The following is a 1,061,416-nucleotide window of genomic DNA, read 5'->3' on the forward strand; positions in this document are numbered from 1 at the left end:
GTGGCCTTGTTTACAATCAGAAAATTGACTTACTTCAGGTCACTGGATGTAAAAACTAGTAGGATAGAATAACTAAATGAGGGGACCTAGCCAAATCATCCTCCCAGCCAGCTGGTTAACTTAGGTGGGCCTAAATTATTGAAATACATGAAAAAGTTTAAATATATTCCCAAGAGGAAAGGGTAAAAATGTGGTGCATGGTTGCTGACTGAGAAAACCTAATTAAAAATAAGAGAAATACTATAGACAATTTTCAATACAGTGGCCAGAATACAAACAATGTTTTTTTTTGTTTTATTTTTTTTTTTTTTGGGGGGGGGGGGGGGGGGGGGAGACACCTGGTTCTTCATTTGAGTACAATGCATACTCTGAAGCACGATGCAGAGTGCTCTGCACAAATACAAGACAGTTTAAGAGGTAAGGGTGTCGGACATAGCGGCTACATTCCTTACTACAGCAACCTCCTGTAATGTAAAGACAAAAAGGCTGCTGGTTCCAGAAATTATGATTGCAAGTTTCATTTGTGGTTTGGCAGAAGTTCTAAGTCTGTCCTGCAGATAAAAAGTAGATTTCTAGTACAAGTTGGTGCTGCAAGCCCTTTGGCACAGGCACTGGAGCTCATTGCTTGGAAACCCCATAGCTGCCCACGTCCATGTCCAGTGCAGTATGCCACAAGCAAGGTCCTTCTCAAGAAGGGTCAAAAAAGCCACTGCAATATGTCATTACCAACCAACATATTAGGTCTGTGAACTAATAGTGGCTTATGTTTCCTTGTGAATGAAACCACTGCGCGCACACACACACAAAAAAAATAAAACCCCAAAAAACACCAGAACAAAAACTGACAACTCCAAATCCTATAATTTATTCTGCCCAGAGTAAAAACTTGGTCATTTTTCTGCCTTGATGCTTCCAACACTGTACAAACCATTTACATTGTGATCTTCCAGAGGACGATATCGCCGACTAAAAAACTACATACTATTGACATGTAGAACGCTGCCATTTATTAAAAAGGCTCACACGTGAACATTCAGGCAGTTCAGTGGCATTTCTAACAGACAGCCAAACTGTAAAACATTATCAACTTTCTGGTTTCTTCATAGAAAGCACTGAAAGTGTAGTATTTAAGGATGTCTTTTATTCATTCCAAGTTCTCTAACTCTGTCCCATGAACCTGTTCAAAAGATGACAAAAATAATCATTAAAATACTTTTATCACAAAATACTGTACACAATTCATAACAACTGGTAAACAGGTAAAATTACTTACACAATTAATGTCAAAAATCTCTCTTCCACATTCCATTGCACAACTTCCATTCTCAAACTTCAAAACCTTACTGCATTCGTAAAACAAAGGTAATACTTGTACTGCTTGGGCCTGTCAAGAATAGCTTCCATACCTAGTTTCCATTGATCTGCTGCTGAGCAGTACCACCATGGTCAACAGCAGTCTTTCCTCGGTTTTTGTTTTCTCGTTCTTCATCTTCCTCATCTCGCTCATCATTCCCACTATGGTTCTTGCAGTACAATCTAAGATTAGAAAAAAAGGAAATCATGGAATTCTGCAAGGAAATCATGTATTTTTTTCACATTGCAGTGGCTTTATTGAGGATGTGTGTATGCATGGAAAATACCAACTTTTGATATTTTAATACTCTATTTTGGGATTCAGCTCATGTCTTTCCATTGGTTGCTCAGGGCAAGTTATATTCAGATACAGCAGGTATTTCCTTGTCACCAAATCATACACAATCTAAGGTGCATTAATGTGAGTTAAACGAATAGGCCCCACTGAGAATAATGGGACTTGTTTTATTAATGTGTTAATGTAAAGAGATCTTAAGATTGTACCTGAGGCAATGAAGGGTGAAGTGATTTGCCAATAAGGATCATCAGTGGGAGATAAGAGATTCAAACCCTGGCTTCCCTTGTGCATAGCCCACTACTCTGCATATTAAGGTTATTTCTCCATGCCTATTTTAGTATTAAAATAAACTACATAACAGTTCAGATTTTTTTCTCTCAAAAGTGCACTTATATCATAGCCCCCACATTTTTTAAATGTCAATTTAGTGGTAGATTCTACAGCATACATTGTATAAATGTGCACAGCTGCATATTAAATAGTATACAATTTTAGAAACATGAAGCTCTTTTTCAAAACTTCCGTATGTGCGTGCATATTTTGTTCTTTTTTGAGGGTTTTGTTGGTGGAAACAAAAGAATTATAGTAATTGAAACAGGGAAAAGAGGAAGAGGGATTAGCATCGGCATGGAATCAGAAGAAGAGAAGGATGACTTAAGGATGGGTAAGGGGATGAAAATGAGAAAAGACTGGGGATGGAGAAAGAATGAAAGAGGATCCCTTCTCACACAAACCACTCTGAAATGGACCTCCTCTCCCCACAAGCCATTCCCTCTCTCTTACCTCTTCTAACCACTGGCATCAATCTGACTGGCAACAGGAATATGGAAATAGGATTGGTACTCTCCCTTGTTTTTACAGCAGTGCTTCTTAATTGTCTTCTGAAGGTATACCTTGCCAGTCAGGTTTTCAGGAGCACCAAAATGAACATGAATAAGGCAGATTTGCATAAGATGGACCTCTTCTATATATAAATGTATCTCATGCATATCTCAATTGTGGTGATTTTCAAAACTCAACTGGCACAGCATGCCTCCAGGAGAGGGATGAAAGTACTGTTCTAGAGGGATATTGCAACTTCACAGAAAAGAGATGGATTTTGTGCCCTTGGTGACCCACCACAAGAAACAGGAGACTCTGCTGTATATAATTTAATTTCTTATATTTATATTGTACCAATCCAGTCCAAGGTGGATTACTTCAACAATAATAAAAACACTAAAATACAATCATATCCTGTGTTCAATTACTAATATATTTTACTTAACCCATTCCTTATCCTACTTGAAAACGGTTGCCAGAGGTAAACTTTACAGCAGCTTTCTGAACTTGGCACATACTGTGTCAAAGCAGCAATGGTGTTCCAGAGTATACACTTCAGTCACTGAGTGTGCATGCCAATGGGGAGAATCCATGATGTCAGAACTGCTGCATCCTCAATACAAAAGAACCTTAAAACTAATTACAATTAGTGAGGGGAGTGGCAAGATGGAAGCCTGAACTTCTTGTGGCTCTTACTGTGTTGGACGTGTTTGTTGGAGCTTTTTTTCTACTTGTTCCAGTATGCCCCATACTTAACACAACCGCCGCTGACCTGATCATCATCCCCAGTCCAGCAAACTATAGGCTGCTATGATGCAAGATCCTTGCAGATGAAAACTGGGAGGTACAGGCAGCGCAGAAAATGTAGGAAAGGCGCACCTAGATTCCTTGAGCTGGACACATATTTGCCACCTCCGGAGGTCGCTCCACCACTGTATTCTGTAGAAATCTGGGAATTGGCAGGGAACCCTTTGCAAGCAAAGTCGCCAGACTGGATCACTTTGATGGTGGTTCTAGACCTGATGGATCATTTGCAGAGTGAAGTAGCAAAGGAGAAGCTGTGGAATCAACTCCCCTGACAGCGGTTACTCTGGATGTTATCTGGAAGGCCATTCAAAGTCTCAGTTCCATGGTGGCTAAATCGACCCAGGAAACTTCTTTACTTGTGAGTAAAGTGGATATGCTATCTCAATCTTTAGCAAAAGCTAAGCAAGAGTATGCTCAATATTCTGAACAGATTTAGTCAGAAATTAAAAGGATTTGGTCTCTACTGTGGTTAAAGATATTTTGATCCACCGGAAACAGAACAAGTGGAAAGTTTTAAGAGGACTGAACCTCAGAGTTCTGAATTTTTCTAGACGCTTGGGTATACCCTCCCAAAGTGGATTTCTTTAAAAAAAAAAAATACCTTCTTGAAATTCTTAAGTATTCCCCCATAGGTATTCCCTCCTTATATAAAGTGAAGATACTTACCTGTAGCAAGTATTCTCAGAGAATGTGGACTGAAGATCATGTTCAGGGCGGTCTTAAGCCGAGGCGGCCGCATAGGGCCCCGCGCAGCGCGCCTCAGTCAACCTCTTCCCGGCCGCAAGGCTCTTTATTTTCCTTTTAACTTTACCCTCCGTTGCCGCCTCGCCGGAATCCGAGCGTCACTGAAAGCGCTCCTCCTCTCCCGAGTCCCCCCGACGTCTCTAGCAGAACGCAGCAGAACTGGAACTCTTCCTGATTCGTTCATTCTCAGTGTCCCGCCCTCTGAGAATGAACGAATCAGGAAGAGCTCCAGTTCTGCTGCGTTCTGCTAGAGACGTCGGGGGGACTCGGGAGAGGAGGAGCGCTTTCAGTGACACTCGGATTCCGGCGATGGAGGCGGGTAAAGTTAAAAAAAAAACAAAACGAAGAGCCATCCTTGGTTGGGGGGTTAAAAAGAGGGCGCCAGGGCGGGCAGGCAGTTGAACGTGGGAGCAGGAGGGTAAGGAAGAGAGGACCTGGACATGGATGCCAGGCCTCAGGGAGAGAGGGAAATGGCTGGATAGGGATGATGAATGGAGGGGGCAGGGGAGAGGAGCATGGATGGGAGGGGGCTCAGGGAGAGAGGGGAATTGCTGGATAGGGATGACGAATGGAATGGAGGGGGCAGGGGAGAGGAGCATGGATGGGAGGGGGCTCAGGGAGAGATGGGAATGGCTGGATAGGGATGATGAATGGAGGGGGCAGGGGAGAGGAGCATGGATGGGAGGGCAGGGCTCAGGGAGAGAGGAGAAATTGCTGGACATGGAGGGCAGGGGAGAGAGGAGGAATGTTGGGCAGGAATGGAGGGAAGGAAAGACAAAGGAAGGAGATGCACATGGAGATGGTAGACAGGACACATAAGGACACAGGAGGATGGTGGACATGGTGAGAGAAAAAATATCAAATGGAAAGACGACACTGCATAAAACAGAAGACACTGGGACCAAAGCGAATAGAATAAAAAACAAATGATCAGACAACAAAGGTAGAAAAAAGTATTTTATTCAGAATGTATTAATTGGAATATGTCAGCTTTTGGAAATGTGCATCTGTGCTATTTTGCATGTAAGTTTCAATTTTTCTAGTATTGCTGCATGCTGAGTCTGACTTCTTGAGGTAACTTTCCAGTTTATTTTGCCTTCATATCTGTTGTGTCATGTGTTTTTCATGCGTGATCAAGGTGCAGTATCCTGCTAGCATGTAGCATTTGCAGCCCTTTTTGTTTTGTTTTTTTCACGAGGTAGTGTATTGGTGTTTTAGAGCCTGGTGTAATTACAGTGCTGTCTTTCCATGCATAAGGTTGTAGCTCGTCCTGTCCTTGGAATTAGTGCTGTTATGATTTGGTAAGGTTATGAGTGTGTTTTTGCACAAGCTTGTGTATAGTGTTTTGCAGTGGAGAGATTGTGTGTCCGTACCTCTGACCCCCCCGGGGTTATGAGAATTGGAACTACTAATTGTAGTGGACTTGAACTGAATAATTTCTGGGGGGGTTTCATGATAGCATTGTGCTTATTATTTCAATCAGTTTTTCTGTACAAGTTTAGCTTGGGCTGGGGGCGGGGCTAGGATGGGGCCCCACCAAATTGGTCTGCATAGGGCCCCGCACTTGCTAAGACCGGCCCTGACCATGTTACAGGTTTGCAAATTTCTTCAATGGAGGATGACCCCAAGTGAGCTGACGTAGCCATGGCTTTGACATAACCCTCCAGTGTCAGCCCAGCCTCGGCATAAGTGAAAGAAGTGCAATCTGCCAGCCAATTGGAGATTGTGCATTTCGCAATGGCGACCTCCCACCCTGTTGGAATTAAAATAAAACGTTTGGTGGACTATCTGTGGGGCTTAGTCTGCTCCATATAATAGGCCAATGCTTGCTTGCAGTCTAAGGTATGCAAGGCGTTCTCGCCAGGATGGGCATGAGGTCGGGGAAAGAAAGTTGTCAAGACAATCAACTGGTTCAAATGGAACTCTGACACCACCCTAGGCAGGAACTTGGGGTGCATGAGGAAGACTACTCTGTTGTGATGAAAATTTCTGTAAAGCGCATCCATTACTAAGGCCTGAAGCTCACTGACTATACAAACCAGTGAGAAAATGGCCTTCCAGGTCAAATACTTCAGATAGCAGGAATCCAGTGGCTCAAAAGGAGCTTTCATCAGCTGGATGAGAACAACGTTGAGGTCCCATGACAAAGGTGGAGGTTTGACAGGGGGCTTTGTCAACAGCACACCTCTCATTAAGTGAAGAACTAGAGGCAGTCCAGAGATGGGCTTACCCTCTACACACTGATAAGCACTAATTGCACTGAGGTGAGCCCTTACGGAGTTGGGTCTTAAAGCTGGATGTGTGTGTATAACAAGAAACGGGATCTATAGCTTACCCTCACACAAGATGGCAAACCTTTTTCTCTTAGTGGAATCTTTCCTGGAAGCCAGCAAGACCCGAAAGACACCTTCTGTTAGACCCAAGGAAGAAAATTCTAGGCTCTCAACATCCAGCCTATGAAAGCCAGAGATCAGAGGTTGGGATGAAGAAGAGACCCCTCGTTTTGCATGATGAGTGTTGGAAAATACTCCAATCTCCATGATTCTTTGGAGGATAACTCCAGAAGAAGAGGGAACCAGACCTGTCAAGGCCAGTAAGAAGCGATCAAAATCATGGTCCCGTGATCTTGCTTGAGTTTTAACAAACTCTTCCCCCAAGGTATGGGAGGATACACATAAAGAAGATCTGTCCCCCAGTGAAGGAGGAAGGCATTCGATGCTTGACTGTCATGGGCTTGGAGCCTGGAACAGAACTGAGGGACCTTGTGATTGATGTGAGTGACAAACAGATCCTCAGAGGGGGTGCGCCCCAAACTCAGAAGAGCTCGCGGGCAATGCACATGTTGAGCGACCACTTATGTGGTTACATGACTCTGCTCAGTCTGTCAGCCAGACTGTTTTTTCCTGCCAGATAAGTGGCGCGAAAGAGCATACCATGTGCAGGAGAGCCCAATGCCACATCCGAACGGCCTCCTGACACAGAGGGCATGATCCAGTGCTCCCTCTGCTTGTTGGTGTAATACATCACAACCTGCTCGTTTAAATTAGTATAATTTGGTGAGACAATCTCTGAAAGCCTTCAGAGCGTTCCAAATAGTCTGAAGTTCGAAGAGATAGATCTGGAGATCTGTTTCCTAGGCGAACCAAGCACCTTGAGTGTGATGCTTGTCTACATGGGTTCCCCAACTTAGGCAAGATGCATCCATTGTCAGCACTTTTTGAGGCTGAGGAATTTGGAATGGAAGTCCCAGAGTCAAACTGGATCGAACAGGCAGCAAACAAACTCCAGGGACATTTGGATGACATCTTCCAGGTTCCCTGTGGTCTAGCACCACAGAGAAGCTAGGGTCCACTGGGCAGTTCTCATGTGAAGATGTGTCACGGACATCACAAACGGTAGATGCCATGTGCCCCAACAACTTCAACATCTTCTGAGCTGTGACCGGCTGAGAGGATTGAACCCAGGAAGCCAGTGCAACTAGAGTGTCTGCTCTTGGCCCCAGGAGGAAGGCTCAAACCTTCTGCGTATTGAACAAGGCTCCAATGAACTCCAATTGCTGAGCACGGTGCAGATGGAACTTGGGGTAGTTTAAAACGTACCCTAGTAGCTTGAGCACCTGAACAGTCCTCCACATGGACTCCCGAGCACCATCCTTCAAGAAGCACAGTCGGGCTTCAGATCCCGCCATAGTTCGGAAACCGTCCTGGTAACTCTCCTAGCCAAGTTCAAAAAGGAAATTGCATTAGGTAAAAACATACTCCTCCTGCAATTCGACTTGTCAAGCGCATTCGATATACTATATACTATTAAGAATACTTGACAAGATAGGCATAGGAGGGAATATACTCAAATGGATCAAGGGTTTCTTAACCACGAGATCTTATCAAGTAAAAGCAAACTCAAACATATCACCATCATGGAGTACCGACTGCGGAGTACCCCAGGGTTCACCTCTCTCACCTATATTATTTAATCTGATGATGATCCCCCTTGCTCATGCCCTATACAAGCAAAATCTTAATTCTTTCCTGTATGTGGATGATGTCACCATTTACATACCGTTCAACTCTAATCCAACAGAAATCACTGTTGCAATAAAGACTAGTTTAAACTTAATGGATGCCTGGGCATCGGCATTCAAACTCAACAAGGAAAAAAACTCACTGCCTTATTCTCTCTTCTCACCACAAAACAAACCTCCCTTCAGCCATAAAAACCCCGGAATACACTCTCCCAATATCGGACAAACTGAAGATCCTTGGAATTACCATTAACACCAACCTAACCCTGGAGAGCCAAATGTTCCATGCAATGTGGAAACTCAAACGGATCAAACAATTCTTCCCAAGGAAAACTTTCCGTAACATAATTCAAACAATGGTACTATCACATGGTGACTACTGTAACGCTGTATATGTGGGATGCAAAGAACAAATCTTAAGGAAACTCCAGACCGCGCAGAACACGGCAGCTACTCATTTTCGGGAAGACAAGATTTGAAAGTGCTAAACCCCTATGCAAAATACTGCACTGGCTACCAATCAAGCAACGAATACCCTTCAAAATTTGCACTGTGGTCCATAAAATAAACCTACATGACCGAACTTATCGACTTACCAACTAGAAACATCATTGAATCATCAAGAACATTTCTAAACTTGCATTACCCAAACTGTAAAGGACAAAAATACAAACCAACATATGCATCCAGCTTTTCTTACATTTGCACCCCAGCTCTGGAACGCATTACCTAGAAACATTAGAACTGTGAACATCCATCTATTATTTATTATTTATTTTATTATTATTTATTTAGATTTTGCTCACACCTTTTTCAGTAGTAGCTCAAGGTGAGTTACATTCAGGTACACTGGATATTTCTCTGTCCCAGGAGGGCTCAGAATCTAAGGTTGTACCTGAGGCAATGGAGGGTTAAGTGACTTGCCCAAGATCACAAGGAGCAGAGCAGTGGGATTTGAACCGGTGCTCTAACCACTAGGCCACTCCTCCACTCCTAAAATTCTGAAAAGACCTGAAGACTCACCTCTTCCGGAAAGCCTACCCAGCAGACCCGAACTAATTCATGATCAATGAATCATATATATATCAAACTAAGAAATTAACAATACCCCTTCCACATAATCCTATTACTTCAAACTGTACAAATTTTACCACTACAGTTATAATTAAGTGTACTTCTACCCTTATCCTACTCTGTATTGTTCACTAGAAGCTGTAGTCCCATCCCCGGAGACTTATTAGCCTCATTGGGTTTACTTATCTGATTGCTTTTTGTGTGTGTAATTACTAAATGTTTATTTCTTATATATCTCCACCATTCATGATGGTAAGCCACATTGAAATAGAATCCCCTCCCTTTCTCCTCTGGTGGACCAGGCTCAACCACATGGGCCTTCAGAAGGGCTGACAGTTCCTCTGCAAGTACCTTCTCTTGCAAAGAGCTGAAGAAATGAGTTCTCAGTGGACAATTTGGAGGTTTCCAACACCAATTGAGGGCGTATTCAAGATGGACTATTTGAGGAACCCAACGATCAGAAGTGATAAGGGGCCACCTTTTGTGAAAAAACTTCAGCCTCCCTCTGACCAGCATGGACACTTGGACAGAGACTATGTCTGCTGGAGCCAGTCAAAAGCTTGTCTCTTGCTTTGGGGAGCAGCAGGGGCCTTAGGCACACGCTGTTAATGAGAATGAGTGCGAAGGGGTTGAGTCTGAGAAGGCGAGCAAGAGGAGGCATACCTACGCCTCTGAGTAGTAAGCACTCCTTCTCGACTTGCCAAAAGACCTCCTACAGGAGGAAGCGGATGTAGAAGGCACCTGGTGAGAGAGAGAAGAGATGGTATCAGTATATTTCTTCATCTAGTCAACGACCTCCTCAACCTCATCCCCCCAGCAGGGGGCATCCATCAACCTCTGCTGAACTGCCAGTTCCAAATCAGAGACATGCAGCCAAGAGAGTCTGTGCATTGCTATAACTTTGGGCAAAGACCCTGGATGCCACATCAAAAGTGTTGTAGTAGGTGCCCCTAGCCAAGGACTTACCACACGTCTTTTGCTGCTTGGCCAACTTGCAAAGTGACTCTGCCTGCTCAGGTGTGAGCAAGTCAGCAAATCAAGCTGACTGCCTGGCTCTGGTGTGAGCGAGTCAGCAAATCAAGCATCTTGTGCACTGAGTTCCGCAAGTAGACGCTCATGAAGAGCTGGTATGATTATATATATATGACATGAGCATAGAGGCCTGAAACATCTTCCTCCCAAAAGAGTCCAAGGTTCTAACTTCTCTGCCCGGGGGCACCGAAAGATAGTCCCTAAAACTCTAGGCCCTTTTGAGGACAGATTCAACCACGAGGGAATGAAGCAACTGAGACTTATCAAACCCAGGGGTGCTGTGAATCTGGTACATAGTAGGCAGTACCGGGACAGAGAGAGGGGACTTGAATCTCGTGCAGCGGAATCATCACAGACTCTCTAGGAGGAGACTCATAGTCCAGGACCTCGAGCATTCTGGCTCTGGGCTCGTCCTCCACCTCCAAAGGAAATGGAATGGCAACTGCCATTTCCTTGACATAAGAGGGAAAGGAAAGGCTCATGTCGCCTCAGTGTCGGGTCCGAAGCATGCCAGTCCCAGGGGCCCTGTACAGCAGTCAACGTCGAGGCAGATGGAGAACCACTTGATGCACAACTGCTCCCAGTGTCTACAGGTCTATCAGCCATACATAGCGATGCTCCCGATGCAACCCCCAACATCGATGATTCAGACCAGGCTCCAAAACTCCACTCCCATTGAGCCTCTCTGGTCAACTGGGTCCTTTTCTTCATATGAAGATAAGACACAGTTAGGTCTACAGTCAGGCACTAGGCCCTGAAGACACCGGTAGGTGTCCTTGCCAGAGATGGACCGATTGCACCGGGTACAGCACTTAAAGCCACTGGGAACTTTTGTGGACATGGAAGGAAAAACCTCTACAGCTAAAATAAATGACTACATGATACTACAAAAAGGGGCAAGGCACCAGAGAAAAAAAAAAGAGAATGGGAGAACCTAGCCAAAGTCAAGGCTTAAAAGTGGCCTGATGATGCGGAAAATAAAGGAAACTTAAAAATGGGAAAAAAATAAACTAAAACGATAAGGGAAAGGTAGAAAGGGACCCCAAACATGGGGACACAAAAAGCACAGCGAAAAAACATAGCAAAGGCACCAAAAAAGCTCTTTCAGACTGAGCTGTGAAGAACAGAAGCAAAACGCAACCACTCCTCACCGCGGTAAAAAAAAAAAAAAAAGAACTGAGATAACTGCACTCTTGTGGCGGGCGGGAAGGCTCTCACACTCCACAAAGCTCTTACTAGCTTGTTATAAACTCCAGACTGGGTAACATGGGATTGCGTTATCCACGTGTGAGAATACATAGGCCTGCTTGTCCTTGGAGAAAGTATACTACTTACCACCATCTCAAACTAAGAAGGGTATCCCCAGGAACTGGAACTCAAACACAAGGTGGAGGTGAATATCTTCAGAATGTGTCAGCTATACTCGAGGACTCAGACAGAAGTAACTGATTGTGCTACACTTTTAGTGTCTTTTGTATTTGAGCAGGACCTTAATGCAGTTATGAGACTATTTTTTAGGAATTTTCATTTGCTATGTTGTGGCCAAAAAATATGGACATATCCTGATGTAACTAAGGTTACAAAAGAGAGAGAAAAACATTTTTGTTTTCGAGGGAAGTTACTCGAGCTTTTGGGGCATCATGTATGCTAACAGGACTAGATCTGAATAGTTACTAATTAACAAGTCTGATGTTACCTCAAACATGAGACTTAACTCTATATATCAGTTCCACTGTAGAATTATTTTGCAACTCATAAGCAAGTGGTGAAAACAGGTACATCATTGCTTATGAAATTTGTTACAACCCCTCTGTGTAAGAGTCCTTTGGGTTGGAAAGTGAAAGTAAAATTATGTCTTACCTGATAATTTTCTTTCCTTTAGTCGCAGCACATGAATCCATGAACTGGTGGGTTGAATCCGCCTACCGGCATGTGGTGATAGAGAACACTGAAGAGAAAGCAGTGACCCTGGACATCCAGCTCCTTCTCACTTCAGTATAGGTCACATCCCCAAAGCAGAAGAATAAAGTATTGAAACAAGAACACTCCTCACAACCATGCGGCAACAGCCGAACATATAACCTGTACAATAAAAACAACATCTTTATCAGAAACCAGTCCTCCTAATCCAAAAAGAAACAAGCAGCTACAACAATACAGGGCAGGGATCCTGGATTCATCTGCTGCGTCTAAATGAAAGAAAATTATCAGGTAAGACATAAATTTACCTTCCTTAGTCTCAGCAGCAGATGAATCCAGGAACTGGTGGGATGTATCAAAGCAATTCCCTAAAAAGGGTGGGAAGCTGCCGCTCCCCGAGACAGCACCATCACCCCCAAAATGGGCATGCCCCTGAGCCGAAACATCAAATCTGTACTGTTTAATAAAGGAACGCCGAGAAGCCCAAGTGGCTGCTCGACAAATGGCATCCAAGGAAAGGACACCTGTTTCAGCCCAAGAGGTAGCCTGCACGAATGAAATGAGCACGCAAGCCAACAGGAGCCCGACCCTTCACAAGATAAGCCGAAACAATGGCTTCTTTAAGGCACCTAGCAATGGTCGCGCTTTGGAGGCAGCGAAACCTCATCTAGGACCCGACAAAAGGACAAAAAGATGGTCTGAACCATCCAGGAAGAACTGGCAGGCGCAGAGGAGGCTCTAGCAAAAGTATATTCTATACCTTGCTGAAGTCATTCATCATCTGAAGATAACAGAGAGAACGACGAACATCCAAAAGTCTTAGAAGAGAGAAATTCTGCAGACAATCTGTCTTCCGGAAGGAAGGTAGAAAAAGAGACTGATTCAAATAAAATGCTTACACGAATTTAGGCAAAAAGGATGGGAGAGTCTGCAGCGTAATACCAGAGTCCGAAAATTGAAGAAAAGATTCCCGACATGACAGCGCCTCCAGTTCAGAAACCCGATGCGCTGGGGCAATGGCTACCAAAACACCATTTTCAGATTAACGTCTTTACCAGAAGTCAACCTCAAGGGTTCAAACGGCGGACCCTGTAACGTACTGAGTACAAGATTCAACTTCCATGAAGGACACGGACGTTGCACTGGGGGGTCTAAGATGAAGAGCACCTTTCAAAAACAGAGCCACATCAGAGTAAGCCACAAGAGAACAGCCTGACACTCGACCACGGAAACAGGCAAGGGCTGCGACTTGAACCCTGAGAAAATTATATGCCAAGTCCTTCTACAACCCTTCTTGCAGGAAAGCCAAAATCTGGGAAATAGATGCCTTAAAGGGAGACCAAGCGCGCTTTGCACACCATGCCTCAAACATGCGCCACACTCTGGCATAAGCTGTAGTAATGGAACGTTTTCGGATCCCGAAGCACCGTGGTAATGACTGAATCAGCATAGCCCTTCTTCCTCAGTTGTTCCCTCTCAAGATCCAGGCCGTAAGACCAAAGCGGGACGCATCCTCCATCCGTACCAGGCCTTGATGAAGAAGTCCAGGAAGAACTGGCAGGCGCAGAGGAGGCTCTAGCAAAAGTCGAACTAAATCCACATACCATGGATGACGAGGCCAATCTAGAGCTACCAATACTACCGGACCATGATGAAGTCTGATCCGATACAGAAGACACCTGATGAGAGGCCACAGTGGGAAGACGTAGCAGAGGCCTCTTTCCGGCCAGAGTTGTAACAAGAGTGTCCAGTCCCTCAGAGTCGACCTCTTTTCTTCAGCTGAAGATCTTGGGAACTTTGCCATTCTTTTTTGTTTACAATCTTACAAAAAAGGGGAAAAAAAAAAACAATTCAGTCGGAGTATATAAACAACATTGCACCACACTAAACTCCAACTTATATATGCAAATATCTCTTTATTATAAATTGTTGCCATGAGGTCCATCTCAGGTGAGCCCCACCTTTGGCAGATCAGACGAAATGCCTCCGTCGCTAGTTCCCATTCCGCCGCATCTGGATGACGACGGCTGAGAAAGTCTGCTTGAATATTGTCCTGGCCCGCAATGTGAGCTGCTGACAGAGAAGATGAGACTCCACCCATCGGAGTAGGCTGGTGGCCTCCATGGCCAGCGCCACGCTCGGAGTGCCTCCCTGTCAGTTGATGTAAGCTACCGCAGTAGTGTTCTCTGAGAGAATTTGAACCACCTGACCTTCCAGGAGATCCTGAAAGGATTGAAGAGCGAGCGTCACAGCTCTCAATTCCAACCTGTTGATGGGCCACTTCGCTTCCATCTCCGACCAATGCCCCTGCGCCACTCGGAGACAATGAGCTCCCCCACCTCGAAAGGCTGGCATCTGTGACTACCATGATCCACTGCAGGGGTGCCAGAGGCATTCCCTTCTGAAGATTGGAGACACTCAGTCATCAGGTCATACTGTCCCTTGCTACAGGAAGCCAAGGAAGACAACGTTGATAACTGTGTGAAACTGCAGACCATCGAAGCAACAGGGCATGCTGGAGAGGCCACATATTAGCTCTTGTCCACGGAACCACCTCCAGGATGGCCGTCATCGACCCGAGAACCTGGACATAATCCTAAGATTGAGGGCGGGGAGTCCTTAAAAGAAGGCAAACCTGAGAACAAAGCTCGAGTCTCCTGGCTTCTGGCAAGAAGACATGTCCTTGAGCCATGTCGAATACCACCCCCAGATATTCCAACGACTGGGAAGGAACCAAACGGCTCTTGGGTAGATTGATCACCCAAACCAGGGACTGCAGGAACTGCAAAACCTGAGAGGTGGCTGACTGACTGGCTGGTTCAGAGTCTGCCCGAATCAACCAATCATCGAGATAAGGGTGAACTTTGATCCTCTCTTTTCTTAGAAAAGCCACGGCATCTACCATGACTTTGAAAAAGGTGAGAGGGGCCGTAGCCAGTCCAAAGGGCAGTGCTCGAAACTGAAAATGACTGCCTAGCACGGCAAACCAAAGAAACCTCTGATGAGGTCAAATGGGGATATGCAAGTATGCCTCTTTCAAATTCAGAGCCGTGAGAAACTCTCCTGGCTGAACAGATGCAATCAAAGACCGGTCTCCATGTGGAAATGGTGAACCCGAAGACACTTGTTCACATTCCTGAGAATGAGAATAGGTCTGAAGGAACCCCCTTTTCGAGGAACCACATAGTAAACTGAATAACGCCTGGTGCACATCTTGGTCTGCGGTACTGGGACCACTGCCCCAAGGTCCAGCAACGCCTGCAAAGTCTACTGCTGCTCTTCTGGCTTTTGTGGCACATCGAGATTCCAAAAATAAGTCTGTGATGGGCAAGGCAAATTCTAATCTGTAGCCGTCTCTGATAAGATCTAAGACCCACTGGTCTGAAGTAATATTGGTCCACTCTTCATAAAATAGTGTCAGCTGACCGCCAATGGGAAGAACAGAAGAGAGGACCTGCGCCCCATCATTATGTAGATTGTCCTTGAGCTTGAGGTCTGGCTGCTGCTCCCAACAAGCGCTTGTCATTCCGAAAGGAAGACCTCTGCTGGAATCTAGAACATTGAAAGGACAAACTATGACAAGGGCGATAGCGGCGAGAGTCAAGGAAACGAGGTTTGGAAGAAACCAACCTTGCATTAGGCTTATCTTCCGGGAGCCGCTGGGACTTTGAATCTCCCAAGTCTTTCACAATTTTTTCAAGATCCTCACCGAAAAGAAGCTTCCCCTCTAAAGAGAAGTCTAGTAAGGTGCTGCTTAGAGGCCATGTCTGCTGACCAGTGGCGCAGCCATAAGAGATGGCGAGCCGAAACCGCCAAGACCATTTGCTTAGCAGACACCCTGACCAAATCATAAAGGGCGTCTGCCAAACAGGCAAGAGCTGACTCCATAGGAGCACCAGCAAGCGAGGAGGAAGCAGGATCCTGGTCATATTCTATACCTTGCTGAAATCAGGAAAGGCATGCCCTTGCCGCATAAGAGCTTTTGAACCGGGCGAGGAGCGGTTAAAAGAAAGTTCACCTTCCCCTCACACAGAACAAAGAAAACTGAGGAGACCATGTTCACAAGGTGCGGTGGGGTGTGGCTCACGTTCCACAAAGCTCTACTTTTTTACACTGGCAAAATGCCAGACCGAGCAACTCGGATCGGAGTCACCTAATTCTGAGAATATTGCAGCATGCTTGTCTTCAGAGAATATGTTTTTTTTCTTTCTTTTATTGGTGTTGAAGGGCAGAGCTTTTTACCCACATCTTTTTTAAAACAGCCAAACTCGCAAACAGAAGAATAAAACACACGCTGTATAAAGCATTGTCCTGGATTATACATTTCATATGACCTTGCCTAGCTTTTATTTTTAAAATGTATTCTTCTTAATAAAGCATTGTTCTGTCGCTATTTTCATTTAAAAAGAAAAATCTGTAACTTTCCCTGCCGATAAAATATACCTTTTCATTTAAGTGATCTTTCCTAGCTTTGTCACGTTTAGAGGTGGGGAGGGGCAGGGGTACACATATGGCGAGGTGGGGCAGGGTACAGCATGATGTTAAGTAGCACCTTTTTTTTTTAAAGCAGCCAAATCTGTAAACAGCATAAAATGTGTGGATCTGGAGTTTTTTTTCTCTGCCTGTCGTGCAAGGCTATCTGCCACTGATCCACATTGACAGGCTCTGATCCTACATAAAGAAAAGGGAGAGTGTTTGAAAGAAACTGCAGACAGACTGATCTCACAAAAAGAACAGAATGCTTGCTGAAAAGTTGAGAGGAGGGGAAGAGGGCATGTCCTCACTTCTGACTGGCTGAGAACCCAGAAGTGAGTGTGTCACCTGTCAAATCAATTAGTTTGACAAATGCTGGTGAGATACACTACTTACTGTTTGTTTCTTTAATGATAATTTTTGTCATGATCATCTTTAAACTGATAAAAAGTTTTTTTTTTTTTTTTGGTTTTTAAACTCTCCAATACCACATTGTGTTTGTCTAGAGGTCTCTGCGTACTCCAAGACTAGAGCAATGCTGAAGGGTTGTACAGTATTATTTTACCTTATAAATATTATTAGGTACATCAGCCAAATTTGAACGGACATCTTTTCTAAGTCCTAATGCCTATAACCATCCCAGGCATCTGACAGCAATAGGGAAGGCAGAAAACTGAAAAAGTGTCAAAAACATAATTGTTGAGAAACACATCTAGTAGAGAGTATGGAACCATGGAAGATCCCTAGTAACCTGGGATCATTTATCAGGTGGCATATTTGAATCTCTCTGCATTTTTTTACTTTTCCATAGCTGATTCTACAACCACTGAACTGAAGGTCAGATGCTCAAAAGTCACCGTTAAATACCGTGTGTTTATATCTACAGCCGAACTTGCAATTTTGAAAAAGCAATCGATGCTCAAAGGAAATTGCATGCAAATGAGATGCGCGGAAATTCTGCAAGTAGCTCAGTAGGGAATGTGCCTAGCACATGAGTAGAACAGTCTAGCAGTAAGTGTCTATGTTATATACATGCCCATGGAAAAAAGGCGACAACCGCATCACATAGAATTTTTTGTTTTGTTCCACAACAACTTTTTAAGTGTTGTGTGGGACACACACATATGGCACATTTAACATACATGTGCAGATACAATTAAAAAAATGCAAGCAGACTGATCCACTGAGTAGCAGCCCTCATGCAATAACATCTCCAGACCTGCTGGAAGGTGCTCCTTTCTGTGCATCACACAGAATGCTCCTTTTGATACTAATGAACTTGTAATACATTTGCAATGGATTATCAGTAGCTGCTACTGCAAACAGTAAAACCAACACAAAACCCCTTTGTGCATTAGACGCTGAGTAACGTGTGCAGTAGACCAACTACAACTAGTCTAAATCAAGTGTTGCAAGTACAGCAAGCTTTGAGAAATGTTCCATGTAATAGTTATTTAATGCCTGGGGTGCAGCAAACCTTATATTTAAGGTGTAGCCTCTTAAGGTACCAGCTGCACAAACAAAACAAAAAACCCTGAATTTTGCCATATGTAGACCTATCACACTTGAAGCAAAGCATGGACCAGTACAGTTATTTTGGTTTTAAAAGCTTTGATAAATAGATATCCAACCTTGGTTCATCACCCTGCTGCAGGGGGAAGGAAAGGGATCTCCTTTGCCATCTACTACATGAATCTTGGACAAGAAATAACCTCAGAAAGGGATGAGTCAGATGATATTCCTGTTGACAGGTCCTTTGTCAAGAGAGGAGTCACCTGCTTGTGACTGAGGTTCTGTGATATCGTCCAGAAAAGTCTGGGATTATGCAGAAATAGGGGATGACAGAGTCAGAGAATATATTTTTTTTTTTGGGGGGGGGGGGGGGGGGGGGGCTCTGAATCCATAAGGATAGAAGAGAAACACCTGGATTGTGGAGAGATTGTAACTCTTGTAATCCCAACAGCCTGTCAGTTTTGGCCTGTAGACAAACTGCAGGTCTTTCTTATCAAAAACAATGTCCTTGCGATAGCTTTTCACAAAATGCTGAAATATTTTCTCCAGGAATAAATATGGATGCTCCGCGAGAGGCAAGGAAATTGAAGATAACTCATTTGCCACCAAAACAATTGGAGTTAAGGTTAGAAGCTTTTTACTGGAGTCCTTTTAGTTTCTTGTGCCATGCCAACTCCATCGAGGAAGTGGTGAAAATATAAAGACCTGAGTAGGGAACAGAGCTAAAGAGGAAATGCTAAGTAGTAGTAGTAGTAGTTTGGTCAGTCCTAGAAGAAAGTATGTGCTCAGCTGTTTTGTCATAAAGCAGATATAGCTATAGCAACTCATATGGACATGTTGCCAAAGATGGTACAGGGAGTTTTCTCTGCACCAGTTACAGTAATGGGACTTTTACACAAGTGATGGAACAGTGTCATCCACTTTCTGAGTTTCAGAGTTCTGTCAATGGTATGACTGCCTGCACTTAGACAGCACCTCTGAACCACATGCTTTGGGTTAGAGGTCAACCAAATTTTGGTTTCAAATTAAACACCAAAATTGGCCCAAAATTCAGGTTTTGGCCAAAAATGCCAGTGAAACTCTTCTCCCCCCCCCCCCCCCCCCCCAAGAAGACGAGGCCACCAGGAGCCCCCCCCCCCCCCCCCAAGCTCCTGTGCATGTCCGGCTCAGAAAATGGCTTCCTAGGTCCCAGCAGCCATTTTAAGAACAGAACCAGCACGGCCAACCGCGACACTCACTCTTACCCAGGCCAATTCCAATCTCAAGATGGCTGCCCGGACCTCCCACAGTAGTCCTGTGAGACTGCTGCTGGAAGTCCCAGAAACCATTTTCTGAGCCAGGGGTGCACAGGAGCGAGTGGGGACGTTCCTGTGTTCACTAACTACCAATGAAAAGGTAGGCCCAGGAGGGGGGCTGTTGCTGGGGTGGGGCTGCCTCCAGGTTGGGGGTGGGGCAGTTGGCAGTTTTTATTTTCGGCTTCTACTGAAACTAAATGGCCAATTTTGGTCGCAGATTCATTTGAAACCATGTGACCTTCTAGTGGAATCTCTCCTGGAAGCAAAGAAGAAAAGGAAGTTGCTTACCTGTAACAGTTCTCTGTGGACAGCAGGATCCTAAAGCAACACTGTTGATGATGATGTCATCCTCTATCCATCAGTTGGAACTCTATACCAAAGCTCATATTCTTAAGAATATCTTACCCACTCATGCGTCCCTTCAAATAACCCTGGTATGGGATATGGGAGGGCAAGTGTGGCTTTAGGACTCTGCTGTCCACAGAGAACAACTGTTATATGTAAGCAACTTCCTTCTCTCCACAGCATACCAAAATTAATAGAAGAGGCAAGATGAAATGTATAAAGAAGTTTACTAACCAAGCAAGTATTACACACTAAAAGACGCACTGTCCAAAGCAAAAGATCCAAAGCTTTCTCCTAGTACTGCTGAACTATCCAAAATAGTAACGTTTTGCAAAAACATGCAATGAAGACCAAGTAGCTGTTTTTCAAATATCTTGCATCAACGCATTATAAACTTTTGCTCTAGAGATTGTAATTGCTCTAAAATTATGAGCCGTAACTTTACTATCTGCAACCACACCGTTCCATTCATAGCATATATTCTACCATATCTCCATAAAGATTCATTACAGAGTACAAGAAATATCAGATGGAATTACAGAATAACATGCATAAAAACAATATAAAACACTGTAGACTAAACATCAAAGCACAAAAATGCTTTCAACTGTTTTCTAAATAAAAGGAAAGAACAGACAAACTTCAATACATTTTGAGATCCTTAACAACAAAATTTGCTTAGTAACTGGTCTACTAGCCCGCCTCTCATCAAAAGACAAACACAGCCAAGATGGCCTATTCGGCCTACGAGTTCTTTGTATATAGATTTTCGAACCCTCTTATAATAATGTGTGTAGTCTTTCCTGGACTTCGGAAACATGTAGATTAAACACTGGCTCATTCAAATGAAATTGAGAAACAACTTTAGGAAGAAATTTTGGATGAGTTCATAAAATAACTATTTACCAGAAACATGGTTGTATGGTGGATAAACAAGAGACAGAATTTCACTTATTCTACATGCTGAAACAATTGTAAGAAAAATGTTTTCCAGGTTTAAAACTTTGTACTTTCAAACTATAATAAAAACTAAATTGAAGCCACTTGAACTGGTGGCTTCATAGGGGACTTTACAAGCATTAAACCCCTAAAGAATCTTTTTACAACTGGGTGCTGATAGTGCTCAAACCTGAATCTGACAGGTGCAATAAATACTGCAACACTACTGATACATTGCAGGTTATAGTGCATTTTCTCTTCTAAAGGCACACCATCTGTAAAATTTCTTCCTTTCAGTGTGTAAGATTTCTTGGTTGAATTTTCTTGGAGGCAAAAATTACCTCCCTCACTCTATGTGGCAACTCAAAATTTTTTAAACTAAACTGACAACATGGAAGTTGAGCACAATGTTATGGACTTCAGATTTGGATGAATCTTGGACCCCGACTCGAGTGATTAGCGTTTTCACTTCTGGCAGTTCTAGTGCCCAAGTCCTTCAGAAATGGAAATCACAGCTCTCTGTGTCAATATGAAGCAATTAGAATCATCTGTCGATTCTGCTTTCAACAGACAATGTTTTTGCAATCAATGGAACTTGCCTGTCCACTGCATCGCAAATGCATCTGTCCTGAGTTGAAAATGACTCAGCCTCCAAGAACAAAAAAAGGAACATTCTGAATTGTCCGATGCAAAAGGATCAATGGTGTGCCCCACTTCTGAAAAATGTTTCTCAATATTGGTTCATCTATCAACCACTCATGGGGATCTAGAATTCTGTTGAGTATCTGCCAACACAGTCTATCTCCTAGAAGACACCTTGCCACTTGGAAAATTCCTGGTGCAAGGCAACCTCCCAAATGCCCATTGCCTCGCTGCACAATTGCTGGAATCTCTTACTGCCCTGCTTGCTGATATAACATCACTATCAGATTGTCTGTACAAACTTAAACTACTGAGTTTCAAAGATAATGATAGAAAACTTGAAGATCCTTTCAAATTGCCTTTAAGTCCAGAAAATTTATATGGAGAGCAGATTCTCACAAAGCCCACAGACCTTGCGTCTGCAACTCCTAAAAAATGCATCCCCCAGCCTATTAAGGAAGCATCTGTGGTTACTGAAAATTGAGGCGTTAGTTGACCCAACCTTTTGCCTTGCAGGATTGTTTGAAGGCTACATTTGCTTTTTTGAACCTGTCAATTGTATTTGCGTCTGCTGATCTTGCAAACTGAGTCCATTCTGTTTTAATTCCCATTCTGACACTCATGCGACGGCATAACAAATATACATGCTGCCATGTGTCCCAACAGCATCTGTATTGCTTTCACCAGAACTAGTGCAGCGCTTAACATACCCTGGACTAAATCTATAATCTTTTCTACTTTCAAAATTGGCAAAAAGGCCACATTGTCATCACATCAATCTACTGTAGGAATTGAGTTATAATTAAGAACAGACTTCTCTATTAAAAATCCAACTTCTTCCAGAACACATATGGTCCTCTCCAGAGCACGTGCCATGAGATCTGCAGTGCTGGCAATGACCAGCCAATCATCCAAATAAAGGAACACCTGTATCCCTTCCCTGCTGCTACAACTGCGACACACTTTCAGACCACTCTTGGAGAGCAGCAGATGTCGAAAGGAAGAACTTTGAATACCATGGTAATTGCTGCATATCCAGAACCACTTTCTGTGCAAAGGATGGATCAGCACATGAAAAGTAGATGTCCTTCAAATCCAATCCCTGTCTTTGCACAAAAGATAGCACCATCCTTAGATCCTTTGATATGGGATATAAGTGAAACCCCAGAGGTTCAAAGAATACGGGTAGGTCAGCATAATTTTAAAATAGCAGCATTCGCTGATATTGGAGTCCATCTTACCAGTCCTCAATCCTCATAAGGAGCTTTATTTACAGATATTCACGTAATATGGAGACTACACAGGTTTTTGGCTGAACCTTGCCAAATCGGAGGCCCTGCCATTTTCACCACTTGTTCACCAGCTGTGGGGCTTCAGTTTCCCCTATGTTACGCAGATTCTTTTTTAAAATAGCTTGGGATTTACCATTGTTATATTCTTTAAATGTCCCTAGATTACTAGCAACAACGAAAGGCTATCTGGAGGGGTGGTGGGATTTGCCAATCAGCCTGCTTATTAAGTCATCTCCGTGACTGGGCATTTAAAATATCCCATTATATATCACTGGACTTAGAGCAAGTTTATTATGCTCCCTATGAATTATTGTCTTTATTACACCTTACTAAAGCTCAACTCTCACAATGATTGAAGTGTAGTTTACTGCTCACCTTGCTTCAGAACATATGGAAGCCTCTTTTTAGATGCCTGGTGGGGGGGGAATCCATTGGTCACAAATTTATTAACATTATGGGGTAACACTGCTTTCCAGCCGTGTATGGACAATCAGACTTTTAAAGTTTGGGAACATGTTGGGTGGACTTCACTAGTGCAGATATTGGATACAGAAGAGAATCTTATTCCCTCTGTGGTGGTTCAGCAGAAGTTGAAAAATGGATGAGGGAATGGATATGCTTACTGCAAGCTACAACATTATGTGGACTCTTTGGATGTGCAACAACTTCAGCTTCAAAAGGGTCAACAGGGTTGGGAGTTTTTAAATATTATTTCAGAACAAACAATCTCAGTTTCAGATGCCTACAAAGCTCTTCTTCACTTTGAAAAAACAAAATATTCAGAGGTATTGCGGGCTCACTGGGAGGGGGAGCTTGGGGTGGTTCTAGAAGGATGGGATTTGCTGATTAACATCTGAGGAATCCCCTCCCTTAATACTTGTGCCTGGTTGAGGGAATGTTATTTTACAGTAGTTCTCAGGGCTTATTGCACACAAATGCAATTGTACAGAGCAGGTGGCCTCTCAACTCCCTCCTTCCAGAAATGCTCCAGAGACCGAAACAACTTTGCACATGCATTGTGGCAACGTCCCAAAGTGCAGAGATTTTGGTCACAAATAATACAATATATTGTACACGCACTAGGTATTACAGGGCCAGGATTGATGGATCAACTATTATTGGATAGGGTGCTTTTAAAAGCCAGAGGAAATATATTATTATTGCAGAAAATACCATTAGTGGCGAGGAAATGTATAATGCAACACTGGTTGTCCTAAGAAGGTCCGACTTATTGGCACTGGAGAAATATGTTACATCTCTTGGCCCAATGGGAAGCACAAGAGGCTCAGGGATCCCCCAACAGGAAGAAGAATTTGCTAGTTTGGGAGCCATTTTTACATACTTTACATCTATGGGGTCATGGCCAGATACTGAGAAGCTAAGGGGGGGGGGGGTGTACATATATCTATCTATCTATCTAAATATATATTATACTACAGTTTGTAAAGTTAAAATGAAGGTTGAGGCAAGTTAAATGCCTTTTCCTCTAATATGGATATATGCATCATTACAGTTATCATTGGGGGAGGACTAAAGAACAAAGTTATACCCTCGGAGTGAGTGCTAGCAGTGGAGGGGGGGGGGGGAGTTCTATTTGGGGAAAGGGGTTATACTGGGTGGTATATGTCTTACACTGTGCATTGATTATATCATTGCTTGTTATCACCAATAAAAATTGTTTGAAGTTAAAGACAGCACCATCCTCAATGACAACATCCTGAACTTGTTTTACACGACTGTTCAGAGCTCTTAAATCTAAAATTCGACACAGCCCTCGTGTTTTTTGGGGGGAATTAGAAAATACCTTGACGAAAAGTACAAATTTGTCTGTAACAACTTTTCCTATTATATTGATCTGAAAAAGTTGTTTGACCTCCTCCTGCAACACAATCAACTGATCTAAAGGCAGCAAATTGAATTTTTTCACAAAAATTGGGATATAAAATAAATCCTGTACCTCCTTTTTACTATACCCATACCCACTTGTCTATAGTTATACATCACAATTTTTCCAGAAAGAGGGACAATCGACTTTTCACTACAACCTTTGAATAGTCAAAAAACACTGATCCAACTTCGCCTGCTCAGGGCTCAGCCTTTGAACTTTTTATCCCTTGTTCTTGGTAGCTGCTGCTGCCGCCGATAACTCTTCTGCTTATCAGAATGTCTAAGAAAAGTTTGGTACCTCCTATAGGGGAAAGTGCAGGAAAAAAACAGCCTTCAAGGGAAACCTCTGCTTTGACCTAAGTTTCCATAGAAAGAGTGCGGATTGTTGAACAATTTATCATTAAATAAAACAACTATTTCTTGAATGTTTTCTCCAAATAAATGCTGTCCATTACAAGGAGCATCTGCAATCCACTCAGGCTGCTGGCATCGGCATTTAAAGAGACAGAGTAGCTTTTACTTTCAACAATTTTTATTGATGATACAACAGATTGAACATTTCACACTCCTGTACATATAAGTGATATATACCAACTGGATGTAAATTGGTACTTTATCATCAAGCAATTTGTATTATACCCTCCTCTCTCCCACTGTTTTAACTTATAAAGATTCTTGCATTTGAGTGTTGTGTCTGGAACCGTTGAGTCAGCAGAGTCCACATTTTCAATCCACTCTTATAATTCTTCCCTTTCAAAGGCTAGGGTAGAGAGCCTGTTTTCTTATAGCTCTCCCCCTATATTCCCGACAGCCATGGATATAACTGTTGTCCTTTTACAGTATCCGGTCGCTGGATATATAATCCACAGATCATAGCCCGACAACAATCCCCATACCCCAACCCACAAACATTGATTAATAAACTAGTCTTTCTTTTCGTGAACAGGTTAAAGTCAAAATCTTAAATAAACATCTAGGAGGACTAATACTTATCAAACCCCCCTTCCATCCCCCCCCCCCTCCCCACAAAACCAAGATATGTAGACCTTTTATCCAGCTACCCCCTCATATCCTACTACCAGATAAACCATCCATTTTATGGATGTGAGCATCAATTTCTTCTAATTGATGTAAGCTATTGAGAAGAACTAGTCAGAGCAGTAAGTTTGTTAAGAACATAACTTCTAGCTTTAGGAGATATCACCTGAAGGTATCTCCTCCAGGTCATGTAAAAATTATTTTGAGTTTTGAAGTTAAACAAGGAGTCTTGGAGTTCCATCAAAAGCAAGGCATGAAAACGATTACGCCATTGCCAATAAGAGGGACCCTGATCCAAGGTCCAGTTCACTAAGATACATTTCATGCCCACCAAGGAAGCCTTATGGGCGAGTGCACTCAGGTGAATCGTGCCTCCCTCTATCGGGGAAAGACAACCCAGCAAAATACATTTAGGTGACATTCGGACCCGATGTCCCCCAAATCTACCTATAAACCTAGTAATCCTGACCCAGAACGCTTTAATAGCCCCGCATTTCCAAAAGGCATGGAAAAAATCATTTTGCGACATTCCACATCTCTTGCATACTGCTGACTCTAAATATCCCATATGATACATTCGAGATTGTGAGGTGTAAGCACGGTAGGTAACTCTGGTCTGACACTCCCGAAGTTCTATACTTCGTGTCCACTTCAAAACTCCCCTCAGCCCTTGCAAAAGATCCTGAGACGAAATTGGTGCTTGTATGTCTCCCTCCCATCTGGCTGCCACCAAGCCCAGGTCTCTTTGCGGTCTTGTCATGGTCAGTCTCTTATATAACAGGGAGATGGAGACAGGGTCTCCCGACGGCATCTCCAGCAGGGCATCCATTTTGGCGGTCAGATCAACACCCAATGCCCTACGCGTAAGAGATGTCACATAGTGTCGTACCTGTTCATATGCGAAACAAGTACTCCAGTCTAATGAATTTAATCCAAGATCTTCCATGGACTTCATCTCGCCACCTGGTCCCAACACATGGTGCAAAAACAGTATCCCCCTCTCACCCCAGGACCTCACCACTTGATTATCCATGCCCGGACGAAATGCTTCATTGCCCTGCAAGGGGAGTAAGTTACTACATCTGTAGTCGAAAGACCAGATCTTCGCCAGATCTTTCCACACTCTTCTTAAGGGCTCTATCAAGACACTAAACCTTGTGTGTGTGGGCAGATCTTTCCACGGTGCATGCAGTATGTAGAAAATATGTAGGGGACCACATAGCTCTACTTCCATAGCCAAGGGAGAGAACCTCTCAGTCTGTTGGTACCAATCCCCCAAGTGACGCAATAAACAAGCCACATTATAAAATTTAATATCCGGGACTCCAAATCCCCCCTCCCCGCTTTTCCCTTTTAGGAATTCAAACTTAATCTGGGGTCTTTTCCTAGCCCAAAAGAATTTAGAAAGCATGTTTTGAAGCGCTTTTAAATCCCGTTGCTTGAGGTAAAGTGGGATCGTCTGCATGCAATAAAGCCACTTGGGAAACAGCACCATATTAAACAGAGCAATCCGCCCCATCAAAGACAATGGCAATCCGTCCCATCTCCCCAGTGTTTCCCTGGTACTCGTCAGCATCTCTATCAAGACACTAAACCGTGTGTGTGTGGGCAGATCTTTCCACGGTGCATGCAGTATGTAGAAAATATGTAGGGGACCACATAGCTCTACTTCCATAGCCAAGGGAGAGAACCTCTCAGTCTGTTGGTACCAATCCCCCAAGTGACGCAATAAACAAGCCACATTATAAAATTTAATATCCGGGACTCCAAATCCCCCCTCCCCGCTTTTCCCTTTTAGGAATTCAAACTTAATCTGGGGTCTTTTCCTAACCCAAAAGAATTTAGAAAGCATGTTTTGAAGCGCTTTTAAATCCCGTTGCTTGAGGTAAAGTGGGATCGTCTGCATGCAATAAAGCCACTTGGGAAACAGCACCATATTAAACAGAGCAATCCGCCCCATCAAAGACAATGGCAATCCGTCCCATCTCCCCAGTGTTTCCCTGGTACTCGTCAGCAGATGCGCTATGTTTGTCTCACCCAATTGTCTAGGTTCCTTAGTAAGTAATATACCTAAATATTTGAACGCCACATCTACTCTTCTAAAGGGGCAGTGTAAACTCTCCCACTGGTGGTCCTTCATAAATAGAGACATTACCTCTGTTTTATCTAAGTTAAGACTAAATCCAGAAAAGTCTCCAAACTCGGCAAATATTTCCATAAGAGCTGGCAAGGACACCTGTGGGTTTTCTATCACCACCAATAAGTCGTCTGCAAACGCAGAAATCTTAAAGGATTCCTCCCTTATCTGTACCCCCCTTACCTCCTCCATTCCCTTAATATCCCTAATCAGGGGATCTAACACCATTACAAAAAGAAGGGGTGAGAGAGGACAGCCTTGTCTAGTTCCCCGAAATATCCCAAATGGCTCTGACACTTGGTCGTTAACTAGAACTTCAGCAGTATTACTTTGGTAGAGGGCTTGTATTGCTGCATGAAAAAACCCCATCACCCCATATGCCCTCAAAATAGCGAACATAAAGTCCCAGTTGACATGATCAAAGGCCTTTTCGGCATCAAAGCTTATTATTAAAGCTGGGGTTGAATATCGGTGCAATGTCTCTAAAGCCCCCAAGATTTGTCTCATATTTCGTATCACTGTTCTCCCCCTTACAAATCCCACCTGCGATTCTTCAACTATGCTGGGGAGAATTCTTCCTAGTCTATTTGCTAGGATCTTGGCAAATAATTTGGTCTCAAACGGCAGCAGGGAGATAGGTCTGTACGAGCCAGTTTGCAGGGGGTCTCTACCTGTTTTTAACAGCACCACTATTTGTGCCTTCCGCAAGGACTCAGGCAAAATTCCTTGCTGTACGTAGCTGTTAAACACTACCGTTAAACAAGGCACTACATCTTGGCTAAGAAGTTTGTAAAATTCGGCGGGAAGTCCATCCCCTCCCGGTGATTTATGCAATGGGCTGTCACGTATACCCCAGCTCACCTCGTCCTCCGAAATGTCTGCATTAAGACTATTTTGCTGCTGATCAGTAATTTTGGGCAGCTGCTGGCCTTCTAAATATCCTTCCGCCTGTAAGCCCTGTTCCTCCGGAGCTGAGTACAATTGTTCATAAAATTGCCTAAAGACTTCATTCACCCCTGCAGAAGTATGGTGAAGTCCTCCTCCTGCGTCTTTTATTTGAGATATAAAACGCGAGCCCCCTACCTGTTTCACTAGGCGGCCTAACAGCTTTCCCTGCTTATTGGCATATTTGTATAATTGGAAGCGAAAGAATTGAGTTGATTTTTGTGCCTTGGCATGTATTAATTGGTTCAGGGAGGCTTGAGCCTCTAACAGTTGTGTCTTGTGTAAGCTGGAAGGCATGACCCCAAACCTCTGCCTAGCCTGTCTTACTGTTCTTTCCATACAAAGGATCTCTGCGTCCCTGGACCTTTTCTTATGTACGTGATATGATATAATGGCGCCTCTCATTACCGCCTTGGCCGCTTCCCAGAACAGCACTGGGTCAGTCAGGTATGTGGCTTCATTAAACTCAGTGTATTCCTTCCATTGGGCCTGTATGTAGGGGAAAAATTGTCTGTCATAATAAAGTTCCCTGGGGAAGCGCCATCTAGATCTCCGACCCCCATCCCCCCCAGGGGACAGGGACACCCACACCATAGCATGATCCGACACCTGGGTCGCTCCTATCTCCGCCTGAAGCAATGAGCTAACTTTACTAGCTGATACCAGAATATAATCAATACGCGATAGTGTGCCGTGCGCCCTAGAAAGGTGAGTGTAATCCCTCTCCCCCGGGTGAAACAAACGCCATGTGTCCACCAAGTCCAACGAAGAACAGAGTCGTGGGATCCCCCTCGAAAAGTCTACGGGCCCCACCCTCAAGGTACCTGTACTATCAATTAAAGGATCAACCACCGAATTGAAATCACCACACATAATAATAGGCATTTGATCAAAAGAGTGCACCCGTCTCATCAGCTCTCGGTAAAATCGCTTATCATATTGATTCGGTGCATATACATTTACCAGTAATACATTCTGATTATGCACCTGAACTTCTGCCATAACAAATCTACCCTTGGGGTCCATGACAACCTTTTTCTTTACTAATGTGAGCCCTTTACGGAACAAAATAATAACTCCTGCCTTCCTATTAGGGGAGGGGCTGTCCACAAAGTCTCCCACCCACCACCTGCATAATTTTTTGTGTTCCTTGGCCGTTAGGTGCGTTTCCTGTAGCATAGCTACAGTGGTGGAAATAAGTATTTGATCCCTTGCTGATTTTGTAAGTTTGCCCACTGACAAAGACATGAGCAGCCCATAATTGAAGGGTAGGTTATTGGTAACAGTGAGAGATAGCACATCACAAATTAAATCCGGAAAATCACATTGTGGAAAGTATATGAATTTATTTGCATTCTGCAGAGGGAAATAAGTATTTGATCCCCCACCAACCAGTAAGAGATCTGGCCCCTACAGACCAGGTAGATGCTCCAAATCAACTCGTTACCTGCATGACAGACAGCTGTCGGCAATGGTCACCTGTATGAAAGACACCTGTCCACAGACTCAGTGAATCAGTCAGACTCTAACCTCTACAAAATGGCCAAGAGCAAGGAGCTGTCTAAGGATGTCAGGGACAAGATCATACACCTGCACAAGGCTGGAATGGGCTACAAAACCATCAGTAAGACGCTGGGCGAGAAGGAGACAACTGTTGGTGCCATAGTAAGAAAATGGAAGAAGTACAAAATGACTGTCAATCGACAAAGATCTGGGGCTCCACGCAAAATCTCACCTCGTGGGGTATCCTTGATCATGAGGAAGGTTAGAAATCAGCCTACAACTACAAGGGGGGAACTTGTCAATGATCTCAAGGCAGCTGGGACCACTGTCACCACGAAAACCATTGGTAACACATTACGACATAACGGATTGCAATCCTGCAGTGCCCGCAAGGTCCCCCTGCTCCAGAAGGCACATGTGACGGCCCGTCTGAAGTTTGCCAGTGAACACCTGGATGATGCCGAGAGTGATTGGGAGAAGGTGCTGTGGTCAGATGAGACAAAAATTGAGCTCTTTGGCATGAACTCAACTCGCCGTGTTTGGAGGAAGAGAAATGCTGCCTATGACCCAAAGAACACCGTCCCCACTGTCAAGCATGGAGGTGGAAATGTTATGTTTTGGGGGTGTTTCTCTGCTAAGGGCACAGGACTACTTCACCGCATCAATGGGAGAATGGATAGGGCCATGTACCGTACAATTCTGAGTGACAACCTCCTTCCCTCCGCCAGGGCCTTAAAAATGGGTCGTGGCTGGGTCTTCCAGCACGACAATGACCCAAAACATACAGCCAAGGCAACAAAGGAGTGGCTCAGGAAGAAGCACATTAGGGTCATGGAGTGGCCTAGCCAGTCACCAGACCTTAATCCCATTGAAAACTTATGGAGGGAGCTGAAGCTGCGAGTTGCCAAGCGACAGCCCAGAACTCTTAATGATTTAGAGATGATCTGCAAAGAGGAGTGGAAAAAAATTCCTCCTGACATGTGTGCAAACCTCATCATCAACTACAGAAGACGTCTGACCGCTGTGCTTGCCAACAAGGGTTTTGCCACCAAGTATTAGGTCTTGTTTGCCAGAGGGATTAAATACTTATTTCCCTCTGCAGAATGCAAATAAATTCATATACTTTCCACAATGTGATTTTCCGGATTTAATTTGTGATGTGCTATCTCTCACTGTTACCAATAACCTACCCTTCAATTATGGGCTGCTCATGTCTTTGTCAGTGGGCAAACTTACAAAATCAGCAAGGGATCAAATACTTATTTCCACCACTGTATATGGACCTGTTTTCTATTTAAGGTCTGTAATATCTTACTGCGTTTTACCGGTGATGTCACTCCTCCAACATTCCAAGAAACCACTTTAACCATGGTCATTTAACATTACTCCAATTAGACCGATATCACTTATATCAAGGGAAAGGCGTCCCAGCCTCCACCCCCCCCCCCTTTTCTTCTCCTCATCTTCCCATGTGCTCTTATTCCGACTTCTCATTTCTAGGTCTAAAACACTCTGGTAGGTCTTCTCCCTTCCCCCCCCCCCCCCTCGCCCCCCCTCCCTCCCCCTTCCCCCCCAACTCCCCCTTTCCCCAACGCTTCTCCCTTGCCTTCCCTTCCCCTATCCCAGCCCCATCCCTCATCCCTGAGTTCCCCAGAGAACTCGTCACGTGAAGGTGCTTGATCCCCCTTGTATGATCTTTTAACCCCCTTCCGGGGACCCATACGGCAGGATCTAAACCAAGGCCTTCCAGGAGACCTTCCACATCTGTTTGCCCACCCTCCATATTAATACATAGTAGAAACAACATGCTGTATGTACCCATTCAAAAGAACATTTTCACACAATTAACAGCTCTAACCCAAAGCCCCAAAAATGGTAGCCATTTTTCTTGCATATCTGTTGCAATCATTTACACACAATGTATGTCAAACCTCATTGACTTAAGTTCTGTCCATTTAGTACCCTTCAATCTGTTGTCGCCAGTGTTAAGTTTCGAATAAAGTCTTTAGCTGTTGATACATCTGCAAAATACTTCTCGGTACCTCCATGTTGCACCCTCAGTTTCGCCGGGTAAATTAGAGCAAATCTAATCTTTTTTTCATGAAGTGCCGCACAAACCGGCGCAAATTCTTTCCTTGCCGCTGCCACTCTCGCTGAATAGTCTTGGAAACACAAAACACGTTGACCATCATGTTTAAGTTCTGCTCCTGTACGCAGGGCTTGTAAGATAGCTTGTTTGTGCCCATAATTAAGAAGTTTCATGATCACCGCCCGTGGTCGATTCTGGCCTTGACTTTTCGGTCCCAATCGGTGTGCGCGTTCAATTCGCAAAGGTCCTGATTGATTATTCAATTTCAACACCGTTGGGATCCAGGACTCAAGGAAGCTGCCCAACTCCGATTCTTTAATCTGTTCTGAGAGCCCAATCAATCGCAGGTTATTGCGTCTAGACCTGTTCTCCAAGTCGTCAATCTTATTTTCCAGGTCTGTTATTTTTTTTTGTAAAGCTTCAATAGGTTGGGCGGTATTCACCATGCGGTCTTCAATGTCACTGACCCTTTGCTGAACGTGATCTAAATCCAGGTGAAATCCGTCTAGGCGTTCATGAGCCGAGTCTGCTCTATCAAAAATCGCCTGTAGCTTTTTATCTAGGGCCGCCTCCACAGCCGCCGTTACTTCTGCTGTAATCTCGGCAGTCCACACTGAGCAGACGCTCGTGTTCGGCGATTGCGGAGCGGGCGCCATCTTGGGCTCCGCTACTTTGCTTTTGTCCTTTTTTTGGATTTTTGCCGCCATCTCCCGATTGCAGTGCGATTCCACTGAACAACTCTCTTCGCTCCGACCAACACTCCGATCCAGGTACTCCCGAAGATTTTAGGGTCCCGGGGAGGTCAGATAATTAACAAAAATAAGGGGAGAACGCAGGAACTCCGCTCAGACGCGACTTCCCTCCTGCATAGCACCACGTGACCATCAGACAGAGTAGCTTTTAAACAAGAAACTGGGGGAAGGCCGACAGTCACTCAAAAGAGCATGGTTCGGGATAAGGTATTTTTCAAAGACATCACCAAAACAGGGAAGATAGGGTATCTCGATAGTGAGGTTGAAAAAGAGACCATAGAAGATCAGGTGTCCTTAAATAAAAATCAGACAAAAGATTGCAAATTAATACTGTCAAGTACTGAGCATGATGTAAATAGGAACAACAAACATAGTTTGAAATGTCTATATGCGAATGCCAAAAGCCTAAGAAATAAGACGGGAGGGTTAGAATATATTGCACTAAATGAAAAATTAGATATAATAGGTATCCCTGAGACCTGGTGGAAGGCGGATAACCAGTGGGACACTGTCATAACGGGGTACAAATTATATCGTAGTGATAGGGTGGATCGAATTGGTGGAGGGGTAGCATTGTATGTTAAGGAGAGCCTTGAATCAGATTGAAAATTCTGCAGGAAACAAAACATATCTTGGAATCCCTATGGACTGAAATTCCATGTGTAAAGGGATAGTGATAGGAGTGTACTACCATTCGCCTGGACAGGATGAACAGACGGATGTAGAAATGTTAAAGGAAATTAGGGAAGCAAACAAACTAGGCAACACAGTAATAATGGGTGATTTCAATTACCCCGATATTGACAGGGTAAATGTAACATCGGGGCATGCTAGGGAGGTAAAATTTCTTGACGAAATCAAAGACAGCTTTATGGAGCAGCTGGTACAGGAGCAGAGAGAAGGAAAAATTCTAGACCTAGTCCTTAGTGGAGCACATGATCTGGTGCGGGAGGTAATGGTGCTGGGGCCACTTGATAACAGTGATCATAATATGATCAAATTTGATATTAGCTTTGAAATAAATATACACAGAAAATCCAATAAGTTAGTGTTTAACTTTAAAAAAAGGAGACTATGATAAAATGAGAAGAACAGTGAAAAAAAAAAAAAAAGAAAACAAAGGCACGGCTTTGAGGGTCAAAAATTTACATCAGGCTTGGATGATGTTCAAAACACCATCCTGGAAGCTCAGGCCAAATACATTCCGCGTATTAAAAAAGGAAGACGGAAGACCAAACGACAGCCAGCATGGTTAAAAAGAGAGGTGAAGGAACCTATTAGAGCTAAAAGAAAATCCTTCAGAAAATGGAAGAAGGAACCGACTGAAAATAATAAGAAACAGCATAAGGAATGTCAAGTCAAATGCAAAGCACTAAATAAAGAAGGCAAAGAGGGACTTTGAAAAACAGATTGCGTTGGATACAAAAACAGATTGTTCCAGGGGAGATCTGTGAAATTATAGACCGGTGAGTCTTACGTCGGTGCCGGGCAAAATGGTAGAGACTTTTATAAAGAACAAAATTGCAGAGCATCTTCAAAAGCATGGGTTAATGAGACAAAGCCAACATGGATTTAGTGAAGGGAAATCTTGCCTCACCAATCTATTACATTTCTGTGAAGGGGTGAACAAACATGTGGATAAAGGTGAGCCAGTTGATATTGTGTATCTGGATTTTCAGAAGGCGTTTGACAAAGTACCTCATGAAAGACTCCAGAGGAAATTGGAGAGTCATGGGATAGGAGGTAGTGTCCTATTGTGGACTAAAAACTGGTTAAAAGATAGAAAACAGAGAGTAAATGGTCAGTATTCTCAATGGAGAAGGGTAGGTTAGTGGGGTTCCCCAGGAGTCTGTGCTGGGACCGCTGCTTTTTAACATTTATAAATGACCTACAGGTGGGGGTAACTAGTGAGGTAATTAAATTTGCTGATGACACAAAGTTATTCAAAGTAGTTAAATCGCAGGAGGACTGTGAAAAATTACAAGAGGACCTTACGAGGCTGGGAGACTGGGCATCTAAATGGAAGATGACATTTAATGTGAGCAAGTTCAAAGTGATGCATGTAGGAAAGAGGAACCCAAATTATACCTACGTCATTCTGGTTGCTGCATCTCAAACAAGATAAAGTGGAATTAGAAAAGGTGCAGAGAAGGGCGACGAAAATAATAAAGAGGATGGGACGACTTCCCTATGAAGAAAGACTAAAGCAGCTGGGACTCTTCAGCTTGGAGAAAAGACGGCTGAGGGGAGATATGCTAGACGTCTATAAAATAATGAGTGGAGTGGAACGGGTAGACGTGAAGCGTCTGTTTACGCTTTCCAAAAACACTAGGACTAGGGGGTATACGATGAAGCTACAAAGTAATAAATTTAAAACGAATCAGAAAATTTTTCTTCACTCAACGTGTAATTCAACTCTGGAATTCGATGCCAGAAAATGTGGTAAAGGTGGTTAGCTTAGCACAGTTTTAAAAAGGCTTGGACGGCTTCCTAAAAGAAAAATCCATAGACCATTATTAAATTGGACTTGGGGAAAATATTTCTGGGATAAGCAGCATAAAATGTTTTGTACTTTTTTTGGGATCTTGCCAGGTATTTGTGACCTGGATTGGCCACCGTTGTAAACAGGATGCTGGGCTTCATGGACCTTTGGTCTGTCCCAGTATGGCAATACTTCTGTACTTATCCTCCCTCAAACTGGAAGTTCTCAATCAAGCCAGCTTTCATGCTGCAATAGCCACTGTCGTGCCCCCTCAACGCGGTGTCATAAGCATCATATGCAGTTTGTATCAAACATTTTACAGCATCTTCTAAATTTTCCACAGAATTCAACTTCAGATCATTCTCCCCTACTTCAGCTGAACTTTCTAACAAAGAATTTACATATGGCATCATCAAACTGATGAGCTGTTATACGAGCACCAAGCATGATACTTTGAAATATCTTACCACCAATGATGTCCTTTATTCTAGGATCCCTTCCTGGAGCAGTATTTGCAGAGGATCTAGAATTTCTTAACTTAGAGCGGACTGTACTATAACTGACTGGTGAGGCAATTGAACTGTACCATGATCCATGGAAGATTTCATTTTATATTTCAAATCCAATTTCTTAGAAACTGGTCTCACAAAGAGCAAGCCAAATTTTACCTTGTAGCTCCAAAAAGACATCATGCATAGGGAGAGAAATCAATTCTCTAGGAATATCCAGATATCTCAATGCACCATGCAAATTACCTTGTTCATGACACCTGCTGTACCCCTGGAAAAAGCACTTCAGATAATTTTTGCAAAAAAAAAAAAAAAGAAGAAATATCCTCCCTTTGTTGCCCAAGTATTTTTCTATCTGGCTATGGAATAATCAACTGTCCTGGTGAAGCAACACCAGATTTTTGTGCTTCAGAACTCATATCGGAGGAAAAGTAATCTATATACACTGACTGCAGCTATCCAGAGCTGACTGATGTTGGATGAGCCAGAGGCTATAAGAAACCAACCTGCCCATACATCTCATGAAGAAATTCCTGCGATATACCCTGGAACACCGGATGAGGAACTAGGGAAGCAGCACAGTAGAAATCTGGTGGAGGAACATCGCTAACTATTTTGTCGTGGGGCATCATGCAGTGAAATAGCTACCGAATCTAACAAGACAGCTGCTTGTTCTTTATCCATTCTGCGCTGATTTGAAGACCCTGCAGCAGGTTGCAAGGAGTGCAGCATCAGATTCTCAACCACCGATGCAGCCTGATGCACGTCCCTGCAGTGCAGAGCCATTAGAGGGCTGCTTGAACAACTGTGCAGAAAGTAAATCAATAGATCCAGATGATATCTCCACCTCCACTATATCAGCTTGACGCCGATGCAAGAAATCAACCTCCACACAACATTTATTAACTTAGTCTCTCACATGCCCATGGAGACATCTTAGCACGTTTTAAGCAACCGTGGACCTGATGCACCAACCCAATACAATGGACACAAAAGTTGTATCTTATTTAGACATCTTTTGTTTAAAAAATGAGACACCGCTTAAATCCCAGCTTGACTAATGATATCGTTAAAACATAACAACAAAACCAAAGGTAACTCACCACGAGTGAAAAAGAATTCCGACTGAACTGATCCACGGATAACAAAAAAACACAATGGTTGTAACAATCGAGGGTTCTTAGCTGGGAGGACATGAGAGGATAAGGCATTCTTAAGAATATAAGCTTTGGGATAGCATTCTGACTGACAGAGAATAACATCATCATCAACAGTATGGCTTAGGATCCATGCTGTCCATAGAGAACCTGAGATACACTCTCTGGTAAGTCCAAGGAGTCCACCTCTAACCTCTCAACATCCAAGTCATGAGAGCCAAGTACTGGAGGTCGAGATTCAAGTGGAATCCCTTGCTCTGAGTGATCAAGGTCGGAAAGCATTTAGGTCTGCACAGGTCTTCAGAGGCGGTCTCCAGAAGCAGAGGGAACCATATCTGCCGTGGCCAGTATGATGCAATGAGAATCACAGTTCCTTGGTCCTGTTTGAGTTTCAGGAGAGTTTTCACCATGAGATGCATTGGAGGGATGCGCATACAGAAGATCTTTCCCCCAACTTTGGAGAAAAACATTCATTGCTAGCCTGGCATGTGATCCCAGGCTACAGTAGAACTGATGACTTTATTGATGCAAAGCCAAGTGGCAGCATGCTATACTGGTAGTGGTGTTTCCCATCTCAGATACTTCCTGTGATTGGGAAGTATCTGTATGTAGACGCAAGCATCCTTCAAATCCGTAGAGTTTTAACCAATTACATTCCTGAATCATTTGGGGGTGGAGGGGGGGGGGGGGGTGGGAAGGGTGCCCAGGGAAACCATCCTGAGCTTTTGGTTTGCCAGATATTTGTTCAGGGCCCTTATGTCTAGGATGGGACAAATTCCCCTGTCTTCCTGGTGACCAGGAAATACTTGGAATAAAATCCCTTCCCTTTCCCCCTGATGGAATGGGCTTAACTGCACTGGCCTGCAAAAGGAAAGAGTTTTCCTTTGTAAGAAATTCCAGGTGCTGAGAGCTTAATTCTGATGCTCTCTGTGAGAAATTTAGAGGAAATCTTTTCAATTGAAGTGTGTAGCCTGTTCAGACTATTTTGAGAACCCAGTTGCCCAAAGTTACTAGGGGCCATCTTGCTTGGAAAAAATTCAGTTTCCCTCCTACTTGTAAGTCGTCTGGGACAGCTAAGGTTACTGCGGCTATGCTCTCCTGGAGCCAGTCAAAAGCTTATTCATTTGGGAGCTGGGTGAGTTTTTTTGAGTCCTCTGCTGCCTTGGGTGGCAGTGAAGGCTTTCATTATTCTGAGGTGGTCAAGGGAGGGGAGGGAACCTATGCCTCAGAGTAGCAGGACCTACACTGCCTTCCACCAGAGAACCTCCTGGATGTGGAGGCTGAGCCAAGAGCAGGCCGAGATAGTGACTTAATGGTTTTGGAGCACTTCTTGTGAGGTCCGTTACCTCCTCCACCTTGTAACCCAAAAGGGTTGTTTCCCTGGCACAGAGCACAGCCAACAACTCCTGAACCACTGGTTCTAGGTTTGAGGCACACAGCCAGGCGAGTCAATACCTTGGTGTCCAGAGCCTCCACCATGTCAAAAGCATCATAGGGTGCCAGGATCATTTACCTTATGTACCCCTGCTCTTTGGCGATTAGCAGACAGAGCTCCTCAGCCTTCTCCTGAGGGAGTGTGTGTGTGTGTGTGTGCAAACTGTCACACTGTGCACAATATTTTGCAAATGTGTGCTCATAGCTTTCTGAAAACATTTTTCCCCCAAACAGATTCCAAGGTTGGGAGCACCAAGGAGCAAGTCTTGAAACCCTTACCTCTTGAAAGCAGATTCAAACACCATAGAATGCTGATGAAGCTTGAGCTTCTTGAATCCTGAAGCCTTTTGATAGTCAGCCTTCTTATTCAACTGCTATATTGGGGGGGGGGGGGGGGGGGGGGGTCAGCTCTGGGTTCATCCTCAGTTTCTAAATCAAATGGGTCAGACTTAGTCCCTTCCAGAGGAGCTCTCTACTTCTGATTTTATACAGGAGATGGCCTTCCCTTTTTATGTGGAGAGGAAGGGTCTGAGGGAAGAGCAAGGGACCTTTCCTCCAAGAGGACCTTTGGTGCCTCTTCAGACACCCAGGAGCAATCAGAATTAGATTTATAGAAGTACTCACTCAGACACATCAAAGTCTCTGCTTGCCTCTCAGTAAGGACACCCTGGTCAGGCCTGGAACGGGGGCATCCTTAGTTCCCTGGTCTCCTCCCCTCCGCCGAGGGATTGGATATTGACCAATTCAGTGCACACCGACTCCAATGCCCTTCAAGAATTTGGTGTCAATGTGCTCCCTGAAGACTGTGCATGAGCCTCCAAGATAGACTGTGGTTCCTGAGGAGCCAACAGCAAAGCCCTTGATGCCATAACCACTTGTTGGGCAAATAGGTGCCTCATCTACTTCTGGAGCATGGACCTGAGCCACTCCTCGATGGCTGCCATCACAGAAGACTGAGGCTCAGCTTGAGTGTCACATCCTTCAGTCATTAGTATAATATTGGTGATTGAAGTAGGCTGTCATGCCCTGTCCGATTACAGTGAGCAGCCCTCACTTTGGGGGCATCAGGGACCTTGATGCCTCGGTGCTCTCATCACCATACTTCAAAGGGAATCAATGCCAATACTTCTTGGCATCTGCATCGCTCTGCGCTGAGGACGACTAATCCTTCCTTGCCCTCAGGAGGGGATCAGATGTTGAGGAAGGTGAAGACAGCGAAGTTACTTACCTCTAGCAGGTATTCTCTGAGGACAGCAGGCTGATTGTTCTCACATGTGGGTCGGCGTCCACGGCGGCCCCAGGAACGGAGATTTTCCAGCAAAATCTATAAACTCTTTGCGACAGCCAGTAGAGTGTTGAACGGACACACTGCGCATGCGTGGCCATCTTCCCGCTCGTCCGTTCCCGCCTCAGTTACGTGAAAAGCAAAGAAAGAATAAAACAACTCCAAAGGGGAGGTGGGTGGGTTGCTGAGAACAATCAGCCTACTGTCCTCAGAGAATACCTGCTACAGGTAAGTAACTTCGCTTTCTCCGAGGACAAGCAGGCTGCTTGTTCTCACATGTGGGGTATCCCTAGCCCCCAGGCTCACTCAAAACAACAAAGAAAGGTCATGGGAACCATTGAGCTATATCTCCGTGATTGCAACAACATCTAAGTCTGCCTCTAACATCAGGGCTTGCAGGTCATGAACTTTATTACTTAGACTGCGAGCATTTGTGGTCATCGCTTTCCATCTGCATTTCAGTGGAATTTTATCTTCTGTTTAGCTTTTTGTTTAGTCTCACTTCCTGCTGTGTTGGTAAGAAGTGATTTGCTAAGATTGCTGTTTTCATTGCTTTCTTTTCCACTGTCACATCTTGTCTTTAGCTTTAGCTGGGGGTGACCACTTGAAGTGAACTGCCTCCATATACCACCCCCGCCTTCTAGTTTAAATGCCTACAAATATATTGTCTGAATTTCTCCCCAAGGATTTTTTTTTCCTGCCACAGTGGGATGCAGCCCATCGTTACAATATAGTCTTTTGTTTTTCCATGTATTGCCCCATCCTCCTATGTACCTAAATCCTTCCTGGTGACACCAGTCTTTGAGCCAGCTATTGAAATTTTCAGTACTTTGCAATCTTTTCTCTCCCTTTCCAAAGGCAGGAGGTACTTCAGAGAAAGCTATTGTTTGTATCAAAGGTTTTAACCCCTCTCCCAGCTCCTGAAAAGCTCTCTGCATGGCAAGTGGGGTATTACTGGACAAGTCATTTGTTCCCAGGTGGATAACAACATCAATGTTTGACTCCTTAGTTTCTTCTCTAATTATAGAGATTATTTGCTTGGTACTCCTGATAGCTGAGGAGCCTGGAAGGCATTTCACTTTGCATGGCCCCTTGAACTGTGTTTCAATGTTAATGCCTCTGATAATGGAATCCCCTAGTACCTAGTAGCAACAGTTTCCTGGTATGAGTTTCAACATTAGTGCTTTGGGGGTGTCTTTTCTCTATGGGCACCTTCATATCTTTTTGTTCCACCTTCATTGCTTTTTCTTCCGCCTCAGTTCTATTTTCAGGGACATCACAGTGCTGTATTGGAGCAAAAGAATTCTGTAAGGGCAACATTTGTGACGGCGGATGCTTCTGTGCCACATAACGTAGTTTGCCTGAGCCTACCGTGAACCATCTATTCTTAGGTGGTTTTATCCTTTGAGGCAGTGGTGAGAAGTTGGTATGGTTCTGTGCAGTCTTAGAAGCTGCTTTAAGTGCATCCAATTCCTGCTTTACTTTACTGAGCTCCTGTTTTAAACTAGCAAGCTGAAGACAGATAGGACAAGCCTCAAGTCTCCAGATGATTGGCCTTGAAACTAAAGCACCACAATTATTACAGAGAATAAAAGTCATCCTGATTGGTTGAAATGGTTATGAACAGGTGTACTATGTTGGGGTTAACAGTCTGCAAGATTGCCTGTGTATGACTGAGGAGTAAAGTTAATGAGTTTTGGCATGTCTATAAATGAGTGGAAAAAATCCTGGGGTGGGTGGGACTATAAGTCCCAGTGAGTCAGCCAAGTGCATGGTTCCACGGCCTTGCTTGAGCTTCAACAAAGTTTTTCCCACTAGAGATATGGGAGGATATGTATACAGAAGGCCTGTCCCCCAAGGAAGAAGGAAGGCATTTGATGCTAGTCTGATGTGGGCCTGAAGCCTGGAACAGAACTGAGGAACCTTGTGGTTGAGTGGCAAAAAGATCTACCGAGAGAGTGCCCCATGCTCGGAAGATCGTGCGGGCTACGCCAATATTTAGAGACCACTCATGAGGTTGAATGACCCTGCTCAGTCTGTTGGCTAGGTCATTGTTTATGCCCGCCAGATAAGTGGCTTGGAGAAACATACCATGACTGCATGCTCAAAGCCACATCAGGATGGCTTCCTAACACAGAGGACGAGATCCGGTGCTCTCTTGCTTGTTGGTGTAAGTACATCACAACCTGTCTGTTTGAATTAGAATAGTTTGACGGTGCAGCCAATCTCTGAAAGCCTTTAGAGCGTTCCAGATCGCTCGAAGCTCCAAGAGGTTGATCTCAAGATTCATTTCCTGTAGGGACCAAGCTCCTTGAGTGTGAAGCCCATCTATGTGAGCTCCCCACCCCAGGAAAGATGCATCCATCGTCAGCAAGTTTTGCGGGTGAGGAATTTGGAAGGGTAGTCCCAAGGTCAGATTGCACCGAATTGTCCACCAGTGTAGAGAGCAAACAAGCTCCTGGGACACTTGGATGACATCCTCCATACTTCCAGAGACTAGATACCACTGAGAAGCCAGGGCCCATTGAGCAGATCTCATGTGAACATGTGCCATAGGTGCAACACACGCTGTGGAAGTCATGTGGCCCAACAATCTCAACATCTGCCATGCTATGACCTGCTGTAACGCCCGAACCTTGGATGCAAGGGAGAGGTTGTCCGCACACATCTCTTGGAGGTAGGCATGGACAGTTTTGGTATCGAGCAGGGCTCCTATGAATTCCAATTGTTGAACCAGTTGGAGATGGGACTTGGGGTAGTTTACAAGAACCCTAGTAGCTCCAGCACCCAAATATTCATCTGCATGGATTCCTGAGCACCTTCCTCCGAGGTGCTCTTCACCAGCCAATCGTCGGGATAATGGAACACATGAACTCTCAGTCTGAGTAGCGACACTGACTACCGTTAGACATTTTGTAAAAACCCTGGGAGCTGACGTGAGGCCAGAAGGCAACACGCGGTACTGAAAGTGATGTGTTCCCAGGCGAAACCGAAGATACTTCCTGTGGGCTGGAAGTATCGCAATATGAGTATATGCATATTTTAAGTCCAGAGAGCATAGCCAATCATTTCTCTAAATCATGGGAAGAAGGGTGCCCAAGGAAACCATCCTTAACTTTTCTCAAACCAGGAATTTGTTCAGGGTCCTTAGGTCTAGGATGGGACACATCCCCCCCTCTGTCTTTTTCTGCACAAGGAAGTACCTGGAATCTCTGCTCTTCTTCCCCTGGTGGAACGGGTTCAACCGCATGGGCCTTGAGAAGAGCAGAGAGTTCCTCTGCAAGTACCTGCTTATGATGGGAGCTGAAAGAATGAGCTCCTGGTAGGCAATTTGGAGGTTTGGAACGCAAATTGAGGGTGTATCTGAAACAGACTATTTGAAGAACCCACTGGTCGGAGGTAATGAGAGGACACCTTTGGTAAAAAAAAAAAAACCCAAACAAACAAAAAAACCCTTTAACCTCCCCCTGACCGGCAAGTCGTCCGGAACAGACACTGATTGTGGCTATGCTCTGCTGGAGCCAGTCAAAAGCTTGTCCCTTGCTTTTGCTGGGGAGAAGCAGGGGCCTTGGGCGCATGCTGATGAGAACAAGCACGCTGAGGCTGAGCAGGCTGGCGAACCGTAGTGGTGTACCTACGCCTAGAATAGAAATAGATGGCATTTCGCGACTTACCAAAAAACCTCCTGGATAAGGAGGCAGCTGCAGAAGACGTAGCCTCAGTGTGCTTCTTGATCTGGTCAGCAACCTCTTTGACCTTCTCTCCAAAAAGATTATCCCCCCCAGCAAGGGGCATCCGCCATCCTCTGTTGGACCAAATGGTGCAGGTCAGAAACACACAGCCATGAGAGTCTGCGCATTGCTATACCTTGAGAAGATTCTGGATGCCACGTCAAAAGTGTCGTAAGTGCCCATGGCCAAGAATTTGTGACACGCCTTCTGCTGCTTGACCAACTGGCGAAATGGCTCAGCCTACTCTGGAGGGAGCGCATCGACCAAGTGTGACAGCTGCCTCAGCGAGTTCCGCAAATAAACGCTTGTGAAGAGCTGGTAAGATTGAATACGGGCAATGAGCATAGCAGCCTGATACATCTTTCTCCCTAAAAAGTCCAGGGTTCTATGCCTGGGAGAGCTGAGGCATAATCCCTAGAACTCCTGTTTTTTTTTGAGAGTGGCATCCACCACCATGGAGTCGTGGAGTAACTGAGATATCACCAACCCAGGTTCCCCATGGATCCGATATTGGGTATCAATCTTCTCAGGGATCACAGGGACAGACAAAGGGAACACCCAGTTCCTAAGGAGAACTTCCTTGAGTACCTTGTGGAGAGGGGCCGTCACTGCTTCCTTAGGTGGAGAAGTGTAGTCAAGATCCTCAAGCATCTTGGTCCTGGGCTCATCCTCCGCTTATACGGGGAATGGAATGTACTCAGGTGAAGCAGAGGCTCTCTGGTGCAGACAGTCTCCTCTCAGATGGAGGGGAAGGCTCAGAAGGGATCCCATAGGACTCATCAGAGGAGAAGTACCTGGGATCCTCCTCTGATTCCCGCGAGCGTTCCTCTTCGGTATCGGACAGCACTATCCTCAGGGATGTCCGAGACCGGGCTTGCCTCGACATTGAGGACCCATGTCCTCGAGAACGGTGTCGAGCAGCCGGCTCCCGCCTCAACTCCGGCGAAGCTTCCTCCACCGGAGTACCGGCCTGGGTGGCATTCGACACCGGGGCTGCAAGTGGTGCCAGAGACCACACCAAGGGCTGGGGCCAGGCGGGGCTGCAGAAGATGGCATGGCAGGCACCCCTGATGCACATCGATGCATCAATCCCACCAAAAGCTCTGGGAGCAAGGCCCGGATACGCTCATCGAGAGCAGACATCGGTAAAGGCTGAGGGGCCAGTTGGAGTTCAGATTGCCTAATCGCCTGAGGTGTGGGAGCAGGATCCCAGCTGCTGGGAGAAGTATGCATCGGAACCTCTTAATGGAGGGGGAGCGATCCTTCCGGCATCGATGCTTTTCGGGTGCAGAGTTCCTTGGCGTCCCAGAGCTCCTGGCACAGTGTGTCGAAAGAGATCGGTGACGGTGCTTCTTGACCTTCGCCCGATGCACCTCACCCAAGCTCCTCGGTGCCAACGAGGATGATGTCAAATTCTGCCATCACCTCAGGGTCAGGTCTGATGATGGACGGTCCTGGGGGGTCTGCATAGCAGGAGACCTCAAGGCAGGTGGAGACCCACGGAATGCCTCACTGCTCCCAGTGTCTCGCCACAGCCATTCCTTCCTCGACTCCCGATGCTGGTGCCTCCCTCGATGTCAACGCTGTCGATGTCGATCCTGATGTCAAAGGACCAGACCGAGCTCAAAAAAGTTTTTCACGTTGAACTTCTTGGGAAATTTGTATCCTTTTCTTCATATTTAGACAAAGGACACAATTTGCCAGGCTATGGTTGGGCCCGAGGCACTGAATACACTAAGAATATATATCAGTACCCGAGATGGTCCAGTTGCACCAGGTACAACGTTTGAAGCCACTGGGAGTCTTTGATGACATGGAAGGGAAAATGGCTTCAGCAAAATCAAAAGTCACAATTGTGCCTGAAAAAAAAATGGGAAAAGGCTCAGAAAAAAAAAAGAGACCCGTCCAAGCAGGCCTGAAAGCGGCCTGTGCCAAAAAAGAAAAGAAAGTTAAACGTGGGCCAAACAAAAGACTATAAGGGAAAGAATTTTTTTTTTAAATAATGAAAAAAAGAGGGTAAAATGAATGCAGGAAGCAATAACACCGCCAAAAGGCACAACAAAAGCTCTTTCCCAGGCAATTGAGGAGCAATGAAAAATACCGCCGCTTTTTACACGGAGAAAAAAAGAACTGAGGCATGGTTGCACTGCGGGCTGGAAGGCACTTCGCGGGATTGTCTACTCACTTACGAGAATGTAAGCTTGCTTATCCTCAGAGAAAGTCTGACTACATGAAATAAAGAAGGAAAGAGATAGAACACTGGCCCTGCACAAGACATACACAGTTCAAAGAAATAAACACCGCAAACAATGAAGTACACGCTGGGACATGAGCTATGGGTATGAACTGAAAAACATGTCCACACTGGGAAGAACAGGACTTAGCTGATCCTGCAGAATGACAGTGGGTGGGAAGGCACATGCATGCATAGTGGGACACTTCTGGAAAGAATGCTAGGGAGTGCTTCCTGCGCCGCTCTTCATTAGATGGCTTCGCTTGTCCTCAGAGAAATGCCAGTATTCTAACCATTCACACCCATAATCAGTGTACAAATGTTAACCCCCCCCCCCCCCCCCCCCATATAGTTTGACTGTACTCCAACCACCATGTGACATGTCCTGACAACCTCTCAATTCTACGCTGGCTCAAGAAAAAGTATCACAACCTACAAAAAAATTCAAGAGCATCATCTAAATGTAAATAACAAAAAATTACCCTTTTGACAAAGGTTAGTTCTTGATGTATTTACAATTTTTGGTTTTTGTGGATTTTAACCTGGTACGCCACAGAGCCTGACAAGAGATTCCTGCAGTTGCCTATATTTGCAGCAAAACAGCAGTGTCTGCAGATGCCGACTTCACGTATCAGCAGTTGTGGTAAGCTAGAACAACCTGCAGCTCCAAGTTTGTTTGTTTTTTTAAATCAAAATCCCTTAAGCCACTACTCAGGAGTTAACTGGGCATCAGATGATATTTAAACAAGTGCACAGTTAGCGCTGCAGATAAAATAAAAGACAGCCTTTTTGCTGTCCTATTTTTATCCGCTTATTTAACCAGTTAGCAGTCTGAATATTGCTGCTAACTGATTAAGCACCAGCTCTGGCCAAGTTTTGCCCATGGACCACCCCAGCACTAACCTGACGGTGCAGGAACAGTTACAGCCAATATTCAGTGGCACTGTCTAGTTAAGTGCTGCTGAATAGCAGCAGATAGGCAGAAATAAGCTATTTAACCGGGCAGGAGGCTCTCCTTCCTGATTAAATTCCTTTGAATATTGGGTGGATATTGTTTACATAATCTCAGCTATTAGGGGAAGGAAACCCCCACATTTCAGACAGGAACAACATCTAGGGGCCAGTTAATGGAACACTTCTATCACATTCTAGAAAGACTGCATCTAAGCCTCTGAGCTGAGCCACAGAACTGTTGGTTATGATGGCTGGGCTATATAAAGATAAAGAAATGGGGAAAATCTTTGATAGCTGTGAAGGTCGAGGAATGATAGAACTGCTGTCTATTGGGGCTAACTGAGCATTGTAATATAATGATGTGAAATCATTAAAGGCTAAGTTGTTTTGGCTAGGTATTTATAAAAAGGTTTGCTAAAATGACTCTTACTTGTAAATGCCTCGTGACATATTTTCAATGTATTTTGCTTTGTCTTGTACTCCACAGTGGTAGTGGTAAGTCTTGACACAGGCTTTGATTTCACATCCAATAGTGGCACCAAGCTGACTGCAGAGAGTACATTTCTGTAATAGGAAGCAAAACTTATTACACTAATAGTTCTATACACATCTTGGCAACTAATACTGAGAAACTCAGTTCCAAGTTCTAGGTAAAAAATTGAAACAGATAGGTTATCCTATCACATTTCTCCAATATTGTAATTTATATATATTGAAAGACAGTAAACATCCTAGAACAGGACACTTCTACCCTGAAAGACATGTTAAACAACACTTTAAAAACTTGGCTGGTACTTCAACACTAGATCAATTTCTCCAAAGACTTGACTGCAATAAATGTGTGCCGCTAAAGACACATAAACCATTTGTGAATAGGGATCAAAAATGTCTATCTATCTGAGGGCAAAGTAACTCTGATAATTTGTCAGAATGGGACCAAATCTGGCAAGGGAAAAGGAAAGATAAGACACAGATGCTAAACATGGGCCAAAGGACTAGGGATTCCAGAGAAAAGCTCCCTAAAAATGGTCCAGTGTGTTTCTATAGCAGTTTCAGCTTCTGCCCATAGAAACAGATAGATTGAGGCAGAGCAGTTAAGGAATTGCTCCTTTCAGACTGACTGCCTTCCCCTTCATTCTCTACTATCCAAAGGACCAATGTACAAAGCTATCACACATGTTAATGGGCTCGGAATACAGAAAGGCGTTCCGTGCAAGAGTTAACTTACAAAGGAATTAAGGTCAAGGACCATAAAAGACTACAGATCATTCAGAACAGTCATCAAAATGATTACCGGCTGTCGCAAATACGATCATGTAACTCCTCCTCCTTAAAGGCTGCCAATCACACACTGCACTAGTTACAAAATTCTACTACTAGTATTTAAGATCCATTCTGCTGGAGAACCACCATCTCTCCAGGTTCTTGACTCCTTATTGGCCTCCCAAAGTACTCAGATCTACCTACTAAAAGACTTGTTGTTCCATCATTTAGGGAGATAATTCTTGACACCACACAAATTTTCAGTACAAAAGACCCGAACTTTGGAATATGCTTCCACCTCATCTCAGACATTTCTTCCCAAATTTAAATCGGACCTTAAAACATTCTTTTTTAAGAATGCATACACCTAAGATTACGTAAATGATTAGTGACAATAACAAGCCAGAGACGATACTGAAACGCCGAGTTGATCTTATTGTACTCCCCCCGCCTCCCACTTTCCTATCAAATTATGTAGTTCTACCCTCCTTTTCTCACAGATGCTGTTGTCTGTGCACCTTGTTATTATATATTCTTCTCACTTAAAGATTAGATTGTAAGCCGCTCAGACATTCTTTGATGGACAGGATAGAAAGTCCCTAATAAACTTGGAAACTTAACTTGTGCAGTATATAAGCACCTAGTATATTAAAATACATGGTAATAAATTCATCGGGTATTCCAAAATAAACAGGGGATTTTAACACACACAATGCAATAAATTCACTGCCAGGTCCGAGGCAGCATAGAAGGGTTAGCTGAGAGGATTTTATGCCAGTTTTTGGGATTTCCTATCATTTTTTTAGGCACATAGCAAATACTTGCATTTTTAAAAGACAGAATGAAAGTAACAGCTATGCATGGAGGTAACAGTAGTTTCATATGCACATGCACAAAGAAAATGAAAGTACAAGCATCTGCACATGTTCTATGCATAAACATTAAATATTAACCTCACGAAAATTTTGTGTTCCAGCACTTTTTTTTCCTCTCAATCACAATAAGGCACCTTTAAATGCAGAACCTTTATGCACGTGTCAGGCAGGCTTCTCCTGATTAGCGCACAAGTTCTGCATGCTTTAAGTTTACATTTCATTAATGTGAAATGTATTCTCCTTAAGCTCGTAGTAGAAGCCATGTGCTCAGTCACTGGTGTGTGGCTCAACCACATAGCCACCTACATCAACCTTCTAGTCACATATGAACACACAGCTTCTTAGTTTCAGGAATTCTTACCTCTCTATTTTGACCTGTTTGGTCTCCATAAACAAAAGATGATGATTTAGACTCGCTTTCAATTCAGATGGTTTGTAGGTCCTCCAGCACTTAAAATGAACTATAAGTATCTAGGACTTGTTTACCTGCAAACTGCTAGGTTTTAAATTGAAGAGTTTTCCTATTCCATTTTGTGCAAGCCTTTCAAATCAGTTTTACAGTTTCGATTGTTTTAAACTTTAAATCATCAGGTCCATTAAAAAGTAAGTAAATGTAGAATGAGGAGGTCACAGAGGTATATATAATAGGGACAGGCAAAGCAGACTTATCCATTAGGCACAACAGGTGCAGTGTATGGGGCCCTCAAAATGTTTTTTTTTTTTAAATCAGAAAATAAAAATGAAGTAGAAGTAATTTATTTTATTTACATTTTGAATTCTGATTTGATTGTATCTAATTTTTCTGCTGTTGTAAATGGTATAGGATGGTATCAAATTATTTCAGAAACTTGATATACTGCTATTCACACAAAAAGTAGCAAAGCAGTGCACAAAATAGGACTCAGAAGTTCAAATTAAAAACTAAATAAGAAAGAAGGAGAGTAGAAGGAAAAGAAGAGAGAGAAAAAAGGAAGAATTATAGCTTTAGGTAGTGAATACCTGTTGAAGAATTCAAACGTTTTTTGAAAACTGGAAATGAAGGTTCAGTCCTAGGTTCCAGCGGCAATGTATTCCAAGAGTTTTGGGGCTGCATCTCTGGTAGTGTATAGTTGTCTAAACAGAAGGAGGAGGGAGACGATGTGATTGCATTAAATTGGAAATGTAATCAGGAGCAGAAAATTGCAGACTTTTGTACACTAGGGTTAGTAGTTTAAATTGAATATGTGCAGAAACAGGTAGTCAATGTTCAATTTTAAGGAGGGGTATCACATGATCAAACCTATGTGACTTATATAGAAGTTTAACGGCAGTTGACTGAACAAGTTGAAGTCATTTAAGAGATGTTAGTGGGAATCCTCAGAAAAGAGTTACAGAAACCTAAGTGAGTGATGACTAAGAACAAGATAAGAGAGTGAATACAAGAACTGAAGAGATAAACTTTACATGATCGGGATGTGTTGAAGGACAAAAAGGGAAGAGAAGATCTTTGCTGATATGATGCTTGAAAGTTAGCTTATGATCAAAAATGACTTCAAGTACTCTAACCTGTTCTTTAAAGAGAAGGGAATGACCTTGGAGAAAAAATAAGGATTAGAAAAAAATGATGGACTCCACAATTTAGTGATATTTCAGGTCATACTCACAATGCAGGTCATACTTTAGATCTTTCTTTTTTGGATTATGAGTATTTATCTCATACAAAGGTGTCTATTTTTTTTTTTTTCGAAAAGGAGTTCCTTGGTCAGATTATTGTGTTATTCATTTTTCATTATTTAGGATTCTGTTTACTAAGCAGTGTTAGAGGCACGCTAATGTTTTTAGAGCGCGCTAACCGTGTAGGCACCCATGGTATTCTTATGGGCACCTACACGGATAAAGCGAAGTTACTTACCTGTAGCAGGTATTCTCCGAGGACAGCAGGCTGATTGTTCTCACTGATAGGTGACGTCCACGGCAGCCCCAGGTGCAGAAACTCTTCCTAGCAACAGAGTTTGCTAGAGTCTTCGAGCGTGCGGGCGCACGGCCATCTTCCCGCCCGTCGCACAAGAATCCCCTTTAGTCAAGTTATAAAGCAAAACCAAAGAAAGGAACAACTCTAAAGGGGAGGCGGGCAGGTTGGTGAGAACAATCAGCCTGCTGTCCTCAGAGAATACCTGCTACAGGTAAGTAACTTCGCTTTCTCCAAGGACAAGCAGGCTGCTTGTTCTCACTGATAGGGTATCCCTAGCCCCCAGGCTCACTCAAAACAACAAACAAGGTCAATTGGGCCTCGCAACGGCGAGGACATAACAAAAATTGACCTACGAAGAAACACTAACAGAGTGTAGCCTGGAACAGAATAAAAATGGGCATAGGGGGGTGGAGTTGGATTCTAAACCCCAAACTAACTGTCGCGTCGGGCATCCTGAAGGCAGTAATGAGATGTGAATGTGTGGACTGATGACCACGTCGCAGCCTTGCAAATCTCTTCAATAGTGGCCGACTTCAAGTGGGCCACAGACGCTGCCATGGCTCTAACACTGAGCCGTGACATGACCCTCAAGAGTCAGCCCAGCCTGGGCATGTGAAGGAGATGCAATCTGCTAGCCAATTTGAAATGGTGCGTTTCCCGACAGCGACTCCCTTCCTGTTGGGATCAAAAGAAACAAACATTTGGGCGGACTGTCTGAAGGGGCTTGTCCGCTCCACATAGAAGGCCAATGCTCTTAGCAGTCCAATGTGTGCAACTGACGTTCAGCAGGGTGGGTATGAGGATGGGGAAAAAAATGTTGGCAAGACAACTAACTGGTTCAAATGGAACTCCGACACCACCTTTGGCAAGAACTTAGGGTGGGTGCAGAGGACTACTCTGTTATGATGAAATTTAGTATATGGAGCATGAGCTACCAAGGCTTGGAGCTCACTGACTCTACGAGCTGAAGTAACAGCCACCAAGAAAATGACCTTCTAGGTCAAATACTTCAGCTGGCAGGAATTCAGTGGCTCAAAAGGAGGTTTCATCAGCTGGGTGAGAACTACGTTGAGATCCCATGACACTGTAGGAGGCTTGACAGGGGGCTTTGACAAAAGCAAACCTCTCATGAAGCGAACAACTAAAGGCTGTCCAGAGATAGGCTTACCTTCCACACGATAATGATAAGCACTAATAGCACTAAGATGAACTCTTACTGAGTTGGTCATAAGACCAGACTCTGACAAGTGCAGAAGATATTCAAGCAGGTGTTAGACATTACTGCAGCTTTTGACAATTCAACATGATATTAATTACCGGTAATCTGCGGCAAAACCATGGGAATGGCAGAAAATTTCAAAGTTTTACCGTGGGAGCAAACAGAGGTATCTTCTATTTTTGCTTTATTAATGACAGTTCAGAATATTGTTTGTTCATTTGTATACTGTAATATAAAGATTTAAATATAAAATCAACTGTTTGAGGTTTCTATGGATGGGGACAGACTTTGCGGGGACGGGGCAGGGACAAACTTTGTCCCCGCCGTCATTCTCTATTCAGAAGTCAGTTTGGGATTGGTTCAAGCCTTTGACAAACTGCTATTATCGAGTACATTGTGGTAATGATTTTTTCCAATTGTTTCCTATTTATGTGGGTGTCCCCACAGGGGATCCAATCTGTTTGCCATATCTTAATATTATATATTAAGGCCACAGTTAATTGTAGTCAACTACGTGACTAATGCATCACAAATTTAATCACACTGCAGCATCTCCAGTCTCCTCCAAATGTTTCTTCTGCTCTCTTCCACTCCCGACCCCTGTCCTCAGCATGATCCAGCATCTTTCCCTCCAATCAAGATTCAACATCACCCCCCACACCCCCCGCATGTCAGCCTACCTTAAAAATGGTCTTCTGTTAGTCCCTAGCAGCAGAAGTGGTGCACATATGCTGCCTGTGACCTGTTCCAGAGCTTTCCCTCTGGCCCGTTCTGCCTCCTCTGATTTCACTTCTTCTTTTTGCATGGGCAGGATGAGTCAGAGAGAAAGCTTCAGACTTGGCCGCAGGCTGCCACTGCCAGGGACCAACAGAAGATCACCTTGAAGGAAGACATAGGGAGAGAGAGGAATTACGAGGGGGCAGATGCTAAACCCCGAGTGCGGGGAGTGGACTGAGTTGCAGACCTGCAAGCAGAGCTACAGGGGTCACCAGTGGAAGCTGTTGCTAAAGCAGTGAGCTCCAGCAGCCACAAAAAAAAACCGTGTGTTGCTACTCATGAGGGTGGAAGGGAGGGAGGGTGAGGTGCTGAACAACAGGAGGGAGGGAGAAAGAAAGAAAGAAAGAAAGAAAGAGAGAGAGAGATAATGGACCTGGGAGAAGAGGAAGGGGAGGGAAGAAAGAGAAAGGGATATATCTTGGATCTGGGGGGGGTGAGGAAATTATCTGTCTTTTAGGGAAGGGAAGGGAGATGGGATTTGATATACCACCTTTAGGGAAGGGGGATGGAATTTCATATAACGCCTTTCTGCGGTTATAATCAAAGTGATTTACATATTATATTCAGGTACTTATTTTGTACCTGGGGCAATGGAGATTTAAGTGATTTGCCCACAGTCACAAGGAGCTGCAGCAGGAAATAGGAAACAGGAAATGAGGGCAGGACCAGAGGCAGAGCTGAGACACATGGGAAGGCAATCTGAAGCAACGTTCACCTTCAAAGCCGGACCCCGAGGTAAGAATTTTTAAATTACAGCCGGCACGCAGGAAGGCGAGGGGCTGCCGGACAAGGTCATGCTTGCACTCGGAGGGGACAGAGAGAAAGGGAGGGAGGCCCAGGGGTCTGGAAGAGGGGGGGGGCATGGAACTCTGAGGGGAGGGGCATCCTAGAACTTGAAGGGGAAGGGAGGGAGGGGCATCCTGGAACTTGAAGGGGAAGGGGTGCCTGGAACTCGAAGGGCAGGGGTGCCTGGAACTCAAAGGGGAGGGGTGCCTGGAACTCAAGAGGGGAGGGAGGGAGGTAGGGGGGCATGGAACTCGGAGGGGAGGGGGACTAGAACTCGGAGGAGAAAGAGGGAGGGAGGTAGGCATGGAACCTTGCTGGTGCCCCTTTCATTTCTTTCGGAAACGGGCCTCTTTTACTAGTTACTGATACTACCTCACCTTCATTAATAACATCTTGTATTTGGGGTTAGCTTCAAAGTTCATTAAGAAGTTTCAGTTGACCCAGCACACATCAGACAGATTAATATTCCAACTTAGAAAGTGTGATAGTATTTCCTTTCACGTAGCTAATTTGCACTGGCTTCCCGTTCAAGAACAAATTTTATATAAATCAGGACTGTCTAATGTTTCAGATCCTTCATTGGGGTTGCTTCAGAATTGTTGATTAATTTGAATGTTACACCATTAACTCTGTTTTAGGCTCAACTGCACAGTTTTTATTCTTTGTTCTCTTCATTTTAAAGGTGTGTGTTTAAGATAGGAAGGACTACGTTTTCACCTCTGGTAATTCCTTTTTGGAACTCTTCTCTGTCTGGTATTTGAACGGAGACAAATTACTATGTTTTCTGACGAAAGCTGAAAACTTATTTGGTAGATTCTGAATTAAAAGAAAATACTGTTTGGCTTTTTTTCAATCTTGTTTTAATGTCCTTAATTTGTAAACTGCACTGGACCCTAATTCAGGGGATACAGCGGTTAATAAGAATCCTATTGACATTGATCACAGTGGCAGAAATCACCAACATAGAATCTGAAAATTCTGATAGTGCAGTCACACTCAACATATCCATTTCCAAACCAGCTTCTGAGATTGAGAATCCCACTTTTTAAAAGGTTAAGTGTGAAACATTTTCTGGAGGAATACTCAAGACTTTCAATAAATCTCTCTTCAACAAATCCCTGGGAAGAACAGAGGATAACCAAGGAAAGCTCAAAAGATTAAAACAAACATTTTTAAAAATTTCCACCTTAATTCTCAAGGATGACAGATCTTTAATTACAACAGAATGAATGATCTGAGAGGAATCCAGTGACTTTTCCACCTTTTCAATTTAAGAATTACAGGGAATTTTGATTCACTTTACTACTACTACTACTATTTAGCATTTCTATAGCGCTACAAGGCGTACGCAGCGCTGCACAAACACTCTATTTCCTGCAGCTTCTGAGTCAGATTGATAACATGAGGTACTAAAGCCTTGCCTAGATCCACTACAGCCTCCCAACATTATGCAGGTTGGCTGAACCAAGAGAGAATTAGGCAGGGACACTCCTTTTACTCCAGAAACCTTCATCTTAATCCCCAATGTCTGACTACAATGTAGCCTAAGCCGAGCCCCCCCCCCCCCCCTCCACACTTGTCTTGTCACCATTCCATCGCCACTGCCATCCAACTTTGGGGCCCACTGATTGTCCCTGGGATCTTTAGGGCCAGGTAAGATCACCTGCTCTCTCATCCCCACATCTTACACAATCATGCACTAGGGGGGCTGCTGCTAATGGTGGATTCTGAGGGTGGGCAGGGGAACTCTCTGATCTGGGTCTTAAGGAAACATCAAACCCAAAAAGACCCCTCATGTCCTCTCAAATCCAGAGATGTGTAAATTGGGCTCCCTTTGGATCTTCCTACTTGGGCTCCTGCATGGGGAAAGTATCCACCCATTATACACCCAAATAACAGCAGGCTGAGAGGGTTGAGCCCAGTTCCTCCCTTTCCTTTTGTCCATCTCAAAGAAAAAAGAGAGAGGAAAAACAAACTATGGTTTATGATTCGCTTTATTTGATATACTGCCTTTCCTTCAAACAATAACAGCTTGGAATACAATAAAATTCAAATTAAAAAGAAGGAAAAGGAGCACCAATTGGGAATCAGCGTACAGCCACCATCTTGAGTCCAGATATATTCATTTTAGTAATATTCTTATAAAAATTATTATACTGACAGCTCAATGGCTCTGTGGTAGTGGTATGCAGGAGGTGCATATTTGACACCTAAAGTCTAGCATCTTCTGTCAGGCCAGCCATGACTGGAGACACTGTGGCAGTAGCACTCACGGCCTTAGTAAATTAGATATAGTGCCAATGTCTACCAAATGGGCCAAGTGTGCCGCTCTTGAGGAAAACATGGTGCATACCTCTCTGCCAGAGAACTATTATATGAAGGCTGGCTAGTCTAAGACTAGCAGGTGAAAAATGCAGAAACTGCTGGACAGTTTGAAATGAAGGCTTGTGGTACTGATGTGTTATGGTTTTTGCCATGATGTTGCATTTTTTAAATGATATTGTCTGTCAACGACTGTATTAATATAGTGTATTATTGTATAGACTGGGAGGGACTGTTGTCTAGTTGTGTGATGTGGCTTATCACTTCCCTAGCGACAGTATGGATGACATTTTAGTACTGTATTTATAATGCTGAATTGATTGTATTATTTTATGTAAACTGTTGTGGTAGTATACAAACATAAAAACATAACAGTACAAGTTCAAAAGCACTGGAAGCTACCAATTATAAAAAAAAGAAGTCAAATCTGTGATGACAACCCTTTAAGCTGTGACCTGACTAACAGGACGGGGATGGAAGACTCACGGTACACAGTGTTTACTGCTACTTATATCAGTGAGGCTTTTATTTAGGACTGTACTACCACCTCAGATATTTTGATAAAAATATTACTAAAGATCAGGTGAAATACATACCATCCTCTTCCCTCGCTTTATTTCCTGAAGAACAGTTTTAATATCAAAATCTCCAAACTCTGCTCTTGATGTTGTTGTAAGCTGAACAGTGCCAGAAGAAAACAACTGCAACAAGAAAACAAAGGAATAATTTTTCGGTGGTAAAGTATATCAAGAGTGAAAATCAAGGAGTTGCTGTGTATAAATACGAAAAACCAAAATTAGAAGCTGAAGGTTCAGAATCACTCAATTTCATGCTACAGAACTGCCATATTGGATCAGATCCAAAGTTCATAAAACCTAGTATCCTACTTCCAGCAGGGGCTAATCCAGGTCAAAAGTACATAGAATGATCCTATAAAGTAGCTATATTCCATGCAGCTTACCATCAAGGATAAAAGTTAATCTCCCCAAGTTTACCTTGACAATAATTTGTTAACTCTTTTTTTCCAGGAACCTCTACTAATCTTTAAGTTCAGCTACACATATGGCTTTTATCACATCATCTGGCAATAAATTCTAGAGCTTAATTATGTACCGAGTCAAAAATATTAACACCTAATCTTTGTACTTAATAACCAGTTTGCGTTTACCCATTCTTGCAATTTTATAGACCCTTTATTGTATCTTCCTTCAGCCATCTTCTTCCCAAGCTGAAGAGCCCTAATTTCTTTGGCATTTCGTCACAGGATAATTACATCCCCTTGATCAATCTGTTCTTCCTTTGTACACTTTTTCTAATTCTAATGTATCTTTCTTGAAATGGGCGACCAGAATTGCACACAATACTCAAGGTGTGGTCACACCATAGAGCCATACAGTCGATTATATTCTCCGTTTTAGTCTCCATTCCTTTGCTAATAATTCCTAATATTCTATTTGCTTTTTTGGTCACCGACACTCATTCTGCAGAAGATTTTAGTGTACTGTCCACGACACCTAGATTTCTTCCTGCGTAGTGACTGTTAAATGTACAACCTAGCGACTTCCAGTGGAGCTGTCGGCCAATATGGCCGCTATGAGGTGAGTTCCCGTCAAACCCTGACGGTAAGACCCCAATTTTGTCAACTGAAGCACTCTCCCATAGCCTTATCCAAGATCCTGTTGTTCCCATTCCCAGCTGATACCGGGGATGCACTGTGTGCAGTTTAGTGGCGCCGGGAAAGATCACATGAAGCAAGAATTCGTCCCCCCCAACCACTGCTCTTATGTAACGTTTATGCACCAAATATTTACAGTAAAGTCTTTTATATGCAGATTCTTCAACATCTTCACAGCTTTGATGGGGTTCCTTTATTGGTAAGAAGGGACTTTAATGACGTGGGGGATCCAAGGTAAGATAGATCTTATGGGACAGTGAGTGGAACATACCATGAATCCTGGGGTATACCACTGCTGAGTGAAATCCTGGATTTAGTAGATGTTTGGTGCACTTTGATCCCAGTGGAACAGGACTATACTCGCTTGTCTTGGGCGCACACCACCTTGTCCAGGATTGATTACATTTTCATTTCTCAATGCCTGTTTACAATAATACAGGCAGCGGAGATCGGACCCATTAAAATCTCGGATCATGCAATTGTCTCTGTGTGTTTAGAGTTCCCCAGGGCGTCTTCATGACACTATCAGCAGAAGTTCCCTGTTCATCTTTATGGGGATGGGAGATTTTTAGATTTTATTTTGCAGAAATATCAGATATTTAAGGACGCGAATGCTGCCCATATGGATAATCCTATCTTACACTGAAACACTGCTAAAGCAGTGCTTCGGGGAGAGATTATGGCCTATGTTAGTCATCAAAATAAGGCTGGAGACAGGGAGGTTACATGTTTGAGACATCTTTATGGGATCCACCATAATGTACAGGTTAAAACTCAGCTTATAGAGTTGCAACATACTCTAAATGAATTAATTCATCACACTACCCAAAAATCGCACAATTATTTTCAATATCAACTATACAAGCAAGCCAATAAGAGTGGTAGATTGCTAGCCCATTTGGTTCATCCCCGTCAGGGTCCCTTTAAGATTGATTCTCTGTACTCCTTTACCGGGGTTTTGGAAAATAAGGATGCTCAAATTAATCGTATTATGGGAGACTATTATACCTAGTTGTATTCATCCCCTGATCCTCCTCCGTTAGAAAGTTCTATGTATCTTTCTGGTTTGGATCTCTTACTGTTGAATCCGGACAGTCTGGCAGTACTAAATGCACCTTTTGAGGTGGAGGATGTATCTTGGGCTATTCAAAGGGGACCCCCTTTGGTAAGGCTCCTGGACCTGATGGCTATAGAGGAGAATTTTATAAGATGCTGAGGGAGGAGGTTGTACCTCCGCTGATTTCAATGTTCAATTCTATCGTGGGAGAGGGACGGCTGCCTAAATCTTTGTGGCTAGCCCAGATAGTCATTTTGCCAAAATCAGGTCGCGATCCACAGAAACCAGAATCATATAGACTGATTTCGTTGCTCAGCTATGAAGCTAATTTATTTATGAAGGTTTTGGCAAACTGTCTATCTCATATACTTCCCGATATGATTGAGGATTCTCAAGTGGGTTTTGTGCAAGGTCGTAACATCGCCAAGAATATGAGAAAGATTCTTGCTACTCTAGAGCTGGCAGCTGGTCAAGATGTTCCATCCGTGTTGATCAGTTTTGATGCTGAAAAGGCCTTTGATAGGGTGGTGTGGGACTTTTTATTTGGGGTCTTAGATGCTTATGGTATATGTGTTTTTTTTCAGGACGCGATTCGGGCTTTGTATTTTCTTCCTCAAGCTCAAGCGTGGGTGAATGGCCTGCTTTCCGCCCCTTTTTCAATATCTCGTGGTACCAGACAGGGTTGCTCTCACCACTTTTGTTTGACTTTACTCTGGATCCCCTCCTACGTGACATCCAGAGAAATCCAGATATACAAGGCTTTCAATTAGGTGCACATACCTTTAAAATAGCAGCCTTTGCTAATGATTTGTTGGTTCATGTGAATAATCCCCAAGCAACAACAGGGGCTTTGTTAGAATGCATGACTGAATTTGGGGATTTTTCAGGCTTTAAATTAAATCTTGACAAATCAGAGGCGTTGCAACGGGTAGGGGCTCAGGGTGGGGCTTGGTGAGGAAACTGTCTGTTGAAATGGGCTGGTGACTCTTTTTGCTATTTGCGGGTGTTATTGTCTATGGAGACTTCGAGACTATACTGTTTGAATGTCAATAGGTTGTTACAAGACACCAAGCTTCATTTCGAGAAATGGAGTCATTTACCTTTATCTTTAATGGGCAGGATAAATCTCTTTAAAATCCTTATTTTTCCTCACTGGCTCTATGTTTTGCAAGTTTTACTACTGCGCCTTTTGCAGAAAGATCTCTAGCAGTTAAATAGAATGTGTAGAAAAATTTTTTTTTTTGGGGGGGGGGGGGGGGGGCGGGGAAAGAAATCAAAAATGCGTCTAGAATATCTTTATGATTCCTGGCTGCAAGGAGGTTTAAGTTTACCTTGCCTTAGGCACTATAATCAGGCTTACCTTTTGCGGGACCTTAAGGATTGGTTGTTTGGTACTAAGCAGTTCACTCCTATGCGATAGGAAAGGGAATGGGTTTACACCTTGGCATTTGAATTTTCTCTTGCATGCCCAGACAAAAACTTTGCCTCGCTCTTGTCGTAGAAGTGTATTGCTGCAGCCACTGGGAGGCGTTTGGTGGGCTCTTCTGAATTGTTGGAATCAGAACCCAAATGTTAGTGATTTATTGCCATGTAGGGGTAATGCTGATTTTCCACCAAGGCTGGAGTCCGGACAGTTTAAGAGATGGTCGGACATGGGCATTGTTTTGATAGAACATTCTCTCAATGAGGAAGGTGGGGTTTTTTATTCTTTTCTGGACTTACAGCACAGGCTTTCCCTAACTCACACAGATTATTATGTTTATCGGCAGCTGCACCACTATTATAATAGCTTAGATCACGAGGCTGTGAATATGAGGCTGGGTCAGAAAATTTGAGATTTTTTGCAAGGAGATGTTTTTGGCCAGGTTTCTGTTTCAGGATTACATACAGCTTTTATTTCTCTTCTCCCTCCCCAGGAGTATGGTCCTCTTAAGAAGGCTTGGAGTAAGGACCCTGGGTACGAACTGAAGGGGGTGGATTTTCTAAAATTGATTAAGTCTATTCCAAAGCAGATTGGAAATGCTGAACTTCAAGAGAGTCAATACCGAATACTCCACAGGGCATATATATCACAATATCAGGCGGCTAAAGCATGCTACATGCCTGCTGGTCAATGCCCCAAATGTCAGCGGGGAGACAATACCTTCTCTCATGCCTTTTGGTGATGTAGTGGCATTCAAGCATTTTGGAGGTCGCTTCATCACTACTTAGGGATTCTTTTTGGTCATCATGCAGTCTTTACCTGGAAGGGAGTCTTGCTGAACAAATGGGAGGCCTATGGGATCTCAGACAAAAAATTGCACTTATTACTGTGTAAAACTTATGCATTGGGGAAGAAGTGCATACTTAAAACGTTGGATACAGGAGGAGCCTCCCTCTTTTTGATACTGGAGAATCAGATTGCATGTCTTTATGTTGTGGGAGGCAAGGGCTGTTGGGAATTCCCCAAAGGGTAGAAGGACTTTCATGTCCATCTGGAATTGCTACTTGCAAACTATCTCCCATAAAGCAAGATGTGCAGTACTGAACAGGTTTCAGGGTATTTCCTAAGTTGGTACTATATATTAGGAGTTGTTTGGGGGTTCTCTGCTTGGGCAGGGGAGGGTACACTAGGAATATGGGATGTTATCGTTTCAGAGATGGCCTGGGGTCATAAGAGTCCAAATGCCAGGTCATCTTAGTGTATTGTTAATGATATGGGTTAGAGTAGGGTTGTGGGGAGGGGGTGATCTTGCATACAACTGTTAAAGTTGAAAGGAAACTAAGGTAGTGATGGGGGAGGGTACGGGAGTTCTCTCACAAATAAAAATGTGATCATGTGTTATCCAGCTTTTTGCTGTATGATGTTTATGCTTATTTTATGTTATGCCTGCTTGCTGTTTTGTAATCGCTTGTTGTCTTTGTCAGGACTTGCCTTGTTCTTAGATGTTGGATTTGTTTGATCCTGAATAAAAATTGTTAAACCTTAAATGTAGAACCTAGCACCATGTAGCTATAATTTGGGTTACTCTTTCTTATGTGCATCACTTTGCACTTGTTTTCATTAAATTTCATCTGCCTTTTGGATGCCCAGTCTCACAACCTCGCTAGGCCCTCCTGTAATTTCTCACAATTTGCTTCTGGTTTAACAATTTTGAATTTTGTGTCATCTACAAATTTGATCACATTCCATTAAAATGTAAAAAAAAAAAAGAAAACCCACCACCAGTCCCAGTACAGATCCCTGGGACATTCCATTCTTCACCTTTCTCCACTGAAGGTAAGTGTTAACATCATAATTGTTATACATCGTTTGAACTGCAGAATTTAACATTTTTATTTCTCTCAGCTCCCCCCTCCTCATTTAACCTCTAACTCCTCCCATCCATGTAACCCCTAACTCCCCCCACCACCCTTTGATTAATAAAATAGATATAAGCTAAACAATTAAGAATTCAATAACTTCTGCAAAATACAATCAATTTTAACCCCTCTACTCTAACAAAAAGGGGAAAGAGGACCATATAGATATGTATAGACACCCACTAATAGCACACAGACTAGTACTCCGATAGCCTGTGCGTGCTACTCAGCAGTGAAATAAAATAAATATCTAACCTACCCACACCATATATCCCTCTCCCCGTTAATACCCCCTTTTGTACCTTCCCCCCTACCTGATTCTGTTCATGCATCTATAGCCTCGAATAGGAACCACTCTGAGAACACTCAACATCTCCACCCAATGTGTTCAGTATATCATTGTGTGCTCTTGGGAAAGAGACTGAACATAAATGTTCCAAGACTAATAAAAATTGTTTCTTCCTTTTAAAAATATGCTTCACCAGTTGAAGCACCATGAGCAAGAGAGCGTGAAACCTGTTGTGCTAGAACCAATAGGAGGGCAGTATATCTTGAGTTCAATGTTGGAGGAGGCATTTTTCCCACAACAATACCAGCCTCATTTACGAGGCTTCTATAACCTATACCTTAAACATGATAAGTGGCCGTATCTCCAAACAATACCCCTTGAGAAGTAAAAGTAATATAACTTAGCCTGCCTTTTAAGGCCCTGTACACTGCAAAAACTACACTGGCTACCAGTGCCTTACAGGGCTAAATTTAAAAATCTAGGTTTGACTTTCAAGGCCCTCATAAAAAATGGGCCAGAGTACTTACCTCAAGACTACCTCTACTTCAGGAAGCAGGTAAAAGCCTGGCTCTTCTCCCAAGCCGTTAATACATAGGGTGACTGACTACACTCATTCTGCACCTGAACTAGCTTGCTACACCCACTGTAACTTAGACCACTTCCATAATGTAACTCACTTTGAGCTACTACTGAAAAAGATGTGAGCAAATCTAAATAATAATAATAATACTATTTCTTGATTAACTATACAAAGAACTTGCCTTTAGTTTATCCAACCATTTATTTATCCCAACTGACACTTTACCACACATCTTGTCTGCATGTATATATCTGCATTTGGCCCCTTGGCACAGGGAGAAAAGCTTGCACCTGCTGTGTATCTAGCAGGGCTTCAATGAACTCCAATTGCTGGACAGGGAGCATGGGACTTGGGGTTGGAACCCTAGAAGCTCTAACACCCAAATAGTTCTCTGCATGGACTCCCGAGCACCGCCCCTTGATGTGCTCTTCACCAGCCAATCGTCCAGATAGGGGAACACATGGACTCCCAGTCTGTGTTGCAATGCTACGATTACTGCAAGACATTTCGTAAAGATCCTGGGAGCCAACACGATACCAATAAGCAATACTAAGTACTGAAAGTGATGAGTCCCCAGCTGAAAAAGAAGATACTTCCTGTGACGTGGAAGTACTGTGATAAGAGTGTAAACACAGTCCAGAAAGCACAGCCAATCGTTTGCCTGAATCATGGTGAGGGGTGCCCATGGAAACCATCCTGAACTTTTCTTTGATCGGGAATTTGTTCAGGCCCTTAGAACTAGAGTGGGAGCAATCCCCGTCTTCTTTTGCACAAGGAAGTACCTGGAATAGAATCTTTTCCCTTCTTCCCCTGGTGGAACAGGTTTGACCACATGGGCCTTCAGAAGGGCGGAGAGTTCCACTGCAAGTATCAGCTCATGCTGAGAGCTGTAGTGATTTGCTCTCGGTGGACAATCTGGTGGTCTCTGTCGCCAATCTAGGGTGTAACCAAGATGGACTACTTGAAGAATCCACCAGTCGGAAGTTACAAGGGGCCACCTCGCTTGAAAAAATTTCATCCTCCCCGCGACTGGCAGGTCGTCCAGGACAGTCAGTTTTACTGCGGCTGTGCATTGTTGAAGACAATCAAAAGCCTGTCCCTGATTGACTGGGGAGCTGTCTGGGCCTTATACACACGCTGTTGACGAGAACGAGCGCGCTGGGGCTAAACCTGCTGAGGCTGGAAAGAAAATCGTACCTACGCCTCTCAGTAGTAGGGACCCCTCTTCAACTTGTACAAAAACTGCATGAATGAGGAGGCAGTTGCAGTCCAGTGGGAGAGTATCAATGCTATCAGTGTGCTTCTTGATGAGGTTAGCAACTTCGTCCACCATCTTTCTGAAAACATTATCCTCCCGGCACGTGGCATCCACCAACCAAGTCAGAGACATACAGCCATGAGAGTCTGCACATCGCTATACTTTAAGCAAAGATCCTGGATGCCACATCAAAAGTAACATAGGCTCCCCTGGTCAGGAATGTATGACACACCTTTTGCTGCTTGACCAACTGGTGAAGTACTTCGGCCTGTTCCAGTGAGAGAGTCTGCTAAATCTGACATACAGCACACCAAGGACCGCAAGTACAGGCTCGTGTAGAGCTGGTACGATTTGATATGGGAGATGAGCATAGAGGCCTGATACATCTTCCGTCCAAAAGAATCCAGGGTTCTAGCTACCCTGCCAGGGGGGCACTGAAGCATAGTCCCCAACTGCTGGCTCTTTTGAGCGTGGATTCCACCATCAACGAATGAGGCAACTGGGGCCTACAGAAGAGTGGAGTAGCAGCCTAGTGGTTAGTGAAGCGGACTTTGATCCTGGGGAACTGGGTTCGATTCCCACTGCAGCTCCTTGGGACTGTGGGCAAGTCACTTAACCCTCCATTGCCCCAGGTACAAAATAAGTACCTGTATATATGTAAACCGCTTTGAATGTACTTGCAAAATACCACAGAAAGGCGGTATATCAAGTCCCATTTCCCTTCCCTTCCCTACATGGTGTCAATCTTCTTAGGAAGGACAAGGACTGATAGAGGGGACTCACAGTTCTTCACTTGAACGTTCCGCAAGATTTCGTGAAGTGGGACCGTCACAGCCTCTCTCTAGGAGGAGACTTGAAATCCAGTACCTCGAACATCTTAGCCCTGGGCTTGTCCTCCACTTCCAAAGGTACAGAAATGGCAGCCACCATTTCCTTAACAAAAGATGGGCTCAGATAGGATACCATAGGACTCTTCCTCCGAGAAGTACCATAGATCCTCATCAGACTCCCATGGGCGTTCCTCATCGGTGTCAGCAAGAAATTCCTCATGGGAGGGCTGAGACCAAGCCCGCATCGACAAGGAGAAACAATGTTCCCGAGAAGGGCATCGAGGTGCTGGCTCCAGCCTACACTCTGGTGAAACTTCCTCCACCAACATGAAGGAGGTGCCGACATGTGCGACAGTTGACGCTGATGCCACAGGTAGTACTGGCGTTGGAGACCTTACCGCAGGCTGATTGCCAAGTGGGGCAGCAGCAGCAAAAGGCATGGAAGGCGCAAGCACCCCAGATGCCGATGTACTCTGATGTAATAGCCCCGCCAAAAGCTCATGGAGCAAGGCCCGGAGGCACTCATCAAGGGCTGACATCGGGAAAGGCTGGGGCGTCAGGGTTCAGAGACAAGTTGTTGAACTGTCGAGAATTGGAGCGGGTGTCTGGTCATGGCTGCATGGAGACTCAAGCATCTGAACCTCCTGTATGGAGGGGGGAGCTGTCCTCCCGGCGCTATTTCTTAGGTACGGAACGCCAGACACCATGTGTTGAGGGTGATTGATGTCGATGCTTCTTCTGCTTCCCTCAATGCTGTCATCAACGCGCCTCGATTCCGACATCGAATCCTCCCATCGCCTAGGGGTCAGGTACAATTCTGACCAGTTCCAGGGGGCCTGCACAGCAACCAGCATCGAGGCAGGTGGAAACTCACTCAATGCATGGTCAACCAGTGTCTAAGTGCCTAACAGCCATACAGACCGATGCAACTCCTGACACAGATACAGACATCGAGGATTCGGATCTGGCTCCAAAAGGTTTTTCTCATTGCCTCTCTGGCCAATTGGGTTCATACAAACGCAAAGAACTCAGGCAGAAGGGGTACTGTTCAGGCCCCAAACACTGAAAACACCAAGAATGGGTGAGAGATGGTCCTACTGCACCGGCTGCAGTGCTTGAAGTCACTGGGAACCTTCAAATGACAAAGAAGGAAAAACAGCCATGGGCAAATTGAGAGACTTGATAGTGCTGAAAAAAGGGGCAAAATACCAGAAAGAAAAAGGGGCAAGCCTGACCGGTACAAGCCTACGTGAAGCCCACCAAGCATGGAAAAAGAAAGGAAACTGAAACAAGGGGACAAAGACCTAAAACTGTAAGGGTAAGGAGAAAAAAAAATGTTCTCAAAGGGAAAATAAGACAAAAGAGAGAAACAAAAAGGCACGGGAAGGCACAAAAGACACACACTGAAAAATTCTCATGAACCGAGCTTCAAGAAGTACCAAAAATGGTGGCCTCACTGCAGAAAAAAAAAAAAAAAGAACTGGTGATCCTGCGCTCTGCACTTCCACATGTGCAGCAGGAGTGCTGCACACGCTCTTAAAGCTATACAAAGCTTTTTTCAAGATCCAAACTGGGCAACATAGGACAAGTTACCCACATGTGAGAATTATTGACCTGTTTGTTCTCAGAGAATATATGTCACATGCTTTCTGGCTTTGTTGTGCTATTCAGCATTTCTGGGCCAGTATTATTGCATATCTGAGCAGAGTTTTGAAAACAGCACTCATAAGCTTATGAGAGAGGCTTGTTTGGCAAATCAAATCTTTATGGGTCTATGGGGGAGGGGGAGTTGTACTTTATTGGGTAAGGCAAATATTTTACAGAAAAGGTGCTTGATTCAACATTAGCTTCTAGAGTCGCCACTGTCATATTGGCAATGGTGGACTGCTTTTCATAAGCTAGTTATGCTTGCCTTACAGAGAAAAGGAAGAAACAATTTTGGATGGTTTGCGAACTACATATATAAGATCTGTCCCCCACCCCCAAAGCGAGCAGCCTGGTATTTAATACTTTATCCTTATAGTAATATACTAAAAATCATCCACATACAGGTTTGTAGAGGTGTTGGGGTGAGGGATGGTGTTGGGGGGGGGGGGGGGGGGTTGATAGGAACGCATGAGGCTATAAGAGTTAAGGCCTTTTGCAAAGTCCTTTATCTTATGTTTGATCCGGTTTTTTTTTTTGTGGGGGAGGGGAAGATTTGATACTTAAAGGCAAATCTGATAGAAATATGTCATCATATGACCTTTTTTTTTTTAATATTGATTTTCTGTATTGTTCCCATTTGTACTATTCTATTTGCAATAAACAGATTTAAACATACTGAACTTGCCTTTCAAAGAAATGCTAATGTACATTTTGACGGAGTTCATTAGTTGTGAGATAAACAAAAAATAAGAACTATAAATTTCAGAAAGCTGTGCTCCTTGTTTGGAATACACAAAAGTTCCAAATATATTCTTTAATACAGCAGAACAGAATACATGCCCCTAAATGCACTGTAGCATTAAAAAAACAAAAGGACCAAAAAATGGTGTTTATGCATCTAGAAATATATTGAATTTATTTTTTGGAAATTAAAAATGCCCTTACTTGGTTGGCTTAATGGCCCACAGCCAGTGCTGCTAAATGGAAACCTAAATTCAGATGATGGACCAGACTCCAGCACTAAATAGTTGCAGCAGCTCCTGAGAGGAAGTCACAATCACTAAAGAATGAACAGATCTGCTGACCAGTTTAATTAAGAACATATACTGTATCCCTTTCCCTGGTCCTATACAATTAATTTAAAGGAACCAGGAACAAATTAAAGATATTTAAACTAACTGTTTTTTTTATAATGTAAAGATACTAATGAAAAAAAATTAAAGTTTTATTATACATATTTTCTAATAGCAATACTAAAGGATATGACAAAAGACATCAACTCTGAGGTATAAGGAACTCAGCTTCACCAAATGCCTCAGCACAGTATCAGCATAACATTCCGTAATATAACACATTCTGTCATGCACTAAAATCAGCTGGAAGAAAAACTACTCACCATGCACTTGTAATGCGCTGCTGCTTTTTTGGCATTAAACACATGAAGCTTTCCCCGGGTTTCATTTTCTTCCTCTCCAGCATGACAGAATCCACATTTTGGCCTTGCATCACTTGGACTGCTTCGGTGTGGAGACCTGTCTCTCTGGAAAGGAAATAGAAAGGGGAACTCATACAAAGTCTCAGATTTAGCCATCAAATTTCTCATATACATATTCATTAAGGATATCTTGAAAACCTGACACATTTGGGGCCCCCCACAAGGACCAGAAGTGAGCAACACTAATTTGGTCACAGTGTTCACCTAAATTAAAAGGCCCAGTTCAGCAACCAAAACAACCAGTCTCAAACCCCAGGTTCTCAATATTGAAATATCTGTTAGACAAGAGGCAATACAACAAATACCCATGAGTACAGAAAAGTAGTTATGAAGTTAAAATACTGGGTAATGTATGTTTATTGCGATTGAGATTATATAGAGGAAAACTACACAGAGAGGATGAGATGCACCTAATTAAGATTTTAAGCAGGGTTTAATGATTATCAACACTATTGCAAGCCACACCACTGCAGCGTAGATAATTGAGTGAGGAAGCACAAAAGCCTCAATGAGTTTTACTGTATAAGAAGCTAGTAACAGCTTTGTACAGCACGAGACATGCTATACTGCGAATGTGTCTTCCCGCCCGCAGCAAGAGAGTGGTTACCAGCAGCAAAATACTACATCAAAGAAAAACAGAAATAGGAGATAATGCCAAGGGGAGATGGGAGAGTTGTGAGAATATAAGGGCCTGCTGGTCTCAGAATACCTGCCACAGGTAAGTATCTTCACTTTCTCTGAGGACGAGCAGGCCTATGTATTCTCACACACAGGGAATCCCTAGCAACCAGGCTCACCAAAAAACACCACCTTTGGTCAACTGAGCCTTGCAACAGCAAGGACAGAACACAGATTATCCTAAAAACTACATACAAACTGAATGAGAATGCAGCCTGGAACAGAACAAAACAGGCCTAGATGGATGGAGTTGGATTTTAGACCCCAGCACCGTCTGTCCAAACCAATTGTTGCGTTGGGTATCCTGGTCACGGTAGAAGTGAGATGTGAATGTATGGAGTGAAAACCATGTTGCAGCCTTGCAAATCTCTTCAATGGAAGATGACCACAAGTGGGCTACCGACGCATCCATGGCTCCGACATCATAAGCCTTGACATAACCCTCCAGGGTCTGCCTGTCCCGGGGATAAATGAAAGAAATGCAATCTGCCAGCCAATCAAGAATTGTGGCAACCCCCAAATAAAAGTTGAGTGGACTGTCTGTAGGGCCGTATACTAGGCCAATGATCGCTTGCAGTCTTAAGGTGTGCAAAGCGCTCTCACCAGGATGGGAATGAGGTCGGGAAAAGAATGCTGGCAAAACAATCGACTGGTTCAGATGAAACTCCGACACCACCTTAGGGTGTGTACGGAAGACTACTGTTATGATGAAACTTAGTATAAAGTGCATCCAGTACCAAGGATTGAAGCTCACTGACTCTACAAGTTGAAGTAACAACCACCAAGAAAATGACCTTTCAGGTCAAGTAATTCATATGGCAGGAATCCAGTGGCTCAAAAGGTGCTTTCATCAGTTGGCTGAGAATGATGTTGTGGTCCCATGACACAGGTGGAGGTTTGACAGGGGGCTCTGACAGAAGCAAATCTCTCATGAAGCGAACTAGAGGCTGTCCAAAGATGGGCTTACACTCTACAAGCCGATAAGCACTAATCACACTGACGTGAGCCCTTACGGAGTTGGTATTAAGACCAGACTCAGAAAGGTATAAAAAGGTATTGAAGTAGGGTCTGTGAAGGGTAAGGAAGGGTTATCTAGGGCCTTGACCTCCCACCAGTCGGCAAACCTCCTCCATTTAAAAGAGTAACACCTCGTAGTGGAATCTTTCCTGGAAGCCAGGAAAGAGACACTCTTTGGAAGACCCAAGGAAGCAAATTCTAGGTTCTCAATATCCAGGTTGTGAGAGCCAGAGACTAGAGGTAGGGATGCAGAAAGACTCCACGGCTCTCCAATCTCCATAGTTCTTTGGAGGATAATTCCAGAAGAGGGAACCAGATCTGTCAAAGCCAGTACGGCGGGATCAGAATTATTGTTCTGCGGTCTTGCCTGAATTTCAATGAAGTCTTCCCCACAAGAGGTACAGGAGGATACACATACAGAAGACCTGTTTCCCAATGAAGGAGGAAGGCATCAGATGCTAGTCTGTCACGGGCCTGGAGCCTGGAACAGAACCGAGGGACTTTGTGATTGATGTGAGAGGCAAAGAGATCCACAGAAGGGGTCCCACACACTCGAAAGATCTCCCGGGCAATGCCCATGTTGAGAGACTACTCGTGCAGTTGAATGACCCTGCTCAGTCTGTCGGCCAGGCTGTTTTTGCTTGCCATGTAAGTGGCACAAAGGGGCATACCAAAGAGCCCAACATAACATCTAAACAGCCTCCTGACACAGAAGGCATGATCTGGTGCCCCCCTGCTTGTTGGTGTAATACATTGCAGCCTGATTGTCTGTTTGAATTTGTACAACTTAGTAAGATGTCCGATCTCTAAAAGCCTTTAGAGTGTTCCACCAAATAGCCTGAAGCTCCAAGAGATTGAACTGGAGATCTGCTCCTGGGCGGACCAAAAACCCCGTGTGAAGCCTGTCTACCTGGGCTCCCCAATCAAGGCAAGATGAATCCATTGTCAGCATTTTGGGTGGATGAAGAATTTGGAATGGAAGTCCCATTGTCAAATTGGATCAAATGGTCCACAACAGGGAGTGAGCAAGCTCTGGGGATGACACTTTCCAGGTTCCCTGTGGCTTGCCACCAATGAAAGCTAGGGTCCACTGGGCAGTTCTCATGTGAGAACGTGTCATGGGCGTTACAAACTGTAGATGACATGTGTCCCAACCACCTCAACATTTGCCGGGCAGTGACCTGCTGAGGTGCAAACCCGAGAAGCCTGCGTGACTACAATATCCACCCATGGCCCTGGGAGGGAGGCTCAAACATTCTGCATATCGAGCAGGGCTCCAATGAATTCCAACTGCTGGACAGGGTGAAGATGGGACTTGGGGTTGTTTAAAAACAAACCCCAATAGTTTAAGCACCCAAATAAGTCCTCCACATGGACTTCCGAGCACTATCCTCCGAAGCACTCTTCACCAGCCAATCGTCGAGATAAGGGAACACATGGACTCCCAGTATGCATAGCAACACTGCAACTACCGCTAGACATTTGGTAAATACCCTGGGAGCTGACACCAGAACAAAAGGCAACACAAAGTACTGGAAGTGCTGTATTCCAAGCCGAAATCGCAGATACCTCCAGTGAGCTGCAAGTATCAGGATGTGTGTATAAGCACCCTTTAAGTCCAGAGAGCATAGCCAATCGTTTTCCTGAATCATGGAAAGAAGTGTGCCGAGGGAAACTATCCTGAACTCCTCTTTGACCAAGAATTTGTTCAGGGCCCTTAGGTCTAAGATGGGATGCATCCCATTGTCTTCTTTTGCACAAAAAAGTACCTGGAATAGAATCCCCACCCTTTTTCCCCTGGTGGAACAGATTTGACCGCATGGGCCTTCAGAAGGGCTGAGAGATCCTCTGCAAGTACCTGTTCGTGCAGACAGCTGAAGTAAAGAGCTCCTGGTGGGCAATTTGGTGGCTTCTGACGCTAATTCAGGGTGTACCCGAGATGGACTATTTGAAGAAGGCAACAGCAGAGGTTAGAAGGGGTCACCTTTCATGGAAAAACTTCAGCCTCCCCCCGACTGGCAAATAGTCCGTCATGGATACGTTGCTGCTACCCTCTGCTGGAACCAGTGAAAAGTTCATCCCCTGCTTTGACTGGGGAGCAGCAAGGGCTTTAGGCACACACTGTTGACATGAACGAGCTTGCCAGGGTTGTTCCTGCTCAGGAGGGTAACACACAGCAGCGTACCTATGTCTCTGTGGGTAGTAGGCACCCCTTCTCAACTTGATAAAAAACTTCCTAGATGAGGAGGCAGATGCATTAGGCATCCAGCAGGAAAATGGATGTATCCGTTTGTTATTTGATCTGGTCAGCGACCTCCTCCACTTTCTTGCCAAAAAGGTTACCCCCCCCCCAGTATGGGGCATCTGCCAATCTCTGCTGAACCAACGGTTCCAAGTCAGAAACACACAGCCATGAAAGTCTATGCATCAGTATATTTTGTACAGAGATCCTGGAAGCCACATCAAAAGTGTCGTAGGTGTCCCTGGCCAAGCATTTATGACACGCCATTTGCTGCTTGGCCAACTGGTGAAGCAATTTGGCCTACTCTGGTGGGAGTGTCTGCAAATCCAGCAGCTTGCGCACCAAGTCCCACAAGTACATGCTCGTGAAGAGCTGGTAAGATTGAATACAGGACAAGAGCACAAAAGCCTGAAACATCTTCTGCCCAAAAGAGTCCAAGGTTTTAGCTTCCTTGCATGGGGAACTGAAGCATAGTCTCTAGAACTCTTGGCCTTTTTTAGTGCAGATTCAACCACCAGCGAATGAGGCAGCTGAGGCTTATCAAACCCAAGAGTACTCTGAATCTGATTATATTCCATGTAGTAAAAAAAAGGAAACAGGAAGGCCAAATGACAACTGTCATGGTTAAAAAGTGAGATGAAGGAAGCTACCAGGAGCGTAGCTAGGTGAGGCCACGGGGATATGGGCCTCCACAGATTTAGCCCTGGCCCCCTCTACTTTCAACCCCCCCCCCCCCTGCCGCCGCATAAGGAATGGCAAGTTAAATGCAACGCATTGATAAGGAAGGCAAAGACAGATTTTGAACAAAAGGTTGTGTTGGAGGCAAAAACACATAGTAAAAACTTGAATACTTTGCTTCTGTTTTCACCGAGGAAGATTTGGGAGCGATACCAGTGCCAGAAATTGTATTCAAAGCTGACAAGTCACAGAAATTGAATGAAATCTCTGTAAACCTGGAAGATGTAATGGGGCAATTTGACAAATTGAAGACTTGACAAATTGCCTGGACCAGATGGTATTCATCCCAGAGTACAGACAGAATTGCAAAACGAACTTGCATAACTATTATTACTAACATGAATTTACTGAAGGGAAATCTTGCCTCACCAATCTACTACATTTCTTTGAAGGGGTGTACAAACATGTGGATAAAGGTGAGACAGTTGATATTGTGTATCTGGATTTTCATAGGCATTTGACAAAGTACCTTATGAAAGACTTCAAAGGAAATTGGAGAATCATGGTAGGACGTAGTGGAAGAGTAGCATAGTGGTTAGTGCAGCAGACTTCGATCCTGGGTATCTGGGCTCAATTCACACTGCAGCTCCTTGTGACGCTGGGCAAATCACTTAACCCTCCATTGCCCCAGGTACAAAATAAGTACCTGTATATAACAAGTAAACCGCTTTGAATGTAGTTGCAAAACCAAAGAAAGGCAGTATATCAAGTCCCGTTCCCTTTCCCCCTATTGTGGATTAAAAACTGGTTAAAAGATAGAAAACAGAGAGTAGGGTTAAATGATCAGTATTCTCAATGGAAAAGGGAAGATAGTGGGGTTCTCCAGAGGTCTGTGCTGGGACCGCTGCTTTTTAACTTATTTATAAATGATCTTGAGATGGGAGGTAATTAAATTTGCTGATGACAAAAAGCTATTCAAAGTTGTTAAATCACAAGAAGATTGGGAAAAATTACTAGAGGACCTTATCAGATTGGGCATCCAAATTGCAGATGACGTTTAATGTGAGCAAGTGCAAAGTGATGCATGTGGGAAAGAGGAACCCGAACTATAACTATGTGATGCAAGGTTCCACATTAAGAGTCACCGACAAGGAAAGGGATCTAAGTGTCATCGTTGATGATGCTCAGTGTGCAGTGGAGGCTAAGAAAGAAAACTGAATGGAAAACAAAAATGAGAACATTATAATGCCTTTGTATCGCTCCATGGTGCAACCGCACGTCGAATATAGTGTGTAATTCTGGTCACCGCATCTCAAAAAAGATATAGTGGAATTAGAAAAGGTAAAGAGGAGGGCAACAAAAATGAAATAGGGGATGGGACGACTTCCCTACGAGGAAAGGCTAAAGCGGTAAGGGCTTTTCAGCTTGGAGAAAAGATGTCTGAGGGGAGATATGATAGAGGTCTATCTCATCCCGGAAATGGCGATCGCCATTATGGCATAATGTAAGCCACATTGAGCCTGCAAATAGGTGGGCAAATGTGGGATACAAATGCAACAAATAAAAATAACGAATGGAATGGAACTGATAGACGTGAATTGTTTGTTTACGCTTTCCAAAAATACTAGGACTAGGGGGCAAGCAACGAAGCTACAAAGTAGTAAATTTAAAGGGAAAGGAGAAAGGGAAATGGGATTTGATATACCGCCTTTCTGTGGTATTTTGCAACTATATTCAAAAGAATCGGAGAAAATATTTCTTCACTCAACATGTAATTAAACTGTGGAATCTGTTGCCAAAGAATGTGGTTAAAGCACTTAGCTTAGTGGGGTTTAAAAAAAGGTTTGGATCGCTTCCTAAAAGAAAAGTCCATAAGCCCTTATTAAGATGAACTTATTGAAAATCCACTGCTTATTTCTAGGACAAGCAGCATAAAATGCATTGTACTGTTTTGGGACCTTGCCAGGTATTTATAACCTGGATTGGTCACTGATGGAAACAGGATGCTGGGCTTGATGGACCTTCAGTCTGTACCAGTATGGCAACGCTCATGTTCTGAAGTACCGAGACAGACAGAGGGGACTATTAGTTCTGCATAAGAAAGTCCTGCAAGATCTTGTATAGTGCAGACAGTCACAGCCGCTCTAGGAGGAGACTCATTTCCAGACATTGAGAATCTTGGCCCTGGGCTGGTCCTCCACCTCCAAAGGAAACGGAATGGCAGCTGCCATTTTCTTGACAAACAAGGGAAAGGAAAGGCTCCTTCCTCCTTTCCTGTGGAGGGGAGGAGTCAGAAGGGATACCATAGGACTTTTCCTCCGAGAAGTAGCATGAATCCTCCTCAGACTCCCATGAGATCTCCTCATTGGTGTAAGTCAAAAACTCTGTATGGGAGAGCTGAGATCAAGCCTGTCTTGACTTGGAGGAACCATGTCCTTGAGTGGAGCATCAAGGAGTGGCTCCTCAACTCCAGCAAAGTTTCCTCCACAGATGTCGAGGGAGTGCCAGCTTGGGTGTAGTCGACACCAGGGCTGCATGCAACACCGCCATCTGAGGCCGCACTGAATGCTGAGGGCCAAGCAGAGCCGCAACATGAGACACGGCAGGTGCAAGCACCCCTGATATCGATGCAGTCTGTTGCATGATGTCAGCCAGCAGCTCAGGGAGCAAGGCCCAGATGCACTCGGGTGTCAGCTCAGAGACAGTCTGCGGAGCTGCTGGGGTTGAGCCCAATTATAGCCCTTCCAACTGTGTCCTGTGTCTTTGCATGAAGAAAAGGATCCAGCTGGCCAGAGAGGCTAGGCACGAAAAGATTTTTGGAGCCCAGTCTGAATCCTTGACATCTGCATCAGCTGCACTGGCATCAGCATCAGGTGTTGCATCGAGAGCATCAGCATGTATGGCTGCTAGTCCTGTACAGACTGGGAGCAGTTGTGCATCGAGTGGGTCTCCACCTGCCTCGGTGCCGACTGTTGCTCAAAGTCCCCGGGACCAGCCTGCGTCGGACCTGACACCGAGGCAACATGAGGATTCAACGTCGTCCTCGGCACAGAGAAGCCTTGATGACCAGCTTCTGGCAAAGGTCAAGAAGCATCAGCATCAATCCCCCTCGACTCATGTGCCGGGATCGCTGGGGTGTTGAGGAATTCAGCACCCAAGAAGCGTTGGAGCCGGGAAGACAACTCCCCCTCCATACAGGAGGTGCCAATGCATCGGTCTTCCTGCAACTAGGACCAGCCTCCCGTCTCAACCCCAGCAGCTCCGCAGACTGTCTCTGAGCTGACACCCCAGTCATTCATGGTTTCAGCCCTCGATGAGCGCATCCGGGCCTTGCTCCCTGACATCATGCAACAGACTGCATCAGCATCGGGGGTGTTTGCGCCTGCTGTGCCTCCTGTTGCCGGGAGGGAGGGAGGAAGGAACTTTAGTTTTTAATGATGTCTAGTACTTGCAATTTGTACATTTTCCACATGTAAAGCACAATTTATATATGGAAAATAGCTTGCATTGCCTCCTGTACAGTGCAATATATAGACAACAGATGTAAATTCTCTAAACTGACATATTTCAGTTACTAAATTACACCTTTGTTGTCTGGTGATTTTATCTTTTGATTTATCTTGTTCACTGTCTCTGGTTCTGCTTTCTTGTGCTCTACTCTGTTTCATGGACCTAGTGTCATATTCACTATATTTATTTTCTCCTTCTTCATTTCCTGCTCTATATCCATCTTTCACACTCAACTTTCTTCTATTTTTCTTCTTCCTGCTCATATCTATCTAGTTTCCATTTCTTTCCTTCCCTCCATGGGCACCATCTCCTCCTTTCCCTCTTCCCTTCCCCTTGGAGTGGAGTAGTAGCCTAGTGGTTAGTGCAGTGGACTTTGATCCTGGGGAACTGGGTTCGATTCCCACTGCAGCTCTTTGTGACTGTGGGCAAGTCACTTAACCCTCCATTGCCCCAGGTACAAAATAAGTACCTGTATACATGTAAACCGCTTTGAATGTAGTTGCAAAATACCACAGAAAGGCGGTATATCAAGTCCCATTTCCCTTCCCTTTCCCCCTTATCTTCATGGGCACTATGTCCTCCCATCTTCCCCCCTCCAATCATCTCCTCTCCTTTTCCTCCTCCTCTTCATGGCCAGCACCATCTCATCCTCTCTCTCTTCTCTCCCCTTCCCCTTCTCTCCATGGGCACCATCTTCCTCCCCGGGCACCATGTCCTCTCTTCCCCATCTTCCTTTTTGTTTTTATTCCCATCCATTTCTTATATCCAGGATCTTTCACTAATGCTTCTACCTGCCTCTTCCGACCATGTGTTTAACACTGAAAGCAGGCTGCGTCTCCATCACCCAAAGTGTCTCTCTCTCTTTCTGTAGCGTGCCGTCCAGAAACAGGAAGTTCTGTCAGAGGAGGCAGGACACGCGAGAGAGAGGCACTTTGGGTGCCTGAGATGCAGCCTGCCTTCAGCGTTAAAACGTAACATCAGAGGAGGCAGGTACAAGCAGCATTAGTGAAAGATCCTGGATATAAGAAATGGATGGGAGTAAAAACAAAAAGGGAGATGGAGGCCCCAACACTGCTGCCCACAGTCTCTTCTACCCTGCCCCAGTCCGGAAGTGCCATGGGCTCGTACCTCTATGGTCACTTCCGGTTCGTGGGTGTGCTCGGCTGGCTGTGCTTCCCTTGCACATTGGGGAGCTGCCTCTTCTTGCCACAGCAGCAGGGCTCACCCAGCAGCTGGTCCATGCAGCTCAGGTGAGCAAGGCTGGATGATTGTGGATGGTGAAAGCAAACTGTCCTTTAACGAGCATTACAATTTTTAACGAACGTTAAACATTTAATGCATTAATTGCATTAACGCGCTAAATGTACAGCCCTAAAAATATATACAGTATGTGAATGCATGAGTGTGTATGTGCTATGAGTAGGTATTCCTGAGGGCCATAGTTTACATGGAGCACGGACTGGAGTTACGTACATGCATATTTTATAAAGCAAAGTTGCTCACCTGTAGCAAGTGTTCAGAGGACAGCAGAATTCTCATTCTGGCTGATGCAGATAGTCTGACTGATGCGCGATGTCATACAACAGAGCCTGGCATGAAAACTGCCCCCAACAACCATTCCAGAAGCCTTTGAGAGTGGTCCACTGCACATGTGTGCACCTTTCCACTTGCTGTCACCACACGGGACCAAATCAGTCTAATACTAGAGCTAATATAATACAACTCCAAGGGAAGAAGGGTGGGGCAATCAGAATATCGTTTATTAAAATTTGTTAAATCCACCTTTATCACTGAAGCAAATCAAGGCGGAGCACAATATAACAAATTCAAATAAAAGAACCAGAAAATAACGCCAAAATCAGATAGAACTGCACATCAAACACACAAGAAAAACAAAATTTAGCAAAATAAAAATTCCCTAAAGAATTTTTGGTTTTTTAGTTATCAAAAATTTTCAAAAAAATAATTGTTTTTTTCTTTCATCTTCTATGCAGGGCGCCGACAGAAAGACACAGCCCAATATCAATTGCATCCTGCTGTCCTCGGAAAACAGCTGCTACAGGTGAATTAACTTCACTTTCTCCAAGAACAAGCAGGATGCAGATATTCTGAATGATGGGAATCCCTAGCTGCCAGGGTGTCTGAAACAAATAGGGATAAAAGGAGGCCTGGAATTCAAGTAAGGATCAAATACAAAAATAAAATGTGGGTGTGGTTAGGGGGGTTGTTTGTTTTTTTTTTTACACCCTGGAGCTTAAAACAAATGGACTTAGGAAAGGTGGAGTTGTATTCTACACTCCAAATAAATTCTGAAGGACTGTTTGACCAAACCAGCCATTGCATCAGGAGTCTTATTCCAGACAGTAGAGAGGTGAATATGGACCGAGGTCTATGCTGTAGCCCTGCAAATCTCTATGGAGAAAATGCAGTCATGGCTTTAACAGGCAGATCAGAGGGAAACAGCAACACAATGAATCGTGAGGCAACAGAAATGTATGGAGCCACACATGGAACCACGAAGCGGAGCCAAAATTCAGAAAAAGCAATTTTATTCAGTGAACTGACACGGCCTGTGTTTTGGCAAATGCCTGCATCAGGAGTCTGTCAGATATTATGCTGTGATTCTAATCTGACAGACCTCAGATGCAGGCATTCGCCGAAACATGGGCTGTGTTGGGTCATGAATAAAATTGCTCTCTGAATTTTGGCTCCGAATCATGGTTCCATCTGTGGCCTCATACACTTCTATTCCCTTGCAGTCATGGCTTTGACATTGTGAGCAGTGACATGACACTCCAAAGTCAGCCTAGCTTGGGCACAAGTAAAAGAAATGCAGTCTGCAAGCCAAAAAAGAAGTGCATATAAGCCTCCATCCTGTTGAGGGTCAAAAGAAACAAAAGCTGGGTGGACTTTATATGGGTTTTAGTCTGTTTCAGATAAAATACCAAGGATCTCTTGCAGTCCAGAATATGCAGTGCACTTTCACATTGATGGGCATGTGGTCCTGGGAAAAATGTTTGCAGAACTGATTGCTAAGATAGAATTCTGACACCACCTTAGGAAGGAACTTGCAAGTAAAACCATGTAAAGTGGATCAGCTATTAAGGCCTGGAGCTCACTGACAGGCTGAAGTGACCATCATCAAATACAAAACCCCAAAACCTTCTAGTCAGGTTCTTCAGGTGACAGGTATCAAGTGGCTCAAGAGGAACATTCATCAGCTAGGTAAGGACAACACTGAGATCCCATGACATGGGGGGGAGGCAGGGCCTTGATGGGAGGTTTCGGTAAAAGCATGCCCCTCATGAAGTGAGATATAGGCTGAGCAGAGATAGGCTTACCCTCTACACATTGATAAACAGCTCCAATTGCACTTGGTCTTGAGACCTAATCTGACATATGTAGAAGCTATTCAAAGAGTTTTTGCATAGGGCAGGAAAAAAGGATCTAGGGCCTTACCCTCACACCGGATGGCAAACTTCTTCCACTTGAAACCATATGACCACCTAGTAGAGTCTCCAGTAAGCAAGAAGAACCTGGTATGCCTAAGGAGTCCATTTCTATCAACATCCAAGCTGTTAGGGCCACAGACTGGAGATTGGGATTTAAGTTCTGAGTGAGAAAGATCCAAAAGCACATCAGTCTCCAAAAATTTTCAGAGACCAGCTCCAGAAGCAGAGGGAACCATATCTGTTCCAGCCAGGATGGTATGATGAGAGTCATGGTTTCAAGAGAGTGAAGGAGTGGCCTAGTGGTTAGGGTGGTGGACTTTGGTCCTGGGGAACTGAGTTCGATTCCCGGCACAGGCAGCTCCTTGTGACTCTGGGCAAGTCACTTAACCCTCCTTTGCCTGCCGCATAGAGCCTGCCATGAGTGGGAAAGCGCGGGGTACAAATGTAACAAAAATAAAATAAATAAAAGAGTTTTTACTGAGAAACATTGGAGAATATGCCATCCCCCAATTTAGAAGAAAAGCATCAGACTAGTCTCAGCTAGGAGTGTCAAGAGCTGGCTGCTGTGGCTGTGCACTAGAACTGGCTGGCATGGCTGTGCACTGGAGCTAACTAGTGTGGCAGAGCAAGATGGTGTAGCAGAATATGGCTGGTGTGTACCACTGTGCACGTTGATCCTGGTGACCTGGGTTCGACTCCCACTGCAGCTCCTTGTGATCTTGAGCAATTCACTTAACCCTCCATTGCCCCAGGTACAAAAGTTAGATTGTGAGCCCTCCAGGGACAAAGAAAGTACCTGCATATAATTTGTACAACACTGCGCAAGTCTAGTAGCGCTATAGAAATGATTAGTAGTAGTAATAGTAGTCCTCTACACTGAAGTAGTTCTGTAATATCGTTAGCTGTCCAATACAATTAAAAGGTGCAAACGTGTAACAGAAACATTTAGCTAGCGGTACCACTTAGATACAGTAGCAGCTGTAGCTGGTATGCAATAGTTTTGGCCAGTGTCAGTGTGCAATACCAGAGAGTTGAAATGCTATGGAAAACCAACACAGCTAACCTTTATCACTGGAGCATAGTGTTAGCTATACCAGCCATGCAATGAACTGCTTGCCAAAGCAAGCAACATGGGAGAGTGAAGCAAAATATTAGTACCATTTGAAACAGAGCCAAGTTCCACAGGTTGTAATATTATGCACAAGCCAGCCTTGAACCTGCAACTTTCAGGATGAAAGCCAGCCACCTTCCAGAATATTCTGCTTCTCAAAGCACTGTAAACACTGCACCTGGAGAAAATCCCACCCATGGCACCACTGAGGTTCCCATTTTTCCATGGTTACAATGGAGACCAGGAGAGACATGGGAACAGTGCACTAGCCTCAGAAAAAAAAATCAAGGTGTAAAACTTCTCAGAGAAACTTGGAGCCAATAGCATCAAGCATGACACTATATTAAACTCCTAAAAGGAGGAATACCTGTACTGCCAATATAAATAGAGTTCTGGTAACAAAAAGAAATTGCCACAAATGAAACAGGGGAAGCTCTCAATGTGTTGTTGTTTTTTTTAATTGTAATTTTCTTCACTGTGGCAAGTTTTTCAGATTTTACTTATGGTTGCAGAGTTGGTTAAATGCTGTTCCACCATAAGTAAAATCTGAAAAACACACCACACTGAAGCAACAGGTGATATATGGTTCCCAGGCACAAAGCACTACAGTAGCATTCCTTGACTGAGAATACTCTCCAAATAAAGTCTCTACAAAGAGAAACTGCAGGCTCAGACTTTTTTTTTTTTTAAGAGGCAAGAGAAGCTGCAGAGGGGAGAAGTGGTGGTAGAGGCGAGAGACCAGACCACCAGGTTTATACCCAAAAGGCCAAATATATAAAGCCTTTGCCCCAGAAGCTCAACTGAAACCTCAGAAAGGAAACAGAAGCCCACCACAGGAATCTGAAACAGAGCTGCACAGCAAGGTTCTACCGCCTGTTGGAGAGAGATACTGAATGGAAAGTAGTGCACAGTCGCCTTAAGTGGCAAATTTCTAATTTACTCTATCTCCACCTGCTGGTAGATGAGCACAACCCACAAGTATGGACTAATTCTTTGGAGTTGCTAAGGAATCTTTCATACATAAGTACTGCCATACTGGGACAGACTGAAGGTCCATCAAGCCCAGCATCCTGTTTAAAACAGTGGCCAACCCAGGTCACAAGTACCTGGCAAGATCCCAAAATAGTACAATACATTTTATGCTGCTTATCCTAAAAATAAGCTGTGGATTTTCCCCAAGTCCATTTTAATAATGGCTTATGGACTTTTCTTTTAGGAAATTATCCAAACCTTTTTTAAACCCCACTAAACTAACTGCTTTTACTACATTCTCTGGCGACGAATTCCAGAGTTCAATTACATGTTGAGTGAAAGCGAATGCTACATACCTGTAGAAGGTATTCTCCGAGGACAGCAGGCTGATTGTTCTCACTGATGGGTGACGTCCACGGCAGCCCCCTCCAACCGGAAACTTCACTAGCAAAGGCCTTTGCTAGTCCTCGCGCGCCCATGCGCACCGCGCATGCGCGGCCGTCTTCCCGCCCGAACCGGCTCGTGTTCGTCAGTCCCGTATGTGGCAAGACAAAGACAAGGGAAGACACAACTCCAAAGGGGAGGCGGGCAGGTTCGTGAGAACAATCAGCCTGCTGTCCTCGGAGAATACCTTCTACAGGTATGTAGCATTCGCTTTCTCCGAGGACAAGCAGGCTGCTTGTTCTCACTGATGGGGTATCCCTAGCCCCCAGGCTCACTCAAAACAACAAACATGGTCAATTGGGCCTCGCAACGGCGAGGACATAACTGAGATTGACCTAACAACTTATCCAACCAACAGAGTGTAGCCTGGAACAGAATAAACATGGGCCTAGGGGGGTGGAGTTGGATTCTAAACCCCAAACAGATTCTAAAGCACTGACTGCCCGAACCGACTGTCGCGTCGGGTATCCTGCTGCAGGCAGTAATGAGATGTGAATGTGTGGACAGATGACCACGTTGCAGCCTTGCAAATCTCTTCAATAGTGGCTGACTTCAAGTGGGCCACTGACGCTGCCATGGCTCTAACACGATGAGCCGTGACATGACCCTCAAGAGCCAGCCCAGCCTGGGCGTAAGTTAAGGAAATGCAATCTGCTAGCCAATTTGAAATGGTGCATTTCCCCACAGCCACTCCCCTTCTGTTGGGATCAAAAGAAACAAACAATTGGGCAGACTGTCTGTTGGGCTGTGTCCGCTCCAGATAGAAGGCCAATGCTCTTTTGCAGTCCAATGTGTGCAGCTGACGTTCAGCAGGGCAGGAATGCGGACGGGGAAAGAATGTTGGCAAGACAATTGACTGGTTCAGATGGAACTCCGACACTACCTTTGGCAAGAACTTAGGGTGAGTGCGGAGGACTACTCTATTATGATGAAATCTAGTGTAAGGGGCCTGGGCTACCAGGGCCTGAAGCTCACTGACTCTACGAGCTGAAGTAACAGCCACCAAGAAAATGACCTTCCAGGTCAAGTACTTCAGATGGCAGGAGTTCAGTGGCTCAAAAGGAGGTTTCATCAGCTGGGTGAGAACGACGTTGAAATCCCATGACACTGTAGGAGGTTGGACAGGGGGCTTTGACAAAAGCAAACCTCTCATGAAAGTGAACAACTAAAGGCTGTCCTGAGATCGGCTTACCTTCCACACGGTAATGGTATGCACTGATTGCGCTAAGGTGAACCCTTACAGAGTTGGTCTTGAGACCAGACTCTGACAAGTGCAGAAGGTATTCAAGCAGGGTCTGTGTAGGACAGGAGCGAGGATCTAAGGCCTTGCTGTCACACCAGACGGCAAACCTCCTCCATAAAAAGAAGTAACTCCTCTTAGTGGAATCTTTTCTGGAAGCAAGCAAGACACGGGAGTCACCCTCCGACAGACCCAAAGATGCAAAGTCTACGCTCTCAACATCCAGGCCGTGAGAGCCAGAGACTGAAGGTTGGGATGCAGAAGCGCCCCTTCGTCCTGTGTGATGAGGGTCGGAAAACACTCCAATCTCCACGGTTCTTCGGAGGATAACTCCAGAAGGAGAGGGAACCAGATCTGACACGGCCAAAAAGGAGCGATCAAAATCATGGTGCCTCGGTCTTGCTTGAGTTTCAACAAAGTCTTCCCCACCAGAGGTATGAGAGGATAAGCATACAGCAGGCCTTCCCCCCAATCCAGGAGGAAGGCATCCGATGCCAGTCTGCCGTGGGCCTGAAGCCTGGAACAGAACTGAGGGACTTTGTGGTTGGCTCGAGATGCAAAGAGATCTACCAAGGGGGTGCCCCACACCTGGAAGATCCAGCGCACTACTCTGGAGTTGAGCGACCACTCGTGAGGTTGCATAATCCTGCTCAACCTGTCAGCCAGGCTGTTGTTTACGCCTGCCAGGTATGTGGCTTGGAGCAACATGCCGTAACGGCGAGCCCACAGCCACATGCTGACGGCTTCCTGACACAGGGGGCAAGATCCGGTGCCCCCCTGCTTGTGGATGTAATACATGGCAACCTGGTTGTCTGTCTGAATTTGGATAATTTGGTGGGACAGCCGATCTCTGAAAGCCTTCAGAGCATTCCAGACCGCTCGTAACTCCAGGAGATTGATCTGCAGATCGCGTTCCTGGAGGGACCAGCTTCCCTGGGTGTGAAGCCCATCGACATGAGCTCCCCACCCCAGGAGAGACGCATCCGTAGTCAGCACTTTTTGTGGCTGAGGAATTTCGAAAGGGCGTCCCAGAGTCAAATTGGACCAAATCGTCCACCAGTACAGGGATTTGAGAAAACTCGTGGACAGGTGGATCATGTCCTCTAGATCCCCAGCAGCCTGAAACCACTGGGAAGCTAGGGTCCATTGAGCAGATCGCATGTGAAGACAAGCCGTGGGAGTCACATGAACTGTGGAGGCCATGTGGCCAAGCAATCTCAACATCTGCCGAGCTGTGATCTGCTGGGACGCTCGTACCCGGGAGACGAGGGACAGCAGGTTGTTGGTCCTTGTCTCCGGAAGATAGGTACGAGCCGTCTGAGAATCCAGCAGAGCTCCTATGAATTTGAGTTCTGTACTGGGAGAAGATGGGACTTTGGATAATTTATCACAAACCCCAGTAGCTCCAGGAGTCGAATAGTCATCTGCATGGACTGCTGAGCTCCCGCCTTGGATGTGTTCTTCACCAGCCAATCGTCGAGATAAGGGAACACGTGCACTCCCAGCCTGCGAAGCGCTGCTGCTACCACAGCCAGGCACTTCGTGAACACCCTGGGCGCAGAGGCGAGCCCAAAGGGTAGCACACAGTACTGGAAGTGACGTGTGCCCAGCTGAAATCGCAGATACTGCCTGTGAGCTGGCAGTATCGGGATGTGCGTGTAGGTGTCCTTCAAGTCCAGAGAGCATAGCCAATCGTTTTCCTGAATCATGGGGAGAAGGGTGCCCAGGGAAAGCATCCTGAACTTTTCCTTGACCAGATATTTGTTCAGGGCCCTTAGGTCTAGGATGGGACGCATCCCCCGTTTTCTTTTCCACAAGGAAGTACCTGGAATAGAATCCCAGCCCTTCTTGCCCGGATGGCATGGGCTCGACCGCATTGGTGCTGAGAAGGGCGGAGAGTTCCTCTGCAAGTACTTGCTTGTGCTGGAAGCTGTAGGACTGAGCTCCCGGTGGGCAATTTGGAGGCTTCGAGGCCAAATTGAGGGTGTATCCTTGCCGGACTATTTGAAGAACCCAACAGTCGGAGGTTATAAGAGGCCACCTTTAGTGAAAAACTTTCAATCTCCCCCCCAACCGGTAGATCGCCCGGCACGGATACGTTGATGTCGGCTATGCTCTGCTGGAGCCAGTCAAAAGCTCGTCCCCTGCTTTTGCTGGGGAGCCGTGGTGCCTTGCTGAGGCGCACGCTGCTGACGAGAGTGAGCGTGCTGGGGCTTAGCCTGGGCCGCAGGCTGGCAAGAGGGAGGATTGTACCTATGCTTACCAGAAGAGTAGGGAACAGCCCTCCTTCCCCCATAAAAACGTCTACCTGAGGAGGTAGATGCTGAAGGCTGCCGGCGGGAGAATTTGTCGAAAGCGTTATCCCGCTGGTGGAGCTGTTCTACTACCTGTTCGACTTTCTCTCCAAAAATGTTGTCCGCTCGGCAAGGGGAGTCCGCAATCCGCTGCTGGATCCTATTCTCCAGGTCGGAGGCACGCAGCCATGAGAGTCTGCGCATCACCACACCTTGAGCAGCGGCCCTGGACGCAACATCAAAGGTATCATATACCCCTCTGGCCAGGAATTTTCTGCACGCCTTCAGCTGCCTGACCACCTCCTGAAACGGCTTTGGCTTGCTCAGGAGGGAACTTGTCCACCAAGCCCGCCAACTGTCGCACATTGTTCCGCATATGGATGCTCGTGTAGAGCTGGTAGGACTGAATCTTGGCCACGAGCATAGAGGAATGATAGGCCTTCCTCCCAAAGGAGTCTAAGGTTCTGGAGTCTTTGCCCGGGGGCGCCGAAGCATGCTCTCTAGAACTCTTAGCCTTCTTTAGGGCCAGATCCACCACACCAGAGTCGTGAGGCAACTGAGTGCGCATCAGCTCTGGGTCCCCATGGATCCGATACTGGGATTCGATCTTCTTGGGAATGTGGGGATTAGTTAATGGCTTGGTCCAGTTCGCCAGCAATGTCTTTTTTAGGACATGATGCATGGGTACTGTGGACGCTTCCTTAGGTGGAGGAGGATAGTCCAAGAGCTCAAACATTTCAGCCCTGTGCTCATCTTCCACAACCACCGGGAAGGGGGTGGCCGTAGACATCTCCCGGACAAAGGCCGCGAAAGACAGACTCTCGGGAGGAGAAAGCTGCCTTTCAGGGGAGGGAGTGGGATCAGAAGGAAGGCCATCAGACTCCTCGTCAGAGAAATATCTGATGTTCTCCTCCTCCTCCCACGAGGCCTCACCATCGGTATCAGACACAAGTTCACGAACCTGCGTCTGAAGCCGTGCCCGACTCGACTCCGTGGAAACACAGCCACGGTAGGAGCATCGAGAGGTGAACTCCCTCAACCAGCACCAGCGAAACTCCCTCCGCCGACGTTGTCGGGGAGTCTGCCTGGGAGGCGGCCGTAGCCGGTACCGCAAGCGGTACCGATACCGGAGACCTCACCTCGGGCAAGGGGCCAGCCGTCACCTCACTCGACGGTACCGGTGGCGCAAGCACCCCCGGTACCGGAGGAGAAGGGCGCAACAGCTCTCCCAGAATCTCTGGAAGAACGGCCCGGAGACTCTCGTGCAGAGCGGCTGTGGAGGAAGACTGGGAAGCCGATGCAGGTGTTGAGGTCAGAGTCTGTTCTGGGCGTGGAGGCGGTTCCGGGCTGTCCAAGGGGGAGCGCATCGACACCTCCTGAACAGAGGGTGAGCGGTCCTCCCGGTGCCGATGCCTACTGGGTGCCGACTGCCTCGGCGACCCAGAGCTCTCGGTACCGAGACGGGAAGGAGACCGGTGACGATGCTTCTTCGACTTCTTCAAGCGAAGCATGTCACCGGAGCTTCCCGGTACCGACGAGGAGGACGTAGAATCCAACCGTCGCTTCCTCGGGGCCGAGGCCGAAGAAGGTCGATCTCGGGGGGGGGGGGGGGGGGGGGGCTGTACCGCAGGAGCCCTCAGGGCAGGGGGAGACCCACCCGAAGGCTCACCGCCACCAGCAGGGGAATGGACAGCCCTCATCTGCACTCCAGACGAAGCACCACCGTCCGCCGACATCAGCAATAGCGGAGGTCCCGGTACCACCGGCGTCGACGCAGCCTTTCGATGTCTCGGTACCTATGATGCAGGAGGTAGAAGCCTCGATGCAGTCGATGCCGAAGACTTCGATGCTGTCGACGTCAATGCACTCGATGCCCGTGCTGTTGTCGTCGAAGAGCCCGAGAACAACGCGTTCCACTGGGCCAATCTCGCTACCTGAGTCCTCTTTTTCAAAAGAGCACAAAGACTGCAGGCCTGCGGGCAGTGCCCAGCTCCCAGACACTGAAGACACGAAGTGTGCCTATCAGTGAGCGAGATTACCCGGGCGCACTGGGTGCACTTCTTGAAGCCGCTGGAAGACTCCGATGACATGGGCGGAAAAATCACGCCGGCGAAATCAAAATTCGCGATGACGAAAGGCACCAAAAAGAAGGGAGAAAAAACCCATACCGAGGCCAAATAGGCCGGTCCCGAAAGCGAAAGGAAACTTACGCGGGGAAAAGCTGGAAACACGGGAAAGGGGTAAAGACCGGAGCGGTCTCTCTTTTTTTTTTTTTTTTAGCGAAAATCGCGAAGACGCGCGAGGTCAACTTGAGGGGCACGAAACGGCGGCAAAACACGACCGTCCCAAGCGCGGACAAAAGAAGACTGACGAACACGAGCCGGTTTGGGCGGGAAGACGGCTGCGCATGCGCGGTGCGCGCATGGGCGCGCGAGGACTAGCAAAGGCCTTTGCTAGTGAAGTTTCCGGTTGGAGGGGGCTGCCGTGGACGTCACCCATCAGTGAGAACAAGCAGCCTGCTTGTCCTCGGAGAAGAAATATTTTCTCCGATTCATTTTAAATTTACTACTTTGTAGCTTCATTGCGTGCCCCCTAGTCCTAGTATTTTTGGAAAGCGTAAACAATCGATTCACATCTACCCGTTCCATTCCACTCATTATTTTATAGACCTCTATCATATCTTCTCAGGAGGGGATCGGAGGAGGTCCGATCCTAGATGTTGCCATTAATGTATAGCATTGAGGAAGGTGAGAAAGGTGGAGGCTCTTTCAATTTCGATGCATCCCCAGTGTCTGATGCAGGTCCTGGAGCCACAGAGACCAATGCCTCCCATGCCAAACATCGATAAACCAGACTTCTTCCTATCAAAAATCTATTCATGCTACTTTTCACAAACTCTAATGCCTCTTCTTGACAGCTGTGAACAGAGTTTACAAGAAGATGGATTATGACTGAGCCTCAAGCAGTGCAGGTACTAATTATGGGCATCCATAAGGGACATGGTCATACTGCACTGGGTGTACTCTTAATACAACTGGAAGTTTTCTGGGACATGGTAAGAAAAATAGCTAGGATGAAATCAAAGTCAGGGTCTTTTCCACCATCAAAGCTTGATGGTGAAAGTCCCCGACCAGATGCCCAAGGAGGCCTCATGGGCCACGAAAAAACAAAGATGTGCTGAAAAACCTGACTAATTAAATTTTTAAAATGGAAAAAGAGAGGAAACACTGGACCCGTGCAAACACAGTTACTTAAATAAAAAAAAACATCTTGAGCGCTTCCCTTACTTCATTTGTGGAAATTTCTTTTTGTTACCAGAACTTTCTTTGTATTGGCAGTACAAGTATTCCTTTCAGGAGTAGTGTCAAACTTAATGCTATTGATTCTAAGTTTCTCTGAGAAGCTTTACTTCTTGAGGGTTTTCTGAGGCTAGTGCACTGTTCCCATGTCTCCAAGGTAACCAAATACCACTGCAACCACAATGAAAACTTGAAGACGTGCTGTATTGGAGAAAGCATAAAATTGCATCTACACTGGGGGGGGGGGGGGGGGGGGGGGGGGGAGAAGAAACACACTGATTTGGTCCCGCACAGCAATGGCAGGCAAAAAAGGATGCATATGCATGGTGAACCACTCGACTTCTACAATGGTCGTTGGGGGATCCGATGGATGACATCACCCATCAGACTATCTGTATCCTGCTGGCCCTCAAAGAAAATACAATAGACCACATGTACATCATCTTTTGAGCAGGTGTAATTCTGTGCAGGAGATTTTGTGTGTACTGGAGTCATTGCAGGTACCCTGTTACAAAAATTCCCACTAGCTGCTTACGTAGGAGCTGCTTTCTGTTTCTTCTGTTCCATGTGTGGATCTGTTATCTTCTATCTGTCTTCTTGAGTTAACAGTCCTCGGCCTTCCCTTGTGTCCCTTGCCCTTGCCTCTAGGCAGTGAAGATTCCAACTGATGTTCATTAATGTCTCCTTCTAATTCATCTGCTTCAAAGTGTTCCAGCATAAAAGAAGACATAAAGTTAGTCTTGAAAAATAGACAAAGAAAACAACATAATTAGTAAAACATCCATTATATACAAATCAAAATTTAAAGAAAATTAACATCTCTATGATGAACATGAGGTCTGATGTTTATACAGTTCTGTATAACTGACTTGTATTTGTAATCTTTAGCATTATAAATCACTAAATCTGAAACAGAGCAAATTAAAAATTAAAGAACACTTAACATAGCAAATGGCAAAATTTTTAATTATCTGAATTACATAAAATGTGGAACAGAAAATATTCATATAAGGGGCAATAAATCTAGTTTTTCTATATAAATAATTTCCTTTAGTGCTGTATATGGCATTTCTATTGCTTTCGGGTGAATTGTGGATATGTGCATTATCACACCTGAACACACATAGGACAATCACACACTTACGGTAACAGCTGGAGCTGCAGCAGCACAAATGAGAGGAAGAATAAGAAAAAGACAAGTGCCAATAGTGTAAAGCAAGGAAAGATAGTGCCTTGTGGGAGAGGAGAAGTGAAGAAGGGAAAGGAGAGTATACTTTTGAGGAGGAAGAAGAAAGAAATGATATGCTGGAGAAGGTAAGGGAAAGATGTAGTGTATCTGGTATCTGGTCAAGTTAGGATGGGAGGGGAGACAAATGCTAGGTGTCACTACACAGGTTTTTTGAAGTCTGCATAAGAACTTCAGAATAGCCATACTGGGCCAGACCAGTGGTCCATTTAGCCCAGTATGTTGCTTCCAACAGTAGCCCATGCCACAAGTACCTGTCAGAAACCCAATTAGTAGCAACATTCCATGCTACCAATCCCGGGGCAAGCAGCGACTCCCCCATGTCCATCTCAATAACAGACTACAATCTATGGTACAGAACAACATAATGGTGAAAGTATGCTACCCTCCACCTGGACAGATGAAGAGACAATGAAAAGGTAAAAGAAAGGCTAACAAATTTGGGCAATTTTAATTACTCTCATAAGGATTGAGTAAAATGTCTCATCAGGACATGTTAGGGAGAGATAACGTTTTTATATTCTCTAAATGACTGCTTCAATAGAGCAGTTAGTTCAGGAATCTACCCAAAGGGAAAGAACTATAGACCAAATTTTCCATTCTTTTTCATCTAGACCAGTCCAGAATGCATGGGATGTAACAAAGTAATCCTCAATATGAGTGGAAAGAGGAGGCTCCTGCTGCCAAAACAGATTCAAAGGCTACCACTTCCACAGTACAAACATCTAATCTATAGTGTTTAAATAAAGAGTTGACCAGACAGCAGCCCAGCAAATATAAACAGGCCAGACAGACTCTACCCAGTCACCACACCCCCTGCACTACTGCAAGTGGAGATTGTTCCTTGAGAAGAAAAGCTGAAACATCACTTCCTTCAATAATGATCAATAGTTTTATTTGTGTTTGGTGGAGCTAAGAGAAGTGAAGCGGTTACAAAGGCGTGACTGTGCTTACAAAATTCAGTGGCCACCTCCACATAACAGGACTCTTCAGATATCCAAGAATGTCAAAAATGAAAGCTTATCACCCCAGTTCATACTAGGAAATGCAGGGAGTATCACGTCAAGCCAAAAAGTAACTAACAGCCCAATGATGCAGGCCATTAGCGCCGGACTAGCACCCGCATTTACTTTCACATCCATGATCAGCGGGCAAACAGCACTCACACCCCTCAATACCGCAAAGCTCATTTAAATTAGAATTAAATGAGCTCTGCTTGTATTCCACCCATATGATCAGAGTACAGTGCTCTGATCATAGGGGCGGAATATCGCCTTAACCCTATGCCAGCTCAGAGCTGGTGTTAGGGTTAAGACACTGCTCTCCCCCCCCCCCCCCTTAAGAGTGAGGCAGGTCGGGCTGCCACTGTGTCCAGACCCCCGCCATCGCTTCAACAGTGGTGCCCTACTGGCTCCCCAAGCCCCCACCCAGACAGCGACATAAGGGCTGGAGGTCCAGTGGACCTCCAGTCCTCTGACCACCCCCCCCCCCCACAAAAAAAAGGGCCCTTATATGGTAGGGAAACCCTATCCAGCACATCCCAGGATGCACTCGGCAGGGCGACGCCATTCTGAAGGTGGAGCTGGAAAAGGAGGGAGTGTGCTACTCCCTCCTCCATCACGGAGGTACAGGTGGGGGGGGGGGGGGGGGGGGGGGTTGTTTGGCTGCTAGACCACCAGAGCGGGGGGGGTTGGGTTATCAGCCCACTGGGCTACCAGGGATTTTTTGGAGGGTTTAAGGGGGTCGGAGATCCACTGGATCTACAGCCCTCCCCCGACCCTTGTGGGGGGGAGGGGGGCCTAGACCACCAGGGCTCAGCGATGGTGGGGATCCAAAGGACCACCATCTCCCGCATTTGACAGGTCCGGGCTTTTGACAGCCCGGACCCGTCAAACAACTGCGGGAGGATTGTGCCTGAGCATGCCTCCCGCACTTTTCTCGTATGATTAGAGTTAATAATGTACCTAAATTTGCATGCTATTAGCTTCGATAATGGGAGCGTTACTGCCCTGCGTTGTTCCGGTGCTAATTTTAGAGCACCATTTGGAACATCTTTGGAGCCTAAATGACTACAGATCCCTTCTTCAGCAACCAACAGAAAGGGGAGCATGCAGAATAAAGCTGGCAGCTCTAAAATCCTTCTGCCAGAACAAACTGCCACCAGGACCACCACTTTTAGGGTAAGAATCTTCATGGTCACATTCTTAATTGGTTCAAAAGGAGCTGCCACAAGTACTTTCAAAGCCAAATGGGAACCACCAGACACACAGGTGAGTGCATTGAGCCATGCACTTAAGGAAGCCCACTACACTGGGGTACAACTCCAGTTAGTAGCCTGGTTGATGTAAGCCATCATTGTGGCTCCAGTCAGAGAAAATAGAGAATAACATGGGAACGGGGACAAACTTTGTCCCCGTGTCATTTTCTACTTTGAAGCCTGTTAATTAACTGGACTGTTATTTATATTAAGTGATGCCTACAAAAATATTTTGATTTTTTGGAAAAACAAGCAAACATACTGGCCACAACTAGCAAAATTTGTATGGGAGATCCTGTACATCCTGCTACCAGCACATCTTATAAGAAAACAACTTCTATTCCAGGAAGGACTGTGGAAGACAGGAGAGCTAGACTGAATCCTGAGATTGTTGATGATTTCTTATTTATCCACAGATTTAAAAAACATAGTGCTTTATAGGGCATATTTTTCCCCTCCAGGGCATATAGAACGAGTTGTATTTTATACCCCTGGACATTTCAACAGTGTGAATTAGGATTCCTTAGTGTAGTAGAAATCACCTATTGTTGGGGTTGGAATGGTAGAGGGTGGTAGTGGGAAGGAGGGTTATTATAGCTGCTCATTGTTATTATTGTTCTCTATTTGTAATTTATACACAACAGTTGCACAGCATATTATTCCTTTTTATATTTTAATAAAAAGATTTAAACATAAAATCATAAATGCTTCTGCAGATGAGGACAGAACCCACGGGGACGGGACCGGGGCGGAGACAAACTTTGTCCCCGTGTCATTCTCTAAGACAACAGATTGCTGTGCTTTGCACTAGACACCAAAAGGCGTACAAGGCTCTCCATATGACCCTTGTCTCCAATTAGTTTGCTGACCAAGATGCCTTGGCCTTGTACCATTGATGGGCTCCCCAGCCAACCAGGATGGCATCAGCCATCACCACCAGTCAAGTCTGGGGAAAATGAATGTTGGTTGGCTTTGTATTTTTATTTACATGATGTTTATTCGATAAACAACAAAGAACGCTGTACAAGAAAAAACTAAAATTTGAGTATCCAATAAATTTAAATTACATCTACGTAGTTTTAGTTTAGCTACCCCAAACCTTCTACACTTGCTCTTCCCCAAGAGATGGTTTTTATGACCTATTTGCACATTCTCCAACAGAATTTGTGGGTCCCAATTCAACACCACTCCGTTTTATGTCTGAAAATAATCTTACACCAGAAAAAAATATATATACACTAAAAATTTACCTCCCGAGTTGCATGTGGTTTTCCTGTGTTTTCTGCAATAAATCCTGAAAAAAAAGAAGTTGAACATCCATAAAAGCAACTTGCAAGACACTACTTTCTACATTTTGGGTTTTATGCACCCAAATATTTTATACAAACACTTGTAATATTTATTTATATTATTTATACCCCACAATTTCCCACCGCTGGCAGGCTCAATGTGGCTTACAACATTTAGTTAACAAACAGGAAAGTACAATAAATTGAAAGTGATACGGGTGGCGTATTATTCGGTACAGACAGAATAGTAGTGAATGTGCATTTACTCTACACTCACTGATGCTTGTATGCACACTAGACTGGAAAATCCTGAAATAACCAACTCGACCAAGAAAACAGTTTCATATTCTTAAAGACTGCTTGATAAATTCAGAAGTTATCAAAACCAGATAAAATAAAAAAAGATAAAAACCAGTCTTAACAATGCTTACTGCAAACTTCAGAACAGAATGGAGTAAAGGCAGAAAGATTATCAGCTTACAGTTTGATAACGTCCAGTGCTTTTGATAGAGCTGACCATGACAATACTATTCAACCTGTTAGACTATTTTGGTATAAGCGGCAGTATACTTCAATGGTTTAAGGGCTTTCATGTCTCAAGATATACTACCAAGTAAAACAGTCAGGCCTCATTTCCGCTCTCTGGTCCCCAAAATGTGGAGTACCGCAGGACCCTCCTCTTTCTCCCATTTTGTTTTATATAATGACGACACTATTAGGTTATATACTTGAATCAAATGGATTTAAATCTTTTATGTATGCTGCCGATGTCACAATTTATATCCCTTTTGCTAATTATATTAAAGAATTCTTAAAATAAAATCTGGTCTACACCTAATGGAATCACGGCAAAATTTCAAACAAACTTAATAAAGAGTAAACTAAATTCTTAATATTAACAAACCCTTACCACCCAGTAACTTCCAAAACCTTTACTACTGACAATATAACATATCCACCGGAGTACAGTTTGAAAATCCTGGGAATAATGACTGATCAACATCTTTCATTTGAACCACAAGTATAAAAATTAGTGTCTAATACAGTCAAATCATTATGGAAATTGTAAAGATCAAGACCATACTTTCTAAACACAATTTTTAGATCACTAACCCAATCCTTAGTATTATCTAAATTTGACTACTGAAATGCTAGACTTAAGACTTCATTAATCCGAAAATTACAAACTGCCCAGAGTATGGCAGCTCACCTTGTACTTAGAGCTCCCCGCTACTCCAAAGTGACCCTACCTCTACTTAAATTACATTGGCTCCCTATAAATGCACGCATTAAATACAAATTATGTGTATTCGCCCACCAAATAATTTATGGTTTATCTCCAACCTATATGCAGAACCTTACTGAGCTATCAACAAGTAATGCTAAAAAAAAATCCTCCAGAGACTTCCTTGTATTACACTTTCCTCAATGCAATAAAATTAAATATAAAACTATTCACACTGTTGGACTTTCGTACCAAATGTGCTATCAGGTGGAATTCATTGTCTAAGCAATTATATCAAATTGAAGACTATTTCATATTTCACAAACTATTAAAGACACATCTGATAAGCCTGATCATTAACAGAAACAGTCAATCCTCTAACTTAATTAGTGACAATACCTGTGACGATACCTATGACTTCGGTCACATCTCATCTTGAATATTACAAATGTGTATGCTAACTTGACTTCATAATTTGTTATTTGAATCCTTTATCTACTTGTATGTATGTAACAAAAAATGACTCATTTTGTATCTGTTATAATGTGAGCAGCATTGAACTTGAACTTGTTTGAGATAATGTGGGATATAAATGTCAAATAATTAATGAAATATAATCTAAACTACATTTAACAGTGTGTTAGCACGTACTTTAGAGAATTGCCCCCTTAAAGCAGTATTTCAAGATGGTGGCTTTGAAAAGTGCCTTATTTCTATAATGGTTCCAAATGTGGCCAAAAATAACCACTTTCTCTTGTACTGCTGTGAACTTCACTTTCTCTTGTACTGCTACGAACTTCAGTTTCCTCACTTTATAAAATATGTCTATTTCAGAAAGCAAGTAGCAAAACTAACATATGAACAAATTATTATTTTTTTAAATGTAGGTTATCTATACCTTTACTGTAGATACGGGGGTGAAGAAAATAGGACTAGTGCTTTTGTGTAATGTAACCACCTATTTTGGACACACCAAACTTTTAAAAAGAAAAAAAAAAAAAGAAATCAAATACAAAATAAATCCAATCCACATTTAAGCTCGGTGTCATTTACCTATTGTCAAAAGAGCAAAAGTGAAGCCAAATGAATAGAACGTGGATACAAGAGTAACTGGGGATTGAAGGATTTATGAGTGAAAACAGCCATAGGAGCCAACTTTTCAAAATGACTGGGGTGATAAATTCAAAACACATCACCCCCCTCCCCCATTAGACATAGTGAAAGAATTGCTCAAGCATACACAGAACTGGCACCTATAAAAACAGAATTAGCAACTGAACACAGTTAAGGTAGAAGACCTGCATTAAGCAGAGAAACAGGAAAGTACATACTATGAGGACTATGCATTCCTCTCATGCAGTCCTGGGATTTCTTCTGCTGTAACATATTTTATATAATAAAAGCTATAAAGGCAATTCTATAGATAGGTGCCAACTGTGCACATTAATTATAGAATAGCTCTTACGTGCATGATTGTCACCACTAATTGGCAATTATATACATAAATGGTAAGTGCTATTCTATAACATACGTGCCAAAAAAAAAAAAACGCTTAGCATGTTAAGTGTTAGGGGGTGCTAACATAGGCAGAGCATGAGCGAGTCATGGGCACATTTCAGATACATGTAATTTATAAAATGCTATAAGTACTGCGCACTTCAGGGAAAAATTAAGCACCAAGAGTTGGCATAACTGTTGGTGCCTAGCTTACACTAACATTCTATAACGGAATCTTGGCACTAATTTATAGAATTGCTAACTTTAAGAATTTATAGAATTGTTACTTTAGTGCTCTTACATCATGTCCCACCACCTCTTGTTTTCAAGAAATGTCCTTCCCACCATCTCTTAAGCTGTTCAAATCTTGCTTATGCTGTAGAGGTATTACTGATACCTCGGGTACAAATTCTGATGACGATACCTCATTTAATTTGGCATTTATAACCCGCTTTACCAACAAGTTCTAAGCAGTTACATTTAACAGTATGTTATCAAAAGATTAGGTAACATTAGTTAGTAATAACTTACAGTGGAACTATTCAGTATACAGTAAACAATATTACATTTGTGTCATAATCCTTCCAAGATTTCTTGCCTGCTATGGTTTAAGCAGAGTAATACAGAATTAGGGTTCCCAGATCTACATCAGTCTAAATAAAAAGTATTAAAGCCTGGATTGTCACACATGATAAAGTATGCAACACATTATAAATGAAAGTGTCTTACAAGTAAATGCCTTGTGAGGGGTTTTCCTTCGTTTGAGCCTTGTCATGTAAAGCACAGTAGTAATGATACGTCCTATGGCACGTTTTTACATCACAGCCAACAGTTGCTCCTGGACAATGGCACAGTGAACACATCTGCAAGGAAAAAAAAAATGGAGAAATGCTAATTAGGTCTTTGCTTTTAGAACTGGTTTTGATGTTCTTTAGAATAAGAAAGTTTACTTGGGTTTTTTTTTGTACAGTCTTTAAGCCCCTGCTTACTCCAGCAATCACACAATAGCTACATGTACAATTCATGATAAAGCCATATTGCATGGTCCCCTGCTGACGGCTTCTGGGGTGCATAGCATTGGCCCAACTGGGGGAAAACTCTCTGGCAACTAAATGAAGGCTAACAGCACTTCAGCTTCAGGCTGCCCAAGTCATAAAACAGCAGCAAATAAAGTTAGGTCTGATTCCTGCCAAGATGGAAGCATGGAAAAGTGTGAGTATCCCAAGGCTTTTCTATCAAATATCTAAGAAATTTAACAATAATCAAATGAAGAGGGATCAGCTGTACAAACACACTAGGGACAATTCTGACTAATCTGTGTAAAGTACATGGGTACTGTATGTGCATTGAAAGTACTCAATCTTTGCACCTATTTGTGGGAGCAGGGGAAAAAACAGCACACACTTAAATACCAAATGTTTTCTTCTCTTAGCCTCAAGAACACACATAGTTGATTAAATTTGCTATACCACTTTTGTTGCAAGCAAATTAAAGCCATTTACATTAAAAGCGATACAATAAAAACAGGAAAAACAGAAAAGAATGCCAATAAGAATAGGAAAGAACACCATAGAAAAAGATTGCAGATAAAAGATCTTATTATGTCCTATTTGGTCTGCCCATCCAAACCAACTACTGACTCTATAATAAACCTTCTCCCTCAGAGATCCTGTGCGTTTGTACCAAGCATTCTTGAATTCAAATACAGTCCTCACCTCCGCTGTAAGGCTGTTCCACAACATCTGCCACTCTTTCCTTGAAGAAATATTTCCTTAGATTACTTCCAAGTTTATACTCTCACCTTCATCCAATCCACCATCATTACACAGCTTTCTCAATATGACCTGGGAACATTCTTGTTTAGGTAGAATTTTGGCATTTATACATGCATGTGCACACATGCACATATGGCTAAGATACATACCTGTAGCAGGTATTCTCTGAGGACAGCAGGCTAATCATTCTCACAAGTGGGTCGACAATCTGCGTCGGCCAGGGAACCGACATATTGCATAGCAAAAAAGAAAAACTTTTGCTACAGCCTTCCTGGCACACCTCACTGCACATGCACAGAGTGCCTTCTGGCCCGTTGTGCAACCGCACTCCTCAGTTTAATCCAAAAGGAGAAAACAAAAGAAACAACTCCAAGGGGAGGTGGACAGCACTGTGAGAATGATCAGCCTGCTGTCCTCGGAGAATACCTGCTACAGGTAAGTAACTTCGCTTTCTCTGAGGACAAGCGGGCTGTATCATACTCACAAGTGGGGTATCCCTAGCATCCAGGCTCACCCAAAACAACAAAGTGGTCAATTGGACCTCACAACGGCGAGGACGTAACGTAGATTAACCTGAAACTATATACAACCTAGTTGAGAGTGCAGCCTGGAACAGAACAAAACAAGCCTAGGAGGGTGCAGTTGGATTCTAGACCCCAAACAGATTCTGCAACACTGACTGTCCAAACCGACTGTCACGTCGGGTATCCTGCTCAAGGCAGTAATGAGATGTGAATGTGTGGACTGAAGACCACGTTGCAGCCTTGCAAATTGCTTCAATGGAGGCTGACTTCAAGTGGGCTACTGACGCAGCCATGGCTCCGACATTATGAGCTGTGAAATGGCCCTCGAGTCAGCCCAGTTTGGGCATAAAGTGAAGGAAATGCAATCTGCTAGCCAACTGGAAATGGTGTGTTTACCGATGGCAACTCCCCTCCTGCTACAATTAAAAGAGACAAACAACTGGGCGGTCTGAAGGGCTTCGTCTGCTCCATGTAAAAGGCCAACGCTCTCTTGTAGTCCAAGATGTGCAAGCTGCTTTTCGCCAAGGTGGGCATGAGGACGGGGAAAAAATGTTGGCAAAAACTTAGGGTGCCTACAGAAGACTACTCTGTTGAGATGAAACTTAGTATAAGATGCATCCACTACTGAGGCCTGAAGCTCACTGACCCTACGAGCTGAAGTAACAGCCACCAAGAAAATGACATTCCAGGTCAAGTACTTCAAATGGCACGAATTCAGTGGCTCAAAAGGAGCTGTGTGAGAACGACGTTGAGATCTCATGACACTGGTGGAGGTCTGACAGGGGGCTTTGACAAAAGCAAACCTCTCATGAAGCAAACAACTAAAGGCTGTCCAGAGATAGGATTACCTTCTACACGCTGATAAGCAATAATTGCACTAAGGTGAACCCTTATGGAGTTGGTCTATGTAGGACAAGAAAAGGGATCTATGGTCTTGCTGTCACACCAGCCGTCAAACCCCCTCCATTTAAAAGAGTAACATCTCTTAGTGGAATCTTTCCTGGAAACCAGCAAGAACCAGGAGACACCCCCTCTGAAAGACCCAAGGAAGCAAATTCTAGGCTCTCGACATCCAGGCCATGAGAGCCAGAGATTGGAGGTTTGGGATGTAGAAGTGACCCCTCGTTCTGTGATGAGGGTCAGGAAACACTCCAATCTCCACGGTTCTTCAGAAGATAATTCCAGAAGAAGAGTAAACAAAATCCAACACGACCAGTAGGGCGCAATCAGAATCATGGTTCGTGGTCTTGCTTGAGTTTCAACAAAGTCTTCCCCAGCAGAGGTATGGGAAGATATGCATACAGAAGGCCTATCCTCCAATAAAGAAAGGCATCTGACGCTAGTCTGTTGTGGGCCCGAAGCCTGGAACAGAACTGAGGGACCCTGTGATTGAATTGAGTAGCAAAAAGATCCAAGGGGTGCCCCACACTCAGAAAATCTCCCGAGTGACACCCATGTAGAGAGACCACTCGTGAGGTTGCGTTATGCTGGCTCAGCCTGTCGGCCAGACCGTTGTTTATGCCTGCCAGATAAGTGGCTTGAAGAAACATGCCGTGACGGCATTCCCAGAGCCACATCTGGACGGCTTCCTGACACAGAGGGTGAGATCCGGTGCCGCCCCTTGCTTGTTGGTGTAATACATCGCAACCTGATTGTCTGTTTGAATTAAAATAATTTGGTTGGACAGCTGATCTCTGAAAGCCTTTAGAATGTTCCTGATCGCTCTGAGCTCCAGAAGGTTGATCTGAAGACCTGTTTCATGGGGGAACCAGGTTCCGAGTGTGAAGCCCATCTACATTAGCCCTCCCACCCCAGGAGAGATGCATCTGTCATCAGCACTTTTTATGGCTGAGGAATTTGAAATGGAAGTCCCAAAGTCAGATTGAATCAAATTGTCCACCACTGAAGAGAGCGTACCAGCTTGGGGGACACTCGGATGACATCATCTAGGCTTCCCGTGGCTTGGTACCACTGAGAAGCCAGGGTCCATTGAGCAGATCTCATGTGAAGGCATGACACGGGAGTAACATACTGTGGAAGCCATTTGGCCCAACAACCTCAACATCTGCTGAGCTGTGACTTGCTGCAATGTCCAAACCTTAAACACGAGGGACAGAAGGTTGTTCACACACATTTCCTGGAGATAGGCTTGAACAGCCCACGTATCGAGCAGGGCTCCTATGAATTCCAATTGCTGGACGGGGGGGGGGAGGGTTTGGATAGATGGGACTTGGGGTAGTTTATTACAAACCCTTGTAGCTCAAACACCTGAATAGTCTTCCACATGGACTCCCAAGAACCGTCCTCCAAGGTGCTCTTCACCAGCCAATCATCGAGATAAGGGTACACATGCACTCCCAGTCTGTGTAGCAATGCTGCAACTACCGCTAGACATTTGGTAAACACACTGGGAGCTGGCGCAAGGCCAGGGCAACACGCGGTACTTAAAGTGATGTGTTCCCAGCCGAAACAGAAGATATACGGTCTGTGCCAGAGCCGGTGGTGGGAGGCGGGGCTGGTGGTTGGGAGGCGGGGATAGAGCTGGGCAGACTTATACGGTCTATGCCCTGAAGAGACCGGAGTAGGGTGTACACAGAAAGTAGCACATATGAGTTTGTCTTGTTGGGAGACTGGATGGACCGTGCAGGTCTTTTTCTGCTGTCATCTACTATGTTATGTTACTTCCTGTGAGCTGGAAGTATCAGGATATATGTATATGAATCCTTCAAGTCCAGAGAGCATAGTCAATCGTTTTTCTGAATCATGGGAAGAAGGGTGCCCAGGGAAACCATCCTGAACTTTTCTTGGACCAGGAATTTGTTCAGGGCCCTCAGGTCTAGGATGGGACGCATCCCCCTGTCTTTTCCTGCACAAGGAAGTACCTGGAATAGAATCCCTGCCCTTCTTCTCCGGTGGAATAGGTTCGACCACTTGGGCCTTTAGAAGGGCGGAGAGTTCCCCTGCAAGTACCTGCTTATGTTGAGAGCTGAACGAATGAGCCCTCGGTGGACAATCTGGAGGTTTGGATACCAGATTGAGGGTGCATCCTAAACTGACTATTTGAAGAGGCCACCTTTGGTGAAAAAATTTTAACCTCCCTCCAACCGGTAAGTCATCCGGGCATGGACACTTTTACAGTGGCTATGCTCTGCTGGAGCAAGTCAAAAGCCCGTCCCTTGCTTTTGCTGGGGAGCAGCAGGGCCTTAGGCGCTGCCTCACTGAGTTCCGCAAGTAGACGCTCGTGAAGCACTGTTATGATTGAACACGGGCAATGAGCATCACTGCCTGATACCTTTTCTCCCAAAAGAGTCTAGCTTCTTTGCCTAGGGGGCGCCGAAGCATAGTCCCTAGTACTCTTGGCTCTCTTGAGAACGGCATTCTCCACCATGGAGTTGTGGGGTAACAGACTTCACCAACCCAGGTTCCAAGTGGATCCAATACTAGCTGTCAATTTTCTTGGGGACCCCAGGGACAGACAGAGGGGATGCCCAGTTCCGCATGACTGCCTTGAGAACCTCATCCAGGGGGGCCATCACTGCCTCCTTAGGTGGAGAGGTGTAGTCCAGGACCTCGAGCACCTTAGCCCTGGGCTCATCCTCCACTTCTACTGGGAAGGGTATGGCCTCAGCCATTTGCCGAACAAACGAGGTGAAACAGAGGCTCTCAGGTGGCAACAGCCATCTCTCAGGTAGAGGGGAAGGTTCTGAAGGAATCCCATAGGACTCATCGGAGGAAAAGTACCTGGGATCCTCTTTAGACTCTCACGAACGCTCCCTTCGGTATCGGGCAGCACTTCCCTCAGGGATGTCCGAGACCGGGCCCACCTCGACTTGGAAGACCCGTGGCCTCAAGAACGGTGTCAAAAGGTCAGTGCACTGACAACGGAGAACCAGCCTGGGTGACAGTCGACAACAGAACCGCAAGCAGCACCGGTGTCATGGGCCACACAGTGGCCTGAGGCCAGGCAGCGCCGAAGCAGAAGACATGGTAGGCGCAGGCACCCCTGATGCTGATGCATATTGCTGCATAAAGGCCTCTAACAGCTCTGGGAGCAAGGCCCGGAGTCGATCGCCGAGAGCCACCACTAGTAAAGGCTGTGGGACCAATGCAGACTCAGGTTGCCTAACCATTTGGGGTGCAGGAGCAGGATCTCGGCTGCTAGAAGGTTGCGCAGGCACCTCTAGAATGGAGGGGGAGTGGTCCTCCCGACGCTGACGCTTCTTGGGAGCCTGATCCCTGAGGGTACATTAGATTACCATCGTAGGAGACTTTTTTGGACATTGTGGACTATAATAAGCAGTATGTGCATGAATATATGCTAGCTATTGATTTGGGTGAGACCCCCAGTGGCACAGCGTTTGAGCTGAGCAGACACAGTAGTGAATTTATAAGTCTTTTGAGTAGACATGTGATGTTTTTCAGTGGTGTTGTATTATGGTATGTCTCATGGGGAAAATCAATAGGGGTAATCTGTGTGATTGTGAACGCATGTGGGGCGGATGAAAGGAGTGCCAAAGTTAACAGTTTGTAAAGTGTTACAGCATACACAAATAAAATGAAAAATGACTGTGTACAAAGTAAAATGTGATTAAGAGTATATGGGTGCAAGGAGTGCGTCAAAGAAATATATTAGTTATTATCCTTGCCATACTGTGGAATGGTGATAGGTGGGGGATTCCATTATGTAGCAGATCCGGTTTTAGACAGAGTATCCATAAAGTTGGTAATCCAATATCGGACTGGTTAGCACCGATGCCTGAAAAGTGTACAATATTCTAGCTTCTCTGCCTGGAGTAGAAGAATGAGATGTTGCACTATGAATGCATTTTAAAGCAGATTCCACAACTAGAAAACAATGGTTAACTATTTTCTCAAACCCATTGGATTTCTGAATCCTAATTTCTGCATCCTATACATTGTATCAATTTTTTGGAGGGCTACCTGAACCGTAAGTGGAGTCTCCCAGTTTTTGAGTAGAGTATTTTTTCATAATTGTATAACGTGAAACAGTAATTCATTCTCTAGGAGAAGAGTTATAATGCAGAACCTTAAGGTTCTTCCTCTGTTTCTAATTTGAAATGTATGGCTTGAGCCATCTTACAGACTTTCTGGAGCAGACCTATGTCTCTCAAGCGGCGGCGAAGGACCAGATGGAATGCCATGGAACTCCTCAGCTAACAGATCTTGTGAATCCTGATCCATCTCTAAGGAGACGTCTAACTCTTCAAAGTACTGTTCATTGGAAGTACGTGGAAGAGTGTTGGCTCTACATCAAGGCAGATGAGTCTCCGAAGTTGGAGAAAGTTCCTCTGCTGATGTTGACACATGTGTTGATCAGGCTTGTGCCGCTCCAGATGTTAGATACCAAGCTGGCGTGTGGAACCTCTCCCGTGACTGTCTCTCCGATGTATCAACAGGCTGGGTTGGGGCTGGGCCAAGCACCCTGTAAGCCTGTATACTCTGCAAATGCAGTAGCCTTTAAAGTTCCTCCTCCAGCATAGCCAGATTTCTTCATGTACAGCAGGCGTCAGTACCAGATGGGAAAGCAGTGTGGACGCAGCCCAAGTAATAGCCTGTGTAGGTGTAGGATATCTCGAAGACCTCGAAGGCTCTGTATGAGAAATAAGTTGGACAGGACACAGGTTTTGCCAAAATGCCAGGAAGAAGAATGAAGGCTATGCTTAGGTTGTTTATGCTGCAGGTCCCTCAATGCATGCAACACTGATAGAGGACATAGAGTACCTATGGCACCACAGTGCCAAGTCTGACATCGGGCCTGATAATGTTGTGTCGGTGCACCTGATGTCAATGCAAGCGCAGGTTCCTTGTCTAATGCCGAATCCCTTGCCATGCTCGATACGGATGTGTTAAGCTTGACTCTTTGGGCTTTAAGGGTCCTCACTTGCATGTGCAGGCACAGGCTACATTCTATGTCCCAGCACTCTGGACCCAAGGACCAAACACACCAGTGATTGGGGGGGGGGGGGGGGGGGGGGGGGGGGGGGGGGGGTTGTGCCTGAAATAGTCCTATTGCATCAATTACACTTAAAACCACTCAGCACCCTCGTTGACAAGGAGAGAAAAACGGCCGGGGAACTTGAGTACTCGCGTACCCAAAAATGGTTTATGCTTTCCGGACTAAAGATGGGCTACGAGGCACCAAAGGCTGAAAATTGGAAAAAAAAAACCAAAAACGAGTAAACTTAAGTTAGTATTGAAAAAAAAGAATATGAAGAATTATCTTGAAAAAGGGAAGGCGCTAAAAAGGCAACAGTTCGACATGTTGAGGAAAAATTAAAACCTCTCTGCTCTGCGGAAAATTACACACTGCTCGAGCGGAACGCACCACGCACTGGGGCACTGCCTCAAAGATTTAAAGTGATGGTGCACTTGGCAGTGTCTGACTGGGCTCCTTGGATGACATCACCAATGTGTGAGAAGATTATGGCTGTCTGTCCTCGGAGAAACATTGTGTACACACAAAAGAGAATTTTTGAAGCCAGTCTCCATTTTTGAGACCCAGGACAGAGTAAAAGATAAGAGGGGGAGGGGCAGACTATGTAGGTCATCCACTACTGGGACCTTTCAAAAGAATCTGCAAGGAGGTTAGACAAAAGAAGGGACAGCTGGAAATTTGCACCATACAAGTCCATTGAAGGATCATCTACCCCTTTTCATGGAGTATCTTAGCCCTCTTCAGTAGAAATTGGAGGGCTTTGGCTTGGAAAAGTGAGCCAATCTCAGCATGTGTTACTTTCACTGCATCAATTACAGTATCATACAGCAGGGAAAATCCTTTTTTTCTAATATTTCCAACTTCATGACCTGATTATGGGAAAGATACTAACATAAATTTGCATACAGAATCTAGTACTGTAGAAACAAAACCTTAATATAAGGGGCTCACATAAGAAACTGCTGTCCCAGATCTACAACAATCTCAATGTCAGGCTCATGTAGAGCTGCCAGATGGAAAAAATTTCCCAGCCCAAATCGACTCCCCCCCCCCCCCCCCCCCCCCCCCAAAAAAAAAAAAAATAGCCCAAGCTGCCCAATGAGCTGAGGAGAAGAGTCCCTCCCTCCCTCCCTCCCTCCCCTTCCACAGCTATTGTGGGGATACTTTTAGGCATGACTTGGGCTGTAGCCTTACCTGTGTGCTGCTGCTTAGCTTGCTCTGCCGGTCTCCGTTCTCCAGTCCTCGCTCCACCATGTGCGCTATAATGCTAGGCTGCACTGCTCTCCTCGCCACGACATGATGCTCTCAGTGCTCTCTGCCTGAATCGCTCCTCCTCTAAACCAGACTCAGCGTCAGCATGACGAGTTATCCCCAGCTGATGATGACCTCATCACCCACCTCGCCCTATTATTGGTCAAATTTGGAGCTGGAATGAGGCTTGAAATGTACCAAGCCTCATTGTGGCTCCAAATTTGACCAATAGGGTGACAGTCAAGGAGGAACCAACGAGCAGGCACCCAAGAAAAAATAAATGCCCAAAAAGTCTCAACTCAATTGCTGGAAAGTGCCTGCGGACAGCACAAAAAGCTCATCCAATTCTGTGGCAAAACCACGGAGTTGACAACCCTGGGCTCACATTAGATATTAATCAGCATGAAGCAGCCTGGGAATGGTGGATAGGCAGGCCTGTAGGTCGGAAATTTTGGCAAAGTGCTTATAGGCAGCTGCAGAACATGTTAACGTTGCAATTATATTGGACCCCATGACAGTTATGATAGCCTCAGATAAACAGAGAGAGGATGGAGTGTTGGAGGGGTTGTAGGGGTAATGATCATTTTGAACACATGATGGGGGTGCCCTAAAAATCAGCTATTCTGGAATGTGGTTTGAAACACTGGAAAAATATACTGGGATAACAGGAGAATGTTGGTAACAGATAGTGCCCTACAATTTGAAGATTCTGCTGGTGGCAAAATCGTAATTCACTAGGACGTGGAAGGGCATGTCAATCTGTGAGTCTAAGGTGGTAAGTTAAGAAGACACAAAAAGATAACAGTCTCCCTAAAAGGAAAAACTTTAGAACACAAATGAAAATGGACATGTGTAAAGTGACAATAATGGCTGTGTGTTTCATGCCATGAAGGTAGAGGGGTAAAAAATAGAAGGGAAAAACATAGGCAATTCTTTTATATGTAATATAATACCAAATTTCTATGATTTCTCTCTTGTGAGATTTGCTCCAAGAGAAACTAGAGCTTGTAATCTATTTTTAAAGGTAAACAGTGTTCTCCACAGACATTTTTACCAACCAGGTGACATGAAGGACTAGCCAGGTGGGGACCAGGGGGTTCTCCGCAGTGTAAGATTTTCTGTTACGTTAGCCAATAAAATCAGCTGGGTGGCACACCCATTTAAACAGGTCCTGGGATGAATGTTGGTGAGGTTAACAACTCAACTGAATTTTTTGGGCAGCTGCTAAGTGGGACAATTTGCTTTAATCCTTTAGCATCAAGATATTACTGCCCAGATTACCATCACATATATTTCTGCTCAAGAAGGTGAAATTAGGCCTTACCTGCTAATTTTCTTTCCTCTAGACCCTCCAGACCGGTCAAGACGCTTGGGTTATGCTCGCCTACCAGCAGAGGGAGACTGAGAACACTAACTTCAAACTATGTACATATAACCTGTGCCTAGCATTCTGTCCTCAGTATACACTTAGCAAAGCAGAAACCAAAAACCTGAAAACAATAAACAACAACCCCTGTACCTGGAAAACCCCTAGTCAAACACCAACAGTGTGCCTCCACAGACGGAACATCAAAACGTCCCGCTCTGCAGAGTCATATAGTCAAAGAAATTCTCTCCGACCACATTAAACTTGAAAGAATAGTCATAGCAGAACATGGCTCAAAATCACTTCTGATAACCCACAGACTTCTGATAATCCACAGGGCGGGCTCTTGACCGGTCTGGAGGGTCTAGAGGAAAGAAAATTAGCAGGTAAGGCCTAATTTCACCTTCCTCCTCAACCCTCCAGACCGGTCAAGACGCTTGGGAAGTACCAAAGCAGTAGAAACTTAAGGGTGGGATCCTTGAAAAGCAGAAGACAAAACCGCCGCTCCAAACCGAGCATCCTCCTTTGCCTGAACATCAAGTCTGTAATGCTTCACAAAGGAATGGATGAAAGACCACGCCGCTGCCTTGCAAATATCCTGCGGAGGAACAAAACTACTTTCCGCCCAAGACGTAGCTACCCCTCTAGTAGAATGAGCCTTAAGCACCGAGGGCACGGCCCGGCGTTTCAACAAGTACGCCGACGCAATAGTCTCCTTCAACCACCTAGCCAGAGTAGCCTTGGAAGCTGCTGCCCCTTTTTTGGGACCTCCAAACAACACAAACAACCTATCCGATGCTCGAAAATCCTGCGTTCTGCGCAAATAAGACCGTAACACGCGCCGTACATCCAACTTAGCCAGCCGACGTTGCGTAAGATCCCCAGCGCGATCCCCCAACACAGGCAAAGAAATCACCTGGTTGACATGAAAAACAGACACCACCTTAGGCACAAAGGAAGGAACCGTCCGTAAAGTCACTTTCTCTTTAGCAAAAGACAGAAAAGGCTCCCTGCAAGACAGAGCCTGAAGCTCGGAAATCCTACGCGCCGAAGAAATGGCCACCAGAAACACCGCCTTCAAAGTCAGATCCTTACATGTAATGGATGCCAAGGGTTCAAACGGAGGAGCCACCAACGCCTCCAGGACCAAATTTAAATCCCAAGGCGGGACCACCGGACGACGAGGCGGCCGAATCAGCTTCACCGCCTTCAGGAACCGCCCCACATCAGGAGACGCCGCCAAGGAAACTCCCCGAATTTTACCTCGAAAACAAGACAAGGCCGAAACCTGCACTTTCAAGGAAGAGAGCGACAGCCCCCTCTCCAAACCATCCTGCAGAAAATCCAAAACTTCCACCACCGAAGCACGCAAAGGAACATAATCCCGCTCTTGACACCAATTCTCGAAGATGCGCCACACCCGCACATACGCCAAAGAAGTGGATCTCTTGCGAGACCTCAACATCGTATCAACCACCCTGGTCGAAAAACCTTTCTGTCTCAACCGGTGCCTCTCAAGAGCCAAGCCGTAAGCAAGAACGGAGAGGGATCTGCCATCTCTATCGGCCCCTGAACCAGTCGCACCCGAGGCCCCAAGGGAATCGGATCCTGCACCAGCAACCGCATCAGATCTCCGTACCACGGACGCCGGGGCCAATTGGGCGCTATCAGAACCACTAACCCCGAGTGACGACCGATCCGCTGCACCACGCGACCCACCAGCGGCCACGGCGGAAACACGTAGAGCAACTGCTGAGTTGGCCACGGAAGCACCAACGCGTCGATGCCCTCGGCTCGAGCGTCCCTTCGACGACTGAAAAACCGAGAGACCTGCGCATTGTCGGCCGACGCCATAAGATCCAACACTGGCCGACCCCACTGCAACACTATCCGCTCGAACACGGAGGGATGGAGAGCCCACTCTCCGGGATCCAACGTGTGCCTGCTCAGAAAATCCGCACTCACGTTGTCCACCCCTGCCACGTGTCCCGCCGATAGACTCTGCAGATGAACTTCTGCCCAGGACAGCAACTCCGCCGCCTCCACGGCTAACCCGGGACTCTTTGTTCCCCCCTGTCGATTTACATAGGCGACGGCCGTGGCATTGTCTGACAGAACCCTGACTGCCTTGCCGTCCAGAAGACTCTGAAAGGCCCGAAGAGCCAACCGAATAGCTCGCGTCTCCAGGCGATTGATGGACCAACTCGCCTCCTCCAACGTCCAACGCCCTTGAGCCACCTGCCCCAGACAATGAGCCCCCCATCCTGACAGACTCGCATCCGTGGTCAGCACCACCCAATCTGGAGTGTCCAACGGCATGCCCTTCACTAGATTCGGAGAGTGGAGCCACCAGCGAAGACTGCACCGAGCCACCTCCGGCAGTGAGAGCCTCTCCTCCAAACTCTGAAACTGAGGAGACCAGCGAGACAACAACGCTACCTGCAATGGTCTCATGTGGGCCCTGGCCCAGGGCACCACCTCTATTGATGCCGCCATCAGACCCAGCACCTGAAGATACTCCCGCGCCACTGGCGCCCTCTGAGCTCGGAGGTGCCGAATCTGAGACTGCAGCTTGGAAATGCGGGGAGCTGTCAAAAACACTCGGCCTTTCTTGGTGTCGAAGCGTACCCCCAAATATTCTAGAGACTGCGACGGAACGAGGTGACTCTTGGCCAGGTTGACAACCCATCCGAGCGACTGCAGAAAAGACACCACCCGGCCGGTGACATCCTCGCTCTCTGACTTTGATTTGGCTCGGATCAACCAGTTGTCGAGATACGGATGGACCAAAATGCCCTGCAAACGCAGCGCAGCCGCCACCACTACCATGACCTTGGAAAAAGTGCGGGGCGCCGTTGCCAGGCCGAACGGAAGCGCACAAAACTGAAAATGCCTCCCCAACACCACAAAACGAAGAAACCGCTGGTGTGCCTCTAATATGGGAATGTGCAAATACGCCTCCGTCAGGTCTAAAGACGTTAGAAACTCTCCTTCCTGAACCGCTACAATGACCGAGCGTAACGTCTCCATTCGAAAGGAAGGAACCTTCAGAGCTGCATTGACTCTCTTGAGGTCTAAAATGGGCCGAAAGGCATCCTCCTTTTTGGGGACCACAAAATAAATGGAATAGCAACCCGTTCCTCGCTCTTTCGACGGAACCGGAACCACTGCTCCTAACTCGACCAGATGCGCCAGAGTCTCCCGCACTGCCCTCGCCTTGCGCCTGGAATGACAAGGAGACACGAGAAAGAAATCGGGCAGGGGACCGTCGAACTCTAACGCGTAGCCGTCTCGCACAATCTGCAGCACCCACTGATCTGAGGTGATCTGGACCCACCTCTGGTAAAACAGGCCCACGCGAACCAGAGGTTGGGTCCCCAAACCATCATTGCGAAGGACGGGACACTCCGGTCGCTCCCGACGCGGACCCGCGCCCTCCACGGCGACCACCTCGAAAGGACTGAGTTCTTTGGAAAAACCGCCCCCTAGTCCCCCCAGAGGACCTGCCAGGCCGATAACGACGAGCTTCCTGAAACCTACCGCGCACCGCGGACCCCCTAGCAGCCTTAGGGCGAAGCTCCGGAAGACGAGGAACCTTAGCATCACCAAGACCCCTCACCAACTTATCCAACTCTTCCCCAAAAAGCAAAGAACCTTTAAACGGCAGCGAACACAGCTTTGCCTTAGAAGCAGCATCAGCCATCCAGCCCCGCAACCACAGGGCCCGACGAGCTGCCACTGCCAGGGTCATGTTCTTAGCCGAAGCCCGCAACAAATCGTAAAGCGCATCAGCCATGAAGGACGACCCCATCTCCAACTTTGCCAAATCTTGAACTAAAGAAGCCCTATCTGCCGGAGGGCTATCCAGCAGCCGCTCCGCCCAGCGAAAACACGCCCGGGCCACCAGGCCTCCACAAACCGACGCCTGCAGCGCCAAGGCGGACAAATCAAAACTCCGCTTGAGAAACGTTTCCAATTTCCTGTCCTGCGGGTCCCGCAACGCGGCCCCCCCATCAACAGGAATAGCCGTAGCCTTAGTCACTGCCGTCACCACGGCATCCACGGTCGGAGGCCGGAGGGATTCTCTATCCTCCTGCGGGAGCGGGTACAACTTAGCCATGGCTCGAGCCACCTTACACTGATCATCTGGCGAACGCCACTCCTGGGTAATCATTTCCCTCAGATCCGCGTTCATAGGAAAAGTACGTGAAACCTGCCGGATCCCCTTAACCAATGGATCCTGCGTCCCGGCTGTCACTGGAGCTGACGCCTCAAATTTGAGAGTCGACGACACCTGTTCAATCAATTCCGTCAACTCATCCCTGTGAAAAATGCGGACTACCGAAGGGTCCTCCCCAGGCACAGCCATCTCCTTCTCACAACCAGCCAACGGTCCCTCATCCTCCTCCAGGGGACTAAAATCGCCCTCTGACTCCGGAGGGGAAAAACTGTCCAAGTCCTCCGACCACTCTACACGTGGTCTCTTCACACTAGCCCCCCCTGTTCCCAGACTAGGGGGCTCCGCTCGCGTCGGCCCTGCCTGCCAGGCCTGGAATAAACTCCAGATGAAATCCGGCGGGAAACCCATCCGCCCAGGAACGTCCCCCCCAGAAAAACCTGACAATTGACTGCCCAAAGGTCCTCCGACCAACTCCGGGCCTTGCGATGCCGATTCCAAAATGGCGGCGGTTCCCGCCAAAATCGGGACCGCCGCCGCACTGCCACACTGAGACGCTGCCGGTTCTGGAGGGCCCGACGCGGGTACCTCCGCCGCCAGCACCGGCGGAGCGGAGGAAGAAGACTTCGGTTCGCCGCAAAAACGGCAGGAACCGCCAACCACGTCAACCCCCCGGCGCGCACAAGACCTGCATCGGAGCGGCTTCCCCGACATCGCGCGCCAAACAAACAGCTGACAGCCCGAAAACTCAATCACCCGGAGCCTTCAGTAGCAGCGCCCCAAAACAGCTGAACAACTCCGGAACCCCGGAGTGCAGCTCACTCAGCTCTCAACACCGTCTGGGCCTTTGCTCTGACAGAGCTTTTTTTTTTTTTTAAACTTTTTTGCAGAAATTGAGCCCTGCTGCTGCTAAACTATAAGGCACTCAAGGCTGCAGCACAGAACTGCAGCCGAGGCACACGCTGCCCAAACGGGAGAGCCAGTTAGGGGGAGGGACCCGGCCACCCGGGTGTGACACCCCAAAGGGGACAATGGCAGGCCTCACCGGACCCACCAACCCCCAAGCACACTAAGTCTTCCAGGCACAGGGATGAAATCTAAAAACAGATCCAAGAAACTTCTAAAACAATCTCTGAATCCTACCAGACCGGACAAGCTGCACAGGTTGCCTGTCTACCCTCTGCTGAGACTGAGAAAATACTGAGGACAGAATGCTAGGCACAGGTTATATGTACATAGTTTGAAGTTAGTGTTCTCAGTCTCCCTCTGCTGGTAGGCGAGCATAACCCAAGCGTCTTGACCGGTCTGGAGGGTTGAGGAGGAACGAGATCTTTGTTATTGGCATCGCTATTTAGATTAATGAATAACTGAATACCAGTGGGGCATTCTTATATAGAAGGGTAGTCAGACTGCTCTTTGAAGCAAGAACACTCACCAGTTTAGTACCTCGCTTCATTTCCTTTTGAACATCTTCAACAGAAAATCCTCCGAGGCTTTCATTCTCAGAATGCGATGACACCAATGCAGATGAAAAGAGCTAAAAGTTAAAATGACAGGTTTTTAAATACTCTTCTTATGTGATTAGCTCCCAGGCAATCTAGCAGAAGCTACTGGGTCATACAGCTCCCATCTCTACCAATTCCTCGTGCTACAGCAGTCAAATGCATGGCTCCTGAGACTAGATTTATGGAGGATCCAGTGCTTATACTATCCTGTTCTTTGAAGATTGCCATTTTTTTTTAACTAGTACATGAGTGGGAATATTTAGAAAATTGGGTGCCATCCAAAAATTTCAAACTTTTTGGCTCATTTTTTGTCCAATTTTACAAACTTTTACTGCTTTTTTTTGGGTTTTGTCTATATTTCAGATTTTTTTTCATATTTGCTCATTTATCTATTTTTAACGCTTGCTTTCAGTCTTTTTCATTGCTGTTTCTATTTTTTTACTCCCTCCTCCAGCTTTCTTTTTTTTTTTGCTCTCTTTTCCCCATGCTCTCCAATCCTAGCCTCTTCTCTGGAGCAGTGCTCTCTCCGAGATGCAGCTGTTCTTTTCTAGACCACACCTGCTGAATGCAGCAGTTGCTTTTTTGTAGGGCATGTTGCTGAGCAGTTACTTTCTTCTAGTTCAGCCTTGCACCTATTGTTTCATGCTCTGCCAGCATCCAATTTTTAGGCACACTGGTGATCTGGCACCAAGGAATTTTTCAGCCCTTAAGTACCACTTAACATACATAGTTATCAGGGTTGTCACAGTGACTCAGGGGTTGATGCAGAAAGCTACTGCGAGTAACCGCAAAGGGTATGCACATGGTACTGGTGGCACAATTCAGAGAGGGGTTGAATATGGGAGTAAACTTGCATGGATGGTACACATCGATGCATACTGCATTAAAATGAACAGTAATGAGGCCATTAAGTATCCTCTGCAGTGTACAGAAGGAAAAAGGTAAAATTTAACACATGCACAATGCAAGAATTTTTTTTGCCAAGTCTAAGAGGAACAGTGCAGAACGTTTGGTTGAAAGACATTTTTTTTTCTGCGATTTAAATGCCCCATTTTAATTTCTGTGTAGCCAGAACAAGTACCTGCAACTTTCAGAAGACAGATGGGAGGTAACAGCAATAATGCACGCCTGTCCGAACAAAAATGAAAGTGCCAGCATATATCTGTGGTTGTTCTGTACATACCAGCTCTGCTAAAAGAAAATTTTGTGAAGCTTATATTTATGTACAGAACAGCCACAGATGTGTGCTGGCACGTTCACTTTCTCTGGATATGCACATTTGCCACTGAACGTGCATGTGTTCTGCATGCGTACATTTTGTATCTATTTAGCTTTCAGCATGGTGCAGGTCTAAGTCTCCAGTAGGAGCTGTATGACCATGTGGTTTTCTGCATCAAACCCCCCCCCAGACCCCTCAGTGCGCATGTTTGTGATTTGATTCGCAGCTCAGATCTTCTGCTCCTCTGGCAAGCTGGAGATATAAATGCTGTGGCAGCAATGCTCATGGTTATTACACAACAACAACACCTAACAGTCTATGACTGCACCATGACTGCAGAATTCCAGAAGGAAACTTGATGTGTGACCCCTGTCCATAAACTACTGGGCTTTCATTCATAACTACATAGGAATTTTTTTCTTACGTAGTTATGAATGAAAGCCCGTATGTTGGAAGCAGAAGAAAACTGCCAAGCCTTATCCTCATGCCACCCAAAAAAAGCACAATATATATGTAGAGAAGATACAAAATTAAATTCATATCTAAAATTTAATGAAAAAATATCGATGATTCAATACAATGAACAAAAACACTGATGACGACTATATGAATAACGTTTGCTTTTGAGATTTACCCCCTCCCCCCCCCCCCCCCCCCCCCCCCCCCCAATATTCAAAACTAGCGTTTATGTGCCTAACTGCAAATATTCAGCAGGGGCTAACCGGTTATCTCTCACCAAATATACTAGTTAACAGCTAGCGAATCACATGACATAGCCATTTAGGCACAGACATTCAGCGCCAAACTGGCAATGTTGAGCAGTCAAAATAGGCCGCTTAAGTAATGGGCCTTTGACCTCTAAGAAGTTAACCAGTTAGTGCTAATATCTGCATAGCCAGTTTACCTTTTACTACTACTTAACATTTCTAAAGCGCTACTAGAGTTACGCAGCGCTGTACAATTTAACATACAGGGACCAAAATAAACCTGGATATTCAACGCCAGTTGCCAGATATGGCGCAGCATTGAATATCCAGGTTTAACACCAGCAGCAGAGCACCAAACCAGCTACGCTGAGAAGTCAAAATAAGCCGGTTAAATAGCGGGATTATCTTTGATCGCTAAAAAGTTAATTAGTTAGTGCTGAATATCTATAGCCGGTTAACTTTCTAGCCACCAAAATACACCCAGATATTCAATGACAGTCTCAGCATACGGCCTGACACGGAATATCTGGGTTTAACACTGACGGGAGAAAGTAAACGCGCTGCCTGCCACCGGTTGAATATTGGGCCCTTAACGTTGTCTATATCAGATGCTTACTGGTTTTTGCTTAGAAGCTTACCATACATTTATGATGTGCTGCCACCTTCTGGTTTTCAGACGTCAGTAACTGTCCGCATTCCTTGTCTCTATTAGATCTACAAAAGCCACACTTGCGTTGTCTTGATGACCCTTTTTTCTGTCCAACAGAGCTAGACATGACTTCTTAAAGGACTCCACAAAGTCACTTTAAGCTTCAAAACACTACAAAACACAGAAAAGTGTAATAATATATTAATGTAATATATCTGTTAAGCTCCCAACACATTCTAAAAATCTCTGTACGCAAATGACAGCATTTAAATACTAAAAATACAATCAATCATTCTCACTAGCATCAAGATTATCCAGACTGCAGGAAAAGCAGGCATTCTCCAAGAACAGCAGGCCTTATATTCCCACAAGTGGGGTAATGCGGTCCCGCATTGCCTGGTCCGGAGCTTATGACAAGCTTTAACAAGAGCTTTGAGGAGCATGAAATACACTCCACTGTGCATGCGCGAGTGCCTTCCCGCCTGCCGCAACAGCATGGTTACTGCTGTTAAAGAGTACAGCATAATAATAAAGATGAGGAGACAACTCCAAAGGGAGGCAGGTTGGATTATGAGAATATAAGGCCTGCTGTCCTCAGAGAATACCTGCTACAGTTAAGTATCTTAACTTTCTTTGAGGACAAGCAGGTCATAATTCTCACAAGTGGGGTAACCTTAACATTAAGGCTCACTGAAAACAACTAACATTGGTCAATTGAGCCTTGCAACAGTGAGAACATAACTCAGATTAACCTGAAACTATATACAAACTGAGTGAGAATGAAGCATGGAACAGAATAAAATGGACGGAGGGGGGTGGAGCTGGATTCTACACCCCAAACAGATTCTAAAACACTGCCTGAACTGACAGTTGCGTCGGGTATCCTGCTCAAGGCAGTAATGAGATGTGAACTGAAGACTACGACGCAGCCTTGCAAATTTCTTCAAATGGAGGCTGACCTCAAGTGGGCTACTGATGCAGCCATGGCTCTCCAGGGCCAGCCCAGCCTGGGCATAAGTAAAAGAAATGCAATCTGCCACCAAATTAGAGATTGTGCGTTTCCCAATGGCGACCCCCATCCTGCTGGGATCAAACGAAACAAGAAGGTGGGCGGACTGTCTGTGGGGGTTAGTCCGTTCCATGTAATAGGCCAATGCTCGCTTGCAGTCCAATGTGTGCAAGGTGCTAGCGCCAGGATGGCGAGGTCGAGGAAAGAATGTTGGTAAGACAATCAACTAGTTCAGATGGAACATAGACACAGCCTTTGGCGGGAACTTAGGGTGCATTCAGAGAACTACTCTGTTGTGTTCAAACTTAGTATAAGGTGCAACCACTACTAGGGCCTGAAGCTCACTGACCCTACGAGCTGAAGTAATAGCCACCAAGAATATGACCTTCCAGATGGCAGGAATTCAGTGGCTCAAAAGAAGCTTTCATCACCTGGATGAGAACGACATTCAGGTTCCATGACACAGGCAGAGGTTAGACAAAAGCAAACCTTTCATGAACCTTTCATGAAGCAAACAACTAGAGGCTGTCCAAAGATGGGCTTACCCTCTACAAGTTGATAAGCACTAATTGCACAGAGGTGAATCCTTACGGAGTTAGTTTTGAGACCAGGCTCAGATAGGTGTAGAAGGTGTTCAAGCAGGGTCTGTGTAGGGCAAGAAAGGGAATCTAGGGCACTGCCATCACACCAGATGGCAAATCGCCTCCATTTAAAAAAGAGTAACACCTTTTGGAAAAATCTTTCCTGGAAGCCAGCAAGACCTGGGAGACACCCTCTGAAAGACCCAAGGAAGCAAAGACTAGGCTCTCAACATCCAGGCTGTGAGGCCAGAGACTGAAGGTTGGGATGCAGAAGAGCTCCTTCTATCTGCGTGATGAGGGTCGGAAAACACTCCAATCTCCACAGTTCTTTGGAGGCTAACTCCAGAAAAAGAGGAAACCAAATCTGCTGAGGCCAGTAAGGCAATATCAGAAATCATGGTTCCACGCTCTTACTTGAGTTTCAGCAAAGTCTTCCCTACGAGAGAAATTGGATGCACATAAAGAAGGTCTGTCCCCCAATGAAGGAAGAAGGCATCAGATGTCAGCCTCAAACCTGAACAGAACTGAGGGCCTTTGTGATGCATGTGAGTGGCAGAGATCCACCGGGTGGGTGCCCCACAATCGGAAGATCTCTCGGGCAACGCCCATGTTGAGACTGCTCGTGCGGTTGCATAACACTGCTCAGTCTGTCAGCCAGGCTGTTGTTTTTGCTATCACATAAGTGGCTCAAAGGTACATGCCCTGCCAGCGAGCGCAACGCCACATCCAGATGGCCTGTTGACATGGAGGGTGAGATCCGGTGCCCCCCCTGCTTGTTGGCTTAATACATGGCAACTTGATCGTCCATTTCAATAAGTACAATTTGGTAAAATAGCCAATCTCTGAAAGACTTTACATCGTTCCAGATTACCCGACGCTACAAAAGATTGATCTGAAGATCCATTTTCCTGGGCGGACCAAGCACTTGAGTGTGAAGGCCATCTACAAGAGATCCCTAACCCAGGAGAGATGCATCCATCGTCAGCAGTTTCTGCAGCTGAGGAATTTGGAATGGAAGTCTCAGTCACATTGGATCAAATGGTTAGAGTAAACAAGATCCAGGGACACTCGAATGACATCTTCCAGACCTCTCATGGCTTGGCACCACTGCGAGGTCAGGGTCCATTGGACAGATCTCGTGAAGGAATCTGCTCTCAGCCCCGGGAGACAAGCACAAACTTTCTGCTTATCTAGCAGGGCTCCAATGAATTCCAATTGCTTATTTAACTGCGGTAACTGCACTCTCGCAACATGTAAGAAGGCACTCATGCATGCACAACAGAGCGTGTTTTGCGCTTCACATAGCGCTTATTAAAGCTTGTCATAAGCTCCAGACCGGGAAAAGTGAGACCTAGTTACCCCACTTGTGAGAATTATGGTCTGCTTGTCCTCAGAGAAAACAACTTACTATCAGCAGTATCCAGCCTAAAAATGTACTAAAAAGATCCATGAAATTAACATTAATGCCCTGGTTTACCAGCATTTAATGCATGACAACTAGTGTTTTCTGCCACAAAGTCCATGCCTTCTCCATGAAATCACAGGTAAGAGAAATGTGTAAGGGGCCATTTTTCATCTACACATTTGTAGAATTTGTCCTATCTTGTTGCCAAATCTAGCTGAAAGTCCAAGCACTCATGGCCAGCCTCTTCTAATGCATACCCGCTAAGATCCATTCTATCCCCACCCATTCCTGCAATTAATCTCCTCCATCCCTAACCTGTACCCACAGGAGTCAGCACTAATACTTACTCACTTGCAGCCCTGTTTCTTCCTGAGTCCCAAAGCCTCCTGTGCTTTTATTTATTTTTTTTTTTGGGGGGGGGGGGGGGGGTGGGCGGCGGCGGTATTCTCTATTCAACCAATGAGTGTTTAGAGCCTCAATCTGTTGTTCTAGCTGCCTCTGGGCATTCCAAATGTCATTCTGGTGGTCCAATTGCCTTGTCGATGCAGAAATGTTAACTACGTTCCCTTGGGAATCCTGCAACTTCCTCCATTCCTTTGGGAATCCTGTGGTTCCACAGGATTTCCAAAATCACCACTCCCGTTATATCAGAACATGGCAAGCACTGTGAGGTATAAAATCATGTGGCTGTTTCCCTCCTTTTATACAAATTGCATTGGCTGCTCGTGGCTATGTGTTCATTTTAAGTCACTGGTCTTAACTTTTAAGGTTCTTCATAGATTAACACCATCCTATATTATACATAAAGTGTTCCGCTATACTCAAATTATGTGTTATGTTTTTTCTAGGCCTCCTTATCATCATCAATGCCAGGAGTCTGGGAAGCTCAAGTTAAAGAAAACAAATTTTTCCTTATGTAGACCCAGTACACTGGAATTCCCTGCCTGGAAAACAGATTAAAACGTGGTAATCTGGTTTGCTATTTAGTGGAATTATAGCCGTGACAGAGAATATTAGTTTCAGAAGAGCTGTAATATTCTGTTTGGGGGTGGTGTTGCAGGTCCCAATATCATATTGTATATGTTATGATTTATTTTTGTTCTGTTATATTTTTTATTTTTATTATTTGTACAACACACTGGGTACAAATGTTATCAAAAAATAGGGAGGCTAGCAAACTGGGCAACTCAATAATAATGGGTGATTTCAATTACTCTGATATTGACTGGGTAAATGAAAAAATCAGGGCATGCTAGGGAGGTAAAATTCCTTGACGAAATCAAGGACTGCTTTATGGAGCAGCTGGTACAGAAGCCAACAAGAGAAAATTTTCTAGACCTAGTCATTACTGGAACGCATGATCTGGTGCAGGAGGTAATGGCGCTGAGGCCACTTGATAACAGTGATCATAATATGATCAGATTTGATATTGGCTTTGAAAATAAGTACACACATGAAATCCAATATGTTAGCATTTAATTTTCAAAAAGGAGACTATAATAAAATGAGAACAGTGGTCCACACAGGAGCAGCTGCAAAGGTCAAAAATTTACATCAGGCATGGATGCTGTTCAAAAATACTAATATAGAAGTGGGAAGTGGACCAATGACTCCAGGAAGCTGTGACTATGGTTGTATATGATGAACAAACTTTAATGTAGACTCCACACAGTATTGTGTTTCGGCCACAGGCCTGCCTCAGGAGTCTAAAGAAACATATTAGAAAGACATATAAACAATGTATGAATTTAAACAGGAAAATAAAATACATGAGCCATGTAAGAACATATGTAAGTAAAAATATCAGAGTCGAGTCTACATTAAAGTTTGTTCATCATATACAACCATAGTCACAGCTTCCTGGAGTCATTGGACCACTTCCCCCTTCTTTATTTGCGTTTTGACGCCGTGGAATTTTGTGTTCATCCACTCAGGTGGATTGCCTACCCTGTTCAAAAATACTATCCTGGAAGCCCAGGTCAAATATATTCCATGTATTGGAAAAGGAGGAAGTAAGACCAAACGACAGTCAGCATTGTTAAAAAGTAAGATAAAGGAAGCTACTAGAGGTAAAAGAAAATCCTTCAGAAAATGGAAGAAGGATCTGACTGAAAATAATAAGAAGCAGCATAAGGAATGGCAAGTCACATGCAAAGCGCTGATAAGGAAGGGAAAGAGGGACTTTGAAAAAAAGATTGCGTTGGAGGTTAAAACACATAGTAAAATCTTTTTTTTAGGTATATTGGAAGCCAGAAGCCAGCAAAAGAATTAGTTGGAATGTTAGATAACCGAGGGGTAAAAAAAGACACTCAGGGAAGACTACTACTACTATTTAGCATTTCTATAGCGCTACAAGGCAAAGCCATAGTGGAGAAATTAAATTAATTCTTTGCTTTGGTCTTCACCGAGGAAGATTTGGGAGAGATACCAGTGCCAGCAATGGTATTCAAAGCTGACTAGTCAGAGAAACTGAATGAAATCTCTATAAACTTGGAAGATGAAATGGCACAATTTGCCAAAATGAAGAGTAGCAAATAACCTGGACCAGACGGTATTCATCCCAGACTACAGATAGAATTGAAAATTGAACTTGCAGAACTATTGTTAGTAATATATAATTTATCTTTAAAGGATGCTCAGGTGCATAAAGAGAGGGATGATCAGCAGGAAAGAGAGAGGTGACAGGGCCCTTGTATGTGTCTCTGGTGAGGCCTCATTTGGAATACTGCGTACAATTCTAGAGACCGCACCTACAGAAAGATATAAACAGGATGGAGTCAGTCCAGAAGGTGGCTACCAAGTTGGTAAATGGTCTCAGTTACACAAAATATAGGGACAGGCTGGAACTCAACATGTATTCGCTGGAAGAGAGGCGGAAGAGAGGGGATATGATGATAGATGTTTAAATACCTCAGTGGCGTTAATGTACAGGAGGTGATCTAATTCAAATGAAGGAAAACTCTGGAATGAGAGGGCATAGGATGAAGTTAAGAGGAAATAGGCTTAGGAGAAATCTGAGAAAATACTATTTCATGGAAAGGGTGGTGGACATGTGGAATGGCTTCCCAGTGGAGGTCATGGAGATGAGGACTGTGTTGGAATTTAAGAAAGTGTGGGACTCCTTAGGAAAAGGAGAAGCTAGTAGTTAATGAGGAAGGGCAGACTGGATGGGTCAATTGGCCATTATCTGCAACCATGATTCTATGTCTCTAACCTCACGTTGAGTATTGCATTCAATTCTGTTGACTGTATCTCAAAAGAATGATGGCAGAGGGAAAGGTCATGTAAAAAAACAAACAAAAAAAAATCCTAACTCAATTAGCACAAGGAAAGCATTTGGAGCACAAATGCTTGTAATCTAAGTAGAAAGGTTCAACATTTGCAAGCACTGATGTTTGAGGAAAACTTGGATATTGTTGCTATTACAGAGGCATGGTTTAATGACTCCCATGAATGGGATGAGACCATACTGGGCTATAATCTTTTTAGAAAACACAGGGAGGACCGAAGAGGTGGAGGAGTGGCGTTGTATGTGAAAAATATCAGAGCTACTGAAATGTGGGGTACCTGGGGAAAGGAAGAAGCTATATGGATTGTCCTGGAAAAAGATGGAACATGCATCCACATGGGTGTTATCTACAGACCGGCACAAATGGAGATGCTGGACAGAGACCTGATAGAAGATATTCATAAGATTGGTATGAAAGGGGAGGTGATTTTTTTTTTCCAGGAGGGTATGTCATGGGGTGATGAACAAGCATGGAAATGTTATCCAGCTAGTGCATTCGCATTAGTAGCACCAACTGGATAACAGACTTAACACAGGAGCACTTAGGGGTCCTTTTACTAAGCAGCGATAGGGCCAAATAGGCACTACTACAGGGGTAGCTCAGGCCCCTGCGGTAGTTTCAAAGCTAGCACGCGCCATTTCCCATGGTAGAAAATATTTCCTATTTTCTATCTGGGGGGTGGGTATGCCTGGCAATAATGATTACCACACAAGTAGCGCGAGAACCCTTACAGCTAGGGTGACAGTATGGGCTCAGGCAGTAAACAGCAAGCACTGCATTTATATCTTTATATCTTTCCTGTTTTTGTTACATACTCTGCTAAAATTGTGATTTGCATGTCCCAATCCTTAGAGCTGTACACCTGGACATTTCTTCTGGTGAATTTAAGTGCAGCTCTTCAGATAGGTTACAGCGGGATTTGCGTTACAAGACGTATGAGGAGAGACTTGCGGACCTGAACATGTATACCCTGGAGGAAAGGAGGAACAGGGGTGATATGATACAGACGTTCAAATATTTGAAAGGTATTAATCCGCAAACGAACCTTTTCCGGAGATGGGAAGATGGTAGAACGAGAGGACATGAAATGAGATTGAAGGGGGGCAGACTCAAGAAAAATGTCAGGAAGTATTTTTTCACGGAGAGAGTAGTGGATGCTTGGAATGCCCTCCCGCGGGAGGTGGTGGAAATGAAAACGGTAACGGAATTCAAACATGCGTGGGATAAGCACAAAGGAATCCTGTGCCGAAGGAATGGATCGTCAGGAGCTTAGTCAAGATCGGGAGGCGGGGCTGGTGGTTGGGAGGCGGGGATAGTGCTGGGCAGACTTATACGGTCTGTGTCAGAGCCGGTGGTGGGAAGCGGGACTGGTGGTTGGGAGGCGGGGATAGTGCTGGACAGACTTGTACGGTCTGTGCCAGAGCCGGTGGTTGGGAGGCGGGGATAGTGCTGGGCAGACTTATACGGTCTGTGCCCTGAAGAGCACAGGTACAAATCAAAGTAGGGTATACACAAAAAGCAGCAAATATGAGTTATCTTGTTGGGCAGACTGGATGGACCGTGCAGGTCTTTTTTCTGCCGTCATCTACTATGTTACTTTTAATTTTAGCACATGACCATTTAATGCCCCCATTTTTAAAACAAACCCTTTTTCCCAGCTGTGATAAAAAAAACAATGGCCCTGCATGCGCCAATTTCTCTCATCCATAGGCCACTTTTTATCACTGCTTAGTAAAATGACCTCTCAGTGCCTCATAAATAGGAGGCTATGTTAATATTTTTGCATGTCTAGTACACTAATAGAAAAATTAGTACAGGATCTACACGAAAAAAAAGCTCCCTATTTTTGGACCGCATTAAAAATGGGCTTAGAACATGGAAATGCCCAGTGTTAAAACACTTTTTGGAAAATAGGCCCCTAAAGTTATGTAGCTCAATGGTTGTAGGAATATTTACAACTATTCTGGATTAACAATGTTACGATATTTTATTTCAGATACTGACTGGGCTGAAATTTCCACACCACAAAAATATATGTATTTTTAAGCCTGCTTCTAAGAAATTCTAAAAAAAAAAAATCACTAAGGACATGTTAGCTATAATGTATTAAATCATTCTATACTAGTAAAAAAGGCCCGTTTCTGACAGAAATGAAACGGCCGGTAGCAAGGTTTTCCTCAGAGTGTGTATGTGAGAGATGGAGTGTGTGTGTGTTTGTGTGAGAGAGCAGGGACTGTCTTTGTATATGGTGTACAGCGCTGCGTATGCCTTGTAGCGCTATCGAAATTATAAGTAGTAGTAGTAGTAGAGTGTGTGAGAAACAGAGTGTCTGTGTGTGTGTGACAGAGAGAGTGTGATAGACAAAGAGTGTGTCAGAGAGTGTATGTGAGAGACAGTGTGTGCCCCCCCCCTCTCTGGTCTCAGGACCCCCTCCCCACCTCCCTCTCCCCTGCCCCCCCCCCAGCCATCCATGTCAAGCGACACCCCCCCCCCCACACGCATAAAGCCTCCTCACCACCTGCAGCTGCCACTGGTAACGCTGTCCGGCCACTGCTGCTTCTCCTGTTGAGCAGCAGCGGCCGCTACAAAAAGAAAAAAAGCAATAAATGTTTTTAAACCTGAAACGCGGCACCGTAGATATCCATCAGGCATTGGCATTGGCTGTCGGCTCTGCAGCCGCTCCTCCTTTCGCCTCTCACGTCGCTACACTCCTCCGGGGTCTTACTCCAGGGGCAGTGACGTGGAGGTGAGAGGAGGAGCAGCTGCAGGACAGCCAATGCCTGATGGCTGTCTACGGTGCCGCGTTTCATGTTTAAAAACATTTACGGCTTTTTTTCTTTTTGTAGCGGTCGCTGCTGCTCAACAGGAGAAGCAGCAGCGGCCAGACAGCGTTACCAGTGGCAGCTGCGGGTGGCGAGGGGGTTGATGTGCTTTCGGGGGGGGGGGGGGCGGCTTGGGTGATGCGTGGCGCACTCATAGCTGATTCCCAGGACAGGGGGAGGAGTAGGGAAACACGCAACAAGGGGAGGACTAGGGAAACACGCGGAGCTCTGCGTGTTTCCCTACTCCTCCCCCTGCCTGGGAATCAGTTGTGAGTGACGTCAGCCTGGCTACGGAGCCTAGCTCAGCAACTCCAGGAGCCATTGACACAGGCAGCTATTTTAGAATGTTGGAGGTGAGAATTATTATATAGGGTTATCAACCTCAAAATGCTACCTGCACCACATGTGGATTTTGTTTTTACTATCTAGAACAAACAAGTTAGGATTACCAATGTGAGTGAGTAATCAACTATTGAAAACAGGCTCAGATGCATCATATAAAATGACCAAAACATGTATAGGAGAAATGTACAGGAGATCTTTACTACATTTTTTTTTAATAAAAATAAACATTTTAGTTTACACAACAGGATTTTTTTAATAGGTTGAGATATTCTTAATATTGGTCCAAAAAAAAATAAAGGAATACAGAAACAGGGCCAGGCAAATCACTAAAGAGGTCTTTTACTAAAGCTTAGCTCAAGCTATCTGAAGCAGGGCCCACAGGAATAAAATTGGCCCTGCTGCAGATAACTCAATATAAGCTTTAGTAAAGACCCCCTAACAAGACTAGAAAGCCACCCAGGACAACCTTTTTTTTTTTTGGAGGGGGGGGGGGGGGCACCACTGCAGTCCTGACAGTCACACAATCTCAGAGAACCATCAGCACCTACTTTTACCTGTAAAATAAAGTTTAATATTAAACTCTAATTAGACATCAGGCTTTTAAATTATCAAAATTTTGGAAGGAGGGGAGCAGACTGGCTAGGAACCTGAAAATTAATAGAAGGGAGGAACAAAGCTGCAGCTTCAACAAGGGCATGCAATGCTCTTGCATCAGCCTTGCCCCCCCCCCCCCCCAAAAAAAAAAAAAAACCCCACATAAGATTCAGGGACCAAGAAGTTCCTTCAACTGCAAAGGGAACGATGCAGTCCTGATATCTCATGCTCTACAGTACAGATTATCACCTTGTTCCAGTAAAAGGCATCAGAGCATAAAAAGAAACTCTTGCTCAACACCCACATAAAACTTACAGTGGATCCTGAAGTTGCAACTGTAGAATCAGAGATCTTTTGGTTCACTTTACACTCAAAATCCCACTGGAAAAGACTCCTTTGAAGTGCTGGTGACACAGGTTGTATCAGCTCTTACCATCTGTATTGCCTTGTGGTATGTACCTGATCAGAATGGGGGGAAAAAAAAAAAAGACCAAACATAGGTTTTTCTCTGGACCCAGTGGAGAATCCTTCTTTAACCCCGGCGACATTAGATACTTTTCTGCACCATGTTATAGAGAATCATACAGGCTTTCAAGAACAGCATGCCTAATTCCTGTGAAAGTATCACTCAGTTCCAAACTGTGCAACCCTCCAGAGCAGCCTCAATGAGTGTCAAACTGCAGAAACCATCGATCCAAATGGAAATATGCTTGTAGGATTGCTGACTGAATCGAAGGCTGGTGGTGGGGGGTTGCACTGCACCCTCCCCTCCAAACGTGGTAAGGCCAAAGGTGGTGGCCGGAGAAAGCAAGTCAGAGCATCAGGGGTCCACCTACGAGGGGACTGCTGGAGTCCATGAACTCTCTGGTAGCCTCCTGCTATTCAGTGTAAACCAACTACTCCCTCTTGTTACACTGGAGACATTAGGGTCTGTCATTGTATCTATGTAAAATCAACATCAAATTGTTTAGACCAGCTCTTGGGAGTGACAGCAGAGCTGAAGAATAAGGATCCACTCCACAGAGAAACTGTTTGTTGCCCAGGAAAAAAAAAAGTTGAAAGTCTGACTGCGCAAGTTTCAGAAGTTCAAAACTGTACTATTATTGTGATTAAAGAGCAATATGAAGGAAAGTGGAGCTTCCTAATAAAACAGAGTATTTCATTTGCACTTTCTTAATTTCCCTGTGTCTCATGTGGAGGGGCATAATCAAACGGGGCGCCCAAGTTTTCCTGAGGGCGTCCTCGCAGGACGTCCTTGTGAACGGGCGGGGAAACCCGTATTATCAAAATAAGATGGGCGTCCATCTTTCGTTTAGCTAATACGGTCAGGGACGCCCAAATCTCAACATTTAGGTCGACCTTAGAGATGGTCGTCCCCGGTTTTCAGCGATAATGGAAATCAAGGACGCCCATCTCAAAAATGACCAAATCCAATTCATTTGGTCGTGGGAGGAGCCAGCATTCGTAGTGCACTGGTCCCCCTGACATGCCAGGACACCAACTGGACACCCTAGGTGGCACTGCAGTGGACAGATGCACTAACTGAACGGAAAAAGCCCTTCCTGATCCCTTAGCCGTCTAGAACCTTAGAAAAATACAAGTCCAGGTGAAAACGGTCAAGTGCTCGTCAGGGACGTCTTTTTTTTTTTTTTTACAGTATGGGTGAAGGACGTCTTTCGCTATGCCTCCGTCCCTGCAACGGAAGTTGAGGACGTCCTTTGCTATGCCTCCGTCCCTGCGATGGTAGTTGAGGACGTCCAAAATGTGGATGTTTCTATGAGAAGGACGTCCATGCCTGCTATGCTTCCGACACCCCCTTTATTTATTTGGATTTTGGATCACAAGTAGCAGCAGTGGGATTTGAACTGGCCACCTCTGGATTGCAAGACCAGTGCTCTAACCACTAGGCCACTCCTCCACTCCACTCCCTTGAAATTTGGCCATCCCTATTGGGGGGGGGGGGCAGTTCAGGACATCCAAAATGTTTGAAAGAAGGACGTCCATGCCTTCGCTATGCCTCCTGACACACACATACCTCCCCTCCCAGGGACCTGCATACTGCTGCGATGGACCTGAGTATGACATTTCAGGCTGGAAAAAAGTTTTTAAAGTTTTCTTTTTTTTCAGAGTGGGAGGGGGTTAGTGACCACTGGGGGTTCAGGGGAGGTCAACCCCGATTCCCTCCGGTGGTCATTTGGTCAGTTCGCGCACCTTTTTGAGGCTTGGTCGTAAGAAAAAAATGGACCAAGTAAAGTCGCCCAAGTGCTCGTCAGGGACGCCCTTCTTTTTTCCATTATCGCTTGAGGATGCCCATCTGTTAGGCATGCTCCAGTCCCGCCTTCGCTACGCCTCCGACACGCCCCTGGGAACTTTGGTAGTCCCCGCGACAGGAAGCAGTTGGGGACGCCCAAAATCGGCTTTTGAATATGCCGATTTGGGCGACCCTGAGAGAAGGACGCCCATCTCCCGATTTGTGTCGAAAGATGGGCGCCCTTCTCTTTCGAAAATAAGCCTGATAGTGAAACAGAGTACACCAAGGAAGTATTTTGTGGAGGTTTTAAAAATACCAACTGAAACTTTCCCCCCAGTGGTATGGGCATAGCTTTTAGGAGAAGGGAGAAAGGAAGAGGGAAAGTATAATTGTCTCCATCTTTATCAGAGAACAGTGACTCTTACTGACTTCATAGAATCAGCTAGTATAAGGGCACTAGTAGCTACCTTTGCTCTAGAGTATGACAGGAACAGGGTTCTAAAATATTTCTGCTATAAGGATATTTTCTTCTCCGGCTGAAAAATATAGTTTTTTTTTTCCTGATGTATATGCAGTAAAGAACAGGGTGAACTGCTGCCAACTATGTCTATGACTAAACTGATTATCACCTGTTTGAGCTGTCATGTCAAATACTTTTCAAATATAATTCATTGATAAGATAGATTAGCATCTGATTAATCTGGCTTGTTAAATTCCTTCAGATACTGATGACTCCTGATACAGGCATTTCCACAAAAACACAGCATCATGTTAGATCCTTATTTTTATCTGCTGGAATCTCAGACCTTGAATCGGGAGAGGAACAGAGGTGTAGCCAGACCTTGATTTGGGAGGGAAGAAGATGCTGGGCCCAAAATGGAGGGGGTATATTTGGCCCCACCTCATACACCTGGATTGGCGGGGGTACCTAAGCCCTACCAGCAGAAGCCTTCCTGCAATAGTCAGCGCTGTGTTGCTTGCTCTGGTTTCCCACCCCGGCACGCATGCTCGGTTTTAATGAAATTGAGCATGCATGAAGCTCACTGAACTGAATTAAAACCCCAAGCCACCTACATTTAACTTCATTCTTTAAAGATGAGTACATACTTATAAAAATTTGACATGCTTTAAGCGATGTTATAAAATAATTTATTTAGTAAATAATCAGCATAGGGTGAAGTGGACAGAAACTGGTGAGGATCACAACAATAAGACACTGTGTAGCTGACGGTAATACAGTGTGCTGTTACTAAGGTTTACCAGCTCACACCATAACACTGTTCAGCTTTAATGGCACATTGGGAGGCCTATATATATTAGTATTCTAAACGTTTGCATGCATAACATGTGTGTAAATGGCATAACATGTGTGTAAATGTTTGTGCTTAATTTACAAGTTGCCCCAATAAAGTAGCAATTCTGGCATCTCCACGTTAGGGGAATGTCTGTGTATCTATTGAAGTTCTCTGTAACAAGCCTATTTGTTTTTCATTACATACAAATTATTATGTTTTCTATTTCCTGTCTTTTCTCCACAGCTTGGATTGCTTTTCTTTTTCCTTTAAAATAGTGTGATTTTGCTGGATTGCTGTGGGGTCCCCTCCTCCAGTCGTTTTTTCCTCAGGTTTGCTTGCTTAATTAAGCTTTATTGTGATTTATATTATAGTGGAAAATAAAGTGACTCCTTTGCTAAATTTGCCTAATACCTGCAACAGATACAAAGAGATTTGACGGGAGGAGACTAGCCCTGTTTGATCACAGTATATGCAAACCGTCATCACTAACCTTCTTTGTCAGTGCTAGTTCATAGAAAAAAAACAAAACAAAAGTATGACAGATTCTGGGGATACTTTTAAACACACACAAGTGTGCACATACACCAATGTGGTTACACATTAGAAAAGGGCTTGAAGCAATCTAGAGTATATTATCCAAAATATATGTAAAAAAAAATCATTTATCCACAATTTGACGGTTCAATACCATCCACCTCACACAGCTTCTGCAACAGTTCATGTTTTGTCAATAAAATAATACATACGTTGCGGCAACAGAATTCCTTCCAAACGTTCGAGTCGGCTCTTTCACAGAACCGGATCTACTACACAATCCGCCCCTTCTCCACACGCGTACCTCCGGGTTACTTACAGAGCCGCGCATTTCCCTCTGGATGACCAGAAAGAGCGAGTGCAGCAAAAAAAAAAAAAAAATCGCTTAGCAACCTTTTAGCGATCCCGGGAAATGCACACGGTCCAGCCAGGTCCTCCCGCTACCTCCCCACTGCACCGTTTCTGCAAGGGCGACGAGCGCGCGCAACCTATCCGAGCCCTCATTCCGTCACAATGGAACCGGGCGGGAAAGAGAAAAGAAAGGATGGGGGAAGGGGACGAATACGCGCATCACACACGCCTCCCACAGAGAGATACCAAGTCACATGCATTAGGCGTGTGAAACACGAATTCGGTTGCCCGCACGCCGAACACCCCTCTTCACACGCACTCGGGGACCGGTCTCCCCTCCCCGTGGGCTGCCATCTCTCCCTCCTTTTTTCCGCTCTTCCCAGTCCAGCGTGTCTTCCCCGCTCCTCTCTGTCCGCGAACCGACACGTTGTCCTGCCATCCCCATCCTACCGTCAAGCTCATACCTGACGTTGCCCACCACCACCACCAGTCCCGCAGCTTTCCTTCTCCGGTGCTCCGTCCCCCCTGACACAACACAACTTCTCTTCCTCTGATGCGTCCCGCCTTGCCGGAAACAGGAAGTTGCGTGAGAGGAGGCAGGATCAGAACGCCGGAGAACTGAAAAAGTTGCGTCACTGGAAGGCGGGATTACTAGAGAAGGGGAAGCTCTGGAGTTCGATGCATTTATTGCCTTTGGTATTCACCCTAGTTTTTTTGTGTATTTGAATAGGGGGGATTTGGGGGGGGGGTCTGGTTTTCATGATGTATAGTCCTAGCAAAGAAGGAAAAGACAAGTTAGACATAGAGCCAGGGCTGTGCTGGTAAATTTTCAACAACAGGCTCTCTTAACACATGCAGCCAACCCTGCAATTTATTGGGGGGGGGGGGGGGGGGGGGGGGAGTCAGGGGATGACCAGTGGGAGCAACGCAGGAATCTCTCTCGCCCTCCTCCTCGTGCAGGCACACTAGGCATACCTTTGCAGGTAGGGATGTCTAGCCCCACCACCCAATAAATGAACTGCCACCACTCCCCCACTGCTTGTTTCTTCTTGCACATGCATAAGAAGTCCCAGACTGCTGCTCAGAGCTGGAAACAAGGAGGTGGAGCAGCAGCAGTCTATTTACTTGGCTGGCAGGGCTCAGCATCCCCATCACCAATATAAAAGAGAATTCTGGAGGGGGGCCCACATGTTGGGAGCCAGTTGTTAAAATAGCCATGGGGGGGGGGGGGCTACTTTGACAACTGCCTCCCAAAATTCTTAAAAACTTAATCAATAGAAATAAAACAAAATAAAACATGGAAAAGAAAATAAGATGATACCTTTTTTATTGGACATAACAATACATTTCTTGATTAGCTTTTGAAGGTTGCCCTTCTTCGTCAGATTATTGGAAAAGTAATGGAAGCGATGCTGAAGGAAAGGATAGTGAATTTCCTGGAAGAAAATGAGTTGCAAGATCCAAGACAACATGGTTTTACCAAAGGGAAATCGTGCCAAACGAATCTCATTGAATTCTTTGGTTGGGTGACCAGAGAATTGAACCGTGGATGTGCTATAGACGTAATCGACTTAGATTTCAGCAAGGCTTTTGACATGGTTCCCCACAGGAGGCTCTTAAATAAACTGGATGGGCTGAAGATAGGATCCAAAGTGGTGAACTGGATTAGGAACTGGTTGACGGACAGGCGCCAGAGGGTGGTGGTGAATGGAGTTTGCTCGGAGGAGGGAAAGGTGAGTAGTGGAGTGCCTCAGGGATCGGTGCTGGGGCCGATTCTGTTTAATATATTTGTGAGTGACATTGCCAAAGGGTTAGAAGGTAAAGTTTGCCTATTTGCGGATGATACTAAGATTTGTAACACAGTGGACACCCCGGAGGGAGTGGAAAACATGAAAAAGGATCTGAAAAAGCTAGAAGAATGGTCTAAGGTTTGGCAATTAAAATTCAATGCGAAGAAATGCAAAGTGATGCACTTAGGGAGTAGAAATCCAAGAGAGGCGTATGTGTTAGGCGGTGAGAGTCTGCTAGGTACGGATGGGGAGAGGGATCTTGGGGTGATAGTATCTGAGGATCTGAACGCGATGAAACAGTGTGACAAGGCGGTGGCCGTAGCTAGAAGGTTACTAGGCTGTATAGAGAGAGGTGTGATCAGCAGAAGAAAAGAGGTGTTGATGCCCCTGTACAAGTCGTTGGTGAGGCCCCTCCTGGAGTATTGTGTTCAGTTTTGGAGGCCGTATCTTGCTAAGGATGTAAAAAGAATTGAAGCGGTGCAAAGAAAAGCTACGAGGATGGTATGGGATTTGCGTTACAAGACGTATGAGGAGAGACTTGCGGACCTGAACATGTATACCCTGGAGGAAAGGAGGAACAGGGGTGATATGATACAGACGTTCAAATATTTGAAAGGTATTAATCCGCAAACGAACCTTTTCCGGAGATGGGAAGGCGGTAGAACGAGAGGGCATGAAATGAGATTGAAGGGGGGCAGACTCAAGAAGAATGTCAGGAAGTATTTTTTTCACGGAGAGGGTGGTGGATGCTTGGAATGCCCTCCCGCGGGAGGTGGTGGAGATGAAAACGGTAACAGAATTCAAACATGCGTGGGATAAACATAAAGGAATCCTGTGCAGAAGGAAGGGATCCTCAGGAGCTTAGCCTAGAATGGATGGCAGTGCTGGTGGTTGGGAGGCGGGGCTAGTGCTGGACAGACATATACGGTCTGTGCTGGGGCTGGTGGTTGGGAGGCGGGACTAGTGCTGGGCAGACTTATACGGTCTGTGGCGGGGCTGGTGGTTGGGCGGCGGGGATAGTGCAGGGCAGACTTATACGGTCTGTGCCAGAGCCGGTGGTGGGAGGCAGGGATAGTGCTGGGCAGACTTATAAGGTCTGTGCCAGAGCTGGTGGTTGGGAGGCGGGGATAGGGCTGGCCAGACTGATACGGTCTGTGCACTGAAGAGGACAGTACAAATAAAAAAGTAGCACATATGAATTTATCTTCTTGGGCAGACTGGATGGACCGTGCAGGTCTTTTTCTGCCGTCATCTACTATGTTACTATGTTTAGATTGGAAATAAGCAAATGTTGGTAGATGACAGTGAAACATCAAATCATTTCAGTGACAGTCTAACAGGATGGGGGTGGATAGGTGAGAGACAGGAAGAGTCAGGTGGATGAGGGGCAGGGAGATATGCATGGAGATAGGAGAGTGACAACGCAGTACAATTTTATGGTTTATAATGGGCTAGAAAACCCAGATCTTTGATAAGTCCTGTCTGGTGGGTGTCAAAATATTTAATCATTCTGACTTCAAAGGTCTTATGTTCCTGTATTGTTTTAAAGTTCCCTTTCAGGATTCTTACCTTGAAATCTTGGGCAAGCCGCGCTGGGTTTCTGCGCAGCCCCTACGTTTCAACCTACACTGGCTACCTGTGAGAGAACGAATTGCATTCAAGATCTGTACTTTGACACATAAAATAATCTATGGCTTAGCTCCGGAATATATGATTCCTCTAATAGATCTCCCACCTAGAAATGCCATCACTACAGCACGCACCTTTTTACAACTCCATTATCCATCTTGCCGGGGTGTTAAATACAAGCTTCTTTTTGCTTCCACTTTCCACTACTTCAGCCCGAAGACCTGGAACACTCTTCCCCTGTACCTAAAGTCGCAAGCTGACCACCCTCTTTTCAAGAAGCTGCTGAAAACGTACCTTTTTGAACAAGTGTATTCCATTAGTGACTCTGCTGTTTAGTCATCCTAATTGCTGTTAACATTTTATCCTTATTCTACTGCTAAATTCATGTGCTGTATCTCTTAACTTTTGTAATTCATGGAAGCCACATTGTGTCTGCATTTGTGGGAAAATGTGGGGTAGAAATGAACCGTAAATAAATATATAAATAAATAAATCACTGGTACAGTGTTCTGGTTTTGTAAAGTGCTGTCCCACAGGCAAGACATCTTTGTTTGTACTGGCATTTTTCATGTGATGTCTATGTAAATTAAATCTCTTCTTTAGCATCTGACTTGTTTCTCCAATGTAGCAGCCTTCATTGCACTTTTTACACTGAATGATATATACCACATTGGAAGATAAGCACGTGAAAGATTCCTTAATGTTGAATATTTTTTCTTTGTGAATGACCGTGGGGTCCTGTGAAATGTTTTGGCATAGTTTGCAGCTGGATATATTGCAACGGTGTGTGCCATTCTCTTCTTTTTGAGTCTGTGTTGGGAGCTTATTTCTAATTAGCCTGTGTTTTAAGTTGGGTGGCTGTCAGAAGGCCAGCACTGGTGGGGATGGGAATATCTCTTTCAGTAATTCATCCTCCTGGAGTAGAGACTGTGGATCTTTTATGATTTTTCTTAATTTTTCAAGCTCTGGGTTGTATGTCACTATAAGGGGGATTCTGTCTGTGGCTTTTTTTTCTTTGTACTGTAGCAGATTTTCCCTGGGTGTTTTGAGGGAGGAGGCAATATTCTTGGAGATTATTTTGGGGTTGTAGCGTTTCTATTCGAAAGATGCAGTCAGGGTTTCAAGGTGTCTGTCTCAGTCCACTGGGTCAGAGCAGATAAGGTGATACCTTGTGGCTTGGCTGTAAATAATGGATCTTTTGTATGTGAAAGGTGGAAGCTGGAGTTGTAGAGGTAGCTGCATTTGTCTGTGGGTTTCTTGTATATGGATGTTTGTATATAGCCATCGCTGATTGAGACTGTGGTGTCCAAAAAATTGATTTTTTCTGGGGAGTAGTCAATTTTGAATCTGATTGTAGGATGGTATGTATTGAAGGAATTGAAAATGCCCCTCCAGGTGTCTTTAAATAAAAAGCAGACAAAAGATTGCAAATTAACACTGTCAACTGCTGAACAAGATGTAAATGGGAACAACAAACATAGTTTGAAATGTCTATATGCGACGATCCAGTCAATATTGTGTATCTGGATTTACAAACGGCATTTGACAAAGTACTTCATGAAAGACTCCAGAGGAAACTGGAGAATCATGGGATTGGAGGTAGTATTCTATTATTAATTAAAAACTGGTTAAAAGATAGAAAACAGAGAGTAAGGTTAAATGGTCAGTATTCTCAATGGAGAAGGGTAGATAGTGGGGTTCCTCAGGGGTCTGTGCTGGGACCGCTGCTTTTTAACATATTTATAAATGATCTAGAGATGGGCGTAATTAGTGAGGTAATTAAATTTTCTGACAACACAAAGTTATTCAAAGTTGTTAAATTGCAAGAGGATTGTGAAAAATAACAAGAGAATCTTATGAGAATGGAAACTGGGCATCCAAATGGCAGATGGCATTTATTATGAGCAAGTGCAAAGTGATGCATGTAGGACAGAGGAACATGAACTATAGCTGCGTAATGCAAGATTCCATGTTAGGAGTCACCAACCAGGAAAGGGACCTAGCTGTCATCGTTGGTGATACGTTGAAACCTTCTGCTCAGTGTCACGGACTGTCACAGAGTCTGGAGTAGTGAGCCCTTGGGCCACTGCCAGTGACCGGCAGCAGCAGGTAAACCACCCAAACAGGAAGCGAGGCTGAACACAGGCTGGTACAAGCAGGACCGTAACTAGCAGGATGGGAACTGAAGCAATAGATGAGCAGGGCTGGAATAAGCAGGACTGGAAAAACTGGATTCTGGAACGGGCTTGGCTTGGCTGAAACCGGATTCTGGAATGGACTTGGCTTGGCTGGAACCAGATTCTGGATTCTCAAACAGGCTTGCTGTATGTGAGAAGCTCCTAAAAGCATCCACACTGGACCACCAATCATAAGTGCATAAGTAATGCCATACTGGGAAAAGACCAAGGGTTCCATCGAACCCAGCATCCTGTCCACGACAGCGGCCAATCCAGGCCAAGGGCACCTGGCAAGCAATATCTGGTATTGGCACTCTCACTGAGGAAATACCTGGAATCAGAGATGGAATTCTGAAACCTCTGGTGCACAAAACAAACAGCTTCATACAAGACACCACAGACTTTCTGAATAAATTGAAAAATATCAAACAATTACCACCAAGCACCCTTCTGGTCACGATGGATGTAGAATCACTATACAGCAACATTCCCCATGCAGATGGCATAACTGCATGTGAGAAATTCCTAAAAGCATCCACACTGGACCATCAATACTCACCAGAAATTATTACAAAATTAATCAAATTTATTTTAACTCACAACTATTTCCACTTTAACAATGACATCTACAAATAATGGGCACTGCGATGGGCACCAGGTCAGCACCCCAATATGCCAACCTCTTTATGGCTGAGCTGGAAGAAACATTTCTGAATGCATACCAGACCAAACCCCTAAAATGCTACTGGTACATCAATGACATTTTTATGATTTGGACTGAGGGGGAAGAAACTCTGAAACAATTTTACAATATGATGTCTAAGTCTGAATTTGGACATTTTACAAAAAACATCCAAATCCAGAACAAGAAAGAAGGTCATTTTCAACAAAAAAACCCATCTATCTTTCCCTTTTGAAAATACTGTTTGAAAAAACGTTTTGTGATTTGTACGTTTTATTTTTTGGTCCATTTTCAAACAAAAAGCGTCCAAATGCGAAACGTCCAAAATAGAGAAGGAGTGGCTTAATGGTTAGTGCAGCGGGCTTTGATCCTGGCAATATGGGTTCAATTCCCACTGCAGCTCCTTGAGACTTTGGGCAAGTCAAATGCACAAGGGGTGTTTTTGGATATGACATCTCTGAATTTGGATGTTTTTTGTAAAATGTCCAAATTCAGAACAGGAAAGGTAATTTTCTACAAAAAAAGTCTGTCTTTTCCTTTTGAAAATGCTGTTTGGAAAAGCATTTTGCGATTTGGACATTTTATTGTTTGGTCCATTTAAAAAACGTCCAAATGCAAAATGTACAAAATACTCAAGAAAATCTACAATAGAGTGAAACTATTCACATGTTCTAAGTGTGGTAAAAGCTTTGGTTGTAATGTAAATCTCAAAGTACACCAGAAAGTCCACATGGGTGAGAAACCATTTGCATGTATAGAGTCTGTTAAAAACTTTGGTCAGAAGGTAAACCTCACAATGCACCAGAGAATGCACACAGGAGTGAAACCATTTACATGTCCTGAGTGTGGTAAAAGCTTTGGTTGGAAAGAAAGCCTCACACGGCATTAGAGAATCCACACAGGGATGAAACCATTTACATGCACTGAGGAGGTAAAAGCTTCAGTTGTATTGGGACAGGTAATTAGTGAATGTACACTCTTGCTATGAAGTATGGAAAAATAACACTCTGGTATATATATATATATATATATATATATATATATATGAGACCTCCTGAATTCAAAGCCCAAATCTACTGTTAAACAATAGACACAAGGCTCAGATGTTATAAAAACAAATTAGAAAGCTTGGCATCAGGTAGAATAGTGGAAAAGTGACATCCCAGGAAAGCAATAGGGCATCCTTGGGGGCACTGCAGTGGACTTTATAAATTGCCCCCAGGCACACATCTCACCATTGCTCCCTTACCTTGTGTGCTGAGCCCCCCAAAACCCACTACAATAGCCCTTACAGGTGAAGGGAACACCAATATGTAGGTACAGTGGGTTTCTGGTGGGTTTTGGAGGACTCACAGTTTCCTCCACAAGTGTAAGAGGTAGGGGGAGGTGGAAGCCTGGATCCACCTGTCTGCAGTGCACTGCACCACCACTAGACTACTCCAGGGACCTGCATGCTATTCTAATGGACCTGAGTATAACATCAGAGGCTGGCAAGTAATATTTTTAATCACACTTTTTTTGGGGTGGGAGGGGATTAGTGACCACTGGGGGAGTAAGGGCACCTTTTTGTGTGGAGCAGAGGAGTAGCCTAGTGGTTAGTGCAGTGGACTTTGACCCTGGGGTACTGGGTTAAATTCCCACTGCAGCTATTCATTATAAAAACAGGTCTGGCTCAAAACGCTTAAGTTTCGGTCCTCGTTTTTGTTTTGTTCCATTATGGCTGAAAAATGTCTAAGTCTTCTCTGTTTTGGTGATATCTTTGAAAGATACCTTGTTACAATCCATGCATAAGTACATAAGTAATGCCATACTGGGAAAAGACCAAAGGTCCATCGAGCCCAGCGTCCTGTCCCCGACAGCGGCCAATCCAGGTCAAGAGCACCTGGCAAGCTACCCAAATGTACAAACATTTTATACAAGTTATTCCCGAAATTGTGGATTTTTTGAACAACTGTTGTTCTTCCCCTAGGATCTAGTTTAACTACTACTACTACTCATCATTTCTATAGCGCTACTAGATGTTTGCAGCGCTGTACACCTGAACATGAAGAGATAGTCCCTGCTCGACAGAGCTTACAATCTAATTAGGACAGACAAACAGGACAAACAAGGTGCGGGTGGCCGGCAGGACTATGAGACAGAAGGGGAAACCCAGAACTGCAGGGTCCAGCAGGCGGCCAGCAAACAGAAATGTAGCCCAGGAAACAAGCAGGAACAGAGGAAGGCAGTAACAGTAGAATACTCCAGGAACCAAGCGGGGTCAAAGGTAGGCAGCAAACAGTAGAATACTCCAAGAACCAAGCAGGGTCAAAGGCAGACAGCAAACAGTAGAATACTCCAGCAAACAGGCAGGGTCAAATGAAGGCAGCAAACAGTAGAATACTCCAAGAACCAAGCAGGGTCAAAGGCAGGCAGCAAATAGTAGAATACTCCAAGAAACAAGCAGAGTCAAAGACAGGCAGCAAACAGTAGAATACTCCAGCAAACAGGCAGGGTCAAAGACAGGATAAGAAGTAACAGGGTAGCACTGTAATAACACTCACTGATGAGAAGCTCATCAGACGACCTCTGTTGCAAAGGCAAACCAGAAAGTTCCCAGGTGCTTGATAAAGGCAATCCCAGCTGAGGTCACGAATAAGGGTGAGGCTTGATTGCAAGAACAGCAGAGCACGGCTTGGCAAGAACAGGATCCAGGAACGGACTAGCCTAGACTGGACCGGATTTCAGGATTTCCCCCAGGCTTCAGGATTTACACATAGACTTGGCGTGGCTGGAGGAACCCCAAAGCAAGTCCAACCGGGAACATAGTCACAATCGTGACAGTGTGGAATGGGGAGCACTTCAGAAAATGCTACCCTAGAGGTTCTGGATTTGAGCTTTCTACCTAAGAGTCTAAATTTGACTTCCAGAACCTCTCTCCCACATTTTCCTATGTCATTGGCACCCACATGTACCAAGACAGCCAGCTCCTCCCCAGCACTATCTAAAACCCTATCTAGGTGATGTGTGAGGTCTGCCACCTTTGCAACAGGCAGCCAAGTGACCAGCCACCCAGCTAGCTACAAATTCTACATGCCTAATAATCGAATCACCAATATAACAGATGTCCTAACCCTTCCCTCCTGGACAGAAGCTCCTGGAGACACATTCTTGGTGTGAGAGATGAGAAAGGATATTGCATCCCCTGGTGGGCTGGTCCTGGCTATTACTTCCAGCTGCACCAGGGTGATGATCTCCTTTCACTTTTGCACAGGCTGCACTTGCTCTTGGATAATGTATGTGTTTTCTTATGTGTTTCATCTATCAAATTCGTTTTATAAAAAGACCACAGAATTTTTATCCAGTTACAACCAGTAAACAAATCTACATCAGATCTAGCCCTAAGGCTCATTCATGCCTTTCATGTGCTGCTTCTAGAATCAGAAAATAGTAATATGTATTTCAAAGTCCACCTCTTACAGCTCTGCTTTCCAATCCTGTAGCACAGGCACCACAGTTTTGACATACAAGGAATGAATCACTCCCAGTCCCTACTAATATGTAGCCATTCCAAAGATATTCAGAGCTACCCTGGACTCCAGTAGCAGAAAAGAGGGAATGGGATTTGAAGAAAGTGGTAATAAGAGTGGTGCAGAGGTGGGGAGCTCAAGACACGTCCTCTGAATTAATATCTATATATATAAAATTCTATATATATAAAAGGCACCACTGAAGCCTCCAGCCGGAAGTGTGAAGCGCCAGAGATATCCGGTTTCCCCATGAGTGAAGGAAAACAGCACAGCAGGAAATCCCAGGAAACAGTGAAGGACTCAGAGGGGGGAGGGGAGAGAGATGCCCTCACTCTCTCTGTAACAAAAACACAGAACAGCGGGGAAACAACACTGAAGGACTGGACTCGGAGGGGGGAGGGGGGAGAGAGGGAGAGGGCAGGGACACACACTCCCACATGCACACTCTGAAGAAAACCTTGCTAGCCCCCCCCCCCCCGTTTCATTTGCATCAGAAACGGGGTTTTTTTTTACTAGTATTTAAATGATCACACAACAAAGATACAGGCTACTTTTTAAACAAAGAAAAACAATTAAGAAGCAGGTGCCCTTTTGCTAATGACACCTCTGGACACACTGGACAATGATGGATTTCCTAAATCTGTACTTATTGACCCTGGATAGGACAGTGGTACAGAGTTTGAGTTCAAAGTGACATACATGTATGGTCTTGAACCCAGTCTGCAGCATCCTCAAAGGACAATCAATGATGAAACACCTAATACAGGTTTAGGGCTAGATTCTATATATGGCGCCTATAAAATTGGCACTGAAACATTTGGTGTGGTTTATAAAATTAACACTTACGCGGAGAGGTCGCGTATAAATTTAGGCACAGCCATTTGCACCAGCATAAACATGGTGCAAATGTCTGCACCTAAATGTATGCGCGGAGCACATAACTCAAAACCGTGCCCTTGATTTGCCCTGAAATGCCCTTGACCCATTTCCACATCCCTATTTTTGGACAGCAAATAAATTTTAGGTGCGGATCCTGTGACTAACTTCACGCAGGTAGGTCCCAATTAAATCTAATTAGTTCCAATAATTGCTTGTTAAAAAGCTATGCATAAATCGGGAACATGCCTAAATTTGCATGCTTTTTTTTGTGATCTTTATAGAATCAGAGGGATAATTTCAGATCTATTTCTTGACACATGTGAGTGAACCCAGACTATTGCTGACCCATAAGCACATGCACACAGCTGCCTACCCATATGTACTCAACATCTTTAAAAAGATCATCTTGTTATGGGGCCTCTTTGATTTTGTTCTTATTGCTCAATAGATATAGGAAAGAAAATATATTTAAAGGGTTGGGAATGCCTGTCTGTCTGGGGGTAAAATAATTTAAAAAATGTAATAGAATGGGACCAGATTTGGCATAGGGAAAAAAAAAACAATGAAAAGACAGAATTTGAAAACGGGTCAGATTGGATAAGAACTTCCAGAGAAATAAAGTCCTTCTCAAAATGTCCCATTGTATTTCTGTTAGAGAAGCAGTTTCAGATTCTGCAGCACAGAAATCTTCAAAAATTAAAATTGACATTTATATTCCACTTGACCAATAAGTTCTAGGCAAATTACATAGCCTACGCAGAACTTATAACATTTTCACATCAGATACAATCATCAAAGACTGAGTGAAAAAATACCTAATTTTCACATATATATTAGGGCTACATTTCAATTAAAATTTGTAATTGTGATTATACGATTAAAAGTATGTTATTTATTTTTTTCCCACTGCAGCTTCTTGTGACTCTGGGCAATGAAGCATTTCAATTAAAATCCTCTTTCCTGTTCCTTTCTTTTCCCAGACCTGGAGAGGTAGAATAATGTGACTGGCCTCCTCACATGCTGCTGCAAAATGGTGTGTTGCTGGGACATGTGACAGCATGTGCATGTGTACAGCTTAGAGGGAACTATGACGGGGGGGGGGGGGGGGGGAGATCCCACAGAAGTGGAGAAGGTCCACTAGACCACCATGGCTTTTTGGTGGAGGGCGTTGGGTGGTTGGGAGAGAGGACGTGGAGACCAGAGGAATTATTTTTGTAATATCTTCCTTTCTGTTGGCGCATGAGCTAATCCCCACTTATGCACTAGCAGGAATGGAGATATTTGCAGCAAATGGCTGCATATTAATGCAGGAGTGTGCACTTTTTCTTTTTCCCTGACAGCACACACTTTTTAATGCAGCAGTAATTTGCATGCTATTTGCTCATTACATTGGAGAGCTAAAATTTTGCATTAGGTTTGTGTTAGGACACCATGCATAAGTGTCAGTGCATGGTCCTTAACACAAGTTTACTGTATTGGCCCCTCAGAAAGGTGTATGCCAAACTAATCTATTTGAAAGACTGAGGGCGTAGATAGTATAGTATTAGTGAAGAGCATTCCCTCGCTGATGGTGCAGTTCAGGCACCTAACAGCAGGTGGCGCTAGTCTTCTGAGGCTGAGCCAGAGGGGCAGGGCTCAGACCAGGCTGAGTCAGTGTGTGGAGTGAGGGAGGCCCCAAGTGAAGGAAACCTCCCAGGGTGTATTGTCTGCAGTACCTAAGGGGAGCCCTGGGAAGAAGTGCAGCACCACAACAGACCTTGCTACCCTGTATTTGCGAGAAGCACAAGTTTTTATTTGAGGTAGGCCAAGTTTATCTTGGAATCTGGTTGATATTGTGACTTAGGAAGTGAGAGTCAAGCTGGACCTAATTGTGCCGAGTATTGCATACAGGACTTGAACTTTGGGGAGTCCTGGACAGAGGCAAACTGTTGGTGCTACCTTTGAGAGGGGCAGACAAGTGCATGCACGGGCCTACAGGAGCAGGCCCCAGGACAGAACTGATGAATCTAAGGAGTAACTTTACAATTTACATGTCTATTTTCTCGTGGCCTGTGAAAGAACAGGTCAGCTATTTATCTGCATTAAAATAAATAATTTAATTTCATACTTAACTCTCTGTGTAGCTGTATTTGTCAAGGGGCCAGGCCTATCTGCTAGCCATGTTACCAAAAAGACATTTCTCCATGAGATGTTTAAGAGCCAGTATTGATCCCAATGGTTCTGCCCACATAAAGTTTTATATGGATATTTTTATCCAGCAACACCCCCCCCCCCCCCCCAAAAAAAAAAAAAATTAATAATGTTCAATGGACGTTTCCCTCAGGAATCTGTCCAAACCCCCTTTAAATCCCCTTTAAAGTGTTATATAGATTGCCATCCACCTTATCCTTTTTAAGTTAGGTGGCTGAAAATGGTGGCATAACTTTAAATGGGTAAGTTGTAAAGACTAACTTAAACAGATCTATTCATCGGCTGAAGTTTGCTGCTGAATGGACAAAAATAAATCCTGTTTCCACTGATGCAGCCAAATTCTGGCCATAAGTCAATAACCAGCCAGAATTTGGCTGTATCACTGGGATACATTTTCAGCCCCAGTCTCTTGGGCGGTGGGTGCTCTGTATTAGCCTTATAAGTTATTCTGAATGTTAGCCAGATAGTATCTAATATCTGATTTACCCTGACTACCTCCTGAGATTGTAGTACTGCATTTGTCTTTCACCTGAGCTCTACATAGTCTTTTTCTTGTGGAGGTACTACTGTTTAATGACTTATATTGCATAAATGGGAGGGAGCTGGAGTGAAGAGAAACTACAAATGTACATTTGCCATGCTGTGTGGTAATGTTATAGTTATGTTTCTGCCAATAAAAATTAAATGTAAAACACTCTGTCCTACTGCCTGGTCAGCATTCACAAAAAAGTGAAAGACAAGGCAGATGGACGGGCTATGTGACACACTGAGTGCTGAATGGGGAACTCAGACTGATGTCTGCTTTGATTAGACTTTTAGGTCTCAAAGAAAAGGCTTCATTATATGTAATTTGTATTAAGATACCGTAAAAATACTAAGTAAAATCTTAATGATTGTGGGGGGGGGGGGGGGGGGGGGGTTCAACTGCATGCATGCATATGGTAGTATTGCTTTAATGACTGAATATTTGGTGGTTGGGAGGCGGGGATAGTGCTGGGCAGACTTATACGGTCTGTGCCAGAGCCGGTGGTGGGAGGCAGGGATAGTGCTGGGCAGACTTATACGGTCTGTGCCAGAGCCGGTGGTGGGAGGCGGGGCTGGTGGTTGGGAGGCGGGGATAGTGCTGGGCAGACTTATACGGTCTGTGCCAGAGCCGGTGGTTGGGAGGCGGGGATAGTGCTGGGTAGACTTATACGGTCTGTGCCCTGAAGAGCACGGGTACAAATCAAAGTAGGGTATACACAAAAAGTAGCACATATGAGTTGTCTTGTTGGGCAGACTGGATGGACCGTGCAGGTCTTTTTCTGCCGTCATCTACTATGTTACTATGTTAATGATTGTGGGGGGGGGGTCAACTTCATGCATGCATATGGTAGCATTGCTTTAATGACTGAATATTGTGTATAATAATGAATATGAAATAACCATAGAAGAAAGGGGTTTGCCTTTCTTCAGATCATACTATAGTACCAGACTTCCATGTTTGGCACTGTGACTTACTCTTTTCTCTTTAGTTTGGGTATCATTCTTGCTTTAGAAACACTAATTCCACTACGTACCTTCCCACTATTCGAGAACCTATGGGATAGTTGTGTCCATCAACCAGCAGGTGGAGATAGAGAACTGAAAATTAAGCTGACACATATCTCTCTTGCAATCCAGACCAGTCAAGCTCCTCAGTATTTTCTATCTTTAGCAGGTGGATGGATACACTTTTCAGCCTCTGGTTCTGAATGATTTGCTTCTGGTCCAGTTGGTTCCTCCCTAGTTGAGGTTTGCAGGTGGCTTGAGTCTGTAGAGTCATATTAATTTGGAGGTCTTTAGATACCTGTCTCTGGTGCCCCGTGAATGTACTTTTTCCTTCCTTTCACCTCTCCCCTGTATTTATTTATTTTTGTTACATTTGTACCCCGCGCTTTCCCACTCATGGCAGGCTCAATGCGGCTTACATGGGGCAATGGAGGGTTAAGTGACTTGCCCAGAGTCACAAGGAGCTGCCTGTGCCTGAAGTGGGAATCAAACTCAGTTCCTCAATTCCCCAGGACCAAAGTCCACTACCCTAACCACTAGGCCACTCCTCCTCCTGTATCCTGAGGAGCTCTCCTTTTCCAGCACAACCTTAAAAAAAGAAGGAAAGAGGTTTACTGGAATGCATGGGACAGAGTATCAGTCCTGATTCTTACTCATCTGGGGTAAGACTTGTGGAGACTATTAGTTTGGGGGAGCGTCCAACAATGGTAAGTCCTACAAAGGTTTGACTCAGAACCACTTGGAGGGCTGCAAGTTCTACTTGGTACAGGGGAGGGATCCTGACTTATTGCCTGGGACTGCGTTGTGTTGCAGTTGTGCCATTTGGGGTGAATGGTGACTCCCACAGAGGCAGTTAAGCAGTTTTTCCACTGTGAGACTCACCAGCCGGCATCAGGGGGTTGCATGTTGCAGTGGTGTTCCTAGCCTGGATGGCACCCGGGGTGGATCGCCGATGTGCCCCCCCTCGGGTGCAGCGCCCCCCCCCCCCCCCCGTCAAAATGACACCTGCCCCCCGTCAAAATGACACCCCCCCGGGTGCACGCCGCTGGGGCGGGGGGGGGTGCCGCGGCGCGCACCTATCGGCTCCGAAAAGTTTGCTAACGTCGCTCGTTCGCTGCAGCTCCGTCTGCCCCGGAACAGGAAGTAACCTGTTCCGGGCAGAGGGAGCTGCAGCGAACGAGCGAAGATAGCGAACTCGGAGCCAGGCGCGTGCTGCGGCACCCCCCAGCGGCGTGCACCCGGGGCGGACCGCCCCCCCCCCCTTGGTACGCCACTGGCACGTCGCAGTGCATTCAAGCCGGGAATCTTGCGGGATGTGGGGGAAATGAGCAGCAGCAGCACGTCTTCGGATTTGGCACAGCATCCAAATATGTCGGGGACTTCGGGCTCTCCGGCAGGGCCAGTGAGCATTTTGATGCAGGAGAGCACAGGAACAAGCACCATTTTATCAGGACCAACTGGCAGTGAGTAACAGCCTCTGTCTGATCACATACAGAGCACAGCTGCCACTTTACAACCTCAGGGCCTGACAGAGCATTCAGGTGCATGGGATCTTTGTTTTCTCCAGAGTTTATATTGCTTTTACATCAGGCCTATTTACTGAAGCAGAGACAGTCAGAGTTGCTGCAAGGTGCTTCAGTTTCTCGCCTGCTTCCCCCTCGGCTCCTAAGAGATATCATTTAGCTTCCTCGGTCCACTACTGGAGGTCTATCTCTGCTTCTCCCTCCTTATCTGATGTGGCCTCAGTCTATTTAAAGGAGCCATCATTGAAGGCGCCGTTAGAGGAGGGAGAGCTCCCTCCTGTGGAGGGGGATGACCTGAAAATGCTGAGGTTGTTTCTTTAAGAGCTCACTACTCCTATTTATGAGGCATCAGTGGTGCTTTCAGTTGAGGAGCCTTCTGCTTTGGCATCAGGAGTTCCATCTTAGTCGATCATCAGTGGGCTTAGTTTCCAAGTTTATTAAGGATTTACTATCCCGCCCATCAAACAAGGATCTCTAGTCGGCTTACAATCCAATAAAAGAGAGAAATGCGGGGAAGATGAGACATTTTATTTATTTATTTATTTATTTATGACATTTCTATTCCACATTATCCTGAACAAGCTCAGGTTCAATATGGCTTACATTCAAGAAAGAAAGACAGAAACAAACATTCAGACTATTGGTACAATCATTAATATTATTCCAATTCGATTATTGTAATGCCATATATGCTGGCTGTAAGGAGTACCTGTTGAAAAAACTCCAAATAACTCAAAACACTGCAGCCAGGTTCATATACAAAATCTCTTGTTTTGAAAGTGGCCTCCCCTTTATTGATCAAATTACACTGACTTCCCATCAAAGCGAGAATCACCTTCAAATTATGTACTTTTAGCTTTCAAATACTAAATGGCACAGCTCCGGACCATATGGTACCATTAATAAACTTACCTCAAAGAAACACTAAATATGAGGCAAGAAACGATCTCAGACTACACCTCCCAAATTGTAAAAAAGTGATCTGCAAAACTGTCCACTCTGCAGATTTCACTTACCTAGGAAGTAGAACTCTTTACCACCCAAAATAAGAAATATACAGGAATATACTAGATTCTGAAAAATCCTCGAATCATTCCTATTCAAACAAACCCTCACAAAGAACAACCATATCTCAAACAATTATTACCAGAATTGGTTATTACTCTATTTACCATTAACTTTCTCTTTGCTTCATGTACAATTTCTCATTCATAATAGATTTTCTAAATGTTAAACATCCATAGCTTTCCCAGTATGTTTATGATACTGTATTGTAAAATTGGATTCTTACAACTAATTACTTTCTTATGCATTATGCATTATGGAGTGGAGGAGTGGCCTAGTGGTTAGGGTGGTGGACTTTGGTCCTGAGGAACTGAGTTCAATTCCCACTTCAGGCACAGGCAGCTCCTTGTGACTCTGGTCAAGTCACTTAACCCTCCATTGCCCCATGTAAGCCTGCCATGAGTGGGAAAGCGCAGGGTACAAATGTAACAAAAAAAAAATTATTCTTTGTTATGTATCCTATACTGTTTATTGTAAGCCACATTGAACTCAAACTTGTTTGGGATAATGTGGGATATAAATGTCACAAATAAATAAATAAATGTAGGAGGGTGATAACCATAAGTGATCTTTGCATTTATGGGAAGCAGGGCCGCCGAGAGACTGGGCTGGGCCCGGGGCAAGGCCGCCCCCAGGGCCCCCCCTCACCACCCCCCCCCCCCCAAGGTCGTTGTCGTCACCCCCCCTCCACCCGCCCCACTCTGTCCACCACCAGGCCAGGCCCCCCTGAATTCAAATCATAGCACCTCACCTCAACCTCGCTCCGTGTGAAAGATGCGCAGCAGCGGCAGTCTGCAGATCGCCTCCCTTCGGGCCTTCCCTCCCTGTGTCCTGCCCTCGTCTGACATAACTTGCGCGAGGGCGGGACATGGAGGGAAGGCCTGAAGGAAGGCGATCTGAAGACTGCCGCTGCTGCACTTCTTTCACACGGAGCGAGGTCGAGGTGAGGCGCTATGATTTTAATTCAGGGGGGCCTGGCCCGGTGGTGGACGGAGGAGGGCGGGTGGAAGGGACTGCGGCACCGGGCCCCCCTTGGAGGACCAAGGAATTTTGTCCCCCCTACCCCCCCTCTCGGCGGCCCTGATGGGAAGTCCGTGAGGTTTTAACAAGAGGGGAAGCCTTCTCAAAGCGAGGAGCACTGCATACAAGGCAAGCAGCGGTATTTTGTGCTGTTTGTACAAATTACATGAGATGTAGGGGTGGTATGGGATGAATTACAATTTCAATATGATAGAGTAGTATGGGTTAACACAAAGGGAGGGGAGGATAGAAGTCATTCAGACTTGTCTGGGGAATGAAAGGTGCTTAAGGTAGCAGAGCCATAGGCATCTGTAAATATAAAAGTTTTCAGTTCAGATTTAAAGGTTTCTTTCTAGTGATGACAGATGATGAAATGATTGTGGTAATTTGTTCCAATGTAGTGGGCCTTGAATGGAGAATATTACACTCCTAGTGTGTTCATGAAAGATTCAAGACCTGGTTACAGAAGAATGGGTCTTACCGGAAGTGGGGCTGAGAGTGGGAAGAGTCATGGATTGCCTCTACCCATTGGTTCCAGAGAAGAAGGAGAAATTGCAGCTTCCCAAGGTGGACTTCCTTGTTATGGTGGTGACTGAGAAGACCACCTTGACATTGGAAGGGGGCATTGCCCTAAATGACCTAAAGGATAGGAAGCTAAAAGGCTCGCTGTGACAAGCATTTGCAGTCTGAAATGAATGAATGAAAGTCTCTTCTTTGGGTCTTCAGGCGACAGTGTGCAAATTGTTTTTGGCAAGAACATGCCTAAAGTGGCATCAGCAGTCTTCAACACAGGACGGGTGCCATAAAACCCTGATGGAAGTGGGGTTGCCCTGCTTGTCAGATGCTATTTATGACATGCTATGGTTATGGCCCACTTTAGCCTTTCCTCATAGGGAAGTTGTCCCATCCCCTTTATTATTTTCATAGCCCTTCTCTGTACCTTTTCTAATTCCACTATATCTTTTTTGAGATGTGGTGACCAGAATTTCACACAGTATTTGAGGTGCAGTCACACCATGAAGAAGTTCTGAGAGAAGAGGACATTTCTGTGGGTAAGTGACATTATTTTATTCTGTGCTTGGTAACTTAAAGATTGGGTTTCAAAGAGGAATTGTAGGATATTGATAAACACGGTTAGAATTTTAAAAAATGTAATTTTATTAGCTAGTCTCCATGCCCTTTTCCCCATGGTTTTAAAACTTGAATTTTCTGCCACAGCATTAACATATATGCCTATGTTTACTAAGGTGCACTATGGCGCATTAGCGTTTTTAACGTGCGTAAATGGTTTATGCCTCAGATGCTGCTCCCTTGGAGGCCTCTTCCCTCGGTGCCTCCCTGATAAATGCCATGAATAAAACTTAACCACCTCCCTGCTTGAGCCCCGGTCCTTTGACTCAGCAGGCATAACTCCACCTACCCTATGGTGGCTCACTTTCAGTCTTATGCCCTGATGATAAGAAGCAAATAGAGGTACTAGTGCCCGAGTTTGCTCCCGTCCAATGATCAGAGCTGCGAGCACGTGTAACAACAATGAGCATGCAAATGCATGCTAAACAGGGCATTACCGATTCCTCCCCAGTGCTCAGAAGGCAGCACACCAGATGTTGGCTCTGCTCCCGCAGCAAACCATACACCAGCTCAGAGCATTGGGAAGGAATAGGGAGCCCTGGTCAGTGTGCATTTGCATGCTTGCAGGCCATCCCCCCCCCCCCAAAAGCGATCAATGCCATGGTGGCTAGCGCCCCCTCCCAAGCCTCCCCCCCGGGACAGCGCCACAGGGGGACCTCCAGCCCCCAACATCCCCTTCCGACACGAGGACCTGGGGGATCTCCAGCCTACCTAACCCCCCCCCCCCAAACACCCAAAAAAGAAGCCCTGGTGGCTCAAGTGGGCTTACACCCCAATCCTCATCTTCCCTGGTTGTCTAGCAGAGCCCTCCCCCTCCCTCCTGTACCTCTCTGATGGAGGACGGAGTAGCACACTCTCTCCTCATTCAGGACTGCCTTCAAGATGGCAGCACCCTGCCCTGCCCAGTGCATCCTGGGAGGCGATGGGCAGGCAGGGCATTGCCATTTTGAAGGTGGTGCTGGATAAGGAGGGAGTGTTCTACTCCTCTTTCGGAGAGGTATGGGGGAGGGCTCCGCTAGACCACCAAGGAAGATAGGGATTGGGGTGTAAGCCCACTTGGGCCACCAGGGCTTCTTTTTTGGGTGTTGGGGGGGCTGGAGGTCCGCTGGACCTCCTGTTCCATGTCGCTCTCGGGGGGGGAGGGGCTTGGGGTGGTGGATGGTGGAGGTCTGGGGGTCCTGCGGACCTCCTCGTTTGACAGGTCCAGGTTTTTGACAGCTTGGACCTGTCAAACTGTTGCAGAAGGATTGTGCTGAGCACATGCTCAGGCGCAATCCTCCCACACTTTTCCCCTATGAACAGAGCTAATAGCTGCTTATATTTGCATGCTGATAGCTTTGATCATAGGGGTAGTATAGTCCCGCGCTGTTCTGGCGCTATTATTAGAGCACTGTTTGGAACAGCGCAGGGCTTCTGATCATCTGCCTGTTAGTGAGGGAGTGATCTTATGGGATCCCAGCCATGTACCAGCCACTCTCTCACAATGGTCTAGTCATATTAGCCTATGCGAGGGAATTGTCCAAAGGTTTACTTTGGGAGGAACAGAGGATTCTTACTGGAGAATATATCAGGAAAACTGAGAGAAAGGATGGAATTCCATTGTAGTAAGCCTAGAATGATATAATCAAGATGATCAGTGTTAGGAGGACACCTTTTTTTCTGTGGTATTTGCTATGAGTGATAAGCTAATATGCCTATAGTTAGAGACAAGGGAAGGGTCTGACTTGGGGGTCCCTTAAGGCGCAGGAAAACTGCCCTTTCTTTCTAAGAAATGATTCCTTATGCTGTCCCTGAGTTTATCCTCCCATCTCATGACCACCTTGCTCTACAACTTAGAGCACTTTTGGCCTTGGATTTTAGACTTATTTCTTACCTTTTCCCAATTCAAACTCAAAGTGAGTTACATTCAGGTGCATGAGTTATTTTCTTGCCCAAAAGGCCTCACAGTCTAAGACAATGAAGGCTGAAGTGACTTGCCAAAGCTCACAAAGAGAATCGGTAGAAGATGCACTGGGTAGGGCAGGGCGCCGCCATTTTGGAGGCAGTGCTGGAAGAGGAGAGAGTGCTACTCCCTCCTCTATCACACAAGGAGGTACAGGGGATGGGGCCGCTAGACCACCAGGGCAGGTGAGGGGTGGGGTATGTAGTCCACTGGGCCACAAGGTATCATTTTGGGGGCCAGCGGGTTAGGGGGCTGGGGATCCACCAGATCTCCAGCCCCCCGTACCCCCCGTACCCTTATTGCAGGGGGACTGATCGTGTGGGCAGAATACTGGAGAGTGCATGTAAATATAATAATTTAAATGAGCTCTGCAGTATTCACTGCGCACTCACGCCCAACACCCTTTAATTATGGATGCTGTGTACATGCGGGTGCTAGTGGCCTCTAGCTCCCACATTTACTTTCAATCATCAGGCTCTGAGAGCGCCTTAACAGGAAAAATTAAGATGTGCTAACTGCAAGGGTAGTGCAGTAATTTTTGGGAGCATGCCCAGTGTGTCCTCAGCAGTTACCACTCTAAAACCTGCACTAGCACACATAACACTGAGGAGGCGCTAAGTGAACCTATACTAACTCCAAATGCGATGGTTAGCATATAGCAAGTACAGTGGGCTAATTCTATTATGTAATCCCCAAGCCTATTCTCCACCCATGACCTGCCTAATTCCCGCTCCCTAAAACAACATGAGGTTAAACTGTACAGCGCTGCGTAACCCTAGTAGCGCTTTAGAAATGTTAAGTAGTAGTAGTAGTAGGTTAATGCACAAATTAGTGTGCACTAATGCCATGTTACTAAGGTAACAGCGCCCTTGTGTGGAAGCATTTAACACATGCTAATTTGCACATTAACCACTTAGTGCAGTTTAGTAAAAGGTAGGGCCGGCTTAACCATTGGACCAGGTGAGGCTCTGGCCCATGGTGTCGGTGATTAAGGGCGCCAAAATACCCAGTCTCTGACCTCACTAAGGGTCCTTTTACTACAGCTTGGCAAAAATTGGCCTGTGGTAGTGTGGGCACGTGTATTTGGTGCTCGCCGGGCCATTTTTTACAGTGTCTGGGAAAAAGGGCTCTTTTTCAATGGGCCAGGAAAAGGGCCTGCGGTAAAATTGAAACCAGAGCACTCCTATTTACTGCCTGAGCCCTTAACACCACCCATTGATCTAGTGGTAAGGGCTCACACGCTACATGTGTGGTGACTAGTCATCGCACACCAACTGCTGATTAACGCTGGAAACTCCGCGTGCAGTAAGAAATAAAAAAAATAATTTGTCACAGTGTTATGGGTGCGTGCCAGATCCAATATTACCACTAAGGGACGCGTTAGCCTGGTGGTAGTCTCATTTTGGCGGCGCTGCATGCGCATAGAGCCTACTGCTCCTTTGTAAATGGGCCCCCTAGTCTACATGTTAAGCCTTTTTTTCCTCCCCCACCCTGGTCCCAGTTTTTCCCCTTCTCTCTTTCCCCTCCCTGTGGGTCCAGCACTGCTCTCTCACCTCTCACACTCCTGTGGTCCTGTAAAATTTACATCAGTCGCTGGCGGTGGCAGTGGCAGCAGCATGAGAGGCTGCCTTAGGCCAGGGGTCTTCCCTCTGCTGCATCCTGCCTCCTCTGATGCAACTTCCTATGGGTGGGACATGACACAGGGAAGACCTGGGACTGGTCGAAGGCAGCCTCTCATCATGCTGCTGCTGCTGCTGCCATCAGCGGCTGATGTAAAATTTACAGGACCGCAGGGGAGTGAGAGAGGTAATTTAGGAGCAGTGCAGAGGAGGGGGGAAAGAGAAACTGCACTGAGGGGGGGGGGGGGCACTGCCCTTTGGGCGAGGGCACTGCCAAAGCAAGTTGGATCAGGGCATCATTATCCCTCGAGCCGGCTTGGTAAGAAGGCCCCAATATTTCACTTAATTTTTCTGACATTACATGCTTTCCTTAACTTTAGTCCAGTCATCTACACACAAGGATGCATAAAAGAGGGATTAATTAATGGGAAATATTTTAGTACAAAGATACAACTATCAATCTATACTGCATCATATTGATCAAGCAAGCAAAATAAGGGGACCCACCATTCTTGTTTTTTAAAAATTTTATGTTATTTTTTATTATTTCAAAATACATTTAACATGTAATCCACTTGTACAGAATAAGCACATAGTCAGAATTTCTATAATCAAGAAAAAGGAAAATAACCAACAAAAAGATACAATAATAATATTGGGGTATCAAATGTAAGGAAAATTACTGGGGAAAATCATATCAACCAGAAAAGGGGGGGGGGGGGAAGGCCACTGTACCCTTTTTCTACCCTCAGATAATATTTATTATGCAAGTAAAAACAATTATGTTCCAGAGGCATCTGGTGAGGTGACCATGAATCTTTTCCTGTTAATGAAGTGAAGAGCCCTTTTACTAAAGCTTAGCACATGCTAATGAACTTAGCCAGCACTAAGACCTATGTTTACTAAGTGTCGCTATAGGCGCGTTAGCGTTTTTAACGCACTTAAATGGTTTACGAGTGTAAACGCTAACGCGCCCATAGAAATGTATATAATTGCTTCAGATCCCACTAATTAAAATATGACTTGCAGTTCAATTCAAGGACTGAGACAAGAGGACAGTATTCACAGTCTCTTGTATCGTTGTAAACATTTATCCACAAGAGGAAGTATTATAACTTTAATCCACAGGCCATACTTTTGTTTCAGAACATAATATTTTTCTCCATTAGGTTTCAATTAAATTGTTTTATTTCTGTAGAACTTTAAATTGTACAGAATACATATAAACTTTCTTAGCTTTGGTTTCTTTAGCTATCCAAAAATTTAATGTGAAAATTGTTAGGCAACTTAGATAATGGTAAGGAAGCAAAATGTTTTCTGAGAAGTTCTAGAGCTTTAAGGTCTCTAGCGTGCTGAAGTTTTTCAGCGTTTAGCTCTTTTTCACACGTATCTATTTCCCTGTGCAGTTTTTTTATTTCCAGCTCAAACTGCAGCTTTGCTTTTTCTGTTGCTGTCATGCTAGTGAGCTCATGGTCCTGTTTCAGTGTTTTTAATTCCTGCTGCAGGTCTTGATTTCTCTGGCTTAACTCCTGAATTTCCTTTCTGGCGTTCAGCAGGTCCCTATTTAAATTGTTTACATTTAATGATTTTTCTTCCAATTCCTCCTTCAGAACCCGAAGTTCCAAGTTTTTCTTGAGGATGTCCTTTTGAGTCTGCTCCAGCAGGACAACTTTGCACTTGGTTTCTCTCCTTGACTTTGCCAGCTTTCGCTCCATATTTTCCATGTCCTCTTCTGCTTTCTTACACCTCACTTTGATGTCTGCTAACTCGAGTTTCATGGCGGACAACTGCATTCTTTGGGAAAATCCTTCACAATGCTTCCTAGTCATTTCTTGCCTCAAGATCACCAACTCCCTTTTGTTCCAGACGCAGCAATCCTCAATGTCTTTGGAGCATTCTTCTGTACTGAAACTTATGTTAGCATCTCCGCAGCAGGCATTATTCCTTTCTCGCTTTGTTATCAGGTGCGTCTTTGACTCTTCTGTCAGTTTTGGTTCACAATCTGATACAATCAGGCTGGAATTAAACCTCTTGGCTTTCAACTTTTTTTCTTCTTGAAACTTTTTGACGGCTGTGTTATAGATTTCTTCCACCCTCTTTGCTCTCTCTCTAGCCAGCTTTTCAGAAGCTGATGCTTCTGGTTTATGGGCCTGCTCCAAAAAATCTTGTGCACTGAAATGTGGAGAAAACAACTTCTCAACCCAATGGTCTTTTTTGGCCTCCATTCCCAAAAGTTCCACTGCCTATTAAAATGGAAAGAAAATACCATCTTAAATAAATGTTTCCAGTTTGATTTACAATTATTAAAAAAAAATCTTAATTATTTAAAAAAAAAAAGTAAACTTTAGGAAGACAATCTTAGCAGCATTTAAAGCAATTTTTAGAGATTAAATACATTTTGTCACAATATGGGAATTTAATTAGCTGTTGTTCTTATTTTAAAATTATTTTAACGTGGAAGACCTGAATTCAGCGCCAGGGTCTGATTTTTACTCTCTAGACTGGATGGGGTGAGTGCTGCGGAGGCAGCATTTCCTGGTTCACAGGGCATGAGAAAATGGGAGGGGTTCCCAACCTTTGTTCAATGGTGACATCTACTGGTTAGAACTAGGGTACATGTGCACTGGGTGCCACAGCAATTTATAGTCTGTAGTTCTCAGCAAAGTTCTGTTACTGCAATAGCTGGGCTCAGACAGGTTATAAAAAATAGTGAAAATAGCCTACGACAGTTACATGATATGCAGGTTCATGGTGCTATGTCCAACAACGGCTGGTTCCAACTGAGCTGGAAGCCCAAGGAGCAGAAAGAAAGGGTCAGGCTAAAAGAACTGTAATAAAAAGGTGTGTGTGTGTATGTATATAGATATACATATACATATAGATGTCTGTCAGAGAAGGGCACCTATCTTCCGACACAAATCAGGAGATGGGCGTCCTTCTCTCAGGGTCGCCCAATCGGCATAATCGAAAGCCGATTTTGGGCGTCCTCAACTGCTTCCCGTCGCGGGGACGACCAAAGTTCATGGGGGGGGCGTGTCGGCACCGTAGTGAAGGTGGGACTGGAGCGTGATTAAGAGATGGGCGTCCTCGGCCGATAATGGAAAAAAGAAGGGCGTCCCTGACGAGCACTTGGCCGACTTTACTTGGTCCATTTTTTCATGAGGACGCCCTCATGAAAACTTGGGCACCCCGTTTGATTATGCCCCTCCACGTGTGTCAAAACAAAAAAGTGACTGGATAAAGAAAATGCAATAAGGGGATTGATTTAGACAAATAACAAACATTTACAGATTTGTTGTCAGAGCCACCTTAAACCCCATATTCCTTGTCATCAAGCAGATGAAGCCATTACGTATGGGTTATGTCCATCAACCAGCAGGGGAGATAGAGAGCACTCAAACTTTCACAGTGCCCTCTTGGCCAGCTAGCTCTACTGCCTCTTCAGTATTCTCTATCTCCCTTAGCAGGGTGGCTGCAGCTTGTTCGAGCTCCAGAAAAATCTGCCGGGAGGTGGTTCCTGGCTTGCCAGTTGTTAACCGGGGTGTTGGAGGCTATAGCAGCTTCACTTTAAAGGCACATAGGTTAGCCCTTTCCCTGCCTTACCCATACCTCCGTGGATGTGGACATATTGCCTGGCTTTCCCTGTCCTTACCCACCAACAGTGGATGCAGGCATATAGGTTCGCCCTTTCCCTGCCTTTCCCACTCATCTGAGCCTCCGGAGTCTTCAATACCTCTGCTTGCCTCACAGCTTAAAAAAAAAAAAAAAAGTCGCGTCGCGTTTTTAAACGCAGAGACGCTGGAACAGAGGTTTTTGACCTGATTTTCAGCAGGATTGTAGTTGTACACTAGATCCTTTGAGGTAAGAGTGTTTTCCAACTCCTCCGGGGTGGGCCCGCGATCGGGGCGATTTTGGCGCGAACCGCCGTTTTTCGGCGATGGCTGCGGACAATGTAAAGCGCTGTTCCACTTGTGGCAAGCGCAAATCAGCAGCAGGGCTCTGTAAATCGTGCTGTATTGGCGTAGGAGCCGGCCCGAGCATGGCGAGCGATGTTTCTTCCCGCTCTGAGCTGGCAGCGGGCGCCATTTTGCTTACACCGCATGGCGCGGCCTCCGTGGACACGGAGAGACCTGAGCCGGGTGGGGCACCTCGAGATGAGGTTATTTCAGGAGTGGCTAGCACCGGACAGGATTTGGGTGCCCAGGGTGAGATTTTCTCCCCGGATTTTGTGTTTTTGCTGCATAAAGCATACATGATGAAAAGAGCCCTTCCTCAAGGGTCGTCTGAGGCTCCTCTGATTGCCCCCCCAATGGATTCTGGCCTGGGACTGCCCAGTGAGGCCTTTTTCCCGGATGCTTGGCCTAAAGATAAGCGCAGAAGGGTTAATTCCCCTTCAGATTGTGGTGCACCTTTTTCCCCCCCCCGTGGTCGGGGTGTGAGGATTCGGAGAACTCTGACAGACGTTCTTGGTCTGAGGAACCAGAGTCAGGTGCGGATTTACCACAGGATCTGGATGATCCCTCCGTGGTGAGAATTTTCCACCGTGATGAGCTGCCAGCGCTTATTTCAGATACCCTGCAGGCCCTCTCGATTGAAGATCCTGACAGTGGCCTGGCCTCCTCGGGTAATCCCAGGATGGCTAGTACCAAGAAAGCTGCTCGGGCCTTCCCTTTGCATGACTCCATCCTAGAGCTTATTTCGGCTCAGTGGGCTGACCCCGAGGGACCTTTGAGAGTTTCCAGGGCTATGGGGCAGTTATACCCTCTGCGTGAGGGACATATGGCTCGTTTTCAAATGCCTACAGTGGATGCCCTAGTCACTGTGGTGACAAAGAGAACTACCCTCCCTGTTGAAGGAGGTGTTGCCCTGAAGGATGTTCAAGACCGTAGGCTGGAAACAGCGTTGAAACGGTCCTTTGAAATTGCAGGTCTCACTGTTCGGGCGTCTGCATGCAGCTGTTATGCTGTTAGAGCCTGCCTAGCTTGGATGCAACAGGCAGTGGCTCAGCCCGGAGATGGAGCGGAGCCCTTCTTGGATGTGGCTCCGCGGATGGAGGTGGCCTTGTCCTTTCTGGCTGATGCCCTTTATGACCTTGTCAGAGCTTCGGCTAAACAAATGGCAGTAGCAGTGGCGGCTCGCTGTCGTCTGTGGCTACGACACTGGGCAGCGGACATGGCCTCTAAGCAAAGGTTGGTGAAGTTGCCTTTTCAAGGACTTCTCCTATTTGGTGAGGAGTTAGAGAAAATTGTGAAAGGCCTGGGTGATCCAAAACCCCAGCGCTTGCCCGAAGATAGGCAGAGGCCTTCCTTTAAGGGCCAGGCGGTCCACTCCTCGTACAGACCTCGCTTCTGTGAAGCTAGAAGGTACCGCCCGGGGCGTTCTGCTGGGTTCACTTCTCGTGCCCGTGGTCAGCAGAGGAACTCCTTTCGCTCGGACAAGCGTTCCACAGCTGGTGGCTTGAGACCAGGAGTTCAGGGGCGACCCTCTCAATGATGGTGCGCCGGCCCTCACCTCGATGCCTGTCATCGGAGGACGGCTTTCCCTCTTTGTCGAGGATTGGGCCAAGATTTTCTCAGATCAGTGGGTTCTGGACCTGATCAGAGATGGATACAGAATAGAATTCAACGCCCCAGTAAGAGACGTGTTTGCGGATTCCCGATGCGGTTCTGCCGTCAAACGGGCGGCGGTGGAGGAGACTTTACAAGGTCTGATTCAGTTAGGGGCAGTGACCCCGGTGCCTCCCGCCGAGCAAGGCTGCGGCCAATACTCCATCTACTTTGTGGTGCCGCGAAAAGGTGGGTCCTTTCGCCCTATTCTGGACTTAAAAGAAGTGAACAAGTCCTTGAGAGTGCGGCATTTCCACATGGAATCCCTGCGCTCCGTCATTGCGGCGGTTCAGCCAGGAGAGTTTCTCACGTCTCTAGACCTGAAAGAAGCTTACTTGCACATTCCGATTTGGCCCCCGCACCAGAAGTTTCTGAGGTTTGCGGTGTTGGGAAAACATTTCCAGTTCAGGGCCTTGCCTTTTGGCCTCGCCACAGCTCCCCGAACCTTTTCGAAGGTAATGGTGGTAGTAGCTGCTTTTCTCAGGCGAGAAGGTATCAGGGTTCACCCGTACCTAGACGACTGGCTCATCAGAGCAGACTCTGCAACAGAGAGCTTACAAGCTACAGCCAGAGTGGTCTCAGTACTGCAATCTCTAGGCTGGGTCGTCAATATGGCCAAAAGTCACCTGTCCCCTTCACAATCTCTAGAGTTTTTGGGGGCCAGGTTCGACACAGTCTTGGGCTATGTGTTCCTACCCGAGCTAAGGCGGTGCAAGCTTCAGAATCAGGTCCGTCTGCTCCTGAGGATACCCCGCCCGCGAGCTTGGGACATTGTCCAGCTGCTGGGATCGTTGACAGCCACGATGGAAGTGGTACCCTGGGCGAGAGCGCACCTGAGACCTCTACAGTATTCCCTACTCCAGAGGTGGTCTCCTATTTCTCAGGATTACCAATGCAGACTTACTTGGCTCCCTGCGGCCCGTCTCAGCATGGAGTGGTGGCTCTCGGACAGCATGCTGCGGCGAGGAATGTCGCTGACGCTCCTCATTTGGTGCCTAGTGGTAACAGATGCCAGCCTGAAGGGCTGGGGCGCATACTGCAAGGGGAAGCATGCCCAGGGTCTATGGACACCCGAGGAGTCGGAGTGGTCCATCAACCGCCTAGAGTTGAAAGCGGTGTTTCAGGCGCTTCTGGCCTTTCAAGTGACCCTGGAAGGATTGGCTGTCAGAGTGATGTCGGACAACACGACAACGGTGGCCTATATAAATCGACAAGGCGGAATAAGGTGCAGAGCACTAGCCGCGCAGGCCGAACTGATTTGCCACTGGGCCGAGCTGCATCTTCAGTGTCTGTTGGCAGCTCATATTGCAGGTCAGAGCAATGTGCAGGCCGATTATCTGAGCAGGCATCAGATCGATCCAGCAGAATGGAATCTGGCAGACGAAGTATTCCTGCAGATCTGTGCCAAATGGGGCAAGCCCGTGATGGATCTAATGGCGACAAGTGCCAATACCAAAGTCCCGTGCTTCTTCAGCAGACGGAGAGATCCTCGCTCGGCGGGGTTGGATGCCTTGGCTCAACCCTGGCCTCCGGGTCTACTTTATATGTTTCCCCCATGGCCCTTGATAGGGCGCCTGCTCATGCGGATTCGGCTGCACCCAGGAGAAGTGGTCCTCATCGCCCCGGATTGGCCAAGGAGACCTTGGTATGCAGACCTCCGACAGATGCTCCTGGAGGCTCCTCTGCCGTTACCTCTGGTACCGAACCTCTTGACTCAGGGACCTGTAGCCATGGAGGACGCCGGCCGCTTTGGTCTTACGGCATGGCTATTGAGAGGGCGCAATTGAGGGATAAAGGCTATTCCAATAAAGTTATTTCCACTCTCCTGCAAGCCCGCAAGCGGTCCACTTCCGTGGCTTATGCCAGGATTTGGTGCCTGTTTGAGTCTTGGTGTGCTTCCAGAGCCATTGTTCCAATGCGGGCTCCTGTCTCGCCGATTCTGGACTTTTTGCAGGAAGGTGTACAAAAAGGCTTGGCCTATAATTCCCTGCGGGTGCAGGTGGCAGCGTTGGCCTCCCTTCGTGGTAAGGTGGAAGGCGTGTCTTTGGCTGCTCACCCAGATGTGGCACGGTTTCTTAGAGGGGTGCTTCGGCTCCGACCTCCAGTGCGAGCACCCTGTCCAGCTTGGAACCTGGGGCTAGTTTTGAAAACCCTGCAGGCATCTCCTTTTGAGCCGCTTCGGCGAGCATCGGAGAAAGACTTGACACTGAAGGCCGTTTTTCTGGTGGCCATTACCTTGGCGAGACGGGTGTCAGAGCTCCAGGCACTGTCCTGTAGAGACCCATTTCTGCAATTTTCAGAGTCCGGAGTCACGGTTCGGACCGTGCCTTCCTTTATGCCTAAGGTGGTTTCAGCCTTTCACTTAAACCAGCCTATTTTCTTGCCCTCTTTTTCAGAGGAAGAGTTTCCAGAATCTTTTGGGCAGCTGCACCTTTTGGATGTGCGCAGGACTCTGCTGCAGTATCTGCGAGTTACTAACTCTTTCAGGACTTCTGATCATCTGTTTGTTTTGCTATCCGGTTCTCGCAGAGGGTCTCCAGCGTCTAAAGCCACTATTGCCCGCTGGCTCAAAGAAACTATCTTTTCAGCTTATCTGCTGGCCGGAAGGGTTCCGCCTGTAGCCTTTAAGGCACATTCTACTAGAGCGATTTCTTCCTCTTGGGCTGAAACTGGAGCACTCTCTCTTCAAGAGATATGCAGTGCAGCAACATGGGCTTCTAAGCTCTCCTTTGCCCGACATTACAGGCTGGATGTGGCTGCCAGGGGGGATGCGCGTTTTGGTGCACAAGTGCTAGCGTGTGGTGTGGCTTGTTCCCACCCTATCTAGGGATTGCTTTGTTACATCCCATACGTAATGGCTTCATCTGCTTGATGACAAGGAAGGGAAAATTAGGTTCTTACCTTGGTAATTTTCTTTCCTTTAGTCATAGCAGATGAAGCCATGAGCCCTCCCTGTATGATTGTCTGTATGCTGTGAATCTGTTTTTCAGGTTCTGTTCTAATTTCCTGAAGTTCCTTCCTTGGGAGAAAGTTGGAAAACAATCTTCAGGATTCATGTTCAGTTTAAATTTAGGAGGATGTGTTCATTCCCTCCAGGAGGCGCGTGTGTTCCCCTCCAGTTCTATAAATAGGAGGATGAGTTCATTCCCTCCAGTGTGTTGGGAGGATGTGTGATTCCCTCCAGGAGGCGCGTGTGTTCCCCTCCACTTATACAATAAGGAGGATGAGTTTATTCCCTCCAGGAGGATGTGCATTCCCTCCTTTATGAGTTCATGCCCTTGTGATGGGCCATCGTTCGCTGTGAGGAAAGCTCTTGTGATTCCCATTGCGGTTTGCCATACTGCTTTGGAAGCTTCAAATACTGAAGAGGCAGTGGAGCTAGCTGGCCAAGAGGGCACTGTGAAAGTTTGAGTGCTCTCTATCTCCCCTGCTGGTTGATGGACATAACCCATACGTAATGGCTTCATCTGCTATGACTAAAGGAAAGAAAATTACCAAGGTAAGAACCTAATTTTCCCTTCCTGCCCAAAGGGGAAGTGACACAGGAGGGGTGGAACCAGAAGGGCATGGTCCAGAAGGTATATAAGCTGAGGCCATAGCTAGGTTAAGGAGGCCAAAAAGGAAGCAGCGACACCTCACAACATATGACTCCAACAATGTGTAAACTACAACTACAGTCAGGTAGGCCAAGTCCAACTTGGAACTTCACAGACTTTGTATTTTCACCCAAGTACTTGATAGAGACTGCACTAGTAACTGGACAGCCAGGCCTGAGATAAGTAGACTGTGCTGTTGTGCCAAGAGACAGGAATGTATACTGTGGCCCTGCAGGAGCAGGCCACCCGAGGACATTGTGACATTCAAGGATTTTGCTTTGAATTTGCCTTCTTCCTCCAAGTGAATTGAACAGGACCAACTCCTTCAATAAAAATTATTTGTCTTTACCTGCAACCACTGTGTGGTCTGTCTTACCTGGGCTCTTGGCCCACCCTTATTCACAGTACCATATATTGTGGCAGTGGTGGGATTGAGGCTACCCCGCCGGAACTGCCAGAATTCTTAGCCTCTGGGGCTCTGGGCCTTGTAGAACTGCCACGCCGGAACACTGGGCAAAAAGGGCTCTAGCTGTTCTCTAGTTGTGGCGGGGGGGGGGGGGGGGGGGGGGGAAGTATAGTTAGTGTTGGACAGGCAGGTCTTTATTTTTGTTCCCTTGTGCAGTACACACTTCAGGGCGCTAACACTGCAGCATAAACATGGAAAGGGTACTCCAGGCCTTAATGGAGAGCCAGCAGCAGCTGCAACAATTGATACAGAGGCAATGGGAGCACTAGCAAGCTTCTCAGAGATCCCTAGAAGCCCAGCAGAACTCTATGACCCAAGTGACACAAGCATTGCAGACTTCCAGGTTACACACACCAGTCCCGGTGTTATCAAAGATGGTATCAGAGGACAACCCAGACTATTTCCTGACCAATTTTGAGAGAACCGCCCACCTGGATAGTTGGCCAGAAGCATCATGAACAGCTTACTTGGGGAATTTACTAACCGATAGCAGCCAAACTGTGTTTCAAGACATTAACTTTAATTTGTACAGCGCTGCGTAAGTCTAGTAGCACTATAGAAATGTTTAATAGTAGTAGTAGTAGTAACTCCAGCAGGACATCCACCTACACAGAAGTAAAGACTGCCATTTTGGAGAGGGCAGGCTGCATCCAAGAGGTGTACCAGCAGCAATTTTGAAAAGGGTCTCTATAAGTCAAGGAGAATCCCTACAGTTTCTTCTGCTGGCTCAAGGAAGTAGCCTGGAGATGGCTTTGACCAGAAGGCAGGTCTAGCCTGGAAAGAACGAGAGTCGTCCTTGAACAATTTCTTGAGGGACTACCCTCATCAATGAAACACTGGGTGCAGTGCCACCCTAAGTTGACATCAGAGAGTGCTTTGGAGAGAGCTGAAGCCTTTTATCAAGCAAAACCAGAATTTGAACTGGACAAGGACAGGAAGTGGGCAAGGAGTCCGGGAAGAAGGGAGAGAAGACAGGGACCCAGAATGCTAAAGACCTGGTGGGGCTCTCCAGCTTGGGGTCTCAGAAAAGAAGGCTGGAAAGGGGGAGACCCTCTTCACCAAGAACCCAGCAGCCCCTGCTATCTCAGTTATCGGAATCCCTCTCTCTCACCTGTTTCCGATGTGGGGAGAAAGACCATATGGCCAGGGGCTGTCATGAGTGGGTCAAGGAGACCGTGTACGTGAATGTAGTTACAATTTTAGGGGAGCTTCACAACCGAGAACAGGAGTTGTGTGCTGCAAGTCCAATTGGATGGGAACCCCTATCTGGCACTGGTAGACTTTGACAGTGTGGGGACCCTCCTTTGGAGGGGAGTAGTTACCCAACAGCAAGTGAATCATGAATGAACTGTGACACTGTCCTTTGTGCATGGGGATCGGCGACAGTACTGCTCATGCATCTTAGAAATCCAAGTGACCAATATAAATTATGATGTTCGTATATATTATATATTGTTATTTTACTTTCATGGGGAAAAGGACCCCAGTAAGCACCAAAATTGCAGATGTCCATATCTTTCCATCTGCTTTTGCAATTGGTTCCTTTTTCATTCATTGGTCCTCAAAAACCCCATATATTTTAATCAAACATCAACCATTTTTTTAGGGCAGGCAGATAGAAAGCTGTGCAAATGTCCAAAAAGAACTTATCTTTTTCAATAATTAACAACTCAATGGGGCCCCATTTCACCATCATCGGCTCCTTAAGTCTGCAGCATAGCATTGAACTTGGTGCTCTTTCACCATAAAAACAGCACACATGCACAGTTTTGATGTTATTGCAGCCAGTGGCGTAGCCAGACCTGACATTTTGGGTGGGCCCAGAGCTAATATGGGTGGGCACTATGTATATATAGGTGTGAGTAGTTTTTTGGGGGATCCTAAATAATTTGTAATAAACAGTCTGCCCAACAGCTGTCCTACAGCAACATAAACCACATACATATTCGGAACCTATGTTGCAAACCTTAAAACCACCATACCGAAAATACAAAACACTGAGGACCTATAGAGCAATTCTACCATACCATAAGCAGTCATTTCTACAAGTCACACAAGGAAAAGGAAAGCATCTTAAACACTACAGTGAGCACTAGAACATCAATTCACCTATTGTAAAACGAAACCAGACAGAATAGTACAGATCGTCGATCCTGCACAGTCAATGCCAACTGAAAGCCATGTCTTTTTCACAAACACAGATACACCCTAATCCACTATAAAATAAGTAATCATAAACTTTCTATTTAGACAAAAATTAAACTGAACCCCCAAGATGCCAGACTCTGCATACAATGCAACACCACAAAAACAGAAAATGTCCCCTAGTATTGTGCAAAATATAAAGACAGCAGATGTAAATTTGAAAAAACTAACACATACCAATCACCACTTTACAAATTAACAAATAGAAATAAAACATATAGAAAATAAAATAATACCATTTTATTAGACTAATACGTTTAGCTGTCAGAGGCCAAAACCTTCTTCCTCAGGAGGTCAATACAGTATAGTGCTGTAACAGTATCCTATCCTGACCTGAGGAAGGGGGCTTTGTTCTCCGAAAGTTTGTCAAAATGTATTAAAATTAGTCCAATAAAAAGATTATCTTATTTACATGTTCTATTATAAATGTTTATTAACACAGCTACAATACTACTTTATCCTAAAGCAAAAAAATAAAAAATATATATTTTATTTACAGTTTGTTGTCTCTGGTTTCTGCTTTCCTCATCTTTTTCACTGTCTTCCTTCCATCCAGCATGTCTTCGTTCTTTCTCTGCCATCCAGTGTCTGCCCTCTCTGCTGTCCCCTCCATCCAATGTCTGCCCTCTCCCTGCCCCTTCCATGCACATCTGCCTATATATCTGCCCCTTCCATCCACCATCTGCCCTTGTCTGCCCTCTCTCTCTCCCCCTTCCATTCACTGTCTGCCCTTTCTATCCCTTCCATCCACTGTCTGCCCTTTCTCTCTGCCCCTTCAAGCCACCATTTGCCCTCCCTCTCCCATCCATCCAGGGTCTGCCCTCCCTCTCACTCCCCCTTCCATCCAGGATCTGTCCCCTCTCTCTGCTCCTTTTTTTCAGCCCCCAGTTCCAGCCCCCTTATCCCACCTGCCCCTAGTTCTAGCCCCAGCCCACATCTCCCACATGCCCCCCCTTTTCAGCTCCCAGTTTCAGCTCCACTATCCCACCAGTCCCCATTTTCAGCCCCAGCCCTTTTCTCCCACCAGTCCCAAGATTCAGCCCCCAGCCACTTCTCCCTGTCCACTTTTCAGCCCCCAGTTTCAACCCTAGCCCTTTTCTCTCACCAGTCCTGAGCTTCAGCCTCAGCCACTTCTCCCTGTCCCCCTTTCAGCCCCCAGTCTCCACAGTTTCAGCCCCTGCCCCTTTTCAGCTCCCAGTTCCAGTGCTAGCCCCCTTATCCCACCTACCCTCCTTTTCAGCCCCCAGTTCCAGCCCCCTTCATCCCCATGCCTTGCATTAGGGCCCCCCTTTTCAGCCCCAGACCCATTCTCCCACCTGCCCCAGGCATGCCCCATTTTTCCACCAGCCCCAGGCATGGCCCCTATTTTCCCTACTGGACCCTTCTCAGATCCCAGTTCCAGCCCCTTCTCCCATCTGAGACCCCCACCCCATCCCAGTCCCCTTCTCCCATCTGAGACCCCCCCTCCCCTCCTCCCATCTGAGACCCTCCCCCCACCACTTCCCTCCCCTTCTCCCATCTGAGACCCCCCTCCCCACCCCTCCTCCCATCTGAGACCCCCCACCCCAGTCCCCTTCTCCCATCTGAGACCCCCCCGACCCGACTACCAGCTCCGTCGACAGCCCTCTTAGTTCTCCTGCCACCACCCTGCCTTAAAAAAAAACTGTGAAGCCATTTCACAGGCAATGCTTGCGTGCACTGCAAAAGAAGGAAATCGCCTCGAGGGCGGGACATAGTGAGGGAAAGCCCGAAGACGATAAGGCGATTTTCTTCTTTTGCAATGCACGCAGGGCAGACGCAAAGCGCTGCCTGTGAAACGGCTTCACAGATTTTTTTTTAAATGCCTGATTTTCTGAGCACTGACTGGGTGGGCCTAAGTTGTGATTGGGTGGGCCTGGGCCCACCCATAGCTACGCCCCTGATTGCAGCCACATGTTACCATGAACAGGAGTAGGCCACCTGAGGACATTGTCACATTCAAGAATTTTGCTTTGAGTTTGCCTTCTTCCTCCCTGTGAATTGAACAGGACCCCTTGCCCCAACACCTTCAATAAATATTATTTGCCTTTATTTATTTATTGCATTTGTATCCCACATTTTCCCACCTTTTTGCGGGTTCAGTGTGGCTTACAATATGATATAAGTGAAGGAAATACAATTTGTTACAACTTTATCTGCAACCGCTGTGTCTTACCTGGGCTCTGGGCCCGCCCTTGCTCATGGCACCTCAGAGATAACAAATAATCCAAGAATAAACTTCTGTGCAGGGCCAGCCCAGCCATTAGGCAAGACGAGGGGGTAACAAAGTGCTGTTCCAGTCAAAGCAATACAATAGGCCCTGACAGTCACACACACTCACATTCCATCAACACATATTTTAACTTGCATTTCTATAGGATTTTTGTGTGACAATCACGATTATTGATTGTAATTATCAAAATCCTGGGGGGGGGGGGGGGGGGGGTTTCTATAGGCTAGAAGCATGAAAGTTAATGCTGGCGTGGGGGGCGGTATAAGGCTGAAAGTTCACCAAGGATGCCCATTACCCTTCCACCGGCTCTGCTTCTGTGCTACATAGGCTCTGATGCAAGCCCATGGAAAAGGTAGAAAAATTCAGACAGATAATGAACACAACCTATGAATCCTATGAGAAATAAACACATCTGTTGCTGCCACTGGAATTCATAAGCTCTACTTAGAGACAGAAAATCAGCTGGCCAATAATTATTCTAGAGAAAAGAAGACACAAGAAGGCTTCCATTCCCAAGTAGCACCAATTTTTTTAATCTATTGCTTTATACAATGGGATTTTACTCACACTATATGTAATAAATTTCTAAAACTGGCATTATTGCCTATTTAATTTTAGTTGTGTTCATGGCAAATATAAAACTGAAACAACGAAGCTCGATTCCAAGATGGCCACCAGCACCTAGACGCAGTTGGACCTCGCTACATTTAAATAGGAGTGGAGGAGTGGCCTAGTGGTTAGGGTGGTGGACTTTGGTCCTGGGGAACTGAGGAACTGAGTTCAAGTCCCACTTCAGGCACAGGCAGCTCCTTGTGACTCTGGGCAAGTCACTTAACCCTCCATTGCCCCAGGTACAAATAAGTACCTATATACAATATGTAAGCCGCATTGAGCCTGCCATGAGTGGGAAAGCACGGAGTACAAATGTAACAAAAATGCTGAAAAGAATGCCAGCTCAAGCTTCCCTAACTCCCTCCCCATTACCTTTAGGCCCGCTGGACCTTTTTGCGAGGCCCCGAGGACAGACTACAGGAGTTGGAAGCGGTCCTGTTGGAGCCGCCGGCGTTCTTGAGGAGGTATTGGCGGCTCCTGGGCTTGATGTTACGCTGAGCCCCGACTTGCGAGCGCCTCCTCCGCAGCCACAGATGACCAGCTCCCCTTCTGAGAGATCGACGGGGCCCCTGCCACGTAGCAGAGAGGGCATGCCGCCGAGTGAATCTCCGGGACAACAAGGAGAGGAGAGGGGGAATCAACTGGATTCTTTTCTGGGAAACCAGATAGAATCCACAGAGATATACATTCCTGCTTTAGCTGCGGAGCAAAGAGGAACAGAGCAGTATAAGGAGCCAGAACGTGGAGCGATTACACCTCACATCCAGAGACCAGCAGAGGTAACTTTAGAATCCCTTTGGGATCTGATCTCTAACTCAATACAAACTTCTACATCTCAATTGGAAGTGTTAACTAAAAAGATAACAGAAACTGAAAAATGAGTTGATAAAAATAGAAGTTTATATGAAATCTTTAGTAACTCGAGTAGATACTGTTGAAAAGAAAGTTGTTAACACGGAAATTTACAAAATGATACGCTAAAGGATTTAGCAATATTGAGGAAGAAATCAGAAATATATGACAATTATATGCGAAATCACAATTTAAGGTTCCTGAATTTCCCAAAAGTAAAAATGATACAGCCAATTGAAATGTTAAAGAGATATCTTATCAAAATTATGGGAGTTCCTGAATCGGCTATGCCACCATTTACCCAGGCATATTATATTCCTCAAAAAGACTTAAATGTGACTGCTCTACTGGAAACCTCTGAAACAGAACAAGCCAAGCCGGCAACACTGGTAGCCACTGTGGCTTTGCTGCCTGATAAGCAGTGGCTTTTAAGATGTTTTTTCAAAAACAAGGACAAATTGTTCTTGGGAATGAAAATCAACTTGTTTCCTGATGTTTCACGAGAGACCCAGAAGAGGCGGAAACAATTTTTGTTACTGAAACCGGCTGTTCTTCAGATGGGAGGTGTATTCCATTTGAGATACCCTTGTAAATGTATCATTCGATACAATTCACTTAAATATGTTTTTATGGAACCTTTACATTTGACATCATTTGTTGCCTCGAAAAGGGTTGAAACAGCTTAATATAAATTTTTGTTTGACCTTAGTCATAGGTGCATATACCTTGAACTGCGCTTTATACCTTTATTTTCTCCTCAATATGATTACCTTGGAATCCATTATTATGTGGACTTGAGTATCATTACTTAGATAAAATAATGAGTTCTTGTAACCTTTTTTTTTCTTCTTAGATACTGTTTTCAATCAAGTGTTAATTCTTGATAATGTAATGTGAAAAGATTATAAATAAAAAAAAATAAAAATAAAACTGAAACAACAAAACAAAATTAGAACAGCAAATTCTTTTACATTCAAGTTACAGACACAAATACCAACTCATTGGAAGGATGGGCAATAACAACAAATATAAACAAAAAGAAAGTACCATACATTCATAGGTAAATGCCTAACATTAAAGAAGGCTTAGATTCCAAATGAAAAACACATTAATCAGAAAAATCATAAGATAGATTTATACAATTTTTTTGTATAAATCCATTACCTGTCCAGCTCACACAGTCTTGGTCTAGAAATAAAATCCATACATTCACCCCTAGCAATAAAGACTAAATTCAGCCATTGCAGTTGTTAAATGTCTGGGTATACCAGCTTTATGACGTCATCTACCTTTGTGAAAGCTGCAGTGTTGCAATTGGCTAATGCTTACCTATTGATGCAATGACTACATCTGTGACCTAAATCCAACCCTAGTTAGTCATTGCATCAATAGGTAAGCATTAGCCAATTGCAACAACGCAGGAGGAAAGTCATTTTATTTATTTATTTATTTATTTATTTAAGCATTTGCTATACCACCAAATCTGGAGATATCAAGGTGGTTTACCAAATAGAAAACATCAGAGCAAAACATGGAATACTTAAATACACTGAGGCAATGGAGGGAGGGTTAAGCATAGCACAATACAGTAAAACTTAAACATAGTTACTGGAAAATACATAAATAACGGGACACATCTATATTGAACGCAGACCCTCCAAAAAGGATATACATTAAACATTTTTCTTTAAAGAACTAGTAAACATGACAATTTCCCTTAGGTCACTCACGTAGGTTAACAAGTAAGCATTAAGGGGGTGCAATCAAGCTCAGCTTGAACACCATGGCCTCATGGGCAAATGCATTCCAACTGAAACTCAACACTGAAAAAAACACATTCAATGTAGAAATTTAAGTGCGTGAAACCATTCTTCCCGAGGGAAACATTTCGCAACCTAATACAAGTAATGGTACTAAGCCATGCAGACTACTGCAATGGAATTTATGTGGGATGTAAAGAACAACTCACAAAGAAACTCCAGACCGCTCGAAACACAGCAGCCAAGCTGATATTTGGTAAAACACGATTCGAAAATGCCAAACCCCTCCGAGAAAAACTGCATTGGCTCCCAATCAAAGAACGTATTGCCTTCAAAATCTGCACCCTGGTCCACAAAATTATCTACGGCGAAGCCCCAGGATACATGACAGACCTCATAGACCTACCAACCAGAAACACAATCGGATCATCACGAACATACCTAAACCTCCACTACCCGAACTGCAAAGGACTCAAATATAAATCAACTTATGCATCCAGCTTCTCCTATATAAGCACACAACTATGGGACACACTGCCAAAAGCCGTGAAAACAACCTACGACCATCTAAATTTCAGAAAATCACTAAAATCCTGTTTAAAAAGGCATATCCTACCGACCCAACATATGTGCCTGAACTCTGCAACACAGCAAAACCACAGCTCGTAATGGACACCACATAACCCTTCCTCTCTTCTATCCCCACTGCGCCCGAAACTCATGAACCTTATTCGACCACATCACCTTGTATTTGTTTCTCTACTGGACTTGGCGAACGCCTTTACAGTACTATCTATGTAAGCCACATTGAGCCTGCAAATAAGTGGGAAAATGTGGGATACAAATGTAATAAATAAATAAACCTAACACCAGCACTAGAGGCGATTAGTGCTGGACTAGGGCAGGTGTTAACCTAAGCGATGCACCAGAACTAACCTCCAGCAGTGCAAGCATCATCAGTGGAGACTGCAAAACAGGTCTAAGAGTAATGTCAGCTTCAAGCTGGGAGGACAGTAGTTTATCTGCCACTGCTCTTCCCTGCAGCAAAGGCAACAGCCTTGAAGAACCTAGAATCACAAAGCGATCTACTGGACCCACCAGAGAGGGAGCAGGAACCGCAGGGTAGGTTCATTGTTTCCCTTTCCATTTAGGCATCAAGAAAGACAAATAAAACCCAACAAGGAATAGGTTAAAGTGGGCAGGGGCGTTTCAGCAGTGCTTCCTTCATGTTGCCCTCTTGGATCTCCCCGAATATAGGTGATTTTATCTGAACTACACTGAAATCTCCTCTGCTTACAAAGTGGCCTATTATGACCCTCCGAGTTAGTCCAGAACCCACCCATAGAATCCATGGAAGAGAAAGGTTCTCCAGCTAACAATTCAGAAAGCCAATGATTGATTTTTTTTTTTGTAAGGAATTTTTTTTATCTCTAGCTTCTGGATGGATTTACAGCCACTGAGGTCATGTTCCTCCCACATGATAATATGGGTCCATTATTGAAGGCTAACAGACTTACATCGGGTTTGGTGTGAATTTATTCACTAATGAAGTAAATCTTTGTTCCATCAAAGTTTGATATTTGGTATAGCAAATTTTACATTTCAACTTTGATATACTACCTATCAGAGCATATTTCTAAGCATGTTTATTTATAGTATACGAGGGGGGTATACAGAAGGTGGGAGGACACAAGAGAACATCGATGTTACAATGTATAAAATAAATAAGTTCAACATCTAGTGTCCTGTCCCTTATATTCCCATTACTACTAAGTGAAAACAACCTACAAACTACTGTCTGTAAAACTCATGGTAACCACTTTTCATAGTCCTTTTTTTCTCCCACCAATTATCATCATCTCAACTGCATGAGACACCCAAGTCAAAAACCTGTATGTCCCTGAAAAATTCACCTTTTTCCTTCCCTGCTCCTTTACATTCCTCTGGGTTTAATAAAGATGTTGCTTGTAGAGTAGATAAGGAAAGAGTGGATTGTAGGTGCTAGAAGGCAGTAGGCTGGCTGCTGAGAAGGCTTTCTAGAGCACAGATGAACTGGTCCTTAGCAAGATGTTCGCTGGAGAAAACAGTACCCATGAGGAGGACTTCTTCCCTTCTCTTTTGGGCTTTTGTGTTCATAGATAGCCTCAAGAAGACCACATGGAGCGCTGGACAGTCACCCTACTTATCCATCCCTTTACAACAACCCTAGGTCCTAACTGGAATCTCAGTCAGGCACCTCACTTCCTCATGAGAACCCATCTTTCAGACCACAACATCTGTATTCTGTGGAAGAAGATGGTATTTCCATTTTTTTTTAACGCTATCACAGCTTATGATTATTACACTTTTGGTACCCTCAGTTGAGACTGCGCGTATGGAAAAGAGAGCCCATGAGTATAATTGAAGCAGAGAAAAAAATATATCACGGCCTAGCGAGAGAAGTTGGGGGGGGGGGGGTAGGGGGCTTTATAGATAGCTGTTGAAGGAATGGTACTCTGGGCATGGAGCGTGGCACTGGGAAATATACAAACTACTTTTGCTAGATGCTTGAATCTGTGGTCTCAACAGTCTATTATATGGATGTGGATTGCAGTATTTGTGTTTTAAAAAAAACTCATATTTTGCAACTGTTTTCTAGGGCTGCAAATGCTCTGGTTTCTAAGGGAGGAGAAAGTTATGTAAGATCTATGACGATTAATTTCACTTAGCAAATATATGCAAGCAATCTGAAAGTTCATATTCGACTCTGAATCAACTGTCTTCTCTTACATTATTAGCACACTCAGAAATAACTTTTCCATGGTCATCTTCACTAAATTAAAACCACAGGATAAAGCCACAAATGCACAGAATATTGGTAGCCTCATTTACCTTACCCCTCCTTTTCTTGGCAGCCTGTCTTTGACCAAACCCAGCCAGCTCCTTGCCTCAGCTCATCAGCTGTGGGTATGGGCAGCCTCCAATCAAACTTCAGGAAGACAGTGACTCCTGCTATGGAGAGTCACCATGACAACCCAATTTAAATCACCACACCTTAAAGGGACAGTGTCCCAGAAAAATCAATAAATCCACTTTTAGCAACTGGTTCAGCATAATAAACATCAGCTTCCTTGATAGAATCAGGTTTCACAGAGGATGAAAGAAAAGAATGGAAAACACAGTTCTGTATACAGCACACAGTCCTAAGTGCTTGATCTTTGGACAGGCTGCAATGTGTTCTGTAAGGAGGTAAATTTATAAGGCTTATATATGCATAGGCGTACAACACCTTAAGTTGTTGGTGCTCCAAAACATTTGCTGCTATCGTATGGCTAAGCACATGCTAATTACTTAAATGAGGATGATAATGGCGTTTTGAAGCTTATATTCTATATACAAAAGAGAATTAATCTGATAGTCACAATGGTGTGAGAATTTTAAAAGGGGGGCTGGACCATGGCTAGGATGGAGCTTTTTCTCAGGTGTAGTAGTTTAGAAGTTGCAGCTACTGCATGCAGTCAGGGTCTTCAAGGGATTTAGTGATTTCCCAGCCCAAACTACCTTGCCTTTTTTTTTTTTTTTTGGTCTCAACCAAAATGCCACCACTGCTGTGCCATCTCCTGTGCAGTCTTGCACTTTTTCTCTTTGCTGCAGTTCAGTGAAGCAGGAAGCAGCAGTGAGCAGGTAGTGAGCAGGCACGTACAGAAGACATGTGGGAGAAAGGTGTAAGGGGAGAATTTCACATGGCTGTTCACTGTGTTGCTCAGCCTCATTTCTCTAAGCCCTGGCCCTGAACTACTTACGGCCTTAATTCTGGAAATCCCGCCACCAGCCTGAACCTGCACTGCCACGGACATAAACTTGAGGGCCACAAACAGAAAATGGGACAAGACCATGGTACTAGCCTCAAAACCTACTACTACTACTACTACTATTTAGCATTTCTATAGCGCTACAAGGCATACGCAGCGCTGTACAAACATAGAAGAAAGACAGTCCCTGCTCAAAGAGCTTACAATCTAATAGACAAAAAACCTCTGGGTAACTCCAGGAGACATTGGATAGAATTTTACCATCGTAACTTTAACACAAGAGAAGACACTCAGGGAGAAGGGGCCAATGTGATTCCTACCTCTTTTTAAAAGTCAGTCTAGTAAAAGGCAGCACATCCTACTAAAATTGAAAAGTGCCTCCAATACATAAATATCCCGTAAGCAGAATTTCTTAGCGTCAGCTTAAACTGTTCTGAACCAGTGGGTGTTATTCCTTTCCACCTGCAGATGGAAGTAGAGAACACTGAATTCAACCAGTGACATCACTGGGGTTACCATATTTGCGGAGACAAAAAAAAGAGGACACAAAAAATAAAATGCCCCGAAGAGGTTAGACTACCAAGGCACTTTAAGGTAGGTTCGGAAAGGCTTGAAAAAACCGACTGGACCACCAACAGTCCCCTGAAAAGGAGGATATGTCCGGGGAAACCCAAACGTCACCAGTTTTAATCTGTGGTGCTCTCTGATGTTGCTGTCTTTCTGAGATGAAAACTAACTAACTAAATAAATAAAGGCATATTGCACAGCACTGAAATCCACAATACTGCAAATAAGAAAGGGGGCGCGCCACAATCGACTTTTAAGGAGTACAAGAATGCTACGGGATAGCAGGAGAGTCCAGGAGAATAATCCACAGCGTTAACAACAACTAAAGGTATTTTAAAAAACAAAACAAAAGGTGAATATATGAAAAAAAAAATCAGCATCTCAACCATTGTGGAGCAAAAGAGTGAACTTTTAAAGGTTTATTAAGAAGATCCGGGAGAATCCCAAGGATCCCGCAGTAATCTTTATTTACCTTTTGCTGCTCTGGAGCACTGACAAAAACATTAACCCTCCCCCCTTCACAGGCCCTCAAAAACTCCCCCCCCCCAACTCCCCTCCCCACAGAGAAAATGCAAAACCTAGAAGGTTTAATAAAACAATATAAACCTTACAAGTTTGCTATTCTTTTGGACAAACCAGTATGGCAGCAAGCTCTGCCCACTGGCTTCCGCCCAGATAACGTGCCAGATAGGATCATGACATCTCCTGTCATTAAATCTCCTCCCCTACCCACCTCAGATATGTTGGGGGGGGGGCGGTCCCTATGGAGCCACTTGGGACCCCTGGAACATTTTGGCTCCAGATCTTGACACAGTTGGTGCAACAGCAGCTGCAGTTGGTTGGGGGTCTCTCCCTCTGGTGGGGCCTGGTTGGGGCACTGGTTTGCGTTCTAAGTGGTGTAGGTTCAAGGGAAGGGTGCCTGAGGTGCCGATTCCCACGGAGGAGGACTCCAAGGTCTTCTTGGACTCTCAGTTCACAGGGTACTCTGAGTCTGAGGCATCTCCATCTCATAAGAGGGAATGGTCCCATGTGATCCATCTCTTTCAGCAAGAGCAGCTGTCTCGTCTTATTGACGAGGTTACTAAGACTCTTCCTATGACATTTTATTAAGGCGTCTCCTGCTGCTGATGGAGAAAGTGGCTTGTTGGTTCCTTGAAGAATTGGAGGAAGAGAAGACTACGGTATTGAGGGGTGCCGGGGTGGAGCCAGGGAGTGGGCGGGGCTGGAAGCATGCCTGAAAATCACAATTCTTATATTCTGCAACATCCTTCCTCAGGTTCCATGTGGAGAACAGATTAAGAATCTTGGACAATACCAAGGAAGTACATCAATATTAAGACTTTAGTGAATCAATTTAACATCACATAAAATACAGCAATAACATTCTAACATGAAAGCAGACAAAGCTATAGAGTTTATATTTAGTTAAAAAGTATTTTTGATATTTAAAAAAGTCTTTACTGCCTTAAAAAACATGAGAGACAGACATGAGAAGGACACTAGCTGGATTCCTGAACAGAGGAGCAGGAGGGGGCGTGGGAGAGAGAGAAAAGCCAAATTGTGAGGGTAAGGATGGGGGCAAGGAACAATGTGTGAGAGGAGCAGGGCTTTTTTGAGGGGGTACTGAATACCAGCACCTTTTCCATAGTCTGCTAAAATTGACCCATGGTCCCACAAGCAAAGGCACACACATGCAAGCATTCACATACACACAAACACACATGCACTGACACATACATGTGCCATACATACAAGCACACTAGTCCACGTGCACACAAACAAAAGAGATAAACATACACGGCAGAGATATAAACAGGCACACATTGGCAATGCAGATACAAAGACAAGTATGCACACACAATGGTACTGGAAAACATGCCATGAGCCATGCTCTGCATGCTTTCCCTACGAGGATTGGAAATGGCCGACAGGTAAGGAGCTCAGGTAAGGAGCTCCTGAGGTCCTGAGAAAGTTGACCTACCTGGACCACCTAACGCCGTCCACAACCGGAACGGACCGGAACTGACCCGAAGCCGACTGGGGAGCTGCGGGACGGCCTCGCTGATCTCCAGCGCGGTAAGCAAGCCCGAGATCGGCCGATAAGATCTGTACACTGTTTACCACAAGGCTGCGACGCATCCCCGACCGGACAGGCCCACTTGGGCCTAGCTGAACCGCCCAAATCAGTCTGAACCATCCGGGCTGAGCTGAAGCGGGGCTCATTCGTGGCTGACTGACGGCCACCCGGATCGAGACGACTTCACAGCAATCCGGGACGAGCGAGTATTCCCGAAGCTAACCGGAGCCATTTACCTGCCGCGTCCCTGGCCTTACTAGACGAGCTGCGCTGAGATCGACTGACCAACCGACGGCCTTTGTGGGGAGCCACTGAGGTGGTCGGTGCTTCCTCGGCCCAGGTCCGTTGTGCTGCTGGAACCGCTCAAACCGCTCAGGGCCTTGAGACGCCCGGGAGAGCGGAGAGACGCCACTGCCGAGGCAGGCGGACCAGGTGGAGAGAGACAACGCACGGTCGCCTGAGGATCGGGAGCCGAGCCACAAGCCTCCGGACGGATCAGGAGCGACGGGAGACCCACCCGAGCATCCCTGAACCGGAGACCTATCGAAAGCTGTTGATGCCAGGCTCCATTTTCGCTGCTGGGTGGCTTCATTGGGTGGCTTCACTGCTTACAAAGGACTAAATAGGCTCACTTCCACTCCTAGCCTATCAAACCTCCTCATTGCAATTCAGAATCTTACAAGCTACTCTGAGTGTACAGGATGAAGGCTGTGCAGAACAGAGGAAACACCTTTAATCTATCAAACCTCCATGCAGCAGCTTAAAGTTCTTGAGTGTACTGGATGACGACAGCGCAGAAAGTGGGAAACAGTGACTAAACTACTTCGGCTTCCTACCTATAATGGCCTGGATAAACTCACTTCCACACCAGTATACTCTAGTCAATTTAATCCCCCACCTTGTTCCTGTCCGCCTGATCCAGCTTCTCCCTGCTTATTCCAGTCCATTGGCCTCAGCTTGTTCCAGTCTACCTGATCCAGTTTCTCCCTGCTTGTTCCAGTCCATCGGCCCCAGCTTGTTCCAGTCCGCCTGACCCAGCTTTTCCCTGCCTGCTCCAGTCCATCTGCTCCAGCTTGTTCCTGTCCGCTGATCCAGCTTCTCCCTGCTTGTTCCAGTCCACCTGACCCAGCTTCTCCCTGTTTTTTCAAGTCCACCTGCTCCAGCTTGTTCCAGTCCGCCTGATCCAGCTTCTCCCTGCTTGTTCCAATCCATCTGCTCCAGCCTGTTCCAGTCCGCCTGCTCCAGCTTGTTCCAGTCCGCCTGATCCAGCTCGCTCCAATCCTGCTGCTCTGCTTTCTTTTGCTCCAAATTATCCCAGCTTGTTCCAGTCCTGCTGCTGTGCTGTCCACCGCACTCACCTGTTCCTACCTGCCTGCCTGCTAGCCAATCAACCAACCTGCCTGCTTGTCAGCCCTTCAACTTGCTTGCTTGTCTGCCCATCAACAACCTGCCTGCCTGCCTCCTAGCCTGCACAACTACCTACCTGCCTCCCTGCTAGCCAATCAACCAACCTGCCTGCTTGTCAGCCCTTCAACTTGCTTGTTTGTCTGCCCATCAACAACCTGCATGCCTCCTAGCCTGCACAACTACCTACCTGCCTCGCTGCCCCGCCGCCTGCCTGCTGTTCCAGTTTAAGCCTCCAGTCCGGCTTTCCTGCCCTACCTGTTGCTTAACACCTCAGTCTTATGGCCCCCTTACACATTCTCTTCCTTGCCCTGTCCCTTCCTAATCTTTTCCCCCTCCCCCCACCGCTGTATACCACATGAACTCACTGCCCAGCCATGTCCCCTCCCATCCTGCTCACTACTGCAATACCCTACCCACCCCCGTCCCCCACCACCTCACCATCTCTACTGTCCTCCTCCTCCTTCCTAGCTCTCAACCTTCAACACCTCCTTCCTGCCATGAACCCTTCCCCATTCCTGTTAAGCGCATCCCGTCTTCATTGCCCTACCTCCCCCACCCTCCTCCGCACCCTCTTGCTCCTTCTCCTGCTATCCGCGGGAGACATCAATCCCAACCCAGGTCCCCCACACCTGTCCTCGTCTCATCCATGCAAACGTTTCTGCGATGTCTCCAATCTCATCTCTATTCCCCTCCTCCCCCCTCCTTCCTCCCCTTCTCGTGTGCCCTGTGGAATGCCCGCTCGGTCTGCAACAAACTTTCCTTCACCCATGATCTCTTCATCTCCCGTTCCCTTCAACTGCTCGCCCTAACTGAAACCTGGCTCACCCCTGACGACTCTGCCTCAGTCGCGGCCCTATGCCATGGAGGTTATCTTTTCTCCCATTCTCCCCGCCCAGTTGGCCGCGGTGGCGGCGTTGGGTTACTACTTTCGCCCTCCTGCAGTTTTCAACCTCTCCTCCTACCGCAGTCTCACTGCTTCTCATCCTTTGAAGTTCACTCCATCCGTCTATTCTACCCGCTGCCACTCAGAGTTGCAGTCATTTACTGCCCCCCTGATAAGTCCCTCTCTTCCTTCCTAACCAACTTCGATGCCTGGCTCTCCATTTTTCTTGAGCTCTCATCCCCACCCCTCATTCTTGGAGACTTTAACATACACACTGATAACCCATCCGACTCACACGCTTCTCAGTTCCTCACTGTAACTTCCTCCTTCAACCTCCAACTGAGCTCCACCACCCCTACTCACCAATTTGGCCACTGTCTTGACCTCATCCTCTCCTCTACCTGCTCACCCTCCAATTTCTGCGCCTCAGCTCTTCCTCTCTCTGACCATCACCTGATCACCTTCACACTTCATCACCCTCCCCCTCAGTCCCGCCCAACACTAACCACTACTTCCAGGAATCTCCAGGCTGTCGACCCTCCCACCTTATCCTCTAGTATCTCTGATCTCCTCCCTTCCATCATGTCCTCCGAGTCTGTTGACAAGGCTGTCTCCACTTACAATGCCACTCTCTCCTCTGCTCTGGATGCCCTTGCACCATCCATCTCCTGTCCCACAAGGCGTACTAATCCCCAGCCCTGGCTGACCCCTTGCACCCGATACCTTTGCTCCTGCGCCCCATCGGCTGAACGCCTCTGGAGGAAATCTCGCACCCATACTGATTTCATTCACTACAAATTCATGCTTTCCTCCTTCCAGTCCTCCCTATTCCTCGCCAAACAGGACTATTACACCCAATTGACTAACTCCCTCAGCTCTAACCCTCGTCGTCTCTTCGCCACTCTTAACTCCCTCCTCAAAGTGCCCTCTGCTCCTACCCCACCCCTCACTCTCTCCTCAATCACTGGCTGACTACTTCCGTGCAGAAGATCAACCTCGAATTCACCACCAAACCATCTCCTCCTCTTCACCCTATAACCCACTCCCTCAACTAACCAACCCACGCCTCCTTCTCCTCTTTTCCTGCTATCACCGAAGAGGAAACCGCCCAACTTCTTTCCTCCTTGAAATGCACCACCTGTTCCTCAGACCCCATCCCCACCAACTTATTTAACACCATCTCTCCTACTGTCACCCCCCCCCCATCTGTCATATCCTCATCCTCTCTCTCTCCACTGCAACTGTCCCTGACACCTTCAAGCATGCTGTAGTCACACCACTCCTCAAAAAACCATCACTTGACCCTACCTGTCCCTCCAACTACCGCCCCATTTCCCTCCTACCCTTCCTCTCCAAGATACTTGAACGCGCCGTCCACAGCCGTTGCCTTGATTTTCTCTCCTCTCATGCCATCCTTGATCCGCTTCAATCCGGCTTTTGCCCCCTACACTTGACGGAAACGGCACTATCTAAAGTCTGCAATGACCTGTCCTTGCCAAATCCAAAGGTCATTACTCCATCCTCATCCTCCTCGACCTATCCGCCGCTTTTGACACTGTCAATCACAGTTTACTTCTTGCCACACTGTCCTCATTTGGGTTCCAGGGCTCTGTCCTCTCCTGGTTCTTCTCTTATCTCTCCCACCGCACCTTCAGAGTACATTCTCATGGCTCTTCCTCCACCCCCATCCCGCTCTCTGTTGGAGTTCCTCAGGGATCTGTCCTTGAACCCCTTCTTTTTTCAATCTACACCTCTTCCCTGGGCTCCCTGATCTCATCTCATGGTTTCCAATATCATCTTTATGCTGACGACACCCAGCTTTATCTCTCCACACCAGACATCACTGCGGAAACCCAGGCCAAAGTATTGGCCTGCTTATCCGACATTGCTGCCTGGATGTCCAACCACCACCTGAAACTGAACATGGCCAAGACCGAGCTTATTGTCTTCCCACCTAAACCCACTTCTCCTCTCCCTCCACTCTCTATCTCAGTTGATAACACCCTCATCGTCCCCGTCTCATCTGCCCGCAACCTTGGAGTCATCTTCGACTCCTCCCTCTCCTTCTCTGCGCATATCCAGCAGATAGCCAAAACCTGTCGCTTCTTCCTCTATAACATTAGCAAAATTCGCCCTTTCCTCTCTGAGCACACCACCCGAACTCTCATCCACTCTCTCATTACCGCTCGCCTTGACTACTGCAACCTACTCCTCACTGGCCTCCCACTTTGCCATCTATCCCCCCTTCAGTCCGTTCAGAACTCTGCTGCACGTCTTATCTTCCGCCTGGACTGATATACTCATATCACCCCTCTCCTCAAACCACTTCACTGGCTTCCGATCATGTACCGCATACAGTTCAAGCTTCTCCTAGTAACCTACAAATGCACTCGATCTGCAGCCCCTTCTTACCTCTCTACCCTCATCTCCCCTTACGTTCCTACCCGTAACCTCCGCTCTCAAGACAAATCCCTCCTTTCAGTACCCTTCTCCACCACCGCCAACTCCAGGCTCCGCCCTTTCTGCCTCGCCTCACCCCATGCTTGGAATAAACTCCCTGAGCCCATACGCCAGGCCCCCTCCCTGCCCATCTTCAAATCCTTACTCAAAGCCCACCTCTTCAATGTCGCCTTCGGCACCTAACCACTATACCTCTATTCAAGAAATCTAGAATGTCCCAACTTGACATTTCGTCCTTTAGATTGTAAGCTCCTTTGAGCAGGGACTGTCCTTTTTTGTTAAACTGTACAGCGCTAGTAGCGCTCTAGAAATGTTAAGTAGTAGTAGTAGTTGTTTGTTTTCAAATATTTTAGCTTCATAGGTCCCTCCTACTTCTATGAGCTACCAGCTAAATCACAGCCAGCCTTTACTGGGCTAAAGCACTAGAAGCATTCATTTATAACTATCCAAATATTTTCCCTTTAAATTTATAACTCCCACAGACTTCCGGTGGGGTTATGGAGCAGTGACGACGTAGGGAGAGCTGCTCCGGAGCGCCCAGAATACCTGCACATGTTAAAAGATCTTTCCCTCAGTGTGGATATAGAAATCTTACCCAAGACAAGCAGTAAATCTTGGTGGAGATTGAAAAAATAGCCAAAGATGCGGATGGCATCTAAATCGCTTTGGAAAGATCCGAAGGAAAAAAAGTCGCGGCAGCGAAGCAAAGATGGTGGACAGGCTCGCGCCGCCATCGCCCACCTCTAGTTCTCTCTGGGCGGCAGAAATAACAGAAGAGGTAAAACAAGCAGTGGAGCAGGCAGTGGGGAAGAAACTGCAGCTAATCCTTGACAAGTTGGAGGGATTCGAAGAAAGGCATACAGCCATGGTGACAGAATTGCAAGCGGTACAGAACAGAGTGGGTCAGGTGGAGGATGATATATCAGAAGAGCAGCCACGTGTGAAAGCCCGGCTCACGGAATTGGAAGCGAAGCTGGAGGACTTAGAAAACCTCTCGCAAAGGAACAACCTCTGGCTGGTGGGGCTTCCAGAGGCACTGCCTGAACGAGACCTAAGTACATTTCTGGAAACTTGGCTGCCTGTCAGGCTTTCAAGGCAGAAATAGGTTCATGAGCCCTTGGGCTACTGCCGTGGAGCAGCAGTGGCAGGCAAAACCACCCCACACCAGAGACAAGGCAGAACTCTGACAGAAACAGCTAGACTTCACTTGCGCTTGACTGCCCTTCCCCAGGAGTTGAGCCCCTGGGTGCAGGTGGCCGGCAGGACTTACCGGACAGGGCAGGCACTGGATACCAACTAGGCTGAACAGGGACTGAGGGTCAGAGGGGAAAGGAATATACATGGGCAGCAAGGCAGGAACCTGGGCTAGGACTCATAGACAGACAATACTACACAAAGCAGGAAATGGACAAGCTAAAGGACAGGAACTGAAAGCTGCCACGCAGCCACTGAAACAGGGTACAAATACTGACAGACAAGAGACAAGACTGAAAGCTGCAGAACAGCCACTAAAACAGGGTACAAATACTGACAGACAAGAGACAGGACTGAAAGTTGCAGAGCAGCCACTAAGCAAGAGACACAAACAAACAGAAACTAGACAAGGAATACAGACCAGAAACAAGACTAGGGAAGTAAGCAAATAAACCTAAGCTAAACTACACACAGATAACTAGAAACAGACAAGGAACTAAACAAGAAACCAGACAAGGCAGAAGTGCAACAAAGCACCAACAAACCAGGGACCTTAGACGATGTAAAGGCAAACTCAGAAGGTTCCAGGTGGTAATAAACTCATCAGCAGCTGAAACTTAGCTGCAGGAATCATGAGGCAGCTACGGGTGAGGCTAGCTGCCAAACTTCAAACCAAGTCTGGAGGGCTGGAATATCTGGACCGGACCAGAAAGAAAGTCTGGAAAGTCTATGGCAGCCACTGGTTCTGGCCACCAGAGGGCAAGAGGAACACAAACCAAGACACAGGCAGAAAACATACTGAAGCACAGAGAGGCTTAACACACACAGGTGCAGTATAGTGGAGTAATCAGAGCCATGCTGGAAGCAGCCAGCACACAGAGACAGAACTAACTCAGGAAGAACAGACAGAAGCCAGCTCAGAAGCTGACCGCCGGAAATAAGGTGAGTCTGAGAGGGGTCACGACCACAATTGTGACACTGCCTAAAACGTTGTCAAAGACAAATTTAGTTGAAGCATTAAAAGTGGAGAGAACGCACAGACTAGGACAGCGTCGAGAGGGCATGGAGCGACCTAGAGTAGTAATCTTTAGAGTCCTCAATTACGTCCATAAGGTGGAGATCTTACAAGCTTTAAGAGCGGGGTAGACGCTGGAGTATCAGAATGCACGTTTCCTCTGTTTTCAAGATTACTCAACCAAGGTTTCAGCAGCACAGAGGAGCTTTGGCCCCCCCCCCCCCCCCCCCCCCCCCCCCCCGTGTACCAAGCTTTATGGTTTGAAATACAAATTCAGCCTAATGTACCTGGCAAAACTGAAGTTGATTGATAATGGCCAAGTTTTGTTTTTCGAGAGAGTGGAGGAAGCCAGTATATACGTGGACAAGATGGCGGCCAAGCAACAAGCTGGATGCAAGGCTGGGAAAGACTGAAGCATGGAGAAGCCAGGTGCCCATGACATCGTGAAATGCTGGATCATCGACGGAGGATGGAGAGAGGAGATGGTTGTAGGAGAGAGAAGTAGAAGGTGTCGGAGGTATTAGGAAGGAAATACAGAGAGTAAAGAACTGAAACAGTAATCGATGAGCAAAAGAAAAATAGACATTTACAGAAGGAGGTGTGTTGTGAATAATATAGAGGGGGGCTATAACACTGAAGTTGGGAAGGGGGATGTCTTTATAAATGTGGTGAGGGGCTGCTCTTAATCCTGTGATGCGGGAAGTTATGCATAGGTGCATGAAGTATGAGGAGGAAAGGGAGGAGGGGAGGGGGTTTGTGGAGGGGGGGGGGATTCCTGTATGCATGTTGTTTAGACAGTGATTTGGAGGATGATTGGGGGTTAGGTCAGGGGGAGATCATTTTCCCTGGGTGGTTTGCTGAGGGGGTGGAGGCTGGGACACTCTTGGTATTGGAATATAGTAACTGATAAGGTGCTGGGAATGAATCATTTTGGGTTTGGAATAGTGTAATATGACTACATTACAGGTAGTAACTTGGAATGTCGGGGGCATACACCCCCTGATTAAATGACAAAAGATCTTAAAAGCCTTGAATGATTGGAATGATTCGGTAGCGTTTCTACAAGAAACGCATCTCTCATGGGGGGAACACTCTAAATTGAAGCGATGGTGGGTAGGAGAACTTATTGATGCGCCAGCAGTGGGGAGGAAGGGCGGAGTGGTAACATTAATACGGAAAGGCGTACGACTGCTGCTGCCTGCAGCGCTTCCACACGGAGGTGAGAGGCGCTGTCAGTGCAGGGGGCCCGATACGGAGGGGGGCAGGAGCGGCGGCAGGGATGGGTGGAGGGTGGAGGTTGGTGCGCACGATGTTCGTTTCCAGGCTCCAGCGACAGCGTCCGACAGTCCGACTCCGTTTCCCTCTCTGTTCCGCCCTCTGTCATCACGTCTTGACGCGAGGGCTGGACAGAGAGGGAAGTCTCTACTGCGTATTTGAAGGTGAGTCGTTCACTTGCGATTTATATGTTTGATTGGAGGAATAAGTTACACCAGCTCATGCTTTGGGAAGCCCGGGAGACGAGACTTTCACCTAAAAGGCAGCTGAGATTTTTGGCAATATGGGAGCACCATATAAATGGAGTATCCCCGAGGGCGCGCAGTCAAATCTTGAACAGTCTTCCGTGGGGAAATCCGGGGATTACAGAGCATTAAGGATTGGAGCAAGCATGCAGGATTGGGGAGGGTGGGTTAGATAGGGGGGCGGGATTGGGATATTGGAGGTTTAGGCGTTGAATAGAGGCTGGGGGGGTTAAAAGAAGAGAGGGGAGTAAGGAAGTGCATAATTAATATGCAACATATAAAATGGTCAAAGAGAGGTAGGGCTACGTGGGTATGACTTGGATATAACATGTTGTGTTTGTTTAATATCTGTAATGTGGTTCGGCAGAGAGGGGGGAGAAAAAATGGAAAAACTTTAGTGATGGATGTTATCAATGTGTCACTTTGTAATGTGCTCTGATAACTATATGATGTAAGTTGGAGTATGCTGGTAATGTTTAACTTGTGAATCACTAATAAAAATCGTTGAAACATAAATTTATAACTCCCACCTTGCCCAGCCACTGTCATGACAATTCTTGGTCAAGGACCACAGCCCAGCAGCACTGAGAATATGCTTCACTATGCAATAGCTGAAGTGTCCATCCCCCTCCCGGATAATAAATGCTGTTTCTACAGCGTACTCAGGCTAACCTGTGGAATGCAGGACCTGTCCCTGGAATCCATCTCACATTCTCCACATGGCAGCACACAGCACTGCCATCAGGCCACCAGGCCAGGCTTTTAACTTAACAAACAGGAAGCATCATTCACCAAAAGTGAAATTGCTGTTTGGTTTCTTGGCCAAGATTGAGAACCTATATAACATAATTACTGGGTTAACACCTAATTCCATAGGGAGCACACAATCATTTGGACTCTGGCCTAACCTGTAGAGTAAAAAATAAAATTTCACCAAAATGCATTTGTTTCCATATGACAGAATTATCTATTTAAAATGTATATCCTGAAGTTACCTTTACAATTTAAGCACATATACAATTCATCTGCATGCTTTTTTAAAAATTATTATTTATTCAGACATTGAAGCCCTTTGGCATAAATAACTCTTTCCAGCTCTAGCTGAAACCTTTTTGCTACAATCAATTCAGAGGTCTGCCCCTTGTGATAAAGTCACCTCCAGGATAGTTGGGTTAAGGCAGTTTCAGTCTGAAATACAAGTCCCAGAAGGCATTGCAGGCAAGGAGCCAGAGGGTGAGATGAAGAGACTGGACTCCTAGCTGCAATCAGGGAAGTCATGGGTGTAAGCTGGCAGGTTGTGTAGAGTGGCTACCACTAGGCGGAACAAGAGTTAGGAAACCCTGTGTGCAGGAGCTCATCATTGGTCTCATTAGTCTAATGCTTAACTCAGCTGGTTTGGGTGTGAGGAAGCTAATGGAAGGAGAATGATTGGAGGTGGTAGCTGAAGCCAGGGATTGATTAGGCAGGTGGGAAGGAGGCCCAGGAGGTGAGTTCAGTTCAGGAGAGAGAAGGAGAGAAGTGGTTGCAGGCTAAAAGCCCTTGGGCAGGGAGATCCCTAAAGTATTTGCAGGCTGAAAATCCTTGGGCAGGGAGGTCCCTAAAGTACAGAAGCAGGCTGAGATTCCTTGGGTGAGAGGAAGTCTCAAAAGTATTGAATTCACTGTGAAGCTGATGCAGGGGAAAACCCTTGGGTAGAAGGAGTCCCTAAAATATTGAACTCTCCTGAAGGTAAAGAGGATAGAAGGTAGAAACTGCTGCTTGGTGACTGAACTGTGATGATGAACTGAAAGAACTGTTTGTCTGGGGAATTGAATTACTGTTTATTGTGCACTGGATAAAGAGCCCAGACTGGAGCCTGTAAGCCTGTAAGCCTGTATTGAATCCTGGTATGTGCTATGCTGCTATTGGAACTGTTTACTAGAAACCTGCATAGAATAAAGTTCTTAAGATTGAAGTTACTGGTGGACATCTGTTTCTTCACTGTACCGGGAGCCTGTGGCTGGAGAAGATTGTTCTATCCTTGGCTGCACAAGAGAGATACCTGGTTACACCCTTCAATCTGACTTCCATTTGTCTATTTTCAGGTTGCACTCATCCAGGGGAGGGCTGGCCCAAGAGTATCAGATACAGCCTAGATGGATCTTTAGCTGTACACCCACCCTCCCTCCCCACCACTAGGGGGGAAAGGGGACTTGATATACTGCATGAGGGTTTTGCAACTACTTTCAAGGTGGATTACATATATTCAGGTACTTATTTTGTACCAGGGGCAATGGAGGGTTAAGTGACTTGCCCAGGGTCACAAGGAGCTGCAGTGGGAATTGAACTCAGTCCCCCAGGATCAAAGTCCACTGCACTAACCACTAGGCTACTCCTCCACTCCAAGGGTGAAGGAGTAGCTCGCCCACTCTCCCCTTCCCTACAAGCCCCAGGTTACCAGCATCTCTCCTTCCCCTCTCATGGCCAGCATTCCCCTTTTCTGTTTCTATCCCATCCCCCAAGGTGGTAAGCATCTCCATAACCCCTCCCCTCACTTAGCCAGCATCTCATCTCATCTCTCCTTCCCTACCCCCATCCAGCATCTCCCCCTCTCTTCCTGATTCTAGGTCACTACTGTCCATCCCAGTACTTCCTTCTGTGCTGGCCCCAAGCTTAAAGAAGTTTGAGCATTGTGAAAACCCTGTAAGTATCAGTGGCATAGATACGGATGGGCACAGGCCCACCCACTCTTGCCCAAGGCCCATCTGGACTGGCTCCCGAAAACAATTCAGCAGCGGTTGATTCACTCCCCTCTCTTCCATATCTGGATCCGGTATTTGCCCCTACCCGTTCACAGACCAGCAACTTCCCCTTCTCTCTCTGAGCCTCATCCTTCCCGGAATACCTCATTACCTTTGCAGCTGGCAGCAGTGACACAGATCCACTGCCTGCACCGGTCCCACGGGCTTCCCATTGCCACGTTCCACTCTCGCTGAAAACACTTTGTTTCCTCTCTGGTGGGACACAGCAGAGGGAAGCCTGCAAAGCTGGCAAAGGAGTGCATCACTGGCACCACCCGTACCCAAAATGACAGGTCTGGCTATGCCACTGGTAAGTACAGGCCTCTGCTGAAGCACTGCCATGTCCCACCCCCTCCTAAAGGGAGATGGAAAAACGTAACACTGGAACACGGGACTGTGCTTACATGGCCCAAGCAGCCCTCAGTTTTCTTTAAAGTCAGGGCTGGAGCAGGAGGAGGAGAAAGGGGGCAGCAGCAGGACCCGGTAAGGGAAAGACTTTCTTGCATGCCAAAATCCTTCTCAAGACTCATCTTTTCGAGAAGGCCTTCTCCATCCACTTAGACTTGGGCAGCTTGCCTAGGATCCGCGGTCATTAGTATAATTATTTTACAGTTTTCTCCTTTCTCTCAACTTTCTCCTTCTCTTTCCTTTCTTTTGAAATTGGCATTCTTTTTAATCCTTTCTTATGCATTTTGATTTGTGTATTGTAAATCACATTGTCATCTCTTGAGGAAAAGCGATTAATCAAGTTTAATAAATCAAATCAAACTGTCCCCTCCCCCCAAATTCTGCTGGCTGCCTAGTGGCAGGGCCAGCCCTAAACTCATCTTCTATTAAAAACATTTATAGGGCTTTGCAAACAGCTTCACATCTGTGTATGTTTTTCATATTAGACTGTCTTAAAAAAAAAACAATTGTCGTTAATCTGTAGCAGCCAATACAATGTATAGCCCATGCCTGCCCATAGCCAATCAGAATTTTAGGATCTACACTATGGGTTGGATTCAGTATTTATTTATTGGGATTTATTAAATGCCTTTATGAAGAAATTCACCCAAGGCAGTGTTCAGTAGGTACAGTTTAACATAAAACTTACAATCTTGTTAACAGCATAACAATAGTAAAGTGACGAAGAATAAACATAAATACAATAAATGAGGCAAACTTGAAAACAGTAAATTGAAACTTAATAATAGACCTGCAGTGAAACGGGACTGAAAAAAATTGGTACTAAATGGTATTCTATAAAGGGGGCTCTTTATAGAATTGTGCATAGCTCCAGAATCTGAAGACCAGGTGTAAATCGCAGCACCTAAATTGGGCACGGATAATCTGAATTCTATAACACCATGTGCATTTTAAGGTTACATCCCTGACCCACCCCGTCTCCTTTCCATCATTACACCACCTTTTCAGATCTGCACAAAAACAGGTAGGCACTATTCTATAACAAAGTGCATAAGTGTACTACCACACAAATCTGCAGTTTTTGAGCCGTTTCAGCACCTTGCTTCAGGCATGATGATACTTTTGCATAACACTATGCACTATATACAGAATTCCTTTGTATAGTCAAAGGTATCTCAGTCATGCTTATTCCTTGTGGGCATCCTGAAAAACCCTGGAGGAGGGGCCTGGGAACTGCGTAATCAAATCAATCCTTGTCTGCCACTATTTATCCTGTTTCCTTTATTATGGCCTAAAAACTTAAGTTGCCTCTTGTTCTACTTCCTTTAATGTGCGAAATGCTGCTGCTGCTAAATCTAATGGTCTCGGCCCGTAGTTTAAAGTGAGAGAGAAATCTGTCGCGGCCCGATCTCGAAGCAGGAAATAGAGGCATTTAAAATAAAGCAGCCGGAGGAAGAAAACGCTTCCTTGTGCCCTTCTGTTCCGGCTGCACCGCTCACACTGTCCTGAGGCCTTTTTGTCCCCCTTGCCCTCTTCATTCAAGGAAGGTGGTTCCGGCGATGCCCACAGCCCGCTCTCACCTTACACAGCCGCCTCCAGCGATTAGGATCTGGATGAAAGATACTGAGCTAGTCTTCACTGGATTAAGGCGGACTGGTTTTTAAGGTGGAGCTTAACGAGCAATAGAGCCATCAAGAACAGTTACAGACTAATTTACTGAATTGATTTCATTTAGTTTGATGAGGATTGAGCGATTCCCCCCCCCCCCCCTTCCCGGCCACCACACACACACAAACAAACAACAACAAACAAATAAAAAGTGACACTTGCTTTCTCATCTGGCTTTAAAATATAGTATATGGCAGTGTTTACTTTCCCAGCCAGTTTGTGTCATAGGGTTACCATATGGCTCCAGAAAAAGGAGGACAGATTGAGCCAGCCCAGTCCCGGTTTTACTTCCATTGCTTGTAATGGAAGTAAAATCCGCATACTGGCATGTTCTAAGACCTCACCAGGTGTGCGAGGGTGGGGAGGAAAAGTCCTACTTGAAGCTCAGCTTGAGAACAACACAGCCAACAAGAGACACCAGCAGTAGCTCCATGGTATGAACCTCAGCATGTGCCAATTAATAGACAGCAGGTAGGGTGGCCAGTTACCCAGGCGGCAGGCCACGGGCGCTAGATGGAAAATGCAATGAAAATGCGGGCGCTAGATGAACAACACAATGGTGCACTAGACTCCATTGCACCACTGCATTTTTCATCTGGTTCTGTTTCTTGCAAATCATCCCCGTGGTTCCATCGATTATGTAGAAAACAGGTTAGGAAAGCTGAATGTCATTGGAGGAAATCGAAATCCCCTGTTGTTTTCAAATTATATAAATCTCTTGGAATTACAATTTTTATATGAGGAAGGCTAAGGGATTATATTTTGCTGATCACATTAAAAAAGCCCCTAACCCCTCTAAAGAATTATAATCTATCTATCATACACTGACAGTGAAAAGTTAAGTTTCTTCCAAAACAAGGAGGAGGTTACAAACTACAGACTGGTGATTCTGACCTCAATGGTGAGTAAACTAATAGAAACGCTTCTAAAGCGGAGGATTGTGAGGTTTCTTGAATCGAATGGACTGCAGGACCCGAGGCAGCATGGTTTCACTAGAAGCAAATCTTATCAGACAAATCTGATTGACTTATTTGACTGGGTGACCAAACAGTTGGATGTGGGAGGGGCGCTAGATGTGGTGTACTTTGACTTTATCAAAGCCTTTGAGACGGTTCCGCACAGTAACATAGTAACATAGTAGATGACGGCAGAAAAAGACCTGCACGGTCCATCCAGTCTGCCCAACAAGATAACTCATATGTGCTACTTTTTGTGTATACCCTACTTTGATTTGTACCTGTGCTCTTCAGGGCACAGACCGTATAAGTCTGCCCAGCACTATCCCCGCCTCCCAACCACCAGCCCCGCCTCCCATCCACTGGCTCTGGCACAGACCGTATAAGTCTGCCCAGCTCTATCCCCGCCTCCCAACCACCGGCTCTGGCACAGACCGTACAAGTCTGACTGATAAGTACAGGCGACTGATAAGTAAACTGAATCCCCTCGTATGAGACCTAGAGTGACTGACTGGGTTAAAAACTTTTAAATGGGGGGGGGGAGGTGTCACGTGATACGAAGAAGGAACAAGAGACCTCTAAATTTCAGTGTGCGCTGCTGCTTATATATGGACAAGTATCTTACCCGAGCGGTGATGGCACAAACGCCCAAGGGTACAAAGAAAAAAGAGAAACAGCGGATCGGCGAATCCAAGATGGTGGCCGTATCTCCGGCGGCCTCGCCACCCCGCTTGAACGCAGACCTCACCATCCCAGATCTTACAGATGCAGTGGTACGTGCACTCGACCCCAAATTAGCACAACTATCAGAGCAGATTGTGGGTATAACGGCACTGACCTCGGAGCTGACACGCCACACTGGGGAATTAGAGGTGAGGGTTGCGGAGGTGGAGGACGGCCAGCAAGAACACATGGGAGAACTAGAACGGCTCTCACGGCTGGTGCAGGATTGCGAAGGTGGAAGACCTTGAAAATCGCTCACGCCGGGACAACCTACGGTTCATAGGCTTCTCAGAAGCTTTACTGGACGTGCAACTGAAAAAGACATTGGAAACATGGCTGCTTGCCACCTTTCCTGAAGCGAGGGAAGGCCGCGCAATTCGATTAGAGTGGGCGCATCGTGTGGGCCCAAAGTCGGCGAGGGACACAAGACCAAGAGTGGTGATAGCTAAATTTCATTGCTACTCACAGAAAGCCGCCATCCTGAGGTCCTATAAAAACAACAGAGAGACCACAAAATATGATGGCTCCCTAGTGCGAATCTTTCAGGATTACTCGGCAGCGCTAGCGGCACAACGCCGGGCCTTCTCCATGGTCTGTTCCCAGCTGGTGGATAAGCAACACCGCTTCACCTTACAGTACCCGGCTACATTGAAGGTCCTTGTGAACGGCAAGTGGGAATCCTTCGTGCAACCGGAGTTGGCCCAAGACTGGTTGAACCAACAAGATACTTGAACAGTAGAGGCATAAGCAGGGGCCGGTTATTTTGTGCCAGGAAATGTTTTGCTGTTTGGCAGATGGTTACTAACTTTGTTTTCATAATTACTGGCGAGCACCTACAGTTGGAGGCTACAGTACAGCCAAGAGGATAATTATACAGCTTGGAGATGGTGTCCAGAGTTCCAGAAGGCAGCGGGCACACGGACTGGAGTGCCACAGCAGGGAAACTCATTGTCCAGAGGAGAACGGAGGGCCGGGCATTCACATTAACATCATTGCAGTTCCTGAACATTGGGGACTGAACATTTGAGACTTGGTGGAGCTACGGACGGGGCTCCTTAGCGTCTCAGACCCCTTCTGACCACCCCTGAATGTGCGAGCATGGCGTTGGCTTTGTAAATTTAGAGGCTTTGAGTGTCATTCGTCTCCACTCCTACCAATTGGAGGCAATGCAGATTTTATGGCTGGTACGGACTCAGAGGTATTCCGAGCATGGAGGGAGGGAGGGAGGTGTAATATTTCTCTTCCAAGTGCTGACTAAGGAGGGTACTTGTAAGCCATTCAGAGACTTGTGTGAGAACGCTGGGCTCCCCCCTCCCCTCCCCCCCGGGCCTTCTTGTCATATCTACAACTGAATCACTATGTTGCCTCCCGTGAACCTCGTTCGTTGAACTCGCGGAGACGGAAGCAACTCATGGATCTATTTGACCTGGAGGCGCGGCTTTTGGTCCCCCTGAAACATTTCCACACCCAGCTCAGAGACGCATGCCCTGGAACAAATTATGAGATACCAGGTCAAGCTTGGTCTGGAGAGCTGGGATGTCATATTACAGACAAGATGGTACAATCTAGTCTAATTACTGGTTATAGAACCTCCAGAGATGTGACCTTGCACGAATTACATTACAAATTTGCCATGAGATTGTATATCTTGCCACACAGAGCATTCAGGGCTACCTAAGACCCCAAGATGACTGCCCGAAGTGCTCAAGGCTGGGGGCACATTTGGGCCATATGTTTTGGCTATGTCCTCCAGTCCGAGCCTTTTGGAACAGGCTCTGTGCATTTGTGTCAGCAATTTGGGGGTCAGATTGGCGCCCGGTTCCTGCTCTTTTGTTTGATAAGTACCAAGTGGGGGGGAAGAAAAGTATGTTGGCATTCGCCTGCAGAGCCACTGTCATGGGAAAGAAGACAATCTTGTTGGGATGGATGTCTTCAGACCCACCCAATCTGCAGCGGTGGAGGTCCTTAATGATCTCCCTGAGCGCAAGGACGTGGAATATCTGGCCTGCCGGAAGGGGGACTGTCTATTTCAATATTGGTCTCCATTCTGGGACACACTGACTCCAACAGCCTGCAGTAGGATTTTGAATGGTTAAGCCCGCAGGGAGGGGAGGGAATTGAGGAGTAGAGGGGGGAGAATCGGTTGGGATGACATATAGATGGAATGGTGAATGTAAATAGGAAAGGTTGTAGCACTTTACATGTATGTTGTTACTGTTCTATCATGGTCATACCACTAGGCTTTATCGGAATTAAGGGCGTTTGTAAGAGGGAGGGTGGGGGAGAAAATGTAAAAACTCAGATGACAGACTACAACCTGGTTTTTGACATGTTGGTGTATCTTTTGTTGGATAACATTCATAGGCGCCCCGTATAAGAGGCTTGGGGAGGCTAAGCCTCCCCAGCCCAACCGTGACCTTACCCTACTTCCCTCCTGACTCAGCTCCCCGACTGGCAGCGCCCTCCCAGCACAGCTCCCTGACCAGCAGCTCAGCTCCCCGACAGACCGACCCTGGGGCGGGGGGGTGCTCCGCCGCTCCCGCTACTCGCTCCTCTTCTTAATGAAACACCACGCACCAGCCCTTTAAAAAGAAATGTCCGACACGGTGGCGAGGCACAGCACCTCGTGTCTGCAAGTAAAAGAAGCGGATCATCTCATTGGGCCTTCCCTCACTCTGTCCCGCCCTCCTCTGACGCAACTTTCTATTTCCGCAAGGGCGGGACAGTGAGGGAAGGCCCGATGAGAAGATCCGCTTCTTTTACTTGCAAATGCGAGGCGCTGCACCTCGCCACCGCGTCGGACATTTCTTTTTAAAGACTGGGTGGCAGAGAGAAGACGAGACACTAAGGTTCTGGCTCGGGGCGAAGGGAGGGAGCGAGGGACAGATTTGCTGCATCAAGAGGCAGGGAGGGGAAGTGGTATTGCACAGGGAGGGGGCAAGGAGGGAGAGAGGTGCTGCATGGGGTGGCAAGGCAGGATATTTGTGCTACATGATGGGGGTCAAGGAAGAAGAGAAGTGATGCATTGGGGCAGTGGGCAACAACACAGGGGAGACAGATTTTGCATGGGAGGGCAAGGAGGGAGAGAGGTGCTGTATCAGGAGGGGTAGGGAGGGACAGAGGTGCTGTGGGTGGGGGCAAGGAGGGACAGAGGTGCTGCATCAGGAAGGGCAGGGAGGGACAGTGGTACTGCATTTGGGGGGGGGGATGAGGAAGAGAGGTGCTGGATAGGAAGAAAGATTCATTGGGGGAAATATGGAAGGGAGAGGGCACGGAGAGAGAAAGAGATGCTGGACTTGGGAGTGAAGATGGATGGCGGACTTGAAGAGAAAAGAAGTGCCAAATGTACAAGGAGACTTTGTCAAAACAGTTAAGAGAAGAAAGAGGAAATCAGACACCAGAGACTGGGACCAACACAATAAGAAAAATAAAATGACCAGACAAAGGTAGAAAAAAATAATTTTATTTTTTATTTATTGATTAGAATATGTCAGTTTTTTTAATGTGCGTCTGCCAGATCTGGTTTTAGGCATGGCTGTGGCTCATAAGAAAAACCTCACTCATTGACCTTCAATCTCCAGCATAGTGGAGGTAAATCTCCAGCTTTGAGATGGGCCACCCTTGGCATCTCTGAACTCCTTCACCTTTGCTGGCAGGGATATCGAGCCCTGCCAGCCAATAAATGAACTGCCACTGCTCTCTGCTGCTTGTTTCTGGCTCCGAGCAGAATGCCAGGACTTCTAAGTGCGTGAATTCCTGGCATGCTGCTCAGAGCCAGAAACAAGCAGCGGAGAGTGGCAGTAATCCATTTATTTGGCTGATGGGGCTCGGCATCCCTACAGCAAAGGTATACCTTGCGTGTCTGAATGGTGGGAGGGGAGAGGTAGGAATGCATTGCCCCCCTACCCCCTAGTCCCCATGCCCTCCCCCCCCCCCCAAATTGCAAGGCTTGCTATACCCAGAAAGAGAGCCTGTTGTTAAAAATTTCCCAGCACACCACTGGGTGTAGCGCCTAAATCATGACACACTACCTCTTGATGGATCTACATATGGTCTATCAGACAACTATGGATGTAAGCTCCACCCCTGGCCCCACCCACAACCCCGCCCCCTTTAGCCTCCCCAAACAGTTGGGCCACCGACCGCCTATGATAACATTGTTCTATTGCTTGTAACCATGTTCACATGGCCATCAATAAAAATGATTAAAGACAAAAAAACAACAACTTTTAAACGGAAGGAGACAGAGAGTAGTGATAAATTGAGTTTGTTCTGAGGAAAAAGATGTTACAAGTGGTGTACTGCAAGGGTCGGTCCTTGGGCCAGTTCTTTTTAATATCTTTGTGAGTGATATTATGGAAGGTTTGTCTGGTAAGGTTTGTCTCTTTGTGGATGATACCAAACTCTGTAATAGGGAGGACACCCTGGAGGGAGTAGATAGCATGAGGAAGGATCTGGCAAAGCTTGAAGAATGGTCCAAAAATTGGCAACTAAGATTTAATGCTAAGAAGTGCAGGGTCATGCATTTGGGTCACAAAATCCAGAGGGAATGGTGCAGTATAGGGGGGTGAAGAGCTGCTTCTGTGTATGAAAGAAGAGCAGGAAATGGGGGTGATTGTGTCTGATGAACTTAAGGTGTCCAAACAGGTAGAATTTAGGCGATGCTCAAAGCCAGAAGGATGCCCAGGTGCATAAGGAGAGGGATGACCAGCAGGAAAAAAAAGAGGTGATAGCGCCCTTGTACAAGTCTCTGGTGGGGTCCAATTTAGAATACTGTGGGCACTTCTGGAGACTGCACTTACGGAAAGATGATGGAGTCGTTCCAGAGGGTCAGTGGTCTCGGTCATAAAACATATAAGGATAGGCTCATGAACCTCAACATGTATATGCTGGAACAGAGGCGGAAGAGAGGGAATACGATAGAGACATTTAAATACCTCAGTGGCTTTAATGAACAGGAAGTGAGCCTTTTTCAAATGAAGGAAACCTCTGGAATGAGAGGGCATAAGATGAAGTTAAGAGGAAAAAGGCTTAGAACAAATCTGAGGAAATACTTTCACGAAAAAGGTGGTGGATGCGTGGAATGGCCTCCCCGTGGAGGTTGTGGAGACGAAGACTGTGTCGGAGTTTAAGAAGGCATGGGACAGACACGTGGGATCTCTTAGGAAAAAGAGGAGTTGGTGGTTAAAGAGGATGGGCAGACTGGATGGGCCATACAGCCCTTATCTGCTGTCATGTTTTTATGTTTCTAGGTGTTCTGCTGGTGTTTAGTTTGTGTGTAGGAATGTATAGCAGTCTGACTTGTTCTGTTTTCCCAGCAGGAAGTATATTAGTATTACAGGGAGTTAACATTTTTTAGATAGGGTTGTTGCTATTTGAGTCCTGAATATTAGTGCTGCTTTACTATGACAGGTTTTCAATATGTTTGTTTTTGCACAGTTTGATTACTGGAGCTCTGAAGGGGTTTCTCCTGCACACCCACCCACCTCCTAGTCCCCACTACCTTGGGAGAGATGGTGTTATAGGTGCCCATCTTAATTTTTGCACCTGGGGCCCATTCAGTCCTAGCTACACTGCAGAAAGTTGTGGTGAGGCAGAAAGTTTTGTCTGTCAGGAGTAGGGGTGAGGGGGCAGGTGGCATCTCTTGCTCCAGTGCCTGAGCCCCACTGCAGAAGGAGGAATGGTGCGGGGCATGGACGAGTGCTAGCACTAACACAGCAACAAAAGTGGAACCAGGACTGGGACCAGCAGCATAGTTCTCTTCAAGATGCACAGTTGCAAAATGGCATGCATGCATGTGTGTGCATGTGCACAGCTTAGAGGGAACTATGGCACCAGTCCTTGAACTCCAGTATGTATGCTGGTACTGGCTCTCCCACAAACGTTTACTAGGCATTTTGTTGTTTTTTTTTTTGGGGGGGGGGGCTTCATTTTTCTTTCATGCCCCATCACATGCAGAATCTTTTATTTATACAATACTAGTAAAAAAGGCCCGTTTTGGTATGAAATGAAATGGGCGCTAGCAAAGTTATCCCTCTCTCCCTCCCTCGCTCTCTCCCTCTGTCCCCTCCAAGTCCCACGGACCCCTTTCTTCCCTTCCGATTTCCAGGCCCTCCCTCCCTCCCCCGAGTTCCAGTCCCCCCTCCTCTCTGTCTCACAGACACGTCCTTGCGATGCCTCCACCCGCGGCCCTCCCCTCCCCGACACTGGCCCCGCCCATCCCCCTACGTGCACGTCGCCCCCTCCTCCAAAATCGCCAATCCCCCTCTGCTACCCTCCCCTCCCCCCCTCTTACCGGGGTCCCGGCGGCAGCAGTGAAGAGCCTAGCGATTCTGCTGCCTTCTCTTCGCTCTCAGCTCTGACTCTGGTCCCGCCCTTGCGGAAACAGGAAATGAGGGCAGGACCAGAGTCAGAGCTGAGAGCGAAGAGAAGGGGAGGCAGAAGACTCGCGAGGCTCTTCACTGCTGCTGCCGGGATCCCGGTAAGAGGGGGGGAGGGGAGGGTAGCAGAGGGGGGTTGGCGATTTTGGAGGGGGGGGGCGACGTGCATGTAGGGACATCTCTGCCCGCTCCCGATGTTCTTCAACGCGCTTCTCTCACTGGGATCGTAACCCCCTGCTGATGTCAGGCAAGCAGGGTTCTACTGCTGGCCAGTGACGTCAGCAGGTGGTTACAATCCCAGTGAGACACTTTAGAACGTTCACATAGCAAATTATTATATTAGACAAGAAGTTTCCCCAATTCCGGTCCTCTCTTCCTGTAACTAGAGTTGCCTTCCAGTGCTTCGCCCCCACTACCGTGCCATTGGTTGGATCCTACCCACAGTCTCTGCTTCTAGTTACATCGGAAACAGGCAGAGCAGACTCACTCTCGCAGTGGGGAGCATTTGAGGATTACAGATAGATGTTTTTAAATTCAGGAAAAATATACAGATACATTAGCCATCCTGTTGAATCCTGGAAAAAGGCAGACAGTTGGCATTTATAACCCCATCCATCCTGAGCACATCTCACAGGGACCCCCTAAACATTTAGACTGAAAGTATGTGTGTTGTTTGCCCAGTGTGTTTTCTCTAGCAAAAAAGGTGCCGGTACTCAAATGCTAGGCCACCCTTCAGGAGTGGGGTGATCACTGAGGGACCCACCCCACAATAGCCAGGCCCCCTGCAACCAGTCACAGAATCTATGACAAGGCAGAATTGGTGTGTAGAGCCTGAGCTCTATCATTAAAACTTGGGTTCCATGGGCCAATTTTAACAGACAGTGGTAAAGGTGCCGGTACTCAGTACCTCCAAGTACCCCCTCAAAAAAAGCCCTGTGTTTGCCAATGCCTTAAATCTGACCCTGCCCAAGGCAACAGATATAGATAGGTAATACACATAGCAACCAATAAGAAAACTGTACGATTCTGTCATTATTTATTGGGATTTATTATTTTTTTAACAGTACAATTAACACTAACAAAGAAAATGTAAATATGGATCATAATAAATAAAATTACATCCTATAAGGCAGGTACTCTAAACCCAGTCCTTGGGATGCACCTAGCTAGTCAGGTTTTCAGGATATCCACAATGAATATGCATAAGAAATATTTGCATACAACCCCACTGGCCAGGTGTATCCCAAGAACTGGGTTCAGAAACCCGCTATAAGGATAGATAATTATTTACAATTCCTGTGTGTGTGTCCTTTCTGTACTGTGCTGGTGTGGTGTGCATATGTTTATATGTACATATGGTGTGTTGCGTGTGTGCTGTGCACGAGCTGTGTCCGTGGGGGATAGCTGTGGGGAGCCAGGGGGTAGTTGCAGGGGTAGTTTTAGAGATACGTTAGTTGGGGGTGGGGGGCTTGAGGTACTTACAGGAAGTAGTTTGAGGGGGTCAGGGTAGTATGGAGATTTTTGGGTACTGGCAGAAGGTGCTTTGGAGGTGGTGGAGGAGTTACAGGGATAGTTTTGGGGGTAGGGGTGGTGGAGTTGCGGGGCTAGCTTTGGATGATGGGGCAGTTTGGAGGTGGTGCTTCAGTTGTGGTGGTAGCTTTTGGGGGTGGAGTACTTTAAGGATGAAGGAAGTTGTGAGGTGCAGCTGCAGGAGGAGTAGGTTTAGGGGTTGAGGCAGTTTCAGGATGGTTAGGCAGTTGCAGGGGTAGTTTGGGGGGTATGGGCTATTTGGTGGTGGTGGGGCAGTTGTAGAGGGTAGTTTTAAAAATAGAGCTAAGTTGCTGGGGAGGGGGATAGTTTTGAACTGTGGGGACAGTAGCGAAAGGGTGGAGGAGTGGCCTAGTGGTTAGGGTGGTGGACTTTGGTCCTGGGGAACTGAGTTCAATTCCCGGCACAGGCAGCTCCTTGTGACTCTGGGCAAGTCACCTAACCCTCCATTGCCTGTTGCATTGAGCCTGCCATGAGTGGGAAAGTGCAGGGTACAAATGTAACAAAAAAAAAAGGGGGAGAGGTAGTTTGGGGAATGTTTCCCTGAATGTTGTGTTTCCTTTAACTTACTTCCTGTGCTGCAGAAACTGTAACTGCTTCTCCCATAAAAATACATTGGGCCATTTTTTTTTTGTGAGGATGGGGGCTTATTTCTCTGGAAATCTGGCCCAATCTAGCCCATTTTAAAACTTGATGTCATCTTTTCATCAGTTTTCCGCTCATGCTGAGATTTATCCTACTTCATTAAATCTTTGGGGAGTTATTTTGCCCACAGACAGAAGTGGACAAGACAGACATCTTGAGCTGTTTTGTATAATTCTCTCTAACTTCTGTTAAATCAGAAAGAATAAACATAAGAAATATGACAGTGTGCAACCCCCTCCCCCCACCACTACCACACACACAAAGAAAACTATTAATAAACTCAACAGGGATGAGAAGCAGGCAGGTATGACAGCTTTAAATATTTTGCCTCTGGCTTTTCAAGTTTGTAAAAGCATCTTTATACAAGAAAATATATAGTTAATTGCAAACACATATACTTTTCAATTAGTATCCCCTACAAATGCCTTTATTCCTTAGGATCCTGTGTTTGCTGGGACAAAAGGATGCACTTTTCCTGACCTCGGGGGAGCCTGTGACCATAGGGATCTCAATGAGGCAGTGACACGAAGGAGAAACCTTTGTCCACAAAAAAATTGGCCTCTGCGAGGGGCATCATGATTCCACAATAAAATCCCAGCTTCCAGGAAAATTCTTTCACTTCCATCAAAAAGGCTGGCAAGATAAATGGAAGGTCCTCTCTCAAGCCATGGATTCTAAGCAATAAAGAAAAAAGTGCTAAGTTGAGATAAACAAGGACCTCACAAAAAAGGACACCTACTAACTCACGTTTCTGGAGAAACAGGTCATGACCTGGTGCTTGGGTCAGAGAGTAGCTCAAAAGCAGGGCATTTACTGAACCTGCATGGAATGCTTTCTTTGTCTAACATACAGAGTTTCCAGTCCCCCCTTTTTGGAAAGAAGATTCCTTCTCTTTAGAACAACAACAACAAAAAAAGATACCATTTTCTGTACTGTCTCTCCCTCCCCTAACCCAGCCCCATGAAAATTCCTCAACTGTGATACATATGAAAGACATTTCCTCGCATCTCTGCTCTCCAAAAACCCTCTAACACTAACATCTCATCTCACTCTATACTCCATGTGTGTTTGCCTCAACAGCCACTATGTACATGCCCTTGAGTTAAACAGCACATGCTTAGATGGAATATGCTAACTGTAAGAGTCCTTGCAGTTCAGCCAGTGCCATTAGAAATTTCATAACAGCTGGGCAGAAGCAATCAGGCAGCATGCCTACATACAGACCTCCTCTTGGAGGAAAGGGAGGAGCTAGGGGGACACAAAGAGCCTAATTTATTCAAAGTTGGATAGGGGTTGAGTTTTACATTGGGGAGCTCAAGCCAGAGGGGAGAAAAGTTACAGTTACAGAGCTTATAGTCCACTATTACCAAATATAGTTCAAAGCGGATAACAGAGGAACTAGACTAAACATCTAGGAACGTACATTGAATTATCAACCAAATTATAATTTGGTTGATAATTCAATGTACTAATTCACTGTATTTAATAAACTAATTCACCAAATTCAAAACACGTTTCCTAAAAAGATAAGTTTTAAGCATTTTCTTAAAGCTAACAAAACTGGACAAACCTTTAAGAGAAATATGTATTTCTAAAACCTTGTATTTTTAATCTCTATGTTTTAACCTCTATGTTTTATTCATTCATTAATGTTTTTATTCACTTACCCATAAGGGATTGCACACATATCTAATGTAATATTACTATTCACTGCCAATGTACCATTCTATGGTTGACATAAGAGTATTTTACGTGAAAATACACATATAAATGTTGTACGGTTATGTATAGAATTACATATACACAAAATTATATATATATATTTTTTATTTGTTCTTTCATTGATATATATATTTCTTTTGATTATCGTTTCAATTTCTTTCCTAGTCTGTATTATTATTATCTATCATAAACATTTTTTTAGTTGTTTAATATTTGAGTCTTTTAATATTTTAATATTTTAGATTCCTTTTTTGTGTTTTAGATTTATTATCTGTATAGTCAACATTTTTTACTAATGTATACGTGTATATATGTGTTTTGTAGACTCCTGATGCAGGCCTAACGGCCGAAACACAACGTTTGTGTTGAGTCTTTTTTCATCAATAAACAAGTGTTTTTAAGATCAATCTATCCAGTGTTTGGTGTTCTGTGGTCAAACATCCCACTTTCTCCAAACCTTTAATCCCATTTGGAAGGTGTGACCAAAAGGTTGCTGTTTGATATATAAAAATTGTCTGAAACAATTTCCAGTAGCGGACACCTTTAGAACTAGGAAATGTTAACAAAATTAGAATGTCATTTAGGATGCAATCTCCCATATACTGGTCTGCATATTAATGTCATCATATAATCCAGTATAGCTCCGTACAATATTTTGAAAACTAGACTGCCACCTAATTTAAACATAATTTGACCCTCGACTGGGAGCCAATGGGCCATTACATAAAAAGGGTTATGTGAGGGCTAGCAAAAGCACTTTACCAGGACACTAATTCCACAAGTGTATGTATGTGGGTCCAGACAAGATTTTAAAAAGTGCATCATAATTTTTCCCTCTAATTAATCCTGCAATGCATTTCAATTCTTTTTGCAGCTATTAACCTTTTTAATTATCAACTGATGTAGTGCTGCAAGCTTCTGAAAAGCCAGATTTTTCATTAACTGTTCTCAGTCTGGCCACTTATATACCACTCATGTCCTTCCATTTACTTTGCATTCTTCAGGGACAGTATATTGCAGAATTAATATAGTGGTTGATGGCAGATAAAAGACCAAAATGGGCCATCTAGTTTAAAGTTTATTAAAATTTGATATACCACCCTAGAGCAAAGCCCTTCAGTGCAGTTTACATGCTAAAAATATACAAGAAGGTAATAAAAGTTTTAAAATATATAAAATAAAGATAAGGAAAGACAGAAGAATGAATGTAAGGGAAAAATAACTCAATTTGGTATAGGACAGGAAGGCTGAGCAGATAGAAACATCAGAGTGCTGGTATACGTGGAGGGGCATTTTTGATATGATGTCTAAGTCTGATTTTGGACGTTTTGTGAAAAATGTCCAAAAATCCAGTAGCGAATATGGCCATTTTCAAACCAGAAAAACATTTAACATTTTGTTTTGAAAATGGCCATTTTTGTGCTCAGTGCATCTATTTTTTTTGGACCATTTAAAAAAAATGTCCAAGGGAAAAATGCACAAAAACAAGCCATTGGGACGTATGGGGCGCCAGCATTCTTAGTAGACTGGTCACACAGACATCCCAGCAGAGCAGTGGGGCACCCTAGGGGGCACTGAAGTGGACTTCACATAAAAGGTCCCAGGTACACATTTCACCATTACCCCCTTATAGTGTATGGTGAGCCTGCCAAATCTCATCAAAAACCTAGTGTACCCAACTGTACACCACTACGTTAGCTCTTAAGTCTGCAGGTGTCACCTATATGTGGGTACAATAGATTTTTGGTGGGTGTTGGAGGGCTCACATTTTCCACCACAAGTGTAACAGAGTGGCTTATGGGCCTGGCTCCCCTTCTCTACAGTGCACTGCACTAACCACTAGGCTACTCCAGAGGCCTGCTTGTTGCTCTAATAGGACTGGCCACAACATCTGAAGCTGTCAGAGGCTGGTATGTGCTGTTTCTTTCACATCTATGAAGGGGTGGGAGGAGGTCAGTGAGTGACCACTGGGGGAGTAAGGGGGTCATTTAAGGCACCTTTTTGTGACTTAGTTGTGATTGAAACAGGTCTAGACCAAAATGTCTAACTTTGTTTTTGCTTTCTTCCATTATGGCAGAAAAACGTCCACGTTTTAGGAATGCCCAAATCCCACCCCAACACACCCCCTTGTGATTTGGATGCACTGCATACAAACTGCATAGAAAACTGTCTTAAAAATTAGTTTAAAAAATAGCAATTTGGACATTTTGGCAAAAAAAAAAATCCATCTGTCGCTTTTTGAACGTTTTTCTGTTTTGAAAATGAGCCCCTTAGTTATGCAGTGAACTGCAGCCAATACCTAATGTGCCTTAGTGCTTATATTATGAACTGAGTAATAAATTAAGAATTATGAATTATAGGCATCTCTGAAAAGGAATGTTTTAAGAGAGGAGTGGAAGTCAGTACGGGAAATCAACAGCTGTAGCTGAAGAGGTAAAGCATTCCAGAGAATGGGGCCAATGACACTAAAAGCCCTAGTATGAATAGAATCATAACATATTTGCCGAAAGGAAGGGATATGTAAAAAAATAGACTGAGATGATCCTAGGGTCCTTGAGGGATTATATGGAATTAAATATTGAGAAAGATAAAGTGATACACCTGAGCAACGGATTTTATGAATGGCAGTAAGGATTTTAAAAGTGATTTTAATATGAAACAGGAAGTCAATGTCCCTGTCTGAGGAGGGGTGTGACATGGTCCTATTTTCTTGCACCTGTCAACAATTTTATAGCTGTATTCTGGACTAATTGGAGACAGCATTGTTCTGAGAGATTTACAAGCTGTTGGACCTGTGGAGAGGGAGGGGGCACTGGAAATGAGGGAGGGGGCCTGCTGGACCCAAAGGGAGGAGCTGGAGAGAAAAGGAGGAAGATGCTGGACTATTAGGGAGAGGGAGCGCTGGCTGGGGGGGAAGGGAGAGAGGTGCTGGACCTGCAAAAGTGGGGGTTGGAAGGGAGAGAAGGGAGGGGAAGGGGCACAGAGGGGCAGTGTCAGACATGGGAGGGGATATATGTACTGTGAAGAAACAGTGAGGGTCTTTTACTAAGGCACGTGCTAAAATTGTGGGCATGCTAAATATTAGAGACGCCAATGCATTCCTATGGGCGTCTCTAACGTTTAGCGCGCCCACAATTTTAGCGCGCGTTAAAAACGTGAGCGCACCTTAGTAAAAGACGCCCTGTGTGTTTTAAGCCTATAAAATATATTGGATACTTTCCTGTCTTAAATATGTCTGAAGTGTATTTCTTCTGTTTGGCCAGCAGATGGTGCATGTTTATGCTTAAAGCTGTTACAGAGGACTGACTTCTCTTTCTTTTATTTGGCACACAGATAATAGGAAGTGCCTTGCAGTGATGTAACCAGTTTTTATTTGAAACTTGACTGTTCTGGGCTCTGATTGGCCTGGAGTTTTGAAATTAACCAGCAGAGATGCTGGCTGTTGCTTCAGTTTTAGCCTGGGAGAAGGTGAAAGATCTCTTTGCTGAAGCTCTGTGAACAGATATATGAAGTATGCAAGTGTTTAGTTAGTGTTATAATTGATCCATATTTCAGTTACCTGTTATTGTTTGCCAATTGCATTATTTTGTTCCACTGTTCAATACTTTTTAAGAGAATAAACATAATTGTTTGTTCACCCTGTTTGCCTGGACTGATAAAGAATCCTGGTGGTTTGTGCTTTCTGGGAACTGTGGGACTACTGGGAGTGTAGCTCCAGAAACCTAGAAATCACTGGGGATAATTAGAGAGCGGGAGACTCGCCCAGAGGCGGTTGTGACCCAGTCGGTGGGAAGAGGGTGCTAGTGTAGAGCACAAGCGGCAGGTGCAGGCGGACCTGAGCTGTGTTGGGGATAGACCCTCTATTTTGCTGTGGGGTAACCCTAGGTCAGTGATGGCGAACCTTTCAGAGACTGAGTGCCCAAACAGCAACCCAAAATCTAATTATTTATTGCAAAGTGCCAACAGGGCAATTTAACCTGAATAACAGGTGCTGCTACTCATTATGGGCGGGGTCACCACATATGACCCCACCCCTATAATAGCCACACCCCTTACACCAGCCATGGCGCATATAAACAGATATCATTGAAAATATTATACTAGTATAGGAGAAAAAAAATAACATGATTTTTTTTTCCATTATAAATCATTTCTGTAAGCTGTTATAACTCCAGTATACCCAGTGCAAAATAAGACAGCAGATGTAAATTCTCAAATTGGACATATTCCAAACACGAAAATGAAAATAAAATGATTTTTTCTACCTTTGTTGTCTGGTGATTTTGTTTTTCTATCCATATTGGTCCTAGTCTCTGATTCTGCTGCTCTCTATCTGTTCTCTTGACTCCATTTCCAGGGCTTCCTTTCCATTTATTTCTTTACTTTTCTCCTTTCTTCTTCATTTCTTGCCCTCCATCCATGTCCAGCCACCCTCCTCTCCCCCCTGCCCTCCCAGCACCAGGCAGGCCTCCCTCCCACCAAGCACCAGGCCTCCCTCCAGGCCTCCCTCCCTCCCACCAAGCACCAGGCCTCCCTCCCACCCAGCATCAAGCATCAGGCCTCCCTCCCTCCCAGCACCCAGCATCAGGCCTCCCTCCCAGCACCAAGCATCAGGCCTCCCTCCCACCCAGCACCAAGCATCAGGCCTCCCTCCCTCCCTCCCACCCACCACCCAGCTTCAGGCATCCCTCGCACCCACCCTCCCACCCAGCACCAGGACGGCCACCCTCCCTCCTTTCCTTCTCCGAATTTTAAAAGGCATACCTGGTCGGGGTTAAGGCGGCGTCGGCAGTGGCAGCAAAAAGTGTGTTTGCTCGGTACCTTCCCTTCTGTTTCTCAAGCTCTGGTCCTGCCCTCATTTCCTGTTTCCGCAAGGGTGGGACCAGAGCTTGAGAGACAGAAGGGAAGGCCGAAGGCGCACCGAGCAAACAACACACTTTTCGCTGCCACTGCCGATGCCACCTTAACCCCGACCAAGTATGTCTTTTAAATTTCGGAGGAGGGGGGCGGGCAGCCTGGTGCTCGGTGGGAGGGAGGGCAGACGGACCAGCGAAGGCGTGCGTGCCAACAGAGAGGGGCTCTGCGTGCCCTCTCTGGCACGCGTGCCATAGGTTCGTCATCACTGCCTTAGGTGGATGGCTAGGTGTTTCATGATATGGACACAGAGGGAAGATGCTAGACATGGGGGAGAATAAGAACACAGAAGGGAGATGTGGGGTTTGTGGGGGGGCATAGGGACACAGAGGAGTGACGCTGGACCTAGGTAGAGGGGACAGGGATATAGAGTGGTGGTGATGAATGTGGGGAGATGGACACAGAGAAGATGCTGGACAGTGAAGTATAGGGGACACAGAGATGCTGAACATAGCAAAAGATAAATTCATAGAGATGGAAGATGGATGATGAGCATGGAAAAAGAAGAAATGTCAAATGGGCAGGAGACCCTGGCGAGTGAGTTGAGAAGACTGAGGGAAACAAAAACCAGAGCCTGGGACCAACATGATTTGAAAAATAAAATGACCAGACAACAAAAGTTAGAAAAAAATATATTTTCTATTTTGTGATTAGAATATGTCAGATTTGAAATGTGTATCCTGCCAGAGCTGGTGTTAGACTTGGCTAGGGCCCAAGGCAGAAATTTGGGAGAGGACCCCAAAGCCCACTACTAGGCCATGTCTTCTTCAGCTTCCAGCAGGCTTAGGGCACTCTCTGACTAGGGGGCAGTTTTCTAGTTGCACTCCCCCCCCCCAACACCATCTCTAGCAAGTGTGATCTTTATATTTTGCACGGTATAGGAGAAAATTTATATCTTTCTGTTTCTATGATGTGGCTTCTTGTGATTTTAGGTTAATTAATTAATTAATTAGGATTTATTTACTGCCTTTTTGAAGGAATTCACTCACCATTTTTGGTCAGCTATTATGTATTTGGCATTTGTGTTCTGTGTGTGTGTGTGTGTGTGTGTGTGTGTGTGTGTGTGTGTGACTAAGGTATTTTGTTAGCTTGAATTTTCTACGTAGCATTCTGTAGTAATTTGGCTTGTTCAGTTTTCCTAATAGTGGAGGGGATATTTGCGAGGAGAGACAGGGATTTTGTTGATCCTTGTTCTGTATTGTTTGTAATTTATAAAATGAGAGTTGTATAGAATATTGTTTCTTTTTATACTTTAATAAATAAAATGATTTAAATATAAAATCATAACTGTTTGAGGCTTGTGCGGATGGGATCTGACAGAGCTCGCTGGGACAGGGACGGGGCAGAGCTCGCGGGGATGGGGGTGGGGATGGAGACAGAGCTCATGGGGATGGAGACAGAGTTAATAGGAATGGGACGGGGACAGGGACAAACTTTGTCCCCGTGTCATTCTCTAATATATGTGCCTACTTTCAAACTCTGTGCCATCACGTTTAGACACTATTTTATAAAATAGTGGGTAGTGGGAATATTGGTATTTATGCATGTATGTGTACAAATATGTGCAGTACATGCTGGTATTCTGGTCATTTATGAAAAGTTCTTGGTGCCTTCTTTATTGAATTACTCACTGTGCATACAAAATAAATATAAAAAGATAATCAGTAACAAAGTGCACACTCAAGTGTGTGACAATGACACACTTCCTTTCCCTCTACTTACAAACCCATTTATATCTGTATGGGGGACTCAGTGGAGACAGACACTTAAATGTGTTTCATTAAGAGTGGCAGGGTACTGGGGCTCATGCAGGGTTTCTATTGCGTGTATATTTGCACCTGTCTTGAGAGGGGATGTGTATGCAGTGGCGCAGCCACAGGTGGGCCTGGGTGGGCCGGGGCCCACCCATTTAGTGCTGAAGCCCACCCAACAGTAGCACACATTTAGCGGTAGCTGATGGGGATCTCAAGTTCGGCCAGCTGAAGACGTCCCCCTGATGGTAACAAAAATGCTACTGTCCACGATACTGGCACCTGCACACGCTCAGTTTTCAGCACATGCCTGCTGCCTATTGACAAGGTGGAAAGAAACATTTTCCCGCCAGCTGAAATATTTTTTTGGTGGTGGTTGGAAGGGGGGAGAACACTTGGTGCCCACCCACTTCTTGCCTAGGCCCACCCAAAATTTGTTGTCTGGCTACGTCCCTGTGTGTATGTGGGGTGGAGGTGGGGTATGAGTACGTGTGTGTGAGGGTGTATTGGGAGAGAGTGCTGCATGTGTGTATGTGTGTAAGCACACATGTACACCTCTTGCTCTATACTCATTCTGTTCCCCTCCCCTCCTCCTGCCCTTCCTGTACTCATTTCCTCAATCTCTCATCCTCTTGCAAGTATCTGCTGTCCTCCAGCTCCTGTTCCCTTCACCCTTGTTTTCACATCCTGTCTCCCTCACACTATCTCTCCCTGCTCCATTCTGCATTCCCCTTTCCTTTTACACTGCCCCATCTCCTACTGCAGCTTTGTGCTTGGATAGGGGCTCTTCCTTCTGGGGGGGAGGGAGGTTTGATCCTCACCAGTAAATACTGCAGCAGTTTGGGCTGAAAGTTCTCTTTTTTTCTAGTGCCATGAAGGCTTGGGATTCCTGCAACACAGTTCCTTCAAGCCAGTGGCGTTCCTGGGCTGGATGGCACCCAGGGCGGAGCGCTGATGCGCCCCTCCCCCGGGTGCAGCGCGCCCCCCCCCCCCCCCGCTAGATGACACCTTCCCCCCTCTCCGGCGAAATGACACCTCCCCGGGTGCACGCCGCTGGGGGGAGGGGGGTGCCGCGGCGCGCGCCTGCTTCTCCGAGTTCGCTAAACTTCGTTCGTTCGCTGCAGCTCCCTCTGCTCCGGAACAGGAAGTAACCTGTTCCGGGGCAGAGGGAGCGGCAGTGAACGAACGAAGTTTACCGAACTCGGAGGAGCAGGCGCGCGCCACGGCACCCCACAGCGGCGTGCACCCGGGGCGGACCGCCCCCACCCCCACCCACCCCCCTTGGTACACCACTGCTTCAAGCTTTGCTGCCCTGGTCTGCTCCTTCTTTTAATACTGTGCTTCTTGGGAGCCCTGTGGCACTCTGCTCTGACTTCACCAGCCAGCTCTTCCTATTGCTTTCCACATATGCACATATGCAAATAAATATATGCATTGAGGAACAGGCCCTTCTTAATAGATGCTATTGCTCCAGCAAAACACACCTAAAATTGTGTAATCTATATAATAATTTGTACCTCAGCTTCTATGGATGGCTGGCTGGGTTCGTAACATGCAGACCTCAGCTCGCCTCCAGCGTTCCCTTTCCTCTCAGTGTCCCGCCCTCGCGTAAAAACGAAATGACGTCAGAGGAGGGCGTGACACTGAAAGGGAAGGCAAGGAAACGCTGGAGGTGATGCAAGCCCACCCTGGCTGTCGCTGCTCCGACCTGAGGTAAGACGGATGGCTTACAGGGAGGGCAGCAGGAAGGACAGAGTCACTGGCCATGGAGGGGAGGGGAGAATCGCTGGAGATGGATGGGAGGGCAGGCAGGGCAGAGGACAATCACTACACATGGATGGGATGGGAGGACAGAGCAGAATTGAATCGCAGGGATGGGATGAGAGGCAAGGGGAGAATTGCAGGACACGGATGGGAGGGGCGGGCAGGGCACAGGAGAATCGCACATGGATGGGATGGGAGGGCAGGGCAGAAGTGAATCACTGGATATCGATGGGATGGGAGGTGAGGGGAGAATCGCAGGACACAGATGGGAGGGGAGGGCAGGGGAGGGCAGGGCAGAGGACAATCGCTGCACATGGAGGGGAGGGCAGGGCAGGGCACAGGAGAATCGCTGGAGATAGATGGGATGGGAGGGGAGGAAAGAATCGCTGCACATGGAGGGGAGGGCAGGGCAGAGGAGACAGGAGAAGCAGAGGGACACTCCAACATACTGTACATCACAAGTGATGGGAGGGCAGGGCAGAGGCAAATCGCACTGTACAGGGAAGGCAGGGCAGAGGCGAATTGCTGGATATGGATGGGATGGGATGGGAAGTGAGGGGAGAATTGCGGGACACGGATGGGAGGGGAGAGCAGGACAGAGGAGAATCGCTGGACATCGAGGGGAGGCCAGAATCGTGGTACGGGGAGGGCAGGGCACAGGAGAATCGCTGCACATGGATGGGATGGGAAGGAAAGGGAGGGAAGAATCACTGGACATGGAGGGGAGGGCAGGGGAGAAAGGAGAAGCAGAGGGACACTCCAACATACTGTACATCACAAGTGATGACAGGGCAGAGGCGAATCGCTGGATATGGATGGCACAGGAGGTGAGGGCAGAATCGTGGGACACGGAGGGGAGGGCAGAGGAGAATTGGTGGATATGGATGGGATGGGAGGCGAGGAGTGAATCGCGGTTCACTTAAAAACATAATCGCCATTACATGATAGCCTTGCTAGTGCCGGATTCATGTTTTAGCTAAATGGGCTTTTTTTGCTTTTATTTTATATAAAACCCAAGTTACAGGAAGAATTAGTTTAAATTGAAAAAGAAAGGCTGTAGTGGTGCACCACCAAGAGGAGACAACTTCACCCTTAAAAGTTATTTTCTCCATAAATCAGAATCTCTAGAAAGTTATGAGAACATATTTTCACTTTGCTGCTGCACTTCACTACCCGGGACAACTTGGACTCCAGCAGCAGCTTCCTGACTGGTCCAGCAGATGGTCAGAGAATGGCCAGGTGCATTTCCCTCAGAGAAAAGCCCCCAAAATACTGAGAAGATGATGAACCCTTTTAGTCTCCTCAGCCTGCTCTATTGATCCTGTCTCTGTGATCTACTACTACTATTCATTTCTAGACTTATGCTGCGCTGTACACTTGAACATGAAGAGCTTACAATTTAATCAGGACAAACAGGACAAACAAGGGATAAGAGAATTACTAAGTTGGGAATGATAAAACATACATGGGTACTGTACAAGTGAATAGGTGTTAGGAGTTAAAAGCAGCATCAAAAAGGTGGGCTTTTAGCCTAGATTTGAAGATGGCCAGAGATGGAGCTTCATGTACTGGCTCAGGAAGACTATTCCAGGCGTATGGTGCAGCAAGATAAAAGGAACAGAGTCTGGAAATGAACGGAGTTCTCGGGGAGGAGTGTAGGGAGAAATAAGAGTGATCATCTGTATCATTGGCCCTGTATCTGTCTCACACCAGTGGCGTAGCCAGAAGACAATTTTTGGGTGGGCCAGCGGATTGGATGGGTGGGCACTACAACCCCCCCCTACACACACACACAAATGCGCGTGCAGCACATTTAAAGTTATCGGCGCTGCCTCCACTCACCTTCTCCCACCGTGGCGCTGCCTCCTCTCCTGCACTTCATGGTCTCTGTCTCCCACCCTCACGGCAGCGCTTTCAATTTGCTATCAGCGCTGCCTGCCTGACAGCTGACAGACGCGGCGCGACGATGTCCTGCTCCGGGAACTTCCCTTTACCACGTGCAATCCACCCTGCGTAAACAGGAAGTTGAATCAACGCGGCAGAGGGAACGCCCCGGAGCAGGAGGACGTCGGGCCGTGTCTGTCAGCTGTCAGGCAGGCAGCGCTGATAGCAAATTGAAAGCGCTGCCATGAGGGTGGGAGACAGAGACCGCAAAGTGCAGGAGAGGAGGCAGCGCTATGGCGGGGGTGGGAGAAGGTGAGGATGGGCCTGAGATGAAACTGGGTGGGCCTGGGCCCATCCAGGCCTACCCGTAGCTACGCCCCTGTCTCACACACATGAATTTTGTCACTATTCTGCTTCCACTGATTTGTTATTCCAAGCAGGGCCAGCGTTAGGGAGTGGTAAACAGGGCAATTGTCCTGGGCCCCCCATACTACACGAGACTCCCAAGCCTGCCTCATGCAGAAGAAGGCATAGGCTGAAGATCAGCTTTGGACCTCCTCCCCAGTTTCTGCCCTAGACACCTGAATGTCAAACACCAGCCTTGATTCCAAGTGTCCATGAGGGGCAGCAGAATGCCTATTTGTTTAGGGGGGGTTCCAAGCTCCACCCCAACCTCGACCCAAGACTCCACCCCCAGACAATACCACCAATTTTGACGTAATTATTTCTTCCATTCATTTTTCATGTACATGCAATGTAATCTCTGTCTCCCTAGGTGATCCAACATCTCTTCCCTCTGTCAACCTCTCCCCTCCATATCCAGTATCCCTCTCTCTGTTCCTTACCCCTCTCCCTCTCCTTATCTCTTCCCTCCCCCCATTGTGATCCAATATATTCCCTCTCTTCTGATGTACACTTCCGGAGGGACATGTGGAGGAGTGGTCTTATAGTGTAGCGGGTTGTGGACCTGGGGAACTGGGTTCGATTCCCGCTGCTGCCTGCTAGTCAGCAGTGAGTTGAGATCCTGGGGAACCAGGTTCAATTCCCTCTGCAGCTCCGTGTGACCCTGGGCAAGTCACTTAACCCTCTGTTGCCCCAGGTACAACAGTAGTACAATGTAGTACCTAGACTGTGAGCCCAATAGGGACAGACCCAGTACCTGTAAAGTAAAGCTTTAAACCACTTAGGTCTAAGCGGTATATAAATACTCTACTGAATGAATGAGTGCCACAGGACTCGTACCATTTCCAGGGCTGGAAAAGGTGCTGTAGCAGGCCCAACTGTATGTTTTCTTGTTTTAAACTGTTGTGCCTGCTACTGTCTACTATTGCACTGTCTTCTCAGCCTGCTGCCTCAAAGGTAAAAAGCAGGAGTTGCTGAGGGAGGGAGGTTCTGGATCCAGAGGGTAGCAGGCGGCAGGTACGAACCTCTAAGACATCCAGGAGACAGATGCCGGATTGAGTGCTCAGTATTTTGGTGGTGCTTCCACCTCCATTCCGATGGCTATGGTATTCAGTACCCCTTTCAGTAAGAGAGCATGTCCTCACATTTCCTCTGGTCTCTGTCCCACTTCTTTCGACCTCATAACATGACCCCTTCCTTGTGCTTCCTTTTTTTTTTTTTTTAATGGAAAATGCTACTTCCTAGTACACTTTTGAAGGCTGCTAGATATTTTAACATTTCTCGCATGCCCTTTTAAAAAAAGTACTTTAAAGAAAATTATTCAAAGGTCCCAGTACTAATAACACTGACATTTTAACAGGTATGTCAACATTTGTCACCGCGTACACAACTCTTTCAACTTTTGCTTCTGTACACATAAGATGGAATCTGTACATTACTTGCAGTTGTAATAAAGAGAACTTCCTGGATTCCTTTTGTTCCCCTTGTTTTATTTCTTCAGTTCTTTCCCTTTCTTAAACCAAGGAAATAAAAACCTTTTAATAATAAATAACTCTGTGTGACCTAGTGGTGTTATTGATTCTACCTGCTTTATAATTAGGAATTCTTATTTTAGGTTTTAATTGATAACACCGGTAAAAGACCACCTCCCATCATAAAAACACCATTCCCCCTAGTTCTCTCTCACCTCTCCCTTGGCTTGTCTTGTATTCCACATTCTATTTTTGTGCCTTTTCTGCACTGAAGACTCCTAGAGGATACAAATGTACATATTTGATTCCACTGGAAAAGGTACCAAGCAACAGTATGGGTGGCACAAAACACAGACATATTCCCCCAGATTCTATATAGCGCGTCTAGAGATCTGCGCCAAACTCCGAGTGGATTCTATAACAACACATGTTAATTTAACAAGCTTAACAAGCTAATGAGCGCTGATAACAGCACTTAAGCAATAATGAGAACTAATTGGCACTAATTAGAATTTACGCGCACAAGTCACTAGGTGTTTTTTGTGACGAAGCTCGCCAAACTTCTAACATATGCAGGCAAAAGGGGCGTGGTTATGGGCAGGAAATTGGCATTTTGTGGGCATTTCAAAATTTACGTGTGTAGTTATAGAATATGGCCCTGTGCGTATAAATCTACGCACTGGGATTTACTCCACATTTTCGTTGGTGTAAATAGATGCGCATAGATTTAGGCACGGAGATATCAACTAAGCATATTTTACATACCGTGCCTAAATCTAGGCGCCACTTATAGAATACGTTTAGTCAGCACTGATTTCTGCGCTGACTTTTTAGGCGCCATATATAGAATCTCCCCCACTGTACTCTCAAACAGACCCAAATTAGATGGGGTCCTATTTATAATTCTATGCTCTGGTATGGAAACCCATAAAAACATACCAAGCTAGGAGTGACTATAGTGGAAGACGATGTGGTTCTGTGCCAATCGGTACCGGAATGTGATTATACTACAGTTTACATTTTGAACATACCATGATAGTGGTTTACAATAAAATTCTAAACAATCTTATATGAAAATAGGATATACTCTTTCAGACATCCTCATATGGCTACTGCCTTAACCACCATATCACCGAATTGGAAAAACCAAACATTTGTTTTCAGTTTTGGTGGCCTTCTATTTGTAACATCATCAAATAGGAAAGGATTTTAGCTGAATGTCATACGATAATATTTTAGATAAAGTTAACAAAATATGGGATCCTATAGCACAATTCTCTGCAAATCCTGAACTCATTTGATGCATTTCCTCTTAAAATATATTCTTCTATATTTATTGATAACTAGTAAAAAAGCCCCGTTTCTGATGCAAATGAAACGGGGGCTAGCAATGTTTTCTTCTGTGTGCATGTGGGAGTGTGTGTGTCCCTGCCCTCTGGCCTCTCTCCCCTCCCCCCTCTGAGTCCTTCACTGTTACAGAGCCAGCGATTTGATTTCGTGCTCTGCTGTTTTCCTTCACTGACTGTGTTACAGAGAGGGCGGGGCAGACACTCATAGGGAAACCGGATATCTCGCCCCCTTCACACTTCCGGTTGGAGGCTTCATAGAACGTTGGTGTTGCCTTTTATATAGAGAGATATGCTTAGTTATTGACATTCACCTTGTTCTGAGAAATTGTTCTTATATTATTCCGTTTGTAATTGTTATATATACAGAAACTTAATAAAAAGTTTGAACTAAAAAAAAAAATAAAATCTATCAAGTAAAATAAAGAAGAGAAGAAGCTTTTCTGTACATACTAGACAATAAAAGCTTCTGCGATACCTGGGGCTCTGTTTACTAAGGTGCGCTAGCGTTTTTAGTGCGTGCACAAAATTAGCGTGTGCTGTGTAGGCGCCCATAGAAATATTGTGGGCGCCTACACAGCGCATGCTAAAAGTACTAACACGCCTCTACCACGGCTTAGTAAACGGGGCTCCAAGTGAGCAAGGAGCAGTGGATTTGGATTTAGTGGCAGTCACAGAGATGTGATTCATGGAGAACCATGACTGGGCTAAAGCTATACGGGCTATAATCTGTTCAGAAAGGACAGGACAGGAAGAAAGGGAGGGGGAGTGGCATTAGATGTTAAATGTAATATTAAAGCCACACAATTGCAGGACCTATGGGGTAAGGAAGATGCACTGTGGATCAATCTAGAAAAGGGGAGTTGAAAATTTATTTAAATTGGTGTGATATACAGGCCTTCTTCACAGACGGACGTGGACAGAGATTTAATTGAAGACATTCAAAATATAGCTGTGAAAGATGAAGTACTACTAATAGGTGATTTTAATATGTCAGATATTGATTAGTGTATCTCTGTTGTGGGGTCTTCTTGAACAGTGTTTCCCAAGTCTGGTCCTGGAATAGCCCTTTCCAGTCAGCTTTTCAGGATATCCACAATGAATATGCATCAAAGAGATGTGCAGTGTTACTGGGATCCCATCTGCCCTTGTCTGTGACTACCAGGGCCGCCGAGAGACTGGGCAGGGCCCGGGGCAAGGCCGCCCCCGGGGACCTGCCGCCGCCCCCCCCTCCAGCCACCCCCCTCCGTCCACTACCGGGCCGGGCCCCCCTGAATTCAAATCATAGCACCTCACCTCGACCTAGCTCTGTGTAAAAGAAGTGCAGATCGCCTCCCTTTGGGCCTCCCCTCCCTGCGTCCCGCCCTCACGCAAATTATGTCAGTCAAGGGCGGGACGCAGGGAGGTGATCTATGCTTCTTTCAAACGGAGCGAGGTCGAGGTGAGGCGCTATGATTTTAATTCAGGGGGGCCCGGCCCGGTAATGAATGGAGGGGGGCGGGTGGAGGGGACTGTGGCGCCGGGTCCGCCTTGGAGGCCCGGGGAATTTTGTCCCCCCTGCCCCCCCCCCCCCCCTCAGCGGCCCTGGTGACTACTTGTAGATTTTTAGGTATTGCAAGATTATTTTGCAGTTCTGGACCTCGGAAGACAGTCCTCCTGCCAGCGAATGCGAGAGGTGGCTGCCCAGGAGTTCCAAAGAGAAATGGAAAAGAAGAAAACATCTGAGTGGAGCCATTATATGTATTTCTGGTCTCAATATGTTGATCAGCCTCCAGTGTAATTTTGGCCACTTGCCCTGGCTGAGGAGGTATCACTGCTACTTGTCTTGTGAGATCCCATAGGGGCATGAATGTGGAATGTGAATGTTGTGTGTGGTGGCTGCTTGTTGAGACTGTGGATGAGTGTGGGGACGATAAATTCTCTTTGGTTGTGTGTTTTATATATTCAAAACAATGTGTTACTGCATTGTATGGGGCTTGCTATTCTTTGAGTTATAATGGAAGCTGTATATGTTACTATTCCCTGCTGGGTCTCTCTTCGGATTTTGCCCATTATGCTTTCTGTACACTGTTCTAGTGCTGTATTACGTTGTTCACATTTTGAAAAGAAATATATATGTAAAAAAAAGTTAAATAGCATTTTAAGGCACTTAACTCCTCCAGAACTGAATTCCATAATTTTGGAACAATTATCATAAAACTCTTTGGGCCCTGTTTACACAGCGCACAGTAATGCTTAGCGCATGCTAAAAACACGAACGTGCCTCTAGCACGGCTTAGTAAACAGGGCCCTTTAATTGTTAAAATGAATGTTTTTCTTGAAGTCTCCAGGGCTACCCACCTTAGGCATAAGGCATTTTTTTAAAATTTGTAGAAGTCTTTATTAAGTAATTGAGAGACATAACATAAATAACAACAAGCCACAAACGGCTACTTACGCAAGTACAATACGACAAAGGAAGAACCCAACCTCTGATAAACACTAACAATAAGCATTTAACTCTCAAAACAAAGACACATTTACATCTAAGATTTCTGACCGTTTTTTATAATTATCTCACCCCCCACCCCCCCCCCCCCCCCCGAAAAGAAAAAAAAAACCACCCCCTCCCCTCTCCACAATCCCGAGCTTCCATCAGGAGCAGTGTTTCAAGAAAGGATCCCAAATAGCTTCCCACTTGGTCAGAGTGTGGCAACGATTTGCCCAGAGTCTCTCCATTTCACATATATACCATAACTTATTTAACCATTTAACCAAGGAAGGTACCGAGGGTGATTTCCGTTGAGCAGCCAAAGTGACCCTGGCTGCTGACATAGCATAACGTACCAGTAAAGCCTGTGATTGGCATAAGGCTTTTTTAACATCTGAAACCTAGGGTGGTAGCGCTGAGAGCAGGTTTTCTTTCTTAAAGTTTCCATGCAAATGTATTATCACCTTTCAAGGGAAAGAGTATGCTTTCTGGGAATCAATTAGAACATTTTCTAGCAGGACATGTTAAATGATCGTAGCAGTTGTTTTTCTTACACTCTATTGTGAGGTATTATCCTTTGACTTCTCTTTTGTTTTCCTAGTGGTTGTTTTCTCTCCTTGATGTGGGCTTGTAGGTTTTCTTGTGTATTAGTTCATTATTATTTTATACTGTATTCCGTTTTCTTATTTTCTATATGATGAAAATTGTTTAAAATGATTAAAAACCTCTTTGTGTCACTTGTTATAACACTAGAGGGCTAATTTTCAAAGCACTTAGACTTACAAAGTTCCATAGGTTTCTAACGCTGGGGTTTACTAAGCCGCTAGCACAGCTGGCTGTGCGCTAGTGCCGACACAACCCATTCACTTTGAATAGGCTGTGTCGGCAGTGCCTTGCGGCTTAGTAAACAGACCCCTAAGTGCTTTGAAAATATGCCTCTATGAAACAGTAAAAATCACTTTTGGGACAAACGTAACCTTCTTGAGGGTTCATATAATTTCAACAGATCTCTTAAATAAATAGGACCATCTCTATTCAGGGAGACCAGGAATTTGCCTGCATTTCCACATCAAGGGACCCATTTACTAAGCCGTGTAAGCGTCTACGCGTGCCCAACGCGTTCCAAAATGGAGTTACTGCCTGGCTACCGCGTGACTCTTGCAGTAATTTAATTTTTGGTGCATGTCCGATACGCATGGCCGGAAAATAATTTTTGTTTTCAGATGCATGTATTGGACGCGGGCCAAGTGGCATTTGATGCGCGTATGTCATTACCACCTGGTTACTGTGTGAGACTTTACCACTAGGTCTATATAAGGCGCAGCAGGAAGTGCACATTAAATTGGGTGTGTGGCCAATTTACACATGCTACTTGAGTAACAAGCCAATTAGTGATGATAATTGGCCGATAACAACCAATCTTCATCACTTACTTATGAATATCAAATTAATGCACTTATGAGAACATGTTTCATTTACATAAACTGCAAGTATTAGATCATCTTTGAGGTTTCCTGGATTTTGAATAATTGTGCAAGCTATTTTAATTCTGCTACTTGATTATTGCAATTCACTGTACTGAAACATTAGCAAACAGCAATTGTGCTGTCTTCTGCCCGACTGATTTATCATTTAGGTAAATTTAGGGGCTCTTTTACTACTACTACTATTTAGCATTTCTATAGCGCTACAAAGCGTACGCAGCGCTGCACAAACATAGAAGAAAGACAGTTCCTGCTCAAAGTGCTTACAATCTAATAGACAAAAATAAAGCAAGCAAATCAATTAATGTGGGGGAGTGGTTACAAGTCAAAAGCAATGTTAAAGAGGTGGGCTTTCAATCTAGATTTAAAGATGGTCAAGGATGGGGCAAGACGTAGGGGCTCAGGAAGTCTATTCCAGGCGTAGGGTGCAGCGAGACAGAAGGAGCGAAGTCTGGAGTTGGCAGTAGTGGAGAAGGGAACAGATAAGAAGGATTTATCCAGGGAACAGAGTGCACAGGAAGGGGTGTAGGGAAGGATGAGTGTGGAGAGATACTGGGGAGCAGCAGAGTGAGTACATTTATAGGTAAGTAGAAGAAGTTTGAATCTGGCTACCACGTGCCCCGGGTGGTAATTCCATTTTTGGCATGCACCCAAAACACACAGTAGAAAATATTTTCTATTTTCTACCGCAGGGCCCTTACCCGGCAGTTGGCGAGTGCTTCCCGCCCAGTTAGCGTATAAGACCTTACTGCTAAGTCAATGGGTGGTGTTAAAGTCTCAGGCCAAAAACGAATGTGCGCTGGTTTTCATTTTGCTGCACGTCCATTTTCCAGCACATTAAAAAATCCCCTTGTTTCCAGGCATGCTCAGAAAATGGACCAGAACGTGTCCAAAACACGCGCCTACACCAGCGCAGGCCACTTTTGGGTGTGCCTTAGTAAAAGGGCCCCAAAGTGAGGTTAGTCCTCTTTTGGGAAAATTACATCGGTTAAGAGTGGAATCTCGAATTCAATTTAAAATTACTTGCCAAATCTATAAATGCATTGATGGTATGAATTTGGTAATGGTAGGGCATTTGATACCATCCTCAGGTTTAAGAGAATATTTGAGAAGTTCAAAAAATCTGACACATGATATTCTGTCTATAAAGGGAATGAAGCTGATATCTATTCGGGAATATTCTTTTTTGTTCCAGGGCCCAAAAATATGGAATAGTATACTAATACCTTTAAGATCTTCTGTAAGATCTTAAAATCTTATTTGTATACTTTGTAAACCTATTCTCTTGGTAATCTAATTTGATTGGAACTTTGAAAATTATATCTGAGATATTTAGCCTTGCTGTAAACCACTTTGAAATGTGGTAAATGCAGTATAGAAGTATCAGAATAGAAAAGAATAACTGGAATTTACGCGTGCTTCTTTTTAGATATATTCTAAAAAGAGGCACAAGTATATTCTAACGGATGTAACTGAAAAGGGGGCATGGCCATGAGAGGAATGTAGGCGTGTCTGGGCATTACTCAAATCTATGCACATTGTTATAGAATTTGGGGGAATGCGTCTACATTTAGGCGTGGGTATTTACACCAGGTTTTCAGTGGCATAAATGGCCACGCCTCAATGTAGACGCATTCCCCGGCCCTATGTTCCGTTCTATACACCACACCTAACTTTAGGCGTGTTATATAGAATAGCGCTAAGCACTTTTTTTCAGATGCATCTAGATTTTAGACACCATTTACAGAATCTGCTCCTATACGTGCAGGTAAGTGTTGATATTTCATAAACATCTGGACAGCTTGCCAGATTACAGTTCAATAATCCTAGTTTAATCATTTTATAACTTGTGCTTCAGAATATGTAGTTTGCATATTATGGGGGAGATTCTAATATGGGGCCTAAAAAAAAAATCGGTGCTGAAATCAGTGCCAACTAAACATATTCTATAATTGGTGCCTAGATTTAGGCGCCAATTATAGAATACACTTAGTTGATATTTCATAGCCTAAATCTATGCATAAATCCCAGCACGTAGATTTAGGCACACTGGGCCATATTCTGTAACTTGGCACGTAAATTTCAGATCACCACAAAATGACCATTTCCCTGCCCATAACCATGCCCCTTTTTGCCTTTGAGGGTTAGAAGTTTGGCACACATCGTTACAGAATACTCTTAGTGAGTTATGCGCCTAAATTCTAATCAGTGCCAATTAGTGCTCATTATTGCTTAAGTACTATTATCAGAGCTCATTAGCTTGTTAAATTATGTGCATAGTTATAGAATCCACGCTCCGATCTCTAGGTGCGCTATATAGAATCCAGGGGCATGTGTCTGTGCAACATTTTGCATAGGGAAGATGATTAGACAAGTGAGATTTAGGAAAGCTGAACACTTCCCATTCTAATAAGAAGCTTCATGTACTATTAGTCTCCCACCACATACAAAAGTGTCAATTAATTGATATTTATGAAATGCTTTATTTTGGAGTTAATACCAAGAAGTCTTCATGGAGGAGATTGGGAAAGTGAATTTTCAGTTTGGATGCAGTTGAACCCTAAAGGTTTAAATAGTACCACTGAATGTAAAAAAACTTTTTGATTTAATAATGTTTCTGTGAATGAACATCAAAGATTACCAATTCTCATTGATGCCTTGCTTTGAAAATTTGAGATTCAAGGTATTTTAAAGAATGTAGGGGGAAATCTTATAAAAGCCTTATATGCGAATCCAGAGTTTATAAAATTACCCCAGGTGGTACATGCACAAGTATGCAGTGACAAGAAGACATCTTTTATTTATTCAACTTACATGTAGGCACGCTATGGAGTGGAGTTCAGGTGAGTGTGGGCAGAATTGTGATTTACACAAATACTTGCACTTTATAGATTAACATTTACTTACACCTTGCTCTCAAGCAGGGGAAAATATCTATGACTTCATTCTAGCCACATTTACTAATGGTTTACCCCTATGGCACTCATTTTCAAAGCAGATTGATGTCCCAAAATGCCCCAAAAAAGGTCCATCTGCCAAAAATGTCCAAATCGCAAGTTTTGAAAGGCAAAGGTTTGATGTCCTACACTGCAGTTTGTCCAATAGTGTGTGTGTGTGTGTGTGTGGGGGGGGGGGGGTTGTGGGTGTGTTTAGGGCGGGACTAGGGATGGCACAAAATTAGGACATCCGAGGTGTCCTAAGTTAGGCCTATTTCAATCACATCTAGGGTACAAAAAGATACCCTGATTGAGTAACTAACCACTGGAGGGATTAAGGCATTACCCCTCCTTAATCCCCCAGTGGTGACTGTCCTCCTCCCTCACCCCTGAAAGTGACACCAGAAAGGGAAAATAGGCTTCCTGACAATATCAGGTACTATAGGCATTCTGAACACAGCAGCAAACAGATCAGAAGGGTAGCCTAGTGGTCAGTGCAGTGAACTGTAAACCAGGGGACCTAGGTTCAAATCCCACTTCAACTCTGTGATTTTTCCTTTAAATCGTGATCCCTCCCAAAACAGTGATAAACCTACTGTACCTAAATATTAAAGATACCTGCCAGTCTGAGGGTCATTGAGGTGGTGCATATTTAGATACAATAGGTATTTCCCTGTCTCTTGAGGGTTCACAATTTAAAATAACAGATTGTCACGTCTGTGGCCGTGCCCCCTCTCAGACTCACCTTATTTCCTGTGGTCAGCTTCTGAGCTGGCTTCTGTCTGTTCTTTGTGAGTTAGTTCTGTCTCTGTCTCTGTGTGCTGGCTTCATTAGATTGTCTGTGTGCTGTCACCCGTTCCAGATTTCAGCCCAGTCCAATCCGGATCTTCCAGACTGCCAGACCTGCTTGTTTTGTTTGAACCTGCACAGCACCCTTAGTTGCCTGGTGATTGTTGCAGCTGAGTCTCAGCTGCTGCTGGGCTTATTAGTTTTGAAACCTTTCTGCTTTGCCTTTGCATTGCGTCTAAGGCCCTGGTATGTTGGTGCTTTTGCACTTCAGTCTGAGTTTGCTTCCTTGCTCTAGTTCTTGCCTGAAGTCTTGCCTGTTCTAGTTAGTCTATGTTTAGTTTAGGGTATTGCTTGTTTCCCAGTCTTATGTCTTGTTTGTATGTCTTTGTCTAGTTCTGGGTTTATCTGTGTTTGTTCCCTGCTTCAGTGGCTGCTTGCAGCTTTCAGTTCAGTCTCCTGTCTAGCTGTGTTGGTTCCCTGTTTCAGTGGCTGCTCGCAGCTTTCAGTCCTGTCCTTTAGCCTATCATTTCCCTGCCTTGCTGTCCCTGTGCTGCCTAGCTGTTATCCAGTCCTGCCCTGTCCAGTAAGTCCTGCCGGCCACCTGAAACCTGGAGCTCAACTCTTGGTGAAAAGTGGCCAGGTGCAGGTGAAGCCTAACTGTTTGTCAGAGATCTGACCTGTCTCTAGCGTGGAGTGGTTTTGCCTGCCACTGCCGCTCCTCGGCAGTGGTCCAAGGGCTCACAAACCCAGTTTCCAGCTTTGAAAGCGTGACACAGATTTGCAGTGGAATATGAACTTGGGTGCCCTGATTAAAGTCCACTGCACTGACCACTAGGCTGTTCCTCTGCTCTGCTGGGACATCTCTGTGGCCATTTTTGTACAAATGCTACCAAGACAGACATCCTTGTCCCTGGCATGTGCTGTGGTCACGAATCATCTGACCACCTTCTTTCCATCATGGGACAATTTAATTTAAGAAGACAACTCAGAGGACAGCTTCTTTTGTTTTGACTGGCTAGAAGCCTTAGCATCTTCAAAAGCACTAGTGCCATTTTTGCTGAATTAAGTGACAAATACACTACTTTATATGAGTGGACTCTTAAGTAAAATGTTCAGTGCATTGTTAAGTGAACATTAAAACAAGAAGCTCTACACCAGCTGTTCAGTAATTTTTCTTAACTGCTGAAGCAGCCTTAGTAGAATAATGCAGACCTTTGTTGGGTCAAGGGTATGTGAACATATGCAATTTTGTAAAAATTTAAGTCGTGTAGTGTCCCTTTTACTAAAGCTTAGTGCATGCTAACAGACGTTAGCATGCAAAAAGGGGGAAATCCTATATATGGTGCCTAAAAAAAATTGGAAATCAATGCCGATTAAGCGTATTGTATAAGTGATGTCTAGATTTAGGTGCGGTATATAGAATATGCTTAGTTGATATCTCAGCTCCTAAAACTGCACGCTTCCATTTACACCAGCAAAAATGTGGTGTAAATCCCGGCACATAGATTTAGATACACTGAGCCATATTATATAATTACGAGTGTAAATTTATGAACGCCCATAACCATGCATTTTTTTGCCTGCACGCATTAGAAGTTAGACACGTTGTATATGTAAATTCTAATTATTGTCAATTAGTGCTTGTTAAGAGCTATTATCAACGCTGCCTAGCTTGTTAAGCCAATTAAGTTATGTGCCTTGTTATAGAATACTCTTGGATTTTGGCGCAGATTTCTGGGCGTGCTCTAAAGAATCCGAGAGTGATATGTGGTCCATAGGTATACAATATGACATGCAGCATTTTGCATGCACTAATTTCTGTTAGTGCCTACTAAGCTTTAGTAAAGATGCCCCAAAGTGCTTCAATAAAGTGCATTAGGGGAAATTCAATATATGCCTGCGCTGGCGTCGGTGCATTTATTTGACGCACACCAAGGCCCCGTTTTACCGCAGCGGATAAAAGGCAGGTCTTTGGTTTTTTTGCAGGAAATGGCCGTGCGACAAGTGAAGCACCATTGAGGTGGTGGTAAGGACTCCCGCGCTAACCCAGAAGTAAATGGACAGCATGTGGCACTGCCCAATTACCGCCGAGTACACACCGGCGCTACAAAAATGTAAATATTTTTGTAGCGCTGGATATGACGTGCGCTGGGGTGGAAACTACTGCCAGGCTGCTGCAGTAGCTCGGTGGTACTTCCCCTTTCGCGAGCGGTAAGCCCTCATTACCGCCGCTTTGTAAAGGGACCCCATCAGGCACTACATCCGTGCCAAATTTTCAGTGCAAAAAAAAAAAGTTCTAATGGATGCAAGGCACTGAAACAGGGCAAAAACAGATGATCTGCGTGAAAACACACTTATGCTCCCATTTATAGAATAGTGCGCAAGTGTTTCCGTGTAGATTTGAAAAGGGGCATGGCCAGGCCAGGGGAGTTCAAATCTAATCTATATTATCAAATATAATCTAATCTAATCTATATCTAATCTATATAGATTTTTCTATATCGCTAAATTCCCAGAAGGGTCTGAAGCAGTTTACAATAAAATAGAATCTACAAGAAAATCAACATTAAATGAAAATTACGAGTCAATAACAAATATTACTTAACCATTAAACAGTAATCAATCGGATTCAGGGCCCTGTTTACTAAACCACTCTGTAGGCGCACTAAGTTTTTAGCGCACACTAAAACTAAAGACACCCATAGGAATATATAGGTGTCTTTAGCATTAGCGCGCACTAAAAAGTTAGCACACCTACAGCGTGGCTTAGTAAACTGGGCCCAAAATGTGTGCAATGTTATAGAATTTGGGGGATCTGTGCTCAACTTGTGTGCCAGGACTTACACCTGACCAGTGGCGTAGCTAGGGTAATTGACACCCGGGGCCGGTCATTTTTTAACACCCCCCTCCAAAATCCAGTACTAGGCATACCGAGAATACAAAACACTCAGGATCTCTAGAACAATTTTACCATACCATAAGCAGTAATTTCTACGAGTCACATAAGGAAAAGGAAAACATCTTAAACACTACAGTAAGCACTAGAACATCAATTCGCCTACTGTAAAACGTAACCAGACAGAATAGTACAGATCGTCGATCCTGCACAGTCAATGCCAACTGAAAGCCGTGTCTTTTTCACAAACACAGATAAACCCTAAACCACTATAGATTAAGTAATCAAACTTTCTATTTAGACAAAAATTAAACAACCCCCAAGAGGCCAGACTGAGCATACAATGCAACACCACAGAAACAGAAAATAAAATACCACCATTTTATTGGACTAATACATTTAGCTTTCAGAGACCAAAACCTCCTTCCTCAGATCAGATCAGTACAGTATAGTGATTTTACAATATCCTATCCTGGCCTGAGGAAGGGGTTTTGTTCTCCGAAAGTTAGTCAAAATATATTAAAATTAGTCCAATAAAGATTACCTTATTTCCATGTTCTATTTATTAACACAGCTACAATACTACTTTATCCTAAAGCAAAAAAATAAAAATATATATTTTACTTGCAGTTTGTTGTCTCTGGTTTCTGCTTTCCTCATCTTCTTTTCACTGTCTTCCTTCCATCCAGCATCTGCCTTCTCTCTCTCTCCCTGCCATCCAGTGTCTGCCCTCTCTCTCCTGTCCCCTCCATCCAAAGTCTGCCCTCTCTCCCTGCCCCTTCCATCTAGGATCTGCCCTCTCTCCATGTGCATCTCCTTCCTTTGTCTTTCCTTCCCTCCATTCTTGTCCAACATTTCTCCTCTCTTCTCTTTTCCATCCATGTGCATTTCCTTCCTGACTTTCCTCCCCTCCATCCATCCATCCATGTCCAACAACTCTCCATTCTCCCCTGCCGTCTCCTCCATCCACCCATATGCTTCAAATTTCCTCTCTCCCCTGCCCCCATTCATCCATCCATATCCAGCAATTCTCCATCTATGTCCAAGAACTCTCCATTCTCTCCTGCCGTCTCCTCCGTCCACCCATATCCTTCAAATTTCCTCTCTCCCCTGCCCCCATTCATTCATCCATGTCCAGCAATTCTCCTCTCCTCTACCCCACCTCCATCTATCCATATCCAGCAAATTTCCTCTCTCCTCTGCCCCCTCCATCCATCCACCAGCAATTCTCCTCTCCCCTGCCTTCCCCTCCTCTCCAGTGATCTCTTGTCTCCCCATGCCCTCCCCTCCCATCCATGTCCAGCGATTCTCCCTGCCCTCCCTCAGCTCCCCCACAGCCCTCCTCTCCGTTCCTTCCTGCTCTCACCTCCATCCACCCACGTCCAGCAATTCTCCTCCCCTGCCCTCCAGCGATCTCTTCTCTCCCCCATGCCCTCCCCTTCTCTCCCCCATGTCCAGCAATCTGTTCTCTCCCCCTGCTCTCCCCTCCCATCCATGTCCAGCATTCTCCTCTCTCCCCTGCCCTCTCCGTTCCTTCCTTCCCGCCCATGGCAGCCCTCTTCCTCCTCTCTGCCCCCCCCCCATCACAACCTTTTACTTCCCGTGGTGGTGGCAGCGGCGTCAGTTCCGTTACAAAGAAGGCACTGCAGGTTCCCCTCTGGCTTCAGCTTCTCCCTTCGCTCTTCACACAGTGAGTGTCCCGCCTTCGCGATGACGCATTTCCAGTTTCCGCGAAGGCGGGACACTCACTGTGTGAAGAGCGAAGGGAGAAGCTGAAGCCGGAGGGGAGCCTGCAGCCTTCTTCGTAAGTAACTGACGTCGCTGCCACTACGGGAAGTAAAAGGTTATGATACGGAGGGGGGGGGGGCGGAGAGGAGGAGGAGGGCTGCCGAGGGCGGGAAGGAAGGAGGAGGAGGGTTCTACAAGGCACCCATGGAGGGGGCGGATTTTGGGTGCGGGGGTGCCCGGAAGCAGCAGGAGCGGCGGAGCACCCCCCCTTGTGCTGACACCCGGGGCGGACCGCCCCCTCCGCTCCCCCTTGCTACGCCACTGCACCTGACCAATTTCAGTTGGTGTAATTCCTCGCGCCCAAAGTTGAGTACAAATCCTGGTGCAACACTCTATTCTAGAAAGGACACCGACCCAGAGCACCCGTAGTAGAATACTGTTCAGTGCTAATTTTTTCAGCACTGAATTTTGAGCGCCATTTATAGAATTTTCCCCAAAATGTATTATGTTGGGTGAATTATTTATTTATTTATTCATTCATTCTTATGTCCTGCCTGAAAGCCCAAAACCTATTGAATGTCAGCCCATTTTCTTTATGGAATGTTCAGACATATTTCAGCACCGAAGGATAAAGTATAGAACAAAAGGTTCATGGACAGCCAAGGCTATTTTATTTGTAATACTCTAAGTCTGTGCTTCCCAAACTTTTGCAAGCAAAATAATAATAATGTGACACCAGCTCTGCCTTTTTTCCCCATGCCTCTGCTCCAGATTGACTTGTATTATCAACTGACGCTGTTAAAACGTATGTGTTTTTATGACAGACTGTAGCTTGTATATATTTTAACAGTTTCACCAGCCGAGCTCTTTTAGGAATTTTTATATCAGCTGGTGACCCACTGAACCTGACGCAGCCCTTTTATACTGGCGAAACATGGCCATGTTGGGCATTGTATATTAAATTTCTGTGAGATTTTAATCTATTAATAAAAACTGTGTTTTTTTTTAACAAGGTCTGCCTTGTTGTTTTATCTTCCACATTGGATTTGGCGGACCACCTGCCTTGCTGCTTTTTGACCCCACAAGCAGCTGGAAATCCCATTGATCCTTGCAGACAAACGTGCTTTCTGCTTCTGAAATAGGAATGCATGCATATATTTTAGCACAGGGGCGAACTGACAGTGGTTGTGACTCCTGGGCAGAAAAGGTCATTGGGGCTCCCCCCCCCCCCCCCCCCGGCCACTGCCCATTTTCCACCACTGCACCACCGCCCACCTCCCTCACCACCTTCCCTGGTCCTTTCTTGAAGAGCCTGGTGGTCTAGTGGCTTCTTCGGGGACAGGAAAGAACCTCACTCTTTCCTGCCTGCTTTCGCTACTGTACCCAGCTGGAGGCACTGCTGCCGTGTTTTTCCAAATGGCTGCTGAGACTTACCGCGGTAGTCTTGGAGGTCTCAGAAGTCTATGCAGCCATTTTTAACACACGGCAGCGCCAGCGGCACCATGCAAAATAACAGCAGCAGGCAAGAAAGAGTGGGATTCTTTCCTGCCCCCACAAAGGCCACTATACCACCAGGCCCTTCAAGGTAGGACTGGGGAGGGCTGCAATGTGCTGCTGCAGCAGCGGCGGACAACTGGGCAGAGCCTCTGGGCCCTCAGGTACTGTGCAGTTGCCTGGTCAGTCCGCCCCTGTTTTAGCAATCCAGAACAAGCCCAGACCACACCCTTTTTCAATATTCAAATATTCATAATTTAGATGTGTATATTGGACTAAATGCTATAAATAGTGCCAAAAAATCAGCACTGAAAAAAACCCGCACTAAGTACTATTCTAGAAAAGGCACTGAAACTTAGGCGCTGTTTATAGAATACGCGTAGCGCTGGGGTTGGTGCCTAACTTTAGATTCGAGGATTTACACTGAGCAAACCCTGATGTAAATCCCCACATCTAAATTAGGCACAGATCCCCCTTATTCTATAACAGCGCGCATAAATTGAAGAAATGCCCCAATCTACCCATGACCCTCCCATGGATGCACCCTGTTTTTAGAGCTGCATGTAAAATTTTCACACAGATCCCCATGACTAAAAATGCGCACATTAATTTCAATTAATGCCTATTAGTGCTGATAATTGATTAGCACCCAATTATTGGCACTAATTGGCTCATTATTCAATTGTAGCGCAGATTGAGCATGTGCCCAAACATGAACGTGCCATTTTAAGCACCATTTATAGACTTTTGGGGATTATGTCTTTATAAAATCAAGAATTAGATGTTTGTTTACTTATTTATTGGGATTAACCATCTTTATGAAGAGATTTACCCAAGGTGGTGTACAGCAGGTAGACTTTAACCTAAAACGTACAATTTTGTTAAGAGCATAAAAATAGTAAAATGACCAAACATAAGCATAAATACAATCAATGAAGTAAACTTGGAAACAGCAAACTGAAACCTAGTAATAGGACTAACATGAAACAGTATCAGAAATATAAACATTTAACAGCATTGTAAAACAAACTATAACACAAATGTGATGAAAGGCAGTACAATACAAATGATATCATAATAGCATGGAAGAACATTCAAATAATAGATATAAAATGATGTCAGCATATATATGCAATATACATGTCTAAATATCAGTTTATGCTCGTCCAAATTGCAATTAGTGCTTCTAAAATTACCACCCTAGGGGGTCTTTTACTAAAGCTTAGCTCGAGTTATCTGCAGCAGGGTCCATAGGACTAAAATGGGCCTTGGTGCAGATAACTGGAGATAAGCTTTAGTAAAAGACCCCCCTAGTGTGCTATAAACTCCAAACAGTTTCTTGTTTCTGTATCTGGAAATGTCAGCAGGTTTCTCTGTGCCTTCTACAGCTCACAAAGGAACAACAATAAGCCTATTTCCTTATATGATGAATAAAGCAAAGGTGTGTGGGGGGGGGGGGGGGGGGGGGGAGGGACTCACTGAATACAGCAAATGCTGTGAACTAGTAACAAGACAGAAAGGAAGGAGAAATTAACTAAGACAGATACAGAAATCCTTGCATGTCCCACAAATTCATTTTATGAATGGACAAAAAAATGTCAATAATAAATTCTAAATATAATATTTTTAACAGTCTGAACTTCTTCACATTTTGTTCGGTTTATATGCTTTCTAGTTTTAGGATAAATTTAAATGCTGATCTTCCTTCATATGCCATATATGAGCTAACTGCAAGTATGTACTATATCTGTACAGAACAAGAACAAGAGAAATGAATTAAAAGCTTCAGGTCTCATCAGCTAGGGGCAGCTTCATGAAACAAATAGCAGAACTACAAATCAGCTTTCCAGTGTCACCCAGAACATAGGAACAAAGAAAAATAACTGTTAAATAATTATTTAATATAGAATATGTGTTTATTTATTAGGATTTATTTACTATCTTTTTTGAATGAATTCACTCAAGGTGCTGTTAAATAAACTGAATTTGTGTGCTCTTTGCTTTCAGAGATTTAGATGACATGTTTGCCTTTCCAGCAATTAAAAACTGTATTATTGTGACTTTTCCTCACTACATTGATCAAGTCCATTTCATAAAACTTGAAGACAGCTTTAATAGCATACTTTTCTTGTGAAGTAGAGAATTTCACATCTCTGTAGGTGTTAACACGTGTGAAATCTGCCTCCCCTATTAGTTATCATCTTGGAAAGCATTTCATATTAGTCAGCTGGTAGAGAAGCCAGAGCTTCATATATAAATTAGTTAAGTACGGTTCCTTAATTTAAGATGTGTAACCACTATAAGTTCTATTTGCATTACATTTGAGCTTTATATCCAAATGAAATTATTTTGAATTTCAAACTACTATATCCTTAATCCACAAAATTCAAAACATTGCATTATGATTAAAATGCATATGTGCTTTTTAAAATGTAATTTCAAAATATATAAACTGTCTTTGTAATCGGGTGATAAAAATTTATACAATTTACAGTAGAGTGTAAACCAGTATATCCCCATAAAACAAGATCTATAATTGTAACAGAATTTTACATTGTAATATATCTACACAATATAAAAATCACATACACATGTAACCCTGGCATCATTTTTAAAGGTTTTTTTTTTTTTTTTACATTTTCTCACCAGAGCTTTTTTTTTTCAGCAGGTTGTTTTAGTTTCTTATGAAATCAACTTAAAACTGAGTGTATATTATATGATTGGTTGTTTTACAGTACAGTTAAATGTTTATATTTCTGATACTTTTCATGTTAGTCCTATTACTAGGTTTCAATTTGCTGTTTCCAAGTTGAAGTAAACAACTTGAAGTAAAAATAGTAAACAAAAATGTAAAAACTGGGTTCTGTACATGTGGCAGCGACCCTTTGTTACAGTTAGGCTGAAAAATAACAAAATATATAATGAAAGAATACACACTGCATGCCACTTTGGAACTGTGTAAGTCTGGTTTTAATTGCAATGGTATAATGTTTGTCTGTTTACTTATTTATTTATTGGGATTAACCCACTTTATTTAGAGATTTACCCAAGGTGGTGTGCAGCAGGTAAACTTTAACCTAAAACTTACAATTTTGTTAACAGCATAAAAATAGTAAAATGACCAAACATAAGCATAAATCATTGATTGTATTTATGCTTATGTTTGGTCATTTTACTATTTTTATGCTGTTAACAAAATCATAAGTTTTAGGCTAAACTGTACCTGCTGTACACCACCTTGGGTAAATCTCTTCATAAAGTTGGTTAATCCCAATAAATAAATAAATAAACATTATACCATTGCAATTAAAACCAGACTTACACAGTTCCAAAGTGGCATGCAGTGTGTATTTTTTCATTATATATTTTGTTATTTTTCAGCCTAACTGTAACAAAGGGTCGCTGCCACATGTGCAAAACCAAGTTTTTACATTTTTGTTTACTATGAAATTCTATTTAAAATAAGACATCTACTAAGTTGTCTTAAAACACCCATCTAACAAAGCCAGCCAGTATGTTTTGAAGTAGTTTTCTAACCACACAACAGGTAACAGTGCACCAACTGTTGGTTCAAATAACAAAACAGTGTGTGAAAGGCTTTTGCCAGATTATGTTCACCAGAGCTTGCAAATGCTTTCTCTACCACACTTGCATGTATACCATTCTCTCTCTCGCGCGCCAGTGCCGCCCCTCCCCCCCCCCCCAAAAAAAAACAAAAAACCCTGCAGCAGCATCCTCACAAAACTGATAGAAAACCACAGGTCTAGAAACTAGAAATTCAGACAGAAAAGAAAAATTCAGACAGTTAATTTAACAATAGGCTCACTGGTGCTTTCGGTTTTCCTGGATTTTTTTTTTTTTTTTTGGGGGGGGGGTCTTTGTTACGGTTAAATTGCACGTGATATTTTTTTATTTAACTAAAATGATTGATTTACAATAAATGATCAATACAGATGGCTGGAACCAATCCTCCGCTCATTACAAGGCAACAATAAAAGCGTTTGTTACGACAGTGTAGGATTTTGCTTCCCCTACCCCATGCCAAACTTGAAGCTCTCTGTGGGGACCATGCTTTCAGCAAAGCCGAAATTTCACAACACTTTTTATGACGTCACAAAGCATGCCTGGGGTTCCTGGCTCATGAAAAAAAAAACAGCCAATGATCACAAGTCTGGAAACAGATGAACACCACCATTGTAAATTCATTTTAACGACTCATAACAGCAACAAATAAAGTGTGTGTTAATATGCCACAGTTTGAGAATGTAACACCTGGTCAGAGTATGATCAAACGTTTCTATACAATACATAAATAGTGAGCAAGGTTTGCTAATTTTTAAAGGTCTGCCAGCCGTTGCGCCTTTATTTCATTGACGGATGAGCTGCATTGTGTTTCTTACAAGAGCTGTGGCTGGTGTTTGCTCCTGCTTACGGCTATGGCTGGGGCCGTAGTAGTGCAGGAATAAAGCAGGGGAGGAGAGGTTCAAGGGTCACAGGCTTTTAGCTTTTAGCCTCAGCATGACCACAGATTTAAAAGCAGGGGAAGATCACGTGCTTTACTTTTAGCTCTTGCTGATTCAGAGCACATTTTTTTCTGGGGCAAGTCTTTGTTCTCAACATTTACCCCAAATCTAACAATAAGTACCTATTTTAAACATATTTTGTACCACGCACGAAAAGAAACGCAGACTATTATCGTCCTCGTATGGACACGCCTCTGCTTTTACACTGTATTTAAAGCATGGTGCATTTTTGTGGTAGATAACAGATTGGTAAATACATGATGAACGGATACATGATAGTGAGCGGATAAATTAAGCAGTTACATGTTCGTACGTCGTTTAGGTGCCCTCAGATCGGGGCAGTACCATATGAGATATATTTTCTACAGCTCTAAGGTAACTTTTGAGAGAATTTCCCTACACTTAAACATGCCAAAATATTTTTGCACTTTAACAAATAATTTAGAGTAATAACTCATTTTGGAAAAATCATATTAAATCCAAACATCTTTGTGAGTGCGTACTCCACACAGTCCAAATTATAGGCAAGTTTTTACCTATATGGAAAAACACAATTTGTAAATGTTGTGAAATGGTCCATTCGCACCTCGGCTTAATCATGATTACTTAACAAAAGATGTGTAATAGTGTTTGTAAATCCACAGTACACAACATTATTTGTTTCCTTTAGCTAGAAAGGTTTGCTGCAGCTGCAGGACACGATTAATTATGCTAATTACAGGAACGGATGTACCTTCTTTTTTTTTTTTTTTTTTTTAACACCCCTTTATTTCTGGGTCTTGGTGCTCTGGTTGGTAAAAGGAAGGAGACGCCCTGGGGTTGGATCACATGACAGTGTCTTCGCGCCACTTTTGTAAAATCCTATTTTACTCCAGCATAGATATATCGCTCGGGCTGTATGTAACGTGTTTATCTTTCTGTTTGTGCGTGCGTACTCTTGTTTCCACTGCAGGTCTGTAAAGAAGAGCGGTTTCTCTCTCTCTGGATTAAGGTAAAAAGCCGTTCTCGTAGCCCTAGATCCGCACGGGCTGCTTGCATGGATTTTTGTGTTGCTGCGTAGTACTTAAGAACGGAAGGTGCTGCTGCGATGATGATCGTACGCTGCGCTGTATGTGTTTTGCGGAGGGGTTGGGTGAAAAGAGAGCAGAGCCCACCTGTAGGAGTGGGTTGAACGTGCCTGTTTACGAAGCGCTGCTGCTGCTCGCACAGATTGCGAAAGCCAGTTCAGGCTCTGCTGCTATCTATGTGCCACAGCACTTAGAACTCATATGGCGCCCGTGTCTGCGGGTGGCCTCTGCATTACTGTTGCTGCTCTAGCCGTCGTAGCCATAGGCGATTCCTATTTCCCTGCTCCGGGCTGAGGGGTGGGTGGGTAATGATGATTCTCCTAGTTATGTTTAACTCCTGTACACGCAGGGTTGCAAGCGATGGGGTAACTTGTGTAAGGAGATCCCTTTTGTTTGTGTCAAACGCGCCTGTGGTTTCTCGGAAAGAGACTTCTGGGTCGGGAGGGGGGTGGGGGAGACCGTTCTTTGTTTCTGGTCTAGGGGATTGAAATGCTGAACCAGGGCCAGTTCAGGGCGCTTTAGAGACTGAGCGGTCAGCGGGTAAAAAGGTACGAGTGAGAAACAGAAACGTGAGGCGAGTAGTTAAGAAGAAACGGGAGCACATGGCGCTAGGGGTTAAGATTGGTTCACTTCTTCAGGCCTTGGAAGCGTTTCAATGTTTGTTGCTAGTGCGCCTGTGCGCTCCACTGGCAGCGTGGGACTTGTAGTTTTTTTTTTTTTTTGGTACATCGTGGTGGGCCATGTGGTTCTCCTCGGAGTAGGTTCATGGGACAAATTCATCAGGGCTTTCTCTCTTCGGGGGCTAGCAGGACTAGAGGGGGGGTGGTGGGGGTTGTTTTGTGTTTTTAAACATTTAACCAATAGTACTCTTGGTTTTAAAACGTGTTTTCGGACTGCGTAAATCGCCCACCGACCCATGATTGCAGTCTTGGGATGTAAAGACGTGTTTAATAGAAGTGAAGTATTAGAAGATATAGCTGAATGGGTAGAGGGTTAGAACGTTATGCAATTCTTCTAATATAAAGTGTGGTATATTCACGCACACACCGACTTACAGGTAACTCTACCTTCCTCCTTGTTGATGATTATATAGTAGTAGGAATAGAAAATAAGTATGAGTTTTTCTAAGTAACTTTTCTCCCCCCCCCCCCCCCCGTGAGGCTATAGGGGAGGGGGAAGGCCTCATGGTTTGGCGCGGTTTTGAAAATTTGAATAGGGGGAACTCTATTTCCCACAATGCCTGGCGCCTTTCTCTTTAATCTCTGCACGAGGTGACGGGGCGCGTGGTGTCCAGGGCTGGCGCAGACAATTGGCAAGTCCGAAAGATCGGGAGGAAATGTTTGGGCAACTTCGCTCTTAAGTTGTAGGGGTAAAGTTAAACGAGCTTAAGCTAGTATTCTGGATTCCTGTGCTGATCTGGGAAAACATGCAGGAAGCGTGTAACCAGTTATGCTTGTAAGAGGTAAATGGGGGGGAAAGAGGCCAGCACTTGTGCAGATGGAGAGGCAGTACCACAGGGTCCGTGGGTTCTGCTCAATGCTACAAACGGCGTAACACTATTAGTTTCGGTTTGTAGCTTCTTTCATATTTTTTTTAATGAAATTATTTCTTAAACTAGAATGTGCCGAGACTAGGTATTGTCAAAGCTTGCATACTCCTAAGAATGTGTTCTCATAGGGTGAAGTAATGAAGATTAGTAATCTAGTCTTATAAACCCTAAAAACAAGGCTTTGTTAAATCTGTGTCTAAGATCTACTGGTAGACTGAAAGCATGGGTCGCGCCATTGACTTTCTCAAATACTTGTAGGCGGCTTGGCCTAGGGAGTTAATAATTAACGGGTCTCGGCTGCATTTACAAATAGAAAACGAGTAAGAGCTTTTAGTGTACCTTTCTAAAGTAAGCGAGGTGCGTGAAACAGAAGAACTTGTCTAGAGTTTAACTTTTTCTATCCTGGCTTCTACGGAAGCCAAATCTCCTCTCTTTCCTGTTCAGTCAACAGGAAATTTTTTTTCTTTTTCTTTAGTGTGGTTGGCGGAATCTTTTCCACTATTTATAAACTTTTAATCCACAGTTCCAAATCACAGACCGTTGGAATATCAGGTTTCACTAAACAAAGCTTTTAGTTTTAGATCAAACATGCTGCAGAACTTCCATATTTTGCTGACCACTGAAGCAGGTTACTTTGCATGCATGTCTAAATTTGAGCGAATGTTTTGTGGGTAACACTTTTTTGTCTTTTTGTTTCTCTCCTCCCACAGGATTACTCTTCCTGGACAATTAGATCTGATCCTCATGATTTCATCCTGCCAGTTGGAAAAGCAGCTGTGATAATTGGTAGTGGATGCCTTAGTTATGCAAAAGTGCTTACAGTGCAGGTAGTATTCTGTACCTACTGCAATGGAAGCACTTGCAGCCTTACTATGGTGATAATGTTGGGCACCTATCAACCTGGGGAATCTCCATCTTCACAAATTTCTTGTGTTAAGGTGCATCTAGTGCAGTTAGTGGCGTAGTCTAGAATCTACTGCCCTAAATGCTCCTTCTGGCACAAGGGACTTCATATACCTCGTGTTTGATTTTATTACTGATGTCATTTTCCTTTTTTTTTTTTTTTTTTTTACAAATGCTGGTCATATCTTTTCTGTGTAACATTTTGTAATGTGCCTGGGAAGCTGTAAATACATATTAAGGGTGATGCTTCATGTGTAACCTTTTTTTTTTTTTTTTTCCAATCTGGCTGCCATTGCAGTACCAAAGTGCTCATAGTGCAGGTAGCTTTTAATCTGATCTACTGTAATGTGGGCACTTCCAGTACTGTCAGGTAAAGTGCAACTTAAAAATTTGGAAGCAGTGTGTACGGTCAGTTTTGCTGGTTTGCATTCAGCTTGATTTAGTTGCTGTGCAAATCCATGCAAAACTGACTGTGGCAGTGCCTGGTTCGGTGAGCTGAAGGTCTGGGGGTTGCACATCTGCAGAAGACTCATGTGGGAGGGTTCCATGCTGGCTCCTCGATGGGTGGGGATTTGTTGCACTACTTGTAGCTAAGATTGAGAGTATTGCACTTGTCCCGGCCTGTGGAGGAAAGGAAGACTTGTCATCTGCTGTCCATGAACATAATTTTCCCCTCGCCCATTTTGAAATTCACCTGTTTTGCTGTTGTCGGGTGGATCACGATGCAATTTTGATTAGCTTAGTAGGAGGAAAATTGCACGGTATCCATCTGTAAACCGCAAGACCTTCATCACTGCTCTTCAGTTAACACAAACACTTAGCATGTGGATGTAACTTTAAGACACTTAGCAGATTTTTCTGTATACCTGGTAGTTTTTTTTTTTGTAACTTCTGTAAGCTTAAGTTTGTATGTTGAAGGAAATGCCAGTTGAATAAATTACTGTGAAGCAATATCGGTTTTCTGTGTTCTTTAAGACTTCAACACTACTAGGTAGCACTTTAGTGGTACTCTTACATGTCAAGATATTACCTCAAGAAAAGGTACTATGTCTTCCATTACATGTGCTGGGTAGTACTGTGTGACACTGGAGTTGCTTAGGCTCTGTTTACTATACTGATACTAGTATCTTTACTGTTTATCTAGAAAGATAAGCTGGGGCATGTCCTGCTACAGTACTGGGAGGAACAAATAAATAAGCAGTTGGAATTTAGGCCAGTACACAAACTTTGTGCTCTCCACCCAACCAATTGCTGTTGTGTGTGGTTTTTTTTAATGTAATGCCATCTAGCTATAGTTATGGGTCAAGCTTGACAACTTATGCTTTTCACAGTTAAAAGGGAATCACTTCCTATTGTGTACTAGAAGTTCTAGATGCTCAAATTAGAGTAGGTACCTGCCCCAAAGTACTTAACAGGCAAACTTGTATCTGAGCTAGTGGTCCTTGTGACTGGGCAAGTCGTATCCTTCATCTGTGGGATTTGGGTCCTGGCTTAGCAGTTCTTAACCCACTGTTCTAACCAGTAGGTTACTCTTGACAGTTACCTTTAACTAGTTATACTATCAAAAGGCTCATGCTACCTTATTACATGTGCTGCATGTCCAGTAGGATAGCTAATTGCTAGTCTACTTCTACTAGAAATTACAGGTAAGGATTTGCTGGTTTAAACCACCACTGAAAATGCACCTTGAAGGGGGATTGTTGAACCATGCAAGCTTTCTGTAGTAGGGGCTGCATTTGACCTTGGGATAAATATATATTTTTCACAGGGGGCCAACTTCTCCATGTGGGTTAATTTTTCTTTGCACAATTTATGATGAGGAATGAACTTAAGGCGGGGCATGGTGGCATATGGCCTTGCTCTCAAACTTATGCCTAAGGCTCACTATAGTACTTGCATTGTGCCAAAGTCTTTCTGGAATTCATAAGATGTAATACACATAGGCAACATATCTAGGTTCACCTGGAAGTTTCTGGTCAAGCCTGAGGTACACATCTTTTTGGAGCCTTCTCAGGGACAGTGTAAGGATTTGTTGCTCTAAAAGTATTAAATATGTTGGAAAGCTTTTTCTGAAGGGGAACAAAACAGGTCTGTCCCTCTGTAGAGGCAGAGTTGTGTGGCCTTTAAAAAGCATGAGTGGTTTTTATTTTGCAATTTGATAACTAGTCTGCCTGTCTGAATTTAATATAGAATTCCAGTAGTAAGAATAGACTTGGCCTATTCCAGGTTGCTGAAGTGTATTACTGCATAAGCTACTAGTGAAGCAGAAATTTCAGATTTTGTCTAACATAGTAGTAGCTTATGCTGTCAAAAGTTAAATTTCTTATTTTAGCTTTTCACACTTTTTTTTTTTAATAGAAGCTAGGGCAATAAATGCACAATTTTCAAAAGGAAAAGTGGTATGACTTCAGCTGGGTCACTTGCAGAATTGGGTTCCCTCCCAATTCAGTGGAGGTGCATTTTAATTTTAAGAATGTTTATCCCTTTAATGGTAACCTTTTAGAATATAGGTGATATTCTTTTATCATGAATATTAACTTGCAAATTCATTTCTACAATAAAGTGGGAGATAAGGTTTTTTTGGGGGGAGGGGGGCTAAAGCTCCTCTCCCACCCCCTTGTTTTGAGCTTCCCCTTTAATAATGGTGCTAGTAACCTGAAGTAAAGTTGCTTGTACTTTTTTGTATTTTCTTTTATGCAAAACTGCTTTGAAGGGGTCTGACTTAAACTTTTAAGGGTGTTTTTTTGTATTGAGCATGCACTGAATTGGGGTATTTCTGACTACAACCTGGGGTGGACAGTAGTCTGGTTCAGTGTGGTATAATCGGCAATTCACCTAGTGTAGAACTTTTTACTTTGACATAAGTAAATAGGAGCTTAACTCCTAAAGCTAGTTCAGAAACAATTCAATAAAAAATTCATCGTGTGTAAACATACTTTTTTGTTTTGACCCTATGGTTCAGTGCATAGGTGATGATTAACAGCTACTTCTTCCACGGTTCAAGAAAAAGCTAGTTCCAACAGTTTGCAGCCTGGTGATAAAACATGACAGACTGCTTCATTATAGAAGCTTTACAAAAACCTAACTTCCAACTATGAAAAATCGTGATATTCTTAAAAAAAAAAAAAAAAAAAAGCCTGACATCAAACAAATAAGATTGTAAAGATAAGTCAATATGGTTTAATTTACCAGTAGGTAGTGATTGTAGATAATGCCAGTAACTCCTTCCTTACATTTTCTATAGTATCACTAGTGGGACTGAAGAAACTTGGCTACAAATCATGTGTTTTAAGAGAATGAAGCTTGGTGGTTATATTAATCTACTTCATACTGCAAAAATTGCAGTTAAACTTTTTAGATGCTCTTCTATACCTGGCTTTTAGGAGTGGTACTTCAGCTTGAGCTTCTGCAAACCAGCCTTAATGCATTTTTCACCCAATGCAAGTTTTTGATTGAGGCACCACCAGGTCTATTGAAGAAAGTAGAGTTTTACACTGGATGGTCCACAGACTGCTTTGCTGAGCCTCCCTAACATGTAAGCATGTGTCTGGGTAACATGAGGCTGTGCTTATTTTTTGGTGTGCACCTTATTTATGGAACCAATTGCTCCATGATTTGCAGACAAACTTACTTGAGTCAACTAAAATTGAAAAACATTTTTTTTGAACGGGTTCTATCACAGGACCTCTAGAAGATGTCTGATGCATATGGATGGATTAGGGATGTTGTAAATTGAATCCATGTTTAACCTCTGAATGTTGTGTTGACTGCAGCTTTTCTTTTAATCAATGGTGTTCTTTTCTAACTAGTTTAGATTATAAACCACTGGTCCTTTGAAGAGTGGGATATCAAAGTTACTAAGCTAAGTATAAAGGTAGAATAACTCCCTGAAGCTTTTAATCGTATTTTTACATTTTAGGTTAACTTAGTGATATTGAAAAAATAATTACAAAAGTTCTCTTCAAAATACTGTGTAATTAGAAACAGACTACCCATACATAAGCTATTCAGTCTTATCAGCTAAGTGTAAATGTTAAAAGTAATATATGTTTCAAAATGGTCATTTTGCATATTTTCAAGGAACATTGAATACCCACTACTAAATACTACTGCATTGTTTTTAAATTTATCAAGGTTATGAAGTAAGGAGGGGTAAATATTCAAAAAGTAAATCCTTGATTGTTTCGTGGAAACTGCTTTTGTAGCAATAACAGCCATTCGTCAGGATAAGTATCTACCAACTTTGTACAGCAGGATCGTGGACTTTCTACTTGTTTTTTTTTTTGGTGACAGAGCTGCTCCAAAGCTCTGCAAAGATGCATGGGGCCTGTTTGTATACTCCAGTCTTCCGATTGCAATGCTTCTCAACCTCCTGTAGGTCTACTTTGTAATATGTGTTTTCGGATTGCAATAATGAATATGCATGAGGTCAACTTACATACTATAAAATTTTATACACATTCACTGTTGTGATCCTGAGGAGCCTAATTGGTCAGATTTGCTTCCAGGAGCGGTTGAAAAAGATATTCTGTTGGCTCTTGGGCCATTTAAGGACATTGGCTTTCCTAGTGCTGAGCCATTTCTAGAATTACTACAATTATAGGTTCATCTCCCCAGTACTAGGTCTGTGGTTGTTTGCATCATCTATCTTTCTCTTGCTATACACAAGCCTTTCTGCATTGATGCAAAGCATCCCCAGAACATAGGGATGATGATATCAGGTTGATGCACTGTTTCTTTTACACATCACCTATTCCTTAGCAGTCTGACTAAAATGTTCTATTTTGGTCTCAGACCACACAACCTTCCCAGCTGTGTGCAATGTCTCTTTACAAGGCTGTGTGGCACATCAGAGTTTTTCTTCAGCAGTGGTTTCCTCCTTGCTACAAGCTTGTGTAGGCCATGGTTGTGGAATAGTCAACCTTTTCCTTAGTCTCATCTAGGGCCCTTTGTACTTCTTTTACTACTACTTATTTCTATAGCGCTACTAGACGTACGCAGCGCTGTACACTTGAACATAGACCGTCCCTGCTTGACAGAGCTTACAATCTAATTAGAACAAACAAGAGATAAGGGAATATTAAGGTGAGGATGATAAGGGTTCTGAACAAGTGAATAAGGGTCAGGAGTTAAAAGCAGCATCAGAAAGGTGGGCTTTTAGCTTAGATTTGAAGACGGCCAGAGATGGAGCTTGACGTACTGGCTCAGGAAGTCTATTCCAGGCATATGGCGCAGCAAGATAAAAGGAACGGAGTCTGGAGTTAGCAGTGGAGGAGAAGGGTGCAGATAAGAGAGATTTACCCAGTGAACGGAGTTCCCGGGGAGGAATGTAGGGAGAGTAGAGAAGTACTGAGGAGCTGCAGAGTGAATGCACGTATAGTTCAATAAGAGGAGTTTGAACTGTATGCGGAAACTGAGAGGAAGCCAGTGAAGTGACTTGAGTGGGCTAATATGAGCATAACGACACTGGCGGAATATTAGACGTGCAGCAGAATTTTGAAGAGGAGAGAGATGGCTAAGTGGGAGACCTGTGAGAAGCAAGTTGCAATAGTCTAAGCGAGAGGTGATAAGAGCGTGGATGAGGGTTCTGGTAGTGTGCTCAGAAAGGAAAGGGTGAATTTTGGTGATATAGAGAAAGAAATGACAGGTTTTAGCAGTCTGTTGAATATGTGCAGAGAAGGAGAGGGAGGAGTCGAAGATGACCCCAAGGTTAGGAGCTGATGAGACAGGAAGGATGAGAGTGTTATCCACAGAAATAGAGAATGGGGGAGGAGGAGAGGTTGGTTTAGGGGGAAAGATAAGAAGCTCAGTCTTGGTCATGTTTAGTTTCAGATGACGCTGAGACATCCAGGCAGCAATGTCAGACAGGCAGGCTGATACTTTGGCCTGGGTTTCAGCTGAGATTTTTAGGTCTTGCCTTGACTTGCTGTAGCTTCCTTAACTCATGGCTCCTGCTGTTGGAAGAATGGCCTGATTGTGTATTTTGGTGGTGCCAAACTATTTCCACTTTCTGTGATACACCTGCTAGTGCTCCAAAGACCTTCAAGGAGACTGAAATTTCTTACACTGTTTGAATAATAATAATAATAATATCCTTGAGTTGTTTTAGTATTTCTGTGTTTGGCATATTTAGACTTTTGCTGTCATACAACAGAAAAGGCTTGATTCTTCATCTGGGTGTATATGAATCAGTTCAGTTACTGGTGTTGGATATGTAGTGTCTTTTAACTTTTTATAGATGTTAAGGTAACTTTTGTTTGGTTTCTTTTTTTAAATAATTGAGGTTTTCTGTGACCAAGGGTATAGGTCAAGATTTGTTTTCTTTATTTGTTACTTTTTGAACCATTCAGTAGTCTGTACAATACACTTTAAAATTTCTACGTTACATATTTTTAAAATTATAAAATTTTACAAATCAAGTAACAAAATGTTATACAGAAAAGTAAATATATACTGTAATGGGGGAGGGGTAGAAGAAGCTGGGAAATAACTGAACTCTACAATCGTGTGGAGCCAAGAGTATAAGAAAACAGTATAAAGATAATACATATTGACTTACTGAATTATATAACTTGAATGATACTTTTCAGATAACAATGTAGGTGCTGTATATTTAATTATACATTTATACTAGACTGGCAGGAAAAATGACGGCAGTATCAGTGACCTAGCTACAGTTGAAGAAAAGCTCTTGTAAACTAAGTAGTATGAGCTACAGCTGGAAAACTTGTAATTTTTTTGTGGCAGAAAGGAAAATATTTCATATTGACAGCATGCCTATCAAGTTCAATGATAACTGTGCTGAGTAAGGTAATGGGGGGGGGGGGGGGGGGGGGAGAGTATCTTATCCTTAAATGTGTCTAAGGTAGCTGCTGCTTTCCGGACTGTCATCATGATCTTCACCCTAGCCTTGTGAGGATTTTTTAGGATCTGTTGTGCATATTTCTTAATTTTTACAGGATTCTGTGATGAAGCAGCCTCCCTTTGGTAGTCACTCTTGAACCATAAATGTGGAAGGTGAAAGTCCCTAAAGGTAGAGTAGAAACACCACAAGCTGGAGATGGGCGATATCCTAGCAGCAGAGGTTAGAGCAGGGTTACCTTGCTAATCAGATTTTTCATGATATCCACAATGAATACAAACCAATGAGACTAAACTAATGCTAAGGTACTCTTAATGTCACACCCCCCCTTAAAAAAAATCAAGGGGGATCCCAAATTGCCAATTCAAGTTAATCAAAGAGGCGACAGAGACTATCCAGTTCCTAGAAGCTGGTACGGGAGCCAGAACCTTGGCCAGATTGGGGTGTCTGGCCCATAAAGCTCAGGGCATGACTCACTGCCCACAACTGGTAATACTCATGGATGAAGATAGCCGTATAAGGAGTTTCCTGGGAGGAGGAATTAGTCCTAGTGTTCTATCTGGCTACAGGATAGGCACTGCAGGGTTATGCCTGAGTGTATGGCCTCGTAAGAGAAACCACTGTTTACAAAGACTGTTGTGCGGCGAAGAAGCGTTGCTGATTGAGGTGGATTTGAAGTTATTTGAGCCATCTCTTTTTACTAACTGTGCTAAAGAAAGATCATTGATAACAGTTTCAAATAAAGTTCCAGTTATCCTTAAACCTTCTGGCGCATTGTGTGGTCCCTGTACTGTGGCGCTTCAGGGAATTCAATTGTGATCAGTGTTGACCCAGGACCAGCGTCCAATCCTGTTTGAGAAAGTTGGGCATGCATGAGTGTTCCTGTGTGCGACTCGGGTTACGCTAGCTGCATAACCCACTGAATTCTATCCCCCTCTTTGATCAGATTAACTGGACAATTTTCCCCATTTACTCTATTACCTACTAACTGCTCCCCACTCTATGGCGCTGCAAATCAGGGCACTCCCTTATTGAAATGATTTCATAAACCTTCCCTGGACTGGGTTCCCTCCCACCCAGGGCCTCTGCTAATGATTCCAATTCTAACCAAGAGTTACACTAGTGCTGTAATCTGATCACCCTTCCCTCACCTATCCACACCCATCCTGTTAGAATATCAATGATATGCTTTGATGTCCCCATGCATACCTCCTACCCACCCCCATCCTCCCACCCTGTCAGACTGTCATAGTAATGCTTGAATGTTTTCACTTATATACACTGTCAGCTAGCACATTTGCTTATTTCCGATCTGACGAAGAAGGGCAACCTTCGAAAGCTAATCAAGAAATGTATTAAGTTATGTCCAATAAAAAAGGTATCATCTTATTTTCTTTTCCATGTTTTATTTTGTTTGATTTCTATTGATAACCTTAAGAGTGGACTAACATGGCTACCACACTCCTCTACTTAAGAATAGTCCAAAATCACAGCCATCAGGCGATAGCTGAAAAATATGAACCTTCCCTCAACTCAGATCTGGCTTCATATTACGCTTCTTCAGGAAGAAAGGATTCTGAAAATAAACACATCATGCAATCCACCAGAGTTGAACTTATACCTTAAAATGCCTTAAAAACCCATTGCAACATTTTACCTAGATTGCGATGTCTAAGCAAAGCAATTTTAGGATAATTGTGCAAACTAGGATGCACTCTCACAACTGGCCAATACTTATGTATAATTTAGAAATAGCAGAAGTGTACTGTGAAAATGGAGTCTCCCAAACCACGTTTTCCTTCCTATCAGTGTTACGAGGAAAGGAAAACCACTTTGCTCTCCTATAAACCTGTTGTACTATTTATTTATTTAATACATTTATATCCCACATTTTCCCACCAATTGCAGGCTCCATGTGGCTTACACAATCTGTAGAAAAGGCTACAGTGCATGAAGTACAATTATACAGTTTAAAAGTAAGATAGTAAACAACAATATGTAAAGATAAAAAGATATTTAGTGTTTTTGAATCTTTGTTATACTAGAAGTTAATTTGAATTATGTTCAGCTTGGAGAATAAGCCTTTTTGAACATTACAGTCTTCAATAATTTTCTGAATTTTAAGTAGATCTGGGCACATTTGACTAATTTGGGTAGAGCATTCCACAATTGTGTGCCTATATATGAAGTTGGAGGCATATATAGATTTGTACTTAAGGCCAATTTGTATTTTTGGGAGATACCCATGTTCTATAAATCTAGAAAGTAATGAATCAGCTTGATGTCAAAATTCTTGTTCTGTAGAGATACAAATGTAAAAAACAAAACAAAAAAAACAACAGTGAATGCATAAAAATTGACCGGCCAGAATATTATTTCTAAGATATCTCGGATGATAACTAGTATAATGCAACAACGTATTACAATCAGAATCTTTACGATACACTGTGGTAGAAAAAGTGTTCAATTTGGATATAAACACCTTAACATCCAAAAACATAATTTGATCATGCGAAATATAAAAACCGAATGAAATGTTGGCATCCACACCATTTGGATAAGTAATGAATGACATGAGTTGTTCCTGTGTTTCCTTCTAAATAAGTACATCATTAATATAATGTTTCCATAATAATACCAATGAATATTCTTGATATGTATACACAAATTTCTGTTCAAATTGAGACATATATAAACACAATATAGATGGGGCTAGAGTAGCTCCCATAGCCACTCCCTTAACCTGCAAATAAAATGCTGTTCATACCAATTCAATTATATGTATCAAAAATGTTAACTTGTCCCCAGATAGGGATACCTGTGATAAAAAATAATGAGAAACATTAATCACCTGATCCTGTGGTACATGCGTATTTAGTGAATGTTAAGTGGAGATCTACACTGCATATGCATGAGGCAGATTTGCATATGCCAAAGTTCATCAGGTTACTTCCTGTTCCGGGGCAGAGGGAGCTGCAGCGAACGAACGAAGTTTAGCGAACTCGGAGGAGCAGGCGTGCACCCGGGGGGGGGGGGGTCATCTAGCGGGGGGGGGGGGGCGGGGGGCGCATCGGCGCTCCGCCCCGGGTGCCATCCAGGCCAGGAACACCACTGGGTATATCCTGAGAAGCTGACTAGCTAAGTGTGTCCCAAGGACTGAGTTGAGAACCCCTGGTTTAGAGAGATAATTAGCCTAACTTAGTGTTACTAGGCATAATGACCAAAATTCTATATATGGTGTCGAAAAATCTGCGCTAAGCGCTATCCTATAAACTGCACTCAGAGTTGGGCGCCGTGTATAGAATAACGTTTGGTGCTGGGGATCAGTACCCAATGTTAGGCGTGAGAAAATCTGGTGCAAATTCTCATGCCTAAATTACACCTGGCCCTCCCTTATTCTATAACACTGCATACATTCCAGGAATGCCTATGCCCCTCCCATGGCTGCGGGTAACATTTAGGTGTGGATCCCGCTGCCTAAAACTGTGTGTAAGTATTTATTGATGCCAATTAGTGCTGATAATTATGAGTGCCCAATTATTGATGTCAATTGGCTTGTTATTCAATTAAATTGTGTGCAGAAATTGGCACGTGCCCACATTTTTTCTGCAATTTTGAGTGCTCTATATGGAATTAGGCTGAATATTTCTAATGTCCGGGTACACACCAATGACCTTTGAATGGTATGGTTTGATAGTAAAGCTAAGGTGGAGTCCAGACCTACAAACCTTTTTAAGTCCTGGTTTTCAAAAATGCCCACTTCAATAAAATGGGAAGACAACAGAAGTTTCTGGCAGAGTGGAAGTAGATAAAGGAAGTGGAAGAATAATAGGCTAAGCTAAAAATGGCAACAGATCTTGATGTAAGGAAATAAATACAAGCGGAAGGAAAAGGAAACAATTTTTGAAGGTTAATAAATAAAGCAAGGTGAGACCTTTCTATTGACCTAATAATACATTTTGACTAGCTTTCAAGGGCCACCTTTGTTTTTGTTTTAATTTTTTTAAACTTTGAAGTGGACTAGCATGGCAGATCTATCCATAATTTTCAAAGGAAGTGGCTGAGACAATAAAGATAAAAGGGTAGCATTTGTAAAGGTCTAAGGATTCCAAAAAAGGCAAACACAGGAAAAAAAATGGCTGATTGCTAAAGAAAGAAATCAGGAAGGCAAAAGCAAGGGTGGAAGAAAAGACGTCTAAAGCAGAAAAGCAAAGTGTTGAGACTTTCAGGCATGTCAGGGTGAGCAGGAAGGCCACAACTAGAATTGTATGACTGAAAGGTGCACAGTGACTAGGAAAATGTGGAATTACTGAACAAACATTTCTCTTTGGTGTTCATGGAAGAAAATCCTGGAGAAGGGCTACAGATGGCCAGCAAAGATATGTCTGGGAATAAAATAGATATTTTACCAGTCCTGGAAACTGAAAATGGACAAAGTGATGTACATTGGGAAGAATAATCCGAATCATAGTTACCTGATGCTAGGGTCCACCTTGGGGGTCAGCACATTCGATTTTAAAGGAGAAATGTCTTTACCTAACTTGTCTGACATGAGAGTGGACTCTCCAAGTACTTTGTTCTCCTCTTACCCCTCACAGAGGGGAATTCATACAGATTAACAGTTCTGGAAGACCTAGCTGAACTAGAGAATGATGAACAGATAACCAAATAAAGTGGTGCCAACCCATAGGAAGCCTATACAGCAGGCCAAAAAAATGTAAACAAAATTCTTGCTGATATTGGTAACTGATGAACTTTGGCATAATATGAAGAAAGTCGTTCAATCTTTTCAAGGAATAGATCATCCACAAAGCAGTGTTCTAAGTCATCTGCAATTTTTTTTTTTTAATGTTTGAATATTTTATTGAGCATCATTACAATACAACAATGTAAACGTTTTCATTTTTCCCCCACATTTCCCCCCTCCCCCCCTCCTCCCCCTCCCAGCTCTATTTCAACTGTCCTTATTGGGTTAATCGCTTAAATCGAGACCACAGTTCAGAAGATGGGCTGTACCTTCCCATTCTTTTGTCCGTTAGCTGCTTCAATTCCCTGACCAGGGAAAGCTTCAGAGTCCAGTCCAGCTCTGAGGGAGCCATCTGCTTCTTCCAGTGCATTGCAATGACACTCTTAGCCGCTGTTAAACAAATCCTCTTAAGGCGCCTCTGCCATTTAGTTCCTCTTCTGTTACCAAGACCCAGAAGACACCAGTGCGGTGTACATTGAAACGGCTTATTCGTACTTTCTGAAATTTTTGTCGTTACTGTCTTCCAAAATGGTTGTAAAGTCCGGCACGACCACCAAATATGCAAGAAAGTCCCCTCCTCATCTCCACACCTCCAGCACAGTGAGGATGTCGAGGAGAACATAGCATGTAATCGATGCGGGGTATAATACCACCGCGACAATATCTTAAAGGCATTTTCTTTTAACAACACACAATTCGAAGCTTTTTTGACTTCTACTACTATAGCCTTCCACTCATTTACTGTAAACTCCCGTTGCAGATCCTGTTCCCATTTTATCATATAAGCACATTTCTCAAAAGATCTACCTCTAATCAATTTATACAACATAGATATAACTCTTCTCATTTTCCCCAATGATCCCCACACATTTTCAAGTTCCTCATATTCTTCCGGGTCCCTCTTCAACCACCCTTGTTGGCTCATATAATGCTTGACTTGTATATAAAAATAAGTATCTCCCGCACCTCCCCCACACTGTTCCCGGATCTCCTCTAAGGGTCTTAACTCCCCATCATCCAGGAGGTCCCTGAAACAAGTCAGCCCCTCCTCTTTCCACCACCCTGCAACCTGGTGACCCATTCCCACTTGAAAAGCCGGTTCCCAACCTATACCTGCCATTGTGGAAGTTTTCCTCTTTAGCCAGAACCTGGTTCTGAAAGAGGCCCACAAGGTCAACAGATGGTTCACAAATGGATTTGTTGTCATTTGACCGTATACCCTCGGTTCTATTGAAGCCCATATAACCGACTTCAACTTATAACCCTGCACCATCTCTTGGTCTAAACTAGCCACCACCGATGGAGCCTCCTGACTCCATGCCACCACAAACTTTACCTGTGCAGCCCAAAAGTACCATTCCAAATTGGGCACCCCCCTTCCCCCCAGGTCTACCGACTTCCACATCAATTTCCTATGTATTCTCGGAGCTTTACCCCCCCAAATAAATTTCATAATCTCCCCCTGAAGCTTATTTATTTCCCTTTTAGGTACCGGCACAGGCAAAGTCTGAAACAGGAACAAAATCCGGGGTAAGATATTCATTCGTACTGTGGCTATTCTCCCCCACCAGGATAGCCATTTACCCTGCCATCCCGCCATGTCTCTATGTACTTGTTGAAACAACGGTCCATAATTTAGTGAATATAGCTGATTCAACTCAGAGGGTATCTAGACCCCTAAGTATTTGATATTGCCCTTCTTTAGTCGAAATGAGAACCCCTGGAGCATTTCTACCAGTCGACCCTGTGGGATAGTGACCCCCAGAACTTCAGACTTGTCATAGTTTATCTTAAACCCTGAAATTCTACCAAATTGATTAAGCTCTTTCACCAAGTTTGGCAAAGTCATCAGGGGACTCGTGACAAAAAACAGAATATCGTCAGCAAATAGTGCCAGCTTGTGTTCCCTGCCCGCTACTACCATCCCTTTTATGTCACCCATCTCCCTTATCCTCTGCGCCAGCGGTTCAATTGATATCGCAAACAACAAGGGAGATAGTGGGCAACCTTGCCTCGTACCTCTCCCTATCTTAAATGCATTAGAATACCCCCTGTTTACCTTGATCCTCGCCGAGGGTCCTTCATATAGCCTTTGCAACCATCCTATCAACCCCTCTCCAACACCTAGATGCCTCAAAACCTCCCATAAATAGGGCCACTCCACCCTGTCAAAAGCTTTTTCAGCATCTGTGCTTAGCAAGGCCATATGCCGACCCCTCTGTTGAGCCTCCCAAATAATATGCAGTGTACGACGTATATTATCGGCTACTTGTCTCCCCGCTACAAACCCTGATTGATCTGGGTGGATTAATTTGGGCAATATCCCCCCTAATCTGTTCGCAAGGACCTTGGATAGAATCTTAACATCCAAATTAATTAGGGAAATTGGTCTATAGGACCCACATGCAGAAGGGTCTTTGCCTGGTTTCAGTATGAGCGATATACCAGCTTCGTGCATACTAGATGGGAGGGAACTGCCCTGAAAACAAGCATTGCCCACCCTTACCAACAACGGCCCTACCTCCCCAGCAAAGATTTTATAGAACTTTGCAGAGTAGCCATCTACTCCTGGGGCCTTCCCTCCTTTAAGTCCTTTTATGACCTGCCTAATTTCCTCCAAATGAAAGGGGGCCTCTAGCTTTTCACATTCCTCACGAGATAACTTGGGCAACTTAAGAGAGCACAATTCCTTTCTAATTTCACCTTCCTCCACCCCAATAGTGCTAGTATATAGTGTACTATAAAATCTCAAAAATTGATCCCTAATATCTCTATCCTTATAAAGGATCTGATCCCCCTGCCCTTTAATTTTGGTAATCAGCGAGTCCCGTTGACGGTGTCTCAAACAGTTAGCCAGCATCCTCCCTGACTTATTGCCAAATTCAAAAAACTTATGCTGGAGACGTTTCCTCAGGAACTCCACTCGTTCAAGTCATCTGCAATTTTTTCATCAAAGACTGCAAACAGTTCACATAAATGAAGTTACAATAATCTAAAAGACTCAGTGACAGACGTTTGTACAAGGTGCCGAAACTGAACCTCTTCAAAATATTTTCAAATACAATGGAGCTTGCGCATAAGGAAAAAAAAAGCTCTTTGAACCACTCTATTCACTTGAGGCTCCAAGAAGCCTCTAGAATCCAGACAAAAAGTCCAGGTTGAATATTGTTGTTATTGAGATAGTTCTGAGACCACCCATGCTCTGCCATCTGTACAGATAGTGCCAAGCTGCTCTGTAATAATACTTGTACACTGTATTCTAAATGAGGTATCACCAGAGTCTTATACAGGTGCATCATCACCTCCTTTTTCCTACTGGCCCTTCCTCTTCCTATGCACCCAAGCATCCTTCTAGCTTTTGCAGTCACCTTTTCTACCTGTTTGGCCACCATAAGATCTTCACATATGATCACACCCAAGTTCCACTCCTCTTTCATGCATAAATGTTCTTCACCACCTAAACTGAACCGTTCCCTTGGGGTTTTGCAGCCCAAATACAACCCTGCATTTTTTAGTGTTCCATCTTATCTGCCAAGTTTCGGACTATTCTTAAAGCTTTGCTAATTCCTTCCTCATGTTATCCACACCATCAGGGGTATCTACTGAATTGCCTGCAAAGAGGCAAACCTTACCAGACAGCCCTTCAGCAATATTGCTTACAAAAATGTTTAAAAGAACTGGCCGAAGAGCCAAACCTTGTGGCACATCACTAGTAACATCCCTTTCCTCTGAGTGAGCTCCATTTATCACTCTCTGTTGTTTTCCACTCAACCAGTTTCTAACCCAGTCACTTTAGAGCACTTAGTTTATTGATTAGTCATTTATGCGGAACCGTGTCAAAGGCTTTGCTAAAATCTAAATATGAAACAGCACAGAGAGGGTCCATAGTACGGAGCAAAGTCCAAGTAGCAAAAAGAAGCACCAGGAGCCTTGAAAATCGGGATGCAATTTCTTTATTTAAATAACTTAGACCTCAATTTTTTCCAAAAATGACCCAACACGGGCTGTGTTTCGGCGCACAGCACCTGTGTTAGGGGTCAAATAAGTGTAACATCTAAGAAGACTTACTCCTTTTGAAGAAGACAAGTTTGATATGTACTCCTTCTCACTACCATTAAACTATGCTTAATCGCTAAGCAGAGTTTGAGCACAGGCAATCCCTTCTTGCTCTAGTTCATGACAGCTCTTAACAAACAATAATGAGCACTAATTGGCACTGATTAGAAGTTACACGCACAGCTTGCTAATCGTATTCTGTAATGAAGTGCACCAAACGTATAACGCATGTAGGCAAAAAGTGGCATGGTTATGGACAAGGAAATGGGCATTCTGAAATTTACGCGTGTAGTTATAGAATATGGCCCAGTGTACCTAAATCTATGTGCCAGGATTTACACCATGTTTTCATTCGTGTAAACGCATATGCATACTTTTAGGTACTGAGATATTAACTAAGCGTATTCTATATACCACGCCTAAATCTAGGCACCACTTATAGAATACGCTTAGATGGCACTGATTTCTGTGCCATTTTTTTAGGCACCATATATATAGAATCTCCCCCAATATGTCTAAGTAGTTTACAAAGTAGATAAATGGTGTGAGCAAACTGGGCAAACAAAAAAATGGAACAAAACAGCAAAACAAGGGAATGTGACACAGGGAAAATCTTTGAAACAAAAACAAAAAAAGGGAGCAGACCAATGTGGTTCCCAAGCAAGTGGTTTTATGAAAGGATGGCAACTAAAATGACTCGAAGCAATTCTGGGTTTTGGCGCCACTTGCATCTGCTTCAGGAGTTAAACAATTTGTTCTGCAAGAGCAAAATAACATGCATACATAAGATAAAATATATAAAACAACAATGAGAACAAAGCGGGTTGTGTAGGTGAAAAACATAATAAAAATACACAAAGTCTGACTAAAATTATTGCACACCATTGGATCAAGAGAGCATATACATATAAAAAGAAAACCATTATTAAATTATTATAAAAAAAAATCAAAATATTAATGTAAACATAAACATGTAAATTACTAAATATAAAACAGATAAAAATAGTGAATAGAATATACATAATTAGTTCCTATAGACTAAAAAGCATTTGTTCCCACACAAAAGAGCAAAATCCCACAGAATAAAAACAAAACAAACCAGCCACAGATGACAAATTGCAAACGTCATTTTAGTTGCCATCCTTCAATAAAACCACTTGTTTGGGAACCACATTGGTCTGCTTCCTTTTTTTTAGTTTTTGTTTCTGTGTTTTGGACTGTTACTAGGGGGGCACTTCTGCTCTCTTTTTTTGTACAGGGAAAAGCCTTACAATTTTTCACATAGAAAAGGAATAATGTGGTATGGGAACAGAATCTTATACTTCTGCTAGTAAGCAGTGACCGGGCTTAGGTATAGAATGATTAGATTAGGCTGCTGGGAAGGCCTGAGAGAAAAGGTGAGTCTTAAGAGACTTTAAATTCTGAAAACAGGGTTCTATTCTAATATAAAATGGGAGTGAGTTCCAAAGTGAAGGAGTAATGATGCAAGAGCATGAATTCCTTATGGTAGCAACCTGGTACTGTAGATAAGACAATGGGAAGATACAACTAAAAGAAGGGGAGAGGATTGAAGAGACTAAGAGACAGAGAAGAGGCTAAAAAGAAATGAAGGCAGAACTGAGTGCGAAACCTGGTTGGTGACAGTCAAGTACTTGAAAGGGATCATACACGCGGCAGAGATGAATAGAGGGTTAACACTGTCATAATTGTTTACTTACTAAATAAAAGCTTAACGGCTGTATTTTGTATCAGTTGCATTTTCTTAATTTGAATGATTGACGAGACATGATATAAAGAATTACAATAGTCCAAACTCGATCCGATCACGGCCAGAAGGATCCTGAGAGAAGAAAAGTCAGAATGTAATGGAACTCTTAGCAATTACACTGGAAATATGTTTATGAAAGCTGAGAATATTATCAATCATGACTCCTAGTATTTTTACAGAATCTCTAAATGGAATAGCCATACCATGGCCACTGGGAGGAAGGATGAATAAGTAGAAAAGACAATTGAGTCTGACTTTAGAAGGGTAAAGCTTTGTTTAGTTAGCAGATAACCCGTCTGCAGCCTTATCCAGCTTTGTGGCCATTTCCTGAGGGGAGTGTGAGTCTAGAGGAGCTGTATGTCATCAGCATAAATTAAAAAAAAAAGTGAACCCAAGTCAGTGAATTAATAGGACCAGAGGAGACAGGAAGACATTGAAGAGTTACAGGACCCAGTTGAGATGAAGATCTGCAATAGAGTGTGCGTGACTGAGGAAGTACACAAAATGAGAAGTGGCTTACAAAAACTGAAAGACTGAGCAAATGCTTGGCAATTAAGCATTAATATGAAGAAGTAAAAGATATGCATTTGGTTTGCAGCAATGCAAAGGAGCTGGCTGCGCCTGGATGAGAAGCTGATATCACAGAAAGGCAGGTATATCAAAAATCCAGGAACATGCATGGACCAAGGGAAAAACCTGCCTGATAGTTTCTGAGGATCTCAAAAATAGCAAACAATGTGACAAGGCAGTGCCAAAGCCAGAAGGGCTGCTACTGTAGGCTACAAAGAGAACAGAATAATTGGCGGAAGCAAAGAGGTAATAATGCTTCTGTACAGGTGTCAATGGTGAGACCTCACCTGGACTACTGTGTGCAGTTTTCATGTCTTTGTAAAGATGTAAAGAGGAGATTCATTAAGTTGTGGTAAAAGATAGCCCTTTGCAGCCCCTTGATGCCCTGTGGGATTCACCAACATATGGGAGCCTAGTACCGCAGGATGCTGAATCCCACCTTAGAAGAATAACACTGCTTGTGAGACACCTCAGAAGCAGCATTATTCCCACATCCCAGAACCGTCAGGCTGCAAGGAAATATTTTCCCCACAGTCCTGCCAGCACCTCCCTGACTAACCCTTCCTCCTGCACAAGTCCCACCCACCCCTTCCAGGGGATACCTGTTAAAGAGCATTGGTAGTCTGGAGGGGGAGGGTACATAAGTACATAAGTAATGCCACACTGGGAAAAGACCAAGGGTCCATCGAGCCCAGCATCCTGTCCACGACAGTGGCCAATCCAGGCCAAGGGCACCTGGCAAGCTTCCCAAACGTACAAACATTCTATACATGTTATTCCTGGAATTGTGGATTTTTCCCCAGTCCATTTAGTAGTGGTTTATGGACTTGTCCTTTAGGAAACCGTCCAACCCCTTTTTAAACTCTGCTAAGCTAACCGCCTTCACCACTTTCCCCGGCAACAAATTCCAGAGTTTAATTATACGTTGGATGAAGAAAATTTTCTACGATTTGTTTTAAATTTACTACACTGTAGTTTCATCGCATGCCTCCTAGTCCTAGTATTTTTGGAAAGCGTGAGCAGACGCTTCACATCCACCTGTTCCACTCCACTCATTATTTTATATACCTCTATCATGTCTCCCCTCAGCCGTCTCTTCTCCAAGCTGAATAGCCCTAGCCTCCTTAATCTTTCTTCATAGGGAAGTCGTCCCATCCCCGCTATCATTTTAGTCGCCCTTCGCTGCACCTTTTCCAATTCTACTATATCTTTCTTGAGATGCGGCGACCAGAATTGAACACAATACTCAAGGTGCGGTCGCACCATGGAGCGATACAACGGCATTATAACATCCTCACACCTGTTTTCCATACCTTTCCTAATAATACCCAACATTCTATTCGCTTTCCTAGCCGCAGCAGCACACTGAGCAGAAGGTTTCAGCGTATTATCGACGACGACACCCAGATTCCTTTCTTGGTCTGTAACTCCTAACGTGGAACCTTGCATGACGTAGCTATAATTCGGGTTTTTTTTCCCCACATGCATCACCTTGCACTTGCTCACATTAAACGTCATCTGCCATTTAGCCTCCCAGTCTCGTAAGGTCCTCTTGTAATTTTTCACAATCCTGTCGCGATTTAACAACTTTTTTTTATTTAATTATTTATTTATAAACCTTTTGAGATACATAATATTCAAAACAGAATAATATTACAAATTTGCAAACTTTCTTTCAATAGTAATTACAAATAAGGAAAATTGACTATATACCCATCGTCCACAATAATTAAGAAATGATCCAAGATTCATAGGAAATCAAGCTAAAAAAAAACCAATTCAAATTAAAGCAAGAGCCGCGCTAGGCCCCATAGATTCACTCCTAAGTGCTATACAGTGTTCATTTGGATCTAAACTTTCACAATTATACTCTCTTTACTTTTCAAAAAAATATCCAACTGATTAGGTTCAAAAAATTGGTATTGTTTAGTATGATATAAAATCCTACAAACACAAGGAAATTTCAAAAGAAAATTAACCCCCAGGGCTATTGCCCTTGGGCGCAAAGCAAGAAATAATTTACGACGTTTTTGAGTTTCCCTTGATAAATCCGGGAAAACTCTTATTTTTGAACCTAAAAATAAAGAATTCAAGTGTCTTAAGGATAACCTAAGTACTGCGTCTCGATCCAACTCTAGTGCAAAAGTCACTAACAAAGTAGTCCTTTGAGTGACCACCTCCAAAGAAGATTCCAGAAAGTCCGTTAAATTCATTGCATTCTGAGGGTTTAAATTTCCTGGGACTTGCCCAGCAATTTGAATATAATATGCCCTTGTGATTGGTGGCAGTGAATTTTCGTCATTCCCAGAATATCAACAAGATATTTCTTAACCATCTGTACAGGAGAAAGAATGGGCGATTTTGGAAAATTAATCATACGTAGGTTAAGTCTTTTGGCTTGATTTTCCAGGTATTCCATGCGTCTAGAAGCAAAGTTCCTTTCTTTTATTAATGTTTGATCCACAAGTTGCATTTTTTCAACTTTTTGAGAAAGAACTTTTACTTCAGTTGCATGAAACTCATTAATTTGAAATTGTTTGAGAGCAGACTGTGCCAAAACTTTAATAGTTTCATTATTCTTTGAAATAACCGATTGTAATGTAAAGAGGGTTGTGGAGTTCAGTTCCCAAAGTGACTCTAAGGTCACTACAGCCGGTTTTTCAAACTGACCTGCATTAAATACCAGGGGAGCCGCTTGAACTACTTGTTCCAGGATACTCACTGTTGCAGGATCCACAACAGTCGCTGCTTTCTGCTCTGGAATCACCAGTTGTCCAGGAGATGATCTTTGTGCTGCCGTCGAGTTCCCTCCCTGCTCGCTCCCTTCACCACCTTGGGCAGAGGCTGCAGGACTCGGCTGGAAGCGCTCACTTCCTGGTTGAGGTGGCGCTGCACGAAAGACGGGGCTTAGGGAAGCCCCGTCAACACTGTCGGTTAGCGCCGAGACGCTAGCACCAGCAACAGGGGTTGAAGTCGATGGAGTTCCGGGCGTTATTCCAAAGCGCTCTAGTGTCGGCAGGGAGAGCGGGGGCTTTGCGCCAGGGTCTGAGGGAAAATCCCTGATTTTCCCTCGTCGCTTGCCCATCACAACAGCGGGCAAGGTAACTCCCTCCAGCTCTACTCTAGCGCCTCTAGAAACACGTCCGTAGCGCGAGTTCAGACCGTCGCCATCTTGGATCCGCCCCCCAACAACTTTGAATAACTTTGTGTCATCAGCAAATTTAATTACCTCGCTAGTTACTCCCATCTCTAAATCATTTATAAATATATTAAAAAGCAGCGGTCCTAGCACAGACCCTGAGGAACCCCACTAACTACCCTTCTCCATTGTGAATACTGCCCATTTAACCCCACTCTCTGTTTCCTATCCTTCAACCAGTTTTTAATCCACAATAGGACATTTCCTCCTATCCCATGACCCTCCAATTGCCTCTGTAGCTTTTCATGAGGTACCTTCGAGCAGGAGCAGCTCTAGTGGTACAGATATATCCTATAAGGAAATGACCTGTGGAGGGGCATAATTGAAAGGGGCGCCCAAGTTTTCCTGAGGACGTCCTCACAGGACGTCATGGCGAGGGGGGGACCTGTATTATCGAAACAAGATGGGCGTCCATCTTTCGTTTCAATAATATGGTTGGGGACGCCCAAATTGTGAAATTTAGGTTGACCTTAGAGATGGTGGTCCAAGATTTTCGGCGATAATGGAAACCGAGGACGCCCATCTCAGAAACGACCAAATCCAAGCCATTTGGCTGTGGGAGGAGCCAGCATTCGTAGTGTACTGGTTCCCCTCACATGCCAGGACACCAACCGGACACCCTAGGGGGCACTGCAGTGGACTTCAGAAATTGCTTCCAGGTGCATAGCTCCCTTACCTTGTGTGCTGAGCCCCCCCCCCCAAGCCCACTCCCCACAACTGTACAACACTACCATAGCCCTAAGGGGTGAAGGGGGGCACCTACATGTGGGTACAGTGGGTTTTGAAGGACTCACATTTACCAACACAAGTGTAACAGGTGGGGGGGGGATGGGCCTGGGTCCGCCTACCTGAAATGCACTGCACCCACTAAAACTGCTCCAAGGACCTGCATACTGCTGTCATGGAGCTGGGTATGACATTTGAGGCTGGTATAGAGGCTGGCAAAAAATATTTAAAAAGTTTTTTTTTTGGGTGGGAGGGGGTTGGTGACCACTGGGGGAGTAAGGGGAGGTCATCTCCGATTCCCTCCGGTGGTCATCTGGTCAGTTCGGGCACCTTTTTGAGGCTTGGTCATAACAAAAAATGGACCAAGTAAAGTCGCCCAAGTGCTCATCAGGGATGCCCTTCTTTTTTCCATTATCGGTCGAGGATGCCCATATATTAGGCACGCCTAATTCCTGCCTTCGCTACGCTTCCAACACGCCACGTGACGGAAAGCAGTTGAGGATTGCCAAAATTGGCTTTTGATTTTGTCGATTTGGACGACCCTGGGAGGAGGACACCCATCTCCCGATTTGTGTCGAAAGATGGGCGCCCTTCTCTTTCGAAAATAAGCCTGATAGCAGTAGTTGCACAATTTTCAGGAAGGCTCTGGACCCCCCCCCCCCCCCAGACCCCTCAGGATCCCCAGATCCCCCTGGACCACCAATGCTCTTTAACAGGTGGAGGGAGACTTGTTCAGGGGGAGCGTTAGCTGGGGAGCGTGTAGGCAGGATTGGAGGAGACCCTCTCGTTGTGGCCTGATGCTCAAGGGTGGTAAAATAACCCCAGCAAAATGCTGGGGTTACTTTATCATGATATTTGGCCCTAACACAACTTGTGGTATATCACCACAAGTTGTGTTGAACATTTGCATAGTACCAATACTATCTAACCCATGGCAACTTAAATATTGCTGTGGTATTTTCAGTCAGGCAGTGTTAGGGCCTCTTACATCACATGAAGGCACAAATAATGCAACTTAAGGCCCTAAAGCTGCTTGATGAATTCTCTAACAAAGACATTAGCTGTGGCCCGAAGGAAGTGATCAAACCGGTGCAGGGCCTGCACCTGAATGAAACTTGAAGACCTCACTATGTGCCTAAAGGAGAGGAGGGGACAAAGGAGATCTAATATAGCTTTTTAAATACTTGATAATGTCTTGTTGTAAATTTCTTTGGAAATGTGTTTAAATCAATATAAGAAATAATGAAAAGAATACACTCAAGAGCAAAGCATCCACATTATGGAGAGACAAAGAGGCATAACTTTGAACAGGAAAAGAAGACATAAGAAAAATTGACTTAATGCATAATTTTTATCATCGGAATTGTGTATTATGGTAACCCCTGTACAGAAGCTGATGGAAAATCCTAGGTATGGAGGCTGATCCAAGATGGCATCGCGATAGGACATGGGTAATCCACTCAGAAGGGAAAGTTACCTGTTTAACTTGTGCTTCGCTTACTATGCCTAAAAGGAAGGGGGTTTCTCCCTACCCTCGACAGACCCCAACCGGCGGCAGCTTCCGATTACGGACTTTACTGTCCAAACAACAACTCAGGGTGTTCCACTGCCCGAAACAGATAGGAGCTCGGGCTTGGAGGGTGAAATATCACTCAGCCCCAGAAGTCCTAGGCAGGTTCGTGAGGTGGGAAGCAGCGCTGGGGGAAGTCCCGCCCAGCAGCCAGAGCGCGAAGCTGTGCAGCCAGGAGATGAGAACTCCTCCGGCGATCTGGAAGTGCCTCAACTTGAGATTACTCCGGAAGAATCGAGCCTTACCTCTACTCCCGGAACAGTAGTGGAATTAATCCTGAGCAAAAATCTGCTGTACAGCAAATGGCTGAAGTGCAGTCAGTTCCAGTGCTCCATCTACTGCCCCTGGAGAAACCAACAACGGCGACGTTGGAATCCCTATGGGGGGCAATGGAATCATTGCATAAGGCATACCTTAACTTTGTTATGACTTGTAATGCGAACATTGCTAAAACTGATTGTCTTCAATCCGAATTAGCCTCACAAGGGACAAATTTGAAACAATTGGAACATTCTGTAAATCAGCTAAAAGAACAAGAGACTAAATTATTCCAGAACGCAGACCTGGCACACAGAAAAATCGAAAATTTAGAGAATGGGGCAAGAAACCTAAATTTGAGAATTTTGAACTTTCCTTTTCTTAAATTTACCCCATTAAGAGACTTATTTAATAAGTTTCTTAAAGAAGTCTTTAATTACTCTGAAGATAATCCTCCCCCAATACAAAAATTATATATGTTGCCTAATCGTGGTTTAAAATCAAAGGAACAAGCTCATGAGTCTTTGGATGTTTCTGCTCTATTGGAACAGTCACAGGAAGAAGTTGAATATAGATCTACTTTGTTGGTGTCCTTTGTTTTTCTTATGGATAAAGAGGAATTATTGAGACAATATTTTCGACAAATTTCCTCAATGGTATACAGTATATGGGGGAGAAGATTCAGGTATTCCCGGATGTGTCCAGGACTATGCAAGAAAGGAGGAAAAAATTTCTGCTTTTAAGACGAGAGACAATACAATTGGGGGCTAAATTTCAGTTACGATTTCCTTGCAAGTGCGTTATATTTTTTGAGAATAAGACATACCATTTTTTTTGATCCAATACAGCTTAGATCTTTTTTGAATGCGAGAGTTCCAAAACCCCCCTAGGAATCTAACGTAGGACTTTGAATTAGGAAGTTGTAACATTCTCGACGCTTTGTTTTCCATTAATATATGTTTCTTTATAATATATCCTTATCCTCTATATAAGGTTTATATAATATCAGCCTCCCACATTTGAGGACTATGTATAAAATACATTTTTTCTTGATTTATGGAAATTTCCATAATGTTATGTATATTTCTTTGCAATTTTTAAATATTTCTTGACAAAGATTGACTTTGGGAATATAAATTGAAAATGATATAAATAAAGATTAAAAAAAAAAAAGAAAATCCTAGGTACTAGAAAAATCATTCTTCCCTTTTAAGACCTTCTCCAATTGCAAGGAATCCAAATAAATATATTGTTTCCCTTGAAATGTTACCAAACACAAGGGAAGTGAAGATAAAAAAAGAGAGGGTCCTCAGCAAGCAAACGCATGCCTCTGAACTGAATTGAACAAGCAACATCTGGAAAAACTTGGATTTTCTGCCCACAGAAAGTTACGCCTTTCTTTTTAAAGTAAGCTTTCAAAACCAATAATTTGTCTGCTTCAGACAGAAAACAAAAACCAAGAGGATAAAGCAATCAGCATTCTCTTCTGGACAAAGTTCTTAAAACACCCCAAACAAACAAACAAAACTCCCCACCTAAACAAACAAACAAAATTGTTATATCCAAACTATGTGGGGTTGCTGACTGGTCTACAATTTTTCCACAACAAAGCTTCTAGATCTCTCATGCATATTCATTACTTCTACTTCCTCAATGTAACCACTCTTAAGTTTTAACTGCACAATATTTTTTTATTCAAATGCTTTCAATTAAATTACAAACCATCAATATAAAGATTCTCAATCCTTACTCACATTCACACCTCAGACACTCCTTTCTACAAAGCTCTGTCAGTTTATAGCACCTTTATACTGTCTACTTATTGGACCTTAATATCCTATAACAATATAGAGAATCAACCTTTCTTGAATTAAACTAATCAGTTTTTTCTTTGACTCCTGCATTTATAGTATATAGTTAGTGTATTAACGCCTACCTACTTGTTGTTACTAAATCTTAATATACCATAACAATGTACAAAAGTCCTCTTTTCCTTTCTTCCATTAGGTTGAAAAGCGATTTTTTGCTTCAATTCTTATCTTTGATTATTTGATCTTATTTTTGTGCCGCAACATTCACAGCTTGTGATAAAACTCAGTTCCAACATATATCAACTGTGTATTTCTTATCTGTTCTTCCGTTATCTTCTTCCAATTACTCTATTCCAGTCTCCTCTCCTTGGCTCCAAGACTTTCCTCAGACTAGAGGTATGAGTCCAAACAGCTGCCACACCCTACACAAATTGTGTTTTGCTGTGTTGTGTCTTCAGGGGTTATGACTACAACGACAATATTCAAGTAGGGACTTTAAAATCTTTGTAGCTTGTAACTATCTGCAAAACGTACTTTATTCTATTTTCTTACCTTGAACTCTTTGCGCTTTTTCTTAATAAGATGTTCTGCCGCACCCTGGAGGAACTCTCACTGGGTAGGTGAGAAAATGGCATCCAGGCGTCCCTTGACACCGTGCCCTTTGACCGCCAATCATTCTGATTTTAAACACTAGTGGAGTTACGCCAAGACAGCAGACCCGCCCATTCTACCTCTCTGTTTAACCCCCTCGGGGCCACTGTACTCCACTCAAAGATCAATCTCTGTTCCAACCTCAACATTTTGTGTAAAATATTACCGTTCTGATTGGTCGCAAATTTTGCTAATACCACAAATTTTAAATCTTGCATAGAATGATTTTCCTTCACCCAATGCTCCACCAGAGGAGTTTCAATTTTATGCAGTTTTATATTGCTCAAATGTTGAGCTAATTGATGCTTTATTTTTTTTAATGGTTTGACCAATATACATAAGATTGCAGGGGCACTTACAGGCTCATTTTCGAAAGTGATCGCCGGCCATCTTCTGGCACAAATCGGGAGATGGCTGGCACTCTCCTGAACCTGGCCAAATCAGTATAATCGAAAGCCGATTTTGTCCGGGTTCAACTACTTTCCATCGCGGAGCCGGTGAAATATCAAGGGGGCGTATTGGTAGGGTAGTGAAGGCGGGACGGGGGCATGCTCACGAGATGGCCGGCTTCGCCTGATAATGGAAAAACAAAAGCCAGGCTTTAGAAGCATTTTGCCGGCTGTACTTGGTCCCTTTTTTTTCATGACCAAGCTTCAAAAAGGGGCCCGAACTGACCAGATGACCACCGGAGGGAATGGGGATGACCTCCCCTTATTCCCCCAGTGGTCACCAACCCCCTCCCACCCAAAAAAAACCAAACAAAAAACTTTTTTTTGCCAGCCTCTATGCCAGCCTCAAATGTCATACCCAGCTCCCTGATAGCAGTATGCAAGTCCCTGGAGCAGTTTTTAGTGGGTGCAGTGCACTTCAGACAGGTGGACCCAGGCCCATCCCCCCCTACGTGTTACACTTGTGGTAGTAAATGGGAGCCCTCCAAAACCCACCCAAAACCCACTGTACCCACATGTAGGTGCCCCCCTTCACCCATAAGGGCTATGGTAATGGTGTAGAGTTGTGGGGAGTGGGTTTTGGGGAGGGGATTTGGGGGGCTCAGCACCCAAGGTATGGGAGCTATGCACCTGGGAGCTATTTTAATGTTTTTAAAAATTTTTTAGAAGTGCCCCCTAGGGTGCCTGGTTGGTGTCCTAGCATGTCAGGGGGACCAGTGTACTACAAATGCTGGCTCCTCCCACAACCAAATGCTCTGGATTTCGCCAGGTTTGAGATCGCCAGCATTTTTTTCCATTATGGCCGAAAACCGAGGCCGGCCATTTCAGCATTTGGAACTCTGACATTTGGCCGGGCCCAACCATATTAGCGAAGAAAAAGATGGCCGGCCATCTTTTTCGAAAATACGGTTGGCTCCGCCTGCTTGCAGCGCCGGAGATGGCCGGCCAGCTATATGGCCAGCGCCTTTTCGATTATGCCCCTCTTTATGGCATAAATCACGGCTGAAGAATTACAGTCAGTTCTCGATTTCAAATAAAACCTGCGAGGTCTCTTCTGATTAGGAATCTGGACCCATTGTGTCTCAAATTAATTGCATGTTCACAATACCTGCACCCTCTGCACCGATAGTGACCTGGGGACAACATGTACTGCTCCACTTTGGTTTAACAAATTTCTCTCTCAGGTTTTGCCCCTGTCGGTAAGCAAACCGAGGGTGGCATTCCAATCCTGAGTGTATGCTCAATATAGGCCAATGTTTAATAATAATTTGTCGAACCAGTTTTGTGTTTGGGGCATATGGCAACACACAGGTGATTCTGGGATCTTGTACTTTTTCTGTCTTGCATAACAAGCATGACCGATGCGCATTAAACGCTCTTTTATACGCTCTATGGCTTATTCTGTTTGGATACCCGTGCTGCTTAAAGCGCTGTTTTAACTCTTGGGCTTTCATGTTTTTCTGAACAAATTCACCTGAATCTTTTTTATATCAGTTGTTTGTTTAGGTTCAGATTGTTGATTTTAATATTATCTTCAGTGCATATTCATGGAAGGATTGTTTCCATTTTGTATTTTGTAAACCCCAGTGAATCACTTCAGAGATATTTCTGGTATAAAAGCAATGGATTATCTATATTTGGAAGACATAGGGGAGGGTTATCATTGTGGACTTCCATTAAAACATGTTATTTTATCACTATTCATGCTATTTGAGCTCTAGCTCCACTTTATGCAGTGAGGCCATGCGGGGAAATTCAGTAAATGGCTCCCAAAGTTAGGCACCAGCAGTGAGTCAAGGGATGGAGATGGGAGACAATCACTACAGGCCCTTGCCTTGAGCCAGCCCTGCTGGACATATTGAAAGAGTTTGCTCCATACTGGGGGCGCTCAACATACAGTAACTATATAGAAACTCTGGGGTCCTTTTACCAAGCTGTGGTAAAATAAGGGCCCTGCGGTAGCGGTGGGGGCTTTTTTTTACGCACATCAGGGCCATTTTTACCACAGCTGGTAAAAATCCCCCCTCCCCAAAATGGTCATGCGGTAAGATTACTCTTACTGTGTGGCCATGTGGTGTGGAGCTCTTACCACCACCCATTCAGGTGGCGGTAAGGGCTCCTCCGTTAACTCAGCGGAGCGCATGGTACTGCCCGATTAGTGCTGGGTTGGCTCTGTGGCAAAAATTCTAAAATGATTTTCTGGTGCGCTGGAAATGGTGTGCACTCGAGCCAGAACTACCACCGGCAGCTGCGTTGGGCAGGCGGTAGTTCCATGTTGCCTAGTGGCAACCTTTTCATAAAAGGGCCCCTCTAGTAGAACTTATTCTAAAATGTAAAATAAAAACCTAATTTGATTATTTATTTTAAACACGTATTCACCACTTACACAAAGTTAGTGGAGTTTACAAAATGAACACTTGATACAATAAACAATACAATAGATAAACCCTATCTTCTCCGTACCAAAGATATACTGTCTGCATCAACGAAGCTGGAATCATGCACTCAGGGGTCCTTTAACTAAGCCATGGTAAAAAGTGGTTTGCAGTAGTGTAGGCATGTGTTTTGGGCGTGTGCCGGGTCACTTTTTACCACGTCTGCATAAAGGCTTTTTTTTTTAATGAGACGGGAAAAGGGCATGTGGTAAAACTGAAACCAGCACATGCCTAAAACGGGCCCTGAGATCTTAAGGCCACCCATTGATCTAGCAGTAAGGGCTCACTTGCGGTGACCGGTCAGCACACGTCAACTGCCGATTAGTGCCGGAAATGCCACACATGGGAGGAGATAAATAAATAAATCATTCAGGCATTAAAGGCATGCAGCAAATCTGAAATTACCGCCAGAGGGGCATGGTAGCCTGGCGGTGGTCTCATTTTGGCACGCGCATAGAGTCTAATGCGCCTTTGTAAAAGGGCTGCTCGGTTTCTTATTCAGTCATTATAAGGGGCCTTATCTAGGGTGCTCAGTTTGTTTGTTTACAAGTCACCTAGGAGCCCTTTTACCAAACTGTGGCAAAAAGTGGCCTTAATGTATCCTTATGTGGGTCATTCCCCTGCATTAAGGCCATTTTTAGTGCTGGGGTAAAATGGAGGCATTTTCTATTTTCTCTAACTATGGCCACATACTAATTTTCCTATTAGTGCATGAGCCCCTCTTGTCACCTATTTTGTAAGTGGTGAAGGCTCATGCGCTAACCAGACACTAAGGGGGGGGGGGGGATTCTATATATGGCACCTAAACAAAATCCATGTGGAAAGCATTTTCACCTAAGTGTAAGCGGTGCCTAGATTTAGGTGCGGTATATAGTATACACTTAGTTGATAACCCAGCACCTAAAACTATGTGCATCTATTTACACCAACGATAACATGGTGTAAATTCCGACACATAGATTTAGGCACAGAGGGTCATATTCTATAATTACATGTGTAAATTTTAGAACAACCATATAATGCCCATTTTCATGCCCATAACCATGCCCCTTTTTGTCTGTGCATGTTAGAAGTTAGGCGCAGTGCGTTAAAGAATACGCTTATCGAGTTGTGTGTATAAATTCTAATTATTGCAAATTAGTACTCATTATTGCTTGTCGAATGCTGTTATCAATGCTAATTAGTTTGTTAAGTCAATTAAGTTACACATATTATTATAGAATCTGCCTGGATTTCAGCATGGATCTCCAGGTACGCTATATAGAATCCAGGGGTAATCGGTTAGTGCACGGCAATGTAGCTGTGCTAACCAATTAGCTCAGAACATGCTGTTACGATTGTGCCCATGTTTCATGCTCTCATTCACCTCGCCCCCTGGTGGTTAGACCTGGTGGCTGCTGTGGACTGACTGCTGGCTGTTTCCCATGTTCCAGAAGGTATTCCGGTCCAGTCCGGATCTTCCAGCCTTCCAGACTGTTTTGAGAGTTTTTTGGAACTAAGCAGTACCCGTACCTGATGAACTCCCATGTAGGTTGCCTTTATTAACCACCTGGAAGCTTTCTAGTTTGCCTTGCAACAGAGGTCCTCAGAAGAGTGTTCTTCTGTGAATGTTTGTTGCTGTGCTTTCCTTGCTACTTTCTGTTCCTGCTAGACTCTGCTGGTTTCCTGGTTTGCCCTTCTGATTTCTCCCTGCACAAGACTCTGCTTGCTTCCTGGTTTATTCTTCTGATTGCTGCCTGCCCAAGACTCTGCTTGCTTCCTAGTTTATTCTTCTGATTGCTGCCTGCCCAAGACTCTGCGTGTGTTATGATTCTGCAGGTTTGGCTGAGGGGGAGGGGGGGGGACGTCTCTTCTGATTGGCTGCCAGGGTTTGTGCTGACCTCAGGGGATAGTACTTTAGCCTGCAGCTGAAGAGTTCCTCTGCTTTTGCGTTACTTACGCTTGGTGGTAACTGGAAAGCCTGATAGGTTTCTCTCAGAACGTGCTCTGGGTTCTGACAGGGATCTGTGTTTGTGTTAGAGTTTTCTTTTCCTTCCCTCTGGGTTAGCTGCTGCTGCTGTGTGTGTGGGTAGCTCTGTAATCAGGGTCAGCTGCTCGTTTGTTTAGTGGGGGCTGGGCATTGCTCAGCCTCGGGGGGGCTCTGGGCTGAGTGAGAGCGTTATCTCCTTTGTTTGTTTGTTTTAAGGATTTCTCTTCCCAGTGTCCCAGCTTGCTGGCTCAGTGAGTTTAACCCTTTGTATACTGTGTGTATTGTGTTCCTGCCTCTGCCAGTGTGTTTGTTCTATCGGCCCTGCTCCCTCTCAGGAGTTCTCTCTGATTGTTTGTTGATTTATGGAACTCTCTCTCTCCCTGGTATGCCGGCTGGCTCTACAAGCTTAACCCTTTGTGTTCTGGTTGCCTCTGTCTACAGTGGGTTTGAGGCAAAGGCTTTCTGCCTTCCTTTTGTGTCTGGTTCCTCTGGCTTCTGCCTGGGGCTTCCTACCCTGGTGGGGGGGTTGCTGTGTTAGTTCCCCTGTCCTGTGCTAGTCCCCTGGGTGGGCGTGGCCCGCTCTGGTCCTTTGTTTCTCCCTCTGCCCTATTGCTGGTGTTCAGCGCATGTCTGGCATCTTGGGGTCCCAGGGGGCCCTTTGGGTTCTTTCACCCCTCCCTGTGTGTGTCTGGGTTCCCGTTCGGCCGTGAGGCCCGCACAAGTGGCTCTGTGTGCGTGGGTTCCGGTTTGGCCGCGAGGCCCGCCTGTATGCCTATTTCCCTTCTTCCTGAGGGACTGTGGGGAGGGGTAGCTTAGGGGTATTGTGTAGCTGGGGTGTGTGGTGGTGGGTCGGTCTCCCCTTGGCCTGGGTCGGCACCCTGCTGGCATCGGCCAGGGCCCAAGGGCTCACGACCAACCCAACGAATTACAGCTTGCTCCCCTGTTCTTCTGATTGCTGCCTGCCCAAGACCCTACTTGATTCCTGGGTTCCTGATGATTGCTGCCGCCCTACTGACTGTGTGGTTCCTGGTTTCCCTGCTGCTTTGCTGCCTGCCAATAAGACTCTGTTTGTTTCGTGGACTATTCTCCTGCTTGCTGCTTTTGCTTCTGTTCCAGCCCAGCCGCTCCAGTCTGGGTTGCACCTGTCTGTCTGTGTTCTGCCTTGTCTCCTGTTTGGGTGATTCTCCTGCCACTGCTGCTCCTCGGCAGTGGCCCAAGGGCTCACTTTTCCTGACAAGCATGACACATGCTTACTCTCTGCCCCCAGACCTGCCCCACTGCTAAAAAAATAAATTCTATTTTTTAGTGTGTGGCCAGATCACACAGATCCCAAAACTACTGTGGGATTCCTGAGTGTGTCCCCCAGTAAGTCCTTTTTGCTGCAGTAAGCATGTGTGAACGCTTACCACAGCTTAGCAAAAGGACCCCCTAGTGTCAAAGGCCTTGCAGAAATCTAAGGATACTCTCCTCGATCTAACATTTTGATCATCCAGCCAAATAAACTGGTTTGTTTTGTCTGACAAGACCTACCTCATTAAACCATGCTGCCTCAAATCCTTAATCTACTGGATTCCAGAAACTCCACTCTTCTCTGCTTTAAGAGTGATTTGATTAATTTACTTCCTACCAAGGGTAGGATAAGTGGCCTGCAGTTCCTAGCTTCCTCCTTATTTCTGGTTTTATAAAGAGGAATTGAATGTGCCTGGCTGTAGTCCTTTGGAACCACTCCAGACCCTAAGCAGAAACACTGTGAAGGTCGGACACTGGAGCTGTCCATACGTTCCCTTAATTAATACACTTGGATCCATTCTTTAACTGCTTTTAGTTCTGCTAGATTCCCACAGTCTGTTTTTATTATATTGTTTGGGATCTGTTGCTAGGCCTTCCTCAGTGAACAGCCACAGCCACAGTCAAGTTCTCAAACTTGAGCGTAGCCAATGTAATGCTGATTTTTTAAAAGGGCTCCAGGAAACTATGGTAGAAGCTATTCTAAAATGTTAAAAATGTTTTTTAAATTATTTATTTATTTTAAACATGTATATACCACTTATACAAAGTCAGTGTAGTTTATAAAATGAACACTTGCTACAATAAATAATGCAATAGATAAATCCTATCTTCTCCCTACCAAAGATATACTGTCTTGCAATATTCATATCATCTTTCCCAACATTTTGCTCAAGGGGGAATAACAACACATTCCATTTCTTTTTAAACAGCTTAATATCCAACTCTGCTCTTAATTTCAGGGGCATCTAATTCCACCACTGCACAGCAACAACAGAGAGCATTCTCTTCCAAAGGTGCACTTTCTGCAAGTCATTAAGAATTGAAATTGCATAATTTATGTTCATTATCTGACCATAGGTGCATTTCAGTAGAGCACTATCTTCCTTTCAGTGTCAAGTATAAGTACCAAAAGCTTGAATCTGATGCTTGTTGGAAGCCAATGAAGAGACCTTAGAAACAGAATTGCCCTGTGTTGTCATGGCTTCCCTATTACCAAATGGTTTGCCACATGCTGCATTATTAACATAGACAGACAGGGCTTAATGGGAATGAGTCAGCAAGGGGTTAGAAAAGGGAGGTCTTCCCTTATTAATGAATTATTTATTTATTTACATCACTTGTTATTCTATCATTCACTAGGCATCATAAAGATGTACAAAACCAAAACTGAACAGAGTGCAAAACAGGAACAACTAACAAAGTGCACGCAGTACAAAGACTGACACAGAAGGAGTGGAGTGCATAGCTCATCAACATACCAAAATATTCATTGTAAAATAAAGCAGAACACATAAAGGTAGGAACAGACTGATTGCTCAAGGATCCACAAAACCAAAATCTCACTCAAAAACTTTAAACTAAAAAAAGACCACTATATATAAACAACAAATATATTTCACAACTTTATTACAATCATCATTACTATGCTAGAGAAAACCAAAAGCTAATTCCTATGTTGATACATATCGTCTTCACTTATCTGGAGATGTACTCTCAAACTGTCCTTCATGCTGATGAAAAGTCATGTTCAGTCCCAGTGTAACAAGAAGAGTTCTCACTGCCGTACTCCTACGGTGCCACATGTTTCAAACATGGCCAATGTGCAAAATGATCTTATCGATGTTATTACAATATCCTTCAATGTTCCACCAGACTCTCTGTTGCTTTGGATCTCAATATTATTCCTTGCTAGCTCAGCACACTCCATTTAAAACCAAGTGTCTTGTACTTTAGAGGAAAAACCAGGACTTCAAAGTCAACTTAAACATAGCAGTAGAAAGATCTAAGTGCAGATGTTGAGGAAGCTGGTTCCAAAGGAGAAGACTGAGAAGAATCCAACTGTATTGATGATACTGAAGGAACAACCAGCAAATTTGTATTTGAAAAATGAAGTGAACGAGTTGGGCAGTACAGAACAAGTAGGAAGACAAAGAGGTTGACTTGTGAAAAGTGCTTTATGAGTCAGTAGTAAGATCTTAAAACTGTATGCAACTGGAGATGGGGAGCCAATGTTGAGCACACAACAGAGACATCATTTGATCAAATTTTTTGACACCATAAATTAATTTTACTGCTGTGTTTTGCATGATTTGAATTGGTACAAGATGTAAACCAAGTGGATAAAAAATTAAAGAGTCATGGGATAGTTTATCATAGTAGGCATAGCAATTGATGATTGAGAGATAATTTAAAATTTACTGATAGTTATGGAATTTTAAATGCTTAGGGGTGGGGCTTAGGGAGTGTGAGGAACGTGATAGTTTTTGGTGTGCAGCAGGCTGTGGAGATTCGGCGGATGGGTAGGAGATTGAGAGACTGCAGTCATTAGGAGTTAATTCCCACTGCATCTCTCCCTAATGTTAGATTGATGTGGGTATATGGGAATTAGCAGTTTATTTTTGTGGTTGGGAATTATTCAAAGTGTTAAAGAGGATGTTAGTTGCAGCAGTGGGAAATTTTGATGTGGATTTAAGTGACCTTCACTTAAGGACAATGACTCAACTTGATTGGTGGATTGACATGATGCAATCCGCTTATGTGCGAGACTGCCATAAGCAAAAGTGAGGCCTTGATGTCACCGCAGGACACACTTTACAAGTGGAGTGTTGAGAACTAATTCATTTGATGGAATATGTATGTAAAGCTAGGTCAGCACAGACTGGCTTTGGAAAGTGAATAAAGTGAAGTGAAGGTCGTATTGAATTTGAGAAGTTAATCTTATATGTTATGATTATAATATTGATTTATTAATAAAGCTGCAGACAAATTAATTTCCAATATAACAAGTTGTCATTTGATATTTTATTTTGTATCAATAAATTTTTATTGGAAAAATACAAGAACATACAAGTATGAATAAAAAACACACAGATAAGAACGCCCCGTACCATAACAAAATACACTGCAAGATCCCCCTCCGAGTCCCCCCAACCCCCCTACTGCCATCATGAGGGACATATTTAACTCTTCAGTGCCCCCTTTACCTCCGCCAATTACCCCCCAATCCCTTAACCCTCCTTTTTCCTTCTCAGCAAATAAAAGGACAAGATGAGTCCACTCTTCTGTAGTCGGATCATAGCGTCCATGTAAGCGGTCAGTGAGTATTACCAGATCTCGACGATAAGCCACTCGCACTAGCCATTCAAATTCTGTGGGAACAGAGGTTTGTTTCCAATAAGCTACAATCACTCCCTTCGTCACACCAGGCAAAGTCTCTTAAGGCAGACTTGCCAGCGAAGCCCCACAGTAATACTCACCTAATAAATAGGCTTTATGAGTCAGTGGAAACAGTTTGCCTAGAATCCATGTTAGTCTCCTAACTACTCAAGTTCAATATTGTTGAATAATCCCACATTCTCAACAAATATGAAAGAAAGTGCTTTTTGCCACTAGCACCTCCAGCACACATCAGTATTAACATTAGTGAACATAGCTTTTAATTTCACAGGGGTATAATACCACCATCAGGCTAATTTTCGACAGAGAAGGACGCCCATCTTTCGACAATAATCGGAAGATGGGCGTCCTTCTCACAGGGTCGCCCAAATCGGCATAATCACAAGCCGATTTGGGGCATCCTCAACTGCTTTCCGTTGAGGGGACGACCAAAGTTCATGGGGGCGTGTCAGAGGTGTAGCGAAGGCGGGACTTGGGCATGCCTAATACATGAGCGCCTTCGACCTATAATGGAAAAAAAAGGGTGTCCCTGACGAGCACTTGGACAACTTTACCTGGTCCTGTGTTTCTTATGACCAAGCCACAAAAAGATGCCTGAACTGACCAGATGACCACCGGAGAGAATCAAGGATCACTTCCCCTTACTCCCCCAGTGGTTACTAACCCCCTCCCACCTTCAAAAAACATCTTTAAAAATATTTTGTGCCAGTGTCTATGCCAGCCTCAAATGTCATACTCAGGTCCATCACAGCAGTATTGCAGGTCCCTGGAGCAGCTTTAGTGGGTGCAGTGCACTTCAGGCAGGCGGACCCAGGCCCATTCCCCCCTAACTGTTACACTTGTGGTGGTAAATGTGGGCCCTCCAAAACCCACTGTACCCACATCTAGGTGCCCCCCTTCACCCGTAAGGGCTATGGTAGTGGTGTACAGTTGTGGGTAGTGGGGTTTGGGGGGGCTCAGCACACAAGGTAAGGGAGTTATGTACCTGGGAGCAATTTGTGAAGTCCACTGCAGTGCCCCCTAGAGTGCCCGGTTGGTGTCCTGGCATGTGAGGGGGACCAGTGCACTATGAATGCTGGCTCCTCCCACGACCAAAGGGCTTGCATTTGGTCGTTTCTGAGATGGGCGTCCTTGGTTTCCATTATCGCCAAAAATCAGAAACAACCAAGTCTAAGGATGACCATCTCTAAGGACGACCTAAATGTCAAGATTTGGGCGTCCACGACTGTATTATCAAAATGAAAGATGGATGTCCCTCCACTGGGACGTTTTGCGAGGACGTCCTCAGCAAAACTTGGGCGTCCCTTTCGATTATGCCCCTCCATGTAACCACTTTGTAAGCATTCTCTTTAATCAACAAAGAAATAGATTTTTAAACCTCTTTCAACACATTTTCATTCACTCTGTGTAGTCTCCATACCCAAATCCTGCTCCCATTGATCCATAAACCTAAATCTCTAAAAAGTCCAACCCCTAAAAAACCTATAAAACAGAGAAAGAGGTCTATGCCAATTCACCAGAGCCCACCATAAATTTTCAAAATGTTCAATTTCATCTGGGTCAGATTGGAGCCAACCTTGTCCCATCATATAATGCTTAACCTGAAAATATGAAAATACATCCCCCTCATTTAAACCATAAGCCCTCTTCAAATCTTCAAAGGGGATAAACTTGACCACATCTAAAAACAGATGAAAACAAATAAGCCCCTTCCCCTCCCATCTAAGTGGAGAGGTGTGGTAACCGTGTTAGTCCACTTTTAAAGGTAATCAATTGAAATAAAACAAAATAAAACATGGAAAAGAAAATAAGATGATACCTTTTTTATTCGACATAACTTAATACATTTCTTGATTAGCTTTCGAAGGTTGCCCTTCTTCGTCAGATCGGAAATAAGCAAATGTTGGTAGATACAAATACTGTCATCTATCAACATTTGTTTATTTCCAATTTGACGAAGAAGGGCAACCTTAAAAGCTAATCAAGAAATATATTAAGTTATGTCCAATAAAAAAGTTATCATCTTATTTTCTTTTCCATGTTTTATTTTGTTTTATTTCTATTAATTAGCTCCCATCTAAGAAACACCCTACTTTCCCTCCCCGCTTAGAAATGGGGCTCAAGTTGAATCAAAGCCAAAGACGAACTTCAACTCCCAATCCCTAATCTCTTCTTCACCCACTTCCATATTCCCAAAAAGTATCTCATAAAAGGATTGATAAGTATTGAGTGAGTGCTTCTCATATACTCTGAGGGTATCAGAGACATCCAAAGCCGATAATGAAGGAGGAATGTAGAAAAATGAGCTTGCTCAAGTAACACTCCACCCTTACCTGGAAATCCCTCCCGATCCCAAATTTGTCTAAGTTGTCCCACCCAATAATACAACAATGTATTTGGCACTGCCCATCTCCCCAATCTAAACCTTGCCACAATACTTTTTTGGCTAGTCGGGGTGATTCCCCCCCCCCCCCCCCCCCCCCCCCCCCCCCCCCCAATAAACCTAAAACACAGGGAAGCATTTTTAATGCTGCAATTCACCAACCACTATGATAACCAAGTGGGCTGCCATCTAGATAAGAGATTGAAGTAAGGGATCATAATTAAGTGTATAAAGCTGTGCAAGATCCCTAGGTACTTGAAGGGGGTCTTTTACTAAAGCTTAGCTCGAGTTATCTGCAGCAGGGCCCATTTTATTCCTATGGGCCCTGCCGCACATAACTCAAGCTAAGCTTTAGTAAAAGACCCCCTGAATACCTAAACACCAAATTTAAAAGGAAAAATTCCTTGTATTCGAACTTCCTCCTGGGGTTCCAGGGTAATCCCTAAGATCTCAGTTTTATCTAAGTTCACTTTAATACCTGCCAGTCTTCCAAACAACTTCAGTTCCTGTAATATTGAAGGAAGAGAGAGATGCAGTCTTCCCACACACATCAAAATATCATCAGCAAATAAGGCTAGTTTATGAGATGAATTCTCACCCAGCTGGAAACCATAAATATCCGGGTTAGAGTGGATCCATTGCACCAAAGGCTCAATGGACAAAGCAAATAAGAGAAGTGATAAGGGGCAAACCTGTCGGGTGTCCTGTGCTATGTTAAATGGGCCAGTATGGCCTCCATTAACCTTTACAAGCACCTGAGGACTAAAATAAAAACTCTGGATCCAAGTACAGAAATGAGTTCCCAACCCCACCTTTTCTAAAACCTGCCACAAAAGCACCCAGCAGACCCGATCTAAAGCCTTCTCCGCATCTATAGCCAAAAGCATTAGCTTTGACCGGGCCTGCTGCGCTTTCCAAACCACGTTCAAAGTGCGGTGGATATTGTCTCCCATTTGGCACCTGGGAACAAATTCCGCCTTGTTCCAGATGAGTCAGCCCAGGCAGCACCTAGGCCAAGTGCTCTGCCAACACCTTAGCCAAAAGTTTAACATCCACATTCTATGATGCAAAACAAAGGAGCTCTTTTACTAACAGCTGTTAAGCCCTAACGTGCAAGAAAACGCCTACCACCAAATGCATTAAAACATTTTGCAGTAATATCCCCTTTTCTGCTCACTAACCGCTCATTACTTCTTTAAAAAAATATATTTTTGGAGGCTGTGTGTCAAGGGTGGAGAATGGGTGTGGAACCATTAACCAGCTAACGTGTTCATATGAGCGCATACTAACTGATGCTGAGTTAACACAGGAGTGCTTAGCACCTTCTAAATAAGTGCAAAACTTACTGCAGTGTAGTACAAGGGCCCCTAAATGTTATAATCATTGTATTAAAAAGTACCCTGAGATGCACTGGGATATGTTGTCATAAGAACAGAGTTTTAATCATCTTGTGTTGAAACATGCTTAATATAACAATACCTCTATCGGAAGCTATTTCTGTAAAGCTCATTTTATTCAGGGATTAAAATGAACTGAATACTGACCTTAGAGAACAGGTGCCATATCTGGAATATTGAAACCACCAAAAAGCCTTCCAACATTCTGCCAGTGTGGCTACACTCATATAAGCCCGCTCCTCAAGTCACTTCATTGACTCCCTAACCATTTCCATGTACAGTTCAAACTCTTCCTACTGACTTACAAGTGCATTTATTCAGCAGCAAATCAGTATCTCTCTTCTCCTACCTCTCCCTATACCCCTCCCCAGGAACTCCGTTCATCAAGTAGTCACACTTACTGGTACCCTTCTCATCCACTGCCAACTTGACTGTTCCTTTTATCTTGCTGTGCCATACAGCTGACCTCCTGCATCATGCTCCATCTCCGGCCCTATTCAACTCCAGGCTAAAAGCCCACCTTTTTGAGTCTGCTTATAACTGTTAACCCCTTATTCACCAGTTCAATACCCATGTTGTTTTAATCATTCCCATAATAATTGAAACTCCCTAATCTTTCATTTGTCCTGTTTGTCTGTCTTGAATAGATTGTAAGCTCTTTTGAGCAGGGATGTTTGTGTATAGTGCTGTGTATGTCTAGTAGCGTATAAGCAGTAGTAGTAGTAATTAGGTGCCATTGGACTTGGTCACAGTTAATCCATTATTTTAATTTCTGATTCTCCTTCAACACTTTGCCTTTATTTTCCTAAGGTACTTTACTCTGTGATGATTTTTTTCAGGACGCCCTTTTCAAACTCTCCAGATCATTTGTAATATGTAGGCAGGACTTGTCTAGAATTCTACAATGCATGCCTGAGATTACCATCTTCCTCCTGTTGAGCCTTCAGTCCTGGCATTTGAGTCATCAGGTGAACTAGGCCTGCTTTCTTTTCCTCTTTCACCTCTGGTTGAACTTGAGGCAGACACTGATCTGTTTTTCTCAGGTGAGTCATTACTCAGCAGCAGAAACATAAAAAGCCAGTCGTGGCCTCATGAATACCCATAATGGTAGGGTGGTGATGATTCCTGTAACTGTTGAAAACACAGAGAAATGAACCAGTAGTAATGCTGGCACTGCATGGAAGAAAGCACCTTGTTCTCTCTTCCTAGTGCTTCCAGCCTTTTCTGGAAGTAAAACATGCTTGAGTCATTTTGTTTACATGCTTCATAACGTTATAGCAGCATATCCTCATAGAAATTAATTTATGAGGAATTTTTAGCATAACCCATTTCATGACTTGCATCAGATCCAGCAAAAGGTTAACATATGTAGTTTAATAATGTAAACTTAATGCTCATTTAATGGAGAAAAGGAGAAAACTACCAAAATAGTTACATCCTAAACAGCAAAGAACAACTATTGACTGAAGTACAAAATGGAAAAATGTTTAAATCTATAGAAATTAAAGATGAATACAAAAAGAAATGTAAAGTAAAGGAGGAAACTGTAGATCACGTTATCAATAGCTGGAGTGGTCTGCAGTTTCCTCTTTTTCTTTACATTTCTTTTTCGTATTTCTCTTTATTTTCCATAGATGTAAACAATTTTTCATTTTGTACATTTTATCTTTATGACATTTTTCCCAATATAAATAACAAGATGAATCTTGACCAGAATTCTTTTTCCCCATTAAACAAGAAAAATTAAAAATGAATGACAAAACAGAAAAAATACAAGGAAATGGAAAATTTTAAACCACAAATGAGGAGGATCCAAGAAAGTAAACCCAGAGATGATTCAAATACTAGTTAAAAAAAAAATTAGACAATCAAGTCTACATTACATTTCTCAATCAAATTCAGGTCCCAGTAACAGTACCAGAAGTTACTACCCTAGCTCTAATAAAAGTTTGCAATTAAGATGGAAAATCATAAGAAGCTTCTCTAAACTTCAGTCAGTAGTTGCTCTTTGGAGTTCAGGATGTAACCATTTAGGTAGCTTTTCTCCTGTTCCACATTTTGCTCTGTCTACCATTCTTCCGTAAGAGTTAAGAACATGCTGAATAGTCATTAGCTTTCTATTTTCCAGTCTAGACTGTCTAAATCTGATTGTGTCCATTCAGCTACGCTAACAGTGTATTGAAGTATGGGGTACAGCCCATGGATTTATTGCTTTTACTGTATTTCCTCCATTGAGTTTTGGCATTGAATTTTCTGAACACACCTAACAAATTCGGCATTTGTAGCCTTCTTTAAATAGTAGTCTTTTAATGATGCTACCATTCAGAAGTTCCATTTCTTCAATATTTTAACATTTTCCTCTCATTAATGATAAAATTATATGTTTGTCAAGTCCAAATTCATTGAAATATCGTAACTGAAAATGTGAAGAGTGTTGATTAGTGATTCAAGTTCAGTCTTAGATTTTCCATATGATTTCAAATCATCCATGTTTAACAGATGTAAAATTTTCAGACTTTTCTTTCATATTTGGTAACCATGTTAGAAGAATCAGCGATAGAATGAAGGCAATAAAGAATCTCCTTGAAAAATGGCTCTTCAGATGTACACCTTGCCCAGTTCTTTACTATTTAGCATTAGACGTGCTTTCCAAAATGTCATTGTTTTATGAATTTCTGATAACATTGGCATTCACACCATGCCCTCACATTAATATTTTCCCAAAACAAAACTGTAACAACCTTATTAGCATCATAACAACCTTATTTTGGCACAGCCTTGGCTGCAGCTTTATTAACAATATTCAGAAATACGATACAAAACGTTTAACAGTCAGCATCAACTATCCATTAACAGCTCTCTCAGAGTGGTTTTTCTGTCCCCCCCACAAATACCTCTAGTCGGTGACAACCTAGATGTATTCATTCACAAATGTTAAAGAGATTATCAGTAAATTCCCCACAAAAGCCTGCAGTGATGCCAAGCCTCCTTGGCTACCCATGGCAGTGTCACAAAAGAGCCAGGGAAAACTCAATTACTTCCCTACCCTGTCTTGTTCCCCAAACACCCAGCTAAAACCACATCTGGTCTAACAATACCCCATCTTTCCCTCTACAAGTAGTGACAGCCTTCAGTTTTTCACCTCTCTCCTACAACACCAACTGTGGCCAAGGTGCCTCCAAAACTGTGCTGCTAAATTGATCTTGGATAAACTAATGATGTGTCCCCTTTGCTTCAAGCCTTATATTGGTTTGCTGGTTGACCTCTATGTAGAAGTTAATTTTGTATTTGGTTTAAAAGTTTTCATGAAATTTGTCCTGGTTACTTGTCATCTTACTTAGTATTACAACCTAATCACTGTAAATTTCGCTCATCTCAAAAACATCATGCTCTCCTACCGTCTGCTAATAGTGTCAGTAACAAGATGTCTAGAAAACAATTATTTTCTGAAGTTCCTCCTCTTTTACGGAATTCTTGCTAATCAATCTCAGATCTAAAAGTGATTTATTGCAGTTTAGAAAACGTCTTAGACATTTTATTTTTATTTCAGAAATTTGTTGATTGTCAATTGTTTTCATGATGTATTTTAGCTTTGTGTGAACTGTTCAGATCTCCTAGGTTGGATGGTATATAAATGTTATTATTATTATTATTACAAAAAAAATCACTCATCACATTTCTGAGTAAAGACGAGGGTATGTTTTGATGGCTATACATATGAAGAACTGCTGGTGGGGGAAGAGGGCAAAGAGCAAAAAAGACATGGGATGATACTGGAGTCTACGAGGTGGATAACCAGGTACCAGGGCCAAAAGAGGAACTTGGGCTGTCAGTTATGTTTGAGAGACATCTGGGTGTGATCTCTGGTTCATGAATCAAGACAAAACCTAGATAAATCAGATGTTTTGATTGTAGGTGAGTTTTGACCAGATAGCACCTCTGCAGTTTAAGTTAAATGGCATTCCCTCTCTGTAAAGAATTAAGGACTCAGTTCTAATCATGAGGGGCATAATCGAACGTCGCCGGTGATCTATTTTGGCGGCGGAGCAACAGCTGGCCGGAACCGTATTATCAAAAAAGATGGCCGGCCATCTTTTTTTTCGATAATACAGTTTAGCCTGGCCAAATGCCAGAGTTCGCCGGGTTTGAGATGGCTGGTTTTGTTTTTCAGCGATAATGGAAAAAAATGCTGGCGATCTCAAACATGGCAAAATCCAAGGCATTTGGTCGTGGGAGGAGCCAGCATTTGTAGTGCACTGGTCCCCCTGACATGCCAGGACAACAACCGGGCACCTTAGGGGGCACTTCTAAAAATTTTTTAAAAATATACAAATAGCTCCCAGGTGCATAGCTCCCTTACCTTGAGTGCTGAGCTCCCCCAAATCCCCCCCAAAACCCACTCCCCACAACTCTACACCACTACCATAGTCCTTATTGGTGAAGGGGGGCACCTACATGTGGGTACAGTGGGTTTTGGGGGGGTTTGGAGGGCTCAACACCACCACAAGTGTAACAGGTAGGGGGGATGGACCTGGGTCTGTGTTATGATCATGGTCAGAACCCCTCTCAAACTTACCTTTTGCCTGGGGGGTCAGCTTTTTAGCTGGCTTCTGTTCTGTTTTTCTGTCCTGTTTGAGCTAGCTCTCTCTTTCTCTGTGCCGGCTGCTGCCAGCATGGGGCTAATTGTCTCACTTCACTGCAGCTGTGGGTGTAGTCTGAGTTGCTCTAACTCTCTTTGGGTGTACTGGCTTCAAGTGCTTCACGGTATTGCATTGGTGTGGGTTGGGCCTCTATGGGTTTCAGTGTGCTCTCTGGGTCAGTGTGCTGTTGCCTGGGTCTAGGGAGTGTGACATCATCAGGGAGGGCCTTGATAAGGAAGTGGTGTTGTTTCCTTCAGAGCCTTTGCAACGGTGGTGTTTGCTTTAGGTAGGGTGGTGCAGTGTGCACTTCTGACTTTGTGTCTAGTTTTCCTGCTTGCTTTTGCTAAGGGCCAGGTTAGTGTTAGTGCAGTGTGCACTGGTGACTGTGTGTTTAGCTTTCCTTTTCCCTTATGGTTCCCCTGCTTTTCCCTCTTGGTTTTGGAAGCATTGGTGTGTGTAGGGCTGTGGAAGCTCTGTTGCTGATAGAAGTACTTCAGGGTTTGGTGTTGTTAGGAACACTGCAGAGTTTGCTGTTAGAAGTACTTCTGGTGTTTGTGCTATTGGGACCATTGCAGTCTTTGCTGTTGGTGTTTGGTGCTTTAGAAGCACTTTTGGCTTATGTGTTAGCTTCCCTGCTTTTTCCTTGTGGCTCCCCTGTCTTCCCTTTTAGTGCTAGGAGCTCTTCTGGTTGCTTGCCAGAGTAGTGCTTAGAAAGCATCTTGTTAGTTGTATCTAGCTTGCTAGAGCAGTGCTTAGGTAGCTTGGTAGTTTTGTGTTTAGCTTATTAGTGTAGAGCTGTGCTTGTAGCTTGGTGCTTAGTAGCACCTGTGTTAGCTTTGTGTTTAGTTCCCTGCTCTGTTAGTTTAGGGCTTAGGAAGTCCCTTTCTTGAGCAGGGCTTAGGAGCTCCTGTTTAGTATAGGGCTTAGGAAGTCCTTTTGTCAGTTTACTGTTAGGAACACTCCTGCTGGTTTAGGGCTTGGGAGCACGTAGATCAGTTTAGGTTTAGGAGTACTTCTGTTTCCAGTCCTGGTCCCTGTGTCATCCGGTATCCAGTAAGTCCTGCCGGCTACTCGAACCCAGGAGCTCAACTCCTGGGGGGCTTAGTAGCTAAGTGCAGGTGAAGCTGTGTGGACCAGTCCGGTGTGCTCCAGTCCGGTGTTTCAGTCCTGTGTCTTCCAGTCCGGGGGATTCCAGTCCAGTGTTCCAGTCCGGGGGGGTTCCAGTCCTGTGTCATCCAGTCCGGGGAATTCCAGTCCAGTGTTCCAGTCCATGTGTTCTGGCTCACTGGGCGGTGCCTGCAGTCCCTGCCGGTGTTGGTGTGCTTGCCCAGCGTTGGTTGGTGGGTTTTGCCTGCTGCTGTCGCTCCTCGTCAGCAGCCCAAGGGCTCACGTTTGCTCCAGAACCCAGCCCCACAGGCTCTGAACCTGAGAACCTGACAGTCTGCCTGCCTGAAGTGCACTGCACCCGTTAAAAACTGCTTCAGGGACTTGCATACTGCTGTCAGGGAGCTGGGTATGACATTTGAGGCTGGCATACAGGCTGGCAAAAAAGGTTTTTATTTTTATGTTTTAGTGTGGGAGGGGGTTGGTGACCACTGGGGGAGTATGGGGAGGTCATTCCCCATTTCCTCCGGTGGTCATCTGGTAAGTTGGGGCACCTTTTTGAGGCTTGGTCGTGAAAATAAAAGGGCCAAGTAAATCCGGCGAAATACTGATTAACGCCGCTTTTTTTCCCATTATCTGCAAAAGCCGGCCATCTGGTAGCCACGCCCATGCCTGCCCATGTCCCGCCTTCGCTACACCACTGCCACGCCCCCTTGAACTTTCGCCGGCTCGTTGACGGGAAAGCAGCGATGCTGTCAAAAAAGCAGCTTTTGATTATACGGATTTCGCTGCTTTTGAGAGACCACCGGCCATCTCCCGATTTATGTCGGAAGATGCCCGGCGATCACTTTCGAAAATAAGCCTGATTGGCACCCAAATTTGAGTTCTAAGAAAAATTAGCGCTAAGCGCTATTCTATAAACAGCACCCAGAGTTTGGCGCTGTTTATAGCAAAGCATTTGGCACTGAGATCTGCGCCTAATCTTGTGCATGAGGATTTACACCAAGTAAAACTTGGTGTAAATTCTCGCTCCTAAATTAGGTGTGGATCTCCCTTATTCTATAAAACTGTCCCTTATTCTATAAAACTGTGCACCAATTCCAGGAATGTCCCCGATCCACCCATGGCAGCACCCCCTTTTTGGATCCATGCATAAAATTTACCCACAGTCCCAGCACCTAAAGATATGCGTGCAAATTTTATTAATGCCAATTGGCGCTGATAATTGATTATTAGTACCCAATTATCAAAACTAATTGACTCGTATATCAATTTAATTGCACATGCAAATTGGGTCAGTGCCCAAATTTGTGTACACAACTTTGATTGCCATATATAGAATTAGATTCTCCAGTAGTGATTAATATATGAAGATCTAATCAGGCAATTTTCTTATTGTTATGGGATCGTCAGATTAGTGAGTGTGCTTCCGTTTTGGCTAGACTGAGCCATGCAGTTTTTTAGGGGCATCACCACAATCCTCATTGATCCTCAATTAATCTTTTTTTATATTTAAATCTGTTTATTGAGGGTTTTCAAATTTATACATGGCACACGGCAATATGCATGATACAGAAGTCAACCTGCAGAACGACAAAATATAGCACCAGTGGCCTGGACTCTTATGGCCCCGGCGCGAAAACCAACACCTCCATCATGCATGTAGGTACTGGCAATTACAATAACACCCGCAAATCCTCATGAAGTGCTTAGTACAAATTCTCTACATTGCCACTCCACTATGAACACAATGGAATGCTCCGAAACGTATAAACCAACCGATTGTCTAATAACACACAGAATACCAACCCCACTCGCATAAAGCCAACTTAACGTTGCCCCCCTCCCTCCCTCCCATATTTTTCTGAGTTTCATTTTCCAATTTTATAAAAAATATAATAAATATCAATTGTTTTTCTTTAAAGATACTTAGCTTTCTCAACTTTACTCAGCTTTAGTATAGTTAATTCTGGAGACATAGGTCTATATTTCGGCTGGTGGAGATTGGGGACCCCCGCCAGCAAAGGTATTTGTTTGTGAGGGGGCGAGGCAAAGCAGTGGGGAGGGGTTGAGGCGTGGGCGAGGAGAGGTGTGGCGGCACTCAAAATGTGCCCCCAACCTCTAGCTCTGGCCCCCTCCCACCGTGAAGTCTGGCTACGCCCCTGTGGAAGAGTGAGCAGTATGCCCATGTTAGGCTTACTGCTTCTCTGTAAAAGGGCCCCATAGTAAATGATGGCACAGAAAGACCAATATGGCCCATCAAGTCTGCCCCCAGAAGCTTTCTGAAGTTGTACCTGCTGCGTAGTGTTACTTTCCCCATGCTATCCTGTGAGGTTGTACCTGCTCTGCAGTGTGGGTTAATTCCCTGCGATGCCTTACAAGTACAATAGTGCTTGGTTTACATTATCTTGCCTTTTAGGGATCCACGCCACATGTCTTTCATTTATTTGAATTCCAGCACCATTTTTGCTTCCACCACCTCCTTGGGAGGGCATTCCAGTTATCCACAACCCTTTGTGTGAAAAAAATATTTCCTAATGTTGCTTTGACTCTACCTCCTTTTGAGGGAAGTTATCATTATGGGCTACCATTAAGCTGTGTTATTTTACTCTTAACCCCAGTTATTAGGAACTAGGTCTCATTGCATAAAATGGGACCTGTGCTAAAATAGCATATTTTAATGGTAGCCCACATTGATAACTATGCCTTTTTATATAATTGTAGTTTATTTTTGCATTGTTCTTTTTTTTTCTAGCAGAGTAGCAGATATAATTTATGTTGTACTAGTAAAACATGCCCGTTTCTTGCACAAATGAAACGGGCGCTAGCACGGTTTCCTTCCGAACCTCCCCCCCCTACTCACCCCTTCGGCGTTCTGAAGGCACTGACCACCATTGTTGCGGACCTCGGCACGCCACCTTCAATCTGCTGACATTGCTCCACCCTCAACGTCATCACGTTTGACGCAAGGGCAGGGCCCCAACACAGTGTTTTCGGTGGCTTCACCACAACGAAGGCTTCGAACCGGAAGGAAGTGCCCGGAGGACCTGACAGTGACGTCAGTGTTCTCAGAACGTTGAGGGTGAGTTTTATTATATAGGATTATGTTGAGTCAAGTTCTGTTAACATTGCTGTTGTACTTTTTGAGGGCATGCACCTGCTATATTTATGATGTATGAATGCTGGACCTTGCCTTAGGCACCTATGTGATCATGGTAAGTATCTGAATGAATGAATTAATAAATAAATAACTTCTGCAAGACCAAAACAAAATTCTCCATGTTCAGGGCACAACATTCTAGAATGAAAATTGCCAAACCTGAATAATAAACATTGTAAAACCCAGGATTTGTTGCAGTAAAAATAATCTCAGACTGAAAATGAAGGGTCCCAATATACTCATCCCTGTCGGCTCAAGGCACTCACTGTCTTTTCCTTTACCACATGGTGGCAGGCTAATTCAGCTCATAGCACCTGCTGACAAAAGGTTGATTTCACCCAAGTCTGAAACACATGAGCTGCACTGCCAGTATTAGAAGACTTCAACCTAAGCTACTGATCAGCTTTCAGCAACCTTCAGTCATCTGTAACAGAAATGATCATATCAGCTCTCCTCAGGTTTGCAATAGGAGCTTAGATTTGTAAGAGATTCATTGAATCTTCCTTGTGGACATGAGGTGAGCAAATGCAGTTACTATTATTACTACTTATCATTTCTATAGCGCTAGTAGACATACACAGCACTGTACATATTACACGTAGGTACGTTCTCTGTCCCTAGTGGGCTCACAATCTAACTTTTTTGTATCTGGGGCAATGTAGGGTTAAGTGACTTGCCCATGGTCACAAGGAGCTGCCGTGAGAATTGAATCCAGTTTTCCAAGATCTCAGCTCACTGCACTAACCATCTGGCTACTCCTCCACTCCAGCTGGAACAACATTAGACACAGGCACACGAGGGTTGAGCCCTGATTCTGTTTGCCAATGCTGTGAATCAGAAACCAAAAGTGGGCATAGTCTCAAATGAGAAAATATGTTTTTCTAAGTTCATATAAACAAGTGATAAAATGTCTACTTTGACTCAGATTAGCGTTGTGCTTGATAAAGAAAACCAAGACAGAACTTAGTTATGGTCAAGGGTCAAATTGAGAGGGAAAAGGAGAGGAATGCCATCTTCTTTTGTTTTGCAAAAATACAACAGTAATTCCTCCTGTTACCTCCCATGAGAGGCAGCAGTGATGGGCCAAGTGGGCTCCTTGAGTTACAACATTTGCCCAAAGAAATAGCAGCATCAGGAAGCAGTAACAGGAGGGATGGGTAGGGTTTAGAGATGGGGTAAGGGGCACACTGCTCCCAAAACTATATGTGTTTCTTGTTTTGATTTCCTTTTTGGCTTCCCTTCTTACTCCTTGCACTACTCTCCTGCTCACATTTTTGACTCAACTCAGGAATATATGCCCCCCCCCCCCCCCATGTCCTTACACATCATGAGGACTGACTGGAAGTGGGGAGTGTGGGTGGTACGAATGAGCCAAGACAAACTGGAAGGGATAAAGAAAGTGGTGTAGGAAGGCTAAGGGGGGGGGGGGGGGGTAGAGAAAAGGGAATAAACTGGTGGGAATCAGCTGGGGAGAGACTGGTGAAACATTCAGTTCACCCCTAGCTCTACGTTTGGCAGTGTGAGTCCATCTGCTGTTCTTAATTATAAATATAGCCTGGCCAGTTGTATCCATGACCCACCATGTTTTGTTTTTCTTTGGCTATTATAATGTGCATTCTGTGCTCCAAATCATTTTGAAGAGTTGGCTACTATGGAGATAGCCAAGTCTATCTGGCTAATAATAATTTATGGACTTATCCTCCAGCAACTTGGACAAAATTTATAAAATCTCAGGTATGTGCTAACCTGGATCACATTATCTGTCAACGAGTTCCATTGCTTAATTGTTCATTGACTGAAAAAAAATACTTTATACACTTTGATTTAAATCTGCCGGTAATTAGCTTTCTTGGAATATCCTCTATTTCTAGTGTTGTGTAATAACGTAAATAACTATTCCTTATTAATTCATTCTACACTATGCCACTCATGATTTTGCAAACCTCTATTTATCACCTGTCAGTAGTTTCTTTTCCATGCTAAAGAGTTTAACCTGCTAAGCCTTTCCTCAGAAGGGAACTGTTTCATCCCCTTTATCATTTTTCTAATGCTTCTCTGCACTTTTTCTAGCACTGTTAAATATATTTTTGAGATGTGGAAATCAGGAGTGCATACAGTCCTGAAGATGCAGTCACACGTGGATCAATACAGAGGCTTTAATATATTCCCAGTTGTGTTTTCTATTCCTTTCCAAATAATTCCTAACATCCTATTTGCTTTTCTGACTGTTACCACACACTCAACAGAAGGAGCAGTGAAGGTAGCAGGACTCTTCCACAAAATACCATGGGGACGAGAGATGTAATAAGCAAAATATTTAATCTTCAAAACACAGTACTGTGTTTCGGCGTAAAGCCTACATTAGGGGTCTAAAAAATAGGACATGTATAAAAACAGAAATATGCATATAAAACATAAAAGGGTTAAATCATATAAAATACACGAGTACATGTAAAGAATCAAGTAAAGTAATTAAATAAATAATAAATCAGATGGACAAAATTGAACATGTAATATGTTCCATATGACAATACATAAAAAGCGTAATCTCAAAACGGAGATAGTTGATGTAATATAATGAAATACATATTAGTCATGTATTGAGAACACTTATAAAGATAAACATTTTTTGTGAAATGGAACATACTTAAATATTGTATATATAACAAAGGAGGGAATGATTAAGAAGAGTGCTAAAAAGAAATGTAGATACAAATGTGAATTAAAAGATAGAAATAAAATGCAATCTGGAGCACAAACCTGTACATAGAATCACTGATAAGAATTGAGTATCAGGATAACAGTCTGTGAACGGAACACACAATAATTATAAAAAAAACAGGTGGCAAAATGCAGGAACGGTGGTGATTGCAAAAGATAATCAGCTTATATATATATATATATATATATATATATATATATATATATGTATACGAGTATGTGTGTGTCCACATATGCATATTCTACATATATACATCTATATGCAGGGCTTTTTTTGAGGGGGTACTTGGGGGTACTGAGTACCGGCACCTTTTCCACTGTCTGCTAAAATTGACCCATGGAACCCAAGTTTTAATGAAAGAGCTCAGACTCTACACACCAAGTCTGTCTTGTCATAGATTCTGTGACTGGTTGCAGGGGGCCTGGCTATGATGGGGTGGGTCTCTCAGTGATCACCCCACTCCTGAAGGGTAGCCTAGCATTTGAGTACCAGCACCTTTTTTCCTAGAAAAAACACATTGTGTATATGTTTATACATCTCAAGAATGGCAGATTCAATAAGGTACTGGAGACAGGATATAACTCTTGACGTGAGAAATGAGAGAAGAAATGGGACAAAAAACTATTGTGATGGGAACCAGGGAGTGAAAAATAGTGAAGGAATATAACATTGAGAGGAGAAGGTATGTATGTGTTTGTCTGGAAAGTATGTTATAGGTCAGGGGTAGGCAACTCCGGTCCTTGAGAGCCGCAGGCAGGTCAGGTTTTCAGGATATCCACAATGAATATGCAGGAGATAGATTTGCATATCATGGAGGCAGTGCTTGCAAATCTATCTCCTGCATATTCATTGTGGATATCCTGAAAACCTGACCTGCCTGCGGCTCTCGAGGACCGGAGTTGCCTACCCCTGTTATAGGTGAAGGGCATTGTGTGGAATGATAGGGTTACCATATGGCTCCAGAAAAAGGAGGACGGATTGAGCCAGCCAGGTTTTACTTCCATTGCTTTCAATGGAAGTAATTGAGCTAGTCGGGTTTTACTTCCATTGCTTGGAAAGCAATGGAAGTAAAACCCGGCTGGCTCAATCCTGTTGGAATGTAATTGTATTTTACATGCATTGCCTGTCACCTATTATTTCTCTGTGATTACTCTGTGACCTCTGATGTGAATTACTTAGAGAGGTCACACAGCTATGCAACTTCCTGTGGGGGTTAGATGCAGCAGATGCAGCACATGGAGCACATGGAGCTCATGATCTCTCCTAACCTGAGAGGATCTATGGTGGTGTGAGCATCCATTACCATCTAAGCACATGGAAGGAGCTGATAAGACAAATGTATAGTAATATGTATATATAAGCCTGTCTGATTATAATCTAACTACAAACTGTGAGTAAACAGATGTTTTGTTACTTCAACTTTAAAGTGACTCAGCAGTGAATTATTCAGGGGTGAATGAGAGAGAGATGAAGAAAGAAATTAACATTTCTAAAGCTGAAGCTGTGTGTACTAAAATCTGCTAATTATTTACTACAAATAATCCAACAAAAGGGTTATGGGCCCAGGGTCAGGAATTGAAAAAGAAGAGAAATATTACCAGGCAGAAAAAAAGGCCACATTTTTCTCTTAAGTTTTAAAGGAAAGATTCAGTCTGTCTCTCTCTCCCCCCACACAGCAGACAGAAGGCTAAGAAAATGGCTGAGGGAAGAAATTCACTATTGTTCTATTCTCTCAAGGTGCCTAGATTAACTGAGTTTAATTATCAGCAGTGGGAACTAAGATTCATATGTCTCCTTCGAGCAAAAAGATTAAATATATGCTTAGACCAAGACAGAACAGCTGAAAATATGGCTGAATGGGACAATGCAAACTATTATGTGAAGTGCATGCTTTTGGAAGCTCTCTCAGAGAAACAAGCCATATTAGTGGAGGGAAAAGATACACCAAAGGACATTTTATATAAACTGAGAACTATGTATGCAACTACATATGCAAAGCAGCAACCAATTTGGCTGGCAGAGTTGAATGAAACCAAATTAAGGGATAAAAGTAAATGTAATGATCACATTATGCATCTTATGTCTTCATTTCAAAAGCTAGAACTTTCAGGAATTCCCATGTGTGATGCATTGAAAAGAGCATTTCTTTTTACCTCACTATCAAAGAAGTTTGATGTTTTTAGGTCTGTAAATGAAGCCATTGAAGGGCAATCTTTTGAACAGACAACATCAAAACTAAGGCAGGAATGCATAATAAATGATTCTGAGGAGATGTGTTCTCAAAGCAAGTCAGAGAGAAATGAAACAAATTTCTTGGCAAAGAACAGAGGAAGGCGGAGCTATGGGAAAACTCCACCCAAGGGCAAGCTGATTTGCTACTCATGTGGAAAGGAGGGACATGTATCTAAATGGTGTAAGGAAACACAAAACACTCCCTCTAGCTCACCTAAGCCAATGGAACTAAAGAATTTTCAAACCAGGAAATGTATGAAGGACAAAGATAAACACAAGGGCTTTCTAATGGCAGAAAAATCTTTGACTATGGTAAATAATAATTCAAATGAAAGTATTTGGATTTTGGATTCGGGGAGCACATGCCATTTAACCAATTGTAAGGATTTCTTTCAGGAAATGTGTCCAGAGGAAGGTATTCTTAAAACTGCAAACGCAGGGACTGCTAAGATCCAAGCAAAAGGTATTGGATTCTTAAAATGCAAAGTGTCTAATGAAGTTAAAGAAATTCCTGTAAGTGATGTCTTGTATATTCCCCAAGCAGTTTGCAATATGCTTAGTGTATCTACATTAGATAAGAAGGGATTTGTGATTCATTTTGAAAACAGTAAGTGCACAATCTCTAAAAATGATGAAGTGTATGCTGAAGCTTTTATGCATAATGATGTTTATAAACTGAACATTTCAGGTGAAGCCTCACATATGGCGCAAGTAAGGAAGAATGATGGTAAATGTAGTCTGGAAATCTGGCACCGCCGCCTGGGACATCGTGATTGTAAGGTGATCCAGGATCTTTACAGTAAGCAACTGGCCACTGACATTCAGATAAGTGCAGATGCTGGTAAAATGGAGAAATGCATAGACTGTGTTACTCAAAAAGGTGTGAGACCCTCATTTCCTGCATACACAGGAAATAGGAGTAATAAAGTGCTGGACTTAATACACAGTGACTTATGTGGACCGTTTAATATCCCATCATTGGGAAATAACAGATTTGTGCTAATATTCTTGGATGATTTCTCTAGATATTGTGTGGCCTATTTGCTGAAAGAGAAAAGTCAAGTCACAGACATGCTGAAGAAATACGTAGCCATGGTGAGCAATAAATTTGAAAGAAAACCAAAGGTTCTTCAGACCGACAATGGTGGTGAGTTCACTTCGCAAAGCATGCGCACATTTCTAGAACAAGAAGGCATTCAGCATATCACAACAGTAGCTTATACACCAGAGCAAAATTCTGTTGCAGAGAGAAAATTTAGGTCACTTGTGGAAATGACCAGATGTATGCTGTCAGATAGCAATCTCCCTAAAAGACTATGGGGGGAAGCCATTCTCACAGCAGTGTACCTACAAAACAGAATGCCAACTAAAGGCGCTGAGCGCACACCACATGAGACATGGCATGGTAGGAAGCCAAACCTGTCACACATAAGAACATTTGGAAGTACAGCATATGCTCATATACCAAAGCAAAGAAGGCATAAGCTGGATTCCACAACAGAAAGGGGCATTTTAGTTGGCTATGCTCCAGGACACAAAGGATATAGAATTTTGAATCTGAAAACTGGCATTGTTGGCATAAGACATGTTACATATTTTGATGAAAACAAAAGGGTTGATAAAGGCTGGATTATCCCAGATGAGCCTTATCATCCAGAATATGAAACTAGAACCATAATAGACATGCCAGTGTATATAAATGCCATACCAAGGCAGATGTCTGAAAGCAACTCATCTGTATCTAACGAGGAACAGGCAGAGGAAACAGACACAGAAAGGATCATTGAAGAAGACAGTACAGTTGGAGAAGGGGAATCAATTGGAGAAGGACTCTCAGATTTAGAGGATGCAGAAAGGTCAGACCAACCTGTTGTCAGACGCTCATCCAGGGAAAACAAAGGTGTTCCACCCCCAAGACTGTCTTACTTAACAAAGTCAGCAGAAGCTCAAGAGCCCTTAACATGGGATGAGATTGAAAAAATGCCAGCAGAAGAAGCTGCTGAATGGCATAAAGCTGCACAAGAAGAAATTGATGCATTGGATAAAAATAATACTTGGATTCTTACAAAATTACCTCCTGGCAAGAAAGCTATAGGATGCAAATGGGTATTCAAGTTAAAAAGGAATGCACAAGGAAAAGTGGAAAGGTATAAAGCCAGATTAGTGGCAAAGGGATATCTTCAAAAATATGGAGAAGATTTTGATGAAGTGTTTGCACCTGTAGTGAAACACACGACAATCAGAACACTTCTGAGCATTGCAGTCTCAAAAGGCATGCAAGTCAACCACATTGATGTGAAAACAGCGTTTCTTCACGGAGATATAACTGAAGACTTGTACATGGAACAGCCAACAGGTTTCATAAATACAAAACAAAGACAGCTAGTGTGTAAATTAAACAAAGGTCTTTATGGATTAAAGCAAAGTGCAGAATGTTGGAATGAAAAATTGCATGAAATATTGACAAATTTAGGATTTAAGCAAGGTGAAGCAGATAAATGTTTGTACACTAGGTGCACAAATGGACAATATGCATACATTTTAGCTTTTGTTGATGATCTGCTCATTGCAAGCAAAAGTGAGCAAGAGTACAAGGACATTGTAAAATGTTTAAACCACAATGTTGAGATAAAAGAACTGGGTAATGTGTCATACTATCTTGGTATAGAAATTGAGAAACAAAATGATGGTTCTTATCTTCTAAGCCAGAAGCAGAAAATAAATGAGCTTATTGAAAGTTTAGGTATGCAAGATGCCCAAGTTGTAAGCACTCCCATGATCACTGATTTTCTGAAGGATGAAACAGTAAGAGAACCTTTACCAGATAACATCCAATATAGATCAGCCATAGGTAAGCTTTTATATCTAGCTACCACATACAGGGCTGATATAGCAAATGCAGTAGGAATTTTGAGCAGAAGGGTCAGCTCACCTACCAAATCAGATTGGACTGCAGTTAAAAGGATGGTAAGGTATTTAAAGGGTACCATTGATTGTAAATTAAAGATTTCAGCCAATAGTAATCCAAAACTAATATGTTACTGTGATTCAGATTGGGCAGGGGATCATTCTAATTATAAATCCACAAGTGGATATGTGTTTATGTATGGAAATGTACAAATTTCATGGGCCAGTCATAAACAAAGTATTGTGAGTTTGTCTTCTACAGAAGCTGAATATGTGGCCGTATCGGAAGCGTGCAGAGAACTGATGTGGATTGAAAAACTTTTGCTGGATTTTGGAATAGCTGAAAAGAGACCAATCCAGATAATGGAAGATAATCAGAGCTGCATCCGACTGTCACAGAATGACAAGGTTCAGTCACGCACCAAGCACATCGCAACGAAATACCACAACGTGCGAGAGTTGGCGAAAGAAGGGGTCATCAGTCTACACTATTGTCACACCAGTGGGATGACAGCTGACATCATGACCAAACCGTTACCCAGAGAACATTTTGTGAATCTGCGTATAAAGCTTGGACTTTGTATGAATAAATAATTGCATGACAGTTATGCATGAGAAGGGGTTTGTTGGAATGTAATTGTATTTTACATGCATTGCCTGTCACCTATTATTTCTCTGTGATTACTCTGTGACCTCTGATGTGAATTACTTAGAGAGGTCACACAGCTATGCAACTTCCTGTGGGGGTTAGATGCAGCAGATGCAGCACATGGAGCACATGGAGCTCATGATCTCTCCTAACCTGAGAGGATCTATGGTGGTGTGAGCATCCATTACCATCTAAGCACATGGAAGGAGCTGATAAGACAAATGTATAGTAATATGTATATATAAGCCTGTCTGATTATAATCTAACTACAAACTGTGAGTAAACAGATGTTTTGTTACTTCAACTTTAAAGTGACTCAGCAGTGAATTATTCAGGGGTGAATGAGAGAGAGATGAAGAAAGAAATTAACATTTCTAAAGCTGAAGCTGTGTGTACTAAAATCTGCTAATTATTTACTACAAATAATCCAACAAATCCGTCCTCCTTTTTCTGGAGCCATATGGATAGAGAAAAGTGGGGTTAAAAACAATGTGCAAACAGGATACGTGATGCAATTCTGAAAGTCAGGAGAACAGAGAGCGAAAAGGTAGTTCTAAAATTAGTTCTAAATATATGAGGGAAAGAGCAAGGAGAGGCCATCCATTCTACACAATGCCCTTCACCTATAACATACTTTCCAAACACATACACAATAGTTTCTTGTCCCATTTCTTCTCTCATTTCTCATGTCAAGCCCTGGGTACAGTGAAAGGAAAGGTGGCAGGGGACAGCTTCCATAATTTTATATAGGTGAACAGGCAATAGGAAATACATTTTTCCTTCCATAACAAAGAATGGAGGTTTTTAATGTATGGCCCATCTTTTCATTCAGTGTAAGAACCAATAACATCAATTATAACAATAAAAGGGATAACCTATCCTGCAATTGAACCCTCCTCCTCTTCATAATAGTATGCTCCAGCAGACCAGCCCGATTATTTTTATATATACTGAGTAAATGTAATACACAAGATTTTCATCCTGTTTCCCTCCTGTTATGAAAAGTTTGTTCAGAGATATTGGGCGTGATTCACAAACTTTTTTCCCATTCTGTGTTTCTGGGGCAAAAAAGCTTAATAAAACAGGTCCCATTATTTCAAAAAAGGGTGAAGATCTATCTGTTCTGTTTCTGTGAGTCTGATGTCCTGCACGTACACACAGGACATCAGACTCACAGCCTGTTATTTCTAGAGGGACGTGTGCTTTTTTAAAATTTTACCTCTGATGCAGTCTTTTGGTGACACATGTCCACATGTGTTGCGCATTGCCCAATTACCACTGGTTTACTTACTGCACGTCCATTTCTTTTCGGGAAAAAAAGACAGCCTTTTACCTGCTGCGGTTAAAGGGAGCCTCAGCGTGCATCAAAAATACGCAATAACGTTAACGCAGGCCCCCTTTTACTGCAGCTTAGTAAAAGGACCCCAGAATGCTTTAGCATGTCCCGCGTTAAGCCATTTTTGATGCATTAGATGCATGTTAGTGCCTAACTCAGCTTAGTAAAAGGGCCCCATAGTAATGTGGAGCAGAATTTTAGAAAGGACATCCAACTTAGAATGGGGACGTCCATTTCTCATATATTTTAGAACAGGATCTGCCAACATCTAGCAATGTGGAGGAGTAGACTAGTGGTTAATGCAGCGGACTTTAATCCCGGGGAACTGGGTGCAATTCCCACTGCAGCTCCTTGTGACTCTGGGCAAGTCACTTAACCCCTCCATTGACTCAGGTATAAATAAGTACCTGTATATACTATCCAGCTTATTTTCAAAAGGGAAGGCTGGCCATCTTCCGACACAAATCGGGAGATGGCCGGCCATCTCTCAAGGCCGGCGAAATCGGCATAATCAAAAGCCGATTTTGGCCGGCCTCAACTGCAGTCAGTCGCGGGGCCAGCCAAACTTCAAGGGGGCGTGTCGGCAGGGTACAACGGGGGAGTGCTTAAGAGATGGCCGGCTTCACCCGATAATGGAAAAAAGAAAGCTGGCCCTGACGAGCATTTGGCCAACTTTACTTGGTCCCTTTTTTTTCACGACCAAGCCTCGAAAAGGTGCCTGAACTGACCAGATGACCACCGGAGGGAATCGGGGATGACCTCCCCTTACTCCCCCAGTGGTCACCAGCCCCCTCCCACCCAAACAAAACAAAACATTTTTTTGCCAGCCTCTGTGCCAGCCTCAAATGTCATACCTAGCTCCCTGACAGCAGTATGCAGGTCCCTGGAGCAGTTTTTAGTGGGTACAGTGCACATCAGGCAGGTGGACCCAGGCCATCCCCCCCCCCACCTGTTACACTTGTGGTGGTAAACGGTAGCCGTCCAACCCCCCCCCAAAACACACTGTACCCACATGTAGGTGCCCCCCTTCACCCATAAGGGCTATGGTAATGGTGTAGAGTTGTGGGGAGTGGGTTTTGGGGGGGGGAGGTTGGGGAGGCTCAGCTCCCAAGGTAAGGGAGCTATGCACCTGGGAGCTATTTTAATTTTTTTTTTTTAATTTTTAAAAGTGCCCCCTAGGGTGCCCAGTTGGTGTCCTGGCATGTCAGGGGGACCAGTGCACTACAAATGCTGGCTGCTCCCATGACCAAATGCCTTGGATTTGGCCAGGTTTGAGATGGCCGGCCTCGGTTTCCATTATTGGCGAAAACCGAGGCCGGCCATCTCAAACCCGGCCATCTCTGACATTTGGCTGGCCCCAACCATATTCTCGAAACGAAAGATGGATGCCCATCTCGTTCGAAAATACGGTCAGCCCCGCCCCTTTGCGGCGCCATCCTCAGAGATGGGCGTCCTAAGAGATGGGCGTCCCCAGTCGAAAATGCCCCTCCACGTAATCCACTTTGAATGTAGTTGCAAAAACCACAGAAAGGCAGTATATCAAGTCCCATTTCTCTTTCTAAAATACATGAGAAATGAATGTCCAAGTGTTGGCTGTGTCCAGCATAAACACCCATTTTACAAACTGAAACGTCCAAACTATGACAAAGGACACAAATCGGGCAGGTAGCACTTCAGCACTCTCCTTTCAGTCCAGACCATACACAGTATATATTGACACTTGACCAGTTATCCGATAAAGAGTGGAATTTATTGTGGCCGCAGCATTCTACAATTTGTATCTATGAATTATTCACAATAGCAAGCAATTTCCAATCATGTATACATTTTACAGTAATAAACAATCAAATATATGAGTCGATTTCTATTTAGAGCATTTGAGGCAAGTGGCCTAGCCTTTTTGAGTCACACAGTTCTCTCTCTTTCTGTCATAATCATGCTGTAGCTTTTTGCTCCACCTGCGGCATATACCGCCGACATGCCCAAGCGCTAACATCACAGCCTTGCTCACGGGATTGCCGTAAAAGCACCTTCCCTCTCATACCCGTTGACTCTCTTTCCCCATTCCGTCCAAGTCGGAGGTAGGTTCCGCTGATCATCTGCTAATCTGGCACTGGTCCCCCTCCGTACAAGAGGGGAACTGCCCTTGATCTTAGACATCATCCATGCCACTGCTAGCATGGGACAATGACCACATGACCTTTGACCTTGCTTTGGTCTGAAACATAGTGCTGTGTACTCTTTCAGGCTAGGACCCACCGCCTGTGGAATGCTGCGTCAAGTCCCTATCACCTTGATATGGGGCGGGTGGGGTGGGAGAGCTGTAGGAGCAGCAGGCTAAAATGGTGAATGCCCCTTGCAGGCACTGCCCTTCTTGCTCCCAGAGGTTGAAGGTTCAGATCCCACTATAACTCTTTGGAAATTTATTTTCTTTTTTAAACTGTGAGCCCTCCAGGGACAGAAGAATACCTATTATGACTTTCCTTACTCCCTCCAGTGGAGAACTGCTCAATTGGAACACTTTTCTGTAATCTGGACAAGCCAAGTTCCAGGTCTAAATACAGACATCTATCATTTTGGACATGGATGTCCCTTCCCCTTCTGCAATCCGAGTTGGACATCCATCTTTTGGCATCTTCCTAGTCCCCCTTAAAACACACCCTGACCAAGTCGCCTTGCCATGTGGACATACTGTAGTTTTAGACGTCCATATCCTGGCTTTATAAAATTGGGATTTAGATGTCCATGCAATATGGACATCTAAAGGTCAGTTTTCAGACATCCAGAACAGGAACAGAGCTTCTAAAATAACCACCACAGTAAATGATGGCAGATAAAGGTCAGTATGGTCCATTTAGTTTGCCCAGTTATGTGGCTAGAGTTGTATCTGCCTCTCTGTGCAGGTTACCTCCTTTATGCTTTGTTTACGGCTGTACCTGCCGTTTGGGACGCTTTGCATTACCACATTTTGAGACATTGCCGTTGATGTATGTTTTCAAATGCCTATTGGATGCCTTGGTCAGGAGCGGAGATATGTCAATTTTACATTAGGCTTCTACATTTAGTCCTGTCTTTGTAAAATAAGTCATAGGCTCTAGCCGTTATGCCTAAAACACCTGTATGCCGACATCTACAACTTTTCTAAAATGGTGCTGGACACATTTGAGTTTTCTTCTTTAACACTGCACTCTTAATGTGAAATGAATGTTGTGTGGCTAATTTCAGAAAAACAATCATGTGACATCATAAGTTTGACAGTTTAATTTAATAGAAATCCAAAGGAGAACAGTGAAGTACTTTTTTAGCTTTCCATTTTTTTTTAAATAAAGTGATTTGAACAATTACTGTGTACTGATACTTTTCTATATTAGAACAGATATTGGTATTTTAATATTGGTGACTATTGAATGGCATGTTATTCCTGTTGAAAATCTACTACTCGTACAAATGTTCTCTCTGCAGCTGTGTTTATCAGACACGATGCCTCTGCCAGAATATTTCTGTACACATTTATACAGTTCCTATGTGCATTCGACACCCTCTAGATTAAGCCAAAAGGTGGCTATTTTTGTCAGGCTGTCAGCTAGAAAGTGTTTTTATGTTGTAATTGTAGTTTCAATTTTATTTTTAACTGGATTGCAATTGGGCTATTTTTATATTTTTATAGGTCACTAATTTTTTATGTGGGGACAGAATTTTTTTATCCCTCTTCTGCAACAATTTTAATGTTTACTCTTTATTATTATTGTTCTTTTTAAAATTTTGTTATTGTCATTTAAGTAATTTTTATGGTCTGTTGTAACTGACTTTGTGAGACCTTGACTTGAATACCATTATACAACAGTGAGTCATAAATTGAACCAATAATATAAATGTTTGTGTGTTATAAAAGGCAGCTTTGATCTATTATCTTAACAACTCCATATGTAGTTTAAACCTTTTGAGATTTCCGCACTGAGATCTTTTTATGCATTCCTTTATTTTTTGTTCAGCAAAAGGGTTCAAAAAGAGACAAATTTTCTATATCTGCAAAGGTATTAAGTACAGATTATTATTTATTGCATTTGTACCCCACATTATCCCACCTTTTTGCAGGCTCAATGTGGCTTACAGAGTGTTGTTATGATGTAGTCATTACATGATCTTAAATACAGTCGATAATAGGCTGAAGGTAGGTGATTTAGATGCAAGGTGCTAGGTAAGGTATTGTGAGAGGTGTTTTTTGATGCACCTGAGTAGTTTGAGGAATGATTTATTAAGTACAGATCCTCCTATGCATCCAATTTTTTCCTTTTTGGGCAGCCAGCTTTGGAACGCTCTACCAATATCCATCCGAACAATCAACGGCCATCTACCCTTCAGGAAAGCGTTGAAGACCCATCTCTTCAAGAACGCCTACCCTAATGACCCAACTTAACTAAAGCCCACCCACATGATTCCTGTTCTACGATTGTTATACCTTAGACCATATCTCCAATCTCCTTATGCTCATCCCCAATCTTTTCCTCTCCATCCTTCCTATGCCTTACCCTCCCCAAATTCTTCTCCTGTTACACATCCTATCCTTGTTTACCTCTCCATGTTCAATTCACATATCCTTTTACCCCTCTATTATTATGTTCACCACAATTTCTAATATCTTTCAAGACTTTGTAATTCTATCTACTTTTTACTATGTAAGCCGCATTGAGCCTGCTATGTGTGTGAAAGCGCGGGGTACAAATGTAATAAATAAATAAATATCCATTTCCCCTTATTTTCTTGTATTGTATTGCGTTGTGTTTATTGGTTTGAACCCGAAACATCAGATAACCTAATCTAACATAGGGGCCCTTTTACAAAGGCTCGCTGAATAATGGCCTGAGGTAGTGTAGAAGCGTGTTTTGGGTGTGCGCAGAATCATTTTTCAGCACACTTGTAAAAAATATCTTATTAAAATTTTTGCCAAAAATGGACATGTGGCAAAATGAAAATTGCTGCGCATTGTAGTAACTGTAATCCCGGTAGCAAACCCTCAGGGGGATGGTAGGCTCCCTTCAGCAGTCCAAAAACAAAGTCCTTCCAGACAACACAGCTTTTAGTTCAAAGCAGTTTATTTTCCCTCCTCCATAAATCTCAGTTCAAAGGGGTTAAGGTCTCATTCAGTTCCAAAACAAAACACAAAAAGAAAAAACCTTCCTTTTAAATCCAAGTTCTCCCAGTTCCAACCGCCTGGGTTTCAGCTTTAAAAGTCTTTCTGAAACAGGCTAGTAAATCAGAAGACAAAAGGCCAAATTTGGTTCCAAACAAGGCAACTTTATTGCTAGCAAGTGAACAGTACCGAGTAGTCTCAGGACACTGTGTGTCGCAAATCACCTGACACTTACATTTATACTTCCCTACTGGGCCTGCGCACTAGGCCCCTTACACGTCACATCTGGCATGCGCAGTAAACAGTTGTAGTTCTTACAGTGCATAATTGTAGTTCTCAGTACGTACACACGTCATAATACTGAAAAGATACTGGCAAGAGAAACGAAACTTAGCAGCTTATTCTACATACACACAATGCTCCTTTCTAGCACAGGAGATAAGGCTCGTCGGCTCAGAGATGCAGGGCGGGGGTGTTAGCACCCTCCAAGGCCACCTATTCATGGGGCATCTACGTGCAAGCTGATCTCGTATACGCCTTGCTACTACAGTTACAGTTACAAGCTATATGTCTAATAGCCCTGCATTCTGTCTTACATTAGTAAACAATAAAACTGAGTAAGGCACAATGGTCCAGTGCAGTGATAAGTATGGCTAAAAGCCAAAAGCAGAGGTAGAATACATAAGTATAAGTCCATCAATAGGCACAAAACATGAGGTTGTTCTGGTAGGCAGTAGTATTCGGGTAGTATCCGGTGTTCCACTCCTACAATTCCCCCCTTTTGATACTAGACAGTCATTCTGATGGAGAGTATCATTTCCAGAACCCTAAAACAGAAAGGAGAGACAAGAAGTATTAGCAAGGAGGTCACAAGGAGCCCTAAGCCTTTGTGCAGCCGCTGGTTACTTCGCCGGGGTTGAGACGGAGGGCCCCTAGTGGAATCCCCCCCCCCCTTTGTAGCCGGTCTTATGCTGGCACAAGGGTATTGGCTCATAAACTGATTCGGGAGGACAGAAGTCCGCGTCAGCCACAAGGTTCTTCTTCGTCAGCTTCGTCAGCCTGGGGAATGGGGGAATACACCTGGAGAGCCATAAGTTGGGCAGCAGCCCGGCGGTCAGCGATACTTTCCATGGTGGAGCGGAGACACCTGAAAACTAAGGGAAGAGACAAAGGAATTAGTAGGCAGGACAGCAGAAATAGGCCACCCATGACCAGGAGGCCTTGCAGGCTCCCGGAAGTTGGCAACCAGCTGGTAAGGGAGGAAGTCCAATCCCAAGCGCTGTTCCAGGTTTGGACGGGGACGTGGGCTAATTTGACCATGCGGTCAGTTATCTCGCTGATGACTTGGCTTTGGTCATCAATCTGTAAGCAGCAATTACTGAGGTTAAACTTGCCACACACCCCGCCTTCCTGGGCTAAGAGGTAGTCGAGAGCCAAGCGATTTTGGTAAACTGCGGTAATGAGCTTAGTGTTCTGTCGGGCTAAAATGTTGAGGGCAAGTGCCGAATCGTTGGTAAGGATCTCGAGCACTGCCTGCAAGCGGATAATGCGATTCAGCATGTAGATAGGAGTACGGTACCCGTATGTGCCATCTTCAGCCCACGTGGCCGGTCCATAGTAATGAATGATACGTTCTGGCGGCCACTCGTTGTCTTTCCAGTCTCCAATTTGGACTTTAGGTTTGGTGCTTAGAAGAGACCGTTTACGTCTGGCAATGTTATCAGGCCCCTTTTCCACGTACAGGGGGATGCCCAACGTCTCGCCGACGCGCAGGGGCAGAAGGAAGAAACTAGGTCGGACGGTGCCTAAGAGACAGGTACCGTACCAGCGGGCCGGGAGCTGTTCATAGGCCCGGCGCCCGCAAATATAGTAGTAGCCCTCCGGGGCTACCCATTTAAGGGAGGCATTCCCTCCGTGTGTCCACGTTGCGTTCAAGGTGGGTTCAGTCCAGATGGGCTCCGGGGCAGGCAGGCGGTCCGTCTGCCACCAGGTATGTCGACTGCCGTTAAACTGAAGGACCCCCGTGCAAGCGGAATCTCCCACGGGTACAGAATAACGCTTCGATGGCGCTCGACTAGCGCAGAGGGTACCGATGATATTGGTTCTCAGGGCCCATTCGTACGGCTTCGGGCGCTGGGGAAAGGTAATGTTAGTAGTGTTGAGCGCATCCCATGTTTGCTGTCAGACCTCCTTCGCTTCCCAAGGCCATTGCTCACCCATATCCGTGCCCCCACAGACGAAACAGTTGGTAATTCCCAGGGAGAAGGCGATGTTTTCGGCCAGGTTGAGGAACATATTCCGCGCTTCTGTGGAGATGGGGAACTTAGTCGCTGCCTCTTCAGCGCGAGCGATTTCATCAAATACCTCTTGGTACCCAACGACAGTAGTCTGGTAGTGCGTGGGAGGCTTTGTTTCAAGGCTTTGATATATGGTAATGTACGTCAGCGGATCCATCCCTCCGCCGTCAATGCCAAGGCCCCACATTCCTCTCCAGGGCATGTCGTGGCCTCGGATGGGCCAGTCCAGGGACACATAGTTACCAGAACCTCGACGAAATTCGCCCAGGCCGGTGCATCCGGCATATCCTCCTCCCGTATAAGCGCATACTCGTTCCCAGCCCGAGGCTCGAGTGTCGCCGGCACAGGGGAGCCAAACCCAAGGGGAGCAGCATCTCATATCTGGACTGAAGGGGCAGACATACTTGTGGTCGTTCACATATGCCTGACGCCAACTTTGGCTTCCACACTTACGGGACCAAGGGTGTTTGTCCATGGCGGCGCAAACGTCGAAGGTGAGTGTAGCCACAGTTGGGATACCGCCAGCAAGGATGCGAGTGGAATTGACGTAATACAGAATGCCATCACCTTCAACTCCCGGGGGCCCGGCCACATACGCAGGGAGTCCTACACTGAGGGTGACATTGTAGTATCTCGGCTTGGTGGGACTATGACAGACAGTGAGGTTGCCTTGGAGACATCTGTGGAACTGTTGGAGGCCATCCGGGGTGATGATGGCGCACGCCGGAAGGAGCTTGCAATTACCTTCCGGGGGCTGCGTCTGGTGGATGAGGGTGGTAACTAGGTGATATCCTCCCTCTATACGATGGCGCACCAGGCGCAAGCATTCAGTGCAATTCTGGCTCAGGGTGGTAGGATAGCTCGGGACTGAGCAAAGGAGGAGGAGTAGGCTCAGCATTATATATATGGTGGGAGGTATCCGAGCCTTTGCAGCAAGAAGACAATGAGGCCCACGATGAAGGCTGCAATGAACACAGAGCCAAAGACGCAGTGGGTCCAAAAGCTGAGCTCCTGTTGCGAGGCAGGCATGAATCTGTCGGTTCACGTCTTTCTTAGGGTCAGCCGTAGTGGAGCGTCAGGATGTTGATGCGCAGTCCAACGCTTCGGGGCGCTGCTAGTAGGAGCAGCAGGCTTCAATCGGGTCCAATGTATCCACACTGGGTTTCCTGCAATTTTAACAGCGGTTGGGGTCGTTAGGAGAACAAGGGAGGGCCCTTTCCATTTGGGTTTCAGACAGTCAGAGTCATCCCACTCTTTCACCCACACCTCCTCTCCTACCCTGAACCGGTGTATAGGACTGGTAAAAACCAGGGGAGCTACTCTCTCAGTGTATTGCTGGATGTTCTGCACTACCTCGTGTAAGGCTTTCATCTGTCTCACTAAGGAATTCTCGCCCTGTATCTGCAGGGAGTCGGGGAAAGAGGGTAGTGGCGGTGGCCTAGCGTACATCATCTCGTAAGGGGTAAGGCCGGTAGCCTTGGGGGTACACCTGAGATGTAGCAAGGCCAGTGGAAGCAGGTCGGGCCATTTGGCTTTGGCTTCTTGGCATAGCTTGGCTAGCTGGTTCTTCAGGGATTGGTTAGCTCTCTCCACTATTCCACTGCTCTGGGGTCTCCAGGCACAATGCAACTTCCAATCGAGGCCCAGTCTTGTACTGAGCTGTTGAGTTACTTCACTGGCAAAGGCTGGCCCGTTGTCGGAGTTTATCTGCTTGGGGAGACCGTATCTGGGTAGGATATGATGAATCAGTAGGGAGGTGACTTCTTTAGCCATTTCCGTTCTAGTGGGCTGGGCTTCAATCCATCCGGTGTACGTACACACTGCGACTAGGATGGCTTTGTAGCCCCGGGCCGGGGGCATATGCGTGAAGTCAATCTGGCAAACGTGAAAAGGGCTAGTGCCCCGGAGCACGTGTCCTGGCGCAGGACTGGGTCCTGTTCGGGGGTTATTCCGGGCACAAGTTACACATTGACTGGAAGCGTTTTTGGTCCACAAAGACAGTTTGTTGATGTAGTAGGTCTTCTCAAGTAGGCGCCCCAGAGCGTCCCTGCCCAGGTGGGTGCGATCATGAGCCTCTTTGGTCACTGCCCAGGCCAGTGCTTCGGGTATCCATATGCGCCCGTCCTGTAGTATCCACCATCCATTGCGTGACTCCAGGCCCTCTTGTCGGGCCCACTCCGTTTCTTGGGAGGTGTAGATAGGGGTCTCTGCGGGGAGCTGGACGACGAGTACGGGGTCAGAAGGATGAGATGAGTAAGGGAGCTGACTTGCCCTTTTTGCGGCATCATCCGCCCGTTGGGTACCACGGGCGATAGGGTCCGTCCGGCCGGTGTGGGCCCTGCAATGCATCACAGCTACTTTCTTTGGCTTCCAGACTGACTCGAGTAGTTGGCAAATCTCGGTGGCATTTGCGAGTCCTTTTCCCTCAGCTGTCAGAAATCCCCTCTCCTTGTACAGGGCTCCATGCACCTGGAGGGTGAGGAAGGCGTACTTGGAGTCGGTGTAGATGTTAACAACTTTTCCTTCAGCCCACAGGAGGGCTTTGGTGAGGGCGATCAGCTCCGCCTTCTGGGCTGACGTTCCGGGCGGCAGGGCCATAGCCTCGATCACGTGATCCTCAGATACAACAGCATAGCCAGCTCTTCGACTTCCCTCTATTACTTGGCTGCTTCCATCGGTGAACAGGGTAATGCCCCCTTGCCAGGGTTGGTCCTTGAGGTCAGGTCTGCTAGAATGCACAGTGGCCATTACCTCCTCACAGTCGTGGAATGGTGGTTCAGGGGCTGGAAGGAGAGTGGCGGGATTGAGGTTAGTTGTGTCCAGGATCCGCACCTCCGGATTTTCGCACAGGAGGGCTTGGTATTTAACCAATCGGGAGTTGGTCATCCATCTGGGTCCGTGACTCTCGAGTAGGCCGCGGATGGCGTGGGGTGTGGTCACAAAAAGTGTTTGGCCAAACGTGAGTTTATTGGCCTCGTGTATCAGCAGACAGGCTGCCGCAATGCTCCGGAGACAGCCCGGCCATCCTCGTGCTACATTGTCCATTCCCTTGGAGAGATATGCTACAGGGCGTTGCCAGGTGCCGACCAGTTGGGTGAGGACTCCAAGTGCCAATCCCTTCTTTTCGTCGATGAACAAGTGGAACGGCTTAGTCACATCTGGCAGTCCGAGCGCTGGTGGGGCCACAAGGGCCTCCTTGAGGTCCTGAAGGGCTTTCAGTTCGTGTTTTTCCCACTGGAGATTTTGGCCCTCGAGTTCAGGTCCTTTCAGTTTGGTGTACAAGTCTTGGGTCAGGACAGCGAAGTTGATGACCCAGATCCGGCAGTATCCAGCGGCTCCGAGGAGTGCCCGCAATTCCTTCTTATTCGCAGGAGTGGGTTGGTTGCGAATGGCTTGGGTTCGGGGGGTACCGAGCCTTCTGGTTCCTTCTCGGAGGCGAAACCCCAGATACTCGACCTCGATCTCGCATATCTGGGCCTTTTTGCGACTGGCCCGGTACCCCTGGGCTTCCAGGGTTTGCAAGAGGTAAAGGGTAGCTTCTGCACAGTCCGTGTACGTTTCACGGGCCACTAATAAGTCATCCACGTATTGGACGACCGGCCCGTATTCGTCCTGGTACGTTTTCAGGTCCTGGGCAAGTTGGTCACCAAAGAGGGTGGGTGAATTCTTGAACCCCTGGGGGAGCCGGGTCCATGTAAATTGCTGCTTATTTCCCGTTTGTAAGTCTTCCCACGTGAAGGCAAACAACTTCTGGCTGTCGGTAGCAAGGGGAATGGAGAAGAAGGCGTCCTTCAGATCAATGACACTATACCACTTGCTGTGGGCTGGCACTTGGGCTAGAATGGAGTAAGGGTTCGGTACGAGGGCAACTATGTCGGCTACCTGGTTGTTGACTTTCCTCAGGTCCTGGACGGGTCTGTATTCTGATGTGCCTGGCTTCTTAACGGGCAGTAATGGGGTGTTCCACGCAGATCTGATCGGTTTAAGGACCCCCTGTTGAAGAAGTTTGTGTAAGTGAATTTGCATACTATGCCGGGCCGCATAAGGGATATGGTATTGTCCTTGGTTGACGACTTGGGCATTTGGTTTGAGTTCAATCCATATGGGGATAGCATTTACGGCCAGTCCGCCTGAGTTCGCTTCTGCCCATACATTAGGCACTTCATCCATTAGGGCCCGCCTCTGCTGGGCAAAAGGGGTGTTCTGGTCATACCGACAGTCGCCGGGCCCTACAGTTGGGAGGGCGTGTAGTCTCCATTCTTCTCTCACTGGGCAGACAAGTGTTACTGGCCGATCTTCAAAGCTAGCTTCCACCTCCCCCGTGGTCTTGAACTTCAAGGTGGCCTGGAGCTTACAGAGTAGGTCTCGACCAATCAAGGGGACTGGGCATCCGGGGATGTGTATGAACTGATGAGACACCATCGTCCCTCCGATCTGAACTTGGCGTTCCTTGAGGAGGGGCACCGCAAGGGACTTCCCGGAGGCCCCCACAATTGGTATGGTTTCTTTTGTGGCCGGGGCTATGGCAGTGGTGATTACAGATCGTTGGGCCCCCGTGTCTAGTAAAGCTCTCATTAACTGCGTCCCCACCCGAATTTCCACCAGAGGGTCAGTGGGGACTCTGCCCTCCCGGTCTCTTCATGCGGTACTGTCCCGGGTAGCGTCAACAGCCATCTGCCATTCCCTTTGGTCATCCCATCCTCGACCTCCTCGGCCTCGGCCCCGGCCTCGTCTGGGGCCCCCTGTGCGGTCGTTAGTCCCCTCCTCTCTCGGGCGGTCCCATGGTTCCTCCTCTCTCGGGCGGTCCCGTATCTCCTCTGGGCAGTCAGCCCACCAGTGCCCTTCTTGCCGACAATTTGCACACTGGTTACGTCCTATGGGGGACCGTGTTCCTCTTGTCCTTTTGCCCCTCCCCTTTGGTCTAGACCTCAGGCGCTCTTCCAGTACCGTGGCCAACACATCCGCCTTCTCCCGCATCCGTCTGGTCGATTCCTTCCGGGCCTCCGTCTTCTCTTCTTGGTCGCGATATCCGAATACGCGATCAGCTATAGCTTTCAGTTGGCTGATGCTCATCCCTTCAAACCCCTCCGTTCTCTGCAGCTTTCTTCGTATATCCGGTGCTGACTGACTAACAAAACTCATAACCACGGTTGGGAGGTTCTTGGGATCTTCAGGGTTTATTGGACTGTGCCTTCTGAATGCCTCCATAAGTCGTTCAAGGAAGTCCCCCGGGCTCTCGTCCTTCAGTTGGACTACACTATGGATTTTCCCCATATTTGTAACCTTCTGCTTCCCCTTCTTCAAGGCTGCCAGGTACGCCTGCTGATACCGGCGGATAAAGGCCTGGCCTTCAACGGTCCGGTAATCCCACGCAGGGGCAGCGAGGGGCGCCTCCGTTTCTATTAGATTCTGTAAATTAGCATGAGTCGGGTTCGCATCCCGGACAGCTTGCTCCATATTCTGTTGTAAGAGACGGCGTTCTTCCGTGGTCAGAATATGGGCGCTTAGTTGTCTAAGGTCTCCCCACGTAGGATTATAGCTGTATATAATGCCTTCCACTAATTCTACCAACTGCTCGGGCTTCTGGTCGTAAGATGGCCCATGCAATTTCCAATTGTACAAGTCGGCACTGGAGAAGGGAACGTGGCTATAAACTGTTGATTCAATGGGCTGACCCCCTTCTTCTGTCGGGTTTGGGGTAAAAGTGGTAGATAGTCGGACTGGGTATATATTGATGGGCCCCCCTTTACGGCCGGGAGGGATGGCCTTTTGTGGACTTAATTGGGGAAACCGGGTAATGTTCTTCACCCCCCGTGTACTCTTCCGGGTAGTCGCGTGGCCCGTTGGTTCAGGTGAGGCTGGTCGGGAAATCTCTTCGGCCTCCGACTCTGACCCGGAGGCTCCGGCGTTATCCGGGCCCTCTGCTAGGCCCGCGAAGCCGGGGTACATAGGGGCATATGGCGGTGGCGCAATATCGTCTTCGTATGCTTCCGTCGTAGCAAGTATCGGGGCCTTTGGGGGCTTCTTTTCGGGCAAACCCTGAACTTTCCCTCGGGTTTCCTTCGGGGTTTTCATTCTAGAAAGTGTGTTGGTAGTACTGGGCGTGGTTTCTGCCTTAACAATGGTAGCAGGGGGCGTGGTCTCAGTGGCCTCTACGCTAGGGGCGGTCGGCCGTATAGGGGCGGTCCCTGCGGCCTTCTGAACGGCAGCGGTTGCCGGGCTTTGGAGAGCGAAGGCATAGGTCGGCAGGGCTTTAAGTTTAGTTTTCCGGCCCTTCCTCTGCTTCACCACCATGAGGGCGGCTTTCTCTACCTTCCGTTGGGCCCAAGCCGGCGGATCCCGGACTACATCCAACCACGCTTGGATGTATGGAATGTCCTCGGGGCAGCCTGGGTTCCCTTCAACTATGACAATATTCATGACCGCCGCCACCTTTTCATACTCAAATGACCCTCCCGGGGGCCATTCAGCAATCCCTAGCCCTGGCCACATAAATTGACATCGCTGTATCATCCCGGCCCTGCTACACTTATCTTGATCGAACACTTCGCTAAAGTGTTTCGTCATTAAATCTAACGGTGTGGACCCACCCCCGCCCATCCTAACCTGAGTGCCAAAGGACAGGTGACGGACAAAGGGGGAAAAGGGTGGTGGAGGAGTAAGGGGTCTCGTTCCACCAGACACAAAAGGTTCAACACTCGGCCTGACCAGATCGCGGTCGCCCGGCCTGGAACTGCAAGCCCATTCACACACTTTCATACGCCACAAGAAACCCTCCCGTTCGCCGCTCGGTTTCGTCGTCGGAGCCTAGTGAGTTTCGGGACCTAGTCTTATACCAATAGTCCGTATTAGTCACTGGCTAAAAGAGGGTGATCACGCCTCTTCTTCGGTCCTTACTGGGCCGGTCACTACGTAGAGTATACTCGCCTGTCCGCCGGGGTCGCAGGCCGCGCCGTCGTACGCTTCTCTCTGAAATAGAAAAAGGTGCCTTGCCGGAACCACACAGCCCCCTCTACAGTCAGGCGGAGTTGATCGGCCCTCCTCCGGGAGATGGACGCTGAAATCAGCGGTGGCCACTCATCACCTTCTCGGAAGGGGATCGATGACCCGATCCGACCGCAGTGGGGGAGGGGAAGAATATAATCCGATTTCCCTTTTGATAACACTCCTGGCTGGCTCGCCAATGAAACAGGCTAGTAAATCAGAAGACAAAAGGCCAAATTTGGTTCCAAACAAGGCAACTTTATTGCTAGCAAGTGAACAGTACCGAGTAGTCTCAGGACACTGTGTGTCGCAAATCACCTGACACTTACATTTATACTTCCCTACTGGGCCTGCGCACTAGGCCCCTTACACGTCACATCTGGCATGCGCAGTAAACAGTTGTAGTTCTTACAGTGCATAATTGTAGTTCTCAGTACGTACACACGTCATAATACTGAAAAGATACTGGCAAGAGAAACGAAACTTAGCAGCTTATTCTACATACACACAATGCTCCTTTCTAGCACAGGAGATAAGGCTCGTCGGCTCAGAGATGCAGGGCGGGGGTGTTAGCACCCTCCAAGGCCACCTATTCATGGGGCATCTACGTGCAAGCTGATCTCGTATACGCCTTGCTACTACAGTTACAGTTACAAGCTATATGTCTAATAGCCCTGCATTCTGTCTTACATTAGTAAACAATAAAACTGAGTAAGGCACAATGGTCCAGTGCAGTGATAAGTATGGCTAAAAGCCAAAAGCAGAGGTAGAATACATAAGTATAAGTCCATCAATAGGCACAAAACATGAGGTTGTTCTGGTAGGCAGTAGTATTCGGGTAGTATCCGGTGTTCCACTCCTACATTTCCGCTTGGGTGGTTGCAGAATGGCAGTACACCTCCCACAACACAGCTACTTGACTCCTGTGACCCCCCCACTGCCTTCAGTCCCTGCAACTCTGCCCCAGAGTACAATTACAGTCCATGTCAACCGGTTCCTCCAAACCTGGTGTGCTGGGCCCTCCAGACTCTCCTTCCTCCAAGCACTCCATTAACTCTGCTTCTCTGCTAGGTTGTTGGTTAGAGACCTCCTCCCCCTCCCAGGTGGAAGGAATCTTGTACTGATTTCTGACCCAAGGGAATTGAGCTTTGTCATCACGGCTCCCCCCTCTGGCCCTCGTCTGCCATAGCAGCTGCTCTTTCCAGTCATTTTCCCCCTCCCTCCCACGAGGTGTCCCTACCGGGTTTTGGAACCTACCCCCCCGATTCCTTCTTTCAGGGCCTTGGGGGTAATGTAGTCTGGTCCCATACCTCCTCCTGACCTGCTTAGAACCTCCAACCTCCTTACAGCATCCATTTTGGGTCTGAGACCTTACCGCCAGCCATTGGCCTAGCAGTAAGGTCTCACTGGTGACTGGGCAGTAATGGTCTATGTGCGTAAAATCCCAATTACTGCCTGCGCACCAAAAAATAAAAATATTTTCCGGAGCGCCTAGCGGACGCGTGTCAAAAATGAAATTACCGCAAGGGCTATGTGGTAGCCAGCCATTAACTCAAAATTGATGCGTGTTGGGCGTGCATAGCACCTACGTGGCTTAGTAAAAGGGCTCCATAATGTTATTGCACGTCTGGTTGACGCTATTCCATTATCATATGAAGGATTCAAAACCTAAGCCCTAAACCCTGGTGAATTCATTGTCATACTGATGGTATTTTAGATCCTATATTGAGTCTTGATTAGAAACTGTATCGCTCAATCTTGGACAACAGTCCAGAAGTTGAAGTATGCCAACAGAAGCCCAAATGGTGCTGTGTCCCTCCCTTCAACATCTTCCCCCACCACCAGCTTTGCCTACAGCAGTAATGGAAGAATTTCACACAGGGCTGTGAGCTATGGCAGCCATTACTCTTTCTCCCATAATGGGTTTCCTTTGTACCTGAAAGCTTTTGTGGAGGTGGGGTTGGGGTTTCTGCAGCTCCTCACAGGCCCCATATTAACTTCTTTCCATTGCTGCCATGTAGATGACAGGCAGTGAGAGAGGGATGACGAGGACAAGGAAAGTGTACACTGAAGGGCAGAGTCTCAGTAAGGGGTCCTTTTACTAAGATGCACCAAAAATTGGCCTACATTGTGGTAGGCACGTGTATTGGACATGTGCAGGTTCATTTTTCAGCATGCCTGCAAAAAAGGTCTCTCTTTTGGGGGCCAAAAATGGACGTATGGCAAAATAAAAATTGACACGCGTCCATTTTGGGCCTGGAGACCTTACCACCCATTGACTTAGCGGTAAGGTCTCACGCTACTTCGGGGTCAATTTGAATGAAGTTTTCCATAGAATAGACAATAGGACATTGCTCTGATCTGAGTTATGTCATTAAAATCCAAAAACAAAGGTTTTATATAGTGTTTTTAATCCAAAATGCAATAGAATGTCAGTATGGAAATGTATTCTCAAAGGGAGCGTCCTGATTGGCTGCACTGCTCTAATTAGGAACCTAGCTAGTGACAGATGGTGAGAGAGCAATGGAAGACTTTGAAGAAAGAGGACCTGTATCCTGATGTGTCTGTGTGAAGGGTTGAAAGGAAAGAATAAATGAAAACATTTTGAGTGAAATAATAAAAGAGTGACTGAAACTGTCATAACTGAGAGTAATTAAATTTATAAAGAGGTTTGTACCCACTTAAGAGGTTTTAATTTTTTTCTTCAGAGAGAAAGCTTATAGTTGACAGGTTTAATCTGTAATAATTTATAGCAGTCAATGTAAAGAATATTTAAAATACTATTTAGAAAATATTTTATTCTGAACAGTGCTGGGTAGCATAGAACATCAGAAGCCCTTCAGTGGGTTGAAGTATTTAACATAGGAATTGATATGATATTATTCCTGAAAGATATCCTCTGAGATGTAAAGATATTAAACAAAGTTTTAAGAATTTATTGAAAACAAATAGATTAATATTTGAAGTTTGAACTTGATGGATAATTAAATTATCTGATCTCAGGAAAAAGAAAGAAAATATTTAACTTGAACCAAACCTCTTAGGGCTGTGTGAATCTGTGAGTGGTATGTGCATTTGATGATCTTCAAGAATTCAGCAAACTCCTGGAAGAGGACCTGCTCTCTCCACAGGCAGACTTAGGAACTAAAAGTCTATTAGGAAAAGTCAGGAAATCACACTCAGGGAAAAATTCAATTTACATTAGAATATCCAGTCCAGGCTCTTGTAATGGGGGAAATGGGACTTGATATACTGCCTTTCTGAAGTTTTTGCAACTACATTCAAAGCAGTTTACATATATTCAGGTACTTATTTTGTACCAGGGGCAATGGAGGGTTAAGTGACTTGCCCAGAGTCACAAGAAGCTGCAGTGGGAATTGAACCCAGTTCCCCAGGATCAAAGTTCACTGCACTAACCACTAGGCTTCTCCTCCACTAGCAACATTCCATGTAGAAGCCTGCCCTTGCAGATCAGCTATGCGGCTGCACAGGCTTCTGTTTCTGCGAGTCTGACGTCCTCCACATACGTGCAGGACGTCAGACTCGCAGAAACAGAAGCCTGCGCGGCCACGTTGCTGATCTGCAAGGGCAGGCTTCTACATGGAATGTTGCTAGTGGAATAGCAACATTCCATGTAGAATCTCAAATAGGGAAAGGGAAATAGGACTTGATATACTGCCTTTCTGAGGTTTTTGCAACTACATTCAAAGCGGTTTACATATATTCAGGTACTTATTTTGTACCAGGGGCAATGGAGGGTTAAATGACTTGCCCAGAGTCAAAGAGGAGCTGCAGTGGAAATTGAGCTCAGTTCCCCAGGATCAAAGTCCACTGCACTAACCACTAGGCTACTCCCTCACTAATAGGCAGGCTTACTTCCAGATACACACTCTGCAGGAAGGTAATTTCTTTCCTCTTATTTTCTTTTGAAGCATAAGTTTAGGATGAAGATCAAGGCAAAGACAACCAAGACAGATGAAATATCCAAAGTCAAGAAAGCTGGAATTTGAGCTAAGTAAAGAAGAAAAATTAATTCTATAGGACTGTGAAACTGAAAGAGACATTTTACATTTACATTAGTTACTCATACTTACCTTAAGGAACTTGGGACCTGAAAAGGAAAAAAGAAATGTTAAATTAGTTCAGTTACTTATGACAATACAAGTGACTTCTTATATTAACATTTGATACTTACTTTAAAAGTAAATCCTATAGAAAAAAAGAAAATGTGATTGTTAAGTGAAATTTTAATAGTAATATTTATTCAAAATTCATTAATAGTTTTTCTGCAATATTTACCTACAACACTGATCACTATAAGAAAGAGAAATATTTTAGAATGTAGACCTGGATCCAGGAGGGATTTTAATTATTTATTATATTTATGGTTTTTAATTGCACTTTAATAAATAACTTATTTATATTTACCAGTGTTTGTTCTTTGAATATATGTAACTTAAATTGATTGTCTTTACAGAAATCAAAACATACATTAATAATTTTCATCCGGTAACAATTTTTAAGGATGATGTACTTTCTTATGTTCATCCTGTATTCTATGTGCTAAATACAGTTTAGGTCTCGGCTACATACACGACTACAAATAAAAAGGTTAATTGAACAAACTGTGTGAAGCTCATAGAAGCAGGTGGGAGGCGGGACTGGTGGTTGGGAGGCGGGGATAGGCTGGGCAGACTTATACAGTCTGTGCCCTGAAGAACACAGGTACAAATCAAGGTAGGGTATACACAAAAAGTAGCACATAAGAGTATATCTTGTTGGGCAGACTGGATGGACCGTGCAGGTCTTTTTCTGCCGTCATCTACTATGTTACTATGACATTAGGTTTCATACTAAGGGCCCTGTTTATTAAGCAGCGTTATAGGCGTGTTAACATTTTTAACGTGTGTTAACCATGTACACACATTAACCATGTACGTGCCTACAATATCCCTATAGGTGCCTACATGGTTAGCATGCATGCTAAGTGTAGGCACGCTAAAAATACTAACGCACCTTAGAAAACAGGGCCCTAAGGGTACTATCCACCTCCACCCCTAGTATTCCCAAAAGTGAAACAGTCTTTCCCATAGTAAAACTATGATGACTAAAAGGATGGTCCATTGGCCCTAACCATAGAAACTCGGGGTCCTGTTTACTAAGCCGTGCTATAGGCGCACTAGCATTTTTAGCACACACTAACGCTAAAGGCACCCATAGGAATATATGGGTGTCTCTAGCGTTAGCACGCACTAGTTTTTAGCATGCGCTAAAAACGCTAGTGCACTTTAGTAAACAGGGCCCTTAGTCTTTTCTTTGTTTAACCTGAGTCTATGAGAAGTGATCCAAGCTTCAATTAAATCAATACATTTTACAATTTCAGCATAAGTTGCATTCCAATCATCAAAAACTGTGCAAAAACCCCAAAATATTATCGTTATATATAAAAAAAATGTAGCATAGCTCGCTCAAGAACTCCTCCCAAGGACTGCAACAAGATGTTTAACCCTAGAACGCATATTGGGGGCCTTTTAGGCCCCCATGCTTACATTTTTGCTATTATCTGCAAAATTACTTTAGTTAGAATTTTGAAACTCAAGGTATTACTCAAGTATGTCATTGTTGATAATATCCAGTTGTTCATATAATTTTTTTTCATAGGCATTATGGTGTAACAATGCTTGTTTGGTGAAAACTACATCTGTACGAATTGGGGGCCTTTTAGGCCCCCGCTGTTTTTATCATGTTCTCAGAAGTGTTTGTGTCTCAAGTTACTTTATTTGTACTCAGTAATGCTGGTGGAGGGGCCAGGGTGTGGATAATAACATGTGAGGATGTCATGTGATTTTTGGAGGGAGTGATAAGGCCATGACATCACCTCAGGTCCTCTGAACACTGAGGACAGTATACACTGTGAGCTAATTGCTGAAGGACCTGTGATAAGATAAGCTGTTGAGAGGAAATCTGTTTCATTTTCTAACATCTAGTCAGCAATGGCACAGTCTTCCTCCAAGTGTCTGACTGACCAAGAGATTGAAGCGATTATGTTTCAAAGCGATGATGAAAGTGAACTATCTTTGTCTGATGAAGAATATCTGCCACCAGCTAATCAAACATCCTCATCCAGTGATTCTTCTGATGATGAAGAAGTGAATCTAGTGGATCCTCAAGAAGTGATAAGTAGAACATCCAAAACGAATGTTTTTTGGGACAGTAATCCTACATTAGTCGGACGTACTCCAATACACAATATTGTGAGACAGGCTCAAGGAGCTGTGGAAAGTCCCAGTTACTTTACCCCTAAAGATGTATTCTGTACTTATTTTTCTGACAATATTGCAGAAGAGGTCCTATTATGTTCAAACCTAGAAGGAAGACGTATCGCTTCAGCAAAAAATAAGTCCTGGAAAAATATCTCAAAAGAGGAACTTTATGCATATATTGGACTTTTCCTGCTGGCAGGGAGTCAAAAATCGTATGATGTCCCAATACGAGAATTATTTCTGGACCCACTTTCTGATCCACACTATAAGGCGACAATGTCAGTGGGCAGATATGAGGAAATTAGAAGGATCATTCGCTTTGATGATAAGCGAACTCGTGCAGCGAGGTTTGAAACAGACAAATTAGCCCCTATCAGTTATATCTGGAACATATTTATCAAAAATTGCACAAAACTTTACAATCCTAGTACTAATGTTACTGTAGATGAGCAACTTGTACCGTTCAGAGGACGCTGCAAATTCATACAATACATGCCCAGCAAGCCAGCCAAGTACGGTATAAAAATCTTCTGGATGTGTGATTCTGCAAATTATTATGGCATAAATGGCGTAATCTACTGTGGCAAAGAGGTTGGTGCACCAGTACAGAAGGATCTGGGGTCTGAAATAGTCAAAACTCTTGCTGTTCCAATATTCAATTCAGGTAGAAACATCACCATGGACAATTATTTCACCAATGTTGAACTAGGCAATTTTCTGCTTGCAAAAGCTATTACACTTGTTGGTACTATAAAGCAAAACAGACGAGAAATTCCAGCAGCACTCAAACACAATCGTCAGCGAGCACTTTATGAGAGTGTCTTTGGATTCAATAACAAAGCGACTTTGGTATCTTACAAGGCAAAGAAGGAGAAATCTGTAATTTTACTCAGTACCATGCATCACGATTGCAGTGTTGACAGCAATAACCAAAAATTGAAACCAGAAATCATCCTGCATTACAATGCAACAAAAGGAGGTGTAGATAAAATGGATGAGATGGTGGGAGAATATTCGTGTAAGAGGCAAACAAAACGATGGCCTGTAGTACTATTTTCAAATATGCTTGATGTAGCAGCCCTAAATTCATTCATTATTTATACAGAAACTCATCCTGAATTTCATGCACAGAGGAAGGACAGGAGACGCTTATTCTTGAAGGACCTTTGTCATGAACTTGTAATACCTCACATGATAGAGCGAAGCGACTTGAAATGCTTGCCAAAGAAAACTAAAGAAGCAATGAAACGGTGTGGCGTACAGTTTCAGATTACTCCAGAGCCAGGAGAAAGAAAACGAAGGCGTTGTTTCATGTGTCCAAGAAACATAGAGAGGAAAACTGAGCGATATTGTTCCACTTGTAAGGAAACTGTTTGCAAAGAACACTCTTCTGAAAAAATAACATGTCAGAATTGTTTGGAAGACTAATATAATAGAAAAGAAAGTTAGAATAAAAATGTAGCTGCAGCTAGTTTGCTATAGATTTCTATGCATTTTTGTGTGTTTTCATGTCTTTGCGTGAAATTTGGGAAAAAAAAGATTTTTTGGTGTTTTCTGTGAAAAATTATAATTAAAATGTTGTCCACTATTCATATTTTATTGAGCAATTTTGAAATAAACTTGTGAAAGTTATTTAAGTGTGTTTTTCTACATTATGTGCATGGGGGCCTAAAAGGCCCCCATGACGTTAATATGTATATTTTTAACGTCATGCGTTCTAGGGTTAAATAAGTGCTGACTGAGCCGAATATTGGCTCTGAAACTTTTTTAATAGCGTAGACAAGTCAATAATATCCTTCAATATTTATTTGCATTGAGTAGGAATATACATTACAATATTTTATTTCCAGCAAGCCTTAGCATTACTTTTTTCAAACTCTTTATTAAACAACAGAGAAGTAAGAACAATCGAAAAAAATTGAGGGGCCTGTGCTGGTGTAGGTGTGTGTTTTGGATGCACACTGGTCTATTTCCTGAGCGTGCCTGGAAAAAAGGGGATTTTTTTAATGTGCTGGGAAATGGACATGTGGCAAAATGAAAACCAGCAAGTGGCCATTTTTGGCCTGAGAACTTAATGCCACCCATTGACTTAGTGGTAAGGTCTCATGTGCTAACCAGGCGGTAAGCATGCAGCGCGCATCAACTGCTGATTACTGTTGGGTAAGGGCCCTGTGGTAGAAAATATTTTGGATGTATGCCAAAAATGGAATTACCGCCCGGGGCACGCGATAGCCAGGTGGTAATGCCGATTTGATGTGCATTGGATGCGCACAGGCACCTTTGTACCTTTGTAAAAGGGCCCCTGAATTTTACAAAAATAAGAGACCCTTTTACTTCCATGTGTTAAAAATTGGGTTTAGCGTGTTTTAACATGGGGCTTTCCTGCATGCTAAGCCCATTTTGAATGTGGCAGTAATTTAGGACTGTTTCCTTTATTTTTGCATGTCCCTGCTAATTTGTCCATTAGTACGCAGGCCTTGCAAAAAATTAATATGGGGGGATTTAGCTCTTATTTAACTCAGCATTAGCCAGTTGGGCGTGCTAATGTGAATGTGCTAGATGGCTAACGCTTCCAAACCCATTCTCCATCCATGACACACACCCCTTAAAATATTTTAAAAACTAAATAATGTGCGGTTAGCTGTAGAAAAGGGGATATTACCGCAAAATGCTTTAATGTGTTTTGCAGTAAGCATTTCCCACCCTGAGTGGTCATTTTCAGTGGCACTTAACTGGTTAGTCATTTATGGATTATTTTCAGAATATGCTGTAATTGTCCTTTGGAATAATCAGGTATACTCTAAAGACTAATGTTACCAAATACCTAATCAAAAGTATTTCTGTAAAGCACTTTCTGTTGGTCAGTGATGTTCTTATATGGGGAGCTTTGTGAGTCAATTTAACTTAAACCAGATGTGAATTCCTTTCAGAGCAGTCTGTCTCTCCTGGCCTGGCACCCATGAAATGCAAATTCATTCATACTTTCAGTCCCACTGCATCAGCCTGACAAACTCTGGCAGGTTCATCATGCATATTTTAATACATTAGAAACTTCAGTGACAGAGGTTATAGGATGTTGACAATGTGTAACCTTGGATTTGTGCAGCCCCAGCTAGCTGAAAGCAGAGGATTTAAATACCGAAAAGGTCTAGATAAGAAACAATTGAGATCTGTTGTTTTTTATGAACATAAGAATTGGTTCAGACCAAAGGGCCATCTAGCCCAGTATCTAACTAAACCGCGCTAGCGATTCCTGGCGCAGTCGCATTTGCTATGTGGGAATCACTAGAGCAGTTTAGTAAAAGAGGCCCTAAGTGAGTAGCCAGCGTCATCATCAAATTGAATAGTTTCTGGTATTTGTCTGGAATTTGTGGATCTGGTGCTGAAGATCTTAAAATTACTATTTTATATGTGATGGAAATATTTTTGACCAATGGAATTATACTTGTGATTCTTTCCCAAATGTCCTTCCAGTATGATTGTATGCTGGCACATTGAAATAACATATAGGGTAGAGTTCTTATTTCCATAGAGCATGACCAACACACTTGTTGAGAAGGGTCCTTTGTTATTTTCGACAATTCTGAAGGAGTCCAGTATGCTTTATGAAGAATAAAAATGGAAGATTGTAAGGTGACCACTGAAAGAGAATGTCTAATAGTTTTAGACCAAAGGCTATGCCAATCTATATCATCTGGGTTCATGGACAAAGTTTTTTCCCATTCTTTCTAATAGCCTTTTCATCTCACCTTTTAACCACTGGCAGATCATGCCTTCTTAATCTCCAGCCAGACTTGGGGCTCCCTAATGCCTGCAGAACATGGAGTGTGGTGGGGTAAGTGTTGGAAAATGGGAATGGAAAATAAGACGGATAATTTCCTATCAATGTCTTACACGGCATTCAATTTCTTTTCCTCGTTACTTGCTAGGTCAGGGACTAGCACATTGGTTTTATCTGAGAGAAAAGGTTGAAGTTAGCAATTGGTATGTAGATCTAATCAGTGTGTTTCTAACCCTCTTTCTGTCTAATTGCTGGAAGAGCTGATTCAGCAGCTGTGAGTTTATTTTGCCAAGCAGAAAATGTCAGTGCTGCCCAACAGCCTTGTGTTGGATGTCCTTAGACAAATGCTGCCAGGGATGGCCTAGTCTACTTGCAGGAAAGAAAGCGTGTAAGAAGAACCACAAAGATCGGAAAGAATGGGCATTCTGTTAAGTGGTTTCTCTCAGGGTAGTATCTCCAAATAGGTTAATTTTGTGCATACTGTGATGAGAAAGAACCTCATCTCTGTTCTAGTGTATTCCGTAGATGATTCCACAATGTGACAAGATGTAATCAGACCAAACACATTGTATCAAACCAAACAAATATACACATCTGATCTAGAAGCAGTTGTGCAAAAGTTCAAACTACATGTGTGACACCCAGATTTAAATGGGAGAAAAAGACCTCAAATACCGTAGCAGAGAGAGAGAGGGAGAGAGAGAGAGAGAGAGAGAGAAGAGGCAGACCCTGTAGGTCTGGAGTAACATTTGTAGTGTTTTGTATTACTTTACAGTATACCTGGTACTGTCTGCATGTTGACCATTGCTGACTGAATATTGACCAGTAATTTTCTCTGTTTCTGTTTAGTGCCCATATATGAACAGAACCCTGGATGAAACTAAAGAGAAAAGTATGAAACTGTCTGATAGTGAGTGATCTGAACTGTTTACCAGTCTACAGGTATCTCGTTTTGTGTGAGCTTGTGTGAAGAGAAAGAAGTCAAGAGAAAGGGAGGTGAAATGTTGATGGATTGTATTTGGATGTTGTAAGAGGGAAAGTTTAGGAAGACAATTGGGAAGGTGCTGGTTGAAAGGTAATGAAGATTTCCACACTTTCTGGCTTCCCCATGGTAAAGTTTCCAAGTAGATTTACTCTGTTCATACTGTAACAAGAATTAATATCAGTTTTCAGCTGACATGTTGTTTATGATCTCAGTCTCTCCAGTTTACTCCTAATGCTCCTCTTAATACTTGCATTCTTCCAAAAAGTGCTTTAGTCTGTAACTTGTAAGGTTTAATATAAACAGACAACATATTGGGGTGTGCTAGGACATTTTTTTTCTCTTAACAGAGGCTACCCAAGACAATTCAGATTATGTATGCATTTGTCTTCCATATTTTACTGGTTTCTGATAGCATCTCTTTGTATTTTATGACCTTTTGTCTCTAATAGAACAGAATGCTTTAGTGTTGAAAATTCTATTAGCAAAATCATTCTTGTGATTTTTTCCTGTACCATTATCTACAGTTTTCTAGCATTCTGCTTTTTATTGGTTAGTGTGAGAATGTCCCAAGTGATCGTAAGTTCTCCGTTGTCTGCAGTTCTGTCGGGGTCATGGTCCCAATGTTTTTCTGGTACAGCAATGTTATAATGTAGTTGCCAGTGAGTGAGACATGTTACCTTTCAGTGTTTTTCTATAAACAGACCTTTTGACATCAGTATGTTGCAGATAGTCGCAGAATGCAAAAACCATCTCAAGTTCTGTGCAACAGAAATGTGCATACCGTGACAGAATGTTCATATGCCTGTGTTTACATGCAACTGCCCTACCACCCCAAAAGCTAACCCCTGAAACTTCCCCACTACAAACCGCCCTCATCCCTAAAAACTATTCTGTGCAACTGCCTCATCATCGCAGAAATTGTAACTCCCCAAACTACCCTCAGCAACTGGCCCAGCCATGCTCTGCATGCTTTCCCCACTTGTTCTGGTATAGCAACGTTATAATGTTTACACAGTTGCCAGTGGATGAGCCATGCTATCTTTCAGTGCTTTCGATATACAATCCTTTAAAAACCAGCACATCACAGTTATAATGTTTACACAGTTGTCAGTGAGTGAGCCATGCTACCTACCAGTGCTTTTCTGTATAAAAGCCTTTTGATATCAGCATGTCACAGATAAGACACGAGAAGGGAAGCCATCTTCAGTTCTGTGCTACCCAATATGCATGTGCCTGTGTTTCCGTAAAACTGCTCCACCACTCTGCAAATGACACCATCCCAATAAACCCACAAACCGCCTCACCCCCCCCAAAAAAAAAACCCTACCCCCTACAATTGCCCTACTATTCTACAAACTACCTAACCCCAAAAACTACATCCTGCAACTGATCCACTACTCTGCAAACTGGTCCCGCCCAAAACCTAGCCCCCAGGAACTGCCCCAATCCAACAACCTATCTCCCACAAATGCCTTATCAGGCTATTATATGCCCCAGCTCCGTAAACTACCCCTACAACTTCCCCACCATTGCACAAACTATCCCATCCCTATAACCAGGGCTTTTTTTGAGGGGGTACTTGGGGGTACTGAGTACCGGCACCTTTTCTATTGTCTGCTAAAATTGACCCATGGACCCCAAGTTTTAATGAAAGAGTTCAGGCTCTACACATCCATTCTGCCTTGTCATAGATTCTGTGACTGGTTGCAGGGGGCCTGGCTATTGTGGGATGGGTCCATCAGTATCACCTCACTCCTGAAGGGTGGCCTAGCATTTGAGTACCAGCACTTTTTTTGCTAGTAAAAACGTACTGCATATAAACATACCACCCAGCAAACTGACTCAACTCTAAAAACTACCCTATAACTGCCCCAGCACCCCTCAAACTGCTGCAGCCTCAAACTATATCCTGCAACTGCCCCACCATTCTGCAATCTGCCCATATACCCACAACCTACCCCTCAAATTGACCCACTTAAAAAAAAGCACTATTCTGTAACTGCCCCCGCATACAAAACCGACCCCCTGTAACTGCCCCAACACACACAAACACACCACACAGACACATATGCAAGTGCACAAGTGGATGGGTTGGAAAGAATTCCATGAAGCATACTCTACATGCTTTCCTCACTTGTTCTGGTATAGCAATGTTATAATATTTGCACAGTTGCCAGTGGGTGAGCCATGCTATCTTTCAGTGCTTTTCTTTATACAGGCCTTTTGGCATCAGTATGTCACAGCTAGCCACGAGATGAAAAACCATTTCCAATTTTGTGCTGCAGACTGTGCATTTGCCTAAGTTTCCAGTTTTGTCTTATGCTTGCTGTAAACCGCCCTATGCCAAGTCCACAGTATTGCGCTGCAGTTGCCAGTTGTTTATCTTTTGCTTTACATCAGAGATTCTCAACCCAGTCCTTGGGGCAAACCTAGCCAGTCAGGTTTTCAGGAAATCCACAATGAATATGCATGAGATAGATTTGCATAGAATGCAGGTAAGGCATTCAGATTTATCTCATGCGTATTCATTGTGGATATCCTGAAAACCTGACTGGCTAGGTGTGTCCAAAGGACTGGGTTGAGAACCCCTGCTTTATATTCGCCTCTCTTTATCCATTCCTGAGTCAGATTATATTCCACAAATGGATGATGAAGTAACTGTATTTCAGACTATATTTCAGTACTGTAGCCAGTCAGCAAATTTTGGGTGGACCTAGGGGCAGAATGGGTGGGCACAAAATGTCCTCTGTGCCTCCTCCCTTCAGCTTATAATATAAATGCTTGAACTGGTGGGGATTCCTAAGCCCCACTAGCTGAAGACATCCTCCAATCCTCCAATGGTGCAAGCTCTGCAGTCAGCACAGCAGAAGCATGCCTGAGCCCAAGCCAGGATCTAACATGTTCACTTCTCGCACATGCACAAAAACTGAGCATTTCTGAGGTGCCAGTCTCCAATACCGGCACTGCACACATGCTCAGTGTGGATGTCCTAGTGGTGTGAGATAGTATTACAACTTTTAAATGAATTTGTGTCACGGTTTCTGGGTTTCCCTTTGAATCAACACCACATAGGGAATTCACAAGAAAAATACAATAGTGTAAGATGTTTTAAACGTTTTATTACACAAAGATGTTTCAATAAATAAATCAATGAAAATATGTATTAAAAACCAGTCTATGTTGTGTGATTAAAAATACAGCTGCATATTAAAAAACATGTAAAGTGATTTAGATGTAAAGTGCACAGATATGAATAAATTGCACAATAATTCATTTTCAACAGGGCTAGCTAATCTTCTCAGTTGAAGTGTGTACCAGAATTACCCATAAAACTGTAGTAATTTCGGTAGAGACAAAGGTGACCAAGGACATTCAGCAGATAAGTATTCTTTGTTAATTTAACCCTTCAACTCTTTTATCTTTTACTCTTTTATTAGCCAATTTTGCCTTAAAGGATTTATCCTTTGTGGTTTTATTTTTTTTCTTTCAGGTTTCACCGAAACAAGATGGATCAGGACTACAGATTCTTTCCCAGGTAGGTGTTTTACTGCTCCACAATGCTAATCAAGTCTCCAAATGGTGTTTGCTCTCCTTTAGCTTGTGCAGTTGTTATCTGTAGCACTCTTGGCTGGGCTTTGGCCTTACTTGTGTGGGTGTGCTGTTCTATGGAGGTTTAACACCTGGCGTTTCTTAAAACTCAAAAGAGGTAAAACCCTAACTCCTTCACTTAGGGGTCCTTTTACAAAGCCACGCTAACATTTTTAGCTCATGGTAAAAATCAGCTTGCGGTAAATGCTGAGACACCCATAGGAATACAATGGGCATCTCAGCGTTTACTGCCAGCTGATTTTTACCGCGAGTTAAAAACGCTTTGTAAAAGGACCCCTTAGGCAGCAAACTCAAACTTTCAGTACTGTGGCCTACTAAATAGTTAAAAATAAAGTTTAATTATTTTCCCTACAGGGTTACTTCCTATTCTCCCACTTTATGCCCTGTGCTATAGGAGTCTGGCTGTGCCGGAGTCTAGGCCCATGCTTTCAGCACAATCACTGGTAAGACCCTTGCGCCTTACTTCAGGCATGCCACATTCGCTCACTGCCAGTGCTTTCAGCATTCATTCAGCAGCAGTTCAGACAGGCTGTTACTTTGGAACAGGCCACCTAAGACAGGAGAGCCACCGACTGCTAGCACACAGAGCACTCTCACTTGCAAGCCACTCTCAGCTTAGGACAATTTCCTTTCCAGACTTGGAAAAATTCCGCATTTTTAGGTATAACTTGTCTGGAATGTTTTTACGTTTGGGGAGCGTGCCAGGTGCCCTTGACCTGGATTGGCCACTGTCGGTGACAGGATGCTGGGCTAGATGGACCTTTGGTCTTTCCCAGTATGGCACTACTTATGTACTTATGTACTTATTAATGAGCCCAGTTTAAAGCAGAGCTTCAATAAATTTAAAATCAGCTAAAAATCAGCTAACAATTCCTTTTAAGGGAACTGTCACTTTCCAAATTTAGGCTATTCAATCAGTCACAGCCACTCAATCTTTTAAATAAACCTTTTCTCTCATTTCAGCACTTTTATTACTTTCCAGGGCTCTCAAGCTCCCACACTTGCTCAAGTTCAGGGCTCCTCTGGCAACAGTTATAACTGCCATTACCCAGTGGCATTCCTAGGGGGGGGCGGTGGGTGCAGTCCGCCCCGGGTGCACGCCACTGGGGGAGGGGGTGCCACGCGCCTGTCGGCGCCGCTTGTTCTGTGCTCCCTTTGTCCCAGAACAGGTTACTTCCTGTTCCGGGGCAGAGGGAGCATGGAACAAGCGAAGCAGACAGGCGCGCGGCACCCCCTCCCCAGCAAGTAAAAATGCACCCGGGGGGAGTCGTTTTGCTGGGGGGGGCGCATCGGCGATCCGCCCTGGGTGTCAGCCGCCCTAGGAACGCCACTGCCATTACCCAGGCAACGGGGACTTGGCTGGGACCACCTGACCCTCTGGAGCCAATCAGGCGCTAGTGCATAGAATGTTTATGTTTTTTTCACTCATGGAACCTTATAAAAATCTCATCTTTAAAACCATTTTTCCAATTGATTTCAATGGGGAAAATGCATTGCTTTAAAAAGCATAGTGAAAATTACACAGAATTTCAATAAAAATGACCGAGACACCCAAGTTAGACCATTCCAATCCAGACCATGTTTTCAAAATTTGAAAACTACTTTTCATTACTACGTTACACATTTTCACTTAGAAATTAACCCTAAAATATAACTAAACCTTTTTAAACTTTCAGACAGGGTTAAAATAATTTTATGTTTGTGGACACAACTGTAGGATTGCAAAAATCTGCTTTCTAGGTGATGCTAGACCCTCTGCACCTCAAATGGTGAAAATAACCATTTAAAATATTTTAAAAAAATTTTAAGCACCTGAGCCCAAATCAATAAAATCAAAATTTTTAAATTAACCATTGGAGCTCCAGATTAAAGCCACCAAAACCAGACCATAAAATTTTAAATAAAATAAATCCCAGGCCAGGAGACCTCAGAACTGGCTCTACTGGGGTCTTCCAGGCTGCCCCCACCATTAGTCCACCTCTAGTAGCTCGCCAGGCAGCACTAACAATTTTGACCCCAGTTTCATTGAGGCCTACCGGAGCTCCCGATGTCCTAATCCACGCACGTGCAGGTTCTCCAGCAAGACAGGCCTGAGACTGGCCATTTTCCTGCTTGTTCCTGCTCCTTTGCAGCAGCGCACTACCGCCTGGCCTGGGAGGTAATTTTAGTTTTTACACATGCCCACTACATGCGCCAGAAAATTTCTGGCGCATGGCACTAACCAGGCAATAATCAGCATTATATGCACGCTGACGATTACTGCCTGGTTAACGCGTGAGACCTTACTGCTAAGTTAATGGGTGGCAGTAAGGTCTCAGGCCCAAAATGGATGTGCGCCAATTTTTATTTTGCCGCATGTCCATTTTCGGCCCCCAAAAAAAGGCCTTTGTTACAGGTACACTGAAAAATGGATCTGTGCGCGTCCAGTACACACATCTACACCAGCACAGGCCACGTTTCAGCGGACCTTAGTAAAAGGACCCCAAAGCAGACACAAACAATGCACAAATGTAGGTTAGGGAGACACAACAGGGGTGGGAATGAATAGTGTTCTGCCCTCGATTTGCATGGAGGCAGATGATAGGATATATAATAAACTACAAAAATTCCTGTAATCATGTACTTCCCTGTGATAGGCTCTTTCAGAGAACATGTTCAGCTCCCCATGTCTTTTGGGACTCTTTCTATTGGCTTGCCTTATTCTCTGTGCTTGCTGGGCTAGTTGCCTACCCCTCCCCATCAGGTCTGTAAGAGTTAGTCTGCAGCATATCTTTTTTTTTTTTTTTGTACCCCCACGCTTTCCCACTCATGGCAGGCTCAATGCGGCTTAGGTACTTATTTGTACTTGGGGCAATGGAGGGTTAAGTGACTTGCCCAGAGTCACAAGGAGCTGTTTGTGCCTGCAGTGGGAATTGAACCCAGTTCCCCAGGACCAAAGTCCACCACTCTAACCACTAGGCCACTCCTCCACTCTCTGTGACATTAAACTGTCTAAGCTGTACTTTACTGTATGACCCCCTTCAAGCTACTGTGATGCTATCAAGAAATTTCTAGTATAAAATTATAGACAGCATCACTACTCAACGTGTTGTTGAATTACTCCTAGCTTCTCTCTTGCATGGAGAGTGAGCTGGTGGAGAACAGACTCCCAGTTTGCAAGGCAAAACTCTTGTCTAACACATCTGAACTGTAAGATATTTTTCCTTGTTTGATTACTGGATTAAAGAAGATTTGGGTTCAAGAGTTCTGAGTCTTCTCATAGTAATGTTCTATACTCTGGTTTAAACTGCATGCCAATCAACCAGTGAGAGAGCAGAACAAATAGCACAACATAACAAATCCAAGAGACAAAATGTAAGAAAGCCTGAACACAAACAACAGAATATAAAGGGCTACGGAATGCTGCTAGCCCCAATAAGACTGAGAATCATTGATAAAGGAAAGAGCATGGAGCCCATATTCAAAGCCATTTAGGCAGTGGCATAGCAAGGGTGGGGCGGTGGGGGCGGTCCGCCCTGGGTGTCAGCGGGTGGGGGGGTGCTACATCGAGAGCCGATAGCTCTCATCTCCTGCCACCACCCTGCCTTTTTAAAAAAAATCCATGCAGCGATGCAGGCAGCGCCTCGCGTCTGCTCTGTGTGTGCTGTGAAAGGAGAAAATCACCTCGCTGGCGTCGGGCCTTCCCTTGCTGTGTCCCACCCTCTTCTGAGGTAACTTCCTATTTCCTCGAGGGCGGGACACAGCTAGGGAAGGCCCGACGCCAGAGGCGATTTTCTCCTTTCACAGCAAACACAGGGCAGACACGAGGCGCTGCCTGCGCCACTGCATGAATTTTTTAAAAAAAGGCAGGGTGGTGGCAGGAGAAGAGGGCTCTGTCGGCTCTCGACCGGGTCAGGGGGGCTCAGATGAGAGAGGGGAGCTCAGAGGGGAGAAGGGGATTGGGGAGGGTGGGGGAGCTCAGATGGGTGCTCAGAGGGGAGAAGGGGTTTGGGGAGGGGAGAAGGGGGAGGGGAGCTCAGATGGGTGCTCAGAGGGGAGAAGGGGATTGGGGAGGGATGGGGGAGCTCAGAGGGGTGCTCAGAGGGGAGAAGGGGATTGGGGAGGGGTGGGGGTGCTCAGAGGGGAGAAGGGGACTGGGGAGGGGAGTGCTCAGATGGGAGAAGAGGTCTGAAGCTGGAACTGGGGTCTGACAAGGGGGCAGGAGGGAAAATGGGTCCATGCCTGGGGCAGGTGGGAGAATGGGTCTGGGGCTGAAAAGGGGGGATGCAAGGCATGTGGTGGATGAAGGGGGCTGGAACTGGGGGCTGAAAAGGAGGGTAGTTGGGATAAGGGGGCTAGTACTGGAACTGGGGGCTGAAAATGGGCAGGGGCTGAAACTGTGGGGACTGGGGGCTTTAAAGGGGACATGGAGAACTGACTGGGGCTGAAGCTTGGGACTGGTGAGAGAAAAGAGCTGGGGTTGAAACTAGGGGCTGAAAAGGGGACAGGGAGAAGTGGCTGGGGGCTGGTGCTCGGGACTGATGGGAGAAAAGGGCTGGGGACTGGTGGGATAGTGGAGCTGAAAAGGGGGGAGGTGGGAGATGTGGGCTGGGGCTGGAACTAGGGGCAGGTGGAATAAGGGGGCTGAAACTGGGGGCTGAAAAGAGGGGGCAGAGAGAGAGAGAGAGGGGATAGACCCTGGATGGAAGGGGGGAGCGTGAGGGAGGGCAGACCTTGGATGGATGGGAGAGGGAGGGCAGACCCTGGATGGATGGGAGAGGGAGGGCAGACGGATTGAAGGGGTAGAGAGAAAGGGCAGATGGTGGGTGGAAGGGGGAGAGATAGAGGGCAGATGTGGATGGAAGGGAGAGAGAGAGGGCAGATGTTGATGGAAGGAGGAGAGAGAGATGACAGACTGGGGCAGATGGTGGATGGAAGGGGCAGAAATAGAGGGCAGATGTGGATGGAAGGGAGAGAGAGGGCAGACAGTGGATGGAAGGGGCAGAAAGAGAGGGCAGACAGTGGATGGAAGGGACATTAGAGAGGGCAGACACTGGATGGCAGAGAGAGAGAGAGAGAGAGAGAGAGAGAGAGAGAGAGTGAAGACAGATGCTGGATGGAAGGAGACAGTGAAAAGAAGATGAGGAAAGAAGAAACCAGAGACAACAAACTGTAAATAAAATATATATTTTTATTTTTTTGCTTTAGGATATAGTATTGTAGCTATGTTAATAAATGTTTATAAATAGAACATGTAAATAAGGTAATCTTTTTATTGGACTAATTTTAATACATTTTGACTTAACTTTCAGAGAACAAAACCCCCTTCCTCAGGTCAGGATAGGATACTGTAACAGCACTATACTGTATTGACCTGAGGAAGGAGATTTTGGCCTCTGGAAGCTAAATGTATTAGTCCAATAAAATGGTATTATTTTCTTTTCTGTACTTGTTTTATTTCTATTTGTTAATTTGTAAAGTGGTGATTGGTATTTGTTAGTTTTTTCAAATTTACATCTGCTGTCTTTATATTTTGCACAGTACTAGGGGACATTTTCTGTTTCTGTGGTGTTGCATTGTATGCAGAGTCTGGCATCGGGGGTTCAGTTTAATTTTTGTCTAAATAGAAAGTTTATGATTACTTATTCTATAGTGGATTAGGGTGTATCTGTGTTTGTGAAAAAGACATGGCTTTCAGTTGGCATTGACTGTGCAGGATCTACGATCTGTACTATTCTGTCTGGTTTCATTTTACAATAGGTGAATTGATGTTCTTGTTGGAATGTATTGTATTTTGCATGCATTGCCTGTCACCTATTATTTCTCTGTGATTACTCTGTGACCTCTGATGTGAATTACTTAGAGAGGTCACATAGCTATGTAACTTCCTGTGGGGGTTAGACACAGCAGATGCAGTAGATGCAGCACATGCAGCACATGGAGCACATGGAGCTCATGATCTCTCCTAACCTGAGAGGATCTATGGTGGTGTGAGCATCCATTACCATCTAAGCACATGGAAGGAGCTGATAATACAAATGTATAGTAATATGTATATATAAGCCTGTCTGATTATAATCTAACTGCAAACTGTGAGTAAACAGATGTTTTGTTACTTCAACTTTAAAGTGACTCAGCAGTGAATTATTCAGGGGTGAATGAGAGAGAGATGAAGAAAGAAATTAACATTTCTAAAGCTGAAGCTGTGTGTACTAAAATCTGCTAATTATTTACTACAAATAATCCAACAAAAGGGTTATGGGCCCAGGGCCAGGAATTGAAAAAGAAGAGAAATATTACCAGGCAGAAAAAAAGGCCACATTTTTCTCTTAAGTTTTAAAGGAAAGATTCAGTTTGTCTCTCTCTCCCCCCACACAGCAGACAGAAGGCTAAGAAAATGGCTGAGGGAGGAAATTCACCATTTTTCTATTCTCTCAAGGTGCCTAGATTAACTGAGTTTAATTATCGGCAGTGGGAATTAAGATTCATATGTCTCCTTCGAGCAAAAAGATTAAATATATGCTTAGACCAAGACAGAACAGCTGAAAATATGGCTGAATGGGACAATGCAAACTATTATGTGAAGTGCATGCTTTTGGAAGCTCTCTCAGAGAAACAAGCCATATTAGTGGAGGGAAAAGATACACCAAAGGACATTTTATATAAACTGAGAACTATGTATGCAACTACATATGCAAAGCAGCAACCAATTTGGTTAGCAGAGTTGAATGAAACCAAATTAAGGGATAAAAGTAAATGTAATGATCACATTATGCATCTTATGTCTTCATTTCAAAAGCTAGAACTTTCTGGAATTCCCATGTGTGATGCATTGAAAAGAGCATTTCTTTTTACCTCACTATCAAAGAAGTTTGATGTTTTTAGGTCTGTAAATGAGGCCATTGAAGGGCAATCTTTTGAACAGGCAACATCAAAACTAAGGCAGGAATGCATAATAAATGATTCTGAGGAGATGTGTTCTCAAAGTCAGTCAGAGAGAAATGAAACAAATTTCTTGGCAAAGAACAGAGGAAGGCGGAGCTATGGGAAAACTCCACCCAAGGGCAAGCTGATTTGCTACTCATGTGGAAAGGAGGGACATGTATCTAAATGGTGTAAGGAAACACAAAACACTCCCTCTAGCTCACCTAAGCCAATGGAACTAAAGAATTTTCAAACCAGGAAATGTATGAAGGACAAAGATAAACACAAGGGCTTTCTAATGGCAGAAAAATCTTTGACTATGGTAAATAATAATTCAAATGAAAGTACTTGGATTTTAGATTCGGGGAGCACATGCCACTTAACCAATTGTAAGAATTTCTTTCAGGAAATGTGTCCAGAGGAAGGTATTCTTAAAACTGCAAACGCAGGGACTGCTAAGATCCAAGCAAAAGGTATTGGATTCTTAAAATGCAAAGTGTCTAATGAAGTTAAAGAAATTCCTGTAAGTGATGTCTTGTATATTCCCCAAGCAGTTTGCAATATGCTTAGTGTATCTACATTAGATAAGAAGGGATTTGTGATTCATTTTGAAAACAGTAAGTGCACAATCTCTAAAAATGATGAAGTGTATGCTGAAGCTTTTATGCATAATGATGTTTATAAGCTGAACATTTCAGGTGAAGCCTCACATATGGCGCAAGTAAGGAAGAATGATGGTAAATGTAGTCTGGAAATCTGGCACCGCCGCCTGGGACATCGTGATTCTAAGGTGATCCAGGATCTTTACAGTAAGCAACTGGCCACCGGCATTCAGATAAGTGCAGATGCTGGTAAAATGGAGAAATGCATAGACTGTGTTACTCAAAAAGGTGTGAGACCCTCATTTCCTGCATACACAGGAAATAGGAGTAATAAAGTGCTGGACTTAATACACAGTGACTTATGTGGACCGTTTAATATCCCATCATTGGGAAATAACAGATTTGTGCTAATATTCTTGGATGATTTCTCTAGATACTGTGTGGCCTATTTGCTGAAAGAAAAAAAGTCAAGTCACAGACATGCTGAAGAAATACGTAGCCATGGTGGGCAATAAATTTGAAAGAAAACCAAAGGTTCTTCAGACCGACAATGGTGGTGAGTTCACTTCACAAAGCATGCGCACATTTCTAGAACAAGAAGGCATTCAGCATATCACAACAGTAGCTTATACACCAGAACAAAATTCTGTTGCAGAGAGAAAATTTAGGTCACTTGTGGAAATGACCAGATGTATGCTGTCAGATAGCAATCTCCCTAAAAGACTATGGGGGGAAGCCATTCTCACAGCAGTGTACCTACAAAACAGAATGCCAACTAAAGGCGCTGAGCGCACACCACATGAGACATGGCATGGTAGGAAGCCAAACCTGTCACACATAAGAACATTTGGAAGTACAGCATATGCTCATATACCAAAGCAAAGAAGGCATAAGCTGGATTCCACAACAGAAAGGGGCATTTTAGTTGGCTATGCTCCAGGACACAAAGGATATAGAATTTTGAATCTGAAAACTGGCATTGTTGGCATAAGACATGTTACATATTTTGATGAAAACAAAAGGGTTGATAAAGGCTGGATTATCCCAGATGAGCCTTATCATCCAGAATATGAAACTAGAACCATAATAGACATGCCAGTGTATATAAATGCCATACCAAGGCAGATGTCTGAAAGCAACTCACCTGTATCTAACGAGGAACAGGCAGAGGAAGCAGACACAGAAAGGATCATTGAAGAAGACAGTACAGTTGGAGAAGGGGAATCAATTGGAGAAGGACTCTCAGATTTAGAGGATGCGGAAAGGTCAGACCAACCTGTTGTCAGACGCTCATCCAGGGAAAACAAAGGTGTTCCACCCCCAAGACTGTCTTACTTAACAAAGTCAGCAGAAGCTCAAGAGCCCTTAACATGGGATGAGATTGAGAAAATGCCAGCAGAAGAAGCTGCTGAATGGCATAAAGCTGCACAAGAAGAAATTGATGCATTGGATAAAAATAATACTTGGATTCTTACAAAATTACCTCCTGGCAAGAAAGCTATAGGATGCAAATGGGTATTCAAGTTAAAAAGGAATGCACAAGGAAAAGTGGAAAGGTATAAAGCCAGATTAGTCGCAAAGGGATATCTTCAAAAATATGGAGAAGATTTTGATGAAGTGTTTGCACCTGCAGTGAAACACACGACAATAAGAACACTTCTGAGCATTGCAGTCTCAAAAGGCATGCAAGTCAAACACATTGATGTGAAAACAGCGTTTCTTCACGGAGAAATAACTGAAGACTTGTACATGGAACAGCCAACAGGTTTCATAAATACAAAACAAAGACAGCTAGTGTGTAAATTAAACAAAGGTCTTTATGGATTAAAGCAAAGTGCGAAATGTTGGAATGATAAATTGCATGAAATATTGACAAATTTAGGATTTAAGCAAGGTGAAGCAGATAAATGTTTGTACACTAGGTGCACAAATGGACAATATGCATACATTTTAGCTTTTGTTGATGATCTGCTCATTGCAAGCGAAAGTGAGCAAGAGTACAAGGACATTGTAAAGTGTTTAAACCTCAATGTTGAGATAAAAGAACTGGGTAATGTGTCATACTATCTTGGTATAGAAATTGAGAAACAAAATGATGGTTCTTATCTTCTAAGCCAGAAGCAGAAAATAAATGAGCTTATTGAAAGTTTAGGTATGCAAGATGCCCAAGTTGTAAGCACTCCCATGATCACTGATTTTCTGAAGGATGAAACAGTAAGAGAACCTTTACCAGATAACATCCAATATAGATCAGCCATAGGTAAGCTTTTATATCTAGCTACCACATACAGGGCTGATATAGCAAATGCAGTAGGAATTTTGAGCAGAAGGGTCAGCTCACCTACCAAATCAGATTGGACTGCAGTTAAAAGGATGGTAAGGTATTTAAAGGGTACCATTGATTGTAAATTAAAGGTTTCAGCCAATAGTAATCCAAAACTAATATGTTACTGTGATTCAGATTGGGCAGGGGATCATTCTGATTATAAATCCACAAGTGGATATGTGTTTATGTATGGAAATGTACACATTTCATGGGCCAGTCATAAACAAAGTATTGTGAGTTTGTCTTCTACAGAAGCTGAATACGTGGCCGTATCGGAAGCGTGCAGAGAACTGATGTGGATTGAAAAACTTATGCTGGATTTTGGAATAGCAGAAAAGAGACCAATCCAGATAATGGAAGATAATCAGAGCTGCATCCGACTGTCACAGAATGACAAGGTTCAGTCACGCACCAAGCACATCGCAACGAAATACCACAACGTGCGAGAGTTGGCGAAAGAAGGGGTCATCAGTCTACACTATTGTCACACCAGTGAGATGACAGCTGACATCATGACCAAACCGTTACCCAGAGAACATTTTGTGAATCTGCGTATAAAGCTTGGACTTTGTATGAATAAATAATTGCATGACAGTTATGCATGAGAAGGGGTTTGTTGGAATGTATTGTATTTTGCATGCATTGCCTGTCACCTATTATTTCTCTGTGATTACTCTGTGACCTCTGATGTGAATTACTTAGAGAGGTCACATAGCTATGTAACTTCCTGTGGGGGTTAGACACAGCAGATGCAGTAGATGCAGCACATGGAGCACATGGAGCTCATGATCTCTCCTAACCTGAGAGGATCTATGGTGGTGTGAGCATCCATTACCATCTAAGCACATGGAAGGAGCTGATAATACAAATGTATAGTAATATGTATATATAAGCCTGTCTGATTATAATCTAACTGCAAACTGTGAGTAAACAGATGTTTTGTTACTTCAACTTTAAAGTGACTCAGCAGTGAATTATTCAGGGGTGAATGAGAGAGAGATGAAGAAAGAAATTAACATTTCTAAAGCTGAAGCTGTGTGTACTAAAATCTGCTAATTATTTACTACAAATAATCCAACAGTTCTAGTGCTCACTGTAGTGTTTAAGATGCTTTCCTTTTCCTTGTGTGACTCGTACAAATGACTGCTTTATGGTATGGTAGAATTGCTCTATAGGTCTTGAGTGTTTTGTATTCTCGGTATGCCTAGTACTGGATTGGGGGGGGGGGGGGGGGGGTTAAAAATGACCGGCCCCGGGTGTCAACTACCTTAGCTATGCCACTGCATTTAGGCGGCCAGGAGAGGCCCCTGGCAGCTTAAATCACCTGTGCAAGGCTATCCACTGATATTTAGTGGCACTTAATTGGTTAATGCCGTTGAATATCACCACTGACTGCTAAACTGAAAGCCAGATATTTTTTGGGTGGTTCGGGGGTGGAGTCAGCACTTATGAGGTTTAGTGCTGATATTCAAGCACTTAACCACCTAAGTTAAACAGCCAAATCAGACCACATAAAACTCAGCGGTATCGCTGAATATTCCACTAGAGCTAGCCAGCCGCATAAACCTGGATATTCACTGCTGGTGCCTGGACATGGCTCGCCATTGAGTATCCGGGGATAACACTGTCGGTGACTAAAAAAAAATCATGCTGTCACCACCTGAATATCTACCCCCATGTGTTTATCCCAGCTTTGAACTGGCAGTATAATGTATATTTTTGAGACAAAGTTTGATTGATTATGATGAGAGTTCTAGAGATTGGCGAGACCAAACCTGCTATCTAGGGCATTCCTTTCCTAGGCAGATCAGGGGCCAGAATTTCCTTAGAGTGGCTTCTTGTGGGCCTCAGGATTTTCCCATCGCTGCTAAATCCACAGATTATTTTATTTTAGTTACATTTGTACCCTGCGCTTTCCCACTCATGACAGGCTCAATGCGGCTTACATGGGGCAATGGAGGGTTAAGTGACTTGCCCAGAGTCACAAGGAGCTGCCTGTGCCTGAGGTGAGAATTGAACTCAGTTCTTCAGGACCAAAGTCCACCACCCTAACCACTAGGCCACTCCTAGTGAAGTGAAGCTGGTATGCTGGATATTGGGTATCTGGAGCAACTTGAAGGTAGTCTGCTTTGTAAATAATCTTATTGAGAAGGGATCAGCTACTGAGGGTAATGGTGGCAAGGCAGGTTCAATCAACACCAGGGCTCTGAGGGTGTGAAATGAAGAGCAAATTGGAGAGCAGTGTTTTTACTAGAGACAGTGCCTAAAAGGAGCTGGGGTGACTTTAAGAACTGAAGGTTATTTGCCTGTGAAATGTGTGCAAATGTTTGGAAATGTAGGTTGTGTAAGAGCTTCAGGGATGTCTTCAGTGAAGAAGACCTGCTTTGTTTATGTGTGCGAAGCTTAACTTCTTGGGCCCTGATTTAATCATTTGATTGAAATGACATAATTCTGGGCAGATAAGTAGAAAAAAAAAATCATCTTTTTTTTAAAATAAAAATATGGGTAAACATTATTTGCTTCATGTCCACACCCTATGCAGATTAGAGCTGCTGAAGTGCAATTAGAGCAGCCTCAATCACTTTCCACAGCCCCTCTTTCCAGATGTGCATTATTTATTTATTTATGTACTCACTGCAATACTGATTAAAGCCATCCTATGTAGTTTACAATAATACAGTACATACATAAATTTACACAAAGCACACTGACAATAAAAACTTAACACAGTACATACATATCATTAACACAGCAAATAAGTCTCATGATGGGTACATTTAGCTTAGGTGAGATAAAGCATTAATGGGCAGATGGGATAGGAAAGGAATCTGGGGTATAGCTTGATAGCAGCATAATGGACCAGATATGTGCCACCCATGTGGTCCTATTTCCTAGCTCAAAATACAAGCACTTGCCCTAACTCCTGAACAAATCTGCAAACACCTGCAAGTCTGATTTTGTAGAACAGAATCACTGAGAATAATATAAAAACTAAACTGTTTTAAAGACTGAGGGGCCCTTTGGGGGTCACGTGGTGCCATGCAGGAGTGAAGACGCTGGAAAGCGGAGCTCCCACATTTCCTCCCTAAAACCTTGCTATAATCAGCCTTATCAGAGGATTTTTTATCAGAAGAGAGAGGGGGAATAAGCGATAAGCAAGCAGAGTAAATTATATTTACAGAGAGTGTTGCGATGGCCACGAAATCACAAAAGAAAGAGAAGGAGAAGATCAAGGTACCTGACTCTAAAATGGCGGAGATATCGGGGCAGCCGACCAGCACGGGGTGTTCAGCATGGATGGCTGAAATAACGGCGGACGTCACAGCGGCGGTGGAAGCCGCTTTAGATAAAAAATTACAGGCTCTGTATGATAGGGCTGAAGCTGCACACGAACGACTCGATGGGTTCCATTTAGACCTTGATCAGATGCAACAGCGGATTAGCGATCTTGAAGACCGCATGACGGAGGCCGTGGATCCAGCGGAAGCCTTGCGCTCTAAAGTGAGTGATCTGGAGCAAAAACTTGATGACCTAGAAAATAGGTCGAGACGCAACAATCTTAGACTTATTGGCCTCCCGGAACACCTTAAGGACTCGGAGCTTGTGGATTACTTGGAGCGTTGGTTGCCTAAAGAGTTGCAGCTCAACAATTTGCAAGAACCGCTGAGGATTGAAAGAGCACATCGGGTCGGGCCGAGGAGAGTTGTGGGAGATAGGCTGCGAGCTGTGATTTTGCGAGTCCTACACTATGGCCATAAGCAAGCAATTGTGAAGGCGCTTAGATCTGGACTGCAGCTGCAACATGATGGAAAGCACATCTTATGCTTTCAAGATTATTCATCGAAAGTGGCAGCGGCAAGACGAGCTTTTGCACCTGTGTGTACAGAACTCCATACTCGGAAGATAAAATTTGCTTTACTTTATCCAGCCACGCTGAAAGTTTTTCGGAATGGTACAGAAAAAACCCTGGAGACGGTGGAAGCGGCTAAAGAGTTGCTTAAAACCATATCATCTGCCACAACGGAGTGACGAGCTGTTTGCAGAGCGTGAAGGCGGGAAACGTCAGGTTTGATGTCGGACAGGCATAGGAAATATAAAACATCACCAGTACTTTGCTACAGAATAATATGTTATGCTGCCGAAAAGTTAATAGAAGTGTTTAATATGGCAGCCATCCTGTTAGTTTATTAAGCACCTGAGAGACACGGATAATTGAATAACGGTGGGTTTTGATGGGTAATACTTTATAATTACGATTAGGAAGGTCTGCACATGCACTGATAAAGCAAATGTGTAAGGACTTCACTTTCGTAAAGGGAGTCCTGATACTCCGTCTCACAATGGTCAGCATATGAGTGAGACTTAACAAGTAAGATTTCTAACTACAGTTGGGGTAATGTTATGATGTTAATATTATAATGTTAATGTTATGTTCCAATTTCAACCACAGTAAAGCGGCCTGCGCTACTCGGGCAGCCTGAGTTTTATGGTCATGGATTGATCTTTTGAACTGATTATTTCACATACAATTAATCAGATATGTACAGGTTAGCCAAGGAGAGTAAATGTTACATATATATTATATGTTCATAAAGAACCTGGTGAACACAAGAAGCATTTTTTTTTTTTTGTTTCTTTCTTTTTCTTTTTCTTCCTTTTCTCTTTTTTATTATCACACAAAAATCACCTTCTCATACCTCAATAGTTCTCTGCAGAAGGCAGAAATGAGACATTATTTGGTTCTAATGGACTAACTGTATTGTTAGATTCACTGATATAACCAGTGCTTGCACTCTTTGTAGAGAAACCCCGTGACTAGTAAGAGTACCACTGGTATGAGTAGCGAGCTTGGGTCATAATGTCACGGGGGATCCAAGTTAGAATATATTATTTGGCTGAACTGAGTCTTATGGATTTCTGAAGGGAGGGAATGTGGTGCCAACGTGTGACGAGCTTGATTAGGAGCTCAAATGGGAATATGGGAGAGGGGAAGGGGGGGATGGATAGGGGAGAGCAAAGGGGATGGGGAAAGGGGGGGAATTCTTCCAGGCAGTGGGCTATTTGGACAAATGGAAACTGGAGAATCCAATGGGATAACTAGGCAGGATAAGGAGGAGGGGGAGGTGAGCTGGGACACTTCCCCCAAAGGTCCAACATATCAGCACTATAGCGAAAACATTAGTGGTTTGATGCAATGGTTAAAATAATATCGTGGAATGTTGGTGGCATATCATCGCCAATTAAACGTGCTAAGCTACTACAGGCATTAAATAGGCAAAAAGCTAATATTGTTATGCTACAAGAAACCCACTTAACTGCAACTGAACATCAGAAATTACGTAAGTGGTGGGTGCAGGAACTGGTGGACAGTCCTGCACACAATAAGAAGGCAGGAGTAGCTATACTGTTCAGGAAAGGGTTGCAATATGTTTTACATGATAGAATTGTGGATACTAAGGGCAGGTACATAATTCAGCACATTACTTTAAATAACAAACCGCTATTGCTGGTCAATCTGTACGCGCCTAACCAATATGATAAACAATTCTTCCAGAGACTCCTTAAACAGATACACGTCTTTGATCAGACCCCAATTATAGTAGGAGGGGACTTTAATTTGGTAGCGGATCCTTTGATGGACAGTACTGGATCCATAAGGGCCTCTCCGGTGAACCTTACTAGAGGAGTTCCTTGGGTTTGTTCTGAACTGGAGTTGGTGGATTCATGGCGCTTGCTACACCCTAGTACACGGGACTTTACGCATTTATCTAGAGCACACGGCACACAGTCCCGCATAGATTATTTACTAATATCAGAGAAGATTTCGTCTAATTTACAACAGGCAGAGATTGGTGCTACTGAAGTGTCTGATCACGCGATGATTTGGGTGGTACTGGATTGGAGTAGAGAGGAAAAGACAGGGTTCCAATGGAAATTTCCCAGAGCATTATATCACGATCCTAAATTCTTTCTGTTTATGAAGGAAAAATGGGGAGAATATGTAGACTGCAATCAAGAAAGTTACATTAGGGACCCGATTCTATTTTGGGAGGCAGCAAAGGCGGTTTTGCGGGGACATATTATCTCATACTCGGTGTATCAAAAGAGAGCAAAAGATGCAGAATTGGCACGGCTTGAGCTCCAAGTGAGATGGGATAGACAGCAATATGGGCGTGTACCGACAGTAGGGAATAAGACCAAACTTTTGGCCTCGCAAGTGGAATTAAACCAATTGATCCAGGCAAAAACACAAAAATCACTGACTTATTTTCGCTTTCAGCTGTATAAACACGCTAATAAACAGGGTCGAATGTTGGCACGACTAGTTAATCAGGTGGGAGGGCGCAGATGTGTAGTCAGAATAGTGACTGAACAGGGTTCTTATTCCCACACTAACGCAGATATTAACACAGTGTTCAAAAACTTTTATGCCCAGCTATATGCAGCACCGGCTGACACCGGGCTTGAGGCGGCTTCTTACCTGGCGGGTCAGGAACTACCTCAAATACAAGAAACGCAAAGAGAAATGCTGAATGCTGAGATTAATGAGGAGGAAGTGAGATGGTGTATTAGAAATAGCCCTTTATGCAAATCACCGGGGGCAGATGGATATACGTCCGAATTCTACAAACTGATGATAAATGACATAGTCCCCTGCCTAACTGTGGTGTTTAACACCATAATACAGAGAGGAACATTGCCGGACACTTTGAGGAAAGCGCAAATAATTGTGCTGCTTAAGCCAGGTCGAGATCCAGATAGAGCGGGCTCCTATCGACCTATTTCCTTATTACCGTTCGAAACAAAGCTGGTTGCTAAAATCATGGCGAATCGGCTGGCTAGAGTTCTGCCATCCCTGATAGCGGAGCCGCAGGTTGGGTTCGTTCGAGAGAGATCAGTAGCATGTAATATGAGGAAGATTCTATTAGCTCTAGAGGCCATACATAGGGACCCCAGGCCAGCACTGTTGGTGAGTTTCGATGCTGAAAAAGCATTTGATCAGGTCAATTGGTCCTTTATGTATGCGACATTGGAGGCCTATGGGATAAGAGGTTATTTAGTGGAAGCCATTAAGGCTTTATATCAGGCGCCTGTGGCAGAAGTAGTGGTTAATGGTATAGTTTCCGACTTGTTTCCAATAGAGAGAGGTACACGACAGGGCTGCCCCCTTTCCCCCCTTCTATTTGTTTTGGTTATGGATCCCCTGGTTAGAGATATTGTGACTATGGCGGAGGTGAGGGGGGTAGAGGTGGGCCGGGAACAATTTAAACTGGCAGCCTTTGCAGATGATTTATTGGTGGTATTGCAGGAGCCTCGGACGTCCTTGACAGCGCTTTTGGAGATATTTGTAGAGTTTGGGGAATATTCAGGCTTTCGTCTTAATCTGGATAAGTCCGAGGCTCAGACCTTATATATGTCTGATGCAGAGTGGTCGCAGCTTAATTGTCCATTGAAAAGGACAGAAGAAGTATTTAAATATCTAGGTATACAAATGCCGGGTGATCCGAGGAGACTGTATCAATTGAACATCAGCAAGTTGTTTTCAGCTACCAAGCTACTTCTGGATCGATGGGGAGGGCTGCCGGTGTCGCTTTTGGGTAGAATTGCATTGTTCAATATGATCATTTTTCCCAAGTGGCTTTATTATTTTCAGACTCTGCCACTAAGCCTCACAAAAGGTGATTGGAAAAAACTGCTTGGCCTGCTATCAAAATTTTTTTGGAATAAGAAAAGGCCACAGATTAGTATGAGCAGTATGATGGATGGATGGAATACAGGAGGTTTTGGAATTTTGAACTTATGGTGGTATAATAGAGCCTGCATGGTAAGACACCTGGGAGACTGGTTGAAGGGAGATTCGTGTCACACTCCGCTGCAGATGGAGGCAGATTGGATGCGTCCTTTGCATTTTAACTATGTCTTACAGGCTGAAGCTTCGGATTTGCCTACTTATATACGTAGAAGTATCTTGATAAAACCGCTGCGGCTGATGTGGGGAGAGATAGCGAGGCTTTGGTCCTTTGATGCACATGTTAGTAGACTTTTGCCCATAAGAGGTAACGGAGCCTTTAAACCAGGGCTAGAGAATAAGCGTCTCAGGGGATGGGGGGATAAAGGGCTTCATATGGTAGATGATTTTGTAGACAGGGAGGGGCGCCTTAAGTCCATGGACTCCTTGAACCTAGACTCTAATACATGGGCAGAGATATATGCCTTTAAACAGGTTTCCCACTACATTCGCGCACTGCCTACACACCTTTTGGAAGTTGATGTGGCCTCCAAATTCAATGAACTATTCGAAGTGCCAACAACAGATCCAATTTCTATTTCAATGTTATACAAAAGGCTGCTAGTAAGTCGACCAAAAAAGAACCTTGAAAAGTTGGCCGGAAAGTGGACAGTAGACATACAGAAACAAATTAGTATCAGCTTATTGCTGAGTAGTATGAGGCAAATAAAAGAAAAAATTAGTAGTGCGGAACTGAGGGAGTGTCAGGGACGCAGTATATACAGGGCGTACACCTCACTGTCGAGATTATATCACATGGGCAGGGCGGATTCGCCTACTTGTTGCAGATGTGGGGCGCCCCTTTATAATTATTATCATGCAATGTGGGCTTGCCCAGAGATATCCAAATACTGGGAGCAAATAGCGAAGTTCTTAGGGGATGTCCTGGGGCGGAGGGTGACATTAACGCCGGAGACGGCCCTTCTGGGGGTCGACCTACTGAGGGGAAACAGTACTGTCTATTATAATCTGCTAATTTATAAAGCGTGTGTAGTGGGGAAGAAATGCATTTTAGTTAACTGGACACAGTTAGAAGCACCATCGTTTTGGCAATGGCGCAATAGGTGGCACCCGCTGTTACTATTAGAGTTGAGAGATTCCTACTACAAACCTAAAACACAACGTAAATTTTACCTGACTTGGGAACCGTATATTAATATTCTGGCCCCTAGGGCCCGAAGTTCCATTTTAAACCGACTAAGCCTGGATCCAGCAAAGATAGCTAAGAGACTTGGTTAATACAGTATCAATTTCCATGGGTTAATGGAGACATGTTGCTGCCTGGAATGGGGTAGAGAAGGGGGGGGGGTTTGGGGGGAGGGGGGAGAACTTTAGAGGGGTAAGGCGGGGTTGGGAGGGAGGATGGGGGTAAGGGGGAGGCAGGGTGGGAGTTATTGAGGGGAAAAATGTGACGATCAATGTTTTTGTCATGGGGATCGATCATGTATCTGTTCAGGTTGTGTTTTGTATATGACTTACGCATATTGTATTGTTTATACTGAGTCATTAATAAAATTGTTAAAAAGTAAAGACTGAGGGGCCCTTTTATTAAGCCGCGTAAGTGTCTACGTGCGCCCAACATGTGCCATAATGGAGTTACCGCATGGCTACCGTGTGGCCCTTGTGGTAATTTCATTTTTGGATCGCGTCCGCTACGCGCGCCCAAAAAATACTTTTTCTTTTCTGGCGCACGTCAGCTAAGCGCGCCAAGTGGCATTTGGCATGCATAGGTCATTACCGCCCAGTTGCCGCGTAAGAGTTTACCACTAGGTCAATGGCTGGCGGTAAGGTCTCAGACTCAAAATGGACGCGTGGCAATTTTGATTTTGTCGCACATTTATTTTCAGCAAAAATGTAAAAAAGGGCTTTTTACAGGCGCGCTGAAAAATGGACTGGCACGAGCCCACAACCCGCGCCTACACTACCGCAAGCCATTTTTCAGCGCACCTTAGTAAAAGGACCCCTGAGTGTCCTGTAACACTAAAATGATGACTTCTGTATAGTGTGTATATGTGTGTGAGAGATATAGAGGCATATTTTCAAAGCACTTTAGGAGACTAAGTTCCATAGGTTTCTATGGAACTTTGGGAGGCTAAGTGCTTTGAAAATGAGCATAATAGGATACTACATAGCAATTTCTTTTAGAAGAACTTAGATATTCAACCATCAATTCTATTTCACATCAGGCATAGAGCTGGAAGAAATGATAGTAGGCTGAAATTCCTATTTCCTGCTGAGCCTGAAAGATCTGTGTGATCCAGCTGCTACTCTCTGAAAAACAAAACAGAAATGAGCTGAGTTTTGTGAACCAGGAGCAAAGCTCCAGATCAGAAGGAATATAAATTTGTATTTCAAAGTTGTTTTCTTTGTTCGGTAAAGTAGATGCATAGTTCCAAGTCATAGGGAACAAGCTTAGCCAGTCTGGTTTTCAACATCTCATTGCCTCTCTAGACTTCTAGTTACAAAGGTCCCGATATTTACCCGCGGCTGTCAGCGGTTAAGAAAACTATGGCTGCTGTGGTTACCCATCGAATCAGATATCTTACAAAATGCTCACACTAGCACATAAAATCCACTTTTAGGGCTACTGCTTTCCCCGTCTCACCTTCTGAACCTCTATTCTCCACACACACTTTGATCCTCTCAACAGATACTTTTAGTGATTCCCTTATTCCATCACATTCATTTAGATACATTTTGACATTCTATTTTTAGTGTCATGGCCCCTACCCTATGGAATAACCTTCCATCATTATAGCATATGGGTCCTTTGGGTCCTTTTACTAAAACACATTAAAATATGGGCTTAGTGCATTTTGATGTGGAACTTTCCCGTGCACTAAGCCCATATTTTAGGCGGCAGTATATCAAGTTTTTTTTTAGATCCTGCACTAATTTTTCCATTAGTGTACAGGACATGCAAAAAAAATAATGAGGCAGCACTTACCTCTGGATTCCCTGTATGGCAAATAAAGTTGCATGTGCAAATCAGCATGCATAGCCAATTTGTGCATGAAACTTTAATTGATTAATGAGCCAATCAGTGCCAATAATTGCATGGAAGCAGACTTCCACAAAGAAGTTGATTTGTCCAGGTTCAGCTTCAAACTATACTCTTAATCCTACATGATATTCTTATGTATCTTTTTGTAACAATTCTGAAATTCTTATTCCGTTAATATGATTGCCATGATATTCTAATGCACTTTATCTGTATCTATAGTCTGAAATTCTTATTCCATTACTGTGAGTGTTGTTGTAACATATTGTAAGCCACATTGAGCCTGCAAATAGGTGGGAAAATGAGGGATACAAATGCAGCAAATAAATAAATAAATAAATAAATAAATAAACACTGACCCAACTAATTTATCATGATATCCACACATTATATTTTAGAGGTACAGATTCCTACTTAGCCTTAATTGGGAGTTACGTGTACATCATATTTTATAATGATGTGTGTAACTCCTATAGTGTGTAATTTCGAAGGAGCGTGTTTAGGGGGCGTTTCTGGGGCATTCCTATGAGTTAAGTGCATTTTTATAGCTCATTCAGTGCCTAATTTAGGCACCAGCATTTGCACCTGGTTTCAGCAAGCATAAATGCAGGCACCTTAAGTTAGGTGCAGGTTAGACACTTAGGCGCTATTCTATAAAGTGCATATACCCTTTATAGAATAGCGCTCAACACATAATTTTTTACGCCAAGTTTTCAGCGTGATTTACTTATTTAGGAGGTGCTATTTGCTCCTGCGTTAAGTCTGTGTTATCTGGTTAGCATGTGCTAATCAAAATGTGCTAGCTGAATAACACTTCCATGCCTGTTCCCCACCTGTGGCACGCCTCCTCCTGAAAAAATTAGAAAAAAAAAATAATGCCTGATTTGTACACGCTGACAGGCAAATTACCGCAAAATGCATTACTGAATTTTGCAGTAAGCCTTTTTTCTTGCGTTAAGTGCACATTAGCACTTCATATAGTTTAGTAAAAGGGCCCCTTTGTTTCAGAAATGTAAAACCGCTCTCAAAACTTATCTCTTCTAGAAAGCTTTTAAACATTAACTCGGAACCTCCCTAACGTTTTGGACAGTCTAATTTAGTTTATTGGTACCTGATATACCTTCCCTCAAAGTGTAAATCAAAGCAGTTTACAGAGTTAAAAATTACATCAATCCTACAACACAGAAAAGAACTACAACTACAAATAGAGCAGCAGAAAAAGAAAGTGGAAATTAGTTATAGGGGAGTGAAAGAAATGAGCATTGCTGCAATGCTGACCAACGAGCTGCCAATCTATGTGACACCCTCAAAAGCATGAAGAAAAAGATGAGGCTTAAGGGGAGGCCTTAAAACAGAGGAATGAAGTCTCCGCTTGAAGATCAGGTGGAAGAGAATTTCAGAGAGATGGAGCAGTAAAGAAAAAAGCAGAATGACACAAAGACAGAAACCGGGAGCAGAAAACAGAGGGAATAGATAATTGATTCCCATTGGAAGAACGCAGAGAACATGAGGGTTTGTATGGAACAATCAAAGCCAACAAATAGGAAGGAATCCCTTTATGAAGCACTTTATGTGATATAGTTAAAATTTTGCAGTGTATTCTGTAAGTCAGAGGAAGCCAATGAAATAGCTTCAGGAGTGGTGTAATATGATCAAAATGTTGAGCTCCTACAAGGATACAAATGGCAGTATGTTGAACCGTATAAAGTTTTTTAAATGAGACAGACAGGAAAACCAGTAATCATAATGTTGCAGTAGTCTAATTTGAATACAACAAGATCAAGAAGGAGACTAGCACAGGCCATCTGAGCCTATAAAAGGACAAACAGAATGGATGGTTCATAGAGAAATGAAAAATGACCGAACCACAGCTAAGATGTGTGGTGAAAAGGAAAGCTGAGAATGAATACTTGATGGACCCTGTTAGGGGAAGGAAGTCATTCCTAAGCGAAGGGACAGCCATTGGATGTGAAGCATGACCGGTTACCCATAATGCAACAGATTTGGAAGGGCTGAGATCCATTTGCCAATTGAGCGGAGACAATCTTGAAGAGCAAAAAGATCAGGGCACAGGGTTTTGTGTTGAGACTAGTAAAATGTCATCCACATAGATATGAAAATGGAGGAGGGGGGATGTAGATACAGTATTCTGAAGTCTGAAAAATGTAGTAGCAGAGTGATATCTTCTCTTTCCTTTCTGATATGCAAGTTGTTTTTCACCTCTTTCTACCTCCTCTCCGATATTATGCTTATTATGATTTTATTTATATTGTAAACTGCCTAGATAGACTGTCTACAGGGCAGCGTATTAAATAAATGTGGAACCTGAAACTTAGCATGAAACTGGATAGTCAGCGCTGGTAGCTGGATACTGACCCCAAAGTTTTATCCAATTAGCAGCAATATTCAGACTGATAGCTTACTGGATAAAGTTAGTGCAGTCTTTTTCCTGCCTTAACTTTATCCGTTTTGTTATCTGGTTAGCGGTCTGCATATGGCTGCTAACCGGATAACCTCCAGTTCCATCCAGGCTCTGCCCAGAACCTACCCCAGCACTGTCTGGATAGTGGAGAGTTATACTTATATAGGCAGATTGGTCAGGAAAGGAATCTATGCCGTCTTGGTCAGAGGACATGTTCAATAGCATTATCCAGTTCGTGCTACTGAATATCCCTCCTGCTAGCACTTAGTAGGTTAGCGTCTTGCTAACCAGAGAAGTGCCTTTGAATATCGGCCCCATAGCCTTTAAGAAAAGCAGTACAACAAGGCTGGGATGAATAGGACAGAATTAGGAATGAGTCCAGCCTTTATAATGTGATTTGATTTATTAACATAATATTCTGCTATTTGCAGTAAATCAAAGCGGATAACAAAACATAATACACAGCTTAATCATAAATAATACAATACAATAATACTACAGACATTAAAATCCAACTACAGTAACTTTCTACCCTCATTCAAAGCGTTCTTCAAACAGCTTTGTCTTAAGTAATTTTCAAAAGTACAGGTAGTTTATTCCAAATATAAGGTCCTACATAAGAAGATGCCCTTGCTTGAGTGGATGGTAAATGAATCATAAACAGAAGTGGTCATGCACTGCAGAGGCCAAACCAGCTCATACTTCTTTATCCTGCCAGTCAGATATATTAGGAGTTGTCCTATGGATCTCTGTATATCATGCAAGCGATTCTGAACCGAACTGTTGCCTCCACAGAGAGCCAGGGCAGCATTTGCAAGCTAGAGACATTTTTAGACACGAGATAAGGCATGCCACTGTATTTTACATCATCTGCAGTCATTTAAAAATAAACAATTTATATTAATTTTCCATAAAACCATCTAAATCAACCCAAGAACATGGCAAGTAGTACATATATATGCAAATCTCTCTATATAAAAGGCAACACCAACGTTCTATGAAGCCTCCAGCCGGAAGTGTGAAGGGGGCAAGATATCCGGTTTCCCTATGAGTGTCTGCCCCGCCCTCTCTGTAACGCAGTCAGTGAAGGAAAACAGCAGAGCACGAAATCAAATCGCTGGCTCTGTAACAGTAAAGGACTCAGAGGGGGGAGGGGAGAGAGGCCAGAGGGCAGGGACACACACACTCCCACATGCACACAGAAGAAAACATTGCTAGCCCCCGTTTCATTTGCATCAGAAACGGGGCTTTTTTACTAGTAATGATCATAAATGATCAGTAAATAGAATCACGAAAACAGTGTATAAAGAACATAGAACAGTCTTTTAAGACTACTATTGAGCAGACCAACATAGATGGTATTACAGCAGGAGTTCTCAACCCAGTCCTTGGAACACACCCAGCCAGTCAGGTTTTCAGAATATCCTCACTGAATCTGAACAAGATAGATTTGCACGCACTGTCTCCATTGTATGCAAATCCATCTCATGCATATTCATTGCGCATATCCTAGAAACCAGATTGGCTTGGTGTGTCTGAAGGACTGGTTTGAGAACCTCTAATCCAGTTTACTTAATACTAATTCCACAGTAATTTGAATTAAATTTGCCTTATCCAAATAGCCACGTAATTTGTAAATCAAATGTACTCTGTACAAACATGAACGAACCACCATGGAAATCTGCTTTATTACTGAGAGGTGAGGGCCCAGTTGCACCTGCAAGCTTGTAATGCTTTCAGCATCCTGCAATTAGGAAGGAAGCTCAATTAGCACTCTTTTCTTTGCAGACATCCACAAGGAAGTTGATTTTTTCCAGGTTCAGTTTCAAACTGTACCTACCCAACTAATCTATCATGATATCCAAACATTATATTTTAGAGGTACAGATTCCTAAATTTAATACACTGCATCTGTAAGGAGTGGAAGTGGGGGGAAGAAACTCTTTGCAGTCATCCAGTTAGAAAGCTTCTTTTGGAGAGAGCTGCTGACACCATGTGAAATTTGGCCTGGTTGCCCTACTCTGGAATACAGCCCTGACATCTAATGTTAATGTACTATGTCTGGATGGCAGTGCCTAGTGCTAGACAGTTTTGTTTCAGGCACTGCGTCATTTCAGTTCTTAGATGAAACTGATGTTTACTCAAGCTGCGATAATACAATAAAATTACAGAACTTAATGTTCTGCAAATTACTATTACAGTCTGATGTGGATTAGCAAAGAATTATCTAGGCATTTATAAAGATGCACAATACTAGATTTTAATACAAAATGTTTATAAATTAGATCAAAATGAAATTAACACACAAAAATTTACTGAACAAAGAGGTCTTCAATTTAGGAGCTGATTTCAAATTCCAAACTAACGCTGCTTGATAGACAAGAAATTATACTAGCAGTCCTTGAGGCCCTTTTACTAAGCTGTGGTAAGCACTAAAGCATGCATACTGCAGGTTAAAAAGCAATACTGTGGGGCATGCTCAGGCGTCCCACAGTTTTGGGATGGGCGTGCACTACCCACATGCTACAAAATAGATTTTATTTTTTAGTGCTAGGGGTGTGCCTGGGGTGAAGAGTAGGCGTCTTCTGTGCTAAGGGCCAGAATTTAAATATGGTGCCTAAAAAATCAGTGTGGGAAACATTTCCACCTAAGCGTATTCTATATGCAGCACCTAGATTTAGGCGCGGTGTATAGAATACGCTATATCCTAGCACCTAAAACTACATACCTCCATTTACACCAACAACAATGTGGTGTAAATCCCGGCACCTAGATTTAGTTGCAGAGGGCCATATTCTATAACAATGCAAGTAAATTTTGGAATGCCCACAAAATGCTCATTTCTCCACCCATAACCACACCCCTTTTTGTCCATACACATTAAAATTTAGGTGCAGTGTATTACAGAATTCGCTTAGCAAGTTGTGCATGTAAATTCTAATTATTACCAATTAGTGCTCATTATTTATTTATTTGTTACATATGTATCCCACATTTTCCCACCTATTTGTAGGCTCAATGTGGCTTACATAGTACCGGAGAGGCTTTGAAGTCTCCGGTGAACAAATACAAAGTGATATTGTGGTAAGATAAAGTTCATGTGGCATGGAGGGGCATAATCAAACAGCGCCGGCCATCTCTATGGGCTTCCATCTCTGGGGCCAGTGCTGTAAGTGGGCGGAGCCAACCGTATTTTCGAAAAAGATGGCTGGCCATCTTTTTCTTCTCTAATACGGTTGGGACCGGCCAAATGTCAGCGCTCGCCGGGTTTGAGATGGGCGGCATCGGTTTTCGGCCATAATGGAAAATAATACCGGCGATCTCAAACCTGGCCAAATCCAAGGCATTTGGTCGTGGGAGGAGCCAGTACTTGTAGTGCACTGGCCCCCCTCACATGCCAGGACACCAACCGGGCACCCTAGGAGGCACTTCTAAAAATAATAAAAAAAAGCTCCCAGGTACATAGCTCCCTTCCCGTGGTTGTTTAGCCCCCCAAATCCCCCCAAACACCCACTCCCCACAACTCTACACTATTACCATAGCCCTAAGGGGTGAAGGGGGGCACCTACATGTGGGTACAGTGGGCTTTGGGTGGGTTTTGGAGGGCTCCCATTTACTACCACCAGTGTAACAGGTAGGGGGGGATGGACCTGGGTCCACCTGTCTGAAGTACACTGCACCCACTAAAAACTGCTCTAGGGACTTGCATACTGCTATCAGGGAGCTGGGTATGACATTTGAGGCTGGCATAGAGGCTGGCAAAAAAGTTTTTTTTTTTGGGTGGGAGGGGGTTGGTGACCACTGGGGGAGTAAGAGAAGGTCATCCCCGATTCCCTCCGGTGGTCAGTTGTTGAGTTGGGGCTCCTTTTTGAAGCTTGGTCATGAAAAAAAAGGGACCAAGTAAAGCCGGCGAAATGCTCGTCAAGACTGGCTTTTTTTCCATTATTGGGCGAAGCTGACCATCTCGTGAGCACGCCCCCGTCCTGCCTTCACTACCCTACCGACACGCCCCCTTGATATTTCGCTGGCTCCGCGATGGAGAGCAGTTGAATCAGGCAAAAATTGGCTTTCGATTATACCGATTTGGTCGGTTTCAGGAGATCGCCGGCGATCTCCCGATTTGTGGCTGGCGATCACTTTCGAAAATGAGCTGGATAGCCACATTAGGGAATCGTACAACGGAAGAGTTGTGTTATGTCCATTACGTACTTTAGTTTTGTTGTGTTGCAGAGATCAGGCATTTATGTTGGATTGGCAGGGTATGCCTTTTTAAACAGGTTAGTTTTTATTTTTTTCTGATTATTGCTTATTAAGTGCTGTTAACTACACTGATTAGCTTGTTTACATGCATTGTTATAGAATACGTTTGATTTTAATATAGAACGCTAGGCACGCTATATAGAATCTGGAGGTAATCGGATATCATAGCCACATCGCCGCACACTAACAGATTAGCATGTGGTTAGTGCATGAGTTCATACTGCCTACAAAATAGGTGGCGATAAGAGCTCACACACTAATAGGGAAATTGGTACGTGGTTATTAATAGGATAAATTGAAAATAGGGCCATTTTACCACTACACTAAAAGTGACCTCAGCACATGGGAAAGACCCATGCTGGGGATAACGCAGGCTACTTTTTAGCGCTGCTTAATAAAAGGGCCCCTTTGCATCTTATTTCTGGGGGAAATGTAGTATCGTATTTCATCCTGGTAACAAATGTCTGGAATAGTTTGGAAATGCTATTAAGGGTCTCATTTTCAAAAGAGAAAAACGTCTCAAAAATTTTTGAAACTCAGATTTAAGATGCTTTTCTCTGCAGTGTGTGCAAATCACAAGGGGGTGTTTTGGGATGGGATTCGGGCGTTCCCAAAATTTGGATGTTTTTCTGCCTTAATGGAACAAAGCAAAAATGTCCAGGGCTAAAAGTTAAACGTTTTGGTCTAGACCTGTTTCCATTATTCCTAAGTCACAGAAAGATGCCCTAAATGTCCAGATAAGCACCCTTACTTCCCCAGTGGCCACTGACTCCCTTTCACCCCCCCAGAGATGTGAAAGGAACAGTACATATCAGCCTCTATGACAACATCAGATGTTATGGCCAGCCCTATTAGAGCAACAAGCAGGTTACTGGAGAAGTCTACCATTTTAAAACACTTTTTGAACCACAGCTGCTTAATCTGTTACAGGAGAGTTTAATGTAATATATTTTGCAGAAAGCATTGGAAACAAACTAAGGGGCCCTTTTACTAAGCCGCGTAAGTGTCTATGCACACCTAACGCACGCCAAATTGGAGTTACCGCCTGGCTCCAATGTGGCTCTTGCGGTAATTTCATTTTTGGCACACGTCCGATACGCGCGCCTGAAATTTTTTTTTATTTTCGGATGCGTGTATCAGATGTGTACCAAGTGGCATTTGATGCATGTAGGTCATTACTGCCTGGTTACCACGTGAGACTTTACCACTAGGTCAATGGCTGGTGGTAAGGTCTCAGACCCAAAATGGACGTGCGGCAGTTTTCATTTTGCTGCACATCCATTTTTGGCAACAAGTTTAAAAAGGCATTTTTTGCAGGTGCGCTGAAAAATGATTCTGCGCGCACCCAAAACACGCGCCTACATTATCACAGGCCATTTCTCAGTGCACCTTAGTCAAAGGACCCCTAAATAGCTTGCTCAAAATTATTTTCCATTTTATAAGGCTTTCTGCAGCATGTAAACATACAATCTGGGTAAGAGTGAGAGAGCTATTTCATTAATGATACCACACATGATATGCACAGTGGGAGTAAGTTTCAAAGGGATACACAGGTCTAAAGTTAGGTGCCTAGATCTCTGGGTTTTAAATTTGCCTTGGGCTATGTGTAGCTACTTATTTTGAGAGTGTAGCTATTTTTTGACTTTCATTAGGGTAGGTGACCCCGAGGGTGTAATGGATGATGTAAGAAAAGAAAATATGTACAAATTGAAGATTCAAGTAGACTGTAGTTTCTCACCCAGAAGCCCAGCCACATAAATAACAGAGGCAGAATACATGGTTATCTCCTGTCAATTTTCAAAGCAAAACAAGCAAGGTGGTTTCATTTTGAAAACTGGCCAAAGAAGTGTACAGTATATTAGAATGTGGCTCCTGTATTTCTCCCTTCATTATACGTAAGCATATTGGAATAAAAGGGTTGCACGTTTTTTAATTGGGTGTTGTGGATATCGATGGCAAAGTTACCATTAAAAAGAGGTGAAGTGAGAAAGAGTGCTTTCAGTGGTTTTGTGCTCAAGTGAGATGGAAGGCATCAATGTCACATCTGAACAATTAACCTATCTAGTTTTGAAAGTTCAACAGCCTCTTTGAAAGTTCTCATATTGGTCCCCAAATGGCTGACTTTAATGTAGTTTAGTTTACTTTATTCAGATTTATATACTGTTTTTTTCAGTGCATGCCCAATGCAGATTACAACATAAAAAACAAAAAAAAAAGACAAAAAAAAAAAAAAAAAAAACGATCCCCCCCAAAATAATAAATAACAATATAATATTATAAATAGTAAGGCATAACAGTTATAAAACACTAGGATTGTGCTTGGAAATAATTTTTGTTCAGTTTGTTTTTGAATTCCAAATTATTTAGATCATGTATTTCATTCTATTCCATTCAAGTCAGTGAGGCAAGCAATTTTGCACTGCCAATAATATTTGTAACCAATCTTGCTTAAAACTTTCTGGCAGACATCTGCTACAGAGGCAACATACAAGGCCTCAAGCATGTCATAAAGAACCAATGGGCCAATGATCAAAACTCTGGTGCTATTCTGAATAGCGCCTTAAATATGCTGCTGGAACAGCGCAGAAAAACAATGCCCTAATGCTCAAAGCTAACGAGATGCAAATATAGGCGTGCTTTTAGCTTTGAGCATTAGGGCTTTCAGTGGGAGGATTGTGCTTGGTGCATGTGCAGAAGAGTTCAGTGGTAAGCTCAGCTCCTGTGCGCATGCACCTGGTAAAACCTGAACATGAAGCATACATTGGCTTCTGTTTCCTTCAACCTAAATATCAGTGCTTTTATTTATTTTTTTCTGGATTCTTATATTTAGATGCAAGTAACAGACACCAATGTGTGCTTTGAGTTGTTTTTTTAAAGCATGACCGCTTTAAATTTAGAAGCAGGACAAGAATGCCAATGTGTGCTTCATGTTCGTTCGGGTCTGCTGTTTCTCACAACCAGTCCTCAAGGGCTTGCATGGTCTTTCCTCTGCTTCCAAAAACAAACAGAAAGAATCATGAGAGAAACATGAGAATCATGGGAAATCCTCTCTTCCTAACACCCTAACACCTGCTCGGACCTGGTGTTATTTTTTACAGCAGTAAGGCACCTTTGTTTCCAGCTCTCTTTTCTGATCATTGGGGAGGAATACAAAATGACCTCATTTAAATGAGCTTGACTATATTTGCATACTATCTGCGCGAAGGACAGGCACGTGCTAGACCCCCTATGATCATTTTGCGCTGGTAAATGTAGGTGCTAGTACAGCGCTAATGGCCTCATGCACCTCCGTTTACTTTTGATCATCGGCACCCAAGGGCACTAAAAGAAAGGAAAAATGGTGGGCTACATGGACCCAGGTCTGACCAAATTTCAAACTCCTAAATTAGTAGCTGCTTGATTCGTCACACCCTACTACTCTTTCTCTGTCAACTTCAGCTGCTATGCTTCCTTCAGGCCAACACAAGCACATGTCAAACAGGAAGGCAGGCACTTCTTGTCCTGGCATTTAAAATGTGCTCATTCTAGCCTGAAGGCAGCATGACAGCCATGGCTGGAACACAGTAAAAGTATTGGGGAGCAAAGGAGCAGGCTCCCTGCTGAAAATAAGTGAACCTTGGAGGGCAGATACTAGAGGGTGGGAAAAGGGGACTGATGCTGAAAGATGCTCAGGATGAAGAATAGGGCACATGCTGAAAAATGCTGAGGATGGGGTAAGAAAAGAGGCTGATGCTGGAAAATGCTGGTGAAGAGGAGTGGGAGAAAATAGTTAATGCTGGAAAATTCTAATGGGGGTGGGAGAAGCAGGATGATGCTGGGAGATGCTAGGATTGGTACTGGGAGATGCTAGGATTGGTGCTGGGAAAGGGGATGGTGCTGGAAGATACTGAGGATGGGGATAGGATGAAAAAAAAAAGAGCTAATGCTGTAAGTAGGTGGGAGGAGGGGGACTGATTCTGATACTAGGGCTAGGAGAAGAGTCTAATGCTATGGCTGGAGAAGGTGACTAGGGGCTGAATGGGGGTTGGAGCTGGCAGAAAGAGTTGGGGATGGGAGAATGGGGCAGATGCTGGAGATGGTGTGGGAGAAGGGAGTTGGGGCTGATGCTGAGGCTGGAGCTGAGAGAGGGGGCTGCGAGCTGATACTGGCAGATGCTGGAGCTGCGAAAAGGGTGCTGATGCTGGAAGATGATGAGAGATTAGGAAAAGAAAGCCAACACAGATGTTTGGGGTAGGGTGGGGGGAGAAGAAGGTTGATGCTGGAAGAGTGAGAAGGAATAGAAGGACAGATTCTGTGGGGAGGGACACAAGGGCATATGCAGGAGAAACTGAAGAAGAAGCAGAGGGATGGATGTTGGGATAAGGAGGAGGAAAGGCAGGGAAAATGAATAATAGAGAAGGAGGTGGGCAGGTGGATGCTGGAGAAAGTGAGAAGGACAAATGGGAAAGAGGCAAGGGGATTTATTCTGGAGAAGAGAGAGCATGAGGCAGAGGGCTATAGAGAAGGTGAGTAACTAAGAGAGTGGATAACTCTTTGAAGGAGATGAGAGAGGGTAGAAATAGTGGAAGTAAAAGGGGGAATGGGAGCCTGAATGAATAGGGGGTAAGACTGTAGATATAAAAAAGGGCCTGGAGATGGAGAAGGTTTTGGCTAAATTTAAGGGGGTGTCCTTGAAGCAGCGAAAATGAAATGACACATATCAGAGAGTGTGCCCCTGAACTGACAATTTAAAAGAAAATTCTTGAAAGAGATGAGTACAGTTTTCATATTTATAAATTAGTGAAAAGCATTCTTAAATTGAGATGCTAAGAACCAATGAGGAAGTAGGTGCTGTAGGTCTCCAGGTAATGAATCATGATATGCCTGTGAGCTGCACCGCTGAGGTTCTGTTAGATAAAATTAGTGAAAAGCATTCTTAAATTGAGATGCTAAGAACCAATGAGGAAGTAGGTGCTGTAGGTCTCCAGGTAATGAATCATGATATGCCTGTGAGCTGCACCGCTGAGGTTCTGTTAGATATGATAGCACTTCAACATATCTGGTGAGAGGAGTTTGCTAATCTACTATAATAAATAGCACCTCCAACGTTCTGAAGCTGACCATGGCACACTTGAAGTGAAGCGTTCGTAAGGTTTGTCATTCTGTCACCATCTCTCTCTGTCCCGCCCTCGCATCAAAGCGTGATGACGTCGAGGGCGGAACAGTGAGAGGGAAGGGCACGTCACACGCATGAGGGTGTTGTCGTCCCTCCCTCCCTTCCTCCCTCCCTTCTAGTTCCAGGCCCCCTCCCTCCGATTTTTAAAAGTCATCTTCACTTAGGTGGCCAGCAGTGGTAAAACACATGCAGGCTCGGCCCTTCTCTCTCTTTCTCAGCTGTGGTCCCGCCCTTGCGGAAACAGGAAATGAGGGCGGGACCACAGCTGAGAAAGAGAGAGAAGGGCCGAGCCTGCATGCGTTTTACCGCTGCTGGCCACCTAAGTGAAGATGACTTTTAAAAATCGGAGGAAGGGGGCCTGGAACTGGAAGGGAGGGAGGGAGGAAGGGAGAGACGACAACCCTGGAACTGGGAGGGAGGGATGGAGGGGGACCCTGAAACTCAGAGGGAAGAAGGGAGGGAGGGGACCCTGAAACTCGGAGGGAGGGGGGACCATGAAACTCGGAGGGAGGGGGACGACCCTGGAAGTCGGAGGGAGGGAGGGGGACGACCCTGGAAGTCAGAGGGAGGGAGGGAGGGAGGGAAGGAAGGAAGGGACGACCCTGGAAGTCAGAGGGAGGGGACGACTCTGGAAGTCAGAGGGAGGGAGGGAGGGGATGACCCTGGAACTCAAAGGGAGGGAGGGAGGGGATGACCCTGGAAGTTGGAGGGAGGGGACGACCCTGGAACTCGGAGGGAGGGAGGGAGGGAAGGGACGACCCTGGAAGTCAGAGGGAGGGGACGACCCTGGAAGTCGAAGGGAGGGAGGGGATGACCCTGGAACTCGGAGGGAGGGAGGGAGGGGAGACGACCCTGGAAGTCGGAGGGACGGAGGGGGACGACCCTCGAACTCGGAGAAACGGAGGGAGGGAGGGGGGATGATGACCCTGGAACACGGAGGGAGGGGGGACACTGGAACTGGGAGGGAGGGGGGCCCCTGACACACACTCTCAATCTCACACACACACACACTCTCTCTCTCTCTCACAGACACACTCACACCCAGTCTCACTATCTCTCTGTCACACACACACACTCGACATTCACTCTCTCTCTCTCTCTCTCTCTCTCTCTCTCTCTCTCTCTCTAACAGTCACTCTCACACACACTTTCTGAAACATACACACCCCGAGGAAAACCTTGCTAGCGCCCGTTTCATTTCTTTGAGAAACAGGCCTTTTTTACTAGTATTTTATAAAATATGCATACATATCGCAACTCCACCCCAGTTCTACATAAACCCAGGAACATAGAAGAATGCATGCATCTTTTATGTGGTCACCCAATTTTATAAAAGGCCTTTTGGCTTAATCGAATTACCCTCCCACTCTAAATGCTTTGTTAGAAAATTGTCCCTCAAAGTTTAGCACCAGACTGTTTAGCATTTTATTTCTTAATATGTCAGATGGGTGGTTTTATTACACAGCACAAAGGTATTAGATTTCTCCAAGAACTGCCTTGTTCTGTTTAAATTGCCAATTTAAATTTTTCAATTTTATTTCACTGCACTTTCATTTGTATTAAGACGGTAGCAACATGACAAGCCCAGTTGCATACAGCAAAGCTGTTAGGTATTTTAATCGGAGCTATAGTGCTGTAGTCATGTTTGCATATCTTTCCGTCAAGGATACTTAACACATCTTGAAGGCCAGTTCTGAAGTGAGAGGCATTTATTCTTTCTAACATGAACAGCTCACTTCGTGTTTGGTAGATCTTATCAAACATTCAACTTGAATCATTAGAAACTGCTGTTTTCATTTAGTTCTTGTGTAGAGCTGGTTTTCATGATGGATAATCAGAACTGGACTTCTAATTACTTTGTCAAGGAGACAATATCCTTTTTATAAAGTACATCAGATGTAGGGGAGCAGTCTTTTGCAAGTCACATTCTCAGGCAATCCAACCCCATATCAACGTGTTTTAATTGTTCACTATAGATAGTTGTAACATTCTTCAACGCTCCAGGGCTAATTAGATTTTTTTTTTTTTAGACGTATAATCATGTGTTCTGAGTCTTCAGGAAGATAGAGATTAGCTTTTGCCTCCTTAGATTCTTCATGTATAGTCAGGGTTTCATTTCAATAGAAAACATTCTAATTGTTGAGGTGATCCTGGTGTATTGTTACTTGGTTATTGATTGCTTATAAAGTGACTTTTTATCATTGTTTGATGTCATCCATGTAATGTTAATATATTTTTTAATTTTTGCATTGTTTCTGTGTTTAGTTATCTTGTGTCAACATAATAAATGACTTATTGATCACCTTGAAGATTGTGGTTGGCTTCTTTGATTGTCTGTGGAAGACTCTTTTTCCTGGTTTGGTTGATTTGTCGTCCAACATACACATGACACTTCTAGAATGCTAGAAGGTACACACTTTGCATGGTGCATTTAGGTTTATAGTTTATTATGACCAGTACCGATACTCATTATGGGTGGGGTCACCATCTATGGCTCCGCCTATATGGTAGCCACACCTACAGTAACCACACCCCTTATACCAGCCGTGGCACATATAAAAAGGTATCATTGAAAATACTATACCAGTATAGGAGAAAAAAATAATGTGATTTTTTTTCATTATAAATAATTTCTGTAAGCTGTTACAGCTCCAGTATACCCAGTGCAAAAAAAAAAGGTAGCAGATGTAAATTCTCAAATGGGACATATTCCAAACATTAAAATGAAAATAAATGATTTTTCTACCTTTGTTGTCTGGTGACTTTGTTTTTCTGATCATGTTGGTCCCAGTCTCTGATTCTGCTGCTCTCTATCTGTTCCCTTAACTCCATTGCCAGGGCTTCCTTTCCATTTATTTCTTTACTTTCCTCCTTTCTTCTTCATTTCTTGCTCCACATCCATAGGTAAAAGCTGGGTCCTCCACAGGCTTGACTGGAGGAGGTATAGAGTGGATCCAGTTTTTGTCTATTTTCTCTATTCATGTGCAGTTTTTCTCCTCTTTTCCCTTTCCCTCATCTCTGTCAGTATGCATCTCCTTCCAATTCTTCCCTCCCCTCCATCCATATGCATCTCCTTCCTCCTTCTTCCCTCTCAACCATCCATGTCCAGCATTTCTCCTCTCTCCTCCCCTCATCCATGTTCATCTCACTTCCTCTCTCTTTCCTCCTCTCCATCCAGTCCAACATTTCAACTCTCTCCCCTCCCCACCATCCATTTGTATCTCCTTCCTCTGTCTTCCCTCTCCTCCATCCATGTCCAGCATTCTCCTCTCTCCCTTCCCCTCTATCCATGTGCATCTCCTTCCTCTGTCTTTCCTTCCCTCCAACATTTCTCTTCCCTGCCCTCCACTCCATCCATGTCCAGCATTTCTCCTCTCTCCCCTCCCCTCCATTCATGCGCATCTCCTTCCTGTCTTCCCTCTCCTCCATCCATGTCCAGCATTTCTCTTGCCCTCCCCTCCATCCATCCATGTCCAGCAACTCTCCTCTGTCCCATGCCCTCTCTTTTCATCCATGTCAGCGATTCTCCTCTGGCCATCCCTCCCATCCATGCCCAGTGATTCTCCTTTGCCCCTATCCTTCCTTCCCATCCATGTCCAGTGATTCTCCTCTCTCCCTTGCCCTCCCCTCCCAGCCATGTGCAATGATTCTTCTTTGCCCCTATTCTTCTCTCCCATTCATTTCCAGCGATTTTCCTCTCTCCCCTGCCCTCCCCTCCCATCCATGTCCAGCAATTCTTCTTTGCCCCTATCCTTCCCTCCCATCCATGTCCAGTGACTCACCCCAGCCTTCACCTGCCCCCGAGATCGTTCCAACCCCAGCTCCACCTGCCCGCCTTCAGCTCCCCGACTTTCCGTTCATGCCCCCTGCATTGAAATCTTCTATTTACCCAAAGTCGCAGCGGAGAACCGGCAGTGAAAGCAGCAGGGAGACTCACCTCCCCGCTTCCCTTCCCTTTCAGCGTCCCGCCCTCATGGAAAGAAAATTACATCAGAGAAAGGCGGGACACTGAGAGGAAAGGGAAGCGAGGAGGCAAGCCTGCCTGCTGCTTTCACTGCCGGTTCGCCGCTGCGACTTCGGGTAAATAGAAGATTTCAACACAGGGGGCACGAACGGAAAGTCAGGGAGCTGAAGGTGGGCAGGTGAGCCAGCCCTCAGAAAAAAGGTGCCGGTACACCGTACCGGTGCGTACTGGCACAAAAAAAGCACTGATTATGACTTGCTGCCTTGCTATTAGCTGCACCCATTTACACCTGCCATTGATCTAGCATAGATAGTCAGGCCTACATTTAGGCTTACCAATCCGGGTTTATTCTTATACAGTAGTCTCGATTATCCGAAGTAAACGGGACCGACCCATTGTCAGATAAGTGCAAAGTCGGATAATACAGTAAACAATGGTAACACCTCAAACAATGCATTAAGAAAGGATGTAAAAGCAGGGGCCTGGTTCTAAAACAAATTAGCTCAGGTGTTAAACTTCCCTCTGTGCTATGCTGGAAAACAGAAAGAGACACAATGATGTTACTGGGGGGGGGGGGGGGGGGGGGTTGTCAGATATGCCAGATGATCGGAATAGTGAAGGTTGTACAATCGAGACTGTACTGTATTCTATTACGAAATCTTAGCACACAAATGCGATTATAGAATCAGTGCTCAGCGTTCGGCATCAGTGCACCCAACTGGAGGTACCAAGTTATAGAGTTGCTCCCTAGGCACTTGGGTTGCCTTTAGAAAACTCTTCTATATGCCAAAAGATTGCTTTGATTTTCATCATATATATCCTTGCCTAAAGAAATTAAGAAAGGGGGCACAACCACATTAAAATTGACTTTAAACAAATGAGCCTCAACTGACTAGGGCTGGTTTCAAGTACTAAACCAATTTTATTTTATTTCTATTGATTACCTTTAAAAGTAGACTAACACGGCTACCATACATCTCTCTACTCAAGTACTAAACCTGAAATAACTTTACACACCCAAAAAAGGCTTCTCTCATCGGCCCAATACAATAAGATGCAAGAACAATAGTGAGAAACAACTCTCAAAATAGCAAGAAAGAGAAAAAAAAATCACTATTGAAGAAAGCTATCCCACACACTCTCTAAACAAATGTTACTAGCCTTAGGAGTGTCCTCTTTACTTAATCTCATAACATTGTATCATAGTTCTATAGCATAGATGGGCATGCCCCCCAAAAACTTATCTGGCAGCGTGTATTTTCATGCGATCCTCAAAATTCTCTTCCAGCCTTTTAATGCAACAGAAAGTAGCCACAATCAAATCCTATACCCCCAACAAGGGCCTCCTGTTTCGTGACCTGCTTCAGTGGGACCTGCTCTCTGCTTGCATTAAAAGGCTGGAAGAGAATTTTGAGGATCGCATGAAAATACACGCCGCCAGATACGTTTTTGGGGGGCATGGCCATTTAGCCTATGGAACTGTGGAACTATGATGCAATGTTATGAAATTAAGAGGACACCCCTAAGATTAGTAACTTTTGTTTACATAGTGTGGGATTGCATTTTTCAATAGTCATTTTTTTCTCCCCTTCTTGCTTTTTTGAGAGTTGTTTATCACTTTTGATTTTGCATTGAGCCTGCCATGAGTGGGAAAAAGTGCGGGGTACAAATATAAAAAATAATAATAAATAAATAATATTGGGCTGATAAGAGAAGCCCTTTTGGGGTTGTGTAAAGTTATTTCAGGTTTAGTACTTGTCTGAAACCCGCCCTGGCCAGTTGAGGTTCATTTGTTTAAAGTCAGCTTTAAAGTGGTTGTGCCCCCTTTCTTAATTTCTTTAGGCAAGGCTATTTTTGTTAGATTGCTTATGTATTGATTTGTCTTCTATATTATTTTGTGCTTGATAGTTTTGCACGTACCATGACAGTAATGAACCTGTTCCTAAGCCAGGATATATGGAGTATGATCTCAGTCTCTCAAATTTACTGCTAACGCTCACTGTAGTACTTGCATCGTGCCATAGAGAGCTTCCTTCTGAAGTTCATAAGATGCTATATGTATAGGCAATTTATCCAGGTGTGCTTGGAAAATCTTTTTAATCATGTCTGTGGCACCCAAAACAAAGGGAAATATTTCTGTATGGTTCTGCCTCATTTTCTTGGTCTCAATGCATTTCCTGGTAGAAGATCTTTTCTCCCTTTACATGATTCACAGAGTAGTTGCTTGGGACTGACACCTCCATGATCAAAGCATTCTGGTGTTGTTCTCTTTTACTACTATGCCTGGTTTCCTGGATTCAATTTTTGTCTGTCAGAATAGGGGAGTCCCAGGTGATCATAACCTCTTCATTCTCCATGTTGTAGTGTTTACAAAGGGGTCTGTTTATGAAGCAGCACTAGCAGCCTGGGCCGTGTCGGAACTAGCGCATGGACAGCCAATAGTGCTGCTTAGTAAACCGGAGAAAAAGTTTCCAATAAGTGAGACAAGCCATCTTATTGTGCCTTTCCAGAGATGCCAAGTTACCCAGTTCCAGGCTGGAGATTCCTTGTTTTGAATTTATATTTTTATTTATTTTTATTTATTCATACTTGTATCCCACAATTATCCAAAAATGAGTTTTGGTTCAATGTGGCTTACATTGAAGAGTTGTTAGAGATTACCTTGATTTAATTACATGTACAAGGTTGTATGATGTTGTGGTTTAAAGCACTGTGGAATTTGTAGTGCCTGATCCTGCCCATTAAGATCAGTACTGCTTGTCCCATAATGTTCAGAAATCCAGGACTGTCCCAAAATCTCCAGCCTGGAGCTGGATAACTTTTCATCTCTGTCTTTCTCATAGAGACTTTCTACCATCAGAATTTCATAGCCAGCTACAAGATGAATGACGGTTTCCAGCTCTGTCTTACAGAATCTATAGATGTCTGTTGCACCAGTTTTTTTCTACGTGCAATCTCTCATTAAAATGGAGATTAATAATGTGGTGGGAGCACCCTCCTAGAGTCACTGGGAGGAGGGAAGTTGGTTGGTAATGGAGACTGAGAAGCTCAGCCCCAAGGGGAGTGTTTATAGGGGAGAGCATGAGGTCTTTGGTTGCCTCTACCCCGCCGGGACGCTTGAGAAGAGGGGGGTGTCCTGGATGGGTTCGAGAAACTAAGGCTGATTAAAGTGGAGATTTCTGCCAGTAACAGTATTATCCATGAAGTGGAAGAGTGTTCCAGGTCGGAAGCGGGGGATCCTAGCCTGGGAGAAGGAACAGGAAAGAGCCTGTTCGAAGCCAGAGGTGGTAGCCCAGAGAGGTACTTCTTTAGAGGAGTGTGGGCAGACAGAGAGGTCTGATCCAAAAGGGAAGATTGCCTGCAGTGCCGTAGCGAGGGTGCCTGACACCCAGGGCGGGTCGCCGCTGCACACCCCCCACCCCCCAGGGTGCAGGGCACAGCGCCCCCCCTCCGGAGTGCACCCCCCCTCGAAACGCACCCTACCTTTCAGCGAGGGGCAGGCGGGAGGACTGATCCGCCCCCAGTGCACGTCACTGGGAGCTGCGTCGGCTCTGCTGCTTCACTGCTTTCTCTGCCCCGGAACAGGAAGTAACCTGTTCCGGGGCAGAAAGAGCAGAGAACCAGCAAGCCGACACCCCCCCCCCAGCGCGTGCACCCGGGGCGGACCGCCCCCCCTTCCTACGCCACTGATTGCTTGTCCCACTAGTGCTGCAGGTACAGCCTTAGGTTGTTTCACCCAGAAAGGATGGGTAAATGGACAGGAAGAGCTGTAAATATATATATACTGTAGGATCTACACCTTATCCCTAAGTTGGCTGTGACTGTTTGTATAAAGAGTAAAGATAACAAGTTGGATTACAAATTAACTGGTTTGAATCCAATGGGATTTGAACTGCCTGTTGCAGAAATTCAGTAAAAGTTCTTCTTTTTTTCATAAAAACCTGGACTGGAGTCTTTTCTTTGCGTGAGAGTGGAATTTTCTTGTCATTGGACTGACAAAGAAAAGTGAGGAGAGAAAATAGAGAATAAAGCCCCAGCTCATTTTCCTATAGCCTTCCGGATATTTATCCAACCCCAACCTATATCCAGCTCAGTGAGTTAGAAGTGACTAAGAGAGACTCCCCCTCTCTATGTGTTGGTTTTTGTGTCCTGGTCTCGGGTGCTGACCCATGATATGCTAGCTGTGCCTGGACTGTGTGTGGTGAGACCAGGGTTACATATGCGTGCTGTAAACCATCTCGTTCATAATCCTCTGTCCTGGGCTGCAACTATCAATCACTCACCCTTAGGCTTCAATTCACTATGGTGGCTGTGGCCAGGGCTGCTGAGAAGGTAGGGGGTAGGGGGCAAATTACCATGAACCTGGCCTCCAAGGAGGGCCTGGCTCCGGGGTCTGTCTCTCTCCTGCTCCTGTCAGAACCCAGGTGATTGCGCTAACGTGATAACCCGGTTCCAGCACACAGGAGTAGGTGAGAGACAGACCCCAGTGCTGGGTCCCCCTTGGAGGTCAGGGAGGAGCAGATGCACTGATGCAGGAGGGATCAGGGGTGGCCTGAGTGAAGGGTGGCGGCAACTGCATCCCAAGTGGGGGGGGGGGGGCAGTGGCTGCATCCTGATGGGGGGGTGGGGCGGCAGCAGGCAGCAGCTGCAGTGGCCCTGCCCTGGGCCCGGCTCAGTCTCTCGACGGTCATGGCTGTGACACAGTAGGCAAGCAGGGGCACTAGGGGGCATGTCACACAGGGCAAAATTCCAGCTCAGGATGCTCCTGAAGAGGTGTGTTGAAACTCAGTATACATATTCCCAATGCAAGTATAATGCATTACGGGTAAACATAAATTGATTTTTTTACTTTCATAAAGTACAGATTAGGGGACACTCAAGGAAGTTACATGGTATTACAGTAAAGTCTCGGTTATCTAACCTAAATGGGACTGACCCGTTGTCGGATAAATGAAAAGTTGGATAATATGAAAATAATGGTAACTCCTCAAATAATGCAAAAACAAAGGCAGTAAAAGCAGGGTCCCAGCTCACAAGGGTGGTAAATGTAGGGTCCCTGGTTCCAAAAACAGAAAGAGAAGCCACATGACATAACCCAGGGTCTATCAGACATACCAGATGGGCGGATCAGCGAAGGTCGAATAATCGAGACTGTACTGTACTTTTAAAATGAAGAGGAGGAAATATTTTTTTTTCACTCAACGAATAGTTAAGCTCTGGACCTTGTTGCTAGAAGATGCGGTTTCAGTGGTTAATTTATCTAGGTTTAAACAAAAGTCTGGACAAGTTCCTGGAGGAGAAGTCCATACTCTGCTATTGAGATAGACACGAGGAAGAGTATTGCTTGTCCCTGGGATTAGTAGCATGAATCTTGCTACTATCTGAGATTCTGTCAGGTACTTGTGACCTGAATTGGCCACTGCTGGAAGCAGGATACTGGGCTAGATGGACCATTGGTCTGATCCAGTATGACTATTCATATGTTGAAATGCCATGCAAACAGGCCAAGCCCCAAAAATGTTTACTTACCCAAGACAGCACACTATGTGCATTCGTTTGAAACGACATGCATGTACATTTTCATACTTCTAGCAAAACAGAATCTACACTTGAAGGGGAATGAATTCTGTTGAAGGAGGTGCTAGGTAATTTTCACACAGCCAATGATTAATTGGTCCCTAAGTGTTTCACTAGAGTGAATTAGGTTGCACTCTTCTCCAGTCCTGCTTTTTCACTTTGATATTTAGCTTAGATTTTTCCCAGTAGGATAATTTGATAAACTACTTGAGTAGAAACACATACAGCCGTATCCTTCATTAAAACAGTCTTGAAGCATGCAGATGATTAAATGAGATTGTTAGAGTGTAAGTAGGGGCCATAAAGAATTACTGTCTTGCCACTAGCATAATAGATTATTTCACCTTATCTCCTGGCAGCTGATTGATAGAATGCTTCCAGAAGGAAATCATCGATTTGCTATCCTGACCAAGGAGGTCAATGTACCTGCAGATGTGAAGGGAAGAGTGGAAACATCTACAGATTTACAGATGAAAAGGTACAGTACAGCTGTGACAATCAAGAACTTTATTTTGCATCTTGTGATGGAGATGAAGAACATGAGTGTGTCATAGAGAGAGGGCTCAGTCCCTTCTACCTCCTGTAGATGTGTACGTGAGAGAATATTGTTGGCTCGTGGTAGGGTTTGAAATGTTTTATCATACTAAAACAAGTTCTACCTGCTGTTTGGCAGGTAATGTAGAAAAGATTTTAGACAGCATGCTAGAAGTGACTTCCAGTGATGCTCCATATACAGTGCATTTTTTCTAGCAAAAAATGTGCCGGTACTCAAACGCCAGATCACCCTTCAGGGGTGGGGTGATCACTGAGGGACCCACCCCACAATTACCAGGCCCACTGCAACCAGTCACAGAATCTATGACAAGGCAGAATTGGTGTGTAGAGCCTGAGCTCTACACCATGGGTCAATTTTAGCAGGCAATGGAAAAGATGCCAGTACTCAGTACCCCCAAGTACTCCCTCAAGAAAAGCCCTGTCCATATGTACCCTGAGTCCTTCCCAAGACTGGGAAGCTTGGAGTTTTTTGTAAAATTGTGTCAGGAACTTGAAAGCTATATGGGGCAATTCTATAAGCTGGCGCCAGAGGTATGTGCCATTTACATGCGTCAAAGTACCATTAATTGATAGGTGTCCAGTGTGCACTAGGTGTTGTTCTATAAGGTAGCACCTAAGTGCCATAGAGCCGGATTCAGTAAATGGCGCCCAAAGTTAGGTGATATTAAGATCTGCAGGAAGGTCCTGATGATCAAAACTCCGGTGCAGCACGGAACAGCGCCGGCGTTTACTGCCCCAACAATGCCCTAAAATAACTCCCTCATGATTGAAGCTAATAATATGCCAATGATATGCAAATGACATGCTGTTAGCTTCGACCATGAGGGAGAAAATCAGGAAGATGGTGCCCAGCGCATGCGCTGAAGAGTGGTATGTTAAGCACAGCTCTCCTGTGCCGGAATGCCTGAGTGGGGGAAGGGATAGAATAGGAAGAGGGAGGACAGCTGACTACTACTACTACTACTACTATTTAGCATTTCTATAGCGCTACAAGGCATACGCAGCGCTGCACAAACATAGAAAAAAGACAGTCCCTGCTCAAAGAGCTTACAATCTAATAGACAAAAAATAAATAAAGTAAGCAAATCAAATCAATTAATGTGAAAGGGAAGGAAGAGAGGAGGGTAGGTGGAGGTGAGTGGTTACAAGTGGTTACGAGTCAAAAGCAATGTTAAAGAGGTGGGCTTTCAGTCTAGATTTAAAGGTGGCCAAGGATGGGGCAAGACGTAGGGGCTCAGGAAGTTTATTCCAGGCGTAGGGTGCAGCGAGACAGAAGGCGCGAAGTCTGGAGTTGGCAGTAGTGGAGAAGGGAACAGATAAGAAGGATTTATCCATGGAGCGGAGTGCAAGGGAAGGGGTGTAGGGAAGGACGAGTGTGGAGAGATACTGGGGAGCAGCAGAGTGAATACATTTATAGGTTAGTAGAAGAAGTTTGAACAGGATGCGAAAACGGATAGGGAGCCAGTGAAGGGTCTTGAGGAGAGGGGTAGTATGAGTAAAGCGACCCTGGCGGAAGATGAGACGGGCAGCAGAGTTTTGAACCGACTGGAGAGGGGAGAGGTGACTAAGTGGGAGGCCAGCAAGAAGCAGATTGCAGTAGTCTAAACGAGAGGTGACAAGGGTGTGGATGAGGGTTTTGGTAGAGTGCTCAGAAAGAAAGTCTGTCCCCCCACTCCCACCCCAGAGGCTAGACTGTAGCAAACAGTGCATGGAAAAGTGGCTGAAAATTTAGACAGCAAGCGGCCAATAGTCCCTGCCCCTCTTCCACCCCCCCCCCCCAAAATGGGAACCCAAGTCCTGGAGAACACAATGAGTGGCTAGTTTGGAGACCGTCTCTTGAAGGCTCAGCATCGCTTCTCTTTTCTTAACTCTAATGCCAGTTAAGTGCGCAACTGCAAATTGGTGCCAATTAATGCCACTTAAGGGTCGTTATTGGCAGTTAAAGCCATTAGCGCCCACTTAAACTATTAAGTTAGAGGCTGTTCTATATTCTATAACTTGAGCAAGCAATTTTTCCAGAATGAAGAAGGCAGCACCGGAGGAATGAAAGAGTGGGCATTGCTCCTGCCTCTTTTGAGGTACAGGTCTGGGGGGCTCAGGGGTGGGGGCTTTGAGAAGGATTTGGATGGTGGCAGAATCACTGTGTGAAGAAACTTGTTAGACCTTCTTCTGTCAAATATTTTTGTAAATTCATTGAAATTTTAAAGTGTTAGATGTTGTGTTGTCTACTGAGTTTTTATCATTTTTGTGATATTGTAAACTGCTCAGAAACTTTTGATGAGCAGTTTTACAACTGTGGGGAGCAGTAGAGTATCTTTCTAGTTAGAGCAGCAGGCTGGGAACCAGAAGGCCCGGATTCAAATCCCAGAACAGTTCCCTGTTGTCTTGGGCAAGTCACCTAACCCTCTACGCGTCAGGAGAAGGCAATGGCAAACCACTCCTGTATCATGCCAGGAAAACCACAAAGGGGAGGGGGGGTCCCTCATTGTGTGGTCACCAGAGGTCAGCTATGACTCAAGGGCACATCTGGATCTGGATATAATGTGGACATAAATAAATATGCCTCTAAAGGAAAGTTGATTTTTCTTCATATTTTCTGTGGAATTGGGGGGTTTCCCTCTATATGTTATGAGCTTATGGTCAGAGAGGAACATATTTTCTTTTAGCAATGAAAAACTATAGCTATGTAGCAAGATCCCAAAGAGTTTCCTCTCTTTTTGCAATGAGATGACGTCAGGAGTCCTTGCTCCTAAGCTATAACAGAGTGATGTAATGGAGGATGGACTGCAATGTTCCTCATGAATAATGGATGCTCCCTGGCTGTATTTTGGAGGGGAATATAAAAGGTCCTATCACTCTGTGTCTGGAGTAGAGAACAGGCCTAGTGGTGGTGGTCCAATTGAGAGCAGCTAGTGAAAGCAGCAAAAGTCTGGAGGGACTCAGTCAGAGGTTCCACAAGCATTCAAGGTACAGAGTTGGAGTTTTGTGTGCCTAGAGACAGTACCTACTGTACACCACCTTGGGTGAATCTCTTCATATAGGCAGTTAATAAATCCCAATAAATAAAATAAATTAGTGGGACCTAGAAGATTCATCCCATTTAACATCTCAAGAAATCTAGACTGTGGTGTAATGGCAGTGGTAATGCATTTGATATACTGCCTTTCTGTGGTACAAACAAAGCAGTTTACATATATTTTATACAGGTACTTTCTATCTCTATTGGGCTCACAGAATACTAATGCTTTCCCAGCATACAGAAGAATTAGATTATTTTTACAGAGTTAGAGCATTTTGCTATTTTTTTGTCTTTGGGAAAGTGATACGTTTTTTCCAAGGGTACTTAATTTTTGAATGGGATTTTTCTTACAGAATATCCAGGGCACAGGCACTGCATATGTATTTCAAGTACAAAACAAGAATCTGTACCATTTTCTGGAATTGCATTTTAGAAAATGAAATAGTCTTCCCGTTTTTGGAATTGTCTCTCCTCTAACCTCCAAATTCTTCTTCTCTGTTCTCTTATCAGGGCTGTTGAACTCATTTTGATGTTTGCATTTAAAATTATATGTACTTATATTTTCCTTTCTTAAAATAAAGCCTTTAACTGGATGCACCAGTAATATCAGATAATTTATTTGTTCCTTCTGCCTCGTCCCCTTGGTCTACCCTCCTCCCAAATCATATGCCCTCCTGATTCCTCTGTTCTCTCAATATCCTTCTTCCCCCAGGCATCCTCTCTCCTGCATTTGCCCCTTTTCCCCAGCATCCTGTCCCTCTTCAGTCTGCTTCCTCTCCTCACTTCTTATACTTCTCACTCCCATGGCACTGCTTGTAAGTTATGCCTGTAAGTTTGTTTAAAACTTAGGGGAAACACTTCTTGTATGCTGATCCTATGCATCTTGAGCTCATCACAAAGGAGGTGCCTCCCCTGAGATTACAAGGTTATGGTGCCAGAATAAAGAGGTGACAGGAACAAGCTCCAACACCATTCCCTGTTGTGAAACTTCTGCAGGAAAGATGAAGAGGCTCATGGCTCATAGGGCCAGAAAAAGGCCACAAGCATAGGCGTAGTTTGACTGTTCCATTTGCATATTCATTTGCATACTAGTAAAACATGCCCGTTTCTTGCGTTAATGAAACGGGCGCTAGCACGGTTTCCTTCCGAACCTCCCCCCCTCCCTACTCACCCCTTTCGGAGTTCTGATGGCACTGGCCACCATTGTTGTGGTCCTTGGCACGCCACCTTCAATATGCTGCGTCGTTGGTTGTGAAGCCACTGACGCCGTTGCTCCGCCCTCGACGTCATCACATTTGACGCGAGGGCGGGGCCCCAACACAGTGTTTTTGGTGGCTTCACCACCACGAAGGCTTCGAACCGGAAGGAAGTGCCCAGAGGACCTGACAGTGACGTCAGTGTCCTCAGAACGTTGAGGGTGAGTTTTATTATATAGGATATACATCTCATACATATTAATTATGGCAAGCTCAAAAAATAGACTGGATAGGAACCCAGTTTATTGGACAGTGAAGATTTTTTTTTTCACTGAAATGAACCAGCACCAAGGGAAGTTTGTCTCATGGTGCCCCCACTCTGATCCTCATGAATGATCAAGGGCAGTGCACACTGTCACGCTCCACTTCTCCTCATTACTGTGGCCTGCTCTCTCTTTCTCTCTCTCCAAAGCCCTGCTCTTTCTTTCTTCCTCCCTCCAGACTAGTATTAGCAGTATTCTGGTAATATAAGCGGGTACTTTAACACTTGTCTAGCAGTTGGTTCTAACTCCCCAGTTCAGCGTCTTCCTGTTGGCTTCACGTCTTCCTGTTGGCTATGTGAACAGTAGTGTTCAGCAGCACTTTAACAAAAATCCTGTGGTTACCAGCAACAGAAACCATAAACTGATTTGCCTAATAGGTTACCAAGGGGCTCATTTTCAAAGCACTTAGCCTTCCACAGTTCCATAGAAACTTTATGTTTATCCCACACATGTTTGAATTCCGTTACCGTTTTCATCTCCACCACCTCCCGCGGGAGGGCATTCCAAGTATCCACCACTCTCTCCGTGAAAAAATACTTCCTGACATTTTTCTTGAGTCTGCCCCCCTTCAATCTCATTTCATGTTCTCTAGTTCTATCGCCTTCCCATCTCTGGAAAATGTTTGTTTGCGGATTAATACCTTTCAAAATATTTGAACGTCTGTATCATATCACCCCTGTTTCTCCTTTCCTCCAGGGTATACATGTTCAGGTCAGCAAGTCTCTCCTCATACGTCTTGTTACGCAAATCCCATACCACTCTCGTAGCTTTTCTTTGCACCGCTTCGATTCTTTTTACATCCTTCGCAAGATACGGCCTCCAAAACTGAACACAATACTCCAGGTGGGGGCCTCACCAACGACTTATACAGGGGCATTAAAACCTCTTTTCTTCTGCTGTTAAACTACATATTTGTTTTATTTTTACTTATTAATCTTTAGAGCAGGATACATGGCTATGACACTACTTTATCCTAAATTAAAAATAAAATTCTTTTTTCTACCTGTGTGGTCTGGTCATTTAATGTTTCTAATCATGTTGAATCCAGTATCTGGTGTCTGCTGTCTGTTTTCTGTTTTCCTCTGTCTTCTCTTAAGTCTCTTGCCAGGGTTTCCTTTTCCAATTGTCATTTTTTCTCTCCTCCAGCCTTCTTCCTTCAAAATATCCATATCCAGCATTGATATTTTTCTTCCAGTTTCTTCCACTTATTTTTCTGCCTCTCTAACCAGTCTTCAAATATCTCTTTTTACTGCATCAATCTCAGTGCTTTTTTTGTAGGAAAAAAGGTGCCGATACTCATACAGTGCCAACCTTAAGGGCAGGGTCACTATCTATAGCTCCACCCCCATAATAGCCACACCCACAGTAGCCACACCCATTTTACCAGCCATGGAGCATATAAAAAGGTATAATTGAAAATAGTACACACGTCTCTAGGCACAACAAAAGAACTCTTGACTATAAATTAGTAAAATATGTAGACAAAAAATCAGCTGAAACCACAAAATCCAGACTCTGGCATGCAGGATAACACCAGAAAAACAAAACAAAAAAATTCCCCTTGCTTGAAAAATAGCAGACATAAATTTCAAATATTCCATTCACTATATTATAAATTAACAACTACAAATAAAACAACAACTACACTACTTTATCTTAAAATAAAATTCTTAATTCTACCTTTGTTGTCTGGCCATGTACTTCTTTTCATTTATCTTGGTCCCAGTCTCTGGTTTCTACTTTCCTCATCTTCTCTTAATTCTGTTGCCAGGATTTCCTATTTGTCATTTTTGTCTCCTCCTTTTCCCTTCAGCTTTCTTCGATTTTATTTTTTGCCTTTATCCACATTTAGTTCTTTCTTACTATCCAGTCTTCCAGCATTTCTCCCCGTGTCCCCTCTCTCCTCATCTAGTATTTCTCCCCTTTGTCCCCTCTTTCCCTATCCAGCATTTTTCTCCTTGCCCCTTCTCTCCCCATCAGCATTTCTTCCTTTTTCCCCCTCTCTCCCTATCCAGTATTTCTCCCCTTCCTACTCTCTCCCCATCCAGTATTTCTCAACTTGCCCCTTCTCTCCCCATCCAGGATCGGCAGAGACAACAGCGCATGTCCTACCACTGCAGCCCTGTGCCTGCTACTGCTTGCAATGCTGTGCCCCAGCACGCAGCATTGTCCCATTTCTCTGTCTTCCCCTCACCCCACCACTGTTCCATTCAAGGAGGTTAGATTGATAACAGGAGACAGGGTGAGCCTATTATATGGGCTGAAGCCAACAGGTAGACCTTGTCACCATTTTTACTCACCCAAAGCAATAGTAAACGCTATTGAAAACAATATCAAAAGATTATTAGAAATAAGGAACCGCCTATGTGTGGTCCAGCTGTAAAAAGTCAAAGGCTGTTCCAGTTGAATAGGCAGTGCCTTAAAAGGTGGAGAACAAAAAAAAATGTTTTTCTTTTTGTACTTATTTGACAGCTTTTAAATTTATTTGAAAGCGTCCCATATGTAGATATAAATATTATTGTACCTGGTACAACAGTTATAAACTGTTTCCTGATGGGTTCATCTTAATTGTTGTTGTAATCTGCCTTGGGAAGCCTGGTGTTATAAAGATGGAATAGACTGAAATTAAATGGAAATAAAATTGAACTCTCCTTTAATTGGGGCACCCCGTCTCTCGTTCATCCAATCTCCTTAGTTCCATCTGTCTGTCTGTCTCTCTCTCTGTTTCCACCCCACCCCCTCCTGGTCACTCACAAACCTCTCCAGGCCACTTTCTTCTGCAGTCCACAGTGGTCTGGAGGAATCGAGTCCTGCCTCTCCTTCACTCACCCTCACTCTCACCTGCCCCCTGTCCCCGTCCCTATGGCTACAAAACAAAAATGAAACTGTGTGATTTCGACTGCAGTGGCGGCAGCCTAAAGGAACTCTGAACTTCCTGGCCCTGCCTCTCACTCACTCTTACTCTCCCCTGCCCTGCCCCTTGCAAAATGTCAAAAATGAAACCGTGCGTGGGACCCAAGGATGTCCTGCATTCGCCACTGCCAGCTTCCCTATTTCCTCCTCCCGAAACAGGTTGTTACGAGGGTGGAGGGAAGACGGCAGCAGGCAAGGGCGTGCACAGGTCCTCCCTGGGCCCCGCGCACAGTTTCATTTGACATTTTATAGGGGTGGGGGCGGGGAGAGTGAGAGTGAGTGAGAGGCAGGGCCAGGAAGTTCAGGGTTCCTTTAGGCTGCTGCCGTTGCAGTCCCAATTACAGTCAGTCACTGCTGGAAGGGCAACTTGTTTGGGGGGGCAATGCCCCTTCGCCCCCCAAACTACGCTATGCCACAAGCCATATGTTTCACAGCCTGTCCTTTCTTTAGCCCATTCCCTTGGTTCAATTCCCACTGTTGCTCCTTGTGACCCTGGACAAGTCACTCTGTTTACTAAGCTATGGTAAAAAGTGGGTGTTTCCCATACGCTAAGGCCATTTTTACCACAGCCGTAAAAATGGCTTTTTTGTATTAATGGTCATTCGCTAATGTTGCCATTAGCACATGGCCATTTTGAAAATTTATTATGTGTGTTTACTTACCACCAATCATTTTGTAGGCGGTAAGGGCTCATACACTATCTGTACGCTAATCAGTTAGTGTGCGGTAACGTGGAGGGGCATAATCGAACGTTGCCGGTGAAATAGATCACCGGCGATCTATTTTGGCGGAGGCGCAACAGCAGGCTGGAAGCATCTTTTTTTTCGATAATACGGTTTAGCCCGGTCAAATGCCAGAGTTTGCAGGGGTTGAGATCGCCGGTTTTGTTTTTCAGCGATAATGGAAAAAACTGCCAGCCATCTCAAACCCGGCAAAATGCAAGGCATTTGGTCATGGGAGGAGCCAGCATTCGTAGTGCACTGGCCCCCCTGACATGCCAGGACACCAACTGGGCACCCTAGGGGTCAGTGCGGTGGACTTCAGAAAAAGCTCCCACATGCATAGCTCCCTTACTTTGGGTGCTGAACCCCCAACCCCCCCCAAAACCCACTACCCACAAATGTACAACACTACCGTAGCTCTTAGGGGTGAAGGGGGCAACTACATGTGGGTACAGTGGGTTTTGGAGGGCTCCCATTTACTAGCACAAGTGTTACAGGTAGGGGGGATGGGCCTGGGTCTGCCTGCCTTAAGTGCACTGCGGTACCCACTAAAAGTGCTCCAGGGACCTGCATACACGCAGGCCTCTAGGACTTAATGCTGCTGTATAACCTTGGCACACCAGTTGACACCTGAAGACTAATCTCTTTGAAAAAGTCCTTTATTTGAATAAGCACTTTTACTCACAGTTAACTGCAGATCAGAGGTTGTGCCCCACTGGCAAAGTCTCCCTGGTACTGAGATTAGCAGTAGGTCAGAGCTGGCAGAATGGTGTACAATGCCCTCTTTCAGCAACATTCACGGTAATAACTAAGTTCTCTAACGTGAGTAACACATGAAAGGGATCTAAAACTGGCTGACAAAAATGGCCACTACCTCATGGACTACTGGAAACAAAACTGGACACACTCTGACCCAGTTAGCAGGGGGAAAAGCACCATGGGAGTAGAGCCCACTACCCTACACCCACCACAATCCATTGCTGATGTTACTGTGCAGTGCACCTAACAGAAAAGGTGTCACACTCACCCGAGAGCCACATCACAACCAGGGAAAGGCTGTCAGAGGATAGAACACATTCTGCTGTCATGGAGGTGGGTACAGCATTTGAGGCTGGCATACAGGCTGGCAAAAAAGTTTTTTAGTTTTATTGTTTTAGTGTGGGAAGGGGTTGGTGATCACTGGGGGAGTACGAGGAGGTCATCCCCGAATCCTTCCGGTGCTCAACTGGTCAGTTGGGGCACCTTTTTGAGGCTTGGTCGTGAAAATTAAAGGACCAAGTAAACCCAGCAAAATACTGCTGAACACCGCTTTTTTTCCCATTATCCCCGAAAGCCGGCCATCTGGTAGCCACGCCCATGCCCGCCCATGTCCCGCCTTCGCTACGCTGCCAACACGCCCCCTTGAACTTTCGCCGGCAAGACGATGGGAAAGTGGCGATGCTGTCAAAAAAGCCGCTTTCGATTATACCAATTTGGCCGCTTTTGCGAGATCGCCGTCCATCTCCCGATTTATGGCCGGCGATCACTTTCGAAAATAAGCCTGATAGCTGCGCTAAATGACTAGCACAGGAATGCCCATTCTCCTCCCTCATATACCCCCTAAAATATATATATTTTTTTAGCGCATGTACATTTGCAGGATACCCTGATGTCCCACAGCATGTTCTAATGCCTAAAACAGCTCAGTAAAAGGGTCCTTATTCCTTAACCCTCCATTGTCCTAGGTATAAAAACTTTGTGAGAGAGACAAAGTGCTTGTATATAATATGTAATCCTCTTGTACCACAGAAAGGCATCTCTCCCCTTGGCCCGCCAGGACTTTCGCCGTTCATCTCTGTTTCCCTTTGCCTCCATTCCTTTTTTCCCTTCTTTTCCTGTTTTCCCACTCTAATTTCTAAAATGTAACTGTAACGTATTTATTTTAATTGGTTCATTGTAAGCCGCTTTGGGGCTGCAACACTGTGGCAAAAGGCGGGGTATAAATGTACTGAAATAAATAAAAATAAAATATCAAATACATTCCCTTATCCCCTCCCCTTTCTGCTGTCTTGGTTTTATTAAATTATTACTGTCCCCAGCCTGCTTTCTTCATGAACTCTCTTCCAATGTCTGCTGTATAAATGCTAGTGTTGTAAGATGCCCTAAATAATGATGTTGAATAAATGTCATAATAAAAATGATTTTAGTTATGTACTTCTATTTTATTCTACGCAAAGTAAATACTAAAGGGAGTAACTTTATAGGAGAACAGCAATGTGAGAAGTCCAAAAAGGCAGGAGCGGACTGATCATTCGGGCAACCGGGCAGTGCCTGAGGGCCCAGAGGCTCTGGGGGACCCAGAAGCTGTGCCCAGATGCCCGCCGCACACTACAACCCTCCCCGGGCCTACCTTTAAAGGCTTGCCACTGGTGATCTAGTGGCCTCTGCGGGGGGGGGGGGGGGGCATGTTCTTTCCTGCCGCTATTCCCCCTGCCTGGCACTGCTATACTTTAAAAATGGTGGCCGAGACTTTCAAGACCCGCGAGACTACCACGGGAAGTCTTGGCCACCATTTTGAAAAGACAGTGGTGCCAGCAGGCAGGGAAATAGCGGCAGCATAGTGGGCAGGAAAGAAATGCTCCCCCCTCCACGCAGAGACCACCAGGGCCCTTCAGGTAGGACCAGGGCAGTGGGGCATCGGCTGCAGCAGTAGGGGAGTGTCGGGCAGCAGCCTGGTGGGGGGGGGGGGGGGGGGGCCCAGACCACCGTCAGTGCTCAGGGGCCCAGACCACTCTCAGTCTGCCCCTGCAAAAAAGTGCCTATTTTATAAAGGCAATAGAGGAGCCTATCCTGCTTATAATCGAAAGAGAAAAACGCCTATATTATGACCCAAATCGGGAGATGGGCGTCTTTCTCCCGTGGGCGCCCAAATCGGTATAATCGAAAGCCGATTTTGGGCGTTTCCAACTGCACTCCGTCGCAGAAACAAATAAAGTTGACGGGGGCGTGTCAGAGATGTGGTGGAGGCGGAACTGGGGCGTGGTTATCAGCCGAGGAGAGATGGGGGCGTCTTTAGCTGATAATCGAAAAAAAAAGGCGATTTTGGGTCACTTTTTTTGGACCCTTTTTTTCATGAACAAGTCCCCAAAAAGTGCTCCAACTGCCCAGATGACCACTGGAGGAAATTGGGGATGACCTCCCCGGACTCCCCCAGTGGTCACTAACCCCCTCCCACCAAAAAAAACCCACTTTAAAAACTTTTTTTCCAGCCTGTATGCCAGCCTCAAATGCCGTACCCACCTCCATGACAGCAGAATGTGTTCGATCCTGTCACAGCCTTTCCCTGGGTCAGATGTGGCTCTCGGGTGCACTACAGGGTCACATCAGCATTGCATTGTGGTGGGTGTAGGGTATGGGCTCCGTGATTTCATTAGCTTGTGTTACAGTCTCACGATGTTGGTAGTTGGTAGGCTCTTCTCCCATGATGCTTTCCCCCTGCCTATTGGGTCAGAGTGTGCCCTGTTGTGTTTCCTGTTGTAGTCCATGCGGTAGTGGCCATTTTTGTAAGCCAGTTTTAGTTTCCTTTCCTGTGTTAGCCACGTTACAGAACTTTGTTCTTACCTTGAATGTGGCTGAAAGAGGGCATTGTACAGCATTCTGCCAGCTCTGACCTACTGCTCATCTCAGTACCAGGGAGACTCGTTGCCAGTGGGGCACAACCTGTGATCTGCAGTTTACTGTGAGTAAAGGTGGTTATTCCAATAAAGGACGTTTTTGGAGAGAATAGTCTTCAAGTGTCAACTGGTGTGCCAATGTTATACAGCAGCAACCAGTCCTAGAGGCCTGCGTGTATGCAGGTCCCTGGAGCACTTTTAGTGGGTACCGCAGTGCACTTCAGCCAGGTGGCCCCAGACCCATCCCCCCCCCCACCTGTAATACTTGTGCTGGTAAGTGGGAGGCCTCCAAAACCCACTGTACCCACATGTATGTGCCCCCTTCACCCCTAAGAGCTATGGTGGTGTTGTACATTTGTGGATAGTGGGTTTTGGGGGAGGGGGGTTGGGTGCTCAGCACCCGTGGTAAGGGAGCTATGCATGTGGGAGCTTTTTCTGAAGTCCACCGCACTGACCTAGTGTGCCCAGTTGGTGTCCTGGCATATCGGGGGGGGGGGGGGGTGAGTGTACTACGAATCGTGGCCCCTCCTATGACCAAATGGCTCGGATTAGGACATTTTTGAGCTGGGCATTTTTAGTTTCCATTATCGCTAAAAAAAACAAACGCCCAGCTCAAAAACGTCCATTTTTTCGAAAATACGGTGCGGCCCGCCCCTTCACGGACCCGTTCTAGGAGATAAACGCCCGTGGAGATAGGCGTTTCCGTTCAATTATGCCCCTCTATGTGTCTATATAAATAAACTTCCAGAACCAGCCCCAATAGTGCAGAAGTGTGCATGCACAAATTTATAACTGGTCTGATAAAAGCATAAAAGTGTGTGCATACTCTACTGTATATACATACCCGTGTATGTTATAAAATATATGTCCCCCTTCTCCTCCACCGCTAACTCCAGACTTCGTTCCTTTTATCTTGCGGCACCTTATGCCTGGAACCGTCTTCCCGAACCCATATGTCTAGCTCCATCTCTACCTGTTTTTAAATCTATGCTGAAAACTCACCTTTTCACTACTGCCTTTGGCTCCTAACCACTACTCATTTGCCCTCCTCCTCCCCTGCTCCTCTTTACCCTGTAATTCCCTTGCCCGTAATGTCTTGTCTGTCTGTTTTACCTAGATTGTAAGCTCTTTGAGCAGGGACTGTCTCTCTATGTCAAATGTTCAGCGCTGGGTGCGTCTGGTAGCGCTATATAAATGCTATTCGTAGTAGTAGTAATACATAACATAGTTCTTTCTGCATTCTGCCCAAACTATGCCCTTGCACACAGATTACCTAGAAGTAGTTACAATGCTTTTTATGCAAAAAGTGCAGTTGCACAAGTATGTTTTACAAATGAAAAAAGATTTTAAAATCCACCCCCCCCCCCCCATGCCACAGGTAATTGGAAATAAGACACTTGCCCACTGTGACCTAAAACCAAATGTTCAATTTGCTTTCACTGTGTACTCTTGAGCCTAATAGATTTTCACTGCTGTGCTGGAGAGGGAGGAGGGAAGAAGCGAGTGTTCTGAAAGTGGGAAAGCTCCAGGGAGCACTTTCAGCTTTTCGATTTTGGCTTATACAAGCAATGATTTGAAAATATGGGATGGATCTCGAGGTGGATAATACAAGCAAAACTTGAGTTTGCCTCTCATACAATGAATGTATAAGGGCGAGAAAAAGATATTCTACCTGCAAAAGGACAAAACTGTATTCCTGCTGGCACAAGCAGTAACTTGCGCGTCAAGGTTAAGAGGAAGCTGTTTTGACTGCTGCGTTGCTGTTGTTTTGTACTCTGTGGCAGGTGAACTGAGGGTCTGTTGTAAGAAGCATTTTACAGAGACAGAAAAGGAGTAATTGTATAACAGGGTGCCTAGAAACTTTCTAAAACTATATTTATTTTATGCCTATGTGTAGTGGTGTGCTGGTAAATGTTTAACAACAGGCTCTCTCCCCGGTCCACCTCTGCGCGCCCCCCCATCCACCTCTGCGCCTCTCGTCCACCTTTGCACCCCCCCAAATTGCAGAGCTGGCTACAGCCGGGGAGAGAGCCTGGGGGGAGGGGCAATGCCCCCCCTCCAGCCACCCATACCCATTGATTCTCATCGCTTCCCTGCCCCCCTACAGCAGCACCTCTCTGCTCTCTCCCCTCGCACTTCCTTGCCTCTTGCTCTCGCCCGTCTTCTCCGTTTAATTTTTTTTAAGCAGTGTTAACACGTCAGCAGGAACAGGCTGCTTCAGCCAATCCCAGGGGCCTTCCTTCAGCGTGTTCCGCCCCCGAGGGCTGAAGGAAGGCCCCTGGGATTGGCTGAAGCAGCCTGTTCCTGCTGACGTGTTAAATTTTTTTAAAGCAGTGTTAATCGCGCAAACTCCGCAAAGCTAAAGAAGAGAGGTTGGGGGGGGGTGGGGGGAGGGAGGAGGAGAAACAAGAGAAGAAGTGCTGCGTGTGCCGGTGTGAGAAGAAGCCTAAAGGCACAGGGAATGCCGTCGACACTGCAGGTGGGGACCAGAGCCCAAATTTTGGGAGCCAGTTGTGCTTATGTGCTTATAAAATAGTCTCACAGAACTATCACCATCTGTGCACAAATGCTCTGACACAAATGCACACACCTGCTCAGAAGTAGGTAGTATAGTCTAATAGTGCAGTGGTCTGAGAACCAGCGGAACTGGGTTTGATTCCCACTGCATCTTCTCGTGACCCAGGGCAAGTCACTTAGGGGGGGTCTGAGACCTTACCACCACCCATTGACTTAGTGGTAAAGTCTCACATGGTAACTGGGCGGTAATGATCTACATGCGTCAAATGCCACTTGGCGCATGTAGTGGATGCACGCCAGAAAATAAATATTATTTTTTAGACACGCGTATCGGACACACGTCAAAAATGAAAATACCACAAGCCACACGGTAGCCGGCGGTAACTCCAAATTGCGCGCGTTGGGTGCACGTAGATGCTTACGCAGCTTAGTAAAAGGGCCCCTCAACTCTCTATTACCCAGGTACAAAAAACCCCTCTGAGACTGTGAGGTCACTAGGTACAGAAATAAAGCATAACTGTACATAATATTGAACTGCTTTGGTTGTACCACCGAAAGGCAGTATATCAAAGGCATTACCCTGTACTCTGTGGGACTTTACTAATGTGCACTAAACACTGAATGAATTAGTGAATACAAGCATGGTAATTGAATTAGTGCATACACGCATGGACATGACAGTCAGCATGCACAAAAATGGGTGGATTATGGGCATAGACTGTGAATTGCAGTTAGTGCATGGTATTTTACTGAGTGCTCTCACGTGAGCTTGTTCTTATGCATGTACTTTGTACTTGTGCAGTTTAATAATAGCCTTCTAATGTTCCCTCAGCTGTGCACAGAAGTTCACATTTTTAGTAGTGAGGGAGAACTAAACTCTGCAGGACTCCAGGGAAACCTGCCTGTTCCTCACAATTGAAAACATGATATTGAAGCACCATCCCAACTGGCAGGAATGCAGTTGGAGGACTCCTGCACAGCTTAGAAGGAACATTGCTTATAGTAGTGGTTCCCAAACCTGGTCCTAGAGGCACACCAGCCAGTCAGGTTTTCAGGATACGCCCCTGCGGTGGTGCAGGGGCTTAGCTAGACAGCCAATTTTGGGTGGGCCTGAGCCTAAAATGGATGGGCACGGAATTCAACCCCTCCTAGCACCCCCTCCGCTCTGCTCTCTGCTCTCCTCATATCTTCAAACACAAAATATTAAATACCTGAGCTGGTGGGGATCCCCAGACTGAACCAGCTGAAGATTTCTTCCTCCTTTGGCAGCCAGTGCTCTTCCAAACAGAAGCTGGCAGCACTTGACTTGAGCTGACGCCGCTGCCAGTAGTCCGTACATGCTCAGTGCTTCCGCCTAGTGAAAATTGAGCATGTGCAGAGGGGCTGGTGTGTGGTGCTAGCTGCCGTTTGGAAGACCACTGGCTGCCTGATGAGAGGAAATCTTTAGCTGTGGGGTTTGAGGATTCCCACCAGCCACAGCAACAGAACCACAATTTTGGGTGGGCCTTACAATTTGGGTGGGCCACAGCCCACCCAGGCCCACCTGTGTGTAAAACATGCTTTATATATGGAACGAGCTTTATAAAATTGTATGTGGAATAACATGCTATACACCAAGCACAAAAATATTGTGTTTTTTTTAAAAAAGGTTTTCTCCAGGGAGTCATGTGATGCTGTGAGCGGCACCAGATAAGTGTTCCAGATGAGCTGCTCAGGAACCCCTCTTTATCTCACTAAATCGACTCGTTGAGAGCCCATTCTTGCCCTTGCCTTGGCGCACTACTGTTTGTTGGAGCTCCATGAATGGATATGTTACGCACTCCATACACTACAGAACCTCAAAGCTGCCACGCAAGGAGAGGGATTGCGGTCAGGCCCTGGCAAATAAAATTGCAGTGCCTCCTTCACCAAACAATGCACATTTGCAGCTGTATATGGGAAGCTGGTGGAATGGAAACTGAGATTTACTGTGCAATATCCAGCAAAGTTGAAAGTGCACCATAATGGGCAATGGCTGTCTTACACTTCACCCAAGAAAGTGCAGGATTGGCTACACTCCATCACCTCCACGAGACGTTTTTCTTTCTAGGGTCTTCTGGCTGCTATTTAAATAAATCTGTATTCTGGGCCTTCCTGTTTGGTTGTTGTATTTGATAGCGCAAAACCCCTCTGTGAAAAACTACACTGGATCCCAATCAAAGAATGCATTGCTTTCAAAATCTGCACTCTCGTTCACAAAATTATCTACAGTGAAGCCCCGGGATACATGACAGACTTGATCGACCTACCAACTAGAAACTCATCCGAATCAATACAAACCTACCTAAACCTGCACTACCCAAGCTGCAAAGGACTCAAATACAAATCAACTTACGCATCCAGTTTTTTCTACATAAGCACGCAATTGTGGAACGCATTACCAAAAACCTTGAAAACTATGTACGACCACCTGCACTTCCGGAGAACACTAAAAAGTCATCTGTTTAAAAAGGCATACCCTACCAATCCAACATAAATGCCTGATCTCTGCAACACAACAAAACAAAACACGTAACGGACATAACACAATTCTCCCGTTGCACGATTCCCTTATGTGGTTGGACCACATGAACTTTAATCTTATCTCAACATCACTATGTATTTGTTTACACCGGAGTCTGCAAACGCATCTCCAGTACTATGTAAGCCACATTGAGCCTACAAATAGGTGGGAAAATGTGGGATGCAAATGTAACAAATAAATAAATAAAATAAATATTTCAGGGGTCATTCAGTGCAATGTCTTCTTTCTATAATAAGTTTCTGTGTGTGTGGAGGAGGGTTCCTGTTAGCATATGTGTGACTAACTGTCTTTCCTGAGGGGGGGGGGGGGGGGCTGGGCATGTTATTTTGGGGAGGTGAGTGGTTTGTTGACAGGGAAGTGGGGAGAGAGGGGGATTGGTTTGCTTGCTTTTGTACTCTTTATTCTGTGATGCTGGATGCTGCTTGCCTACTTTGGGGGTGCCTCTGAGTGGATGCCAACTTGCTTATTCTGTTCCTTTGTGGTGTCCCATATGTAAATTTCCCTGGGGTGAGGCTGGGCACCCCAGGGATGCCTTAAGGGATTACTCCTTTTCCTTTGTTCATCACCCGGAGTCCTGGTTAGTATTGTGGTGCCCTGCCTTATCACATGGAATGACTCTGGAATAACTTCCCTCATTAAATGTTCCAAGATAATTTCCCTTTTGCGACTTTATAAGGCATCCATTGCATGTCTCCAGGAAACCAAACTTACTGATGGGGAACATGCCAAGCTGCGACTACAATGGGTGGGTGAGTGTTACTATTCTTCGTCTGGGGGAAAGCAGGGAGGGGGGTGTATCAGTCCTCATAAAGAGGGGGCTTGCCCTTCCATATCAAGCTGGTTGCTAGGGATGGTACTGGTCACAATGCGGTGGTTCATTTTAATTATCTTGGGCATATTTTTTATCTCTGTGCCTAACCAAGACCTGGACTTCGAACAAGTTTTTTCCCACCATTCTGGCTAAGGATGGATCCCGGGTTCATCACCACACAGATATAGCTCGGGTGTTTTAATGACTACTTTTCCCAGATGTGCACTGAGGCTCTGACCGTCCCTGGTCCCATGGCACTTGACTGTTTGTAGGACTCTAGTCTCCCACACCTCTTGCCCGAGGCACAAGAGCAACTTGGTGCACCTCTCCGAGCTGTGGCGGTCCAGGAGGCAATAAAAGCACTGGCTAGAGGAGCAGCCCTTGATTCCGATGGTTTTTTACATGGAATATTATAAATTGTTGTCCTACCATCTTTGTGCGCCCCTTACCACTTAATATGAGTCTACAATCTCCCAGGTTGGCCTCCCCCATACACTAATGAGGCCTTGATTACTTTAATTCCAAAACCTGGTAAATCTCCTGATAAACTGGAGTCTAATCGACCCATTTCTCTATTAAATGTAGACACTAAAATCTTAGTGCTTATGTTGGCTGATAGACTGGCAGTGCACATCCCAGTTTTGGTGGGAGACTATCAGGTGGGATTTGTCTGGGGCCTACAGCTGGTGTTGAATGTTCATTAAGTCCTCCTCTCTATAGCGCACAGTAGAGTGACTCAGGAGGCCCTGCTGCTTGTTAGCCTAGACGCCAAAAAGGCATGTGACCAAGTTCACTTACTTGTTTCAGGTCCTCAGGTATGTGGGTTTGGAGGGGTGGTTTTTGCAGGCCACACAGTCTCTGTACCATGCTCCCACAGCAGCTCTGTTGGTCAATAGAGCTCGTATGTCCACTTTTACAGTGAAAAAAGGCACATGTCAGGGTTGCCCCCTCTCCCCCTTATTGTTTTTATTATACCTGAAGCCTTTGTTACGTATACTCCATCTTCACCATGGAGTCTTGGGTATTACGATGCCGGGCCTGAGCGTCAAGGTCTGGCTTTTGCAGATGATCTGCGCCTTACTCTCACAAACACTCAAGCATCTCTGCCCAATTTGAGAGCCTTGGATGAGTTTAGTGTTTTTTAGGGGTTTCGCTTAAATCTGCAGAAGTTTATGGTGCTGCTGATACGGCCCTCTCTAATAAGGAGGAATGGGTGGGGTGACTTTTCCTTCCAGTGGGCGCCGGATATATTTAAGTTGTTGTTACATTTGTACCCCGCGCTTTCCCACTCATGGCAGGCTCAATGCAGCTTACATGGAGCAATGGAGGGTTAAGTGACTTGCCCAGAGTCACAAGGAGCTGCCTGTGCCTGAAGTGGGAATTGAACTCAGTTCCTCAGTTCCCAGGACCAAAGTCCACCACCCTAACCACTAGGCCACTCCTCCCCAGACTTATCTCACCTATATATGCTCAATAGGGGGTCTTTGAGATTTACTATGCTACAAGTCTTGCAGGGTTGGAGGGTGTTGCCCATATCCCAAATTGGTAGAACTGCACTTTACAATATGATCTTTGTTCCCAAATGGAACTATGTATTTCAGATACTACCACTCTTCTTACAGTACAAGGATGAACAGTGTTTGTGGAAGTCTTTATCCCTTTATTTATGGAAGGGCATGTGCGCTCACCTTCCAATCTCTCAGCTCATGCTTCCTTGCAAGTAGAGGGGGTTTGGACCTTTTGAATATCAAATTATTTGCTGTAGCCAGTTGTATGCACCATCTCACTGATTGATTCTGAGGTACCCATCTTCAAATCTCTGCTTAAAACTCACCTCTTCAATGCTGCCTTCGGCGCCTAACCGCTCGAGAAATATAAAATACCCCAATCTATTCACCCTATCAGATTAACTGTTCACTCGTCCTCTAGATTGTTCACTTGTCTTTAGTTTGTTCTCTTGTCTTTTAGATTGTAAGCTCTTTGAGCAGGGACTGTCCTTCTATGTTTGAATTGTACAGCGCTGCGTAACCCTAGTAGCGCTTTAGAAATGGTTGTTGTTGTTGTTGTACTCATTTCTTTTCCTGTACAGCACAGAGATTCACATGTTGTGACCACACCATTTTAGCTATTGGCCTCAGGCACCAGTGGGTAAGGCACGGACACCTCCATATTTTGCACTTTTATTTTCATCGGTTCGCAGAACCTGGCGGTGACTCTGCAGATGTCAAGGCCTATTTGGGGAAGTGTCTCCTTTATTGCCCATCGTCGGAAATGCAGCCTTCCCTATGGGAGAAACTTCATCTGCTTTCCGGTGGTGACCCACTGGAGATATCCAGTATCTTTACCATGTATTGGAGGACATGGGATGTCTTAAGCCCCTCGAGGACTTGCGAATCCCTAGGGGTCCGTCTTTTCAGGATTTTTTTGCTTATACTCAACTGCAGCATTATCTTAGAACCTTGCATATTGCTTCTTTGACTGCTGAGGTAATGGACCATTTTAACAAAATGCTTGTTTTAGATGCTCAACTTTCCATTTCCCTAAAGTATTACCATGGCTACCTGAGAGATAAACTCCCGGACAAGGATTACTCTCTCTCTTGGCTCACAGATGGTCAGAGAAACTTCCTCGGGCACCACATGCTACACAGTTGAAGGTTTGTCACTCCGATATTTACAGTTTCACTGAGAACACCACTTTGTGGGAATTATAATATAAATTTTTATTGCAGCTGTGCATTTCTCCATACAGGACATTTTGAGCGACTTTGAGATGGTGAGATCGGATGATAGGTGTCCCAAGTTCTCAACAAGTGGGGCACACTTAGGCCATATGTTTTGGTCTTGTCCTCCTATTTATGCCTTTTGGACTCAATTGGCTTGTCACGATTCTCAGCTCTGTAAGTGTAAATGGACTCCTTCTCTGCTTCAACTTTTGATGTCTTTTCTTTTCAGGGGCAGTGGTGTTCAGGTTTGCGAGTTTTCGTGGAAGGTTCTGTGTTGCTGGCAAAGGAGACAGTTTTGCAATTCGAAGCCCCAACGGTATTACATTGAAGATCAGCCATGATTCTACACAGTGCCTTGGAGTGTAAGGGGATATCAGACTTATCCTGAGTGCAGACAGGTTTCTAAAAACATGGGCACCTGTTTGGGACACCCTGACTCCGGCTGCACATAGTCGGATTTTGAACACGTAGGAGCAGCACATTTGCGTTTATTAAGAACATGCCATATTGGGTTAGACCAATGGTCCATCTAGCCCAGTATCCTGTTTCCAACAGTGGCAAAAACCAGGTCGCAAGTACCTGGCAGAAACCCAAATAGTAGCAACATTCTATGCTACCAATCCCAGGACAAGCAGTAGCTTCCCCATGTCTGTCTCGATAGCAAACTATGGACTTTTCCTCCAGGAACTTGTCCAAATCTTTTACAAACCCAGATACGCTAACCACTGTTACTACATGCTCCGGCAAAGAGTTACAGAGCTTACTATTTGTTGAGTGAAAAAAATATTTCCTCCTATTTGTTTTAAAAGTATTTCCATGTAACTCCTTGAATGTCCCCTAGTCTTTGTACATTTCAAACCAGTGAAAAAGTGATGATTCACTTCTACTCATTCTACACTATTCAGGATTTTGTAGACGTCAATTATATCTGCCCTCATCTGTCTCTTTTCCAAGCTGAAGAACCCTAACCTCTTTAGCCTTTCCTTATAAGAGAGGAGTTCCATCCCCTTTATCATTTTGGTCTCTCTTCTTTGAACCTTTTCTAATTCCGTTATATGTTTTTTGAGATACGGCAACTAGAACTGAATATGATACTCAAGGTGTGTGTGAGGGGTGGGGGGTGGGGGGGGGGGAGGTCATATTATTGTAATTGTTCTGGAATTATATTAGAATGTTTTGTGGTTTGTGGTTTGCATTTGCTGCCAATAAAACTATATTTGGAAAAACAAAAAAACATTTTCTCCAAATATCCACAAATTGTTCTTTTATCACATAAATGCATCCTGGAACCGTACACCACATAACTTAAAAGCTGGAGTTTAAGTTTTTCACAGAAAAATATTCAAAAACTCTGGAAATTAACAATTTAGAATACTGGATGTCTGGAGAAAACCCAAAAACAATGTTTTTGAAACTGAAAAATAACTTTAAATTGTATTTGAAAATGAAAAATTATGTTATATCTTTTGATATGAAATGAGCCAGATATAGGAATGCTCCTCATCTGTATTGATGTACACTAGTGAAAGGATTTATAATGAGCCACTGTAAATGTTTAATTTAGTTCTTATTTTATTTGCAGTTACCTGTAAATTACTTTGCTGCTTTTGTTGAAATTTGGTATATTAAATTATAATAAGCAACCAAACTAAGATATATCTTTTCTGACTTCTGTTTGAAAAAGAAAACACACCAAAACACATTTTGCAATAACTTCCTACACAAATCCATATTTATTTACACAATAAAAATGTCTTTTCTATGAAAAACTTAACATTTCAATTGTTGTAGATGCCTCAGTATATAAGGTTTTACTGTCTCTAATTACAGAAAATTCCCACAAGTTGCTGCAGAGCTGGAGCACAGGTTTAGAGATTGTTCTATGGTGCACAATGCACTGCTAGTTCAGGAAGCATCTGACTTTTAGGCAGGAATAGGCAATCACCTAGACTGCAGCTTCTAGGAGGCAGCAAAGAGCAGCTGGAATAAAACAAGATAAGTCTTGACAAGCAACAAACTGGAAGAAATAACAGGAGGCAATTTCACAAGCAGGGAGAGTAGGCAGTTTTCAAATAGGCAGTTTCCCCTGATTATTGTGGGATGGGTGGTGCTAGGCCTGAAGTTAATTGGCGGGGGCCCATGGCTAAAGGTTTGCAGTATCCTTGCACTGCCCTGGTCATACACCACAATATACCTGTCATAGCAATGTCAAATGCATGCCTTTACCACAATAAGAAGTTCATAAGGGAGAGGGGAAGAGAGAATGAAACTAGCTTCTCAATCATTATATTTAAGTCCTGTCCAATAAGTCTAATGGATGCACTTCCACCAGCTACACATATATGAGACTGGCTTTTGATTGTGCAGGGGATGCTGCATTTGACATGCACATTTCCTTTTCTAAAGGGGTCCTTTACTAAGCGGCAGTAAGCACTAACGCGTGCTTCCCATATGCCAAAATGTACTACCAAGGGGCCATGCTCTGCCACCCTGCGGTAAGTCTGGCATCTTCACATGCTTCCCCTGTGCTAAAAAATACTTTTTTTTCTACTGAGGGTGTGTTTGGGGGCATAGAGTAGGCGTGCCCAGCGCTAATTGGTTAGTGTAGCTACATTGCCGCACGCCAACCAATTAGCACATGGTTAGCAAGTGAGCTCTTTCCACCTACTAAAAGGTGTCTGTAAGGGCTCACACGTTGATTTGGAAATTAGCGCCTGGCCATTAATAGGAAAAATGAAAATGCGGTCATTTTAGAGTTGCGCTAAAAGGTGGCTTTCACTATGATTAGAACGGGGTCCTAAGCGCACAGTAAAACCTTCATGTTAATCATGACACAGGCCACCTTTTAGTGCACCTTAGCAAAAGGGCCCCAAAATGCACTTTCTCATCTAATAGGTTTTAATGGGCACCAGTGGCGTACCAAGGGGTGCGGTGGGGGCACTCCACCCCGGGTGTCAATGGGTGTGGGGGGGTGCTCTGCTGGCGAGTCCAGCTCCATCCACCCGGCAGCTATGTGGTGCGGCGCCTCGCATCTGCGCTGCTGTAAAAGAAGAAAATCACCTCGTTGGCCCATTCCTTACTCTCTCTGTCCCGCCCTCGAGGAAATAGGATGTTACATCAGAGGGCGGGACAGAGAGAGTAAGGGAAGGGCCAACGAGGCGATTTTCTTCTTTTACAGCAGTGCAGAGGCGCCAGGTGGACCGAGCTGGTAAGACAGGTGGGGACTGGGACTGGGGGAGGGTGCCATGTCGCCTGGGTCAGGGGGGGTCACGCCGGGGGGGGGGTGCCATGTTGCCCTGCAGCCAGGGGGGGGGGGGTGCACGCAGCAGCGATCCGCCCCAGGTGTAAGTGAACCACGGAACGACACTGATGGGCACAACAATGGAACAGTGCATGTTAAAACCTGTTAGTACTCACAACAAAATGAACCCAAACATAAACACCTACTCAAAAAGTTTACAACTATTAATTCAATTATACCAGCTTCCTTCCCTGTGAAGATCAAGTGACCTCAACTCATTCTCTCCTGAAACAAGGCCACACAGAAAGACACAGAGATATTCTTTTATTTTTTTTACTTCATAAACCAACACTTAGAAGCTTGCTTGCTTACTTTGGGGGGGGGGGGGGTGCAAAGGAAAAAAAGTAATATTGGCAATGGGTGGAAGGGATCCTATTCAGTATTAACACCAGCGACATATGCACGAGCGCAACCCAAACTACAGCTATACTGGAAACTCAATTTTGTAAATGCTGGCTCTGAAATCTTAGGCTTCTGAATTTTAACTAGGTTCAATGTCATATATATTTTCCTGAAACCAGGCACTGGGACCCATGCCTCAAATGCTACATCTTTGCATCAGCCACTTAGAAAGCCCAGAATCTTTAGGGGCCCTTTTACTTTATTTATTTTTTGTCTATTAGATTGTAAGCTCTTTGAGCAGGGACTGTCTTTCTTCTATGTTTGTACAGCGCTGCGTATGCCTTGTAGCGCTATAGAAATGCTAAATAGTAGTAGTAGTAGTAGTAGTACTAAGCAGTGGTAGGGCTACTGCACGGATAGCACGTACTGAATCAGCACTACTGCGGAGCATCCTGAGGAGTCCCATGGTATTTCCTAGCATGGGGGCAGAGAGTGGGCATTCCCTGCAGCAAGCAGCTAGCATGTGGCCATTGCAGTGCACTGCCCAATTACCTCACAATTAGCACATGAGCCCTTACTGCCTACTAAACTGGTGGTGGTAAGGGCTCACTTTATGCCCATGCACTAATTTTGAAATTAGTGCATGACCATTAATAGCTGAAAGAGAAATTCGGCCTTTTTAGATCCATGCTAAAAAGTGGCTGGGGCATGCAGGAAACCCACATGCTAAAACTACTGCCACTTTTTTTTTTTTTTTTTTTTTTAGCACGGCTTAGTAAAATGACCCCAAAGAGCTGCCAGAGAAAGATCTGTATCTTTGGAAAGACCACTTCCCTCCCAGTAGGTCTCACAATTTCAGAATGCCTCCTCTCTTCCAAGAATCCGGGGAGAAGTCTTTCTAAAACTTCCCTCTTGCTTTCTCTTTTTGTGTCCTCCAGACTGTAAGCTCCACAGAGCAGGGACTGTTCTTTTATGTGCATCTACACAGCGCTGCCTACTTTTAGGGGCGCAGCAACAAGAAGTTGCAGCGCTCCCTATCTTTTCTGTGGCTTACTTTGTCGGAACAACTGTGATGATTGTTATGCTATTAACTTTTAAGGCGGAGGATGAAGCAAAACCTATCTGTACTTCAGTCTTCAGCAGCTATCGCCCTAGGAAATTGAATTGTTATGGCTCTAGGAACAAACTTATAGCTCTAGGAAATCAGGAGGACACCGCCTGCCTGCACGCTTACTAGTAGCGCTCCAGTCGTTGGTGACCGAGGGGAGGTGCTTCCCTCTGTCACTGACCAATGAAAGCTCAGAAGAGCGGCTGGCGGCACCCTCGCGGGCTCCTGGCAGGATGCCTGCAGCCAATGAGAGCCGCGGACCCGCCTGCCCCTCTGCAGTAGTGTGGTGAATGCTCGGCTGCTGAGTGCTGAGGAGAGTTGGTGCTGCCTCTGATCTCTGGTTATAAGGTAGCGCGCGCGCTCCCCGTGGCAGGCGCTGCCGCTCCTGTTCGAAGCAGCTGGCGCGTCTCGCTCTGCGAGTGCAAGAAAACCGGACTGTTTCTTTCATTTGTTACAGTGGTTTTCATTTACCGCACAGGAAAGTTTTTTGAGGTTTGGAAGTATCCGGGGAAAGTGACTTGGAAGGAGTTTCGCTGCTGTTTTAGAAAGCTGAAGGAGCAAAAGAAGAGCAGAAAGTTGTTGGGAAGCGGCGGCGCGAGCAGCGGAGATGCTGTGCGAGGCTCTGTTGCTCGTGGGGCTGCTGCTAGCGCGGAGTCGGGGGGAGCCCACTTGCCAGCAAGTGCGCGCCTCCTTCCACGCGCTGCAACCCGGTCTCAAGTGGGTGCCCGAGAGCCCCGTGCCAGGTGAGTGATGATGAGTCCTCTTTGGTGTGACTGTGATCTCCGCTGCCGTGTGTAATCTCTTCATAAAGGCGGCTAATAAAAGTCCAATAAATAAATCCGATGGGAGAATTTGAGAACACTAAAAGAGACGAATCATATGCAAATGCTCTGACGCTTCCTACTGTTCCTAAACTGCTAGAGCTCTAGATTAAAAATAGGGTTTGTAGAGCGAGAACTATGATCGGATAAATTAGTGCAAAAACGATGGTCAGTTTCGGGTGGAAGGTCTCCGGATTATACTTCTGCAGGATAGAATAACATCACCGTATTCCCTTTCATGTAAGAAGAGTATGATCGTGTTCGTCAAGTTGTCTTTGCTGAGAAAAAAGGATGCTAATGATAAGCCGCTTTTTAGTCCTTCAGATATTGGTTTCTGTGTTTTAGAGTTTACTCAGTATATATCTAAGTACATTTTGGAAGTCAGTGTAATGATCTGTGTTGGCTGAAAAGCGTGTGGGCGGCATTAAAGTGACTCCTAGTACAAGTACAAAGGAGAAGGATTATTAATTGGAAGTCATAATTCAGAACTTTTGATCAGAAGTAGTTTTTTTCCCCCCAGAGAATACAGATTCCTAATAATCCACAGATATAGATTCAAGGTTAGGTGAACAGTATTCCACAGTGCCTATAAGGACATAAGTGATGGTTAAACAGAGCGCTGCGAAAAGCAAAGCAAAAAAAGAAAAGTAATTTTGTAGAATTTGGAAATCTTGTACTATTTATTTATTGCATTTATACCCCACATTATCCCACCTTTTTGCAGGCTCAATGTGGTTTACAGAGTGTTGTAATGATATAGTCGTTACATGGTTTGAAATACAGTCGGTAGTAAGCTGAAGGTAAAGAGGGTTTAGATGGCAGGTGTTAGGTAAGGTCGTGTGAGAGATGTTTTTTTTATGTACTTGGGTGGTTTAAGGAATGATTTGAAGTGGGGTTTAAATAGATGGGGAATCAGGTATACTAAGCAATTCTTCCCACAGACATGAAGGGGCTTGATTAATTAATCTGTTTTGCCATTGACCAAGAATGGGAGAAAAGCTTAAGGGGCCCTTTTATTAAGCTGTGGGAAAAAGTGGCATTAGCACACCCTTATGCTGGTTTTTCCTGCGTGCTAAGGCCATTTTTACCACAGCAGTTAAATGGCTGATTTTCCATTTACAGTATTCAATTAATGGTTATGCGCTAATGTTCAGTAACTCAATACAGCGCCTGCTAGCTGTTAGATAACAACCACTGCTGCTCCTTGTGATCCTGGGCAAGTCACTTAACCCTCCATTGCCTCTGGTTCAAACTTAGATTGTGAGCTCTCCTGGGACAGAGAAATATTCAGTGTACCTGAATGTAACTCACCTTGAGCTACTACTGAAAAAGGTGTGAGCAAAATCTAAATAAATAAAATAAAGTATCCACAATACTTACAAATAACTGCAAAAGTGGAAGGTAATACCTCAGTGCTGAACATCCTAAACAGGACTAATGTCCAAACACAGGGGCTATAGTGATGACAATCACTGGCAACCTAACCACCAAAGCAAAACAACAACAAAAAACAGTGCAGAAAAAAGCACAAGGCAGAAAAAACTCCACTCGATATTATTTTATTTATTTATTTATTTGGATTTTGCTCACACCTTTTTAAGTAGTAGCTCAAGGTGAGTTACATTCAGGTACACTGAGGTGTGTGGAAAAACAAGTCTAACTGACAAAAAATGCCCAGCACCAAACAATGGTGCTTTTTAGTGTTTGGCCATCAGTCCTGTTTGGGGTGTTTAGCACTGAGGCACTACCTTTCACTTTTGCAATTATTTGTGAGTGTTGTGGTTACTTGTTATCTAATGAAACCTAGCTGGCGCTCTATTGAGTTATTGTATGTATGCATACCTGTTTACCTCTATTGTTTAGATATGCACTAATGTTGCCATTAGCAAGTGGGCATTGAAAATAATTAGTGTTAGGGCTCACGTGCTAATCCGGCAGTGTCACTGTTCTCATATTAGCCCTCTCAAGTCACTTCATCCGTTTCTGCATACAATTCTAACTGCTCTACAAGTGCATTCACTCTGTAGCTCCTCAGTAGGTCTCCACTCTTATCTCTTCTTACACTCCTCCCTGCCACTCCATGCATCAGGTAAATCTCTCTTATCTGTACCCTTCTCCTCCACTGCTAACTCCAGACTTGTTCCTTTTACCTTGTTGCATCATATGCCTAGAATAGATTTCCTGAATCTGTACGTCAAGCTCCTGCTCTGGCCATCTTCAAATTTAGGCTAAAAGCCCACTACTTTAAGGCAGCTTTTAACTCCTAACTCCTATTCACTTGTTCAGTACTCATGTCTGTTTTGTAATTCCCACTTTAAGTAATTCCCTTATCCCTCATTTGTCCTGTTTGTCTGTCTTGATTAGAGTGTTAGCTCTGTTGAGCAGGGACGGTCTCTTACATGTTCAGTGTACAACACTGCATACGTCTAATAGCACTATAGAAATGAGAAGTAGTAGTAATCTTGCCCAAATCAGCACACGATGATGTAAATGCACTAACAACTGTTTAATGCAGAAATTGCCCTCTTTTCCCCTTCATGGAAAAAATTAAAAAATTATTTTGCGTGTGGTTTGCACGCACAAATGTCAAACTTACTGCATGATGCCTGAACGCATCCTGTGGTAGACCCTTTTGATCTGCATTAGTGCCTAACGCTGCTTTGTAAAAAGGCCCTTAGTGAATTGGGCTCAAAATAATAAAAAAATCTCTTTACTAATGTGGCATTAAGAATATCAGTAGCTATGAGAAGAATTCCAGCTCTGGACACTCAGGATCAAATTCCAGAGATATGGTTAGAGTGTGCAGTCGTCAGTTTTTGCTTTTGTTCTTTTCTCTTTTACTATTATTATTTATTTATTTTTGTGAATATGTGCACGGTTGAATTAGAATTCTTATATGTGAAAGACAAATGTATTTAACATTTTTCTAAATACTGAATATGGCTAAGGTGGCCTAAAAAATGAATGGTAGAAAAAAAGAAAAAGAAACTGGCAGTCATGATGGTAATATGGGCTGAAAATACTTCTGAACTTGTAAAAGGATGAATAGGGAAAAGGAAATATGTGTGTCAACTGTGTTGCAAAAATTATAGGTTTTGACAAACACAGGCTGAAATAGTGTGTGAGGTGCCTGTAGAAAGCCAACTGGACTCCTGGATGCATCAAAGGGAGTTGTGACATATGTTATGTCTGAGAATGGTACGAAGGGACTGTAGAGCCACCTTTGGGAGTTCTCTATTCAGTTTGGCCACCTCATTTTATAATTAACCAGAAAACTAAGTGGCAAAATTTTAAGGATGAAAGATACTATTGAAAGTATCGTGGAGAACCACTCTAGGGAATATTTCTTTCTTTCATTTATTTTTTTTTGCTTGCTAGTTTCCTTCTGTTTCTTTCAGCTTCCAACTTAATCAGTACCAGTCTCTTTTCCTGGGTTATGAGGTCATAAGAATTAATTTTCAGCTACCTCATGTTCTTAACTTCCCCTCAAATCTGTTCCAGCCATTATTGCAGCAGCCCTCAAGTCAGCCACCCCTCTGAAACTCAGAATATGGTACACCCTTCCTTTGGCCAGTAGGTGTCACTATTGTACAGTGACTGGGATGCCCTCCTGATCAGGGGTTGTTATTATTGTATCTAGCATTCCTAGCCCTGGCTGACCCAAGGCATAGAAGCTAGGCTTATGAATCCCAGGTTTCCTAGATGGATGCTTATAGATAGCACTAACTGGGGCTTTCTGTTCTTTGGTTTTAAAATACAGGTTGCAGGATTTAAGAAGAAAATGGTGTGGATATTTGAGTATGTTCATGTGTGGAGACTGGGAAACAGTATAAAATAATAGCCATAACAATTTCTGAGCCCACAAGTTAAAAAGCGCAATTTTCAAAGCCATTTATGAGAGGACATTGGGTGTTTTTTGTAAATTGCTCTCCTTTGCCTGGCTAAAATGGATGCAGACTTCTACATCTGGCTAGCTGTCTGCAAACTGTGGAAGTGTTGTAAATGAGGAGATACTGGAATAGGGGAACTGTGCCCTCAAATTAAATTTTTCACATCTACCCATTTTCCACTAAATATTTGCTGCTTGAACAGGTATGCATTTCAGTAGAGATAGGAACAAGCTATGGCAAACTAATGGACACATCTGTCATCAGTCTCTCATCTTGCCCCCTTTTCTGCAGCCTGCTGTTCAGAATTGCCAAAGAGCACGGGATGCCTCTCAGCTGTGCCTAGGCAGCACAGACGGCTTTAAATCCTTTAAATGCAGCAATGCTCCATCAATGTAACAACTGTTAAATGTAAGCCACATTGAACCGAAACTCATTTTTTGGATAATTGTGGGATACAAGCATGGATAAATATAAATAAATAAATCTTACTTATCCTATGGAATAGTGTGTAAAAATGCAGGCATCATGAGCTTAGAATTATTGCCTGACTGAGGGGTCAATGCAGAAAGGCTCATAGTAGAGCCATGTGTGGATGTCTCAGCGTGTGGCTTCTACCATGAGCATAATATCGTGCCATGCAGATAGCTAAATATATGCAGATTTTATGCACATAAAACTTGCAGCTAATTGGGGGGGGGGGGGGGAAGTGTGTCAGCAGCTTTCTTGTGCATGTGTGAACAAAACCAAAAGTGTGAGCAGCAGTATCAGCATCTGTTTCTGCGTATAAATATGAGCCTCAAAAATATTTATGGGCAGGAAATTTTTGTAAGGCTCATTTTGGTGGTGAAGAACAGGCATCAAAGTGTGCTTTCACTTTTGGTTTTGTTCAAATATGCGTACATGTCTGCTACCTTCATTGGTCTTTGAAACTTGTAGGCACTTCTGGTTGCAAAAGAAGACAAAACTGACAGTTAATTCTTAAAAACTAGCATGAAATCCTCTCCGCTAACCCTTCTACACTGCCCCAGACCTGGCAAAAACTTTCTCGCATTATGCATGCCTCGGAAGCCACTGGTTCCTCTTTTGCGTTGCACAGAATGCTTAAATACACTAATTACTGTACATTTTAATGGGATGTACAGACATGTCTTCTGCGTAAGTTAAGTTGTGCACTCAACCCCATTCTGCATTTAGCACCCAATAATGTGTGCTTATACCTTACACTAATTGTACGGTCTGCATTGGGCCCTGAGCAGGGGGTTGGCAGCCAGCACCCTCACTGTGACTTTTCCAGTCCCTACCAGGGTTATCCTTAGGGATAACAATAACCTCTGAGACAAAAATGGCACCCTATTTCTTTTCGACACAGTCCACTCTTTACCTTGGTACACGTTCTCCAACCATCAGGTTCTCCTTGCTTCTCTACCAGCTTGCACCTCATGGGGCTAGCAAGAGTACAAGGCGTTGTCTGACTTGGACTTCAAAGTGAAGCCAGGAGGATGCAGTCACAGGTAAGAGCTGTCTTCTCTGGTTGACAAGAGGGAATTGTGTTGAGGGATGACTGCTCCATGGGCAGGGAAAAATGGCCCCTATGGGCCCATGACAGAGCAAGAAAGGATGCTCCTTTCAGATGACACCCAATGTGGTGTCACACATCCCAAAAGCTGGCTGTTTGTCCTCTTGAACCAGTGTTGGGATGAGGAGGACTGCATCTGATGGTTCCTCCTTCCAGCTCTGGTAAATCTGGCAAGTATAGTTTCCTGTATTTTTATGTGAGAAGGGCAGAGGCAGCACTTGTTGATGGGTCCAGCATACGCTGTTAGTGTGTGAATCTTTTCTGTAGTGTAGAATAATAGTTTGCTTTTGCTCCCTCATTCCAGAGCTTCCTTTCAAGTGAAAGAGACTTGCCCCCTGTGCAGATATTTAAATGCCTCTATCATATCTCCCCTCTTCCACCTTTCTTCCAAAGTATACATAATTGAGATTTGAATGCCTGTCCCCATACGCTTTGACGAAGACCACTGACTATTTTAGTAGCCGCCCTGTGGACCAACTCCGTCCTGTTTTTGTCTTTTTGAAGGTGTAGTCTCCAGAATTGTACACAATATTCTAAATGAGGTCTCACCAGAGTTTTATACAGGGGCATCATCGCCTCCTTTTTCCTACTGGCCATTCCTCTCCCTATGCACCCAAGCATACTAGCTTTCGCTGTTGCGTTTTCTACCTGTTTGGCCACCTTAAGATCATCACATATGATCACACCAAAGTCCCGCTCCTCTTTCATGCACAAATGTTTTTCACCCTCTAAACTGTTAACCAAAAGCCTTGAAAACGACGTATGACCTCCTAAACTTCCGGAAATCACTAAAAATCAACCTGTTTAAAAAGGCCGATCCAACTTAAATGCCTAATCTCTGCAACACAACCAAACTAAAGCACGTAATGGACATAACACAACTCTTCCGTTCTCCGATTCCCTAATGTGGCTGTGCCACATGGAACTTGATCTTACCACAACATCACCCTGTATCCTGCAAAGGCCTCTCCGGTACTATGTAAGCCACGTTGAGCCTACAAATAGGTGGGAAAATGTGGGATGCAAATGTAAGAAATAAATAAATACTGTTGTGAAAAAATATCTCAGTGGCACTCCTGAGTGAAGATCAAAGTGCTTGAGTTCAGGGGACATAAAGCTAGAGAGAGCACATAGGAGGTCTTTTACGAAGCCCAACGCAGGCTTACCACTCACTGATCAGGAGCTACAGCCGGGCTACCACAGCAGCCCGGCAGTAGTTCCTACCCCCAGTGCATACTGCTTCCGGCGAACAAAAATATTTTCATTTCTGTAGTGCTGGTGTTTACCATGCGCTAATCACTATCCGGTTATTAGTGGGTTAGCGCGGGAGCCCTTACTACCACCTCAATTGGGTGGTGGTAAGTGCTCCCCCCTGAAATGGCCATGCGGCCAGTGGTTCACTAGCCGCATGGCCATTTCTTAAAAAAAAAAACCCAGCCTTTTACCCGCTGCAGTAAATGGGGACCTCAACGCATGTCAAAAACACCAGCGCAGGCCCCCATTTACCCGCAACTTGGGACCCCATGGAGCACTGGGGAGCTCATGTCCTAATGTGGCAAAATACATAATTGCATGTTATCACAGCTTTACTCTGAATTTTTCATGGGAAGGAAGGAAAGAAAAGAAAAATAATTTTTCCCCATAGGTAATAAAGGGAGATACATGAGCCAAAGAAAATCTTCCCTAAGTAAAATCTTTTTGGGGAGAGGTTGCATGGAGTGGGGGTGGAAGGAGGGAGGAGATAGATTAAAATTGTGTCTGGGTGCATTAAAATTATGAACGAGTAATCTTGTGTAAATGGGAGTGGTGGCACTGCTGATGATTGATGGAGGATATAGGTAAGCTGTGTCTCCTATGTAGCTCATGTTTGCTTTTTAGGCCCTTACAAATAACTTTTGAGAGACTGACACTCTCTATTAACCAGCTATTCCCTTTTATAACTGTAGGTATTTGGGGAAAACCTGATATTTTGGCTTCTGTTTATCTTCTGGATGCCAAAACTGCAGGGAGTGAAATCGACCCCTTAGTCAGTAAAGATTTTTGTTACAGGAACAAAAAGGAATATTACTCATATTCTGAAGGGTCAGAATTTTGTTTCCTGAATCATAGCAGGCAAAGCCATTCTAGAAGGTCGACTTCTACACTGAATGTTCCTGTTAAGAGATGGTAGTAAATAAGAGACCTTCGAGGTGAGAATGACTGTGCTGTTACTGAGGCATGCGGTGTGTTGCATAAGCTTTTATTTTTAGACTTTTTTTGGTTCTCTTAGTGATACATTTGTTGTTGTTTTTTTTTCATCCCTGAATTTGCTCTATCAGCTCTGTAAAAAGATGACTTCTGCGGTCCTATGTTTTTTATATTTTAGCACTGGGTGGGGGGGGGGGGGGGGAAGAAGTTATGAATGTTGATTGTTGTTAAGACATTATTTTACTGTTAACCTCACTTATTAATAACTAGGTCTACATGAGTTACTTGCAAACTAACAAGTCTTAACAGTAGCTCATGTTGACGTGTTCGGATAGAAGCAACCTGCTATTCTATGTTACACAGCGCTGTGTAACCCTAGTAGCGCTTTAGAAATGTTAAGTAGTAGTAGTAGTAGTAGTAAGTGAGGAACAGTATCATTTCTTTGTTTCTGATTTTAAGTACGTATGTTATGTTTTATTATTTATGTTTTTTTATAAACCGCCCAGGGATTAGGCAGTATATACATTTTTAAGATAAATAACAAAGGGGTCCTTTTTACTAAGGTGAACTATCATTTTTAGCACATGCTAAAAATAAGCATTCCTATGGGCGTCTCTAGTGTTTAGCAGACACTAATTGGTGCACCCTAAAAATGCTACCACACCTTTGTAAAAGATCCCCTGAAGCCCCTAAGTGTAAGGTGATTTACCCAGTTTCACAGGCAGAGGATGATCCATCACTAGTTTTACCCAATGCCTGTGTAGATTTGTAGTTCTGATGACCCTGTTCGGTTTGTTAAGAAAAGGAAGACTACAAGTCCACGTAGACAGCAAGGTCAAACCACTTAGACATTTTCAGAGCAATTCTATAACTGGGCATGTGCACTTACGCATATCTTAACATGTGCAAGTAGCACCCTTAATTGACAATTACGTGTGCATGCGTACTACACAACGTTCTATAGGGTAGTGTATGAGTGCTATAGGGCCAAATTCTATAAGTAGCACCTAAAAATCGGCACTGAAAATTTAACGTGCTTAGCGTGATTCTATAAGGGGTATGCATCCTGTATAGAATCGCGCTTAGTGCATAGCTGCGCCTCACTGTAGGTGCTTGCTATAAGTAAGCCTAGTTATAGGTGTCTACAGTTAGGTGCCATTTAATAGGTACGTGCATAAAATTTAGCAATGCCCCGAAACTGCCCCTAGGAACATTCTGAAATAGTTATGAGCGTTAGGATTTTTGCACAGATTGTTATAGAATACAATATGCATCTAAATCCCAATTAGGGCCAGTTAGTGCCGATTGGTTTGTTATCACCAAGTATCAGCACTGATTGGCTCGTTATTAGGTTTAATGCGTGTAACTCTAGCTGCCATATATAGAATTTAGGCAATAATGCGTAACTGCAAGGGGGCATACATATGGGTGGGCTACGGGTGTGTCACCAAGCGACGTGTGCTCTTAGAGAATGCTATCACTGACAAGCGTTGCATCACTGGTCATGCCTAAAGTTCAGTGCACCAAAGCAGCTTTAGGCTAGTATTCTGTAACGACTTGGGTTCATCCAGTTGCTGTTATAGAATCGATGTTCAGTGTGCACCATTGTGGTACCTAAATTGAGACACCAAATTATAGACTTGCCCCCTCTGTTTTGACTTCGAAAAAAAGATTGCGTTGGAGGCAAAAACACACAGTAAAAAGTTTTTTAGGTATATTAAAAGCAGGAAGCCAGCAAAAGAATTGGTTGGACCGATAGATGACCGAGGACTAAAAGGGGAAGACAAAGCCGTAGTGGAGAGATTAAATGAATTCTTTGCTTCGGTCTTCACCGAGGAAGATTTGGGTGGGATACCGGTGCCAGAAATGGTATTCGAAGCTGATGAGTCGGAGAAACTTAATGAATTCTCTGTAAACCTGGAGGATGTAATGGGGCAGTTCTACAAATTGAAGAGTATCAAATCTCCTGGACCGGATGGTATTCAACCCAGAGTACTGATAGAACTGAAAAATGAGCTTGCAGAGCTAATGTTAGTAATATGTAATTTATCCTTAAAATCGAGCATGGTACCGGAAGATTGGAGGGTGGCCAATGTAACGCCGATTTTTAAAAAAGGTTCCAGAGGAGATCCGGGACTTGTGAGTCTGGTGTCGGTGCCGGGAAAAATGGTAGAGACTATGATTAAGAACAAAATTACAGAGCACTGACATCCAGTGGCCTCCAGATAGGCCCGCATGGTGTTGAGACTCTCCAGCGCTCTTGCAAAAGTGACAGGAGGAGGTTGTTGAATTTCGTCAGCATGTGCCTCGCTGCTCATTTCATCACCTGTTCCATCCTCAGCCGTTGTTGCCTGCGTGTAGGTTCATATCTCGACATCAGTGCTGTCTTCAGCTGTTTGTAGATTGTAATCAACAGCTACGTAGCGATGGAACTCCTCTTCAGTAACACTGACTGGGATTTCAATAACTTGTTCATCTGATGCGTTTGCAACAGCTGCATCTGTTCCATCCCTCTCCACATCCTTAACAAAGCTTGCCCGATTGTAGAAGTTCACAATGATTGCCTGTGTAACATGATTCCAGGCTTCTTTCTGCATATGTAGGGAATCCAACAGTGATAGATTACGAGCCAGTTCAACAACACGTTTATCCTTGCCAGTCTGGTCATCCATAACGCTCATCAGACGACGTAGCACAAGAGCCCGATAGTGTTGTTTGAAATTGGCTATTATGCCCTGATCCATAGGTTGGATCAGAGAGGTAGTGTTTGGTGGCAGGAAGACCACCTTTACATTAGACAGCCTGACATCATCCCTGTGCAGCACAATTATCACAAAGCAACAAAATCTGACGCTTTTGTGCCCGCATTCTAGTGTCTAACTTCATTAGCCACTGCTTCCAAATTTTCCCAGTCAATTGGCCCTTCGACGTTTTACCTCCAGTAGTTTCAGCATGTTTGAATGCAAGTGTTCCATCTGGACTCGCTCGCCAGTAGAGACCGTTTTCGTCAGCATTGAAAATGTCACGAGGTGCAAACTCGTTCAAGATGGTAGGAAGAACTGAAACAACCCAATTTTCAGCACCAAAGTCATCAGCGTCTTGTTTCTCACCATGCTGTTTCTTGAATTTTATGTTGTTCCTCTCGTTCCATCTTTCCAACCATCCAACAGTGGCTTTGAATTCAGTTAGTCCAAGACTTTCAGCTACCTGGTTAGCTTTCTCCATAAGCAGTGGACCACTGACAGGAAACTGTCTTCTAACTCAGCTTTTCCCGCCATTTTTTGTTTCCGTTGTGGATTTGTATTTTTTGCCAGTCTTCCAGAAGCTGGTCTTTCTGCTTCAAGACACGTGAAATTTGACTGGGATTGACACCATATTCTTTAGCAATAGATGCTTGACTTTGTTTTCTAATTTTTTTAAGAACTTATTCGTTCAGCCAGTGTTAAAGTCTTACAGTTCTGCCGACGACGAAGACCCCAGTGTACACTCTAACAACATTCTTTCGCTTATTCTGCCTGTGGCAGCTAAAGGGGCAGTAAATTTGAAATCTCGTTGGTTGTCACGTGCCAATCGGCTTCCATATTCCGTGCACGTGCTTATGCGGAGACTTCCCTGCAGGGAGCGGTCTTAAACCATGCATGTAAGCGAATCTTGCACTTATCAGTGGTGTACTAAACTGAAGTTTGTCCCCATAGTAATTGATGGCACCAAAAACGGGACCGAAGTACGGCATGCAGTTAAACAGAGCATGCGCTTATTCGATGTGCACTTAAATGGAGTGCACTGTACTTCAAATCAGATGGGTTTCCAGCAGCACCACAGTACTAAAATGGCTCTACTAGGTTTTACTACTTATATTTATTTTCATCTTGACAAATTACGTTCTGTCCTGCTTCTGTCACTAGACCTATCAGCAGCATTCAATCTCATTTATCATGCTATCTTACTTTACCAATTACACCAGATTGGACTCAAACACAGTCCATGATTGGTTTTCTTCATACTTGCATAGCTGCTCATACACTGTTCACTTTGAGAAGTCTGCCTCTGTCTCCTCACCTGCATCAGGAGTCCCACAGGTGTCCATCCTGGTCCCACTACTATTTAACATATTTCTAGCACCGTTATTAACTTTAGCTCAGTCACTGGGATTCACCACATTTGTATATGCTAATGACATTCAAATCTTATGCACTCTTGACTTTTCCAATCCACTGGAGATCTCTAATAACACCAAACTTAAACAAATTACAGACTAGCTTCAAGACAATAAACTAATTCTCAATCCTAATAAATCCGATGTGCCATCCCTTATATCCCCATTGATCCTCTGGAATACCCCTATTCCTTTAACTAGTAATACAAGAATTCTCAGTGTAATTCTCGGTAACTCACTTACATTTGGATCCCAGTTATCACAGGTTATTCGGCAATCATTAATTTGCTCCATCCAATTCCTTCATCCTCCAGCACTCAATATACTCGTACATTTCCTAGTTATTAGTCAATTTGATTACTGTAACTTCTTATACACAGGACTTAGAGTAAAAGATTTACACCGCTTGTAGCTTGTCCAAAATACAGCTATTGACATCATCAACAAAGCACGAAAATACAATCATGTGACTCCTCTCTTGAAGGCTTCTCACTGGCTGCCCCTTTCTCACCGTATAACATATAAACTACTACTCTTAGTCTTCAGAATCAATATCACAGGGGAACCAGGTTTTCTTTCCTGGCAATTGACGCCCTACACCCCCTCAAGGACACTTGTGTTCTCAACACAATATGTTTCATAGTCCCTACCTTCAGGGAGCTAGTTTATGACAGCATTAGACAGGGCCCTGACCTCTGGAACAGATTATCTGAGCACTTAAGGTTACAGATGCCCCTAGATTGGTTTAAAGCGGATCTGAAAACCTTTCTCTTTACAGATTCCTTCGGTTGAGCTCTTTCTCCCCTTCCAGCAGGCATTGGAGGCAGAGCAATCTAATGTACAAACTACCCCTCATTATACATCCCCTTCAATCATAAGCATTGTAGTTCTCCCCTCTTCCCATCTTTTGTCATGTTTGTTTTTCAAAAATACTATCCTTTTTTTTTTTTTTAAATATAGCCTATAATCTGGCCTTATCGATGGGCGGGATAGCAAATTAAAAATAAACTTGAAAAGCTAAAAATGGAGAATCAAAATTATTATTCATCAAAAATCAATGCCAGTATTCAATCTGTATGACAACTATCAGTTAGCAGACGAATTTGCATCCTTTCAAACTGACAGGCCGATGCTCAGAATTCCCACAGTAAGCCAACAGTGCAGAAACCTTACTGCCAGAACAGTGCAGGAAACTAGCTTACCAATGCACAAAGGAAATGATATTCAAATTTAAATGCGCGCTGGAAAAACAAAAGCAAAGGGGGAATGCGCATGGCACTTGCACAGAAGAGTTTCACGGTAAGTTCAGTTCTTGTGCGTCTGGCAAACCTGAACGTGAAGCACACATTGGCATCTGTTCTCTGCACCTTTACATATAAGTGTTTCAATCTTTTTTTAAAACTTGGAATGCTTATATTTAAACGCAGGAAACAGGCGCCAGTGTGCGCTTTCACTTTTGGGTTTGCCCTGACTCGCACACATTCGTTTCTCACTAGTAGCGCTTAGGGGCTTGCACAGGCTTCCTTCTGCTTCCAAATTATATAAAAACTGGCAGGTTTTAAAGAAAGAATCATGAGAAATCCTCTCTTCAAACACCCTAACCCCTGCTCCGAGCTGGCTATTTTTTTTTCAACAGTAAGGTGGCTTTGTTTTGTGCGCTGTTCTCTGAGTATTGGGAGGGAATAGGAAATGACCTGATTTAACTTCTGTTTGAGTACATTATCATGATACTTGCGTTGTATTTGGTGTGCTCATTATCTCCCACGCTAAAGCTTCTGAGCATTCTGTGCTCATAAATGTGAGCGCTAGTTCAGCGTTAATCACTTCTGGCACCTGTGTTTGGTTCTGATCCTCGGCCTGGGAGATAATTAATCTGTTGGAAACTATTCCTAGAAAGTGTCGGGCATGGGAATTCAGGACTATGCAGGTAGATGGAGACAGTCCAGGGAACTAGATAGATGGAGGCTAACCAGTGAACAAAAACAGTGAAGATGACCAAAAAATGTATAAAATAGACAACGCTTCAGTTAAAAATTCAATGAAACAATTTAATAAACAAAAATGAAGTTAAAATGAAATACAATAAAATGGTCGGTGTTCAAGACTCGGCACAGCTGTGTTTCGGCCTATCTGGCCTGCATCAGGAGTCTTTTTGCCATCCAAAAGTTCACTTTTTTGATCTTTCACCATATAATGTGATACATTTTTCTTTGTCTTCTTAAGGTTGAGCTTGTAGTTGTGCTGTAGCGTCGCTAAGAGCAACTTCTTGAATTTCTCTTATCTGGCGTCTAACCGTGAGTGTTAGCCTGGATTCGAGAAGGTAAAGGTAAACCATTGGGGCTATCCAGTGAACCAGAACTTGGCAACTTTTGATCAAATTACTTTGACAGCATTAACACAATTGCTAAATAAAGGGTCCTTTAACTAAGCTGTGGAAAAATTGTCCCCCGGTAGTGTGGGCGCGTGGATTTGCTGCATGCCCAGGCCATTTTTTACTGTGGCTGTAAAAAACCCTTTTTTAAAATGGAGGCAGAAAATGGCTGTGCGCTAATAATAATTAAAAAAAATTGGCATGCAGTCATTTACTGCCTGAGTCCTTACTGCCTCCTATTTAGTAGATGGTAAGGGCTCACGTGCTACTTACATGGTAATTGGGTATCGCGCGGCAATGGCCATGAACTGACGATTACCGCTTGGCACGCCCCCGTACTACAAAATAACATTTATTTTCTAAGTGCAGGAAACGGGGCACACTCAGAACAGAACTACCACTGGTGTGCTGTTTTGCTGCATGCTACCTGCACGGTGGCCCTACCAACCTTTAGTAAAAGGGCTCCTAAGTTTGCTAAAGGTTCATGCGTTTTAGACCCATGTTGGATGGATTTATTTAAGACTATGCTGGATACAATTCTGTCATTTGTTTTGGTAATTATACATTCATTGTTAGAGGAAGGGTGGTTCCCAGAGACATTAGGAAATATTGTCTTGAATCCATTGTTAAAGGGAGATAAATTGGATAGATCCCTTTATAACAATTACTGAACAGTTGCCAATATTCTAACCTTTTACCAAGATAATAGAAGCAGTGGTTTCAGTACAATTTACACATTTTTTTTAGATCAGTATCAATTACTGGATCTGATGCCATCAGGGTTTTGATCAAATTATGGTACAGAAGCAGTCCTTGAAAGGCCTAGATGGACCATTGGCCTGACCCAGTATGGCTACTCTTATGTTCTTATGAATTATCATCTGACAGTCTATGTAATTGAAATGAAAAGATTATATTTACGCTTCCCTCATTGCAATAGCTTAGTGGTGGTGCTTTATGCCGCCATGGGAGAGATCCAGGATTGATGCCCGAGTCCTGCTGCTGCATCTTCTTGAGCTATCTGATGTTTGAAATGTGATTGAAGAAGAACTCGCAACCATAGGCAATCAACCTTTCAATATGACTGGGAATTCAAACTTGAGGTGACTGAGTTCAAAAGATTTGTCTTGGTAGTTCTGGAAGTTATGTGGACACATTTTACCTTTTGCATGTTTTCCAATCCTCAGACAAAATTTAACTGTTTATCTTGGGCAGTGATAGAAAATTTCTAGAGACACAATTCAAATTTAATCGGAAATCCAGTGAAATCAGGTCAAAAATATTGTTGTGCTAAAGTTAACTAGACAGCTTATTTGATTAACTATGATCTAGAATATTCAGCAATCATACTTAAGTAGATAACATTAACTGGAATATTTGCTGCACTTAACTGGACATCTTAATGTGTTTAACAATAAAAGTTTTTATCTTGGAAGATCTAGGATCGTCAGTTCTTTACATTTGGTCACTCCCCCTGTGTTTGCTGCCAAAGTTCTGATAAATGTCATTCTCTCCAGTAATTACTCCTCCCCGAAGAAAGGGAAGGCGCTTGCTGAGTTTTATGGGTGCTCAAGTGTTCACTACACATACAGAACTGGCACCTGTGCTCACAGCCTCCTAGGGGAAGAAGTCCCAACCATCATTCAGCAGTGATTATACTCAGGGCATATATACCTACCAGATTTTGGAGGGAACCATTGTCTGAGGATCCTGATCAGAGACTACTGCTGCAGTGACTGGGTAACAGGGATGTTAAAAAAAATTTTGGAAAAGGCTTTGTAGATCAGGGGTGGGCAACCTCGGTCCTTAAGGGCTGCAACCCAATTGGGTTTTCAGGATTTCCCCAATGAATATGCATGAGATCTATTTGGATGCACTCTCAATTGTATGCATTCATATTCATATTCATTGGGGAAATCCTGAAATCCCAACTGGGTTGCAGCCCTTAAAGACTGAGATTGCCTACCCCTGTTGTAGAGGTTTGTTCTGATTTCAGCTAGAGGGGAAAGGGATTTTGGATTTAGCTCACACCTTTTTTTTAGATACCGTATACAGTTCAAGCTTCTCCTACTTACCTACAAATGCACTCAATCTGTAGCCCCTCATTACCTCGCTACCCTCATCTCCCCGTACATTCCTACCCGTAACCTCCGCTCACAAGACAAATCCCTCCTATCAGTACCCTTCTCCACCACCGCCAACTCCAGACTCCACCCCTTCTGCCTCGCCTCACCCTATGCTTGGAATAAACTTCCCGAGCCCATACGCCATGCGCCCTCCCTACCCATCTTCAAATCCTTACTCAAAGCCCACCTCTTCACTGTAGCTTTCGGCACATAACCACTTACCTCTATCCAGGAAACCTACACTGCCCATTTGACTGACTACATACTTGTCCTTTAGATTGTAAGCTCTTTTGAGCAGGGACTGTCCTTCCTCGTTTAAAATTGTACAGCACTGCGTAACCCTGGTAGCGCTTTAGAAATGTTAAGTAGTAGTAGGTCAAGGTGAGTTATATTCAGGTACATTAGGTATTTCCCTGTCCCCAGAGGGCTCACAGTAGAGAATAACACGAGGATGGGGATGGGGACAGAGCTCGCAGGGACGGGGTGGGGACAGATCCCACAGGGATGGGGACAGAGCCCACAGGGACGGGGACAAACTTTGTTTCTGTGTCATTTTCTACTTTGAATCCTATTAATGAACTGGACTATTATTTACGTTTAAGTGATGCCTACAAAGATACTTTGATTTTTTGGAAAAACAAGCAAACATACTGGCCACAACCAGCAAAATTTGCATGGGAGATCCTGTACATCCTGCTACCAGCACATCTTTTAAGAAAACTTCTGTTCCAGGAAGGACTGTAGAAGAGCTAGATTGAAGCCTGAGATTGTTGACGACTTCTTATTTATCCACAGATTAAAAAAACCATAACACTGCTTTATAGGGCATATTTTTCCCCTGTAGGGCATATAGAACAGGTTGTATTTTATACCCCTGGACATTTTAACAGTGTGAATTAGGATTCCTTGGTGTAGTAGAAATCACCTATTGTTGGGGTTGGTAGGGTAGAGGGTGGTGGTGGTGGTGGGAAGGAGGGTTATTATAGCTGCTCATTGTTATTATTGTTCTCTATTTGTAATTTATACACAACGGTAGCACAGCATATTGTTCCTTTTTATACTTTACTAAAAAGATTTAAATATAAAATAAGTGTTCAAGGCTTCTGCAGATGAGGACAGAGCCCATGGGGACGGGGCGGAGACGGAGACAGGGCCTGCGGGGACGGGGCGGGGATGAAGATAGAACCTGCGGGGACGGAGTGGGGACAGAGACAGAAACCACGGGGCAGGGATGGGGACAAACTTTGTCCCCGTGTCATTCTCTAGCTCACAGTCTAAGTTTTACTTGAGATAATGGAGGGTTAACTTATCCAAGATCACAAGGAGCTGCAGTTGGATTTGACCCAGGCGTCTCTGGTTTTCAGCCCACTGCTCTCCATTCCACCAAGCTGCAAAGCAAAATAATGATGGAGAATGTATTAGCTAGGTAAAATATATGTGAATTCCGAGTACTACTCAGGGCGGTGCAGCACTATTGAATGTAATTAAGGAAACAATCCAATATTGTTGTTAATGGTAATATTCATGATTTGTTTTTCATTACTACATTTTTATTTTGTAAATATTCTTTACATTTCCAGGTATCTCATTTTTAGGATTGCACTATTAATGTACATTACCAAACATCCCACGATAGTAACAGTGGTCTGGTAGCTTTAGATATAAGTGCAGGATTATAGCCTCCGGTGCTGCCTCCTATGCTGCGGAGTGCGCTTTCCTTCCTAATAGTCCTTTCAAAATCAGCATGTTCCAGTTCTGACTTATCACACACTCTGGGCTCCTGAGTTGCTTGTTCCAGCAGCAGTGGCCTTTAGTCGTACCCATGACAAACATTTTATTTATTATTCATTATTTCATTTATTTTTTTGTAATGGGATTGCATACTTTTGGCTGTCTTCTTGGCCCAATATATATTTGTTTGTCTTTGTTTTATAGATTCTTCTAGATACAGTCATTTAGAAATAATAAATATATTCAAACAAAAATAAATAAAATGGGGAAATTATAATGATGAAATAAGTGATCTGTTGATCTTGTACCACTTTGGGTAAACAAGCATATATATGATCGTGGTTAAACCAACATCATTGCCCTCCTGTGACTGAACATTGACCCTTGTATGACTTATGCAAAGAATGTATATGAGAAGGGATGATATTAAGGTGCTGAATTTACAAGTGCTATTCACATTTTAGATGTGTATAAACTGAGATTTAGACATTTATATTGCATAAACATTTAACTCCTGGTCTTACAAAACTGGGATATACACTCTAAAACTAAAAAATGTGCATATGGCAAGGGAATATGGTCTGGACATGTTTTGGGTGGGGCTTGGGCTGGCCTTAATAATAAACATGTGTTCCCCATGTCAGTAGGGAATGCATGTCTATGTCTAAAAAGATGAACATTACATCTGCTGCCTGGGACGTCTAGGTTTCAGAAAAATGCTCATATTGAGCAGTGCTCCACTGGAGAAATTAGGGGAGGTTGCCACCTTATTCCCCCAGTGGTTTATGTGCTCTCCAAACACAAAACTGGCAAGGGATACTGAGCTGTGACAGCTTTGGGAAAAATACACATCTAGCAGATCCATGTTTATGTTGCTATTTCATAACATAAACTTGTATGTGCCTGTGTTGACTCATTGATATTTTGGATGTTTATGCTTCTGAAAAGGATGCTCCTATCATGTGCAACCAGCCAGGGCCGGTCATAGCAATTGTGGGGCCCTGTGCAGAGCAGTTTGGTAAGGCCCCGCCCTTTATTGACAAGATGTGTGTTAAAAATGTTTTTATTTCAAATAAACACAAATCAAGCAAAATTTGTACAGAAAAACTTATTCAAATATGCACAAAGCTATCACAGGAAACCTTTGGGTTTAAAAAGCAAAACCATGTGCATGTAAGGACTGGATAAATGAATTAAATCCCCTTAATATGTAATACTTGGTAGCAATAATGAAACAGTGATTGAATATTCATACACAAACAGCCTGAGCCAACAGATTTATTTTCCACTGAATATAATTAACTTTGTGTGAACTTGGCTTCTAATAGTGTGCTGAACTGGACAGTGTTGGCACATTTAGACTGACTCTGGACAGTTTTGCACGAGGGAAACCCTTCCCTCATTAATCAATACTGTCTATATGAAATAGTAATAATAATAAAAAAAGGCAAGTGCTTTTTTATAATATACCAATGCATTCCTCAAAGCAAAAGGAGGAAGTTTGCACATTCCATCTTTATTTCTTTTGATATAGACATAGGAAAAAAATGCTCCCTGGTTTCAATTCATGTTTAATGTGGGATGAAATGCCATAAATAAGTAAATAAATAAATAAATAGAAGCTGTGAATGTTGAGCACCTAATTCTCATAACATGATGTCTGTTTAGTGGTCCTTTACCAGGAGAAAAAAAAAATCTCTGCACGAATATAATAGTACTAGGTTGTCCCTTTAACCAGCCTCTCTAAATGACACAGATATTACCTTGATTTTTTTTTACAGTATCCTCCCCCCCTTCTCTCCCACCCACCTACCTACCTACCTACCTATCTATTCCAGACCTCCTCCCCACTCCCCGAGCCTCAGGGTGCCCTCCTGGCACATACCTGAACCCACCCTGCTGGTCTAGTGAAGTCTTCAGGGCAGGAAAGAGCCCCAGTTTTTCATGCCTGCTGCTGGCTCTGACCCTCTTGCTGCCTCATTTTCTTTAAAAATGGCTGCCGAGACTTCCACCGGCAGTCTCGCAAGACTTCAGCGGAAGTTTCGCAAGGCTGCCGCTGGAAGTCTCGGCATCCATTTTTAAAGAACGATGCGGTAACAAGGGGGTCAGTGCTGGCAGTGGGCAGGAAAGACTGTGAATCTTTCGTGCCCCAAAGACTCCACTACTCTGTGGCTCGGGGGAGGGGAGGCAAGGAGTTAGATTGCGGCAATGGCAGGGAGCGGTAGGGAGCACCGCGGGGCCCCTGGAGGTGTGGGGTCCTGTGCGACTGTCCCTGTCGCCTCTGCCTAAGACCAGCCCTAACAAGCATGTAAACAATCATTTCTTCATGCATTTTAGAACAGGCTCTTCGTCAGCAGATCCTCTTCTAAAATACTAGCTGAACTTGAATCATCCCAACTTGGACATCTCAATTCCAATTTGTACACGTTTGAATGTAAATAAATGTTGACAGCTGCGGGGAGGGTGAGTGAATGAGTTGGTTGTTTGGCCCTTCTCTAACCAAAAAAGTGTTGTCTTGCTTGAAGCTCACATCTTCTTCATACTTGACTTCATGAAGGCAGCATAACTCTCCAAAATTCATGACAAACATATTTAAACATTGTGCAACATAAAGATATCACCTGCAACTTGGTTGACCTTTGTATTGCTGTGGCTTTGTATCAGGGGAGGGCAGTTCTGATCCTCTGGCCACTAACTGGTAAGTTTTTCAGGACAACCCTAATAGTATAGTATGTTTTCTTCTATTCTGTGTACATCAAAACTGGTTCAACGCAGATCACAACTCCTAAGAAACCAAGCACAAATGGGAAATACATAAATAAGTTGCATAACATAATTGTTTCATCAAACAACACGTGTAAAAGATTATGTAATTATTCCATCAGACATCAGCAAACTTGTAAAAATTATTATTATGTAGCAAATCTCTGAAATAAAAGTCTTTTAAAACTTTCTAAAAGTTTTGTAATCTGTGTTAGACATAAATCGATTGGAAGGATCTTCCAGAATTTCACTGCTTGAAAAGATAAGGAGGATTCAAATAAACAAGACAATCTCATCCCTCTGGGACTAGGGAAAGCAAAAATGAATATCCTGGAGGTAGATTGGCACACATTGGAAGTAGGTGAGCAAAAAAGCACAAAGAACCTTCAAGATCAGGGTGCATCAAACCAATGCTTTATTAAACAGACCTGACACAGTCTGTGTTTCGGCAAAACCACCTGCGTCAGTGGTCTTGTGCAGAAATGTTCTTCAATTATGTTAGTCAAACGGTAAAAAGATACAATCTTAAAGAAACAGAGATGCCTACGAGTGGCATGGAGCAAGCAACCAAACAATAAAAGCACTACTGCACAGTTTGAGCTTCCTTCAAAGAACAATGCACAGCTATAGCCACTCATTGGCAGCAACTCATGCAAATCTGTGCAGATCTATTTCCTGCCTATTAGGGATACAAAGAAAACCTGACCAGTTTATGATGCCGGAGGACCAATGTTTTCCCACCCCTGTGCTATATTAACTCCTCACCAGAGTATGCTATGATCCATTTGTACATTTAATAGCTTTCTTGAGTTGGTACATTTTTCTATAGGGATTTTTCATTAATTTATTCAGTTGGCTAGAGCCCATGCTAAATGATTCATGATTTAGTACAAAGTGGACAGGATATGAGTACCTCAGAGGGTACTATATTCAGCGGCAAGTAAGTAGCTGACATTGAATCAGACTGTGAAGAAATAATAGATAATCAGCAAGCTCCATATCACTACAAGAAAATCTTCATTCCTTTTAAGGCAAATACATGTCAAAATTTAAGCTTACATGGCTTTTAGCAATAAAATCTTATTTAAAGACCATGGAGTTTCTTTTTTGAACAGTATTAGATCAATGGCAAATATTTCAACACAGAAAGATAAAATTGAGAGTGAGAGATTTGTGGAATTCTAAAACTCCACTTTTTTTTTCTCTATTTGCATATGGTAAAGTATTTATTAATATAAGTCTTGCATAGAATGCTTGGGTGTCCTCTACATACAATACTTGTCAACCATTGGTTTATAGTAACATTTTTGCCGGTTTGTGGCATGCCCTTACTGCTGCTGCTTTTCTGCAGGTGTCAGCCATAGAACAGGTGATGTCTTCTGGCCGTGTGTTTCTCATGGCTAACCAGGGGTCGTGGCTGGGAATTAGCAGCTGCTTGGAGCTAGCTAGTTGGGTGTGAGGCTGGCTGGGTGAGGAGAGGGATGATAAGGGAGCTAGCTAGCTGGTGGAGGGGGGGATAGCTGAGTGGTTCTGAGAGAGAGGGTAAAGTTATGGGCTAGCTAGCTGGGAATTGGCAGGAAGGGGGAGGCAGTGGATGGTTGACTGTGAGTGGAAGGCGCTGGCTAGCTGGGAGTGGTGACTGGCTAGATGGTTGGGAGATTAGGGAAAAGGGTGAAAAAGGGGATGTCTAATTGGGTGTCTGGTGGGAAGAGGTCAAGAGCTCTGGCAAGGTGGCTGGGTCTGACTGACTAGCTTAGGGGAAGGGGTGATTGGCTGGGTGGATATCTAGTTGGAGGTTGAATAAGCTGTTGGGGGAGAGGGAGTGACTGGAGTTGGCTTTTTAGAGAAATGAGTGGCTGGCTAGGTGTTTGCTGCAGAAAGCCAGTCAACATGTGGGTGAAGGTGGTCCAGTTTGTCAGTGCAAAAGACATGGGAATGATGTGAAAATTTTAAAGATATTGCTGAGTTCGGAAGAACCTCTTATTCATTGCTGGGAGGTAAAACATGATGCATGAAGGGCTGTTCTTTGAATCTGGCAAAAAAGCATGCAGGAGATAGATTGGGTCCTTTACCAGCAGTTGTTTAAACAATTTGTAGCTCAGCACCTATAGGGTTAAGGAAGAACGAAGGATGGGAGATTTAGTGGGGGTTTGGAGAGATATGTGGAATGTGTGTGTGAAAGATCTTGGGTGATTGGGGGAGGGGGAGAAATTATGCAAAATAAGGTGCAGAAGAAAATAGGTGTATGATGATAAGGAAATCAGAAATGTGTTACGTGGATATTTTGTGGTTTTAAGTTTTTCTGTGCTGTTGCTAGTAATAAAAGGCTACAAAATAGAAAATAGAAATACATTTTTTAAAACAAGTATAAATATGCTCTGTTTTTAGTAAAACAGTCTCCCACACTCCAACTCTACCAGAGAGACACTTAACAGAAAAGCCAGTCAGTCTGTGTCAGTTTGGGAGGGACCCTGGTAAAGGAAGTCCTAGTGAACTTCCTGTGGTTTGAGGTGGATTGTGGGTTTAAAGAACAATTTCTTGTGTTTTTGGGCCCCCGAGGGCACAGAGGGAGGGGATACAAGATCAAGGCCCCACACCACTACCTGCTGGGTATCCATCAAGCAGTGGCGTAGCTATGAGTGGTAGGTGAAAAGAAAACTACATTTTTTTTTAGATCTCGGGGGGGGGGGGGGGGGGTATGGTGTGAAAGGGCCTGTCTAAATTACTGGGTCAAAATACTGGGTCTAGCTACACCTCTACTGTCAAGATCCCTGTTCAGGCACCCTTTTGGAAACTGGGGTACCAAACAGACATGCAAAAGCAGCTTAAGGCCTCTTTTCCCAAGCTCGCCGCTTCTGTGTGAAGTGATGGTTACACACTGTTATATAACTGAAATTCCAATTCTACTGATTAATTTGGGCACATAACTTAGGGGCTCTTTTATTAAGCTGTGACAAAATCAGGGTTTAGCATGTGCTAACATGGGTACTTTCCCACATGCTAAGCCCAGATTTACCATTGCAGTATATTAAGGATTTTTTATTTCTATTTTTTTAGCAGGTCTTGTGCTATTTTTCCCATTAGCATACAGGACTTGGAAAAAAAAACCCGGGAGCACTGCTCCTATTTAGGAGGAGGCACAGTGCGTTATGCAGTTAGCACACACTAATGTGAACATACTAGCTGGATAATGTTTCCCTGCCCATGACGTAACCTTTACCAAACATATTTAGAGAGAATAATAAACAAGGCATGATTAGCACATGCAAAGAGGCAAACTACCAGAAAATGCTTTAACGCTTTTTGTGTTAGGCTTTTTCTCTCGCGTTAAACGCGTTAGCATTTAGGGTCCCTTTTTCCAAGCGGCGGCAAAAGGTAAGAAGCAGTAAGTGTCTCAGAAAAAAGTTTTTAAAAAGTTTGAGGTTTCTGCATTTTCATAATGCAACAGTGCTGAATGAGCACTCTCGCATTCTGAAAATGTTGAAACCTCAAACTTGTTTAAAAAAAAACCTTTTTTTTGAGGAATCAGTTACACCTGCTGCTTCTTACCAGTACTACTCTTGACACTTGAAAATTTCACAGTTTGCCTGTCAGACACCTGTGTGCCTTGGACAAGGGTTGCTGTTTGTTATGAACATAAGAATAGCCCATATTGGGTCAGACCAATGGTCTATCCCAGTATCTTGTTTCCAACCATGGCCAATCCAGGTCACAAGTATCTGATAGAAAGCCAGATAATATCGAAAGCCAGATAATGTCAACATTCCATGCTACCAATCCCAGGCCAAGCAGTGGCTTTTCCCATGTCTATCTCAATAGCAGACTATGGACCTTTCCTCCAGGAACTTATCCAAACCCTTTTTAAACCCAGATACACTAACCGCTGTTACCACATCCTTTCGGCAGCATGTTTAACTATTCGTTGAGTGAAAAAAATTCCTCCTGTATTAAAAAAATATATATTTCCATATAACTTCATGGAGTGTCCCCTAGTCTAAGTAATTTTTGAAAGAGTAAAAAATGGATTCACTTTTACTTGTTCTACACTACTCAGGATGTTTTAGACCTCAATCATATCTCCTCTCAACTGTCTCTTTTCCAAGCTGAGGAGCCCTAACCTCTTTAGCCTTTCCTCATATGAGAGGAGGTCCATCCCTTTATTATTTTAGTCACATCCTCCATCCCCACAGTGCTTGCTTGGCTGAATGGTGCCCATTGCTGCCTTCACACTGGGAGAGACCAATCTGCTAATGACTAGCCCAGGAAGTGTGCACATATTCTACATTCTACTGCTCTCATAGTTTCATCACAGTAGAGTTGACCTTAGAACTGTTTTGGCGCCAAAACCTGGGCTAAGGAGAGTATGAAAAGAACTCTGCCCACTCTAATTGGAAGAAAGTTTTAAGCAGTGATCAGACCAAGCATCATGACTGAATGGTTGGAAGTGCTAAGAAGAAAGGAAGTGTGCCTCAATGAGAACCTCCACCACCAGTGTATTGAAGTAGAACTGATAGACCCAGACCCTAATGAGGGTTCAATAGAAGGGAAACTCAGTCATCTCTTATAAGAGAATCAGGTTTGAATGAACTTGATAGTGAAATTTCTCAACCTGAACTACCCCAGCTGCAAAGGACTTAAATACAAGCTGATGCACGCCACTACCTTCTCTTACAAGAGTATGCAGTTAAGGAATGCATTACCCACGGACTTGAAAGCAATCAAAGAAACAACTATCTTTCGAAAATCTCTGAAAACATTCTTCTTCAACAAGGCCTACAATGAGAACCTATAACCTCACTACGTCACCTCACCAAACCACTCAGCTATGAACGCCCACCTCTATAACTACCCTAACAACTCTCTTCCGTCTTCCCTTTCTTAATTGCTACACATTTCTAACTGTATCTGATATCCTGATATAACAATGTTAACAGATCTATGTAAGCCACATTGAGCCTGCAAATAGGTGGGGGAATGTGGGATACAAATGCAATAAATAAAATAAAATAAGAGAATCAGGTTTGAATGAACTTGATAGTGAAACTAAAGTTGCGGTAATGTTCCAAGAGGAGATGAATTAGCAGTAGAAGTGGTTCAGGGTTATCAGAATTATATACAGTGGGGGAAATAAGTATTTGATCCCTTGCTGATTTTGTAAGTTTGCCCACTGACAAAGACATGAGCAGCCCATAATTGAAGGGTAGGTTATTGGTAACAGTGAGAGATAGCACATCACAAATTAAATCCGGAAAATCACATTGTGGAAAGTATATGAATTTATTTGCATTCTGCAGAGGGAAATAAGTATTTAATCCCTCTGGCAAACAAGACCTAATACTTGGTGGCAAAACCCTTGTTGGCAAGTACAGCGGTCAGACGTCTTCTGTAGTTGATGATGAGGTTTGCACACATGTCAGGAAGAATTTTGGTCCACTCCTCTTTGCAGATCATCTCTAAATCATTAAGAGTTCTGGGCTGTCGCTTGGCAACTCGCAGCTTCAGCTCCCTCCATAAGTTTTCAATGGGATTAAGGTCTGGTGACTGGCTAGGCCACTCCATGACCCTAATGTGCTTCTTCCTGAGCCACTCCTTTGTTGCCTTGGCTGTATGTTTTGGGTCATTGTCGTGCTGGAAGACCCAGCCACGACCCATTTTTAAGGCCCTGGCGGAGGGAAGGAGGTTGTCACTCAGAATTGTACGGTACATGGCCCCATCCATTCTCCCATTGATGCGGTGAAGTAGTCCTGTGCCCTTAGCAGAGAAACACCCCCAAAACATAACATTTCCACCTCCATGCTTGACAGTGGGGACGGTGTTCTTTGGGTCATAGGCAGCATTTCTCTTCCTCCAAACACGGCGAGTTGAGTTCATGCCAAAGAGCTCAATTTTTGTCTCATCTGACCACAGCACCTTCTCCCAATCACTCTCGGCATCATCCAGGTGTTCACTGGCAAACTTCAGACGGGCCGTCACATGTGCCTTCCGGAGCAGGGGGACCTTGCGGGCACTGCAGGATTGCAATCCGTTATGTCGTAATGTGTTACCAATGGTTTTCGTGGTGACAGTGGTCCCAGCTGCCTTGAGATCATTGACAAGTTCCCCCCTTGTAGTTGTAGGCTGATTTCTAACCTTCCTCATGATCAAGGATACCCCACGAGGTGAGATTTTGCGTGGAGCCCCAGATCTTTGTCGATTGACAGTCATTTTGTACTTCTTCCATTTTCTTACTATGGCACCAACAGTTGTCTCCTTCTCGCCCAGCGTCTTACTGATGGTTTTGTAGCCCATTCCAGCCTTGTGCAGGTGTATGATCTTGTCCCTGACATCCTTAGACAGCTCCTTGCTCTTGGCCATTTTGTAGAGGTTAGAGTCTGACTGATTCACTGAGTCTGTGGACAGGTGTCTTTCATACAGGTGACCATTGCCGACAGCTGTCTGTCATGCAGGTAACGAGTTGATTTGGAGCATCTACCTGGTCTGTAGGGGCCAGATCTCTTACTGGTTGGTGGGGGATCAAATACTTATTTCCCTCTGCAGAATGCAAATAAATTCATATACTTTCCACAATGTGATTTTCCGGATTTAATTTGTGATGTGCTATCTCTCACTGTTACCAATAACCTACCCTTCAATTATGGGCTGCTCATGTCTTTGTCAGTGGGCAAACTTACAAAATCAGCAAGGGATCAAATACTTATTTCCCCCACTGTAATTCTGCAGAAGAAGTGTCCCACCAGGGTAGTTCGAGGGGGAAAGATCACGTGAACAGTGTTGCTGGCTCTTCTATCCTGCATGTGAAGTATTCCTTCCCTCCACCCCACCAGGCTGGCACACCATGAGGATGCCAAAACTGATCTGAGACCCTTTTTTTTGGAGAAATAAGTCACTGGCAGGGTTTAGTTCAATTCTTTTAATTAACTGTTAAGTAGAGTTTACAAAAATGAAATTCCAACATCTTGTTACTTTACATTTTCATTATATCCCACCCCTTTCACATCCTATCACTGCAGAATTTAAAAAGTGATCCACAAAATCATAGCTCTATTTGTCCACTGCACCTGAACTATCACACTTTTTTTTTTTTTTTCCCATTCATTTTTATTGAAACAGAATTAACACAGAGTTACAAGATTTTAGGTACATTGTTTACTAATCTTGGTATTCTTAAACCAAACAACAACTCTGCCAAGGTTAAAACTTTTTTCCCCCCTCCTACGCCTCCCCCCTTCCCATAGAAACGTGCCCACCCACCCACCCCCCCAACCCACCCTATTGCCCCCCTGCCCTCCCCCCCTCATAGGTTCAGGATACGGCTTCGAGCAGTAGGGGTAAGTGTGTCCCAAAAGGGTGCCCAAGTGGCACAAAAAATGTCCCCTTTGTCAGACGCCAAGTCCTTTATTTTCCTTTTCTCTAAGGAGCACATTTGAATCATTGCTATACGCCACTGTGCCAGGGAGGGGCTTTCTGCATTTCTCCACAGTTGTAGTATTGTTCTCTTGCCCATCAGCACAGTGCGCTTTAAAAAGGCTTTCATTTTCGCTGGCATACACCCTGCACTTGCAAAAGACTCAAATAATTGTCCTGGAGCTATCTTCCATCTTGTGCACCAACAGTTAGATACTTGTAGTCCCACGTCTTTCCAAAATTTTTGCACCCCGGGACACGTCCAGAACATGTGCCCCAGGTGTGCTCCGGAAACTCCACACTTTGGACAGGAATCCACGTCTGCTATGGTTGCTCTCCAGGCCCTATACGGTGATATATACAGCCTCAGCAAAAATTTTAGCTGCAATTCCTGCCAGGCTACATTCTCTGTAAACTTAGTCACCGATATCAACTGTCTGTGTAAGTGCTCTTCCTGTAGATTAAGTCCCAGCTCTGCATTCCATTGTTCAATTATTTTGGAAAAGTCAAAGTTCGGGGAAGATTCTCTTATAAAAGAGTGAAAGTATCTCAACGGTACTCTTTGTTGGGCCTCCAGACCCAACAGTTCAGTAAGTTTGTCCCCTATCTCCGCAGTCAAAGCTTGTTTGGGGAGAGAGGCCACGTAATGTCTCAGTTGATAGTATGCAAAAACATCCACTTGATCAATATGAAATTCTGTACATATGTCCTGTAAGGTTTTCATCTCCCCCTGGTCCGTTACAACATGAAACAAGTAAGTTATCCCATGTCTTTCCCAAACCCTAAATACAACAGATGTGTCTCCTACTGGGAAGTCTGGGTTCCCTCTGACCGACAGAAGCAGTGAATTTTTACTATCTAGCGAAAGGAACCTGGTCACCCACTTCCAAGTTTGTTTTAGTGGCTGGAATATAGATCTGGCCTGGCCTAGTGTATCTCCCCGATATCCCCTTCCATGCACCCAACTTGCAAAATGGGTTTTTCCAAGCATTTGTGTTTCTGTCCTTGTACAAGAAAAGTAAGATGTGGAACGAAACCAATCTGATAAGTGTCTTAGGTTGCTGGAAATGGAAAAAAGCCGCAAACTTAGGAGGCCTAACCCTCCCTTGGCCCGGGGCAGTTGTGCCCTTTTTATGTTCATACGAGCCCTCTTTCCGTTCCATAAGTACCCATTTAATCTTTTATGTAGCCATTGTTCATCCCTCCGTAACAGATATATAGGAAGCATTTGAAACTTGTATATCCACATGGGAAAAAGGATCATATTATATAACGCTACCCTCCCTAAAAGAGACAGTGGTAAACCCTGCCAACCTTTCAATGTCTCTGCTGTCTTCACCTTCAAAGGTTCAATGTTTAAAGTATATATCCCCGCTAAGTCCGTGGGGATCTTCACTCCTAAATAAGTAATAAAGTCTGATGCCCATTTTAGCGGGAAACAGCCTACCCACTGGTCTTTAATTGCAGGGAATAAGGGTAGTGCCTCCGATTTCTGCAAATTTAACCTAAAGCCAGAATAAAACCCAAACTCCTCCACCGTAGAGAGCAATTTATAAAGCGATTCCTGGGGGGAAGTGAGTGTTAACAACAGGTCGTCCGCATAGGCCAGTGTCTTGACACTCTGGAATGGCAATTCTACACCCTCTATGTCTGGATCTTTCTCAATAGTACGTATCAAGGGCTCTAGATAGAGCAGGAATAATAATGGTGAAAGTGGGCAGCCTTGTCGGACCCCTGCTTGAATTTCAAAGGAAGGGGAAACAAATGAGTTAATTAATAACTTCGCTGAGGGTCTCTCATAAAGAGCCTGAAGTGCCTCCATAAACCATCCTTCCACCCCCACGTATTCCAAAACCTCAAACATATAATCCCAATGCACTTTATCAAATGCTTTCTCAGCATCGAGGCCCACTATTAACAAAGGCTGTTCTATTGTATGACAGTGAGCCATAGCCAGCAATAGTTTACGTACATTTAAGGTGGAGTGTCTGCCTTTTACGAATCCCACCTGGGCCGGACTAACCAACCCTGGCATATAGTATGCGAGTCGTGCTGCCATTGCCCTTGTTAGAATTTTTAGGTCAGAGTTCATCAACGATATCGGCCTATAGGATGTTACCTGGTTACTGGGCTTTCCCGGTTTTAAAATCAGGGTAATTAAAGCTGTGTTTGTTTCTTGCGGGAAGAAACCTCTCTTAACCACAGCCTCAAAAAATTGGGAAAGATACCCCCCGACCTGTGGTGGCAGTAGCTTATAGTATTCATTGGGCAAGCCATCAGGGCCCGGAGTGGACCCCAGTGGGAGCGATTTTATTACCTGCTGTATTTCTTGTGCTGAAATCGGTTTCCCCAGCCGTGGCCTGGCTATCTGAGGCAACTTCGGGATGCCCGAGTCCTCCAGGTAATCTAACAATTCAGGGCCTTTCCCTTGTGGTTCGTTTGAAAAGGTTTTAGTGAAGTAGTCATAAAATATTTTAGAGATTCCCTCTTGGGAGGATATCTTATCACCTTTGTTATCTAGCACCTCTGTAATTAATGGTCTGGTCCCCCTGTATCTTACAATATTTGCTAAGAGCCGGCCAGATTTATTTCCAAATCTCTGGAAATTTAGTTTCCCATACATTAACTGTTTTTTTGTTTGTTCATGTATTGCCGTATTCAAGGCCGCTAGTGTGGCCGCTAGATTACTTTGATTTTGCAGAGTTGGCTGCCGGATACTAATTTGTTTCAGTTTTTTATATTCTTTTTCCAACCTCAGTATGGTTCCCGCCTTCTTTTTCGCTTGCGTGCACACATATGCAATGACACCCCCTCTAAGGACTGCCTTAGAGGCTTCCCACAGCAAAATGGGTGAAGTACATGAACTTTCATTGTCACTCAGGTATTGATCCCATAAATTGACCAAATAAGTCCTAAAGTGGGTGTCACCATACAAGTGCGCAGGGAATCTCCATCTAGCTCCTAGTGCTCCAGGCAAAGTAAACTCTAGGTCTACCCAAACCATACAATGATCCGATACTACTAAGGACCCAATATCTGCTCCCTTGACCTTAAAAAACCAAGATTGGGTTATCAATATGTAGTCAATTCTAGACCAGGTTTTATGTGCTTTAGATAAGTGGGTAAAATCCCTAACTGTAGGATTCAAGGTCCTCCAGACATCTATGAGGTTAAGAGCCCTGCTCATTTGTGTCAGGACCTGCCGTGATCCCTCGGCCACTATTTCGCTGTTTCTGATACTTGACCTATCTTTCCCAGGGTCCATCACCTCATTGAAATCCCCACCCCACACCCAGGGGGCATCTGCATAACGGTATCCTAATGCGGTCAGGACTTGAAAAAACCGTGTGTTAGAGTCATTTGGGCCATACACTGAGCATAGATAAAAGGGAAGTCCATGCAGAACAACATGGAGCAGTAATATCCGTCCCTCTTTATCCTTTTATCCTTGTGGATCAACTTAGTCTTACAATGGAGACCCAGTCTAATTAGGATCGCTACTCCCCTGCGGCCATTTCCAGCTGAGGAATAATAACATTCTCCAACCCATTGTCTGGTTAGTTTCTCGTGTTCTGCGTCCGACAATTTGGTCTCCTGCAGACACGCTATGTCCACTTTATGTCGTTTTAATTGTGTTAGAATTTTTGTACGCTTTACAGGAGACGAGATACCTGAAACATTCCATGAGATTATACGTTTTATGGTACTACTCGTCATATAAGGTCTCTCTTATATAGGTTGTCGGTATTCTGTGGCGTACCACCCGGGAGCCCAGCCCCTCCCAGTGGCTTCTTCTATTCTTGCTTCCCAACTGCCCCCGTCTACTATTGAAACGTATCTCCTGAATCCCCCCCCCCCGTACCCACCCCCTAAGTAAACCCCTCCCCCCTTCCCCCCTTTCTCCTTTGGAATCCCTTACTAACCCTCCCCTGCCTTCCCTCACTGTTATGCTATTCCCCATATAGGGTCAGAATCACTATTGATGCTCGAGGCCCCCCAGCCCCCACTTACAGTGTTATACAGTCTACATAACATATTTCAAACCTCCTAGAAACCTCCTATACACCCCCAGCTTTAAAGCCATAACATATCACCATTTAAAGACCAGACTTTTTCTCAGTGTAGTTTCAGTCTCCACTTCTACCAGGACTTGCAGATGTCTGTCCATTATTTGTTTCCAGAGTTTTCACCATTTCCATTGCAGCGGCCACTGTTTCAAACGCCTTCCACCTTCCTTCATGTTTAATTTTCAGAGTCGCAGGGTATATTAACATAAAGTTTTCTTTTGCCTCATGTAGACGACGACATATTGGGGTAAATTGTTTCCTTCGCTCTTGCAGCGATGCGGAATAATCCTGAAAAATGCGGATCAAGTGCCCCTCAAATTTGGTGTCATTTCTTTTCAGGCGGTAGCCCCGTAGGATCTCCGTTTTATGTATATAATTATGTAGTTTCAAGATCACTACTCTGGGAGATGAGCGGCCATCTTGTTTCCTGCCCACGCGGTGTATTCTCTCTATGCACAAGGGCCCTGCATGGTCCGAGGTCGCGAATTCCTCTTTCAACCATCGTGCCACTACCGTTTCCAGCACCGAGTCCCCCACCGACTCCGGGAACCCTACTAACCTCAGGTTTGCCCGTCTCGATCTATTTTCGAGGTCGTCTAGTTTGGCGGCGACCTCGTGCAATTTTTCTGTATGCTTTTTCAGTTGCTGTGGTATCGGCGATAAAGAGTCCTCCAGCTCCGATACCCTGTGCTCCAGTTCACCGGTGCGCTACGTGGTCTCAGTCAGTAAGGATTCAAAGCTAGCGAATCGAGTGGTGAGCGTTGCCAGTTTTGCCTCTAGTGTTTTCTCCATAACCTCTGTAAGTTGTATTAATTGTTCTGGAGAAAATTTCTGTTCAAGCGGTTCTGGGCGCTGTTCTGTGGCTTGTTCGGCGCCCTTCGTTTTTTCTTTCTCCTTTTTGGCGGGTTTCCCCACCATCTTTTTTGCGGGGGTTTCTACAAATTTGTCCATTTGTGCTGCAAGTCACTGGTTCTGTATGCTGGAGTCTCGTTTAAGTAAAATTTGTAAGTTTTCAGATGCGGAATGGCTGCGGGGCCTCGGAGAGCAGAGCAGGCACGTCTTGCTCTCTCTACAGCATCACGTGACTCCCTTCACACTTTTTTTTAATGTTCAATATTTTTATTGAGTTAGTTTACAGAAGAATAACATTGAACAAATCAGAGCTTGAATAATATTATACATACGGAAAGAATATAAAGAGAATGGTTCGTATTTTGTGCCCCTGGACATTTTAGCAGGGTGGATTAGGATTCCTTGGGGTAGTAGAAATCAGCTATTGTTGGGGTTGGAAGGATAGAAGGTGGTGGGGGGGGGGAGGGTTGTAGCTTCTTGTTCTTATTGTTTTTGTAATGTATACACAACGTTTGCGCATTATATTGTTCCTTTTTATACTTTAATAAAAAGATTTAAATATAAAATCGTAAGTGTTCAAGGCTTCTGTAGATGAGGACAGAGCCCATGGGGACGGGGCGGGGATGGCGACAGAACCTGCAGGGATGTGGTGGGGACGGAGACAAGGCCTGCAGGGACAGGGCGGGGATGGGGTGGGGATGGAGACAGACTTTGTCCCCGTGTAATTCTCTAGTGAACGGTACAGCTGAGCTACTCCTAGCTGAAGGAAAACACAAGCTGGTAGTTGATTCTCCTAGAAATGTTTTAGTTAAAGGACCTGCTAATCAACGTGAACCTAAATATGATTTTTGAGCTTGAACCCTGCGAATTGATCTACGGATGTGCTGGCCTTGTGCAGGCTATATGAATGTGTGATTCAGATGTATAGTTTGGAATTGGTAAGCATGATCTCTTAACAGTTGTGGAGAGCTTTTATGCCCTGTTTTGCTGAAACTAAAATGTGATGAATTATGGAGGGAGCACTATGTTGAAGCAAACTGGAAGGTGTCCTCAAGTATGCCAAATAATGCTGTACAGAGCAATGGCTCTGTGAAAGGCCAAGTTTACACTGGGGACAGAGGAAACCCACTGTCCCTTTTGCTGTTGCCTTCTACACACTAACTCCAATGGATTCCTTTATATTATGTGCCTACAAGGAAGAAAAGGATAGAGGCAAGGTTAGAGTGTTTCTTGTACCTAGGGGTCCTGGCATGCTAGATTTTGTAAAATTTAAAGGGAGGTTTTGGCACAGTTGGCCACTAGAGGGAACCATAGAGGAAGCATCAGAAGCCAGAGAGGACATCACTGTTGGACAAAGCATTCCAGTAATGTGTATTTTCAAGGAAACTAGCTGGGGATCAAGTTTAAATAATTAGGCAAGTGGAAGAAGAATGGAGAAAACGGACATTTTCTAAGAAGCAGTCCAGGATACTGGGCTAGAATTCTGTTTATTATTATTTGTAATAGTATTACAAAAGAACATAAGAGTTGCCTTACTGGATCAGACCAAGGGTCCATCTAGGCCAGTATCCTGTTTCCAACAGTGGCCAGTCTGGGTTACAAGTACCTGGCCAGAGTCCCCCAAAGTGTCAAGATTCCGTGCTACTTAATCCCAAGGATAAGCAGTGGCTTTCCTCTGGTCTACCTTAATAATGGTTTATGGGCTTCTCCTCCTGTTTCTGGATATTTGAAAACTTCTACTAAGAACATATGAAACACGCCCTATGGGGAGCTAAATTTAGCAGATGGAAAATTCAACAGTCTTAGATTTAACATATTTTGCATATTAATATATGCAAACATTGCAACATTGTTAATTAGACATAGCGTAGACACCAGTCTGCACAGGCAATTTTTGTTTAGGAAGCCTGTGCAACTTGTTATTAGGGATTTTTTTTAAAGCACTTTATCCATTATATAGAAGCAGGAGTTGCTTACAGTACTTATTACCTGGAGTTGTCAAGCTTGCATGTAGTTTTAAATCGTGCATGTGAGAAGAGACTTTACATAAGTTTGGTGTGAGTGTTTTCATTTTACTTGTGGACTTAGAGGTCCTTTTGCTAAGCTGTGTGAGGTCCTAGACATCCTGTGCTAATTTTGCATTCTGTGCATGCTAAAACATTTTTCTTCTTTTTTTGAGGGGGCCTGCCAGGAGTGGAAAGTGGGCATTCCTGTTCTAGCCACTAGATTTCCTCCACTCAGAAAACAAAAAAAGTATACAGTATGTACTGTACAAATGCTCTTCAGGAACAGTTCAGCATTTGCATTTCGCAGAAATTGGTGCTGATCTTTAGGGTTCAGATTTAGAAGTTCAGCATATTCAGGTTCAGGTTTCACTTCTCTCTTCGTTCCAGACCATGTTTTCAAAACAGAGATTCAGAATGTACAAACATTTTGCTTCTCCCACTATTTATGAAATTACAGAAATTACCAGTCCTTTCTCCTTTCAAGAACCTACCTATTCTCTTGGCCTCTCTTGGAGCTTTAGGATCATGGTTATTGTCCAATAAAAAAAAAAAAATCACAAATGATCTCATTTTAGCTTCAGAGAGACTCTAGGATTTCAAAGCATGCCACTTTGCCAAAGAATTGATCTTGCTTGGTTTTTATAGAATGGCTCCCATCTCTGTTTCTCACACATAAGGCACCAGGACCAGTCTTAGCAAGTGCGGGGGCCCTGTGCAGACCAGTTTGGTGGGGCCCCACCCTAGCCCCGCCACATTGACAAGATTTTTAAATTAAAACATTTTTTTTTATTTATGAAATTTCAAATAAAGACAAATCAAGCAAAACTTGTACAGAAAAACTGATTGAAATAAGCACAGTGCTATCATAGAAAACCTAATATTAAGCTATGAAATAAACCTGAAATCATTCAGTTCAAGTCTCTGTTCTTCAACCCCCCCAAGTTAGTACTTACTCGGGGTTCAAGCCTGTTCTGCTGAAGTGACGCTGCCTGCCTGGATGGAACGTCTCTCCCGTAGCCCGCCCTCCAGGAAGAAGGAAGTTAAGTCAGAAGTGAGTGGGCTGCAGCAGACAGAAGTTCCGGTGTCAGGGAAGACCAGGCGGGCATCATTCAGGACTGACAAGTGACATGCGGGGTCCGGGGAACCTGACTGATAGAACTAGAAGAGAGAGAGAGATCATAAACAGACATCGCGGCTGGGGAACCTGGTTGCAGAAGAAGATATGTGTAGCAGCGCATAGTCAGATGGCAGAAATTTCAGCCAGCGGGAATGGCGCCGCAGGTGAGGGGGCGGCAGGGTTTGACTTCAGTCAACTGTCGCACAGTGCATTGGTGCGGACGGCAGCCGTGAGGCTCCTGGGAGCGCGAGGCCCTGTGCTATCGCCCCTGTTGCCCCTGCCTAAGACCAGCCGTGTAAGGCACAAAGTTCCCAGCAGCTAGATTTTTCCATTATACTCGTAGCTCAAAATCTTGGATTTTGTATGTGAATTCATAGTGCTCCTGAGAACTACAAATTCATCAGTAACTGGATATGTTTCTTGCCTTCCAGGCCTCCTGTAAACTTATCTCCTCATTTCCTCCAGGGGGGAAGCGCTCTAAAATGCACTATCCAGTCTTCAAACCTCAGTACTTCTTCTTTTTCAGTTTGTTCAGAGTTGAATTTTTTTCATGTAGATCAATTATAGATAATGGATTTTATATCTGATGATACAACATGTTAATCGCATCACTGAATCCTAGAGAAATGAGTAAGTTAATATCTATGGCATCAGAAGATTGCTTGTGTCTTTTTGATTTTAAGAGTGAAACATTTTGAAGCCGTGTGCCTAGTATGTTGAGATTTTGCAGAGTCTTGTCGGAAGATGTATCTGAAAGAATTTTTAAAGATGCTTATAGATTATACTGAGTGAACACCTAATTTTTTTTCCTTCCTGATCCATGGAGTGCTTTTTGAAATACGATAAAGCATTCTACAAGAGCATCAATAGCTATGTAATTTGACTGTAATGGGGCAGAGCACTGCAATTTTAAATCAGGAGGAGCGCCTTACTTTGGTTACTTTTGACATCCAGCATTGTCCTGTTCTACCACAGGGGTGCACAATCTCTGTCCTCAAGGGCTGCTAATGAGTCAGGTTTTTGATAATTAATATACATGAGATCTATTTGCATGCACCGCCTCTATTGCAGTGGTACCCAAACCTGTCATGGCGGGAGGGGGGTCCAGAGCCCGAGGTGAGGGGGCACATTTTAGCCCCCCACTCCGGCGCCACCGACCCACCCCCGCCATTGCCGATCCCCCCCCGGCCGCCACCACCGACTTTGACAACCCCTGCCGATGACCCTCTCAACCCCCCCTCCCGCCACCGACCCTCCCCCACCGCCGCCGTCGCCATGGTCTACCTTTGCAACTTTAGGGGCCCTTTTACTAAAGCTTAGTGCACACGAATAGACATTAATATATGCCAGTGGCATAGCTACGTGGGGCCACGGTGGCCTGGGCCCCTGTAGATTTGGCCCTGGACCCCCCTGCCGACGACCCTCTTGACCCCCCCTCCCGCCGTCACCATGGGCTACCTTTGATGGTGGGGGACCCCAATCCCCGTCAGCCGAGGTCCTCTTCTTCCTCCGAAGGCTTCGTTCTGTTTCTGACGTCCTGTACTTGCAGGATGTCAGACTCACAGAAACAGAACGAAGCCCAAGGCTTCGTTCTGTTTCTAAAATCAAAAAAAATATTAAAGAAATATTAGAAATAGAAGACAAAGATATACCACCCTTTTCACAGGTCTTTTATATTCCTGTGAGGGTTTTGGACAATCAACAAAGGAATAATATTCAAAATGATCAACCACTTGATGTTTCAGCTTTGCTCGAAATGTCAGATACAGAGCAAATAACAGCTACTACTTTGTTGGCTACAGTAGCGTTACCCTCTGACAAGATCTGGATTTAAAAAAAAATTCTTTCAGAAGAAAGATAAAACTTTTTGTGGTTTGCAAACTCGTGTTTTTCCAGATCTAGCGAGGGAAACGCAAAGGCGACGGAAAATGTTTTGCAAATGAAACAGGAGGTACTCCAAATGGGAGCAACATTTTATCTTAAATACCCATGCAAATGTTTAATTTCCTACCAGTCAGCGAAATATGTATATTTTGATCCTGACCAATTGTCCTCCTTTATAACAGCTAGAAGAGCTCTTATATAAGAAAAAAACGAATAGAAACCTGTCTGAAACTCAATTTGATGTAAAGATTATTTTCCTTTCTCTCCTTTATAGGACTATCGGACTCTGGTAGTGGACTTATATGAAACTATAGAATTATTTAATCTGTGTACAGATAATTTCCCTTAGAATTATTACCATAGTGGAATTTTTCTTTTGCAAGTGATATGCTTGTATAAAATGTATAATAATAAAGAGATAAAAGACTTCAAGTAGAATTAATTGACACAGTTAATATTGAATCTGGTCTGAGGTCTAAATATAGCAGTATAGAGCCCAGGAGTTGCTCAAAAAGCTGGAATGAAGATACACCAAAATGCATAAAATAGCAATGAAACAGAAGATTCAGAATCAACGAGACCCTTTTAGCTGAGTTGTGTGTTTAAACCTTACTGTAGCTTAATACTGCTGGTTATCAGATTTGAAGGGGACTTCATGTGTTGTTTGCACAAGAACATAAACATGACTGTAGTTAAAATGATGACAGCAGGCACATACCTTGCAAACAGCACATCTGGGATGAATATGTTTGGTAATTACATTTCGCAGCATCCTCTTCTCCTAGCACCAGATACATAAATCTTTCTAATAATGGGGGAGCTCACACAAGAAACATTTTGCTGCATGCATTTTTGATTTTGCCTTTTTCGCTACCATACTTTTACCATTTGAAAGTAAACTTCTACGTGATTTCATGTTAAATACAAGAAGTGGATAAAACAGTATCTACAGTACTGTCTGCATCAATTTACTTGTGGAAAAGTGATATGTGCCGGATTACTTTGAGAACCCTTAGGGCACACAGGAAAAATATGCATTCATGTTTTTAAGTTCCATTTTACCCATACAAGTCATTGAATTCATGCTTGTTACTTCAAGTTGCAATAAAGAAATATCTGTGTGTAGCAACAGTCAGACCAACCATGTTGCCTCAATAGCGCAGCATGTATGCTCAGTGTGGGGAGAGCTCTATACATGCTGAAAAGATTAATGTACTCCTGAATGAATGCTGCACAAACACAGATTGCTGTCTTAGCCCTAGACTTCTGCCTTCTTGTCTAGCATCACAGCCCCAGACAGCTGAGGAACAGTGGTCAGCAGTGCAGAACAATCATATCAAACTAGATATCCAGAATGCTCACTTTACGATCGCATATTTATAGACACGTGACCAAAATCCCACAGAAGCTTCCTCATCTGCAGTAAAAGTTTATTTACTTGATTTATGTATTGCCTCTTCACAAAAGCCCAAGATGATTTACAGCAATAAATATGACAAAAGTGGCATAATAAAACAATATAAAATCAGAAAATAAAAATACACCCATAAACTAGCATTATTAAACAGAACACAAAAAATGTAACAGCACATAAAACAGCAACATAACATATGGAAAATCCATCAAGGACAGCCAAGGGAAATTAGATAGCCACCAATCAATGTAATTTCCAAAGCATAGGTGTGAAGACAGAAAAGATTCATGATCCTATAACACTCATGACGAGCTTGTCGAATTGCAGGCACAGTCAAAACATACATTTGGGAAGACAACTGGGTACTTGGTGCACTAACTTATCGGGACTCTAAGTGCACTAACCTATTAACCAAATAGGAAGAGGCCTCATTATGCAGTATCTCAATTCAGTTTCGCTCAACTCTGGAGAGCACATGGCTTGATGTATGGAAGATGCAATTGCAAACAACACCAAAGGACATTGGGCTGGAAAACAGGCAGTTAGGCCTCTTCCATTAGATCCAGGAGAACAAGCAGTTTTTACAGACTGTGGGCCTTTCAGGATGCAGGCACTGGCCTAAGCGAGCTGACAGTATTATGACATGAAAGGAAGGAATATATAAATACACATTCTCTGCTTTGTCCTTTATACAAGATTGTGTTCTCTGTGAAAAGCTAAGTTTTTCACCTTCTAAAGAAATATCCATTAGTGCTACCAGATGAGGACATTAATAAAAAAGTATTCATTAGAAGCAATGGGAAGGCAGACAGATGAGGCTGTCATTCTCCCTATACTCACTCATTCAGTATCTGTCTGGTTTTCTCCATTATGCAGTTCTGACTGAGTATATGATTGCACTGTATAATATTTAATTTCTTCTATATTGAAAGTCGTATTACAATTGTACAACAGCTAACATCAGCATTAATTTTCCCAGTTAAAAGCAAGGTTGTTAGTGTCATGGTATTTACATAACGTACAGCATGGGTACACTAGGTAGACCTGTGTCTTCAAAAACTAACTCATGATTTTTTTTTCTAAGTTTAATTCTGAGCAGGAACAAGTTGCGAACCTTACCAAAACAGAATGTGATCATAGATGATTTTTTCATCAATCGCTTTTTTTATCTTAAAATTTAGTGGCCCTTTTACTAAGCCATGTAGGTGCATACAGTGGCCTACACGCGTCAATTTTGAACTACCGCCCGGCTACCGTGTGGCCCGGGTGGTAATTTCATTTTGCGTATCCGCTACGCACGTCGGATAATTTTCTGGTGCGCGGTGCTAATCAAGCAGTAATCGGCATTGTATGCGCGCTGTCGATTACCACCCGGTTAACGCGTAAGACCTTACCACTAAGTCAGTGGGTGGCGGTAAGGTCTCAGGCCCTAAATGGACGCGTGCCAATTTTCATTTTGCTGCACGTCCATTTTTGGTCAAAAAACAAAAAAGCCTTTTGTGCAGGTGTGCTAAAAATGGACCAGCACACGTCCAATGCACACATGTACACCAGCGAAGCCATTTTTCAGTGCGCCTTAGTAAACGGACCCCTGGGAGAATAATTGACTAATGGTTAATGTGCACTAATGCCATTATTGTCTATCAAATGATGACAGGCTAACTGATAGCAGATGATCCTTTTAGGGTTTTTTTTTAAAGTTGGCAACTGTCTTGACTATTCCTTGACGCTGAGGACCCTAATGCCTGTGTGACCAGGAGAGACAAACCATATTTCCTTCTGGAATCTTGGCTGAAATATGATTGTGCCCATAATATATGGCGACTTAAGTTAGGCGCATGCATAGATGGTCGCACCTAAATTTTAGTTGCGGGCACTGGCACTACACATGTTCTATAAACCACACCTAATTTCAGACAATGTTTACATTTTCAGCACCAATTTTTTCAGTGCCATATATATATATATATATATATATTAGAATCGCCCAGTGTGGATTTTAAATGCCAGATACAGTTCAAATATAAGTTTATTTGGAATTTTTTTTTTAAATTGGATCTTAGATGCTAGTACTAATCATTTCTATAGTGCAACTAGATGTATGCAGTGCTCTGCACATTATATATAGGTACTTTCTCTGTCCCTAGAGGGCTCACAATCTGTTTTTTTTGTACCTTGGGCAATGGAAGGTTACGTGACTTGCCCAGAGTCACAAGGAGCTGCATTGGGAATCAAACCCAGTTCCCCAGTTTACAGGCCACTGCACTAACCACTAGGCTACTCCTCCACTCCATGTGATCTTATATATTCCATTCAAGAGAGAGCATGTAATTTATGGGCAAGACTGTACCATTGCTAGGATTGTGGCCCATGATTTTGGTCAGTCTGTGGCAGTAACTCAAGGCTTCTTATTTATTTATTATTAGGATTTATTTACTGCCTTTTAACACACTTCCTATGAACCTCAGTCCAGCAACGTGTCACTTGAACAGTGCTTCAAAGCTTCTTTATCCTATGCTTAAACATACTGGGTGTAAATTCTAGAAAGGTTGATTACAGTTAGGCGCCAAATATTTTGGCACTATGCGGCAATTCTCCATGGAACTGCCTTTATAGAATATTAGTGCAAGTCCACATTTTTAACTTTAGGTACGAGCACTTACGCCAGCTTAAAGGCTGAGTAAATGCTCACAGTTAAGTACTGGCAGGAGTGTAAATGAGAGTATGCTTGACATGCTCCTGATCCGTCCATGCCCCCTTTGGAGTTTTGCGCCAGAGAAATTATTCGCTCAGTTTACACACAACTAAAATTAGTTTTCGAATTAGCGCTTGTTAAGGCCAATTATTAGTATTTATAGCCAATTAAGTGCCAATTTAACACTACTTAACAAATTAAATTGTGCGCATAACTGACCCTATTCTATAACTGCATGCTCAATTGCGTGCCTACCTTTGTGCACCATTTATAGAATTTGGGGGATTGTCAATCACCTTTCAGGTTTGCCCAGTGTGCAGGCATCAGCTTAAGTCTTGAACCAAGACACCCTTGCCAACTGTAATACTATGGTGTGCTTTGATGTAGCAACTTTGGTTTTGTCTTATTGGGTTTACTTTTCTAAAGTCAATGTTCGCATCTCCACATGCCTCATACATCTTTCATTTTTAATTTCAGTCCTTGTCGGCAGGGCTGATGTAAGGGGTGGGGCATCTTAGAAACCGTTGCAGTGAAAAACCCTGGAGACCACCTTGAAACGGCTAAGAGCGAAACATGAATTTGTGTCAGTGACAATTGGCCTCCACTACTGATTCTCCATTTTGAGAGAATGGAGAAGCTAAGCAAAAGCTAAGCTAAAAGCTAAGTACTTATTATATTGAAAAGAGCTTTTTAATTCTGATGAAAATCCTTTGATAAAATTTATAAAAATGTTGAGAATAAAATATGGACTAAAAGAAAATTCTGTAAAGATGGATTAATGAGGATTACGTACCCTTCCTATTGAGTGCTTGGCTCAAACTTTTTCAGCCAAAATGGATGTGTGTACGTGTATCTGATAGATCCTACTATAACTTCATTGATCTTGCTGACTGTTAAAGTGCAATATTGAGGAAATTTAAGAAGTTGGGCATATATATGATTCATGTATTCCTATGGGCATCTCTAGCGTTTAGTGCACGCTAATGATTAGCGTGCACTAAAAACACTACCATGCCTTTGTAAAAGACCCCCTATGGTTGGTCTCCTTTGTTTTGGAACCAGATAGAGATTGGATTTTTTGACTTTCTTTGGGTTGAGGGTCTGTGACTTTCCTGATGTGGTGAGACTTATACCGCCCAGTCCCTACTGTTTCCTCATGTAAACATCTTTGAGTTGTCTTCGTCGCATCCCTTTACTTTTCCAAACAGATCTCATTGGTTATAAAATCAGGTTTCTAGAGGTTGACCGAATTTTGGTTTCAGTTATGGTGCTGAAACTGGCCCGAAATCCTTTTTCTGCCTGGTTTTGGCCAAAAGGCTACAGCCATAGCTCTAGATGTTTAGCCACTCTCCGTACTTTGTGTTCAGCTTAACACCCCCAATAGTTTTGAAAAATTGACTGTTATATATGTAAATCTATCTTGTACTTATTGGTTAGGTGTTCTTCCAGGAAAAAGCTGGGAACACTGATTCAGATCTTCATAGCATCAGAAGTGGCCCATGCAGTATGCAAAAGGATGCAGGGCCACGTGCAGAGATTTCATGGTGAGCCTCATTTGAATATGTCAGTAGAGGTTGAAATGCAGGGCTGAAAAAAGGTATCATATTTGAAAAATACAGCCACTCAGTGATAAGGGCTGCCTTTATACAGCATAATGTGGAGGAAGTATTTAAACTGTAAGGTTAAAAGGCAAATACTTGAATTAGGCTTGATGATTACGATAAGTCTTAGAAGATGGGGTCGATAGTGAGCTGCAAAGAAAACGGCTGTTTAAAAATCATATTAACCCCACCAGATGAAAGAAAATGTTAAAGCACTGAAATATGAGGAGAAACCTTTAAAAATCACCCCATTATGTCTCTACACTGACTCTATTATGTTTTAATTCTGGAAGAAAGGTCTGATTTGAAAGTGAGCCTAAGCAACTCTATGGGGGAAGGGCCCTAAGTACATGAGTGATCCTTCAAGAAGTGTCTTCCCATGAGTTGTGGCAGTCAACATAATAGAGGTCAGTGAGGGGAAACCACCCATGTGAATCCACGATCTTGGTGAAATAGGACATATAGAGGAGAAGAATTTAGATGTAGTAACTTGAGCGACAGTAAGACAAAGCCCGTTGCTGGAGAAGGACGTACATGTGGGTGGGGGCTCGCAGAAGACTGGGGCGAGGCACATCCAAATAATTGAAAGGATCTGGTCGTGAAATTTTTGAAAGAGGGGAATAATATTATCTCAGTAATTGAGGTGGAAAGGAGAATGTAAGTGACAATGAAAGTAGAAGTGGGGCATGTGAATGTTGAACAGAAAAAAAAAAGTAATAAAGTGTAACAGATTGAACAGAGAGAGCCGGAACAGTGCTGAACAATATTGTATGCTAAAGCAGTCCCAGTTTACTGAGAAGCTGTCAGCTGAAAACTGGCTAGTGCAGCTTGCAGCATTGCATACTTATCAAATCTGAGATAAGAGGCTTGAAGATATGGTTCGGCAAAAGGGACTGAGTAAAAGTGATTTCACCTTGTACAGATTTTGATCTCTGTGGCACACAGGGTCAGAGATTATGCGCAGGAGATCTAAAATGGGTCAGGTGGCCGCAGAGGCAGAAATATCTGAGGCGCTATCTGATGGGTCCTTGGCTGTTTTTCTTAAAAGAAGGATTCTGTTCGAGGTTTATTAAAGAAAAACTTCTGATACAGGAGACATTAAAAAAAAGATATGACAACTGTGAAAAATGACTTTCAAAAATTAATTAAAGGTTGGGAGAGGCAGAGCATAGACTTTCGCTACCTTGGAAGATCTTAACGTGCAGACTCCAAAACTTAATAAAATGGATTATAAATTGTAGGAGCTTGGCATGCAAGTAATCTGGAATTTCACTGCAGTGGCAAAAAAGATTATGAAGTTCCAGAAGTTGCCTTGAGTGAAGGAGTGCTAAAATTGTCCCAGGATATTTTTGTGAATAGTTTTCACTCTATGAAAGTAGATGTGAATTTCTTTAAGGTAAAATGACGCTTAAAGATACCCAGCCCAGGACTTAATATGGAGCAAAGGCCCAGACAGTTTGTAGTAAAGAAGCTTCAGAATATGGTGCTAAGGAAGAAATCATGAAAGGGGTCCAGGAAAAATGTGTGTTAATATGAAGTGGGAAACTCATTTTCCTGAGTCAGGAATTATCTAGAGGTAGTATTCAATGGAGACAAAAATTCCATCTGCCCTTCCTAAGAAGTTGGAGTTAACGTGGAGGGGCATAATTGAACGAAAACGTCTATCTCCATGGGCGTTTATCTCCAAGAACGGGTCCGTGAAGGGGCGGACCGAACCGTATTTTCGAAAAAAATAGACGTCCATGTTTTATTCGACAATTTGTGAGCTGGGCGTTTTTGTTTTTCAGTGATAATGGAAAATGAAAGCGCCCAGCTCAAAAACGAATAAATGCAAGGCATTTGTTCGTAGGAGGGGCCAGGAGTCGTAGTGCACTGGTCCCCCTCACATGCCAGGACACCAACCGGGCACCCTAGGGGGCACTTTTACAAAAACAAAAAAAAAGGTAAAAGAGCTCCCAGGTGCATAGCACCCTTCCCTTGTGTGTTGAGCCCCCCAAATCCCCCTCAAAACCCACTGCCCACAAGTCTACACCATTACTATAGCCCTAAGGGGTGAAGGGGGGCACCTACATGTGGGTACAGTGGGTTTGGGGGGGTTGGACGACTAAGCATTAAGCAGCACAATTGTAACAGGTAGGGGGGGGGATGGGCCTGGGTCCACCTGCCTGAAGTCTACTGCACCCCCTAACAACTGCTCCAGGGACCTGCATACTGCTGCCAGGGAGGTGGGTATGACATTTGAGGGTGAAAATAAAAAGTTGTGAAACATTTTTTGTGGTGAGAGGGGGTTAGTGACCACTGGGGGAGTCAGGGGAGGTCATCCCCGATTCCCTCCGGTGGTAATCTGGTCATTTAGGGCACTTTTTGGGGCCTTATTCGTGAAAAAACAGGGTCCAGGAAAAGTGCCCTAAATTCTAGCTACAAACGCATACTTTTTTTCCATTATCGGCGAAAGGCGCCCATCTCTGTTCGGGTGATAACTACGCCCCAGTCCCGCCTTCACCACGCCTCCGACACGCCCCCGTCAACTTTGTACGCTTCCGCGATGGAGTGCAGTTGAAAACGTCCAAGTTCGGCTTTCGATTATACCGCGTTATTCGTTTTTGGGAGATAAACACCTAGCTCCCGATTTAGGTCGCAATATAGGCGTTTTTGTCTTTCGATTATAAGCTGGATAGTAACATAGTAGATGACGGCAGAAAAAGACCTGCACGGTCCATCCAGTCTGCTGAGGTGGAAGGAGGTGTTTCAGAGAGCTCTGCAGACTTCCAGTGGGAGGAGAGTGAGGCCTAACTCCCTCCCCAAGGATGTGGAGGGCCTCTGGGGAGCGTTCCCCAGGACAGGCCCAGGCCATGGGGCCTCTTGGGCTCAGGGACCAGAGGGTCAGGAAAAGCGGTCTCCTCCCTTGCAGTGCCGCAGGGAGGAGGGAAAGGAGCCCTGTGGATAGAAGAGGGCCAGACTCCAAGGGAGGAAGCCGGACTGGTACCCCCCTCGCGGCCGCACGACGTCCAGCAGGTGAGGGGGAGAGAGAGCTGGCGGAGACCCTAGAGAAGAGCTGGTCTGAGAAGGAAAGAGTGGTAATGGAGATCTGTCAAGAGGCCCTGCCGGAGGTGGAGGAGGAAAGCAGTGAGGATAGTGACGATCTAGAGGAGGAAGAGCTTGTGGACTACTGCCAGGATCCAGAGGACCCGGCCAGTGGCATAATTAAAGTGGTGAAGAGAATTAAAAGTACGGAGAAGGAGGTGGTGGACCTGGGGAAGCGAGTCAAAATGGCAAAAGCCCTGAGCAAGCTGGCCCCAGCAGAGCATCGCAAAACCTATATGAAAGAGGAAACCAGGCTGCTTAGGCTTCTCCAGAGAAAAGAACAGCTGCTGAGGGCCCTGAGGAAAGGCCCTGGAAATCCTCTGAGAGAACTGTATATCAACAGAGACAGGATGGCCTCGGGGGGACAGGCCCCGTCAGCCTCGGCACAGTGGAAGCAACAAACAGAGCAGGAAGGAATCAGCCCAGGCTTTGGACCCCAGAACATTGAAGCATCAGGGGAGCTGCCAGGAACTAGCACCCAAAATACATTGAAATTCATGCAATACCTTGCTAGTCAGTCAGGGCCTCTGCAGGCAGCTTCTGGAGTAAGCAGGACTGAAGGTGGGGCTGTGGAAGCCTCATTGAGAGCACCTGAGTGTGGGAGAGCAGAACAGGAAAAAAACTTAAACACTAAGACTTTTCACATTGTTGAAACTGAGGCTGCAATTTCAGGAGAGAGACCTTTTTCCACAGAAGTGGTGGTGGAAGTTGAAACAGAGAACTTACCTGGAGAAGAGGAGGTTGTCCTGTTCCCATTGCCTGTAGTAAAAGCAGACGGCAAGGAAAAAATGCCTGGGAGGCCTCACCCACAAAGCTCTGAGGAGCAGGATGTTCCAGCCAATCAGCCTGCAGCAGGGCTAAGGACTGAAAGTGGAGATGTTCCTGCAGGGAGCTGCCTCTTAAAGGAGAATGCAGGAAGAAAAGCAGGTGAAGACAAGGAGTGGTTTTCCATAGAGAAAGCACAGGAGGCCACACAGTGTTCCCCACATAAAGGTTCAGAATGGCAAGGAACTGCGCTGCCGGGTGGCGGGATGCCATGCCCGCCCAGCACATTGGAGCAGGAGGCGCCAGCCAATCGGGCTGGAGGAGCAGGGATGGCCGCAGAGGAGAATGCTACAGCGCAGGAGGATTCCCCATGTTTGGGAGAGCGAGTGGTGCTGGAGTGCGGGAAGCCACTCTTACTTTGCAAAACGGCAGAGCAGGAAGTCCCAACGAAGCAGGACGCCAGAGGGGAGACCAGTTCCCAGGAAAACAGCGGGCCCGCACAGGGAAAGCTGGAGCAGCACGTTGCAAGGAGGGACCCAGCACAGAGAGCAGGTTCCGGGGGGGAAGGAGGGGGGGAGGAGCGGGAGGTGTTTGCCTTGCAGTGTGCGCCAGAAGGAAACTTGACTGGTACCTTTGACTTTGCAGTTGGCCAGGCTGCGGGGGTGCGAGCCAGGGGGGAGTGTTCGGGCCGGGAGGGGAGGGTTGGCTCGGTGGGCGGGGGAGGGGGTCAGGGGCATTGGGAGGGGAACAAGTATTTAGGGGAACCTGCTCTCACTGTCTCTAGCGAACGTTTTGAAGGGGACAATGGCAGGTTTTTTGCTGCAGGGGAAATGGTACAGAAGCACACTGTGAAGGCAGGGGATGTGCAAAGTCTGCTGACAGAAGGGAGAGAAGGGAGGGAGGCTGAGAGGGGAGGCAAGAGAGAGAGGGGGGGTACGGCGCAGCAGGAGCAGGGGGGTCTCAGTGCAGGAGATGGAGGAGGGGGACGGTGGGGGGGTGCTCCATCCTTTGCGGCGGTAGTAGGTGGGAGGGGCGGGCGCAGGGGGAATGGGGGGGCAGGAAGCATTGGGGAAGGATGGGGGGGAGGGTGGGGGGGCCAGGTTCCCAAAAGGAGGAATGTGATTCAGTTAAGGTGGGTGGGGGAGGGGGGGATGCCAAGTAGGGATGAGGCCCTGAAGTTGGTCTTGGGTTTAGGATTTCTCCCAGAGGACCTCTATGCCTGTATCCACCCGGTGAATATCCCAGAGTATGATGTTAGTTTTCTGACCCAGCGAGGCATGGAGGTCTTCTGGGAGAAATACGAGGGGGTAAGGGGGAAAGGGGATTGGAGAAACTTTAGGGCCGTACCGATCAGCAGACCTGACCTGGTGCAGGTAACCCTGCTGGTCCGAAATGAATCCATTTCAGGGGCGGACCTGGCCTTCTGGCTACAGCGGTACGCAGAATTGCGTACCCCCTTGTCCAAACTCCCTGACCCCAGTAGGGTGTGGGCGGGAGGATGGTGTGCGCAGGTTAGGCTGAAGCAGGCAGGACACGTGACCCAGCACATTCCCTCCGCGGCGTTCATTGGCAGGGATCGGATCCTCTGCTTTTACAAGGGGCAGCCGCGGCAATGTCACAAGTGCGGGTCATTCAGACATTTTAGTATGTCGTGCCCAGTACGGCAGTGTGGGAAGTGCGGGTCTAAGGAGCATCCTACGGAGTCTTGTGCATCTATCCGGTGTAATTTGTGTGGGGGTCTGGGGCATGCATTCAGAGCTTGCCCTTGGGCCTCCCATAACGGGGGAGAGGAGGACATGGGAGGGGGCGGTCCAGTTCAGAGGGAGAGGGGGGGAGTGAATGTAGGGCGAGATCAGGTTCCCGGGGTGGGGGGGAAAGGAGCTGCGGAGGGACAGGGAGTGGGAGGTGGGGAAGGGTTGGGGGAAGGGCGGAAGCGGCAGGACGGGGCAGATGAGGGTTGGACGCGGGTGTCAAAAAAACAACGGAAGGTGACGGGGGTACGGGAGGAAGGGGGAGGGGAGGCAGGAATGGGGATAGAAGTAGAGAACAGATTTAGGGGATTGGAAGATGAGGAAGGGGGTGACGAACTGGCAGGAGAGGAAGGAGAGGATGGGATGAGCCGGCAGGATGGATTGGAAAGCATGGCAGACGCTGGAAAGGGAACAGCGGGTAAAAGGAAGAAGAAGAAGAGGGAGAAGGTTTTGAGGGACGAAGAGGAGGAAATGGTAGTGGAGGAGGTCGGGGAGGTGGGGGGCAGATTGGGGGGGGCTGAAGGGAGGGTGGGGGAGAAAAGGAGGGTAGGACAGGAGGCAGGGATGAAGGCAAGAGAGGAGAGGGAGGATGGGCTGGAGGCAGGATTGATGGAGGGGGTCGAAGAAGGGGCAGAAGGGGCGGGAGAGGAGGCAGGGGGGGGAGGGTCAGTGGACGACTCCCAAGAAGGGAGGGAGGTGGGCGAAGAAAAGAGGAAGAAGGGGAGGAAGAAAGTAAGGAAAGGGGGGGGGCTTTTTGAGCTAGGGGTCCGGGACTGGGCGGACGAGGAAGGGGAGGGTGAAGGGGAAGGGATCCCTGGAGGTAGTATGGAGCAGAGGGAAGGTAGCCAGGAGGGCGGGGGGTATGGAACGGCACAATGATGGCTGGACTGCTGTTAACATTCGCCACACTTAATGTGGCTAGTGTCGCCTCCCAGAGGGCGAGATGCTTGGCGTTCGATGGCCTCTCTGCCGTGGCGGTGGACTGTTTTCTTCTGCAGGAGACCAGGCTGCGAACGCTGGAGGAGGTTCGGCGGGCAAAGCAGGCCTGGAGATGGGGGCCCTCTATTTGGGGTCTGGCAGGGGAACGGTATGGGGGGATAGGCATCCTCTTCAAAACATTTAAAGTAGAGATCCAGAGGGTGGTGGAGCTGGGAATTGGGAGGTGTCTGGTGTTAGATGTGAGATTGCGGGGGGTGGCTTTGCGGGTGATTAACATCTACGGGCCGCAAAGCAAACGGGGAAGGGCAGCACTGTTTGGGAAAATTCGGCCGTACCTTTACACCTCACGGCAGCTAGTTTGGGGGGGGGATTTTAACACAGTCCTGAGGAAGGAGGATAGGGGGAGGAGGGCGGCGCAAGTAGGTTACGATGGGGTACGGCTAGCAGGGATCATGAAGGGAGCGGGATTGGTGGACGCGCACATAGAGTTTGGTGGTGGGACGCAGGGTTTCACTTTTGCCCGGGGCACTTGTAGAAGTAGAATCGACCGGTTTTTAGTTCGGGGAGGGGCGTGTGGGAAGGCACCAAGGGTGGTAGAGGTTGATTTCTCAGACCACAAGATGGTGCTGGTCGAGCTGGGGGGAGGGGGGATTCACGGATTGGGGAAAGGATTGTGGCGTTTAAATCAGAAATGGTTGAGGGAGGGGGTGTTGTACCAGGAGTATTTGGAGTTTCTGGCAGACCAGGTATCCATTCAGGGTGTCTTCCCTTCCCTAGGGGACTGGTGGGAAGTTTTGAAACACCGCACCAGGGGGTTCTTTCTCCGTCAGGCGAGGAGGCAGGGGAGGGAGGTCACCCGGCTAGGAACTGCTCTGAGGAAGCGAAGGGACAATTTGATTTCCAGGGGAGGGAAGAGGGAGGACATTGAGGCCTTGCAGCAGGAGGTGGAACGGGTACAATACAATCGGTACTCTTCCCTCGTCTATGAGCGGGACTTCGGGAAGCTGCTCAGCCCAAACCCTTATGACTGCTGTAAGGAAAGAAGGGAGAGGAGGGTGGTAGAGGGGTTAAGGGATGAGGGGGGGACGCTCCAGCAGTCTAGGGAAGGTATCTTGCAGGTGGTGGGGACCCACTTTGGGCGGGCCTTTTTGGACCAACGGTTGGGGGAGGAGGCCATGGCGAGGTACATTGAGGAAACCCCAGGGGTGGGTAAGGGGGGGCCTCATCTTCGGGCCTTGCTGCGGCCGTGGACGCTGCGGGAGGTACAGGAGGCCATTGGGGCCTTGCGGCGCAGGACGGCGCCGGGGCCAGACGGACTCCCGGCAGAGTTCTACCAGCAGTTTAGGGATCAGTTGGCGCCAGTCTTGTTGGCAATCTGGGAGGCGGCACGAACAGGGGGATCCTTGCCTGAGTCGATGGGGGCATCAGCTTTGGTCCTTCTTAGCAAAGGCAAGGACCCCCAGGATGTGGCAAATTGGCGGCCGATTGCACTTCTGAACACCGACCGGAAGATCTTCGCTCACATGCTCCTTGCCCGCATGAGGAAGATCTCCGGGGAAGTGCTGGCAGCCCCGCAGGGGTGTGGGGTCCCGGGAAGGGGGGTGCTAGAGGCAGTGGCCTGGGTGAGGGAGGGCCTGGAACGTAGTCGGGTGGGAGAGGGCAGGCTGGTCGTGGCCTTGGACCAGGACAAGGCTTTCGACCGAGTGCAGTGGGGTTTTTTATGGAAGGTCCTAGACCACTATGGATTCCCGGGGGAATGGATCGCGCAACTTCAGTTATTGTATGCGGGGGCGCGATTCTTTCCCCTGGTGAATGGATGGAGGGGGGCGGAGGTGGGGATCTCGGCGGGGGTGCGGCAGGGGTGCCCGTTGAGCCCCCTGCTGTACGCTTTCGCCATTGATCCCCTGGTGAGGAGGCTGGAAGGGGGGGGGGAGGACGGGCTCAGAGGAGTGGAAGTAGGCAAAGGGAATGTGTTGCGAGTCATCGCCTATGCGGACGATATCACCGTCTGGGTGGCAGATCGCAGGGAGGGGAGGAGGCTGCAGGAGACCCTTGCAGCATACTCCCAGGCTTCGGGGTCTCGGGTAAACCTGGGCAAGAGCACCAGCTTGTGGGTGGGGCCAGAGGGACGGCGGTTTAATTTAGGTGGAGGGTTCCCGGATGGGATAGAGAAAATGAGGGTTTTGGGAGTGTATTTTGGGGGAGGGGATTACGGGCGGGAAAATTGGGAACAAAGGATAGCGGAGGCGAGGGAGAAGGTGGACCGCTGGAAGGGGTGGCGGATGCCCATGGAGGACCGGGTCCGGTTGCTGAAGAGCCAGGTGGTCCCCATGTTCCTGTTCCTGAGCTACATCTGTCTCCTGCCGGAACGCTGTTTCACGGCAATTTACAGCGTGTTCTTTCAACTCCTGTGGGGGAACAGGATGAACCCAGTTCGACGTAATTTCACTTACCGGTCGCGGGAGGAAGGGGGGGTGGGAATGGTAAACCCAGTCTTGCTATTCTCCTCCCTCTTCATCCAGTTTAACCTGGGGCGGGCGGGGGGTCTGAATGCCCCAGGATGGGTACACAGTGTTGTCCAGTGGTGGGAGGGATTTTGGGGTCCTTGGTTGGGGGGAGGTAGGGTGGGACGGTTGCGGAAAGGGTTCCCGGAGGGGGTAGGCTACTATAAATCTTTGGTAAAGCTGGTTCGGCTGTGGGACATTACATGGGAGGAAGTTAGGGCAGGACAGAGGGAGATCTGGGTGGAGCGGGTTCGCTCCCAACGCTTCTCCTCTCCCCTGGCTCTTAGGGATGCTCCGGAGCCCGTGCTGAGGCAGGGCCTGCGGTTTATTTCATCCAAACGCATCCCACACAAGTACAGGGACATTGCTTGGCTGTCCCTACATGGCAGGTTGTATGTTAGGGCAAACCTTCGGTGTAGGAACCAGCAGGACCGAGACTGCCCGAGGGGGGAGTGTGCTGGCCGGCTGGAGACCATGGACCACTTCCTGAAGGAGTGTCCATTCTCCATAGCGGTTTGCCGGAGAGTGGCTGCCTTGCTGGCCATCCCCAGCTTCACGTCCTACACCTATGCGGACTGGGTGTATGGGAGGCAGGGGGAGACGGGGCGGCTAGAGCCAGGTACCGCCTTTCTAATCTCAGTTATCATCAGATACTGCCTATGGATGGCTCGCTGCGGGGTGTCCCTGGGCCAGGAGTGCAGGTCTGCTGAGCAGGTCTCCTGGGACGTTGTCCGAGCTGTCCAGGAAGTGGCCCGATGGGAACGGGTGGAGGTGGGGGTAAAGACCTTTGGGGTTTGGTGGAAGCATGTACGCTTGAAGTTGAGTTGAATGTTTGGGGGGGGGTTGGGGGGGATGGTTTTTTGTGTAAAATTTGCATTTTTGTATAAAAGTATAGAGGGGCTGGCTTTATAACTGCACAGTGTAATGTATTGAAATTTGATTTTCCGCTTTCATTTAATAAAGGAATTCTCCAGTCTACCCAACAAGATAAACTCACATGTGCTACTTTTTGTGTATACCTTACCTTGATTTGGAGCTGTCCTTTTCCGGGCACAGACCGTATAAGTCTGCCCAGCACTATCCCTGCCTCCAGACCACCAGTCCCGCCTCCCACCATCGGCTCTGGCACAGACCGTATAAGTCTGCCCAGCACCATCTCCGTCTCCCGCCACCGGCTTTGCCACCCAATCTCATCTAAGCTCCTTAGGATCCATTCCTTCTGAGCAGGAAGTTGGAAGTTGGAGTTAGGAAGTTGGAGCAGGAAGTTGGAGTTAGGATTCTAACATTTGGATAAGTTGCTCAAAAATTGGTTGAAAGCCTCAGTCTTTGAAGTTTCTTGTCCCTTGTGCAGTGGCGTAGCGAGGGCAGCTGCCACCCGGGGTGGTTTGCTGCTGCACACCACCTGTGGGTGCAGCATGACACCTCCCCTCGGCGCATCAACCCCCCCCTTGGCGCATCACCCAAGCCCCCCCACGAGTGCATTCTTGCCTGCCGTGTGCACGCCGCTGGGGGGTGTCGGTTCCGCTGGTTCCCTGCTCCCTCTGCCCCAGAACAGGAAGTAACCTGTTCCGGGGCAGAGGGAGCAGGGAACCAACGGATCCGACACCCCCCCTCCCCAGCGGCGTGCACCCGGGGCAGACTGCCCCCACCGCCCCAACCTTGCTACGCCACTGCCCTTGTGGAAGGGAGACTTTTAGTTTGATTCTCTTGGAAAGTCAGAAGTTTCTCCCAAGGGTCTTGAAGCAGTTCTTCTCCCCCTTTTTGGAAGAACTTTTGAGTTTGGTGAGCATGAAAGAAGCTACTCGGCCCCTGTAGAGATCCTCCCTGCTCAATGGGGAGATTGGCTAAACAAATAAGTAAGATATATCTGTAAAAATATGTAAAGATCCAAAATCTGTGCAGCCTATAGAAAAAGAGACAGAAAAAAATGATGGCAAGTAAAGACATTATGGCCTTTCCAGTTTTCCCATGTACACTAAATGTTAAGCTCTAAAAATCCTTTCTCTTCTGTGCTTGTCTTAGGCGTTGTTGAATTCTAATATTGCCCTTGTCTCTACCACTTCCACTGGGAGGTTGTTCCATACTTCCACCATCCTTTCTGTAAAGAGCTATTTCTTTAGATTACTCCTGAGTTCACCCTCTATCACCCTTATCTTATGGTCTCTTCTTTCAGGGCTCCTTGCATTTGAAAGAGGCTTATTTCTTTGGAGGTACTTAAATATTTCTATCACATCTCCCCTACCCCTCCTTTCTTCCAAAGTATATGCATTTAGATCTTTTAAGTCTGTCTCTATTTGTCCTTTATATTTGTCCAGAAGCTTCCTTTTGGTCTTCCAGTTCAGTTCTTCTCAACTTCCTCCTGGAGGCACACCTAGCCAGCTAGGTTTTCAAGATAATCACACTAAGTATGCATGAGAGAGATTTGCATACAGTTGGGCTCTAATTTATGCAACTTTCTCATATATATTCATTGTTGTAATTAGAGCTGTTCCGAATAACATATTTTACTATTCATCTGAATACGAATAATGAAAAATAGTATTTTGCCAAATACAAATATTTGGCATTGAGTTTAACATAATGAATAATAAAAGAAGCAACGTGAAATCAGAGATCAAGTGTTTATTTCAGTAGGATTTAGCATAGTAGGGATCCAGATTATTCATATTCAAATTTAAATCACTATTCGGCTAAATATGAATAATGTTTTCCCCCTCAGTTTTATTCCTTCCTTCCCTCCCTCTCCCCTCCCCTCCCCTCCCCAAGTGCTGTCTAGCTCAGATAGTTCATTTATAATTTTCCAACCAAGAGACCTGCACTGTAGCTGTCAAAAGAATCCAGTGCAAGCGTGTTCTTGAAGCAGCCAGTAGGTGTCACTGTTTTGTAATGGCAAGCTTACCTTCCTGTGCAGTGAGATTCCTTTTAGTACTGCATGCCATTTTATAGGCATAATTAAAATACTGGCAAGTTTTTTTTTCTTTTTTTAATGATCCACAAAATACAAAGGGCTAAATTAAATTCACACATCAGAAATCAGAAACAAAATAATGAAGATGTTTGAAGCTTCTGTGAGCAAATAAATTACATTATGGCAATAATGTATGTTATTTGAAAAAAATGTGCTTAATGCAAAAATGTGCAGTATAATGCTTGTTAAATAGCAAGCTGCATTGCAGTCAGTTGCATGCAAGGCAGTTCATTATTTTTGCAAAATGAACACTTCAGCTTGCTTTAGGTTTCATGAGCTGCATTATTCATGGAAAGTTAACACCACCTTCAGAGATATTGTTAATTTTCACCGGGGAGAATTGGCCGACTAGTACTTGGGCTGATTCTCCCAGAGATAAAGTATAAAAGCCAATGAAGGCCCCAAAATAGCACCCCCCCCCCTCATCCTTATGCGTTGTATAAAAAATAGGCCACCTCCTGGACTCCTTGATCCCTTGGTAAAAATTGGGGACCTTCTGAACCTTTCCTCTTAAGTCCCCATATCTGATCCCATGTTAAAATTAAGCGCCCTCCCAGACCCACCTCCACTCGTGATTTCTTTTCAAAAATTAGGGAACACCTGTACCACTCCGATCTCCCCATCCCAGATCCAAATCCATTTGTAAAGAATAGGCCTCTCCCCCAAACCCCCCTGCTCCCTGGAATGTAGTCGGTTATCCCTGGGGTCAGGGGGAGGAAAGGGCAGGAGCGATCCCTGGGGGCTGTTATCCTAGCAGCTCTATTTTCAAAAATGGCAGCATCAGTCCCTTAGTGGTAGTCAGGTTGCCGCCTAATTGATTTTATTCATTCTTATATTTGGTCAGTTTAGTATTGTTAATGCTGTGAACAAAATTGTAAGTTTTATGTCAAGCTGTACCTGCTGTACATTACTTTGGATGAATCTCATAATTAAGAGCAGCTTGTCCCTTTCTGGTAGTACTACAAGACTACCACTAGGATCCTAGTACTACCATTTTTGAAACTGGAGCCACCAGGGCAGAAGTGACCTGGGATTGTTCCTACCCTGTACTGGCCCTGAGGGATATCACAGTAGGTGCACGGGAGGGGAGTTGGGAGGACCAGGGTGATAGCCTATGTTTTATAGTGGCATGGGCATGAGGGCACAGACTGTAGGTATAGAGATAGGGGGAGTTCAAGGTCCCAAACTTCATTGGCCCTTTATACTTGATCCCTGAGAGCATCAATGGATTGGGAATGGGAGGTGGAGGAGGAGGAATTCTCAATGTTCTTAATTTTTAGCAATGAATGTTTGGGGGGGGGGGGGAGGGTCCTGGAGTCTCAATTTTTAAAGTAGGTTGAGGTGGGAGAGTGCAATTTTGGTAAAACTGGCTGCTATTAAAGATGACAGGGCCAAATTTGGGGTGAGCCTTCTTTACGTTTTCACCTTTGAATGTACAATATTTCCTACTACAGTAATACAAAACAATTCACTGTGGGATACACTAAACTGTATTCTCAGGTACTGCGAGTTACTGAATCGCCTGGTAAATTTTTATTTTACCATGGGATTCAGGGACTTTACCAGGGGCTTTAATGCGAATAAGCATGCACAAATATGTCACCTTTTTATACAAAAAAAGTTAATATAGCTTAAATTACAAAATGTCATTTAAGCAAACTGATCAATAGTCAGAGACTGATGTGTACTACAAAAGAAATCAATGAACCCAGGCAATACTTATAAAACAATTTCTAACAGCAATAAATCACAAACCAAGCCCCAATCTAGGTTAAATTAGACAGGAAAATATGACATGATAAGTACACAGATTAATTTGAAATACACAAAGAAATCAATGAAATCGCATAATTCATACAAATTACTTTTCAAAAGTAATAATATCACAAAATGAAATTCACTGTTTTGGCAGAAAAAAAGAGTTGGCCCACATCAGTGAAGATATTGGGGAAATCAGGTATGTTGGCGCTAAAGCGACATGGACTGATACATCTGTTTGCATTGGCCATCAGATTGAGTCTGCCAAGAAAATAATAAATAGGGCTGCATCCCGTTAAAAAATTTAATTGCGATTAATTGTGTGATTAAAGGTATATTGATTATTTTTTTTTTCCCCACTGCAGCTTCTTGTGACTCTGGGCAAGTCACTTAACCTTCCATTGCCCAGAGTCACAAGGAACTGCAGTGGGGAAAGAAAAGAAATAATATAACTTTAATCATGTGATTAATCGCAATTACAATTTTTAATTAAAACAAAGTCTTAAATTAAAGAATAAAAATAATTTAATGGGCGTCTTCGCATTCAGGGGTCCTTTTACTAAGGTGCACTGAAAAATGGCCTGCGGTAGTGTAGATGTGGGTTTTGGGCACGCGCAGAATCATTTTTTAGCGCACCTGTAAAAAAGGCGTTTTTTATATTTTTGATGAACATGGACATGCGGCAAAAAATTGCCGCACGTCCATTTTGGGTCTGAGACCTTACCACCAGCCATTGACCTAGCGGTAAAGTCTCACATGGTAACCGGGCAGTAATGACCTAGGTGCATCAAATGCTTCTTGGCGCACATAGCTGACGCGCGCCAGAAAATCAAAAATATTTTTTGGACACGCCTAGTGGATACACACCAAAGATGAAATTACTGCAAGGTAGCCGAGTGGTAACTCGTAATTGGCGCTTGTTGTGCATGTGTAGGCGCTTACACGGTTTAGTAAAAGGGCCCCTCAGAGTGCTGCTAATCGGTAGCACCGCTTTGTAAAAAGAGTCCTAAAGAATCTAAAACAGCATGCAGAATAGCTATAAATAACCTACTTCAGAACGCAGCTCTAATAATAAATACTTGGATGTCATCTCTTCAAGGTCTCTAAGTATGCAGGACAAGTATACAACATACAATGAGAAGAAGAATATTTAAGTACCATCTTTCTTATGTCAATTATTGTTAATGTTGCCAGAGCCTATCCAATGGAACATCCGGTTCTGAAATTGTTGGACTCAGATACAGTTCTATAGAATCTATGCTCATAGTTGTGACCATGTTAAAAAAAAAATAAAAAGTGTTAGTGGGCCAGGTGGCTTAGGTACGAGCGCTGTACAGTGTGTTTCAGAAGGTCCCCAGTTCAGTTCGCAGGGTGGGTTAGCTAGGGGCTGGGGATACTGTGAAGGCCATATCCACAGCCCCTGGGGGAAAAAGTCACAGTGAGTGCTTGAGGATGACATCTGATGGCTAGATTTGGGGCCCATAATTGCAGATTTCCAGAAGGAGCTGTAGAACATGGCCTTTGGCTAGATGTTCTCTGCAATCTCCAGACTAGGTACGTTAGAGAGATAAAATGAAAAAATCCCCAGGTATTTGTGAATGAAGACTCATAGCACCAGATCCCAGGCTTGCTTCCAGTTGAGCTGGAAGTACAAAGATATAGGAGAAAACTGCTGGAGTTTGCTAATTTGAGCTCACATTTCATGTATATATTGTCCCCCATGAGCGGCAGAGGGAAAAAAACCAAAAACTATTTTAGAACCAGATAATTTTACAGCTGAGGAAAAGTATAGAGAAAGCCAAGAGCAATCAATACTCAAATTGAAATTTATTTGAACATAGGAGGTTTAAAATTCAGCTTGAGCATTATAATGAAATCCCAAATTTCTTGGAAGAAAGGACTGGATCTCAGTTGAAATAGTTGCTCATACAACTTTGTTTTAGCTTTAAATACAAAAGGAAATCTGGTAATGTGCTGTGAAAATCCAAAAGCAGGTCAGATATGACATCACATATAAGGGTAACAATCGTTCTAAGCAGATGAGTCCTTGTGTATAAGGTCAATGTTGATTGGGGGGGGGGGGAGAGGGGAGAAGGAGGAGAGGACAAATTGCAAATCTCTCCTCTTTTGAAAATTAATCGAAATGTATTATACATGTTCATTGAAACTTTTATGCATTTCATATTTTATATTGATTGATATACTTATAACATTTCCCTCCTTAGTTTAAGCCAGTGGTTCTCAACCAGTGTGTCGGGACACACTGGTGAGTTCCCAAGAGGTGGGAAGTGTGCCTCTTGAGATATCCCCATAACTGGTCCCTTTTCCAGCTTCTTGGCTACCTTGTTGTCATCAGTCCCAAATAGAAATGCTGCAGGTCTGCTATCCATATCTCTTGTTTGCTTTATAGTTTCAGAGTATTTGCAGGCTTTTGTGTTACTTCACAGTATCTGGCAGTAGAGGGACTTTGTGTTGCTGTTACTGAGATGACTGCATACTTTGAAGATATATTTGTTTTGTATGATAAGCTTGCAGAGTTTCTAGAATGGATAAAAGTTACTTGACTTGACAGTAAGGTTATTATGAATTGCCTACTGTACAGTCCCATATGGAAATACTGCATGCAATTCATCAGTTTCAGATTTCTGATAGATAAAGTGAAGATCAAAACTTCTCTGAGAAAAAAATTAATAACTCTTTTAAACTGTTAAAATTAAAGAAAATTTTATGTTTATATTTTCCTTTCGAAGCCAACACCAACAGAGGGTTATCTCACCACAGGAGAACCGAAGCCAACACACACAAACAGTGTTCATTCATAGACCCCTGACGCAGGCCTTTAAGGCCGAAACACGACTCGTGTTGGGTCAGTTTTATTAATTTAAATAAAGACCTTGTTCAGGAAACACCATCTGTGAGAGGACTCTTTTTTTTGGATCCACTGTTTGTGTGTATATTTTCCTTTCATCATTTTTAACAATGAAATATTTTGGAGTTTTTTAAAAAAAATGTTGTTCAGCTGTGAATTTTAGTGTTCGGTGTCATATGAACACTGTCAGGTGTGTCAAAACAGAAGAAAAGTTGAGAAGCACTGGCTTAAGCTATATTTAGTTTTGTGTAGAAAAAAAAACTTGATTTGTCTTCCTACATATTTACACACATTAAATATGCTGGCTTGTAGAAGCCTGTCTCAGAAATCTATATTATTTTGCTTTTGTGCTGCCAAAGTAATCTGCTGTGCCTCAAAGATGAGTCTTATCCATGAATCACAGATTATCTTCATGCTCCTCTATGGGGAAAGGTTTCAGTTTTCATTTTTACTGAACCCTCACAAATTGCTTTGCCTTATGAAGTTTAAAATTGTTTTATCTGTTCTATGAAAAGTGAAAGATCAAGTTGCCATATTAATATTTATCCGGCTCTTTAATGTGTATTTTAAGAGACTGATTTCTGACATTATTCATTTTCTAACTGAGAATTTAATGTCGTTGAGGATCTCGGCACAGAATATAAATGTAAGCAGGGATGATCAGTCTTTCTATCAAATTCTGAACATTTTAAATTTAGATTATTGTAACCTGCTACTCGCATCTTGCAGCAACTGGAATCTAACATTTATGCTTTTGTTAAATTATTTAATTGGCTCTGTTTGACTCTTTGAGGGCAAATTTTAAAAAGTATGGACCTGTATAAATGGTTTATTTCAAGGGTAAAAGGGATATGAAAATTGCCCATTCTGTATGGGGAGAATTTTATTTTATTATATATTAGACTATTTATGTATAATCAAAGTGGTTTACATATTGCATTCAGGCACCTTCTCTGTCCCTAGTGAGACATAAAGGGGCCCTTTTACTAAGGTGTGCCTAAAAGTGTCCTGTGCTGGTGTAGGCATGTGTTTTGGACACGTGCAGGTCAATTTTTCTATGTCTGGGAAAAAGGCTTTTTTTTTTAATGGTCGAAAATGGACATGTGGCAAAATTAAAACCAGCGCTTGTCCATTTTCGGCCTGCGACCTTACTGCCATCCATTGACTTAGCGGTAAGGTATCGTGCACAAACTGGGCATTCCTTGTCATCTATACCAGACCAGTCCAGACAAATGGGTTGTGTCCATCTACCAGCGGAAGGAGACAGAGAAAATAGTTCCAAGTAAACCGCCCCTTAAGGATATCGTGCAGCCTGGAATGTTCAGTATTTTCTCTGTCTCCTAGCGGATGGTGGACGGATTGTGCAGTTGCTCTGGATTGCTGGCTGGTAGCTCCTGTCCCAGATTCTTCTGGTGACAGTGGAGCCAGAGGTGTGCTGGTAGCCGTGTTGGGGCTAGTTTTAGATGATACTCAGTGGTCCTGAGTTCCTCATCTGCCAGCTAGGGTGATATCCAGTGACCCTGGTTCCCTCCCCTCCCCTATCTCCCCTGGCTGTCTTTCTAGCAGGGTGATTGATGGTTGATAGTGGCATGGAGTAACTTGTCTCCCCTGTGGGGTTCTTCTCTTCTGTGGTGGTAGGTATATCTGAATTTCTGCCTTTGAGGTATGCCTTTATTTCTTAATTCCTGTCACTAGTGAAGAAGGTGGTTTACAAAAAAAAAAAAAAGGAAGAAGAAGAAACTGTTTTTTCCCTCCCTTTCTGCCTCTGAGGTAAACCTTTATTTATTTCTGTCACTAGTGAAGGAGGTTGTTTAAAAAAAAAAAAAAGAAGAAACTTTGTTTTCCTTCTTTCTCTTGCCTGTTAACTGATTTATTTTCCCGCCTTTGGCAATGCATTCTAGGGGGCTGCTTGCAAAGTTTCTTTGAATTTTGCTGGCTGGTGTCTGATTCTGATCTTGGACCCTTCTGAGCTGGTACCAGTTGCTTTGATTCTTGTTTTGGCAGCAGTTTTTCCTTCCTTAGGGAGGTTCTGGTTTTCTCGTTCCCGTGGATTCCTCCTGTCTGCTCTGGTTTGTCTGCGGGGTACTTTCCTTCTGACAGGGGTACGAGTTGTCCTTGGTGTGGAACTGCTAGCTCATATCCCTCTTCTGAGTACCCTTGGGAGCACCATTCTTGCTAGTCTTTTGCTTGGACTCAGTTCAGTGTCTCTTTATGGGAATGTGCCTTTTTAGGACTAGTTTGCCACAATTGTGCCTTACTTTCCTTTGCTTTTGGGCGGGAGTTTTAGCTTGGCACAGGCGGATTTTGCCTTTTCTAGTTTCAGGTGCGTCTCTCCTGGCACATTTGGCACTCCTTCCTTTTTCTGTAAGGAGCACAGTTCTTTCCTGCTGAGCAGATCTATTGCTGTGCATCTGGATTATCGCCTCTTAGCTCTGTGCTTTTCTCTACTTTTCTGCAGGGAAGTGGCTGTGTTCAGGGTCTGGAATTTGACTCTCCCTTAGCTGGTTTTTCCTCGGTTTGGTGTTAGTGGCCAGCTTCCTCTTTGTTCCTGGTGAGAGTTGTTTCTTGCTCACTGCCTTACGGCTGCATTTTGCTCCCTATGGTCTGAGGATTCCAGACCTGTGGTTCTTACCTCCCTTTGGCGGGAGTTCTTTCTTTACGTTGACTGCTGCTCTGTTTCAGTTACCCGGGAGGGTGGTCATTGTGGCTCAGAGACCACTTGGGGGCTGAGAGTGTCTCTTGGGGCATGGGGCCTTCTCTTCTTTTTTTTTAAATTATTCTATTTATAACTTTTACAATTATAGTCAAGCAAAGCTTGTTTTGAAAAGCAATACACTTCACATATAGTTTAGTCAGGAATACAATATTATTAAAGCAACGGTTTTGAAATTTCTCGCTCAAGTCCACATATTTGGAGCAAGATATTAAGAAATGGAATATATATTAGGCAAAAATTTCAAGATTAAAGCAAACAAAAAGCTAACAGGTAACATTACTCAGTGTCAAATTTCTCAATTAAAGGGAGAATAACATTTTAAGCACCCCTATTTTGCCTTGATGCTAGAAACACTGTTAACTGAGCTGGGTCAAAGAAAACATATTTATTCGATTGGTATCTCACTATGCATTTACACGGATATCTCAAGTAAAATGTAGCACCCAGCTGTATGACCCCTGGTTTCATTAGAAGAAATTGTTTTCGACGCTTTTGCGTTTCTCTAGAGATATCAGGGAATGGGGCCTTCTCTTCTTGTAGTTTTAGTCCTTCTGGGCCAGGAGAATGCAGCGCCAGGTCTGCATTTCCACAAATTGTGCTCCTTTCTTTTTGGCCTCCTGGCAGCACCTTCTTCTCTGGCTGTTCCCTGGGGCTCCATCTGTGCATATTTTGCTTGTTGAGCACAGCTCCATCGTTGCATGTTCAGCACAGCTCCATCGCTGCATTTGAGCACAGTACCATCACTGCATGTTGAGCACAGTTCCATCGCTGCATTTTATTTATTAGGATTTATTTACCGCCTTTTTGAAGGAATTCACTCAAGGCGGTGTAGAGTAAGAATAGATCAAACATGATCAGGAGGCAATTAGAGCAGTAAAAATATTTGAACAATACAAAGTATGGCACACAAGCTCATTTTCAAAGCACTTAGCCTCCCAAAGTTCCATAGAAACCTATGGAACTTAGCCTCCCAAAGTGCTTTGAAAATATGCCTCACAGTATACTACTTGCAATGACAACACAATATGTACTAGAACATTATAATTGGTAGTGAAGGGTAAGGCAAAGTTGTAACATATAGATGAGTAAGAAAGTAGGAAGAATTAGAATTATCTCAGCTAGGGTAGGAGTGAATAAACTTGTCCCGCTGCAGTATGTGCAGCCCGAGTCAATCCTTGTGTGAGTGAGACTAACAAGTTAGTTACTTGTTGAGCATGTTGAGCACAGCTCCATCGCTGCATGTTGAGCACAGCTTCATCGCTGCATTTGAGCACAGCTCCATCGCTGCATGTTGAGCGCTGCTCCACAGTTCCAAGTTGGCTTTATCTCCATCGCTGTATGTTGAGGACAGCTCTATCGTGGCTTGTTGAGTGAAGTTCCTTCGCTGCATATTCTGCAACCTTTCATCTCTGCATGTTGAACGCAGCTCCATTGTCGCATGTTGAGTGTAGCTCTTTCTCTGCAGGTCTCAGTGTGGGGCGCAGTCCTGTGTTTGCGTGCAGAACACGGCTCTGTCTGCCTGTGGAACGCAGCTCCTTGTCTGTGTGTTGCATGCAGCTCTCTCTCTTTGTATATGGAACGCATCTCCCTGTCTGCGTGCAGTGTGCAGCTCCACCCCCCTGTTGAGTGTAGCTCCATCTCTGTGTGTTTAGCACAACTCTTTTCAGATTGGGCGCAGTTCCAGGGCTGTATGTTGAGCAGAGCTATGTGACTGCAGGTGCTGCACAGTTTCATGTCTGCGTAGGAAGCATAGCTCCTTGCCGGTGTCTGGAGAGCAGCTCCTTGTTTGCGTATGGAAAGCAGCTCCTTGTCTGAATTTTATACACAGTTTCATCGCTACTGCAGCTTCAGTTCTGAAGGTACCTCTAACATCCAGTTCTTTCAGTGGGGCACTGCTCATCTTCTGTCTGTTACTCTCAGCTTCTTCTCTGCTTGTTCAGTGCATTTCTATCTTTGCCAGAGGTGTGCAACTCCTTCTCTGCCCGCGGAACGTGGCTCAGTTTGTGTGCTTTGAGTGCAAATCCGTTTGTTCTCGTTGAGCATGGATCCTACTTTGCCTGATGAGCTCAGCTTCGTTTCTGTCCCTTGAGTACAGTTCAGTCGCTGACTGTGGAGCATATTTTCCATTGCCTGTTGGGCACTGTTTCACCTTGTCGGTCAACCCCAGCTCTTTTCTGTGGGTTGGATATAGTAACTTCTCGGCAGCTGTGGCTTACCGCAGATTGCTAGACAAGGCTGCCTTGTCTCCTGTTAGCTGCCATTCCTGTGGCATCTTTTCTTGCCGTAGCCTCTTGGTGGCTGGCGAGAAGCTTCTCCATTGCTGGAGTCTGAATACGTCTCTGTTCCTTTTGTGTCTTCTTGGCATCTTGGGGGTCTTTTCTCCGCAGTGTGACTCTCGACTCTCTTTCTTTTTGTTTCCTTTTGTTCTCTTGGCTCTGTTCTTTCATCCCTAAGTCCAGAGCGAGCTGGTTTAGGAGTACTCTCTTTCTGCGGTTGTACCTTTGTATGCTGCTGCCCTTTTCTTCATGGCTGTCCTGGAGAGCACTGCCTACTTCATCTTCTCTATTCGATCTCCTGCCACTTGTTGTGCCAGCTCTGTATGACTTCTGTTACTTGGGATCACGGAGTTCTTTCCCCGGATTCAGGGGTAGATCTCTATGTTCTTGGGCAAGCGCAGTATGGTCCATTCCCTCCCGCTTACTTTACTGTGAGGGGAGGTTGCAGTTGCCTTCGGCCAAGCAGGAATAGTGAGGTTCTGCATATTGGCTCCAGGAGTTTGCCTGTTTGTATTAACTGTGTTTTCTTCTAGACTTCAGAGCACCATTGCTTAGCTATTCGAAATACTGAACATTTCAGGCTGCACGATACCCTTAAGGGGCGGTTCACTTGGAACTATTTTCTCTGTCTCCTTCCGTTGGTAGATGGACACAACTCATTAGTCTGGACTGGTCTGGTATGATTAAAGGAAAGAAAATGATCAGGTAAGAACATAATTTTTCTGTAAGCGGTCAGCACGCGTAAACTACTTATTACCGCCGGGTCAGCATCATGTGGTAGAAAATAGAAAATGTTTTGAGCGTGCGTCAAAAATAGAATTACCGCCCGGGGCACATGGTAGTTCCAATTTGGTGTACGTTGGATGCACATAGGCGCCTATGCGCCTTAGTAAAAGGGCCCCAGAGTCTTTTCTTTGTGTGCAAAAGGGCTCTTATAAAATTGCCCCAGGGGTTACATGTGTAAAAGTATGCAGATGAAAAGAAGGCATATGCTTATGTCATTAGTGTGTAGATGTGCTCAGAGGTTGAGTTTGGTTGAAGGCCAGGCAGAGTTGGCGCTTGTGTGTTGTTTATACCGTCTCCTGAGCAGGCATAAATGTCTATGGCTTATGTCCATACAGGATTTCTGCCTCCTTGACCCAAGTATTTTAAGGGGGTAGTTAGTAAGGTGTGTTATGGCTACGACGGATGTGTTAAAAGCTCAATAACGGGCTATATTACAATAATGTAAGGTATCGTGGGATACACAGTAATGAGATGTACAACATGCAAATACATCCAAAAAACCTCATTACTATGTAAATAAGGCAGTATTATTTCTGAAAAAATAATGCCAGCAGAAAACTGTTTTTATTTTTCCTGGCTGGTGCTTGAAATTGGAAACTGTCCCCCTCCCACAAGCCTCATGGGCCTATCTCATAGAATCCTTGGGGCCTGATGGAGTTGGGACAAGAGTGATTGCCATTTGTTCCTGCCCTTGCCTGTGCTGGGGCAGGGGAGATGTGTTTCGGGGCCTTTAAGGTGAGGTCGATGTGATGGGGGGACAGGGCGTGAAGAGGAAGGGAGTCTGATTCGAAGGGACATCGGGGTGATAATAGGGGGCATCTCCTGATTGTGAGCACCGGCCCTTTAAGAAGCAGACCTGGAGCATCAGGTTGCATCCTGGGTCCTGATGCTCTTGGGCACTATGAATAGCACAGCTTATAAGATTGATCACATGCTGCATTAGTCATATACTGCAGAAGTGACTAATCCGCAATACTGATTTAAAAAAAAAAAAAAACAGACAAAAAAACAAGGCATAATACGTGGTTATGCAGTAGGATATGATATGATTTGATAGCTATGTTGAGGGGAAAGTTATCAACTACATAATAAGCAGCTCTTACTATGTAAATACTATACCAAGCCAAGCCCCAATATAGCCTGCAAAATAACCCCAGCTAGAAGCTGGGGTATTTTACTGCCCGGGAGCATCAGACCGCCAAGGTTGATGCTTCAGGGCTGTTCGTTAAAGGGACAGCATCTGTTAAAGGACGTGACCTCCACATAGCCTTTCTAATGAAGACCCTCCCAATACTAGTGCCCCCTCTAGGGTTCCCCCCCCAAAGGGTGGCCTCAAGAACGCTTTCCCACATCTTCCATGGCTCCCCCTCACCTGTACCTTCAAAAAATCCCTGGGGGTCGAAGGGGCAGTCGCTCCTGCCCTCACTGGCACAGGGATCCATGGTGCTGGTGACCTCTAGTGGTGGTCTTGAGATACTACTGCTAGGGTTCATCTTTCCATATAAGGGCTTATTTTGCCAGCTGAGAAGTTAAACTTCTTGAAAAAATGCATAAAAACACATGCACAAGTGGAGAATGGCATTAACTTTGAACATTTTTGCTTGCAGGATCAGATTTGCAGGTCTGTGTTCCAAAAGGTCCAACATGCTGTTCAAGGAGAATGGAGGAAAAATACCAGGTTACAGCCCGTCTAAATATGGAGCAGCTTCTCCAGTCTGTAAATCCAGAGCTGAAATTCCTGATTATTGAGAATGCCGCAGTGTTCCAAAGTAAGTACTTTTGAATCTGTCAGGCTTGCAGGTGAGAGAATACCTGACACTATGTTGCATGAAATTGTGAATGAGAACAAGTCTTAGTAAATTGTTGGGCGTAGCATACATAGCTACTTTTGTACAGGTATAATTTGCAGTGAATTTTTAAAGAAAAATGTACAGGCTATGTATCTCTTTGAAATTTCAGTTAAAAGCTTATGTAGGTTTGAGAGTGCTTGTCTACGTTGAATCTGCTTTTTATGTAGGTGCATAAATGGGGGCTGAGCTACACATATTTATATTGATTACTTCCCTGACCTTAACCCCCCCCCCCCCCACCCCAAGACTTGGAATGCTTTTTTTGGGTGCTATTTAGAGTACATGTATTGTGAAATTACTCTAAGCCCTTTTTGGGGTAAGTTTGTATCAACACTCACTTTCACGTCTGAATCTCCTGTAGACCACCTACCTGCTGTGGATTTTCTGTTGGAGGGAATAGTTACTTCAGGGCCCAGGCACTAGGGTGTGTGAATCTGACTGCCAGTGGTTTAAATAATGTTCCCAAGAGGCTTGATTGGTGTTTCAGCATAGCTTTACTGAAAACTGTGCAGAAGGAGAATTTACAGAGGCAGTAGGTGGGTTCCGCTTAGGTATAGCTATCTCTTAAGCACAGACTTGAGAAAATGAAACAAGATTTGTGCCTGTGATCCCTTTGAATCAGTCCCTGAGCCCAACACCCCTTTCCTGTTTCTTGGGGTCTACTCTGTGCATAGGGAAATTTTCTACTTCCTTAAGAAGTCCCTCCTCATCCCTGGGATCCAGTGTTTGCTCCACAAGATAATGCATTTTCTCCTCTTCATTTTTATATAATATGTAAACTGCTTTGGTTGTACCACAGAAAAGCGCTATATCAAATGCATTGCTTATACCTTCTTTTAGATACATCAGTCTTAATGTTTATACTACTACTACTTAGCATTTCTATAGCAAATCCTTATTTGTGGTCTCTGGATTGATTCTTTGGAATGCTCTCCCTGATACATTTTGTTATATATCGGCTTTTCCTGTTTTTAGGAAACAACTCAGAGCATATTGCTTCTAACAAGATTATTCTTGATGGGAGTTTACTGTGTACCTGTAGACAGTATTTTGTATCCCACCTAGATTTGGAGATAGTGTGGGATATAAGAACTTTCAAATAAATAAACACCCTTACCCTTTATGGGGGGAATCAAGGGGGCATATCTTCCTGTCTCTTCTCTGACTGAACTCCTCAAGAGAGGCTCTGTATCTTCTTTCCCACACATGCCACTTAAGTGACCAAATACCTCTCCTAACTCTTATCTTTTTTTTTGCATATGGGTATCTCTTAACAAGATGTCCTAAAAGTTCCTTCAGATTCCTGTTTACCTTGACTAGTTTGTTTATTATGGGATACTACTGGTGTATGTGAGCCTGAATAGCAGTAGGAGGCCCATTTTCTCCTAGCTTCTATCTAATTTTATCAATTTTGATAGGTGGTTAGGGGCCAATGACCTTTAGTGCCCTAGGGCCCACATCACTGTCAGTCCGTCCCTGGTGCGTACCATTTTGGATAAATAAATTTGCCCTTGAAAGCAGCATCTCTAAATGGTTAGCAAAAGCTTCAACAATATCAACTGTACATGTAAAAAGTGAGCAATAAAGAAAAAAAACTTTATACTTGTGACAAGCTTGAATTCTTGACTTTTTTTTGATGAACTATGAAAATGCCTTGAAGAAGAACAGAACAGTCTTTGAGAAATAGCTGTTGATCTTTTGTCTTTCAGATTCAGTTAAAATTGAGTTCTTCTTCAAGCCCTTTATGCCCTACTCCACACATATAAAACCAAGACATTTCTTCTCTTAACAAAATTTCTTTCCATTTTGTTTCAGAAAATCCCCATGTTCTGAGTATTGACACCAGTGTCACAGATTTACTGATAACCTAAGGCTTGATTTTGTAACAGGACACCTATATGAAATATCCCAAAAGGCACCTGTTTCATAAAGGAAACATAGGTGCCTATCCTGCTTATAATCGAACGAGAAAAACGCCCAAGTTCCGACCTAAATCGGGAGATGGACGTTTATCTCACAAAAACGAATAAAGCGGTATAATCGAAAGCCGAACTTGGACGTTTTCAACTGCACTCCGTCGCGGATGCGGACAAAGTTGAAGGGGGCATGTCGGAGGCGTGGTGAAGGCGGAACTGGGGCGTGGTTATCACCCGAACAGAGATGGGCGCCTTTCGCCGATAATGGAAAATAAGTATGCGTTTGTAGCTAGAATTTAGGGCACTTTTCCTGGACCCTGTTTTTTCACGAATAAGGCCCCAAAAAGTGCCCTAAATGACCAGATTACCACCAGAGGGAGTCGGGGATGACTCCCTCAGTGGTCACTAACCCCCTCCCACCACAAAAAAATGATGTTTCACAACTTTTTATTTTCACCCTCAAATGTCATACCCTCCTCCCAGGCAGCAGTATGCAGGTCCCTGGAGCAGTTGTTAGGGGGTGCAGTGGACGTCAGGCAGGTGGACCCAGGCCCATCCCCCCCTACCTGTTACAATTGTGCTGCTTAATGCTTAGTCGTCCAACCCCCCCAAACCCACTGTACCCACATGTAGGTGCCTCCCCTTCACCCCTTAGGGCTATAGTAATGGTGTAGACTTGTGGGCAGTGGGTTTTGAGGGGGATTTGGGGGGCTCAACACACAAGGGAAGGGTGCTATGCACCTGGGAGCTCTTTTACCTTTTTGTTTGGTTTTGTAAAAGTGCCTCCTAGGGTGCCCGATTGGTGTCCTGGCATGTGAGGGGGACCAGTGCACTACGAATCCTGGCCCCTCCCACGAACAAATGCCTTGGATTTATTCATTTTTGAGCTGGGCGCTTTCATTTTCCATTATCGCTGAAAAACAAAAACGCCCAGCTCACACATTGTCGAATAAAACATGGGCGTCTATTTTTTTGCGAAAATACGGTTCGGTCAGCCCCTTCATGGACCCGTTCTCGGAGATAAATGCCCATGGAGATAGACGTTTTCGTTCGATTATGCCCCTCTATGTACTTTTACAAAATAGGCTTTCAGCACTATCTCTAATGATGTCCAAATTCTCATAGAGGGATGGAGTACAGACAATCAAAAACACGAAGGAGACCTGGTTGCATTTGTATCCCACTATTTGCAGGCTCAAAGTGGCTTACATAGTACCGTTATGGCGATTGTCAATTCCGGTAAGAGAAATACAGAGTAGTATTGCATGAATGACAGAGTAAATTAAGTAGTCAAGGAGAGAGAGTTAAGAATCATTATTCAGTATGCCGAAGTAGTTCCAAGGAATTCAACACAGGTCGTGTTTTGGTGAATGGTTCCTGCATCAGGAGTCCAATGATGAGATACCACAAACATTAAAAACAAAATTAAATAATGAGTTTAAAATCAATTAAACATATACACATAATAATAAAAAGGTAATAATCAAGGATAATAACAAATAAAAATGAGAAGGCCATACTGTTATTGATTATAACTTTTTTTGATCTCCTTGGTCATCCCTATGCCATCTCTCTGGGTCAATTTTCCATGGAGAACCAGTTCTTTATTTTTTTGCTTCACCCAAATTCTCATGCACAGTGTACATCTACTTTGAATATGTGTGCTTGTACTCTATGAATAAACGTTATAAAATCTGATCAATCTTTGTCCAAACTACTCTCTTGAGAACGTCTGCAGATTGTGTAAAAGTAGGGACAGTCTTGTTATGCACTTTTTATGTGTGTATACTTGTACAATTTTATAAGAGCTATTTTCTGCTTGTAAAACATTCTTTACACACAGGAGTTGTAAAATTACCTCCTATTTGACTAAAGGTAACCAGGGCAGCTTGCAAAAGTTCCTTCAATGCTAAGAGCAGTAAATGAACACTGGTTTCTGTGCCTGATGTAAAATTTAGTAGTTTTGAAAGAGAGAATGCTACAAAAGACTAAAAATTATAGCTCTCTGTTCACTGTACTACAGAAAGAGTACCAATTTCATTTGTACAGAATATGTAGTGTTGATCTGTGGGACACCAGAAGACATTTTGTCCTTACTAAGATAATGGTTTAGCTTATGATAGCATTAGTACGTTGATTTTCAAAACATGCCCTTACTTTATCAATGGGCTCAATGTCCTCTGTCTTTAAAATAACCAAGTGTCTTTCTCTTGTTGAGGTGTTGACCACCTCCCCTGTTTATTTGTGCCCATTTGCAGTGGCTAGACCAGTACAAATAGAGCAGTTCATTTGAAGTGTAGACAAATTTCTTGTATAAAATATTTGAACTCAAAGGTTGTGCACTTTCACTCGATGCATAATTAAGTTCCAGAATTAGTTGCCATAGGATGTGATAAAAACAGTGTAGCTGGGTATATATATATATTGTAAAGAGTATGTAGGACCGACCCCAAAGGAACCCTGGGTTAGGCCAGAATACCCCCGGTATAGGCAGGCATTTCCCAGAAAAAAACTAGAAATAAGGAACTACAACTCCCAGCATGCCCCAAGGGAGACCGGGGATAAGAGAAACTATGTGCATTCCCCGGAGTCTCCAGAGGAAGGCCGCAGGGGAAGGAATAAGGCTGATTCTCCAACCTGGTGGAAGAGGTGGTGGAACAGGTGGGTGGAGAAAGAAGAGCCACAAAAGAGCTTTAATGAAAGAAAGGGTGAGCAGCTGGGAGAAGGGCGGGGCGAGGAGAATATGGATTGGGCTCCTGAGGAGAGAGAGGCAGAGAGTGAACCTTGCCCTATGGAGTTGACTGAACCGGAGAACACCCTGGAAGAGCCGATGGACTTTTCAGCTCTGGCTCAGCGAAAGCCAAGGAAGTAGCGGGGCCAAGCCGGGTCAAGCGGGAGGAGGTCAGGTAGGAGTATGACTGACCAAGAGGGTGGGACCCTAGGCTTTGAGCCCGCGCAAAGCCATTATTGTGTGTTTTTGAAGCTTGGCTAGAACTGAACTGTGTTTTTGAAAGCCTGGCTAAAATTGAACTGTGTTTTGAAAGCCTAGCTGGACTGAGCTGTGTTTTTGAAAGCTTGGCTAGAACTGAACTGTGTTTTTGAAAGCCTGGCTAAAATTGAACTGTGTTTTGAAAGCCTAGCTGGACTGAGCTGTGTTTTTGAAGCTTGGCTACAAATTGAACTGTGTTTTGAAGGCCTGGCTAAACTTGAACTGTGTTTGAAAGCCTAGCTGGACTGAGCTGTGTTTTTGCAGCTTGGCTAAAAATTGAACTGTGTTTGGAAACCAGGGCTGAAGTGCGCTGGGGTTTTTTTTTTTTCTCTCTTTTTGCCTGCTACTCTCCAGGGGACCGGGAGAGAAAGCAGCGGTTGAAGCCTGCACGGTGTGGCAGTGTTTGTTGTTTTGGAGAAGCAATTGGGAGAAGGAGGGACGTTCCTCCTATTCAATAGAAGGCTTCCTTATATGTGTTTTTTCTTTTGAGAAAAAGGGGAGCCATACAAGAGGGTTTTTTTTTCTCTGGTTTTTGTATGAGAAGAGCTGCAACCCCAGGAGAAAAGAGGATCCACTTTACAATATATATAAAAGACTTAGGCAAATTCCTTGAGGAAAAGTCCATAAATGGTTATTAATAAGCTTGGAGATCTATTGCTTATTTCTGGGGATATGTAGCATGGAATTTCTTTACATTTTGGTATCTAGCCAGGTACTTCCTTACTTATAACTTGGATTGGCCACTGTTGGAAATAAGATGCTGGATTTGATGAACATTCGTTCTGACCCAGCATGGCAGATCTTATGTTCTTAAGATTAATGGGCAAGGTCATGGGCTGGCTAAAATCAATAAGCCCAGGAATGATAATTCCATTGCAGGTACTGATTTTGTCCCAAAATCTGCTAAAACAGATCATGCTGAGCTTCACCATAGGTCATGATGGTTCTGTTCACTTGCAAATTACAGGTGCTTTCTTTAGCACAGCTAACTACCATGTTTATCAGGGTACTTAGCTATTTTAATTTTATTACCATCAAACTCAGCTTCCAAAGGAAGTAAACATGACAGGTATTTAAATTGTTTTCATAATTTAAAAAAAAAAAAAAACCTGTAATCAGGGTCTCTGGTCTAATTATACACAAAGCCACTTAAATTTGGCGTTTGATTTTTTTTTCTCTCAACTGCAGTAAAAGAAGAGCCCAAGGGCCTAAAACTCTAATAATCTAATAAACTTTGCTAAGTGAAGATTGTAGCAGATACGCCTGGGTGAGATCTTGTAAATGCCAGACTATTTCCCCTGATCTTTATCAGTAATAAGAACTGAGAAGCATTGGCAGGCTGAAATTAAATTTAGTGGAAAATAATAACATCTGGATAGATTTTGTTCAAATAAGATTAGTAGTCTCTTTAGATATTAGACTGAAAAAAAAACATGAAAATGAACTCTGAGGATGTTTGTGATTATCTAGAAAACTGTAGTATTCTAACATATTGCATTGCTTTATTCCCAAGCACATTAATATCTTAGCTATTCATAATGCCGCTCCCACTGTTTTTCAGGGTAAGGCCTGTGGGATAGTGGCAGCCGTCAGGGACCTCAGGGGTAGTCTGTGCAGCTCTTATTTTATTTGTGTGCAGGCCAAGAGCTTTGCATTGAACAACACTGCAATGCTCCTAATATTGGACCTCTCTCACTTTCTCTTTCTCTGTCCTCCCCCCCCCCCCCCCCCCACACTTCTCCTCCTCCTGTTGGTCTGGCATTTCTCTCTTCTCTCCAAGTTTGTGGTTTGGCATCACTCACTTTGGGCCTCTCTCCCTGAGTATGCCATCTCTCTCCCTTCCTTCTTCAGTGATTCATACAGGCTACCTCTGGTCAGCCCCGGGAGCCTTCCTCCTGTGTGTCCCTCCCATGTGGGCACAGGAAGTTGTAGCAGGTGGAAGGCTTCTGCGACTGACTAGAGGTAGCCTGGATGAATCACTTCCAGAAAGACTGAGGGCTTCTTTTACAAAGCCATGCTAGTGATTAACATACGGCAAATGAGAGGAAACCCATAGGAATTGAATGGACTTCCTCTCATTTGCCGAACTCTCTAAGATTCAGTAGTGCAACTTTGTAAAAGAGTCTAAATAAACCATTGTGAACTAGAGTCAGTTGTCCTGGTCTCTTGAGTCATTGTCCCACTTCCCACTTTTCTTTACATTGTCAGTGTTGGCATCGACATCAGGTGTATCGACCCAACATTGGGAATGTGTGGCATCAGACTCGGCGCCAAGACCACATAAGGACTCCTCATCGAGGGACATGCAGTGGCCATTTCAGAGGGGAGCCCTTACCACCATTACCGCCGGGTACACACCGGAGCTACAAAAATAAATATATTTTTGTAGCGCCGGATATGATGGCGCTGGGGGTGGGAAGTACCACTGGGCTGCAGGTCCTTTTTAGCGAGCGGTAAGCCTGCGTTTTGCTTATTGCCACTTTGTTAAAGGGACTGTTCGATGGAAACTGTCATATTCTAGAGACAGATACAAAGAGTGAAACATACAAAGTGTATGAACTATAGGTTAATATTGTATAAAAAGTACTCATTATATTAAAAGTATAGAAGGTGCTCGATATCACTAACAGTGAAAAAAAGGAGTGTAATACTAAAAGTGCTCAATGTAGTCAAGACGTTTAAATCCAAAACAAGAGGTTGAAGCTTTAGAAACAAAACCTACCTAATATTGCACACAATCTAAATCATCCAAATTGTTTATCAAATGTGCAAGGTCCTGCCTGACGAATATCATAAGGAAACAGTGTTATATTATCATGGTCTAGGAAACATGTACTGCCAACTTCATAAAATTAATAGTAGAAATGCCACTAACCTTGTATGTAGCACTGTAGAACAGCTCCAATAACTGGCAGAAAGGGACTAGCAATGCCAGAGATGCTGTTATTATTGATAAAATGATATCGCTTTTGGAGTGTAAATCGATTTGAAAATAACAAAGAACTTTACTGATAATATGAAAAGTAACCGGAATTATAAATGAAATATCTAAAAATTATACTTACAAACAAGAAAAGGAGCCAAAAAAAAGGTAATTAGAATAAAAATTGTGCATCTCTGCTGACGCTGGTAAAATGATGTAGATGATGGTAAACGCAAAATGAAACTGCTATCTTGAAAAAAAAAACCCCTAAGGGCTCTGTTTACTAACCACGCTGTAGGCGCTAGCGTTTTTAGAGCACGCTAAAAAATATATTCCTATGTGTGTCTCTAGCATTAGCGAGCACTAAAAATGCTAGCAAACCTTAGTAAGCAGGGTCCTAAGTCGGAGTGAATGACGGCACATGCAATGTGAAACCTCTACTGCAAACAACTGCGCTGGTGTGGAATATTAATAGTACAATTTATGCTAATCCATTGGACGACTGGATAAGCATAGCTATCTTTTATCCAGTATAAATTGTCACACTGAGAAATTCAAAATATAAGTCAAATATCCATTGAGCACTGATGCATCAGTAAGGTACCTAAAAATATATGAAGTAATAAATAAATACTTAAAAAGATACAACATCATTTATCATTTATTAGACTTGATTCTGATTGGAACAAACCAAAACGGTTTACAAATAAATAAATAAATAAATAAAACAGATTAGAAAGAGTAGAAGAGTGCCATAATAAAATAGGAAAGCGATCACTCGCGCAGAACAAATACAAGCAACAACCAGCCATTCAGGACAAACCGTTCCAAAGAGTATAGAACAGAGACAACTAAACTCCAAAAATGTGAATAACTTTAAAATAATGGTTTTCATTAGAATCCCATCCCCCATCACAGAAGACTTCACCCGAATGGCCATCAAATTTCAAAAGCATGATGGGAATCCACATGCTGTTCCGCTTTTTCCTTCCTTGCTCCCACCCTCTGGAACTCACTACCAAAAGGAGTTACATCTTGAAAGATCTTATTTGCTTTTCGCACATCTTAAAAAAAAAAGCTTAGGGCTCTGTTTACTAAGCCGCGCTGTAGACATGCTAAGCATTTTTAGTGCGCGCTAACGCTAGAGACACCCATATATTTGTTATTTGATAATGACAATAATAAAATGGTGACAGCGTTCAAAAGTGCAACGATATCTGTTCACTCACAAAAATGAGGAATGTGTCCAATGTATGTACATTAGTTGTTCCTGACATGTTAGCATCTCATTGCCTACTTTTTTGGAAAACATTATGCCTCATCAAAACATTCAGATCCAACCATCTCATCCTCTTATTTGGTGATATTTCCACATGCATGACACAAGACAGACATTATGGGAAGCATCAGTCACATTGCCTGCCAGAAAATAGCCACCTTTAACTTCTGAAGCATTTTAGCTCATTTCAGGGTTATTAAGGTAAGACAGTTTAATCCACAAAGGAATAGTTGTACATTCAGAAAAATAAGTCTATTGACTGTAAAGTGAATACTGTGTGCAAGATAACTCTTAAATGATCAGATTCTTATGACTCTTGTATAGTTGTAAAATTAAATCTACTGTTTAGTCCAGCCTGATGCTTAAACAAAGCTTGAAGTTGCCAGGGCCCTGTAAGCACATCCCCTCCAATAGACAGTCTGCCTGGTGGGTTTGTGGGGCCGTGTGGGACATGGCAGCACTTTAGCGTAGGTCTGCGCTTGCAAGGCCTTCATAGCACAAAGTTTTTTGTTTTGTTTAAGCTTTGGGCCATCCTAGGAGCCAGTATGGAAGGGATGGGGTTAGGGAAGAGGATATGAAATGCTAGCCACCTGTGGAGTAGGTGGGGTGATAGAGGGGAAGGGGAGATGCTGGCTTTCTTCTATGTTTGTGCAGCGCTGCGTATGCCTTGTAGCGCTATAGAAATGCTAAATAGTAGTAGTAGTAATACTGGCCAACTGGGGTGGGAGAGGAGAGATGCTGGATTATAGGGTAGGGCCTTGAGCTACCCCAAGGTGGGACCATGGTGGTAAAAAAACACTAAAATCTTCCATCTAGTCAGTTCGGCAGTGATTTATTCATTCTAGGTAGATACACACACAGATTACCATAGGGAATCCAACACCTACACCCTTTTTATCCTCACTTAACCTATTAAATACTCAGATCCTGTTGGTATCCGAGATGTGAAAAATTTCTTAGGGCTATTGCTGAAAATACTACTGTAACCACAGCTGACCTGAAATTTTAGGTATCAGCAAAATGCAAAAGTTGGTTGATGGCTTGGTCTTTAAAAATGACTCAGGAAATGGATGGTTGGACTTCTTTAACAAATTTTACAGTTCTACTGAGAGCTTCATAAGCTGTACAATTGCCCTCGTGAGTCATGTAAAGCACAGTGCATGTATCACACAACTAAGTACATTGCTATAGCGCTACTAGACGTACGCAGCGCTGTACACCTGAACATGAAGAGACAGTCCCTGCTCGACAGAGCTTACAATCTAATTAGGACAGACAAACAGGACAAACAAGAGATAAGGGAATATTAAAGTGAGGATGATGAAATAAGGGTTCTGAACAAGTGAATAAGGGTTAGGAGTGAAAAGCAGCATCAAAAAGGTGGGCTTAGTAAAGGGGCTCCTGAGATTGGCACCAGGGATGTGAAATATCTCTAGTTATGATCCATGCCTCCAAACTGGACACCTAATTGAATAATCGAGTATATGAAGGTTTCTAGTTGTGATAGTAAAGTATTTTTTCTCTGTTTTGCAAGTCTTTATTTAAAAAAAAAAAATCAAATTCTATTAGTAGCAGTCAAACAGATTTTATTTTTTAAATATGGATTTGCATAAACATGGTCAGAGACTAAAAAAAAGAATTGTGCCTTTGTAGAAAAAAAAGAGCCTGTAGCCATTATTTAGCAGTGACTTGACATGTCATTATATAAGTATTGCTATTATTATGGTTTCATAATAAAAATCAAGATTGTGAATTGTCAAAATTGATTTTGCATCAGTAGTAACGAGTCGTATAAGTGAGGAACAGACTTGAGGTGACCCAGTTTGCTGCAGAGGATATGAAATCACAATATATTGATGGCTTAATTGATTTAGCAAGAGTTCATATTATCAGGCTAAAATGCATCTCTGGCCTCTTTTTTATTTTTTTAATCATTACATCATGTTGATGGTAGAAAATAAAGCAGATGTGAATCAGCTGAAATGCTTTGCTTACAGAGAAAGGTTCCTGTCCTTGACTTTACTTGTGGGCCTGGCTTTCCATAACAGTATTTACAGATCCATTATCCGCATTACGGTGCTTTCCTTAGTGTACTTTATCGTTGTATTACTGTCTCATATTGGATGGCAGCTGTTGACACTTGATGCCACCTAGCAAAATTTTTAATTTGATGACTTCTTGGCATTTGGATGATTTAAATATGCAAGATCTGACTGAGATCTTTGACTTTTGCCTCTGGATGCAGTTACGAAAAGTAGTAGCTAGAAAATGCTTCTATGCCTATTCCCCATCCATAACACACCGCCTCCCAAAAATATTTAGTAAACAATAAATAATGCAAGATTAGTGTGCACAAACTGGCAAATTACCGTAAAATATAAGCCTTTTCTCAAACTTTAGAGAAAGGTCCACTTTGTTTTTATGTAAACTACTCTGAAGCCTTTGGATAAAAGACGGTATAAAGAGGGGCTTATTTTCAAAAGAGAAAACGTCCAAATGCAGATTTATGCCACTTTTGGGGAGTTTTTCCTCAATAAATTAAACATAAGCAATAGACAATTACAGCAGTAAGAATATTCAAATAACATTACAAAGTATGGCATAATATACTACTTACAATGTCAACACGTAATAGAACATTTTAATAGACTGCGTAGAGTATAAGCAAAGGTAGAACGTATAAATATGTAAGAGAGTAAGAGGAGTTAGAAAATAAAGTGACTAATTTGAAGAAAGTTGCACATGAGGTCAGAGAGATGATTAAATGTTATCTCAGCTAGGGTAGGGGTGGATAAACATGTCCTGCTACAGTATGTGCAGTCTGTGTCATTCCTTGTGTGTGTGTGTGAGACTAAGAAGTCAGGGCCCCTTTTACTAAGCGGCGGTAAGCCCAACGCGGGCTTACAGCTCACTAAACAGGAAGTACTGCTGGGCTACTTCAGCGCTGGTAAGTAAGCACTGCCCGGTTACTGCCGGGTTAGCACAGGAGCCCTTACCGCCACCTCAGTGGGTGGCGGTAAGGGCTTCCTCCCGAAATGGCTGCATGGCAAGTGCTTTACTTGTTGCATGACCATTTCCTGCAGGAAAGAGAGGCTTCCCTTTTACCTGCTGTGGAAAAAGGGAGACTAGGCACGCATGAAAAACATGCGCCGACACCAGCGCAGATTCCCCCCTTAGTTACTTCTTCCATTAAAGGCCTGGTTGAAGAGCCAAGCTTTCACCTGCTTCTTGAAGTAGAGATACTAGGCATGAGTGTTGTCTTAAACATCTCTTCTGGACTATTTTAACTGAAATATAGGTGCTGTTAAACTTTTTTGCATTTACTTGGATTTGCATTGTACTTTATGCTTTGTTGTTAACAATAAACCTAAGTTGAAACAAAAATCGGGCGTGAGCTTTTATTGAGTGAAAAAAGTTCTTTGTAGCACTGTTTGGATATAACGAACCTCAGATATAAGGGACTATTTTTGACAGTCCTGCAAAGGCCCTTATAAATAAGTTCTATTGCACATCTTTAAGTGGAAAAAAGACCTCAGTGACACATGCAGTAGATTGTTGGGTTTTCCTTCAATAACATGATATCCCACTATCACATCAGTGGTCTGAAAAAACTCCACTATAGGGTCAAATTGTGATTCAGAGCAGGGGCGTAGCCAGACTTCGGCAGGAGGGGGGTCCAGAGACCGAGGTGAGGGGGCACATTTTAGCCCCCTCCCCGGTGCCGCCCACCCCCGCCATTGCCAACACCCCCCCCCCCCGCTGCCACCACCACCACCACCAACTTTGACCCCCCCCCCGCCGCCGACCCTCTCGACCCCCTCCCCCCCCGCCGCCAACCCGCCGTCGCCTACCTTTGCTGGCGGGGGACCCCAACCCCGCCAGCCGAGGTCCTCTTCTTCCTTCGTTCTGTTTCTGAGTCTGACGTCCTGCACATTGTACGTGCAGGACGTCAGACTCACAGAAACAGAATGAAGCCCAAGGCTTCAACAAGTATTCAACAATAGTATATATATAATCCACAGTTCAAGTTCAAATTCACTACAGTTCAAATTGAAAATCGAGTTCAAATTCAAAAAATATAAAAAAAAATATGCACTTTTCTGAAGAAAGATGAGTAATTCAAACATGTGATCCTCAGAGGTTGTCATGATACCAGTAGAAAAGTGCTTCTTCACACCGGAGCCTATTGGGCTCATTTTCGAAAGAGAAGGACGCCCATCTTTCGACATAAATCGGAAGATGGACGTCCTTCTCACAGAAATGTCAAAATCAGTATAATCAAAAGCCGATTTTGGACGTCCCCTACTGCACTCCGTCGCAGGGATGGTCAAAGTTCAAGGGAGCGTGTCGGAGGCATAGTGAAGGCGGGACTTGGGCATGTCTAACACTTGGATGTCCTTGACCTATAATTGAGAAAAAGAAGGACGTCCCAGCACTTGGATGCTTTCACCCGGACCTGTTTTTTTACGAATAAGGCACAAAAAGGTGCTCAAAATGACCAGATGACCTCCGGAGGGAATCGGGAATGACCTCCCGTTACTCCCCCAGTGGTCACTAACCCCCTCCCACCCTCAAAAAACATCTGTAAAAATATGTCGTGCCAGGCTCAGATGTCATACTCAGGTCCATGACAGCAATATGCAGGTCCCTGGATGTCAGGTCCTCGAGGCAGGACTGGAGTTTGTGAGCCCTTGGGCCACTGCCGAGGAGCGGCAGCGGCAGGCAAGACCACCTCGGAACTGGATAAACCGAAGAGCCGTACTGGAACTCTGGACTGGAGTAGTGCAAGGCAGGCAACTAGAACAGACGAAACAGGAACAGCTTCACCTGCACTTAGCCACTGTTCCTCCGGAGTTGAGCTCCGAAGTGCAGGTGGCTGGCAGGACTTGCAGGATAAGGCAGGAACTGAAGATCCAGAGGACCCACCCTGGGTCTAGGAAACACGAGGGAGACCAGATTGGGAACTAAACACAGTGTGCTGCTGCACAGCCACTAGCAAGACCCAAAAGACAGACCAAGGAACACAAGGCGTACAGAAGCCTAGCAGGAGCAAGGACTAGGGCAGCATACACACTAGGCAGAACAGGGATCCGGGAATACCCACAGGGTAAACCCTCTAGCTAGGTGGAGACAGGATACAGGAATAACCACCCAGGAAATACACACTAGCTAGACAGATACAGGATTCAAGATATACACTCAGGATATACAAGCAGGGTAGGCACACAGGCTAGGCAAGGCAGGACTTAGGGTAAAGAGAGCAAACCAGGAATAACAGGCCAAGGGTCTTGGGCAGGCAGCAGAGCAAACAGAGTAACCAGGAATATCAGGCCCAGGGTCTTTGGGCAGACAGGAGAACAGACAGAGTAAACACGGACAGAGGCTTCACCCCAAACACAGGGTAAGCCGGAACAGAGGCTTCACCCCAAACACAGGGTAAGCCAGGAACAGAGGCTTCACCCCAAACACAGGGTAAGCCAGGAAGGACCCGCAGTCCACAGACACACAGTGGCAGGGAGGAACCCCCCACAGGAAGACAACAGACACAGAGTGAAGCTGGGCTGGAACCCAGAGAAAGGCTAAGCAGTAGTGCAGCAGACACTTACTAACCTGACCTGGCCTAAGAGCATAACACCAATGCAAAGGCCCAGAATGTCAGCACAGCACTTCCTTATGAAGGCTCTCACTGATGAGGTCACCAGCAGCAGGACAGAAGCAGGAAGTACCTTGACCCCAAAGAGAGGCTTGACACACATAGGAAGTGAGCCCACAGGAAAGACAAGCAGGAGCCATCTTGGAAGCTGGCATAGAGCCGGTGGCAGCCATCTTAGGTGCTGGCTCCCTAGAGAGGCATAGCCCACACTGGTGAGGTCTAGTGAAGCAATCAGGTTCATGCTGGAAGCAGCCAGCACACCAGGACAGAGACAAGACTAACACAAACACAGAGAGAAGCCAGCACAGCCGCTGGCCCCCAGAAATGAGGTAAGTCTGAGGGTGGTCATGGCCACCGACGTGACACTGGAGCAGTTTTAGTGGGTGAGTGCACTTCAGACAGGTGGACCCAGTACCACCCCCCCACCTGTTATGTTTGTGGAGGAAACAGCAAGACCAAAGTTCAATGAACAGTATGGGCTGTTAGTCACACTTAGGTAATCTAATACTGCAAAACTGAAGAACAGCCAAACCCAATCTCAAAGGGTCATATGTGGTGAATATCAAACATATAAATGACAAGTGACCGACTCACCTGCAAATGCACAGTAGAGACTTCCCTCTCTGTCCCGCCCTCGCGTCAAGACATGATGACGTCAGAGGGCGGAACAGAGAGGGAAACAGAGTCGGGCTGTCGGACGCTGCCGCTGCCGCCTAGAAACGAACATCGCGTGCACCAACCTCCACCCTCCCCCCCCCATCCCCACTCCCCTCCGTATCGGGCCCCCTGCACTGACCTGACAGTGCCTCTCACCTCCGTGTGGAAGCGCTGCAGGCAGCAGCAGAGCGATCTTATGCTGCCTGCAGCGCTTTCACACGGAGGTGAGAGGCGCTGTCAGGTCAGTGCAGGGGGCCCGGCACAGAGGAGGGAGGGAGCGGTGGCGAGGAGGGTAGCTGGAAATCTCGCCTGTTATAACGGGCTTAACGGCTAGTACAACAATAAATGACAAATGGGAAATACCCTCAGAAACCAAGGTCACAGCCAAGGTCTGACCATCAAGACACTGATATCTATATAAGATTTGTGTGCCTGTGATCTTATCTCTTTCATGGGGTATGTTTTCCCATATCTTGTCAATAGAATTGGTTCACAATGAAACCATTGTTTCCAAACATTACCGAATACAAAAAACTCTCCAAGCACCAGCGTTACTTAAATAAACAAACTTAGCTGTCTCATTGCTGGCTTAATACCCCACACTCCAACTGGTGACTTTCAACAGGGCCCAGATCGTTTCACTCACTTCAGGGCTTCGTCAGGAACCACTCAACTTAAGCATAATTGTTGGGGTATGAATTTCTAGCTGTCCAAACTTCTTGGAGCTGGTCAGACCTTGGCAGTGACCTTGGTTTCTGAGGGTATTTCCCATTTGTCATTTATTGTATATTGGGTTTGGCTGTTCTTCAGTTTTGCAGTATGAGGAAACAGCAAGCCCTCCAAAACCCACCACAAACCCACTGTACCCACAACTAGGTGCCCCCCTTCATCCGTAAGGGCTATGGTAGTGGTGTATAGTTGTGGGTAGTGGATTTTGGGGGCTCAGCACACAAGGTAAGGGAGCTATGTTCCTGGGAGCATTTTATGAAGTCCACTGCAGTGCCCCCTAGGTTGCCTGGTTGGTGTCCTGGCATGTCAGGGGGACCAGTACACTACAAATGCTGGCTCCTCCCACGACCAAATGGCTTGCATTAGGATGCTTCTGAGATGGTCGTCCTTGATTTCGAAAATTGCTGAAAATCAGAAACGTCCATGTCTAGGGACATCCAAATCTAGGGACGGTGAAATTTAAGGATTTCGACGTCCATGATGGTATTTTCAAAATGAAAGATGGACATACATCCATCTTGTTTCGAAAATACGGGTTTCTCCGCCCCTGGATTGGGACATTACGCAAGGACGTCCAAATCGAAACTTTGACGTCCCTTTCAAAAATGCCCCTCCACGTCTAACCGAGTTGCCATTTTTGTCTGCTGCTGTGAAGCTACTTGCTTTTTGGAAACCTAATTAGTCCCCTGAAGCAGCCGAACCTCTGCGAAACAAGGAACCCTTGTCTAGACATGGCTGTGATTGTGAAGCGGTGCAGCTTCATGCCACTTGGTTAGACTACAGGCTCTGGTGTGACAAAGCAGATTTCTACTGGATTTGACAACCTTTGAGGACACCTGTTTGAATTGTTCATCTTTTTTCAGATAAGTGCATATATTTTTTTGATTATTTTTTAGACATTTGAACTTGATTTTGAATTTGGTGAATTTGAACTTGACCTGTTGTTCTGAATCACTTACCTTGACTCTATAGTGGAGTTTTTTCAGACCATTGATATGATAGTTGGACATCCCGATATTGAGGGAGATTCCGACAATCTACTGCATGTGTCACTGAGGTCTTTTACTCCACTTAAAGAAAGATGTATGTGGTATGATCTGTGATACTTGAAGTTTATGGGAAAAGATTTTTTTATTTTGAGATTTGTCTAGTTTCTCCATTGTTTATTATTTAGTGTATTTTGACTTTAATATAAGAACACATAAGGGTTTTTAAAAAATGAGATTCCATGGTGTCCCACAGATCAATCCAGAGACTTGTGGGTTGTGTCCCTCTACCAGCAGGTGGAGATAGAGAGAACCTCCGAAGTTTGCTATATGTGGACCTGTGCAGCCAGTTGAACCTCAGTATTCTCTCTAGCTAGCAGGTGGAGGGACATCTCTGTGCAGCTCTGGTTTGATCTGGCTACTGGTGTCCTTTGGACCTAGTTTAGCACAGACGGAGTTTGAGTGGCTGTTTGTAGCTTGTGGTGTACACCTGGTGGTATAGAGAAAAAAAGATACATTTCACTGACGGCTTGCCTTTAGCACACAAGCATGTCTCATCAAAACTGACAACAAAATCTCACAAACCCAATGCCAGTCTGTTTAACACATAAAACATGTCCTATTGAAAACCACTTTATAGAGGGATTTCAAATACGTATGAGAGAGATTTGCAGACAATGGAGATAGTAGACATGCAAATCTGTTATGCATATTCATTAGGGGTACCCTTAATATCTGATCTGTTGGTAGCCCTTGATGACTGGGAGTGATGACCAAAGATCTGTTCTGTTGGCTCTCCTCTTAAGGACCCTTTTCCTCCTCCATTTCCTAGTTCCTTTTCCTTTCCCTTATTCTCTATGCCTGTCTCTCCAGCACCAATCACTAAGATCCCCTTTTCCCATAAACAAAGCAAAATTAATTATCCAAAGGCACAAGAAAAGTTATAAAATCCAACTTTGAATTGCTGATCTGCCAAGTTACCCAGTTCCAGGAGGAATACTTTTTGCTAAGTGCTGTTTTTTTTTAACTTACATCCCAGAGCACGGTGGTATTTATTGCCCTTAGTTCTACCCATTGAAATAAGTGTTGCAGGTCCCATAATGCATCAGCATACAGTTGTCAGAAATCCAGGACTGGCCTAAAATCTCCCTGTTGGAACTAGGTACCTTGTGTGCTTTGCTGCTGAAGGAAACTAAGGATCTTGATTTTCATATTGCAGCCCTGTGATAAGATATATTGCTGTTGGCTGACTTTGGTTGTACTGTATATGGGACTGAGAGTTCAAGGTGAAGCTGTGTTTGCTTTAAAACAATGATAAAATACACTTGCAATTCGTTTAAACTATATAATAAAATTTCTCGCTAGGTTAGTTTTTCTTTCCTTTTCGGTATGTATTAGAGACAATCCTCTGTGTATTATTAGAATGGTCAGCTTCTGGGCAGCCATTGACTGCTTGTGCAGCCATGAACTAATCAGATCATCCTTTTATTGTACAATATTCTATGCATGCTATAAAATAAAACCTAAGGGTGAATACCAAGCAAACAACAGTACCTTCAGAAGTATCTCAATATTTCTGTGGCTGAATAAACAAATGGAAATGTCAGAGATTTTCTTTTTATATAGATTTAATTTTAATGCTCTTGGTTTTTTTTTTTTTTTTTAGTTAAAATGCTCTTAAAATCACCTCTGGAAATAAAACAATAAAAATAGAAATGTGTTTTTCATTAAGCTATGTTTGGTTTGGACAGGAAGACCGAGGCGTAAAGAGACTTTCCGGTCAACAATCGAAATCGCTTATTCGATTGGATGTGTTTTTGGGCAGAGTAGGGGTGGCAAAAAGCTTATATGTTCAAGCTCTGGAACTTGCTGCCGGAGGATGTGGTAACAGCAGTTAATGTATGTAGGCTTAAAAAAAAGGCTTGGACATGTTCCTGGAGGAAATGTCCATAGCCTGTTACTGAGATGGACATTGGAGGAAGCTACTGCTTGTCTCGGGACTGGTAGCTTGGAATGTTGCTACTAATTGTTTTTTTGCCAGGTACTTGTGACCTGGATTGGCCACTGTTAGAAGCAGGATACTGGGCTAGACAGACCATTGGTCTGACCCAGTATGGCTATTTTTATTTTCTTATATCCTTCAAGATACTCTCAATACTGGTGCAATATGTTTGGTACAAGAGCCAGATTATTTTGTTTACACTGAAACGAAAATCTGACCTTTTGTGAAATCTTGGAAGACCAGATCAGCAAAGTAGTTACAATGATAGAGTGTAACACAGTAACTCTTAATCTGGTCTGTCAAATCATTTTTGGGGTGGGAATAGATGGGGGAGAGAAAGTATAGCACCTTCCTTCATACATAAGCTCTACTGGCTACAGCATCCAAAATTCTAAAAGTAAAATAAGGAAAAAGGAACATAATACACTTACAAGAATTTTAAAATATATATTTAATTTGTTCATACTTATTTTGATGTCTCAGCACTAGGTCTGCTTGTGGTGTAGTTGATGAAACAGGAGTCCTAGTACTCTTGTCAGACATAAAATTAAATAGCTGAATATTGATTTATTCTAAGACAGCTCTGCTGATGGTTAGCATTTCAGATATTACTGTCCAGCCTTGGAAAATCTATTATTAATTGTTGAAAGAAGCAATTGTAAATGTATAGTTTATATTTTGGCAAACTGGTAACTACAGTAGGTTATATATTCATATCTATCTATCTATTTGGCATGCCTTTTTTTTTCTGAAACCAGTGTTGGATTCAAGTAGAATTTTATAACTTTTCTTCACTCAATTTTAAGAGCATCCTTCAATAAAGATATTATGCATCAAAACTGTGTACTTAGCTTTTGAAAAAAAGTAGCCATTCTGTAATAACTGCTGCAACTGTCTGACGATGGCCAGCATTTTGCCCACCTGCTTCAGGGACATGTGGTATTTATAGTGGTAGAACACTCGGCTTACACTACTGCTTATTTCTACTATAATAAAAAGCACCTCCAACGTTGTGAAGCTGACTCCGTGGCTTCACTGAAGTGAAGAGTTCGTAAGGTTCGTCAGATTCGTGAGTCTGTCACCATCTCTCTCTGCCCCGCCCTTGCGCCTCTGATAGGTCCACCGCCCTCGATGTCATCACGTTTTGACGTCTGCGACGTCATCACATTTTGACCCTGGAACTTGGGGGGGGGGCAGGCAGACCCTGAAACTGGGAGGGAGGGGGAGAGGGGGGGCAACGACCCTGGAACTGGGTGGGTGGGAGGGAGGGAGGGCGGACCCTGGAACTTGGAGGGGGGGGGCAGACCCTGAAACTGGGAGGGAGGGAGGGAGGGAGGAAGGGGGCCCCTGGCACACACTCTCATTCTCACACACACACACACACACACACACACACACACACACACACACACACACTCTTGCACACAGTCTCACTCTCTCTGTCACACACACACTTTCACTCTCTCTCTCTGTCACACACACTCACACATTCACTCTGTAAAACACACACACTCCGAGGAAAACCTTGCTAGTGCCCGTTTCATTTGTGTCAGAAATGGGCCTTTTTTCCTAGTGGTTTATATAATTGGTCAGCTACACATGAAAATGGACTCACCTACAATTTGAAGTTGCAAAATTGTCACTTCCACCATTCATTTTTTCAGTGTGTATGTTTGTAAACTGGCTGGTCCTGTTGCAAGTGCCTGCAATACATTTACACTCCAGTAAGTATTTTAGGAAGGGCTCTTGATTGGCAGAACCTTTTCTAAAATACCACTGGAATTTAGCGTGTCTCAACTCAAGTGTCTTAATTCCCAATTTCTATGTTTTATGTGAAATAGGAGTCCACATTTCACAGCCTCAATAACATTCCTATAGCTTCCTAATGTTGAAATCAGCAGACCACTGTGCAATAAAACCTGTTTAGTCTTCTTGGAGAAAAGAGGGTAAAACATTTGCTATTTGACTTGCTAATGCTTTATCCAGTTTCTTCAGATTTACATCTAGTAATTAGGTTGATTTGGATCCAAATGTTAATTTGATTTTTTGCTTTTTTTTGTACAGTATTACAGAAAGAACAGAGCATCTCATGGTATCAAGCAGAATACTGGGAGCAAAACTATAATTATAGGCATCCAGCAGCTTAGGATCTTATTTAATTTATATCAGTCTGATAAAATTTCATTGATTCCAGGAGACTTTCCTGTCTTCATGACATTTATGGCTTCTAGACTGTTTCCAGTTGCTATTAGAGCAGGGGTTTTGAACCCAGTTCTCTGGACACATCAAGCCAGTCTGTTTTTCAGGATATTCACATAGAATATGCATATGAGAGATACGCATAAAGATTTTTCTACTTCACCATCCAGATTTCACTCCTTAATTTCCCTCTTTTTTTTAATAGCACCTTCCTACAGTTCCCTTTTTCTCTCATCCCAGGCCTCCCATTCCCTATCACCAGGGCTGGCCCAAGGGTATCTGATTCTGTAGGAAAAACTCCACTGTGCTGTCCATCTGCTCTACTCCCTCCACAGTGTGCCCCCCATGGTAAAAAACCCATCCTTCATTTGTGTGACACCAGTGATGAACAACCCTCTCCACTATGTGCCCCTAAAGTGAAACCCATCCATCCTCTGCCCTCCTCCATCTATATTTATAGCAAATTTATGACTAGGTTCAGCATTTCTTCCCTTCTCCCCTTGCAGCCAGCATCTGTTCTCCTCTCTTCCCCCCATCCAGTCTCTCACTCTCTCTCTCTCTCCCCCCCCCCAAACTGTGCAGCTTCTTCCCATTCCCACCACCAACAGTACAGCATTTCCCCCTCTGTTCAGCATATCTCCTCTCTATTCCCTCCTTCCCCCCCATAGTCAGTATCTCCTCAGTCTTTCTTGCTTCATGTCATAATCCCTTTGTCTGCTCCCCTTCCTTGTCTACATTTTCCCCTGTTCTCCCAGTCCAACATCTCTCCTCTCTCTGTCTCTCCCACCCCCATGGTCCAGTCTAACCTCTCTTTCCAGTTGTCCAGAATCTCTCCTTCCCCTCCCCTCCCTCCTGCTCATTGTCCTCTCTTCTTCTTCTCCCCTCCCCCCATGATCCAGTAAGTTCCTCCTTTCTCCCTCAGTGTGACTTCAAACTTGTATTTACTTCTAAATATTGCAGGCAATGATTTATACACTTTGCCTTTGGCCACCTCAGAACCTTCCCTTTGATGCAGTTTTCTGTTTCTGCAGGGTAGATGTGTCAGAGGGAACTTCTCTCTGCAGGCACTGTGTGTGAATTGCTGCCGGCCACTGCTGGCAATGGATAGAAGTAAGTACAAGTTTGAAGAATACACCAAGGGGGAGGGGGGGGGGACAGACTGCGAGAGGCAAGTGGAAGGAGAGATGCTGGACCATGAATGGGAAGAGGGGACATGGGAGCGAGAGATGCTGGACTGCAGGCAGGGGAGAGCTACAAAGATGGCCATCCCTAAAATTGTGTTGCCCTTGGCAGCTGCCTAGTTCAACTAGTGCTAGACCTGGCACTCCCTTCTTCCCTAGCCTTCTTCTTCAGTCTTTCACTAACTCTAACCTCTCTCTCACCATTCTCCCTATCCAGCATTTCCCATCTCTCTCTCTGTCCCCTATCCAGCATCTCCCTATTCCCCCTACTGAATGTCAAGCATTCCCTGTCTTCTTGTACTCTCTCCCATGTCCAGTATTCCATCTGTTTTGGTATCCTCCTATATCCAGCATATTAATCCCATGTCCAGCATCCCCTTCTTGCCCTATGTTATGTTCAAGAAAACATGTGATCCCAGTATTGCTACGAGCCCTGGTGACTAGGGTCTGCCAAAGGCTTGCATTTATGCCACTGCCATATCCAGCATCTCCATTATCTCCCTATACTCCTGTGTCCAGCATCTCCCCTCTTTTTCTCTATTCCTTCTCTCAAGTCCAGCAATTCCCCCATCTCCCTGTTCACCCTGTGTCCAGCATTTCCCCCATCTTACTATTTCTCTCATGCTAAGTATCTCTGGCATCTCCTTATCTCCCTGTTCACCCTGTGTCATATTCAGCTGTCTTCCATCTGTCTATGCTTCCTACTCAGCATCTCCTCCATCTCAATAGTCCTCCATTTTCCTATTCTTCCCCCCACTCCCAGTGTCTACCATCTCCCTATTTTCTACCCCCATGCCCACTGTCTCTTCCGTCTTCCTATTCCTTCTCTTGCCCACCATCTCCCCTCTCCCTGTGCCTATCATCTCCTCATTGCTCTCCACTGTGCCCAGCATCTCCTCCATCCCCATATTCTGCCCCCTTGTGCCCAGCATCTCCTTCATCCACCTATTCTGCCCCCCTTTGGCCACCTCGCCTCCTTCCTATTCTTCCCCCTGTGCCCATCCTCTCCTCCAGCATGAGACAGAAAACTCCCTCAATGTTAAGCAGCCTCAGTCTCCCTTCCCCAATCCTGTCATTATGGAGGTTGTCTCACCCTTGTCAGGTTTTGTGGCAATGCTAGTGGTAATAACAGAAAAGAAACATGGGACCTTGTTGAGCCTATGAGTGTGCGGCTGCATCCTGCTCCCTCATGTTCAGACTTCTTGTTTATGTGGGGGCAGGACACAGCAGTCTACTTGCTCACAATCTCAGGCCCAGCGTTTCTCTTCTCTTACTACTGTTGGTGCTGCTGCTCCAGGTTCTATCAGGGGTGATGTGCCATGATAGCTATAGCAGAAGGATTGGTTTGGTTGGCGGATGGGGAAGGGAGACAGTGGACAGACCAGTCCTAGAGAAAGCTGGCACTTACATTGACCATTTTTGGTCCTGCTGGTCACTGCTCTCCTCTACTTAAAACCAATCAGACCAGCCAAATACTGACCGGTTGGCAGCTCTAGATTTCACCATATACAGCCTTGAAGTATAGTGATATTACATCACATTACAAGTGACATTTATAAACCGTCATTACCAAATCAGTTCTAGGCAGTTCACAGAGGAAAGAAAAAAACTTCAGCATTCTTAGGAATATCAGCAAATAGCATTATCATTAAATCAAACCATCCCATATTGTATCAACTCAAATAACACTTGTCTAACATTCTCAACCTTTAATAACTGAGGCAGAATCTTCCCTGTTATATTTCTTAACTCATACAAATGATGTCCTGAGTTTGCTAGCATTTTCAGTATTTGCTCAGCATTAAAGCAGATTGATATCTGCTTGAACTTTTTTACATTTGCTTAGGGTTTCAAGGACATAGTTCCAGCACCTTCTTTTTCCGAGTTAAATAATTTACTATCCAATTTCCATAGTGCTTTGGTCTTATTTTTTTTTTTTGTATAAGCAACATGAGCAATCACATGCCCCCTGAGAAATAGCCTTAGAAGCTAGCATGTCTGTTTCTATAGAAGGTTCATTTTCATCAAAATATAACACCATCTGTTTTTGCAAATAAGCCAGAAGTTCACCACTATTCATTTGATAGTCACATATTCCCCACATGGGAGTAAATTATTTCTTTTACATTACTATCTCAGTTTGAATAGGGGAAATGGCATGAAATACCATGAGCAAGAAAGCATGCATCAGTCTGTTTAAGTTTCCTTTCAGCATGATGCAGAAGTAGGTTCTTGAAAGGAATCATAATTGTAGAGAAGCAGAAATAAACATTTGCATTTGGGTTTTCAAATCTCACCTGTTCACAGTTATCCCCAGCAGCCATATGCTCACACACACTATTCTGGCATACAAGGTTGCAGCTTTATTGAATGAACCTAGAGTATAACTGTTCTGAATCAGTCCCCATTCACAGTGTGTTTCTTGCCTTCAGCCTTCCATCCCCAGCAAGCCAGGCCTTAGCCATGGTTGGCATGGCAACCAGAGCCAGCCCAGACCACTTTCACTTCATGTCTCCACCTAACCCCTTCAAGCAGTGCAGACCTCCATACCTGGGCAGTACAGCACCCCCTTTGCTGTATTGCTCCCTGAGATGGGTCTTTCTGGCTCAGGGACCTGTCTCTCCTGAGCTGCAACAGACTTTAGATTCTAAGCTCCTTTGAGCAGGGACTGTCCCTCGTTGTTAAACTGTACAGCGCTGCATAACCCTAGTAGCGCTCTAGACATGTTAAGTAGTAGTAGTAGTAGCCAGGGGCGTATCTGCGTGGGGCCACAGGGGCCTGGGCCCCCGCAGATTTCGCCCTGGCCCCCCTCCCCGCCGTCAACCCTCCCCCGCTGCTTACTTTTGCTGGCGCCGAGGTCCGACCCGCAATCTCCGTTTTTCGTCTTCCTCCGTGGCCATGCTTCCAGGAAGTAACGCTGCAGTGCTGATTCGTTGAATCCAGTTCGGCGTCTGACGTCAGACGTCGAACTGGATTCAACGAATCAGCACTGCAGCGTTACTTCCTGGAAGCATGGCCACGGAGGAAGACGAAAAACGGAGATTGCGGGTCGGACCTCGGCGCCAGCAAAAGTAAGCAGCGGGGGAGGGTTGACGGCGGGGAGGGGGTGGAGAGAGGCGGCGGCGGCGGCGGCGGCGGGGGTGGGGGGGGAGGGAGGCAAAAATGTGCCCCCCCTCTCTGGCTGTGGCCCCCCCTACCGCCGGATTCCAGATACGCCCCTGGTAGTAGCTCTTCCGTGCTTGACTCTCTCAGTCCTGTCCAGATGGTGGGTGGATGGGAGCAGGAACAGAAAAGATATCTAGCTATCTGGATCACCCTTTTTTTTTATCCTACACCTGCAGCCCATTTCCTGGGCAGTCTGGTCCCACCCTATAGCCTTCCTCTCAGCCAGGTCACCCAGTAGCCAATGTCTGCCACACCATCCCATGGGGAAATATACTCCCTCCCTAGGGAGGGGCAACAAAACTTGAAGAGGTCCATCAGCGGAGCCGACAGAACTTCTCCGAGTTCCTTAAGCACCCTCGGGTGTATCCCATCAAGCCCCATCGCTCTGTCTACTTTTAGTTTGGCAAGCTCCTCACGAACACAGTCCTCCATAAATGGGTCTTGGTCTACCATACATCCATACCCTTTAGCCTTTGTTTTCTGCAGCCCTACCCCCGGTCTTTCATTCGTGAACACAGAGCTAAAATAATGGTTAAGCAGTTCAGCTTTATCCTTATCATCTTCCACATATTTCTCTCCCTCAGCTTTGAGCCTCACAATGCTATTATGGCACTTCCTCTTGTCACTTACATATCTGTAAAAGGTCTTATCCCCCAATTTTACCGTTTTAGCTATCTTTTCCTCCATTTGCCGCTTCGCTTTCCTGATAGCTTTTCCAGCTTCTCTTTGCTTATTTAGGTATTCTCTCCTGTCTTCATCTTTCTGAGTCGTCTTATAACGTGCAAAGGCTAGCCTCCTTACCCTTATCTTTTCAGCTACTATCATGCTTGCAGATATCATAAATTCAGGTACAATAGGTTTTTCTTTGTTCAAGGAGGGCACACATTTGTACAGAAATAAGAGTTAAAGTGGAAGTTGCACCTGGGTCTTGTTCAAAGACCACTGCAATGACCACTAGGCTACTCCTTACACTTGCTTGCGGCTCTATTAAGAATGGTCATGAACAAAGTGTTCTAGTGTGTCCTTTTAGGGAAGCTTGAAAGATACTTATGCAATGATGCAATTCAAAATAAGTAATCCCAAAAGCAAAAAATGTTCCACAAAGAAAAACAAGCACTTCCAAACAGGCAGTTCAAACAAGCAGTTTAGAAATCCCATCAGCAGTTCAGAGGCAGAGAGCTCCCAGGGGTCCCCTCCTTCCTCTGGCCAGCTCTATCTCCTGGTTTCCTCCCACTTGACCCCGTCGCTCCTTGGCTCCTCCACGATAGCCACTGCCTTCCCTTGTTTACCAAGACCCCGCACCAAGCGGTTATCTGCTGTCTGAACCTTTTACTTGTGGATCTTGCCAGAGGCTGCAATCTCTATCGGCTCCTCTTACCTCATTTCTTCCTCCTTTTCTTCTCCCTTCCATTTCACGGGCTCCTCGCCCCACCCATTCCCCAGCTAATCCTCCTCCCCCTGATTAGCTCTGCTTAGAGGCTCCCCCTCGATTCCTGGCCTCCCCTCCGTGTCTTGGGTTTCACCTTTACCTGCCTTTCCCTTTGGCTCCACTGGGGGCTGCTGGGATAGGAAGTCTTTGATTCTGTTGTAAGACTTCCTCAAGGGCTGCTGGGAATCGTAGTTTTTACCCTGCCTCCAGCCGTCTGGGGAAAATGATTTATTCTTTCTCCTGACTTGTGGAACTCCCTGAGCTAAGAATATGAGTTGTCCCCTCCTCTGGGCCTTCTCTTCTCCTCCGCCGGTACCCCCCATCTCTGTTCCTTTATCCCCTTCTTCACATAGTGTAGGCATGGATTTTGGGCACAACGCCGATCCATTTTTCAGCACGCCTGTAAAAAAAGGCCTTTTTAAAATTTTTGCCGAAAAATTGCCACACGTCCATTTTGGGTTTGCAGCCTTACCACCAGCCATTGATCTAGCGGTAAAGTCTCACACGGTAACCGGGCAGTAATGACCTACATGCGTCAAATGCCACTTGGCGCACGTCCAATACGCATGCCCCCCAAAAATTCTTTTTCGGCCGCACGTATCGGATGCGTGCCAAAAATGAAATTGCCGCAAGAGCCACACTGTAACCGGGCAGTAACTCCATTTTGGTGCACATTGGGCATGCGTAGACGCTTACATGGCTTAGTAAAAGGGCCCCTAAGCTAGCAAGACTGGGACAGCCCCCAGGGCAGAGAGGGAGGGCTGGCCCGGGCCCAAATCTAAGAGCCAATAGAGAAGGCTCACAAGGCGTCAATCACAGGATGCTACAAATTATAGGGTAAGCAGCCCTAAAACAGTGCTATCTATACACAGACAATGCAGTTGAATACAAATAATACTCATACTAAATATACATAATAATGCACCCTGCCTCCATGAACGTGGGTGCAGAAAAATTCTGTTATAGAATAAACTCCGACCATGTGTCTTCAGGGCACCTAAATGGAGGTATTTAGTTACATATAATCACTTATAAACATCAGAGTCAATATTCAAAACAATTTAACAGACGGGAGAGGCTCCTTCCTGTTTAAACTATTTGAAGTTGGCTAACCACCGGTACTCATCAGCACTTAATCAGGCAGTTCTGAATATATGCACCAACCAGCCATGTGGGAGCTGAGTCTCACAGGGGAGTTGTGGGGGCGGAGTTAGGGAGGAGCAAGGAGTTATGTGGAAGTCACCAATATTAAGTGCCCGCACACACGTAACTAACAGGGCATAAGTACATAAGCACTGCCATGCTGGGAAAAGACCAAAGGTCCATCAAGCCCAGCACTCTGTCTCTGACAGCGGCCAATCCAGGCCCCAAGAACCTGGCAAATCCCCAGAATTTAATAACGATCAATGGACTTTTCTTTCAGGAATCTGTCCAGACCCCCTATAAACTCAGCAAAATCAGCTGACGTCACTACCTTCTCTGGCAATGAGTTCCAGAGTCTAACCACACGCTGAGTAAAGAAAAACTTTCTCCAATTTGTTTTAAACTACCACATTCTAATTTCATCTTGTGTCCCCTAGTTCTATTATTGTTAGAAAGCGTAAACAAACGCTTCACATCTGTCCGCTCTACCCCACTCATTATTTTGTAGACCTCTATCATATCACCCCTCAGCCGCCTTTTCTCCAGGCTAAAGAGTCCTAGCCGTCTTAACCTCTCCTCATAAGGTAGTCGTCCCATCCCTTTTATCATTTTCGTCGCCCTTCTCTGCACCTTCTCCAATTCCTTTATATCTTTTTTGAGATGAGGCGACCAGAACTGAACACAATACTCCAGGTGCGGTCGCACCATGGAGCGATATAACGGCATTATAACATCCCAGTAGGACCACATAAAAAAGCAGTCTTAATTTTGCCTGGTTAGCCATGTGGGTGCCAGCATTGAATATCAGACAGCACCCCTATTAAGTCTGGTACCGGCCGGCACACTTCCAACATCCTAACCTCTCTCCTACCCTGCCCCAAGCAAGGCTCAGAGCATCCTCCAAAACCACCTGTAATATGCCCTCCTGGGCCAACCTTAACCTCGTTGGTGGTCCAGTGGGGAGAGAAACAAAGCCTATTCGCTCCTGCCCCTAGGGGCTGTATCTTGAAAATAGCTGCTGTGACCTCTTGTGGTACTGCTAGGGGGCACAGCAGCCATTTTCAAGACACAGCCACTAGGGGCAGAAGCGAGTGGGCTTTGTTGTTTTGCCCCCATCACCCATACAGGACCACTAATGAAGTTAAGATAGGCCCAGATGGCCTATTCTAACCTTGGGTGAGTGGTGGTGGGGCTCTGAGCTTTGTCGGGGGGGGGGGGGGGGGGGGGAGGGGAAGGAACATTGGAAATGCGTCAGCTAGCACTGGAATTTATGTGAGAAGTGTCTTATGCAGGTACCGACTGAATATCAGCTGGGACCAACATAAATCTTGACAGCCAGCTGGGTAGGATTAGCCTGGGATATTCAGTGTCGGTAACTAGACATGGCCCAGCGTTGAATATCCGGGGCTAATTCTGCTCAAGGCGATCAGCATTTAAAAACTGCTGACCCCCGCCACAGCCTGAATATTGACCCAATTATCTATAAGTGGGCTATAACACAACACCTGTCTTTTAAACATAAAAATAATGTGGAAGTAATGACTCCTGTGGTTGGACATCTTTTTTGACAAATGAGGCTTTTAAGGTTTAGAGCAGATTTTCCTCCTGGACAAGACTGCGTTTTGTGTAATTTAGATGTGACATGGGGGATATGTGTCATCCCTTTCATTTACCAGAGAACAGTGTCCTCCAAACTTGGTTTTTCAGCACACAGGGTGACATTCTTTTGGCTCATGATGGAGTGTGAATTCAAGTCCCAGTAGGATGAAGGCGGACAACCACAGAATATCTATCTTGAACAAAAAAAAAAAAGTGGCAGCATAGAAATGTCAAGCCCATAAACTTTTTTGAACAAGCCATGTGAGCTAGTTAAAGCTGCAGGACTGTTTGGCTTGCTCTAAAAATGTATGTGTCTTTTTTTTTTTTTAATTTTCTTGCTGCTTTTCCAATTTTCTTCTTCTTAATTTGCGCTAAATTATAAGTGAGTTGGACACAATGCCAAGTTTAAAAAGGGGTTCATATACTATCAGCCTTATTTTCGAAAGTGATAGGTGCCCATATTTTGACCCAAATCGGGAGATGGGCGGCCATCTCGCAAAGGCGCCCAAATCGGTATAATCGAAAGCTGATTTTAGGCGCCTTCAACTGCAATCTGTCGCGGGAACGAACAAAGTTGATGGGGGCGTGTCGGAGGCGTGGTGAAGGCGGGACTGAGGCGTGTTTATCAGCTGAGAAGAGATGGGCGCCTTCGGCCGGTAATCAAAAAAAATGGCCGTTTTTAGTGAGAATTTAGGTCACTTTTTTGGATCCTTTTTTTCACGAACAAGTCCCAAAAAAGTGCCCTAAATGACCAGATGACCACCGGAGGGAATCGGGGAAGACCACCTCTGATCCCCCAGTGGTCACTAACCCCCTCCCACCAAAAAAAAAACCAACAAACAACTTTTTTTTCCAGCATGTATGCCAGCCTCAAATGCCATACCCAGTTCCATGACAGCAGTATGCAGGTCCCTGGAGTAGTTGTTAGTGGGTACAGTAGACGTCAGCCAGGTGGACCCAGGCCCATCCCCCCCTACCTGTTACACTTGTGGTTGTAAATGGGAGCCCTCCACTGTACCCACATGTAGGTGCCCCCCTTCAGCCATAAGGGCTATGGTAATGGTGTAGAGTTGTGGGCAGTGGGTTTTGAGGGGGATTTGAGGTGCTCAGCACCCAAAAGAAGGGAGCTATGGACTTGGGAGGTATTTGAATTTTTTTTTTTAATTCTTACAAGTGCCCCCTAGGGTGCCCTGTTGGTGTCCTGGCATGTGAGGGGGACCAGTGCACTACGAATCCTGGCCCCTCCCACGATTTGTTCGTTTTTGAGCTGGGCGCCTTCGTTTTCCATTATTGCTGAAAAATGAAACCGCCCATCTCAAATCTGCACATATCCGATGCATTTGCCTGGCACCAACAGTATTATCAAAAAAAAGATGGGCACCCATTTTTTTCAAAAATACGGTCTGTCCCGCCCCTTCACGTACCTGTTCTCGGACATAGACGCCCATGGAGATGTGGAGATGGGCGTTCACGTTCGATTATGCCCCTCCATGTAAAATATGTTGGTAAGTTTAGTTGGTTTACAAACTTTTATTTCAAACTTGACAACGTTTTTAAACTTTAGATAGCTAAATAGATATATATAATTTCAGAACATCCAAGGTAGTGAAGATCTTGCAGGTGTATGGATTTTCTTTATCTTTCAACACACCACAAGGAAGCAAATATATCAATTTTTGTTCTGTCTAACCCAACAAAGGGACTTTTTTTACTAATGTGCTCTAAAACCTGGGTTTAATGTATTCTAATGCAGAACTAAGGCTAGATTTAATGTGGCACGTTTTATTTATTTATTTATTTATTTACTGCATTTTGGGAGCAATCCCTCTATTTTTTATTGAAGGTTGTGCATTGATGTAACCATTACCACATGGTACCTGCAGGATGTGGGACCACTTACCATTTCCTGTTTAGGAGGTGCTAATCACGAAAAAAAAAAGTGTTAATGCAGAAGCCAGTTAGCTTATGGTAAGTGGTTAACAATTTCATACCCAAATCTCAGCCCATGCCACACCCCCTCAGAGAAAATTTCGGAAAAATTGAATCACGCACAGTAACAGGCAAACTACCATACAACCGCTGCACAATTTATATTCTTCCAGTGTCGCTATGCTCATATTAGCCCTCTCCTCAAGTCATTTCATTGGCTCCCTATCCGTTTCTGCATAAAGTTCAAGCTCCTTTTATTGACTTAAAAGTGCATTCGCTCTGCAGCTCTTCAGTACCTCTCCACTCTTATCTCTCCCTACACTCCTCTCCGGGAACTCTGTTCATTAAGTAGATCTCTCTTATCTGCACTCTTCTCCTCTACTGCTAACACCAGACTCCGTTCCTTTTATCTTGCTGCACCATACACCTGGGATAGACTTCCTGAATCAGTACATCAAACTCCCTCTCTGGCCTGTCTTCAAATCTAGGCTAGAAGCCTACCTTTTTGATGCCGCTTTTAACTCCTAACCCCTATTCACTTGTTCAGTACCCGTGTCTGTTTTATCATTCCCACCTTAGTAATTCCCTTATCCCTTATTTGTCCTGTTTAGATAGTTCCTGCTCAACAGAGCTTACAATCTCTTAATGTTCAAGTTTACAGCGTTGTGTACGTCTAATAATGCTTTAGAAATAATAAGTAGTAGTAGAATGTCATTACATATTGTAATAATGACTAAAAAGCTTCAATAAAAACAGAAACCTACCAACTTTAAGCAAAGGTTTTGAGTTCTGTAGCTTGGTGCCTTAATCAGCTCCTCAGACACGGGTTTATAATATCTGCTGTTTGTGTGGAAGTGGTACCATTTACACGTATGAATAACAAAATCCTTTCTGATATGTGTATGTAATACTACTTACTGTGTACAAACTCTATAGTGAATCTACTTTTTAAAACATGTTCTTTTACAAATGTATTCTCCTGTTTTCTTGTTGCCAAATTATACATGCTTCTTTGGTCTAGCGGGAGCAAAAAAAGAAGGGAGTTTAAATAATAATTGAAGTGAATGACTACTGAAATGTTTTACACAGTAAATGATTGTAAGTGATATTTAATTGCTGAGAGCTTTAATCAGTGCCTAAGTGTGAATTGTTCTCCCTTGGCTGATTTATACGATCCCTCATAATTTATTTTTTGAGTTAAAGCATCATCATTGAACAAATGTTTATTTATTTATTCATGACATTTATACCCCACATTAGCCCGCCCCACATTAGCCCGAAATAGACTCAAGTTCAATGTAGCTTACAAACAAGCAATAAAGTGAATAAAACATAATAATGTACAGAATATAACAGAAATGGCATTATGTTCAAGAAGCAAATTAATGTTCCTGTTTTGATAAAAGAAGATTTGGGGGACCTTTTACTAAATTGCAGTAAAGTGGCCTTTATGTGCCTTTAAGCAGATATTTCCCACACGCTAACCCTTATTCACTTGTTCAGAACCCTTATTTTATCATCCTCACTTTAATATTCCCTCATGTCTTATTTGTCCTGTTTGTCTGTCCTAATTAGATTGTGAGCTCTGTCGAGCAGGGACTGTCTCTTCATGTTCAAGTGTACAGTGCTGCGTACGTCTAGTAGCGCTATAAGTACATAAGTACGTAAGTAATGCCACACTGGGAAAAGACCAAGGGTCCATCGAGCCCAGCATGCTGTCCACGACAGCGGCCAATCCAGGCCAAGGGTACCTGGCAAGCTTCCCAAACGTACAAACATTCTATACATGTTATTCCCGGAATTGTGGATTTTTCCCAAGTCCATTTATTAGTGGTTTATGGACTTGTCCTTTAGGAAACCGTCTAACCCCCTTTTAAACTCTGCCAAGTTAACTGCCTAAGTAGTAGTAAAGCCATTTTTACTGCAGCAGTAAAATAGCCGATTTTCAATTTTTTGTATTAATGGCCATGCACTAATGTTGTCTTTGTGCTGGCCATTAAAAAAATATATATTACCACGTGAGCACTTACCACCACCCATTTTGTAAGCAGTAAGGGCTCACATTGTAATCCTGCGCTTCAGTGGCGTTCTTAGGTTGGCTGCCACTCGGGGCGGATCGCCGCTGTGCACCCCCCCCCCAGGTGCAGCGGCGTCCATCCCCCCAGGGTGCAGCACGACACCCCCTCCCCGGCGCATCAAGCCCCCCCCTCGGGTGCATTCTTGGCTGCTGGAGGGTGCAGAGAGCAGCCGTCCGCCTGTCAGCTCCACTGGCTTCCTGCTCCTTCTGCCCCGGAGCAGGGAACCAGTGGAGCCGACAGGCGCGCGGCTGCTTTCTGCACCCTCCAGCAGCGTGCACCCGGGGCGGACTGCCCCCACCGCCCTTGCTACGCCAATGCTGCGCTTATTGGTTAGTGGGTGGTAGTGTAGATATGCAAACTGATTAGTGTAGACACATCCACTCTTTGCCCCCAGACACACCTCCTCAACCAAAAAAAGAAACAACAATTTTTAGAGCGCGGGTAGTGCATGCAGATTCAGGAATTACTACAGGACACCTGAGCACGTCCCGCGGTAAGCCCTTTTAAGCTGTGGTAAGCACCTGTTAGCTTAGTACAAGGAGCCCTTGCTTTGCTGTTCAGCTTTCTTGTTTGAGTTTTTGAATTATGAAACATGGTTTCATACTTTATTAGTTTCCAGGCTGCATTGAATTTCAGCAATAACGAAGTAGTGTTTTCTTGAAGAGATCTTTTGTCATTTTCTTCAACTTCTCACATTTTTTTTGGTCTTGATTTCTTATTTAAATATTATTTCTGACATTGTAGGCAGAATGTGCCTTTACCTGAGACTGCGGATAAATCTTTAGATGATTTCATATATTTATTTACAACCTCCAGATTCTATTTTTTCCGGACTGTAATCTCATGCTCAGTGTTACTTGTAGTTTGAAATACATCTTTGGCTTTCCTTTCCAAAGCGTATCAGATTGTTTATCTGTTTTAACTTCCAATCCTTGGATTGCCAATAATAAAGTTGTCAAGTTCACTTTTTCTGATGTTAGTAATGTTGATTTATTAGCAGATAGTTCACTCACAGATTTCTTTTTCTCCAGTTCCCCTGACACTTCAGGGGTATTACATTCAGGCAAAGAGGGACTAACCACATTTGATGAATTTTCTAAAGTCATATCTGCTGTCTGTGTCAAACTCAAGGCCCATAACTGCTGCTTCTTTCCTAGTAAGTGTTCAATAACCTCTCTTGCCTCTACTGACTTAGAATGGGTAATATGCTATGCCATTTATAGCATTTTGGACATTACTGTCATGTATACAAGATTTCTCTTTTGTATAGCATATTAAAAAAGGCAAATTTCAGTGAGGAATGTCACAGGGATGTTTTGAAATCAAAACTAAATCCTCATTTCTTTCTATTGTTTACCAGTTAGCTGAAAGAGACCCATCAGAGGTGACAGACCACAGCTACCCCACTCACCTGTCTACCTCTGCATCAGTCATTCTGTGATGTGGTGTCAACTACCCTCTGTAGTGCTTGTGTAGCAGCTTCCTGCCATTCACATCACTTACTGGGGCCAACATCATGCACATTGTGCAGGCCTATCCCTCAGCTTCTCCCCCTTAGCTTAAAGTATGTATGTATATATGTATTTATTTATTATATACAATTCTCCAGGTTCTTGGGGAAGAATAACAGTAATGACAGACATTTAAACCTGGGAGAATTCTGCACTACTGTGCATTGCAGAATTTGCACAATGAGCTCTCATATTGCTACTCTACATTCATTCCCTTCCCCTCCTCCCAGCATGCATGCACACATCCTGCCACCTCCCGCTTGTCTTCCTACTCACTTGTCATCCCCCCACCTCCCATGGCACTTCTGACTCGAGCATCCCTGTCCTGGGGCTGATCATCACAAGCAGAGGAGGAGGAGGAAAGCAGTAGAACCATGATGCTCCTTGGGCAGGTGTGCGAATGACCAAATCCACACTGGCCAAAGTTTAGCTGTGGCCCTGCTGCAGGTCCCTTCAGAAATCAGCCAGCTTAGGGCTGTCTGCCTACTGATGCTGAGGCCATGCTGTTGGACTATAATGTAGAGAGCTGGAGCACCTTGATCAAATGAAAGCTACAGCCACAGGTATCAGAGCATCAGGATGACAAATAGGGAAACCCGGTTCAAATGCTGCCGCTGCTGTTTGTGATCTTATGCAAGCCACTTCACTTTCCATTGCCTAAAGGACAATTCTATAACTGGGCATCTTAATTGCTACTTAAATGCACACTTGCCCTAAGTCAGCGGTTCCTAAACTGTGCACCATGATGTCCCAGTGTGCAGCAGCGAACTCTCAGGGGAGCTGCAGCATATTTTAGGACCCCCTGTGGAATGGCTGGCTGGGATGCCCAAGCCTTGCCAGCTGAAGATGGACAGCAGACTGTTTCAGCTGGTGGGGCTTGAGCATCCCCGCCAGCAAGGCTAGAACTCCACACCGCTGCGGGGGGGGGGGGGGGGGGGAAGAAGAAAACCTGAGACAGCAGTTCCCAAACTGTGGTCTAAGGGCATTGTGAAAACAAACACTAAGGGCGCCATGAACCTATAAAGTTTGGGAATCGTTGCCCTAAGCGCTAATCTGTAAGGGTGCACGTAAGTGCCAATTCATGCATCTACGAGGGAACATATGGGCATGTCTCCCTCTGATGTGTCCACCTTATAGAATGTAGTTTGCCGCATTTATATGCAGGGCCACCGAGAAGGGGGGAAAAATTCCCCGGGCCTCCAAGGGGGGCCTGGCACCGGGGTCAGGCTGCCGGCGCTGTAGTCCCCGGTCTCACCTGCCTGCCTCCACGGCTCCGGGCCCCCTTCGTTCAGAGCGGCAGTCGTAGATCGCCTCTCTTCTGGCCTTCCCTCCATGTGTCCCGCCCTCACGGAAACCAGAAGTTACATCAGACGAGGGTGGGACACAGGGAGGGAAGGCCAGAAGAGATGCGATCTGCGACTGCCGCTTTGAATGAAGGGGGCCCGGAGCCGTGGAAGCAGGCAGGTGAGACAACGGACTGCAGCAGCGGGGGGAGCGACAGCGGTGGGGGTGGGGGGGGGGGAGGTGGCGCAGCCTAGCCCCGGGCCCAGCCTAGTCTCTCCACGGCTCTGTTTACATGTGCCCATTTATGCCAGCCATGGACCTGCTGTAAGTAGGCGTGCATACACTTTGGTGTGCCAGTGCTGGTTTATGCTGCTATTCTGTTATGGTATCTGGGCACCAGATGCTGATATAGAATTGGTGCAAACTTTGGTGCACTGAGGCACCCAAATGTGGGCACCAATTTATAGAATTGCCTGCTTAGGTTTAGGTGCACTAGTTATTTCCCTGCTCCCAGGCAACTTAGTCTAACTCACCTTGAGCAATTGCTGAAAAAGGAGTGAACCAAATCCAAATAAATAATCTCCTCTTCATCGACACACTGAAGTTGTGGCTGGAATTGCCAAACTTCAGCCCTCCAGAGAACCTGACTCTCTTCTCTCTGCTGATCCTAGGTTGCTACCCTCATCTTTTCTCTGTTTATATCTGACTGTTCTTCCCAAACCTATCTTCTTCAGATCTCCTCTACTGCCTCTTATACTGAGAAAAGGGCATATGGATCAAAACCTTTAAAACTACACAGCTTTTTTTTTTTTTTTTTTTTGCTCTCTCTGGCTCAGGAGCACCTGTAGGTGATTTTAATATCAAGAAGACAAAGTGAAAATGAAACAGCTTGCTCAGTGCTAGCCACAGTTTTACCTTTAGGAATACAAAGTTCTGGCGCTCCAAGTTGTTGTAACCTCAGCAGTGCTATCTTATCTCCTCCTGATGTGTAAAATGTTTCAGACAAAACAATGACTCAGCTTTTACTGAAAAATTAATTATCTTTGCACTTTTCCATGGCAACAAATTTTTTAAGGGGATAAAAGTATTTGAATGTAGAGGAATGAAAAGACTGGGTAACAGGATGACAGCATCAGGAGAAAGGCTTGCGTCAGGGTAAAAAGATGAATGGCTGGGCCTGTGTGTATGCATGCATATATATTTGTGGCTATGGTACTGGTGGTGGATCTGGGTGTTTTGGTACTGGATAGTATTTCTAGAATGAATGCACTGAAGCAGTGATTTGTGTGAGCTCCGACTCAGAGGAGGGGGAGCAGGAGGTACCCTTTGCAGGGACCCAGACTCAGAACCCAGTTCCTGTACTAGTCAGAGGAGCAATACGTATGGAGATTAAAGGGGGCCCTTTTAACCAAATCATGGTAAAAAGTGGCCTTATCACACCCTTACGTGGGTCATTCCCGCATGCTAAGGCCATTTTTACTACTGGGGAAAAATGGCCGATTTTCTGAATTTTTCAATAATGGCCATGTGCTAATGTTCACATTAGCGTGTGAACCCTTACTGCCACCGGTTTGTAGGTGGTAGGGACTCACGCACTAAACCTGTGCTAATTGGTTAGCACGTGGCAATGTACGCTAACCGATTAGCGCAGAACATGCCCACTCTCCGCCCCAGACGCATCCCCTGCACCAAAAAATAAACATTTTTTAGCATGTGGGTAGCACGAACACATGGCAAAATTACTGCAGGATGCCTCAGCATGCCCTGCAGTACGCCATTTTGTGCAGTAGTAGGCATGCATTAGTGCTTACAACAGCTTTCTAAAAGGTCCCCTTATATTGGATAAGGAGATCATTCTCCACGTATGCTAGGAGTTACAGGGTAAGCTGCAGCCGTCCACTAGGAGACGATATGCCATACTAGGGCATCTATAGGTCATGACAGATTTCATCTTTTTGGCCACTGGATTTTGCCAGTGATGACAGCAAGAATAAGGTTAGACCATAGTCTTCCAACACAAAAAGAAGAAGGCCCAAGAGGTCAGAAAACCAATAATCATTTAATAAAATCATATGTAGGTAACAATGGCCATCAAAGAAACATAAAATGGTAATAGGCAAAAACGGTGTCTTTCTAACTCTAGTATAAAGTCCACCAGAGAATGACACAATCATGCTTGTGGGTCCAACACGGATCCGTGTTTCGGCATGAATGCCTGCTTCAGGGGTCAATGTCTCTGATATATACGATATGAAATGTAAATGTATGCAAAACACCTCTGTGGTAACAGCAGAAAACACCAAAAAGCAATCACAGCAGTAAATGTGTGGGCATCAGTCGCGCAGTGTAGCAGTGTTAAACTTGGATTTTTAATGCTAGGCCGTGTCAGGGCACCAGCATTGAATTTCTGGAGCTGGCTAACACATAGCTGTTTAGGTGCGATATTCAGGAGCGCCTACAGCCAAAGTTGCTGTATGTTTGCTGCGACTTTGGATGTAGGCGCTTCTGTAATTGATACATCAATACTAGGTAATTACCTTCAAATCCTGTAGAGCGCTGAGAAGCTATATATTTATACTTCACAGGGACTCCTGAAGCAGGCCTCTGTGGCTGAAACACGATTTGTGTCGAGTCCATTATACACTTTATTTATTTAGATTTTGCTCACACCTTTTTCAGTAGTAGCTCAAGTTTAGTTACATTCAGTTACACTGGATATTTCTCTGTCCCAGGAGGGCTCACAATCTAAGTTTGTACCTGAGGCAACGGAGGGTTAAGTGACTTGCCCAAGATCACAAGGAGCAGCAGTGGGATTTGAACTGGCCACCTCTGGATTGCAAGACCGGTGCTCTAACCACTAGGCCACTTCTCCACTTTGAATAAAGCTTCTGATGTGAACTCTTTGAGTCCGTTGGGTGTTTTGTTTTGCATCATATTTGGTGTCACCTTTGTTTTCTTTGCCTGCTTGTATTGACCTGTGCGAAGGTCCGTTGTTCTTCTGTGCTTGTTGATGCATATTTGAAAAACATTCCTTTCATGTGGTCCATTCTATTTCCCATTCTGACAGTTTTGAAAGGAAAGGAATGACATTCAGCCTGTGGTGGTTAGTGTTTTGGAAAACACTGGCTGCCACAGTTAAAATATACCAGATATTTAGTGCCAGTATCTGGATGCCAACTGGCACTAAATATCTGGTAATCAGCACTGACAGGCAATAGTATCCAGTTAGTGGTGATATTTAAACAGCTAATTGGATAGCTAACCAGCCAAAATTAGGACAAGCTTTTTTCTGTCCTATCTTTGACTAGCTAGCTATCCTGTTAGTGGTTTGAATATTGCTGTTAACCAGATATCCTCTGGCTCTGCTCAACCTCCACCCATGGACTGTCCCAGCATTGTCCGGATAGCGCTGAGCTTGTTGTAACCCTATGGGTTAAATTTTAAAAGATTACCTGGCTTCTTCTAGATCTGGTGTAGAGACAGTGAGCAGTGCAGTGAAACTGAGTAGTCTGTGTGCATGCGCTGTGTGCATGCGCTAAGTGAAACTATTAAAAAAGTGCACATAAGAGAAAATAGTAAAGGAAACCAGAACAATAAGTGAGAGATAACTAAAAGAAAAAAAAGAGTAGGGGAAAACTTACATGTTGAGATCTTTGAAGGTGTCCAGAAATCTGAAAGACAGGAGAAAAGAAACTAAAGAATCTAGTGTTTTGTAAAATTGAATGTGCTTAAATGATTTATGTAACTAATATTTATACTTATCTGAAAATGCTCTCAATGTTTCTAGAGACTAAACTGATTTGTGTTGCAAACCTGTAATTGAAATACATAAGTTAAATTTGCAAGTTGGTAAAATTTCATTAACATTCAAATATAATTCAACTAATAAAAAAAATATTTTCTTTTTATTCTTAAACTCCCTGGTTGGTGTTGAGTCATTTTGGGGAAACACTGTGACATATTTGGTACCATCATTGTAATACCTTGCTCTGCCACCAGGGGGTTCACATTGTCAAATATAGTGGCACTTTGCAGTTAGTACCGCTGAATATCCTGGTCGTTGGCACATATTTGGTTAGTGGCACCTGTTAACCAGAGGTGTGCTTTTGAATATTGCCCAGGTAGTGACATATCAATAGGCATGCACAGACCTAGACCTTGGGATGCCTAGATGGGCAGTAGTGATTGTATAGTGCAAGATGCATAGGGAAGTCTTATAGAACTGATTTAGGTGTACTACTCCAGATCCACTCACATCTGCCTCAGGCACTCCGCCTCATTCAGCCACAGGTATCAAGCCTTTCTCATCAAATTCTAAACAGAGATATAAAAATGCATAATGAGACCTTATAGGGACCATTACCCTATGAGGGTTATAGGGGAGCTGGTTTGGGGATTCTCTTGAAGCAAGATCTGTTGGGAGGTGGCTGATCAGGGGGGTGGGTTATTGATGTGTGGTGGGGGGGGGGATTGGAGTGTTTCACTTGAGGTGGCATTAAGGGCACCTATTAGGAGTCCTGACAGTTAACATGCAGGAACGTCCCACACTAGCTGTCAGGGCAAGCCATGATCTGTCTCCAGATCATGGAGGAGTGGCCTAGTAGTTAGGGTGGTGGACTTTGGTCCTGAGGAACTGAGTTCAATTCCTGGCACAGGCAGCTCCTTGTGACATATTCCTTGGTACATAGCGATAGATCCCTATTGGTGTTTGATTTCTTTTTTTTTTTTTAATATGATTCCTCTTTACTTTGCCCATGCCTTGTTACTCCATGATCATTTCTGACTGTGGCACCTCTCTTGGGATCGCTATACATGCAACTGCCACCCTTTCCCTGAAATGAGTTACATAATAGCATAGGGATGAAAGCTGGAAATGATAATCTTGCCCATAAGTCTGGCCTACCTTTTCCTCCCAGTTGCAAAGCTACCTCCAATTTGCTAAGCACAGAGTCTGCGCACCTGCCAGATTTATCCTTATCCAGGATAGCTTTTTTGTCTTCCTCCTTAATAAGACAGCATCTTAGCTAGAGAGACATCTCCATTCCTCAATGTTGCAGTGGCGTAGGAAGGGGGGGCGGTTCCGCCCCGGGTGCACGCCGCTGGGGGGTATCGGCTCCGCGCTGGTGCACTGCCCTCTCTGCCCTGGAACAGGTTACTTCCTGTTCCGGGACACAGAGAGCAGTGAATCAGCGCGGAGCCGACACACCCCAGCAACGTGCAGTCGGGGCGGATCGGCCCTCCCGCCCGTCCTTTGCCGCAGGTATGCGCTCCGGGGGGGGGGGGAGGTGCGCCGTGCTGCACCCGGGGGCGGGGGGTGCGCAGCGGCGACCCACCCCAGGTGTCAGCTTCCCTCGCTAGGGCTCTGCAATGTTGTATCTGCTCTCACTTTGTCAAGGCCTACCCAGTGGTCCTGTATCAACCACCTTTCAGGCTCTTACCTTCTTACCTCTCATGGGTAGGAAGTCCAACAGTTAAAGGTTATCATTCCCTTGATTCCAAGGGTGGGAAGAAGTGGTCTTTCTGTAGTACTATGGACTCTGAGGAGTTCTAAATCTCATCTGGAGAACGTGAGCTTCCTTGTCCATGGAACCATTTTGTTGATGTCTCCGCACAAACTTGGAAGAACATGTGCGTAAGATTTGAGATCATAGCCTGTAGGCACATACTTTTGCCATTATGAGTATATGTTTGGTGGGGAAGTGGAGGGAGGACTTGCAGAGATACATTTATTTACAAACTATTCAGATCTCATTGCACCTTTTATAAAATATTGGTGCATTGTTCTGCAACCTCATTATTTGTGTTCATGCTGACTTATGCACACCATTTAAAATTACCTTTGTCTGTTGAAAAACGGTGTATTGTGTATTATAATTTGTGTTGCTGCTATGTTTGGCTAGATAAGGTAGGACATATCCTAGAGAACAAGTTTTGCAACATAGAACAAAATTATGATATAGTTCTTTTTATCTCTAGCAATTTAGAAATTTCAAATTACCCATTATCTCATGCAGAGCTTGGATTCAGAGCAGAAGAGCAACACCAAACATATCTTGAAGTTCCAATTAAGAAATCAGTAATATAATAGATTATGGCAGATAATAATGCACTTAAAATGTCACTAGTAATAATTCATTAGTCTGCAATTTTACATAGTTTATACACCAAGCCAGTAGAATCTTTGAATAAGGATTTGAACAGAACAGTTTGGAAACTGAATTGCAAGATTTCATTATGGACTAGCTGAGAAAATTAGTGTATTGGATCTTTTTACATCCTGAGGAAAATTCTTGATTCCCAAATGGATGCAGTAGGGAATATTTTGGGGAGGTTATGGGGCTCATTTTCAAAACAAAAAAAGTCCAAAAAGTGACATAAAGATATATGTTCCTCTGCCTTTACCCATCTGTTATCTGCCCTTCTAGCCATTTGATCGCTACCATTTCTTTCTATTTGTGACTGTGACACCATGTTCTATTTGAGCCTGGGTTTTGTAATCGTTGATCTGTTTCTTATCTTGCATTTCCATTCTGACCACTTTGGTTAGCTACAAATTTTTGTTTTGATAAAAGACTACATCTCTGAGTTATATATCACCTAGGAAAATATACACTGTTTCCTTGACTCTGCAGAGTTGAGCTTGGCAGTTCTGAACTCTTGTTTTGAATTTTCTGCTCTTGGGGGGGGGGGGGGGTCTGTTTTCTAAATTTTGTTATCATTTAGCTTGGGTTTAAGTGTATGATAGCTGTTAGTATCAACTCTGCTAATGGCTATTATAGGCTAAAACCAGCCAGTGCTGTAAAAGTCCCATGCTAGCTGCTTAGTGTGTGTTTTGGTGCAGTCCAAGTGAGTTATGGGTGGAGACAGATCATGGCTTGCCCTGACAGCTAGTGTGGGACGTTCCTGCATGTTAACTGTCAGGACTCCTAATAGGTGCCCTTAATGCCACCTCAAGTGAAACACTCCAATCCCCCCCCCCCCCCACATCAATAACCCACCCCCCTGATCAGCCACCTCCCAACAGATCTTGCTTCAAGAGAATCCCCAAACCGGCTCCCTTATAACCCTCAAAGAAGACCCCAAACAAACACCCTCCAGCTTACCCAACTCGAGGTTTCTGTAAATAAACTCTGTCAAGCAGAAGCGCCCCATCACCAATTCCTGACGATGGCGGATTCACTCCTAGTGGTAGTACCACAAGCCTATCACTAGGGGTCATAGCCATCATTTTGAACCTTGAATGGCTATGAGGCAAGAATGGAGGTGGATCACTTGGCTATTGGGATGAGTCCTGGGGGGGTCAAGAATTGGTGCAGGGGGGCATCTGCTTGTGGGGATTTGGGGGGGGGTCCTCTTGAAGGGGAGGGAGTCTGTGTAGAGGTTTGTTCTGAGGGTCTCCCTGAAGAGGGATCTGTGTGGAGGAGTGGGTGATCAGAAGAGCTGATTTGGGGGGGGGGGGGTATGGGTTACATTGCCACAAGACATGCATTTAGATATTGGTGCTGTCACCCATATTAGATGTCCCAGGTACAAAGCTTATATTGTGAGCCCACTAGGGACAGAAAATGTACCTACATATAATATATGTAAACTGCTTTGTTTTATCACAAAAAGGTGGTATATCAAATTCATGACCTTTTACCTTTACCTTTAAAAGATCTAATTTTTCTAATGTACTTGTTTGATATCCTGAATCGTGTTCAGAAGGAATGGATCCTCAGAAGCTTAGCAGAGATTGGGTGGCAGCACTGATGGTTGGGAGGCAGGGCAAGTACTGAGCAGACTTCTACGGTCTATGCCCCAAAAATGGCAAGGATAAATCAAGGTCAGGTGTACACATAAGTAGCACATATGAGTTTATCTTGTTGGGCAGGCTGGATGGACTATACAGGTCTTTATTTGCCGTCATCTACTATGTTACTATGATATAATGTTGATTTGTTTCAGATAAATTTTCTCCTTGTTCTTGTCTTACTTACTATTAGGTTTGTATTTTCTCATCTTCTTTCCCAGTTAAAATTTATATTTACTTGGGCTCCTGCAGTACAGTGAGTCCAATAAATTGTGTGTAGTTTACACATTGAAAGTAGCTATTTAATCACACTGAAAATCTTCTTTGCACTTTGGAAGACTACATCCTTTCATAGCATATTTGTTTGCCCATTCATCATCTTATTTTCCAACACTGCAATCCTCTCTCAAAGAGCCTAGCAATGAGGTAAGATGACCTACAAACATATTTTTCTGCAGTTGTCATTGTAAGGGCCAAATGTTTTCTTTGGTTTGGAAGGAATCTCTGAGCGGAACCACAGAGTGGCAAGAGTTAGAGTTTTCTGTGAAATTTCAGTTAGAAATAGGTCTCTTGCTAGATAGGCTAATTGTACATATTTATTTATTTATTACATCTGTACCCCGCGCTTTCCCACACATAGCAGGTTCAATGCAGCTTACATAGTAAATAGAATTACAGAGTCTTGTAAGGAGAGTATTACAAACTGTAATAAACATAATAATAGTGAGATTTTAAGAATATATGAATTGGACATGGGAAGGTAAACAAGGTAGGATAGGCAGAGGAATAGGTATTGGGAGTGGTATGATATATGAAAGATGGAGAAGAAAGGACTGGGGGATGATTATATTATAATCTCTGTTGCTTTTATTATTATTAAGTCCCTGCATGATGGTATTTGTCCAGATAGTTGTAAATGAGCAACAGTTAGACCTTTGCTGAAGAATAATTTCAGACCTATTTCTGTAGTTCCTTTCTTTTTTTTAAGTCCAACTTTTTTTTTATTGTTTTAACTTTAGAAATCGTATACATATAAACAGCAAACATTAAGAACTGAAAGAAAGAGGAATGTCACGCGGATAGAGTGTGTTAACATTTAGCCAATATTTACCATTATTTAAGACTTATTACAGTAAAAAGCAGAGCATACTAAGTCAAGCCCTATACATTCTTATTAAAGAGCAGATACAAAAAAAAAAGAACAGTTATCTGGCATCTGAGTGAATCACTTGATCATGAGGTTTTGAAGTTTGCGATGATGATTACCAGGGGACAACACATTGTTTTCATACTTGTATGTTAAAAGAACTGAGTTCCACCAAAACTGAACTTTCAACATATTCATATTTTTAAGGTTTATCATAATTTGTTGACAGTTTGTTGACACAGCATCTGCTGTGAGGATATGTAAAAGATTTATCACACTTTCTTCCATCAGTGAGATTGTAGGATGAATATTGAAGATCGCTGCACAATAAGACAGAGGAATGTCAGTGACCAAAATTCTTTTGATATATGGCCAAACCTGACCAGAATTGATGTAGAATCATGCATTCAAAAAATAAGTGATCCAAAGTTCCGGGATATAACGCACATGTCCAACACTTATTAGAGAGGGTTGGATCCAGTCTTTGCAATTTCACTGGTGTCTATATCATTCTGTATTCAAGAAGATATAAGGATTATGTAGTTGACACAAAGTTCATCAAATGTGGTGTGACCAGAAATACGACCATTGCGCAACCATGATATCTGTTCTGACCTCTTTTGAACATATCTTGTGCAAATGCATTAGGCCTTTGTAGTCTGATTTATCAGTCATTATTTTGTACCAATTTAAGACTTCATGTTTCAAGCTAAACACTTGTGAACACGGAGAATAAAGAGTGGGAACATGTCTTAGTTGCAACCATTTGTAGCACTCGGTAAAAAGAAAAGCATATTTTGTACGAAGGTCCAATAAAAGATGTCTGCCATCTGACATAATATCTTTGATACAGTATATTCCTCTGGATACCCGAGCCAACCAAAATATAGGAGCATTATTAATCCTTATTATGAGGTTATTCCAGAGGGGAGCATATATGGTGCTATTGATTGGTATTGCAGCTGACTGATTGAGATACGAAAAAACCTTTCGGGTGGATAGGAGTATAGGATTTGCTTGAAGCGACTTTCCTGTTGTTGTAGAAATGAACAACTGAAAGGTAGCGGGTTCTCCCAGCTTTCGTTCTAGAATCAGCCATGGGAGAACCATTAAATTAGTATGGCTGTTATACAAAAGTATTCCTTGACGCAATGTAAAAGCTTTATGATATTCAAAAAAGTTAGGCAAGTTGACCCCTCCTTTGTCTTTAACAGTTTGTAATTTGTTTAAGGCTATTCTGGGGGGCTTATTTCGCCATAGGAACTTGGATGTACATGTGTTCAAGGATTTGGAAAAGGATTTGAAAAAAATCATGGGGATCATACTCATATTGTAAAATACAATTGGTGCAATTGACATCTTAATAATAGCAGTGTCCCCACCAGGAGATGTGTTTTAGAGACCATCTGCCACATAGATCTATAAAATGATGCAGTTTTGATGGGGCCGTAGGACTTCTGGCGGCTTATTCGGGGGCTCCACCTTCCCCCCTCAAAAGCATGTTTACCGGTGCTTCCCTCCTCAGCATCATAGGGGTCCCCTCTCAGGCCACTACCACCTCCGTGTCCACTGGCCGCTGTCTTTGCACCCAATCACAGATCCAACCAACTGGAGACTCCAGACTACTCTTGGATAATGAAAAGGATGTAGTGGGAACACTATTGCTTTGCTCTTCCTCACTCTGGCTCCCCCAGTCTCAGCAGATGGATGCTGAGCCTGCTGTGTCTTTCACCCTGGCTACCTACTCCCACAACTCTTTGTATGGGTTTCTGATGATGTCTGCCCTCTAGTTGCTGGGCTGATTGGCATTTTGGGCTTGGCCCTGGGGTCCTCCCTCAAAGTATCATCTAGGGCTATTCCTCCGACTGAGCCCTCTGGCGATTTGGCCCAGTCTGCGCACTTCTCCCTCTGTAGCGGCATGGGGTTCACACTGCCAGGTGACCCGCTACCCCCTTCTTTCTTATAGAACCTGTTTCCACAATCCAGGCAACACAGTTTAACTGGCACAGGCTCGCTCTGGTAGGGGCAGTTGGAGAACACGATGCAGCCTACCACCATGCTTTTCTCTACTCCGAGCTCCATGGTAACCTGCAGTTGGTGCACCATTCTCTCTGAACACCTCTCCACCTTGTTTTCCATGTTTTACAAAAAAGGTCCCATGTGGAAAGGCAGATTCTCCTTTCTTTTTATAGTGTGATAGGGTGATATTTCACATTTGACCCATATGCCTGCCCTCCGCCCTCTGGGATGTTTGAGTGACGTCACATGCCCTGATTGTTCAATGGCAGATCGCTCCCAAAGTCTCTGCAGCATTTTATTACTGGAGCACGTTATCCTCCTCCCTGGCAGGCATGGGAACCACTGCCATGATGAATCAGCAAGTTCTTCCTGCCCTCTCAGTTTTGGCGCCCTTTACTATGTCTGTTAGCGTGGGCTTTACCTGCACGGGAAATTTCAAACTCCACTGGATGTGTACCGACAGTCCCTCCGGTATTCTCAGGAACTAAAATTTGTAATCCTTGCAGTACTTGTATTTGTAATCCACAGGGCAATCAACTTTGTAATCCACATGACATATTTGTAAGCCACAAAATGTAGTTCACTCTCTCAATGCCAATCTTTCCACAGTTTAAAATAAAAGTATTTTCTCATAAAAATTCTTCCGAATCCCAGCAGTGCCTCCAGAATTTTATGTAATGCCCCTGTAGTGGGTGCTCCTGGATTCGGGGTCTGACTCAATTAGAGCCTTCCGAAAGCAGTCTCCACCGGTTCCTTACTCCACCAGTCACAACAAACAGACCCCGTAAGTTACTGATTATATATTACTCATGCAAGTACTATATTGAGAGTTACTAGTATATTCACATACTCTGGCTTAGGAGTGAGATTTATTAGTGTCGTGGTATGGGTAAGCTAATCTTCCTGGACATTTTGCTCCCCCCAAAACTCACTCCTTTTTCTCCCCACCCACCCACACAGATTCTGCTTCCCTCCCAAGACACACTTTACCTCATCTCACCTCACTAAATCCCAACCACATATAGGCCTGATTCTGCAAATGGGGGAAGGGACAATGCACCATTACATCACATAAGGGACACGTATGTCCAGTTATTTGACAGAAAACATTTAGCTTTGACTATAAAACAGTCAAGTTGTATATGGATCTGGCCTCAATTTAAAAAAAGAAAAAGCACCGACGTGATCAGTGCTGCCTGCTGACTGGGCTACCCTATAAAATATAGTGAATTATAAAAAGAATTTCAAAGATAGTTTGAATAGAACAGTGGGGGCGGAGAGCAGGAGATGGATCATTGATAGAAAGTGATAGTCGAATGTTGTGATTCATAATGCATTAGAATGCCCCGATCTTTAAGACCTTACTTTGAAACTGGTAAGATTCTGATCATTATTTTAGGGGCCCTTTTACAAAGGCTCGATGAAAATTGGCCTGCGGTAGTGTAGATGCATGTTTTGGATGCGTGCTGAATCATTTTTCAGCGCACCTGTAAAAAAAAAAATGCCTTTTTAAAATTTTTGCTGAAAATGGACATGCGGCAGAATGAAAATTGCCGCGCGTCCATTTTGGGTCTGAGACCTTCCCGCCAGCCATTGACCTAGTGGTAAAGTCTCGTAACTGGGCAGTAATGACCTACATGCGTCAATACACGCGTCTGAAAATAAAAATTATTTTTCGGCCGCATGTATCGGATGCGCACCGAAAATGAAATTACCGCAAGAGTCGCACAGTAGCCAGGCGGTAACTCCATTGGGCGCACATAGATGCTTATGCGGCTTAGTAAAAGGGCCCCTTAAAGTTTCCCTTGAGTATCCTGATCATAAGGTCATCCATACAGTGCTCTTGTCCTGAAAAGTGTTCACCCGCTGGAGGTGTCACCTTGTCTGCTTTGTGGTATCGGCAGAGATGCCAAGGCTGAATCAACACAGAGAGGTTTTTCAGATGGTGTAGCTGGGGTTTACATCTAGAAAGACTTAAGTGTGATATTGTTTTTCAAATGAAAAAAAAAGCATAAAATGTTTGCCTTTCTTCTGGGCCCCTGAGTAAAGTGATGTGGTTTCCATGTTAGTCCAGTTTTAAAGGTAATAAATAGAAATAAAACAAAACATAGAAAAGAAAATAAGATGGTACCTTTTTTATTGGACTAACTTAATACGTTGTTTGATTAGCTTTCAAAGGCCGTTTCTTCAGATCAGAAATAAGAAAATGTTAATAAATAAATGTTAATAAAACTAACCTATTCAAAAAGGCATACCCTGCCGATCCAACCTAAATGTCTGATTTCTGCAACACAACAAAACTAAAGTACGTAATGGACATAACTCAACTCTTCCGCTGTACGTTTGCCTAAATGTGACTGTGCCACATGAACTTTATCCTACCACAACATCACTTTGTATTTGTTCTCATCGGAGCTGGCAAACACCCTCCGGTACTATGTAAGCCACATTGAGCCTACAAATATGTGGGAAAATGTGGGATACAAATGTAACAAACAAATAAATAAATAAATAAATAAATAAATAAATAAGTGAAACACAAAAGCATTCCAATGACAGTCTCACAGGAAGAGGGTGAGGTGGGTTGAAACAGGAAGGGTGGGTGGGTGGATGAGATACAGAGAGAAATGGATGGTAGATAGGAGGGTAACAAAGCAGTAGAATTTTATAGTTCATAATGGGCTAGAAAACCCAGATCTTTAAGTCCTGTCTGGTGGGTTTCAAAATATTTCATCATTTTGACTTCAAAGCTCTTACATTCCTGGAGTGTCTTAAAGTTTCCTTTTAGTATTCTCACCATAAAATCATTGATGCAGTGTTCTGGCTTTGTAAAGTTCTGTCCCACAGAGGTGACATCCTCATTGGCACTGGCATTTTTCACATGTTGTCTATATAGATTAAATCTCATCTTTAGCATCTGGCTTGTTTTTCCAATACAGCACCCTGCTTCACACCTTTTACATTGAATTATATATACTACTTTAGAAGATGAGCATGTGAAGGATTCCCTTATGCTGAATATTTTTCCCATGTGAATGACTGTGAGATCCTGTGAAATGTGTTGGCACAGTTAGCAGCTAGATATATTGTAAGGATTTGTTCCATTCTTTTCTTTTGAGCTTTTTTTCGGGAGCTTGCTTTTCACTAGTTTGTGTTTTAATCTGGGTGGCTGTCAGAAGGCCAGAACTGGTGGGGATGGGTATCTCTTTCAGTAGTCCATCCTCCTGGAATAGTGGCTGTAGATCTTTTATGATTCGTCTCAATTTTTCTAGCTTTGGGTTGTATGTCACTAAAAGGGGGATTCTCTCTGTGGCTTTCTTTTCCTTTTACTGCAATAGGTTTTCCCTGGGTATTTTAAAGGAAGAGGCGGCAGCCCCCATACCCCCCCCCCCCCCCACAACCCACCAAAAATATACCTGGTGGCCCAGTGGGCTGCTAACCTAAACTCCCCAACCACCCTGGTGGTCTAGTGATCCACCCTCCCCAGTACCTCCACGATGGAGGAGGTAGTAGCACACTTCCTCCTCTTCCAGCGCTGTCTCCAAAATGGTGGCACCCAGCCCTGCCCAGTGCAATATGGCACCCGCTTATCTATCATTGCACTTTTAGTTTGCAGAATGTGACAAGCAGCTGCAAGATCACAAATTCAAAGAACAAATAATAAAAAGCTTGCACTTCTCTGAAAACATAGTTGATGAGACTTCCTGATCAAAGTAGAAGATGTTGCAGTAAAATAAATGTGATCTATAGCAAATTGAATCCACAAATTATGGCATCCAGTTGACTAAGTGGGTGTGTCCAAAACAATTCAAGTCCCTGACAAGGATCCCAATTTTGCCATTACTGGCTTCATCATGGGGATTCTAATCAAACACTGCACAAAAAAACCCCCCCAAAAGAAATATTATAGTAAAAAATCCACAAAGAAGAAGAATAATCAAAACATTTTAACTGGCATACCCATGGGATTCACTCACAGACCAGGTTGAGCAGATCAGGAATGCACTGCTACGTACAAGAACGTAGTGACATATTAATCTGATTGATCACTACAGTCTTGCCCATTCAATATCATGATTTAAACCTTTAGGATGAATTATCTGCCATTTATATATAAACCATGGTTCTTTCTTTAGCAAAAGCTGGGAAACATTTCTTCCATGCTGTAAGCAAACCTGGATTAATGCTGGAAAACACAACTTTCTAATAGAATGTTTAGCTTTAATCCAGTGGTCAACAAGCGGTGCTTCCTGTTTCCTGAGAGGTATATTGCTAAGATGCTCAGAGATTCGCAATTTAATCTTACGTCTAGTGTCTCCAATGTAATAATGACCATATGGGCAAGACAAATTGTGGTGGCAATTCTATAAATTGGTACCTCATCTTAGGTGCCACAAAGGGGAATGCTTAATACCAATTCTATAATGGTTTAAGGTATGCCTAAGCCGTTATAGAATAACACAAAGCCACATTGGTGCCAGAAGTTAGGTACTCCTTATGACAGGTGTATTCCTCAAATCCCCCTCTGGGATAGCCACCTTCTTCCCTCTCTCACCAAGCCCCCAAACCAGGCTCCTACATGCTTTTTAAACTCTCTGCCTTTGGTTTTTGCCAGAACAGAGATATCCTTGGGCTCCTCTTGTTTACTCTCCTCCCTCTCTGCTGCCTCTTGCCACTCCATGGGTTCCTCTATCTGCCTCCCAGCTGCTCCTCATTTCCCTGATTAGACCTGCTCAGAGCCTCCTCCCTTCCCCTAGCTCTCCGGGTCGGGTATTGCAAGCCAGCCTCACCTGTCCTTCCCTGGGTTACCTCTGAGGGTTGCTGGGAATGGTAGTCCCTGATCCTAGTGTGTGGTTCTCTCAGGGGCTGCTGGCAGTTGCAGTCTTTACCTTTCCTCCACCCCTCTGGGGAAAGTGATCCACTACTTTCCTTGACAGGCTAGGTCCTCGAAGGACAGAACCGGGTTAGCCCTCGCCCACGGACCGGCTTTGTTCCCCCTTCAGGTGCCCTACTCTCCCTCCCGTCCTCGTACCCTTCACACGGGTCAATGACTGGGAAAGCGGGCATGCCTAAGTGTACCACGCAATGTGTGCAACTGGTTGTATTCTGTAAGTTGCATGAGTCATTTGGTGACATGCCCATGCTCCTCTCCCATGTACAGCCCCCTGACAGTGTAACGTTATAAGAAATATTTAATTTGGGGAAATTGCTCAGAGCATTCGCTAAAATTTATAAGTTTTAAGAACGTGCACTGTATTTATAAGTTTTAGGATATATTTTGGTTAATTCTCCACCAATTACCTGTTACGGTAATAAGATTCACAGTTGCAAGAATAAAGATGAATTGAATATTATATTTATTAGATTACATTAACCTTCATTGTCAGGTCTAAGAACATGTGCAAAGAACAGGAAAAGACCATATATTTAGCTTCAGAAAAGGGGTTTATTTATAATACGGTTAATGTAATCAATGTTGCAAACAAAAGGTAGTCTTAAGGATCTTTACAGAGAATTTGTGCTTAAAATAAAGCAAGGCAACAGGTTTAAATATGAATTATAAGTTAACTTACAACAGTCTTTGATAGAAATTGGTAGCTGGTTGAAGTGATGCAGGGAAAAATCCTCTCTGCAGTAGAAGTCTTTTCTTTTAAAGTTGGTTGCTGGAGCCTGGAGAGAAGTCTTGTCTGGATGTGTGTGCGGAGTTCAGCAGAGAGAAGCAGCAGATTCCCAAGAGCAGCAGATTCCCAAGAGAGAGCGAGCTGGGCTGTTTCCAGGCTTTTTATGCAGGGAAATATGAGTGCATGTCCTGGATCATTTTCTTCCTGGTTTGCACTGGACCCTGGGTATTTGCACTTGGTCTCATGTTTTATGACATCATAAGACTTCCTGTCTGGGATTTTGCTGACAAATGGTCTATTGAAGCAGAAGGCTTCCTGTTTGGACCTCTGTGGCAGATCTGATAAGATTTGTCTGAGGTAGCCAGCAAATGGTTTTGTTTATGCTTCCCTTTTGTCAATAGGTGTGTGGATTCGCACCTCCACAGTTCCTTGATCCTTTGTTCACCCTCAGGAAGCCTTTGATCAGAGGAAGTTTAAAAACCTTTTGAAGCAGGCCCTGAATTTGTCAGAGTTTGTTTGAGAATAGTCTTTTGTTAAGGGGGAGGAAGGGGGAGGTGAGATCTTTGCAGCAGTACCCTTTTGTCTTTGTTAAGTGTTCCCAGAGGGAGGGGAAAGAGGGACTTGGATGAAAGCCAGACCAGTCCATAATGATTCTGTCCCAATAAGTCTTTAAAAGCTGCATTTTTATATTGGTATTTCATTCAGCACAATTAATAGTTCTGCTACATACTTCCATAATTCTGACAATTAAACTGATATCATAACAACATAGATGCACTTTTTATAGAATAATGCCTTGTACTTGCACACGTACTGCCAATTATTGGCACCGATTACATGCGATAAGTGCTAGTGTTCTATAAATTACATAACACTACTGGCACCTAAATTTAGGTACAAGCCTTATTTGAGCCATTGATCATGTCTTATGCGGTTTTATCTGCTTGTTTCCAATTGACTACCGTTCCAACAAGTTGATGGTGTTGCATTCACAGTCCTTTTTGGATGCCTGGATGTTTACTTCATAACGTCAACTCAATTGAATTGTTTTTGAATCCTAAAGCAGGTGCCCCAGCGCCGAAACGCCTTTGTGCTGGTTTTGGATTGGTTGTTCCCCCCAACTTCGTTCTCTTGTGTGCATTGCTCAGTGATCTTTCTGCTGTTGGTGTGTGTGTACCTAAATTTCAGCACCAGCTTATAGAATTGCATCTTGTAGTCTCACTGGTACACAAACTATGTTCAAAAGAGACCTGCTGGCAGCCTTGGTAATGACAGACTATAGAACTACTATCCTGCCTACCCCCTCCCCCCGAGAAGATATGGTGCTACATTGTCTGGATTTACAGGTAGATAAAAACATGCAAAGAAACTAGAACAGCATTCAGACACTAAAAGCAAGAAACATATTTAATCTTGCTCAGGGGTTTTGTTGCTTCAAGTATCATCTTACCCTTGGAGCCCTGCTAAGTGTTTAATAGGTGCAGTGACTTCTGAGATTACAAGAACTGTGCCGGAAACCCCATTTTGTCTGCTGATATGCTTGGGGGGTGGGGGGGGGGGGGGAGCTGTATTCAACTGTTAACAGAAACTGGATTCTATTTCACATTCCTGGTATTGGTTTCACAAATCATATTATCTCAAGGAAACTGAGGCCCCACTAATATAAATTTTGTAGTGTTCACAAAAATTAAAGATGCATAGGAATTGTGATCGTGTTAATATAATTGCCTGAGACATAACATAAAAGCTTTTCTCATCATCATTTCTTCTACGTAGGTAGTGCAATCTTTGTCTAGGAAATTAAATCTCAGTGGTTTTAATAATAAAGGTCTAAATAGCCTGCTAATGCTTTCGAGTGTAGCTGGTTTTGCATTGAGTTGGAAAATACTTGTAGACTAATTTTTCATCAAGAAGCCGTACTGATTAGGTTACATTAGTTGTAGCCTGGTGCTAGGCTATAAATTGCCAAAATCTGTTTTAATTGGGTTATTTTGTTACTATGGCTTATCATTGCTATATGGACAATATTTAGTTGGCAGCTTTGAGTGTTTTTATTTTTTTAAACGCTGACCACCACCACCAGCTAAATCTCAGATATTTAACACTGGGCCATATCCAGACCCCACCATTGAATATCCAGATCAGTGGTAATACCCAGAAGTATGTGGGTAAGGCCGATATTCAGTGCATAGCTAACCAGGTAAAGTTAGGACTGCTGTGTAAGTGGTCCTACATGCCCGGTTACTATGCATTCACCAACACTGGATATTGTCAAGTCCTTCATAATTTCCAGGTCTGCCCTGACTCTGTCTGGACAGTGCTGCAGCAGTCAGAAAGAATATTCAGTGGCACTGCTCAGTAAAATACTGCTGAATATCACCTCTTGAAGTCTTCAGAGTTGTTTACCCAGTTAAATCCTTTTGAATAATTGAGCCCAATATGGCACATAGAAATAAGATAATTCAGGACTATTACAGATGTAGGCATTTTAGTCATAGAAATGAGTCTGGAATGTTTCTAATATCAAAAATATTTAAACTGTATTTGATTAATATGCAAAACATATACAACATTTCCTTGTCATATCAGACCAGTCCAGACTAATGGGTTATGTACATCTACCAGCAATAAAACAACAGAAAAAATAGTTCTGTGATTCACCCTTAAAAGGTATTGTGCAGCCTGGATTGCTCTGTATTTTTCTCTGTCGATCACACCCAAGTCCTGTTCTTTTGTACACAGAAGTGCTTTATTCTCTATACTTTATCCTCCCTTGGGTTTTTACAGCCAAAATGTATGACACTGCACTTTATAGCATAGCATTAAATCTTAGCTGCCAAATTCTAGACTATTCTTCAAGCTATGCTAGATTCCTCCTCTTGCTATCCACACCATCAGGGGTGTCTTCCCTCCTATAGTTTGGTATCATCCACAAAAAAGGCAAACTTACCAGACAGCCCTTCCATAATATTGTTCACAGAAATGTTAGGGCCAGAACAAAGACTGGTCCCTATGGTATACCACTGGTAATATTCCTTTCCTTTCCTTGACATGAACTCCCTTTACCGCTACCCCACTATTACTGTTTCCTTCCACTCAACCAGTTTCTCACCCAGACAATCGCTTTAGTGCCTATACCAAGGGTACTTGGTTTATTTATCAGGCAACTATGTAGAACCATGTTAAAGGTTTTGCTAGAATGTAAGTACACAACATCTAGTGCTCTCCCTTGATTCGACTATCTGGTCACCCATTCAAATAAATTAATTAGATTTGTCTGACATCCATTAGATTCCAAAGACCTGACCTCTGTCCTCTATTTTAGAAGAATTTCCATTAATTTACTCACTGCAGAGGTCAAGCTAACCGGCCTGTACTTCCCAACCTCTTCCTTACTTCACTTTTGTAGTGAGGGACCACATCTGTCCTCAAGTCAAAGAAGCATTGAAAAAGTCAGACAGTGGAGCTGCCAGAAGTTCCCTAAGTTCCTTTAGTGCTCTCAGATGTCCATCTAGCGCTATTGCTTTGTGTACCTTTATTTTAGCTAACTCCTCATGAATACAGTCATCTGAAAATTTTTCAAAGTCTATCACACATCTGTTCTTATTATCGCTTGTCTTCTGCTGTTCTGCTCACGGTCCTCCATCTGTGAACTACCATTAAACAATTCCATTATATCTTTTTCAGCTTTTCCATATTGTTCCACTTCACAGTTCAACCTCACAATTCCACTTTTAAATTTCTTCCTAACACAAATATAGCTAAAAAGGAAAAACAAAAAGTCTTGTGTTTCCCATTTTACCTTATCTATTTCTTCTATTTGCTTCTTTGGTTTCCTAAGTACTTTACCAAATTCTCTTAGCTTTTCTAGATATTATCTGTCTTCCTCTTCCTCTTTTTAGCTTTTCTAGATATTGTCTCTTTCCTCTCTTGTAGTTTTAGGAAGACTTACCTCTTTTCCCTTATCTTTTCAGCTACTATTTAGCACCAAAGCAGCCTTCTTTTCCTCTTGCTTTTATTTTCTTTCCTGACAAAAAGGTTTGTTGCTCTTAAAATAGTTCCTTTCAGTTTTGCCCACAGTTTTTCTACTTCCTCCAGATGTAAAAGGTGCTTTGCATAGTTTTCTTGAATTCTTCATGGACTGTGATGTCTTTTGCTGGATCATGAGAAGAATTAGCCAGAGAAAAGGACGTATAGCTATTTTTGAGCCCACCTAGGCCACATCTGAAAAAGGGGTATTTGCAGTAGTTGATGCCTAACTTAAGTTTGTCCAATAAGAGGAGCCATAACCCACCAAGAATCCAGTTTTTTCAAGGATCATCAAGCAGGGACATCACTAGGCACTGATATGGAACCCAGATCCCAAATGTATGTGGCAGTGCCCCTAAAAGCTAAGGTCCTTGTACCATCCTGTGAATCCTAGTACCTTGAAGACAGTGGTTCTCAACCCAGTCCTTGAGACACACCTAGCCAGTTAGGTCTTCAGAATACCTGCAATGAATATGTATGTGAGATTTGCATACAATGGAGGTAGTGTATGCAAATTTATCTCAGGCATATTCATTATGGATATCCAGAAATACCCTGACTGGTTGGGTGCTGGTTGGGTGTGTCCTGAGGGCTGGGTTGAAAACCCCTGCTTTAAGGGGACAGGTCTGATGGGACGCTACCATTCAGCACAGATTGTGAGTGTTGTCATACTAGACTACATACAGCAAGCACAAAGAAAGAGGGAGAGCTCTACTTCAACTCCATATCTCATATCTTTCAAAATCTGCACCTTAGTCCATAAGATCATCTATGGAGTAGTCCCAGATTACATGATTGACCTAATCAGTCTCCCAATCAGAAATAGTACCAGTTCATCACGGTCTTACCTGAATCTCCATTACCCAAATTGCAAAGGACTAAAATACAAGACAATCCATGAGTCCAACTTCTCTTACATAGGCACGCGCCTGTGGAACGCATTGCCACAAGTGGTGAAAACAACTTATGATTACCTAAAATTCAGAAAGTCATAAAGACTCACCTATTCAGAAGGGCATATCCGAATGACCCAACTTAAATGGCTCAACCCTGCAACACTTCACTATTAAAGATCGTATTGGACATTGATGAACTCTTTTACCTCAACCCAACTTGATTGAATCTTATCTTCCTTATACCAGTACAACATTTTGTACCTATCCCGTACCGGATTTGGCGAATGCCTTCACAATATTATGTAAGCCACATTGAGCCTGCAAATATGTGGGGAAAATGTGGGATACAATTGTAAGAAATAAATAAATAAGTGTTCAATGATTTCTCTGCCAACATTGGTGCACTTTTTCTCTAGCAAGTAGGTTTTCAATTAAACTTTTTATTATAGGCTGGGAGGGGAAGAATGACATAATAATTTAAGAAGTAGGCGGTAAACCAGAGAATCCAGAAGTAGGATTTTTACTTCTCCCTCTGATATTTCTTGTGACTTTGGACTTTTCCTATCATTGTCTCAGGTATAGCTTAGACTGGAGCCCATTTTGGGCAGGGAAATAACTCATGTTAGCAGAGTGTAACTCATTTCAAGCTCAGATTTAGAAAAGGGGAGTGATAAATGCAACTTAACTGCATGTTCACGCTCTGATTTTAAACTGGGGTTCTTAAGAAAGATCTACTGGTTTTTTTTTTTTTTGTTAAATTTCAGATCTGTGCACAGACAACTGCAAGTAGTAACAAGTTGTGTTTGCTCGGAAAGACATTTCCAGAGCAGAGCTCAGAACACCAGCCACCGCATCATTCTTCCGTGGACTGATTGTAAAGCACCTCGTCGTCCGTAGCAGCCGGGTTTTCTAGCCCTCGAAGGGACAACTTAGGCAGTGAAGCCAAAATTCCCAAGCTCATTGCTGCCATGGATATTGCCAGCTCAAATAGAAAACCAACAGTGCAGCACAGCAGTCCTGACTGCAAAGCTTCCCAGATTTTTTCAAATTATTGTTGTGGGATCTCAATACAATTTGCATGGCAGACACTTTGTTTTTTTACTGTTTTAGTCAGTGTCACTGATGTAGAAATAAAGCTTTTTCTACCACTCCCTGTGGTACTTGCTGGTTATTTTTTAAATGGAAACATCTGTCATAGAAAAACTGCTGATTTTTGTATGTTAAGAATATTTAGTTCTACATTAAAGTGAGATATAAAGTCTAATGCATTTAGTTAAATTGCAAAGATTCTGTCTGTATACATACATATTGAGGCCAGTGCACTGTACAGCAGAATGTCCAATGCATTATTTTGAACAGATAACTTACCTGTTCAAAGTTCTTCCTGTAATTTCCACATTCAGGCTAAAATGCATAAGTTGTCTAGAGAGCAGCTAAATTTCACTACTCTCTATAGTTTTCAGCCCTGCCCTTAGACCACTCCAATTTCTGTCCCAATTTCAGATAGAAATATTTGGCCATAGGGAGGTTAACTTTATAAAGTCCTTTTCCTACATACATACCTATATATGCATGTATAATGTCTCTTATAAAAGTATCCCACACATAAGTCTGTGCAACTAATGTAGGTGTCCTGTGGGGCAGGGTTTGGGTAGAGTCACCATTTGCATGCATAATGCAAAATATGTATGACTGTGCATATTGTACACATATAGGCTGTCACCATGCATCCTCAGGCGCCTAAACGCAGGTGCCCAGTTGTTGAATTGTCCCCAAAAGTCACATCCTGCCTCGGACCCTCTGTCCCACACAGCTGATTATGCCGCTATGGGGATAATTCTAAAAGTGGGTGTCTCCATTCAGGTGCCCCTGATGCCACGCGATGAGTTCTTATTCTGTAATGGAATCTGGGCACCCAGATTCATTATAGAATACTTGAGTAACCCAGTATCAGTAATATTCTGTATGTTACGCATGTTAGTGGGGGTCTTGCCCATGTCCCGACTTTGCATGCCTCTTTTGCATTTATGTACTATACCACTTACATATTCCCTTACAGGATAGCGCTTAGGTGCCCTGCCTGTACTTCTGCAGGTAAGTATACATTTATGTGCATAAATTCTAGTGTTCTGTACATCAGAGGTATAGCCAGACATGGTATTGTGGGTGGGCACACACAATTTACCCTCCCTCTGGCGCTTTCTGCCCCTGCACCAAATAAAATAAATACCTGCGCTGGCGAGGATCCCCAAGCCCCCCCCAGCTGGTGTTAATTTTATTTATTTATTTATTAGGATTTATTTACCGTCTTTTTGAAGGAATTCACTCAAGGCAGTGTACAGCAAGAATAAGTCAAAAACAATAGACAATTACAGCAGTAAAAATATTCAAACAACAATACAAAGTATGCCAACACAATGCACAATAATTATGTACAGCAGTGGTGTAGCCATGAGTGAACCTGGACCCACCCAGTTTGAGCTCAATCCCACCCAAAATTCTGACACCTTTGTTATGGCTGGCAGGGATCCCCAAGCCCTGCCAGCTGGAAGAGGTCCTTCAGTGGTCAGAACAGGTCATTCCCCTATGTGTTGCAGTCTGTGGAACTGTCCATGTGCTGCTCGTACACTGGCCTCTCCCCTCCCACACATGCTCAGTTTTTGTACATACATGGGGTGGGGGGCGACAGTGGAGCCAGCTGCAACAAGTAGGGGAATGACCTTCTGGTCACTGGAGGACCTCTTTCAGCTGGCGGGGATTAGGCTAGCTATAACAAAGGTGTCAGAATTTTGGGTGCGCCTCAGCCCGAACTGAGTGGGCCCAGGCTCACCCATGGCTACACCACTGCTGTACATTAATATCCACAAGGGGTGCACAAATGGGCACTCAGTTCTAGAACTGCCCTTTATGTGCTTGAGTCCCTCCCATTTTTCCATAAGGAGAGATTCTGAGAATAGCTAGACAGGTGCAAGGAGGAAATGAGGGAAAGGGAAGGGATTTGATATACCACCTTTCTGTGGTACAATCAAAGCGGTTTACATATTATATACAGGTACTGTTTCTGTCCCTAGTGTGTGCAGTCTTTTTTTTTGTACCTGGGACAATGGAGGGTTAAGTGACTTGCTCAGGGACACGAAGACCTTCAGTGGGAATTGAACCTGATTCTCAGGCCGCTGCACTAACCATTAGGCTATTCCTCCAAAAGGAGACTTTGTTGTGTGGTTGAGGGTAATTCTGCTGGGAGAAGGATGTTGGGGAGATTTGCATAGAGGAACAGTGTGCACAGGGGGAAAAGAGAGAGAGAGTGTGGCTTAGGCAACCTAAGGCCTGCCATTGAATTTTATGTGGCCTGTGAGACCATGGGACGTATTCACAGGACATGACTCACACAAACATCATTAACCAGAGTTTTATTTCAGTGGAACCATTGAAAGGTACAGCAATGGGATGTTTGAATGTGTTAGCAGCTTTTTGGAAAGACAGAAGTATATCATTCTGGTAATAATTTATGTTCATTTAGCCACCACAATGAGTTTTGTTGTCAGTGAATTATATGACAAATTTATTAATTTTCTGTATGCAGCTAGCAGCTCTCTGTGTATAAAGATTTCCCACCCCAGGTGTAGGATGTGGGGCAGGGAACAGTTCAAGAGAAGGAGGGTTGTAAAGCAGGGAGTTTGTACATATACTATGGAGAGGGACAGGAACTGGAGGAAACTGCCAGATTAAAAATAAAATTGTTCTTGACACTAGTTATCCAATATTGCAGATCAGATCTTGAGTGTGTGCTGCTTTTTATGTCTATGAGAGAGGCATTATACTATAGGGAAAGTGAGGAAGAGAGCTGAGTTTATATACTGAATTAAACTCATACTCCAGAGGTGCTGAACACTGATAGAAACACATCTCACTGACCGTTTCTTCCAGTTCAAGGTCATCAGTGGGATTGCCAGTTCAGGTAAAACACTGGGACCCATATACAGCTTGAGGCATATAAACACCCCAGTGCAGCATTGAATAGCGCTGGTGTGCACCCAGGCACTAAAATTGGCATCATAGCCATTTACAAGCCAGTTGTAAATTAATTACATAGAATGCACTTGAGATACAATTGCAGCTGTTAAGCTTTTGCATGGCATGATATATGGAATGGGATGATGGCGTTTTAAAAGGTTTTGAACTGCTGGAAAGAAGCAGCTTACAGTCAAGCTGCATCAAGTGTTCCAAGAAGGGATATCAGAATTTTGTGAGGATGTCAGCTCCAGCTGTGCTAAGCTAGAGATCAATTTTAATATGATCTAACAATTCTATGATTAACATTTCTTACCCTGACAGAGATAAATAATTTGTCTAAAAATTATTTTATGGCGTCTTCCTGGTAACTTGTCTGCTGTCTCCAGCTGTTACTTAATATTTTCTATTTCTAGATCAGCTTTCCAGTTTTAGCTCAGGGCAGTTTACAACATTTTTGGGGGTATAAACAGTTTGATATTCAAAACATTTATGCAGTCTGCACCAATAGCATAAATGCAGTTTAAAAAAAATTGCTGCACTTATACATGTTACTTTGGATCCATAAGTTGCTTTACACATTCCGCCCGATATTTAAAGTGTTTTAAATGGCTAGGAGAGGCTCCTGGCCATTTAAATTGCTTGTCCAGAGCTAAGTGACAGTATTCAGCGGCGCTTAATCATCCAGTGCTGCTAAATATTGCCTCAGCCAAACCCTAACTGTGAGGTTAACGAGTTTGGCAGAGCAGCTACTTAGCTGGTTAATGGCAATATTCAGCCTGCTAACTGGCTAGAAACCCATATAGTAACATAGTAGATGATGGTAGAAAAAGACCTGCACGGTCCATCCAGTCTGCCCAACAAGACAAACTCATATGTGCTACTTTTTGTGTATACTCTACCTTGATTTGTACCTGTCCTCTTCAGGGCACAGACCGTATAAGTCTGCCCAGCACTATCCCCGCCTCCCAACCACCAGCCCCGCCTCCCACCACCGGCTCTGGCACAGACCATATAAGTCTGCCCAGCACTATCCCCGCCTCCCAACCACCAGCCCCGCCTCCCACCACCGGCTCTGCCACCCAATCTCGGCTAAGCTCCTGAGGATCCATTCCTTCTGAACAGGATTCCTTTATGTTTATCCCACGCATGTTTGAATATAAAGTTAGGACAGAAAACAAAGGCTGTCCTATATGCAGAGAAGGTAACCAGGCACCAGTCTGAATATCGGCTATGCCCAGTTACCTTCTGGGCAGTGGCTTCAGTTGCCCCTCCATCCCGATCTCCCCTTCTACTCCCCAGAACATAAAACATCCTGCCCCACCTATTTCTCTCTCTCTCCCCAAAGGTACAACAAGGTAGGTCCGGGCCCCAACCCAAATCCGGCACATCTCTATTTTCCTTCCAAGATCCAACACATCTCCACCCCCCCCCCCCCCACCAATTGGTCGAACATCTCTCCCTCGCACACCTCCATTGAGTCTAGCGTCTCTCCCTCACCTCCCTCCCTTCCTCAGTGTCCTTCAAACTTGCCTTGATCGCTGGCAGTAGCAGTGACTAAAACAGACTTCCTTTGGCCAGAGTCAGGGCTTTGCCTGTATCACCATGTGGAAACAGGAAGTTGCTTCACAGGTGGTTATTTTCTAAACACTGGATCAGAGGAAGGAAATTCAGGTTACACTGACAGATGACATTGCTGAGTGTTTGTTGAAGGGTTAGCAGTTGTTATTTGTTGGATATTTTAATATTTGGGAAGAGTCTTATGTTACTATGATGGAGAGATTTTTGGCTTGGATAAGGGATTTAGGCATGTAGCAGGTGATCTCCTGCCCCTCTGATAAGCATGAGCATAAATTGGGCTTAGTCTTTCAATTATATGTGTGTGAGATCAGACAGGGTATCGGGCACAGGTTGCCCTGTTCTTGCTAAGCTATCTTTTGATGCACTGCAGGGAGGTTGTAGTTTGCTCATGGATGAGAAGATGGTGAGATTTCAGGATATGTTAGTTAACTAAATAGGCCTGCTTTGTTGGAAGCAGTAGGTTTTGGAGTAATTAGGGAAGGGGGGGGAGTTAATGGGCAGGAATGATGCCCACTTGCTCCTGCCCACATCCGAGTCTGCTACAAAATAGCCCACCACTGTTGCAGGAATTGAGATAGGAATTTGTGATGCTTCAGGAGTCAGACAGCACACACCAGAATGAGGGAAAAATCTTCTTTATTTGCCAGCAAACAAAGCAGGACATCAGTTCTAGCTCTCTTCTCTTCTCTTCTCTTAGCTCTTTGTGTCTTTCTCTCAGCTCTCTTCTTATGCTGTCTTCTCCTTCTTCTGTCTGTTCCTTCTGTCCTTCTCTTTCTTCTGAGCTCCTTCTGACGTAAACTGCTTCTGCTCCTACTTAAATACAGTTCTATCCAGCCTAGCCTAGCCCAGCCCCCTTACTCTCCAATTGGTTAAGGAATAGATTGGTCACTTTGCCTCAACCAATCATTACTTTTGAAATATCAGTTACATAGGTTCCAGACATCCTAAACTGACCTGTGACCTGGGGCCCCTCAAGCCAGACATTTGGTCTCCAGAACTCCTGCATGTTATTATGATTGATTTCTCATATTCCTAGTACTAACTGCTAACTAAACTCTGGTATTCATTAAAGGGGTCAAGGGCCAGTCTTACTTAATAGCATACATATATACTTTCAGGAGGCCAGTCCTACACTTAGCTATAATTAATCAAGGAGAAGAGAGCTGACTAGCCCTGACCTCGTTCACCTATCAGCTTATACATTGAACCAGCCAGAACTGCAAATAAGTCAAAACACATGTTTGACCTCTTCACTGCAGTCCTTGCTTGACCTCTTAAACAGCAGACAAAGAGTAATACAGAATTTAACAGATATTCTACACAGACACAAACCTTATTAATTTACACAGAATACAACATATTCTAAAGTAAGCATCCTTATAACACATATTCTAAATATCAAAAACTTGTAAATACTAATCTATTGCCTCTCTCTCTCTAAATAGTATTTTCTATCTAAGCATTTTTCTATTTAATCCTAAACAAACTGCCTGCAATATGCCGGCTCATAATAAAATACATATGTGTTTGCTAGCATTCATTATTCACAAGGGTGAAAGAAATTCCTGTCTCTGACCTTTTTAACCCAGCCCGGCAAACGCTAGAGTTCAATATAATCTGAACCATCTGGCATACCTTCACTTCACTTACAAAGTAAAAGTTGAAATTTGAAATAAGAATTCAATTCAAATACCAAGCTTTTAACAGAATTAACCCTTCATATGATTTCTTATATATATAATTATGCCATGGCTGCCTCATTCCCCCCTTTGAGACTAAAATCAGCTTATGCAGAGATAAGTCTCACAACTCAAACTCTGGAGATTATAGTGATCCTAACTAGGAATAGACTTGTGAATCACCATTACCCTACTTGTTAAGGTCCGACGGCATACTGCCGAAGCACATGAGGCCAGGAAACAAAACAACAACCCTGCTAAAGCTAAGACTATTAGGGAAATGAACAAGGGGCGTATCCAGGAGGTCAATGACCACCACCAGGAGGTAAGGTCTAATCCTCCTCGGTAATCCTCCACATTAAGGCTAGCCAACTGTAGGACTTTATCCATGGCATGCCTAACTACATGCGTCCTATTTATGACAATAGTACAGCACTCTGAAGAATTTAGCACTGTGCAGAGACCACCCTGAGCTGCAAAGAGATAGTCAAGGCCCATACGATTATACCGAGAAACTATACTTAATTCATTAATTTGATCCTGCAATGCATTGACTACCACGTTCAGCTCATGAACTAAAACATGGAGTAGGGACTGAAGTCTCCGGGTAGCCATACCTAGTTCAGTAATACCCGCTACCGGGCCTCCAATTGGAATCCAGGCCGTGGCAGAAAGGGCTACAAGTCTCTTTTTAGTCAGAGGATAAGTAGAGTTGATATACTGGAGGGCTAATTCAATCGCCTCATCCTCTGTGGCAACGGAGGAGGGTAAGGACAATGCCTCTCGCTTAGAGCGGTGCGGGGATAGTGGCTTAAGAGGAATAACTTTAGGAAAATAATTCAAGGTTACCAATACACAAAAATTATATGTAGGGGGAAGAATCATGTGGAGGACATTATCACAGAGCCAGTAATGACCAAGGAGAGGGTGAGGAAAGTTCCCAATAAATGTTGGCTCAGGCTGGACAGGGTACTTAGGGTGCCCATAATGCGAGCCCCTATCCCAGGGGGAACGAAGACGAAATGGAGACTTTGCACACCATAGGCGCCAATCCCCAATTGTAACAGGCTGCTCATTTGTTAGTAACTCTTCATACCCCGGGGACTTATGAAAGTAGAAAATAAGCTTGGACACTATAGTCTTCTCAGTGGTACGCTTAGGAGCCAGATAATCACCTGGGTCATAATCTGCAGGTATGGTAGCAGGGCACATAGGAGTACCTGGAGAAACTACCCACACAGATTCTCCTTTTTCTGGGAGAACATTAGTATAATTACAGGGAATGGGAAGAACAGTTGAGATGCTTCTTGTTAAACAAAACACTCCAGAAGCTGGATAGGGAGACGTAAAAACTGGCCTTAGAGAAGAGTCAGAGGGGGAAGTAGCATTATAAAAGGACCACCAAGTATAATCCTGGCTCCAAGGACCTGAACTCGAAAAGTAGGGAGGTATAAGAGCTGGGAGTTGCACAGGGACAGGAACAGCTGGGACATCTGTAGTATAAGGAGAAAATCGGGAACACACAATACAAGGGGAAGTAATCTTTGCCTGGCTAATTAGTTCCTGGACAGAGTGTAACCAAAGGTTGGAGCGAGTTGGGGTATTAGGAACAAGGAGGCAAGGAGTAGAAAACAACAAAAGCATCCAAACTACTAACATTTTCTTTCTTCCTAATCTAAAACAAATACAGCAAACTAATTAAGCAATAATATTTCAACAGTCTGTGCTAATCACAGATTATTCTCATATAGTGTTCTCAGTCTTTGAGTTCTTATACCAGTTGGGATAGACCCTCAACTGATAAGGATCAAGCTTTCAAATTCCAGGAAAGCCAGAATCAGGGCAAGAAAGAGTCTCAGTGTGAAGCCGAAGTTCAGCCGCTCCTGCAGTATGCAGTTGACCCTTCTTTTCAGCTAGTAGATTCTTTGGTTCGGGTCAGGCGCAACTTCAATGGCTCCGCTGGATCTCTTTCTGCTCTCCACTGTCTAGGCTCCGTCTGATCCGTGCTGGGCTCAGTCTGGTCAGCAGACTTAATTCGAGACCAATGGACCCATGGAGTAATCCCTGCGACCTTCACAGCTGCAGGGGTAGAAAGCAAAACAGTAAAAGGTCCTTTCCATCGGGGCCCCAAAGGCTGGAGCCTCCAGTCTTTCACCCAAACTCTATCCCCTGGCAGGAAGGAATGTACCTGAGCCTGGAAGGGGACAGGGTTTATTTCTCTCACATAAGACTGAAGCTCAGAAATTATCTTACCCAGGAGGGCTACCTGCTCCTGCACCTGGGCAGACCCTAAAATCCCTATGTCTCCCTTAATTCCCTGTAAAATGGCTGGGGGCTTCCCATACACAATTTCAAAGGGAGAGAGGGCTGTTCCTTTAGTTGGGGTGCATCGAAGGCGAAAGAGGGCTAGTGGCAATGCCTGTGGCCATTTCAATTGGGTTTCCTGACAAATCTTTGCTAGGCTATTTTTCAAGGTTCTGTTTGCCCGCTCAACCTGCCCTGAACTCTGGGGACGATAGGCACAATGCAATTTCCAGGTAATGCGCAATGCGCGGGACAGGGCCTGAAGTGTAGCTTCAACAAAGGCGGGACCATTATCTGAACCTATGGCAAGGGGCAGTCCATACCTGGGGATGACATCCCTAAGGAGGGCTCGAGCTACTTCTGTGGCTTTCTCAGTAACTGTAGGATATGCTTCCACCCACCCAGAAAAGGTACAAACCATAACTAAGAGGTATCGGAGCCTACCGCTCCTGGGCATTTCTGTGAAGTCTATAACTAGGGACTCAAAGGGTGTTAGTCCTCTAGACTGAACTCCTGGTGGAATACGGGGTCCCTGACGAGCATTATTCTGGGCACAGAGAGTACATCGGGCAGAGGCAGTGGCAACCAGACTATCCAATCCTTCCAGCACCACTACTCGATTGAGTAGGCGGGCTAGTGCTGTTTTCCCTAAGTGTGATAGGTCATGAGCTTGAGACACTACAGGCCAAGCTAGGTGGCGTGGCACCAGAACTCTAGTATCAGGGAGATGTAACCAGCCATCAGGTCTCCTTACTGCACCTTCCTCTTGAGCCCATTTCTCTTCCATTTGGGTATACATAGGCGTCCATTCTTGCAATCGAATTTGGAACAGGGGAGTCACAGTACTTGCTAGGGGTCCTCGAGCAGCTTCTTTGGCCACCCGATCAGCATGGCGGTTCCCTCGGGCCACTGGAGTATCTACCCTTTGGTGTCCCCTGCAGTGAATGACAGCTACCTTCTTGGGGGCCCAAACAGCCTCTAGCAGCTGAAGTATTTCAGGTCCATACTTAACAGGTTGGCCTGCAGCATTTATGAGTCCCTTTTCCTTATACAAAGCTCCATGAGCATGTAGGGTTGTGAAGGCATACTTAGAATCAGTATAAATGTTAGTCACCAGTCCTGCTGCTAACTCCAGAGCTCGTATGAGGGCCACAAGTTCTGCTTTCTGGGCTGAAGTTCCTTGGGGCAGGGCTCTTGCTTCTATCACCTTGTCCTCTGTCACCACAGCATAGCCTGCCAATCGCTTGGAGTTCTCCACATAACTGCTTCCATCTGTGAAATAAATTACATCTGGGTCCCTCCAAGGAACATCTTTAAGATCTGGTCGACTGGAGTACACTTCATCCATGGTTTGGATACAGTCATGATCCGGTGGTCCCTCAGATGCTGGCAAAAGAGTAGCAGGATTGAATGTAGCCACTGTTTCCAGGTGTATCCGTGGATTCTCACACAAACTGGCTTGGTACTTAACCATACGGTTATTTGTAAACCAGTGGTTGCCCTTATACTCCATGAGGGTGAGAACTGCATGGGGGACTTTAACAACCAGTTCTTGCCCCAAGGTCAACTTATCAGCTTCCTGGACCAGTAAGGCTGTTGCTGCAATGGCCCTCATGCAGGCTGGCCATCCTTTAGCCACTCCATCCAGCTGTTTAGACAGGTATGCAACAGGCCTCTGCCAGGATCCCATCATCTGGGTCAGCACACCCAGAGCAACCCCCTGTCGCTCATGGACATACAGTGAGAAAGGTTTCTCCACATCAGGAAGGCCTAACGCAGGGGCTTGGAGTAGGGCTTTCTTTATGGCAATGAAGGATTGTTGAGCAGTAGGTCCCCATTCAAATGGTTCCTTTTCACCCCCCTTTGTGGCTTGGTAAAGGGGTTTCGCCATCAATGCAAAATTTGGAATCCAAATTCTGCAGAATCCGGCTGCTCCCAGGAATTCCCTAACTTCTCTTCTGGACTTGGGTTGGGGAATTGCAGCTACCGCTTGCTTCCTACTAGCATCCAGTCTCCGACTTCCCTGGGAAATACAAAAGCCCAGATACTTCACTTCTGACTGACAAAGTTGGGCCTTTGAGCGTGAGACCTTATAGCCTGCATCCAAGAGTAGCTCCAGCAATTCTCTGGTAGCCTCAAAACACTCTTCCTGGGTCACTGCTGCAATCAGGAGGTCATCTACATACTGGAGTAAAACTCGCCTGGAAGGCTCAGATTTAAAAGTCTTAAGGTCTTGTCCTAGGGCAGTCCCAAAAATGGTGGGGGAGTTCTTGAACCCCTGTGGCAGGCGGGTCCATGTATACTGAAGCTTCCTTCCTGTTACTGGGTTTTCCCATTGAAAGGCAAAAAGCAGTTGACTGGCGGGGGCCACCCGAATACAAAAGAAGGCATCTTTTAGATCTAGTGTCGTGAAATGGGTAGCTCCAGAAGGTATCAATCCTAGCAGGACATATGGATTAGGCACTACAGGGTGTAATGAGATAGTGGATTTGTTAACCACTCGTAAGTCTTGGACTGGCCGGTAGTCCTCAGTCCCTGGCTTCTGAACTGGCAATAGTGGCGTATTCCATGGAGACTGGCAAGGACGAATAATTCCATAGGATAACAGACGATTCAAATGTGCTTGAATCCCTTCCAGAGCCTTTCTGGGAATTGGGTATTGGCGAAGATGGATTGGCCGGGCATTTGGAAGTAAATCTACATGTACAGGAGGAATATTTCGGGCCAACCCTGGGGGATTATCTTCTGCCCATACCCCACTGACCTGAAAGCTGTCTGCCAGGGGTAGGTCAACTTGGCCCTGCGACTGATGCAGCCGCCATTCTTCTTCAAGAGGGCAACAGAAACTCAATATACCCTTAGGGCTGGATATCGGGGGCCGAAAGGAGACTGAAGTCTGGCCATCAGAGTCAAAAGAAATTTGGGCCCTAAGCTTGGACAGCAGGTCTCGACCTAACAAAGGGATTGGACAGTCTGGCATATAAAGGAATTCATGAGTGACTATGTGTGAGCCTAATTGGCATCTACGGGTTGTCAGGAAGGGCCTCCGGTTCTGCACCCCCGTGGCTCCCACCACTCGGACAGTTTTTCCAGACACAGGCGCTAATCGCTCTGTCACAACAGAATGTTCAGCTCCTGTATCAATCATGAATGGAATTGAGCGGCTCCCTATAGTTAACTTGACCATAGGTTCCTGGGAGCCCAGTTTGTAGGAACCCGGTCTGTCCTATTCGTCCCATTCTGCCATCTCGGCTATCCCGATGATGTCAGATTCAGGAGGCTCATATCTTCCCTCTCGAACTCGGCCTCGGCTTCCTCGATCTCCTGGTCCCCTTCTCAGTCCCTGGCGCCTCTGGGGGCATTCATCTTTCCAGTGCCCTCTTTCCTTACAATAGGCACACTGATCCCTCTCCAATCTTGGTCTGGGATTCTCCCCCCTTGGCCGGGATTGATTGAAGGAATCTCGGGGCCTGGCTGGTGGTCCGGGGTCCCACTTTGGCTTCCCATTAGCTAGAGGTCGACCTCGGTTAAGGGTGGAATTAGTAATGGCTGCCGCTAAAAGGTCGGCCTTCTTCTGCATCTTCCGGTCAGCCTCTCGGCGCACCTCCTGATCTCTATTAATGAAAACCTTAGTTGCGATCTCAATTAGCTGGGTGGTATTCATCCCTGCGAATCCCTCCTGACGCTGCAACTTCTTCCGGATATCTGGCATACTCTGGGCCACCAATGCGCTATTCACCATTCTCTGATTTTCTTGGGCTTCAGGGTCAAATGGGGTGTATGTTCTGTAGGCTTCAATTAGTCGCTCTAGAAAGGCCCCAGGGGATTCAGTTGCCCCTTGGAGAATTTCAGAGACCTTTGCCAGATTAATGGGCCTCTTTATGCCTTTCCTCATACCTTCCAGCAAGTCCCGGCAATAGCCAGACAACAGTTCATAGTGCTGCCCATCATTTGGATCCCAATCTGGAGCTGCGCGAGGAAACCGAGCTCTAACCCACCCCTCTAGGTCCGGTGTCCTCTCGGGAGCACGTGCTCGCGTGATGGCCTCAGCATTTTGCAAAATCTTCCGCCTCTCCTCAGTTGTGAAGAGGGTCAGGAGAAGTTGTTGACAATCAGTCCAGGTTGGGTTATGGGTGGCCATAATGCTAGCCACTAGGTCCACCACTGCCTGAGGCTTTTCAGTATAAGAGGGGTAATGCGTCTTCCAATTCAGGAGATCGGTGGTTGTGAAGGGTACATACTGATAGGCCTGTGCCTGTATAACCTGACCCTGATTATTAGGATCCGGTCGAGTGGTAGTTACCTGACGGAGTGGCAGAACTCTCGAGGAGGTGGGAATGGAACCTGAGGTAGAGCTAGGAGCTACCCTCCTATCATGCTCAAAGGTGATTGCAGCAGGTCTAACCCATTCAGTGGAGGTATGTTGAACCCCTGAGGGATGGGGAGGGGTACTCATAGACTGAGAGGTGGTCACAGGTGAGTCAGTCCATTGAAAGGGATGCCGGGCCCCTGATGAGTGGGTAGGGGTATTAGAGGGAGAGGCTGGGCTGTCGGGAGTTGAGGAGTCAGGGAGTGGAACCCAAAACGGGTCTTCAGAGGTTAACAGGAGAGGATGTGGCACAGAAGGGTAGAGGCCGGGTGAAAAGTCCAACCTAGGGTGTGGCAGGTTTTGCACAGGAGGGGAAGAACTATCCGGAGAAGCCTGTGCTGGAGAGGCTTGAGCTGGGCGGCGTGGATCTCTAGGGGCGGCACGGAACCCCAACAATGGGCCATAAGGTGGTGGCTCAAGGTCTGAGGGGTCATCAGAGAGTATGGGTTTCTCGGACAGGGTAGGGGCGGAAGCCACCGATTGGGTGGTAGGCTTCCTAGGGCTCTTTCCCTCTTCTAGTTTAGATTTTCTAATCTTTCTTTGAACACGGCCTAACATGAATTTTACTGGGGATCCCATATAAGTTTTCAACCACGAGGGAGGGTCAGTCACAAGGCTGTCCCAGGAATCTATATAAGGGAGTTGTTCAGAATATTCTGGTTCTCCTACAACTATGCTGTAGACCTTCCGGATTACTTCAATATCTAAGCTGCCACTAGGGGGCCACCCCACTCCCATAGATGGCCACTCAACTTCACACAAGGTTCTTAGAGTACTTGAGCTTAAAGTCTGTCCATAGTCATTAATTAAAAATCCTTTTCTAAAGTTCTTAAGCATACAGTCTAGGGGGGTAGCAATTTGTCTAGATGATGTCCCACCCATAATGCTTACAGTTACAACACACAAAAGGGAGGGAGTTTTTTTTGAAAGTGCAGTAAGGGGTCTGCACTCTCGAGACACTAGGTAGACAGACAGCAATCGCTTCCTTCCGTTGCTGACCAATTGAACTCGCGTTAATTGGAAATGCAGCTATAAGAAGTCCGCACTCAATAATCATTCACGCATCACACATTCCATACAGAAAATCCCACCCAACAATTTCAGATTTCTCAGATACAGATAAGCTCAAGCGTTTTCGCTTCTAATCTCCTCTAGATTAGAAGGTACTAGGGCCTTCGCTGAGAGTTGATCAGGCTCTCCTTCCTCAATTTGTTTGAGGGGCTGATTTACAATTTTCTAGCTAGAATTACAATACAGAATACAGAATACATACCCGGCGAATGTTCTCCAGTCAGTTGGGTGCTGGGATTAATGCAGGATTCATCCCACCGCTGCCACCAAGAATTGTTGCAGGAATTGAGATAGGAATTTGTGATGCTTCAGGAGTCAGACAGCACACACCAGAATGAGGGAAAAATCTTCTTTATTTGCCAGCAAACAAAGCAGGACATCAGTTCTAGCTCTCTTCTCTTCTCTTCTCTTAGCTCTTTGTGTCTTTCTCTCAGCTCTCTTCTTATGCTGTCTTCTCCTTCTTCTGTCTGTTCCTTCTGTCCTTCTCTTTCTTCTGAGCTCCTTCTGACGTAAACTGCTTCTGCTCCTACTTAAATACAGTTCTATCCAGCCTAGCCTAGCCCAGCCCCCTTACTCTCCAATTGGTTAAGGAATAGATTGGTCACTTTGCCTCAACCAATCATTACTTTTGAAATATCAGTTACATAGGTTCCAGACATCCTAAACTGACCTGTGACCTGGGGCCCCTCAAGCCAGACATTTGGTCTCCAGAACTCCTGCATGTTATTATGATTGATTTCTCATATTCCTAGTACTAACTGCTAACTAAACTCTGGTATTCATTAAAGGGGTCAAGGGCCAGTCTTACTTAATAGCATACATATATACTTTCAGGAGGCCAGTCCTACACTTAGCTATAATTAATCAAGGAGAAGAGAGCTGACTAGCCCTGACCTCGTTCACCTATCAGCTTATACATTGAACCAGCCAGAACTGCAAATAAGTCAAAACACATGTTTGACCTCTTCACTGCAGTCCTTGCTTGACCTCTTAAACAGCAGACAAAGAGTAATACAGAATTTAACAGATATTCTACACAGACACAAACCTTATTAATTTACACAGAATACAACATATTCTAAAGTAAGCATCCTTATAACACATATTCTAAATATCAAAAACTTGTAAATACTAATCTATTGCCTCTCTCTCTCTAAATAGTATTTTCTATCTAAGCATTTTTCTATTTAATCCTAAACAAACTGCCTGCAATATGCCGGCTCATAATAAAATACATATGTGTTTGCTAGCATTCATTATTCACAAGGGTGAAAGAAATTCCTGTCTCTGACCTTTTTAACCCAGCCCGGCAAACGCTAGAGTTCAATATAATCTGAACCATCTGGCATACCTTCACTTCACTTACAAAGTAAAAGTTGAAATTTGAAATAAGAATTCAATTCAAATACCAAGCTTTTAACAGAATTAACCCTTCATATGATTTCTTATATATATAATTATGCCATGGCTGCCTCACCACGACCTCTATTGGCAGCTTCACGGTTCAAATACCACTTCAGGTACCTGAATATACACCAGTTCAATGTTTTGGGCTTGTAGGAGGTATATAAGAAATTAAATAAATACATGATCAAGCTATTCACACAAATACAAATAAAAAAAAAACAAAAAAAGCAGAGAGGAGATAATCTATACAGAGTGGCAGGTCTAACCCAAATGACAAAGGGGGGTAATTTGCATGGCATAGCAAGTACAGCGCTGGCCACCTTTCAGAGTAGACTGGATGGACCCTGCTGCTTTTCATCAGCCATCATTTCATTTACTATTGTGCGCTAAACTCTTATTACACTATGCACTAACATTTTCCCCTTTGTTAGCTATTTAGCATTTCTCAGCCTTGGTTTCCATATTAAAATCAAGGCACAGCACTAACAACCATAATTAGGTTTGGAATTAGTGATCTGTTCTACATTTACCTTTAATTGCAGCCTTAATAGTATTTCCATGGGGTTCTAAATTCACTTTTATTTTTAACGTCACACCGAGGAGCTGGAAGGAAGAGCCCATGTGCCCACTCTGTCTCTGTTATCCTTGTATTATTAGCTTGCTTTGTCCAGAATGTCTATTAGCACTTGTTCAGGTACTTTTCTAGCTGATAATCCAAATACTGCCATCTGTAATTCATTTGTGGTCTTTTTTCACATATGTCCAATTTACTCAGTCAGCCCCTGGTTTTCCCAATTTTAAATCCAAGTTAAATTTTTTTTTCTCATTGCTTGTTTTGCTCACTGTTGTGCTTGATTTTTTTGTTTGTTGGATCACCCTTTGCTTAATCTGCACTTTAGACATTGATTCCTGATCATTAAACAGCTAATACCCTGCTATTAATGTCTCTGTACTCTGTTAGACTATCCATTCACTTATGGCATGTCACACACTGATTATGCTAAAATTATTCTCCTAAAATTCTGTTACACTGCAAGGGCCAAGGGTGAATGAGCAATAAATGCCTTTACGTCAAAATTTTGAGTTGCAGATCTGTCTTTTATGCTTCTATAAGCTCCTTTCATTACTTAGGGCTGGGATGTAGTGTTCAGCATTCCATTTAGTGGGCAGCACAAAGCGAGAACAAAATTAAATAAACATGTAGTCTGTTTGCAGGTATCAAAGTGAGAGTGAGAACAAAACAAGTTAATTATCATTTATGTGTTACATGTAGGCTGTACTGAGGTACATGGAGGGTAATTTTATAATAGGGTGTTTAGGCAGGAAAGGCACATTTATTGCATCTTTTTTTTTTTATAAAGGCAACACATGCCTATGTGCCTTTATGAAGTTACCACAAGGAAAGTAGGTGCATATATATTTATCTGCTCTGAGGCAGGTATAATTATGTGCGTGCATGTGATGGTAAGAATAGATGCATATATTGTATTTTACAAAGTGTGCACATATACACCATCCTGCTCCTCTTCTGGGAATGCTCACACATATCATATAAAAATAGATTATATATTTCTGTACGCTTATGCTACTCGCATGTTCCACAAGGCAATTTTATATTGCTTGCCTGAACAAAAAACAAATTAAGAGGCTTTGTGTTGAACAATTAGACCAGGCTTGTCCAACCTTTTTTTTTTTTTATCAGAGACCGACATTTTATATTAAACTAGTAAAAAAGGCCCGTTTCTGAAACCAATGAAACGGGCGCTAGCATGTGGCTTTTTTTGTGTGTGTGTGTGTATGTGTCACAGAGTTATTTTGTGTGTGTGTGTGTGTGTGTGTGAGTGTGTGAGGGTGCGGTGTGTGTGCAGGTTGTTGATGTGTGTCTTTTTTTGTTTTGTTTTGTTTTTTCCAGCAGTGGTTCTGTGCTCTCCGTGCTGCACAGATAATGAGCCATTCTGCTGAGGAATGCTCCTCCCTTATTGTCACGTAGTTTCCTCTGATTGGTCCGTCTTACGTTGCCTAGTGTTGCCTGGGAACGGTGTTGTGATGGTCCTTTGTGTTTCAGAATGTTGAGGGTGTTTTTTCTGATTGGTCCGTCATGCGAGGGCGGGGCAGAGACATGGTCAGTGTTGTGGCTTCACCACCATGTATCCATGAACCCTTCAGGGAGTGACTGAGTGACTTCAGAACGTTGTCTTCAGAACGTTGAGGGTGAGTTTTATTATAGTAGATAATATTCGGAGGGCCAAGCAATGCATTTGTGTGTGCACGCGCACTCGCTCTCTTTCTTAGTACCCCGCCAACCTTCACCCATGCTCTCTCTTGTACTCCCAGTCTTCACCCCATCTCTCTCATGTACGTCCTCCCCCAGCCTTCTTCCAATCTTTCCCCTCACCTGGCTTCAGCTGCAGATTCTTACCTCAGGATCCCAGCTTCCCTGCTGCAACCAGTCTGTCCATGAGCATGAGCTGCGTGCGCAGAAGTTCAGGTTGGTCTTGAGGTTTCAGGTCTCGAGACTTGAAACCACGAAACCAAGCCAAACTTCTGTTTATATCTTTCATAGCAGCACTGGTGAAGTTTTCAGCTCTTTATTCTCAGTGGTATTTGAGAATTTTTAAGGATCGTAGAGGCTGCACAATCTCCAGTATATAGTGCTGACCAGATATATTGACTAATGAAGCAGGCATTAAATTGCCAAAACACGACTCTGTGTCGAGTCTTATTTATATAGCCTCTCAATAAACTTTTAGTTTTGGGGTTTTCCTTTTTCCTATTGGAAGCCCATTGGTCCTTCCCTAAGCCCTTTGTGTTGCTTTGGACTTTTACTTCTGCAGGGAATCCACCACCTCCTGATTTTTTTGCTGTCTGTTCATATGTGTAGTTTGGGCAGAGTGTGGGTGGAGTGCACAGTTATAGGTGTAAATTATAGAATACTATCATTTATGCATATATGCTAACATCTAGGCAACAGCATTTACACCATAGGGCTGGTGTAAGAGATTGTACCTTAATGTACACACAAATTCAGCCATTTGTGCTAATATTATATAAAGAAAAGTAGATGCCTAAACTTAAAATAGGCACTATAGCCAGTTCCTATAATGGGTGTCCTGTATAGAACAACCCTCTAACTTGTTTATTTTAAAATTATTTGCATTATAGACCTGCATAAACTGGTATCAGCATCTAAATCCTGGTTCAGAAATGTGTATATGGCAGGGGGGCATGACCTGGGCATAGATACAGGTGCATTCCCTGTTTCAGAAAAGGGAATGCACATTTATGTCCACAAACATCCTATTATAATTCTGTAGAAGTAACCATGAAAATTTCATGGAAAATTGGTCAGATCAAGGCAGTTAGAGAGAACTAACTAAAGGTAGCAGGCCAGCCAGATATTTCAGCAAATAAAAACCAAACTGAGGCTATGGCCTTGCTCATAAGTAGCTCTTCGTACCATTTGCTGATGCACTAAGGATTCCATAGCTTTAAAAAAATTAATTTGCGATTCATATACCACTGAAAAATCAATAGGGACATTATTAAAATCTCCTAGAAAAAAAGTAATTCAAAATTTCAACATTCAGAGTCCCAAGAACTAAACAAAACGAATGGGTTAATTATTGACCAAGGACAATAAATGAGGCAAATGTCCCATAACCAAAAAGAATGCAAAAAAGATCTCACAGCCAGCAATAGTAACCATCTGTATTCAAGAATAATGTATCTTTAATCAAAACTAAAACTGCTCCATCCCAACCAGAAATTATATCTTAGAGGACATACTGTAATTGCTGTTTCCAATCCAAGGCTCAGAAATACATAAGACATCTGGTTGTTCATGTAACAAAGTTGTAAATTACTGTTCTAACAGAACGCACATTAGCCAAATAAATACATAGGGGAGCCAGTTCTGGCTGTGTTATAAATAAGACTGTACAAAAAATTCCAATACTAGATAAGAAGATTACAACTATGGGTAAAGACATTGAAAATAATTCCAAGATTATAAAAAAATTGTCAACAGATTCAAGTTAATATGATTAAAGAAAATCTTTACCTGCAAAATAAGATTGAAAGTCTGGAAAATTATCAGCGTTCAAAAACCCTTAGACTTTAGACAATTTTCCAAAGCAACTTTCAATCTCACCTCTGATCACTTTCAAAAAATATTTAACAGAGGTCTTGAAAATTCCTGAACAGTCACATCCTCCTATATCAAAAATCTATTATTTATTGCCTTTCCTCTAGAAAGATTTAGATGATGGCGATAGAGTGGATGTGCCTTTAGAGACTTTAGATTTGAACCTAACACAAATACTTGAATTCCGTTACCCATCTCCATTAGGAGGCTGTTTCATGAATTCACCACCCTTTCCATATTTTTTCATTTTGCTTCTGAGTCTATGTTCCCTTATGCCAGAGCTTCCTTTCAATTGAAAGAGTCTTGCTTCGTGTGCATTTATGCCTGGAGGTATTTGAACATCTCTATCATATCTCTCCTCTCCCGCCTTTCTTCTAAAGTATACATATTAAGATATTTAAGTCTGTTTCCATACGCTTTATGACACTGACCATTTTAATAGCTGCCCTCTGGACCAACTCCATCCTGTTTGTATTCTAAATGAGGTCTCACCAGAGTCGTATACAGAGGTATCACCTCATTTCTCCTATTGGCCATTCCTCTCCCTATGCACCTAAGCATTCTACTAGCTTTCACCCTCGCCTTTTCAACCTGTTTGGCCACCTTAAGTTCATCACATATGATCACACCCAAGTCCCGCTTCTCTTTCGTGCACAAAAGTTCTCCATGCCCTAAAATGTACTGTCACTTTAGAGCCTATACTGAGGGCATTCAGTTTTTTTTATTAGTTGTCTATGCAGAACTGTGTCAAAGGCTTAAAATCTAAGTTCACCACATCAGCGCTTTTCCTCAATCCAAATCTCTGGTCACCAGTCAAAGAAATTAATCAGATTTGTCTGACAAGACCTGCCTCTAGTGGAACCATGCTGCTTCCGGCCCTGTAATCCATTGGTTCCAGAAACTTCACTATTTTCTGTTTTAAGTGTTTCCATTAATTTACTTAACACAAAAGTCAGACTTATTGGCCTGTAGTTCCTAACTTCTTCCTTCTGCTTTTGTGGAGAGAGACCACATCCACCCTTCTCCAGTCTTCTGGAGCCTCCTGACTCTAGAGCAGAGGTTCTCAACCCTGTTCTTGGTACACACCTAGCCAGTCAGGTTTTCATGATCCCCCTAATTAATATGCATGAGAGAGATTTGCATGTGTACTTACCTCCATTGTATGTAAATCTATCTCATGCATATTGATTGTGGATAGCCTGAAAACCTGACTGCCTAGATGTGTCCCGAGGACTGGGTTGAGAACCCCTGCTCTAGAGAAACATTGAAAAGTTCAGCCAGCAGAGCCGCCAGAACTTCCCTAAGTTCCTTAGTACCCTCAGATGTATGCCATCAAGTCCCATCACTTAGTCCACCTTTAGTTTAGTTAGGACCTCACAAACACAGTCTTTTGAAAATTGTTCAGGTTCTACCACACTTACATTTCTGTTAAGACAATTAGAGCTCTGTTTACTAAGGCGTGCTAACATTTTAAGCGCATGCTAAAAATTAGCACATGCTAACCGTGTAGACACCCATAGGAATATTAGGGGCATCTACACAGGTAGCACGCACTAATGCTTAGCGCGTGCTAAAAATGTTAACGTGCCTCTAGCACAGCTTAGTAAACAGAGCCCTTAAATTGCTGTAATATCATGTTGGGTCTTACAGAAAGACAAATACACAGGTTGCAAGTTGTTTAGAATGTGGTAGCCAAGCTGATTCTGGAAGGGAAGAGAATAGACAGGGTTATGCCAGATTTGATCAAATTACATTGGCTCCTGATTAGAGTACATATTATATTTAAGTTTCTAATTTTTATATTAAAGATTTTGATTTGTTTAGTCTCTGAATATTTGAGTAAATGGGTTCTAGTATATGTGCTGACTTGACTTGGCCGCTGCTGGAAGCAGGATACTGGGCTAGATGGACCATTGGTCTGACCCAGTATGGCTATTCTTATGTTATATATGTTTTCGCATTTTCAATTTTCCAATATGATTAGGAATAGGAGACTGTATAATAATAATTCCCTTTCCTCCTTTCTTTCAGTGAAAAGGAAAAAAGACTTCAACCTCATGAAAATCTCTTAGGGCTTCTTTTGTCAAGTCACACTAGTGGCTCCCGGTGCTGTAATGCCAACAAAGCCCATTCATTTTGAACGAGCTCCATTGGCATTGCTTTATCTATTAAGTGGTGCATGGACCAGGGGCGTATCTGAGGTTCGGCGGTAGGGAGGGCAGGGGCTAGAGTGAGGGGGCACATTATAGACCCCCGGCCGCCACCCCCGCTACTGCCGCCAACCCTCCCCCCCTACCGCCGTTAACCCTCCCCCGCCTACCGCCGTCAACCCTTTCCCCGCCTATCGCTGTCACCTACCCCCGAGGTTTGCTTCCTCCTGCCGGTTTTTAAAAATATTGCTTCAGCTGGCGGGGGACCCCAACCCCCGCCAGCCCAGCCGAGGTCTTATTTAAGTTCTTCATTCTCGTGCTGTGAAAGCGGCATCTCCTTCACTTTCGGGCGCGGGAACCCGAAGCTCCGCCTCAGAGGAGTTAGATTGGGAGGCCGGTGCTGTAGTCCCGCCTGGGAGGTCGGACGGAACCAATCAGAAGGATTTTGTCAGTAACCAGGTTCTGATTGGCCGGCCATGTCAGCTGGGGCTGGGCGGTTGAATGCTGATGGTATTTAAGGAGCGGGCCTGAGACAGGACATTGCTTCAGGTTCTGTTTCCCGAGGCCAGTCTTCGTGTTTTCTAGTTTTCAGTTTGTTTCCTTGCTCTCCTGGTTTTGACCTTTGGACTGTTTCTGGATTACTCTGCTAGCCGCCTGCCTTGACCTTTTGCCTGTATCAGACTACGCTGTGAGCTGCCTGCCCTGACCTGTTGCCGGTTTTGGACTCCTCTGTTTTCCACCTGCCCTTTTCGCTCCTGGTTCCAGTACTGGGTCAGTTCGTCAACCCCACGGTTCCGGAAGTCCCGTTGGCCGCCTGCAGCTGGGGGCTCAACCCTCGGTGAACGGCGGTCGCCGCGGGTGAAGACTTGGGGTTGCACGGCTGTCCTCTGAGGTCCTTCGGGGCCTTGCGGGACCTAAAAGCTCACCTTCTCTTCAGACAAGACACCCTCTTTCTTATAATTTTAATAACTACTTCCTTGTTCCGAGAATCATAAGAGACAAAGCCCCTTGGTTCACTAGTTCCGCAAAACGTTTGGGAGGGGGAAGGGGGTTGTTTGGGATCTATTGTTAGCACGACGATTTGTTTGACATTTTACTGGTATTGTATTTCGTGTTCTTATTTGTCTTGAATAAAAATGATCTAAATATAAAAACCTTTGTTGGTATTATTTCATTTTGAGATGATTTTAAGATGTTAATAGACTAGTTATATTAATGATTTAGCAGTATGATCACTTCAAAAACAAATGGGGTTCACACTTTCCACAAGAATAGAACACAACCAAAAACAGGGTGGAAAAGAACCAAGTCCAAGAGATCAGTCCAAACACCAGGATAAGATGCTCCAAACACAACTTTATTTGGACCCTAAACGGTCCGTGTTTCGGCTATAAAAGCCTTCCTCAGGGGTCTAAAAAATAACATATATATACAAATATAATTAAAACCATATGTAAGCAAAATGTATCAAAAAATGAACAAACATTAAATGTTTTAAATTAATTCAACTAAAAAAAATATATAAGAAACATTTTTCCTATACATCATCATAGATTGAACAATCAAATTCCATCAATTATGATATATCAAAAGTACAAAAAACAAAATATTCTGAAACATAACATACCTCAGAGTTAGTACATATAACATTCACTATCATAATCTGTTGCATCTGTCTAATTTGTAATCTTTATATATCTAGAAAATCCCAACCTATAATAAATATAAATGAAACTCCAAGCTTAACAAGCAGTATGATCACGTTACACCATTTCTGCAAAACTTACTAGCTACTGATACAATACAGAGCTAAATTTTAAAACTGTTTCTAATCTTCAAGGCCTTTAAAGGAAATGGGCCAGAATACCTGAACAGGATTTCACTGTGTGCACCTCTAAGGTCCTCCCAAGGATAACCCTTTAGCTTACACTCTCCAAAGAAAATTATGTCATGGAGCCTTCTGAGGAGTAGCTCATACTCTGGAATGCACTTCCAGAAAGGCTTTGTTGGTTGCAAGCCTGGCTCTTCTCTCAAGCCTTTAATGGAAGAGGTAACTAATTAGCTAGTCATCTATACGTAAGGACTAGTATCAGCTGTACATACTGTAGCAGGACTTGCTTACAACATGTACTGTAGCTAAGGATAAGATTCATGCACTTTTTCTGCAGTTTTTCCTCATTAGTTCCCTTTATCATCTATTTAAACTATTACTTTATACTATCTGTCTGTGGGGCTCATTTTCAAAGTACTTAGACTTACAAAGTTCCATAGGTTACAATAGGGCTCATTTTCAAAAGAGAAAAACATCCAAAAAGTGGCATAAATCTGCATTGGGATGCTTTTCTCACAAAAACATCAAAATTGGTATTTTCAAAACCAGTTTTTAGACATTTTTCTATGAAGTCGATCAGAAGTGCATTCGAATCACAAGGGGGTGTGTCAGGGGCATGTTAAGGGTAGCATCTGGACATTGTTCAGCCATAATGGAACAAAACAAAACCATCCAGGACTAAAACTAAGACGTTTTGAGCTAGACCTGTTTTTATAATGAATAAGGCACACAAAGGTGTCCTAAATTACCAGAGGACCACTGGAGGGAATCAGGGATGACCTCCCTTTATTCCCTTAGTGGTCACTGACCCCCTTCCACCCCCCAAAATGTGATTGAAAGCATTACTTAATAGCCTCTATGCCAGCCTCAGATGTTATACTTGGATCCATTAGAGCAGTATGCAGGTCCCTGGAGTAGTCTAGTGGTGGGTGCAGTGCACTGCAGACAGGTGGACCCATGCCCATACCTCCCCCTACCTGTTATACTTGTGATGGAAACTGTGAGCCCTCTAAAACTCACCCAAACCCTACTGTACACACATATAGGTGCTCCCTTCACCTATAAGGACTATTGTGGTGTACAGTTGGGGGTAGTGGATTTTGGGGTTTCAGCAGACAAGATAAGGGAGCAACGGTGAGATGAGTAACTAGGAGCATTTATATGAAGTCTACAGTAGTGCCCCCTAGGATGCCCAATTGCTCCCCTGGGATGTCTGGGGAAGCAGTCTACTAGAATGCTGGCTCCTCCTATGTCCCATTGGCTTGATTTTGTGCATTTTTCACTTGGACTTTTTGTTTTTCAAAAGTGGACCATAAAGATAAACGCACAGAGCACAAAACATCTAGCAAATAGCTATTTTCGAAAATGAAAGATAGTGCTTTGAAAATATGCCTCCACATGTTTTCACCTCTGTTTGTCCTCTTTGCTGTCTATTAAGGATGTTTTAATGTGTATCGTGTTGACATTGTAAACAGGATGCTATGCTATAATGTGTACTGTTAATTGAATATTTTACTGTTGTAGCTGTGTTTATTGCTTATGTCCAGATTATATTTGCTGTACACTGCCTTGGGTGAATTTCTTCAAAAAGGCAGCAAATAAAATAAATAGCGTGAATACAGTGAACAGGTAGGTCTTCCTGGTGGTACTTTATAATGATAACCCTTGGAACACTGCCTGTAAGAGTTTCACATCAAACTCTCATTTTTCTGTAGAAAACTGTAAGCAAACCACTATATTGCAGACCTATAGTGTGGTGGTGATACAGACCTCTTATTTAAAAATATATCTGTATTAAAAAGCTGACTGAATGATTTCTTTTCCACTCTTTTTGCCCACCTGTTACCCTTATACAGATTTGCAGCTCATTGCTTTTCGTTTTAGATAATAATGACAGTGCAGTGAAACATGAATTTTGGAATGATGTGCATCTGTATTACAAAGCAGCAAATAAAATTATTCAGTCATTTCTTTAAAGTGTAAATACTGCATGGAAGAAAGTACTCTGCAGATTAAATTTACATTTCCGAGCCATCGACCGAGCAGCCTTAGCCAGTTTGCATTCCTGGTTAGATCATAAGGTCTTGAGATATTTGATCTTTTCTGTTGGTAAAATGCTGGGGGATTACATTTCCTATGTTTGGACGAGCATTGCTGTGCTTTATGCATTGTGGGGATATCTTGTTATATTCTGTCAAATTACATGCTTGCCAGTAAATTCAGTTTAATTTTCTAATGTAGTTCATGTCTTCATAGTGCAGTTTCAAGAGCTGCAGTATTTGATACGTGTATATCCCTTATATTAATATATTGTTTGTGTGTTCTAAATTCTGTCATAGCTACATCATGTACAAACAACTGAACTATAAAACATTGGAAGCGAGTAGAATATTGTACTAAGATGAAACAATATAAACTGCACACTTCAGAGGTATTGAAGTAAAGCCTACAGCACAGTACTGAAATAAACAGTTCAAGAATGACAGTTTTTTGAGACTATTAGATTTGGTCCTTTGGGTGTATGACAGTTGTGCAATAGCCAGTGAGAGGAGGGACTGAGGATCACTGATTAAAACTCAGCATTAATTACAGCTCTCTAGTGTATCTTTATTTATCCAAAAAAAACTTGATGAGAAGCCTCACTAAATAGCCCAAAGCACATTGCAGCTCAGAAAATCACTTGTATATCATACTGGCTAACTGTATAACACATATGCAGTACCTTAGCTCAGGATACAATTGATTAATTTATTTTTTATGTTTGAAGAAACCTTTCTCTTGTCAGTACATATCCACTTTGTTAGCGTAGTCACGTATGTTGAAGTCACCTAGTTGTGCAAGTTGAATCATCCAGCCATATATATTGGACAGTGTACTTTAGTTGTGTCCATTCACAGACAGTAAATTTCAAGGAATTAAGAGAGCCATAATAAAGTGAAATGTTGTGGGGGATGATGCCCCATTTTCACCTTCAAATATTCATAGTGAAATTCTACATATAATAAGGGTCACTGCATTGCTAGTGGGCATTAATAGTTGCTATGGTTAACTGCTGAAGAAGGTGAAGGAGACCATTTTGATTAAAATATGTAATTTACTTAAAAAAAAATCATTGAAAACTATTTGCAGATTGTGGTCCAAAGGGGTCACACTGTTATGTTTAAAATATGCATAACTAATACTTCATTGGGAATTCAGTATAGAAAATAGTGATTACAGTAAAGTAATATGAGGTCAGATTCCTTTTAAAATTTGCCCCAGTTTCACATTATTAATTCTTCTCAGATCCTTATCCAAGGTGCTTTAGCAGAGTGTTGCACTGGGACTTGAAACAGCAGTGCTTTTTACATTACTAAAAATATCAGCTTGTTTTCAATTGCTTCCCTTTTGTTTCTCTTCATCCTATGCCTCCTCTCTTTCAGTCCAAATTAAAACAGACTATGATAACAAGTAAAAGACTGGAAGGTCCGTATAATCTCGACCTCCAGCTCTGTTGTCCCTTCCTTAAAACTAAGGGCCTCTTTTATCAAGCTGCACTAGCAGTTCCCGCACAGCAATGCCGATGGAACTCATTACTGCACCAGGAGGGGGACCCGGGCACAGGCCTGGCAAGCTGCTTCTTTTTGCCTGCTTCCCAGTCTGCTCTCCCCTGCTCCTGCATGCCGCCCAAGATGCGGATGATTGCATTATCGCAATATCGCGTTAATGCAATCATCCGGGTCCTGACTCCCGGCATGAACAGAAGCAGGACAGGAAAGACTGTGGGAGCAGGAAGGCAGGAAGCAGCTTGTCGGCGAAAGGCCCAGGCCCCCCTTTGGAGGCAAACACAGAAGGGTAAGGGGGCGGGCGGGAGCGTCGATGCAACACAGCAGCACCCTACTATAGAAGTGCTTAGATTTATGAATAGTGGCAATAGGCCATTTATTTGTTTACAGAATTTGGTAATACACTAAGTACATAAGCACATAAGTACATAAGCACTGCCACGCTGGGAAAAGACCAAAGGTCCATCAAGCCCAGCACTCTTCTCCAACAGCGGCCAATCCAGGCCCCAAGAACCTGGCAAAACCCCCAAATTTAATAACGATCAATGGACTTTTCCTTCACTTTTTCAGAAAAACTTCATACCAACCTTCTTCCAACCCATCCTCACCCAAATATCAGACAAGAAAAATCAGTTTAAGAAATGGAGCCTAAACTTTAAACTTTAGCACTTCTCCAAGAAGACAAATAATTCTTTGCAAGATAGAGTTCCAGGAGGATGGAATTCTAGAAATGAGTCCCACATACACAAAATACAATATGATGAATCACTTGCAACTGAAGAGAAATAAGCACTTATAAAAATAAAGTCTGCTGAGAGGACGGAAGGGTTCTAAATGGGACATACTGTATGCTACCAATAATCTGGACAATGCATATGTAGTCCTCTGAAAGCCAAACATTAAGGGCCCTGTTTACTAAGATGCGCTAGCATTTTTAGAACATGCTAATTTTTAGCACATGCTAATGCTAGAGACACCCCTATATTTCTACGGGTGTCTCCAGTGTTAGCGCGCCTACAGCACAGCTTAGTAAACAGGGCCCTATGTGTGAGCCAGCACATAGCTTTCAACATCAGGATCACATGATCACTACATTTTTTTTGCCCCAAAACAGTTTTGCAGTAGCTTTGGATAAAATTGCAGATAGGATCACAATCAATTGCAGGCATGTACCTAGATTCCAATTCCAAACAGCTGCTCCAACAACAGGGAATGATCAATCAAATCAATAGTAGCCAGTAGGTCTAGTAGAATTAACAAAAAATCTTTGCTCACATTAGTCCCCTATACATGTGCTGCTGAGCAATGGAAGCACAATAGTTTCCTTACTGTGGCCCCTGCAGAACCCAGATTGAAATGTAGGAATTGAATTGGAATGATCCAGGAAACTAGCCTAATCAAACACCACCTTTTAAGTCAGCCTACCTCCACCTGTGTCATGACCACAGGGACTGTGAGCCCTAGGACCACAGCCGGAGCTGCGGCAGACACGTTCTCTGGACTGGCACAGAACAAGAGTCGGCACAAGAACCAAAACAGGACTAGGCAAGACAAGACTAGACAAGACAAGGCTAGAAGAAACCAGACAAGTCTAGGCAAGGCTAAACTAAGCAGGGCAGAAGTAACAAGGTACCAAAGACAAGGACCAGATCCAGATGAGGCAAGGAAAGCAAGGCAAAGGGCTAGAACTGGAACCCAGGCAGAACAAGGCAAGACAAAGAACTAGGTTAAAACTGGGTCCAGACAAGGCAAGACAAGGGCATGGCAAGGACCGGATCAGGATAGCACTGGACAAGAAAAGGCTAGGCTACAACAGACAAGACAAGGACCAGATCCAGATGAGGCAAGGAAAGCAAAAGCGAAGGGCTAGAACTGGAACCCAGGCAGAACAAGGCAAGGCACGGAACTAGTTTAAAACTGGGTCCAGAAAAGGCAAGACAAGGACTGGACAAGACAAGGCAAGGGTAGGCACAACTGGACAAAGCAGACAGGCAAGACAGGAGCTGGATCCAGACAAGGCAGAGAGCAAGGCAACAGGGCTAGAATTGAACCCAGACAGGAACAAGGCAAGACAAGGAAACAAGGCTAGAACTGGGTTCAGACAAGGCAAGGCTAGGCAGGGCAAGAACTGGATCCATACACAACAAAGAGCAAAACAAAACAAGGCACAAGGCATGGCAGACAAAGCAGGGCTAGAGCTAGGCAGAAACAAGGCTAGAGGCAACAGGAACAAACAGAAGCAAGGCTAGAGACAAAGCAGGAACAGGGCTTGGCTGTAGCAGCAATCAGGAATAGGGCTTGGCTGTAGCAGGAGCTAAGAGCAGGGCTTGAATGTAGCAGGAACCAGGAGCAGGGTTTGGCTATAGCAGGAGCCAGGGACAGGGCTAAACTGTAGCAGGAGCCAAAAGCAGGGCTTGACTGTAGCAGGGGCCAGGATACACAGGAACTAAGCTTCAGGAGCAAAACTCACAGGAACAAGGTAATGCAGGAAACAAGCACACAGGAACAAGGCTTCAGGAGCAAGACTAAAAGGAACAGGCTATAGCAGGAGCCAGGAACATGGCTAGACTGTAGCAGGAGCCAAGAGCAGGGCTTGACTGTAACAGAGGCCAGGGTACACAGGAGCAAGGCTTCAGGAGGAAGGCTAGGCAGGAAACAAGACAGGAACTTGGCAAGGCAGGAACTGGAACCAAATAGGGAACACAAAGACAAGACTAAAAGACCTTTTGCAAAGGCAAAGCATGAAAGTCCTAAAGTTCCTTATAAAGGTCCTCATGATGCCAGAACTTCTGATGCCCTGGAATAAGGCTTGGACGCAGGAACACCAGAGTGAGGGTTGGATAGACTCTGAAGTGAGGCTTGGATGCAGGAACATCAGAGTGAGACTTGGATAGACTCTAGAGTGAGGCTTGGATATCAGGGAAACAGGCAACAGATGCATCAATGCAGGGACAAGGCAATCCAGAGAAGCCGCAGAGCCTGGTGACTGCAAGAAAAAGTGAGTCTGGACACGGGGCACGGCCAGGGCCGTGACAACTTGTAGGTTGAAGACTGGATAAAAGGAAGCAGGACAGTTACCATCCAAGCTTTCTTTTTTCAAAAGAGGAAGCATCACAGCCAATTTCAAGACAGTTGGGAAATGCCCTTCTTATAATGAGGTGTTGAATATATGAGTCAAGAGGGGGATGATTACCATAGTGCAATCTATAGCAGGCACCACAAGCAATGGGCCTGACACCAGGAGGATTTAAAACCTATTTCATATTCAGAGCTGATGCAAAGTTGCTCAACAGAATAGAGGAATCCTCTTGAGAGAGTTCTTCAGGACTTACCTCTGAATTCAAGGAACCAATCCTAAGATTTAGAATACATGAAAGAGAAGCTTGCAAACCAGAGAGTTGCCCACAAACTAAAATCATATGTCATCAGAAGGGAAGATTCTTCCGGAGATTCCAGCCTTAAGCTCCTGGCAAGATTGCCAAGCTCCTGAACAGCCTCAAATAATGCCTGCTCTCCAACCCCAGACACCCCCTTCCATGATAAAAATAAAAATAATTTTTTAACGATTGGTGTGCATGCACTAACCCAGAACTTACTGTAGGACACCTGAGTGCACCCTGTGGTAAGCCCTTTTAAGCTTCGGTAAGCACATGCTAGTGCTTACCACAGCTTGGGGAAAGGACCCCCAAGTCAAATGGAAATATGAGATCAAATGCAAAGGTTGCAAAAGGATTCTTTTTCTTTTTTTATATATTAGATTTAGCATTCAGTTCTTATAATTGCTGCTATACTTAATTGTTCACAGATTTTAATGCGGTGAAGCAAAAAAAATTAATTATCTTCACTGTTGGTGGGGAACCAGAAATATATTTGAGCCCTAAGATGGCAGATTTGATAAATTTTATGCCTTTTTACTTTTATTTCTCTCTCTCTCTTTGAGAATAGGTGAAAGAGAAGATGGGCTAAAATGTCATTTTTTCCGCAGAGGAAACGGATCCTTTCAGTTTGTAATTTGATTGTCATAAACATTCAGGCTTGATTCACCTGCCAGAGCTTTATTCTGCTGTCACTCATCCGTGTATTCATTAACTCTGAATTGCCTTGTTTTTCCTCTACCTCACCTCTGCGGATTTATAGCGTTGTTATATAAAAACACATATTTTGCCAAGCAGCAAACCCCCCATTTATGGGCATTTCTTTCTTGCCTGGAATTACCGTGATAGGTTTTTTTTTTTGCCGTGCTTCCAGAAATGGTCTCCATTTTCTTATAATACTATTATGATCATTCTTGATATTTTAGTTAATAATGTATTCTGTTTCCTTTTTCTGTGTGGCTATTGTTCTTTGAGTGTCCTCTTTAGAAAATCTAAGAGGCCCTTTTACTAAGCTGCAGTAAGCACTAATATGTTCTTACTACTACTACTACTTAACATTTCTAAAGCGCTACTAGGGTTACGCAGCGCTGTACAATTTAACATGGAAGGACAGTCCCTGCTCAAGGAGCTTACAATCTAAAAGACAGGTGTACAATCTAAAGACAATCTAAACAATCTAAAGACAAGTGTAGAGTCCATCTGATAGGGCATACTATATTTCACGAAAGGTTAGGTGCCGAAAGCAGCATTGAAGAGGTGAGTTTTAAGCAGAGATTTGAAGATGGGTAGGGAGGGGGCTTGGCGTAGGGGTTGAGGAAGATTGTTCCAAGCATAGGGTGAGGCACGGCAGAATGAGCGGAGCCTGGAGTTGGCAGTGGTGGAGAAGGGAACTGAAAGGAGGGATTTGTCCTGTGAGCGGAGGTTACAGACGGGAACATAGGGGGAGATGAGGGTAGAGAGGTAGTGAGGGGTGCGCTCAGGTGTCCTGCAATAATTTTTCCATGTACTTTCACTACCCACACACTAAAAAATCGATTTTTTTTTAAATCTGAGGATGAGTCTGGAGGTGGAGAGTGGAAAGTGGGTGTGTTCTGCACTAATTGGTTAGTGGAACTAGATTGCTGTGGGCTAACTGATTAGTGCATGGTTAGCATGTAAGCCCTTACTGCCTACAAAATAGGTGTAATTAAGGACTCACATGCTAATGGGAAAATTAGGACGTGGTCATTATTGCTGGAAATAGGAAAAAACTGGCCATTTTACCCAGGTGGTAAAAATGGCCTTAGCGTGTGGGAATGTGGGAATTCGGGAATGACCCACTTAAGCATGTGCTAAGGCTACTTTTTATTGCAGCTTAGTAAAAGGGTCCTAAGGAAAGTTAGTATTTTCCAGTGTTAAAGAGCTTCAATCCTGAGTTAGATGGAATCTGAGCGAAAATCCAAGAAGAGTTGAATACTATACTTTCCATGGTGTATTTTAAAGGAAACAATTTGTAAAGGTCAACTAATGAACTCAATAGAAACTCATTAAAAAAAAAAGGGGGGGGTTGTCTAAGATATAGTCACTAAGGAAAGCTATCACTGTATAGTCGTGCTGTGTTTGCTGTTGTGGCACCATAACCTGCTTTTCCTCTTTTGTGTCTTACTTGGGATTGCCTGACTTAGGGGGATGGTCTGGTGATGGTGAGGGAGAACTTTATTGAGCTGTTGGGGAGGGTATAATGGTGGCGGGATGGAGGGCTTCATTGTGCTGTTAAGGAGGGTTGCGGAAGGTGGCATTGGGGTGGGGAACTGATTGGGAGGGGCTGGAATTCTGGGGATAGTAACATCAGTATTTCCATAGCATCAGCAGCAGATGAATCCAGAAAACAGTGGGTTGTATCCATCTACCAGCAGGTGGAGATAGAGAACAATGAAAGAAGGCAGTGATCCTGGATGTCCAGCCCCTTGTTCCTTCAGTGTATCTCTATCTCCAGCAGGTGGTGGATGGATTCCCTCCAGCTCTTGAATTCAACTGTTGGGGAAGGCTTCTGGGCCGTATTGGCCAGTTGAGCCCGGGGGGGGGGGGGGGGGGGGGGGGGTTGGCTAGTGGCACCAGCTTTGAAGGCATACTTGATTGCCAGGTCCCTACCTTACCCTGCAGTTCCTCTTAGTGTAGGGTGCTTCCTTAGGGTTTCTGATTGTACTGCTATTGTCTTCCTCACAAAAAAAAAAAAAAAAAGCAACGAGGCAGTGTTTTCAGCTATTTAAAATAACAAAACAACAAAAGAAAGCCTAATCAGATTGCGAGGAAACCTGTGCCTGGACGGCTCTTGGGAGCTAGGAGTGCCATTGGGCTCCTAGGACCCGTGCTGGGATCAGAGCGCCATTCTCCTTGGGGTGAATGTATTTTTGTTTAGCTTCTTCTGACCTTGCGGTCCATGTTAGTAGGCAGCGCCATGGCAGTGGGAACAGATGCACCACTTCAGGCCTTTGCAATGCTGGGTATACGGGCAGCATGAGAGATGATGGTGCTTCTGTGTCTCCCGATGGGGGGGGGGGGGAGGTTCCCATGCGGAGGTTTCTGGCATGCATGCCATTTTGCCTGTGGCTGTGGATGCAGGGGCAGCCGCCTCTCAGCTGACTGCCTTTGATCCTTCGCGTCTGGAGATCTTGTTGGGTGGCAGCTCCAGTGAGGTTGGGTGTTCCGGCGGGGGCAGCGAGAGCAGGGATGTCTGGTGATTTGTTCTTCCAGGCTTATTTGTTGAAGTGGGCATGCCATTAGTCAACCTATTGGCTTCCGATAGTTTATAGAGTAAAATTCAAGGTTCTCATTTTGACATATAAAGCACTCTATTTAACAACCCCATGTTACCTTGCCAATCTTACTATTCCATACATACCGACACAAACACTCTGTTCACTCAATGACAATAAACTAGTGATCCCTCCACCCTCAAGGGCTAGATGGGAGGCCACACGTACCTCAGCTTTTTCCTTTTTATGCCCTGCACTGTGGAATTCCCTTCCAAAATCAATCAGGGAAGAAGAATCATACACTCATTTCCGTATATCTCTCAAAACTTATTTTTTTAACTGCTTTTGAAATATGATCTCTTCTGTTGATAAAGAAAACCACACAGGTATGACATAAATTGCTTTACGCAATAAGAAGGGCTATAATTTAGATAATTATGTATGACTGATGAACATGACTGTCATTATTGTCTCTTGTATGGATGCTTCATTTGTGCTATCCTATCAGAAAATGGATTTCGTAGTTTAAATTCTATATTTGGTTTTGTGTATTTTTAGGTGTGTAAACCATTCTGATTTGCAATGCAATAAGTGACGGTATAGTAAACAAATAAACGATAAACCTGCTCGGTTGCTAGAGGTTCCCCAGGCTCTGGGGATCTTGTCCAGCTGCCTCAGTCCATTTTGGAGGATCCCACGCAGAAGCGCAAGTACACGGCCTTCATGTCTGAATTGGGGTCATTTGGACCGTTTCCCCTCCCCTTTCATTGATGGCGGGCTCGGGGGAACCTTCTTGGTCCTCTAGGCTAGAAGAGGTGGAGGAAGGTAAGCTCCTCCAAGAGGAACAGGATGACCTCATGGCCTTCCAGATTTTTCACCGGGACGAGCTGTCTCTCATTTTGGGTGACTTGGAGGCATTGAATATTGCTGATTCTGAGGCACAGACAGCAGCTACGGTCAATCTGAAGATGGTCAGCAAATGGAGGTCTTCTAGGGCGTTGCCTTTGCATGTCGCCATTCAGGATCTGATTTCAGAGCAGTGGCCTGATTCTGATGGGGGTATTAAGGTGGCGAGGGCTATGGCTTGCTTGTACCCTGAGGCCATGGATGGGCAGACTGGATAGGCCATATTGTCTTTATCTGCTTTCATTTTTTTTTTACTCAGTTGATATTCAGCCTACAGTGGTCTGTGTTTTTTTAAACACTGACTGCCCCGGATATTCAATGCTGGGCCATGTCCGGCCACTGGCATTGAATATCTGGGGCTAATTCCTGAGATACAAGCTACCAAAGCTAATGTGGGTCCTGGCGATATTGAGCCAGGACCCACATAAGACACTCATGTGGGTCCTGACTGAATATTGGCTGTGATCCGCATAAATAAATGTTCCTCCTTCAGGATGCCCACTTCCTCTCCCATACCACTCGCTCTTGGTTGCAGCCTCTGTAAAAGTACTGCGAGGCTGCCGCTAGAGGTTGTGGCAGCCATTTTATAGAGATTCCTTTAATGGGCAGGCTTCCGGGGGTGAGAGGGTGGGAGAGTGGGCATTCTGAAGGGGTCCATCAACCATTCAGGGGTGAATAGGAAGAAGGGGGTGGAAGGGAAGGGGGATCAGGAGGAGTTCCAGATGTGCTGGGGGAATTGCCAGAGAAGAAGGGGAATGGTCGTTGAAATCACTTTGAATATCGACCCCTTTGTTTCCAACTTAAGGATTAGCTATATGCAGTCAGTAGAGAATGGTATTATCAAACACATTCTTTAGTAGGTGAGTTTCTTCATGAACTTTCTGCTTTGGTAGAGGTTCTGTAAAAATATTTTTGGCAGGTCTAATTTCTCTGGACTTCTTCTCCATATGAGCTGCTCTGTAACTCATTTTCCTCTGTGCTAAGGTTCTCTGAGCCGAAGGCACAAAGTCCTTGTAGTAATCCCCATTCCTGATAGGTGCACAGCTACTGAGGATGTCTGACCTGTTTCTTCTTATCATGGGATCCTCCTTTGGTCTCTACTTGTTTTTTTTTTCAGATGATCTTGTTACTCTTTCTCCCTCTCCTATAGCAGGCTTGTAGTAGAATACTGGTTCTCTATTCCAGCTTTCTCCTGAGGCAAGTACAGCAACTTATTTGCTCTGGTGCTTGTTTCCACTCCTTCTCTTTCCCTGTGTAAAGAAGTTGCTAGTCATAGTCCTTCTTCTTTTAAGTAGATGTATTATTAGTAGGGAGAATAAAGCCAAGCCAGTCCTTTTTGTCAGTGGTACAGTGGCTGGGAATTTGGAGCCAAAGACAAAGGCACCGTCTCTGGGCTTGGTATTTGTACAAACATAGTTTCCTTCCCAAAGGTGTCCCTTCCTACTACTGTCATTCAGATAGGAGAGCCTGCCCTAGAAAGGTCACAGAGTTAATATTGGTAGAGGCACTAAAGTCTCCCCTGAGAGGGGATATATGGCAGATAACCAGATTGTTTTCTAGTTATGCTCATAGTTATGAACATATGTGTTGTGTGTGGAACAATTAGGTCTAAATTACGGGCTATTAATTATTAGTGTTAATATATCAACTGCTTTTGTTGGTATGACCAGGAGGGTGGTATTATCAAATACAATAAAAAAATAAATTTATAGAAGTAGACCTGAGTGCCCTCTTCAACAGCTATCAGTGTTGATCGTGTTCCCAAACCAATTTGAAAACCTGTTTGATTCACATCCAAACCCTTGTTCCTCTCTAAGTAACTCTGAACCATAACAGTTATAACCTTCCCAATAACCGTCACTAAAAAAGGAATGCTAGAGGGATTCAAAGTCTCTTCTTTTTTTAAAGTTAAGGATAGAGCGCATATTTCTCTAATTGATTTGGCAGTTGATCCTAGATCACAAGGCCATTATAAGGCCCAATCTCTGATAAATCTTGATGAAATAGGTTCAAAACTACAAATAGTATTAAAGACTCTTGGCAACCCACCCTTTAAAATCTTTTGATTCAAGAAGATAAAAATGTTGTAATAATGGTAACAATAGGTTACTCTATACTTCCTCACTTGCTTGAGATCCAATCTTGCTCTCAACAGTATCAACATATGCTATCTTCAGTCCTCCAATAGCTAGCATCCGTGAAACTGAAATCTCCATAGCAGCCCTCTGGTTTCTACTCTTTCCCACACACACACAAAAAAAAATCCATTCAAAAATCAGTATCTGGTAAATTACTAGATGTAGACTGGGGTATAGCCTCCTTTGCTAATAATTTGGAGACTTCTCTAAATAGCTATTAGATCTTTTATTAATGAAGAGCATAAAAAATAACAGTGGAGTTCTTCCTTTGCAACTTTCTTCCATTCTTATAACTTTCCTTTCTTGTCTTTCACTACTTCCACTACAACTTATGCAGCCCCTTGCATTTGACAATGATAATCTTCAAAGTACCAATAGGATGCCTCCCAACAACAAATTAACTGGAATAATATTGTCAAGTAATTTGTCAACAAAAGTAACTGCACTGCTTCCTCTTCTGAAAACCCCCACAAAGTTGCATAACATTAAAATGACCATTACTTTCCCAAGCATCTTTCTCCAAGGACGACTTAAGAGGTTTTTCTAAACTAAGAGCAAAGCTGACCATAAAATGAACAGACCACGGGACTTCATACATATTAGAAATGGTAGAACATTTCCCCCTTTGCATCAATAAACTCTGAAATGAAAATTAAATCTAACATATAATCAGCTACATGAGTAGAAGCTTAATCAATTGGAACAATCCTCCAGAAGCCATTGTAGAGACAAACCTCTGCACAATTCTGTCGTGAAGACTCAAATTACCCAATGCAGAACATTTCAAATCTTAACACAGAAGTTAACATAAATTCCATCAGAGAATCAAGCAAATTAAAATTGGAATTGGGAGAATGGTCTATCAAGAAACTCCAAAGAGACATATTTTCAAAGCACTTCGACTTACAAAGTTACATACTAACCTTTAGAACTTTGTAACTCTGAGTGCTTTGAAAATGAGCCCCATGGTGTTACAGTTCTCCAAAGCAGTACAATAGGTTACAGCTTTTACAGGAGCTCTTGCCAAATCTATGCTAAGACAGCAAGACTCAAGGCAAAGTGGATGCTAGAGGGACACACAAATAGGGAGTTATGGAACCCTCACTATCCTGTGTGGAGATGTCTCTCATAGCAAAGGCACCCATGCCTAGTTCAATAATACCTTTTGCCTGTGTAGAGGGCATTAGAGTAACCAATCAGAGATGACGAATGTATAAAGAAAAGAAAAAGTTATATATTACTAGCTCTGAGAAGTGAAGTCCTTTAAGAAGGAAAAAAAAACCCTCAAAACAGCCTGTGGTGGAGGGATCCAGGCAGTATAAACATGGATATGTGACTAGTTTTAGATAAGAGAAAAACAGATATACCCTGTGAGGTCAAAGGTAAGATTGTATGAAAGCCTTGAATAACCAGGGAGCCTCCTAGGCTTCCCAGCACAGCTCTGTGTGCCCAATTTTCAGTAGCATAAGCAGGTTAGCTTTATTCTGCATCATATGGCTTTCTGTACCCTAATCAAAAGACATTCACAACCTTGTGGAGGTCCAGTCTCACTAGTATAATAATCCAACAATTGTTAAAGACCATGGGTCCAATATTCAGCCGAGCTCCTAAATTTGTGCCCTGTTTTTTAGCCAAACTTGAGTTTTCAACTGAAAATTCTTCTTAATTTAGGAATATAAAAGTTATCTTATAAAGTTAGTCCTGCCATTTATTTGCCTTTATTTATGAGCCTAGTGCTGAAAATCAGTACTGAGTTCCAAATTTTTTCCCCGCCCTAAATCCACCTTGTTCCCATCCATTTTTTTATGCTCCTAATTTAGGAGCAGTGAAATTTTGCATTTAGGGGTCCTTTTACTAAGGTGCAATAAATGATAAGATGCTCATTAGCGCCAATGATGTCTACAAGCGCCATCATTAGCGCATCTTAGTACACTAAATGAAGTTATGCAGTCAGCCCTAGTAAATTTTCAAAGTAGCTAATTTATGAGCATAACTCCCAAAGTGGAGTGGAGGAGTGGCCTAGTGGTTAGAGTGGTGGACTTTGGTCCTGGGGAGCTGGGTTCAATTCCCACTGCAGGCACAGGCAGCTCCTTGTGACTCTGGGCAAGTCACTTAACCCTCCATTGCCCCAGGTATAAATAAGTACCTAAGCCGCATTGAGCCTGCCATGAGTGGGAAAGCGCAGGGTACAAAAAAAAAAAAGTCAGGTGTATGCAGCCTTTGAGTGCTGGGCCCCATGTTGCTATATTAAATTTTGAGTGCCGTAATTGGATTGGTGTGAAAGGTGATAATATACTCTGCACATGCTCGATTTCTTATACCCTTCCTCTAAGCACCTGCTACTTACAACTGTCAGAGGCCTTTGGATTGGTGTAGTTTAGCAGTTCATATTATTTTCACATGTATGTGACTGTTTAAAATATTTAATAGTTTGATAAAGAAGACAGAATCAAAATGGTGTTCCTGTCAGGGCCATAGTTAGCTCTGTGCAGCCGCGCAGGACAGAAGATTAGCGAGGGTGCCAAAATTGTGCCCATATATTGGCTTCCCTTGATGTCACAGAAGTAGGTGGGACGGGAGTACGACTGGTGCACTTGGGGGCATGTCGCATAGGCTGCGTTTGTGGCTTGCAACGTTTCTGGTTCCTATATATTAGAAGGATTATTACTGTTATAAATGATCACATGAAATATTAGAGATATAGAAAACTTAGCAAAAAAAAAAATGAATGTGATAAATGTGAATAAAATAGAGATTAATGTTTTGATCTCTTGTTTCTGCTTCAATGAGAACAGTTTGAAAAATGACAAAGAGGGGAAATTTGCATTAAAATATCGTTTCAAAAGGGAACAGAAAAACAATACTAAGAAATAAGGAAAGAATTGAAAACTGCAGTATGACCCTTGCTGTGAAAATTCAGGCTTCATTGCTTTCACTTTCCTGAAGAAAAGGAGTTACAAAGAAACAGCAAAATACCTCATGTAGGCTGAGTGAGAGAGTCAAGGGCGATGAACACTTACACAACAATAAAACAGAAGGAACTTTGTTTTACTTAATTTAGGTCAAACAGCTTGGAGCAAGGTTTATTTTTTTTCTTTTTTTTTCACTTACCAGATGGCATGAAGTTGTGGCAGAAAGTGACAGACTGATTCAAAGGAGTGAAAATGAGACATAAATGTGTCATATTCAAGATAAACTACAATATCGGGGCCATTTTTAGGTCAGTACTAAGGGTGCAGTCTCACCAGGTCCTGTGGCTGCAGGGGCTCTATAACAGTCATATCTGCACAGACTTAAAGATGGATCAATAGAAGAAAGTGCAGAGCTGGATCTCATGCCAGTGTGAGAAGGAAAAGGCATTGTAAAAGCCCCCCCACCCCCATCACCAGTATTAAGGGATGCACTATGAAGCTGAGAGGTAGCACTTTAAAACCAATTGGAGAGAATATTTTTTTTCACTCAGCACAGAGGAGTGGTTAGGGTGGTGGACTTTGGTCCTGGGGAACTGAGGAACTGAGTTCAATTCCCACTTCAAGCACAGGCAGCTCCTTGTGACTCTGGGCAAGTCACTTAACCCTCCATTGCCCCATGTAAGTCGCATTGAGCCTGCCATGAGTGGGAAAGCGCGGGGTACAAATGTAACAAAAAAAAAAAACACAGTTCAATTGTGGAATTTTTTTTTTATCAGAGGGTGTGGTGAAAGCAGTTAGCATAGCTAAGTGTAAAAAAAGATTCAGACAAGGTCCTTGAGGAAAAGTCTGTAAACCAGTGTTTTTCAACCAGTGTGCTATGCCACATTGGTGTGCTGCAGCTGCTCCCCAGGTGTGCCGTGGGTAGAGTTACCATATTTTGTTCCCCAAAAAGGAGGACACATGCCCCGCCCCTTTCACACCCTGCCCTGCCTCCCTTTGACGCCCTTGCTCCGCCCCCTGTCACATTTTTCCCTCCCCCCTGTCACACACCCTGTCACTCACCCTCCCCGTCACCCCTCCCCTTACCTTACTACTGCCCTGGTGGTCTAGTGACCTCTTCGGGGCAGGAAAGAGCCCCCTCTTTCCTGCCCAGAGCGCTGCCCTGCATGCATCCTTCCTGTTCGCGGCGCCTATTCAAAATGGCCACCGAAAGTTGAAGTCTCACGAGGTCACTTCAACTCTCGGTGGCCATTTTGAATCGGCGCCGAGATCACGAACAGGAAGGATGCATGCAGGGCAGCGCTCCGGGCAGGAAAGAGGGGGGGTCTTTCCTGCCCCGAAGGCGGAAGAGGTCACTAGACCACCAGGGCAGTAGTAAGTAAGGGGAGGGGAGGCTAGCAATCTGCCCATTTGTCCAGATTTCTGGACAAACGGGCAGGCTCGCAAAACCTGCCCGGTTGCCTGGACATGTTCTCAAAAAGAAGACATGTCCGGGTAAATCCGGACATATAGAGGCTCATTTTCAAAGCACTTAGCCTCCCAAAGTTCCATAGAAACCTATGGAACTTAGCCTCCCAAAATGCTTTGAAAATATGCCTCATGGTAACCCTAGCCGTGGGAGTTGGGCCAGCTTAATTTGTGCCGGAATGGAGTAAGTTTTCTTTTCTTTAGCGGTCGGCGGCAACGAGCAGTGATTCATACAGCATGCTTGTGCCAACCCCGGAGCCTTCTTTCTGACATAACTTCCTGCTTCCACGTGGGTTCCAGAGTTGGCATGAGCAGGCTGTATGAATTGCTGCTCGCTGTTGCTGATCAGTAGAGACTAAACTTTTAAAAGGTACACGGGGTGGGGGGGGGGGGGGTTGTTGTTAAGTGAGACAAGGGGAGACGCCTGGTTGCTGGCTGGAGAGGGGGATAGGACAGAGAGATGCTGAACTATTTGTGGGGTGGAGGAGGAGAAGGTAACTGCTGGATTATTTGTGTATGTGTGGGAGGAGAAGGTAAAATGCTGGACCATGTGTGGGTGTAAGGGTGGGAGTGGGGGGGGGGGGGATGAGGTAGAAGGTAAAATGCTGAACCATGTATGGGGATGTACCTTGGCAATTTTAGCACCGTGTAAACCATTATTAGGCAGGTAGATCTGGGAAGGTCACTGGTTTGGTTTACTTGAATTTGCTATACTAACTGGCAGCTCTCAGTGGTTTACAATATTTAAAACAAATATTGAGAAAAAGGAAAGGAACTACAATGTTTACAGGAAAGTGGATAGAACAGAGATAAGGAGGGGTGAGAACAGTAGAGACAGAAGAGGACAAAGAGAGGGAGGACAGCAGCGGTTAGTCATAACAATTCAATCTATGGTAAAAAGATTTAGCAAAGAGCCAAGTCTTTCCTTTAGGCTTCTTTGCCCATATCACCTTGTGAAAACGCCTTCCTCCTGACCTTCAGTTAGAATCTTCTTTCCCTAACTTTTAAGAAGATCCTTCCTTTTTAATGAGCGTTTTGGCTATATGTAATTCCTAGTGGGGACCAGGCAACTCACTCCTGCTTACTTCTTTCCTTTCCTGTTGGATACTTGGAGTTTCTTTCAGATTTCCATTATTTTTAATTATGAACTGTTTTGTTTTTATGTAAGAGAGGATTTTAAATCATAAAGGCGGTTTATGAAAAGACCATAACCATCACACTTTTATGGCTGTCCTGATCCAGCATTAATTTAACAGAAAATTTGTCCTCTGAAGCAGGCTTGACGTCAAAACATGCTGAGCTTTTGATCTCTGTACAGTCTTGGAAGTTGATACTTTTTATTTATTAACTGTTATTTTCAAGATAATTTGGGTTAAAAGTTGTTTCATTATATTTAATATATATTAACTGATTGTGCATTGTTTTGCTCCCTGGTTGTATGCTTTGCTTATGGAAGGCTACTGGCCTCTATGTGAAAATGACCTATTCTGTAACAATATCTGGGCATCCAAGCTCTGTTATAACATACCTGTGTAACTCAGTATTAGCATGCCTTATATTTATACCTGTTATGTTTGGCAGTAATCTCAGATAAATCTTACTAGGAACCCTGAATGTATAACACTCCACATTTAATGGATCCCAGATATATAATTATGCTCCCTCCTATTCCCTATATGCTTTTATCAACACAATACAGTGCACTCCATTTAAGTGCACGTCGGATAAGAGCATACTCTGTTTAACTGCATGCCGTACTTCGGTCCCGTTTTTGGCACCATCAATTTCTATGGGGACAAACTTCGTTTTAGCGCACCACTGATAAGTGCAAGATTCGCTTAGATGCAGAATGACTACCTCTTAGTTCATCATAAATCTCATAGTTACCCTTTGCCGCTTTGTAGCGAGGGTGGCGTTGAAAGCGGCAAAGGGTAACTATGAGATTTATGATGAACTAAGAGGTAGTCATTCTGTATAAGAAGTTAAGATGCGACTCGTACACAATGAACAGAGACGGTTTCTGTTTAATCTTATAGGGGAAGTCCTTGACACAGCCTAGCTGGCGAAACATGCGTGTCGGACAACTTGAACCCCCAGCCTGACTAACTATCTTTAAAGATAAGTACTTAAAAATGAAAATCTAATGAAATTGATTATATGAAAAGCCGATGAAGTTGGTGCTAAATACATTTCCAAAAAATAAGATTTGGTTATGAGCACCGCTGAGGCAAAAAATTGTTTAAAAAAGAGTATATATTGTGTTGATAAAAGCATATAGGGAATAGGAGGGAGCATAATTATATATCTGGGATCCATTAAATTTGGAGTGTTATATTTATACCTGGCACAACTGTTAGTGTCTAAATATGGCAGGGATGCAGGTAATTTACAGCATTCTGTAAGTTGCATATTGTAACTGGGAACCTCACTCATGTCAAACTTGTACTTTCACACTGGCTGGTATTTTACATACATACATAGCAGTTGAAAAAGAACTTTCAGTTTACGAGTTAAATGTAGTACAGGCCAAAATTAATTTGAGGAAACTATAAAATAAATGATGATGCAGAAATCCAAAATAAATTTATCACTGCAGCCAATTACCCCATATGTGGTACCATTTATAATTATGTGTTTTTATCTAGAAGAAATTTTATTCATTCACATAGCCATATGTTTGTAATTCTTTTCTGTGAGAACCATGCTTTTTATAGCTTGTCAGGTTCTCTTACTCCTTATCTTGCTTTTGATGGTAACAGTTCTCTTGTAGTGATTGAATGTCTGCCGGTACAAAGAAGGCCAGCAGCAGGCCTCAAAGAATTCTCTTTTCATCATTAAGCTCAGTAAGGGGTGAGCCTGGTTTGAATCTGATAATTAAATGTACAAAGAGAGAGTGGGAAGTAACATCTTTCCTGGGGGCTTAAAGACATTGCTTTCTATTTCAAGAGTTAAAAACAAAAAAACAAACAAACTGGTGACTATTAAATTTTAAGCTTAGAAGCTGTAGTGTAACTAGACCTTTTTGTGCCCTGGGCATATTCACAAACTGTGCTCCCATGCTGACACCTCTGTGCTCTGCCATTGTTCACTGAGGTTCCCACAGGAGTTCAGAGATCTTCTGTTTTATAGTAATCTTGGACTAAATAATTTCTGCTAATGCTTTGCTACTGTTTAGTGCTTCCAGTCCTGCTAGTTATAAAAAAAAAGTGTGCCAAAGTGCATATTTGACTGGTGTCAGGATGTCAACATGTACCCCTTTCCTAAAGAGTTTGAGTTCACACAAGGTCTCTGCAATAATGAGTTAAGAGTGGGAGGAGAAGAAATCTGACACTTTCTAAGAAGTGGTGTCAGGGGAGGAGTAGGGTTACTAAAACTCAAATGTTGAGTTTGGCCATTGTCTTTCTTCTCTATCCTTCCTGGGGTGTTTTTGGGGTATAGGGGGAGAACCTAAGCGCTAGAGTCTAAGAGAACAGTAAGGAGTGCTTATCTTATCTTAGCAAGCCTTAAGGAAGAGTAGATTCTAATCAGAGGATCACACATAGAAACACAGAACAATGAAGGCAGATAAAGACCATATGGTGTAATGAGTCTGCCCATCCATGCTATCTACTATCCCTTCTTCTCCCTTAGAGATCCTATGTACATAGGATCCTATGTACTTGTCCCAAGCTTTCCTCAATTCAAATAGTTTTTATCTCTACCACTTCTACTGGGAGGCTGTTCCATGAAATTCACCACCCTTTCCGTGAAGAAGTATTTCCTCAGGTTACTTCTGAGTCTATCCTCTTTCACTTTCATCCTGTGCCCTCTCATTCCAGAGCTTCCTTTCAATTGAAAGAGATTTGTCTCCTGTGTATTTATACCATGTATATATTTAAACACCTCTATCATATCTTTCCTCTCCAGCCTTTCTTCCAAAGTATGCATATTGAGATCGTTAAGTCTGTCCCCATATGCTTTATGATGAAGATCACTGACCGTTTTAGTAGCCGCCCTCTGGACTGAATCCATCCTATTTATAACTTTTTGAAAGTGCAGTCTCCAGAATTATACACAATATTCTAAATGAGGTCTCACCAGAGTCTTATACAGGGGCATCATCACCTCCTTTCTCCAACTGGCCATTCTTCTCCCTGTGCACCCAAGCATCCTTCTAGCTATTGCTGTCGCCTTTTCTACTTGTTTGGCCAATTTAAGATCATCACATACAGTCACACATAAGACCTGCTCCAGTGTCCTATGTAAAAGTTCTTCACTCCCTATACAGTACCGTTCCCTCTGGTTTTTGCAGCCCAAATGCATGACTCTGCATTTTTTAGCCTTAAATCTTAACTGCCAAATTGGGGACCGTTCTATAAGCTTTGCTAGGTCCTTCCTCTTGTTATCTACACTTGGGTGTCTACCCTATTGCAGATATTGGAATAATTCGCAGAGAGGCAAACCTTACCAGACAGCTCTTCAGGAATATTGCTTAAAATGTTTAAAATAAGAAGTGGCCAAAAACCGAACCTTGTGGCACACCGTTGGTAACATCCCTTTACTCAGTGTGAGCTCTATTTACTAATACCCTCTGTTGCCTTCCACCCAATGAGTTCTTAACCCAGTCAGTCAATTTAGGGCCCATACCGAGGTCTCTCAGTTTATTTATTAGTTGTCTATGCAGAACTGTGTCAAAGGCTTTGATAAAATCTAAATATAACACATCTAGGTCTCTCCCTCGATACAGCTCTTTGGCCACCTGTCTGTAGTGAAACCAAGTTGTCTCAGGTCCTGTAATCCATTGTATTCCAGAAACTTCAGAAAATTCTCTGTTTTAAAAGTGTTTCTATTAGTTTACTTATCACAAAATTCAGACTTACCAGTCTTTAGTTCCACACCTCTTCCTTACTTCCACTTTTGTGGAGACGGACCACATCTGCTCTTCTCCAGTCCTCCAGGACCACTGCAGACTCTAGAGAAGCATTGAAAAGGTTTGCCAGTGGAGCCTCTAGATCTTTCTTCAGTTTCCTCAGATGTATGGCATCTTGCCCCATTGCTTTGTTCACCTGTAGTTAGCTAGCTGTTCACAAACACAGTCCTCATGTTTAAAGGGCACTCCCTTCTTGCCTGTAAAGGGAGCTGAACAGAAGAAACAAACAAAAAAAAACCCAAACCCTTCTAGCAAAGGAAAAACACTTTAGAGTTCAGTTTTTTCTCTTTTATAATAATGCTAAAATTTATTAGAGTAAGTAAATGGTTACAATAAAGTTTCTTTTATCCCAGTATTACAGAAAATTGAATTCTTATTTATATCAGTCCAAATTTCAGTATAAGGAAAATAAAACCTCTCTCTCTGTCTCTGTGTTTTCCCTTCGGAAGCTATCAGATTCTGACCTAGTATAAAAGGTACCCAGGCAGAAAACTGAAGCTTAATTGTGTCCAATCACTTAATGCCTTATATTTTCTCTCTTATCTGGTATTCTTCAATTCTGACCTCTAAGGTCACCTTCACATAATTCTGTTTCTTTGGTATTTTTCTCAAATAGTCATCATTTGCCTTTTGTAACCTCTGTCCCTTGAATATCCATCACTCATTGTGGTCCTTCACTGAAAATGTCTCTGTGTTATGTTAAAAGCCTGTTTGAAACAAACAAACAGGCACTTTTTAAAGTTTATGGTCCATTATTAGGGTTAAGCAAAACTGTCTATAGTCTGTGAGAAAACCAAGACACAAGCAAGCTAATTGCCCTACTAAATAACAAAAGGAATGTTATACAAAGCTGACTGATCTGAAAAACCAAACATCTCTATACACTCTGCAAATCATTCAGGGTCTACCATCCCTCCATTCCTATTTGTGTTTGTCTTCTGTGGTCCTTCTCCCAGCCCTTCAGGTATGAACATAGAACAGAAATATTTGTTAAGCAATTTCGCGCTATCTTTATCAGCTTCTACATATTCCTCTCCTTCACCTTGAGTCTCACAATGCCACTTTGCACTTTCTTCTATCACTAACATATCTAAAAAAAAAAAAACTTGTCTCACCATTTTGCTGTATTAACATTTTTTTTCTTCCATGTGTTTCTCTTAGCAGTCCCAGATATTGTCGCCTGTCTTCCTCTTTCTGTTCTCTTGTAGTTTATGAAAGGTATCCTCTTTTTCTTTACCTTTTCAGCTACTGCTTTTGAGAACTAAAGCCTTCTTTTCCTTTTTCTTTTATTTACTTGCCCTACAATAGCCCCTTTCAATTTTGCCTACTGCTTTTCAAATTCTTCCAGATGTTTCAATCCAGACAATTACTTGAGGAAATCCCCCATTTGAACAAAATTGTTTTGAAGTGTAGAACCTTCATTTTTTAATGAACCTTCTTCATACCTGCTTTAATATTAAACCACACCATCCAGTGATCACTGGATATTAGTTGATCACCCATTATAACTTCAAAAACTCTCTCTCCATTCGTGACCACTAAGTCCAGTATGGCCACCTCCCATGTGGGTTCCATTACCAACTCCTGAAATAGTTCTCCCTGTAGAGAATCCAGGATCTCTCTCTACTTCTAGAAGACCCTTAAATAACATCTGGTATATTAAAATCTCTACTTCCCTTTTCATAGCTATATTTTGAATATCTTTCTTTTAAATCTCTTTCCACTTGTGTCTCTGAAGGAGGCCTGCATATCACACCAATGTAAATAAATTTTCCATGCTCTCTTTCCAGATTGACACACACATACCTACATCTGTGTAATGAAGTGTGTGTTTATTATATGTGGCCTTATAATACAGACATAAATGCTTTTTAAAACTTTTTTTATTGTAAGAAATCTAATTAAAAGTCTCCGGCAAAACCTTTCAGAATAAAAAAAAATTTCCAACCTCAATGAAGAAAATTATCTTGGCAAGGACTAATCAAGTTTTCCTCATAAAAGTTCTTAGAATCTTAGGGACCCTTTTACCAAGCTGCGGCAAAAGGGGACCCTCACTAGTGGTGCTGCATGTTTATGATGTGCACCGAGGACCCCTTTTACCTCATCTGTTAAAAGGGTAGTCTTTCTTTTCTGCAGGAAATGGCCATGTGGCAAGTAAAGCATTGGCCGCTTGGCCATTTGGGGGGGGGGGAGCTCTTGTCGTCACCCATTGAGATGGCGGTAAGGGCTCCTACACTAACCTGGCAGTAATCGGCACTGCCCGATTACCACTGGGTACACCCCGATGCTACAAAGTAAATATATCTTTGTAGCTCCAGATATGACGGCGTGCTGGGGGTGGGAAGTACTGCCTGGCTGCTGCGGTTGCTTGGTGGTACTTCCTGTTTTGCGAGCAGTAAGCCTGCATTGGGATTACCGCTGCTTTGTAAAAGGAGCCCTTCAATACAATTGTAGGCTTATTATCTCAGCCTCTTATATGTTACTAGTAAAAAAAGCCCGTTTCTCATTGAAATGAAACGGGTGCTAGCAAGGTAATGACCTTCTGCCATTAATGTTTTTAAGGGAAGTGTTAGGAGAAATGTACTCTGATGGTAATCACAGAGATAATGAGTATTTGTGATAGAGAGAGAGAGAGAGAGAGACAGACAGATACCTTGGAGTAGAGTCTGTAATCCCAGTCAATCTCTCTCGGACTGAGTGTGTGTCAGAGAGTGGAAGATAGAGATACACAGAGAGTGTGTGTGTGTGTGTGTGTATGAGTGAGAGACAGACCCAAAGGGGGGAGGGGGTGTCACAGAGAGAAAGACAGAGTGATTAAAGATTCTTCTCCCCTTCCGTTCTCTCCACTTGCCTCCTCCTTTGATGTCTGTACCTTGGAGTTCATTTTCAGAGAGTGGAAGAGAGAGATACACGTGGAGGGGCATAATCGAACGGCGGCGGCCATCTATATGGCTGGCGCTGCAAAGAGCGGTCCCGAACTGTATTATTGAAAAAGATGACCGGCCATCTTTCATTTCGATAATACGGTTGGGGCCGGCCAAATTTTCGCCGATAATGGAAACCGATGCCGACCATCTCAAACCCAGCCAAATCCAAGGCATTTGGCTGTGGGAATACGGTTGTGACCGGCCAAATGTCAGAGATGGCTGGGTTTGAGATGGCTGGCATCGGTTTTCGCCGCTAATGGAAACTGATGCCGGCCATCTCAAACCCGGCCAAATCCAAGGCATTTGGTTGTGGTAGGGGCCAGCATTTGTAGTGCAATGTCCGTACTTCGGAGTTCAACTTTCTTTAAAGTGAGAGTCCTGTCAGGCGGTTTGTGTGCTTCCCGCCACCGTGGTCCTCTGTTCTCTGGTTGTGGCGTTACTATGCAACCTTCCCTTCCCTCCGAGGGCGGGGCAGTGAGAGCGAGTGCGATTGCCTGTGGTTGGTCCCTTCTCCTTCTGATGTCACGTTACCATGCAGCCTTCCCTGCCCTCGGAGAGCGAGGCACTGACAGCGATTGCCTGTCCTTTCTCCTGACATTGCGTTTGTTTCCCTGGCAACTATACAGAGTTCCCTCGAGGGCGGGGCGATTACGAACCCTACGAACACTACACGGCTTCACTGCTACACTGCCACGGAGTCAGCTTCAGAACGTTGGAGGTGCGAATTATTATATTAGATTGGATGTCATCCCCTGCATCCCCCTTAAATTGTAAATATATCTTACATGTTTGACTTGCTTAGAATCAAAGATTTTATTGGAGAACTTTTGTTCATTACTCATATTTTGTACTAACCCACTTTCAGTGTTGACAACAAAAGGCAGTCACCATTGCTGCTTTACAAAAAGAACAAAACAGAAAAGTCACTCTATTGTATCTTTTGAGCATTTACTATGTTGGATGCTTTATTGAAACCAGAATTTATAATGAGGAAAAAAAAGGAAAGAAAATCTTCATGTTTTATTTCTACTTGTAAAACAACTGGCATGGTGGAAAGCTAATGCCTTTGTTTATTATTAGAATTGCACCAGTATATATGTTGGCAGTCGATTAAAACACCTTGTTACTGTGGAAATCTTAGTGAAAAATATATGCAGTATTAACCCAGTCAATGAAAAAGCTTTCTTCCACAGCATATAAATTCAGATGATTCAGTGAAATGGATGAAGAATCAACATGCCACTGACAGATAAATCTTTGCCATTGCGTTTGAAGAGTGAATTTTTAAACATTATCCAGAGTGCCAGTGTTTGAAATAGTTTCAAAATTAATTACCATACATTGTTTCCTTTGATGCCCTGTAGATTTTTGTTCTTTGGAAGTAGTTGTGAACTTTGAAAGTGCTGTAATAGCTTTCAAGGAAAATAAATATTTCTAAAATGTCTACTTAATGTACTTTCAGAACAACGAGATTAAAAGTGACCCAGTGTGAGCATCGCTGTGCATCTGTTTCTGCTAGCACTCTTGGTATCCTCTAAGGCAAACACAGTAGGTAGCCAACTCTTAGTAACAAAACCCTCTTTACTTTTAGGAGGCAGTGCATTTTCTTTTCAATGTTGTCTAATCTCAAATATTAACTCATTTTGTTCCCTTCAGTCACTGTCTTGTAAAGAAATACACCAGAGTCTTGATTCAGCCAAGCTGGAACCAGAGGTGTTCCAAGGTAAATAAAAGATAGAGGACATAGACCAGCCTCTTCCTTCATCCCACAGTGTTACAAATTAAAAAAAAAATCAAAATTGCCTCCTTCCTACAAGGAGAATCCATGAAAATAGATTAGACATCATGGGGTAATTTTATTAGGAGCCATCTAGTTTTATGCAGTAAGAATGTATAATTGCTGGTGTTTTTATAAATGTAAGAAAGTGTGGGGTTGGGTCCAGACAGTATCCTGCTTTCAACAGTGGCCAATCTAGGTCACAAGAACCTGGCAGAAACCCAATTAGTAGCAACATTCCATTCTACTGATCCTGGGGCAAGCAGTGGCTTCCTCCATATCCATCTCAATAACAGATTATGGACTTTTCCACCAGGAATTTGTCCAAACCTTTCTTAAACATAGATACACTAACCGCTGTTACCACATCCTCCAGCAGTGAATACCAGAGCTTAACTATTCTTTGAGTGAAAAAATATTTCCTCCTATTTGTTTTAAAAATATTCCCATGCAATTTTAGTGAGTGTCCCCTGGTCTTTGTACTTTTTGAAAGAGTGAAAAATCAATTCACTTCTACCTATTCTATACCACTTAGGATTTTATAGACCTCAGTCATAACGCCCCCCCCCCCCCAGCTGTCTCCTTTCCAAGCTGAAGAGCCCTAACCTCTTTAGCCTTTCCTCATATGGGAGGAGTTCCATCTCCTTTATCATTTTGGTCACTCTTCTTTGAACTTTTTCTAATTCTGCTAAATCTTTTTTGAAATACGGCAATCAGAACTAAACACAATACTCAAAGTGAGGTTTGCACCATTGAGCGACACAGGGGTATTATAATATTCTTAGTCTTATTTTGCATCCCTTTCCTAATAATTCCTAGCATTCTGTTTGCATTTTTGGCCGCTGCCACACACTGGGCAGAAGATTTCAGTGTATTGTCTACAATGACACCTAGATCTTTTTCTTGAGTCCTGACTCCCAAGGTGAACCTTAGCATCAGGTAAATATGATTCGGATTAGGTTTCCCAATGTGCATCACTTTGCATTTGTCCAATTTTTCACAATCCGCATGTGTTTTGTCAACTTTGAATAGTTTTGTGTCATCTGCAGATTTAATCACCTCAATCGTTTCCCTGGTTTCCAGATCATTTATAAATATGTTAAATGGCACCGGTCCTAGTTCAGATCCCTGCGGCACTCCACTATTTACCCTCCTCCATTGAGAAAAATGTCCATTTAACCCTACTCTCTGTTTCTCTCCAATAACCAATTCCTAATCCAAAGAAGGACATTGAGGGGCATAATCGAACTCCAACGCCCATCTCCATGGACGTCTATCTTCAAGAACGGGTACGTGAAGGGGCAGGACAGACCGTATTTTTGAAAAAAATGGGCGCCCATCTTTTTTTTTCGATAATACGGTTTGTGCTGGGCAAATGCATCGGAGTTGTGCGGATTTGAGCTGGGCGGTTTCGTTTTTCAGCGATAATGGAAACCGAAGGCGCCCAGCTCAAAAACGAACAAATCCAAGGCATTTGGTCATGGGAGGGGCCAGGATTCGTAGTGCACTGGTCCCCCTCACATGCCAGGACACCAACCGGGCCCCCTAGGGGGCACTTGTAACAATTAAAAAAAAAAAAGTAAAATACCTCCCAAGTCCATAGCTCCCTTCCTTTGGGTGCTGAGCCCCTCAAATCCCACCTAAAACCCACTGCCCACAACTCTACACCATTACCATAGCTCTTATGGCTGAAGGGGGGCACCTAGATGTGGGTACAGTGGGTTTTGGGGGCAGTTTGGAGGGCTCCCATTTACCACCACAAGTGTAACAGGTGGGGGGGGGGGTGGGCCTGGGTCCACCTGGCTGACGTCCACTGCACCCACTAACAGCTGCTCCAGGGACCTGCATACTGCTGTGATGGAGCTGGGTATGGCATTTGAGGCTGGCATACAGGCTGGAAAAAAAGTTGTTAAAGTTGTTTTTTTTTGGTGGGAGGGGGTTAGTGACCACTGGGGGAGTCAGGGCTGGTCATCCCCGATTCCCTCTGGTGGTCATCTGGTCATTTAGGGCACTTTTTTGGGACTTTTTCGTGAAAAAAAAGGGTCCAAAAAAAGTGACCTAAATTCACGCTAAAAACGCCTTTCTTTTTTCGATTATCGGCCGAGGGCGCCCATCTCTCCTTGGCCGATAAACACGCTCCAGTCCCGCCTTCACCACGCCTCCGACACACCCCTGCCAACTTTGGCCGTTTCCACGACAGATCACAGTTGAAGATACCCAAAATCAGCTTTCGATTATACTGAATTGGGTGCCTTTGCGAGATGGGCGCCCATCTCCCGATTTGGGTCGAAATATGGGCGCCCATCACTTTTGAAAATAAGGCTGATTGTCTCCTATCCCATGACTTTATAGTTTTCTCAGCAGTCTCTCATGAGGAACTTTGTTAAAAGCTTTCTGAAAATCCAGATACAATACATCAACTGGCTCACCTTTATCCACATGTTTGTTTACGCCTTCAAAGAAATGAAGCAAATTGGTGGGGCAAGACTTCACTTGGCTAAACCCATGCTGACTCTGTCACATTAAACCATGTGTGTCTATGTGTTTCATAATTTTATTCTTTATAATAGTTTCCACTATTTTACCCAGCACTGACGTCAGGCTTACTAGTCTGTACTTTCCTATATCACCCCTGGAACCTTTTTAAAAATTGCCATTACATTGTCCACCCTCCAATCTTCAGGTACTACAAATGATGTTAATGGCACAGGTTACAGATCATTAACAACAGATCAGCAATTTCATGTTTGAGTTCTTTCAGTATCTTGGGGTGTATGCCATCTGATTCAGGTGATTTATCACTCTTTAGCTTGGCAATGTGGCCCAGTATATCTTCCAATTTCACTGAGATGTCTTTCAGTTCCTCTGCATCTTCACCCTTGAAAACCATTTCCGGTAGAATGTAGATCTCTTACATCTTCTTTAAAGATCAAAGCAAAGAATTAATTCATTCTCTCCGCTATGACCTTGTCCTCTCTGAGTGCCCCTTTTGCTCCTTCATGATCTACCAGTCCCATGGATTCCCTCACAGGCTTTCTGCTTCTGAGGTACCTGAAAAAGGTGTTACTATGAGTTTTTGTCTCCACGGCAAGTTTTTCTTCATATTCTCTTTTAGCCTTCTTTATCAGTGCTTTGCAGCTAGCTTGACAGTGCTTATGTTGCTTCTTATTTTTTTTATTTGGATCCTTTTTACATTCTTTGAAGGATGGTCTTTTGGCTCTAATAGCCTCTTTCACTTCACCTTTTAACTACGCTGGCTGTCGTTTACTCTTCTTTGCACCTTTGTCCAACATACAAGGGCATATCAAACAATATACCACAAATTCTGTATTACACACAGTTTGTGAATAAAGTTTAAAAGGCCTACTTGTAGCTGGATCTACAAACTCCATGGTCTCTATCATTTGCCCATAGAATCTACAATTTCCCAAGATTGTGTATTCAAATTAACAGCATTCCCAGCGGTAACCGGCAGTGCACCCGCGTTGGAGCATGCTGCATGGTTATCCATGTGAGCAGTAAGGGGGTGTGGAATGGGCATTTCTAAAATCTATATGCATTATTATTTAATACACCCGCTCTCCCTTGGATTCTATATAGCATACCTAGCATTCCGTGCCAAAATCCAAGTGGATTCTGTAACTGCGTGTGTAACTTAATTGGCTTAACAAGCCAATCAGCGTTGTTAACACTTAACAAGCAATAATGAGCACTGACAATAATTAGAATTTACGTGCACAAATTGCTAAGTGTGTTCTGTAATGCATTGTGCCTAAATTTAAATGCATGCAGGCTAAAAGGGGCGTGGTTATAGGCAGGGAAAAGGGTGTTTTGTGGGTGTTCCAAAATTTACGTGCATAATTATAGAATATAGCTCAGTGTGCCTAAATCTACGCACTGGGATTTAAGCCATGCTTTCATTTTTATAAATGGATGCACATAGTTTTAGATGCTGAGATACCAACTATGCGTATTCTATATACCACGTCGAAATCTAGGCAACGCTTATAGAATACGCTTAGGCAGAAATATTTTCTGTGCAGATTTTTTAGGTGCCATATATAGAACCCCTCCCCCCCCGCACCTAATATAGGCATCTGGATTTACATCAAGTAAAACGTGGCCTAAATAGACACAAGCAAATTATACTTTAGAGAATACGCCTAGGCGTATTTTTTTTTACCATACAGAGGTTTCAGGCACCGTATATAGAATCTACCCGTTTGTGTGTCCATAAAATATACCAGGACTGTTCTGGGTAGAGAAGGATAAATTATATCTGCATTCTTACAGTAAAAAGTCATAAATCAGATTTGCATAAAAAATGTTTCAACTGCAGAATATGTAATGTATCCAATATACTTTAAATTTAGTAGAATCTGCAGTAATTTACAGGGTCCTGTTTATGACAATGTTAAGCAATGTTTAACCTGTACCACTAGGTAAAATTTAGGTCTGTTCACAAGCCGTGATTACAAGTAGTGTTGCAGTTGTTACAGAGTTTATGATCAATTGATAGTGATAGGTAATTTATTTTACTGACATAAATAACAAGCTAGTCATTAGGTCTGTCACCATTTACTGAGCTTTTAAAATTCCCTTGCTTTGTGTTGTTATTCATGCCCCCTAATTTAATTTTTTTTTTTTGTTAAAAACTGCTTGTCTCGGTTTTGGCAACTGCAATAAAAAAGGGAGAAGGATGCATAAGAAACACAGAAGATCAAGTGCATTAATGTTTTCTTATGTGTCAAGTCCTGTAGTGCTTTCTTAAAAGGATTTCCATACAAGAAGCTAATGTATTGTACCTGAACCAGTAGGGGTCAGCCACAGTTTTTAGTTTTGATGAAACTGTTGGTTATAATGGATTTTTGTGTCACACCAAAAAGAAAAAATGTCCGTTACATTGCTACAAGGAGACAGCACTTTGGGCCAGATTCTATATATGGTGCCTGAAAAATCCATACAGAACAAATTTCTGCCTAAGCATATTCTATAAGTGGTGCCTAGATTTAGGCGCAGTATATAGAATATGTTTAGTTGATATCCCAATGCCTAGAACTATGCGCATCCATTTACACCAAGGAAATTGTGGCGTAAAATATTGTCACGGAACGCCCATGAAACTCCCATTTCCCTGCCCATAACCATACCCCTTTTTGGCTATGCACATTAGAATTTAGAAGCTCTGTGTTACAGAATGCACTTAATTTTTATTTATTTATTTGTTACATTTGTATACCACATTTTCCCACCTATTTGCAGGCTCAATGTGGCTTACATAGCGCCGGAGAGGTGTTTACGAGCTCCTGGGTAAACAAATACAAAGTGATGTTGTGGTAGAATAAAAATAAAGTTAATGTGGCACTGCCACATTAGGGGATCGTTCAACGGAAGAATTGCGTTATCTCCATTATGTTCTTTATTGATGTTGTGTCACGGGGAATCTGTTGGTTATGTTGGGTCGGTAGGATATGCTTTTTTAAACAAGTGAGTTTTTAGCGTTTTTCTGAATTGTAGGTGGTCATAAGTAGTTTTCAGGACGTTTTGGCAGTGTGTTCCATAGTTGTGCATATAAATTCTAATTACTGCCAATCAGTGCTCATTATTACTCATTTAGGGGTCCTTTTACTAAGCTGCAGGAAAAAAGGCCCCTGCGGTAGTGGTGTGGCCATGCGGTGGGGAGCACTTACTGCAACCCATTGAGGTGGCAGTAGGGGCCTCTACAGTAACCCAGCAGTAACCGGGCAGCTTATGGTGATGCCTGATTACCACTGGGTTAGTGCCATGCTACAAAACAATTTCACGGAGCACCAGAAATGGCATGCACTTGAGCTGCAACCACCACTGGTGGTAGTTCCGGCATAAGTGTGGTAAGCCCGCATTGGGCTTACCAGTGCTTTATAAAAGGGCCCCTAAGTGTTATCAACGCTGATTAGCTTGTTAAGACAATTAAGTTACAGTCATTGTTATAAAATACGCTTGGATTTCAGTGCAGAACACGAGGCGTGATATATAGAATCTGGGGTTTTATGGCCAATATTGCATGCACAGGTTAAAAATCATTCCTTGACTGTTGTATTCCTTTTGCCTTGTAAGTCTTCAGTTCTTGCTATGCCCTATTGGTCTACAAGACTTATCTTCTTGTTTTTAATGTATAAATGGAGGTCGATGAATAAGTAGTAACTGTTGTTTGTTTATTACACTGCCTTAACATATTAGAATTTAGCTCTCAATCACTAGTCACAAATGTAGCATAGCAATATTTTGTATATTTCGCATATACCTAATAAGCTTCAGCGAGGATCACAAAGACAAGAGGCTGGACATTATTCCAGGAATTACATTGCAAATCTAATTTAGTAGTAGCAATGATAAACCCTAGCTACATTTTATAAAATTTTTGAAATAGAAAGGTTTCAGCTGTTTCCTAAATAACCTATATTTGGAAATGAGTCCAAGTTGGGTAGATCTTTCCATAATTTTGCTGATTGATAACCAAAAGAAGAATCTATTAGTCTTATGGATTTCTTACCCCGGTACTTGGAAATACATATTACAAAGAAAATGATTGTTATTTGTCTGAAAAAGATAAAATAGTTTATACATATATAATGGGGCTTGACCTTGTTGAATTTTAAATAAAGTACAGTAAAATTTGAACAGGATTCTAGCCTCAGGAGGGAGCCAATGTTGACAGATCAAGTAGAGAGAAGCATGATCACAGTTTGATAAAAACTGCTGTAGTTTGGATAGATCGTAGGTTTGTGAAAAACAGATTTGGGACAAGCTGCAAAAATAATATTAGAATAATCAATTTGTGTCAGTAAAAAAGCCTGAACCCGCAACTGAAAGCAATATGCTTTGAAATTTGTGAATACGATGCAACTTTCTCATAAGGAGAAAAGGTTTTTTTAATATTGTGGTGGTTGTGGTGTCAGCAGAATGGGGGGGGGGGGGGGGGGGGGGGGAGAGAATACTGGTCTCCTCCAGTCCACCTTTGGGAACCCCCAAAAATGGATTCTGGCTACATACCTGCTAAGTCAACTAAAATGCAATAGTAGGGTGTGGAAACCTTAGTTCGTCAGAAAATTCAAAAAGAGAGAATTTCCACTAACCAAAAAAATGACGAGCTCCTAGATACTTCTTAAATCTTTATGATCTTCTCTTCATCATTGGCCAAAAAAACCTTCAAAAATTGCTAACAGCTTTCCTGTCAGTTACATATTAAAGATCTTATTCTTGAAAATTAATGTGCTTACAATATTCTTAATATATTGCACTCAGCCTGAATATCGACACTTATCTTTAAAGTCAGTACTGGTCTGGGGATCCCTTTGCCACATAGGGTGCTCTGCCGCACTATCTTCACCCTCTAGTCCTGAGCCGACGATGGCCAGCATTTCGCGCTGCTGCTTCAGGGTCTCGATCGCGGGGCTGATCTGCTGAATAACAATATCCATCTTTTTAGATGTCCTTTACCCTTCTGAGACTGGAGTTGGACGTCCATATTTTGACCCCCTCCTTAGACCTGCCCAAAATACCCAGACCACACCCGTTTGTCATATGGACATACCACAATTTTAGACATATATATGCTGGCTTTATAAAATTGGGATTTGGGCATCCATGCAATATGGAAGTCTAAATGCTAGTTTTCAGATGTCCAAAACAAGAGTAGAGCTTCTAAAATAACCACCTTAACAATGTAACTTCATAAGTACTTCAGAAGTGTTCAGAATTTAATGCAACTGAAGTTACTGTATTGTGGCTCAGTTCATCTGAATGCTGGGTAAGAATATCAGTGAATTTTCTTTACGCTATGAAGGAAAATACAGAATCTTTTTCCAGCATCATAACCCAGTGGACCTGGCTTATGGCTTTGCTGTACAGCCTTTGTCATTTTAAATTACTTTGCTAATATCCCCTTTGCTTTTAATGTTACATATCTCTGCATGTGTACCATGGTAATTGAAAGGAGTATCTGGCAGGTTTGATCTCTCTCACTTTGACTTATGTTCTCCTTATCTTGGCCTTCATGTCATTAAGAGAAAAAATTGGTATTGATTCAGACTAAGCCACTATGTTGTGCTTTAATTTTTCTTCCTTTCTAGTGGAATATAAATCGATGGAAGTCAGCTGCTTTAGAAGTTGGCCAGATATGGTGGTGTCATCTATATATATTGTAAATCCAATGATAGTTGATCAAATCAGTGCTTCTACTGTTTCAAACTTGACATGATTGACTTGTCAATAAAAGATTTTTAAAGTCCGAGGAGAGCTGACAGTGTAAGTAACCTTCTTTTACAACACACACCACATTGATATCTGGTGACAAATGATGCCCTTTTGTTGACATATAATTTCCACACCAATGTATTTTGATACGGTCTGTTCTTTCCTGTTAGTGAGAAAATACATTGTGATACATGTGTGTTGTCTTACGGTAAAATCATTTTTTCAGATTTTTTTTAAATTTATTTATACATTTTCAATATTACATTCATTTACCATAAATGCATGGAAATAACTGAGACATAACATAAAAAGAAATAGTTTTTCCTTAAACAAGGTTAGGAAAATTCTCCTCTAACTTAGTCCACAATAATAAGACAAAATACAAGGAAATATCCAAAATCAAAGACTTATAAATCAAATCAGTTAGAGCAGGGAGATGCCAACACTCGCAGCCAATTTGTCCATCATATTTTAACCTGTATGAGCATTCAGGGTAGAACCTCTTTCATCTTCCTTGGATATTATGAATTCCTGCAATTTCTTTGGATCAAAGAACACATAATTTATACGCTTTCCAAAAATACTAGGACTAGGGGGCATGCGATGAAGCTACAATGTAGTAAATTTAAAACGAATCAGAGAAAATATTTCTTCACTCAACGTATAATTAAACTCAGGAATTTGTTGCCAGAGAATGTGGTAGAGGCGATTAGCTTAGCGGAGTTTAAAAAAGGTTTGGACGGCTTCCTAAAGGAAAAGTCCATAGACCGTTATTAAATGGACTTGGGGAAAATCCACTATTTCTGGGATAAGCAGTATAAAATATTTTGTACTTTTTTGGGATCTTGCCAGGTATTTGTGACCTGGATTGGCCACTGTTGGAAACAGGATGCTGGGCTTGGTGGACCTTTGGTCTTTCCCAGTATGGCAATACTTATGTACTTTTGTATTTGAATTTAAAGACACGAAACATCTACATGCAAATTTTAATATATATGTTCCACCCAAAGTGAGTATTCTTGGTTTTAACCCCAAGAATTCACGTCTTCTTTTTTGTGTGTCTTTAGTTAAGTCAGGAAATATTTGAACCTTGGCACCAAAGAACATTTCATTCTGAAATATAGTCGAACGATATTATTTCTGTCTGGTTCCAATGCAAAAGTTACCAGAAGAGTTGTTTGCTCTGTTACTACCTCCAACGAGCTCTCCAAAAAATTCAGTTAGATTTAATTCAGGTTGAGGTTCCACGGTTGGAGTTCTAATTCCAGATATATATTGGGCTCTAACAATGGGTGGAAAACCTTCCATCGGAACTCCCAATATATCTCTAAAATACCTTTTCAACATTTCTATAGCAGGAATCAAAGGCGATTTAGGAAAATTGAGAAATCTTAAATTATTTCTCCTCCCATGGTTGTCTAAATATTCCAGCTTCCTAGCCAGAATATCTCTCTCCTTAATAACTGTCACTGCAAAACTCTGTAATTTTTTTTAGTTCTCCTTCTAGTAATTCAGTTTTCCCCTCTTGTTCTTGAATTCTCCCAGACAGAGATTGTTGTGATTGTTTAAAATCAGAAACTTCTTCCTTAAATGAATTTGTTAGCTGAAGAAGAGAAGAGTTCAAACCCTGTATAGCGTCCCACAGCGCATCCATGGTCACCACAGCAGGTTTTCTGTTTCCTCCGATTCCCATTGAGGCAGCTCCCAGACTAGAGGGAAAAGAGGGCTTACTTGCCTGCATGTCCCTTGTTGTCACCACTTCTGGGGTCGAGGTAGCGGCGGGTCCTCCTCCAGCTGCTTGGGAGATTGACTGCACTTGGGCGACTCACAGCGCTGCTCCTCTGCCAGCACCGAACTGCGTCCAGGTCGCGGGGGAGCTGTGTTTGGAGGAGGGCTTAACAAAGCCCGCTCTATGCTATGATCCACCGACGATAGCGCAGCTCCAATCAAAGCGGGCGTCGGCATCTCCAGCGTCTGAACCCCGAACATCTTCAGGGTCATCTGTCGGAGAGTAAGGTTTCCTCCAGGGTTAGAGGAGGTTTGTCCCCTGGTTTTCCCTTTTCTTTTCCCTATGAAGAATCCAAGGAAAAGCTCTACTTCGTCAGACGCGTTCGTGGAGGGTCAGGAGCTCAGGTACGCCCAACCGCTCTAGACGCCATCTTGTCTCGTCAAGCATTTCAGATTTTATGATTTCAAACTTTCTTTCATTGACATCAGGAAGAAAAATGAATAGGTTAGGATAAATAGCTTGCCTGCTTTAGAATAGGCAGTTTCATTGCACTCATCTGCATTTCTTTGCTTGCTTTCATTTCCATGTCTTAATTTGTGAACAGGTCATCCCCCTACCTCTTGGTATACCAAATCACTTTAAAGATGTGCTTATTCAGTAAGTATTCCATCAGCTCCAGTAAGATTCCATCTTCCTCTCAAATATTACTTCATGGGATTATCTGGCTTTTTGACCTCTACTGCATTGCAGTGTCCTACTTTCTCGTACCTTCCAAAGGCTTTTTCAGAGATATACTGGAAATTCCTTTTAGGGTTTCAAATGAATGTTGAAAATGCTAATTATGTCAGGGTTTGCTAGGTCAGTCCTTACCCAGCCAGTTGAGGGTTTTCAGGATATTCACAATGAATATTCATGAGATAGATATTGCATACAATGGAGGTAGTACACGCAAATGTTTGTTTACTAGATTCTTGATATACCACCTATCTGTGGTACAACCAAAGTGGTTTAAATTTTACACACAGGTACCTTCTCTGTGCCTAGGGGGCTCTCAGTCTTAAGTTTTTGTACCTGGGGTAATGGTGGGTTAAGTGACTTGTCCAGGGTAACAAGGAGCCCCAGTGGGAATCAAATCTGGTTCCCCCTAGCTCTTAGCCTACTGCACTTACCATTAGGCTACTCCTTCACTCCCAAGCTCATGTATATTCAATGTGGATATCATGAAAACCTGACTGGGTTGAACAGTATTGTGCCCACAACCTCGGAGTCATCTTCGACTCCTCCCTCTCCTTCTCTGTTCATATCCAGCAGATAACCAAGACCTGTCGCTTCTTCCTCTACAACATTAGCAAAATTCACCCTTTCCTCTCTGAGCACACCAGCCGAACTTTCATCCACTCTCTCATTACCTCTCGCCTTGACTACTGCAACCTTCTCCTTACTGGCCTCCCACTTAGCCATCTATCCCCCCTTCAGTCCGTTCAGAACTCTGCTGCACGTCTTATCAACCCTGTACTCAAGTCACTTCACTGGCTTCCGATCAGGTACCGCATACAGTTCAAGCTTCTACTAACCTTCAAATGCACTCGATCTGCAGCCCCTCCCTACCTCTCTGCCCTCATCTCTCCTTACGTTCCTACCCGCAACCTCCGCTCTGAAGACAAATCCCTCCTTTCAGTACCCTTCTCCTCCACCGCCAACTCCAGGCTCCGCCCTTTCTGCCTCGCCTCACCCCATGCTTGGAATAAACTCCCTGAGCCCATACGCCAGGCCCCCTCCCTGCCCATCTTCAAATCCTTACTCAAAGCCCACCTCTTCAATGTCGCCTTCGGCACCTAACCACCATACCTCTACTCAGGAAATCTAGACTGCCACAACTTGACATTTCGTCCTTTAGATTGTAAGCTCTTTGAGCAGGGACTGTCCTTCTTTGTTAAACTGTACAGCGCTGCGTAACCCTAGTAGCGCTCTAGAAATGTTAAGTAGTAGTAGTAGTAGGTGGTCGAGTGAGCAGAGCAACATCACCCCCAACATAGAATTTATCAGGAGAGGGGGAAGAGTCCTCCCTCCCCAACATATCAGCGTTTTTCAAGGAGACATTGCACAATTGTTGGTACTCTGGGATTCATTTAGCACAGTGTCCAATCTGGAACTTAAATTCATCCTATCAAGGATTAAATCCTTGATAAATCCGCTCATTCTGCCTCGCCTCACCCTATGCTTGGAACAACCTTCCTGAACCCTTACGCCAAGCCCCCTCCCTGCCCATCTTCAAGTCTTTGCTTAAAGCCCACCTCTTCAATGCTGCGTTCGGCACCTAACCCTTACCGTTCAGTGAATCCAGACTGCCCCAATTTGACTGCCCCGATCGGACCGACCGTTCACTTGTCTATTAGATTGTAAGCTCTTTGAGCAGGGACTGTCTCTCTTTGTTAAATTGTACAGCGCTGCGTAACCCTAGTAGCGCTCTAGAAATGTTAAGTAGTAGTAGTAGTAGTAAATCATCTGTTTTGTTGTTGTTGTTTTTTTGCTTGACAGAGGTGTCAGTTCCTTGTTTAAAGCTGACATTTTCATTGATTGTCCCCTTTCTTGGCATATTTCGGAAATCGATTTCTTCAGAAGGAAGTGGTTCCAAGGAGTCAGAAACAAGCTGTGGTTATAACTGTTTTAAAGAAGGGTGCATATCACCCGCATAAAAATAATAAAAAAACTTTTAGAGACTGAAGAACCTTACCCAAAGGGGCCAAATAAACATCAAACAATAATGCCGACAATGTCAACCCCTGCGGTACTCCATGTGTGACTTCAGCTGAAGCTGACATCTGCAAGCTACTCTGTACAATCATCGATTTCCCTGACAAATAAGACAAAAACCAATGTAAAACCTGTCCACCAACACCCATCTCCTTCAATTTGACAAGCAATAAATTAAGATCTACTGAATCAAATGCACTGGTCACATCCAGAGAGACTAAACAAAAACATGTGTTATCATCCATACCTGATCAACTGTTGAAATCAATAAAGTCTTGACACTATGTGCCCAACGAAAGCCATATTGATATGGGTCCAATCGTGCTTATAGGGCCTGAGTGGTTTTGTATTACTGCACTGTAGTATACCTGGTATTGGACTTTGGATTTGGATTTAACTCATGCCTCTTTCAGTCATAGCTCAATGTGAGTTGCATTCAGGTACAGTAGGTATTTTCTTGTCTCTGAAGAGCTTACAATTTGCTTGTACCTGAGGCAATGGAAGGTTAAGTGACTTATCCAAAATCTCAAGGAGCTGGAGTGGGATTTGACCTGACTTCCCTGGTTTTCAGACTGTTGCTCTTCATATTATATACAGCTAATACATATAGGGCTAGATTCTATATATGGTGCCTGAAAAATCCACGTGGAACAAACTTTCGCCTAAGCGTATTCTATAAGCAGCGCCTAGATTTAGGTGTGTATATATAGGGTTACCATATGTCCGGATTTACCCGGACATGTCCTCTTTTTGAGGACATGTCCGGGCAACCGGGCGGGTTTTGCCAATCTGCCTGTTTGCCTATAGGATGGCCCGCCCACCAGCCTGCCCATTTGTCCAGAAATTCGGACAAACGGGCAGATTGCTAGCCTCCTCTCCCCTTACTTACTAGTGCCCTGGTGGTCTAGTGATCTCTTCTGCCTTCGGGGCAGGAAAGAGCCCCCCCTCTTTCCTGCCCAGAGCGCTGCCCTGCATGCATCCTTCCTGTTGCTGATCTCGGTGCCGATTCAAAATGGCCGCCGAGAGTTGACGTGACCTCGCGAGACTTCAACTCTCGGCGGCCACTTTGAATCGGCGCCAAGATCAGCAACAGGAAGGATGCATGCAGGGCAGCGCTCCGGGCAGGAAAGTTTATTAAAAATTTGATATACTGCGCTAGAGTGGGCAACCTTTAGGGCGGTTTACAATATACAAATAAAAGATAAAAACAGCATCCAGTTCTTCCATCCTCACTGGTGGAAAACACTTCTACCGTTTTCCAATTTAGTAGCCTCTTTCTCTCCTGATTCAAAGTTTCCAAGTTTATTACAAATTTGATATACTGCGCTAGAGTGGGCAACCTTCAGGGCGGTTTACAATATACAAATAAATGATAAAAACAAGAGAAGTACACCAATCAATTACAAGTATAATAAAACAATCAGTAAGTATATAAACGAACACTAGAAGAAAGGAGGAAAGAATAGAAATAGGAAGAAACAGGAACTCCATATCATTGAAGACAAAGCAAAGTAAGAGATAGTGTTAGATTAGAATAAAAGTAAGACTTAGTTATGGGGTCTATACAGGGTAATCAGGGTAAAACACTATGAGAGATAGTAGCAGAGTCAGAGGAGGAAAGCATCCTTAAATAAAAAGGCTTTTAGAGCTGAACAAAAATCAGAGTGGACTGTCAATAATCTTAGAGGGAGAGTGACAGCATTCCAAATCCAACTACACTGAAACAATTTCAGCATATTGAGTCAAAGTGGATTTGTCGAAGGGAGGGGACAAGTAAAAGATGAGATTGAGAGGAATGTGGGGTTCTAGAGGGGCAGTAAAGAATAAGAAAACATGAAATATACAGAGGTAATCCAAGTTGAAGAGTTTTTATGTATCAGGGTGAGAATGATAATGCGGTGGCCAATCTTCCTTTTTGAGAAGGGGAGTAACAAGATCATATTTGTGAGAACCTGTCAAGAGTTTAACTGCATTATTACGCAGTAGTTGAAGGTGGCGTTATTCAGTTAAGTTGATCCCATAAAAGAGGCTAATGTAATCTAAATTAGAAATAATGAGGAAATGTATAAATATCCATAAAGCCTGCTGTGTAAAGAGGTAACACACAGAATTAATCATTTTAAGTTTCAAAAAACACTGTTGAGCTACATTGGAAATGTGGGCATGAAAGGAGAGGGTAGCATCAAACGTCACTCCCCAAATTTTCATCATTGGTTGGAATTGAATTGGGAAGCCTGCTAAATTAAATGAAAAATTCTGGGAGGGGAATCTGGATTGTGAAAGTAATAAGGCCCTACTCTTTTCCGGGTTATATTTTAATTTTTCAGTTGAAAGCCAGTTAGCTTTTGAAAGCAATTTGGTATTGAGTGTAAAAATAGAGGAGGGATTGCAATTGTTGAGACTGGCAACTATTTGTATATCATCAGCACAGACAAAAGCAGTAAGATCTAGAAATTGGATTAATGATAAGAGGAGGGCCATAAAATTGAGGCAAATACACAGCAAAATTGGGAGTGGAGGCAAGTAGAGAACCTTTAGAACTCCACAGACAAAAAGAAACCGATGAAGAGTTATTCCAGCAGATAAAGTAAAGATGATCCCTAAGTGTCATGGAACACCTAGCACCCACCTGGGGCTAACCCCGCAGCCATCTGGAGGGTCTGTCTCCAGCAATGCTCAGGCCCGCCTGCACCTGGGCATGTGCTGTTTACTAGTCAACCACGCACTAGGTTCCACTTGCCTCTGGGCAAGTTTCCCACTCACAAGTTATTCCATGGTGATTTCCAGGACACTGGGGCCACACTCTCAGGGGTCCTACATTTCCTAGAAAGCACCCACAGACCCAACACACAAACCACTAGGATTCTTAGTCAGTCCAAGACATCAGAGTCAATAAACTAACAGTTTTTATTGTCACAGTTAAACAGTGAACCATGTAAAACAGATGGAAAAGTACAGCAAACCAATAACAGATAAAATAAACAGGAATCAATTTTAAAACTATCTAACATTTGTTCAGTACCTGAATAGTGCCTGGGGAGTACAGGAAATTTAGCTGCTCACAGGATAAAGAATATAACTGCTCACAGGGCCTCATTGAAGAGATCTTTCTCTCTCCTCTTGCTATCTGAAACTGGGAGAAATCCAATATTTTCAGACTGGAATTTAGCTCCTGGGCCAATCAGAGCCCAGAATAACAATTTTTTTTAAAGTAGCTGACCACATCACTGTAGGTTAATTCCTCTTTGTGCTAAACTAAAGAAGGAACAGTCATTTTTTTCTGTAACAGCTTTAAACATAAACATGTGCCACCTGCTGGCCAAACTAGAGAAAAACACTTCATGAAATATTCTTTTAATTCTCATGCTGGAAAATCCATCATTTCGCCACACTAAGGTAATCCTGAAACCAATGAAAGGCAGTTCTGAATATGTCTAGATCAACAAGGTGTTGAAAGAGAATGGGTTGATCATCTAAGTCGAATGTGGCGGAAAGGTCTAATGATATCAGAACAGTGATTTTACTTTGAACTAAATGTTGAAGAATGGTGGATGTTAAACCTATAAGAACAGTTTCCATGCTTTGTGAATATCTGAAGCCTGTCTGATGAGGGTGAAGGGCATTTGTTTTCTCTAAGAAATCATTAAAGTGGAGGATTAAGTGTTCGGCAAGTTTTGAAACAAAAGGTAATTGGGGAAATTGGTCTATAATTGGAAAACAGTAAAGAAGGAAGTTTTGGATGTAGGTAAAATAATTTCAAAGAGATAGGTACAAGGCCTTGTTGATGACTCGTATAAATCAATGAATGGAGAATGAATGGAGAGAATTTGAAAATTTTTTGATGTAATGCGATGGAAAAGGATCTGTAGGAGAGGTAGTTTTCCTGACTATCTGCAGTGTATCCTTGATATCATAGAGATAGGTAAATTGAAAGCCATTAATGGCTGCTTAAAACTGTATTGTGAGAAGAAATAGGAGGTAAAGCAGAGGGAGTTGAAAAGGGTAGAGGGGAAGAATTGATAGTAGATTGGTGAGTTTGATTTTTTGTGGAAATGTGTGGCTAAATCTGAAGCAGATGTACGTTTCGAGAGAGTAGGTGATTGAGAAGTTGGAATAGTAGTTGATTAGAGAGGATAATAGATATATGTACAACAGGAGGTGTTTGTCACCTGAGCTGAATAATAGGGCTTTTTAGCAAGATAGATGGCTTTTTTATATTGATGGGCCAAGATTTTATATTTCCGCTGTACTGATTGAGAGTGGGTTTTCTGCCAAAGTTGTTCTTTATTTCGCATTTGCTTCTTTAGCAAAAAAGATTTGAAGTATACTAAGGGTCTCTTAGAATCCTATTTCTAGTTGTAGAGACAGGAGCTAAGGGGGCCAATTTATTTTAGATAGAATTGAATTCTGTATTCCAATTCTGACCTTGTTCAACCACTGAGAGAAGGGAAAAGGAATCTATTGTAATAGTTAAATTTTCTGGAAAAGTAGCCTCTGTAAAATTAGAGAAATCACAAGTAAGTGTAGGTAAAGGTGTCTGGGAAGAAGGAGACCTAGGAACATTTAGATGACAATTGATAAGGTAGTGACTTGTCCAAGGGAAAGCAGTGGGCTGGTCAAGAACTAAGTAAGAGGAAAGAGAGGCAGAAGTAATAACACATCTAAGTGTGGCCCGATTGATGCTTAGGGCTAGAGATGTGCCGAACAAGAGAGAGGTCTTGCATGAGGTTCAAAAAATCAGTCAGAAGACAGCGAAGGTGACAATAAAACGAGGATATTGTGTAGTCAACAGTTTATTAATCGATAAATGTAACTCAGCAGTGATGACATGGCCGTGTTTCGGCCAACTGAGCTGAGATTATCGTTGTCACTTTCTGTTTTATAGTATTACTATTCTGGTTGATAGGGTATGTAAAAAAAGCAGGGAAACTCTGTGAGTAGTGTTGCACGCCCTTGTCAAGCTCGTTAGAAACTTCTTCTAGACTGCTGACTGCTAATCATTTGTCTGAAGATTCTTCTAGAAGAAGTTTCTAATGCGCTTGACAAGGGTGTGCAATGCTACTCACAGTTTGGTGGCCTAAAATATAAGACTGTCTATGCTTCCTCTTATTCTTATCTTAGCACTCAATTCTGGAACGGACTGCCCCAAGTGGTCAAATTCACCCCAGATCACCTGACATTTAAGAAGCGGCTCAAGACCTTCCTTTTCGGTAGAGCATATGCCGTGAGTCCTCCTGGTGTCGCATCCTTCTGAACCATGACTGCCATAGTGACTAATTGTCACCTTCTCCTCTCTCCCTCTCCCGCCTGTTGTTCCTCTTTCCCTCCTATGACCCTAATTACTGTATTTTGTATTATTGCTGATTAATAGACTATTGTACGCCACATTGAGCCTGCCCGTGGGTGGGAATAATGTGGGATATAAATGCCATAAATAAATAAATAAATTCAATTCTGGAATTAGAAAAGGTTCAAAGAAGAGCGACCAAAATTGATAAAGTGGATGTAACTCCTCCCATATGAGGAAAGGCTAAAGAGGTTAGGCCTTTTCAGCTTGGAAAAGAGACAGCTGAGGAAGGATATGATTGATGTCTACGAAATCCTGAGTGGAGTAGAATGGGTAAAAGTGAATTGATTTTTCACTCTTCCAAAAAGTGCAAAGATCAGGGGCACTCAATGAAATGACATGGAAATACTTTTAAAACAAATAGGAAGAAATATTTTTCACTTGAAGAATAGTTAAGCTCTGGAACTCGTTGGATTAAAAAAAAAAGTTTTTGTCATGTTTTCAAAGCTGGAAACTGGTTTGTGAGCCCTTGGGCCACTGCTGAGGAGCGGCAGTGGCAGGCAAAACCACCCACACACCGGAGACAAGGCAGAGCTAAATGAACATTTAGGCTTCACCTGCACCTGGCCACATTTCACCAAGGGTTGAGCCCTTGGCTTCAGGTGTCCGGCAGGACTTGTAGGACAGGGCAGGAACAGGATCCCAACTAGACTGAACAGGGACTGAGGGTCAGAGGGGAAAGGAACATACAGGGACAGCAGGGCAAGGAAAGGGGAAAATAAAGGACAGACTGAAAGCTGAAAACAGCCACTAAAACAGGGAGCAAAACACTTACTACCAAGACACAAAACTAAAAGCTGCAGAGCAGCCACTAAGATACAAACAGACAAGGACTACACACAAAACTATAACCCAGAGACAAGGCAAGCAAACAACCAACCAACCAACAATCTAATCTAACTATCCAGATTAGCCAGAACAGACAAGAATCAAGGCAGGAAACCAAACTAGAAATGAACTCAGCAGAAGTGCACCAGCACCCCAACATACCAGGGCCTTAGACAATATGCAAAGGCAAAGCCAGTGAGTTTAAAAATGGCTAATAAGCCCAGACAGGAAAGACTCAGCTGCAGCAATCACCAGGAAGCTATGGTGGCTGTGCAGGCTCAATCCAAGCAAGCAAACCTGGCAGCCTGGAAGATCCGGACCGGACTCAGCTAAAATCTGGAACGGGTGATGGTCCATAGCAGCCACCTGTACTGGCCACTAGAGGGCGAGGAAAGCACAGACGTAACAGGTTTGAACAAGTTCGTGGAGGAAAAGTCCATAGTCTGTTATTGAAATAGACATGGGGAAGCTACTGCTTGCCCCTGGATTGGTAGCATGGATGCTGCTGCTAATTGGGTTTTTGCTAGGTACATGTGACATGGATTGGCTACTGTTGGAAGCAGGATAGTAGGCTAGATGGACCATTGGTCTGACCCAGTATGGCTATTCTTATGTTCTCATGTTCTTTGTTCATTGGCTATTTCTTGCATTGAGGAGAACAGGCATTGGAAAAGCCACATCATTCAATCAGATTGGCAAAATGGACATTTTCAAGCATTTATTTGCCCTCCATGATAAGCACTGCTAGTAGGATTTTGAATCAGTCCTTAATTTTTTATAAGATTCCCACAGCTAATATATAATACCAATACCAGTACAATGCTTATAGCCCACATATACCCTTAATCAGTTCAAAGCACATAAGAGCAAAAAAGAAAACCTAGGTATGTCTAGGGAAGGTTCAAATTGTAATAATCATAAACCTATCTAAAAATCTCTTTAGTTTTAAGATGTTTTTAAAACTGTAAGTAACCAATGGATGTGCTAATATCTGTAGGGGGATCATTCCATATCTTTGTGGACAGATAAGAGAAAGTGGACATAAAAATCTGTTTAAATTTTACCTCTTTCCCTGTTGGAAAATGTAATAGCACATATAAGAACATGCACATATGTACTCTAATATGTAGTCAGTTACAACAGCTATCATATCTTCCCAACTATTCAAGGTTTCCGGAGGCCAAAGGATTGAAATCCATAATTTTATGAATCATAAGCTAAACTGAAGGCCATATGTGAAAGTGCACTAACATCAGCCATTAATGCATCTTAATTTTTTCACATTATTGGCCCATGAGTTTTTGTATCAATTTAGTTTAATTAAAATTAGCACAGTAACATAGATATCTAAAAACAAAATCAGCTATGCCTCCCAGAGATGTATTTAAGGGTTTTTTTTTTTAGTTAATAGGTCTTTGTTCAGTTTTGTGTATTTTAATGCCGGTTATTATGTGTTAACTGGTAATCTGTTAATAGATAATGATTTGTTTTGCGTCTTATTACCTCAACATAGATCTTTGTGTTAAAACTCCTATGAGGTGATTAATTGAGCTTTTATTGTATGCAAATAGATCTAATGTATATTCATTGTGGAAATCTTGAAAACCTGACTCAGTTGTGGCCCTCAAGGACCATGGCTGTCCACCCTGATCTATAAATTGGATTTCATATGCTAACAGACCCTCCCCCCCCTGTTTACTAAGTTGCACGCTAATGCTAACAAAGGCCATTCACTTTAAATGGGCTGTGTTGGCACTGCTGTGCGGGTTAGGAAAGGGGGGGGGAGTGTTTTATCTCAAATTAGCACTTGCAGAAGCATTAGCATATGTAAGTACATTGGCCTGATGGAGGATTTTGAGGGTGGATATAGGTTAATTTTCATAGTTGAGCATTTTACTTCTTGTGCCTGAAATATCTGCAAGCTATGTCAAATAGGTCTTGGTTGCACAGAATGGGTTATATATCTATATAAAATTGTCAGAAGCAGTGTTTGTACTTAGCTGGCTTGTTGAAAACAGAGAATAGGATATATATATATATATATATATATATATATATATATATATATATATATATATATATATATATATATATATATACATTTCTTTAGTGATTTACTAGGGTACTTGCAGGTGAATCAAAGAAAATGTGGCTGAAGGGGAATGAGCCAGAATGATGTGTTATCATCTCTTTAATGCTTCAGTTGCTGGGAAAACTAGAATAAGCAAATAACGGCATTTAAACTGTCTTCATAGCAAGGGATCTGTGATATGCTGCTGCCAATTGAATGCATTCTCTTTTGTACTTCTTAAGAGCTTTTCTTGTATTCACCAGTTATGCAGCACTTAAACAAATGCACCTTGGTATTGCAGTGTAAGCCTTAATTGCTGTCAGATTTTAAGTTATTTATATTTTTTCTTTTCCTTCTAGTTGTCCACGGGAACACAAATAATAAATGTATATGTGTTATTTCAGAAAATAAATTTGTAAAATAAAAGTTTATTTCTTGCGTGTCCAAATAGACTAGCACATCAAAATATACCACTTCAGAAAAAAAAATATTCAGAATTACAGTAAATGAGACTTCAAGAATGAAACCATATTTCACCAACGTTCTGCCCCCTCCCCAGAACAAACTATTAAATCAGTAGTGTGAAGGAGTAGCAGTTTAATGATGACTAACTTCCCCAGTGCAGGATAGGAGAAACATGACTCATGTTGGCAACTGGTTACCTATTCCTTCTTTTTATGGAAAGATACATTGATAGAAAGATAAGTTTGAACTTTTGATCTTTTTTGAAATATGAAGTATTTATATATGACATGGAATTTGAGCATGTTATATGTACCATTGACGAATTTTGGTGAAAGTTTCCTCTGACCTCAAGTAAGTTCAATGAGGCAGTCACCTTCTGATGGTCCACCATACTATAAAAGTTTAATGTTGATAACTGTTTATTTTATGGTGTTGGGATACTGAAAACTAAAGGATTTGGGGGGTTTTGCCCTTTATCAAGGGCAGTACAAAAATAGCACACGTGTATTAATCAGAACATGTTTGTTTCTCTTTTCCTCATGCCTATATCTTCTTCCTTCAGATATATATAAAAGTTATCAAGTCATATATGGATGGTTGTCATTGCCAAGGGAAGAAATGCAAAAGCAATTGAACCTAAGGAAAACTAGATGTCTACTTGGCTTATAGTCTGTTTTACGTGACTTTTCCTTTATTTATCCATTGTTTCAAGTCTGCTGGTGAATGAGTACTGTTGCCTTCTGCAGCGAGCTCGTGTTGGGCCTATGTCTCAGGAAATGCCTTGAGGGAGAAGCGAGCGAAGTTTCTTCACATCCAGCCTTGGACTCTAATAGAAAGAGAAATCCTCCCAGACATTCCAGATGTTAAACTCAGCTTAAACAGCAACAAGAGAGTCTTTAATTCATGCTAGGTTTTTATTCTCTCCCCCACAGACACCAAACTTAAGACATTCGTGTGGAAGTCTATCATTACAGAAAAAGTAGCGTTATATACGCATTAACCATGTACATGCGTTAACCATGTACATGCCTACAATATCCTTATAGGCGTCTACATAAGGGTATGGCTCTCTGGTTTGCTCTACAGAGCGCCTCTGTTTCACTGCTTGCGACTTCAAGAGTCAAACCGCCATGCCTTAGCATAACATGTTCAGCTATTCTTCCTCTGATTCCTTCATCACAATTCAGCTCATAGTGACGTCGCCCTTTTTAAAACGGGATGCTGATGCACTTACTGATTAGTAGAGACAGGCCCTCTCAGCAAAAATTTTTTTTTTTTTTAGCGCGCTGGTAGTGCACACACATGTTAAAAGTACCATGGGACACCTCAGTTCACCCCGTGGAAAACCATTTTAAGCTGTGGTAAGCATGCGTTAGTGCTTACTGCAGCTTGGTAAAAGGGCCCGTAAATTTGTATAGGATGTCTGGGTGAGAAAGTGGTCCATGCATGCGGACATTTTGGTCCATGCATGCGGAACTGCAATATTTTGTAAAAGGCTTGAAAAAACAATGTTTGGTGGCATTCATATTAGAAACAAATTGAAGACAAATCACTACTTATACATGTTTGCCCAGTTACACATGAAAAGCAGCCTTTTGAAAGTGTAAATGATGCCTAACCCTTCTAAAATCACCTTTCTAGTGTGCAGCATGCTATTGCAAGTGCATGTTGTAAGCCGCATTGAACCTGCTATGAATGGGAAAGCGCGGGGTACAAATGTAACAAAAAATAAAAAAATTTTACCATGCAAGTGGCCTTAGCATGCATGCTGAGCTTTAGTCATCAAAATGTACTGCAATGCAGCAGCATTAATGATATCAGCTGTAGTGACAAGGGGTAGTATTGGGTCCCAAGGTAGTGTCGTTATGTACATTCCATAGTCTGGTCACCATGGATCACTTTTGTCAAGGATATTTTTCCATTCTAGGTCCATGGGAAAAGACCTTGTAATAAATCAAGCCTTCCTTGCTTGACTTTTTCTTGGCTGCACTGGAAAGGATTAAAGAGGAAGCCTAGAGTGTTAGGAAGGAAGAAGATTAAATGAAGGAGAGAGTTTATTTCTCTTTAAAAAACATAAAGGCAATTTAACAACTTTATTACCAGCTGGATTAACAGTGGCAACATGTATGAATGTTCCATTGTTAACATTGTCACTGAGACATCAAAGATGTCACTCAGCACAAAGTCGGACTGTGTTATTTTGGATTTCTTTAGCTCTGCAGGATGTAAATACCCAGGTTACCATCCGAGAGAGGAACACATCTTGGCTCATGAAGTTGCCTGCAATAGTACTCTCAAGTCAGATCGTCACAGTATGGAAATTTTTAATTCTCGGAAATGTTCACAAGGAACTAGCAATCTTGCTTTAGAAGCATTACTCAAGTAAATTTTTAAAAATTTGTATTTCAAAATTTATAATCCATGAAACTAAGTTGAAGAAGAAAAAAGTATACATACACAAACGCAAAAGAAATGCTTCTATCTATACATAAAGAAACAAAAATTGCAACTTATTCTATTTTAGCCCACCAAAAATGGGCGAGGGGTGGATCATAAGTACATAAGTACCGCCATACTGGGAAAAGACCAAGGGTCCATCAAGCCCAGCATTCTGTCTCTGACAGCGGCCAATCCAGACTTCAAGAACCCGGCAACCCCCCCCCCCCCCCCCAAAAAAAAAAACAAAATTAATAATGTTCAGTGGACTTTTCCCTCAGGAATCTGTCCAAACCCCCTTTAAATTCCGTACGGCCAGCTGCTGTCCAAGAACTAAACCAGAGGAAGATGGGTTAAAAGAAAACATAAATAGGAAAAAGATAAGGAAGAAACCCCGCCATCTTTTTCAAAATGCCCAGACAGTAGTCTGGACTTTTATTCTGACCCTTATTAGGCAGCCCTAGAGTTCAGAAAAAAACCTCAATTGACAGGGTTCAAAGAAAACATAATATTTTCTAAGTCTAAGGCATTCATAAATGGCATACCCCTGGATTCTATATAGTGTGACCGAAACTGCGTTTGCAATTTAATTAACAAGCCATTCAGTGCTGCTAATTGCCACTCAACAAGCAATTATTGACACTAATTGGCATTAATTAGAATTTATTCACACAACTTGCTAAGCGTATTCTGTAAAATGGTGTGCGTAAATTCTAATGTGTGCTGCCAAAAAGGGTGCGTGGAATGGATGGGTTGTGTCGTGTTCCAAAAATTTTCACACAGGGTTGTAGAATAGACCTGCTCCATGCCTAACTTAGACACCGGAATTTACACCAAGCTTTACTTGGTGTAAATGGACACACCTAGAATTAAGTGCAGACATGGCTGCAAGGCATATTCTATAAACCCGCTCTGCGTATTCTATAAACCACGCCTACATCTAGGTGTGGTTTATAGAATACGCCTAGGTGGAAGTTTTTTCGGTGCCGATTTTTCAGGCACAATATATAGAATCTAGTCCATAGCGTGTAAATGCAAGGGGGCGTTCAGATGGGTTGAGCATGAGAGAAGCTATCACTTACATGTACAGCTTACAGAATACTGTATGCAAACGCATGTCCTTGCTGCATTTACGTGACTGCAGTTGCCCCAGGTCTATGGCAGGTGGAACTACAGGTGCATAACTGTTAGGCATGCCAGTCCTTGGTGAGACTAACAAGTTAGTTACTTCTTCCATTAAAGGCTTGGTTGAAGAGCCAAGCTTTCACCTGCTTCCTGAAGTAGAGGTAGTCTTGTGTTAAGTGGAGCCTTTCAGGCAATGCATTCCAGAGTGTGGGGGCTACTCCGGAAAAGGCTCGCTTGCGGGTATCACATCATGTAATGTATTTTGGAGAGGGTGTAGGTAGTGAAAGTCCTTGGGAGGACCTTGGTGTCCTTGGCGGTGTGTGGAGGATCATCCTATTCTTCAGATACTCTGGGCCATTTCCTTTCAGTGCCTTGAAGATTAAATGATAAACATTCAACTAGCTCAATATTAATGCACAAGAGCAAACCTTTTTCAATGGAAGGAAAGTTCTAGAAACTAATAATCATAATACAAAGCTCCAGGCAGGTAGATTCAGGAACAATGTTAAGAAATATTTTTTCACTGAAAGGGTGATGGATGCCTGTTTCCTAATAAAAGTAAACCAACTTAGGAGGAAAGAAGAAACAGTAAGAACACAAAATATTACAATTTGGTCATGTGACCTACGTTCACTGTCAGCTGACAAGTTATTTCCTCATTGATGTTACATATTTTAACTTTTACTTGAATGAACAGCATTTCAAAGTTCTGCAACATTCTGATTGCTCTTAAATGATAATGGTATTCGGCATGTGGAAGCGTGGATGGCAAGTAGTTCTATCTGGCTTCAGCTTCACTCAGTAAGGTTGATCTGGATCTATCCAGTTGCATGTAGGAACTTGTCGTTCTGATCTCCCAATTGCATCCCCTATGAAAAGCAAGACTACAAAGCCCCTGCACTTAGGGGCCCTTTTACTAAGGCGTGCCCAAAAGTGGCCTGCGCTGGTGTAGGTGCGTGTTTTGGACGTGTGCTGGTCTATTTCCTGAGCGTGCCTGGAAAAAAGGGGATTTTTAAAAAATTTGCCAGAAAATGGACGTACGGCAAATTGAAAACCAGCGCACATCCGTTTTCGGGCTGAGTCCTTAATGCCACCCATTGACTTAGCGGTAAGGTCTCACGCACTAACCAGGCAGTAAGCGTTCAGCACACACCAACTGCCGATTACCGCCAGGTAAGGGCCCCCTGGTAGAAAATAGAAATGATTTTCTACCTTGTGTTTTGGGCGCATGCCAAAAATGGAATTACCACCCGGGGCAAGCGGTAGCCAATTTGGCGCACGTTGGACACGCCTTAGTAAAAAGGCCCCTCAATGGGGTAAACCCAAGACTGGATCAGTACTGTTGAGCAGTACTGGGGAACCGTAATTGCAGGCTGACAGTAGCCTTGGAATGGGTGGAATGCTGGCCTATTCTAACCATGCTTTGCCACATTTTCAGATATAAATATAATTGAATAAATAGGCATATGGTAGAGCCTTTGACAAAAGTCCTCAAATTTTTCAGTAGCTAGGACTGTAATTGAGTAAAGTTTTAAAGTGGGGCCCATTGTTTTGGCTTACAATTCTTCTCAAGTGTGTTACTGTTAAAGAAAACAAAATGGAAAATAATATGTTTTTAATCACAAAGCCCAAATTGAAGATCACACAAATGATACCTCTGGTTGTCTAACTCACTCACTGATTGATAAATTATTGAAAGTCAGCATTGATTTTTGTCTGAGTGCTTCAAGCTTCCGTGGGTCGATGTAAGCATATTTAAAACCTATCGTAATACTTTGTTTCCAGTGCAGAAACTTTAATTTGTTAATTCAAGTTCTAATGAGCATCTGTCATTATGTAGGAGACAGTGTAAAGGAAAAATTTCAGCTTCCAAAATAAACCTATGGGAAATATTTGAAGTAGTAGACAGGAACCCAATTTTCTTTTTTTCTTTTTGCAGTTTGGTAAGAATTTAAATAGAGACAATCAAAGGCAGCTCCCAGAACAACCATATGAATTGTGGAACATTCCTTAAAAAAGTGACTAATGTAACCAAGGGGTTAAAGGAAAGAGAAGGGGAAGGGAAAAGAGGGAAACAAAAAATAATACTTTATAGTCTATGGGAAAATCAAAAGTAAAATGGGGTTGTACTTGTGCTGGCGAACATTCCACCGGTCAGTAAGGTAACTTGGAATGGGAAGCTAAGGAGGGGTTGCCTAGGAAACGGGAGCTTGTGACAGTTGAGTGGTGCTTATGGCTTTGAAGAAGAAGGTGTGTTGTGAGTGAGCTCTGAGAGAGAGTTGAGGATTTGAAGGCATTTGTAAGGGGAAAGTAGTATGGTTAAGGTAAAAGTGTGGGAATGAAAAAAGAGAAAGGAGGGTAATAGGGAAAGTGTGTACAGAAAGTCTGCCTGGTGTAAAGTGGCTGTTGGATGATTGGTGAAGGGTAAAAGGAAAGGGATTGTTAATGAAAAGGGGAGGGCTACAGATAAAGGGTGAATGGAAGAAAAAACCCAGTCTTAGGTGCAAAGGAGGGAAAAAGGAGGCTGTGGGGTTTTCTCCATATTAAATATTAAGGGAGAGGTGAAAAGAATGTTCACTGATTGAAGAGAGAGAGAGAGAATCTTGAGCAGAGTGAGTGACAGCTAAGCACCGCAGCACCCAGAATAGGGAATTGCAGTACAGCTTAGGTGTTAGAAGGGAATATCTACTTAATTTTATTTGGATTAGAGAAGTTGGCCACAGTCTTGCAACATTGTTTAATATCCCTTGAAGGTTGCTGGCAATTTTCAGGGAGAGAGGGTCTTGCTTCCAATTATTTTAGTTTTAAGAGAGAGGTGTAGGGAGAAGAACGGAAGAAGAAGAGAAAATACCTCGATGATCCGGGCCCCAACGCAAAAAAAAGTGTTGCAACTTTCAACATCAAACCAACAGCTAAGTGACAGAAATCCCTAAAGGAGAAAAGAGACAGAGAAAGAAAAAAATCTTACCTGAAAGTTGGTCTGAGTATTGGTGGCTCCTGGAAAGGTGTAACCTGTAATGTTTACTAAGTTATATTGTGAAGTGTGGTGTTCTGTGTAGAAACATGAATATTTAGTTATTGATACAGTTTAGAAACACAAAAGGGGGAAAACCCTATTATTACTTGTTGCATGCAACTAAATTATTTACAATTAAATGTTTTTTATTTAACTGGAAAGGAGTCTATTGTGTTTCTGCCTAAAATCAGGGGAAATCCCTACAAATAGATTATTTTTCCTCTCGTGTCCTTTGAGGGCACGAGACGTGGTTAGTATATTTGTTCTCCTTCCACTTCTGGGAGCTGGGTTCAGAGCCACGACTACATAGAAAGGCAAACAGAACCCAGCGTTTACCACACATTTCAATCAGAAGTGAGGGGGGGGATACACTAAAAGAAAGTGGATTTATATGGCACCTTCTTAAGAGACAAGATAGGAAGAGGCAAGTTGGGAAAAGAAAGAATGGTAAGAAACTAAGAGCCTGATACTCGGAGGTTCTTAACCTGGGGAGGAGCTGCTCCTATCCAGATAAGTCCCGCTTACCGGATCATACCTGGATTTTGAGTACTGCTTACCCCGGTAGTCAGACTGCCTCAGCACTGTCTGGGCAGTTCTGGGGTGGTCAGGGGTGGAGTCTGAGCAGAGATGGGAGTTAACTCAGTCTGCTGCCCCTCGCTACCTCTACCCTCATCTCCCCTTACGTTCCCGCCCGAAACCTCCGCTCACAAGACAAATCCCTCCTCTCAGTGCCCTTCTCTACCACCGCCAACTCCAGGCTCCGCTCATTCTGCCTCGCCTCACCCTATGCTTGGAACAACCTTCCTGAGCCCTTACGCCAAGCCCCCTCCCTACCCATATTCAAGTCTTTGCTGAAAGCCCACCTCTTCAGTGTTGCTTTCAGCACCTAACTCTTACCTTTCAGGAAATCCAGACTGCCCAATTTGACGGCCCCTATCGGACTGACTGTTCATTTGTCCTTTAGATTGTAAGCTCTTTGAGCAGGGATTGTCTTTCTATGTTAAATTGTACAGTACTGCGTAACCCTAGCAGCGCTTTAGAAATGTCAAGTAGTAGTAGTAGTAGTAACTGGTTAGTGGCAATATTCAGTCTGCGAACCAGGTAACTATCTGGATAAAGTTAAGACCACCTGGATAAGTGCCAGTGGCTGCATTATACCAGTATTTTCAGTCCCCTCGATATTCAGCTGGCAGTGAGCAGAGCTGTTAATGTCTGCTGCCAGATTGTAAGCTCTTTGAGCAGGGACTGTCTTTCTTCTATATTTGTGCAGCGCTGTGTATGCTTTGTAGTGCTATAGAAATGCTAAATAGTAGTAGTAGTAGCTTTGAATCCAGATATTCACTGCCGGGTCATGTCCAGTTGTCGGCATTGAATACCAAGGTTTTTTTTAAGCTGGCAAGTGCATGCCTGGCTAACTCGATATTCAGAGCTAACTGGCCATTCGTTAGCGAATAAACATAGGACTGCTATTTATGCAGTCTTATTTATGTGCTAACGTTGGCTGGTTTGCTCTGAATATCGAGAGCTAACTGGACTCCACCCCTGAAACACCCCCAACATAGCCGGTTTACACTTCGGTGCTAATAGGTCATTTTCAACGAAGATACCCAGTTAAGTGCTGTTGAAAATGACTAAATAGCAGCCAATAAGCAAGTTAACCGGTCAGTGGCTGTTCCCAGCCAGTTAACTCGCTTTGAATATTGGCTGGAGTGTCTTTATCTGGGTTCACCTTGTCACTGAATATCCAGGTTTTTAAAAACGCAGACCTGTTCTGTCCTCCGACAGCCTCGCACTAGTTTATAACGTGATCCTAAAATGTGTGTAATGCTTTTACTGTTATTCTCAGTTCTAAGGACTATCATTGCTGCACTTTCTCACTGCAAAGATACATGAGCAATGCACTGTGGGTAATGTAGTTCACAGGCAGTGCAACCACACTTGCTTGGCTGTGTAAGAACGGTTACCACTGGTTATGAGGCTGCCCAGACCTCCTCCCTCTCTCTGCCAAGCTTGGCTCTTTTGTCTTCCTGCTATCATTTCCTGGTCATTCTCACTATCTCTGTCCTGGGAGGTCAGCCAGGTATGACCTCCCCCCCCCCCCCCAATCGAGAGCCGTCCTCTGGGGCCACCCCTTGCTACCCGATGACAGGCTCTGTCCCCATTGGTCTCTATCTGCTCCTCCCTGAGCCTGTGTGAAGCCTCAACACCTCTTTGTCCTTTCAGCCATGAGGCATTCTAACACCATCTAGCCAGAGACATGGAGCAGGAATCATCTCATTCCAGACAACTCTGTCCTGCTGAAACTCCCTGTAATGAACCTGGTTTTTTTTAACCTTGAAAATATCTCCTCTCTAATGAGATATTGCACATTCCAGTCACCCAGCTTTGAACCATTTCTACCTGTTCAACTATCCTTCCCCCCCTGCAATATATCTACCTCTCTTCAGATCTTCACCCCCAATAGCTCTCAGATTAAGGAGTCTCTGAGGCTCATTTTCAAAGCACTTAGCCTCCCAAAGTTCCATAGAAACCTATGGAACTTAGCCTCCCAAAGTGCTTTGAAAATATGCCTCGAAGTGTCCTGGAGCAGCACCTCAGAACATCTATCTGTGAGTAAATTATCTGTGATTTAGTCAATAAAAGAGACTTCATAAAAATAATAGAGACTTCGGGTGATTGGTGTGCCAAGGTTATACTCCAAGATATTGGGGCCTTAAGTCATCAAGCCTCAAGAGTCTTGATAAGACCGCCATAGGCTGAATATTGACCCAAAAAAGTAATAGGAAGTAAAAGTAGGAATTGGAAAACAGCAACAAAAAACGTTTACCAAGAACCTAGAATCCAGACAGCATGTCATAAAAGCATCAAGCAGCAGCTACCTTAGTGGGCGAGGGGGCTCATCTTTTGAGAATTTTGTACCTTAATCAGTGGAGGTTGAAAAATCTAATTTGTTTGGTTTAGAAGCAGCCATGATCAGAGCACAGTAGCACTAAGTATATTCCTTTGTAGCTTTAGAAATGCTAAGTAGTAGTAGTAGTAGTAGTAGCACGATAAGCCGCCTTGAGAGATTAAAAACTCAACTTAGTTACACGGAAGCCTCAGCTCAAGCGGCCTTCTTGGAATAGAGCCTCCCAGAAGTCTGGAGCCTGGCTACTTCATTAATCCTCTGTGGCTATGCAGCTTTATAAAATCAGAGGTGCGCCCCATTGGGCTGTTATATGACATATAAGTGTAAGAGCTGTAATTGAAATATGATGGCAAAAAATTGTGTGAACTTTAAGAAACAGGCATATTGATGCTGAAATGCCTTCATTTTTCCTAATAGAACGTGGTGAACGTGGTGAACCATCCACATTGTTGTTGAACAGTCTTATTGGATGCTACTGATCATCACTGTGAGTTTTGAGTGATCTCAGTTTACCGATTCAGAGGTTCTTTTACTATGCTGTGTAAGCGTCTACGCGTGCCCAACGTGCGCCAAAATGGAGTTACCGCCCGACTGCCGTGTGGCTCTTGCGGTAATTTCATTTTTGGTACACTTCCAATACGCGCATCTGAAAAATAGTTTTTATTTTCGGACGCACGTAACGGATGCGCGCCAAATGCCACTTAGCGTGCGAAGGTCATTACTGCCCGGTTATCGCGTGAGACTTTATCGCTAGGTCAATGACTGGTGGTAAGGTCTCAGACTCAAAAGGGACGCATGGCAATTTTAATTTTGCAGCAAAAAATTTTTTTAAAGGCCTTTTTTACAGGTGCGCTAAAAAATGGCTCGTCGCACACCTAAAACCCATGCCTACACTACCGCAAGCCATTTTTCAGCGCACCTTTGTAAAAATAATTTTTGCTGTGAAATACAAGGTATGAACAAACAAACAACAGTACCCACAACTCAACGCCATGTACCCAGTGGACAACAACCATATGGAAACATGAAATCTAATACACTTTATACAAATTCTACCACTGTCTCCACAGCATTATGAATTAATATGGATTAAAAAGTTTGAACATCTATTAACATTATTTTTTTATTAAAACAAATATATGAAACAAACCAAAAAGAATCAGGGAAAAAAAGCCTCCAAAACTGGAAATGAACCAAAAATCTTGGCCCTGTGCACATCCCTAATAAGAGTACCCAGAAGACTGGCTTCCCTCTCTTCTCCTTTTCCTTTCTTTTTTTTTTTTTTCTTTTTCACTTCAATCCTGTCTGGGATTTATGTTAGCCTCAAGATTATTTTTCTTTCAGTCAGGATATTGCTGGCCTGATGTATCTGATGGGAAGTATAATTCTCGGTATTTTACAAGGATATCATGCTCACTATATTATTGGTTTTGTATGGAAACTAATAAAAATGAATATTAAAAAAAGTCAGTGTGACTTTATTAATAGCTGTTCACATTTTAGTCCAGAAACTAGAAGACAGAAAATATATTAGGACTAAAATGAACGGGACCTTAAGAATCAAACCACAACAATAAGCAGCTTAGACGGTACTACACTTTTCATATATGATTTCCTTTTCATCATTAGATAACAATAATTATGGCAGATAGGGAGATGGTGTATTTAATGATGATAAATGGTATCATAAGGCAGATGCATTGTTGTACATATATCAGAAGTAGTACAGCTATGGAGTTAAGGTTTCATGGCTTAAAGCATGAAAAATATGTTCAGCAGTTTGCAAAGAACTTATTAAACTTACAGGGCCTTTTCATAGTTTTCTCCTAGCCAGAGAATGACTGAGAAACAGTACATTATAGCACCAAGGGTTGGAATGTGGTTTTCTTCTGGAATGATGAGTACTTTGCTATGGTTTAATGAAGTTCTTTTCATCTATTGTTTTAGTTAGTTTTGTGAATCGCTTTGAATTTACTTTAAAAAATGCGATTATATTGAATTTTAATTAACATAAATGGTTCTGTGTGTGTATCTATCTATCTGTCTGTCTGTCTGTCTGTCTGTCTATCTATCTTATCTATCTGACCCACTGGGCGAAAAGTGGGGTATATGACTTTTTTATACCACAAGATACAGGGATATCAACTGCATAATCCTGCAAAATTTCAGCCTCAGGTGTGGACTAATTATATCTTTAAAAAATGAGAAATGTTTAGCAACAAAAAAAGTAAGCTTTTTGGAACAACACATTTAAGAAATAGTAAACTTAAAATATGTATATCTATGTAATCCATATGAACGTATGGATAAAAAAAATTGCATAGTCTCTTTCTACGGACCCTTATTCATAATGCCACTTGTGGTCCCTTTTCGCTCAGTGGATCACATCTATCTATCTATCTATCTATCTATCTATCTATCTATCTATCTATCTATCTATCTATCTATAAAACGCACATATTCTATATATTGTGCACAAAATTGTGTGCACAAATTTGGGTACGTGCACAATTTAATTGGATAATGAACCAATTAGTGCCGATAATCAGTTGCTAATAATCATTGGTGCTAATTGGCAATAATTTGAATTTACATGCACATTTTACTAGGCATTGTCCTATAAAGATGTATCGTAAATTGTGTGTGGATCTGGAAAAGGGGTGTGGCCATGGGCGGGGCATGAGCATTGCATGGGAATTCCAAGAATTTGCACTCACTGTTATAGAATATGCCTGATTTGTGCCTAATTTTGGCATGGGGATTTACACCAGTTTTCAGTTGGTATAAATCCTCACGCCTAGAAGTTAGATACGGATCCTGGCGCTAGGCGCGACTTTATTAATGGCACCCAACTCAGAGCACTGTTTATAGGATAATGCTTAGGGGAAGATTCTATATATGGCGCCTAAAAAATCGGCGCTGAAATCAGTGTCGACTAAGCGTATTCTATATTCTAGATTTAGACGCCAATTATAGAATATGCTTAGTTGATATTTCAGCGCCTAAATCTATGCACATCCATTTACACCAATGAAAACGTGGCATAAATCCCAGCGCGTAAATTTAAGCACACTGGGCCATATTCTATAACTAGGCGCACATTGTTACAGAATATGCTTAGCGATTTGTGCACCTAAATTCTAAATAGTGCCAATTAGTGCTCATTATTGCTTCTTAAGTGCTATTATCAGTGCTCATTAACTTAAGTTATGTGCATTGTTATGGAATCTATGCCGATTTCGGCACGAATCTCTAGGTGCGCAATGTAGAATCCGGGGGTTAGCGCTTATTTTTTTCAGTGCTGATTTTTCAGTGCCATATATAGAATTTGGTCCATAATGTGTGTGTCTGATGAACAAGAGTAAGTAACTTTTGTTTTATGTTATTTATTTATTGCATTTGTATCCCACATATTCCCACATATTTGCAGGCTCTATGTGGCTTACATTGCTCCGTCATGGTATCACCATGACTGAATAAACATATGCAATTAGTATTTATATAAGAAACAAGGGAAATATAGTGTATAAAAGTAACATGTATAGAGAGAACATTAATGGAATAACAGATGAAAACGGTACTGTACTAAAGTTCAGATGATTGCTCATTATGGTATGTTTTGTTAAAGAGGTGGGTCTTCAAGGATTTCCGAAAGTTGATTAGATCGTGCATTTTTTTCATAGCAGTTGGTAGTGCATTCCATAGCTGCGTGCTTATATAAGAAAAACTGGATGCATGTGTCAGTTTGTATTTTAGTCCGTTACAGCTTGGGAAGTGGAGATTTAGGAACGTGCGAGATGATATTTTGGAGTTCCTGAGTGGTAGATCTATGAGGTCTGACATATAGACCGGAGCATCTCCATGAATGATTTTGTGAATCAAGGTATAGATCTTGAACATAATGTGTTCCTTGATTGGGAGCCAGTGCAGTTTCTCACTAAGGGGTGTGGCAGTTTCGTATTTTGCTTTACCAAATATGCGTCTGGCTCAGTGGCGTAGGAAGGGGGGGGCGGTGGGGCGGTCCGCCCCGGGTGCACGCGCTGGGGGGGTGTCGGCGCCGCTGGTTACCTGCTCTCTTTGCCCCAGAACAGGTTACTTCCTGTTCCAGGGCAGAGAAAGCAGGGAACCAACGGAGCCGACGCAGCTCCCAGAGACGACGTGCACTCGGTGGGGCGGAGCGCCAGCGGTAAAGATGCACTCCGAGGGGGGGTGCGCCATGCTGCACCCGGGGGGGTGCACAGCGGCGACCCGCCCCGGGTGTCAGCCGGCCTCGCTACGCCGCTGGTCTGGCTGCAGTATTCTGGGCTGTCTGAAGTCTCTTGATGATTTGGTCTTTACAGCCAGCATATAGAGCATTGCAATAGTCTAAGTGACTTAACACCATTGACTGCACCAGGCTGCGAAATATATCTCTTGGGAATAGAGGTTTAACTCTCTTAAGTTTCCACATGGTATGCTTTATTGTTATCTGCCTAGTACATAGGATAGTGTGGGCTACAATTTTTTTTTAATAAAGAAAAGGTGCATGAAAATGATCTCAACTGGCCAACCGCTAGTATTCAGTGACATCTGAGTAGTTAGTGCCAGGGTGTCCAGGGATGGATCTTGGATGCAGCCAACAGTTATGTGTTGTCCTAACTTCATCTGCTGAGCTAATTAGGCATCGGTCTGAATATTGGCCTGTGCCCATTTCGGATTACTACACCTACCCAGATATTCAATGCCAGAGTCCGAACATGGCCCGGCATTGAATATCCAGGCTTAATTCAGCCTGCAGTGCTGTATCCTGGATGGGCCTGGCTGGGCAGAGGCCCACCCACTTTGGGCTCAGGCCCACCTTGCTGTGGCAGGTGGGGATCCCCAAGCCCCACCATTGGAAGACTCCAAGCATCTCTTTTTCCCCTCCCCTGCCAACGGTTCAACATCTCAGTCTCTCATGCCAGAGGGGTGAGGAGTGGAAGAGAGAGGAGAGATGCCAGACAGTGAATGGGGGGGGGGGGGGGGGGGGGGGGGGGGCAAAGAGAAATTTTAGTGCCCACCCACTTTAGGTTCAGGCTTATCCAAAATTGGCCCTCTGGCTAGGCTGCTGCTGCAGCTGTCAGATGTTTAAAAGCATTGACCGCAGCAGGCTGAGTTATTGGGCCCATAGAAATCAGATTTGTTACTTGTTCATTCTCATTTTATTTATGTATTTATTTCTAATTTATAACCCACCTATTAACTAAGTGGGTAATAGTAAAAGCATTCACAATTAAAATTACAAGACAGATTAAGAGTTCCAGAAGAAATTTCAGAAACATATCTTGTGGCAAAATGAATTGATTATGTTTCCAATCACAGATTTCCCATTCAAATAAAGTAGGAGAAACCAATTTGTGGCTCTCTCCTTTTTTTTTTTTTTTATTTCCTTGTTATGTCCTTTTGCATGAATACGGAATACTTTTACCAGAGAGAAGTGTGATTACAAGACATTTAAGTACTCTTTCAACTATTGATCACAATTGGGAACTATCTATGAAAAGAGAAGTGAAATCCAGCATCAGGATGTTGGCCCAACTGAGAATTATTTTCTTAAGGTTTACTATAGCAGTCTTAACTGTTGTCTCAGATTCTTTTATTCCAATTTTCAAATCCCATTATAAGAGGTAAAATTTTGGTGGAACAGTAGTCAGCTATTAGCAGAGAAGGCTGTAATCAGTGATATGTATTTTATGGAATGGCAGCCTTTGAACCTCTCAGAGAAACATTACCCCTACACTCTAATATAGATTTTACAGATGGATCCATATTTGGAGTCATCCATAGCAGCTGTGATTTTAAGAGGTCTGTGACTTCTCTTCTTTTTGGTTAGTCTTATAAAGACAAGAAAATTGCCCACAACTGATGTGTAGTCTATGTATTGACCGAAGGTCATAGCCAATTTTATGTTCCTTAAATCACTTGTTCTAATTCTGCAGTTCTTATGGAAGGCATATAAACGTTAACACTATGTCAGTAGTTCTGGTTAAGGTAGTCCTAGAAAGTTCATAAACAGCTGATGTGACAAAAGATACATTTAAAAAAATGTATTTTAAATTTTAATTGGATTACATCATGGACTTCACAATAATGACAATCCTTAAAGAATCTTGAAGACACATTTTTGAATTAAAAAATGTTGTTTGATATTCATGAAAAGTATGAACTGCAGTACTTGGAAAGACTGCTGGATAGAGACTAAGCCTAATCCATGGTGGTGGTGGGGGGGATAAATTCTTGAATGAATAGATTAAAATGTCATCCTCTAGTGTTAACCTGAGCTTAACTAGCAAATGTTTTGCTGGAATGTAATTACTTTTGCCTTGAAATTACAAGGCTTGAAATAGAATTCCTGTTTGTTTCTCAATCTATATGAAGAATGGATAGTTTAATTCTGTCCCCCAGCAGTGTGTTTCGTATCAGAAATTTCCATATAACAGTTTTGTACTCCTACCAGGATTGAAAAGCAATGAAATACTTTTCAGTTAACATTTTTTGAAATGAACTTCACTCCCATAACATTACAATGAATCCAAAATGGATTAAAAAGAAATAAAATTCTAGCAGTTGGGCATGCCTTTCATGTGGTTTTCCCTGCTTTGTGTTTGTTTTACAGAAGTCTTCGAAATTGTAATACGCCATGCAAGAAACTACACTAACTCCATGTTCAAGAATCATTACCAGAACATTGCTCCGAGGATTTTTAAGGCTGTTGGCAAACTTTATACAGATGTGTCATATTACATACTGGGCTCTGACATAAATGTGAATGACATGATCAATGAATTTTTTGACAGCTTGTTCCCTGTCATCTATATCCATATGATTAATCCAAGCTTTCAAGAACCTTCAGTGGAGTCAACACAATGCCTTCGTGTAGCATGGCGGGACCTGAATGTATTTGGTAATAATCCTAAGGTTATCGTGACGCAAGTATCAAAATCACTACAGGCTGCTCGAGTTTTCCTTCAAGCCCTGAATCTTGGCATTGAAGTAGTGAACACCACTTATTACTTAAGATTCAGCAAGGATTGTGGCCGAGCACTCCTGAAAATGTGGTACTGTTCTCATTGCCAGGGTTTGTTGATGGCCAGACCATGTGCTGGGTACTGCAGTGTTGTTATACAAGGATGCCTGGCAGGTGTTGTGGAGATAGATGGCTACTGGAGAGAATACATCAGAGCTGTAGAAAGACTGACCAAAGGCATGTATGGAATCTATGATATGGAACATGTCCTGCTTAATCTCTTCTCGTTGATACGTGATGCCGTGATACATGTTCAGAAGAATGGAGGAAAACTCTCATCAGCGGTGAGTTCTTTTAGATACTGTAGGTTTTTTCTTTGGCCAGTGATATTTTTGTCTGGGGGAGGATATTAAAAACGGGAGGGGGCGATATTCAAAAAGGTTTGACTGGGCAGGAGAAGCTCCTGCACGGATAAACTCCGCTGAGTTAGCTGGCTACCGATATTCAGCGGTACTTAACCAGGTAGTGTTGCTGAATACCACCACTAACTGACTGTCCCCTAACTGGGTAGGTTAGGGGTGGGCTGGAGAACCAACTTAACCAGTTAGCGGCAATATTCAGTCCATTGACCAGCTGCTTGGGTTTTCGAAATATCCCCAATGGATATGCATAAGATAGATTTGCATGCACAGTGCGTCGGTTGTATACAAACCTATGTCTTGTATATTCATTGGGAATATCCTGAAAACCCAAGCAGATTGGTGTCCACCAGACTGTGTACCAGCGCTGAATATTGAAGGTGCCTGGATAACTTACATTTCTGCCATGACTCTGCCCCCGACTGCCTGGCAGTACCTGGATAGTGTCAAGGCATTCAGTAATGGTTTTCATCAGCATTAGCCCCCCCCCCCCCCCTAATTCTATATATGGTGCTCAAATTTGCACATGCAAATTTGAGCACATGCCCAATGAGCCAATTAGCACAGATAATTGGGTGCTAATCAATTATCTGCACTGATTGGCATTAATTTAAGCTTACGTGCACAACTTTAGGCACTGGGATCTGTGCATAAAATTTACATGCAAATCTGAAAAGCAGGCATGGGTGGATCCAGTGGCGTAGCTACGTGGGGCCACGGGGGCCTGGGCCCCTGTAGATTTGGCCCTGGACCCCCTTGCTGACGACCCTCTCGACCCCCCCCCCCCCGCTGCCAACCCGCCGTCACCATCGCCTACCTTTGCTGGCGGGGGACCCCAACCCCCACCAGTCGAGGTCCTCTTCTTCCGGCGCAAGGCTTCGTTCTGTTTCTGAGTCTGATGTGACGTCAGACTCACAGAAACAGAACAAAGCCTTGCAGATCAGCCTGATCTGCAAGGCTTCGTTCTGTTTCTGTGAGTCTGACGTCCTGCACGTAACCTTGCGCCGGAAGAAGAGGACCTCGGTTGGTGGGGGTTGGAGTGCCCCGCCAGCAAAGGTAGGCGATAGCGGGTTGGCAGCGGAAGGGGGGGTCGAGAGGGTCGGCGGCGGGGGGTCAAAGTTGATGGTGGTGGCGGGGGGGGGGGGGGGTCGGCAGTGCCCGGGGGGGTTAAAATGTGCCCCCTCACCTCGGGCTCTGGACCCCCTCACCTCGGGCTCTGGACCCCCCTCCCACCAAAGTCTGGCTACGCCCCTGGGTGGATCATGGGCATTGTTAGAATTTGCGTGGTGTTGCAGAATAAGGGAGATCTGCACCTAATTTAGGTGTAAGAATTTATACCAGGTTTCAGTTGGTGTAAATCCTCATGCTCAATTTTGGGCACAGATCCCGACATCAAACACTATTCTATAAACAGCAGCCAACTCTGACTGCTGTTTACAGAATAGCACTTAGTGCTAATTTTTATCGGCGCTGATTTTTCTGTGCCATATACAGAATTTAGTCTTATCTCTCGGATAGGGCTAAATTCTGTGTATGGCATCTGGATAATATTACTGAAAATCAGGGCACCAGTAAAGCTGTACTTATCTGGGTAGGAGCCCCTCTTACCCAAATAAGTGTCACTGAATATTGGAGCCTTTGTGAATAAGTTAAAATTGCAGGGCTTTTTTTGAGGGGGTACTGAGTACCGGCACCTTTTCCACTGTCTGCTAAACTTGACCCATGGTTCTCGTATTTTAATGAAAGAGCTCAGGTTCTACACACCAATTCTGCCTTGTCATAGATTCTGTGACTGGTTGCAGAGGACCTGGCTATTGTAGGGTGAGTCCCTCAATGATCACTCCACCCCTGAAGGGTGGCCTGGCATTTGAGTACCAGCACCATTTTTGCTAGACAAAATGTACTGTAAAATTGTATTCACAATCAGTAGCAAGTGTAGATGGAAGTCAGGTGTTCTTTAAATCAAATACTGACTATATTGCTTTTGTCAAATGTAAAATCATGTTTCATTGAGATTGTCATTTTGTACGTACATAGCACAATATTCCAGCACTGCGCAGAGATGTGCCTGCCACGCTTTACTTTGAAATGCACAGCTGTATGTCTGTAGTGCCATGCAGTAACATAGTAACGTGGAGGGGCATAATCGAACAGGGACGACTATCTCCAAGGGCGCCCATATCTAAGGACGTCCCGGTGAAGGGGCGGGGAAACCTGTATTATCGAAACAAGATGGGCGTCCATCTTTCGTTTTGATAATATGGTCGGGGACGCCCAAATCTCAACATTTAGGTCGACCTTAGAGATGGTCATCCCCGGTTTTCGGCGATAATGGAAACCGAGGATGCCCATCTCAAAAATTACCAAATCCAAGTCATTTGGTCATGGGAGGAGCCAGCATTCGTAGTGCACTGGTCCCCCTGACATGCCAGGACACCAACCGCGCACCCTAGGGGGCACTGCAGTGGAAAAACTGATGCACTAGCTGAATGGAAAAAGGCATGAAGTGGTCACTAACCACCTCCCACCCCGAAAAAAACAACTTTAAAAACGTTTGTCCTTTTTTTAGAGTATGGGTGAAGGATGTCCTTCGCTATGCCTCCATCCCTGTGACGGCAGTTGGGGATGTCCTTTGCTATTTATTTAGATTTTATTCACACCTTTTTCAGTAGTAGGTCAAAGTGAGTTATATTCAGGTACATTGGATATTTCTATGCCTCCGTCCCTGCAATGGCAGTTGAGGATGTCCAAAATGTAGATGTTTGTAAGAAGGATGTCCATGCCTGGATGTTTCTGTGAGAAGGATGTCCATGCCTGCTATGCCTCTGTCACCCCCTTTATTTATTTGGATTTTGGATTACAAGTAGCAACAGTGGGATTTGAACCAGCCACCTCTGGATTACAAGACCAGTGCTCTAACCACTAGGCCACTCCACTCTACTCCACGCACTTCCCTTGAAATTTGGCCATCCCTGTGGGGGGGGGGGGGGGGAGTTGAGAACGTCCTAAATGTTTGAAAGAAGGACGTCCACACCCTCGTTATGCCTCCGCATACCACCCCCCCCCCGACACACAGGAATGGCCAAATTTCAAGGGTGTGGAGTACAGTGGAGGAGTGGCCTAGTGGTTAGAGCACTGGTCTTGCAATCCAGAGGTGCCAGTTCAAATCCCACTGTTGCTACTTGTGATCCAAATAAATAAAGGGGGTGTCAGAGGTATAGCAGACATGGACAGCCTTCTCAATGAAACATCCAGTCATGGATGTCCTTCTCACAAACATCCACATTTTGGATGTCTACAACTGCTGTCACACGGACGGAGGCATATCGAAGGACGTCCTCAACTGCCGTTGCAGGGACGGAGGTATGGAAATATCCAGTGTACTTGAATGTAGCTCACTTTGAGCTACTACTGAAACAGGATGTCTACAACTGCCTTCACACGGACGGAGGCATATCAAAGGATGTCCTCAACTGCCGTCGCAGGGATGGAGGCATAGCGAAGGAGGTCCTTCACCCATACTCAAATAAAAAAAGACAAAAGGTTTTAAAGTTCTTTTTTTTCAGGGTGGGAGGTGGTTAGTGACCACTGGGGGAGGTCATCCCTCATTCCCTTCAGTGGTCATCTGTTCATTTAGGGCACATTTTTGTGGCTTGGTTGTATAAAAAAAAAGGACCAAGTAAAGTCGGCCAAGTGTTGTCAGGGACGCCCTTCTTTTTTCCATTATCGCTTGAGGACGCCCCTCTGTTAGGCATGCCCCAGTCCCGCCTTCGCTACAGCTCCGACACCCCCCCCCCGGAAACTTTGGTCGTCCCCGCGACGGGAAGCAGTTGGGGATGCCCAAAATCGGCTTTCGGTTATGCCGATTTGGGCGACCCTGAGAGAAGGATGCCCATCTCCCGATTTCTGTTGGAAGATGGGCGTCTTTCCCCTTCGAAAATAAGCTAGATAGTAACATAGTAGATGACGACAGAAAAAGACCTGCACGGTCCATCCAGTGTGCCCAACAAGATAAACTCATATGTGCTACTTTTTTGTGTATACCTGACCTTGATTTGTATCTGCCATTTTCAGGGCATTTTCAGTGAAAATGTTTGTTTTTAAAGTAGAAATCAAAAGTTTTTAATATGCCAAAAATGAAAACATTTACAAAGCAGATGGGTAGAGAACACCATTATTAGTCTAATAAATCTTTTACAGTGCAAACTTTTGTGATTACTAATATCCCTTTTGTCAAACGATGCAAATTTGACTAAACTTGGTAATAAAATTCAAGATCTTTGTGTAATACAATACATCAGTATGGTATGCTAGTACTGGAGATGGATGGTTTATTGTAATTGACTTCCTTAATGCAATATTAACATTTACTGTAGTTGTGACAATAATTTGAGCCCTTGACTTTGTACAGGTTGTGAAAATACCTTGCTATCTTCAGTCATTTTGTGCTTCTAAGCCCTTAAAACAATACTCCTTACTAATTAAATACTTTTTTGTGGGCTAGAATCAATTAGTAAATCAATGATTCTCATGTGAAGAAAGGCTGAAGAGGGAAGGATTCTTCAGCTTGGAGTAGTGAGAGCTGATAGAGGTCTATAAAATCCTGAGTGGAATGGAATGGTAAATGTGAATTGTGAATTGATTGTTTACTCTTTCAAAAAGTACAAAGATGCTTCAGGAAGTTACATAGTAACACATTCATTATTTGATTTTATCTTTAACCACTTCGACCAACGTTCGTTGTATTGGCGGTATATCAAATTTTAAATAAATTGTAAACTATTTAAAACAAATAGAAGAAAATAATATCCTTGCCACCAACAGCAGATGAATCCAGAGAATTGTGGGTTATAACCATCTACCAGCAGATGGAGATAGAGAGCACATAGGTCAGTATGCTCTTTGGTTAGTTAGTATATTTCTATCTTCTGCAGGCGGTGGACGGTCTCTCACAAGCTCCTAGTTTCATCTTGGCTGTAGCTCCTGTTCTGGATTTCCCGGTTCAGTACAGCTAGGAAGTGTCTAGGCTGATTGGTGCCTAATTTAGGGGGTATACCTGGTGGTGCCAGGTCCCTCCCCCATCCCGCTGCTCTTTCTCTTCTTCCTCTCAGGATTAAAAAAAAACCAAACAGACAGCAAGGGGGCAATTTGAGCAGGTAATTGCTGCCCTGACACCAGTTTAAGGGGGTTGTTTGATAAATTTGACAGCATTAGTCTTTACAGAGAAATCCATCTATTTAGTGAGTACAACTTTAACTTGCAGTTTTCCTTTCACTTTCTTTCTAATGGTGGCAGAGGCAGTTACGTGCTGCGGGAAGTGCAGAGCAGTCTTCCAGCTTAATGTTGCCAGAAGCGGGCTCGGGGCTTTCAGAACTATCAACTTCCCACACGGGAGACTTGAGGCCTCGCTCTCCTTACACAGACGCAGTTCTTTCTCAGGCACCCATGACCATCTTATCTCAGCAGGATTTCATCCCCCGCAGGGGATGGGGCTGCCCTGCCGGTTCCAACTTCGAGTGTTTCTTTCCCTGCCATCACTGCCAGTGATTTTTCTGCCATGCCTGGGGTTACTGCTCTTGTGTGTTCTCAGGAGCTCATCTTGCCAGAATTTATTTTATTGCTTCATCTTTGTTAAAGTGCTCTCACCAGTCTGAGTCCTCTTCTTTTGCTCATCCACAGCACATGGGGCTCACAGGGTCTCTGCAAGTGTCTCAGCCTCTGCAGAGGAACCCTGCTTCTAAAAGGAGGCATTTGGAAGGACTTTCTGAGATGGCCTCCATTTCTCCTACCTCGCCTCCTCATTCAGAGAGAGGTCTGTCAGCAGCTTCTTTGCCTTCTTATATTCAGGAGATACTTGAAGAAGGAGAACTTCCTACAGCAGCCCGGGGTCTCCATAAAGAAGAATTAGTTTCCTTCATTACCAAGGCTTTGGAGGTCCTCATTATCTCTGTTCTTGATCCTCCAGTTCTGTCTTCCTCTAACCCAAGAATGGAGAGTACCAAAAGCCACCTAAATCCTTTCTGGTGCATGAGGCCATGCAGGAGTTGATCTTGGTCCAATGGTCTGCTCTGAATGCTAGCCTTGAATAGCTATGACCATGTCTCATCTTTATCCCATTTCACAGGAAGGACTTTAGAAGTTTAAGTTGCCGAAAATAGATTCATTGGTAGCTGCTGTAACCAAAAAGACCACTCTTCCTGTGGATGGTGGTATAGCTTTGGAGTATGATCAGGATAGGAAACTGGAATCTTCCTTGAAGCTTTGCACTATTCCTGTAGGCTTCAATCTGCAGTTCCTATGCTGCCAGGGCCTGCCTTTCCTGGGTACAGCAAGCAGAAGACGCATTGGCAACTTCAGATGTGCAACTATCCATTGATCTCCCTGACATGGAAACAGGTCTAACTTATCTTGTGGATTCCTTGTCTGACCTTATCTGCGCTTCAGCCGAGCAGATGGCACTGGCAGTAACAGCTAGGCAGTTGTTGTGGCTGTGTCAATGGGCTGCAAATGAAGCCTCAAAGCAGCATCTTACTAAATTGCCCTTTTTAGGGGACCCTCTTATTTGGAGAAAGTTTGGAGAAATTGGTTAAGGATCTGGACAATTCCTAGACTCAGTTGCCTGAGGATAAGCCTAGAGGCTCCTTTAATTCTAGTCAGTCTTGCTATAGGCTTAAGGAGGCTAAGAGGTACCAACCTGGTTGAGCCACTGCCTATCAGCAGAAACAACGTTTTTGTACAGACAAACATTTTTCCAACCAAATTCCAGATCCTCCCCGGCTTCTTGTCCCTCCCAATGATGGTATCCCAGCCCACTCTTCGGGAGAAATGATGATTCCTCAGTAAACCAAATGAAAAGCAAAACCTGGAACAGGATTTTGTTATTGCATACATCATCTCACAAACAATGGATCATCTCATCTTAAATCTTGCTGTTCAGGAATTCTGCCTTTCAGAACAGTGGATTTGCCTGTGTTTGTAGAATTGGTTACTGGTCTTCAGCCAAACAGAACAGTTATAAGTTTGATCATTTTGAAGCAAAGATGAAGGTGAAGCTGGTTGCAATTCTTGGTGAACAGACTTATGTCTTTACCACAACAAACTGCTGGACCTCCCATAGAAAATATTACCTTGGGGTGACTTTCCACTGGATTGATAATCTTTACAGAAGAAGTCTGCTTGTCTGGCCTCAAGACTGAAAGGTTTCCACACATTTGACATTCTTTTATTAGTTCTTGAAGATATTCAGAGTTTGCCATCAGATGAAAAATTGTTAGAACAACAGACAATGATTTCAACTTTGTGAAAGCCTTCTCTGTAATTGGATAGCATGACAATGATAACAAAGATGAAGATGCAAGTGAGACAGCATGACTTCTAATGCAAATTGTAATAACAATGATGATGATAAAGCATTCTTTGCTATAAGGAAGTCAAGTGTTTCAAACAGAGATTCCCTTGATCAATATCTGCAGACCATGTCAAAAGGCATCAGTAATTTTGCAACCTGGTCTGATTTGAAGGAACTTTTGATCAGACTGAACAATCTACTTTCTGCTTGTGCAATTGTTGAACACCTGTGTAGCTGTGCTGGATTAATGACTCACATGCGCACTCATATGAGTGACAGTCATTTTCAAAATTTAGTTTTACTAAAAGTGAAGTGGTTTAAATTGAAGTAGAGCAATAAAGCTGTTGGGACAAAAATGTTAACAATAGTTGCATTCACTGTAGTTGCAGTATTTTTTTTATTCAAAAATTATTGTATTAGGCAATAACTTTTTTACTTTTACTTAAGTACATTTTTAATGTGTACTTTTACTTAAGTATTAAAATATACATTTATTTTTACTTTTACGTAGTTTGACCTAGTACTTTAAATTAAACTCTGGAATTTGTTTCCGGAGAACGTGGTGAAGGCGGTTAGCTTAGCAGAGTTTAAAAAAGGGTTAGACGGTTTCCTAAAGGACAAGTCCATAAACCACTACTAAATGGACTTGGGGAAAAATCCACAATTCCGGGAATAACATGTATAGAATGTTTGTACATTTGGGAAGCTTGTCAGGTGTCCTTGACCTGGAATGGCCGCTGTCGTGGACAGGATGCTGGGCTTGATGGACCCTTGGTCTTTTCCCAGTGTGGCATTACTTATGTACTTATGTACTTTGAGCAACACTGCTGAAGTTATGTACATGCTTCATGGTAGTCCTGTTATTAGGTTTCAATTTGCTGTTTTCAAGTTTACCTCATTCATTGGATTTATGTCTTTACTTGGCCATTTTACTATTGTTATGCTGCTAACAAAATTGTAAGTTTTATGTTAAACTGTATGTGCTGTACACCGCCTTGGGTGAATCTCTTCATAAAGGCGGCTAATAAATCTCAATAAATAGAATTTAAAAAAAAAAAAAAATATATATATATATATATATTGACCCTTAAATTAGTAGAGAGGAGAAACAGTGAACATGAAATGATTAAATCTGCAGAAAGCAAGAAAGAAAAACAGAATATACAGAAAACATTATCTAGTTACAAATGATTAAACTAGCCTGTGGCTTGGAATGCTGCACTTTCAATCGGGACTGCAACTTTATCTGATAAACTCACATCTGCCTTTCCCATAGCCACATACACCATGAGCCAGAGCCCTCTCCAATGTAACTAATTTCTCTCTGTTGGTAACTGAAGCAAATGTCACTTAGCCTTGCAATGGGTCAGATGGCTGAGTTAGCTGGGTTTAACCCTGTTAATTCTAGCTGCTAAAAACTGCCAAATGCTGCAGAAACAAGATGTCACCTTCAGGTTAGCTGAAAAGTCACTAAGAGAAAGGAGTTCTTAATGAAGGAAATAAATAAAACACTGGAACAAAACAAGACTAACATTAAACTACTAAGGATGTAAAAAGAATCATTAAAATACCCAATTTGCATTTAAAATTGATAGTTTTTATGATGTCTCTAAAAATACAATATCCTTCTGGTTCTAGCAGCCATTTATGCATTCCAATGACGTGATGATGTGATAAGGGCACACTAGAAAAGCTACTAAAGGCATAATGCTATTGAAATACCAGTGTTTGAGGTTTATAAAAAAGGTTCAGCAAATATCTTCTCCTGATACAGACTTATACTGTAGGTGAAATGTGGCCATGTTGAGTGGCGTTTATTTAAGATTTTCTGCTCTAATAAATTGTGTATTACACTTTTCTATCTGGTTTATTTGGTCTGCTTTATATCTTTGCTGTCTGAGCATTTGCAGATCCATGCCTTCTATTATTTTACTAATTACATTATCATGTAAATCTTTGTTTCTCCACACCAAACAACTAGTCAATAGGAAGCTGCCAAATAGTAACATAGTAGATGACGGCAGAAAAAGACATGCACGGTCCATCCAGTCTGCCCAACAAGATATACTCTTATGTGCTACTTTTTGTGTATACCCTACCTTGATTTGTACCTGTCCTCTTCAGGGCACAGACCGTATAAGTCTGCCCAGCACTATCCCCGCCTCCCAACCACCAGCCCCGCCTCCCACCACCGGCTCTGGCACAGACCGTATAAGTCTGCCCAGCACTATCCCCGCCTCCCAACCACCAGCCCCACTTCCCACCACCAGCTCTGGCACAGACCATATAAGCCTGGCAGTTACACATACTACCTGTGTAACTGCCAATCCCTACTGCACCACCTGCTGACTTTACATACATGCACACAGTCATACATAGAGACACATCAAGATGTTGATATTTTAGCTGTATTTCATGACTTTTTACAAGACAGCTAAATTTCAATCACAAAAATTTGCTTACTACCTTTACTTCTTCTAAAATACCACATTTGTTTTTTATCTAGAGCAGTGATTCTGAAACTTGTCAGGGGGGGGGGGAGGAGGAACTCCAGCCAATCAGGTTTTCATAACATCCAGAATGAATATTCATGAGATCTATTTGCATACATTGCCCTTTGTATGCAAATCTATCTCATGCACAATTATTGTGGATATCCTGAAAATCTGACTGGCTGGGGTTCCCCCAGGACAGGTTTGGGAACCTCTGACCTACAATTTTGGAAAATCACTGCTCGTGCTGTACATGCTGGCTAAGTCTATTTGCTGGTATCCTTGTACATATTTCATATATTCAGCAGAGCCTTTTGTAAAATACCAGGACAACCTGAACATCTGCAGCTGGACAACCCATTTCACACATTATACTGACAGAGAAAAGTTTGGTATTCTAATGTTGCTCTGTAGATTGACTTGGATGCTCTGCCCCCCAAAAAGTTTGAGGGAATAGGAATATGCTAGTATATGCTTCACTGGACTTGGATAGAGCTAGTTTACTGTTTGACGTATAAGCTAATTTTCAACATGATGATATGGTCATGGTGAAAAATGTAATAGTCTCCTTTAATCAGTTGATTACACCTTTGAATATTTGTTTGAGTTCTCTACTTTTAGACAGTTCATCTCAGGGCTTGTTTGGAGAATACTGATGGCTAATGGAAAATATAAAGAATGAATGACGGGTTCTGTAAGCATTTATATAGTGTCTTCTCACAGATTTTGTTACTCAGATGACAGATAAGGAAAAGAACCACTTCCCCTGAATAATAATGATGATCAAACAGCCTCACTGCTCCCATTCCCTGTTCTGTAAGGCGTACCAGGCTGACCTCTAGAATCCGCTACCTACATTACTGTACCTGATCTGCTGAATGCCTTCATACATTTCAAATTCTTGTTGGCCTCCTTCCAGTCTGCTCTTTCACTTGCCAAACAAGACTACTACATCCATTTGACAAACTTTTGGCTCAAACCCTCAACATCTCTTTGCCACACTGAATTCTCTACTCAAAGTGCATTCACCTCCAACCCCCCTCGCTTTCTCCCCAGACTATGGCTGATTACTTCCACGACAGGGTTCACAAGATTAACCTTGAGTTCTCAGCCAAGTCACCTCTACCTCTCCTTCCCCCAGTTCTTTCTGTCATATAAGTAGGTAAGTATTGCCATACTGGGAAAGACCAAAGGTCCATCAAGCCCAGCATCCTGTTTCCAACAGTGACCAATCCAGATCACAAATACCTGGCAAGGTTCCAAAAAAATACAAAACATTTTATACTGCTTATCCCAGAAATAGTGGATTTTCCCCAAGTCCATTTAATAACAGTGTATGGACTTTTGTATGTCAATCTTCCTTCAACCCATGTCACCTTTTCTTCCTTTTCTGAAATCACTGAAGAGGAAACTGCATATTTTCTGTCCTCCTCCAAACTAACTACCTATTCCTCTGATCCTATTCCCACCCATCTGCTTAGCACTATCAGGCTTATTTTCAAAAGAGAAGGGCACCCATCTTCCAACAGAAATCGGGAGATGGGCATCCTTCTCTCAGGGTCGCCCAAATCGGCATAATCGAAAGCCGATTTTGGGCGCCTTCAACTGCTTTCCGTTGCTGAGACGACAAAAGTTCACGGGGGCATGTCGGCAGCGTAGCGAAGGCGGGACTGGGGCGTGCTTAAGAGATGGGCGTCCACAGCTGATAATGGAAAAAAGAAGGGCGTCCCTGACGAGCATTTGGCCGACTTTACTTGGTCCATTTTTTCTTGCGACTAATCCTCAAAAAGGTGCCCAAACTGACCAGATGACCACCGGAGGGAATTGGGAATGACCTCCCCTTACTCCCCCAGTGGTCACCAACCCCCTCCCACCCTAAAAAAAATTAAAAAAATTTTTTTGCCAGCCTGTATGCCAGCCTCAAATGTCATACCCCATCACAGCAGTATGCAGGTCCCTGGAGCAGTTTTAGTGCGTGCAGTGCACTTCAGGCAGGTGGACCCAGGCCCATCCCCCCACACCTGTTACACTTGTGGTGGTAAATGTGAGCCCTTCAAAACCCACCAGAAACCCACTGTACCCACATGTAGGTGCCCCCCTTCACCCCTTAGGGCTATGGTAGTGGTGTACAGTTGTGGGGAGTGGGTTTTGGGGGGGGGGGGTTGGGGGGCTAAGCACACAACATAAGGGAGCTGTGCACCTGGGAGCAATTTCTGAAGTCCAGTGCAGTGCTCCCTAGGGTGCCCGGTTGGTGTCCTGGCATGTCAGGGGGACCAGTGCACTACGAATGCTGGCTCCTCCCACGACCAAAGGACTTGGATTTGGTCATTTCTGAGATGGGTGTTCTCGGTTTTTGCATTATCACCGAAAAACGGGGATGACCATCTCTAAGGATGACCATCTCTAAGGTCGACCTAAAAGTTGAGATTTGGGCGTCCCTGACCGTAGTGTCAAAACTAAAGATGGATGCTCATCTTGTTTCGATAATATGGATTTCCCCACCCCTTCATGGAGCCATCCTGCGAGGACAGCCCCAGGAAAATTTGGGTGCCCCGTTCGATTATGCTCCTTTATCTCTCCTACTGTCATCCCTTCTATCTGTCATATCCTCAATCTTTCACTTTCCACTGCAACTGTTCCTGATGCCTTCAAACATGCTATAGTTACACTACTCCTCACAAAACCTTTCTTGGACCTCATCTGCCCTTACAACTATCACCCTATCTCCCTCCTCCCTTTCTTATCCAATCTACTTGAATGTGCTGTTGACTGCCATTGTCTTGACTTTCTTTTATCTCAAGCTATTCTTGATCGACATCAATCTGGCTTTTGCCCTCTACATTCAACTGAAACAGCCCTTGCTAAAGTCTCCAATGACCTGTTCCTGGCCAGATCCAAAGGTCTCTATTCTATCCTCATCCTTCTCGATCTATCTGCTGCTTTTGACACTGTTGATCACCACCTACTCCTTAATACACTGTCCTCACTTGAATTTTGGGGCTCTGTTCTTTCTTGGTTTTCTTCTTATCTCTCCCATTGCACGTTTAGTGTATGCTCTGGTGGATCCTCCTCCACTTCCATCCCACTATTAGTTGGTGCACCTCAGGGCTCTGTGTTGAGACCTCTTCTTTTCTCCATCTATACTTATTCCCTTGGTGCTGTGATCTCCTCCCATGATTTTCAGTATCGTCTTTATGCTGATGACTCCCAGATCTACCTCTCCACACCAGAAATTTTAACAGCAATCTGGGCCCAAGTCTTAACCTGCCTGTCTGACATTGCTGCCTGGATGTCTCACTGCCGTCTGAAACTAAATGTGGCCAAGATTGAGCTTCTTATATTTCTCCCTAAACCCACCTCTTCTCTTCCCCCATTCTCTATCTCTGTGGATAACACTCTCATCCTCCTTGTCTCAGCATGTAACTTTGGGGTCATCTTTGACTCCTCTCTCTCTTTCTCTGCACATATCCAACAGACTGCTAAAATCTGTTGTTTCTTTCTCTATATATCACCAAAATTTGTCCCTTCCTTTCTGAGAACACTACCAAAATCCTTATCCACACCAGGGGCGTATCTGGACTCCGGCGGTAGGGGGGGCCAGAGCCAGAGGGAGGGGGCACATTTTAGCCCCCCCCCCGCCGCCGCCGCCGCCGAGCCCCCACCGCCGAGCCCCCACCGCCACCAATGACTCTCTCCACCCCCCTCCCGCCGCCAACCCTCCCCCGCTGCCGTTCTTACTTTTGCTGGCGGGGGACCCCAACCCCCGCCAGCCGAGGTCTGCTTCCACCTGCCGCAAAAACTTCTTCTTCAGCCGGCGGGGGACCCCAAACCCCCGCCAGCCGCCCCGCGGTGTTTAAAATTCATCTTCGGCCTCCGTGGCCGTGCTGCTGTGATAGGCGCTGTTGAAATCCACTTCGGAGTCTGAGAAGGGAACAGATAAGAAGGATTTATCCATGGATCGGTGCGCAAGGGAAGGGGAGTAGGGAAGAACGAGTGTGGAGAGATACTGGGGAGCAGCAGAGTGAGTACATTTATAGGTTAGTAGAAGAAGTTTGAACAGGATGCGAAAACGGATAGGGACCAGTGAAGCGACTTGAGGAGAGGGGTAGTACGAGTAAAGCGATCCTGGCGGAAGATGAGACGGGCAGCAGAGTTTTGAACCGATTGGACGAGACTCATATCTCTCCTTACACTCCTTCCCAGGAATTCTGTCCATCAAGTAAATCTCTTATCTGTACCCTTCTTCTCCACTGCCAACTCCAGACTCTGTTCCTTTTATCTTGCTGCACCATATGCCTGGTTTAGACTTTGAGTGAGTACGTCAAGCTCCATCTCTGGCTGTATTTAAATCTAGGCTAAAAGGCCACCATTTTGAGGCTGCTTTTAACTCCTAAATCCTATTCACTTGTTCAGTACCCATGTTTGTTTTATCATTTCCACAATAAATAATTCCCTAATCCCTTATTTGTCCTGTTTGTCTTGATTAGATTGTAAACTCTGTCGAGCAGGGACTGTCTCTTACATATTTAGTGTACAGTGCTGCGTACATGTAGTAGTGCTATAGAAATAAGTAGTAGCAGTAGTAGTAACAGAGCTGGTTTTCAGTCTCTGTGATCAGTCTGAACTTGTAACCAAGGTCATTTCTTGCTTTCTTCTATAGGACTGCCCCATAGGCGTAGACTGGGGGGGGCGAGGGGGGGCAATGCCCCCCCCAAACGACGATGACGTGGACTGGCGCTAGAAGTGAAAAAAAAAAAAACAAGCAGGCACGCGCTCGTCTCCGTCCGCTTCGCTGCTTCCCTGCCCTCTCTGTCTGCGTCCCGCCTTCCTCTGATGTCATTTCCTTTCGGGCGGGACGCAGACAGAGAGGGCAGGGAAGCAGCGAAGCGGACGGAGACGAGCGTGTCTATCTACCCCCCTCTCTTCCTACCCTCCGGCGCAGGCAGCACCAATCTTCTCTAAGTCTTTCTTGTTCCTGGCAGCGGTAGCGACGTACACGCTGCCTTCAGCTCTGCCCCGAAGCCTTCTCTTCAAGTTCCTGTTCCCGCATAAGTGGGAACAGGAACTTGAAGAGAAGGCTTCCGGGGTAGACCGAAGGCAGCGTGTACGTCGCTACCGCTGCCAGGAACACAGAAAGGCTGAAGAAGACTGCTGCCTGCACCGGAGGGAGGGAGGAAGAGAGGGGGGTAAACGGAGTCACGATCCTGGACCTCGCGGGGGGGGGGGGAGCAGAGGGAAGATGAATGGGACTGGGAGGGTGGAGAGCAGAGGGAAGGAGTAAGAGATGGATGGGACTGGGAGGGGTGGGTGGGGAGCAGAGGGAAGGACCAGGAATTGGGTTGGACTGGACTGGACTGGACTGGGAAAGGAGGTCAGAGGGAAGGAGCAGGAGATGGATGGGACTGGGAGGGGTGGGAAGCAGAGGGAAGGAGCAAGAGATGGATGGGACTGGGAGGGGTGGTGAGCAGAGGGAAGGAGCAGGAGATGGATGGGACTGGGAGGGTGGGAAGCAGAGGGAAGGAGCAGGAGATGGATGGGACTGGGAGGGGGGGAAGCAGGGGGAAGGAGCAGGAGATGGATGGGACTGGGAGGGGTGGGAAGCAGAGGGAAGGAGCAAGAGATGGATGGGACTGGGAGGGGTGGGTGGGGAGCAGAGGGAAGGACCAGGAATTGGATGGGACTGGGAGGGTGGGAAGCAGAGGGAAGGAGCAGGAGATGGATGGGACTGGGAGGGGTGGGAAACAGTGGGAAGGAGCAGGAGATGGATGGGACTGGGAGGGGTGGGAAGCAGAGGGAAGGAGCAAGAGATGGATGGGACTGGGAGGGGTGGGTGGGGAGCAGAGGGAAGGACCAGGAATTGGATTGGACTGGGAAATGAGGTGAGCAGAGGGAAGGAGCAGGAGATGGATGGGACTGGGAGGGGTGGGGAGCAGAGGGAAGCCTACTGGAAAGAAGACACTGCATAAAACAGAAGACACTGGGACCAAAGCGAATAGAAAAACTAAATGATCAACAAAGGTAAAAAAGTATTTTATTCAGAATATATTAATTGAAATATGTCAGCTTTTTGAAATGTGCATCTGTGATATTTTGCCTGTAAATTTCAATTCCTTCCTCCATATTAGCATATTCATTTGCATATGTATATATGCAAATGAATATGCTAATATGCTCCGCCCCATCCTTTGCCCCCCCAAATGAAACAGTCAAACTACGCCTATGGACTGCCCTATTTTTCTTTTCTACTCCAGAGCTTTTTTCTTGTAGGCCTTCCTTGAATTCATTGATACCTGAACCCAGACTCAGCCTTAGTGTCATTAGGATCAATTTAATTGTGCTGATAAAAGTGCACCCACACAATGTACAGGCTCACTGAACCCCACTGCACAGCTTTAACTTTGCTTTTATTCTTTTGGCATAGTCCTGTAATGAGCCCATGCAGATACCATTAGACCTGCCCCTATAAAGATCTCAGTAGATATTTTGTGGGCTAGAATCAAATAGTGACTGTTAATATCAGGTTTTCTAATTCCTGTATGACATACACTCCAACTTTCCAACAGTAAGCCGATGAAAAGAGAAAATTCTGTTTATTCACTATGCTTGCTCCAGGTTGTTTAAAAACACATGTTCAACATGGCTTTGTTTCACCAAGGGCTGCTTCAGGGGCATACAAAGTACCAATTGGTTCTAAAATCCACGCTTGACCAACTGGTAAAATCAGTGTCTCCAACCTGAGCTGCAGTATATTGAATCTTGTTGTTCCTTGACTTACTGTCCATGTCCATGCATTTTCACCTTCCACATGGCCCCCTCCCCCCAAATATGGTTTTGTGTGTATGGAGGGGGGGGGGGGGAGAGGAGGTAGGCGTATATGATGAAATGTAATCCCTGGTGCTTGCACCCAAATCCCCACCCCTACCCCTAGCCAAACAGTTTGAAGAAATGACAGCACACCAGAATGCCAAGGGTGAAGTATCTCAAGGAGTGAGATTTACCACCCCCAGTGAGATTGAAGGCCAAGCAGTGAGATTTTCTAGAAAAGATTTCAATGTAGCTTTGTTTTGGAAATTAATATAAAAAAATGTAGCATACTTGTAATGGAGGTGTTTGCTTTTGATGGGTGGCTACCTAGTGTGTACCCAGATTTTGAATAACTCCTCTTTATAAACAACAAGTATTATCATGGGACCAGGGCTGGGACCGGAATTCTTAGGGAGGCTGTAAGCAGCTTTTCATTCTACATGTCCCACTCTCTCAATAAGCCAGTCCATTCCCAAGGCTGTTGTCCTGAACCAGCTGTTTACTGAATTCAGGTATTTTCAGACAAACAAATATAATGTGGCAGAGGCAGATACAAGGTAAGAGGCAAAAAATGGCCACTAAATTGTTTACAGCATCTCTGTGCCTTACACTCCCATCTCCTGTTGCCAAAGGAAGTCTAACTCTCCCTGTGTAGCAGGGCAGTACAGTTCAGTATTATTTCCACTTACAATTCTAGCTGCAACAAGCTTAGGTACTCTGAGGCTCTGATGCAGTTCTGTTCAGGTCAAGTTGATCTGGGACCTTAGCTTCTCAAGGTGTAGATGACAACGTTTCTCCTTCAGCCCAGTAGGTGTTCCCGCCCCACCAAAAGATGGAAACAGTCCAGGTTGCTCTGCTGGAAGATACACATTTAGCTCAGTCTCACCTTTCTCCTCACTCAGAAGGGATTTAGAGAGTTCCTGTTTCTTTAGACACCCAACTGGGCAGATGCTTAAGTGCCTTCTGTCACCTATATACTCTTGGATCACTCCTTAACTTATTATACCAGCTAGGGTAGCACAATATAACATTTGTAGATTTCCAGGCCTAGTTATTCACATGTATGGACAGGTTTTTATACTCAGAGGGAATTTCCTACCAAAATTGTTCCCTACTTCCGATTATAATATGGTACTAATAGATTCTCGTTCTTTAAGAGGCTAGAAGGTCCAAGGGTCATGTATTGATCTGCCTGGCAATTACTGATGTCAATTCAAAAATGTATCAAAACAATATATAAATTAAAATATCAGAAAAATTACTGTAACATAGGGTTAAGAGTAAAGTTTAAAAATAAAAGGTTTTTTTTTTGTACCTGGGGGCCCTTTTGGGTGCCTTTTGGGGAGTGCTGCGGGTGGCTCCGATGTTCTGGGGTCAAGGTGGAGGCGCCATGGTGTTTTCGGGCCCTGCGTTGGGTCAGTGGCTGCTGTCGGCGGGAGTCCGGCGAGTCTTGGAGCTGCAGGAATTGTGGAGACGCTGCAAGCAGCAGCGCTAAGGTTTTCGGTCCCGAGGACGATTGGGCACGTCCCCGGGATGTGGAGGCACACCGGGTGGCGTGCGGGCCTGTTCGCGGGCATCAGAGGGAAGTACAGGACGCTCCAGCGTTCCCGGCGAAGTGAGGAAGCAGGCAGGTGCCTGTCCGGAAGATGGCCGACGACATGCAGGCGTGTGAATGAGGCAGCATGCCTCATGCATGAATCGCGGGCGCGCATTTTCGTGTTTAGGCCGTAGCCAGGGCCTAAATTTTGGGCCGGCTTCGAAAGTTTTTTTGTTTTAGTTCCGTTTTGAAAACCGGAGGACCGGGACCGGAACCAGCGGGGGTTGTCGCGAAGGGGGAAATTCTTCTTTCAGGTAAGGGGTCACTTGACCCGAAATTTTAATTTATTTAATTTTAAATTGTGTAAATAGCGTTTTTTATTTTTAAAAATTCGGGGTTTTAAGTTATCTAAATTTGGTTTTCAGTTTTGGGGTCGGGGAATTTTTGTGAATTTTTGTGGCGAGTCAGATTTTGAATTTGCATATTTTAAGTGGGAGTTTTTGGTAGGGTGTTGTTTAAAGGGGTTCTGAAAGGGTTAATTTTTTTTATTCGACGGGGTAGGTTTAGAGGGGGGAGTTTGAATTTTTGAGATATTTTTTAAATTATTTTGGGATTTTTAAAAGGGGTTTTGGGGGGAAAATATTGGGGTATGGCTTAAAAAGGGTTAAATTTAAATTTTGAAAATATAGCTAAGTAGGGAATAAAAGTTTTATTGAGTATGGGAATTTTGGGGCAGTTTGGATAATGTTTAGTTGGGTTTTCATTTTAATTATTGATTTTCTCATTATTTCCTATGGGAAATCAGTAATTAAAATGGGGATTTAGCACTGCTGGCCAAGATTACGCTGGTCAGCAGTGAAGCTTGGAATTTTGAGGGAAGTGGCTGATTGGTTGTTGAGGGCTTGGAATTCTATCGAAAGCTCCGTATCCTTGGATACGGAGTCGTTGGCGGTTGGGAGAAGGAGTTGGGATCTGGTGAGGAGAGGGTGTGTTTTGGTGTGGCTGGTGGTGATAGGTGATTTAAGGGTGAGTGGTGTTGATTTGGGTTTGGAAAAGGGAGTGATTGGTCAGGAAGAAAGTGAATGAATAAAGAATTGGTGAGAAAGGGTGAATTAATGCTGGTGGTGCTGATAGTGTATATATAGAGTTAAGTGTGATCATTAGGTTAAGTGGGGGGGGGGGGGGGGGGGGGGGAAGTGATTGTTGGGTGTTGTGTGGGTTCCTGTTTATCACCTGATCGCTCCTTTATTAGTCTAGGGATTATAAAAATAAGGTTAGGTCTTTAGATTAAGGAATTTTAGTTATATTTATTTAAAGTTAAGTAGGTCCAAAGTTTTGATAGTTTAATTAAGTAGTGTCATAAAGTGGGGGTACTTGAAAGGGAGTGAGGGTCTTGCCTCCTTTTTGGTTCTTAAGGGTGAGGTTTAGGACAAAGACGCGCCGGAGGAGTGGAGCAACTGAGAACACTGGCCCCCACGCAAGAAAGACCAGCGACTTACTAAAAGGAGTGTAAGAAAAAAACTGTATCGCAGCACACGTTTAGGAGAACGGGACTTTGAAAAGAGAAAAGGGGAGGGGAGTAGAATAGAAACAAATGGGGAATACTTACCTGGATTCAGGGAAGGTTGGTGTGGGAATCCTGTAAAATATAAAAAAACACACAAAGAATCAAAATCCTTATATGTAAACATTTCTTGGGAAGAAATTGGGTAATATCCAGTTATATTGAAAGGTGATAGAATAGAGATTAAGAATAAGGATACTTATCTGATGTTGGGTGATGTGAAGAAATAACCTGTGAAAGAAAAGAGAAAGAAAATTACTAACCTGATTTGCATTATAAATCTTATTAAATGTTATGTTAAATGTTTCAAGAGTTTAAAATAAATCACTAGTTGTATACAACTTTATATGGTGAGTGGTGGTTTGTGCTCTCAAAAGGGGGAAAATCTTGTAATTAGTTTACATTCCTCTCTTGCTTTTGAAGTAAGAGACTTAGTGATTGTTGTCTGCTCCTCACTCCTGGGAACTGGTTCCTGGAGAGTCGTCACGACTATTACCATCAGGCTTACCAGGGTCCAGTTTATTTTACACCATCCTAGGCATGAGGTCCGACCAACATTACCTTCTCTTGCATTGCAAAATAGAGAAAAAGTAAAAATTAATAACGTGTATACAGTACCTACACCAATATACCATTAATAATAATTAATGTATATTGGGACTTTCAGAGTACAGAATGCTGCATACAATCAATAAAGCAGCATTTATTCTATGGCATTACTACAACTCATACAGGCCTGTAGTTAATATGGACGTAAATACAAGGGTTTTCATGCCAATATTTTACATCATTATAGAGCCTCCAATTTGTTTAACACTGAATAGATGTGCAATAAACCGTGAATCAAAAACGAGAAAGCAGTGCTCAGGATTGATGCACTGGTACTGAGGCTCTAATGAGTAAGAGAAGGGCCTCAAAAAGTGTGAGAGTTAGAGAGCCTTCAAATGAGTGTAACACACTCCTTATGAGTGGCACTTGGCATCTCTAATTACACTTCGATATTTGTGTTTTTCCTGCAGTAATTATAGGAAGTTGCTGTGGTGGACGGGACTAAAAAAGGTCCTGTGAATAGCCAACATGGACCCATACTGGTGATACGATTGAAGATCACAATTTAAGATAACTCTAGCGCTCGCTTGTACTTCAGATTTATCCTCAGTCTTAGATTTTTGACTGAGGAGTGAATATTTGTGGACTCTTGATTATCATGTAGTGATACTGTGATTTGCATTAGAGCAATGAGTGAGGTGATTACATTTGTAGATACCACAAAACTATTCAGAATTGTCAAAACACATGTGGATTGTAAAAAATTGCAGGAAGACCTTAGTAAACTGGAAGACTGGGCATTCAAATGGCAGATGAAATTTAATGTGGACAAATGCAAAGTGATGCGCAATGGGAAGAATAATCTGAATTATAGATACCTGATCCACCTTAGGAGTCAGCACTCAAGAAAAAAATCTTCTGCCCAGTGTGTGGTTTAAAAAAGGTTTGGACAAGTTCCTTAGTCTGTTATTGAGATGGACTTGGAAGGGTCTGCTCTAGTACTCTCTCCCTCTCTCTTTGCCTTTTCCTCCAGCTCTAGGGAGTACCTCTCCATTCAGTTCTCTCTGTCACAGGGGAGTACCTTCCCATCTCTGCAGCTATCTGTCAAAATAACTCCACGGGGTAGCTTGAGCCTGCTGAGGGTAATGAAGTGCTGTTCCTGTTGGCCATGACAGGCACTGATTGAAACTCCCCTGTCAACAATGTAGAGCTGGAGATGACTCTTCCTTGTCAGGTGATGTACTATTTCCAGTTTAGCAGGGCAAGTGCTGGAATACCCTGACATGGCTTCCCAAACATGTGCTGGGGACCATAGGCGTAGACTGGGGGGGGCGAGGGGGGGCAATGCCCCCCCCAAACGACGCGAGGCGCCGCCGCGCCATTAGTTTAAAAAAAAAAAAAAAACCACATGCAGGCACGCGCTCCTCTCGGTCCGCTTGGCTTCCCTGCCCTCTCTATCTGCGTCCCGCCTTCCTCTGACGTCATTTCCTTTCGGGCGGGATGCAGACAGAGAGGGCAGGGAAGCCAAGCGGACCGAGAGGAGCGTGTCCGTCTACCTCTCTCTCTTCCTCCCTCCCTCCGGCGCAGGCAGCAGTCTTCCAGCGTTCCTGGCAGCGGTAGCGTTGTACACGCTGCCTTTGGCTCTGCCCCGAAGCCTTCTCTTCAAGTTCCTGTTTCCGCATAGGTGGGAACAGGAACTTGAAGAGAAGGCTTCCGGGGCAGACCGAAGGCAGCGTGTACATCGCTACCGCTGCCAGGAACGCTGGAAAAGCTGAAGACTGTTGCCTGCGGCGGAGGGAGGGAGGGGGGGGGGGTAAACGGAGTCACCATCTTGGACCTCGGGGGGGGGGGGAGCAGAGGGAAGATGGATGGGACTGGGAGGGGTGGGAAGCAGAGGAAAGGAGCAGGAGATGAATGGGACTGGGAGGGGGGGGAAGCAGAGGGAAGGAGCAGGAAATGAATGGGACTGGGAGGGGTGGGAAGCAGAGGAAAGGAGCAGGAGATGAATGGGACTGGGAGGGGTGGGAAGCAGAGGGAAGGAGCAGGAAATGAATGGGACTGGGAGGGGTGGGAAGCAGAGGAAAGGAGCAGGAGATGAATGGGACTGGGAGGGGTGGGAAGCAGAGGGAAGGAGCAGGAGATGAATGGGACTGGGAGGGGTGGGAAGCAGAGGGAAGGAGCAGGAGATGAATGGGACTGGGAGGGGTGGGAAGCAGAGGGAAGGAGCAGGAAATGAATGGGACTGGGAGGGGTGGGAAGCAGAGGAAAGGAGCAGGAGATGAATGGGACTGGGAGGGGTGGGAAGCAGAGGGAAGGAGCAGGAAATGAATGGGACTGGGAGGGGTGGGAAGCAGAGGAAAGGAGCAGGAGATGAATGGGACTGGGAGGGGTGGGAAGCAGAGGGAAGGAGCAGGAGATGAATGGGACTGGGAGGGGTGGGAAGCAGAGGAAAGGAGCAGGAGATGAATGGGACTGGGAGGGGTGGGAAGCAGAGGGAAGGAGCAGGAAATGAATGGGACTGGGAGGGGTGGGAAGCAGAGGAAAGGAGCAGGAGATGAATGGGACTGGGAGGGGTGGGAAGCAGAGGGAAGGAGCAGGAGATGAATGGGACTGGGAGGGGTGGGAAGCAGAGGGAAGGAGCAAGAGATGGATGGGATTGCGAGGGGTGGGGAGCAGAGGGATGGACCAGGAGATGGATGGGATTGGGAGAGGTCAGGCACAGCAGAGGGAAGGAGCAGAAGATGGATGGGACGGAGGGATGGTGAGCAGAGGGAAGGAACAGAAGATGGATGGAACTGGGAGGGTTGGGGAGCAGAGGGAAGGAGCAAGAGATGGATGGGACTGGGAGGGTGGGGAGCAGAGGGAAGCCTACTGGAAAGAAGACACTGCATAAAACAGAAGACACTGGGATCAAAGCGAATAGAAAAACTAAATGATCAGACAACAAAGGTAAATAAAAGTATTTTATTCATAATTTATTAATTGAAATGTGTCAGCTTTTTGAAATGTGCATCTGTGATATTTTGCCTGTAAATTTCATTTCCTTCCTCCATATTAGCATATTCATTTGCATATTTATATATGCAAATTATATGCTAATGTGCTCCGCCCATTCTTTGCCCCCCCAAATGAAACAGTCAAACTACGCCTATGCTGGGGACCTCACAGAGAACTGGGTTTTCATATCCACAAGAAATATGCATGAGATAAATTTGCATGCATTAGAACCCCAGTATATGCTAATTTAGCTCCTGCATATTCATTGTGGTTCTTCTGAAAACCTGTCTGATTGCGGGGTCAGTAGGATAGGTTTGGGAAGTGGTGCAATAAAACAAGCAAGCAGGTATCCACATATATCAGACATCTAATCATGTGTTAACACCAACATATCCCAGTATGTACCCCAGTGTTTAACCTTTTCTGGTTGCAATGACAAGCAGAGGCTTTCTGTGTTAGCTTAAAGATTTCAACCACTTCTTTTCACTAGTCTTAAGCAAACAGAGTACTATGTATTTTCTTTCCTGTGCTGTCTTTTCTCTTATTTCTTTATATTACACAATAAAATCTGGCAGTATAATACAGTAAAGGAATCTTTTGATAACGATTAGCAAATTACCTGCCACAGGGTCCATAGGAATAAAATAACTCCTAATATATAAAAAATATTATATAAACTGACTGAGAAGAGTGCTGTTATCCAATGTCACTTACTCCCAGATTCTGTATAGGTCGCCCAAATTTGGATGCTGATCACAGATACGTGTGTGAACTAATTAGTCAATTAGGCGGTAACAATCAATTATTGGAGTTAATTGGCACAATTGGCAGTAATTACGAGTTATACATGCATCTGCCTTACGCCCTATTGTATAACATGGGTACCTAAATATCATGACGTACAACTCAAAAGGGGGCATGGCCATGGAAGTGGTAGGTCAGAGCATTCCCAGAAATTAGGTAAGCTGTTATAGAATACGTGGATTTGCATGCCTGACAGATGGGCGCCAGCATTTACTCAGCTTTCATCAGGCGTAATTTCTTGCACCCAAAGTTAGATGTGAGAAGTGTGTCAAGCTACTATTTTGTAAAGGACTCCCCTTTACAGAATACTATCTTAGTGCAGATCATAATGGCCCCTAACTTTGGGTAAAAACTCTATATCTCACTAAAGGGAAATTCCAAAACCCAAAAACAAATATTTCTATCTACCCAACCAGGTTTGGAAGTACTAAATATGTATAGGAATGTAACCCACCTTAAGACTCTAAAATCCACAATCGGGATTTAAACTTATTACCAACCGAGAACCTCAAACCACCTCATGGGAACCTTAATGCTACTTGTGCCTGGTTCACCACTCTACCGAGGAGTAGGTTACTATCATTGGTTCAAGTGCGGGGGAGTAGAGAAAAACAACCAACCGAAAAAACTCAATCTAATTTGAGAAAACCGGATGGTTTAAAAACTCTTGACCCCCGACACTGACATACCAAAAAAGAGCCAAAAAGTAGGTAAACCACCCCTATTCAAAAATACCAACCCCCCATGGTGCACCTTCATAACACCCTGGTCCTATAAACCCCTTATTTTGGATCTTAAATAAAGGGTAATTTCAGTTGCTTAATAATGAACCCGTTCTCAAAAAGTCCAACGTCACTTATCTGGTCGTTGTGAATCCAGGGCTCTTTTGAGCCCTGGATTCACAACGACCAGATAAGTGACGTTGGACTTTTTGAGAACGGGTTCATTATTAAGCAACTGAAATTACCCTTTATTTAAGATCCAAAATAAGGGGTTTATAGGACCAGGGTGTTATGAAGGTGCACCATGGGGGGTTGGTATTTTTGAATAGGGGTGGTTTACCTACTTTTTGGCTCTTTTTTGGTATGTCAGTGTCGGGGGTCAAGAGTTTTTAAACCATCCGGTTTTCTCAAATTAGATTGAGTTTTTTCGGTTGGTTGTTTTTCTCTACTCCCCCGCACTTGAACCAATGACAGTAACCTACTCCTCGGTAGAGTGGTGAACCAGGCACAAGTAGCATTAAGGTTCCCATGAGGTGGTTTGAGGTTCTCGGTTGGTAATAAGTTTAAATCCCGATTGTGGATTTTAGAGTCTTAAGGTGGGTTACATTCCTATACATATTTAGTACTCCCTAACTTTGGGTGCCATTTTCTGAATCTGACCCTTAGTGCCTACCACCATCCGTATGGATGGAGGTGACTGAAGTCACACTGAAGCTCCAGCAGCTTTCCCCCGCACTTACATCCTTAGTTTTGGACTGCATTTGAGGAGCCTTTTCATTCTGGCTTTCAAATCCATGGTGTAAGAATAATGAGATTGATATCAGAAAACAGTGTATACCATGTGGCAATACCCCTTATGCAAAATTGCATTTCACATCACATCACATCACATCAATGAATCATTACAACAAGCTCTGTCGAGCAGCGACTGTCTCATGCGTGTTTAATGTACAGCGCAGTGTACTTCTGGTAGTGCTATAGAAATAAGTAGTAGTAGTAGGACATATGTGACCGTCTTTGGGAAAAGGTGACTAAAGTACTGGACCCAAAATGTTGAGAATGGCTGATTCTTCATGTCATGGGTCCATAAACAATCTGAAAAAGTTACATGTTTGAACTTCTGTAACTTTTTTTTATTTTTTCACATAAGAGCATAGGGTTTGGACTGTTGTATTACAAATTGTTGTTCTAATAGAATTCATTAAAACCTCATTTTTTTGTTTCTGGAGACTTTAGTCACCTTCAGTGGCATACCAAGGGGGGGGGGCAGTGGGGGCAGTCCGCCCCGGGTGCACACTGCTGGGGGGGGGGGGGTGCTGCGCGTCTGTCGGCAATGCTCGTTCCCCGCTCCCTCTGCCCCGGAACGGGTTACTTCCTGTTCCGGGGCAGAGGGAGCAGGGAACGAGCGAAGCCGACAGGCGCGCGGCACCCCCCCAGCAGGTAAAGATGCACCCGGGGGGGGGGGTGTCGTTTCGCCGGGGGAGGTGTCCGTCGTTTTGCTGCTGGTGAGGTGCCACGTGTCTGTCGGCAACGCTCGTTCCCTGCTCCCTCTGCCCCGGAACAGGAAGTAACACATTTCGGGGCAGAGGGAGCAGGGAACGAGCGTTGTCGACGGACGCGCGGCACCTCCCCAGCAGGTAAAGATGCACCTGGGGGGGGGTGTCCGTCATTTCGCTGGGGGGGGGGGTCCGCGGTGCACCCGGGGGGGAGGGCGCATCGGCAATCCGCCCTGGGTGTCAGCCACCCTAGGAACGCCACTGGTCACCTTTTCCCAGAGATGGTCACATATATGAATGGCCCAGCAGCTATTGTACTACACATACTAAATTATCTTATGAATATTCTTAACTGATCTCAGGAGGCGGCAAAGGATTCGGTGCATTAACTGTGTACCTTGCATGTGCTGTCAAAACAATGCTCTTTGGCAAACATTAAAAAAATAGTTGAACATTGTACTGCAGATTGCATTTATATTCCCCTCACTTTCCTTAGATATGCTTTGGCAATAAATTTACTATACACTCAGTATATAAATGGAATAGGCTAACCGTAACAGTGGAGAAATGAAAATGTGCTAAAAGGTGTGTTTTGAATAAATTGTAAAAATAAATACTCATTGATATTGATGAGGCAGTTTAGTAGACTCTATTTTATTTGTCAGAGTTATTACTCTGAAACGTTAAGTGCATGATTGGACGGATTGGACTGGTTCATAGTTCCCTGTGTGTGACAGCTTAGCCTTTCTAGGCTATTTGCTGATCTTAGAAATCCATATTATTAATTGTGCAGATGTCTTGAAAAGGAGAATTTGTACAGTTGTTGCCATGCAGTTCAGAATGGATTGTGATCTAATTTTTCTTTTTCCAATTTAAATGATTATATTTTCTCCCTAGTTACTGCCAAGTATATATATATATATATATATATATATATATATATATATATATATGAGAGAGACATCCCAATATAGATTTGCAATGACTGATTATGACAAGTCATACCTGGTTCAAACAGCTTTGTTTTAGTGGAGAGAAAGAGAGACACGCAAACAGGATCAGTTGAAGAAATGATGTAGTTGTAGGCGGCTGATGAGGTGGTAGAATTTGTGGAAACTGAAGCAATGCCTCCCTAAAAATGTGTGCCCTCAGGTCAGGCTTGAACTATAAAATAACAAGCTTAGCAAAAAATTGGAAATGTACAAAAAAAATGTGAGAAAAGAACAAAAAGCCCATTTTCTACATTTCATGTCATGATAAAAGATTATGAGTAGTACAGTTTGATAAATACATATGAGCTCCCTAGGGACTGAGAAAGTACCTGTATATAATGTGTACAGTGCTGCGTACGTCTAGTAGCGCTGTAGAAATGATTAGTAGTAGTAGTCTCAAATCAGCCTTTCTTAGGAAAGCTATTAAAGCGTGTAGTTCTTGCTCAACATTATGACTTTATAGAGGACTACACTGGACTTGACTCCTTCCAATGTGAGTTTCGCAGTGGTCACTCACCAAGACGTTATTAGTCTTTGTGCTGGACTCCCTGTGCTGAGAGCTCGGTGGGGTTGGGAGGAGACATAATTTTGACGGTCCTCTTTAGACGTCTCATCTGCCTCTGACATGCTGAATGATGTCATTAGGTTTAACTGCTTAAAAGTCTTAGGCATTAGTGCTCCCATTTTTATGTGGTCTGAGTTATTTTTGATAGGCCATTTCCAACAGTAACAGTGGGTGATAAACTTTCAAATTGGAAATGTCTCGATTGTGGATTTTGCCTTGGTTCAGCATTTTCTTCAGTCTTCTAATATTTATCTTCAGCCTGTAGGGAAATTGATCTCTGCCTGTGGGGTGAAATAACAGGCTTTATGCAGATAACATCCAATTCCTGCTTTTACAACCCAATAAAGAATTAGCATTGTCCTCCACAGTTGAATATATTACAACTCTTGTTCCAGGATGATAATATAGCCCTTAATTTAAAATGTGACTGTATGGATCTACTGCCATTGCTTCTTATGCATCGGTTTGACTTTATCTAGGAGATGTAACCTTACCCATTTTACATTAGATGAGAACTTGAAACACAAATGAAGGATATAGTTAGAGCTGCCTATTACAGACGGAAGTTGGTAAGGAGATTGAAGAATTGGCGCTCTCGGATCTGTTCTGACTTGGATTGATTATTGTAATTCCATGTATTTTGGGCCATCCTACCTTAATTATGCTATGCTATGCTATTTGGTTCTTATAATCTGCTAAATTCCATTTAGATTCTAAGCGGATAATATAGAAAGAGATCCTTCATATCAAGAGAATTACATCAGCATTTCTTATCCCATTAACAATCAAACCTTATCTAAAAATAAATAAGTCTTTAAAGATTTCTAAAACACAAAATATATGTGAATTTTATGAATCCTCAAGGGCAAGTTATTCTAAATTTTACACCTTGATACAAGAAAGAGAATTCTAAACAAGATTTTTAATGAATGTTTCAATGTTTCTAACCAATGGATAGTTGAGCTTTAAACAACATTCCCTTCAAGCTTTGCAAAAAAATTATGAAAATTCAAAATAGTGAACTGCTGCCTATATTATTGCTGGATGTATTTAATTATTTTATTTTATTTATTTATTGGGATTTATTAACCAACTTTATGAGGAGATTCACCCAAGGTGGTATAGAGCAGGTACAGTTTAACATAAAACTTACAATTTTGTTAACAGCAAAACAATAGTAACATAACGAAGAATAAATCAAACTACAATAAATGAGGTAAACTTGAAAACAGTAAATTTAAACTTAATAATAGAACTACCGTGAAACAAATATCAAAAATATACAAATTTAACAGCACAATACCAGAGATATAATACAATGTTAGCATAATACTAATGATACACCTAATAAGCATGCATCAGAGCATTCAACTAACACAGATATGATGCTGAACATTTTCGACAATATGGCTTACCATACAGCTGAGTGAACAAGAGCAGATGTATGATGGGAACAAGATACATGGTACAGAGTGAGTTTGGATAATTTGATGGCTACCTAAACTCAAGGCATGTTCTTTGTATAATTAAGCAAGGGATAAGGAACTGATCTAAGTTACAGTGTGTATAGCAAGCTAGTCCTTGTGCAGAATGAGTGTAAAGGCAGTCACCCTATGTAATAAAGGCTTGGGAAATGAGCCAGACTTTCACCTGGTTCCTGAAGTAGAGGTAGTCTCGATTTATATGTAGCCCCTCTGGGTGTAATTTCCAGAGCGTGGGAGCTACTCCTGAGAAGACTTGCTTTGCTGGAGGGTATCGCATCATACAATTTCTTTTGACAAGGGTACAGATAGTGATGATCCTCGAGAGGAGCTTAGAGATCTTAAAGGTGTGTAAAGGGAAAGCTTATTCTTTAAGTACTCTGGCCCATTTTATCTGAGGACCTTGAAAATCAAACATAGAGTTTTAAATTTGGCCCTGTAAGGTACTGGTAGCCAGTGTAGCTTTTGCTATCAGTCATGTTGCAGCATTTTGAATCAGTTGGAGCTGATACAAACTCTTTTTGGTTTGGTCAGTGAATAGGGCATTACGTAATCCAGTCGTGATGTTATCATGGCATGAACCACTGTGGTCAGACTCGTCTTTTCAGTATATGGAAAGAGGTTTTGTAGCTGCTGTGGAGGAGTGGCCTAGTGGTTAGGGTGGTGGACTTTGGTCCTGGGGAACTGAGTTCAATTCCCACTTCAGGCACAGGCAGCTCCTTGTGACTCTGGGCAAAGTCACTTAACCCTCCATTGCCCCATGTAAGCCGCATTGAGCCTGCCATGAGTGGGAAAGCGTGGTGTACAAATGTAACAAAAAAAAAAGACAATTTTTGAATGTTGTTTGAATTTGTGGGATCAGAGTGGGTGATGAGTCTAGCAGTATCCCAAGATTCCTGACCTGTGATTTTAGGGGGAGTTTATACTTCTCAAAAGGTACTTTGAAGTCGGATATTTGTCCACTTGTGTTTTGTACCCAAAGACTCTGTTTTATTTGGGTCCAGGCAAAGTTTGTTGTTGTTTGCCCATTCCTGAGTTGCGGTTAGGCAGGCAGTCAGTTTACTCAGAGCTGTGGGTATCTACTTTAATTGGATCATCCTGATGCTGAAAGACCTCTACTGGCTGCCCATTGCCTTTTAAGAGTAAATGTCAAAACATTTTCTTGTTAAGGGATGGTCCTAGCAATTTGAAAACGTACTTAAGGAACATGAACTCTCACCTATGATATTCATTGGGGAACGTACTTCTTTGTGTTTCTTAGCTCAGAGACCTTCATTTAACAGAGAAATGCAACTGTTCTTTTTCTGTAGCTACTGCGACTTAAATCTGTACAGCTACTAGATGTACGTAGCGCTGTACACTAAATACGTATGAGACAGTCCCTGCTTGATAGAGCTTACAATCTATTTGGGATGGACAAACAGGACAAACAAGAGATTAGGGAATTACTTATTGTGGGAATGATGAAAACAGACATGGTTGGTGAACAGGTGAATTGGAGTTAGGAGTTAAAAGCAGCCTCAAAAAGGTGGACTTTTAGCCTAGCTTTTAATATGGCCAGAGCATGACTTACTGACTTACTGACTCAGGAAGTCTGTTCTAGGCATACGGTGCAGCAAGTTAAAAGGAACAGAATCTGCAGTTGGTACTGGAGGAGAAGGGTACAGAGAAGATATTTACCTGGTGAATGGAGTTCCCATGGAGGAAAGTAGGAGAGATAAATGGAGAGGTACCGAAGAGCTGCAGAGGAGTTTGAATTGTATGCAGAAATGGATAGGGAGCTAATGAAGTGACTTGAGGAGAAGTCTAATATGAGTGTAGCGACATTGGTGGAATATAAGTCACGCAGCAGAATTTTGAACAGACTGAAGGTGAGAGAGATAGTTTAGTGGGAGACCTGTGAAAGGCAAGTTGAAGTAGTCTAAGCATGTGGATCAGGGTTTTGGTACTGTGTTCAGAAAGGAAGGGATGAATTTTGGTGATGTTATAGAGAAAGAAACAACAGGATTTAGCATTCTGTTGGATATGTACAGAGAAAGAAAGGACTCAAAGATGACCCCAAGGTTACAAGCTGATGAGACAGGGAGGATGATAGTGTTATCCACAGAAATAGAAAATGGGGGAAGAGGAGAGGTGGGTTTAGGAGGAAAGATAAGAAGCTCTGTCTTGGCCATGTGCAGTTTCAGATGGCAGTGAGATGTCAGACAGGCAGGCTGAGACTTTGGGCCTGCATTCCTGCTGAAATCTCTGGTGTGGCCAGGTAGATCTAGGAGTCATCAGCATAAAGGTGATAACTAAAAACTGTGGGAGGAGATCAGAGCACCAAATGCATAACTATAGATAAAGAAAGGAAGAGGTCCCAAGACAGATCCCTGAGGTACATCCGCTGATAGTGGGTCAGCAGTGGAGGAGGATCTACTAGAGCATACACTAAAAATGCAGTGGGAGAGATAAAAAGAAAACCAAGACAGATCAGAGCCCTGCAATCCAAGTGAGGACAGCATATCAAGGACTAGGTGGTGATTAACAGTGTCAAATACAGCAAATAGATCGAGAAGGATGTGAATAGAATAGAGGCCCTTGGATCTGGCCAGGAACATCCTCTTGAAGCCCTGGCCTATGAGTTTTGGGAGGAAGCAAATTATCTGGCATTCTGAAAAGGGTTAAAACATGTCTTCTCCTGCAGACTGGGGTGACCCTTGGGGGATATGGAAGTATGTGGGGACATGTGTAGAGACTCCTTATGGGGTCTAATTTGGATATGTCAATAGGGACCGAAAAGCAGAGCCATATGAGAAAAAAGTGGCTCAATGGTAGGGCTGGCCCTGCCTGCAGACATTGGGATCAGAAGGAATAATATCCTTGCTTTAGTTCACTTTACACCTATTCATTTAGTTAGACCATCTACTAGAAAGCCCTCCAGGGACAGGAAAGTAAATAGTGTACCTGAACGCAACTGACCTTGAGCTACTACTGAAAAGGTATGAGCTAAGTGCAAATACATAGATAATTAAACATTATTACTTTGTGTTTGCTGCTATGTCCTTGTGCTCTGCTGCCTATTTTTTTTTCAAACTCACTTTTTATAAAATTAAGAGGTTAATGTGGGATTAGCATGCATTCTTTGCGCAAGCCTGATACAGTGGCTTGAAACTTGGTGCATGATATGTCCTGCGTTAACTGACAAATGTGGATTGAGGTAGGGAATGGACAAGGACTGTGCTATAACACTTAGAAGGTAATTATATAACAGGTGCCACGGGTAGGTGCAATTTTATAAAGACAAGTTGGCATCTTCCTGCCTTTATAAAACTTTGTACAGAGCTCGACAAACCCCAGGCGCCAGATCGCCGTGGTGCCTAAAAATTACACTCTAGTCTCTGGGGTTTTTGGCCCCACATGGTGTGTTTGATTGTGTTGCTTCAGAAAACAGCATGTTTCCTGCTTCACCACTGCAACTCAGTTGTAAGCTTGAGCCACACTGTTCAGGAAATTCAGAAGCTCTCACGGTTTTGGTTGCTTTTCATGTGAAACCATGAGAGGCACCTGAACTTCCTTTACTGCACAGCCTAGGGGGCACTGCACTGGACTTCACAAATTGCTCCCAGGTGCATAGCTCCCATACCCTGGGTGCTGAGCCCCCCAACCCCCCCCCCAACCCACTCCCCACAAATATACACTACTACCATAGCCCTAAGGGGTGAAGGGGGGCACCTACATGTGGGTACAGTGGGTCTCGGGTGAGTTTTGAAGGGCTCACATTTGCTAGCACAAGTGTAACAGGTGGGGGGGGGGCCTGGGTCCTCCTGCCTGAAGTGCATTGCACCCACTAAACTGCTCCTGGGACCTGCATACTGCTGTGATGGAGCTAGGTATGACATTTGAGGCTGGCACAGAGGCTGGCAAAAAATGTTTTTTTTAATTTTTTAGGGTAGGAGGGGGTTGGTGACCACTGGGGGAGTAAGGGGAGGTCATCCCCAATTCCCTCCGGTGGTCATCTGGTCGGGTTGGGCATCTTTTTGAGGCTTGGTCGTGAAAAGAAATGGACAAAGTAAAGTCGACCAAATGCTCGTCAGGGACACCCTTCTTTTTTCCATTATTGGCCGAGGACGCCCATCTCTTAATCACACCCCAGTCCCACCTTCGCTACGCTGCCGATACGCCCCCATGAACTTTGGTTGTCCCCGTGATGGGAAGCAGTTGAGGATGCCCTAAATCGGCTTTTGATTATGCCGATTTGGGTGACCCTGAGAGAAGGATGCCCATCTCCCGATTTGTGTCGGAAGATGGGCGCCCTTCTCTTTCGAAAATGCCCCTGACTGTAAACTAGTGTAAGGCTGTTGTGGGACAGAACAGCACCCGCAGTAGGAGAGAGGGAGCACTAGTCCCTCCCTGTTTGGGGTATGGGGGGCTTGGCTAGCCCTCAGGTGGGTGGGTGAGCGGGAGGGGGGTCTGTTAAGGGTCTCACTGGACCACCAGGTGTTTTGGAATTGTGGTTGGGGGGCTTATGTTATTTGGGGATAAGTGGACCTCTAGGCCCCCACTGGACCACTAGGCTTCAGGTTTGATAGCCCAGACCTATCAAACCTCTTTTGTGGGAAGATTGTGCTTAAGGGCATGCTCAGGCACAATCCTCCTACAGAAGTCCTCCTATGATCAACGCTAAGAACACATAAATTTGCATGTTATTAGCACTGATCATTGGAGAGTTAATTCCCTGCACTGTTCCGATGGTATTTTTTCCCCGCACTATTCGGAACAGAGTGGGGAACTGATCATCGACACCTCAATTTCACAGTAAAAAATGAATGTGTAGTGGCACAGTCCAACTGACTAACAATCTTCACTTGTCCCAAAAGCAGTGGTGCATTCAAGAGTTTCTAATGCAGGAAGCAATATCAATGTGTTCCTGTACTTGCTTTTGCCTGTGCCTTTTTTCTGCATCGATCACATGGATGAGTAGGCAAAGACTTGTGGAGGAAGAATTAGATGTTGGGACACTGCTAGGCTACCCTTGCCAGCCATCACATTTCAGTTGACTGTGCTGTAGTGGTGAATTGCTTTATTGTTTTTCTACTACGTTGAACCATTGCCAGTAAAGAAATATTGTTTCATACTGATAAAGTATTTACTGCACAGTTCTACAAACAGAGTAACAGCTAATTCGCAAGCACTTACTTTTTAGTACTTTAAGCAACACTTGAGTGGCAATGCATTTTCCTAAAATTCAGCAATTTGCATATTCCATAAATTCCAGCTATGGACTTTGTCTGGAGTGGATATTTGCAACCTTTTAGATGCCTTGTGCAGTGTTTTAGCAAAATATATATTTCATCCTTATTAAACTGTTTTACTGCTTTTCCTATGATTAAATGTGACTTGTGTAAAAAGTGAAGGCAAATAATTTACCAGGCCTCCTAATGAAATATCTTCATCTGTGAGCCTGTCTTAAAACTTGCAATATTTTAACACTGATTCCATGTCACGTAGAGAGCTTGCTTTGCTGGCCAGCTTCTCAGACGGAAATAATCAAGTTCAAAAATGTCTCTATAGGCAGAACGTTTGTGCTGTGTATTCCCTCTAGTCTGCTTTCGGCTGCATCAACTGGTATTACACCCGGCATCAAACACACCATTTTGGGACCATCTACAGTGCAGTTCTTGTGTTAGTCTCCTTGAGATTATTACAAGTGGCAGTAACCTCCATGGATGCCTCTCTCTCACAAACACCCCAATTAATGTTGCTGCACAGTCTTTCCAGAGCAAAATGTAAATTTGAGAGGGAATTAAAGCAAAGCCCTACACACAGGTATCAGAAATGCCTAACTGGAACAGTGAAGAAGGTTTCACTTGTATTAGAATACACACTGAAACTCATTGCGTTACCTACCACCACTCAGAAAGAGAGGCTTGTTTTTTGTGTATAGCCGGAGCAGCAACTACTGCAAACTGCATAACAGTAGACGGGGGGTGTCAATCGAGCCTGTGGTGGCCAGCTTTTTTTAAAACACCAGGCACTATGTGCAAAAACATCCATGTAGTCAGCGGCAGTATCCAGATAGTGGCCTCTGTGAATATCCAGATAGAGTGGTGAGTTGCTGGCGTTCTCTGAGGACAAGCAGGCTTGATTATACTCACAAGTGGGAGGCATGGTAAGCGCAGGCACCCCTTATGCCGATGCACATTGCTTCAGTCAAACTCACTTGTGAGTATAATCAAGCCTGCTTGTCCTCGGAGAAGGTAAAGATACTTACCCGTAGCAGGTATTCTCTGAGGACAGCAGGCTTATTATTCTCACAATCCCGCCCACCTCCTCTTGGAGTTGATTCTTTCTAATGCTGTTGAATTAAACTGAGGAGTGCGGTTGTGTGACGGGGGGGGGGGGGGGGGGGGGGGGGGGGGGGGGGGGGGGGGGGGGGGGGGGGGGGGGGGGGGAAGGCACTCTGCACATGTTCAGTGGGCGTGGCACTCACAGTAGAAGGTTCTGACAACTTTTTTTTGCTATATATTGTGCCGGTTCCTAGGCCAACGAGGATCGTCGGCCCACTTGTGAGAATAATAAGCCTGCTGTCCTCAGAGAATACCTGCTACAGGTAAGTATCTTCACTCTATCCAGTCATGGGGTAATTCTGAAAAGGTCACTGAAATTTAGGCACCAGAATGATGCATGCGAAGTATGAATTCTATAATGGCAGTTGGGTGTGCAACTGTCATTATAGAATACTAGCATATGTCTGCATTTACATGCTTAACTTTAAGCACCGGTACTTAGTTAGCTCAGTGGGTGGCATAAATGCTTGCACCTAAGAGTAGGAAAGTAGGCATTTAAATGATGGTATTGTATAACCCATGTGCATAACTGCCTGACCTGTCCCTGACCCACCCATCCATGTCCTACCTAGGACCATGCCCCCATGAAGTTGCGTGTTCTGGAATGTGAGCATGTAACTTATAGAATAGCAACTCCGGGCAGTTATGTGCGTAATTGCTAATTGATGCCAATTAGTTCCAAGTTTAATTTGTTCTTCATATAACACATCATATTATCTGAGCAGTTTACAATCATTAAAAATTCAATGGTAGAAAGGAACTACAATAATGGTAGGACAGAATTAGAGAAAATGAAGAACTAAGGTAGGGAGGTGTTGTACCGCAGCGTCAATGGCCATCACAACCACACAAGCCCACTAAACTGCAGGGCAGGGCTAAAGTTTAAAAGGACTCAGACCAGAAAGCCTCCTTAAACAGGAACGTCTTAAGACCAGCATTGAATTTTTCAAGGTCAATTTCCAAACGTAGGTGGAGTGGAAGAGAATTCCAAAGTTGATGCCAATTTACCTAAAAAATCTTAGAGTGGGTAGCACCAATTAACGTAGTAGATGACTGCAGAGAAAGACCTGCACGGTCCATCCAGACTGCCCAACAAGATAAACCCATATGTGCTACTTTTTCTGTATACCTGACCTTGATTTGTATCTGCCATTTTCAGGTCACGGACGGTAGAAGTCTGTCCAGCACTAGCCCCGCCTCGAATAAAGATCATGTGGTACAGCCACATAAGGGAATCGTGCAACGGAAGGGGTGTGTTATGCCCATTACGTATTTTAGTTTTGTTGAGTAGCAGAAGGCTAACTGATCTTATTCTATAACTTGTACGTGCAGGTTTGCGCGCTAGGCATAAATTGGGGTGCACAAGTTTATAGAATCCAGGAGGTAGTGCCACTGAATATCTGTCTCAGCATCATTTATCAGGGTAACAGGTACTGCTGCCCAGATAAATGCTTTTAAATATCAGTCCCTGAATTTCTAACTTGTAGGCTTCTGCAGGGATGTAGTCTTGCATAGCCCTGCAGACATTTTCTTTTACAATGGCAAGCAACAGGAGACAGTGAAGTAAGAGAGACAGACTCATAGGAGACATCTCTTTGCAAGAGGGCATGTATCTTACCCTACTCACAGCCATGTTCATAGGAAAGAAACAGGAGTGTACAAAGAATTACACAATAATGTTCCTGGGGGAAGCTGCTTATTCCCGGCAGCAGCCCTGATTCTGTTTTGGCAGTGTAAGAGATATTGCTGCCAACCAAATATTTATTTATTTATTTATAGTTCATTTGTATCCCACATTTTCCCACTCATGCAGAGCTCAAGAACTTTTTGCAGTGGGGTAGTTGTTGAGAATGTCTGTTCACAAATCGCAGAATGAGAGCATAAGAGTGTCACACAGAGCAAGAGCATAAGCTGCTAAAAATATTGAAAGTGTAATGGATCCCAGTCTTCTGGCACCCCTAATGAACTTACATCAACAACTTAAAACAAATGCTTTTGGGCCAGTGATCAGTTTTCCTGTGCACTTGGAAATACCGCCCCATGATCAAAGCTAATAGCATTCAGATTCGTGCTATTAACTTCGATCATCAGGATACTTCTGCAGGAAAATTGTGCTGGGCTTGCGCCCAAGGTACAATCCTCCTGCAGAAGTTTTTGACAGGTCCAGGCTGTCAAAAAAAAAAAGAACTGGACCTGTCAAATCAGCCCGAATAGGAGCTGGAGGTCCAGTGGACCTCTAGCACCCCTGACACAAGGGGCTGGACTTCCAGACCCCCCCCCCCCCCCCACACATACAGAAGCCCCCCCTTAGCCACACCCTCCCACCCCAGTCTGGTGGTCTATTGCCTTCAAACCCCCCCTCCCGCCTTGTACCTGGAAGCAGGAGGAGAGAATAAGTACTCCCTCCTCCTGCGCCTCCTGAAAATGGCAGTGCCCTGCCCTGTCCTCCCAGGTGCATCCTGGGATGCACTGGACGGGGCTTCAGTACCATATAAAGGAGCCGGTTGATATTATGTATCTGGGTTTTCAAAAGACATTTGACAAAGTACCTCATGAAAGACTCCTGAAGAAATTAGAAAGTTATGAGATAGGAGATAGTGTTCTATTGTGGATTAAGAACTGGTTAAAAGATAGAAAACAGAGAGTTGGGCTAAATGGTCAGTATTCTCAATGGAAGGGGTACATAGTGGGGTTCCCCATGGTCTGTGCAGGGGATTTTCTAACTGGGTCAGTTTCTGAAAGAATATCAGTAAAGTCAATGCCACGTCATCTTACTGTGAATTCTAACACCGAAAACCCAGCGCTTGATATTGATGGTCTTACTTGCAGTGTCTATCTTACAACATGTTGCCTACATGTGTAAAATGAAATTCGACACAGTGGCCATATTAAAAAAAAAAAAACATCACTGCCTACCTGCCAATCAGAAGGCAGTGATGTAATGGTAATCTCTCTAGTGAAAATTCAGTCATGGTGAAACAGGTGCCTTATCTGCAAATATAAGTGTCACTCTACCCAATATCCCTGTTCCGGGAACAGAGATGATTGTGATGCATTACTAAAATTTGAGCTATTGATTACTTTAAACAGTCATTGCCTTCACTTAACATGGACATTAATACACTAGTGAAACATTTCTGTTTGATATTATAGGAGGTTGCTAAAATCCACCTAAAAACTGGTTGGGTGTGAGATAAAAATTGTTAGTGACATCTGAGGCTTTTCCCTCCTTTATGTTTCAATAATTTTTATTCGGGAGAACATATCAACAGATTTAAACAGTGCTTAATTTCTCTTGTTTTGCAAAATAAACCACATATCTTTACTAGCAAGCACCCTGCAAGATCTATACAACTGTTTATCTCCCCAGTAACTTTTTACATTTTATCCCCTGCCCTCCCTTTACCTCCCTCATCCCCCTTCCCCCCCTCTCGTTATCATCACAGCCTCTTACTTCGCAGGTCCCATTTTCTAAATGTTCTTAAGCATTTTCACATGTTCATTATTTGTCCTTTAGCCCGATTGGTCAGCGTAAGCCAAAACGGAGTCCAACAAGCCCAGAAGATCCGAGCATGGAGGGGTCGTTGAGTTCTCAATCTTGTTCTCTCAGTGCGCAGCAGGTGAATCATCTGCCCCCTCCACTGAGCCACTGTAGGGCCCTCCTTAGACATCCATGTCTTCAGAATTATTCTCTTGGCCACCATCACTGTACGTAGCGTAAATGCTTGGCGACCCCTAACTGGGGGCCCCGTAAACCGCAGGTGTCCAAAGAGGAGCCTTGCGTCTAGAATCCAATTCGACAGCCAAATAGCCCGTATCTGTCCATTCACGGCTTTCCAAAATTGCTGGATGCAGGGGCAACCCCAAAACATATGTCCCAGTGTTGCTCCCTCCGCTGCGCATTTGGGGCATGCTCCGTCCGGTGATGCCCCCATATGGAACGCCCTCCTAGGCGGTATATATGCTCTCAATACAAATTTAAATTGTAATTCCCAATAAACTGCTTGATCTGTGTTCTTGCGATATCCCAGGAGGTGTTCACGGACCACTGCAGGAGTTATTTTGGTCCCCAGTTCTGTACTCCACAGGTTAGAAAGTCTCTCAAAGTCTGGTTCTTTAGCCATGTCCTTCAAATGTCTGTGGTGGTATGTGAGTGGCACTTTTTGTTGCGCTCCCAATGAAAGCGCCTAACCCAGCTCCTCCTGCACATCCTCCGCCAGAGCCTCCCGGGATAGGCTCAATATGTAGTGCCGTAGTTGGTAATAGTGGAACCAATCCGCTTGGTTCAGTTTAAATCGGTCCCGGAGGCTCTCCCAGGGCACAACTGTTCCGTTTTCGTCTATTGCCTGAAGTACATATTCCAACCCCACACCTTCCCATCTTTTGAACACCTCATGCAATTGACCCGGTGGAAAATCCGGGTTGCCGCATATTGGGAGGTATGGGGTTGTCCCTGGCGAAAAACGATGATGTCTGCACAGCCAGCGCCAAGTTTCCTGCGCTGCTGGTAATAACTGCGCCTGGACTAATAGGCTGGTTTCTGCTTTGCTTTTCTTGTGTAATAAGTAGCCAATGTGTTTCTGCTCCGTCTCCTGTAGCTCGAGGTGGGAGGGCGTGAAATATTGTGTGCGCCGCAGCCAGTCATTTAAGTGTCTCATTCCACTTGCTATAGTCATATAGCGCAAGTTCAGGAGCCCTAGGCCCCCATATTCCACTGGTAAGTAAAGCGTGGACAACGCCACTCTAGGTCTTTTCTTTACCCATAGAAATGTTTGCAGTGTCTTGTTAAGTCTCTTTTCATCAGTCTTGGACAGGTATAGTGGCATGGTCTGGAACACATATAGCCACTTCGGTACGATCACCATATTGTACAGCGCTATTCTCCCCATAAGTGACAAAGGGAGTCCCTGCCAGAGTTGTAGGCTTATCCTCGTGTCATTCAATAGCTTTCTCACATTCCATCCATACACCTGTGGGAGTTCCCGTGGTATTGTGACTCCCAGATATTTTATAGTCTCGTCTTCCCATTCTATAGGGAGTTGTAATCTACTTTTTATGTTATCCCCAGGCACTATTTCTAAAGCTCTAGATTTCTGGATGTTTAGTGTGTATCCCGATAGGGCCCCATATTCCTGGATCAACTTCAAAGCCCTAGGTACTGAGTGTTCTGGTTCTTGGACCACCACCAGCAAATCATCTGCAAACGCGAGGGCCTTAACCGTACCTCCCTCCAGGCCCACCCCCCTTACTCCTTCATCTCCCTTCAAAACTCTAAGCAAAGGTTCCATTGCTAAAACAAATAGGAGGGGCGAGAGGGGGCAGCCCTGCCTTGTCCCTTGTCGAATGTGGAATTTGCCTCCCCTCACTCCATTCACTAATACAGCTGCCTGGGGAGAGTTATATAAGGCCTCTATAGCATCCCCATACCATCCCCGGATTCCGATGTAATCTAAAAGCCCAAACAAATACCCCCAATCCACCTTATCGAATGCTTTTTCTGCATCCAAGCTAAGGATCAATGCAGATCTCTGTTCCTTCTGACATTTTGCCATGGCTAATAGTAGACGCCTCACGTTACTGCCTGCCTGTCTGTTCTTAATGAAGCCCACCTGCTCCTCCCCAATAAGTTCTGGCAGCAATGATCCTAATCGTGTAGCCAGCATCCGGGCCAAAATTTTGATATCAACGTTAATCAATGAAATGGGTCGGTATGAGCCTGGGTGCATCTTATCTTTCCCAGGTTTCGGAAGCAACGTGATTAGGGCTTCATTAGCATGTACGGGGAATTGTTTGTCCTCTATGGCTTGTTCTAGATAGCTCCCGAGTGCCTTTATCCCTTCCCTTGGCAGGGATTTATAATATTCTCCCATAAAACCATCTGGCCCTGGGGCAGAGTTAAGAGCCAGGGCTTTTATCGCCTCCTGTAGCTCTTTTCCTGTAAGTGGCTGATTCAGCATGTCTATCTGTGGTTGTTGAAGCTTAGTAAGTCCCACCTTGTCTAAGTAATTGGCCAGGTTGCTCAAGTCCCTTGCAGGCGCTCCCTTGTAAAGCTCCCTAAAATAGTTGTGAAAGATCTGCTCTATATCTCCGCTTTTTGTCTTTAACACCCCCTGGGCATCCCGCAGTGTTGTGATCACCCGGTCAGGGCCTTCTGATTTTATCAGCCTCGCTAATAGTGTGCCTGATTTATTGCCAAATCTTTGCATCCGGCACTTGAAGTACACCAAAGACCTCAGTGTCTGCCCATGAATTAATGAGTTCAGGACCACTTGGGCTGCCAAGTATTGTTCTTTATTTGTTACTGTTGGGGAGTTTATATATTTCCGCTTAGCTTTCTGGAGTTGAAGCTCTAAGTTTAAAATCGCCTTAGCCTGTCTTTTTTTCCTCATTTGCACATAAGCTATTATATCTCCCCGTATCACCGCTTTGGAGGCCATCCAGTAAAGACTAGGATTTTCCGCGTGTTGGCTATTAAACCTCTCATATGTTTCCCATTTATCATTTAGATATCTTGTAAATTCCTTGTCTTCGTATAGATAACTCGGGTACCTCCAACCCCCTGCTCGCTGATATTGCTCTGGGGCCTCCAGTTCTACCCACACAATCGCGTGATCTGATATCTCTGTAGGACCTATGCCTGCTCCACTCACCCAGTGGAATGCCTGCCTATCTATGAGAATATAGTCTATTCTGGAGCTTGTACCGTGTGCCCTAGATAAGTGTGTATAGTCTTTGGTTTCTGGGTGTAGGGCCCTCCAGGTGTCCACTAAATTTAAGGTACGCATGAATGTGGGTAGAGCTTTTTGTTTGCTACCTCCTTGTGGGGCCTCCCTGGGGTTTGTAGTATCAGCCGTGGGATCTGCCACTAAATTGAAGTCTCCACACACCAATAACTGCAATGAATCATGGGAGGTGCAATGTTTTACTATGGATTGAAAAAAGGATGGCGTATATTCATTCGGGCCATACAACGAGATCACCAAAAATTCTCTATGTTGAAGCCAAAGGTGTATTATCACATATCTCCCTAGGGGGTCTGCTTTCAGTAATTCGGCTTTAGCTGCTAGCCCTTTACGTATTAAGATTGCTACGCCCCGCTTTCTTCCCTCTGCTGAGGCTGAGAACACCTGCCCCACCCACTGTCTCTGCAACTTCCGGTGTTCAACCTCCGTTAATCTAGTCTCTTGGAGGCATGCCACATCCGCTTTGTGTCTTTTTAGGGCCTGTAATATTTTTGTCCTCTTAATGGGCGTTGCTATACCCCCTACATTCCAGGATACCACTCGAGTTGCTTTTGTCATCTACGTTTATTATGGTTGGTGTGACTTAGCTCAGCTTTGAAAATGTTAATTGGGTTTTGGGTGCCCAGCCTCACCCTCCCCCGAATCTGAATTTGCTCTACTCTTGTGCTTTTGCAACTTACATCCAAATATAAAGGGCCTGCGAAGCCATGATTATAATATTTCTTACTCCCTATCTCCCTTCCCCCCCTTTTATCCCCCATCCTCCCTCTTATTCTTATTTCCCTTTGTCCCTCCCTTTACCTTAAACCCCCCTCTTCCTCCTCCCTTCTTTTGAAATCCCTAAGGTGTCCCACTGTTATAGTAGGCTAAGGTCGTGTGAGTGTGGGCTCCCCCTCTCATAACCTAACCTGTCTTCCTTACATATCATGACCCTCTGCTGAATCCCTTCTATTCTGCTCTTGTGCTCTTGCCCCCCTTCTTGTGTTCTTCCCAGATGAACCCCAAATATAGCATTCACACTTTCCTCACATTCCTCCTTCTCCTTCCCGTTATCCCCTTGAACTAAACTGTGGTTTCAAAAAACATACGTGTTCCTTTGATTAAGTTAGTTCTGTGCCATATTACCAGTCTTCGCCTCCATTCCAGGAGGCTAAATTTTCCATCAAGACTTGTGGCTTCGATTTGAGATGTCCATGTTCTTCAAGTGTCCTTTTCCCCATCTGAGGGGTTTACTGACTCTAATAGCTCTTGCGCTTCTTCTGGAGCCTGGAAAGTCTGCCATCCTCCCTCCTTTAGGACTTTTAGCTGGGCAGGGTACAAGAGCATAAATCTTTGCTTTTTCTTGGCCAGATGACGGCAAATTGGGCCAAAAGCTCTCCTACGTTCTTGCAATGCAGCTGAGTAGTCTTGGAATATTTTAACTCCTGCGCCATCATAGGCCAAGGTGTCCCATTTTGCCCTCGCGCCTCTCAGAATTTCCTCTTTATGGAGGTAATTATGGACTTTTATTATTACTGCTCTGGGCCTATTTCCAGCTGCCACTCGTCTTTCCAGTCTATGTGCCCTTTCCAAACATAGGGGGCCAAAGCTATCCGACAGTGCAAACTCTGTTTTTAGCCAGCTCTCCAACTGTGATTGAAGTAAACGATCTGGTACAGTCTCTGGGATACCAATTAGACGCAGATTCGATCTCCGGGCACGGTTCTCCATCTCATCAAGGTGCTGCGCTTGCATTTTCACTATTCGCTGTAGTTCCTTTATCACCTTGTTCTTATTTGTTTCCGAGTCCTCCAGCTCGGATACCCGGACCTCCAACTCCCCCGTTCGTCTCGTGGTATCTCCCAGCGAGGATTCCACTGCTGCCAGCTGCTCTAGCACTTTATTTAGCTGAGGCGCGAGTGCGGTCTTAACTGCCTCCACCAGCTGCTGTAGCTGTTTCGGGTGGAATTCTGGAGTCAAGCCGGCTGCTGGGCCGGGCGCCATCTTGTTTTCTTCGAGTCCACGTTTTTTCTCTGCACTCTTTTGCGCGAGTCTGCTCGGCGTCGCCCTCATTTCTCGCGTCACAAATGGGTCCATTACTTCCTTCTACTCTCCCCTCTTCAGCAGGTTGTTTCCAACGAGTTTTTATAGCCGTTTTTATTGCTCAGAGAGGGGGTAGCCTCGGAGAGATGGAAGACACGACTTCCTCCCTCAAACCATCACGTGACCTCCTTTTCCCTCCTTTATATGAAATCATTACCTATTTTGGGGGTTATAGCATTGCTGTAGTAGAGCTAACTGAGGTTTCTACAAATCCTTAAGGGGGCAGAACCCTAAGGATTTCTACAGTGTTAACTAATATATTTGGATATTGGTGTAGGGGCTTTTGTTGGCTCTGTGAATTTATGACTGTATTGGAAACTGGGAACTTTCTACAGCCTGAAGGGTTCCTACACTGAGGTAATAATGCAGGGAGTTGCTGTCCATTCCCAAGGGTGGGGCAGAGGTATAAAGGGGACTTGGGGAGTTCCAGTGAGTAATGTCATCAAGAAAAGGTGTGAGCTAGGAGACAGCACGCTCTAGTGCTCCTGATCAGTGGTGTAGCTAGGTGGGACCACGGGGGCCTGGGCCCCCCAAATTTTATCTGGACCCCTGGTTTTGCTGGCAGGCGTCCCCAACCCCCAGCAGCTGAAGCCTTGTCCAGTGTCGGGCGTGCAGGACGTCAGGAGGAAGAGAGAGCAGGGCAGGGAATGCGGCGAAACCGGAGAAGGCTTCAGCTGGCGGGGGTTAGGGACCCCCGCCAGCCAAGGTATTTGCGGCTGTGGGGTGCGGCAGGGTGGCGGGGGGAGCAGTGAGGTGGTGTGGGGAATGGTGAGCTGGTGGTGGGGTTGCAGCCGACTAAAATGTGCTCCCCCACCTCGGGCTGTGGCCCCCCTCTGACTGTGAGGTCTGGCTACGCCCCTGCTCTAGATAGGAAAAAAAGCAGCAGTTTTTGGTTCCCAGTAGGACAGTGTGTGATTCTTCTCACACCAGTAGAGAGAGATTTTTCTGAGCAGCGCTTAGGAGTCTGAATCTAACCAGGTTATGAGACTACGATCTTTATTTTGACAGTACTGTTCACCAACAAGATATGCAATGTGAATTTTTGTCCTTAAAGGGGGAAAAGGAGGACTTTCAAGTTTTCCTAGGGTCAAGGAAGAAATAAAAATAACCACACTGGGAATATTAAGAGGCTCGAGTGTTCTTCTGTGGTAATGAACAATCTTGAAAACTGCATTTCAAGTGGATTCTATGTGTTTTCAACTGAAGAACTGTATATTTACTGAAGACTGAGATTGTAGAGTCTAACAAATATTTTTCTGTATTATTTTCTCAAACTTTTCCACATCTTTTATATTTTTGTGTGTGTATATTATCTGGGCTCATGAGTGGGGTTCTGGGCCACTCTGTGGGGATCACTCTTCTAGTGTAGGTGCTGGTGGGTGGGTGCAGTTTGTGAGACAGCTGCCCCAAGGCTCTCGCTGTGTGACAAACTCTAGACCTTTTCACAAAAATCCCAAAATACACTCTCTGTGCCTACTGCCCCCGGGTTTAAAGCACAGAAAAATGAAAATTCCCCAAAGTCAAAATTATACCAGAATTACCAAATTCTTCCAGTGCTTGAGATTCACTGTGCTCTGATCCCTTGCAAGATAGGCTGGAACATCCAAGTTGGACTCAGAGCTGTAGAGTGGCGACTCTGACTCCTCTATTTTTCTGTCTGACCCCAACTCCTACTATGTATAGTAAATCTAAGAGAAATTTGATTTATTATAGAAACATAGGATATTTCTTTGTGTACAAAATTAGGACTAATAGACCACAAAATATATTTATTTGAAATCTGAGGAGAGAACCTGAACAAAAAAATGCTGTGAAATAAAAATATGCAATACATTGTTTTAAGTTTTTATTTTGAGGCTCCACCCAAAATTGCTTCCGATCCAACTCCATGACTCTGACTCTAACTCTGACTCCACAGACCTGATTGCATTATTGAGATGCACCCTCTGTGTCTCTCCCTCCGGTACACCACAATTTTGTCACTGCCTATATTCCTCAGGCAACCCCCCATCTGGTTACTTTGCTGCAGTTTACTTCAGGTCCCCACTGGGTTATAATTCTCTCCTGACCGTCCAGCTTCTTTTCGACGTTTTTAGGTCAAGCTGGCCAGGACAAGTCCCTTTTTTTTTTTGGAAGACCTAGCCGTCCATGCAGAGAGGCAGGTTCCTGCTGCTCTGCAATAGCCTTGAGCCTTTCATGGGCAAAACCAGACCACATGGAGGACAATTCTGTAGCAGGGTGCCTATTCTATAAAGGAACGTAGGCAACTGTTTTCCTTTATAGAATAGTATTTATTTGGTTTTTGCTCACATCTTTTTCAGTAGTAGCTCAAGGTGAGTTACATTTAGGTACACTGGGTATTTTCCCTGTCCCTGGAGGACTCACAATCTAAGTTAGTACTTGAGGCAATGGAGAGTTAAGTGACTTGCCCAAGATCACAAGGAGTAGCTCTGGGCTTTGAACCCACCACCTTTGTATGGCAAGACCTGTGCTCTAACAACTCCTTCACTAGTAGCCTAACTAGCTATATATGCACTTAACATTTAGGCATGAGCACTGAAGCCAGCCATAGAGCAAGTGTAAGTGTTAGTGTCAAAGTGCTGTGGATACCATGCAGCTCACAGTATTGTATAAGCTCCGCCCATGTGTACACCCCTTGCAGTAATGCCCTACATAAGTACATGGGTATTTACAGAATAGAGCTTAGGTGGAATTTGGGCAGTTATACACATAGGTACACATATTTGCATAAATGCCAATATTCTAAACATATACTGTATACATGTAAGAGGAGATTCTATATATGGCACCTAAAAAATTGGCGTGGACATCAATGCTGACTAAGTGTATTCTATAAGCAGCGCCTAGATTTAGGAGCAGTGTATAGAATACACTTAGAGGCATATTTTCAAAGCACTTAGCCTTTTAAAGTTCCATAGGAAGGCTAAGTGCTTTGAAAATATGCCTCTTACTTGATATCTGAGCACCTGAAACTACATGCTTCCATTTACACCAATGAAAATGTGGTGTAAATTCAGGTGCCAATTAGTGCTCATTATTGCTTGTTAAATGCTGTTGTCAACACCGATTAGCTTGTTAAGCCAAATAAGTTACGCGTGGTATAGAATACGCTTGGATTTTGGTGCGGATCTCTAGGTGCACTGTATAGAACGCAGGGGATAAGGGGTCTGTAAAAGATAGTGCCTATATTACAGAATTGCTCCCAACATGGGAAAATCTACTATGGACACCTTGGCTCATCCTCCATTACATCCTGTAATTAAAGCACAGACCAGGAGCATAAACTCCAAAATTTTCCTCGGATTACAAGAGGAACATTTTGCTATCCTGCTACATGTTGGTAACTGTACTTCATTTTGTAAAAATTGCTTCCAACTGTAGACTACTTTTAACCAGATTGACAGACAGCATGTCTCCATTGGGCTTAAGAATATAAGAATAACCATACTGGGTCAGACCAGTGGCGTAGCCAAGGGTGGGCCCGGATGGGCCCAGGCCCACCCAGTAGCAGCACACCTATGATGTGGCTGGCAGAGATCCCCAAGCCCCACCAGCCAAAAACTCCCAACAACCGTCCCTCCTGCATACCATGTAAATAGCAGGTCTTTGCCTGCAGTGAGCAGCGACTGATACATACTGGTTTCACCGGCCCCACATCCTTCCCTCTGATGTATTCCCACCTATGTGGAAACAGGAAGTTGCATCAGAGGGAAGGCTGTGGGGCCAACATGAGAAGCGTGTATTAGTTGCTGCTCGCTGCCACTGAAAATCTGCTATTTAAAAGGTATTTGGGGGAGGGGGGATGTTTGAGAGACCACATGACATGCAGGCGAGAGAGGGAGAGACCAAATCACTTGTGGGTCAAGGCAGAGTTTTGCCCACCCATCTTGGGCCCAGGCCCACCCAAAATTGGGTATCTGGCTACGCCCCTGGGTCAGACCAATGGGCCGTCTAGCCTAGTATCCTGTTTCCAATAGTGGCCAGTCCAGGTCACAGGTACCTGGCAGAAACCCAAATAGTAGTAAGATTCCTTGCTACCAATCTCAGGGCAAGCAGTGGCTTCCCCATGTCTGTCTCAATTGCAGACTATGGACTTTTCCTTCAGGAACTTGTCCAAACCTTTTTTAAATCCAGATACAGTAACCGCTGTTACCACATCCTCTGGCAATGAGTTCCAGAGCTTAACTATTCATTGAGTGAAAAAATATTTCCGTGTAATTTCATTGAGTGTCCCCTGGTCTTTCTACTTTTGAAAGACTGAAAAATCAATTCACTTTTTACCATTCTACACCACTCAGGATTTTGTAGACCTCAGCTGTCTCTTTTCCAAGCTGAAGAGTCCTAACCTCTCTAGCCTTTCCTCATAGCTGCTTTAGCTTCATAGCTGTTACTGTTCACACCCCAAGAACCTGATTTCAGACTCTGCAGACTCCACAAGTAAGATCCCTACTAAAAATGGAAATTAACATTTTGTATTGTACATTTTTCTTTTTTACTTCACCTGTAAATGTAATATACTGTTTCTGCATTCTCTAATAAGGGTTACCACGGAGCTCTGTAGACAGTAGGTGATGTATGTGATGTATCTAACCCTCAGTAATGCATGCTAAACTGTGAAGCAGTTATCTTTGCTGACTTTCAGAATAAGCTTTTTGCTTCTCATTGTCCTAATTCTTCCCAATGTCATAATGCTCATTAGAGAAGAAGGTGCAAATCACTCTTCTTTTCTTGTTAAAAAAAAAATTGGATTAAGATATTCTGCTGTTTTGCAAAAGGATGGCATGACATATTTTAAATTCCTGTGGGTGGTGGTATCCTGTGGCTAGATACAAATTTTATTCCTGCTGCTCTTGATCCTTTTTACCTCAGACAGATGAACACAGCACATGTTGAACAAGATTGTTAAAGCAACTTGGAAGAGAAGGTATTTGTGTTTTTTTAAAGTTGTGTCAAGGACAAAAGACATACTGATGCCGTGGCATTTATTCCTTTCAGAATGAGTCAGGCTGCAGACTCTCATTACAAAAATAAATGTTGTTTAGGAATTTTTAGAACAATCCAGGAGCATAAGACCTTTGAATTTAAAATGGTCAAATATTTTGACACCAACTAGTCAGGACCTAACTGAGATCAGGGTTTCCTGTCCTATATAATAATTCTGACCTCCAACGTTCTGACTTGCCTGGGACCGTGGCTCATTCCGAGTTGGTCTGCTAGGCTCCGTAGATCAGGCTGACATCACCGTAGCCATTATGATGTCAACTTCAGAACCCGGGGGGGGGGGGGGGGGGGGGAACATGCCTCACAGCGGATCCATGTCCAGAGGAGGGTCGCTGGAAATGGGTGGCTGGAGGGGGGCAGGGGAGAGAAGAGGGTCGCTGGACATGGGTGGCTGGAGAGGGGCAGGGGAGAGAGGAGGGTCACTGGAAATGGGTGGCAGGGGAGAGAGGAGGTTCACTGGACATGGGTGGCTGCAGTGGGCAAAGGGGAGAGGAGGGTCACTGGACATGGCTGGCTGCAGGGGGAGAGGAGGGTCGCTGGACATGGGTGGCTGCAGGGGAGCCAAGGAAAACCTTGCTAGCGCCCGTTTCATTTGTGTCAGAAACGGGCCTTTTTTACTAGTTACATTAGACAACATAAAATTACATAAACTGCTTGTCTTTAGATTGTTTAGATCGTCTTTAGATTGTACACCTGTCTTTTAGATTGTAAGCTCCTTGAGCAGGGACTGTCCTTCCATGTTAAATTGTACAGCGCTGCGTAACCCTAGTAGCGCTTTAGAAATGTTAAGTAGTAGTAGTAGTAATAAACTGCTTTGTTACCTTCTTATCACACATCTTTCTCTCCTGTTTTCTCAACTTCCATCCCCCACACCTACATTCCCCCTTGAGTCTGTCACTGGACTGCTTCTATGTTTAACTTATATTCAAGACCCAAGGAAGAAAGTTTTGACCTTTGAAAGCTAACCCAAACGCCCTTAATTCTATATATAGTGCTTAAAATAGCACAAGCAAATTTGGGCATGTGCCCAATTTGTGCATGCTATTTAATTAATGAGCCAATCAGCACTGATAATTGGGTGCTAACAATAAATTATTTGTGCTAATTAACAATAATTGGAACTTATGCGCACATCTTTATAGTCGCTATTCTATACAGATGTGCATGTACATTTTTTGTGCTGATCCGAAAAGCGACATGGCCATAGGAGGGGCATGGAGGAGGGTCTGGGGCATTTCTAGGATTTGCACACAGAATTTTGGGGATCTGCGCCTAATTTAAGCACAGGGATTTACACCAGGATTCAGTTGGTATAAACCCTCACTCCCAAAATTGGGCACAAATCCCGGTCATAAGCACTAATCTGTAAACGGTGCCTAACACAGAGCCCTATACTTAGATTGTGAGCCTTCCTGGGACAAAGAAATATCCAGTGTACCTGAATGTAACTGACCTTGAGCTACTAATGAAAAAGGTGTGAGTAAAATGCAAATAAATAAATTTATAGAGTAGCGCTTGGCAGGTATTTTATGGCACTCATTTACAGAATTGAGTCCACAATGTATTATTTTATTTATTGCACTTGTATCCCACATTTTCCCACTTGTTTGCAGCCTCAATGTGGCTTACAAAGACCTGTTATGGAATCGCCATTTCAGGGTACAAAAGATACAATTGGTGTTACAAATATAACAAGGATATCAAGACGATCTGTTCAAGTAATTATAGAAAGAAGGTACTCAGAATAAAGGAGTGGTGGTGATGTATTGTAGTTAGTTATGGATTCTCGTGGTAGACTTTGTTGAACAGATAGGTTTTCAGAGATTTGCGAAAGTTAGTTATTTCGTTAATTGTTTTCAAGTGACTTGGTAGTGCATTCCACAACTGCGTGCTCATGTAGGAAAAGCTGGACACGTGTCAATCTGTATTTTAGTCCTTTGCAGCTGGGGAAGTGTAGATTAAGAAAAGTGCGGGCAGATCTTTTAGCTTTTCTGGGTGGGAGGTCCACAAGGTCTAACATGTATGACGGGGCGTCTCCGTAAATGATTTTATGAACAATTGTGCATTAAGTTAGTCTAATGAAAAAGGTATTATCTTATTTTTTTTGCAGTTGTTGTTTTATTTATTACCATTTAGAAATGAGTTGGTGTTGGCTGCATCAGAGCTATGTAGAGAGTAGACTAGAGACGTTTGAGCAATCTAAAGCTGAACTTTAATCAGGAGCATTTCAACCCGGTTTGAGTTTGTTGGGAAGAACTAGATTTTAGTTTATCTCAGTTGAAAGAATTTAAGGAAGAATGTTTAGTTGCTGCCTTCATTCAGTTGGATTCTTGACCCTCAGTCCTCCCTTATTCCCTATTCACGTCCTTTGCAAAGGACATCACATGATATGACATCAGTGCCAAGGAGACTTCTCCTGAGTAGCCCCCACACTCTGGAATGCGCTCCCTGAAAGACTTCATTCAACATAAGACTTTCTCTACTTCAGGGAGCAGATGAAAGCTTGGCTGACCTCCCAAAGCCTTTAATGGAAGAAGCAATTCACTACTAGTCACATACACATAATTTCTAACACTGGCTTCACTTACTGTAGCAGGACTTGCTTACACCACTCCTGCTCAAATTGAGATATTTGTGCACTAATGCATGCTGATCACAGCAACAACAAAAAAAGAAAAAAAGAAAAGGCTTACCGTGTGGAATGCTGAGGCATCCCTTGGTAATTTGGGGATGTGCACATGCTACCCACACAGTAAAAAATAAAATTTATTTTTTTTAGTTGGATCACACCTTTTTAGTAGTAGCTCAATGTGAGTTATATGCAGGTACACTAGCTATTTCCCCTGTGGGGCTCACAATCTAAGTTTGTACCTGAGGCAATGGAGGGTAAAGTGACAAGATCACAAGGAACAGCAGTGAGATTTGAACTGGTCACCTCTGGATGTTGAGAGTGGTGCTCTAACCTCTAGGCCAATCCTCCACTCCCTAGTTTAGCATTGGGGGTGGGTGGGTACGTTCTGTGCTAATCGGTTAGTGCGTGGGTACTTCCGTGCACTAAGGGCTAAATTCTATAAATGGCGCCCAAATTTGGGCACCAAAAGAAAAGGAGTGCTAAGCCCTGTTCTGTTAACAGAGCTTAAAGCTGGGCGCTGTTTATAGAATAGCACTGAGCACTGGGATCCTCACCCAGTTTTGAGCACAGGGATTTACACCAACTGAACCCCTGGTGTAAATCCTGCTGTGTTCTGTAATGTTGTGTACAAATGCTAGGAATGCCCCTGACCCTCCCATGGCTAAACCCCCTTTTTAGATCCACATGTAAAAATGTATGTGCGCATCTTTATAGAATGCCAGCCAATTAGCTCCAATAATTGTGATCGGCACTAATTGGCTCATTCAGCTAAATTGTGCATGTAAATTGGGTGTGTGCCCAAATTTTTGTATACAGTTTTGAGTGCTATACATAGAATTAGTGTGTGTGTGTGTGTGTGGGGGGGGGGGGGGGGTAACTGATTAGTGCAGGTTTAGCTTGCTAGTCCCTACTGCCTACAAAATAGGTTGCAGTAGGGGCTCACACACTAATGAGAAAATGAGCATATGACCATTAATACTACAAATTAGAAAATTTGCCATTTTACCCCACTGGTAAAAATGTCCTTGGAGCGTGAGAATGACCCACATAAGGACACACTAAGGCCCATAGCTTCTTCAGCACATCTTCTATGAAGAAAATATTTTCCACTGCCCTTGCTAGGAAAATACAACAGACTAATGCAATGAGATCAGAAAGGATGTAACTCCAGAATGGGCTGCCCACCACAGGAGCTGTTGGCCGTGCCTGTTTTATAAAGAGAAGTAGGCACCTATTTTTCTTTACAGAACAGTAATGGAATTGGCTGAAAAAACATGTACATTAAGGTGTGATCACTTACACCAGCTTTATAGCTGCTGTCAATGCTCACAGCAAGATGTTAGCATGTACACATGGAAATGATAGTATTCTGTAAATTTATGCATTAACATTAACAATAAATTTATCTTCCGCCATATGCCTTTCGGTTCAATGCGGATCACACATCAAAGAAGACTGGACATTTCCAGGAGTAGCAAAACATAACCTAACAAAAATAGAACATCCCTGAGCTGCATACTCTATTTAACATTATTTAGCACGAATTTTCTAAATAGGTAAGTTTTAATCTGTTTGCGGAATTGCTTATAAGAGATTTCAGACATTAAGATATCCTCAATAACCTTATCCAAATGAACTGCCTGATATAAAAGGAGTTTATCAATTAGTCTAGTTGTTCTCATATTTTTTAGAGAAGGAAAAGTGAAATATACCTATGCACTCCGCCCATGCTCAAACTTTGCCCATGTGCACACCCACTGAAAAAGTGTGCACCATCAAGTCATGGCACCTACTTTTCCACTAGTGAGTATTCAATAAGATGTCATTTACATATACATGTAAAATACTACAATACCTCCATTTACCTGCCTTCCTGCCACCTAAAGCTAGGCAGTTCCTTGTAGAATTACCTCCAAAATGTGCTTGTACAAGATTTGCACCAGCTTTGAATTATCATGTTTTTAAATTAAATGTGTCAAGGTCCACCCTCTTAATAAGTATGCACTGCAAATATCTCCCTTTTATTTTAGAAAGTGCTGATGTCCTTACAATACCGCTATAAAACGAAATAGCTTTCTAGAAAAGGCAAACCAGTTTATTGCTAATTCCGACGTGGTTTTTCTCTCTAAATTTTCCTGCGTGGCACCTGCATGTAATTAAAAGACCTGCTGAAATGAAGGATTTAGATGCTGTATGTGCAAGGCCACACATGAGCTCCTTTATGTAAGTATTTGCCTTTGCTATTAAGTTTCTAATGGAGAAAGAGAGAGAGAGAGAACTAATTAGGAAGAAGGCACATCATCAGTAATTTCCTCTACCATTTTTATGAGCAGTAATTTTAAAATAGCCTTAATGCAACCATTGGTGGAAAAGTTAATACTCCATTCCTAAACACTTTCGCCCTTTCACCCAAAGACTATATTGTCCGAAACAGTGTGGTCAGTTGTATCTCAATAAAAACAAAATGAAAGAGAGGTTTTTTTGCTTGCCTTCTGAAATTTTATGCCTGAAACTCCGCAGGTGTATTGTAAAATCATGCATTCTCGGTATAATGTGTTTGAGGAAATTAGGAAGTCAGCACACTGTAACGCATGAATGGTTGACACAGCAGTTTCATAGACTGAGTGAGGATGGAACTTCGAAATCAAAGATGCTTCGGAATTCGAAAGAATTTGTTTCAGCTGTAGCTCCTTAAAACAGCAGTACTGATTCAATTCTTCAAAATATCCATGCAGTGGTTTTAAGGCATTGTTGATTCCTCATTGTCTTGTTTATATATATTTATATTTTTGAAAATAATATTTTATTTTTATTTCAAACTCATTTATTTGCCACAACTACTGATTACAACTATTTTTTGTGCAGAGTACAATAAAACACATAAAATTAAATCAATGTGCATTCTCTAAGCACCTAAAACACTAAACTCAACCAGAAAAAAAAGCCTCCTCAAATAGAAATGCTTTCAATAACTTTCTAAAACGTTGCCTCTCAAACTCTGCTTTTATCTCAGTTGGAAGCTCCTGCCGTGGTTTTGGCGCTGCAATCGAAAAGGCTGTTGACTGTATTTTAACCAACCTTGCTATTTAGACTGTTGGGGGAATACTGTGAAATCTCCTTGTATTTACAAAAATGAGGTGGCACACAATCTTTAGGTCCTCCAGGTTAGGGGTGGTTAAGCTATATACACAGAGGGCCACATAAATGTCAGTACTACCCCTGGCAGGTTGCGATATTATATAACGTTGGGACCAGAAATGCACAGAGCTCCATAGACTTCCTGTGATAGATAAATAAAAATGTAACTACAATGGAAACAAACTGCTAGAATGGCTATTCTGAAAATACTTACATAGGAGTAGCCACACTGAGTCAGACCAATGGTCCATGTAGCCCAGTATCCTGTTTCCAACAGTGGCCAAGCCAGGTCACAAGTACCTGGCAGAAACCCAAATCGTGGCAACATTCCATGCTACCAATCCCAGGGCAATAGTAGACTATGGACTTCTCCTCCAGGAATTTGTCCAATCCTTTTTTTAATCCCATCCTCTGGCAAAGAGTTCCAGAGCTTAACTATTATTGAGTGAAAAAATATTTCCTCCTATTTGTTTTGAAAGCATTTCCATGTAACTTCCTTGAGTGTCCCCTAGTCTTTGTACTTTTGGAATGAGTAAAAAATTGATTTACTTCTACTCGTTCTACTCCACTCAGGATTTTGTAGACCTCAATCATATCTCCCCTAATCTGTCTCTTTCCAAACTGAAGAGCCCTAATCTCTTTAGCCTTTCCTCATATGAGAGGCGTTCCAACCCCTTTATCATTTTGGTAGCTGTTCTTTGAACCTTTTCTAATTCTGCTATATCTTTTTTGAGATACGGCGACCAGAACTGTACACATTACTCAAGGTGTGGTCATACCATGGAGCGATACAAAGGCATTATAGTATTTTAGGTCTTATTCACCATCCCTTTCCTAATAATTCCTAGAATCCTGTTTGCTTTTTGGGCCGCTGCTGCACACTGAGCAGAAGATTTCAGCGTATTATCTACAAAGACACGTAGATCTTTCTCTTGAGTGCTGACCCCCCAAGGTGGACCCTAGCATCAGGTAAAACCAAGGGGGTCTCTTAGGGGTCCTTTTACTAAGCTGCGGGAAAAGGGTCCTGCAATATCAGCGGGGGCAGTTTTTTTCCATGCACCAGGGTCTTTTTTACCACAGCGGGTAAAATGCCTTCCAAAATGGCCACGTGGTAAGATAACCCTTACCACATGGCCATGCAGCGGGGAGCACTTACCGCCACCCGTTGAGGTGGCGGTAAGAGCTCCCGCGGTAACCCGGCAGTAACTGGGCAGCACACGGCGATACCCAATTATTGCCGGGTTAGCGCTGCGCTACAGAAAAAAAATTTCTGGAGATCTGGAAATGGTGCACACTCCAGGCAGAACTGCCGCCGGCGGCCACGTTGGGCCATCAATAGTTCCAGATTAGCGCGCAGTAAGCCTGCATAGGGCTTACCGCCGCTTTGTAAAAGACTCACTTACTAAGGTGCGCTAGTGTTTTTAGCGCACACTAAAAATCAGCTGAATCTAAGCACTTGGATGCCCATAGGAATATAATGGGCGTCTCAACGTTTAGCGCTAGGTGATTTTAACTTGAGCTAAAAATGATAGCGCACCTTAGTAGAAGACTCACCAAGTACAAGAACATCTGTCTGGAATCATTTTCAAAAATATTGCCACACAGTTATGTCTGTAATCTAGTGGTTAGTGCAGTGGACTGTAAACCACCGGACATAGGTTCAAACCCCACTGTGACTTTTTGTTTTGTAAATTTGATCCCTTCAGGACCTGAAAATATCTACTCTACCTGAACGTACACCTCTTCAATAGCCTTCAGGCTTGCAGGTGTCTTATTTTTAGATACATTAGGTATTTTTCTGTTTCTGGAAGGCTCAGAATTATTAAAAAAAAAAAGAGTTAAAATGGGATTTGGACCTGGGTTCCTTGGTTCACAGTCCACTGCACTAACCACTAGGCTACTCATCTGACCCATTTAGTTCCTTGTTCAGAATGGCCATAATTTCTACAGCTGGCAGAGCCTGGTTTTCCTCACCAGTTTTACTTTCAGGGGAGAGTGAAGGGAACAGCAACCACTGGGGGATTAGGAGGGGTCATGCCTTAATCCCTCCAGTGGTCAGCTGCTCGATCAGTGCTCCTTTTTGTAAGTTGGGCGTATCTTTTTAGACATGGACATTTCTTCCCATTGCTATTGGATGCTCTACTTTTGGGCCCTCCCTTTTCTTGCCTACATCACACTTCATTGCTATTTGGATGAACTGCAGTGTGAAACATCCAAATTCTGACTTTCCAGATCAGGATTTGGATGATTTTAGCAAATGGAGGATTTTAAAGACGTCCATCTACTTTGAAAATGAGCACTATTGCACCTTAATTGCCTTTATAAAATAGGTTTAAAATAGGTGCCTTTTTGGGCTTCTCACATAGGCATCCTTTTATAATAATTTTTCTAAAGGACTTAATCATGTAGAGGCTATTGCTGTGTGGCTAACATTTTCGAAAGAGATGGCCGTCCAAAAAGTGACATAAATCAGCACTTGGATGTCCATCTCACAGAGACGTCCAAATCGGTATAATCGAAACCCGATTTTGGACGCTTTCTCAGATATCCGTCGCAAGGACGTCCAAATCTCAAGGGGGCGTATTGGAGGTGTGTTCGAGGCGGGACTCGGGCATTCCTAAGACTTGGACGCCTTTGAGCCATAATGGAACAAAGCAGTGTCGTCCAGCACTAAAACTTGGACGTTTTTACCCAGACCTGTTTTTTTTATCATGAATAAGGCACAAAAAGGTGCCCGAAATGACCAGATGACCACTGGAGGGAATCAGGGATGACCTCCCGTTACTCCCCCAGTGGTCACTAACCCCTTCCCACGCTCAAAGAACATGATTAAAAATATTACTTGCCAGCCTCAGATGTCATACTGAGGTCCATGACAGCGCATGCAGGTCCCTGAAGTAGTTTAGTAGTAGGTGCAGTGCACTTCAGACAGGTGGACCCAGGCCCATACCCCCCCTACCTGTTACATTTGTGGTGGAAACAGCAAGCTCTCCAAAACCCACCAGCAACCCTCTGTACCCACATATAGGTGCCCCCCATCACCCGTAAGGGATATGGTAGTGGTGTACAGTTGGGGGTAGTGGGTTTTGGGGGCTCTTGGGGGGGGGGGCTCAGCACACAAAGTAAGGGAGCTGTGTACCTGAGAGCATTTTATGAAGTCCACTGCAGTGCCCCCTAGGGTGCCCGATTGCTGTCCTGGCATGTCAGGGGGACCAGTGCACTACAAATGCTGGCTCCTCCCATGTCCAAATGGCTTGAATTTTGACATTTTAGACTTGGACATTTTTGGTTTCGAAAATGGCCGAAAATCAAAGACATCCAAATCCAAGGACGTCCATTGTATTTTTGAACACAAAGATGGACATCCATCTTTTTTCAAAAATGACCTTTACCCCGCCTCCCAATTTGGATGTTTTACAAAAACATCCAAATCCCAACTTTGAGGTTTCTTTCGAAAATGCCCCTCCATGTCACCTATCTGTGAATTTTAATATTCTTACAGACTGGTGCAGAGCAAAGGTGGAGTTTGGGCATTCCACCAAACTCTATGGGTAACCATTGATATTCAGCCACTATCCAGATAGCTATACGATGTAATTTAAGACAGCAAAAAAAAAAAAACCTCCTGAATTAAACGCACTAAGCTGCGTAGGTGCCTATGCATGCCCAACACATGACAATTTGGAGTTATCGCTCGGCTACCGCGTGGCCCGGGCGGTAATTTTATTTTTTACATGCGTCTTCTACGCACACCGGAAAATACATTTTATTTACCTGTGTGCGATGGAAACCGGGTGATAATCGTCATTCTACACGCATAGACGATTACCGCATGAGACCATACCGCTAAGTCAGTGGGTGGCGGGTAAGGTCTCATACCCAAAATGGACTCGCGTCAATTTTTATTTTGCCACATGTCCATTTTCGGTAAAAAAATTTTAAAAAGGCCTTTTGTACAGGCACGCTGAAAAATGGATCTGCACGCCCAAAACACGCGCCTACACTAGCACAGCTCATTTTTCAGCGCACCTTAGTAAAAGGACCCCTAAATAATTGCTGAATATCGTAGCTATTCATAGAGCTTATGGCCACTGACTGGATAACAGCACTGAATATATATGTATTTTTTGAAATGCCACAGCTAGTATTTAAAATACGCTCACTACACTGGCTGAATTTTGGCTCGCCCTTTATATCTGTCTCCAAATGGAAGGAATACACTAGTACGGAATGCCAAAGCAATTATGCAGAGATTCAATATGTTCATTGACCTGTTAAGATTTACTTCTGTCTACTTGCCCAGACGTTGAGAGCAGCAGAAATACATACCTGACTTTGTAGCAAACAGAAGATTATATTATCGCTGTAGGAAAACAGAAAACACTGTTGAGGAATACAAATAGAACTGGAAGCTGCAGAGAATGTGAGTAAATACATTTGTCTGCTCTGTTCAGAGTAAACTGCAGCATCTGTTTGTCTGTCTTCCTAATATTAATTTTGCATACCCTAGACAAAAAGACAAGCGTTAATTTACTCAGCTGATAGTCATGGAGAAATTTAATTACCACCCTTGCTAATATCTTTATCTTCAAAACTTGGTATTTCTTGCTACAGAAAAGTCGCAGTTGTTGATGCAGAATTTACAGCGTTTTGGTAGAGTATACAAGTATGACCCCTTTTTCCGTGGGGGAGAGGGTTATGGACTCGTCAAACTCAAAAAGTACACAAATGACTTTATAAAACTGTCAGTGTAGAGACCTTTAGGGTTTTGCTTCCTTAAGGATTGCAGAGACCTCTAGTGGTTCTACTAGAGTATTGGACTTTGCAGACCTCCACAGCTTCTGGAACAAGCTGCGCTGTGATTGACAGTAATAGCAGAAGACACCTCTTGAAAGAGGGCTGTGCTGGTATGAATACTTATCCCTGTTTGAATTTTTTCTGTTTGGCTCTTGCTTCCTTGGCCATTGTATCATTAAGTAATGAACCTGGAACATGAAGGAGTGATGAGCAGTAACAGAGCCAATTAAGCTGCTTCACTTGTTCCTGGTGGCCACTTCAATAGATAATGAGTCCACTACCTACTTCCAAGGAGAAGAAGAGGAGAAACTAAAGAAGGTACAGAACATTCAGCCTACAGGAGCATAATACTAATAACGGGCATTGAGCTTTAACATAACAAATAATAAAAGAAGCAATGTGAAATCATAAATCACCCCCCCCCCTAATTCTATAAAAGTCACCAAAGTTATGTGTTCAAATTTGAGCATGTGCCCAATTTGTATGCACAATTTAATTAAATAATGAGATAATTAGCACCAATAATTGATTTTTTTTTAACAAGAAAGTATTGGCACTAATTAGATTTAAGAACATAAGAACAGCCATACTGGGTCAGACCAATGGTCCATCTAGCCCAGTATCCTGTTTCCAACAGTGGCCAATCCAGGTCACAAGTACATAGCAGAACCCCAAATAGTAGCAACATTCCATGCTACCAATCCCAGAGCAAGCAGTGGCTTCTCCAATGTCCATTCCAACAACAGACCATGGACCTTTCCTCCAGGAACTTACCCAAATCTGTTTTAAACCCAGATACGCAAACTGAAGTAGGACCAGGAAGACTTCTAACTCTAGTGTATTGCTTAGAGAAGAATTTGCAGTAGACCTTGATGCAGAGGCATAGCCAGACCTTGATTTAGGAGGGGGCATGAGCCCAAAGTGGGGAGGCACATTTTGCTGTACCTTCTCGACCCCTGTCCTAACCCCACATACCTGAACTGGCAGGGGACCCCAAGCCCCACCAGCAAAAACTTTCCTGCGGCGATGTTCGCCACCTTGCTGCCTGCCCTGCATTCCAGCCCTGGTGCGCATGCTCGGTTTTAGTGAAATTGAGCATGTGCAAAGTGGCAAATATCACCACAGGAATGCTACTGCTGGCAGGGCTTGGGGACCCCCACCAGTCAAACAAGCAGACCTGGGGGCCCTCAAGGCCCCCGGTGGTTATGCCACTGATGGGTATTTGTTCATTGCTATCTGAATATTGGAAAATCTCTGGATGCAGGCAGATATTGACTGCTGAAATGCCATGCCAATGTTTTAACGCTATTTTTTTGTGGGCGTCGAAAGGAAAGAGATACTTAGCAGCTGCCTCAGGATCTAAAAGCTAAGTTCTATTGTAAAGTTTGGAATCACTATTGGTATTATTTTTTTTATATATAGACTGTTGTAGTTTGGTGCACAGACACTGTACACAGTTTCTATTGGAAAAATTTAGTTTAAAATTCCCAGAAGAGCATATGATTGAAGACATAAGACCATAGGTTGGGCCTTGAAATGAGATGTCCTATAACCTTAATAAGTCGTGGAAGTCTCTGATACCCTTCTAAGAGTAAATTGAGTAAAATTATATTTAGTTAGACACAGGAGTTAGAGAAGTCTTCCTGGTTCTAATTCTTATGTGTTCTTATATGACCTGTGAGCTGTAGTTTTACACTTTTTTTTGGGGGGGGGGGGGGAGGTTGTTTAGTTGTTGACTATTGAGTAGTAGAATCTGAGGTTTCTTGGTTTTGGTATTGCTTTCTTTTCTCTTCTGAAAAAAAGAACTCACTACTAAGTACACAAGAACATAAGAAAAGCCATGCCGAGTCTGACCGAGGCCCATCAAACCCAGCATCCTGTCTCCCAGTACAAGTTGCAAGTACCCAGCAGATGTAAAAGGCCTCTTCCCAAGATCTATTCCAATACTTAATTTTCAGGGAGGAACAATGGATCTCCCAAGCCTACCTGGCTAATTTTTAAAAAAGAAATTTTCCTCCAGGAAGTTGTCCAGTCCTTTTTTAATGTTGACCACATCTTCAGGCAACAGATTCCACAGCTTCATTATGCACAGCATGAAAAATAAAAAACTTTCCATGATCGTTTTCAACCTGCTGGTCATATATTGCACCTATTTTATAAATGCAACACATGCACCTGTCCTCTAGAACCCCCACTACCTTACACAGCAAGGAGTTAAGGCTCTAGGAATTAACCCCTATTAATGACCAATAGTTCACGCATCATCTGACTCTGTACTGGTTCTCCTGGATACACACTTAGCACGTGGCATTAAACAAATGATTTCTATATGAGTAATATAATTAGTATAGTGAGAAACAAATTAAATTCCCTTGAGTTTATTCCACAAGATGAAGCAAATGAGTAATGAAGAAAAATGCAACATTTTGCCATGTTATAGCAGAGCAACTTTGTGTTACTGGCTTTTAGGATCACTGCCAGTATTCATTAACCATTGCAAAAATTCTTGCAGAATCACCCCAGCTGTCTTTGTACCTGTTTCCACCCAACTTTCTTTATGAATTTTTAGAATGGGGACTTGGAAGGACTGTTTTCAAAAGATTTTACCTATGTTACTAAAGATTTACCAGGGTAAATTCAGGGGCTGGAAATAGCATTCTCATGGAGGAAGCCCCCACCTTGTGAAGCAAAGTAGATTCTTTTACCCATGCTGCAAACAAGTGGAGCCAAGGGGCGGGATTAAGGCAGAACCATCAGACTTGAAATCCCTGTGTATGATATTTGGCATTCACTGTGCACCTGCTGCAAAGGTGCTGAAAAGTTCATAGCTACTGAAGCACCTACAGTGTGATCCTGTGCAATATTTTGCAAGGGATAGTCTACAGACAAGTTTCCTTTCAAAATTTGCTTGCAGATCCAAGATTAAGAAGTACATCACGGTCTGGAAGTTTCCCCGCAGATTATAAAAATCACCCCTATAGGTCAGACCTCCTGTGGTATTTTGTAGGGATCATAGTGTTAGTAATATGCAGTGGAGTAGCAAGGTCGGCTGCCATCCGGGGCGGATCGCCGCTGCGCACCCCACCCCCCCCGGGTGCAGTGGCATCTGTCCCCCCAGGGTGCAGCACAACACCCCCTCTGGTGCAATGACACCCCTCTCCACAGTGCATCAAGCCCCCCCCCGTGCAATGACACCCCCCCCTCCCTGGCGCATCAAGCCCCCCTTCCCGGGTGCATTCTTGGCTGTTGGAGGGTGCAGAGAGCAGCCGCGCGCCTCTCGGCTCCCTGCTCCCTCTGCCCCGGAACAGGAAGTAACCTGTTCTGGGGCAGAGGGAGCAGGGAACCAGCGGAGCCGACAGGCACGCGGCTGCTCTCTGCACCCTCCAGCAGCATGCACCCCAGGCGGACCGCCCCGCCCTTCCTACGCCACTGGTAATATGTAATTTATCTTTCAAATCAAGCATGGTACCAGACAATTGGAGGGTGGCCAATGTAATGTCAATTTTTTAAAAGGGTTCCAGAGGTGATCCGGGAAATTATAGACCAGTGAGCCTGCTGGGCAAAATGGTAGAGACAGACTATTATAAAGAACAAAATTACAGAGCATATACGTAGGCAGGGATTAATCAGACAAAATCAACATGGATTTAGTCAAGGGAAATCTTGTCTCATCAGTCTACTACATTGCTTTGAAGGGGTGAACAAACATATGGATGAAGGTGAGCCGGTCAATATTGTATATCTGGATTTTGAAAATGCATTTGACAAAGTACTTCATGAATGACTCCAGAGGAAATTTGAAAGTCATGGGATAGGAGGTAGTGTCCTATTGTGGATTAAGAACTGGTTAAAAGATAGAAAACAGAGTAGGGTTAAATGGTCAGTATTCTCAATGGAGAAGAGTAGATAGTGGGGTTCCCCAGGAGTTTGTGCTGGGAACACTGCTCCTTAATACTTATATAAATGATCTGCAAATGGGAATAATGAGTGAGGTGATTAAATTTGCTGATGACACAAAGTTATTCAAAGTTGTTAAATTACAGGAGGATTGTGAAAAATTGCAAGATGACCTTACGAGGCTGGGAGATTGAGCATCCCTTAATTCTATATATAGTGCTCAAATTTGCATGTGCACCCAAATTGTGGGTGCAATTTAAATGTTTAATTAGCCAATTAGTACCAATAATTGGGTGCTAACAAGTATTTCTGATAATTGACAATAATTGGAATTTACGTGCAGATCTTTATAGTTGCTATTCTATAATGATGTGTGTGTAAATATTTCCTTGTGGATCCGAAAGGGGTGTGGCCACAGGAGGGGCATGGGCAGGAAGGGAGCAGTTCTAGGATTTGCATGCAGTGTTGTAGAATTCTGGGAATCCATGCCTAATTTAGGTGTGGGGATTTACACCAGGGTTCGGTTGGTGTAAATCCTACAACCCAAACTTGAGCGCGGATCCAGGCACTAAGCACTATTCTATAAATGGCACCCAACAGAATAGCAGTTAGTGCACATTTTTTATGCGCCATTTACAGAATTGGGTCCTTAATGTGAGCATGTAGGAACCCAAACTATAGTTACATGATGCAGGGTTCCACATTAAAAGTCGCCGACCAGGAAAAGTATCTAACAGGCTTATTTTCGAAAGGGATCGCCAGCGATCTTCCGACACAAATTGGGAGATCGCCGGCGATCTCTCAATCCCGGCCAAATCGGTATTATCAAAAGCCGATTTTGGCCGGGCCCAGTTGCTTTTTCGTTGCAGTGCCGGCCAACCTTCAAGGGGGCGTGTTGGTAGGGTAGTGAAGGCGGGAAGGGGGCAGAGCGGGCCATGGTTACAAGATGGCCGGCTTCACCTTATTATGAAAAAAAACGCCGACTCGAACGAGTATTTCGCCGGGCGGACTTGGTCCATGTATTTTTAGGACCAAGTCCCCAAAAAGAGTCCCAATTGACCAGATGACCACGAGAGGGAAGCGGGGTTCACCTTCCCTTACTCCCCAAGTGGTCACCAACCCCCTCCCACACACACAAAAAAAATTAAAACATTTTTTGCCAGCCTGTATGCCAGCCTCAAATGTCATACCCAGCTCCCTGACACTATGGTAATGGTGTGGACTTGTGGCCAGTGGGTTTTGGAGGGGATTTGGGGGGGGCTCAGCACACAAGGGAAGGGTGCTATGCACTTGGAAGCTAATTTTGTTTTTTTTTAAAGATTTTTTAAGTGCCCCCTAGGGTGCCTGGTTGGTGTCCTGGCATGTCAGGGGGGCCAGTGCACTACAAATGCTGGCTCCTCCCACGGCTAAATGCCTTGCATTTCACCGGGTTTGAGATGGCCAGGTCCGGTTTCCCTTATGGCTGAAAATCAGAGCCGGCCATCTCATCTAAACCCAGCGATCCGCCGGTGATCCTATTCTAAAGCCGGTGAGCGATTTGGCCGGTGCCAAGCATATTTCAAAAATACGCTTGGCTCCGCTCACTTATGACGCCGGGCCCAAAGATGGCTGGCCATCAATTTTGCCGGCGCCGTTCGATTATTCCCTTCTAGGTGTCTTCATTGATGATATGTTGAAACCCTCTGCTCAGTGTGCGGCGGCGGCTAAGAAAGCAAATAGAATTTAAGGAATTATTAGGAAAGGAATGGAAAACAAAAATGAGAATGTTATAATGCCCTTGTATTGCTCCATGGTGCAACTGCACCTCAAATACTGTGTGCAATTTCTGGTCACTGCATCACAGAAAAGATATAGCAGAATTAGAAAAGGTAGAAAAAAAGGGTCACAAAAATCATAAAGGGGATGGGACAATTTTCCTGTGAGGAAAGGCTAAAGAGACTAGGACTCTAAAGTTTGAAGAAGAGAAGGCTAAAGGGAGATATGATAGAGGTCTATAAAATATTGAATGGAGTGGAACGGGTAGATGTGAATTGCTTGTTTATTTATTCTTATATCCCACATTATTCAGAAAGCAAATTTCGGTTCAATGTGGCTCACAATTAAACAATGAGTAACAATTTACTCTTTCTACTAGGACTAGATGGCATGCAATGAAGATGTTAAGTAGTAAATTTAAAACAAATTGAAGAAAATGTTTCTTCACTCAGCATGTACTACTACTACTACTACTACTACTTGACATTTCTAAAGCGCTACTAGGGTTACGCAGCGCTGTACAATTTAACATAGCATGTAATTAACATAGCATGTAATTAAGCTTTGGAATTTGTTGCCAGAGAATGTGGTAAAAGCAGTTAGCTTAGCAAGGTTTAAAAAGGTTTGGATAATTTCCTAAAAGAAAAGTCCATACGCCATTATTAAGATGGACTTGTGAAAATCTACTGCTTATTTCTAGGATAAGCAGTACATAATCTATTACTCTTTTGGGATCCTGCCAACCACTGTTGAAAACAGGATACTGGGCTTGATGGATCATTGGTCTGTCCCTGTATGGCAACGCTTATGTTCTGATAAAGAAAAAACACATTATATAGCTCTATATCTATTGTTTAGGGCCAGATTTAAGATTTTGGTGCTAAAAGGCAAGACCAGACAACAGATCCTAGAGAGCAGCAGTCAAGGGGGAGGGGGGAGGGGGTGGAAGGAGTTCAGAGACCCTAAAGATTGGAGAGGCAGAAGAAAAGCAAAGGAAACCACAGTGGCACATCTTTGAAGCAGAACTTGCAACTTGCTACAGGAAAAATTGCAAATATTTCATTAGTTTTTTAGAATACACCTTTCGTTGGAATGGAGAACAGGTCGGGCTACTATAAATCCCTACACGGAAGCTACACTCACCTTGGTCATATATGCAAAACATGGGTAGAACCTTATCAAATACAGAATAAATGACCGCATGTTAGAAATAGAAATTGCTGGACAGCTCAGCCTTTGAACCTGTGCCTACCATGCTTTGCAGGGACTGGGCTATTATGTGCTGGCTGCACTTTCAAATTCTCCTGCAAGCTGACACCTATCTGTGATGTTCTTCCATGATCCATAGGGATCGGCTGAAGACACTGCATCTCCCATCGGGAGCAAACTCTGTGTGCATATTTGGGGTGTGCAGAGTCTGGATTTGCTCATTAGTACGTGGACACCGTGGTCACTTTTAGCAGGCAATGGAAAAAGTGCCAGTACTCAGTACCAACGAGTACCTCAAGAAAAAAAGACCTGTCTACATGCATATTTCAGCCTCACACATTTACACCTATTTTCGAGGTGGTGTAAAAGTATGCAGCTCCAATTTCAGCAGGTTTTCTTTCCCTGGTATTTTATATAGCCTATGGGGGCAATTCTACAACTGGGATACATGGTGGAAGCCTATTCTGTAATGACATTGGGACACCCAGATTTCATTATAGAATACTACCATGACCTGGTATTGGCGCATCTTACATTTATGTGCCCGTAGTTACACCAGTCATAGATGTAGTGTAACCTGCAGCTGCATAAATATGGCAGGGATGTGCATATCTTATAGTTACTTACAGGGACGTACATAGCTTGCAGTCCCTCCCATGTATACCCCCCTTTTATTTACTTGCTATGCTACTTATATGTGCTATTATGGAATAGTGCTCAGGCACCCTTCTGGCACTTTCACAGGTATATGTACACTTAAGCATGTAAGTGCTAGTATTCTGTACATTTTTGTGCATCTAGATTGTAAAATTGACATATATATATATATATATATATATATATATATATATATATATATATATATATATATATATCTTTATAAAATAGGCTTATAATAGGTACCTAATTAGCCTCCCAACTTAGGCAACCTGTTACAAAATTGTCTGCTTAGGGGATAATTTGTCCTTTTTACCAAATTAAGGGCCCTGTTTACTAAGCAGCGTTATAGGCGTGTTAACGTTTTTAACGTGCGTTAACCATGTACATGCCTACAATATCCCTATAGGTGCCTACATGGTTAGCGCACACGCTGAGTGTAGGCACACTAAAAAAACACTAACGCACCTTTGTAAACAGGGCTCTAAGTGATGTCAACTGATTCAGAATACAGCAATAAGATTACTTTGTGATATTAAGAAAAATGATCATGTCCAACCTTTGTTGCAAGAATGGCATTGGTTACCAGTTATTTACAGAAACAAATGTAAAATGTTGATGACACCTCACCGTGTTTTTTTAGACTGGGATCCCAGGTTACCTTCATTGCTTTCTTACCCCATACCAACCTTCTCATTCCCTGAGGTCATCTCAAGCTAATTTATGACTAGTTCTATCACTTAAAAAAAACTTTGGTGGAGGGCTCCAGGCGAACAGCATTTAGTAGTATTGCACCACAGTTATGGAACTCTTTACCACTGGAAATCTGTTTAGATTCCTCCATTCAGAAATTCAAAATTGCCACTAAGATGTGGCTATTTATGCAAGCTTTTCTGTAGGTTAATTTTAGGTGATTAATCCTTTGTAAATCTGAGCTTAAAATTATTAAATATTAGGACCAAACTTAAAATAGTCTTTGTGGTAGTCTATTAATTTTTTTATTTACTTATAAAAGTACATAATTAATTGTTTTGAAGTAATTTTCCTATATTCTTGGATCTATATTTCTGTAATGTTTAGGACGAAATGATAAAAGTATATTTCAACCTCTGTTAAAAGAATTTAGGTGATTGTAAAGTTTATTACAAATTGCAATATTATATTGTTTTGTGTTGTATAATAATAAAGAAATTAAACATAAGTACATAATTAACAAAAAATAATGTACAAGAATATTATCAAGGAAAAACATTTTAACAAACAAAAGAAGAAAAACACACTACGCACATCAGGAGAGACAGCACTGCCAGCCTAAAGGATATAAAAGAGCCAAGTTAATACCCTAGCAATAAATTAGGTGAATAATCATACTATGTACTCAACTTCAAAACGCTCAAAGCCATTACTTCTCATGCCCTTAAGAAATTGCTCCAATTGCAATGAATCCCAAAATATGAAATCTTTACCCTGAGAAGTTATAATCATCTACATGTAGAGAGGTGTGGTAGCCGTGTTAGTCCACTCTTAAAGGTTATCAATAGAAATCAAACAAAATAAAACATGGAAAAGAAAATAAGATGATACCTTTTTTATTGGGCATAACTTAATACATTTCTTGATTAGCTTCGAAGTTCAGACGAAGAAGGGCAACCTTCGAAAGCTAATCAAGAAATGTATTAAGTTATGTCCAATAAAAAAGGTATCATCTTATTTTCTTTTCCATGTTTTATTTTGTTTGATTTCTATTGATAATCATCTACATGGAAATTTAAGAAAGAAATTTGCATCCAGCCAGGAAAGAATTCTAGGCTTCAGGACCAAGAACGCATTCATTATGCATGAGCTGTGTTACCCTGGACACATCAGGAAAAATACAGATTTTTTTCATCATAAAATTTAGCATCTTTTTTTTCTGAAAATATTTTCTCGATAGTATATAATATAGATTTATCAAAATCAGAAACCAGGGTGACCAGTAGTATGGATCTAATATTGATCACATCTTGTGTATCCTCCAAGAAAGCTATTAAATCAATTTCAGATGAGACCAACTGGTCCATTCCCTGCTGTTCAGCTTGAAGTTTCTTTTTCCTAGGGAGATAATAACAGTTTAGAATTGGAAGAGTACCAGCAGCAGGCAAACCTAAGATCTCCTTAAGATATTTCCGTAGAAGAATCTCAGGAGAAAGACGATATATACAAGGAAATTCAATTTATTATCCTGCTTATAATCGAACGAGAAAAACGCCCAAGTTCCGACCTAAATCGGGAGATGGACGTTTATCTCACAAAACCGAATAAAGCGGTATAATCGAAAGCCGATTTTTGGACGTTTTCAACTGCACTCCGTCGTGGATGCGGACAAAGTTGATGGGGGCGTGTCAGAGGTGTGGCGAAGGCGGAACTGGGGCGTGGTTATCTGCCGAACAAAGATGGGCGCATTTCACTGATAATGGGAAAAAAGTATGCGTTTTTAGCTAGAATTTAGGACACTTTTCCTGGACCCTGTTTTTTTCACGAATAAGGCCCCAAAAAGTGCCCTAAATGACCAGATGACCACTGGAGGGAATCGGGGATGACCTCCCCTGACTCCCCCAGTGGTCACTAACCCCCTCCCACCACAAAAAAATGATGTTTCACAAATTTTTATTTTCACCCTCAAATGTCATACCCAGCTCCCTGGCAGCAGTATGCAGGTCACTGGAGGAGTTGTTAGGGGGTGCAATGGACTTCAGGCAGGTGGACCCAGGCCCATCCCCCCTACCTGTTACAATTGTGCTGCTTAATGCTTATTAGTCGTCCAACCCCCCCAAACCCACTGTACCCACATGTAGGTGCCCCCCTTCACCCCTTAGGGCTATAGTAATGGTGTAGACTTGTGGGCAGTGGGTTTTGAGGGGGATTTGGGGGGCTCAACACACAAGGGAAGGGTGCTATGCACCTGGGAGCTCTTTTACCTGTTTTGTTGGTTTTGTAAAAGTGCCCCCTAGGGTGCCCGGTTGATGTCCTGGCATGTGAGGGGGACCAGTACACTACGAATCCTGGCCCCTCCCACGAATAAATGTCTTGGATTTATTCGTTTTTGAGCTGGGCGCTTTCATTTTCCATTATCGCTGAAAAACAAAAACGCCCAGCTCACACATTGTTGAATAAAACATGGGCGTCTATTTTTTTCGAAAATATGGTTCGGTCCGCCCCTTCACGGACCCGTTCTCGGAGATAAACGCCCATGGAGATAGGCGTTTTCGTTCAATTATGCCCCTCCAGATCTGTTTTTTCCTCCTTCTGTATCATAGATTATATGGTTGTGATTGGTTTTAAATTGTTGTGCTATACATTCCTTCCCTTTTGTGCCTGTTTGTAATTTTTATGGTTTTTATTTGGTTTTATTTTTATTTACAGTTTTATATCTTGATTGTTCACTGCTTTGATATGTTTGTGAAGTGTGGTTAATTAAATGATTCAAATAAATAGATAAATAATTTTATTATTGGGGGAGGGGGTAGTGTCCAAATTGCAGGAAGGTCTTTAGGTAGATTAACACCCTAGGTTCCCCACAGGGAATTTATTTATTCCCAGTCCTTTCCTCCCTTTAGTCAGTGCATGCACGCTCTTAACCAAAGGAGCAGGTTCTCTCTGGGGGGAAGGGATTTCAGGGTCCTAGCATAGAAATCACTCAAGAGAAATCACTCATAGATGGGTATAGGGTGCTCCAGCTCACTTTACTGAAGACAAGTGCAAAACCAAAAAACAACTTTAAAATAGCTTCCTTGTTCTCAAGTTTTACAACTGTAAACAGTCTACTCAACATTCAGCCTGCAGTTGTCTGCTCCTCCAGGTCACCCCTGCCTCCCCCGTGATCCTGAACCTGGACAAAATGGGACCCTGTGCTAAAATAACCTGACCTGTAGTAAACTAACCTGATTTAATAGTAGTCCACTTTGGTAACTTCCCCCCCACCCCCTTATTCTCCTGTTAAAAGTTAAGTTGGAAAGGGCCTGTTGTCTCACTGATTACAGTGTGAGTTATCAAAGCACACAGGCACATAACTAGGCCAGACTTTCAGTTCTTCTCTGTCCAAAAGAGGTGTTGTGAGCACAACAGAACTTAATTGGCAAAGGTTCAAGGGGTAATCCGTGAAATTACAGATCAGTAAGCCTGACATCAGTGCTGGGTAAAATAGTGGAAACTATTATAAAGAGTCAAATTGTAGAACACATAGATAAACATGGTTTAATGGGACAGAGTCAGCATGGATTCAGACAGGGGAAGTCTTGCGTCATAAATTTGCTTCATTTCTTTGAAGGCATGAATAAACATGTGGATAAAGGTGAGCCGGTTGATGTGGAGGGGCATAATCGAAAGGGACGCCCAAGTTTTTCTGAGCCCATAAAGGGGCGGTGAAACCCCTATTATCAAAAGAAGATGGATGTCCATCTTTCGTTTCGATAATACGGCCGGGGACGCCCAAATCTGGAAATTTAGGTCGACCTTAGAGATGGTCGTCCTTAGACTTGGTCGTTTCTGATTTCGGCGATAATGGAAACTGAGGATGCCCATCTCAGAAATGACCAAATCCAAGCTCTTCGGTCATGGGAGGAGCCAGCATTCGTAGTGCACTGGTCCCCCTGACATGCCAGGACACCAAGCGGGCACCCTAGGGGGCACTGCAGTGGACTTCAGAAATTGCTTCCAGGAGCATAGCTCCCTTACCGTGTGTGCTGAGCCCCACCAAAACCCACTACCCACAACTGTACACCACTACCATAGCCCTTATGGGTGAAGGGGGGCACCTAGATGTGGGTACAGTGGGTTTCTGGTGGGTTTTGGAGGGCTCACACCACCACAAGTGTAACAGGTAGGGAGGGATGGGCCTGGATCCGCCTGTCTGAAGTGCACTGCACCCACTAAAACTGCTCCAGGGACCTGAATACTGCTGTGGTGGACCTGAGTTTGACATTTGAGGCTGGCAAAAAATATTTTTAAAGAATTTTTTTGAGGGTGGGAGGAGGATACTGACCACTGGGGGAGTAAGGGGAGGTCATCCCCGATTCCCTCTGGTGGTCATCTGGTCAGTTTGGGCACCTTTTTGTGGCTTGGTCATAACAAAAAAAGGTCCAAGTAAAGTTGTCCAAGTGCTCGTCAGGGACACCCTTCTTTTTTCGATTATGGGTCGAGGATGCCCATGTGTTAGGCACGCCCAAGTCCCGCCTTCGCTATGCTTCCGACATGCCCTGGGAACTTTGGTCGTCCCCGCAACAGAAAGCAGTTGGGAACGCCCAAAATTGGCTTTCGATTGGGAGGCAGGGATAGTGCTGGACTTATACGGTCTGTGCCAGAGCTAGTGGTTGGGAGGCGGGGCTGGTGGTTGGGAGGCGGGGATAGTGCTGGGCAGACTTATACGGTCTGTGCCCTGAAGAGCACAGGTACAAATCAAAGTAGGGTAAACACAAAAAGTAGCACATATGAGTTGTCTTGTTGGGCAGACTGGATGGACCGTGCAGGTCTTTTTTCTGCCGTCATCTACTATGTTACTATTATACCAATTTGGGCATCCTTCTCTTTCGAAAATAACTCCGTATGATATTTTTCATGAATCTGTAATGGATATCAATTTAGTTCTCATCGTCACCATTAGGACCTTTGTTTTAGTGAGATTTAGCACTAGTCTGTATTCTGAAATCAGTATCTCAAGTCTAGAAGATTTTCAAGTAGTTTCGGAACCTCACCCCTGCCTCCTTGTACTGATTTTGCCAGTTTGATATCATCTACCTATATATCATACCGAGCTCCCCACTTTGCAGAGAAGGAATCGATTGGATTAAAAAATAGATTAAACAAATTTGGTGAGAAGACCGAGTCCTGTGGAATCTCACCTGGTTCTTTCTTCTCCCTTATGCAGTATATATCCTTCTACTTATGAATCTTCTGCCCTCTCCCTCTTTTTAGACCCCCCCCCCACCCTTCCCATCCCATACTTTTTCTTTCCCCTCTTCTGTGCTCTTCTCTTTTTACTCTTTCTCTTGTCTCCTCCTCCACCAGATCTTGCTCCCTTGCCTTGCCCATCCCTATATTACTACCCCAAGAGGAGATTGTGTTATTTTTGGGTTGTTTGTTTGTTTTTTTTTAAATAAAAGGGACATCTCTATTTTTGTGCCACTAGATTAGGATGAGAAAAAGAATATTAGATATAAAGTTAGCATGCACCAAGAATGCCAAACCTAAATGTTTATTTACTTCCTTTAATCAGTATTCATTTGAGGGAGCAGGGTGCCCTGTGTGGAAGGAAGTAATCAGTGGAGTAGTGTGGCAGATTTAAATCTGTAATAAAAGCCCAAGGGAAATTAACAAGACAAAACATTAACCACAGACTAAACATTAACATATATTAGCATTTTTATTATACCTGTAGAAATGTTGAATGTGCATAGTTTCTACTATTAAAAAGTTTATGTTCTGCACAATCTAATTTCAATGTATATTTTGTTTTAAGTCTTTTTGTAGGGCTTAATTAAAAGTGGATTCTGTAAAAACAGATAGGACACACACCAGTTGAACCTTCCCACTCTATTGACTTTCATGCTAACTTTAATCTTTCGGAATACAATTTTGCCTGTGTTTATAAGAGCAATGATGCGTTCTGTAAAAGCACTAAGCTGCAACCGAGAGAAAATAATATTCAACAATGCTAAAATTTACTTTCCAGGTTTGAGCAGTCCTTTGGGTTTCTACATAAATGAAATAATTTCAGATCTTCAGCAGTCTCTTTGTTTTTTTCTAAATAAGACTTACTTCTTTACAACTTTCTCCCATCAAATATCTTGAAAGCATTAATAATTAAGGGCCCCTTTTACTAAGCGGCGGTAAGTCCAATGCGGGCTTACCGCTGGCTAAACAGGAAGTATCGCCGGGCTACCACAGTAACCCGGTGATACTTCCCACTCCTAGGACACCGTCATATCCAGCGCTACAAAAATATATTTATTTTTGCAGTGCTGGGCTCCCCCCTGAAATGGCCGCATGGCAAGTGATTTACTTGCGCTCACAGCCATTTCCTGCAGGAAAGAAAGACTTCCCTTTTACCCGTTGTGGTAAAAGGAGGTCTCGGCACACGCGAAAAACACTCGCTGATGCCAGCGCAGGCCCCCTTTTGCCGCAGCTTGGTAAAAGGGGCCCTAAGTGAGAAAACTTGGCTTTGTCAGCTCAGAGGCAAACAGTCTGACATGGCATATGTTTCGCATAAAGCTGTTTCAAGGGCATACCCCCTAGGGAAAAAAAAGACAGTAAATATCTGTCTATACTTGAATGCCTATATATCTTTTACCCCAAACAATCAATTAAACAGTATGTAGACCCTCCTAAAACCCATAGTTAAAGAAAGGTTCCCTACCATTATGTCACAGGGGAATATCCAATTTAGTACGAGGATGTTGTATCACTGAATTCTCCCAGACATTAGTGCAACATGTGCAATGTCCTAAAGCCGTGCCATAAAGGATCAGCATTCCATTTGGAGTGAGCCGCAGACGTCAAAATATCTCCTAATTTCCGACCACATTGATAGCAAAATGGGGAACATTTTGAAATACCTCATGACACTGTAGCACATGCCAATATTTTTTTAACAATTTGATGAATCTGGCGAGCTTTAAATGAATAAGGAATAACACAAACTATTCCACGCTCTTCTGTAGGTTGTTTCGGCTGCAATAGCCAATCACATTGAGCATATAATGCCCGCTTATATGCCTTTCTTATAATGGTAGAAGAGTATCCTCGCTCCAAAAACCACTGACACAATGGATGAGCTTATAATTTAAATTCAAACGTAGCAGTACATAGATGTTTAAATCATAAAAATTATCCAGTAGGAATATTGTCCCTCATATGCTTAGGGTGTGAACTATTGTACTGTAAATAATTATTACAATCTGTGGGCTTATGTTATAAGGAGGTAGAAAATGACCCAGATTAAAACAAGATATCTGTGTCCAAAAAAGTGAACTTCTACCATTATGACACAGACAAAAATGCACAATGTGTATATGCATAAAAGTGTTAGGATAACAATACATCTGCTATTATGCAGTAGATACTCCCTGGAGGTGAGTTAGAGCAGACAGGGGGCAAAGTTGTGACTTACACCTGTACTTCATAAAATATGCAGAGTCACATAAAGTAGAATGAGAAATTTGTGTGAGGAAGTAGAGGCTGACCACAGACTAGACCAACTCGGGAGATGATATAGATGAAAATACTTTATTGATTGTTCAAGGGACCCAACATGGTCTGTTTTTCGACGCCCAAAGGCGTCTGTGCCTCAGGGGTCACAAAAGGTATTCTAAAAAATACATATACATAAATATTTAACAAAGAAAATAAATCATGTTCTAAAAACAATACGTATTTGAAATAAAAAGAAACATATACATCTCAAATAAAGCCATATTTTTCTATGTTATATTTGACTTTGTTTTTAAAAAGATTCTTGTTAATATGTCTGCTGTTCAGTATAAAGGTATCATATTTTTTAGCATATTTTTCATAAGCTACCACAGTTTCAACCAACTAAGGGGTCCTTTTACAAAAGTACGTTGAAAAATGGCTTGTGGTAGTGTAGGCGTGGGTTTTGGGCGCGCACCGATCCATTTTTTTAACGCGCCTGTAAAAAAAGGCCTTTTTTTTATTTGCTGAAAATGGACGTGCGTCAAAATGAAAACTGCTGCGCATCCATTTTGGGTGTGAGACCATTGACCTGGCAGTAAAGACTCATGTGGTAACCGAGTGGTAATGATCTATGTGCGCCAAATGCCACTTGGCACGCGTCCATTACATGTGCCCAAAAATAAAAAATATTTTTCAGATGCACGCCAAAAATGAAATTACCGCAAGAGCCACGTGGTAGTCTGGCGGTAACTCCATTGTGGTGTGGATTGGGCGCGCATAGACGCTTATGCGGCTTAGTAAAAGGGCTCCTTAGTTAAGAAGGGAATATGTGCAACAGGGTGACAATTAGAGCATAAAGTAAAATCTTTTTTACAATCTTTTAATAAAGGAGTAAGCATAAGTAATTTAAGAGTGTCTGCAATTAAATTTGCTAATGATAGAAGCCAAATCATTCATATTAGTGGTAAATGCTTAAATATAAATGCTGGGCATGGGTCCACATTACAGTAATTCGTTCCAGATGTATTAATCATTTTTCACAATTGTTCTAAAGTAATAGGGACAAAAACATTCCAAATTTGGTCTACTGGCACCTCATTTTTACTATATACTTCCATGAAGTTTCTAATGACCACTGTTACTCCTTATCAATATGTACAAAGTCATGTCTTATTTTGGCAATGTTTAATTCAAAATAATCTGATTTTACATGCGAAGCGCACTTCTGTTATCTAGGCTTCCTCATGTAGGCACCCCTTGCGCACAAAAATGTTTAGAATAGTAACACTTATGTTTATACCTGGGAAAGTGAGGGCAAGGTGCCTGTGTTTTAATGGAAACCGCTTAGTGTATACGTGGGTTAGAATAAATAAATAGGTGCTGTTCTGGGGGATGCCATCTTGTGTAACAGATCTAATGTTGTCAGCAGATTTCTTGCTTGCTCAGCATATATTTGTTTGACGGTTCTCCCTACTGTCCCTTTCATGATCTTTGGCATACCTCTCTCAAGGACATTACTGAGAGTAGAGGTCACAACAGGCACTTTTGTCCAGAATTATAATTAAGGCTGCACTGAGCTCCGTAGTCTCACTGCCATTCACATGCAGACCACAACACGAAACATTTTGAAAAACCTCAGGGTGGTTGACGACTGGAAGTGATTGGAATGGAAGGTGTAATCTTGAGGTATTTCTCGTAAGGAGGATGTATTGGAATATGTGTGTATGTATCCTTGAGATCCAGAGCTCACATCCAATGCCCTTTGAACAGAGGAAGAACGGAGAGGTTAATGATCATTTTGAATTTTTGCTTAAAGAGGAAATGGTTAAGGTTTCCGAGATCTAGTCTTTTTTAGAATGAAAAAGTGTCTTGAATAGAAACTTGATTCCTCTCCTGTAGGTTTTATGTTATTGCCCTAGAGGAGAAGGTGGATTTCTTCCTGTAGAATAATGAGAAGGTCAGAGGGAGTTTGGGCCCATGGTAAATCAATATTTGATTTTTTTTCTGCTGTCTTATTATATCAGCCTGTTGGCAGTAACTGAAAGTTTCCAGGAGGACAGACCTTGGGTTTCGATTTTCAGATATGGCCCATAGGTCAGTGTTTCCCAAGTCGGTCCTGGAGTACCCCCTTGCCAATCAGGTTTTCAGGATATCCACAATGAATATGCATGATAAAGATTTGCATATAATGGAGGCAGTGTATGCAGATCAAGATCAGGTATACATACGAAGTATTACATATCATATGTAATGAGTTTATCTTGTTGGGCAGACAGGATGGACCGTACAGGTCTTTATCTGCCATCATATACTATGTTACGATGTAAATCTATTTCCTGCATATTTATTGTGGATATCCTGAAAACCTGATTGGCAAGGGGGTACTCCAGGACCGACTTGGGAAACACTGGCATAGGTTACAGATATGTAAACTTAAATCCATTTGAAAACTCCCCATGATGGAGAACCTAAACCACACATGATCATGGGGAGTTTTCAAATGGATTTGAATTTGCTGGGTTAAACTGCTGCATCTAGAAACATCAATCCAGCATCCATCCCAAATTATAGAGAGGACCCAAGTGTCTGTGTGATGTTCTGCCAAGCTGGAAAGAAAAATTTAACCCAATCTCCCGCCGATAGGGAAGAATGAGTTCTGCAGAGACTGGAGGCTCAAAAAGAAGGCTATTGATATGACTAAGCAGGAGCCACTTAGGCCGAGCCCCTTCTCTTTATCTTATCTTTAAAGTAACAGGACATTGAACTTGCTGAGGTGGTTTTTGGTAATAAAATTTTTTTGTGTGGTAATAATTGCCATGTCCAAATAGGTTGAAAGAAATATGCCTAGCAGAGGCAGTCAGTGCAGAGGGCCGAACTGCATGATCATTAATCATATCAACCGAGGCTTTCACCTTTTTCCTAGTGAGGGAGACTCTAGTGTACAGCTGACAGACAGCAATCTGAGCAGAGAGCACAGCCTCTTGGATGACTTTCTTCATCAAATGATCTAACATATGGGAGTCTTTTCTCAAAGGAATGTTAGAGAAGTCCCTGCAGTTTTTTTTTCCACTTTCTGCATGGTTACTTTCACTATAACTGAAAAGCGTGACAATATGCAGGGATAACTTTATATGGATAAGTTAACTGTATAAATTAGGCTGGCATTTCAGTGTTCAGGGTTGAATGTGTAAAGGCTCATTTTACTTAGGTTGTGGAGAGAGTAATTAAGATGTCCAGCTCAGAACATGTTTAGAACCCCTATATTTTACTAAAGGCTCTGCAGAACCTGTAGCCTTTTGGAAAACATTTTGAAGAATGTGCAGGAGAAGGAACTCCAGTGAGGGGTGGGGAGGAGGAGCTGCTGTCAGCTTTTGCATCTGTCTCCTGATTGAGACCACAGATTGTAAGTGGAAATTGACACTTGCTTGTGCCTAGGTGCAGGTACAAAAGTCAGTGGGAATTTTTTTTTATATATGTGACTTCCCATTGTCCCCACCACGCCCTTGTTCAATTTCTGCAACCTGGGGTATATACACATACAAATAGCATCTTTCTAAAAACAGACTTTATTAAACATATAAATGACAAGTGACCGTACTCACTTGCAAATGCGCAGTACAGACTTCCCTCTCTGTCCCGCCCTCGCGTCAAGACGTCAGAGGGCGGAACAGAGAGGGAAAAGGAGTTGAATTGTCGGATGCCGCCACTGCCACCTGGAAAGGAACATCGCGCGAAACAACCTCCACCCTCCCCCCCACCGCCGCTCCCGCCCCCCTCCGAATCGGGCCCCCTGCACTGACCTGACAGCGCCTCTCACCTCCGTGTGGAAGGTGAGAGGCGCTGTCAGGTCAGTGCAGGGGGCCCGGCACGGAGGGAGGAGGGAGCGGTGGCGATGAGGGTAGCTGAATATGGGGGGAGGGCAGGGGGATGGTTGCTGGACTTGGGGTGAGAGCAGGGCACAGAGAAGGGTTGCTGGACATGGGGGGAGGGGGAGAGGCCAAGGGAAAGAGGAGGGTCGCTGGATATGGGGGGGGGAGGATCGGTGGACGGGGTGAGGCCAGGGGAGAGAGGAGGGCTGCAATACTCGCCCGTTTTTACGGGCTTAACGACTAGTAACAATATATAGTGAACATGCGGCGTGTTTATGGTGAGTTGCTATTACAGTTGTGAATCCCTATGTCCTAAGGAAAATTATACCATTTACGTTATTTCTGTGAAGAGGAGGCATAGAGTTTAGGTTTCTACGATTTCTCAGTTTTTTTTAGGTAGCAATAGTTTTCCATTCCTTACATGTTCACCTCTCTCTTCATCTGCTGAGCTCCTCTTATAGGAGCGGAAAATCAGCTGGGTTTTGGGCACCCTCTTGTGGGCTGCTCATGCAAAAGTATCAGAGTTCAGTACATATCTGGAAGTGCTGAACTACATTTAGAGACCTTGGCTTAGGGGTGGACTGACAGTGATTTGGGCCCCTGGGGATCATGGGGGTGGGATGCATCAGAGAGAAAAGTCCGGGACCGGCACATCAACTTTCTCTGAAACACTGCTGCTGCTGTGTGAAAGAAACAAATTGAAAGATAAACCAGGGGGAACTGCGACGGCACCTGTGGTTCCCCCTGTTCAGATGTCATGGACAGGGAGCAGGTAAAAAAAGGTTCTGGCACAAAAAAAACGCCCTGGGCACAAGGGAGGGAAGTAGCGAGCCCTCCACTACCCTGTGCCCTTGGCCACCGCCCGCTTCCTCGTATGGTCAGTCTGCCCCTTTCTTGGCTTAATCGGAAGTACGGTTTAAAATTTGTTCTGAATTAAAGCAGAGAGAGAAAGGTGCAGGGTCATGTATTCTTTCTATATCCTCTTGTACTTTACCTGGAATATATGTTATGGAACAATTTTAAAATCTGCCTGCAGAAATGCAAAACCTGTGGGAGCTTTTACCCTCAGGATTTGCACCAGCTTTCAAAAGGAAAGCACATGCTTACCTTCCCTTTGAGAATTGCCACAGGAAAAAGTAGCCACAGAGATTTGTACCTGCTTTTTCTGTATTTATTCCGTATAAAATAACATGTACTTTTGAAAATGTAATTTATGTACGCTATTTATGTCCCTTGATGTAAAGTTGCCGTCAGAGCCACCTACGTTTTACCCAGCTAATGGTAAGTGCAAAGGTATATGTTCTCTTAGGCTTTCGCGGCTGGTGCCATGATTGTGACAGTTGTCCAGCTCTTGCTGCATCTAAGTGGAACTGATATTTTAGCTGTCATGCTGTCGCTTTCTTCAGGGTATGAAGAGACTCGAGCAAGACTCGAACAACTGCAACAGTCAAGTGCAAAGTTGATTTCTCTGCACCCTTTTAGTAGGGTAAGGGCTGAGCAATTTTAGACAGTGAGATAATGAAAATTGGCAATATCAACTCCAAACCAATTAGATTTATCAACAAATTCTCTAATTTTCTGTGCTTACAAATATAGAGGTCTTTTTACCAAACTGTAGTAAAAAGTGGCCTTAGCATGACCTTATGTGGGTTTTTGCCGTACACTAAGGCTGTTTGTATCACAGCAGTAAAATGGCCAGTTTTCTATTTTTGTATTAATAGATATGCACTAATGTTATTATTATGTGGCCATTAAAGACCATAACTGGATGAATACATACCACTAGGGGCAGCCCGACCATTAGGCCACCTGAGGCGGGGGCTTCAGGTGGCAGTCTTCAGGAGCGGCACCTCCCCAGTCTTTGGGGAGCGGCATCTCCTGACTCTTCCCTTTACTGTGCCGCCTCACCTATGTAACTTCCTGTTTCATCAGAGGCTGAGGCAGCCGCAGTAAAGGGAAGAGGCAGGTGCCGGCAGCAGGGCAGCTTATGGGAATCGCTTCCGCTGCCGGGTTTGGAACATGAGGAGGTAAACGCCACGAATGGGCTGGAGGTAGGAATGGGGGACAGCATCTTGGCCTGGGAGGGGGAGGAATCTCAGCATGGGGTGGGGAGCGGCAACTCGGTCTGGGGGGGGGGAGGGGGCATCTTAGCTCTGCCTCAGGTGGCATCTTGCCTTGGGCCAGCCCTGCTTACCGCCATCCTTTTTGTAGGCAATAAGGGCTCACTTAGTAATCCTGCACTAATCAGTTAGTGTGCAGTAATGTAGATGGGTTAACTGATTATTTATTTATTTGTTACATTTGCATCCCACATTTTCCCACCTTTTTGCAGGCTCAATGTGGCCTACATATATCCGTTAACGGCGTTAGCTGATTCCGGTCTGAACAAATACAAGGTATAATGAATACAAGGTGATGTTTTGGTAGAATGAGGTACATATATAGTAGGTATAATTGGGGGGAGCTTAGAAAGGGACAGAAAGAGTCAGGTAATGTCCGTAGACACACCCACTCTCTGGCCTCATACACACCCCCTCCCAGAAAAATAACAAAATATTTTTTAGCACAGGTCCCAGACTTACTGCAGGATGCCTGAACGCATACCATGTGAGCTATTTTAAGTTGTGGTAAGTGCACACTAGTGCTTACTGCAGCTTAGAAAAAAAGACCCCATAGTGCTTCTGCCCTAAAAGAAGGAAAAGACCTAGATAATATCAAATAAAGGTAATGGTCACTTTAATCTTCTAATTAATCATCATACTAAAAATCTGCAAATCATTTTTTTGCTTCTAATTTTCAAAACACTGTACAATGTTTCAAAACTCAATTTACATTTGTGAAGTAATATAAACAGTGTGTTTTGTTTTTTTTTGTCTAGCAAAAAAAGTGTCAGTACTCAAATGCTAGGCCACCCTTCAGGGGTGAGGTGATCACTGAGGGACCCACCCCATATTTAGTGGCACTTAACTGGACGGTGCCACTGAATATGCCCTCTGACCCCTGCAGCACTGTCTGAGCAGAGCCGGAAGTTAAGCGGGCATAGCCCACCTTAGAATATCTGGGTTTCAAAAGCTAATCAAAAAATGTATTGTTAGTCCAAAAAAAAAAAGTATCATCATATCCTTTTTTGTTTTATTTGTTTATTACAAGAATTGTGAGGATAATTGAGGTCTTTGTGAGTGCCTAGTTCAGGAGTTTCAAAAATAATATTTAATATGAAAAGATATTTGTTTTTCTCTTGAACTTGACATAGTTACTGTACAGGAGCTTTGAATCCTTTTACTAACATCTGTGTGTCTGTACCCTCATAATACAAGCCCACATAGTAATGGAGGGAGGAAAATGGGGAAGGAGGGCAGAAAATGGAGAAGGAGAAGACAGCAGTGATTTTCTGCCAAGCAACCTTTTGTTGCCAGCCTTGAATCTTTTTAATTTGCTTTCCCATTACAACTAAGGTGGAAGCTGCTGCTGGTTCTCACGTAGTATCTATTCTTCAGAAAATTACTACTGGAAGAAGGAATCTTGGGGTTCTCCGAGGACAAGCAGGCTGCTTGTTCTCACGACTGGGTTGACGTCCGCGGCAGCCCCCACCAACCGGAAGAAGCTTCGCGGGACGGTCGGCACGCAGGGCACGCCCACCGCGCATGCGCGGCTGTCTTCCCGCCCGTGCGCGACCGCTCCCGCCAGTTACTTTTTTTCCGCGACTGGAGAGAGTTGTGCAATTGCCTCTCTCTCCGTTCAGCCGCCGGATTTTTCGACCGCGTTTACGCGGATCGTTGCTTTGGATTCCCGTTCGGTTCCTCTTTCTTTTCTTTCTTTGTATTGTTAACAAAAAAAAAAAAAAAAAAAAGATTTTCGCGCGTGTGGAGCACGCGCTCCCCTTTTCCCTCGCTTCCAGCGGGGACGACTCATTGCGGCCTAGTGGCCGCTCGGTCGGCTAATTTTTTCGTGGTGTGATTTTAGCCACCATTGCCGACTTTGACTTCGCCGACGCGATTTTTCCGTCGATGTCCTCGAAGGTCCCGAGTGGATTTAAAAAGTGTGGTCGCTGCGGCCGGCCGATCTCGCAGACCGACACCCACGCTTGGTGCCTCCAGTGCCTCGGGCCGGAGCACAATCTCAAGTCGTGCGCGCTGTGTCTCGGTCTCCGGAAACGGACTCAGGTTGCGAGGCAAGTTCTGCGGGACCGTCTTTTTGGAACTTGCGCCGGCCCCTCGACGTCGACCTCGACGGCATCGGTATCGAAGGCCGGGTCTTCGGTACCGGTATCGATGCCCGAGACATCGGCACCGATGGCAGCGACCCCAGGAGAACAGGTCCCGTCGGCCCGCCGGTCCGCCGGTGAGAGTGGGGTTGAGAGGCCGCGTGGGCAGTCGGCCCCGGTCACTCCCTCAGCTCGTGAGCCACGGGACCGAACCCTGTCGGACCCGGTACCTCGAGACCGAGGGGGATCGACCTCCTCCTCCTCCATGCCCTCCGGCGCCGGTGACATGCACCGGAAAAAAGATAAGAAGCGCCGTCACCGGGAGCCCTCGGTGCACCCTGAAGAGGAGTCGACGCCGAAGCGTCATCGCAGAGAGGAGAGATCTCCGTCGGTGGTGGAGGTACCGACGCGTCGGGGTTCCGGCACCTCGGTGCCGTCTCCTGGCCCCCAGCAGCTTCTGGCACCGACACCCTTACCGGCCCCACCGCCTTTCCCGGCAGCGGGCCTGGACGAGTGCCTCAGAGCCATCCTTCCGGGGATCCTGGAAGGGCTGATGCGCCAGGCTGTGCCGGCGTCGGGGGTGCTTGCGCCCCCGGCGCCGATGACTGTGGCGCCGGCGAGCTCTAGCCCGGCGCCGGGGCTGTCGACACCGCCGCCGCTTGCGGTGCCGGTCTCGACCGCCACGCAGGTGGAGTCCCCGTCGACGTCGATGGAGGGAGCTCCGTCCCCGCCGGCGCGGGAGTCCACCGCTCGACGACACCGAGACCTCGGTGCCTCGACGTCGAGCCGGGCCCGGTACCGGACTCAGCTACATGAGCTAATGTCCGATACCGAGGATGAGGACTCGTGGGGGGAAGAGGAGGACCCGAGATATTTCTCCTCAGAGGAGTCTACGGGCCTTCCCTCGGACCCCACGCCGTCACCGGAGAGGAAGCTCTCACCTCCTGAGAGTCTCTCCTTTGCCTCCTTTGTGCGGGATATGTCTATAAGCATTCCCTTTCCCGTGGTCTCTGTGGAAGAGCCGAGGGCCGAGATGCTCGAGGTCCTCGACTATCCATCACCACCTAGAGAGTCCTCCACGGTACCGCTGCACAATGTCCTGAAGGAGACGCTGCTTCGGAACTGGGTGCGACCACTAACTAACCCCACCATTCCCAAGAAAGCAGAGTCCCAGTACAGGATCCACTCTGACCCAGAGCTCATGCGGCCCCAGTTGCCCCATGACTCAGCGGTCGTGGATTCTGCTCTCAAGAGGGCACGGAGTTCGAGGGATACCGCCTCGGCGCCCCCGGGGCGGGAGTCTCGCACTCTGGACTCATTTGGGAGGAAGGCCTACCAATCCTCCATGCTCGTGACCCGCATCCAATCTTACCTGCTCTATATGAGCATCCACATGCGGACCAATGTGCAACAGCTGGCGGACCTGGTCGATAAGCTCCCGCCGGAGCAGTCCAGGCCATATCAGGAGGTGGTCAGGCAGCTGAAGGCGTGCAGAAAGTTCCTGTCCAGGGGGATTTTTGACACCTGTGACGTGGCATCTCGTGCTGCGGCCCAAGGTATAGTGATGCGCAGGCTCTCATGGCTGCGTGCCTCTGACCTGGACAACCGCACCCAGCAGAGACTGGCTGACGTCCCTTGCCGGGGGGATAATATTTTTGGCGAGAAGGTCGAGCAGATGGTTGACCAACTGCATCAGCGGGAAACCGCTCTCGACAAGCTCTCCCACCGGGCGCCTTCAGCACCCGCCCCCGCGGGCGGGCGTTTTTTCCCGGGCTCGGCAGGCTGCACCCTATTCTTTTGCGAAGCGTAGGTACAACCAGCCGGCCCGAAGGCCTCGTCAGGCACAGGGACAGCCCCAGCGCGCTCGTTCCCGTCAACAGCGTGCGCCTAAGCAGCCCCCTGCGCCTCCACAGCAAAAGGCGGGGACGGGCTTTTGACTGGATCCACGGGAACATAGCCGCCCTACAAGTGTCCGTACCGGACGACCTGCCGGTCGGAGGGAGGTTAAAATTCTTTCACCAAAGGTGGCCTCTCATAACCTCCGACCAGTGGGTTCTCCAAATAGTGCGGTGCGGATACGCCCTGAATTTGACCTCCCTGCCTCCAAATTGTCCTCCGGGAGCTCAGTCTTTCAGCTCCCATCACAAGCAGGTACTTGCAGAGGAACTCTCCGCCCTTCTCAGCGCCAATGCGGTCGAGCCCGTACCACCCGGGCAGGAAGGGCAGGGATTCTATTCCAGGTACTTCCTTGTGGAAAAGAAAACAGGGGGGATGCGTCCCATCCTAGACCTGAGAGGCCTGAACAAATTCCTGGTCAAAGAAAAGTTCAGGATGCTTTCCTTGGGCACCCTTCTGCCAATGATTCAGAAAAACGATTGGCTATGTTCCCTGGATTTAAAGGACGCATACACTCACATCCCGATACTGCCAGCTCACAGACAGTATCTCAGATTCCGCCTGGGCGCACGGCACTTTCAGTATTGTGTGCTGCCCTTTGGGCTCGCCTCTGCCCCACGAGTGTTTACAAAGTGCCTCGTGGTGGTAGCGGCCTACCTACGCAAGCTGGGAGTGCACGTGTTCCCATATCTCGACGATTGGCTGGTCAAGAACACCTCGGAGGCAGGAGCCCTCCGGTCCATGCAGTGCACTATTCAACTTCTGGAGCTGCTGGGGTTTGTGATAAATTACCCAAAGTCCCATCTCCAGCCAACTCAGTCTCTGGAATTCATAGGAGCGCTGCTGAATTCCCAGACGGTTCAGGCCTACCTTCCCGAAGCGAGGGCCACCAATCTCTTGGCCCTGGCTTCGCAGACCAGAGCGTCTCAGCAGATCACAGCTCGGCAGATGTTGAGACTTCTGGGTCATATGGCCTCCACAGTTCATGTGACTCCCATGGCTCGTCTTCACATGAGATCTGCTCAATGGACCCTAGCTTCCCAGTGGTTCCAAGCCACCGGGAATCTAGAGGATGTCATCCGCCTCTCCACCAGTTGCCGCACTTCACTGCTCTGGTGGACCATACGGACCAATTTGACCCTGGGACGTCCATTCCAAATTCCGCAGCCCACGAAAGTGCTGACGACGGATGCATCTCGCCTGGGGTGGGGAGCCCATGTCGATGGGCTTCACACCCAGGGTCGGTGGTCCCTCCAGGAAAAGGATCTGCAGATCAACCTCCTGGAGCTCCGAGCGATCTGGAACGCACTGAAGGCTTTCAGAGATCGGCTGTCCTGCCAAATTATCCAAATTCGGACAGACAATCAGGTTGCAATGTATTACGTCAACAAGCAGGGGGGCACCGGATCTCGCCCCCTGTGTCAGGAAGCCGTCGGTATGTGGCGTTGGGCGTGTCGGTTCGGCATGCTTCTCCAAGCCACGTACCTGGCAGGCGTAAACAACAGTCTGGCCGACAGACTGAGCAGAGTCATGCAACCGCACGAGTGGTCGCTCCATTCCAGAGTGGTACGCAAGATCTTCCGAGAGTGGGGCACCCCCTCGGTGGATCTTTTCGCCTCTCAGACCAACCACAAGCTGCCTCTGTTCTGTTCCAGGCTTCAGACACACGGCAGGCTAGCGTCAGATGCCTTTCTCCTTCATTGGGGGACCGGCCTCCTGTATGCTTATCCTCCCATACCTTTGGTGGGGAAGACCTTACTGAAGCTCAAGCAAGACCGCGGCACCATGATTCTGATAGCGCCCTTTTGGCCCCGTCAGATCTGGTTCCCTCTTCTTCTGGAGTTGTCCTCCGAAGAACCGTGGAGATTGGAGTGTTTTCCGACTCTCATTTCGCAGAACGACGGAGCGTTGCTGCACCCCAACCTTCAATCCCTGGCTCTCACGGCCTGGATGTTGAGGGCGTAGACTTCGCTGCGTTGGGTCTGTCTGAGGGTGTCTCCCGGGTCTTGCTTGCCTCTAGGAAGGATTCCACTAAAAAGAGTTACTTTTTCAAGTGGAGGAGGTTTGTCGTTTGGTGTGAGAGCAAGGCCCTAGAACCTCGTTCTTGCCCTGCACAGAACCTGCTTGAATACCTTCTGCACTTATCAGAGTCTGGCCTCAAGACCAACTCAGTAAGGAATCACCTTAGTGCGATTAGTGCTTACCATTATCGTGTGGAAGGTAAAGCCATCTCTGGAGAGCCTTTAGTCGTTCGATTCATGAGAGGTTTGCTTTTGTCAAAGCCCCCTATCAAGCCTCCTACTGTGTCATGGGATCTCAACGTCGTCCTCACCCAGCTGATGAAACCTCCTTTTGAGCCACTGAATACCTGCCATCTGAAGTACTTGACCTGGAAGGTCATTTTCTTGGTGGCAGTTACTTCAGCTCGTAGGGTCAGTGAGCTTCAAGCCCTGGTAGCTCATGCTCCATATACCAAATTTCATCACAACAGAGTAGTGCTCCGCACCCACCCAAAGTTCCTGCCGAAGGTGGTGTCGGAGTTCCATCTTAACCAGTCAATTGTCTTGCCAACATTCTTCCCCAGGCCGCATACCCGCCCTGCTGAACGTCAGTTGCACACATTGGACTGCAAGAGAGCATTGGCCTTCTACTTGGAGCGGACACAGCCCAACAGACAGTCCGCCCAATTGTTTATTTCTTTCGACCCTAACAGGCTAGGGGTCGCTGTCGGGAAACGCACCATCTCCAATTGGCTAGCAGACTGCATTTCCTTCACTTACGCCCAGGCTGGGCTGACTCTTGAGGGTCTTGTCACGGCTCATAGTGTCAGAGCCATGGCAGCGTCGGTGGCCCACTTGAAGTCAGCCACTATTGAAGAGATCTGCAAGGCTGCGACGTGGTCATCTGTCCACACATTCACATCTCATTACTGCCTCCAGCAGGATACCCGACGCGACAGTCGGTTCGGGCAGTCGGTGCTGCAGAATCTGTTTGGGGTGTAAATCCAACTCCACCCTCCAGGACCCGAATTTATTCTGGTCAGGCTGCACTCTCAGTTAGTTGTTCTTCGTAGGTCAATTTCTGTTGTTCCCTCGCCGTTGCGAGGTTCAATTGACCTGGGTTCTTGTTTTGAGTGAGCCTGAGAGCTAGGGATACCCCAGTCGTGAGAACAAGCAGCCTGCTTGTCCTCGGAGAAAGGGTATGATACATACCTGTAGCAGTTGTTCTCCGAGGACAGCAGGCTGATTGTTCTCACCTACCCTCCCTCCTCCCCTTTGGAGTTGTGTGTTTCATCTTTTGCTAGTCATTCAACTGGCGGGAGCGGTCGCGCACGGGCGGGAAGACGGCCGCGCATGCGCGGTGGGCGTGCCCTGCGTGCCGACCGTCCCGCGAAGCTTCTTCCGGTTGGTGGGGGCTGCCGCGGACGTCAACCCAGTCGTGAGAACAATCAGCCTGCTGTCCTCGGAGAACAACTGCTACAGGTATGTATCATACCCTATACGAGAGCATAGGGTTACCAGCTGGCTCAAGATTAGTCCAATAAGGCTGATTCAGTCTTGGGTTTACTCTACTGTTTACAGGAACCTGTAACAGTGGTGTAGCTCCGGGTGGGCTGGGGCTCACCCACTATGGGGCTTAGGCTCACCCAAAATTGGTACTCCATTGGTGTGGCTGGCAGCGATCCCGATGCCCCACCGGCCAAAGACTGCCTCCCAGCCAGGACTCTTAGAACCTGGGCAGCCAGTGGCAGTGTTCCTGAGCTGCTGCCAGCTACCTTGCCCCCCCCCCCCCCCCCACACACACACACAAATGCTCAGCGTTTGTGCATGGGCAAAACAGAGTGCGAAGGGTCAGTGGTGGTGGCGGTGGCTTAGGGATTCTGCTTCCAGCTGCCCAGGTTGCAAGAGTTACAGCCAGGAGAAGAGCTTTGGCTGGTGGAACTTGGGCATCCCTGCCAGCTCTGGTATTCCTATATGTAGTTTGGTGGGGTGGGGGGGGGGGGGAATGGGAGAGAAATAAGAACTACAAGTTCCTGCATATAGAAGGATAAAACCAGGACTGAATCAACTCGGTTGAACAAATCTCTAAGGAAGAGAAGGGGAGAGAAAGGAGCAGCAGGAACAGAGGAATGGAGGGATAGTCTGGGATTGGTGGGTGGGAAAGAGAGAGAGAATATAAGAGTTGATGTTCTGGGTCAGACCAAGGGCCCATCTAGCTCAGTAGAGTATCCTGTTTCTAACAGTTACCAGTCTAGGCCCACAAGTACTGGCAGAGTCCCAGAAAGTAGCAAGAAAGAATAACAGGGAGGACAGAGAAAGGGCTGATAAATGATGGGGTGAGGGGTGAGAATCCAGGATGAGAGTGGAGGGGAAGGGTCTGGATTTACATATGATCCTAACATAAGAACATAAGGTAAGCCATGCTGTGTCAAACCAATGTCCATTAAGTCCAGCATCCTCTCTCTGACAGTGGCTAATCTTGAAAACAAGTATCTGGCAGATCCCAAAAAATAGATCAACTTTCTCATAGCTCATTTCCAAGGATAAGCGATGGCTTTCTCAAATCTACCTGGCTAATTTTTTATATATTTTTCCTCCAAGAACTTTCTAAATCTCTTATAAACAGTGCCATGTTAGTCATTTTGATCAGGTCCTCCTGCAGCAGATTCCATAGCTTAATTATGTTCTGTGTGTTACACGCATAATTTTTAGTCTATGTGTACAGTTTTCACTTAAATTCCTTCTTGTTATATTTTTCTGGGTGTAATAAACTGGTGGCCTTATTTAAGGATTTTTTTAAAAATCATTGCATGGAATATAGAAACAAATGTTAACAAGTTCTAATACTTAAAATTTTTTTTTTTAATAATATTGACTATTATTTCTATATGTCCAAGTAGTCACTCCACTTTGTGCCTCTGGAAAATAATCTTTATTGTACAGGACACATTGTCAATATTATTTAGTTTTTTGATTACCATGTGTGACAATTAATTTTTTAAAGTATGGTAAGATCTTTTTTGTTAATGAAATACCCCCAGTGAGGTGCAGAATTCCAGACTGTGAAAAGAGCATTACGGATCCAACCAGGCATAATGGGATTAAATTTTATTCTACATTCTTGTTTGTTACATACTACTGTCCAGCATCTTCTTTAATTTTATAAAATCCTATTCTGTCCCCAAATCTCCTACTTAAATTGGTTAAAGGGAATGATAATTTAGCTTTTCTTCCAGAATTTCTTGAAAAAGCCACTGGCAAGTTAAAATGTAGGCTGGTACACTGGAGGGTTAAACTACCTTAAAAATGAATCTAAGCCAGTGAAAAAAACTGTTTTACGTTATCCAGATTCATACCCAGATAATGGTTGATGCTGAATATTGCCATTATACAGGGAGTGGGCTAGTCTAGTAGACCCTGGCTGGTATAAGTGATCGTGCCATAAATGTAAGTTCGCATTCTATCACTTGCACTTGGGTTCTATAAAGAAAAGTAAGCACCTACTTTTCTTTGTAGAATAGGCTTCAAACTGGCACCTGCTTAGCCTCTAATTCTAGGCACCCCATTATAGAATTGCCCTCTATAGGGGTAATTCTTTAAAGTAGGCATTAACGCGTACACCAGTTACATGCATAAATGTTCGGAAACCTGGCATATATATGAATACCAGCTGGACAGACGCCTATGCACTAGTGTACATTTTAGAGTTGGGCATGCACATGGATGGATTCAGGCCTTCCTGCGCAGCTCCTTACTGTGTACGCAGGACTATCTTCAGGTTTTGTGCTCCATTACAGTAATGATAGAAGTAATGCCTTTGGCCAGGGCACACATGAGATCTCTCTAATCATCCCTCCTGTCCTGGTGGTATCCACAGAAGGATTCTCTACAGTTGAGATTGCTTCTGAGGGAATGCAGCAGCCTACATTGGTGGCTATGAACAACCAGTCTGACCAAAGGGATGCCACTAGATCCGCCCCACTGGATACTAGTCACAGTGGATGTCAGCCTCAAGGACTGGGGGGCTCACTGTCTGGGGCAGTTTCCGGTGGCTCCTAATCTTCTGGTCTAGGGCCCAGTTGTTCTTCCAGTCCCAGCTTGGTTTTGTCTTAAGGCTTGGCTCTTGAGAGGGCTCAGTTGACGAAGAGAGGTTACTTCTCTAAGGTAATTTCCACAATGCTTCCATTGTAGTGTCGGTCAACATTTGTGAATTGTAATAGAACTTGATGGATTTTCAAGGCTTAATGTGCTGATCAGAACATTTCTCCCTTGCGAGTGTCAGTGACAGAGATCTTGGATTTTTTACAACATGGGTTTGATAAAGGCTTGGTACTCACTTCTCTTAAAGTACGGATTGTGGCCTTGTCTTGCTTTCGGGGCGTGTGCAGGGTAAGTCTTTGACTAGTCTTCCAGATGTTTCATTTCCTCAGGGGTGCAGGTCTCCTTCTTCCTCCCTCTAGGGTCATCTTCCCAGCTTGGGACCTTAATATGGTTCTTTCTGTCCTTACTAAGTCTCCTTTTGAACCTCTGGTGTCTTGTTCTCTTAAGGTTTTGACACTCGAGGCAGTATTTTTGGTGGCCATTGCCTCGGCTAGATGAGTGTCATGCAGGTGTTTCCCTGTAGGTCGCCATTTTTGGAGTTTTCAAAAGAGCGAGTAGTGTTGTGTCCCGTTCCTTCCTTTCTTCCTAAAGTTGTGTCGCATTTTCATTGTCTCAGTCGGTAGTTTTGCCTGTCTTAGGTTCTTCTTCTGGCTCTGAAGCCCAGCGAAGATTTTGATCTCTGGATGTCAGAGAATCCTTAATCACTATCTACAGAGGAATTTTGGAGTGCAGATAATCTGTTCCTGCTCATTGGAGGTTCCCATAAGGGTTTAGCAGCTTCTAAGCCCACCATCTGTAGGTGGCTTAAAGAGATGATAGCTTCTGCTTACCTTCTGTCTGGGAAGCCAGTTCCGAATGGAGTCAAGGTCCTTCCAACCAGGAGGCAGGCTCCTTCATCAGCAGAGTGCTCTTTGGTGCCGCTGTTAGAAATTTATAAGCCAGCAACTTGGTCTTCCTTGCATTCGTTCTCTAAGCATTACAGATGAGATTTTCAGTGTCTTCAGGAAGCAATGTTTGGTGCGAGGATTCTCATGGCAGGTTTGCTGGGGTCCCTTCCTTAAGGGTACTGCTTGTTACTTCCCATCAGTCAGATCCTGGGCTGGTCCAGAGGGATGCTAACGAAGGAGAAATTAGTTCTTACCTGCTCATTTGCTTTCCTGTAGTCCCTCCGGACCGTCCCAGATAGAGCTGATAGAGCGGTTTAGTGTTTCTTTGTTGGATTTGGGTCCAAAGTTTTTTCTCATTTAGGATGGAGCTGCTTTGTGCATTTACAGTTACTTTGTTATTGTTAAAAATAATAACAATAATAGTATGTTTTTTTTTAAAAAAAACAGCATGAACTGCCAAATGAATGAACGAATGTGCAGCAACTTTGTTAATGTTTAGCAACAGCACATTTTTATTACACTCTGGCTGCTCAAGTTCCTGGTTGCACAGAATGTGGTTCTTTCTGTCTCCTGCTTTGTTAGGTTAATACTGAATCTAGTTCTAGCTGGCCAGGGCTCTTATTGGCTCACTAGAGTCAGAGTTTTCAGTCTCCACCTGCTGGAAGGAGTGCATAACCCATCAGTCAGATCCTGGGCCGGTCCGGAGGGACTAAAGGAAAGCAAATTAACAGGTAAGAACTAATTTCTCCCTAATTCTTACTACTGTCCTATTTGTGCTGCTTTTAGGACTTTTTCAAAACAGAAAACGTCCTAAAAGCAGCAAATGGACGTTTTGTTTGCCATAATGTTCAAATCACTATTTTCGAAAAACATTTTTTAAATGGTTTTCTATGCAGTTCGTATGCAGTGTGTCCAAGTCACTAGGAGGCGTGTTGGGGGTGGGATTTGGGCATTCCAAAAAATTGGATGCTTTTCTGCCATGATGGAACAAAACAAAAATGTCCAGGACAAAAAGTTAGATGGTTTGTCTGGACCTGTTTCAATTACGACTAAGGCCCCGATGCTCAAAGCTTACCTGGTTGCAACGTTTGATTTAGACTGGTTATAGCCAGTCAAGCACGCACGTTATTCAGCGTCTAATACACAAAGGGGTTCTGCGTCGCTTTTACCATTCTCTGTAACAGCTACCGATAATCCTATGCAAATATATTACAACTAGCTCATTAGTATTAAAATGACCATTCCGTGCAATGCACAGGAGTGCCTATCTTTAGCATTCAAAATTTTCCAGCAGGTCTGGAGCTGTTGTTGCATGAGAGTGACTTCTCGGTAGAGCAGTCTGCTTACATTTTTTAATAGTATCTGCACTTATGGGTGAAATGTGCCATGTGCCTGTATTATATGTGTGTATCCCACATACAATAGTGTTAAGTTTTCATGGATCATTTGTAATAGTACCTGCACGTGTGTGTGAATTGTGTCATGTGTCTGTATTATATGTGAGTCTCACACACATAACAATAGTGTTAAAAAGTTGTGGAACAAAAAAAAAAGGAAACTGTGTGATGTCACTGAATGCATGCCAATGACGTAGTTGTCGCATTTTTGTTTCTGGGCATGTGTAGAATATTGATTAAAACACTCTAAGCCCATATTTTAGTGCATTTTAGTAAAAGGGTCCCAAAATGTCCCCCATAAAGGTCTATGCAGACTGAAGTAGAAGTCTTAAACTGTGGGATCCATCATGTTTGCAAAACTCACAGTTTAAGGCTTACTGATCAGTGATTTCCCACAATTTTATCTGGCTTTTGCACTACTCTGAAACTATTTGAAGTTGATCCTGCAGCTTACGTACGGCTTTTATGATGTGTCCTAAACTCTTTCTCGAACTAGATAAAATTGACTGGAGTCATGTTTTCAAAAGATGTTCCTGTAAACTTACATAAGTTTACAACTGTAACATGGTGCGGGTGGTGGGGAGGGTGTAATTCAGTATTTTGAAATTAATATCTTGCTCAACTTGAAAATACTTGCATGCAGAGAAAATACTAATAAAGGAGAACAGAAAAACTTTACCTGTTTTATAATTTATTGCTAGTGCCAGGAATAAGAGCAATGTGTAATTCCCCCTTTTATTTTTTTTCCAGATTAATAAATTATGTAGCTACTCGAGGCAAAGGCAGTCTCGAACTGCCTATTACCCTGAAAACCACCTTATCGACAAGAAAGCATTAAAGGTCACTCGCATGGAACATGAAGAAACCTTATCCAGCAGAAGAAGGTACATTTTTGATAACCCATAAATGTTTCTGTCCATGAACTATGTAACAAAAATGCTATAAAAAATCTTTAAAAAAAGAAACAAGTGGAACAGGCATGCAAAGTGTGGCTCCTGGAATTCTTTCCAACCTTTCAGTGGGGAATGGAAGTGTTAAGGGGGGTGGGAGTGCATGTAACTGGGTTGTTTCTGTATGCAGCTCATTTTCAAAGCACTTAGACTTACAAAGTTCCATATGTTACTATCAGGCTCATTTTCAAAAGAGAAAAACGTCCAAAAAGTGACGTAAGTCTGCATTTGGAGGTTTTTTTCATAAAAACCTCCAAATCAGCAGTGGCATTCCTGGCCTGGATGGCACCCGGGGCAGAGTGCCGATGTGCCCCCCCCCCCGGGTGCAGCGCGCGCCCCCCCCCACTAAATTACACCTTCCCCCCCTCCGGCTAAATGACACCCCCCCGGGTGCACGCCGCTGGGGGGGGGGGTGCCGCGGCGCGCGCCTGCTCCGAGTTCGCTAAACTTTGCTTCGCTGCAGCTCCCTCTGCCCCGGAACAGGAAGTAATCTGTTCCAGGGCAGAGGGAGCTGGAGCGAACGAGCGGCAAAGTTTAGCGAACTCGGAGCAGACATGCGTCGCAGCACCCCCCCAGCGGCGTACACCCGGGGCGGACCGCCCCCACCGCCCCCCTTGGTACGCCACTGCAAATCAGTATTTTTGAAAACTCTTTTTAGATGTTTTTCTCTGAAGTACATCAGAAGTGCATCTAAATCTCAAGGGGGTGTGCCAGGGGCATCTTCAAGGCGGGATTTGGGCGTTCCTAAGACTTAGATGTTTTTCAGCCATAATTGAATGAAACAAAAACGTCCAGGATTATAACTTAGATGTTTTGAACTAGACCTGTTTTTATGGTGAACAGCTGCAATGGGAATTGAACCCACTACCCCAGGATCAAAGTCCACTAGCACTAACCACTAGGCTACTCCTCCACTCCACACAAAAAAGTATCCTTACTCCCCCAGTGGTCACTAACCCCCTCCCACCCCCAAAAAATGTGATTACAAATATTACTTGCCAGCCTCTGATTTTATACTCAAATCCATTAGAATAGAATTACCTGACCCAATACAAATGAAGCTTTTAACTCCTCAGTGCATGTAAATGGTTTCACTCCTGTGTGTATTCTCTGGTGCATTGTGAGGTTTACCTTCTGACCAAAGTTTTTAACAGACTCTCTACATGCAAATGGTTTCTCTCCCGTGTGGACTTTCTGATGCACTTTGAGATTTACATTACAACCAAAGCTTTTACCACACTTAGACCATGTGAATGGTTTCACTCTATTGTAGATTTTCTTGTGTATTTTGTACATTTTGCATTTGGACGTTTTTTGTTTGAAAATGGACCAAACAATAAAATGTCCAAATCACAAAACGTTTTTCCAAACAGTATTTTCAAAAGGGAAAGATAGACTTTTTATTTTGTTGAAAATGACCTTCTTTCCTGTTCTGGACTGGAACAAGCAGGACTGGAGCTGAAGCTGTAGGCTGGCAGGACTGGAACAAGCAGGACTGGAGCTAAAGCTGAAGACAAGCAGAACTGGAACAACAGGACTAGAGCTGAAGCTGTAGGCAGGCAGGACTGAAGCTGAATCTGAAGGCCAGCAGGACTGGAACAACAGGACTGGAGCTGAAGCTGAAGGCAGGCAGGAGCAGGACTGGAACGACAGGTCTGGAACTGAAGCTGAAGGCAGGCAGGACTGGAACAAGCAGAACTGAAACAACAGGTCTGGAACTGAAGCTGTAGGCAGGCAGGACCAGGGGCGTAGCCACGGGTGGGCCTGGATGGGCCCAGGCCCACCCATTTTCCCTCCAGGCCCGCCCATCCGCATTGCTGTCTCCCTTTTGTCCCACGGAGGCAGCGCTTCCTTCCTGCCCTGTCTTCTCCCGAAGCTCCGCTGCATCGGTCCCTCCCCTGCAAGTAGAATCCTCCTTCGCCGGTCGCGTTGCGCTGCCATGCAATTGCACACGCAGCTACGCTCCTCCCCCTGCCATGTTCATCCGGCCCTAAACAGGAAATGCATCACAGAGAGCCAGATAGACGCGGCAGGGGGAGGAGCGAAGCTCCCTGTGCATGGCAGCGCAGCGCAGCGCAACCGGCGAAGGAGGATTCTACTTGCAGGGAGGGACCGATGCAGCGGAGCTTCGGGAGAAGACAGGGCAGGAAGGAAGCGCTGCCTCCGTGGGACAAAAGGGATAGAGACAGCGCGAAGGATGCGGATGGGCGGACCTGGAGGAAAAATGGCTGAGCTGCTGGGACATGGGAGGGAGAGGAGGAAGGGGCTGGAGGGAAGGGAGAGAGTTTCTGGGACATGGGAGGGAGAGGAAGAAGGGACTGGAAGGAAGGGAGAGAGTTGCTGGGACATGGGAGGGAGAGGAAGAAGGGACTGGAAGGAAGGGAGAGAGCTACTGGATTTGGGAGGGAGAGGAAGAAGGGACTGGATATGGGAGGGAGAGGAAGAAGGGACTGGATATGGGAGGGAGAGAGCTACTGGATATGGGAGGGAGAGGAAGAAGGGACTGGAGGGAAGGGAGAGAGCTGCTGGATATGGGAGGGAGAGGAAGAAGGGACTGGAGGGAAAGGAGAGAGCTTCTGGGACATGGGAGGGAGAGGAAGAAGGGACTGGAGGGAAGGGAGAGAGCTACTGGATATGGGAGGGAGAGGAAGAAGGGACTGGAGGGAAGGGAGAGAGCCGCTGGGACATGGGAGGGAGAGGAAGAAGGGACTGGAGGGAAGGGAGAGAGCCGCTGGGACATGGGAGGGAGAGGAAGAAGGGACTGGAGGGAAGGGAGAGAGCTTCTGGGACATGGGAGGGAGAGGAAGAAGGGACTGGAGGGAAGGGAGAGAGCTTCTGAGACATGGGAGGGAGAGGAAGAAGGGACTGGAGGGAAGGGAGAGAGCCGCTGGGACATGGGAGGGAGAGGAAGAAGGGACAGGAGGGAAGGGAGAGAGCCGCTGGACATGGGAGGATAGGGAGAGAAGGAGGGGAGATGGATGGAAGGATGCAGAGAGAAAGGGGAGAGACTGGAAGGATGTGGAGAGAGAGAGAGGGGAGACTGAACAGAAAAGGGTAGAGAGATAGACACTAGATGGAAGGATCAGGAGAGAGGGTAGATGGGTGGAAGGATGAGGAGAGAAAGAGGGAAGACACTGGATGGAAGGGTAGGGAGAAAAAGGAGACACTGGATGCAAAAGAAAGAGGGGAGCTGCTGGATGGAAAGAGGGAGAGGACAGAGTAGGGAAAGACTGGAGAATAAGAGGAAGGGGCATGTGGAGAACAAGGGTGAGGAAAAGATGAAAAGCCATAGGTGGTGAATGGACAGGAAACCCTGGCAAGAAAAAGACGAAGGAAAGCAGAATCTAGAGACTGGGAGCAACACAATGAGAAAAAGTAAATGGCCATACAACAAAGGTAAAGAAAATAATTTTATTTTAATTTAGGATAAAGTAATATGGTACCTGTGTTAATAAAGTTTCAGAGACCAATACTTCCTTCCTTAGGTCAGGAGAGGATACCATAACAGCGTTATGCTGACCTGAGGCAGGAGGTTTTGGCCTCTGAAAGCTCATTGAAAAGGGTGTTAGGCTTTTAAATAAATTTTCTGAAACCTGATGCACTGAAAAGCAGCACTTTACCCCTATGTGACAAATGCATCTGATTAGTGTGACTAAATTTTGCTGGGGAAGGGGGAATAGAGAGAAAATTTTGTGCCCACCCACTTTAGGTTCAGGCCCATCCAAAATTGGCAGTCTGGCTACGCTACTGGGCAGGACTGGAACAAACAGGAATGGAGCTGAAGGCAGGCAGAACTGGAACAAGCTCTAGGCAAGGCAGACTAGGTAGAGAACAAGATGAGAGAGACTAGGCAGAGCTCAAGGCTGAGCAGACTAGGCAGAGCTCAAGGCTGGGCCACATAAACACACAACAGAACAAACAGGAACCCAAGATAGAAGTGCTAACAATAGCACACAGACAAGCAGAAGAACTAAGCAGAAGTGCTGTGAGATGCAGTAGGTGACTGCCCTGTGTGTAGGGTTACCATTTTGTGTCCTCTGAAAAAGAGGACACATGTCACGCCCCCTACCCCGCCCCCGCCACGCCTCATGCTACGCCCCCTTCAGGTCGGGTTCCGCCACGCCCCCCCCGTCACATAGTCCCCTCCCCCCCTCACTTACTATCTAGCCCTGGTGGTCTAGTAGCGTCTTCTCTTCGGGGCAGGAAAGAGCCCCCTCTTTCCTGCCCGGAGCGCTGCCTGCCCTTGCCTGCTGCATCCTCCTCGGTATGGCTGGGGATTCAAAATGGCCACCGAGAGTTGAAGCGGCCTCGCGAGAGTTCAAATCTCGGCGGCCATTTTGAATCCCCAGCCAGACCGAGAAGGATGATAGACAGGGGAGGCAGCGCTCCGGGCAGGAAAGAGGGGGCTCTTTCCTGCCCCGAAGACGTCACTAGACCACCAGGGAACATGGTAAGGAAGGGGAGGGGATGGGAGACCAGGTCACGACCCACGGCGCCGATCGCGCGCCCACCGCACGCCCGCGCCTGCCCGCACCCGCGCCCACGTTTGTCCAGAAATCCGGACAAACGTGGGCGCGGGCAAAATCCGCCAGACGCCCCGGACATGCCCTCAAAAAGAGGACATGTCCGGGGAAATCCGGACGTATGGTAACCCTACCTGTGTGGTAAATGCAGGGCAGATGATAACCACACTCCCTGCATTTGCTGCATAGACCTTGCAGTTACCACACATTGCTTTTTGCCTTAAGCATGCGGTAACTGCAAAACCTGCCGCATTTCAGTTAAAGGGCCCCATAGTCTGTGTTCTAGAGGGCCCACTATGCAAGCCAAGTCTCAAAATAGTATGCAGGATATAAATTATCATTAAAAAAAACTGGGTAATGTTTTGCTGATTGGTAATGTATAGCTTCGGGTGCATTTTAGCTTGCATGGCTTTAACTTTCTGAGTGCCTGCTGAGATGAAAGAGAGATATTTATAAAGATTAATAATTTAGGAACTGGTCTGCTAAAGCAGTGACCTGTTTTATATCTAGGAGGGAAATATGTTAGTACATCAGACCCTTAACGAGTCTTTTACAAAGGCGTTCTAGCATTTTTAGTGTGCACTAAAAATAAACGTGAGCTAAATGCTAGAGACGTCCATATATTCTTTGATCAAACGCTAAAATCGCTACCGCACCTTTGTAAAAAAGTCCTCCTTAATTTTTTGAGCATGAAAGAAAGCCATATTAGGCAAAGTTCCATGTTTTCAGCTGGGTTCAAGAGGGATTTTAGGGATATAGTAGCTTCCCAAAGTTGCATACTTAAGTAATGAGGAATCTGGAACTCATGAAGCAGGACTTCTCGTGAATCCTTGTTTACAGAGATTTCATGGTTTATTTTTGTTACAACATGTTTTAACATTTTAATTTGCATCATTCTGCTGTGAATATTGCATATATCCCCATTTTACATAGAACATAGAGATTGGAATTGAGATGTCCAGGTTAAAACGCTCTCAGTTCTAGTGGTATTTTAGAAAAAGATTTGCCACTGAAGAGCCTTTTCTAAAATACCAGTGACAGCACATGTATCTGCCTGTACTTGCAGCAGGAGCAGCCATTTTACAAATATATGTGTGTTGAATAAATGAATAAATGAATGGCATTTATTTATTTATTTATGACATTGGTATCCCACATTTTCCCACCTTTTGCAGGCTCAATGTGGCTTACATATAACTGTTAGCGGTGATAGCCGATTACGGTTTGAACAAATACATAGTATGAATAAATACAAAGTGATATTGTGGTATAATGGGGTATATGTGTCTAGATGCACACTGTCAGTCCTGGAGTCATGTATTGTGGACTACCCAAGCACAGAGATGGACTGCTATGAACCCAGCATGTTCCATGTGTCGCTGTCCTGTTTTATAACCCTACACATGTAAGTGTTGCCAGTGCGGTAGTATGTCTACAACTTTAACTTTTAAATTGGTTTCATTTTGGAGGCAGAAATAAACAGTGGGGAATTAAAGAGAATGACTCCCTTAATCCCTCATGGAAAGCCCTAGCTGAAATGAGCACTTTTTAAAACTAACTGGTATAAAGCCTGATGTAGAACTTTTTTTCCCATACACATGTATTCCCTTTGTAAAATGGGGGGAAAGGGGTCCTTTTACCAAGCTGCTCTGAAAAATGGCTGGCGCTGGTGTCAGCGCAAGGGTTTTCCACACGCTCCGGCCACTTTAGCGTGGTGGCAAAATGGCTGCCTTTGTCATATTTTCTCTTAATGGCCACGTGCTAATTTCCCCATTAGCGTGTGGCCATTACTGTGGGAGCCCTTACCGCCACCTATTTAAGAGGCAGTAAGGGCTCCTTCACTACTCCCATGCTAATCGGGTATCACACGGCATTATGCCCACGCTATCCAATTAGCGCAGGCATGCCTGCTATCCAAACAAAATAAACAACACTGGGCCTTCAAGATTGAGACAACGGGAGTATTTTATTGATAAACTAGCCGTTGAGCCCGTAAAAACGGGCTGGTATTGAGGTTTTCCTCCCCCCGCGGTCACCACCGCTCCCCTCCCCCCGAGAAGTCGCCACCGCTCCCCCCCTCGAAGTCGTCGTCGCCGCCGCCGCCACCCCTCCACCTGGCCCGGGCCCTCTCTTCACTTCTGAACTTACAGATCCATTCGCCGAAAGCAGCAACGCACATCAGCTGAGCTGCCCCTTCCTTCTCTGCCTGTGTGTGTCCCGCCCTCGCTGACGTTACGTCACAGGAGGGCGGGGCCACAGGCAAAGAAGGAAGGGCTCACTGCAGCTCAGCTGATGTGCGTTGCTGCGTTCGGCGAATGGATGTGTAAGTTCAGAAGGGAAGAGAGGGCCCGGGCCGGGTGGAGGGGTGGCGGCGGCGACTCCGGGTGGGGGGGGGAGCGGTAGCAACCTCGGCGGCGCAGTTTCCCTCTCTGTCCCGCCCCCACGTCAATACGTGATGACGGGGGGGGGGGGGGGGGGCGGGACAGAGAGGGAAGTCTCTACTGCGCATTTGCAAGTGAGTACGGTCACTCGCCGTTTATATGTTTGATGACCCGACACGAGCCGTGTTTCGGCGTTAAATAACACCTGCCTCAGGGGTCAAGGTTCGATTGTAAATAGTGTTAAATTTGTGTCTATCCAATGCCTTTCCTCTTCTTTGCACAGCTGGTGCCCTGCAGGGAGCAGGGCTGGCAGTTCTTCTCCCACCAGCAGTGCAAAGAAGAGGAAAGGCATTGGATAGACACAAATTTAACACTATTTACAATCGAACCTCGGCATTGGATAGACACAAATTTAACACTATTTACAATCGAACCTCGACTCCTGAGGCAGGCGTTATTTAACGCCGAAACATGGCTCATGTCGGGTCATTTATCAATAAAATACTCCTGTTGTCTCAGGCTTGAAGGCCCAGTGTTGCTTTTTTTTGTTTGTATACTTTCTATGTATGCTGATTACCCTCTCTTATGCCTGCTATCCACCCATGGGCATGCCTCCCTTGCTGGAAAATAAAAAAAATATTTTCCAGTGTCGGATTAGCGCATGCGCTGGGCAGGAAACTACCATAGGATGCCTCAGTGCGTCCTGCGGCAGTACCCTTTTAATGCGTAGTAGGCTCATGTCTCAGTAAAAGGGCTCCAAGATCGGTAGATTTTAATCCTGTCCAAGGCATGCCTAAAGTATGCCTCCTTGAAATTTCTGTGTGCTATGTATCTTTCTAAAATCAGTATTTACATATACACTTGATAATACATGTATAGATGTTGCTATTTATAGCACTGGCATAGCTACGTGGGGCCACGGGGGCCTGGGCCCCTACAAATTTCATCCGGGTCCCTGGTTTTGCTGGCGGGGGTCCTCAACCCCCATCAGCTGAAGCCTTGTTCAGCGCCAGTCTCCGGCACCATTACGTTGCTTGCCCTGCTCTCTCTTCCTCCTCACGCCCTGCACGCTTTAAGTGAAACTGAGCAGGGAACGCAGCGGTGCCAGAAACTGGCGATGGACAAGGCTTCAGATGGCAGAGGTTGGGGTCCCCGCCAGCAAAGTTATTTGCTGCAGTGGGGTGCAGCAGGGTGGCGGGAAGTGTGGCAGGGCGGTGGGGGGAGCGGTGGCGGGGTGGCAGACTAAAATTTCCCCCCCCCCCCCACCTCGGGCTCTGGCCCCCTTCCACCATGAGGTCTGGCTACGCCCCTGATTTATATCTGATTTTGTTTCTAAAATAATGGCCATAATTTTTCTGAAAAATAAAATTGTGCTTGTCTGTAAAAACATGAAGCTGTAGTGATAAAAAGGTATTCTGGATTTCAGTGATCACTCCTGCTTTCCTTTTAGGGAATTCATTGTGAAACTGAAAAGCCACAGCAACTTTTATAGCAGTTTACCAATGCACATCTGCAACCTCAGTTCCGCAGTACAGAATGATACACATTGTTGGAATGGACATGAAATCGTGGAAAGGTGAGACATGTTACCTGCTTATAGTTTTCAATCATTCACCATCATTTTCAAATAATATACTGTATGTTGATTAGGGTTCAGGACACTTCTTAGGAGGGTAGGATCTATGGCTAAAATATACTGTAATAGTCCTAACTCTTGGGTGCCCTCTCCAACTGGAAAGCTCAGTAAAACAAAAAGCAAAAGTCAGGCACAGCAGAGCAGCAAAAATGCAAACAGACGAGGCAGCAAATCACTCCTCCACCAGTTAGTATGAGAAGATCCTGCTGCCAGCCAATCACAGCAGGTTTAGCTGACTCCAGAGAAGCTAAATGCGCTGTGATTGGCTGCTGGAACACGAGGAGACAGAACAAGCAGGAGAGCTCCAGAGTGGAGGATTTGTAGCTGAGACGTGCAAAACTTTTTTTTTTTTATATATATACTGATGTGTTTGAGGGGCAGCAAACAGAAATGCTTGCTACACACATGTGGAAGGCAATCTTTAGCAGGCATTTTTATCCCTCCGGGCTCCAAACACTTCCCTGCCTTCCCTGCTCCGTCGTGTCTCCTCTCTCCAGTGTCCTTTTCCTCCTGCAGAGTGGCAAAGGTGGCTGTGGAACTGTCAGGACCGACAGCTCCAGACCTCACGTTAAGATTTCAGCGCTGAAGGTAGGGTTTGCTTCTGTGCATCCGGTCAGAAAACGGCTGTGCATTGCCTTGCGAGCACATTTGTATAGTAATTAGCTCATTATAATAGCTTTGCATTCCGTTTTCGTTAGCTGCTACCGTGATATGAGAGAGCCCTTTTGTGCATGCCGTGTTTTACTCCTTGCTTGCTAAACCAGCTAGAACTAGTTTAAAAAACACGTTGCTGGCTCGTAAGGTTTAGTGCATCTGGCCTTAGTTATTCTGTAGATCTTTTCTCCTGACTTAGATAAATTAGTTCTTTGTGGTGGATTTTAGTTTTCAGTCTCTTTCTCTCTCTCTCTCTCTGTCTCTCTCTCAGTTGGGTGCTTGTCAGGGTTTCTGTGCTCTTATCCCAGTGCTATGTTTAATTAACTCTATTTGTTGTTCTTGGTGTTCTCTGATACCCCGATGTTTAAAACTCCAGTGCTGTACAGAACTGTGCCAGAAAATACCACTGGAACAGAGCCAAAAAAAGAACTTCCCAATGCCCATTGCTAATGGTATGCAAATATTATGTGCTCTGTTAGCGCTGAGCATTGGGAAGTTAAGGAGGGGGAGCGTGCCTGGCACATGCACACAAACACACAATACTACAGCAGTCCCTAAAACACCAACACACCTCTTATTGGAAAAAACAGAAAAAAAGCATATGCCCCACAGGAGTAACACTAGCAGAACAACGCACCTCAATTACATAATCAAAATGCAGACAGCTCTTTACCAAGTACAGAATAAGGCACAACAAATTAAAATTAGAAATATGCATATAAAAATGTACCTGAAGACCCCAAGAAGTCACTTTCATGCAGTGCAATGCTAGAGAAATAGAAACAGAAATGCCCCAGGGCACACCAGAAGTAAAAGGAGTTCAGCTGGGATCAAATTAATGCTGTTCAGCCATTGTTGCAGGGCAAGTTAATTCCGTTAAAACATGATATGGAGGGGCATAATCGAACAGAAACGCCTATCTCCATGGGCGTTTATCTCCGAGAACGGGTCCGTGAAGGGGCGGACCCAAGCGTATTTTCGAAAAAATTAGACGTCCATGTTTTATTCGCCAAGTTGTGAGCTGGGCGTTTTTGCTTTTCAGCGATAATGGACAATGAAATCGCCCAGCTCAAAAACGAATAAATCCAGGGCATTTGTTCGTGGGAGGGGCCAGGATTCGTAGTGCACTGGTCCCCCTAACATGCCAGGACACCAACCAGGCACCCTAGGGGGCACTTTTACAAAAACAGAACAAAAGGTAAAAGAGCTCCCAGGTGCATAGCACCCTTCCCTTTTGTGTTGAGCCCCCCAAATCCCCCTCAAAACCCACTGCCCACAAGTCTACATCATTACTATAGCCCTAAGGGGTGAAGGGGGGCACCTACATGTGGGTACAGTGGGTTTGGGGGGGTTGGACGACTAAGCATTAAGCAGCACAATTGTAACAGGTAGGGGGGGATGGGCCTGGGTCCACCTGCCTGAAGTCCACTGCACCCCCTAACAACTGCTCCAGGGACCTGCATACTGCTGCCAGGGAGGTGGGTATGACATTTGAGGGTCAAAATAAAAAGTTGTGAAACATCATTTTTTGTGGTGGGAGGGGGTTTATGACCACTGGGGGAGTCAGGGGAGGTCATCCCCGATTCCCTCCAGTGGTCATCTGGTCATTTAGGGCACTTTTTGGGGCCTTATTCGTGAAAAAACAGGGTCCAGGAAAAGTGCTCTAAATTCTAGCTAAAAACGCATACTTTTGTCCCATTATCTGTGAAATGCGCCCATCTCTGTTCGGCAGATAACCACGCCCCAGTTCCGCCTTCGCCACACCTCTGACACGCCCCCATCAACTTTGTCCGCATCCGCGACGGAGTGCAGTTGAAAACGTCCAAAAATCGGCTTTCGATTATACCGCTTTATTCGGTTTTGTGAGATAAACGCCCATCTCCCGATTTAGGTCGGAACTTGGGCGTTTTTCTCGTTCGATTATAAGCAGGATAGTTACTTTAGGATTTATTTGTGACAGTTCTTTGAAATTTGATTTACACATTGGTCCAGTGGTTAAATCATCTTGCTTTCAACTTAGATTGATTTGTCAACTGAAACCTTTTTTGAATAGATCCAATTTGATTTAGATAATTCGTGCACCTGTAATGAGTAGACTTGATTATTGCAACTCTTTATTTAAGGGTCTTACCAAAACCAGTTTAAAACGACTCCAACTAGTGCAAAATATAGCAGCACGTTTGGTAGTTAATGGAAAATAAATCAGATCATATTACTACAATCTTAAGAGATCTACATTGGCTACCAATCTCTGCCACAATCACATTTAAATTGCTTTTTTTTTTAATTTTTTTAAAGCTTTAAGGATGAGCGCACCTGTTTGCTTAATGGAAAAGTTGATTAAACAAGAACAGCAACATTCTTTATGGTCCTCCAAATGTTTTTTATTACAACTTCCATCATTGAAACTGGCAAGATTGACCTTGTTGTATTGGACCTATTCTATGGAGCTGTTTGCCAACTACGGTCAGCAATTTGTCTAGTTATTTTGGATTTTGAAAATATTTTGAAAAGGCTTTCAGCAGTTTATAAGTTTGCAATAGCTTGATGACTTGTGTTAGCTAAGTTTTAATATTGCATGCTTGAGTTAAATGTAGTGGGTGGGTTTTTTTCCTTTTAAACTCCAATGTATTTTTTATGCTATTTTTTTTTGTAAACCACTTTAAAACTTGTAGAAAAAAGCAGTATATCAAATCAAATAGTATAAAAAGCTGGATCATTCAGGGACAGGCTGAACCAGTCCTCATTTTACCCACTGCATGCAGGTGGGGTAAAAACAGAACTGGTTCAGATTTCCCCTGATGACCTGGAGCTGTCTGGTAGCTCATAAGCTTTTCAGATTCAAACTCTATGAGCAGCAATAGCTGAAAGCAAGCAAATTGTTAAAGGCTGCAGGGTCACCTAATCCAAACATGACTGAAGAAACCTTCCAGAAGCACAACAGGCAGAGACTTTTAAGTGCTAGCTTTAAAAAAATTCCCTACACCAGTTTAAGGAAGTGTAGTAATGTCTGCATGCAGCCAATGTGAACCAAAGTACAGAAAAATGAGAGGCTACCAGGGGGCTGTAAAGTCTAAATAGGAGGTCTTGGCATTTCTCCAGGGCAGGTCTCTTCCTCCTAGGATCAATGCAGTATTTCACTAAAAGAATAAAACCTATGTGGCAGTGGCGTAGCCAGAAAGTAATTTTTGGGTGGGCCAGCAGGTTGGATGGGTGGGCACCCATGCTCTGTCCCTACCCCATTCCATGCTGGACCTCTACCTTACTCCCCACATGGTCCACATCGCTCTCCTTTCCCTTCAGCCATCCCCAATCCCCTGCATATCCAGCACCTATCCCAGCCCCCCTTCTACATGTCCAGCACCTCACCTCCCCTTTCCCGCCAACCCCCCCACCCGCATATGCAGCTCCTCTTCCCTTCCCCCCTGCAAATCCAGCACCTCTCCATCTCCCCTTCCATGCAACCTCCCCCCTGCAAGACCAGTGCCTCCTCACCTCACAGTTTCCGTGTCCTACCCCCGCTGCAGCGCTTGCAATTTGCTATCGTCGGCGCTGCCTGACACAGCTGAGCGACGCGGCACGACGTCCTGCTCTGGGGCCTTCCCTCTGCCGCGCTAATTCAACTTCCTGTTTAAGCAGGGCGGAACGCACGCAGCAGAGAGAAGGTCCCGGAGTAGGACGTCATGCTGCGTCTGTCAGCTGTGGCAGCGCGCCAACGATAGCAAATTGCAAGCACTGCCACAGGGGTGGAAAACGGAGACTGTGAGGTGAGGAGGCAGCGCCGATAGCGTTAAAGGGAAGCACTACAGTGGGGGTGGGAGAGGGTGTGAGGAGACACGTCGGTGACGGAGGTGTTGGGAGTCTTCTGTGGATGAGCCTGGCCCAAACTGGGCGGGCCTGGGCCCATCCAGGCCCAACCGTAGCTACGCCCCTGCTATGTGGATCAATGAAGACCCCAGGGACACTGAATCCAGAGCAGAACGAGAAGCAGGGCTAACTAGAGGTAATCCATGATCTTCTCCTCTCACCCCTAAATAAGGCTGCCCAGCAGGATTTAATTTGCACATCTCAAGATCTAAATCTTTTTAGCCAGGATTGCTGGCTAAGACTTTGTAGCCTGATGGTAGTGTTTTCACAACTTTTATATCCTTTCAAAACAGCGGTACACATTGATTATGTAGCGGATCCTACTGACTACAGTACTAGTTATTCATCAAGAGCAGTTTAGCTCTTCCTAAAAAGTGGCTGTCTTCCAACCTGAAGATCACAGGTTCATGGTTGGCTGGCTGTGGCTTCTTTCCAACCTGAAGGTCACAGGTTCAAGACTGGCTTGTGCAGAATAGTTATTAACACTGGAAAAAATGCTGAGGGACTGAGTGAGATATCTAATTGAATAGGTGGGACATTTTTGGTAGTCAGGGAAAAAAAAGGTGCTGATACTGCATACAAGCTCGAAAAAGCCCTGCACGTAGTTATGGGTTTCTTATGTATTCAGTTCATAGTAAAGAATGCATTGTCTTTTAGTCCTACACAATTAAGAGTCTTAAAAGTTCAGTTTGACAGGAATTGGTGAATATTGTAGGTATTTATAGCTGCATGAATTCACCTATTACATTATCCAACAATGAAACGATTTCTTCATTCCTATTTGACTAACAATTATTGATACATTGAATTTTAATACCCAAGAAGCTCTCTTGGACTGCCATTTTAAGGAAAGATGCATAATTGATTGCTGTAAAATGAGGTATTTAAATTCTATTTTTAACAAATATTGCTTATCCTTAAAATCAAGCGTGGTACCGGAAGATTGGAGGGTGGCCAATGTAACGCCAATTTTTAAAAAAGGTTCCAGAGGAGATCCGGGAAATTATAGACCGGTGAGTCTGACGTCGGTGCCGGGCAAAATGGTAGAAACTATTATTAAGAACAAAATTACAGAGCATATTCAAAAGCATGGATTAATGAGACAAAGTCCACCTGGATTTAGTGAAGGGAAATCTTGCCTAACCAATCTACTACATTTCTTTGAAGGTGTGAACAAACATGTGGATAAAGGTGAGCCGGTTGATATTGTGTATCTGGATTTTCAGAAGGCGTTTGACAAAGTACCTCATGAAAGATTCCAGAGGAAATTGGAGAGTCATGGGATAGGAGGTAGTGTTCTATTGTGGATTAAAAAATGGTTAAAAGATAGAAAACAGAGAGTAGGGTTAAATGGTCAGCATTCTCAATGGAGAAGGGTAGTTAGTGGGGTTCCCCAGGGGTCTGTGCTGGGACCGCTGCTTTTTAACATATTTATAAATGTCATAGAGATGGGAGTAACTAGTGAGGTAATTAAATTTGCGGGAGGATTGTGAAAAATTACAGGAGGACTTTACGAGACTGAGAGACTGGGCGTCTAAATGGCAGATGACATTTAATGTGAGCAAGTGCAAAGTGATGCATGTGGGAAAGAGGAACCCAAATTATAGCTACGTCATGCAAGGTTCCACGTTAGGAGTCATGGACCAAGAAAGGGATCTAGGTGTCGTCGTTGATGATACATTGAAACGTTCTGCTCAGTGTGCTTCTATGGCTAAGAAAGCAAATAGAATGTTAGGTATTATTAGGAAAGGAGTGGAAAACAAAAATGAGGATGTTATAATGCCTTTGTATTGCTCCATGGTGCGACCGCACCTCAAATATTGTGTTCACTTCTGGTCGCCACATCTCAAAAAAGATGTAGTGGAATTAGAAAAGGTGCAGAGAAGGGCGACAAAAATGATAAAGGGAATGGGACGACTTCCCTATGAGAAAAGGCTAAAGCGGCTAGGGCTCTTCAGCTTGGAGAAAAGGCAGCTGAGGGGAGATATGATATAGGTCTATAAAATAATGAGTAGAGTTGAACAGGGAGATGTGAAGTGTCTGTTTACGCTTTCCAAAAATACTAGGACTAGGGGACATGCAATGAAGCTACAATGTCCTTCTCTCAGGGTCGCCCAAATCGGCATAATCGAATGCCGATTTTGGGTGTCCTCAACTGCTTCGCGTCACAGGGTCGACCAAAGTTCCCGGGGGCGTGTCGGCAGCGTACCGAAGGCGGGATGAGGGCGTGCTTAAGAGATGGGTGTCCTCGGCCGATAATGGAAAAAAGAAGGGCGTCCCTGACGAGCATTTGGCCGACTTTACGTGGTCCATTTTTTTTCACGACCAAGCCTCAAAAAGGTGTGCGAACTGAACAGATGACCACTGGAGAGAAACGAGGATGACCTCCCCTGACTCCCCCAGTGGTCACTAACCATTTCCCACTCCGATAAAAACAACTTTAAAAACTTTTGTCCTTTTTTTTTTTTTTTAGAGTATAGGTGAAGGACGTCCTTTGTTATGCCTCCGTCCCTGCAATGTCCAAAATCATGTCCCAAACATTAACATATTCAGCAGGATATTTCAGGATATATTCAAAATATATTCAAATCTATTTAGCAAGATATTTCTCATAATCTTATATAAGCACTTATAGGGATTATCAGATCTACATGCATCTTGCAACCATGTGAACAATCTTGTAGTCCCCACATTTTTTCTATTTGGTGGTTTAAAAATAGAGTATCTTAGTATATCTGTCCCTGCAATGGCAGTTGAGGACGTCCTTTGCTATGCCTCTGTCCCTGCATCGGCAGTTGAGGATGTCCAACATGTGATGTTTCTGTGAGAAGGATGTTCATTCCTGCTATGCCTCTGACACCCCCTTTATTTATTTGGATTTTGGATCACAAGTAGCAGCAGTGGGATTTGAACCAGCCACCTCTGGATTACAAGTCCAGTGCTCTAACCACTAGGCCACTCCTCCAATCTCTTGAAATTTGTCCGTTCCTGTGGGGGGGGGGGCAGTTGAGGACGTCCAAAATGTTTGAAAGAAGGACGTCCACGCCTTCGTTATGCCTCCGCTGACACACACATACGTCTCCCCCAGGGACAGCCAAATTTCAAGGTACTGGAGTGGCATGGGGGAGTGGCCTAGTGGTTACAGCACTGGTCTTGCAATCCACAGGTGACCAGTTCAAATCCCACTGCTGCTATTTGTGATCCAAAATCCAAATAAATAAAGGGGGTGTCAGAGGCATAGCAGGCATGGACAGTTTTATCACAGAAACATCCAGGCATGGACATCCTTCTCACAGAAACATCACATTATAGTCTAAAAAAAAAAAAAGACGTTCCTGACAAGCACTTGGACGTTTTCACCTGGACTTGTATTTTTCTAAGGTTGTAGATGGCAATTTATTTAAGGTTGTAGACGGCTATTGTACAAGCAGCTTGTCTGCATGTATGAAGCCATCTTTGGCATTGGCTTCCCCTCCTTAGGAAGGAAATCGTGTGCAAATGAGCTAACAGTGAACAGCTCATTTGCATGCGATTTCCTTCTTGCATGCCCTTTCCTTTCCGTATTGCTAAGGGATTGGTAAGGGAAGGGCTTTTTCCGTTCCGTTAGTGCATCAGTTAGTCCACTGCAGTGCCCCCTAGGGTGCCCAGTTGCTGTCCTGGCATGTCAGGGGGACCAGTGCACTACAAATGCTGGCTCCTCCCATGACCAAATGATTTGGATTTGGTCGTTTTTGAGATGGGCGTCCTCGGTTTCCATTATGGCCGAAAAACGGGGACGACCATCTCTAAGGTCGACCTAAATGTTGAGATTTGGGCGTCCCCGACCGTATTATCAAAACGAAAGATGGACACCCATCTTGTTTCGATAATATGGGTTTCCCCGCACCTTCGCAGGGACGTCCTTACAGATGGGCGTCCTTAGAGATGGTCGTCCCCGTTCGATTATGCCCTTCTATGGCTCAAGCAGGGCTCAGGTTGTCAGGCCTGGTCCCAAGAGAATCATGACAAAATGTTACTGCTGTCACTGACTCCAAAATTAGGTAGCAAGAGAAGAAGTGGACAGGAGCCAAGGGAGGGGAGAATAGGATTTGTGGTTAACAAGACCGTTTGAGGGAAGAAAAAGTGTGTAAGGGCCAAACGAAGAGTGACAGGAAAGGCAGATATGTTTGTCAGTCAAATAATTTAATTTGGCTGTCTGTTTTGTTAATGCTCAAAAACAGGTCACAGATGTAAAAAGTGGATGAAAAAAGAAAGGGTTAAAAATTAACACTTCAAAAAGCTCTCTGACAGAGGACAAGGGACTATATCTAAAAAAAGCTTAGAGAAAGAAGAAAGTTAGAATGGCAAAGGTAAAGAAGAGTAGTAACAAGGTGGTGACTTTTTTTTTCAGTTTGATCAATGATAAGAGGAAAGGCAGAGATGGGATTGTAGAATTGGAGAGTGACAAGGGGAAAACAAACACTGAACGGTGATCACAAAAGAATGGATTGCAGGAAGATCAGTGCTAGCTGACAGGTGCAGATTCCACACAATTTGCAGAAGAGAGGGATACTGTGGAACTAGCAAAGTGAAAGCAGATAAAGCTAGTGTGCTGTTCAGGATGCAGACATACATAGAGGGGCATAATTGAACGAAAACGTCTATCTCCATGGGCGTTTATCTCCGAGAACGGGTCCGTGAAGGGGCGGACCGAACCGTATTTTCGAAAAAAATAGACGTCCATATTTTATTCGACAATTTGTGAGCTGGGCGTTTTTGTTTTTCAGTGATAATGGAAAATGAAAGCGCCCAGCTCAAAAACGAATAAATCCAAGGCATTTGTTCGTGGGAGGGGCCAGGAGTCATAGTGCACTGGTCCCCCTCACATGCCAGGACACCAACCGGGCACCCTAGGGGGCACTTTTACAAAAACAAAAAAAAAGGTAAACGAGCTCCCAGGTGCATAGCACCCTTCCCTTGTGTGTTGAGCCCCCCAAATCCCCCTCAAAACCCACTGCCCACAAGTTTACACCATTACCATAGCCCTACATGTGGGTACAGTGGGTTTGGGGGGGGGGGGTTGGACGACTAAGCATTAAGCAGCACAATTGTAACAGGTAGGGGGGGATGGGCCTGGGTCCACCTGCCTGAAGTCCACTGCACCCCCTAACAATTGCTCCAGGGACCTGCATACTGCTGCCAGGGAGGTGGGTATGACATTTGAGGGTGAAAATAAAAAGTTGTGAAACATCATTTTTTGTGGTGGGAGGGGGTTAGTGACCACTGGGGGAGTCAGGGGAGGTCATCCCCGATTCCCTCTGGGGGTAATCTGGTCATTTAGGGCACTTTTTGGGGCCTTATTCGTGAAAAAACAGGGTCCAGGAAAAGTGCCCTAAATTCTAGCTAAAAACGCATACTTTTTTTCCATTATTGGCGAAAGGCACCCATCTCTCCTCGGCCGATAACCATGCCCCAGTTCCACCTTCGCCATGCCTCCGACACGCCCCCGTCAACTTTGTACGCTTCCGCGATGGAGTGCAGTTGAAAACGTCCAAAATCGGCTTTCCATTATACCGATTTATTCGTTTTTGTGAGATAAACGTCTATCTCCCGATTTGGGTCGAAATCTAGGCGTTTTTCTCTTTCAATTATAAGGTGGATAGTAACATAGTAGATGACAGCAGAAAAAGACCTGCACGGTCCATCCAGTCTGCCCAACAAGACAAACATATGTGTAAACCTTACCTTGATTTGTACCTGCCTTATTCAGACACATTATAAGAATGTTTTAAAAAGAAATTTGAAGAAAACACATTAGCATGGAGTAGAGTTTCAGGTTTTCAGGATACCTACTATGAATATTCATGAGATACATTTGCATACAATGGAGACACTGCAGCCAAATTTATCTGATGCATATTCATTGTGGATATATTGAAAACTAAACTGAATTGATGTGCCCTGAGGACTGAGTTGCGAGCCCTGGTATAGAGAACTGGGAAGAGGTTCTCACAGATGGACAGTGGTGTGCTGGAGCCGATTCGCACCAGCTCGCAAGAGCGGTTTGTTAAGTTTGTAAGAATTTGGGGAACTGTTTGTTAAAGTAGGCCCCCCCTTGGCTACTTTAACAACTGGTTCCCAAAATTTGGGCTCGGGCCCCCTCCTGAACTGCCTTTTACTTTGATGGCAGAGATGTCAGGCCCCCGCCAGCCAAATAAATGGACTGCTGCTGCCCCCTGTTGCTTGTTTCCGGCTCTGAGCAGCATGGTGGGACTTCTCACACATGCTCAGAGCATGTACAAGAAGTCTTGGCACGCTGTTCAGAGCCAGGAATAAGCAGCAAGGAGTGGTACCAGCAAAGGTATGCCTAGTGCGGCTGCATGGGGTGGGGGGGGAGAGGAATGCATTGCTGCACCCCCAGTTCACCTCTGTGCCCTCCCAAATTGCAGGGCTGGCTACACCTAGAGAAAGAGCGCATTGTCAAAAATATACCAGCACAAGACTAGATAGAGAGATCTGTGGTGACCTGATGAACCTAGAGAAGACACTACTGACAGCTGAAGAGCTGTTGGTAGTTTCTAGTCGTTAGGGCAGGGTTTTTTTATATATGCCATTTCTCGTTGCCAGAGAATGTGGTAAAGGCGGTTAGCTTAGCGGAGTTTAAAAAAGGTTTGGATGGCTTCCTAAAGGAAAAGTCCATAGACCGTTATTAAATGGACTTGGGGGAAATCCACTATTTCTGGGATAAGCAGTATAAAATGTTTTGTACATTTTTGGGATCTTACCGGGTATTTGTGACCTGGATTGGCCACTGTTGGAAACAAGATGCTGGGCTCGGTGGACCTTTGGTCTTTCCCAGTATGGCAATACTTATGTACTTATATACTCAGTGCATTGGATGGAATCGCTAATGAGCTCATATTATTACTATTAACACAGGACTTTCGATCACTGCTTCCATGCATCGTAAATCAATGGGCAAAAGCCTTTGTGCATTACATGCTAAAACCAGTCTAAATGAAATGTTGCAAACCTGGTTTGCTTTGAGCATCAGGCCCCATGTGGGCTAACCGATCTTTTAATAGACATGATAAAGAAGTGGGATTGTGAAAACAATGATAGGGACCCTTCCTCATGCATACCCCTGAAAAAGGCAGCAGGATCCACAGACCATTCCAGTAATATCACTGGAAACCCGGCTGTGCCACAATGATCCATCCAAACAGAAGTAGCATGTGTGTATATAATCTTGCCCAGCAGCCATTTCACATTTATTTCTATAAGCATTTATTTTGCTTGCCCCAGCACAGAGAACATTCAGGATATTTTATTTTATTTATTTATATTTTGCTAATACCTTTTTCAGTAGTAACTCAAGGTGAGTTACATTCAGGTACTCTGGATATTTCTCTGTCCCAGGAAGGCTCACAATCTAAGTTTGTACCTGAGGCAATGGAGGGTTAAGTGACTTGCCCAAGATCACAAGGAGCAGCAGTGGGCTTTGAATCGGCCACCTCTGGATTGCAAGACTGGTGCTGTAACCACTGAGCCACTCCTCCATCTTTAAATCATGTTTTAGAACTACAAAGTTATATCTCCAAAGATGACTTACACAACTATATAAGACCAAATATAAATATCACATAAAAGTTAAAAATAAACATAATACAAAAAACTATATTGTTATTTGAATCTTGTACCTAACACTCTTTCCTTATCTCTGGAAAAAAAAAAAAGTAAAGAAACAGGAAGTAATACATGATATAAATGATGGCTTTTCCTTGATTTAGTAACCAAAGGTATTAATTAACCTGAACTTGGAGCAATGACCTGAAACACCAAAGGGAACAGAAATATAATTAGACCAACTTTTAAAGATTATGCAAACATTAAGTATACATTTAATGGTATCAATTTCCCTAGAATAAATATTCCTGCTATCTGTACTTTTCAGGAAATAACTTTTGCATGGTTGATTTAATGTAGGTTTAAAATCAAGACTGCTGTTTTTTTTCGGGGGGGGGGGGGGGGGGGGGGGGAGGGGACGGTATTCTTTGGGTTATTTTTTATTGTTTTATTTTTATTCTTTTTCCATTCAGATTTTTTCTTGAAGCTTATCATTGAAATAAACATTTTTTTTTAAATCGAGACTGCATAATCTATATAACTATACCTTTTATTGTTGTTTAAATGAGAATTTGCTGCATCAATGCCACTAATCCTAAATTAGGACTCCTAACTGTGCTTTGATCTAGATTTGTTTCCCCTTTTTACTAGATTTATCTTAATTTTTGTGCAAAAACAGTGGTCAAAGAGAAGCTGATGCCTGTCTTAGTTACAGTTTTCGGAAGAGTGTGACTTGCAGGGCTGAATGATCACTGCCTTGCAGATAAGTGCCAGCAAGTAAAGTACCAACAGCAGTAGGATATAAAATGCTCTAATCTGCATCATAGTGACCTCAATTCTGCAAATTTCCTGAGCCACTCAAACCCCTGATTCTATATAGTGCACCTAAAGATTGGTGCCAAAATCGGCGTGAATTCTATAACAATGTGTGTAATTTAACAAGCTTAACAAGCTATTGAGCACCGATAGTGCACTTAAGCAATAATGAGCACTAATTGGCACTGATTAGAATTTAGGTGCACAACTCGCTAAGCGTATTCTGTAATGAAGTGCGCCAAACTAATGCGTATGGGGGGAAAGGGGCGTGGTTATAGGCATTTCGTAGGCATTCCAAAATTTACATTCCTAGTTATAGAATATGGCTTAGTGCGTCTAAATCTATGTACAGGGATTTAAATCAAGTTTTTGTTGGTGTAAATGGATGAAAGTAGATTTAGGTGCTGAAATACGAACTAAGCGTATTCTGTAAATTTAGGCACCGATTATAGAATACACTTAGTTAACATTGATTTCAGCGCCAGTTTTTTAGGAGCTATTTATAGAATCTCCTCCAAAGGGTAGAATATTTAAAGATATATAACCTGGGACATATTGGGGCCCTTTTATTAAAGCTTAATGTTTATTAATGGACATCAGCATGTGCTAAGTGCCATGTGGCCCATAGGTATTGTGAAGAAACAGTGTGTTTTAAGCCTGTAAAATGTATTGGATATTTTCCTGCATTAATTATGTGTTGAAGTGTATTTCTCCTATTTGGCCAGCAGGTGTTTCTCTGCTGTAAAGCTGTTACAGAGAAAAGAATGTTCTTTCTTTAGTTTTAGCACACAAACAAGAAGCAGTATATGTTTGGAATTTTCTTGTTCTGGGCTGATTGACCCAGGAGCTCATTTTCATTTGGAGAGTACTAGCTTTTGCTCCAGTCTTAGCCAGGAAGAAGAGAGAGACAGATCTGTTTGCTAAGGCCCTTTAAACAGTTATATTTGATAACTTGTGAGTAGCTATATGTCTTGATCTTCCCAGATACTTTTTTAGAAAGTAAACAAATGTTTAGTTAGTGTTATAATTGATCCAGTTATTGTTTGCTGATTGCACATTCTTTTGTACACTGTTCAATTTTTAAAGACCATAGACAATTTAGTTTATTGCTTCTTTGTCTAGACTGATAAAGAATCCTGGTGGTTTGTGTGTTGGGTCTGTGAGTGCTTTCTGGGAACTGTGGGACCACTGAGAGTGTGGCCCCAGTAACCTAGAAATCACTGGGGATAATTTGAGAGCGGGAGACTCGCCCAGAGGCAGCTGTGACCCAGTTGGTGAGAGGCAGGTGCAGGCCGACCTGAGCTGTGTTGGGGATAGACCATCTAAGTAGCTGCAGAGTTACCCCAGGCAGGTGGCTAGGTGTTTCGTGCAAGGTATAAAATAGGACAGGCAGCATTTTGTCTGTTAGTGCGTGCTAAGCTTTAGTAAAAGTGATCCATTATTCCTTACGCTGTAAATAAAAATATTTGTGCTGACTTTGGGGTGGATGGAGGGGACGTGAGCAGTGGGGAGGAATACTAGGCACTATAGTGATTTCCTCTTTTTGAATTTTTGTTTCAAATCTGCAAGCAGATGTCATTCTGATATTGTAAAGATATTGTGCAGTATTTTCAAAAGACTCTGGGAATGTTTGAATGTTTGCAAACTCAAATCATCCAAAAATTTTTATTTAAGAATTTTTTACATAACAGTTGGCATTTCATTAATTTTTAAGCTGCACAGTATCTACTGTACATGCAACGACTGGTCTATAAAAGCAGCAGCTTGAAAATCAGATAATCGTTTTTCTGTCTTAAGTTAGTAAGTTGTCAAAAATGAGTTCTGAAGAACAGAGGAAGATTTTATATCTATTATCAATGAACTCATTTCTCTCATGTGTGGAAGAGTCAGTAATTACTGATTATATTGATCTGTATTCATGGATAATGACATCATTATATTATATCTGGATAAAGACAATGAAGAAAACAAATACACTAATTATATAATTACATAATGTTTACAGAATAATACAATAGAGCCAATGTGATTTTGATCTGAGAGGACTGTCATCAAGGTTCACTGTATAGTTTCTCTGAAGGGCCCTTTTACTAAGATGCGGCAAAAAGTGGCCTGCGGCAGTGCGAGCGTGTCTTTTGGGTGCATTCTGGGCCAGTTTTTGCTGCATCCTGGAAAAAGGGTCTTTTTTAAAGGGGCCGGAAAGTGGACATGCAACAAAATAAAAACCAGCGCAAGTCCGTTTTCAGCCTGAGATCTTACCCGTTGATTAGTGGTAAGGTCGCATGTGCTACCCAGGCGGTAGGCATGCAGTGCGCGCCCACTGCCGTTTACCGCTGGGTAAGCGCCACACGGTAGAAAAAAATATATTTTCTACCACATGTTTTCGACATGCACCATATTCAGAATTACTGTCCGGGGCAAGCGGTAGCCAGGCAGTAATGCTGATTTGGCGCATACTGGACACATGCAGGGCCTTACGCACCTTTGTAAAAAGACCCATATTTTTTTTTGCCATTATTTGACTTTGGTGGCTTTTGACTCACCCTCTATACAAAGCTCATTTTCATATTGAATTTGACTTAGAATTGAAACCATATGAAAGGTTTCATGTATTATATAAAGGACAAATTTTCTAAATTCTGCAGGCAGGTGCAAAGTTTAAAGGTACAGTATTTTTATCCCACAACTTATATTAGTTTTCCAAGAAAAAGGCACTTTTTCTATGAAAACTAACATGCATAGAGGGCTGATTCACGAACTCCTGATAACCTGTGTTAATATTAGCATGAGTTAATTCACATGTTTTCATACTGTACACCCCATTCTTTTTATTGGAGCCTGTATGCTAAATAAAACCTGTTAACCAACATTAACATTAGCATAGCTTAGTGCAGGTCATTGAGTAGCTCTCCTCTAACAAGTTTGAAGGTGCAAAACTACATGCATGATTGCCTTTTCTGACCTGAACTCTGACCCGAGACCACCATATTTTTCCCACGGGTTAAAAGTAAGTATACTGTTTTTTTCCCCCCAGATCTACTATTAACCAATTTTCAAACAGCCCATTTACCCAGGTAGGAACATAAGAAAAAACAGGCTGAGTCAGCATTCCTTCTTTCCCATATCAGACAACTTTGTAATATCCTAACTGGCCGATATATGGCTTATTATGGGAACATCGGACACTAAAAGCAGGCAGGAGAAGCTCCTCCCCACTTAAATTGACTGGGGCTGCCTGATCGCCATTATTCAGCAGCATTTAACTGGGCAGTGTCACTGAATATTGGCTCTGACCAGCCCAAGGAAAAGTGGGCACATCAGGGGCATTGCCGGGGATGGCATTGGGGATTTCCAGAGGGTTTTGTGGGTGCTGGCAATATTCAGTGCTGGGGACCAGATAGCTAAGTGGATGAATTTAGGACAGCTCAAAAGCTGTCCAAAATTCACCCACTTAGCTATGCAGGTCCCAGCACTGAATATCGGCTGCGACCCATGTAACTATTGAAGAGCTCTAAGGAGCCCTGGAAACCCCCTCCCAGCCCCTTCAGTAACCCCCTTCCTTCTCTTCCCTCTGCCACCATGCAGAGTGAAACAACCTTCTCCCCTCCCAACCTGGGAACAGCCCCCCAACCCCCCCCCCCCCCCCCGGATGTAGATAGTCCACCCTCCAGGCCTACTTTTTTTTATCCCTGGTGGTTCAGCGGGGTCAATGGGGGCTGGAGTGAAGCTCACTCACTCCTGCCCCTTGCAGCTCCATGAAGAAAGTGGCAGGCCACAACTTCTTGCGGCAGCTTGCAGACTCTCCCATCATATGTATAGTACCGTGAGCTGCAGCAAGAGCTCACGACAGCCATTTTCCTCATGGAGCTGCAAAGGACAAGAGCCAGTGGGCTTCATTCCTGCCCCCATCGACCCCACTGGACCATCAGGGATAAAGAGGTAAACCCAAAGAGGCCTACCCAGACTGGGGGGGGGGGGGGGGGGGAGAGGGAGTTCATTCTGCGGGGGGAAGAGAAGGAGGGGGCTTTTGAAGGGGCCAAGAGTAGGCTTCCAGGATTTCATGGAGTCTTTAGTTATGCAGGTCCAGCCCATATTCAGCTGGGACCTGCATAACTGTCTTATGTGGGCCCCAGCTGAATATCGGCCAGGACCCATATAAGCCTTAGGAACCAGCATCAGGCAAATCACCCCCAGATATTCAGTGCCGGGCATAGGCGATCGGTGGCCCAACTGTTTGGGGAGGCTAAAGGGGGCGGGGTTAGGGGTGGGGTCAGGGGTGGAGCTTAAATCCATAATTGTGTGATAACATGCAGAAAAAATAAATAAATAAAAATAAAAGTCACAATTAATACCTTTTATTAAATTTAGATATTAGATATGTATCATATGTCAAAGAATAAAGTGGTTGCTCAAAGCATATTCTAACCACAATCGCTCAACTGCAAAACACTATGCACAACTTTGTCCAAAAACACACTCAGAACCTTACTGTACCATAAATATTACACTGGGCAGACCTAATACACCAATATACCACCCATACGGAAAATGCAGACCGTCAACAATATGAAACAAGGGATCATATAATCACAATTCTCATGTAGAACAACAAAACACCCTAATTCATGTTTAATGTGGGATAAAATGCCATAAATAAGTAAATAAATATAAACTTTTAATGTTGAGCACCTGATTCTCAAAGTGGACATATTCCAAACACTATAATGAAAATAAAATGATCTTTTCTACCTTTGTTGTCTGGTGACTTCTGATCATGCTGGCCCAGTATCCGATTCCGTTGCTATCTGTCCTCAGTGCAGGTCAGGAAGTCATCCTCGTTAAATATCTCCCTGGCAACCCAGGACACCTCCAGCTAACCCCCCCCCCCCCTGCTTTCCCAGCAGTAAGGTAAACAAACCATAAACCAATTTCTACAACTGCTAGAGGGTTTTCACTGCAGCTCCTGATGTGAGGATGGAGGTAAATCAATAATTTAATCCCCTCAGAGCAGCTGGACTCCACAGCTGATCCATTCTGCTGCAGTAGGGGGGAGGCTTAGCCTCTCCAAGCCTCTTATACCGGGCGCCTATGGTGCCGGGGCCTGCACATGACTCAGCGCTGAATATCTAGGGCTAATTTAAACAGGCACGGTCAGCATTTAAAATAATGTGCATCATCGGTGTCTGCTTTCATAAAACATAATTCACACCTTGAGATGAAGGAAGGGGCTCAAAAATTGAGTAAAACAAAATGTTTGCCCTCTAATGTGCAGTGTTGTATAGTAACTAAATAAATGTAACTAGTTACTGTACTTAAGCAGAATTTTTGTTACTTGTAAAGAAGTACAGGATAACATTTGTTACTTTTACTGACAATAATTTCGGAAGCGAGATGTAAATGACAATTCCACAGTAAACCAAATGAAACAGCAAGACTGGGAACAGGATTTTGCAATTGCAAAGCTCGTCATGCAAACTGGATTATCTCATCTTAAATTTGGTTGTTTAGGGAACACAGTCTGTGAGAACAGTGGAGTTGCCCAGTGGCGTACCAAGGGGGGGGGGGCGGTCCACCCCGGGTGCACGCCGCTGGGGGGTTCCGCGTGCCTATTGGCTCTGAGTTCGCTCGTTCCCTCCCTGCTGCTCCCTCTGCGCGGAACAGGTTACTTCCTGTTCCGGGGCAGAGGGGGCAGCAGCCAGGGAACGAGCGGACTCGGAGCCAACAGGCGTGCGGCACCCCCCCCCCAGCAGGTAAAAATGCACGGGGGGTGTCATTTCGCCGGGGGAGGTTGCACTGCACCGGGGGGGGGGGGTGCATCAGCAATCCGCCCCGGGTGTCAGCCAGCCTAGGAACGCCACTGGAGTTGCCTTTGTTTGTTTTTTTTTTTGTTGTTACATTTGTACCCCGCACTTTTTCCCACTCATGGCAGGCTCAATGTGGCAGGCAATAGAGGGTTAAGTGACTTGCCCAGAGTTACAAGGAGCTGCCTGTGCTGGGAATTGAACTCAGTTCCCCAGGCCCAAAGTCCACCACCCTAACCACTAGGCCACTCCTCCACACAGAACAGTGATGGTCTCCAGCCACACAGAACAGTGATGAATTGGGTCACTTTGAAGCAGAGCTCAAGCTGAAGCTTTTAGCAATTCTTGGTGAACAGATATATGTCTCTACCACAGCAGACTGCTGGTTATTCCATGGAAAATTTTACATTAGGGTGACCATTCAATGGACTGATAGTGTCTTTAGAGAAGAAGTCTGTTTGGCCTTAAGACTGAAAGTTTCCCATACATTTAATGTTTTTGTATCAGTTCTTGAAGATATTCAAACAGTTTGCCATCAGATGAAAAATTGTTTGAACAACAGCAGACATTGATTCCAACTTTGTGAAAGCCGCCTTTGTAATTGGACAGCATGATGAAAACAAAGGTGAAGATGCAAGTGATGAATTAGATAGCACTACTTCAAATGCAGATGATAATGACAATGATGATCAAGTATTCTTTGCTATATGGAAGTCAAGTGTTTTAGATTCCCTCTGTCAGACTCAGTCAGAAGACATCAGTAATATTGCAGCCCGGCTTGATTTGAAGGAACAGTTTAACAGACTGAATAATCCACTTCCTGCCAGTGCGGCTGTTTAACCTGTTTTAGCTATTCTTAATTAATAACTCACACGTGCACTCAAATGAATAACAGTCATTTTCAAAAATGTAATTTTACTAAAAGCAAATTGGATTGAATTGTAGAGCATAGTAACATAGTAGATGACGGCAGAAAAAGACCTGCATGGTCCATCCAGTCTGCCCAACAAGATAAACTCATATGTGCTACTTTTTGTGTATACCTTACCTTGATTTGTATCTGTCATTTTCAGGGCACAGACCGTATAAGTCTGCCCAGCACTTTCCCCGCCTCCCACCACCAGCTCTGCCACCCAATCTCAGCTAAGCTTCTGAGGATCCATTCCCTCAGAACAGGATTCCTTTATGTTTATCCCATGCATGTTTGAATTCCGTTACCATTTTCCTCTCCACCACCTCCCGTGGGAGAGCATTCCAAGCATCCACCACTCTCTCCGTGAAAAAATACTTCCTCACATTTTTCTTGAGTCTGCCCCCCTTCAATCTCATATCATGCCCTCTTGTTTTACCGCCTTCCCATCTCCAGAAAAGGTTCGTTTGCAGATTAATACCTTTCAGATATTTGAACGTCTGTATCATATCACCCCTGTTTCTCCTTTCCTCCAGGGTATACATGTTCAGGTCCGCAAGTCTCTTCTCATACGTAACGCAAATCTCATACCATTCTCGTAGCTTTTCTTTGCACTGCTTCAATTCTTTTTACATCCTTAGCAAGATACGGCCTCCAGAACTGAACACAATACTCCAGGTGGGGCCTCACCAATGACTTATACAGGGGCATTAAAACCTCTTTTCTTCTGCTGGTCACTCCCCTCTCTATACAGCCTAGCAACCTTCTACTTATGGCCACCGCCTTGTCACACTGTTTTGTCGCCTTCAGATCCTCAGATACTATCACCCCAAGATCCCTCTCCCCGTTGGTACCTATCAGACTCTCACCTTCCTAACACATACGTCTCCCATGGATTTCTACTCCCTAAGTGCATCACTTTGCATTTCTTCGCATTGAATTTTAATTGCCAAACCTTAGACCATTCTTCTAGCTTCCGCAGATCCTTTTTCATGTTTTCCACTCCATCTCGGGTGTCCACTCTGTTACAAATCTTAGTATCATCCGCAAAAAGGCAAACTTTACTTTCTAACCCTTAAGCAATGTCACTCACAAATATATTGAACAGAATCGGTCCCAGCACTGATCCCTGAGGCACTCCACTACTCACCTTTCCCTCCTCCGAGCAAATTCCATTTACCACCACCCTCTAGCGTCTATCCGTCAACCAGTTCCTAATCCAGTTCACCACTTCGGGTCCTATCTTCAGCCCGTCCAGTTTGTTCAAGAGCCTCCTGTGGGGAACCGTGTCAAAAGCTTTGCTGAAATCTAGGTAGATTACGTCTATAGCACATCCCTGATTTAATTCTCCAGTCACCCAGTCAAAGAATTCAATGAGATTCGTTTGGCACGATTTCCCTTTGGTAAAACCATGTTGTCTCGGATCTTGCAACTTATTGGCTTCCAGGAAATTCACTATCCTTTCCTTCAGCATCGCTTCCATTACTTTTCCAATAATTGAAGTGAGGCTTACCGGCCTGTAGTTTCCAGCTTCTTCCCTATCACCACTTTTGTGAGGAGGGACCTCATCTGCCGTTCTCCAGTCCCACGGAACCTCTCCCGTTTCCAATGATTTATTAAACAAATCTTTAAGAGGACCCGCCAGAACCTCTCTGAGCTCCTTTAATATCCTGGGGTGGATCCCGTCCGGTCCCACGGCTTTGTCCACCTTTAGCTTTTCAAGTTGTTTATACACACTCTCTTCCGTGAACGGTGCTATATCTACTCCATTTTCATTTGTACTTTTGCCAGTCCATTGCGGTCCTTCTCCAGGATTTTCTTCTGTGAAAACAGAACAAAAGTATCTATTTAGCAAATTTGCTTTTTCTTCATCATTATCTACATAGCTGTTCGCAGCGTCTTTCAGTCCCACAATTCCCTTATTTGTCTTCCTCCTTTCACTAATATAATAAAGAGCAGTAAAGTTGGTGGCACAAAAAGTTAATAGTTGCATCCATTTTAGTTGTGGTACTTTTACTGAAAAAGTACTATATTAGGCAATAACTTTTTTACTTTCACTTAAGTAAAATTTTAATTGTGCTCTTCACTGTACTTTTACTTTATTGAAATATACATTTATTTTTTACTTTTACTAAAGTACTTTGACCTAGTACTTTGAACAACACTGCTGATGTGTACTGCTATGGTATAAATCTCTGTGCTAACAAATAACTTTTTATTTAAAAATAATTTTCTCCTTGGGACTGGAGAAGGGGGTAGGAGCTTGGGGAACTGAATCTTATGGTAGTATCAGTACATTGGGGATAAGAGTGCCATAAGAAACAAGGCCATTGAACCCCTAGAATTAATGTGCTCTGTAATAGATGGGTGATTAGGGAAAAGGGATAAAATGTAAATAATTAAATGGAAAAACTCTGTTGTGCACAAGATTGTATTGTGAAGTTGTTAATAAAGAGAGAATATGAAAAATGTCTCCTTTTGTGGATCCAAAGTGCTTTATTTTACCAAAATTTAATAAAGATAAACACATATAAATTTAGCTGTTTTTTGAACTAGCCAAGTTGAAATGCTTCTTTAAATCATCTTGACTAAGAGGCTTTCCATGCAGCACCAAATGAATGACCCTGCAGTGATACAGTCTGTTACTGATACCAGATCCCCCTTCTACCAGCCTTATATTTTAACAGTCATTTGCCAGGAATAAAGTGGCAGATGAGCAGTATTCCCACTGGTTTTCTGCTTATTGAACTGTGTGAACTAGGATGCTCTTGCCAAGACTCCACCTGTTCTAGCTCAGAGAACATCCATCTTTCAGCTCCTTGGGGAGAGCACATGAGTCCAAAGATCAGCTTCTCAGAGCATTCTGATAGCGAAAATGGAAAGATAAGTAATGTCTTTACATCAGCTAATGTTCCTTCACAGAGTGTATGTCTTTATATAAATTCTGTATCTTACATCATGAATGGTGAGTAATGGTGAAATCACTACACAGACTCATAGATGCATGAAACCATAATATAATTCATATGTACTAGGGCCACTGATCACCAAAACCTCAGAGAAGTATATAAAAAAAGTGATGCACAAGAGTAGATCTTGGGAAAAGCACAGTCTAATGTCATCCATGTTGGCCTGAATTATTTTATTGTGGCTGGACAAAAAAAGTACAAGACAAATTTTTCCAGAAAGTTTCAGGCTTGTATAACTTGGGAACAACACTTTTCCATTTTTTTCCATTTGTAGACCACCTATCATCACACTTCTAAGGAGTGAAGTTATCAAACTGTGTTATGGCACTCTCTGGCGTTATTTGCTCCTTAGCATGACTTAAAAGAAATAATGCAGGTTGTCTTGTCCTAATGTAGCAATATTTAAGTCATCATGAGTTACATAGTGATAAACTACAAAATATTCAAATGCATATAAAGTAGCTCATTACTATGTAATTGTTTAATGTGACTTGTGGTGTGCACTGGTCACAGCCCAATGCTCCTGGCCTTGATTTCCCAGAACCTGCTGATCTCAACCCCCCCCCCCCCCCCCACCACCACCACCACCAAAGTATATCCGTTCTGAACAAGACCTGCCCTTCTGCATCTCTTCCTAATCAAATTAATTCATTGGTAGTCTAGGGTACCTGGGCAAGGCTGATCCCTATCACTCCTGTCCTTTCACTAGGGGCACCATTTTGAGGGACAACACCAGTAGGGCAGAAGCAACTAGGGATTGCTTCTGCCCAAGGACCCCTTAGTCCACCAGGGAATTAAAGTAGAACCAGGAGGGTGGGGAGCATGATTGGGGAGAGTAGGGGACTCGTAGGGAGGGGCAGGTCTTGTTCAAGAGCCTTTATTTCAGGGGAGTCTAGAAGTCATGGGTGGGAGCATTGGGCCATAGCTTGATGGTCCAATGCTCTGGAGCACTAGACAGGGTACCTCACAAGGAGTGTTATTCATTTATTACAGTAGTCAGTAATCTCAGGACTGTTATACCACAGGTTGGTGTCTCCCATGGTAAATCAACGTACGGTAAAAGCTCACTTTTTACTACGCCTTGTTAACTTCCCCTCTAAGCAGTTTACATAGTAACATAGACATATAATATTAAAAATATTTAAATATTGCAAACAATAAAATATATGTAATCAATGCTTGTTTATTTATTTACACAAGCTTGATATGCCACTGTGGCCTGGAGCATAGGCATAAAAGCAGTTTACAAAATAAAATATAAAAGGTGAACAAGGGGAAAGGGATAGAGGTCTGAAGGAGTGACAGAAAAATCTAAGTAGAGCTAGAAAAGGAATTAGAAAAAAAGTTGAGTTTTAAGGGCTTGTTTAAATTTGGGGAGAAAGGACTGATTCCTGATGAACAGTGGCAAGTCATTCCACAATTTGGGACCTAGGTCACAGAAAGCAGAGTTGTGGGTGGAAGACAGTCATATGCGGGAGGGAGATTGGAAGAGTAATCTTCTTATTGTCAGCTGAAACGGAGGGGGTTGTAGGGAATGAGGAGGTTGTTAAGGTAGGCACGAGCAGATGGGAGTCTTGATTTGTATACCAACACAAGGATCTTGAATTTAATGCATGAAGAAACAGGAGAACTGCGGTGATGTGATCAAAGCAGTGTACATTATGAAGAAGTTTGACAGCAGTTGATTGGATTTGCTGAAGATGTTTTAGTGAGTGAAGGGGGAGGCTGGCATAGAGGGAGTTACAATAATCCAGATGTGAGATGACCAAACACAAGATGACAGGGTGAAAGAGAGTGGGGAGAGCACAGAGCAGACACGTTGAAGTGCGAAGATGGCTGAGCGAAGAACAGCATTGATTTGTGGCTTAAAAGTAAGGAAAGAATCGAAAATAATCCAGAGGATCCTTATGGAGTCACAGAGTGAGATTGGGTGATTGTTGGGGGGAGGGGGGGGGGATGAGAATGAGACAGACTGAGAAGAGGAAAAGAATGGCTTCACGCTTTCAGGAAGTCAGAAAAAACAGATTGGATTTGAGCCAGAGAGAGTCCTGGAATAAGCATGTGTTAAGGCACAGGAGGGCAGAGGTGTCAGGGATTTTCTAAATGACCTGAATGTTGTCAGCATAGCAGAAAGGAGTGGAAGCGTGATCCTGAATAACTGTGAGAAGGGGGGGGGGGGGCAGAAAGATATTGAAGAGCGTAGGGGAAAAAATGGAACCCTGGGGGACACCTGAAAGAAGAGGAAGAGAGGGCAAGGAAGACTGTCCGAAAGATAGTTGGTATGTACAGTCGTTATGATAGCTTGAGAACCAAGTGAGAACGGTGTTGGTAATGCCGATTGACTGAAGATGGCTAAGAAGCAGGGAGTGGTCAATAAGGTGAAATGTGGAGGACAGGTCGAGGAACACAAGGATCACTGTGCAGCATTGGTCAAGGGAAGTGCCGCTAAAGTTATGAAGGGTTAGGAGGGTTTCTGTACTATGATAATGGCGAAATCCAGATTGGTACGGGTGAAGGACATTGCCGTTTTCAACATGTTGGACAAGTTGTTGGAGAATTAGTTTCTTGAGTAGTTTAGACAGGAATGGGAAGTTGGAAATGGGATGGAAACTAGAGGGGAGAGAAGGATCTAGTTGGATTTTTTTTAAAGAGGACAGACAAAAACAATACACAACATTTATCTTGCTTTCCCATAGATCATTTGGGAACAACTTGTACTCATTATGATTTTTCTTTTTCTAGTTCTCCCCCCTACCCCCAGCTTTCCAACTTTAGCTTATAAATCTAAATTATTCGATAAAAGGCCTTAGCCCTCATTGATAACGACCCTGAAAATGATTTCCATATCTTCGGAAACTTCCATTTTGTTATGGCATTTTTCACAGACATCTGTTCCATTTGTAGCAAATCGTGCATCTGATTTCTCCATAGCATATGAAGGAATTTTAGAAGAATATCAAGTATCACCTTTTCAGGCGACAGTACAGAAATGGGTTATTTTTAATAAATGTTGGACTGTTTTGTCAGGTCGGGACTGGGACCAGCAGAAGCTGAGAGGCTGAAGTTACAGTAAATCCACTTAGCACTCTCCTTTAATCTAATAAATCAGGCAAGGGCAGAAGTTGTAGTTCTGAACCAAACAGGTTTACTTAAATTTAGATGATGCGCAAACAAACATACAAACATAGGAAGATGCTTAGAAGCAACTATATACAGCAGCAGTAAAGTAGAAAAATGTGTCTTCCCCCTCCCCCCCCCTTTTACAAAGCCGCACTAGTGGCTGTCGGTGCGGTGATGCCGACATAGTTCATTCAAAATGAATGGGCTGTGTTGGCTTTACCGAGTGGCAGTTGCTAGTGCAGCTTTGTAAAAGGAGAGGTTAGTCTTTTAGTTTATTTATTAGGATTTGTTTACCACCTTTTTGAAGGAATTCACTCAAGGCGGTGTACAGTAAGAATAGCTCAAACATGAGCAATAGGCAATTACAGCAGTAAAAAATATTCAAATAACAATACAAAGTATGGCATAGTATACTACTTACAATGTCAACACAATACGTAATAGAACATTTTAATGATAGCGAAGGGTAAAGCAAAGATGTAACATATAGATAGGTAACAGAGTAGGAAGAGTTAGAAAGTATGGTGACTGGTTTAAAGAAAGTTGCGCCATCAGAGAGATGGTTAAATATTATCTCAGCTAGGGTAGGAGTGGATAGATAAACATGTCCTGCTGCAGTATGTGCAGCCTGAGTCACTCCTTGCGTATGTGAGTGAGGCTAGCAAGTTAGTTACTTCTTCCATTAAAGGCCTGGTTGAAGAGCCAAGCTTTCACCTGCTTCCTGAAGTAGAGATAGTCTTGTGTTAAGCGGAGCCTTTCAGGAAGTGCATTCCAAAATGTGGGGGCTACTCTGGAGAAGGCTCGCTTGTGGGTTTCACATTGTTTAATGTCTTTTGGAGAGGTTGTGGTTAGTGATAGTCCTTGAAAGGACCTTAGTGTCCTTGGTGGTGTGTAGAGGATCATCCTATTCTTCAGGTACTCAGGGCCATTTCCTGTGAGGGCCTTGAAGATCAGACATAGAGTTTTAAATTTAGCCCTGTATTGTACTGGTAGCCAATGAAGTTTTTGCCAAAATGGTGTAATGTGGTCACGTAGCTTACAACGAGTCTTGCTGCTGCATTCTGAATCAACTGGAGCTGGTGCAGGTCCTTTGTAATCAGACCATTGTATAATGCATTGCAGTAATTCAGTCTTGATGTTATGGCATGCACAACTGGGATAAGATTTACCTTCTCAATGTAAGGAGAGAGGCAGCCTAGCTGTCACAAATAGTAGAAGCAGCTCTTGAAGGTTGTTTGGATTTGGGGAATCAGAGTAAGTTTTGAATCTAACTGTATTCCAAGGTTCCTGATTTGTGATTTGAGGGGGAGTTCATACTTCCCAAAAGGGATTTTGATGTCAGGTATGTATCCACTTGTGTTTACATTTTGTTATAATGCTGTTGTGCATTTTTTTTTCAAATTATGACTGATACCACATTTTTGGGTGTAGGTTTTTGAGAATGTTAGTCATTTTTTCAATTCCCGTTTCAGAATTTGAGAGGAAAATTGTCAGTGTCCATTTAAAGGGATAAAAGCAATTTGTCTGGGAAACTGGTTGTCTGAAAATTGCCTTCCCACAGTCCTGCTAAAAGAATGTGAAGTTTTTCACAATGTATGTACTTTTAGCTGCCTTCGCAGAAGGCTTTCCAAGGGGATGTAGTTTGCGTGGATCAGAAAATAGTACACATGTGGCCCACTATTCAGAGGTACTTATCCATATAGAATTGCAACTATACAGTTCTAGGTCAATTCCCAACTGGACAGTTCCCACCGGACAGTTCCCACCCACTAATTCCCACTGAGCCAATCCCCACCACACCAGGGCGGACAATTCCCACCCATAACTAAAAAATAAAACACAAAACACACTAAGACAATTAATCTCCCTAACCCCTTTTTACACATCCCTTTCCCCTTCCAGACATGCAGTTCATTTGGGGGGGGGGGGGGGGTCAATGCCCCCTACACACCCCCAACTGCACCCTGCCTACAAGTAAACTAAAAAAAAGATTTTAAATGCTCCTAAATAAATAAGTAAATAAATAGATAGATAGAAACTCTGAATTTTGCCCACAACATGTGCAAGGTGTCCCTATAATAACCAGTCTCTCAAAACTGAATAAACTTCCTTGAATGTGCAGCAGTGGGAGGAAGTCACAGGGCAGCTACCGAGCCAGGAAAGGGAAGAGCTGCGGAAGCTGCTGCTGCTGCTTACTCTCTTTGCTCAGCTTGCTCATGGTGGTGGTGGTGGTGGTGGTGGTGGGGAGACAGTAAGGAGAGGCACGCAAGAGGGAGGGAGAGAGCGAGACACAAGGGAAAGTAAACCACCCGTCAGCACCGGAAGAACTGCGGGAGCTGCTGGAGCTGCTGCTTGCTTGCTTTGCTCAGCATGCTCATGGTGGCGGGAATACAGTGAGGAGAAGCACGCAAGAGGGAGGGATGGAGAGAGACAGCGAGACACTTATCCAGCACGCATCATCAAGACGTACTGCCAGACCATCCACAACACCGGGACTTCATTGAAGGAAAAATTCAACACTGGGGAAAAATTCAATGGTAAAACAAAACAAAAAAAGAGAGGTCACCAGCAGGTGGGAACTGTCCGGGGGCAAAGGTCCTGGTTGGGAATTGTCCCCCTCAAGTGGGTATTGCACTAGATGGGAACTCGCCAGATACCCAACTATACAAATATAGAATTAGGGGGTAAACAATTTAGTTGCACTGCTTATAGAACAGCATCTAGCACTTATGTGTATAACTGCCAATTATTGGCACCAATCACACGCATAAGCGTTGCCATTCTGTAAACTAAGTGCACTATTGGCACCAGCTTATTGAATTGTCTTGTAAATGATCTATCTTCATCTGAACACAAGTTGGTAAAGAATTTCCCAGCTTTGGCCCTGCAACTGAAAAGCTCAACTGTGAGTCACAGACAAATGCAGATATCTAACAGATGGCACCAATACCAGGCCAGCCCCAAATGGTCCTAATGAATGCTTTGCATTCTGAAACTGTTTCAAGGATTTCAAATAGCACGGTGCATTTCCTCTGAGAATTTTGTACATTAAAATGATCACTTTGAATTATACTGAGTAAAACACAGCCAGCCAGTGTAGTATGTTCAATTGAAGCAATGTAGTATCATAGAAACAGCTGTGAGTTACAAGTCTAGCTGCAGCATTTAGAATTATTTTCAACAAATGTAATATATATGCTGGAACATCTAACATAGAGCAAGTTACCATAGTCAATATATGATAGAAAGAGGCTCACTCTCCAGTTCTTAGGATCCCATGTAAATGTTTAATTACTTATTATGAAAATCACTATGAGGTTCATTTTCAAAGCGCTTAGACTTACAAAATTCCTTAGGTTACTATCAGGTGAATTTTTGAAAGAGAAGGCGGGACTGGGGCGTGCTTAGGAGATGGGCGTCATTAGCCAATAATGGAAAAAAGAAGGGCGACCTTGATGAACACTTGGACGACTTTACTTGGTCAATTTTATTTTCACGACCAAGCATCAAAAAGGTGCCCGAACTGACCAGATGACCACCGGAGGGAATCGGGGATCACCTCCCCTTACTCCCCCAGTGGTCACTAACCCCCTTCCACCCTCAAAAAAATTCTTTAAAAATACTTTTTTGCCAGCCTCTATGCCAGCCTCAAATGCCATACTCAGGTCCATCGCAGCAGTATGCAGGTACCTGGAGCAGTTGTAGTGGGTGCAGTGTACTTCAGGCAGGCGCACCCAGGCCCATCCCCCCACTACCTGTTACACTTGTGGTGGTAAATGTGAGCCCTCCAAAACCCACCAGAAACCCACTGTACCCAAGTGTAGGTGCCCCCCTTCATCCCTAAGGGCTATGGTAGTGGTGTACAGTTGTGGGTTTTAGGGGGGGTTGGTGGGCTCAGCACCCAAGGTAAGGGAGCTGTGCACCTGGGACCTTTTTCTGAAGTCCACTGCAGTGCCCCCTAGGGTGCCCGGTTGGTGTCCTGGCATGTCAGGGGACCAGTGCACTATGAATGCTGGCTCCTCCCATGACCAAATGGCTTGGATTTTGTCGTTTCTGAGATGGGCGTCCTCAGTTTCCATTATAGCCAAAAACCGGGGATGACCATCTCAAAAACGACCTAAGGACGACCATCTCTAAGATCGACCTAAATTTCATGATTTGGGTGTCCCCGACCGTATTATTGAAATGAAAGATGGACGCCCATCTTGTTTCGATAATACAGGTTGCCCCGCCCCTTTACAGGGCCATCCTACGAGGACACCCTCATGAAAACTTGGGCGCCCCGTTCGATTATGCCCCTCCATGGGGCTCATTTTCAAAAGAAAAAAATGTCCACAAAGTGTCGTAAAGCACCATTTGGACGGATTTCTTCTCAAAATCTCCAAATACATGTGTATCCACTCCAACCCTAGCTGAGATAACGTTTAATAATCTCTCTGACATTTTGGTTTTGTCCCATTATGGCTGGATTATGGCCCCAAAATGTCTAGGGTGAAACCTTCAAATTTTTGGTCTAGACCTGTTTTTCTAACAAATAAGACCCAAAAAGGTGCCCTAAATGACCAGATGACCACTGGAGAGATTAAGGGATGACTCCCCTACTCCCCTACTGGTCACTGACCCCCTCCCACCCCCCCCAAAATGTGAATAAAAACAGTACTCATCAGCCTGTATGATATCTTCAGATGTTATAGCCAGGTCCATTAGAGCAGCATGCAGGTCCCTGGAGTAGTGTAGTGGTGGGTGCAGTGCACTGTAGACAGGTGGACCTATGTCCATACCTCCTCCTACCTGTTACACCTATGGTGGAAATTGTGAGCCTTCCAAAACTCACCAGATGCCCATGGTACTACTACTACTACTACTGCTACTTAACATTTCTAAAGCGCTTCTAGGGTTACGCAGCGCTGTACAATTTCACAAAGAGAGACAGTCCCTGCTCAAAGAGCTTACAATCTAATAGACACGTGAACGGTCAGACCGATAGGGGCAGTGTAACACTAGGGGGCGCTGTGCTTATGACAACACAAAAGCCACCAGACACAATATGCGGTATATCGCTTTTATTGGTGATACATATGTGAACACATACACCAAGATACTTACAGCACCCGCAATTCAGTCAGCATCTGGGAAGACCACCAGGGAAGCACTAGCTCTTCCTCAGAGATTGCAGGGACCATCACTGAACCAGGCGTCCCTTACGTTCAGGCAAGCTTCTAAAGAAGGTCAGTGCTCCACCCTCTTTTATAGTGTGAAACAGAGGTGCCTTTCCCAGACCTGCACAAGCTGAAGGTGCCTTTCCCAGAGGTGCTGGCATCCCTTAAACAACCAGCCTGTTTCCCATAACAGAGAATAACTCTCCCAGACCTGCACAGGTTGAAGGTGCCTTTCCTAGAGGTGAAGGTGCCTTTCCCAGAGGTGCTGGCATCCCTTAAACAACTAGCCTGTTTCCCTGTTTCCCATAACAGAGAATATCAACACATAATTACAGCCAAAACATTCCACTCATTCCATCCCCAGCTGACCTTCAATCCCATGTATTACAGGCAGTCAAAATAGGGGCAGTCTGGATTCACTGAATGGTAAGGGTTAGGTGCCGAATGCAGCATTGAAGAGGTGGGTTTTGAGCTCCCTTCACCCATAAGGGCTATTGTAGTGGTGTATAGTTGGAGGTGGTGGGTTTTGGAGGGCTCAGCAGACATGGAGCAATGGTGAGATGTATCCCTGGGAGCATTTATATGAAATGCCCCCCTAGAGTGCCCAATTACTGTTCTGGGATGTCTGGGGGACCAGTCTGCTAAAAATGCTGGCCCCTCCTACAACCCAATGGCTTAATTTTGTGTGGTTTTAATTTGTGCATTTTTTTTAATGGCCTAAAAAAATTAACACACAAAGCACAAAACCTTGTTCGAAACGATATTTTCAGAAAAAAAAAGATAGACGTTTTCCTTTTTTTGAAAATGGGTATATTTCCTATTCGGATTTGGTACGTTTATTGCAAAACATCCAAAGTCTATTAGACACACTATTGAAACTGCCCCACTATGTAACTTTGTAAGTCTAAGTGCTTTGAAAATACTCCTCTACGGGCCCAATTCAATGGTTGTAGCCAGTCTAAAGCAAACGTTATTTAGCAAGTAATGCACAAAGATGTTTTCTGTATCTGTAACTTGCACTGTTAGCAGTCACCGAGAACCCCATGCAAATGTATTACAATGAGCTCAGTATTCTAATGAGCATTCAGGGCAATGCACAGTTCCAGAGCACCTAGCTATACCGTGCAAATTAGACAGTTGATCTGGTAATCCCCCTGAAACAATTCCCTGCTGGTCCGGTGGACCTTTCACCTCCTAGCACCTCCATGTGCATTCTGAACTCCCCCTGAAGCAATTCCCTAGTGATGCAGTGGATCCTGTGCCCCCCCCCCCCCTCATAAGCAGGTTATGCAGGATTCCTGCAATTAGAGACCTGCACGGGAACGGGGTTCGCGGGAATCCCAAGGAACCCATGGGATTCCCGTGGGGACGGAAGCAGTTCTACGGGGATCCCATGGGGACAGAAGTAGTTCCTGAGGGGCTTCCGTGGGGACGGAAGCAGTTCTTGTGGGGATGGAAGCAGTTCTTGTGGGGTTCTCGTGGAGCTTGCACTTGCGCCAGCCTCTCACCTACCGTGTACTAAGTTCTTTAACAGCATAGATGGGGAAAGTCTCCATTAAGGAGGTGGTAGAGATACAAATGGTGATGAAATTCAAAAAGGCATGGGATGAACACAGAGAATCTCTAATTAGAAAAGGGAAGTTATAAAAAACCTAAACTTAAATGGCTGCTTGTGTGTGGATGTGTCGAGTGATGCTAAGATGGCGACGCTGGCTGTGATGAGCTAGGGCTAATACCGGGAGACCTGTACGGTCTGTGTCTCATATATAGCAATCTGGTTTAGGATGGGCTGGAAAGGGTATAGACAGCAACTTTAGTGGCTGGAACATGAGGACAGTGCTGGACAGACTTTTACGGTCTGTGTCCCGCAAATGAGAAGATGAATAGGCTGGAGTGGGCTTCGAGGGCAATTCCAGCAGTTGGAACATAAGGATAGGGTCAGGAGAACTTCTATGGTCTATGTTCCAGAAAAGCCACAGAAAGACCATAATCAAGAATGTAATATCACATTCATTGTTGATTTAAGCATGAATTGATAATGATTGTGACTATTGGGCAGAATGGATGGACTGATCTGGTTTTTATCTGCTGTCATTTGCTATGTTACTATTAATTAATTACATTTGTATCCCACATTATCCCACCTCTTTGCAGGCTCAATGTGGCTTACAATATATCGTGGATAGTGGAAATGAAAGGAGAGTTGACATTTAGTGTTACAGAAGTGTTTTGGGTTGCATGGTAATAGAAAACATGATAATGATATAATGTATGGCGTTCTTAACATTGCTTGCTAGATATATGTGGGGATTTCACATGTTTTGGTCTTTGTAATCCTCTCTGTTCCCGGGCTGATGTGCAGACCTCAGCTCTGACATAGACATGAGCATCAGATGTCACCTGACCTACTGCCAAGTGCATGTGGCGATCTCTTAGCACACAGTGCCAGTGAATCAGAGAAGTCTTACAGGTGCGCACCAGAGTGTTCCAACTTCCGTTCCTTCCTTGCCTTCAGTGCTGCGGCTCAAACCCAGAGAGAGACTGAGAGAGCCGACAGCAATTTTTAAAAAATGTACCATTAAATTCTTGCGGGACTGGGTTAGATTCCCCGTGAGGACGGGCAGGGATGGGATAGATTCCCCACGGGAACGGACGGGGATGGGTTAGATTCCCTAAGGGAATGGGTTGGATTCCAGTGGGGACGGGCGGGGACAGGTTGGATTTCTGTCCCCGTGCAACTCTCTATCTGCAATCCCCATTCTCATGCAGCTCTCTAATTTGAAGTTTCTGAAAGCTCATGTTTCTGGTTGATTTTTCCAGTGGTTTCCTAAGTCCAGCTCATGGAGATTCAGGTTTTGGCTGTTGATTTTATGATAGGATTTTACATTTCTGAAGTTTCTGTCTTGATGCTAAGTGTATTATCTGGTATATATTTTGATTTCTGACTTTTTATATTGTAGATTTGGATTTGTGTATGTATGATTTTTTTTATCTGTGTTTCAGTTATATTATGTTATTAGTGTTTTGTATTTTTTATTTTGTTGTTAGTTTTTTCTTTTGTTTATCACTTGGAGCAAGGGACAACCAATTAAAGCTGGAATTAAATAAATATACATCAAAATTCAGTATGGAAGATGAAAATGTTAAAACAGAGCAGTTAATCATATAAAAACTTTGTATATGCAAATGTGTTTTTTCGAGGGCATATTTGTTAAAAAAAAAAAAGAACAAAGGTGTGTAAATAGAATAAATGGTTTTATGTGTGACAAAGAGCTAGGTTCTTACTGTGTACATCATCAGGGGAGGGGCTCCTTTTCAATGTGTGTTTTTTGTGCTTGGCATATCCTGCTGGGTATCTCCAATTAACTCAGGCACTCACAGCAGAGAACTGACTAGAGCAGCATTCATCAGTCAGAAACAAAAGCACTCTTTTAAATTGGGTCAAAGCATTTAATGAAAAACAAGCTTTTACAGGTTATGCAAAAATGATTTTAGTCATTAAGCCTGCTTTAGAGGCTTATTTTTTATCCCTCTGGAAGATCTTTTGTTTTAGGCTTAGATTAGCACTGCAGTCCTTTTTTTTTTTGTTTGTTTTTGCCTTCACACCTTTCCTGTCTCCCTCAACACATTGTTTTGCTCTTCCTGATGTCTACAAAAAGCATTGTTTTCTCTCATTCAACATTCCTGTGGGTACACAAACTACCATCAGTGCTTTTCTCCTTATTTATTTCATTTTCATCTGTCTGCCCGAACATATATTTTTCATTTTTATTCATTTGAATTTTTGTGCATGTAGAGTGTTCCTTGGAATTTGCAACATACTCTAGGATTCATGGACAAAGAATGCTCGCTTTATCCTGCTCTGATCCAAAGCTTCTAAACCCAAAAGTATTCTCTGGTCAATAAAGCAGGGCCTTCAACACAATATAAATGCATTTAGGTGGAGGAGTGGCCTAATGGTTAGTGTAGCAGGCTTTGATGCCTGGCAGCCTGGGTTTGATTCCCTCTCCAACTGATTGTGACCTTGGGCAAGTCACTTGGGGCCTTTTTGCTAAGGCGCATAGGTGCCTACGTGCATCCAATGCGCATCAATTTGGAACTACCGCCTGGTTACCACGTGCCTCGGGCAGTAATTCCATTTTTTATGAGTGGCAGAAAATATTTTTTTATTTTCTACCTTGTGGCGCTAACCAGGCGGTAATTGGCAGTGTACGCACACTGACGATTACCACCCGGTTAATGTGTGAGACCTTACCGCTAAGTCAATGGGTGGCGGTAAGGTCTCATGCTTGAAATGGACGCGCGCCAATTTTTATTTTGCCGCACATCCATTTTCGGTCCGCTGAGAAATGGACCTGCACGCATCCAATACATGCGCCTACAACAGCGCATGCCATTTTTTGGTCCACCTTAGTAAAAGGACCCCGTAAACCTACATTGCCCCAGTTACAAAACTTAGATTGTGAGCCCTCTAGAGACAGAGAAAGTACCTGCATATAATATGTACAGCACTGCATATGTCTAGTAGCACTGTAGAAATGATTAGTAGTAGTAACCACCATCCCCACCCCCACCCTAACCACCAATCACTACTGTGCTAGCTTCTATATCATAATTATGTCACATTAAGGTAGGGGTTTAAAAATGCTAAAATACTGTATAAAAATGTGTCTATTGTGAATCAGAACTAAACAAGTGTGGGTATCAGTATCAGCAACTACTACCCAGGGATAATAACGGTAACCAAGTCTCTCAGAGCCCCAGCCACTTAGTGCTACATATAGTCAGCTGTATTGTAGGAAAAGCATTAATATCATATCTCTGTTATTTGACTGTTACAAAGCATGCTTATTAGGCGTTTCATTGATATCATGTTGACATGGTATTGTATTTGTTATTTGAATGTTCTATGTTGTCTGTTATGGTATCATTTGTATTATACTGACATTCTGTTATGGTTGTTTTGCAGTGCTGTTGAATGTGTGTATTTCCGATACTATTTCACATTAGTCCTATTATTAGGTTTCAGATTTGCTGTTTCCAAGTTTTTCTCATTTAGGATCTCTTTTATCAAGCTGTGCTAGCGGTTCCAGTGCAGCAGTGCCAACAGTATTCATTCAAAGTGAATGGGCTTTGTCAGCATTACCGCACAGGAAGCTGTTAGTGTATCTTGATTAAAGAGGCCCTTAAGTATATATGGTTATATTTGGTCATTTTACTATTGTTGTGCTGTTTACAAAATTGTAAGTTTTATGTTAAACTGTACCTGTTGTTCAACGCCTTGGTTGAATCTCGTCATAATAAGTTATGATATTAAATCCCAATAAATAAATAAAAATATACACTTCTTAAAGCCTAGGGGTCCATACCATCATAGCATTAAAAATAAAAAGGATCAGAAAGACTATAAAGGTTTTGTCGATGCATAGATGCAGCATGGTGGTGAGCCAATAGGAAAATATAAAAAGATTATGATGCATTTACTACTACTACTTATCACTTCTATAGTGCTACAAGGCATACACAGCGCTTTACACCATACATGAAAAAGACACACAATCTAAGTAGGACAAGTAAACAGACAGAGCAATTAAGAGGTAAGGGAATTAAAGTGGTGGGGATAAGAGGGTACAGGGCAAGTGAGTAATGGTTAGGAGTCAAAAGCAGCGGGATGTTGACCACTCTTTTTCCGGGGAAGAATCCAAGCAATCCAGGGAGGCCCAGATCGAAACAAAGAACACTCCGAATGACTCAGGGGTCAAGGCCTCAGACACAGTGATTAATTTGTCACATTGTACTTGAACTGCATGTGAGCTGACAGTTCTACCTAAAGGGTTATCTTTTGTTCCTTCTCAATTGCTTAACACCTTTCGGTTTCGGATGGACTTTGAGAAAATTATTAGAAAACTACAAATTAAGCTATTCTTTTCAGATAAGCCTGGAAGTGGAAGGTCCATGGTGTAGGAGAAATTGTCATGGATTCCTCCAGGGCCATTAGACCCTGTGATTTCTTCCTTCAAGCAATTAGGGGGAGTTTCTATATATGGCGCCTAAAAAATTGGTGCTGAAATCAGTGCTGACTAGGCGTATTCATTAATCAGCACTTGGATTTATACGCTGATTATTGGAAACACTTAGTTGATATTTCAGTGTTTAAATCTACGCACATCCATTTACATCAACGAAAATGTTGTGTAAATCTCGGCGCGTGGATTTAGACACACTGGGCCATATTCTATAAGTAGGCACGTAAATTTTGGAATGCCCACAAAGCAACCATTTCCTTGCCAATAACTATGCCCCTTTTTGCCTGTGCATGTTAGAAGTTTGGCACCCATTGTTACAGAATACGCTTAGCAGGTTGTGTGTTTAAATTCTTATCAATGTCAGTGCTCATTTTTGTTTGTTAGATGCTGTTATCAGCACTCATTAGCTTATTAAGCCAATTGAGTTGCACGCATTGTTATAGAATCCATGCCACGAATCTCTAGGCGCACTATATAGGATCTGGGGGTTAGTGCTTCAGGAAGTGTTGGAAAAGAAAGTACTGACTTATTGTAATATAAGGAAAGAAATTAAAAGAAAAAAAAAATACTTACCTGGGGGGCTCTGGATTCGGGAGGCTGCTGTCTGGGGCCCATTGTTGGGAGCAGCAGGCGGCGAGGTTTTTTTTTAATTAAAGAAAACAAAAGGAAAAAAAAAAAAGAAGAATTCCCGGCGGTGTGGGGCCGTGGGGGACGCTGCTTGAGGCAGCATCGCCATGTTCTTGACGCCCGGGGACGGTTGGGCACGTCCCCGGGTGCAGAAAGAAGAAGCTGAGTTTCTTCGCCCCGTTTCGGGGCCGAATGGGGCCGGTTTTGGCTTTGGCGCTAGGCGCCAAAGCGAAGAGGAGCGCCGAGAAGAGGAGAAAACGTGCGGGTGCGCTCCCGTAGGTGGTGCGCTACATGCCCGAATCGGGTTCGCGCGTCTTTGCGGGTAGGCCGAAGCCGGGGCCTAAATTTTGGGCCGGCTTCGGAAGTTTTTTTATTTTGGCTCCGTTTCGGTGGGGAGACGACCGGGACCGGATTCGGTGGTTTGGATTGCGTAAGGAGAAAATCAGGAAAACAGGTAAGGGGTTTTTAACCCAAAATTTTAATTGGTTAATTTTTAAATTGTGGAAATAGGGACTTTTATTTTTAAAAAATCAGGGTTTTGAGTTTTTTAAATTTGGTTTTTGGATTTGGGGTCGGGGAATTTTTTAGAATTTTTCTGTCGTGTTAGATTTTGAATTTTAATATTTTTAGGGGGTCTTTTGGGAAGGGTGCTATTTTATGAGGTTAGGAAAGGGTTAATTTTTAAATTTCGACGTGGTGTGTAGGGGAGGTGGTTTTAGAATTTTTGAGGGGGGTTTTAAATTTTTTGGGAATTTTTCCGGGATTTTAGGAAGTTTTTTTTCCGGGCGGATATTAAATTTTGGGATTTTTAAATTTTAAAGATATAGGTTAATAGGGGATGGGAGGTTTAATTAGTATGGGAAATTTGGGGTAATTTGAGTAAAATTTTCAGGGGTTTTAAATTAATTAAAGTTTTTCCCATTGATCCCTATGGGAAATCTTTAATTAAAATGGGGCTTGAGTAGTGCTGCTCAACATTCCGCTGGTCAGCAGAAGGATACGGAATGTTGAGCAGGACTCAGGATTGGCTGGATGGGTTGCGGAACCCCAAGCCAAGGGTCCGTCTCCCAGGTAACGGGCAGGCTGGCAGTTGGCAGAGCATTGCTGACTGAGGTGAGGAGAGGAAGTGTTTTTGGTGGTGTGGCTGAGATAAAGGTTTGGGAATGAGTTTGTGGAGATTGGAAGTGGTTAAGGTTTGGAGTTGGGTGATAAGCAGAGTGTTGTGAGAGGTTGGAGGTTGGAGAGAGAATTTCTGGAGGAGTGCTGTGATTTTTGGGTGAAAAGTGTGTGGTGAAAAAGGGGTGTATATATGTTAATGCTCTTTTGTATAGGGATCATTTAAGTAAGATTAGGGGGTTTTAGTGAGGGTATTGTTATTTTAATTTTGTTAGCTAGTGGTGGCCAGTGTATAAAATTTAAGTTTGGATTAATGTCATTAGTGGGGTGGGGTGATTAATAGGTAGATAGGGTTTTCCTTCCTTTTGGTTTGTTTAAGTGTGAGGTGTAGGTGACGGTCACAAGGGATCCTGAAACCATCTGAAAACATTCATCTTGGGCCCCTACGCAAGACAGATCCTGAGGACAACTGGCCGGTGGTGGTACAACCAGTGTGGTGACTATATTTCACAAACACAAATTTGCATACTTACCTAAGTTGATCACGGTGCTGAGCTCCTACAAGAGATAAAAAAAATGCACACAAAGTATCATTTTCTTTTAATGACTAAAGATTAAAATTAGCAATTATTAAAGAATTCATTGTATGTTTAGAAAGTAAAAGAAGAAAAGAAAGAATACTTATCTGATCTGTTCCTTTAGTAGTATTCAGTTGGCTTCTGTAATAAAAGAAAGAAAAAGAAATTAGTTCACTGTTAGAAGAATATTCTGTTTAAATTGTATCTGTTGTATATAAAATAAATGTTAATTGCATTGTAACATTTGAATTGAGTTTGGGCAATTCAGGTAGAATCCAATTTTAGTTTTCTTTCCCTGTACACTCTTTGAGGGTATACAGCGGGGTTAGTGAGCTTGTATCACCCCCTGTGTTCTCAGGTGTAAACCCCTACCTGGCACGACTACATTCAACAGGGTTGGGGTGACACATATGAAACGGAGCACAGAGGGGGGATAGCAAGATTATATGACCTGTGATGATTGGGATGCTATAAAAGCATTGCAAACTCCATAGTATTCATTGTGTGGACAAGGGGGATGCAATTGTGATTCAGAACAAGGATGAGTATGTGGTTGAGATACAAGGCCAATTGTGTGGTGCTTCTGTCTGAAGTAGTAGTATTGTAACATGTATACCCCACGCTTTCTTCAGTATTCTAGAGCACAGTTCACTGGTGCAGCTCAATGTAAAAGTTTCCTCACTAAAGGGGAATATGATTTCCAAAGCTTCCAGTTTTATATATATTATATCTAAGATTCGCCTTGTCTGACATTGCTGCCTAGATGTTCCACCTCCATCTGAAACTGGAGCTGAACATGACCAAGATTGATCCTATGTCTTCCCCTAAACTCACCTTTCCTTTTCTTCTGTTCTCTGTTTCTGTGGATAACACTGCCATCCTTCCTGTCTCTTTAGCTTCTAACCTTGGGGTCATCTTTGACTTCTTTTTCTTTCTTTCTTTCTTTCTTTCTTTCTTTCTTTCTTTGCACATATCATACAGACTGCTAAAACCTATTATTTATTTCAATTTTATCTCTGGCTTTCTGAACACAATACCAAAACCTTTATCCATTTGCTCATGGAAACTCTCATGGAGGAGTGGCCTAGTGGTTAGGGTGGTGGACTTTGGTCCTGAGGAACTGAGTTCAATTCCCACTTCAGGCACAGGCAGCTCCTTGTGACTCTGGGCAAGTCACTTAACCCTCCATTGCCCCATGTAAGCCGCATTGAGCCTGCCATGAGTGGGAAAGCACGGGGTACAAATGTAACAAAAATAAAATAGATACTATTGGAGATTCTAGATGGAATGTTGCTATTCCACTAGCAACATTCCATGTAGAAGGCTGCGCAGGCTTCTGTTTCTGTGAGTCTGACAGGACGTCAGACTCACAGAAGCAGAAGCCTGCGCGGCCACATTGGTGATCTGCAAGGGCCAACTTCTACATGGAATGTTGCTAGTGGAATAGCAACATTCCATGTAGAATCTCAAATAGTAGCAACAGTGGAGGAGTGGCCTAGTGGTTAGGGTGGTGGACTTTGGTCCTGAGGAACTGAGTTCAATTCCCACTTCAGGCACAGGCAGCTCCTTGTGACTCTGGGCAAGTCACTTAACCCTCCATTGCCCCATGTAAGCCACATTGAGCCTGCCATGAGTGGGAAAGCGCAGGGTACAAATGTAAGAAAAAAAAATAATCTCCTTCTTAAACTACAGCAACCTGCTTTTCACTGGTATCCCAATAAATCATCTCTCTCCCTTCAATCTGTTCAAAATTCTACAAATGCCACTACACTCACACATAGCCCCTATTCTCAAGTCACTTAATTGGCTCCTTATCCATTCCTTTATACAGTTCAAATTTCTATTACTGGCTTACAAGTGTATTTATTTTGCAGCTGCTCAGTATCTGTATTCTCTTATCTTTCTCTACATCCCTCCCTGAGAAATCCGTTCTCCAGTCACTGCTGTTTTTGTAACTTTCTCCAGCACTTCCAACTCCAGATTCCATTCCTTTCATCTTTTATGCCTTCATGCCTGGAATAGACTTCTTTTTATGGCCCTATTCAAACCTAGGCTAAAAGCCCATCTTTTTGAGGTCGTTTTTAACTCTTAACCCCTTATTCACCTTTTTCATACTCATGTTCTTTTAATGATTCTCATAATAAATGAAACCCCTATTTGCTCTGTTTGTCTTGAATGGATTGTAAGCTCTGTCAAGCAGGGACTGTCTCTTACATGTCTGTGTTCAGTGCTGCATACATCTGTTAGCGTTATAGAAATGATAAGTAGTAGTAGTAATAGTAGTAAGAGAGAGAAAAAGAGAGATGCTCTGTTACATCTTTCTTTTGTATTATTGCGGATCAGAATGTGTATCAGTGGTACCAACAAAAGTTTAAGGTTAAAAAAAATATATATATATGCAGGTTTAGCTCAACATGCATGTGAAATGTCCTCATCATGTGATTAACTCAATGGTATATCTCGAATGACAGTAATTTACCAGGAAAATTAATTACTCTTTGAGGTTACTGTCTCACAAATTCTTGTTTCTATCCCTTCATATCCTCCTGAGAGGCAAGTGAAAACAATACGGGCTACTCTGCTGATTGACTTTGTAATACCTTGTGTCACATCAAAGAGGCTGATATATTAAGTCATGTGCTTCCTGTGATGTAGGAGCCAGAGCCTGAACCCTTCTCATGTTTCAGCACAGATAGGTCTAAAGACCTGCCACCTGTTTTAGGCCATAGGACTTCTATCAGTTATAGAAACTAAGGAGACATGAATTTGCCCAGAGGGCAGAATTTGAATCGCGGCCTCTTATGATACCTGTTTTGCCATAAGGAAAGGATACAGGATATGCATCAAGGATCGCAGCCTTGCCCCAAAGGTGTACATACTGTGCATCGTGTGCAAATGTGGCTTTGCAGCTTCTTTTCTATTTTAAAAGATGATCAGACAGTAGCCCCGGACACTTAACTATTCTCAGTAAAATTGCTATTTGAAGATCATCTTTCTGATTGTAATGCATGTAATAATAAAAGTTGTTTTACTAAAAATATAGTAAAGTGATGGTATGTATAGCCCACAAGGTACTGTGAAAGGTACATCTAACATTTATTTATTTATTGGGATTTATTAACCGTTTTATGAAGAGATTCACCCAAGGTTGTGTACAGCAGGTACAGTTTAACATAAAAATTACAATTGTGTTAACAGCATAACAATAGTAAAATCACCAAGGATAAACATAAATACAATAATTGAGATAAACTTGAAAACAGTAAATTGAAACCTAATAATAGGATTAACATGAAACAGTATCAGAAATATACACATTTAACAGCACTGAAACTCAACATAAGGTTCTTGCATAAATCCCCTGGTGAGGGCAGGATTTGTTTTCTCCTACTATCTAGCATCCAGTCCTGCTTGGTATCAAAGTTGGAGGTTATCGCTAATCAGTGCCATGTGGCATTGAATGCCATGCCATTAGGAGATAAGGAACTGTCTTCCTGTGAGTTCATATTGGGCCCCCTCCCTTCCCATCTTCAAATCCTTGCTCAAAGCCCACCTCTTCAATGTCGCCTTCGGCACCTAACCTCTATACCTTTCAGGAAATCTAGACTGCCCCAACTTGACATTTCGTCCTTTAGATTGTAAGCTCCTTTGAGCAGGGACTGTCCTTCTCTGTTAAACTATACAGCGCTGCGTAACCCTAGTAGCGCTCTAGAAATGTTAAGTAGTAGTAGTAGGTTTGGAGAAAATGGAATGACTAGCTTTGGTAGGTAGGTAGGTAGGTAGGTAGGTAGGTAGGGGTAGGAGATGGGCTTGAGAAGAGGAAGAGGTCACTTTGGTTTTGATCAAGAGATGAGGGAGGGGGAGAGAGAATATTGAGAGGCTGACTCACTTTAACGGGATCATTGAAATTTTCTATTTTATTGTTAATGAAATCATATCCCTAATAGCTTGTAGCTTTAGTACAGTCTTTGAGTGATTCCCTAATTCACTTTTATGCCTGTCCTTTGGGCGATTATTACCCCATACAACATGGCTATTTATAACCCATTGAGGATTCATCATTTGGATGTTATATTATCCTGTATTTTCCTATTGTAATTCCTGATTATATTTTGTTTATAGTGCATCCTTTAAGCAACTTTCTAGACCTGATTTTAAAGGGGGTTTCTCACTTGCCTATAAGTAAAATATTTTTCAACTAAGGCTCTTAACAATGTTGTATCACTGCAATAATATTTCCACAAGATGGCGCTATGTGAGTATTTTCTGTAAGATCATTTGCCCAAGATAAGGTAACATTTAAACTAGATATTAGATTTTAGTATGCATATCTACTATGTATGATTTAGTTTAGCTACAAAGTGTTTGAAAATAATATGCAGTTATATATTCTTGCGGACAAGCTTTCTAGTTTAAATCCTGGGTTGTTGTTTTTTTTTAAGTGGTCCATTTTGATCCCTAAACAGAGATTACTATATTAAATTGACTTAAGTGTTAGTATTATAATGAATGGATATGTGCTCTAGATTTTTGAATGCTGGGTTCCATGTTAGAAGTAATTACCCAAGAAAAGAATCTTAGGGCCCTGTTTTCTAAGGTGCTCTAGTGTTTTTAGCATGCGCTATAAACGCTAATGCGCCTCTAGGGTGCGCTCCTTTCCTGATAGTGTGCATGTTCTATTACTAGTAATCATTTCTATAGTGCTACTAGATGTATACAGTGCTGTATTCTATATAGTGCCCCTGGATTCTATATAGTAGAGTTCCATCCCAAAATCTAAACGTATTCCATAACAACGCACTTAACTGGCTTAATAAGCTAATCAGCGTTGGTAACAGCACTTTACAAGCAATAATGAACACTAATTGGCAATTATTAGAATTTGCATGCACAGCTTGCTAAACATATTCAGTAACGTACTGCACCTAAATTCTATTGCACACAATTCAAAAAGGGCATGGCTATGGGCATTTCATGGGCATTATGAAATTTACGTGTCTGTAAATCTACATGCAGGGAATTGGCCCAGTGCTTGTAAATCTACGTGCATGGAATTGCGCCACGTTTTCATTGGTATAAAATGGATGTGTCTACTTTTAAGCGCTGTGATATCAACTAAGCATAGTCTATAAACTGCACCTAAATCTAGGCGCCACTTATAGAATACGCTTAGGCGGACATATTTACCGTGTGGATTTTTTAGGCACCTTATATAGAATTTGGCCCTATAAGCAGGTGCTTTCTCTGTCCCTAGAGAGCTCACAATCTGAGGGCCCCTTTTATGAAGCTGTGGCAAAAGGGGGGCCTGTGCTGGCATTGGCACGTGTTTTTGATATGTGGGAACTACCACCGGACTGCTGTGGTAGCCCTGCGGTACTTCTCTTTGAGTGAGCTGTAAGCCCGTGTTAGGCTTACCACCGCTTTGTAAAAGGGGCCCTGAGTTTTTGTACCTGGGGCAATGGTTAGGTGACTTGCCCAAGGTTACAAGGAGCTGCATTGACAATGGAGCCCAGGTTGTCAGGATCAAAGCCCACTGTAATCATTAGGCTACTTAACTACTGTGAACCACTGTGCATGCATGAATAGCATGCACATGCTGTCGGGGAAAAGAATGTGCCTTTTTTCCAAATAAGGTGCACTCTTTCAATAGAGTGTGGACTATACAACTTTGCTCAAGGAAGTGGAAGAAGCCAACCAAAATGTCCAAGATGACCAAAGTTTATTCTTCAAAAAAATGCTGATAGAACAACCTAAGACAGGCCGTGTTTCGACAAACACAGTCTTCGTCATGATTTCAATGTGTCTGTTGGATTATTACTCTGTTTGTATTTATATGTTTTATTTTATTTATTTATGTTTATTTGTTTTTATTAAGATTCCTTGACGAGGACTGTGTTTGTCGAAACACAGCTCATGTTGGGTTGTTCTATCAGCATTTTGTTTGAAGAATAAACTTTGGTCATCCTGGACATTTTGGTTGGCTTCTTCCACTTCCTTTGGTTTTGATTTGTGTGACTGTGTGGAACTCATCAGTGCCCTTTGGGTCTATACAACTTTGCTCCCATGACGAAAAAATGGCCAAGCAAAAACGATTAAAATGAACATTACCGGAAATGATAGGGGAAATTATATGAAACAAAACTTTTCTGTCTGCCAGTCTCTATTATTTACTCTTTCAAATAGATTAGGGAGGAACTCCATGAATCTACTAGGTAATGCCTTTAAAACAAACTGGAGAAAACCTTTTTTTTTTTAAATTCAGTGCACATTGCTGTGGAATTTGTTGCTGGAGAATGTGGTCAAGGTAGTATAGCTGGGTTTAAAAGGGATTTAGAGAAGAACCTGTAGGAAAAGTTGAGAAACCATTATTAACTAGGTAGATTTGTGGAAAACCATGCTTATCCCTGGGAGTGAGCAAAGGTAATAACTCTGCTCCATGGGATCCTGCCTGGTACTTGTGCCTTGGATTGGCCACTGCATGAGACAGGATGCAGGGCTCAATGGACCTTTTGTCTGACCCAGCATGACACATCTTATTATATTCTAATTGGTGTTTCAATCCTGAAAAAGATCTTCATCAAGGATCACAGTATCAGCTGATAATGCTTATTTAAATATGTTTTTATCTTGTTTTCAAACTTTTCATTCTAGCATGACTATTTTTTTTCTGTGATTCATTTGGATGTTTGAAGAAAAAAAAAAAAAACCAAACACCTTAAAAGGGGTATCCCTGTTAGTCTGATGTCTCAAAATTGACAGAGGTAGGTGGCTAGCCAATTTATTGAGACGTGTGATTTTGAGAACCAAAATCCATTTCATCAAATGCATGATGATTCATGCATCTGATGAAGTGGACATTGGTCCTTAGTCTGTAATGTGCCATCTGCCTCTGTCAGTTTGGATATTTAGGTTCATATCTGGTTTGATCTGAGGTGCTCAGGACTGAATGGGTCCTGGGTGGAAATTGGGCCCCCTATAATGCCATCTCTCCTGAGGTAGTAGGGACCAGGGGAGGAGAAGGAATCCATTCAGAGCTCCATTAAAAAAAAAAAAAAAAAAAACCTTGAAAAAGCAAACCCATTCCAGAGCTATATAGAAAAACTGTCATAGCAGTAGAAATAGAAACTGAAATGCAAGATATCAGAGCTGACATATTTTAATTAATATATTCTGAAAAAAAACTATTTTTCTACCTTTGTTGTCTGAGCATTACTTTGCTGCCAGTGTTTCTTTTTTCTGTTTTTTAATTAACTCTCTTTCCAGGATCTCCTGTTGTTTTGATGTTTCTTCTCTCAGTCCACCATCCATTTTATTTTGCTATCCCTTATCTGGCCTGTCCATGTCCTTCCCTCATGTTCAGCATTTCTTTACTGTGTCCCTCTATTACTCTGGTATCTCCTCTCTGTGTCCCTGTCCCGCCCCTTGTCCAGTTTCTCCCTTTTCTCTTCCTCTTCTCCTGCACAACCCACCCTGAGGCTAGCATCTTACCATTTTTCTTCCCTGCCACCCTTGCCCGCCCCACCTCAGAGCCAGCATCTCTCCCTCTCTCACCCCTCCCCCTTGTGGTTCAGTATTTCTCTCTCCCTCCCTCCATTGGTCCAGCATTTCTCCCCTTTCCAGTCTATCTGTCTTCTTTGTTCTCCTCCTCCCCCTCCCCTACAGGCCCTGCATCTCTCCATCTGCCACCCCCTCTCCTGTCCCACGAGGCTGGCATCTCTGCCCCCCATAGTCCTCTAATCTGGTGCTGGCAGCAGGAGCTTTCATAACAGCTAACCTCCGGCCAGCTCCACCAGGGCCCTTCCTCAGCAAATGTAGGACCCAACAGAGGAAAGGCCCTGGTAGGGCCTGCTGGAGTCTAGCTGTTATTATCACTGCTGCTGCCGGAGCCAGGTTAGAAGGATTGTAGGCAGGGCCGGTCTTAGCAAGTGCGGGGCCCTATGCAGACCAATTTGACGGGGCCCCACCCTAGCCCCGCCCACCCTAGCCCCACCCCACCCTAGCTCCGCCCCCACCGTAGCTCCACACCCACCCTAACTCCAGAGCCGGCCACCCCTCCCTCCGAGCTCCAAGGCCCCCAGCTCCAGGGCTTGTCGATCCTGCACAGTCAATGCCAACTGAAAACCATGTCTTTTTCACAAACACAGATACACCCTAATCCACTATAGAATAAGTAGTAATATTTAACTTTCTATTTAGACAAAAATTAAACTGAACCCCCAAGATGCCAGATTCTGCATACAATACAACACCACAGAAACAGAAAATGTCCCCTAGTACTGTGCAAAATATAAAGACAACAGATGTAAATTTGAAAAAAAAACTAACAAATACCAATCACCACTTTACAAATTAACAAATAGAAATAAAACAAATATAGAAAATAAAATAATACCATTTTATTGGACTAATACATTTAGCTTTCAGAGGCCAAAACCTCCGTCCTCAGGTCAACAGTATAGAGCTGTTACAGTATCCTATCCTGACCTGAGGAAGGGGGCTTTGTTCTCCGAAAGTTTGTCAAAATGTATTAAAATTAGTCCAATAAAAAGATTACCTTATTTACATGTTCTATTATAAACATTTATTAACACAGCTACAATACTATATCCTAAAGCAAAAAAAGAAAAATATATATTTTATTTACAGTTTGTCGTCTCTGGTTTCTGCTTTCCTCATCTTCTTTTCACTGTCTTCCTTCCATCCAGCATCTGTCTTCGCCCTCTCTCTGCCATCCAGTGTCTGCCCTCTCTGCTGTCCCCTCCATCCAATGTCTGCCCTCTCTCCCTGCCCCTTTCGTGCACATCTGCCCTCTATCTCTGCCCCTTCCATTCACTGTCTGTGTCACGTCTGTGGCCGTGACCACCCTCATACTTACCCTGTTTCTGGGAGTCAGTGGCTTTGCTGGCTTCTGCTTGTCTCTGTGTCTGTCTCTGTCTTAGTTTCTCTCTGGCTCTGTGTGCTGATTGCCCTACTGAACCTCACCTGTGTGGGCTTTGCCTCTTCCAAGATGGCTGCCGCTTCCTCCTCCTTGCCAGTATCCAAGATGGCTCCCGCTGTTCCTTCCTATGGGATGACTGCTTTGTGTGTCAAGCCTCTGTTTGGTTGCAAGGTGATTGCTGCACCTGTGGCTCTGGTGTTGAAGGGCTTTATTAGTGACTTGAAGACTACAGTCCTGGCCTTTGCATTGCCATTTCCTCGGCAGTGCCTTAGGTCCCGAGGTTAGTGTGCTGTTAGCACTGTTTGCTTTCCTTGCCTTGTGTTCTGTGGGCTTCCAGCTCTTCTGTGTTTATTGTTCTGTGGGCTTCCAGCTCTTCTGTGTTTATTGCTCTGTGGGCTTCCTATCCTTCTGTGTTTTGCTCTGCTAGTTCTCTGTGTTTATTCCTAGTGTTAGATTAGCCAGCTTAGCACCGTCTGGTTTGTAGCCTGTGCCTAGCTCCGCTAGTTCTCTGTGTTTGTTTCCAGGGCATGACTTGTTAGCTTGGGCACAGCTTTGTTGTTAGCTGGTGTATAGCTTTACTAAGTCTCCTGAGTTTGCTCTGTGTATGTTTCCAGTGCATGACTTGTTAGCTTGGGCACAGCTTTGTTGTTAGCTGGTGTATAGCTTTACTAAGTCTCCTGAGTTTGCTCTGTGTATGTTTCCAGGGCATGACTTGTTAGCTTGGGCACAGCTTTGTTGTTAGCTGGTGTATAGCTTTACTAAGTCTCCTGAGTTTGCTCTGTGTATGTTTCCAGTGCATGACTGGTTAGCTTGGGCACAGCTTTGTTGTTAGCTGGTGTATAGCTTTTCTAAGTCTCCTGAGTTTGCTCTGGGTATGTTCTTGTGTATGACTGGTTGCCTGGGTATAGCGTTCCTATTAGCCTGGGTACAGTCTACTAGTCATTGTGTTGATTCCTGCTGACTGCCAGAACCCGGACAGTTCCTGCTGGTCTGCCTTGCCTTCCTAGGTGCCAGGGGGCACTCCTGGATCTTCATTCCTGCTGTTCCTGTAAGTCCTACCGGCTGCCAGAACCTGAGGGCTCAACCCGAGGGGGAAGGCAGTCAAGTGTAGGTGAAGCCAAGGTCCAGGGTGTTCCAGTTCCGCGGGTTCCGCTCCAGTGTGTTCCAGTCCAGCGGGTTTCACTCCTGTATGTTCCAGTCCAGTGGGGCCACTCCAGTGTGTCCAGTCCAGCGGGCCCCACTCCAGTGCGCACCTGTCCGGTGCGTTCCAGTTCCGAGTGTTCCAGTGTAGAACTCCAGTCCGGAGTTCCGGTCCAGTCTTGTCTTATCTCTACCTTGTAGGTGATCTTGCCTGCCACTGCCGCTCCACGGTAGTGGCCCAAGGACTCACGAAACCAGTGCTCCCGGGGAAGAAGCCTGACAGTGTGCCAAGGTCCTCGGGCACGCGACAGAATGCAAAGGCCATGAGTCCGGCAAGATCATCCGCCCAGCGGGGACTACCGTCCATGTCCGAATTCCTCACGAACCATCCGGAGGTAGTCCTTAATTTGTGGTCCGATCCCTATATCAACCCAATTTTTTCTGTGAATCGTTTTTTGACCCTCCGCGACTACCGGAAGAAACTTTTGTCTGATCCAACCCTGAGAGATACTTTGGAAGCGGCAGCTGAGCGAAAGCGTCTCCAGAGGTGTAGGGTCCGCCATAGCCCAGTTTCGGATATTGATCCGTTGACTCAGCTTTATGAATACCGCTACAGACTCCTCGAGGAGCCAGCCCTGCGGGATACTCCAGAAGCGGAGGCTGAACGAATACGCTGTGGAAGGCCCATGCTCGGGGCTTCCCAGCGGGTGGTACAGAACAATCGGGGTGCCCCTCGCAGTTCAGCTCCTGTTTGGGATGTCAAGTCCAGCCAAGCTCCTAAGCCGGTCCGAGGGGTACTTCCTACCAAGCCCCTGACCCCAGTTCAAGTAGCGCGGCCGCTTAAGAGCCTGAGTCCAGTCCAGGGGATGCTTCATACTGAACCTCCAATTCAAGTCCAAGTAACGATGCCACTTAAGGCTCCGAGTCCAGTCCGAGGGAGGCTTTCGATGGAGCCTCGAATTCCTGTTCGAGTGGTGCTCCAGGTCGAGCCTCCAGTCCTCGTTCAACTGGCACGCCCTCTGAAACCTCTGAGTCCAGTCCGTGGGGTGCTTCTGACGGAGCCTCAGATTCCTATGCAAGTGGCGCTCCAGGTCGAGCCTCCAGTCCTCGTTCAAGTGGCACGCCCTTTGAAGTCTCCGAGTCCAGTCCGAGGGAAGCCTTCGATGGAGCCTCAGATTCCTGTGCAAGTGGCGCTTCGGGTCAAGTCTCCGGTTCTTGTTCAAGTGACCCGTCCAGTCAAGCCACTGAGTCCAGTTCGAGGGGGGCTTCTAACCAAGCCTCCGATGCCAGTCCACAGGGTGGTTCAGGTGGCACCTCCGCTTCCAGTCTGGAGGGTACCTCCAATCAAGCTCCGAAGGCCAGTTCGAGTGGCGCTTCTGCTCGAGTCTCCGATCCCTGTCCAAAGGTTGTGTTCTGCCAAGCCTCAGTTAAAGTCCAGTTCGCGGGGCGCTCCCAGCCAAGCTCCTGAGTCCAGTTTGAGGGGCCCTGCCAGTCAAGCTTCTGATTCCAGTCCGGGTCCCAGTCCCGGTTCAACTTCTGTTCCAAGCTCCAGTTCCAGCCAAGATGCTGAGCCAGTTCCAAGTTCTAGTTCCAGCCAAGATGCTGACCCTGCTCCGAGCTCCAGTTCCAGCCAAGATGCTGAGTCCGTTCCAAGTTCCACTTCCAGCCAAGATGCTGACCCTGCTCCGAGCTCCAGTTCCAGCCAAGATGCTGAGTCTGTTCCAAGTTCCAGTTCCAGCCAAGATGCTGACCCTGCTCCGAGCTCCAGTTCCAGCCAAGATGCTGAGCCAGTTCCAAGTTCCAGTTCCGGCCAAGATGCTGACCCTGCTCCGAGCTCCAGTTCCAGCCAAGATGCTGAGTCCGTTCCAAGTTCTACTTCCAGCCAAGATGCTGACCCTGCTCCGAGCTCCAGTTCCAGCCAAGATGCTGACCCTGCTCCGAGCTCCAGTTCCAGCCAAGATGCTGAGTCCGTTCCTAGTTCCACTTCCAGCCAAGATGCTGAGCCTGCTTTGAGTTCCAGTGCCAGTCAAACTTCTGACGCCCGCCTGGGTCCCAGGCCCGGTTTGCTTTTTGACTCTAGTCCGGGTCCCAGTCCCGGTTTGCTTCCTGAGTTCAGTCTGGGTTCCCTCGGAGAAGGGTGCCTTTTGAATGTGGGTCCTCTTGATGCATCCAAGTTCCTGAGTTGGCCCAGCGGTGATTGGAAGGAGCCCCCTGTTGACAAGTTCCGCTCCTGTCTGCCAGTTTTGAACTTCTTTGTGACTTCCAGTCCAGTGATCTATGTCGGGCTTTTGAGACCCATCAGGAGGTTTCACCATAGTTACCCCTGGACACCCGAACTCCTCAGGGAGACCGAGAGGGGGGTCTTGAGGAGGGGGTACTGTCACGTCTGTGGCCGTGACCACCCTCATACTTACCCTGTTTCTGGGAGTCAGTGGCTGTGCTGGCTTCTGCTTGTCTCTGTGTCTGTCTCTGTCTTAGTTTCTCTCTGGCTCTGTGTGCTGATTGCCCTACTGAACCTCACCTGTGTGGGCTTTGCCTCTTCCAAGATGGCTGCCGCTTCCTCCTCCTTGCCAGTATCCAAGATGGCTCCCGCTGTTCCTTCCTATGGGATGACTGCTTTGTGTGTCAAGCCTCTGTTTGGTTGCAAGGTGATTGCTGCACCTGTGGCTCTGGTGTTGAAGGGCTTTATTAGTGACTTGAAGACTACAGTCCTGGCCTTTGCATTGCCATTTCCTCGGCAGTGCCTTAGGTCCCGAGGTTAGTGTGCTGTTAGCACTGTTTGCTTTCCTTGCCTTGTGTTCTGTGGGCTTCCAGCTCTTCTGTGTTTATTGTTCTGTGGGCTTCCAGCCCTTCTGTGTTTATTGCTCTGTGGGCTTCCTATCCTTCTGTGTTTTGCTCTGCTAGTTCTCTGTGTTTATTCCTAGTGTTAGATTAGCCAGCTTAGCACCGTCTGGTTTGTAGCCTGTGCCTAGCTCCGCTAGTTCTCTGTGTTTGTTTCCAGGGCATGACTTGTTAGCTTGGGCACAGCTTTGTTGTTAGCTGGTGTATAGCTTTACTAAGTCTCCTGAGTTTGCTCTGTGTATGTTTCCAGTGCATGACTTGTTAGCTTGGGCACAGCTTTGTTGTTAGCTGGTGTATAGCTTTACTAAGTCTCCTGAGTTTGCTCTGTGTATGTTTCCAGTGTATGACTTGTTAGCTTGGGCACAGCTTTGTTGTTAGCTGGTGTATAGCTTACTAAGTCTCCTGAGTTTGCTCTGTGTATGTTTCCAGGGCATGACTTGTTAGCTTGGGCACAGCTTTGTTGTTAGCTGGTGTATAGCTTTACTAAGTCTCCTGAGTTTGCTCTGTGTATGTTTCCAGTGCATGACTGGTTAGCTTGGGCACAGCTTTGTTGTTAGCTGGTGTATAGCTTTACTAAGTCTCCTGAGTTTGCTCTGTGTATGTTTCCAGTGCATGACTGGTTAGCTTGGGCACAGCTTTGTTGTTAGCTGGTGTATAGCTTTTCTAAGTCTCCTGAGTTTGCTCTGGGTATGTTCTTGTGTATGACTGGTTGCCTGGGTATAGCGTTCCTATTAGCCTGGGTACAGTCTACTAGTCATTGTGTTGATTCCTGCTGACTGCCAGAACCCGGACAGTTCCTGCTGGTCTGCCTTGCCTTCCTAGGTGCCAGGGGGCACTCCTGGATCTTCATTCCTGCTGTTCCTGTAAGTCCTACCGGCTGCCAGAACCTGAGGGCTCAACCCGAGGGGGAAGGCAGTCAAGTGTAGGTGAAGCCAAGGTCCAGGGTGTTCCAGTTCCGCGGGTTCCGCTCCAGTGTGTTCCAGTCCAGCGGGTTTCACTCCTGTATGTTCCAGTCCAGTGGGGCCACTCCAGTGTGTCCAGTCCAGCGGGCCCCACTCCAGTGCGCACCTGTCCGGTGCGTTCCAGTTCCGAGTGTTCCAGTGTAGAACTCCAGTCCGGAGTTCCGGTCCAGTCTTGTCTTATCTCTACCTTGTAGGTGATCTTGCCTGCCACTGCCGCTCCACGGTAGTGGCCCAAGGACTCACGAAACCAGTGCTCCCGGGGAAGAAGCCTGACAGTGTGCCAAGGTCCTCGGGCACGCGACAGTCTGCCCTTTCTATCCCTTCCATCCACTGTCTGCCCTTTCTCTCTGCCCCTTCAATCCACCATTTGCCCTCCCTCTCCCATCTTCCGGGTCTGCCCTCCCTCTCGCTCCCCCTTCCATCCAGGATCTGCCCCTCTCTCTGCCCCTTTTTTTCAGCCCCCAGTTCCATCCCCACTATCCCACCAGTCCCCCGTTTCAGCCCCAGCCCTTTTCTCCCACCAGTCCCGAGCTTCAGCCCCCAGCCACTCCTCCCTGTCCCCTTTTCAGCCCCCAGTTTCAACCCCAGTCCCCAGCCCTTTTCTCTCACCAGTCCCAAGCTTCAGCCCCAGCCACTTCTCCCTATCTCCTTTTCAGCCCCCAGTACCCACAGTTTCAGCCCCTGCCCCTTTTCAGCCTCCAGTCCCAGTACTAGCCCCCTTATCCCACCTACCCTCCTTTTCAGCCCCCAGTTCCAGCCCCCTTCATCCACATGCCTTGTATTAGAGCCCCCCTTTTCAGCCCCAGAACCATTCTCCCACCTGACCCACGCATGCCCTATTTTCCCACCAGCCCCATGCATGGCCCCCATTTCCCATATGGCCCCTTCTCAAACCCCAGTTCCAGCCCCCTTCTCCCATCTGAGAACCCCCATCCCACACCCTTCTCCCATCTGAGTCCCCCTTACCCCCTCCCCCCATCTGAGAACCCCCATCCTGCAACCTTCTCCCATCTGAGTCCCCCTTAGCCCTCCCCCCATCTGAGAACCCCCACCCTGCAACCTTCTCCCATCTGAGTCCCCCTTACCCCTTCCCCCAACTGAGAACCCCCATCCCACACCCTTCTCCCATCTGTCCCCCTTACCCCCTCCCCCCAACTGAGAACCCCCATCCCACACCCTTCTCCCATCTCAGTCCCCCCCCCGACCCGACCCGACCCACCTACCAACTCCTGCTGCACCCACTAACTGAGCCTATTACCTCAGAGGAGGGCGGGACTTAATGCGGGAAGAGCCTATTACCTCAGAGGAGGGCGGGACTTAATGCGGGAAGGCCGGCCCGACGACGTGCAGGAGATTTTTACTAGCAAGGCAGACGCGAGGCGCTGCCTGCTACTCGGCGCTTCTCAAATTTTTTACGGAACAGCAATCGATCGTCGGGGGGGGAGCGGCGGGCAGGGCGACCCCAGGCGCGCCGCGCGGGGCCCCCTTGAGCGCGGGCCCTATGCGGCTGCCTCGGTCGCCTCGCCCTAAGACCGGCCCTGATTGTAGGAGGGGTGCAAGGGGCTGCAGAGATGCCAGTCCTGCAGTGGGGAAGGGGGGAATAGGAGAGAAAGATAGAGAGAGAAATAACTCCGAGACAATCTTTTTTTCAAAGTCTCTCTTTGCCTTCCTTATCAAACACAAAATAACTCTTCTTGTCTTCGAAACTATAGCTCGCAATGGACATAAAATAACTCTTCCTGTCTACGATTCCATACAAACCTTATTCTACCTGTCACTACCTTGTATTTGTTCATACGGGAATTGGTGAATGCCTTTACGGTTATATGTAAGCCAACATTGAGCCTGCAAATAGGTGGGAAAATGTGGGATACAAATGTAATAAATAAATAAAAAATAAAAAAATACAGGGTAACAAATGGGTTAAAGGGCATTGTGACAGCAGGAACCTCCTACCATTGAGCAGCCCTGGGCTTTTTGCTGGGCTTGCTCAATAGTAGCTATGCACCTGGTACTCAGGCCACAAGTAAGTATTTTTTTTTATTCAGTCTTTCTCAACCTTGGGTTGTTTTGTTCCATAAATTAAACATCTTGAAATTCTTGGCCCATGGTGACGTATTTATCAAATTCTACATTGAAAAGGATCTTCAGGCTGAACTGGGAGATATTTGTCTCTGTTTTTTTTTAAGGTATGTTCCTTTTTACACCTGTGAACTCAGAATAGCGATCTTCATTTCACAAGTAGTCTATGCATATTGAACTAGTATACTGAGCTGATGCTTTTCATATATTAAAAAATGTCAAAAAATTACGTAACAAACAAGTACTTCATCTATCTCAAGCCAAACTTCATTGATGGTGAGTCTTATAGAACTGGCAGAGCATGAAGGAGTGCGTAAATCTAGATGTGACCTTGCTAGTTTTGCTTCCAAATTGATTAATAAAACCAATTTTATATTTTCCACCTTTTGCATGCATATGTTTTCTTACGAGGTAAGGATTTCAAAAATATTGATGAAATCCATTTGATTGTGATCTTTATTGAGGGTACCTCCTGCAATTCTGCAGTCTTGAATGCTGGATCCAGACACCAGATGTTGCTTGTGCAGCATAATTGGGCTTCCCTCTCCAGGGTAGGTTTGGACTAACGGTATCTGACACCTTAGGTGAACCTTCAGCCATGTGCTCCCCCCCCCCCCCCCAAGAGATGCTTCATAGCCCTCCCCTGCCACGTCCAGGATCTCCTTTCCATTCTCAACCTTCCCCCAGATATCCAGCATCTCTCTCCTCTCCTACCCCACCTCAAAATGTCCAGCAGCTCTCTCCTTACTCCTGAGCTGTTTAACATCTCCCATTTCTTCCTCCCCCCTCCCAAGTTGTTCATTAGCTTCCCTTTCCTAACCCCTCCAGGATAATGTGTCTAAACAAGACTCACTGCTACCAGTATGGGGCCATGAGCATCGCTGCATCCTCAAGACCTGCCAGATCCCACCCCCTCTGAAAATGAGGTTTGGAGGAGTGAGACTTGTCAGGCCTTGCACATTTACAGATGCGCAAGGCTCTATGCCAGCAGCAATGAGTCATTTGAAGACTTGTTAACTGCCACCCCACTCCCCCCCCAAATTATGCCATCCTGGGTAGATGCCTAGTTTGCCTAGTGGTCATGCTGGCCCTCCTCCAGGGGCTGCAATTGCTGCCTCCATTATATCCTCAGGACTGGCTGGCTTGGGATGGAACGCCTAATCTGGAAACTGATCCCATGTTCTTGGTACAGCATAGCATGGTACTTCCACTGAACCCTTGATCTAGTTCTAAATCTTGGTCTCCATGGATTTTTGAAGCATAACTGAAAGCATTTCATGTGTTGTTGATTTTCATAGAAAATAAGTTTAACCAAAAGATAATACTTCCATAATCTCTATTCTGGGCAGTTTCAATCAGGTTTGTTTTGTCTTTTCACTGGTGCAGGTTCAGTCCTCAGATGGTAAGAAACACTGCAAAAACTCAAGCAGTCAGCCATGATGTGAAAATGAAGGGCCCTGAACCTGTAATTAGTCAGATTATTGACAAACTGAAACATATCAATCAGGTGGGTACATTCTGCAATTTTCAGCCAGTCATCTAATATATAGAGGCACCTTTTAAGAAAGTATTTTATGCATGAGGTAGATTTGAAGGCTTTCTTGTTCACTCTTTTCTGGGAGACTATTCTTCACATTAATTTATTTGTTTATTAGGATTTATTTACTGCTTTTTTTGAAGGTGTTCACTCAAGGCAGTGGCGTAGCCAAGGGTGGGCTTGGGTGGGCCCAGGCCCACCCAGTAGCAACATACCTATGATGTGGCTGGCAGGGATCCCCAAGCCCCACCAGCCAAAAACTCCCAACAACTGTCCCTCCTGCATACCTTGTAAGTAGCAGATCTTCGCCTGCAGTGAGCAGTGACATACGTACTTCTTGCACCGGCCCCACAGCCTTCCCTCTGATGTATTTCTGCCTAAGCGGAAACAGGAAGCTGCATCAGAGGGAAGGGTGTGGGGCCAACATGAGCAGTGTGTATTAGTTGCTTCTCGCTGCTGATGAAAATCTGCTATTTAAAAGGTATATGGGAGAGGGGGGATGTTTGAGAGACCATATGGCATGCAGGCGAGAGGAGAGACCAAATCACCTGTGGGACGGGGCGAGGTTCTTCTGCCCACCCATCGGGTGTCTGGCTACGCCTCTGACTCAAGGCGGTGTACAGTAAGAATAGATCAAACATGAGCAGTAGGCAATTACAGCAGTAAAAATATTCAAAAACAATACAAAGTATGGCATAGTATACTACTTACAATGTCAACACAATGCATAAAGTCATCTGTTCTACAGCTGCCTATGAGCTGGATTGTGACCTCCCCCCCCCCCCCCCCCCCCATGAAATTCTAAAGTCATTTCCAACAGCAACTTTGTCTTGTGTTTCTATGACACTTGCATATTTATTTTTTTTATTTGTGACATTATCCCAAACAAGTTTGAGTTCAATGTGGCTTACAATAAACAGTATAGGAAACATAACAAAGAATATTGCATAAGAAAGTAATTTGTTGTAAGAATCCAATTTTACAATACAGTATCATAAACATACTGGGATAGCTATGGATGTTTAACATTTAGATAATCTATTACGAAATTGTACATGAAGCAAAGAGACGGTTAATGGTAAATAGAATAATAATAATGTAATAATAGAGCATATATTGTTCCGCCTGATATTCAAAGTGATTTAAACAGCCTAAAAGGCTCCTGGCTGTTCAAACTGCTTTTCTGTAGTTAACTGTGAATATTCAGCAGCATATAACCAGTTAGTGCCGCTAAATATTCCAGCTAACTCATGGAAATTACAGGGGCAGTTAAGTGTCAATATTCAGCCCTTAACTGCATAAACTGGGCCGCATAAACAGCAGTCCTATCTTATGTGGTTCATCTTATGCGGTTAGGGCCAGATTCTGTATATGGCACCTAGATTTAGGCACTGTATATAGAATACGCTTCGTCGATATCCCAACAACGAGAACTTGGCATAAATCCCGGCACGTAGATTTAGGCGCAGAGGGCCATAGTCTATAACTACATGCGTAAATTTAATAACGCCCACAAAATGCCCCTTTTTGCCTGCGCACGTTAGAATTTAGGCACACAGCATTACAACATACGTTTGGCGAGTTGTGTGTATAAATTGTAATTATTGCCAATTAGTGCTCATTATTGCTTGTTAAGAACTGTTATCAATGCTGATTATCTTGTTAAGCCAATTAAGAGGCCCTTTTACTAAGATGAGTATTTATTATTATTATTTATATCCATTTGTACCCCACAATTTCCCACCACTGGCAGTCTCAATGTGGCTTACAACATTTAGTTAACAAACAGGAAAGTACAATAAATGGAAAGTGATACGAGGGGCGGAAAGGTACAGGGTTAAGAGAAAGTAGGCGCCTATGCGTGTACAACGCACGTCAAATTAGAACTAACGCCCAGCTACTGCATGCCCCGGGTGGGACACGTGTCCAAAATGCATGGCAGAAAATACTTTCTGCTTTCTACCACGTGGCGCTAACTGGGCGGTAACTGGCCTGGTTAATGCGTGGGTGGCAGTAAGGTCTCGGGCAAAAAATGGACGCATGCTGATTTTTATTTTGCCACACATCCATTTTCGGCAAAAAAAGGCCTTTTTAGCAGGTGTAGTGAAAAATTGACCTGCACACGTCCAGTACACGCACCCACACCAGCGCAGGCCATTTTTCAGCACCCTTCAGTTACATGCGTTGTTATAGAATATGCTAAGATTTCATGGCAGATCTCTAGGCACGCTATTTAGAATCCAGGGATTAAGGGCTGAATATTGCACTAAACCGCATATGTTTTAGCCAGCAACATACAACCAGATACTGTGCATGGACATGGACTGTCACTGAATATCTGGGAATACAGCCGGTGCAGACATAAAAACACTGACTGCCACTGCCTGAATATCAGCCGGTACATTTTCATTGTCTTTCTACAACTGAAACAAATTCGTTGATATCAGGATTAACTTTATAAGTAAATACTAGAGTTTATGGAAATATGAAGTTTCAAAAAGTCAACTATAACAGTATTTATTTATTTATTTAAGGTCATTTATACCCCGCCTTTTGCCACAGTTTTGCAGCCCCAAAGCGGCTTACAATGAACTAATAAAATAAATACAGTTACAATTACATTTCAATAATTAGGGCAGGAGAACAGGATAAGAGTCATAAAAATTGTACTGTGAAAAACTACATTTATATAAGAAGTGAATAGTTGTAAAAGTTAAAGTTTAAAGAAATTTCATGAAAAAGATAAATTTTATAGTGTATGTGATTAGAAGGGTGAATGTATATAGAACATAGAGGTGCTAGGAAGATATGAATCTGTGCATTAACAGGTGTTGTAAAAGGGAATGTATGATGGCTTATTTGTAAAATGTTTGTGTTCAAGTGTTAGGTTTCTTTTTCCTTTTCTGTTTTGTCTTTTGTGGGATTCTTGGGGGGGGGGGGGGGGGAGGAGTAGCTAGTCCAAGGGGTCATAAGAATCCAGGCCCTCTGGATACTGGTTGCATTTGTTTGTCTACAACAAATGGGGGGTGGGGTTTAGGGGAAGGGATAGACCTGGAGTGGGTTCGGAGTACTGTATTTTTCGGACTATAAGACGCACTTTCCCCCCCCCCCCCCCAAATTTGGGAGGAAATGGGGGGGGGGGTGTCTTATAGTCCAAAGGTAGAGAAATTTAGCAGGCCGCCCTCTCTCCGAGTTCGGGATCGGCCGCCCTCCCTCCTGCCAAGTTCCGGGATCGCCCTCCCACCGAGTTCCGAGATCCCCTGCCCTCCTGCCCTCAGGCTCTGAGGTCTAAAAGTAATTTTACCTAGTCGGGGCTGCAGCGAAAAGCATGCATGCTCAGGACGTCACTCTTCCCTTCTGTCTCTCTCAGCTCTGGTCCCGCCTTCATTTCCTGTTTGAGGGCGGGACCAGAGAGCTGAGAGAGACAGAAGGGAAGAGTGACGTGCTGAGCCTGCATGCTTTTCGCTGCAGCCCCGACTAGGTAAAATTACTTTTAGACCTCAGAGGGCAGGAGGGCAGGGGATCTCGGAACTTGGCGGGGCAGGAGGGAGATCCCGAACTCGGAGGGAAGGATTCAGACAAGATGCACCGGAGCACCTAGGTTTTAGAGGAGGAAAAAGGTGCCTCTTATAGTCCGAATTTTTTTTTTCCTATTTCCCTCCTCTAAAACCTAGGTGCGTCTTATGGTCCAGTGCGTCTTATAGTCCGAAAAATATGGTATGTTATCTGAACCTTTGCATTTCAGGTTGAGCTGTTGCATTATTGTATTGCTTCTTTTTTCTGTTTTGAAGGTTTGCACGTGGTTACTTATTCGATAATAAAAAATTATCTAGCATTAAAATAAATAAATAAGGGGATCTTTTACTAAAGTTTAGCTCGAGTTATCTGCAGCCTAGGAATAAAATGGGCCCCACTGCAGATAAGTCGAGCTAAGCTTTAGTAAAAGACTGCCTAAATAAAACATTTCCCTTAGTCTGCAAGAATGCAACCCAAAGGGTATCTTTAATAACAAGGGCCCCAAAATTATTCAAGCTCACAGTAATATTTGGTTCAATCAGAAATATAAAAATACTAATAAAACTTGAGTTCTGATGTACCACAAAGAAACACCAGCGTTGGACAAACAGCTTGCAGTGAGCACTAAATTGCTAAAAATTAGCTGCAATATAAAGTGGTCTTTGAGTGCCTTTATGTGGGTTTTTCCCGTTTGCTAAGGCAATTTTTACTAGAGCAGTAAAAGAGTTGATTTGCTTTTTTGCATCAATAGTCATGTGCTATGGTCATCATTAGTGCACAGCCATTAAAAAAAAATTACCAACGTCAGCACTTACCGACACCTGTTTTGTAGGCGATAAGAGCTCACATGGTAATCCTGTGCTACTCAGTACACGGTGATGCAGCTGTGCTAACTGATTAGCACAGAAATGCCCACTCTCCACCTCACCCCACCCCACCCCAGACATGCCCCCTCCGTGCAAAACTAAAAAATATTTTCTATCATGCGAGTAGCACACACTGATTTCAAACTTAAACTGTGATAAGTGCACACTAGTGCCTACTACAGCTTAGTAAAAGGACCCCTTAATATCCCACATCAGGACCCACAAAAAAAAAAACAAAAGCAGGAAATCTAAGGCAGAAAAGCATAAAACTTAACCTAAGAAGTAGTCTGCAGCATTTCCAGGAGACGGTAAGTGCTCTTGTGTTAACTTTTTCAGATAACGCTTGCTTTGCATAGAACCTCAAAAAAAATTTTTTGAAAAATGCCTAAAATACTTTCACATTAGAAATGGGCTTAGTCCCATGTTAAAATGCGTTAAACCCATATTCTGAGAATGAAGTGAGTTACCCATGCTCACAAAGTGCAATAGTAGGATTTAAGCCTCCAACTCTTACAATGCTGTAACTACCAGAGTACTCCTAATTGCACCTCAACTTCTGCCTTTATGTCATCACATGCCCTTCCCCCTTCTTCATGTTTTTCAAATATCTCAAGGACAGACTGAGCATGACCTGTCTTAGAATCCATACTTTACAAGCGCCTATGGTTTCACATTGCATCGGAACAATTCACACTTTTATTTACTTGAAATAGTTCATTTTGAAACAAGTGATATTAACACGGTGTGGTGGAGATTTAAGACACCCATTTGGATTACAGGGAACAGTGGCGAATCCACTGCCTGGCTACTGAATTTCTGCAGGTCATGAACACTTCAGTTTAGTATTATTTTCCTGGGAAGCCAGTAACGGGGATCAGAAAAATAATGACACCCTCCTATCCTGCTAACCCTGATAGACAAAATTTTACCAAGCAAATTCACAGTCATTATTCCAGCGGGGACTGAGACTATAACTTAACTGTGCTTCCTACTGAACACAATTTGTGTTAGCCTGTTATAAAGTTTAGAAGTAGCTTTGTATCCATTTGCATTTGTATTTATTGCACCATGTCCATAATACAATAGTAAATAATTCTATGTGTGTATATTACTTTCCTATCCCTAAGATTTTGGAGGTCCTTTCACTTTCTGATTTTATTGTTATCTTTGTAAACTGCTCTGATTTGTGTTCAATATGAGCAGTATAACAAATGTTGAATAAATTATATAACTTGCACATAGTTAGAGTGGATGCATACTCTTCTCCATGTGAGTTTCCACAAATTTATTTTTCTTTTTCTTTTATATTTATAGCTTTACAATAATATGTTACAAGAAAGAACTTGCAGCAGAACTAGGTTCTCAATACTCATAAAATTACTGACAAAAAAAAAAAGAAATAAAAGGGCCACAATCTAAGCTTGAAGCGTACCCAGAATAGGCCAAAACAATAATTAGGTACCCCACTATGAGCTCACAGTAAAGAAGAGGAGGAGAAACGTACAAACACAATGATAGAGAGTGGAGGAGTGGCCTAGTGGTTAGGGTGGTGGACTCTGCTCCTGGGGAACTGAGTTCAATTCCCACTTCAGACACAGGCAGCTCCTTGTGATTCTGGGCAAGTCACTTAACCCTCCATTGCCCCATATAAGCCACATTGAGCCTGCCATGAGTGGGAAAGCACAGGGTACAAATATAACAAAAAAAAAAGAGCAAATTTCTAAAGGGGGGAAAAGAAAACAGAAAAAGGCTTCAGAATTGCAGCCCACAAAATTCCAGTCAGTGCTGAATAGGCATAACTTAACTGATGTACAGCAAATTTCTTATGAAGGAAATCACTTCTTAAGGGAAATAGAAAACATCTATCATACATTTTAAAGAAAGCCAAGAAAATATTCTCCACCCAACTTCTTGCTTCATCTTCAGAAAAAGCTTATGTCTCTTCTATGTCGCCTCGGTTTTAGTAGCTTGTGGGCATTCGCATAAATTCTAGCCTCATTTTAAGTGCCTTTACAGAAATATTTAAAAAGGGGGGGGGGGGGTCAGTAAATATAATACACATAGAAACACACACCCTCCCAACACATACATACAAATAGACATTCATACAGATGCATAATCATACTCACACATAGAGTCACTTGCATGAGTGAGATGAATGCTGTAATAGGGCTCGATTGTTTTCTGAGGACCCCTTAAGATAAAAAGTAGCTGACAAGCATTTTGATAGTAATAAATCCCCTTAGCCTTTTGAGTAGGAGCTGGAACTGTAGTTTGGATTTTATAATATATAACACTTTCTTAATGCTATATTTGATTACATTTTATAAGGGCAACATAGAGGGGCATAATCGAACGGGTCCGGCCACCTATAAGGGCGGCCATCTCTAATGACGGCCCTGTCAAGCGGCGTACCCAACTGTATTATCAAAACAAGATGGCCGGCCATGTTTCGTTTCAATAATATGTTCGGGGCCGGCCAAATCTCAACATTTGGGCCGCCCTTAGAGATTGCCGGCGTTAGAGATGGCCGCCATTGGTTTTCGCCGATAATGAAAACTAATGGTGGCCATCTCAAACCTGGCCAAATCCAAGCCATTTGGTAGTGGGAGGAGCCAGCATTTGTGGTGCACTGGTTCCCCTCACATGCCAGGACACCAACCGGGCACCCTAGGGGGCACTGCAGTGGACATCACAAATTACTCCCAACTGCATAGTTCCCTTACCTTGGGGTGCTGAGCCCCCCAAATTCCCCTCAAAACCTACTACCCACAACTGTAGACCACTACCATAGCCCTTAGGGATGAAGGGGTCACCTAGATGTGGGTACAGTGGGTTTTGAGGGGGTTTTGGAGGGCTCCCATTTACCACCACAAGTGTAACAGGTAGGGGGGGGATGGGCCTGGGTCCACCTGCCTGAAGTGCACTGCACCCACTAAAACTGCTCCAGGGACCTACATACTGCTGTCACGGAGCTGGGTATGACATTTGAGGCTGGCATAGAGGCTGGCAAAAAATGTTTTTTTAATTTTTTTTTTGGGTGGGATGGGGTTGGTGACCACTGGGGGGGAGTAAGGGGAAGTGATCCCCGATTCCCTCTGGTGGTTATCTGGTCAGTTCGGGCACCTTTTCGAGGCTTGGTCGTGAACAAAAAGGGACCAAGCAAAGTCAGCCAAATGCTCGTCAGGGCCAGCCTTCTTTTTTCCATTATTGGCTGAGGCTGGCCATCTCTTAACCACGCCCCTGTCCCACCTTCGGTACACTGCCAACACGCCCCCTTGAACTTTGGCCGGCCGTGCGACGGAAAGTAGTTGAAGCCGGCCAAAATCGGGTTTCGATTATACTGATTTGGCCGGCATTAGGAGAAGGCCGGCCATCTCCCGATTTGTGTCAGAGGATGGGCGCCCTTCTCCTTCAAAAATAAGCAGGATTGGCGCCTAGTGCCATTATAAAATAGGGTCACAGCAGCATGAATGCCTGGTGGACTCCTGAGTTGTTTTGGCATCATCCCTTGTGGTTGTCACTGCTGTTTTCTTTTTTCTATGTTCTGTGTAGACCTTTCCTCTTTCTTTCTTTCTTTCTTTCTTTCTTTCTTTCTTTCTTTCTTTCTTTCTTTCTTTCTTTCTTTGATTGTTCTTTAAATCACTGCTTCTCAACCCTGTCATGGAGGTACACCCAACCAGTTGACTTTTCAGGATGAGAACAATGCACACGAATGACATAAATGTACATATAGTAGGCCTCATATATGCAAATTAAGCTCATACATATTCATTGTGGCAATTTTGAAAACTCAACTAGCTAGGTGTGCATCTAGAAGAGAGTTGAGAAGCCCTTCTTTAGATATGACAGGTAACATATGTGTACTGGCTTATGACGTAAAATATGTGACATTTTGCTATCTGCAGTAGATGCTGATAGAACAAGTTGTTGGACTGATTTTGGGAGAAATTACAGACATTTGTGACCTAGTAATTTCTTGTCTTTTTTTCTTTCGGCTTATTTAGAGCCAGCTCTTCCTCTATAGGCTTTCATTTACAGTTACCAGAGATTTCTCCCCTATTTTGATAGACCCATCCTCCTAATCTGCTCATTGCTGTAATGATCCTAAGGCAGTGTTTCCCAAACCTGGTCCTGGAGGCACCATAACCAGTCAGGCTTTCAGGATATCACAATGAATATTCACGAGACGGATGTGCATGCACTACCTCCAATACATGCAAATCCCTCTCATGAATATTCATTGAGGATATCCTGAAAACCTGACTGCCTGGAGTTCCTCCAGGACCAGGTTTGGGAACTACTGGCCTAGATGTGTGACTCCTCGAAACACAGCACCGTGTTGAGTTTTTTTTCCTGAATGTATTGCTTACAAGCCCCTGTTTTTGTACAGCTGACTTGCTTTGGACCTATCATTGGCCCATGCACGATTTATGTTAATAAAACCTTGATTTTTTGATACATTCTTGGTGGCTCCTCATATATTCTATGACATATATCCTTTGGTCTACCACTACTCTTTTTGTGCTGTTCTGTGATTTGTAGAGGAATCCCTCTCCTTTTTCATTTGGTGTTCCTAAGGCCTGAGTCATGTGCCAAACTCGTCCCAGGACCCTGCATCAAGAGATCTAAATCTGGGCTCTGCAGCTGCCTGAGGCCTCCCTCATGATTAGATTTTTAAAAAAATGAGTTTCTGTTGCTCAGGCAAAATTTAGTAAATACAGATTTAGTTCAGATTGCAATACATTTCAAGGATATTAATCTACCTGTTTCCTTTTCAGCTAGTCTGGGGCGGTCCTGGGGGCGGAGTCAGAGCAGATGCACGGGTTATTTGGGCACTGACAAGATAACTATCCAACCATGTGCAGAAGAAGAAAGGCTAAAGAAATTAGGGCTCTTCAGCTTGGACAAGAGACGGCTGAGGGGGGATATGATTGAGGTTTACAAAATCCTGAGCGGTGTAGAATGAGTAGAAGTGAATCAATTTTTTTTACTCTTTCAAAAAGTACAAAGACTAAGGGACACTCAATGAAGTTACATGGAAATACTTTTAAAACAAATAGGAGGAAATATTTTTTTTCACTCAACGAATAGTTAAAATCTGGAATATGTTACCAGAGGATACTGTATCAGTGGTTAGTGTGTTCAAAAAAGGTTTGGACATGCCATGATAACATCAAAAAATAGACTACTGTAATGGCCTGTACACTAGCCAAATCAAAAAGTGTTTGTATGAGCTCCAGCAGACTGATAGAAGGCTGCGAGTGGCATATCCACATCACACCCTTCCTGCAAAAGCTACACTGGCTACCAGTACCCTACAGGGCTAAATTTAAAGCTCTATATTTGATTTTCAAGGCCCTCAGACGAAATGAGCCAGAGTACTTAAAGAATAAGTTAACCCTTTATACACCATTAAGACCTCTAAGGACCTTTCAAGGATCATCACTATCTGTACCCTCATCAAAAGAAATTGTACAATGTGATACCCACCAGCCAACCTTCTCAGGAGTAGCCCCCACGTTCTGGAATTAACTCCCAGAGGGGCTACGTATAACTCAAGACTACCTCTACTTCAGGAAGCAGGTGAAAGCCTGGCTCTTTTCCCAAGCCTTTAAATCATAGAGTGACTGACTATACACCCATTCTGCACCCGGACTAGCTTAATACACATACTGTAACTTATGAATCTCTTCACAAATGCGGTTAATAAATCCCAATAAATAAATATATAAATAAATAAATTAAATTTCCTGGAGGAAAAGTTCATAGTCGGCTATTGAGATACACATGGGGAAGCCTTCTTGCCCTGGGATTGGTAGCATGGAATGTTGCTACTATTTGGGATTTTGCCAGGTACTTGTGACCTAGATTGGAAATAGGATACTGGGCTAGATGGACCATTGGTCTGACCCAGTTTGGCTGTTCTTATGTTCTTGTGTTAAGAGCTGTCTTAACTCTGGCTGGATAATATCTGGGTGCCCACACTAAATATCAGCCGGCACCTGGATAACTCTGGCAGCCGCCCAACACCTGATATTCAGTGCTGATGCATCCAGGTCTAACTCAGTCCAAAGTTGTCAGCCAGTAGAGTCTTTGAAGATTGTGCGAAGCAGTGGCGTAGCTACGTGGGGCCACGGGGGCCTGGGCCCCCATAGATTAGGCCCTGGACCCCCCTGCCAACGACCCTCTCATCTCGGGCTCTGAACCCCCCTCCCGCCGAAGTCTGGCTACGCCCCTGGTTTGAAGGGTGTGTTACATCAGGGTCCAAAATATCCAGAAAAAAAAGACTGAAAGAAAATCATTTAATTTTTCTTTTAGCTTTGTGAATTTTGGTATCAGCTTGGACAATTTAACTGTGCAGCATTTCTTCTGTCTGTATATTTTGCACAGTGGAAGTAGAAATACAATTCTGTTTCTATTTCTCCGGTTTGCATTGCATGCAAAGTCTGGTTTCTTGTTTCTGTTTCTAATTTGTGGTTTCTATGTTTGGGTCTGTCTGTGTTTTGTGTGGGTGACCATGATGAGAGAGATTCTGCTAGTGTTTTCTGTTTCTCTGTACCTACTGTTGGGAGAATTTCTGTGAGGCTGGGTTTGTTTACAGGACTGAATCCGTTGAGGTTCTGTCCCATCCTGTATAGACTCCAGCCTTTACTGTCATATAGGGGTAAGTAAAAACTCTCAAGAAGCAATTCTGTAAAGGGTGCTAAAAATTAGGCACCCAAAACCTGTGGACTAGGAGAGTATTCTATATCAGTATCTGGGTACCCAGATTCCTTTATAGAATAGAGCCTAAGTTGACATTTAGGTGGCAACATTTAAACCATGTAAAAGGCAGGTGTAAATATTAGCGCCTATAAATACTGGCACCTAGGCACACAACTTACAGTATTCTATAAGTTTGGCACCTAAGGGGCCCTTTTACTAAGCTGCAGTAAAAGGGGGGCCTGCATTAGCATATGATACGACTGTCTTTGTGAGCGCTCCAGTTTTGATACCTCCGTGATTCTGTGGTTTGTTATTATGCACCATAGAACGCTGAGGAGTTACTAATTTTACATTATAGGGACTCCTGAGGCAGGCCTTTGTGGCCAAGTCCACTACATATTTTGAATAAACTTCTGGTTTGGAATAACTGAGACCTTTGGACGTTTTGCATTGACATCATCTGTGTCACTTTTGCTGTGTATTGCCTGCTTGCTTGGCTTGTGTGAGGGTCTTTTGTTCTTCTGTTGTGGTCTATATATATACTGGTGCAGCAGGGAACCTGTCCAGAATGTTATGCCACTGCTTCTTTCTTCCTAACCCCCACATTTCCCCCTTGCTGTTGCTTTGTGTATGTCTATTATACATATTTTATTATTTTCCTCACTGCTCCTTCTTAAATTCTTGTGCAAGGTACAGCCTTGAACATTTTTCCTTACTGAATATGACCTAGGTTAAATTCTGGATTGGTCTAGCAGGACTCAAGGAACAATTATTGGGTAATGTATATTTGTACTTTCCACTTTGTCCTTTCCAGATCAGTCCAGACTGTTGGGTGGTATGAATCAGGGCCGCCGAGAGGGGAGAGGCAGGGGGGACAAAATTCACCAGGCCCGGGCCTCCAAGGGGGGCCCAGCGCCGACCGTCTTCCACCGGGCCAGGCCCCCTGCATTGAAATCACAGCGCCTCTCACCTCCATGTGAAAGGGCTGCAGGCAGCAGCATATCGCCTCCCTTTGGGCCTCCTTCCCTCCCTGTGTCCCGCCCTCGTCTGACGTAACTTCCGCGAGGGTGGGACACAGGGAAGGAAGGAGGCCTAAAGGGGGGCGATTTGCTGCTGCCTACAGCGCTTTCACACGGATGTGCAAGGCGCTGTGATTTCAATGCAGGGGGCCAGCCCAGTCTCTCGGTGGCCCTGGTATGAATCTCCTGCATTTCCCAAGACTGCTACTCCATAATCCACCTGCTGCATAGCTCACATATCCTACCTATAATGGCAGGAAAACATGAATAGTTTTCAATGTAGCTACCCTATAAATCTTCTCTGGGGGAATTTTTTTGAATTTAGCTCAAGATGTAGCCTGAGCCCTTATAGAATGTGCCTTTAATTCCTTAGGCAGCATGGTCTTGCAGAGTATAGGTGGGAGTTATCATCTCCCTGATCCCTGGATGCTTGGGCACTGCTTCTCCTTTCCAAAGTCCTCAAACAAGCCCAAAGAGCATTTCTGTCCTGCAAAATGTCTGTGTTGCCTCTAAAAACCTACACATCACTCATCTGAAGTCTCATTTGCCTCAGTTTCCTGATGAGAAAAAGGACTCCCAAGTGTGCATTGGTTTTCTTTTGTAATATATATTTATACACAATACCTCATTGATGTCTTTTAACCTTTTCAAATGTATTTATATTTATGTATTATTAATTATGTTTTAGTTACTCATCATCTCATGTATTATTTTAATTGTTTTGTTGTAATTATTTGATTTATTTTTTTACTAATTTGTTTACAGCTTGTATGTTAATCATTTATATTTATACTTTTTATGTTAGGACCCCTGACACAAGCACTTGCCAAAACATGGCCATCCTGCACGTACAAGATGATCCAGTTAGGGAGGCAAATTATGTTTTATTTTATTTTTTTTATTTTCGAGGTGATGTTAGACACTTCTGAGATGAACACAAATTACCCCCTCAGTCACTGCTGGAGACCCAGATCCAAATGAGCAGGTAGCTGACACTTATACATATTGAATGGCACTGGGGAAGTTTTTAAAAATATACATGTATTACCATTGTAAAATGGGAAATGCATTGCAAAGGGCAAGTCTATGATTTGATGCCTATACTTATGTGTAACATCTGTGCATTAATGCCAAGAGAATTGACAGTTATGCGAGTCAGGGGTCCTCAGGAGCTTAGCCGAGATTGGGAGGCAGAGCCGGTGGTGGGAGGCGGGGCTGGTGGTTGGGAGGCGGGGCTAGTGCTGGGCAGACTTCTACGGTCTGTGCCCTGAAAAAGACAGATACAAATCAAGGTAAGGTATACACAAAAAGTAGCACATATGAGTTTGTCTTGTTGGGCAGACTGGATGGACCATGCAGGTCTTTTTCTGCCTTCATCTACTATGTTACTATGTTCAGGGGTCTCTGTAAATAAAGCTTTGTCTACAGTGCATTGTGTGACTTCTGTATCATTCCTACTCAATCCTTTTAGCCATCTTTCCTGTCTTGGCCCTCTGTGAAGTGTGGTTCTTCTTGCGTTCTTTGTCTTTTCCTGTTGTGACTCAGAAGTCATTTGTTGGTTGCTGTGAGCAAGCCCTTATAAACACACACAGATCCTGACTCCATGTGGAATCAGCAGTTGCACAGTGGAGTGGCAGTCTTTTTGAGCAATTACAAGAGAACTGCAATGTCATTTAAATCGATGGGAATGTGTCTGCTCTGGATAATGCATATTTGTGGTTGAACACGTCTTGTTTTTTTCCTGAGTGTTGCTGTCTGTTTTGGTATTTTCAAGAAGATTAAATGTTCACTTACATCAGCTGCTATTGTTTATTGCCGTTTAGTCCGTAAATATTCATTTTCTATGATTTTTATCAGTTTCATTGTGAGAATAGCATACAAAATGTTGCCATTTAGTCTCCTTGTTATTTCAAAATATTTTTATTGCACACCAAGAACAGGTATACATATTGTATAACCAGCTTATTAATGGTAAATTGCTTTTAGTGTTCAGAATCTTGTGCTATATACTTTTTAAAAACATAGCTCACACTTTTTTTTTTTCAACGGTAGCTCAAGGCAAGTTACTTTTTTGGTACACTAGGTATTTCTCTGTTCCCAGAGGGCTTACATCATAGTGTATACCTGAGACAGTGGTTACTGTATATAGACTATAATATAAAGAAGTTCCTGGATGAAAAAACAAGGTTTACAAGGAACCTGTAAAACCACATTTTGAGACATATCTGAAACCACATACGGGGTGGGGAGTAGGGGTTGGGGAGCGGGAGGGGTAATTATGTAATAGGACACGTGTCAGAGGTCTCAAAAAAATGCTTATTCTAAACAGCTCCTATGTGCATATATAAATCATGCCCCCAGATCTAACCCCAACAGATCAGCCAAATATCTCCATCTCTGTCCAACTAGAGGGATTGTCAGCCCAACACTATTTTTTTTTGTTACATTTGTACCCCACACTTTCCCACTCATGGCAGGCACAATGCAGCTTACATATACAGGTACTTATTTGTACCTGGGGCAATGGAGGGTTAAGTGACTTGCCCAGAGTCACAAGGAGCTGCCTATTCCTGAAGTGGGAATTGAACTCAGTTCCCCAGGACCAAAGTCCACCACCCTAACCACTAGGCCACTCCTCCACTTCCATATAGCTGTAGGAAACATATGGATAGAGGAGTTATATGTTCACCGACCACTGGGTAATATATGTCTGTTTAACAATTGACCCTAAGGCAGACTAGATAGACCACGCGGGTATTTATTTGCTGTCCTGTACTATGATACTATGTTACTGTTGGTGTTTAAATGTAGTCATCAGGATATAGAATTGCCTTTTAAGTATTCTTCTGAACTCAATATCTTAGACAACTGGACAGTATATTAGATAGAACTAGAATTCTGAGCAGAATTCAGTTCCTGTTAGAAACTGACAGGTCTGAGAGGTGTTAAATAGAAATAATTTATTAAGAGAAGTACATTGTAAGTCTCTGAACAGTTAATTCTTTGTAACATTAGTACTGGTAGAACATGCAGACACCTTTTTCTATAGGGTTAATATTCAAAAGATTTGTCTGGTTAACTGCAGGAGTTAACCAGACGAATCTTAACTTTTGAATTTCCTTCTGAATTTCTCGGCTTGTTGTCTGAACAAAATTAGCTGGTTATCTTTGGGAGGAGCTAGAAGTGTTCCAGGGGTGCAATTTAGTTTTAACCAGATAGCATCTGGTTAAACATTTCTAGTTACCACTGGTTAAAAATACCTGACTTAAGCTAACTGGATAAATTATATGGTTAACTTTAAACAAATGTAATCAATGCTGCCAGCTGGTTAATTCTGTCAATACTTAGTTAAAGATAACCTCAAAACTTATCCAGTTACTTTTAACCAGATTTCTCACAGCTGAATATCAGCCCTATTGTTCTTATTTTTGGTGAGTCATAATGAGGAAGATTTTCAATGCCATTTACCTGGGTAAACTGGCCTGTTGAAAAATTATTCTCCTTTGCCCAGCTAAATGTAAATGTTAGTTTTCACATCCTATCTCTAGCTAGATTGAGCGGAAAAGATATAGTGGAATTAGAAAAGGTGCAGAGAAGGGCGACGAAAATGATAAAGGGGATGGGACGACTTCCCTATGAGGAAAGGCTAAAGCGGCTAGGGCTCTTCAACTTGGAGAAAAGGTGGCTGAGGGGAGATATAATAGAGGTCTATAAAATAATGAGTGGAGTTGAACAGGTAGATGTGAAGCGTCTGTTCACGCTTTCCAAAAACACTAGGACTAGGGGGCAATGCGATGAAGCTACAATGTAGTAAATTTAAAACGAATTGGAGAAAAGGTTTCTTCACTCAACATGTAATTAAACTCTGGAATTCATTGCCAGGGAATGTGGTAAAGGCGGTTAGCTTAGCGGAGTTTTAAAAAGGTTTGGACGGCTTCCTAAAAGAAAAGTCCATAGACCATTATTAAATGGGGAAAATCCACTATTTCTGGGATAAGCAGTATAAAATGTTTTGTACATTTTTGGGATCTTGCCGGGTATTTGTGACCTGGATTGGCCACTGTTGGAAACAGGATGCTAGGCTCAATGGACCTTTGGTCTTTCCCAGTATGGCAATACTTATGTACATATGTAAGTGCTCCCAAAACAAAGTTGGGGAAGCAGTGCATGTAGATTGAATATTCACATCTGTTCATGCTGCTTTTCAGCAAAATATTGCCCCCAGAAAAAATGGGTGTAAAATGCACGAGTATTTTATACAAGTAGGCAGTTTTCAAATAAGAACTATCTCTGTAGTTTCTCTTTGAAAATTTGCTTAGTATACTACATGGCTGTCTGAAAATCAATCCCAATATCAGGCCTCATGCCAGGATTCTGTTTTGGATGTCAGCGAAATAGAAATGGAAAGGAGTGAAATTAACATCCACTGTGTGCAGCTCAGAGCTTCTGTACAGGATCCCGGGTCCAGATCAGTGGGGTACAGACCTCAGTCCCCTCTCTTCTTCTTATCCACTGGCAGCCCAGCAGCTGCACCCCCCTCTCGCTCTCTCTGAACCCCTTTCCTACCCAGTGTACCTTAGAGGTGTTGCCAGCAGCCACAACAATTTATATTTGCTGCCTGCGCCAGACACATAGGCTTCGCTCTGCCATGTCACACCCTCACTGACATCACTTCCTGTTTCCTCACTGGCAGGATGCAGCAGAGGGAAGTTTGCGGATCTGGGGCAGGCAGCAAATATGAATCACTGCAGCTGCCAGTGATACCTCTGAGGTAGACTGGGGAGGGGGGGGGGTTCAGAAAGAGACAGTTGTCAAGGGCAGGGGTGGATAGAGAAAGATACAGATATGTTGGGATCAGGGCAGAGGGGATGGGAGGGAAGAGAGAGGGAAAGTTGTTGGATGTGTAATTTATTTTTTAAAACCTATATTCTATATATCTATGAGGGGGTGGGGTGGGAAGAGCAGATGCTGAGTTACAGGGATGGGAGGGGGGATAGTGTTTGCAAGGACCCAACCCAAGTTAACTCTGGGCCTGCTCAAAATGTCAGGTCTAGCTACACCACTTGTCCAGAAGGAAACCAGCAGTGTTGCATGCTAGTGTGCTTGAGGGGGCAACATAGGTATGGAGCAGAAGGGGGTGAAAGAGCCTTGTTGGGGTGCACTTCACCAGCCTCTTGGAACCTGGACTACTTCGAATAGCTAATTTATTAAAGTTACTGAAGACGTCAAAAGAATTTCAACTGTGAAAGCAAAAGAAAGGGAGTCTCTTCTACCAAAAGATAAATCTTTCAGACGTATAATGTTAAAATGCATCCATCTCAACAACTGCACCCAGATACGTTGGGCACTGACTGCAGGATGACAACAGGGAACTCAAGGACATTGCTGAGACATTCTGGAACAGCAGCCTTGTTTTTCAGATGTTTAATTCCATGCTGGACTTAGAGTTAGTTGAATGTCCTTGTGTAATTTAAAACCAGGATTTGCTAGTCAGTGTGTATGCACGGTACAGTAGAGGAGGATGTCATGGTTAATAGGGAATAGCCACACGTTTCCTTGCTACCCATTGCTGAAAATGACTTTCCCAGACCAAAAATCTGTAAGCATTTGATTAATGTCTGCTTAGCCAGCATTCTGCACTCTGCAGAAGCTGGCTGTATGAGTTCAGGTATGAGCCAGTTTGTTTCTCTCATCTTATAGACTAATCTGGCTGCTGGCTTAGTCCACTTGGGTAAGTAGATATAAAAGTGAAGAAACAAGTTGTGGGTCATACCCAGTGGCGTTCCTAGCCTCGACGGCACCCGGGGCGGATCGCCGATGCGCCCCCCCCCACCCCGCGAAATGACACCCCCCCAGTGCATGCCGCTGGGGGGGTGGGGGTGCTGCAGCGCACACCTGTCTGCTCCCAGTTCGCTATGCTCGCTAAATTCTCTCATTCGCTGCAGCTCCCTCCCTCTGCCCTGGAACAGGAAGTAACTACTACTACTACTACTACTACTACTATTTAGCATTTCTATAGCGCTACAAGGCATACGCAGCGCTGCACAAACATAGAAGAAAGACAGTCTCTGCTCAAAGAGCTTACAATCTAATAGACAAAAAATAAATAAAGTAAGCAAATCAAATCAATTAATGTGAACGGGAAGGAAGAGAGGAGGGTAGGTGGAGGCGAGTGGTTACAAGTGGTTACGAGTCAAAAGCAATGTTAAAGAGGTAGGCTTTCAGTCTAGATTTAAAGGTGGCCAAGGATGGGGCAAGACGTAGGTTCTCAGGAAGTTTATTCCAGGCGTAGGGTGCAGCGAGACAGAAGGCGCGAAGTCTGGAGTTGGCAGTAGTGGAGAAGGGAACAGATAAGAAGGATTTATCCATGGAGCGGAGTGCACGGGAAGGGGTGTAGGGAAGGACGAGTGTGGAGAGATACTGGGGAGCAGCAGAGTGAGTACATTTATAGGTTAGTAGAAGAAGTTTGAACAGGATGCGAAAACGGATAGGGAGCCAGTGAAGGGTCTTGAGGAGAGGGGTAGTATGAGTAAAGTGACCCTGGTGGAAGATGAGACGGGCAGCAGAGTTTTGAACCGACTGGAGAGGGGAGAGGTGACTAAGTGGGAGGCCAGCAAGAAGCAGATTGCAGTAGTCTAAACGAGAGGTGACAAGGGTGTGGATGAGGGTTTTGGTAGAGTGCTCGGAAAGAAAGGGGCGGATTTTACGGATGTTGTAAAGAAAGAAACGACAGGTCTTGGCGGTCTGCTGGATATGAGCAGAGAAGGAGAGAGAAGAGTCAAAGATGACCCCAAGGTTTCGAGCTGAGGAGACAGGGAGAATGAGAGAGCCATCAACAGAAATAGAAAACGGGGGGAGCGGGGAGGTGGGTTTGGGGGGGAAAATAAGAAGCTCGGTTTTGGTCATATTTAATTTCAGGTGGCGTTGAGACATCCAGGCAGCAATGTCAGACAAGCACGCTGAAACTTTGGTTTGGATGCAAGGTGAGATATCAGGGGTAGAAAGGTAGATTTGGGAGTCATCAGCATAGAGATGGTAGGAAAAGCCATGGGATGAGATTAATGAGCCAAGGGAAGAAGTGTAGATAGAAAAGAGGAGGGGACCAAGAACAGAACCCTGAGGTACGCCAACAGGCAGAGGGATAGAAGTAGAAGAGGATCCACCAGAGTGAACACTAAAGGTGCGGAGGGAGAGGTAGGAAGAGAACCAGGAAAGGACAGAGCCCTGGAATCCAAGTGAGGACAGGGTATCGAGAAGTATGCTGTGATCGACAGTGTCAAAAGCAGCGGAAAGATCAAGAAGAATGAGGATGGAATATTGACCTCTGGATTTAGCCAGTAATAGGTCATTGGAGACTTTAGTAAGCGCAGTTTCGGTTGAGTGGAGAGGGCGAAAAACCAGATTGTAATGGGTCAAGAATAGCATGTGAGGAGAGAAAATCAAGGCAGCGGCGGTGAACAGCACGCTCAAGTAATTTGGAGAGAAAAGGAAGGAGGGAGATGGGTCGGTAATTAGAGGGACAAGTAGGGTCAAGTGAAGGCTTCTTAAGGAGAGGTGTGACCACAGCATGTTTAAAGGCAGCAGGGACAGTCGCAGTGGAAAGTAACCTGTTCCGGGGCAGAAGGAGGGAGCTGCAGCGAACGAGAGAATTTAGCGAGCGTAGCGAACTGGGAGCAGACAGGCGCGCGCTGCGGCACCCCCCCCCCCAGTGGCATGCACCTGGGGCAGACCGCCCCCACCGCCCCCCCCCCCTTGGTACGCCACTGGTCATACCTAGTTGTTCAACTTACTACTTACAGTTCAACCATATTTAGAAAAGTTTGATTCCATATCCCATCCTCCCATGCCCTATCCTTTTGTACTTAGTTAACCAAATCTTGCTTTCCTGTATACTAACATCATATGGGATCATATGGGCTTGTGTTCACATGCAACAAAGCTCCGAATGCATGAGCTAAAAGACTGCTTTGAATGTATTGTTTATCAGCAGTACTTCTCATGATGAAACATAATATCCTTTTGTATGCTGAGCTGCAGAAACATTTCAGAATGGAATTCTGGTTAGAAAGCATTGCTGTGGGATACAATAAGCTTGTAATAGAACAATACAACCAGTGCAAATCTAGCATACTTATTTAAGAAGCTTTGCAGAAATATTTTCTGCTCTTTGCTTGCAAACACAAGGGACCTGTTTACTAAAGTGTGTTAAGATTTTCTACTTACTGCAGGTTAGCAGCCAGAATTAACACACAGTAAGTGTCCCAGGGGCGTAGCTATCGTGGGGGCATGGGCCCCCGTAGATTTGGCCCTGGACCTCCCCTGCTGTGACCCTCTCGACCCCCCCTTCTTGCCGCTAACCCTTCCCCGCCGCTGTCGCATACCTTTGCTGGTGGGGGACCCCACATGCATGCACAGAAATAGATTCAAACTTGATCAGATCATTCGGCAATGCCGCGCAGCCGAGAAGAGGACTTTAGCTGGCGGGGATTGGGATCTCCCGCCAGCAAAGGTACGTGGCGGGAGAGGGTTGGCGGCGGGAAGGGAGGTCGAGAGGGTTGCGACGGCGGTGGAGGGGGGGGTCAGCAACGCCGCATGGCCGAGAAGAGGACCTCGGCTGGCGGGGGTTGGGGTCCCCCACCAACAGAGGTACGCAGCGGGAGAGGGTTGGCGGCAGGAAGGGGGGCCGAGAGGGTTGCGACGGCGGCGGGGGGGGGTTCGGCGGCGGCGGGGGGGGGGGGGGCTAAAATGTGCCCCCTCACCTCGGGCTCTGGACCCCCTCCCGTCGAAGTCTAGCTACGGCCCTGGCGTGTCCTACAGTGAAATCCCTTAATGTGTTCTAAGTGCGTCTGCATTAACTGCACAAGTGACGATGTGTGTTATTTACTATGCGTTAATGGCGATGTATAGTCAATGCCCAATCTATATCCATAGAACCCAGTCCCTATCCAGCCCGCATTAAGCAGTTGGCATGGGATTTTTTTTTAAATGTAAAGACCAGTTTTTATTATGGCATTTAACTGCTACAGAGAGGTTAATACAGGCGCTGAGGTTTGCCCACGGTGCTCTTAACATACAGTGCCCACACATTCTGCCAGTTCTTCTTCAACAGAGACACCAGGAAATTGATGGCCAGGTGAATGTTGTATAACAGCTCATCCTCTGTCATCTTCACATGGCCAACGGCCACAGCCAGACGTAGCACCTTCTTCATTTGAAATTTGATTGTAGATTTCACCTCATCAGTCTTGGCCACCATATTCTCATTGTGGGATAGGAGAGAGGGGAATTTGCTCAGTCCAGGTCCCTTGCCAACTGCCTTGTGATGAGGCTACAGCAGTAGGCATGGGGATTTTAGCACACTGGCTGTTATAGCACATACTTTATATTTTAGTTGTTATTTGCTCAGGGCTTTTTTTTGAGGGGGTACTGAGTACCGGCACCTTTTCCACTGTCTGCTAAAATTGACCCATGGAACCCATGTTTTAATGATAGATCTCAGGGTCCACACATCAATTCTGTCTCGTCATAGATTCTGTGACTGGTTGCAGGGGGCCTGGCTATTATGGGGTGGGTACCTCAGTGATCACCCCACGCTTGAAGGGTGGCCTAGCATTTGAGTATCGGCATCTTTTTTGCTAGAAAAAACACACTGTATTTGCTAGTCCACTAAAACTGACACAGCAGAACTAAGCAGTGTACAGACTAACAGTTAAAAGTAGAAAGTGGAGAGATCTCCAAGAGGCAAATAAAGATTTTAGCGCAAGAAAAAGCAATGTTGAGAGTAAATTACAAACATATTTATTTAAGACATTCATCATGAAACAGATACCTTTAAGTAATAAATATTTAAAAGACAAAGGTTCTGAAAGACTGAATATGTTACAAATGGTTCTCCAAACATCAGACCAAAATCGTTAGATTGTAATAAGAAATAATTTATACTTGGGGATATTGCTCCAGAGCACTCGCTAATATTTGTAGGCTTTTAAGAGCCTGTGGTCCGACCATGTGGTTTCACACAAAGGCGGTGCACATTTAACTTTAAAAAGAATTTATTTCTACTACAGGTACTGTAAGAAATGTTATATATTTTAATTCTATTCTCCACCAATCACCTATTAAGGTGATGAGACTCACAATAGCAATGATAAGAGGAATTAACTATTGTGCATTAACCTGCAGTGCAAGTTTTAAAGAGACATGTATTCAGGACATAAAGATCATACATTTAACTTCAAAAGGGTTTATTTAAAATACAAATCATGTAAATAATATTGCAAACGAGAGGTAGTTCTCACAGAGAATCTGTGCTTTAAAGCAAGGTAGCAGGTTTAAATATGAATTATAGTTATAAGTTACTTACAAGTCCTTGTTACAAAGCATGAGCAGCATGAGGTAAGCACATGGTTGCAGGAGGAGGGAGAGTCTCTGTAGCAGTGGCAGGGAGACGATCAGGGCTGCAGCAGGGTAGAAGAGATCTGAGAGCTGTGTGGAAGAACTTCTGCCTTTTATACATTGCAAGTTGCAGGAGGACATGATCACATGAACCTCAGCACTTGCTTCCTGGTTTGCACTGGATAATTTGCAAGACATTATGGTTAATGTAGTCTGTTCACATGATCACATTATAAGACTTTCCTTTCTGCACATGTCCTGGCGTCTTCCTGTCTGATAGTTGATGGGAGGGGGCAGGTATACATCTGATGACAGGCAAATGTTTTGTTTATGGTTTCCTCTGAAGCCTTTGTCTTCAATGGCTTCTCCAGACTTTCTGTCTCCTTGTATCTTTGATCTTTGGAGGTGTCTTGCCAGCTTATAATCGAAATTTTTTGACGGCGATCTTCCGACACAAATCGGGAGATGGCCGGCCATCTCCTAAAACCAGCCAAATCGGTATAATCGAAAGCCGATTTTTGGACACACTCGCCGGCATTTGGTCACGGAGGCGGCTAAACTTCAAGGGGGCGTGTCAGCAGGGTAGTGAAGGGGGGACGTGGGCGTGCTTACGAGATGGCCGGCTTCAGCTGATAATGGAAAAAAGAAAACCGGCGATGACGAGCATTTGGCCGGTTTTACTTGGTCTATTTATTTTCACGACCAAGTCTCAAAAAGATGCCCAAACTGACCAGATGACCACCGGAAGGAATCGGGGATGACCTCCCCATGCTCCTCCAGTGGTCACCAACCCCCTCCCACCCAACAAAAAAAAAAACTTTAAAACATTTCCTTCCCTAAGAGGGGAAGCCAGTCGGCCAGCTCGTAAAAAAAAAAAAGGATCTTGCTGATCAGTTATGTTATGACTTACTTGTTCTTGAGTGCTGTATTTTGTGATACTGTTTTGATAAATGTTCAAGAAAGACTTCATACAAATTTAAAAAGTCCCCGCTATTCATTTTCCCTTGATGGCCGTTCCTGAGTGCACTTCTCTTAATAGCCGTCTTTCTCTCCGAAAGTGCACTTCTCTTAATGGCCGTCTTTCTCCCTGATATCAAAACAGTTTTTGCCCACTGTTTTTTTAGTAGTAACAGGGAGATTTCAATCAGCCACCTCAGTATTACAAGAGCCCTGATGTAACCACTTGGCCACAGCTCCACTTACTTGGCTGGCCCTCCCTTTTGATTATACCCCTTCAGGTCTCTCTCAGTCAATCACAGTGCATTTAGCTGTCTGTGAGTGGCTGAGAGAGACCTGTAGGGGTAGAATCAAAAGGGAGGGACACCCAAGTAAGTGGAGCTGTGGCCAAGTGGTTACATCACTGGGCTTGTAATCCAGAGGTGGCCAGTTCAAATCCCCCTGTTACTACTAAAAAAAATGGTGAGCAAAAACTGTTTTGATTTCCCTGTTCAGGGAGAAAGACGGCCATTAAGAGAAGTGCACTTTCGGAGAGAAAGACGGCTATTAAGGGAAGTACATGTCAGAGACTGCCATCAAGGGAAAATGAACGGCAGGGACTTCTTTAATTTGTATGAAGTTTTTCTTGAACATTTATCAAAACAGTATCACAAAATACAGCACTCCTGAACAAGTAAGTCATAACATAACTGATCAGCAAGATCTAAACATCCAGAAGTACCAGTGCACTACGAATGCTGACCCCTCCCATGGCCAAATGCCTTGGATTTGGCCGGGTTTGAGATGGCCGGTTCCAGTTTCCATTATCGCTGAAAAACAAAGTCGGCCATCTCAGACCCGGCGATCTATGGCATTTGGCCGGCCCCAACCGTATTATCGAAACAAAAGTTGGCCGTCCATCTTTTTCGATAATACGGTTCTGGCCCACTGTTGCGGCGCCTCCAAAATAGATCACCGGCGATCGATTTCGCCGGCGCCGTTCGATTATGCACTTCAAAGACTGTATCTGAATTCAAGAAAGCTTGGAACAAGTACATAGGATCTCCAAGGTAGAGGAAGGGATAGTAGATGGTATGGATGGGCAGACTGGACATGCCATAAGGTCTTTATCTGTATTCATGTTCTGTGTTCTCTGATTCTACTACATAGTAACATAGTAGATGACGGCAGAAAAAGACCTGCACGGTCCATCCAGTCTGCCCACGATAAACTCATATGTGTATACCTTACCTTGATTTGTACCTGTCTTCTTCAGGGCACAGACCGTACAAGTCTGTGCAGCAGTATTTCCCGCCTCCCAACCACCAGTCCCGCCTCCCATCACTGGCTCCGGCACAGACCCCGTATAAGTCCGCCCTCCCCCATTCTAGCCTCCCAACCACCAAACCCTCTTCCCCCCGCCACCCAATTTCAGCTAAGCTTCTGTGGATCCATTCCTTCTGCACAGGATTCCTTTATGCCTGTCCCACGCATGCTTGAATTCCGTTACCGTTTTCATCTCCACCACCTCCCACGGGAGGGCATTCCAAGCGTTCACCACCCTCTCCGTGAAGAAATACTTCCTGACATCTTTCCTGAGTCTGCCCCCCTTCAATCTCATTTCATGTCCTCTCGTTCTACCGCCTTCCCATCTCCGGAAAAGATTCGTTTGCGGATTAATACCTTTCAAATATTTGAACGTCTGTATCATATCACCCCTGTTCCTCCTTTCCTCCAGAGTATACATGTTCAGGTCAGCAAGTCTCTCTTCATACGTCTTGGAACGCAACTCCCATACCATCCTCGTAGCTTTTCTTTGTACCGCTTCCATTTTTTTAACATCCTTCGCAAGGTACGGCCTCCAAAACTGAACACAATACTCCAGGTGGGGCCTCACCAACGTCTTATACAGGGGCATTAAAACCTCCTTACTTTTTAAAAGTTCCCTAGCAAGTATCTGATTAGTCATCAGGGTAACAGATTTATTGCATAGTCTGCATGACTCCATATCAATTGGAGAATTTATTGTATAACAACAAGATAGTAACATGAATTTTTCTGTCTTTTTCTGTTTAGTGATTTCTGTCTTTGAGGAAGGTAGGATTGAATTTTGAGAGTCTAGATGCACAATAATAGATTTTGTTTTGTTTTGGATTTTTTTGATCCAGATAATTTCCTTTGTTCTGGTTTTTCCAGGTTTCTGTAATTATACAATAAGTTCTGCCGTATTCTTCCCATGATGTGGACTTAATGCTCATTCAAGGTTTATTTTCCTTTTTGTTTTGTATGTTCATTATTGGTAATATTTGATACAGTGTGGAACATATTCTTTAATTTTTTATTCTGTCGGCATGTGGAACTTTCTAAAATAATATACAAATGCAAACGTATGAAAAAGCACATTTCTTTTGGTAAAGTACTGTTTAACCACTGAAATGGCTTTGAAAATTGCCCTCTGGAATACAGTGGAGGACAGTTTTCAAAACCATTTACCCATGGAAATAGTGGCTTACATAGGTAAATTGACTTGTCTGTAAATGGCTCCATTCTGCTTGGCTAAGAGAATTGTGGGCTTCTATGGTGTAAGTACTTCAGCCAGGTTAGAAAGAGGCACACATAGGGGTTTGCTTTGCTCAGTGGAAGAAAGCAGCATGTGTATTTTTGAAGTTCTTCCTCAGCCACCTGCACAAGTGGAAGGTAATTTATAACTGGAAACCTACAAAAATTGCAAATAGCATTCCTGTTTATAAAAGTAACATATGGATAAATGCATCTTTATAGGATAAGCTCCCAGAGCTTTAACCAGTAGCCCACAAATGCTGTCACACCAAATTACACTGCTCAGGGGTAGGTGCAGCTATGTGCATGTTCTCTATCTGGCTATGTGTGTATTAAGCATGTGGCAGCTCTGCCCAAGAGCCACCACCAGGAATGCCTATGTGCAAATCATGCAAGAAAGTGTGTGCTTTAGTCAGCACATGTATGTGTATAGTCATCCAAACATTTTTATAATAGCCATTTTCCAAATGTAAAACATGCATTGCATGTGGAAAATATGATGATTAAAAAAAATCCACAATACTTGAGTCTGTAACTTATGCTGTACACCAAGGATTCTCAATAATGGGCTTTCAGGGTGACCATGCTAACCTTGCTCTTAGACCATATGTAAGCTGCAAACATTTGATTAATATTCTCTCCCACGGATTCTATATATGGTGCTTAAAGTTGCGCACAGACCTTTGGGTGCACTTCTGAGATGTGTGCACAAATAAATTATATAATGAGCTCTGAACCATCAATTATTGGGTGCTAACAACTAATTATTCATGTTAATTAGCATTTACGTGTGCATCAGGACGCTCACTATTCTATAAGGCATGGTGCCTACCTCCCATGGTGTGTATCTCAAAAGGGGGCGTGACTATGGACATGTCAGGTCATTCTGAAAAGTTGCACACAGAATTACAGAATAATGCCTAAACAGTTAATAAACTTGGATGCCGGTATTTACACCAGGTTTTAGCTGACATAAGTCTGGCACCCAAAAGTTAGATGCGGGATCCACGCTAAATGCTATTCTATATAAGGCATGTACCCTTAGATAGAATAATGCTTAGCACATAATATTTATCAGCGCCATTTATTAAAGTCTGTCCTCTATAAAGATCTTAAAAAACAAGTTCTGTTTGTGGCCTTGCTGAGGGCCTATAGCCAGTATTTTTCTGTACAGTTGTAGCATTTTGGTAATTAAATGGACATGGGATAAGCAGTATAAAATGTTTTGTACATTTTTGGGATCTTGCCAGGTATTTGTGACCTGGATTGGCCACTGTTGGAAACAGGATGCTGGGCTCGATGGACCTTTGGTCTTTCCCAGTATGGCAATACTTATGTACTTATGTACATGCAACCAACTCTAGGTTGAATGGAAGTGCTCACTAAGGAGCCTGTGTGCTAAACTGCCTTATATGGCAAGTTGACCCCTAGCCATTGTACCGCAAGTACTGCCAGGGGTCATAGACACTATTTGAAACCTAGAGCAGCTTTGGGATGAGAGTAGGAGGGAACCACTCTAGCCTTGTTCCACTAAACTACCAGGGCAACCCCTGGCTGAGTGCCATAGGGTCAGGGGTTGAGGGGGAGGTCAGAATATGATGTTTTTTGGAGCGGACAAATGGGGGGGGTTGGTAGGGGGGAGCTATCCAGGAGGGGGTTGTGATTAGGGGCATCTTGATCAGGGAGACTTGATTGGGGGAGGAGCACTGGGCCATAACCACGCTTCATGACTACCAGTAGCATTGCTGCACTTTAATGCCACCTCTGAAGGATGTTCTTTTAGTTCTTATAGCCTCATTCACCTCACTTGCTAACCATGTTGATTGTCATTTGGCCTTCCTTCTGCTTTTCATAACACATAGAATATATTTGGTCTGAGCTTTGAACAACATCCATGCCCATGTAAATTTTTGACATTTGCAGTTGCTCCTCTAAGTTTCTTTTGTCCATTTTTCTCATTTTATTATAGCATTCTATTTAAAAGTTAAATGCTAATGTATTGGATTTACTGTGTGATCCAGTTTTTGTTTTAGCCCCATTGCATTTCCCAAGAAAAGCAAGACTATAAGTTCATGCATGCTGTGGGGTAAAACCAGGATCTGTCCTGGAAATCTGAAAACAGCTGATATCCCAATTGACAGTTATGCTCTGGAGTACAATGCAACTAGATTTCATAATTAATACTAGCAATGCTGGTACAGCAAAACTAATTTGGGTTCCACTCTTTCTGCACTGCATTTGACCATATTCCAGAAAACTGATTTATAAAATGCCAAGAATGTTTAGTGAAACTCTTGGAATGTTTTGCATTCAGTTCTTTTAGTCATGCAGACTTGACCTGCAGTAAAGCTGTGCTCACTGGAAAGCTAAAACTATTTAGTTGAATGCCCTCAAGCTATTCAGAAAGTACTTAAGTAGAACAAACTGCATTTGCAACAGTTTGATTTGAGAATTATACATTTTTCCTTAAATTGAAACCAGCATACTGAAAATTATCTTCTTTCTTGTATTAATTTTGCCTGGATGGGTTACGATAGTGTCTCCGCATGATTTAAAATTTGGAAACCTCGTTTCACTGTTTTCTGCCTTTGATGGATATGGCATTTGAGCAAATGTAGAAATGTGTAAGACTCACTTTTTCGGTTAGTGTTTTCTAATTAATCAAGAAGGAGTGAAGTAAAGTGGATGGCTGTGCTGTCGACTGGTTGAGTCCAGGATTTGTGTCTGAGAATATAGACTGAGAAATGTGCTGAACTGATTGTTGTACTTTTATGTGTTTTGCTACCTTTCCTATTATTTTATGGAGTTTTTTTTAAATCTTGTAAATGTATTTTATGTATTTTTATGCATCTTAGGCAATATGGGCCTCTTACCAAGCCACGCTAGCGGTTCCCACACAGCAGTGCCGACAGAGCCTATTCAAAATCAATGGGCTTTGTTGGCATTACCGCAGTGGGAGTTGCTAGCGCGGCTTGATAAAAGAGGCCCTATCTTGTCTAAATAGATGGTAAAAGAGGAACGATAAAGGAGTCTAGGACTGAAATGCAGAGTCTGGGTCTACTGTGACAGATTTGAAAATAGAAGAAAAATAGGAATAAGTTTTCAGTGCTTTGGGAAAAATAGATGTAATGGGAGTAATTCTTTAAAATGGGCGCTAAAATTTATGGGCTGGTTACTTGTATAAATGATTAGAAAAATGGGATATATATATATATATATGTGTGTGTGTGTGTAAATGCCAAAATTCTGCCTAAACACTTTTCTGTACATACCTGTGTATCTTCCGTATTTTACAGGTAGCCAATTTGTTGTTACACACCATGGGCTAGATTCAATGCGGGCCGTTTCCGGTGACCGGAATTGAATATCCAGTTTAAATTTGACGGTTCCAACTTAAGCTGATTTTCAGCGCTAACCAGTCAAGTTGGAGGCGGCCAGCTCCACAGTTTAAATCACTGGATAGCTGGTTATATTGCACAATATAACCAGCTATCTTTAAGCTGCTATCCAGCAATATTCAGTGCCGGATTGCTGGCTATTTGGTGAATATCACCAGATAGCCAGTTAAGTACCGTTTCAGTGGTCAAACCGTTTTAAATATGGGGTGAATAGTTCATTAACTTTAAATCACCTCTTACATAAAATGCTAATTTATTTTAAATTTTACTGCAAAGCCCATGGTGGCATGTTGAAAATTTACCTAAAGGGGCTAAGTAGTCCCTGTAAACCATTAATAAAGTTTAAAAGGTTATTGAATGACTGGGTACTTCCAGTTAGGTGCCTAGGTAGAATACTAGTGTAACCGGCGATTAACATGTCTAAAATTTAGGGCCCTTATACTTTTGCACCAGCTCTATGGCTGGCATGTGAATGCACCTTAGTATGGCAAGGATTCATGTAACTTACAGTATTCTATAAGTTATATGCGGAAGTGGGAGCCCCGCCTATGTCTCAGCCACACTCTGCCTCTGTATACATCTCTCTTGCAAATATGCACTATGTAAGTTAAGTGTGCGTAATAATAAGTTAATAATGGGCTGGAAACTGGGAGAACCAGGTTCAATTTCCCCTGGGGCTGCTTGTGGCCCTGGGCTAGTCTCATAAGTCACCAGGTACACAAAACTTAGGGGTAGATATTCAAAGCTTCATTTAAGTTGCTTGTCCGGGGCCAACCAGGCATATTCGCAGCACTTAACTAGATAGTGCCACTGAAAAATGCCTGGTTAGCACTTAAGCTGGAACCGTCCTGGGTGTTCCGAGTCAGCACTTAGCCAGTTAAATGCCAAAATCAGCACTGAAGGAGCTAAGATAATCACATAAATGTTGCTACTGTTTGGGTTTCTGCCAGGTACTTGTGACCTGGATTGTCACTGTTGGAAGCAGGATACTGGGCTAGATGGACCATGGAGCGATACAAAGGCATTGTAGTATTTTAAGTCTTATTCACCATCCCTTTGCTAATAATTCCTAGCATCCTTTTTGCTTTTTTGGCCGCCGCCGCACACTGAGATTTCAGCGTATTATCTACAAGGACACCTAGATCTTTTTCTTGAGTGCTGATAGTTGCAGTCAGCACCTAAATAACAGGTAGCCCATGTGGGTAGTGGGGGGCAGGGCAACAAGATTATATAACGGGATACTTGAATGTGAGTTGGTGTATTTTGTTTAGCTATGTAAAAAGCAGTGAGTGTATATCTCATTTAAGAATTAGTTTTCTAGTTATATTTAGCTTATATATATATATTATAGTGTACTCTACTTTTGTCATTATGGTTTTGGCAGAAGAGACGGAGGTCGGGACTGTAAACTCTTACAGATGTAATTTAGCTGAAGTTTGCACACTGTTGCATGCTACTCCACTGATCATTAGGTTGAACATTTCCTGCCTCATACCACTCACAGGAGACCACAAGAAGTGAACTGACTGTAATGTGAGGGCACTGCCTAAACCTGGTTTCTATTTTAAGATGAAGCAGCTTTGTTCAGGTCATCAAAGTGAACTTGAATGCAAATTAGTCAAAATTGTGACCTATTAGAAAGCCAGTTTTCATTATAGAACTGAGTCTGTGTTTTTAGATAAAATGACCTGGGATGTCCATAGGCAGCTAAACACTGCAAAAACAAAACTAAAAATAGCTAATAATATGTTTTATTCAGTCCATGCATGCTCTTCCTTTCCCTTTCATTGGTTTGTAAGAACTGCCTTGCCACTTTGCCATATCTAAGTTACCAGCAGCTCCAGGGAGCAAAATGACCAAAACATAAGCAACACTTAAGAAGATATCTTTATTTTTGTATAACTCTGGATTCATTCTAGCAGGGTTACTTTACTTTGAATACACTATGAGCAGCCAGCAGCAGTCAGTGGATTTGGATATTAGACCCAGTTAGCTAGCGCTGAATATTGCCCCTGGTTGGGACCAGTATCACTAGGGTGTCACTAGAAGAACAATTCACACTCAGTCCAGGGCAGAATTCAGGGTTCCAAACCAAAAGGTTTACTTAAAAATAGTCTTTAAGCAAAATACAATACATTCACAATAGCAAACACTGTCACTTTTCTTTCAGGACTGTTCATTTCTAAGAGACTCCTTTTTCTCTCTCTTTCTTCTGTACACCTTCACGGAGTAGGTTTAAACCCAGAGGTAGTCATTGCTGATGTTTGTCTTCACTGCTTGGCTTTTCTCTTGTACTCCTCTCCTGTTTTTTTCTCAGGACCAGTGTCTCCGGTCGGTGGTTCTGTACTTCCAACTGCTCAACTCTTCTTTCCTTCCCCTTTGAAGCAATGGTATGCTGCAGTGGTGTACCAAGGGGGGGGGGGGCGGTGGGGGCGGTCCGCCCTGGGGTGCACGCCGCTGGGGGGGGGGGGGGGGTGCCGCGGCGTGCGCCTGTTGCTCTGTCTCAGTCCGAGAAAGTTCGCAATTCGCATGTGTTCACTGCTCCCTCTGAGTCTGCCCCGGAACAAGTTACTTCCTGTTCTGGGGCAGACTCAGAGGGAGCAGTGAACACATGCGAATTGCAAACTTTTCTCGGAGACAGGGCAACAGGCGCGTGCCACGGCACCCCCCCCCAGTGGCGTGCACCCGGGGGGGGAGAAGAGGTGTCATTTCGCCGGGGGGGGGGTCGCGCTGTACCGGGGGGGGGGCGCATCGGCGATCCGCCCCGGGTGTCAGCTAGGGTCGGAACGCCACTGGTGTGCTGGGTTCCCTGTTCCACATCACACCTCAGAGCAAGTACAGAAGCATAAGCAATCCTGTCACTACTCACCAATTATTTACTCCTTGTGGCGTTAAATCTAGGACTGCCAAAGTCCATGATACCCTCACAGAACTTGGTGCAGTGGCTGGGGGAATTGGAGCCAAAGACCCCCCCACCTTTCACTGTGTGGTGTAAAGTCTGGGGAAGTAGAGTCAAAGACAAAGAATTCAAACAGAATTCTGTGGTTTTAGAACGATCTCAGTTTCCCTCCAAAACGAGTCTTTTCCTACTTTACTTCAGTGGCCAGGAGAGTACTCCCCTTGTTCTGGAAAATGTGTTGGTATTTACAGGTCAAAAATTCAGTTTTTAGAAGAGCCACTAGAGGTCTCTGCTATCCAGATAATTCTTTCACCTACAGTATCACTGGAATTCACTGAAGCGGTTATCTCTATTCCAGTTTATTTAAATGAATTATTTGACATATGATTAGTAAATTCTGAAGTACTAGAAAGCAGAATTGTTATTTTTCTGACACATTAGAGGATGACACAACCTTCCTCAATTATTCGCAAAGCCAGTTCATTCATTTTGCTAATAAAAATGCTGCTTTTCATTACTTTTGCCTTTCTACTTTACAGGGGCCCACAGCTGCTCATAGCACCCTTGAAATGCAGTTCTACCTTCTTACAGCCCAGAATCAAATAACAGAGATTTTCGTTGCAGCAAACAGGCACATTAAGACCCAGCATTATTCTGAATGTGATCTTGCTCATTCAGTTACTTAAGCAAGAGTTTTGCGATTGTGTCCAGTTCTTGCCTCCCCTGGCCTGAGGAGGTAAGAACTCTGCTCTGGGAATGTCTCTCTGAAAATATGGGAACAAATCTGCATATTTTGACATAGTAAATCAGGGGCTTAGTCAGATCTGTCATTTTGGGTGGGTCCAGAGTTAAGATGGGTGGGACTTTCAAAACTCCCCCTCCTCTGCCCTGCATCTTTCTCCCTCTCCTCTGCCCCCATATCCGGTGTTTGTCTCTCCCCTGCCCTCAGCCCGATAACTCCCCCGCTCTACCTCAGCATATTTCACCGGCTCCGCAGCCTTTCCTCTGCCATGTCCCACCAGAGAGGAAACAGAAAGTGATATCAGCGAGGGTGGGGTATGGCAGAGGGAAGCCTATGGGGTCGGCATTGAGGAAGAGCAGGAAGGGGGGTTGTTTCTGGGCCATGGGCAGGGTCAAATGCCAGATCTGGGGGCAGAGGGAGGGGAGTAAGAGAACCACTGTTGAACTGTTCTGGAAACCAGAAGTTCAGGGTGGGCCTGAGCCAAGAATGGGGGGCCTTTGCCCACCCGTAGCTATTCCACGAGCATACCCATACTAATCAGAATAATCAGGACTGGAAGACCTACTTCAATCAAATGGACAAAAACCCTCAGACTTTTAGTACACCCATGCTATGGTCAATATTTCAGACCATTAAGAGGGTGAATTCTTTGCACTTCATTCATAGGGCTAGACTACAAATTGGAAAGTGCAATAAAGTGCATTTAAGTGAAATTCTATGCATAAATTATTCATAATGTTATCATGTTCATGTCTTTTGCCCTCATAATATTTAATCCTAATACTATCCAGTTCAAAACCATTCAGGGCAAAAAACAGAGAATGCCAGCAGTATAAGAAAAAACACTTATCTGTACTCCGTTGAATCGCTGTGTACGCCCGGCTGGAGCATGAAAGTGAGCTTAAAGACTGAAGAGACGCTACCCTAGATAAATGCCCGACACCGCAGGTCTCAAATTTTCTTCAGGGACAAACACTTAAGCTCAGTTTCATGTTCAAGCTAGGAGTACACAGCGATTCAACGGAGTACAGATCAGTGTTTTTTATAATACCACTGGTATTTTCTGTTTTTTGCCCTGAACTGTTTTGAACTGGATAGTATGGGTTTACTAAAAGTCTGAGGGCTTTTCTCTGTTTTATTGAAGTAGGTCTTCAAGTCCTGGTTATTTTGATTAGTATGTTACATTGTTACCAGTGATTTACAGGGATTTTTGTATTGACTTGTGCATAGAATACACTTTTCCCCGTGAGAATAGATCATCAGACAAAACCAGTAAAGCCTTTAGGGATAGGGTGAGCCAAGTCCAAAGTCGTAAATAAAGAAGAGGGCCTCGGTGTCCACTGGGCATTCCAGAGGCTAGTAACATGGGCACCAACTGCCCGCCAAAAACTGATGATCAGAGGACAAATCCAAGACATATGTTCCCTTATGACAGTGATCATATATTCCAAAACATGCCCAAAAAGCTTGTTCTGGGGAAATGTTAAGAGTAAGGCCTGAGTTAAAGTGAAATTCTTCCACCAAACTCAGGAATCTGTCTAGATAATCCTGTGGTCGCGTTAGGGTTAATAAGATATCATCTGCAAAAGCCAAGACGCGGACCTCCTGCAGGCCAATCCAAACTCCATGAAGGTCAGCATCTCTCTGAATAGTATGGAGGAAGGGCTCCAGGTATACTAAGAAAAGAAGGGAAGAGAGAGGGCAACTCTGTTGAGTGCCCTGCCATATGGGGAAATAGGCAGTCTTAACCCCGTTAACCAGGAACAAATCAGTTGAGTTAGTATAAAGCAAGCAAATAGCCTGCATAAACAAGTCCTCTATGCCAGGGGTAGGCAACTCCGGTCCTCGAGAGCCGCAGACAGGTCAGGTTTTCAGGATATCCACAATGAATATGCAGGAGATAGATTTGCATACCATGGAGGCAGTGCTTGCAAATCTATCTCCTGCATATTCATTGTGGATATCCTGAAAACCTGACCTGCCTGCGGCTCTCAAGGACTGGAGTTGCCTACCCCTGCTCTATGCCCACATAATGTAAAGTTTGGAAGAGATAAGGCCAGTTTCTCAGTGTCCAAACTCACAAGCATACCCAGCTGCTGAGTAGACTGTGCGTGAAACATAGTGAGGAGGACCCTTTTCACATTCAAAACCAACTTGCGACCCTTAACAAAGCCCACCTGGGCATCATTAATAAGCGAGGGTAGGTGGGCCGCCAGCCTGGTGACTAAGATCCAAAGCACAATCTTCACATCTACATTAAGTAAGAGTCAAGACAAGTGCCAGCCTGTCCAGGTTTCAGTATTAAAGTAATGAAGGCTTCGTTCACGTGAGGTGAAAAAGAGCCCCAAGTCAATGCATCTAAATAATAAGCCATCATCAGGCCACATAATTGGGGCGCTAAAAGTTTATAAAATTCAGGTGTGTAGCCATCAGGCTTCAGGGTCATAAAAGTTTTAAGGGCCTTAATGTATTAATTATGCCAATTCTACCCTGCATTTTCCCAAGAAACCTCAGGTTCAATATGGCTTACATAACAAATTAAGAAGAAGCATTAGAAGACAATTAATATTAATACAAGAATACAACTATTTTAAAAAATGGCTTCCTGAAGCTCTTTTCCAGCAATAGAAGTGTTGAGTGACTGCCTCGCCTCCACAGTGAGACAAGGCAGTCCTGCATCCATCCACCACATCAGGTCCTTCCTCAGGAGCCTCAGCATCATAAAACTATTTAAAGTGGTTATAAAAAAATCTGAGCAATAGTGAAGGTTTCATGGCAGATACGACTGGGACCAATCATGGAGACAGGGAATATACCTGGAGCCCATCCAAGTTTTGGTTATGTGGGCTAACAATTTATTGGGCTTATTACCAAACCAATAGTAATGAAATTCACAGTAAAATAACATCTTTTTAGTTCTCTCATGAAGGAGAGAGTTTAAAGCAGCCTGTGTCACCATCAGGGCTTCCTGTGCCACTGAGGTAGGGCGACGGATATAAGTGCGCTTAGCCAAATAATACTTTTGTTGCAAAAGCAATATCCCTTGGGAAAAATGCTTGGTTCTCGACAAAATATAGGAAATAATGTCATCATGAAGAACCACTTTTTCAATTTCCCGAAAAAGACCTGGGTCGTCGGCATTCTATGCACTAAAGGTATCAAAATCTGTCTATTTCTGCTGCAAAAATCATTGAAAGTGGGGATCCTCGTGTAAGTATGCCAGAAAACACCAGCCACCAGATGTGCTATGAGAGTAATCAACCCCTACGTCCAACCAAATAAAAGAATGGTCAGATATCAAAGCAGGGTCAATCTCAGTCTCATTTACCATGGCAAAAACAGAAAAGGACACTAAGGTGTAATCCAAGTGCGACCAGGTGCTATGTGCTCTAGATAAATGAGTGTAGTCATGCTCAGTGGGATGCAGAAGCCACAATGGGTCCACCAGCCCCAAAGAAGAGCACAAATAAGGTAGGCCCCTGGTAGCTCCTCCACTATGCCAAGCATTTACTGTAGATCTATCTAAGGACAGGTCAAGCCCCTGATTAAAGTCCCCCACCAATATCAAAGGGAAGGAGGTATCATGTAATCCTTGATGCATCAACTGCTTTAAAAAAAGCATGTCCGTAGACATTTGGCACATACACCACCAACAAATAAAAGGCAAACACCTTTAAGACAATTTTTAGCATGATATATCTCTAATAGGTGGAAGTGCATTGCAAGATCGCTGCAGGAGCCAGGTCCACCATCTTCTCCTCTGCCAGCCTTGGCTGTTCACTTCCCTTCCTCACTCACTTGGCCGACATTCCGTCTCCAGAACACGCTAAATATTTGTCCATGCAGTCTTCCACCAGTAAGGTGTAAAAGTTGAACAGAAGGCAGATGAAAACTGACAAGATACTTAACGATGCTGTCAGGGACTCTGGAGCAAGCCAGACCAACATCTTGCCTCACTCACAGCATCACGTGACTTTTCAATACTCCATCTATTAAAAGATTGTTGAAGGATCACTTGTTTTAACTGGCCTGGGGGATCCTTGTACATTGATTGGTGTGGAAGCATTTACCTTGCCATGCATAATAATGTAGCTTTTGATGTATTTTCATGTTGTCTATCCTAGTGGTTTTGTTAAGATGAAGTCTTCTTAGAACTCTTGGGATGACAGCAGTGTATCAGCTAGAAGTATTAACATTCAAAATGGACTACAGAGCGAAATGTTCTTTCTGACACAGCTGACAAGAATAAGGACATTGGCCTGAAAAATGATGTAAGGCTGGCTAGAATTTACATTCACCTTTGCTTATTATTTTGTTCAATTCACACTATTTGAATTGGAACCATATAGGCTGACTCTTGCTCAGAAAGAACCAAGGCATATTGATTTTGAGAAAGAACATCTGGGGCAAAATGATTGATGTATCCTTGAGTTTGTGTAACTCAGGACAAGCAGCCTAGCGTAACCCAGATAAGATAATTAGCTACATGAGGTGAACTAATAGGCCTTTCATAACAAGTTGGGGGGGGGGGGGGAGTACGAACATCTGGGACCTACACAGTTTCCACTCCCCATATGCCTACTTTAACATCAGAATTGCATAAGGACAAGTGGAGTATGAGTTGGCTGTTTCCATTTGGTTCCATTATGAAAATCTGTTATAAATTGACATGAACCTCAGGCAAATGGCAGGAAAGTAGGGAGGGTGAGTTGAATCATCTCTCAGCCAAGAAAGGATGTACAACCAGGGTTCGCTGAAAGCAGACCTCTGATTGACAGTCTTATCAGAAAGACAAGCCTTGGATAAATATACACAGTTGATTTTTCTCTTTATTCAACAAAGCAGGTACTGGGGAATTTCAGTTACATTTGTGTGTCTCTCTCTCTTGTAACAGAACTGAATTGTGTTTAAAGATTGGTAAAGCTACTATGTCATGCCATTACTTTGCATTTTAGTTTTTCTTTCTCTTTTCTCCATTAATTAATTGCTGTCTTTGATTAATTTATGTCCTATTAATCAATTGTACTGTGATTCTTTAATTTGTGCTTCATAAAGCCTCAAATTAATTTTGTGAAGGAGTTTATTTTTAGTACACTAAGGTACCATGATCTTCTGGGATTTAAACTTTAACATAGCCTTGGGAGGAACAATTTTATCCTGTTGTATTATGTCATTTTCTAGTAACTTTGTTAGCCACATTGAGCCCACATAAGCTGGGAAAATGTGGGATACAAGTGAACCAAATAATAATAATAATATACAGATACTACCTAACTAGGTATGCACAAATCCATAGCAATTGGTAGCAATGGATGATTATGTTCATGGTAGGGTTAATTTGAAAGGATTTGTGTTGCCTTTAACCTTTGAGTGCATATTTACAGAAGTATTGCTTTTTCCCTGGTATCAACTACAGGAAACAATAATGTCGAAAACGAGGTTTGATATGCATTGCACGTAAGAAAGATGTCTTGATTTAAATGATTCAGACCACAACCCCACAAATGCATTGGATATACATTTTCTGATCTTTCAGTCTCTTCTCATACATCTTTTGAAGCAAGCTCTATGCCATTTTTTTTATACTTTAATTATTTATTAGTTTCAAAATTTTTTAACAAATAATACATTTGAAACAGAAAAGGTACCTTCGTCAATTTTACAAAGAAATCTCTTTCCATTATTAACTTTATGACTAAGTACACTCCAGTCCACAACATCTAATCCAAGATTTACTACTAAGAGGGATTACAACTAAATTAAATAAAAGGAAAAATAAGAACCGATCTATTTGACGGTGTCCTTTTTCATTTAAGAGCTTTACCTCATAGAACTTCTGGCGGCTATGAATTCAGATAATTGAACAGATTCATAAAAAACATATTTAACCGATTGATGACAAATTATGCATTTACAAGGAAATCGTAACATAAAAGTAGCTCCCAGTTGAAGCACCCCTGGTTTTAACAGAAGAAATTGTTTACGCCTCTTTTGGGTATCTTTACATACATCCGGAAATATACGGACCTTGAGTCCTAGGAAATCTTTCTCTCTACTTTTAAAGAATTTTTTCATAATTAAAGTTTTATCCATGGCTAAAGCCAAAGTGACTAATAAAGTTGCGGAACTTATTAAGTCTGCTGTTGGTGTTTCTAAAATTGTGGAAACATCCAGTGATTGATCCATCTGTTCTTCAGGTTCTTCGAAATTTTTATTAGGTAAATAATATACTTGAGTCATTGGAGGTAAAATGTCATCTGTAAAACCCAAATTTTCTTTCACGTATCTAGTTATCATTTCTCTAAGAGTAGTAGTGACTATCCTAGGGAAATTCAAAAACCTCAGATTTTTAAATCTTTGAGCATTTTCCAGGTTTTCAATTTTTCTTCTCAAATTAGAAACATCTTTTACAATATTGTTTTGCAAATCTCGTGATTTCTCTGAGTTTTCAGTCACTGAATTTATCTTAGCCAGCATTTCTTCTTTTTCCAATTCCAAACCCTCAGCTTTCTCTTCAATTTTCCTTACCCGGGACTCAAGACCTTGAATTTGAGGGCATATAACTTTACCCAAATTAGTAATTAATACCCAAAGACTTTCCAGGGATATCTCTGCTGGTCTCTCTTCTAAAAAGGATAAAGTACCTTGCATTTGTAATCCTCCGGTTTGTAACTTCTTCACTTCTGAGTCCATAGCCTTCTCCTTCATTCCTCCCGCAGTAAAAGTTGTATTCTCCCGGTTCAATTGAGGGGTTTTATCTCCCTCAATTCCTTCTCTCTCCAGGCTGATTTCTCCAGCTCCCGCTAGCTCCGGAGCGCCAATTCCTGGCTGTTTCGGGGTCGACGCCATCTCTGGAGAGGAAACACACTGGGGTTGCGTGGGAGGAGCCCGTTGATCGGGGCTGAGGGTAACCTCCAGCAGGGGCGGCGTCTGAAGCCCTCCATTCGTCGCAGATGCCGCCAATCTGCCACCCACTGATCCCGTCGGCACCGCCGGTGTCCGCACGAACAAGTCCATGGGGCCAGTCTGCGAAGAGAGGGGTCGGTTCGGGGGAGCAGCTGCCGCCTCCTTCCCTCTTCGTTTAGGCATCACAAGAAGGTAGGAAAACGTGTGGACAGACAATTGGTTCAAGCGGCCATCTTGGATCCCTCCAAAATATATCTATGCCATTTTAGTCACCTTCCTCTGAACCGCTCAGGTCTTTTACATCCTTAGCAAGATGTGTTCTCCAAAACTGAACACAGTACTCCAAATGGGGCTTCATGTTCTCCAAAACTGAGCACAATACTCTAAGTGGGGCCTCATGTATAAGGGTATCAACACTTCCTTTCTTCTGCTGGTTATGGAGGAGTGGCCTAGTGGTTAGGGTGGTGGACTTTGGTCCTGAGGAACTGAGTTCAATTCCCACTTCAGGCACAGGCAGCTCCTCCTGACTCAGGGCAAGTCACTTAACCCTCCAAAGCCGCATTGAGCCTGCCATGAGTGGGAAAGCACCGGGTACAAATGTAACAAAAATAAATAAAATTATGTGTCTCTCTATGCAGCCTAGCATCCTTCTGGCTAAGGCCATTGCCTTGTCAGACAAATTTGTCACCTTCAGATCCTCAGACACTATCACCCCCAAGGTCCCTCTCCCTGTCTGTGCATATATTATATTTTACTAGTAAAGAGGCCCGTTTCAGAGCAAATGAAACAGGCGCTAGCAAGGTTTTTGTCGCCAACACCCCCCCCCTCCCTCCCTCCCTCCCTGGCCAACCCCTTCGTTGTTCTGCCATTGCTCCGCCCCCAACGTCATGATGTTTGACGCGAGGGCGGGGCCCGGAGCGATTTCCCCCCCCTCCCTCCCTGCCAACCCCTTCGTTGTTCTGCCATTGCTCCGCCCTCAAGGGCGGGGCCCGGAGCGATTTTGATGGCTTCACCACCACGAACCTTCAAACCTTTTTGAAGGAAGTCAGGGCTTGGCTTCACTGACGTCAGTGTCCTCAGAACGTTGAGGGTGAGTTTTATTATAGTAGATATTTATTGCATTTGTATCCCACATTTTCCCACCTCTTTGCAGGCTCAATGTGGCTTACAATACATCATGGACAGTGGAAATGAGGAGAGGTTAAACATTTGGAGTTACAGAAGGGTTTGGGTTGAATGGTAATGGAGCACATATGGCTGTCTTGGATTTCTACACCCCACATGCATGTTACCAGCCGTGATGTCGATTGTTTGAGAATGGGACAGGAAAGGGGATACACATGCTAAGGAATATAGTCCTGCAGGTAGGTCTGAAAGAGAAATGCAGTCAGTCCAGAAGAGGGTTAATTCTAGAGGGAGAACTGAGATGTCATGTGAAGCTAATGATGACATGTACATAGCTATTAATTGTCTATCTCTTCCTGGATCGAATGGTGATTAAAGGTTAATCGTGCCCTTAAAGACTACTGAGCTACATGCGCTTATCAATTCTCTGCCTCAGTGGAAGTCTTTGGAAGATACCGGTATCTTTTTAACTGCCAGGGTTAATACACACAGAAGGTTTGACAGAGAATGAAATCTTGAAACTGCCTAGGCTGGCTGCCCCAGAAATTTTAGCATACCAGGTCCAAAGGGCGATTGATTTATCAAGGCATGAAGAGATACTAGAGAGAAGGAAGTGGACATTTTTTACATTTTGTTTGCTATCTCGGTTCAGAGCTGAGATTCAGAAACTGCAGATTCCAAGCATTACCCTGTAAGCAGGGAGCAAGTGATCCAGAGAGGTACATTAAGGTCACTATAATCTGGCGATTGCTTGCTGGGGATCTTTCTCCAAACCTCTTTAGGCGTTGGGATTAAGATTCGAGACCGGAATCTGCACTGGCCAAACATTTTGAGGAACTATATGACACAAGCTCAATGAAGAGATACCGCAGCAGGATTGAATCCACTACTTCCATGGAAAACAGGTGAACCAAGAGGTTATTCACAGCTGATTGACAAAGTATGAAATTTATTTTATTATTTAGATTTTGCTCACACCTTTTCAGTAGTAGCTCAAGGTGAGTTACATTCAGGTACTCTGGATATTTCTCTGTCACAGGAGGGCTCACAATCTAAGTTTGTACCTGAGGCAATGGAGTGTTAAGTGACTTGCCCAAGATCACAAGGAGCAGCAGTGGGATTTGAACTGGCCACCTCTGGATTGCAAGATTGGTGCTCTAACTACTAGGCCACTCCTCCACATGTTACATGCTGCAAGGAAAATTTTGTTCCCACATTGAAAGGAAAATGAAATGTTGCCACAGTGACAGCCAGTAGAAAAAGCATGTTTTCCAGATCAGAGAAATCTCTCGGGAAGCGGATCCTCTCTTAATTCCTTGACTCTAAGCAAAGGACAAATTTCCATTTCTGACAAGGTTAAACTGCCATCTCCTGTTTCTTTGTCACTAACTGCATCAAGTGAAATCTCCTCTTCTATCAGTTCACAAGAAGTGTCTTTAAAGGATTTTGGTTGTAACTAGGATGGAAAGATACTTCAAGATCATTTACTACTTTTGAATAAATTCACTGACGAGGCAACAGCTAAGTTTAAAGATCAAGACAATAAGATTACAAAAATTGATCAAAGGTTAGGAAAAGTTGAGGGGCCCTTTTACTAAGCTACGTAGGCACCTACGCACGCCCAACGCGAGCCAGTTCGGAACTACCGTCCAGCTACCGTGTGGCCTGGGTGGTAATTTCATTTTTTACATGCCACTATGTGCCCCGGAAAATATATTTCATTTTCCGTCATGTGGTACTAACCGGGCAGTAATCGGCATTGTACGCGCACTGAAGATTACAACCTGGTTAACGCGTGAGACCTTACCACTAAGTGAATGGGAGGTGGTAAGGTCTCAGGCCTAAAATGGATACGCGCCAATTTTCATTTTGGTGCACGTCCATTTTGGCCCCACCCCAAAAAAGGCCTTTTTGCAGGTGCGCTGAAAAATGAACCTGCATGTATCCAATACACGCATCTACATCAGCGCAGGCCACTTTTCGTTGTACCTTAGTAAAAGGACCCCTGAATCTCAAGTTGCTTCCTGTCAAACTGCTATTGCCAGTAGCGTTCCTGGGGGGGGGGGGGGAGCGGTAGGTGCAGTCCGCCCCGGGTGCACGCCACTGGGGGGGGGGGGGGGGGGGGGGGGTGCCGCGCGTGCCTGTCCTCTGTTGTTCCATGCTTCTTCTCTGCCCCGGAACAGGTTACTTCCTGTTCCGGGGCAGAGAAGAAGCATGGAACAACGGAGGACAGGCGCGCGCGGCACCCCCCCCCCCCCAGCAGCGTGCACCCAGGAGGGGTTCCTTCGCGGGGGGGGTCCTTTCGCCGGGGGGGGGGGGCCGCGCTGCATCGGGGGGGCGCTGCACCCGGGGGGCGGGGCGCATCGGCGATCCGCCCCAGGTATCAGCACCCCTAGGAACGCCACTGGCTATTGCACCAGCATCTAAGGACAATTTACAACTAAGTACAATTTTGCAATTCATTTTCAGATGAAAAATTTAGAAAAAGCAGCAAGAGCATGCAACTTGACGCTTTTGAATTTTCCAGTGACACATTATTTGGCCTCTGTAGAACTTTTTAGGAGGTATCTGAAGGAAATTTTGTAACTTTATAATGAGTCAGTGGTGATTAATAACTTTTAGTATCTTCTTAAGGGTTCTATAACTATTATCCAAGAGGGAGTCTATGCTTTAATCAACTCTCCTGATATGTGAATGTTTCAAAGTTTCTTGAATCTTCTCAAGACACTATAGTAAAAAGAGCAACTTTGATGATTTCTTTTCAAACGGAGAACAAAATATGTTAGTTTTGAAAACTTATTTTCCTTTAAAAATTTTGTGGTCAATCAATTATGATGTTTCCAAACCTACCCAAATGAGGTGGAAGGCTTTCCTGCAGCTAAGGTCTAAGACTTTGGCTGCGGGGGCCTTCTTTTAACATTATCAATACATTTTATGCTGCCATATACTTTTTGTTTCAATGCGGATCACACATTAAAGAAGACTGGACCTTTCCAGGAATTACAAAATGTAACATAGTAACATAGTAGATGACGGCAGAAAAAGACCTGCACGGTCCATCCAGTCTGCCCAACAAGATAAACTCACATGTGCTACTTTTTGTGTATACCTTACCTTGATTTGTACCTGTCCTTTTCAGGGCACAGACCGTATAAGTCTGCCCAGCACTATCCCCGCCTCCCAACCACCAGCCCCACCTCCCACCACCAGTTCTGGCACAGACCATATAAGTCTGCCCAGCACTATCCCCGCCTCCCAACCACGTCCCGCCTCCCACCACCTAGCAAAACCTAGCAAAAACAGAATATCCCTAAACTACATTTTCTATTTAACATTATTTAACACAAATTCTCTAAATAGGTAAGTTTTGATCTGTTTACAGAATTGGTTATAAGAGATTTCGGACATCAAGATATCCTTAATAGCCTTATCCAAATGAACTACTTGATATGAAAAAATATTTTTTAGAGAAGGAAAGGTGAAAAGTTCTGAAATTCTGGTAACTCTTGTTAGCAAAAACAAGATGGTTCAATAAATAAAGTGGGGATAAACCATATATAATTTTATATACAAAACAAGAAAATTTAAACAAAATCCTGGCTTGCACAGGGAGCCAGTGGAGTTTCACATAATAGCAAGATACACTATCAAACTTTTTTAAGGAAAAAATCAAGCATAATGCAACATTCCGTACAGTGAGAACTTTCTTCAGTATCAGTTTGGAAGCTCCCAAATAAACAATATTACAATAATCAAGCAAACTCAAAAGCAAAGCCTGGACAATAAGTTCAAAATGGTTTTGGTCAAAATAGTTCGGAATTCAATGCAAATTATGCAACAGAAAGAAAGATCTCTGAGTGAGAGTGTTAATTTGTGTCCAACCAAACCTCCTTTTCGTGAAGTTTCCTTGGAAGCTTTTGATAACCTAAAACAACTCCAATATTTTTTTTAGACCCCATGCATTCAGACAATTTTCTATCAGATAAATCAAAAACTTAAAGTATCTTAAGATTAATATGTGCAAATTACCAAGCAGGTGTTTGATACATGGGTCGAAGTATAATTTCTCCATGCCTGGTTATGTTTTGCTTACTTTGTTTATTTTATTTAATTTACTTTTTTCTTAAACTGTCTTATGATCTTCCTTGAAGTGGCCTAATATGCTATAATGTGTGTATAGGGGACAATATTTCATATTTTCCTGCATATTTCATTTTTTATTTGTTCTTGTACCATATTTGAAATTTTAATTAAAAAAAACCCCAGAAATGAAATGAATCCTTTATATTCCCCATACACATGCTTGTGGAATTTCCCCATTGCTATTGAAGTTTCAGAGAAACCTAAACATAGACATTTACAAGGAAAGGAAATATGTCACTGGATATTCTCTAAATGTCCTGTAGCCTCACATGATCCATGGTTTTTTGAACACAATTACACTATGATCCCCCATGCAACAGTGTTAGGCTATGGGATAGAAGTAGCATTTGTATGGGAAACATCTATGAATAGATCTATATCTTTGCAGAATAGAGAGATAATCCTTGAGGATATACAGGAAGAAGATATTGCTCAGTGATTTTAGATCTGAAGATCAGAGTAGAAGAACTTACAGTTCATACGATGGATGTGAATTTGTGTTTGTTGCAAAGATATAAGATTACCCTTACTTAGAAAAGTAAAGTGCCAGTCTTTACCGGTAAATGAACATCCTTCATACAAACCTATTCCAGTGTCTTTAACCTGGATGCCACATCCAGTTCTTACAGCTGTGACTATGAGAGCACCAGATGCATAGCTGGGATAGGGCATTCTATAAGTAAATGTACACTTTCTATGAAGTTATATAAAACAATGAAAGTGATAGAGGTATTAATTTATCCATGAACCCTTATAAATACAAATGGTCCACTTTTACCTGATCTAGACAAGTCACAGCCTATTCTTTGTGTGACTAAGTTAAAATATGCACTAACTAAAAAAGTTTGTAGATATTGTCCAATGGGAAATCCCTCATTTGGGAACCCCAGAAACAAAAGACACATAGCACAACCAGTGCTCACAGATGCATTCTGTGATTGGTCCATCACCACATTAGAAGACAAATATAGTCATTCAAAAGGTGAAATTACACCAGTTACTGTTAAACAGTTACACCCATAGTGTATCACAGGTATTACAGTGTGCATTACCCCAATTTTTCCAACATACTACTCTTCTATTTTCAAAGATATCACAGAAGGGGAATGACCTTATTTGTTGAATTCATACTTAGAAAATACAAAATTTCCTCCATTCAAATCTATCCCCCCTTTTACAAAGCCGCGCTGCTGGTGCGGTAATGCCGACACAGCCCATTCAAAGTGAATGGGCTGTGTCGGTAGTGCTACGCGGCAGCCACTAGTGCGACTTTCTAAAAGGGAGGGTTAGTTAATTATGAAAAGTAGAAATATTGACTTGTACAATTTATTACCCATGTGTAAGAGGCCCAAGAGTTCTATTGTTATCCCATTTTAAATCATGGTTATGTTAGGAAAAGACCTTACATACTCAATGTTACCTCAAGAATTATTCCTATGTAATAATTCTTTATATACCTTCACTTATACAAGTATGATATCACCTTTAATGATATTTGACATGACACATTTGTCATTTGCGCAAACATGTAGGGGTGAATTCTATATATGGCGCTGTAAAGATTGGGGCCAAAAAAAGTGCTGTTCTGTAAGCCACGCTAAAAGTTAGGCACAGTTTATAGAATAGTGATTACACCCAGGTCTCACGTCTAACTTTAGGTGCAGCCATTTGCACCAACTGAAATGTGGTGCAAATGCACACGCTTAAATTAGGCATGGATCTCCCGCATTCTGTAACGATGCATGTAAACGCTAGGAACGATCCCATTCCGCCCATGACTTTCTCATTTCAACGCTCTTTTTTTTTTTTTACTTGTGCTTAAAATTTAGTTATGGATCCTATACGGAAATTTACAAGCATAAGTTCAAATTAAATGTAATTAGTGCCAATAATGGCTTGTTAAAAAGCCAATTATTGGCACTACTTAGCATATTATTCAATGAAATTGCACATACAAATTGAGCACGTGCCCAAATTTGCACATGCAACTGTTGGTGACTTTTATAGAATTAGGGGATAATCTGACTGTCACAAATACCCTGTTTTAAATATATTATTCAGGCTATTGCACCTGTGTAGTGCAATTCCCATATTCCGGTGTCCATTATATACACAGACAATGCAATTGTTTTCATGTCTCAAACTCTTTTATACATTAATGGAACATTTGAATTTGAAGGAATTCAAAATGCAACTTGTCCAATTGCATTATTTGGTCATTTGAGATTAGTACCGAAATACCTGACTTGCATGTCTTGATATCAACTTTCTCTTCCATTTTAACAACTAGTATTAAGGGTGCATTAGCACATTTGCATTTATCTAAAGCACAATTTAACATCACAGTGTATATTATGGAAAATGCATTACATGAAGTCATAGATCACATAAAGGAGGCAGTACAGCTGTCTTGATGGGAGTCTGTCTTTGCATATCTTCCATCAGCATTTCCTGAATGTGCTTAGATATCCAATTATTGTTTTGTGTGTTATTCAGTTAATAGTATTTGTAATCATTTTCATTCTGCTCATAGTGATAAAATGTATGCCAGTAAAACTGAACAAACAGATTAACGGGGTGCAGGTACAGTTAGATACTGTCAAGTTATGGAATGCAGGAGTACAGCAGAAGCAATAAGAAAGAAATTCAGTAATAAAGCAAAAGCAAAGAACCATGTTAGAAAATTCTAACAAAGTTTAAGAGTAGTTTAGGATAACAGAATGGAGTAGCCATTTTAAAGAAACAAAGGCAGCAGGCAGGAAAGAAAGAGGGGAATCTTTACTGCCCTTAAGAGGCCACTAGACCACAAGGATGTACTGAGGTACGTTTGGGGAGGGCACCCACTCAGGGCTGGAGGGGAGGTGGATAGATGGAGTCGTGCATTAGGGGGGGGGGAGTGGGTGGGAGGGAGCAAGGGGGCTGTAAAAAGGAAGGGAGGAGGAAGGGAAGGGTCTGAAAAAAATTTTGGTAAGGGGGATGTACATGGAAAGGGGGGAAGGGAAAAGGGGAACTAGAGTACATGGGATAGAAGGAAATGGAGAGGGATGCGCATAGATAGGAGGGAAAAGAAAGGAAAGGGGGACATGCTGCTCATAGACATTTGCTTTTTTGGAAATGTGCACCTTTTTAGTGTATTAATTTCCTCATTGCATATATACACATATGCACATGTGTATATTATGCTTTTATAAGAGATATATTAGTTCCTCACTAGCTACACAACCTCAGTACAAATGTGTCTAGAGGGGAAGTGTTATAATGAAGTCTTATTAGAACTTCCTGGGATAACAGGGGTGTACAGGCTAGAAGTATTAATATTCAAAATGAATGACAGGGAAATTCTCTTTCTGTCATTGTTGACAAGAATAAGGACAGAGGCCTGAAAAATGGTGCATTGCTGGCTAGGCCTTACATTCAACTTTGCCTGTTAGTTTGTTCGAGTCACACTATTTGAATTGGAACCATATAGGTTGACAGATGCTCAGGAAGAACTGAGGCATATTAATTTTGAGAGAGAACATCTGATGCAAAATGACCGATGTACTTGAGTTTGTGTAACTCAAGACGACCAGCCTAGCTTGACCCAGATAAGATAATTAGGTATATGAGGTGGACCAATGGGCCACTCGAAACAAAGGAGATGTGGAATAGGAATATATAAAGAACCAATGGTATTTTGCCCTTAGGACCTACACTGTTTCCACCCCCATGCGCCTACTTTCATATCAGCATTGCCTCAGGACCCTTGGAGTATGAATTGGCAATTTCCATTTGAAAATCTGTTATAAATTAACTTGAACCTCAGGCAAATGGCAGAAGATAGAGAGGCTAAGTTGAATCATCTCTCAGCCAAGAAAGAATGGACAACCAGAGCTCGGTGAAATCAGACCTCTGACTGCCAGTCTTACTAGAAAGAAAAGCCTTTGGTAAATATACACAGTTGATTTTTCTCTTTATTCAAGTAGAGGAGTGTGGTAGCCGTGTTAGTCCACTCTTAAGGTTATCAATAGAAATCAAACAAAATAAAACATGGAAAAGAAAATAAGATGATACCTTTTTTATTGGACATAACTTAATACATTTCTTGATTAGCTTTCGAAGGTTGCCCTTCTTCGTTAGATCGGAAATAAGCAAATGTGCTAGCTGACAGTGTATATAAGTGAAAACATTCAAGCATTACTATGACAGTCTGACAGGGTGGGAGGATGGGGGTGGGTAGGAGGTATGCATGGGGACATCAAAGCATATCATTGATATTCTAACAGGATGGACAGGACCAGGACACTGTACCAGTGACTTCACAGTGAGAATCCTGAAAGGTAACTTTAAAACCATACAAGAACGTAAGACCTTTGAAGTCAGAATGATTGAATATTTTAACACCCAACAGAAAGGACTTAACAAGGATCTGGGGTTCCTAGCCCATTATAAACCATAAAGCTGTATGTCTCTGTTGATCACCCCACCCCTCACCTATCCACACCCATCCTGTTAGAATATCAGTGATATGCTTTGATGTCCCCATGCATTCCTCCTACCCACCCCTATCCTCCCACCCTGTCAGACTGTCATAGTAATGCTTGAATGTTTTCACTTATATACACTGTCAGCTAGCACATTTGCTTATTTCCGATCTGACGAAGAAGGGCAACCTTCGAAAGCTAATCAAGAAATGTATTAAGTTATGTCCAATAAAAAAGGTATCATCTTATTTTCTTTTCCATGTTTTATTTTGTTTGATTTCTATTGATCTCTTTATTCAACAAAGCAGGTAATGGGGAACATAAGAACATAAGCATTGCCATACTGGGATAGTCCAAAGGTCCATCAAGTCCAATATCCTGTTTCTAACAGTGGCCAATCCAGGTCCAAGTACCTGTCAAGATCCCAAGTAAAACAGATTTTATGCTGCTCATCCTAGAAACAAGGAGTAGATTTTCCCCAAGTCCATCTTAATGGTTAGGAAATTGTCCAAACCATTTTTAAATCTTTAATTTTATATTTGTATAGCACAAACATCATTGCAAACCATAATCTAACTGCTTTTACCACATTCTCTGGCAACAAATTCCAGAGTTTAATTACACATTGAGTGAAGAAATATTTTCTCCAATTTGTTTTAAATTTAGTACTTAGTAGCTTCATTGCATGCCCCCTAGTCCTTATATTTTTGAAAAGAGTAAACAAGTGATTTACGTCGTACTCGTTCCAGTCCAATCAGTGTTTTATAGACCTCTCATATCTCCCCTTAGCCTTCTCTTCTCTAAGCTGAAGAGCCCTAGCCTTTTTAGCCTTTCCTCATAGGGACGTCATCCCATCCCCTTTATCATTTTCATCACTTTTCTCTGTACTTTTTCCAATTCTGCTATATCTTTTTTTTAGATGATCAGAATTCCACACAATATTTGAGGTGTGGGGCACCATGGAGCAATACAAAGACATCACAATATTCTCAATTTTGTTCTCCATTTGTTTCCTAATAATTCCTACCATGCTATTTGATTTCTTAGCCGCTGCTGCACACTGAGCGGAGGACTTCAGCATATCATCAACAATGACACCTAGATCCTTTTCCTGAGCAGCGACTTCCAATGTGTAGAACCTTGCATTATGTAGCTATAGTTTGGGGTTTTTTCCCCCACATGCATCACTTTGCACTTGCTCACATTAAATGTCATCTGCCATATGAATGCCCAGTCTCCTAGTCTTGTGAGTTCCTGCTGCAATTTTTCACAATCGTCTTGTGATTTAACATCTTGAATAACTTTGTGTCATCAACAAATGTAATCACCTTACTCATTATTTCTTTTTCAAAATCATTTATGAATATGTTAAAAAGCAGTGGTTCCAGCATAGAACCCTAGGGAACCCCACTACCCTTCTTTATTGAGAATATTGACCATTTAACTCTACTTTCTGTTTTCTGTCTTTTAACCAGTTTTTAATCCACTATAGGACACTGCCTCCTATCCCATTACTTTCTAATTGCAGTTACATTTGTGTGTCTCTTGTAACAGAACTGAATTGTGTTTAAAGATTGGTAAATCTACTGTTATGCCTTTACATTGCATCTGAGTTTTTCTCTCTCTTTTCTCCATTAATTGCTGTCTTTGATTAATTTATGTCCTATTAATTAATTTTACTGTAATTCTTTAATTTGTGCTTAATAAAGCCTCAAATTAATTTTGTGAAGTGGAAGTCTCGCAAGGCTGCTGCTGGAAGTCTTGGCAGCCATTTTAAAAAAGCAATGCGACAGCGGGCAGGAAAAATTGGGGATCTTTTCTGCCCCAAAGAATCTACTAGACCACCAGGGTAGTTTGAGGTATTTGTCGGGAGGGCACCCTGCAGCTCGGGGGAGGAGAGGCAAAGCTCAGATCGCCATTCATTTCCACCTGGGTTCATCCCCACAAGATTCCCGTGGACCCGGGTTCATCTGCGTGGGATTCTTGCAGACCTGGAAGGGAATCATGCCATTCCCGCTCCTGTATAGCTCTCTAAACAGGAGACGGTAATGACGGCTGAAGCAGGGAGCGGGAGGGAGATGCCAAAGCCACTGCTGGGCCCTTGGGAGCATGAGGCCCTGTGCGACTGTCCCTGTCACCCCTGCCTAAGGCCGGCCCTGCCTCTGGGGCCATAACAGACACACCACATCTAGCGCCCCTCCTACATCCAACTATTTGGTCACCCAACCAAAAAAAATCAGTCAGATTTGTCTAACGTGACCTGCCTCTAGTGAAACCACGCTGCCTTGTGTCCTGCAGTCTATTTGATTTGAGAAACCTCACAATCCTCCACTTTAGAAGCTTTTCAATTAGTTTATTGTTTATTGTGTATTGGTTTTACTATACCAGTTTACAAATATCAAAATTTAACAGAGCATAATAACAGGAAATCCTTAAAATGATAGAAAAGCATAATATACACCAACCATAAAACAGAGAATATTAAAAGAACATAAAAACATAGACAAAGTCAAACATGACCACTGAGGTCAGACTGACAGGTCTATAATTCCCAACCTCCTCCTTCCACTCTTCTGCAGAGGGACCAAATCTGCCCTTCTCCAGTCCTCCGGGACCACTCCAGACTCTAAGGAAGCATTGAAGAGCTCAGACAGTGGAGCCGCCAGAACTTCTCTGAGTTTCTTTAGTATCCTCAGATGTATCCCATCAGGCCCCATCGTTTTGTCTACTTTTAGTTTAGCTAGCTCCTTCTTCATCAGCCTTTAAAAACCTCCTGCCTCCATTTTTTATATTTTTTCTTTTTTTGAATCACTATGCTATGCTTTTATTTTATTTAATTAAATGTCATTAAGAGTATTTGGTCACATTTGTGTATATATTCACAATACCAATTTTCAGTTACTTAGCTTTCGTTTTCTTTATGTTCAGCGTCGGTTTGCTCAACAGAGAGGGGCATAATCGAACGTGAACGCCCATCTCCAAGGGCTTCTATGTCCGTGAACGGGTACGTGAAGGGGCAGGACAGACCATATTTTCGAAAAAAATGGGCGCCCATCTTTTTTTTCGATAATACGGTTGGTGCCTGGCAAATGCATCAGATTTGTGCAGATTTGAGCTGGTTGGTTTCGTTTTTCAGCGATAATGGAAACCGAAGGCGCCCAGCTCAAAAACGAACAAATCCAAGGCATTGGGTCCTGGGAGGGGCCAGGATTTGTAGTGCACTGGTCCCCCTCACATGCCAGGACACCAACTGGGCACCCTAGGGGGCACTTGTAACAATTAAAAAAAAAGTTAAATACCTCCCAAGTCCATAGCTCCAATCCCTTGGGTGCTGAGCCCCTCAAATCCCCCCCAAACCCACTGCCCACAACTCTACACCATTACCATAGCCCTTATGGGTGAAGGGGGGCACCTACATGTGGGTACAGTATGTTTTGGAGGGCTCCCATTTACCGCCACAAGTGTAACCGGTAGGGGGGATGGGCCTGGGTCCACCTGGGTGAAGTCCACTGCACCCACTAACAACTGCTCCAGGGACCTGCATACTGCTTTGATGGAGCTGGGTATGGCATTTGAGGCTGGCATACAGACTGGAAAAAAAAAGTTGTTAAAGTTGTTTTTTTTAATGCTGGGAGGGGGTTAGTGACCACTGGGGGAGTCAGGGGTGGTCATCCTCGATTCCCTCCAGTGGTCATCTGGTCCTTTAGGGCACTCTTTTGGGATTTGTTCGTAAAAAAAAAAAGGGTCCAAAAAAATGACCCAAATTCGTGCTAAAAACGCCTTTCTTTTTTCGATTATCGGCCGAAGGCGCCCATCTCTCGGCCGATAAACACGCCCCAGTCCCGCCTCTACCACGCCTCTGACACTCCCCCGTCAACTTTGCCCGTTTCCTCGACAGATTGCAGTTGAAGATGCCCAAAATTGGCTTTCGATTATACCGATTTGGGCGCCTTTGCGAGATGGGTGCCTATCTCCAGATTTGGGTTGCAACCTGGGCGCCCATCACTTTCGAAAATAAGGCTGTGAGCATCTCCGTTTCGGTTCTTCCTCAGGAGTCAAAACCATACTTTCTGGTTTTGCTAAATCCTGCAAGCAATAAAACAAACCATAAGAATATCGGGCTACATCCCGCTGTGTATACAGGCAAAGACATCCCAAAAGGATTGAATGTTAAAATAGAATGGAAGGCATTCTTTTAGGCTAGTGCCCCCCCCCCCCCCCCCCCCCCCCCGTCTAAATAACATACGGTAACTAAAACTGGAAAAGGGAAAACAGAAAAATTACTCTCAGTTGATTGGATATTACATATAGGCGTCCCTTTAAAAATATAGGAACGCCATTAACACAAACATTTGTCAGTATAACTTGAAGAGAAGCAAAGGGTAAGAACAGATGTCTTTGCCTGTATACACAGCGGGATGTAGCCCGATATTCTTATGGTTTATTTTATTGCTTGCAGGACTTAGCAAAAATCAGAAAGTATGGTTTGACTCCTGAGGAAGAACCGAAATGGAGACGCTCTGTTGAGCAAACCGACGCTGAACATAAAGAAAATGAAAGCTAAGTAACTGAAAACTGGTATTGTGAATTTATACACAAATGTGACCAAATACCCTTAATGACGTTTAATTAAATAAAATAAAAGCATAGCATAGTGATTGAAAAAAAAGAAAAAAATATAAAAAATGGAGGCAGGAGGTTTTTAAAGGCTGATGAAGAAGCCCGCCCGGCACAAGCAAAGCATTGCATAAGTAAACCGAGCGTCAGAAGCCTTTTTTCCTTCTTTTAAGAAAGAGCTCCATGCACAGTACACCATATCTAAGCAACTTATTGACCAGTACTGACATTAGAGTTTTCCTATAAAGTTGCAACCTCTTACCTAGTTGCATTTATGTGTCCAACTGCCACATTTAGACTCCATCATTTATGCCAACCATAGACATAGCGTAAGTGGTTGCACCTAAATATTTGGCAGGTACCTAGTATTGTATAACAGATTTGGTGCACAACTCTGCTGCTAGAGAATACTAGCTTAGCACCCAGTTTTATGGCACCTGTATTGAATTTACCGCCTAGTGACAAATTCCAGCCTAAATTCTGATTGAACTTGAAGTACAAACAGGAGAAAACTGCCAAACCAGAAAAATTCTTGCTGGAAAAAACCCCTGGATTTCCCTAGTTTCATAAAAGTTAAAACTTCTTTAGCATTGCTTTCATTCCATGCGTGTAGCCAATTGATGAGAAAATCTTGGCTCATGCACCAATGAGTTTGAACTCGAAGCAGAAATTACAAGGTGGACATTATTACCTGATCACAAACAGTGAGCAGAAACATATGGTATTAATCAGCTTCTAAGATAAAGACAAACTGAAGTCATCCAGAACTTTTTCCAGCAACTCATATTAAAACCAGAAGGAAGGCTACAGGATGCAGAGATATCCCAGAAGCTTCCACAGATTATTTCTCAGAAAATCATTCAAATGAGATGGATCATAAGAGATGAATCACACACCTTAAGACTTGACAAAACATTTGCAGGGAAATCTAAGCCAAAATTACTTTCTAACAGTTAATCTGCTGACATAACTTTCTCTCATGGGTGACCTTAGTAACATCTGGGAAGATCCAAATCTTATGTCCCATATAACTATCCTCTGTGTTAAAAATAAAGTTTTGAAAAGAAAATCAAGATCCAGTTACAATGTGAAACAGACTAAAAATGTGACCAAAGAAATATTTGCTTTGGTGGAATCTTAAGCAATTGGCTTACATCCAGACTGTCCTTTAGAACTCTTTCCCAGCTGAGGAGTTCCTCCTCCCATCTTCTTTTTAGACTTCCCAAGAGGTATATAATATATCCTAGATGTCAGTGGAAATGATTTTGTGGGCATCATATTAAATACATCTGATAATATTTCTTGAATATCATCCCAGGAGATATTAGGGAGATCTGAGGAAATTATAGATATAAGTTGAGATGTCTGCAAAAATTCTCTACATTTTCAACCTCCATCCTTAAAGCTAAATTGTCTTTATTCACAAATGAATTTACTGCTTACAGACTAGGAACATAATATTCTAGAGCCAAGACTGGCACTGCCACTAGACAGACTATGAATCCACCTAAGGCAGCAAAATTTGTGAGGTGGTGGCATGTCTCTAGCATGGGACAGAGCCTCCTTCCCCTCAAACTTCCCTATCTCTTGACACTGGTGCAACTGCCTTACCTCCTTCTGAGTTGGCCTAAAACTATAACATAATGAGTACTGTGCAAGACCTTCAAATGCAGGTCCTCGATCAAGTTTCACCTCCCTCTGATGTAGCCTTCCTGTCGGAGGGGGCAACACATGGCAGCACTTGGGCACAGGTCTGCACTTGAAGGGCCCATATAGCATAACTTTGGGCCCAACTCCGGAGGAGGTACAGAGACAGTGGTAGCAGGAGGCCCAGAAGAGGGAAGAGAAGAGTGAGGACATGCTGGAGACAGGGTGGGGAGTACAAAAGAGGAGGTGGGATGCTGGGCTCGCTGATCTCATCTCATGGTTTCCAATATCATCTCTATGCCGACAGCACCCAGCTTTATCTCTTCACACCAGACAACACTGCAGAAACCCAGGCCAAAGTATCGGCCTGCTTATCCGACATCGCCGCCTGGATGTCCAGCCGCCACCTGAAACTGAACATGGCCAAAACCGAGCTCATTGTCTTTCCACCTAACCCACTTCTCCTCTCCCTCCACTCTCTATTTCAGTCGACAACACCCTCATCCTCCCTGTCTCATCTGCCTGCAACCTCGGAGTCATCTTCGACTCCTCCCTCTCCTTCTTTGCCCATATGCAACAGACAACCAAAACCTGTCGCTTCTTTCTCTATAACATCAACAACATTCGCCCCTTCCTTTCCAAGCACACCACCCAAACTCTCAACCGGTCTCTCATCACCTCTCGCCTTGACTACTGCAACCTACTCCTCACTGGCCGCCCTCTTAACCATCTGTCCCCCCTTAAATCCGTTCAGAAGTCTGCTGCCCGTCTTATCTTCTGCCTGGACCGATATGCTCATATCACCCCTCTCCTCAAGTCACTTCACTGGCTTCCCGATCAGGTACCGCAATACAATTCAAGCTTCTCCTACTAACCTACAAATGCACTCAATCTGCAGCCCCCCATTACCTCTCTACCCTCATCTCCCCCTACGCCCCTACCCGTAACCTCCGCTCACAGGACAAATCCCTCCTCTCAGTATCCTTCTCCACCACTGCCAATTCCAGGCTCCGCCCTTTCTGCCTCGCCTCACCCTATGCTTGGAATAAACTCCCTGAGCCCATTCGCCAGGCCCCCTCCCTGCCCATCTTCAAATCCTTGCTCAAAGCCCACCTCTTCAATGTCGCTTTCGGCACCTAACCATTGACCTCTATCCAGGAAATCCAGATTGCCCCAATTTGATTGACTGCATTTTTGTTTTTTTTATTTATTTGTTTATTAAATTTTTGCAACTTAAACAGACATACAAAAACTGTTAAGTGAAATACAGCTTTAGAAACAAATTAAACATACAGGAATTTACTTTCCTCAATAGTAACATATCATTCAGCTTCATTAGACCTCAATAAAGGGAGGGGGGTAGGAATTTGTGAAGATTACATTATATTAATCTCTAAATAAGAAATTGATGCCGCGTACATTCTCGTTTTATTCCTTCAAAGTCTCTATCGTTGTTTTGAGTCTAGGAAAGATTTAAGCAGATCAGGATTAAAAAACACATATTTTGTTTGACTTAACCTTACAACACATTTACATGGATATGCAAGAAGGAAGGAACCTCCTATTTCTATTGTTTTAGACCTCATAGAAAGAAACAATTTTCTTTTTTGTCGGGTAATCTTTGTTACATCTGGATAAATCCAGATTTTTTGTCCTCCAAATATACGATTTGTAGTTTTGAAATAAAGACTCATTACTGAGTTCAAATCTTGCTGGAAGACAAAAGAAACAATCAAGGTTGCTCTTTCGGTTGCCTCTTCTAAAGATTGTTCCAAAATGGCTGTAATGTTATTTAAGTCCATTGATTTCTCTCCTTGTACTTTTTTAATTGTATTAGGTATATAATATATTTTATTTAATGGCGGGATTGCCTCATGTGGAAAATTTAAGTTTTCTCTCAAGAATCTTGTAAAAAGTTCTAATGGGGGAATCCCTACTAATTTAGGAAAATTAAGTAGACGAAGGTTTAGTCTTCTATTAAAGTTCTCCATTTGCTCTAATTTTCTTCTTAGTTCCATATTATCTTTTATTGCAGCCATTTTAAATTCAGTAGTTTGAATCATCTCTTTCTGTAAAGTCTCTATCTTAGAGGAAAAATCTTGTTTTACGACTTCTATGAGTCCTTCAATTCTTGTACAGTGATATTCAAAGTTTTTACCTCCTTAGAAGACTGCTGCAAGGTTTTGTCTATGTCCAGCAATTTCAGCCATATTTGACCTAGGCTGACCTCCGGTTCTTTCCCCGCTGCAGCTGTTAGTTCCACAGGGTCGGATGCCCCACAAGGTCCTCCAGCATCAGCCTTTCCGGCTTGCGATGGGTTTCCCTCTCGACTCGCTGTGTGCGCAGGGCACGGAGGAATCATAGAGTCCGGCGGGGGGGGGGGGGGATAGAGATGTTTCCGTTTCCAGCGAGGTAGCCGCTTCACCGGCTCCTCCCGCTATGGACTCCAACCCGCTAATTCCACGAGAGAGAGCAGGGAAAAAGCGCTCCAAACCTGGCCTCGTCGGCGTGGACGTGCCGGTAGGTGTGGGAACTATCCGGACGGCCCCTTTCCGTTTCGAATGAGGCATTTTGAATAAAGAAAAAAGGAAAAATTTCCGAGGCTAGGCTGGAGCTGCTTACCAAACCTCCGCTCTCGGCGCCATGACTGCATTTTTGTCCTTTAGATTGTGAGCTCCTTTGAGCAGGGACTGTCCTTCTTTGTTAAATTGTACAGCGCTGCGCGTAACCCTAGCAGCGCTTTAGAAATGTTAAATAGTAGTAGTAGTAGTAGTAGTAGAGATGCTGAACTATGGGGAGGGGGGGTGGATGCTACAAGGTTTACCTAGGCTGTCAGATACCCTTGGGCCAGCCCTGTCCATAGCAGATATTCATGTTTCATAATCTGAGACAGGTGTCATGAGAGACATTTTGTGTGTAGATCTTTATTACATTACATTTGCTACATTTGTATCCCACATTTTCCCACCTATTTGCAGGCTCAGTGTGGCTTACATAATACCGGAGAGGCGTTCGCTGACTCCGGTGTGAACAAATACAAAGTGATGATGTGGTAAAATAAGATTCATGTGGAACGAACACATTAAGGGATCGTAAAGCGTAAGAATTGCGGTATGTCCATTACTTTAGTTTTGCAGTGTTGCAGAGTTCAGGCATTTAAGTTGGGTCGGTAGGATAAGCCTTTTGAAACAGGTTAGTTTTTAGTAAATTCCGGAAGTTTAGGTGGCCGTATGTTGTTTTTGAAGCTTTTGGTAGTGCATTCCACAGTTGTGTGCATATGTAGGAGAAGCTGGATGCGTAAGTTGATTTGCATTTAAGTCCTTTGCAGCTTGGGTAGTGAAGATTTAGATATGTTCATGATGATTCGGATGTATTAGACCCTGAAATACCACCAAAGTATTTTATGGTAGACTGGGCCATCAGAGTATGTTCATAAGTTATTTTTTGTAGCTTAACCTTGTGTAGCAAGGTGTAGATATAAGTTTAGACCCCAGTGTTCATAAGTAAAGCAGGGTTAAGAATTAGGAAAATAAAGAAAGTAGCCTCTAGTCCAGTGTTTTCCAATCTTTTGTTACTGTGACCCCATGATTGTGGCCAATTAAAATTTTGTGACCCCCCCCGGATGTACAGAATAATGATACATCTATGGAAAACCCTTCTAGGTCATGACCTAAAATGCAGGTTTTGTGACCCCATTTGGGATCCCGACTCACAGTTTGGGAAGCTCTGCTCTAGTCTACAGTTAAAGTGAGTTGGTGCTCTATACTCAAGGCTACAGAATGCATGAGAGAAGAAAATAATATATGAGATGAAAAAATATGTACTCAAGAGAGAAATCTTAACCAGTATAGTAGTAGCCTTTCTGCTTTAATTTTAAAAATCATAGGTGTTTCTTTGTCTTAAAGCACATAAATTTGTACACAGCCTGATATAATGTTGAAGACAGAATTGCACTGCCACATGGAGTTGTGTATAGTGTATTACTGAATTCCATTGGCTGGTCTTCTAAATAAATAAAAATGAGCATTGTCAGCACAAAATCCTGGAATGTCCTGTCACGACAGCTTAAGGAGCTCATCGACCATCAGCAGTTCAAGAAGTCCCTAAAGACCTTCTTATTCGCCAAGGCTTATTCCCCTGGCTACTCCTCTGTTTAACCTATACCATTTGTTGGCTCTTCACCCCTGTCCTTTGCCCGTGTCATCCCGTGTACCTCCCCCTCCTGTCACATTCTGTTTCTGTGCCATCTGTATATTGAATTGTATATTCTTGACTTAATGTAAGCCACATTGCGCCTGCTTATGTGGGAAAATGTGGGGTACAAATGCACCAAATAAATTAAAAAAAAATTATATATATATATATATATATATATAACTACCAGAATCTCTGTTCTCAAAAAGGTCTCTCATGGGAGTTCGTTTATTCTCTACAGATCCTTGGTGTTTGACTTTGGCTAGTCTGTTGGTAGCCAACTGACTACCTAGCCTGACCTGTGCCTGTTCTTGGACTCTGCCTGTTGTCTTGGGTTAGTTCTCCCCTCCTGTTCTTTCTACTGTCTCCTCAGCCTGACTTTTGTATCTACTTCCTGCTACTCAAGATCTCCATGCTTTAAGTCCTGGCAGCTTCTAAGTACTGGAGGGCTCAAACTGAAGGGAGCTATTATAGGTGAAGGTGTGCATCCCTGGCCTGTGGGTTTTCCTGTACAGTGACTGTGACATTTCCTGATGCTACAGTTCCCAATATAGAGCAGCATTTGTACAATGCTATCACACATGAAGCATCCTGCCTTTTTCACCACAGTTACTTCAACAGTTCTTGCTTACTTGTTGGAATGTTTTGCTCGCTCTCCAAGGTTGGCTAATATTAATAACATTGAGACTTTTTTCCCTTATCTCCTCCCACGATTCTTCTACCATAACAATGTTAAGTTTTTTTTCCCATGCTATTTCATGTTTGAATTTACCATTAAACATAGGTTGCAAAAATTATACCCCCCCCCCCCCCCCCCCCCAATATTCAGCATTGGCCAGAAACAGCTCCTGCCAATTACATAGTGCTTAACCGGCTATCCGCAAATATTCCACAGCATATAGCCGGTTATTTCCCACTGAATATTCCTGGTCAGCGCTTAGTGGCTACCCAGTTATATCGCATGATAAAACTGGCTATCCGCTAATATTCAGCGCATCACTGGCTAAGTTTGGCGGCCAAATCGGGCCACTGAAATAGCAGTCCTATCTTTGGCTGGTTTAAACTTAACTGGACAGTGCTGCATATTGGCTTGGCCAGTTAAGTTTAAACTGGCCAAAAATAAACTGGATATTCAAAACAGCCCAGCATTGAATATCGAGTCTCACCGCCGACTGAGGGAGTTATCCAGGTTGCCTCCCACGGTCTGAATATTGGCCCCATACTGTACTGGGATTAGCCCTTCAACATCTGTCTCCTGCTATATAGATCTTCAAAAGGGTTTTTTTTTTTATCAGCAGAAAGCGCCTCTTTTGCCTTTTGCTCTAAATAATGTTTCACCTCTATATAGCCAAGAAAATCTGATGCTCGTAAATTATAAATTCAGAGCTCTGAATCACTTGTTGATCTGATAATTGCACACATTCCTTATAGTCTACTTTCTTTCCAATGTTTACTAAATCCTGAGCTTAATCCAGGTTTAAAATCCTTATTACAAAGGATCAGGATGAAATGTATCCTCTTCCATTCTGACAATAACATGGGGCTAATGAAGTCCCATATTTGCATAGTGCGCTTTGAAAAATTTTATGTGTAGGATTTTAACTAAATACACATAAAAAAATTCCTCTTAAGGAAATACTAGGTTGCACTGCACTGTAAACCTGAACAACAGGAAAAGAAAATGTGTTCAGCACAGCAAACTGTACGAACTCACACAACAGGGATACAAGGTACAGAATAAAAATTAAGGTCAGCGCTTAAAGAATAATAAAGGTGGGGGAGAAAGCAAGTAAGCTTAAGAGCCATCACACATGGTTTAAACTGTGCTCTAATGCCCCGCAGACTCGCCCATTCCCTACTGCAGCAAAGGACTAATGTGAGACCAGATCCCATGGAATAGCTCTGTTGCCCTGTGCTGAACTGACTCCTGGAAGGAATATTTCTTACTCTGATATAATGCATACAGGCAAATAACATAAAATGTTGCCATTTGATGCATGTTATGTGGAAACAAACATGCATTATTCCCTTAATGCACATTAGAAGTGGTATACCAAGGGCAGCAGGGTGGTGGGTGCGGTCCGCCCCAGGTGCAGGCACTAAAGCAGTTGTGGAGTCACAGTCTCTCAGCTCTGCCAGACCCTGCTTCCTCTGATGTTAACTTCCTGTTCCAGGTCAGGAGACCAGCAGAGCTGACAGTTGTGTGCATGTAGACTGCAGCTCTACAAATACTTGATGTACCATTTTACTGCCTGGAGGAGGGGGAACTCCACTCCAAGTGGCAACCAAGCCAGGTACGCCACTGCATGTTAGTAACCACCCCTCTAAGGTTTGTATTAATCCCTTCCTGTATAACACCATAAATGGATCCTAAATGATGTTTGAGTGGACCCTAGTGTGCTGTGCTCTTTCGTTGGTCATATATTTTGACTATAGTGCTGTTGAGGGAAAGCATATAAGTTGAGTCAAGGGTCTCCTATGTTACTTTTTTGTCCAGCCCATGATGAATGAGTTCTTTGGAACTGGTACTCAAGTACAGGATTTTTCATCCAGTGTGGGGTCTGGAAAGGGAGGGATTGTCACCATGGAGATTAACATTTATTTTTTTATTTATTTGTTACATTTGTACCCCACATTTTCCCACCTATTTGCAGACTCAATGTGGCTTACATGGTACCGTAAAGGCCAGAAAAGGCCAGTCGGTTGAATAACAAATACAAGGTTGAATTGTGGTCGAATGAAGTAGGTGTGTATCAGGCACTGTGAAGGTCGAAGGGAATGAAGATTGTGTATTGTCCAGTACGATCATTAGTTGTGTTGTGTTGCTGGGTGTGGGGATTTACGTTGGCTCGGTGGGGTAAGCCTTTTTGAAGAGGTTGGTTTTTAGTGATTTTCTGAAGTTTAGATGGTCATGGATTGCTTTTACAGCTTTTGGGAGTCTATTCCATAGTTGTGCACTTACGTAGGAGAAGCTGCATGCGTAAGTTGTTTTGTATTTAAGTCCTTTGCAATTTGGATAATGTAAGTTTAGGTATGATCGTGATGATCTGATTCTGTTTCTTGTTGGTAGATCTATTGTATCAACTAATGATATACTTAAGTGGTCCCAGGGGAGTCTATTCCCCCTATAACTAAGCTTTTCTCTGTTCCAACTGGGAAATCAGAAATGGTGGGAAAGGCGTGTACATCGCAATTCTGCCCCTGCTGCACTAAACTGTGCCCCGGGAATCATTTATGCATGGCACCTATATAATACTTGCAATCTTTATGGCATGTGTACTTATATGTGTGCATATGGGTGTGTAATTTTATAAAAGCCCTTTTCCATGTGTATAACAGGCTTTACACGTGGAAAAACCTTCATAAAAGGACTCTCTGGCTACAACTACTACTTAACATTTCTAGAGCGCTACTAGCGCTGTACAGTTTAACAAAGAAGGACAGTCCATGCTCAAAGGAGCTTACAATCTAAAGGATGAAATGTCAAGTTGGGGCAGTCTAGATTTCCTGAATAGAGGTATAGTGGTTAGGTGCTGAAGGCAACATTGAAGAGGTGGGCTTTGAGCAAGGATTTGAAGATGGGCAGGGAGGGGGCCTGGCGTATGGGCTAAGGGAGTTTATTCCAAGCAGGGGGTGAGGCGAGGCAGAAAGGGCGGAGCCTGGAGTTGGCGGTGGTGGAGAAGGGTACTGAAAGGAATGATTTGTCTTGAGAGCAGAGGTTACAAGTAGGAACGTAAGGGGAGATGAGGGGAGAGAGGTAAGGAGGGGCTGCAGATTGAATAACAGACTATGACTGAATAACAGACTATGGACTTTTTCAAATGGCAAGGCTTTCTTTGGGGTGTACATTCAACTTGTTGTGCTCAATTTAACACTTAACCCAGACCCTTTCCCTTATCTCTGTAATTCCTAAGCAAAGATAGGGAGCATTAATCAAGGACTAATCACTGTATACATGATATCGGCTGCCAACAGGGCAATTGTGAATTCCTCCGTGCCAATTTTTATTCTCCTAATATACGTATTCCCTTGTATTCCATTGATGAAAGGTTTCAGCTGGATATACTAGTTGGGGGCTGTAAATAGCTCTCGTTATGGATTTTGAGACTAAGGCAGTCGCCTAGGTAGCAGTTTCTGGGGGGGGAACAGCAAAGAGCAACAGCAGTCAAAGCAAAAAAACAAAAATAGATCCCAACAGACACACCTGTTCAAAGAACCATCAATACATACTTGGACCCGAGAGAAGGTACACAATTTTCAAATATGTATAAAAAACAAAGGATAACATTTAAAAGTATGGAGGTAAATTCTCAGGTGATCGTTGACATTTAGGCGCTGAGATGATGCATGCTTTAGTGTGAATTCTATAAAGGCAGTTGTGCACGCAGATGCTGTTGAATCCTAGCATAAGTCTGCATTTGTGTACCTAATTTTAGATGTAAGCACTTAATACCAGCCCAATGGCTGATGTAAATGCTCATGCATAAATGCTAGTACTCTATAACCCACATACATAACTTAGAACATAAGAATAGCCATACTGGGTCAGACCAATGGTCCATCTAGCCCAGTATCCTGCTTCCACCAGTGGCCAATCCAGCTCACAAGAATCTGGTAGAATCCCAATTAGTAGTGCCATTCCATGCTACCAATCCCAGGGCTAGCAGTGGCTTCCCCCATGTCCATCTGAATAACAGACTGTGGACTTTTCCTCCAGATAGCTGCCTCTGTCTGTAGGTTTCCTGTATATCGATGTTTGTATATAGCCATTGCCGATGAAAACTGTGGTGTCCAGAAAATTGACTTTTTCTGGGGAGTAGTCAATTTTCAGTTTGATTGTAGGATGGTATGTATTGAAGGAACTGTAAAATTGTTTGAGAATCTCTTCTCCCTCAGCCCAAATCATGAAAATGTCATTAATATACCGGTAGTATTTTAAGGGTTTAGTTTGATATGTATTCAAAAACATCTCTTCCAGTTCTGCCATGAACAGGTTAGCATATTGGGGTGCCATTCTGGTGCTCATAGCATTGCCCATGATTTGCAGATAGATGTCATTGTTAAAACGGAAATAGTTGTGAGTTAGAATGATTCTGATTAATTTTGTAATGGTTTCCAGTGGTCCAGAGTGGACGTTGTACTAATCACAAATTTGGGTGCCCAGATTTCTAGAATTAGGAGGAAAGGAGATGATGTCCAATCATGCATTTTCACTGGGTAAGGAAGGTGAATGTTGGGCCACTTATTTAGTTTAATTAACAGAGTCTTAGAGGAGGGCTTTGGAGCCTGAAGGTTAATTGAGGAGGGGCACAAGGCTAAAGATTTACCTAGTGCACCTAATACGTTGGCCCTGTGGCCTCATTATCGTGAATAAGTGACACTTAGGGGGACTTGGGGTCTCAGAAGGGGTTTTCACTACTCCTTCAATTGTAAAACGGTAGGAGGGTGTTAAACTAGGTGGGATTAATTGAGGGAGGGAGGCCTGTACTAAGTAATGCTGTAAGGCATTCCTCTACCTAACTGATGCATAATTAAAGATCGGGACCACTTTGCTAAATTAGGTCAATCAGCAGGGAAATCTGTGCCCTTGCAACATAAGAAATGCAGAGTTAAGGGGAAGTAGAGATGAGATAAACACAAAATCCATTCCTTTACGGAGTTGTTTTAAGTAAAAGGTGTTCATCTCAGATCTGTTCTGGGCCCAGAAATGCTCCACAGTGGGGAAACATCTGCAGCTGAAGAGCTTCCTATCTGTACCCTGCCCCTCACCCTCTCATGCCCTATTGTCCATTCACAAAACTAAGAATCCTTCTTCCCGTCTCTGGAATAAGTTCCTATATTAATGGCCAGTTATTAGCATACTTTGGTATATCAGCATCTTAGATACATAGTAAACCTCATTAAATATTTACAGTAATGAGTGTTTTTTTTTTAGCAATTTACAGTAATGAGTGTTTTTAGCGTATTGTTCACTAAAGGCTTTCCATGCTGCAATAATGCATGTTCCTGTGTGATTTTAATGTAATACTTTAATTACACCTTTAAAGGTGTACTTATAGATTTATGTTAATAGCAACATTGATGACGATTTTTGTGTTAACGTGATCTGCACCACATTCAGATGAACTGATTAGAATAACTGTGCATTTTAGCTAGCTCATTTCCATTTTAACCCACAAATACACATGAATAGAAAAAGCCCACATTAACATTCACACAAAGGCTTTAATGCCACTTTAACCTGCACTCAGCACTAGTACAGGATTATAAATCTTATCATAATGTAGTAAATGGGCCCCTTAGAAAGGTACTGCCTATTCTGAGGGCACTTTTCAAACTATATTATACTAATACGCAGCATAAAAATGTTGGCTGAAAATTCTCTCTCCCCCCCCCCCCCCCCCCCCACCACCACCACCATGGAGAGATAAAATGAAATATAGCTGGTTTTTCAGACGCAAATGGCAGAGTTAGGAGGGAGAAGGAAAGTATGTGTAAAGATTTTTTAATTTACATTTATTGGCACACTTCCCATACTATGCCTGCCAAATCAAAGTGGTTTGCAAAAGTCATAATTAAATATAAAGCACATACATAAAAACACCTTAACATTAAACAAAACAAACATATAAAAAGCCCACCCAAAGGCTTTGCATGACACCGATAAGGAGAGGGTGATGCTGGTTCTCAGGCTGAGGGGGTAAATTAAGGTGGGAATCAGCCTGTCCAGGTTGAAAGGAAAGATGATTTCATTTTCAGATCCCTTCAGGCACTATCTGCATGTTCATTTTCCCCTGCTTCAGGGCAAGCAGAATGTATATGCCAGGAAAAGAGCGCCATTCCCCACTGGCCCACATTTTCACAGTGAAACTCTGCAAGGAGTTTCCCTTTCAAAATGTGCCTGCCATCTCACAGATTCAAAATACTCTGAAGCTTGTTTCAGGCTTTGCAGTCTCCTACGTCAACTTCAAGTAATGTGCTTAAGACTGAACTTGTGGAATGGCCATACATGATACTCTGTGAAATCTCTTGCAAAGAATATTTCTTAAAGAGACTGATGCCCTGGGCTTTCATTGGTTTAAAAATAAAGCATTCAAAGGGAGCCAGAAAAGACAAAAAGTGTCAGCTTTTTGGCTACATAAAAGAAATGTGACTCCTAAGTTGTATACACTCCTGCTCTTTCTCAGTCTGCATATCTTACTTTCCTTTTCAAGTAAAATTTTATAAAGAAAATTGAAATACCGTCTATAGGGAGGGAAAGATGATAATGGGAGAACCAGCTTTGCTGGATTTCTATCATTTTCATTGCCTTCTGACTATTTGCTGTGTGCCAGATTTGCAAGTTTTACCTTTATAAATTTGTCCTTCCTAACAGTTATGATTTTACCTTATTTGCATGAATTTGTGTTCTGGTTCTTATTTTCTGTATATGCCAGTCTAGTATGGTTGTTGTTTTGTTAGACTCACTTGCACTAATATACCACGTACAGTAGGTGGCACTATTCAGCAAGTATGAGATCTCAGCTTTCGAGCATTAGCCAACACTGAAATCAGACCATGAAATATAAACTTATACCTCATGTTCTGATGCCAATAATCAGATATGTACTTTTACCTCTTGTAGGCTAATTTAAGGGTAATATTTAAGGATGAGTGATGACTTAATTGTTTGTGTTCTGGTTCTTATTTTCTGTATATGCCAGTCTAGTATGGTTGTTGTTTTGTTAGACTCACTTGCACTAATATACCACGTACAGTAGGTGGCACTATTCAGCAAGTATGAGATCTCAGCTTTCGAGCATTAGCCAACACTGAAATCAGACCATGAAATATAAACTTATACCTCATGTTCTGATGCCAATAATCAGATATGTACTTTTACCTCTTGTAGGCTAATTTAAGGGTAATATTTAAGGATGAGTGATGACTTAATTACATCATATCTGTATTACTAGGACCTGCGCTGGGTGGCTCTGATTATCTGAGCCACAGCCACTTTCCTCATGATAAGATTTGCATTACATATGAATGCAGTGTCATGGGAAATCTTTTTGATCATCCCCCTCAAGGGAAAAAAAGAGTCAATTCTGAGCTTTCAGTATAAGATGATTTCTTTATTGGCTAAACCCATCTCTTCAATAAGGCATACCACAAAGATCAACAAATGTAATTGTACACATCTCTTCCTACTTATATTCAGAAATGTTTTCATAATATCTGCTTGTTTTAAGCTTCTACTATGATACTCAAGGCCTTTCTGTAACACTAAGTGTCTATTTCCTAATATAAGCCACATTGAGCCTGCAAAAAGGTGGGAAAATGTGGGATACAAACGCAATAAATAAATAAACCAGACTTGCTTATTCCATATCCAGAATTGAGCTAAATCGGGGTTCCATTTTTCATCCACAGGGGAGTCATTTTTGAAGCCTTGTGCATCATCTACATGTGTAAATAATGGCATTTATATGTGTAGACTGCATACATATGCACGTGATGATTTCAGAATGTCCAGGATGCTCAGATTCAAAGAAAATGTGTCTTGGGAATGGTTTGATCCAGCCATAAAAAACTATTGGGTCAATATTGAGCCAGCAGCAGTTAGCATTTTTATAAATACTGGCCGTTGCTGAGTAATTTAGAGCCGGATATTCAGAGCTGGGCCATATCTGGGCAGTAGCACTAAATATGGGGGTCTGTGGCACTGCCTGGAAGCGTGGGAACAGCCATTATTTAGTGCTATGTTTGCATAGCTAAGTGGGCAAAGGTTGAACCCACAGAGGGGCATTTTCAATTTGGCATTTAAGTCAGATTTTGAACGTTTTGTGCTAAATGTCCCAAATCCAAATAGAAAACAAGATCATTTTCGAAACCGCAAAAGTCTGTGTTTTGTTTTGTCAAAAATGCCATTTGTAACAAGGTTTTGTGCTCTATGCGTTTATATGGTGTTTAGCCCCACCCAGTGCATCCCAGAATGCACTGGGCAGGGCCTGGGCACCGCCATTTTGTTCTGTTGTAAAGGTACATGGAGGTGCAGGGGGGTGCACGCGCAGGGGAAGGAGTTTGATCCACTGGACCACCAGGGAAAATGTTTTTAAAAGGTTCGGGGGTCGTGGGGGGATCACGGTCCACTGGACCACCAGGAAAAATGTTTTTAAAAGGTTTGGAGGTTGTGGCGGGGTGGGGGGGGAGGTCACGGTCCACTGGACCACAAAGGGAAGGGGTTCTGTCCACTGGACCACTATGGAAAGTTTTTAAAAAAGGTTTATGAGGTCACGGGGGGAGGTCGTGGTCCACTGGAAAAAAGATTGGGGTGGTCAGGGTCCACTGGACCACCAGGGTAAATTAAAAAAAAAAAGTTTGGGGTCAGGGAGGTCCAGTGCATCAGAGCTATCAAATGGATTTGATAGCTCATACTCGCAAACAGTGAGGATGCACATAGGGGAATCTGTGCAGCTCATTTGCATGCAACCCCTTTGTGCATCTCTGGCTGTTAGCGATTCACTAAATTTTAGGGATGGAAGCCGTATTTAACGGTTGCTTTTGTGCATCGGAGCCTAAGTCTGAGTATTGCACTTAGAGTGTGCTGGTTGTAAGCAGACAGGAGAGAACAGGGAAACTGCCTGTCTAGTTAGCCTGTCCACCTATGGAACCCTCAGCAGTGCGTAAGTTTGGAAAGGGGAAGATTGGGAACCCTGTGTGTAACTGGAAAGGGGGAGATGAACCTGTTCTTAAGATGCCCTAATATGTGTTGCCCCTAAGTTAAAAGGAAGTAAAAGTTACTCTATTTTAGTTGGGTCCTGTGCCTAGAGATAATTACTATTGTTAATTGCTTTAAAGAAGTGTGGACTCTCAGGTCTGTTTTGAACTTGTGTTGGGGAAGATGGAGGTTTGCAGCACCAGAGGCCCTGCCCCCCTGACATAAATTGTGGTCAGTATAGGGAGCTGAAGAGTCACCTGAGGAGCATCGTGGTCTGGAGGCTGAAGAGTCCATCACAGTTCATAGAGTCCTACTGACCGGCACCAGCGTTCTAGATAGTGATGATATTGAGCTATTGTCCATATGGAGTGAAGGAGTAGCCTAGTGGTTAGTGCCGTGGACTTTGATCCTGGGGAACTGAGTTCAGTTCCCACTGCAGCTCCTTGTGACTCTGGGCAAGTCACTTAACCCTCCATTGCCCCTGGTACAAAATAAGTACCTGAATATATGTAAACCGCTTTGAATGTAGTTGCAAAAACCTCAGAAAGGCAGTATATCAAGTCCCATTTCCCTTTCCCCTAATTATGCAATTTCATTTGAGGCAGCTGAATATTGCTGACTTTCCATAGAGTTAAACAAAATACCCATGCTGTACCCTTGCTTTGCCACAGCACTATCTAGATAGGACACTTATATGTACAGTGGCTACTGCTGTACTCTTTTGTCAGAATTTCTAGAAAAGCAGAAAATAAAAATGTGTTTCTTCTTAAGTGACCTGGATGGCTGCAGTACTGATCTCAGTGAAGGTCACTGGTACCCCTACATTTACTGAAATCACACAACATCGTTATCATGCACAAACATGCGTTATATACTTTAGCTCTCATTCTGGGCTAGTGCCAGGGCTTAAATTGCAGACAAAAAGGAAGTAAAACTGGAGGCAGGGCCAGAAGTGGGGGTGGGTCCAAGGCCAGGTGTTGGGGAGGGGGAGTCAAGGATGGAAATGAATTTACTCCTAAACACACAATACTCCATTTGTGGATAAAAAGGAAGCTGGTATATATACTTGCAAAATTCACATAGTTAATAAAACAATTTTAAAGAACATCACCAACAGTAGTACAAATCTGTAACACAGTTATTTATAAATGCAACCACTCTATCTCTGTAAACGCATAGATGTTTAAAGTAAATGCATAATTTAGGGCAAAAATTAATTGTGTAATTTAATATTAAATTATTAGGGGATGTTATCAATGTGGGTGTGAGTAGGTTGTACAAGGCATTTTCTCCTTAGGAACACTCCTTCACTGAAGCGGAGCCTATCCGGCCAGAAGGGTGGAGCTCAATGGGAGGAAGTCAAAAGCCCTTTGATAGAACAGAACAGGGAGGCGCCGAGTGAAGAAACCCTCCCAGGGTGTTCTGTATTTGCCAGAAGCAGAAGCTTATTTTGAGGTAGGCCAAGTTTATCTTGGAGCTTGGTTGACACTGTGACTTTGGCAGACAGGGCCAAGCCAGGCCCGATTGTGCTGAGTATTGACAGACAATACTTGAACTTTGGGGACTCCAGGACAGAGGCAAGCTGTTGATGCAACCTTTTGAAGAGGCAGATTAGTGCATGCCGTAGGCCTACAGGAGCAGCGCAAGGGAGAGAACTTATGAATATAAAGAGTGACCGTGTGTCTTTTTTCTCCTGACCTTTGAAGGGAGCTTGTCACCTATTTCTCAGCATGAAAATAAATTATTTTCTTTCACACTTAACCCTCTGTGTGACTGTATTTATTAAGGCTATTTTAGCCCAGGGTCTCATTGCATAAAATGATACCCTGTGCTAATATAGCATGACTTGTGCAGATATAACACATCTTAACAGTAACCAGATTGATAACTTCCACCTTAATGATAATTTGTGCAACAAAGGAAAAATATGTGTATAATTTCCTTTTTTTGTTTTACAGATAATATTGAAAACAAAAATTCCGTACTGACCAATCTTATATAAATAATAACATATATACATACACACACACATACATGAAAAATGAAAACAATAAGAAATATTCTCCCTGCTTAAATCCCCTGAGGCCACTTAAATCCCCTGGGGCCACGTAACCCCAATATTCAATAGCACTAAAGCAGGCAGTGCCACTGAATATTGCTTTTGACCACTCACAAAAAAGTGGACATGTCAGGGATAGTACAGGGGGCAGCATTAGGGAAGAGCTTGAGGTTATGCTAGTGCCGGCAATATTCAGTGCTGTCACCCGCAGCCGCATAGATAAGCAGCTTAATTTAGGACAGCTCAAAGGCCACTTAGCATGTGGGTGCCAGCACTGAATATCAGGCCGCCACCTGCATAACGTTTTTAAAATAAATTTGAGCCCACATGAGCCCCCTCCCGCCCCTATGACAAAGCCCCTAACTTCCCTCCCTCTCACCCATTCTATGGCCAGAAAGCAATCCCCCCTCCCCCCAGAAGGACCCTCCACTCCAATCCCCCAGCCATCCATGTAGGCCCCTTTGGGCCTACCTCTATACCTGGTGGTCCAGTGGGGGTCATTGGGAGCAGGAGTGCAGCCTCCTCGCTCCTGCCCCTTGCAGCTGCCTGGCAAAATGGAGGTCGTTGCAGCCATAAGAGTTAGGGGAGATGTTCTGGGGGGGGGGGGGGACTGTTTTCTGGCTGGGGAGGGAAGGAGGGGACTCAAGGTGGCTCAAATTTGTTTAAAAAAGTTATGTGGGTGCCACCCCAACATTCAACCAGGGCCCACATAACTGCAGATGAATATCAGCTGGGCCCATATAAACTATGGCATTCCAACCTTGGGAGAATGTATCTCCCTATTGGTTTGCGCATTTGTCAGACTCTACTTTTGCTGTTTTGCTTTGACTTTCCATGGAGGCTCCTCCTGTCTTCTTGGATTTGCCAATATAAACTCCAGCATCCTGCCCACCTATATTTAGCCTCAATATTCAGTGTCATTGCCCGGACATGGCCCAGTACTGAATATTGGTGGCTAATTCAGCTGGTGATAGCATTTAAAGAAATGCTGACTGTCACTGGCTGAATATCGGCTGGATTGTTATTACGGTAAACGTAACTAATTTTTCAAGGACTTTTGGTCTTACGCAGTATAGCAGTTCTTATGAACTAAGTGTAAACATGCTTTGCATCCAGGAAAATCCAATCCCCCCTTCCACCCGAACAACAGGTAGAACTTTCTTCTGATTCTCATGTCATCTGAGCAATTGCAATATAAATCTCTCAACTACAATCCCAACTCAACACACATATAACAAACCTGTTATACAACAATAGCGCTGATTACTATGATTCAAACAGCAAGAACCCTATCAATGGGTAGCCAGCACTACAGATATTACACTGCGCCCTAGAACACCAATACACTTACGATACTGGTCAAAGAGAACAAGCGGGACTGCCACAGATCTCTACAATTGAAGGGCAATTCTATAAATGGCACGCAAAATTGCGCACAATCCTGTGATGCTAGCAATCAATTATTGGGACTAATTGGCAACAATTTGGATTTGCACGTGCATCCTGCCGCACACCATTCTGTAAAGATCTGCATGCAAATCTTTTAGCATGCAGCTCAAAAGGGGGCATGGCCTTGGGAGGGCCATGGGCGAGTCATGGGCTTTCATTAAAGATGTGTGCAGTATTATAGAACACCAGGGATCTGTGCCTATCTTACACACCCCAGGATTTACACTAGGTTTCAGTTGGTGTAAATCCTTGCGCCCAAAGTTTGGTGCAGAACTTGGCTCGAAGTGCTATTCTATAAATGACATGCAACTCAGAGTCCAAATAGCCAAAAGAAGCACCAGGAGCCTTCAAAATCGGGACACAGGTTCTTTAATCGTATAACTTGAACATCAATTGTATAACTGGAACTCAGAGTGCCACTTATAGAATAGTGCTCCATGTGGACTTTTTTCCTGCGCCCAAGTTTAGATGTCATTTACTGAATATAGTCCAAACTACATGCAAACAGAATACCACACCTTGGTCAGCTAAAGCATGATAGACCCTCACCAAATACATAAAACAAATCAGAAATAAAAATATGAAAACAACAATTGAACTAGTAACCCCAAGAAGTCAAACTCGGCATGTACCACAACACTGGAGAAAGAAAACCAAATTAATTTTCTCTTGTACTGAACACAATACAAAGACATCTACAATGCATTTTCCAAAACTAATGTATTCCAGTTCCTAAATTCAGAATAAAAATTATTTTTTTCAACCTTTGTGGTCTGAGCATTTTATTTTACCAGTCTTGTTAGTCTGTTCTCTTCTATTCCCTCACATTTGCCTCTGACATATTGATCTTTCCCTTTTAGCAATTTCCTCCCTTTCTTTTCTCACTTTGTACACTCAAATTTCACCCTCTTTCTCACTGTCCAGTTCTCCACCTTTTTTTTTTTTTTTTTTTTACTTTTCACCTACTTATCAACTTTCCATTTTGTTTTCTCAGCCCCTAGCTTTCCCATTGCTGCTGTCACTTCTTCCCCAGTCTTCTATTCCCTTCTGTAACCCACCCCATATTACCACATTTTTTATCCTCTGAACTCACCATTCTCATCTCTTTGACCACCCCCCCCCCCCCATGGTTTCTCCCACATGGTTCCATAATGTTTAGCATCTCCCCTTCCTCCACTTTTGTAACTAAGCGTCTCCTCTCTCTTTCTCCTTCCCTCCACTGCCCAGCATCTCATTTCCCTCTCTCTCCTTTTCTCCATCCCTCCCCTAGCTTTACAGCTGAACATCTTCCCTCTCTCTCCACACCCCATTCTTGTAACCAAATATCTTCCCTTTCTCTCTCTCCACATATGTAGTCTAGCATTTCCCAGTCCCCTCTTCCCTCCCTTCCCCTCAATAATGCAGCTTCTTCCTTTCTCTCTTTTCAGTGGTCCAGCATTTATGCTGCACTGTCCCTCAACGGTCCAGCATTTCTGCTTCCCTCTCCCTCCACTAAAGGTCCAGCATTTCTGCTTCCTTCCCCCTCCCCCAATGGTCCAGTATTTCTGCTTTCCTCTCCCTCTCCAATAGTTCAGTATTTTTTCTTCCTTCTCCCTCCCCCAATGATCCAACATTTCTGCTTCCCTCTCCCCCAATGGTCCAGTATTTCTGCTTCCTTCTCCCTCCCCCAATGGTCTAGCATTTCTCTTTCCCTGTACCTCCCCCAAATGGTCCAGCATTTCTCCTTCACCCCCCCCCCCCCAATGGTCCAGGACTTCTCCTCTACCTCCCCCTTCCCATGAGCCTACATTTCTCTTTATCCCTCCCTAGCCGCTGACTCCCCTACCTACCCATAGTCCAACTTCTCTTTCTCCTGCATCCTCCCCAGCCAGTGATCCATCATCTCCCCTTGCCTCTCTGTGCTGCCCTCCTCGTGTATCTTTTCAAAGTAATTTTCACTACTGGAGGCCACTGACAGCAAGTACTACTTCAGATGCATTGCTTACTCCTACCACAGAGCCTTCTCTCTGAAGCTTCCCACCTCTGCAGAATCAGAAAGTTGCATCAGAGAGAAGGCTCTAGAGTTGACATGGATAGTGTGTCTGAATTGCTGCTCACTGCTGGAAGCCTCCACCAATGAAAACCACTTTTAAAGGGTATACTGGGGGGGGGGGGGGTGGATGGGTTGAGAGACAAGAAGAGATGCTGGATTTCCAGTTGAGGAGGGGACGGGAGAAAAGTCGGACCATGGGGGTGGGTGAGGGGAATCAGTAGCGGGGAGAACGGGGTAGTAACATCACTTCCATAGCTGCAAAAATTGCCAGAACATCATTCCACCCTTTTCCAGCACAAATTAAACTCTGGTTAGTGGTACTATTGTGTGCTGTGGTGTTAGCATGTGTTAATGCTGTTAAATATGCATTACTAATAACAAAGTCCCATTACTTGAAATGGGACCCGTGCACAAAGGTGATAACACAAATTTGTAACTGTAGTCCTTTATGTGATCGTACATATTTACAAATAAAACGCAATAATGGCATTAGTGTGTGGTAATGCGGTTGCACATGTTAGAAAGTCTAGCTCCTTGTACTGAGTGGAGGTCTTGGCCCGAACTTGGCTACTTGAAAATACAGAATCTCCTTCCTTGCAAATTTGATAAGAGACTGAAACAATCATTTATTCTTTTGCCTGTCCCCATCACCTTCTCCCACTGTCTCCCTTCTTTTCTCACAGCCCTCTCCCCTTTTCATAAGCATAATGAAGTCTACAGATTGCCTTGTGCTGTGTCAAGGAGAGTTCATAACCTTGGACAGAGAACTGTAGGTCTCTGCTCTAACTCCCCTGTTATCTTTTGCCATTGCTTGCTTTGTTCTTTTCTTTGTTTTGATATTTTTTAATTACAGCTGTTCTTATCCTTCCCAGGGCAGCACCATGTTGCCCCTCTAACATGCTTTTGAACATAATCTGCTTTCTAACACATTTGCCCATAGAGCAATCAGAACACTGCGAGAATGAGCATGAAGCACGGGTGTCATCCGGAGCATGTCACTGTTAGATTGGCAGTGTCCCTGAGAAGAAGAATGGAGCAGAAGCATGTTAAATAATTCATTAGGCAGTGGATTTGCTTATAATTACACTTACAGCTTATGCATGCTTGAAATGGTTCTAATTTAGTAATGTGGCTTCCGTCTATGACTTCCCCATCGTAAACTTCTATAACAGTAAACCTGACTTACGTATGCGTAAGCGTCAGACCAGAGGAAAGAAACTTGAACTCAAAATTTATATCCGACATAGACATTTTTGTCCCGAAAGAACAAAATGCACAAAATAGTGTTCACTGATATATATACTTGGGAGTAAATTCTTTACAAATTGCCTATGCTGTGTGGTAAGCATGAATTCTGTATTGACAATTACACAAATGATTGCCATTATAGAATATTATCACGCACCAATATTTAATGATGGCTGCATAAATATCCACAACTAGAATGACAGTGTCCCAATGGTTATCCTCCTTCCACCAGGTCTCAGAGATGCCTATTATTATTATTATTACTACATTTGTACCCCGCGCTTTCCCACATATTGCAGGCTCAATGCGGCTTACATAGTAATTTGAAATACAAAGTTAATAGAATTTTAATAAAACAGTAGTAAAACAATGTAAAGTTGGGCTTAGTAGTGTGTGATAAGTTGAGCTAGATAATATATGACTAGGATAAAAGAGGGTAGACAGGATAGGATAGTGTAATTTGGGAGAAAGGGTAAAGAAGGATAAAATTAAGGAGAGATGGAAAGAGAAGGATGGGAGGTTGGTATTTAAGTCGGAACAGAATTGGGGGTGGAAGTTGGCGAGATTAGGTTGGGGCATTTGGGTAGGCTTGCTTAAAGAGATGAGCTTTCAGCATTTTTCTAAAGGGCAAGAAGTCGTTTATTAATCGGATTGGTCTGGGTATAGCGTTCCAAAGCTGGCTGCCCAAAAAGGATTATGCCATTTATCTGGGTAAACGGGCAAAGTAAAAATTGCTTACCTTCCCTGACGGTAAAATTATGTGCTAGTTGTTCTTTACGTTAACGTGCTGCTGGGATATATTATTTTGCATTGACAGCAGCTGCTCTTCATTTCCCACAGAAGCTGTTGGCCTAGATGACTGCCTGATCTGCCTTGTTAATGTAAAATGTTCTTATATCCCACCTATCCACAAATCTAGGCGGTGTACAATAGTACATACATAATTATGAAAATACAGACAAACAACATAGATACAATATCAAACTTAAAACTAAAAATAAATAACTGAAATTCTTTTATAATATCAGCAGTACACCTGTTGAACCAAATGGACTTTTAACAAGGCAAAGATTCCATATGTCGCAATCCAATGGCAATAAATTCCATAATGTTAGACCTGTAATCATAAAAACTGATTCCCTAATAGTTCTGCCAGGCCTCCCACAGATTTACTGTGGCTTGATCCTTGCTTTCTTCCCCATCCAGACTTGCCGATTGAAGCCGAATATTCTGCCCACGTGGAACTGTCACCATTTCAGACCCAGATAGATGACTTGAGCGTCCTATCACACGTTTCGAAGGACCTTCCTTCAGCTATTACTCTAGACAGTTCTTCATATACCACTGAGTCCACTGACAACCTTAATACATTTTCATTCAATGAATGCTCATTTAATTAAGCTATTTATTTTGCATTGTGCGGTTTCCAGAGCATTTCAAGCAGCTCATTCATGTTGCTTCTCCTACACCTAAAAGCACACAGGTTATGTTCTCCAGCTACAAGCATGATGATGTTGTAGCACTGGAAAGGCTTCAGTGTGTTCCTCTCTCAGGTGTGAGTTTCTTCTGCTGTGCAGCCTCAGTTCAGGGTTCTTGACTCTTTTGTGCATGTTTGCGTTAGCATTACACTTTGTAGGAAAAGCAGCCATTCTGAGCTGTATTTGCTGAAACTCTTTAAAAAAAACAAAAATGTAATTAAAGAGGTCAGAAGCACCTCAAGTTCCCAATGCTCCCTGTTAAGTACCTTTTGTTAAGCCTGTTTAGCCCTGGTTCTATCACTGGCTAGGCTACATGATTTTTAAAAATTCTTTTTATTAATTAACACTCTTGAGTCAGGAAAATACAAAATGATTGTTGCTGCTGACAGGGGTCACTAACGTCACTGGTTAGGCTACAAGATTTTTAAAAATTCTTTTTATTCAACACTCTTGAGTCAGGAAAATGCAAAATGATTGTTGCTGCTGACAGGGGTCACTAACGTAGAGGAGGAGACTACAGGATTCTTAATGGGGATGGGCATTCATTGACATGAAAAATGTTAATGACATTTTATGTCATTTTTAACCTGAAACAATGGGAAAATCTTGAAATTTGGGGGGCTTTTTTCCTGTGTCATCAGTAGTGTGCACTATTAATTCACAATATTGAGCACTTTTGCAAAATAGTGTATACTATTGATAACACTGCCCCACAATGAAAAAAAAATGAAAAAATCCCATAAATGACATGGGAAACTAAACAAACATTTTTCTTCTGCATACTCCTGATTCATAACATTATCTAGGTCTTCCATATGTGGAAGTAGTTCTTATATTTCTTTCATTCTTTCTTTCTTTATATTCTGCCCATCTACAAATCTGGATGGTTTACAACAAAACATATACAATTCAAATAAAACAAACCACTACAAAGACATACATTTTTTAAAAACCGCAAACAACATAAACTGCCCCGATATTACTCTTCATTCTGTGTCTCTATGCTGTAACTTAGAACAAAACAGACCAGAAGTAAAAACTCCCAAGTAGCCAATTTTATTTTCACTACACAAAACAAATGTTTGCATTCTAGTTCTCAAGCCTACAAGGAGCATAGACCTTCCAGTTGTAAATAGATGGCTGCTCCAAGGCATATACATAGATATGAAATTCTCAGTATTATGTTTCTCTTCCAGGAATGAATTCAGTTGTCACGTCTGTGGTCGTGACCCCTCTCAGACTTACCTTATTTCTGGGGATCAGCTTCTGAGCTGGCTTCTGTCTGTCCTTTCTGAGTTAGTCTCCGTGTGCTGGCTGCTTCCAGCATGGCTCTAATTACTCCACTATACTGCACCTGTGTGTGTTGCCTGAGTTAGCTCTGCCTCTGTCTCTGTGTGCTGGCTGCTTCCAGCATGGCTCTAATTACTCCACTATACTGCACCTTTGTATGCTGAGTCTCTCTATGCTTCAGTATGCTTTCTGCCTGCTTCTTGGTTTGTGCCTGGACAGCACCCATAGCTGCCTAGAGATTGCTGCAGCTGAGCCTCAGGTGTTGATGGGCTTTATTAATCACCTAGAGACTTCTGTGTTGGCCTTTGCATTGTCTAAGGTCCCTGGTATGTTAAAGTGCTCTGTGCACTTCAGCCTAGTCCAGTTCTAGTCTGAGTTTCTTGCTTGTGTCTAGTTAGCTTGTGTATAGCTTATTCTAGTTAGCTTGTGTGTAGCTTATTCTAGTTAATCTGTGTGTAGCTAGTTTTGGTTCTCTTGCTTTTCCTAGTCTTGTCTCCTGGTCTGTATTCCTGTCTTGGGGTTCTTTCTTAGTGTCTGCTTGGCAGCTTTCAGCATTGCTCTGCTTCCTGCCTGTATTTCTCAGCTACTGGAGCTCCAGCCATAGCCCTGCTCCCTGCCTGTATTTCTAAGCTACTGGGGCTTCAGCCATAGCTCTGCTTTTTGTCCGTGTTGGTCAGCTATTAGCACTGCTGCCTAGTTCTTGTCTGGGTGCCTGGGGGCACCCCTGTCTTGATTCCAACCCTGTCTGCTTTCTACCTAGTGAGGTATTTGGTTGAGGGTCCTTGTCTAGTATTCTGCCTAGCCTCCCTTGGGAATTCCAGACCCCTTGTGTTTCCTGATGGTGTCCAGTTCCTGCCCTGTCCTAAAAGCCCTGCCGGCCACCTGCACCCAGGGGCTCAACTCCTGAGGAACGGTGGTCAAGCGCAGGTGAAGTCTAGCTGTTCCTGCTCTGCCTGTTCCAGCTTGTCTGCCTCTGCTGCAACTCCAGTCCGGGGTTCCAGTCCTGTTTTGCCATGTCCCTGGTTTGGAGGTGATCTTGCCTGCCACTGCCGCTCCACGGTAGTGGCCCAAGGGCTCACTAACCCAGTGCTTCCGGGAGAAGCGTGACATCAGTAGAGATGTGCACAGTGCAGAAATTTTCAGTTCATTTTTGGTTCGTTTGTGCTGCTTTCCTCATTTTGAGCCAAATTCTATAAATGGTACCTTAAGAATGGGTGCCAAAAAATCATGTGGTTAGCTTGATTCTATAAACTATGCCTAAAGTTATGCATAGTTTATAGAATATGCTTACGCACCATTCTTGCTACTAAAATTTAGGTCACCCAAATCCAGACCTAAATACCTGTGCCTAAGTTAGGCGCAAATCAGGTGTATTCCATAATAGTGCAAATAGTTTTTTGAAATGCCCACAGCCAGCCCATTCCATGCCCATGGCAATATCCCCTTTTCGACTACACAAATTAGAATTTATGCGAACTGTGTTATAGAATACGCCTAGAAAGTTGTGCACGTAAATTCAAATTAAAGCCAATTAGTGCTGCTAATTGGTTGTTAAGTACCTATTATTAATGCTGATTGGCTTGTTAATCATTTAAGTTGTGTGTGCAATTTAGGTAAGTGGCCAAATTAGTGCACACAACTTAAGGTGCCATATATTGAATTTGGGGTTTTGGGATTTTCCCCCCCAGTTTATTTTATACATTTTAATAACAAATTCTTGTTGCACCCTAGACTTGTTTTATGTATACTAATCAACTTAATGTACATTAATTCATATGTTAATGGAATTAAATCAATTTACTGCACGCCTAATTTTTTAAGGCACATTAATGAATTGTGAGGAGGCAGGAAACTACATGGTCCAGAATGCACTGCAGCAGGAAGGGAATCAGAGCCAGGGGAAGGACTCTAGGCAGGAGAGTGAGAAGCCAGGAGTTGATTGGGAAATTGAACCAGGTGGGAGAGGTTTTCAGGCAGCTTTATTAAGACAATGGTGGCAAGCTGGAAGTTGGAGATGGAAGCACTGGGGAAGCGCTCTGCTGAAAAGGTGACAGCTGCACTACCCTCTGAGAAGGAAAAGTAAATGCTTTTGTTTGGCTGTTTGAACTGTGAAAGTTTGAGGAACTGCTTTAAGTCTGAAAAGGGTTTCATTGGAAGACTCTGAGTAAATGCCTTTTGTTATGTTTGAGTTGAAGAAGAAATGTTTGAGTTAAAGAAGAAATAAGCCATGAAGATTATGTTAAATGGCAACTAATAAAACCTTTGGTTATAAGAAGTCTGATGTTGGTGAACATTTGTGAAAGGAGAAGAGGAGGCAGAGAACTCCCCTGTGTTTGAGGCAGAGTCCTGGAGAAGTGTCGAGCCCAGCAGTGACTGTGTGTGAAGGAAGCTAAGCAGAGTCAGCCCTGGCTGGGTCCTGGAAGGGTGACCAGCTCACAGAATGGAATGTGCATAACAAATGCACATGTTTTAAGTGCAGACTTATCCCCGGATTCTATATAGCATGCATCACTAAAGCAAAGTGAAAAATTCAATGTACTTACATAGCCTGACTCTCTTACAGAGCAGTCTGCAGTTTAGAGGGATCACAGAAGAATGCATGTCATCTTCTCTAGAAGTGATAGGGTTGCTTTACCAGGAAGTCATGTTATATTGAGAAACTTTCATTTTTGAAACACCTCCAAACCAGAGCATACAATTTGCTGCTCTGGAACACACTTTCAGACTGTACAGCCTTCTACTGAAGCATCCCCACAACATACCCTGGTTAGACCATTCCATATCTTCTGTATACTGGTGCCTGGAATCATTCGTAAGGACTGTAACATAAGATTGCATTGGATAAAGAAGGCCACTTCGATGAACTTACACAGAATTACTGTTTCCACTGACACTGTATATACCGTACCATACATAACTTATATTCCGCTGTAAGTCCATAGGATTCCTTGCAGTTTACAAAAAAAGAAAACATCTCAGTCAGATGGAATTACAGAAAAAAATACGAAGCCAGTTTAAGCTAAATTGATTCTATATCTGAGAACAGTAAAGCCTTCAGTTGTTTTCTAAAAATAAGAGCAAATAGATCTGATCTGATAATGGTATATCATTCCAAATTTTTACCACTAGGTATTGAAAAGAATTAAATATGGAACAGCAAAGTATTAATATTAACTCCACAAGAGGCACATCTAATAGATAATAAGATCAGATATTTTGAGAGACAAACAGAATTTTGACCGGACAAAGTTTTTAAAACCATACATGCCATTTTGAACTTAATGCGTGAATTAACCGGAAGCCAGTGCAGTATTTTTTTTAAGAGGAGTCACCCTTTCAAATCTACTAACTGTTAAAATCAATCTGGCAGCCGTATTCTGAAAAAATTGCAATCTCTGCATCAGCTTTGATGTTAAGCCCCCCCCCCCATATAGAGAATTACAGTAGTCGATGTACAGTAACAAGACCACCTGTGCTATACTTTGAAAGCTTTCAGTACTTAAATATAACATATTTTACCTCTTAGCACTCATGTTTTTACAATGTATATTTGTGGAGTACCATTTTAGATAGAACGTAGACATTGGAATTGAGACATCCAAGTTAGCATGGGCTCAGTTCTGATGGTATTTTAGAAAAGGGTCTATTGGTGTTCTAAAATCCCTGCAGGAGTGTGCATGGATGAACCAGCTAGTGCAGTAGGATCATCCATTTTACTAGTATAAACCAGGGGCGTAGCCAGACTTCGGCAGGAGGGGGGTCCAGAGCCCGAGGTGAGGGAACACATTTTAGCCCCGCCCCCCCCGGCGCCGCTGACCTCCCCCACCATTGCTGACACCCCTCCCCCCCCCCGCCGCCATTGCTGAACCCCTCCCGCCGCTCCTCTCGACCTCCCCTGCCGCCGCCAACCTGTCATCACCTATCTTTGCTGGCGGGGGACCCCAACCCCTGCCAGTCGAGGTCCTCGTCTTCTCGCAAAAGGCTTCCTTCCGTTTCTGACGTCCTGCACGTTGTATGTGCAGGACGTCAGAAACAGAAGGAAGCCTTTTGCGAGAAGACGAGGACCTCGGCTGGTGGGGGTTGGGGTCCCCTGCCAGCAAAGGCAGGCGACGGCGGGAGGGGGGGTCGAGAGGGTCATCAGCAGGGGGGTCCAGGGCCAAATCTACAGGGGCCCAGGCCTCCCTTGGCCCCACGTAGCTACGCCAGTGGTATAAACATGGAAAACTTCAACAACAGAAACCTGGCAACTTACACATTGTGAAATCCTGACTTACATGTGTAAGATTTGGCCATTTTGGAAACCTACATGTGTATATACAGGCCATTAAACACAGAGGCCAAAATTGTGTTGTTTTTTTTAGGAGAGGGAAATAGATAATGGTGCATGAAGGGGGGTACCTCCCTTAATCCCTCCTACACAGGGCTGACCAAACTGAGCACTTTTGAAAAACTATGGGGGTCTTTTACTAAAGCTTAGCTGAAGTTATCTGCAGCAGGGACAATAGCAGAAATCCCAACATGTAAATTTTCCCACATACATGTGCATTCTCCTTGTTCAATAAGGAATGCACATATAGATTTTAGTTCCATCTAATCGCCCACATCACACCCAAACCGCATCCCTTGAAATCTCTGTGTAGTGGATTTGTGCCTGTAAATATCAGCGTGTATGTGTTATGCGTGTGGAATTGCCAGTACTTTCACATGCAAATAGAAGTTTCAAACACTCAACTTCCAGCAAATTTTCCTTTTATTTTTTTTATTAGGATTTAATAAATACAAGTACCAATTAAAAAGCATGATGGTGTGATTAGGAAGAGGTTGTACAAGAGGCAAGCAGTTGTTACACTCAGCTCCATGATCTGTGCTCTGTATACCATGTGAACAATGATGGTTAGAAAATAAACCAACTCAGAAAAATGGATAATGATAACATTTGTTTTTCGTTACATTGGGCGGCACTAATACAAACAGTAAAGTTATGTGTTTACATTGCTCTGGAAACATTCCTCCCAGGCTGTGTAAACTTAAATATCTAAATATTTCAAAACATTTCTTTATAAACTTAGATTAATGGTTCTGAAATATAACCTAGGTTCAAGATATTAAAAATGTCTCTTGAGAGGCTTAGACATTGCTGAATAGATAACTAATTAAATCCCTTAAAAATGTAATAAACTCTTCTTTTTTTCCCAGCCTAGATTCTGCTGCTTAACTTTTTTTTTTATTATATAAAGAATGTGAAATTAAATTCAAGAAATCTCTTAGCTACCCCATGGTGGTAACAGATTTTTTTCTGCATATTGACGAGTATTTTTATAACAAACCTGTTCACGATATCATAGTTTATCGAAGCAGCCACAGAGCGACTAGTAGAAAAAATTTCAGGGGAAAAAAAAAGACTAAAGACTTTTCTGATGTCACAGGCATGTAGAAGTTGCCAACTTACATACTCCATGATTGTTATTAGACCTTTGAAATAAGAATGATTGAATATTTTGACACCCAACAAACAGGACTTAATAAGGATCTGGGTTTTCTAACTCATTATAAAACATAAAGCTGTATTTCTCTGTTTATTTCTCTGTTTATTACCCTCCTCTCACCTACCAACACCCATCCTGTTAGAATATCAATGAAATGCTTTGATGTCCCCATGCATACCCCCACCCTCCCACTCTGTCAGACAGTCAAAGTAATGCTTTGATGTTTCTCTCATATATACTATCTGCTACCTCATTTGCTTATTTCCGATCTGAGGAAGAAGGGCAACCTTCGAAAGCTAATCAAGAAATGTATTAAGTTATGTCCAATAAAAAGGTATCATCTTATTTTCTTTTCCATGTTTTATTTTGTTTGATTTCTATTGATAACCTTTAAGAGTGGACTAACACGGCTACCACACCTCTCTACTTATTAGTGTTTGAAATTTGATTGTGCTAATGCCCAATGATCCAGACCATGGTTAGCTTAGTAACTAAAATGTGAATATTTTTTATCATTTGAGGCCATCATCAGAGGGTTTCTAGCTATCTGTACAGTGGTTGGCATCTCAAGTCAGGCACTCGGCACATGCTCGGACTAATTCTTTATATCCATCACACAAAACACTGGAAGCCATCTTGAAGAAAGTTGGATTTATTTGGCCGCAGCCAGGAACATTTGCATTACAATTCAAACAACATTACAACATACTTAATGGTTCTAACAACATATTACAACCTGTTAAAAACACGGGTACACAGCTTTCCATCTCCTAAATGTCCAGTATGACCCCAGGTTGCCGTCTGAGCAGCCTGGGCGTCCCATGTGCCAATTTCCAGCACCCATTGACTCCTGGTGCACCCCGTTTAAGGATGTTCTCCTATATCACTAAACCGGCATCCTGGCCCCCGGGCCGTGTAAGCCAGGAGACACGCTGTGCCCACATTTATCTTTCTACCCAGCTGCCAACATGCAGCACTGTGTTCTCCTCTCGCCTTCCTTCCCAGTTCAAAGAGAACTCCCTCCTACTCCTTGCCTCTTTTCTTTTCTTCTCTCCCCCCTCATCCTATTAATCCTATTAACCCCTTAGCTGCCTGACTACACTTTCTGCTCTTTCTCGCTCTACCTTTCCCCTCCCCCTACACTCCCCGTTCCCATCCTCGCTGGCCGTCGGCCTGCTTGTGCCCTGCCCCCCTTTTAACGGGTGTGACCGGGTTCTTTCCCTGGCAGCAAATGCCACCATTGTGCAGGCCTGCTTTCAAAGAAAATTATGCTACATCTTTGAACAGCCAAGGAGTTTTGCAGTGCCTTTTGACTGGGTTCCCCTAGCCCTTTATTCGCTTTCCACATGTTGTCCCAAGGATACTGAAGTGGCATTTGCTTGGTTTTGTTCCTGAAAGTTACTTTTCCATCTATTTTCTTTGAACAAACTTCATGTTTTTCATTCAGCAGGAATCATGCTTCAGCCCTACAGTATGCGTTAGCTGTGAGTGACTTTGTGTTGGCCTTGCATCTCAGACAAAGAAGAGAGAACTCAGTAGATGTTGTACTTACAGTACCATGTTCTCTTGCCATTGTACAGTATATCACTGTCAGTATATATTTTTTTCCATATTTGGAGAATGAGCTTATCCCTTTTTGAAAATGTCCTTACCACTTTCCTGTTTTTTTTTTCTTCTTCATTTTTCTTGTCTTGGAATGTTATTTGCCTTTTACTCTTTCATTTTTCTTTGCTCTCTCTTTCATTTCTGTTTATTCTTCTTGAATTATTTTGGTCTTTTACTGCATTGGAAAAAAAGATGCACATTGCTTTAACCTGTAGCTGTATAACTCAGCATTCACGTGGCGCATCCAGCTTAAAAATAATTAGAAAGAGGCATAAGATTACACGGAGAGGGCAATTTCCAAAGCCGTTTCCCCCTGGATTCTATGTAGCATGCCTAGAGATATGCTCCGAAATTAAAGCGTATTCTATAACAATGCACCAGTGGCGTAGCCAGACCTGACATTTTGGCTGGGCCCAGAGCTAATATGGGTGGGCACTAATATATATATATATATATATATATATATATATATATATATATATATAGGCATGAGTAGTGCGCCCTACTTCTAGCATTTTCCTCTCTCTCCCTCCTTTCATCCAGCATTTCTCCTGTTTCTCTCTCCATCTGACCAACCAAGGTCTCCCCCTTGCTCCCCTTCCTTCTCCCCAACAGCTTGTCTCTCCCCTGCCCTTTTCCATGTCCCCTCTTTCCATTCATCTTTCTCTCTGTACCCCTTTTCTATCCAGCATCCCAACGCTTTCTTTCCATCCAGCATGTCCCCTTTCTCTCTCTCCCTTCCACCAACATCTTCTCTCGCTCTCCACCTTCTGTCCAGTGTCTCCCTCCTTTCATCCATCTCCTCTCTCTTCCGCCTTTCATCCAGTGTCTCCCCTTTTTCTGTCCCCATCCAACATCTTTGATCTCTCTCTCTCCCCCCCCCCATGCAACATACACCCTGACACACTATCTTCCTCCTCCCCTTCCAAACAAAATATTTTTCCTCCACCCCAGCATCCACGTACCTTAGTTCCCCAGGCACCCAAACGGCTGCTGAGATCAGCTCAACTGCATCCCTTCTACACGCTGCCACTGTGAGCAGCCTCAACAAAAGAAGAAAATGAAGCGCGGAACCGCAGCAGCCTTCAGGCATGCGCTGTCGGTCTGCCGGTCCTCAGCCCTCGTCGGAACAGGAAATTGACATCAGCGGGGGCAGAGGACGGCAGAGCCGACAGCGCATGCCTGAAGGCTGCTGCGGTCCCGTGCTTCATTTTCTTCTTTTGCTGAGGCTGCTCACAGAGAAGCAGTGGCAGCGGCGGCGGCGGAGGATCATCGCAGCGGCAGCGGGAGACTTTCCCGCTTTGGCGGGAGTGCGGAAGATGACCTGCCAAAGCGGGAGTCTCCCGCTGAATGTGGGAGACTTGGCAGGCAGGCGGGCCTGGGCCCACCCAGGCCCACCCGTAGCTACGCCCCTGCAATGCACGTAACTTAATTGGCTTAACAAGCTAATCAGCTTTGATAACAATTCTTAACAAGCAATAATGAGCACATTGTCAATAATTAGAATTTACATGCACAGCTCGCTAAGCGCTTTCTGTAATGCATTGCACCTAATTTCTAATGTGCGCAGTCAAAAAGAGGTGTGGTTATGGTCAAGGAAATGGGCGTTTCATGGGCATTCTGAAATTTACACATGTAGTTATAGAATATGGCCCAGTGCGCCTAAATCTACGTGCTGGGATTTGCACCGTATTTTTGTTGGTATAAATGGAGGTGCATACTCTTAGGCACTGAGATATCAACTGTGCGTATTCTATATAGCACACCTAAATCTAGGTGCTGCTTATAGAATACACCTAGGACCCATTTTACCAAGCTGCGGCAAAAGGGGCTGGCACTGGCATTGGCGTTTGTTTTACATGCGTGCCGAGGCCCCCTTTTACCACAGCTGGTAAAAGGGAAGGTCTCACTTTCCTGCAGGAAATGGCTAGGTGGAAAGTAAAGCATTTGCCGCGTAGTCATTTTTTTTTTGGGGGGGGGGGGGGCCTTACTGCTACCCATTAAGGTGGCAATAAGGGCTCCTGCGTTAACCCGGCGGTAACTGGGCAGCGTGCGGAACTGCTCGATTACCGCAAGGTACAGTCCGGCGCTACAAAAATAAATACAATTTTGTAGTGCTGGAAATGATGGCTCGGTAGGGGTGGGAAGTACCACCGGGCTGCTGCGGTAGCCTGGTGGTACTTCCATTATAGCGAGCGGTAAGCCTGCGTTGGGCCTACCGCTGCTTAGTAAAGGGAGTCCTTAGTCAGCATTGAAGAAAGACTAAGGAGGCTAGGGCTTTTCAGCTTGGAGAAGAGACGACTGAGGGGAAACATGATAGAGGTATATAAAATAATGAGTGGAGTGGAACAGGTGGATGTGAAGCGTCTGTTCACGCTTTCCAAAAATACTAGGACTAGGGGGCATGCGATGAAACTACAGTGTAGTAAATTTAAAACAAATAGGAGAAATGTTTTCTTCACCCAATGCGTAATTAAACTCTGGAATTCGTTGCCGGAGAATGTAGTGAAGGCGGTTAGCTTGGCAGAGTTTAAAAAGGGGTTGGACGGTTTCCTAAAGGACAAGTCCATAGACCGCTACTAAATGGACTTGGGAAAAATCCACAATTTCGGGAATAGCATGTATAGAATGTTTGTACGTTTGGGAAGCTTGCCAGGTGCCCTTGACCTGGATTGGCCGCTGTCGGGGACAGGATGCTGGACTTTTGGTCTTTTCCCAGTATGGCATTACTTACGTACTTATTGATTTCTGTGCCAATTTTTTAGGCGCCATATAAAGAATCTCCCCCTTTGTGCATAAATTGAATGTCTGAGACTTACCCTCCTTCGATATATTTAATAGCACATGCACACGCAGCCACACTGAGAAGAGGTGTTCCCAAGGGTATGTGTTTTGGATGAGGTTGAAAAATAATGCATATAGATTGTATTTTCAAGACAACCTGTGTTATTTTTCATAGAAAACCTAACCACATCAAAACCAGGTGCAAAAGTCTGCAGGCACTTTATACCCACAGCAAGATTGAAAGGGAAATTACGTGAATACTTTCTCTTTAAAACTTGATGCAAAGTCCATAGTTAAAAAATGACCCATTCAATAGGCATTTAAAAATTGAGTGGTTCTTGTTGTGAAGTGCCTGTTATATGGACTTTTAAAATAAGTAGTTCTGGAAACAGGCTTGATACCTTAGCATTTTTCTGGCCAAATGCATCATTACTTTAAGTATTATACCTGATATATTATCCAAAAATGTGACTTGTTAGTGCCTGCTGTTCTAACATAAATTGGTTCATTGAGACAGCCTCTTACCTTAAAATAGAAAAAAGTAAATTCAACAGTATAATGAGAAAATTTCAGTTTTATTTCTTATTCTACACCCACTGTCTCTGCAGAGAAATATATTGGAATTGTTATATTTCCATTTTTATTTCCCAATTATTGAAACTTGTATGCCATAATATCTCACAAAAGTGTATTATACAGCATACAACTCACATCCATAATCAGGACAAAAATACAGACAGTATACAATAATAAAGTACAAAGCCAAAATAATTATGGAACTTTATTATATAAAATATACAGTAGGAAATCATTCCTGCCGAATCAGTATAAAAATATACATTAATAAATGTGCTCACTAACTATCCAAGTCACTGTCCAAAAACTTTCATAAATAAAAATCCTTTCACATGCTTGCAAAATTTCAAGTAGATTCACATCACTCCTCGACTGACAATCTAAAGTATTCTGAAACAGAAAACACTGTTGCACATGCTTTACTGAATTTCTCAGATACAGAGAGAACCATCAGCTGCTTTGCATCTGAGGAATGCAAAATCACAGTGAATTTGTTCATTTTCAGTAATCCTCTCAAATAATCAGATCCTTCACCCAGAATTATCATGAAAATTAAGACTGCTAATATGAATTTAGTGCATTGCTCAACAGGCAGCCAGTGTAACTATTCTAAATAAGGAGTCACATGCTTTCAAAATGGGCATTTCATCATGAGTCTCGCCACTATGTTATGGTTCAACTGGAGGGAGCGAAGCACATTTCTGGGAAGGCCTATTACAGTGGTCCAATTTGCACAATACGAATAACTGTAGATCAACTTTTAAAAAGTGTCTTCTAATCTCAGCATTTATAATCTCTAAGATCCAAAGTGGCTCACAATATAAAGTTATATTATGAGCTGAGTGGAGGAGTAGCCTACAGTTAGAGCACCAATTTTGACATCCAGAGGTGGCCAGTTCTAACTCTACTGCTGCTCCTTGTGGTCTTGGGCAAGTCACTTAACCCTCCATTGCCTCAGGTACAAACTGAGGGGTCCTTTTACTAAGGTGCACTGAAAAATGGCCTGCGGTAGTGTAGGTGCAGGTTTTGGGCACATACAGATACATTTTTCAGCGCACCTGGAAAAAAATGCCTGTTTAGCATTTGTACTGAAAATGGACATGCGTCCATTTTGGGCCTGAGACTTTACCACTAGCTATTGACTTAGCGATAAGGTCTCTCGCGTTAATCATGGGTAATCGCCTACACGTGTCAAGTTGGAGTTACGCCCAATTTTTGCCACACGCCAGAAAATAAAATATATTTTCTGGTACGCATAGCAGGCGCGCGTAAAAAATGAAATTACCGCAGGGGCCACACCGTAGCTGAGCGGTAACTCCAAATTGACGCGCATTGGGTGTGCATAGGTGCCTATTTGGCTTTGTAAAAGGGCCGCTTAGATTGTGAACCCTCCTGGGACAGGGATCTACCCAGTGTATCTGAATGTAACTCACCTTGAGCTACTACTGAAAAAGGTGTGAGCATAATCTAAATTAAAAAAAAAATAGTGATGGTCCAGAATGGCTCACAAGAAAAGAAACAAGAAATGTATATATAAGTATCATTGACAACTATCAATGATAAATAGGTTTTTAGACTTTTACAAAAAAAGGTGTCTGTTTTATAACCATTGGTAAATTGTTCTAAATTTGTACTAGTTAGAATGAAAAAAAGATGTTTACAAAACTTTCTTAAATCGAACCCCCTTGAATGAAGGGAAGTTAAGTACTTGACATTCAAGTATACAATTTCTTGGAACTCAGCCATGCAATATCTTGAAAATAATACAAGAGGACTTAAACTATTTGAGCATAGGCTCTGAGCCAATGAAGCTCCTTTAGGAAAAGGTATGGCCTGATCAAATTTATTCCACTTAAAGATTAGACAGACTGCTGTGTTCTGTACCAGCTGGAGTCTTTTTTGTAATTTAACTGAAATTCCAAGATATAATATATTACAAAAATCTGAGATAATATCAGACCCTGTACCGTAAAGGAAAATGTCCTTCTAAAAAATAAGACCAAACTGTTTTAAGTTGCTTTAATAAAAAACAAAAAACAAAACAAAAAACCCTTTCTTAAGGAGATGATTTACCTGATTGTCCAAGAATAATGACGAGTCCAATAATACTCCCAGAACCTTAGTTGAGGGGCCGTTTTACTAAGGCGCGCCAAAAAATGGTCTGTGCTGGTGCAGGCACATGTATTGGACGCACGCAGGTCAATTTTTCAGTGTGTCTGCAAACAAGGCCTTTTTTTTGCTGAAAATTGATGAGTGGCAAAATAAAAATCATTGACTTAGCAGTAAGGTCCCATGCGTTAACTGGGTGGTAATCATCAGCGTGTGTACACTGCCAATTACTGCCCGGTTAGCGCCACGCTGTAGAAAATAGACATTATTTTTTGCCATGTGTCAAAATTAGAATTACTGCCTGGGGCATGCGGTAGCGAGGTGGTAGTTCTAATTTGACGCGCGTTGTACGCGTGCAAGCATCTACGCTTCTTAGTAAAAGGGCCCCTGAATGATTTACAGGCAATCATCCTATATAATAATAATTTGCACCTCCAACGTTCCATGTCTGGCTGCCTGGGTTCATAACATCTCCTGATGTCAGCCAGCCTCCAGCGTTCCATTCCCCCTCATGTCAAGATGTAATGACATCAGAGGGCGGAACAGTGAGAGGGAAGAGAACGCTGGAGGCTGGCTGACATCAGGAGCTGTTACGAACCCAGGCAGCCTGGATGATTGCCTGTAAATCATTCAGGGGCCCTTTTACTAAGAAGCATCAGGAGGGAGGTTACGAACAGAATGGAAGCCAGCTCCAGTCAGCCAGAGAACATTCAGGTACAGATCGAGGGGAGGAGAGAATCGCGGGTCATCGAGGGGAGGGAGGAAGGGAAGGGCAGGGCAGAGGAGAATGGATGGGATGGGAGGACAGTAGAGGAGAGAATCACGGGACATGGATGGGAGGGCAGGGAAGAGGAGAATCGCTGAACATGGAGGGGAGGGGAGGGAAGAATTGCTGGACATGGAGGGGAGAGCAGGAGAGAGAGAGAGAAAAAAAAGCTTACATGACAGCCTTCCTAGGGCCCGTTTCATTGTTGAGGAAACAGAGTGGAGGAGTAGCCTAGTGGTTAGTGAGTGGACTTTGATCCTGGGGAACTGAGTTCGATTCCTACTGCAGCTCCTTGTGACTCTGGGCAAGTCACTTAACCCTCCATTGCCCCTGGTACAAAATAAGTACCTGAATATATGTAAACCGCTTTGAATGTAGTTGCAAAAACCTCAGAAAGGCGGTATATCAAGTCCCATTTCCCATCCCTTCCTTAGTCTAATATAATAATTTGTACCTCAATGTTCTATGGCTGGCTGGCTGGCTGGGTTTGTAACATCCTGACGTCAGCAAGCCTCCAGCGTTCCCTTCCCTCTCACTGTCCCGCCCTCGAGTAAAGACGAAATGACGTTAGAGGAGGGCAGAACAGTGAGAGGGAAGGGAACGCTGGAGGCGAGCTGACGTCAGGATGTTACGAACGCAAGCCTGTGAAGGCAAATGAACACTGGAGGGGACACGATCCCAACGGAGGGGAGGCCAGGGCAGAGGACAATCTATGGACATAGAGGGGAGACCAGAATCCTGGGATAAGGCAGGGAGGGCAGGGCAGAGGAGAATCGCTGGACATGGAGGGGATGGGGGAGGTGAGGGGAGATTCGCGACACACGGAGGGGATGGCAGGGCAGAGGAGAATCGCTGCATACGGAGGGGAGGTCAGAATCACGGGACACGGAGGGGATGGAAGAATCGTGAGACATGGAGGGGAGGGGAGGGCAGGGGAGAGAGGAGAAATTGCTTAGACGAGAGCCTTCCTAGGGCCCATTTAATTTTTGACAAAACGGGCATGGTTGCACTAGTTTGAATATAATGATAAGGCATCTGGTAATACTACCTATCCAAAGCACTTTGACTTTGTTAGTATTTAATTTTAGCATGTGTGATGAAGCCCATTTTTTAAAATCTTATCAATGCAACTAATTATTTTCTGATACGATTGATCCAAACTTTCAGAGATGAGAATTAAAATGAATTATCATCTGCATAAGAAAAAAGTTGTCCTTTCTCCAAGGAAATTGAGTCATGAGGGCTCGTAAAGGTATTAAATAATATAGGCAATAGTGATGAGCCCTGAGGAACTCCAGAGGAAGATTGCCAAGCAGAAGAGAGAACACTTTTCTTTTTTTTTTCCCATGTATTTCCTATTTGTCAAAAATTTTTGAAACCAGTCCAATACAACTCCAGAGATGCCTAATTCACTTAGCTTAATAAGTAACAGTGCATGATCAATGGTATCAAGTGCAGCCGAGATGTCAAGCTGCAACAAAACAGCATGACCACCTGCACTAAGTATTTTTTTTCGCTTGAGAAACTAAAATCAGGAGCAGATTTTCAGTACTAGAAAACTTCTGAACCAAACTGAGACTGATTTAAGAAATTAAATTTATCCGAGGGGTCCTTTTAGTAAGGTGCGCTGAAAAATGGCCTGTGATAGTGTAGACGCGTGTTTTGCACAAGCGCAGAATCATTTATTCAGCACAACTGCAAATAATTTTTGCCAAGAATGGACGTGCAGCAAAATGAAAATTGCCGCACGTCCATTTTGGATCTGAGACCTTACCACTAGCCATTGACCTAGCGGTAAAGTCTCATGCGGTAACCAGGCAGTAATAACCTACGTGCGCCGAATGCCACTTGGCATGCGTAGCTGACACGCACCAGAAAATAAAAAATATTTTTGGGGCACGTGTAGCGGACGTGCACCAAAAATGATATTACCACAAGGGCCGTGCGGTAACTCCACTTTGACATGCATTGGGTATACGTAGATGCTTACGTGGCTTAGTAAAAGGGCCCCTAAGTATCTTGTCAGTTGTTGACTGACAATTGACTTGATAAATTTTAGGGCCTTTTTTACTAAGCTGCGCTGTAGGCACGCTATCTTTTTAGCACGCGCTACAAATTAGTGCATGCTAATGTCTCTATTATAAGCATGCTCTAATTTTTAGAGTATGCTAAAAAGTTAGCGCGCCTACAGTGCTGTAAACAGGACCCTTAGTGAACAGTGGTGTGACTTCTCCTTTATCGCCCCACCTCCTTACCTATCCCTATCCTTTCTCTCACATCTCTTCTATTCCATTTACTCCTTGTTCATTTGTCCTATCACATACCTCCTTTGTTGATTCTGATACTACAGATTGTATTCTCTTGTTACTATGCAAGCCGCATTGAGCTTGCAATCAGCGGAAAAGCGCAGGGTACAAATGTAATAAATAAATATAGGTCTATAATTACTTGGCCACCTTTAAATCTAGACTGAAAACCCACCTCTTTAACATTGCTTTTGACTCGTAACCACTTGTAACCACTCGTCTCCACCTACCCTCCTCTCTTCCTTCCCGTTCACATTAATTGATTTGATTTGCTTACTTTATTTATTTTTTGTCTATTAGATTGTAAGCTCTTTGAGCAGGGACTGTCTTTCTTCTATGTTTGTACAGCGCTGCGTATGCCTTGTAGCGCTATAGAAATGCTAAATAGTAGTAGTAGTAGTAGTTGGTAAAGTTAGATCTAGATTTGATGATTTCGGTGTAGGTGTAAGAATTTATTTATTTATTTATTTATTTGTAGTATTTGTATCCCACATTTTCCCACCAATTTGCAGGCTCAATGTGGCTTACATTTGTCGTAGTGGCGATTGCCATTTCCGGTTAGCAGAGTTACAATGGTATTGCATTAAGGTGCATACATACCACTAAAGGTTGAAAACAACCTGTGTACAAAACACTATTTGCAAAGTGCATAATCCACTGTATTATTTCCAAAGGAAGATTACAAAGTAAATAGGTTGGGCAACAATCCAAAACGCAATGATTACCTAGGTAGCCTATTCAGCAAAGACTATCTTCAGGGACCCCCATCCTTGATAAGTTTGGTGGATGATAAAGTGCTAAGTACTGCTGACTGTTGAGTCCAAGATTGTCTTATTAAGGTAAACTTTCCTTAATAACCCTTGTAGAGGTGTGGGATGTGGGAGGGGTGGGCCGGGACTTTAACTTACAGTTAACACAGCAGTGGTTACTGCATGCTAACTGTAGTACAATTAAGACTGCATTATGATTTTTATGGGCCCTAGGCACTTTTGCATTTGTGGGCCCCTCCCTCAGTGGCACTTAATATATGACTGAGCTTATAATTTGAATTGTATAGATATTTTATTTGTATTTTATGAATTTTAAATAATTGAAAACCTATTTATTTAAGAAAGCATACAATAATAATTCATCCTAAATGTCAATTAACAATTGTACCTATGCAAATGTATTCATTAAGCCTTAATTGCTTTTTGCTAAAGTATCTTGATTTGTGGTTTTAATATTCCTAATTGTTCAAGTTACTCTTTCACAAACGAAATTAACCTAATACCTTTCAATTCTTATTATAAGACAAACTTTCCTTCCTGTAACCAAATTCACTCTGTATCCTCTACCTTAACTATGTATTTCTCTTCTCCGGAACTGGTATTCACCATTTACGGATTTATGTAAGCCACATTGAGCCTGCAAATAGATGGGAAAATGTGGGATACAAATGTTAAAAATAAATAAATAAATATTTATTGTGTATTGTATTCTATTTATTGTGTATATTTTCAAGGCCGAAAGGCAAGGTATAAAAATAAATAACGCCTACTTCATTTTTATTCTTAAAAAAAAACACATTTTTGTGAGCCCTAGGCACTGTTCCTATTGGATAAGTCTGCCCTGAGTAATGTGCTACCTGAATAAGTATAGCTAATTGCATTATGTGACGACATTTCTTCCGTGTTAACTGAATGGGAAATTGCTGGGAGCAACCCAGTAGTTAGAACAGAGGTTTTCCAGTTACTGTAAATGAACTTTGGCAATTAATGTCCAGTAACTGATAAATTGTACATTTTTGGCTAGAACTAGTAAAGGGCACCACTGCATTAGCGTGTGTTAATTCAATTAACGTTTGTTATTAGTAAGTAGGTCGTACTGCATAAAAAGGAACCTGTGGTAAATAATGTGCCTTTGTGCATGTTAGCACACTGTCTCCAGGATTCTATATATGGTGCTCAGAATTGTGCGCTGAAATTTGGCGCGCATCAGTTACATAATATGCGTGCAACGTAATTGACAAATGACCAGTCAATTGACGGTAATTGGGTTCTAACAATCCATTCTTGGCACTAATTGGCAACAATTTGAATTTACGGATGCATCTTTGTAGTCGGTATTCTATAAAGATGCGCATGTAAACTTTACATACGGATCCAAAAAGGAGGCGTGGGTTATGGGAGTTCCTAGAATTTGCGCGCAGTGTTATAGAATAAGGCAGATCCATGCCTAATTTAGGCATGAGGATTTACACCAGATTGGGCGCAGATCCCGGCATTAAACACTATTCTATAAATGGCGCTCAACTTTGAACGCCATTTATAGAATAGTGCTTGGTCCATATTTGGGCACCATTTATAGAATTTATGGGTCTTTTTACCAAGCTGCGGGAGAAAGTGCCCTGCGCTAGCAACGGGAGCCCTTTTTCCCATGCGCCAGAACTCTCACCGCATGGCCATGTGGCAGGGAGCCCTTACCACCACCCACTGAGGTGGTGATAAGGGCTCCCATGCTAACCTAGCGGTAGCTGGGCACTGCTCGGCGATGCCCGATTATTGCTGGGTTATCACCAGGCAAGTCATTTTCGGAGTTTTTCTTTTTCCAGCGGTAGTCTCAGAAGAAAGGGCCCCTTAGTCCTTCAAGGATAGCACTTTAGTAAATCTTTTACTAAGCCGCGTAAGCATCTACGCACGCCCAACGAGCACCAAAATGGAGTTACCGCCCCACTACCATGTGGCTTTTGCGGTAATTTCATTTGTGCCGCACATCTGCTATGCGTGTCTGAAAAATATTTTTTTATTTTCTGGCGTGCGTAATGGACACGCGCCACGTGGCATTTGGCACACATAGGTCATTACCACCCGGTTACCGCTTGAGTCAACGGCTGGCGGTAAGGTCTCAGACCCAAAATGGACATGTGGCAATTTTCATTTTGCCGCGGGTCCATTTTCGACACTACAAAATGGATCAGCATGCGCCCAAAACCTGCACGTACACTACCGCAAGCCATTTTTAGCACACCTTTGTAAAAGGACCCCTTAGTAAATAGGGTCCAAAGCTTTTTTGGTATAAACAAAATTTGAAAGAATAGTAAATTTGACCCAAAAGGAGTTTAAATTGTTACTTTCCCTATATCTGTGAATAATTTCACAGAAAAAGGAAAGATTAAGAATGTGTTAATGGAAGTGCTTAAATGTTATGAGTGAATGGTAAAAATCTTGCATGAGGTATTCACCAGCACAGTTTTAATGGCGTCCCTTTCAATGCTGTGATGAATTGTTCTGTATTGCGATGATATGAAATGATAAAACTGGTCCAGAAGATATAGAAAACAACTATTATATAGTGTGATGCTCTTTTCTTTTCAGCTGTTAAAGAGAGTGTCACTACCAAGGTATAAAAATGCTGAGGGAAATAAGGAAGAGGATGAAGCTGGAAGTGGAGACTGTGATGACGAGGATGACTGTGTTGCTGGTGGATCCGGAACTGGAGGGTTGAGAGTTAAGAATCAACTCCGATTTTTAGCAGGTGAGAAATGAAATGACCGTAATATTGGCGTCACATACAGATAGTTGTTGTTTATGATTAAGTGTATTTTCCATTCTTTCAAAGATATAAGGATCGATTTTCAAGGGAAGTTATACATTTATAGTGGAACTATAGTGGAATTAGAAAAGGTACAGAGAAGGGTGACGAAAATGATAAAGGGAATGGCATGACTTCCCTATGAGGAAAGGTTGAAGCGTCTAGGGCTCTTCAGCATGGAGAAAAGACGGCTGAGGGGAGATATGATAGAGGTCTATAAAATAATGAGTGGAGTGGAACGGGTAGATGTGAATCTTTTCCAAAAATTCTAGGACTAGGGGGCATGCGATGACGCTACAAAGTAGTAAATGTAATACAAATCTGAGAAACATTTTCTTCACTCAACATGTAATTAAACTCTGGAATTCGTTGCCAGAGAATGCAGTAAAGGCGGTTAGCTTAGCGGGGTTTAAAAAAGGTCTGGACGACTTCCGAAAGGAAAAGTCCATAGACCGTTATTTAATTGACTTGGGGAAAATCCACTGCTATTTCTCGGATAAGCAGCATAAAATGTATTGAACTTTTTTGGGATCTTGCCAGGTAATTGTGACCTGGATTGCTGGACTTGATGGACCCTTGGTCTGTCCCAGTGTGGCAATATTTATGTACTTATGTACAGGGGGCTGGTAAACATATACTTTCCTTATCCATAGATATTTAAAGGCTATATGGATAGTGCCATGCTCAAAATACATCTAATCACCCTAGCACTATATAGATGGGTTAGGGGGGCACAGCCGCACTAGTATCCAAATAGCAGTGATTTTCAGCTGCTGTCTGGATAAGCTCTACATGTAAATGCAGTTTATTAGCTAAATTGCACCGATGCAGAGACGTGCATGGAAGACGGAGCGCACCCAGCCCTGAGGATCATCTGAATAGTGTAGATGGACACTACTAAGTACTGTGGATAGAGACTACCAGATAGGGAAAAATTCCCTTACTTGACAGACTGACTTCTCTCAGTGCATCCCAGGATTTGTTAGGATCAGATGCTCTCATTTTCAAAGATGGCATCACCAAGGCAGGAGTGAGTGGGCATCGCTCCTGCCCCTTTCTAAGATATGGGGATTGGAGGGTCTGGGTGGCCCGGAGGAGGGGGTAGGGTGGGGTGTCACAGACATCTGGGAATCTTTTCATAATATCAGGGGAGGGGTGTTGGGTCGGGTTAGGAGGGTAGTGGATGCCTGTTTTCGGGACCTTGTTTTTTTTTTTTGGGGGGGGGGGCAATGCAGAATACCCATGATATACTGGTTATTTTTAAATGTCACCCTTTCTCTCAGCACATGAGCCAATCACCGCTCATCCACTGACATAAAGGGTGACGTATTGCAGTGAGCTGTGAATTAGTACCACATTTTTAACACAAGAGTAATTTGCATGCTCATTGCTTACAGCATACTGTGCTATTTTTTAGCACTGATTTCACAGTGGATGCCACGCACTGAGCTGGCTCTACTGTGTGCCTTTCTGCATTGGCTTCTGAGTGTAGTGGGTGCTTGAGCACCCCAATACTGAGGAAATGACTTCATTGTGTTGAGAGAGAGGTAAGTTGTGTTGAGTTTAGCACTCCCATTGACTAGAGCATCCTGAGCTGGAAACAACCCTGTGCGGATGCCCCCAAGTGTTCTCACACCGATCATTGTGTCATGGCACATCAGGCTAAGCAAGGGAAGCCACAGGACAGGGCACAGTTTTGGTGCCTGGCTCCCTTGTGTCCTGTGAAGCTGGACCGGCTGCACATAGGTTGCTATGGCCATGCTCTTTGGTTTGTAAAGTTGGCTTGTATAGATCTAATTGGTTTCTCTTTTTATAAAGTTCCAGCCAGACAGGATACAGTCGTTCTGTATTACTATTCTAGAATGAAAAGTGGGGTTGGATGAAAGAATACCAAATTGCATTCCTCAAAAGACATTAGCAGGAAATGAAAACACTGGTATAAGACTTAAAATAATCTTCCTTCCCATCCCAGATTATGCTTTAAATTCCTAGACATGACAGTTTTTGTTAAAATATTTATGGAGTCGGGATAGTTCTTCAGCATAACACATGAAGAATTAGCAAGCAATGCAAGCTAAGAACAGGAGTGGCTTTCTTTGTTTCCTGGGCAGCAAACTGAACGTGCCACCCTATGGTGTGAAAGCTGAAGAAGCAAATTAAAAGTACTTTGGAGTACTTTTAATTTGCTTCTTCAGCTTTCACACCATAGGATGGCACGTTCAGTCTGCTGCCCAGGAAACAAAGACTTTGGTCCCTAACAGGCTTATTTTCGAAAGAGAAGGGCACCCATCTTTCGACACAAATCGGGAGATGGGTGTCCTTCTCCCAGGGTCACCCAAATCGGCATAATCGAAAGCCGATTTTGGGTGTCCTCAACTGCTTTCCATCGCGGGGATGACCAAAGTTCACGGGGCTTGTCAGAAGCGTAGCGAAGGCGGGACTGGGGCGTGCCTAACACATGGGCGTCCTCGACCGATAATGGAAAAAAGAAGGGTGTCCCTGATGAGCACTTGGGCGACTTTACTTGGTCCATTTTTTCTTACGACCAAGCCTCAAAAAGGTGTCCGAACTGACCAGATGACCACCGGAGGGAATCGGGGATGACCTCCCCTTACTCCCCCAGTGGTCACTAACTGCCTCCCACCCTAAAAAAAAAAAAATTTTAATATTTTTTCCAGCCTCTATGCCAGCCTCAAATATCATACCCAGCTCCATGACAGCAGTATGCAGGTCCCAGGAGCAGTTTTAGGGGGTACCGCAGTGCACTTCAGGCAGGCGGACCCAGGCCCATCCCCCCCACCTGTTACACTTGTGGTGTTAAATGTGAGCCCTCCAAAACTACTACTACTACTTAACATTTCTAGAGCGCTACCAGGGTTACGCAGCGCTGTACAATTTAACAAAGAGACCCACATCTAGGTGCCCCCCTTCAACCCTAAGGGCTATGGTAGTGGTGTACAGTTGTGGGGAGTGGGTTTGGGGGGTTTGGGGGGCACAGCACAGAAGGTAAGGGAGCTATGCACCTGGGAGCTGTTTCGGAAGTCCACTGCAGTGCCCCCTAGGGTGTCTGGTTGGTGTCCTGGCATGTGAGAGGGACCAGTGCACTACGTATGCTGGCTCCTCCCACGACCAAATGGCTTGGATTTTGTCGTTTCTGAGATGGGCGTCCTCGGTTTCCATTATCGCCGAAAACCGGGGACGACCATCTCTAAGGATGACCATCTCTAAGGTCAACCTAAATGTTGAGATTTGGGCGTCCCCGACCGTATTATCGAAACGAAAGATGGACGTCCATCTTGTTTCGATAATACGGGTTTCCGCTCCCCTTCACGGGGACATCCTTCGAGGATGTCCTCAGGAAAACTTGGGCACCCTGTTCGATTATGCCCCTCCAAGTCATCAAAATGGACAGTTAAGATCTTTAAGGGCCTACTTAATAAACCATGGTATGTTTTTGCTGTTAGTGCATGTTAATAGAAAAATGGAATATGCAATAGTAACAAAACTTCCGTGGATGACATGAGGAAAGATCTGGAGAAACTTGAAGAATGATCCGATAATTGGCAACTAAAATTTAATGCTAAGAAATTCAAGGTCATGCACTTGGATTACAAGAATCCAAGAGCACGGTACAATATGGGGGGTGAAGTGCTTTTGTGTACAAAAGAAGAGTGGGACTTGGGGGTGATTGTGTCTGATGACCTTAAGGTGGCCAAACTGGTAGAAAAGGCGACAGTCAGAGCCAGAAGGATGCTTGGGTGCATAAGGAGAGGTACAACCAGCAGGAAAAAAGAGGTGATAGTGCCCCTGTATAAGTCCTGATGAGGCCCCATTTAGAGTACTGCGTGCAATTATGGAGACTGCACCTATGGAAAGATACAAACAGGATGGATTCAGTCCAGAGGGCAGTTACAAAATTAGTAAGTGGTCTCCATCATAAAACATATGGGGAAAAGTTTATGAACCTCAACATATACACGCTGGAAGAGAGTTGGGAGAAAGGGGATATGATAGACACATTTAACTACCTCAGTGGCATCAATGTACAGGAGGTGAGTCTTTTTCAAATGAAGGAAAACCCTGGAATGAGAGGGAATAGGAAGAAGTTAAGAGGACATACGCTTAGGAGGATTCTAAGAAAATACTCTTTCACGGAAAGGGTGGTAGATGTGTGGAATGGCCTCCTGGTAGAGGTAGTGGAGACGAAGACTGCATCAGAATTTAAGGAAGCGTGGGGCAGGCACGTGGGCTCTCATAGGAAAAGGAGGAGTTAGTGGTTACTGAAGAAGGGCAGACTGGATGGGCGATTTGCACAGCATGTGGGAGAAACAGCCACCACATTAGAGCATGTTATTGCACATTAGTGTAGTGACTATTCTCATAGATGCATTTAAGTACACTTCTGGAAGTATAGTTAAAATTTCCAGGGTTATAGCCTGCCTTACAGTTCACCTCTGTGCTGTCCTTTCTGCCCCTTTCCTGCTGCTTTCCCATGCTCTTCCCCACCTTGAAATAAAATTCCATAGTAGCCCCCCTCATTCTGTAACAGGGCGCTTACAGTTATGCATCAATTATACATGCATGTTTACAGAATACAGCACATATATGCGTAAATGCGCTCAGCAGTATTCTATAATATACATGCATAACTGCCTTTGAGGCCCTTTTACTAGGGGGCCTGTATTAGTATCCGCACCCGTTTTTGATGCACGCTGAGGCCCCCTTTTACTGCAAAGGGTAAAAGGCTGTCTTTTTTTTCCCTGAAAAGAAATGGCTGTGCAGTAAGTGAACCACTTACCATGCAGCCATTTCAGGGAGGGGGGGAGCACTTACCACCGCCCATTGAGGTGGCGGTAAGGACTTTCGCACTAAACTGGTGGTGTTGCCCGATTACCACAGGGTAAGCACAGGCGCTACAAAAATATCTCGGCAGTAGTTCCTGAATGGTGATCAGTGGGCTTACCCCCTTAGTGCATAAATGCAAGGGGGGTGATCATGGGAAGGAGCGTAGCCAGGGCTACTATTTACACCCGGGGGGGGGGGGGGGGAGGGAAGGATTTTATAAATGGTGTACAAAGTTAGGCGCCAGGAAGATCTGCTAAACTGGTATTCTGCAAAAGGTGATCTGTGTGGTGCACCCTTTATGGCGTACTAGTTTAACGCAGATCTTGTGCCTAACTTTGACCGTGGTACTTACGCTTGCTGAAATGTGGTGTAAATGCTGGCATGCAACTAATGGCAGTTGGGCACATAAATGACCCAATTCTATAACATCACACCTAATTTATGGGAATGCTGCTGATCCATCCATGCCCCTCCCTTGGCCACTCCCGTGTGAGTTGCACACTACAAAATTTAAGCACACATTTAATAGAATAGGGCCCAAGGCTGATTCACATGTAGACCCAAAATAACACCAATTATTAACAGCTCAGTAAGGGGCACTTTTACCAGGGGCATAGCTATGGGGGGCCACGGGGCCTAGGCCCCTGCAAATTATGTCCAGGCCCCTGGTTTGGATGGCGGGGGTGCCCAACCCCCGCCAGCCGAAGCCTTCTTCAGTGCCATCTCCGGCGCAGCCACGTTTCTGCCCTGCTCTTCTTGCTCCTCCTGTCCTGTGCACGCTGACACTCCTTTACGTGAAACTGAGAAGGAGCGTCAGCATGCACAAGAGAGGAGGAGCAAGAAGAACAGGGCAGGAACGCGGCTGCGCCAGAGACGGCGCTAAAGGAAGGCTTCGGCTGGCGGGGGTTGGGGACCCCCACCAGCAAAGGTATTTGAGAAGCGAGGGGGTGCAAGGAGGCAAGGGGGTGCGAGAAGGTGCGAGGCGGTGGCAGTGGGGTTGGAAGGTGAGGCGTGGCGGTGGAGGGGGGTGGGGCGGCACTCAAAATGTGTTCCCAACCTCGGGCTCTGGTCCCCTCCCACTGTAAGGTCTGGCAACGCCCCTGCCTTTTACAGAGGTGCAATAGGCTCTACGCATATGCAGCATGTGCCAAAACAAGACTACTGCCAGGCTAGCATACCCCCCCCCCCCCCCCCCGCCAGTAATTTCAGATTTAGCATGCACCCATGCTGCTGGGACAAATTATTTTTTATAATTTCCTACTGTACAAAGCGTTTCTGGCATTAATGAATAGTTGGCGCACTCGCGCTGACCCGTCACCACTTATGTAGTGTGCGAGCCCTTACCACTGGATCAATGGGTGATGTTAAGGGCTCAAGCCATAAATAGGCAGACGCCAGTTTCAATTTTACCGCAGGCCCTTTTCCCAGCCCATTGAAAAAAGCCCTTTTTCCCAGCATGCACCAAAAACACCCACCCACACTATCACAGGCCACTTTATGCCGCGGCTTAGTAAAAGGACCCCTAGCTAATTAGTTTGTGTGCAGATCTGAGATCTGCGTCCAAATTTGGGCAGTATTCTATAATGAAAAAATGGTGAAAAGAAGGCAACAGGAAATGCAGTAGTATGTAGTATCGGTGAAACAACAGGAACATAAACCCGTGTCTAGTCATTCTTTAGAGCATCCATATTTTATAATTGTACATCATATACATATATTTTCTTGTACATATGTTTCTGAGTGTGTACATTTGTTGCTTTTTTAAACTAACTGTTTTTATCTATTTTTACAAACCACCATTCATCTGTTGATGAATTACATGTCATGTGAAGGTCAGTTCTTTTCCTATTGTTTATATAGATCTTTTATGATTACATTTAAGCATTGTACAAAAAAATCTCTTTATTTCTATAGTCTTCTCATTTGATTATATATTTACATGTTTATTATTTATTCATTTTTGATTGTTATCTAAATTTATACATATATTTTTATTATGAGTATCCTTTTAATTGTCACTTTTTATTTAGACTCTTGAAGCAAGCTAATCGCTGAAATACAGGCTTGTGTCGAGTCTTCATCAATAAAAGTTTGACTATACTTAGAAGGCTTTGCGTATGTTCCTGGTTGGCCTGGTCTAATTCCCACACCCTATCTACCGTCAGATTGCAAATCAAACATATAAAAGGCGAGTGTCGTACTCACTCGCAAATGTGCAATAGAGACTTCCCTCTCTGCCCCGCCCCTGCATCAATACATGATGAGGGGGGCGGGAAAGATGTGCCTGCTGCGTCTGCTTGGTGCGATGTAAGTTCAATAACAGACAGTGCTCGGGCCGGGGGGGGGGCCGAGCAGCGGCGACCTCGGGGGGGCCTCGGAACCCCCCCACCCCCATTCCAAAACTAGCCTGTTTACACGGGCTCAACGGCTAGTATATCATAGTATGCCTGAGAATGTCCCACGGTACTTCCATTTGTTGCCGCTTTAGTCGTATATTTGCGCCTAATACAGCTTAGGAAAAAGACCTCTAAGTGACCAATATTCAATTCCTGGGCACATAATTTTAAGAGTTAGACACATAGAAATGAATTTTCAGTGGCCACAAAACCACACAAAAATATACAGATAACTATGATCTATATATCTTTATATGAATATTCAATGAGATATTTGTATATATTGATTTGCATGGCCAACATTTAAATACATATCTCAGCCCAACATTTTAAAAATAAATTTATATGATTAATACCCAATGCTGACTGAATAAGTGCTTTTGAATATTATGACTTTTGCATTAAAATTGTTGCTATCTCATAGCACCTTCATATAGGTGTCTTAAATCACAGAAGTGTCCACATGGATTTCAAACAGGGATATGCATTCATTAATGAACATTTGACTCATTAATGCACCTTAAAAATTTCATGTATGGAAAATCTATTTAATGCATGTTAACCTGTGAATTAACACACATTCAGTCAATTTGCGAATGCCAAAAATTTCTAAAGTGCATTTTAAAAATGAATGAAAAGAAAACACTGAAAAACTGGGAGGAAAAGACAACTGAACTGAAAATGAGCCAGACATTTTTGGCTTCTCACAACCCTAATCGCAAATAATGCAGACTATTTAAAATTGCCCCTTAATGAATACAGTATGCCTGTCATTGCAGTGTTTTGTGACTGTAAGCCACTTGCTAAAAATTAATTCAGTTTACATTGCTAACCCTAGGAAAAGGCAACATGGTATAGTATTCTTTTGCAAGATATTTTTCAACAGCATAATTTTAGGGTCAGATAGCAATGGCATACTGCTCATTAACTTGTTGGAGCATAGCATAATTTCAGATACATTTGCTACTTCATTTGCCACCATGTGCATAGTTGCATGATCCCTAGTCACTTGCAATTTCAAAGAGTCAAATATTTTTCTGAAGTTAGAAAATAAAGCATCCACTTACAGACCAAATCACCTTGACCATTTCCATAGAGAATTTTAGTTTTCATGACACTTTTTCCAGATGGTCAGAACGGTGCAAAGGAGAACTTTCTATAAGAATAAAGGCACATTTCAAATAGAGACAGACCAGGTGGTGCTTGCTAATGGACGAACAAGATAACCTGACATAGATAGCTATGTGCATTGTGCTCTGTCAACAGCCTCACAAAGAGAGGTTTGTATGCAAGCTAGATAACAATATAGCCTGCTGATTGACACCCATGCATAGCATAGGGCTTCCTTTCAGGCACACCTTAGTTCTTAGCAATGCACTACTGTGGATAAACTAATTGATAGGATACGGTCAAGGAATGTAATAATTGGGGCAGTGGCATACCTAGGGATATTTGCTTTTTTAATTGATTTCCTGTGCTTGATTGTTACTTTCAACTGCTAATTTACATAGGTCTAACTTTCAAAAGACATGTTTCTATTGATTTATAAACTCACGATGGGAATCTACTCTACTACTTTCTTTCCTGAAGTGACGCCAAAGTTCCTTACCAAGGGGCCAGTACAGAAAAGTGCACTAGGCTTTGGTTGGCCTGGCTTTAGCGCACTGGTTTGTGTGCATCCTGTATAAAAAGGGGTTTTGCGCATGACTAACTGTGCCCAAAACCTAGAGCACGAATTCATGGCAGTGAGGCTTTTCGCTATTCAGTGAAGATGCAGAGAAGTGCACAGAATACCAAAAGGCTGAGCACAATGGCAGGGCTTTAACACCAGGTCGGAGGATGCATAAAAAGGTTAGCTTGGAACTTCTACAGTTATGAGGATTCTATGTGGTACTTCATATGTATGCCCGAGTTTGATTTGTCCTTGCCATTCTCAGGGCCAGCACTGTTCTTGTACTAAAAGTTCTAAAGCTAACGTTGAAGCCCCTTAAAATTTACACTCCATCCCATCCATATCTATCCAGTCATCATCAGGGCGACCATAGAAGTCTGCCCAGTACTGGTTTTGCTTCCCAATTACTAGTGTTGCCTCCCAATCTCCTCAAAAATTCTCAGGGCCGTGCCAATGCGGTAAGCGGGGTAAGCAAGGCAGGGGGGCACCTGCCTTCGAGGGGCGCCGCTGCCCTGCCTTCCACTCACTTGCAAAATCTTTTACCTGAAGTTGCAATTCTCCTATCTCCCCTACCCTCCTTTTCATGGCAAATGGAAGTGAAAGCAACACAGTAGTATTCACTGAGGCAGGCAGGCTCTTCAAGTTAATTGAAAGAATGCAACCAGATTGCTATATATGCTTTGGTTTGGGGATAACGCCTCACTCAGGGTGAGCTTCAGAGCTTGAGCAGCATTCAAATTAAAGAGAACCTGAAATTTTAAAAGTGCTAAAAATAAGTTTTAAAAGTATTTGCATTAAATCTAATTGCAGAATTCAGGTGCTGGGAGTCTGTACTTGGTTGTCATATGCTCAGATTTGTTTAAATCATATGCAAATTAGTCCGTTTTGGGGAGGTTCTCATTTGCATATTTATGGATAAAAATGATGGAAATGTTTACAGCCTTAATGTTAGGTCATGGCTCTGATCAAAAGTGTGAAGTTTGATCCAAAAACGAAGGGTTTATCTAGTGTTTTTGACTAAAAATTCCCATTACAGTGTCTGTATGTTAATCTGCATTCAAATAGAGCTCTCTGATTGGATGATCAGCTTCTGTTAGAAATCTGCAGGGAAGGGAACAGAGTGAGACAGCAACTGACCGTTGGTTTGGCCAAGAGAGACATGCAGCTGTGAGTTCCTGTGTGTGTTGACTGAAATTATAAAAGAGTGCCTGATTATGTGGTAAATGAGAAAATATGAATGAAAAGAGGTTGGTGGAGATTGAAGTTTGAGGTTTCTCTAGTGAGAAAAGGATCTGAATATTTCAGGATTACTTGAAGTTTATGAAGAATAGACAAGGGTGAATTTCAGTTTAAGAGTGTTTAAATCCTATAAGCTATATAAAGGCTAGGTAGATTTAAGTGACTGTAAGCAAGGAAACCTTAATATTTGATATGAAATAAATATTTGATCTGAGATAGTTGATCAGAGATAAATGTTTGATCTGAATTATATCCTTTGGTGCAAAGGAGATTAGAAAAAGAATCTTTGGAAACTAAGAGGACTTTGCTCACATTTTGAATTAGCATTCCTATTTTGAGTTGGAAATCTTTGAAGTGTTATGAAAATACATTTTGTTTTAATGAAATTGCTAAACTTTAGAGTCAGAGACTTATCAATGAGGGATACATACAGTGCTATTTTTTTCCTGAGGTCCATCTTACTTGCCTGCTCCCTTCTGTTCCTGCTCTGCTAGACGGAGGGGGGGGGGGGGGCGCCAACTGATAGTCTGCAGGGGGGCACCAGAGACCCTAGGCACGGCCCTGAAGATTCTGTAGATCCATTCCTTCTAAACAGGATTCCTTTGTGTTTATCCCACGCATGTTTGAATTCCATTACCGTTTTCATCTCCAGCACCTCCCGAGGGAGGGCATTCCACGTATCTACCACCCTTTCTATGAAAAAATACTTCCTGACATTACTTCTGAATCTGCCGTCCTTCAACCTCAAATCTTGTCCTCTAGTTCTACTACCTTCCTGTCTCTGGAAAAGGTTTGTTGGCAGATTAATACGTTTCAAATATTTGAACATATCATGTCACCCCTGTTTCTCCTTTCCTCCAAGGTATATATGTTCAGGTCGGAAAGTCTCTCCTCGTACAGTTTGCAATGCAAATCCCATACCATTTTTGTAGCTTTTCTTTGCACTGCTTCCAGTCTTTTTACATCTTTAGCAAGATTCGGCCTCCAAAACTGAACACAGTACTCCAAGTGGTGCCCTGTTTCTTGTCTATAGTGTGACATAATGATCCGCAATTTTTCTTAGAGCATCCATCTGTGCATGTGCTGGATTGCTATTCTGTGCATAAATGTTTTGGCGAGGTGGTGGCGAACTGAGAAGGAGGTTGAAACAATATCCGGTTCTACGGTACATCCCTTGACAAAGCTCGAAAAGCGTAACAGACACCTGTGGGGGTTCAGAGATTCGTATGCACACCGGAACACTCAGATAAGTGATTATTTCAAGCCTGCCATTGTCAGCATATCGATGTCTAGTGTGTGGGGGTGATCGCACGATAAGCACATAGTAATTTAGTAGTAAAACAAAAAAAGTTTTAAAAAAGGGTCAGAAAAAAAGTTAAAAAAAAACCAATACTTGGATTGCCACTGCACACTTAGGAACATACATAGAGGGGCATAATTGAACGAAAACGTCTATCTCCATGGGCGTTTATCTCCGAGAACGGGTCCGTGAAGGGGCGGACCGAACCGTATTTTCGTAAAAAATAGACGTCCATGTTTTATTCGACAATTTGTGAGCTGGGCGTTTTTGTTTTTCAGTGATAATGGAAAATGAAAGCGCCCAGCTCAAAAACGAATAAATCCAAGGCATTTGTTCATGGGAGGGGCCAGGATTCGTAGTGCACTGGTCCCCCTCACATGCCAGGACACCAACCGGGCACCCTAGGGGGCACTTTTAGAAAAACAAAAAAAATGGTAAAAGAGCTCCCAGGTGCATAGCACCCTTCCCTTGTGTGTTGAGCCCCCCAAATCCCCCTCAAAACCCACTGCCCACAAGTCTACACCATTACTATAGCCCTAAGGGGTGAAGGGGGGCACCTACATGTGGGTACAGTGGGTTTGGGGGGGTTGGGCGACTAAGCATTAAGCAGCACAATTGTAACAGGTAGGGGGGGGATGGGCCTGGGTCCACCTGCCTGAAGTCCACTGCACCCCCTAACAACTGCTCCAGGGACCTGCATACTGCTGCCAGGGAGGTGGGTATGACATTTGAGGGTGAAAATAAAAAGTTGTGAAACATCATTTTTTGTGGTGGGAGGAGGTTAGTGACCACTGGGGGAGTCAGGGGAGGTCATCCCCGATTCCCTCTGGTGGTAATCTGGTCATTTAGGGCACTTTTTGGGGCCTTATTCGTGAAAAAACAGGGTCCAGGAAAAGTGCCCTAAATTCTGGCTACAAACGCATACTTTTTTTCCATTATCGGCGAAAGGCGCCCATCTCTCCTCGGCCGATAACCACGCCCCAGTTCCACCTTCGCCACGCCTCCGACACCCCCCCATCAACTTTGTACGCTTCCGCGATGGAGTGCAGTTGAAAACGTCCAAAATCGGCTTTCCATTATACCGATTTATTCGTTTTTGTGAGATAAACGTCTATCTCCCGATTTGGGTCAAAATCTAGGCGTTTTTCTCTTTCAATTATAAGGTGGATAGTAACATAGTAGATGACGGCAGAAAAAGACCTGCACTGTCCATCTAGTCTGCCCAACAAGATAAACTCATATGTGCTACTTCATGTGTATACCTTACCTTGATTTGTATCTGCCATTTTCAGGACACAGACCGTAGAAGTCTTGCCCAGAACTAGCCCCACCACCCAAACACCAGCGTTTTGTCTATGATTAAAACCGTCATCTGCAGGGGTTCACCTTATTGGTGAGAGAAACAATATGAGTGCCCTGGTGTCCATATGAGACTTTCCCCTAATAAAATAACATATTATAGTTGTCTATTCCTGCACAAACATCTACATTCTTGTATTCCACAAGCCTGGTTATAGTATATGTGCTTGCCAGCGCCATAAACCTGGAAATTCAATGCTGGAGCCTGGCATTGAATTTCTGGGTTTAGCACCATCGGCGTCAGCAAAACACTGATTGTCGCCTGCTGATTATTGGAATCGTAGTGTTTGCATTTAGAAAGATGACATTCTCTCAATGTGTTATTCCTAAACTGAGCTAAATTATGCAGAGAAAAACCTGCAGGTTCTATTTAGCATGAAGTTTCTTTCCTATTTTGCCTTAACCCCTTCACTCCAAAGGTGGGATTTGGAAAGGGTTTCCATTTACATGCAGAGTTTTTAAAATATAACGTCAATCACCTAAATTAACCCAGATTCTGACCAAAATTAACCCTCAAAATTTGCAAGATACCCTCTTAATAAATCAAAAGCTCTTTATGGTAACAAAATGGTTACAATCTAAGAAACTTAGGGGCTCTCTTGCTAAGCGTTTTTAGCTCATGGTAGAGATCAGCTGGCAGTAAACGCCGAGACACCCATTATATTCCTATGGGCATCTCAGCATTTACCACCAGCTAATTTCTATTGCGAGCTAAAAACGCTAATGCGGCTTAGTAAAAGACCCCTTCAAACTTAACCCAGAGAAATCTAAAGCACATATCTTCTCAAGAAAAGATAAACTCACACTTTGCACTGCTCTCCGAGGTTGATGCATAAAAGCTACACCGAAAAGCCATGCACTGATGGCTGAGTGCACAGCTTCTACTGCAAGCCTAAGACCATGCCATGCAATAAGCGTTGAGCATGCAAATTACTGCCACTTTAAAAAAACACGGTAGTAATCTGCAGCTCATTGCCAAAATGTCCACCTTCCTGTCAGTTCAGAATTTAATAATATCATAACAATAGATATGAGAGCCCGCAGGCCCATCTGTTTGAAAACAGAGGATGAGTGCCAAAGAATGCAGGAGAGAGATGGTAGGAAGGAAAGGGGTGGAAGGGGGTAGAGCTGTCAAGAGGGAGTGTGGGTGGGAAAGCCTGTCACAAAAGCCAGGTTTTTACTTGAGTTTTTTTTTAAACATGAGTAGGTGGATTCAAACCTAAGTTCTAATGGCATTGTTTTCCAGAGTTTAGGACCCGTGAAGCTGAATGCTGTTTCTCATGCAATATCTAGTCTTAAATGAGAGGGTGGAGAGAGGTGTAGTAAGGTAGATTGTGATGAATGCAAAGTTTGTGCCAAGTTGTATGGGAATGGTAAGTAGACAATGTAGTCTGGAGTGGCGGGGAGATATCCCTTGTGAACCATAAGAAGAAGCTTGAATTGGATGTAGGCAGAGACGGGGAGCCAAAGTTCAGTGATAAGTAGAAGGGAGACATGGTCAAAGCAATGAGCATTATGGAACAGTTTTACAAGAGGTGGGGAGCGGGGTGTTGACTGAACTAGCTGCAGAGTACAAAGCATTACAGTAATCCAAGTGTGTGATTACTAAAGAGAGAATTAATGTTCAAATGCAGGCTAAAAGAAGGAAAGGCCTAACAGAACAGCTCCTTTGAAGTGGAGAAAAAGGAGAAGCATAATACAGTCTATTTGGGCTTGAATGTCAGCCTTCTATCAAATGTAATGCCTAAAATTATTTTTACAGAGTTGTTAGGTGAGAGGATGACCCTGAATTATAGGAGCAGAAGGAGTTTGTAAGTAGGGGTTTGGAAAATGTGTAGATTCACATTTAGAGGCAGTGAGGAATAGCTTGTTCTTCCACAGCCAAGTAGAAATTACGTGAAAACAAGAATTAAGAGTGGTCACATCATGAGTGGTGGAAGAGAGTGTGTATACAACCTGGATGTCATCTGTATATCAATAAGGACTACAGCCTTGGAACCGAATGAGGACTATGAGAGGAGCAATGAAGATGTTGAAGAGAGTGGGGCCCAGAATAGATCCCTGTGGCACTCTGCAAGGAGGATAGTAAATAGAGAAGAGGGTGTCAGTGTGAGCCAACTGTAAGGTGCGACTGGTAAACCAGCTGAGGACGCTACCAGAGAGACCAAGGTGGTAGAGGCATGATATCAGTTCAAGGGAAATCACAATTACAGAGGAGTACTAGTCAAGGGAGGTCCTGATTTCATTGTGGAAAGCTGTGAGGAGCATTTCAGTGCTATGTTCTTTTTTGAAATCAGCTTGGTGAGGGTGAAGACCAGGCCTTTTCTGTAAAAGAGGTTAGTAGAACTTTATAGATGAGAAGTAGATTCAAAATAGAATGACAATTGGATGGATCAGAGATGTCTAAGTATGGCTTTTTTTTTATATGGATGACACTATTGCATGTTTCCAAGCCAATGGTAATTCCCCAGTATGAAAGGATTCCGGTAATAGGAATAATAGAAAAGGCAGGACTTATGAGGCAAAGCTGTGCACTAATTTAGCTGGGCAAGGGTCACACATGGAAGAAGTGGGGTTAAGGCTATGAATTATGGCATGCAAGTCATGCAGGGTAGGAGGAAAGAACAGGATAGGAACTGTTGAGTATGTTAGTAGGGGAACTGGGCTGATGGAGGTGGCATTTGTAAAAACGAAGTCACTGGTGGTCTACCGGTCCTCTCCCTTCCTCTTTCTCCCTGACACAATCCAACTCAACCCCTCCCCCTCTGCCACTAACATAGTAATAAAATGCCTGGTAGTCTAGTGCTACCTCTCTTCTCCCACCCCGACTGTAAAAAAAAAAAAAATTCCCTGATGTCTAGGGCAGCCCTCCCCCACCCCAACAGTGGCGTAGCCACAGGTGGGCCTGGGTGGGCCGGGGCCCATCCACTTAGGGCTCAGGCCCACCTAACAGCAGAACATATTTAATGCTAGCTAGTGGGGATCCCAAGCTCCGCCAGCTGAAGACCTCCCCCAGATGGTGCTGCAAACACTGCTCTCCACTTCAGCAGTCTAAACTTCCTAAGCTGCTGATACTGGCCTCATCGCATTGGGGGGTGGGGAGGAGAACACTTGGTGCCCACCCACTTCTTGACTAGGCCCATCCAAAATCTGCTGTCTGGCTAAGCCCCTGCACCCCAACCTAACCCCCCTCCTCACTGTATAAAAACTTTCCTCAGTATCTGTTGGCATCCCTGTCCTCTCCCTCTGACCCTCTCCCCAGGGCATACCTTAAAAGAGGCAGCAGCAATGCCCACTTACTCCTGCTTTAGATGCCTCCACCTTGGAAAATGGAGTGTGGAGTCAGTCTGCCAGGTAAGGGAATTTTTCCCTTATTTGGTAGTCTCCCTTATTTGGCAGGCTAAAACCACTTGGTGCATCCCAGGATGCATTGTGCAAGGTCAGACACCACCATTTTCTAAGATGGTGGCACCTGATGCAACAGTGAGTGGACATCGCTCCTGCCTCTTTTAAAGTATGCCCTGGGGGAGTTGGGGGCCCCAGGAAGAGGGATCAGGAGTGCTACTGGACACCAGTGAATATTAAGTAGTGGGGAGGGGGGAGGGGTAGAGGTACTTTAGAACCAGGGAATTGTTTTTTAAATAGTGAGTTGGGGGTGGGTGGAGGGGTGCCTAGACACCAGGGACATTTTTATACAGTTAGGGTGAGGGGAGGGAGGGAGGGGGCCACTAGACACCAAGCAATGATGCAGAAAGCTTTTTTGGGGAAAGGAGAGGGTACCACTAGATATACACCCACCCTTTTATATTGCCCAGAATCTAGCAAAACAATTCACATGTTGTGACTGCATCAAAAACTACTGTTTCCTTCCATGCACTGCAGCGGAATGTTTAATGGCCTAATTACCATCTATTTTAATGGAGTTTGTGGCCATGTCTTCTATGCAAATTAAAACCCACATTATCTGCAGTTAGACTTATGGTAGCTGTGTCTGATTCCTAAATCCCTATCTTAAAATTCTCGGCATCGCCTTAGATGTAACTTGATAGGGATTTGCGTTTGTTTTCAGACAAATAATCAAACACAATGAATGAAGTAATTTTTTTGGCTAGTTTACCTCTAAACTAGCTGAATGGGCATGGAACCTGAATGAACTGAAAATCTCATTCATTTTCAACCACAGCTCTTATTCTTCCTTGGTTAGTGTGAGGTTTACTGGGAGTGCAGACTCGAAATTTACAGCTGATACCACGGCACTGCACAGTCAAGGTATAAGCTAGTGAATAGTAACGTACAGAACAGCAGAATCAAATCAGGTCTTGTATACCGCTAAAATCCATTCACTAGGGTTTGGTGTGGTTTATGTGGAGGGCATTTTTGAAAGAAGCGTCCAAGTTGCTATTTGGACGTCCTTGCAAAATGGCGAAATCCAGGGGTGGGGAAACCCGTATTTTCGAAATAAAATGGACGCCCATCTTTTGTTTCGAAAATACTGCCAGAGACATCCAAATCCTTAAATTTGGACGTCCCTAGACATGGACGTTTCTGACTTTCGGCGATTTTCAAAACCAAAGACGTCCATGTCAAAAACGTCCAAATGCAAGACATTTGGCTGAGGGAGGAGCCAGCATTTGTAGTGCACTGGTCCCCCTGACATGCCAGGACACCAACCGGGCACCCTAGGGGGCACTGCAGTGGACTTCATAAAATGCTCCCAGGAACATAGCTCCCTTACCTTGTGTGCTGAGCCCCCCAAACCCCACAACTGTACACCACTACCATAGCCCTTACAGGTGAAGGGGGCACCTATATATAGGTACAGTGGGTTTGTGGTGGGTTTTGGAGAGCTCGCTGTTCCCTCCACAAATGTAACATGGGGGGGGGGGGGTATGGGCCTGGGTCCACCTGTCTGAAGTGCACTGCAGTACCCACAAAAACGTCTCCAGGGACCTTCATGCGCTGTCATGGACCTGAGTATGACATCTGAGGCTGGCACAACATATTTTGAAAGATGTTTTTTGAGGGTGGGAGGGGGTTAGATGTCATCCCTGATTCTCTCCGGTGGTCATCTGGTCATTTCGGGCACCTTTTTGTGCCTTGTCTTAAGAAAAACAGGTCCGGGTGAAAACGTCCAAGTGTTCGTCAGGGACGTCCTTGGTTTTTTTTTTTTGATTATGTGTCCAAGACGTCCAAGTGTTAGGCACACCCAAGTTCCACTTTCGCTGCGCCTCCGACACAAAACCTTGAACTTTGGCCGCCCTTGCGACGGAGTGCAGTTGGAAACGTCCTAAATCGGGTTTCAATTATACCGATTTGGACGACCCTGGGAGAAGGACGTCCATCTTCCGATTTATGTCGAAAGATGGACGTCCTTCTCTTTCAAAAATGAGCCCAATAGTGAGTGTAACAAAGCTCAGACTGTTAAAATGGAAACCATAAAATTAAAGAATCTTATAGGAAAGTCTTATGAGAGATAAAGAGAAGGGAGGACAAATCTGTGGGAGGAACCCTTTGGCTCAGAGTTTGGTTCCAAATCAAGGACACACCCCATGCTGGTCCATTGAGCTCCTTTTGGGAGTGTTTCTTGCTTTCTGCTACTCGGAGGATAACTATTCACTGATTTCTTGTTTGCCCCTGCATTTCCTTTGGCTTCAGCTCTAAGTCTCTAGCTGTTGTGCCTGAGGATCATGGACTGAGTCCCCAGTGAGCTTGACAATCAGAAGGAGTAGAGTTGCTTTGGGAAAGAGCAGGGGGTCTCTAGACTATCCTGTTGACAAGTAGCCATATTTGTCTTCCAGATCCCATGATTGAGAATGTCATCATGAGTTTGAGACCACCATTCCTTTTGGATCTCACAGAGAGAGAAGCTTGTGTTTGGAAAAGATAGGATTCAGAGGGAAAAGAATGAAAATTATCATGCATAGACACAGAGAAAGCATAAAGGAGGGGATTTAATAAATGGCACCGAACAAATTTAACGCTGAGCGCTATTCTGTAAAGGGCGCACACCTTATATAGAATAGTGCTAAAGCTGGTGTAAGTGGTGGTGCCCATGCTAGACATGGTTAGGCAGTATTCTATAATTCTGCATGCAACTTTTTGAAATGCCCTGAACACGCCACGCCGCTGACTACACCTTCTTTTGAGACGTGTGCAGTGGGAGTTAGGCGCCATGCCTTATAGAATGCCGCATATCCAGATGTGTGTGCAGATTTTACTGAGTGCCAATTAACATCAATAATTGGTTGTTAGTACCCAATAAAGTTTGCTCAGACTGTACATAGTGCAAATGTCCACTAGAGCAGGGGTGGGCAACCACGGTCTTCTAAGGTTTTCAAGATTTGGGTTTTCAAAATTGCCACAATGAATATACATGAGATTGATTTGTGTGTACTGCTTCCATTGTATGCAAATATAATAGCTCAACTCAAACTTTTTAGATCCCTCTAGTCAGAGGTGAGCAACCAGGGTCCTCTAAGGTTTAGGGGTGGGCAACAATAAAATATTTTAATCGTGCAATTAATCACAATTAGTCACAGCATTCATTTTGGGCATTTCTCTCACCCTTTCCTACTGGTTCTCTCCTATAGAGCACAAACATCTCTCGCACCCTCTGTTTCTTTCTCTCATGCCTTCCTCCCCAGCCTTCACCCAGATTCTCTCATGCCCTCTCCCCAGTCTTCACTCAAATTCTCTCATGCCCCTCCCCAGCCTTCACCCACATTCTCTCATGCCCCCCACCCCTGCCTTCACCCAGATTCTCTTATGCCCCCCTCCCTAACCTTCACCCACATTCTCTCATGCCCCCCTCTCCCTGCATTTACCTCAACAGTATGGCTCGAGCTCCGCATTTTCTCTTCTTCCTTGCTGCCTCAAAGTCCATTTTCTTCCCCTGCACGGCGATCAGGCTCTGCAGATATTTGAGCCGCACCATGCAGGAATTTGGGGAAGTCTTGCAGTTTCAAGTCCCATGAGACTCTCATGGGACTTGAAACTGCAAGACTTCCCCAAATTCCCACAAGGCACAGCTCAAGTATCTGCAGAGCCTGATCAGCATGCAGGGGAAGAAAATGAACTGTGAGGCAGCGAGGAAAAAGAGAAAACGCAGAGCCCGAGCTGTTGAGGTAATTATGGCGAATAGGGGCGGGTCTGCATTAAAAAAAATCAGCTGGCATTAAAACGCTATTAACATGTTAATTACCCACCCCTAATGAATATGCATGAGACTGATTTGCATGCACTACTTGATCTCATGCATATTCACTGTGGAAAACTTGAAAACCCAACTGGGTTGTAATTCTAGAAGACCCTGATTGTTCACCCCTGTACCATGTTGTGTAGCCAGATAACAGATTTTAGGTGGGCCTAGACAAGAAGTGGGTGGGCACCAAGTGTTCGCCCTCCCCCCAATCACTACCAAAAAACTGGCGGGAAAATGCTTCTTTCTACCTTGGCAGTCTGCAGCAGGCATGTGCTGAAAACTGAGAAGAGAGTAGTGTTTTCATTACCATCAGGGGGAAGTCTTCAGCTGGCCGAGCTTGGGATCCCCACCAGCTACCGCTAAATGTGTGTTACTGTTGGATGGGCCTGAGCCCTAAATGGGTGGGCCCTGGCCCACCCAGGCCCACCTGTGGCTACGCCACTGCCCTGCACAAGAGGGATCTAAAAAGTTTGATTTGAGCTATTATATTCTATGGGGGTCAATTTTCAAAGTGATTTAACCAGGCAGGAGTTGTCCTGGCCAGTTAAATCGCTTGTGTAGGGCTACCTACTGATATTCAGAGGCACTTAACTGGTTTAGTGCCACTGGATATCAATGCTAACTGCTAAACTGAAAACTGACTATTTTGTGGACAGTCCAGGGGCAGAATCAGCACTTATGGGATTAAGTGACAATATTCAGCACTTAACCACTTAAGTTAACTGGAGAAATCAGACTTCAGTAAAACATAGTGCAATTTTTATGCAGCATCGCTTAGGTGGTTAAGTGCTTTAATCTCTTCATAAAGGCAGTTAATAAATCCCAATAAATAAATAAATATAAGAGAGAGCCAGCCACATAAACCCAGATATTTAATTCCAGTGCCCAGACATGGCCCGCCATTGAATATCTGGGCACAACGCTGACAGTGGCCAAAAAAGCACTGACTGCAGTTGGCTAAATAGTTACCCTTATATTTTTGGTATATGTTTTATTATTGTATAAAAGGGATCAGAGTACATTGTTGTCTAGATGAATATAATGACTATGAATGTGTAAGAAAATTATCCTTAGTTCCAATAAAAACAAAAACACAAAACAAAACACACCCTGAAAAGAATACTGCCAATGTTGATGGCACTTTGCCTCTGAAGTGGTGCTTCGGGGGAGGGGGCGGTGTCTTTCTGTCAATGTTTTACTGCTTTGACCTGTCCTGGTGACTTGAAGTCTTCCTGCCAATGATGGTGATGTGTTGCCCTTCTTTTAATACCTTGAGGTCTTAATTTCACTGTGTGTGCCACTTTGACCTTCCCACAGTGTCTTATTTATTTATTTATGACATTTATACTCCACATTTTCCCCGCACAAATTCGAGTTCAATGTGTCTAACAAGTTACAAGAAGACAGTACAAAATATTAAATAAAAACCATAATCCTACACATATCAACAAAGGAAAGAATCGTAAATACATATGCAATGGGGGAAGAAAAAATTAGCCATCAGCATCAATTTGCAGAAATTTTTAAAAAAGGAAAGAGTTCAAAACTTTAAAAAAAAAAAAAACTAAGGGCCCTGTTTACTAAGCCGCGCTGTAGGTGCGCAAACCTTTTAGTGCGCGCTAACGCTAGAGACACCCATAGGAATATAATGGTGTCTCTATCATTAGCACGCACTAAAAAGTTAGCGTGCCTACAGCGCGGCTTAGTAAACAGGACCTTAAGTAATGATGCTGGAATCTAATGTATATTGCAAGGAATTCCACCACTTAGTACCTTGATAAGAAAAAGTAGCGGAATAAATTGACTTATAGGCTACTTTCTTACAGGTAGTAAAAATGGAAGACGCAGATAGTCTCTCACACCATAGGTAGCATTGCGAGAAGGCAAAGTGGCAAGGGACAACATATAATCAGGGGCAGTGCCATATAAAGTTTGAAATATGAGAGCACAGAGCTTAAAAACAACTTTGGCCTCAGTAGGAAGCCAATGCAATTGAATCAGCAATGGAGTAGTTCTTCCAGTGCCTGGCACATGCAGGACTAACCTGGCCACAGTATTCTGGGCAGTTTGAAGCTTCCTTAAAACACATTCTTTGTAGCCAGCATAGATAGAATTACAGTAATCAAAATTGGGCCAAGACTACAGACTGAACAAGTAACCTGAAAATATCTATTGGGGAAAAGGGGCCTGATTTGCTTCAGCTTCCAAAGTACTTTAGATTCTTCATGGCTCTATTATAGTTTATAGTTACTGTTCTTTACTTCTCTTTTGGTGCCGTGGAGTGCATGCCACGCTTAATGTCTGGTAGTGCTCTTCCCTCTGTTACTGATGCCTACCAGCAAGTTTGCAAAAATATTTGGATTTAGCTCACATCTTTGTAGTAGAAATAGGTTTTAGAAAGAGGGTGAAGACTTACACTCCCCCCCCCCCCCTCAAATATTCAGCAGGCAGCATGGGTAGCTGCCGCTGGCGGCACTGACCCCAGATATTCAGCGCCAGGCCGCATTCGGTGACCAGCATTGATTATCCGGTTTCAGTTTTGTCCGCAGCAACTTAACCGCTTAAGCTGACATTCAGTGCTAACCAGTTAAGTGCTTAGCTGTTAAAACATAGGCCTATGTATTTGGCCTATCTTAACCGCTGAACTTAGGGGCCCTTTTACTAAGGTACGCCAAAAAATGGCCTGTGCTGGTGTAGGCACATGTTTTGGACATGCGCAGGTCCATTTTTCAGTGCACCTCAAAAAAAGGCCTTGGCCAAAAATGGATGTGTGGCAAAATGAAAACCAGCATGCATCTATTTTTGGCCTGGGACCTTACCGCCACCTGTTGACTTGGCGATAAGGTCTCACATGCTAACCAGGTAAGACATAGGGGCCCTTTTACTAAGCCGCGTATGCGTCTATGCATGCCCATCGTGCGCCAAAATGGAGCTACCATGTGGCTGTTGCAGTAATTTCATTTTTGGTGCGTGTCTGAAATATTGCCGGTAATATTCAGTGCCAGTGCTCACATAGTTAAACGAATAAATAGTCCTGAATAAGTAGTATTCCTAACTGGTCATTTAGCTATGCTGGTGCCGGCACTGAATATCGGACAACACATGATAACTTCCGGATCCTGACTTGAACTGTGCCAATCCTCCCCTCTCCCTCCCCTGGAACATTCAGAACCCCGCCCCTCCCAGGATCATCGCAGGTCTACCTGCCTGATCCTTGGCGGCCTAGTGGGAAACAGGCTTGGAGTGATGCCCACTAGATCCTGCCCATCATGGCTACCGTGACTTGTAGCAACAACCTCGTGGTAGTACTGAAATACCACGAGGCTACTGCTGAAGGTGACAGTAGCCATTTTGAAGAGGCAGCCACGATGGACAGGAACAAGTGTTGCTCCTGTTTAAGTTTATTCAGGCTTGATATACTGCTGTTACTTCAAGCAAGATCAAAGCGGTTTACAGTGGTACAATAAAAACAAATAAAATACAATAAATAAAATCAATAAAAGAACGCCATCGCTCCTGCCCATTTCCTGCTAGACCACCAAGGATCGGGCAGGCAAGCCTAATGATAATCTTTGTGGGGGGCTCTGGATATTCCAGGGGCTGGAAGGCGCCAGCGGAATCGTGGGGGAAAGGAACGTTCAGGACCTGGTCAGTTATCCTCCTGAAATCAGCCAGGACCCGCATAAGACTCGGCAGATAGCACATAATGAATTAGCCCCAGATATTCAGTGCCAGTGCCCGGACAGGGTCTAGCATGGAATATCTGGGTGTTGTTCTGCCCACAGTGGTCAGTGTTGAAAAAAAAAACCCCATTGACTGCCATAGGCTAAATATTGACTGGCATATAACAGTGGAAGCTATAAATCAAAAACAAAAAAAAATCACAAAACCACTTAATGTAGCAACAAATCAAAACTTTCCTATGTAATAAAAAATTTTAGTGAAGGTCCTTTCACTAATTTTTTTTTTAATGGTAAGATTTTGATTTGTATTAATATAAGTGGTTTTTGTAATTTTTTTTTGGTTTTGCCAAAATAGACGGAACTACAAGGCAGAGCCAAAATTTAGAGGAAGCAATTTTATTCAGTGACCTGTTCAAGCTGGAAAAAGCTGATCTCTGTCAGATGCATGAAAACATTTCCTACTGAGGTAGTGTGGCTGTAGTTTGATCCTGGGAGTTAGGGCTTTTGTGGTATGTACCTTCATTTGTTGTTATGAAGTGAAGACCGTCAAGGGAAGACGTATTTTGCTGTGATTCTGTCTGACCCCTGATGCAAGCATTTGCTGAAACACGGGCCATGTCGGGTCACTGCATAAAATTGCTGCCTCTGAATTTTGGCTCCGCCTTGTGGTTCCATCTTTGGCCCTACAGACATCTATAGTTTCACGATTTACTGTGTTGCTGCTTCCCTTCAACCTGCTTGTTCTTTATAAAATAGACACCTTTTTGGATTTTTCATATAGGTTGTCTTTTATAAAATTAAGCCCATAGAGGGTAGTTTCATAACAAGTTGCTTAGCTTAAAAAAGCAGAAAGATACCAATTTTTGCCTATTTTATAAAAACTTACAAAGGACCACTAAAAAATGGCTTGCGGTAGTGTAGACACGGGTTTTGGGCGCACGCTGATCCATTTTTTTATCGTGCCTGTAAAAAAGGCCTTTTTAAAATTTCTGCCAAAAATGGACATTCGGCAAAATGAAAATTGCCGCACGTCCATTTTAGGTCTGAGACCTTAACGCCAGCCATTGACCTAGAGGTAAAGACTCATGCGGTAAGTGGGCGGTAATGACCTACTCGCGTCAAATGCAACTTGACGCGCATCCGTTACGCGCGCCCGAAAATAAAAAATATTTTTCAGATGTTGTTTCTTTCTCTGTAACATCAGCAAAATCCATCCCTTCCTCTCTGAGCACTCTACCAGAACCCTTATCCACACTCTTATCACCTCTCGCCTAAATTATTGCAACTTGCTTCTCACCGGCCTCCCTATTAGCCATCTCTCTCCTCTTTAATCAGTCCAAAACTCTGCTGCGCGACTCATTTTCCACCAGAGTCGCTATGCTCACATTAACCCTCTCAAGTCACTTCACTGGCTCCCTATTCGTTTCCGCATTCAATTCAAACCTCTCTTATTGACCTATAAGTGCATTCACTCTGCCGCTCCCCAGTACCTTTCCACTCTTGTCTCTCCCTACGCCCCTCCTTGGGTACTCCGATCTGTAGATAAATTTCTCTTGTCTGTCCCCTTCTCCTCTACTGCTAATTCCAGACTGCGTTCCTTTTATCTCACTGCACCTCACGCCTGGAATAGACTTCCCGAGCCTGTACACCTAGCCCCGTCTTTGGCCGTGTTTAAATCCAGGCTAAAAGCCCACCTCTTTAACGCTGCTTTTGACTCTTAACCACTACTCTATACCCTATACCCTTTTATCCCCACCTCTTTAATTCTCTTACCTCTTAGTTGTTCTGTCTGTTTGCCTGCCCTATTTAGATTGTGAGCTGTTTGAGCAGGGACTGTCTTTTCATGTATAGTGTACAGCGCTGCGTATGCCTTGTAGCGTTATGCACGCAAAAAATGAAATTACCACAAGAGCCACGCGGTAGTTGGGCAGTAACTCCATTTTGGCGTGCATTGGGCACATGTAGACGTTTACGCGGCTTAGTAAAAGAGCCCCTCAGTATCTTTATAAAAGCACAAATCCTGCAGAAATTGTGCCTAGATTGAAGGTGGGGACATTATGCCTGCTCGAGAGTAGGTATAAATGTAAGTGCATACAATATGTGCAGTCAGATGTATTTTATAAAACAGATATGTAAAAAAAAAAGGACTGTCCACACATATAAGTGTGTACACCAACTTATAATGCATGTATTTTTAAGTGTAATCTAATTTTATAAGAGGTCTTTTACATGCATAAGTCAGCATTTTACGTGTGAAAATTGTTTATAAAATTACCCTCTACATGTTCACAGATGTCTAAAGTTAAGGATTTATTAGCAGGAACATTTTCTTCTTCTGTTTGGGGAAAAAAAAGAAGAGGAAAATGTTAACAGTGCAGTCTGTTTTCTGTCTTCTAAAACTGCAAAGAAAGTTCTCACTTTTTTTTTCTTTGCATTTTGGCATATGTTTCCAATTATAGTTTCCAAAAACAATGTTACAAAGAGTGATTTCTTAGCAAAGGAATGCACCGTTGATCTTCCAAGAAATGTTGTTCTAAATGTTTGACGGTTCCGTTCTATCTGAGCTCATTTGCTGCTCCCAGTTTTTATATTTTACCAGGTTGTTGCCAAATTGTTTACTCTCGTCTCTGTCCTTTCTCTTCACCCCTTTCTTCCATCTCCCTCATTTTTAATTGCTTTATTTTATACAAGCATCCAGGGTTTTCCCCCTGATTTTTAACACTCTCTCGCCTAGCCCAACTATTGCAATAACAGTTCTGGGCCAAGAGCCACAGACTGTGGTTCCCTTTCCCACCTGATATGCATTCACCCTTTAGCCTGATCACAAGACGTCTTCATTGTGCAATGAGTGAGATTCCATTCCCACCCAGTGGCTTTCAACAATGCCTTCACAGTAACCCCAACCCAAAGTCGCAGAAGCTGGGCTTAGGAATTGAAACGAAGTTGCCAGCATGGTAGTATGAATCACTACCACGGAGCCTCTAGGCTGGCCCTGTCTTTCTGTTCATGAAAATATGTCCAACATATATCATCTTGTGGTGATATGGTCTCAAATGAAAAATAGAAATAAACATCAATATTTAAAGGAGTCATATGTCTACTAGAAGCTGATAAATGTATTTTTTTTTTTTTTTTAAATGCCGATTTTCAAAAACTCTGTGGAGGTAATTCTGTAAGGAACTAGTCATTTACATAAGATGAACACGTATGACCTTAAATGGTTTATGGTATCAGCAAGAATAGAAAAGATAAAAAGGAGAAAGAATAGAGAAGGAAGGAAGAAGGAAGAAGCAAGCTCAATGTATCTTGGGCACCACATCGCCTCTGACAGACAGGCTATCAAAAACAGTAGTAAAGAGATGGGTTGTCAAAGCCATACAAAATTTTGGGTAAGATAATTCAAGAAGGATTACTACTACTACTACTAGTTATCATTTCTATAGTGCTGCTAGATGTACGCAGTGGTATACACTTGAACATGAAAAGACAGTCCCTGCTTGACAGAGCTTACAATCTAATCAGGACAGACAACCAGGACAAATAAGGGGTAAGGGAATTACTAAGGTGGGAATGATAAAACAGACATGGGTACTGAACAAGTGAATAGGGGTTAGGAGTAAAAAGCAGCATCAAAAAGGTGGGCTTTTAGCCTAGATTTGAAGATGGCCAGAGATAGAGCTTGACATACTGGCTCAGGAAGACTATTCCAGGTGTACGGTGCAAGCAAGATAAAAGGAACAGAGTCTGGAGTTAGCAGTGGAGGAGGAGAAGGGTACAGATAAGAGAGATCTGCCTAATGAACGGAGTTCCCGGGGAGGAGTGTATGGAGAGGTAAGAGTGGAGACATACCGAGGAGCTGCAGAGTGAATGCACTTGTAAGTCAATAAGAGGAGTTTTGAACTGTATGTGGAAATGGATAGAGAGCCAATGAAGTGACTTGAGGAGAGGGCTAATATGAGAATGGTGACACTGGTGGAATATAAGTCATGCAGCAGAATTTTGAACAGATTGAAGGGGAGAGAGATGGCTTAGTGGGAGACCTGTGAGAAGCAAGTTGCAATAGTCTAAGTGAGAGGTGATAAGAATGTGGATAAGGATTTTTGGTAGTGTGCTCAGAAAGGAAAGGACAAACTTTGGTGATATTATAGAGAAAGAAATGAAAGGTTTTAGCAGTCTGTTGAATATGTGCCGAGAAAGAGAGAGAGGAGTCAAAGATGACACCAAGGTTTCGAGTTGATGAGACAGGGAGGATGAGGTGTTATCCACAGACATAGAGAATGGGGGAAGAGGAGAGGTTGGTTTAGGGGGAAAGATAAGAAGCTTGAGGTGGGTAAAGCATTCCAGAGGGAGTGTGCTGCAGAAAAAAAGACAGAGACCCAGATGCACAAAGGTCCCCGTAATCAGTCTGTATTTCCACCTTGATAAAAATTACCGATTTGGATATACAGAGTGAATCCCAAAGCGAATCGCATGCAAATGAGCTGCTCACTGTTTTTGTGAACAGGCTCATTTGCATACAATAGTGGGGAAGACAGTCGATTAGCTGAGCTTTCACAAAGCAGCCAATCACAAGCTGCGTCTATGAAAGGAGATGAGGTAGCCTTTTTTTTTGTTTTTTCATCAATTTTTGATCCACAAGTCCAGAAACAGGTCATGAACAGAACACCTCTGTTTTTAATACTACACTAGGATGACCGAGGTTCGCTCTTTTGTTGCTGTTGTACCTCTGGTGTCTGCAGGCTAGGAATCATATGGGGGGCAGAGACAAGTCTCAGGCACTGCCTTTAGTGAATGCGCCCGCCCGATTTGTCTTTAACATCCTGCTCACCACAGTACAATGTTTGCCTGGGAGCTGGTTGTAGGTAAGAGGAAAAACGGATATAACCTGCTGTTTTGTTTTGTTTTTTATCTTTCTGGTCTGATGCTTTCAGGGGAGTCTTGCTTTATTTGTTGCACTGCTGTTTCTTTGGTTTTTTTTGGGGGGGGGGGGAGGGGAATAGTACTAGTGTGGCAGGAGCAGGGGCAGCGGTGGGAGATCAAGGAGAAATTGGTCCCCTTCAGCAGGACTGACCAGTCTGCAGCTCTAGCCAAGGAGTACCAGCAGCTCCTGACCACCCATTAAATTTTCCATGGTAAAGGTAGGATCTGTTTCTGTGCATCGCTGGGAAAACAGCTGTGAATCACTTTGTATGCACATTTGTGTAGTAATTAGCTCATTATAATAGCTTTGCATACAATTTTCGTTAGCTGCTACCATGATAGGAAAAGGGCCTGGAGAAACCTTTTGTGCATGTCTCGCTTTACTCCTTGCTCGCTAAACCGGCTAGAACCAGTGTGCACCTGGGCCAGAGTGCCTAGTAAATTACAGAGTTGCTGAATAAACTAGTGGTATGCTCAGGCAACGGCCATTTAGAAACCTGAGTAATCTGGGAGGGGTGTATGGAGTAAAAAGGACTGAGATGTAGGAAGGAATCCCAGCGTGTAAAGACATGCGCCAAAGGTGGATGGACATTTTTTTTTAAATGTCCAAATCAGAATTGGGATGTTTAGCTCATTACATCCAAAGGAAAAAAAAAAGCCCATCTTAGAGCCATTTTCAAACAGAAAAAAAGTCTGAATTTCCCTTTCGAAAATGGTTCTGAAGTGGATGCTTTTGCACAGAAGATCTCTACAAAGAAGAGCCATTTTCCAAAGTGGCACATCCAAATTATAAATGCAAAAAAAAAAAACAGGCCCTAAAACATCTGCCTGGCATCATTTTGAGACAAATGGCCACACAGATATCCCTGCAGATCAGATGGCCAGCCTAGTGGTCATTGTAGTGGACTTTAAACAATGGCACCCAGGTACAATTCCCACCATAACTCCTGTATTTTGTATTCTGAGCCCTCCAGGAACAGAATGAAACCTAACTGTATACCATTACAATAGCCTTCCACCCTGCAAGTTGTCTCCTATATTTAAATACAGTAGGTAATTTGGTGATTTTGGAGGGCTCACAATTTCCACCACAAATGTACTATGGGAAGTGAGATTTGAACCTGGATTCCCTTGTTCACAGTCCACTGCACTGACCACTAGGCTACTCCTGGGAGCTGCTTGCTGCTCTGTGGAGTTTGCCCATAATTCCTGATGCTTTCATAGCGCCTAGTGTCCAATTTCAGTTTCAGTTCTTAGAGGGGTGGGAAGGGGACAGTATCCACCAAGGGATTAAGGAGGGGTCAAGCCTTAATCCATCTAGTGGTCAGCATCTTTTTCTTTTTCTTTTTTTTTTTTTAACTTGGACATGATTGAAAGTCTATATAAAAAGTACTTCTTTTTAGACTTGGATATGTCTTCGTGTTGCATTATTGTTGAAAAACATCCTAATTTTGGGACCACCCTTGTCCCACCCAAAACGTACAAACAACAAGCCTCATTGCTATTTGGACAAACTCAAAGGATACTGTCCAAATTCTGCCTGTTCAAAAATTGTGATTTAGACATTTTCGGCAAATGGATGTGTTTTGGGCCATTTTGAGACATCTATCTGCTTTGACGATGAGCACCTTTGTGTTTTAAATTTGATATGGGAGCTAATCAGTAGCCAATGATAATTTAATATAAAACAGTGTGACATGATCAAAGCTTTTTGCTCATGCAATTATTTGGTCATCTCTTTCCCCTCCCTCCCGCCCCCCCCCCCCCCATAGGTCCATCTCTCCTCCTTTCTTGCCTCACCCCATGATCCAACATTTCTCCCTTTCTGTTCTTCTTCCCTCCCCCCTTGATGTAGCATCTCTTTCCTCCCTCCATCCCACTGTTCAGCATCTATCCCTCCCTTCCATCCCAGACTCAACATTTCTCCCTCTCTTTTCCCTCCCTTCCATCCCCAGTTCCAAAATCTTCCTTTTTCTTCCAGAATGCCCTCTAATTCAGCATCTCTCCTTCCTTCCCCACCACCCCGGGTCCACCATCTCTCCCTTTCTCTTTGCAACTACCCTTCCATCTAGTATTCCTCTCTCTCTCTCTCTCTCTCTCTCTCTCTCCCTCCCTCCGCACCACCCCAAGGCCTCTTCCCAACTGCCCTCCCATCCACTATCTCTGTTAGACTGGGAAGGTGAGGGAGATACAGGGGTGGAGAGACGAGGAAGACATGCTGGCCCACGTGGGCTCTCTGAAGATGTGGGGCCCAGAGCAGCTGCCCTGTATGCCTCCCCCTAACATTGGCCCTGCTAGAAATCCACGCTGAAATCAAGTGGATTCTGTAACAACATGAGTAAGTTAATTAGCTTAACAAGCTAATTAGCATTGATAACACTCAACAAGCAATAATGAGCACTAATTGGCAATAATTAGAATTTACGTACACAACTCACCAAGCATATTCTGTAAAACAGTGCACCTAACTTCTAATGCACACAGGCAAAAAGGGGCATGGTTATGGGCAGTGAAATGGGCATTTTGTGGGCGTTGCAACATTTCTGCACGTAGTTATAGAATATGGCCTAGTGTGCATAAATCTACACACCGGGATTTACGCCATGTTTTCTTTGGTGTAAATGGACACGCGTAGTTTTAAGCGCTGGGTTACCAACTAAGTGTATTCTATATACCATGCCTAAAGCTAGGTGCCGCTTATAGAATATGCGCAGTCGGCATTGATTTCTGTGCTGATTTTTTAGGCGTCATATATAGAATCTCCCCCTTAGCACCAAATCTATAATGGCAACTGCACTCAAAATTGCCGTTAGAATAGAGCTGAAGTCAGTATGCAGACGCCTTACTTCAGGTGCACGCACTTACGCCATGTAAATGGTTGTGCCTAAAGTTGACAGTTTTGCATGTAAATGGTAGAACTTTATAAATTATGTGCACAACCGCAAGACGCACCCTGATCTGTTCATGGGCCCACCCCATTTATAGTTGCATGCTATAGCGCTATGTATATAGAACAGCACCTAAGTGCAGTTACACGAATAACTACAAATTAGTGCCAATCACTACCAATTAACACCACTTAAGGGCTATTATTGGTACTTATGGCTAACTGGCACCTAATTTAACAATTAAGTTAGGCACGCAAATGGCTCTCTATTCTATAACTTGTGCATCCAAATTTGCACGCTAAATGGACATTTGGACGCAAGCAACTTTATTGAATCCGGCCTTATCTGGATAACTTTTGGCCAGCTATTTTGTGACCTGGCTTATTCTATTGTTTAACTGGGCAACAGTGACTATCAGTGCTGCCCAGATAACCTAAACCATGCCCTTAGAGCAGTGTTTCCCAAGTCCGGTCCTGGAGTATCCCTTACCAGTCAGGTTTTCAGGGTATCCACAATGAATATGCATAAAGAGATTTACATATAACGGAGGCAGTGTATGCAAATCAAGTTCATGCATATTCATTGTGGATATCCTGAAAAACCTGACTGGTAAGGGATACTCCAGGACCGGACTTGGGGAAACACTGCCTTAGAGCATTGCTAACGCTCCATAACATACCTGGATACATTTTGTGTGGCCGACAAATTCATCAACTAAATTTGTACACTTAGGGGAAGGGAGGGATTTTAATACAACAGGATTTGTCAGGGTAACTCGAAGTTTCATGGGGGCATCATTGAATATTTGGCTCCATGTTTTCTGATACATATGATAGGGCCATCAATCATCAGTGCTACTACTACTACTAAAGCGCTACTAGACATACGCAGCGCTGTACACTTGAACATGAAGAGACAGTCCCTGCTTGACAGAGCTTACAATCTAATTAGGACAAACAGGACAAACAAGAGATGAGGGAAAATTAAAGTGAGGATGATAAAATAAGGGTTCTGAACAAGTGAATAAGGGTTAGGAGTTAAAAGCTGCATCAAAAAGGTGGGCTTTTAGCTTAGATTTGAAGACTGCCAGAGATGGAGCTTGACCTACTGGCTCAGGAAGTCTATTCCAGGCATATGGTGCAGCAAGATAAAAGGAACGGAGTCTGGAGTTAGCGGTGGAGGAGAAGGGTGCAGATAAGAGAGCTTTACCCAGTGAACGGAGTTCCTGGGGAGCAGGGCCGTGCCAAGGGTCTCTGGCGCCCCCCTGCAGACTACCAGTTGGCGCCCCCCCCTACATGGGAGCGGGAGGGCAGGGTAAGCACGCAGCGGCGGCGCCCCCCAGAGGATAGCGCCCCCCCCCGCGGCGCTTACCCCGCTTACCGCATCGGCACGGCCCTGCTGGGGAGGAATGTAGGGAGAGATGTAAGTGGAGAGATACTGAGGAGCTGCAGAGTGAATGCACTTATAAATCAATAAGAGGAGTTTGAACTGTATGTGAAAACGGATAGGAAGCCAGTGAAGTGACCTTTTGTGAAAGTGATTGACAAGACAACATGATAAGATGAAGGACATGGGAAGAAATATTGTTAGTGGCACTACCTGCATACTAGTGGCACTCATGTTTTCCAGAATGCACTGGGTAATGCACTGCTTCCTTTCTTTCCTATTTCTCCTCTTTCTTATTTTCTCTCCCCACTACCATCACCCCCATGTAGTTTCTGTTACTTAAGGTCTGCTTATATTTCTCATACACCTTGCTCTTTGTCGAGCACCAGAGCAGTATAGCACTACCTATCCCATCCCTTGATCTCTCTTCCATGTCTCATTTTTGCTCTCTCTCTCTGGCTTTATCTCTTCTACCCCGGGCCCCACCACCATTGCTGTCTGAAACCCTGTGCTGTTTCACCTTTATCCTTGCTCTGGCTTTCTCCCTCCTTTGAATCTGCTCCCCCTCTGCACTCTTGTTGTCAAGCATATTTTCCCTCTTGCACAGCACCTCATTACCAAGAGAGTCAGAATGCCAGAAGGCCACAGAAGGGAAATGCAGGAAAGCGCTGTCTTTCAATCTTCCTGGCGCTGCTCCTGTCTCATCCTGTAGCCTATTGAGTAGTGTTTTGACAACCAATAGGCTGCGAGAGGAGGCAGGAGAAGCAATGCTTGAGAAATGCTTTCTGTTACACTCACAGCTTGCAGACCCTGACTGTTCCCCAGAGAACTGGAGAGTTACTCATCAGCATGACGTTCCCAATCAGCCATAATGACTGCAATCAGAAATGTTGTGTCACACTCTGAAAATCTTGTATGATAGTGATTGAGGCTGGTTCAGTTGTTGAACCATCCCGTCCCCTTATTTTATCTCATCACTTTCTTCTATATGTCTAATACATAATAGACAGAGAAACATACACAAATTAATTATAGTGAACTTAAAAATCGATATAAATTGCTGCCCAGTGTTAGAGTAGAAAATTTAAATATAGAGATGGAGCTCATTTTGAAATCAAGCATTTTCTTATTTATCGGAACAATCCTTGCACTGCTATTTCAGTATTTACTGGTTCATCTTCTGCAAGTCTCAGTTAACATCCAGGTACAACCTTTACTGTACACCACCAATTACTAGGTCCACATTTGCATATTTACCTTCAGTGCCTCCAATGTAAAGAATTTGTCATTTTGGGAATGGCTCTTTTCAGTTTATAGAAATGAGTTTGCATTACCCTTTCTGAACTTACGATCAGCATTCATCAGTAGCATGGATGAAAAACAGGGATATCCAAGCAATGCAAACAAATATCTGACATCAAAAAAACCACTTGACATCTTTGAAAGTGCAGCTGCAGAACATGTTTTTAGATCTTAATCGAATCTGACAATGGTTATTTACCTCCTTAAGGTTCAAACAGATGTTGAATGGTATGTTTTATTATCCATGTATTAGATGGTAATAAGGAAAGCACCATAATTTATGGGTGGAGGTTTGAGCTCAAGTCTAGCAATATTTAATGTGAGTAGTTTATGATCTATACATATGTATTATAAATATACGCATACACCAGTGATTAAGATCTACTTGGGCTCAGCTGTATGTACATACACAAATATTAGGAGGTGGAACATCATATGTGCAATGATGGTTCCATTGTGACACCACCACATATTCCTCTTGGGGATATAATGGGTGTAAACGGTATGGTCTGAGCACATTTAAAATAATTTAAAACACTTTATAGTATTTTTTTAAAGTGCATACATAAAAATAAAAAAAGATAAATTATTTTGAACCCAAGTTTAATATAGTGAGTTTAAGGTTTAACTTGGTTTGTGGATTTGTTCTTCCTGATTTTTTGTGAATGGTTATGCTTTACCTGTGCAGAGTAATACCCGCCCCCTAGTTTGCTCTTATGGACTTGGAAAATGCTCTAAATCCCCAAGTTTGAGAAAAGCAATTAACATTTTGTCAACTGAGAATGATTCAAATCCTGCCTTCTGTATTTCAGTAACGTCGCGTAAACCACCTGTACACACTTTTTTTTGGATGGCCTTTGCTTGGAACTGCATAATACATTATCATCGTCATGAATATGTGCAAGACTTTATTTCATCTCCAAATGTAGAGTTGTTATAATATTACCAATATAAGGCTCAGACCGAGATATGGATATATTTTCTAAAGTGGTGGATTTAATTTCTGAACTGGTTTTTGTCTGAACATAACTTGAAGATTATGAGAGACTTTAATATTATTTTTTAATTCACCAAACTTCTCTATAAAAATTGTATATACCCCCAAAACTAACCAGAGAGTCACTTCTAGACAGTCACATCCATAATCCAAACCAAACAGTTATACAGTTGTATATATTTATTTAATTTGGTATTTAGCCTGTCTTGGATGTGCTCAGGGTTAACTACATATTAACATATTGTGAAGATGAGGCTTCGCTCCCACTCTCCAGCAGGCCTCACTGGCCTGTGGCCTCTGAACAGGACTCCAAACAGTCTCTTCCCAGCATCCTGAGCAATCCAACCTCAAGCTCCTGGGCCCCTTTCTCACTCAGGGTGAGCTGGTTCTCGGTATGCAAATTGTATGCAGATTAGCATGTTATCCCTTCACGCTCAGGGTGACCTGGTTCTCCAGAGGCAAAATTAAACAGGTCTTACCAACAGCATATTCAGGCAATTCTTTATTCCAGCCCCTGGGCACAGTTCTTCTAGCTTAAATACTTTATACATTTACATATCTTCACACTGAGCCTCCCCACACAGATTCCTGGGCTCAGCATTAACCTCAATACTTTGGGGACTTCTAACCCCAAGCTTTGCAGCCTGCTTCTCAGTACTGGGACACACAGCCCTACTTCTTCTTTGGACACCCAGTCCTTCCTTCCTTTAGACTCACAGTCCTTTCTTTGAACACACAGTTCCTCTAAGTACTGAGGCTACACAGTCCAACACTAATGCTTTAGGGACTTCTTACCCCAGCCTGTTTTTCTTCCTTGAGCACACAGTCCACCACAAGTCCATAGGGTTTAGCCAGTTCTTTCCAGGGGGATTCTCCTTCTTCAGCTACCAGCTCTCCTCTTTTCCTTTCACATCTCAGGTGGGGTATAAAGTGGTTAATTAGCTACAGAGGACCCAGCCCATAACCTCCTACACCTGTGGACCTCCCAGGGCTCTCCCCGGTCCTAGTGACCTCCAACTATTCTCCTAGCGCCCTACCCCGGACATCCTGGACATTTTTAGGGGAACAGCGCCATCTAGTGGCCTGCCCTGGCTAGGACAGCCTCTTATTTATCACAATATACATTAAAAACAAATAAAGCATATACATTATATAAAAAGTTAACTTCATAAAAATACAAATTGTGAACAATGGCAGATCATGGCAGTCACCTTTTCTACCCTTCTGACTCAAAAATATCCAGCCCAGAGTAGAGGGTCTTTGTCATTAGTTTCTGATCCATGGTCAGAATGCCTACAAACAATGGGACTGAAGTTTGGCTTAAAGCCCCAGGACATTCTTTTACCACCTATGCAAATTGGCAGTGGCGTTCCTAGAAGGGCTGACACCCGGGGCGGATCGCCGATGCGCCCCCCCGGGTGCAGCGTGACCCCCCCCCCCCCCAGCGAAACGACGGACACAAACGTGGGGGCAGGGGCGGGACTATCCCCATCCACTTACTCTGCTATCCCTGGTGGTCTAGAGGTACCTCTTTGTCTTTGGGGCAGGAAAGAGCCCCCTTTTTCCTGCCCGGAGCGCTGCTGCTAGCTGCCCTGCATCCTGTCCTATGGTGAGTCCGGCTCTCGGCGTTTCAAAATGGCCGCCGAGAGTTGAAGCAGCCTCGCGAGACGTCAACTCTTGGCGGCCATTTTGAAATGCCAAGAGCTGGACTCACCACAGGACAGGATGCAGGGCAGCTAGCAGCTCCGGGCAGGAAAGAGGGGGCTCTTTCCTGCCCCAAAGAGATACCTCTAGACCACCAGGGATAGCAGAGTAAAGGGAGGGGAGGGGAGATGACAGGGGGGAGGTGAGGGCATGGAAGGGGTGGGACAGGGGACGTGAAAGGGGCAGCTCCCCCCAGCAAAACGACACCCCCCCCCCGGTGCATCTGTACCTGCTGGGGGGGTGGCATGCATCTGTCAGCAATGCTCGTTCCCTGCTCCCTCTGCCCCATTACAGGAAATAACCCATTCCGGGGCCAGAGGGAGCAGAGAATAAGCGTTGCTGACAGACCCGCGGCACCCTCCCCAGCGGCATGCACCCAGGGCGGACCGTCCCCACCGCCCCCCCCCCCCCTTAGTACACCACTGCAAATTGGCTCTAGAGTAATCATCTTATCCACCAGGGAGAAGTCTTATGTCTAGCACAGACTAGGATTCAGAAGTGTTCAGGAGTGGGAACCTGCTTCAGAGCCTGCAAAGCTGCTGGACGGTTTATTGATTGTGGAAAGCTTGCTGAGTGAGTGGATTATAGGAACAAGTTGGCAGATAAAGTCCATGTGGTCTATCCAGTCTATCCACACCTCTTGCTCAGCTTTTCAATCCATTTCTCTCCCTTAGAAATCCTCTGTGGTTGTCCTGTGTTTTCTAGTACTGTCCTTGTCTCTACCACCTCCACTAGGAGACTGCCATGTGTCCACCATTCCTTTTAGAAATCAAATATTTCAATAGATTAGTCTTGAGTCTACCCTTCCCTTTCTCAGTCTCATAACACAACCCTTCACTTAAGAGCTTCCCTTCAGTAGCAAGAGGTCCACTTTCTTGGAAATATTCATATCATTCGTTTCTCTCCTCCAAGGTATACATGTTTAGGACTTTTAAATCTATCCCCATGTGCTTTATGTTGAAGGCCATTGATCATTTTAATAACAGTCCTCTCGATCAACAGTATTTCAAATGAAGACTCATAAAAGACTGGCTATTCTCTCCGTATGCATTCAAGTATTCAGCACTTCCTGGATAGAGGGAGAGCGATCCTTACGGTGTCAACGCTTCTCGGGTGTATACATAAGAAACCTCATCCTGTCAAGAAATGGAGAGGGTTTAGGCAGAAACCCTTAAGATAACATAAAGATCTGTTGAAAAAGTACAGAATCTGCTACAAATGTTGATCTTCATCCAAGCACATGGCTAAAGACTGTAAAACAGACATCAAGTGTACGGAGTGCAATAGTGACAAGAATAAGTCTACTTCTACAGGAACCCCAGCTTCAGAGTCAAGCCACGGTAGAGAGAATGAGGTAGAGCAAGCATCATCACTGAATGTTACTCCAACGTGTGCGGAGAAGGCCATTGTTGACGGTCATGCACCAAGATATGTGTAGCTAATGTATATCCAAAAGAACAATCAGACAAGGCAGTAAAGATGTATGTTATCATAGATGAGCAGAGTAACCAGTCGCTAGCAAGGACAGAGTTATTTGACCTATTTGACATCCAAGAAGCTCGCTATCCCTACCATCTCAAGACCTATATAAGGAGGACAAAGAGAATGTGGAGAAGAGTAAGTGGATACATGATAGAAGTGATGGATGGTAGCAACAAGACCCATCTACTGACTCTTATTGAATGTAATCAGATACCTGAAGAAATTCCCACACCAGAGGTTGTGCAATACATCGTCATCTCCAACCTGTAGTTGACTATCTGCAGTCTTTAGACCCAAATGCCAGGATCTTACTCTTGTTGGGAAGAGATGCACCAACCTTAATCAGAATTTGTGAGTCATGTGCAGGTCCACCTGACTCCCCGTATGCCTACTGTCTTGCTCTGGGATGGGTGTTAGTAGGTGACATCTGTCTTAACAGAGGAGACCAAGTGTAAGTATCTACAAAACATGCATCTTGGAAAATGGGAGCACCACCTTGTTCAAGCCTTGTCATAATCATCTAAAGGAGGTTTTCAGCTGGGAAGAATCAAACCCTGACTCAAGCATTTGACAGGACACTTCTCTACCAGATTTAGGAGATCATCTGGGGAACTTAGTGTTCCAAGTAACCAAATTTGATGACAAACTAATTTTTTCAGTAGAAGTCAGAGAGTTCTTGAGAATTATGGGTAAGGAATTCTACAAGGATGAGCCCAACAGCTGGGTTGCTCCTCTACCATTCCGAACACCCAAAACACGACTACCTAACAACAGCGAGCAGGCCCTCTCTCATCTTACTTCAATGCAAAACACTCAGAGAAAAAAACCAGAGAGAAAATATCACTTCACAACATACATACAGAACATGCTGGATAATGGCCATGCAGAGCCAGCTCCTCCATTAAAAGACAATGAAGAATGTTGGTACTTACCTACCTTTGGTGTGTATCATCCACAAAAACCAGTCCAGATCAGTATTGTGTTCAATTCCAGTGATCAATTTCAAGGAATCTCACTCAACAATGTGCTGCTTTCTTGGTCTGACATGATTAACAGCCTATTAGGAGTCTTGATTCACTTCAGAAAGGACCCTATTGCCATAGTAGCAGATATTCAGCAAATGTTCTATTGCTTTATCGTACACCCAGACTACAGAAACTACTTGAGATTCCTGTGGTACTATAACAACAACATCAATCAGGACATCATAGAATATAGAATGAGAGTTCATATTTTTGGTAACAGTCCATCACCTGCAGTAGCAACCTACGGGCTTAGGACAGCCCAAGTGGAAGAAATAGAATATGGTACAGATGCCAGATGTTTCATTAAGAGTGACTTTTATGTAGATGATGGTTTGAAGTCCTTACCTACTGAAAGAGAAGCCATTGACTTTCTAAAGAAAACACAAGTTAAACTAATGATACTGATTTTACTTCAATGTTTTTAGAGGGAGGAAAAGACCTCAGATGCTCAGCAAATTAATACTGTCACAATGACAGGAATGCCATGTGAATGTCCTTACAGGTCAAAAGTCCTCCTCACTTTTGTTTCAGAAATAGAGAGATCGGACTTACAGGCACATTATCAGGACACTAAGAAGCGAAGTTGGTGGTTTGTCTCCCGAAGAAGCACATAGTGAAACAGAGGCGATCTGTTGAGCAAACCAAGATTAAAAGAGAAGAATTCCCTCTGAAGCAGATAAGTGTCCTTCAAGTTTTATCATTAGTTTAACTTGCTACTATATGAACATAGAGGATTCTTAATAGCAAGATATATGCCATAAGAGTTTTTAAAGAGAACACAAGCAATGCTGGCAAAAGCCAATCTTAGACTTCATAAAATTGCCTCCAATTGTCCAGAAGTAATGAGAGCAATTCCTGCAGAGGATCATGCCAAAAATTTAAAGGATCTAGATCTAAGAGTACATACCCCTCCACTTCAGAGAAGCCTTGGATTACATTGGGATCTAAAGAGAGACATTTTCACCACGTCTCAACCCAAGAGAAACCATATACATGCAGAGGTGTCTTGTCTACAGTCATCTGTATGACTCACTCCAGTCACTATTCAAGGAAGATCCCAACTGAGAAAACATTTCCCAAAGTACTGATGAGTGGGATGTTCCATTACCACCAGAAATGCAATAAGAATGGGAAAAGTGGAAAGATTCTTTAAAGACTCTTGAACAACTGCACATCCCACACACTTACATCCCTGCAGCACTCAGTACTGCCTCTCACAAAGAACTCTGCATCTTCTCAGACACTTCTGAAAAGGCCATAGCAGCAGTGGCCTACTTGAAAGTTACAGACACAGATGGGATATCTCATGTGGGATTCATCTTTGGCAAAGCCAAGTTACTGATGAAAAAACTGAAGAACATAGGCCCTTGCAGTCTCAAAAGCGCAATAAGTACAGCGAAGATGACTCAAAATAATGAAAAGATGATATCACAATAAAACTTTGTTATATAACATCCGAGACTCTACACGATTCGTGTTTTGACTAAAATGGCCTGTGTCAGGAGTCTGCTGCAAGATGCGCTCTACTGGATGCTGTTGATGTATTGTCTTACTGTGTAGAAAAAAACTCTTCAATATATCTCAGTTGAAGGTCTCAAGTCAGTGTCTGGAAAAACCTCTCTTGCCTTGGTAATGGCACAATGAAAAGCCAAGTTAGCACCACAACCCAATCATACCATTCCACGTTTAGAATTGTGTGGAGCAGTGCTGGTAGTAGAGATAATAGAAATAATACTCAATGAAATGAACATTCAAATAGATACTGTCAAATTCTATAGTAAAGTTGTCCTGGGCTATATCTACAACCAAACCAGATCTTACGTGTATGTCAGCAACAGAGTTGAGCATATATGAAAGTCAACACTACCAGAACAGTGGCATTATGTTCCAGCTGACCAAAATTCAGCAGACTGTGCCGCTAGAACTGTGCCAGCATTTTTTCTAGCTAAAACCATGTGGTTATCAGGACAAGACTTTCTTCTAAAACCCCTGATCACACATCGCCAATGATGGAGAACTCTTTTGAACTTATAGATTCTGACTTTGACACAGAGATCTGCCCAGAGATGACCATTTTTACCACCAACATTGCATCTTCATCTCATCAATCAATGGATGAAAGAATGGACACCTATCATCAAAATGCCATCAAAGATACAGAACTACAGATTATGAATGACAACTTGACACCACCTGAGAATTTCAAAACCTGACTTCCCTGGAAGACAAAGAACGGTAGTTGTATTATTAGGTTTCAGTTTACTGTTTTCAAGTTTACTTCATTTATTGTATTTATGTTTATTCTTGGTTATTTTACTATTATACTGTTAACAAAATTGTAAATTAAACTGTATCTGCTGTACACCGCCTTGGGTGAATCTCTTCATAAAGGCAGTTAATAAATCCCAATAAATAAAAACGTCATCAGCAGAGACATCAGCGAGCCAGTGATCCACACCACAAAGAGATGAGGACAGTGTGGACTGTTGTACACTCCAGAGACTCAAAGACTTCTCTCTTTCTGTTGAGTTGTTTGTGGTTTGTGTTCCAGTAGAGTGCAGCTTAATAGCAGCTGTTAAGCAAATCCTAAAAGTGCTTGAGAGCAGGTTTAACTCCCGAAGTCAATCTTTTAGTACATAGACGTATAGTCCCCTTCTGAAATGTGGAATAAATGTTTGAACTTACCATGTCCTTTTCCCACTCAAAACACACCCAGATGAAGCCCCCTTGCCATTTACATGCACTTGGGTTTGATACGTGCATATCTCTGCTTTGTAAAATGGAGTCTTAGACATTTTTGCAAAGTAAATGTTTAAGTGCTGGTTTATGCACATATCAAATGTGAATATGGCTTGTAAAATGAGGATATTTTGTACCTCAGTTCCTTGTAGTGTGAATCTGGACCTAAAAGTTTTATGTTTCTGTTTATTTATTTTGATATATCGCATAGCAGCAATGTATCTAGGTGGTTAACAAAGAAGCAGAGATCAATAAAACATCATAGCCAGAGGGCAAGAGAAATTGGAAAGAACAAAGAGAACAGAAAATGCATGGTTTGGCACAGTTGCTCCCCCACACTCCCCTGTGTTTAATTTTATGTTGATTTTAATATGATTTTGTATGCATGTGGTAACCTGCTTATTTTAAGATAACACAGGTTAGAGGTTTTTTTTTAATCAATACATCATAGCAACCCTGGGGCACTGGGTAAATGAGCACAGAAAAGGGATAAATTAATTCATAAATACCAACTTGAAAAAATAGGTTTTTGAAGTGCTGCGTACGACTGGTAGCGCTATAGAAATGATTTGTAGTAGTAGTAGATCTGATTTAAATTTTTTTTAAGAAGGTCTCCATTCCGAGTACCAAGGGTAATTTATTCCATAGGGAGGGGGGCCACCACACTGAGGTCCAGTTGATCAAAGGTAAATACGGGCGCTAGAGGCCACTAGCGCCCGCATTTACCAGTGCGAGAGATCAAAGGGATCTGGTGCGAGCGCGCCAGGGAATACCACACAGCTCATTTAAATTATGTTTAAATGAGCTCTGTTGTACTCCTCCCATATGATCAGAGCACTGTGCTCTGATCGTACAGGCAGAATAGGGCCTTAACCCTATGCCAGCTTGGAGATGGCGTTAGAGTTAAGGCTGTCTACCCCCCCCCCATCCATGCCAAGCAGTGTGGGCTGCCACCATCATTCCTGGGTTCCAGTGGACCCTCAGACCCTGTACCTCCCACCTCCCAATGGCTAAGGCCTGCCCTGGTGATCTAGTAGCCCCCCAGGCCCCCGTATACTGACACAGGGGGGCTGGAGGTCTGGTGAGTCTCCGGCCCTCCGACCCACCTCTGGACAGAGGCCCTGGTGTTCTAGCACCCCCCCCCCCGAACCCTGACCTGGCCCCATCCCCCAACCAGAAAAAGAAGCCTGGAGGACCAGTGGACCTACAGCCCCCACCTGGTGGCCTAGCATCCCCCCCCCCCCCCAGAGATCTAGTGGCCCAAATACTCCATACCTTGAGATGATGGAGGAGAGCGTAGTACTCCCTCCTCCTTCTTCCAGCACTGCCTCCAAAATGGTGGCATCCTGCCCAGTGTATCCTGGGATGCACTAGGCAGGGCTTCCCTACCATATAAGGATAGTGGATGCCCTTCAAATTGCTCTGTTCAGACAAATGGTGATGGATCCCACGAGAGAAGGAGCGACTGTGGATCTGGTGCTCACAAATGGGGAAAGTGTGTCTAATGTCAGAGTAGGTGCTCACCTGGGCAGTAGTGATCATAAAATGGTTTGGTTTATATAACTGCTAGAGCGGAGGGCAGCACTCAAAACTCAAAGTCCTGGATTTCATACTGACTTTAACAAAATGGGGGTGTGCCTGAAGAAAGAGCTGATGAGATGGGAAGACATAGAAGTGGAAAGACAGTGGTCCAGGCTGAAAGGAGCTATTAAAATGGTTACTGACATTTACATAAGGAGAGTAAATAAAAGCAAGAAGAAAAGGAAACCTATATGGTTCTCCAAACAAGTGGCTGAGAAAATAAAGGCAAAAGAGGTGGTGTTCATGAAATACAGGAAAACTCAAGAATTGGAACACAGAAAAGTATACCGGAGAAACTGAAAGAAGCCAAGGGAGAGAGAGATGTCTAGCGAAAGCAGAGGTGGAAGAGCAAATGGCTAGAAATGCAAGGAAGGGAGACAAAAATGTTTTCAGGTATGTTAGTGAAAGAAGGATGGCTAGAAATGGAATTATGAGACTGAAAGATGCTGTGGATGGCTATGTGGAGAGTGATGAAGAAAAAAGTGAATGTGCTAAACAAGTACTTTTCTTCTGTGTTCATGGAAGAAAATCCTGGAGAAGGACCACAGTCAGCTGGTAAAGGTACATATAAGAATGTAGTGGATATCACACCGTTCCCAGAAGAAAGTATTTATGAACAGCAGGGACTGTCTCTTCATGTTCAAGTGTACAGCGCTGCCTATGTCCAGTAGCGCTATAGAAATGATAAGTAGTAGTAAAAATTGAAGGTGGAGAAAGCCAAAGGACTGATGGGATCCCCCTGGGATATTGAGAGAGCTTAGAGAGATTCTGGCGGGTCCTCTTAAATATTTGTTTAATAAATCCTTGGAGTCGAGAGATGTTCCATGGGAGAAGAGCGGATGTGGTCCCTCTTCACAAAGTGGTGACAGAAAAGAAGTGGGAACTACAGGCCGGTTATCTCACTACGGTTATTGGAAAAGTAATGATCGTTGCTGAAGGAAAGGATAGTGAATTTCCTGCAATCCAATGAGTTAAAAATCTGAGGCACATGGTTTTACCAAAGTTAACATCATGCCAAATGAATTTGTTTAAATTCTTTGACTGGGTGACCAGAGAATTAGATCGAGAATGTGCTCTAGATGTATCTACTTGGATTTCATCAAAACCTTTGACATGGTCCCTCATAGAAGCTCTGAATAACTTGAAAGGCTAGAATTAGGACCAAAAGGGGTGATTTGGATTAGAAACTGGTTGACAGACAGATGCTAGAGGGTGGTGGTCCATAGAATTCACCTCGAAGGAAGGAAAGCTGAGTAGTGGAGTGCCTCAGGATCGGTGCTGGGTCCAGTTCTGTTCAATATATTTGTGAGTGACATTGCTGAAGGATTAAAGGTAAGGTATGCCTTTTTTGCGGTGATATCAAGATTTGTAACAGAGTGGATACCCCAGAGGAAGTGGAAAACATGAAAAGGGATCTGCAAAAGTTAGAAGAATGGTCTAATGTTTGACAATTAAAATTTAATGCAAAAAAGTGCAAAGTGATGCATTTGGAGAATAGAAACCCAAGGGAGTTGCATGTCCTAGGAGGTGAGAGACTGATATACCCAGTTGAGCTAGTATTCTGTGAAGGAAAGTAGGCACCTACTTTTATAAAATAGGCTCTGTTTCAGTGTCCTCTAACCCCTGGATTCTATATATGATGCAAATCCAAGCTGTGTGCCCAACTAAATTGGCTAATGAGCTAATTAGTGCCAATCCAATAATTGGGTGCTAATTGGCACCTATTTGAATTTGTGCACACACCTTACTACACATTTTTCTATAACAATGTGTGTCCAAATCCCATAGCACGGCAACCAAAAGAGGGCATGGCTATGGGAGGTACATGGGCTGGTCAGGGACCATTCCTAAAATTTGCACGCAGTTATAGAATACTGGGGGATGTGCACCCAAATTGGGTGCCAGGAAGTTTCATGTGATTTCAGCAGCTGTAAGTCCTGTGGGCTCTAAAATCGACCCTTAATGCTATTCTATAATGGATGCTCATTTTTTGAGTGCCCGTTACAGAATTAGCATTGAGCACTGATTTTTACGGTGCAGATTTTTGAGCGCCGTTTACTGAGTCTTGCCCTAAGTGCATAAAACTAGACACCCTGTTAGAGACCTGCCCTCCAAGTGAATGCCAATTGAATCAGAGGAAACCGAATGAGAAGCCTTGGTTAGGATATAGGATATTCAAACTGAGGGATGAGTCATATCCACTGTCATTCTGCTGCTGTCAACAGTACTGACACTCTGTTACCTCCTCCCGGAAAATAGAGCTGTCTCATAAGAGGAATGTCCAGCAGATGAACGTTTTCTACCTTTTCATTTATCCATTTTATGGGAAGGGGGGAACAAACCCTAGAATCACCCAAGAGCATCTAAGCTACTGCTATCATTTTGCCTTAGGTTCAGTTTCTAAAACAGGATCATAATTGGCTCAGCCATCTCATTTAACATAGGCCACCCTAAGCTTAACTGCATTTTCTTTTTGTGAGGGCTCATGATTAACCTCATAAAGCATCTTTATGGAATAACTCTTTTGGACAGCTTGATTATATTATGAATCCTTATGCTGGGGGAAGTGTAAGGCTACATAACTAAAGGTACACTGTTTAGCCTTAGGGGGTGGGAGAGGGGACTTGAAGGGGACATGAAGAATAGTGGATTATATTTTCTGTGTACAGAATGTGTAAAAGTAAAACTTATAAAATAATGCCATAAGAATCCCATCATTCTTAGGCATTTAATAGTTTGGATATCCTATAAATGCCAGAAATAACAGCTTTGTATTTGTTGCTAGGAAGTGTTTCAGAAATTCACAAAAATATTGTGGAAACATAATGGCATATGGTACTTGTCTTATGTGGTGAAGTTTGGCAGCACAACCTGAGACTGTGAATAAGTGAGTCCTGTTAGTCAGTGCTGGATGGAAATGAAAAGGTGTTGAGTCAGTTAAAACAAGGTCCTCATTGACTACTGGGTCTGGAGAACAGACTTCTGCAGGTTTCAAACCTCCAGGGACTTTGTAGGAGGAAATGGATAGCGAGGTAAACTGAACCGTTACAAAAATTTAAAAGAAGGCATTTAAACCGTGTTGTTCTAGGAGTCTTCTAGATTTGGGGTGCAGCGTTTGTGCTTCTCTGTTTAAAAGAACTTTCAGGTATAAATTTGATCTTTCACATTTAACAGGCCTGGCTTGACGTTTCACGCTTAAAACCGCTACATCGTTTATGGCAATGGAGGTTTGCAAATACTTAGGAAAATGTGATCCATGGTCTCCGCCTGTTTATTTTATGGTTTCACTTGAAATTCTAGTTCTTGGCTATCAGCATTTGGATCTCTGAGTATTAGGGTAGGAAGGTAGGATGCATGCTTGCACTTTAAAGTACAAAGTAAAGCATCCAGTTCATTTCTGGTCTCTTCTTCTCGTGTCTGGCTGAAGCTCAGAATACTGTAGAAGTAACGCTAGTGTGTTTGTGGTTGCTGTGGTGGTACACCAGCTGGATAGCTTTAGAGATACTGGGCACTGCTGTTTGGCAACAAAATTTTATTCTGTCAGCTAATAACGTCATGAAGGAAGATAAAAGGCTGAAACTTTCATGGAGTAGTACCAACTTCTGTTATAGATTAAGGCCCATATTTACTAGAGTGTGCTAAGGTTTTGCAGTTACCACGCCGTACTAGCCAAAAATATGGGGGAAGTTATCAACCTGCATTAGTGCAATAACCTGCACTATTAGCCCCTTAATGTGATTTAAAGGGCTCTAAGACAGGTTGCTTTGCCTTAACATAGCAATATTTAGGTCACCGCGGGTTACATAGCAATGAAATGCAAAACATGCAAATGCGTGTAAAGCAGTTCATTACTATGTAAAAACCATAACTCTGCTTGCAGTGAACAGAGCATTATGGCCAGAGCTTAAAGGGGCCATGGTGCCATCCACCTATCTTTCATCATAACCCCATCACCTCTCAAGGGACTTCTCTCCATCATTGGGTGCCTACCTGCCCTGTACCTGGAGGTCCAATGGGTCCTAAGGGAAGAGGGATCCTGCTCTGCTGGCACTGACACCCAAAATGGTGCCCCTAGCAGTAGCATTCCGCTACTACCACTAGGGTCACCAATTTGAGAAATGACGCTGGCAAAAGTGGTCAGATCCAAAAAAAGTGGAAGGTAAATACTTCCGCAACAATCAAACAAGCAAGCACAAAGTGGAAGGAAGAAGTTCCAAGAAATACAAGAAGTCCAATATCTTCAAAAAAAGTTTAATTCTCCAATAAAAGTTGCAGTCCAGAGCAAGCACGGACTGTGTTTCGGCAATTTGCCTTCCTCGGGTGTCACAACTTTACGTAAATGCAAAAAACAGTATGAAGAATAACCGCAATGAATAGAAGAAAAACGTAACACTCAGCAACCACAGCACAGTCCTTGTTGGGTCTGGACTGTTTATGTAACTTTTATTGGAGAATTAAACTTTTTTGAAGATATTAGACTGCTGGCAGAAATGGGAAATGACACCCCTAGCAGTAGTAGCATGAGTCTACCGCTAGGGGTGCTGTTTTGGTAAATGGCACAAGCAGAGCAGGAGCACTAATACTACCACGAACAATTTTGCATCATACAAGCTAATGTCCACATATTTCACTTATACCCTTCGTTCATAGGTCAGACACCAAGTGTGAATACATAACATACAAAAATTTGCAACATAAGAAATACACTTACAGCTCCTTTGCTGTTGCTCTTCCATAAGTATGAAATAGTTAAGACATAAGCATCACCATGCTGGGACAGACCAAGGGTCCATCGAGCCCAGCACCCTGTCTCCGACAGCGGCCAAAAGAACAAGCATTTTGTCCCGCCCATCCCAGAAATAGTGGATTATTCCTACGTCCATTCAATAACATTCTGTGTCCTTTTCCTCCAGGAAGCCGTCTAACCTTTTTTTAAACTCCGCTAAGCCAACTGCCCCAACCACCTTATCCGGCAACGAATTCCAGAGTCTAACCATGTGTTGATTGAAGAAAAACTTCCTCCGATTCGTTTTAAATTTACTACACTGCAGCTTCATCGCATGCTCCCTTGTCCTAGTATTCTTGGAAAGCGTAAACAGACGCTCCACATCAACCCATTCCATTCCACTCATTATCTTATAGACCTCTATTATATTCAGTGGCGTAGCAAGGGCGGGGCGGTGGGGGCGGTCTGCCCCGGTTGCACGCTGCTGGTGGGTGCAGAGAGCAGCCGCGCACGTGTTGGCTCCACTGGTTCCCTGCTCCCTCTACCCCGGAAGCTGATTTTGGTGTCCTCAACTGCTTTCCATCGCAGGGAAAACCAAAGTTCACAGGGGTGTGTCGGAAGCGTATCGAAGGCGAGACTTGGGCGTGCCTAACACATTGCGACCTCAACCGATAATGGAAAAAAGAAGGGCGTCCCTGACAAGCACGTGGGCGACTTTACTTGGTTCATTTTTTCTTACGACCAAGCCTCAAAAAGGTGCCTGAACTGACCAGATGACCACCAGAGGGAATCGGGGATGACCTCCCCTTACTCCCCCAGTGGACACCAACCCCCTCCCACCCTAAAAAAACTTTTTAAATATTTTTTGCCAGCCTCTATTCCAGCCTGAAATGTCATACCCAGCTCCATGACAGCAGTATGCAGGTCCCTGGAGCAGTTTTAGTGGGTGCAGTGCACTTCAGGCAGGCGGACCCAGGCCCATCCCTCCCTACCTGTTACACTTGTGGTGGTAAATGTGAGCCCTTCAAAACCCACCAGAAACCCACTGTATCTACATTTAGGTGCCCCCTTCACCCCTTAGGGCTATGGTAGTGGTGTACAGTTGAGGGGAGTGGGTTTTGGGGGGGGGGGGGGATCAACACATAAAGTAAGGGAGCTATGCACCTGGGAGCAATTTGTGAAGTCCACTGCAGTGCCCCATAGGGTGCCCGGTTGGTGTCCTGCATGTGAGGGGGACCAGTGCACTACGAATGCTGGCTCCTCCCATGACCAAAGGGCTTGGATTTGGTCGTTTCTGAGATGGGCATCCTCAGTTTCCTATGCCGAAAATCGGGGACGACCATCTCTAAGGTCGACCTAAATTTGCGATTTGGGCGTCCCAGACCGTATTATCGAAACGAAAGATGGACGCCCCATCTTGTTTTGATAATATGGGTTTCCTCGCCCCTTCGCTGGGACGTCTTGCGAGGACGTCCTCAGGAAAAGTTGGGCGCCCCTTTCAATTATGCCCCTCACTGTGTACTGGGGCTTCTCCCCTTCCTATAGTTTGCAGTATCCTGTGATTGACTCCTTCTGAGTGCGTATCCTTGCTCTCTGTATGTGTATTATGAACTTTCCTTTTTGGCTCTTAGTCAGGGCTAAGGCCAGCCCTCCCTCTCTGCCCTGGGTACTGTGTGAAAGAGTCCCAGCCATACTAGCATACTTTTGTGATCAGCAGCTGTTCTAGGAGCTGATCCCTCCTTAGTTTACTCATCTCTCCCTACACTCCTTCCCTAGAACTCCGTTCACTAGGCAAATCTCTCCTAATTGCACCCTTCTCCTCCATCGCTAACTCCAGACTCCGCTCCTTCTATCTCGCCGCACCCTTATGCTGGAATAGGCTTCCTGAAGCCATTACGTCTAGCTCCATCCCTGGCTGCCTTCAAATCTGGGCTAAAGGCCTACCTGTTTGATGCTGCTTTCAACTCCTGACTTGTAACTTTATCTTATCCTTATGTGTCCTTCTCTGTCTGTCCTTCCCTTCTCCTTTTTGGTCCTGTCTGTTTGTCCTGATTTAGATTGTAAGCTCTTTTGAGCAGGGGACTGTCTTCTTCATGTTCAATTGTAAGCGCTGCGTACGACTGGTAGCGCTATAGAAGTTGATTTATAGTAGTAGTAGATTCCATAAAATTCTTCACTATTTCCCCAAATTATCCACACTTTCCCTTTGAGTATTACAGCTTTAACTCTTAGCTGGGCTGAGGTGCTGGCCATCTCCTTGCCTTTGAGATGGCTAGATATAGACTCTGTGCAGAAGGCAATAATTCTGTCCAAGCAACTGAACTGTAAGTTGATTTTCTTTGTTTGCTATGATTGCTATATTAAAAAAGAGGTGGATTAAGAATTGAGAATCTACTGGTAAAGATTTTACTTGGGAATGGTTTAGCTAGCTGTTGAAGCTTTGTCACCTCACCTTGCCTAGAAGAGCACATTTTGTACCAGAAGTAATAAAGGGTTAAGTGACTTGCCAAGATCACAAAGAGGGCAAGAGGATTTGAACCTGCCCTGTGTTTTCACCACTAGGTTATTCTCCACTCTGCTTTCATTTTTCTCCAGGTTATAAGTTACCCTCAGAGCCAGGTTGTCCTCCTTCTGATAGTCCCCCTGGGAGCATAGGCGGTCGTGGCCCAACTGTTTGGGGAGGCTAAAGGGAGCGGAGTGGAGCTTACATCCATAATTGTCTGACAACACAGAAAAAAAATAAGTAAAAATAAAATAGTCACAATTAATACCTTTTATTAAATTTAGATATTAGATATGTATTATATGTCGAAGATAAAGTGGTTGCTCAAAGCATATACTAACCCAATCGCTCAACTGCAAAACGCTGCACAAATTTGTGCAAATACATACTCAGAACCTTACTGTACATAAATATTACACTGGGCAGACCCTAATACACCAATATACCACCCATACGGAAAATGCAGACCGTCAACAATATGAAACAAGGGATCATAATATCACAATTTCATGTAGAGCCACAAAACACCCTTTAGGGTGGATAGTGTCACAATGAGCTCCTTTTATTAACGACCATATGTAGATCCTTCAAGAAGTGTGTGTCATCAAGGCAGCATACTGAACTGGAAGTTACCTCAAGAAGTCAGACTCAGCATGGAGCAATACTAGAAAAATACTTTTTTCTTTGTAGTCTGATCATTTTAGTTTTTCTATTCGCTTTGGTCCCAGTGTCTTCTGTTTTATGCAGTGTCTTCTTTCCATTTGATATTTTTTCTTTCACCATGTCCCTATCCTTTCTCCAGTTTCAGCATCTGCCCTTAAAGTGTTCCGATCCAGCCCTTAAATTCAGCAATTTGCTCTCCATCCATATCCAGCATTTCTCCTCACTCCCCTCCCCTCCATCCATGTCCAGCATTTCTCTTCTCTCCCTTCCCCTCCATCTGTGTGCATCTCCTTCTTTTGTCTTTCCTTCCCTCCATCCTTGTCCAACATTTCTCCTCTTTTCCCTACCATCCACTCCATCCATGTCCAGCATTTCTCCTCTCTTCCCTCCCCTCCATCCAGGTGCATCTCCTTCCTGACTTCCCTCCCCTCCATCCATCCATGTCCAACAACTCTCCATTCTCCCCTGCCCTCTCCTCCATCCACCCATATCCAGCAAATTTCCTCTCTCCCCCTCCCCTTCCCTCAATCCATCCATGTCCATCAAGTCTCCATTCTCCCCTGTCCTCTCCTCCATCCACCCATATCCAGCAAATTTCCTCTCTCCCCTGCCCCCCATTCATCCATCCATCCATGTCAAGCAATTCTCCTCTCACCCCTGCCTTCCCTCCTCTCCTGTCCAGCGATCTCTTCTCTCCCCATGCCCTCCCCTCCTCTCTGTCCAGTGATCTCTTCTCAACCCTGCACTCCCCTCCCATCCCATCCATGTCCAGTGATTCTCCCTGCCCTCCCTCAGCTCCCTGGCAGCCCTCCTCTCCGTTCCTTCCTGCCCCTCCAGTGCGTTTAACCTTTTTATTTTCAGTGGCAGCGACGGCAGTGAAGAAGACAGCACAGCTGACTCACCTCCAGGCAGCTTCTCCTTTCCCTCACTCAGTGTCCCGCCTTCCTGCGATGATGTATTTCCTGTTTCCGTGAGGGTGGGACACTGTGTGAGGGAAGGGAGAAGCTGGAGGCAAGCCTGCAGTGCTTTCTTCTTCACTGCCATCGCAGCCACTGAAAATAAAAGGGATAAATGTGCGGGGGGGGGGGGGGGGATCAGGAAGGAACGGAGAGGAGGGCTAGGCTGCAGTGGCGTACCAAGGGGGGGGCGGTGGGGGCGGTCCGCCCCGGGTGCCTGCGACGCTGCTTCGCCGGTTTTAACGGGACTGAGGTGGGGAAGGAGAGGGGCGAAAGGGACTCGGGTGGGGGTGTTCAGAGGGGAGAAGGGGACTGGGGTGGGGGTCTCAGGCAGGGGAGGGGAGAAGGGGACTGGGGTGGGGATCTCAGAGGGGAGAAGGGGACTGGGGTGGGGATCTCGGAGGGGAGAAGGGGACGGGTGGGGAGAAGGGGACTCAGGTGGGGGTGTTCAGAGGGGAGAAGGGGACTGGGGTGGGGGTCTCAGACAGGGGAGGGGAGAAGGGGACTGGGGTGGGGATCTCAGAGGGGAAAAGGGGAGGGGAGAAGGGGACTGGGGTGGGGGTCTCAGACAGGGAGGGGGAGGGGAGAAGGGGACTGGGTGGGGATCTCAGAGGGGAGAAGGGAAGGGGAGGGGAGAAGGGGACTCAGGTGGGGGTGTTCAGAGGGGAGAAGGGGACTGGGGTGGGGGTCTCAGACAGGGGAGGGGAGAAGGGGACTGGGGTGGGGATCTCAGGGGAAAAGGGGAGGGGAGAAGGGGACTGGGGTGGGGGTCTCAGACAGGAGAAGGGGAGGGGAGAAGGGGACTGGGGTGGGGGTGTTCAGAGGGGAGAAGGGGGCTGGAACTGGGGCTGAAAAAAGGAGCAGAGAGAGAGAGGGGACAGATCCTAGATGGAAGGAGGAGCGAGAGAGAGGGCAGACCCTGGATGGATGGGAGAGGGAGGGCAAATGGTGGATTGAAGGGGCAGAGAGAAAGGGCAGGCAGTGGATGGAAGGGACGGCAGAGAGGGCAGACACTGGATGGCAGAGAGAGAGAGAGTGAAGACAGATGCTGGATGGAAGGAAGACGGTGAAAAGAAGATGAGGAAAGCAGAAACCAGAGACAACAAACTGTAAATAAAATATATTTTTTTTGCTTTAGGATAAAGTATTGTAGATGTGTTAAATGTTTATAATAGAACATGTAAATAAGGTAATCTTTTTATTGGACTAATTTTAATACATTTTTACTAACTTTCGGAGAACAAAACCCCCTTCCTCAGGTCAGGATAGGATACCGTAACAGCACTATACTGTACTGACCCGAGGACGGAGGTTTTGGCCTCTGAAAGCTAAATGTATTAGTCCAATAAAATGGTATTATTTTACTTTCTATATTTGTTTTATTTCTATTTGTTAATTTGTAAAGTGGTGATTGGTACTTGTTAGTTTTTTTCAAATTTACATCTGCTCTCTTTATATTTTGCACAGTACTAGGGGACAGTTTCTGTTTCTGTGGTGTTGCATTGTATGCAGAGTCTGGCATTGGGGGTTCAGTTTAATTTTTGTCTAAATAGAAAGTTTATGATTACTTATTCTATAGTGGATTAGGGTGTATCTGTGTTTGTGAAAAAGACATGGCTTTCAGTTGGCATTGACTGTGCAGGATCTACGATCTGTACTATTCTGTCTGGTTTCGTTTTACAATAGGTGAATTGATGTTCTAGTGCTCACTGTAGTGTTTAAGATGCTTTCCTTTTCCTTGTGTGACTCGTAGAAATGACTGCTTATGGTATGGTAGAATTGCTCTATAGGTCCTGAGTGTTTTGTATTCTCGGCATGCCTAGTACTGGATTTGTTAAAAAATGACCGGCCCCGGGTGTCAACTACCCTAGGTACGCCACTGCTAGGCTGTCAAGATCAACCAATGTGAATATGCACAACTCGCCCATTTATTTTCAGAATTGTCTCTTAATATCTGCTTTTATACTATTACTTTGTTTTATTATCATCATGGTGACCAAAACCCTGCAATACTAAATGTTTATTTACTAACATTCTTCCACTACTCATGATGTATTGTAAGCCACTTTGAGCCTGCAAAGAGGTGGGATAAGGTGGGATGCAAATGCAACAAATAAATAAATAAATTATAGGTTGATGAAGTGAGGAGCCAGCGCCACGAGTGGGGGGGGGGGGGGGGGTGGATGCCGGTGTGGAGAGGATAGAGAGGAAGATACAATTTTGTTCCATCCTGCCTTCAAGGAGGAAGCAGCCAGGGGAAAGTCACGGTTGGGCTGGGGAGGCTTAGCCTCCTCAAGCCTCTTATACAGGGTGCCTATGCCTGGGAGCATGACCTGTATGCCACTAGGGTTAAGGAATAGGGTGGCTGCAACTCTCTTGTTTAAATACAACATAGAAAAATGTGTTGTCACTTGACATATAAACACTACTTCCCTCATATTCACCTAGCACCTATTTTTCTACACTGTCAATACTTAATGGTTTATATAAGACTCATCTGTATGTGAACCTTCAATATTTTGTAATGTTGCTGCCACTCCCTTTGACAGCATGGTTTATTATATTATTTATTTATTTTATATCATTTATACCCCACATTTTCCCACCACTGGCAGGCTCAACGTGGCTTACAACATTTAAGAAACAAACAGTAAAGTACAATAAAGTGAAAGTGATATGGATGGCATAAAGTTACAGGGGTAAGGTAAAGTAATTGAATTCACAAGGTCTTTATAGGATTTGTAGTCCAGGAATCACGGATGCAGGACGGGATCTTTAGGGTAAGCCTGCCCAAATAAGTAGGTCTTGAGAGACTTCCTGAAAGTCAGATGATCTTGAACCGTTTTTATTTATTTTTGTTACATTTGTACCCTGTGCTTTCCCACTCATGGCAGGCTCAATGTGGCGGGTAATGGAGGGTTAAGTGACTTGCCCAGAGTCACAAAGAGCTGCCTGTGCTGGGAATTGAACTCAGTTCCTCAGGACCAAAGTCCACCACCCTAACCACTAGGCCACTCCTCCACAGATTTAGACAATGCATTCCACAAATGAGTGCTGATGTAGGAAAAGGTGGAAGCCTATGTGGTTTTATACTTGAGACCAGAACAAGCAGGGTAATGGAGGTTTAAGTATGAACGAGAAGATCTAAGTGAATTCCTTGGTGGCAAGTTGGTTCCCATGCCATTGTGCACCTTTAATCAGTACAGCACTGCAGCTGTTCTCTCACTTGGCATGGTGGTCTTACTACTACTACTACTATTTAACATTTCTAAAGCGCTACTAGGGTTACGCAGCGCTGTACAATTTAACATAGAAGGACAGTCCCTGCTCAGAGAGCTTACAATCTAAAGGACAAATGTACAGTCAGTCGAGTAGGGGTCGTCAAAATGGGGCAGTCTAGATTTCCTGAAAGGTATAAAGGTTAGGTGCCGAAAGCAACATTGAAGAGGTGGGCTTTGAGTAAGGATTTGAAGATGGGGTAGGGAGGGGGCTTGGCGTAAGGGCTCAGGAAGTTTATTCCAAGCATAGGGTGAGGCGAGGCAGAATGGGCGGAGCCTGGAGTTGGCGGTGGTGGAGAAGGGTACTGAGAGGAAGGATTTGTCCTGTGAGCGGAGGTTTCGGGCGGGAATGTAAGGGGAGATGAGGGTAGAGAGGTAGTGAGGGGCTGCAGACTGAGTGCATTTGTAGGTAAGAATACTTGCATAGTATCCTCAGGCAGGTGGCATTGGCATAGTCAGCATTAAAGGTTCTATTGCTTGCTTATTGGTTCTGTCATTGGTATTATGCTGACATCATATTATCTCTATGTTATTTGAATATTCTTTTATACTGTCTACTATGGTATTGTTTGTATTGTACTAACGTATTTCCAGGTATACCTCATTTATTGTATTTATGTTTATATTTGGTCATTTTACTATTATTACAATGTTAACAAAATTGTAAGTTTTATGTTAAACTAGACTTGCTTTACACCACCTTGGGTGAATCTGTTCATAAAGACTGTTAATAAATCCCAATGAATAAATAAAATGACGATAAGAGAGCTGGAAGATGTTGCAAGCAAAATGCTTTTAGGGAGGAGGAAGACCTTGATGGAGGGAGGGAAAAGTGAAAAGGGAACAAAAGACTATAAGGAGAAGGCAGAAGGCACAGGATGCGAGGAGAAGGAAGCAAGAGGAAACTAGAGAAGGGAAGTTGGAGTATTAAAAAAAGAATTGTATAGGAGAGATGAAATTTAAAAGGAAGGGGGCTAAGCAAAGATATGTTAAGGGGATGGAAGATTGAAAGAGATGAAAGGCTGAACATTGGGCACCGCGAGAGGAGGAAGGGCACAAGACAATAGAGGCACCTTTGGAATGAAAAAAACATCTTTTGGCATTGAGGAGTAGCCTAATGGTTAGAGCAGTGGGCAAGAACCAGGGAAGCCAGGATTCAAATCCCACTGCCACCCCTCATGATTCTGGGCAAGTCACTTAACCCTCCTGTGAACCGAGTTGGGCAGGAGGCCCTCATAAACGTACAGCCCAACCAAGGGGAAGTGAAACAAAACTCTTTTATTAAAGCATTACTGCAGCCTGTTATCTCACAGGCACAGTAAACAACAATTATAGGCTCTTTTACTCCAGAGCCAACTGTGCAGGCTTGTAAACTACTGGCTTCAATCCCACAGTACATCCACATATACACCTTTTCTTGCCAGGTTTTACCACCCAGGTCTGCATCCCTAGTGGAAACCTCTATATTGGGGCCTCCATGAACTGTTCTGGCTCAGAGAATTTAATACCCTCCTGGCCTGAACTCCGCCCCTCTGACTCAGGCTCAGCTGCAGCCTCTGTCTTGGCAGGCTAGCGCCACATACTGCAAGGTGGCTGAACCGTATCAACAGTGAGGGAGTACTCTTCCCTATTCCATCCACTTCCTCACATACCCTCAGCTCAACCCTACCTGGTTGAGCGCTTGCTACTGCCTGGGGCACCCCACTTAGAGGCTGGAGGGTAGCACTTACTAGAGTATCTGGGGTTCTCACTGACACCCAGGGACCACCAACATGTCCTCAGGCCAAACTCAGATGCATACCCTGGACAGGCACTGTGCCCTTCAATACCATGTGGACAGTAAGCACAACAACCATCGGACCCCGTCACACCAATGGCCTTGTATCATCAGGACTCGGCTATCCATCTTCCAGTCTGGAGCTGTGTCCTCAGGCACTTGGCTCGGGGGACAATCACTTCCCACAGTGATGTCTGTCCTTCTGTCTCCAGCACTGTTGTCATCTTCCTGATGTAGCTCACTCCACAAATCAGCAGTCTGAATTGTTGCTTCCACCTCTGGGGTGTCAGACTGACCAGTCTTCTCAGTATCATTCAGGTTACACTCTTCCTGACCCAATACTCCCGGTCTCAGCATCATTATCTGCTCTCGGGATTTCAACTCACAATGCTCTTGAGGCAGCACGAACTCTGGGCTAGCAATCTGTACTTCTTCCAGTTGCCTTTCCTTCCATAATTGGCATGCATACTCAGTGGCTTGCTGCAGCTCATCTGTCAGCATCTTAATATAGTGGCCGGCCTCTTCCAACTCACTAACTAAGTCTTAAGGTGGGTCTTAAACATCTACCAGATGATCTACAAAGGGTTCTGTCTCTTCCCCTGGTTGAGACACCATGGCAGACAATCAATCCAGGTCTTCAGTTACCTCCAAACCACAGGAGTGGATTTCCTTCCAGCTCTTGGACTGCACATGAGACAGGCACTTAACCTCTACCTGGTGTCCATGTCAGGTCTCCTTTTTCTTCTTGGGGCTTCTGAGCTTAGGTTGTAACACTCTTTTGCCCAGGCATCACTTTTACTTTCTGCCCAGCCACTTATCTGGCTTCTGGCATCCTGCCTTTGTCAGGGCACTTAACCTCCTGAAGCCCTTTGACTTCTGGCAGGTCACTTAACATGCTCCCTCTTGGAGATTCTTTCATCTTCTTTCCTCCTGGTGCCTTTTTGGCTACCTCAGTAGGCTTTCTGTCAGGCACCACTTGTGGCTGTTTCATGGCCCTGGCTGTTTTTAGCCTGTCCCTGTTCCCCTTCCATGCCCCATTCCCAGGGACAGTAATCCTCAGAATTTACAGGGCATTGCTGCAGGGCTGACCAGGTTTCCTGCCAGTCCTGATCCCAAATGCCCATCCTGGAGACTTACTTCCTCAATTGTTAAGTCACACTCACTGGTCCCCAACCACCAGTATATGCTGGAGTATTGGCTTGGAACAACTGCTCCACTCCAGGAGTTCCACTGCTCCGGTTGTAGCAGCTTCTGTCTTCAGCCCACAGCTTGAAGTTTCTTACTCCCTCCGGTCTGCCATGTATTCAGGAGCTGGCCTTGTTTCAGGACACCTAGCTCCAATTGTAACTTCCACTTCAAGTCAAAGTTCCTGAACTGCCCCAGCTGCAGGTTCTTTGGCAGCAGTTCAGCCGTTAATATTTTTCTCTGTGCACAGCTTTTAACTTTATACTTCTGTACTTATGTACTTTGCTCTGCAGTTTTCTGGAGCCAGCTTCTCAATAACAGCTCCAGTTCCAACTCCACGCCTAGAGACTGGACCAGCTTTCCCCAGCTGCTCTAGTGTCAGCAGGAACTCCACTTCCATTTTTGCACAGAAGCTTTCTCTGCTCCTGACCAGCTTCTAATTACTCTCAGGTGCAGACTGCAGCTCAATCAAGCTTCCAGCTTTCAGCACTCTGCTGTTTGTATCTCAACCTGAAGCCACAACACACTGTCTCTCACCCTGGCCCAGATGATCAAAAGCCCTGCGCTGTTCCAAACAGCGCCCTAAAAATAGCGCCGGGACAGCGCAGGGCTTTTCTACATCGATGATCAAAGATAATGCATGCAAATCTAAGCAGCGCTATTATCTTGACCGCTCAGACCCGCTCGGCAGCCTTTTCTCCTGTGTCCGCAGCCCACCCGCTGTGACCCCGCCCCCTTCCGGCCTCTCCGCCAATGATGCAGCGGGTCACCCGCTACGTCACCTGGGATGGCGGGGAAGCAGGGGGCAATTCGGACCAGGGGGCAAGCATGCGGCAGCCGCCATGTTATGTCCGGCTGCTCTGCATTCGCTTCGCTTGCCTCCTTTCATGTTTAAAGAGCATGCGCTCAGCACAATCCTCCCTCACTTGTTTGACAGGTCTCGGCTGTCAAAAGCCCAAACCTGTCAAACAGCTTGCCGAGGCCCGAACCCCCCCCCCCCCCCCCCCCCCCCCCCGCCGAACCCCCATAACTCGTGGTGGCCGCCTCCGGCCAAACACTATCCCACCCTCCTTCCCACTCAGCGACGGGGAGGGGCTGGAGGTTCGGTGGGTCTCCAGCCCACCCCAACTCCTCCCCCCCCAAGCGTTCTGAATCCATGGTCCCCCCAGCGTTCTGATTCCATGGTGGTCCGTGGTCACCCACCCTCCCTGCCGGCCCCCCCGGCTGGCCCCCCCCCCCACCTTTTGTTGGAGGAGGGACGCAGCCTGCCTGCCTCCCTCCTCTTTCTGTTGACGCCGCTGCAAAATGGCGGCGCCCAGCCCCGCCTATTGCATCCTGGGATGCAAAATGGTGGCGCCCAGCCCCGCCTATTGCATCCTGGGATGCGGTGGGCAGGGCTACAGACCATGTAAGGGAATTGCTCCCTTACATGGTCTGTAGCCCCGCCCACCGCATCCCAGGATGCAATGGGCAGGGCTGGGCGCCGCCATTTTGCAGCGGCGTCGACAGAAAGAGGAGGGAGGCAGGCAGGCTGCGTCCCTCCTCCAACAAAAGGTGGGGGGGGACCAGCCGGGGGGGCCGGCAGGGAGGGTGGGTGACCACGGACCACCAGGGAATCAGAACGCTGGGGGGACCATGGATTCAGAACGCTTGGGGGGGGAGGAGTTGGGTGGGCTGGAGACCCACCGAACCTCCAGCCCCTCCCCTCCTCCAACACCACGAGTTATGGGGGATTGGGGGGGGGCTGGAGACCCACCAGATCTCTAGCCCTCCCTGGGTATGGAGGGGCTTAGATCGTCGGGAGGACCGGAGGTCCACCGGACCTCCAGTCCCCTGTTTGAGTTTGCTTTGGGGGGGAACGGGGGCCTGCCAGCATGCAACTGCATGCTGGACAGGGCTCACCATTCCTCCCCAATGATCCGCAAAGTCTAACGCCAGCTCAGAGCTGGCGTTGATTTTGCCACGGCCAGCAACCCAAACTTTGGCGCGCTGGCCGCTGATCATTGGGGATGAATGCTAGAAGCCCTGTTTAGCATGCATTTGCATGCTACTTGCGTTAAGAGCTCTCGAGTGCGTTGTTGCAGGCGCTCGAGGGCTCTGATCATGGGTGGTTTGCAAACTCCGGCGCTAGTATGGCGTTAACAGCCTCTAGCGCCGGAGTTTGCTTTTGATCATGAGGGCCTCAGTGCTTTCAACAAGCAACAGCTTCCAGAGTTACTTGCTTTCACACTTTTTAAACTTTTTTTCCTCTCCTCCACAGCCCCAAACACACTCTGCTGCACTTCTCTGCCCCGTCCTGGTCAGTCTTCCTGTGCACTCCAAGCCAGAGTTTACTTGCTGCACTACAGCACTACACACTTTTCCAAACAACCCCACAGAGAAAATAAAACCTGCTTATCCAACACTTAATAACTCTGTAATTTCCTTGTCTCTCTGAGGCAGAGCTACTCTCCTTAGCCTTTTGTATAACCTCCCAAACTGTACTGAGGCCCCCAGCCCTGGAGATACGTGGGATGTCTCTTCTGCAGAGACAAAAAAAAATCCCATTACTGCCACCATATGTAATAATGCGTGAAACGAGCTGGGAAGTAGGCCCTCAAATGTACAGTCAGACCAACGTACAGCCAGACCAAGAGGAAGGGGAAGTGAAACAAAACTCTTTTATTAAGCCATTACTGCAGCCCGTTATCTGACAGGTACAGTAAACAACAAGTATAGGCTCTTTTACTCCAGAGTCAACCATGCAGGTTTGTAAACTACTGGCTTCAATCCCACAATACATCCACATATTCACCTTTCCTTGCCAGGTTTTACCACCCAGGTCTGCCTCCCACCAGACCGCAACAGTATCCTTAGGAAGCTTAAAACTTAGCCTATCTTGTATCAGGTCGGGTAGCTTACTTACAAGCTGTGGAGATACTCACTCCAGGGTGGTTTCTCTCCTCCCAAAGGCCTCCCTGGTGGAAACCTTTTTTAAAACCCACTAAGCTAATTGCTTTTACCACATTCTCTGGCACACGAGTTCCAGAGTTTAATTACATATTGAGTGAAGAAATATTTTCTCCAATTTGTTTTAAATTTGCTACTTTGTAGCTTCATTATGTGCCCCCTAGTCCTAGTATTTTTAGAAAGCGATTCACATCTACCCATTTCACTCCATTCATTATTTTATAGAGCTCTGTCATATCTCCCTTCGGCAGTCTTTTCTCCAAACTGAAGAGTCCTAGCTGCTTTCCCTTTACCTCATAGGGAAGTTGTCCCATCCCCTTTATCGTTTTTGTCACCCTTCTCTGTACCTTTTCTAATTCCACTATATCTTAACATAGTAACATAGTAAATGATGGCAGATAAAGACCTGTACGGTCCATCCAGTCTGCCTAACAAGATAAACTCATTTTACATGGTATGTGATACTTTATAAGTACATAAGCACCGCCATACTGGGAAAGACCAAGGGTCCATCAAGCCCAGCATCCTGTCTCCGACAGCGGCTAATCCAGGCTTCAAAAACCCGGCAACCCCCCCCCCCCCCCCCCCCCCCCCCCAAAAAAAAAATAATGTTCAATGGACTTTTCCCTCAGGAATCTGTCCAAACCCCCTTTAAATTCCGTAAGGCCAACTGCTGTCACTACATTCTCCGGCAACGAGTTCCAGAGTCAAATTTGATTTGTCCTTGCCATTCTCAGGGCACAGACCGTAGAAGAGTTATCTTTTTTGAGATGCGGTGACCAGAATTGCACACAGTATTCGAAGTGCGGTCACACCATGGAGCGAAACAAAGGCATTATAACGTCCTCATTTTTGTTTTCCATTCCTTTCCTAATAATACCTAACATTCCATTTACTTTCTTAGCCACCGCCGCCCACTGAGCAGAGGGTTTCGACGTATCATCAATGATGACACCTAGATCCCTTTCCTGGTCAGTGACTCCTAATGTAGAACCTTGCATCATGTATTACATAGTAACATAGTAGATGACGGCAGAAAAAGACCCGCACGGTTCATCCAGTCTGCCCAACAAGATAAACTCATGTGTATACCTTACCTTGATTTGTACCTGTCTTTTTCAGGGCACAGACTGTATAAGTCTGGCCAACACTATCCCCTCCTCCCAACCACCAGCCCCGCCTCCCACCACCGGCTCTGGCACAGACCGTATAAGTCTGCCCACCACTTTCTTCACCTTACCACCACCAACCCCTCTTCCCCCCACCGGCTCCACCACCCAATTTCGGCTAAGCTTCTGAGGATCCATTCCTTCTGCACAGGATTCCTTTATGTATATCCCATGCATGTTTGAATTCCGTTACCGTTTTCATCTCCACCACCTCCCGCAGGAGGGCATTCCAAGCATCCACCACTCTCTCTGTGAAAAAGTACTTCCTGACATTTTTCTTGAGCCTGCCCCCCTTCAATCTCATTTCATGTCCTCTCGTTCTACCGCCTTCGCATCTCCGGAAAAGATTTGTTTGCGGATTAATACCTTTCAAATATTTGAATGTTTGTATCATATCACCCCTGTTCCTCCTTTCCTCCTAATGTAGAACCTTGTATCATGTATTATTTTACCTTTGAAGGGAAATTAATAATTGAAAGATTTTCAACATACATGACTTTTGGTATGTAAACTGCACGCACTTTTATGCAAATGTGACAGAGCTGCTGTAGAATCTCTGACTCTGCAACAGTATTTTCACATTCTGGCCTCAGAATCCGCTGCCACCACACAAAACTGGCAGTGTTGCACTTTTTTTTCACTTTTTTTGGATCTGTTTCTAACTCTTCTGTGGCACTTTCCCTTAAGCTTTCACAATGTTTTTTTTCCAACAGGAAAGAAAGATTCCTATTTTTCTAAGTAGCCTGTGAAGGTGAGTTGAGTTGAGCCGAGCCCAGTGTGAGCTGTTTACAGAGACGATCATGCTTTAAAGTGCATTTGAAAAATCAAATCAGAAAAACAAATATTTCTTTATTTAGGCAGCCAACAGGCAAACCATTTTAAATCTGGGTTTTAATCCTGTTGACAAATGCTGCAATCTTGTTTCATCAGAATGCCCTGTTCATTTTTCATCAGAATGTTTGTTTTTCTTGAAATCAATTTGTGCCCTGGCCAGAAACTAAGGATAAAGCCCACCCTTTAGCTGTGTCTCAGTAACATGCTTCATCTTCACCAAGGGGACCCTTGCTAGAATCCCTCTCCCAAACTATCCCTGAGGTCCTCTTTAATTTCCTTGCACCTTTGAGTAGCTACATTATCAAGCCAATGTTAAGACAAGGGGAGGGGGGGGGGTGCAAATAGAGCTAATTTCAATCCTCTGATGCTGCATGGCTCTGATCTTTATGTGTGAAAATGACAGGGCTGGCTTAAAGCACCAGCCAAGTGAGGCACTGTCTCAAGGGGCCAACAGCCTGCCTCACTGGCTCACTCTTCATGGCAGCGAGGACATGTTCCTTTGCTCTCACAAAACTTGACTCGGGCCGCCGCCGCCACCACCACCACCACCCCTTGAACCAGCCCTGGAGAGTGGCCAAGATTATCCAGTGAAAAAAAAGGGAAGCCTTAAAGCAGCAGTATCTGACACAGAGCCCATAAGTACATAAGTAATGCCACACTAGGAAAAGACCAAAGGTCCATCGAGCCCAGCATCCTGTCCACGACAGCGGCCAATCCAGGCCAAGGGCACCTGGCAAGCTTCCCAAACGTACAAACATTCTATACATGTTATTCCTGGAATTGTGGATTTTTCCCAAGTCCATTTAGTAGTGGTTTATGGACTTGTCCTTTAGGAAACCGTCTAACCCCTTTTTAAACTCTGCTAAGCTAACCACCTTCACCACGTTCTCCGGCAACGAATTCCAGAGTTTAATTATGCGTTGGGTGAAGAAACATTTTCTCTGATTTGTTTTAAATTTACTGCACTGTAGTTTCGCCCCCTAGTCCTAGTATTTTTGGAAAGCGTGAACAGACGCTTCACATCCACCTGTTCCACTCCATTCATTATTTTATATACCTCTATCATGTCTCCCCTCAGCCGTCTCTTCTCCAAGCTGAAAAGCCCTAGCCTCCTCAGGCTTTCTTCATAGGGAAGTCGTCCCATCCCCACTATCATTTTAGTCACCCTTTGCTGCACCTTTTCCAATTCTACTATATCTTTCTTAAGATGCGGCAACCAGAATTAAACACAATACTCAAGGTGCGGTCGCACCATGGAGCAATATAACGGCATTATAACATCCTCACACCTGTTTTCCATACCTTTCCTAATAATACCCAACATTCTATTCGCTTTCTGAGCCGCAGCAGCACACTGAGCAGAAGGTATTATCGACGACGACACCCAGATCCCTTTCTTGGTCCATAACTCCTAATGTGGAACCTTGCATGACGTAGCTATAATTCTGGTTCTTTTTTCCCACATGCATCACCTTGCACTTGCTCACATTAAACGTCATCTGCCGTTTAGCCGCCCAGTCTCCCAGTCTCGTAAGGTCCTTCTGTAATTTTTCACAATCCTCTCGCGAATTAACGACTTTGAATAACTTTGTGTCATCAGCAAATTTAATTACCTCGCTAGTTACTCCCACCGCTAAATCATAGGCAGTCGGTGACTGTTTGGGGAGGCTAAGGTGGGCGGGGTCAAGTTAAAAACCTTAGAGGGGCAACACCTATGTCTGTAGGAAAGGGGCAGCAGATGCACTTTTAAGCACAGTACGGAAGAACCCCTACCAGCTGCCTCCCCCTAGTACCTCTGTAACTGATGGTATCATGCACACTGAGTACACTCCAGGGAATTATGTGCCAAAAATTTTTAAATAATAGAATATACTAAAGAGAACTGTATGTGCAGGTAGTTTAACACTTGACTCTTGGTCAATCCGTGCTCCTCAGTCCAGCATCTTCCTATTGGCCATGTGAACAGTGATGTATTCTAAAATAAAAATAAAATTCATTTTATTTACCTTTGTTGTCCAGTTTTTCTCATTGTGTCAGTCCCAGTCCTTGGTTTCTGTTTTCCTTTGTCTTCTCTTAGCTCTCTTCATAGGGTTTTCTGTCTGTTTGTCATTTATCTCTCCTCCTGTCATCTTCATTTCCTCTAATACATCTGTCTCCAACATTGATATTTTTTTTCCTATCAACTTTGTTCTATTTATTTTTCCACCTCTCTTTCCAAATGTCTTTTATTCTTACTATCCAATTTCTCTCTTTTTACTGCATCCACCTTCCCTCAGCCCAGCTCTTCTATGCCCCTTTCTCGAATTCCCCAGTCTTCCACTAACTCCATCCTCCCCTTCCTATTCAATATCTCCTCTCTTGCATCCAGCATCTCCCCTCTCCCTCCACCTTTTCATGCAGATTTCCCCTCTCTACCCCTTTTCCATCTGACATCTCCCCATTGTCTCCATCCCTTCCAGCCAGTATTTCTCCTCTCTTCCCAAGTTCCCTCCAGCATCCCTCCTCTCTCCTCATTTCAATGCAGCATCTTCCCCCCTCTCTCTCTCTCTCTCCACCCTTTCCATGCAGCATCTTTTCCACCATTTTTCAGCAAGTGTCTTCCTCTCTCTCTGCCCCTTTCCTGACAGAATTTCTCCTCTCTTTTTCTTTCATCCAGCAAACCCCCCTCTATCTCCTACTTCATTCAGCATATCCCTTTTTCTCTCCACCTTTTCTATCCAGTGTTTCTCCCACCTTTCACCCCAGTCTTTTCAGCCAGCATGTCCCTCTTCTCTATATCCCCTTGCAGCTAGCCTCTTCTTTCTCCAACTCCCCCCCCCCCCCCAGCTCCTCCCTCCTTTCTCTACTGTCTTTCAACCAGCACCTCTGCTCTCTCTCTCTGAACTCCATTCCCCTTCCTCCCAACCACTACTGCTTCTCCTCAAAAGAGCAGCCAGCAATTTAAAAAACAAACTGCAGAACCTCTGCTTTCATAGGTGTGGCTGCTGGCTCTCTGCCAGTCCTTGTGCACTTTTTTTAATATTTCTGATTTATTTGGAATGAAAGTTGTGTAGCATCAGTCATATCCCTGTATTTTATTGATTTTATTGTTTTGGAGATTGGGTTTACTTCCTTTCCTTGAGTGCATTCTCTAGACTTTAATGCTTTTATTTGTGCTCTCTCATGTGTCAGTGTGTTGACGCTTGCACATTGGATCCGTCCCTCATCATGCAGAACAAGCGATTCAGGAGAAGTTGGCAGTTGCAGGGATAGTTTTTAGGGAGAGGGCAATTTTCAGGGTGATGGAGCAAATGTAGGGTGGTATGTTTTGGGCTGTGGAGGCAGTCTGGGGATTTGGAAGAGTAGGAAATTCCAGATTTTAAACTGTCTTGCTATATTCACTAACTGCTACATTTCACTCTATGTTTCTGTGCTGCAAATGCTGGAACGCTTTCTTTCATAGAAATGCATTGGACCATTATTTTATTTAATTATGTTTTGGTGTGTGTTATGTCTCAGAACCCCCAGTTCAGTTTGGCCTTGAACTTTTTCAAAATTGTGTCTATTTACTGGTTTCCTCTCATGTCATTTCATTTTTAGAGAGTTATTTTGCCCCCAGACAGTTGGGCAAACATTCTAGACCCCTTGTGTATAATTCTTTCCAACTTCTGTTGAGTTGGAAAGAATAAATAAAATGCACAGTAGTTTTGTTTCTATAAAGAACTGATAGAGAAAGAAGTACTTCTCTTGTGTTTTAACACCTGCTTTATGAAAAACAGAAATTAACCTCAGCAGCAGAGTGTGCAACTGTCTTGTTCTATGTTCTGTCCTGATACTGTGCAGAAACCTCTTTTTACAGATCTGTACCTACTGTGGACAGACATCACAGAGGCAGCATTTCCTTTCCCAGCTACTCACCTTAGCTGAAAAGCACATTGAAATTGTAATTATGGGAAGGTCTCATCTGGTAGACTCATCTGTGAGCTTGAGTTACCGAAATTAGCAAGGCTAATTTAATGTCACTATTCAAAACAGTGCAGTTCTGGAATTTCCTAATGGCCTTAGGAGAAGTCTTTATGCCTAGTACAATCTTTGCTTCATTCTTACCTAAATTCCTTCTCATACATTTTTGTGAATGCCCTGTTTTGTAGCCAACACAAACTTTGCTCAGTAAAATAATGTAAGGAACTGAGAATGAAAGGAGATTAGCTGTTCCCTGCTCCTGTTATTTTAAAGCAGAAATAACTTTGGCTTCTACTGATTCACAGACAAAGCTTGAAATGCAAAGCATGCTCAGCCATAGCTTCAGCATGAAAGGACCTTAAAAAATGCCAGAGCGCAAGTAATGGACTTATTAAAAGGAAGAAAGACCCCACTTTTCACAGAATCCCTGGCCCTTTAGTCCTGTCATATCAATAATCTTGCCTAAGAATTCCATTCTATGCACTTTTCTTCTCCAAAACACCCTCGCTAACTCCTAAGGACTACACCATGCAAAACTGTAAAAAGCTGATTTATGCTAATTTCTGGAGCAGAAGGTATTCTAACATTCCAGCAGGACAAAGTACTGAACTATGTAGCTGCATTTTTATCAAGCACCCTAAAGCTGTAATTTTAACACTAATTTATCAATAAAACACGCTCTGTTTTTTTTTTCCCCTCCAGAAAATTGCAGCTCATGTTAGTTAATTGTTGGTTGGTATGACTACAATGGTTGGGAATGCATGGTATTTCTAATTACGACTGAGTATTTTAAGTGGAAAAATGTTTTGTGTAGATGAAAAAAAAAAAGGACACATGGATTTGATTTCGATTTCATTAGTCAGACCTTGACTGCAACCTGTTGCGGGGTCCGATGGGAGAGAAAAATTGATCCCTTGACCTTCCAGAGCTGCTTTCCCATTGGACTTTCCTACAAACTGAAGATAAGCTCTTACTGGGACAACTGAAAATAATATGCAAGCCATACATTAACTTAAGTTTAGTTATTAATGTGCAAAAAAGCATTAGCACATGTTGTTTTATCTCAGGTCCCATATGATACACTGGGACCTAGAAACTAAACGTGCTAATAGTACTATTGCACAGTGACTAAAAATGTTATTCATATGAAGGTTTGCCCCAGCAAAAAAAGGAAATCGTTTGTTGCCATATTTATATCTACTGAAAAATCTGAGTTAAGTAGAAATAGTGGCCCTACAGGAATTATAGAGGCCCTTTCACAGAGTTGCAGCAGGGGCGTAGCTAGGTGGGGGCATGGGCCCCCGCAGATTTAGCCCCGGCCCTCCTGCTTTCACCCCCCCCCCCCCCCCGCCAACCCTCCCCTGCCATATTCGACCCCCCCTTCCGCCTCCACCAACCCTCCCCGCTGCCGCCGCCAAGTACCTTTGCTTGCGGGGGTCCCCAACCCCCGCCAGCCGAAGTCCTCTTCAGCGCCGGTATCTGGCGCGTTGCTGATCTGGATTCTGTTTCTGTGAGTCCTGACATCCTGCACATAGGACTCGGAGACCGGCGCTAAAGGGGACTTTGGCTGGCGGGGGTTGGGGACCCCCACCAGCAAAGGTACCTGGCAGTGGTGGGGGAGGTTAGTGGCGGCGGGAGGGAGGGTTGAAAGGGATGGGGGAGGGGCAGCAGCACCGGGGGAGAGGGTCAAAAGTGGCAGGGGGGGTTGGTGGCACCGGGGGCCACCCTCCGGGCTCTGGACCCCCCTCCTGCCAGTCTGGCTGTGCCCCTGAGTTGCGGTATGCACTAATGCATGCTTACCACAGGAAAAAATGGCTTACTGTGGGGCACATGGTAATTTGGGGATGTACACATTTTACCCACATGGGGGCGGGTCTGGGGGCAGAGAGTGGGCATCGCCGCACGCTAACCAATTAGCACAGGTTTTGCTTGTGCTACTGGCCGTGCACTAATGGGAAAATTATCGTGTGGCCATTTTACCCCGGAAGTAAAAATAGCCTCAGTGACCGAGAATGACCCAAGTAAGGACATGCTAACCGCCTTATTTTCGAAAGAGAAAGACACCCATATTTCGACCCAAATCGGGAGATTGGCGTCTTTTTCCTGTGGGCGCCCAAATCGGTATAATCAAAAGCCGATTTTGGGCATCTTCAACTGCAATCTGTTGCAGAAACGGCCAAAGTTGACCGAGGGGTGTCGGAGGCATGGTGAAGGCGGGACTGGGGCGTGTTTATTGGTTGAGGAGAGATGGGCGTCCTCGGCCGATAATCGAAAAAAGAAAGGCGTTTTAGCGCGAATTTGGGTCACTTTTTTTTGGACCCTTTTTTTCACAAACAAGTCCCAAAAAAGTGCCCTAAATGACCAGAGGACCACCGGAGGGAATCGGGGATGACCACCCCTGACTTCCCCAGTGGTCACTAACCCCCTCCCACCAAAAAAAAACAACTTTAACAACTTTTTTTTCCAGCCTGTATGCAGCCTCAAATGCCATCACAGCAGTATGCAGGTCCCTGGAGCAGTTGTTAGTGGGTGCAGTGGACTTCAGCCAGGTGGACCCAGGCCCATCCCCCCTACTTGTGGTGGTAAATGGGAGCCCTCCAAACCACCCCCAAAACTCATTGTACCCACATCTAGGTGCCCCCCTTCAGCCATAAGTGCTATGGTAATGGTGTAGAGTTCTGGAGAGTAGGTTCTGGGGGGGATTTGGGGGGCTCAGCACCCAAGGGAAGGGCTCTATGAGCTTCAAAGATATTTTACTTTTTTTTTTTAATTGTTATAAGTGCCCCCTAGGGTGCCCGGTTGGTGTCCTGGGACCAGTGCACTATGAGTCCTGGCCCCTCCCACGACCCAATGCCTTGGATTTGTTCGTTTTTGAGCTGGGCTCCTTTGGTTTCCATTATCGCTGAAAAACGATACTGCCCAGCTCAAATCCGCACAAACCCGATGCATTTGCCCTGCACAAACCGTATTATCGGAAAAAAGATGGACGCCCATTTTTTTGCAAAAATACGGTTTGTCCTGCCCCTTCACGTACCCGTTCTCAGAGATAGATGCCCATGGAGATGGGTGTTTGTGTTCGATTAAGCCCTCCACGGCTACGTTTTACTGCTGTTTGGTTAAAGGGCCCCATAATTTGCTAGGAAGGAATAAGTAAAATAAAGGAGATTCTATATATGGTGCCTAAAAAAAAATCGGTACTATAATCAGTGCCAACTAGGTGTTTAAACTTGGCATTTATAACCCACTTTACCGACAAGTTCTAAGTGGTTTACATTTAACAATATGTTATCAAAAAGATTAGCTAATATTAATTAGTAATAACTTACAGTGGAACTGTCCAGTATATAATAAACAATATTACATTACATCTTAACTAGCTAGACATGGTTGGTCATAATTGTTTATGTAAGATCATATTTAATATGAAACTTGATAGTCTTTGGAGCTCATAGCCTATAATGTAGACATTTTTATCGGGACAAGTTTAGGTTCCGTGTGAGTGTTCTCCTAGGTTTAGGAGGTGGTTTCATGTTTCATCTTCTGTGTCTTGTGTAGATGTGGTGCTAGTTTTCCTGAGGTTGAGCCAAACTGTTTCTGGAATAACCAAGTTTTAACTGAGCATCTGAAAGGCAGATAGTCTGTTATTAATCTTATGCCTCATGATAGTAAGTTCCACAGTTCTGCTCCTTTGCCTGTAACTGTCATGTTGTAAGTTTTCTTTCTTCGGCATTCTTCTGAAGTTGGTATAACCAGTTTGATTTCCTTTAAGGATCTTAGGGATCTTTTGGTTTGATGTGGAGGAGTGGCCTAGTGGTTAGGGTGGTGGACTTTGGTCCTGAAGAACTGAGTTCAATTCCCACTTCAGGTACAGGCAGCTCCTTGTGACTCTGGGCAAGTCACTTAACCCTCCATTGCCCCATGTAAGCCGCATTGAGCCTGCCATGAGTGGGAAAGCATGGGGTACAAATGTGACAAAAATAAAAATGTAGTTGGACAAGGTGCCGAGTGTAGGATCGTATGAGGCCATAGAGACTTTTAAAGATCATAGTTAGTAGCTTGAATTCTATTCTTGCTTTAATGGACAGCCACTGTAGTTTGATGAGAAATGGTGTAGCATGATCAGACCAGCGACCTTCTCCTATCAATTTAGCTGCTACATTTTCGACTATTTGCAGATTATAGAATACGCTTAGTTGATATCTCAGTGCTTAAAACTACGTGCATCCGTCTACACCAGTGAAAATGTGGCGTAAATCCTGGTGCGTATATTTGTGTGCACTGGGCTCTTTTACTAAGACACGTAAGCACCTACACACATACAATGTGCATCAAATTAGAACTACCGCCTGGCTACTGTGTGCCCTGGGCGGAAATTCTAATTTTGACTCGTGCCCAAAATGTGCAGCAGAAAATAATTTCTACCATGTGGTGCTATCCAGTCAGTAATCGGCAGTATATGCGCACTGACGATTACCGCCCAGTTAACGCGTGAGACCTTACTGCTAAGTCAGTGGGTGGTGGTACAGTCTCAGGCCCAAAATGGACGCATGCTTTTTATTTTGCTGCACGTCCATTTTCAGCAACAAAAAAGGGCCTTTTTTTGCAGAAGCGCTGGAAAATGGACCTGCGCGCATCCAATACATGCACATATGCCAGTGCAGGCCATTTTTCGATACACCTTTGTAAAAGAGCCCCAGAGTTGGGTGAAGTTTATAGAACAGAGCTTAGTCCCGGGATCTGTGCCTAACTCTTAGGCACAAGGATTTACACCACCTAAAACCTGGTATAAATCCAACGTGTCTTCATTAGGCATGTAGTGCATGCAAATTCTTGGAACACCCATGACCCACCCATACCCCTCCCCCTTTCAGATCCACATGTAAAAATTAATGTAACATACATATAGTAATATAGTAAATGACAGCAGATAAAAGACCTGTGTGGTTCATCCAGTCAACAAGATAAACTCATTTACATGGTATGTGATACTTTATTTGTATATCCGAGTTTGATTTGTCCTTGCCTTTCTCAGGGCACAGACCCGTAGAAGTCTACCCAGAACTGTTCTTGTACTAAGTTCTGGAGCTAAAGTCGAAGCCTCTCAAAATTTACACTCCAGCCCATCTCTATCTATTCAGTCACAATCAGGGCATAGACCATAGAAGTCTGCCCAGTTCCCATTTTGTTTCCCAATTACCAGCGTCACCACCCAATCTCTGCTAAGATTCCGCGGAACCATTCCTTCTAAACAGGATTCCTTTGTGTTTATCCCACACATGTTTGAATTCCATTACCGTTTTCATCTCCACCACCTCCCGCGGAAGGGCGTTCTACATATCCACCACCCTCTCCGTGAAAAAATACTTCCTGACATTAGTCCTGAGTCTGCCCCCCTTCAACCTCAATTCATGTCCTCTAGTTCTACTGCCTTCCTGACTCCGAAAAAGGTTAATTTGCGGATTAATACCTTTCAAATATTTGAACGTCTGTATCATGTCACCCCTGTTTCTCCTTTCCTCTAAGGTATACATGTTCAGGTCAGCAAGTCTCTCCTCGTACGGTTTGCAACGCAAATCCCATACCATTTTTGTAGCTTTTTATAGAATAGTGCCTAGCAAGATGCATGCATAAATTCAAATTGTTGCCAATTAGCGCCAATAATAATTAGTGCCCAATTATTGGCACTAATTAGTTTGTTATTCAATTAAATTAGCACAGAAATTGGGCATGCACCCAAATTTCTGTGTGCGAATTTTAGCGCCATATATGCAGTTCGGGGTATAAGTGCACCTATATACCTAAATGGCAAAATCCAGCCAAGCTCTATTCTATAAATATGTGCATATCTTACATAGCACGTATTTGACAGGTGGGCATATGAATGGGCGAAGCCTGAGCAGATTATGGACAGGACTCACACATGTAACATAGGATGCTGGAATTTAGTTGCAAGCACTCACAACAGCTCTATGGCTAACTAGGTATGTGAGAATATACCCAGTATTCTATAAAGAAATATAGGTGCCTAAGTTCCTTTATAGTATAGACTCCTATTTATTTATTAGGATTTATTTACTGCCTTTTTGAAGAAATTCACCCAAGGCGGTGCACAGCGAGAATAACCTAAACACAGGCAAAGACAACTACAGACTAAAAATATTCCAACAACAATACACATTATGGCAAAGAACATTGTATACAATGTCAACACAATACATATTAAAACAACTTAATAGACGACCTAGGATGTAAGTGGAGGTGGAACATAGTTCTGTCTGTAACAGCAATTTGATAAGTTATGGAACATATTGCACACTGCAGTAAGTACAGCTGATGTTGCCCATGAACTTGTTAATATTGAAAAAAGGCAACTTGAGAATCACGTCCCTTACCAAAATACTCGCACATAGAATTCCTATTGTAACATTTTGATTTCCTTCCTTCAGCAAAATCAAATCCTACAGATTCCCTAGGGCCTGCGTCTTTTACCCGATTCTCCCAGAACTCCATGTGGAGAGAACGACAACAAAGACATAGAACACATATCTATGTGGTGCCCTCTAACCCTCGAAATCTACAAAAAAAATGGGTGTGCAAATTTGGGCATGCGCTGAATTTGCGTGCACAATTTAATTACATAATAAGCCAATTAGTGCCAACAATTGACCTTTTAACAAGCAATTATTGGGACTAATTAGATTTAATTAGAACTTAGGCACGTACATTTAGGCACAGGATCCATGCCTAAATTTTATACATGGCCCAAAAAAGGGGGCAAGGAAATGGGTCATGGGCGTTTCAGGGCGGATAAGAGGTGCAGTTTTTGAGTTGCATGCATAATTATAGAAGATGAGGACACTGTGCATAAATTTAGGTGTGTGCATTTGTTCCACATTTTCATTGGTGCAAATGGCAGCGCCTAAATGTACGCACAAGCCCTGGGCATAAGTGCTATTCCATAAACCATACCTAACTTTAAGCGTGATTTATAGAATAGCGCTTTATTCGATGCTGATTTTTTTGTCACCATATATAGAATCTAGCCCTAAGTGCCTAATTTTAGACACCCCTTTATAGAATTGCCCTCATAGTAGGGGAAAGGGAATGGGACTCGATATACTGCCTTTCTGTGGTTACAATCAAAGCAGTTTACATGATATGCATTACTTATTTTGTACCTGAGGCAATAGAGAGTGAAGTGACTTGCCCAGAGTCACAAGGAGCTGCATTGGGAATCAAATTCGGGTCCCCTGGTTCTTAGACTGCTCCACTAACCATTAAGTTACTCCTCCACTTAGTGGCGTACCAAGGGGGGGCGTGGGTGTGGTCCACCCCGGGTGCACGCCGCTGGGGGGGTGCCGCACGCCTGTCGGCTCCGCTCTTTCCGTGCTCCCTCTGCCCCGGAACAGGTTACTTCCTGTTCCGGGGCAGAGGGAGCATGGAACGAGCGAAGCCGACAGGCGCGCGGCACCCCCCCCCCCCCCAGCAGGTAAAAATGCACCCGGGGGGGGAGGTGTCCTTTTGACGGGGGGGGGGGGGCGCATCGGCGATCCACCCCGGGTGTCAGCCACCCTAGGAACGCCACTGCCTCCACTCAATTTATAACAGGCAATTTATAGCAGGGTGCCAGTAGATGCCTGCTTAAGTGCTTTCTCAAATATTAGCAGAAGCGGAAGAAATTGAGCATACCTTGCAGATGAACACATTTATACGTGCTCTGAAGCCGATGGAAACATCTACACCTAGTCAAGTAATTTAATTTAAAACAGAGCTTTATAACCCGCCACTTTCAGTGAAAAGGCAGGAATACAGATACACCACCCCCATGTAAATGAGAAGATTTCACCATCTATGGGCCCAATACTCAGCTGGTGGCAATCAACATTTTGATAACTCTTGCTGGTGTTATACCTGAAAACTCAATTCTGGACCATGTCCGGGCTCCGGCACTGAATTTCTGGGTATACAGAGCCAGCAAATATTGGCTTAACAGGTTAAGTTGCTGCAGTCAAAAATGAAACTGGATATTCAATGCTTTGAATATCCGGGTTTAACGCTGGCAGCAGACAGCAAAAGCACTGCCTGCCACGGCTGAATATTTGGGGGTTTATTGTTAACCACTCTCAGCTATATAAAGTACGTCCAGTATATAAGAGTTTTATGTAATGTCATGTAATGTAAGCTGTGTTAAGCAGCTAGTATGGGTTAGCCCCGCGATACACATTAGCATGGAGCTCTGTCAGTTGCTACCATAGGTTAAAACCAGTCAGCATGGTAAAGGAACCCATACTAGCTGCTTAACATAGAGACAGGTCACAGGCATGACAGAGGTGGACTGTAGGCATGACAAGCAGTGATAGTTAGCATACAGGAAGGGAGGGGTACTGGTCAGTTATGATCAGGAGTATGACTTCATCTTTTTTAGACAGTTGAGGCAGCTCTGGGGCAACTGCATTACAGGCATCAGCAGGTGGCATGGGTGTACTTGCACCAGGGCTGGCTTAACCCATGGGCCAGGTGAGGCACTGGCTCAGGCAATCCCCACTTGCCTCTGGCTTTACCAACCCAGCTTCTTTGGGACTGCCTGTTGCACTTCTCTTCCCTCCCCCCCACCCCCACCCTCCCATGGCATAGTGTTTCTCAAGCAGAGCCTAGTCTGGATGCAGAAGTTGCCTACAGACTGCTTCCTGCAAGTCCCCTGCCAATCCCCCCCCCCCCCTCCACCTGCAGTACAGAGGAAATATGAGGTTCCATGGATCCCCTCCCTCAAGAGGACCTCAAATCCCTGGTGGTCCAGTGGGCTCGATGCCCAAAGGCTCTCCCCTTTCAAAATCTCACCCCTTATCCTCCTTCCCACCCTCTGCATCAATCCAACATCCTCCTTGGGAGCCCCAGAGGCAAAAGGGGCAGAAGAAATCCCCACTTGCTATTGCCCCAGCAGCTGCCTTCTTCAAAATGGTGCCACTGATCCCTGGCAGTAGTCTATTAATACTACCACTAGGGGATCAAGCTGCTTTTTCCTATGTGACTACTTCTAGGAGTCAGCACTGCCATTTTGAAGAAGGTAGCCACCGGGGCAGGAGCAAGTGGGGATTGCTCCTGTTCCTGTGATCCCCCAGGACCCCTGGCATGAGTCGGGGTGATGGATGGGGGGAGGGAAGCTGGCTGGAAGGCAGTTGGGGGGGGGTTAGCTGACTGGGTGGGAGCTGATATGTGTGGGCTGGTTAAAAGAATAGTAAGGGGAGTGCCAATTTGGGGGGTACTGATGTGTGTGTGTGGGGGGGGGGCACCGATGCAGTGTGGGGATACTGATGCAAAAGTTAGCTCAGGGCATCACACACTCTTTTGCCAGCCTTGACAGTTAACCTGGGCAGTAAGTTTCTGCCCCGTTTGATAAATGCAGGATAGATGCTTGGCATGGCTCTGCACTTACCATACCTTACCTTTTGCAGTTAGTTGTTAAAAAACTTATTACACTCTAGTAAAAATGCCCAAAAGCAAGAAAATAAAATATTTAAATATGAGAGTACCATATTTTGGCTGTACAATGATTGTCCTTTTCAAGGACGGCTCATAAGGAGAGCAATCAAATAATTTGAGAAAGAGCTTGAAACTTTCCAGACTTTTCAGCAGTTCATGTAGTTCAGTCTTATGAAATTTCTTCCCAAGGCCTGAAATATGTTTTTGGCATATTCAAGCCTGTCTGTCATTTCTTGTGATTTGACATCTGGAAGTGTAACAGTCAACTTTCACAGAGAGCTCTCTGAGTCTCCAGGCAAAAATCTCTAGGGTAGATATTGAACAGGGTATAAGTGGGCAGAAAAGGCTCCTGGCTGCTTAAACCTTGCTTAGCAGCCATCTCTGGATTTTCAGCAGCACTTAACCACACAGTATCACTGAATATCTTCTCTGACTGCCCCAGCATTGAATATCTAAGTTAGATTCATCCCGCGGTAGTCAGTACCTTTAAAAATGCTGACCGCCGCAAACTGAATATCGGGGGGGGGGGGGGGGGGGGGTCTGTGTCTTTCCAAGCTGGCAGCTTCTAGTTTGATCATGGAGAGGTTTCCCATGTTTGCTCTTCCAGTATCCTGAGACAAGACAGTCCAGTGGTTCCTGAGCTTTGGCTTAGAGTGGCCTTCAGAACACTTGTGCTTGACAGCAAGGGGGTAGGAACCAACTTTCCTCGATAGAATACTAGCGTAACCATCATAATCAGTGGTGTGCTGGAGCTGGCTCGCAAGAGCCAGTTGTTAATTTTTTAAAGATCTTGCGAGCCGGTTGTTCAGCATGGCAGGAGGGCGCCACAAGCCATGCTTTCCCCGTTTACCTCACCTCCCACCACTGCCCTCATTTGCCTGCGCCACCCAGCAATTCTCCTCTCTCCCCTGATTACCTCTGTCGATGTGGCCACGTCATTGAAAGCCCTGCCTGTCTCTAGCCTTCTCTTTGTGAGTTTGTTCCCTCAGATTCCCACCTTCTGAAGTCATTTCCTCTTTCCGCAAGGGCGGGACTCTGAGGGAACGAACTCGAAGGGAAGGCTAGAGATGGGCAGGGCTTTCAATAACGCGGCCGCTTCGGTGGAGGTAATCAGGGGAGAGAGGAGAATCGCTGGGTATGGGTGGCTGGAGGGGGCGCAGGGGAGAGAAGAGAATCGCTGGGTATGGATGGAGGGAGGGCAGGGGAGAGGAGAGTTGCTGGACATGGGTGGATGGAGAGGAGGGCAGGGGAAGAGGAGGGTTGCTGGACATGGGTGGATGGAGGGGAGGGCAGGGGGGAGAGGAGGGTTGCTGGACATGGATGGAGGGGAGGAAAGGGTGAGGAAGGAGATGAGATGAGGGAAAAGGAAGAGAGGAGAAAAACTGCTCATGGATGAAGAAAATAGGCAGAAGCTGGATCCACTGGACAGTCAAGTCTGTGGAGGACCCAGCTTTTACTTACGGATGTAGGGCAAGAAATGAAGAAGAAAGGCGGAAAGTAAAGAAATAAATGGAAAGGAAGCCCTGGAAACGGAGTTAAGAGGACAGATAGCAGCAGAATCGGATCTTGCCTGTCTAGTTGTGCTTTGTTCTGTCTGTTTCAGTCTAGTCCTGCCCGGATCCAGTTCTTGCCTTGTCCTTGTCTTGCCCTTTTCTGGACCCAGTTTTAATCTACTTCCGTGTGTTGCCTTGTCTTGCATTTCTGGGTCCCAGTCCCAGTTTTAAACCAGTTCTGAGTTTTGCTTTGTCCTGTCTGGGTTCCAGTTCTGGCCCCTTTGCCTTCTTTTCCTTTCCTAGTCTGGATCCGGCCCTTGTTTAGTCCACTGTGTTTAGTTACCTCTGTCCTGCCTTGTTGAGTCTGTTAGTTTATCTTAGTCCAGTCTGTTCTGATTCCTGCCTGTGCCAGCCTAGGTAATTTGTCTGCCAAAGCTCCTGCTTTGGTCCAAGGGTTCACCACTCCTGACAGTTGTGACAAGCTGGCATAAATACTCGCAGCTAAATCCTGCAAATGTGTGTGTAATTTATAGTAATCTATAAAAGTTATGCATCTAAGTTTGAGGCCTGCTTAGGGTCTACCCTGACTCCGCCCTTTGTACACCTACCAGCCATATATTCGTTATGTGAGATACACATGTACTTACAGAATAGCACTTAGGTGAATATTTGGCATTTACGGATGAGCGTACATTTTTTATGAAATGTGCACATAATCGGCACATAACTGTGAGAGCTTACATTATAGAATTGATATTTTTTTGCCACAATTAAAAGTTTAGGGACTTATAGCATATTCAATTAGTGACCAGGACACAGGATCAAAAATGGAATAGTTCAGGTCATGCATTCTAGCAGTAGTACAATTCATGGATTGCATTATGCAGCTACCACATCACTGTGAAATTCAGTGCAGGAGGCAGTAGATGATTTATAGAACATCTCTGCAAGTGCCTTTCAGAGTTTAGGCAAATGTTACGCTACAGGTAGGAAGGATCTCTTTAGCAATTTGTGTCTTTTCTCATTCATTAGATCCAAAAGAGATCGCAACTAGATAAAAATGAAAAATTCACAAACACACATCCAGTCTATGAGCCTTATCAGGGCTTAATTTGTAGACAAAAAGGAAGTAGAAGGGGGGGAGGCGGGGGGGGGGGGGGGGGGGTTAGGGGCAGTTGTTGGAAGTACAGCCAAGACTGGTAGTATTGTGTCTCACACCATCTTCCTCTCCCCCCCAGCACAATCTTTATCCCTCCATAACCCTTCTCTCCCCTCCCAACACAATCTTCATCCCTCCATAACCATTCTGTCCCTCTTTACTATCATCTTACCTGCCCCCCCCCCCCATCCTCCCCCCACCCAGTCATCTTTCCTTCACTTGAAGCTCTGGTAAACATGGAAGTACTTGCTCCCTGGTTCAAATGACCAATCAAGAGAGACTCTGGTGAAAGAAGGAAAGTTTTACAGAATGAGGGAGAGCAGGGAAGTGTGGTACAACCACGTCACCCAGCCTGCCCCTATGGGGGCAACATAAGAGGGTGTCTTACTTCAGCATAATTGGGGCTCTGTAACCAGAGAGGCTCAAGGTGTAGTTGAATGCTGTTTTGTCCTGTTCCAGCACAAATTAAGCCCTGATCCTGATACCATTTGGGTATCTATTTCGCGATTTCTTGAGTTACTAGTTAAAAAAAACCCGTTTCTGATGCAAATGAAACGGGGGCTAGCAAGGTTTTCTTCAGAGTGTGCATGTGGGAGTGTGTGTGTCCCTGCCCTCTGCCCTCTCTCCCTCCCCCTCCCCCCCCTCCGAGTCCAGTCCTTCAGTGTTGTTTCCTGCTGTTCTGTGTTTTTATTACAGAGAGAGTGAGGGCATCTCTCTCCCCTCCCCCCTCTGAGTCCTTCACTGTTTCCTGGGATTTCGTGCTGTGCTGTTTTCCTTCACTCATGGGGAAACCGGATATCTCTGGCGCTTCACACTTCCGGCTGGAGGCTTCAGTGGTGCCTTTTATATATATAGATTTTTACTGTTGTGTTTCCAGTGTGCAATCTAATAAACTCCACCTATCAGTGAGTATCTGATTATGGATGGATGGTATTTATGATTATAGTTAATACCTTGGATTGCCATTTTTCAGTTCACTATTGCTTACAATTGAATCTATAGTGATGAATGAATAATAGACTTTTCTTATCACGTACTTACATGGGGTTTCTATTGAATTTTTCAAAAATAATTAGGTGGTTAATTCATGCCTGCTGTTTACAAATTGGGCCTCCTGCATTTTAAAATGGAAAGATAATTGCTACTCAGAGCAGTGACAGTGTGGTCTTCCATCTCATGGGGCTGCTAACTTAGTTATAAAGCAATAATGAACTGTTTGCCGTGTCTGATTCTGTTTGTACATCTATAGAGGGAAGCCTCCCAACTATTAAGAATACAGATGAAACAGCAGAAGCGTCAATATGATTGGCGGATTTTTTAAAATATCATTGATTTACTAACGATTTCAACTCCATTAACATAAAATGATGCAAATAGCTATTGCTATTTTGTCCATAGCAGATATTGGGTTCCAAGGCATATACAGATATTGTAGCAGAGCAGAAAAATCTGTTTGCAAACCTGAATATGAAATGCTGGCAATAGGAAATGCGAACTTTTGTCTACAGATGGGGATGAACACAAGCCACATCTGGAATGGCATAGGGAGTTAATCAGAGAAGGCAGAAAGCAGAGATGGCCAAGGAGAGAAGGATGTCACTGGAGCCACACTCAAGATTTATTTATTAATTTAAATTTTTAGTAAAGAATTATTTATTATAATTATTATTTATTTATTGATGACCTCATGGCCACGTTTTGGCAAGTGACTTCATCGAGGGTCTTTAATTCTCTGAGAGTAAGCTCAATATGTTTTTGCACAGAAAAATGTCACATGCTTATTTGGTCATAGTCGCTGTTCTGAAAGGTGCAGCAGAGTCTTTGTTGCATCAACTTTTTGTGCAATGAGCTTGGTGTTTGTGAAAGCAAAGTATGCTGACACGCAGAGAATTAAGCACCCCCTGATGAAAGCATTTGCTGAAACGCGGCCAGGTTGGGTCATCAATAAATTATTAACCTGAATGTGGCCCCAGTAACATCCTTATCTACTTGGCCATCTCTGCCTTTTGCCTTCTCTGTTGTTTTTTTTTTTTGTGTGGAACATTTTTGTTCTCCTGTTTCTCTATAGGGAGTTAATCAAACATGACAATGGCATTCTTTGATCATTCTCTGATGCAACTGTCTCATTAAGTCTGTATAAAGTTCACGTTACGTGGTCTGACCATGTTCTTTAAACACAAGCACCGTGAGCCCAGCCTGAGCAAGCAACAAAGATGCAAGCTGGCAACACATTTAACAGTTGCTGAAATAACCAAGCTGTAAGGCCCAGTTATGTCAAGCATAAGGGAGTGGAGCATCAGATACCATGCCAAAATCTGTTCCCTGTGCATATTTGTGCTTCCCTTAATGAACAGAAGTTGGGAATAATCAATGGCACCTGCTCATAGTAAATCTAGATTGTTGCAAATACTAATACTGCAGACTATGGAGGCAATTCTATGGGCAGACGTGCTGCATAGGAAACTGCCTGGTCATGAGACTTCTGGCTTTCAAACAGGTAGAAAAAGCAATGGCCAAAGCCAGAAGGATGCTTGGGTGCATAAAGAGAGGCATGACCAGCAGGAAAAAGGAGGTGATAGTGCCATTGTATAAGTCTCTGGTGAGGCCTCATTTGGAGTACTGCATGCAGTTCTGGAGACTGCACCTACAGAAAGATATAAACAGGATGGAGTCGGTCCAGAGGGCGGCTACGAAATTAGTAAGTGGTCTTGAATGCAAAAATTATAGGGACAGGCTTATGAACCTCAACATGTATACGCTGGGAGAGAGGAGACATGATAGAAACGTTTAAATATCTCAAGGGCATTTATGTACAGGAAGAGAGCCTTTTTCAAATGAAGGAGAACTCTGGAATGAGGGGGCATAGTTGAGAGGGAATAGGCTTAGGAGCAACCTGAGGAAGTATTATTTCACAGAGAGGGTGGTGGAGGTGTGGAATGGCCTCCCGGTGGAGGTGGTGGAGTCGAGGACTGTTCCAGAGTTTAAAAAGGCATGAGATAAGCATGTGGGATCACTTAGGAAGAGGAAGAATTAGGGGTTACAGAGGATGGCCAGACTGGATGGGTCATATGGCCTTTATCTGCCGTCATGTTTCTATGTTTCTAATTCTGTAAGTGAGCACTTCTGTTTAAACACCCTGATACCAGGCAGTGAGAGATTCTTCTATAAGAGTATCTGGATTCCATTATAGAATACTAGTGAAGCTCGGCATTGGCACACCTGGCATAATTGTGGGTCATGTAGCTACAGCAAGGATGTGCCTAACATACAATACAGTATTCAGTAAATTACACATTCGTGTATACACCTCCTTACAGAATAGCATTCAGTTGTCCTGCTAGCACTTATGGATGTAAGTGTATATTTAGCAGTGAAAGTGTTAGCATGGTTGTGGAGCTCTGCAGTTTTTTTTTTTTGGGGGGGGGGGGAGGTATCTTATAACTCAAGAAAGAGAAGAAAACAAGATAACTGATTTTTAATATGCATAAATGAGTTGTGAACCACGTTGATTGCACAAAAGTACAGTAAACATATACATAAACATTATGGGCCCGATATTCAGACCACAGCAGGTAACCAGGCTGCCTTCGATGATCAGCACTGGTTTTTCAAGGCTGGGCCATTTCCAGTGACCAGTGTTGAATATCTGGTTAATTTTGGCTGGTTCGAACTTAACCAGCTAAGCTGGCCAGTTAAGTTTGAACCAGCCAAAGATATTCCAGCTAGTGATGCAGCCACATTTAGCCGCCCAACTTAGCCAGTGATGCACTGAAAAATCGGCGGATATCTGGTTATATCACATGATATAGCTGTCTATCCGCTAAGTGCTAACCAGCAATATTCAGCAGGAGATAGTGGGCTATCTCCCACTGAATATCGCTGGATAGCCAGCTAAGTACCATGTAACCGGCCATGCGCCACTCCTGGCCGATTATATGTTTTTGACTAATCGACTGGATTCTGTTATTTTACATGCACAAAGGACACATAAACTTAGGGCAGTGTTATAGAATTGCTCTTTATGTGCCCAAATTTTTACATATCAAAGGGAATTATTAGCATGGTATTGAGTGTTTCTTTTCATCAGTCCTTCTTTTTCACACTTATAAAATGTAAAGCATTCCTCATCATATACTTTTCATGACATGCAGTGCTTTTTATCTAGGCTCAGATCAGGGGCGTAGCCAGACAACAGATTTTGGGTGGGCCTAGGCAAAAAGTGGGTGGGCACCAAATGTTCCCCCCCCCCCCCCCCCCAAACACCACCAAAAAAATACCTCACCTAGTGGAAAAATGCTTCTTTCCACCTTGGCAGTCTGCAGCAGCATGTGCAGGTGCCGGTATCGTGGAGAGTAGCGTTTTCATTATCATCAGGAGAAAGTCTTCAGCTGGCCGAGCTTGGGATCCCACCAGCTACCCCTAAACGTGTGGTACTGTTGTGTGGGCCTCAGCCCTGAATGGGTGGGCCCCAGCCCACCCAGGCCCACCTGTGGCTACGCCACTGGCTCAGATGACCACCCAGGGTACTGCCCCCCACAATGAGCACATCCTCTGCAATCAGTCCTAGAGTATATGACAAGACTGCATTGCAAATATTACTCCAGCATCACATCTCCTATTGGGGAGGTCAAACAATCAGGACAATTATAGAGCTATACAGACTCTACCCTCCAGATGCTATATATGGCGCTGAAAATTGGGCACCATTTCAGGGGTGCGCCCAACTAAATTCACTAAAGAGCTAATTAGTTTCAATAATTGGGAGCTAATTGGCACCAATTTGGATTTGTGCGCACATCTTGCTACGCGCTGTTCTATAACAATATGCGCCAAATCCCGTAGCGCATTATTCAAAAGGGGGTGTGGCCATGAGAGGTACATGGGTGGGTCAGAGGCGTTCCTAAAGTTTGTGCGCAGTTGTTATAGAGTACCGGGGATGTGCACCTGGTTTCAGCAAGCATAAGTCCTAGTACCCCAATTTGGGTGCCAAATTCAGCACTCAGTACTATTCTATAATGCGTGCTTATCTCAGACTGCCCATACTTTATCTAACTCTACACATTAGCAGAATCCTTTAGTTCAGCCACATACACACAACATAGACAGAATTTCACCTAATACAAAAGAAGAGCTCACAAATTAGTAATATGCAGAAAAAAAAAATCAGAAACCTCCTGAGAAGTCAAACCATGAGCAGTGCAGCAATGGAGAAAAAAGAAGCGTATTTCTGCCTATACAGAGAAACTTGCAAAGATGTAAGAAATGAATCTTCTTGAAGCAAACGTATGCAAATCTCTAAAAACTAAAAATAAAACAGTCTTTTCCCAAGTTCTTGTAAAGGGTTTTTTAGCATTTTCCATTTTTTTTCATTCTCCTCCTGTCTTCCTTTCGGTCGTTACCCTCTACCCAGTCTGTTACCCCTATTTCAACACTTCTCCAACCACATTGCCACACTCTTATCACCCTCAGAGACCCATCTCTTTCCTCTTTTACCCCTTCTCAGCAGGTCATCCACATTGCTTCTCAACCCTTCCTCACTCTTCATCCCTCTTTTCATCCCCTCACTCATACACCTATGTAACACAGCACACACACCCTCACATACAAGTTGCCACGTTCCCATTCACCCCAAACCATATTTAATCTGTACATCTGCATCCTCACTCTTCCCTTTCTCCCTCTTGTTTCCACTCTGTCTAGAAGACGTCATCAGTCATCCTCATCCTCAATCCCAGATTATTTGCATTTCTCCTTCCCCAACTCTCCCCTTCCCCCAAGAACCTAATGTCCTCCAATTCTGGTTGTTCCTGTCCTGCCGCTGCTTTTTCCATTCTGTGACTGGCATGCTGAAAATACTACTACTACTACTTATAATTTCTATAGCGCTACTAGACGTACGCAGCACTGTATACTTGAACATGAAGATACAGTCCCTGCTCGACAGAGCTTACAATCTAATTAGGACAGACAAACAGGACAAACAAGAGATAACGGAATATTAAAGTGAGGATGATAAAATAAGGGTTCTGAACAAGTGAATAAGGGTTAGGAGTTAAAAGCAGCATCAAAAGGTGGGCTTTTAGCCTAGATTTGAAGACAGCCAGAGATGGAGCTTGATGTACTGGCTCAGGAAGTCTATTCCAGGCATATGGTGCAGCAAGATAAAAGGAACGGAATCTGGAGTTAGCGGTGGAGGAGAAGGGTGCAGATAAGAGAGATTTACCCAGTGAACGGAGTTCCCGAGGATGAGTGTAGGGAGAGATGAGAGTGGAGAGGTACTGAGGAGCTGCAGAGTGAATGCACTTATAGATCAATAAGAGGAGCCTGAACTGTTTGCAGAAATGGATAGGGAGCCAGTGAAGTGACTTGAGGAGAGGGCTAATATGAGCATACCTATTTGAACCATGGGTATTCTATATAGACAGAGCTCTACTTGGTTCAAATAGAAGCTGTTGAATTGCACAGGACTGCTTGGTTCAAACAATTGATATTGTTTTTTGGTGGAGAGGGTTTTGTTTTTGTTACATTTGTACCCCGCGCTTTCCCACTCATGGCAGGCTCAATGCGGCTTACATGGGGCAATGGAGGGTTAAGTGACTTGCCCAGAGTCACAAGGGGCTGCCCGTGCCTGAAGTGGGAATCAAACTCAGTTCCCCAGTTCCCCAGGACCAGAGTCCACCACCCTAACCACTAGGCCACTCCTCGCCTTTGCATCTGAACTGCTCAGGGCTCCATACATACAAATGTTCTGTGGTTCAAACTGCAGATGTCTTCAGTGTGTGGGTCACAGAAGGGTAGAAGCAGCAGCAGGATTGGAGCAGTAAACAAAGGAATTAGTGATAGGAGACTGAAATTGGGATAGTGTGTCCTTTTTTAGGGGATGCACTTGCCATCCCATAGCAATGCTAACATCACTCTTTTAGACCCCAGAGCAACTAGCATATGGCAGAAAAAGGTGCCAGTTCTCAGTACCAGTATGTACCACCTGAAAAAAAAAACCCCAATTGTGTGTGAAATAAAACTAGAGGTGTCATCGAGCAGGCGAATAGGGTAAGAAAGTGTCTGGATCCTGAACTGTGCCTTGTGCACACTTATCAGTCTATTCTCCCTTCTCTGGAGCAGCAACAACTTGATTTATAATTGTTCTTAGCTATCATGCATTTCTGCCCATCATCTACTATAATAAAACTCACCCTCAACGTTCTGAGGACACTGACGTCAGTGAAGCCAAGCCCTGACTTCCTTCAAAAAGGTTCGAAGGTTCGTGGTGGTGAAGCCACCAAAATCGCTCTGGGCCCCGCCCTCGAGGGCGGAGCAATGGCAGAACAACGAACGGGTTGGCAGGGAGAGAGGCAGGGGGTGGGTGGGAAATCGCTCCGGGCCCCGCCCTCGCGTCAAACGTCATGACTTTGGGGGCGGAGCAATGGCAGAACAACGAAGGGGTTGGCCAGGGAGGGAGGGGGGGGGTGTTGGCGACAAAAACCTTGCTAGCGCCCGTTTCATTTGCTCTGAAACGGGCCTCTTTTACTAGTAGGAAAATAAGTGTCTCTACCAAGCCCCGTTTTAAAGCATAAATTCAGATTGGTTGGAGGCATAAGGTTGTGCTAAACAGACACCAGAACAAGAGAACCATCAGACAACCTGAGCAATTTTCTGATTGAACAATTAGCAGAATAATATAAAATGCATCTGTAAATACCTGCCATCAGCCTACATACATATGAACACTTGCAGGTGAGAAAACACTGTGAGTCGAAAGTGTTGAAAAAACATGAAAAAATTCTTAAGCATTTATATTTTGCAGAACTTATTTCTTACAAATGTTAGATGATCATTTTTCCCCAAAGTATATTTCATAAATGTATAAAGTACTCCAAAAGTGTTACAGTAGATTAATGCCATTAATGCATCCGGCTGGGGAAAAGAAAAGGAAGCAAAATAGGCGGAATTCCTCCTGATCTAAGTCCTAATAGCTCTCCAGAATTAGATTGTTGCCAGTAATTGCTCAGTCATGCAATGAGGTGACTGCTTTGTATTAATGAGTAAAAGAATTTTATGCTGAAGCTGGCTTGGGCAGCCAGGGTGAAGGACACGGAGGATGTTGTGCAGGCAACAGTCACAGGCTCCTAGGAAGAGGAACATGCTACCATTGCTTTACAGTGGCTCCTAGTGGCAAGACTCAAGAGTGTACATGTACTGGTAAGGAACATTTTCAGGTTAAAGGTCCTATTGTTTAAACAGAGAGAGTATTAAGGTGGCATGTGGTTTGATTTTGATAGACAAAAGTACAAAACAGGAGGAATTCTCTACGATGACGAATCTCAACAGGTAAAAGTAGAGACTAACCAAAGGCGATTCACCACTGGAGACTTGAGTCCAACAGTCTTTATTTGTAACAATAAAAAGACCCGACACGGGCCGTGTTTCGACGCATGCAAGCGCCTACACCAGGGGTTCAAATACAATACTCCGGATGGTAACACGGAGCTGCAGCTCTGCTAACATGCAAAGCTGTCACCTTTCTGGACACGTAGCGCTAATGACAAATGGATAAACACTTGCAGCGACTGCAGGAACAATAATTGCGAAAACAAAAAAAGCCTTGAAATCGTTGTGACTGTTCTGTTTGGTTCAGTGTGCTGCTATAGCCAGTTTCCCCAGAAGAAGCCACTAACCTGCAGGCAGTGCCGTGGATTGGTATGCCAGCCCGTTAATGAAATAGATCTGAAGACCAGCACACATCTATGTTTGTCACGGAATAAATCTTCAGGACAGGTGTAGTAATGGCAATAACTCATTGTTTGATGCAGATCTAAAACATCTTCCCATACTCGTAGTAGCAGCGAAAAAAGCAGAACCGATTGGCGTAAACTGTGCTGTTTGGCTTTCTAGGAAATCTTTTGTCTGCTCAATTAATGCACAGTAAAACATCTGGCAAATAAAAGCTGCTAAGGCTGCTAGAATGTCATTTGTTATTACCTGTCGGCTGCTTTTAAAAGGGCTATGGGTTTCATTCCACAAGGCAGGATGCTGCTTTTTTTCATTCGGCACTGATTGCTGGGGATGGGGGGGGAGATCTTATGCTTTTGACGTGCAAAAGTATCACGATCGTCTGAGGACTTCAGCAGGTTTATTAGCGGCTTTAATCAGAGTGCTTTTGTACGCATTGATCATGCTCTTCTAATGTTACTATATTAGGTCCAGCATCAGAGCCATCTGCTGGTATAAACCTGGCAGCTCGAAGGCCCATATGCTTGGATCCAAGGTGACATTCTCAAACAGTGGCATCTAGAAGTCAGCTCTTCCCTCTTGGCCTCTTTCCTAGCTTTGCTGGTGGACCAGCCACTTAGGCTCCAGCGCCCCTGCTTTGACAGTAATTTTTCCTCTTTGATTTCTTCTCCCTTTGACGGTGGGGAATTTGCTTCCCATTCTCTGCTTCAGATTGTAGAGCCTTTTAATGGTTAAAAAGAGGTGCTTCACCGAGCCTAAATTTGTTTTCCACATGAATGCATGTGCCTCTTCTAATGCCGCCTGCATGCCAGGGCTTATCCTTCTTGGCTTTTTTTTCTGTGCCAGCTGCAATTGAAACTATTATGCCAACCCTACAACAATCTACTCGTGGTTTAAGTGACTTATTTTGCTTTACAAGTGCTTCCAAAATTGCTCTATTTCAGGAAGAGAGCAGCACTTCAACCATGACTTGTGCCAGAAGGATTGGTACTTCTAATAGTAGTTCATGGCACATTGCCCCTCTTTGATTATGCAGATATGTAAAGCACATACTTGTGAGCTTACAGCTGTTTGCTGGTGTCAGCCATATTGCTTGTTGGAACAAGAAGGATGATCATAGCTTTTGATCTCATATTCATCAGACGCACACTGGGGCTTTGTCTTAGAAATTTTTTTTTTTTTTTGTAACCAGGAGATGCACCGTGAGAGTCATCTGTACTCCGCTGGTAAACATTCACAAGACTAAGCGTGGTAGGTGTTTAAAACAAATAAAAAATACATGTATATGTATAGCTGTTTCTATGTAGATATCAACATTTATATATTTGTGTTTATCTCTATACTGAATATAGATATAGATAGATTGGTATCTAGATTGACATATCTGCACACACAAACCCCAGAAGAAAAGATAATGTACTATAATAAAAAGCAACCTCAACGTTCTGAGGACACTGACATCACTGAAGTCAGTCAGTCTCCCAGAACGGTTCGTGGATTCATGGTGGTGAAGCCACCCCACAGACCCGTGCCCCGCCCTCGCGTCAAACGTCATGACGTCGAGGGCAGGGAAAAAAAATCACCTAAACAAACGGTTGACCCCCCCCTAAAGCTGCAGCTCAACACAAGGACCTCCAGCACCCCCCCCCCAAAAACAACCCCCTCCTGAGACACCCACCTTTGCGTTGCTTTGCCAGCGGGGGACCCGAAACCCCGCCAGCACAAGCCCTGTCTGCTCACTACGGCATCATCTTCGGCGTTCCTAGCCTGTGGAGGCAGGGCTTCTGTGCGTCTGACGTCCTGCACGTGCAAGACGTCAGACGCACAGAACTCCGCCCTGCATAGCTACCAACGCCGACGATGACGCCGTACTCAGCACACAGGTCTTGTGGTGGCGGGGTTACGGGTCCCCCGCCGCCAAACCAACACGAAGGTGGGTGCGATGGGCACGGTGGGTCAGATGGCTGCGGCTGGATGCATCGCCGTGGGTGGGATGGTGCTGGGAGGGGGGGCATCGCACCTCATAGGCAACTGCTCAATGAGGAAAGCCTTGCTAGCGCCCGTTTCATTTGGGTCAGAAACGGGCCTTTTTTTACTAGTGTTATATAAATGCTAGCAAATGACTTGATTAAAGCTTGTTTAGAGATGCTAACTCCTCTGCTGCATACTGGTCAACGGGTAAAGAAGCGAAGACCATGCCCCCCCCCCCCCCCCTCCCTGTCAGCCGTCTCTTTTCCATGCTGAAGAGTTCTAACCTTTCCTTATATGAGGATGTGCCTGTTTCTTGAACAAATGAGACCTCAAGTACTTATCGGTGTTGTACGGTGTGTCTCACTGACTGCAGAGTGTGTAAATTCCTGCCCCAAACTTGCATATCATGGAAAGATGAAAGCAATCCACTTAGCTGCTGCAGATATTATCAACTGACTATTAAAACTTCCACAAATAAATCTGATAGATTCTAAGCTATGATAAACTATCACATTTTGCTGCTGCAAATGTTATCGTGCTAGTCACAAACTACAAGTGACCCTCAGTACCTGAGATTAGTAACTTTGCAATAAATTTATGTTTGCATTGTCAACCTGACCCCTGCACTAGTACTACAGGCCTGCCTCTAGCCGGATTTTGGCATATTTTGAACCCAGGTGGCAATGAAGGATTGTTCATGCCCATATCTAGCCACCACGAAGACCTCTACTAGGTTCCAGGGGTGGGGGAAGGAGCTACTGGGGGACTGGGGGTGTGAAGAAGGAAATCAGGGGGATTATGGAGTGGGGGAGGTTTTAAGAGGCTCCTCTAGAGCATCAGGCCACACATTAGTGGCCCAGTGTTCCTGGGAAGGAAACTTAATGCCAGCTCAAAGCTGGCATTATCTTTCCATGAATAACACAGCTTGCAAGGTCAAATGCAAGCTGCATTAATCATGTTAGTATACTGAGCTGGTCTGTATGAATCTGTTCGGCAACTCATTATTAATTAACGTGCAAAGCTTTAAAAATGTGTTAAGATGCACAATTTTACCATCAAACATGCACCGTTTGGCAGAAAACATGTTATTCTCTAACTGTGACCCCTAATCGCTACCTTTTCCGCAATTGAATAGCCTTGCCATTTGGACCAGAATTAATGATTTTATACAGAATCCTGACTGGTGGCATCAGTACTGTTTTTTGCATTTAGCAGTTGCTTGAAACCTAAATATTAATTCATTTAAGTGCAGAATTATCCACAAACAGAGCACATTAAAATGTGTGAAACCCCTGAAATGTCAGGGTATTTTGGGGTCTTAGTGGATGAAGCCCTCTTTTTTTGCAAATTTTTAATTCTCAGTAATAGACTGCATAGTTTGCTATGTGCAAAGGTTCATTTCAAATTAATGAGCTGTTGCAAAGCTAAATTGTGGAAAATAGCTCATTAATTTTGAATTTAACTAAAATTGGCACATGAAAAATGCTTCACGGAACCTTCTTTGTAAAAAAACATATCTATACATTACTGAGGTATAGTTATATTTCTTTTGCCCAGGCCAGATCAATAGCAAAATTGTGTGGCTAATTTTGCAGTGCAGTTCATTTGCAAGGATAGGAAATTTGCCTATGAAAAAGGCCATTAGCTCACAGGAAATTCTGCAGATTAGTCCATTGACCTCCAGGAGGCAAGATAAAACATGCATTTTTGGAATTCATGCATCATAAACTTAAAAGGAGAATCATTATGAGATGTCCAGTGCAAAATAAATTCTGGGTCTTCAGAAATGCACTAATTTTCTGTAGAACCAACAAATACCTGGCATGAAACCACCTTCTGTTGGTTCCTCACAGACACATCTATTAAATACTCAATGCAACTTAATGAATATGAAGTGCCACAAATGTCTTATTGTAATTTAATGTGAAAGGCTGTGAGCCTCAGCTGTGCCGCACTGCATCCATATACTTCTCTGAGGACAAGCAGGCTGCTTGTTCTCAAATGTGGGTTGACGTCTGTCTTGGCCCAGGAAACAGCAAATTTTTCACCAGCAAAAATAAAAAGTTTTGCCAGAGCCTTGCGCGGACGACTTCCCGCCCGTCGCGTGAGCGTGCCTCCTCAGTTTTTTTCTTGTCCATGAATGAGGGTGACAGGTTTTTTTCTGTGCTCCTCGTAAGGCCCAGGGAAAGAGTCTGGCGACTGGTATCTATCATTTTTCTTTATTTTTCGTCATTTTTTTCTTTAAAAAAAACCCCCAAGACTCCACGTAGCTAAATTCGTAGTTTAGCCCCTCTTTTAAAGTTTCCTTTGTTTTTCGATGCAGCCAAGAGTTGAAGCGGCCTTGCGAGACTTCAGCTCTCGGCGGCAATTTTGAATCCCGAGACCGTCACAGCAACAGGATGCAGGGCAAGGGCAGCGCTCCGGGCAGGAAAGAGGGGGCTCTTTCCTGCCCCGAAGAGGTCACTAGACCACCAGGGCAGTAGATAGTAAGTAAGAGGAGGGGAGGGGAGGTGACCCTGAGGATGGGAGGTGACGGGGGGCAGGGGAGGGGAAAATGTGACCCGGAGGGAGGGGGGAATATGTGACAGGGGGCGGGGTGCGAATGTGAAATGGGCAGGGCTTGTGTCCTCTTTTTGAGAGGACAAAATATGGTAACCTTAATTATACTCATCTTAAACATGAAAATTAGATGTATAGTCGGCAATAGGGGTACATTTTCTGAAGGACATGTGATTCTTTTTGTGAGACTTGGAATCTGTGAAACTCAGAGGGGTGGGTGGGGGGGAGGTCAACTATTTCCATCTTTCCTGGAGTCTGAAAAGGTGCCAAAACTTGTGTGAAAACAAAAACAAAATGAAGAAAACTGTGACATCAGTGATGTGCTGGAGAATAAAATGTGGAATAAAATGTGGAAAAGGGCTGATCCAGTGCTGGCTTTAGATGAAGTTCTCCTTTTCCTAAGAACTACAACTCCATGTGTGCTGTGGGCTGAAAAGCAGCTCTGGATCAGCTCCCTTGGTTTGACGTCGTTGGCAATTCTGCTAGCTTAGCGGTCCTTTTACTAAACTGCGGTAAAATCTAGACTTAACGTTTTAACACGGGAGTTTCCTGTGTGCTAAGCCCAGATTTAACACTGTACTTTTTTTGAACTTTCTTTTTTTTTTTGCAGGTTGTGCATTAATTTTCCCATTAGTATGTGGTACCTGCAAAGAATTAACATGGAACTCTTACCACCTACTGTTTAAGAGACACTATTGGGCTCATTTCGAAAGAGAAGGACGTCCATCTTTCAACATAAATCAGAAGATTGACGTCCTCCCAGAGACATCCAAATTGGTATAATCGAAACCCGATTTTGGACGTCTCCAACTGCAGTCCGTTGCAAGGACGTCCAAATTTCAAGGGGGCGTGTCGGAGGCGTAGCGAAGGCAGGACTTAGGCGTGCCTAACACTTGGACGTCTTTGACCCATAATCGAAAAAACAAGGACGTCACTGATGAACACTTCGACGTTTTCACCTGGACGTGTTTTTCTTACGAATAAGGCACTAAAAGGTGCCCGAAATGACCAGATGACCACCGGAGAGAATCGGGGATGACCTCCCGTTACTCCCCTAGTGGTCACTAACCCCTTCCCACCCTCAAAAAACATCTTTAAAAATATGTCGTGCCAGCCTTTATGCCAGCCTCAGATGTCATACTCAGGTCCATGACAGCGCATGAAGGTCCCTGGAGCAGTTTTAGTGGGTACTGCAGTGCACTTCAGAGAGGCGGACCCAGGCCCATACCCCCCATACCTGTTACATTTGTGGAGGAAACAGCGAGCTCTCCAAAACCCACCACAAACCCACTGTACCCATATATAGGTGCCCCCCTTCACCCGTAAGGGCTATGGTAAATAGAACATGTTTGTAAATAGAACATGTAAATAAGGTAATCTTTTTATTGGACTGATTTTAATACATGTTGACTGACTTTTGAAGAACAAAACCCCCTTCCTCAGGTCAGGATAGGATACTGTAACAGCACTATACTGTACTGACCTGAGGAAGGAGGTTTTGGCCTCTGGAAGCTATATGTATTAGTCCAATAAAATGGTATTATTTTACTTTCTATATTTGTTTTATTTCTATTTGTTAATTTGTAAAGTGGTGATTGGTACTTGTTAGTTTTTTTCAAATTTACATCTGCTGTCTTTATATTTTGCACAGTACTAGGGGACAGTTTCTGTTTCTGTGGTGTTGCATTGTATGCAGAGTCTGGCATTGGGGGTTCAGTTTAATTTTTGTCTAAATAGAAAGTTTATGATTACTTATTCTATAGTGGATTAGGGTGTACCTGTGTTTGTGAAAAAGACATGGCTTTCAGTTGGCATTGACTGTGCAAGATCGACAATCTGTACTATTCTGTCTGGTTTCGTTTTACAATAGGTGAATTGATGTTCTAGTGCTCACTGTAGTGTTTAAGATGCTTTCCTTTTCCTTGTGTGACTCGTAGAAATGACTGCTTATGAGTTTGCTAGAATTGCTCTATAGGTCCTGTGTGTTTTGTATTCTTGGTATGCCTAGTACTGGATTTTGGAGGGGGGTGTTAAAAAATGACCAGCCCCGGGTGTCAACTACCCTAGGTAACCACTGCCCCTAGTCTTTGTACTTTTGGAATGAGTAAAAAATTGATTTAATTCTACTCATTCTACACCACTCAGGATTTTGTAGACCTCAATCATATCTCCCCTCATCCATCTTTTTTCCGAGCTGAAGAGCCCTAACCTCTTTAGCCTTTCCTCATATGAGAGGAATTCCATCCCTTTTATCATTTTGGTCGCTCTTCTTTGAACCTTTTCTAATTCCACTATATCTTTTTTGAGATACAGCGACCAGAACTGAATGCAGTATTCAAGGTGCAGTTGCACCATGGAGCGATACAGAGGCATTATAGTATTTTCGGTCTTATTCATCATCCCTTTCATAATAATTCCTAGCATCCTGTTTGTTTTTTGCCCACCGTCGCACACTGAGCAGAGGATTTCAGCATTTTGAGTGGCATCCAACAGCTCTTGGGGCAGTACTGTGATGGAGGGGGAAATCTGAGTTCATTTCCTGCTTCTGCCACTGACACCTTTTGTGACTCTGAGAAGTTACTATCTCCCATTGCCTCAGGTTTCCACTTAGATTGTAAGCTGAATACAGTGCAGTCTTGATCTTCCAGCCCAATCAGGACCGACCCATTGCTGGATAACAGAAAAGTTGGATAATACGGAAAACACTGCATAAATCCCTCAAACAGAGTTCCAGATTTTCAAAAATTGTTCTAAAACAATGATTTTTTGATATAAATAAATGCGATGATGTCACTGGGGGGGGGGGGGGGTCTGTCAGATATGCTAGATGGGTCAGATAACCGAAGGTCGAATAATTAATACATCCTCTAGTGTTATAGAAATTAACAGTTAAGGAATATTGAGATGGGAATTAGCTGATGCATATTCATTTCCTAGAAACATCTTTGTTTTTCTGGAAAAAAAATCTTTGTTTTTTTTTTTCCTTTTTTAAATGTTTGCTTTAACTGGTACCATGCAGTAGTAATAAACTCTTGGCTGGATATTTCCTATTTGGTAATAGCCAGTTGAGTGAAAGCAAAGGATATAATTTTGATCTACCCATGTATACAGTATGCTCCAATTTACCTCCTGTGGTCCCTGTAATTTTCTGCTGCATTTTTTTTAATGATGTTTATAGCCAAAAGCTCTCTTATGGAATTATCAGCTTGAACCAATTTTTTTCTCTTTCTTAGTGTGCTGGGGATCCTGTGGGTACAGTCAGGACAAATGAATGTTTTGGCCTAAAGTATGCAACTTATAAAATGAAGACAGCTATTATGAAAATGCTTCATGGCCTCAGAAAAGAGAGGCTTTTTCATTGAAAGAGATAGAAATAAGGTTTTTTTTTATCCTCTTCCTATGTTTCACTCTCCCTCTCTTTCAAACTTCAGGTCCACTTCATGTATCTCAGTTCCCACCCACCCCCCGCCCCTTCCCAACTCATTCTCTCTCTCCTTACTCCCCATTCCGCCTCCCTCACTTTTCCTATATCTGCCGTCCCACCAATGACAATAGGAGAGTATTTTCTCCACTGGTCTCCCTCCCTTTTTTCTATCAAACTCCCCATCTCCACTCCAGCACTACAACCTTGAGTCGTCCAAATTGTTTTTAGCTTCTGGAAGGCACATTGTGGAAATAACCCGAAGAGCAACTGACTTCAAGTAACATTCCACTGAAAATGTTACCATCTTGAATATGGGTGAATCAAAGCCCCACAAATTTGTCAGCATAAATAGCTTTAGAAAATTGGCTTGAGAGCAGGAATTCTAATACAGTTAAGGACTAAGGGGCCCTTTCACTATAAAGGGTTGCCGCATGGCAGGGGCGTAGCCAGACCGCGATGGAAGGGAGGCCAGAACGCAAGGTGGGGGGGCACATTTTGGCCTCTTCCCTGGCACCGCCCTCCCACAGCCACCTCTGTCTCTCCCCCCCCCCCCCCACGGCCACTGCCGCCTCCCTGCCATTGCCCTCCTGCCGCCACCTCTGCCTCCCCACTCCCCACCACCACCAATGTGAAGGTATCTTGGCTGGCGGGAGTCCCTAACCCCCGGCCAGCTAAAGCGTTTGTCCCGCGCTGGTCTCACATTGCCTGGCGCCCTGTTCTGTTTTCAGTCGCTGTGCACGCTCTTTTTAATGAAACTGAGCATTTGCGAGCATGCTCAGTTTCATTAAAATGAGCGTGCACAGCGACTGAAAACAGGACAGGGCGCCAGGCAATTTGAGACCAGCGCGGGACAAAATGCTTTATTTGGCAGAGGTTGGGGACCCCTGACTGCCAATTTGTGGCCCCCTGTAGCTATGCCACTGCTGCGTGGAAACCAAGAACTACCACCAGCCCAACACGGGTGCCAGCGGCAGTTCCATCCCCAGCGCACGCCATTTCTGGGGCTAGCGAAAGTATTGAAAAAATATTTCTGCAGAGAGTTACCCAGTGGTAACCGGGCAGCGTTGTATGCTGCCCAGTTACCACTGGGTTAGCGCAGGAGCCCTTACCGCCACCTCAGTGGTTGGCAGTAAGTGCTCCCCCCTCCCCGAAATGGCCACACAGCAAGTGTGAACTTACCGCACAGTCATTTCATTTTGGCTATTTTCACCCACCTGCGGCAAAAACAGCCACTGTCGCTATTGCAGGGCCCCTTTTACCTCAGCTTAGTGAAAGGATCCATAAGAATTTGTCTGTGTTCCATATTGATAAATGTAGTCCTTTAAAGAGCAGCTTTTCAGATCCATGAATAACACTGCAATTGAATGCAAGAATGCTGAAGCTGTGGGCATCAGAGTAGAACTGCAAATTTAAAATGCTGATTTTCAAATGCACTGCGCTTGCATAATATCCCCCAAGTTCTATGAATGGTGTCCAAAGTTACACAAATAAAATAATTAACTAATTTGCATTAAATTGCAAATACTTGGTGGTAAATAATAATTGGCTTAACAAGCATTAATTGATGCTAATTTACAGCGGCGTGCATAATAGTCAAGCCCTTGTTTGATAAACAGAGCACCTAACTTCTCTGGTGCGCAAATGCAAAGGGGGAGGGGCATGGGCGAGTCAGGGGCATTCCAACTATTCTTGTGCTCACTTTATAAAATAGTTGTATTTAGGCACCACCATTTACCCCAGCCATAGATATACCATAAGTGGTGAATCCTAAAGTTTTGGCCCATAACTGTGGACTTGCCGCTAGTATTCTATAATAATTTGGCACGCAACTCTGGCGTCATAGAATACTAGCTTCGCGCTCAGGGGTCCTTTTACAAAACTGCGGTAAAAGGGGGGGGGGCCTACACTAATGTCGGCGCCTGTTTTCGATACACGCTAAGGCGCCTTTTACCGCAGCAGGTAACAGGCTGTCTTTTTTCTGGAAAAGAAATGGCCGTGCAGTAAATGAACCACTTGCCGTGCGGCCATTTTGGGGGGAAGCACTTACCGCCACCCATTGAAGTGGCAGTAAGGGCTCCTGCGCTAACCCGACAGTAACAGGGCAGCATGGGGCGCTGCCCGATTACCACTGGATAAGCACCGGCACTACAAAAATAGAAAATATTTTTGTACAGCTGGAAATGGCGAGCGCTGGGGTTGGGATCTACTGCCAGGTTCCAGCGGTAGTTCCGGATTGGCATGCGGCAAACCCTTTAGTAAAAAGGCCCCTCAGTTATTTTTTATGCGTAGCATTTAGAGGTGTATTTTCAAAGCACTTTGGGAGGCTAAGTTCCATAGGTTTGTATGGAACTTTGGGAGGCTAAGTGCTTTGAAAATAAGCCTCTTTGTGATCTATATTGAATTTACTCCTGTGTATCATGGTTTCCAGTTACAATCCTTTTGGAAAACTTATGAAATATCTGTCATCCGTTTCTTTAGCCTCTACTAGTAGATTTTAATGTTGCTTATTAATACGACATGTAGAATACAATAAACCTCTTTACCTTGTTTTTCTTTCAGAACTGGCCTATGATCTCGACATGGACGATGTCCCCTTTAATAAACAACTTCTGAATCAACATAGTAAAGATGGTATGGCCATCCACAGCCTGGGAGCAGGAGATACCATGAAACGCCCTGCAGCACTTAATTTTACCATGTGGATAACTATTTTAATGACAATCTCTCTGAACTTTGCTCATTGACTTGTGTAGTCACTGTGGACTATCTAATATGCCAACTTTTTTTTTATGTAAGAAAAGCAAATGTAGAAGTTATTTTGACAAGCAAACATTGTATCAGTGGCCTAGTGGTTAGGGTGGTGGACTTTGGTCCTGGGGAACTGAGGAACTGAGTTCAATTCCCACTTCAGGCACAGGCAGCTCCTTGTGACTCTGGGCAAGTCACTTAACCCTCCATTGCCCCATGTAAGCCACATTGAGCCTGCCATGAGTGGGAAAGCGTGGGGTACAAGTGTAATAAAAAAAAATATCTAGAGATTCATGTTTTGCAAATGTACAGAGTGGAAAATAAAAGGGTTGTGAAGACATTGGTGTTAGTGAACATTGTACGTTTACGAAAAAAGATTAAATTGGTGATATCAACTTATTTTCATAGACACCTATTTATGTTTTGATTCAGAGAGATCAATTTAATTTATTGCTAACTTTGCATGTAGAAAAATAAGATACCGTTAGCTGTATATAAAAAGGATACAATATACTGCTCATAATTCTATAATTTTTTTATATGTTATTTTTATGGAGTTAAACTTTGATTAAACTTTGTTTTCTGTATAAAAAGTGTTTGCATTTTCTGTAGAAAAGTAAATGAAAAATTCAAGGTACTCAGAAAAGATTGAATCCTATCAAAATTACCTTAGCATATTTTCTTTTCATCTCAGCGCATAAATCATGGGGGCCCAAAACCAGATGAGCTTTAGGAAATCCCTGATGAATATTCATGAGTTATTTTCATGCACTGCCTCCATTGTATGCAGATGTAACCCTTTCTTTCCCAGGATAACTGTGTGGGTTAATTTTAGTAAAATATTACAATATTGTAAGAGAGTCAGGGCCGGGTCCAGCTTGAACTGGGAGGCCGTCAGCACAAATCATCCACTCACTCAGAACTCCTCTTTCTCTTCAGTCCAGGCCAGAAGTTTATACTTAAACCTGGATTCTTCAGACAAAGCAATGGCACAACCAGGAGTGTAGCTAGCCCTCCAATTTTGGGGACAACTAGGGTGAACTGGGGGGCAACGCATTCCTCCCATCTCCCCACCCCCCTCACGCTAAACGTACTTTTGCTGGCAGGGCTGCCAAGGCCCATCAGTCAAAGAAATGCAGTTCCTGAGTCACTCCTCTCCTCCATGCACTGCTTCTTTAATGCGGAAGTCAGCAGCAAGCCTCCAGCCGCCAACTCCTGGACTCCCCGAGCACGCTCAGTTCTTATGCGAACTGAGCATGCGTGAGAAGTCCCAGTGTTGGCAGCATGCCTTCTCCAATAAAGTAGGAAGGGAGCACCACGCCCACCACCATGACCTCTGGAGATAGTCTCACAGTAGTAGCAGTACCACAAGACTACTGCTAGGAGTCATAGTGGCCATTTTTAACTTGGAGCTGCTAGGGGCAAGAGCAAGTGGGATTCACTCCTGCCCCATCCCCCCACTGGAACACCAGGAATTAAGGTCCCTTGGGTTACCATGTGGCTCCAGAAAAAGGAGGACACATTGATCCAGTCTGGGTTTTACATACATTGAAAGCAATGGAAGTAAAACCCAGACTGGCTCAATCTGACCTCCTTTTTCTGGAGCCATATGGTAACCCTACTTGTGGGCCCTGTTCTAACCAGGGGAGGGAGGGGCAGATGAGGAGATTGTGTCAGGAGGTGGGAGAAGTAATTAGAGCCTCCTGGGGTAGGTGGGAGGGATAGGATGATGCTGTACTTTGCAGGCCAGGACCTGGAAGTTATGTGGATGCTAAATGATAGCATAGCTAACTGGGCAGTTCAGACTGCTCAGTTAGCTTTTTGAGCACTTGCACTGAATATTCCTGCACCTGCATAATTTCCAGCTCCGACCCCTGTATCAACCTCACCTGGCCAGTAAGTGCCACTATTCAGCAGCTCTGACAGGCTGTCCTGTCCATTTAAATCGGTTTGAATTTCAACCCCTATTAAAAATAGTTCTGGATGCAGATTTTAAAAGGGCAGATAGGGGGAGATCACATGATGCATCAAACACAGTGGCTATGTTTAGCTCATACTCTGGGAGCCTCACTCTTTCATTCTTATTTTTTGGGGCTTTACAACTTTGAGATAGCACCAGATTGTCATACTTCACATCTTGGACTATATGGACAAAATTTTTGGCGAGGATGGGGAGTGAGAAGGCCAGGGATGGAGAGGACAAAATCTTTACTGATATCCACGGTAATCTTTACTGATATCCAACTAGCACAGCTCACCTCAATGGTTGATAAAACACTTGAACCCTATTTGGGCCACTTCTCTTAACAATTGAAAATTTTCAGACACTCTTGGATGATATCATTTCTCGAACTGAGGAACTAGAAAATAGAGTTTCTGCAGTGGAAGATCATACCCATGAGATAAGCCCACAAATGACACGTTTGGAACAGGCATTGCGCAACCATGCGGCCCTGCTGGATGATATAGAGAATCTCTCAAGATACAATAATTTGTGGATTATAGGGCTCTTGGAACACCTACTAGAGAGAACCTTGCCTACTTTGATAGAAGAATGGCTCACCAATGAATTTCCTCTTTCTGAGGGCGCGGGTCCTCTGGTGTTGAAACACATGCACCGAGTGGGGTGACAGTTGGTTGACCAGCAGCAGCCTCGACCAGTGATGGTTAAAGTACTCAATTATTAGCATAAAATGGATTTGCTTTGTGCTTACCGCCTTCCTTACCATGTGCCAATAAAAATATTTCACATTTACTAGCACTTCAGGAACATAGAAAGAAATTTCACTGTTTGTGCCACTCTTGCAGTAAAAGAAGTTAGTTTCATGTTCCTGTATCCAGCTATGCTCAAAGTCTTTCTAAATGGAAGTTGGAAAGTTTATGAGTCGGCTCAGTCGGCAAAAGATTTTTTATAGCAAATCAATCAGGCTGATTCTCCCATATAGTTATTGCATTAATGTTGGTACATCTAACTCTCCCGCCACCTGGGCTTACTTATTTTACCTGCTTTGTAACTCTCATTGCATTTAATGTTCAATAGGTTATTATATGTTGTGATTTATGCTCTCATTCTGTACCTATAAGGTCTGTCCCATCTATGCTGTTTAATCTTTAGTAGGGAGTGGGGCTCCCTGCGTCATTAACATGGTATCTCTTCTCTTCCTTATGAGGAGAATTATTTGCGTTAGTACTAGGATGGTTTGGGGACTTGTTTTCTGGGGGGAGGGGTTCTGGGGTTGAAGGGGGGAGAGTGGGGGGACTGAGATAGGAGGGAGAGGGTTTTTTGTGGATTGTTTGTACACATATTGGGTGATAGATCTTGTAAATGCTTGCTGTGGGGCTTCATGGAGGGCAAGGGACATGGTGCGAAAAAAATCCTACCCATCAGATCCAAGGTGGGGGCTCGGCACCTGGACCTGGGATTGTGGTTAGCAGCATGGCTCTCGGATTGTTATAGAAATGCTGTGACTGTTATCCAATCAAATTTTAACTTGGAATGTGGGTGGGATTACTTCCCCCATAAAACGAAGTAAGATTTTGACGCTACTTAAATGCCATGATGCAGATGTGGTTTGTTTACAAGAAACAAGTCTCACGGACCTTGAACACCAAAAGCTGAAGAGCCAATGAATGAGAGATGTATGTGACTCCTCTTCAGGGGGCAGATGCAGTGGGGTTACGAGGACTATAATATAAGACAGAATTACTATCCCAAGATGGTTGCTATGTACTCCTAAAACTGTGGTTACAGGCTCCGGTCCTTGGTGCGTAGTATTCCTAATTTGGCAGACTCTCCCACTGGAGCAGGCCGAGCCACTTCGCCAGTTGGTCAAGCAGCAGATGGTGTGTCGTAAGTTCTTGACCAGGGGCGCCTACAGTACTTTTGATGTAGTGTCCAGGGTCTCCACTCAAAGTATAACGATGTGCAGACTGTCCTGGCTGTGTGTCTTGGTCCCGGTGGTCCAGCAGAGGTTTGCAGATGCCACGTGCTAGGGGGATAAGCTTTTTGGAGAGAAGCTGGAGGCGGTTGCTGACCTTTTTAAGGAACATGTAGGACCTCATTGACCTGCCACCCAGGAACGCTAAAAGATCAGCTCGCACATTCCTGAATCTTCACTTCCCCAGCTGTAAAGGACTAAAATACAGATTAACACATGCGTCCAGCTTTTCCTACATGAGCACGCAGCTGTGGAATGCATTGCCATTTAACGTGAAAACAATGTGCGACCTAATCAACTTTCAGAAATCACTGAAGACTTCTCTCTTCAGTAAGGCATACCACAAAGATCCATCATAGGAACTTTAACGCATCACCACTTACCTGATATTCCGAATGTGATCTCTCTATACCTGATTGCTTAATTCTATTATGCCATACCAATTGTATCTTTTACTCTGGAATGGCGATTGTCATGACGGAACATTGTAAGCCACATTGAGCCTGCAAATAGGTGGGAAAATGTGGGATACAAATGCAATAAATAAATAAAGACTATTTTTGATGGGATTACATGCCGGATGATAGAAAAAAAATCAACTGACATTGAATGCATCAAAAACTGAATTGATGTTGGTTATGTCAGATCCCAATGTTACATTTCCTTTGGAAATTCTACTCTCTGATACCCTGATTTCAGTTTCCCATAGGGTGAAATATTTGGGGGTGATATTGGATTCTGAATTGTCTTAAGCAGCAGGTACAATCTGTTGTAAAAAACTGATATTTTAATTTGCGATTATTGAGTAAATTGCATCCATTGATCTCCCAAGCAGACTTTCAGAAAGTTGTGCAAAGTTTGATATTGACTGGTCTTGATTATTGTAATGTGGGATATGTAGGATTGTCAACTATGTTAATCCATTCCTTACAAGTGGTACAAAATTCAAAGGTATGCCCTTTTATATGGTTTGTCTAAATATGATCATGTTACTCCCTTTCTTAAAAAACTACAATGGTTGCCAGTATCAGATTTAAACTACTGGTGTTGGTGCACCAAAATTTGTATCAGGATTCATCTCATTTGGTTGAACATCTCCATTGGTATATACCACAATGAACCCTTCGCTCCAAGGATGCATTTACATTGATGGGACCTTCTTTCTGGCAAACTCTACTGGAATGTACATGGAAGAGAATTTATTCCATTGTTAGTCCAATTGAATGGAACAAGCTGCCAGTGACACTTAGGAGGCAGAAAAACTTGACCATCTTTAAACGTTTATTGAGACAGCACTTTTACGGACAGACTTGGGACCATGAATATTTTGCAGTAGTTTGGATTTTCTTGAATGTTGTCTGTGGTTTGGATTTGTTATATCTTTGTTTTTATTATATAGGTTTTTTTTGTATTCTGCCTTGGTTAAAGGGATATTATAAATGAAATGAATCAGGCACAGAAGTGGGTGAGGTCATAATATGTCACTTGGACCAAACAGAATTCCAGAATTTCTATTTCATCCATTGCCAGCAGATGTCTGGCTTGATTGCATGCTTCCGGTTTACATGAAGGCATCCACATCAAGCTGACAGACGCTACTTGCAATGGAGATTCCTTATTGGAGCAGTGAGAGAAGGAATGTGTTGTTATGTACCTGAATATATGTAAACCGCTTTGAATGTAGTTGCAAAAACCTCAGAAAGGCGATATATCAAGTCCCATTTCCCTTTCCCTTATCAGGTACTTATAACCCGCCAACTCTCCCACAACGGGATTCAAGGCGAGGTAACAAATTATAAATCGCTAAACATTCTTCAGTAATTAACAATGAACATCCCGACTTAAAGTACAAACATTACAGCAACATATTCATCAAATTTACTTCAAAGAAACAAATGAGTCTTCAGAGCCTTATGAAAGACAAAAAATTCCTTCACAAGGCGAATCATAACAGGAAGGCTATTCCAAAGTCAAACAGCAAAAAAAACAAAAAGAATTCATAAAAACAGCCTTAAATCATACAGATTTAACAGAAAAAATGTCAAAATTAATTGGTTATATAAACGAGTAGAACTATTATCTAAAATCCTAAATCTTTCTGATAAATCCCTAGGGCAAATGCCAAATAAAGATTTGAAAACCAAACAGAGCACTTTAAAAAAAAGATCCTTGTCTAAAAAGGCAGCTAATGCAACTTGGCCAACAAAGGAGATACCCTATCAAACTTACTTTGATAAATCAATCTTGGTGCACAAATTTGAACTAGCTGAAGCTTAGAAATGTACTTTGCCGCTGCACCTAAGTATAACAAATTACCCTAATCTAATAACGCTAAGATTGTCAATTGAACAATTACCCTAAAATGATCTTGTAAGAAGTAAGAAAGTAACAATCAGAGTTATTTAAGTTTAAAATAAGCCTTCCATACGATGGTGATGTTTATCTGAGATTCCGTTGACAAAGAGGAGTCACGAATCATACCCAAGACTCTAGACTCTTTATAAACCTTTAAAGTTTGCTCATCTTCTAAAACAATAACTTGTAGAATATTAGAATAGTTTAAACCAAACCATAAAATCTTTTTTTTCCTCGTTCAGTTTAAGTTGCATAGCACTAAACCATACAGCAGTTTTCTTGATACATGTATATAACATAGAAGAAAGAGAACCAATATCCTGCTCAACTGGAACATTATAAAAGATCACTGCTCTACTCTACAGCATTTCTCTGCTATTCTGCCAATGACTAGCTCATCCTCTAGGTATATCAGTTTATGCCAACACTGCCAAAGCTAATATAAAAGTAGAAGACCCTTCTTGCCCTACCAGAAGTAAACATAACAGGTACAAACAATGTAGGCTATGCTTGTTCAACCTCCTATTGACTCATCAGAACAGGTTATCTGTAGGAGGTCAGGTTCACTTCTTTCTCCAGTGTAATATTATGCTCTGTGGTTCCTCCTCTCTTCTACTGGCTTTTACAAAAGGGGGGCAAACAAACTTATTTTATGCAAAGGACAGAGCTAAAACATGAGATAGACTTTTTATTAAAGGACAAAAGTAGCCTTTTACAAAGCCACGCTAGCATGTTTAGCTCATGGTAGAACTCAACTGGCAGTAAATGCTGAGACGCCCCATGGGCAGAAAATGCTAAATTGCTAGAATGGCTTTGTAAAAGACCCACAAAGGTAAGACGAGTAAGATGAACTTGCAACCTGGAAACTAAAGAGGCCATGCTAGAGTATTTGTATTTATTTCCCATTATTTGACCCTTTGTGCCACATCAAAAATATCAAGGCACATTTAAAAAAAACAACTAAGCTCATAAAATCTCAACCCATCTATCCCGAGTCCTGATCCATATACAACCCCTCTCTCCCATTCTATCTTCACCATAAATCAACCTCATACTAGCCTCAACAGCCCACCTTCCTCTCCACTCAAGCTCCCTCACACCACTTCCTTGAAAAGCCATATCTTCACTTTTCTTTTTTCTAGTTTTCTATTTTGTAATAATGGTAAACGTATTAATTGATATTTTGGAAGCCCACAGTTCAAGTTATTATAGAATCTAATTCATTAGTTATAAAATCATGGAATCAGGATTGCTAGGTCCTTCTCGTCTAATAGCCCTTACATTTGGCAAAACAATTTCAAGCCTACAAAAGGTGCTTTCACCACAGAGGATATCTGATTGTGGAGAGAGAAATTTGTATCTAACAATACTCCAAGGTTCTTTACCAAGCCCTCATCCCCGCCAACTCTGCAACCCAATTCCCCAAATAATAGAAAGAGCAGAAAACAACCTCCTGTGTTTAGTAATCCAGAGACACTTCGATTTATCCAGGTTCATTTTCCGCTATGCCTGCTCAGACCAATCAGATACTGCAGTAAGGAAACTCACTTATATGGAAAGTACCATCTCTTGGTCCTCTCCCACTTCCAATCTCAACTCATTGTTGTCTGCAAAAATATAGCAGACCTGTCTAAAACTGGAAGATTAATAAAATAAGGGAGACAATACTGAACCTTGTGGCAATCTGCAATCAACCACCTTCATCACTGAGTCTTGCTCTTCCTAAACCACTTTTTATGTTCTCCCCTGCAAAACTGAGGCTAGCCAGGAGAAAGCTAAACCCTCAGAACCCAGCCTTGAATGACATTTCAGCAGCAGAATATGACTTACCATCTCAAATGCTGCAGACAGGTCTAAAAAGACCAGCAGGTCTGCCTCTCCTATCTCTTGCCATACAAGTCTCACTCAGACCTGATGTTTGTTGCTTAGTTTCATTCTCTAACTTTTAGCTGACTTGCATTATACTGAGCTATTTATTTTTTTAATCAATAAAAGACCTTTTACAAAGAAAAAAGAAAGTGTATGTGGGGGGCAATATCAGGCTCTGATGTTGTACACAGTGGGTGTGGATCCTTTGAACTAATGGTCTCAATCCCATGCTCTTAATGAAACCCAGATTCTCTCATATGAATAAAGCATCTAGCCTCTGAAAATTCCAGCAGCAGTTGGTTCACAAATGTCTCAATAAACCTATGAAAGAAGGACAATTGGAACACTGGACAATAGGAGGTAAGGCCATCAAAATCCAGTCCAGCTTTTTTATAAAGACACCCTGGCACATAGCTCTCAGTCAATGAACGGTTTACAATAGTATGTAACTGTGGTACCATCCACTCTTCACAATCTTTCAAGGGCCCTGTGGGGGAAAGGCTCTAAAGAGCCATATTTAATCTTAAATATTTTCAACATTGCTCACTTCCCTTTCATCTGCTGCTCTAAAACATGACTAACTATGGCTTTCAGAATGAATCATCCCAACATACATTTTCCTTCTCCTCCTCAACCCATTCACCACTCCCTGCAAAAGTCTGCCATATGTCCTTAATCTTCCTTCCCTTCTAAATTGGTTGTATTCAGATCCACTGTATCCATAATATCCGTGCTAGATACTTTACCCCAATTACCCCTAATTATCCTCTTTTTACAACTCCAAAAGGTCTCAGAGTCCATGGAAAGTTTCCCAATTATCAGGAAATGATCCATTCATTCCGTGGGCAGAAAATCAGATCCAGAATGTGACCCAATTTGTGGATTGGAAAGGGCACCATTTGGTCTAAATCAGTCAGATAATCTGAAAATCCAAATTTCTCTCCAGAAATCTGAAACTAATAATGAATATTAAAATTCCCCAATATTAACAACCCATTAAAAGACAGCTTAGTCTCTGCTATAAAATCCTGTAGTGTTCAAAACTCCCTTCTTGGGTAGTTTCACCAACAGATCCTCACAATAATGTAGGTGCAACAAATAATCCATTTGCAGCCTCAAAGTGCTTATTAAACATTATTCCAACCCCACCTCACCTTTATTTGATTGATAGCATTGATACAAATTACAATCATCTGCATTAAAGTAAGAACATCTGCCTTGCCTACTTTTTATGGGCTACAAAAAAAACAACAACCTTGTACACTCAATTAAATCCATAACCTACAATGTTTTCTGGGTCACCGATTCCACATTGACTAGTTCTATACAAAAAAATCTCTTTCCACTCCCCAATACAACTATACTCTGCAGTGGTATAACCTGAGCCATTAGTCTTGTATTACTACTTCTCCTACACCTGCTTCATGGTTGCCTAGAATTATAAAAAACCTCATCCTGACCCCTTATTCAACAAACAGAAATCCCTTCCCCTTCCTACTCTTGTATGTTTCCCACCAGCTACCAATAAACAAACTGCAAGTACTCCACTAATTTGAAGCCTTATACACCAAGGAATCCCTCTTGATTACCATTTGATCATAGAAGGGATGTGTCCTTTTGCACATCTTTTCCGATCTCTGGTGCTCATTTTATCCTGGAGTTCCGTCACTAAAATGATGATGTCAGTTACATATGATTTGGTGTGAAGTTTACTGTGCTTGCTGTAGAATAAGGTACAGTGTGCAACAATTAATTAGCAAGGTCAGCTGTAGCAGGTACAGATCAGTTCCTCTTGCTTGATTTATCCTGTGTTCCCATTGCTGAAATAATGACACCAGCTACTTGCTACCAGGTGTGGAGCTCACAGTGCTAAGTATAGAATAAGGAGCAGTATGCAACAACTGATTAGCTCAAAGGATGCTTTGTCTAGCCTTAAACTGGGGTTTGCAGCTGGCAATTTTTGTACTGTGCCACAGAACGTCTCAGATAAAATAAACTTTGCTTAAAAAGCCTGGTTCAGCTATAGTGATAGCACCCCACCCAAGAATCCTGCAGATTTCCCAGCAATTTGACAGCTTAGAGGCCAAACTGTTGGATATCTAATAAAGATTCCCATGTACCTAATATTGGACTTGATTGATAGATTGGATTAAGCCTTGAAGCCTTGAGCGTCTGTAATTGAAACCTGAGTATATTGCTATATGTCTTCAGTATGCAAGTCAAGTTTTATTTGCGTTGCAGCAGAGATGTCAATAAATCATTACTTAAACTCTTATTACTGCAGGACACTTGAACCTGACAAGTATCTCACAAAAACAGGATGTGTAGATGGCCATCAGTTTGTTAGCATGGATACTAAGCAATTGTGAATGAACTTTAACTAGGCCTTAATTCTTCAGGTGCATCAACCTTAACAGGTTAAACATGTCCAGGCAAGTCCTATAAGCAGAAGTTGTATTAAGGTTAAAAGTCATTAATTCCCACCAACTGGCACGGACAGTTCCTTCAGATTGGGTACAACTGGAAACAGAAAAGAATGGCATATAAAGATCATAGAGCTCAATGGTGTAACCACTAAAGCAAGCTGGACAAAATCTTGGGGCCACCCATTGATAGGGCCATCTGACACTGGGATGTCGGCACTATCAAAAGTGAAGAACAGCAACACAGCTACAGTAGTCCTGATAGTGCACTAGAAGGTCAGTGCAGCAACACTGTGCATGTACTTATTTCCAGGAACCAAACCTCGGTACGGCCTACCATCAAGAGAAGCACTTAAGTGCCTTATCTTCTGCTACTGTGGGGTCAAGTCTTGTGATAAGATCCAGGAGATCTCGCTGCTGATACCGTGTAACTTGACCCCATGACAATAGGAAAAAAATGCTTGAAGTATTTTCTTGCTGCTGAGCTGCATTGGGAATTGAATGATGGAATCAAAGGCAGCACAGCAACATCGCTGGATGTAGGTACAGTGTCTGCCTTGCTGACCTCTTACTAGTGTTTCAGGAAAAAAAGATTTTATCTGCCCATTGGTTGGGGGGGGGGGAGGTTTGAAATAATCTGTGATGCTGTTCCTCTGAACCCTCCACTTCAACCCTGACACAGTCCCTAGAGACCCACCTCTGCATTGCTGCCCCAGTCATCATCCCTAGTTTAGACCTCACTTTTGAGCTCATACCTTTGTTGTACACCTGAACCCCTCTCCTTGCACCCTGACACACATCCATCCTGCCCTAGACACCCCATACAGTCACACATTACATCCCCACTGTGCCCTCTACCATAGGAGCCGACTCTGTGGGTGCTTGAGCACCCCCAATATTGAGAACATTCCTTGTATATGGCCAAGGAAGTGTTATTTCCACTGGGCTTAGCACCCCCAATAATTTTGAAAAGATGGCTCCTATGCCCTCTACATCTATAAGCCCCCACTTCCCCAAGCTCTTTTGTTTAGAGAAGAGATGGCTGAGGGGGGATATGACAGAGGTCTACAAAATCCAGAGTGGAGTAGAACAGGTTAACCTGAATCAATTGTTTACTCTTCCAAAAAGTACAATGATGAACAGACACTTCATGAAGTTACATTTGTATGGTAATACTTTTCAAACAAATAGGAGAAAATATTTTTCACTCAACAGATAAGATCTGGAAGTGTTGCTATAGGATGTAGTGAAAGCAGTTAGCATATTTGGGTTTAAGAAAAGTTTGGACAAGTTTTTGGAGGAAAAGTTCATAAATTGCTATTAAGGTAGACACAAGAAAAACCACTACTAATCCCTGGGATTGGTTTAATGGAATCTTGCTATTCTTTGGGATTCTGCCAGTTACTTTGTCCTGCTTCCAACAGTGACCAATATAGGTCACCTGGCTAGATGGACCATTGGTCTGACCCAGTATGGCAATTCTTATTGCCCTACATACTCCAGTTCCAGCTACCTATCCACATACCTTGCCACAAACTCCTTTCAGTTTACATACATACCCTCACACCCCCATCCCTGCGCCCTGACTAAAGCTCTGAGGGGAACACCATGGCCTCCACTACATTGGCAACATGGCTTTATAAGGGACAATTTCTTCAGCAGGGGCCCATCCAATTCTAGCCACACCACTGATACAGCCCTACTAACCTACCCATTCACAGCAACCATCCACATCTACAATTCCTTTCTTTCCCTCAGAGATCCTCTGTGGTTTTAAGTCTGTCCTCATATGTTAAATTATGAGGTAATATGTTTAATGTTCCTAATCTGATTATGCATATACATATAAGTCACACTATCTTTCAAAATGACAACTTTTTCTAGGAGGAGGAATATGGCCTCATCAGTTCTTCAGTAAAGATTTTAATCATAGAAGATTTGTAAGCAAATTTAAGAGTTATTTGAAACAGCTGGTTACTGTGACTTTTTCCTTTGAGAAATATAGCATACGCTTTTCTGCTATTCCTTATAAATGAACACTTTGCAGCTTACGTTTATTATTTTTTTTAATTAATGAGGGGGTTCATATATTGAAAGGAGAATTACAAACACTACTTTGATTAATCATGTTTGAAAATGGATAAGATGCTGGTTTCATAAAGCTGAATACGTAGATTTAAAGGTCACCATATAAGTTGTAGATGATACCTTATTACTAGACTACTTAAATGTGCTTTTGATTAACCTTTGAGAGCTAAGCTCCCTTCATCATCACAGAAGGAGCTACAGATATTTCACAAAAATGCAAGCGAATTACTATCCAGCTCTATAGCTAGACAGAATGTTTATATTTAATAAAAATGCCCCCCCTTTCACCTTGATATTGAGCCCATGACGGTAAGCATTATTTTTAAACATCAGCCACCATAACAAAAAAAAAAAGGTTATTTATGCAAATGCTCAGTGATATTATCTGGATAATGGCGCTGCTGAATATCTGGATAGAGCAGTGAGGTGGCGGCACTATCTGGAAAGCAGAGATATTCAGCCAATATCCAGACACCTTATCCAGATAGAATTATCTGCCACTACGCGAATAACACTGGTCTCTGCCCCAGTACTATCTGCATAGGCAAAGCAGCTCATTCATGTTCAATTTTGTGAAAACAGGCAAGTGAAAACATTTTCCAACATACCTCTAGGTGTCAGGTTATGACATTTACTTAAGTGGCTACAGTAAAAAGGGCCAATGTTACGAGGAGAGGAGGAACCGGAGCAATTGCCCTGTGCCTCCATGGTACAGGGGTCTCAAGCCTGCTTGAAGTGGAAGGAAACATAGCTTGCAGGTAAGCTTTAATGACCACCTCTTTCGTTTTGGTCTTGAGCCCTAGTATATTTAACACTGAAGGAAGATGTTTTGGGGTAAGTGGGGATGCATGGGGAGAAAGAGAAGCAGGGTTTGGCTGTCTTTATTATAAAGGGGCAGGGCTAGGCATGTAGGGGTAATTCTTTAACATTGCATCTATATTTAGGTTCCTGGAGGGCACCTATGTGGTGCCTAGTCTATAAAGGAAATTAGGGCATCTCATTTCCTTTACAGAAAATTAGCATAAATGTGTATATTCATGTGTATGTGGTTAAGGCATGAGCACTTAAGCCAGCCATAGAGGTAGTGTAAGTGTTCACAGCTAAATGCCAGAGATATGTGTGTAAGTAATGCACATGTGAGTCCCCTAAACACCCTGCCCAGACTCCACCTACATTTTTTTTATTTTATTTTTGTTACATTTGTACCCCACGCTTTCCCACTCATGGCAGGCTCAATGCGGCTTACATGGGGCAATGGAGGGTTAAGTGACTTGCCCAGAGTCACAATGAACTGCCTGTGCCTGAAGTGGGAATCAAACTCCATTCCTCAGTTCCCCAGGACCAAAGTCCACCACCCTAACCACTAGGCCACTCCTCCACCATTGTTGCTACTATTTGAGATTCTACATGGAATGTTGCTATTCCACTAGCAACATTCCATGTAGAAGTTGGCCCTTGCAGATCACCAATGTGGCCGCGCAGGCTTCTGCTTCTGTGAGTCTGACGTCCTGCACGTACGTGCAGGACGTCAGACTCACAGAAACAGAAGCCTGCGCAGCCTTCTACATGGAATGTTGCTAGTGGAATAGCAACATTCCATCTAGAATCTCCAATAGTAGCAACATTCCATGTAGAATCTCCAATAGCATCTATTTTATTTTTGTTACATTTGTACCCCGCGCTTTCCCACTCATGGCAGGCTCAATGCGGCTTACATGGGGCAATGGAGGGTTAAGTGACTTGCCCAGAGTCACAATGAACTGCCTGTGCCTGAAGTGGGAATCAAACTCCATTCCTCAGTTCCCCAGGACCAAAGTCCACCACCCTAACCACTAGGCCACTCCTCCACTCTACATGTACATTTACCTGTAAGTTAAGCGGATATTTATAGAATAGGGCTTAGGCAAAATTTTGGCATGTATGGGCATATGTGCAGTGCTCAGATAAATGCTGAACTGAGGCCCCTGTCCAGACTTTGAGGTTATCTGCCATAACTATCAGAAAGGATTTAATGCTAAGACAGCATCTAAATTCTGAGACTGGTGGATATCTAGTAATGCATGATGATCCATAGGGCCCAATATTCAAAGTGATTTAAGTGGGTAGATGAGATGTCTACCTGTTTAAATCATACTCAGCTGGCCAGCCACCAATATTTAGTGGCATTTAACCAGGCAGTGGTACTGAATTTGGAACTAACCAGCTATTTTTAAATTAGGCAGTAAAGAGGTGTTCTGAGGGCGGAGTCAGGAAGAAGCCAGCAACTATGCAGGTGCAGTCAATATTCAATGCTGGGGCCCACATAGTAATAAGTACATAAGAACATAAGAGTAGCCATAATGGGTCAGACCAATGGTCCATCTAGCCCAGTATCCTGTTTCCCAAACAGTGGCCAAGCCAGGTCACAAGTACCTGGCAGAAACCCAAATTGTGGCAACACTCCATACTACAAATCCCGGGGCAAGCAGTTGCTTCCCATGTCTGTCTCAATAGCAGACTATGGACTTTTCCTCCAGGAATTTGTCCAAACCTTTTTTAAACCCAGATACACTAACCGCTGTTACCACATCCTCCGGCAAAAAGTTCCAGAGCTTAACTATTCATTGAGTGAAAAAATATTTCCTCCTGTTTATTTTAAAAGTATTTCCATGTAACTTCCTCGAGTGCCCCCTAGTCTTTGTACTTTTGGAACGAGTAAAAAATCTATTTACTTCTTTAAAAACTATTATTAACAGCATGTCATGCAGCATAAAACTACAAAGAAAAAGATGTTCTATTCCATTTGGAAACTCAAAAGAGTAAAACCTTTCTTCCCGAGATACATATTCCGCACCCTGGTACAGCCAATAGTGATAAGTCATCTCAATTACTGCAATGCACTGTACGCAGGCTGCAAAGAGCAGAACATCAAAAAACTCCAAACTGCCCAGAATACTGCGGCCAGACTCATATTTGGAAAAACCAAATATGAAAGTGCAAAACCCTTAAGAGAGAAACTCCATTGGCTCCCACTTAAGGAATGTATTGCATTCAAGATCTGCACAATGGTACACAAAATCAACATGTTAAACCTTATGGACCTACCTCCCAGAAACGCCTCAAAATCATCCCGCAAATTTCTTGACCTGCACTTCCCCAACTGCAAAGGACTAAAATACAAGACGACGCATGATACCACCTTCTCCTACTTGAGCACGAAGTTATGGAATGCACTACCTAGAGACCTGAAAACAATCAACGAAACAACTATCTTTTGCAAATCCCTCAAGACATATTTCTTCAACAAAGCCTACAATGAAAACCCAGAACTGTACTAATCCACCTCTGAAAACCCATCGTCTAAGAAAACCCATTGTCTAATATACCTATTAAATTCCTTCCTTCTTCTCTCTACTTCTTCCCCTAATTAATCTCTGCACAACAATAATTGTACCTGACATCCAGGATTAACTGTGTGTAACAAAACTATGTAAGCCACTTTGAGCCTGCAAATAGGTGGGATAAGGTGGGATACAGATGTAATAAATAATAATAATACAAGTGATCAAAAACATCAGAAGGAAACACATACCTATAGGGGATAAAGCATCCAGCATTCCCCTAAAAAAACAAATGAGAGCATACTGTAGCAGTTCATGAGGTATCAGACAGCAGTACATCTCCGATTTAACAATATGAATCTGCTCTCATTTGTTTTTTAGGCTCTTTTCTAAGTATACCACATATGTACCTCATTCTACCACAATATTGCTTTGAATTAATCCAAACCATGTATGTGTTCAGACCGGAATCGGCTAACGCCGTTAACGGTAATATGCAAGCCACATTGAGCCTGCGAAAAGGTGGGATACAAATGCAACAAATAAATAATACAACCATAAGGAACTAACCAGTTCCATTTGACTATTTATATAACTAGTTGTATATTAAAAGCATAAGAGTATAATCTAGTTCCAATCAAACCAGTTTGCAAAGCAAAAAGTAAGATAAATAGGCAAATAGAACAAAATAAAGAATGGCTGAGCCATACAGATCTGATCTGATACTCCTGGGCAGGGCAGTATCATAGCAAATGATGGCAGAAAAAGACTGGTAGAGTCTATCTAGTCTGCCCAGTAATGGTAGAGTTTACCTGCTGATCTATGAGGTTACTCCTCTGTTTAGGATTGTATCTGTTGCTCTGTGCAAGTTATTTATTTTAATTTTATTTATTTCAGAGTCTTGATATACCGCTGCAAGGGCCTACACATAGGCATCTACAAGGTCTACACAATAACAAAGTAAAAAAAAAACAAACATAACAGTTTACAAAATGGAAACACACAGTAAAAGAAGAGAGACTAAAAGAGGAGAAAGAAGTGAGAGAAATTAGAGTCTGTAGTTAAAAAGTCATTTAAATTTTGTTTTAATTCTGTCATCTTGCTACATAGGGATCCTCTGTGTTTATCCCACACCTTTTTGAATTCTTTTCCAATTTTTGTCCCCATCACCTCTACGGGGAGGGCATTCCGGACATGCATGCACCGCTAGGGGTGTACAGTCCTGAAACTTGGTTTCATTTCCCTTGTCTTTTACAGGAATTTTCATTTTCTTTGTTTTCTTGTTTTGGTAATGGGAGTAAAGTGCACACACTTTCTGAAAGAGAGTACCATTCATGAACAATGCACACTCTAATAATTCTTTCCCTTTTTTTCTCTTCCTTTGTCTTTTTTTCCTCTCTTCTTTTCCTTCTATTCTTCTTCTTTCTTATTTAGGGGTCCTTTTACTAAGGTGTGCCAATGATTAGTGTGTACTAAATGATACAGATGCCCTTATATTCTTATGGGTGTCTTATCATTTAGCGCACCTTAGTAAAAGGACCCCTTAGCTTTTCATTTGAACTTCTCTGAGTTCTATTTTGTACACCCCTTTGCTACTTTTTTGTGAATAGTAGTATATCAAGTGTTTGAAATAAACAAATAAAATAGTATGCACGTACTTAGGCGATTTGCACTTGCACAATGGTTCATAAATATGCACTTTATCATGACAGTGAGGGCCAATATTCAAAGTGATTTAGACAGCCGCTGTTCGGTTAAGTCACTTGGTCGGGGCTAGCCGCTAATTTTCAATGGCACTTAACCGGCTAAGGGCTCCTTTTACTAAGCGGTGGTAAGCCCATTGTGGGCTTACTGCTCGCTATACAGGAAGTACCTCTGGGCTAGCATGCAGTCATTTCCAGCCAGAATGTACCCAGTGGTAATCGGGCAGTGCCACACACTGCCCGGTTACTGCCGGGTTAACGCGGGAGCCCTTACCACCACCTCAATGGGTGGCGGTAAGGGCTTCCCCTGAAATGGCTGTGCGGCGAGTGCTTTACTGGTCGCCCAGCCATTTCCTGTAGGAAAGGGAGACTTCCCTTTTACCAGCTGTGGTAAAAGGGGGCCTCGGCGGGTGTGTAAAACACATGCTGATGCCAGTGTCAGCCCCCTTTTGCCGCAGCTTGGTAAAAGGGGCCATAAGCGCTACTGAACTTCACGGTTAGCGCCTAATTCAAAGCCGGCTATGTTGGGGACGTTCCAGGGGTGGAATCAGCCCTTGGCTGCTTAAGTGCTGATATTCAGCCCTTAACCCCTGGATTCTATATAGCGCACCTAGAGATCTGTGCCAAAATTCAAGGGTATTTTGTAACAAGGTGCATAATTTAATTGGCTTAACAAGCCAATCAGCATAGTTAACAGCACTTAACAAGCAATAATGAGTACTAATTGGCAATAAGTAGAATTTATGCACACAACTCAACAAGTGTATTCTATAATGCATTGCACCTAAATTCTAATGTGTGCAGACAAAAAGGGTTATGGGCGGAGAAATGGGCATTCCATAGGCATTTCAAAATTTATGTGCGCTGTTATAGAATATAGCCCTCTGCGCTTAAATCTATGTGACGGGATTTATGCCACGTTTTCATTGGTGTAAATGGAGGTGCATCGTTTTAGGTGCTAGGATATCAATTATGTGTATTCTATATACCACACCAAAATCTAGGCACCGCTTACAGAATAGTTTAGATGTGAAATGTTTTCTGCATGGATTTTCTAGGTGCCATATATAGCGATCAGATTTACTACATAATTGGGACTGCAGAAAAGATTGTCCTATTTTTATGTGCTAGCCCATGGTTGCTTAAGTGCTATCGACTTAAGCAACTATGTGTTAGCCAGCTTTAAAATAACCGGATATTCAAAGCCAAGGCCCGCACAGGGAATAAGTCTGACAGCAAAATGCTCACCACCACCAGCTGATTACAGGACCCGTGATATTTTAGGTTGACTTATTAATATCTTGGTGGGGGGGTGTTAGGATTACTAATTAGAGGGCCCTTTTACTAAGGTGCGCTGAAAAATGGCCTACAGTAGTGCAGGCATGTGTTTTGGGCAAGCACGGATCCATTTTTCAGCGCGCCTGCAAAAAACACCTTTTTTAAATTTGTGCCAAAAATGGACGTGCGGCAAAATCAAAATTGCCGTGTGTCCATTTTGGGTCTGAGACCTTACCACCAGCCATTGACCTAGCGCTAAAGTCTCATGTGGTAACCGGTGGTAATGACCTGCCCGCGTCCAATACGCATGTCCGAAAATAATTACCACAAGAGCCACACGGTAGCTGGGCAGTAACTCCATTTTGGCACACATAGGTTGCACATAGATGCTTACACAGCTTAGTAAAAGGGTTCCTAGATATCTGTATGCTTTGCCCATCTGATGTGTATGAAGCGTCTGGTTCCACTAACATTAAGAGGGATTGTTCAGTTTTCCTCTTCTGTGCTGAACATAAACATATAGTCATGTCTTATTTTAATGAAACTTATTGGAAAGCAATCCAGATCTGCATAGTTTTTAACATTTCACCCAGTTCTTCAGTTTCCAAGAAAATCTGGATAATTATGTAATGTTCTCAAGAATTGCAGCACCATCTTCAGCTGTTTGCAATTTAAAAAGAGAGCATTTTGTGATAACACAGGAGCAGGGCTGTACCAAGGGCTGTACAAGTGATGGGGCTGCACAGAGCACAAGGAAGACAGGGGTGCCAAAACTGCTGCACATCCATTGGCTCCTCTGCTTGGTCATGGTGCAGTAGGAGAGTGGGGTGCCAGAGAACATATCACATAGGGTGAAACATTGGCATAGCCACAGGTGGGCCTGGGTGGGCCCAGGCCCACCCACTTAGGGCTGAGGCCCACCCAACAGTAGCATACGTTTAGTGGTAGCTGGTGGGTATCCCAAGCTCCACCAGTAGAAGCTGATGGTAACGAAAACACTACTCTCCATGATACCGGCACCTGCGCTTGCTCAGTTTTCAGCGCATGCCTGCTGCAGACTACCAAGGTGGAAAGAAGTGTTTTCCTGCTAGCTGAGATATCTTTTTTGTGGTGGTGGGGGGAGAACACTTGGTGCCCACCCACTTCTTTTTTTTTTTAATTTTTTTATTTATGCAGATTTTATTTTATACATCCAAAGCAAGGCTTTGTCAAAAAGCTTCAGTTATTAACAGGAATACCAAATAATGGGAATACTCCCAGGAAATAAATTTCTATAATTACATAGTCCTCAATATAGGAGGAGACTGTACATATAAACCTAATAAGAGGTTAGGTATTATATAAACAACAAAAAAATAAAAAAGAAAAAGAAGGCGTCTAGGTATTTAACATCAAACAATATAAGTCCGTAATAGAAACTCTCATGACGGCTTAGGATTCCTTGCATTTAAAAATGATCGAAGCTGAACCGGGTCGAAGAAATGATATGTCTCTGTATCAAAGAAAATTACACATTTACAAGGAAAACGTAATTGGAATTTTGCTCCCAATTGAACAGTCTCTTGTCTCATTATCAAGAATTTCTTTCGTCTTTCTTGTGTGGCCCTCGACACATCCGGAAAGATTTGAATCCTTTCACCGATAAAGGTGATCATTGAAGTTTGTCTCAAATATAACCTTAACAAGGATTCTTTATCAGCTAGAAACACAAATGATACCAAAAGCGTAGATCTAAATTCAACCTCCTCCTGTGATTGCTCTAATAAAGCTGATATATCAAGACTCACAGAGGGTTGACCCCTCTGCGATATAGTTTTCACAGGAAGGAAATAAATCTTTTGCACAGGAGGAAGGTTGTTTTCTGAATATTTAAATACTTCTATCAGAAACTTTTGAAACAGATCTCTTGGTGAGGTATATTTAAGAGAAGGAAAGTTTAACAATCTCAGGTTTAAACACCTACTTCGATTTTCTAGATTCTCAATCTTTCTTTGCATTAAGTCCACATTTTGAAATATTTTAATCTCTTGATCTTTTATCTGAGTTATCGAAAGATCACATTGCTGTAAATTCTTCTTTTGAGTAGACAATTCAGATTGAAGATTTTCAATTTTCAAAGAGTTAGTATTCGTATTAGTTACAAAATTCAAGCATACCTTATGCAAAGATTCTATAGCACACCATAGAGATTCTAATGTAACACTCGGTGGTTTCTCCAAAGATTGCAGAGTCACGGGTGGGTTAGGCTGGTCAGCAATACTTTGCTGAACCGCAGATATTTGCTCCATGGAGTTGTCTGTAATTCTGCTTTCCTTGGGAGTACTTTCCAGATTCGATTTTTCGCGGGGAATCCCCGCTATTGGCAGCGCCATTTCTCCAGAGGAGTTCTCCCTCCCCAACTCCGCAGCCACTTTCTCAGGCCGAAGGGCGGGACTTCCTCCCGGAGTGCTTCCTGCCACTCGAATCTGCGACGGACTTCGGGGGCTTAGCGAGAGTTCGCTATCCAAGCCCGGACTCCTCTCGGTCTCGGGCAGCGGAGCGCCCAATGGTGTTACTGGAACAGTGAAGGCTGTTATTGGAGGTTGCCTGCTGGTCCGGTCGGTGGAGGGTAGGGAGATTCCTCCTCGCACTTTCCCTTTCCGTTTAGGCATAGTAGTAGAAGCGAAAAACAGTTTAAGGGAAAAAAAAAAACTCTCCAGCTCAGACTTCAGCGTCCTACCCAGACGCCATCTTGAAACAGTCTCGTGCCCACCCACTTCTTGCCTAGGCCCACCCAAAATCTGTTGTCTGGCTATGCCCCTGGAGCGAAATTCCGGGTTGGTACAATCATGCATTGGAGTGTATTTTATAAAATATTGAGTGATTGAGATGATTTTCTCAAAGCAGAGGACAGCATTAATGCTATTATAATTTAGTGACACCCATGGTACGTCCCAGTAATGGCACACTTGGAAGTCCTGTAAAAACTAGGATTCAGAATTAGAAATTATTCATTTTAGACAGCCTAAAACTTTATGAAACATCAAGGGCCCTGTTTATTAAGGTGTGCTAGCATTTTTAGCATGCGCTAAAATTAGCGCACGCTATATGCTAGAGACACCCATATATTCCTATGGGCGTCTCTAGCGTTAGCACGTGCTAATTTTTAGCATGTACTAAAAACGCTAGCACGCATATAGCACAGCTTAGTAAACAGCACCCCAAATATTTAAGAAGAGAATAAAGCTATCATATTGCCTAATACCATTAACAAATAAATATAACACGCTCACAAATATTTTTGTTAACTATAATATTATAGTCCCTTTGGAAAATGTTCTTATTAAACACTAGTAAAAGAGGCCCGTTTCTGGAGCAAATGAAACAGGCGCTAGCAAGGTTTTCCTCCCCAACACCCCCCCTTCTCCCTCCCTCCCTCCCTACCGACCCCTTCGTCGTTCTGACGCCATTGCTCCGCACCTCCTGAATGCACCATACGCCATTGCTCCGCCCTCGGTGTGTGACGCCATTGCTCCGCCCTCGACATCATCACATTTGACGCGAGGGCGGGGCCCTGAGACGGCGATTTCGGTGGCATCACCACCACGAACCCTTCGAACCCGTTTTGATGACGGAAGTGACGTCAGTGTCCTCAGAACGTTGAGGGTGAGTTTTATTATATAAGATGTTTCCAAAGAATACTGAACCAGGAGAGTTCTTTCTGCAACCAGAAAAGTTCTTCATATTTCTCAAAATGTAAATCACAGCTACAGGGGTTTGCAGAACCTGGAGCAAGGAATTAATTTGCATCTGATGCTTCATCAGTCGATTTTTATATATATATTTTTTTAATTGTACCCCCCCCCCCTACATTTTTTTTCCACAAAGTGGGGAAAAATTCCTAAAGCAGTGGGAAAACCCAAATATACTTGACAACTTTTCGTTTTTCAAAATGTAAACAGATAAAGTACAGATGTTAATGTTTTAGAAAACAATATATGAAACGTTTGTGCCATTAGACATTCTCTGGTGCTAAAGCTTCAGTGTCAGGATCAGCAAAGGTCAAGTAGAACTGGAACACTCAGAGCAGCAGTGCACTGTAAACCAGTTTCACACCAAGCAAAGGTCAGTTCTATAACCCATTTCTCACTGGAATGTATACAGATCTCATTCTTTCCCACAGATGTAATTAAATAGTTTCACTGGTAGATCCACGTAAAGTTTATTTTTCACTTGAATGTACAATGGATATAAAAAAAGCAGGAGGACGTTGAAAGGTCGCAGGTTTCACTTTCTGTCCTTGAATTTTGAAATGTAAAATTCTCATCTGAACATGAACTTGTTTTTAAATAAGAAAAGAGGTTCTTTTAGTTAAGCTACAGAAAAGTCTGGGCTTAGCGTATGCTAATGTCTGCTATGGAGGGTTGGGTCATGATGCAACTAGAGGACTATTTAGGTAAATTTGATTTGTTACATGCTTCTCAATCGGGATTTCATAAGGGATATAGCACTGAGACTGTTTTGGGTACCTTAACTGCACATGGGAGGTATTAGTTGAGTCATGTGCAATGTGCTGTAGTAATTCAATTTGACCTATCAAGTGCATTCAACCTTGTTGATCATGAGGTATTATTATATTTGTTGGATAGTTTTGGCGTTAAGTTGGTTTAAGGGGTTTCTAAAAAAATGAATTTATAGAGTTAAGAAGCAGGGTATCTCATCGGAAGCTTGGACACCTGCCTGTGGACTCCCGCAGGGCTCCCCCCTCTTGCCCATTCTATTCAACCTTTTATTGCAATCTCTGGGAAAAGCACCTCTTTCATATATGCCAATATTACGATACTAATGCCGGTTTCGAGAGAACATTCTAAGTTGGTGGAAATAATTCAATTGTGTATTGAGAATATTGAACAGAGGGCTTTGAGTTTTTGTTTGAAACAACCAGGGAAAAAAACAGATTTTTATGGTTAGGCTTTGTTAAGGATTTCATGGGCAAAGAACGATACATTATTAGAAATACTGAATTTAAATGTGAATCTTCTATTCGTATTTTAGGGGTCGAGGTAGATAGCTCACTATGTTTAATCAAGCAAATAAGATTGTTAAGAGCTCTTTTTTTATTAAGGAAATTATGAATTATTCCGAAATATTTTGAAGTACCACCATTTAAGCTTGTAGTTAAGTCAATATTACTCTCAAAAACTGATACTGTGTAGGCTGTACTAATTCTATTGTGAAAAAAATTGCAGACAGTTCAAAATCTGGCCATAAGGGTAATATATTCATTGAAGATGGATGATTCAGTTAAACCTTATTCTTACAAACTAAAGTGGGCCTGTTACAAAGGCGCACTAACATTTTTAGTGCACACTAAAAATAAGCATGTGCTAAACGCTAGAGACTCCCATATATTCCTATGGGCGTCTCTAGCTTTTAACACATGCTAATCATTAGCTCTCGCTAAAAACGCTACTGCGCCTTTGTAAAAGACCCCCTTAATTGGTTACTGGTCATGGTGAGGGTTAATTTTAAACTACGTACATCAGTCCCTGTATGGTTTCGCTCCCTCCTAGTTGTCTAATTTCTTTTCACTTTTGGATAAGCAACTACTATGGGGTCAGTTAGTATTATGATTCCTGTCTGTAAATCCAATCAAGCTTTTTAGACAGTTATCTTCTTTTTGGAATTCTCTTCCTTCTTTTCTGCGTTCCCAAGAGGAATATTGGAGTTTCCTTAAGCAACTTAAAACTTTTTTTATTTAAGAAATACATGGGTTGATCTTGCTATATTATATATGTTTAGCTTTGTTGTTTATCTCAAATAAATTGATCTACAATTTACTGTAGTAGTACATTAAGGATTTTTTTTGGCAGGTCCTGTGCTATTTTCAATTAGCATATGGGAGTTACCAAAAAAATAACACAAGAGCACTTAGCACCTCTTTTTTAGGAGGTGCTAGTTCCCCTGTTAAGTCCACCTTATCCAGTTAGGCCCCAATGCTCAGAAGCAAATGCGGGCACTAGAGGCAATTAGCACTGGACAAGCACCCACATTTGCTCCTGCGGAATGCTCAGAGCCAACGAGTATGTCAAACAATGAGCTCGCTGGTTCTGGGTGCAATGAGCATGCAATAGAGGGTCTTCCACATTCCTTCCCAAAGCTCAGTGGGCAGCGTGTCAAACAAGGGTGCTCCTCCCACGGCAAGCCCTACACCAGTTCAGAGCTGGTGTTAGGGCTGTGCCAATCGGGGGAGGAATAGGGAGACCAGTACTTCTGGCTGTCACTAGCCCTGGTGGTCTGGTGGACCCCAGACCCCCCCCCACCCCTCCAATGATGTGAAGGCCTGGTGGTCCAATGGACCCCAAAACCCCCACCCCCGAAAATAAAACCCTGTTGCTCCACTGAGACCCCTGACAAGAATCCCTCCTCCCCCAAAGACTAGCCTAGCCCTGGCGACCTAGCAGTCGTCTCCCCCAACCCCCTCCTACCTTGAAGGTGGAGGACTAGGACTTCTTCCCTCCTCCTGTTGGGTGGTCCTCAAAATGGCAGAACCCTGCCCTGCCCAGTGCATCCTGGGATGCACTGGGCGGGGATGCACCGGGTGGGGCCTAACTACCCTATAAGGGAGGGAGGCTCAGGCACAAAGAGACAGTTTCTCTCCAGAGCTATAAAAGATGCTCCTGCTCTGTTTCAGTGCCAAAACTCTTCTCTTTTGTCTTCTAAATAGTCCTGTCTCAGACCTTTGTCCACTATTGTCAGGTGACTGCTTTGGCCCAAGCAGATCACTCGTTCCTCCAGTCTAGCAGATGAAATGCAGTCCTGGAGAACAATCATGTCCATAGTTGATACAGGCGCCCTCCCTGCAAGAGTTGGCACCAGCCAAAGGGCCCACAAGTCTTATCACATACTTCTGTCGGTGTAAATCTGTCTTGTTACCAACTTCACCCCTAAAGATAAAGTGCAGATGTTCTCAGTAAAGTCAGTGTCCTTGGGCTGGCAGATATGTAGAAAACATTCAGGCAACCATGATAGTCTTGCTAGAAAAGATGAATCCTGGCATAGTCAGGCTTCTGATGATAGGCTACAGTTGCACAAAAAGTGACACACCAGGGACACCACTATAGTGTGAGACCTTACTATCACCCTTCCTGCCCCAGCTGCAGCTCCCTCCTTCCCTTCCTCTTTCCCCCAGTCCACAAGAGTCAAAACCTCTCAGTCCAGATAGGCCCCCCTGGGCCTACTTTCCACTCCTGGTGGTGCAGAGTGATGGGGGCAGGAGCAAAGCCCTTTTGCTCAGGCCCTTTGTATCCACTTAAAGAAAATGGCTGCCATGAGTAGGGGAGTAGCCTAGTGATTAGTGCAGTGGACTCTGATCCTGGGGAACTGGGTTCAATTCCCACTACTGCTCCTTGTGACTCTGGGCAAGTCACTTAACCCTCCATTGTCCCAGGTACAAATAAGTACCTGTATATAATATGTGAACCACTTTGAATGTAGTTGGAAAAACCACAGGAAGGCAGTATATAAGTCCCATTCCCATTCCCATTCTCTTTCCCTTTCTCACAGCAGCTCACTGTGAGCTGCTGAGAGTGGCAACCATTTTCTTTAAGCAGCCACAAGGCACAAGAGGTGGTGGGCTTCATGCCTATTGCCCCCACTGGACCACCAGGGATGGAAGGTAGGCCCAGGGGGGCCTATCTGGACTGGGGATTTTTGACTCTTGTGGACTGGGGGGGAAGGGTAAGGGAAAGAGGGAGCAGGAGGGGATCAAGAGACTTTATAAAAAAAATAGTTACGTAGGTCCCAGATTATATTCAGTGTCTGAACTCACATAGCAACCAGCCTATTTAGGACAGCTTTTGATCTGTCAGGTTAGCTATGTGGGTCCTGGCACTGAATATTGCCAGCACCTACATAACTGCCGGCTCCTCCCCAACTCTACCCCCTGTACCTCTCCTGACCTGCCCATTTCTTATAGGCAGTCAAAGCCAATATTCAGCAACACTGTCTGATTAAATGCTGCTGAATATCGGCAGTTAGGTAGCCCCTGGTGATGGACTGGAGCCTCTCCTGCCCATTTAAATCGCTCTGAATATCAGCCGGTGAATGTTACACTGATAGCTCTTTAGCTTAGGGAATTCAATGTATAAAACAGGGAAAGAAAATAGATAGGGATACTTATTTATTCTCCTGTTTCCTAGAATAGTACTCAGTACAAAGAAAAAGGAAGATCTCAATAAATACACAGAAATACCAATTAGGAAGTTAGGATTTTCTTTTATTGGTTTAGTTAAAAGCACAGTAGTAGGTTTCAGCATGGAAGAAGAAAGCTACAGAGGAAAAGGGCTCCAATGTCCAAGCAAAGCAAAGAGGATTCATTGAAAGATGGATGAAGACTTGCAAAAGATGACTGAAACACAAAGAGACACTGACACGGACTATTTGAAATTCAAGAGAGAGGGAGAAAAAATCAGAATACACAAATATGTTGGATGTCATGCATCTGTTTGATGTTGATTACTACTACTACTACTAATCATTTCTGTAGCACTTCTAGATGTACACAGTGCTGTGCACTTGAACATGAAGAGACAGTCCCTGCTCGAAAGAGCTTACAATCTAATCAGGACAAATAAGGGATAAGGGAATTAATAAGGTGGGAAAGACACCGGACAGTCAGAGCGCTGAAGATAAGCAGAGCTCCTGAAGCATCTTTTTGACAGTTGCCACTTGAGCATTGTGGCTTGAAGCTTTTTCAGCAACCTGATTCAAATTACCTCAGAAGCAGGTTCTGTGGAACTGAAACACCGTACTCTCCTTGTACTGAGCATTGTGAGCTCTGCTTATCTTCAGCGCAGTGCCAGTCCGGTGTCAGTTAAGTACTAGGGTTGCTGATTTTTTATTTTAAATGAGCATGAAAACTTGCTTATTATAAAAATAAAAAAATTAGAAGATCTATCTCAGCATAGGAGGAAGATGATTATTATGTACAAAGTGCTGCAGATCTGGAAAAGCTTTGTTCTATAGGAGATCACATAGCCGATTCAATTGCTTTATGATGCCTCCAAGCTGTATTTATTCCAGAAAGTTTTGTTTGCATAGTTCTATATGATTTTTACCACTTTTGCTTGGTTTGGACACTCCTCTTTATCTTTCTAAGAAACCCAATTAGTAGCAACATTCCTTGCTACCAATCCCGGGGCAGGCAGTGGCTTCCCCCATGTCCTTGATTAGAAAAACACTGAAATTCATGTTCTATGATAGATGTGGCAGACAGCAATGAAAGCGTTAAGGGCATGGTAGCAAGGGGGGAAAACTCTGTGGTGCCTCCCTTCCCTTGGTGCCCAAAGAATGTGCTTATTTTGCTTAATGGTTAATCCAGACTTGGTATAATCTGAGATTCATAGCTCCTTTTCTATCTATTTTATGTTAACTTTTATTTTTAGACGTTGATTGTACACTGTTTTGATATGCATTGTGGTAAAAGCAGTCTATTAAGTGATAAACCATTTAAAAGCTGTAATTCAAAAAGTGTTCTTCTAAGATGTTATATCATTTATGCAAATTTTTGAGTCCCACCAATTTTGGAACTGTTGTTCAAGCTTTCATCGTCCCATTATTTGATTATTGTAAAGGAATTTTCCGTGGTTTGCCTTAGAAATCACTGTAGGTTATTCAAGTAGCCCAGAATGCGACAGTGCACTTGATATGCAATGTTTCACGTTTTGCAAATATTTCTCCTGTTTTATTTCAACTTCATTGGTTACCCATTAATTTTAGGAATTTTTTAACAGGTTTTTACGTTGATTTTCGAAGCGCTGCATGACGATGCTTCTTCCTCGTGTTTCACAGCATGCTGCTCTGCTTTACATTCTCCTGTTGCGAAAGCAGACTTCCTTTTCGCCTTTACAATCATTCACATCCATACTTCTCTTTCTTTTAAGCCCAGTCTTCACGCACCATTCGCTACACTAATCAACTCATTCTACCCATCTCTCTACAATATCTCAGCTCACCTGCAATTTTAAAATATCCAATACAAAGACTCTTGCCCTTGGGCAAAAAAAACCTTCCAGTTTCAACTTTTGCATTATGTAAGTTCTGTTCTATTTATATTGCAAGAAACAGTTGAAATTCAGGAAAAACAGAATGTGGATGTTGGTTTAACACTCTGCATAGTAAATGCATGGGGATGCTTTGGGCCAGATTCAGTACACAACGCCAAAAATTAGGCACCGGGGAAAATCCTCACATAACACTATACTATAAAGGACACTCCGGGATGAGCACCCTTTATAGAAAAACACCTAGTTTGGATTCCTGTGCTCAACTTTGGTCACGAGGACTTACGCCTGTTGAAATGTGGTGTAAATCCTGGCATCCAAGTTCAGCATGGATCCCCAGTATTCTATAACACTGCACCTAAATCTTGTGAACACCCTGGCCCTCCCATGCCCCTCTGCCTTTTGAGTTGCATGCAGCATGTAGTGTTATAGGATAGTGCACTGCCAGATCCACCTGCAAATCATAATTAGTGCCAATTAATTGCTTCTTAACACCAATGATTAAATGATTACAGCTCATTAACTAATTGTTTTGCATGCAGATCTGGCATCCATGCTCAATATTTGGCACTTAACTTTTGGTAACCAATATAAAATATGGGGGTTTATGAGGCCAAAGACATTCATTCATAGTTACCCCAGAGCTTTTCCTTGGTCTTTACTTTCAGTCCTCAAGGTCCACTGGCAGATCAGGTTTTCAGGTTATCCTTAATGAATATGCAAGATAGAGATTTGCAAGCAGGTGGCAGGCATGTAAATCTCCTTTCATGCATATGCATTTGGGTTATCCTGAAAACCTGAGCCATTGGTGGCCTCGAGATCTGGGAGTACAGACTAAAGTCCTACATTTATAACAACTACCCAACATACCTACTGTATTCCTTACAATGACAGTGCTTTAACTATAAGTACATAAGTAGTGCCACACTGGGACAGACTAAAGGTCCACCAAGACCAGCATCCTGTTTCCAACAGTGGCAATCCAGGTTACAAGCACCTGGCAAGATCCCAAAACAGTACAATACATTTTATGCAGCTTATCCTAGAAATAAGCAGTGACTTTTCCCCAAGTCCTCTTTAATAATGGTCTATGGGCTTTTCTTTTAGGAAGCTATCCAAAGCTTTTTTAAACCCTGCTAAGTTAACTGCTTTTACCCTGGCAATGAATTCCAGAGTTTAATTACACGTTGAGTGAAGAAATACTTTCTCTGATTCATTTTAAATTGACTGCTTTGTAGCTCATTGTGTGCCCCCTAGTCCTAGTATTTTTGGAAAGAGTAACCAAATGATTCACATCTACCTGTTCCAATCCATTCACTGTTTTATAGATCTCTATCATATCTCCCCTCAGCCATCTTTTCTCCAAGCTGAAGAACCCTAGCTGCTTTAGCTTTTCTTCATAGGGAAGTCTTCCCATTCCCTTTTATCATTTTCGTTGCCCTTCTCTGTACCTTTTCCACTATATCTTTTTTGACATGCAGTGACCTAAATTGTACACAATATTTGAGGTGCGGTCGCACCATGGAGCAATATAAAAGCATTATAATGTCCACAGTTTTTTGTTTTCAATTCCTTTTCTAATAATACCTAACATTCTATTTGCTTTCTTAGCCGCCACCACACACTGAGCAGAAGGTTTCAACGCCTAGATCCTTTTCCTGGTCTGTGACTCCTAATGTGGAACCTTGCATTATGTAGCTATAGTTCAGGTACCTCATTCCCACATGCCTCACTTTGTACTTTCTCACATTAAATGTCATCTGCTATTTTGATGCCCAGTTTCCCAGTCTTGTAATGTCTTCTTGTAATTTTTCATAATCCTGTTGCAATTTAACAACTTTGAATAACTTTGTGTCATCAACAAATTTAATTACCTCACTACTTACTCCCATCTCTAGATCATCCTATATAATAATACTCACCTCCAACGTTCTGTGCTTGGGACCGTGGCTCCTTGGAGGTGGTCTGCTAGGCAGAAACGCACTGACGTCACTGACGTCATGACAGCTGATTCCAAAGCAAGGGGAGGAGTAGGGAAACATGTGCAGCGTGTTTCCCTACTCCTCCCCCTGCCTCGGAATCATCTGTCACCCCCCCACGCTACGGCCCCCTCGACCCCCCCCCGGCCCGCTGAAAACCGCCCCCCGCTGCCGTTGTGGACTACCTGCGCTGACGGGGGACCCAAACCCCCGTCAGCCGAAGTGCTGTTGTGCCCTTCGCGTTGCTTCCTCAAACATCTTCTCTGCAAGTTTCTCTCTGTGCGTCTGACGTCAGACGCACGCAGAGGAACTATCAGAGAAGATGATTGAGGAAGCAACGCGAAGGGCACAACAGCACTTCGGCTGTCGGGGGTTTGGGTCCCCCGTCAGCACAGGTAGTCCACAACGGCGGCGGGGAGCGGTTTTCACCGGCACGGGGGGGTCGAGGGGGCCATAGCGTGGGGGGGATAAATTGCCTGCCTAGGGCCGGTTTCCTTGCCTTCAGAAACGGGCCTTTTTTACTAGTTTATAAATATGTTAAAAAGTAGTGGTCCCCACACAGACTGCTGGGGAACCCCACTGTCTACCCTTCTCCATTGAGAATACTGACCATTTAACCCTATTCTGTTTTCTATTTTTTAACCAGTTTTTAATCCACAATAGAACACTACCTCCTATCCCATGACTCTCCAATTTCCTCTGGATTCCTTCATAATGTTCTTTGTCAAATGCCTTTTGAAAATCCAGATACACAATATCAACTGGCTCACCTTTATCCATGTGTTTGTTCACCCCTTCAAAGAAATGTAATAGATTGGTGAGGCAAGATTTCCATTCACTAAATCCATGTTGGCTTTGTCACATTAATCCATGCTTTTGAATATGCTCTGTAATTTTGTTCTTTCTAATAATCTCTACCATTTTGCCCGGCACTGACATCAGGCTCACTGGTCTATAATTTTCCAGATCATCTGGAACCTTTTTTAATTAACATTACATTGGCCACCCTCCAATCTTCTGGTACCGTGCTTGATTTTAAAGATAAATTACATATTACTAACAATAGTTCCACAAGTTCATTTTTCAATTCTATCAGTACTCTGGAATGAATACCATCTAGTCCAGGTGATTTGCTACTCTTCAATTTGTCAAGTTGCGCCATTACATCTTCCAGGTTTATAGAGATTTCATTCAGTTTCTCTGACTTGTCAGCTTTGAATACCATTTCTGGTACCGGTATCTCTCCCAAATCTTCTTCGGTGAAGACCAAAGCAAAGAATTCATTTAATCTCTCCACTATTGCCATGCACCAGTACTTCAGAAAATATATATGGACCCTCAATCCGGACACCACTACTACTACTACTACTACTACTACTACTACTACTACTATTTGACATTTCTAAAGCGCTACTAGGGTTACACAGCGCTGTACAATTTAACATAGAAGGACAGTCCCTGCTCAAAAAGCTTACAATCTAAAGGACAAATGTACAAACAGTCAAGTAGGGGTCGTCAGGTTGGGGCAGTCTAGATTTCCTGAAAGGTATAAAGGTTAGGTGCCGAAAGCAACATTGAAGAAGTGTCACCCTTACACAATTAGCAGGAGTCCTTTCTGACACAGGATTCAAACCAGGAACTTTCTTCATGGCAGTGTATAGTGCATAGTGTCAGTGGCGTAGCAAGGGTGGGGCGGTGGGGGCGGTCTGCCCCGGATGTCAACAGGTGGGGGGGTGCTCCATCCACCCCCCCCCCCGGCGCAGCGCCTCTCACTCCCCCCGACAGTCCCCACCTGCCTACCAGCTGAACTCCGGCCGGCACCTCCAATCTGCAGCGCTGCTGACTTTAAATTAAGAAAACCGTCTTGTCGTTGGCCCTTCACTCACTGAGTCCCGCCCTCGAGGAAATAGGTAGTTATATCAGAGGGCAGGACTCAGTAGTGAAGGGCCAATGACGAGATGGTTTTCTTCATTTAAAGTCAGCAGCGCTGCAGATTGGAGGTGCCGGCCAGAGCTCAGCTGGTAGGCAGGTGGGGACTGTCGGGGGGAGTGAGAGGTTCTGCGCGGGGGGGGGGGGGGGGTATAGGGTCCACACCAGGGGGGGTGCCGTTTCACGCTGGGGGGGGGGTGGCGCCGTGTTGCACTGCTCCCGGGGGGGGGTACGTGCAGCGGCGATCTGCCCCAGGTGTCAGCCAAGCACGGAACGCCACTGCATAGTGTATAGTGTATAGTGTATAGTGTATAGTTCTGCCATACAGCTAGTTCTGCCCATCAGGCAAGGAGGGTCTTTTAATTATCTACATGTTTAACTCCCTAGCTAACTGATCTAAAGTACAAGGGTCAGCTAGCATGTTAAAATTTCTGGCAAGAACCACAGTCCAACCCTGCATTCCCATAACTAGATGGAAAATTCTTTGGAAACCCTATCCCTTGACAAAATTAAGGCCCCCTGAGGCACTCTCACCACCTGATGAAGCTTGGCCCTTCTGGGCAACCCTAACTGAAATGTGACTTCTGGGTCACCTTATAGCACTTTGTACTGTATCAAAAGATGCTCCTATTTCCGTGAGGGTGGGACACAGTGAGGGAAGGCCTGCCCGAGGCGATCTGCCGCTTTCACACAGAAGGCGCTGCGCTGCTGATTTCAAGTTTTTTTTTTTTTTTTAAATGAAGGTGGTTGGATGGCAGACAGAAGGGAGCTGAGGGTAGGCAGGTGGAAACTGGGAGCAGGAGAGGGAGGCAACAGCAGTAGTGATTGAGGGGAGGCGGAGGCGGGGGCAGTGGCAATCCTTTGAGGGGGGCTGGGGGCGACCTTGCCCCGGGTCCGGCTCATGCTCTCGGTGGCCCTGGCACAAAGCTGTACCTGCTGTAAGAGAAGAGTACCTTTGTGCATGTATTCTGTATTCTGGTAAGAATCAGCACTTATGTGTATATGTAATAAGATGCACACACGTGGCACTCCTGCCCCTGCTGCACCCATTCACTACCCCTGCGCATGCCTAGGTAGCTATGTTTTCCTTTTATGTGTGTATATGCAGGGGGACATTTGCACTAGTTGCCTATTTGAGCTTATAAAATGATGTATTGCACACTCATGTTTCTTGTGAAAAGAAGGACAAGATTTTAGCGCAGGACTGCACAATGGAGGGGGCAGCACCGGACAGGAAAGGGTTAAAAGAAAGGAAAAGAACCAATCAGGCAGTAGGAGAGGTGGAGGCAGTTCCCGGCAAGAGAAGCAAAATTAGCTCCTTATCTGGCCAGTGTTTTGCTAATTATCTGTGTAAACACCTCTGATGTGCTTTATGGGTTTGATCAGTTGGTTGGTTTTGGAGATGCAGCTGCACCAGTTATATCTTCCAGGGTAAACACACATTGAAAAACATTGTTTCTCATGTCAAACTTGAACATGTCCATGTTAATTTCACACCAACAATTATCAGAGCTTTCACCCCAAGAGATCTTTCTTCACATGCATGGATTTAATGTGCTCTATGTACAGTCAAACCTAGTTCATAGGCATCAAATTTATCCAGCTATTAGAGTATGTACAATACCACAATTGCGAAATCTCATTTATGTAAAATTTAAATCCAGATATAAAGCGTGTTTACTGACATATTTGGATGAATCTGATCTGACTATAGATTACCTCTGGTGTGCAGAACATTTCATGTTGTTAACATTATTATTATTTATTGCATTTGTATCCCATGTTCCCCCACCTATTTGCAGGCTCAGTGTGGCTTACATAGATTTGATAACATTGTCATTTCTGGATATCAGATGGGTTACAGTTACATCTTACCCATTGCACATACTGTATATTGCTGATAACTTATAACATCTGGGTATGTGGTACAATGGAATGTCAAACTATGACCTCACCAGGCTTGTAATAACCATTGGTTAAGGAATGTGCCCTTTTCTCATCTGATAGATCTCTTGCCCACCATCCATCTTGAACTCTTCCCCTCCTACTTGGCAGCATTGACAGTAGAAAGTTTATAAAAACAAAACCAAAAGCTATCAAGCAAGCGAGCAGCATGCCTGGACATATCAGCAGAGGAGAAAGCCAGAATGAAAGTTCTGAATGTCACTTGCCGTTTTCTTTTATGAAGAACCTCCTAATTTTATTCGTTCTGGAAGAATCCAGAGAAGGTTAGAAATGTCAGGAGCAGCTGTCCTGCACTATCTTGGAGCCTAATGAATTCAGTCACTGTATCTCTTCAACTTTGGCAGTGAGATTTCAAAAAACAGAACCTTTAACCTCCGCCTACTAGAGATGTATATTTAGTGTAAGAACTTTTTTTTTTTCAAAAATGTGCCTTTCATTTGGATTTAGCTCACATCATTCTCAGTAATTCAAGGCAAGTTACATTCTGGTACAGCAGGTATAATAGCAATATTGGGCTAGATGTAAAGTGTGCTGCCATGTTAAGGTGCTCTAACATAGTAACATAGTAACATAGTAGATGACGGCAGAAAAAGACCTGCAATGCCCATCCAGTCTGCCCAAGAAGATAAATTCATATGTGCTACTTTTTTTATTTGTACTGTCCTCTTCAGGGCACAGACCATATAAGTCTGGCCAGCCCTAACATGCCCTAACTTGTTTAGTGCAGACTCCATTTTAATGCAATGATTTATTTACTAATAATATGTGTCTAAGGTATTACCCCCCCCCAAAAAAAAATTCTATATATGGCCAAATGGCACACACAAATTAATTGATTAACAGGCCAATCAGTGCTGATAATTGGTACTTAACAACCAATTAGCGGAACTAATTGGCTTCACTTAGAATTTACGCATACAACTTTCTAGGCGTATTCTATAACTCGATGTGTGTGAATTCTCAAGCGTGCAGTTGAAAAGGGGGTGTGGAATGGGCGGGTTGTGGGTGTTTCAAAAAACTATGTGCACTATTATGGAATACACCTGATCTGTGCCTAACTTATGCACAGGCATTTAGGCCTGGTTTTAGACAGCCTAAATAGATGCGCCTAAATTTTAGTTGCAAGAACGGTGCGTGAGCATATTCTATAAACAACATTTAACTTTAGGCGTCATTTATAGAATCACGCTAACCGTGTGGTTTTTTTGGCAATGATTTTTAATGTGCCATTTATATAATACTTGTCCTGAATATGATACATGTTCAAATTTATTATTTATACTGTACTGCCATTTTATATTCTTATGTTCATGTAGTTAATTTTTATATGCACTTTCTTTATTTCTAATTGTTTTTAAAGCTGTCAGAGGGTTTTCAATGATTAACATTGCAAGCGTGTGTGTATTCAAGCTCCTCCTGGTTCAATGAGGTTATTCACGTCACTGGAACGCATAGAAAATGGTCGCTGAAACGCATGGCCTTTCAGTTTTGTTTTAGTGTTTTTTATCAATTTACAGTCACATTTTAAAGATCTAGATAGCGATTTTAGGAGGGCACAGTAATTGGAATTTGGATCAACTTTCAGTTTTTAATTTTAGAGTGGTGCTGAATAGAAATCAAACAAAATAAAACATGGAAAAGAAAATAAGATGATACCTTTTTTATTGGACATAACTTAATACATTTCTTGATTAGCTTTCGAAGGGGAAGAAGGGCAACCTTCGAAAGCTAATCAAGAAATGTATTAAGTTATGTCCAATAAAAAAGGTATCATCTTATTTTCTTTTCCATGTTTTATTTTGTTTGATTTCTATTGATAACCTTAAGAGTGGACTAACACGGCTACCACACTCCTCTACTTAAGAGTGATGCTGAAAACTCATTTTTAAAATCACGTTCTAGATTTTTATTTTAGTAAGCTTCTTTTGAGCTTTTAAACATCTTTTAGATGCACCAACAATTTCTTCTTGGCAGACTTTTAGGTTTTTGAGTTGTAGTAGCCTCTGACCCCACAGCATGTGTTATAAATGGTTTGTAATTTAGCATGGCTGACTCCACTGTGGGAGAGAGAAGAGGGGCTGCTGCCCTGCCTCCAACCAACTTAATGTTCTCTAAGGGCTACTGATTGTAAGTACACCTGATTACATTTTCAATGTACTGTTTCTTTCAGTGTTCCTTAGTTTTCAAATCTTGTTTCATACTGTTTCCAGGCAGCTGTGGAAAGTACAGTTTTTGCCCCTAGTTAGATATGTGCCCATTCAGATTTACTATAAATCTTGAGTCTTTGTTTTTGTAATGATTTGTATTATAATGTACTTTGTACATAAGAAGGACATGTTGTGTTACCACATTTGTTTGTGATTCATACAGTTTTTTCATATTATGATGCTGTTTTATTATTTTGCTTATAGTTTTGGACCACATGTTATCAAATGGTAATCACACATATTCATGGTGTTGGTTTCTCAGTTCTTTTTGCATACTTGTATGAATATATTTATGATGTATGTTTTAAAGTTTTTTTTATGTTATCTCATACATGGAAAATGAGTATACAGTCATGGTGTAAGTTTTTCTTAGTTTTTGTGCATGTTTATATATATGATTCATATTTGTTTGTTTTTAATTTTTATTCAAAAAGTCCCATGGTCTCGTTTTGCCAACATGGCTGCATCAGGTGTAAAACACTAATAAATAAACACACAAATTAAAATTATATATCTTAGATATAATTTTAATTTGTGTGTTTATTTATTAGTGTTTTACACCTGATGCAGCCATGTTGGCAAAACGAGACCATGGGACTTTTTGAATAAAGGATTTCTTGGACTCCTGGTCTACTGTGTTCTACTTTTTACCCAATCTTTCCATGTTTTCATTAGCAATCAAATATTTTTCTTATTCTTGTGATATCTATGCATGTAAGTATCTTAATAACCTTACTACATTTCCTTATGCTTATCTTAATGGGGACCACCATCTCAATATTTTCAAAGGTTCAGCTGTCCCATATGCAGCTCTATTATAAAAAGGGTAAGGGTCATGCATTTGATATACTGTCTTTCTGTGATACAACCAAAGAGGTTTACATATTATATGCTAGTACAAAATGAATCCACATTTATGCAGAACTTAATTTTCAGTAACATCCTGTTTCAAAAAGAAGAATGATGAAATTATCATCTATATGTGGTCAATATTTAAAGTGATTTAACTGGCCAGAAATGGCCACTGACCGCTTAAATCGCTTGTTTGGAGCTATCTGGTCATTTTCAGTAGTATTCCTTGCTGAAAATGATTAGTTAGCACCTAAGTGAAAACTAGCTATCTTGGGGGTGTTCTGGTGACAGAGTCAGCACTTGGCTGGTTAAGTTGTAATGGGGCAGTTCTACAAATTGAAGAGTAGCAAATCTCCTGGACCGGATGGTATTCATCCCAGAGTACTGATAGAACTGAAAAATGAACTTGCGGAGCTTTTGTTAGTAATATGTAATTTATCCTTAAAATAGAGCGTGGTACCGGAAGATTGGAGGGTGGCCAATGTAACGCTGACTTTTAAAAAAGGTTCCAGAGGAGATCCGGGAAATTATAGACCGGTGAGTCTGACGTCAGTGCTGGACAAAATGGTAGAGACTATTATAAAGAACAAAATGACAGAGCATATTCAAAAGCATGGATTAATGAGACAAAGTCAACATGGATTTAGTGAAGAGAAATCTTGCCTCACCAATCTACTACATTTCTTTAAAGGGGTGAACATATATGTGGATAAAGGTGAGCCAGTTGATATTGTGTATCTGGATTTTCAGAAGGCGTTTGACAAAGTACCTCATGAAAGACTCCAGAGGAAATTGGAGAGTCATGGCATTGGAGGTAGTGTTCTATTGTGGATTAAAAACTGGTTAAAAGATAGAAAACAGAGAGTAGGGTTAAATGGTCAATATTCTCAATGGAGAAGGGTAGTTAGTGGGGTTCCCCAGGGGTCTGTGCTGGGACCGCTGCTTTTTAACATATTTATAAAAGACCTAGAGATGGGAGTAACTAGTGAGGTAATTAAATTTGCTGATGACACAAAGTTATTGAAAGTTGTTAAATTGCGGGAGGATTGTGAAAAATTACAAGAGGACCTTACGAGACTGGGAGACTGGGTGTCTAAATGGCTGATGACGTTTAATGTGAGCAAGTGCAAAGTGATGCATATGGGAAAAAGGAACCCGAATTATAGCTACGTCATGCAAGGTTTCACATTAGGAGTCACAGACCAAGAAAGGGATCTGGGTGTCGTCGTTGATGATATGTTGACACCTTCTGCTCAGTGTGCTGCTGCGGCTAAGAAAGCAAATAGAATGTTAGGTATTATTAGGAAAAGAATGGAAAACAAAAATGAGGATGTTATAATGCCTTTGTATCGCACCATGGTGTGACCGCACCTCAAATATTGTGTTCAATTCTGGTCACCATATCTCAAAAAAGATATAGTGGAATTAGACAAGGTGCAGAGAAGGGCGACGAAAATGATAAAGGGGATGGGACGACTTCCTTATGATGAAAGGCTAAAGCGGCTAGGGCTCTTCAGCATGGAGAAAAGGCGGCTGAGGGGAGATATGATAGAGGTCTATAAAATAATGAGTGGAGTTGAACGGGTAGATGTGAAGCGTCTGTTGATGCTTTCCAAAAATACTAGGACTAGAGGGCATGCGATGAGGCTACAAAGTAGTACATTTAAAATGAATCGGAGAAAATTTTTCTTCACTCAATGTGTAATTAAACTCTGGAATTCATTGTCAGAGAATGTGGTAAAGGCGGTTAGCTTAGAGGAGTTCTAAAAAGGTTTGGACAGCTTCCTAAAGAAAAAGTCCATAGACCATTATTAAATGGACTTGGGGAAAATCCTCTATTTCTGGGATAAGCAGTATAGAATGTTTTGTACTTTTTTGGGATCTTGCCAGGTATTTGTGACCTGGATTGGCCACTGTTGGAAACAGGATGTTGGGCTTGATGGACCTTTGGTCTTTCCCAGTATGGCAATACTTATGTACTTATGTAAGTTCCAATGTTCAGAAATTAATTGGCCAGGTTTGGCATATAAATGGGACTGCATAAATCAGAGTCCTATCTATGGGGTCCTTTTACTAAGCTGCAGGAAAAAGGGCCCTGCGGTAGTGGTGGGGGACATTTGTACCGTGTGCCAGGGCCCATTTTACCACAGAGGGTAAAAAGCCCCCCAAAATGGTTCACTCTCCGTCCCCACGTACACCCGAACTCGTAGTAAAGTCTATGGCCTCTCTCTCCTCCCATTCCAGACCTGACTGCATGTCTCCCCCTCCCCTCCTGGACCTAACCACAGGCCTCCCCTCTCCCCCCCCCAGACCTGACCACGGGTCTTCCTCCTCCTCCAATTCATTTACTACTCTTGCACCCACACCCCCTCCCCTCCCCTCCCCTGTACCTTTTGAAACTGCAAGGCTTCGGCCTGTTAGGCCAGCAGCAGCCATTCTGAAAGGCTGCCTGCAGTCTGCATCAGGCATTTCCCTCTGATCTGGTCTGCCTCTCTGACCTGGCATGCCCCTTCTGTTTACAGAAAGAGCGGGACTGGTCAGAGGGAAGGCCCAGTGCAGGCCACAGGCAGCCTTTTGGCACAGCTGCTGCAGGCCTGCAGGGCCGAAGAATTGCAGTTTCAAAAGGTACTGTGGGGGGAGGTGGGAGCGGGAGCAGGAGGGAGAGCCACGGGAACGTCCGGGAGGCAGCGAGTGATGCTGGGCAGCACGTGATTAATCATGAAGCACGATTACATTTTTTAATCGTGATTACTAATTAGCACGGTAATCATGGCATTAACCATGATTAACGTGCAGACCTAATTAAAAGCAATTATAAGACATTCAAATAGCACTAATCACATGCACTTGTCCACATTAAATTTCATTTAGAGGGGCATAATCAAAAGGGACGCCCAAGTTTTGTTGAGGACGTCCTCGCAAAACATCCCGATGGAGGGGCAGGGAAACCCGTATTATCAAAAAAGATGGATGTCCATCTTTCGTTTCGATAATACGGTCAGGAACACCCACATCTTGAAATTTAGGTTGTCCCTAGAGATGGTCATCCCTAGACTTGGTCATTTCTGATTTTCAGCGATAATGGAAACCAAGGACGCCCATCTCAGAAACAACCAAATGCAAGCCCTTTGGTCCTGGGAGGAGCCAGCATTTCTTGTGCACTGGTCCCCCTGACATACCAGGACACCAATCAGGCACCCTAGGGGGCACTGCAGTGGACTTCATAAATTGCTCCCAGGAACATAGCTCCCTTACCTTGTGTGCTGAGCCCCCCAAGAACCCCCCAAAACCCACTGTACATCACTACCATAGCCCTTACGGGTGAAGGGGGCACCTAGATGTGGGTACAGTGAGTTTGTGGTGGGTTTTGGAGGGCTCGCTGTTTCCTCTACAAATGTAATAGGTAGGGAGGGGGATGGGTCTGGGTCCGCCTGTCTGGAGTGCACTGCACCCACTAAAACTGCTCCAGGGACCTGCATACTGCTGTCACGGACCTGAGTACGACATCTGAGGCTGGCATAGAGGCTTGCAAAAAATATTTTTAAATATATTTTTTAGGATGGGAGGGAGTTAGTGACCACTGGGGGAGTAAGGGGAGATGATCCCTGATTCTCTCCGGTGGTCATTTGGTCAGTTCGGGCACCTTTTTGTGCCTTGGTCGTAAGAAAAACAGGACCAGGTAAGGTCTTCCAAGTGCTCGTCAGGGATGCCTTTTTTTTCCATTATGGGTAGAGGACGTCCATGTGTTAGGCACGTCCAAGTCCCGCCTTCGCTATGCCTCCAATATGCCCCCTTGAACTTTGGTCGTCCCTGCGACGGAAAGCAGTTGGGGACGACCAAAATCGGCTTTCGATTATACCGATTTGGACGACCCTGTGAGAAGGATGCCCATCTTCCGATCTGTGTCGAAAGATGGGCGTCCTTCTCTTTCGAAAATGAGCCTGTTAGTCTCCTAGTCTCACCAGGTCCTCGCGCAGCTCTTCACAATCTGGTCAGGAGTCAACAACTTTTACTGAATGTGCTGCATTAAATCTAGGCATAGCAAGCGGAAAAATCCACACTTTTGTAAAAGGGGCCCCTTAAATAACTGTGTCATCAGCAATACAAAATGCATCTCTGTTTCTTTTCCAGACTGCTCATAAAAATGTTAAAAAGCACTGATCTCAATACAGATCCTGGGGCGTCATTATTTACCTTTCTCCACTGAGAAAATGATCATTTAGTTTTACTCTGTCTCTTGTCTTTTAGCCAGTTCCCAGTACTCAACTGGATATTACTTCCTATCCCCTGAGACTTTTTAATTTCCTCAGGAATATATCATGAGGAACTGTCAAATGTATTCTGAAAATTCTGCTTAGCTATGAACTGGATCACCCTTGTCTATGGGGCCATTTTAGTAAGCCTTGTAGGTGCCTATGCACACCCAACATGTGTCAATTTTGAGTTACTGCCCGGCTACCGCGTTGCCCTTGCAGTAATTTCGTTTTTGACACGAGTCCGTTATGCGTGCTGGAAAATATTTGTATTTTCTGGCATGCGGGCGATAATCAGCATTTTACGCTTGTAAACCATTACCGCCCAGTTACCGTGTGAGACCCAAAATGGACACACGGCAATTTTCATTTTGCCGCTTGTCCATTTTCGGCAAGAATTTTAAAAAGGCTTTTTTTACAGGCTCGCTGAAAAATGATTCTGTGTATGCCCAAAACACGTGTTTACACTATCGCAGGCCATTTTTCAACGTGCCTTTGTAAAAGATCCCCAATGTGTTCATCAATACCTTAAAAAAAAGCATTAACAAACTGATGACAAGATTTCTCTTTGCTAAATCTGTGTTGGTTTTATCTTTAAGCTATGTCTGCACTTGTGGCCAGTAATTTCGGGCCCAATATTCAGAACATTTTGAGCTCCTAACTTTCTATCCTATTTTCAGCCCAACTTATGAGCATAAACTTTCAGCTGAAAATTAATCTTAATTTAGGAGCTTAAAAGTTACGCTCATAAATTTAGGCCCGCCATTCGTTTGCCTAGATTTATTAGCCTAATTCAAGATTCTAGTGCTGAAAGTCAGTGCTGAGCTCCTAACTTCTTTTCTTTGCCCTAAATCTGCCTCTGTTTCACCCACTTTTTATGCTTCTAAATTTGAGTGTAGTGAAATTGTGAGTAAAAATGTATGTGCTCAACCTTAGTAAATTTTCAAAAAGGCCAATTTATGAGCATAACTCTCAAAGTTAGGAGCATAAATCCTTTGGTTATTGGGCCCTTTGTGTTTTGAACAGGTTATTAAATACTTGAATTCTTTGTACTCGCTCTATGTTTTTCAAGCCTTTTTCCTTTTTATTCTTGCACTCTCTGTAACAGATGGACATGTCCACTTTACTTGGTGGACCCTTGTTCACCCTAGGACGGGACTAGAGGGACATCTCCTGCAAAGTGCATCGCAGAGGCAGACTGACCATTGGAACAACAGGACAGCACCTGAGGGCCCAAAGCAGCAGGGGCCCATTCTGCCCCGGCTTCCATCTAGTTTCATCATTTTAAATAGGTGGTTAGGGGCCTATAACCCTTAATGCCTACTACTACTACTTAACATTTCTATAGCGCTACTAGACGGACACAGCGCTGCACACTTGAACATGAAGAGACAGTGCCTGCTCGACAGAACTTACAATCTAATTAGGACAGATAAAAAGGACAAATAAGAGATAAGGGAATTACTAAGGTGGGGATGATAAAATAAGGGTACTGAACAAGTAAGGGTTAGGAGTTAAAAGCAGCATTAAAAAGGTGGGCTTTTAGCCTAGATGGGGCCCAGATCACTGTCAGTTCTCCCCTGGTGCATTGTTAACCATGCTAGTGTACATGCAAGACTGGGCACACAAGCAGCTGCCATCTTTCCTCTTTCCTTGGGCCTGAATACATTAACCGACTGGCTAATGGGGAATCTTATCATGGACCCCCTACTACTACTACTATTAAACATTTCTATAGCACTACTAGATTTATGCAGTGCTGCTCAACAGAGCTTACAATCTAAATTGGACAGACGAACAGACAGCTAGGGGTGGGGAAATTGCAGTGGTAGGGGTGATAAGTGAGGGTGTTGAGTAAGAGAGTCATGGCTAGGAGTCAAAAGCAGTAACAAAGAGGTGGGCTTTAAGCCTAGACTTGAAGACAGCCAGAGACTGAGCCTGACGTACTGGCTCAGGGAGTCTATTCCAGGCATAGGGAGCAGTGAGATAGAAGGAACGGAGCCGGGAGTTAGCAGTGGGGGAGAAGGGGGATGACAGGAGACATTTACCCAGCGAACGGAGTTCACGGGGAGGAGTGTAGGGTGAGATGAGAGCGGAAAGGTACTGAGGAGCTGCGGAGTGGACCCCCCCCCCCCCAGGTTCCACCTCTCCCCCCAGGACCAGTACATTTAGAACTACGACTTAAGTCTCAGGTGGGTCCATACAGAGTAAAGGAGTAATTTGGCAAACATATTAAAGAATTCTACTGTAAACTATAATCAATTTTTAAGTTCATTTTTTTTACTTTATATTTTTTCCTGTTAGTTTATCATTTTTTTTCATGTTATACTCTGCATTAAGCACTTGGCTTTTCATATTATTGCAGGCATTAAATTCCTGCAGTGACCTTACTGCATTTTGGAGTGGCATTCCCACCAGTGACATCATTGCATTTCCATATATGGAGCTGAATTTTTTCAGTCACATTATCCGAAGTCTATGACTATCAGCTGCACGTACCATTTTCAAGTTTAAAAAAAATGGATGACAGATTTTGAAAATGGACACTATTTTCTCCTAAATTATAGCCTCATATGACGTAAACCTGAGGACTGTTTACAGTAATAACATTAACAGCAATAAAATGCCCAGTAGGCCTCTTTAACTCCTTATCAGCTACCCAATATTGTGCTGGTTAATGCCAATTTACCAGTATCTCAAAGGGAAAACATTTGAATGTGCCATATCATCAGTGGTGGAGTCAGAAGGAATGGATCCTCAGAAGCTTAGCCGAAATTGGGTGGCGGAGCAGGTGGGGGGAAGAGGGGTTGGTGGTTGGGAGGCGAGGATAGTGGAGGGCAGACTTATACGGTCTGTGCCAGAGCCGGTGATGGGAGGCGGGACTGGTGGTTGGGAGGCGGGAAATACTGCTGGGCAGACTTGTACGGTCTGTGCCCTGAAAAAGGCAGGTACAAATCAAGGTAAGGTATACACATATGAGTTTATCTTGTTGGGCAGACTGGATGGGCCATGCAGGTCTTTTTCTGCCGTCATCTACTATGTTACTATGTATATGTCAGAGGAACTCAGGGCTGACACCTGCTTCTCCCTCCAAAATGCCTTTGCTCTCTCCCAGCATTTTAACTGCTAAAATTGGTGTGCTGGCCTTATCCCAGGTTTAAGATTTCACACCTAAGGTGATGACCCAATTAGCAAACCCTTTTCACAAGCAGCTGTCTCTGGGGATCTTCGTCTGACTACTGTAAAGAAAGATCGCCCTTTCCCTTAGTGTAGCAGTGAGGAGGAGGCACATGCTGCCTTAAAGAGAGATAAGGAAACTGCAAGACAAATTATGCAGAGCTACTATTTTTCCCTGCTTACCACTGCTGGAGAGAGGATACTGGCGACAGCTCTCTTCTGCTGTGGAAGTAATTCCTTTCAGGCCCTTAATTAGAATGGAGCTGAAAGCCTTCCCCAGTCCTCAAACTCCTTCAGCTCTCAAGCGCTCCTTTCCTACCTCATCAACATTCTAACTGCTACACCCCAATTAGCATGAATCAGTTTTGGCTTTGTTAATCTACTGTTCATCAAAGCATTCTTTTGTTGTTTTTTTTTTTAATAAATTGTTTTCACTTATCAATTCTGGTATTTGTTCTTAATTATTGTAAGTGCTGATCAAAACTTAATCTTCTAAACAAAGAATTTCTCAGGTTAAGTATTAGGGGTTCTAATCCTTTTCAAATACTAATTTTTAAAATCTTTTACTATTCTGCTTTGGCTTTTTCATTGGAATATAGTAGTCCAATAAGATTAAGATTTAATTAATTATCATAAATTTCAACTATGAATATTTCTTTACCTGGACTATATGATTTAACGTAACATGGGGGCAACAGAGCTGCCAAATTACCCAGTTCCAAGAGGGAGACTTTTGGCCAGCATTTTGGTATTTACAGGCCCTGATTCTACATATTAAAACAGTTCCCATAATACACCAGGGCTGGCCTAAAATCTTCCTCCTGGAACTGGGTAACTGGCAAATTTAAGTGTCTTGTCCTGGGTTTTACAATTCCGGTTTCAAAACTAAGTTCAGGAATGTTTTGTAAAGTGATTTGAAAACTTAGTGTAATTTATTTGACTCCTTATAACTTGAAGCCAGGTGGTCACTGAACAGGTGATTTCCAGACTCAGGCCTAGATGCACAAACCTCTAACGACCCTTTAACGACAAAATTTGCCATCGTTGCATGCATTATAGGCCTTTTTCTGAAGCTGCTAGCAGATAACGAAAACGGAATGCAAAACAGAAACTACCATTGAAATGTGGACAATTCGCTATGCACTAACCATACCGACGATTCTAACGAATCATTTAATGTGAGAAATTTAGCAAGATCTCAGACCTGTCGCTCAGGCCTGAGCTGTCATCTCCCCGTTCCCTCCTGCACCTTAAAAATGCAAGCTGGCAAGTAAAAAAAAAAGAAAAAGTTATGTAAAACACAAACCGGTAGTTCCCTACTTCCCCCTACACTAACCGAAACAAAAAAAAAAAATTCAAATAGATCGGGAGGGGGCAAAGGCGCTCGTCAGGAGCGTCCTGTATGGGCGCCCTTGCCCCCCGCCCCCCCGAGATCGCCACTGTTCCCCGCTTCAGCCGGTTTTAATAAAAACAAATCTCCACATTTTCTCATCCCCGGTCCCCCTCCCTTCCTGTGTTTCCTATCCCTTGCTCCACCTCCCGCCATCCTCCGCCTCCACCTCCGCCCCCTTGCCCCGCCCCCTGCAATCGTCGCCATAGCTCCCACCCTCCACCGGACCCCCCCTCCGCATTACCGTCCCGCACAGCGCCTATCACCTGTATGTGGAGGCGCTGCACAGGATAAAACATCTGATCGCCAATTGCTTCTCCCTTCTCCGATGTCAGTCTGTTGTTCCTGTGCCCGCCCTCCATTGACGTAAGTTACCTACGTAGATAACTAACGTAGGTAACTTATGTCAATGGAGGGCGGGCCCAGAAACAACAGACTGACGTCGGAGGAGGGAGAAGCAATTGGCGATCAGATGTTTTATCCCGTGCAGCACCTTTGCATACAGGTGAGAGGCGCTGCACGGGACGGTAATGCGGAGGGGGGGTCCGGTGGAGGGTGGGAGCTATGGCGACGATCCCAGGGGGGCGGGGCAAGGGGGCGGAGGTGGAGGCGGAGGATGGCGGGAAGTGGAGCCCTGGAGCAAAGGACAGGAGACACAGGAAGGGAGGGGGAGCGGGGATGAGAAAATGTGGAGATTTGTTTTTATTAAAACCGGCTGAAGCGGGGAACAGCGGCGATCTCGGGGGGAGAGCAGGGGTGCCCATACAGGACGCTCCTGACTAGCGCCTTTACCCCCTCCTGATCTATTTGGATTTTTTTTTTTGTTTTGGTTAGTGCAGGGGGAAGTGGGGAGCCACGTGTTTGTGTTGTGGGGGTTTTTGGACGTTTGTGGCATGCGCAGAGCAGCCAGCATAACGCTTGGCTGCTCTGCGCATGATTTAGGGGCCCATTACCGACGGGGATTACGATTGATTGATACATTGTACTTCTCGATACCACAACGAACATGTTTGACCTGTTTTTTTGGTGCATGCTTTGGTTTTTCAAAATCGTTAAGGACTTTAACGATTTAGATTTTTTACGTTTGTTTGATGCATCTGGGCCTCAGTCCCCAAGGACTCCCAAGGGATCAGGTTTTCAGAACATTTACAACCAGTTTATGAGCTACATTTGCATATTTTTGGTGTAAGAAGCAGTTTAATTTGGATGGTTCAATTTGACAAGTAGACCTGCTGGTGGGGGAGAGAGGGTTCGAGAGTTTTCAAAAATGTAAAATGATTGGTACTTCAAATTTAGGCGACTTTGAGTTTTGAGGTTCAACTGACTATTATTCCAAAAAATCTGAAGTCATTCATCATGCAGCAACCCCATAAACTACGGATCATTAAAATTTGTTTCATTTGGGAAAATAACAACTGGAGAAATAGCGGAAAAAACACAATAAATTCAATTTATTGTGTTTTTTCTGCTATTTCTCCAGTTGTTATTGTACACAATTGAGCGGAGTTGCTCCCAAAGCTTTTTTGTTACTTTCATTTTGGAAAAGCAATAATATCCAACAGGAAGTGATGGGACAGAGATGCCAAATTGCCCAGTTTTGGCCAGTCCTGGTTTTGAACTTGCACCCCAAAGCAGTGTGGGATTTATAGTCCCTGATTCTACCCAATGAAATCCATGCTGCAGGTCACATAATGCACCATGAAAGGGTTGTCAGAAAGCCACAACTAGCTTAAAATCTCCCTCTTGGAACTGCAGCTGTTCTGCTCATTTGAAGGCTCTCACTCTCACATTCTTTGAGCCCCTTTCACTCTGAGCTGGCATAGGGTTTCCCACTCTAAGGGCGCCCTAGTTAACTGTGCTTTTTTTCTGAGCATGGGGGGTGGGGGAGAATAGGAAATTACCTTATTTCAATGTTATTTGTACTATCCCATGGCGCGCTCATTATTAGGGACCTCTGAGTATGGTCTTTTAGCATCGAGGCCTTAGTTCCTGAGAATCAATAGCCCCTGAGGATTAGGAATTAAGCAACATTGTTGAACTGCATGTTCCAAAGACAGGAGGGAGAGCTTGTGCTCAGGGGCGGGGATTCAACCCTGGGGGTGGGGTCTGATACTGGGGAAGATGGTCTGACAATGGGGGGAATGACGCCATGGAATTTATCGTGTGCCCATTCCCATCTTAAGCATCTAGCAAAGGCTTTTGGCTGTGCACGTGCATGTTAGCGGAGTGGAGGAGTGGCCTAGTGGTTAGAGCACCGGTCTTATAATCCAGAGGTGGCCAGTTCAAATCCTACCAGTGCTCCTTGTGATCTTGGGCAATTCACTTAACCCTCCATTGCCTCAGGTACAAACTTAGATTGTGAGCCCTCCTGGGACAGAGAAATATCCAGTGTAACCTGAATGTAACTCACCTTGAGCTACTACTGAAAAAGTTGTGAGCAAAATCTAAATAAATGTTAGACATTTGCACAGGTCCAAGCTAATATTTAGTGTGTAGCAAAACCCACACTAGCTGCTTAGTAAAAGGGCTCCAAAGGGTTTTATTTACCCTTAAAGAGAGATCCTACTGAAATCTAGGATATCTATATATATAAAACTCACCCTCAACGTTCTGTTGGCTGCTGACGTCACTGAAGCCAAGGTTCGTATGTTCGAAGCTCTGAAGCCTCGAAAATCACAGTCTCTGGGCCCCGCCCTCGCATCAAACGTTATGACGTTGAGGGCGGAGGCGGAGCAATTCACCCACATCGACGACGGGTGGGGGGGAGGGGGCACAGGAAAGCCTTGCTAGCGCCCGTTTCATTGGCTCCAGAAACGGGCCTTTTTTTACTAGTTACTGCATAAAAGAGATTTTCTTTAAATAGTAGATCATTCTATTATTCCAAATATATATCTATATCTATCTAGATACAGATATAGATATATATAGATACCTGAACAGTCTGAGGGCCCTGTTTACTAAGCTGTGCTAAGGGCGTGCTAGCATTTTTAGCGCATGCTAATGATTAGCATGCGCTAAACACTAAGTCGCCATTAGGAGCATATGGGCACCTCTAGCGTTTAGTGCATGCTGATAGCGCTAGCACAGCTTAGTAAACAGGGTCCTGAATGTTTAAATCTGATCATTTAAGTGCCATATCCTTTTTGAACTCTTGAGTATTTTAATTAAAACTCAATCTTCTTTTGAGAATGTTTTGTGTGTTTATGACTGTGCAATTACATCACAGATGATGTCAGCAAGTAATTAAGGGTCTCTTTTACTAAACTGCGCAAGCAATTCCTGGTGCGGCCAATGAGAGGAATATCATATCAATTGGGGAAATCCTGAAAACTTGACCTGGCGAGGGCTGAGGTTGGAAACCCCTGGTCTGGAACATGATTAAATTCAAAAGATCCTACTTTGAAATGCATTATGATCATCATGAAATATCCTGTTTGGATTTTCAAATTATTGAAATAAACTGTGGATTTAATACAACTGTTTACAAAAACCCATACAAGAAGTCTCAAATACAATCTACTGTACTGACAATTTTTATGGCTGCACAGAGTCCATACCAGCTTAGATGATTATGAAAGACTTATTGAAAGAGACTATGAGGTCCTTTTTCAAAGCCACAGTGAAAGTGGCCTGCGATAGTTTGGGCGTGTCTTTTTGGCACCCGCTGGACCACTTTTTACCGCGGCTGAGAGAAAAAGGCCATTTTTTAATGGGCTGGGAAATGTGCGTGTGCGCAAAAAGCATGCACCTCTTTACTGCCTAAGCCCTTACCGCCAGCCATTGACCTAGCGGTAAGGGCTGATATGCTACCCACACAGTAATCATGCAGCATGCACCAATGTGGCTGCACTACCGATTACCAGCAGGAACGATCCCCACGGTAGAAAATAGAAAAATAGCACACTCGAAACTTGGAATTACCACTGGACGCATACACTACCTCAGTGGTAGTGACGATTTGGTGCATGCTACCTACGCGTTAGCCCTCCCGCGGCTTTGTAAAAGGGCCCCTATCTGAATAAATTGTAAATGAAGGACATTTAAAAGCAAAAATGTCAGAGCACCTTTCTTAAAAGAGGAATAAAAAAAGAAAAGAAAAGACAAACCAGATGGATGTCTGTACTTTCAGATTTTTAAGTCTAGCCAAAAATATTCAAGGTATCCTTAGGAATCACTGGCAGCAAACTCTTCAAGAGCATGAGTGCTTTAGAAATGAAGAACTGATTGGGGCATATTCCAGAGATAAGAATTTAAAAGATAAATAAGTTCAACTTCTTTCTTGCTGAAAAATACTTTAAAAAACATTCATATGGAAAAAACAAAAGATAAATGGGTTCCCTTGGCATTACCCACCATAAAATAGTGTATTCTAAAGACAGGACATTACAGTTGTGGTAGTTGTTTGCTTTTCCCGAACTCTACACTGTAGCCCTGATGCTCAAAAGATATTTATTTAATTTATTTAGAGAATACTTACTATACTGCCTTAATTAATGGGTAGATCTAGGTGGTTTACAATTCTAACAATAAAACAACAGAAAATAGGAAACAGAAATACAAAATAAGATAGGAAAGGATAATCAATCACACAAGAACACTTGCACCCAAAGGACAAAACAGAACAGCAGAATTTCTTCAAAAATTGGAAGGAAGGAGAACAGGGAAGCTTGGGGGGAGAATCAGTGACATTGACAACAATCCGCCCTATGAGGGATTATAGGCCTGGGAAAAGAGCCAGGCCTTTAAAGCCAATTTAAACTTTTTAAATGGCGATTCGGTCCTGATGTTGCAAGAAAGAGAAGTCCAGTAAAATGGAGCTGTGAAATAGTAAGCACAATGTCTGGGGAACTCAAGACAGGCCTGCTTGGGGTTAGGAAGGATCAGCACAGAAGACCAACACCCTAATGCTCAACGCTAATGAGATGCAAATATAGGCGGGCTCATAGTGTTGAGCATTAGGAAGTTCAGCAGGAGTTCCGTGCGCATGTGCCTGGTAAAACCTGAACATGAAGCACACATTCAGGCTTATTTTCTAAAGTGATCACCGGCCATTTTCCGACATAAATCGGGAGATGGCCGGCGATCTCTCAAAAGCGGCGAAATCGGTATAATCGAAAGCGGCTTTTTTGACACCATTGCCGCTTTCCCGTCGCCGCACCAGCGAAACTTCAAGGGGGTATGTCAGCGGCATAGTGAAGGCGGGACATGGGCAGGCATGGACGTGGCTACCAGATGGCCGGCTTTCGCGGATAATGGAAAAAAAAAGCGGTGTTAAGCAGTATTTCGCCGGGTTTACTTGGCCCTTTTATTTTCATGACCAAGCCTCAAAAAGGTGCCCCAACTCACCAGATGACCACCGGAGGGAATGGGGGATGACCTTCCCATAGTCCCCCAGTGGTCACCAACCCCCTCCCACACTAAAAAAATAAAAATAAAAAACTTTTTTTACCAGCCTGTATGCCAGCCTCAAATGTCATACCCAGCTCCCTGACAGCAGTATGCAAGTCCTTGGAGCAGTTTTTAATGGGTGCAGTGCACTTCAGGCAGGCAAACCCAGGTCCATCCCCCCCTACCTGTTACACTTGTGGTGCTAAGTGTTGAGCCCTCCAACCCCCCCCCCCCCAAACCCACTGTACCCACATGTAGGTGCCCCCCTTCACCCATATGGGCTATGATAATGGTGTAGAGTTGTGGGGAGTGGGTTTGGGGGAGATTTGGGGGGCTCAGCACCCAAGGTAAGGGAGCTATGCACCTGGGAGCTATTTGTGTATTTTTTAAACATTTTTAGAAGTGCCCCCTAGGGTGCCCGGTTGGTGTCCTGGCATGTGAGGGGGACCAGTGCACTACAAATGCTGGCTTCTCCCATTACCAAATATGCCTTGGATTTCGCCGGGTTTGAGATGGCTGGCATTTTTTTCCATTATCACTGAAAAAAAAAAACGGCCATCTCAAACCCGGCGAACTCTGACATTTGGCCGAGCTAAACCGTGTTATCGGAAAAAAAGATGGCCGGCCATCTTTTTCGATAATACGGTTCCGGCCAGCTGTTGCGCCGCTGCCAAAATAGATCGCCGGCAATCTATTTCGCCGGCGATGTTCGATTATGCCCTTCATTACTGTCTGTTTTCTGTGGCCTAAATATAAATGTTTTAAAATTTTTGTTAGTTTGGACGCCAATGTGTGTTTCCACTTTTGGCATTTAAAATTTTTTTTTAGCATAGACGCTTTAACTTTAGTTCCAGGAAACAGACACCAATGTGTTCTTTTGTTTGGGTCTGCTGTTTCTCACAACCAGCGCTTAAGGGCTTGCACGGGCTCCCTTCTGCTTCCAAAAGCCATGACTTTGAAGAAAGAATCATGAGAAATCCTCTCTTCCAATAGCCTAACGCCTGCTCTGACCCGATGTTATTTTTTGGTATGGTAAGGCAGTTTTGTTTCGGACGCTCTTTTCTGAGCATTGGGGAGGAATGCAAAATGACCTCATTAACATGAACTTGACTACATTAGCATGTTACTTGCTCTGTTCATCTGCGCACTCATTTGTTCCCTTGCTCCGGGCCTCTGAACGTTCTGAGCAGGTAAATGCAGGCGCTAGTATGAGCATCGGGGCAAGGTTTTACATGTACTTTTGCTCTGACAACTGGTAGAAAGTTGATGGGTGAAAAATATATGTGATCTTTTGTCTAAGTGCAAACAGTTGGAAAGTTGCTACCTCTAGACAGAGCTTGCAGGCCTTTAGGTACTTTGCATCCTTGAGCCTGAAAGCTGATTTTCAAAGGGAAACTCTTGCTTCTATGAGCCTGCAAACTGATTTCAAAGGGTTCACATCTTTCATTCTGATATGATCAGTGTATTTTTCCTAGCGAAAAAGGTGCCGTACTCAAATGCTAGGCCACCCTTTAGGGGTGGGGTGATCACTGAGGGACCCACCCCACAATAACCAGGCCTCCTGCAACCAGTCACAGAATCTATGACAAGACAGAATTGGTGTGTAGAGCCTGAGGTGGTGGGGGGGCATATTTTGTTCTGCCGCCCTGCCTCCCTCCCTCCCTCCCACCCACTGCCGCAGCAAATACCTTGGCTGGCGGGGGGTCCCCAACTCCCACCAGCTGAAGTGTTGTGCTACGCCGCATCAGCTGGCGGGGGTTGGGGACCCCCGCCAGCAAAACCAGGGGCCATGGACCCACGTAGCTAAGCCACTGAGAGAATGTGATTGTAACATGGAGAACTTGTGAGTGCAAAGAGCAAAAAAGGAAGTTAGCACATTGGAGGGAATGAATGGGACATTCTAGGACTCTACAGCTATAAGGCAGTACCTCAGGGCTTTGTTCCCAAGTCTCACATTCAGGGCTGTATTTAAGACTATGTTGCCCTGCAATGGCTGAAGGAAGTAAGTCCATTCTGGAAGATTTGTGGGAAAATGGAAAAAAGCATCCATATTTTGCTTGGTTTCCCTGCAATGAACTTACAGCCTTTTGCCTCTGAAATATTGGGGATCCTTTTTTTATTGCATTTTAATACTTAAACAGAACATACTGTCAAGTGTAATACAGCCAAGAAAATACAATTTAAGAAAAATAAAAGAGATATCCTCTCTCATAGTAATAACTTTACACAGGGCTTTTTTTGAGGGGTACTTGGGGGTACTGAGTACCGGCACCTTTTCCATTGTCTGCTAAAATTGACCCATGAACCCCAAGTTTTAATGAAAGTGCTCAGGCTCTACACATCAATTCTGCCTTGTCATAGATTCTGTGACTGGTTGCAGGAGGCCCTGGCTATTGTGGGGTGGGTCCCTCAGTGATCAGCCCACCCCGAAAGGGCGGCCTGGCATTTGAGTACCGGCACCTTTTTCACTAGAAAAAAATGTACTGACTATACAGCTTTCTTAGACCACAACAACATGAAAAAAGGGGGGGGGGCTAGGAATCAGAGAAGATTATAAGGCATTTAACAATCATATTAAGGCGTCATATTTCCCAAAATCTTTTCTATTTTAATGATTTTGAGTCCAGAAAAGACTTCAGCTGCTTCGGCATATAGAAGACATATTTAACTTGGGCCATCCATATAATACATTTGCATGGGTAGGCTAATAAAAAAGTGCCTCCTAACTCTGGTGTTTTCATTCTCATAGTCAGAAAATCTTTCCTCCTCTGTTGCGTCACCTTAGAGACATCTGGATATAACCAAAATATTTCTCCTCCAAACTGAGAATTAGTAGATTTGAAGTAAAGTCTCATGATTGAGTTCAAATCCTGTTCAAATATGAAGGAAACTATCAATGTAACTCTTTCAGTGACTTTTTCTAAAGATTGTTCCAAAATTGCTGAAATATTGTTCACATCAATATCATCTTTTTCTGTAGCTTTCCTTGCCCCTTCTACTCCTTTAGGTTTACTAGGAATATAATAACTTTTGTTAATAGGGGGAATTGCTTCCTGTGGAATTTTTAAATTTTCTAAAAGAAAGCTTTTAAACAAGTCCAATGGATTTATCCCAAGGAGTTTGGGGAAATTTAGCACCCGCAAATTCTGTTATAGTTTTCTATCATTTCGATTTTTCTACGAAGTTCAGAATTGTCCTTTACCACTACTGATTTGAACTCCTGCATTTGTTCTATTTCAGTCTGTAGAGTTGAAACTTTCAATGACAAATCTTGTTTAACCAGTTCTACTGAATCTTTTAATTCTTCAGTTTTAATGTTTAGAACCTTTACCTCTCCAGAGGATCTCTGCAAAGTTGAATCCATTTCCAGGAGCTTTAGCCAAATCTTATCTAGTTTCTGCTCCGAAGTTCCTTCCAGAGATTGTGAGTCTCTGGAGCTACTACTACTACTACTACTATTTAGCATTTCTATAGTGCTACAAATCGTACGCAGCGCTTCACAAACATAGAAGAAAGACATTCCCTGCTCAAAGAGCTTACAATCTAATAGACAAAAATAAAGCAAGCAAATCAATTAACGTGGGGGAGTGGTTACAAGTCAAAAGCAATGTTAAAGAGGTGGGCTTTCAATCTAGATTTAAAGATGGTCAAGGATGGGGCAGTAATATTCCAGTAAGATGTGTAAATAAAAACTTAAAGCAAGACGGTCAATATATTGTATATGGATTTTCAGAAGGCACTTGGCAACATGAAAAACTCCTCGAGAAAATTTATGATGAAGCCACAACTTAAGTACTGCAAGCAGTTCTGGGTAGCTGCACCTCAAAACAGCAGAATGATGAGAAAAACAATTATAGGGCTGATCAGTCCTCTTATAAAAAGAAAGGCTCAACTGGTTAGGAGAAGAAACAAGTGACAGCTGATACCAACAGAGGTCTATAAAATTCTGTATGGTGTAAACAAGTTATTTATACTATCAAACAGTACTAAGACTAGAAGATGCTCCAATGAAACTATCCAGCAGTATATTTAGGAAATCATGTTTTGAGCCAACATGCAAACTCCAGAATTAATTCTGCTAGAAATGTGGTCAAGACTTATAAAATAGCTGAGTTAAGACCACCACAAAAAGGTCTGGACAAATTACTGGAAGAGAGGTCCAAGAATAATCGTCAGCCAGAGAGACTGGAAAGTCTCCAACATTTTACTTCCAGGAAGGAGCAAAATGGAACATTCCTATTGGGATCCAACGGATACTTTCAAACAACTCAGACTGGTCAGAGTTGGCCTAACCCAGCATGGCTATTATACATTTTAAATAATTAAAGATCATGCAGAGGCCAGTATTCAGAGCTCAGCGGCATGTGTAGCTGACTCGGTTCCTTGCTGGGCTTCCCTCCGCACACACTTCCGGTAGTTGTCTGGACAGCCTCCTGAGTCGCTAACGCCACTGGACATGGAGGAATCATTGATGTTGATGGAGGGGACAGCGAGATCTCATTATCCCGTGGTTGTTCCACTTCCCCGGTCACCACCGCTGCAGGTTCTGTCTCCCTCTGCACTCGGGAAATCCCGGGGAAGAAACGCTCAAGACCTGGTTGGATCGGGGAGGAAGTCGAGTTAGGCGGGGGCACTGACCTCAATATACCTTTACATTTTGAATGTGGCATTTTCTAAATAAGGAAACCTTTTTTTTCTATTTACCCTCGAAAAACCAGCTTAGAGCGAATTATACTTCTCCCGTTCTCGACACCATCTTGACACGCCCCCCCCAAACACCAAATATTGGGGATCCTGAAGGAGCTATGCAGAAGTCCAATATAGATTTGATGGTACATACTTCCTAGGTTACAGAGAGGCACTAACTTATTTTTGAGCATAAGTGGACTTACTTTCTTCTGCTATTGTAGGGCCGTATGGTGCTTATAGGCAGATGACCAAGAGGGAGATGCTCCTCATGAAATTAGACAGCATGGAAAACAGAGTCTCAGTTCTTGGGCACTTGAAGAAATTAGTGCCCTTGGCATGTGCCTATGTTGTTTTTGTTTGAATCTGGCCGTATCCAAATTCAGAGGAAAAACACAGGGCTGCAGTAGCCTCAAGCTAAGCTGCCAGCAGAGAAGCTTGACATGATTTATACATCCTGGAAATGTTCTTGAAATTTATTAAGTATTTTTTTAGATCCAGTGTCGAAGATGGGTTTTCCAAATTGCCCATTTTTGTTAAGAACATCTGGTGACCCATGTGAACAAGTATGGGACAAGTAAACTGAGCCCATCACAGGCCTGGGGCATTATGTTTGAAGCTCAAAGTGAGAGGGTCTTGGAAACTTTTAGCATAGATCTAAATGCAAGGTGTTTTGAAACGTGAGAAGTCTCTCCCTTTATCAGTGCACTTAATGTTCTCTGTACTTTATATCCCTTTCTCTATAAGACTTTGGGAGCTATGGAGGTTTTCACTCAACGTCCTTCTTTTCTTACAGGTTTAAACCTTATCACAGGTAAATAATATAAAACAATTACAACACTTTGTGATGATGTCTCTTATAGTTTCTAAATTAAAGAATAGCCATACTGGGTCAGACCAAAGGCCCATCTAGCCCAGTATCCTGCTTCCAGCAGTGGCCAATTCAGGTCACAAGTATCTGACAGAATACAAATAAGAGCAAGATTCATGCTACTGATCCCAGGGACAAGCAGTGGCTTCTCCATGTCTATCTCAATAGCAGACTATAGACTTTTTCTCCAGGAACTTGTCCAAACCTTTTTTAAACGTACATACACCAACTGCTGATACCACATCCTCTGGCAACAAGTTCTATAGCTTAACTATTCATTGAGTTAAAAAAAATATTGCCTCCTGTTCATTTTAAAAGTAGTACCATGTAACTTCTTTGAGTGTCCCCTAGTCTGTACTTTTTGAAAGAGTAAAAAATTGATTTACGTTTACCCAGTGTGCTTTTTCTAGTAAAAAGAGTGCCGGTACTCAAATGCTAGGTCAGCCTTCAGGAGTGGGGTGATCACAGAGGGACCCACTCCATAATAGCCAGGCCCCCTGCAACCAGTCACGGAATCTATGACAAGACAGAATTGGTGTGTAGAACCTGAGCTCTATCATTAAAACTTGGGTTCCATGGGTCAATTTTAGCAGACAACGGAAAAAGTGCCGGTACTCAGTACCCCCAAGTACGTCCTCAAAAAAAGCCCTGCGTTTACCCGTTCTAGACCACTAAGTATTTTGTAGACCTCTATCATATCCCCCCTCAGCCGTCTCTTTTCCAAGCTGAAGAGCCCTAACCTCTTAAGCCTTTCATATGAGAGGATTTCCATCTCCTTAATCATTTTTGATCGCTCTTCTGATCTTTCCTCCCTCCCCAACCAGCAGGCACAGGAAACATGGTCCAATGTGTTTCCCAAATGTATCTGAAGTCTTGTACTTGAAACCTTAACATAGATGTCTTAGCTTGTGTGCTTGTCAAATTGCATACTCCATGCAAGCTTACAATTTACACTGGGGCTCTTGTGCTGGTGATTGCCTACAGTCTGGTCCTAATGAGATGTATTTCAGTCTCAGATGTGCAACAAAATACTTTCACCTAATGTCGCCTTTCAACTAGCACATATGTTATCATTTGTTCTGATTTAATGTGCATTAAAATAGCATGAAATGAATAAAGACAAAATGAAAAGCAAAAAGGAAATGAAAAATAAAAAGAACATTTTCCTTTGCATACACGTGCAACCCCCACTCCATGCACCCACCCACAGACTCTTTCCAAGGTGGATCAGATGCTTCTATGGTCTAACCCACAAGACCAAGCATCTTAGCCACAAGTATTGACATGTGTGAAGCCACCTTTTTTGCATAGAACATAGAGACTGAAACTCAGGTGTCAGGTCAGGACATGCTCTAATCTGGTGGTATTTCAGGAAAGGATCTGTCAGCAGAGAGCATTTTCTACAATACTTGCAGGAGTGCACATCTGCTTTGGCATGTGCAGCAGGAGCAGCCATTGTACAAATAGACTGTTGGGGAAATATCAAAGGAGGAAATGCAACAAGTTACATGTGAAAGTACAAGTGAGTTGGTATTTCACATTTTACATTTTTAAGTCAGTTATTTTGCAAATCTATACATGTGAATGCTGCTTGTTCATACGGAGGCCAGAAGCGGAGCCAGGTTGACGGCGCAGGGGGAGCGAGAGCGGACTTCCACCGACTCTAGCGCACATTTTTAATGCAACACATTGAGAAAAAAATAGGCGCCAGTGCCGGCAGAACTCCATTTGGGGGAGCGGCCGCTCCCCTGGCGCCTCCCCCCAGCTATGCCACTGACTGAGGCCACAATTTACTTTCAGTTTGGAGGGGGAAACAAGAATGGGGGAATAAGAAGGATACCTCCCATAGGGGCCATTTTACTATGGCGCGTTAGCGCCTATGCGTGCCCAATGTGTGTCAATTTGGAACTACCGCCCGGCTACCGTGAGCCCCGATGGTAATTCCATTTTTTACGCGTGTCTGATAAGCGCATCCAAAAATATTTAAATTTTCTACCACGTGGTGCTAACCGGGTGGTAATCAGCAGTGTATGCACGCTGACGATTACCGCCCAGTTAACATGTGAGACCTTACCGCTCAGTCAATGGGGGGGGGGGGGGATAAGGTCTCAGGCCCAAAACGGACGCACGCCAATTTTTATTTTGCCGCACATCCATTTTCAGCCAAATAAAAAGAAGGCCTTTTTTGCAGGCACACTGAAAAATGGACCTGCGCGCATCCAATACACGCATCTACAACAGCGCAGGCCATTTTTCAGTGCACCTTAGTAAAAGAACCCCTTAATCTTTCCTGTAAAGGGTTTGCTGAAACACTTTCTAAAACTCTATGGGCCTCTTTTACTAAACTGTACTAGCGATTCCTGGTGCAACAATACCAACACAGCCCATTCACTTTGAATGGGCGTCAATGGCATTGCCTCCCGGGAATCATTAGCGTGGTTTTGGTAAAAGAAGACCTATGTGTGCCAGGAAGCAGCTGTAAATCCCCACTTGGAAATATTAGACCCTAATGGGGGAATTCTATATATGCGGCCTAATTCTATATATGGCGTTCAAAATTACGTGTGCAAATTTGGGAGCATGCCCAATTTCTGTGCGCAATTTAAGGCAAATAATGCTGTTCATTGGGTGCTAATAATTATTGGCACTAGCTGGCATTAATTAAAATTTGCATGCATATTTTTAGGCGCCAGGATCTGTGTGTAAAATTTATGTGCATACCCAAAAAAGGGGGAGCAGCCATAGGGAGGGGCATGGGCGGATCAGGGGTGTTGCTGGAATTTATGTGCAGTTTTACAGAATAAAGGAGATCCACGCGTAATTCAGGCAAGAGAATTTGAGCATGGATCATGGTGCCAAATGACATTCTATAAACAGGGCCCAACTCTGATCACTGTTTATAGAATGATGCTTTGCACGATATTTTATTGACACTGATTATTTTGCCGCCATATATGGTATTTTGGCCATGGTGCTCAAAGTTGTGCACTGAAATTTGGCCATGAACCCAAGTTTCACATGTAACTTAATTAATCGATGAGCCCTAGTAATAACTGGGTGCTAGCAACCAATTATTGCAGCTAATTGGCATCAATTAGAATTTGCATGCACAACTGGCTACACACTATTCTATAAGGCTTGGCGCCTATCTCTCATAGGGGGTCTTTTACTAAGGTGCGCTAGCGTTTTTAGGGTGCACTAAAAATAGATGCACGCTAAAAGCTAGAGACACCCATAGGAATACATTGGCCTCTCTAGTGTTTAGCGTGTGCTTATTTTTAGTACACGCTAAAAACACTAGTGTGCCTTAGTAAAAGTGTGTAAATGAAAAGGGGGCATGTCAGGGTGCATGCAGAATTACAGAATTTGGCCGTAGCGCCTGACTTGTGCACTGGCATGTACACCTGGTTTCAGCGGGTGTAAGTCCAGCACCCAAAAGTTAGGTGTGAGATCCGCGCCTAAGCACTATTCTATATGAGGTGCGTGCCCTTTATAGAATAGCGCTTAGCACTGAATTATTTCGACACCCAAGTTTCAGCACTTAAACGTGCATTCCAGTTATGAAATGGTGAATACACGTGTACATTTTTGACCGGCCCAGGCCATTCCCAAACCATACCCAACATGCCCTCTTGCAATTTCCAGATGTAAACTGAGCCCTTTCTAAATCATCATTTACATGTGGATGTTATTTCACGTGATTGCAGGTAAGACTTCTAAAAATAACCCCCATAATCCATGACAGGTAAACCTGGGAAAAACCTTCAAAAAACAAAAGCAGGTTTATAACCACTATCCACTAGAAATTATACAACAGCTGTGTGTAAGCTCATATTACTTGAATAAGAGATGTCACTACTTGCAAAACTTCTATTTTCTGGTCATTTGACAATCCTCTGCATACTTAAACTATAATAGCACAATTCTTTTTATGTGCATTATGTACATACACAGATTGACGTCATGATAATTTATTTGATTCTTTTGCTGTCAAAGAGCTGCAATAAGATCACTGATTTACAAAATCTAACATTACAAAGGTATGTGTGGGCTCAAAGTACTGCAGGATTATCCAGAATAGGACTCCAGTTGAAACAGCCCTTTTGTCTGACCTTCTGAGAATGAACAGAATTGACACTGTGTAATTCTGCACTTCTCTGCCTGTGGTATACTCTTCATTTGTTTCTTTTCCCACTGCTCAGGGCTGGGGAGGGGGAAGGAGAGGGGATTTTGGATTTACAAGAGCAGCAAGGGTTTATCTTTGAAAATTTGCTCTGGCTCAAAGTAAATAAGGGAACAGACAGAAGAGAACAGTACAAATATTAGAAGTCTTGTTTACGTTCAGGTTTTAAGCTATGCAAGACAAACCAGAAAGTTCAATGCTTTAGCTCTCACTGAACTTCAGATCAGAGTGCGCTAGACCATATAAAGTGTTGGGTTTTTTTTTTCTTTTCACAGCAGAAAGATTAAAATGCACTAGTTAATGGGGTGAAAAGTAATTATTGTCTCTGACCTGGTTTGCATTTGCCCTGACCTTAAAATCAGTGGCGTTCCTAGGGGGGAGCGGTGGGTGCGGTCCACCCCGGGTGCACGCCGCTGGGGAGGGTGCCGCACGTGCCTGTCCTTCGTTCATTCCATGCTCCCTCTGTCCCGGAACAGGTTACTTCCTGTTCTGGGGCAGAGGGAGCATGGAACGAATGGACAGGCATGCGCGGCACCTCCCCAGTGGCGTGCATCCGGGGGGGTTCTTTCATGGGGGGTGTCCTTTTGCCGGGGGGGGGGGGGGTCATGCGGGGGGGCAGGGCACATCGGCGATCCGCCCCGGGTGTCAGCCCCCCTAGGAACGCCACTGCTTAAAATCACTGTTTATTATTCAGAAGGTAATCAATAGAAATAAAACAAAATAAAACATGGAAAAAAAATAAGATGATACCTCTTTTATTGGACATAACTTAATACATTTCTTGATTAGCTTTCAAAGGTTGCCCTTCTTCGTCAGATCGGAAATAAGCAAATGTTGGTAGATGACAGTATATATAAGTGAAACATCAAAGCATTTCAGTGACAGTCTAACAGGATGGGGGTGGATAGGTGAGATATTATTCAGAAGAAATCTGTATCAGCCGATAAAACCAGATTCATAATATTGGGTAGAAAAACTATTCAGTTGATATTCAACTTGCAGGAGTTAGGCTGGCTAAGTTTTGCAATCGGTGCTATGCCTGGATATTCAACGCCAGGCCATTTCCAGTGACCGGCATTGAATATCCGGTGGGGGGGGGGGGGGGGGGGGGGGGGGGGGGGGGGGGGGGGGGGGGGGGGGGGGGGGGGGTTGGCCGGTTTAAACTTAACCAGCCAAGTTAATATTCAGCCTGGCCAGATAAGTTTATAGCAGCCAAAGATAGGACTGCTATTTAGGTGGTCCGATTTGGCCACTAAACTTAGCTGGCAGTATGCTGAATATTTGCGGCTAGACGGTTATATCACACAATATAGCCAGCTAGCCACTATGCACTAAGGAGTCCTTTACAAAGGCTCACTAGCATTTTTAGCACACGCTAAATGTTAAAGACACCTATATGCTTCTATGGGCATCTCTAGTTTTTAGCGCGCACTAAAAATGCTAGCATGCCTTTGTAAATGGACCCCTAAGTGCTAATATTCAGTGGAGATAACCGACTATCTCGTGCTCAATATTAGCACTTAGTCAGTTAACCGCTATTTTATCCGGCTAGGAGCTGTTTCTAGCTGGTTAAAAAGCACTGAATATCGGTCAGCATGTGCCTACACTGCTCATATGGCAACACCAATGGGACATATTTTCATATTTGTATCAAATCTCACAAAAGAAATTAGCATAGGGTCTAAGATCTTAATAATGCAGTTCGTTATGTCTAGCGCATTCGATCATAGTGTAGCCCCTCCCTCACACCTGGGTGAGATGTATGATAAAAACTGGATTCCAGTTAGCCTGTCAGTAATCGTGGCAGCTTTCCAGAAACTCAGTACCCAGGAATGGGGAGGGAACAACAAAAACTAACCTCGTCTCCACCTCTCTGAGAGCGGGAGAGGAATTTAATCTAATTTTAGGATTTTCCCTTATTTGAGAATAAGAAATGAAAATCTCACAATTTATGATTTAATAAATATTAAACATTTTAATATCAAGATTTCTTATATACTTTAAACTAGAACAGAGACACTCAGACCCTTGTCACACAACTTACAATAACAATAACACTGTTGCATTCTCCTTACCAATTTTCCTCTTGTTTCTATATATATATAATTACAACCTGGTTACCTTGTATCAATTTTCATCTAATTTTTCTCTTGTATTTTAGCAGGATTTCCTATACCACTTCATCCATCAGCTTAAATCAGATAAGTAATGTGTTTCTTTTCCTTGTCTCTATACCCCTTTCAAACTGGTGAAATTGTTCAGAAATTCTTTAATAGGTTTTGTGGTTTTTGTAAGAAATTTGATTCTTTGTGTAATGTTTTTGTTTTCACAGGACTTCCTACTCTCTCCCCTTGAACTCAGGACTCAGGTAAGTATTTTCTCCCTCATTCCTTGTTTTATTTTTCTCTCTAATGTCACTTAGCTATAAGATTTGTCTGTCACTCTCGCTGTCCTCCAGGATTGAAGCTTCTTGCTTGTGTGGGGGCCCAGATGCTCTTTCAGATGTCCCGTCTTCCAGGTTTCTTCTTCCTCTTCCTACACCTTGCTAAACCAACTTAAAAAGGAGGCAAAACCCTCTCTCCCTCTCTTAATAAAATGGCTTCAACTTAGAGGCATATTTTCAAAGCACTTAGCATTCCAAAGTTCCATAGGTTTCTGTGGAAGGCTAAGTGCTTTGAAAATATGCCTCTTAGTGACATTAAGTTTTTTTAGAATATCAGTACTGTGGGCTTTTATTAACTTAAACCAAATATAAATGTATTCTCCTATTCTTTTGAACCTAAGCTATTTTTAAATTCCCTAATCTAAAGAAGGAGCGGCACAGGAATTTGCAGGAACCCACTCAAGCAGGCACCCCTCAGCAGTCACTTTCACAATTCATTCTGTCTTTTCAGTTTTTTTCCATACTTATTCTATTAAGCCCCTTCCTTACTCAATACAAATTCAGGACTTTAATGCAGCACGGCTAATGTGCTATCTTTGTACACTTCAACTCTTAATTAAACTATTAGTCAATTTCCTGTCCCTATTTATCCCACACACCACCAGAAATATTTATTCTCAAAGCCAGTGAAGCATTAACCCTCAACTCTCAAATATCCACTCTCTGAGCTCTCACTCCTTTACATCCACTCACTTTCCCAATCCTATAATTGTATCTATCTCACTTTCCCAATCCTATAATTGTATCTATCTCCCTTTTACTCATCTATCATTGCCAGCCTCATCAACACACATCCTCTCCTTACCACACCATCAACTCCTTCTGCAAACTGCCAGCACTCCCGTTTTCTAGGTAACAGAATTTCGGCTGGAGTTCCGGTGAACCCCCAGCCAATAAAATGTCTTCCTCAAAATTCCATTTTTTTCTACTGACCCATGGAATGTTGCTCAGCACAACTGACTCTCCATTTTCATTATATTTTCCCCATAGAAAACAATGCAGAAAACATATAACTTAAAAAAACCCTATCTAAACTAAACTCAAATTACCTCAAATTTTCCCCAACAATTAAATCCCTTATCCTCTACCGAATTCTGTTTTTAATTTTTGAAAATCACTATTTTTTATGTCTGCCCCATAATAAACTCCCATAAACCCCTAAACCCCCCAGATTTAATTAAAATGTATATCAAAAATTAAGTTAACCCATCCTTTACCTACCACGTGGAATTAATAATTTTAACCCTTTAAGAACTCCTTATTTAAGCCACATTCCCAAAACACCCACTAAAAATATTTAAATTTTAAATCTAACCCACCAGAAAACTTAAATAAGATCGCCCGACCCCAAATCTGCAAACAAAATTTAAATCACATTAACCCCTTAATTTTTAAAAATCAAAAACCCAATTTACACAATTTTAAAACAAACCAATCAAAATTTTGGGCTAAAAAACCCCTTACCTTATTCCTGAATTTTTCCTTAAGCGATGACCACCTTCAAATCCGATCCCGCTGGTCTGTGTCCAAACACGGAGCTGCCTGAAAAATTGCCCCAAAAACCGCCATAACACTGAAACTCCGGCTGAAAAATCGAGGCCCAGGCTTTAGGCCTGACCGGAGCTCCAGTTACCCGCGCACACACGCACACCTCCAATCTCTCCGCCCCTCTCTCAGCCCGGCCACACTTCGGCTCTCTCCCCTTCCGGAGCCCAACTCTCTCACCACCGGCATCTCTGCAAAATCGTGGCCGGACTCCAAATCACAGCACTCCCATGCCCTTTTTTCCACGACGCTCTGGAGCTCGACTCGCCGATCCAGATGCCCCCGAACATTTCCTTTGGATACAATTCCAACAATCTACAGAATGTTCAGGATGCTAATTTTTGAATGTTCCAATGAGATTGGATTGTGTAGACCATTTAACATCAATGTTAAAATGCACTAGTTAATGGGGTGAAAAGTAATTATTGTCTCTGACCTGGTTTGCATTTGCCCTGACCTTAAAATCAGTGGCGTTCCTAGGGGGGAGCGGTGGGTGCGGTCCACCCCGGGTGCACGCCGCTGGGGAGGGTGCCGCACGTGCCTGTCCTTCGTTCTTTTAAATGCTGTTACTGATATTAATATGCACATTGAATACACTCCAAAGAATTATGTGCCAAAAAATACACCAAAATAATATGACGTTATTTATTCCAGAGGCTTGATATACTGCACGGGGTCTACAGAGGCTACTGCGTGGTTTACAATACTAAAAACAGAAACTCTTTGGGGTAGGATACAGAAAGGAGGGATGGACAGAGAACAGGTCAGCCAAAAGCTTCAGAGAAAAGGTGAGTTTTTAGCAGGGATTTAGAATTTTGGGTATGATGGTTTTAGTCGGATATGCGAGGGAAGACTATTCTAGAGAGAGGGTGCTAGAACGCCAAAAGAGTTTTCCTGAGAAATAGTCAAGTGGAAAGAGAGTGTCACGGTCTCAGGCTCTCGGACACTGGAATAACATGAGCCCTTGGGCTACTGTTGAGGAGCGGCAGCAGCAGACAAAATCCCCCAACCAGGACTGGACAAACGAGCAAGGATGGAGCTGGAATCTGGAATGGACTTGGCTTGGCTGGACCCAACCAAATGCTGGAATAGACTTGGCTTGGCTGGCCTGGAACCAAATGCTGGAACAGACTTGACTGGAATAACAGGACTGGAGCAACTGGACTTCACCTGTGCTGACCACCGTTCCCCAGGGGTAGAGCCCCTAGGAGCGGGCGGCCTGCAGGACTTACAGGACGGAGCTGATAGATAAGAAATGCTGGACCAGACTGACTGGAACAACAGGATTCTCACACCGGACACTGGATATTAAACAAGCTTGACTAAAAAAGGATTCAGGACTCAGGATTCTCACACAGGGTATAGGATACTAAAACAAGCTTGACTGAACAGGGACTGAAGTTCAGTGGGGAAAAGAACAAACAAGGCAGGCTAGGCAGGATACAAGCTAGGCCAAACAGACAAACAATAAAGCAATGGCTGAAGGCTGACAGGCAGCCACAGAGAAGGATACACAGACAAGCAAAAGAGCAATGGCTGAAGGCTGACAGGCAGCCCCCAAAGAAGGATACACAGACAAGCAAAAGAGCAATGGCTGAAGGTTGACAGGCAGCCCCAAAGAAGGATAAACAGACAAGCAAAAGAGAAATGGCTGAAGGCTGACAGGCAGCCACAGAAAAGGATAAAAGCAGTAGTTCTTAAGAGCTTAACTGCACACAGACTAAACAAGAACAAGGCAAGGCATACAGGCAAGAAACAAAGCAAGGCAGAAGTGCTACACAGCACACCAACTAACCTCGAGATCTTTGGTGTTGCAAAGGCAAACTAGAGAGTTCCCAGCTGGTTAATAAAGGCAATCTCACAACTGAGATCACCAGTAAGGGTGAGGCATACTACCAAAAATCCCAAGCAAGTCTGGAAGGCTGGAAGATCCGGACCGGATTGAAATGACTTCTGGAGCATGCTTGAGAAACAGGAACAAGACAGTCCATAGCAACCACAGGGTCCGGCCACCAGGGGGCAAAGTGAGCACAGACATGGAAAATAGTCACAATCGTGACAGTGGGGGGAGAGCATACAACCAGAAGATTAGAAGCAGAAGACCACAGGGAATGTGTTGGGGTATAAGGGATTGATATAGAGTGGAGGTAAGCCGGAGTGGAAGGCGAGCGTGCTTTAAAGACCAGGCAAAGAATCTTGAACTTTATATGGGCTGCAACTGGAAGACAATGTTCCAATCAAAGAAGGGGGTAAACATGGTCGAAACAATGAAAGAAATGCAGAAGTTTGACAGTGGTTGATTGAATTAACTGGAGATGTTTAGTGCAATACAGAGGAAAATCAGCATACAGAGAATTATAGTAATGAAGGTGGGAGATGACAGAGAGAAGCAGGGTGCGAATGAGTGAATGATCAAGAAAGGAACATAAGGTATGGATCCAATGGAGGGCAAGGAAGGCAGAGTGAACCATGGCATCAATCTAAGGTCTGAAAGATAATTTAGGATAAAAAATGACTTCTAGAATTTTTACTGTGTCTGAGAAAGACAGAGTGTGGTTGTTGATGCAAAGAAAAGGCAGAAGTGGTGTACCTGTACTTGGAAAGATAATTGACTCACATTTAGTGACACTGAGGAAGAGGCGGTTTTTCTTGAGCCATGAAGAGACGTGAGAAAGACAATTGTTCAGGGTTGCCACGGAGGTGGAAGGAATATTGACTCTGCATAAAATCAGTAGCAGAAGGGGACACAGCCTTGTTCTTGGATGAGTGTGAGGAGAGGAGCTAGAAAAACATTAAAAAGGGTAGAGGACAGGGTAGAACCCTGAGGGACCCCTGATTTGAGGGGATAGGAAGGTCACAGGGAGGTATCATGGAACAACTGAATAATATTAAATAGAATAATATTTGCAGTATTATGGAAATATGTTCAGGTACTTTAACAACTGACTCCAGGTTAACTCTAGCCACCAGTCCAATATCTTTCAGTTGGCCTTGTGAACAGTAGTGTTCAGCAACACAGTATCAGAAATCTTGTGGTTAATGGTAAGCATAAAATTATTTGTCTATCAGTTTTATTTGGTAGGTTGCCAAATGGCCGCTTGGCTTCATATCTGCTGGCCTTTATTGTTAGTTACCAAACACATTTTACATGATCAAAAGGACCCCATAATCCTCGACCTCTGCCCTCCAGGATACAAAATCACTCACTGGACCAGAAAGGAAAAAAGAGGTGGAGGCATAGCACTAATCTATCGATCCCACTTTACAACCGAAATCACTGCAGAGTCCATAACAACCCAACTTGTAATTGCCTCAGTCAGAATCTACAGCAAACCCCTGCTGATCACCTGAACTGTATCTTGTTTTACAGACCACCAGATAACTGGAACGAAAGCCAGCCAACCTTCATGGACTTCAATTCAAACACTTGTGCAACCAACTCAAACATACTGATACTAGGAGATATCAACCTTCACTTAGAAGGCCCAAAATCTGCCAATGCATGAGAGTGCAAAGAATTCCTCCAACTATGGGATCTTAAATGGCCACACATGCAAGCAACCCACGTCAAAGGTCACACAGAGGGGCATAATCGAAAGGTACCGGCCATCTCTATGGGTGGCCATCTCCGGCGCCACAAGCGGGCGGAGCCAACCGTATTTTCGAAAAGATGGCCGGCCATCTTTTTCTTCGCTAATACGGTTGGGCCCGGCCAAATGTCAGAGTTCGCCAGGTTTGAGATGGCTGGCATCGGTTTTCGGCCATAATGGAAAAAAATGCCGGTGATCTCAAACCCAGCGAAATGCAAGGCATTTGGCCGTGGGAGGAGCCAGCATTTGTAGTGCACTGGCCCCCCTGACATGCCAGGACACCAACAGGGCACCCTAGGGGGCACTTCTAAAAATAAAAAAATAAAAAAAAAAAGCTCCCAGGTGCATAGCTCCCTTCCCTTGGTTGTTTAGCCCCCCCAAATCCTTCCCAAAACCCACTCCCCACACCTAGTGAAGGGGGGCACCTAGATGTGGGTACAGTGGGTTTGGGGGGTTTCTGGAGGGCTCAACATATACCGCCACAAGTGTAACAGGTAGGGGGGGGGATAGGCCTGGGTCCACCTGTTTGAAGTGCACTGCACCCACTAAAAACTACTCCAGGGACTTGCATACTGCTATCAGGGAGCTGGGTATGACATTTCAGGTTGGCAAAGAGGCTGGCAAAAAGTTTTTTTTTTGGGTGGGAGGGGGTTGGTAACCACTGGGGGGAGTAAGGGGAGGTCATCCCTGATTCCCTCCAGTGGTCATCTGGTCAGTTGGCACACTTTTTTGAAGCTTGGTCATGAGAAAAAAGGGACCAAGTAAAGCTGGCGAAATGCTTGTCAAGCCTGGGGGTTTTTTTCCCATTATTGGGCGAAGCCGGCCATCTCGTGAGCACGCCCCCGTCCCGCCCCTGTCCTGCCTTCACTACCCTACCAACATGCCCCCTTGATGTTTTGCCGGCTCCGCGACGGAAAACAGTTGAATCCAGCCAAAATCGGCTTTCGATAATACCGATTTGGCCGGGTTCAGGAGATCACCGGCCATCTCCCGATTTGTGTTGGAAGATGGCTGGCGATCACTTTTGAAAATAAGCTGGACACTTGACCTCATCTCACATAAATTGGCCACAGACCAAAACCTATTGATAACTGATAATAAGTGGACAGAAACACCATGGACCAAGCAGTACAAACTAAACTTATCCCTAAACTGGCAGAAGAAAGGCTCACACCACATACAAGAACACACAACCTACAGCACAAGAGGCCAAATAGACCCAAAAACATTCTGGCAACAAATATACAATGGTGAATGGACAACACAAACAGCCTCCATATACTACATCTCCAAGTGGGACAAAAGATGCAGAAGCATTCTAGACGAAATAGCACCCTTACAAACAAGAATAACACGAAGACATATCTCAATACCATGGTTCAAAGATAAACTGAAAAAACTCAAAACACAATCCAGGAAACTCGAAAGAGCTTGGAAAAAACTAAAAGACGAACACACGCTCAACGCTTGGAAACAATTACAAAGAAAATACAAATACGCAACAAGACAGGCCAAAAGGTCATATTACAGAACCAAAATAGGACCAGACTACAAATACACGAAGAAACTATACCAACTCGTAAACAAACTACTAGACACCACCTCAGACACCACAACCAATACAGACATCTCAGCTGCAGACAAACCCGCTAAATATTTCAACGAAAAAATTGTAAATCTACGCAACACACTCCCTCTCGACAATACAGATATTGAAAACTTCATTGATTGTCTGGATCCAAGCCCCGGAGAATACCCAGCGGACCAAATCTGGTCAAACTTCACTCTCCTCACCACCGAAACAGTTACCCAAGTGATTCAGAAGTTCTCCAACACTCACTGCAAACTGGATACATGTCCCAGCTACCTACTAAAATCCGCCCCTGACCGCTTCATAGCAGACCTTACATCCCACCTAAACTACTTACTCCAACAAGGTCTCTTCCCTAAGGAAAATGGCAACATCCTACTCACCCCAATTCCCAAAGACACTAAGAAAAAAACCAGTGAACTCACCAACTACCGCCCAGTAGAATCTATCCCACTAGCAGTCAAACTGATGGAAAGCATGGTAACCAAACAACTCGGTGATTACATAAACAAATTCTCAATCTTACATAAATCACAATCAGGTTTTCGCCCCCTCCATAGCACTGAAACAGTACTCATTACACTCCTGGCCATATTCAAACAGGAAATAGCAACAGGTAAAAGCATACTTCTTCAATTCGACATGTCTAGTGCATTCGACATGGTAAACCATAATATACTACTAAGGCTCCTAGATTACTTCGGTATTGGTGGAAACATACTTAGTTGGATCAAGGGCTTCCTAACCACCAGGACATACCAAGTGAAATCAAATTCAAAAATATCATCACCATGGAAAGCCGACTGCGGAGTACCTCAAGGGTCACCACTATCACCGACCCTCTTCAACCTCATGATGACACCACTAGCCAAGTCCTTATCCAACCAAGGCCTGAACCCATTCATCTATGCAGACGACGTCACAATATACATACCTTACAAACATGACCTAACAGAAATCACCAAGGAAATCAAGCTCAGCCTAAACATCATGAACTCATGGGTGAATGCATTCCAACTAAAACTCAATACAGAAAAAAACACATTGTCTCATCCTCTCATCCCAATACTGTACAAACCGTGATGCATGTCCATTTCCCTGTACTGTGCAAAAAAAAAAAATAAAAACAGCTGATGTAAATTTCAAAAACTGACATATGCTAATCTCTAAATAAAAAAATGTAAAAATAACAAAACAAAAACATAATAAAGAGATATCTTTTTATCGGTCTAACATTTTTTGATTAGATTTTGGAGCATCCTTCTAGATACCTCCTTTCCGTATACCGTCCTGACTTAAGGCACACTACCAGCAAGCCAATATCTTGGAAAAGATTTTGAAATGGGACAATCTTTGTCCTATTTCCTTGTGAAGGGCAGAATAAAGTCAAAATATCTGATTTATATTGAGATTTTTACACAGACATAAAATATAGAAAACAATTCTTTCTAAATTACACTGCTTAGGGGAGAAGCTATCAAAGTGGGTTACTGTTAAGATGGGTTATTTTATCGTTAACCTGGGTTATTAGTAACTAGGGGATCCTTTTACTAAGGTGCGCTGAAAAATGGCCTGTGGTAGTGTAGGCGCATGCAGAATCATGAAACTTGCCGCACGTCCATTTTGGGTTTGAGATCTTACCACTAGCCGTTGACCTAGTGGTAAAGTCTCACGTGGTAACTGGGAGGTAACGACCTATGCGCGTCAATTGCCAATTGGTGTGCATCCGATATGCGCGTCTGAAAATAAAAATGATTTTTCGGACACGTGTATTGGGTGTACGCCAAAAATGAAACTACCTCAAGAGCCGCACAGTAGCTGGGTGGTAACTCCATTTTGGCGAACGTTGGGCGCTTGTAGATGCTTACGCGGCTTAGTCAAAAGCCCCTAGGTCGCACTGCATAGCTTGAGTTAGTGGTAAAATAACTCGTCTTAACAGTAGTCTGCGTTGATAACTTCCCCCCCTTAGAGTGTCAACTGTGTAAAATTTTGCCAAAGCTGAATCAGGTAAAATAAAAATAAACTCTCTTTTCCATGTGAATGTTTTGATCCAAAGAAGGATAAACAGACAAGCAAAAGAGAAATGGCTGAAGGCTGACAGGCAGCCACAGAAAAGGATAAAAGCAGTAGTTCTTAAGAGCTTAACTGCACACAGACTAAACAAGAACAAGGCAAGGCATACAGGCAAGAAACAAAGCAAGGCAGAAGTGCTACACAGCACACCAACTAACCTCGAGATCTTTGGTGTTGCAAAGGCAAACTAGAGAGTTCCCAGCTGGTTAATAAAGGCAATCTCACAACTGAGATCACCAGTAAGGGTGAGGCATACTACCAAAAATCCCAAGCAAGTCTGGAAGGCTGGAAGATCCGGACCGGATTGAAATGACTTCTGGAGCATGCTTGAGAAACAGGAACAAGACAGTCCATAGCAACCACAGGGTCCGGCCACCAGGGGGCAAAGTGAGCACAGACATGGAAAATAGTCACAATCGTGACAGTGGGGGGAGAGCATACAACCAGAAGATTAGAAGCAGAAGACCACAGGGAATGTGTTGGGGTATAAGGGATTGATATAGAGTGGAGGTAAGCCGGAGTGGAAGGCGAGCGTGCTTTAAAGACCAGGCAAAGAATCTTGAACTTTATATGGGCTGCAACTGGAAGACAATGTTCCAATCAAAGAAGGGGGTAAACATGGTCGAAACAATGAAAGAAATGCAGAAGTTTGACAGTGGTTGATTGAATTAACTGGAGATGTTTAGTGCAATACAGAGGAAAATCAGCATACAGAGAATTATAGTAATGAAGGTGGGAGATGACAGAGAGAAGCAGGGTGCGAATGAGTGAATGATCAAGAAAGGAACATAAGGTATGGATCCAATGGAGGGCAAGGAAGGCAGAGTGAACCATGGCATCAATCTAAGGTCTGAAAGATAATTTAGGATAAAAAATGACTTCTAGAATTTTTACTGTGTCTGAGAAAGACAGAGTGTGGTTGTTGATGCAAAGAAAAGGCAGAAGTGGTGTACCTGTACTTGGAAAGATAATTGACTCACATTTAGTGACACTGAGGAAGAGGCGGTTTTTCTTGAGCCATGAAGAGACGTGAGAAAGACAATTGTTCAGGGTTGCCACGGAGGTGGAAGGAATATTGACTCTGCATAAAATCAGTAGCAGAAGGGGACACAGCCTTGTTCTTGGATGAGTGTGAGGAGAGGAGCTAGAAAAACATTAAAAAGGGTAGAGGACAGGGTAGAACCCTGAGGGACCCCTGATTTGAGGGGATAGGAAGGTCACAGGGAGGTATCATGGAACAACTGAATAATATTAAATAGAATAATATTTGCAGTATTATGGAAATATGTTCAGGTACTTTAACAACTGACTCCAGGTTAACTCTAGCCACCAGTCCAATATCTTTCAGTTGGCCTTGTGAACAGTAGTGTTCAGCAACACAGTATCAGAAATCTTGTGGTTAATGGTAAGCATAAAATTATTTGTCTATCAGTTTTATTTGGTAGGTTGCCAAATGGCCGCTTGGCTTCATATCTGCTGGCCTTTATTGTTAGTTACCAAACACATTTTACATGATCAAAAGGACCCCATAATCCTCGACCTCTGCCCTCCAGGATACAAAATCACTCACTGGACCAGAAAGGAAAAAAGAGGTGGAGGCATAGCACTAATCTATCGATCCCACTTTACAACCGAAATCACTGCAGAGTCCATAACAACCCAACTTGTAATTGCCTCAGTCAGAATCTACAGCAAACCCCTGCTGATCACCTGAACTGTATCTTGTTTTACAGACCACCAGATAACTGGAACGAAAGCCAGCCAACCTTCATGGACTTCAATTCAAACACTTGTGCAACCAACTCAAACATACTGATACTAGGAGATATCAACCTTCACTTAGAAGGCCCAAAATCTGCCAATGCATGAGAGTGCAAAGAATTCCTCCAACTATGGGATCTTAAATGGCCACACATGCAAGCAACCCACGTCAAAGGTCACACAGAGGGGCATAATCGAAAGGTACCGGCCATCTCTATGGGTGGCCATCTCCGGCGCCACAAGCGGGCGGAGCCAACCGTATTTTCGAAAAGATGGCCGGCCATCTTTTTCTTCGCTAATACGGTTGGGCCCGGCCAAATGTCAGAGTTCGCCAGGTTTGAGATGGCTGGCATCGGTTTTCGGCCATAATGGAAAAAAATGCCGGTGATCTCAAACCCAGCGAAATGCAAGGCATTTGGCCGTGGGAGGAGCCAGCATTTGTAGTGCACTGGCCCCCCTGACATGCCAGGACACCAACAGGGCACCCTAGGGGGCACTTCTAAAAATAAAAAAATAAAAAAAAAAAGCTCCCAGGTGCATAGCTCCCTTCCCTTGGTTGTTTAGCCCCCCCAAATCCTTCCCAAAACCCACTCCCCACACCTAGTGAAGGGGGGCACCTAGATGTGGGTACAGTGGGTTTGGGGGGTTTCTGGAGGGCTCAACATATACCGCCACAAGTGTAACAGGTAGGGGGGGGGATAGGCCTGGGTCCACCTGTTTGAAGTGCACTGCACCCACTAAAAACTACTCCAGGGACTTGCATACTGCTATCAGGGAGCTGGGTATGACATTTCAGGTTGGCAAAGAGGCTGGCAAAAAAGTTTTTTTTTTGGGTGGGAGGGGGTTGGTAACCACTGGGGGGAGTAAGGGGAGGTCATCCCTGATTCCCTCCAGTGGTCATCTGGTCAGTTGGCACACTTTTTTGAAGCTTGGTCGTGAGAAAAAAGGGACCAAGTAAAGCTGGCGAAATGCTTGTCAAGCCTGGGGGTTTTTTTCCCATTATTGGGCGAAGCCGGCCATCTCGTGAGCACGCCCCCGTCCCGCCCCTGTCCTGCCTTCACTACCCTACCAACATGCCCCCTTGATGTTTTGCCGGCTCCGCGACGGAAAACAGTTGAATCCAGCCAAAATCGGCTTTCGATAATACCGATTTGGCCGGGTTCAGGAGATCACCGGCCATCTCCCGATTTGTGTTGGAAGATGGCTGGCGATCACTTTTGAAAATAAGCTGGACACTTGACCTCATCTCACATAAATTGGCCACAGACCAAAACCTATTGATAACTGATAATAAGTGGACAGAAACACCATGGACCAAGCAGTACAAACTAAACTTATCCCTAAACTGGCAGAAGAAAGGCTCACACCACATACAAGAACACACAACCTACAGCACAAGAGGCCAAATAGACCCAAAAACATTCTGGCAACAAATATACAATGGTGAATGGACAACACAAACAGCCTCCATATACTACATCTCCAAGTGGGACAAAAGATGCAGAAGCATTCTAGACGAAATAGCACCCTTACAAACAAGAATAACACGAAGACATATCTCAATACCATGGTTCAAAGATAAACTGAAAAAACTCAAAACACAATCCAGGAAACTCGAAAGAGCTTGGAAAAAACTAAAAGACGAACACACGCTCAACGCTTGGAAACAATTACAAAGAAAATACAAATACGCAACAAGACAGGCCAAAAGGTCATATTACAGAACCAAAATAGGACCAGACTACAAATACACGAAGAAACTATACCAACTCGTAAACAAACTACTAGACACCACCTCAGACACCACAACCAATACAGACATCTCAGCTGCAGACAAACCCGCTAAATATTTCAACGAAAAAATTGTAAATCTACGCAACACACTCCCTCTCGACAATACAGATATTGAAAACTTCATTGATTGTCTGGATCCAAGCCCCGGAGAATACCCAGCGGACCAAATCTGGTCAAACTTCACTCTCCTCACCACCGAAACAGTTACCCAAGTGATTCAGAAGTTCTCCAACACTCACTGCAAACTGGATACATGTCCCAGCTACCTACTAAAATCCGCCCCTGACCGCTTCATAGCAGACCTTACATCCCACCTAAACTACTTACTCCAACAAGGTCTCTTCCCTAAGGAAAATGGCAACATCCTACTCACCCCAATTCCCAAAGACACTAAGAAAAAAACCAGTGAACTCACCAACTACCGCCCAGTAGAATCTATCCCACTAGCAGTCAAACTGATGGAAAGCATGGTAACCAAACAACTCGGTGATTACATAAACAAATTCTCAATCTTACATAAATCACAATCAGGTTTTCGCCCCCTCCATAGCACTGAAACAGTACTCATTACACTCCTGGCCATATTCAAACAGGAAATAGCAACAGGTAAAAGCATACTTCTTCAATTCGACATGTCTAGTGCATTCGACATGGTAAACCATAATATACTACTAAGGCTCCTAGATTACTTCGGTATTGGTGGAAACATACTTAGTTGGATCAAGGGCTTCCTAACCACCAGGACATACCAAGTGAAATCAAATTCAAAAATATCATCACCATGGAAAGCCGACTGCGGAGTACCTCAAGGGTCACCACTATCACCGACCCTCTTCAACCTCATGATGACACCACTAGCCAAGTCCTTATCCAACCAAGGCCTGAACCCATTCATCTATGCAGACGACGTCACAATATACATACCTTACAAACATGACCTAACAGAAATCACCAAGGAAATCAAGCTCAGCCTAAACATCATGAACTCATGGGTGAATGCATTCCAACTAAAACTCAATACAGAAAAAAACACATTGTCTCATCCTCTCATCCCAATACTGTACAAACAAACCCACTAGTATAAACACCCCTAACTACACCCTCCCTATCTCAGACAGCCTGAAAATCCTCGGCGTTACTATCGACCGTAACCATACACTCGAGAGCCGTTAACTCTACAACTAAGAAAATGCTCCACGCAATGTGGAAACTCAAACGAGTGAAACCATTCTTCCCGAGGGAAACATTCCGTAGCTTGATACAATCAATGGTACTAAGCCATGCAGACTACTGCAATGGAATCTACGTGGGATGCAAAGAACAACTCATAGAGAAACTTCAGACCGCCCAAAACATAGCAGCCGGGCTTATATTTGGAAAAACGCGATTCGAAAGCACCAAACCCCTCCGAGAAAAACTACACTTGCTACCAATCAAAGAACATATTGCTTTCAAAATCTGCACCCTGGTCCATAAAATTATTTACAGCGAAGCCCCAGAATACATTACAGACCTCATAGACCTACCAACAAGAAACACAATCGGATCATCACGGACATACCTAAATCTCCACTACCCAAGCTGCAAAGGACTCAAATACAAATCAACCTAGGCATCCAGTTTCTCGTACATAAGCACACAACTGTGGAACGCATTATCAAAAGCCGTGAAAACAATGTATGACCACCTAAACTTTCGGAAATCACTAAAAAACAACCTGTTTAAAAATGCGTACCCCATCGACCCAACTTAAGTGCCTCAACCCTGCAACACAACGATACCAAAGGTTGTAATAGACTATTCATAACTCAACGATACCAAAGCTTGCAATAAACTATTCATAACTCTTCCTCTCTATGATTCCCAATGTGTCTTTAACACATGAACCTTATCTGACCACATTAACTCCTTGTATTTGTTTCACTACCGGAGATGGCGAACGCCTCTATGGGACAATGTAAGCCACATTGAGCCTGCAAATAGGTGGGAAAGTGTGGGCTACAAATGTAACAAATAATAATATTATATCTGTATTAGCTGTACCTAATGCTTAGATCAGCAGGCTGAGAACTAGGGAAACCAAGGTTTAAATCCCATTCACATTCCTTGAGATTTTGAGCAAGTCTCTTAACCCTTCATTGCCTTGAGTACAACCTTAACCCCCTGTTTACTAAGCCACGCTATCAGCTGCTGTGCGCTAATGCCAACACAGCCCATTTGTTGGCATTGCCATGCAGCAGCCGCTAACATGGTTTAGTAAACAGGGGTGGGGGGGGGGGGGCTAGATTGTAAACCCTTCAGAGACAGGAAAATAGCTACTGTGTCTGAAGGTAACTTGCCTTGAGCTACTACTGAGAGAGACATAAACTAAATCTAAATCCAAAATCCATTATCAGGCATATTTTGAAGTAACATAATCCATCCAAAAGTCACTTAGGACCTAATGAGCAATCCAATCATAGCAGCACCAACGTTGAGGAGTCAAATATCGAGGGCCCTCCTAGAAAAAGGCAGTACTATGTACACTGCAGTGGGTACTAGAACATCAATGCACCTATTGAAATCTAAACATGCTGGATTAGTACAGGTTGATCCTATACAGACATTCAATGCTAGCAGAATACCTGGCTTATTTCACGTGTGCAGAACACAAACAAACCCTCACCAGGCACAGAATAATCAAAAATAGAAATATATAGACAAATTAAACTGAAATCCTAAGAGGTCAGACTCTGCAAACAGTGCAACACCAGAGAAATAGAAACCGTGATGCATGTCCATTTCCCTGTACTGTGCAAAAAAAAAAAATAAAAACAGCTGATGTAAATTTCAAAAACTGACATATGCTAATCTCTAAATAAAAAAATGTAAAAATAACAAAACAAAAACATAATAAAGAGATATCTTTTTATCGGTCTAACATTTTTTGATTAGATTTTGGAGCATCCTTCTAGATACCTCCTTTCCGTATACCGTCCTGACTTAAGGCACACTACCAGCAAGCCAATATCTTGGAAAAGATTTTGAAATGGGACAATCTTTGTCCTATTTCCTTGTGAAGGGCAGAATAAAGTCAAAATATCTGATTTATATTGAGATTTTTACACAGACATAAAATATAGAAAACAATTCTTTCTAAATTACACTGCTTAGGGGAGAAGCTATCAAAGTGGGTTACTGTTAAGATGGGTTATTTTATCGTTAACCTGGGTTATTAGTAACTAGGGGATCCTTTTACTAAGGTGCGCTGAAAAATGGCCTGTGGTAGTGTAGGCGCATGCAGAATCATGAAACTTGCCGCACGTCCATTTTGGGTTTGAGATCTTACCACTAGCCGTTGACCTAGTGGTAAAGTCTCACGTGGTAACTGGGAGGTAACGACCTATGCGCGTCAATTGCCAATTGGTGTGCATCCGATATGCGCGTCTGAAAATAAAAATGATTTTTCGGACACGTGTATTGGGTGTACGCCAAAAATGAAACTACCTCAAGAGCCGCACAGTAGCTGGGTGGTAACTCCATTTTGGCGAACGTTGGGCGCTTGTAGATGCTTACGCGGCTTAGTCAAAAGCCCCTAGGTCGCACTGCATAGCTTGAGTTAGTGGTAAAATAACTCGTCTTAACAGTAGTCTGCGTTGATAACTTCCCCCCCTTAGAGTGTCAACTGTGTAAAATTTTGCCAAAGCTGAATCAGGTAAAATAAAAATAAACTCTCTTTTCCATGTGAATGTTTTGATCCAAGATGCAGTGCCAGAAAAATGATAAATAGTGTTGTCTTATCTTTAAAGCTGTACTCCAAATGGTCTTCCATGTCTGCATCTGGTACGCGGGCTAGATTAAAAGATGGCTTTTGCAGTCTGGTGAGAGGTCAGATGTGGTTGGAAACAGGAAATGTTTCCTTCAATCAGGGTATATGGGGTGGAGCAGAGATGAGAAAAGGGTTAGAGGAGGGTCAATGCTAGCAGAAACATAAGCTGTCCTGCCAACCTGCAAAGTCTGCACTGAGAACTGCACAAGCCATGACTCCCTGCTGCACAGAATTTATGTTTCAACATTTTTATTGATGACAATCCAACATTGACACACACTGCACAAATAGAAAAGCACCAAAAAACAAAACAAAGCACATTCACGTGTAAAAGCTAAGTATACATGATAATAAAGCATAGTACCTTTTGCCATCAAACTGGTAAACCGTTTAACCCTCCCCCCCCATCTAGAAGATATCAACCCATGAGTAAACATCTAATTTCAATACAACTCCCTGTGTACTCCCCCCTTTCCGTGAATCATCAACGCCCCCCCTTTCACCCTTCTCCTCATTAGTATAACCCTTCAACAATACAACCTTAAACCCCCACCCATTCTCTCAGTGCAATTAGATACATGCTCCGTAGATGACAGAAGCCCTAACCCACTCCCAAAGCTCCCTACCTCCACATCAACAAACCCTTGTTAAGAACAAAGAATAGAAAGAAAGAAGGAAGAAAAAATATATATATATATTCTGTCCTCTCTCCCTCCTCCCTCCCCTCTTTATAGGTTGCTGCACAGAATTTAAACAGGGCATTGGAGTGCGAAACTGCTGACTTTTTAATGCTGACTTCCAATAAAACTGTTTCCTTTAGTCTCTGGCTGACCCACGATGGAAGTATCCACCTAAGAGACATGCCAGGCAGGAATTTGTAAGGTTGAAAAGTTCATCCATAAGCAGTAGACTAAGCTTACATCTCAACTGCCAATCCTCATACACATAACTATTGTGACTGTTCGGAGAGTAAGGAATGAGGCAGGGTGTGGACAGCTGTGTTCTATCGTCCTGAGCGCTAGTTCTTTGAAATGAATGGGGTTTTACTTTTTATGTAAAGAAAATAATAGGGACATTGACCTAAGAAGAGTTATCAGAGAAAAGAATACCACATAACATAGTACTACAGATACGCGGTATATCAAATTGAATAAATACAATGAAATGTGCACCAATAATATTGAAACTTATATAATTTGAGGTACAGGGTAAAGGCAGGAATCATTTATTTCAATCTCCGCTACAATTGAGGTACTAGTATAGCCACTGTACTTCATTTCCGCCACTTTTGGAAGAGCACTAAGGCTGAGTCAGTTCTTATCGAACTTTCTGTGGCCATGACCCCATTTTGTAGCTACAGAAGGCAAACAGCTCCTCCTGAGGCCTACCTTGGCATTATGCCACTACTCACAGCCCTCGAGCTGTGATCCTGCCGCCATCCCCACCTTCTGTAGAGTCCAAGCAGGCCTAGCTACAGCGGTGTTTCCCAAGTCCAGTCCTGGAGTACCCCTTGCCAGTCAGATTTTCAGAATATCCACAATAAATATGCATGAACTTGATTTGAATACACTGCCTCCATTGTATGTAAATCCCTTTCATGCATATTCATTGTGGATATCCTGAAAACCTGACTTGGAAGGGGTACTCCAGGACCAGACTTGTGAAACACTGAGCTCGATGAGACGTGCAACCAATGGCTTTTTTTGTCGGCCCTAATTGTGGTCTCAAATGTGGCTTTTATGATTCCTTTTGGGGTCATGACCCACAGTTTAGAAGTTGCTGGGCTAAGAACTTAAGATGTATACTGGGTTAGATCAAAGCATAGGTGCCAAGATTTCAAGATTATTAGGGGTGCCAAACACAATGCAAATTGACCCTCCCTGTGCATAACAAAGGAGCTTGCTCAATATTGGGGTGCTTAACTCCCACTGACACCCACGGCGCTGTTTCCTATGGATCAAAAGTCCATTGAGCTCAGCATCCTGTGCATGACAATAGCCAATCCAGGTCACAAGTAGTTGGCTGGTTCCCAAACAGTTTGATTCCAGTATGACTTCAGAAGAGGGTACAGCATAGCAAGGCTTGTTTTTGGTCTGGACACGCTCTGATGCCATCTGGATAGTAAGAAGGTGCAGTCATTTCAAATAGCATACATTGCCGGCAATTCTTGTTATATCATTTTCAAAATGTACAAATAGAAAAAGAAAAACAACATTTCAGCTTTTTGTCATCATTATCACAAACTACATATGCCATTCTTAAATAGTACCAGCTATGCTGTGGCTATGCCCTTATGTCTTCTTAGCGCAATGGAACATCTATTATCACTCAAGTATATAACTCCACACAACTGAAAAACTTTAAAGGGTCGGGTTTACTGACCTCAGCAGTGCCACGTCTGGTACTATACTTCTACCAAGTGTAGGCTATAAGGGGATATCCTTGAGGAAGCTATAAGCGAAACATATGCCATGTCAGATGCTAACTTCCTGTAAGCTGACACTGCAGAAAAACGCCAATAGTTCAGATGAGTACAAAAAGTTTTCTTTAATATAAGAATGAACTACTTTAAAATTTATTTAAACATATAGGGCGGTGGTGGCGACCGATGGCAATTATGGTGTGTAATTTGTCATGGTACAAGTATAGAACCAGACATGGCACTTCTGAGGTCAGTACATCAGACCCTTTAAAGTTTTTCAGTTGCGTGGAGTTATATACTTGTTGTGATTCTTAAATAGTATGCACGATGGACTAGATTCTGTAAATGGGCTCCGACTAATTCTTAATGCTGCAGCGCGACTGATACAAGGCTGCAAGTGGTGTGATCGCATCACACCCTTCCTGCAAAAGCTACACTGGCTACCAGTAGTTTACAGGGCTAAATTTAAAACTCTTATGTTTGATTTTCAAGGTCCTCAGACAAAATGGGCCACAGTACTTAAAGAATAAGTTAGCCCTTTACACAACTTTAAGACCTCTAAGGTCCTCTCAAGGACTATCTGTACCTTTATCAAAAGAAATTGTATGATGTGATACTCGCCAGCAAGCCTTCTCAGGAGTAGCCCCCAGGCTCTGGAATTTACTTCCAGAGGGGCTACGTATAATTCAAGACTACCTCTACTTCAGGAAGCAGGTGAAAGCCTGGCTCTTCCCCCAAGCCTTTAATACATAGGGTGACTGACTATACACTCATTCTGCACCTGGACTAGCTTGCTACACACACTGTAGCTTAGATCAGTTCCTTATCTCTTCCTTAACAATGCAACAAACTTGCCTTGAGTTTAACTAACCATCGAATTATCCCACCTGATTCTGTACCATGCATCTTGTTCCCATCATATATCTGCTTTTGGTCCCTCAGCTATATGGTAAGCCATATTGTAGAAAATCTTTAGCATCATATCTATATTAGTTGAATGTTCTAATGCATGCTTATTAGGTGTGTCATTAGTATTATGCTAACATTGTGTTGTATCTCTGGTATTTGAATTCCAGTGCTGTTAAATGTGCATATATTTTATACTGTTTCATGGTAGTTTTATTATTAGGATTCAATTTACTGTTTTCAAGTTTACCTCATTTATTGTATGATATTTATTCTTGGTTATTTTACTGTTATTATGCTGCTAACAAAATTATAAGTTTTATGCTAAACCGTACCTGCTGTACACCGCCTTGGGTGAATCTCTTCATAAAGACAGTTAATAAATCCCAATAAATAAATGAAACTAAATACACATAAAGTGAGTCTTCCGTTGTCTGCACCACTTTCTCTTGCTAACACACCAGTCCCCCAAGTGGAGACTGTACGAATTCTCGGAACGCTTATAGACCCCCAACCTCTCATTTCTTCCACTAATTTCCCAGGTGGTCAAATGCTCTTTCTATAAATTATGACTTATCCGTTCGGTCCGCTCTTTACTTCTTCCCAAAGCGCTTAACATTAGTTGACTCACTAGTTATTTCACAATTGGATTATTGTAATTCTTTGTACAAAGGTCTACGGGTTATAGACATATGCTGCTTACAAATTATTCAGAATACTGCCATTCGTCTCATCACTAATTCGCATAAATATAACGATGTTACCCTTTATCTCAGAGAAGCTCATTGGCTCCCCATTACTTACCGTACCACCCATAAACTTGCATTGCTCGTTTTCAAAATACTACAAGCCGGGCAACCTCTTTTTCTTTTCTGCCACCTTATTACTTGCCATACACAATCACTTTGGTTAGCACAGCAAAATCAGTTAGTGATACCAAGCTATCGAGAAATAACCCATGAGCACACTAGCCATGTTATATTTAATGTGCAGGGGCCATATCTCTGGAATTCACTCCAATCTTCTCTTCGCCTTTAGACATCACTGGATCAGTTTAAAACTGACCTTAAAATGCACCTTTTCAAGGATGCATATAAATGAGTCCTCTCATTCTTTCCTCCCCTCTCTGTTCTATTAATTATTGTAGTTCTGCCCCTACCCTAATGGTCGTGTCTGAAATTTTTCTCTGTTTTGTTTACATTGTTCCTTTTCAATGATATTTTAGATTGTAAGCTGCCCTGAAGGCATCCCAAGGGTAAGATAGTAAACCTATAACAAACTTGAAACTTACCTGACTCCACAGCCTGTGCTGAGGTGTCTTGGCTTCCCAGGCCATGGATGTCCTCCTGGTGTAGATGTCTGTGCAGAGATCAGCAGAGATGAAGTTGGACTATATGGAAACTTCCACAAACAGAAAAGTCTGTGCACCATGTGCTCCATTGGGGTGAGGTTCACAGTGTTCACACCCAGCTGTTTGGCTCCAGCCTTGCACCTCACCAACCTCTTCAGCTGCCTCCATTTTCTTTGATGTCCTCTCTAGATTTATGTGCATGGTAGACCGCATTAAGCCTGTCATATATGGTGATTCGTTCTTTTTCCTTTGTAAGTGCACATACAGTTTGCCTCTTGGGAGAAAAAAAGATTGTGATGGTGTGCTGTAAGCTCCTTGACAAGGATCTTAATTTCGCTATCACTAAAATTACACTTCCTGCTCAGTGCCTTCTTTTTGGGTGCCATCACAATAATAGAATGCGGAAGGTTAAAAATGCTGAGATGCACATTTGTATGGGGCACTGGAGATGTTTCAGCTGTGGTCACTTGCAGGTTTGGAAGATGGATTTTAAACAAATTATTATTATAGTCCAAGCATGAAAACGCTCTTTTTGATTATCGTACACACATAAACGAAGATTGACATTTAAATCCTGTGATATAGACATTTTCAACCCTAAACCTTGCCTTAATGTTCCTAAGGGAGAGGCGGCTTCTCATTTATGTATTATCATTTCCTAAAAAGTGAACTCACCCCCCACAATCCTCTGAAATCCAGTATCTTTTAAACTTATCCTTGTCCTATCCCTTATGTTCAGTAGATCCAGAGTTGGGGCCTCTCACCCTCTACAGGGCTATGTGCATGCATATTCCATGGGGGGGGGGGGGGCTCCACCAGTAACAGTTCCTCCTCTTCATTCCCTGCAGGCAGCTCCTGCCTGGTGCCTACACTATTCCCCTACCCTGCTGAACAGAGATTAAAGTCTGGTCTCTCCTATGGGCAAGCTCACCTGCTGGTTACTACCTGACTGGTTGCTATTGTCCCTCCTTGTGTATATATCCCCCATAGTTGTATATAGTTGATTTCCCTTTCCTCCCCTCCAGTGTCCACTGTCACTGTAAATATGTAAATGTGCATAGCTGTTTGTGCATCTTCCCAAGCCCTCAGTCATGTTGATTGTACATAAGGAAGCATGCAGAACAGAGAGTAAACTATTGTCTAGGCACTGCCAATGCATACCTACTGGTTGGCACTAGACAGATAGCTAGTGAGAGACAACATACCTTTTCTTTGAGCATGCCTATGCAGTGAGTCAAAAGGGTGTAGGGCTGCAAGGTGAAGGGGGAGAGGTTATAGAGCTGGTCTCCTGCTGCAAGCTGTCAGCAACAGACTGAGAAATGCTTAGAGTAAGCAAATTGTGGCCCACATCAATACATGTGGCCCCTTACCTGGAACCTGCAGTGCAACTATATACCTAGGATCATTGGAAGGGACACTTGTGATGGGACCCAGGTCCCAGCTTCCAGCATGGAGCAGGACTGGGGGACCAGCATGCAGGTGTTCACCAATGCTTATCTCACAGACCGTGCAGCCCCATCAACCCTAGCTTTCCCTCAGACCAGATATCTGGCAGCAGCATTGACCTACGAGAATGGCCAGATATTTCACCTCTAGGGGCAGTAGCATAACCAGGAACTTTTTATGGGGGAGTGTATCTCCACCCTGCCCCCCTGTGCCACCATCCCTGCCCCCTTCTCCATCTCCCGTCACCACCTTAAAACCCTCTCGGATTTGGTCTTCACCCAGGCAATGACAGCAGCACTCAAAGGCTGCCTGCGGTCTGCTCCAGGGCTTCCTCCCTGAACCGTCCCGCCCAAAGGGGAGGAAGTCCCGACACAATCGGGTAAAGATTAAATCCGAGAGGGTTTTAAAGTGGGGAGGGGGGAATGGGGGGCGGGTCCAACAAGGAATGTCTATGCCACAATGCACCTAGCTTAAATTCGCACTGCCTAGGGGACAGATGGCTACAGTGTTCAATGGTGATGTAAGTGGGCAGTCTGTCCAATACTGTAACCTGCTTTGTATTCTTATGTCCAGGTAACTGTAGCTACATTAGGAGATATTCTCCTTTGGTCATTTAACCTTCACACCATTCCCCTAATCCCTGGAGGGACACTGGCTGAGCTCATGGCGGTAAGGTATCTGGGAGTGGGGCCCATCCCAAGGTGAGTCAGGAGCCCAGTTATTGCCCTGCCAGGTCCTGAGGTCAGGCTGGCCCCTCAGTTGGTGAGGAGCTGGCCCAGGAATCTGTCTTGAGACACGTGTGCATGCACTGGCAACATTCCCTGTACTTGTCTCTCATACAGTTGTTTTGCCCATCTCCTCGCCAAATGAGGGGCCGGCCTGACCCCAGGACCTGGCAGGCCCATATCTGGCCTCTTGACTCCACTCAGGAAAGGCCCCACTCACAGATGCCGTACAGCTATAAGCTGGGAGAAGGGAGTGGTAAGGGAAATTGGAGGTCTGTGTGTCCCCCCCCCAACCCCAAGAACTAGGTAGCAGCTTCCATAGACCTGACACCTGTGCCAAGTACTGTGGTGGGCAACCTTAGTTCAACTGATATCGCAGGCTGTGGCAGGCCCTAAGACATTTGCTGTCACCTAATTTTTGGCTACTAGAGGCACAGCGTGATGGTTTGGGGTGTGGTGGGATCTTGGGAGGGGGGCGCAGGTGTGAGCCCCACAGGCCCTTCAACTGCTGCAGGACCCATTAGATCCCACTGGTAGAGCACCTGACATTCAGGGAGATGTGCTCTGATTGTGGACACGGAGGGCCCTTTAGACACTTCTCAACCTGTCTAGAACCCTTCCCCCCAATTCTGCACTCTCTCTTTCCCAGGGTTTACCTGGTAGTGGTGCCACCATAGCACCTGTCAGCCTTGCATATCAGGACATTAACACATTTTGTAAAAAGTGGAGACACAGACCGCTGTATGCAAAACTATTTAAACCTTCTATTTCTCAACACTAAAACGTAACTATCATAACTGTGGGGATAGTCCATTGCCCTCATTGAGGGTGGGGCCGTTCCTCATAGAGCCTTTGGAGCTGAGCTACAATCCGCCCCAGTATTTGTCTTTGTGCTCCAAGAAACATCAAGGCAAACGATCCGCAGACTCCAAAGTGGAAAGAAGAAAAAGTAGATCGTAGTAGATATACACAATCTTTATTAGTAAAATTGCAGGCGTGCCAGATGTTGCAGTGCAGCCTGGAGCAGCTGTGCTTTCTAGTATGTGTGGTGAAGGAACTGTTCCTGCCCCTCTTCTTCTCTCTCAAGTGGGGGGGCATGTCCCTTGTAGGGGTCCTCTCCCACCTCAGCCTCCACAGGTTGTGGGGGGAGAGGCATCTCCCAGTGCCCAGGGTCCATTTCCACCTTCTCTCATGCTCTCTCGGGGGGGGGGGGGGGGGAGGCTGGTCCTGGGCTGTATCCTGGTCCTGGGCTGTGTTAGAATGCCACGTTTCAAGTTGAAGAGAGTTACATTTGATCAAAGCTCTAGCAGCTTAGGCAAAGAGGATACTGCTCATCATTCCCATGAACCTAGTTCTACATCTGCAGCTGTTTCTTCGCCAGGTGTTTTAGGACATCATCTCTGGCCCCAAGGCTGATCGAGAGGCCGGGGGTCCTTTTTTATTGATCAGTCGATATACCGACATACCCCTCAAGAATCTAATCCAGTGATGCATTCACAGAACAGACATGACAGGCTGTAATCAATATATCACCTGTTTCCCTGACCGAGGTTCAGAAGTCATTGTTAAACAAGGGTCTTTCGTTTGTGCAAATGACTCGTTTTGATAAAATGATGACAATGACAAAAAAACCCAATGATAGAATATTTATACTCTGATTTCTAAGTATTGGTCCAGAAGTTTCCAAATAGATGTTATCTTACGGACCCTGTTGTTTTTTTTCCTGACGCTTTAAGTTCGTATTTACATATAGGCATGCAGGGGGCCTTTTACAAAGGAACATGATAAAAATAAGCACGCGCTAAACGCTAGAGACGCCCATATATTTCTATGGGCATCTCCAGTGTTTAGCACTAAAAACGCTAGCGTGCCTTTGTAAAAGGACTGCACAGTATTTCATTTAAAGTGGTTGCGTTTTTCCATGATCCTAAAATCGATTTGAAGAACAATTGAAAAAAGTAATTTCAGTAAAATACTATGATTGTCTTCTAGGTTACGATTAGGATGCAGTGACTGAAGGATTATTACAGAAAATGAGATCGGTACATCAATAGTCAGAGTCTTTTGTACAGGGGTCCTATTACTAAGGTGCGCTGAAAAATGGCCTGCAGTAGTGTAGGTGCGTGTTTTGAGCGCGCACAGAATCATTTTTCTGCGCCCCTGCAAAAAATGCCTTTTTAAAAATTTTTGTCGAAAATGGATGCGTGGCAAAATGAAAATTGCCATGTATCCATTTTGGGTCTGAGATGTTACTGCCAGTCATTGACCTAGTAGTAAAGTTTCACGCAGTAACCGGGCGGTAATGACCTACGTGCATCCAATGCCACTTGGCATGCGCCAAAAATGAAATTACCGCAACAGCCACAGGGTAGCCGGGCGGTAACTCCATTTTGGCACGAGTTGGGCGCACGTAGACGCTTACGCGGCTTAGTAAAAGGCCCCAAAGCCAAGTATGCACCAAAGCCAAGTATGATGAGACATTCATAGAACATATGTTGCAAAGCTCCAACTGAAGAGTTACACTTCCAGCAGAGATTATTAACAGGTAATTTTGCTTTATTTTTCCATTCTGCAGTCCAGTGGCGATCCTAGGTCAGCTGCCACCCAGGGCGGATCGCCGCTGCGCACCCCCCCCCTGGGTGCAGCAGTGTCCGTCCCCTCAGGGTGCAGCATAACACACCCCCCCTGGCACAATGACACCCCCTCCCTGGCGCATCAAGCCCCCTCTCCTGGTGCATTCTTGGCTGCTGGAGGGTGCAGAGAGCAGCCGCGCGCCAGAAGTAACCTGTTCTGGGGCAGAGGGAGCAGGGAACCAGCAAAGCCGACAGGCGCTCGGCTGCTCTCTGCACCCTTCAGCAGCGTGCACCTGGGGCGGACCGCCCCCACCGTCCCGCCCTTGCTACGCCACTGCTGCAGTCTTTAAAGCTCTATTGAGCTAGGAAGTACATAGAATGAAGCAAGCTGGCTGATTGTGTTGGTTTGGAAATTCTGGTCCAAAAGTGTTCCCATGATGTTGAACATGTTGTTAAATTCAGTTCTGTAGTACAATGGGAAATCAATCTATTGTCTAAATTGAATATAGAATGATTTATCAGTTTGTAGATAGATGAGATCATTTTTCCCTTGGTCATCAGCTTTGTACAAGGGACATGCATATAAGATGTATCATGTAGGGGCTCATTTTCGAAACAGAAAAACATTCAAAAAGTGGCACAAAGCAGCAGTTGGATTTTTTTTTGGCCAAAACATCCAAATTGCTATTTTCAAAACCCGTTTTTGAGATGTTTTGTCTATGCAGCTTGTCAGCAGTACGTCCAAGTCACAAGGGGGCGTGTTAGGGGTGGGATTAGGGCTATTTTTCTGCCATAATGGAACAAAGCAAAAACATCCAGGGCTACAATTTAGACGTTTTGGTCTAGACCCATTTTTATCACAACTAAGTCACAAAAAGGTGCCCTAAATGAGCACTGGAGGAATTAAGACATGATCCCCTTTGCCCCCTCCCCAGTGGTCACTGACCCCCTCCCACTCCCCAAAGATATGACAGAAACAGTACATACCAGCCCCTACGACGGCTTCAGATGTTATGGCCAGTCCAATCATAGGCGCCGACTCCATGGGTGCTGTGGGTGCATGAGCACCCCCAATATTTTCACCCGCTGGAAGTCGGAACTGGAAGTTCCCTTCCCAGCCAGCCCGACCTGCCCGGTGCCCGCCCTCTTCTCCCTCAACAGTCCTCCGCTGGTCCACCCTCGCCTTCCCGCATGCCGCCCAGAATTTTAAAACTCATCTTACCTCGGGGTCCCGGCAGCAGCAGTGAAAGGCGAGCAGGCTCAGCGCTTCAGCCTTCCCTTCTCTCTCAGCTCTGGTCCCGCCCTTGCGGAAACAGGAAATGAGGGTGGGACCAGAGCTGAGAGAGAAGGGAAGGCTGAAGCGCAGAGCCTGCTCGCCTTTCACTGCTGCTGCCGGGACCCCGAGGTAAAATGAGTTTTAAAATTCTGGGCGGCATGCAGGAAGGCGAGGGCGGCCAGCGGAGGACTGCTGTGGGAGAAGAGGTTGGACTGGGGTTGTGAATGGAGGGAGAAGGGGGGGCCTGGAACTCGGAGGGGAGGGAGGGGGCCTGGATCTCGGAGGAGAGGGAGGGAGGGGGAGAGGAAGGGGAGGGAGGGGGCAGGGAGAGGAGGAGGAGGAGGGGGAATACATCACCTGTAAAAAAAAAAAAAATGTCAGCACCCTCAATCATTTTGAAAAGTTGGCTCCTATGAGTCCAATTAGAACAGCAAGCAGGTCTCTGGATTGTCGAGCAGGGATGGTCTCTTCATGTTCAAGTGTACAGCGCTGTGTACATCTAGTAGTGCTACAGAAATGATAAGTAGTGGTAGTAGTAGTAGCAGCCCAGTGGTCAGTGCAGTGCATTGTAGAGAAGGGGACCCAGGCCCATATCCCACTTTAACTGGTACACTTGTGGTGAAATGTGTGAGCCCTCCAAAACTCACCAAAAACCTAATGTACCTACATATAGGTGACACCTGAGGGCATAAGGGCTATTGTAGTGGTGTACAATTGGGTACACTAGGTTTTTGATGGGTTTTGGAGGGCTCACCATACAATATAAGGAGGTGACGATGTGTATGTGGGACCTTTTATGTGAAGTACACTGCAGTGCCCCCTAGGGTGCCCCACTGCTGTCCTAGGATGTCTGTGTGGCCAGTCTACTAAGAATGCTGGCTCCTCCTACATCCCAATGGCTTGATTTTGTGCATTTTTCAGTTGGATGATTTTTTTTTTTCAAAAATGGTCCACAAAGTTAGATGCACTGAGCACAAAACATGTCTAGCAAATGGCCATTTTTTAAAGAAAAAAAAAAAAGAAGGATGTCTTTCAAGTTTCAAGTTCAAGTTTATTTATCATTTTTTAATCCCGCCCATCAAACGTTTGTCTAGGCAGCTTACAGGCTAAATAATTACATTTAAAGAAAATATAAATGAAAATAGTGCATCATAAGTAAGAAATAACAGCGCATGACTAGAAGAGGAAAAGGGTTGAACCACAATATAGACAGGATAGGAAGAAAGTTTGAAATTGGCCATGTTCACAACTGGATTTTTGGATGTTTTTTTGCAAAATGTCCAAAGCCGGATTTAAAGTCCAACAACCGCAGAAACAAAAAGGGTTCGAAGTTTCCACAAAAGTTCAACAAAAAAGAAAAAAGTGGAAAAACACAACTTCAAGAGATCAATCCGAGACAAGGGGTGAGATGCTCCAGGAAAGCTTTATTAGGGACCCTACACGGTCCGTGTTTCGGCTTTTAAAAAAGCCTTCATCAGGGGTCGATCAGTGGTTGCACAGAATATACTGACAGACAATGGAAATAGTATTGAACCTGTTGGTACCTGTTGGTACGAGGCAATACTTTTTATTTCATTTCATTTTATTCAGAGACAACATTTTATGAGCTCCGTGTAGGGTCCCTAATAAAGCTTTCCTGGAGCATCTCACCCCTTGTCTCGGATTGATCTCTTGAAGTTGTGTTTTTCCACTTTTTTCTTTTTTGTCAAAGCCGGATTTAGACATCATAATGAAAATGCCCCTCCACATCAACTGACTCTCCTCTGCCCACATGTTTATTTACACGTTCATAAAGTTCTAATAGACCATGAAGCGGATATGCCATTAATTGGTTCCAGAATGGTGATTCAAGGCCCGTTCTGGATTTCTGACGGCCTTATTCTATTCTAGTCCATTATAGCAATGCTTCTCAGCCCAGTTCTCAGGATACACCCAGCCAGGTTTTCAGGATATTCACAATAAACATATACGAGATTGGTTTGTATATCAAGGAAGGCAAATCTATCTGATGTGTTGTCTTAATGTATGCCTCAAATGCATAACTGATAATACCCGAGTGGTGTAGAACGAGTAGAAGTAAATCGATTTTGTACTCGTTCCAAATGTACAAAGACTAGGGGGGCACTTGAGGAAGTTACATGGAAATACTTTTAAAACAAGAGGATATTTTTTTTCACTCAACGAACAGTTAAGCTCTGGAACTCTTTGCCGGAGGATGTGGTAACAGCGGTTAGTGTATCTGGATTTTAAAAAGGTTTGGACACATTCCTGGAGGAAAAGTCCATAGTCTGCTATTGAGACAGAAATGGGATGTGCAGTATGGAGTGTTGCCACAATCTGGGTTTCTGCCAGGTACTTGTGACCTGGCTTGGCCACTGTTTGGCAAACAGGATACTGGGATGGATGGACCACTGGTCTGACCCAGTATCAAGCTCATTTTCAAAGCACTTAGCCTCCCAAAGTTCCATAGAAACCTATGGAACTT

The 1,061,416-nt window shown here is 43.9% G+C and overlaps 3 protein-coding genes and 1 long non-coding RNA gene across 6 annotated transcripts; 1 reads left to right on the top strand and 3 right to left on the bottom strand.

Moving 5' to 3' along the window:
• Window positions 1–325: 325 nt before the first annotated feature.
• On the bottom strand, window positions 326–130,701 carry PHF6 (PHD finger protein 6). 2 transcript variants are annotated; one of them, XM_030210049.1, is made up of 12 exons: window positions 130,593–130,701; window positions 126,013–126,156; window positions 115,641–115,822; window positions 113,007–113,108; window positions 97,252–97,385; window positions 93,762–93,805; window positions 89,544–89,704; window positions 67,973–68,116; window positions 56,495–56,599; window positions 47,136–47,269; window positions 1,407–1,536; window positions 326–1,177 (listed from the first exon to the last, which is right to left on the bottom strand). In XM_030210049.1, the coding sequence occupies exons 3-11, from the start codon at window positions 115,776–115,778 to the stop codon at window positions 1,407–1,409; spliced, it is 1,092 nt and encodes a 363-aa protein (XP_030065909.1). In that variant the 5' UTR covers window positions 115,779–115,822; window positions 126,013–126,156; window positions 130,593–130,701; the 3' UTR covers window positions 326–1,177. The 2 variants fall into 2 exon arrangements, with proteins under 2 accessions (XP_030065909.1, XP_030065908.1); XM_030210048.1 differs by having other exon boundaries at window positions 89,544–89,707.
• A 23,033-nt stretch (window positions 130,702–153,734) lies between these two features.
• Window positions 153,735–189,858, bottom strand: CCDC160 (coiled-coil domain containing 160). Of its 2 annotated transcripts, none has more exons than XM_030209653.1 (2): window positions 189,845–189,858; window positions 153,735–155,057 (listed from the first exon to the last, which is right to left on the bottom strand). In XM_030209653.1, exon 2 carries the CDS (start codon window positions 155,037–155,039, stop codon window positions 154,062–154,064), a length of 978 nt encoding a protein of 325 aa, XP_030065513.1. In that variant the 5' UTR covers window positions 155,040–155,057; window positions 189,845–189,858; the 3' UTR covers window positions 153,735–154,061. The 2 variants fall into 2 exon arrangements, with proteins under 2 accessions (XP_030065513.1, XP_030065514.1); XM_030209654.1 differs by lacking the exon at window positions 189,845–189,858 and adding an exon at window positions 173,039–173,076.
• A 203,111-nt stretch (window positions 189,859–392,969) lies between these two features.
• Window positions 392,970–967,882, top strand: GPC3 (glypican 3). The gene is made up of 8 exons (XM_030209925.1): window positions 392,970–393,105; window positions 461,047–461,208; window positions 608,732–609,426; window positions 704,384–704,517; window positions 712,938–713,063; window positions 769,721–769,841; window positions 868,249–868,408; window positions 967,542–967,882. Exons 1-8 carry the CDS (start codon window positions 392,970–392,972, stop codon window positions 967,724–967,726), a joined length of 1,719 nt encoding a protein of 572 aa, XP_030065785.1. The 3' UTR covers window positions 967,727–967,882.
• Window positions 524,344–543,519, bottom strand: LOC115474776. Its single transcript, XR_003942905.1, has 3 exons — window positions 543,442–543,519; window positions 528,062–528,068; window positions 524,344–524,354 (listed from the first exon to the last, which is right to left on the bottom strand). It is a non-coding gene; the product is annotated as an uncharacterized LOC115474776 (long non-coding RNA).
• Window positions 967,883–1,061,416: the final 93,534 nt, after the last annotated feature.

This window comes from Microcaecilia unicolor, chromosome 7, assembly GCF_901765095.1.
Source record: "Microcaecilia unicolor chromosome 7, aMicUni1.1, whole genome shotgun sequence".
Taxonomy (NCBI): domain Eukaryota; kingdom Metazoa; phylum Chordata; class Amphibia; order Gymnophiona; family Siphonopidae; genus Microcaecilia; species Microcaecilia unicolor.

Coding starts and splice junctions, on each gene's coding strand:
- PHF6 (XM_030210048.1), bottom strand. CDS start 115,778: ATGTCTAGCTCTGTTGGACAGAAAAAAGGGTCATCAAGACAACGCAAG. Junction 89,708..93,761: donor AACCACATGCAACTCGGGAG/GTAAATTTTTAG, acceptor AACACTTTGAAG/CAGATGAATTAGAAGGAGAC. Junction 56,600..67,972: donor CAGCGCATTACAAGTGCATG/GTGAGTAGTTTT, acceptor TTCTTGTTGCAG/TTGTTTTCTTCTGGCACTGT.
- CCDC160 (XM_030209653.1), bottom strand. CDS start 155,039: ATGGAGGCCAAAAAAGACCATTGGGTTGAGAAGTTGTTTTCTCCACAT.
- GPC3 (XM_030209925.1), top strand. CDS start 392,970: ATGCTGTGCGAGGCTCTGTTGCTCGTGGGGCTGCTGCTAGCGCGGAGT. Junction 713,064..769,720: donor GGACATGAAATCGTGGAAAG/GTGAGACATGTT, acceptor TCACTGGTGCAG/GTTCAGTCCTCAGATGGTAA. Junction 769,842..868,248: donor AACTGAAACATATCAATCAG/GTGGGTACATTC, acceptor TTTTCTTTTCAG/CTGTTAAAGAGAGTGTCACT.